We start from the raw sequence: 1,153,433 nt of genomic DNA on the forward strand, positions 1-1,153,433 counted from the left end.
CTTTAAATTTTAAAATTTAAAAATTTAACTAGTAATAATTTAAATTTTAAAATTTAAAAATTTAAATTTTAAAATTTAAAAATTTAAATTTTAAAATTTAAAAATTTAAATACTAAATTTTAAAAATTTAATTATTAAAATTTTAATTTTTAAATTTAAAAATTTAAATTTTAAAATTTAAAAATTTTAATACTAAATTTTAAAAATATAATTATTAAAACTTTAAATTTTAAAATTTAAATATTTAAATACTAAATTTTAAAAATTTAATTATTAAAATTTTAAATTTTAAAATTTAAAAATTTAAATTTTAAAATTTAAAAATTTAAATTTTAAAATTTAAAAATTTAAATTTAAAAATTTAAATATTAAATTTTAAAAATTTAATTATGAAAACTTTAAATTTTAAAATTTAAAAACTTAAATACTAAATTTTAAAAATTTAATTATTAAAGCTTTAAATTTTAAAATATAAAAATTTAAATACTAAATTTTAAAAATTTAATTATTAAAATTTTAAATTTTAAAATTTAAAAACTTAAATTTTAAAATCTAAAAATATAAAAATTTAAATACTAAATTTTAAAAATTTAATTATTAAAACTTTAAATTTTAAAATTTAAAAATTTAAATACTAAATTTTAAAAATTTAATTATTAAAATTTTAAATTTTAATTATTAAAATTTTAAATTTTAAAATATAAAAATTTAAATTTTAAAATTTAAAAATTTAAATTTAAAAATTTAAATACTAAATTTTAAAAATTTAATTTTAAAACTTTAAATTTTAAAATTTAAAAATTTAAATACTAAATTTTAAAAACTTAATTATTAAAATTTTAAATTTTAAAATTTAAAAATTTAAATTTTAAAATTTAAAAATTTAAATACTAAATTTTAAAAATTTAATTATTAAAACTTTAAATTTTAAAATTTAAAAATTTAAACACTAAATTTTAAAAATTTAATTATTAAAATTTTAAATTTTAAAATTTAAAAATTTAAATTTTAAAATTTAAAAATTTAAATTTAAAAATTTAAATACTAAATTTTAAAAATTTAATTATTAAAATTTTAAATTTTAAAATTTAAATATTTATATACTAAATTTTAAAAATTTAATTATTAAAATTTTAAATTTTAAAATTTAAAAATTTAAATTTTAAAATTTAAAAATTTAAATTATAAAATTTAAAAATTTAAATTTTAAAATTTAAAAATTTAAATACTAAATTTTAAAAATTTAATTATTAAAGCTTTAAATTTTAAAATTTAAAAATTTAAATACAAAATTTTAAAAATTTAATTAATAAAATTTTAAATTTTAAAATTTAAAAACTTAAATTTTAAAATTTAAAAATTTAAAAATTTAAATACTAAATTTTAAAAATTTAATTATTAAAACTTTAAATTTTAAAATTTAAAAATTTAAATACTAAATTTTAAAAATTTAATTATTAAAATTTTAAATTTTAAAATTTAAAAATTTAAATTTTAAAATTTAAAAATTTAAATACTAAATTTTAAAAATTTAATTATTATAACTTTAAATTTTAAAATTTAAAAATTTAAACACTAAATTTTAAAAATTTAATTATTAAAATTTTAAATTTTAAAATTTAAAAATTTAAATTTTAAAATTTAAATACTAAATTTTAAAAATTTAATTATTAAAACTTTAAACCTTAAAATTTAAAAATTTAAATACTAAATTTTAAAAATTTAATTATTAAAACTTTAAATTTTAAAATTTAAAAATTTAAATACTAAATTTTAAAAATTTAATTATTAAAATTTAAATTTTAAAATTTATAAATTTAAATACCAAATTTTAAAAATTTAATTATTAAAACTTTATATTTTAAAATTTAAAAATTTAAATACTAAATTTTAAAAATTTAATTATTAAAACTTTAAATTTTAAAATTTAAAAATTTAACTAGTAAAAATTTAAATTTTAAAATTTAAAAATTTAAATTTTAAAATTTAAAAATTTAAATTTTAAAATTTAAAAATTTAAATACTAAATTTTAAAAATTTAATTATTAAAATTTTAATTTTTAAATTTAAAAATTTAAATTTTAAAATTTAAAAATTTTAATACTAAATTTTAAAAATATAATTATTAAAACTTTAAATTTTAAAATTTAAATATTTAAATACTAAATTTTAAAAATTTAATTATTAAAATTTTAAATTTTAAAATTTAAAAATTTAAATTTTAAAATTTAAAAATTTAAATTTTAAAATTTAAAAATTTAAATTTAAAAATTTAAATATTATATTTTAAAAATTTAATTATGAAAACTTTAAATTTTAAAATTTAAAAACTTAAATACTAAACTTTAAAAATTTAATTATTAAAGCTTTAAATTTTAAAATATAAAAATTTAAATACTAAATTTTAAAAATTTAATTATTAAAATTTTAAATTTTAAAATTTAAAAACTTAAATTTTAAAATCTAAAAATTTAAAAATTTAAATACTAAATTTTAAAAATTTAATTATTAAAACTTTAAATTTTAAAATTTAAAAATTTAAATACTAAATTTTAAAAATTTAATTATTAAAATTTTAAATTTTAATTATTAAAATTTTAAATTTTAAAATTTAAAAATTTAAATTTTAAAATTTAAAAATTTAAATTTAAAAATTTAAATTTAAAAATTTAAATACTAAATTTTAAAAATTTAATTATTAAAACTTTAAATTTTAAAATTTAAAAATTTAAATACTAAATTTTAAAAACTTAATTATTAAAATTTTAAATTTTAAAATTTAAAAATTTAAATTTTAAAATTTAAAAATTTAAATACTAAATTTTAAAAATTTAATTATTAAAACTTTAAATTTTAAAATTTAAAAATTTAAACACTAAATTTTAAAAATTTAATTATTAAAATTTTAAATTTTAAAATTTAAAAATTTAAATTTTAAAATTTAAAAATTTAATTATTAAAACTTTAAATTTTAAAATTTAAAAATTTATAAACTAAATTTTAAAAATTTAATTATTAAAATTTTAAATTTAAAAATTTAAATACTAAATTTTAAAAATTTATTTATTAAAACTTTAAATTTTAAAATTTAAAAATTTAAATACTAAATTTTAAAAATTTAATTATTAAAACTTTAAATTTTAAAATTTAAAAATTTAAATACTAAATTTTAAAAATTTAATTATTAAAATTTTAATTTTTAAATTTAAAAATTTAAATTTTAAAATTTAAAAATTTAAATACTAAATTTTAAAAATTTAATTATTAAAACTTTAAATTTTAAAATTTAAATATTTAAATACTAAATTTTAAAAATTTAATTAATAAAATTTTAAATTTTAAAATTTAAAAATTTAAATTTAAAAATTTAAATACTAAATTTTAAAATTTTAATTATTAAAACTTTAAATTTTAAAATTTAAAAATTTAAATACTAAATTTTAAAAACTTAATTATTAAAATTTTAAATTTTAAAATTTAAAAATTTAAATTTTAAAATTTAAAAATTTAAATACTAAATTTTAAAAATTTAATTATTAAAACTTTAAATTTTAAAATTTAAAAATTTAAACACTAAATTTTAAAAATTTAATTATTAAAATTTTAAATTTTAAAATTTAAAAATTTAAATTTTAAAATTTATAAATTTAAATTTAAAAATTTAAATAATAAATTTTAAAAATTTAATTATTAAAACTTTAAATTTTAAAATTTAAAAATTTATAAACTAAATTTTAAAAATTTAATTATTAAACTTTAAAATTTTAAAATTTAAAAATTTAAATTTTAAAATTTAAAAATTTAAATTTAAAAATTTAAATACTAAATTTTAAAAATTTATTTATTAAAACTTTAAATTTTAAAATTTAAAAATTTAAATACTAAATTTTAAAAATTTAATTATTAAAACTTTAAATTTTAAAATTTAAAAATTTAAATACTAAATTTTAAAAATTTAATTATTAAAATTTTAATTTTTAAATTTAAAAATTTAAATTTTAAAATTTAAAAATTTAAATACTAAATTTTAAAAATTTAATTATTAAAACTTTAAATTTTAAAATTTAAATATTTAAATACTAAATTTTAAAAATTTAATTATTAAAATTTTAAATTTTAAAATTTAAAAATTTAAAAATTTAAATTTTAAAATTTATAAATTTAAATTTAAAAATTTAAATAATAAATTTTAAAAATTTAATTATTAAAACTTTAAATTTTAAAATTTAAAAATTTATAAACTAAATTTTAAAAATTTAATTATTAAACTTTAAAATTTTAAAATTTAAAAATTTAAATTTTAAAATTTAAAAATTTAAATTTAAAAATTTAAATACTAAATTTTAAAAATTTATTTATTAAAACTTTAAATTTTAAAATTTAAAAATTTAAATACTAAATTTTAAAAATTTAATTATTAAAACTTTAAATTTTAAAATTTAAAAATTTAAATACTAAATTTTGAAAATTTAATTATTAAAATTTTAAATTCTAAAATTTAAAAATTTAAATACTTAATTTTAAAAATATATTTATTAAAACTTTAAATTTTAAAATTTAAAAATTTAAATATTAAATTCTAAAAATTTAATTATTAAAACTTTAAATTTTAAAATTTAAATACTAAATTTTAAAAATTTAATTATTAAAATTTTAATTTTTAAATTTAAAAATTTAAATTTTAAAATTTAAAAATTTAAATACTAAATTTTAAAAATTTAATTATTAAAACTTTAAATTTTAAAATTTAAATATTTAAATACTAAATTTTAAAAATTTAATTATTAAAATTTTAAATTTTAAAATTTAAAAATTTAAATTTTAAAATTTAAAAATTTAAATTTTAAAATTTAAAAATTTAAATATTAAATTTTAAAAATTTAATTATTAAAACTTTAAATTTTAAAATTTAAAAACTTAAATACTAAATTTTAAAAATTTAATTATTAAAGCTTTAAATTTTAAAATTTAAAAATTTAAATACTAAATTTTAAAAATTTAATTATTAAAATTTTAAATTTTTTAAATTTAAAAACTTAAATTTTAAAATCTAAAAATTTAAAAATTTAAATACTAAATTTTAAAAATTTTATTATTAAAACTTTAAATTTTAAAATTTAAAAATTTAAATACTAAATTTTAAAAATTTATTTATTAAAATTTTAAATTTTAAAATTTAAAAATTTAAATTTTAAAATTTAAAAATTTAAATTTAAAAATTTAAATACTAAATTTTAAAAATTTAATTATTAAAACTTTAAATTTTAAAATTTAAAAATTTAAATACTAAATTTTAAAAACTTAATTATTAAAATTTTAAATTTTAAAATTTAAAAATTTAAATTTTAAAATTTAAAAATTTAAATAATAAATTTTAAAAATTTAAATTTTAAAATTTAAAAATTTAAATACTAAATTTTAAAAATTTAATTATTAAAACTTTAAATTTTAAAATTTAAATATTTAAATACTAAATTTTAAAAATTTAATTATTAAAATTTTAAATTTTAAAATTTAAAAATTTAAATTTTAAAATTTAAAAATTTAAATTTTAAAATTTAAAAATTTAAATTTTAAAATTTAAAAATTTAAATATTAAATTTTAAAAATTTAATTATTAAAACTTTAAAATTTAAAAATTTAAATACTAAATTTTAAAAATTTAATTATTAAAGCTTTAAATTTTAAAATTTAAAAATTTAAATACTAAATTTTAAAAATTTAATTATTAAAATTTTAAATTTTAAAATTTAAAAACTTAAATTTTAAAATCTAAAAATTTAAAAATTTAAATACTAAATTTTAAAAATTTAATTATTAAAACTTTAAATTTTAAAATTTAAAAATTTAAATACTAAATTTTAAAAATTTAATTATTAAAATTTTAAATTTTAAAATTTAAAAATTTAAATACTAAATTTTAAAAATTTAATTATTAAAACTTTAAATTTTAAAATTTAAAAATTTAAATACTAAATTTTAAAAAATTTAATTATTAAAGCTTTAAATTTTAAAATTTAAAAATTTAAATTTTAAAATTTAAAAATTTAAATACTAAATTTTAAAAATTTAATTATTAAAACTTTAAATTTTAAAATTTAAAAATTTAAATTTTAAAATTTAAAAATTTAAATTTTAAAATTTAAAAATTTAAATACAAAATTTTAAAAATTTAATTATTAAAATTTTAAATTCTAAAATTTAAAAATTTAAATACTAAATTTTAAAAATTTATTTATTAAAACTTTAAATTTTAAAATTTAAAAATTTAAATACTAAATTTTAAATATTTAATTATTAAAACTTTAAATTTTAAAATTTAAAAATTTAAATACTAAATTTTAAAAATTTAATTATTAAAATTTTAATTTTTAAATTTAAAAATTTAAATTTTAAAATTTAAAAATTTAAATACTAAATTTTAAAAATTTAATTATTAAAACTTTAAATTTTAAAATTTAAATATTTAAATACTAAATTTTAAAAATTTAATTATTAAAATTTTAAATTTTAAAATTTAAAAATTTAAATTTTAAAATTTAAAAATTTAAATACTAAATTTTAAAAATTTAATTATTAAAACTTTAAATTTTAAAATTTAAAAACTTAAATACTAAATTTTAAATATTTAATTATTAAAGCTTTAAATTTTAAAATTTAAAAATTTAAATACTAAATTTTAAAAATTTAATTAATAAAATTTTAAATTTTAAAATTTAAAAACTTAAATTTTAAAATTTAAAAATTTAAAAATTTAAATACTAAATTTTAAAAATTTAATTATTAAAACTTTAAATTTTAAAATTTAAAAATTTAAATACTAAATTTTAAAAATTTAATTATTAAAATTTTAAATTTTAAAATTTAAAAATTTAAATTTTAAAATTTAAAAATTTAAATACTAAATTTTAAAAATTTAATTATTAAAACTTTAAATTTTAAAATTTAAAAACTTAAATACTAAATTTTAAAAATTTAATTATTAAAGATTTAAATTTTAAAATTTAAAAATTTAAATACTAAATTTTAAAAATTTAATTATTAAAATTTTAAATTTTAAAATTTAAAAACTTAAATTTTAAAATTTAAAAATTTAAAAATTTAAATACTAAATTTTAAAAATTTAATTATTAAAACTTTAAATTTTAAAATTTAAAAATTTAAATACTAAATTTTAAAAATTTAATTATTAAAATTTTAAATTTTAAAATTTAAAAATTTAAATTTTAAAATTTAAAAATTTAAATGCTAAATTTTAAAAATTTAATTTTAAAAACTTTAAATTTTAAAATTTAAAAATTTAAACACTAAATTTTAAAAATTTAATTATTAAAATTTTAAATTTTAAAATTTAAAAATATAAATTTTAAAATTTAAAAATTTAAATTTAAAAATTTAAATACTAAATTTTAAAAATTTAATTATTAAAACTTTAAATTTTAAAATTTAAAAATATAAAAACTAAATTTTAAAAATTTAATTATTAAAATTTTAAATTTTAAAATTTAAAAATTTAAATTTTAAAATTTAAAAATTTAAATACTAAATTTTAAAAATTTAATTATTAAACCTTTAAATTTTAAAATTTTAAAATTTAAATACTAAATTTTAAAAATTTAATTATTAAAATTTTAAATTTTAAAATTTAAAAACTTAAATTTTAAAATTTAAAAATTTAAAAATTTAAATACTAAATTCTAAAAATTTAATTATTAAAACTTTAAATTTTAAAATTTAAAAATTTAAAAACTAAATTTTAAAAATTTAATTATTAAAATTTTAAATTTTAAAATTTTAAAATTTAAATACTAAATTTTAAAAATTTAATTATTAAAATTTTAAATTTTAAAATTTAAAAATTTAAATACTAAATTTTAAAAATTTAATTATTAAAACTATAAATTTGAAAATTTAAAAATTTAAATACTAAATTTTAAAAATTTAAATATTAAATCTTTGAATTTTAAAATTTAAAAATTTAAATACTAAATTTTAAAAATTTAATTATTAAAATTTTAAATTTTAAAATTTAAAAATTTAAATACTAAATTTTAAAAATTTAGTTATTAAAACTTTAAATTTTAAAATTTAAAAATTTAAATACTAAATTTTAAAAATTTAATTATTAAAGCTTTAAATTTTAAAATTTAAAAATTTAAATTTTAAAATTTAAAAATTTAAATACTAAATTTTAAAAATTTAATTATTAAAACTTTAAATTTTAAAATTTAAAAATTTAAATTTTAAAATTTAATAATTTAAATTTTAAAATTTAAAAATTTAATTACAAAATTTTAAAAATTTAATTATTAAAATTTTAAATTCCAAAATTTAAAAATTTAAATACTAAATTATAAAAATTTATTTATTAAAACTTTAAATTTTAAAATTTAAAAATTTAAATACTAAATTTTAAAAATTTAATTATTAAAACTTTAAGTTTTAAAATTTAAAAATTTAAATACTAAATTTTAAAAATTTAATTATTAAAATTTTAATTTTTAAATTTAAAAATTTAAATTTTAAAATTTAAAAATTTGAATACTAAATTTTATAAATTTAATTATTAAAACTTTAAAGTTTAAAATTTAAAAACTTAAATACTAAATTTTAAAAATTTAATTATTAAAGCTTTAAATTTTAAAATTTAAAAATTTAAATACTAAATTTTAAAAATTTAATTAATAAAATTTTAAATTTTAAAATTTAAAAACTTAAATTTTAAAATTTAAAATTTAAAAATTTAAATACTAAATTTTAAAAATTTAATTAGTAAAACTTTAAATTTAAAAATTTAAAAATTTAAATACTAAATTTTAAAAATTTAATTATTAAAATTTTAAATTTTAAAATTTAAAAATTTAGATTTTAAAATTTAAAAATTTAAATACTAAATTTTAAAAATTTAATTATTAAAACTTAACTTAAATACTAAATTTTAAAAATTTAATTATTAAAGCTTTAAATTTTAAAATTTAAAAATTTAAATACTAAATTTTAAAAATTTAATTATTAAAATTTTAAATTTTAAAATTTAAAAACTTAAATTTTAAAATTTAAAAATTTAAAAATTTAAATACTAAATTTTAAAAATTTAATTATTAAAACTTTAAATTTTAAAATTTAAAAATTTAAATACTAAATTTTAAAAATTTAATTATTAAAATTTTAAATTTAAAAATTTAAATACTAAATTTTAAAAATTTAATTATTAAAACTTTAAATTTTAAAATTTAAAAATTTAAATACTAAATTTTAAAAATTTAATTATTAAAATTTTAAATTTTAAAATTTAAAAATTTAAATTTTAAAATTTAAAAATTTAAATACTAAATTTTAAAAATTTAATTATTAAAATTTTAAATTTTAAAATTTTAAAATTTAAATACTAAATTTTAAAAATTTAATTATTAAAATTTTAAATTTTAAAATTTAAAAATTTAAATACTAAATTTTAAAAATTTAATTATTAAAACTATAAATTTGAAAATTTAAAAATTTAAATACTAAATTTTAAAAATTTAAATATTAAATCTTTGAATTTTAAAATTTAAAAATTTAAATACTAAATTTTAAAAATTTAATTATTAAAATTTTAAATTTTAAAATTTAAAAATTTAAATACTAAATTTTAAAAATTTAGTTATTAAAACTTTAAATTTTAAAATTTAAAAATTTAAATACTAAATTTTAAAAATTTAATTATTAAAGCTTTAAATTTTAAAATTTAAAAATTTAAATTTTAAAATTTAAAAATTTAAATACTAAATTTTAAAAATTTAATTATTAAAACTTTAAATTTTAAAATTTAAAAATTTAAATTTTAAAATTTAATAATTTAAATTTTAAAATTTAAAAATTTAAATACAAAATTTTAAAAATTTAATTATTAAAATTTTAAATTCCAAAATTTAAAAATTTAAATACTAAATTATAAAAATTTATTTATTAAAACTTTAAATTTTAAAATTTAAAAATTTAAATACTAAATTTTAAAAATTTAATTATTAAAACTTTAAGTTTTAAAATTTAAAAATTTAAATACTAAATTTTAAAAATTTAATTATTAAAATTTTAATTTTTAAATTTAAAAATTTAAATTTTAAAATTTAAAAATTTGAATACTAAATTTTATAAATTTAATTATTAAAACTTTAAAGTTTAAAATTTAAAAACTTAAATACTAAATTTTAAAAATTTAATTATTAAAGCTTTAAATTTTAAAATTTAAAAATTTAAATACTAAATTTTAAAAATTTAATTAATAAAATTTTAAATTTTAAAATTTAAAAACTTAAATTTTAAAATTTAAAATTTAAAAATTTAAATACTAAATTTTAAAAATTTAATTAGTAAAACTTTAAATTTAAAAATTTAAAAATTTAAATACTAAATTTTAAAAATTTAATTATTAAAATTTTAAATTTTAAAATTTAAAAATTTAGATTTTAAAATTTAAAAATTTAAATACTAAATTTTAAAAATTTAATTATTAAAACTTAACTTAAATACTAAATTTTAAAAATTTAATTATTAAAGCTTTAAATTTTAAAATTTAAAAATTTAAATACTAAATTTTAAAAATTTAATTATTAAAATTTTAAATTTTAAAATTTAAAAACTTAAATTTTAAAATTTAAAAATTTAAAAATTTAAATACTAAATTTTAAAAATTTAATTATTAAAACTTTAAATTTTAAAATTTAAAAATTTAAATTTAAAAATTTAAATACTAAATTTTAAAAATTTAATTATTAAAACTTTAAATTTTAAAATTTAAAAATTTAAAAACTAAATTTTAAAAATTTAATTATAAAAATTTTAAATTTTAAAATTTAAAAATTTAAATTTTAAAATTTAAAAATTTAAATACTAAATTTTAAAAATTTAATTATTAAAACTTTAAATTTTAAAATTTTAAAATTTAAATACTAAATTTTAAAAATTTAATTATTAAAATTTTAAATTTTAAAATTTAAAAATTTAAATACTAAATTTTAAAAATTTAATTATTAAAACTTTAAATTTGAAACTTTAAAAATTTAAATACTAAATTTTAAAAATTTAAATATTAAATCTTTGAATTTTAAAATTTAAAAATTTAAATACTAAATTTTAAAAATTTAATTATTAAAATTTTAAATTTTAAAATTTAAAAATTTAAATTTTAAAATTTAAAAATTTAAATACTAAATTTTAAAAATTTAATTATTAAAACTTTAAATTTTGAAATTTAAAAATTTAAATACTAAATTTTAAAAATTTAATTATTAAAGCTTTAAATTTTAAAATTTAAAAATTTAAATTTTAAAATTTAAAAATTTAAATACTAAATTTTAAAAATTTAATTATTAAAACTTTAAATTTTAAAATTTAAAAATTTAAATTTTAAAATTTAAAAATTTAAATTTTAAAATTTAAAAATTTAAGTACTTAATTTTAAAAATTTAATTATTAAAACTTTAAATTTTATAATTTAAAAACTTAAATACTAAATTTTAAAAATTTAATTATTAAAGCTTTAAATTTTAAAATTTAAAAATTTAAATACTAAATTTTAAAAATTTAATTATTAAAATTTTAAATTTTAAAATTTAAAAACTTAAATTTTAAATTTTAAAAATTTAAAAATTTAAATACTAAATTTTAAAAATTTAATTATTAAAACTTTAAATTTTAAAATTTAAAAATTTAAATACTAAATTTTAAAAATTTAATTATTAAAATTTTAAATTTAAAAATTTAAATACTAAATTTTAAAAATTTAATTATTAAAACTTTAAATTTTAAAATTTAAAAATTTAAATACTAAATTTTAAAAATTTAATTATTAAAATTTTAAATTTTAAAATTTAAAAATTTAAATTTTAAAATTTAAAAATTTAAATAATAAATTTTAAAAATTTAATTATTAAAACTTTAAATTTTGAAATTTAAAAATTTAAATACTAAATTTTAAAAATTTAATTATTAAAGCTTTAAATTTTAAAATTTAAAAATTTAAATTTTAAAATTTAAAAATTTAAATACAAAATTTTAAAAATTTAATTATTAAAATTTTAAATTCTAAAATTTAAAAATTTAAATACTAAATTTTAAAAATTTATTTATTAAAATTTTAAATTTTAAAATTTAAAAATTTAAATACTAAATTTTAAAAATTTAATTATTAAAACTTTAAATTTTAAAATTTAAAAACTTAAATACTAAATTTTAAAAATTTAATTATTAAAGCTTTAAATTTTAAAATTTAAAAATTTAAATACTAAATTTTAAAAATTTAATTATTAAAATTTTAAATTTTAAAATTTAAAAACTTAAATTTTAAAATTTAAAAATTTAAAAATTTAAATACTAAATTTTAAAAATTTAATTATTAAAACTTTAAATTTTAAAATTTAAAAATTTAAATACTAAATTTTAAAAATTTAATTATTAAAATTTTAAATTTTAAAATTTAAAAATTTAAATTTTAAAATTTAAAAATTTAAATACTAAATTTTAAAAATTTAATTATTAAAACTTTAAATTTTAAAGTTTAAAAATTTAAACACTAAATTTTAAAAATTTAATTATTAAAATTTTAAATTTTAAAATTTTAAAAATTCAAATTTTAAAATTTAAAAATTTAAATTTAAAAATTTAAATACTAAATTTTAAAAATTTAATTATTAAAACTTTAAATTTTAAAATTTAAAAATTTAAAAACTAAATTTTAAAAATTTAATTATTAAAATTTTAAATTTTAAAATTTTAAAATTTAAATACTAAATTTTAAAAATTTAATTATTAAAATTTTAAATTTTAAAATTTAAAAATTTAAAAACTAAATTTTAAAAATTTAATTATTAAAACTTTAAATTTGAAAATTTAAAAATTTAAATACTAAATTTTAAAAATTTAAATATTAAATCTTTGAATTTTAAAATTTAAAAATTTAAATACTAAATTTTAAAAATTTAATTATTAAAATTTTAAATTTTAAAAATTTAAATACTAAATTTTAAAAATTTAGTTATTAAAACTTTAAAGTTTAAAATTTAAAAACTTAAATACTAAATTTTAAAAATTTAATTATTAAAGCTTTAAATTTTAAAATTTAAAAATTTAAATTTTAAAATTTAAAAATTTAAATAATAAATTTTAAAAATTTAATTATTAAAACTTTAAATTTTAAAATTTAAAAATTTAAATTTTAATATTTAAAAATTTAAATTTTAAAATTTAAAAATTTAAATACAAAATTTTAAAAATTTAATTATTAAAATTTTAAATTCTAAAATTTAAAAATTTAAATACTAAATTTTAAAAATTTATTTATTAAAATTTTAAATTTTAAAATTTAAAAATTTAAATACTAAATTTTAAAAATTTAATTATTAAAACTTTAAATTTTAAAATTTAAAAATTTAAATACTAAATTTTAAAAATTTAATTATTAAAATTTTAATTTTTAAATTTAAAAATTTAAATTTTAAAATTTAAAAATTTAAATACTAAATTTTAAAAATTTAATTATTAAAACTTTAAATTTTAAAATTTAAATATTTAAATACTAAATTTTAAAAATTTAATTATTAAAATTTTAAATTTTAAAATTTAAAAATTTAAATTTTAAAATTTAAAAATTTAAATACTAAATTTTAAAAATTTAATTATTAAAATTTTAATTTTTAAATTTAAAAATTTAAATTTTAAAATTTAAAAATTTAAATACTAAATTTTAAAAATTTAATTATTAAAACTTTAAATTTTAAAATTTAAATATTTAAATACTAAATTTTAAAAATTTAATTATTAAAACTTTAAATTTTAAAATTTAAAAACTTAAATACTAAATTTTAAAAATTTAATTATTAAAGCTTTAAATTTTAAAATTTAAAAATTTAAATACTAAATTTTAAAAATTTAATTAATAAAATTTTAAATTTTAAAATTTAAAAACTTAAATTTTAAAATTTAAAAATTTAAGTACTAAATTTTAAAAATTTATTTATTAAAACTTTAAATTTTAAAATTTAAAAATTTAAATACTAAATTTTAAAAATTTAATTATTAAAATTTTAAATTTTAAAATTTAAAAATTTAAATTTTAAAATTTAAAAATTTAAATACTAAATTTTAAAAATTTAATTATTAAAACTTTAAATTTTAAAATTTAAAAACTTAAATACTAAATTTTAAAAATTTAATTATTAAAGCTTTAAATTTTAAAATTTAAAAATTTAAATACTAAATTTTAAAAATTTAATTATTAAAATTTTAAATTTTAAAATTTAAAAACTTAAATTTTAAAATTTAAAAATTTAAATACTAAATTTTAAAAATTTAATTATTAAAACTTTAAATTTTAAAATTTAAAAACTTAAATACTAAATTTTAAAAATTTAATTATTAAAATTTTAAATTTTAAAATTTAAAAACTTAAATTTTAAAATTTAAAAATTTAAAAATTTAAATACTAAATTCTAAAAATTTAATTATTAAAACTTTAAATTTTAAAATTTAAAAATTTAAAAACTAAATTTTTAAAATTTAATTATTAAAATTTTAAATTTCAAAATTTTAAAATTTAAATAATAAATTTTAAAAATTTAATTATTAAAATTTTAAATTTTAAAATTTAAAAATTTAAATACTAAATTTTAAAAATTTAATTATTAAAACTTTAAATTTGAAAATTTAAAAATTTAAATACTAAATTTTAAAAATTTAAATATTAAATCTTTGAATTTTAAAATTTAAAAATTTAAATACTAAATTTTAAAAATTTAATTATTAAAATTTTAAATTTTAAAATTTAAAAATTTAAATACTAAATTTTAAAAATTTAGTTATTAAAACTTTAAAGTTTAAAATTTAAAAATTTAAATACTAAATTTTAAAAATTTAATTATTAAAGCTTTAAATTTTAAAATTTAAAAATTTAAATTTTAAAATTTAAAAATTTAAATACTAAATTTTAAAAATTTAATTATTAAAACTTTAAATTTTAAAATTTAAAAATTTAAATTTTAAAATTTAAAAATTTAAATTTTAAAATTTAAAAATTTAAATACAAAATTTTAAAAATTTAATTATTAAAATTTTAAATTCTAAAATTTAAAAATTTAAATACTAAATTTTAAAAATTTATTTATTAAAACTTTAAATTTTAAAATTTAAAAATTTAAATACTAAATTTTAAAAATTTAATTATTAAAACTTTAAATTTTAAAATTTAAAAATTTAAATACTAAATTTTAAAAATTTAATTATTAAAATTTTAATTTTTAAATTTAAAAATTTAAATTTTAAAATTTAAAAATTTTAATACTAAATTTTAAAAATTTAATTATTAAAACTTTAAATTTTAAAATTTAAATATTTAAATACTAAATTTTAAAAATTTAATTATTAAAATTTTAAATTTTAAAATTTAAAAATTTAAATTTTAAAATTTAAAAATTTAAATACTAAATTTTAAAAATTTAATTATTAAAACTTTAAATTTTAAAATTTAAAAACTTAAATACTAAATTTTAAAAATTTAATTATTAAAGCTTTAAATTTTAAAATTTAAAAATTTAAATACTAAATTTTAAAAATTTAATTAATAAAATTTTAAATTTTAAAATTTAAAAACTTAAATTTTAAAATTTAAAAATTTAAAAATTTAAATACTAAATTTTAAAAATTTATTTATTAAAACTTTAAATTTTAAAATTTAAAAATTTAAATACTAAATTTTAAAAATTTAATTATTAAAATTTTAAATTTTAAAATTTAAAAATTTAAATTTTAAAATTTAAAAATTTAAATACTAAATTTTAAAAATTTAATTATTAAAACTTTAAATTTTAAAATTTAAAAACTTAAATACTAAATTTTAAAAATTTAATTATTAAAGCTTTAAATTGTAAAATTTAAAAATTTAAATACTAAATTTTAAAAATTTAATTATTAAAATTTTAAATTTTAAAATTTAAAAACTTAAATTTTAAAATTTAAAAATTTAAAAATTTAAATACTAAATTTTAAAAATTTAATTATTAAAACTTTAAATTTTAAAATTTAAAAATTTAAATACTAAATTTTAAAAATTTAATTATTAAAATTTTAAATTTAAAAATTTAAATACTAAATTTTAAAAATTTAATTATTAAAACTTTAAATTTTAAAATTTAAAAATTTAAAAACTAAATATTAAAAATTTAATTATTAAAATTTTAAATTTTAAAATTTAAAAATTTAAATTTTAAAATTTAAAAATTTAAATACTAAATTTTAAAAATTTAATTATTAAAACTTTAAATTTTAAAATTTTAAAATTTAAATACTAAATTTTAAAAATTTAATTATTAAAATTTTAAATTTTAAAAATTTAAATACTAAATTTTAAAATTTTAATTATTAAAACTTTAAATTTGAAAATTTAAAAATTTAAACACTAAATTTTAAAAATTTAATTATTAAAATTTTAAATTTTAAAATTTAAAAATTTAAATTTTAAAATTTAAAAATTTAAATTTTAAAATTTAAAAATTTAAATTTAAAAATTTAAATACTAAATTTTAAAAATTTAATTATTAAAACTTTAAATTTTAAAATTTAAAAATTTAAAAACTAAATTTTAAAAATTTAATTATTAAAATTTTAAATATTAAAATTTAAAAATTTAAATTTTAAAATTTAAAAATTTAAAAACTAAATTTTAAAAATTTAATTATTAAAATTTTAAATTTTAAAATTTAAAAATTTAAATTTTAAAATTTAAAAATTTAAATACTAAATTTTAAAAATTTAAATATTAAATCTTTGAATTTTAAAATTTAAAAATTTAAATACTAAATTTTAAAAATTTAATTATTAAAACTTTAAATTTTGAAATTTAAAAATTTAAATACTAAATTTTAAAAATTTAATTATTAAAGCTTTAAATTTTAAAATTTAAAAATTTAAATTTTAAAATTTAAAAATTTAAATACTAAATTTTAAAAATTTAATTATTAAAACTTTAAATTTTAAAATTTAAAAATTTAAATTTTAAAATTTAAAAATTTAAATTTAAAAATTTAAATACAAAATTTTAAATATTTAATTATTAAAATTTTAAATTCTAAAATTTAAAAATTTAAATACTAAATTTTAAAAATTTATTTATTAAAACTTTAAATTTTAAAATTTAAAAATTTAAATACTAAATTTTAAAAATTTAATTATTAAAACTTTAAATTTTAAAATTTAAAAATTTAAATACTAAATTTTAAAAATTTAATTATTAAAATTTTAATTTTTAAATTTAAAAATTAAAATTTTAAAATTTAAAAATTTAAATACTAAATTTTAAAAATTTAATTATTAAAACTTTAAATTTTAAAATTTAAATATTTAAATACTAAATTTTAAAAATTTAATTATTAAAATTTTAAATTTTAAAATTTAAAAATTTAAATTTTAAAATTTAAAAATTTAAATACTAAATTTTAAAAATTTAATTATTAAAGCTTTAAATTTTAAAATTTAAAAATTTAAATACTAAATTTTAAAAATTTAATTAATAAAATTTTAAATTTTAAAATTTAAAAATTTAAAAACTTAAATACTAAATTTTAAAAATTTAATTATTAAAACTTTAAATTTTAAAATTTAAAAATTTAAATACTAAATTTTAAAAATTTAATTATTAAAATTTTAAATTTTAAAATTTAAAAATTTAAATTTTAAAATTTAAAAATTTAAATTTAAAAATTTAAATACTAAATTTTAAAAAATTAATTATTAAAACTTTAAATTTTAAAATTTAAAAATTTAAATACTAAATTTTAAAAATTTAATTATTAAAACTTTAAACCTTAAAATTTAAAAATTTAAATACTAAATTTTAAAAATTTAATTATTAAAACTTTAAATTTTAAAATTTAAAAATTTAAATACTAAATTTTAAAAATTTAATTATTAAAATTTAAATTTTAAAATTTATAAATTTAAATACTAAATTTTAAAAATTTAATTATTAAAACTTTATATTTTAAAATTTAAAAATTTAAATACCAAATTTTAAAAATTTAATTATTAAAACTTTAAATTTTAAAATTTAAAAATTTAAATACTAAATTTTAAAAATTTAATTATTAAAACTTTAAATTTTAAAATTTAAAAATTTAAATTTTAAAATTTAAAAATTTAAATTTAAAAATTTAAATACAAAATTTTAAATATTTAATTATTAAAATTTTAAATTCTAAAATTTAAAAATTTAAATACTAAATTTTAAAAATTTATTTATTAAAACTTTAAATTTTAAAATTTAAAAATTTAAATACTAAATTTTAAAAATTTAATTATTAAAACTTTAAATTTTAAAATTTAAAAATTTAAATACTAAATTTTAAAAATTTAATTATTAAAATTTTAATTTTTAAATTTAAAAATTAAAATTTTAAAATTTAAAAATTTAAATACTAAATTTTAAAAATTTAATTATTAAAACTTTAAATTTTAAAATTTAAATATTTAAATACTAAATTTTAAAAATTTAATTATTAAAATTTTAAATTTTAAATTTTAAAAATTTAAATTTTAAAATTTAAAAATTTAAATTTAAAAATTTAAATACTAAATTTTAAAAAATTAATTATTAAAACTTTAAATTTTAAAATTTAAAAATTTAAATACTAAATTTTAAAAATTTAATTATTAAAATTTTAAATTTTAAAATTTAAAAATTTAAATTTTAAAATTTAAAAATTTAAATTTAAAAATTTAAATACTAAATTTTAAAAAATTAATTATTAAAACTTTAAATTTTAAAATTTAAAAATTTAAATACTAAATTTTAAAAATTTAATTATTAAAACTTTAAACCTTAAAATTTAAAAATTTAAATACTAAATTTTAAAAATTTAATTATTAAAACTTTAAATTTTAAAATTTAAAAATTTAAATACTAAATTTTAAAAATTTAATTATTAAAATTTAAATTTTAAAATTCATAAATTTAAATACTAAATTTTAAAAATTTAATTATTAAAACTTTATATTTTAAAATTTAAAAATTTAAATACCAAATTTTAAAAATTTAATTATTAAAACTTTAAATTTTAAAATTTAAAAATTTAAATACTAAATTTTAAAAATTTAATTATTAAAACTTTAAATTTTAAAATTTAAAAATTTAAATTTTAAAATTTAAAAATTTAAATTTAAAAATTTAAATACAAAATTTTAAATATTTAATTATTAAAATTTTAAATTCTAAAATTTAAAAATTTAAATACTAAATTTTAAAAATTTATTTATTAAAACTTTAAATTTTAAAATTTAAAAATTTAAATACTAAATTTTAAAAATTTAATTATTAAAACTTTAAATTTTAAAATTTAAAAATTTAAATACTAAATTTTAAAAATTTAATTATTAAAATTTTAATTTTTAAATTTAAAAATTAAAATTTTAAAATTTAAAAATTTAAATACTAAATTTTAAAAATTTAATTATTAAAACTTTAAATTTTAAAATTTAAATATTTAAATACTAAATTTTAAAAATTTAATTATTAAAATTTTAAATTTTAAAATTTAAAAATTTAAATTTTAAAATTTAAAAATTTAAATACTAAATTTTAAAAATTTAATTATTAAAGCTTTAAATTTTAAAATTTAAAAATTTAAATACTAAATTTTAAAAATTTAATTAATAAAATTTTAAATTTTAAAATTTAAAAATTTAAAAACTTAAATATTAAATTTTAAAAATTTAATTATTAAAACTTTAAATTTTAAAATTTAAAAATTTAAATACTAAATTTTAAAAATTTAATTATTAAAATTTTAAATTTTAAAATTTAAAAATTTAAATTTTAAAATTTAAAAATTTAAATTTAAAAATTTAAATACTAAATTTTAAAAAATTAATTATTAAAACTTTAAATTTTAAAATTTAAAAATTTAAATACTAAATTTTAAAAATTTAATTATTAAAACTTTAAACCTTAAAATTTAAAAATTTAAATACTAAATTTTAAAAATTTAATTATTAAAACTTTAAATTTTAAAATTTAAAAATTTAAATACTAAATTTTAAAAATTTAATTATTAAAATTTAAATTTTAAAATTTATAAATTTAAATACTAAATTTTAAAAATTTAATTATTAAAACTTTATATTTTAAAATTTAAAAATTTAAATACCAAATTTTAAAAATTTAATTATTAAAACTTTAAATTTTAAAATTTAAAAATTTAAATACTAAATTTTAAAAATTTAATTATTAAAACTTTAAATTTTAAAATTTAAAAATTTAAATTTTAAAATTTAAAAATTTAAATTTAAAAATTTAAATACAAAATTTTAAATATTTAATTATTAAAATTTTAAATTCTAAAATTTAAAAATTTAAATACTAAATTTTAAAAATTTATTTATTAAAACTTTAAATTTTAAAATTTAAAAATTTAAATACTAAATTTTAAAAATTTAATTATTAAAACTTTAAATTTTAAAATTTAAAAATTTAAATACTAAATTTTAAAAATTTAATTATTAAAATTTTAATTTTTAAATTTAAAAATTAAAATTTTAAAATTTAAAAATTTAAATACTAAATTTTAAAAATTTAATTATTAAAACTTTAAATTTTAAAATTTAAATATTTAAATACTAAATTTTAAAAATTTAATTATTAAAATTTTAAATTTTAAAATTTAAAAATTTAAATTTTAAAATTTAAAAATTTAAATACTAAATTTTAAAAATTTAATTATTAAAGCTTTAAATTTTAAAATTTAAAAATTTAAATACTAAATTTTAAAAATTTAATTAATAAAATTTTAAATTTTAAAATTTAAAAATTTAAAAACTTAAATACTAAATTTTAAAAATTTAATTATTAAAACTTTAAATTTTAAAATTTAAAAATTTAAATACTAAATTTTAAAAATTTAATTATTAAAATTTTAAATTTTAAAATTTAAAAATTTAAATTTTAAAATTTAAAAATTTAAATTTAAAAATTTAAATACTAAATTTTAAAAAATTAATTATTAAAACTTTAAATTTTAAAATTTAAAAATTTAAATACTAAATTTTAAAAATTTAATTATTAAAACTTTAAACTTTAAAATTTAAAAAGTTAAATACTAAATTTTAAAAATTTAATTATTAAAACTTTAAATTTTAAAATTTAAAAATTTAAATTCTAAATTTTGAAAATTTAATTATTAAAATTTTAAATTCTAAAATTTAAAAATTTAAATACTAAATTTTAAAAATTTATTTATTAAAACTTTAAATTCTAAAATTTAAAAATTTAAATACTAAATTTTAAAAATTTAATTATTAAAACTTTAAATTTTAAAATTTAAAAATTTAAATACTAAATTTTAAAAATTTAATTATTAAAACTTTAAATTTTAAAATTTAAAAATTTAAATACTAAATTTTAAAAATTTAATTATTAAAATTTTAATTTTTAAATTTAAAAATTTAAATTTTAAAATTTAAAAATTTAAATACTAAATTTTAAAAATTTAATTATTAAAACTTTAAATTTTAAAATTTAAATATTTAAATACTAAATTTTAAAAATTTAATTATTAAAATTTTAAATTTTAAAATTTAAAGATTTAAATTTTAAAATTTAAAAATTTAAATTTTAAAATTTAAAAATTTAAATACAAAATTTTAAAAATTTAATTATTAAAATTTTAAATTTTAAAATTTAAAAATTTAAATTTTAAAATTTAAAAATTTAAATACTAAATTTTAAAAATTTAATTAGTAAAAATTTATATTTTAAAATTTAAAAATTTAAATTTTATAATTTAAAAATTTAAATTTTAAAATTTAAAAATTTAAATACAAATTTTAAAAATTTTATTATTAAACCTTTAAATTTTAAAATTTAAAAGTTTAAATACTAAATTTTAAAAATTTAATTAATAAAAATTTAAGTTTAAAAATTTAAATCTTAAAATCTAAAAATTTAAATTTTAAAATCTAAATACTAAATTTTAAAAATTTAATTATTAAAACTTTAAATTTTAAAATTTAAAAATTTAAATACTAAATTTTAAAAATTTAATTATTAAAATTTTAAATTTTAAAATTTAAAAATTTAAATATTAAAATTTAAAAATTTAAATATTAAATTTTAAAAATTTAATTATTAAAATTTTAAATTTTAAAATTTAAAAATTTAAATTTTAAAATTTAAAAATTTAAATTTTAAAATTTAAAAATTTAAATTTTAAAATTTAAAAATTTAAATACTAAATTTTAAATATTAAATTATTAAAACTTTAAATTTTAAAATATAAAAATTTAAATACTAAATTTTAAAAATTTAATTATTAAAATTTTAAATTTTAAAATTTAAAAATTTAAATATTAAATTTTAAAAATTTAATTATTAAAACTTAAAATTTGAAAATTTAAAACTTTAAATACTAAATTTTAAAAATTTAAATACTAAATTTTAAAAATTTAAATATTAAATCTTTGAATTTTAAAATTTAAAAATTTAAATACTAAATTTTAAAAATTTAATTATTAAAATTTTAAATTTTAAAATTTAAAAATTTAAATTTTAAAATTTAAAAATTTAAATATTAAATTTTAAAAATTTAATTATTAAAATTTTAAATTTTAAAATTTAAAAATTTAAATTTTAAAATTTAAAAATTTAAATATTAAATTTTAAAAATTTAATTATTAAAATTTTAAATTTTAAAATTTAAAAATTTAAATACTAAATTTTAAAAATTTAATTATTAAAGCTTTAAATTTTAAAATTTAAAAATTTAAATTTTAAAATTTAAAAATTTAAATACTAAATTTTAAAAATTTAATTATTAAAACTTTAAATTTTAAAATTTAAAAATTTAAATACTAAATTTTAAAAATTTAATTATTAAAATTTTAATTTTTAAATTTAAAAATTTAAATTTTAAAATTTAAAAATTTAAATACTAAATTTTAAAAATTTAATTATTAAAACTTTAAATTTTAAAATTTAAATATTTAAATACTAAATTTTAAAAATTTAATTATTAAAATTTTAAATTTTAAAATTTAAAGATTTAAATTTTAAAATTTAAAAATTTAAATTTTAAAATTTAAAAATTTAAATACAAAATTTTAAAAATTTAATTATTAAAATTTTAAATTTTAAAATTTAAAAATTTAAATTTTAAAATTTAAAAATTTAAATACTAAATTTTAAAAATTTAATTAGTAAAAATTTATATTTTAAAATTTAAAAATTTAAATTTTATAATTTAAAAATTTAAATTTTAAAATTTAAAAATTTAAATACAAATTTTAAAAATTTTATTATTAAACCTTTAAATTTTAAAATTTAAAAGTTTAAATACTAAATTTTAAAAATTTAATTAATAAAAATTTAAGTTTAAAAATTTAAATCTTAAAATCTAAAAATTTAAATTTTAAAATCTAAATACTAAATTTTAAAAATTTAATTATTAAAACTTTAAATTTTAAAATTTAAAAATTTAAATACTAAATTTTAAAAATTTAATTATTAAAATTTTAAATTTTAAAATTTAAAAATTTAAATATTAAAATTTAAAAATTTAAATATTAAATTTTAAAAATTTAATTATTAAAATTTTAAATTTTAAAATTTAAAAATTTAAATTTTAAAATTTAAAAATTTAAATTTTAAAATTTAAAAATTTAAATTTTAAAATTTAAAAATTTAAATACTAAATTTTAAATATTAAATTATTAAAACTTTAAATTTTAAAATATAAAAATTTAAATACTAAATTTTAAAAATTTAATTATTAAAATTTTAAATTTTAAAATTTAAAAATTTAAATATTAAATTTTAAAAATTTAATTATTAAAACTTAAAATTTGAAAATTTAAAACTTTAAATACTAAATTTTAAAAATTTAAATACTAAATTTTAAAAATTTAAATATTAAATCTTTGAATTTTAAAATTTAAAAATTTAAATACTAAATTTTAAAAATTTAATTATTAAAATTTTAAATTTTAAAATTTAAAAATTTAAATTTTAAAATTTAAAAATTTAAATATTAAATTTTAAAAATTTAATTATTAAAATTTTAAATTTTAAAATTTAAAAATTTAAATACTAAATTTTAAAAATTTAATTATTAAAGCTTTAAATTTTAAAATTTAAAAATTTAAATTTTAAAATTTAAAAATTTAAATACTAAATTTTAAAAATTTAATTATTAAAACTTTAAATTTTAAAATTTAAAAATTTAAATTTTAAAATTTAAAAATTTAAAAATTTAAATTTTAAAATTTAAAAATTTAAATTTTAAAATTTAAAAATTTAAATTTTAAAATTTAAAAATTTAAATACAAAATTTTAAAAATTTAATTATTAAAATTTTAAATTCTAAAATTTAAAAATTTAAATACTAAATTTTAAAAATTTATTTATTAAAACTTTAAATTTTAAAATTTAAAAATTTAAATACTAAATTTTAAAAATTTAATTATTAAAACTTTAAATTTTAAAATTTAAAAATTTAAATACTAAATTTTAAAAATTTAATTATTAAAATTTTAATTTTTAAATTTAAAAATTTAAATTTTAAAATTTAAAAATTTAAATACTAAATTTTGAAAATTTAATTATTAAAACTTTAAATTTTAAAATTTAAATATTTAAATACTAAATTTTAAAAATTTAATTATTAAAATTTTAAATTTTAAAATTTAAAGATTTAAATTTTAAAATTTAAAAATTTAAATTTTAAAATTTAAAAATTTAAATTTTAAAATTTAAAAATTTAAATACAAAATTTTAAAAATTTAATTATTAAAATTTTAAATTTTAAAATTTAAAAATTTAAATTTTAAAATTTAAAAATTTAAATACTAAATTTTAAAAATTTAATTAGTAAAAATTTAAATTTTAAAATTTAAAAATTTAAATTTTATAATTTAAAAATTTAAATTTTAAAATTTAAAAATTTAAATACAAATTTTAAAAATTTTATTATTAAACCTTTAAATTTTAAAATTTAAAAGTTTAAATACTAAATTTTAAAAATTTAATTAATAAAAATTTAAATTTAAAAATTTAAATCTTAAAATCTAAAAATTTAAATTTTAAAATCTAAATACTAAATTTTAAAAATTTAATTAGTAAAAATTTAAATTTTAAAATTTAAAAATTTAAATACAAATTTTAAAAATTTAATGATTAAAACTTTAAATTTATAATTTAAAAATTTAAATTCTAAATTTTGAAAATTTAATTATTAAAATTTTAAATTCTAAAATTTAAAAATTTAAATACTAAATTTTAAAAATTTATTTATTAAAACTTTAAATTCTAAAATTTAAAAATTTAAATACTAAATTTTAAAAATTTAATTATTAAAACTTTAAATTTTAAAATTTAAAAATTTAAATACTAAATTTTAAAAATTTAATTATTAAAACTTTAAATTTTAAAATTTAAAAATTTAAATACCAAATTTTAAAAATTTAATTATTAAAATTTTAATTTTTAAATTTAAAAATTTAAATTTTAAAATTTAAAAATTTAAATACTAAATTTTAAAAATTTAATTATTAAAACTTTAAATTTTAAAATTTAAATATTTAAATACTAAATTTTAAAAATTTAATTATTAAAATTTTAAATTTTAAAATTTAAAGATTTAAATTTTAAAATTTAAAAATTTAAATTTTAAAATTTAAAAATTTAAATACAAAATTTTAAAAATTTAATTATTAAAATTTTAAATTTTAAAATTTAAAAATTTAAATTTTAAAATTTAAAAATTTAAATACTAAATTTTAAAAATTTAATTAGTAAAAATTTATATTTTAAAATTTAAAAATTTAAATTTTATAATTTAAAAATTTAAATTTTAAAATTTAAAAATTTAAATACAAATTTTAAAAATTTTATTATTAAACCTTTAAATTTTAAAATTTAAAAGTTTAAATACTAAATTTTAAAAATTTAATTAATAAAAATTTAAGTTTAAAAATTTAAATCTTAAAATCTAAAAATTTAAATTTTAAAATCTAAATACTAAATTTTAAAAATTTAATTATTAAAATTTTAAATTTTAAAGTTTAAAAATTTAAATTTAGAAATTTAAATTTAAAAATTTAAATTTTAAAATTTAAAAATTTAAATTTTAAAATTTAATAATTTAAATACTAAATTTTAAAAATTTAATTATTAAAACTTTAAATTTTAAAATTTAAATACTAAGTTTTAAAAATTTAATTATTAAAACTTTAAATTTTAAAATTTAAAAACTTAAATACCAAATTTTAAAAATTTAATTATTAAAACTTTAAATTTTAAAATTTAAAAATTTAAATACTAAATTTTAAAAATTTAATTATTAAAATTTTAAATTTTAAAATTTAAAAATTTAAATTTTAAAATTTAAAAATTTAATTTTAAAATTTTAAATACTAAATTTTAAAAATTTAATTATTAAAACTTTAAATTTTAAAATTTAAAAATTTAAATACTAAATTTTAAAAATTTAATTATTAAAATTTTAAATTTTAAAATTTAAAAATTTAAATATTAAAATTTAAAAATTTAAATAATAAATTTTAAAAATTTAATTATTAAAACTTTAAATTTTAAAATTTAAAAATTTAAACACTAAATTTTAAAAATTTAAATTTAAAAATTTAAATACTAAATTTTAAAAATTTAATTATTAAAACTTTAAATTTTAAAATTTAAAAATTTAAAAACTAAATTTTAAAAATTTAATTATTAAAGCTTTAAATTTTAAAATTTAAAAATTTAAATTTTAAAATTTAAAAATTTAAATTTTAAAATTTAATAATTTAAATACTAAATTTTAAAAATTTAATTATTAAAACTTTAAATTTTAAAATTTAAATACTAAGTTTTAAAAATTTAATTATTAAAACTTTAAATTTTAAAATTTAAAAACTTAAATACCAAATTTTAAAAATTTAATTATTAAAACTTTAAATTTTAAAATTTAAAAATTTAAATACTAAATTTTAAAAATTTAATTATTAAAATTTTAAATTTTAAAATTTAAAAATTTAAATTTTAAAATTTAAAAATTTAATTTTAAAATTTTAAATACTAAATTTTAAAAATTTAATTATTAAAACTTTAAATTTTAAAATTTAAAAGTTTAAATACTAAATTTTAAAAATTTAATTATTAAAACTTTAAATTTTAAAATTTAAAAATTTAAATACTAAATTTTAAAAATTTAATTATTAAAATTTTAATTTTTAAATTTAAAAATTTAAATTTTAAAATTTAAAAATTTAAATACTAAATTTTAAAAATTTAATTATTAAAACTTTAAATTTTAAAATTTAAATATTTAAATACTAAATTTTAAAAATTTAATTATTAAAATTTTAAATTTTAAAATTTAAAGATTTAAATTTTAAAATTTAAAAATTTAAATTTTAAAATTTAAAAATTTAAATACAAAATTTTAAAAATTTAATTATTAAAATTTTAAATTTTAAAATTTAAAAATTTAAATTTTAAAATTTAAAAATTTAAATACTAAATTTTAAAAATTTAATTAGTAAAAATTTATATTTTAAAATTTAAAAATTTAAATTTTATAATTTAAAAATTTAAATTTTAAAATTTAAAAATTTAAATACAAATTTTAAAAATTTTATTATTAAACCTTTAAATTTTAAAATTTAAAAGTTTAAATACTAAATTTTAAAAATTTAATTAATAAAAATTTAAGTTTAAAAATTTAAATCTTAAAATCTAAAAATTTAAATTTTAAAATCTAAATACTAAATTTTAAAAATTTAATTATTAAAACTTTAAATTTTAAAATTTAAAAATTTAAATACTAAATTTTAAAAATTTAATTATTAAAATTTTAAATTTTAAAATTTAAAAATTTAAATATTAAAATTTAAAAATTTAAATATTAAATTTTAAAAATTTAATTATTAAAATTTTAAATTTTAAAATTTAAAAATTTAAATTTTAAAATTTAAAAATTTAAATTTTAAAATTTAAAAATTTAAATTTTAAAATTTAAAAATTTAAATACTAAATTTTAAATATTAAATTATTAAAACTTTAAATTTTAAAATATAAAAATTTAAATACTAAATTTTAAAAATTTAATTATTAAAATTTTAAATTTTAAAATTTAAAAATTTAAATATTAAATTTTAAAAATTTAATTATTAAAACTTAAAATTTGAAAATTTAAAACTTTAAATACTAAATTTTAAAAATTTAAATACTAAATTTTAAAAATTTAAATATTAAATCTTTGAATTTTAAAATTTAAAAATTTAAATACTAAATTTTAAAAATTTAATTATTAAAATTTTAAATTTTAAAATTTAAAAATTTAAATTTTAAAATTTAAAAATTTAAATATTAAATTTTAAAAATTTAATTATTAAAATTTTAAATTTTAAAATTTAAAAATTTAAATTTTAAAATTTAAAAATTTAAATATTAAATTTTAAAAATTTAATTATTAAAATTTTAAATTTTAAAATTTAAAAATTTAAATACTAAATTTTAAAAATTTAATTATTAAAGCTTTAAATTTTAAAATTTAAAAATTTAAATTTTAAAATTTAAAAATTTAAATACTAAATTTTAAAAATTTAATTATTAAAACTTTAAATTTTAAAATTTAAAAATTTAAATACTAAATTTTAAAAATTTAATTATTAAAATTTTAATTTTTAAATTTAAAAATTTAAATTTTAAAATTTAAAAATTTAAATACTAAATTTTAAAAATTTAATTATTAAAACTTTAAATTTTAAAATTTAAATATTTAAATACTAAATTTTAAAAATTTAATTATTAAAATTTTAAATTTTAAAATTTAAAGATTTAAATTTTAAAATTTAAAAATTTAAATTTTAAAATTTAAAAATTTAAATACAAAATTTTAAAAATTTAATTATTAAAATTTTAAATTTTAAAATTTAAAAATTTAAATTTTAAAATTTAAAAATTTAAATACTAAATTTTAAAAATTTAATTAGTAAAAATTTATATTTTAAAATTTAAAAATTTAAATTTTATAATTTAAAAATTTAAATTTTAAAATTTAAAAATTTAAATACAAATTTTAAAAATTTTATTATTAAACCTTTAAATTTTAAAATTTAAAAGTTTAAATACTAAATTTTAAAAATTTAATTAATAAAAATTTAAGTTTAAAAATTTAAATCTTAAAATCTAAAAATTTAAATTTTAAAATCTAAATACTAAATTTTAAAAATTTAATTATTAAAACTTTAAATTTTAAAATTTAAAAATTTAAATACTAAATTTTAAAAATTTAATTATTAAAATTTTAAATTTTAAAATTTAAAAATTTAAATATTAAAATTTAAAAATTTAAATATTAAATTTTAAAAATTTAATTATTAAAATTTTAAATTTTAAAATTTAAAAATTTAAATTTTAAAATTTAAAAATTTAAATTTTAAAATTTAAAAATTTAAATTTTAAAATTTAAAAATTTAAATACTAAATTTTAAATATTAAATTATTAAAACTTTAAATTTTAAAATATAAAAATTTAAATACTAAATTTTAAAAATTTAATTATTAAAATTTTAAATTTTAAAATTTAAAAATTTAAATATTAAATTTTAAAAATTTAATTATTAAAACTTAAAATTTGAAAATTTAAAACTTTAAATACTAAATTTTAAAAATTTAAATACTAAATTTTAAAAATTTAAATATTAAATCTTTGAATTTTAAAATTTAAAAATTTAAATACTAAATTTTAAAAATTTAATTATTAAAATTTTAAATTTTAAAATTTAAAAATTTAAATTTTAAAATTTAAAAATTTAAATATTAAATTTTAAAAATTTAATTATTAAAATTTTAAATTTTAAAATTTAAAAATTTAAATACTAAATTTTAAAAATTTAATTATTAAAGCTTTAAATTTTAAAATTTAAAAATTTAAATTTTAAAATTTAAAAATTTAAATACTAAATTTTAAAAATTTAATTATTAAAACTTTAAATTTTAAAATTTAAAAATTTAAATTTTAAAATTTAAAAATTTAAAAATTTAAATTTTAAAATTTAAAAATTTAAATTTTAAAATTTAAAAATTTAAATTTTAAAATTTAAAAATTTAAATACAAAATTTTAAAAATTTAATTATTAAAATTTTAAATTCTAAAATTTAAAAATTTAAATACTAAATTTTAAAAATTTATTTATTAAAACTTTAAATTTTAAAATTTAAAAATTTAAATACTAAATTTTAAAAATTTAATTATTAAAACTTTAAATTTTAAAATTTAAAAATTTAAATACTAAATTTTAAAAATTTAATTATTAAAATTTTAATTTTTAAATTTAAAAATTTAAATTTTAAAATTTAAAAATTTAAATACTAAATTTTGAAAATTTAATTATTAAAACTTTAAATTTTAAAATTTAAATATTTAAATACTAAATTTTAAAAATTTAATTATTAAAATTTTAAATTTTAAAATTTAAAGATTTAAATTTTAAAATTTAAAAATTTAAATTTTAAAATTTAAAAATTTAAATTTTAAAATTTAAAAATTTAAATACAAAATTTTAAAAATTTAATTATTAAAATTTTAAATTTTAAAATTTAAAAATTTAAATTTTAAAATTTAAAAATTTAAATACTAAATTTTAAAAATTTAATTAGTAAAAATTTAAATTTTAAAATTTAAAAATTTAAATTTTATAATTTAAAAATTTAAATTTTAAAATTTAAAAATTTAAATACAAATTTTAAAAATTTTATTATTAAACCTTTAAATTTTAAAATTTAAAAGTTTAAATACTAAATTTTAAAAATTTAATTAATAAAAATTTAAATTTAAAAATTTAAATCTTAAAATCTAAAAATTTAAATTTTAAAATCTAAATACTAAATTTTAAAAATTTAATTAGTAAAAATTTAAATTTTAAAATTTAAAAATTTAAATACAAATTTTAAAAATTTAATGATTAAAACTTTAAATTTATAATTTAAAAATTTAAATTCTAAATTTTGAAAATTTAATTATTAAAATTTTAAATTCTAAAATTTAAAAATTTAAATACTAAATTTTAAAAATTTATTTATTAAAACTTTAAATTCTAAAATTTAAAAATTTAAATACTAAATTTTAAAAATTTAATTATTAAAACTTTAAATTTTAAAATTTAAAAATTTAAATACTAAATTTTAAAAATTTAATTATTAAAACTTTAAATTTTAAAATTTAAAAATTTAAATACCAAATTTTAAAAATTTAATTATTAAAATTTTAATTTTTAAATTTAAAAATTTAAATTTTAAAATTTAAAAATTTAAATACTAAATTTTAAAAATTTAATTATTAAAACTTTAAATTTTAAAATTTAAATATTTAAATACTAAATTTTAAAAATTTAATTATTAAAATTTTAAATTTTAAAATTTAAAGATTTAAATTTTAAAATTTAAAAATTTAAATTTTAAAATTTAAAAATTTAAATACAAAATTTTAAAAATTTAATTATTAAAATTTTAAATTTTAAAATTTAAAAATTTAAATTTTAAAATTTAAAAATTTAAATACTAAATTTTAAAAATTTAATTAGTAAAAATTTATATTTTAAAATTTAAAAATTTAAATTTTATAATTTAAAAATTTAAATTTTAAAATTTAAAAATTTAAATACAAATTTTAAAAATTTTATTATTAAACCTTTAAATTTTAAAATTTAAAAGTTTAAATACTAAATTTTAAAAATTTAATTAATAAAAATTTAAGTTTAAAAATTTAAATCTTAAAATCTAAAAATTTAAATTTTAAAATCTAAATACTAAATTTTAAAAATTTAATTATTAAAATTTTAAATTTTAAAGTTTAAAAATTTAAATTTAGAAATTTAAATTTAAAAATTTAAATTTTAAAATTTAAAAATTTAAATTTTAAAATTTAATAATTTAAATACTAAATTTTAAAAATTTAATTATTAAAACTTTAAATTTTAAAATTTAAATACTAAGTTTTAAAAATTTAATTATTAAAACTTTAAATTTTAAAATTTAAAAACTTAAATACCAAATTTTAAAAATTTAATTATTAAAACTTTAAATTTTAAAATTTAAAAATTTAAATACTAAATTTTAAAAATTTAATTATTAAAATTTTAAATTTTAAAATTTAAAAATTTAAATTTTAAAATTTAAAAATTTAATTTTAAAATTTTAAATACTAAATTTTAAAAATTTAATTATTAAAACTTTAAATTTTAAAATTTAAAAATTTAAATACTAAATTTTAAAAATTTAATTATTAAAATTTTAAATTTTAAAATTTAAAAATTTAAATATTAAAATTTAAAAATTTAAATAATAAATTTTAAAAATTTAATTATTAAAACTTTAAATTTTAAAATTTAAAAATTTAAACACTAAATTTTAAAAATTTAAATTTAAAAATTTAAATACTAAATTTTAAAAATTTAATTATTAAAACTTTAAATTTTAAAATTTAAAAATTTAAAAACTAAATTTTAAAAATTTAATTATTAAAGCTTTAAATTTTAAAATTTAAAAATTTAAATTTTAAAATTTAAAAATTTAAATTTTAAAATTTAATAATTTAAATACTAAATTTTAAAAATTTAATTATTAAAACTTTAAATTTTAAAATTTAAATACTAAGTTTTAAAAATTTAATTATTAAAACTTTAAATTTTAAAATTTAAAAACTTAAATACCAAATTTTAAAAATTTAATTATTAAAACTTTAAATTTTAAAATTTAAAAATTTAAATACTAAATTTTAAAAATTTAATTATTAAAATTTTAAATTTTAAAATTTAAAAATTTAAATTTTAAAATTTAAAAATTTAATTTTAAAATTTTAAATACTAAATTTTAAAAATTTAATTATTAAAACTTTAAATTTTAAAATTTAAAAATTTAAATACTAAATTTTAAAAATTTAATTATTAAAATTTTAAATTTTAAAATTTAAAAATTTAAATATTAAAATTTAAAAATTTAAATAATAAATTTTAAAAATTTAATTATTAAAACTTTAAATTTTAAAATTTAAAAATTTAAACACTAAATTTTAAAAATTTAAATTTAAAAATTTAAATACTAAATTTTAAAAATTTAATTATTAAAACTTTAAATTTTAAAATTTAAAAATTTAAAAACTAAATTTTAAAAATTTAATTATTAAAGCTTTAAATTTTAAAATTTAAAAATTTAAATTTTAAAATTTAAAAATTTAAATTTTAAAATTTAATAATTTAAATACTAAATTTTAAAAATTTAATTATTAAAACTTTAAATTTTAAAATTTAAATACTAAGTTTTAAAAATTTAATTATTAAAACTTTAAATTTTAAAATTTAAAAACTTAAATACCAAATTTTAAAAATTTAATTATTAAAACTTTAAATTTTAAAATTTAAAAATTTAAATACTAAATTTTAAAAATTTAATTATTAAAATTTTAAATTTTAAAATTTAAAAATTTAAATTTTAAAATTTAAAAATTTAATTTTAAAATTTTAAATACTAAATTTTAAAAATTTAATTATTAAAACTTTAAATTTTAAAATTTAAAAATTTAAATACTAAATTTTAAAAATTTAATTATTAAAATTTTAAATTTTAAAATTTAAAAATTTAAATTTTAAAATTTAAAAATTTAAATTTTAAAATTTAAAAATTTAAATACTAAATTTTAAATATTAAATTATTAAAACTTTAAATTTTAAAATTTAAAAATTTAAATACTAAATTTTAAAAATTTAATTATTAAAATTTTAAATTTTAAAATTTAAAAATTTAAATATTAAATTTTAAAAATTTAATTATTAAAACTTAAAATTTGAAAATTTAAAACTTTAAATACTAAATTTTAAAAATTTAAATACTAAATTTTAAAAATTTAAATATTAAATCTTTGAATTTTAAAATTTAAAAATTTAAATACTAAATTTTAAAAATTTAATTATTAAAATTTTAAATTTTAAAATTTAAAAATTTAAATTTTAAAATTTAAAAATTTAAATACTAAATTTTAAAAATTTAATTATTAAAATTTTAAATTTTAAAATTTAAAAATTTAAAAACTAAATTTTAAAAATTTAATTATTAAAGCTTTAAATTTTAAAATTTAAAAATTTAAATTTTAAAATTTAAAAATTTAATTTTAAAATTTTAAATACTAAATTTTAAAAATTTAATTATTAAAACTTTAAATTTTAAAATTTAAAAATTTAAATACTAAATTTTAAAAATTTAATTATTAAAATTTTAAATTTTAAAATTTAAAAATTTAAATATTAAAATTTAAAAATTTAAATACTAAATTTTAAAAATTTAATTATTAAAACTTTAAATTTTAAAATTTAAAAATTTAAATACTAAATTTTAAAAATTTAATTATTAAAATTTTAAATTTTAAAGTTTAAAAATTTAAATTTAGAAATTTAAATTTAAAAATTTAAATTTTAAAATTTAAAAATTTAAATATTAAAATTTAAAAATTTAAATACTAAATTTTAAAAATTTAATTATTAAAACTTTAAATTTTAAAATTTAAAAATTTAAATACTAAATTTTAAAAATTTAATTATTAAAATTTTAAATTTTAAAATTTAAAAATTTAAATTTTAAAATTTAAAAATTTAAATACTAAATTTTAAATATTAAATTATTAAAACTTTAAATTTTAAAATTTAAAAATTTAAATACTAATTTTTAAAAATTTAATTATTAAAATTTTAAATTTTAAAATTTTAAAATCTAAATACTAAATTTTAAAAATTTAATTATTAAAACTTTAAATTTTAAAATTTAAAAACTTAAATACTAAATTTTAAAAATTTAATTATTAAAATTTTAAATTTTAAAGTTTAAAAATTTAAATTTAGAAATTTAAATTTAAAAATTTAAATTTTAAAATTTAAAAATTTAAATTTTAAAATTTAATAATTTAAATACTAAATTTTAAAAATTTAATTATTAAAACTTTAAATTTTAAAATTTAAATACTAAGTTTTAAAAATTTAATTATTAAAACTTTAAATTTTAAAATTTAAAAACTTAAATACCAAATTTTAAAAATTTAATTATTAAAACTTTAAATTTTAAAATTTAAAAATTTAAACACTAAATTTTAAAAATTTAAATTTAAAAATTTAAATACTAAATTTTAAAAATTTAATTATTAAAACTTTAAATTTTAAAATTTAAAAATTTAAAAACTAAATTTTAAAAATTTAATTATTAAAATTTTAAATTTTAAAATTTAAAAATTTAAATTTTAAAATTTAAAAATTTAAATTTTAAAATTTAAAAATTTAAATACTAAATTTTAAATATTAATTTATTAAAACTTTAAATTTTAAAATTTAAAAATTTAAATACTAAATTTTAAAAATTTAATTATTAAAATTTTAAATTTTAAAATTTAAAAATTTAAATATTAAATTTTAAAAATTTAATTATTAAAACTTAAAATTTGAAAATTTAAAACTTTAAATACTAAATTTTAAAAATTTAAATACTAAATTTTAAAAATTTAAATATTAAATCTTTGAATTTTAAAATTTAAAAATTTAAATACTAAATTTTAAAAATTTAATTATTAAAATTTTAAATTTTAAAATTTAAAAATTTAAATTTTAAAATTTAAAAATTTAAATACTAAATTTTAAAAATTTAATTATTAAAATTTTAAATTTTAAAATTTAAAAATTTAAATACTAAATTTTAAAAATTTAATTATTAAAGCTTTAAATTTTAAAATTTAAAAATTTAAATTTTAAAATTTAAAAATTTAAATAATAAATTTTAAAAATTTAATTATTAAAACTTTAAATTTTAAAATTTAAAAATTTAAATTTTAAAATTTAAAAATTTAAATTTTAAAATTTAAAAATTTAAATTTTAAAATTTAAAAATTTAAATACAAAATTTTAAAAATTTAATTATTAAAATTTTAAATTCTAAAATTTAAAAATTTAAATACTAAATTTTAAAAATTTATTTATTAAAACTTTAAATTTTAAAATTTAAAAATTTAAACACTAAATTTTAAAAATTTAATTATTAAAACTTTAAATTTTAAAATTTAAAAATTTAAATACTAAATTTTAAAAATTTAATTATTAAAATTTTAATTTTTAAATTTAAAAATTTAAATTTTAAAATTTAAAAATTTAAATACTAAATTTTGAAAATTTAATTATTAAAACTTTAAATTTTAAAATTTAAATATTTAAATACTAAATTTTAAAAATTTAATTATTAAAATTTTAAATTTTAAAATTTAAAGATTTAAATTTTAAAATTTAAAAATTTAAATTTTAAAATTTAAAAATTTAAATTTTAAAATTTAAAAATTTAAATACAAAATTTTAAAAATTTAATTATTAAAATTTTAAATTTTAAAATTTAAAAATTTAAATTTTAAAATTTAAAAATTTAAATACTAAATTTTAAAAATTTAATTAGTAAAAATTTAAATTTTAAAATTTAAAAATTTAAATTTTATAATTTAAAAATTTAAATTTTAAAATTTAAAAATTTAAATACAAATTTTAAAAATTTTATTATTAAACCTTTAAATTTTAAAATTTAAAAGTTTAAATAATAAATTTTAAAAATTTAATTAATAAAAATTTAAATTTAAAAATTTAAATCTTAAAATCTAAAAATTTAAATTTTAAAATCTAAATACTAAATTTTAAAAATTTAATTATTAAAACTTTAAATTTTAAAATTTAAAAACTTAAATACTAAATTTTAAAAATTTAATTATTAAAATTTTAAATTTTAAAGTTTAAAAATTTAAATTTAGAAATTTAAATTTAAAAATTTAAATTTTAAAATTTAAAAATTTAAATTTTAAAATTTAATAATTTAAATATTAAATTTTAAAAATTTAATTATTAAAACTTTAAATTTTAAAATTTAAATACTAAGTTTTAAAAATTTAATTATTAAAACTTTAAATTTTAAAATTTAAAAACTTAAATACTAAATTTTAAAAATTTAATTATTAAAGCTTTAAATTTTAAAATTTAAAAATTTAAATACTAAATTTTAAAAATTTAATTATTAAAATTTTAAATTTTAAAATTTAAAAACTTAAATTTTAAAATTTAAAAATTTAAAAATTTAAATACTAAATTTTAAAAATTTAATTATTAAAACTTTAAATTTTAAAATTTAAAAATTTAAATACTAAATTTTAAAAACTTAATTATTAAAATTTTAAATTTTAAAATTTAAAAATTTAAATATTAAAATTTAAAAATTTAATTTTAAAATTTTAAATACTAAATTTTAAAAATTTAATTATTAAAACTTTAAATTTTAAAATTTAAAAATTTAAATACTAAATATTAAATATTTAATTATTAAAACTTTAAATTTTAAAATTTAAAAATTTAAATACTAAATTTTAAAAATTTAATTATTAAAATTTTAAATTTTAAAATTTAAAAATTTAAATATTAAATTTTAAAAATTTAATTATTAAAACTTTAAATTTGAAAATTTAAAAATTTAAATACTAAATTTTAAAAATTTAAATACTAAATTTTAAAAATTTAAATATTAAATCTTTGAATTTTAAAATTTAAAAATTTAAATACAAAATTTTAAAAATTTAATTATTAAAATTTTAAATTTTAAATTTTAAAAATTTAAATTTTAAAATTTAAAAATTTAAATACTAAATTTTAAAAATTTAATTAGTAAAAATTTAAATTTTAAAATTTAAAAATTTAAATTTTATAATTTAAAAATTTAAATTTTAAAATTTAAAAATTTAAATACAAATTTTAAAAATTTTATTATTAAACCTTTAAATTTTAAAATTTAAAAGTTTAAATACCAAATTTTAAAAATTTAATTAATAAAAATTTAAATTTAAAAATTTAAATCTTAAAATCTAAAAATTTAAATTTTAAAATCTAAATACTAAATTTTAAAAATTTAATTATTAAAATTTTAAATTTTAAAGTTTAAAAATTTAAATTTAGAAATTTAAATTTAAAAATTTAAATTTGAAAATTTAAAAATTTAAATACTAAATTTTAAAAATTTAAATATTAAATTTTAAAAATTTAAATATTAAATCTTTGAATTTTAAAATTTAAAAATTTAAATACTAAATTTTAAAAATTTAATTATTAAAATTTTAAATTTTAAAATTTAAAAATTTAAATTTTAAAATTTAAAAATTTAAATTTTAAAATTTAAAAATTTAAATACTAAATTTTTAAAATTTAATTATTAAAACTTTAAATTTTAAAATTTAAAAATTAAATACTAAATTTTAAAAAAATAATTATTAAAGCTTTAAATTTTAAAATTTAAAAATTTAAATTTTAAAATTTAAAAATTTAAATACTAAAGTTTAAAAATTTAATTATTAAAACTAAATTTTAAAATTTAAAAATTTAAATTTTAAAATTTAAAACTTTAAATTTTAAAATTTAAAAATTTAAATACTAAATTTTAAAAATTTAATTATTAAAACTTTAAATTTTAAAATTTAAAAATTTAAATACTAAATTTTAAAAATTTAATTATTAAAACTTTAAATTTTAAAATTTAAAAATTTAAATACTAAATTTTAAAAATTTAATTATTAAAGCTTTAAAGTTTAAAATTTAAAAATTTAAATTTTATAATTTAAAAATATAAATTTTAAAATTTAAAAATTTAAATTTTAAAATTTAAAAATTTAAATACTAAATTTTAAAAATTTAATTATTAAAATTTTAAATTCTAAAATTTAAAAATTTAAATACTAAATTTTAAAAATTTATTTATTAAAACTAAATTTTAAAATTTAAAAATTTAAATACTAAATTTTAAAAATTTAATTATTAAAACTTTAAATTTTAAAATTTAAAAATTTAAATACTAAACTTTTAAAATTTAATTATTAAAATTTATATTTTAAAATTTAAAAATTTAAATTTTAAAATTTAAAAATTTAAATACTAAATTTTAAAAATTTAATTATTAAAATTTTAAATTCTAAAATTTAAAAATTTAAATACTAAATTTTAAAAATTTATTTATTAAAACTTTAAATTTTAAAATTTAAAAATTTAAATACTAAATTTTAAAAATTTAATTATTAAAACTTTAAATTTTAAAATTTAAATATTTAAATACTAAATTTTAAAAATTTAATTATTAAAATTTTAAATTTTAAAATTTAAAGATTTAACTTTTAAAATTTAAAAATTTAAATTTTAAAATTTAAAAATTTAAATTTTAAAATTTAAAAATTTAAATACTAAATTTTAAAAATTTAATTATTAAAACTTTAAATTTTAAAATTTAAAAACTTAAATACTAAATTTTATAAATTTAATTATTAAAGCTTTAAATTTTAAAATTTAAAAATTTAAATACTAAATTTTAAAAATTTAATTATTAAAATTTTAAATTTTAAAATTTAAAAACTTAAATTTTAAAATTTAAGAATTTAAAAATTTAAATACTAAATTTTAAAAATTAATTATTAAAACTTTAAATTTTAGAATTTAAAAATTTAAATACTAAATTTTAAAAATTTAATTATTAAAATTTTAAATTTTAAAATTTAAAAATTTAAATTTTAAAATTTAAAAATTTAAATACTAAATTTTAAATATTTAATTATTAAAACTTTAAAGTTTAAAATTTAAAAATTTAAACATTAAATTTTAAAAATTTAATTATTAAAATTTTAAATTTTAAAATTTAAAAATTTAAATTTTAAAATTTAAAAATTTAAATTTAAAAATTTAAATACTAAATTTTAAAAATTTAATTATTAAAACTTTAAATTTGAAAATTTAAAAATTTAAATACTAAATTTTAAAAATTTAAATATTAAATCTTTGAATTTTAAAATTTAAAAATTTAAATACTAAATTTTAAAAATTTAATTATTAAAATTTTAAATTTTAAAATTTAAAAATTTAAATTTTAAAATTTAAAAATTTAAATACTAAATTTTAAAAATTTAATTATTAAAACTTTAAATTTTAAAATTTAAAAATTTAAATACTAAATTTTAAAAATTTAATTATTAAAGCTTTAAATTTTAAAATTTAAAACATAAAATTTAAAAATTTGAATACTAAATTTTAAAAATTTAATTATTAAAACTTTAAATTTTAAAATTTAAAAATTTAAATTTTAAAATTTAAAAATTTAAATTTTAAAATTTAAAAATTTAAATACAAAATTTTAAAAATTTAATTATTAAAACTTTAAATTTTAAAATTTAAAAATTTAAATACTAAATTTTAAAAATTTATACTTATTAAAATTTAAATTTTAAAATTTAAAAATTTAAAAATTTAAATAATAAATTTTAAAAATTTAAACATTAAATCTTTAAATTTTTAAATTTATATACTAAATTTTAAAAATTTAATTATTAAAATTTTAAATTTTAAAATTTAAAAATTTAAATTTTAAAATTTAAAAATTTAAATACTAAATTTAAAAAATTTAATTAGTAAAAATTTAAATTTTAAAATTTAAAAATTTAAATTTTATAATTTAAAAATTTTATTATTAAAACTTTAAATTTTAAAATTTAAAAGTTTAAATAATAAATTTTAAAAATTTAATTAATAAAAATTTAAATTTAAAAATTTAAATTTTAAAATTTAAAAATTTAAATTTTAAAATCTAAATACTAAATTTTAAAAATTTAATTATTAAAACTTTAAACTTTAAAATTTAAAAATTTAATTATTAAAACTTTAAATTTTAAAATTTAAAAACTTAAATACTAAATTTTAAAAATTTAATTATTAAAATTTTAAATTTTAAAGTTTAAAAATTTAAATTTAGAAATTTAAATTTAAAAATTTAAATTTTAAAATTTAAAAATTTAAATTTTAAAATTTAAAAATTTAATTTTAAATATTTAAATACTAAATTTTATAAATTTAATTATTAAAACTTTAAATTTTAAAATTTAAATACTCAATTTTAAAAATTTAATTATTAAAACTTTAAATTTTAAAATTTAAAAACTTAAATACTAAATTTTAAAAATTTAATTATTAAAACTTTAAATTTTAAAATTTAAATACTAAATTTTAAAAATTTAATTATTAAAATTTTAAATTTTAAAATTTAAAAACTTAAATTTTAAAATTTAAAAATTTAAAAATTTAAATACTAAATTTTAAAAATTTAATTATTAAAACTTTAAATTTTAAAATTTAAAAATTTAAATACTAAATTTTAAAAATTTAATTATTAAAATTTTAAATTTTAAAATTTAAAAATTTAAATTTTAAAATTTAAAAATTTAAATACTAAATTTTAAAAATTTAATTATTAAAACTTTAAATTTTAAAATTTAAAAATTTAAACACTAAATTTTAAAAATTTAAATTTAAAAATTTAAATACTAAATTTTAAAAATTTAATTATTAAAACTTTAAATTTTAAAATTTAAAAATTTAAATACTAAATTTTAAAAATTTAATTATTAAAATTTTAAATTTTAAAATTTAAAAATTTAAATTTTAAAAATTAAAAATTTAATTATTAAAACTTTAAATTTGAAAATTTAAAAATTTAAATACTAAATTTTAAAAATTTAAATACTAAATTTTAAAAATTTAAATATTAAATCTTTGAATTTTAAAATTTAAAAATTTAAATACTAAATTTTAAAAATTTAATTATTAAAATTTTAAATTTTAAAATTTAAAAATTTAAATTCTAAAATTTAAAAATTTAAATACTAAATTTTAAATATTTAATTATTAAAACTTTAAAGTTTAAAATTTAAAAATTTAAACATTAAATTTTAAAAATTTAATTATTAAAATTTTAAATTCTAAAATTTAAAAATTTAAATACTAAATTTTAAAAATTTATTTATTAAAACTTTAAATTTTAAAATTTAAAAATTTAAATACTAAATTTTAAAAATTTAATTATTAAAACTTTAAATTTTAAAATTTAAATATTTAAATACTAAATTTTAAAAATTTAATTATTAAAATTTTAAATTTTAAAATTTAAAAATTTAAATTTTAAAATTTAAAAATTTAAATTTTAAAATTTAAAAATTTAAATACTAAATTTTAAAAATTTAATTATTAAAACTTTAAATTTTAAAATTTAAAAACTTAAATACTAAATTTTAAAAATTTAATTATTAAAGCTTTAAATTTTAAAATTTAAAAATTTAAATACTAAATTTTAAAAATTTAATTATTAAAATTTTAAATTTTAAAATTTAAAAACTTAAATTTTAAAATTTAAGAATTTAAAAATTTAAATACTAAATTTTAAAAATTAATTATTAAAACTTTAAATTTTAGAATTTAAAAATTTAAATACTAAATTTTAAAAATTTAATTATTAAAATTTTAAATTTTAAAATTTAAAAATTTAAATTTTAAAATTTAAAAATTTAAATACTAAATTTTAAATATTTAATTATTAAAACTTTAAAGTTTAAAATTTAAAAATTTAAACATTAAATTTTAAAAATTTAATTATTAAAATTTTAAATTTTAAAATTTAAAAATTTAAATTTTAAAATTTAAAAATTTAGATTTAAAAATTTAAATACTAAATTTTAAAAATTTAATTATTAAAACTTTAAATTTGAAAATTTAAAAATTTAAATACTAAATTTTAAAAATTTAAATATTAAATCTTTGAATTTTAAAATTTAAAAATTTAAATACTAAATTTTAAAAATTTAATTATTAAAATTTTAAATTTTAAAATTTAAAAATTTAAATTTTAAAATTCAAAAATTTAAATACTAAATTTTAAAAATTTAATTATTAAAACTTTAAATTTTAAAATTTAAAAATTTAAATACTAAATTTTAAAAATTTAATTATTAAAGCTTTAAATTTTAAAATTTAAAACTTTAAATTTAAAAATTTGAATACAAAATTTTAAAAATTTAATTATTAAAACTTTAAATTTTAAAATTTAAAAATTTAAATTTTAAAATTTAAAAATTTAAATTTTAAAATTTAAAAATTTAAATACAAAATTTTAAAAATTTAATTATTAAAACTTTAAATTTTAAAATTTAAAAATTTAAATACTAAATTTTAAAAATTTAATTATTAAAATTTTAAATTTTAAAATTTAAAAATTTAAATTTTAAAATTTAAAAATTTAAATACTAAATTTTAAAAATTTAATTATTAAAACTTTAAATTCTAAAATTTAAAAATTTAAATACTAAATTTTAAAAATTTATTTATTAAAGCTTTAAATTTTAAAATTTAAAAATTTAAATTTTAAAATTTAAAAATTTAAATACAAAATTTTAAAAATTTAATTATTAAAATTTTAAATTCTGAAATTTAAAAATTTAAATACTAAATTTTAAAAATTTATTTATTAAAACTTTAAATTTTAAAATTTAAAAATTTAAATACTAAACTTTTAAAATTTAATTATTAAAATTTATATTTTAAAATTTAAAAATTTAAATTTTAAAATTTAAAAATTTAAATACTAAATTTTAAATATTTAATTATTAAAACTTTAAATTTTAAAATTTAAATATTTAAATACTAAATTTTAAAAATTTAATTATTAAAATTTTAAATTTTAAAATTTAAAGATTTAAATTTTAAAATTTAAAAATTTAAATTTTAAAATTTAAAAATTTAAATACTAAATTTTAAAAATTTAATTATTAAAACTTTAAATTTTAAAATTTAAAAACTTAAATACTAAATTTTAAAAATTTAATTATTAAAGCTTTAAATTTTAAAATTTAAAAATTTAAATACTAAATTTTAAAAATTTAATTATTAAAGTTTTAAATTTTAAAATTTAAAAATTTAAATACTAAATTTTAAAAATTTAATTATTAAAATTTTAAATTTTAAAATTTAAAAATTTAAATTTTAAAATTTAAAAATTTAAATACTAAATTTTAAAAATTTAATTATTAAAACTTTAAATTTTAAAATTTAAAAATTTAAACACTAAATTTTAAAAATTTAATTATTAAAATTTTAAATTTTAAAATTTAAAAATTTAAATTTTAAAATTTAAAAATTTAAATTTAAAATTATAAATACTAAATTTTAAAAATTTAATTATTAAAACTTTAAATTTTAAAATTTAAAAATTTAAATACTAAATTTTAAAAATTTAATTATTAAAATTTTAAATTTTAAAATTTAAAAATTTAAATTTTAAAATTTAAAAATTTAAATACTAAATTTTAAAAATTTAATTATTAAAACTTTAAATTTTTAAATTTAAAAATTTAAATACTAAATTTTAAAAATTTAATTATTAAAATTTTTAATTTTAAAATTTAAAAATTTAAATTTTAAAATTTAAAAATTTAAATACTAAATTTTAAAAATTTAATTATTAAAACTTTAAATTTTAAAATTTAAAAATTTAAATACTAAATTTTAAAAATTTAATTATTAAAGCTTTAAATTTTAAAATTTAAAACTTTAAATTTAAAAATTTGAATACTAAATTTTAAAAATTTAATTATTAAAACTTTAAATTTTAAAATTTAAAAATTTAATTATTAAAACTTTAAATTTTAAAATTTATAAACTTAAATACTAAATTTTAAAAATTTAATTATTAAAATTTTAAATTTTAAAGTTTAAAAATTTAAATTTAGAAATTTAAATTTAAAAATTTAAATTTTAAAATTTAAAAATTTAAATTTTAAAATTTAATAATTTAAATACTAAATTTTAAAAATTTAATTATTAAAGCTTTAAATTTTAAAATTTAAAAATATAAATTTTAAAATATAAAAATTTAATTTTAAAAATTTAAATACTAAATTTTAAAAATTTAATTATTAAAATTTTAAATTTTAAAATTTAAAAATTTAAATTTTAAAATTTAAAAACTTAAATTTTAAAATTTAAAAATTTAAAAATTTAAATACTAAATTTTAAAAATTTAATTATTAAAACTTTAAATTTTAAAATTTAAAAATTTAAATACTAAATTTTAAAAATTTAATTATTAAAATTTTAAATTTTAAAATTTAAAAATATAAATTTTAAAATATAAAAATTTAATTTTAAAAATTTAAATACTAAATTTTAAAAATTTAATTATTAAAACTTTAAATTTTAAAATTTAAAAATTTAAATACTAAATTTTAAAAATTTAATTATTAAAATTTTAAATTTTAAAATTTAAAAATATAAATTTTAAAATTTAAAAATTTAATTTTAAAAATTTAAATACTAAATTTTAAAAATTTAATTATTAAAACTTTAAATTTTAAAATTTAAAAATTTAAATACTAAATTTTAAAAATTTAATTATTAAAATTTTAAATTTTAAAATTTAAAAATTTAAATTTTAAAATTTAAAAATTTAAATACTAAATTTTAAAAATTTAATTATTAAAACTTTAAATTTTAAAATTTAAAAATTTAAACACTAAATTTTAAAAATTTAAATTTAAAAATTTAAATACTAAATTTTAAAAATTTAATTATTAAAACTTTAAATTTTAAAATTTAAAAATTTAAAAACTAAATTTTAAAAATTTAATTATTAAAATTTTAAATTTTAAAATTTAAAAATTTAAATTATAAAATTTAAAAATTTAATTATTAAAACTTTAAATTTGAAAATTTAAAAATTTAAATACTAAATTTTAAAAATTTAAATACTAAATTTTAAAAATTTAAATATTAAATCTTTGAATTTTAAAATTTAAAAATTTAAATACTAAATTTTAAAAATTTAATTATTAAAATTTTAAATTTTAAAATTTAAAAATTTAAATTTTAAAATTTAAAAATTTAAATACTAAATTTTAAAAATTTAATTATTAAAACTTTAAATTTTAAAATTTAAAAATTTAAATACTAAATTTTAAAAATTCAATTATTAAAGCTTTAAATTTTAAAATTTAAAAATTTAAATTTTAAAATTTAAATATTTAAATACTAAATTTTAAAAATTTAATTATTAAAACTTTAAATTTTAAAATTTAAAAATTTAAATTTTAAAATTTAAAAATTTAAATTTTAAAATTTAAAAATTTAAATTTTAAAATTTAAAAATTTAAATTTTAAAATTTAAAAATTTAAATTTTAAAATTTAAAAATTTAAATACAAAATTTTAAAAATTTAATTATTAAAATTTTAAATTCTAAAATTTAAAAATTTAAATACTAAATTTTAAAAATTTATTTATTAAAACTTTAAATTTTAAAATTTAAAAATTTAAATTTTAAAATTTGAAAATTTAAATACAAAATTTTAAAAATTTAATTATTAAAATTTTAAATTCTAAAATTTAAAAATATAAATACTAAATTTTAAAAATTTATTTATTAAAACTTTAAATTTTAAAATTTAAAAATTTAAATACTAAATTTTAAAAATTTAATTATTAAAACTTTAAATTTTAAAATTTAAAAATTTAAATACTAAACTTTTAAAATTTAATTATTAAAATTTATATTTTAAAATTTAAAAATTTAAATACTAAATTTTAAAAATTTAATTGTTAAAACATTAAATTTTAAAATTTAAAAATTTAAATACTAAATTTTAAAAATTTAATTATTAAAATTTTAAATTTTAAAATTTAAAAATTTAAATACTAAATTTTAAAAATTTAATTACTAAAACTTTAAATTTGAAAATTTAAATATTTAAATACTAAATTTTAAAAATTTAAATATTAAATCTTTGAATTTTAAAATTTAAAAATTTAAATACTAAATTTTAAAAATTTAATTACTAAAATTTTAAATTTTAAAAGTTAAAAATTTAAATTTTAAAATTTAAAAATTTAAATACTAAATTTTAAAAATTTAATTATTAAAACTTTAAATTTTAAAATTTAAAAATTTAAATACTAAATTTTAAAAATTTAATTATTAAAGCTTTAAATTTTAAAATTTAAAAATTTAAATACTAAATTTTAAAAATTTAATTATTAAAACTTTAAATTTTAAAATATGAAAATTTAAATTATAAAATTTAAAAATTTAAATTTTAAAATTTAAAAGTTTAAATTTTAAAATTTAAAAATTTAAATACTAAATTTTAAAAATTTAATTATTAGAACTTTAAATTTTAAAATTTAAAAACTTAAATACTAAATTTTAAAAATTTAATTATTAAAGCTTTAAATTTTAAAATTTAAAAATTTAAATACTAAATTTTAAAAATTTAATTATTAAAACTTTAAATTTTAAAATTTAAAAATTTAAAAACTAAATTTTAAAAATTTAATTATTAAAATTTTAAATTTTAAAATTTAAAAATTTAAATTATATAATTTAAAAATTTAATTATTAAAACTTTAAATTTGAAAATTTAAAAATTTAAATACTAAATTTTAAAAATTTAAATACTAAATTTTAAAAATTTAAATATTAAATCTTTGAATTTTAAAATTTAAAAATTTAAATACTAAATTTTAAAAATTTAATTATTAAAATTTTAAATTTTAAAATTTAAAAATTTAAATTTTAAAATTTAAAAATTTAAATACTAAATTTTAAAAATTTAATTATTAAAACTTTAAATTTTAAAATTTAAAAATTTAAATTTTAAAATTTAAAAATTTAAATTTTAAAATTTAAAAATTTAAATTTTAAAATTTAAAAATTTAAATTTTAAAATTTAAAAATTTAAATTTTAAAATTTAAAAATTTAAATACTAAATTTTAAAAATTTAATTATTAAAATTTTAAATTTTAAAATTTAAAAATTTAAATTTTAAAATTTAAAAACTTAAATTTTAAAATTTAAAAATTTAAAAATTTAAATACTAAATTTTAAAAATTTAATTATTAAAACTTTAAATTTTAAAATTTAAAAATTTAAATACTAAATTTTAAAAATTTAATTATTAAAATTTTAAATTTTAAAATTTAAAAATATAAATTTTAAAATATAAAAATTTAATTTTAAAAATTTAAATACTAAATTTTAAAAATTTAATTATTAAAACTTTAAATTTTAAAATTTAAAAATTTAAATACTAAATTTTAAAAATTTAATTATTAAAATTTTAAATTTTAAAATTTAAAAATATAAATTTTAAAATTTAAAAATTTAATTTTAAAAATTTAAATACTAAATTTTAAAAATTTAATTATTAAAACTTTAAATTTTAAAATTTAAAAATTTAAATACTAAATTTTAAAAATTTAATTATTAAAATTTTAAATTTTAAAATTTAAAAATTTAAATTTTAAAATTTAAAAATTTAAATACTAAATTTTAAAAATTTAATTATTAAAACTTTAAATTTTAAAATTTAAAAATTTAAACACTAAATTTTAAAAATTTAAATTTAAAAATTTAAATACTAAATTTTAAAAATTTAATTATTAAAACTTTAAATTTTAAAATTTAAAAATTTAAAAACTAAATTTTAAAAATTTAATTATTAAAATTTTAAATTTTAAAATTTAAAAATTTAAATTATAAAATTTAAAAATTTAATTATTAAAACTTTAAATTTGAAAATTTAAAAATTTAAATACTAAATTTTAAAAATTTAAATACTAAATTTTAAAAATTTAAATATTAAATCTTTGAATTTTAAAATTTAAAAATTTAAATACTAAATTTTAAAAATTTAATTATTAAAATTTTAAATTTTAAAATTTAAAAATTTAAATTTTAAAATTTAAAAATTTAAATACTAAATTTTAAAAATTTAATTATTAAAACTTTAAATTTTAAAATTTAAAAATTTAAATACTAAATTTTAAAAATTCAATTATTAAAGCTTTAAATTTTAAAATTTAAAAATTTAAATTTTAAAATTTAAATATTTAAATACTAAATTTTAAAAATTTAATTATTAAAACTTTAAATTTTAAAATTTAAAAATTTAAATACTAAATTTTAAAAATTTATTTATTAAAACTTTAAATTTTAAAATTTAAAAATTTAAATTTTAAAATTTAAAAATTTAAATACAAAATTTTAAAAATTTAATTATTAAAATTTTAAATTCTAAAATTTAAAAATATAAATACTAAATTTTAAAAATTTATTTATTAAAACTTTAAATTTTAAAATTTAAAAATTTAAATACTAAATTTTAAAAATTTAATTATTAAAACTTTAAATTTTAAAATTTAAAAATTTAAATACTAAACTTTTAAAATTTAATTATTAAAATTTATATTTTAAAATTTAAAAATTTAAATACTAAATTTTAAAAATTTAATTGTTAAAACATTAAATTTTAAAATTTAAAAATTTAAATACTAAATTTTAAAAATTTAATTATTAAAATTTTAAATTTTAAAATTTAAAAATTTAAATACTAAATTTTAAAAATTTAATTACTAAAACTTTAAATTTGAAAATTTAAATATTTAAATACTAAATTTTAAAAATTTAAATATTAAATCTTTGAATTTTAAAATTTAAAAATTTAAATACTAAATTTTAAAAATTTAATTACTAAAATTTTAAATTTTAAAAGTTAAAAATTTAAATTTTAAAATTTAAAAATTTAAATACTAAATTTTAAAAATTTAATTATTAAAACTTTAAATTTTAAAATTTAAAAATTTAAATACTAAATTTTAAAAATTTAATTATTAAAGCTTTAAATTTTAAAATTTAAAAATTTAAATTTTAAAATTTAAAAATTTAAATACTAAATTTTAAAAATTTAATTATTAAAACTTTAAATTTTAAAATATGAAAATTTAAATTATAATTTAAAAATTTAAATTTTAAAATTTAAAAGTTTAAATTTTAAAATTTAAAAATTTAAATACTAAATTTTAAAAATTTAATTATTAGAACTTTAAATTTTAAAATTTAAAAACTTAAATACTAAATTTTAAAAATTTAATTATTAAAGCTTTAAATTTTAAAATTTAAAAATTTAAATACTAAATTTTAAAAATTTAATTATTAAAACTTTAAATTTTAAAATTTAAAAATTTAAAAACTAAATTTTAAAAATTTAATTATTAAAATTTTAAATTTTAAAATTTAAAAATTTAAATTACATAATTTAAAAATTTAATTATTAAAACTTTAAATTTGAAAATTTAAAAATTTAAATACTAAATTTTAAAAATTTAAATACTAAATTTTAAAAATTTAAATATTAAATCTTTGAATTTTAAAATTTAAAAATTTAAATACTAAATTTTAAAAATTTAATTATTAAAATTTTAAATTTTAAAATTTAAAAATTTAAATTTTAAAATTTAAAAATTTAAATACTAAATTTTAAAAATTTAATTATTAAAACTTTAAATTTTAAAATTTAAAAATTTAAATACTAAATTTTAAAAATTTAATTATTAAAGCTTTAAATTTTAAAATTTAAAAATTTAAATTTTAAAATTTAAATATTTAAATACTAAATTTTAAAAATTTAATTATTAAAACTTTAAATTTTAAAATTTAAAAATTTAAATTTTAAAATTTAAAAATTTAAATTTTAAAATTTAAAAATTTAAATTTTAAAATTTAAAAATTTAAATTTTAAAATTTAAAAATTTAAATTTTAAAATTTAAAAATTTAAATACAAAATTTTAAAAATTTAATTATTAAAATTTTAAATTCTAAAATTTAAAAATATAAATACTAAATTTTAAAAATTTATTTATTAAAACTTTAAATTTTAAAATTTAAAAATTTAAATACTAAATTTTAAAAATTTAATTATTAAAACTTTAAATTTTAAAATTTAAATATTTAAATACTAAATTTTAAAAATTTAATTATTAAAACTTTAAATTTTAAAATTTAAAAATTTAAATTTTAAAATTTAAAAATTTAAATTTTAAAATTTAATAATTTAAATTTTAAAATTTAAAAATTTAAATTTTAAAATTTAAAAATTTAAATACAAAATTTTAAAAATTTAATTATTAAAATTTTAAATTCTAAAATTTAAAAATTTAAATACTAAATTTTAAAAATTTATTTATTAAAACTTTAAATTTTAAAATTTAAAAATTTAAATACTAAATTTTAAAAATTTAATTATTAAAACTTTAAATTTTAAAATTTAAAAATTTAAAAACTAAATTTTAAAAATTTAATTATTAAAATTTTAAATTTTAAAATTTAAAAATTTAAATTTTAAAATTTAAAAATTTAATTATTAAAACTTTAAATTTGAAAATTTAAAAATTTAAATACTAAATTTTAAAAATTTAAATACTAAATTTTAAAAATTTAAATATTAAATCTTTGAATTTTAAAATTTAAAAATTTAAATACAAAATTTTAAAAATTTAATTATTAAAATTTTAAATTCTAAAATTTAAAAATTTAAATACTAAATTTTAAAAATTTATTTATTAAAACTTTAAATTTTAAAATTTAAAAATTTAAATACTAAATTTTAAAAATTTAATTATTAAAACTTTAAATTTTAAAATTTAAATATTTAAATACTAAATTTTAAAAATTTAATTATTAAAACTTTAAATTTTAAAATTTAAAAATTTAAATTTTAAAATTTAAAAATTTAAATTATAAAATTTAATAATTTAAATTTTAAAATTTAAAAATATAAATTTTAAAATTTAAAAATTTAAATACAAAATTTTAAAAATTTAATTATTAAAATTTTAAATTCTAAAATTTAAAAATATAAATACTAAATTTTAAAAATTTATTTATTAAAACTTTAAATTTTAAAATTTAAAAATTTAAATACTAAATTTTAAAAATTTAATTATTAAAACTTTAAATTTTAAAATTTAAAAATTTAAATACTAAACTTTTAAAATTTAATTATTAAAATTTATATTTTAAAATTTAAAAATTTAAATACTAAATTTTAAAAATTTAATTGTTAAAACATTAAATTTTAAAATTTAAAAATTTAAATACTAAATTTTAAAAATTTAATTATTAAAATTTTAAATTTTAAAATTTAAAAATTCAAATACTAAATTTTAAAAATTTAATTACTAAAACTTTAAATTTTAAAAGTTAAAAATTTAAATTTTAAAATTTAAAAATTTAAATACTAAATTCTAAAAATTTAATTATTAAAACTTTAAATTTTAAAATTTAAAAATTTAAATACTAAATTTTAAAAATTTAATTATTAAAGCTTTAAATTTTAAAATTTAAAAATTTAAATTTTAAAATTTAAAAATTTAAATACTAAATTTTAAAAATTTAATTATTAAAACTTTAAATTTTAAAATATGAAAATTTAAATTATAAAATTTAAAAATTTAAATTTTAAAATTTAAAAGTTTAAATTTTAAAATTTAAAAATTTAAATAATAAATTTTAAAAATTTAATTATTAGAACTTTAAATTTTAAAATTTAAAAACTTAAATACTAAATTTTAAAAATTTAATTATTAAAGCTTTAAATTTTAAAATTTAAAAATTTAAATACTAAATTTTAAAAATTTAATTATTAAAACTTTAAATTTTAAAATTTAAAAATTTAAAAACTAAATTTTAAAAATTTAATTATTAAAATTTTAAATTTTAAAATTTAAAAATTTAAATTATATAATTTAAAAATTTAATTATTAAAACTTTAAATTTGAAAATTTAAAAATTTAAATACTAAATTTTAAAAATTTAAATACTAAATTTTAAAAATTTAAATATTAAATCTTTGAATTTTAAAATTTAAAAATTTAAATACTAAATTTTAAAAATTTAATTATTAAAATTTTAAATTTTAAAATTTAAAAATTTAAATTTTAAAATTTAAAAATTTAAATACTAAATTTTAAAAATTTAATTATTAAAACTTTAAATTTTAAAATATAAAAATTTAAATACTAAATTTTAAAAATTTAATTATTAAAGTTTTCAATTTTAAAATTTAAAAATTTAAATTTTAAAATTTAAATATTTAAATACTAAATTTTAAAAATTTAATTATTAAAACTTTAAATTTTAAAATTTAAAAATTTAAATTTTAAAATTTAAAAATTTAAATTTTAAAATTTAAAAATTTAAATTTTAAAATTTAAAAATTTAAATTTTAAAATTTAAAAATTTAAATACAAAATTTTAAAAATTTAATTATTAAAATTTTAAATTCTAAAATTTAAAAATTTAAATACTAAATTTTAAAAATTTATTTATTAAAACTTTAAATTTTAAAATTTAAAAATTTAAATACTAAATTTTAAAAATTTAATTATTAAAACTTTAAATTTTAAAATTTAAATATTTAAATACTAAATTTTAAAAATTTAATTATTAAAACTTTAAATTTTAAAATTTAAAAATTTAAATTTTAAAATTTAAAAATTTAAATTTTAAAATTTAATAATTTAAATTTTAAAATTTAAAAATTTAAATTTTAAAATTTAAAAATTTAAATACAAAATTTTAAAAATTTAATTATTAAAATTTTAAATTCTAAAATTTAAAAATTTAAATACTAAATTTTAAAAATTTATTTATTAAAACTTTAAATTTTAAAATTTAAAAATTTAAATACTAAATTTTAAAAATTTAATTATTAAAACTTTAAATTTTAAAATTTAAAAATTTAAAAACTAAATTTTAAAAATTTAATTATTAAAATTTTAAATTTTAAAATTTAAAAATTTAAATTTTAAAATTTAAAAATTTAATTATTAAAACTTTAAATTTGAAAATTTAAAAATTTAAATACTAAATTTTAAAAATTTAAATACTAAATTTTAAAAATTTAAATATTAAATCTTTGAATTTTAAAATTTAAAAATTTAAATACAAAATTTTAAAAATTTAATTATTAAAATTTTAAATTCTAAAATTTAAAAATTTAAATACTAAATTTTAAAAATTTATTTCTTAAAACTTTAAATTTTAAAATTTAAAAATTTAAATACTAAATTTTAAAAATTTAATTATTAAAACTTTAAATTTTAAAATTTAAATATTTAAATACTAAATTTTAAAAATTTAATTATTAAAACTTTAAATTTTAAAATTTAAAAATTTAAATTTTAAAATTTAAAAATTTAAATTTTAAAATTTAATAATTTAAATTTTAAAATTTAAAAATTTAAATTTTAAAATTTAAAAATTTAAATACAAAATTTTAAAAATTTAATTATTAAAATTTTAAACTCTAAAATTTAAAAATTTAAATACTAAATTTTAAAAATTTATTTATTAAAACTTTAAATTTTAAAATTTAAAAATTTAAATACTAAATTTTAAAAATTTAATTATTAAAACTTTAAATTTTAAAATTTAAAAATTTAAATACTAAACTTTTAAAATTTAATTATTAAAATTTATATTTTAAAATTTAAAAATTTAAATACTAAATTTTAAAAATTTAATTGTTAAAACATTAAATTTTAAAATTTAAAAATTTAAATACTAAATTTTAAAAATTTAATTATTAAAATTTTAAATTTTAAAATTTAAAAATTTAAATACTAAATTTTAAAAATTTAATTACTAAAACTTTAAATTTGAAAATTTAAAAATTTAAATACTAAATTTTAAAAATTTAAATATTAAATCTTTGAATTTTAAAATTTAAAATTTTAAATACTAAATTTTAAAAATTTAATTACTAAAATTTTAAATTTTAAAAGTTAAAAATTTAAATTTTAAAATTTAAAAATTTAAATACTAAATTTTAAAAATTTAATTATTAAAACTTTAAATTTTAAAATATGAAAATTTAAATTATAAAATTTAAAAATTTAAATTTTAAAATTTAAAAGTTTAAATTTTAAAATTTAAAAATTTAAATACTAAATTTTAAAAATTTAATTATTAGAACTTTAAATTTTAAAATTTAAAAACTTAAATACTAAATTTTAAAAATTTAATTATTAAAGCTTTAAATTTTAAAATTTAAAAATTTAAATACTAAATTTTAAAAATTTAATTATTAAAACTTTAAATTTTAAAATTTAAAAATTTAAAAACTAAATTTTAAAAATTTAATTATTAAAATTTTAAATTTTAAAATTTAAAAATTTAAATTATAAAATTTAAAAATTTAATTATTAAAACTTTAAATTTGAAAATTTAAAAATTTAAATACTAAATTTTAAAAATTTAAATACTAAATTTTAAAAATTTAAATATTAAATCTTTGAATTTTAAAATTTAAAAATTTAAATACTAAATTTTAAAAATTTAATTATTAAAATTTTAAATTTTAAAATTTAAAAATTTAAATTTTAAAATTTAAAAATTTAAATACTAAATTTTAAAAATTTAATTATTAAAACTTTAAATTTTAAAATTTAAAAATTTAAATACTAAATTTTAAAAATTTAATTATTAAAGCTTTAAATTTTAAAATTTAAAAATTTAAATTTTAAAATTTAAATATTTAAATACTAAATTTTAAAAATTTAATTATTAAAACTTTAAATTTTAAAATTTAAAAATTTAAATTTTAAAATTTAAAAATTTAAATTTTAAAATTTAAAAATTTAAATTTTAAAATTTAAAAATTTAAATTTTAAAATTTAAAAATTTAAATACAAAATTTTAAAAATTTAATTATTAAAATTTTAAATTCTAAAATTTAAAAATTTAAATACTAAATTTTAAAAATTTATTTATTAAAACTTTAAATTTTAAAATTTAAAAATTTAAATACTAAATTTTAAAAATTTAATTATTAAAACTTTAAATTTTAAAATTTAAATATTTAAATACTAAATTTTAAAAATTTAATTATTAAAACTTTAAATTTTAAAATTTAAAAATTTAAATTTTAAAATTTAAAAATTTAAATTTTAAAATTTAATAATTTAAATTTTAAAATTTAAAAATTTAAATTTTAAAATTTAAAAATTTAAATACAAAATTTTAAAAATTTAATTATTAAAATTTTAAATTCTAAAATTTAAAAATTTAAATACTAAATTTTAAAAATTTATTTATTAAAACTTTAAATTTTAAAATTTAAAAATTTAAATACTAAATTTTAAAAATTTAATTATTAAAACTTTAAATTTTAAAATTTAAATATTTAAATACTAAATTTTAAAAATTTAATTATTAAAACTTTAAATTTGAAAATTTAAAAATTTAAATACTAAATTTTAAAAATTTAAATACTAAATTTTAAAAATTTAAATATTAAATCTTTGAATTTTAAAATTTAAAAATTTAAATACTAAATTTTAAAAATTTAATTATTAAAATTTTAAATTTTAAAATTTAAAAATTAAAATTCTAAAATTTAAAAATTTAAATACTAAATTTTAAAAATTTAATTATTAAAATTTTAAATTCTGAAATTTAAAAATTTAAATACTAAATTTTAAAAATTTATTTATTAAAGCTTTAAATTTTAAAATTTAAAAATTTAAATTTTAAAATTTAAAAATTTAAATTCTAAAATTTAAATATTTAAATACTAAATTTTAAAAATTTAATTATTAAAACTTTAAATTTTAAAATTTAAAAATTTAAATACTAAATTTTAAAAATTTATTTATTAAAGCTTTAAATTTTAAAATTTAAAAATTTAAATTTTAAAATTTAAAAATTTAAATACAAAATTTTAAAAATTTAATTATTAAAATTTTAAATTCTGAAATTTAAAAATTTAAATACTAAATTTTAAAAATTTATTTATTAAAACTTTAAATTTTAAAATTTAAAAATTTAAATACTAAATTTTAAAAATTTAATTATTAAAACTTTAAATTTTAAAATTTAAAAATTTAAATACTAAACTTTTAAAATTTAATTATTAAAATTTATATTTTAAAATTTAAAAATTTAAATTTTAAAATTTAAAAATTTAAACACTAAATTTTAAATATTTAATTATTAAAACTTTAAATTTTAAAATTTAAATATTTAAATACTAAATTTTAAAAATTTAATTATTAAAATTTTAAATTTTAAAATTTAAAGATTTAAATTTTAAAATTTAAAAATTTAAATTTTAAAATTTAAAAATTTAAATTTTAAAATTTAAAAATTTAAATACTAAATTTTAAAAATTTAATTATTAAAACTTTAAATTTTAAAATTTAAAAACTTAAATACTAAATTTTAAAAATTTAATTATTAAAGCTTTAAATTTTAAAATTTAAAAATTTAAATACTAATTTTTAAAAATTTAATTATTAAAATTTTAAATTTTAAAATTTAAAAACTTAAATTTTAAAATTTAAAAATTTAAAAATTTAAATACTAAATTTTAAAAATTTAATTATTAAAACTTTAAATTTTAAAATTTAAAAATTTAAATACTAAATTTTAAAAATTTAATTATTAAAATTTTAAATTTTAAAATTTAAAAATTTAAATTTTAAAATTTAAAAATTTAAATACTAAATTTTAAAAATTTAATTATTAAAACTTTAAATTTTTAAATTTAAAAATTTAAATATTAAATTTTAAAAATTTAATTATTAAAATTTTAAATTTTAAAATTTAAAAATTTAAAACTAAATTTTAAAAATTTAATTATTAAAACTTTAAATTTGAAAATTTAAAAATTTAAATACTAAATTTTAAAAATTTAAATATTAAATCTTTGAATTTTAAAATTTAAAAATTTAAATACTAAATTTTAAAAATTTAATTATTAAAATTTTAAATTTTAAAATTTAAAAATTTAAATACTAAATTTTAAAAATTTAATTATTAAAACTTTAAATTTTAAAATTTAAAAATTTAAATACTAAATTTTAAAAATTTAATTATTAAAGCTTTAAATTTTAAAATTTAAAACTTTAAATTTAAAAATTTGAATACTATATTTTAAAAATTTAATTATTAAAACTTTAAATTTTAAAATTTAAAAATTTAATTATTAAAACTTTAAATTTTAAAATTTAAAAACTTAAATACTAAATTTTAAAAATTTAGTTATTAAAATTTTAAATTTTAAAGTTTAAAAATTTAAATTTAGAAATTTAAATTTAAAAATTGAAATTTTAAAATTTAAAAATTTAAATTTTAAAATTTAATAATTTAAATACTAAATTTTAAAAATTTAATTATTAAAGCTTTAAATTTTAAAATTTAAAAATATAAATTTTAAAATATAAAAATTTAATTTTAAAAATTTAAATACTAAATTTTAAAAATTTAATTATTAAAATTTTAAATTTTAAAATTTAAAAATTTAAATTTTAAAATTTAAAAACTTAAATTTTAAAATTTAAAAATTTAAAAATTTAAATACTAAATTTTAAAAATTTAATTATTAAAACTTTAAATTTTAAAATTTAAAAATTTAAATACTAAATTTTAAAAATTTAATTATTAAAATTTTAAATTTTAAAATTTAAAAATATAAATTTTAAAATATATAAATTTAATTTTAAAAATTTAAATACTAAATTTTAAAAATTTAATTATTAAAACTTTAAATTTTAAAATTTAAAAATTTAAATACTAAATTTTAAAAATTTAATTATTAAAATTTTAAATTTTAAAATTTAAAAATATAAATTTTAAAATTTAAAAATTTAATTTTAAAAATTTAAATACTAAATTTTAAAAATTTAATTATTAAAACTTTAAATTTTAAAATTTAAAAATTTAAATACTAAATTTTAAAAATTTAATTATTAAAATTTTAAATTTTAAAATTTAAAAATTTAAATTTTAAAATTTAAAAATTTAAATACTAAATTTTAAAAATTTAATTATTAAAACTTTAAATTTTAAAATTTAAAAATTTAAACACTAAATTTTAAAAATTTAAATTTAAAAGTTTAAATACTAAATTTTAAAAATTTAATTATTAAAACTTTAAATTTTAAAATTTAAAAATTTAAAAACTAAATTTTAAAAATTTAATTATTAAAATTTTAAATTTTAAAATTTAAAAATTTAAATTATAAAATTTAAAAATTTAATTATTAAAACTTTAAATTTGAAAATTTAAAAATTTAAATACTAAATTTTAAAAATTTAAATACTAAATTTTAAAAATTTAAATATTAAATCTTTGAATTTTAAAATTTAAAAATTTAAATACTAAATTTTAAAAATTTAATTATTAAAATTTTAAATTTTAAAATTTAAAAATTTAAATTTTAAAATTTAAAAATTTAAATACTAAATTTTAAAAATTTAATTATTAAAACTTTAAATTTTAAAATTTAAAAATTTAAATACTAAATTTTAAAAATTTAATTATTAAAACTTTAAATTTTAAAATTTAAAAATTTAAATACTAAATTTTAAAAATTTAATTATTAAAATTTTAAATTTTAAAATTTAAAAATTTAAATTTTAAAATTTAAAAATTTAAATACTAAATTTTAAAAATTTAATTATTAAAACTTTAAATTTTTAAATTTAAAAATTTAAATATTAAATTTTAAAAATTTAATTATTAAAATTTTAAATTTTAAAATTTAAAAATTTAAAACTAAATTTTAAAAATTTAATTATTAAAACTATAAATTTGAAAATTTAAAAATTTAAATACTAAATTTTAAAAATTTAAATATTAAATCTTTGAATTTTAAAATTTAAAAATTTAAATACTAAATTTTAAAAATTTAATTATTAAAATTTTAAATTTTAAAATTTAAAAATTTAAATACTAAATTTTAAAAATTTAATTATTAAAACTTTAAATTTTAAAATTTAAAAATTTAAATACTAAATTTTAAAAATTTAATTATTAAAGCTTTAAATTTTAAAATTTAAAACTTTAAATTTAAAAATTTGAATACTATATTTTAAAAATTTAATTATTAAAACTTTAAATTTTAAAATTTAAAAATTTAATTATTAAAACTTTAAATTTTAAAATTTAAAAACTTAAATACTAAATTTTAAAAATTTAGTTATTAAAATTTTAAATTTTAAAGTTTAAAAATTTAAATTTAGAAATTTAAATTTAAAAATTGAAATTTTAAAATTTAAAAATTTAAATTTTAAAATTTAATAATTTAAATACTAAATTTTAAAAATTTAATTATTAAAGCTTTAAATTTTAAAATTTAAAAATATAAATTTTAAAATATAAAAATTTAATTTTAAAAATTTAAATACTAAATTTTAAAAATTTAATTATTAAAATTTTAAATTTTAAAATTTAAAAATTTAAATTTTAAAATTTAAAAACTTAAATTTTAAAATTTAAAAATTTAAAAATTTAAATACTAAATTTTAAAAATTTAATTATTAAAACTTTAAATTTTAAAATTTAAAAATTTAAATACTAAATTTTAAAAATTTAATTATTAAAATTTTAAATTCTAAAATTTAAAAATATAAATTTTAAAATATAAAAATTTAATTTTAAAAATTTAAATACTAAATTTTAAAAATTTAATTATTAAAACTTTAAATTTTAAAATTTAAAAATTTAAATACTAAATTTTAAAAATTTAATTATTAAAATTTTAAATTTTAAAATTTAAAAATATAAATTTTAAAATTTAAAAATTTAATTTTAAAAATTTAAATACTAAATTTTAAAAATTTAATTATTAAAACTTTAAATTTTAAAATTTAAAAATTTAAATACTAAATTTTAAAAATTTAATTATTAAAATTTTAAATTTTAAAATTTAAAAATTTAAATTTTAAAATTTAAAAATTTAAACACTAAATTTTAAAAATTTAAATTTAAAAATTTAAATACTAAATTTTAAAAATTTAATTATTAAAACTTTAAATTTTAAAATTTAAAAATTTAAAAACTAAATTTTAAAAATTTAATTATTAAAATTTTAAATTTTAAAATTTAAAAATTTAAATTATAAAATTTAAAAATTTAATTATTAAAACTTTAAATTTGAAAATTTAAAAATTTAAATACTAAATTTTAAAAATTTAAATACTAAATTTTAAAAATTTAAATATTAAATCTTTGAATTTTAAAATTTAAAAATTTAAATACTAAATTTTAAAAATTTAATTATTAAAATTTTAAATTTTAAAATTTAAAAATTTAAATTTTAAAATTTAAAAATTTAAATACTAAATTTTAAAAATTTAATTATTAAAACTTTAAATTTTAAAATTTAAAAATTTAAATACTAAATTTTAAAAATTTAATTATTAAAACTTTAAATTTTAAAATTTAAAAATTTAAATACTAAATTTTAAAAATTTAATTATTAAAATTTTAAATTTTAAAATTTAAAAATTTAAATTTTAAAATTTAAAAATTTAAATACTAAATTTTAAAAATTTAATTATTAAAACTTTAAATTTTTAAATTTAAAAATTTAAATATTAAATTTTAAAAATTTAATTATTAAAATTTTAAATTTTAAAATTTAAAAATTTAAAACTAAATTTTAAAAATTTAATTATTAAAACTTTAAATTTGAAAATTTAAAAATTTAAATACTAAATTTTAAAAATTTAAATATTAAATCTTTGAATTTTAAAATTTAAAAATTTAAATACTAAATTTTAAAAATTTAATTATTAAAATTTTAAATTTTAAAATTTAAAAATTTAAATACTAAATTTTAAAAATTTAATTATTAAAACTTTAAATTTTAAAATTTAAAAATTTAAATACTAAATTTTAAAAATTTAATTATTAAAGCTTTAAATTTTAAAATTTAAAACTTTAAATTTAAAAATTTGAATACTATATTTTAAAAATTTAATTATTAAAACTTTAAATTTTAAAATTTAAAAATTTAATTATTAAAACTTTAAATTTTAAAATTTAAAAACTTAAATACTAAATTTTAAAAATTTAGTTATTAAAATTTTAAATTTTAAAGTTTAAAAATTTAAATTTAGAAATTTAAATTTAAAAATTGAAATTTTAAAATTTAAAAATTTAAATTTTAAAATTTAATAATTTAAATACTAAATTTTAAAAATTTAATTATTAAAGCTTTAAATTTTAAAATTTAAAAATATAAATTTTAAAATATAAAAATTTAATTTTAAAAATTTAAATACTAAATTTTAAAAATTTAATTATTAAAATTTTAAATTTTAAAATTTAAAAATTTAAATTTTAAAATTTAAAAACTTAAATTTTAAAATTTAAAAATTTAAAAATTTAAATACTAAATTTTAAAAATTTAATTATTAAAACTTTAAATTTTAAAATTTAAAAATTTAAATACTAAATTTTAAAAATTTAATTATTAAAATTTTAAATTTTAAAATTTAAAAATATAAATTTTAAAATATAAAAATTTAATTTTAAAAATTTAAATACTAAATTTTAAAAATTTAATTATTAAAACTTTAAATTTTAAAATTTAAAAATTTAAATACTAAATTTTAAAAATTTAATTATTAAAATTTTAAATTTTAAAATTTAAAAATATAAATTTTAAAATTTAAAAATTTAATTTTAAAAATTTAAATACTAAATTTTAAAAATTTAATTATTAAAACTTTAAATTTTAAAATTTAAAAATTTAAATACTAAATTTTAAAAATTTAATTATTAAAATTTTAAATTTTAAAATTTAAAAATTTAAATTTTAAAATTTAAAAATTTAAATACTAAATTTTAAAAATTTAATTATTAAAACTTTAAATTTTAAAATTTAAAAATTTAAACACTAAATTTTAAAAATTTAAATTTAAAAATTTAAGTACTAAATTTTAAAAATTTAATTATTAAAACTTTAAATTTTAAAATTTAAAAATTTAAAAACTAAATTTTAAAAATTTAATTATTAAAATTTTAAATTTTAAAATTTAAAAATTTAAATTATAAAATTTAAAAATTTAATTATTAAAACTTTAAATTTGAAAATTTAAAAATTTAAATACTAAATTTTAAAAATTTAAATACTAAATTTTAAAAATTTAAATATTAAATCTTTGAATTTTAAAATTTAAAAATTTAAATACTAAATTTTAAAAATTTAATTATTAAAATTTTAAATTTTAAAATTTAAAAATTTAAATTTTAAAATTTAAAAATTTAAATACTAAATTTTAAAAATTTAATTATTAAAACTTTAAATTTTAAAATTTAAAAATTTAAATACTAAATTTTAAAAATTTAATTATTAAAGCTTTAAATTTTAAAATTTAAAAATTTAAATTTTAAAATTTAAATATTTAAATACTAAATTTTAAAAATTTAATTATTAAAACTTTATATTTTAAAATTTAAAAATTTAAATACAAAATTTTAAAAATTTAATTATTAAAATTTTAAATTCTAAAATTTAAAAATTTAAATACTAAATTTTAAAAATTTATTTATTAAAACTTTAAATTTTAAAATTTAAAAATTTAAATACTAAATTTTAAAAATTTAATTATTAAAACTTTAAATTTTAAAATTTAAAAATTTAAATACTAAACTTTTAAAATTTAATTATTAAAATTTATATTTTAAAATTTAAAAATTTAAATACTAAATTTTAAAAATTTAATTGTTAAAACATTAAATTTTAAAATTTAAAAATTTAAATACTAAATTTTAAAAATTTAATTATTAAAATTTTAAATTTTAAAATTTAAAAATTTAAATACTAAATTTTAAAAATTTAATTACTAAAACTTTAAATTTGAAAATTTAAAAATTTAAATACTAAATTTTAAAAATTTAAATATTAAATCTTTGAATTTTAAAATTTAAAAATTTAAATACTAAATTTTAAAAATTTAATTACTAAAATTTTAAATTTTAAAAGTTAAAAATTTAAATTTTAAAATTTAAAAATTTAAATACTAAATTTTAAAAATTTAATTATTAAAACTTTAAATTTTAAAATTTAAAAATTTAAATACTAAATTTTAAAAATTTAATTTTAAAGCTTTAAATTTTAAAATTTAAAAATTTAAATTTTAAAATTTAAAAATTTAAATACTAAATTTTAAAAATTTAATTATTAAAACTTAAATTTTAAAATTTAAAAATTTAAATTATAAAATTTAAAAATTTAAATTTTAAAATTTAAAAGTTTAAATTTTAAAATTTAAAAATTTAAATACTAAATTTTAAAAATTTAATTATTAAAACTTTAAATTTTAAAATTTAAAAACTTAAATACTAAATTTTAAAAATTTAATTATTAAAGCTTTAAATTTTAAAATTTAAAAATTTAAATACTAAATTTTAAAAATTTAATTATTAAAACTTTAAATTTTAAAATTTAAAAATTTAAAAACTAAATTTTAAAAATTTAATTATTAAAATTTTAAATTTTAAAATTTAAAAATTTAAATTATAAAATTTAAAAATTTAATTATTAAAACTTTAAATTTGAAAATTTAAAAATTTAAATACTAAATTTTAAAAATTTAAATATTAAATCTTTGAATTTTAAAATTTAAAAATTTAAATACTAAATTTTAAAAATTTAATTATTAAAATTTTAAATTTTAAAATTTAAAAATTTAAATTTTAAAATTTAAAAATTTAAATACTAAATTTTAAAAATTTAATTATTAAAACTTTAAATTTTAAAATTTAAAAATTTAAATACTAAATTTTAAAAATTTAATTATTAAAGCTTTAAATTTTAAAATTTAAAAATTTAAATTTTAAAATTTAAATATTTAAATACTAAATTTTAAAAATTTAATTATTAAAACTTTAAATTTTAAAATTTAAAAATTTAAATTTTAAAATTTAAAAATTTAAATTTTAAAATTTAAAAATTTAAATACAAAATTTTAAAAATTTAATTATTAAAATTTTAAATTCTAAAATTTAAAAATTTAAATACTAAATTTTAAAAATTTATTTATTAAAACTTTAAATTTTAAAATTTAAAAATTTAAATACTAAATTTTAAAAATTTAATTATTAAAACTTTAAATTTTAAAATTTAAATATTTAAATACTAAATTTTAAAAATTTAATTATTAAAACTTTAAATTTTAAAATTTAAAAATTTAAATTTTAAAATTTAAAAATTTAAATTTTAAAATTTAATAATTTAAATTTTAAAATTTAAAAATTTAAATTTTAAAATTTAAAAATTTAAATACAAAATTTTAAAAATTTAATTATTAAAATTTTAAATTCTAAAATTTAAAAATTTAAATACTAAATTTTAAAAATTTATTTATTAAAACTTTAAATTTTAAAATTTAAAAATTTAAATACTAAATTTTAAAAATTTAATTATTAAAACTTTAAATTTTAAAATTTAAAAATTTAAATACTAAACTTTTAAAATTTAATTATTAAAATTTATATTTTAAAATTTAAAAATTTAAATACTAAATTTTAAAAATTTAATTGTTAAAACATTAAATTTTAAAATTTAAAAATTTAAATACTAAATTTTAAAAATTTAATTATTAAAATTTTAAATTTTAAAATTTAAAAATTTAAATACTAAATTTTAAAAATTTAATTACTAAAACTTTAAATTTGAAAATTTAAAAATTTAAATACTAAATTTTAAAAATTTAAATATTAAATCTTTGAATTTTAAAATTTAAAAATTTAAATACTAAATTTTAAAAATTTAATTATTAAAACTTTAAATTTTAAAATTTAAAAATTTAAATTATAAAATTTAAAAATTTAAATTTTAAAATTTAAAAGTTTAAATTTTAAAATTTAAAAATTTAAATACTAAATTTTAAAAATTTAATTATTAAAACTATAAATTTTAAAATTTAAAAACTTAAATACTAAATTTTAAAAATTTAATTATTAAAGCTTTAAATTTTAAAATTTAAAAATTTAAATACTAAATTTTAAAAATTTAATTATTAAAACTTTAAATTTTAAAATTTAAAAATTTAAATACTAAATTTTAAAAATTTAATTATTAAAATTTTAAATTTTAAAATTTAAAAATTTAAATTTTAAAATTTAAAAATTTAAATTTAAAAATTTAAATACTAAATTTTAAAAATTTAATTATTAAAACTTTAAATTTTAAAATTTTAAAATTTAAATACTAAATTTTAAAAATTTAATTATTAAAATTTTAAATTTTAAAATTTAAAAATTTAAATTTTAAAATTTAAAAATTTAAATACTAAATTTTAAAAATTTAATTATTAAAACTTTAAATTTTAAAATTTAAAAACTTAAATACTAAATTTTAAAAATTTAATTATTAAAGCTTTATATTTTAAAATTTAAAAATTTAAATACTAAATTTTAAAAATTTAATTATTAAAATTTTAAATTTTAAAATTTAAAAATTTAAATTTTAAAATTTAAAAATTTAAATACTAAATTTTAAAAATTTAATTATTAAAACTTTAAATTTTAAAATTTAAAAATTTAATTATTAGAGCTTTAAATTTTAAAATTTAAAAATTTAAATTTTAAAATTTAAAAATTTAAATACTAAATTTTAAAAATTTAATTATTAAAACTTTAAATTTTAAAATTTAAAAATTTAAATTTTAAAATTTAAAAATTTAAATTTTAAAATTTAAAAATTTAAATTTTAAAATTTAAAAATTTAAATTTTAAAATTTAAAAATTTAAATACAAAATTTTAAAAATTTAATTATTAAAATTTTAAATTCTAAAATTTAAAAATTTAAATACTAAATTTTAAAAATTTATTTATTAAAACTTTAAATTTTAAAATTTAAAAATTTAAATACTAAATTTTAAAAATTTAATTATTAAAATTTTAAATTTTAAAATTTAAAAATTTAAATTTTAAAATTTAAAAATTTAAATTTAAAAATTTAAATACTAAATTTTAAAAATTTAATTATTAAAACTTTAAATTTTAAAATTTTAAAATTTAAATACTAAATTTTAAAAATTTAATTATTAAAATTTTAAATTTTAAAATTTAAAAATTTAAATTTTAAAATTTAAAAATTTAAATACTAAATTTTAAAAATTTAATTATTAAAACTTTAAATTTTAAAATTTAAAAACTTAAATACTAAATTTTAAAAATTTAATTATTAAAGCTTTATATTTTAAAATTTAAAAATTTAAATACTAAATTTTAAAAATTTAATTATTAAAATTTTAAATTTTAAAATTTAAAAATTTAAATTTTAAAATTTAAAAATTTAAATACTAAATTTTAAAAATTTAATTATTAAAACTTTAAATTTTAAAATTTAAAAATTTAATTATTAAAGCTTTAAATTTTAAAATTTAAAAATTTAAATTTTAAAATTTAAAAATTTAAATACTAAATTTTAAAAATTTAATTATTAAAACTTTAAATTTTAAAATTTAAAAATTTAAATTTTAAAATTTAAAAATTTAAATTTTAAAATTTAAAAATTTAAATTTTAAAATTTAAAAATTTAAATTTTAAAATTTAAAAATTTAAATACAAAATTTTAAAACTTTAATTATTAAAATTTTAAATTCTAAAATTTAAAAATTTAAATACTAAATTTTAAAAATTTATTTATTAAAACTTTAAATTTTAAAATTTAAAAATTTAAATACTAAATTTTAAAAATTTAATTATTAAAACTTTAAATTTTAAAATTTAAAAATTTAAATACTAAATTTTAAAAATTTAATTATTAAAACTTTAAATTTTAAAATTTAAAAATTTAAAAACTAAATTTTAAAAATTTAATTATTAAAATTTTAAATTTTAAAATTTAAAAATTTAAATACTAAATTTTAATTATTAAAACTTTAAATTTTAAAATTTAAAAATTTAAATTATAAAATTTAAAAATTTAAATTTTAAAATTTAAAAGTTTAAATTTTAAAATTTAAAAATTTAAATACTAAATTTTAAAAATTTAATTATTAAAACTTTAAATTTTAAAATTTAAAAACTTAAATACTAAATTTTAAAAATTTAATTATTAAAGCTTTAAATTTTAAAATTTAAAAATTTAAATTCTAAATTTTAAAAATTTAATTATTAAAACTTTAAATTTGAAAATTTAAAAATTTAAATACTAAATTTTAAAAATTTAAATACTAAATTTTAAAAATTTAAATATTAAATCTTTGAATTTTAAAATTTAAAAATTTAAATACTAAATTTTAAAAATTTAATTATTAAAATTTTAAATTTTAAAATTTAAAAATTTAAATTTTAAAATTTAAAAATTTAAATACTAAATTTTAAAAATTTAATTATTAAAACTTTAAATTTTAAAATTTAAAAATTTAAATACTAAATTTTAAAAATTTAATTATTAAAGCTTTAAATTTTAAAATTTAAAAATTTAAATTTTAAAATTTAAATATTTAAATACTAAATTTTAAAAATTTAATTATTAAAAATTTAAATTTTAAAATTTAAAAATTTAAATTTTAAAATTTAAAAATTTAAATTTTAAAATTTAATAATTTAAATTTTAAAATTTAAAAATTTAAATTTTAAAATTTAAAAATTTAAATACAAAATTTTAAAAATTTAATTATTAAAATTTTAAATTCTAAAATTTAAAAATTTAAATACTAAATTTTAAAAATTTATTTATTAAAACTTTAAATTTTAAAATTTAAAAATTTAAATACTAAATTTTAAAAATTTAATTATTAAAACTTTAAATTTTAAAATTTAAAAATTTAAATACTAAACTTTTAAAATTTAATTATTAAAATTTATATTTTAAAATTTAAAAATTTAAATACTAAATTTTAAAAATTTAATTGTTAAAACATTAAATTTTAAAATTTAAAAATTTAAATACTAAATTTTAAAAATTTAATTATTAAAATTTTAAATTTTAAAATTTAAAAATTTAAATACTAAATTTTAAAAATTTAATTACTAAAACTTTAAATTTGAAAATTTAAAAATTTAAATACTAAATTTTAAAAATTTAAATATTAAATCTTTGAATTTTAAAATTTAAAAATTTAAATACTAAATTTTAAAAATTTAATTACTAAAATTTTAAATTTTAAAAGTTAAAAATTTAAATTTTAAAATTTAAAAATTTAAATACTAAATTTTAAAAATTTAATTATTAAAACTTTAAATTTTAAAATTTAAAAATTTAAATACTAAATTTTAAAAATTTAATTATTAAAGCTTTAAATTTTAAAATTTAAAAATTTAAATTTTAAAATTTAAAAATTTAAATACTAAATTTTAAAAATTTAATTATTAAAACTTTAAATTTTAAAATTTAAAAATTTAAATTATAAAATTTAAAAATTTAAATTTTAAAATTTAAAAGTTTAAATTTTAAAATTTAAAAATTTAAATACTAAATTTTAAAAATTTAATTATTAAAACTATAAATTTTAAAATTTAAAAACTTAAATACTAAATTTTAAAAATTTAATTATTAAAGCTTTAAATTTTAAAATTTAAAAATTTAAATACTAAATTTTAAAAATTTAATTATTAAAACTTTAAATTTTAAAATTTAAAAATTTAAATACTAAATTTTAAAAATTTAATTATTAAAATTTTAAATTTTAAAATTTAAAAATTTAAATTTTAAAATTTAAAAATTTAAATTTAAAAATTTAAATACTAAATTTTAAAAATTTAATTATTAAAACTTTAAATTTTAAAATTTTAAAATTTAAATACTAAATTTTAAAAATTTAATTATTAAAATTTTAAATTTTAAAATTTAAAAATTTAAATTTTAAAATTTAAAAATTTAAATACTAAATTTTAAAAATTTAATTATTAAAACTTTAAATTTTAAAATTTAAAAATTTAAATACTAAATTTTAAAAATTTAATTATTAAAACTTTAAATTTTAAAATTTAAAAATTTAAATACTAAATTTTAAAAATTTAATTATTAAAATTTTAAATTTTAAAATTTAAAAATTTAAATTTTAAAATTTAAAAATTTAAATACTAAATTTTAAAAATTTAATTATTAAAACTTTAAATTTTAAAATTTAAAAATTTAAACACTAAATTTTAAAAATTTAATTATTAAAATTTTAAATTTTAAAATTTAAAAATTTAAATTTTAAAATTTAAAAATTTAAATTTAAAAATTTAAATACTAAATTTTAAAAATTTAATTATTAAAACTTTAAATTTTAAAATTTAAAAATTTAAAAACTAAATTTTAAAAATTTAATTATTAAAATTTAAAATTTTAAAATTTAAAAATTTAAAGTTTAAAATTTAAAAATTTAAATACTAAATTTTAAATATTTAATTACTAAAACTTTAAATTTTAAAATTTAAAAATTTAAATACTAAATTTTAAAAATTTAATTATTAAAACTTTAAATTTTAAAATTTAAAAATTTAAATACTAAATTTTAAAAATTTAATTATTAAAGCTTTAAATTTTAAAATTTAAAAATTTAAATTTTAAAATTTAAAAATTTAATTATTAAAACTTTAAATTTTAAAATTTAAAAATTTAAATACAAAATTTTAAAAATTTAATTATTAAAATTTTAAATTCTAAAATTTAAAAATTTAAATACTAAATTTTAAAAATTTATTTATTAAAACTTTAAATTTTAAAATTTAAATATTTAAATACTAAATTTTAAAAATTTAAATATTAAATCTTTGAATTTTAAAATTTAAAAATTTAAATACTAAACTTTTAAAATTTAATTATTAAAATTTATATTTTAAAATTTAAAAATTTAAATACTAAATTTTAAAAATTTAATTGTTAAAACATTAAATTTTAAAATTTAAAAATTTAAATACTAAATTTTAAAAATTTAATTATTAAAATTTTAAATTTTAAAATTTAAAAATTTAAATACTAAATTTTAAAAATTTAATTATTAAAACTTTAAATTTGAAAATTTAAAAATTTAAATACTAAATTTTAAAAATTTAAATATTAAATCTTTGAATTTTAAAATTTAAAAATTTAAATACTAAATTTTAAAAATTTAATTATTAAAATTTTAAATTTTAAAATTTAAAAATTTAAATTTTAAAATTTAAAAATTTAAATAGTTAAATTTTTAAAATTTAATTATTAAAACTTTAAATTTTAAAATTTAAAAATTTAAATACTAAATTTTAAAAATTTAATTATTAAAGCTTTAAATTTTAAAATTTAAAAATTTAAATTTTAAAATTTAAAAATTTAAATACTAAATTTTAAAAATTTAATTATTAAAACTTTAAATTTTAAAATTTAAAAATTTAAATTTTAAAATTTAAAAATTTAAATTTTAAAATTTAAAAATTTAAATTTTAAAATTTAAAAATTTAAATTTTAAAATTTAAAAATTTAAATTTTAAAATTTAAAAATTTAAATACAAAATTTTAAAAATTTAATTATTAAAATTTTAAATTCTAAAATTTAAAAATTTAAATACTAAATTTTAAAAATTTATTTATTAAAACTTTAAATTTTAAAATTTAAAAATTTAAATACTAAATTTTAAAAATTTAATTATTAAAACTTTAAATTTTAAAATTTAAATATTTAAATACTAAATTTTAAAAATTTAATTATTAAAACTTTAAATTTTAAAATTTAAAAATTTAAATTTTAAAATTTAAAAATTTAAATTTTAAAATTTAATAATTTAAATTTTAAAATTTAAAAATTTAAATTTTAAAATTTAAAAATTTAAATACAAAATTTTAAAAATTTAATTATTATTATTTTAAATTCTAAAATTTAAAAATTTAAATACTAAATTTTAAAAATTTATTTATTAAAACTTTAAATTTTAAAATTTAAAAATTTAAATACTAAATTTTAAAAATTTAATTATTAAAACTTTAAATTTTAAAATTTAAAAATTTAAATACTAAACTTTTAAAATTTAATTATTAAAATTTATATTTTAAAATTTAAAAATTTAAATACTAAATTTTAAAAATTTAATTGTTAAAACATTAAATTTTAAAATTTAAAAATTTAAATACTAAATTTTAAAAATTTAATTATTAAAATTTTAAATTTTAAAATTTAAAAATTTAAATACTAAATTTTAAAAATTTAATTACTAAAACTTTAAATTTGAAAATTTAAAAATTTAAATACTAAATTTTAAAAATTTAAATATTAAATCTTTGAACTTTAAAATTTAAAAATTTAAATACTAAATTTTAAAAATTTAATTACTAAAATTTTAAATTTTAAAAGTTAAAAATTTAAATTTTAAAATTTAAAAATTTAAATACTAAATTTTAAAAATTTAATTATTAAAACTTTAAATTTTAAAATTTAAAAATTTAAATACTAAATTTTAAAAATTTAATTATTAAAGCTTTAAATTTTAAAATTTAAAAATTTAAATTTTAAAATTTAAAAATTTAAATACTAAATTTTAAAAATTTAATTATTAAAACTTAAATTTTAAAATTTAAAAATTTAAATTATAAAATTTAAAAATTTAAATTTTAAAATTTAAAAGTTTAAATTTTAAAATTTAAAAATTTAAATACTAAATTTTAAAAATTTAATTATTAAAACTTTAAATTTTAAAATTTAAAAACTTAAATACTAAATTTTAAAAATTTAATTATTAAAGCTTTAAATTTTAAAATTTAAAAATTTAAATACTAAATTTTAAAAATTTAATTATTAAAACTTTAAATTTTAAAATTTAAAAATTTAAAAACTAAATTTTAAAAATTTAATTATTAAAATTTTAAATTTTAAAATTTAAAAATTTAAATTATAAAATTTAAAAATTTAATTATTAAAACTTTAAATTTGAAAATTTAAAAATTTAAATACTAAATTTTAAAAATTTAAATATTAAATCTTTGAATTTTAAAATTTAAAAATTTAAATACTAAATTTTAAAAATTTAATTATTAAAATTTTAAATTTTAAAATTTAAAAATTTAAATTTTAAAATTTAAAAATTTAAATACTAAATTTTAAAAATTTAATTATTAAAACTTTAAATTTTAAAATTTAAAAATTTAAATACTAAATTTTAAAAATTTAATTATTAAAGCTTTAAATTTTAAAATTTAAAAATTTAAATTTTAAAATTTAAATATTTAAATACTAAATTTTAAAAATTTAATTATTAAAACTTTAAATTTTAAAATTTAAAAATTTAAATTTTAAAATTTAAAAATTTAAATTTTAAAATTTAAAAATTTAAATTTTAAAATTTAAAAATTTAAATTTTAAAATTTAAAAATTTAAATACAAAATTTTAAAAATTTAATTATTAAAATTTTAAATTCTAAAATTTAAAAATTTAAATACTAAATTTTAAAAATTTATTTATTAAAACTTTAAATTTTAAAATTTAAAAATTTAAATACTAAATTTTAAAAATTTAATTATTAAAACTTTAAATTTTAAAATTTAAATATTTAAATACTAAATTTTAAAAATTTAATTATTAAAACTTTAAATTTTAAAATTTAAAAATTTAAATTTTAAAATTTAAAAATTTAAATTTTAAAATTTAATAATTTAAATTTTAAAATTTAAAAATTTAAATTTTAAAATTTAAAAATTTAAATACAAAATTTTAAAAATTTAATTATTAAAATTTTAAATTCTAAAATTTTAAAATTTAAATACTAAATTTTAAAAATTTATTTATTAAAACTTTAAATTTTAAAATTTAAAAATTTAAATACTAAATTTTAAAAATTTAATTATTAAAACTTTAAATTTTAAAATTTAAAAATTTAAATACTAAACTTTTAAAATTTAATTATTAAAATTTATATTTTAAAATTTAAAAATTTAAATACTAAATTTTAAAAATTTAATTGTTAAAACATTAAATTTTAAAATTTAAAAATTTAAATACTAAATTTTAAAAATTTAATTATTAAAATTTTAAATTTTAAAATTTAAAAATTTAAATACTAAATTTTAAAAATTTAATTACTAAAACTTTAAATTTGAAAATTTAAAAATTTAAATACTAAATTTTAAAAATTTAAATATTAAATCTTTGAATTTTAAAATTTAAAAATTTAAATACTAAATTTTAAAAATTTAATTATTAAAACTTTAAATTTTAAAATTTAAAAATTTAAATTATAAAATTTAAAAATTTAAATTTTAAAATTTAAAAGTTTAAATTTTAAAATTTAAAAATTTAAATACTAAATTTTAAAAATTTAATTATTAAAACTATAAATTTTAAAATTTAAAAACTTAAATACTAAATTTTAAAAATTTAATTATTAAAGCTTTAAATTTTAAAATTTAAAAATTTAAATACTAAATTTTAAAAATTTAATTATTAAAACTTTAAATTTTAAAATTTAAAAATTTAAATACTAAATTTTAAAAATTTAATTATTAAAATTTTATATTTTAAAATTTAAAAATTTAAATTTTAAAATTTAAAAATTTAAATTTAAAAATTTAAATAATAAATTTTAAAAATTTAATTATTAAAACTTTAAATTTTAAAATTTTAAAATTTAAATACTAAATTTTAAAAATTTAATTATTAAAATTTTAAATTTTAAAATTTAAAAATTTAAATTTTAAAATTTAAAAATTTAAATACTAAATTTTAAAAATTTAATTATTAAAACTTTAAATTTTAAAATTTAAAAACTTAAATACTAAATTTTAAAAATTTAATTATTAAAGCTTTATATTTTAAAATTTAAAAATTTAAATACTAAATTTTAAAAATTTAATTATTAAAATTTTAAATTTTAAAATTTAAAAATTTAAATTTTAAAATTTAAAAATTTAAATACTAAATTTTAAAAATTTAATTATTAAAACTTTAAATTTTAAAATTTAAAAATTTAATTATTAGAGCTTTAAATTTTAAAATTTAAAAATTTAAATTTTAAAATTTAAAAATTTAAATACTAAATTTTAAAAATTTAATTATTAAAACTTTAAATTTTAAAATTTAAAAATTTAAATTTTAAAATTTAAAAATTTAAATTTTAAAATTTAAAAATTTAAATACAAAATTTTAAAAATTTAATTATTAAAATTTTAAATTCTAAAATTTAAAAATTTAAATACTAAATTTTAAAAATTTATTTATTAAAACTTTAAATTTTAAAATTTAAAAATTTAAATACTAAATTTTAAAAATTTAATTATTAAAATTTTAAATTTTAAAATTTAAAAATTTAAATTTTAAAATTTAAAAATTTAAATTTAAAAATTTAAATACTAAATTTTAAAAATTTAATTATTAAAACTTTAAATTTTAAAATTTAAATACTAAATTTTAAAAATTTAATTATTAAAATTTTAAATTTTAAAATTTAAAAATTTAAATTTTAAAATTTAAAAATTTAAATACTAAATTTTAAAAATTTAATTATTAAAACTTTAAATTTTAAAATTTAAAAACTTAAATACTAAATTTTAAAAATTTAATTATTAAAGCTTTATATTTTAAAATTTAAAAATTTAAATACTAAATTTTAAAAATTTAATTATTAAAATTTTAAATTTTAAAATTTAAAAATTTAAATTTTAAAATTTAAAAATTTAAATACTAAATTTTAAAAATTTAATTATTAAAACTTTAAATTTTAAAATTTAAAAATTTAATTATTAAAGCTTTAAATTTTAAAATTTAAAAATTTAAATTTTAAAATTTAAAAATTTAAATACTAAATTTTAAAAATTTAATTATTAAAACTTTAAATTTTAAAATTTAAAAATTTAAATTTTAAAATTTAAAAATTTAAATTTTAAAATTTAAAAATTTAAATTTTAAAATTTAAAAATTTAAATTTTAAAATTTAAAAATTTAAATACAAAATTTTAAAAATTTAATTATTAAAATTTTAAATTCTAAAATTTAAAAATTTAAATACTAAATTTTAAAAATTTATTTATTAAAACTTTAAATTTTAAAATTTAAAAATTTAAATACTAAATTTTAAAAATTTAATTATTAAAACTTTAAATTTTAAAATTTAAAAATTTAAATACTAAATTTTAAAAATTTAATTATTAAAACTTTAAATTTTAAAATTTAAAAATTTAAAAACTAAATTTTAAAAATTTAATTATTAAAATTTTAAATTTTAAAATTTAAAAATTTAAATACTAAATTTTAATTATTAAAACTTTAAATTTTAAAATTTAAAAATTTAAATTATAAAATTTAAAAATTTAAATTTTAAAATTTAAAAGTTTAAATTTTAAAATTTAAAAATTTAAATAATAAATTTTAAAAATTTAATTATTAAAACTTTAAATTTTAAAATTTAAAAACTTAAATACTAAATTTTAAAAATTTAATTATTAAAGCTTTAAATTTTAAAATTTAAAAATTTAAATTCTAAATTTTAAAAATTTAATTATTAAAACTTTAAATTTTAAAATTTAAAAATTTAAAAACTAAATTTTAAAAATTTAATTATTAAAATTTTAAATTTTAAAATTTAAAAATTTAAATTATAAAATTTAAAAATTTAATTATTAAAACTTTAAATTTGAAAATTTAAAAATTTAAATACTAAATTTTAAAAATTTAAATACTAAATTTTAAAAATTTAAATATTAAATCTTTGAATTTTAAAATTTAAAAATTTAAATACTAAATTTTAAAAATTTAATTATTAAAATTTTAAATTTTAAAATTTAAAAATTTAAATTTTAAAATTTAAAAATTTAAATACTAAATTTTAAAAATTTAATTATTAAAACTTTAAATTTTAAAATTTAAAAATTTAAATACTAAATTTTAAAAATTTAATTATTAAAGCTTTAAATTTTAAAATTTAAAAATTTAAATTTTAAAATTTAAATATTTAAATACTAAATTTTAAAAATTTAATTATTAAAACTTTAAATTTTAAAATTTAAAAATTTAAATTTTAAAATTTAAAAATTTAAATTTTAAAATTTAATAATTTAAATTTTAAAATTTAAAAATTTAAATTTTAAAATTTAAAAATTTAAATACAAAATTTTAAAAATTTAATTATTAAAATTTTAAATTCTAAAATTTAAAAATTTAAATACTAAATTTTAAAAATTTATTTATTAAAACTTTAAATTTTAAAATTTAAAAATTTAAATACTAAATTTTAAAAATTTAATTATTAAAACTTTAAATTTTAAAATTTAAAAATTTAAATACTAAACTTTTAAAATTTAATTATTAAAATTTATATTTTAAAATTTAAAAATTTAAATACTAAATTTTAAAAATTTAATTGTTAAAACATTAAATTTTAAAATTTAAAAATTTAAATACTAAATTTTAAAAATTTAATTATTAAAATTTTAAATTTTAAAATTTAAAAATTTAAATACTAAATTTTAAAAATTTAATTACTAAATCTTTAAATTTGAAAATTTAAAAATTTAAATACTAAATTTTAAAAATTTAAATATTAAATCTTTGAATTTTAAAATTTAAAAATTTAAATACTAAATTTTAAAAATTTAATTACTAAAATTTTAAATTTTAAAAGTTAAAAATTTAAATTTTAAAATTTAAAAATTTAAATACTAAATTTTAAAAATTTAATTATTAAAACTTTAAATTTTAAAATTTAAAAATTTAAATACTAAATTTTAAAAATTTAATTATTAAAGCTTTAAATTTTAAAATTTAAAAATTTAAATTTTAAAATTTAAAAATTTAAATACTAAATTTTAAAAATTTAATTATTAAAACTTTAAATTTTAAAATTTAAAAATTTAAATTATAAAATTTAAAAATTTAAATTTTAAAATTTAAAAGTTTAAATTTTAAAATTTAAAAATTTAAATACTAAATTTTAAAAATTTAATTATTAAAACTATAAATTTTAAAATTTAAAAACTTAAATACTAAATTTTAAAAATTTAATTATTAAAGCTTTAAATTTTAAAATTTAAAAATTTAAATACTAAATTTTAAAAATTTAATTATTAAAACTTTAAATTTTAAAATTTAAAAATTTAAATACTAAATTTTAAAAATTTAATTATTAAAATTTTAAATTTTAAAATTTAAAAATTTAAATTTTAAAATTTAAAAATTTAAATTTAAAAATTTAAATACTAAATTTTAAAAATTTAATTATTAAAACTTTAAATTTTAAAATTTTAAAATTTAAATACTAAATTTTAAAAATTTAATTATTAAAATTTTAAATTTTAAAATTTAAAAATTTAAATTTTAAAATTTAAAAATTTAAATACTAAATTTTAAAAATTTAATTATTAAAACTTTAAATTTTATAATTTAAAAACTTAAATACTAAATTTTAAAAATTTAATTATTAAAGCTTTATATTTTAAAATTTAAAAATTTAAATACTAAATTTTAAAAATTTAATTATTAAAATTTTAAATTTTAAAATTTAAAAATTTAAATTTTAAAATTTAAAAATTTAAATACTAAATTTTAAAAATTTAATTATTAAAACTTTAAATTTTAAAATTTAAAAATTTAAACACTAAATTTTAAAAATTTAATTATTAAAATTTTAAATTTTAAAATTTAAAAATTTAAATTTTAAAATTTAAAAATTTAAATTTAAAAATTTAAATACTAAATTTTAAAAATTTAATTATTAAAACTTTAAATTTTAAAATTTAAAAATTTAAAAACTAAATTTTAAAAATTTAATTATTAAAATTTAAAATTTTAAAATTTAAAAATTTAAAGTTTAAAATTTAAAAATTTAAATACTAAATTTTAAATATTTAATTACTAAAACTTTAAATTTTAAAATTTAAAAATTTAAATACTAAATTTTAAAAATTTAATTATTAAAATTTTAAATTTTAAAATTTAAAAATTTAAATACTAAATTTTAAAAATTTAATTATTAAAGCTTTAAATTTTAAAATTTAAAAATTTAAATTTTAAAATTTAAAAATTTAATTATTAAAACTTTAAATTTTAAAATTTAAAAATTTAAATACAAAATTTTAAAAATTTAATTATTAAAATTTTAAATTCTAAAATTTAAAAATTTAAATACTAAATTTTAAAAATTTATTTATTAAAACTTTAAATTTTAAAATTTAAATATTTAAATACTAAATTTTAAAAATTTAAATATTAAATCTTTGAATTTTAAAATTTAAAAGTTTAAATACTAAACTTTTAAAATTTAATTATTAAAATTTATATTTTAAAATTTAAAAATTTAAATACTAAATTTTAAAAATTTAATTGTTAAAACATTAAATTTTAAAATTTAAAAATTTAAATACTAAATTTTAAAAATTTAATTATTAAAATTTTAAATTTTAAAATTTAAAAATTTAAATACTAAATTTTAAAAATTTAATTATTAAAACTTTAAATTTGAAAATTTAAAAATTTAAATACTAAATTTTAAAAATTTAAATATTAAATCTTTGAATTTTAAAATTTAAAAATTTAAATACTAAATTTTAAAAATTTAATTATTAAAATTTTAAATTTTAAAATTTAAAAATTTAAATTTTAAAATTTAAAAATTTAAATAATTAAATTTTTAAAATTTAATTATTAAAACTTTAAATTTTAAAATTTAAAAATTTAAATACTAAATTTTAAAAATTTAATTATTAAAGCTTTAAATTTTAAAAATTTAAATTTTAAAATTTAAAAATTTAAATACTAAATTTTAAAAATTTAATTATTAAAACTTTAAATTTTAAAATTTAAAAATTTAAATTTTAAAATTTAAAAATTTAAATTTTAAAATTTAAAAATTTAAATTTTAAAATTTAAAAATTTAAATTTTAAAATTTAAAAATTTAAATACTAAATTTTAAAAATTTAATTATTAAAACTTTAAATTTTAAAATTTAAATATTTAAATACTAAATTTTAAAAATTTAATTATTAAAACTTTAAATTTTAAAATTTAAAAATTTAAATTTTAAAATTTAAAAATTTAAATTTTAAAATTTAATAATTTAAATTTTAAAATTTAAAAATTTAAATTTTAAAATTTAAAAATTTAAATACAAAATTTTAAAAATTTAATTATTATAATTTTAAATTCTAAAATTTAAAAATTTAAATACTAAATTTTAAAAATTTATTTATTAAAACTTTAAATTTTAAAATTTAAAAATTTAAATACTAAATTTTAAAAATTTAATTATTAAAACTTTAAATTTTAAAATTTAAAAATTTAAATACTAAACTTTTAAAATTTAATTATTAAAATTTATATTTTAAAATTTAAAAATTTAAATACTAAATTTTAAATATTTAATTACTAAAACTTTAAATTTTAAAATTTAAAAATTTAAATACTAAATTTTAAAAATTTAATTATTAAAATTTTAAATTTTAAAATTTAAAAATTTAAATACTAAATTTTAAAAATTTAATTATTAAAGCTTTAAATTTTAAAATTTAAAAATTTAAATTTTAAAATTTAAAAATTTAATTATTAAAACTTTAAATTTTAAAATTTAAAAATTTAAATACAAAATTTTAAAAATTTAATTATTAAAATTTTAAATTCTAAAATTTAAAAATTTAAATACTAAATTTTAAAAATTTATTTATTAAAACTTTAAATTTTAAAATTTAAATATTTAAATACTAAATTTTAAAAATTTAAATATTAAATCTTAGAATTTTAAAATTTAAAAATTTAAATACTAAACTTTTAAAATTTAATTATTAAAATTTATATTTTAAAATTTAAAAATTTGAATACTAAATTTTAAAAATTTAATTGTTAAAACATTAAATTTTAAAATTTAAAAATTTAAATACTAAATTTTAAAAATTTAATTATTAAAATTTTAAATTTTAAAATTTAAAAATTTAAATACTAAATTTTAAAAATTTAATTATTAAAACTTTAAATTTGAAAATTTAAAAATTTAAATTTAAAAATTTAAATAATTAAATTTTTAAAATTTAATTATTAAAACTTTAAATTTTAAAATTTAAAAATTTAAATACTAAATTTTAAAAATTTAATTATTAAAGCTTTAAATTTTAAAAATTTAAATTTTAAAATTTAAAAATTTAAATACTAAATTTTAAAAATTTAATTATTAAAACTTTAAATTTTAAAATTTAAAAATTTAAATTTTAAAATTTAAAAATTTAAATTTTAAAATTTAAAAATTTAAATTTTAAAATTTAAAAATTTAAATTTTAAAATTTAAAAATTTAAATTTTAAAATTTAAAAATTTAAATACTAAATTTTAAAAATTTAATTATTAAAACTTTAAATTTTAAAATTTAAATATTTAAATACTAAATTTTAAAAATTTAATTATTAAAACTTTAAATTTTAAAATTTAAAAATTTAAATTTTAAAATTTAAAAATTTAAATTTTAAAATTTAATAATTTAAATTTTAAAATTTAAAAATTTAAATTTTAAAATTTAAAAATTTAAATACAAAATTTTAAAAATTTAATTATTATAATTTTAAATTCTAAAATTTAAAAATTTAAATACTAAATTTTAAAAATTTATTTATTAAAACTTTAAATTTTAAAATATAAAAATTTAAATACTAAATTTTAAAAATTTAATTATTAAAACTTTAAATTTTAAAATTTAAAAATTTAAATACTAAACTTTTAAAATTTAATTATTAAAATTTATATTTTAAAATTTAAAAATTTAAATACTAAATTTTAAAAATTTAATTGTTAAAACATTAAATTTTAAAATTTAAAAATTTAAATACTAAATTTTAAAAATTTAATTATTAAAATTTTAAATTTTAAAATTTAAAAATTTAAATACTAAATTTTAAAAATTTAATTACTAAAACTTTAAATTTGAAAATTTAAAAATTTAAATACTAAATTTTAAAAATTTAAATATTAAATCTTTGAATTTTAAAATTTAAAAATTTAAATACTAAATTTTAAAAATTTAATTATTAAAACTTTAAATTTTAAAATTTAAAAATTTAAATTATAAAATTTAAAAATTTAAATTTTAAAATTTAAAAGTTTAAATTTTAAAATTTAAAAATTTAAATACTAAATTTTAAAAATTTAATTATTAAAACTATAAATTTTAAAATTTAAAAACTTAAATACTAAATTTTAAAAATTTAATTATTAAAGCTTTAAATTTTAAAATTTAAAAATTTAAATACTAAATTTTAAAAATTTAATTATTAAAACTTTAAATTTTAAAATTTAAAAATTTAAATACTAAATTTTAAAAATTTAATTATTAAAATTTTAAATTTTAAAATTTAAAAATTTAAATTTTAAAATTTAAAAATTTAAATTTAAAAATTTAAATAATAAATTTTAAAAATTTAATTATTAAAACTTTAAATTTTAAAATTTTAAAATTTAAATACTAAATTTTAAAAATTTAATTATTAAAATTTTAAATTTTAAAATTTAAAAATTTAAATTTTAAAATTTAAAAATTTAAATACTAAATTTTAAAAATTTAATTATTAAAACTTTAAATTTTAAAATTTAAAAACTTAAATACTAAATTTTAAAAATTTAATTATTAAAGCTTTATATTTTAAAATTTAAAAATTTAAATACTAAATTTTAAAAATTTAATTATTAAAATTTTAAATTTTAAAATTTAAAAATTTAAATTTTAAAATTTAAAAATTTAAATACTAAATTTTAAAAATTTAATTATTAAAACTTTAAATTTTAAAATTTAAAAATTTAAATTTTAAAATTTAAAAATTTAAATTTTAAAATTTAAAAATTTAAATTTTAAAATTTAAAAATTTAAATACAAAATTTTAAAAATTTAATTATTAAAATTTTAAATTCTAAAATTTAAAAATTTAAATACTAAATTTTAAAAATTTATTTATTAAAACTTTAAATTTTAAAATTTAAAAATTTAAATACTAAATTTTAAAAATTTAATTATTAAAATTTTAAATTTTAAAATTTAAAAATTTAAATTTTAAAATTTAAAAATTTAAATTTAAAAATTTAAATACTAAATTTTAAAAATTTAATTATTAAAACTTTAAATTTTAAAATTTTAAAATTTAAATACTAAATTTTAAAAATTTAATTATTAAAATTTTAAATTTTAAAATTTAAAAATTTAAATTTTAAAATTTAAAAATTTAAATACTAAATTTTAAAAATTTAATTATTAAAACTTTAAATTTTAAAATTTAAAAACTTAAATACTAAATTTTAAAAATTTAATTATTAAAGCTTTATATTTTAAAATTTAAAAATTTAAATACTAAATTTTAAAAATTTAATTATTAAAATTTTAAATTTTAAAATTTAAAAATTTAAATTTTAAAATTTAAAAATTTAAATACTAAATTTTAAAAATTTAATTATTAAAACTTTAAATTTTAAAATTTAAAAATTTAATTATTAAAGCTTTAAATTTTAAAATTTAAAAATTTAAATTTTAAAATTTAAAAATATAAATACTAAATTTTAAAAATTTAATTATTAAAACTTTAAATTTTAAAATTTAAAAATTTAAATTTTAAAATTTAAAAATTTAAATTTTAAAATTTAAAAATTTAAATTTTAAAATTTAAAAATTTAAATTTTAAAATTTAAAAATTTAAATACAAAATTTTAAAAATTTAATTATTAAAATTTTAAATTCTAAAATTTAAAAATTTAAATACTAAATTTTAAAAATTTATTTATTAAAACTTTAAATTTTAAAATTTAAAAATTTAAATACTAAATTTTAAAAATTTAATTATTAAAACTTTAAATTTTAAAATTTAAAAATTTAAATACTAAATTTTAAAAATTTAATTATTAAAACTTTAAATTTTAAAATTTAAAAATTTAAAAACTAAATTTTAAAAATTTAATTATTAAAATTTTAAATTTTAAAATTTAAAAATTTAAATACTAAATTTTAATTATTAAAACTTTAAATTTTAAAATTTAAAAATTTAAATTATAAAATTTAAAAATTTAAATTTTAAAATTTAAAAGTTTAAATTTTAAAATTTAAAAATTTAAATAATAAATTTTAAAAATTTAATTATTAAAACTTTAAATTTTAAAATTTAAAAACTTAAATACTAAATTTTAAAAATTTAATTATTAAAGCTTTAAATTTTAAAATTTAAAAATTTAAATTCTAAATTTTAAAAATTTAATTATTAAAACTTTAAATTTTAAAATTTAAAAATTTAAAAACTAAATTTTAAAAATTTAATTATTAAAATTTTAAATTTTAAAATTTAAAAATTTAAATTATAAAATTTAAAAATTTAATTATTAAAACTTTAAATTTGAAAATTTAAAAATTTAAATACTAAATTTTAAAAATTTAAATACTAAATTTTAAAAATTTAAATATTAAATCTTTGAATTTTAAAATTTAAAAATTTAAATACTAAATTTTAAAAATTTAATTATTAAAATTTTAAATTTTAAAATTTAAAAATTTAAATTTTAAAATTTAAAAATTTAAATACTAAATTTTAAAAATTTAATTATTAAAACTTTAAATTTTAAAATTTAAAAATTTAAATACTAAATTTTAAAAATTTAATTATTAAAGCTTTAAATTTTAAAATTTAAAAATTTAAATTTTAAAATTTAAATATTTAAATACTAAATTTTAAAAATTTAATTATTAAAACTTTAAATTTTAAAATTTAAAAATTTAAATTTTAAAATTTAAAAATTTAAATTTTAAAATTTAATAATTTAAATTTTAAAATTTAAAAATTTAAATTTTAAAATTTAAAAATTTAAATACAAAATTTTAAAAATTTAATTATTAAAATTTTAAATTCTAAAATTTAAAAATTTAAATACTAAATTTTAAAAATTTATTTATTAAAACTTTAAATTTTAAAATTTAAAAATTTAAATACTAAATTTTAAAAATTTAATTATTAAAACTTTAAATTTTAAAATTTAAAAATTTAAATACTAAACTTTTAAAACTTAATTATTAAAATTTATATTTTAAAATTTAAAAATTTAAATACTAAATTTTAAAAATTTAATTGTTAAAACATTAAATTTTAAAATTTAAAAATTTAAATACTAAATTTTAAAAATTTAATTATTAAAATTTTAAATTTTAAAATTTAAAAATTTAAATACTAAATTTTAAAAATTTAATTACTAAAACTTTAAATTTGAAAATTTAAAAATTTAAAAACTAAATTTTAAAAATTTAAATATTAAATCTTTGAATTTTAAAATTTAAAAATTTAAATACTAAATTTTAAAAATTTAATTACTAAAATTTTAAATTTTAAAAGTTAAAAATTTAAATTTTAAAATTTAAAAATTTAAATACTAAATTTTAAAAATTTAATTATTAAAACTTTAAATTTTAAAATTTAAAAATTTAAATACTAAATTTTAAAAATTTAATTATTAAAGCTTTAAATTTTAAAATTTAAAAATTTAAATTTTAAAATTTAAAAATTTAAATACTAAATTTTAAAAATTTAATTATTAAAACTTTAAATTTTAAAATTTAAAAATTTAAATTATAAAATTTAAAAATTTAAATTTTAAAATTTAAAAGTTTAAATTTTAAAATTTAAAAATTTAAATACTAAATTTTAAAAATTTAATTATTAAAACTATAAATTTTAAAATTTAAAAACTTAAATACTAAATTTTAAAAATTTAATTATTAAAGCTTTAAATTTTAAAATTTAAAAATTTAAATACTAAATTTTAAAAATTTAATTATTAAAACTTTAAATTTTAAAATTTAAAAATTTAAATACTAAATTTTAAAAATTTAATTATTAAAATTTTAAATTTTAAAATTTAAAAATTTAAATTTTAAAATTTAAAAATTTAAATTTAAAAATTTAAATACTAAATTTTAAAAATTTAATTATTAAAACTTTAAATTTTAAAATTTTAAAATTTAAATACTAAATTTTAAAAATTTAATTATTAAAATTTTAAATTTTAAAATTTAAAAATTTAAATTTTAAAATTTAAAAATTTAAATACTAAATTTTAAAAATTTAATTATTAAAACTTTAAATTTTAAAATTTAAAAACTTAAATACTAAATTTTAAAAATTTAATTATTAAAGCTTTATATTTTAAAATTTAAAAATTTAAATACTAAATTTTAAAAATTTAATTATTAAAATTTTAAATTTTAAAATTTAAAAATTTAAATTTTAAAATTTAAAAATTTAAATACTAAATTTTAAAAATTTAATTATTAAAACTTTAAATTTTAAAATTTAAAAATTTAAACACTAAATTTTAAAAATTTAATTATTAAAATTTTAAATTTTAAAATTTAAAAATTTAAATTTTAAAATTTAAAAATTTAAATTTAAAAATTTAAATACTAAATTTTAAAAATTTAATTATTAAAACTTTAAATTTTAAAATTTAAAAATTTAAAAACTAAATTTTAAAAATTTAATTATTAAAATTTAAAATTTTAAAATTTAAAAATTTAAAGTTTAAAATTTAAAAATTTAAATACTAAATTTTAAATATTTAATTACTAAAACTTTAAATTTTAAAATTTAAAAATTTAAATACTAAATTTTAAAAATTTAATTATTAAAACTTTAAATTTTAAAATTTAAAAATTTAAATACTAAATTTTAAAAATTTAATTATTAAAGCTTTAAATTTTAAAATTTAAAAATTTAAATTTTAAAATTTAAAAATTTAATTATTAAAACTTTAAATTTTAAAATTTAAAAATTTAAATACAAAATTTTAAAAATTTAATTATTAAAATTTTAAATTCTAAAATTTAAAAATTTAAATACTAAATTTTAAAAATTTATTTATTAAAACTTTAAATTTTAAAATTTAAATATTTAAATACTAAATTTTAAAAATTTAAATATTAAATCTTTGAATTTTAAAATTTAAAAATTTAAATACGAAACTTTTAAAATTTAATTATTAAAATTTATATTTTAAAATTTAAAAATTTAAATACTAAATTTTAAAAATTTAATTGTTAAAACATTAAATTTTAAAATTTAAAAATTTAAATACTAAATTTTAAAAATTTAATTATTAAAATTTTAAATTTTAAAATTTAAAAATTTAAATACTAAATTTTAAAAATTTAATTATTAAAACTTTAAATTTGAAAATTTAAAAATTTAAATACTAAATTTTAAAAATTTAAATATTAAATCTTTGAATTTTAAAATTTAAAAATTTAAATACTAAATTTTAAAAATTTAATTATTAAAATTTTAAATTTTAAAATTTAAAAATTTAAATTTTAAAATTTAAAAATTTAAATAATTAAATTTTTAAAATTTAATTATTAAAACTTTAAATTTTAAAATTTAAAAATTTAAATACTAAATTTTAAAAATTTAATTATTAAAGCTTTAAATTTTAAAAATTTAAATTTTAAAATTTAAAAATTTAAATACTAAATTTTAAAAATTTAATTATTAAAACTTTAAATTTTAAAATTTAAAAATTTAAATTTTAAAATTTAAAAATTTAAATTTTAAAATTTAAAAATTTAAATTTTAAAATTTAAAAATTTAAATTTTAAAATTTAAAAATTTAAATTTTAAAATTTAAAAATTTAAATACAAAATTTTAAAAATTTAATTATTAAAATTTTAAATTCTAAAATTTAAAAATTTAAATACTAAATTTTAAAAATTTATTTATTAAAACTTTAAATTTTAAAATTTAAAAATTTAAATACTAAATTTTAAAAATTTAATTATTAAAACTTTAAATTTTAAAATTTAAATATTTAAATACTAAATTTTAAAAATTTAATTATTAAATCTTTAAATTTTAAAATTTAAAAATTTAAATTTTAAAATTTAAAAATTTAAATTTTAAAATTTAATAATTTAAATTTTAAAATTTAAAAATTTAAATTTTAAAATTTAAAAATTTAAATACAAAATTTTAAAAATTTAATTATTATAATTTTAAATTCTAAAATTTAAAAATTTAAATACTAAATTTTAAAAATTTATTTATTAAAACTTTAAATTTTAAAATTTAAAAATTTAAATACTAAATTTTAAAAATTTAATTATTAAAACTTTAAATTTTAAAATTTAAAAATTTAAATACTAAACTTTTAAAATTTAATTATTAAAATTTATATTTTAAAATTTAAAAATTTAAATACTAAATTTTAAAAATTTAATTGTTAAAACATTAAATTTTAAAATTTAAAAATTTAAATACTAAATTTTAAAAATTTAATTATTAAAATTTTAAATTTTAAAATTTAAAAATTTAAATACTAAATTTTAAAAATTTAATTACTAAAACTTTAAATTTGAAAATTTAAAAATTTAAATACTAAATTTTAAAAATTTAAATATTAAATCTTTGAACTTTAAAATTTAAAAATTTAAATACTAAATTTTAAAAATTTAATTACTAAAATTTTAAATTTTAAAAGTTAAAAATTTAAATTTTAAAATTTAAAAATTTAAATACTAAATTTTAAAAATTTAATTATTAAAACTTTAAATTTTAAAATTTAAAAATTTAAATACTAAATTTTAAAAATTTAATTATTAAAGCTTTAAATTTTAAAATTTAAAAATTTAAATTTTAAAATTTAAAAATTTAAATACTAAATTTTAAAAATTTAATTATTAAAACTTTAAATTTTAAAATTTAAAAATTTAAATTATAAAATTTAAAAATTTAAATTTTAAAATTTAAAAGTTTAAATTTTAAAATTTAAAAATTTAAATACTAAATTTTAAAAATTTAATTATTAAAACTTTAAATTTTAAAATTTAAAAACTTAAATACTAAATTTTAAAAATTTAATTATTAAAGCTTTAAATTTTAAAATTTAAAAATTTAAATACTAAATTTTAAAAATTTAATTATTAAAACTTTAAATTTTAAAATTTAAAAATTTAAATACTAAATTTTAAAAATTTAATTATTAAAATTTTAAATTTTAAAATTTAAAAATTTAAATTTTAAAATTTAAAAATTTAAATTTAAAAATTTAAATACTAAATTTTAAAAATTTAATTATTAAAACTTTAAATTTTAAAATTTTAAAATTTAAATACTAAATTTTAAAAATTTAATTATTAAAATTTTAAATTTTAAAATTTAAAAATTTAAATTTTAAAATTTAAAAATTTAAATACTAAATTTTAAAAATTTAATTATTAAAACTTTAAATTTTAAAATTTAAAAACTTAAATACTAAATTTTAAAAATTTAATTATTAAAGCTTTATATTTTAAAATTTAAAAATTTAAATACTAAATTTTAAAAATTTAATTATTAAAATTTTAAATTTTAAAATTTAAAAATTTAAATTTTAAAATTTAAAAATTTAAATACTAAATTTTAAAAATTTAATTATTAAAACTTTAAATTTTAAAATTTAAAAATTTAAACACTAAATTTTAAAAATTTAATTATTAAAATTTTAAATTTTAAAATTTAAAAATTTAAATTTTAAAATTTAAAAATTTAAATTTAAAAATTTAAATACTAAATTTTAAAAATTTAATTATTAAAACTTTAAATTTTAAAATTTAAAAATTTAAAATCTAAATTTTAAAAATTTAATTATTAAAATTTAAAATTTTAAAATTTAAAAATTTAAAGTTTAAAATTTAAAAATTTAAATACTAAATTTTAAATATTTAATTACTAAAACTTTAAATTTTAAAATTTAAAAATTTAAATACTAAATTTTAAAAATTTAATTATTAAAACTTTAAATTTTAAAATTTAAAAATTTAAATACTAAATTTTAAAAATTTAATTATTAAAGCTTTAAATTTTAAAATTTAAAAATTTAAATTTTAAAATTTAAAAATTTAAATATTAAATTTTAAAAATTTAATTATTAAAACTTTAAATTTTAAAATTTAAAAATTTAAATTTTAAAATTTAAAAATTTAAATTTTAAAATTTAAAAATTTAAATACAAAATTTTAAAAATTTAATTATTAAAATTTTAAATTCTAAAATTTAAAAATTTAAATACTAAATTTTAAAAATTTATTTATTAAAACTTTAAATTTTAAAATTTAAAAATTTAAATACTAAATTTTAAAAATTTAAATATTAAATCTTTGAATTTTAAAATTTAAAAATTTAAATACTAAACTTTTAAAATTTAATTATTAAAATTTATATTTTAAAATTTAAAAATTTAAATACTAAATTTTAAAAATTTAATTGTTAAAACATTAAATTTTAAAATTTAAAAATTTAAATACTAAATTTTAAAAATTTAATTATTAAAATTTTAAATTTTAAAATTTAAAAATTTAAATACTAAATTTTAAAAATTTAATTATTAAAACTTTAAATTTGAAAATTTAAAAATTTAAATACTAAATTTTAAAAATTTAAATATTAAATCTTTGAATTTTAAAATTTAAAAATTTAAATACTAAATTTTAAAAATTTAATTATTAAAACTTTAAATTTTAAAATTTAAATATTTAAATAGTAAATTTTAAAAATTTAATTATTAAAACTTTAAATTTTAAAATTTAAAAATTTAAATTTTAAAATTTAAAAATTTAAATTTTAAAATTTAATAATTTAAATTTTAAAATTTAAAAATTTAAATTTTAAAATTTAAAAATTTAAATACAAAATTTTAAAAATTTAATTATTAAAATTTTAAATTCTAAAATTTAATAATTTAAATACTAAATTTTAAAAATTTATTTATTAAAACTTTAAATTTTAAAATTTAAAAATTTAAATACTAAATTTTAAAAATTTAATTATTAAAACTTTAAATTTTAAAATTTAAAAATTTAAATACTAAACTTTTAAAATTTAATTATTAAAATTTATATTTTAAAATTTAAAAATTTAACTACTAAATTTTAAAAATTTAATTGTTAAAACATTAAATTTTAAAATTTAAAAATTTAAATACTAAATTTTAAAAATTTAATTATTAAAATTTTAAATTTTAAAATTTAAAAATTTAAATACTAAATTTTAAAAATTTAATTACTAAAACCTTAAATTTGAAAATTTAAAAATTTAAATACTAAATTTTAAAAATTTAATTACTAAAATTTTAAATTTTAAAAGTTAAAAATTTAAATTTTAAAATTTAAAAATTTAAATACTAAATTTTAAAAATTTAATTATTAAAACTTTAAATTTTAAAATTTAAAAATTTAAATACTAAATTTTAAAAATTTAATTATTAAAGCTTTAAATTTTAAAATTTAAAAATTTAAATTTTAAAATTTAAAAATTTAAATACTAAATTTTAAAAATTTAATTATTAAAACTTTAAATTTTAAAATTTAAATATTTAAATAGTAAATTTTAAAAATTTAATTATTAAAACTTTAAATTTTAAAATTTAAAAATTTAAATTATAAAATTTAAAAATTTAAATTTTAAAATTTAAAATTTAAAAGTTTAAATTTTAAAATTTAAAAATTTAAATACTAAATTTTAAAAATTTAATTATTAAAACTTTAAATTTTAAAATTTAAAAACTTAAATACTAAATTTTAAAAATTTAATTATTAAAGCTTTAAATTTTAAAATTTAAAAATTTAAATACTAAATTTTAAAAATTTAATTATTAAAACTTTAAATTTTAAAATTTAAAAATTTAAATACTAAATATTAAAAATTTAATTATTAAAATTTTAAATTTTAAAATTTAAAAATTTAAATTTTAAAATTTAAAAATTTAAATTTAAAAATTTAAATACTAAATTTTAAAAATTTAATTATTAAAACTTTAAATTTTAAAATTTTAAAATTTAAATACTAAATTTTAAAAATTTAATTATTAAAATTTTAAATTTTAAAATTTAAAAATTTAAATACTAAATTTTAAAAATTTAATTATTAAAACTTTAAATTTTAAAATTTAAAAACTTAAATACTAAATTTTAAAAATTTAATTATTAAAGCTTTATATTTTAAAATTTAAAAATTTAAATACTAAATTTTAAAAATTTAATTATTAAAATTTTAAATTTTAAAATTTAAAAATTTAAATTTTAAAATTTAAAAATTTAAATACTAAATTTTAAAAATTTAATTATTAAAACTTTAAATTTTAAAATTTAAAAATTTAAACACTAAATTTTAAAAATTTAATTATTAAAATTTTAAATTTTAAAATTTAAAAATTTAAATTTTAAAATTTAAAAATTTAAATTTAAAAATTTAAATACTAAATTTTAAAAATTTAATTATTATAACTTCAAATTTTAAAATTTAAAAATTTAAAAACTAAATTTTAAAAATTTAATTATTAAAATTTAAAATTTTAAAATTTAAAAATTTAAAGTTTAAAATTTAAAAATTTAAATACTAAATTTTAAATATTTAATTACTAAAACTTTAAATTTTAAAATTTAAAAATTTAAATACTAAATTTTAATAATTTAATTATTAAAACTTTAAAGTTTAAAATTTAAAAATTTAAATACTAAATTTTAAATATTTAATTACTAAAACTTTAAATTTTAAAATTTAAAAATTTAAATACTAAATTTTAATAATTTAATTATTAAAACTTTAAATTTTAAAATTTTAAAATTTAAATACTAAATTTTAAAAATTTAATTATTAAAATTTTAAATTTTAAAATTTAAAAATTTAAATTTTAAAATTTAAAAATTTAAATACTAAATTTTAAAAATTTAATTATTAAAACTTTAAATTTTAAAATTTAAAAACTTAAATACTAAATTTTAAAAATTTAATTATTAAAGCTTTATATTTTAAAATTTAAAAATTTAAATACTAAATTTTAAAAATTTAATTATTAAAATTTTAAATTTTAAAATTTAAAAATTTAAATTTTAAAATTTAAAAATTTAAATACTAAATTTTAAAAATTTAATTATTAAAACTTTAAATTTTAAAATTTAAAAATTTAAACACTAAATTTTAAAAATTTAATTATTAAAATTTTAAATTTTAAAATTTAAAAATTTAAATTTTAAAATTTAAAAATTTAAATTTAAAAATTTAAATACTAAATTTTAAAAATTTAATTATTAAAACTTTAAATTTTAAAATTTAAAAATTTAAAATCTAAATTTTAAAAATTTAATTATTAAAATTTAAAATTTTAAAATTTAAAAATTTAAAGTTTAAAATTTAAAAATTTAAATACTAAATTTTAAATATTTAATTACTAAAACTTTAAATTTTAAAATTTAAAAATTTAAATACTAAATTTTAAAAATTTAATTATTAAAACTTTAAATTTTAAAATTTAAAAATTTAAATACTAAATTTTAAAAATTTAATTATTAAAGCTTTAAATTTTAAAATTTAAAAATTTAAATTTTAAAATTTAAAAATTTAAATATTAAATTTTAAAAATTTAATTATTAAAACTTTAAATTTTAAAATTTAAAAATTTAAATTTTAAAATTTAAAAATTTAAATTTTAAAATTTAAAAATTTAAATACAAAATTTTAAAAATTTAATTATTAAAATTTTAAATTCTAAAATTTAAAAATTTAAATACTAAATTTTAAAAATTTATTTATTAAAACTTTAAATTTTAAAATTTAAAAATTTAAATACTAAATTTTAAAAATTTAAATATTAAATCTTTGAATTTTAAAATTTAAAAATTTAAATACTAAACTTTTAAAATTTAATTATTAAAATTTATATTTTAAAATTTAAAAATTTAAATACTAAATTTTAAAAATTTAATTGTTAAAACATTAAATTTTAAAATTTAAAAATTTAAATACTAAATTTTAAAAATTTAATTATTAAAATTTTAAATTTTAAAACTTAAAAATTTAAATACTAAATTTTAAAAATTTAATTATTAAAACTTTAAATTTGAAAATTTAAAAATTTAAATACTAAATTTTAAAAATTTAAATATTAAATCTTTGAATTTTAAAATTTAAAAATTTAAATACTAAATTTTAAAAATTTAATTATTAAAACTTTAAATTTTAAAATTTAAATATTTAAATAGTAAATTTTAAAAATTTAATTATTAAAACTTTAAATTTTAAAATTTAAAAATTTAAATTTTAAAATTTAAAAATTTAAATTTTAAAATTTAATAATTTAAATTTTAAAATTTAAAAATTTAAATTTTAAAATTTAAAAATTTAAATACAAAATTTTAAAAATTTAATTATTAAAATTTTAAATTCTAAAATTTAATAATTTAAATACTAAATTTTAAAAATTTATTTATTAAAACTTTAAATTTTAAAATTTAAAAATTTAAATACTAAATTTTAAAAATTTAATTATTAAAACTTTAAATTTTAAAATTTAAAAATTTAAATACTAAACTTTTAAAATTTAATTATTAAAATTTATATTTTAAAATTTAAAAATTTAAATACTAAATTTTAAAAATTTAATTGTTAAAACATTAAATTTTAAAATTTAAAAATTTAAATACTAAATTTTAAAAATTTAATTATTAAAATTTTAAATTTTAAAATTTAAAAATTTAAATACTAAATTTTAAAAATTTAATTACTAAAACCTTAAATTTGAAAATTTAAAAATTTAAATACTAAATTTTAAAAATTTAATTACTAAAATTTTAAATTTTAAAAGTTAAAAATTTAAATTTTAAAATTTAAAAATTTAAATACTAAATTTTAAAAATTTAATTATTAAAACTTTAAATTTTAAAATTTAAAAATTTAAATACTAAATTTTAAAAATTTAATTATTAAAGCTTTAAATTTTAAAATTTAAAAATTAAAATTTTAAAATTTAAAAATTTAAATACTAAATTTTAAAAATTTAATTATTAAAACTTTAAATTTTAAAATTTAAATATTTAAATAGTAAATTTTAAAAATTTAATTATTAAAACTTTAAATTTTAAAATTTAAAAATTTAAATTATAAAATTTAAAAATTTAAATTTTAAAATTTAAAATTTAAAAGTTTAAATTTTAAAATTTAAAAATTTAAATACTAAATTTTAAAAATTTAATTATTAAAACTTTAAATTTTAAAATTTAAAAACTTAAATACTAAATTTTAAAAATTTAATTATTAAAGCTTTAAATTTTAAAATTTAAAAATTTAAATACTAAATTTTAAAAATTTAATTATTAAAACTTTAAATTTTAAAATTTAAAAATTTAAATACTAAATATTAAAAATTTAATTATTAAAATTTTAAATTTTAAAATTTAAAAATTTAAATTTTAAAATTTAAAAATTTAAATTTAAAAATTTAAATACTAAATTTTAAAAATTTAATTATTAAAACTTTAAATTTTAAAATTTTAAAATTTAAATACTAAATTTTAAAAATTTAATTATTAAAATTTTAAATTTTAAAATTTAAAAATTTAAATACTAAATTTTAAAAATTTAATTATTAAAACTTTAAATTTTAAAATTTAAAAACTTAAATACTAAATTTTAAAAATTTAAATATTAAAGCTTTATATTTTAAAATTTAAAAATTTAAATACTAAATTTTAAAAATTTAATTATTAAAATTTTAAATTTTAAAATTTAAAAATTTAAATTTTAAAATTTAAAAATTTAAATACTAAATTTTAAAAATTTAATTATTAAAACTTTAAATTTTAAAATTTAAAAATTTAAACACTAAATTTTAAAAATTTAATTATTAAAATTTTAAATTTTAAAATTTAAAAATTTAAATTTTAAAATTTAAAAATTTAAATTTAAAAATTTAAATACTAAATTTTAAAAATTTAATTATTATAACTTCAAATTTTAAAATTTAAAAATTTAAAAACTAAATTTTAAAAATTTAATTATTAAAATTTAAAATTTTAAAATTTAAAAATTTAAAGTTTAAAATTTAAAAATTTAAATACTAAATTTTAAATATTTAATTACTAAAACTTTAAATTTTAAAATTTAAAAATTTAAATACTAAATTTTAATAATTTAATTATTAAAACTTTAAATTTTAAAATTTAAAAATTTAAATACTAAATTTTAAAAATTTAATTATTAAAGCTTTAAATTTTAAAATTTAAAAATTTAAATTTTAAAATTTAAAAATTTAAATATTAAATTTTAAAAATTTAATTATTAAAACTTTAAATTTTAAAATTTAAAAATTTAAATACAAAATTTTAAAAATTTAATTATTAAAATTTTAAATTCTAAAATTTAAAAATTTAAATACTAAATTTTAAAAATTTATTTATTAAAACTTTAAATTTTAAAATTTAAAAATTTAAATACTAAATTTTAAAAATTTAAATATTAAATCTTTGAATTTTAAAATTTAAAAATTTAAATACTAAACTTTTAAAATTTAATTATTAAATTTTATATTTTAAAATTTAAAAATTTAAATACTAAATTTTAAAAATTTAATTGTTAAAACATTAAATTTTAAAATTTAAAAATTTAAATACTAAATTTTAAAAATTTAATTATTAAAATTTTAAATTTTAAAATTTAAAAATTTAAATACTAAATTTTAAAAATTTAATTATTAAAACTTTAAATTTTAAAATTTAAAAATTTAAATACTAAACTTTTAAAATTTAATTATTAAAATTTATATTTTAAAATTTAAAAATTTAAATACTAAATTTTAAAAATTTAATTGTTAAAACATTAAATTTTAAAATTTAAAAATTTAAATACTAAATTTTAAAAATTTAATTATTAAAATTTTAAATTTTAAAATTTAAAAATTTAAATACTAAATTTTAAAAATTTAATTACTAAAACCTTAAATTTGAAAATTTAAAAATTTAAATACTAAATTTTAAAAATTTAATTACTAAAATTTTAAATTTTAAAAGTTAAAAATTTAAATTTTAAAATTTAAAAATTTAAATACTAAATTTTAAAAATTTAATTATTAAAACTTTAAATTTTAAAATTTAAAAATTTAAATACTAAATTTTAAAAATTTAATTATTAAAGCTTTAAATTTTAAAATTTAAAAATTAAAATTTTAAAATTTAAAAATTTAAATACTAAATTTTAAAAATTTAATTATTAAAACTTTAAATTTTAAAATTTAAATATTTAAATAGTAAATTTTAAAAATTTAATTATTAAAACTTTAAATTTTAAAATTTAAAAATTTAAATTATAAAATTTAAAAATTTAAATTTTAAAATTTAAAATTTAAAAGTTTAAATTTTAAAATTTAAAAATTTAAATACTAAATTTTAAAAATTTAATTATTAAAACTTTAAATTTTAAAATTTAAAAACTTAAATACTAAATTTTAAAAATTTAATTATTAAAGCTTTAAATTTTAAAATTTAAAAATTTAAATACTAAATTTTAAAAATTTAATTATTAAAACTTTAAATTTTAAAATTTAAAAATTTAAATACTAAATATTAAAAATTTAATTATTAAAATTTTAAATTTTAAAATTTAAAAATTTAAATTTTAAAATTTAAAAATTTAAATTTAAAAATTTAAATACTAAATTTTAAAAATTTAATTATTAAAACTTTAAATTTTAAAATTTTAAAATTTAAATACTAAATTTTAAAAATTTAATTATTAAAATTTTAAATTTTAAAATTTAAAAATTTAAATACTAAATTTTAAAAATTTAATTATTAAAACTTTAAATTTTAAAATTTAAAAACTTAAATACTAAATTTTAAAAATTTAAATATTAAAGCTTTATATTTTAAAATTTAAAAATTTAAATACTAAATTTTAAAAATTTAATTATTAAAATTTTAAATTTTAAAATTTAAAAATTTAAATTTTAAAATTTAAAAATTTAAATACTAAATTTTAAAAATTTAATTATTAAAACTTTAAATTTTAAAATTTAAAAATTTAAACACTAAATTTTAAAAATTTAATTATTAAAATTTTAAATTTTAAAATTTAAAAATTTAAATTTTAAAATTTAAAAATTTAAATTTAAAAATTTAAATACTAAATTTTAAAAATTTAATTATTATAACTTCAAATTTTAAAATTTAAAAATTTAAAAACTAAATTTTAAAAATTTAATTATTAAAATTTAAAATTTTAAAATTTAAAAATTTAAAGTTTAAAATTTAAAAATTTAAATACTAAATTTTAAATATTTAATTACTAAAACTTTAAATTTTAAAATTTAAAAATTTAAATACTAAATTTTAATAATTTAATTATTAAAACTTTAAATTTTAAAATTTAAAAATTTAAATACTAAATTTTAAAAATTTAATTATTAAAGCTTTAAATTTTAAAATTTAAAAATTTAAATTTTAAAATTTAAAAATTTAAATATTAAATTTTAAAAATTTAATTATTAAAACTTTAAATTTTAAAATTTAAAAATTTAAATACAAAATTTTAAAAATTTAATTATTAAAATTTTAAATTCTAAAATTTAAAAATTTAAATACTAAATTTTAAAAATTTATTTATTAAAACTTTAAATTTTAAAATTTAAAAATTTAAATACTAAATTTTAAAAATTTAAATATTAAATCTTTGAATTTTAAAATTTAAAAATTTAAATACTAAACTTTTAAAATTTAATTATTAAATTTTATATTTTAAAATTTAAAAATTTAAATACTAAATTTTAAAAATTTAATTGTTAAAACATTAAATTTTAAAATTTAAAAATTTAAATACTAAATTTTAAAAATTTAATTATTAAAATTTTAAATTTTAAAATTTAAAAATTTAAATACTAAATTTTAAAAATTTAATTATTAAAACTTTAAATTTGAAAATTTAAAAATTTAAATACTAAATTTTAAAAATTTAAATATTAAATCTTTGAATTTTAAAATTTAAAAATTTAAATACTAAATTTTAAAAATTTAATTATTAAAATTTTAAATTTTAAAATTTAAAAATTTAAATTTAAAAATTTAAATACTAAATTTTAAAAATTTAATTATTAAAACTTTAAATTTTAAAATTTAAATATTTAAATAGTAAATTTTAAAAATTTAGTTATTAAAACTTTAAATTTTAAAATTTAAAAATTTAAATTTTAAAATTTAAAAATTTAAATTTTAAAATTTAATAATTTAAATTTTAAAATTTAAAAATTTAAATTTTAAAATTTAAAAATTTAAATACAAAATTTTAAAAATTTAATTATTAAAATTTTAAATTCTAAAATTTAAAAATTTAAATACTAAATTTTAAAAATTTATTTATTAAAACTTTAAATTTTAAAATTTAAAAATTTAAATACTAAATTTTAAAAATTTAATTATTAAAACTTTAAATTTTAAAATTTAAAAATTTAAATACTAAACTTTTAAAATTTAATTATTAAAATTTATATTTTAAAATTTAAAAATTTAAATACTAAATTTTAAAAATTTAATTGTTAAAACATTAAATTTTAAAATTTAAAAATTTAAATACTAAATTTTAAAAATTTAATTATTAAAATTTTAAATTTTAAAATTTAAAAATTTAAATACTAAATTTTAAAAATTTAATTACTAAAACCTTAAATTTGAAAATTTAAAAATTTAAATACTAAATTTTAAAAATTTAATTACTAAAATTTTAAATTTTAAAAGTTAAAAATTTAAATTTTAAAATTTAAAAATTTAAATACTAAATTTTAAAAATTTAATTATTAAAACTTTAAATTTTAAAATTTAAAAATTTAAATTATAAAATTTAAAAATTTAAATTTTAAAATTTAAAATTTAAAAGTTTAAATTTTAAAATTTAAAAATTTAAATACTAAATTTTAAAAATTTAATTATTAAAACTTTAAATTTTAAAATTTAAAAACTTAAATACTAAATTTTAAAAATTTAATTATTAAAGCTTTAAATTTTAAAATTTAAAAATTTAAATACTAAATTTTAAAAATTTAATTATTAAAACTTTAAATTTTAAAATTTAAAAATTTAAATACTAAATATTAAAAATTTAATTATTAAAATTTTAAATTTTAAAATTTAAAAATTTAAATTTTAAAATTTAAAAATTTAAATTTAAAAATTTAAATACTAAATTTTAAAAATTTAATTATTAAAACTTTAAATTTTAAAATTTAAAAATTTAAACACTAAATTTTAAAAATTTAATTATTAAAATTTTAAATTTTAAAATTTAAAAATTTAAATTTTAAAATTTAAAAATTTAAATACAAAATTTTAAAAATTTAATTATTAAAATTTTAAATTCTAAAATTTAAAAATTTAAATACTAAATTTTAAAAATTTATTTATTAAAACTTTAAATTTTAAAATTTAAAAATTTAAATACTAAATTTTAAAAATTTAATTATTAAAACTTTAAATTTTAAAATTTAAATATTTAAATACTAAATTTAAAAAATTTAATTATTAAAACTTTAAATTTTAAAATTTAAAAATTTAAATTTTAAAATTTAAAAATTTAAATTTTAAAATTTAATAATTTAAATTTTAAAATTTAAAAATTTAAATTTTAAAATTTAAAAATTTAAATACAAAATTTTAAAAATTTAATTATTATAATTTTAAATTCTAAAATTTAAAAATTTAAATACTAAATTTTAAAAATTTATTTATTAAAACTTTAAATTTTAAAATTTAAAAATTTAAATACTAAATTTTAAAAATTTAATTATTAAAACTTTAAATTTTAAAATTTAAAAATTTAAATACTAAACTTTTAAAATTTAATTATTAAAATTTATATTTTAAAATTTAAAAATTTAAATACTAAATTTTAAAAATTTAATTGTTAAAACATTAAATTTTAAAATTTAAAAATTTAAATACTAAATTTTAAAAATTTAATTATTAAAATTTTAAATTTTAAAATTTAAAAATTTAAATACTAAATTTTAAAAATTTAATTACTAAAACTTTAAATTTGAAAATTTAAAAATTTAAATACTAAATTTTAAAAATTTAAATATTAAATCTTTGAATTTTAAAATTTAAAAATTTAAATACTAAATTTTAAAAATTTAATTACTAAAATTTTAAATTTTAAAAGTTAAAAATTTAAATTTTAAAATTTAAAACTTTAAATTTTAAAATTTATAAATTTAAATTATAAAATTTAAAAATTTAAATTTTAAAATTTAAAAGTTTAAATTTTAAAATTTAAAAATTTAAATACTAAATTTTAAAAATTTAATTATTAAAACTTTAAATTTTAAAATTTAAAAACTTAAATACTAAATTTTAAAAATTTAATTATTAAAGCTTTAAATTTTAAAATTTAAAAATTTAAATACTAAATTTTAAAAATTTAATTATTAAAACTTTAAATTTTAAAATTTAAAAATTTAAATACTAAATTTTAAAAATTTAATTATTAAAATTTTAAATTTTAAAATTTAAAAATTTAAATTTTAAAATTTAAAAATTTAAATTTAAAAATTTAAATACTAAATTTTAAAAATTTAATTATTAAAACTTTAAATTTTAAAATTTAAATACTAAATTTTAAAAATTTAATTATCAAAATTTTAAATTTTAAAATTTAAAAATTTAAATTTTAAAATTTAAAAATTTAAATACTAAATTTTAAAAATTTAATTATTAAAACTTTAAATTTTAAAATTTAAAAACTTAAATACTAAATTTTAAAAATTTAATTATTAAAGCTTTATATTTTAAAATTTAAAAATTTAAATACTAAATTTTAAAAATTTAATTATTAAAATTTTAAATTTTAAAATTTAAAAATTTAAATTTTAAAATTTAAAAATTTAAATACTAAATTTTAAAAATTTAATTATTAAAACTTTAAATTTTAAAATTTAAAAATTTAAACACTAAATTTTAAAAATTTAATTATTAAAATTTTAAATTTTAAAATTTAAAAATTTAAATTTTAAAATTTAAAAATTTAATTATTAAAATTTTAAATTTTAAAATTTAAAAATTTAAATTTTAAAATTTAAAAATTTAAATTTAAAAATTTAAATACTAAATTTTAAAAATTTAATTATTAAAACTTTAAATTTTAAAATTTAAATACTAAATTTTAAAAATTTAATTATTAAAATTTTAAATTTTAAAATTTAAAAATTTAAATTTTAAAATTTAAAAATTTAAATACTAAATTTTAAAAATTTAATTATTAAAACTTTAAATTTTAAAATTTAAAAACTTAAATACTAAATTTTAAAAATTTAATTATTAAAGCTTTATATTTTAAAATTTAAAAATTTAAATACTAAATTTTAAAAATTTAATTATTAAAATTTTAAATTTTAAAATTTAAAAATTTAAATTTTAAAATTTAAAAATTTAAATACTAAATTTTAAAAATTTAATTATTAAAACTTTAAATTTTAAAATTTAAAAATTTAAACACTAAATTTTAAAAATTTAATTATTAAAATTTTAAATTTTAAAATTTAAAAATTTAAATTTTAAAATTTAAAAATTTAAATTTAAAAATTTAAATACTAAATTTTAAAAATTTAATTATTAAAACTTTAAATTTTAAAATTTAAAAATTTAAAATCTAAATTTTAAAAATTTAATTATTAAAATTTAAAATTTTAAAATTTAAAAATTTAAAGTTTAAAATTTAAAAATTTAAATACTAAATTTTAAATATTTAATTACTAAAACTTTAAATTTTAAAATTTAAAAATTTAAATACTAAATTTTAAAAATTTAATTATTAAAACTTTAAATTTTAAAATTTAAAAATTTAAATACTAAATTTTAAAAATTTAATTATTAAAGCTTTAAATTTTAAAATTTAAAAATTTAAATACTAAATTTTAAAAATTTAATTATTAAAACTTTAAATTTTAAAATTTAAAAACTTAAATACTAAATTTTAAAAATTTAATTATTAAAGCTTTAAATTTTAAAATTTAAAAATTTAAATACTAAATTTTAAAAATTTAATTATTAAAACTTTAAATTTTAAAATTTAAAAATTTAAATACTAAATTTTAAAAATTTAATTATTAAAATTTTAAATTTTAAAATTTAAAAATTTAAATTTTAAAATTTAAAAATTTAAATTTAAAAATTTAAATACTAAATTTTAAAAATTTAATTATTAAAACTTTAAATTTTAAAATTTAAATACTAAATTTTAAAAATTTAATTATTAAAATTTTAAATTTTAAAATTTAAAAATTTAAATTTTAAAATTTAAAAATTTAAATACTAAATTTTAAAAATTTAATTATTAAAACTTTAAATTTTAAAATTTAAAAACTTAAATACTAAATTTTAAAAATTTAATTATTAAAGCTTTATATTTTAAAATTTAAAAATTTAAATACTAAATTTTAAAAATTTAATTATTAAAATTTTAAATTTTAAAATTTAAAAATTTAAATTTTAAAATTTAAAAATTTAAATACTAAATTTTAAAAATTTAATTATTAAAACTTTAAATTTTAAAATTTAAAAATTTAAACACTAAATTTTAAAAATTTAATTATTAAAATTTTAAATTTTAAAATTTAAAAATTTAAATTTTAAAATTTAAAAATTTAATTATTAAAATTTTAAATTTTAAAATTTAAAAATTTAAATTTTAAAATTTAAAAATTTAAATTTAAAAATTTAAATACTAAATTTTAAAAATTTAATTATTAAAACTTTAAATTTTAAAATTTAAATACTAAATTTTAAAAATTTAATTATTAAAATTTTAAATTTTAAAATTTAAAAATTTAAATTTTAAAATTTAAAAATTTAAATACTAAATTTTAAAAATTTAATTATTAAAACTTTAAATTTTAAAATTTAAAAACTTAAATACTAAATTTTAAAAATTTAATTATTAAAGCTTTATATTTTAAAATTTAAAAATTTAAATACTAAATTTTAAAAATTTAATTATTAAAATTTTAAATTTTAAAATTTAAAAATTTAAATTTTAAAATTTAAAAATTTAAATACTAAATTTTAAAAATTTAATTATTAAAACTTTAAATTTTAAAATTTAAAAATTTAAACACTAAATTTTAAAAATTTAATTATTAAAATTTTAAATTTTAAAATTTAAAAATTTAAATTTTAAAATTTAAAAATTTAAATTTAAAAATTTAAATACTAAATTTTAAAAATTTAATTATTAAAACTTTAAATTTTAAAATTTAAAAATTTAAAATCTAAATTTTAAAAATTTAATTATTAAAATTTAAAATTTTAAAATTTAAAAATTTAAAGTTTAAAATTTAAAAATTTAAATACTAAATTTTAAATATTTAATTACTAAAACTTTAAATTTTAAAATTTAAAAATTTAAATACTAAATTTTAAAAATTTAATTATTAAAACTTTAAATTTTAAAATTTAAAAATTTAAATACTAAATTTTAAAAATTTAATTATTAAAGCTTTAAATTTTAAAATTTAAAAATTTAAATTTTAAAATTTAAAAATTTAAATATTAAATTTTAAAAATTTAATTATTAAAACTTTAAATTTTAAAATTTAAAAATTTAAATTTTAAAATTTAAAAATTTAAATTTTAAAATTTAAAAATTTAAATTTTAAAATTTAAAAATTTAAATACAAAATTTTAAAAATTTAATTATTAAAATTTTAAATTCTAAAATTTAAAAATTTAAATACTAAATTTTAAAAATTTATTTATTAAAACTTTAAATTTTAAAATTTAAAAATTTAAATACTAAATTTTAAAAATTTAAATATTAAATCTTTGAATTTTAAAATTTAAAAATTTAAATACTAAACTTTTAAAATTTAATTATTAAAATTTATATTTTAAAATTTAAAAATTTAAATACTAAATTTTAAAAATTTAATTGTTAAAACATTAAATTTTAAAATTTAAAAATTTAAATACTAAATTTTAAAAATTTAATTATTAAAATTTTAAATTTTAAAATTTAAAAATTTAAATACTAAATTTTAAAAATTTAATTATTAAAACTTTAAATTTGGAAATTTAAAAATTTAAATACTAAATTTTAAAAATTTAAATATTAAATCTTTGAATTTTAAAATTTAAAAATTTAAATACTAAATTTTAAAAATTTAATTATTAAAACTTTAAATTTTAAAATTTAAATATTTAAATAGTAAATTTTAAAAATTTAATTATTAAAACTTTAAATTTTAAAATTTAAAAATTTAAATTTTAAAATTTAAAAATTTAAATTTTAAAATTTAATAATTTAAATTTTAAAATTTAAAAATTTAAATTTTAAAATTTAAAAATTTAAATACAAAATTTTAAAAATTTAATTATTAAAATTTTAAATTCTAAAATTTAAAAATTTAAATACTAAATTTTAAAAATTTATTTATTAAAACTTTAAATTTTAAAATTTAAAAATTTAAATACTAAATTTTAAAAATTTAATTATTAAAACTTTAAATTTTAAAATTTAAAAATTTAAATACTAAACTTTTAAAATTTAATTATTAAAATTTATATTTTAAAATTTAAAAATTTAAATACTAAATTTTAAAAATTTAATTGTTAAAACATTAAATTTTAAAATTTAAAAATTTAAATACAAAATTTTAAAAATTTAATTATTAAAATTTTAAATTTTAAAATTTAAAAATTTAAATACTAAATTTTAAAAATTTAATTACTAAAACCTTGAATTTGAAAATTTAAAAATTTAAATACTAAATTTTAAAAATTTAATTACTAAAATTTTAAATTTTAAAAGTTAAAAATTTAAATTTTAAAATTTAAAAATTTAAATACTAAATTTTAAAAATTTAATTATTAAAACTTTAAATTTTAAAATTTAAAAATTTAAATACTAAATTTTAAAAATTTAATTATTAAAGCTTTAAATTTTAAAATTTAAAAATTTAAATTATAAAATTTAAAAATTTAAATTTTAAAATTTAAAATTTAAAAGTTTAAATTTTAAAATTTAAAAATTTAAATACTAAATTTTAAAAATTTAATTATTAAAACTTTAAATTTTAAAATTTAAAAACTTAAATACTAAATTTTAAAAATTTAATTATTAAAGCTTTAAATTTTAAAATTTAAAAATTTAAATACTAAATTTTAAAAATTTAATTATTAAAACTTTAAATTTTAAAATTTAAAAATTTAAATACTAAATATTAAAAATTTAGTTATTAAAATTTTAAATTTTAAAATTTAAAAATTTAAATTTTAAAATTTAAAAATTTAAATTTAAAAATTTAAATACTAAATTTTAAAAATTTAATTATTAAAACTTTAAATTTTAAAATTTTAAAATTTAAATACTAAATTTTAAAAATTTAATTATTAAAATTTTAAATTTTAAAATTTAAAAATTTAAATTTTAAAATTTAAAAATTTAAATACTAAATTTTAAAAATTTAATTATTAAAACTTTAAATTTTAAAATTTAAAAACTTAAATACTAAATTTTAAAAATTTAATTATTAATGCTTTATATTTTAAAATTTAAAAATTTAAATACTAAATTTTAAAAATTTAATTATTAAAATTTTAAATTTTAAAATTTAAAAATTTAAATTTTAAAATTTAAAAATTTAAATACTAAATTTTAAAAATTTAATTATTAAAACTTTAAATTTTAAAATTTAAAAATTTAAACACTAAATTTTAAAAATTTAATTATTAAAATTTTAAATTTTAAAATTTAAAAATTTAAATTTTAAAATTTAAAAATTTAAATTTAAAAATTTAAATACTAAATTTTAAAAATTTAATTATTATAACTTCAAATTTTAAAATTTAAAAATTTAAAAACTAAATTTTAAAAATTTAATTATTAAAATTTAAAATTTTATTAAAATTTAAAATTTTAAAGTTTAAAATTTAAAAATTTAAATACTAAATTTTAAATATTTAATTACTAAAACTTTAAATTTTAAAATTTAAAAATTTAAATACTAAATTTTAATAATTTAATTATTAAAACTTTAAATTTTAAAATTTAAAAATTTAAATACTAAATTTTAAAAATTTAATTATTAAAGCTTTAAATTTTAAAATTTAAAAATTTAAATTTTAAAATTTAAAAATTTAAATATTAAATTTTAAAAATTTAATTATTAAAACTTTAAATTTTAAAATTTAAAAATTTAAATTTTAAAATTTAATAATTTAAATTTTAAAATTTAAAAATTTAAATTTTAAAATTTAAAAATTTAAATACAAAATTTTAAAAATTTAATTATTAAAATTTTAAATTCTAAAATTTAAAAATTTAAATACTAAATTTTAAAAATTTATTTATTAAAACTTTAAATTTTAAAATTTAAAAATTTAAATACTAAATTTTAAATATTTAATTATTAAAACTTTAAATTTTAAAATTTAAAAATTTAAATACTAAACTTTTAAAATTTAATTATTAAAATTTATATTTTAAAATTTAAAAATTTAAATACTAAATTTTAAAAATTTAATTGTTAAAACATTAAATTTTAAAATTTAAAAATTTAAATACTAAATTTTAAAAATTTAATTATTAAAATTTTAAATTTTAAAATTTAAAAATTTAAATACTAAATTTTAAAAATTTAATTACTAAAACCTTAAATTTGAAAATTTAAAAATTTAAATACTAAATTTTAAAAATTTAATTACTAAAATTTTAAATTTTAAAAGTTAAAAATTTAAATTTTAAAATTTAAAAATTTAAATACTAAATTTTAAAAATTTAATTATTAAAACTTTAAATTTTAAAATTTAAAAATTTAAATACTAAATTTTAAAAATTTAATTATTAAAGCTTTAAATTTTAAAATTTAAAAATTTAAATTATAAAATTTAAAAATTTAAATTTTAAAATTTAAAATTTAAAAGTTTAAATTTTAAAATTTAAAAATTTAAATACTAAATTTTAAAAATTTAATTATTAAAACTTTAAATTTTAAAATTTAAAAACTTAAATACTAAATTTTAAAAATTTAATTATTAAAGCTTTAAATTTTAAAATTTAAAAATTTAAATACTAAATTTTAAAAATTTAATTATTAAAACTTTAAATTTTATAATTTGAAAATTTAAATTTTAAAATTTAAAAATTTAAATACTAAATTTTAAAAATTTAATTATTAAACTTTAAATTTTAAAATTTAAAAATTTAAATTATAAAATTTAAAAATTTAAATTTTAAAATTTAAAATTTAAAAGTTTAAATTTTAAAATTTAAAAATTTAAATACTAAATTTTAAAAATTTAATTATTAAAACTTTAAATTTTAAAATTTAAAAACTTAAATACTAAATTTTAAAAATTTAATTATTAAAGCTTTAAATTTTAAAATTTAAAAATTTAAATACTAAATTTTAAAAATTTAATTATTAAAACTTTAAATTTTAAAATTTAAAAATTTAAATACTAAATATTAAAAATTTAATTATTAAAATTTTAAATTTTAAAATTTAAAAATTTAAATTTTAAAATTTAAAAATTTAAATTTAAAAATTTAAATACTAAATTTTAAAAATTTAATTATTAAAACTTTAAATTTTAAAATTTTAAAATTTAAATACTAAATTTTAAAAATTTAATTATTAAAATTTTAAATTTTAAAATTTAAAAATTTAAATTTTAAAATTTAAAAATTTAAATACTAAATTTTAAAAATTTAATTATTAAAACTTTAAATTTTAAAATTTAAAAACTTAAATACTAAATTTTAAAAATTTAATTATTAAAGCTTTATATTTTAAAATTTAAAAATTTAAATACTAAATTTTAAAAATTTAATTATTAAAATTTTAAATTTTAAAATTTAAAAATTTAAATTTTAAAATTTAAAAATTTAAATACTAAATTTTAAAAATTTAATTATTAAAACTTTAAATTTTAAAATTTAAAAATTTAAACACTAAATTTTAAAAATTTAATTATTAAAATTTTAAATTTTAAAATTTAAAAATTTAAATTTTAAAATTTAAAAATTTAAATTTAAAAATTTAAATCCTAAATTTTAAAAATTTAATTATTATAACTTCAAATTTTAAAATTTAAAAATTTAAAAACTAAATTTTAAAAATTTAATTATTAAAATTTAAAATTTTATTAAAATTTAAAAATTTAAAGTTTAAAATTTAAAAATTTAAATACTAAATTTTAAATATTTAATTACTAAAACTTTAAATTTTAAAATTTAAAAATTTAAATACTAAATTTTAATAATTTAATTATTAAAACTTTAAATTTTAAAATTTAAAAATTTAAATACTAAATTTTAAAAATTTAATTATTAAAGCTTTAAATTTTAAAATTTAAAAATTTAAATTTTAAAATTTAAAAATTTAAATATTAAATTTTAAAAATTTAATTATTAAAACTTTAAATTTTAAAATTTAAAAATTTAAATACAAAATTTTAAAATTTTAATTATTAAAATTTTAAATTCTAAAATTTAAAAATTTAAATACTAAATTTTAAAAATTTATTTATTAAAACTTTAAATTTTAAAATTTAAAAATTTAAATACTAAATTTTAAAAATTTAAATATTAAATCTTTGAATTTTAAAATTTAAAAATTTAAATACTAAACTTTTAAAATTTAATTATTAAAATTTATATTTTAAAATTTAAAAATTTAAATACTAAATTTTAAAAATTTAATTGTTAAAACATTAAATTTTAAAATTTAAAAATTTAAATACTAAATTTTAAAAATTTAATTATTAATATTTTAAATTTTAAAATTTAAAAATTTAAATACTAAATTTTAAAAATTTAATTATTAAAACTTTAAATTTGAAAATTTAAAAATTTAAATACTAAATTTTAAAAATTTAAATATTAAATCTTTGAATTTTAAAATTTAAAAATTTAAATACTAAATTTTAAAAATTTAATTATTAAAATTTTAAATTTTAAAATTTAAAAATTTAAATTTAAAAATTTAAATACTAAATTTTAAAAATTTAATTATTAAAACTTTAAATTTTAAAATTTAAATATTTAAATAGTAAATTTTAAAAATTTAATTATTAAAACTTTAAATTTTAAAATTTAAAAATTTAAATTTTAAAATTTAAAAATTTAAATTTTAAAATTTAATAATTTAAATTTTAAAATTTAAAAATTTAAATTTTAAAATTTAAAAATTTAAATACAAAATTTTAAAAATTTAATTATTAAAATTTTAAATTCTAAAGTTTAAAAATTTAAATACTAAATTTTAAAAATTTATTTATTAAAACTTTAAATTTTAAAATTTAAAAATTTAAATACTAAATTTTAAAAATTTAATTATTAAAACTTTAAATTTTAAAATTTAAAAATTTAAATACTAAACTTTTAAAATTTAATTATTAAAATTTATATTTTAAAATTTAAAAATTTAAATACTAAATTTTAAAAATTTAATTGTTAAAACATTAAATTTTAAAATTTATAAATTTAAATACTAAATTTTAAAAATTTAATTATTAAAATTTTAAATTTTAAAATTTAAAAATTTAAATACTAAATTTTAAAAATTTAATTACTAAAACCTTAAATTTGAAAATTTAAAAATTTAAATACTAAATTTTAAAAATTTAATTACTAAAATTTTAAATTTTAAAAGTTAAAAATTTAAATTTTAAAATTTAAAAATTTAAATACTAAATTTTAAAAATTTAATTATTAAAACTTTAAATTTTAAAATTTAAAAATTTAAATACTAAATTTTAAAAATTTAATTATTAAAGCTTTAAATTTTAAAATTTAAAAATTTAAATTTTAAAATTTAAAAATTTAAATACTAAATTTTAAAAATTTAATTATTAAAGCTTTAAATTTTAAAATTTAAAAATTTAAATACTAAATTTTAAAAATTTAATTATTAAAACTTTAAATTTTAAAATCTAAAAATTTAAATACTAAATATTAAAAATTTAATTATTAAAATTTTAAATTTTAAAATTTAAAAATTTAAATTTTAAAATTTACAAATTTAAATTTAAAAATTTAAATACTAAATTTTAAAAATTTAATTATTAAAACTTTAAATTTTAAAATTTTAAAATTTAAATACTAAATTTTAAAAATTTAATTATTAAAATTTTAAATTTTAAAATTTAAAAATTTATATTTTAAAATTTAAAAATTTAAATACTAAATTTTAAAAATTTAATTATTAAAACTTTAAATTTTAAAATTTAAAAACTTAAATACTAAATTTTAAAAATTTAATTATTAAAGCTTTATATTTTAAAATTTAAAAATTTAAATACTAAATTTTAAAAATTTAATTATTAAAGCTTTAAATTTTAAAATTTAAAAATTTAAATACTAAATTTTAAAAATTTAATTATTAAAACTTTAAATTTTAAAATTAAAAAATTTAAATACTAAATATTAAAAATTTAATTATTAAAATTTTAAATTTTAAAATTTAAAAATTTAAATTTTAAAATTTAAAAATTTAAATTTAAAAATTTAAATACTAAATTTTAAAAATTTAATTATTAAAACTTTAAATTTTAAAATTTTAAAATTTAAATACTAAATTTTAAAAATTTAATTATTAAAATTTTAAATTTTAAAATTTAAAAATTTATATTTTAAAATTTAAAAATTTAAATACTAAATTTTAAAAATTTAATTATTAAAACTTTAAATTTTAAAATTTAAAAACTTAAATACTAAATTTTAAAAATTTAATTATTAAAGCTTTATATTTTAAAATTTAAAAATTTAAATACTAAATTTTAAAAATTTAATTATTAAAATTTTAAATTTTAAAATTTAAAAATTTAAATTTTAAAATTTAAAAATTTAAATACTAAATTTTAAAAATTTAATTATTAAAACTTTAAATTTTAAAATTTAAAAATTTAAACACTAAATTTTAAAAATTTAATTATTAAAATTTTAAATTTTAAAATTTAAAAATTTAAATTTTAAAATTTAAAAATTTAAATTTAAAAATTTAAAAACTAAATTTTTAAAATTTAATTATTAAAATTTAAAATTTTAAAATTTAAAAATTTAAAGTTTAAAATTTAAAAGTTTAAATACTAAATTTTAAATATTTAATTACTAAAACTTTAAATTTTAAAATTTAAAAATTTAAATACTAAATTTTAAAAATTTAATTATTAAAACTTTAAATTTTAAAATTTAAAAATTTAAATACTAAATTTTAAAAATTTAATTATTAAAGCTTTAAATTTTAAAATTTAAAAATTTAAATTTTAAAATTTAAAAATTTAAATATTAAATTTTAAAAATTTAATTATTAAAACTTTAAATTTTTTATTTAAAAATTTAAATTTTAAAATTTAAAAATTTAAATTTTAAAATTTAAAAATTTAAATACAAAATTTTAAAAATTTAATTATTAAAATTTTAAATTCTAAAATTTAAAAATTTAAATACTATATTTTAAAAATTTATTTATTAAAACTTTAAATTTTAAAATTTAAAAATTTAAATACTAAATTTTAAAAATTTAAATATTAAATCTTTGAATTTTAAAATTTAAAAATTTAAATACTAAACTTTTAAAATTTAATTATTAAAATTTATATTTTAAAATTTAAAAATTTAAATACTAAATTTTAAAAATTTAATTGTTAAAACATTAAATTTTAAAATTTAAAAATTTAAATACTAAATTTTAAAAATTTAATTATTAAAATTTTAAATTTTAAAATTTAAAAATTTAAATACTAAATTTTAAAAATTTAATTATTAAAACTTTAAATTTGAAAATTTAAAAATTTAAATACTAAATTTTAAAAATTTAAATATTAAATCTTTGAATTTTAAAATTTAAAAATTTAAATACTAAATTTTAAAAATTTAATTATTAAAATTTTAAATTTTAAAATTTAAAAATTTAAATTTAAAAATTTAAATACTAAATTTTAAAAATTTAATTATTAAAACTTTAAATTTTAAAATTTAAAAATTTAAAAACTAAATTTTAAAAATTTAATTATTAAAATTTAAAATTTTAAAATTTAAAAATTTAAAGTTTAAAATTTAAAAATTTAAATACTAAATTTTAAATATTTAATTACTAAAACTTTAAATTTTAAAATTTAAAAATTTAAATACTAAATTTTAAAAATTTAATTATTAAAACTTTAAATTTTAAAATTTAAAAATTTAAATACTAAATTTTAAAAATTTAATTATTAAAGCTTTAAATTTTAAAATTTAAAAATTTAAATTTTAAAATTTAAAAATTTAAATATTAAATTTTAAAAATTTAATTATTAAAACTTTAAATTTTAAAATTTAAAAATTTAAATTTTAAAATTTAAAAATTTAAATTTTAAAATTTAAAAATTTAAATACAAAATTTTAAAAATTTAATTATTAAAATTTTAAATTCTAAAATTTAAAAATTTAAATACTAAATTTTAAAAATTTATTTATTAAAACTTTAAATTTTAAAATTTAAAAATTTAAATACTAAATTTTAAAAATTTAAATATTAAATCTTTGAATTTTAAAATTTAAAAATTTAAATACTAAACTTTTAAAATTTAATTATTAAAATTTATATTTTAAAATTTAAAAATTTAAATACTAAATTTTAAAAATTTAATTGTTAAAACATTAAATTTTAAAATTTAAAAATTTAAATACTAAATTTTAAAAATTTAATTATTAAAATTTTAAATTTTAAAATTTAAAAATTTAAATACTAAATTTTAAAAATTTAATTATTAAAACTTTAATTTTGAAAATTTAAAAATTTAAATACTAAATTTTAAAAATTTAAATATTAAATCTTTGAATTTTAAAATTTAAAAATTTAAATACTAAATTTTAAAAATTTAATTATTAAAATTTTAAATTTTAAAATTTAAAAATTTAAATTTTAAAATTTAAAAATTTAAATACTAAATTTTAAAAATTTAATTATTAAAACTTTAAATTTTAAAATTTAAAAATTTAAATACTAAATTTTAAAAATTTAATTATTAAAGCTTTAAATTTTAAAATTTAAAAATTTAAATTTTAAAATTTAAAAATTAAAATACTAAATTTTAAAAATTTAATTATTAAAACTTTAAATTTTAAAATTTAAAAATTTAAATTTTAAAATTTAAAAATTTAAATTTTAAAATTTAAAAATTTAAATTTTAAAATTTAAAAATTTAAATACAAAATTTTAAAAATTTAATTATTAAAATTTTAAATTCTAAAATTTAAAAATTTAAATACTAAATTTTAAAAATTTATTTATTAAAACTTTAAATTTTAAAATTTAAAAATTTAAATACTAAATTTTAAAAATTTAATTATTAAAACTTTAAATTTTAAAATTTAAAAATTTAAATACTAAATTTTAAAAATTTAATTATTAAAATTTTAATTTTTAAATTTAAAAATTTAAATTTTAAAATTTAAAAATTTAAATACTAAATTTTAAAAATTTAATTATTAAAACTTTAAATTTTAAAATTTAAATATTTAAATACTAAATTTTAAAAATTTAATTATTAAAATTTTAAATTTTAAAATTTAAAAATTTAAATTTTAAAATTTAAATACTATATTTTAAAAATTTAATTATTAAAACTTTAAATTTTAAAATTTAAAAACTTAAATACTAAATTTTAAAAATTTAATTATTAAAGCTTTAAATTTTAAAATTTAAAAATTTAAATACTAAATTTTAAAAATTTAATTATTAAAACTTTAAATTTTAAAATTTAAAAACTAAATTTTAAAAATTTAATTATTAAAATTTTAAATTTTAAAATTTAAAAATTTAAATTTTAAAATTTATAAATTTAAATACTAAATTTTAAATATTTAATTATTAAAACTTTAAATTTTAAAATTTAAAAATTTAAATACTAAATTTTAAAAATTTAATTATTAAAATTTTAAATTTTAAAATTTAAAAATTTAAATACTAAATTTTAAAAATTTAATTATTAAAACTTTAAATTTGAAAATTTAAAAATTTAAATACTAAATTTTAAAAATTTAAATATTAAATCTTTGAATTTTAAAATTTAAAAATTTAAATACTAAATTTTAAAAATTTAATTATTAAAATTTTAAATTTTAAAAGTTAAAAATTTAAATTTTAAAATTTAAAAATTTAAATACAAAATTTTAAAAATTTAATTATTAAAACTTTAAATTTTAAAATTTAAAAATTAAAATACTAAATTTTAAAAATTTAATTATTAAAGCTTTAAATTTTAATATTTAAAAATTTAAATTTTAAAATTTAAAAATTTAAATATTAAATTTTAAAAATTTAATTATTAAAACTTTAAATTATAAAATTTAAAAATTTAAATTTTAAAATTTAAAAATTTAAATTTTAAAATTTAAAAATTTAAATACAAAATTTTAAAAATTTAATTATTAAAATTTTAAATTCTAAAATTTAAAAATTTAAATACTAAATTTTAAAAATTTATTTATTAAAACTTTAAATTTTAAAATTTAAAAATTTAAATACTAAATTTTAAAAATTTAAATATTAAATCTTTGAATTTTAAAATTTAAAAATTTAAATACCAAACTTTTAAAATTTAATTATTAAAATTTATATTTTAAAATTTAAAAATTTAAATACTAAATTTTAAAAATTTAATTGTTAAAACATTAAATTTTAAAATTTAAAAATTTAAATACTAAATTTTAAAAATTTAATTATTAAAATTTTAAATTTTAAAATTTAAAAATTTAAATACTAAATTTTAAAAATTTAATTATTAAAACTTTAAATTTGAAAATTTAAAAATTTAAATACTAAATTTTAAAAATTTAAATATTAAATCTTTGAATTTTAAAATTTAAAAATTTAAATACTAAATTTTAAAAATTTAATTATTAAAATTTTAAATTTTAAAATTTAAAAATTTAAATTTTAAAATTTAAAAATTTAAATACTAAATTTTAAAAATTTAATTATTAAAACTTTAAATTTTAAAATTTAAAAATTTAAATACTAAATTTTAAAAATTTAATTATTAAAGCTTTAAATTTTAAAATTTAAAAATTTAAATTTTAAAATTTAAAAATTTAAATACTAAATTTTAAAAATTTAATTATTAAAACTTTAAATTTTAAAATTTAAAAATTTAAATTTTAAAATTTAAAAATTTAAATTTTAAAATTTAAAAATTTAAATTTTAAAATTTAAAAATTTAAATACAAAATTTTAAAAATTTAATTATTAAAATTTTAAATTCTAAAATTTAAAAATTTAAATACTAAATTTTAAAAATTTATTTATTAAAACTTTAAATTTTAAAATTTAAAAATTTAAATACTAAATTTTAAAAATTTAATTATTAAAACTTTAAATTTTAAAATTTAAAAATTTAAATACTAAATTTTAAAAATTTAATTATTAAAATTTTAATTTTTAAATTTAAAAATTTAAATTTTAAAATTTAAAAATTTAAATACTAAATTTTAAAAATTTAATTATTAAAACTTTAAATTTTAAAATTTAAATATTTAAATACTAAATTTTAAAAATTTAATTATTAAAATTTTAAATTTTAAAATTTAAAAATTTAAATTTTAAAATTTAAATACTAAATTTTAAAAATTTAATTATTAAAACTTTAAATTTTAAAATTTAAAAACTTAAATACTAAATTTTAAAAATTTAATTATTAAAGCTTTAAATTTTAAAATTTAAAAATTTAAATACTAAATTTTAAAAATTTAATTATTAAAACTTTAAATTTTAAAATTTAAAAATTTAAATACTAAATTTTAAAAATTTAATTATTAAAATTTTAAATTTTAAAGTTTAAAAATTTAAATTTTAAAATTTAAAAATTTAAATTTAAAAATTTAAATACTAAATTTTAAAAATTTAATTATTAAAACTTTAAATTTTAAAATTTAAAAACTAAATTTTAAAAATTTAATTATTAAAATTTTAAATTTTAAAATTTAAAAATTTAAATTTTAAAATTTAAAAATTTAAATACTAAATTTTAAATATTTAATTATTAAAACTTTAAATTTTAAAATTTAAAAATTTAAATACTAAATTTTAAAAATTTAATTATTAAAATTTTAAATTTTAAAATTTAAAAATTTAAATACTAAATTTTAAAAATTTAATTATTAAAACTTTAAATTTGAAAATTTAAAAATTTAAATACTAAATTTTAAATATTTAAATATTAAATCTTTGAATTTTAAAATTTAAAAATTTAAATACTAAATTTTAAAAATATAATTATTAAAATTTTAAATTTTAAAAGTTAAAAATTTAAATTTTAAAATTTAAAAATTTAAATACTAAATTTTAAAAATTTAATTATTAAAACTTTAAATTTTAAAATTTAAAAATTAAAATACTAAATTTTAAAAATTTAATTATTAAAGCTTTAAAATTTAATATTTAAAATTTAAAAATTTAAATTTTAAAATTTAAAAATTTAAATTTTAAAATTTAAAAATTTAAATACAAAATTTTAAAAATTTAATTATTAAAATTTTAAATTCTAAAATTTAAAAATTTAAATACTAAATTTTAAAAATTTATTTATTAAAACTTTAAATTTTAAAATTTAAAAATTTAAATACTATATTTTAAAAATTTAATTATTAAAACTTTAAATTTTAAAATTTAAAAATTTAAATACTAAACTTTTAAAATTTAATTATTAAAATTTATATTTTAAAATTTAAAAATTTAAATACTAAATTTTAAAAATTTAATTGTTAAAACATTAAATTTTAAAATTTAAAAATTTAAATACTAAATTTTAAAAATTTAATTATTAAAATTTTAAATTTTAAAATTTAAAAATTTAAATACTAAATATTAAAAATTTAATTATTAAAACTTTAAATTTGAAAATTTAAAAATTTAAATACTAAATTTTAAAAATTTAAATATTAAATCTTTGAATTTTAAAATTTAAAAATTTAAATACTAAATTTTAAAAATTTAATTATTAAAATTTTAAATTTTAAAATTTAAAAATTTAAATTTTAAAATTTAAAAATTTAAATACTAAATTTTAAAAATTTAATTATTAAAACTTTAAATTTTAAAATTTAAAAATATAAATACTAAATTTTAAAAATTTAATTATTAAAGCTTTAAATTTTAAAATTTAAAAATTTAAATTTTAAAATTTAAAAATTTAAATACTAAATTTTAAAAATTTAATTATTAAAACTTTAAATTTTAAAATTTAAAAATTTAAATTTTGAAATTTAAAAATTTAAATTTTAAAATTTAAAAATTTAAATACAAAATTTTAAAAATTTAATTATTAAAATTTTAAATTCTAAAATTTAAAAATTTAAATACTAAATTTTAAAAATTTATTTATTAAAATTTTAAATTTTAAAATTTAAAAACTTAAATACTAAATTTTAAAAATTTAATTATTAAAGCTTTAAATTTTAAAATTTAAAAATTTAAATACTAAATTTTAAAAATTTAATTATTAAAACTTTAAATTTTAAAATTTAAAAATTTAAATACTAAATTTTAAAAATTTAATTATTAAAATTTTAAATTTTAAAATTTAAAAATTTAAATTTTAAAATTTAAAAATTTAAATTTAAAAATTTAAATACTAAATTTTAAAAATTTAATTATTAAAACTTTAAATTTTATAATTTTAAAATTTAAATACTAAATTTTAAAAATTTAATTATTAAAATTTTAAATTTTAAAATTTAAAAACTTAAATTTTAAAATTTAAAAATTTAAATACTAAATTTTAAAAATTTAATTATTAAAACTTTAAATTTTAAAATTTAAAAATTTAAATACTAAATTTTAAAAATTTAATTATTAAAATTTTAAATTTTAAAATTTAAAAATTTAAATTTTAAAATTTAAAAATTTAAATACTAAATTTAAAAATTTAATTATTAAAACTTTAAATTTTAAAATTTAAAAATTTAAACACTAAATTTTAAAAATTTAATTATTAAAATTTTAAATTTTAAAATTTAAAAATTTAAATTTTAAAATTTAAAAATTTAAATTTTAAAATTTAAAAATTTAAATTTAAAAATTTAAATACTATATTTTAAAAATTTAATTATTAAAACTTTAAATTTTAAAATTTAAAAATTTAAAAACTAAATTTTAAAAATATAATTATTAAAATTTTAAATTTTAAAATTTAAAAATTTAAATTTTAAAATTTAAAAATTTAAATACTAAATTTTAAATATTTAATTACTAAAACTTTAAATTTTAAAATTTAAAAATTTAAATACTAAATTTTAAAAATTTAATTATTAAAATTTTAAATTTTAAAATTTAAAAATTTAAATGCTAAATTTTAAAAATTTAATTATTAAAACTTTAAATTTGAAAATTTAAAAATTTAAATACTAAATTTTTAAAATTTAAATATTAAATCTTTGAATTTTAAAATTTAAAAATTTAAATACTAAATTTTAAAAATTTAATTATTAAAATTTTAAATTTTAAAAGTTAAAAATTTAAATTTTAAAATTTAAAATTTTAATTATTAAAACTTTAAATTTTAAAATTTAAAAATTTAAATACTAAATTTTAAAAATTTAATTATTAAAGTTTTAAATTTTAAAATTTAAAAATTTAAATTTTAAAATTTAAAAATTTAAATATTAAATTTTAAAAATTTAATTATTAAAACTTTAAATTTTAAAATTTAAAAATTTAAATTTTAAAATTTAAAAATTTAAATTTTAAAATTTAAAAATTTAAATACTAAATTTTAAAAATTTAAATATTAAATCTTTGAATTTTAAAATTTAAAAATTTAAATACTAAATTTTAAAAATTTAATTATTAAAATTTTAAATTTTAAAAGTTAAAAATTTAAATTTTAAAATTTAAAAATTTAATTATTAAAACTTTAAATTTTAAAATTTAAAAATTTAAATACTAAATTTTAAAAATTTAATTATTAAAGCTTTAAATTTTAAAATTTAAAAATTTAAATTTTAAAATTTAAAAATTTAAATATTAAATTTTAAAAATTTAATTATTAAAACTTTAAATTTTAAAATTTAAAAATTTAAATTTTAAAATTTAAAAATTTAAATTTTAAAATTTAAAAATTTAAATACAAAATTTTAAAAATTTAATTATTAAAATTTTAAATTCTAAAATTTAAAAATTTAAATACTAAATTTTAAAAATTTATTTATTAAAACTTTAAATTTTAAAATTTAAAAATTTAAATACTAAATTTTAAAAATTTAAATATTAAACCTTTGAATTTTAAAATTTAAAAATTTAATTACTAAACTTTTAAAATTTAATTATTAAAATTTATATTTTAAAATTTAAAAATTTAAATACTAAATTTTAAAAATTTAATTATTAAAACTTTAAATTTTAAAATTTAAAAATATAAATACTAAATTTTAAAAATTTAATTATTAAAATTTTAAATTTTAAAATTTAAAAATTTAAATGCTAAATTTTAAAAATTTAATTATTAAAACTTTAAATTTGAAAATTTAAAAATTTAAATACTAAATTTTTAAAATTTAAATATTAAATCTTTGAATTTTAAAATTTAAAAATTTAAATACTAAATTTTAAAAATTTAATTATTAAAATTTTAAATTTTAAAAGTTAAAAATTTAAATTTTAAAATTTAAAAATTTAATTATTAAAACTTTAAATTTTAAAATTTAAAAATTTAAATACTAAATTTTTAAAATTTAATTATTAAAGCTTTAAATTTTAAAATTTAAAAATTTAAATTTTAAAATTTAAAAATTTAAATATTAAATTTTAAAAATTTAATTATTAAAACTTTAAATTTTAAAATTTAAAAATTTAAATACTAAATTTTAAAAATTTAATTATTAAAACTTTAAATTTTAAAATTTAAAAATATAAATACTAAATTTTAAAAATTTAATTATTAAAATTTTAAATTTTAAAATTTAAAAATTTAAATGCTAAATTTTAAAAATTTAATTATTAAAACTTTAAATTTGAAAATTTAAAAATTTAAATACTAAATTTTTAAAATTTAAATATTAAATCTTTGAATTTTAAAATTTAAAAATTTAAATACTAAATTTTAAAAATTTAATTATTAAAATTTTAAATTTTAAAAGTTAAAAATTTAAATTTTAAAATTTAAAAATTTAATTATTAAAACTTTAAATTTTAAAATTTAAAAATTTAAATACAAAATTTTAAAAATTTAATTATTAAAATTTTAAATTCTAAAATTTAAAAATTTAAATACTAAATTTTAAAAATTTATTTATTAAAACTTTAAATTTTAAAATTTAAAAATTTAAATACTAAATTTTAAAAATTTAAATATTAAATCTTTGAATTTTAAAATTTAAAAATTTAAATACTAAACTTTTAAAATTTAATTATTAAAATTTATATTTTAAAATTTAAAAATTTAAATACTAAATTTTAAAAATTTAATTGTTAAAACATTAAATTTTAAAATTTAAAAATTTAAATACTAAATTTTAAAAATTTAATTATTAAAACTTTAAATTTTAAAATTTTAAAATTTAAATACTAAATTTTAAAAATTTAATTATTAAAATTTTAAATTTTAAAATTTAAAAATTTAAATTTTAAAATTTAAAAATTTAAATACTAAATTTTAAAAATTTAATTATTAAAACTTTAAATTTTAAAAGTTAAAAATTTAAAAACTAAATTTTAAAAATTTAATTATTAAAATTTTAAATTTTAAAATTTAAAAATTTAAATTTTAAAATTTAAAAATTTAAATACTAAATTTTAAATATTTAATTACTAAAACTTTAAATTTTAAAATTTAAAAATTTAAATACTAAATTTTAAAAATTTAATTATTAAAATTTTAAATTTTAAAATTTAAAAATTTAAATGCTAAATTTTAAAAATTTAATTATTAAAACTTTAAATTTGAAAATTTAAAAATTTAAATACTAAATTTTAAAAATTTAAATATTAAATCTTTGAATTTTAAAATTTAAAAATTTAAATACTAAATTTTAAAAATTTAATTATTAAAATTTTAAATTTTAAAAGTTAAAAATTTAAATTTTAAAATTTAAAAATTTAATTATTAAAACTTTAAATTTTAAAATTTAAAAATTTAAATACTAAATTTTAAAAATTTAATTATTAAAGCTTTAAATTTTAAAATTTAAAAATTTAAATTTTAAAATTTAAAAATTTAAATATTAAATTTTAAAAATTTAATTATTAAAACTTTAAATTTTAAAATTTAAAAATTTAAATTTTAAAATTTAAAAATTTAAATTTTAAAATTTAAAAATTTAAATACAAAATTTTAAAAATTTAATTATTAAAATTTTAAATTCTAAAATTTAAAAATTTAAATACTAAATTTTAAAAATTTATTTATTAAAACTTTAAATTTTAAAATTTAAAAATTTAAATACTAAATTTTAAAAATTTAAATATTAAATCTTTGAATTTTAAAATTTAAAAATTTAAATACTAAACTTTTAAAATTTAATTATTAAAATTTATATTTTAAAATTTAAAAATTTAAATACTAAATTTTAAAAATTTAATTGTTAAAACATTAAATTTTAAAATTTAAAAATTTAAATACTAAATTTTAAAAATTTAATTATTAAAATTTTAAATTTTAAAATTTAAAAATTTAAATACTAAATTTTAAAAATTTAATTATTAAAACTTTTAATTTGAAAATTTAAAAATTTAAATACTAAATTTTAAAAATTTAAATGTTACATCTTTGAATTTTAAAATTTAAAAATTTAAATACTAAATTTTAAAAATTTAATTATTAAAATTTTAAATTTTAAAATTTAAAAATTTAAATTTTAAAATTTAGAAATTTAAATACTAAATTTTAAAAATTTAATTATTAAAACTTTAAATTTTAAAATTTAAAAATTTAAATACTAAATTTTAAAAATTTAATTATTAAAGCTTTAAATTTTAAAATTTAAAAATTTAAATTTTAAAATTCAAAAATTTAAATTTTAAAATTTAAAAATTTAAATACTAAATTTTAAAAATTTAATTAATAAAACTTTAAATTTTAAAATTTAAATATTTAAATACTAAATTTTAAAAATTTAATTATTAAAATTTTAAATTTTAAAATTTAAAAATTTAAATTTTAAAATTTAAATACTAAATTTTAAAAATTTAATTATTAAAACTTTAAATTTTAAAATTTAAAAACTTAAATACTAAATTTTAAAAATTTAATTATTAAAGCTTTAAATTTTAAAATTTAAAAATTTAAATACTAAATTTTAAAAATTTAATTATTAAAACTTTAAATTTTAAAATTTAAAAATTTAAATACTAAATTTTAAAAATTTAATTATTAAAATTTTAAATTTTAAAATTTAAAAATTTAAATTTTAAAATTTAAAAATTTAAATTTAAAAATTTAAATACTAAATTTTAAAAATTTAATTATTAAAACTTTAAATTTTATAATTTTAAAATTTAAATACTAAATTTTAAAAATTTAATTATTAAAATTTTAAATTTTAAAATTTAAAAACTTAAATTTTAAAATTTAAAAATTTAAAAATTTAAATACTAAATTTTAAAAATTTAATTATTAAAACTTTAAATTTTAAAATTTAAAAATTTAAATACTAAATTTTAAAAATTTAATTATTAAAATTTTAAATTTTAAAATTTAAAAATTTAAATTTTAAAATTTAAAAATTTAAATACTAAATTTAAAAATTTAATTATTAAAACTTTAAATTTTAAAATTTAAAAATTTAAACACTAAATTTTAAAAATTTAATTATTAAAATTTTAAATTTTAAAATTTAAAAATTTAAATTTTAAAATTTAAAAATTTAAATTTTAAAATTTAAAAATTTAAATTTTAAAATTTAAAAATTTAAATTTAAAAATTTAAATACTATATTTTAAAAATTTAATTATTAAAACTTTAAATTTTAAAAGTTAAAAATTTAAAAACTAAATTTTAAAAATTTAATTATTAAAATTTTAAATTTTAAAATTTAAAAATTTAAATTTTAAAATTTAAAAATTTAAATACTAAATTTTAAATATTTAATTACTAAAACTTTAAATTTTAAAATTTAAAAATTTAAATACTAAATTTTAAAAATTTAATTATTAAAATTTTAAATTTTAAAATTTAAAAATTTAAATGCTAAATTTTAAAAATTTAATTATTAAAACTTTAAATTTGAAAATTTAAAAATTTAAATACTAAATTTTAAAAATTTTAATATTAAATCTTTGAATTTTAAAATTTAAAAATTTAAATACTAAATTTTAAAAATTTAATTATTAAAATTTTAAATTTTAAAAGTTAAAAATTTAAATTTTAAAATTTAAAAATTTAATTATTAAAACTTTAAATTTTAAAATTTAAAAATTTAAATACTAAATTTTAAAAATTTAATTATTAAAGCTTTAAATTTTAAAATTTAAAAATTTAAATTTTAAAATTTAAAAATTTAAATATTAAATTTTAAAAATTTAATTATTAAAACTTTAAATTTTAAAATTTAAAAATTTAAATTTTAAAATTTAAAAATTTAAATTTTAAAATTTAAAAATTTAAATACAAAATTTTAAAAATTTAATTATTAAAATTTTAAATTCTAAAATTTAAAAATTTAAATACTAAATTTTAAAAATTTATTTATTAAAACTTTAAATTTTAAAATTTAAAAATTTAAATACTAAATTTTAAAAATTTAAATATTAAATCTTTGAATTTTAAAATTTAAAAATTTAAATACTAAACTTTTAAAATTTAATTATTAAAATTTATATTTTAAAATTTAAAAATTTAAATACTAAATTTTAAAAATTTAAATGTTACATCTTTGAATTTTAAAATTTAAAAATTTAAATACTAAATTTTAAAAATTTAATTATTAAAATTTTAAATTTTAAAATTTAAAAATTTAAATTTTAAAATTTAGAAATTTAAATACTAAATTTTAAAAATTTAATTATTAAAACTTTAAATTTTAAAATTTAAAAATTTAAATACTAAATTTTAAAAATTTAATTATTAAAGCTTTAAATTTTAAAATTTAAAAATTTAAATTTTAAAATTCAAAAATTTAAATTTTAAAATTTAAAAATTTAAATTTTAAAATTTAAAAATTTAAAAATTTAAATAATAAATTTTAAAAATTTAATTATTAAAATTTTAAATTTTAAAATTTAAAAATTTAAATTTTAAAATTTAAAAATTTAAATACTAAATTTTAAATATTTAATTACTAAAACTTTAAATTTTAAAATTTAAAAATTTAAATACTAAATTTTAAAAATCTAATTATTAAAATTTTAAATTTTAAAATTTAAAAATTTAAATGCTAAATTTTAAAAATTTAATTATTAAAACTTTAAATTTGAAAATTTAAAAATTTAAATACTAAATTTTAAAAATTTAAATATTAAATCTTTGAATTTTAAAATTTAAAAATTTAAATACTAAATTTTAAAAATTTAATTATTAAAATTTTAAATTTTAAAAGTTAAAAATTTAAATTTTAAAATTTAAAAATTTAATTATTAAAATTTTAAATTTTAAAATTTAAAAATTTAAATACTAAATTTTAAAAATTTAATTATTAAAGCTTTAAATTTTAAAATTTAAAAATTTAAATTTTAAAATTTAAAAATTTAAATATTAAATTTTAAAAATTTAATTATTAAAACTTTAAATTTTATAATTTAAAAATTTAAATTTTAAAATTTAAAAATTTAAATTTTAAAATTTAAAAATTTAAATACAAAATTTTAAAAATTTAATTATTAAAATTTTAAATTCTAAAATTTAAAAATTTAAATACTAAATTTTAAAAATTTATTTATTAAAACTTTAAATTTTAAAATTTAAAAATTTAAATGCTAAATTTTAAAAATTTAAATATTAAATCTTTGAATTTTAAAATTTAAAAATTTAAATACTAAACTTTTAAAATTTAATTATTAAAATTTATATTTTAAAATTTAAAAATTTAAATACTAAATTTTAAAAATTTAATTGTTAAAACATTAAATTTTAAAATTTAAAAATTTAAATACTAAATTTTAAAAATTTAATAATTAAAATTTTAAATTTTAAAATTTAAAAATTTAAATACTAAATTTTAAAAATTTAATTATTAAAACTTTTAATTTGAAAATTTAAAAATTTAAATACTAAATTTTAAAAATTTAAATGTTACATCTTTGAATTTTAAAATTTAAAAATTTAAATACTAAATTTTAAAAATTTAATTATTAAAATTTTAAATTTTAAAATTTAAAAATTTAAATTTTAAAATTCAAAAATTTAAATTTTAAAATTTAAAAATTTAAATTTTAAAATTTAAAAATTTAAAAACTAAATTTTAAAAATTTAATTATTAAAATTTTAAATTTTAAAATTTAAAAATTTAAATTTTAAAATTTAAAAATTTAAATACTAAATTTTAAATATTTAATTACTAAAACTTTAAATTTTAAAATTTAAAAATTTAAATACTAAATTTTAAAAATCTAATTATTAAAATTTTAAATTTTAAAATTTAAAAATTTAAATGCTAAATTTTAAAAATTTAATTATTAAAACTTTAAATTTGAAAATTTAAAAATTTAAATACTAAATTTTAAAAATTTAAATATTAAATCTTTGAATTTTAAAATTTAAAAATTTAAATACTAAATTTTAAAAATTTAATTATTAAAATTTTAAATTTTAAAAGTTAAAAATTTAAATTTTAAAATTTAAAAATTTAATTATTAAAATTTTAAATTTTAAAATTTAAAAATTTAAATACTAAATTTTAAAAATTTAATTATTAAAGCTTTAAATTTTAAAATTTAAAAATTTAAATTTTAAAATTTAAAAATTTAAATATTAAATTTTAAAAATTTAATTATTAAAACTTTAAATTTTATAATTTAAAAATTTAAATTTTAAAATTTAAAAATTTAAATTTTAAAATTTAAAAATTTAAATACAAAATTTTAAAAATTTAATTATTAAAATTTTAAATTCTAAAATTTAAAAATTTAAATACTAAATTTTAAAAATTTATTTATTAAAACTTTAAATTTTAAAATTTAAAAATTTAAATGCTAAATTTTAAAAATTTAAATATTAAATCTTTGAATTTTAAAATTTAAAAATTTAAATACTAAACTTTTAAAATTTAATTATTAAAATTTATATTTTAAAATTTAAAAATTTAAATACTAAATTTTAAAAATTTAATTGTTAAAACATTAAATTTTAAAATTTAAAAATTTAAATACTAAATTTTAAAAATTTAATAATTAAAATTTTAAATTTTAAAATTTAAAAATTTAAATACTAAATTTTAAAAATTTAATTATTAAAACTTTTAATTTGAAAATTTAAAAATTTAAATACTAAATTTTAAAAATTTAAATGTTACATCTTTGAATTTTAAAATTTAAAAATTTAAATACTAAATTTTAAAAATTTAATTATTAAAATTTTAAATTTTAAAATTTAAAAATTTAAATTTTAAAATTTAGAAATTTAAATACTAAATTTTAAAAATTTAATTATTAAAACTTTAAATTTTAAAATTTAAAAATTTAAATACTAAATTTTAAAAATTTAATTATTAAAGCTTTAAATTTTAAAATTTAAAAATTTAAATTTTAAAATTTAAAAATTTAAATTTTAAAATTTAAAAATTTAAATTTTAAAATTTAAAAATTTAAATTTTAAAATTTAAAAATTTAAATACAAAATTTTAAAAATTTAATTATTAAAATTTTAAATTCTAAAATTTAAAAATTTAAATACTAAATTTTAAAAATTTATTTATTAAAACTTTAAATTTTAAAATTTAAAAATTTAAATTTTAAAATTTATAAATTTAAATACTAAATTTTAAAAATTTAATTATTAAAACTTTAAATTTTAAAATTTAAAAATTTAAATTTTAAAATTTAAAAATTTAAATTTTAAAATTTAAAAATTTAAATACTAAATTTTAAAAATTTAATTGTTAAAACATTAAATTTTAAAATTTAAAAATTTAAATACTAAATTTTAAAAATTTAATTATTAAAATTTTAAATTTTAAAATTTAAAAATTTAAATATTAATTATTAAAAATTTAATTATTAAAACTTTAAATTTGAAAATTTAAAAATTTAAATACTAAATTTTAAAAATTTAAATATTAAATCTTTGAATTTTAAAATTTAAAAATTTAAATACTAAATTTTAAAAATTTAATTATTAAAATTTTAAATTTTAAAATTTAAAAATTTAAATTTTAAAATTTAAAAATTTAAATACTAAATTTTAAAAATTTAATTATTAAAACTTTAAATTTTAAAATTTAAAAATTTAAATACTAAATTTTAAAAATTTAATTATTAATGCTTTAAATTTTAAAATTTAAAAATTTAAATTTTAAAATTTAAAAATTTAAATACTAAATTTTAAAAATTTAATTATTAAAACTTTAAATTTTAAAATTTAAAAATTTAAATTTTGAAATTTAAAAATTTAAATTTTAAAATTTAAAAATTTAAATACAAAATTTTAAAAATTTAATTATTAAAATTTTAAATTCTAAAATTTAAAAATTTAAATACTAAATTTTAAAAATTTATTTATTAAAATTTTTAAATTTTAAAATTTAAAAATTTAAATACTAAATTTTAAAAATTTAATTATTAAAACTTTAAATTTTAAAATTTAAAAATTTAAATACTAAATTTTAAAAATTTAATTATTAAAATTTTAATTTTTAAATTAAAAATTTAAATTTTAAAATTTAAAAATTTAAATACTAAATTTTAAAAATTTAATTATTAAAACTTTAAATTTTAAAATTTAAATATTTAAATACTAAATTTTAAAAATTTAATTATTAAAATTTTAAATTTTAAAATTTAAAAATTTAAATTTTAAAATTTAAATACTAAATTTTAAAAATTTAATTATTAAAACTTTAAATTTTAAAATTTAAAAACTTAAATACTAAATTTTAAAAATTTAATTATTAAAGCTTTAAATTTTAAAATTTAAAAATTTAAATACTAAATTTTAAAAATTTAATTATTAAAACTTTAAATTTTAAAATTTAAAAATTTAAATACTAAATTTTAAAAATTTAATTATTAAAATTTTAAATTTTAAAATTTAAAAATTTAAATTTTAAAATTTAAAAATTTAAATTTAAAAATTTAAATACTAAATTTTAAAAATTTAATTATTAAAACTTTAAATTTTATAATTTTAAAATTTAAATACTAAATTTTAAAAATTTAATTATTAAAATTTTAAATTTTAAAATTTAAAAACTTAAATTTTAAAATTTAAAAATTTAAAAATTTAAATACTAAATTTTAAAAATTTAATTATTAAAACTTTAAATTTTAAAATTTAAAAATTTAATACTAAATTTTAAAAATTTAATTATTAAAATTTTAAATTTTAAAATTTAAAAATTTAAATTTTAAAATTTAAAAATTTAAATACTAAATTTAAAAATTTAATTATTAAAACTTTAAATTTTAAAATTTAAAAATTTAATCACTAAATTTTAAAAATTTAATTATTAAAATTTTAAATTTTAAATTTAAAAATTTAAATTTTAAAATTTAAAAATTTAAATTTTAAAATTTAAAAATTTAAATTTAAAAATTTAAATACTATATTTTAAAAATTTAATTATTAAAACTTTAAATTTTAAAATTTAAAAATTTAAATTTTAAAATTTAAAAATTTAAATACTAAATTTAAAAATTTAATTATTAAAACTTTAAATTTTAAAATTTAAAAATTTAATCACTAAATTTTAAAAATTTAATTATTAAAATTTTAAATTTTAAATTTAAAAATTTAAATTTTAAAATTTAAAAATTTATATTTTAAAATTTAAAAATTTAAATACTAAATTTTAAAAATTTAATTGTTAAAACATTAAATTTTAAAATTTAAAAATTTAAATACTAAATTTTAAAAATTTACTTATTAAAATTTTAAATTTTAAAATTTAAAAATTTAAATACTAAATATTAAAAATTTAATTATTAAAACTTTAAATTTGAAAATTTAAAAATTTAAATACTAAATTTTAAAAATTTAAATATTAAATCTTTGAATTTTAAAATTTAAAAATTTAAATACTAAATTTTAAAAATTTAATTATTAAAATTTTAAATTTTAAAATTTAAAAATTTAAATTTTAAAATTTAAAAATTTAAATACTAAATTTTAAAAATTTAATTAATAAAACTTTAAATTTTAAAATTTAAAAATTTAAATACTAAATTTTAAAAATTTAATTATTAAAACTTTTAATTTGAAAATTTAAAAATTTAAATACTAAATTTTAAAAATTTAAATGTTACATCTTTGAATTTTAAAATTTAAAAATTTAAATACTAAATTTTAAAAATTTAATTATTAAAATTTTAAATTTTAAAATTTAAAAATTTAAATTTTAAAATTCAAAAATTTAAATTTTAAAATTTAAAAATTTAAATTTTAAAATTTAAAAATTTAAAAACTAAATTTTAAAAATTTAATTATTAAAATTTTAAATTTTAAAATTTAAAAATTTAAATTTTAAAATTTAAAAATTTAAATACTAAATTTTAAATATTTAATTACTAAAACTTTAAATTTTAAAATTTAAAAATTTAAATACTAAATTTTAAAAATCTAATTATTAAAATTTTAAATTTTAAAATTTAAAAATTTAAATGCTAAATTTTAAAAATTTAATTATTAAAACTTTAAATTTGAAAATTTAAAAATTTAAATACTAAATTTTAAAAATTTAAATATTAAATCTTTGAATTTTAAAATTTAAAAATTTAAATACTAAATTTAAAAAATTTAATTATTAAAATTTTAAATTTTAAAAGTTAAAAATTTAAATTTTAAAATTTAAAAATTTAATTATTAAAATTTTAAATTTTAAAATTTAAAAATTTAAATACTAAATTTTAAAAATTTAATTATTAAAGCTTTAAATTTTAAAATTTAAAAATTTAAATTTTAAAATTTAAAAATTTAAATATTAAATTTTAAAAATTTAATTATTAAAACTTTAAATTTTATAATTTAAAAATTTAAATTTTAAAATTTAAAAATTTAAATTTTAAAATTTAAAAATTTAAATACAAAATTTTAAAAATTTAATTATTAAAATTTTAAATTCTAAAATTTAAAAATTTAAATACTAAATTTTAAAAATTTATTTATTAAAACTTTAAATTTTAAAATTTAAAAATTTAAATGCTAAATTTTAAAAATTTAAATATTAAATCTTTGAATTTTAAAATTTAAAAATTTAAATACTAAACTTTTAAAATTTAATTATTAAAATTTATATTTTAAAATTTAAAAATTTAAATACTAAATTTTAAAAATTTAATTGTTAAAACATTAAATTTTAAAATTTAAAAATTTAAATACTAAATTTTAAAAATTTAATAATTAAAGTTTTAAATTTTAAAATTTAAAAATTTAAATACTAAATTTTAAAAATTTAATTATTAAAACTTTTAATTTGAAAATTTAAAAATTTAAATACTAAATTTTAAAAATTTAAATGTTACATCTTTGAATTTTAAAATTTAAAAATTTAAATACTAAATTTTAAAAATTTAATTATTAAAATTTTAAATTTTAAAATTTAAAAATTTAAATTTTAAAATTTAGAAATTTAAATACTAAATTTTAAAAATTTAATTATTAAAACTTTAAATTTTAAAATTTAAAAATTTAAATACTAAATTTTAAAAATTTAATTATTAAAGCTTTAAATTTTAAAATTTAAAAATTTAAATTTTAAAATTTAAAAATTTAAATTTTAAAATTTAAAAATTTAAATTTTAAAATTTAAAAATTTAAATTTTAAAATTTAAAAATTTAAATTTTAAAATTTAAAAATTTAAATACAAAATTTTAAAAATTTAATTATTAAAATTTTAAATTCTAAAATTTAAAAATTTAAATACTAAATTTTAAAAATTTATTTATTAAAACTTTAAATTTTAAAATTTAAAAATTTAAATTTTAAAATTTAAAAATTTAAATACTAAATTTTAAAAATTTAATTATTAAAACTTTAAATTTTAAAATTTAAAAATTTAAATTTTAAAATTTAAAAATTTAAATTTAAAAATTTAAATACTAAATTTTAAAAATTTAATTGTTAAAACATTAAATTTTAAAATTTAAAAATTTAAATACTAAATTTTAAAAATTTAATTATTAAAATTTTAAATTTTAAAATTTAAAAATTTAAATATTAAATATTAAAAATTTAATTATTAAAACTTTAAATTTGAAAATTTAAAAATTTAAATACTAAATTTTAAAAATTTAAATATTAAATCTTTGAATTTTAAAATTTAAAAATTTAAATACTAAATTTTAAAAATTTAATTATTAAAATTTTAAATTTTAAAATTTAAAAATTTAAATTTTAAAATTTAAAAATTTAAATACTAAATTTTAAAAATTTAATTATTAAAACTTTAAATTTTAAAATTTAAAAATTTAAATACTAAATTTTAAAAATTTAATTATTAATGCTTTAAATTTTAAAATTTAAAAATTTAAATTTTAAAATTTAAAAATTTAAATACTAAATTTTAAAAATTTAATTATTAAAACTTTAAATTTTAAAATTTAAAAATTTAAATTTTGAAATTTAAAAATTTAAATTTTAAAATTTAAAAATTTAAATACAAAATTTTAAAAATTTAATTATTAAAATTTTAAATTCTAAAATTTAAAAATTTAAATACTAAATTTTAAAAATTTATTTATTAAAACTTTAAATTTTAAAATTTAAAAATTTAAATTTTAAAATTTAAAAATTTAAATACTAAATTTTAAAAATTTAATTATTAAAACTTTAAATTTTAAAATTTAAAAATTTAAATTTTAAAATTTAAAAATTTAAATTTTAAAATTTAAAAATTTAAATACTAAATTTTAAAAATTTAATTGTTAAAACATTAAATTTTAAAATTTAAAAATTTAAATACTAAATTTTAAAAATTTAATTATTAAAATTTTAAATTTTAAAATTTAAAAATTTAAATATTAAATATTAAAAATTTAATTATTAAAACTTTAAATTTGAAAATTTAAAAATTTAAATACTAAATTTTAAAAATTTAAATATTAAATCTTTGAATTTTAAAATTTAAAAATTTAAATACTAAATTTTAAAAATTTAATTATTAAAATTTTAAATTTTAAAATTTAAAAATTTAAATTTTAAAATTTAAAAATTTAAATACTAAATTTTAAAAATTTAATTATTAAAACTTTAAATTTTAAAATTTAAAAATTTAAATACTAAATTTTAAAAATTTAATTATTAATGCTTTAAATTTTAAAATTTAAAAATTTAAATTTTAAAATTTAAAAATTTAAATACTAAATTTTAAAAATTTAATTATTAAAACTTTAAATTTTAAAATTTAAAAATTTAAATACTAAATTTTAAAAATTTAATTATTAAAGCTTTAAATTTTAAAATTTAAAAATTTAAATTTTAAAATTTAAAAATTTAAATTTTAAAATTTAAAAATTTAAATTTTAAAATTTAAAAATTTAAATTTTAAAATTTAAAAATTTAAATTTTAAAATTTAAAAATTTAAATACAAAATTTTAAAAATTTAATTATTAAAATTTTAAATTCTAAAATTTAAAAATTTAAATACTAAATTTTAAAAATTTATTTATTAAAACTTTAAATTTTAAAATTTAAAAATTTAAATTTTAAAATTTAAAAATTTAAATACTAAATTTTAAAAATTTAATTATTAAAACTTTAAATTTTAAAATTTAAAAATTTAAATTTTAAAATTTAAAAATTTAAATTTAAAAATTTAAATACTAAATTTTAAAAATTTAATTGTTAAAACATTAAATTTTAAAATTTAAAAATTTAAATACTAAATTTTAAAAATTTAATTATTAAAATTTTAAATTTTAAAATTTAAAAATTTAAATATTAAATATTAAAAATTTAATTATTAAAACTTTAAATTTGAAAATTTAAAAATTTAAATACTAAATTTTAAAAATTTAAATATTAAATCTTTGAATTTTAAAATTTAAAAATTTAAATACTAAATTTTAAAAATTTAATTATTAAAATTTTAAATTTTAAAATTTAAAAATTTAAATTTTAAAATTTAAAAATTTAAATACTAAATTTTAAAAATTTAATTATTAAAACTTTAAATTTTAAAATTTAAAAATTTAAATACTAAATTTTAAAAATTTAATTATTAATGCTTTAAATTTTAAAATTTAAAAATTTAAATTTTAAAATTTAAAAATTTAAATACTAAATTTTAAAAATTTAATTATTAAAACTTTAAATTTTAAAATTTAAAAATTTAAATTTTGAAATTTAAAAATTTAAATTTTAAAATTTAAAAATTTAAATACAAAATTTTAAAAATTTAATTATTAAAATTTTAAATTCTAAAATTTAAAAATTTAAATACTAAATTTTAAAAATTTATTTATTAAAACTTTAAATTTTAAAATTTAAAAATTTAAATTTTAAAATTTAAAAATTTAAATACTAAATTTTAAAAATTTAATTATTAAAACTTTAAATTTTAAAATTTAAAAATTTAAATTTTAAAATTTAAAAATTTAAATTTTAAAATTTAAAAATTTAAATACTAAATTTTAAAAATTTAATTGTTAAAACATTAAATTTTAAAATTTAAAAATTTAAATACTAAATTTTAAAAATTTAATTATTAAAATTTTAAATTTTAAAATTTAAAAATTTAAATATTAAATATTAAAAATTTAATTATTAAAACTTTAAATTTGAAAATTTAAAAATTTAAATACTAAATTTTAAAAATTTAAATATTAAATCTTTGAATTTTAAAATTTAAAAATTTAAATACTAAATTTTAAAAATTTAATTATTAAAATTTTAAATTTTAAAATTTAAAAATTTAAATTTTAAAATTTAAAAATTTAAATACTAAATTTTAAAAATTTAATTATTAAAACTTTAAATTTTAAAATTTAAAAATTTAAATACTAAATTTTAAAAATTTAATTATTAATGCTTTAAATTTTAAAATTTAAAAATTTAAATTTTAAAATTTAAAAATTTAAATACTAAATTTTAAAAATTTAATTATTAAAACTTTAAATTTTAAAATTTAAAAATTTAAATTTTGAAATTTAAAAATTTAAATTTTAAAATTTAAAAATTTAAATACAAAATTTTAAAAATTTAATTATTAAAATTTTAAATTCTAAAATTTAAAAATTTAAATACTAAATTTTAAAAATTTATTTATTAAAATTTTTAAATTTTAAAATTTAAAAATTTAAATACTAAATTTTAAAAATTTAATTATTAAAACTTTAAATTTTAAAATTTAAAAATTTAAATACTAAATTTTAAAAATTTAATTATTAAAATTTTAATTTTTAAATTAAAAATTTAAATTTTAAAATTTAAAAATTTAAATACTAAATTTTAAAAATTTAATTATTAAAACTTTAAATTTTAAAATTTAAATATTTAAATACTAAATTTTAAAAATTTAATTATTAAAATTTTAAATTTTAAAATTTAAAAATTTAAATTTTAAAATTTAAATACTAAATTTTAAAAATTTAATTATTAAAACTTTAAATTTTAAAATTTAAAAACTTAAATACTAAATTTTAAAAATTTAATTATTAAAGCTTTAAATTTTAAAATTTAAAAATTTAAATACTAAATTTTAAAAATTTAATTATTAAAACTTTAAATTTTAAAATTTAAAAATTTAAATACTAAATTTTAAAAATTTAATTATTAAAATTTTAAATTTTAAAATTTAAAAATTTAAATTTTAAAATTTAAAAATTTAAATTTAAAAATTTAAATACAAAATTTTAAAAATTTAATTATTAAAACTTTAAATTTTATAATTTTAAAATTTAAATACTAAATTTTAAAAATTTAATTATTAAAATTTTAAATTTTAAAATTTAAAAACTTAAATTTTAAAATTTAAAAATTTAAAAATTTAAATACTAAATTTTAAAAATTTAATTATTAAAACTTTAAATTTTAAAATTTAAAAATTTAATACTAAATTTTAAAAATTTAATTATTAAAATTTTAAATTTTAAAATTTAAAAATTTAAATTTTAAAATTTAAAAATTTAAATACAAAATTTTAAAAATTTAATTATTAAAATTTTAAATTCTAAAATGTAAAAATTTAAATACTAAATTTTAAAAATTTATTTATTAAAACTTTAAATTTTAAAATTTAAAAATTTAAATACTAAATTTTAAAAATTTAATTATTAAAACTTTAAATTTTAAAATTTAAAAATTTAAATACTAAACTTTTAAAATTTAATTATTAAAATTTATATTTTAAAATTTAAAAATTTAAATACTAAATTTTAAAAATTTAATTGTTAAAACATTAAATTTTAAAATTTAAAAATTTAAATACTAAATTTTAAAAATTTACTTATTAAAATTTTAAATTTTAAAATTTAAAAATTTAAATACTAAATATTAAAAATTTAATTATTAAAACTTTAAATTTAAAAATTTAAAAATTTAAATACTAAATTTTAAAAATTTCAATATTAAATCTTTGAATTTTAAAATTTAAAAATTTAAATACTAAATTTTAAAAATTTAATTATTAAAATTTTAAATTTTAAAATTTAAAAATTTAAATTTTAAAATTTAAAAATTTAAATACTAAATTTTAAAAATTTAATTAATAAAACTTTAAATTTTAAAATTTAAAAATTTAAATACTAAATTTTAAAAATTTAATTATTAAAACTTTTAATTTGAAAATTTAAAAATTTAAATACTAAATTTTAAAAATTTAAATGTTACATCTTTGAATTTTAAAATTTAAAAATTTAAATACTAAATTTTAAAAATTTAATTATTAAAATTTTAAATTTTAAAATTTAAAAATTTAAATTTTAAAATTCAAAAATTTAAATTTTAAAATTTAAAAATTTAAATTTTAAAATTTAAAAATTTAAAAACTAAATTTTAAAAATTTAATTATTAAAATTTTAAATTTTAAAATTTAAAAATTTAAATTTTAAAATTTAAAAATTTAAATACTAAATTTTAAATATTTAATTACTAAAACTTTAAATTTTAAAATTTAAAAATTTAAATACTAAATTTTAAAAATCTAATTATTAAAATTTTAAATTTTAAAATTTAAAAATTTAAATGCTAAATTTTAAAAATTTAATTATTAAAACTTTAAATTTGAAAATTTAAAAATTTAAATACTAAATTTTAAAAATTTAAATATTAAATCTTTGAATTTTAAAATTTAAAAATTTAAATACTAAATTTTAAAAATTTAATTATTAAAATTTTAAATTTTAAAAGTTAAAAATTTAAATTTTAAAATTTAAAAATTTAATTATTAAAATTTTAAATTTTAAAATTTAAAAATTTAAATACTAAATTTTAAAAATTTAATTATTAAAGCTTTAAATTTTAAAATTTAAAAATTTAAATTTTAAAATTTAAAAATTTAAATATTAAATTTTAAAAATTTAATTATTAAAACTTTAAATTTTATAATTTAAAAATTTAAATTTTAAAATTTAAAAATTTAAATTTTAAAATTTAAAAATTTAAATACAAAATTTTAAAAATTTAATTATTAAAATTTTAAATTCTAAAATTTAAAAATTTAAATACTAAATTTTAAAAATTTATTTATTAAAACTTTAAATTTTAAAATTTAAAAATTTAAATGCTAAATTTTAAAAATTAAAATATTAAATCTTTGAATTTTAAAATTTAAAAATTTAAATACTAAACTTTTAAAATTTAATTATTAAAATTTATATTTTAAAATTTAAAAATTTAAATACTAAATTTTAAAAATTTAATTGTTAAAACATTAAATTTTAAAATTTAAAAATTTAAATACTAAATTTTAAAAATTTAATAATTAAAATTTTAAATTTTAAAATTTAAAAATTTAAATACTAAATTTTAAAAATTTAATTATTAAAACTTTTAATTTGAAAATTTAAAAATTTAAATACTAAATTTTAAAAATTTAAATGTTACATCTTTGAATTTTAAAATTTAAAAATTTAAATACTAAATTTTAAAAATTTAATTATTAAAATTTTAAATTTTAAAATTTAAAAATTTAAATTTTAAAATTTAGAAATTTAAATACTAAATTTTAAAAATTTAATTATTAAAACTTTAAATTTTAAAATTTAAAAATTTAAATACTAAATTTTAAAAATTTAATTATTAAAGCTTTAAATTTTAAAATTTAAAAATTTAAATTTTAAAATTTAAAAATTTAAATTTTAAAATTTAAAAATTTAAATTTTAAAATTTAAAAATTTAAATTTTAAAATTTAAAAATTTAAATACAAAATTTTAAAAATTTAATTATTAAAATTTTAAATTCTAAAATTTAAAAATTTAAATACTAAATTTTAAAAATTTATTTATTAAAACTTTAAAATTTAAAATTTAAAAATTTAAATTTTAAAATTTAAAAATTTAAATACTAAATTTTAAAAATTTAATTATTAAAACTTTAAATTTTAAAATTTAAAAATTTAAATTTTAAAATTTAAAAATTTAAATTTTAAAATTTAAAAATTTAAATACTAAATTTTAAAAATTTAATTGTTAAAACATTAAATTTTAAAATTTAAAAATTTAAATACTAAATTTTAAAAATTTAATTATTAAAATTTTAAATTTTAAAATTTAAAAATTTAAATATTAAATATTAAAAATTTAATTATTAAAACTTTAAATTTGAAAATTTAAAAATTTAAATACTAAATTTTAAAAATTTAAATATTAAATCTTTGAATTTTAAAATTTAAAAATTTAAATACTAAATTTTAAAAATTTAATTATTAAAATTTTAAATTTTAAAATTTAAAAATTTAAATTTTAAAATTTAAATACTAAATTTTAAAAATTTAATTATTAAAACTTTAAATTTTAAAATTTAAAAACTTAAATACTAAATTTTAAAAATTTAATTATTAAAGCTTTAAATTTTAAAATTTAAATACTAAATTTTAAAAATTTAATTATTAAAACTTTAAATTTTAAAATTTAAAAATTTAAATACTAAATTTTAAAAATTTAATTATTAAAATTTTAAATTTTAAAATTTAAAAATTTAAATTTTAAAATTTAAAAATTTAAATTTAAAAATTTAAATACTAAATTTTAAAAATTTAATTATTAAAACTTTAAATTTTATAATTTTAAAATTTAAATACTAAATTTTAAAAATTTAATTATTAAAATTTTAAATTTTAAAATTTAAAAACTTAAATTTTAAAATTTAAAAATTTAAAAATTTAAATACTAAATTTTAAAAATTTAATTATTAAAACTTTAAATTTTAAAATTTAAAAATTTAATACTAAATTTTAAAAATTTAATTATTAAAATTTTAAATTTTAAAATTTAAAAATTTAAATTTTAAAATTTAAAAATTTAAATACTAAATTTAAAAATTTAATTATTAAAACTTTAAATTTTAAAATTTAAAAATTTAATCACTAAATTTTAAAAATTTAATTATTAAAATTTTAAATTTTAAATTTAAAAATTTAAATTTTAAAATTTAAAAATTTAAATTTAAAAATTTAAATACTATATTTTAAAAATTTAATTATTAAAACTTTAAATTTTAAAATTTAAAAATTTAAATACTAAATTTTAAAAATTTAATTATTAAAGCTTTAAATTTTAAAATTTAAAAATTTAAATTTTAAAATTTAAAAATTTAAATTTTAAAATTTAAAAATTTAAATTTTAAAATTTAAAAATTTAAATACAAAATTTTAAAAATTTAATTATTAAAATTTTAAATTCTAAAATTTAAAAATTTAAATACTAAATTTTAAAAATTTATTTATTAAAACTTTAAATTTTAAAATTTAAAAATTTAAATACTAAATTTTAAAAATTTAATTATTAAAACTTTAAATTTTAAAATTTAAAAATTTAAATACTAAACTTTTAAAATTTAATTATTAAAATTTATATTTTAAAATTTAAAAATTTAAATATTAAATTTTAAAAATTTAATTGTTAAAACATTAAATTTTAAAATTTAAAAATTTAAATACTAAATTTTAAAAATTTACTTATTAAAATTTTAAATTTTAAAATTTAAAAATTTAAATACTAAATATTAAAAATTTAATTATTAAAACTTTAAATTTGAAAATTTAAAAATTTAAATACTAAATTTTAAAAATTTAAATATTAAATCTTTGAATTTTAAAATTTAAAAATTTAAATACTAAATTTTAAAAATTTAATTATTAAAATTTTAAATTTTAAAATTTAAAAATTTAAATTTTAAAATTTAAAAATTTAAATACTAAATTTTAAAAATTTAATTAATAAAACTTTAAATTTTAAAATTTAAAAATTTAAATACTAAATTTTAAAAATTTAATTATTAATGCTTTAAATTTTAAAATTTAAAAATTTAAATTTTAAAATTTAAAAATTTAAATATTAAATTTTAAAAATTTAATTATTAAAACTTTAAATTTTAAAATTTAAAAATTTAAATTTTGAAATTTAAAAATTTAAATTTTAAAATTTAAAAATTTAAATACAAGATTTTAAAAATTTAATTATTAAAATTTTAAATTCTAAAATTTAAAAATTTAAATACTAAATTTTAAAAATTAATTTATTAAAATTTTTAAATTTTAAAATTTAAAAATTTAAATACTAAATTTTAAAAATTTAATTATTAAAACTTTAAATTTTAAAATTTAAAAATTTAGATACTAAATTTTAAAAATTTAATTATTAAAATTTTAATTTTTAAATTTAAAAATTTAAATTTTAAAATTTAAAAATTTAAATACTAAATTTTAAAAATTTAATTATTAAAACTTTAAATTTTAAAATTTAAATATTTAAATACTAAATTTTAAAAATTTAATTATTAAAATTTTAAATTTTAAAATTTAAAAATTTAAATTTTAAAATTTAAATACTAAATTTTAAAAATTTAATTATTAAAACTTTAAATTTTAAAATTTAAAAACTTAAATACTAAATTTTAAAAATTTAATTATTAAAGCTTTAAATTTTAAAATTTAAAAATTTAAATACTAAATTTTAAAAATTTAATTATTAAAACTTTAAATTTTAAAATTTAAAAATTTAAATACTAAATTTTAAAAATTTAATTATTAAAATTTTAAATTTTAAAATTTAAAAATTTAAATTTAAAAATTTAAATACTAAATTTTAAAAATTTAATTATTAAAACTTTAAATTTTATAATTTTAAAATTTAAATACTAAATTTTAAAAATTTAATTATTAAAATTTTAAATTTTAAAATTTAAAAACTTAAATTTTAAAATTTAAAAATTTAAAAATTTAAATACTAAATTTTAAAAATTTAATTATTAAAACTTTAAATTTTAAAATTTAAAAATTTAATACTAAATTTTAAAAATTTAATTATTAAAATTTTAAATTTTAAAATTTAAAAATTTAAATTTTAAAATTTAAAAATTTAAATACTAAATTTAAAAATTTAATTATTAAAACTTTAAATTTTAAAATTTAAAAATTTAAACACTAAATTTTAAAAATTTAATTATTAAAATTTTAAATTTTAAATTTAAAAATTTAAATTTTAAAATTTAAAAATTTAAATTTTAAAATTTAAAAATTTAAATTTAAAAATTTAAATACTATATTTTAAAAATTTAATTATTAAAACTTTAAATTTTAAAATTTAAAAATTTAAATACTAAATTTTAAAAATTTAATTATTAAAGCTTTAAATTTTAAAATTTAAAAATTTAAATTTTAAAATTTAAAAATTTAAATTTAAAAATTTAAATTTTAAAATTTAAAAATTTAAATTTTAAAATTTAAAAATTTAAATACAAAATTTTAAAAATTTAATTATTAAAATTTTAAATTCTAAAATTTAAAAATTTAAATACTAAATTTTAAAAATTTATTTATTAAAACTTTAAATTTTAAAATTTAAAAATTTAAATACTAAATTTTAAAAATTTAATTATTAAAACTTTAAATTTTAAAATTTAAAAATTTAAATACTAAACTTTTAAAATTTAATTATTAAAATTTATATTTTAAAATTTAAAAATTTAAATACTAAATTTTAAAAATTTAATTGTTAAAACATTAAATTTTAAAATTTAAAAATTTAAATACTAAATTTTAAAAATTTACTTATTAAAATTTTAAATTTTAAAATTTAAAAATTTAAATATTAAATATTAAAAATTTAATTATTAAAACTTTAAATTTGAAAATTTAAAAATTTAAATACTAAATTTTAAAAATTTAAATATTAAATCTTTGAATTTTAAAATTTAAAAATTTAAATACTAAATTTTAAAAATTTAATTATTAAAATTTTAAATTTTAAAATTTAAAAATTTAAATTTTAAAATTTAAAAATTTAAATACTAAATTTTAAAAATTTAATTATTAAAACTTTAAATTTTAAAATTTAAAAATTTAAATACTAAATTTTAAAAATTTAATTATTAATGCTTTAAATTTTAAAATTTAAAAATTTAAATTTTAAAATTTAAAAATTTAAATACTAAATTTTAAAAATTTAATTATTAAAACTTTAAATTTTAAAATTTAAATATTTAAATTATGAAATTTAAAAATTTAAATTTTAAAATTTAAAAATTTAAATGCAAAATTTTAAAAATTTAATTATTAAAATTTTAAATTCTAAAATTTAAAAATTTAAATACTAAATTTTAAAAATTTATTTATTAAAATTTTTAAATTTTAAAATTTAAAAATTTAAATACTAAATTTTAAAAATTTAATTATTAAAACTTTAAATTTTAAAATTTAAAAATTTAAATACTAAATTTTAAAAATTTAATTATTAAAATTTTAATTTTTAAATTTAAAAATTTAAATTTTAAAATTTAAAAATTTAAATACTAAATTTTAAAAATTTAATTATTAAAACTTTAAATTTTAAAATTTAAATATTTAAATACAAAATTTTAAAAATTTAATTATTAAAATTTTAAATTTTAAAATTTAAAAATTTAAATTTTAAAATTTAAATACTAAATTTTAAAAATTTAATTATTAAAACTTTAAATTTTAAAATTTAAAAACTTAAATACTAAATTTTAAAAATTTAATTATTAAAGCTTTAAATTTTAAAATTTAAAAATTTAAATACTAAATTTTAAAAATTTAATTATTAAAACTTTAAATTTTAAAATTTAAAAATTTAAATACTAAATTTTAAAAATTTAATTATTAAAATTTTAAATTTTAAAATTTAAAAATTTAAATTTTAAAATTTAAAAATTTAAATTTAAAAATTTAAATACTAAATTTTAAAAATTTAATTATTAAAACTTTAAATTTTATAATTTTAAAATTTAAATACTAAATTTTAAAAATTTAATTATTAAAATTTTAAATTTTAAAATTTAAAAACTTAAATTTTAAAATTTAAAAATTTAAAAATTTAAATACTAAATTTTAAAAATTTAATTATTAAAACTTTAAATTTTAAAATTTAAAAATTTAATACTAAATTTTAAAAATTTAATTATTAAAATTTTAAATTTTAAAATTTAAAAATTTAAATTTTAAAATTTAAAAATTTAAATACTAAATTTAAAAATTTAATTATTAAAACTTTAAATTTTAAAATTTAAAAATTTAAACACTAAATTTTAAAAATTTAATTATTAAAATTTTAAATTTTAAATTTAAAAATTTAAATTTTAAAATTTAAAAATTTAAATTTTAAAATTTAAAAATTTAAATTTAAAAATTTAAATACTATATTTTAAAAATTTAATTATTAAAACTTTAAATTTTAAAATTTAAAAATTTAAAAACTAAATTTTAAAAATTTAATTATTAAAATTTTAAATTTTAAAAATTTAAATTTTAAAATTTAAAAATTTAAATACTAAATTTTAAATATTTAATTACTAAAACTTTAAATTTTAAAATTTAAAAATTTAAATAGTAAATTTTAAAAATTTAATTATTAAAATTTTAAATTTTAAAATTTAAAAATTTAAATACTAAATTTTAAAAATTTAATTATTAAAACTTTAAATTTGAAAATTTAAAAATTTAAATACTAAATTTTGAAAATTTAAATATTAAATCTTTGAATTTTAAAATTTAAAAATTTAAATACTAAATTTTAAAAATTTAATTATTAAAATTTTAAATTTTAAAAGTTAAAAATTTAAATTTTAAAATTTAAAAATTTAATTATTAAAACTTTAAATTTTAAAATTTAAAAATTTAAATACTAAATTTTAAAAATTTAATTATTAAAGCTTTAAATTTTAAAATTTAAAAATTTAAATTTTAAAATTTAAAAATTTAAATATTAAATTTTAAAAATTTAATTATTAAAACTTTAAATTTTAAAATTTAAAAATTTAAATTTTAAAATTTAAAAATTTAAATTTTAAAATTTAAAAATTTAAATATTAAATTTTAAAAATTTAATTATTAAAACTTTAAATTTTAAAATTTAAAAATTTAAATTTTAAAATTTAAAAATTTAAATTTTAAAATTTAAAAATTTAAATACTAAATTTTAAAAATTTAATTATTAAAACTTTAAATTTTAAAATTTAAATATTTAAATACTAAATTTTAAAAATTTAATTATTAAAATTTTAAATTTTAAAATTTAAAAATTTAAATTTTAAAATTTAAATACTAAATTTTAAAAATTTAATTATTAAAACTTTAAATTTTAAAATTTAAAAACTTAAATACTAAATTTTAAAAATTTAATTATTAAAGCTTTAAATTTTAAAATTTAAAAATTTAAATACTAAATTTTAAAAATTTAATTATTAAAACTTTAAATTTTAAAATTTAAAAATTTAAATACTAAATTTTAAAAATTTAATTATTAAAATTTTAAATTTTAAAATTTAAAAATTTAAATTTTAAAATTTAAAAATTTAAATTTAAAAATTTAAATACTAAATTTTAAAAATTTAATTATTAAAACTTTAAATTTTATAATTTTAAAATTTAAATACTAAATTTTAAAAATTTAATTATTAAAATTTTAAATTTTAAAATTTAAAAACTTAAATTTTAAAATTTAAAAATTTAAAAATTTAAATATTAAATTTTAAAAATTTAATTATTAAAACTTTAAATTTTAAAATTTAAAAATTTAATACTAAATTTTAAAAATTTAATTATTAAAATTTTAAATTTTAAAATTTAAAAATTTAAATTTTAAAATTTAAAAATTTAAATACTAAATTTAAAAATTTAATTATTAAAATTTAAATTTTAAAATTTAAAAATTTAAACACTAAATTTTAAAAATTTAATTATTAAAATTTTAAATTTTAAATTTAAAAATTTAAATTTTAAAATTTAAAAATTTAAATTTTAAAATTTAAAAATTTAAATTTAAAAATTTAAATACTATATTTTAAAAATTTAATTATTAAAACTTTAAATTTTAAAATTTAAAAATTTAAAAACTAAATTTTAAAAATTTAATTATTAAAATTTTAAATTTTAAAAATTTAAATTTTAAAATTTAAAAATTTAAATACTAAATTTTAAATATTTAATTACTAAAACTTTAAATTTTAAAATTTAAAAATTTAAATAGTAAATTTTAAAAATTTAATTATTAAAATTTTAAATTTTAAAATTTAAAAATTTAAATACTAAATTTTAAAAATTTAATTATTAAAACTTTAAATTTGAAAATTTAAAAATTTAAATACTAAATTTTGAAAATTTAAATATTAAATCTTTGAATTTTAAAATTTAAAAATTTAAATACTAAATTTTAAAAATTTAATTATTAAAATTTTAAATTTTAAAAGTTAAAAATTTAAATTTTAAAATTTAAAAATTTAATTATTAAAACTTTAAATTTTAAAATTTAAAAATTTAAATACTAAATTTTAAAAATTTAATTATTAAAGCTTTAAATTTTAAAATTTAAAAATTTAAATTTTAAAATTTAAAAATTTAAATATTAAATTTTAAAAATTTAATTATTAAAACTTTAAATTTTAAAATTTAAAAATTTAAATTTTAAAATTTAAAAATTTAAATTTTAAAATTTAAAAATTTAAATATTAAATTTTAAAAATTTAATTATTAAAACTTTAAATTTTAAAATTTAAAAATTTAAATTTTAAAATTTAAAAATTTAAATTTTAAAATTTAAAAATTTAAATACTAAATTTTAAAAATTTAATTATTAAAACTTTAAATTTTAAAATTTAAATATTTAAATACTAAATTTTAAAAATTTAATTATTAAAATTTTAAATTTTAAAATTTAAAAATTTAAATTTTAAAATTTAAATACTAAATTTTAAAAATTTAATTATTAAAACTTTAAATTTTAAAATTTAAAAACTTAAATACTAAATTTTAAAAATTTAATTATTAAAGCTTTAAATTTTAAAATTTAAAAATTTAAATACTAAATTTTAAAAATTTAATTATTAAAACTTTAAATTTTAAAATTTAAAAATTTAAATACTAAATTTTAAAAATTTAATTATTAAAATTTTAAATTTTAAAATTTAAAAATTTAAATTTTAAAATTTAAAAATTTAAATTTAAAAATTTAAATACTAAATTTTAAAAATTTAATTATTAAAACTTTAAATTTTATAATTTTAAAATTTAAACACTAAATTTTAAAAATTTAATTATTAAAATTTTAAATTTTAAAATTTAAAAACTTAAATTTTAAAATTTAAAAATTTAAAAATTTAAATATTAAATTTTAAAAATTTAATTATTAAAACTTTAAATTTTAAAATTTAAAAATTTAATACTAAATTTTAAAAATTTAATTATTAAAATTTTAAATTTTAAAATTTAAAAATTTAAATTTTAAAATTTAAAAATTTAAATACTAAATTTAAAAATTTAATTATTAAAACTTTAAATTTTAAAATTTAAAAATTTAAACACTAAATTTTAAAAATTTAATTATTAAAATTTTAAATTTTAAATTTAAAAATTTAAATTTTAAAATTTAAAAATTTAAATTTTAAAATTTAAAAATTTAAATTTAAAAATTTAAATACTATATTTTAAAAATTTAATTATTAAAACTTTAAATTTTAAAATTTAAAAATTTAAAAACTAAATTTTAAAAATTTAATTATTAAAATTTTAAATTTTAAAAATTTAAATTTTAAAATTTAAAAATTTAAATACTAAATTTTAAATATTTAATTACTAAAACTTTAAATTTTAAAATTTAAAAATTTAAATAGTAAATTTTAAAAATTTAATTATTAAAATTTTAAATTTTAAAATTTAAAAATTTAAATACTAAATTTTAAAAATTTAATTATTAAAACTTTAAATTTGAAAATTTAAAAATTTAAATACTAAATTTTAAAAATTTAAATATTAAATCTTTGAATTTTAAAATTTAAAAATTTAAATACTAAATTTTAAAAATTTAATTATTAAAATTTTAAATTTTAAAAGTTAAAAATTTAAATTTTAAAATTTAAAAATTTAATTATTAAAACTTTAAATTTTAAAATTTAAAAATTTAAATAATAAATTTTAAAAATTTAATTATTAAAGCTTTAAATTTTAAAATTTAAAAATTTAAATTTTAAAATTTAAAAATTTAAATATTAAATTTTAAAAATTTAATTATTAAAACTTTAAATTTTAAAATTTAAAAATTTAAATTTTAAAATTTAAAAATTTAAATTTTAAAATTTAAAAATTTAAATACAAAATTTTAAAAATTTAATTATTAAAATTTTAAATTCTAAAATTTAAAAATTTAAATACTAAATTTTAAAAATTTATTTATTAAAACTTTAAATTTTAAAATTTAAAAATTTAAATTTTAAAATTTAAAAATTTAAATACTAAATTTTAAAAATTTAAATATTAAATCTTTGAATTTTAAAATTTAAAAATTTAAATACTAAACTTTTAAAATTTAATTATTAAAATTTATATTTTAAAATTTAAAAATTTAAATACTAAATTTTAAAAATTTAATTGTTAAAACATTAAATTTTAAAATTTAAAAATTTAAATACTAAATTTTAAAAATTTAATTATTAAAATTTTAAATTTTAAAATTTAAAAATTTAAATACAAAATTTTAAAAATTTAATTATTAAATCTTTGAATTTTAAAATTTAAAAATTTAAATACTAAATTTTAAAAATTTAAATATTAAATCTTTGAATTTTAAAATTTAAAAATTTAAATACTAAATTTTAAAAATTTAATTATTAAAATTTTAAATTTTAAAATTTAAAAATTTAAATTTTAAAATTTAAAAATTTAAATACTAAATTTTAAAAATTTAATTATTAAAACTTTAAATTTTAAAATTTAAAAATTTAAATACTAAATTTTAAAAATTTAATTATTAAAGCTTTAAATTTTAAAATTTAAAAATTTAAATTTTAAAATTTAAAAATTTAAATACTAAATTTTAAAAATTTAATTATTAAAACTTTAAATTTTAAAATTTAAAAATTTAAATTTTAAAATTTAAAAATTTAAATACAAAATTTTAAAAATTTAATTATTAAAATTTTAAATTCTAAAATTTAAAAATTTAAATACTAAATTTTAAAAATTTATTTATTAAAACTTTAAATTTTAAAATTTAAAAATTTAAATACTAAATTTTAAAAATTTAATTATTAAAACTTTAAATTTTAAAATTTAAAAATTTAAATACTAAATTTTAAAAATTTAATTATTAAAATTTTAATTTTTAAATTTAAAAATTTAAATTTTATAATTTAAAAATTTAAATACTAAATTTTAAAAATTTAATTATTAAAACTTTAAATTTTAAAATTTAAATATTTAAATACTAAATTTTAAAAATTTAATTATTAAAATTTTAAATTTTAAAATTTAAAAATTTAAATTTTAAAATTTAAATACTAAATTTTAAAAATTTAATTATTAAAACTTTAAATTTTAAAATTTAAAAACTTAAATACTAAATTTTAAAAATTTAATTATTAAAGCTTTAAATTTTAAAATTTAAAAATTTAAATACTAAATTTTAAAAATTTAATTATTAAAACTTTAAATTTTAAAATTTAAAAATTTAAATATTAAATTTTAAAAATTTAATTATTAAAATTTTAAATTTTAAAATTTAAAAATTTAAATTTTAAAATTTAAAAATTTAAATTTAAAAATTTAAATACTAAATTTTAAAAATTTAATTATTAAAACTTTAAATTTTAAAATTTTAAAATTTAAATACTAAATTTTAAAAATTTAATTATTAAAATTTTAAATTTTAAAATTTAAAAATTTAAATTTTAAAATTTAAAAATTTAAATACTAAATTTTAAAAATTTAATTATTAAAACTTTTAAAATTTAAAAACTTAAATACTAAATTTTAAAAATTTAATTATTAAAGCTTTATATTTTAAAATTTAAAAATTTAAATACTAAATTTTAAAAATTTAATTATTAAAATTTTAATTTTTAAATTTAAAAATTTAAATTTTATAATTTAAAAATTTAAATACTAAATTTTAAAAATTTAATTATTAAAACTTTAAATTTTAAAATTTAAATATTTAAATACTAAATTTTAAAAATTTAATTATTAAAATTTTAAATTTTAAAATTTAAAAATTTAAATTTTAAAATTTAAATACTAAATTTTAAAAATTTAATTATTAAAACTTTAAATTTTAAAATTTAAAAACTTAAATACTAAATTTTAAAAATTTAATTATTAAAGCTTTAAATTTTAAAATTTAAAAATTTAAATACTAAATTTTAAAAATTTAATTATTAAAACTTTAAATTTTAAAATTTAAAAATTTAAATATTAAATTTTAAAAATTTAATTATTAAAATTTTAAATTTTAAAATTTAAAAATTTAAATTTTAAAATTTAAAAATTTAAATTTAAAAATTTAAATACTAAATTTTAAAAATTTAATTATTAAAACTTTAAATTTTAAAATTTTAAAATTTAAATACTAAATTTTAAAAATTTAATTATTAAAATTTTAAATTTTAAAATTTAAAAATTTAAATTTTAAAATTTAAAAATTTAAATACTAAATTTTAAAAATTTAATTATTAAAACTTTTAAAATTTAAAAACTTAAATACTAAATTTTAAAAATTTAATTATTAAAGCTTTATATTTTAAAATTTAAAAATTTAAATACTAAATTTTAAAAATTTAATTATTAAAATTTTAAATTTTAAAATTTAAAAATTTAGATTTTAAAATTTAAAAATTTAAATACTAAATTTTAAAAATTTAATTATTAAAACTTTTAAAATTTAAAAACTTAAATACTAAATTTTAAAAATTTAATTATTAAAGCTTTATATTTTAAAATTTAAAAATTTAAATACTAAATTTTAAAAATTTAATTATTAAAACTTTAAATTTTAAAATTTAAAAATTTAAAAACTAAATTTTAAAAATTTAATTATTAAAATTTTAAATTTTAAAATTTAAAAATTTAAATTTTAAAATTTAAAAATTTAAATACTAAATTTTAAATATTTAATTATTAAAACTTTAAATTTTAAAATTTAAAAATTTAAATACTAAATTTTAAAAATTTAATTATTAAAATTTTAAATTTTAAAATTTAAAAATTTAAATACTAAATTTTAAAAATTTAATTATTAAAACTTTAAATTTTAAAATTTAAAAATTAAAATACTAAATTTTAAAAATTTAATAATTAAAGCTTTAAATTTTAAAATTTAAAAATTTAAATTTTAAAATTTAAAAATTTAAATATTTATTTATTAAAACTTTAAATTTTAAAATTTAAAAATTTAAATTTTAAAATTTAAAAATTTAAATTTTAAAATTTAAAAATTTAAATACAAAATATTAAAAATTTAATTATTAAAATTTTAAATTCTAAAATTTAAAAATTTAAATACTAAATTTTAAAAATTTATTTATTAAAACTTTAAATTTTAAAATTTAAAAATTTAAATACTAAATTTTAAAAATTTAATTATTAAAACTTTAAATTTTAAAATTTAAAAATTTAAATACTAAACTTTTAAAATTTAATTATTAAAATTTATATATTAAAATTTAAAAATTTAAATACTAAATTTTAAAAATTTAATTGTTAAAACATTAAATTTGAAAATTTAAAAATTTAAATACTAAATTTTAAAAATTTAAATATTAAATCTTTGAATTTTAAAATTTAAAAATTTAAATAAAAAATTTTAAAAATTTAATTATTAAAATTTTAAATTTTAAAATTTAAAAATTTAAATTTTAAAATTTAAAAATTTAAATACTAAATTTTAAAAATTTAATTATTAAAACTTTAAATTTTAAAATTTAAAAATTTAAATACTAAATTTTAAAAATTTAATTATTAAAGCTTTAAATTTTAAAATTTAAAAATTTAAATTTTAAAATTTAAAAATTTAAATACTAAATTTTAAAAATTTAATTATTAAAACTTTAAATTTTAAAATTTAAAAATTTAAATTTTAAAATTTAAAAATTTAAATTTTAAAATTTAAAAATTTAAATACAAAATTTTAAAAATTTAATTATTAAAATTTTAAATTCTAAAATTTAAAAATTTAAGTACTAAATTTTAAAAATTTATTTATTAAAACTTTAAATTTTAAAATTTAAAAATTTAAATACTAAATTTTAAAAATTTAATTATTAAAACTTTAAATTTTAAAATTTAAAAATTTAAATACTAAATTTTAAAAATTTAATTATTAAAATTTTAATTTTTAAATTTAAAAATTTAAATTTTAAAATTTAAAAATTTAAATACTAAATTTTAAAAATTTAATTATTAAAACTTTAAATTTTAAAATTTAAATATTTAAATACTAAATTTTAAAAATTTAATTATTAAAATTTTAAATTTTAAAATTTAAAAATTTAAATTTTAAAATTTAAATACTAAATTTTAAAAATTTAATTATTAAAACTTTAAATTTTAAAATTTAAAAACTTAAATACTAAATTTTAAAAATTTAATTATTAAAGCTTTAAATTTTAAAATTTAAAAATTTAAATACTAAATTTTAAAAATTTAATTATTAAAACTTTAAATTTTAAAATTTAAAAATTTAAATACTAAATTTTAAAAATTTAATTATTAAAATTTTAAATTTTAAAATTTAAAATTTTAAATTTTAAAATTTAAAAATTTAAATTTTAAAATTTAAAAATTTAAATTTTAAAATTTAAAAATTTAAATTTAAAAATTTAAATACTAAATTTTAAAAATTTAATTATTAAAACTTTAAATTTTATAATTTTAAAATTTAAATACTAAATTTTAAAAATTTAATTATTAAAATTTTAAATTTTAAAATTTAAAAACTTAAATTTTAAAATTTAAAAATTTAAAAATTTAAATACTAAATTTTAAAAATTTAATTATTAAAACTTTAAATTTTAAAATTTAAAAATTTAAATACTAAATTTTAAAAATTTAATTATTAAAGTTTTAAATTTTAAAATTTAAAAATTTAAATTTTAAAATTTAAAAATTTAAATACTAAATTTTAAAAATTTAATTATTAAAACTTTAAATTTTAAAATTTAAAAATTTAAACACTAAATTTTAAAAATTTAATTATTAAAATTTTAAATTTTAAAATTTAAAAATTTAAATTTTAAAATTTAAAAATTTAAATTTAAAAATTTAAATACTAAATTTTAAAAATTTAATTATTAAAACTTTAAATTTTAAAATTTAAAAATTTAAATACTAAATTTTAAAAATTTAATTATTAAAGTTTTAAATTTTAAAATTTAAAAATTTAAATTTTAAAATTTAAAAATTTAAATACTAAATTTTAAAAATTTAATTATTAAAACTTTAAATTTTAAAATTTAAAAATTTAAACACTAAATTTTAAAAATTTAATTATTAAAATTTTAAATTTTAAAATTTAAAAATTTAAATTTTAAAATTTAAAAATTAAATTTAAAAATTTAAATACTAAATTTTAAAAATTTAATTATTAAAATTTTAAATTTTAAAATTTAAAAATTAAAATACTAAATTTTAAAAATTTAATTATTAAAGCTCTAAATTTTAAAATTTAAAAATTTAAATACTAAATTTTAAAAATTTAATTATTAAAACTTTAAATTTTAAAATTTAAAAACTTAAATACTAAATTTTAAAAATTTAATTATTAAAGATTTATATTTTAAAATTTAAAAATTTAAATACTAAATTTTAAAAATTTAATTATTAAAATTTTAAATTTTAAAATTTTAAAATTTAAATTTTAAAATTTAAATACTAAATTTTAAAAATTTAATTATTAAAACTTTAAATTTTAAAATTTAAAAATTTAAACACTAAATTTTAAAAATTTAATTATTAAAATTTTAAATTTTAAAATTTAAAAATTTAAATTTTAAAATTTAAAAATTTAAATACTAAATTTTAAATATTTAATTATTAAAACTTTAAATTTTAAAATTTAAAAATTTAAATACTAAATTTTAAAAATTTAATTATTAAAATTTTAAATTTTAAAATTTAAAAATTTAAATACTAAATTTTAAAAATTTAATTATTAAAACTTTAAATTTGAAAATTTAAAAATTTAAATACTAAATTTTAAAAATTTAAACATTAAATCTTTGAATTTTAAAATTTAAAATTTTAAATACTAAATTTTAAAAATTTAATTATTAAAATTTTAAATTTTAAAAGTTAAAAATTTAAATTTTAAAATTTAAAAATTTAAATACTAAATTTTAAAAATTTAATTATTAAAACTTTAAATTTTAAAATTTAAAAATTAAAATACTAAATTTTAAAAATTTAATTATTAAAGCTTTAAATTTTAAAATTTAAAAATTTAAATTTTAAAATTTAAAAATTTAAATATTAAATTTTAAAAATTTAATTATTAAAACTTTAAATTTTAAAATTTAAAAATTTAAATTTTAAAATTTAAAAATTTAAATACAAAATTTTAAAAATTTAATTATTAAAATTTTAAATTCTAAAATTTAAAAATTTAAATACTAAATTTTAAAAATTTATTTATTAAAACTTTAAATTTTAAAATTTAAAAATTTAAATACTAAATTTTAAAAATTTAATTATTAAAACTTTAAATTTTAAAATTTAAAAATTTAAATACTAAACTTTAAAAATTTAATTGTTAAAACATTAAATTTTAAAATTTAAAAATTTAAATACTAAATTTTAAAAATTTAATTATTAAAATTTTAAATTTTAAAATTTAAAAATTTAAATTTTAAAATTTAAAAATTTAAAAATTTAAATACTAAATTTTAAAAATTTAATTATTAAAACTTTAAATTTTAAAATTTAAAAATTTAAATACTAAATTTTAAAAATTTAATTATTAAAGTTTTCAAATTTTAAAATTTAAAAATTTAAATTTTAAAATTTAAAAATTTAAATTTTAAAATTTAAAAATTTAAATACTAAATTTTAAAAATTTAATTATTAAAACTTTAAATTTTAAAATTTAAAAATTTAAACACTAAATTTTAAAAATTTAATTATTAAAATTTTAAATTTTAAAATTTAAAAATTTAAATTTTAAAATTTAAAAATTTAAATTTAAAAATTTAAATACTAAATTTTAAAAATTTAATTATTAAAACTTTAAATTTTAAAATTTAAAAATTTAAATACTAAATTTTAAAAATTTAATTATTAAAGTTTTAAATTTTAAAATTTAAAAATTTAAATTTTAAAATTTAAAAATTTAAATACTAAATTTTAAAAATTTAATTATTAAAACTTTAAATTTTAAAATTTAAAAATTTAAACACTAAATTTTAAAAATTTAATTATTAAAATTTTAAATTTTAAAATTTAAAAATTTAAATTTTAAAATTTAAAAATTTAAATTTTAAAATTTAAAAATTAAATTTAAAAATTTAAATACTAAATTTTAAAAATTTAATTATTAAAATTTTAAATTTTAAAATTTAAAAATTAAAATACTAAATTTTAAAAATTTAATTATTAAAGGTCTAAATTTTAAAATTTAAAAATTTAAATACTAAATTTTAAAAATTTAATTATTAAAACTTTAAATTTTAAAATTTAAAAACTTAAATACTAAATTTTAAAAATTTAATTATTAAAGCTTTATATTTTAAAATTTAAAAATTTAAATACTAAATTTTAAAAATTTAATTATTAAAATTTTAAATTTTAAAATTTAAAAATTTAAATTTTAAAATTTAAAAATTTAAATACTAAATTTTAAAAATTTAATTATTAAAACTTTAAATTTTAAAATTTAAAAATTTAAACACTAAATTTTAAAAATTTAATTATTAAAATTTTAAATTTTAAAATTTAAAAATTTAAATTTTAAAATTTAAAAATTTAAATACTAAATTTTAAATATTTAATTATTAAAACTTTAAATTTTAAAATTTAAAAATTTAAATACTAAATTTTAAAAATTTAATTATTAAAATTTTAAATTTTAAAATTTAAAAATTTAAATACTAAATTTTAAAAATTTAATTATTAAAACTTTAAATTTGAAAATTTAAAAATTTAAATACTAAATTTTAAAAATTTAAACATTAAATCTTTGAATTTTAAAATTTAAAAATTTAAATACTAAATTTTAAAAATTTAATTATTAAAATTTTAAATTTTAAAAGTTAAAAATTTAAATTTTAAAATTTAAAAATTTAAATACTAAATTTTAAAAATTTAATTATTAAAACTTTAAATTTTAAAATTTAAAAATTAAAATACTAAATTTTAAAAATTTAATTATTAAAGCTTTAAATTTTAAAATTTAAAAATTTAAATTTTAAAATTTAAAAATTTAAATATTAAATTTTAAAAATTTAATTATTAAAACTTTAAATTTTAAAATTTAAAAATTTAAATTTTAAAATTTAAAAATTTAAATACAAAATTTTAAAAATTTAATTATTAAAATTTTAAATTCTAAAATTTAAAAATTTAAATACTAAATTTTAAAAATTTAATTGTTAAAACATTAAATTTTAAAATTTAAAAATTTAAATATTAAATTTTAAAAATTTAATTATTAAAACTTTAAATTTTAAAATTTAAAAATTTAAATACTAAATTTTAAAAATTTAATTATTAAAACTTTAAATTTTAAAATTTAAAAATTTAAATACTAAACTTTTAAAATTTAATTATTAAAATTTATATTTTAAAATTTAAAAATTTAAATACTAAATTTTAAAAATTTAATTGTTAAAACATTAAATTTTAAAATTTAAAAATTTAAATACTAAATTTTAAAAATTTAATTATTAATATTTTAAATTTTAAAATTTAAAAATTTAAATACTAAATATTAAAAATTTAATTATTAAAACTTTAAATTTGAAAATTTAAAAATTTAAATACTAAATTTTAAAAATTTAAATATTAAATCTTTGAATCTTAAAATTTAAAAATTTAAATACTAAATTTTAAAAATTTAATTATTAAAATTTTAAATTTTAAAAATTTAAAAATTTAAATTTTAAAATTTAAAAATTTAAATACTAAATTTTAAAAATTTAATTATTAAAACTTTAAATTTTAAAATTTAAAAATTTAAATACTAAATTTTAAAAATTTAATTGTTAAAGCTTTAAATTTTAAAATTTAAAAATTTAAATTTTAAAATTTAAAAATTTAAATACCAAATTTTAAAAATTTAATTATTAAAATTTTAAATTTTAAAATTTAAAAATTTAAACTTTAAAATTTAAAAATTTAAATTTTAAAATTTAAAAATTTAAATACAAAATTTTAAAAATTTAATTATTAAAATTTTAAATTCTAAAATTTAAAAATTTAAATACTAAATTTTAAAAATTTATTTATTAAAACTTTAAATTTTAAAATTTAAAAATTTAAATACTAAATTTTAAAAATTTAATTATTAAAACTTTAAATTTTAAAATTTAAAAATTTAAATACTAAATTTTAAAAATTTAATTATTAAAATTTTAATTTTTAAATTTAAAAATTTAAATTTTAAAATTTAAAAATTTAAATACTAAATTTTAAAAATTTAATTATTAAAACTTTAAATTTTAAAATTTAAATATTTAAATACTAAATTTTAAAAATTTAATTATTAAAATTTTAAATTTTAAAATTTAAAAATTTAATTATTAAAACTTTAAATTTGAAAATTTAAAAATTTAAATACTAAATTTTAAAAATTTAATTATTAAAATTTTAAATTTTAAAATTTAAAAATTTAAATACTAAATTTTAAAAATTTAATTGTTAAAACATTAAATTTTAAAATTTAAAAATTTAAATATTAAATTTTAAAAATTTAATTATTAAAACTTTAAATTTTATAATTTTAAAATTTAAATACTAAATTTTAAAAATTTAATTATTAAAATTTTAAATTTTAAAATTTAAAAACTTAAATTTTAAAATTTAAAAATTTAAATACTAAATTTTAAAAATTTAATTATTAAAACTTTAAATTTTAAAATTTAAAAATTTAATACTAAATTTTAAAAATTTAATTATTAAAATTTTAAATTTTAAAATTTAAAAATTTAAATTTTAAAATTTAAAAATTTAAATACCAAATTTTAAAAATTTAATTATTAAAATTTTAAATTTTAAAATTTAAAAATTTAAATTTTAAAATTTAAAAATTTAAATTTAAAAATTTAAATACTAAATATTAAAAATTTAATTATTAAAACTTTAAATTTTATAATTTTAAAATTTAAATACTAAATTTTAAAAATTTAATTATTAAAATTTTAAATTTTAAAATTTAAAAACTTAAATTTTAAAATTTAAAAATTTAAAAATTTAAATACTAAATTTTAAAAATTTAATTATTAAAACTTTAAATTTTAAAATTTAAAAATTTAATACTAAATTTTAAAAATTTAATTATTAAAATTTTAAATTTTAAAATTTAAAAATTTAAATTTTAAAATTTAAAAATTTAAATACTAAATTTAAAATTTTAATTATTAAAACTTTAAATTTTAAAATTTAAAAATTTAAACACTAAATTTTAAAAATTTAATTATTAAAATTTTAAATTTTAAATTTAAAAATTTAAATTTTAAAATTTAAAAATTTAAATTTTAAAATTTAAAAATTTAAATTTAAAGATTTAAATACTATATTTTAAAAATTTAATTATTAAAACTTTAAATTTTAAAATTTAAAAATTTAAATACTAAATTTTAAAAATTTAATTATTAAAATTTTAAATTTTAAAATTTAAAAATTTAAATACTAAATTTTAAAAATTTAATTATTAAAATTTTAAATTTTAAAAATTTAAATTTTAAAATTTAAAAATTTAAATACTAAATTTTAAATATTTAATTACTAAAACTTTAAATTTTAAAATTTAAAAATTTAAATACTAAATTTTAAAAATTTAATTATTAAAACTTTAAATTTGAAAATTTAAAAATTTAAATACTAAATTTTAAAAATTTAAATATTAAATCTTTGAATTTTAAAATTTAAAAATTTAAATACTAAATTTTAAAAATTTAATTATTAAAATTTTAAATTTTAAAAGTTAAAAATTTAAATTTTAAAATTTAAAAATTTAATTATTAAAACTTTAAATTTTAAAATTTAAAAATTTAAATAATAAATTTTAAAAATTTAATTATTAAAGCTTTAAATTTTAAAATTTAAAAATTTAAATACAAAATTTTAAAAATTTAATTATTAAAATTTTAAATTCTAAAATTTAAAAATTTAAATACTAAATTTTAAAAATTTAAATATTAAATCTTTGAATTTTAAAATTTAAAAATTTAAATACTAAACTTTTAAAATTTAATTATTAAAATTTATATTTTAAAATTTAAATATTTAAATACTAAATTTTAAAAATTTAATTATTAAAGCTTTAAATTTTAAAATTTAAAAATTTAAATTTTAAAATTTAAAAATTTAAATAGTAAATTTTAAAAATTTAATTATTAAAACTTTAAATTTTAAAATTTAAAAATTTAAATACTAAATTTTAAAAATTTAATTATTAAAGCTTTAAATTTTAAAATTTAAAAATTTAAATTTTAAAATTTAAAAATTTAAATAATAAATTTTAAAAATTTAATTATTAAAACTTTAAATTTTAAAATTTAAAAATTTAAATTTTAAAATTTAAAAATTTAAATACAAAATTTTAAAAATTTAATTATTAAAATTTTAAATTCTAAAATTTAAAAATTTAAATACTAAATTTTAAAAATTTATTTATTAAAACTTTAAATTTTAAAATTTAAAAATTTAAATACTAAATTTTAAAAATTTAATTATTAAAACTTTAAATTTTAAAATTTAAAAATTTAAATACTAAATTTTAAAAATTTAATTATTAAAATTTTAATTTTTAAATTTAAAAATTTAAATTTTATAATTTAAAAATTTAAATACTAAATTTTAAAAATTTAATTATTAAAACTTTAAATTTTAAAATTTAAATATTTAAATACTAAATTTTAAAAATTTAATTATTAAAATTTTAAATTTTAAAATTTAAAAATTTAAATTTTATAATTTAAATACTAAATTTTAAAAATTTAATTATTAAAACTTTAAATTATAAAATTTAAAAACTTAAATACTAAATTTTAAAAATTTAATTATTAAAGCTTTAAATTTTAAAATTTAAAAATTTAAATACTAAATTTTAAAAATTTAATTATTAAAACTTTAAATTTTAAAATTTAAAAATTTAAATACTAAATTTTAAAAATTTAATTATTAAAATTTAAATACTAAATTTTAAAAATTTAATTATTAAAACTTTAAATTTTAAAATTTTAAAATTTAAATACTAAATTTTAAAAATTTAATTATTAAAATTTTAAATTTTAAAATTTAAAAATTTAAATTTTAAAATTTAAAAATTTAAATACTAAATTTTAAAAATTTAATTATTAAAACTTTTAAAATTTAAAAACTTAAATACTAAATTTTAAAAATTTAATTATTAAAGCTTTATATTTTAAAATTTAAAAATTTAAATACTAAATTTTAAAAATTTAATTATTAAAATTTTAAATTTTAAAATTTAAAAATTTAAAAATTTAAATACTAAATTTTAAAAATTTAATTATTAAAACTTTATATTTTAAAATTTAAAAATTTAAATACTAAATTTTAAAAATTTAATTATTAAAACTTTAAATTTTAAAATTTAAAAATTTAAATACTAAATGTTAAAATTTAATTATTAAAATTTAAATTTTAAAATTTAAAAATTTAAATACTAAATTTTAAAAATTTAATTATTAAAACTTTAAATTTTAAAATTTAAAAATTTAAATACTAAACTTTTAAAATTTAATTATTAAAATTTATATTTTAAAATTTAAAAATTTAAATACTAAATTTTAAAAATTTAATTATTAAAACTTTAAATTTGAAAATTTAAAAATTTAAATACTAAATTTTAAAAATTTAATTATTAAAATTTTAAATTTTAAAATTTAAAAATTTAAATACTAAATTTTAAAAATTTAATTATTAAAACTTTATATTTTAAAATTTAAAAATTTAAATACTAAATTTTAAAAATTTAATTATTAAAACTTTAAATTTTAAAATTTAAAAATTTAAAAACTAAATTTTAAAAATTTAATTATTAAAATTTTAAATTTTAAAATTTAAAAATTTAAATTTTAAAATTTAAAAATTTAAATACTAAATTTTAAATATTTAATTATTAAAACTTTAAATTTTAAAATTTAAAAATTTAAATACTAAATTTTAAAAATTTAATTATTAAAATTTTAAATTTTAAAATTTAAAAATTTAAATACTAAATTTTAAAAATTTAATTATTAAAACTTTAAATTTGAAATTTTAAAAATTTAAATACTAAATTTTAAAAATTTAAACATTAAATCTTTGAATTTTAAAATTTAAAAATTTAAATACTAAATTTTAAAAATTTAATTATTAAAATTTTAAATTTTAAAAGTTAAAAATTTAAATTTTAAAATTTAAAAATTTAAATACTAAATTTTAAAAATTTAATTATTAAAACTTTAAATTTTAAAATTTAAAAATTAAAATACTAAATTTTAAAAATTTAATTATTAAAGCTTTAAATTTTAAAATTTAAAAATTTAAATTTTAAAATTTAAAAATTTAAATATTAAATTTTAAATATTTATTTATTAAAACTTTAAATTTTAAAATTTAAAAATTTAAATTTTAAAATTTAAAAATTTAAATTTTAAAATTTAAAAATTTAAATACAAAATTTTAAAAATTTAATTATTAAAATTTTAAATTCTAAAATTTAAAAATTTAAATACTAAATTTTAAAAATTTATTTATTAAAGCTTTAAATTTTAAAATTTAAAAATTTAAATACTAAATTTTAAAAATTTAATTATTAAAACTTTAAATTTTAAAATTTAAAAATTTAAATACTAAACTTTTAAAATTTAATTATTAAAATTTATATTTTAAAATTTAAAAATTTAAATACTAAATTTTAAAAATTTAATTGTTAAAACATTAAATTTTAAAATTTAAAAATTTAAATACTAAATTTTAAAAATTTAATTATTAAAATTTTAAATTTTAAAATTTAAAAATTTAAATACTAAATATTAAAAATTTAATTATTAAAACTTTAAATTTGAAAATTTAAAAATTTAAATACTAAATTTTAAAAATTTAAATATTAAATCTTTGAATTTTAAAATTTAAAAATTTAAATACTAAATTTTAAAAATTTAATTATTAAAATTTTAAATTTTAAAATTTAAAAATTTAAATTTTAAAATTTAAAAATTTAAATACTAAATTTTAAAAATTTAATTATTAAAACTTTAAATTTTAAAATTTAAAAATTTAAATACTAAATTTTAAAAATTTAATTATTAAAGCTTTAAATTTTAAAATTTAAAAATTTAAATTTTAAAATTTAAAAATTTAAATACTAAATTTTAAAAATTTAATTATTAAAACTTTAAATTTTAAAATTTAAAAATTTAAATTTTAAAATTTAAAAATTTAAATTTTAAAATTTAAAAATTTAAATACAAAATTTTAAAAATTTAATTATTAAAATTTTAAATTCTAAAATTTAAAAATTTAAATACTAAATTTTAAAAATTTATTTATTAAAACTTTAAATTTTAAAATTTAAAAATTTAAATACTAAATTTTAAAAATTTAATTATTAAAACTTTAAATTTTAAAATTTAAAAATTTAAATACTAAATTTTAAAAATTTAATTATTAAAATTTTAATTTTTAAATTTAAAAATTTAAATTTTAAAATTTAAAAACTTAAATACTAAATTTTAAAAATTTAATTATTAAAACTTTAAATTTTAAAATTTAAATATTTAAATACTAAATTTTAAAAATTTAATTATTAAAATTTTAAATTTTAAAATTTAAAAATTAAAATACTAAATTTTAAAAATTTAATTATTAAAGCTCTAAATTTTAAAATTTAAAAATTTAAATACTAAATTTTAAAAATTTAATTATTAAAACTTTAAATTTTAAAATTTAAAAACTTAAATACTAAATTTTAAAACTTTAATTATTAAAGCTTTATATTTTAAAATTTAGAAATTTAAATACTACATTTTAAAAATTTAATTATTAAAATTTTAAATTTTAAAATTTAAAAATTTAAATTTTAAAATTTAAAAATTTAAATACTAAATTTTAAAAATTTAATTATTAAAACTTTAAATTTTAAAATTTAAAAATTTAAACACTAAATTTTAAAAATTTAATTATTAAAATTTTAAATTTTAAAATTTAAAAATTTAAATTTTAAAATTTAAAAATTTAAATTTAAAAATTTAAATACTAAATTTTAAAAATTTAATTATTAAAACTTAAAATTTTAAAATTTAAAAATTTAAAAACTAAATTTTAAAAATTTAATTATTAAAATTTTAAATTTTAAAATTTAAAAATTTAAATTTTAAAATTTAAAAATTTAAATGCTAAATTTTAAATATTTAATTATTAAAACTTTAAATTTTAAAATTTAAAAATTTAAATACTAAATTTTAAAAATTTAATTATTAAAATTTTAAATTTTAAAATTTAAAAATTTAAATACTAAATTTTAAAAATTTAATTATTAAAACTTTAAATTTGAAAATTTAAAAATTTAAATGCTAAATTTTAAAAATTTAAACATTAAATCTTTGAATTTTAAAATTTAAAAATTTAAATACTAAATTTTAAAAATTTAATTATTAAAATTTTAAATTTTAAAAGTTAAAAATTTAAATTTTAAAATTTAAAAATTTAAATACTAAATTTTAAAAATTTAATTATTAAAACTTTAAATTTTAAAATTTAAAAATTAAAATACTAAATTTTAAAAATTTAATTATTAAAGCTTTAAATTTTAAAATTTAAAAATTTAAATTTTAAAATTTAAAAATTTAAATATTAAATTTTAAAAATTTAATTATTAAAACTTTAAATTTTAAAATTTAAAAATTTAAATTTTAAAATTTAAAAATTTAAATACAAAATTTTAAAAATTTAATTATTAAAGTTTTAAATTCTAAAATTTAAAAATTTAAATACTAAATTTTAAAAATTTATTTATTAAAACTTTAAATTTTAAAATTTAAAAATTTAAATACTAAATTTTAAAAATTTAATTATTAAAACTTTAAATTTTAAAATTTAAAAATTTAAATACTAAACTTTTAAAATTTAATTATTAAAATTTATATTTTAAAATTTAAAAATTTAAATACTAAATTTTAAAAATTTAATTGTTAAAACATTAAATTTTAAAATTTAAAAATTTAAATACTAAATTTTAAAAATTTAATTATTAAAATTTTAAATTTTAAAATTTAAAAATTTAAATACTAAATATTAAAAATTTAATTATTAAATCTTTAAATTTGAAAATTTAAAAATTTAAATACTAAATTTTAAAAATTTAAATATTAAATCTTTGAATTTTAAAATTTAAAAATTTAAATACTAAATTTTAAAAATTTAATTATTAAAATTTTAAATTTTAAAAATTTAAAAATTTAAATTTTAAAATTTAAAAATTTAAATACTAAATTTTAAAAATTTAATTATTAAAACTTTAAATTTTAAAATTTAAAAATTTAAATACTAAATTTTAAAAATTTAATTGTTAAAGCTTTAAATTTTAAAATTTAAAAATTTAAATTTTAAAATTTAAAAATTTAAATACCAAATTTTAAAAATTTAAATTATTAAAATTTTAAATTTTAAAATTTAAAAATTTAAACTTTAAAATTTAAAAATTTAAATTTTAAAATTTAAAAATTTAAATACAAAATTTTAAAAATTTAATTATTAAAATTTTAAATTCTAAAATTTAAAAATTTAAATACTAAATTTTAAAAATTTATTTATTAAAACTTTAAATTTTAAAATTTAAAAATTTAAATACTAAATTTTAAAAATTTAATTATTAAAACTTTAAATTTTAAAATTTAAAAATTTAAATACTAAATTTTAAAAATTTAATTATTAAAATTTTAATTTTTAAATTTAAAAATTTAAATTTTAAAATTTAAAAATTTAAATACTAAATATTAAAAATTTAATTATTAAAATTTTAATTTTTAAATTTAAAAATTTAAATTTTAAAATTTAAAAATTTAAATACTAAATTTTAAAAATTTAATTATTAAAACTTTAAATTTTAAAATTTAAATATTTAAATACTAAATTTTAAAAATTTAATTATTAAAATTTTAAATTTTAAAATTTAAAAAATTTAAATACTAAATTTTAAAATTTTAATTATTAAAATTTTAAATTTTAAAAGTTAAAAATTTAAATTTTAAAATTTAAAAATTTAAATACTAAATTTTAAAATTTTAATTATTAAAATTTTAAATTTTAAAAGTTAAAAATTTAAATTTTAAAATTTAAAAATTTAAATACTAAATTTTAAAAATTTAATTATTAAAACTTTAAATTTTAAAATTTAAAAATTTAAATACCAAATTTTAAAAATTTAATTATTAAAGCTTTAAATTTTAAAATTTAAAAATTTAAATACTAAATTTTAAAAATTTAATTATTAAAATTTTAAATTCTAAAATTTAAAAATTTAAATACTAAATTTTAAAAATTTATTTATTAAAACTTTAAATTTTAAAATTTAAAAATTTAAATACTAAATTTTAAAAATTTAATTATTAAAACTTTAAATTTTAAAATTTAAAAATTTATATACTAAACTTTTAAAATTTAATTATTAAAATTTATACTTTAAAATTTAAAAATTTAAATACTAAATTTTAAAAATTTAATTGTTAAAACATTAAATTTTAAAATTTAAAAATTTAAATACTAAATTTTAAAAATTTAATTATTAAAATTTTAAATTTTAAAATTTAAAAATTTAAATACTAAATATTAAAAATTTAATTATTAAAACTTTAAATTTGAAAATTTAAAAATTTAAATACTAAATTTTAAAAATTTAAATATTAAATCTTTGAATTTTAAAATTTAAAAATTTAAATACTAAATTTTAAAAATTTAATTAGTAAAATTTTAAATTATAAAATTTAAAAATTTAAATTTTAAAATTTAAAAATTTAAATACTAAATTTTAAAAATTTAATTATTAAAACTTTAAATTTTAAAATTTAAAAATTTAAATACCAAATTTTAAAAATTTAATTATTAAAGCTTTAAATTTTAAAATTTAAAAATTTAAATTTTAAAATTTAAAAATTTAAATACCAAATTTTAAAAATTTAATTATTAAAATTTTAAATTTTAAAATTTAAAAATTTAAACTTTAAAATTTAAAAATTTAAATTTTAAAATTTAAAAATTTAAATACAAAATTTTAAAAATTTAATTATTAAAATTTTAAATTCTAAAATTTAAAAATTTAAATACTAAATTTTAAAAATTTATTTATTAAAACCTTAAATTTTAAAATTTAAAAATTTAAATACTAAATTTTAAAAATTTAATTATTAAAACTTTAAATTTTAAAATTTAAATATTTAAATACTAAATTTTAAAAATTTAATTATTAAAATTTTAAATTTTAAAATTTAAAAATTTAAATTTTAAAATTTAAATACTAAATTTTAAAAATTTAATTATTAAAACTTTAAATTTTAAAATTTAAAAACTTAAATACTAAATTTTAAAAATTTAATTATTAAAGCTTTAAATTTTAAAATTTAAAAATTTAAATACTAAATTTTAAAAATTTAATTATTAAAACTTTAAATTTTAAAATTTAAAAAATTTAAATACTAAATTTTAAAAATTTAATTATTAAAACTTTAAATTTGAAAATTTAAAAATTTAAATACTAAATTTTAAAAATTTAAACATTAAATCTTTGAATTTTAAAATTTAAAAATTTAAATACTAAATTTTAAAAATTTAATTATTAAAATTTTAAATTTTAAAAGTTAAAAATTTAAATTTTAAAATTTAAAAATTTAAATACTAAATTTTAAAAATTTAATTATTAAAACTTTAAATTTTAAAATTTAAAAATTTAAATACCAAATTTTAAAAATTTAATTATTAAAGCTTTAAATTTTAAAATTTAAAAATTTAAATACTAAATTTTAAAAATTTAATTATTAAAATTTTAAATTCTAAAATTTAAAAATTTAAATACTAAATTTTAAAAATTTATTTATTAAAACTTTAAATTTTAAAATTTAAAAATTTAAATACTAAATTTTAAAAATTTAATTATTAAAACTTTAAATTTTAAAATTTAAAAATTTAAATACTAAACTTTTAAAATTTAATTATTAAAATTTATATTTTAAAATTTAAAAATTTAAATACTAAATTTTAAAAATTTAATTGTTAAAACATTAAATTTTAAAATTTAAAAATTTAAATACTAAACTTTTAAAATTTAATTATTAAAATTTATATTTTAAAATTTAAAAATTTAAATACTAAATTTTAAAAATTTAATTGTTAAAACATTAAATTTTAAAATTTAAAAATTTAAATACTAAATTTTAAAAATTTAATTATTAAAACTTTAAATTTGAAAATTTAAAAATTTAAATACTAAATTTTAAAAATTTAAATATTAAATCTTTGAATTTTAAAATTTAAAAATTTAAATACTAAATTTTAAAAATTTAATTATTAAAATTTTAAATTTTAAAATTTAAAAATTTAAATTTTAAAATTTAAAAATTTAAATACTAAATTTTAAAAATTTAATTATTAAAACTTTAAATTTTAAAATTTAAAAATTTAAATACCAAATTTTAAAAATTTAATTATTAAAGCTTTAAATTTTAAAATTTAAAAATTTAAATTTTAAAATTTAAAAATTTAAATACCAAATTTTAAAAATTTAATTATTAAAATTTTAAATTTTAAAATTTAAAAATTTAAACTTTAAAATTTAAAAATTTAAATTTTAAAATTTAAAAATTTAAATACAAAATTTTAAAAATTTAATTATTAAAATTTTAAATTCTAAAATTTAAAAATTTAAATACTAAATTTTAAAAATTTATTTATTAAAACTTTAAATTTTAAAATTTAAAAATTTAAATACTAAATTTTAAAAATTTAATTATTAAAACTTTAAATTTTAAAATTTAAAAATTTAAATACTAAATTTTAAAAATTTAATTATTAAAATTTTAATTTTTAAATTTAAAAATTTAAATTTTAAAATTTAAAAATTTAAATACTAAATTTTAAAAATTTAATTATTAAAACTTTAAATTTTAAAATTTAAATATTTAAATACTAAATTTTAAAAATTTAATTATTAAAATTTTAAATTTTAAAATTTAAAAATTTAAATTTTAAAATTTAAATACTAAATTTTAAAAATTTAATTATTAAAACTTTAAATTTTAAAATTTAAAAACTTAAATACTAAATTTTAAAAATTTAATTATTAAAGCTTTAAATTTTAAAATTTAAAAATTTAAATACTAAATTTTAAAAATTTAATTATTAAAACTTTAAATTTTAAAATTTAAAAATTTAAATACTAAATTTTAAAAATTTAATTATTAAAATTTTAAATTTTAAAATTTAAAAATTTAAATTTTAAAATTTAAAAATTTAAATTTTAAAATTTAAAAATTTAAATTTAAAAATTTAAGTACTAAATTTTAAAAATTTAATTATTAAAACTTTAAATTTTATAATTTTAAAATTTAAATACTAAATTTTAAAAATTTAATTATTAAAATTTTAAATTTTAAAATTTAAAAACTTAAATTTTAAAATTTAAAAATTTAAAAATTTAAATACTAAATTTTAAAAATTTAATTATTAAAACTTTAAATTTTAAAATTTAAAAATTTAAATACTAATTTTTAAAAATTTAATTATTAAAGTTTTAAATTTTAAAATTTAAAAATTTAAATTTTAAAATTTAAAAATTTAAATACTAAATTTTAAAAATTTTATTATTAAAACTTTAAATTTTAAAATTTAAAAATTTAAACACTAAATTTTAAAAATTTAATTATTAAAATTTTAAATTTTAAAATTTAAAAATTTAAATTTTAAAATTTAAAAATTTAAATTTAAAAATTTAAATACTAAATTTTAAAAATTTAATTATTAAAACTTTAAATTTGAAAATTTAAAAATTTAAATACTAAATTTTAAAAATTTAAATATTAAATCTTTGAATTTTAAAATTTAAAAATTTAAATACTAAATTTTAAAAATTTAATTATTAAAATTTTAAATTTTAAAAGTTAAAAATTTAAATTTTAAAATTTAAAAATTTAAATACTAAATTTTAAAAATTTAATTATTAAAACTTTAAATTTTAAAATTTAAAAATTTAAATACTAAATTTTAAAAATTTAATTATTAAAATTTTAAATTTTAAAATTTAAAAATTTAAATTTTAAAATTTAAAAATTTAAATTTAAAAATTTAAATACTAAATTTTAAAAATTTAATTATTAAAACTTTAAATTTTATAATTTTAAAATTTAAATACTAAATTTTAAAAATTTAATTATTAAAATTTTAAATTTTAAAATTTAAAAACTTAAATTTTAAAATTTAAAAATTTAAAAATTTAAATACTAAATTTTAAAAATTTAATTATTAAAACTTTAAATTTTAAAATTTAAAAATTTAAATACTAAATTTTAAAAATTTAATTATTAAAGTTTTAAATTTTAAAATTTAAAAATTTAAATTTTAAAATTTAAAAATTTAAATACTAAATTTTAAAAATTTAATTATTAAAACTTTAAATTTTAAAATTTAAAAATTTAAACACTAAATTTTAAAAATTTAATTATTAAAATTTTAAATTTTAAAATTTAAAAATTTAAATTTTAAAATTTAAAAATTTAAATTTAAAAATTTAAATACTAAATTTTAAAAATTTAATTATTAAAACTTTAAATTTTAAAATTTAAAAATTTAAAAACTAAATTTTAAAAATTTAATTATTAAAATTTTAAATTTTAAAATTTAAAAATTTAAACTTTAAAATTTAAAAATTTAAATTTTAAAATTTAAAAATTTAAATACAAAATTTTAAAAATTTAATTATTAAAATTTTAAATTCTAAAATTTAAAAATTTAAATACTAAATTTTAAAAATTTATTTATTAAAACTTTAAATTTTAAAATTTAAAAATTTAAATACTAAATTTTAAAAATTTAATTATTAAAACTTTAAATTTTAAAATTTAAAAATTTAAATACTAAATTTTAAAAATTTAATTATTAAAATTTTAATTTTTAAAATTTAAAAATTTAAATATTAAATTTTAAAAATTTAAATATTAAATCTTTGAATTTTAAAATTTAAAAATTTAAATACTAAATTTTAAAAATTTAATTATTAAAATTTTAAATTTTAAAATTTAAAAATTTAAATTTTAAAATTTAAAAATTTAAATACTAAATTTTAAAAATTTAATTATTAAAACTTTAAATTTTAAAATTTAAAAATTTAAATACCAAATTTTAAAAATTTAATTATTAAAGCTTTAAATTTTAAAATTTAAAAATTTAAATTTTAAAATTTAAAAATTTAAATACCAAATTTTAAAAATTTAATTATTAAAATTTTAATTTTTTAATTTAAAAATTTAAATTTTAAAATTTAAAAATTAGAATACTAAATTTTAAAAATTTAATTATTAAAACTTTAAATTTTAAAATTTAAAAATTTAAATACTAAATTTTAAAAATTTAATTATTAAAACTTTAAATTTTAAAATTTAAAAATTTAAATACTAAACTTTTAAAATTTATTTATTAAAATTTATATTTTAAAATTTAAAAATTTAAATACTAAATTTTAAAAATTTAATTGTTAAAACATTAAATTTTAAAATTTAAAAATTTAAATACTAAATTTTAAAAATTTAATTATTAAAATTTTAAATTTTAAAATTTAAAAATTTAAATACTAAATATTAAAAATTTAATTATTAAAACTTTAAATTTGAAAATTTAAAAATTTAAATACTAAATTTTAAAAATTTAAATATTAAATCTTTGAATTTTAAAATTTAAAAATTTAAATACTAAATTTTAAAAATTTAATTATTAAAATTTTAAATTTTAAAATTTAAAAATTTAAATTTTAAAATTTAAAAATTTAAATACTAAATTTTAAAAATTTAATTATTAAAACTTTAAATTTTAAAATTTAAAAATTTAAATACCAAATTTTAAAAATTTAATTATTAAAGCTTTAAATTTTAAAATTTAAAAATTTAAAAATTTAAATACCAAATTTTAAAAATTTAATTATTAAAATTTTAAATTTTAAAATTTAAAAATTTAAATACAAAATTTTAAAAATTTAATTATTAAAATTTTAAATTCTAAAATTTAAAAATTTAAATACTAAATTTTAAAAATTTATTTATTAAAACTTTAAATTTTAAAATTTAAAAATTTAAATACTAAATTTTAAAAATTTAATTATTAAAACTTTAAATTTTAAAATTTAAAAATTTAAATACTAAATTTTAAAAATTTAATTATTAAAATTTTAATTTTTAAATTTAATAATTTAAATTTTAAAATTTAAAAATTTAAATACTAAATTTTAAAAATTTAATTATTAAAACTTTAAATTTTAAAATTTAAATATTTAAATACTAAATTTTAAAAATTTAATTATTAAAATTTTAAATTTTAAAATTTAAAAATTTAAATTTTAAAATTTATATACTAAATTTTAAAAATTTAATTATTAAAACTTTAAATTTTAAAATTTAAAAACTTAAATACTAAATTTTAAAAATTTAATTATTAAAGCTTTAAATTTTAAAATTTAAAAATTTAAATACTAAATTTTAAAAATTTAATTATTAAAACTTTAAATTTTAAAATATAAAAATTTAAATACTAAATTTTAAAAATTTAATTATTAAAATTTTAAATTTTAAAATTTAAAAATTTAAATTTTAAAATTTAGAAATTTAAATTTTAAAATTTAAAAATTTAAATTTAAAAATTTAAATACTAAATTTTAAAAATTTAATTATTAAAACTTTAAATTTTATAATTTTAAAATTTAAATACTAAATTTTAAAAATTTAATTATTAAAATTTTAAATTTTAAAATTTAAAAACTTAAATTTTAAAATTTAAAAATTTAAAAATTTAAATACTAAATTTTAAAAATTTAATTATTAAAACTTTAAATTTTAAAATTTAAAAATTTAAATACTAATTTTTAAAAATTTAATTATTAAAGTTGTAAATTTTAAAATTTAAAAATTTAAATTTTAAAATTTAAAAATTTAAATACTAAATTTTAAAAATTTAATTATTAAAACTTTAAATTTTAAAATTTAAAAATTTAAACACTAAATTTTAAAAATTTAATTATTAAAATTTTAAATTTTAAAATTTAAAAATTTAAATTTTAAAATTTAAAAATTTAAATTTAAAAATTTAAATACTAAATTTTAAAAATTTAATTATTAAAACTTTAAATTTGAAAATTTAAAAATTTAAATACTAAATTTTAAAAATTTAAATATTAAATCTTTGAATTTTAAAATTTAAAAATTTAAATACTAAATTTTAAAAATTTAATTATTAAAATTTTAAATTTTAAAAGTTAAAAATTTAAATTTTAAAATTTAAAAATTTAAATACTAAATTTTAAAAATTTAATTATTAAAACTTTAAATTTTAAAATTTAAAAATTTAAATACTAAATTTTAAAAATTTAATTATTAAAATTTTAAATTTTAAAATTTAAAAATTTAAATTTTAAAATTTAAAAATTTAAATTTAAAAATTTAAATACTAAATTTTAAAAATTTAATTATTAAAACTTTAAATTTTATAATTTTAAAATTTAAATACTAAATTTTAAAAATTTAATTATTAAAACTTTAAATTTTAAAATTTAAAAATTTAAATACTAAACTTTTAAAATTTATTTATTAAAATTTATATTTTAAAATTTAAAAATTTAAATACTAAATTTTAAAAATTTAATTGTTAAAACATTAAATTTTAAAATTTAAAAATTTAAATACTAAATTTTAAAAATTTAATTATTAAAATTTTAAATTTTAAAATTTAAAAATTTAAATACTAAATATTAAAAATTTAATTATTAAAACTTTAAATTTGAAAATTTAAAAATTTAAATTTTAAAATTTAAAAATTTAAATACTAAATTTTAAAAATTTAATTATTAAAACTTTAAATTTTAAAATTTAAAAATTTAAATACCAAATTTTAAAAATTTAATTATTAAAGCTTTAAATTTTAAAATTTAAAAATTTAAAAATTTAAATACCAAATTTTAAAAATTTAATTATTAAAATTTTAAATTTTAAAATTTAAAAATTTAAATACAAAATTTTAAAAATTTAATTATTAAAATTTTAAATTCTAAAATTTAAAAATTTAAATACTAAATTTTAAAAATTTATTTATTAAAACTTTAAATTTTAAAATTTAAAAATTTAAATACTAAATTTTAAAAATTTAATTATTAAAACTTTAAATTTTAAAATTTAAAAATTTAAATACTAAATTTTAAAAATTTAATTATTAAAATTTTAATTTTTAAATTTAATAATTTAAATTTTAAAATTTAAAAATTTAAATACTAAATTTTAAAAATTTAATTATTAAAACTTTAAATTTTAAAATTTAAATATTTAAATACTAAATTTTAAAAATTTAATTATTAAAATTTTAAATTTTAAAATTTAAAAATTTAAATTTTAAAATTTATATACTAAATTTTAAAAATTTAATTATTAAAACTTTAAATTTTAAAATTTAAAAACTTAAATACTAAATTTTAAAAATTTAATTATTAAAGCTTTAAATTTTAAAATTTAAAAATTTAAATACTAAATTTTAAAAATTTAATTATTAAAACTTTAAATTTTAAAATATAAAAATTTAAATACTAAATTTTAAAAATTTAATTATTAAAATTTTAAATTTTAAAATTTAAAAATTTAAATTTTAAAATTTAGAAATTTAAATTTTAAAATTTAAAAATTTAAATTTAAAAATTTAAATACTAAATTTTAAAAATTTAATTATTAAAACTTTAAATTTTATAATTTTAAAATTTAAATACTAAATTTTAAAAATTTAATTATTAAAATTTTAAATTTTAAAATTTAAAAACTTAAATTTTAAAATTTAAAAATTTAAAAATTTAAATACTAAATTTTAAAAATTTAATTATTAAAACTTTAAATTTTAAAATTTAAAAATTTAAATACTAATTTTTAAAAATTTAATTATTAAAGTTGTAAATTTTAAAATTTAAAAATTTAAATTTTAAAATTTAAAAATTTAAATACTAAATTTTAAAAATTTAATTATTAAAACTTTAAATTTTAAAATTTAAAAATTTAAACACTAAATTTTAAAAATTTAATTATTAAAATTTTAAATTTTAAAATTTAAAAATTTAAATTTTAAAATTTAAAAATTTAAATTTAAAAATTTAAATACTAAATTTTAAAAATTTAATTATTAAAACTTTAAATTTGAAAATTTAAAAATTTAAATACTAAATTTTAAAAATTTAAATATTAAATCTTTGAATTTTAAAATTTAAAAATTTAAATACTAAATTTTAAAAATTTAATTATTAAAATTTTAAATTTTAAAAGTTAAAAATTTAAATTTTAAAATTTAAAAATTTAAATACTAAATTTTAAAAATTTAATTATTAAAACTTTAAATTTTAAAATTTAAAAATTTAAATACTAAATTTTAAAAATTTAATTATTAAAATTTTAAATTTTAAAATTTAAAAATTTAAATTTTAAAATTTAAAAATTTAAATTTAAAAATTTAAATACTAAATTTTAAAAATTTAATTATTAAAACTTTAAATTTTATAATTTTAAAATTTAAATACTAAATTTTAAAAATTTAATTATTAAAATTTTAAATTTTAAAATTTAAAAACTTAAATTTTAAAATTTAAAAATTTAAAAATTTAAATACTAAATTTTAAAAATTTAATTATTAGAACTTTAAATTTTAAAATTTAAAAATTTAAATACTAAATTTTAAAAATTTAATTATTAAAGTTTTAAATTTTAAAATTTAAAAATTTAAATTTTAAAATTTAAAAATTTAAATACTAAATTTTAAAAATTTAATTATTAAAACTTTAAATTTTAAAATTTAAAAATTTAAACACTAAATTTTAAATATTTAATTATTAAAATTTTAAATTTTAAAATTTAAAAATTTAAATTTTAAAATTTAAAAATTTAAATTTAAAAATTTAAATACTAAATTTTAAAAATTTAATTATTAAAACTTTAAATTTTAAAATTTAAAAATTTAAAAACTAAATTTTAAAAATTTAATTATTAAAATTTTAAATTTTAAAATTTAAAAATTTAAACTTTAAAATTTAAAAATTTAAATTTTAAAATTTAAAAATTTAAATACAAAATTTTAAAAATTTAATTATTAAAATTTTAAATTCTAAAATTTAAAAATTTAAATACTAAATTTTAAAAATTTATTTATTAAAACTTTAAATTTTAAAATTTAAAAATTTAAATACTAAATTTTAAAAATTTAATTATTAAAACTTTAAATTTTAAAATTTAAAAATTTAAATACTAAATTTTAAAAATTTAATTATTAAAATTTTAATTTTTAAATTTAAAAATTTAAATTTTAAAATTTAAAAATTAGAATACTAAATTTTAAAAATTTAATTATTAAAACTTTAAATTTTAAAATTTAAATATTTAAATACTAAATTTTAAAAATTTAATTATTAAAATTTTAATTTTAAAATTTAAAAATTTAAATACTAAATTTTAAAAATTTAATTATTAAAACTTTAAATTTGAAAATTTAAAAATTTAAATACTAAATTTTAAAAATTTAAACATTAAATCTTTGAATTTTAAAATTTAAAAATTTAAATACTACATTTTAAAAATTTAATTATTAAAATTTTAAATTTTAAAAGTTAAAAATTTAAATTTTAAAATTTAAAAATTTAAATACTAAATTTTAAAAATTTAATTATTAAAACTTTAAATTTTAAAATTTAAAAATTAAAATACTAAATTTTAAAAATTTAATTATTAAAGCTTTAAATTTTAAAATTTAAAAATTTAAATATTAAATTTTAAAAATTTAATTATTAAAACTTTAAATTTTAAAATTTAAAAATTTAAATTTTAAAATTTAAAAATTTAAATACAAAATTTTAAAAATTTAATTATTAAAATTTTAAATTCTAAAATTTAAAAATTTAAATACTAAATTTTAAAAATTTATTTATTAAAACTTTAAATTTTAAAATTTAAAAATTTAAATACTAAATTTTAAAAATTTAATTATTAAAACTTTAAATTTTAAAATTTAAAAATTTAAATACTAAACTTTTAAAATTTAATTATTAAAATTTATATTTTAAAATTTAAAAATTTAAATACTAAATTTTAAAAATTTAATTGTTAAAACATTAAATTTTAAATTTAAAAATTTAAATACTAAATTTTAAAAATTTAATTATTAAAATTTTAAATTTTAAAATTTAAAAATTTAAATACTAAATATTAAAAATTTAATTATTAAAACTTTAAATTTGAAAATTTAAAAATTTAAATACTAAATTTTAAAAATTTAAATATTAAATCTTTGAATTTTAAAATTTAAAAATTTAAATACTAAATTTTAAAAATTTAATTATTAAAATTTTAAATTTTAAAATTTAAAAATTTAAATTTTAAAATTTAAAAATTTAAATACTAAATTTTAAAAATTTAATTATTAAAACTTTAAATTTTAAAATTTAAAAATTTAAATACTAAATTTTAAAAATTTAATTATTAAAGCTTTAAATTTTAAAATTTAAAAATTTAAATTTTAAAATTTAAAAATTTAAATACCAAATTTTAAAAATTTAATTATTAAAATTTTAAATTTTAAAATTTAAAAATTTAAACTTTAAAATTTAAAAATTTAAATTTTAAAATTTAAAAATTTAAATACTAAATTTTAAAAATTTAATTATTAAAACTTTAAATTTTAAAATTTAAATATTTAAATACTAAATTTTAAAAATTTAATTATTAAAATTTTAAATTTTAAAATTTAAAAATTTAAATTTTAAAATTTAAATACTAAATTTTAAAAATTTAATTATTAAAACTTTAAATTTTAAAATTTAAAAACTTAAATACTAAATTTTAAAAATTTAATTATTAAAGCTTTAAATTTTAAAATTTAAAAATTTAAATACTAAATTTTAAAAATTTAATTATTAAAACTTTAAATTTTAAAATTTAAAAATTTAAATACTAAATTTTAAAAATTTAATTATTAAAATTTTAAATTTTAAAATTTAAAAATTTAAATTTTAAAATTTAAAAATTTAAATTTTAAAATTTAAGAATTTAAATTTAAAAATTTAAAAATTTAAATTTAAAAATTTAAATACTAAATTTTAAAAATTTAATTATTAAAACTTTAAATTTTATAATTTTAAAATTTAAATACTAAATTTTAAAAATTTAATTATTAAAATTTTAAATTTTAAAATTTAAAAACTTAAATTTTAAAATTTAAAAATTTAAAAATTTAAATACTAAATTTTAAAAATTTAATTATTAAAACTTTAAATTTTAAAATTTAAAAATTTAAATACTAAATTTTAAAAATTTAATTATTAAAGTTTTAAATTTTAAAATTTAAAAATTTAAATTTTAAAATTTAAAAATTTAAATACTAAATTTTAAAAATTTAATTATTAAAACTTTAAATTTTAAAATTTAAAAATTTTAATACTAAATTTTAAAAATTTAAATATTAAAACTTTAAATTATAAAATTTAAAAACTTAAATACTAAATTTTAAAAATTTAAATACTAAATTTTAAAAATTTAATTATTAAAACTTTAAATTTTAAAATTTAAAAATTTAAATACTAAATTTTAAAAATTTAATTATTAAAATTTTAAATTTTAAAATTTAAAAATTTAAATTTTAAAATTTAAAAATTTAAATTTAAAAATTTAAATACTAAATTTTAAAAATTTAATTATTAAAACTTTAAATTTTAAAATTTAAAAATTTAAAAACTAAATTTTAAAAATTTAATTATTAAAATTTTAAATTTTAAAATTTAAAAATTTAAATTTTAAAATTTAAAAATTTAAATACTAAATTTTAAATATTTAATTATTAAAACTTTAAATTTTAAAATTTAAAAATTTAAATACTAAATTTTAAAAATTTAATTATTAAAATTTTAAATTTTAAAATTTAAAAATTTAAATACTAAATTTTAAAAATTTAATTATTAAAACTTTAAATTTGAAAATTTAAAAATTTAAATACTAAATTTTAAAAATTTAAATATTAAATCTTTGAATTTTAAAATTTAAAAATTTAAATACTAAATTTTAAAAATTTAATTATTAAAATTTTAAATTTTAAAAGTTAAAAATTTAAATTTTAAAATTTAAAAATTTAAATACTAAATTTTAAAAATTTAATTATTAAAACTTTAAATTTTAAAATTTAAAAATTTAAATTTTAAAATTTAAAAATTTAAATTTTAAAATTTAAAAATTTAAATACAAAATTTTAAAAATTTAATTATTAAAATTTTAAATTCTAAAATTTAAAAATTTAAATACTAAATTTTAAAAATTTATTTATTAAAACTTTAAATTTTAAAATTTAAAAATTTAAATACTAAATTTTAAAAATTTAATTATTAAAACTTTAAATTTTAAAATTTAAAAATTTAAATACTAAACTTTTAAAATTTAATTATTAAAATTTATGTTTTAAAATTTAAAAATTTAAATACTAAATTTTAAAAATTTAATTATTAAAATTTTAATTTTTAAATTTAAAAATTTAAATTTTAAAATTTAAAAATTTAAATACTAAATCTTAAAAATTTAATTATTAAAACTTTAAATTTTAAAATTTAAATATTTAAATACTAAATTTTAAAAATTTAATTATTAAAATTTTAAATTTTAAAAGTTAAAAATTTAAATTTTAAAATTTAAAAATTTAAATACTAAATTTTAAAAATTTAATTATTAAAACTTTAAATTTTAAAATTTAAAAATTTAAATTTTAAAATTTAAAAATTTAAATTTTAAAATTTAAAAATTTAAATACAAAATTTTAAAAATTTAATTATTAAAATTTTAAATTCTAAAATTTAAAAATTTAAATACTAAATTTTAAAAATTTATTTATTAAAACTTTAAATTTTAAAATTTAAAAATTTAAATACTAAATTTTAAAAATTTAATTATTAAAACTTTAAATTTTAAAATTTAAAAATTTAAATACTAAACTTTTAAAATTTAATTATTAAAATTTATGTTTTAAAATTTTAAAATTTAAATACTAAATTTTAAAAATTTAATTATTAAACCTTTAAATTTTAAAATTTAAAAACTTAAATACTAAATTTTAAAAATTTAATTATTAAAGCTTTAAATTTTAAAATTTAAAAATTTAAATACTAAATTTTAAAAATTTAATTATTAAAACTTTAAATTTTAAAATTTAAAAATTTAAATACTAAATTTTAAAAATTTAATTATTAAAATTTTAAATTTTAAAATTTAAAAATTTAAATTTTAAAATTTAAAAATTTAAATTTTAAAATTTAAAAATTTAAAAATTTAAATACTAAATTTTAAAAATTTAATTATTAAAACTTTAAATTTTAAAATTTAAAAATTTAAATTTTAAAATTTAAAAATTTAAATTTTAAAATTTAAAAATTTAAATACAAAATTTTAAAAATTTAATTATTAAAATTTTAAATTCTAAAATTTAAAAATTTAAATACTAAATTTTAAAAATTTAATTATTAAAACTTTAAATTTTATAATTTTAAAATTTAAATACTAAATTTTAAAAATTTAATTATTAAAATTTTAAATTTTAAAATTTAAAAACTTAAATTTTAAAATTTAAAAATTTAAAAATTTAAATACTAAATTTTAAAAATTTAATTATTAAAACTTTAAATTTTAAAATTTAAAAATTTAAATACTAAATTTTAAAAATTTAATTATTAATGTTTTAAATTTTAAAATTTAAAAATTTAAATTTTAAAATTTAAAAATTTAAATACTAAATTTTAAAAATTTAATTATTAAAACTTTAAATTTTATAATTTTAAATTTTAAATATTAAATTTTAAAAATTTAATTATTAAAATTTTAAATTTTAAAATTTAAAAACTTAAATTTTAAAATTTAAAAATTTAAAAATTTAAATACTAAATTTTAAAAATTTAATTATTAAAACTTTAAATTTTAAAATTTAAAAATTTAAATACTAAATTTTAAAAATTTAATTATTAAAGTTTTAAATTTTAAAAATTTAATTATTAAAACTTTAAATTTTAAAATTTAAAAATTTTAATACTAAATTTTAAAAATTTAAATATTAAAACTTTAAATTATAAAATTTAAAAACTTAAATACTAAATTTTAAAAATTTAAATACTAAATTTTAAAAATTTAATTATTAAAATTTTAAATTTTAAAATTTAAAAATTTAAATTTTAAAATTTAAAAATTTAAATTTAAAAATTTAAATACTAAATTTTAAAAATTTAATTATTAAAACTTTAAATTTTAAAATTTAAAAATTTAAAAACTAAATTTTAAAAATTTAATTATTAAAATTTTAAATTTTAAAATTTAAAAATTTAAAAATTTAAATACTAAATTTTAAAAATTTAATTATTAAAAATTTAAATTTTAAAATTTAAAAATTTAAATACTAAATTTTAAATATTTAATTATTAAAACTTTAAATTTTAAAATTTAAAAATTTAAATACTAAATTTTAAAAATTTAATTATTAAAATTTTAAATTTGAAAATTTAAAAATTTAAATACTAAATTTTAAAAATTTAAATATTAAATCTTTGAATTTTAAAATTTAAAAATTTAAATACTAAATTTTAAAAATTTAATTATTAAAATTTTAAATTTTAAAAGTTAAAAATTTAAATTTTAAAATTTAAAAATTTAAATACTAAATTTTAAAAATTTAATTATTAAAACTTTAAATTTTAAAATTTAAAAATTTAAATTTTAAAATTTAAAAATTTAAATTTTAAAATTTAAAAATTTAAATACAAAATTTTAAAAATTTAATTATTAAAATTTTAAATTCTAAAATTTAAAAATTTAAATACTAAATTTTAAAAATTTATTTATTAAAACTTTAAATTTTAAAATTTAAAAATTTAAATACTAAATTTTAAAAATTTAATTATTAAAACTTTAAATTTTAAAATTTAAAAATTTAAATACTAAACTTTTAAAATTTAATTATTAAAATTTATGTTTTAAAATTTAAAAATTTAAATACTAAATTTTAAAAATTTAATTGTTAAAACATTAAATTTTAAAATTTAAAAATTTAGATACTAAATTTTAAAAATTTAATTATTAAAATTTTAAATTTTAAAATTTAAAAATTTAAATACTAAATATTAAAAATTTAATTATTAAAACTTTAAATTTGAAAATTTAAAAATTTAAATACTAAATTTTAAAAATTTAAATATTAAATCTTTGAATTTTAAAATTTAAAAATTTAAATACTAAATTTTAAAAATTTAATTATTAAAATTCTAAATTTTAAAATTTAAAAATTTAAATTTAAAAATTTAAAAATTTAAATTTTATAATTTAAAAATTTAAATACTAAATTTTAAAAATTTAATTATTAAAACTTTAAATTTTAAAATTTAAAAATTTAAACACTAAATTTTAAAAATTTAATTATTAAAATTTTAAATTTTAAAATTTAAAAATTTAAATTTTAAAATTTAAAAATTTAAATTTAAAAATTTAAATACTAAATTTTAAAGATTTAATTATTAAAACTTTAAATTTTAAAATTTAAAAATTTAAAAACTAAATTTTAAAAATTTAATTATTAAAATTTTAAATTTTAAAATTTAAAAATTTAAATTTTAAAATTTAAAAATTTAGATTTTAAAATTTAAAAATTTAAATACTAAATTTTAAATATTTAATTATTAAAACTTTAAATTTTAAAATTTAAAAATTTAAACACTAAATTTTAAAAATTTAATTATTAAAATTTTAAATTTTAAAATTTAAAAATTTAAATTTTAAAATTTAAAAATTTAAATTTAAAAATTTAAATACTAAATTTTAAAAATTTAATTATTAAAACTTTAAATTTTAAAATTTAAAAATTTAAAAACTAAATTTTAAAAATTTAATTATTAAAATTTTAAATTTTAAAATTTAAAAATTTAAATTTTAAAATTTAAAAATTTAAATACTAAATTTTTAATATTTAATTATTAAAACTTTAAATTTTAAAATTTAAAAATTTAAATACTAAATTTTAAAAATTTAATTATTAAAATTTTAAATTTTAAAATTTAAAAATTTAAATACTAAATTTTAAAAATTTAATTATTAAAACTTTAAATTTTAAAATTTAAAAATTTAAATTTTAAAATTTAAAAATTTAAATTTTAAAATTTAAAAATTTAAATTTAAAAATTTAAATACTATATTTTAAAAATTTAATTATTAAAACTTTAAATTTTATAATTTTAAAATTTAAATACTAAATTTTAAAAATTTAATTATTAAAATTTTAAATTTTAAAATTTAAAAACTTAAATTTTAAAATTTAAAAATTTAAAAATTTAAATACTAAATTTTAAAAATTTAATTATTAAAACTTTAAATTTTAAAATTTAAAAATTTAAATGCTAAATTTTAAAAATTTAATTATTAAAACTTTAAATTTGAAAATTTAAAAATTTAAATACTAAATTTTAAAAATTTAAATATTAAATCTTTGAATTTTAAAATTTAAAAATTTAAATACTAAATTTTAAAAATTTAATTATTAAAATTTTAAATTTTAAAAGTTAAAAATTTAAATTTTAAAATTTAAAAATTTAATTATTAAAACTTTAAATTTTAAAATTTAAAAATTTAAATACTAAATTTTAAAAATTTAATTATTAAAGCTTTAAATTTTAAAATTTAAAAATTTAAATTTTAAAATTTAAAAATTTAAATTTTAAAATTTAAAAATTTAAATACAAAATTTTAAAAATTTAATTATTAAAATTTTAAATTCTAAAATTTAAAAATTTAAATACTAAATTTTAAAAATTTATTTATTAAAACTTTAAATTTTAAAATTTAAAAATTTAAATACTAAGTTTTAAAAATTTAAATATTAAATCTTTGAATTTTAAAATTTAAAAATTTAAATACTAAACTTTTAAAATTTAATTATTAAAATTTATATTTTAAAATTTAAAAATTTAAATACTAAATTTTAAAAATTTAATTGTTAAAACATTAAATTTTAAAATTTAAAAATTTAAATACTAAATTTTAAAAATTTAATTATTAAAATTTTAAATTTTAAAATTTAAAAATTTAAATACTAAATTTTAAAATTTTAATTATTAAAACTTTTAATTTGAAAATTTAAAAATTTAAATACTAAATTTTAAAAATTTAAATGTTACATCTTTGAATTTTAAAATTTAAAAATTTAAATACTAAATTTTAAAAATTTAATTATTAAAATTTTAAATTTTAAAATTTAAAAATTTAAATTTTAAAATTTAGAAATTTAAATACTAAATTTTAAAAATTTAATTATTAAAACTTTAAATTTTAAAATTTAAAAATTTAAATACTAAATTTTAAAAATTTAATTATTAAAGCTTTAAATTTTAAAATTTAAAAATTTAAATTTTAAAATTTAAAAATTTAAATTTTAAAATTTAAAAATTTAAATTTTAAAATTTAAAAATTTAAATACTATATTTTAAAAATTTAATTATTAAAACTTTAAATTTTAAAATTTAAAAATTTAAAAACTAAATTTTAAAAATTTAATTATTAAAATTTTAAATTTTAAAATTTAAAAATTTAAATTTTAAAATTTAAAAATTTAAATACTAAATTTTAAATATTTAATTACTAAAACTTTAAATTTTAAAATTTAAAAATTTAAATACTAAATTTTAAAAATTTAATTATTAAAATTTTAAATTTTAAAATTTAAAAATTTAAATGCTAAATTTTAAAAATTTAATTATTAAAACTTTAAATTTGAAAATTTAAAAATTTAAATACTAAATTTTAAAAATTTAAATATTAAATCTTTGAATTTTAAAATTTAAAAATTTAAATACTAAATTTTAAAAATTTAATTATTAAAATTTTAAATTTTAAAAGTTAAAAATTTAAATTTTAAAATTTAAAAATTTAATTATTAAAACTTTAAATTTTAAAATTTAAAAATTTAAATACTAAATTTTAAAAATTTAATTATTAAAGCATTAAATTTTAAAATTTAAAAATTTAAATTTTAAAATTTAAAAATTTAAATATTAAATTTTAAAAATTTAATTATTAAAACTTTAAATTTTAAAATTTAAAAATTTAAATTTTAAAATTTAAAAATTTAAATTTTAAAATTTAAAAATTTAAATACAAAATTTTAAAAATTTAATTATTAAAATTTTAAATTCTAAAATTTAAAAATTTAAATACTAAATTTTAAAAATTTATTTATTAAAACTTTAAATTTTAAAATTTAAAAATTTAAATACTAAATTTTAAAAATTTAAATATTAAATCTTTGAATTTTAAAATTTAAAAATTTAAATACTAAACTTTTAAAATTTAATTATTAAAATTTATATTTTAAAATTTAAAAATTTAAATACTAAATTTTAAAAATTTAATTGTTAAAACATTAAATTTTAAAATTTAAAAATTTAAATACTAAATTTTAAAAATTTAATTATTAAAATTTTAAATTTTAAAATTTAAAAATTTAAATACTAAATTTTAAAAATTTAATTATTAAAACTTTTAATTTGAAAATTTAAAAATTTAAATACTAAATTTTAAAAATTTAAATGTTACATCTTTGAATTTTAAAATTTAAAAATTTAAATACTAAATTTTAAAAATTTAATTATTAAAATTTTAAATTTTAAAATTTAAATTTTAAAATTTAGAAATTTAAATACTAAATTTTAAAAATTTAATTATTAAAACTTTAAATTTTAAAATTTAAAAATTTAAATACTAAATTTTAAAAATATAATTATTAAAGCTTTAAATTTTAAATACAAAATTTTAAAAATTTAATTATTAAAATTTTAAATTCTAAAATTTAAAAATTTAAATACTAAATTTTAAAAATTTATTTATTAAAACTTTAAATTTTAAAATTTAAAAATTTAAATACTAAATTTTAAAAATTTAATTATTAAAACTTTAAATTTTAAAATTTAAAAATTTAAATACTAAACTTTTAAAATTTAATTATTAAAATTTATATTTTAAAATTTAAAAATTTAAATACTAAATTTTAAAAATTTAATTGTTAAAACATTAAATTTTAAAATTTAAAAATTTAAATACTAAATTTTAAAAATTTAATTATTAAAATTTTAAATTTTAAAATTTAAAAATTTAAATACTAAATATTAAAAATTTAATTATTAAAACTTTAAATTTGAAAATTTAAAAATTTAAATACTAAATTTTAAAAATTTAAATATTAAATCTTTGAATTTTAAAATTTGAAAATTTAAATACTAAATTTTAAAAATTTAATTATTAAAATTTTAAATTTTAAAATTTAAAAATTTAAATTTTAAAATTTAAAAATTTAAATACTAAATTTTAAAAATTTAATTATTAAAACTTTAAATTTTAAAATTTAAAAATTTAAATTTTGATATTTAAAAATTTAAATTTTAAAATTTAAAAATTTTAATACAAAATTTTAAAAATTTAATTATTAAAATTTTAAATTCTAAAATTTAAAAATTTAAATACTAAATTTTAAAAATTTATTTATTAAAATTTGTAAATTTTAAAATTTAAAAATTTAAATACTAAATTTTAAAAATTTAATTATTAAAACTTTAAATTTTAAAATTTAAAAATTTAAATACTAAATTTTAAAAATTTAATTATTAAAATTTTAATTTTTAAATTTAAAAATTTAAATTTTAAAATTTAAAAGTTTAAATACTAAATTTTAAAAATTTAATTATTAAAACTTTAAATTTTAAAATTTAAATATTTAAATACTAAATTTTAAAAATTTAATTATTAAAATTTTAAATTTTAAAATTTAAAAATTTAAATTTTAAAATTTAAATACTAAATTTTTGAAAATTTAATTATTAAAACTTTAAATTTTAAAATTTAAAAACTTAAATACTAAATTTTAAAAATTTAATTATTAAAGCTTTAAATTTTAAAATTTAAAAATTTATATACCAAATTTTAAAAATTTAATTATTAAAACTTTAAATTTTAAAATTTAAAAATTTAAATACTAAATTTTAAAAATTTAATTATTAAAATTTTAAATTTTAAAATTTAAAAATTTAAATTTTAAAATTTAAAAATTTAAATTTAAAAATTTAAATACTAAATTTTAAAAATTTAATTATTAAAACTTTAAATTTTATAATTTTAAAATTTAAATACTAAATTTTAAAAATTTAATTATTAAAATTTTAAATTTTAAAATTTAAAAACTTAAATTTTAAAATTTAAAAATTTAAAAATTTAAATACTAAATTTTAAAAATTTAATTATTAAAACTTTAAATTTTAAAATTTAAAAATTTAATACTAAATTTTAAAAATTTAATTATTAAAATTTTAAATTTTAAAATTTAAAAATTTAAATTTTAAAATTTAAAAATTTAAATACTAAATTTAAAAATTTAATTATTAAAACTTTAAATTTTAAAATTTAAAAATTTAAACACTAAATTTTAAAAATTTAATTATTAAAATTTTAAATTTTAAATTTAAAAATTTAAATTTTAAAATTTAAAAATTTAAATTTTAAAATTTAAAAATTTAAATTTTAAAATTTAAAAATTTAAATTTAAAAATTTAAATACTATATTTTAAAAATTTAATTATTAAAACTTTAAATTTTAAAATTTAAAAATTTAAATACTAAATTTTAAAAATTTAATTATTAAAGCTTTAAATTTTAAAATTTAAAAATTTAAATTTTAAAATTTAAAAATTTAAATTTTAAAATTTAAAAATTTAAATTTTAAAATTTAAAAATTTAAATACAAAATTTTAAAAATTTAATTATTAAAATTTTAAATTCTAAAATTTAAAAATTTAAATACTAAATTTTAAAAATTTATTTATTAAAACTTTAAATTTTAAAATTTAAAAATTTAAATACTAAATTTTAAAAATTTAATTATTAAAACTTTAAATTTTAAAATTTAAAAATTTAAATACTAAACTTTTAAAATTTAATTATTAAAATTTATATTTTAAAATTTAAAAATTTAAATACTAAATTTTAAAAATTTAATTGTTAAAACAATAAATTTTAAAATTTAAAAATTTAAATACTAAATTTTAAAAATTTACTTATTAAAATTTTAAATTTTAAAATTTAAAAATTTAAATACTAAATATTAAAAATTTAATTATTAAAACTTTAAATTTGAAAATTTAAAAATTTAAATACTAAATTTTAAAAATTTAAATATTAAATCTTTGAATTTTAAAATTTAAAAATTTAAATACTAAATTTTAAAAATTTAATTATTAAAATTTTAAATTTTAAAATTTAAAAATTTAAATTTTAAAATTTAAAAATTTAAATACTAAATTTTAAAAATTTAATTATTAAAACTTTAAATTTTAAAATTTAAAAATTTAAATACTAAATTTTAAAAATTTAATTATTAATGCTTTAAATTTTAAAATTTAAAAATTTAAATTTTAAAATTTAAAAATTTAAATTTTAAAATTTAAAAATATGAATACTAAATTTTAAAAATTTAATTATTAAAACTTTAAATTTAAAAATTTAAATACTAAATTTTAAAAATTTATTTATTAAAATTTTTAAATTTTAAAATTTAAAAATTTAAATACTAAATTTTAAAAATTTAATTATTAAAACTTTAAATTTTAAAATTTAAAAATTTAAATACTAAATTTTAAAAATTTAATTATTAAAATTTTAATTTTTAAATTTAAAAATTTAAATTTTAAAATTTAAAAATTTAAATACTAAATTTTAAAAATTTAATTATTAAAACTTTAAATTTTAAAATTTAAATATTTAAATACTAAATTTTAAAAATTTAATTATTAAAATTTTAAATTTTAAAATTTAAAAATTTAAATTTTAAAATTTAAATACTAAATTTTAAAAATTTAATTATTAAAACTTTAAATTTTAAAATTTAAAAACTTAAATACTAAATTTTAAAAATTTAATTTTAAAGCTTTAAATTTTAAAATTTAAAAATTTAAATACTAAATTTTAAAAATTTAATTATTAAAACTTTAAATTTTAAAATTTAAAAATTTAAATACTAAATTTTAAAAATTTAATTATTAAAATTTTAAATTTTAAAATTTAAAAATTTAAATTTTAAAATTTAAAAATTTAAATTTAAAAATTTAAATACTAAATTTTAAAAATTTAATTATTAAAACTTTAAATTTTATAATTTTAAAATTTAAATACTAAATTTTAAAAATTTAATTATTAAAATTTTAAATTTTAAAATTTAAAAACTTAAATTTTAAAATTTAAAAATTTAAAAATTTAAATACTAAATTTTAAAAATTTAATTATTAAAACTTTAAATTTTAAAATTTAAAAATTTAATACTAAATTTTAAAAATTTAATTATTAAAATTTTAAATTTTAAATTTAAAAATTTAAATTTTAAAATTTAAAAATTTAAATTTTAAAATTTAAAAATTTAAATTTAAAAATTTAAGTACTATATTTTAAAAATTTAATTATTAAAACTTTAAATTTTAAAATTTAAAAATTTAAAAACTAAATTTTAAAAATTTAATTATTAAAATTTTAAATTTTAAAAATTTAAATTTTAAAATTTAAAAATTTAAATACTAAATTTTAAATATTTAATTACTAAAACTTTAAATTTTAAAATTTAAAAATTTAAATACTAAATTTTAAAAATTTAATTATTAAAATTTTAAATTTTAAAATTTAAAAATTTAAATACTAAATTTTAAAAATTTATTTATTAAAACTTTAAATTTGAAAATTTAAAAATTTAAATACTAAATTTTAAAAATTTAAATATTAAATCTTTGAATTTTAAAATTTAAAAATTTAAATACTAAATTTTAAAAATTTAATTATTAAAATTTTAAATTTTAAAAGTTAAAAATTTAAATTTTAAAATTTAAAAATTTAATTATTAAAACTTTAAATTTTAAAATTTAAAAATTTAAATACTAAATTTTAAAAATTTAATTATTAAAGCTTTAAATTTTAAAATTTAAAAATTTAAATTTTAAAATTTAAAAATTTAAATATTAAATTTTAAAAATTTAATTATTAAAATTTTAAATTTTAAATTTAAAAATTTAAATTTTAAAATTTAAAAATTTAAATTTTAAAATTTAAAAATTTAAATACTAAATTTAAAAATTTAATTATTAAAACTTTAAATTTTAAAATTTAAAAATTTAAACACTAAATTTTAAAAATTTAATTATTAAAATTTTAAATTTTAAATTTAAAAATTTAAATTTTAAAATTTAAAAATTTAAATTTTAAAATTTAAAAATTTAAATACTAAATTTAAAAATTTAATTATTAAAACTTTAAATTTTAAAATTTAAAAATTTAAATACAAAATTTTAAAAATTTAATTATTAAAATTTTAAATTCTAAAATTTAAAAATTTAAATACTAAATTTTAAAAATTTATTTATTAAAACTTTAAATTTTAAAATTTAAAAATTTAAATACTAAATTTTAAAAATTTAATTATTAAAACTTTAAATTTTAAAATTTAAAAATTTAAATACTAAACTTTTAAAATTTAATTATTAAAATTTATATTTTAAAATTTAAAAATTTAAATACTAAATTTTAAAAATTTAATTGTTAAAACATTAAATTTTAAAATTTAAAAATTTAAATACTAAATTTTAAAAATTTACTTATTAAAATTTTAAATTTTAAAATTTAAAAATTTAAATACTAAATATTAAAAATTTAATTATTAAAACTTTAAATTTGAAAATTTAAAAATTTAAATACTAAATTTTAAAAATTTAAACATTAAATCTTTGAATTTTAAAATTTAAAAATTTAAATACTAAATTTTAAAAATTTAATTATTAAAATTTTAAATTTTAAAATTTAAAAATTTAAATTTTAAAATTTAAAAATTTAAATACTAAATTTTAAAAATTTAATTATTAAAACTTTAAATTTTAAAATTTAAAAATTTAAATACTAAATTTTAAAAATTTAATTATTAATGCTTTAAATTTTAAAATTTAAAAATTTAAATTTTAAAATTTAAAAATATAAATACTAAATTTTAAAAATTTAATTATTAAAACTTTAAATTTAAAAATTTAAATACTAAATTTTAAAAATTTATTTATTAAAATTTTTAAATTTTAAAATTTAAAAATTTAAATACTAAATTTTAAAAATTTAATTATTAAAACTTTAAATTTTAAAATTTAAAAATTTAAATACTAAATTTTAAAAATTTAATTATTAAAATTTTAATTTTTAAATTTAAAAATTTAAATTTTAAAATTTAAAAATTTAAATACTAAATTTTAAAAATTTAATTATTAAAACTTTAAATTTTAAAATTTAAGTATTTAAATACTAAATTTTAAAAATTTAATTATTAAAATTTTAAATTTTAAAATTTAAAAATTTAAATTTTAAAATTTAAATACTAAATTTTAAAAATTTAATTATTAAAACTTTAAATTTTAAAATTTAAAAACTTAAATACTAAATTTTAAAAATTTAATTATTAAAGCTTTAAATTTTAAAATTTAAAAATTTAAATACTAAATTTTAAAAATTTGATTATTAAAACTTTAAATTTTAAAATTTAAAAATTTAAATACTAAATTTTAAAAATTTAATTATTAAAATTTTAAATTTTAAAAATTTAAATTTAAAAATTTAAATACTAAATTTTAAAAATTTAATTATTAAAACTTTAAATTTTATAATTTTAAAATTTAAATACTAAATTTTAAAAATTTAATTATTAAAATTTTAAATTTTAAAATTTAAAAATTTAAATTTTAAAATTTAAAAATTTAAAAATTTAAATACTAAATTTTAAAAATTTAATTATTAAAACTTTAAATTTTAAAATTTAAAAATTTAATACTAAATTTTAAAAATTTAATTATTAAAATTTTAAATTTTAAATTTAAAAATTTAAATTTTAAAATTTAAAAATTTAAATTTTAAAATTTAAAAATTTAAATTTAAAAATTTAAATACTATATTTTAAAAATTTAATTATTAAAACTTTAAATTTTAAAATTTAAAAATTTAAAAACTAAATTTTAAAAATTTAATTATTAAAATTTTAATTTTTAAATTTAAAAATTTAAATTTTAAAATTTAAAAATTTAAATACTAAATTTTAAAAATTTAATTATTAAAACTTTAAATTTTAAAATTTAAATATTTAAATACTAAATTTTAAAAATTTAATTATTAAAATTTTAAATTTTAAAATTTAAAAATTTAAATTTTAAAATTTAAATACTAAATTTTAAAAATTTAATTATTAAAACTTTAAATTTTAAAATTTAAAAACTTAAATACTAAATTTTAAAAATTTAATTATTAAAGCTTTAAATTTTAAAATTTCAAAAATTTAAATACTAAATTTTAAAAATTTAATTGTTAAAACATTAAATTTTAAAATTTAAAAATTTAAATACTAAATTTTAAAAATTTACTTATTAAAATTTTAAATTTTAAAATTTAAAAATTTAAATACTAAATATTAAAAATTTAATTATTAAAACTTTAAATTTGAAAATTTAAAAATTTAAATACTAAATTTTAAAAATTTAAATATTAAATCTTTGAATTTTAAAATTTAAAAATTTAAATACTAAATTTTAAAAATTTAATTATTAATGCTTTAAATTTTAAAATTTAAAAATTTAAATTTTAAAATTTAAAAATTTAAATTTAAAAATTTAAATACTATATTTTAAAAATTTAATTATTAAAACTTTAAATTTTAAAATTTAAAAATTTAAATACTAAATTTTAAAAATTTAATTATTAAAGCTTTAAATTTTAAAATTTAAAAATTTAAATTTTAAAATTTAAAAATTTAAATTTTAAAATTTAAAAATTTAAATTTTAAAATTTAAAAATTTAAATACAAAATTTTAAAAATTTAATTATTAAAATTTTAAATTCTAAAATTTAAAAATTTAAATACTAAATTTTAAAAATTTATTTATTAAAACTTTAAATTTTAAAATTTAAAAAGTTAAATACTAAATTTTAAAAATTTAATTATTAAAACTTTAAATTTTAAAATTTAAAAATTTAAATACTAAACTTTTAAAATTTAATTATTAAAATTTATATTTTAAAATTTAAAAATTTAAATACTAAATTTTAAAAATTTAATTGTTAAAACATTAAATTTTAAAATTTAAAAATTTAAATACTAAATTTTAAAAATTTACTTATTAAAATTTTAAATTTTAAAATTTAAAAATTTAAATACTAAATATTAAAAATTTAATTATTAAAACTTTAAATTTGAAAATTTAAAAATTTAAATACTAAATTTTAAAAATTTAAATATTAAATCTTTGAATTTTAAAATTTAAAAATTTAAATACTAAATTTTAAAAATTTAATTATTAAAATTTTAAATTTTAAAATTTAAAAATTTAAATTTTAAAATTTAAAAATTTAAATACTAAATTTTAAAAATTTAATTATTAAAATTTTAAATTTTAAAATTTAAAAATTTAAATTTTAAAATTTAAAAATTTAAAAATTTAAATACTAAATTTTAAAAATTTAATTATTAAAACTTTAAATTTTAAAATTTGAAAATTTAATACTAAATTTTAAAAATTTAATTATTAAAATTTTAAATTTTAAATTTAAAAATTTAAATTTTAAAATTTAAAAATTTAAATTTTAAAATTTAAAAATTTAAATTTAAAAATTTAAATACTATATTTTAAAAATTTAATTATTAAAACTTTAAATTTTAAAATTTAAAAATTTAAAAACTAAATTTTAAAAATTTAATTATTAAAATTTTAATTTTTAAATTTAAAAATTTAAATTTTAAAATTTAAAAATTTAAATACTAAATTTTAAAAATTTAATTATTAAAACTTTAAATTTTAAAATTTAAATATTTAAATACTAAATTTTAAAAATTTAATTATTAAAATTTTAAATTTTAAAATTTAAAAATTTAAATTTTAAAATTTAAATACTAAATTTTAAAAATTTAATTATTAAAACTTTAAATTTTAAAATTTAAAAACTTAAATACTAAATTTTAAAAATTTAATTATTAAAGCTTTAAATTTTAAAATTTCAAAAATTTAAATACTAAATTTTAAAAATTTAATTGTTAAAACATTAAATTTTAAAATTTAAAAATTTAAATACTAAATTTTAAAAATTTACTTATTAAAATTTTAAATTTTAAAATTTAAAAATTTAAATACTAAATATTAAAAATTTAATTATTAAAACTTTAAATTTGAAAATTTAAAAATTTAAATACTAAATTTTAAAAATTTAAATATTAAATCTTTGAATTTTAAAATTTAAAAATTTAAATACTAAATTTTAAAAATTTAATTATTAATGCTTTAAATTTTAAAATTTAAAAATTTAAATTTTAAAATTTAAAAATTTAAATTTAAAAATTTAAATACTATATTTTAAAAATTTAATTATTAAAACTTTAAATTTTAAAATTTAAAAATTTAAATACTAAATTTTAAAAATTTAATTATTAAAGCTTTAAATTTTAAAATTTAAAAATTTAAATTTTAAAATTTAAAAATTTAAATTTTAAAATTTAAAAATTTAAATTTTAAAATTTAAAAATTTAAATACAAAATTTTAAAAATTTAATTATTAAAATTTTAAATTCTAAAATTTAAAAATTTAAATACTAAATTTTAAAAATTTATTTATTAAAACTTTAAATTTTAAAATTTAAAAAGTTAAATACTAAATTTTAAAAATTTAATTATTAAAACTTTAAATTTTAAAATTTAAAAATTTAAATACTAAACTTTTAAAATTTAATTATTAAAATTTATATTTTAAAATTTAAAAATTTAAATACTAAATTTTAAAAATTTAATTGTTAAAACATTAAATTTTAAAATTTAAAAATTTAAATACTAAATTTTAAAAATTTACTTATTAAAATTTTAAATTTTAAAATTTAAAAATTTAAATACTAAATATTAAAAATTTAATTATTAAAACTTTAAATTTGAAAATTTAAAAATTTAAATACTAAATTTTAAAAATTTAAATATTAAATCTTTGAATTTTAAAATTTAAAAATTTAAATACTAAATTTTAAAAATTTAATTATTAAAATTTTAAATTTTAAAATTTAAAAATTTAAATTTTAAAATTTAAAAATTTAAATACTAAATTTTAAAAATTTAATTATTAAAATTTTAAATTTTAAAATTTAAAAATTTAAATTTTAAAATTTAAAAATTTAAATACTAAATTTTAAAAATTTAATTATTAAAACTTTAAATTTTAAAATTTAAAAATTTAAATACTAAATTTTAAAAATTTAATTATTAATGCTTTAAATTTTAAAATTTAAAAATTTAAATTTTTAAATTTAAAAATATAAATACTAAATTTTAAAAATTTAATTATTAAAACTTTAAATTTAAAAATTTAAATACTAAATTTTAAAAATTTATTTATTAAAATTTTTAAATTTTAAAATTTAAAAATTTAAATACTAAATTTTAAAAATTTAATTATTAAAACTTTAAATTTTAAAATTTAAAAATTTAAATACTAAATTTTAAAAATTTAATTATTAAAATTTTAATTTTTAAATTTAAAAATTTAAATTTTAAAATTTAAAAATTTAAATACTAAATTTTAAAAATTTAATTATTAAAACTTTAAATTTTAAAATTTAAATATTTAAATACTAAATTTTAAAAATTTAATTATTAAAATTTTAAATTTTAAAATTTAAAAATTTAAATTTTAAAATTTAAATACTAAATTTTAAAAATTTAATTATTAAAACTTTAAATTTTAAAATTTAAAAACTTAAATACTAAATTTTAAAAATTTAATTATTAAAGCTTTAAATTTTAAAATTTAAAAATTTAAATACTAAATTTTAAAAATTTAATTATTAAAACTTTAAATTTTAAAATTTAAAAATTTAAATACTAAATTTTAAAAATTTAATTATTAAAATTTTAAATTTTAAAATTTAAAAATTTAAATTTTAAAATTTAAAAATTTAAATTTAAAAATTTAAATACTAAATTTTAAAAATTTAATTATTAAAACTTTAAATTTTATAATTTTAAAATTTAAATACTAAATTTTAAAAATTTAATTATTAAAATTTTAAATTTTAAAATTTAAAAACTTAAATTTTAAAATTTAAAAATTTAAAAATTTAAATACTAAATTTTAAAAATTTAATTATTAAAACTTTAAATTTTAAAATTTAAAAATTTAATACTAAATTTTAAAAATTTAATTATTAAAATTTTAAATTTTAAATTTAAAAATTTAAATTTTAAAATTTAAAAATTTAAATTTTAAAATTTGAAAATTTAAATTTAAAAATTTAAGTACTATATTTTAAAAATTTAATTATTAAAACTTTAAATTTTAAAATTTAAAAATTTAAAAACTAAATTTTAAAAATTTAATTATTAAAATTTTAAATTTTAAAAATTTAAATTTTAAAATTTAAAAATTTAAATACTAAATTTTAAATATTTAATTACTAAAACTTTAAATTTTAAAATTTAAAAATTTAAATACTAAATTTTAAAAATTTAATTATTAAAATTTTAAATTTTAAAATTTAAAAATTTAAATCCTAAATTTTAAAAATTTAATTATTAAAACTTTAAATTTGAAAATTTAAAAATTTAAATACTAAATTTTAAAAATTTAAATATTAAATCTTTGAATTTTAAAATTTAAAAATTTAAATACTAAATTTTAAAAATTTAATTATTAAAATTTTAAATTTTAAATGTTAAAAATTTAAATTTTAAATTTAAAAATTTAATTATTAAAACTTTAAATTTTAAAATTTAAAAATTTAAATACTAAATTTTAAAAATTTAATTATTAAAGCTTTAAATTTTAAAATTTAAAAATTTAAATTTTAAAATTTAAAAATTTAAATATTAAATTTTAAAAATTTAATTATTAAAATTTTAAATTTTAAATTTAAAAATTTAAATTTTAAAATTTAAAAATTTAAATTTTAAAATTTAAAAATTTAAATACTAAATTTAAAAATTTAATTATTAAAACTTTAAATTTTAAAATTTAAAAATTTAAACACTAAATTTTAAAAATTTAATTATTAAAACTTTAAATTTTATAATTTTAAAATTTAAATACTAAATTTTAAAAATTTAATTATTAAAATTTTAAATTTTAAAATTTAAAAACTTAAATTTTAAAATTTAAAAATTTAAAAATTTAAATACTAAATTTTAAAAATTTAATTATTAAAACTTTAAATTTTAAAATTTAAAAATTTAATACTAAATTTTAAAAATTTAATTATTAAAATTTTAAATTTTAAATTTAAAAATTTAAATTTTAAAATTTAAAAATTTAAATTTTAAAATTTAAAAATTTAAATTTAAAAATTTAAATACTATATTTTAAAAATTTAATTATTAAAACTTTAAATTTTAAAATTTAAAAATTTAAAAACTAAATTTTAAAAATTTAATTTTTAAAATTTTAAATTTTAAAAATTTAAATTTTAAAATTTAAAAATTTAAATACTAAATTTTAAATATTTAATTACTAAAACTTTAAATTTTAAAATTTAAAAATTTAAATACTAAATTTTAAAAATTTAATTATTAAAATTTTAAATTTTAAAATTTAAAAATTTAAATACTAAATTTTAAAAATTTAATTATTAAAACTTTAAATTTGAAAATTTAAAAATTTAAATACTAAATTTTAAAAATTTAAATATTAAATCTTTGAATTTTAAAATTTAAAAATTTAAATACTAAATTTTAAAAATTTAATTATTAAAATTTTAAATTTTAAAATTTAAAAATTTAAATACTAAATTTTAAAAATTTAATTATTAAAGCTTTAAATTTTAAAATTTAAAAATTTAAATTTTAAAATTTAAAAATTTAAATATTAAATTTTAAAAATTTAATTATTAAAACTTTAAATTTTAAAATTTAAAAATTTAAATACAAAATTTTAAAAATTTAATTATTAAAATTTTAAATTCTAAAATTTAAAAATTTAAATACTAAATTTTAAAAATTTATTTATTAAAACTTTAAATTTTAAAATTTAAAAATTTAAATTTTAAAATTTAAAAATTTAAATACTAAATTTTAAAAATTTAAATATTAAATCTTTGAATTTTAAAATTTAAAAATTTAAATACTAAACTTTTAAAATTTAATTATTAAAATTTATATTTTAAAATTTAAAAATTTAAATACTAAATTTTAAAAATTTAATTGTTAAAACATTAAATTTTAAAATTTAAAAATTTAAATACTAAATTTTAAAAATTTAATTATTAAAATTTTAAATTTTAAAATTTAAAAATTTAAATACAAAATTTTAAAAATTTAATTATTAAAACTTTTAATTTGAAAATTTAAAAATTTAAATACTAAATTTTAAAAATTTAAATATTAAATCTTTGAATTTTAAAATTTAAAAATTTAAATACTAAATTTTAAAAATTTAATTATTAAAATTCTAAATTTTAAAATTTAAAAATTTAAATTTTAAAATTTAAAAATTTAAATACTAAATTTTAAAAATTTAATTATTAAAACTTTAAATTTTAAAATTTAAAAATTTAAATACTAAATTTTAAAAATTTAATTATTAAAGCTTTAAATTTTAAAATTTAAAAATTTAAATTTTAAAATTTAAAAATTTAAATACTAAATTTTAAAAATTTAATTATTAAAACTTTAAATTTTAAAATTTAAAAATTTAAATTTTAAAATTTAAAAATTTAAATACAAAATTTTAAAAATTTAATTATTAAAATTTTAAATTCTAAAATTTAAAAATTTAAATACTAAATTTTAAAAATTTATTTATTAAAACTTTAAACTTTAAATTTTAAAATTTAAAAATTTAAATACTAAATTTTAAAAATTTAATTATTAAAATTTTAAATTTTAAAATTTAAAAATTTAAATACTAAATTTTAAAAATTTAATTATTAAAATTTTAATTTTTAAATTTAAAAATTTAAATTTTGTAATTTAAAAATTTAAATACTAAATTTTAAAAATTTAATTATTAAAACTTTAAATTTTAAAATTTAAAAATTTAAATACTAAATTTTAAAAATTTAATTATTAAAACTTTAAATTTTAAAATTTAAAAATTTAAATACCAAATTTTAAAAATTTAATTATTAAAGCTTTAAATTTTAAAATTTAAAAATTTAAATTTTAAAATTTAAAAATTTAAATACTAAATTTTAAAAATTTAATTATTAATGCTTTAAATTTTAAAATTTAAAAATTTAAATTTTTAAATTTAAAAATATAAATACTAAATTTTAAAAATTTAATTATTAAAACTTTAAATTTAAAAATTTAAATACTAAATTTTAAAAATTTATTTATTAAAATTTTTAAATTTTAAAATTTAAAAATTTAAATACTAAATTTTAAAAATTTAATTATTAAAACTTTAAATTTTAAAATTTAAAAATTTAAATACTAAATTTTAAAAATTTAATTATTAAAATTTTAATTTTTAAATTTAAAAATTTAAATTTTAAAATTTAAAAATTTAAATACTAAATTTTAAAAATTTAATTATTAAAACTTTAAATTTTAAAATTTAAATATTTAAATACTAAATTTTAAAAATTTAATTATTAAAATTTTAAATTTTAAAATTTAAAAATTTAAATTTTAAAATTTAAATACTAAATTTTAAAAATTTAATTATTAAAACTTTAAATTTTAAAATTTAAAAACTTAAATACTAAATTTTAAAAATTTAATTATTAAAGCTTTAAATTTTAAAATTTAAAAATTTAAATACTAAATTTTAAAAATTTAATTATTAAAACTTTAAATTTTAAAATTTAAAAATTTAAATACTAAATTTTAAAAATTTAATTATTAAAATTTTAAATTTTAAAATTTAAAAATTTAAATTTTAAAATTTAAAAATTTAAATTTAAAAATTTAAATACTAAATTTTAAAAATTTAATTATTAAAACTTTAAATTTTATAATTTTAAAATTTAAATACTAAATTTTAAAAATTTAATTATTAAAATTTTAAATTTTAAAATTTAAAAACTTAAATTTTAAAATTTAAAAATTTAAAAATTTAAATACTAAATTTTAAAAATTTAATTATTAAAACTTTAAATTTTAAAATTTAAAAATTTAATACTAAATTTTAAAAATTTAATTATTAAAATTTTAAATTTTAAATTTAAAAATTTAAATTTTAAAATTTAAAAATTTAAATTTTAAAATTTGAAAATTTAAATTTAAAAATTTAAGTACTATATTTTAAAAATTTAATTATTAAAACTTTAAATTTTAAAATTTAAAAATTTAAAAACTAAATTTTAAAAATTTAATTATTAAAATTTTAAATTTTAAAAATTTAAATTTTAAAATTTAAAAATTTAAATACTAAATTTTAAATATTTAATTACTAAAACTTTAAATTTTAAAATTTAAAAATTTAAATACTAAATTTTAAAAATTTAATTATTAAAATTTTAAATTTTAAAATTTAAAAATTTAAATCCTAAATTTTAAAAATTTAATTATTAAAACTTTAAATTTGAAAATTTAAAAATTTAAATACTAAATTTTAAAAATTTAAATATTAAATCTTTGAATTTTAAAATTTAAAAATTTAAATACTAAATTTTAAAAATTTAATTATTAAAATTTTAAATTTTAAATGTTAAAAATTTAAATTTTAAATTTAAAAATTTAATTATTAAAACTTTAAATTTTAAAATTTAAAAATTTAAATACTAAATTTTAAAAATTTAATTATTAAAGCTTTAAATTTTAAAATTTAAAAATTTAAATTTTAAAATTTAAAAATTTAAATATTAAATTTTAAAAATTTAATTATTAAAATTTTAAATTTTAAATTTAAAAATTTAAATTTTAAAATTTAAAAATTTAAATTTTAAAATTTAAAAATTTAAATACTAAATTTAAAAATTTAATTATTAAAACTTTAAATTTTAAAATTTAAAAATTTAAACACTAAATTTTAAAAATTTAATTATTAAAACTTTAAATTTTATAATTTTAAAATTTAAATACTAAATTTTAAAAATTTAATTATTAAAATTTTAAATTTTAAAATTTAAAAACTTAAATTTTAAAATTTAAAAATTTAAAAATTTAAATACTAAATTTTAAAAATTTAATTATTAAAACTTTAAATTTTAAAATTTAAAAATTTAATACTAAATTTTAAAAATTTAATTATTAAAATTTTAAATTTTAAATTTAAAAATTTAAATTTTAAAATTTAAAAATTTAAATTTTAAAATTTAAAAATTTAAATTTAAAAATTTAAATACTATATTTTAAAAATTTAATTATTAAAACTTTAAATTTTAAAATTTAAAAATTTAAAAACTAAATTTTAAAAATTTAATTTTTAAAATTTTAAATTTTAAAAATTTAAATTTTAAAATTTAAAAATTTAAATACTAAATTTTAAATATTTAATTACTAAAACTTTAAATTTTAAAATTTAAAAATTTAAATACTAAATTTTAAAAATTTAATTATTAAAATTTTAAATTTTAAAATTTAAAAATTTAAATACTAAATTTTAAAAATTTAATTATTAAAACTTTAAATTTGAAAATTTAAAAATTTAAATACTAAATTTTAAAAATTTAAATATTAAATCTTTGAATTTTAAAATTTAAAAATTTAAATACTAAATTTTAAAAATTTAATTATTAAAATTTTAAATTTTAAAATTTAAAAATTTAAATACTAAATTTTAAAAATTTAATTATTAAAGCTTTAAATTTTAAAATTTAAAAATTTAAATTTTAAAATTTAAAAATTTAAATATTAAATTTTAAAAATTTAATTATTAAAACTTTAAATTTTAAAATTTAAAAATTTAAATACAAAATTTTAAAAATTTAATTATTAAAATTTTAAATTCTAAAATTTAAAAATTTAAATACTAAATTTTAAAAATTTATTTATTAAAACTTTAAATTTTAAAATTTAAAAATTTAATACTAAATTTTAAAAATTTAATTATTAAAATTTTAAATTTTAAATTTAAAAATTTAAATTTTAAAATTTAAAAATTTAAATTTTAAAATTTGAAAATTTAAATTTAAAAATTTAAGTACTATATTTTAAAAATTTAATTATTAAAACTTTAAATTTTAAAATTTAAAAATTTAAAAACTAAATTTTAAAAATTTAATTATTAAAATTTTAAATTTTAAAAATTTAAATTTTAAAATTTAAAAATTTAAATACTAAATTTTAAATATTTAATTACTAAAACTTTAAATTTTAAAATTTAAAAATTTAAATACTAAATTTTAAAAATTTAATTATTAAAATTTTAAATTTTAAAATTTAAAAATTTAAATCCTAAATTTTAAAAATTTAATTATTAAAACTTTAAATTTGAAAATTTAAAAATTTAAATACTAAATTTTAAAAATTTAAATATTAAATCTTTGAATTTTAAAATTTAAAAATTTAAATACTAAATTTTAAAAATTTAATTATTAAAATTTTAAATTTTAAATGTTAAAAATTTAAATTTTAAATTTAAAAATTTAATTATTAAAACTTTAAATTTTAAAATTTAAAAATTTAAATACTAAATTTTAAAAATTTAATTATTAAAGCTTTAAATTTTAAAATTTAAAAATTTAAATTTTAAAATTTAAAAATTTAAATATTAAATTTTAAAAATTTAATTATTAAAATTTTAAATTTTAAATTTAAAAATTTAAATTTTAAAATTTAAAAATTTAAATTTTAAAATTTAAAAATTTAAATACTAAATTTAAAAATTTAATTATTAAAACTTTAAATTTTAAAATTTAAAAATTTAAACACTAAATTTTAAAAATTTAATTATTAAAACTTTAAATTTTATAATTTTAAAATTTAAATACTAAATTTTAAAAATTTAATTATTAAAATTTTAAATTTTAAAATTTAAAAACTTAAATTTTAAAATTTAAAAATTTAAAAATTTAAATACTAAATTTTAAAAATTTAATTATTAAAACTTTAAATTTTAAAATTTAAAAATTTAATACTAAATTTTAAAAATTTAATTATTAAAATTTTAAATTTTAAATTTAAAAATTTAAATTTTAAAATTTAAAAATTTAAATTTTAAAATTTAAAAATTTAAATTTAAAAATTTAAATACTATATTTTAAAAATTTAATTATTAAAACTTTAAATTTTAAAATTTAAAAATTTAAAAACTAAATTTTAAAAATTTAATTTTTAAAATTTTAAATTTTAAAAATTTAAATTTTAAAATTTAAAAATTTAAATACTAAATTTTAAATATTTAATTACTAAAACTTTAAATTTTAAAATTTAAAAATTTAAATACTAAATTTTAAAAATTTAATTATTAAAATTTTAAATTTTAAAATTTAAAAATTTAAATACTAAATTTTAAAAATTTAATTATTAAAACTTTAAATTTGAAAATTTAAAAATTTAAATACTAAATTTTAAAAATTTAAATATTAAATCTTTGAATTTTAAAATTTAAAAATTTAAATACTAAATTTTAAAAATTTAATTATTAAAATTTTAAATTTTAAAATTTAAAAATTTAAATACTAAATTTTAAAAATTTAATTATTAAAGCTTTAAATTTTAAAATTTAAAAATTTAAATTTTAAAATTTAAAAATTTAAATATTAAATTTTAAAAATTTAATTATTAAAACTTTAAATTTTAAAATTTAAAAATTTAAATACAAAATTTTAAATATTTAATTATTAAAATTTTAAATTCTAAAATTTAAAAATTTAAATACTAAATTTTAAAAATTTATTTATTAAAACTTTAAATTTTAAAATTTAAAAATTTAAATTTTAAAATTTAAAAATTTAAATACTAAATTTTAAAAATTTAAATATTAAATCTTTGAATTTTAAAATTTAAAAATTTAAATACTAAACTTTTAAAATTTAATTATTAAAATTTATATTTTAAAATTTAAAAATTTAAATACTAAATTTTAAAAATTTAATTGTTAAAACATTAAATTTTAAAATTTAAAAATTTAAATACTAAATTTTAAAAATTTAATTATTAAAATTTTAAATTTTAAAATTTAAAAATTTAAATACAAAATTTTAAAAATTTAATTATTAAAACTTTTAATTTGAAAATTTAAAAATTTAAATACTAAATTTTAAAAATTTAAATATTAAATCTTTGAATTTTAAAATTTAAAAATTTAAATACTAAATTTTAAAAATTTAATTATTAAAATTCTAAATTTTAAAATTTAAAAATTTAAATTTTAAAATTTAAAAATTTAAATACTAAATTTTAAAAATTTAATTATTAAAACTTTAAATTTTAAAATTTAAAAATTTAAATACTAAATTTTAAAAATTTAATTATTAAAGCTTTAAATTTTAAAATTTAAAAATTTAAATTTTAAAATTTAAAAATTTAAATACTAAATTTTAAAAATTTAATTATTAAAACTTTAAATTTTAAAATTTAAAAATTTAAATTTTAAAATTTAAAAATTTAAATACAAAATTTTAAAAATTTAATTATTAAAATTTTAAATTCTAAAATTTAAAAATTTAAATACTAAATTTTAAAAATTTATTTATTAAAACTTTAAACTTTAAATTTTAAAATTTAAAAATTTAAATACTAAATTTTTAAAATTTAATTATTAAAATTTTAAATTTTAAAATTTAAAAATTTAAATACTAAATTTTAAAAATTTAATTATTAAAATTTTAATTTTTAAATTTAAAAATTTAAATTTTGTAATTTAAAAATTTAAATACTAAATTTTAAAAATTTAATTATTAAAACTTTAAATTTTAAAATTTAAAAATTTAAATACTAAATTTTAAAAATTTAATTATTAAAACTTTAAATTTTAAAATTTAAAAATTTAAATACCAAATTTTAAAAATTTAATTATTAAAGCTTTAAATTTTAAAATTTAAAAATTTAAATTTTAAAATTTAAAAATTTAAATACCAAATTTTAAAAATTTAATTATTAAAATTTTAAATTTTAAAATTTAAAAATTTAAACTTTAAAATTTAAAAATTTAAATTTTAAAATTTAAAAATTTAAATACAAAATTTTAAAAATTTAATTATTAAAATTTTAAATTCTAAAATTTAAAAATTTAAATACTAAATTTTAAAAATTTATTTATTAAAACTTTAAATTTTAAAATTTAAAAATTTAAATACTAAATTTTAAAAATTTAATTATTAAAACTTTAAATTTTAAAATTTAAAAATTTAAATACTAAATTTTAAAAATTTAATTATTAAAATTTTAATTTTTAAATTTAAAAATTTAAATTTTAAAATTTAAAAATTTAAATACTAAATTTTAAAAATTTAATTATTAAAACTTTAAATTTTAAAATTTAAATATTTAAATACTAAATTTTAAAAATTTAATTATTAAAATTTTAAATTTTAAAATTTAAAAATTTAAATTTTAAAATTTAAATACTAAATTTTAAAAATTTAATTATTAAAACTTTAAATTTTAAAATTTAAAAACTTAAATACTAAATTTTAAAAATTTAATTATTAAAGCTTTAAATTTTAAAATTTAAAAATTTAAATACTAAATTTTAAAAATTTAATTATTAAAACTTTAAATTTTAAAATTTAAAAATTTAAATACTAAATTTTAAAAATTTAATTATTAAAATTTTAAATTTTAAAATTTAAAAATATAAATTTTAAAATTTAAAAATTTAAATTTAAAAATTTAAATACTAAATTTTAAAAATTTAATTATTAAAACTTTAAATTTTAAAATTTTAAAATTTAAATACTAAATTTTAAAAATTTAATTATTAAAATTTTAAATTTTAAAATTTAAAAATTTAAATTTTAAAATTTAAAAATTTAAATACTAAATTTTAAAAATTTAATTATTAAAACTTTTAAAATTTAAAAACTTAAATACTAAATTTTAAAAATTTAATTATTAAAGCTTTATATTTTAAAATTTAAAAATTTAAATACTAAATTTTAAAAATTTAATTATTAAAACTTTAAATTTTAAAATTTAAAAATTTAAATTTTAAAATTTAAAAATTTAAATACAAAATTTTAAAAATTTAATTATTAAAATTTTAAATTCTAAAATTTAAAAATTTAAATACTAAATTTTAAAAATTTATTTATTAAAACTTTAAATTTTAAAATTTAAAAATTTAAATACTAAATTTTAAAAATTTAATTATTAAAACTTTAAATTTTATAATTTTAAAATTTAAATACTAAATTTTAAAAATTTAATTATTAAAATTTTAAATTTTAAAATTTAAAAACTTAAATTTTAAAATTTAAAAATTTAAAAATTTAAATACTAAATTTTAAAAATTTAATTATTAAAACTTTAAATTTTAAAATTTAAAAATTTAAATACTTAATTTTAAAAATTTAATTATTAAAACTTTAAATTTTAAAATTTAAAAATTTAAACACTAAATTTTAAAAATTTAATTATTAAAATTTTAAATTTTAAAATATAAAAATTTAAATTTTAAAATTTAAAAATTTAAATTTAAAAATTTAAACACTAAATTTTAAAAATTTAATTATTAAAACTTTAAATTTTAAAATTTAAAAATTTAAATACTAAATTTTAAAAATTTAATTATTAAAGTTTTAAATTTTAAAATTTAAAAATTTAAATTTTAAAATTTAAAAATTTAAATACTAAATTTTAAAAATTTAATTATTAAAACTTTAAATTTTAAAATTTAAAAATTTAAACACTAAATTTTAAAAATTTTATTATTAAAATTTTAAATTTTAAAATATAAAAATTTAAATTTTAAAATTTAAAAATTAAATTTAAAAATTTAAATACTAAATTTTAAAAACTTATTTATTAAAATTTTAAATTTTAAAATTTAAAAATTAAAATACTAAATTTTAAAAATTTAATTATTAAAGCTCTAAATTTTAAAATTTAAAAATTTAAATACTAAATTTTAAAAATTTAATTATTAAAACTTTAAATTTTAAAATTTAAAAACTTAAATACTAAATTTTAAAAATTTAATTATTAAAGCTTTATATTTTAAAATTTAAAAATTTAAATACTAAATTTTAAAAATTTAATTATTAAAATTTTAAATTTTAAAATTTAAAAATTTAAATTTTAAAATTTAAAAATTTAAATACTAAATTTTAAAAATTTAATTATTAAAACTTTAAATTTTAAAATTTAAAAATTTAAACACTAAATTTTAAAAATTTAATTATTAAAATTTTAAATTTTAAAATTTAAAAATTTAAATTTTAAAATTTAAAAATTTAAATACTAAATTTTAAATATTTAATTATTAAAACTTTAAATTTTAAAATTTAAAAATTTAAATACTAAATTTTAAAAATTTAATTATTAAAATTTTAAATTTTAAAATTTAAAAATTTAAATACTAAATTTTAAAAATTTAATTATTAAAACTTTAAATTTGAAAATTTAAAAATTTAAATAATAAATTTTAAAAATTTAAACACTAAATCTTTGAATTTTAAAATTTAAAAATTTAAATACTAAATTTTAAAAATTTAATTATTAAAATTTTAAATTTTAAAAGTTAAAAATTTAAATTTTAAAATTTAAATACTAAATTTTAAAAATTTAATTATTAAAACTTTAAATTTTAAAATTTAAAAATTAAAATACTAAATTTTAAAAATTTAATTATTAAAGCTTTAAATTTTAAAATTTAAAAATTTAAATTTTTAAATTTAAAAATTTAAATATTAAATTTTAAAAATTTAATTATTAAAACTTTAAATTTTAAAATTTAAAAATTTAAATTTTAAAATTTAAAAATTTAAATACAAAATTTTAAAAATTTAATTATTAAAATTTTAAATTCTAAAATTTAAAAATTTAAATACTAAATTTTAAAAATTTATTTATTAAAACTTTAAATTTTAAAATTTAAAAATTTAAATACTAAATTTTAAAAATTTAATTATTAAAACTTTAAATTTTAAAATTTAAAAATTTAAATACTAAACTTTTAAAATTTAATTATTAAAATTTATATTTTAAAATTTAAAAATTTAAATACTAAATTTTAAAAATTTAATTGTTAAAACATTAAATTTTAAAATTTAAAAATTTAAATACAAAATTTTAAAAATTTAATTATTAAAATTTTAAATTCTAAAATTTAAAAATTTAAATACTAAATTTTAAAAATTTATTTATTAAAACTTTAAATTTTAAAATTTAAAAATTTAAATACTAAATTTTAAAAATTTAATTATTAAAACTTTAAATTTTAAAATTTAAAAATTTAAATACTAAATTTTAAAAATTTAATTATTAAAATTTTAATTTTTAAAATTTAAAAACTTAAATTTTAAAATTTAAAAATATAAAAATTTAAATACTAAATTTTAAAAATTTAATTATTAAAACTTTAAATTTTAAAATTTAAAAATTTAATACTAAATTTTAAAAATTTAATTATTAAAATTTTAAATTTTAAAATTTAAAAATTTAAATTTTAAAATTTAAAAATTTAAATACTAAATTTAAAAATTTAATCATTAAAACTTTAAATTTTAAAATTTAAAAATTTAAACACTAAATTTTAAAAATTTAATTATTAAAATTTTAAATTTTAAATTTAAAAATTTAAATTTTAAAATTTAAAAATTTAAATTTTAAAATTTAAAAATTTAAATTTAAAAATTTAAATACTAAATATTAAAAATTTAATTATTAAAACTTTAAATTTTATAATTTTAAAATTTAAATACTAAATTTTAAAAATTTAATTATTAAAATTTTAAATTTTAAAATTTAAAAACTTAAATTTTAAAATTTAAAAATTTAAAAATTTAAATACTAAATTTTAAAAATTTAATTATTAAAACTTTAAATTTTAAAATTTAAAAATTTAATACTAAATTTTAAAAATTTAATTATTAAAATTTTAAATTTTAAAAATTTAAATTTTAAAATTTAAAAATTTAAATACTAAATTTTAAATATTTAATTACTAAAACTTTAAATTTTAAAATTTAAAAATTTAAATACTAAATTTTAAAAATTTAATTATTAAAATTTTAAATTTTAAAATTTAAAAATTTAAATACTAAATTTTAAAAATTTAATTATTAAAACTTTAAATTTGAAAATTTAAAAATTTAAATACTAAATTTTAAAAATTTAAATATTAAATCTTTGAATTTTAAAATTTAAAAATTTAAATACTAAATTTTAAAAATTTAATTATTAAAATTTTAAATTTTAAAAGTTAAAAATTTAAATTTTAAAATTTAAAAATTTAATTATTAAAACTTTAAATTTTAAAATTTAAAAATTTAAATAATAAATTTTATAAATTTAATTATTAAAGCTTTAAATTTTAAAATTTAAAAATTTAAATTTTAAAATTTAAAAATTTAAATATTAAATTTTAAAAATTTAATTATTAAAACTTTAAATTTTAAAATTTAAAAATTTAAATTTTAAAATTTAAAAATTTAAATTTTAAAATTTAAAAATTTAAATACAAAATTTTAAAAATTTAATTATTAAAATTTTAAATTCTAAAATTTAAAAATTTAAATACTAAATTTTAAAAATTTATTTATTAAAACTTTAAATTTTAAAATTTAAAAATTTAAATTTTAAAATTTAAAAATTTAAATACTAAATTTTAAAAATTTAAATATTAAATCTTTGAATTTTAAAATTTAAAAATTTAAATACTAAACTTTTAAAATTTTATTATTAAAATTTATATTTTAAAATTTAAATATTTAAATACTAAATTTTAAAAATTTAATTGTTAAAACATTAAATTTTAAAATTTAAAAATTTAAATACTAAATTTTAAAAATTTAATTATTAAAATTTTAAATTTTAAAATTTAAAAATTTAAATACAAAATTTTAAAAATTTAATTATTAAAACTTTAAATTTTATAATTTTAAAATTTAAATACTAAATTTTAAAAATTTAATTATTAAAATTTTAAATTTTAAAATTTAAAAACTTAAATTTTAAAATTTAAAAATTTAAAAATTTAAATACTAAATTTTAAAAATTTAATTATTAAAACTTTAAATTTTAAAATTTAAAAATTTAATACTAAATTTTAAAAATTTAATTATTAAAATTTTAAATTTTAAAATTTAAAAATTTAAATTTTAAAATTTAAAAATTTAAATACTAAATTTAAAAATTTAATTATTAAAACTTTAAATTTTAAAATTTAAAAATTTAAACACTAAATTTTAAAAATTTAATTATTAAAATTTTAAATTTTAAATTTAAAAATTTAAATTTTAAAATTTAAAAATTTAAATTTTAAAATTTAAAAATTTAAATTTAAAAATTTAAATACTAAATATTAAAAATTTAATTATTAAAACTTTAAATTTTATAATTTTAAAATTTAAATACTAAATTTTAAAAATTTAATTATTAAAATTTTAAATTTTAAAATTTAAAAACTTAAATTTTAAAATTTAAAAATTTAAAAATTTAAATACTAAATTTTAAAAATTTAATTATTAAAACTTTAAATTTTAAAATTTAAAAATTTAATACTAAATTTTAAAAATTTAATTATTAAAATTTTAAATTTTAAAAATTTAAATTTTAAAATTTAAAAATTTAAATACTAAATTTTAAATATTTAATTACTAAAACTTTAAATTTTAAAATTTAAAAATTTAAATACTAAATTTTAAAAATTTAATTATTAAAATTTTAAATTTTAAAATTTAAAAATTTAAATACTAAATTTTAAAAATTTAATTATTAAAACTTTAAATTTGAAAATTTAAAAATTTAAATACTAAATTTTAAAAATTTAAATATTAAATCTTTGAATTTTAAAATTTAAAAATTTAAATACTAAATTTTAAAAATTTAATTATTAAAATTTTAAATTTTAAAAGTTAAAAATTTAAATTTTAAAATTTAAAAATTTAATTATTAAAACTTTAAATTTTAAAATTTAAAAATTTAAATAATAAATTTTAAAAATTTAATTATTAAAGCTTTAAATTTTAAAATTTAAAAATTTAAATTTTAAAATTTAAAAATTTAAATATTAAATTTTAAAAATTTAATTATTAAAACTTTAAATTTTAAAATTTAAAAATTTAAATTTTAAAATTTAAAAATTTAAATTTTAAAATTTAAAAATTTAAATACAAAATTTTAAAAATTTAATTATTAAAATTTTAAATTCTAAAATTTAAAAATTTAAATACTAAATTTTAAAAATTTATTTATTAAAACTTTAAATTTTAAAATTGAAAAATTTAAATACTAAATTTTAAAAATTTATTTATTAAAACTTTAAATTTTAAAATTTAAAAATTTAAATACTAAATTTTAAAAATTTAATTATTAAAATTTTAATTTTTAAATTTAAAAATTTAAATTTTATAATTTAAAAATTTAAATACTAAATTTTAAAAATTTAATTATTAAAACTTTAAATTTTAAAATTTAAATATTTAAATACTAAATTTTAAAAATTTAATTATTAAAATCTTAAATTTTAAAATTTAAAAATTTAAATTTTAAAATTTAAATACTAAATTTTAAAAATTTAATTATTAAAACTTTAAATTTTAAAATTTAAAAACTTAAATACTAAATTTTAAAAATTTAATTATTAAAGCTTTAAATTTTAAAATTTAAAAATTTAAATACTAAATTTTAAAAATTTAATTATTAAAATTTTAAATTTTAAAATTTAAAAATTTAAATTTTAAAATTTAAATACTAAATTTTAAAAATTTAATTATTAAAACTTTAAATTTTAAAATTTAAAAATTTAAATACTAAATTTTAAAAATTTAATTATTAAAATTTTAATTTTTAAATTTAAAAATTTAAATTTTATAATTTAAAAATTTAAATACTAAATTTTAAAAATTTAATTATTAAAACTTTAAATTTTAAAATTTAAATATTTAAATACTAAATTTTAAAAATTTAATTATTAAAATTTTAAATTTTAAAATTTAAAAATTTAAATTTTAAAATTTAAATACTAAATTTTAAAAATTTAATTATTAAAACTTTAAATTTTAAAATTTAAAAACTTAAATACTAAATTTTAAAAATTTAATAATTAAAGCTTTAAATTTTAAAATTTAAAAATTTAAATACTAAATTTTAAAAATTTAATTATTAAAATTTTAAATTTTAAAATTTAAAAATTTAAATTTTAAAATTTAAAAATTTAAATTTAAAAATTTAAATACTAAATTTTAAAAATTTAATTATTAAAACTTTTAAAATTTAAAAACTTAAATACTAAATTTTAAAAATTTAATTATTAAAGCTTTATATTTTAAAATTTAAAAATTTAAATACTAAATTTTAAAAATTTAATTATTAAAATTTTAAATTTTAAAATTTAAAAATTTAAATTTTAAAATTTAAAAATTTAAATACTAAATTTTAAAAATTTAATTATTAAAACTTTATATTTTAAAATTTAAAAATTTAAATACTAAATTTTAAAAATTTAATTATTAAAACTTTAAATTTTAAAATTTAAAAATTTAAATACTAAATGTTAAAATTTAATTATTAAAATTTAAATATTAAAATTTAAAAATTTAAATACTAAATTTTAAAAATTTAATTATTAAAACTTTAAATTTTAAAATTTAAAAATTTAAATACTAAACTTTTAAAATTTAATTATTAAAATTTATATTTTAAAATTTAAAAATTTAAATACTAAATTTTAAAAATTTAATTATTAAAACTTTAAATTTGAAAATTTAAAAATTTAAATACTAAACTTTTAAAATTTAATTATTAAAATTTATATTTTAAAATTTAAAAATTTAAATACTAAATTTTAAAAATTTAATTATTAAAACTTTAAATTTGAAAATTTAAAAATTTAAATACTAAATTTTAAAAATTTAATTATTAAAATTTTAAATTTTAAAATTTAAAAATTTAAATACTAAATTTTAAAAATTTAATTATTAAAACTTTATATTTTAAAATTTAAAAATTTAAATACTAAATTTTAAAAATTTAATTATTAAAACTTTAAATTTTAAAATTTAAAAATTTAAAAACTAAATTTTAAAAATTTAATTATTAAAATTTTAAATTTTAAAATTTAAAAATTTAAATACTAAATTTTAAAAATTTAATTGTTAAAACATTAAATTTTAAAATTTAAAAATTTAAATACTAAATATTAAAAATTTAATTATTAAAACTTTAAATTTTATAATTTTAAAATTTAAATACTAAATTTTAAAAATTTAATTATTAAAATTTTAAATTTTAAAATTTAAAAACTTAAATTTTAAAATTTAAAAATATAAAAATTTAAATACTAAATTTTAAAAATTTAATTATTAAAACTTTAAATTTTAAAATTTAAAAATTTAATACTAAATTTTAAAAATTTAATTATTAAAATTTTAAATTTTAAAATTTAAAAATTTAAATTTTAAAATTTAAAAATTTAAATACTAAATTTAAAAATTTAATTATTAAAACTTTAAATTTTAAAATTTAAAAATTTAAACACTAAATTTTAAAAATTTAATTATTAAAATTTTAAATTTTAAATTTAAAAATTTAAATTTTAAAATTTAAAAATTTAAATTTTAAAATTTAAAAATTTAAATTTAAAAATTTAAATACTAAATATTAAAAATTTAATTATTAAAACTTTAAATTTTATAATTTTAAAATTTAAATACTAAATTTTAAAAATTTAATTATTAAAATTTTAAATTTTAAAATTTAAAAACTTAAATTTTAAAATTTAAAAATTTAAAAATTTAAATACTAAATTTTAAAAATTTAATTATTAAAACTTTAAATTTTAAAATTTAAAAATTTAATACTAAATTTTAAAAATTTAATTATTAAAATTTTAAATTTTAAAAATTTAAATTTTAAAATTTAAAAATTTAAATACTAAATTTTAAATATTTAATTACTAAAACTTTAAATTTTAAAATTTAAAAATTTAAATACTAAATTTTAAAAATTTAATTATTAAAATTTTAAATTTTAAAATTTAAAAATTTAAATACTAAATTTTAAAAATTTAATTATTAAAACTTTAAATTTGAAAATTTAAAAATTTAAATACTAAATTTTAAAAATTTAAATATTAAATCTTTGAATTTTAAAATTTAAAAATTTAAAAACTAAATTTTAAAAATTTAATTATTAAAATTTTAAATTTTAAAAGTTAAAAATTTAAATTTTAAAATTTAAAAATTTAATTATTAAAACTTTAAATTTTAAAATTTAAAAATTTAAATAATAAATTTTAAAAATTTAATTATTAAAGCTTTAAATTTTAAAATTTAAAAATTTAAATTTTAAAATTTAAAAATTTAAATATTAAATTTTAAAAATTTAATTATTAAAACTTTAAATTTTAAAATTTAAAAATTTAAATTTTAAAATTTAAAAATTTAAATTTTAAAATTTAAAAATTTAAATACAAAATTTTAAAAATTTAATTATTAAAATTTTAAATTCTAAAATTTAAAAATTTAAATACTAAATTTTAAAAATTTATTTATTAAAACTTTAAATTTTAAAATTTAAAAATTTAAATACTAAATTTTAAAAATTTAATTATTAAAACTTTAAATTTTAAAATTTAAAAATTTAAATTTTAAAATTTAAAAATTTAAATACAAAATTTTAAAAATTTAATTATTAAAATTTTAAATTCTAAAATTTAAAAATTTAAATACTAAATTTTAAAAATTTATTTATTAAAACTTTAAATTTTAAAATTGAAAAATTTAAATACTAAATTTTAAAAATTTAATTATTAAAACTTTAAATTTTAAAATTTAAAAATTTAAATACTAAATTTTAAAAATTTAATTATTAAAATTTTAATTTTTAAATTTAAAAATTTAAATTTTATAATTTAAAAATTTAAATACTAAATTTTAAAAATTTAATTATTAAAACTTTAAATTTTAAAATTTAAATATTTAAATACTAAATTTTAAAAATTTAATTATTAAAATTTTAAATTTTAAAATTTAAAAATTTAAATTTTAAAATTTAAATACTAAATTTTAAAAATTTAATTATTAAAACTTTAAATTTTAAAATTTAAAAACTTAAATACTAAATTTTAAAAATTTAATTATTAAAGCTTTAAATTTTAAAATTTAAAAATTTAAATACTAAATTTTAAAAATTTAATTATTAAAATTTTAAATTTTAAAATTTAAAAATTTAAATTTTAAAATTTAAATTTTAAAATTTAAAAATTTAAATTTTAAAATTTAAAAATTTAAATTTAAAAATTTAAATACTAAATTTTAAAAATTTAATTATTAAAACTTTAAATTTTAAAATTTTAAAATTTAAATACTAAATTTTAAAAATTTAATTATTAAAATTTTAAATTTTAAAATTTAAAAATTTAAATTTTAAAATTTAAATACTAAATTTTAAAAATTTAATTATTAAAACTTTAAATTTTAAAATTTAAAAATTTAAATACTAAATTTTAAAAATTTAATTATTAAAATTTTAATTTTTAAATTTAAAAATTTAAATTTTATAATTTAAAAATTTAAATACTAAATTTTAAAAATTTAATTATTAAAACTTTAAATTTTAAAATTTAAATATTTAAATACTAAATTTTAAAAATTTAATTATTAAAATTTTAAATTTTAAAATTTAAAAATTTAAATTTTAAAATTTAAATACTAAATTTTAAAAATTTAATTATTAAAACTTTAAATTTTAAAATTTAAAAACTTAAATACTAAATTTTAAAAATTTAATAATTAAAGCTTTAAATTTTAAAATTTAAAAATTTAAATACTAAATTTTAAAAATTTTATTATTAAAATTTTAAATTTTAAAATTTAAAAATTTAAATTTTAAAATTTAAAAATTTAAATTTAAAAATTTAAATACTAAATTTTAAAAATTTAATTATTAAAACTTTTAAAATTTAAAAACTTAAATACTAAATTTTAAAAATTTAATTATTAAAGCTTTATATTTTAAAATTTAAAAATTTAAATACTAAATTTTAAAAATTTAATTATTAAAATTTTAAATTTTAAAATTTAAAAATTTAAATTTTAAAATTTAAAAATTTAAATACTAAATTTTAAAAATTTAATTATTAAAACTTTAAATTTTAAAATTTAAAAATTTAAATACTAAATGTTAAAATTTAATTATTAAAATTTAAATATTAAAATTTAAAAATTTAAATACTAAATTTTAAAAATTTAATTATTAAAACTTTAAATTTTAAAATTTAAAAATTTAAATACTAAACTTTTAAAATTTAATTATTAAAATTTATATTTTAAAATTTAAAAATTTAAATACTAAATTTTAAAAATTTAATTATTAAAACTTTAAATTTGAAAATTTAAAAATTTAAATACTAAATTTTAAAAATTTAATTATTAAAATTTTAAATTTTAAAATTTAAAAATTTAAATACTAAATTTTAAAAATTTAATTATTAAAACTTTATATTTTAAAATTTAAAAATTTAAATACTAAATTTTAAAAATTTAATTATTAAAACTTTAAATTTTAAAATTTAAAAATTTAAAAACTAAATTTTAAAAATTTAATTATTAAAATTTTAAATTTTAAAATTTAAAAATTTAAATACTAAATTTTAAAAATTTAATTGTTAAAACATTAAATTTTAAAATTTAAAAATTTAAATACTAAATATTAAAAATTTAATTATTAAAATTTTAAATTTTATAATTTTAAAATTTAAATACTAAATTTTAAAAATTTAATTATTAAAATTTTAAATTTTAAAATTTAAAAACTTAAATTTTAAAATTTAAAAATTTAAAAATTTAAATACTAAATTTTAAAAATTTAATTATTAAAACTTTAAATTTTAAAATTTAAAAATTTAATACTAAATTTTAAAAATTTAATTATTAAAATTTTAAATTTTAAAAATTTAAATTTTAAAATTTAAAAATTTAAATACTAAATTTTAAATGTTTAATTACTAAAACTTTAAATTTTAAAATTTAAAAATTTAAATACTAAATTTTAAAAATTTAATTATTAAAATTTTAAATTTTAAAATTTAAAAATTTAAATACTAAATTTTAAAAATTTAATTATTAAAACTTTAAATATGAAAATTTAAAAATTTAAATACTAAATTTTAAAAATTTAAATATTAAATCTTTGAATTTTAAAATTTAAAAATTTAAATACTAAATTTTAAAAATTTAATTATTAAAATTTTAAATTTTAAAAGTTAAAAATTTAAATTTTAAAATTTAAAAATTTAATTATTAAAACTTTAAATTTTAAAATTTAAAAATTTAAATAATAAATTTTAAAAATTTAATTATTAAAGCTTTAAATTTTAAAATTTAAAAATTTAAATTTTAAAATTTAAAAATTTAAATATTAAATTTTAAAAATTTAATTATTAAAACTTTAAATTTTAAAATTTAAAAATTTAAATTTTAAAATTTAAAAATTTAAATTTTAAAATTTAAAAATTTAAATACAAAATTTTAAAAATTTAATTATTAAAATTTTAAATTCTAAAATTTAAAAATTTAAATACTAAATTTTAAAAATTTATTTATTAAAACTTTAAATTTTAAAATTTAAAAATTTAAATACTAAATTTTAAAAATTTAATTATTAAAACTTTAAATTTTAAAATTTAAAAATTTAAATTTTAAAATTTAAAAATTTAAATACAAAATTTTAAAAATTTAATTATTAAAATTTTAAATTCTAAAATTTAAAAATTTAAATACTAAATTTTAAAAATTTATTTATTAAAACTTTAAATTTTAAAATTGAAAAATTTAAATACTAAATTTTAAAAATTTAATTATTAAAACTTTAAATTTTAAAATTTAAAAATTTAAATACTAAATTTTAAAAATTTAATTATTAAAATTTTAATTTTTAAATTTAAAAATTTAAATTTTATAATTTAAAAATTTAAATACTAAATTTTAAAAATTTAATTATTAAAACTTTAAATTTTAAAATTTAAATATTTAAATACTAAATTTTAAAAATTTAAATATTAAAATTTTAAATTTTAAAATTTAAAAATTTAAATTTTAAAATTTAAATACTAAATTTTAAAAATTTAATTATTAAAACTTTAAATTTTAAAATTTAAAAACTTAAATACTAAATTTTAAAAATTTAATTATTAAAGCTTTAAATTTTAAAATTTAAAAATTTAAATACTAAATTTTAAAAATTTAATTATTAAAATTTTAAATTTTAAAATTTAAAAATTTAAATTTTAAAATTTAAATTTTAAAATTTAAAAATTTAAATTTTAAAATTTAAAAATTTAAATTTAAAAATTTAAATACTAAATTTTAAAAATTTAATTATTAAAACTTTAAATTTTAAAATTTTAAAATTTAAATACTAAATTTTAAAAATTTAATTATTAAAATTTTAAATTTTAAAATTTAAAAATTTAAATTTTAAAATTTAAATACTAAATTTTAAAAATTTAATTATTAAAACTTTAAATTTTAAAATTTAAAAATTTAAATACTAAATTTTAAAAATTTAATTATTAAAATTTTAATTTTTAAATTTAAAAATTTAAATTTTATAATTTAAAAATTTAAATACTAAATTTTAAAAATTTAATTATTAAAACTTTAAATTTTAAAATTTAAATATTTAAATACTAAATTTTAAAAATTTAATTATTAAAATTTTAAATTTTAAAATTTAAAAATTTAAATTTTAAAATTTAAATACTAAATTTTAAAAATTTAATTATTAAAACTTTAAATTTTAAAATTTAAAAACTTAAATACTAAATTTTAAAAATTTAATAATTAAAGCTTTAAATTTTAAAATTTAAAAATTTAAATACTAAATTTTAAAAATTTAATTATTAAAATTTTAAATTTTAAAATTTAAAAATTTAAATTTTAAAATTTAAAAATTTAAATTTAAAAATTTAAATACTAAATTTTAAAAATTTAATTATTAAAACTTTTAAAATTTAAAAACTTAAATACTAAATTTTAAAAATTTAATTATTAAAGCTTTATATTTTAAAATTTAAAAATTTAAATACTAAATTTTAAAAATTTAATTATTAAAATTTTAAATTTTAAAATTTAAAAATTTAAATTTTAAAATTTAAAAATTTAAATACTAAATTTTAAAAATTTAATTATTAAAACTTTATATTTTAAAATTTAAAAATTTAAATACTAAATTTTAAAAATTTAATTATTAAAACTTTAAATTTTAAAATTTAAAAATTTAAATACTAAATGTTAAAATTTAATTATTAAAAATTTAAATATTAAAATTTAAAAATTTAAATACTAAATTTTAAAAATTTAATTATTAAAACTTTAAATTTTAAAATTTAAAAATTTAAATACTAAACTTTTAAAATTTAATTATTAAAATTTATATTTTAAAATTTAAAAATTTAAATACTAAATTTTAAAAATTTAATTATTAAAACTTTAAATTTGAAAATTTAAAAATTTAAATACTAAATTTTAAAAATTTAATTATTAAAATTTTAAATTTTAAAATTTAAAAATTTAAATACTAAATTTTAAAAATTTAATTATTAAAACTTTATATTTTAAAATTTAAAAATTTAAATACTAAATTTTAAAAATTTAATTATTAAAACTTTAAATTTTAAAATTTAAAAATTTAAAAACTAAATTTTAAAAATTTAATTATTAAAATTTTAAATTTTAAAATTTAAAAATTTAAATACTAAATTTTAAAAATTTAATTGTTAAAACATTAAATTTTAAAATTTAAAAATTTAAATACTAAATATTAAAAATTTAAAAATTTAAATACTAAATTTTAAAAATTTAATTATTAAAACTTTAAATTTTAAAATTTAAAAATTTAATACTAAATTTTAAAAATTTAATTATTAAAATTTTAAATTTTAAAATTTAAAAATTTAAATTTTAAAATTTAAAAATTTAAATACTAAATTTAAAAATTTAATTATTAAAACTTTAAATTTTAAAATTTAAAAATTTAAACACTAAATTTTAAAAATTTAATTATTAAAATTTTAAATTTTAAATTTAAAAATTTAAATTTTAAAATTTAAAAATTTAAATTTTAAAATTTAAAAATTTAAATTTAAAAATTTAAATACTAAATATTAAAAATTTAATTATTAAAACTTTAAATTTTATAATTTTAAAATTTAAATACTAAATTTTAAAAATTTAATTATTAAAATTTTAAATTTTAAAATTTAAAAACTTAAATTTTAAAATTTAAAAATTTAAAAATTTAAATATTAAATTTTAAAAATTTAATTATTAAAACTTTAAATTTTAAAATTTAAAAATTTAATACTAAATTTTAAAAATTTAATTATTAAAATTTTAAATTTTAAAAATTTAAATTTTAAAATTTAAAAATTTAAATACTAAATTTTAAATATTTAATTACTAAAACTTTAAATTTTAAAATTTAAAAATTTAAATACTAAATTTTAAAAATTTAATTATTAAAATTTTAAATTTTAAAATTTAAAAATTTAAATACTAAATTTTAAAAATTTAATTATTAAAACTTTAAATTTGAAAATTTAAAAATTTAAATACTAAATTTTAAAAATTTAAATATTAAATCTTTGAATTTTAAAATTTAAAAATTTAAATACTAAATTTTAAAAATTTAATTATTAAAATTTTAAATTTTAAAAGTTAAAAATTTAAATTTTAAAATTTAAAAATTTAATTATTAAAACTTTAAATTTTAAAATTTAAAAATTTAAATAATATATTTTAAAAATTTAATTATTAAAGCTTTAAATTTTAAAATTTAAAAATTTAAATTTTAAAATTTAAAAATTTAAATATTAAATTTTAAAAATTTAATTATTAAAACTTTAAATTTTAAAATTTAAAAATTTAAATTTTAAAATTTAAAAATTTAAATTTTAAAATTTAAAAATTTAAATACAAAATTTTAAAAATTTAATTATTAAAATTTTAAATTCTAAAATTTAAAAATTTAAATACTAAATTTTAAAAATTTATTTATTAAAACTTTAAATTTTAAAATTTAAAAATTTAAATTTTAAAATTTAAAAATTTAAATACAAAATTTTAAAAATTTAATTATTAAAATTTTAAATTCTAAAATTTAAAAATTTAAATACTAAATTTTAAAAATTTATTTATTAAAACTTTAAATTTTAAAATTGAAAAATTTAAATACTAAATTTTAAAAATTTAATTATTAAAACTTTAAATTTTAAAATTTAAAAATTTAAATACTAAATTTTAAAAATTTAATTATTAAAATTTTAATTTTTAAATTTAAAAATTTAAATTTTATAATTTAAAAATTTAAATACTAAATTTTAAAAATTTAATTATTAAAACTTTAAATTTTAAAATTTAAATATTTAAATACTAAATTTTAAAAATTTAAATATTAAAATTTTAAATTTTAAAATTTAAAAATTTAAATTTTAAAATTTAAATACTAAATTTTAAAAATTTAATTATTAAAACTTTAAATTTTAAAATTTAAAAACTTAAATACTAAATTTTAAAAATTTAATTATTAAAGTTTTAAATTTTAAAATTTAAAAATTTAAATACTAAATTTTAAAAATTTAATTATTAAAATTTTAAATTTTAAAATTTAAAAATTTAAATTTTAAAATTTAAATTTTAAAATTTAAAAATTTAAATTTTAAAATTTAAAAATTTAAATTTAAAAATTTAAATACTAAATTTTAAAAATTTAATTATTAAAACTTTAAATTTTAAAATTTTAAAATTTAAATACTAAATTTTAAAAATTTAATTATTAAAATTTTAAATTTTAAAATTTAAAAATTTAAATTTTAAAATTTAAATACTAAATTTTAAAAATTTAATTATTAAAACTTTAAATTTTAAAATTTAAAAATTTAAATACTAAATTTTAAAAATTTAATTATTAAAATTTTAATTTTTAAATTTAAAAATTTAAATTTTATAATTTAAAAATTTAAATACTAAATTTTAAAAATTTAATTATTAAAACTTTAAATTTTAAAATTTAAATATTTAAATACTAAATTTTAAAAATTTAATTATTAAAATTTTAAATTTTAAAATTTAAAAATTTAAATTTTAAAATTTAAATACTAAATTTTAAAAATTTAATTATTAAAACTTTAAATTTTAAAATTTAAAAACTTAAATACTAAATTTTAAAAATTTAATAATTAAAGCTTTAAATTTTAAAATTTAAAAATTTAAATACTAAATTTTAAAAATTTAATTATTAAAATTTTAAATTTTAAAATTTAAAAATTTAAATTTTAAAATTTAAAAATTTAAATTTAAAAATTTAAATACTAAATTTTAAAAATTTAATTATTAAAACTTTTAAAATTTAAAAACTTAAATACTAAATTTTAAAAATTTAATTATTAAAGCTTTATATTTTAAAATTTAAAAATTTAAATACTAAATTTTAAAAATTTAATTATTAAAATTTTAAATTTTAAAATTTAAAAATTTAAATTTTAAAATTTAAAAATTTAAATACTAAATTTTAAAAATTTAATTATTAAAACTTTATATTTTAAAATTTAAAAATTTAAATACTAAATTTTAAAAATTTAATTATTAAAACTTTAAATTTTAAAATTTAAAAATTTAAATACTAAATGTTAAAATTTAATTATTAAAAATTTAAATATTAAAATTTAAAAATTTAAATACTAAATTTTAAAAATTTAATTATTAAAACTTTAAATTTTAAAATTTAAAAATTTAAATACTAAACTTTTAAAATTTAATTATTAAAATTTATATTTTAAAATTTAAAAATTTAAATACTAAATTTTAAAAATTTAATTATTAAAACTTTAAATTTGAAAATTTAAAAATTTAAATACTAAATTTTAAAAATTTAATTATTAAAATTTTAAATTTTAAAATTTAAAAATTTAAATACTAAATTTTAAAAATTTAATTATTAAAACTTTATATTTTAAAATTTAAAAATTTAAATACTAAATTTTAAAAATTTAATTATTAAAACTTTAAATTATAAAATTTAAAAATTTAAAAACTAAATTTTAAAAATTTAATTATTAAAATTTTAAATTTTAAAATTTAAAAATTTAAATACTAAATTTTAAAAATTTAATTGTTAAAACATTAAATTTTAAAATTTAAAAATTTAAATACTAAATATTAAAAATTTAAAAATTTAAATACTAAATTTTAAAAATTTAATTATTAAAATTTTAAATTTTAAAATTTAAAAATTTAAATTTTAAAATTTAAAAATTTAAATACTAAATTTAAAAATTTAATTATTAAAACTTTAAATTTTAAAATTTAAAAATTTAAACAATAAATTTTAAAAATTTAATTATTAAAATTTTAAATTTTAAATTTAAAAATTTAAATTTTAAAATTTAAAAATTTAAATTTTAAAATTTAAAAATTTAAATTTAAAAATTTAAATACTAAATATTAAAAATTTAATTATTAAAACTTTAAATTTTATAATTTTAAAATTTAAATACTAAATTTTAAAAATTTAATTATTAAAATTTTAAATTTTAAAATTTAAAAACTTAAATTTTAAAATTTAAAAATTTAAAAATTTAAATATTAAATTTTAAAAATTTAATTATTAAAACTTTAAATTTTAAAATTTAAAAATTTAATACTAAATTTTAAAAATTTAATTATTAAAATTTTAAATTTTAAAAATTTAAATTTTAAAATTTAAAAATTTAAATACTAAATTTTAAATATTTAATTACTAAAACTTTAAATTTTAAAATTTAAAAATTTAAATACTAAATTTTAAAAATTTAATTATTAAAATTTTAAATTTTAAAATTTAAAAATTTAAATACTAAATTTTAAAAATTTAATTATTAAAACTTTAAATTTGAAAATTTAAAAATTTAAATACTAAATTTTAAAAATTTAAATATTAAATCTTTGAATTTTAAAATTTAAAAATTTAAATACTAAATTTTAAAAATTTAATTATTAAAATTTTAAATTTTAAAAGTTAAAAATTTAAATTTTAAAATTTAAAAATTTAATTATTAAAACTTTAAATTTTAAAATTTAAAAATTTAAATAATATATTTTAAAAATTTAATTATTAAAGCTTTAAATTTTAAAATTTAAAAATTTAAATTTTAAAATTTAAAAATTTAAATATTAAATTTTAAAAATTTAATTATTAAAACTTTAAATTTTAAAATTTAAAAATTTAAATTTTAAAATTTAAAAATTTAAATTTTAAAATTTAAAAATTTAAATACAAAATTTTAAAAATTTAATTATTAAAATTTTAAATTCTAAAATTTAAAAATTTAAATACTAAATTTTAAAAATTTATTTATTAAAACTTTAAATTTTAAAATTTAAAAATTTAAATTTTAAAATTTAAAAATTTAAATACTAAATTTTAAAAATTTAATTATTAAAACTTTTAATTTCAAAATTTAAAAATTTAAATACTAAATTTTAAAAATTTATTTATTAAAACTTTAAATTTTAAAATTGAAAAATTTAAATACTAAATTTTAAAAATTTAATTATTAAAACTTTAAATTTTAAAATTTAAAAATTTAAATACTAAATTTTAAAAATTTAATTATTAAAATTTTAAATTTTAAAATTTAAAAATTTAAATACAAAATTTTAAAAATTTAATTATTAAAACTTTTAATTTCAAAATTTAAAAATTTAAATACTAAATTTTAAAAATTTAAATATTAAATCTTTGAATTTTAAAATTTAAAAATTTAAATACTAAATTTTAAAAATTTAATTATTAATATTTTAAATTTTAAAATTTAAAAATTTAAATTTTAAAATTTAAAAATTTAAATACTAAATTTTAAAAATTTAATTATTAAAACTTTAAATTTTAAAATTTAAAAATTTAAATACTAAATTTTAAAAATTTAATTATTAAAGCTTTAAATTTTAAAATTTAAAAATTTAAATTTTAAAATTTAAAAATTTAAATACTAAATTTTAAAAATTTAATTATTAAAACTTTAAATTTTAAAATTTAAAAATTTAAATTTTAAAATTTAAAAATTTAAATACAAAATTTTAAAATTTTAATTATTAAAATTTTAAATTCTAAAATTTAAAAATTTAAATACTAAATTTTAAAAATTTATTTATTAAAACTTTAAATTTTAAAATTGAAAAATTTAAATACTAAATTTTAAAAATTTAATTATTAAAACTTTAAATTTTAAAATTTAAAAATTTAAATACTAAATTTTAAAAATTTAATTATTAAAATTTTAATTTTTAAATTTAAAAATTTAAATTTTATAATTTAAAAATTTAAATACTAAATTTTAAAAATTTAATTATTAAAACTTTAAATTTTAAAATTTAAATATTTAAATACTAAATTTTAAAAATTTAATTATTAAAATTTTAAATTTTAAAATTTAAAAATTTAAATTTTAAAATTTAAATACTAAATTTTAAAAATTTAATTATTAAAACTTTAAATTTTAAAATTTAAAAACTTAAATACTAAATTTTAAAAATTTAATTATTAAAGCTTTAAATTTTAAAATTTAAAAATTTAAATACTAAATTTTAAAAATTTAATTATTAAAATTTTAAATTTTAAAATTTAAAAATTTAAATTTTAAAATTTAAATTTTAAAATTTAAAAATTTAAATTTTAAAATTTAAAAATTTAAATTTAAAAATTTAAATTTAAAAATTTAAATACTAAATTTTAAAAATTTAATTATTAAAACTTTAAATTTTAAAATTTTAAAATTTAAATACTAAATTTTAAAAATTTAATTATTAAAATTTTAAATTTTAAAATTTAAAAATTTAAATTTTAAAATTTAAATACTAAATTTTAAAAATTTAATTATTAAAACTTTAAATTTTAAAATTTAAAAATTTAAATACTAAATTTTAAAAATTTAATTATTAAAATTTTAATTTTTAAATTTAAAAATTTAAATTTTATAATTTAAAAATTTAAATACTAAATTTTAAAAATTTAATTATTAAAACTTTAAATTTTAAAATTTAAATATTTAAATACTAAATTTTAAAAATTTAATTATTAAAATTTTAAATTTTAAAATTTAAATACTAAATTTTAAAAATTTAATTATTAAAACTTTAAATTTTAAAATTTAAAAACTTAAATACTAAATTTTAAAAATTTAATAATTAAAGCTTTAAATTTTAAAATTTAAAAATTTAAATACTAAATTTTAAAAATTTAATTATTAAAATTTTAAATTTTAAAATTTAAAAATTTAAATTTTAAAATTTAAAAATTTAAATTTAAAAATTTAAATACTAAATTTTAAAAATTTAATTATTAAAACTTTTAAAATTTAAAAACTTAAATACTAAATTTTAAAAATTTAATTATTAAAGCTTTATATTTTAAAATTTAAAAATTTAAATACTAAATTTTAAAAATTTAATTATTAAAATTTTAAATTTTAAAATTTAAAAATTTAAATTTTAAAATTTAAAAATTTAAATACTAAATTTTAAAATTTTAATTATTAAAACTTTATATTTTAAAATTTAAAAATTTAAATACTAAATTTTAAAAATTTAATTATTAAAACTTTAAATTTTAAAATTTAAAAATTTAAATACTAAATGTTAAAATTTAATTATTAAAATTTAAATATTAAAATTTAAAAATTTAAATACTAAATTTTAAAAATTTAATTATTAAAACTTTAAATTTTAAAATTTAAAAATTTAAATACTAAACTTTTAAAATTTAATTATTAAAATTTATATTTTAAAATTTAAAAATTTAAATACTAAATTTTAAAAATTTAATTATTAAAACTTTAAATTTGAAAATTTAAAAATTTAAATACTAAATTTTAAAAATTTAATTATTAAAATTTTAAATTTTAAAATTTAAAAATTTAAATACTAAATTTTAAAAATTTAATTATTAAAACTTTATATTTTAAAATTTAAAAATTTAAATACTAAATTTTAAAAATTTAATTATTAAAACTTTAAATTTTAAAATTTAAAAATTTAAAAACTAAATTTTAAAAATTTAATTATTAAAATTTTAAATTTTAAAATTTAAAAATTTAAATTTTAAAATTTAAAAATTTAAATACTAAATTTTAAATATTTAATTATTAAAACTTTAAATTTTAAAATTTAAAAATTTAAATACTAAATTTTAAAAATTTAATTATTAAAATTTTAAATTTTAAAATTTAAAAATTTAAATACTAAATTTTAAAAATTTAATTATTAAAACTTTAAATTTGAAATTTTAAAAATTTAAATACTAAATTTTAAAAATTTAAACATTAAATCTTTGAATTTTAAAATTTAAAAATTTAAATACTAAATTTTAAAAATTTAATTATTAAAATTTTAAATTTTAAAAGTTAAAAATTTAAATTTTAAAATTTAAAAATTTAAATACTAAATTTTAAAAATTTAATTATTAAAACTTTAAATTATAAAATTTAAAAATTAAAATACTAAATTTTAAAAATTTAATTATTAAAGCTTTAAATTTTAAAATTTAAAAATTTAAATTTTAAAATTTAAAAATTTAAATTTTAAAATTTAAAAATTTAAATATTAAATTTTAAATATTTATTTATTAAAACTTTAAATTTTAAAATTTAAAAATTTAAATTTTAAAATTTAAAAATTTAAATTTTAAAATTTAAATATTTAAATACAAAATTTTAAAAATTTAATTATTAAAATTTTAAATTCTAAAATTTAAAAATTTAAATACTAAATTTTAATAATTTATTTATTAAAACTTTAAATTTTAAAATTTAAAAATTTAAATACTAAATTTTAAAAATTTAATTATTAAAATTTTAAATTTTAAAATTTAAAAATTTAAATTTTAAAATTTAAAAATTTAAATACTAAATTTTAAAAATTTAATTATTAAAACTTTAAATTTTAAAATTTAAAAATTTAAATACTAAATTTTAAAAATTTAATTATTAAAACTTTAAATTTTAAAATTTAAAAATTTAAATACTAAATTTTAAAAATTTAATTATTAAAGCTTTAAATTTTAAAATTTAAAAATTTAAATTTTAAAATTTAAAAATTTAAATACTAAATTTTAAAAATTTAATTATTAAAACTTTAAATTTTAAAATTTAAAAATTTAAATTTTAAAATTTAAAAATTTAAATTTTAAAATTTAAATATTTAAATACAAAATTTTAAAAATTTAATTATTAAAATTTTAAATTCTAAAATTTAAAAATTTAAATACTAAATTTTAAAAATTTATTTATTAAAACTTTAAATTTTAAAATTTAAAAATTTAAATACTAAATTTTAAAAATTTAATTATTAAAACTTTAAATTTTAAAATTTAAAAATTTAAATACTAAATTTTAAAAATTTAATTATTAAAATTTTAATTTTTAAATTTAAAAATTTAAATTTTAAAATTTAAAAATTTAAATACTAAATTTTAAAAATTTAATTATTAAAACTTTAAATTTTAAAATTTAAATATTTAAATACTAAATTTTAAAAATTTAATTATTAAAATTTTAAATTTTAAAATTTAAAAATTTAAATTTTAAAATTTAAAAATTTAAATTTAAAAATTTAAATACTAAATTTTAAAAATTTAATTATTAAAATTTTAAATTTTAAAATTTAAAAATTAAAATATTAAATTTTAAAAATTTAATTATTAAAGCTCTAAATTTTAAAATTTAAAAATTTAAATACTAAATTTTAAAAATTTAATTATTAAAACTTTAAATTTTAAAATTTAAAAACTTAAATTTTAAAATTTAAAAATTTAAATACTAAATTTTAAAAATTTAATTATTAAAACTTTAAATTTTAAAATTTAAAAATTTAAACACTAAATTTTAGAAATTTAATTATTAAAATTTTAAATTTTAAAATTTAAAAATTTAAATTTTAAAATTTAAAAATTTAAATTTAAAAATTTAAATACTAAATTTTAAAAATTTAATTATTAAAATTTTAAATTTTAAAAGTTAAAAATTTAAATTTTAAAATTTAAAAATTTAAATACTAAATTTTAAAAATTTAATTATTAAAACTTTAAATTTTAAAATTTAAAAATTAAAATACTAAATTTTAAAAATTTAATTATTAAAGCTTTAAATTTTAAAATTTAAAAATTTAAATTTTAAAATTTAAAAATATAAATATTAAATTTTAAAAATTTAATTATTAAAACTTTAAATTTGAAAATTTAAAAATTTAAATACTAAATTTTAAAAATTTAAATATTAAATCTTTGAATTTTAAAATTTAAAAATTTAAATACTAAATTTTAAAAATTTAATTGTTAAAACATTAAATTTTAAAATTTAAAAATTTAAATACTAAATTTTAAAAATTTAATTATTAAAATTTTAAATTTTAAAATTTAAAAATTTAAATACTAAATATTAAAAATTTAATTATTAAAACTTTAAATTTGAAAATTTAAAAATTTAAATACTAAATTTTAAAAATTTAATTATTAAAATTTTAAATTTTAAAATTTAAAAATTTAAATACTAAATATTAAAAATTTAATTATTAAAACTTTTAATTTGAAAATTTAAAAATTTAAATACTAAATTTTAAAAATTTAAATATTAAATCTTTGAATTTTAAAATTTAAAAATTTAAATACTAAATTTTAAAAATTTAATTATTAAAATTTTAAATTTTAAAAAGTTAAAAATTTAAATTTTAAAATTTAAAAATTTAAATACTAAATTTTAAAAATTTAATTATTATAACTTTAAATTTTAAAATTTAAAAATTTAAATACTAAATTTTAAAAATTTAATTGTTAAAGCTTTAAATTTTAAAATTTAAAAATTTAAATTTTAAAATTTAAAAATTTAAATACCAAATTTTAAAAATTTAATTATTAAAATTTTAAATTTTAAAATTTAAAAATTTAAACTTTAAAATTTAAAAATTTAAATTTTAAAATTTAAAAATTTAAATACAAAATTTTAAAAATTTAATTATTAAAATTTTAAATTCTAAAATTTAAAAATTTAAATACTAAATTTTAAAAATTTATTTATTAAAACTTTAAATTTTAAAATTTAAAAATTTAAATACTAAATTTTAAAAATTTAATTATTAAAACTTTAAATTTTAAAATTTAAAAATTTAAATACTAAATTTTAAAAATTTAATTATTAAAATTTTAAATTCTAAAATTTAAAAATTTATTTATTAAAACTTTAAATTTTAAAATTTAAAAATTTAAATATTAAATTTTAAAAATTTAATTATTAAAACTTTAAATTTTAAAATTTAAAAATTTAAATTTTACAATTTAAAAATTTAAATACAAAATTTTAAAAATTTAATTATTAAAATTTTAAATTCTAAAATTTAAAAATTTAAATACTAAATTTTAAAAATTTATTTATTAAAACTTTAAATTTTAAAATTTAAAAATTTAAATACTAAATTTTAAAAATTTAATTATTAAAACTTTAAATTTTAAAATTTAAAAATTTAAATACTAAACTTTTAAAATTTAATTATTAAAATTTATATTTTAAAATTAAAAAATTTAAATACTAAATTTTAAAAATTTAATTGTTAAAACATTAAATTTTAAAATTTAAAAATTTAAATACTAAATTTTAAAAATTTAATTATTAAAATTTTAAATTTTAAAATTTTAAAATTTAAATACTAAATATTAAAAATTTAATTATTAAAACTTTAAATTTGAAAATTTAAAAATTTAAATACTAAATTTTAAAAATTTAAATATTAAATCTTTGAATTTTAAAATTTAAAAATTTAAATACTAAATTTTAAAAATTTAATTATTAAAATTTTAAATTTTAAAATTTAAAAATTTAAATTTTAAAATTTAAAAATTTAAATACTAAATTTTAAAAATTTAATTATTAAAACTTTAAATTTTAAAATTTAAAAATTTAAATACCAAATTTTAAAAATTTAATTATTAAAGCTTTAAATTTTAAAATTTAAAAATTTAAATTTTAAAATTTAAAAATTTAAATACCAAATTTTAAAAATTTAATTATTAAAATTTTAAATTTTAAAATTTAAAAATTTAAATTTTAAAATTTAAAAATTTAAACTTTAAAATTTAAAAATTTAAATTTTAAAATTTAAAAATTTAAATACAAAATTTTAAAAATTTAATTATTAAAATTTTAAATTCTAAAATTTAAAAATTTAAATACTAAATTTTAAAAATTTATTTATTAAAACTTTAAATTTTAAAATTTAAAAATTTAAATACTAAATTTTAAAAATTTAATTATTAAAACTTTAAATTTTAAAATTTAAAAATTTAAATACTAAATTTTAAAAATTTAATTATTAAAATTTTAATTTTTAAATTTAAAAATTTAAATTTTAAAATTTAAAAATTTAAAAACTAAATTTTAAAAATTTAATTATTAAAACTTTAAATTTTAAAATTTAAATATTTAAATACTAAATTTTAAAAATTTAATTATTAAAATTTTAAATTTTAAAATTTAAAAATTTAAATTTTAAAATTTAAATACTAAATTTTAAAAATTTAATTATTAAAACTTTAAATTTTAAAATTTAAAAACTTAAATACTAAATTTTAAAAATTTAATTATTAAAGCTTTAAATTTTAAAATTTAAAAATTTAAATAATAAATTTAAAAAATTTAATTATTAAAACTTTAAATTTTAAAATTTAAAAATTTAAATACTAAATTTTAAAAATTTAATTATTAAAATTTTAAATTTTAAAATTTAAAAATTTAAATTTTAAAATTTAAAAATTTAAATTTTAAAATTTAAAAATTTAAATTTAAAAATTTAAATACTAAATTTTAAAAATTTAATTATTAAAACTTTAAATTTTACAATTTTAAAATTTAAATACTAAATTTTAAAAATTTAATTATTAAAATTTTAAATTTTAAAATTTAAAAATTTAAAAATTTAAATACTAAATTTTAAAAATTTAATTATTAAAACTTTAAATTATAAAATTTAAAAATTTAAATACTAAATTTTAAAAATTTAATTATTAAAGTTTTAAATTTTAAAATTTAAAAATTTAAATTTTAAAATTTAAAAATTTAAATACTAAATTTTAAAAATTTAATTATTAAAACTTTAAATTTTAAAATTTAAAAATTTAAACACTAAATTTTAAAAATTTAATTATTAAAATTTTAAATTTTAAAATTTAAAAATTTAAATTTTAAAATTTAAAAATTTAAATTTAAAAATTTAAATACTAAATTTTAAAAATTTAATTATTAAAACTTTAAATTTGAAAATTTAAAAATTTAAATACTAAATTTTAAAAATTTAAATATTAAATCTTTGAATTTTAAAATTTAAAAATTTAAATACTAAATTTTAAAAATTTATTTATTAAAACTTTAAATTTTAAAATTTAAAAATTTAAATACTAAATTTTAAAAATTTAATTATTAAAACTTTAAATTTTAAAATTTAAAAATTTAAATTTTACAATTTAAAAATTTAAATACAAAATTTTAAAAATTTAATTATTAAAATTTTAAATTCTAAAATTTAAAAATTTAAATACTAAATTTTAAAAATTTATTTATTAAAACTTTAAATTTTAAAATTTAAAAATTTAAATCCTAAATTTTAAAAATTTAATTATTAAAACTTTAAATTTTAAAATTTAAAAATTTAAATACTAAACTTTTAAAATTTAATTATTAAAATTTATATTTTAAAATTTAAAAATTTAAATACTAAATTTTAAAAATTTAATTGTTAAAACATTAAATTTTAAAATTTAAAAATTTAAATACTAAATTTTAAAAATTTAATTATTAAAATTTTAAATTTTAAAATTTAAAAATTTAAATACTAAATATTAAAAATTTAATTATTAAAACTTTAAATTTGAAAATTTAAAAATTTAAATACTAAATTTTAAAAATTTAAATATTAAATCTTTGAATTTTAAAATTTAAAAATTTAAATACTAAATTTTAAAAATTTAATTATTAAAATTTTAAATTTTAAAATTTAAAAATTTAAATTTTAAAATTTAAAAATTTAAATACTAAATTTTAAAAATTTAATTATTAAAACTTTAAATTTTAAAATTTAAAAATTTAAATACCAAATTTTAAAAATTTAATTATTAAAGCTTTAAATTTTAAAATTTAAAAATTTAAATTTAAAAATTTAAAAATTTAAATACCAAATTTTAAAAATTTAATTATTAAAATTTTAAATTTTAAAATTTAAAAATTTAAATTTTAAAATTTAAAAATTTAAACTTTAAAATTTAAAAATTTAAATTTTAAAATTTAAAAATTTAAATACAAAATTTTAAAAATTTAATTATTAAAATTTTAAATTCTAAAATTTAAAAATTTAAATACTAAATTTTAAAAATTTATTTATTAAAACTTTAAATTTTAAAATTTAAAAATTTAAATACTAAATATTAAAAATTTAATTATTAAAACTTTAAATTTTAAAATTTAAAAATTTAAATACTAAATTTTAAAAATTTAATTATTAAAATTTTAATTTTTAAATTTAAAAATTTAAATTTTAAAATTTAAAAATTTAAAAACTAAATTTTAAAAATTTAATTATTAAAACTTTAAATTTTAAAATTTAAATATTTAAATACTAAATTTTAAAAATTTAATTATTAAAATTTTAAATTTTAAAATTTAAAAATTTAAATTTTAAAATTTAAATACTAAATTTTAAAAATTTAATTATTAAAACTTTAAATTTTAAAATTTAAAAACTTAAATACTAAATTTTAAAAATTTAATTATTAAAGCTTTAAATTTTAAAATTTAAAAATTTAAATACTAAATTTTAAAAATTTAATTATTAAAACTTTAAATTTTAAAATTTAAAAATTTAAATACTAAATTTTAAAAATTTAATTATTAAAATTTTAAATTTTAAAATTTAAAAATTTAAATTTTAAAATTTAAAAATTTAAATTTTAAAATTTAAAAATTTAAATTTAAAAATTTAAATACTAAATTTTAAAAATTTAATTATTAAAACTTTAAATTTTACAATTTTAAAATTTAAATACTAAATTTTAAAAATTTAATTATTAAAATTTTAAATTTTAAAATTTAAAAACTTAAATTTTAAAATTTAAAAATTTAAAAATTTAAATACTAAATTTTAAAAATTTAATTATTAAAACTTTAAATTTTAAAATTTAAAAATTTAAATACTAAATTTTAAAAATTTAATTATTAAAGTTTTAAATTTTAAAATTTAAAAATTTAAATTTTAAAATTTAAAAATTTAAATACTAAATTTTAAAAATTTAATTATTAAAACTTTAAATTTTAAAATTTAAAAATTTAAACACTAAATTTTAAAAATTTAATTATTAAAATTTTAAATTTTAAAATTTAAAAATTTAAATTTTAAAATTTAAAAATTTAAATTTAAAAATTTAAATACTAAATTTTAAAAATTTAATTATTAAAACTTTAAATTTGAAAATTTAAAAATTTAAATACTAAATTTTAAAAATTTAAATATAAAATCTTTGAATTTTAAAATTTAAAAATTTAAATACTAAATTTTAAAAATTTAATTATTAAAATTTTAAATTTTAAAAGTTAAAAATTTAAATTCTAAAATTTAAAAATTTAAATACTAAATTTTAAAAATTTAATTATTAAAACTTTAAATTTTAAAATTTAAAAATTTAAATACTAAATTTTAAAAATTTAATTATTAAAATTTTAAATTTTAAAATTTAAAAATTTAAATTTTAAAATTTAAAAATTTAAATTTAAAAATTTAAATACTAAATTTTAAAAATTTAATTATTAAAACTTTAAATTTTATAATTTTAAAATTTAAATACTAAATTTTAAAAATTTAATTATTAAAATTTTAAATTTTAAAATTTAAAAACTTAAATTTTAAAATTTAAAAATTTAAAAATTTAAATACTAAATTTTAAAAATTTAATTATTAAAACTTTAAATTTTAAAATTTAAAAATTTAAATACTAAATTTTAAAAATTTAATTATTAAAGTTTTAAATTTTAAAATTTAAAAATTTAAATTTTAAAATTTAAAAATTTAAATACTAAATTTTAAAAATTTAATTATTAAAACTTTAAATTTTAAAATTTAAAAATTTAAACACTAAATTTTAAAAATTTAATTATTAAAATTTTAAATTTTAAAATTTAAAAATTTAAATTTTAAAATTTAAAAATTTAAATTTAAAAATTTAAATACTAAATTTTAAAAATTTAATTATTAAAACTTTAAATTTTAAAATTTAAAAATTTAAAAACTAAATTTTAAAAATTTAGTTATTAAAATTTTAAATTTTAAAATTTAAAAATTTAAACTTTAAAATTTAAAAATTTAAATTTTAAAATTTAAAAATTTAATTACAAAATTTTAAAAATTTAATTATTAAAATTTTAAATTCTAAAATTTAAAAATTTAAATACTATATTTTAAAAATTTATTTATTAAAACTTTAAATTTTAAAATTTAAAAATTTAAATACTAAATTTTAAAAATTTAATTATTAAAACTTTAAATTTTAAAATTTAAAAATTTAAATACTAAATTTTAAAAATTTAATTATTAAAATTTTAATTTTTAAATTTAAAAATTTAAATTTTAAAATTTAAAAATTAGAATACTAAATTTTAAAAATTTAATTATTAAAACTTTAAATTTTAAAATTTAAATATTTAAATACTAAATTTTAAAAATTTAATTATTAAAATTTTAAATTTTAAAATTTAAAAATTTAAATACTAAATTTTAAAAATTTAATTATTAAAACTTTAAATTTGAAAATTTAAAAATTTAAATACTAAATTTTAAAAATTTAAACATTAAATCTTTGAATTTTAAAATTTAAAAATTTAAATACTAAATTTTAAAAATTTAATTATTAAAATTTTAAATTTTAAAAGTTAAAAATTTAAATTTTAAAATTTATAAATTTAAATACTAAATTTTAAAAATTTAATTATTAAAACTTTAAATTTTAAAATTTAAAAATTAAAATACTAAATTTTAAAAATTTAATTATTAAAGCTTTAAATTTTAAAATTTAAAAATTTAAATTTTAAAATTTAAAAATTTAAATATTAAATTTTAAAAATTTAATTATTAAAACTTTAAATTTTAAAATTTAAAAATTTAAATTTTAAAATTTAAAAATTTAAATACAAAATTTTAAAAATTTAATTATTATAATTTTAAATTCTAAAATTTAAAAATTTAAATACTAAATTTTAAAAATTTAAATATTAAATCTTTGAATTTTAAAATTTAAAAATTTAAATACTAAATTTTAAAAATTTAATTATTAAAATTTTAAATTTTAAAATTTAAAAATTTAAATTTTAAAATTTAAAAATTTAAATACTAAATTTTAAAAATTTAATTATTAAAACTTTAAATTTTAAAATTTAAAAATTTAAATACCAAATTTTAAAAATTTAATTATTAAAGCTTTAAATTTTAAAATTTAAAAATTTAAATTTAAAAATTTAAAAATTTAAATACCAAATTTTAAAAATTTAATTATTAAAATTTTAAATTTTAAAATTTAAAAATTTAAATTTTAAAATTTAAAAATTTAAACTTTAAAATTTAAAAATTTAAATTTTAAAATTTAAAAATTTAAATACAAAATTTTAAAAATTTAATTATTAAAATTTTAAATTCTAAAATTTAAAAATTTAAATACTAAATTTTAAAAATTTATTTATTAAAACTTTAAATTTTAAAATTTAAAAATTTAAATACTAAATATTAAAAATTTAATTATTAAAACTTTAAATTTTAAAATTTAAAAATTTAAATACTAAATTTTAAAAATTTAATTATTAAAATTTTAATTTTTAAATTTAAAAATTTAAATTTTAAAATTTAAAAATTTAAAAACTAAATTTTAAAAATTTAATTATTAAAACTTTAAATTTTAAAATTTAAATATTTAAATACTAAATTTTAAAAATTTAATTATTAAAATTTTAAATTTTAAAATTTAAAAATTTAAATTTTAAAATTTAAATACTAAATTTTAAAAATTTAATTATTAAAACTTTAAATTTTAAAATTTAAAAACTTAAATACTAAATTTTAAAAATTTAATTATTAAAGCTTTAAATTTTAAAATTTAAAAATTTAAATACTAAATTTTAAAAATTTAATTATTAAAACTTTAAATTTTAAAATTTAAAAATTTAAATACTAAATTTTAAAAATTTAATTATTAAAATTTTAAATTTTAAAATTTAAAAATTTAAATTTTAAAATTTAAAAATTTAAATTTTAAAATTTAAAAATTTAAATTTAAAAATTTAAATACTAAATTTTAAAAATTTAATTATTAAAACTTTAAATTTTACAATTTTAAAATTTAAATACTAAATTTTAAAAATTTAATTATTAAAATTTTAAATTTTAAAATTTAAAAACTTAAATTTTAAAATTTAAAAATTTAAAAATTTAAATACTAAATTTTAAAAATTTAATTATTAAAACTTTAAATTTTAAAATTTAAAAATTTAAATACTAAATTTTAAAAATTTAATTATTAAAGTTTTAAATTTTAAAATTTAAAAATTTAAATTTTAAAATTTAAAAATTTAAATACTAAATTTTAAAAATTTAATTATTAAAACTTTAAATTTTAAAATTTAAAAATTTAAACACTAAATTTTAAAAATTTAATTATTAAAATTTTAAATTTTAAAATTTAAAAATTTAAATTTTAAAATTTAAAAATTTAAATTTAAAAATTTAAATACTAAATTTTAAAAATTTAATTATTAAAACTTTAAATTTGAAAATTTAAAAATTTAAATACTAAATTTTAAAAATTTAAATATTAAATCTTTGAATTTTAAAATTTAAAAATTTAAATACTAAATTTTAAAAATTTAATTATTAAAATTTTAAATTTTAAAAGTTAAAAATTTAAATTCTAAAATTTAAAAATTTAAATACTAAATTTTAAAAATTTAATTATTAAAACTTTAAATTTTAAAATTTAAAAATTTAAATACTAAATTTTAAAAATTTAATTATTAAAATTTTAAATTTTAAAATTTAAAAATTTAAATTTTAAAATTTAAAAATTTAAATTTAAAAATTTAAATACTAAATTTTAAAAATTTAATTATTAAAACTTTAAATTTTATAATTTTAAAATTTAAATACTAAATTTTAAAAATTTAATTATTAAAATTTTAAATTTTAAAATTTAAAAACTTAAATTTTAAAATTTAAAAATTTAAAAATTTAAATACTAAATTTTAAAAATTTAATTATTAAAACTTTAAATTTTAAAATTTAAAAATTTAAATACTAAATTTTAAAAATTTAATTATTAAAGTTTTAAATTTTAAAATTTAAAAATTTAAATTTTAAAATTTAAAAATTTAAATACTAAATTTTAAAAATTTAATTATTAAAACTTTAAATTTTAAAATTTAAAAATTTAAACACTAAATTTTAAAAATTTAATTATTAAAATTTTAAATTTTAAAATTTAAAAATTTAAATTTTAAAATTTAAAAATTTAAATTTAAAAATTTAAATACTAAATTTTAAAAATTTAATTATTAAAACTTTAAATTTTAAAATTTAAAAATTTAAAAACTAAATTTTAAAAATTTAGTTATTAAAATTTTAAATTTTAAAATTTAAAAATTTAAACTTTAAAATTTAAAAATTTAAATTTTAAAATTTAAAAATTTAATTACAAAATTTTAAAAATTTAATTATTAAAATTTTAAATTCTAAAATTTAAAAATTTAAATACTATATTTTAAAAATTTATTTATTAAAACTTTAAATTTTAAAATTTAAAAATTTAAATACTAAATTTTAAAAATTTAATTATTAAAACTTTAAATTTTAAAATTTAAAAATTTAAATACTAAATTTTAAAAATTTAATTATTAAAATTTTAATTTTTAAATTTAAAAATTTAAATTTTAAAATTTAAAAATTAGAATACTAAATTTTAAAAATTTAATTATTAAAACTTTAAATTTTAAAATTTAAATATTTAAATACTAAATTTTAAAAATTTAATTATTAAAATTTTAAATTTTAAAATTTAAAAATTTAAATACTAAATTTTAAAAATTTAATTATTAAAACTTTAAATTTGAAAATTTAAAAATTTAAATACTAAATTTTAAAAATTTAAACATTAAATCTTTGAATTTTAAAATTTAAAAATTTAAATACTAAATTTTAAAAATTTAATTATTAAAATTTTAAATTTTAAAAGTTAAAAATTTAAATTTTAAAATTTATAAATTTAAATACTAAATTTTAAAAATTTAATTATTAAAACTTTAAATTTTAAAATTTAAAAATTAAAATACTAAATTTTAAAAATTTAATTATTAAAGCTTTAAATTTTAAAATTTAAAAATTTAAATTTTAAAATTTAAAAATTTAAATATTAAATTTTAAAAATTTAATTATTAAAACTTTAAATTTTAAAATTTAAAAATTTAAATTTTAAAATTTAAAAATTTAAATACAAAATTTTAAAAATTTAATTATTATAATTTTAAATTCTAAAATTTAAAAATTTAAATACTAAATTTTAAAAATTTATTTATTAAAACTTTAAATTTTAAAATTTAAAAATTTAAATACTAAATTTTAAAAATTTAATTATTAAAACTTTAAATTTTAAAATTTAAAAATTTAAATACTAAACTTTTAAAATTTAATTATTAAAATTTATATTTTAAAATTTAAAAATTTAAATACTAAATTTTAAAAATTTAATTGTTAAAACATTAAATTTTAAAATTTAAAAATTTAAATACTAAATTTTAAAAATTTAATTATTAAAATTTTAAATTTTAAAATTTAAAAATTTAAATACTAAATATTAAAAATTTAATTATTAAAACTTTAAATTTGAAAATTTAAAAATTTAAATACTAAATTTTAAAAATTTAAATATTAAATCTTTGAATTTTAAAATTTAAAAATTTAAATACTAAATTTTAAAAATTTAATTATTAAAATTTTAAATTTTAAAATTTAAAAATTTAAATTTTAAAATTTAAAAATTTAAATACTAAATTTTAAAAATTTAATTATTAAAACTTTAAATTTTAAAATTTAAAAATTTATATACTAAATTTTAAAAATTTAATTATTAAAGCTTTAAATTTTAAAATTTAAAAATTTAAATTTTAAAATTTAAAAATTTAAATACCAAATTTTAAAAATTTAATTATTAAAATTTTAAATTTTAAAATTTAAAAATTTAAACTTTAAAATTTAAAAATTTAAATTTTAAAATTTAAAAATTTAAATACAAAATTTTAATAATTTAAATATTAAAATTTTAAATTCTAAAATTTAAAAATTTAAATACTAAATTTTAAAAATTTATTTATTAAAACTTTAAATTTTAAAATTTAAAAATTTAAATACTAAATTTTAAAAATTTAATTATTAAAACTTTAAATTTTAAAATTTAAAAATTTAAATACTAAATTTTAAAAATTTAATTATTAAAATTTTAATTTTTAAATTTAAAAATTTAAATTTTAAAATTTAAAAATTTAAATACTAAATTTTAAAAATTTAATTATTAAAACTTTAAATTTTAAAATTTAAATATTTAAATACTAAATTTTAAAAATTTAATTATTAAAATTTTAAATTTTAAAATTTAAAAATTTAAATTTTAAAATTTAAATACTAAATTTTAAAAATTTAATTATTAAAACTTTAAATTTTAAAATTTAAAAACATAAATACTAAATTTTAAAAATTTAATTATTAAAGCTTTAAATTTTAAAATTTAAAAATTTAAATACTAAATTTTAAAAATTTAATTATTAAAACTTTAAATTTTAAAATTTAAAAATTTAAATACTAAATTTTAAAAATTTAATTATTAAAATTTTAAATTTTAAAATTTAAAAATTTAAATTTTAAAATTTAAAAATTTAAATTTTAAAATTTAAAAATTTAAATTTAAAAATTTAAATACTAAATTTTAAAAATTTAATTATTAAAACTTTAAATTTTATAATTTTAAAATTTAAATACTAAATTTTAAAAATTTAATTATTAAAATTTTAAATTTTAAAATTTAAAAACTTAAATTTTAAAATTTAAAAATTTAAAAATTTAAATACTAAATTTTAAAAATTTAATTATTAAAACTTTAAATTTTAAAATTTAAAAATTTAAATACTAAATTTTAAAAATTTAATTATTAAAGTTTTAAATTTTAAAATTTAAAAATTTAAATTTTAAAATTTAAAAATTTAAATACTAAATTTTAAAAATTTAATTATTAAAACTTTAAATTTTATAATTTTAAAATTTAAATACTAAATTTTAAAAATTTAATTATTAAAATTTTAAATTTTAAAATTTAAAAACTTAAATTTTAAAATTTAAAAATTTAAAAATTTAAATACTAAATTTTAAAAATTTAATTATTAAAACTTTAAATTTTAAAATTTAAAAATTTAAATACTAAATTTTAAAAATTTAATTATTAAAGTTTTAAATTTTAAAATTTAAAAATTTAAATTTTAAAATTTAAAAATTTAAATACTAAATTTTAAAAATTTAATTATTAAAACTTTAAATTTTAAAATTTAAAAATTTTAATACTAAATTTTAAAAATTTAAATATTAAAACTTTAAATTATAAAATTTAAAAACTTAAATACTAAATTTTAAAAATTTAAATACTAAATTTTAAAAATTTAATTATTAAAACTTTAAATTTTAAAATTTAAAAATTTAAATACTAAATTTTAAAAATTTAATTATTAAAATTTTAAATTTTAAAATTTAAAAATTTAAATTTTAAAATTTAAAAATTTAAATTTAAAAATTTAAATACTAAATTTTAAAAATTTAATTATTAAAACTTTAAATTTTAAAATTTAAAAATTTAAAAACTAAATTTTAAAAATTTAATTATTAAAATTTTAAATTTTAAAATTTAAAAATTTAAATTTTAAAATTTAAAAATTTAAATACTAAATTTTAAATATTTAATTATTAAAACTTTAAATTTTAAAATTTAAAAATTTAAATACTAAATTTTAAAAATTTAATTATTAAAATTTTAAATTTTAAAATTTAAAAATTTAAATACTAAATTTTAAAAATTTAATTATTAAAACTTTAAATTTGAAAATTTAAAAATTTAAATACTAAATTTTAAAAATTTAAATATTAAATCTTTGAATTTTAAAATTTAAAAATTTAAATACTAAATTTTAAAAATTTAATTATTAAAATTTTAAATTTTAAAAGTTAAAAATTTAAATTTTAAAATTTAAAAATTTAAATACTAAATTTTAAAAATTTAATTATTAAAACTTTAAATTTTAAAATTTAAAAATTTAAATTTTAAAATTTAAAAATTTAAATTTTAAAATTTAAAAATTTAAATACAAAATTTTAAAAATTTAATTATTAAAATTTTAAATTCCAAAATTTAAAAATTTAAATACTAAATTTTAAAAATTTATTTATTAAAACTTTAAATTTTAAAATTTAAAAATTTAAATACTAAATTTTAAAAATTTAATTATTAAAACTTTAAATTTTAAAATTTAAAAATTTAAATACTAAACTTTTAAAATTTAATTATTAAAATTTATGTTTTAAAATTTAAAAATTTAAATACTAAATTTTAAAAATTTAATTATTAAAATTTTAATTTTTAAATTTAAAAATTTAAATTTTAAAATTTAAAAATTTAAATACTAAATTTTAAAAATTTAATTATTAAAACTTTAAATTTTAAAATTTAAATATTTAAATACTAAATTTTAAAAATTTAATTATTAAAATTTTAAATTTTAAAATTTAAAAATTTAAATTTTAAAATTTAAATACTAAATTTTAAAAATTTAATTATTAAAACTTTAAATTTTAAAATTTAAAAACTTAAATACTAAATTTTAAAAATTTAATTATTAAAGCTTTAAATTTTAAAATTTAAAAATTTAAATACTAAATTTTAAAAATTTAATTATTAAAACTTTAAATTTTAAAATTTAAAAATTTAAAAACTAAATTTTAAAAATTTAATTATTAAAATTTTAAATTTTAAAATTTAAAAATTTAAATTTTAAAATTTAAAAATTTAAATACTAAATTTTAAATATTTAATTATTAAAACTTTAAATTTTAAAATTTAAAAATTTAAATACTAAATTTTAAAAATTTAATTATTAAAATTTTAAATTTTAAAATTTAAAAATTTAAATACTAAATTTTAAAAATTTAATTATTAAAACTTTAAATTTGAAAATTTAAAAATTTAAATACTAAATTTTAAAAATTTAAATATTAAATCTTTGAATTTTAAAATTTAAAAATTTAAATACTAAATTTTAAAAATTTAATTATTAAAATTTTAAATTTTAAAAGTTAAAAATTTAAATTTTAAAATTTAAAAATTTAAATACTAAATTTTAAAAATTTAATTATTAAAACTTTAAATTTTAAAATTTAAAAATTTAAATTTTAAAATTTAAAAATTTAAATTTTAAAATTTAAAAATTTAAATACAAAATTTTAAAAATTTAATTATTAAAATTTTAAATTCCAAAATTTAAAAATTTAAATACTAAATTTTAAAAATTTATTTATTAAAACTTTAAATTTTAAAATTTAAAAATTTAAATACTAAATTTTAAAAATTTAATTATTAAAATTTTAATTTTTAAATTTAAAAATTTAAATTTTAAAATTTAAAAATTTAAATACTAAATTTTAAAAATTTAATTATTAAAACTTTAAATTTTAAAATTTAAATATTTAAATACTAAATTTTAAAAATTTAATTATTAAAATTTTAAATTTTAAAATTTAAAAATTTAAATTTTAAAATTTAAATACTAAATTTTAAAAATTTAATTATTAAAACTTTAAATTTTAAAATTTAAAAACTTAAATACTAAATTTTAAAAATTTAATTATTAAAGCTTTAAATTTTAAAATTTAAAAATTTAAATACTAAATTTTAAAAATTTAATTATTAAAACTTTAAATTTTATAATTTTAAAATTTAAATACTAAATTTTAAAAATTTAATTATTAAAATTTTAAATTTTAAAATTTAAAAATTTAAATTTTAAAATTTAAAAATTTAAATTTTAAAATTTAAAAATTTAAATACTAAATTTTAAAAATTTAATTATTAAAACTTTAAATTTTATAATTTTAAAATTTAAATACTAAATTTTAAAAATTTAATTATTAAAATTTTAAATTTTAAAATTTAAAAACTTAAATTTTAAAATTTAAAAATTTAAAAATTTAAATACTAAATTTTAAAAATTTAATTATTAAAACTTTAAATTTTAAAATTTAAAAATTTAAATACAAAATTTTAAAAATTTAATTATTAAAGTTTTAAATTTTAAAATTTAAAAATTTAAATTTTAAAATTTAAAAATTTAAATTTTAAAATTTAAAAATTTAAATACTAAATTTTAAAAATTTAATTATTAAAACTTTAAATTTTATAATTTTAAAATTTGAATACTAAATTTTAAAAATTTAATTATTAAAATTTTAAATTTTAAAATTTAAAAACTTAAATTTTAAAATTTAAAAATTTAAAAATTTAAATACTAAATTTTAAAAATTTAATTATTAAAACTTTAAATTTTAAAATTTAAAAATTTAAATACTAAATTTTAAAAATTTAATTATTAACGTTTTAAATTTTAAAATTTAAAAATTTAAATTTTAAAATTTAAAAATTTAAATACTAAATTTTAAAAATTTAATTATTAAAACTTTAAATTTTAAAATTTAAAAATTTTAATACTAAATTTTAAAAATTTAAATATTAAAACTTTAAATTATAAAATTTAAAAACTTAAATACTAAATTTTAAAAATTTAAATACTAAATTTTAAAAATTTAATTATTAAAACTTTAAATTTTAAAATTTAAAAATTTAAATACTAAATTTTAAAAATTTAATTATTAAAATTTTAAATTTTAAAATTTAAAAATTTAAATTTTAAAATTTAAAAATTTTAATTTAAAAATTTAAATACTAAATTTTAAAAATTTAATTATTAAAACTTTAAATTTTAAAATTTAAAAATTTAAAAACTAAATTTTAAAAATTTAATTATTAAAATTTTAAATTTTAAAATTTAAAAATTTAAATTTTAAAATTTAAAAATTTAAATACTAAATTTTAAATATTTAATTATTAAAACTTTAAATTTTAAAATTTAAAAATTTAAATACTAAATTTTAAAAATTTAATTATTAAAATTTTAAATTTTAAAATTTAAAAATTTAAATACTAAATTTTAAAAATTTAATTATTAAAACTTTAAATTTGAAAATTTAAAAATTTAAATACTAAATTTTAAAAATTTAAATATTAAATCTTTGAATTTTAAAATTTAAAAATTTAAATACTAAATTTTAAAAATTTAAATATTAAAATTTTAAATTTTAAAAGTTAAAAATTTAAATTTTAAAATTTAAAAATTTAAATACTAAATTTTAAAAATTTAATTATTAAAACTTTAAATTTTAAAATTTAAAAATTTAAATTTTAAAATTTAAAAATTTAAATTTTAAAATTTAAAAATTTAAATACAAAATTTTAAAAATTTAATTATTAAAATTTTAAATTCTAAAATTTAAAAATTTAAATACTAAATTTTAAAAATTTATTTATTAAAACTTTAAATTTTAAAATTTAAAAATTTAAATACTAAATTTTAAAAATTTAATTATTAAAACTTTAAATTTTAAAATTTAAATATTTAAATACTAAATTTTAAAAATTTAATTATTAAAATTTTAAATTTTAAAATTTAAAAATTTAAATTTTAAAATTTAAATACTAAATTTTAAAAATTTAATTATTAAAACTTTAAATTTTAAAATTTAAAAACTTAAATACTAAATTTTAAAAATTTAATTATTAAAGCTTTAAATTTTAAAATTTAAAAATTTAAATACTAAATTTTAAAAATTTAATTATTAAAACTTTAAATTTTAAAATTTAAAAATTTAAATACTAAATTTTAAAAATTTAATTATTAAAATTTTAAATTTTAAAATTTAAAAATTTAAATTTTAAAATTTAAAAATTTAAATTTTAAAATTTAAAAATTTAAATTTAAAAATTTAAATACTAAATTTTAAAAATTTAATTATTAAAACTTTAAATTTTATAATTTTAAAATTTAAATACTAAATTTTAAAAATTTAATTATTAAAATTTTAAATTTTAAAATTTAAAAATTTAAATTTTAAAATTTAAATACTAAATTTTAAAAATTTAATTATTAAAACTTTAAATTTTAAAATTTAAAAATTTAAATACTAAATTTTAAAAATTTAATTATTAAAACTTTAAATTTTAAAATTTAAAAATTTAAATACTAAATTTTTAAAATTTAATTATTAAAATTTATGTTTTAAAATTTAAAAATTTAAATACTAAATTTTAAAAATTTAATTATTAAAATTTTAATTTTTAAATTTAAAAATTTAAATTTTAAAATTTAAAAATTTAAATACTAAATTTTAAGAATTTAATTATTAAAACTTTAAATTTTAAAATTTAAATATTTAAATACTAAATTATAAAAATTTAATTATTAAAATTTTAAATTTTAAAATTTAAAAATTTAAATTTTAAAATTTAAATACTAAATTTTAAAAATTTAATTATTAAAACTTTAAATTTTAAAATTTAAAAACTTAAATACTAAATTTTAAAAATTTAATTATTAAAGCTTTAAATTTTAAAATTTAAAAATTTAAATACTAAATTTTAAAAATTTAATTATTAAAACTTTAAATTTTAAAATTTAAAAATTTAAATACTAAATTTTAAAAATTTAATTATTAAAACTTTAAATTTTAAAATTTAAATATTTAAATACTAAATTTTAAAAATTTAATTATTAAAATTTTAAATTTTAAAATTTAAAAATTTAAATTTTAAAATTTAAAAATTTATATTTTAAAATTTAAAAATTTAAATTTAAAAATTTAAATACTAAATTTTAAAAATTTAATTATTAAAACTTTAAATTTTATAATTTTAAAATTTAAATACTAAATTTTAAAAATTTAATTATTAAAATTTTAAATTTTAAAATTTAAAAATTTAAATTTTAAAATTTAAAAATTTAAATTTTAAAATTTAAAAATTTAAATACTAAATTTTAAAAATTTAATTATTAAAACTTTAAATTTTATAATTTTAAAATTTAAATACTAAATTTTAAAAATTTAATTATTAAAATTTTAAATTTTAAAATTTAAAAACTTAAATTTTAAAATTTAAAAATTTAAAAATTTAAATACTAAATTTTAAAAATTTAATTATTAAAACTTTAAATTTTAAAATTTAAAAATTTAAATACTAAATTTTAAAAATTTAATTATTAAAGTTTTAAATTTTAAAAATTTAAATTTTAAAATTTAAAAATTTAAATACTAAATTTTAAAAATTTAATTATTAAAACTTTAAATTTTATAATTTTAAAATTTAAATACTAAATTTTAAAAATTTAATTATTAAAATTTTAAATTTTAAAATTTAAAAACTTAAATTTTAAAATTTAAAAATTTAAAAATTTAAATACTAAATTTTAAAAATTTAATTATTAAAACTTTAAATTTTAAAATTTAAAAATTTAAATACTAAATTTTAAAAATTTAAATACTAAATTTTAAAAATTTAATTATTAAAACTTTAAATTTTAAAATTTAAAAATTTTAATACTAAATTTTAAAAATTTAAATATTAAAACTTTAAATTATAAAATTTAAAAATTTAAATACTAAATTTTAAAAATTTAAATACTAAATTTTAAAAATTTAATTATTAAAACTTTAAATTTTAAAATTTAAAAATTTAAATACTAAATTTTAAAAATTTAATTATCAAAATTTTAAATTTTAAAATTTAAAAATTTAAATTTTAAAATTTAAAAATTTAAATTTAAAAATTTAAATACTAAATTTTAAAAATTTAATTATTAAAACTTTAAATTTTAAAATTTAAAAATTTAAAAACTAAATTTTAAAAATTTAATTATTAAAATTTTAAATTTTAAAATTTAAAAATTTAAATTTTAAAATTTAAAAATTTAAATACTAAATTTTAAATATTTAATTATTAAAACTTTAAATTTTAAAATTTAAAAATTTAAATACTAAATTTTAAAAATTTAATTATTAAAATTTTAAATTTTAAAATTTAAAAATTTAAATACTAAATTTTAAAAATTTAATTATTAAAACTTTAAATTTGAAAATTTAAAAATTTAAATACTAAATTTTAAAAATTTAAATATTAAATCTTTGAATTTTAAAATTTAAAAATTTAAATACTAAATTTTAAAAATATAAATATTAAAATTTTAAATTTTAAAAGTTAAAAATTTAAATTTTAAAATTTAAAAATTTAAATACTAAATTTTAAAAATTTAATTATTAAAACTTTAAATTTTAAAATTTAAAAATTTAAATTTTAAAATTTAAAAATTTAAATTTTAAAATTTAAAAATTTAAATACAAAATTTTAAAAATTTAATTATTAAAATTTTAAATTCTAAAATTTAAAAATTTAAATACTAAATTTTAAAAATTTAATTATTAAAACTTTAAATTTTAAAATTTAAATATTTAAATACTAAATTTTAAAAATTTAATTATTAAAATTTTAAATTTTAAAATTTAAAAATTTAAATTTTAAAATTTAAATACTAAATTTTAAAAATTTAATTATTAAAACTTTAAATTTTAAAATTTAAAAACTTAAATACTAAATTTTAAAAATTTAATTATTAAAGCTTTAAATTTTAAGATTTAAAAATTTAAATACTAAATTCTAAAAATTTAATTATTAAAACTTTAAATTTTAAATTTTAAAAATTTAAATACTAAATTTTAAAAATTTAATTATTAAAAATTTAAATACTAAATTTTAAAAATTTAATTATTAAAATTTTAAATTTTAAAATTTAAAAATTTAAATTTTAAAATTTAAAAATTTAAATTTTAAAATTTAAAAATTTAAATACTAAATTTTAAAAATTTAATTATTAAAACTTTAAATTTTATAATTTTAAAATTTAAATACTAAATTTTAAAAATTTAATTATTAAAATTTTAAATTTTAAAATTTAAAAACTTAAATTTTAAAATTTAAAAATTTAAAAATTTAAATACTAAATTTTAAAAATTTAATTATTAAAACTTTAAATTTTAAAATTTAAAAATTTAAATACTAAATTTTAAAAATTTAATTATTAAAGTTTTAAATTTTAAAATTTAAAAATTTAAATTTTAAAATTTAAAAATTTAAATACTAAATTTTAAAAATTTAATTATTAAAACTTTAAATTTTATAATTTTAAAATTTAAATACTAAATTTTAAAAATTTAATTATTAAAATTTTAAATTTTAAAATTTAAAAACTTAAATTTTAAAATTTAAAAATTTAAAAATTTAAATACTAAATTTTAAAAATTTAATTATTAAAACTTTAAATTTTAAAATTTAAAAATTTTAATACTAAATTTTAAAAATTTAAATATTAAAACTTTAAATTATAAAATTTAAAAACTTAAATACTAAATTTTAAAAATTTAAATACTAAATTTTAAAAATTTAATTATTAAAACTTTAAATTTTAAAATTTAAAAATTTAAATACTAAATTTTAAAAATTTAATTATTAAAATTTTAAATTTTAAAATTTAAAAATTTAAATTTTAAAATTTAAAAATTTAAATTTAAAAATTTAAATACTAAATTTTAAAAATTTAATTATTAAAACTTTAAATTTTAAAATTTAAAAATTTAAAAACTAAATTTTAAAAATTTAATTATTAAAATTTTAAATTTTAAAATTTAAAAATTTAAATTTTAAAATTTAAAAATTTAAATACTAAATTTTAAATATTTAATTATTAAAACTTTAAATTTTAAAATTTAAAAATTTAAATACTAAATTTTAAATATTTAATTATTAAAACTTTAAATTTTAAAATTTAAAAATTTAAATACTAAATTTTAAAAATTTAATTATTAAAATTTTAAATTTTAAAATTTAAAAGTTTAAATACTAAATTTTAAAAATTTAATTATTAAAACTTTAAATTTGAAAATTTAAAAATTTAAATACTAAATTTTAAAAATTTAAATATTAAATCTTTGAATTTTAAAATTTAAAAATTTAAATACTAAATTTTAAAAATTTAATTATTAAAATTTTAAATTTTAAAAGTTAAAAATTTAAATTTTAAAATTTAAAAATTTAAATACTAAATTTTAAAAATTTAATTATTAAAACTTTAAATTTTAAAATTTAAAAATTTAAATTTTAAAATTTAAAAATTTAAATTTTAAAATTTAAAAATTTAAATACAAAATTTTAAAAATTTAATTATTAAAATTTTAAATTCTAAAATTTAAAAATTTAAATACTAAATTTTAAAAATTTATTTATTAAAACTTTAAATTTTAAAATTTAAAAATTTAAATACTAAATTTTATAAATTTAATTATTAAAACTTTAAATTTTAAAATTTAAAAATTTAAATACTAAACTTTTAAAATTTAATTATTAAAATTTATGTTTTAAAATTTAAAAATTTAAATACTAAATTTTAAAAATTTAATTGTTAAAACATTAAATTTTAAAATTTAAAAATTTAGATACTAAATTTTAAAAATTTAATTATTAAAATTTTAAATTTTAAAATTTAAAAATTTAAATACTAAATATTAAAAATTTAATTATTAAAACTTTAAATTTGAAAATTTAAAAATTTAAATACTAAATTTTAAAAATTTAAATATTAAATATTTGAATTTTAAAATTTAAAAATTTAAATACTAAATTTTAAAAATTTAATTATTAAAATTCTAAATTTTAAAATTTAAAAATTTAAATTTTAAAATTTAAAAATTTAAATTTTATAATTTAAAAATTTAAATACTAAATTTTAAAAATTTAATTATTAAAACTTTAAATTTTAAAATTTAAAAATTTAAACACTAAATTTTAAAAATTTAATTATTAAAATTTTAAATTTTAAAATTTAAAAATTTAAATTTTAAAATTTAAAAATTTAAATTTAAAAATTTAAATACTAAATTTTAAAAATTTAATTATTAAAACTTTAAATTTTAAAATTTAAAAATTTAAAAACTAAATTTTAAAAATTTAATTATTAAAATTTTAAATTTTAAAATTTAAAAATTTAAATTTTAAAATTTAAATTTTAAAATTTAAAAATTTAAATACTAAATTTTAAATATTTAATTATTAAAACTTAAAATTTTAAAATTTAAAAATTTAAACACTAAATTTTAAAAATTTAATTATTAAAATTTTAAATTTTAAATTTTAAAAATTTAAATTTTAAAATTTAAAAATTTAAGTTTAAAAATTTAAATACTAAATTTTAAAAATTTAATTATTAAAACTTTAAATTTTAAAATTTAAAAATTTAAAAACTAAATTTTAAAAATTTAATTATTAAAATTTTAAATTTTAAAATTTAAAAATTTAAATTTTAAAATTTAAAAATTTAAATACTAAATTTTAAATATTTAATTATTAAAACTTTAAATTTTAAAATTTAAAAATTTAAATACTAAATATTAAAAATTTAATTACTAAAACTTTAAATTTGAAAATTTAAAAATTTAAATACTAAATTTTAAAAATTTAAATATTAAATCTTTGAATTTTAAAATTTAAAAATTTAAATACTAAATTTTAAAAATTTAATTATTAAAATTCTAAATTTTAAAAATTTAAATTTTAAAATTTAAAAATTTAAATACTAAATTTTAAAAATTTAATTATTAAAACTTTAAATTTTAAAATTTAAAAATTTAAATACTAAATTTTAAAAATTTAATTATTAAATCTTTAAATTATAAAATTTAAAAATTTAAATTTTAAAATTTAAAAATTTAAATACTAAATTTTAAAAATTTAATTATTAAAACTTTAAATTTAAAAATTTAAAAATTTAAATTTTAAAATTTAAAAATTTAAATTTTAAAATTTAAAAATTTAAATACTAAGATTTAAAAATTTAATTATTAAAACTTTAAATTTTAAAATTTAAAAACTAAATTTTAAAAATTTAATTATTAAAATTTTAAATTTTAAAATTTAAAAATTTAAATTTTAAAATTTAAAAATTTAAATACTAAATTTTAAAAATTTAAATATTAAATCTTTGAATTTTAAAATTTAAAAATTTAAATACTAAATTTTAAAAATTTAATTATTAAAATTCTAAATTTTAAAATTTAAAAATTTAAATTTTAAAATTTAAAAATTTAAATACTAAATTTTAAAAATTTAATTATTAAAACTTTAAATTTTAAAATTTAAAAATTTAAATACTAAATTTTAAAAATTTAATTATTAAATCTTTAAATTTTAAAATTTAAAAATTTAAATTTTAAAATTTAAAAATTTAAATACTAAATTTTAAAAATTTAATTATTAAAACTTTAAATTTTAAAATTTAAAAACTTAAATTTTAAAATTTAAAAATTTAAATACAAAATTTTAAAAATTTAATTATTAAAATTTTAAATTCTAAAATTTAAAAATTTAAATACTAAATTTTAAAAATTTAATTATTAAAACTTTAAATTTTAAAATTTAAAAATTTAAATTTTAAAATTTAAAAATTTAAATTTTAAAATTTAAAAATTTAAATACTAAGTTTTAAAAATTTAATTATTAAAACTTTAAATTATAAAATTTAAAAATTTAAATTTTAAAATTTAAAAATTTAAATTTTAAAATTTAAAAATTTAAATACAAAATTTTAAAAATTTAATTATTAAAATTTTAAATTCTAAAATTTAAAAATTTAAATACTAAATTTTAAAAATTTATTTATTAAAACTTTAAATTTGAAAATTTAAAAATTTAAATACTAAATTTTAAAAATTTAAATATTAAATCTTTGAATTTTAAAATTTAAATATTTAAATACTAAATTTTAAAAATTTAATTATTAAAATTCTAAATTTTAAAATTTAAAAATTTAAATTTTAAAATTTAAAAATTTAAATACTAAATTTTAAAAATTTAATTATTAAAACTTTAAATTTTAAAATTTAAAAATTTAAATACTAAACTTTTAAAATTTAATTATTAAAATTTATATTTTAAAATTTAAAAATTTAAATACTAAATTTTAAAAATTTAATTGTTAAAACATTAAATTTTAAAATTTAAAAATTTAAATACTAAATTTTAAAAATTTAATTATTAAAATTTTAAATTTTAAAATTTAAAAATTTAAATACTAAATATTAAAAATTTAATTACTAAAACTTTAAATTTGAAAATTTAAAAATTTAAATACTAAATTTTAAAAATTTAAATATTAAATCTTTGAATTTTAAAATTTAAATATTTAAATACTAAATTTTAAAAATTTAATTATTAAAATTCTAAATTTTAAAATTTAAAAATTTAAATTTTAAAATTTAAAAATTTAAATACTAAATTTTAAAAATTTAATTATTAGAACTTTAAATTTTAAAATTTAAAAATTTAAATACTAAATTTTAAAAATTTAATTATTAAATCTTTAAATTTTAAAATTTAAAAATTTAAATTTTAAAATTTAAAAATTTAAATACTAAATTTTAAAAATTTAATTAATAAAATTTAAATTTTAAAATTTAAAAATTTAAATTTTATAATTTAAAAATTTAAATACTAAATTTTAAAAATTTAATTATTAAAACTTTAAATTTTAAAATTTAAAAATTTAAATACTAAATTTTAAAAATTTAATTATTAAAACTTTAAATTTTAAAATTTAAAAATTTAAACACTAAATTTTAAAAATTTAATTATTAAAATTTTAAATTTTAAAATTTAAAAATTTAAATTTTAAAATTTAAAAATTTAAATTTAAAAATTTAAATACTAAATTTTAAAAATTTAATTATTAAAACTTTAAATTTTAAAATTTAAAAATTTAAAAACTAAATTTTAAAAATTTAATTATTAAAATTTTAAATTTTAAAATTTAAAAATTTAAATTTTAAAATTTAAAAATTTAAATTTTAAAATTTAAAAATTTAAATACTAAATTTTAAATATTTAATTATTAAAACTTTAAATTTTAAAATTTAAAAATTTAAACACTAAATTTTAAAAATTTAATTATTAAAATTTTAAATTTTAAAATTTAAAAATTTAAATTTTAAAATTTAAAAATTTAAATACTAAATTTTAAATATTTAATTATTAAAACTTTAAATTTTAAAATTTAAAAATTTAAACACTAAATTTTAAAAATTTAATTATTAAAATTTTAAATTTTAAAATTTAAAAATTTAAATTTTAAAATTTAAAAATTTAAATTTAAAAATTTAAATACTAAATTTTAAAAATTTAATTATTAAAACGTTAAATTTTAAAATTTAAAAATTTAAAAACTAAATTTTAAAAATTTAATTATTAAAATTTTAAATTTTAAAATTTAAAAATTTAAATTTTAAAATTTAAAAATTTAAATACTAAATTTTAAATATTTAATTATTAAAACTTTAAATTTTAAAATTTAAAAATTTAAATACTAAATTTTAAAAATTTAATTATTAAAATTTTAAATTTTAAAATTTAAAAATTTAAATACTAAATTTTAAAAATTTAATTATTAAAACTTTAAATTTGAAAATTTAAAAATTTAAATACTAAATTTTAAAAATTTAAATATTAAATCTTTGAATTTTAAAATTTAAAAATTTAAATACTAAATATTAAAAATTTAATTACTAAAATTTTAAATTTGAAAATTTAAAAATTTAAATTTTAAAATTTAAAAATTTAAATTTTAAAATTTAAAAATTTAAATACAAAATTTTAAAAATTTTATTATTAAAATTTTAAATTCTAAAATTTAAAAATTTAAATACTAAATTTTAAAAATATAATTGTTAAAACATTAAATTTTAAAATTTAAAAATTTAAATTCTAAATTTTAAAAATTTAATTATTAAAATTTTAAATTTTAAAATTTAAAAATTTAAATACTAAATATTAAAAATTTAATTATTAAAACTTTAAATTTTAAAATTTAAAAATTTAAATACTAAACTTTTAAAATTTAATTATTAAAATTTATATTTTAAAATTTAAAAATTTAAATACTAAATTTTAAAAATTTAAATATTAAATCTTTGAATTTTAAAATTTAAAAATTTAAATACTAAATTTTAAAAATTTAATTATTAAAATTCTAAATTTTAAAATTTAAAAATTTAAATTTTAAAATTTAAAAATTTAAATACTAAATTTTAAAAATTTAATTATTAAAACTTTAAATTTTAAAATTTAAAAATTTAAATACTAAATTTTAAAAATTTAATTATTAAAGCTTTAAATTTTAAAATTTAAAAATTTAAACACTAAATTTTAAAAATTTAATTATTAAAACTTTAAATTTTAAAATTTAAAAACTTAAATTTTAAAATTTAAAAATTTAAATACAAAATTTTAAAAATTTAATTAAAATTTTAAATTCTAAAATTTAAAAATTTAAATACTAAATTTTAAAAATTTAATTATTAAAACTTTAAATTTTAAAATTTAAAAATTTAAATTTTAAAATTTAAAAATTTAAATTTTAAAATTTAAAAATTTAAATACTAAATTTTAAAAATTTAATTATTAAAACTTTAAATTTTAAAATTTAAAAATTTAAATTTTAAAATTTAAAAATTTAAATTTTTAAATTTAAAAATTTAAATACAAAATTTTAAAAATTTAATTATTAAAATTTTAAATTCTAAAATTTAAAAATTTAAATACTAAATTTTAAAAATTTATTTATTAAAACTTTAAATTTTAAAATTTAAAAATTTAAATACTAAATTTTAAAAATTTAATTATTAAAACTTTAAATTTTAAAATTTAAAAATTTAAATACTAAACTTTTAAAATTTAATTATTAAAATTTATATTTTAAAATTTAAAAATTTAAATACTAAATTTTAAAAATTTAATTGTTAAAACATTAAATTTTAAAATTTAAAAATTTAAATACTAAATTTTAAAAATTTAATTATTAAAGCTTTAAATTTTAAAATTTAAAAATTTAAATTTTAAAATTTAAAAATTTAAATACTAAATTTTAAAAATTTAATTATTAAAACTTTAAATTTTAAAATTTAAAAACTTAAATACTAAATTTTAAAAATTTAATTATTAAAACTTTAAATTTTAAAATTTAAAAATATAAATACTAAATTTTAAAAATTTAATTATTAAAACTTTAAATTTTAAAATTTAAAAATTTAAATACTAAATTTTAAAAATTTAATTATTAAAATTATAAATTTTTAAATTTAAAAATTTAAATTTTAAAATTTAAAAATTTAAATTTAAAAATTTAAATACCAAATTTTAAAAATTTAATTATTAAAACTTTAAATTTTATAATTTTAAAATTTAAAAATTTAAAAATTTAAATACTAAATTTTAAAATTTTAATTATTAAAACTTTAAATTTTAAAATTTAAAAATTTAAATACTAAATTTTAAAAATTTAATTATTAAAATTTTAAATTTTAAAATTTAAAAATTTAAATTTTAAAATTTAAAAATTTAAATACTAAATTTTAAAAATTTAATTATTAAAACTTTAAATTTTAAAATTTAAAAATTTAAAAACTAAATTTTAAAAATATAATTATTAAAATTTTAAATTTTAAAATTTAAAAATTTAAATTTTAAAATTTAAAAATTTAAATTTTAAAATTTAAAAATTTAAATACAAAATTTTAAAAATTTAATTATTAAAATTTTAAATTCTAAAATTTAAAAATTTAAATACTAAATTTTAAAAATTTATTTATTAAAACTTTAAATTTGAAAATTTAAAAATTTAAATACTAAATTTTAAAAATTTAAATATTAAATCTTTGAATTTTAAAATTTAAATATTTAAATACTAAATTTTAAAAATTTAATTATTAAAATTCTAAATTTTAAAATTTAAAAATTTAAATTTTAAAATTTAAAAATTTAAATACTAAATTTTAAAAATTTAATTATTAAAACTTTAAATTTTAAAATTTAAAAATTTAAATACTAAACTTTTAAAATTTAATTATTAAAATTTATATTTTAAAATTTAAAAATTTAAATACTAAATTTTAAAAATTTAATTGTTAAAACATTAAATTTTAAAATTTAAAAATTTAAATACTAAATTTTAAAAATTTAATTATTAAAATTTTAAATTTTAAAATTTAAAAATTTAAATACTAAATATTAAAAATTTAATTACTAAAACTTTAAATTTGAAAATTTAAAAATTTAAATACTAAATTTTAAAAATTTAAATATTAAATCTTTGAATTTTAAAATTTAAATATTTAAATACTAAATTTTAAAAATTTAATTATTAAAATTCTAAATTTTAAAATTTAAAAATTTAAATTTTAAAATTTAAAAATTTAAATACTAAATTTTAAAAATTTAATTATTAGAACTTTAAATTTTAAAATTTAAAAATTTAAATACTAAATTTTAAAAATTTAATTATTAAATCTTTAAATTTTAAAATTTAAAAATTTAAATTTTAAAATTTAAAAATTTAAATACTAAATTTTAAAAATTTAATTAATAAAATTTAAATTTTAAAATTTAAAAATTTAAATTTTATAATTTAAAAATTTAAATACTAAATTTTAAAAATTTAATTATTAAAACTTTAAATTTTAAAATTTAAAAATTTAAATACTAAATTTTAAAAATTTAATTATTAAAACTTTAAATTTTAAAATTTAAAAATTTAAACACTAAATTTTAAAAATTTAATTATTAAAATTTTAAATTTTAAAATTTAAAAATTTAAATTTTAAAATTTAAAAATTTAAATTTAAAAATTTAAATACTAAATTTTAAAAATTTAATTATTAAAACTTTAAATTTTAAAATTTAAAAATTTAAAAACTAAATTTTAAAAATTTAATTATTAAAATTTTAAATTTTAAAATTTAAAAATTTAAATTTTAAAATTTAAAAATTTAAATTTTAAAATTTAAAAATTTAAATACTAAATTTTAAATATTTAATTATTAAAACTTTAAATTTTAAAATTTAAAAATTTAAACACTAAATTTTAAAAATTTAATTATTAAAATTTTAAATTTTAAAATTTAAAAATTTAAATTTTAAAATTTAAAAATTTAAATACTAAATTTTAAATATTTAATTATTAAAACTTTAAATTTTAAAATTTAAAAATTTAAACACTAAATTTTAAAAATTTAATTATTAAAATTTTAAATTTTAAAATTTAAAAATTTAAATTTTAAAATTTAAAAATTTAAATTTAAAAATTTAAATACTAAATTTTAAAAATTTAATTATTAAAACGTTAAATTTTAAAATTTAAAAATTTAAAAACTAAATTTTAAAAATTTAATTATTAAAATTTTAAATTTTAAAATTTAAAAATTTAAATTTTAAAATTTAAAAATTTAAATACTAAATTTTAAATATTTAATTATTAAAACTTTAAATTTTAAAATTTAAAAATTTAAATACTAAATTTTAAAAATTTAATTATTAAAATTTTAAATTTTAAAATTTAAAAATTTAAATACTAAATTTTAAAAATTTAATTATTAAAACTTTAAATTTGAAAATTTAAAAATTTAAATACTAAATTTTAAAAATTTAAATATTAAATCTTTGAATTTTAAAATTTAAAAATTTAAATACTAAATATTAAAAATTTAATTACTAAAATTTTAAATTTGAAAATTTAAAAATTTAAATTTTAAAATTTAAAAATTTAAATTTTAAAATTTAAAAATTTAAATACAAAATTTTAAAAATTTTATTATTAAAATTTTAAATTCTAAAATTTAAAAATTTAAATACTAAATTTTAAAAATATAATTGTTAAAACATTAAATTTTAAAATTTAAAAATTTAAATTCTAAATTTTAAAAATTTAATTATTAAAATTTTAAATTTTAAAATTTAAAAATTTAAATACTAAATATTAAAAATTTAATTATTAAAACTTTAAATTTTAAAATTTAAAAATTTAAATACTAAACTTTTAAAATTTAATTATTAAAATTTATATTTTAAAATTTAAAAATTTAAATACTAAATTTTAAAAATTTAAATATTAAATCTTTGAATTTTAAAATTTAAAAATTTAAATACTAAATTTTAAAAATTTAATTATTAAAATTCTAAATTTTAAAATTTAAAAATTTAAATTTTAAAATTTAAAAATTTAAATACTAAATTTTAAAAATTTAATTATTAAAACTTTAAATTTTAAAATTTAAAAATTTAAATACTAAATTTTAAAAATTTAATTATTAAAGCTTTAAATTTTAAAATTTAAAAATTTAAACACTAAATTTTAAAAATTTAATTATTAAAACTTTAAATTTTAAAATTTAAAAACTTAAATTTTAAAATTTAAAAATTTAAATACAAAATTTTAAAAATTTAATTAAAATTTTAAATTCTAAAATTTAAAAATTTAAATACTAAATTTTAAAAATTTAATTATTAAAACTTTAAATTTTAAAATTTAAAAATTTAAATTTTAAAATTTAAAAATTTAAATTTTAAAATTTAAAAATTTAAATACTAAATTTTAAAAATTTAATTATTAAAACTTTAAATTTTAAAATTTAAAAATTTAAATTTTAAAATTTAAAAATTTAAATTTTTAAATTTAAAAATTTAAATACAAAATTTTAAAAATTTAATTATTAAAATTTTAAATTCTAAAATTTAAAAATTTAAATACTAAATTTTAAAAATTTATTTATTAAAACTTTAAATTTTAAAATTTAAAAATTTAAATACTAAATTTTAAAAATTTAATTATTAAAACTTTAAATTTTAAAATTTAAAAATTTAAATACTAAACTTTTAAAATTTAATTATTAAAATTTATATTTTAAAATTTAAAAATTTAAATACTAAATTTTAAAAATTTAATTGTTAAAACATTAAATTTTAAAATTTAAAAATTTAAATACTAAATTTTAAAAATTTAATTATTAAAGCTTTAAATTTTAAAATTTAAAAATTTAAATTTTAAAATTTAAAAATTTAAATACTAAATTTTAAAAATTTAATTATTAAAACTTTAAATTTTAAAATTTAAAAACTTAAATACTAAATTTTAAAAATTTAATTATTAAAACTTTAAATTTTAAAATTTAAAAATATAAATACTAAATTTTAAAAATTTAATTATTAAAACTTTAAATTTTAAAATTTAAAAATTTAAATACTAAATTTTAAAAATTTAATTATTAAAATTATAAATTTTTAAATTTAAAAATTTAAATTTTAAAATTTAAAAATTTAAATTTAAAAATTTAAATACCAAATTTTAAAAATTTAATTATTAAAACTTTAAATTTTATAATTTTAAAATTTAAAAATTTAAAAATTTAAATACTAAATTTTAAAATTTTAATTATTAAAACTTTAAATTTTAAAATTTAAAAATTTAAATACTAAATTTTAAAAATTTAATTATTAAAATTTTAAATTTTAAAATTTAAAAATTTAAATTTTAAAATTTAAAAATTTAAATACTAAATTTTAAAAATTTAATTATTAAAACTTTAAATTTTAAAATTTAAAAATTTAAAAACTAAATTTTAAAAATATAATTATTAAAATTTTAAATTTTAAAATTTAAAAATTTAAATTTTAAAATTTAAAAATTTAAATACTAAATTTTAAATATTTAATTATTAAAACTTTAAATTTTAAAATTTAAAAATTTAAATACTAAATTTTAAAAATTTAATTATTAAAATTTTAAATTTTAAAATTTAAAAATTTAAATACTAAATTTTAAAAATTTAATTATTAAAACTTTAAATTTGAAAATTTAAAAATTTAAAAACAAAATTTTAAAAATTTAAATATTAAATCTTTGAATTTTAAAATTTAAAAATTTAAATACTAAATTATAAAAATTTAATTATTAAAATTTTAAATTTTAAAAGTTAAAAATCTAAATTTTAAAATTTAAAAATTTAAATACCAAATTTTAAAAATTTAATTATTAAAACTTTAAATTTTAAAATTTAAAAATTTAAATACTAAATTTTAAAAATTTAATTATTAAAATTTAAAAATTTAAATATTAAATTTTAAAAATTTAATTATTAAAACTTTAAATTTTAAAATTTAAAAATTTAAATACTAAATTTTAAAAATTTAATTATTAAAATTTTAAATTTTAAAATTTAAAAATTTAAATTTTAAAATTTAAAAATTTAAATTTTAAAATTTAAATACTAAATTTTAAAAATTTAATTATTAAAACTTTAAATTTTAAAATTTAAAAATTTAAATACTAAATTTTAAAAATTTAATTATTAAAATTTTAAATTTTAAAATTTAAAAATTTAAATTTTAAAATTTAAAAATTTAAATACTAAATTATAAAAATTTAATTATTAAAATTTTAAATTTTAAAAGTTAAAAATTTAAATTTTAAAATTTAAAAATTTAAATACCAAATTTTAAAAATTTAATTATTAAAACTTTAAATTTTAAAATTTAAAAATTTAAATACTAAATTTTAAAAATTTAATTATTAAAACTTTAAATTTTAAAATTTAAAAATTTAAACACTAAATTTTAAAAATTTAATTATTAAAACTTTATATTTTAAAATTTAAAAATTTAAATACTAAATTTTAAAAATTTAATTATTAAAATTTAAATTTTAAAATTTATAAATTTAAATACTACATTTTAAAAATTTAATTATTAAAACTTTAAATTATAAAATTTAAAAATTTAAATACTAAATTTTAAAAATTTAATTAGTAAAAATTTAAATTTTAAAATATAAAAATTTAAATTTTATAATTTAAAAATTTAAATTTTAAAATTTAAAAATTTAAATACAAATTTTAAAAATTTAATTATTAAAACTTTAAATTTTAAAATTTAAAAATTTAAATACTAAATTTTGAAAATTTAATTATTAAAATTTTAAATTCTAAAATTTAAAAATTTAAATACTAAATTTTAAAAATTTATTTATTAAAACTTTAAATTTTAAAATTTAAAAATTTAAATACTAAATTTTAAAAATTTAATTATTAAAATTTTAATTTTTAAATTTAAAAATTTAAATTTAAAAATTTAAAAATTTAAATACTAAATTTTAAAAATTTAATTATTAAAATTCTAAATTTTAAAATTTAAAAATTTAAATTTTAAAATTTAAAAATTTAAATACTAAATTTTAAAAATTTAATTATTAAAACTTTAAATTTTAAAATTTAAAAATTTAAATACTAAATTTTAAAAATTTAATTATTAAAGCTTTAAATTTTAAAATTTAAAAATTTAAATTTTAAAATTTAAAAATTTAAATACTAAATTTTAAAAATTTAATTATTAAAACTTTAAATTTTAAAATTTAAAAACTTAAATTTTAAAATTTAAAAATTTAAATACAAAATTTTAAAAATTTAATTATTAAAATTTTAAATTCTAAAATTTAAAAATTTAAATACTAAATTTTAAAAATTTAATTATTAAAACTTTAAATTTTAAAATTTAAAAATTTAAATTTTAAAATTTAAAAATTTAAATTTTAAAATTTAAAAATTTAAATACTAAATTTTAAAAATTTAATTATTAAAACTTTAAATTTTAAAATTTAAAAATTTAAATTTTAAAATTTAAAAATTTAAATACAAAATTTTAAAAATTTAATTATTTAAATTTTAAATTCTAAAATTTAAAAATTTAAATACTACATTTTAAAAATTTATTTATTAAAACTTTAAATTTTAAAATTTAAAAATTTAAATACTAAATTTTAAAAATTTAATTATTAAATCTTTAAATTTTAAAATTTAAAAATTTAAATTTTAAAATTTAAAAATTTAAATACTAAATTTTAAAAATTTAATTATTAAAACTTTAAATTTTAAAATTTAAAAACTTAAATTTTAAAATTTAAAAATTTAAATACAAAATTTTAAAAATTTAAATACTAAATTTTAAAAATTTAATTATTAAATCTTTAAATTTTAAAATTTAAAAATTTAAATTTTAAAATTTAAAAATTTAAATACAAAATTTTAAAAATTTAATTATTAAAATTTTAAAATCTAAAATTTAAAAATTTAAATACTAAATTTTAAAAATTTAATTATTAAAACTTTAAATTTTAAAATTTAAAAATTTAAATTTTAAAATTTAAAAATTTAAATTTTAAAATTTAAAAATTTAAATACTAAGTTTTAAAAATTTAATTATTTAAATTTAAAAATTTAAATTTTAAAATTTAAAAATTTAAATACAAAATTTTAAAAATTTAATTATTAAAATTTTAAATTCTAAAATTTAAAAATTTAAATACTAAATTTTAAAAATTTATTTATTAAAACTTTAAATTTTAAAATTTAAAAATTTAAATACTAAATTTTAAAAATTTAATTATTAAAACTTTAAATTTTAAAATTTAAAAATTTAAATACTAAACTTTTAAAATTTAAATATTAAAATTTATATTTTAAAATTTAAAAATTTAAATACTAAATTTTAAAAATTTAATTGTTAAAACATTAAATTTTAAAATTTAAAAATTTAAATACTAAATTTTACAAATTTAATTATTAAAATTTTAAATTTTAAAATTTAAAAATTTAAATACTAAATATTAAAAATTTAATTACTAAAACTTTAAATTTGAAAATTTAAAAATTTAAATACTAAATTTTAAAAATTTAAATATTAAATCTTTGAATTTTAAAATTTAAATATTTAAATACTAAATTTTAAAAATTTAATTATTAAAATTCTAAATTTTAAAATTTAAAAATTTAAATTTTAAAATTTAAAAATTTAAATACTAAATTTTAAAAATTTAATTATTAGAACTTTAAATTTTAAAATTTAAAAATTTAAATACTAAATTTTAAAAATTTAATTATTAAATCTTTAAATTTTAAAATTTAAAAATTTAAATTTTAAAATTTAATAATTTAAATACTAAATTTTAAAAATTTAATTATTAAAACTTTAAATTTTAAAATTTAAAAATTTAAATTTTGAAATTTAAAAATTTAAATTTTATAATTTAAAAATTTAAATACTAAATTTTAAAAATTTAATTATTAAAACTTTAAATTTTAAAATTTAAAAATTTAAATACTAAATTTTAAAAATTTAATTATTAAATTTTTAAATTTTAAAATTTAGAAATTTAAATACTAAATTTTAAAAATTTAATTATTAAAACTTTAAATTTTAAAATTTAAAAATTTAAACACTAAATTTTAAAAATTTAATTATTAAAAATTTTAAATTTTAAAATTTAAAAATTTAAATATTAAAATTTAAAAATTTAAATTTAAAAATTTAAATACTAAATTTTAAAAATTTAATTATTAAAACTTTAAATTTTAAAATTTAAAAATTTAAAAACTAAATTTTAAAAATTTAATTATTAAAATTTTAAATTTTAAAGTTTAAAAATTTAAATTTTAAAATTTAAAAATTTAAATTTTAAAATTTAAAAATTTAAATACTAAATTTTAAATATTTAATTATTAAAACTTTAAATTTTAAAATTTAAAAATTTAAACACTAAATTTTAAAAATTTAATTATTAAAATTTTAAATTTTAAAATTTAAAAATTTAAATTTTAAAATTTAAAAATTTAAATACTAAATTTTAAATATTTAATTATTAAAACTTTAAATTTTAAAATTTAAAAATTTAAACACTAAATTTTAAAAATTTAATTATTAAAATTTTAAATTTTAAATTTTAAAATTTAAAAATTTAAATTTTAAAATTTAAAAATTTAAATTTAAAAATTTAAATACTAAATTTTAAAAATTTAATTATTAAAACTTTAAATTTTAAAATTTAAAAATTTAAAAACTAAATTTTAAAAATTTAATTATTAAAATTTTAAATTTTAAAATTTAAAAATTTAAATTTTAAAATTTAAAAATTTAAATACTAAATTTTAAATATTTAATTATTAAAACTTTAAATTTTAAAATTTAAAAATTTAAATACTAAATTTTAAAAATTTAATTATTAAAATTTTAAATTTTAAAATTTAAAAATTTAAATACTAAATTTTAAAAATTTAATTATTAAAACTTTAAATTTGAAAATTTAAAAATTTAAATACTAAATTTTAAAAATTTAAATATTAAATCTTTGAATTTTAAAATTTAAAAATTTAAATACTAAATATTAAAAATTTAATTACTAAAACTTTAAATTTGAAAATTTAAAAATTTAAATTTTAAAATTTAAAAATTTAAATTTTAAAATTTAAAAATTTAAATACAAAATTTTAAAAATTTAATTATTAAAATTTTAAATTCTAAAATTTAAAAATTTAAATACTAAATTTTAAAAATTTATTTATTAAAACTTTAAATTTTAAAATTTAAAAATTTAAATACTAAATTTTAAAAATTTAATTATTAAAACTTTAAATTTTAAAATTTAAAAATTTAAATACTAAACTTTTAAAATTTAATTATTAAAATTTATATTTTAAAATTTAAAAATTTAAATACTAAATTTTAAAAATTTTATTGTTAAAACATTAAATTTTAAAATTTAAAAATTTAAATACTAAATTTTAAAAATTTAATTATTAAAATTTTAAATTTTAAAATTTAAAAATTTAAATACTAAATATTAAAAATTTAATTACTAAAACTTTAAATTTGAAAATTTAAAAATTTAAATACTAAATTTTAAAAATTTAAATATTAAATCTTTGAATTTTAAAATTTAAAAATTTAAATACTAAATTTTAAAAATTTAATTATTAAAATTCTAAATTTTAAAATTTAAAAATTTAAATTTTAAAATTTAAAAATTTAAACACTAAATTTTAAAAATTTAAATATTAAATCTTTGAATTTTAAAATTTAAAAATTTAAATATTAAATTTTAAAAATTTAATTATTAAAATTCTAAATTTTAAAATTTAAAAATTTAAATTTTAAAATTTAAAAATTTAAATACTAAATTTTAAAAATTTAATTATTAAAACTTTAAATTTTAAAATTTAAAAATTTAAATACTAAATTTTAAAAATTTAATTATTAAAATTTTAATTTTTAAATTTAAAAATTTAAATTTAAAAATTTAAAAATTTAAATACTAAATTTTAAAAATTTAATTATTAAAACTTTAAATTTTAAAATTTAAATATTTAAATACTAAATTTTAAAAATTTAATTATTAAAATTTTAAATTTTAAAATTAAAAATTTAAATACTAAATTTTAAAAATTTAATTATTAAAACTTTAAATTTTAAAATTTAAAAACTTAAATACTAAATTTTAAAAATTTAATTATTAAAGCTTTAAATTTTAAAATTTAAAAATATAAATACTAAATTTTAAAAATTTAATTATTAAAACTTTAAATTTTAAAATTTAAAAATTTAAATACTAAATTTTAAAAATTTAATTATTAAAATTATAAATTTTTAAATTTAAAAATTTAAATTTTAAAATTTAAAAATTTAAATTTAAAAATTTAAATACCAAATTTTAAAAATTTAATTATTAAAACTTTAAATTTTATAATTTTAAAATTTAAATACTAAATTTTAAAAATTTAATTATTAAAATTTTAAATTTTAAAATTTAAAAACTTAAATTTTAAAATTTAAAAATTTAAAAATTTAAATACTAAATTTTAAAAATTTAATTATTAAAATTTTAAATTTTAAAATTTAAAAATTTAAACACTAAATTTTAAAAATTTAATTATTAAAATTTTAAATTTTAAAATTTAAAAATTTAAATTTTAAAATTTAAAAATTTAAATTTAAAAATTTAAATACTAAATTTTAAAAATTTAATTATTAAAACTTTAAATTTTAAAATTTAAAAATTTAAATACTAAATTTTAAAAATTTAATTATTAAAATTTTAAATTTTAAAAGTTAAAAATCTAAATTTTAAAATTTAAAAATTTAAATACTAAATTTTAAAAATTTAATTATTAAAATTTTAAATTTTAAAATTTAAAAATTTAAATACTAAATTTTAAAAATTTAATTATTAAAACTTTAAATTTGAAAATTTAAAAATTTAAATACAAAATTTAAAAATTTAATTATTAAAATTTAAAAATTTAAATATTAAATTTTAAAAATTTAATTATTAAAACTTTAAATTTTAAAATTTAAAAATTTAAATACTAAATTATAAAAATTTAATTATTAAAATTTTAAATTTTAAAAGTTAAAAATCTAAATTTTAAAATTTAAAAATTTAAATACTAAATTTTAAAAATTTAATTATTAAAACTTTAAATTTTAAAATTTAAAAATTTAAATACTAAATTTTAAAAATTTAATTATTAAAATTTAAAAATTTAAATATTAAATTTTAAAAATTTAATTATTAAAACTTTAAATTTTAAAATTTAAATACTAAATTTTAAAAATTTAATTATTAAAATTTTAAATTTTAAAATTTAAAAATTTAAATTTTAAAATTTAAATACTAAATTTTAAAAATTTAATTATTAAAACTTTAAATTTTAAAATTTAAAAATTTAAATACTAAATTTTAAAAATTTAATTATTAAAATTTTAAATTTTAAAATTTAAAAATTTAAATTTTAAAATTTAAAAATTTAAATACTAAATTTTAAAAATTTAATTATTAAAACTTTAAATTTTAAAATTTAAAAATTTAAACACTAAATTTTAAAAATTTAATTATTAAAACTTTATATTTTAAAATTTAAAAATTTAAATACTAAATTTTAAAAATTTAATTATTAAAATTTAAATTTTAAAATTTATAAATTTAAATACTAAATTTTAAAAATTTAATTATTAAAACTTTAAATTATAAAATTTAAAAATTTAAATACTAAATTTTAAAAATTTAATTAGTAAAAATTTAAATTTTAAAATTTAAAAATTTAAATTTTATAATTTAAAAATTTAAATTTTAAAATTTAAAAATTTAAATACAAATTTTAAAAATTTAATTATTAAAACTTTAAATTTTAAAATTTAAAAATTTAAATACTAAATTTTGAAAATTTAATAATTAAAATTTTAAATTCTAAAATTTAAAAATTTAAATACTAAATTTTAAAAATTTATTTATTAAAACTTTAAATTTTAAAATTTAAAAATTTAAATACTAAATTTTAAAAATTTAATTATTAAAACTTTAAATTTTAAAATTTAAAAATTTAAATACTAAATTTTAAAAATTTAATTATTAAAATTTTAATTTTTAAATTTAAAAATTTAAATTTTAAAATTTAAAAATTTAAATACTAAATTTTAAAAATTTAATTATTAAAACTTTAAATTTTAAAATTTAAAAATTTAAATACTAAATTTTAAAAATTTAATTATTAAAATTTTAATTTTTAATTTAAAAATTTAAATTTTAAAATTTAAAAATTTAAATACTAAATTTTAAAAATTTAATTATTAAAACTTTAAATTTTAAAATTTAAAAATTTAAACACTAAATTTTAAAAATTTAATTATTAAAATTTTAAATTTTAAAATTTAAAAATTTAAAAACTAAATTTTAAAAATTTAAATATTAAATCTTTGAATTTTAAAATTTAAAAATTTAAATACTAAATTTTAAAAATTTAATTATTAAAATTTTAAATTTTAAAAGTTAAAAATTTAAATTTTAAAATTTAAAAATTTAAATACTAAATTTTAAAAATTTAATTATTAAAATTTTAAATTTTAAAATTTCAAAATTTAAATACTAAATTTTAAAAATTTAATTATTAAAATTTTAAATTTTAAAAGTTAAAATTTTAAATTTTAAAATTTAAAAATTTAAATTTTAAAATTTAAAAATTTAAATTTTAAAATTTAAAAATTTAAATTTTAAAATTTAAAAATTTAAATACAAAATTTTAAAAATTTAATTATTAAAATTTTAAATTCTAAAATTTAAAAATTTAAATACTAAATTTTAAAAATTTATTTATTAAAACTTTAAATTTTAAAATTTAGAAATTTAAATACTAAATTTTAAAAATTTAATTATTAAAACTTTAAATTTTAAAATTTCAAAATTTAAATACTAAACTTTTAAAATTTAATTATTAAAATTTATATTTTAAAATTTAAAAATTTAAATACTAAATTTTAAAAATTTAATTGTTAAAACATTAAATTTTAAAATTTAAAAATTTAAATACTAAATTTTAAAAATTTAATTATTAAAATTTTAAATTTTAAAATTTAAAAATTTAAATACTAAATATTAAAAATTTAATTATTAAAACTTTAAATTTGAAAATTTAAAAATTTAAATACTAAATTTTAAAAATTTAAATATTAAATCTTTGAATTTTAAAATTTAAAAATTTAAATACTAAATTTTAAAAATTTAATTATTAAAATTCTAAATTTTAAAATTTAAAAATTTAAATTTTAAAATTTAAAAATTTAAATACTAAATTTTAAAAATTTAACTATTAAAACTTTAAATTTTAAAATTTAAAAATTTAAATACTAAATTTTAAAAATTTAATTATTAAAGCTTTAAATTTTAAAATTTAAAAATTTAAATTTTAAAATTTAAAAATTTAAATACTAAATTTTAAAAATTTAATTATTAAAACTTTAAATTTTAAAATTTAAAAATTTAAATTTTAAAATTTAAAAATTTAAATTTTATAATTTAAAAATTTAAATACAAAATTTTAAAAATTTAATTATTAAAATTTTAAATTCTAAAATTTAAAAATTTAAATACTAAATTTTAAAAATTTATTTATTAAAACTTTAAATTTTAAAATTTAAAAATTTAAATACTAAATTTTAAAAATTTAATTATTAAAACTTTAAATTTTAAAATTTAAAAATTTAAATACTAAATTTTAAAAATTTAATTATTAAAATTTTAATTTTTAAATTTAAAAATTTAAATTTTAAAATTTAAAAATTTAAATACTAAATTTTAAAAATTTAATTATTAAAACTTTAAATTTTAAAATTTAAAAATTTAAATACTAAATTTTAAAAATTTAATTATTAAAATTTTAATTTTTAAATTTAAAAATTTAAATTTAAAAATTTAAAAATTTAAATACTAAATTTTAAAAATTTAATTATTAAAACTTTAAATTTTAAAATTTAAATATTTAAATACTAAATTTTAAAAATTTAATTATTAAAATTTTAAATTTTAAAATTAAAAATTTAAATACTAAATTTTAAAAATTTAATTATTAAAACTTTAAATTTTAAAATTTAAAAACTTAAATACTAAATTTTAAAAATTTAATTATTAAAGCTTTAAATTTTAAAATTTAAAAATATAAATACTAAATTTTAAAAATTTAATTATTAAAACTTTAAATTTTAAAATTTAAAAATTTAAATACTAAATTTTAAAAATTTAATTATTAAAATTATAAATTTTTAAATTTAAAAATTTAAATTTTAAAATTTAAAAATTTAAATTTAAAAATTTAAATACCAAATTTTAAAAATTTAATTATTAAAACTTTAAATTTTATAATTTTAAAATTTAAATACTAAATTTTAAAAATTTAATTATTAAAATTTTAAATTTAAAAACTTAAATTTTAAAATTTAAAAATTTAAAAATTTAAAAATTTAAATACTAAATTTTAAAAATTTAATTATTAAAATTTTAAATTTTAAAATTTTAAAAATTTAAACACTAAATTTTAAAAATTTAATTATTAAAATTTTAAATTTTAAAATTTAAAAATTTAAATTTTAAAATTTAAAAATTTAAATTTAAAAATTTAAATACTAAATTTTAAAAATTTAATTATTAAAACTTTAAATTTTAAAATTTAAAAATTTAAATACTAAATTTTAAAAATTTAATTATTAAAATTTTAAATTTTAAAAGTTAAAAATCTAAATTTTAAAATTTAAAAATTTAAATACTAAATTTTAAAAATTTAATTATTAAAATTTTAAATTTTAAAATTTAAAAATTTAAATACTAAATTTTAAAAATTTAATTATTAAAACTTTAAATTTGAAAATTTAAAAATTTAAATGCAAAATTTTAAAAATTTAAATATTAAATCTTTGAATTTTAAAATTTAAAAATTTAAATACTAAATTATAAAAATTTAATTATTAAAATTTTAAATTTTAAAAGTTAAAAATCTAAATTTTAAAATTTAAAAATTTAAATACTAAATTTTAAAAATTTAATTATTAAAACTTTAAATTTTAAAATTTAAAAATTTAAATACTAAATTTTAAAAATTTAATTATTAAAATTTAAAAATTTAAATATTAAATTTTAAAAATTTAATTATTAAAACTTTAAATTTTAAAATTTAAAAATTTAAATACTAAATTTTAAAAATTTAATTATTAAAATTTTAAATTTTAAAATTTAAAAATTTAAATTTTAAAATTTAAAAATTTAAATTTTAAAATTTAAATACTAAATTTTAAAAATTTAATTATTAAAACTTTAAATTTTAAAATTTAAAAATTTAAATACTAAATTTTAAAAATTTAATTATTAAAATTTTAAATTTTAAAATTTAAAAATTTAAATTTTAAAATTTAAAAATTTAAATACTAAATTTTAAAAATTTAATTATTAAAACTTTAAATTTTAAAATTTAAAAATTTAAACACTAAATTTTAAAAATTTAATTATTAAAACTTTATATTTTAAAATTTAAAAATTTAAATACTAAATTTTAAAAATTTAATTATTAAAATTTAAATTTTAAAATTTATAAATTTAAATACTAAATTTTAAAAATTTAATTATTAAAACTTTAAATTATAAAATTTAAAAATTTAAATACTAAATTTTAAAAATTTAATTAGTAAAAATTTAAATTTTAAAATTTAAAAATTTAAATTTTATAATTTAAAAATTTAAATTTTAAAATTTAAAAATTTAAATACAAATTTTAAAAATTTAATTATTAAAACTTTAAATTTTAAAATTTAAAAATTTAAATACTAAATTTTGAAAATTTAATAATTAAAATTTTAAATTCTAAAATTTAAAAATTTAAATACTAAATTTTAAAAATTTATTTATTAAAACTTTAAATTTTAAAATTTAAAAATTTAAATTCTAAATTTTAAAAATTTAATTATTAAAACTTTAAATTTTAAAATTTAAAAATTTAAATACTAAATTTTAAAAATTTAATTATTAAAATTTTAATTTTTAAATTTAAAAATTTAAATTTTAAAATTTAAAAATTTAAATACTAAATTTTAAAAATTTAATTATTAAAACTTTAAATTTTAAAATTTAAAAATTTAAATACTAAATTTTAAAAATTTAATTATTAAAATTTTAATTTTTAAATTTAAAAATTTAAATTTTAAAATTTAAAAATTTAAATACTAAATTTTAAAAATTTAATTATTAAAACTTTAAATTTTAAAATTTAAAAATTTAAACACTAAATTTTAAAAATTTAATTATTAAAATTTTAAATTTTAAAATTTAAAAATTTAAAAACTAAATTTTAAAAATTTAAATATTAAATCTTTGAATTTTAAAATTTAAAAATTTAAATACTAAATTTTAAAAATTTAATTATTAAAATTTTAAATTTTAAAAGTTAAAAATTTAAATTTTAAAATTTAAAAATTTAAATACTAAATTTTAAAAATTTAATTATTAAAATTTTAAATTTTAAAATTTCAAAATTTAAATACTAAATTTTAAAAATTTAATTATTAAAATTTTAAATTTTAAAAGTCAAAATTTTAAATTTTAAAATTTAAAAATTTAAATTTTAAAATTTAAAAATTTAAATTTTAAAATTTAAAAATTTAAATTTTAAAATTTAAAAATTTAAATACAAAATTTTAAAAATTTAATTATTAAAATTTTAAATTCTAAAATTTAAAAATTTAAATACTAAATTTTAAAAATTTATTTATTAAAACTTTAAATTTTAAAATTTAGAAATTTAAATACTAAATTTTAAAAATTTAATTATTAAAACTTTAAATTTTAAAATTTCAAAATTTAAATACTAAACTTTTAAAATTTAATTATTAAAATTTATATTTTAAAATTTAAAAATTTAAATACTAAATTTTAAAAATTTAATTATTAAAACTTTAAATTTTAAAATTTAAAAATTTAAATACTAAATTTTAAAAATTTAATTATTAAAATTTAAAAATTTAAATATTAAATTTTAAAAATTTAATTATTAAAACTTTAAATTTTAAAATTTAAATACTAAATTTTAAAAATTTAATTATTAAAATTTTAAATTTTAAAATTTAAAAATTTAAATTTTAAAATTTAAATACTAAATTTTAAAAATTTAATTATTAAAACTTTAAATTTTAAAATTTAAAAATTTAAATACTAAATTTTAAAAATTTAATTATTAAAATTTTAAATTTTAAAATTTAAAAATTTAAATTTTAAAATTTAAAAATTTAAATACTAAATTTTAAAAATTTAATTATTAAAACTTTAAATTTTAAAATTTAAAAATTTAAACACTAAATTTTAAAAATTTAATTATTAAAACTTTATATTTTAAAATTTAAAAATTTAAATACTAAATTTTAAAAATTTAATTATTAAAATTTAAATTTTAAAATTTATAAATTTAAATACTAAATTTTAAAAATTTAATTATTAAAACTTTAAATTATAAAATTTAAAAATTTAAATACTAAATTTTAAAAATTTAATTAGTAAAAATTTAAATTTTAAAATTTAAAAATTTAAATTTTATAATTTAAAAATTTAAATTTTAAAATTTAAAAATTTAAATACAAATTTTAAAAATTTAATTATTAAAACTTTAAATTTTAAAATTTAAAAATTTAAATACTAAATTTTGAAAATTTAATAATTAAAATTTTAAATTCTAAAATTTAAAAATTTAAATACTAAATTTTAAAAATTTATTTATTAAAACTTTAAATTTTAAAATTTAAAAATTTAAATACTAAATTTTAAAAATTTAATTATTAAAACTTTAAATTTTAAAATTTAAAAATTTAAATACTAAATTTTAAAAATTTAATTATTAAAATTTTAATTTTTAAATTTAAAAATTTAAATTTTAAAATTTAAAAATTTAAATACTAAATTTTAAAAATTTAATTATTAAAACTTTAAATTTTAAAATTTAAAAATTTAAATACTAAATTTTAAAAATTTAATTATTAAAATTTTAATTTTTAATTTAAAAATTTAAATTTTAAAATTTAAAAATTTAAATACTAAATTTTAAAAATTTAATTATTAAAACTTTAAATTTTAAAATTTAAAAATTTAAACACTAAATTTTAAAAATTTAATTATTAAAATTTTAAATTTTAAAATTTAAAAATTTAAAAACTAAATTTTAAAAATTTAAATATTAAATCTTTGAATTTTAAAATTTAAAAATTTAAATACTAAATTTTAAAAATTTAATTATTAAAATTTTAAATTTTAAAAGTTAAAAATTTAAATTTTAAAATTTAAAAATTTAAATACTAAATTTTAAAAATTTAATTATTAAAATTTTAAATTTTAAAATTTCAAAATTTAAATACTAAATTTTAAAAATTTAATTATTAAAATTTTAAATTTTAAAAGTTAAAATTTTAAATTTTAAAATTTAAAAATTTAAATTTTAAAATTTAAAAATTTAAATTTTAAAATTTGAAAATTTAAATTTTAAAATTTAAAAATTTAAATACAAAATTTTAAAAATTTAATTATTAAAATTTTAAATTCTAAATTTTAAAAATTTAAATACTAAATTTTAAAAATTTATTTATTAAAACTTTAAATTTTAAAATTTAGAAATTTAAATACTAAATTTTAAAAATTTAATTATTAAAACTTTAAATTTTAAAATTTCAAAATTTAAATACTAAACTTTTAAAATTTAATTATTAAAATTTATATTTTAAAATTTAAAAATTTAAATACTAAATTTTAAAAATTTAATTGTTAAAACATTAAATTTTAAAATTTAAAAATTTAAATACTAAATTTTAAAAATTTAATTATTAAAATTTTAAATTTTAAAATTTAAAAATTTAAATACTAAATATTAAAAATTTAATTATTAAAACTTTAAATTTGAAAATTTAAAAATTTAAATACTAAATTTTAAAAATTTAAATATTAAATCTTTGAATTTTAAAATTTAAAAATTTAAATACTAAATTTTAAAAATTTAATTATTAAAATTCTAAATTTTAAAATTTAAAAATTTAAATTTTAAAATTTAAAAATTTAAATACTAAATTTTAAAAATTTAACTATTAAAACTTTAAATTTTAAAATTTAAAAATTTAAATACTAAATTTTAAAAATTTAATTATTAAAGCTTTAAATTTTAAAATTTAAAAATTTAAATTTTAAAATTTAAAAATTTAAATACTAAATTTTAAAAATTTAATTATTAAAACTTTAAATTTTAAAATTTAAAAATTTAAATTTTAAAATTTAAAAATTTAAATTTTATAATTTAAAAATTTAAATACAAAATTTTAAAAATTTAATTATTAAAATTTTAAATTCTAAAATTTAAAAATTTAAATACTAAATTTTAAAAATTTATTTATTAAAACTTTAAATTTTAAAATTTAAAAATTTAAATACTAAATTTTAAAAATTTAATTATTAAAACTTTAAATTTTAAAATTTAAAAATTTAAATACTAAATTTTAAAAATTTAATTATTAAAATTTTAATTTTTAAATTTAAAAATTTAAATTTTAAAATTTAAAAATTTAAATACTAAATTTTAAAAATTTAATTATTAAAACTTTAAATTTTAAAATTTAAAAATTTAAATACTAAATTTTAAAAATTTAATTATTAAAATTTTAATTTTTAAATTTAAAAATTTAAATTTAAAAATTTAAAAATTTAAATACTAAATTTTAAAAATTTAATTATTAAAACTTTAAATTTTAAAATTTAAATATTTAAATACTAAATTTTAAAAATTTAATTATTAAAATTTTAAATTTTAAAATTAAAAATTTAAATACTAAATTTTAAAAATTTAATTATTAAAACTTTAAATTTTAAAATTTAAAAACTTAAATACTAAATTTTAAAAATTTAATTATTAAAGCTTTAAATTTTAAAATTTAAAAATATAAATACTAAATTTTAAAAATTTAATTATTAAAACTTTAAATTTTAAAATTTAAAAATTTAAATACTAAATTTTAAAAATTTAATTATTAAAATTATAAATTTTTAAATTTAAAAATTTAAATTTTAAAATTTAAAAATTTAAATTTAAAAATTTAAATACCAAATTTTAAAAATTTAATTATTAAAACTTTAAATTTTATAATTTTAAAATTTAAATACTAAATTTTTAAAATTTAATTATTAAAATTTTAAATTTAAAAACTTAAATTTTAAAATTTAAAAATTTAAAAATTTAAAAATTTAAATACTAAATTTTAAAAATTTAATTATTAAAATTTTAAATTTTAAAATTTTAAAAATTTAAACACTAAATTTTAAAAATTTAATTATTAAAATTTTAAATTTTAAAATTTAAAAATTTAAATTTTAAAATTTAAAAATTTAAATTTAAAAATTTAAATACTAAATTTTAAAAATTTAATTATTAAAACTTTAAATTTTAAAATTTAAAAATTTAAATACTAAATTTTAAAAATTTAATTATTAAAATTTTAAATTTTAAAAGTTAAAAATCTAAATTTTAAAATTTAAAAATTTAAATACTAAATTTTAAAAATTTAATTATTAAAATTTTAAATTTTAAAATTTAAAAATTTAAATACTAAATTTTAAAAATTTAATTATTAAAACTTTAAATTGAAAATTTAAAAATTTAAATGCAAAATTTTAAAAATTTAAATATTAAATCTTTGAATTTTAAAATTTAAAAATTTAAATACTAAATTATAAAAATTTAATTATTAAAATTTTAAATTTTAAAAGTTAAAAATCTAAATTTTAAAATTTAAAAATTTAAATACTAAATTTTAAAAATTTAATTATTAAAACTTTAAATTTTAAAATTTAAAAATTTAAATACTAAATTTTAAAAATTTAATTATTAAAATTTAAAAATTTAAATATTAAATTTTAAAAATTTAATTATTAAAACTTTAAATTTTAAAATTTAAAAATTTAAATACTAAATTTTAAAAATTTAATTATTAAAATTTTAAATTTTAAAATTTAAAAATTTAAATTTTAAAATTTAAAAATTTAAATTTTAAAATTTAAATACTAAATTTTAAAAATTTAATTATTAAAACTTTAAATTTTAAAATTTAAAAATTTAAATACTAAATTTTAAAAATTTAATTATTAAAATTTTAAATTTTAAAATTTAAAAATTTAAATTTTAAAATTTAAAAATTTAAATACTAAATTTTAAAAATTTAATTATTAAAACTTTAAATTTTAAAATTTAAAAATTTAAACACTAAATTTTAAAAATTTAATTATTAAAACTTTATATTTTAAAATTTAAAAATTTAAATACTAAATTTTAAAAATTTAATTATTAAAATTTAAATTTTAAAATTTATAAATTTAAATACTAAATTTTAAAAATTTAATTATTAAAACTTTAAATTATAAAATTTAAAAATTTAAATACTAAATTTTAAAAATTTAATTAGTAAAAATTTAAATTTTAAAATTTAAAAATTTAAATTTTATAATTTAAAAATTTAAATTTTAAAATTTAAAAATTTAAATACAAATTTTAAAAATTTAATTATTAAAACTTTAAATTTTAAAATTTAAAAATTTAAATACTAAATTTTGAAAATTTAATAATTAAAATTTTAAATTCTAAAATTTAAAAATTTAAATACTAAATTTTAAAAATTTATTTATTAAAACTTTAAATTTTAAAATTTAAAAATTTAAATTCTAAATTTTAAAAATTTAATTATTAAAACTTTAAATTTTAAAATTTAAAAATTTAAATACTAAATTTTAAAAATTTAATTATTAAAATTTTAATTTTTAAATTTAAAAATTTAAATTTTAAAATTTAAAAATTTAAATACTAAATTTTAAAAATTTAATTATTAAAACTTTAAATTTTAAAATTTAAAAATTTAAATACTAAATTTTAAAAATTTAATTATTAAAATTTTAATTTTTAAATTTAAAAATTTAAATTTTAAAATTTAAAAATTTAAATACTAAATTTTAAAAATTTAATTATTAAAACTTTAAATTTTAAAATTTAAAAATTTAAACACTAAATTTTAAAAATTTAATTATTAAAATTTTAAATTTTAAAATTTAAAAATTTAAAAACTAAATTTTAAAAATTTAAATATTAAATCTTTGAATTTTAAAATTTAAAAATTTAAATACTAAATTTTAAAAATTTAATTATTAAAATTTTAAATTTTAAAAGTTAAAAATTTAAATTTTAAAATTTAAAAATTTAAATACTAAATTTTAAAAATTTAATTATTAAAATTTTAAATTTTAAAATTTCAAAATTTAAATACTAAATTTTAAAAATTTAATTATTAAAATTTTAAATTTTAAAAGTTAAAATTTTAAATTTTAAAATTTAAAAATTTAAATTTTAAAATTTAAAAATTTAAATTTTAAAATTTAAAAATTTAAATTTTAAAATTTAAAAATTTAAATACAAAATTTTAAAAATTTAATTATTAAAATTTTAAATTCTAAAATTTAAAAATTTAAATACTAAATTTTAAAAATTTATTTATTAAAACTTTAAATTTTAAAATTTAGAAATTTAAATACTAAATTTTAAAAATTTAATTATTAAAACTTTAAATTTTAAAATTTCAAAATTTAAATACTAAACTTTTAAAATTTAATTATTAAAATTTATATTTTAAAATTTAAAAATTTAAATACTAAATTTTAAAAATTTAATTATTAAAACTTTAAATTTTAAAATTTAAAAATTTAAATACTAAATTTTAAAAATTTAATTATTAAAATTTAAAAATTTAAATATTAAATTTTAAAAATTTAATTATTAAAACTTTAAATTTTAAAATTTAAAAATTTAAATACTAAATTTTAAAAATTTAATTATTAAAATTTTAAATTTTAAAATTTAAAAATTTAAATTTTAAAATTTAAAAATTTAAATTTTAAAATTTAAATACTAAATTTTAAAAATTTAATTATTAAAACTTTAAATTTTAAAATTTAAAAATTTAAATACTAAATTTTAAAAATTTAATTATTAAAATTTTAAATTTTAAAATTTAAAAATTTAAATTTTAAAATTTAAAAATTTAAATACTAAATTTTAAAAATTTAATTATTAAAACTTTAAATTTTAAAATTTAAAAATTTAAACACTAAATTTTAAAAATTTAATTATTAAAACTTTATATTTTAAAATTTAAAAATTTAAATACTAAATTTTAAAAATTTAATTATTAAAATTTAAATTTTAAAATTTATAAATTTAAATACTAAATTTTAAAAATTTAATTATTAAAACTTTAAATTATAAAATTTAAAAATTTAAATACTAAATTTTAAAAATTTAATTAGTAAAAATTTAAATTTTAAAATTTAAAAATTTAAATTTTATAATTTAAAAATTTAAATTTTAAAATTTAAAAATTTAAATACAAATTTTAAAAATTTAATTATTAAAACTTTAAATTTTAAAATTTAAAAATTTAAATACTAAATTTTAAAAATTTAATTATTAAAACTTTAAATTATAAAATTTAAAAATTTAAATATTAAATTTTAAAAATTTAATTATTAAAACTTTAAATTTTAAAATTTAAAAATTTAAATACTAAATTTTAAAAATTTAATTATTAAAATTTTAAATTTTAAAATTTAAAAATTTAAATTTTAAAATTTAAAAATTTAAATTTTAAAATTTAAATACTAAATTTTAAAAATTTAATTATTAAAACTTTAAATTTTAAAATTTAAAAATTTAAATACTAAATTTTAAAAATTTAATTATTAAAATTTTAAATTTTAAAATTTAAAAATTTAAATTTTAAAATTTAAAAATTTAAATACTAAATTTTAAAAATTTAATTATTAAAACTTTAAATTTTAAAATTTAAAAATTTAAACACTAAATTTTAAAAATTTAATTATTAAAACTTTATATTTTAAAATTTAAAAATTTAAATACTAAATTTTAAAAATTTAATTATTAAAATTTAAATTTTAAAATTTATAAATTTAAATACTAAATTTTAAAAATTTAATTATTAAAACTTTAAATTATAAAATTTAAAAATTTAAATACTAAATTTTAAAAATTTAATTAGTAAAAATTTAAATTTTAAAATTTAAAAATTTAAATTTTATAATTTAAAAATTTAAATTTTAAAATTTAAAAATTTAAATACAAATTTTAAAAATTTAATTATTAAAACTTTAAATTTTAAAATTTAAAAATTTAAATACTAAATTTTGAAAATTTAATAATTAAAATTTTAAATTCTAAAATTTAAAAATTTAAATACTAAATTTTAAAAATTTATTTATTAAAACTTTAAATTTTAAAATTTAAAAATTTAAATTCTAAATTTTAAAAATTTAATTATTAAAACTTTAAATTTTAAAATTTAAAAATTTAAATACTAAATTTTAAAAATTTAATTATTAAAATTTTAATTTTTAAATTTAAAAATTTAAATTTTAAAATTTAAAAATTTAAATACTAAATTTTAAAAATTTAATTATTAAAACTTTAAATTTTAAAATTTAAAAATTTAAATACTAAATTTTAAAAATTTAATTATTAAAATTTTAATTTTTAAATTTAAAAATTTAAATTTTAAAATTTAAAAATTTAAATACTAAATTTTAAAAATTTAATTATTAAAACTTTAAATTTTAAAATTTAAAAATTTAAACACTAAATTTTAAAAATTTAATTATTAAAATTTTAAATTTTAAAATTTAAAAATTTAAAAACTAAATTTTAAAAATTTAAATATTAAATCTTTGAATTTTAAAATTTAAAAATTTAAATACTAAATTTTAAAAATTTAATTATTAAAATTTTAAATTTTAAAAGTTAAAAATTTAAATTTTAAAATTTAAAAATTTAAATACTAAATTTTAAAAATTTAATTATTAAAATTTTAAATTTTAAAATTTCAAAATTTAAATACTAAATTTTAAAAATTTAATTATTAAAATTTTAAATTTTAAAAGTTAAAATTTTAAATTTTAAAATTTAAAAATTTAAATTTTAAAATTTAAAAATTTAAATTTTAAAATTTAAAAATTTAAATTTTAAAATTTAAAAATTTAAATTTTAAAATTTAAAAATTTAAATACAAAATTTTAAAAATTTAATTATTAAAATTTTAAATTCTAAAATTTAAAAATTTAAATACTAAATTTTAAAAATTTATTTATTAAAACTTTAAATTTTAAAATTTAGAAATTTAAATACTAAATTTTAAAAATTTAATTATTAAAACTTTAAATTTTAAAATTTCAAAATTTAAATACTAAACTTTTAAAATTTAATTATTAAAATTTATATTTTAAAATTTAAAAATTTAAATACTAAATTTTAAAAATTTAATTGTTAAAACATTAAATTTTAAAATTTAAAAATTTAAATACTAAATTTTAAAAATTTAATTATTAAAATTTTAAATTTTAAAATTTAAAAATTTAAATACTAAATATTAAAAATTTAATTATTAAAACTTTAAATTTGAAAATTTAAAAATTTAAATACTAAATTTTAAAAATTTAAATATTAAATCTTTGAATTTTAAAATTTAAAAATTTAAATACTAAATTTTAAAAATTTAATTATTAAAATTCTAAATTTTAAAATTTAAAAATTTAAATTTTAAAATTTAAAAATTTAAATACTAAATTTTAAAAATTTAACTATTAAAACTTTAAATTTTAAAATTTAAAAATTTAAATACTAAATTTTAAAAATTTAATTATTAAAGCTTTAAATTTTAAAATTTAAAAATTTAAATTTTAAAATTTAAAAATTTAAATACTAAATTTTAAAAATTTAATTATTAAAACTTTAAATTTTAAAATTTAAAAATTTAAATTTTAAAATTTAAAAATTTAAATACTAAATTTTAAAAATTTAATTATTAAAACTTTAAATTTTAAAATTTAAATATTTAAATACTAAATTTTAAAAATTTAATTATTAAAATTTTAAATTTTAAAATTTAAAAATTTAAATTTTAAAATTTAAATACTAAATTTTAAAAATTTAATTATTAAAACTTTAAATTTTAAAATTTAAAAACTTAAATACTAAATTTTAAAAATTTAATAATTATTAAAGCTTTAAATTTTAATATTTAAAAATTTAAATACTAAATTTTAAAAATTTAATTATTAAAACTTTAAATTTTAAAATTTAAAAATTTAATTACTAAATTTTAAAAATTTAATTATTAAAATTTTAAATTTTTAAATTTAAAAATTTAAATTTTAAAATTTAAAAATTTAAATTTAAAAATTTAAATACTAAATTTTAAAAATTTAATTATTAAAACTTTAAATTTTATAATTTTAAAATTTAAATACTAAATTTTAAAAATTTAATTATTAAAACTTTAAATTTTAAAATTTAAAAATTTAAATACTAAATTTTAAAAATTTAATTATTAAAATTTTAAATTTTAAAATTTAAAAATTTAAATTTTAAAATTTAAAAATTTAAATACTAAATTTTAAAAATTTAATTATTAAAACTTTAAATTTTAAAATTTAAAAATTTAAACACTAAATTTTAAAAATTTAATTATTAAAATTTTAAATTTTAAAATTTAAAAATTTAAATTTTAAAATTTAAAAATTTAAATTTAAAAATTTAAATACAAAATTTTAAAAATTTAATTATTAAAACTTTAAATTTTAAAATTTAAAAATTTAAAAACTAAATTTTAAAAATTTAATTATTAAAATTTTAAATTTTAAAATTTAAAAATTTAAATTTTAAAATTTAAAAATTTAAATACTAAATTTTAAATATTTAATTATTAAAACTTTAAATTTTAAAATTTAAAAATTTAAATACTAAATTTTAAAAATTTAATTATTAAAATTTTAAATTTTAAAATTTAAAAATTTAAATACTAAATTTTAAAAATTTAATTATTAAAATTTTAAATTTTAAAATTTAAAAATTTAAATTTTAAAATTTAAAAATTTAAATTTTAAAATTTAAATACTAAATTTTAAAAATTTAATTATTAAAACTTTAAATTTTAAAATTTAAAAATTTAAATACTAAATTTTAAAAATTTAATTATTAAAATTTAAAAATTTAAATATTAAATTTTAAAAATTTAATTATTAAAACTTTAAATTTTAAAATTTAAAAATTTAAATACTAAATTTTAAAAATTTAATTATTAAAATTTTAAATTTTAAAATTTAAAAATTTAAATTTTAAAATTTAAAAATTTAAATACTAAATTTTAAAAATTTAATTATTAAAACTTTAAATTTTAAAATTTAAAAATTTAAACACTAAATTTTAAAAATTTAATTATTAAAACTTTATATTTTAAAGTTTAAAAATATAAATACTAAATTTTAAAAATTTAATTATTAAAATTTAAATTTTAAAATTTATAAATTTAAATACTAAATTTTAAAAATTTAATTATTAAAACTTTAAATTATAAAATTTAAAAATTTAAATACTAAATTTTAAAAATTTAATTAGTAAAAATTTAAATTTTAAAATTTAAAAATTTAAATTTTATAATTTAAAAATTTAAATTTTAAAATTTAAAAATTTAAATACAAATTTTAAAAATTTAATTATTAGAACTTTAAATTTTAAAATTTAAAAATTTAAATACTAAATTTTGAAAATTTAATTATTAAAATTTTAAATTCTAAAATTTAAAAATTTAAATACTAAATTTTAAAAATTTATTTATTAAAACTTTAAATTTTAAAATTTAAAAATTTAAATACTAAATTTTAAAAATTTAATTATTAAAACTTTAAATTTTAAAATTTAAAAATTTAAATACTAAATTTTAAAAATTTAATTATTAAAATTTTAATTTTTAAATTTAAAAATTTAAATTTTAAAATTTAAAAATTTAAATACTAAATTTTAAAAATTTAATTATTAAAACTTTAAATTTTAAAATTTAAAAATTTAAATACTAAATTTTAAAAATTTAATTATTAAAATTTTAATTTTTAAATTTAAAAATTTAAATTTTAAAATTTAAAAATTTAAATACTAAATTTTAAAAATTTAATTATTAAAACTTTAAATTTTAAAATTTAAAAATTTAAACACTAAATTTTAAAAATTTAATTATTAAAATTTTAAATTTTAAAATTTAAAAATTTAAAAACTAAATTTTAAAAATTTAAATATTAAATCTTTGAATTTTAAAATTTAAAAATTTAAATACTAAATTTTAAAAATTTAATTATTAAAATTTTAAATTTTAAAAGTTAAAAATTTAAATTTTAAAATTTAAAAATTTAAATACTAAATTTTAAAAATTTAATTGTTAAAACATTATATTTTAAAATTTAAAAATTTAAATTTTAAAATTTAAAAATTTAAATTTTAAAATTTAAAAATTTAAATACAAAATTTTAAAAATTTAATTATTAAAATTTTAAATTCTAAAATTTAAAAATTTAAATACTAAATTTTAAAAATTTATTTATTAAAACTTTAAATTTTAAAATTTATAAATTTAAATAATAAATTTTAAAAATTTAATTATTAAAACTTTAAATTTTAAAATTTAAAAATTTAAATACTAAACTTTTAAAATTTAATTATTAAAATTTATATTTTAAAATTTAAAAATTTAAATACTAAATTTTAAAAATTTATTTGTTAAAACATTAAATTTTAAAATTTAAAAATTTAAATACTAAATTTTTAAAATTTAATTATTAAAACTTTAAATTTGAAAATTTAAAAATTTAAATACTAAATTTTAAAAATTTAAATATTAAATCTTTGAATTTTAAAATTTAAAAATTTAAATACTAAATTTTAAAAATTTAATTATTAAAATTCTAAATTTTAAAATTTAAAAATTTAAATTTTAAAATTTAAAAATTTAAATACTAAATTTTAAAAATTTAACTATTAAAACTTTAAATTTTAAAATTTAAAAATTTATATACTAAATTTTAAAAATTTAATTATTAAAGCTTTAAATTTTAAAATTTAAAAATTTAAATTTTAAAATTTAAAAATTTAAATACTTAATTTTAAAAATTTAATTATTAAAACTTTAAATTTTAAAATTTAAAAATTTAAATTTTAAAATTTAAAAATTTAAATTTTATAATTTAAAAATTTAAATACAAAATTTTAAAAATTTAATTATTAAAATTTTAAATTCTAAAATTTAAAAATTTAAATACTAAATTTTAAAAATTTATTTATTAAAACTTTAAATTTTAAAATTTAAAAATTTAAATACTATATTTTAAAAATTTAATTATTAAAACTTTAAATTTTAAAATTTAAAAATTTAAATACTAAATTTTAAAAATTTAATTATTAAAATTTTAATTTTTAAATTTAAAAATTTAAATTTTAAAATTTAAAAATTTAAATACTAAATTTTAAAAATTTAATTATTAAAACTTTAAATTTTAAAATTTAAATATTTAAATACTAAATTTTAAAAATTTAATTATTAAAATTTTAAATTTTAAAATTTAAAAATTTAAATTTTAAAATTTAAATACTAAATTTTAAAAATTTAATTATTAAAACTTTAAATTTTAAAATTTAAAAACTTAAATACTATATTTTAAAAATTTAATTATTAAAGCTTTAAATTTTAATATTTAAAAATTTAAATACTAAATTTTAAAAATTTAATTATTAAAATTTTAATTTTTAAATTTAAAAATTTAAATTTTAAAATTTAAAAATTTAAATACTAAATTTTAAAAATTTAATTATTAAAATTTTAATTTTTAAATTTAAAAATTTAAATTTTAAAATTTAAAAATTTAAATACTAAATTTTAAAAATTTAATTATTAAAACTTTAAATTTTAAAATTTAAATATTTAAATACTAAATTTTAAAAATTTAATTATTAAAATTTTAAATTTTAAAATTTAAAAATTTAAATTTTAAAATTTAAATACTAAATTTTAAAAATTTAATTATTAAAACTTTAAATTTTAAAATTTAAAAACTTAAATACTAAATTTTAAAAATTTAATTATTAAAACTTTAAATTTTAAAATTTAAAAATTTAAATACTAAATTTTAAAAATTTAATTATTAAAATTTTAAATTTTTAAATTTAAAAATTTAAATTTTAAAATTTAAAAATTTAAATTTAAAAATTTAAATACTAAATTTTAAAAATTTAATTATTAAAACTTTAAATTTTATAATTTTAAAATTTAAATACTAAATTTTAAAAATTTAATTATTAAAACTTTAAATTTTAAAATTTAAAAATTTAAATACTAAATTTTAAAAATTTAATTATTAAAATTTTAAATTTTAAAATTTAAAAATTTAAATTTTAAAATTTAAAAATTTAAATACTAAATTTTAAAAATTTAATTATTAAAACTTTAAATTTTAAAATTTAAAAATTTAAACACTAAATTTTAAAAATTTAATTATTAAAATTTTAAATTTTAAAATTTAAAAATTTAAATTTTAAAATTTAAAAATTTAAATTTAAAAATTTAAATAAAAAATTTTAAAAATTTAATTATTAAAACTTTAAATTTTAAAATTTAAAAATTTAAAAACTAAATTTTAAAAATTTAATTATTAAAATTTTAAATTTTAAAATTTAAAAATTTAAATTTTAAAATTTAAAAATTTAAATACTAAATTTTAAATATTTAATTATTAAAACTTTAAATTTTAAAATTTAAAAATTTAAATACTAAATTTTAAAAATTTAATTATTAAAATTTTAAATTTTAAAATTTAAAAATTTAAATACTAAATTTTAAAAATTTAATTATTAAAACTTTAAATTTGAAAATTTAAAAATTTAAATACAAAATTTTAAAAATTTAAATATTAAATCTTTGAATTTTAAAATTTAAAAATTTAAATACTAAATTATAAAAATTTAATTATTAAAATTTTAAATTTTAAAAGTTAAAAATTTAAATTTTAAAATTTAAAAATTTAAATACTAAATTTTAAAAATTTAATTATTAAAACTTTAAATTTTAAAATTTAAAAATTTAAATACTAAATTTTAAAAATTTAATTATTAAAGCTTTAAATTTTAAAATTTAAAAATTTAAATTTTAAAATTTAAAAATTTAAATTTTAAAATTTAAAAATTTAAATTTTAAAATTTAAAAATTTAAATTTTAAAATTTAAAAATTTAAATTTTAAAATTTAAAAATTTAAATACAAAATTTTAAAAATTTAATTATTAAAATTTTAAATTCTAAAATTTAAAAATTTAAATACTAAATTTTAAAAATTTATTTATTAAAATTTTAAAATTTAAAATTTAATAACTTAAATACTAAATTTTAAAAATTTAATTATTAAAATTTTAAATTTTAAAATTTAAAAATTTAAATTTTAAAATTTATAAATTTAAATTTAAAAATTTAAATACTAAATTTTAAAAATTTAATTATTAAAACTTTAAATTTTAAAATTTAAAAATTTAAATACTAAATTTTAAAAATTTAATTATTAAAATTTTAAATTTTAAAATTTAAAAATTTAAATACTAAATTTTAAAAATTTAATTATTAAAACTTTAAATTTTAAAATTTAAAAATTTAAATTTTAAAATTTATAAATTTAAATTTAAAAATTTAAATACTAAATTTTAAAAATTTAATTAATAAAATTTTATATTTTAAAATTTAAATACTTAAATTTTAAAATTTAAAATTTTAAAAATTTAAATACTAAATTTTAAAAATTTAATTATTAAAACTTTAAATTTTAAAATTTAAAAATTTAAAAACTAAATTTTAAAAATTTAATTATTAAAATTTTAAATTTTAAAATTTAAAAATTTAAATTTTAAAATTTATAAATTTAAATTTAAAAATTTAAATACTAAATTTTAAAAATTTAATTATTAAAACTTTAAATTTTAAAATTTAAAAATTTAAATACTAAATTTTAAAAATTTAATTATTAAAATTTTAAATTTTAAAATTTAAAAATTTAAATACTAAATTTTAAAAATTTAATTATTAAAACTTTAAATTTTAAAATTTAAAAATTTAAACACTAAATTTTAAAAATTTAATTATTAAAATTTTATATTTTAAAATTTAAAAATTTAAATACTAAATTTTAAAAATTTAATTATTAAAATTTAAATTTTAAAATTTATAAATTTAAATACTAAATTTTAAAAATTTAATTATTAAAATTTTAAATTATAAAATTTAAAAATTTAAATACTAAATTTTAAAAATTTAATTAGTAAAAATTTAAATTTTAAAATTTAAAAATTTAAATTTTATAATTTAAAAATTTAAATTTTAAAATTTAAAAATTTAAATACAAATTTTAAAAATTTAATTATTAAAACTTTAAATTTTAAAATTTAAAAATTTAAATACTAAATTTTGAAAATTTAATTATTAAAATTTTAAATTCTAAAATTTAAAAATTTAAATACTAAATTTTAAAAATTTAAATATTAAATCTTTGAATTTTAAAATTTAAAAATTTAAATACTAAATTTTAAAAATTTAATTATTAAAATTTTAAATTTTAAAAGTTAAAAATTTAAATTTTAAAATTTAAAAATTTAAATACTAAATTTTAAAAATTTAATTATTAAAACTTTAAATTTTAAAATTTAAAAATTTAAATTTTAAAATTTAAAAATTTAAATTTTAAAATTTAAAAATTTAAATACAAAATTTTAAAAATTTAATTATTAAAATTTTAAATTCTAAAATTTAAAAATTTAAATACTAAATTTTAAAAATTTATTTATTAAAACTTTAAATTATAAAATTTAAAAATTTAAACACTAAATTTTAAAAATTTAATTATTAAAATTTTAAATTTTAAAATTTAAAAATTTAAATTTTAAAATTTAAAAATTTAAATTTAAAAATTTAAATACTAAATTTTAAAAATTTAATTATTAAAACTTTAAATTTTAAAATTTAAAAATTTAAAAACTAAATTTTAAAAATTTAATTATTAAAATTTTAAATTTTAAAATTTAAAAATTTAAATTTTATAATTTAAAAACTTAAATACTAAATTTTAAATATTTAATTAATAAAACTTTAAATTTTAAAATTTAAAAATTTAAATACAAAATTTTAAAAATTTAATTATTAAAATTTTAAATTTTAAAATTTAAAAATTTAAATACTAAATTTTAAAAATTTAATTATTAAAACTTTAAATTTTAAAATTTAAAAATTTAAATTTCAAAATTTAAAAATTTAAATTTTAAAATTTAAAAATTTAAATACAAAATTTTAAAAATTTAATTATTAAAATTTTAAATTCTAAAATTTAAAAATTTAAATACTAAATTTTAAAAATTTATTTATTAAAACTTTAAATTTTAAAATTTAAAAATTTAAATACCAAATTTTAAAAATTTAATTGTTAAAACATTAAATTTTAAAATTTAAAAATTTAAATACTAAATTTTAAAAATTTAATTATTAAAATTTTAAATTTTAAAATTTAAAAATTTAAATACTAAATATTAAAAATTTAATTATTAAAACTTTAAATTTGAAAATTTAAAAATTTAAATACTATACTTTAAAAATTTAAATATTAAATCTTTGAATTTTAAAATTTAAAAATTTAAATACTAAATTTTAAAAATTTAATTATTAAAATTCTAAATTTTAAAATTTAAAAATTTAAATTTTAAAATTTAAAAATTTAAATACTAAATTTTAAAAATTTAATTATTAAAACTTTAACTTAAAACTTTAAATTTGAAAATTTAAAAATTTAAATACTATACTTTAAAAATTTAAATATTAAATCTTTGAATTTTAAAATTTAAAAATTTAAATACTAAATTTTAAAAATTTAATTATTAAAATTCTAAATTTTAAAATTTAAAAATTTAAATACTAAATTTTAAAAATTTAATTATTAAAGCTTTAAATTTTAAAATTTAAAAATTTAAATTTTAAAATTTAAAAATTTAAATACTAAATTTTAAAAATTTAATTATTAAAACTTTAAATTTTAAAATTTAAAAATTTAAATTTTAAAATTTAAAAATTTAAATTTTATAATTTAAAATTTTAAATACAAAATTTTAAAAATTTAATTAGTAAAATTTTAAATTCTAAAATTTAAAAATTTAAATACTAAATTTTAAAAATTTATTTATTAAAACTTTAAATTTTAAAATTTAAAAATTTAAATACTAAATTTTAAAAATTTAATTATTAAAACTTTAAATTTTAAAATTTAAAAATTTAAATACTAAATTTTAAAAATTTAATTATTAAAATTTTAATATTTAAATTTAAAAATTTAAATTTTAAAATTTAAAAATTTAAATACTAAATTTTAAAAATTTAATTATTAAAACTTTAAATTTTATAATTTTAAAATTTAAATACTAAATTTTAAAAATTTAATTATTAAAATTTTAAATTTTAAAATTTAAAAACTTAAATTTTAAAATTTAAAAATTTAAAAATTTAAATACTAAATTTTAAAAATTTAATTATTAAAACTTTAAATTTTAAAATTTAAAAATTTAAACACTAAATTTTAAAAATTTAAATTTAAAAATTTAAATACTAAATTTTAAAAATTTAATTATTAAAGCTTTAAATTTTAAAATTTAAAAATTTAAATTTTAAAATTTAAAAATTTAAATACTAAATTTTAAAAATTTAATTATTAAAACTTTAAATTTTATAATTTTAAAATTTAAATACTAAATTTTAAAAATTTAATTATTAAAATTTTAAATTTTAAAATTTAAAAATTTAAATTTTAAAATTTAAAAATTTAAATACTAAATTTTAAATATTTAATTATTAAAACTTTAAATTTTAAAATTTAAAAATTTAAATACTAAATTTTAAAAATTTAATTATTAAAATTTTAAATTTTAAAATTTAAAAATTTAAATACTAAATTTTAAAAATTTAATTATTAAAACTTTGAATTTGAAAATTTAAAAATTTAAATACAAAATTTTAAAAATTTAAATATTAAATCTTTGAATTTTAAAATTTAAAAATTTAAATACTAAATTATAAAAATTTAATTATTAAAATTTTAAATTTTAAAAGTTAAAAATTTAAATTTTAAAATTTAAAAATTTAAATACTAAATTTTAAAAATTTAATTATTAAAACTTTAAATTTGAAAATTTAAAAATTTAAATACTAAATTTTAAAAATTTAATTATTAAAGCTTTAAATTTTAAAATTTAAAAATTTAAATTTTAAAATTTAAAAATTTAAATATTAAATTTTAAAAATTTAATTATTAAAACTTTAAATTTTAAAATTTAAAAATTTAAATTTTAAAATTTAAAAATTTAAATTTTAAAATTTAAAAATTTAAATTTAAAAATTTAAATACTAAATTTTAAAAATTTAATTATTAAAACTTTAAATTTTAAAATTTATAAATTTAAATACTAAATTTTAAAAATTTAATTATTAAAATTTTAAATTTTAAAATTTAAAAATTTAAATTTTAAAATTTAAAAATTTAAATTTTAAAATTTAAAAATTTAAATACTAAATTTTAAAAATTTAATTATTAAAACTTTAAATTTTAAAATTTAAAAATTTAAACACCAAATTTTAAAAATTTAATTATTAAAACTTTATATTTTAAAATTTAAAAATTTAAATACTAAATTTTAAAAATTTAATTATTAAAATTTAAATTTTAAAATTTATAAATTTAAATACTAAATTTTGAAAAATTAATTATTAAAACTTTAAATTATAAAATTTAAAAATTTAAATACTAAATTTTAAAAATTTAATTAGTAAAAATTTAAATTTTAAAATTTAAAAATTTAAATTTTATAATTTAAAAATTTAAATTTTAAAATTTAAAAATTTAAATACAAATTTTAAAAATTTAATTATTAAAACTTTAAATTTTAAAATTTAAAAATTTAAATACTAAATTTTGAAAATTTAATTATTAAAATTTTAAATTCTAAAATTTAAAAATTTAAATACTAAATTTTAAAAATTTATTTATTAAAACTTTAAATTTTAAAATTTAAGAATTTAAATACTAAATTTTAAAAATTTAATTATTAAAACTTTAAATTTTAAAATTTAAAAATTTAAATACTGAATTTTAAAAATTTAATTATTAAAATTTTAATTTTTAAATTTAAAAATTTAAATTTTAAAATTTAAAAATTTAAATACTAAATTTTAAAAATTTAATTATTAAAACTTTAAATTTTAAAATTTAAATATTTAAATACTAAATTTTAAAAATTTATTTATTAAAACTTTAAATTTTAAAATTTAAAAATTTAAATACTAAATTTTAAAAATTTAATTATTAAAACTTTAAATTTTAAAATTTAAAAATTTAAATACTAAATTTTAAAAATTTAATTATTAAAATTTTAATTTTTAAATTTAAAAATTTAAATTTTAAAATTTAAAAATTTAAATACTAAATTTTAAAAATTTAATTATTAAAACTTTAAATTTTAAAATTTAAATATTTAAATACTAAATTTTAAAAATTTAATTATTAAAATTCTAAATTTTAAAATTTAAAAATTTAAATTTTAAAATTTAAAAATTTAAATACTAAATTTTAAAAATTTAATTATTAAAACTTTAAATTTTAAAATTTAAATATTTAAATACTAAATTTTAAAAATTTAATTATTAAAGCTTTAAATTTTAAAATTTAAAAATTTAAATTTTAAAATTTAAAAATTTAAATACTAAATTTTAAAAATTTAATTATTAAAACTTTAAATTTTAAAATTTAAAAATTTAAATTTTAAAATTTAAAAATTTAAAGTTTATAATTTAAAAATTTAAATACAAAATTTTAAAAATTTAATTATTAAAATTTTAAATTCTAAAATTTAAAAATTTAAATACTAAATTTTAAAAATTTATTTATTAAAACTTTAAATTTTAAAATTTAAAAATTTAAATACTAAATTTTAAAAATTTAATTATTAAAACTTTAAATTTTAAAATTTAAAAATTTAAATACTAAATTTTAAAAATTTAATTATTAAAATTTTAATTTATAAATTTAAAAATTTAAATTTTAAAATTTAAAAATTTAAATGCTAAATTTTAAAAATTTAATTATTAAAACTTTAAATTTTAAAATTTAAATATTTAAATACTAAATTTTAAAAATTTAATTATTAAAATTTTAAATTTTAAAATTTAAAAATTTAAATTTTAAAATTTAAAAACTAAATTTTAAAAATTTAATTATTAAAGCTTTAAATTTTAAAATTTAAAAATTTAAATACTAAATTTTAAAAATTTAATTATTAAAACTTTAAATTTTAAAATTTAAAAATTTAAAAACTAAATTTTAAAAATTTAATTATTAAAATTTTAAATTTTTAAATTTAAAAATTTAAATTTTAAAATTTAAAAATTTAAATTTAAAAATTTAAATACTAAATTTTAAAAATTTAATTATTAAAACTTTAAATTTTATAATTTTAAAATTTAAATACTAAATTTTAAAAATTTAATTATTAAAATTTTAAATTTTAAAATTTAAAAACTTAAATTTTAAAATTTAAAACTTTAAAAATTTAAATACTAAATTTTAAAAATTTCATTATTAAAACTTTAAATTTTAAAATTTAAAAATTTAAATACTAAATTTTAAAAATTTAATTATTAAAATTTTAAATTTTAAAATTTAAAAATTTAAATTTTAAAATTTAAAAATTTAAATACTAAATTTTAAAAATTTAATTATTAAAACTTTAAATTTTAAAATTTAAAAATTTAAACACTAAATTTTAAAGGTTTAATTATTAAAATTTTAAATTTTAAAATTTAAAAATTTAAATTTTAAAATTTAAAAATTTAAATTTAAAAATTTAAATACTAAATTTTAAAAATTTAATTATTAAAACTTTAAATTTTAAAATTTAAAAATTTAAAAACTAAATTTTAAAAATTTAATTATTAAAATTTTAAATTTTAAAATTTAAAAATTTAAATTTTAAAATTTAAAAATTTAAATACTAAATTTTAAATATTTAATTATTAAAATTTTAAATTTTAAAATTTAAAAATTTAAATGCTAAATTTTAAAAATTTAATTATTAAAACTTTAAATTTGAAAATTTAAAAATTTAAATACAAAATTTTAAAAATTTAAATATTAAATCTTTGAATTTTAAAATTTAAAAATTTAAATACTAAATTATAAAAATTTAATTATTAAAATTTTAAATTTTAAAAGTTAAAAATTTAAATTTTAAAATTTAAAAATTTAAATACTAAATTTTAAAAATTTAATTATTAAAACTTTAAATTTTAAAATTTAAAAATTTAAATACTAAATTTTAAAAATTTAATTATTAAAGCTTTAAATTTTAAAATTTAAAAATTTAAATTTTAAAATTTAAAAATTTAAATATTAAATTTTAAAAATTTAATTATTAAAACTTTAAATTTTAAAATTTAAAAATTTAAATTTTAAAATTTAAAAATTTAAATTTTAAAATTTAAAAATTTAAATACAAAATTTTAAAAATTTAATTATTAAAATTTTAAATTCTAAAATTTAAAAATTTAAATACTAAATTTTAAAAGTTTATTTATTAAAACTTTAAATTTTAAAATTTAATAACTTAAATACTAAATTTTAAAAATTTAATTAATAAAATTTTAAATTTTAAAATTTAAATACTTAAATTTTAAAATTTAAAAATTTAAAAATTTAAATACTAAATTTTAAAAATTTAATTATTAAAACTTTAAATTTTAAAATTTAAAAATTTAAATACTAAATTTTAAAAATTTAATTATTAAAATTTTAAATTTTAAAATTTAAAAATTTAAATTTTAAAATTTAAAAATTTAAATTTAAAAATTTAAATACTAAATTTAAAAAATTTAATTATTAAAACTTTAAATTTTAAAATTTAAAAATTTAAATACTAACTTTTAAAAATTTAATTATTAAAATTTTAAATTTTAAAATTTAAAAATTTAAATTTTAAAATTTAAAAATTTAAATTTTAAAATTTAAAAATTTAAATACTAAATTTTAAAAATTTAATTATTAAAACTTTAAATTTTAAAATTTAAAAATTTAAAAACTAAATTTTAAAAATTTAATTATTAAAATTTTAAATTTTTAAATTTAAAAATTTAAATTTTAAAATTTAAAAATTTAAATTTAAAAATTTAAATACTAAATTTTAAAAATTTAATTATTAAAACTTTAAATTTTATAATTTTAAAATTTAAATACTAAATTTTAAAAATTTAATTATTAAAATTTTAAATTTTAAAATTTAAAAACTTAAATTTTAAAATTTAAAACTTTAAAAATTTAAATACTAAATTTTAAAAATTTCATTATTAAAACTTTAAATTTTAAAATTTAAAAATTTAAATACTAACTTTTAAAAATTTAATTATTAAAATTTTAAATTTTAAAATTTAAAAATTTAAATTTTAAAATTTAAAAATTTAAATTTTAAAATTTAAAAATTTAAATACTAAATTTTAAAAATTTAATTATTAAAACTTTAAATTTTAAAATTTAAAAATTTAAAAACTAAATTTTAAAAATTTAATTATTAAAATTTTAAATTTTTAAATTTAAAAATTTAAATTTTAAAATTTAAAAATTTAAATTTAAAAATTTAAATACTAAATTTTAAAAATTTAATTATTAAAACTTTAAATTTTAAAATTTAAAAATTTAAATACTAAATTTTAAAAATTTAATTATTAAAATTTTAAATTTTAAAATTTAAAAATTTAAATTTTAAAATTTAAAAATTTAAATTTAAAAATTTAAATACTAAATTTAAAAAATTTAATTATTAAAACTTTAAATTTTAAAATTTAAAAATTTAAATACTAACTTTTAAAAATTTAATTATTAAAATTTTAAATTTTAAAATTTAAAAATTTAAATTTTAAAATTTAAAAATTTAAATTTTAAAATTTAAAAATTTAAATACTAAATTTTAAAAATTTAATTATTAAAACTTTAAATTTTAAAATTTAAAAATTTAAAAACTAAATTTTAAAAATTTAATTATTAAAATTTTAAATTTTTAAATTTAAAAATTTAAATTTTAAAATTTAAAAATTTAAATTTAAAAATTTAAATACTAAATTTTAAAAATTTAATTATTAAAACTTTAAATTTTATAATTTTAAAATTTAAATACTAAATTTTAAAAATTTAATTATTAAAATTTTAAATTTTAAAATTTAAAAACTTAAATTTTAAAATTTAAAACTTTAAAAATTTAAATACTAAATTTTAAAAATTTCATTATTAAAACTTTAAATTTTAAAATTTAAAAATTTAAATACTAAATTTTAAAAATTTAATTATTAAAATTTTAAATTTTAAAATTTAAAAATTTAAATTTTAAAATTTAAAAATTTAAATACTAAATTTTAAAAATTTAATTATTAAAACTTTAAATTTTAAAATTTAAAAATTTAAACACTAAATTTTAAAGGTTTAATTATTAAAATTTTAAATTTTAAAATTTAAAAATTTAAATTTTAAAATTTAAAAATTTAAATTTAAAAATTTAAATACTAAATTTTAAAAATTTAATTATTAAAACTTTAAATTTTAAAATTTAAAAATTTAAAAACTAAATTTTAAAAATTTAATTATTAAAATTTTAAATTTTAAAATTTAAAAATTTAAATTTTAAAATTTAAAAATTTAAATACTAAATTTTAAATATTTAATTATTAAAATTTTAAATTTTAAAATTTAAAAATTTAAATGCTAAATTTTAAAAATTTAATTATTAAAACTTTAAATTTGAAAATTTAAAAATTTAAATACAAAATTTTAAAAATTTAAATATTAAATCTTTGAATTTTAAAATTTAAAAATTTAAATACTAAATTATAAAAATTTAATTATTAAAATTTTAAATTTTAAAAGTTAAAAATTTAAATTTTAAAATTTAAAAATTTAAATACTAAATTTTAAAAATTTAATTATTAAAACTTTAAATTTTAAAATTTAAAAATTTAAATACTAAATTTTAAAAATTTAATTATTAAAGCTTTAAATTTTAAAATTTAAAAATTTAAATTTTAAAATTTAAAAATTTAAATATTAAATTTTAAAAATTTAATTATTAAAACTTTAAATTTTAAAATTTAAAAATTTAAATTTTAAAATTTAAAAATTTAAATTTTAAAATTTAAAAATTTAAATACAAAATTTTAAAAATTTAATTATTAAAATTTTAAATTCTAAAATTTAAAAATTTAAATACTAAATTTTAAAAGTTTATTTATTAAAACTTTAAATTTTAAAATTTAATAACTTAAATACTAAATTTTAAAAATTTAATTAATAAAATTTTAAATTTTAAAATTTAAATACTTAAATTTTAAAATTTAAAAATTTAAAAATTTAAATACTAAATTTTAAAAATTTAATTATTAAAACTTTAAATTTTAAAATTTAAAAATTTAAATACTAAATTTTAAAAATTTAATTATTAAAATTTTAAATTTTAAAATTTAAAAATTTAAATTTTAAAATTTAAAAATTTAAATTTAAAAATTTAAATACTAAATTTAAAAAATTTAATTATTAAAACTTTAAATTTTAAAATTTAAAAATTTAAATACTAACTTTTAAAAATTTAATTATTAAAATTTTAAATTTTAAAATTTAAAAATTTAAATTTTAAAATTTAAAAATTTAAATTTTAAAATTTAAAAATTTAAATACTAAATTTTAAAAATTTAATTATTAAAACTTTAAATTTTAAAATTTAAAAATTTAAAAACTAAATTTTAAAAATTTAATTATTAAAATTTTAAATTTTTAAATTTAAAAATTTAAATTTTAAAATTTAAAAATTTAAATTTAAAAATTTAAATACTAAATTTTAAAAATTTAATTATTAAAACTTTAAATTTTATAATTTTAAAATTTAAATACTAAATTTTAAAAATTTAATTATTAAAATTTTAAATTTTAAAATTTAAAAACTTAAATTTTAAAATTTAAAACTTTAAAAATTTAAATACTAAATTTTAAAAATTTCATTATTAAAACTTTAAATTTTAAAATTTAAAAATTTAAATACTAACTTTTAAAAATTTAATTATTAAAATTTTAAATTTTAAAATTTAAAAATTTAAATTTTAAAATTTAAAAATTTAAATTTTAAAATTTAAAAATTTAAATACTAAATTTTAAAAATTTAATTATTAAAACTTTAAATTTTAAAATTTAAAAATTTAAAAACTAAATTTTAAAAATTTAATTATTAAAATTTTAAATTTTTAAATTTAAAAATTTAAATTTTAAAATTTAAAAATTTAAATTTAAAAATTTAAATACTAAATTTTAAAAATTTAATTATTAAAACTTTAAATTTTAAAATTTAAAAATTTAAATACTAAATTTTAAAAATTTAATTATTAAAATTTTAAATTTTAAAATTTAAAAATTTAAATTTTAAAATTTAAAAATTTAAATTTAAAAATTTAAATACTAAATTTAAAAAATTTAATTATTAAAACTTTAAATTTTAAAATTTAAAAATTTAAATACTAACTTTTAAAAATTTAATTATTAAAATTTTAAATTTTAAAATTTAAAAATTTAAATTTTAAAATTTAAAAATTTAAATTTTAAAATTTAAAAATTTAAATACTAAATTTTAAAAATTTAATTATTAAAACTTTAAATTTTAAAATTTAAAAATTTAAAAACTAAATTTTAAAAATTTAATTATTAAAATTTTAAATTTTTAAATTTAAAAATTTAAATTTTAAAATTTAAAAATTTAAATTTAAAAATTTAAATACTAAATTTTAAAAATTTAATTATTAAAACTTTAAATTTTATAATTTTAAAATTTAAATACTAAATTTTAAAAATTTAATTATTAAAATTTTAAATTTTAAAATTTAAAAACTTAAATTTTAAAATTTAAAACTTTAAAAATTTAAATACTAAATTTTAAAAATTTCATTATTAAAACTTTAAATTTTAAAATTTAAAAATTTAAATACTAAATTTTAAAAATTTAATTATTAAAATTTTAAATTTTAAAATTTAAAAATTTAAATTTTAAAATTTAAAAATTTAAATACTAAATTTTAAAAATTTAATTATTAAAACTTTAAATTTTAAAATTTAAAAATTTAAACACTAAATTTTAAAGGTTTAATTATTAAAATTTTAAATTTTAAAATTTAAAAATTTAAATTTTAAAATTTAAAAATTTAAATTTAAAAATTTAAATACTAAATTTTAAAAATTTAATTATTAAAACTTTAAATTTTAAAATTTAAAAATTTAAAAACTAAATTTTAAAAATTTAATTATTAAAATTTTAAATTTTAAAATTTAAAAATTTAAATTTTAAAATTTAAAAATTTAAATACTAAATTTTAAATATTTAATTATTAAAATTTTAAATTTTAAAATTTAAAAATTTAAATGCTAAATTTTAAAAATTTAATTATTAAAACTTTAAATTTGAAAATTTAAAAATTTAAATACAAAATTTTAAAAATTTAAATATTAAATCTTTGAATTTTAAAATTTAAAAATTTAAATACTAAATTATAAAAATTTAATTATTAAAATTTTAAATTTTAAAAGTTAAAAATTTAAATTTTAAAATTTAAAAATTTAAATACTAAATTTTAAAAATTTAATTATTAAAACTTTAAATTTTAAAATTTAAAAATTTAAATACTAAATTTTAAAAATTTAATTATTAAAGCTTTAAATTTTAAAATTTAAAAATTTAAATTTTAAAATTTAAAAATTTAAATATTAAATTTTAAAAATTTAATTATTAAAACTTTAAATTTTAAAATTTAAAAATTTAAATTTTAAAATTTAAAAATTTAAATTTTAAAATTTAAAAATTTAAATACAAAATTTTAAAAATTTAATTATTAAAATTTTAAATTCTAAAATTTAAAAATTTAAATACTAAATTTTAAAAGTTTATTTATTAAAACTTTAAATTTTAAAATTTAATAACTTAAATACTAAATTTTAAAAATTTAATTAATAAAATTTTAAATTTTAAAATTTAAATACTTAAATTTTAAAATTTAAAAATTTAAAAATTTAAATACTAAATTTTAAAAATTTAATTATTAAAACTTTAAATTTTAAAATTTAAAAATTTAAATACTAAATTTTAAAAATTTAATTATTAAAATTTTAAATTTTAAAATTTAAAAATTTAAATTTTAAAATTTAAAAATTTAAATTTAAAAATTTAAATACTAAATTTAAAAAATTTAATTATTAAAACTTTAAATTTTAAAATTTAAAAATTTAAATACTAACTTTTAAAAATTTAATTATTAAAATTTTAAATTTTAAAATTTAAAAATTTAAATTTTAAAATTTAAAAATTTAAATTTTAAAATTTAAAAATTTAAATACTAAATTTTAAAAATTTAATTATTAAAACTTTAAATTTTAAAATTTAAAAATTTAAACACTAAATTTTAAAAATTTAATTATTAAAACTTTATATTTTAAAATTTAAAAATTTAAATACTAAATTTTAAAAATTTAATTATTAAAATTTAAATTTTAAAATTTATAAATTTAAATACTAAATTTTAAAAATTTAATTATTAAAACTTTAAATTATAAAATTTAAAAATTTAAATACTAAATTTTAAAAATTTAATTAGTAAAAATTTAAATTTTAAAATTTAAAAATTTAAATTTTATAATTTAAAAATTTAAATTATAAAATTTAAAAATTTAAATACAAATTTTAAAAATTTAATTATTAAAACTTTAAATTTTAAAATTTATAAATTTAAATACTAAATTTTAAAAATTTAATTATTAAAACTTTAAATTTTAAAATTTAAATATTTAAATACTAAATTTTAAAAATTTAATTATTAAAATTTTAAATTTTAAAATTTAAATACTTAAATTTTAAAATTTAAAAATTTAAAAATTTAAATACTAAATTTTAAAAATTTAATTATTAAAACTTTAAATTTTAAAATTTAAAAATTTAAATACTAAATTTTAAAAATTTAATTATTAAAATTTTAAATTTTGAAATTTAAAAATTTAAATTTTAAAATTTAAAAATTTAAATTTAAAAATTTAAATACTAAATTTAAAAAATTTAATTATTAAAACTTTAAATTTTAAAATTTAAAAATTTAAATACTAAATTTTAAAAATTTAATTATTAAAATTTTAAATTTTAAAATTTAAAAATTTAAATTTTAAAATTTAAAAATTTAAATTTTAAAATTTAAAAATTTAAATACTAAATTTTAAAAATTTAATTATTAAAACTTTAAATTTTAAAATTTAAAAATTTAAACACTAAATTTTAAAAATTTAATTATTAAAACTTTATATTTTAAAATTTAAAAATTTAAATACTAAATTTTAAAAATTTAATTAGTAAAAATTTAAATTTTAAAATTTAAAAATTTAAATTTTATAATTTAAAAATTTAAATTATAAAATTTAAAAATTTAAATACAAATTTTAAACATTTAATTATTAAACCTTTAAATTTTAAAATTTAAATATTTAAATACTAAATTTTGAAAATTTAATTATTAAAATTTTAAATTCTAAAATTTAAAAATTTAAATACTAAATTTTAAAAATTTATTTATTAAAACTTTAAATTTTAAAATTTAAAAATTTAAATACTAAATTTTAAAAATTTAATTATTAAAACTTTAAATTTTAAAATTTAAAAATTTAAATACTAAATTTTAAAAATTTAATTATTAAAATTTTAATTTTTAAATTAAAAATTTAAATTTTAAAATTTAAAATTTTAAATACTAAATTTTAAAAATTTAATTATTAAAACTTTAAATTTTAAAATTTAAATATTTAAATACTAAATTTTAAAAATTTAATTATTAAAATTTTAAATTTTAAAATTTAAAAATTTAAATTTTAAAATTTAAAAATTTAAATTTTAAAATTTAAAAATTTAAATTTTAAAATTTAAAAATTTAAATTTAAAAATTTAAATACTAAATTTTAAAAATTTAATTATTAAAACTTTAAATTTTATAATTTTAAAATTTAAATACTAAATTTTAAAAATTTAATTATTAAAATTTTAAATTTTAAAATTTAAAAATTTAAATTTTAAAATTTAAAAATTTAAATAATAAATTTTAAAAATTTAATTATTAAAACTTTAAATTTTAAAATTTAAAAATTTAAACACTAAATTTTAAAAATTTAAATTTAAAAATTTAAATACTAAATTTTAAAAATTTAATTATTAAAACTTTAAATTTTAAAATTTAAAAATTTAAAAACTAAATTTTAAAAATTTAATTATTAAAATTTTAAATTTTAAAATTTAAAAATTTAAATACTAAATTTTAAAAATTTAATTATTAAAACTTTAAATTTTAAAATTTAAAAATTTAAATACTAAATTTTAAAAATTTAATTATTAAAGCTTTAAATTTTAAAATTTAAAAATTTAAATTTTAAAATTTAAAAATTTAAATTTTAAAATTTAAAAATTTAAATTTTAAAATTTAAAAATTTAAATACAAAATTTTAAAAATTTAATTATTAAAATTTTAAATTCTAAAATTTAAAAATTTAAATACTAAATTTTAAAAATATATTTATTAAAACTTTAAATTTTAAAATTTAATAACTTAAATACTAAATTTTAAAAATTTAATTATTAAAGCTTTAAATTTTAAAATTTAAAAATTTAAATACTAAATTTTAAAAATTTAATTAATAAAATTTTAAATTTTAAAATTTAAATACTTAAATTTTAAAATTTAAAAATTTAAAAATTTAAATACTAAATTTTAAATATTTAATTATTAAAACTTTAAATTTTAAAATTTAAAAATTTAAATACTAAATTTTAAAAATTTAATTATTAAAATTTTAAATTTTAAAATTTAAAAATTTAAATTTTAAAATTTAAAAATTTAAATTTAAAAATTTAAATACTAAATTTTAAAAATTTAATTATTAAAACTTTAAATTTTAAAATTTAAAAATTTAAATACTAAATTTTAAAAATTTAATTATTAAAATTTTAAATTTTAAAATTTAAAAATTTAAATTTTAAAATTTAAAAATTTAAATTTTAAAATTTAAAAATTTAAATACTAAATTTTAAAAATTTAATTATTAAAACTTTAAATTTTAAAATTTAAAAATTTAAACACTAAATTTTAAAAATTTAATTATTAAAACTTTATATTTTAAAATTTAAAAATTTAAATACTAAATTTTAAAAATTTAATTATTAAAATTTAAATTTTAAAATTTATAAATTTAAATACTAAATTTTAAAAATTTAATTATTAAAACTTTAAATTATAAAATTTAAAAATTTAAATACTAAATTTTAAAAATTTAATTATTAAAACTTTAAATTTTAAAATTTAAATATTTAAATACTAAATTTTAAAAATTTAATTATTAAAATTCTAAATTTTAAAATTTAAAAATTTAAATTTTAAAATTTAAAAATTTAAATACTAAATTTTAAAAATTTAATTATTAAAACTTTAAATTTTAAAATTTAAATATTTAAATACTAAATTTTAAAAATTTAATTATTAAAGCTTTAAATTTTAAAATTTAAAAATTTAAATTTTAAAATTTAAAAATTTAAATACTAAATTTTAAAAATTTAATTATTAAAACTTTAAATTTTAAAATTTAAAAATTTAAATTTTAAAATTTAAAAATTTAAAGTTTATAATTTAAAAATTTAAATACAAAATTTTAAAAATTTAATTATTAAAATTTTAAATTCTAAAATTTAAAAATTTAAATACTAAATTTTAAAAATTTATTTATTAAAACTTTAAATTTTAAAATTTAAAAATTTAAATACTAAATTTTAAAAATTTAATTATTAAAACTTTAAATTTTAAAATTTAAAAATTTAAATACTAAATTTTAAAAATTTAATTATTAAAATTTTAATTTTTAAATTTAAAAATTTAAATTTTAAAATTTAAAAATTTAAATACTAAATTTTAAAAATTTAATTATTAAAACTTTAAATTTTAAAATTTAAATATTTAAATACTAAATTTTAAAAATTTAATTATTAAAATTTTAAATTTTAAAATTTAAAAATTTAAATTTTAAAATTTAAAAACTAAATTTTAAAAATTTAATTATTAAAGCTTTAAATTTTAAAATTTAAAAATTTAAATACTAAATTTTAAAAATTTAATTATTAAAACTTTAAATTTTAAAATTTAAAAATTTAAAAACTAAATTTTAAAAATTTAATTATTAAAATTTTAAATTTTTAAATTTAAAAATTTAAATTTTAAAATTTAAAAATTTAAATTTAAAAATTTAAATACTAAATTTTAAAAATTTAATTATTAAAACTTTAAATTTTATAATTTTAAAATTTAAATACTAAATTTTAAAAATTTAATTATTAAAATTTTAAATTTTAAAATTTAAAAACTTAAATTTTAAAATTTAAAACTTTAAAAATTTAAATACTAAATTTTAAAAATTTCATTATTAAAACTTTAAATTTTAAAATTTAAAAATTTAAATACTAAATTTTAAAAATTTAATTATTAAAATTTTAAATTTTAAAATTTAAAAATTTAAATTTTAAAATTTAAAAATTTAAATACTAAATTTTAAAAATTTAATTATTAAAACTTTAAATTTTAAAATTTAAAAATTTAAACACTAAATTTTAAAGGTTTAATTATTAAAATTTTAAATTTTAAAATTTAAAAATTTAAATTTTAAAATTTAAAAATTTAAATTTAAAAATTTAAATACTAAATTTTAAAAATTTAATTATTAAAACTTTAAATTTTAAAATTTAAAAATTTAAAAACTAAATTTTAAAAATTTAATTATTAAAATTTTAAATTTTAAAATTTAAAAATTTAAATTTTAAAATTTAAAAATTTAAATACTAAATTTTAAATATTTAATTATTAAAATTTTAAGTTTTAAAATTTAAAAATTTAAATGCTAAATTTTAAAAATTTAATTATTAAAACTTTAAATTTGAAAATTTAAAAATTTAAATACAAAATTTTAAAAATTTAAATATTAAATCTTTGAATTTTAAAATTTAAAAATTTAAATACTAAATTATAAAAATTTAATTATTAAAATTTTAAATTTTAAAAGTTAAAAATTTAAATTTTAAAATTTAAAAATTTAAATACTAAATTTTAAAAATTTAATTATTAAAACTTTAAATTTTAAAATTTAAAAATTTAAATACTAAATTTTAAAAATTTAATTATTAAAGCTTTAAATTTTAAAATTTAAAAATTTAAATTTTAAAATTTAAAAATTTAAATATTAAATTTTAAAAATTTAATTATTAAAACTTTAAATTTTAAAATTTAAAAATTTAAATTTTAAAATTTAAAAATTTAAATTTTAAAATTTAAAAATTTAAATACAAAATTTTAAAAATTTAATTATTAAAATTTTAAATTCTAAAATTTAAAAATTTAAATACTAAATTTTAAAAATTTATTTATTAAAACTTTAAATTTTAAAATTTAATAACTTAAATACTAAATTTTAAAAATTTAATTAATAAAATTTTAAATTTTAAAATTTAAATACTTAAATTTTAAAATTTAAAAATTTAAAAATTTAAATACTAAATTTTAAAAATTTAATTATTAAAACTTTAAATTTTAAAATTTAAAAATTTAAATACTAAATTTTAAAAATTTAATTATTAAAATTTTAAATTTTAAAATTTAAAAATTTAAATTTTAAAATTTAAAAATTTAAATTTAAAAATTTAAATACTAAATTTAAAAAATTTAATTATTATAACTTTAAATTTTAAAATTTAAAAATTTAAATACTAAATTTTAAAAATTTAATTATTAAAATTTTAAATTTTAAAATTTAAAAATTTAAATTTTAAAATTTAAAAATTTAAATTTTAAAATTTAAAAATTTAAATACTAAATTTTAAAAATTTAATTATTAAAACTTTAAATTTTAAAATTTAAAAATTTAAACACTAAATTTTAAAAATTTAATTATTAAAACTTTATATTTTAAAATTTAAAAATTTAAATACTAAATTTTAAAAATTTAATTATTAAAATTTAAATTTTAAAATTTATAAATTTAAATACTAAATTTTAAAAATTTAATTATTAAAACTTTAAATTATAAAATTTAAAAATTTAAATACTAAATTTTAAAAATTTAATTAGTAAAAATTTAAATTTTAAAATTTAAAAATTTAAATTTTATAATTTAAAAATTTAAATTATAAAATTTAAAAATTTAAATACAAATTTTAAAAATTTAATTATTAAAACTTTAAATTTTAAAATTTATAAATTTAAATACTAAATTTTAAAAATTTAATTATTAAAACTTTAAATTTTAAAATTTAAATATTTAAATAATAAATTTTAAAAATTTAATTATTAAAATTTTAAATTTTAAAATTTAAATACTTAAATTTTAAAATTTAAAAATTTAAAAATTTAAATACTAAATTTTAAAAATTTAATTATTAAAACTTTAAATTTGAAAATTTAAAAATTTAAATACTAAATTTTAAAAATTTAATTATTAAAATTTTAAATTTTAAAATTTAAAAATTTAAATTTTAAAATTTAAAAATTTAAATTTAAAAATTTAAATACTAAATTTAAAAAATTTAATTATTAAAACTTTAAATTTTAAAATTTAAAAATTTAAATACTAAATTTTAAAAATTTAATTATTAAAATTTTAAATTTTAAAATTTAAAAATTTAAATTTTAAAATTTAAAAATTTAAATTTTAAAATTTAAAAATTTAAATACTAAATTTTAAAATTTTAATTATTAAAACTTTAAATTTTAAAATTTAAAAATTTAAATTTTAAAATTTAAAAATTTAAAGTTTATAATTTAAAAATTTAAATACAAAATTTTAAAAATTTAATTATTAAAATTTTAAATTCTAAAATTTAAAAATTTAAATACTAAATTTTAAAAATTTATTTATTAAAACTTTAAATTTTAAAATTTAAAAATTTAAATACTAAATTTTAAAAATTTAATTATTAAAATTTTAAATTTTAAAATTTAAAAATTTAAATTTTAAAATTTAAAAATTTAAATACTAAATTTTAAAAATTTAATTATTAAAACTTTAAATTTTAAAATTTAAAAATTTAAACACTAAATTTTAAAGGTTTAATTATTAAAATTTTAAATTTTAAAATTTAAAAATTTAAATTTTAAAATTTAAAAATTTAAATTTAAAAATTTAAATACTAAATTTTAAAAATTTAATTATTAAAACTTTAAATTTTAAAATTTAAAAATTTAAAAACTAAATTTTAAAAATTTAATTATTAAAATTTTAAATTTTAAAATTTAAAAATTTAAATTTTAAAATTTAAAAATTTAAATACTAAATTTTAAATATTTAATTATTAAAATTTTAAATTTTAAAATTTAAAAATTTAAATGCTAAATTTTAAAAATTTAATTATTAAAACTTTAAATTTGAAAATTTAAAAATTTAAATACAAAATTTTAAAAATTTAAATATTAAATCTTTGAATTTTAAAATTTAAAAATTTAAATACTAAATTATAAAAATTTAATTATTAAAATTTTAAATTTTAAAAGTTAAAAATTTAAATTTTAAAATTTAAAAATTTAAATACTAAATTTTAAAAATTTAATTATTAAAACTTTAAATTTTAAAATTTAAAAATTTAAATACTAAATTTTAAAAATTTAATTATTAAAGCTTTAAATTTTAAAATTTAAAAATTTAAATTTTAAAATTTAAAAATTTAAATATTAAATTTTAAAAATTTAATTATTAAAACTTTAAATTTTAAAATTTAAAAATTTAAATTTTAAAATTTAAAAATTTAAATTTTAAAATTTAAAAATTTAAATACAAAATTTTAAAAATTTAATTATTAAAATTTTAAATTCTAAAATTTAAAAATTTAAATACTAAATTTTAAAAATTTATTTATTAAAACTTTAAATTTTAAAATTTAATAACTTAAATACTAAATTTTAAAAATTTAATTAATAAAATTTTAAATTTTAAAATTTAAATACTTAAATTTTAAAATTTAAAAATTTAAAAATTTAAATACTAAATTTTAAAAATTTAATTATTAAAACTTTAAATTTTAAAATTTAAAAATTTAAATACTAAATTTTAAAAATTTAATTATTAAAATTTTAAATTTTAAAATTTAAAAATTTAAATTTTAAAATTTAAAAATTTAAATTTAAAAATTTAAATACTAAATTTAAAAAATTTAATTATTAAAACTTTAAATTTTAAAATTTAAAAATTTAAATACTAAATTTTAAAAATTTAATTATTAAAATTTTAAATTTTAAAATTTAAAAATTTAAATTTTAAAATTTAAAAATTTAAATTTTAAAATTTAAAAATTTAAATACTAAATTTTAAAAATTTAATTATTAAAACTTTAAATTTTAAAATTTAAAAATTTAAACACTAAATTTTAAAAATTTAATTATTAAAACTTTATATTTTAAAATTTAAAAATTTAAATACTAAATTTTAAAAATTTAATTATTAAAATTTAAATTTTAAAATTTATAAATTTAAATACTAAATTTTAAAAATTTAATTATTAAAACTTTAAATTATAAAATTTAAAAATTTAAATACTAAATTTTAAAAATTTAATTAGTAAAAATTTAAATTTTAAAATTTAAAAATTTAAATTTTATAATTTAAAAATTTAAATTATAAAATTTAAAAATTTAAATACAAATTTTAAAAATTTAATTATTAAAACTTTAAATTTTAAAATTTATAAATTTAAATACTAAATTTTAAAAATTTAATTATTAAAACTTTAAATTTTAAAATTTAAATATTTAAATACTAAATTTTAAAAATTTAATTATTAAAATTTTAAATTTTAAAATTTAAATACTTAAATTTTAAAATTTAAAAATTTAAAAATTTAAATACTAAATTTTAAAAATTTAATTATTAAAACTTTAAATTTTAAAATTTAAAAATTTAAATACTAAATTTTTAAAATTTAATTATTAAAATTTTAAATTTTAAAATTTAAAAATTTAAATTTTAAAATTTAAAAATTTAAATTTAAAAATTTAAATACTAAATTTAAAAAATTTAATTATTAAAACTTTAAATTTTAAAATTTAAAAATTTAAATACTAAATTTTAAAAATTTAATTATTAAAATTTTAAATTTTAAAATTTAAAAATTTAAATTTTAAAATTTAAAAATTTAAATTTTAAAATTTAAAAATTTAAATACTAAATTTTAAAAATTTAATTATTAAAACTTTAAATTTTAAAATTTAAAAATTTAAATTTTAAAATTTAAAAATTTAAAGTTTATAATTTAAAAATTTAAATACAAAATTTTAAAAATTTAATTATTAAAATTTTAAATTCTAAAATTTAAAAATTTAAATACTAAATTTTAAAAATTTATTTATTAAAACTTTAAATTTTAAAATTTAAAAATTTAAATACTAAATTTTAAAAATTTAATTATTAAAACTTTAAATTTTAAAATTTAAAAATTTAAATACTAAATTTTAAAAATTTAATTATTAAAATTTTAATTTTTAAATTTAAAAATTTAAATTTTAAAATTTAAAAATTTAAATACTAAATTTTAAAAATTTAATTATTAAAACTTTAAATTTTAAAATTTAAATATTTAAATACTAAATTTTAAAAATTTAATTATTAAAATTTTAAATTTTAAAATTTAAAAATTTAAATTTTAAAATTTAAAAACTAAATTTTAAAAATTTAATTATTAAAGCTTTAAATTTTAAAATTTAAAAATTTAAATACTAAATTTTAAAAATTTAATTATTAAAACTTTAAATTTTAAAATTTAAAAATTTAAAAACTAAATTTTAAAAATTTAATTATTAAAATTTTAAATTTTTAAATTTAAAAATTTAAATTTTAAAATTTAAAAATTTAAATTTAAAAATTTAAATACTAAATTTTAAAAATTTAATTATTAAAACTTTAAATTTTATAATTTTAAAATTTAAATACTAAATTTTAAAAATTTAATTATTAAAATTTTAAATTTTAAAATTTAAAAACTTAAATTTTAAAATTTAAAACTTTAAAAATTTAAATACTAAATTTTAAAAATTTCATTATTAAAACTTTAAATTTTAAAATTTAAAAATTTAAATACTAAATTTTAAAAATTTAATTATTAAAATTTTAAATTTTAAAATTTAAAAATTTAAATTTTAAAATTTAAAAATTTAAATACTAAATTTTAAAAATTTAATTATTAAAACTTTAAATTTTAAAATTTAAAAATTTAAACACTAAATTTTAAAGGTTTAATTATTAAAATTTTAAATTTTAAAATTTAAAAATTTAAATTTTAAAATTTAAAAATTTAAATTTAAAAATTTAAATACTAAATTTTAAAAATTTAATTATTAAAACTTTAAATTTTAAAATTTAAAAATTTAAAAACTAAATTTTAAAAATTTAATTATTAAAATTTTAAATTTTAAAATTTAAAAATTTAAATTTTAAAATTTAAAAATTTAAATACTAAATTTTAAATATTTAATTATTAAAATTTTAAATTTTAAAATTTAAAAATTTAAATGCTAAATTTTAAAAATTTTATTATTAAAACTTTAAATTTGAAAATTTAAAAATTTAAATACAAAATTTTAAAAATTTAAATATTAAATCTTTGAATTTTAAAATTTAAAAATTTAAATACTAAATTATAAAAATTTAATTATTAAAATTTTAAATTTTAAAAGTTAAAAATTTAAATTTTAAAATTTAAAAATTTAAATACTAAATTTTAAAAATTTAATTATTAAAACTTTAAATTTTAAAATTTAAAAATTTAAATACTAAATTTTAAAAATTTAATTATTAAAGCTTTAAATTTTAAAATTTAAAAATTTAAATTTTAAAATTTAAAAATTTAAATATTAAATTTTAAAAATTTAATTATTAAAACTTTAAATTTTAAAATTTAAAAATTTAAATTTTAAAATTTAAAAATTTAAATTTTAAAATTTAAAAATTTAAATACAAAATTTTAAAAATTTAATTATTAAAATTTTAAATTCTAAAATTTAAAAATTTAAATACTAAATTTTAAAAATTTATTTTTTAAAACTTTAAATTTTAAAATTTAATAACTTAAATACTAAATTTTAAAAATTTAATTAATAAAATTTTAAATTTTAAAATTTAAATACTTAAATTTTAAAATTTAAAAATTTAAAAATTTAAATACTAAATTTTAAAAATTTAATTATTAAAACTTTAAATTTTAAAATTTAAAAATTTAAATACTAAATTTTAAAAATTTAATTATTAAAATTTTAAATTTTAAAATTTAAAAATTTAAATTTTAAAATTTAAAAATTTAAATTTAAAAATTTAAATACTAAATTTAAAAAATTTAATTATTAAAACTTTAAATTTTAAAATTTAAAAATTTAAATACTAAATTTTAAAAATTTAATTATTAAAATTTTAAATTTTAAAATTTAAAAATTTAAATTTTAAAATTTAAAAATTTAAATTTTAAAATTTAAAAATTTAAATACTAAATTTTAAAAATTTAATTATTAAAACTTTAAATTTTAAAATTTAAAAATTTAAACACTAAATTTTAAAAATTTAATTATTAAAACTTTATATTTTAAAATTTAAAAATTTAAATACTAAATTTTAAAAATTTAATTATTAAAATATAAATTTTAAAATTTATAAATTTAAATACTAAATTTTAAAAATTTAATTATTAAAACTTTAAATTATAAAATTTAAAAATTTAAATACTAAATTTTAAAAATTTAATTAGTAAAAATTTAAATTTTAAAATTTAAAAATTTAAATTTTATAATTTAAAAATTTAAATTATAAAATTTAAAAATTTAAATACAAATTTTAAAAATTTAATTATTAAAACTTTAAATTTTAAAATTTATAAATTTAAATACTAAATTTTAAAAATTTAATTATTAAAACTTTAAATTTTAAAATTTAAATATTTAAATACTAAATTTTAAAAATTTAATTATTAAAATTTTAAATTTTAAAATTTAAATACTTAAATTTTAAAATTTAAAAATTTAAAAATTTAAATACTAAATTTTAAAAATTTAATTATTAAAACTTTAAATTTTAAAATTTAAAAATTTAAATACTAAATTTTAAAAATTTAATTATTAAAATATTAAATTTTAAAATTTAAAAATTTAAATTTTAAAATTTAAAAATTTAAATTTAAAAATTTAAATACTAAATTTAAAAAATTTAATTATTAAAACTTTAAATTTTAAAATTTAAAAATTTAAATACTAAATTTTAAAAATTTAATTATTAAAATTTTAAATTTTAAAATTTAAAAATTTAAATTTTAAAATTTAAAAATTTAAATTTTAAAATTTAAAAATTTAAATACTAAATTTTAAAAATTTAATTATTAAAACTTTAAATTTTAAAATTTAAAAATTTAAACACTAAATTTTAAAAATTTAATTATTAAAATTTTATATTTTAAAATTTAAAAATTTAAATACTAAATTTTAAAAATTTAATTAGTAAAAATTTAAATTTTAAAATTTAAAAATTTAAATTTTATAATTTAAAAATTTAAATTATAAAATTTAAAAATTTAAATACAAATTTTAAACATTTAATTATTAAAACTTTAAATTTTAAAATTTAAATATTTAAATACTAAATTTTGAAAATTTAATTATTAAAATTTTAAATTCTAAAATTTAAAAATTTAAATACTAAATTTTAAAAATTTATTTATTAAAACTTTAAATTTTAAAATTTAAAAATTTAAATACTAAATTTTAAAAATTTAATTATTAAAACTTTAAATTTTAAAATTTAAAAATTTAAATACTAAATTTTAAAAATTTAATTATTAAAATTTTAATTTTTAAATTTAAAAATTTAAATTTTAAAATTTAAAATTTTAAATACTAAATTTTAAAAATTTAATTATTAAAACTTTAAATTTTAAAATTTAAATATTTAAATACTAAATTTTAAAAATTTAATTATTAAAATTTTAAATTTTAAAATTTAAAAATTTAAATTTTAAAATTTAAAAATTTAAATTTTAAAATTTAAAAATTTAAATTTTAAAATTTAAAAATTTAAATTTAAAAATTTAAATACTAAATTTTAAAAATTTAATTATTAAAACTTTAAATTTTATAATTTTAAAATTTAAATACTAAATTTTAAAAATTTAATTATTAAAATTTTAAATTTTAAAATTTAAAAATTTAAATTTTAAAATTTAAAAATTTAAATAATAAATTTTAAATATTTAATTATTAAAACTTTAAATTTTAAAATTTAAAAATTTAAACACTAAATTTTAAAAATTTAAATTTAAAAATTTAAATACTAAATTTTAAAAATTTAATTATTAAAACTTTAAATTTTAAAATTTAAAAATTTAAAAACTAAATTTTAAAAATTTAATTATTAAAATTTTAAATTTTAAAATTTAAAAATTTAAATTTTAAAATTTAAAAATTTAAATACTAAATTTTAAAAATTTAATTATTAAAATTTTAAATTTTAAAACTTAAAAATTTAAATACTAAATTTTAAAAATTTAATTATTAAAACTTTAAATTTGAAAATTTAAAAATTTAAATACAAAATTTTAAAAATTTAAATATTAAATCTTTGAATTTTAAAATTTAAAAATTTAAATACTAAATTATAAAAATTTAATTATTAAAATTTTAAATTTTAAAAGTTAAAAATTTAAATTTTAAAATTTAAAAATTTAAATACTAAATTTTAAAAATTTAATTATTAAAACTTTAAATTTTAAAATTTAAAAATTTAAATACTAAATTTTAAAAATTTAATTATTAAAGCTTTAAATTTTAAAATTTAAAAATTTAAATTTTAAAATTTAAAAATTTAAATTTTAAAATTTAAAAATTTAAATTTTAAAATTTAAAAATTTAAATACAAAATTTTAAAAATTTAATTATTAAAATTTTAAATTCTAAAATTTAAAAATTTAAATACTAAATTTTAAAAATATATTTATTAAAACTTTAAATTTTAAAATTTAATAACTTAAATACTAAATTTTAAAAATTTAATTATTAAAGCTTTAAATTTTAAAATTTAAAAATTTAAATACTAAATTTTAAAAATTTAATTAATAAAATTTTAAATTTTAAAATTTAAATACTTAAATTTTAAAATTTAAAAATTTAAAAATTTAAATACTAAATTTTAAAAATTTAATTATTAAAACTTTAAATTTTAAAATTTAAAAATTTAAATACTAAATTTTAAAAATTTAATTATTAAAATTTTAAATTTTAAAATTTAAAAATTTAAATTTTAAAATTTAAAAATTTAAATTTAAAAATTTAAATACTAAATTTTAAAAATTTAATTATTAAAACTTTAAATTTTAAAATTTAAAAATTTAAATACTAAATTTTAAAAATTTAATTATTAAAATTTTAAATTTTAAAATTTAAAAATTTAAATTTTAAAATTTAAAAATTTAAATTTTAAAATTTAAAAATTTAAATACTAAATTTTAAAAATTTAATTATTAAAACTTTAAATTTTAAAATTTAAAAATTTAAACACTAAATTTTAAAAATTTAATTATTAAAACTTTATATTTTAAAATTTAAAAATTTAAATACTAAATTTTAAAAATTTAATTATTAAAATTTAAATTTTAAAATTTATAAATTTAAATACTAAATTTTAAAAATTTAATTATTAAAACTTTAAATTATAAAATTTAAAAATTTAAATACTAAATTTTAAAAATTTAATTAGTAAAAATTTAAATTTTAAAATTTAAAAATTTAAATTTTATAATTTAAAAATTTAAATTTTAAAATTTAAAAATTTAAATACAAATTTTAAAAATTTAATTATTAAAACTTTAAATTTTAAAATTTAAAAATTTAAATACTAAATTTTGAAAATTTAATTATTAAAATTTTAAATTCTAAAATTTAAAAATTTAAATACTAAATTTTAAAAATTTATTTATTAAAACTTTAAATTTTAAAATTTAAAAATTTAAATACTAAATTTTAAAAATTTAATTATTAAAACTTTAAATTTTAAAATTTAAAAATTTAAATACTAAATTTTAAAAATTTAATTATTAAAATTTTAATTTTTAAATTTAAAAATTTAAATTTTAAAATTTAAAAATTTAAATACTAAATTTTAAAAATTTATTTATTAAAACTTTAAATTTTAAAATTTAAAAATTTAAATACTAAATTTTAAAAATTTAATTATTAAAACTTTAAATTTTAAAATTTAAAAATTTAAATACTAAATTTTAAAAATTTAATTATTAAAATTTTAATTTTTAAATTTAAAAATTTAAATTTTAAAATTTAAAAATTTAAATACTAAATTTTAAAAATTTAATTATTAAAACTTTAAATTTTAAAATTTAAATATTTAAATACTAAATTTTAAAATTTAAAAATTTAAATACTAAATTTTAAAAATTTAATTATTAAAACTTTAAATTTTAAAATTTAAAAATTTAAATACTAAATTTTAAAAATTTAATTATTAAAGCTTTAAATTTTAAAATTTAAAAATTTATATTTTAAAATTTAAAAATTTAAATAATAAATTTTAAAAATTTAATTATTAAAACTTTAAATTTTAAAATTTAAAAATTTAAATTTTAAAATTTAAAAATTTAAATTTTTTAATTTAAAAATTTAAATACAAAATTTTAAAAATTTAATTATTAAAATTTTAAATTCTAAAATTTAAAAATTTAAATACTAAATTTTAAAAATTTATTTATTAAAACTTTAAATTTTAAAATTTAAAAATTTAAATACTAAATTTTAAAAATTTAATTATTAAAATTTTAATTTTTAAATTTAAAAATTTAAATTTTAAAATTTAAAAATTTAAATACTAAATTTTAAAAATTTAATTATTAAAACTTTAAATTTTAAAATTTAAATATTTAAATACTAAATTTTAAAAATTTAATTATTAAAATTTTAAATTTTAAAATTTAAAAATTTAAATTTTAAAATTTAAATACTAAATTTTAAAAATTTAATTATTAAAACTTTAAATTTTAAAATTTAAAAACTTAAATACCAAATTTTAAAAATTTAATTATTAAAGCTTTAAATTTTAAAATTTAAAAATTTAAATACTAAATTTTAAAAATTTAATTATTAAAACTTTAAATTTTAAAATTTAAAAATTTAAATACTAAATTTTAAAAATTTAATTATTAAAATTTTAAATTTTTAAATTTAAAAATTTAAATTTTAAAATTTAAAAATTTAAATTTAAAAATTTAAATACTAAATTTTAAAAATTTAATTATTAAAGCTTTAAATTTTAAAATTTAAAAATTTAAATTTTAAAATTTAAAAATTTAAATTTTAAAATTTAAAAATTTAAATTTTAAAATTTAAAAATTTAAATACAAAATTTTAAAAATTTAATTATTAAAATTTTAAATTCTAAAATTTAAAAATTTAAATACTAAATTTTAAAAATATATTTATTAAAACTTTAAATTTTAAAATTTAATAACTTAAATACTAAATTTTAAAAATTTAATTATTAAAGCTTTAAATTTTAAAATTTAAAAATTTAAATACTAAATTTTAAAAATTTAATTAATAAAATTTTAAATTTTAAAATTTAAATACTTAAATTTTAAAATTTAAAAATTTAAAAATTTAAATACTAAATTTTAAAAATTTAATTATTAAAACTTTAAATTTTAAAATTTAAAAATTTAAATACTAAATTTTAAAAATTTAATTATTAAAATTTTAAATTTTAAAATTTAAAAATTTAAATTTTAAAATTTAAAAATTTAAATTTAAAAATTTAAATACTAAATTTTAAAAATTTAATTATTAAAACTTTAAATTTTAAAATTTAAAAATTTAAATACTAAATTTTAAAAATTTAATTATTAAAATTTTAAATTTTAAAATTTAAAAATTTAAATTTTAAAATTTAAAAATTTAAATTTTAAAATTTAAAAATTTAAATACTAAATTTTAAAAATTTAATTATTAAAACTTTAAATTTTAAAATTTAAAAATTTAAACACTAAATTTTAAAAATTTAATTATTAAAACTTTATATTTTAAAATTTAAAAATTTAAATACTAAATTTTAAAAATTTAATTATTAAAATTTAAATTTTAAAATTTATAAATTTAAATACTAAATTTTAAAAATTTAATTATTAAAACTTTAAATTATAAAATTTAAAAATTTAAATACTAAATTTTAAAAATTTAATTAGTAAAAATTTAAATTTTAAAATTTAAAAATTTAAATTTTATAATTTAAAAATTTAAATTTTAAAATGTAAAAATTTAAATACAAATTTTAAAAATTTAATTATTAAAACTTTAAATTTTAAAATTTAAAAATTTAAATACTAAATTTTGAAAATTTAATTATTAAAATTTTAAATTCTAAAATTTAAAAATTTAAATACTAAATTTTAAAAATTTATTTATTAAAACTTTAAATTTTAAAATTTAAAAATTTAAATACTAAATTTTAAAAATTTAATTATTAAAACTTTAAATTTTAAAATTTAAAAATTTAAATACTAAATTTTAAAAATTTAATTATTAAAATTTTAATTTTTAAATTTAAAAATTTAAATTTTAAAATTTAAAAATTTAAATACTAAATTTTAAAAATTTATTTATTAAAACTTTAAATTTTAAAATTTAAAAATTTAAGTACTAAATTTTAAAAATTTAATTATTAAAACTTTAAATTTTAAAATTTAAAAATTTAAATACTAAATTTTAAAAATTTAATTATTAAAATTTTAATTTTTAAATTTAAAAATTTAAATTTTAAAATTTAAAAATTTAAATACTAAATTTTAAAAATTTAATTATTAAAACTTTAAATTTTAAAATTTAAATATTTAAATACTAAATTTTAAAATTTAAAAATTTAAATACTAAATTTTAAAAATTTAATTATTAAAACTTTAAATTTTAAAATTTAAAAATTTAAATACTAAATTTTAAAAATTTAATTATTAAAGCTTTAAATTTTAAAATTTAAAAATTTATATTTTAAAATTTAAAAATTTAAATAATAAATTTTAAAAATTTAATTATTAAAACTTTAAATTTTAAAATTTAAAAATTTAAATTTTAAAATTTAAAAATTTAAATTTTATAATTTAAAAATTTAAATACAAAATTTTAAAAATTTAATTATTAAAATTTTAAATTCTAAAATTTAAAAATTTAAATACTAAATTTTAAAAATTTATTTATTAAAACTTTAAATTTTAAAATTTAAAAATTTAAATACTAAATTTTAAAAATTTAATTATTAAAATTTTAATTTTTAAATTTAAAAATTTAAATTTTAAAATTTAAAAATTTAAATACTAAATTTTAAAAATTTAATTATTAAAACTTTAAATTTTAAAATTTAAATATTTAAATACTAAATTTTAAAAATTTAATTATTAAAATTTTAAATTTTAAAATTTAAAAATTTAAATTTTAAAATTTAAATACTAAATTTTAAAAATTTAATTATTAAAACTTTAAATTTTAAAATTTAAAAACTTAAATACCAAATTTTAAAAATTTAATTATTAAAGCTTTAAATTTTAAAATTTAAAAATTTAAATACTAAATTTTAAAAATTTAATTATTAAAACTTTAAATTTTAAAATTTAAAAATTTAAATACTAAATTTTAAAAATTTAATTATTAAAATTTTAAATTTTTAAATTTAAAAATTTAAATTTTAAAATTTAAAAATTTAAATTTAAAAATTTAAATACTAAATTTTAAAAATTTAATTATTAAAACTTTAAATTTTATAATTTTAAAATTTAAATACTAAATTTTAAAAATTTAATTATTAAAATTTTAAATTTTAAAATTTAAAAACTTAAATTTTAAAATTTAAAACTTTAAAAATTTAAATACTAAATTTTAAAAATTTAATTATTAAAACTTTAAATTTTAAAATTTAAAAATTTAAATACTCTATTTTAAAAATTTAATTAATAAAATTTTAAATTTTAAAATTTAAAAATTTAAATTTTAAAATTTAAAAATTTAAATACTAAATTTTAAAAATTTAATTATTAAAACTTTAAATTTTAAAATTTAAAAATTTAAACACTAAATTTTAAAAATTTAATTATTAAAATTTTAAATTTTAAAATTTAAAAATTTAAATTTAAAAATTTAAATTTAAAAATTTAAATACTAAATTTTAAAAATTTAATTATTAAAACTTTAAATTATAAAATTTAAAAATTTAAATACTAAATTTTAAAAATTTAATTAGTAAAAATTTAAATTTTAAAATTTAAAAATTTAAATTTTATAATTTAAAAATTTAAATTTTAAAATTTAAAAATTTAAATACAAATTTTAAAAATTTAATTATTAAAACTTTAAATTTTAAAATTTAAAAATTTAAATACTAAATTTTGAAAATTTAATTATTAAAATTTTAAATTCTAAAATTTAAAAATTTAAATACTAAATTTTAAAAATTTATTTATTAAAACTTTAAATTTTAAAATTTAAAAATTTAAATACTAAATTTTAAAAATTTAATTATTAAAATTTTAAATTTTAAAATTTAAAAATTTAAATACTAAATTTTAAAAATTTAATTATTAAAATTTTAATTTTTAATTTTAAAAATTTAAATTTTAAAATTTAAAAATTTAAATACTAAATTTTAAAAATTTAATTATTAAAACTTTAAATTTTAAAATTTAAATATTTAAATACTAAATTTTAAAAATTTATTTATTAAAACTTTAAATTTTAAAATTTAAAAATTTAAATTTTAAAATTTAAAAATTTAAATACTAAATTTTAAAAATTTAATTATTAAAACTTTAAATTTTAAAATTTAAAAATTTAAATACTAAATTTTAAAAATTTAATTATTAAAGCTTTAAATTTTAAAATTTAAAAATTTAAATTTTAAAATTTAAAAATTTAAATTATAAAATTTAAAAATTTAAATACTAAATTTTAAAAATTTAATTAGTAAAAATTTAAATTTTAAAATTTAAAAATTTAAATTTTATAATTTAAAAATTTAAATTTTAAAATTTAAAAATTTAAATACAAATTTTAAAAATTTAATTATTAAAACTTTAAATTTTAAAATTTAAAAATTTAAATACTAAATTTTAAAAATTTAATTATTAAAATTCTAAATTTTAAAATTTAAAAATTTAAATTTTAAAATTTAAAAATTTAAATACTAAATTTTAAAAATTTAATTATTAAAACTTTAAATTTTAAAATTTAAAAATTTAAATACTAAATTTTAAAAATTTAATTATTAAAGCTTTAAATTTTAAAATTTAAAAATTTAAATTTTAAAATTTAAAAATTTAAATACTAAATTTTAAAAATTTAATTATTAAAACTTTAAATTTTAAAATTTAAAAATTTAAATTTTAAAATTTAAAAATTTAAATTTTATAATTCAAAAATTTAAATACAAAATTTTAAAAATTTAATTATTAAAATTTTAAATTCTAAAATTTAAAAATTTAAATACTAAATTTTAAAAATTTATTTATTAAAACTTTAAATTTTAAAATTTAAAAATTTAAATACTAAATTTTAAAAATTTAATTATTAAAACTTTAAATTTTAAAATTTAAAAATTTAAATTCTAAATTTTAAAAATTTAATTATTAAAATTTTATTTTTAAATTTAAAAATTTAAATTTTAAAATTTAAAAATTTAAATACTAAATTTTAAAAATTTAATTATTAAAACTTTAAATTTTAAAATTTAAATATTTAAATACTAAATTTTAAAAATTTAATTATTAAAATTTTAAATTTTAAAATTTAAAAATTTAAATTTTAAAATTTAAATACTAAATTTTAAAAATTTAATTATTAAAACTTTAAATTTTAAAATTTAAAAACTTAAATACTAAATTTTAAAAATTTAATTATTAAAGCTTTAAATTTTAAAATTTAAAAATTTAAATACTAAATTTTAAAAATTTAATTATTAAAACTTTAAATTTTAAAATTTAAAAATTTAAATACTAAATTTTAAAAATTTAATTATTAAAACTTTAAATTTTATAATTTTAAAATTTAAATACTAAATTTTAAAAATTTAATTATTAAAATTTTAAATTTTAAAATTTAAAAACTTAAATTTTAAAATTTAAAACTTTAAAAATTTAAATACTAAATTTTAAAAATTTAATTATTAAAACTTTAAATTTTAAAATTTAAAAATTTAAATACTAAATTTTAAAAATTTAATTATTAAAATTTTAAATTTTAAAATTTAAAAATTTAAATTTTAAAATTTAAAAATTTAAATACTAAATTTTAAAAATTTAATTATTAAAACTTTAAATTTTAAAATTTAAAAATTTAAACACTAAATTTTAAAAATTTAAATATTAAATCTTTGAATTTTAAAATTTAAAAATTTAAATACTAAATTATAAAAATTTAATTATTAAAATTTTAAATTTTAAAAGTTAAAAATTTAATTTTTAAAATTTAAAAATTTAAATACTAAATTTTTAAAATTTAATTATTAAAACTTTAAATTTTAAAATTTAAAAATTTAAATACTAAATTTTAAAAATTTAATTATTAAAGCTTTAAATTTTAAAATTTAAAAATTTAAATTTTAAAATTTAAAAATTTAAATATTAAATTTTAAAAATTTAATTATTAAAACTTTAAATTTTAAAATTTAAAAATTTAAATTTTAAAATTTAAAAATTTAAATTTTAAAATTTAAAAATTTAAATACAAAATTTTAAAAATTTAATTATTAAAATTTTAAATTCTAAAATTTAAAAATTTAAATACTAAATTTTAAAAATTTATTTATTAAAACTTTAAATTTTAAAATTTAAAAATTTAAATACTAAATTTTAAAAATTTAATTATTAAAACTTTAAATTTTAAAATTTAAAAATTTAAATACTAAATTTTGAAAATTTAATTATTAAAATTTTAAATTCTAAAATTTAAAAATTTAAATACTAAATTTTAAAAATTTAATTATTAAAACTTTAAATTTTAAAATTTAAAAATTTAAATACTAAATTTTAAAAATTTAATTATTAAAGCTTTAAATTTTAAAATTTAAAAATTTAAATTTTAAAATTTAAAAATTTAAATAATAAATTTTAAAAATTTAATTATTAAAATTTTAAATTCTAAAATTTAAAAATTTAAATACTAAATTTTAAAAATTTATTTATTAAAACTTTAAATTTTAAAATTTAAAAATTTAAATACTAAATTTTAAAAATTTAATTATTAAAACTTTAAATTTTATAATTTTAAAATTTAAATACTAAATTTTAAAAATTTAATTATTAAAATTTTAAATTTTAAAATTTAAAAACTTAAATTTTAAAATTTAAAACTTTAAAAATTTAAATACTAAATTTTAAAAATTTAATTATTAAAACTTTAAATTTTAAAATTTAAAAATTTAAATACTATATTTTAAAAATTTAATTATTAAAATTTTAAATTTTAAAATTTAAAAATTTAAATTTTAAAATTTAAAAATTTAAATTTAAAAATTTAAATACTAAATTTTAAAAATTTAATTATTAAAACTTTATATTTTAAAATTTAAAAATCTAAATACTAAATTTTAAAAATTTAATTATTAAAATTTAAATTTTAAAATTTATAAATTTAAATACTAAATTTTAAAAATTTAATTATTAAAACTTTAAATTATAAAATTTAAAAATTTAAATACTAAATTTTAAAAATTTAATTAGTAAAAATTTAAATTTTAAAATTTAAAAATTTAAATTTTATAATTTAAAAATTTAAATTTTAAAATTTAAAAATTTAAATACAAATTTTAAAAATTTATTTATTAAAACTTTAAATTTTAAAATTTAAAAATTTAAATACTAAATTTTAAAAATTTAATTATTAAAATTCTAAATTTTAAAATTTAAAAATTTAAATTTTAAAATTTAAAAATTTAAATACTAAATTTTAAAAATTTAATTATTAAAACTTTAAATTATAAAATTTAAAAATTTAAATACTAAATTTTAAAAATTTAATTAGTAAAAATTTAAATTTTAAAATTTAAAAATTTAAATTTTATAATTTAAAAATTTAAATTTTAAAATTTAAAAATTTAAATACAAATTTTAAAAATTTATTTATTAAAACTTTAAATTTTAAAATTTAAAAATTTAAATACTAAATTTTAAAAATTTAATTATTAAAACTTTAAATTTTAAAATTTAAAAATTTAAATTCTAAATTTTAAAAATTTAATTATTAAAATTTTATTTTTAAATTTAAAAATTTAAATTTTAAAATTTAAAAATTTAAATAATAAATTTTAAAAACTTAATTATTAAAACTTTAAATTTTAAAATTTAAATATTTAAATACTAAATTTCAAAAATTTAATTATTAAAATTTTAAAATTTAAAATTTAAAAATTTAAATTTTAAAATTTAAATACTAAATTTTAAAAATTTAATTATTAAAACTTTAAAATTTAAAATTTAAAAACTTAAATACTAAATTTTAAAAATTTAATTATTAAAGCTTTAAATTTTAAAATTTAAAAATTTAAATACTAAATTTTAAAAATTTAATTATTAAAACTTTAAATTTAAAAATTTAAAAATTTAAATACTAAATTTTAAAAATTTAATTATTAAAATTTTAAATTTATAAATTTAAAAATTTAAATTTAAAAATTTAAATACTAAATTTTAAAAATTTAATTATTAAAACTTTAAATTTTATAATTTTAAAATTAAAATACTAAATTTTAAAAATTTAATTATTAAAATTTTAAATTTTAAAATTTTAAAATTTAAAAATTTAAATTTTAAAATTTAAAAATTTAAATACTAAATTTTAAAAATTTAATTTTTAAAACTTTAAATTTTAAAATTTAAAAATTTAAACACTAAATTTTATAAATTTAATTATTAAAATTTTAAATTTTAAAATTTAAAAATTTAAATTTTAAAATTTAAAAATTTAAATTTAAAAATTTAAATACTAAATTTTAAAAATTTAATTATTAAAACTTTATATTTTAAAATTTAAAAATTTAAAAACTAAATTTTAAAAATTTAATTATTAAAATTTTAAATTTTAAAATTTAAAAATTTAAATTTTAAAATTTAAAAATTTAAATACTAAATTTTAAAAATTTAATTATTAAAACTTTAAATTTGAAAATTTAAAAATTTAAATACAAAATTTTAAAAATTTAAATATTAAATCTTTGAATTTTAAAATTTAAAAATTTAAATACTAAATTATAAAAATTTAATTATTAAAATTTTAAATTTTAAAAGTTAAAAATTTAAATTTTAAAATTTAAAAATTTATATACTAAATTTTAAAAATTTAATTATTAAAACTTTAAATTTTAAAATTTAAAAATTTAAATAATAAATTTTAAAAATTTAATTATTAAAGCTTTAAATTTTAAAATTTAAAAATTTAAATTTTAAAATTTAAAAATTTAAATATTAAATTTTAAAAATTTAATTATTAAAACTTTAAATTTTAAAATTTAAAAATTTAAATTTTAAAATTTAAAAATTTAAATTTTAAAATTTAAAAATTTAAATACAAAATTTTAAAAATTTAATTATTAAAATTTTAAATTCTAAAATTTAAAAATTTAAATACTAAATTTTAAAAATTTATTTATTAAAACTTTAAATTTTAAAATTTAATAACTTAAATACTAAATTTTAAAAATTTAATTATTAAAGCTTTAAATTTTAAAATTTAAAAATTTAAATACTAAATTTTAAAAATTTAATTAATAAAATTTTAAATTTTAAAATTTAAATACTTAAATTTTAAAATTTAAAAATTTAAATACTAAATTTTAAAAATTTAATTATTAAAATTTTAAATTTTAAAATTTAAAAATTTAAATTTTAAAATTTAAAAATTTAAATTTAAAAATTTAAATACTAAATTTTAAAAATTTAATTATTAAAACTTTGAATTTTAAAATTTAAAAATTTAAATACTAAATTTTAAAAATTTAATTATTAATATTTTAAATTTTAAAATTTAAAAATTTAAATTTTAAAATTTAAAAATTTAAATTTTAAAATTTAAAAATTTAAATACTAAATTTTAAAAATTTAATTATTAAAACTTTAAATTTTAAAATTTAAAAATTTAAACACTAAATTTTAAAAATTTAATTATTAAAACTTTATATTTTAAAATTTAAAAATTTAAATACTAAATTTTAAAAATTTAATTATTAAAATTTAAATTTTAAAATTTATAAATTTAATAACTAAATTTTAAAAATTTAATTATTAAAACTTTAAATTATAAAATTTAAAAATTTAAATACTAAATTTTAAAAATTTAATTAGTAAAAATTTAAATTTTAAAATTTAAAAATTTAAATTTTATAATTTAAAAATTTAAATTTTAAAATTTAAAAATTTAAATACAAATTTTAAAAATTTAATTATTAAAACTTTAAATTTTAAAATTTAAAAATTTAAATACTAAATTTTGAAAATTTAATTATTAAAATTTTAAATTCTAAAATTTAAAAATTTAAATACTAAATTTTAAAAATTTATTTATTAAAACTTTAAATTTTAAAATTTAAAAATTTAAATACTAAATTTTAAAAATTTAATTATTAAAACTTTAAATTTTAAAATTTAAAAATTTAAATACTAAATTTTAAAAATTTAATTATTAAAATTTTAATTTTTAAATTTAAAAATTTAAATTTTAAAATTTAAAAATTTAAATACTAAATTTTAAAAATTTAATTATTAAAACTTTAAATTTTAAAATTTAAATATTTAAATACTAAATTTTAAAAATTTATTTATTAAAACTTTAAATTTTAAAATTTAAAAATTTAAATACTAAATTTTAAAAATTTAATTATTAAAACTTTAAATTTTAAAATTTAAAACTTTAAATACTAAATTTTATAAATTTAATTATTAAAATTTTAATTTTTAAATTTAAAAATTTAAATTTTAAAATTTAAAAATTTAAATACTAAATTTTAAAAATTTAATTATTAAAACTTTAAATTTTAAAATTTAAATATTTAAATACTAAATTTTAAAAATTTAATTATTAAAATTCTAAATTTTAAAATTTAAAAATTTAAATTTTAAAATTTAAAAATTTAAATACTAAATTTTAAAAATTTAATTATTAAAACTTTAAATTTTAAAATTTAAAAATTTAAATACTAAATTTTAAAAATTTAATTATTAAAGCTTTAAATTTTAAAATTTAAAAATTTAAATTTTAAAATTTAAAAATTTAAATAATAAATTTTAAAAATTTAATTATTAAAACTTTAAATTTTAAAATTTAAAAATTTAAATTTTAAAATTTAAAAATTTAAATTTTATAATTTAAAAATTTAAATACAAAATTTTAAAAATTTAATAATTAAAATTTTAAATTCTAAAATTTAAAAATTTAAATACTAAATTTTAAAAATTTATTTATTAAAACTTTAAATTTTAAAATTTAAAAATTTAAATACTAAATTTTAAAAATTTAATTATTAAAATTTTAATTTTTAAATTTAAAAATTTAAATTTTAAAATTTAAAAATTTAAATACTAAATTTTAAAAATTTAATTATTAAAACTTTAAATTTTAAAATTTAAATATTTAAATACTAAATTTTAAAAATTTAATTATTAAAATTTTAAATTTTAAAATTTAAAAATTTAAATTTTAAAATTTAAATACTAAATTTTAAAAATTTAATTATTAAAACTTTAAATTTTAAAATTTAAAAACTTAAATACCAAATTTTAAAAATTTAATTATTAAAGCTTTAAATTTTAAAATTTAAAAATTTAAATACTGAATTTTAAAAATTTAATTATTAAAACTTTAAATTTTAAAATTTAAAAATTTAAATACTAAATTTTAAAAATTTAATTATTAAAATTTTAAATTTTTAAATTTAAAAATTTAAAATTTAAAATTTAAAAATTTAAATTTAAAAATTTAAATACTAAATTTTAAAAATTTAATTATTAAAACTTTAAATTTTATAATTTTAAAATTTAAATACTAAATTTTAAAAATTTAATTATTAAAATTTTAAATTTTAAAATTTAAAATCTTAAATTTTAAAATTTAAAACTTTAAAAATTTAAATACTAAATTTTAAAAATTTAATTATTAAAACTTTAAATTTTAAAATTTAAAAATTTAAATACTATATTTTAAAAATTTAATTATTAAAATTTTAAATTTTAAAATTTAAAAATTTAAATTTTAAAATTTAAAAATTTAAATTTAAAAATTTAAATACTAAATTTTAAAAATTTTATTATTAAAACTTTATATTTTAAAATTTAAAAATTTAAATACTAAATTTTAAAAATTTAATTATTAAAATTTAAATTTTAAAATTTATAAATTTAAATACTAAATTTTAAAAATTTAATTATTAAAACTTTAAATTATAAAATTTAAAAATTTAAATACTAAATTTTAAAAATTTAATTAGTAAAAATTTAAATTTTAAAATTTAAAAATTTAAATTTTATAATTTAAAAATTTAAATTTTAAAATTTAAAAATTTAAATACAAATTTTAAAAATTTAATTATTAAAACTTTAAATTTTAAAATTTAAAAATTTAAATACTAAATTTTGAAAATTTAATTATTAAAATTTTAAATTCTAAAATTTAAAAATTTAAATACTAAATTTTAAAAATTTATTTATTAAAACTTTAAATTTTAAAATTTAAAAATTTAAATACTAAATTTTAAAAATTTAATTATTAAAACTTTAAATTTTAAAATTTAAAAATTTAAATACTAAATTTTAAAAATTTAATTATTAAAGCTTTAAATTTTAAAATTTAAAAATTTAAATTATAAAATTTAAAAATTTAAATACTAAATTTTAAAAATTTAATTAGTAAAAATTTAAATTTTAAAATTTAAAAATTTAAATTTTATAATTTAAAAATTTAAATTTTAAAATTTAAAAATTTAAATACAAATTTTAAAAATTTATTTATTAAAACTTTAAATTTTAAAATTTAAAAATTTAAATACTAAATTTTAAAAATTTAATTATTAAAATTCTAAATTTTAAAATTTAAAAATTTAAATTTTAAAATTTAAAAATTTAAATACTAAATTTTAAAAATTTAATTATTAAAACTTTAAATTTTAAAATTTAAAAATTTAAATACTAAATTTTAAAAATTTAATTATTAAAGCTTTAAATTTTAAAATTTAAAAATTTAAATTTTAAAATTTAAAAATTTAAATACTAAATTTTAAAAATTTAATTATTAAAACTTTAAATTTTAAAATTTAAAAATTTAATTTTTAAAATTTAAAAATTTAAATTTTATAATTCAAAAATTTAAATACAAAATTTTAAAAATTTAATTATTAAAATTTTAAATTCTAAAATTTAAAAATTTAAATACTAAATTTTAAAAATTTATTTATTAAAACTTTAAATTTTAAAATTTAAAAATTTAAATACTAAATTTTAAAAATTTAATTATTAAAACTTTAAATTTTAAAATTTAAAAATTTAAATTCTAAATTTTAAAAATTTAATTATTAAAATTTTATTTTTAAATTTAAAAATTTAAATTTTAAAATTTAAAAATTTAAATACTAAATTTTAAAAATTTAATTATTAAAACTTTAAATTTTAAAATTTAAATATTTAAATACTAAATTTCAAAAATTTAATTATTAAAATTTTAAATTTTAAAATTTAAAAATTTAAATTTTAAAATTTAAATACTAAATTTTAAAAATTTAATTATTAAAACTTTAAATTTTAAAATTTAAAAACTTAAATACTAAATTTTAAAAATTTAATTATTAAAGCTTTAAATTTTAAAATTTAAAAATTTAAATACCAAATTTTAAAAATTTAATTATTAAAACTTTAAATTTTAAAATTTAAAAATTTAAATACTAAATTTTAAAAATTTAATTATTAAAATTTTAAATTTATAAATTTAAAAATTTAAATTTTAAAATTTAAAAATTTAAATTTAAAAATTTAAATACTAAATTTTAAAAATTTAATTATTAAAACTTTAAATTTTATAATTTTAAAATTTAAATACTAAATTTTAAAAATTTAATTATTAAAATTTTAAATTTTAAAATTTAAAAATTTAAATTTTAAAATTTAAAAATTTAAATATAAAAATTTAAATACTAAATTTTAAAAATTTAATTATTAAAACTTTATATTTTAAAATTTAAAAACTAAATTTTAAAAATTTAATTATTAAAATTTTAAATTTTAAAATTTAAAAATTTAAATTTTAAAATTTAAAAATTTAAATACCAAATTTTAAATATTTAATTATTAAAACTTTAAATTTTAAAATTTAAAAATTTAAATACTAAATTTTAAAAATTTAATTATTAAAATTTTAAATTTTAAAATTTAAAAATTTAAATACTAAATTTTAAAAATTTAATTATTAAAACTTTAAATTTGAAAATTTAAAAATTTAAATACAAAATTTTAAAAATTTAAATATTAAATCTTTGAATTTTAAAATTTAAATTTTAAATACTAAATTATAAAAATTTAATTATTAAAATTTTAAATTTTAAAAGTTAAAAATTTAAATTTTAAAATTTAAAAATTTAAATACTAAATTTTAAAAATTTAATTATTAAAACTTTAAATTTTAAAATTTAAAAATTTAAATAATAAATTTTAAAAATTTAATTATTAAAGCTTTAAATTTTAAAATTTAAAAATTTAAATTTTAAAATTTAAAAATTTAAATATTAAATTTTAAAAATTTAATTATTAAAACTTTAAATTTTAAAATTTAAAAATTTAAATTTTAAAATTTAAAAATTTAAATACAAAATTTTAAAAATTTAATTATTAAAATTTTAAATTCTAAAATTTAAAAATTTAAATACTAAATTTTAAAAATTTATTTATTAAAACTTTAAATTTTAAAATTTAATAACTTAAATACTAAATTTTAAAAATTTAATTATTAAAGCTTTAAATTTTAAAATTTAAAAATTTAAATACTAAATTTTAAAAATTTAATTAATAAAATTTTAAATTTTAAAATTTAAAAACTTAAATTTTAAAATTTAAAAATTTAAAAATTTTAATACTAAATTTTAAAAATTTAATTATTAAAACTTTAAATTTTAAAATTTAAAAATTTAAATACTAAATTTTAAAAATTTAATTATTAAAATTTTAAATTTTAAAATTTAAAAATTTAAATTTTAAAATTTAAAAATTTAAATTTAAAAATTTAAATTTAAAAATTTAAATACTAAATTTTAAAAATTTAATTATTAAAACTTTAAATTTTAAAATTTAAAAATTTAAATACTAAATTTTAAAAATTTAATTATTAATATTTTAAATTTTAAAATTTAAAAATTTAAATTTTAAAATTTAAAAATTTAAATTTTAAAATTTAAAAATTTAAATTTTAAAATTTAAAAATTTAAATACTAAATTTTAAAAATTTAATTATTAAAACTTTAAATTTTAAAATTTAAAAATTTAAACACTAAATTTTAAAAATTTAATTATTAAAACTTTATATTTTAAAATTTAAAAATTTAAATACTAAATTTTAAAAATTTAATTATTAAAATTTAAATTTTAAAATTTATAAATTTAAATACTAAATTTTAAAAATTTAATTATTAAAACTTTAATTTATAAAATTTAAAAATTTAAATACTAAATTTTAAAAATTTAATTAGTAAAAATTTATATTTTAAAATTTAAAAATTTAAATTTTATAATTTAAAAAATTTAAATTTTAAAATTTAAAAATTTAAATACAAATTTTAAAAATTTAATTATTAAAACTTTAAATTTTAAAATTTAAAAATTTAAATACTAAATTTTGAAAATTTAATTATTAAAATTTTAAATTCTAAAATTTAAAAATTTAAATACTAAATTTTAAAAATTTATTTATTAAAACTTTAAATTTTAAAATTTAAAAATTTAAATACTAAATTTTAAAAATTTAATTATTAAAACTTTAAATTTTAAAATTTAAAAATTTAAATACTAAATTTTAAAAATTTAATTATTAAAATTTTAATTTTTAAATTTAAAAATTTAAATTTTAAAATTTAAAAATTTAAATACTAAATTTTAAAAATTTAATTATTAAAACTTTAAATTTTAAAATTTAAATATTTAAATACTAAATTTTAAAAATTTAATTATTAAAATTTTAAATTTTAAAATTTAAAAATTTAAATTTTAAAATTTAAAAATTTAAATACTAAATTTTAAAAATTTAATTATTAAAACTTTAAATTTTAAAATTTAAAAACTTAAATACTAAATTTTAAAAATTTAATTATTAAAACTTTAAATTTTAAAATTTAAAAATTTAAATACTAAATTTTAAAAATTTAATTATTAAAATTTTAATTTTTAAATTTAAAAATTTAAATTTTAAAATTTAAAAATTTAAATTTTAAAATTTAAAAATTTAAATTTTAAAATTTAAAAATTTAAATACTAAATTTTAAAAATTTAATTATTAAAACTTTAAATTTTAAAATTTAAAAATTTAAACACTAAATTTTAAAAATTTAATTATTAAAACTTTATATTTTAAAATTTAAAAATTTAAATACTAAATTTTAAAAATTTAATTATTAAAATTTAAATTTTAAAATTTTTAAATTTAAATACTAAATTTTAAAAATTTAATTATTAAAACTTTAAATTTTAAAATTTAAAAATTTAAATACTAAATTTTAAAAATTTAATTATTAAAATTTTAATTTTTAAATTTAAAAATTTAAATTTTAAAATTTAAAAATTTAAATACTATATTTTAAAAATTTAATTATTAAAACTTTAAATTTTAAAATTTAAAAATTTAAATACTAAATTTTAAAAATTTAATTATTAAAATTTTAATTTTTAAATTTAAAAATTTAAATTTTAAAATTTAAAAATTTAAATACTAAATTTTAAAAATTTAATTATTAAAGCTTTAAATTTTAAAATTTAAAAATTTAAATATTAAATTTTAAAAATTTTATTATTAAAATTTTAAATTTTAAAATTTAAAAACTTAAATTTTAAAATTTAAAAATTTAAAAATTTAAATACTAAATTTTAAAAATTTAATTATTAAAACTTTAAATTTTAAAATTTAAAAATTTAAATACTAAATTTTAAAAATTTAATTAATAAAATTTTAAATTTTAAAATTTAAAAACTTAAATTTTAAAATTTAAAAATTTAAAAATTTAAATACTAAATTTTAAAAATTTAATTATTAAAACTATAAATTTTAAAATTTAAAAATTTAAATACTAAATTTTAAAAATTTAATTATTAAAATTTTAATTATTAAATTTAAAAATTTAAATTTTAAAATTTAAAAATTTAAATTTTAAAATTTAAAAATTTAAATACTAAATTTTAAAAATTTAATTATTAAAACTTTAAATTTTAAAATTTAAATATTTAAATACTAAATTTTAAAAATTTAATTATTAAAATTTTAAATTTTAAAATTTAAAAATTTAAATTTTAAAATTTAAAAATTTAAATACTAAATTTTAAAAATTTAATTATTAAAACTTTAAATTTTAAAATTTAAAAACTTAAATACTAAATTTTAAAAATTTAATTATTAAAGCTTTAAATTTTAAAATTTAAAAATTTAAATACTAAATTTTAAAAATTTTATTATTAAAATTTTAAATTTTAAAATTTAAAAACTTAAATTTTAAAATTTAAAAATTTAAAAATTTAAATACTAAATTTTAAAAATTTAATTATTAAAACTTTAAATTTTAAAATTTAAAAATTTAAATACTAAATTTTAAAAATTTAATTATTAAAATTTTAAATTTTAAAATTTAAAAATTTAAATTTTAAAATTTAAAAATTTAAATTTAAAAATTTAAATACTAAATTTTAAAAATTTAATTATTAAAACTTTAAATTTTAAAATTTAAAAATTTAAATACTAAATTTTAAAAATTTAATTATTAAAATTTTAAATTTTAAAATTTAAAAATTTAAATTTTAAAATTTAAAAATTTAAATACTAAATTTTAAAAATTTAATTATTAAAACTTTAAATTTTAAAATTTAAAAATTTAAACACTAAATTTTAAAAATTTAATTATTAAAATTTTAAATTTAAAAATTTAAAAATTTAAATTTTAAAATTTAAAAATTTAAATTTAAAAATTTAAATACTAAATTTTAAAAATTTAATTATTAAAACTTTAAATTTTAAAATTTAAAAAGTTAAAAACTAAATTTTAAAAATTTAATTATTAAAATTTTAAATTTTAAAATTTAAAAATTTAAATTTTAAAATTTAAAAATTTAAATACTAAATTTTAAAAATTTAATTATTAAAACTTTAAATTTTAAAATTTAAAAATTTAAATACTAAATTTTAAAAATTTAATTATTAAAACTTCGAATTTTAAAATTTAAAAATTTAAATACTAAATTTTAAAAATTTAATTATTAAAACTTTAAATTTTAAAGTTTAAAATTTTAAATACTAAATTTTAAAACTTTAATTATTAAAATTTAAATTTTAAAATTTAAAAATTTAAATACTAAATTTTAAAACTTTAAATATTAAATCTTTAAATTTTAAAATTTAAATATTTAAATACTAAATTTTAAAAATTTAATTATTAAAATTTTAAATTTTAAAATTTAAAAATTTAAATACTAAATTTTAAAAATTTCATTATTAAAACTTTAAATTTTAAAATTTAAAAATTTAAATACTAAATTTTAAAAATTTAATTATTAAAACTTTAAATTTTAAAATTTAAAAATTTAAATTTTAAAATTTAAAAATTTAAATTTAAAAATTTAAATTTAAAAATTTAAATACTAAATTTTAAAAATTTCATTATTAAAACTTTAAATTTTAAAATTTAAAAATTTAAATTTTAAAATTTAAAAATTTAAATACTAAATTTTAAAAATTTAATTATTAAAACTTTAAATTTTAAAATTTAAAAACTTAAATACTAAATTTTAAAAATTTAATTATTAAAGCTTTAAATTTTAAAATTTAAAAATTTAAATATTAAATTTTAAAAATTTTATTATTAAAATTTTAAATTTTAAAATTTAAAAACTTAAATTTTAAAATTTAAAAATTTAAATTTTAAAATTTAAAAATTTAAATACTAAATTTTAAAAATTTAATTATTAAAACTTTAAATTTTAAAATTTAAATATTTAAATACTAAATTTTAAAAATTTAATTATTAAAATTTTAAATTTTAAAATTTAAAAATTTAAATTTTAAAATTTAAAAATTTAAATACTAAATTTTAAAAATTTAATTATTAAAACTTTAAATTTTAAAATTTAAAAACTTAAATACTAAATTTTAAAAATTTAATTATTAAAGCTTTAAATTTTAAAATTTAAAAATTTAAATATTAAATTTTAAAAATTTTATTATTAAAATTTTAAATTTTAAAATTTAAAAACTTAAATTTTAAAATTTAAAAATTTAAATACTAAATTTTAAAAATTTAATTATTAAAACTTTAAATTTTAAAATTTAAAAATTTAAATACTAAATTTTAAAAATTTAATTAATAAAATTTTAAATTTTAAAATTTAAAAACTTAAATTTTAAAATTTAAAAATTTAAAAATTTAAATACTAAATTTTAAAAATTTAATTATTAAAACTATAAATTTTAAAATTTAAAAATTTAAATACTAAATTTTAAAAATTTAATTATTAAAATTTTAATTTTTAAATTTAAAAATTTAAATTTTAAAATTTAAAAATTTAAATTTTAAAATTTAAAAATTTAAATACTAAATTTTAAAAATTTAATTATTAAAACTTTAAATTTTAAAATTTAAATATTTAAATACTAAATTTTAAAAATTTAATTATTAAAATTTTAAATTTTAAAATTTAAAAATTTAAATTTTAAAATTTAAAAATTTAAATTTTAAAATTTAAAAATTTAAATTTTAAAATTTAAAAATTTAAATTTTAAAATTTAAAAATTTAAATACTAAATTTTAAAAATTTAATTATTAAAACTTTAAAAATTTAATTATTAAAACTTTAAATTTTAAAATTTAAAAACTTAAATACTAAATTTTAAAAATTTAATTATTAAAGCTTTAAATTTTAAAATTTAAAAATTTAAATACTAAATTTTAAAAATTTTATTATTAAAATTTTAAATTTTAAAATTTAAAAACTTAAATTTTAAAATTTAAAAATTTAAAAATTTAAATACTAAATTTTAAAAATTTAATTATTAAAACTTTAAATTTTAAAATTTAAAAATTTAAATACCAAATTTTAAAAATTTAATTATTAAAATTTTAAATTTTAAAATTTAAAAATTTAAATTTTAAAATTTAAAAATTTAAATTTAAAAATTTAAATACTAAATTTTAAAAATTTAATTATTAAAACTTTAAATTTTAAAATTTAAAAATTTAAATACTAAATTTTAAAAATTTAATTATTAAAATTTTAAATTTTAAAATTTAAAAATTTAAATTTTAAAATTTAAAAATTTAAATACTAAATTTTAAAAATTTAATTATTAAAACTTTAAATTTTAAAATTTAAAAATTTAAATTTTTAAATTTTAAGATTTAAAATTTTAATAATTAAATCTTTAAAATTTAGTATTTAAATTTTTAAATTTTAAAATTTAAAGTTTTAATAATGAAATTTTTAAAATTTAGTATTTAAATTTTTAAATTTAAATTTTTAAATTTTAAAATTAATTTAAAGTTTTAGTAATTAAATTTTTAAAATTTAGTATTTAAATTTTAAAATTCAAATTTTTAAATTTTAAAATTTAAAACTTTAATAATTAAATTTTTAAAATTTAGTATTTAAGTTTTTAAATTTTAAAATATAAAGTTTTAAAATTTAAATTTTTAAAATTTAATATTTAAATATTTAAATTTTAAAATTTAATATTTAAAGTTTTAAAATTTAGTATTTAAATTTTTAAATTTTAAAATTTAAAGTTATAATAATTAAATTTTTAAAATTTAGTATTTAAATTTTTAAATTTTAAAATATAAAGTTTTAATAATTAAATTTTTAAAATTTAGTATTTAAATTTTTAAATTTTAAAACTTAAAATTGTAATAATTAAATTTTTAAAATTTAGTATTTAAATTTTTAAATTTTCAAATTTAAAGTATTAATAATTAAATTTTTAAAATTTAGTATTTAAATTTTTAAATTTTAAAATTTAAAATTTTAATAATTAAATTTTTAAAATTTAGTATTTAAATTTTTAAATTTTAAAATTTAAAGTTTTAAAATTTAAAAATTTAAATACTAAATTTTAAAAATTTAATTATTAAAACTTTAAATTTTAAAGTTTAAAATTTTAAATACTAAATTTTAAAACTTTAATTATTAAAATTTAAATTTTAAAATTTAAAAATTTAAGTACTAAATTTTAAAACTTTAAATATTAAACCTTTAAATTTTAAAATTTAAAAATTTAAATACAAAATTTTAAAAATTTAATTATTCAAACTTTAAATTTTAAAATTTAAAAATTTAAATACTAAATTTTAAAAATTTAATTATTAAAATTTTAAATTTTAAAATTTAAAAATTTAAATTTTAAAATTTAAAAATTTAAATACTAAATTTTAAAAATTTAATTATTAAAACTTTAAATTTTAAAATTTAAAAATTTAAATACTAAATATTAAAAATTTAATTATTAAAACTTTAAATTTTAAAATTTAAAAATTTAAATACAAATTTTAAAAATTTAATTATTAAAACTTTAAATTTTAAAATTTAAAAATTTAAATACTAAATTTTAAAAATTTAATTATTAAAACTTTAAATTTTAAAATATAAAATTTACATACTAAATTTTAAAAATTTAATTATTAAAACCTTAAATTTTAAAATTTAAAAATTAAAATAAAAATTTTAAAAATTTAATTATTAAAACTTTGAATTTTAAAATTTAAAAATTTAAATACTAAATTTTAAAAATTTAATTATTAAAACTTTAAATTTTAAAGTTTAAAATTTTAAATACTAAATTTTAAAACTTTAATTATTAAAATTTAAATTTTAAAATTTAAAAATTTAAATACTAAATTTTAAAACTTTAAATATTAAATCTTTAAATTTTAAAATTTAAATATTTAAATACTAAATTTTAAAAATTTAATTATTAAAATTTTAAATTTTAAAATTTAAAAATTTAAATACTAAATTTTAAAAATTTAATTATTAAAACCTTAAATTTTAAAATTTAAAAATTAAAATAAAAATTTTAAAAATTTAATTATTAAAACTTTAAATTTTAAAATTTAAAAATTTAAATACTAAATTTTAAAAATTTAATTATTAAAATTTTAAATTTTAAAATTTAAAAACAAACACTAAATTTTAAAAATTTAATTACTAAAATTTTAAATTTTAAAATTTAAAAATTTAAATTTAAAAATTTAAATTTTAAAATTTAAAAATTTAAATACTAAATTTTAAAAATTTAAATATTAAAACTTTAAATTTTAAAATTTAAAAATTTAAATACTAAATTCTAAAAATTTAATTATTAAAACTTTAAATTTAAAAATTTAAAAATTAAAATACTAAATTTTAAAAATTTAATTATTATAATTTTAAATTTTAAAATTTAAAAATTTAAATACTAAATTTTTAAAATTTAATTACTAAAACTTTAAATTTGAAAAATTTAATTATTAAAATTTTAAATTTTAAAATTTAAATTTTAAATTTTAAAATTTAAATTCTAAATTTTAAAAATTTAATTATTATAACTTTAAATTTTAAAATTTAAAAATTTAAATACTAAATTTTAAAGATTCAATTATTAAAATTTTAAATTTTAAAATTTAAAAATTTAAATACTAAATTTTAAAAATTTAATTATTAAAACTTTAAATTTTAAAATTTAAAAATTTAAATACTAAATTTTAAAAATTTAATTATTAAAACCTTAAATTTTAAAATTTAAAAATTAAAATAAAAATTTTAAAAATTTAATTATTAAAACTTTAAATTTTAAAATTTAAAAATTTAAATTCTAAATTTTAAAAATTTAATTATTAAAATTTTATTTTTAAATTTAAAAATTTAAATTTTAAAATTTAAAAATTTAAATACTAAATTTTAAAAATTTAATTATTAAAACTTTAAATTTTAAAATTTAAATATTTAAATACTAAATTTTAAAAATTTAATTATTAAAATTTTAAATTTTAAAATTTAAAAATTTAAATTTTAAAATTTAAATACTAAATTTTAAAAATTTAATTATTAAAACTTTAAATTTTAAAATTTAAAAACTTAAATACTAAATTTTAATAATTTAATTATTAAAGCTTTAAATTTTAAAATTTAAAAATTTAAATACTAAATTTTAAAAATTTAATTATTAAAACTTTAAATTTTAAAATTTAAAAATTTAAATACTAAATTTTAAAAATTTAATTATTAAAATTTTAAATTTTTAAATTTAAAAATTTAAATTTTAAAATTTAAAAATTTAAATTTAAAAATTTAAATACTAAATTTTAAAAATTTAATTATTAAAACTTTAAATTTTATAATTTTAAAATTTAAATACTAAATTTTAAAAATTTAATTATTAAAATTTTAAATTTTAAAATTTAAAAACTTAAATTTTAAAATTTAAAACTTTAAAAATTTAAATACTAAATTTTAAAAATTTAATTATTAAAACTTTAAATTTTAAAATTTAAAAATTTAAATACTAAATTTTAAAAATTTAATTATTAAAATTTTAAATTTTAAAATTTAAAAATTTAAAAATTTAAATACTAAATTTTAAAAATTTAATTATTAAAACTTTAAATTTTAAAATTTAAAAATTTAAACACTAAATTTTAAAAATTTAATTATTAAAATTTTAAATTTTAAAATTTAAAAATTTAAATTTTAAAATTTAAAAATTTAAATTTAAAAATTTAAATACTAAATTTTAAAAATTTAATTATTAAAACTTTATATTTTAAAATTTAAAAATTTAAAAACTAAATTTTAAAAATTTAATTATTAAAATTTTAAATTTTAAAATTTAAAAATTTAAATTTTAAAATTTAAAAATTTAAATACCAAATTTTAAATATTTAATTATTAAAACTTTAAATTTTAAAATTTAAAAATTTAAATACTAAATTTTAAAAATTTAATTATTAAAATTTTAAATTTTAAAATTTAAAAATTTAAATACTAAATTTTAAAAATTTAATTATTAAAACTTTAAATTTGAAAATTTAAAAATTTAAATACAAAATTTTAAAAATTTAAATATTAAATCTTTGAATTTTAAAATTTAAAAATTTAAATACTAAATTATAAAAATTTAATTATTAAAATTTTAAATTTTAAAAGTTAAAAATTTAAATTTTAAAATTTAAAAATTTAAATACTAAATTTTAAAAATTTAATTATTAAAACTTTAAATTTTAAAATTTAAAAATTTAAATAATAAATTTTAAAAATTTAATTATTAAAGCTTTAAATTTTAAAATTTAAAAATTTAAATTTTAAAATTTAAAAATTTAAATATTAAATTTTAAAAATTTAATTATTAAAACTTTAAATTTTAAAATTTAAAAATTTAAATTTTAAAATTTAAAAATTTAAATTTTAAAATTTAAAAATTTAAATACAAAATTTTAAAAATTTAATTATTAAAATTTTAAATTCTAAAATTTAAAAATTTAAATACTAAATTTTAAAAATTTATTTATTAAAACTTTAAATTTTAAAATTTAATAACTTAAATACTAAATTTTAAAAATTTAATTATTAAAGCTTTAAATTTTAAAATTTAAAAATTTAAATACTAAATTTTAAAAATTTAATTAATAAAATTTTAAATTTTAATACTAAATTTTAAAAATTGAATTATTAAAACTTTAAACTTTAAAATTTAAAAATTTAAATACTAAATTTTAAAAATTTAATTATTAAAATTTTAAATTTTAAAATCTAAAAATTTAAATTTTAAAATTTGAAAATTTAAATTTAAAAATTTAAATACTAAATTTTAAAAATTTAATTATTAAAACTTTAAATTTTAAAATTTAAAAATTTAAATACTAAATTTTAAAAATTTAATTATTAATATTTTAAATTTTAAAATTTAAAAATTTAAATTTTAAAATTTAAAAATTTAAATTTGAAAATTTAAAAATTTAAATACTAAATTTTAAAAATTTAATTATTAAAACTTTAAATTTTAAAATTTAAAAATTTAAACACTAAATTTTAAAAATTTAATTATTAAAACTTTATATTTTAAAATTTAAAAATTTAAATACTAAATTTTAAAAATTTAATTATTAAAATTTAAATTTTAAAATTTATAAATTTAAATACTAAATTTTAAAAATTTAATTATTAAAACTTTAAATTATAAAATTTAAAAATTTAAATACTAAATTTTAAAAATTTAATTAGTAAAAAGTTAAATTTTAAAATTTAAAAATTTAAATTTTATAATTTAAAAAATTTAAATTTTAAAATTTAAATATTTAAATACAAATTTTAAAAATTTAATTATTAAAACTTTAAATTTTAAAATTTAAAAATTTAAATACTAAATTTTGAAAATTTAATTATTAAAATTTTAAATTCTAAAAGTTAAAAATTTAAATACTAAATTTTAAAAATTTATTTATTAAATCTTTAAATTTTAAAATTTAAAAATTTAAATACTAAATTTTAAAAATTTAATTATTAAAACTTTAAATTTTAAAATTTAAAAATTTAAATACTAAATTTTAAAAATTTAATTATTAAAATTTTAATTTTTAAATTTAAAAATTTAAATTTTAAAATTTAAAAATTTAAATACTAAATTTTAAAAATTTAATTATTAAAACTTTAAATTTTAAAATTTAAATATTTAAATACTAAATTTTAAAAATTTAATTATTAAAATTTTAAATTTTAAAATTTAAAAATTTAAATTTTAAAATTTAAAAATTTAAATACTAAATTTTAAAAATTTAATTATTAAAACTTTAAATTTTAAAATTTAAAAACTTAAATACTAAATTTAAAAATTTAATTATTAAAGCTTTAAATTTTAAAATTTAAAAATTTAAATATTAAATTTTAAAAATTTTATTATTAAAATTTTAAATTTTAAAATTTAAAAACTTAAATTTTAAAATTTAAAAATTTAAAAATTTAAATACTAAATTTTAAAAATTTAATTATTAAAACTTTAAATTTTAAAATTTAAAAATTTATATACTAAATTTTAAAAATTTAATTAATAAAATTTTAAATTTTAAAATTTAAAAACTTAAATTTTAAAATTTAAAAATTTAAAAATTTAAATACTAAATTTTAAAAATTTAATTATTAAAACTATAAATTTTAAAATTTAAAAATTTAAATACTAAATTTTAAAAATTTAATTGTTAAAATTTTAATTTTTAAATTTAAAAATTTAAATTTTAAAATTTAAAAATTTAAATTTTAAAATTTAAATACTAAATTTTAAAAATTTAATTATTAAAACTTTAAATTTTAAAATTTAAATATTTAAATACTAAATTTTAAAAATTTAATTATTAAAATTTTAAATTTTAAAATTTAAAAATTTAAATTTTAAAATTTAAAAATTTAAATTTTAAAATTTAAAAATTTGAATTTTAAAATTTAAAAATTTAAATTTTAAAATTTAAAAATTTAAATACTAAATTTTAAAAATTTAACTATTAAAACTTTAAATTTTAAAATTTAAAAACTTAAATACTAAATTTTAAAAATTTAATTATTAAAGCTTTAAATTTTAAAATTTAAAAATTTAAATACTAAATTTTAAAAATTTTATTATTAAAATTTTAAATTTTAAAATTTAAAAACTTAAATTTTAAAATTTAAAAATTTAAAAATTTAAATACTAAATTTTAAAAATTTAATTATTAAAACTTTAAATTTTAAATTTTAAAAATTTAAATACTAAATTTTAAAAATTTAATTATTAAAATTTTAAATTTTAAAATTTAAAAATTTAAATTTTAAAATTTAAAAATTTAAATACTAAATTTTAAAAATTTAATTATTAAAACTTTAAATTTTAAAATTTATAAATTTAAACACTAAATTTTAAAAATTTAATTATTAAAATTTTAAATTTAAAAATTTAAAAATTTAAATTTTAAAATTTAAAAATTTAAATTTAAAAATTTAAATACTAAATTTTAAAAATTTAATTATTAAAACTTTAAATTTTAAAATTTAAAAAGTTAAAAACTAAATTTTAAAAATTTAATTATTAAAATTTTAAATTTTAAAATTTAAAACTTTAAATTTTAAAATTTAAAAATTTAAATACTAAATTTTAAAAATTTAATTATTAAAATTTTAAATTTTAAAATTTAAAAATTTAAATACTAAATTTTAAAAATTTAATTATTAAAACTTTAAATTTGAAAATTTAAAAATTTAAATACTAAATTTTAAAAATTTAAATATTAAATCTTTGAATTTTAAAATTTAAAAATTTAAATACTAAATTTTAAAAATTTAATTATTAAAACTTTAAATTTTAAAACTTAAACACTAAATTTTAAAAATTTAATTATTAAAATTTTAAATTTTAAAATTTAAAAATTTAAATTTTAAAATTTAAAAATTTAAATTTAAAAATTTAAATACTAAATTTTAAAAATTTCATTATTAAAACTTTAAATTTTAAAATATAAAAATTTAAATACTAAATTTTAAAGATTTAATTATTAAAATTTTAAATCTTAAAATTTAAAAATTTAAATTTTAAAATTTTAAAATTTAAAATTTTAATAATTAAATTTTTTAAAATTTAGTATTTAAATTTTTAAATTGTAAAATTTAAAGTTTTAGTAATTAAATTTTTAAAATTTAGTATTTAAATTTTAAAATTCAAATTTTTAAATTTTAAAATTTAAAACTTTAATAATTAAATTTTTAAAATTTAGTATTTAAGTTTTTAAATTTTAAAATATAAAGTTTTAAAATTTAAATTTTTAAAATTTAATATTTAAATATTTAAATTTTAAAATTTAATATTTAAAGTTTTAAAATTTAGTATTTAAATTTTTAAATTTTAAAATTTAAAGTTATAATAATTAAATTTTTAAAATTTAGTATTTAAATTTTTAAATTTTAAAATATAAAGTTTTAATAATTAATTTTTTAAAATTTAGTATTTAAATTTTTAAATTTTAAAACTTAAAATTGTAATAATTAAATTTTTAAAATTTAGTATTTAAATTTTTAAATTTTCAAATTTAAAGTATTAATAATTAAATTTTTAAAATTTAGTATTTAAATTTTTAAATTTTAAAATTTAAAATTTTAATAATTAAATTTTTAAAATTTAGTATTTAAATTTTTAAATTTTAAAATTTAAAGTTTTAAAATTTAAAAATTTAAATACTAAATTTTAAAAATTTAATTATTAAAACTTTAAATTTTAAAGTTTAAAATTTTAAATACTAAATTTTAAAACTTTAATTATTAAAATTTAAATTTTAAAATTTAAAAATTTAAGTACTAAATTTTAAAACTTTAAATATTAAACCTTTAAATTTTAAAATTTAAATATTTAAATACTAAATTTTAAAAATTTAATTATTAAAATTTTAAATTTTAAAATTTAAAAATTTAAATAATAAATTTTAAAAATTTAATTATTAAAACTTTAAATTTTAAAATTTAAAAATTAAAATACAAATTTTAAAAATTTAATTAATAAAACTTTAAATTTAAAATTTAAAAATTTAAATACTAAATTTTAAAAATTTAATTATTAAAACTTTAAATTTTAAAGTTTAAAATTTTAAATACTAAATTTTAAAACTTTAATTATTAAAATTTAAATTTTAAAATTTAAAAATTTATATACTAAATTTTAAAAATTTAATTATTAAAACTTTAAATTTTAAAATTTAAAAATTTAAATACTAAATTTTAAAAATTTAATTATTAAAACTATAAATTTTAAAATTTAAAAATTAAAATACAAATTTTAAAAATTTAATTATTAAAACTTTAAATTTAAAATTTAAAAATTTAAATACTAAATTTTAAAAATTTAATTATTAAAACTTTAAATTTTAAAGTTTAAAATTTTAAATACTAAATTTTAAAACTTTAATTATTAAAATTTAAATTTTAAAATTTAAAAATTTAAATACTAAATTTTAAAACTTTAAATATTAAATCTTTAAATTTTAAAATTTAAATATTTAAATACTAAATTTTAAAAATTTAATTATTAAAATTTTAAATTTTAAAATTTAAAAATTTAAATACTAAATTTTAAAAATTTAATTATTAAAATTTTAAATTTAAAAATTTAAATTTTAAAATTTAAATACTAAATTTTAAAAATTTAATTATTATAACTTTAAATTTTAAAATTTAAAAATTTAAATACTCAATTTTAAAAATTTAATTATTAAAATTTTAAATTTTAAAATTTAAAAATTTAAATTTTAAATTTAAATACTAAATTTTAAAAATTTAATTATTAGAACTTTAAACTTTAAAATTTAAAAATTTAAATACAAAATTTTAAAAATTTAATTATTAAAACTTTAAATTTTAAAATTTAAAAATTTAAATACTAAATTTTAAAATTTTAATTATTAAAATTTTAAATTTTAAAATTTAAAAATTTAAATTTTAAAATTTAAAAATTTAAATACTAAATTTTAAAAATTTAATTATTAAAACTTTAAATTTTAAAATTTAAAAATTTAAAAACAAATTTTAAAAATTTAATTATTAAAACTTTAAATTTTAAAATTTAAAAATTTAAATACTAAATTTTAAAAATTTAATTATTTAAATTTTAAATTTTAAAATTTAAAAATTTAAATTTTAAAATTTAAATACTAAATTTTAAAAATTTAATTATTAGAACTTTAAACTTTAAAATATAATAATTTAAATACAAAATTTTAAAAATTTAATTATTCAAACTTTAAATTTTAAAATTTAAAAATTTAAATACTAAATTTTAAAAATTTAATTATTAAAATTTTAAATTTTAAAATTTAAAAATTTAAATTTTAAAATTTAAAAATTTAAATACTAAATTTTAAAAATTTAATTATTAAAACTTTAAATTTTAAAATTTAAAAATTTAAATACTAAATATTAAAAATTTAATTATTAAAACTTTAAATTTAAAATTTAAAAATTTAAATACTAAATTTTAAAAATTTAATTATTAAAACTTTAAATTTTAAAGTTTAAAATTTTAAATACTAAATTTTAAAACTTTAATTATTAAAATTTAAATTTTAAAATTTAAAAATTTAAATACTAAATTTTAAAACTTTAAATACTAAATCTTTAAATTATAAAATTTAAATATTTAAATACTAAATTTTAAAAATTTAATTATTAAAATTTTAAATTTTAAAATTTAAAAATTTAAATACTAAATTTTAAAAATTTAATTATTAAAATTTTAAATTTAAAAATTTAAATTTTAAAATTTAAATACTAAATTTTAAAAATTTAATTATTATAACTTTAAATTTTAAAATTTAAAAATTTAAATACTCAATTTTAAAAATTTAATTATTAAAATTTTAAATTTTAAAATTTAAAAATTTAAATTTTAAATTTAAATACTAAATTTTAAAAATTTAATTATTAGAACTTTAAACTTTAAAATTTAAAAATTTAAATACAAAATTTTAAAAATTTAATTATTAAAACTTTAAATTTTAAAATTTAAAAATTTAAATACTAAATTTTAAAAATTTAATTATTAAAATTTTAAATTTTAAAATTTAAAAATTTAAATTTTAAAATTTAAAAATTTAAATACTAAATTTTAAAAATTTAATTATTAAAACTTTAAATTTTAAAATTTAAAAATTTAAAAACAAATTTTAAAAATTTAATTATTAAAACTTTAAATTTTAAAATTTAAAAATTTAAATACTAAATTTTAAAAATTTAATTATTTAAATTTTAAATTTTAAAATTTAAAAATTTAAATTTTAAAATTTAAATACTAAATTTTAAAAATTTAATTATTAGAACTTTAAACTTTAAAATTTAAAAATTTAAATACAAAATTTTAAAAATTTAATTATTCAAACTTTAAATTATAAAATTTAAAAATTTAAATACTAAATTTTAAAAATTTAATTATTAAAATTTTAAATTTTAAAATTTAAAAATTTAAATTTTAAAATTTAAAAATTTAAATACTAAATTTTAAAAATTTAATTATTAAAACTTTAAATTTTAAAATTTAAAAATTTAAATACTAAATATTAAAAATTTAATTATTAAAACTTTAAATTTTAAAATTTAAAAATTTAAATACAAATTTTAAAAATTTAATTATTAAAACTTTAAATTTTAAAATTTAAAAATTTAAATACTAAATTTTAAAAATTTAATTATTAAAACTTTAAATTTTAAAATTTAAAAATTTACATACTAAATTTTAAAAATTTAATTATTAAAACCTTAAATTTTAAAATTTAAAAATTAAAATAAAAATTTTAAAAATTTAATTATTAAAACTTTGAATTTTAAAATTTAAAAATTTAAATACTAAATTTTAAAAATTTAATTATTAAAACTTTAAATTTTAAAGTTTAAAATTTTAAATACTAAATTTTAAAACTTTAATTATTAAAATTTAAATTTTAAAATTTAAAAATTTAAATACTAAATTTTAAAACTTTAAATATTAAATCTTTAAATTTTAAAATTTAAATATTTAAATACTAAATTTTAAAAATTTAATTATTAAAATTTTAAATTTTAAAATTTAAAAATTTAAATACAAAATTTTAAAAATTTCATTATTAAAACTTTAAATTTTAAAATTTAAAAATTTAAATACTAAATTTTAAAAATTTAATTATTAAAATTTTAAATTTTAAAATTTAAATTTTAAATTTTAAAATTTAAATTCTAAATATTAAAAATTTAATTATTGTAACTTTAAATTTTAAAATTTAAAAATTTAAATACTAAATTTTAAAGATTTAATTATTAAAATTTTAAATTTTAAAATTTAAAAATTTAAATACTAAATTTTAAAAATTTAATTATTAAAACCTTAAATTTTAAAATTTAAAAATTAAAATAAAAATTTTAAAAATTTAATTATTAAAACTTTAAATTTTAAAATTTAAAAATTTAAATACTAAATTTTAAAAATTTAATTATTAAAACTTTAAATTTTAAAATTTAAAAACAAACACTAAATTTTAAAAATTTAATTACTAAAATTTTAAAATTTAAAATTTAAAAATTTAAATTTAAAAATTTAAATTTTAAAATTTAAAAATTTTAATACTAAATTTTAAAAATTTAAATATTAAAACTTTAAATTTTAAAATTTAAAAATTTAAATACTAAATTCTAAAAATTTAATTATTAAAACTTTAAATTTAAAAATTTAAAAATTAAAATACTAAATTTTAAAAATTTAATTATTAAAATTTTAAATTTTAAAATTTAAAAATTTAAATACTAAATTTTTAAAATTTAATTACTAAAACTTTAAATTTGAAAAATTTAATTATTAAAATTTTAAATTTTAAAATTTAAAAATTTAAATACTAAATTTTAAAAATTTAATTATTAAAACTTTATATTTTAAAATTTAAAAATTTAAATACTAAATTTTAAAAATTTAATTATTAAAACTTTAAATTTTAAAATTTAAAAATTTAAATACTAAACTTTTCAAATTTAATTATTAAAATTTATATTTTAAAATTTAAAAATTTAAAAATTTAAATACTAAATTTTAAAAATTTAATTATTAAAACTTTAAATTTGAAAATTTAAAAATTTAAATACTAAATTTTAAAAATTTAACTATTAAAATTTTAAATTTTAAAATTTAAAAATTTAAATACTAAATTTTAAAAATTTAATTATTAAAACTTTATATTTTAAAATTTAAAAATTTAAATACTAAATTTTAAAAATTTAATTATTAAAACTTTAAATTTTAAAATTTAAAATTTTAAATACAAAATCTTAAAAATTTAATTATTAAAATTTTAAATTTTAAAATTTAAAAATTTAAATTTTAAAATTTAAATACTAAATTTTAAAAATTTAATTATTAAAACTTTAAACTTTAATATTTAAAAACTTAAATACTAAATTTTAAAAATTTAATTATTAAAGTTTTAAATTGTAAAATTTTAAAATTTAAAAATTTAAATACTAAATTTTAAAAATTTAATTATTAAAACTTTAAATTTTAAAATTTAAATACTAAATTTTCAAAAATTTAATTATTAAAACTTCAAACTTTAAAATTTAAAAATTTAAATACTAAATTTTAAAAATTTAATTATTAAAACTTTAAATTTTAAAATTCAAAAACTTAAATACTAAATTTTAAAAATTTTATTATTAAAATTTTAAATTTTAAAAATATAAATACTAAATTTTAAAAATTTAATTATTAAAACTTTAAATTTTAAAATTTAAAATTTTAAATACTAAATTTTAAAACTTTAATTATTAAAATTTAAATTTTAAAATTTAAAAATTTAAATACTAAATTTTAAAACTTTAAATATTAAATCTTTAAATTTTAAAATTTAAATATTTAAATACTAATTTTAAAAATTTAATTATTAAAATTTTAAATTTTAAAATTTAAAAATTTAAATACTAAATTTTAAAAATTTAATTATTATAACTTTAAATTTTAAAATTTAAAAATTTAAATACTAAATTTTAATAATCATATTTTTAAAATTTAGTATTTAAATTTTTAAATTTTAAAATTTAAAATTTTAATAATTAAATTTTTAAAATTTAGTATTTAAATATTTTAATTTTAAAATTTAAAGATTTAATATTTAAAGTTTTAAAATTTAGTATTTAAATTTTTAAATTTTAAAATTTAAATTTTAATAATTAAAGTTTTAAAATTTAGTATTTAAAATTTTAATCTTTAAAATTTAAAGTTTTAATAATTAAATTTTTAAAATTTATTATTTAAGTTTTTAAATTTTAAAATTTAAAGTTTTAATAATTAAATTTTTAAAATTTGGTATTTAAATTTTTAAATTTTAAAATTTAAAGTTTTAATAATTAAATATTTAAAATTTAGTATTTATATTTTTAAAATTTAAAGTTTTAATAATAAAATTTTTAAAATTTAGTATTTAAGTTTTTAAATTTTAAAATTTAAAGTTTTAATAATTAAATTTTTAAAATTTAGTATTTAAATTTTTAAATTTTAAAATTTAAATTTTTAAATTTTAAAATTTAAAATTTTAATAATTAAATTTTTAAATTTTAAAATTTAAAATTTTAATAACTAAATTTTTAAAATTTAGTATTTAAACTTTTAAATTTTAAAATTTAAAATTTTAATAATTAAATTTTTAAAATTTAGTATTTAAATTTTTAAATTTTAAAATTTAATAATTAAATTTATTATTTAAATTTTTAAATTTTAAAATTTAAAGTTATAACAATTAAATTTTTAAAATTTAGTATTTAAATTTTTAAATTGTAAAATTTAAAGTTTTAATAATTAAATTTTTAAAATTTAGTATTTAAATTTTAAAATTTAAAACTTTAATAATTAAATTTTTAAAATTTAATATTTAAGTTTTTAAATTTTAAAATTTAAAGTTTTAATATTTAAATTTTTAAAATTTAGTATTTAAATTTTTAAATATTAAAGTTTAAAGTTTTAATAATTAAATTTTTAAAATTTAGTATTTAAATTTTAAAATTTAAATTTTTAAATTTTTAAATTTAAAATTTTAATAATTAAATTTTTAAAATTTAGTATTTAAATTTTTAAATTTTAAAATTTAAAGTTTTAATAATTAAATTTTTAAAATTTAGTATTTAAATTGTTAAATTTTAAAATATAAAGATTTAATATCTAAAGTTTTAAAATTTAGTATTTAAATTTTTAAATTTTAAAATTTAAAGTTTTAATAATTAAATTTTTAAAATTTAGTATTTAAATTTTTAAATTTTAAAATATAAAGTTTTAATAATTAAATTTTTAAAATTTAGTATTTAAATTTTTAAATTTTAAAACTTGAAATTTTAATAATTAAATTTTTAAAATTTAGTATTTAAATTTTTAAATTTTCAAATTTAAAGTATTAATAATTAAATTTTTAAAATTTAGTATTTAAATATTTAAATTTTAAAATTTAAAGATTTAATATTTAAAGTTTTAAAATTTAGTATTTAAATTTTTAAATTTTAAAATTTAAATTTTAATAATTAAAGTTTTAAAATTTAGTATTTAAAATTTTAAACTTTAAAATTTAAAGTTTTAATAATTAAATTTTTAAAATTTAGTATTTAAGTTTTTAAATTTTAAATTTAAAGTTTTAATAATTAAATTTTTAAAATTTGTATTTTAATTTTTAAACTTTAAAATTTAAAGTTTTAATAATTAAATTTTTAAAATTTAGTATTTAAATTTTAAAATTTAAAGTTTTAATATTTAAATTTTTAAAATTTAGTATTTAAATTTTTAAATTTTAAAATTTAAATTTTTAAATTTAAATTTTTAAATTTAAATTTTTAAATTTTAAAATTTAAAGTTTTAATAATTAAATTTTTAAAATTTAGTATTTATATTTTTAAAATTTAAAGTTTTAATAATAAAATTTTTAAAATTTAGTATTTAAGTTTTTAAATTTTAAAATTTAAAGATTTAATATTTAAAGTTTTAATATTTAGTACTTAAATTTTTAAATTTTAAAATTTAAATTTTAATAATTAAAGTATTTAAATTTTAAGATTCAAAAATTTAAATACTAAATTTTAAAAATTTAATTATTAAAATTTTAAAAATTTAATTATTAAAACTTTAAATTTTAAAATTTAAAAATTTAAATACTAAATTTTAAAAATTTAATTATTAAAATTTTAAATTTTAAAATTTAAAAATTTAAATTTTAAAATTTAAAAATTTAAATACTAAATTTTAAAAATTTAATTATTAAAACTTTAAATTTTAAAATTTAAACATTTAAATACTAAATTTTAAAAATTTAATTATTAAAACTTTAAATTTTAAAATTTAAAAATTTAAATACAAATTTTAAAAATTTAATTATTAAAACTTTAAATTTTAAAATTTAAAAATTTAAATACTAAATTTTAAAAATTTATTTATTAAAACTTTAAATTTTAAAATTTAAAAATTTAAATACAAAATTTTAAAAATTTAATTATTAAAACCTTAAATTTTAAAATTTAAAAATTAAAATAAAAATTTTACAAATTTAATTATTAAAACTTTATATTTTAAAGTTTAAAATTTTAAATACTAAATTTTAAAACTTTAATTATTAAAATTTAAATTTTAAAATTTAAAAATTTAAATACTAAATTTTAAAACTTTAAATATTAAATCTTTAAATTTTAAAATTTAAATATTTAAATACGAAATTTTAAAAATTTAATTATTAAAATTTTAAATTTTAAAATTTAAAAATTTAAATACTAAATATTAAAAATTTCATTATTCAAACTTTAAATTTTAAAATTTAAAAATTTAAATACTAAATTTTAAAAATTTAATTATTAAAACTTTAAATTTTAAAATTTAAAAATTTAAATACTAAATTTTAAAAATTTAATTATTAAAATTTTAAATTTTAAAATTTAAAAATTTAAATACTAAATTTTAAAAATTTAGTTATAAAAATTTTAAAATTTAAAAATTTAATTATTAAAATTTTAAATTTTAAAATTTAAAAATTTAAATACTAAATTTTAAAAATTTAATTATTAAAACTTTAAATTTTAAAATTTAAATACTAAATTTTAAAAATTTAATTATTAAAACTTCAAACTTTAAAATTTAAAAATTTAAATACTAAATTTTAAAAATTATATTATTAAAACTTTAAATTTTAAAAATATAAATACTAAATTTTAAAAATTTAATTATTAAAAATTTAAATTTTAAAGTTTAAAATTTTAAATACTAAATTTTAAAACTTTAATTATTAAAATTTAAATTTTAAAATTTAAAAATTTAAATACTAAATTTTAAAACTTTAAATATTAAATCTTTAAATTTTAAAATTTAGATATTTAAATGCTAAATTTTAAAAATTTAATTATTAAAATTTTAAATTTTAAAATTTAAAAATTTAAATACTAAATTTTAAAAATTTCATTATTATAACTTTAAATTTTAAAATTTAAAAATTTAAATATTAAATTTTAAAAATTTAATTATTAAAATTTTAAATTTTAAAATTTAAAAATTTAAATTTTAAAATTTAAATACTAAATTTTAAAAATTTAATTATTAAAATTTTAATATTTAAATTTTTAAATTTTAAGATTTAAAATTTTAATAATTAAATTTTTAAAATTTAGTATTTAAATTTTTAAATTTTAAAATTTAAAGTTTTAATAATGAAATTTTTAAAATTTAGTATTTAAATTTTTAAATTTTAAAATTTAAAATTTTAATAATTAAATTTTTAAAATTTAGTATTTAAATATTTAAATTTTAAAATTTAAAGATTTAATATTTAAAGTTTTAAAATTTAGTATTTAAATTTTTAAATTTTAAAATTTAAATTTTAATAATTAAAGTTTTAAAATTTAGTATTTAAAATTTTAAACTTTAAAATTTAAAGTTTTAATAATTATATTTTTAAAATTTAGTATTTAAGTTTTTAAATTTTAAATTTAAAGTTTTAATAATTAAATTTTTAAAATTTAGTATTTAAATTTTTAAATTTTAAAATTTAAAGTTTTAATAATGAAATTTTTAAAATTTAGTATTTAAATTTTTAAATTTTAAAATTTAAAATTTTAATAATTAAATTTTTAAAATTTAGTATTTAAATATTTAAATTTTAAAATTTAAAGATTTAATATTTAAAGTTTTAAAATTTAGTATTTAAATTTTTAAATTTTAAAATTTAAATTTTAATAATTAAAGTTTTAAAATTTAGTATTTAAAATTTTAAACTTTAAAATTTAAAGTTTTAATAATTATATTTTTAAAATTTAGTATTTAAGTTTTTAAATTTTAAATTTAAAGTTTTAATAATTAAATTTTTAAAATTTGTATTTTAATTTTTAAATTTTAAAATTTAAAGTTTTAATAATTAAATTTTTAAAATTTAAAATTTTAATAATTAAATTTTTAAAATTTTGTATTTAAATTTTTAAATTTTAAAATTTAATAATTAAATTTATTATTTAAATTTTTAAATTGTAAAATTTAAAGTTTTAATAATTAAATTTTTAAAATTTAGTATTTATATTTAAAATTTTAAAATTTAAAGATTTAATATTTAAAGTTTTAAAATTTAGTATTTAAAATTTTAAATTTTAAAACTTAAAATTTTAATAATTAAATTTTTAAAATTTAGTATTTAAATTTTTAAATTTTCAAATTTAAAGTATTAATAATTAAATTTTTAAAATTTAGTATTTAAATATTTAAATTTTAAAATTTAAAGATTTAATATTTAAAGTTTTAAAATTTAGTATTTAAATTTTTAAATTTTAAAATTTAAATTTTAATAATTAAAGTTTTAAAATTTAGTATTTAAAATTTTAAACTTTAAAATTTAAAGTTTTAATAATTAAATTTTTAAAATTTAGTATTTAAGTTTTTAAATTTTAAATTTAAAGTTTTAATAATTAAATTTTTAAAATTTGTATTTTAATTTTTAAGTTTTAAAATTTAAAGTTTTAATAATAAAATTTTTAAAATTTAGTATTTAAGTTTTTAAATTTTAAAATTTAAAGTTTTAATAATTAAATTTTTAAAATTTAGTATTTAAATTTTAAATTTTAAAATTTAAAGTTTTAATAATTAAATTTTTATAATTTAGTATTTATATTTTTAAAATTTAAAGTTTTAATAATAAAATTTTTAAAATTTAGTATTTAAGTTTTTAAATTTTAAAATTTAAATTTTTAAATTTTAAAATTTAAAATTTTAATAATTAAATTTTTAAATTTTAAAATTTAAAATTTTAATAACTAAATTTTTAAAATTTAGTATTTAAATTTTTAAGTTTTAAAATTTAAAATTTTAATAATTAAATTTTTAAAATTTAGTATTTAAATTTTTAAATTTTAAAATTTAATGATTAAATTTAGTATTTAAATTTTTAAATTTTATAATTTAAAGTTATAACAATTAAATTTTTAAAATTTAGTATTTAAATTTTTAAATTGTAAAATTTAAAGTTTTAATAATTAAATTTTTAAAATTTAGTATTTAAATTTTAAAATTTAAATTTTTAAATTTTAAAATTTAAAACTTTAATAATTAAATTTTTAAAATTTAGTATTTAAGTTTTTAAATTTTAAAATTTAAAGTTTTAATATTTAAATTTTTAAAATTTAGTATTTAAATTTTTAAATATTAAAGTTTAAAGTTTTAATAATTAAATTTTTAAAATTTAGTATTTAAATTTTAAAATTTAAATTTTTAAAATTTAAAATTTTAATAATTAAATTTTTAAAATTTAGTATTTAAATTTTTAAATTTTAAAATTTAAAGTTTTATTAATTAAATTTTTAAAATTTAGTATTTAAATTTTTAAATTTTAAAATTTAAAGATTTAATATTTAAAGTTTTAAAATTTAGTATTTAAATTTTTAAATTTTAAAATTTAAAGTTTTAATAATCAAATTTTTAAAATTTAGTATTTAAATTTTTAAATTTTAAAATATAAAGTTTTAATAATTAAATTTTTAAAATTTAGTATTTAAATTTTTAAATTTTAAAACTTAAAATTTTAATAATTAAATTTTTAAAATTTAGTATTTAAATTTTTAAATTTTCAAATTTAAAGTATTAATAATTAAATTTTTAAAATTTAGTATTTAAATTTTTAAATTTTAAAATTTAAAATTTTAATAATTAAATTTTAAAGTTTAAAATTTTAAATAATAAATTTTAAAACTTTAATTATTAAAATTTTAAATTTTAAAATTTAAAAATTTAAATTTTAAAATTTAAATACTAAATTTTAAAAATTTAATTATTAGAACTTTAAACTTTAAAATTTAAAAATTTAAATACAAAATTTTAAAAATTTAATTATTAAAACTTTAAATTTTAAAATTTAAAAATTTAAATACTAAATTTTAAAACTTTAAATATTAAATCTTTAAATTTTAAAATTTAAATATTTAATTACTAAATTTTAAAAATTTAATTACTAAAATTTTAAATTTTAAAATTTAAAAATTTAAATACTAAATTTTAAAAATTTCCTTATTAAAACTTTAAATTTTAAAATTTAAAAATTTAAATACTAAATTTTAAAAATTTAATTATTAAAATTTTAAATTTTAAAATTTAAAAATTTAAATTTTAAAATTTAAATACTAAATTTTAAAAATTTAATTATTATAACTTTAAATTTTAAAATTTAAAAATTTAAATACTAAACTTTAAAAATTTAATTATTAAAATTTTAAATTTTTAAATTTAAAAATTTAAATTTTAAAATTTATATACTAAATTTTAAAAATTTAATTATTAGAACTTTAAACTTTAAAATTTAAAAATTTAAATACAAAATTTTAAAAATTTAATTATTAAAACTTTAAATTTTAAAATTTAAAAATTTAAATACTAAATTTTAAAAATTTAATTATTAAAATTTTAAATTTTAAAATTTAAAAATTTAAATTTTAAAATTTAAAAATTTAAATACTAAATTTTAAAAATTTAATTATTAAAACTTTATATTTTAAAATTTAAAAATTTAAATAATAAATTTTAAAAATTTAATTATTAAAACTTTAAATTTTAAAATTTAAAAATTTAAATACAAATTTTAAAAATTTAATTATTAAAACTTTAAATTTTAAAATTTAAAAATTTAAATACTAAATTTTAAAAATTTATTTATTAAAACTTTAAATTTTAAAATTTAAAAATTTAAATACAAAATTTTAAAAATTTAATTATTAAAACCTTAAATTTTAAAATTTAAAAATTAAAATAAAAATTTTAAAAATTTAATTATTAAAACTTTAAATTTTAAAGTTTAAAATTTTAAATATTAAATTTTAAAACTTTAATTATTAAAATTTAAATTTTAAAATTTAAAAATTTAAATACTAAATTTTAAAACTTTAAATATTAAATCTTTAAATTTAAATATTTAAATACTAAATTTTAAAAATTTAATTATTAAAATTTTAAATTTTAAAATTTAAAAATTTAAATACTAAATTTTAAAAATTTCATTTTTAAAACTTTAAATTTTAAAATTTAAAAATTTAAATACTAAATTTTAAAAATTTAATTATTAAAACTTTAAATTTTAAAATTTAAAAATTTAAATACTAAATTTTAAAAATTTAATTATTAAAATTTTAAATTTTAAAATTTAAAAATTTAAATACTAAATTTTAAAAATTTAGTTATTAAAATTTTAAATTTTAAAATTTAAAAATTTAATTATTAAAATTTTATATTTTAAAATTTAAAAATATAAATTCTAAAATTTAAAAATTTAAATACTAAATTTTAAAAATTTAATTATTAAAACTTTAAATTTTAAAATTTAAATACTAAATTATAAAAATTTAATTATTAAAATTTCAAACTTTAAAATTTAAAAATTTAAATACTAAATTTTAAAAATTTAATTATTAAAACTTTAAATTTTAAAATTCAAAAACTTAAATACTAAATTTTAAAAATTTTATTATTAAAACTTTAAATTTTAAAAATATAAATACTAAATTTTAAAAATTTAATTATTAAAACTTTAAGTTTTAAAATTTAAAATTTTAAATACTAAATTTTAAAACTTTAATTATTAAAATTTAAATATTCAAATTTAAAAATTTAAATACTAAATTTTAAAACTTTAAATATTAAATCTTTAAATTTTAAAATTTAAATATTTAAATACTAAATTTTAAAAATTTAATTATTAAAATTTTAAATTTTAAAATTTAAAAATTTAAATACTAAATTTTAAAAATTTCATTATTAAAACTTTAAATTTTAAAATTTAAAAATTTAAATACTAAATTTTAAAAATTTAATTATTAAAATTTTAAATTTTAAAATTTAAAAATTTAAATTTTAAAATTTAAATACTAAATTTTAAAAATTTAATTATTATAACTTTAAATTTTAAAATTTAAAAATTTAAATACTAAATTTTAATGATTAAATTTTTAAAATTTATTATTTAAATTTTTAAATTTTAAAATTTAAATTTTTAAATTTTAAAATTTAAAATTTTAATAATTAAATTTTTAAATTTTAAAATTTAAAATTTTAATAACTAAATTTTTAAAATTTAGTATTTAAATTTTTAAATTTTAAAATTTAAAATTTTAATAATTAAATTTTTAAAATTTAGTATTTAAATTTTTAAATTTTAAAATTTAATAATTAAATTTATTATTTAAATTTTTATATTTTAAAATTTAAAGTTATAACAATTAAATTTTTAAAATTTAGTATTTAAATTTTTAAATTGTAAAATTTAAAGTTTTAATAATTAAATTTTTAAAATTTAGTATTTAAATTTTTAAATTTTAAAATTTAAAGTTTTAAAATTTAGTATTTAAATTTTTAAATTATAAAACTTAAAATTTTAATAATTAAATTTTTAAAATTTAGTATTTAAATTTTTAAATTTTCAAATTTAAAGTATTAATAATTAAATTTTTAAAATTTAGTATTTAAATATTTAAATTTTAAAATTTAAAGATTTAATATTTAAAGTTTTAAAATTTAGTATTTAAATTTTTAAATTTTAAAATTTAAATTTTAATAATTAAAGTTTTAAAATTTAGTATTTTAAATTTTAAACTTTAAAATTTAAAGTTTTAATAATTAAATTTTTAAAATTTAGTATTTAAATTTTTAAATTTTAAATTTAAAGTTTTAATAATTAAATTTTTAAAATTTGTATTTTAATTTTTAAATTTTAAAATTTAAAGTTTTAATAATTAAATTTTTAAAATTTATTATTTAAGTTTTTAAATGTTAAAATTTAAAGTTTTATTAATTAAATTTTTAAAATTTGGTATTTAAATTTTTAAATTTTAAAATTTAAAGTTTTAATAATTAAATTTTTAAAATTTTGTATTTAAATTTTTAAATTTTAAAATTTAAAATTTTAATAATTAAATTTTTAAATTTTAAAATTTAAAATTTTAATAACTAAATTTTTAAAATTTAGTATTTAAATTTTTAAATTTTAAAATTTAATAATTAAATTTAGTATTTAAATTTTAAATTCTAAAATTTAAAGTTATAACAATTAAATTTTTAAAATTTAGTATTTAAATTTTTAAATTGTAAAATTTAAAGTTTTAATAATTAAATTTTTAAAATTTAGTATTTAAATTTTAAAATTTAAATTTTTAAATTTTAAAATTTAAAACTTTAATAATTAAATTTTTAAAATTTAGTATTTAAGTTTTTAAATTTTAAAATTTAAAGTTTTAATATTTAAATTTTTAAAATTTAGTATTTAAATTTTTAAATATTAAAGTTTAAAGTTTTAATAATTAAATTTTTAAAATTTAGTATTTAAATTTTAAAATTTAAATTTTTAAATTTTAAAATTTAATATTTTAATAATTAAATTTTTAAAATTTAGTATTTAAATTTTTAAATTTTAAAATTTAAAGCTTTAATAATTAAATTTTTAAAATTTAGTATTTAAATTTTTAAATTTTAAAATTTAAAGATTTAATATTTAAAGTTTTAAAATTTAGTATTTAAATTTTTAAATTTTAAAATTTAAAATTTTAATAATTAAATTTTTAAAATTTAGTATTTAAATTTTTAAATTTTAAAATTTAATGATTAAATTTAGTATTTAAATTTTTAAATTTTAAAATTTAAAGTTTTAATAATTAAATTTTTAAAATTTAGTATTTAAATTTTTAAATTTTAAAATTTAAAGTTTTAATAATTAAATTTTTAAAATTTAGTATTTAAATTTTTAAATTTTAAAATTTAAAGATTTAATATTTAAAGTTTTAAAATTTAGTATTTAAATTTTTAAATTTTAAAATATAAAGTTTTAATAATTAAATTTTTTAAATTTAGTATTTAAATTTTTAAATTTTAAAACTTAAAATTTTAATAATTAAATTTTTAAAATTTAGTATTTAAATTTTTAAATTTTCAAATTTAAAGTATTAATAATTAAATTTTTAAAATTTAGTATTTAAATTTTGAAATTTTAAAATTTAAAATTTTAATAATTAAATTTTAAAGTTTAAAATTTTAAATAATAAATTTTAAAACTTTAATTATTAAAATTTTAAATTTTAAAATTTAAAAATTTAAATTTTAAAATTTAAATACTAAATTTTAAAAATTTAATTATTAGAATTTTAAACTTTAAAATTTAAAAATTTAAATACAAAATTTTAAAAATTTAATTATTAAAACTTTAAATTTTAAAATTTAAAAATTTAAATAGTAAATTTTAAAACTTTAAATATTAAATCTTTAAATTTTAAAATTTAAATATTTAATTACTAAATTTTAAAAATTTAATTACTAAAATTTTAAATTTTAAAATTTAAAAATATAAATACTAAATTTTAAAAATTTCATTATTAAAACTTTAAATTTTAAAATTTAAAAATTTAAATACTAAATTTTAAAAATTTAATTATTAAAATTTTAAATTTTAAAATTTAAAAATTTAAATTTTAAAATTTAAATACTAAATTTTAAAAATTTAATTATTATAACTTTAAATTTTAAAATTTAAAAATTTAAATACTAAATTTTAAAAATTTAATTATTAAAATTTTAAATTTTAAAATTTAAAAATTTAAATTTTAAAATTTATATACTAAATTTTAAAAATTTAATTATTAGAACTTTAAACTTTAAAATTTAAAAATTTAAATACAAAATTTTAAAAATTTAATTATTAAAACTTTAAATTTTAAAATTTAAAAATTTAAATACTAAATTTTAAAAATTTAATTATTAAAATTTTAAATTTTAAAATTTAAAAATTTAAATTTTAAAATTTAAAAATTTAAATACTAAATTTTAAAAATTTAATTATTAAAACTTTATATTTTAAAATTTAAAAATTTAAATAATAAATTTTAAAAATTTAATTATTAAAACTTTAAATTTTAAAATTTAAAAATTTAAATACAAATTTTAAAAATTTAATTATTAAAACTTTAAATTTTAAAATTTAAAAATTTAAATACTAAATTTTAAAAATTTATTTATTAAAACTTTAAATTTTAAAATTTAAAAATTTAAATACAAAATTTTAAAAATTTAATTATTAAAACCTTAAATTTTAAAATTTAAAAATTAAAATAAAAATTTTAAAAATTTAATTATTAAAACTTTAAATTTTAAAGTTTAAAATTTTAAATACTAAATTTTAAAACTTTAATTATTAAAATTTAAATTTTAAAATTTAAAAATTTAAATACTAAATTTTAAAACTTTAAATATTAAATCTTTAAATTTAAATATTTAAATACTAAATTTTAAAAATTTAATTATTAAAATTTTAAATTTTAAAATTTAAAAATTTAAATACTAAATTTTAAAAATTTCATTATTAAAACTTTAAATTTTAAAATTTAAAAATTTAAATACCAAATTTTAAAAATTTAATTATTAAAACTTTAAATTTTAGAATTTAAAAATTTAAATACTAAATTTTAAAAATTTAATTATTAAAATTTTAAATTTTAAAATTTAAAAATTTAAATACTAAATTTTAAAAATTTAGTTATTAAAATTTTAAATTTTAAAATTTAAAAATTTAATTATTAAAATTTTATATTTTAAAATTTAAAAATTTAAATTCTAAAATTTAAAAATTTAAATACTAAATTTTAAAAATTTAATTATTAAAACTTTAAATTTTAAAATTTAAATACTAAATTATAAAAATTTAATAATTAAAACTTCAAACTTTAAAATTTAAAAATTTAAATACTAAATTTTAAAAATTTAATTATTAAAACTTTAAATTTTAAAATTCAAAAACTTAAATACTAAATTTTAAAAATTTTATTATTAAAACTTTAAATTTTAAAAATATAAATACTAAATTTTAAAAATTTAATTATTAAAACTTTAAATTTTAAAATTTAAAATTTTAAATACTAAATTTTAAAACTTTAATTATTAAAATTTAAATTTTCAAATTTAAAAATTTAAATACTAAATTTTAAAACTTTAAATATTAAATCTTTAAATTTTAAAATTTAAATATTTAAATACTAAATTTTAAAAATTTAATTATTAAAATTTTAAATTTTAAAATTTAAAAATTTAAATACTAAATTTTAAAAATTTCATTATTAAAACTTTAAATTTTAAAATTTAAATATTTAAATACTAAATTTTAAAAATTTAATTATTAAAATTTTAAATTTTAAAATTTAAAAATTTAAATTTTAAAATTTAAATACTAAATTTTAAAAATTTAATTATTATAACTTTAAATTTTAAAATTTAAAAATTTAAATACTAAATTTTAATAATTAAATTTTTAAAATTTATTATTTAAATTTTTAAATTTTAAAATTTAAATTTTTAAATTTTAAAATTTAAAATTTTAATAATTAAATTTTTAAATTTTAAAATTTAAAATTTTAATAACTAAATTTTTAAAATTTAGTATTTAAATTTTTAAATTTTAAAATTTAAAATTTTAATAATTAAATTTTTAAAATTTAGTATTTAAATTTTTAAATTTTAAAATTTAATAATTAAATTTATTATTTAAATTTTTATATTTTAAAATTTAAAGTTATAACATTTAAATTTTTAAAATTTAGTATTTAAATTTTTAAATTGTAAAATTTAAAGTTTTAATAATTAAATTTTTAAAATTTAGTATTTAAATTTTTAAATTTTAAAATTTAAAGATTTAATATTTAAAGTTTTAAAATTTAGTATTTAAATTTTTAAATTTTAAAACTTAAAATTTTAATAATTAAATTTTTAAAATTTAGTATTTAAATTTTTAAATTTTCAAATTTAAAGTATTAATAATTAAATTTTTAAAATTTAGTATTTAAATATTTAAATTTTAAAATTTAAAGATTTAATATTTAAAGTTTTAAAATTTGTATTTTAATTTTTAAATTTTAATAATTAAATTTTTAAAATTTATTATTTAAGTTTTTAAATGTTAAAATTTAAAGTTTTATTAATTAAATTTTTAAAATTTGGTATTTAAATTTTTAAATTTTAAAATTTAAAGTTTTAATAATTAAATTTTTAAAATTTAGTATTTATATTTTTAAAATTTAAAGTTTTAATAATAAAATTTTTAAAATTTAGTATTTAAGTTTTTAAATTTTAAAATTTAAAGTTTTAATAATTAAATTTTTAAAATTTTGTATTTAAATTTTTAAATTTTAAAATTTAAAATTTTAATAATTAAATTTTTAAATTTTAAAATTTAAAATTTTAATAACTAAATTTTTAAAATTTAGTATTTAAATTTTTAAATTTTAAAATTTAATAATTAAATTTAGTATTTAAATTTTAAATTCTAAAATTTAAAGTTATAACAATTAAATTTTTAAAATTTAGTATTTAAATTTTTAAATTGTAAAATTTAAAGTTTTAATAATTAAATTTTTAAAATTTAGTATTTAAATTTTAAAATTTAAATTTTTAAATTTTAAAATTTAAAACTTTAATAATTAAATTTTTAAAATTTAGTATTTAAGTTTTTAAATTTTAAAATTTAAAGTTTTAATATTTAAATTTTTAAAATTTAGTATTTAAATTTTTAAATATTAAAGTTTAAAGTTTTAATAATTAAATTTTTAAAATTTAGTATTTAAATTTTAAAATTTAAATTTTTAAATTTTAAAATTTAATATTTTAATAATTAAATTTTTAAAATTTAGTATTTAAATTTTTAAATTTTAAAATTTAAAGTTTTAATAATTAAATTTTTAAAATTTAGTATTTAAATTTTTAAATTTTAAAATTTAAAGATTTAATATTTAAAGTTTTAAAATTTAGTATTTAAATTTTTAAATTTTAAAATTTAATGTTTTAATAATTAAATTTTTAAAATTTAGTATTTAAATTTTTAAATTTTAAAATATAAAGTTTTAATAATTAAATTTTTAAAATTTATTATTTAAATTTTTAAATTTTAAAATTTAAAATTTTAATAGTTAAATTTTTAAAATTTAGTATTTAAATTTTTAAATTTAAAATTTAAAGTTTTAAAATTTAAAAATTTAAATACTAAATTTTAAAAATTTAATTATTAAAATTTTAAATTTTAAAATTTAAAAATTTAAATACAAATTTTAAAAATTTAATTATTAAAACTTTAAATTTTAAAATTTAAAAATTTAAATACTAAATTTTAAAAATTTAATTATTAAAACTTTAAATTTTAAAATTTAAAAATTTAAATACAAAATTTTAAAAATTTAATTATTAAAACCTTTAATTTTAAAATTTAAAAATTAAAATAAAAATTTTAAAAATTTAATTATTAAAATTTTAAATTTTAAAATTTAAAAATTTAAATTTTAAAATTTAAATACTAAATTTTAAAAATTTAATTATTATAACTTTAAATTTTAAAATTTAAAAATTTAAATACTAAATTTTAAAAATTTAATTATTAAAATTTTAAATTTTAAAATTTAAAAATTTAAATTTTAAAATTTAAATACTAAATTTTAAAAATTTAATTATTAGAACTTTAAACTTTAAAATTTAAAAATTTAAATACAAAATTTTAAAAATTTAATTATTAAAACTTTAAATTTTAAAATTTAAAAATTTAAATACTAAATTTTAAAAATTTAATTATTAAAATTTTAAATTTTAAAATTTAAAAATTTAAATTTTAAAATTTATAAATTTAAATACTAAATTTTAAAAATTTAAATATTAAAACTTTAAATTTTAAAATTTAAAATTTTAAATACTAAATTCTAAAAATTTAATTATTAAAACTTTAAATTTTAAAATTTAAAAATTTAAATACTAAATTTTAAAAATTTAATTACTAAAACTTTAAATTTGAAAAATTTAATTATTAAAATTTTAAATTTTAAAATTTAAAAATTTAAATACTAAATTTTAAAAATTTAATTATTAAAACTTTATATTTAAAAAATTTAAAAATTTAAATACTAAATTTTAAAAATTTAATTATTAAAACTTTAAATTTTAAAATTTAAAAATTTAATTATTAAAATTTAAATTTTAAAATTTAAAAATTTAAATACTAAATTTTAAAAATTTAATTATTAAAACTTTAAATTTTAAAATTTAAAAATTTAAATACTAAATTTTAAAAATTTAATTATTAAAATTTTAAATTTTAAAATTTAAAAATTTAAATTTTAAAATTTAAATACTAAATTTTAAAAATTTAATTATTAGAACTTTAAACTTTAAAATTTAAAAATTTAAATACAAAATTTTAAAAATTTAATTATTAAAACTTTAAATTTTAAAATTTAAAAATTTAAATACTAAATTTTAAAAATTTAATTATTAAAATTTTAAATTTTATAATTTAAAAATTTAAATTTTAAAATTTAAAAATTTAAATTTTAAAATTTATAAATTTAAATACTAAATTTTAAAAATTTAAATATTAAAACTTTAAATTTTAAAATTTAAAATTTTAAATACTAAATTCTAAAAATTTAATTATTAAAACTTTAAATTTTAAAATTTAAAAATTTAAATACTAAATTTTAAAAATTTAATTACTAAAACTTTAAATTTGAAAAATTTAATTATTAAAATTATAAATTTTAAAATTTAAAAATTTAAATACTAAATTTTAAAAATTTAATTATTAAAACTTTATATTTAAAAAATTTAAAAATTTAAATACTAAATTTTAAAAATTTAATTATTAAAACTTTAAATTTTAAAATTTAAAAATTTAATTATTAAAATTTAAATTTTAAAATTTAAAAATTTAAATACTAAATTTTAAAAATTTAATTATTAAAACTTTAAATTTTAAAATTTAAAAATTTAAATACTAAATTTTAAAAATTTAATTATTAAAATTTTAAATTTTAAAATTTAAAAATTTAAATTTTAAAATTTAAATACTAAATTTTAAAAATTTAATTATTAGAACTTTAAACTTTAAAATTTAAAAATTTAAATACAAAATTTTAAAAATTTAATTATTAAAACTTTAAATTTTAAAATTTAAAAATTTAAATACTAAATTTTAAAAATTTAATTATTAAAATTTTAAATTTTATAATTTAAAAATTTAAATTTTAAAATTTAAAAATTTAAATACTAAATTTTAAAAATTTAATTATTAAAACTTTAAATTTTAAAATTTAAAAATTTAAATACTAAATTTTAAAAATTTAATTATTAAAACTTTAAATTTTAAAATTTAAACATTTAAATACAAATTTTAAAAATTTAATTATTAAAACTTTAAATTTTAAAATTTAAAAATTTAAATACTATATTTTAAAAATTTTATTATTAAAACTTTAAATTTTAAGATCCAAAAATTTAAATACTAAATTTTAAAAATTTAATTATTAAAATTTTAAATTTTAAAATTTAAAAATTTAAATTTTAAAATTTAAATACTAAATTTTAAAAATTTAATTATTATAACTTTAAATTTTAAAATTTAAAAATTTAAATACTAAATTTTAAAAATTTAATTATTAAAATTTTAAATTTTAAAATTTAAAAATTTAAATTTTAAAATTTAAATACTAAATTTTAAAAATTTAATTATTATAACTTTAAATTTTAAAATTTAAAAATTTAAATACTAAATTTTAAAGATTTAATTATTAAAATTTTAAATTTTAAAATTTAAAAATTTAAATACTAAATTTTAAAAATTTAATTATTAAAACTTTAAATTTTAAAATTTAAAAACTTAAATACTAAATTTTAAAAATTTAATTATTAAAACCTTAAATTTTAATATTTAAAAATTAAAATAAAAATTTTAAAAATTTAATTATTAAAACTTTAAATTTTAAAATTTTAAAATTTAAATACTAAATTTTAAAAATTTAATTATTAAAACTTTAAATTTTAAAATTTAAATACTAAATTTTAAAAATTTAATTATTAAAACTTTAAATTTTAAAATTTAAAAATTTAAATACTAAATTTTAAAAATTTAATTATTAAAACTTTAAATTTTAAAATTTAAAAATAAACACTAAATTTTAAAAATTTAATTACTAAAATTTTAAATTTTAAAATTTAAAAATTTAAATTTAAAAATTTAAATTTTAAAATTTAAAAATTTAAATTTTAAAATTTATAAATTTAAATACTAAATTTTAAAAATTTAAATATTAAAACTTTAAATTTTAAAATTTAAAATTTTAAATACTAAATTCTAAAAATTTAATTATTAAAACTTTAAATTTTAAAATTTAAAAATTTAAATACTAAATTTTAAAAATTTAATTACTAAAACTTTAAATTTGAAAAATTTAATTATTAAAATTTTAAATTTTAAAATTTAAAAATTTAAATACTAAATTTTAAAAATTTAATTATTAAAACTTTAAATTTTAAAATTTAAAAATTTAATTATTAAAATTTAAATTTTAAAATTTAAAAATTTAAATACTAAATTTTAAAAATTTAATTATTAAAACTTTAAATTTTAAAATTTAAAAATTTAAATACTAAACTTTTAAAATTTAATTATTAAAATTTAAATTTTAAAATTTAAAAATTTAAATACTAAATTTTAAAAATTTAATTATTAAAACTTTAAATTTTAAAATTTAAAAATTTAAATACTAAATTTTAAAAATTTAATTATTAAAATTTTAAATTTTAAAATTTAAAAATTTAAATTTTAAAATTTAAATACTAAATTTTAAAAATTTAATTACTAGAACTTTAAACTTTAAAATTTAAAAATTTAAATACAAAATTTTAAAAATTTAATTATTAAAACTTTAAATTTTAAAATTTAAAAATTTAAATACTAAATTTTAAAAATTTAATTATTAAAATTTTAAATTTTAAAATTTAAAAATTTAAATTTTAAAATTTAAAAATTTAAATACTAAATTTTAAAAATTTAATTATTAAAACTTTAAATTTTAAAATTTAAAAATTTAAATACTAAATTTTAAAAATTTAATTATTAAAACTTTAAATTTTAAAATTTAAACATTTAAATACAAATTTTAAAAATTTAATTATTAAAACTTTAAATTTTAAAATTTAAAAATTTAAATACTATATTTTAAAAATTTTATTATTAAAACTTTAAATTTTAAGATCCAAAAATTTAAATACTAAATTTTAAAAATTTAATTATTAAAATTTTAAATTTTAAAATTTAAAAATTTAAATTTTAAAATTTAAATACTAAATTTTAAAAATTTAATTATTATAACTTTAAATTTTAAAATTTAAAAATTTAAATACTAAATTTTAAAAATTTAATTATTAAAATTTTAAATTTTAAAATTTAAAAATTTAAATTTTAAAATTTAAATACTAAATTTTAAAAATTTAATTATTAGAACTTTAAACTTTAAAATTTAAAAATTTAAATACAAAATTTTAAAAATTTAATTATTAAAACTTTAAATTTTAAAATTTAAAAATTTAAATACTAAATTTTAAAAATTTAATTATTAAAATTTTAAATTTTAAAATTTAAAAATTTAAATTTTAAAATTTAAATACTAAATTTTAAAAATTTAATTATTATAACTTTAAATTGTAAAATTTAAAAATTTAAATACTAAATTTTAAAAATTTAATTATTAAAACTTTAAATTTTAAAATTTAAAAATTTAAATACAAATTTTAAAAATTTAATTATTAAAACTTTAAATTTTAAAATTTAAAAATTTAAATACTAAATTTTAAAAATTTAATTATTAAAACTTTAAATTTTAAAATTTAAAAATTTAAATACAAAATTTTAAAAATTTAATTATTAAAACCTTAAATTTTAAAATTTAAAAATTAAAATAAAAATTTTAAAAATTTAATTATTATAACTTTAAATTGTAAAATTTAAAAATTTAAATACTAAATTTTAAAAATTTAATTATTAAAACTTTAAATTTTAAAATTTAAAAATTTAAATACAAATTTTAAAAATTTAATTATTAAAACTTTAAATTTTAAAATTTAAAAATTTAAATACTAAATTTTAAAAATTTAATTATTAAAACTTTAAATTTTAAAATTTAAAAATTTAAATACAAAATTTTAAAAATTTAATTATTAAAACCTTAAATTTTAAAATTTAAAAATTAAAATAAAAATTTTAAAAATTTAATTATTAAAACTTTAAATTTTAAAATTTAAAAATTTAAATACTAAATTTTAAAAATTTAATTATTAAAATTTTAAATTTTAAAATTTAAAAATTTAAATTTTAAAATTTAAAAATTTAAATACTAAATTTTAAAAATTTAATTATTAAAACTTTAAATTTTAAAATTTAAAAATTTAAATACTAAATTTTAAAAATTTAATTATTAAAACTTTAAATTTTAAAATTTAAACATTTAAATACAAATTTTAAAAATTTAATTATTAAAACTTTAAATTTTAAAATTTAAAAATTTAAATACTATATTTTAAAAATTTTATTATTAAAACTTTAAATTTTAAGATCCAAAAATTTAAATACTAAATTTTAAAAATTTAGTTATTAAAATTTTAAATTTTAAAATTTAAAAATTTAAATTTTAAAATTTAAATACTAAATTTTAAAAATTTAATTATTATAACTTTAAATTTTAAAATTTAAAAATTTAAATACTAAATTTTAAAAATTTAATTATTAAAATTTTAAATTTTAAAATTTAAAAATTTAAATTTTAAAATTTAAATACTAAATTTTAAAAATTTAATTATTAGAACTTTAAACTTTAAAATTTAAAAATTTAAATACAAAATTTTAAAAATTTAATTATTAAAACTTTAAATTTTAAAATTTAAAAATTTAAATACTAAATTTTAAAAATTTAATTATTAAAATTTTAAATTTTAAAATTTAAAAATTTAAATTTTAAAATTTAAATACTAAATTTTAAAAATTTAATTATTATAACTTTAAATTGTAAAATTTAAAAATTTAAATACTAAATTTTAAAAATTTAATTATTAAAACTTTAAATTTTAAAATTTAAAAATTTAAATACAAATTTTAAAAATTTAATTATTAAAACTTTAAATTTTAAAATTAAAAAATTTAAATACTAAATTTTAAAAATTTAATTATTAAAACTTTAAATTTTAAAATTTAAAAATTTAAATACAAAATTTTAAAAATTTAATTATTAAAACCTTAAATTTTAAAATTTAAAAATTAAAATAAAAATTTTAAAAATTTAATTATTAAAACTTTAAATTTTAAAGTTTAAAATTTTAAATACTAAATTTTAAAACTTTAATTATTAAAATTTAAATTTTAAAATTTAAAAATTTAAATACTAAATTTTAAAACTTTAAATATTAAATCTTTAAATTTTAAAATTTAAATATTTAAATACTAAATTTTAAAAATTTAATTATTAAAATTTTAAATTTTAAAATTTAAAAATTTAAATACTAAATTTTAAAAATTTCGTTATTAAAATTTTAAATTTTAAAATTTAAAAATTTAAATACTAAATTTTAAAAATTTAATTATTAAAATTTTAAATTTTAAAATTTAAAAATTTAAATTTTAAAATTTAAATAATAAATTTTAAAAATTTAATTATTATAACTTTAAATTTTAAAATTTAAAAATTTAAATACTAAATTTTAAAGATTTAATTATTAAAATTTTAAATTTTAAAATTTAAAAATTTAAATACTAAATTTTAAAAATTTAATTATTAAACTTTAAATTTGAAAATTTAAAAATAAATACTAAATTTTAAAAATTTAATTATTAAAATTGTATATTTTAAAATTTAAAAATTTAAATACTAAATTTTAAAAATTTAATTATTGAAATTTTAAATTTTAAAATTTAAAAATTTAAATACTAAATTTTAAAAATTTAATTATTAAAACTTTATATTTTAAAATTTAAATATTTAAATACTAAATTTTAAAAATTTAATTATTAAAACTTTAAATTTTAAAATTTAAAAATTTAAATACTAAACTTTTAAAATTTAATTATTAAAACTTTATATTTTAAAATTTAAAAATTTAAATACTAAATTTTAAAAATTTAATTATTAAAACTTTAAATTTTAAAATTTAAAAATTTAATTATTAAAATTTAAATTTTAAAATTTAAAAATTTAAATACTAAATTTTAAAAATTTAATTATTAAAACTTTAAATTTTAAAATTTAAAAATTTAAATACTAAACTTTTAAAATTTAATTATTAAAATTTAAATTGTAAAATTTAAAAATTTAAATACTAAATTTTAAAAATTTAATTATTAAACTTTAAATTTGAAAATTTAAAAATAAATACTAAATTTTAAAAATTTAATTATTAAAATTGTAAATTTTAAAATTTAAAAATTTAAATACTAAATTTTAAAAATTTAATTATTGAAATTTTAAATTTTAAAATTTAAAAATTTAAATACTAAATTTTAAAAATTTAATTTTTAAAACTTTAAATTTTAAAATTTAAAAATTTATATACTAAATTATAAAAATTTAATTATTAAAACTTTAAATTTTAAAATTTAAAAATTTAAATACTAAATTTTAAAAATTTAATTATTAAAATTTTAAATTTTAAAATTTAAAAATTTAAATTTTAAAATTTAAATACTAAATTTTAAAAATTTAATTATTAGAACTTTAAACTTTAAAATTTAAAAATTTAAATACAAAATTTTAAAAATTTAATTATTAAAACTTTAAATTTTAAAATTTAAAAATTTAAATATTAAATTTTAAAAATTTAATTATTAAAATTTTAAATTTTAAAATTTAAAAATTTAAATTTTAAAATTTAAAAATTTAAATACTAAATTTTAAAAATTTAATTATTAAAACTTTAAATTTTAAAATTTAAAAATTTAAATACTAAATTTTAAAAATTTAATTATTAAAACTTTAAATTTTAAAATTTAAACATTTAAATACAAATTTTAAAAATTTAATTATTAAAACTTTAAATTTTAAAATTTAAAAATTTAAATACTAAATTTTAAAAATTTAATTATTAAAACTTTAAATTTTAATATTTAAAAATTTAAAGACTAAATTTTAAAAATTTAATTATTAAAACCTTAAATTTTAAAATTTAAAAATTAAAATAAAAATTTTAAAAATTTAATTATTAAAACTTTGAATTTTAAAATTTAAAAATTTAAATACTAAATTTTAAAAATTTAATTATTAAAACTTTAAATTTTAAAGTTTAAAATTTTAAATACTAAATTTTAAAACTTAATTATTAAAATTTAAATTTTAAAATTTAAAAATTTAAATACTAAATTTTAAAACTTTAAATATTAAATCTTTAAATTTTAAAATTTAAATATTTAAATACTAAATTTTAAAAATTTAATTATTAAAATTTTAAATTTTAAAATTTAAAAATTTAAATTTTAAAATTTAAATACTAAATTTTAAAAATTTAATTATTATAACTTTAAATTGTAAAATTTAAAAATTTAAATACTAAATTTTAAAAATTTAATTATTAAAACTTTAAATTTTAAAATTTAAAAATTTAAATACAAATTTTAAAAATTTAATTATTAAAACTTTAAATTTTAAAATTTAAAAATTTAAATACTAAATTTTAAAAATTTAATTATTAAAATTTTAAATTTTAAAATTTAAAAATTTAAATACAAAATTTTAAAAATTTAATTATTAAAACCTTAAATTTTAAAATTTAAAAATTAAAATAAAAATTTTAAAAATTTAATTATTAAAACTTTAAATTTTAAAGTTTAAAATTTTAAATACTAAATTTTAAAACTTTAATTATTAAAATTTAAATTTTAAAATTTAAAAATTTAAATACTAAATTTTAAAACTTTAAATATTAAATCTTTAAATTTTAAAATTTAAATATTTAAATACTAAATTTTAAAAATTTAATTATTAAAATTTTAAATTTTAAAATTTAAAAATTTAAATACTAAATTTTAAAAATTTCATTATTAAAATTTTAAATTTTAAAATTTAAAAATTTAAAAACTAAATTTTAAAAATTTAATTATTAAAATTTTAAATTTTAAAATTTAAAAATTTAAATTTTAAAATTTAAATAATAAATTTTAAAAATTTAATTATTATAACTTTAAATTTTAAAATTTAAAAATTTAAATACTAAATTTTAAAGATTTAATTATTAAAATTTTAAATTTTAAAATTTAAAAATTTAAATACTAAATTTTAAAAATTTAATTATTAAACTTTAAATTTGAAAATTTAAAAATAAATACTAAATTTTAAAAATTTTATTATTAAAATTGTATATTTTAAAATTTAAAAATTTAAATACTAAATTTTAAAAATTTAATTATTGAAATTTTAAATTTTAAAATTTAAAAATTTAAATACTAAATTTTAAAAATTTAATTATTAAAACTTTATATTTTAAAATTTAAATATTTAAATACTAAATTTTAAAAATTTAATTATTAAAACTTTAAATTTTAAAATTTAAAAATTTAAATACTAAACTTTTAAAATTTAATTATTAAAACTTTATATTTTAAAATTTAAAAATTTAAATACTAAATTTTAAAAATTTAATTATTAAAACTTTAAATTTTAAAATTTAAAAATTTAATTATAAAAATTTAAATTTTAAAATTTAAAAATTTAAATACTAAATTTTAAAAATTTAATTATTAAAACTTTAAATTTTAAAATTTAAAAATTTAAATACTAAACTTTTAAAATTTAATTATTAAAATTTAAATTTTAAAATTTAAAAATTTAAATACTAAATTTTAAAAATTTAATTATTAAACTTTAAATTTGAAAATTTAAAAATAAATACTAAATTTTAAAAATTTAATTATTAAAATTGTAAATTTTAAAATTTAAAAATTTTAATACTAAATTTTAAAAATTTAATTATTGAAATTTTAAATTTTAAAATTTAAAAATTTAAATACTAAACTTTAAAAATTTAATTGTTAAAACTTTAAATTTTAAAATTTAAAAATTTATATACTAAATTATAATAATTTAATTATTAAAACTTTAAATTTTAAAATTTAAAAATTTAAATACTAAATTTTAAAAATTTAATTATTAAAATTTTAAATTTTAAAATTTAAAAATTTAAATTTTAAAATTTAAATACTAAATTTTAAAAATTTATTTATTAGAACTTTAAACTTTAAAATTTAAAAATTTAAATACAAAATTTTAAAAATTTAATTATTAAAACTTTAAATTTTAAAATTTAAAAATTTAAATATTAAATTTTAAAAATTTAATTATTAAAATTTTAAATTTTAAAATTTAAAAATTTAAATTTTAAAATTTAAAAATTTAAATACTAAATTTTAAAAATTTAATTATTAAAACTTTAAATTTTAAAATTTAAAAATTTAAATACTAAATTTTAAAAATTTAATTATTAAAACTTTAAATTTTAAAATTTAAACATTTAAATACAAATTTTAAAAATTTAATTATTAAAACTTTAAATTTTAAAATTTAAAAATTTAAATACTAAATTTTAAAAATTTAATTATTAAAACTTTAAATTTTAATATTTAAAAATTTAAAGACTAAATTTTAAAAATTTAATTATTAAAACCTTAAATTTTAAAATTTAAAAATTAAAATAAAAATTTTAAAAATTTAATTATTAAAACTTTGAATTTTAAAATTTAAAAATTTAAATACTAAATTTTAAAAATTTAATTATTAAAACTTTAAATTTTAAAGTTTAAAATTTTAAATACTAAATTTTAAAACTTTAATTATTAAAATTTAAATTTTAAAATTTAAAAATTTAAATACTAAATTTTAAAACTTTAAATATTAAATCTTTAAATTTTAAAATTTAAATATTTAAATACTAAATTTTAAAAATTTAATTATTAAAATTTTAAATTTTAAAATTTAAAAATTTAAATACTAAATTTTAAAAATTTCATTATTAAAACTTTAAATTTTAAAATTTAAAAATTTAAATACTAAATTTTAAAAATTTAATTATTAAAATTTTAAATTTTAAAATTTAAAAATTTAAATTTTAAAATTTAAATACTAAATTTTAAAAATTTAATTATTATAACTTTAAATTTTAAAATTTAAAAATTTAAATACTAAATTTTAAAGATTTAATTATTAAAATTTTAAATATTAAAATTTAAAAATTTAAATACTAAATTTTAAAAATTTAATTATTAAAACTTTAAATTTTAAAATTTAAAAATTTAAATACTAAATTTTAAAAATTTAATTATTAAAACCTTAAATTTTAAAATTTAAAAATTAAAATAAAAATTTTAAAAATTTAATTATTAAAACTTTAAATTTTAAAATTTTAAAATTTAAATACTAAATTTTAAAAATTTAATTATTAAAATTTTAAATTTTAAAATCTAAAAACAAACACTAAATTTTAAAAATTTAATTACTAAAATTTTAAATTTTAAAATTTAAAAATTTAAATTTAAAAATTTAAATTTTAAAATTTAAAACTTTAAATTTTAAAATTTAAAAATTTAAATACTAAATTTTAAAAATTTAATTATTAAAACTTTAAATTTTAAAATTTAAACATTTAAATACAAATTTTAAAAATTTAATTATTAAAACTTTAAATTTTAAAATTTAAAAATTTAAATACTAAATTTTAAAAATTTAATTATTAAAACTTTAAATTTTAATATTTAAAAATTTAAAGACTAAATTTTAAAAATTTAATTATTAAAACCTTAAATTTTAAAATTTAAAAATTAAAATAAAAATTTTAAAAATTTAATTATTAAAACTTTGAATTTTAAAATTTAAAAATTTAAATACTAAATTTTAAAAATTTAATTATTAAAACTTTAAATTTTAAAGTTTAAAATTTTAAATACTAAATTTTAAAACTTTAATTATTAAAATTTAAATTTTAAAATTTAAAAATTTAAATACTAAATTTTAAAACTTTAAATATTAAATCTTTAAATTTTAAAATTTAAATATTTAAATACTAAATTTTAAAAATTTAATTATTAAAATTTTAAATTTTAAAATTTAAAAATTTAAATACTAAATTTTAAAAATTTCATTATTAAAACTTTAAATTTTAAAATTTAAAAATTTAAATACTAAATTTTAAAAATTTAATTATTAAAATTTTAAATTTTAAAATTTAAAAATTTAAATTTTAAAATTTAAATACTAAATTTTAAAAATTTAATTATTATAACTTTAAATTTTAAAATTTAAAAATTTAAATACTAAATTTTAAAGATTTAATTATTAAAATTTTAAATATTAAAATTTAAAAATTTAAATACTAAATTTTAAAAATTTAATTATTAAAACTTTAAATTTTAAAATTTAAAAATTTAAATACTAAATTTTAAAAATTTAATTATTAAAACCTTAAATTTTAAAATTTAAAAATTAAAATAAAAATTTTAAAAATTTAATTATTAAAACTTTAAATTTTAAAATTTTAAAATTTAAATACTAAATTTTAAAAATTTAATTATTAAAATTTTAAATTTTAAAATCTAAAAACAAACACTAAATTTTAAAAATTTAATTACTAAAATTTTAAATTTTAAAATTTAAAAATTTAAATTTAAAAATTTAAATTTTAAAATTTAAAAATTTAAATTTTAAAATTTAAAAATTTAAATACTAAATTTTAAAAATTTAAATATTAAAACTTTAAATTTTAAAATTTAAAAATTTAAATACTAAATTCTAAAAATTTAATTATTAAAACTTTAAATTTTAAAATTTAAAAATTTAAATACTAAATTTTAAAAATTTAATTATTAAAATTTTAAATTTTAAAATTTAAAAATTTAAATACTAAATTTTTAAAATTTAATTACTAAAACTTTAAATTTGAAAAATTTAATTATTAAAATTTTAAATTTTAAAATTTAAAAATTTAAATACTAAATTTTAAAAATTTAATTATTAAAACTTTATATTTTAAAATTTAAAAATTTAAATACTAAATTTTAAAAATTTAATTATTAAAATTTTAAATTTTAAAATTTAAAAATTTAAATACTAAATTTTAAAACTTTAAATATTAAATCTTTAAATTTTAAAATTTAAATATTTAAATACTAAATTTTAAAAATTTAATTATTAAAATTTTAAATTTTAAAATTTAAAAATTTAAATACTAAATTTTAAAAATTTAATTATTAAACTTTAAATTTGAAAATTTAAAAATTTAAATACTAAATTTTAAAAATTTAATTATTAAAATTGTAAACTTTAACTTTTAAAATTTAAAAATTTAAATACTAAATTTTAAAAATTTAATTATTAAAACTTTAAATTTTAAAATTTAAAAATTTAAATACTAAACTTTTAAAATTTAATTATTAAAATTTATATTTTAAAATTTAAAAATTTAAATACTAAATTTTAAAAATTTAATTGTTAAAACATTAAATTTTAAAATTTAAAAATTTAAATACTAAATTTTAAAAATTTATTTATTAAAATTTTAAATTTTAAAATTTAAAAATTTAAATATTATATTTTAAAAATTTAATTATTAAAACTTTATATTTTAAAATTTAAAAATTTAAATACTAAATTTTAAAAATTTAATTATTAAAACTTTAAATTTTAAAATTTAAAAATTTAAATACTAAATTTTAAAAATTTAATTATTAAAATTTTAAATTTTAAAATTTAAAAATTTAAATTTTAAAATTTAAATACTAAATTTTAAAAATTTAATTATTAAAACTTTAAATTTTAAAATTTAAAAATTTAAATACTAAATTTTAAAAATTTAATTATTAAAATTTTAAATTTTAAAATTTAAAAATTTAAATACTAAATTTTAAAAATTTAATTATTAAAATTTTAAATTTTAAAATTTAAAAATTTAAATACTAAATTTTAAAAATTTAGTTATTAAAACTTTAAATTTTAAATTTTAAAAATTTAATTATTAAAATTTAAATACTATATTTTAAAAATTTAATTATTAAAACTTTAAATTTTAAAATTTAAATACTAAATTTTAAAAATTTTATTATTAAAACTTCAAACTTTAAAATTTAAAAATTTAAATACTAAATTTTAAAAATTTAATTATTAAAACTTTAAATTTTAAAATTTAAAAACTTAAATACTAAATTTTAAAAATTTTATTATTAAAACTTTAAATTTTAAAATTTAAAAATTTAAATACTAAATTTTAAAAATTTAATTATTAAAATTTTAAATTTTAAAATTTTAAAATTTAAATACTAAATTTTAAAAATTTAATTATTATAACTTTAAATTTTAAAATTTAAAAATTTAAATACTAAATTTTAAAAATTTAATTATTAAAATTTTAAATTTTAAAATTTTAAAATTTGAATTTTTAAATTTTAAGATTTAAAATTTTAATAATTAAATTTTTAAAATTTAGTATTTAAATTTTTAAATTTTAAAATTTAAAGTTTTAATAATGAAATTTTTAAAACTTAGTATTTAAATTTTTAAAATTTAAATTTTTAAATTTTAAAATTTAAAATTTTAATAATTAAATTTTTAAAATTTAGTATTTAAATTTTTAAATTTTAAAATTTAAAGTTTTAATAATGAAATTTTTAAAATTTAGTATTTAAATTTTTAAATTTTAAAATTTAAAATTTTAATAAATAAATTTTTAAAATTTAGTATTTAAATATTTAAATTTTAAAATTTAAAGATTTAATATTTATAGTTTTAAAATTTAGTATTTAAATTTTTAAATTTTAAAATTTAAATTTTAATAATTAAAGTTTTAAAATTTAGTATTTAAAATTTTAAATTTTAAAATTTAAAGTTTTAATAATTAAATTTTTAAAATTTTGTATTTATATTTTTAAAATTTAAAGTTTTAATAATAAAATTTTTAAAATTTAGTATTTAAGTTTTTAAATTTTAAAATTTAAAGTTTTAATAATTAAATATTTAAAATTTAGTATTTAAATTTTTAAATTTTAAAGTTTGAAGTTTTAATAATTAAATTTTTAAAATTTAGTATTTAAATTTTAAAATTTAAAGTTTTAATAATTAAATTTTTAAAATTTAGTATTTAAATTTTTAAATTTTAAAATTTAAAATTTTAATAATTAAATTTTTAAATTTTAAAATTTAAAATTTTAATAACTAAATTTTTAAAATTTAGTATTTAAATTTTTAAATTTTAAAATTTAAAATTTTAATAATTAAATTTTTAAAATTTAGTATTTAAATTTTTAAATTTTAAAATTTAAAGTTTTAATAATTAAATTTTTAAAATTTAGTATTTAAATTTTAAAATTTAAATTTTTAAATTTTAAAATTTAAAATTTTAATAATTAAATTTTTAAAATTTAGTATTTAAATTTTTAAATTTTAAAATTTAAAGTTTTAATAATTAAATTTTTAAAATTTAGTATTTAAATTTTTAAATTTTAAAATTTAAAGTTTTAATAATTAAATTTTTAAAATTTAGTATTTAAATTTTTAAATTTTAAAATTTAAAATTTTAATAGTTAAATTTTTAAAATTTAGTATTTAAATTTTTAAATTTTCAAATTTAAAGTTTTAATAATTAAATTTTTTAAATTTAGTATTTAAATTTTTAAATTTTAAAATATAAATTTTAATAATTAAATTTTAAAAGTTTAGTATTTAAATTTTTAAATTTTAAAATTTAAAGTTTTAATAATTAAATTTTTAAAATTTAGTATTTAAATTTTTAAATTTTAAAATTTATAGTTTTAACAATTAAATTTTTAAAATTTAGTATTTAAATTTTTAAATTTTAAAATTTAAAATTTTAATAATTAAATTTTTAAAATTTAGTATTTAAATTTTTAAATTTTAAAATTTACAATTATAATAATTAAATTTTTAAAATTTAGTATTTAAATTTTTAAATTTTCAAATTTAAAGTTTAATAATTAAATTTTTAAAATTTAGTATTTAAATTTTTAAATTTTAAAATTTAAATTTTAATAATTAAATATTAAAAGTTTAGTATTTAAATTTTTAAATTTTAAAATTTAAAGTTTTAATAATTAAATTTTTAAAATTTAGTATTTAAATTTTTAAATTTTAAAATTTAAAAATTTAAAAATTTAAATACTAAATTTTAAAAATTTAATTATTAAAACTTTAAATTTTAAAATTTAAATACTAAATTTTAAAAATTTAATTATTAAAACTTTAAATTTTAAAATTTAAAAACTTAAATACTAAATTTTAAAAATTTTATTATTAAAACTTTAAATTTTAAAAATATAAATACTAAATTTTAAAAATTTAATTATTAAAACTTTAAATTTTAAAATTTAAAATTTTAAATACTAAATTTTAAAACTTTAATTATTAAAATTTAAATTTTAAAATTTAAAAATTTAAATACTAAATTTTAAAACTTTAAATATTAAATCTATAAATTTTAAAATTTAAATATTTAAATACTAAATTTTAAAAATTTAATTATTAAAATTTTAAATTTTAAAATTTAAAAATTTAAATACTAAATTTTAAAAATTTCATTATTAAAACTTTAAATTTAAAAATTTAAAAATTTAAATACTAAATTTTAAAAATTTAATTATTAATATTTTAAATTTTAAAATTTAAAAATTTAAATTTTAAAATTTAAATACTAAATTTTAAAAATTTAATTATTATAACTTTAAATTTTAAAATTTAAAAATTTAAATACTAAATTTTAAAAATTTAGTTATTAAAATTTTAAAATTTTAATTTTTAAATTTTAAGATTTAAAATTTTAATAATTAAATTTTTAAAATTTAGTATTTAAATTTTTAAATTTTAAAATTTAAAGTTTTAATAATGAAATTTTTAAAATTTAGTATTTAAATTTTTAAATTTAAAATTTTAATAATTAAATTTTTAAAATTTGGTATTTAAATATTTAAATTTTAAAATTTAAAGATTTAATATTTAAAGTTTTAAAATTTAGTATTTAAATTTTTAAATTTTAAAATTTAAATTTTTAAATTTTAAAATTTAAAATTCTAATAATTAAATTTTTAAAATTTAGTATTTAAATTTTTAAATTTTAAAATTTAAAGTTTTAATAATTAAATTTTTAAAATTTAGTATTTAAATTTTTAAATTTTAAAATTTAAAGATTTAATATTTAAAGTTTTAAAATTTAGTATTCAAATTTTTAAATTTTAAAATTTATAGTCTTAATAATTAAATTTTTAAAATTTAGTATTCAAATTTTTAAATTTTAAAATATAAAGTTTTAATAATTGAATTTTTAAAACTTAGTATTTAAATTTTTAAATTTTAAAACTTAAAATTTTAATAATTAAATTTTTAAAATTTAGTATTTAAATTTTTTAAATTTTCAAATTTAATGTATTAATAATTAAATTTTTAAAATTTAGTATTTAAATTTTTATATTTTAAAATTTAAAATTTTAATAATTAAATTTTAAATACTAAATTTTAAAACTTTAATTATTAAAATTTAAATTTTAAAATTTAAAAATTTAAGTACTAAATTTTAAAACTTTAAATATTAAAATTTTAAATTTTAAAATTTAAAAATTTAAATTTTAAAATTTAAATACTAAATTTTAAAAATTTAATTATTAAAACTTTAAACTTTAAAATTTAAAAATTTAAATACTAAATTTTAAAAATTTAATTATTAAAACTTTAAATTTTAAAATTTAAAAACAAACACTAAATTTTAAAAATTTAATTAATAAAATTTTAAATTTTAAAATTTAAAAATTTAAATTTAAAACTTTAAACTTTAAAATTTAAAAATTTAAATTTTAAAATTTAAAAATTTAAATTTTAAAATTTAAAAATTTAAATACTAAATTTTAAAAATTTAAATATTAAAACTTTAAATTTTACAATTTAAAAATTTAAATACTAAATTCTAAAAATTTAATTATTAAAACTTTAAAATTTAAAAATTTAAATACTAAATTTTAAAAATTTAATTATTAAAATTTTAAATTTTAAAATTTTAAAATTTAAATACTAAATTTTAAAAATTTAATTATTAAAATTTAAATTTTAAAATTTAAAAATTTAAATACTAAATATTAAAACTTTAAATATTAAATCTTTAAATTTTAAAATTTAAAAATTTAATTACTAAATTTTAAAAATTTAATTATTAAAATTTTAAATTTTAATATTTAAAAATTTAAATTATAAAATTTAAATACTAAATTTTAAAAATTTAATTATTAAAACTTTAAACTTTAATATTTAAAAATTTAAATACTAAATTTTGAAAATTTAAATATTAAAACTTTAAATTTTAAAATTTAAAAACTTAAATACTAAATTTTAAAAATTTAATTATTAAAGTTTTAAATTTTAAAATATAAAAATTTAAATTTTAAAATTTAAATACTAAATTTTAAAAATTTAATTATTAAAACTTTAAATTTTAAAATTTAAAAATTTAAATACCAAATTTTAAAAATTTAATTGTTATAACTTTAAATTTTAAAATTTAAAAATTTAAATACTAAATTTTAAAAATTTAATTATTAAAATTTTAAATTTTAAAATCTAAAAATTTAAATACTAAATTTTAAAAATTTAATTATTAAAACTTTAAATTTTAAAATTTAAATACTAAATTTTAAAAATTTAATTATTAAAACTTCAAACTTTAAAATTTAAAAATTTAAATACTAAATTTTAAAAATTTAATTATTAAAACTTTAAATTTTAAAATTTAAAAACTTAAATACTAAATTTTAAAAATTTTATTATTAAAACTTTAAATTTTAAAAATTTAAATACTAAATTTTAAAAATTTAATTATTAAAACTTTAAATTTTAAAATTTAAAAATTTAAATACTAAATTTTAAAAATTTAATTATTAAAACTTTAAATTTTAAAATTTAAAAATTTAAATTTTAAAATTTAAATACTAAATTTTAAAAATTTAATTATTAAAACTATAAATTTTAAAATTTAAAAATTTAAATACTAAATTTTAAAAATTTAATTGTTATAACTTTAAATTTTAAAATTTAAAAATTTAAATACTAAATTTTAAAAATTTAATTATTAAAATTTTAAATTTTAAAATTTAAAAATTTAAATACTAAATTTTAAAAATTTAGTTATTAAAATTTTAAATTTTAAAATTTAAAAATTTAATTATTAAAATTTTAAATTTTAAAATTTAAAAATTTAAAATTTAAAAATTTAAATATTAAATTTTAAAAATTTAATTATTAAAACTTTAAATTTTAAAATTTAAAAATTAAAATACAAATTTTAAAAATTTAATTATTAAAACTTTAAATTTTAAAATTTAAATACTAAATTTTAAAAATTTAATTATTAAAACTTTAAATTTTAAAATTTAAAAACTTAAATACTAAATTTTAAAAATTTTATTATTAAAACTTTAAATTTTAAAAATTTAAATACTAAATTTTAAAAATTTAATTATTAAAACTTTAAATTTTAAAATTTAAAAATTTAAATACTAAATTTAAAAAATTTAATTATTAAAACTTTAAATTTTAAAATTTAAAAATTTAAATACCAGATTTTAAAAATTTAATTATTAAAACTTTAAATTTTAAAATTTAAAAATTAAAATACAAATTTTAAAAATTTAATTATTAAAACTTTAAATTTTAAAATTTAAATACTAAATTTTAAAAATTTAATTATTAAAACTTCAAACTTTAAAATTTAAAAATTTAAATACTAAATTTTAAAAATTTAATTATTAAAACTTTAAATTTTAAAATTTAAAAACTTAAATACTAAATTTTAAAAATTTTATTATTAAAACTTTAAATTTTAGAAATATAAATACTAAATTTTAAAAATTTAATTATTAAAACTTTAAATTTTAAAATTTAAAATTTTAAATACTAAATTTTAAAACTTTAATTATTAAAATTTAAATTTTAAAATTTAAAAATTTAAACACTAAATTTTAAAACTTTAAATATTAAATCTTTTAATTTTAAAATTTAAATATTTAAATACTAAATTTTAAAAATTTAATTATTAAAATTTTAAATTTTAAAATTTAAAAATTTAAATACTAAATTATAAAAATTTCATTATTAAAACTTTAAATTTTAAAATTTAAAAATTTAAATACTAAATTTTAAAAATTTAATTATTAAAATTTTAAATTTTAAAATTTAAAAATTTAAATTTTAAAATTTAAATACTAAATTTTAAAAATTTAATTATTATAACTTTAAATTTTAAAATTTAAAAATTTAAATATTAAATTTTAAAAATTTAATTATTAAAATTTTGAATTTTAAAATTTTAAAATTTAAATTTTTAAATTTTAAGATTTAAAATTTTAATAATTAAATTTTTAAAATTTAGTATTTAAATTTTTAAATTTTAAAATTTAAAGTTTTAAAATTTAAAAATTTAAATACTAAATTTTAAAAATTTAATTATTAAAACTTTAAATTTTTAAGTTTAAAATTTTAAATACTAAATTTTAAAACTTTAATTATTAAAATTTAAATTTTAAAATTTAAAAATTTAAGTACTAAATTTTAAAACTTTAAATATTAAAATTTTAAAAATTTAATTATTAAAACTTTAAACTTTAAAATTTAAAAATTTAAATACTAAATTTTAAAAATTTAATTATTAAAACTTTAAATTTTAAAATTTAAAAACAAACACTAAATTTTAAAAATTTAATTAATAAAATTTTAAATTTTAAAATTTAAAAATTTAAATTTAAAACTTTAAACTTTAAAATTTAAAAATTTAAATTTTAAAATTTAAAAATTTAAATTTTAAAATTTAAAAATTTAAATATTAAATTTTAAAAATTTAAATATTAAAACTTTAAATTTTACAATTTAAAAATTTAAATACTAAATTCTAAAAATTTAATTATTAAAACTTTAAATTTTAAAATTTAAAAATTTAAATACTAAATTTTAAAAATTTAATTATTAAAATTTTAAATTTTAAAATTTTAAAATTTAAATACTAAATTTTAAAAATTTAATTATTAAAATTTAAATTTTAAAATTTAAAAATTTAAATACTAAATATTAAAACTTTAAATATTAAATCTTTAAATTTTAAAATTTAAAAATTTAATTACTAAATTTTAAAAATTTAATTATTAAAATTTTAAATTTTAATATTTAAAAATTTAAATTTTAAAATTTAAATACTAAATTTTAAAAATTTAATTATTAAAACTTTAAACTTTAATATTTAAAAATTTAAATACTAAATTTTGAAAATTTAAATATTAAAACTTTAAATTTTAAAATTTAAAAACTTAAATACTAAATTTTAAAAATTTAATTATTAAAGTTTTAAATTTTAAAATATAAAAATTTAAATTTTAAAATTTAAATACTAAATTTTAAAAATTTAATTATTAAAACTTTAAATTTTAAAATTTAAAAATTTAAATACCAAATTTTAAAAATTTAATTGTTATAACTTTAAATTTTAAAATTTAAAAATTTAAATACTAAATTTTAAAAATTTAATTATTAAAATTTTAAATTTTAAAATCTAAAAATTTAAATACTAAATTTTAAAAATTTAATTATTAAAACTTTAAATTTTAAAATTTAAATACTAAATTTTAAAAATTTAATTATTAAAACTTCAAACTTTAAAATTTAAAAATTTAAATACTAAATTTTAAAAATTTAATTATTAAAACTTTAAATTTTAAAATTTAAAAACTTAAATACTAAATTTTAAAAATTTTATTATTAAAACTTTAAATTTTAAAAATTTAAATACTAAATTTTAAAAATTTAATTATTAAAACTTTAAATTTTAAAATTTAAAAATTTAAATACTAAATTTTAAAAATTTAAATACTAAATTTTAAAAATTTAATTATTAAAACTATAAATTTTAAAATTTAAAAATTTAAATACTAAATTTTAAAAATTTAATTGTTATAACTTTAAATTTTAAAATTTAAAAATTTAAATACTAAATTTTAAAAATTTAATTATTAAAATTTTAAATTTTAAAATTTAAAAATTTAAATACTAAATTTTAAAAATTTAGTTATTAAAATTTTAAATTTTAAAATTTAAAAATTTAATTATTAAAATTTTAAATTTTAAAATTTAAAAATTTAAAATTTAAAAATTTAAATATTAAATTTTAAAAATTTAATTATTAAAACTTTAAATTTTAAAATTTAAAAATTAAAATACAAATGTTAAAAATTTAATTATTAAAACTTTAAATTTTAAAATTTAAATACTAAATTTTAAAAATTTAATTATTAAAACTTTAAATTTTAAAATTTAAAAACTTAAATACTAAATTTTAAAAATTTTATTATTAAAACTTTAAATTTTAAAAATTTAAATACTAAATTTTAAAAATTTAATTATTAAAACTTTAAATTTTAAAATTTAAAAATTTAAATACTAAATTTAAAAAATTTAATTATTAAAACTTTAAATTTTAAAATTTAAAAATTTAAATACTAAATTTTAAAAATTTAATTATTAAAACATTAAATTTTAAAATTTAAAAATTTAAATTCTAAATTTTAAAAATTTAATTATTAAAACTTTAAATTTTAAAATTTAAAAATTTAAATACCAGATTTTAAAAATTTAATTATTAAAACTTTAAATTTTAAAATTTAAAAATTAAAATAAAAATTTTAAAAATTTAATTATTAAAACTTTAAATTTTAAAATTTAAATACTAAATTTTAAAAATTTAATTATTAAAACTTCAAACTTTAAAATTTAAAAATTTAAATACTAAATTTTAAAAATTTAATTATTAAAACTTTAAATTTTAAAATTTAAAAACTTAAATACTAAATTTTAAAAATTTTATTATTAAAACTTTAAATTTTAGAAATATAAATACTAAATTTTAAAAATTTAATTATTAAAACTTTAAATTTTAAAATTTAAAATTTTAAATACTAAATTTTAAAACTTTAATTATTAAAATTTAAATTTTAAAATTTAAAAATTTAAACACTAAATTTTAAAACTTTAAATATTAAATCTTTAAATTTTAAAATTTAAATATTTAAATACTAAATTTTAAAAATTTAATTATTAAAATTTTAAATTTTAAAATTTAAAAATTTAAATACTAAATTTTAAAAATTTCATTATTAAAACTTTAAATTTTAAAATTTAAAAATTTAAATACTAAATTTTAAAAATTTAATTATTAAAATTTTAAATTTTAAAATTTAAAAATTTAAATTTTAAAATTTAAATACTAAATTTTAAAAATTTAATTATTATAACTTTAAATTTTAAAATTTAAAAATTTAAATATTAAATTTTAAAAATTTAATTATTAAAATTTTGAATTTTAAAATTTTAAAATTTAAATTTTTAAATTTTAAGATTTAAAATTTTAAAAATTAAATTTTTAAAATTTAGTATTTAAATTTTTAAATTTTAAAATTTAAAGTTTTAAAATTTAAAAATTTAAATACTAAATTTTAAAAATTTAATTATTAAAACTTTAAATTTTTAAGTTTAAAATTTTAAATACTAAATTTTAAAACTTTAATTATTAAAATTTAAATTTTAAAATTTAAAAATTTAAGTAGTAAATTTTAAAACTTTAAATATTAAAATTTTAAATTTTAAAATTTAAAAATTTAAATTTTAAAATTTAAATACTAAATTTTAAAAATTTAATTATTAAAACTTTAAACTTTAAAATTTAAAAATTTAAATACTAAATTTTAAAAATTTAATTATTAAAACTTTAAATTTTAAAATTTAAAAACAAACACTAAATTTTAAAAATTTAATTAATAAAATTTTAAATTTTAAAATTTAAAAATTTAAATTTTAAAATTTAAAAATTTAAATTTTAAAATTTAAAAATTTAAATTTTAAAATTTAAAAATTTAAATACTAAATTTTAAAAATTTAAATATTAAAACTTTAAATTTTACAATTTAAAAATTTAAATACTAAATTCTAAAAATTTAATTATTAAAACTTTAAATTTTAAAATTTAAAAATTTAAATACTAAATTTTAAAAATTTAATTATTAAAATTTTAAATTTTAAAATTTAAAAATTTAAATACTAAATTTTAAAAATTTAATTATTAAAATTTAAATTTAAAATTTAAATATTTAAATACTAAATATTAAAACTTTAAATATTAAATCTTTAAATTTAAAAATTTAAATACTAAATTTTAAAAATTTAATTATTAAAATTTTAAATTTTAAAATTTAAAAATTTAAATTTTAAAATTTAAATACTAAATTTTAAAAATTTAATTATTAAAACTTTAAACTTTAATATTTAAAAATTTAAATACTAAATTTTGAAAATTTAAATATTAAAACTTTAAATTTTAAAATTTAAAAACTTAAATACTAAATTTTAAAAATTTAATTATTAAAGTTTTAAATTTTAAAATTTAAAAATTTAAATTTTAAAATTTAAATACTAAATTTTAAATATTTAATTATTAAAATTTTAAATTTTAAAATTTAAAAATTTAAAAACTAAATTTTAAAAATTTAATTGTTATAACTTTAAATTTTAAAATTTAAAAATTTAAATACTAAATTTTAAAAATTTAATTATTAAAATTTTAAATTTTAAAATGTAAAAATTTAAATATTAAATTTTAAAAATTTAATTATTAAAATTTTAAATTTTAAAATTTAAATACTAAATATTAAAAATTTAATTATTAAAACTTCAAACTTTAAAATTTAAAAATTTAAATACTAAATTTCAAAAATTTAATTATTAAAACTTTAATTTTAAAATTTAAAAACTTAAATACTAAATTTTAAAAATTTCATTATTAAAACTTTAAATTTTAAAAATTTAAATACTAAATTTTAAAAATTTAATTATTAAAACTTTAAATTTTAAAATTTAAAAATTTAAATACTAAATTTTAAAAATTTAATTATTAAAACTTTAAATTTTAAAATTTAAAAATTTAAATTTTAAAATTTAAATACTAAATTTTAAAAATTTAATTATTAAAACTTTAAATTTTAAAATTTAAAAATTTAAATACTAAATTTTAAAAATTTAATTGTTATAACTTTAAATTTTAAAATTTAAAAATTTAAATACTAAATTTTAAAAATTTAATTATTAAAATTTTAAATTTTAAAATTTAAAAATTTAAATACTAAATTTTAAAAATTTAGTTATTAAAATTTTAAATTTTAAAATTTAAAAATTTAATTATTAAAATTTTAAATTTTAAAATTTAAAAATTTAAAATTTAAAAATTTAAATATTAAATTTTAAAAATTTAATTATTAAAACTTTAAATTTTAAAATTTAAATTCTAAATTTTAAAAATTTAATTATTAAAACTTCAAACTTTAAAATTTAAAAATTTAAATACTAAATTTTAAAAATTTAATTATTAAAACTTTAAATTTTAAAATTTAAAAACTTAAATACTAAATTTTAAAAATTTTATTATTAAAACTTTAAATTTTAAAAATTTAAATACTAAATTTTAAAAATTTAATTATTAAAACTTTAAATTTTAAAATTTAAAAATTTAAATACAAATTTTAAAAATTTAATTATTAAAACTTTAAATTTTAAAATTTAAAAATTTAAATACTAAATTTAAAAAATTTAATTATTAAAACTTTAAATTTTAAAATTTAAAAATTTAAATACTAAATTTTAAAAATTTATTTATTAAAACTTTAAATTTTAAAATTTAAAAATTAAAATACAAATTTTAAAAATTTAATTATAAAAACTTTAAAATTAAAATTTAAAAATTTAAATACTAAATTTTAAAAATTTAATTATTAAAACTTTAAATTTTAATGTTTAAAATTTTAAGTACTAAATTTTAAAACTTTAATTATTAAAATTTAAATTTTAAAATTTAAATATTTAAATACTAAATTTTAAAAATTTAATTATTAAAACATTAAATTTTAAAATTTAAAAATTTAAATACTAAATTTTAAAAATTTAATTATTAAAACTTTAAATTTTAAAATTTAAAAATTTAAATACTAAATTTTAAAAATTTAATTATTAAAACTTTAAATTTTAAAATTTAAAAATTAAAATACAAATTTTAAAAATTTAATTATTAAAACTTTAAATTTTAAAATTTAAATACTAAATTTTAAAAATTTAATTATTAAAACTTCAAACTTTAAAATTTAAAAATTTAAATACTAAATTTTAAAATTTTAATTATTAAAACTTTAAATTTTAAAATTTAAAAACTTAAATACTAAATTTTAAAAATTTTATTATTAAAACTTTAAATTTTAGAAATATAAATACTAAATTTTAAAAATTTAATTATTAAAACTTTAAATTTTAAAATTTAAAATTTTAAATACTAAATATTAAAACTTTAATTATTAAAATTTAAATTTTAAAATTTAAAAATTTAAATACTAAATTTTAAAACTTTAAATATTAAATCTTTAAATTTTAAAATTTAAATATTTAAATACTAAATTTTGAAAATTTAATTATTAAAATTTTAAATTTTAAAATTTAAAAATTTAAATACTAAATTTTAAAAATTTCATTATTAAAACTTTAAATTTTAAAATTTAAAAATTTAAATACTAAATTTTAAAAATTTAATTATTAAAATTTTAAATTTTAAAATTTAAAAATTTAAATTTTAAAATTTAAATACTAAATTTTAAAAATTTAATTATTATAACTTTAAATTTTAAAATTTAAAAATTTAAATATTAAATTTTAAAAATTTAATTATTAAAATTTTAAATTTTAAAATTTTAAAATTTATATTTTTAAATTTTAAAATTTAAAATTTTAATAATTAAATTTTTAAAATTTAGTATTTAAATTTTTAAATTTTAAAATTTAAAGTTTTAAAATTTTAAAATTTAAATACTAAATTTTAAAAATTTAATTATTAAAACTTTAAATTTTAAAGTTTAAAATTTTAAATACTAAATTTTAAAACTTTAATTATTAAAATTTAAATTTTAAAATTTAAAAATTTAAGTACTAAATTTTAAAACTTTAAATATTAAAATTTTAAATTTTAAAATTTAAAAATTTAAATTTTAAAATTTAAATACTAAATTTTAAAAATTTAATTATTAAAACTTTAAACTTTAAAATTTAAAAATTTAAATACTAAATTTTAAAAATTTAATTATTAAAACTTTAAATTTTAAAATTTAAAAACAAACACTAAATTTTAAAAATTTAATTAATAAAATTTTAAATTTTAAAATTTAAAAATTTAAATTTAAAAATTTAAATTTTAAAATTTAAAAATTTAAATTATAAAACTTAAAAATTTAAATACTAAATTTTAAAAATTTAAATATTAAAACTTTAAATTTTACAATTTAAAAATTTAAATACTAAATTCTAAAAATTTAATTATTAAAACTTTAAATTTTAAAATTTAAAAATTTAAATACTAGATTTTAAAAATTTAATTATTAAAATTTTAAATTTTAAAATTTAAAAATTTAAATACTAAATTTTAAAAATTTAATTATTAAAATTTAAATTTTAAAATCTAAAAATTTAAATACTAAATTTTAAAAATTTAATTATTAAAACTTTAAATTTTAAAATTTAAATACTAAATTTTAAAAATTTAATTATTAAAACTTCAAACTTTAAAATTTAAAAATTTAAATACTAAATTTCAAAAATTTAATTATTAAAACTTTAAATTTTAAAATTTAAAAATTTAAATACTAAATTTTAAAAATTTAATTGTTATAACTTTAAATTTTAAAATTTAAAAATTTAAATACTTAATTTTAAAAATTTAATTATTAAAACTTTAAATTTTAAAAATTTAAATACTAAATTTTAAAAATTTAATTATTAAAACTTCAAACTTTAAAATTTAAAAATATAAATACTAAATTTTAAAAATTTAGTTATTAAAATTTTAAATTTTAAAATTTAAAAATTTAATTATTAAAATTTTAAATTTTAAAATTTAAAAATTTAAAATTTAAAAATTTAAATATTAAATTTTAAAAATTTAATTATTAAAATTTAAATTTTAAAATTTAAATACTAAATTTTAAAAATTTAATTATTAAAACTTCAAACTTTAAAATTTAAAAATATAAATACTAAATTTTAAAAATTTAATTATTAAAACTTTAAATTTTAAAATTTAAAAATTTAAATACTAAATTTTAAAAATTTTATTATTAAAACTTTAAATTTTAAAAATTTAAATACTAAATTTTAAAAATTTAATTATTAAAACTTTAAATTTTAATATTTAAAAATTTAAAGACTAAATTTTAAAAATTTAATTATTAAAACTTTTAATTTTAAAATTTAAAAATTTAAATACTAAATTTTAAAAATTTAATTATTAAAACATTAAATTTTAAAGTTTAAAATTTTAAATACTAAATTTTAAAACTTTAATTATTAAAATTTAAATTTTAAAATTTAAAAATTTAAATACTAAATTTTAAAACTTTAAATATTAAATCTTTAAATTTTAAAATTTAAATATTTAAATACTAAATTTTAAACATTTAATTATTAAAACTTTAAATTTTAAAATTTAAAAATTAAAATACAAATTTTAAAAATTTAATTATTAAAACTTTAAAATTAAAATTTAAAAATTTAAATACTAAATTTTAAAAATTTAATTATTAAAACTTTAAATTTTAAAGTTTAAAATTTTAAATACTAAATTTTAAAACTTTAATTATTAAAATTTAAATTTTAAAATTTAAAAATTTAAATACTAAATTTTAAAAATTTAATTATTAAAACTTTAAATTTTAAAATTTAAAAATTTAAATACTAAATTTTAAAAATTTAATTATTAAAACTTTAAATTTTAAAATTTAAAAATTTAAATACTAAATTTTAAAAATTTAATTATTAAAACTTTAAATTTTAAAATTTAAAAATTAAAATACAAATTTTAAAAATTTAATTATTAAAACTTTAAATTTTAAAATTTAAATACTAAATTTTAAAAATTTAATTATTAAAACTTCAAACTTTAAAATTTAAAAATTTAAATACTAAATTTTAAAAATTTAATTATTAAAACTTTAAATTTTAAAATTTAAAAACTTAAATACTAAATTTTAAAAATTTTATTATTAAAACTTTAAATTTTAAAAATATAAATACTAAATTTTAAAAATTTAATTATTAAAACTTTAAATTTTAAAATTTAAAATTTTAAATACTAAATTTTAAAACTTTAATTATTAAAATTTAAATTTTAAAATTTAAAAATTTAAATACTAAATTTTAAAAATTTAATTGTTATAACTTTAAATTTTAAAATTTAAAAATTTAAATACTTAATTTTAAAATTTTAATTATTAAAATTTTAAATTTTAAAATTTAAAAATTTAAAAATTAAAAATTTAAATATTAAATTTTAAAAATTTAATTATTAAAACTTTAAATTTAAAAATTTAAATACTAAATTTTAAAAATTTTATTATTAAAACTTTAAATTTTAAAAATTTAAATACTAAATTTTAAAAATTTAATTATTAAAACTTTAAATTTTAATATTTAAAAATTTAAAGACTAAATTTTAAAAATTTAATTATTAAAACTTTAAACTTTAAAATTTAAAAATTTAAATACTAAATTTTAAAAATTTAATTATTAAAACTTTAAATTTTAAAATTTAAAAACAAACACTAAATTTTAAAAATTTAATTAATAAAATTTTAAATTTTAAAATTTAAAAATTTAAATTTTAAAATTTAAAAATTTAAATTTTAAAATTTAAAAATTTAAATTTTAAAATTTAAAAATTTAAATACTAAATTTTAAAAATTTAAATATTAAAACTTTAAATTTTACAATTTAAAAATTTAAATACTAAATTCTAAAAATTTAATTGTTAAAACTTTAAATTTTAAAATTTAAAAATTTAAATACTAAATTTTAAAAATTTAATTATTAAAATTTTAAATTTTAAAATTTAAAAATTTAAATTTTAAAATTTAAATACTAAATTTTAAAAATTTAATTATTAAAACTTTAAATTTTAAAATTTAAATACTAAATTTTAAAAATTTAATTATTAAAACTTCAAACTTTAAAATTTAAAAATTTAAATACTAAATTTCAAAAATTTAATTATTAAAACTTTAAATTTTAAAATTTAAAAATTTAAATACTAAATTTTAAAAATTTAATTGTTATAACTTTAAATTTTAAAATTTAAAAATTTAAATACTTAATTTTAAAAATTTAATTATTAAAACTTTAAATTTTAAAAATTTAAATACTAAATTTTAAAAATTTAATTATTAAAACTTCAAACTTTAAAATTTAAAAATATAAATACTAAATTTTAAAAATTTAGTTATTAAAATTTTAAATTTTAAAATTTAAAAATTTAATTATTAAAATTTTAAATTTTAAAATTTAAAAATTTAAAATTTAAAAATTTAAATATTAAATTTTAAAAATTTAATTATTAAAATTTAAATTTTAAAATTTAAATACTAAATTTTAAAAATTTAATTATTAAAACTTCAAACTTTAAAATTTAAAAATATAAATACTAAATTTTAAAAATTTAATTATTAAAACTTTAAATTTTAAAATTTAAAAATTTAAATACTAAATTTTAAAAATTTTATTATTAAAACTTTAAATTTTAAAAATTTAAATACTAAATTTTAAAAATTTAATTATTAAAACTTTAAATTTTAATATTTAAAAATTTAAAGACTAAATTTTAAAAATTTAATTATTAAAACCTTAAATTTTAAAATTTAAAAATTAAAATAAAAATTTTAAAAATTTAATTATTAAAACTTTTAATTTTAAAATTTAAAAATTTAAATACTAAATTTTAAAAATTTAATTATTAAAACATTAAATTTTAAAGTTTAAAATTTTAAATACTAAATTTTAAAACTTTAATTATTAAAATTTAAATTTTAAAATTTAAAAATTTAAATACTAAATTTTAAAACTTTAAATATTAAATCTTTAAATTTTAAAATTTAAATATTTAAATACTAAATTTTAAAAATTTAATTATTAAAACTTTAAATTTTAAAATTTAAAAATTAAAATACAAATTTTAAAAATTTAATTATTAAAACTTTAAAATTAAAATTTAAAAATTTAAATACTAAATTTTAAAAATTTAATTATTAAAACTTTAAATTTTAAAGTTTAAAATTTTAAATACTAAATTTTAAAACTTTAATTATTAAAATTTAAATTTTAAAATTTAAAAATTTAAATACTAAATTTTAAAAATTTAATTATTAAAACTTTAAATTTTAAAATTTAAAAATTTAAATACTAAATTTTAAAAATTTAATTATTAAAACTTTAAATTTTAAAATTTAAAAATTTAAATACTAAATTTTAAAAATTTAATTATTAAAACTTTAAATTTTAAAATTTAAAAATTAAAATACAAATTTTAAAAATTTAATTATTAAAACTTTAAATTTTAAAATTTAAATACTAAATTTTAAAAATTTAATTATTAAAACTTCAAACTTTAAAATTTAAAAATTTAAATACTAAATTTTAAAAATTTAATTATTAAAACTTTAAATTTTAAAATTTAAAAACTTAAATACTAAATTTTAAAAATTTTATTATTAAAACTTTAAATTTTAAAAATATAAATACTAAATTTTAAAAATTTAATTATTAAAACTTTAAATTTTAAAATTTAAAATTTTAAATACTAAATTTTAAAACTTTAATTATTAAAATTTAAATTTTAAAATTTAAAAATTTAAATACTAAATTTTAAAAATTTAATTGTTATAACTTTAAATTTTAAAATTTAAAAATTTAAATACTTAATTTTAAAATTTTAATTATTAAAATTTTAAATTTTAAAATTTAAAAATTTAAAAATTAAAAATTTAAATATTAAATTTTAAAAATTTAATTATTAAAACTTTAAATTTTAAAATTTAAATACTAAATTTTAAAAATTTAATTATTAAAACTTCAAACTTTAAAATTTAAAAATTTAAATACTAAATTTTAAAAATTTAATTATTAAAACTTTAAATTTTAAAATTTAAAAATTTAAATACTAAATTTTAAAAATTTTATTATTAAAACTTTAAATTTTAAAAATTTAAATACTAAATTTTAAAAATTTAATTATTAAAACTTTAAATTTTAATATTTAAAAATTTAAAGACTAAATTTTAAAAATTTAATTATTAAAACTTTAAACTTTAAAATTTAAAAGTTTAAATACTAAATTTTAAAAATTTAATTATTAAAACTTTAAATTTTAAAATTTAAAAACAAACACTAAATTTTAAAAATTTAATTAATAAAATTTTAAATTTTAAAATTTAAAAATTTAAATTTTAAAATTTAAAAATTTAAATACTAAATTTTAAAAATTTAAATATTAAAACTTTAAATTTTACAATTTAAAAATTTAAATACTAAATTCTAAAAATTTAATTATTAAAACTTTAAATTTTAAAATTTAAAAATTTAAATACTAAATTTTAAAAATTTAATTATTAAAATTTTAAATTTTAAAATTTAAAAATTTAAATTTTAAAATTTAAATACTAAATTTTAAAAATTTAATTATTAAAACTTTATATTTTAAAATTTAAAAATTTAAATTTTAAAATTTAAATACTAAATTTTAAAAATTTAATTATTAAAACTTTAAATTTTAAAATTTAAAAATTTAAATACTAAATTTTAAAAATTTAATTGTTATAACTTTAAATTTTAAAATTTAAAAATTTAAATACTAAATTTTAAAAATTTAATTATTAAAATTTTAAATTTTAAAATTTAAAAATTTAAATACTAAATTTTAAAAATTTAGTTATTAAAACTTTAAAATTTAAAATTTAAAAATTTAAATATTAAATTTTAAAAATTTAATTATTAAAACTTTAAATTTTAAAATTTAAATACTAAATTTTCAAAATTTAATTATTAAAACTTCAAACTTTAAAATTTAAAAATTTAAATACTAAATTTTAAAAATTTAATTATTAAAACTTTAAATTTTAAAATTTAAAAACTTAAATACTAAATTTTAAAAATTTTATTATTAAAACTTTAAATTTTAAAAATTTAAATACTAAATTTTAAAAATTTAATTATTAAAACTTTAAATTTTAAAATTTAAAAATTTAAATACAAATTTTAAAAATTTAATTATTAAAACTTTAAATTTTAAAATTTAAAAATTTAAATACTAAATTTAAAAAATTTAATTATTAAAACTTTAAATTTTAAAATTTAAAAATTTAAATACTAAATTTTAAAAATTTAATTATTAAAACTTTAAATTTTAAAATTTAAAAATTAAAATACAAATTTTAAAAATTTAATTATTAAAACTTTAAAATTAAAATTTAAAAATTTAAATACTAAATTTTAAAAATTTAATTATTAAAACTTTAAATTTTAAAGTTTAAAATTTTAAATACTAAATTTTAAAACTTTAATTATTAAAATTTAAATTTTAAAATTTAAAAATTTAAATACTAAATTTTAAAAATTTAATTATTAAAACTTTAAATTTTAAAATTTAAAAATTTAAATACTAAATTTTAAAAATTTAATTGTTATAACTTTAAATTTTAAAATTTAAAAATTTAAATACTAAATTTTAAAAATTTAATTATTAAAATTTTAAATTTTAAAATTTAAAAATTTAAATACTAAATTTTAAAAATTTAGTTATTAAAACTTTAAAATTTAAAATTTAAAAATTTAAATATTAAATTTTAAAAATTTAATTATTAAAACTTTAAATTTTAAAATTTAAATACTAAATTTTCAAAATTTAATTATTAAAACTTCAAACTTTAAAATTTAAAAATTTAAATACTAAATTTTAAAAATTTAATTATTAAAACTTTAAATTTTAAAATTTAAAAACTTAAATAACAAATTTTAAAAATTTTATTATTAAAACTTTAAATTTTAAAAATTTAAATACTAAATTTTAAAAATTTAATTATTAAAACTTTAAATTTTAAAATTTAAAAATTTAAATACAAATTTTAAAAATTTAATTATTAAAACTTTAAATTTTAAAATTTAAAAATTTAAATACTAAATTTAAAAAATTTAATTATTAAAACTTTAAATTTTAAAATTTAAAAATTTAAATACTAAATTTTAAAAATTTAATTATTAAAACTTTAAATTTTAAAATTTAAAAATTAAAATACAAATTTTAAAAATTTAATTATTAAAACTTTAAAATTAAAATTTAAAAATTTAAATACTAAATTTTAAAAATTTAATTATTAAAACTTTAAATTTTAAAGTTTGAAATTTTAAATACTAAATTTTAAAACTTTAATTATTAAAATTTAAATTTTAAAATTTAAAAATTTAAATACTAAATTTTAAAAATTTAATTATTAAAACTTTAAATTTTAAAATTTAAAAATTAAAATACAAATTTTAAAAATTTAATTATTAAAACTTTAAATTTTAAAATTTAAATACTAAATTTTAAAAATTTAATTATTAAAACTTCAAACTTTAAAATTTAAAAATTTAAATACTAAATTTTAAAAATTTAATTATTAAAACTTTAAATTTTAAAATTTAAAAACTTAAATACTAAATTTTAAAAATTTTATTATTAAAACTTTAAATTTTAAAAATATAAATACTAAATTTTAAAAATTTAATTATTAAAACTTTAAATTTTAAAATTTAAAATTTTAAATACTAAATTTTAAAACTTTAATTATTAAAATTTAAATTTTAAAATTTAAAAATTTAAATACTAAATTTTAAAAATTTAATTGTTATAACTTTAAATTTTAAAATTTAAAAATTTAAATACTTAATTTTAAAATTTTAATTATTAAAATTTTAAATTTTAAAATTTAAAAATTTAAAAATTAAAAATTTAAATATTAAATTTTAAAAATTTAATTATTAAAACTTTAAATTTTAAAATTTAAATACTAAATTTTAAAAATTTAATTATTAAAACTTCAAACTTTAAAATTTAAAAATTTAAATACTAAATTTTAAAAATTTAATTATTAAAACTTTAAATTTTAAAATTTAAAAATTTAAATACTAAATTTTAAAAATTTTATTATTAAAACTTTAAATTTTAAAAATTTAAATACTAAATTTTAAAAATTTAATTATTAAAACTTTAAATTTTAATATTTAAAAATTTAAAGACTAAATTTTAAAAATTTAATTATTAAAACTTTAAACTTTAAAATTTAAAAATTTAAATACTAAATTTTAAAAATTTAATTATTAAAACTTTAAATTTTAAAATTTAAAAACAAACACTAAATTTTAAAAATTTAATTAATAAAATTTTAAATTTTAAAATTTAAAAATTTAAATACTAAATTTTAAAAATTTAAATATTAAAACTTTAAATTTTACAATTTAAAAATTTAAATACTAAATTCTAAAAATTTAATTATTAAAACTTTAAATTTTAAAATTTAAAAATTTAAATACTAAATTTTAAAAATTTAATTATTAAAATTTTAAATTTTAAAATTTAAAAATTTAAATTTTAAAATTTAAATACTAAATTTTAAAAATTTAATTATTAAAACTTTAAATTTTAAAATTTAAAAATTTAAATTTTAAAATTTAAATACTAAATTTTAAAAATTTAATTATTAAAACTTTAAATTTTAAAATTTAAAAATTTAAATACTAAATTTTAAAAATTTAATTGTTATAACTTTAAATTTTAAAATTTAAAAATTTAAATACTAAATTTTAAAAATTTAATTATTAAAATTTTAAATTTTAAAATTTAAAAATTTAAATACTAAATTTTAAAAATTTAGTTATTAAAACTTTAAAATTTAAAATTTAAAAATTTAAATATTAAATTTTAAAAATTTAATTATTAAAACTTTAAATTTTAAAATTTAAATACTAAATTTTCAAAATTTAATTATTAAAACTTCAAACTTTAAAATTTAAAAATTTAAATACTAAATTTTAAAAATTTAATTATTAAAACTTTAAATTTTAAAATTTAAAAACTTAAATACTAAATTTTAAAAATTTTATTATTAAAACTTTAAATTTTAAAAATTTAAATACTAAATTTTAAAAATTTAATTATTAAAACTTTAAATTTTAAAATTTAAAAATTTAAATACAAATTTTAAAAATTTAATTATTAAAACTTTAAATTTTAAAATTTAAAAATTTAAATACTAAATTTAAAAAATTTAATTATTAAAACTTTAAATTTTAAAATTTAAAAATTTAAATACTAAATTTTAAAAATTTAATTATTAAAACTTTAAATTTTAAAATTTAAAAATTAAAATACAAATTTTAAAAATTTAATTATTAAAACTTTAAAATTAAAATTTAAAAATTTAAATACTAAATTTTAAAAATTTAATTATTAAAACTTTAAATTTTAAAGTTTAAAATTTTAAATACTAAATTTTAAAACTTTAATTATTAAAATTTAAATTTTAAAATTTAAAAATTTAAATACTAAATTTTAAAAATTTAATTATTAAAACTTTAAATTTTAAAATTTAAAAATTTAAATACTAAATTTTAAAAATTTAATTGTTATAACTTTAAATTTTAAAATTTAAAAATTTAAATACTAAATTTTAAAAATTTAATTATTAAAATTTTAAATTTTAAAATTTAAAAATTTAAATACTAAATTTTACAAATTTAGTTATTAAAACTTTAAAATTTAAAATTTAAAAATTTAAATTTTAAATTTTAAAGATTTAATTATTAAAACTTTAAATTTTAAAATTTAAATACTAAATTTTCAAAATTTAATTATTAAAACATCAAACTTTAAAATTTAAAAATTTAAATACTAAATTTTAAAAATTTAATTATTAAAACTTTAAATTTTAAAATTTAAAAACTTAAATAACAAATTTTAAAAATTTTATTATTAAAACTTTAAATTTTAAAAATTTAAATACTAAATTTTAAAAATTTAATTATTAAAACTTTAAATTTTAAAATTTAAAAATTTAAATACAAATTTTAAAAATTTAATTATTAAAACTTTAAATTTTAAAATTTAAAAATTTAAATACTAAATTTAAAAAATTTAATTATTAAAACTTTAAATTTTAAAATTTAAAAATTTAAATACTAAATTTTAAAAATTTAATTATTAAAACTTTAAATTTTAAAATTTAAAAATTAAAATACAAATTTTAAAAATTTAATTATTAAAACTTTAAAATTAAAATTTAAAAATTTAAATACTAAATTTTAAAAATTTAATTATTAAAACTTTAAATTTTAAAGTTTGAAATTTTAAATACTAAATTTTAAAACTTTAATTATTAAAATTTAAATTTTAAAATTTAAAAATTTAAATACTAAATTTTAAAAATTTAATTATTAAAACTTTAAATTTTAAAATTTAAAAATTTAAATACTAAATTTTAAAAATTTAATTATTAAAACTTTAAATTTTAAAATTTAAAAATTTAAATACTAAATTTTAAAAATTTAATTATTAAAACTTTAAATTTTAAAATTTAAAAATTAAAATACAAACTTTAAAAATTTAATTATTAAAACTTTAAATTTTAAAATTTAAATACTAAATTTTAAAAATTTAATTATTAAAACTTCAAACTTTAAAATTTAAAAATTTAAATACTAAATTTTAAAAATTTAATTATTAAAACTTTAAATTTTAAAATTTAAAAACTTAAATACTAAATTTTAAAAATTTTATTATTAAAACTTTAAATTTTAAAAATATAAATACTAAATTTTGAAAATTTAATTATTAAAACTTTAAATTTTAAAATTTAAAATTTTAAATACTAAATTTTAAAACTTTAATTATTAAAATTTAAATTTTAAAATTTAAAAATTTAAATACTAAATTTTAAAAATTTAATTGTTATAACTTTAAATTTTAAAATTTAAAAATTTAAATACTTAATTTTAAAAATTTAATTATTAAAATTTTAAATTTTAAAATTTAAAAATTTAAAATTTAAAAATTTAAATATTAAATTTTAAAAATTTAATTATTAAAACTTTAAATTTTAAAATTTAAATACTAAATTTTAAAAATTTAATTATTAAAACTTCAAACTTAAAAATTTAAAAATATAAATACTAAATTTTAAAAATTTAATTATTAAAACTTTAAATTTCAAAATTTAAAAATTTAAATACTAAATTTTAAAAATTTTACTATTAAAACTTTAAATTTTAAAAATTTAAATACTAAATTTTAAAAATTTAATTATTAAAACTTTAAATTTTAAAATTTAAAAACAAACACTAAATTTTAAAAATTTAATTAATAAAATTTTAAATTTTAAAATTTAAAAATTTAAATTTTAAATTTTAAAGATTTAATTATTAAAACTTTAAATTTTAAAATTTAAATACTAAATTTTCAAAATTTAATTATTAAAACATCAAACTTTAAAATTTAAAAATTTAAATACTAAATTTTAAAAATTTAATTATTAAAACTTTAAATTTTAAAATTTAAAAACTTAAATAACAAATTTTAAAAATTTTATTATTAAAACTTTAAATTTTAAAAATTTAAATACTAAATTTTAAAAATTTAATTATTAAAACTTTAAATTTTAAAATTTAAAAATTTAAATACAAATTTTAAAAATTTAATTATTAAAACTTTAAATTTTAAAATTTAAAAATTTAAATACTAAATTTAAAAAATTTAATTATTAAAACTTTAAATTTTAAAATTTAAAAATTTAAATACTAAATTTTAAAAATTTAATTATTAAAACTTTAAATTTTAAAATTTAAAAATTAAAATACAAATTTTAAAAATTTAATTATTAAAACTTTAAAATTAAAATTTAAAAATTTAAATACTAAATTTTAAAAATTTAATTATTAAAACTTTAAATTTTAAAGTTTGAAATTTTAAATACTAAATTTTAAAACTTTAATTATTAAAATTTAAATTTTAAAATTTAAAAATTTAAATACTAAATTTTAAAAATTTAATTATTAAAACTTTAAATTTTAAAATTTAAAAATTTAAATACTAAATTTTAAAAATTTAATTATTAAAACTTTAAATTTTAAAATTTAAAAATTTAAATACTAAATTTTAAAAATTTAATTATTAAAACTTTAAATTTTAAAATTTAAAAATTAAAATACAAACTTTAAAAATTTAATTATTAAAACTTTAAATTTTAAAATTTAAATACTAAATTTTAAAAATTTAATTATTAAAACTTCAAACTTTAAAATTTAAAAATTTAAATACTAAATTTTAAAAATTTAATTATTAAAACTTTAAATTTTAAAATTTAAAAACTTAAATACTAAATTTTAAAAATTTTATTATTAAAACTTTAAATTTTAAAAATATAAATACTAAATTTTGAAAATTTAATTATTAAAACTTTAAATTTTAAAATTTAAAATTTTAAATACTAAATTTTAAAACTTTAATTATTAAAATTTAAATTTTAAAATTTAAAAATTTAAATACTAAATTTTAAAAATTTAATTGTTATAACTTTAAATTTTAAAATTTAAAAATTTAAATACTTAATTTTAAAAATTTAATTATTAAAATTTTAAATTTTAAAATTTAAAAATTTAAAATTTAAAAATTTAAATATTAAATTTTAAAAATTTAATTATTAAAACTTTAAATTTTAAAATTTAAATACTAAATTTTAAAAATTTAATTATTAAAACTTCAAACTTAAAAATTTAAAAATATAAATACTAAATTTTAAAAATTTAATTATTAAAACTTTAAATTTCAAAATTTAAAAATTTAAATACTAAATTTTAAAAATTTTACTATTAAAACTTTAAATTTTAAAAATTTAAATACTAAATTTTAAAAATTTAATTATTAAAACTTTAAATTTTAATATTTAAAAATTTAAAGACTAAATTTTAAAAATTTAATTATTAAAACTTTAAACTTTAAAATTTAAAAATTTAAATACTAAATTTTAAAAATTTAATTATTAAAACTTTAAATTTTAAAATTTAAAAACAAATACTAAATTTTAAAAATTTAATTATTAAAACTTCAAACTTAAAAATTTAAAAATATAAATACTAAATTTTAAAAATTTAATTATTAAAACTTTAAATTTCAAAATTTAAAAATTTAAATACTAAATTTTAAAAATTTTACTATTAAAACTTTAAATTTTAAAAATTTAAATACTAAATTTTAAAAATTTAATTATTAAAACTTTAAATTTTAAAATTTAAAAACAAACACTAAATTTTAAAAATTTAATTAATAAAATTTAAAATTTTAAAATTTAAAAATTTAAATTTTAAATTTTAAAGATTTAATTATTAAAACTTTAAATTTTAAAATTTAAATACTAAATTTTCAAAATTTAATTATTAAAACATCAAACTTTAAAATTTAAAAATTTAAATACTAAATTTTAAAAATTTAATTATTAAAACTTTAAATTTTAAAATTTAAAAACTTAAATAACAAATTTTAAAAATTTTATTATTAAAACTTTAAATTTTAAAAATTTAAATACTAAATTTTAAAAATTTAATTATTAAAACTTTAAATTTTAAAATTTAAAAATTTAAATACAAATTTTAAAAATTTAATTATTAAAACTTTAAATTTTAAAATTTAAAAATTTAAATACTAAATTTAAAAAATTTAATTATTAAAACTTTAAATTTTAAAATTTAAAAATTTAAATACTAAATTTTAAAAATTTAATTATTAAAACTTTAAATTTTAAAATTTAAAAATTAAAATACAAATTTTAAAAATTTAATTATTAAAACTTTAAAATTAAAATTTAAAAATTTAAATACTAAATTTTAAAAATTTAATTATTAAAACTTTAAATTTTAAAGTTTGAAATTTTAAATACTAAATTTTAAAACTTTAATTATTAAAATTTAAATTTTAAAATTTAAAAATTTAAATACTAAATTTTAAAAATTTAATTATTAAAACTTTAAATTTTAAAATTTAAAAATTTAAATACTAAATTTTAAAAATTTAATTATTAAAACTTTAAATTTTAAAATTTAAAAATTTAAATACTAAATTTTAAAAATTTAATTATTAAAACTTTAAATTTTAAAATTTAAAAATTAAAATACAAACTTTAAAAATTTAATTATTAAAACTTTAAATTTTAAAATTTAAATACTAAATTTTAAAAATTTAATTATTAAAACTTCAAACTTTAAAATTTAAAAATTTAAATACTAAATTTTAAAAATTTAATTATTAAAACTTTAAATTTTAAAATTTAAAAACTTAAATACTAAATTTTAAAAATTTTATTATTAAAACTTTAAATTTTAAAAATATAAATACTAAATTTTGAAAATTTAATTATTAAAACTTTAAATTTTAAAATTTAAAATTTTAAATACTAAATTTTAAAACTTTAATTATTAAAATTTAAATTTTAAAATTTAAAAATTTAAATACTAAATTTTAAAAATTTAATTGTTATAACTTTAAATTTTAAAATTTAAAAATTTAAATACTTAATTTTAAAAATTTAATTATTAAAATTTTAAATTTTAAAATTTAAAAATTTAAAATTTAAAAATTTAAATATTAAATTTTAAAAATTTAATTATTAAAACTTTAAATTTTAAAATTTAAATACTAAATTTTAAAAATTTAATTATTAAAACTTCAAACTTAAAAATTTAAAAATATAAATACTAAATTTTAAAAATTTAATTATTAAAACTTTAAATTTCAAAATTTAAAAATTTAAATACTAAATTTTAAAAATTTTACTATTAAAACTTTAAATTTTAAAAATTTAAATACTAAATTTTAAAAATTTAATTATTAAAACTTTAAATTTTAATATTTAAAAATTTAAAGACTAAATTTTAAAAATTTAATTATTAAAACTTTAAACTTTAAAATTTAAAAATTTAAATACTAAATTTTAAAAATTTAATTATTAAAACTTTAAATTTTAAAATTTAAAAACAAACACTAAATTTTAAAAATTTAATTAATAAAATTTTAAATTTTAAAATTTAAAAATTTAAATTTTAAAATTTAAAAATTTAAATTTTAAAATTTAAAAATTTAAATTTTAAAATTTAAAAATTTAAATACTAAATTTTAAAAATTTAATTATTAAAACTTTAAATTTTAATATTTAAAAATTTAAAGACTAAATTTTAAAAATTTAATTATTAAAACTTTAAACTTTAAAATTTAAAAATTTAAATACTAAATTCTAAAAATTTAATTATTAAAACTTTAAATTTTAAAATTTAAAAATTTAAATACTAAATTTTAAAAATTTAATTATTAAAATTTTAAATTTTAAAATTTAAAAATTTAAATACTAAATTTTAAAAATTTAATTATTAAAATTTAAATTTAAAATTTAAATATTTAAATACTAAATATTAAAACTTTAAATATTAAATCTTTAAATTTTAAAATTTAAAAATTTAAATACTAAATTTTAAAAATTTAATTATTAAAATTTTAAATTTTAAAATTTAAATACTAAATTTTAAAAATTTAATTATTAGAACTTTAAACTTTAATATTTAAAAATTAAAATACTAAATTTTGAAAATTTAAATATTAAAACTTTAAATTTTAAAATTTAAAAACTTAAATACTAAATTTTAAAAATTTAATTATTAAAGTTTTAAATTTTAAAATTTAAAAATTTAAATTTTAAAATTTAAATACTAAATTTTAAAAATTTAATTATTAAAACTTTAAATTTTAAAATTTAAAAATTTAAAAACTAAATTTTAAAAATTTAATTGTTATAACTTTAAATTTTAAAATTTAAAAATTTAAATACTAAATTTTAAAAATTTAATTATTAAAATTTTAAATTTTAAAATGTAAAAATTTAAATACTAAATTTTAAAAATTTAATTATTAAAACTTTAAATTTTAAAATTTAAATACTAAATATTAAAAATTTAATTATTAAAACTTCAAACTTTAAAATTTAAAAATTTAAATACTAAATTTCAAAAATTTAATTATTAAAACTTTAATTTTAGAATTTAAAAACTTAAATACTAAATTTTAAAAATTTCATTATTAAAACTTTAAATTTTAAAAATTTAAATACTAAATTTTAAAAATTTAATTATTAAAACTTTAAATTTTAAAATTTAAAAATTTAAATACTAAATTTTAAAAATTTAATTATTAAAACTTTAAATTTTAAAATTTAAAAATTTAAATTTTAAAATTTAAATACTAAATTTTAAAAATTTAATTATTAAAACTTTAAATTTTAAAATTTAAAAATTTAAATACTAAATTTTAAAAATTTAATTGTTATAACTTTAAATTTTAAAATTTAAGAATTTAAATACTAAATTTTAAAAATTTAATTATTAAAATTTTAAATTTTAAAATTTAAAAATTTAAATACTAAATTTTAAAAATTTAGTTATTAAAATTTTAAATTTTAAAATTTAAAAATTTAATTATTAAAATTTTAAATTTTAAAATTTAAAAATTTAAAATTTAAAAATTTAAATATTAAATTTTAAAAATTTAATTATTAAAACTTTAAATTTTAAAATTTAAATACTAAATTTTAAAAATTTAATTATTAAAACTTCAAACTTTAAAATTTAAAAATTTAAATACTAAATTTTAAAAATTTAATTATTAAAACATTAAATTTTAAAATTTAAAAATTTAAATACTAAATTTTAAAAATTTAATTATTAAAACTTTAAATTTTAAAATTTAAAAATTTAAATACTAAATTTTAAAAATTTAATTATTAAAACTTTAAATTTTAAATTTTAAAAATTAAAATACACATTTTAAAAATTTAATTATTAAAACTTTAAATTTTAAAATTTAAATACTAAATTTTAAAAATTTAATTATTAAAATTTCAAACTTTAAAATTTAAAAATTTAAATACTAAATTTTAAAAATTTAATTATTAAAACTTTAAATTTTAAAATTTAAAAACTTAAATACTAAATTTTAAAAATTTTATTATTAAAACTTTAAATTTTAGAAATATAAATACTAAATTTTAAAAATTTAATTATTAAAACTTTAAATTTTAAAATTTAAAATTTTAAATACTAAATTTTAAAACTTTAATTATTAAAATTTAAATTTTAAAATTTAAAAATTTAAATACTAAATTTTAAAACTTTAAATATTAAATCTTTAAATTTTAAAATTTAAATATTTAAATACTAAATTTTGAAAATTTAATTATTAAAATTTTAAATTTTAAAATTTAAAAATTTAAATATTAAGTTTTAAAAATTTCATTATTAAAACTTTAAATTTTAAAATTTAAAAATTTAAATACTAAATTTTAAAAATTTAATTATTAAAATTTTAAATTTTAAAATTTAAAAATTTAAATTTTAAAATTTAAATACTAAATTTTAAAAATTTAGTTATTATAACTTTAAATTTTAAAATTTAAAAATTTAAATATTAAATTTTAAAAATTTAATTATTAAAATTTTAAATTTTAAAATTTTAAAATTTAAATTTTTAAATTTTAAGATTTAAAATTTTAATAATTAAATTTTTAAAATTTAGTATTTAAATTTTTAAATTTTAAAATTTAAAGTTTTAAAATTTAAAAATTTAAATAATAAATTTTAAAAATTTAATTATTAAAACTTTAAATTTTAAAGTTTAAAATTTTAAATACTAAATTTTAAAACTTTAATTATTAAAATTTAAATTTTAAAATTTAAAAATTTAAGTACTAAATTTTAAAACTTTAAATATTAAAATTTTAAATTTTAAAATTTAAAAATTTAAATTTTAAAATTTAAATACTAAATTTTAAAAATTTAATTATTAAAACTTTAAACTTTAAAATTTAAAAATTTAAATACTAAATTTTAAAAATTTAATTATTAAAACTTTAAATTTTAAAATTTAAAAACAAACATTAAATTTTAAAAATTTAATTAATAAAATTTTAAATTTTAAAATTTAAAAATTTAAATTTAAAAATTTAAATTTTAAAATTTAAAAATTTAAATTTTAAAATTTAAAAATTTAAATTTTAAAATTTAAAAATTTAAATACTAAATTTTAAAAATTTAAATATTAAAACTTTAAATTTTACAATTTAAAAATTTAAATACTAAATTCTAAAAATTTAATTATTAAAACTTTAAATTTTAAAATTTAAAAATTTAAATACTAAATTTTAAAAATTTAATTATTAAAATTTTAAATTTTAAAATTTAAAAATTTAAATACTAAATTTTAAAAATTTAATTATTAAAATTTAAATTTTAAAATCTAAATATTTAAATACTAAATTTTAAAAATTTAATTATTAAAACTTTAAATTTTAAAATTTAAATACTAAATTTTAAAAATTTAATTATTAAAACTTCAAACTTTAAAATTTAAAAATATAAATACTAAATTTTAAAAATTTAGTTATTAAAATTTTAAATTTTAAAATTTAAAAATTTAATTATTAAAATTTTAAATTTTAAAATTTAAAAATTTAAAATTTAAAAATTTAAATATTAAATTTTAAAAATTTAATTATTAAAATTTAAATTTTAAAATTTAAATACTAAATTTTAAAAATTTAATTATTAAAACTTCAAACTTTAAAATTTAAAAATATAAATACTAAATTTTAAAAATTTAATTATTAAAACTTTAAATTTTAAAATTTAAAAATTTAAATACTAAATTTTAAAAATTTTATTATTAAAACTTTAAATTTTAAAAATTTAAATACTAAATTTTAAAAATTTAATTATTAAAACTTTAAATTTTAATATTTAAAAATTTAAAGACTAAATTTTAAAAATTTAATTATTAAAACCTTAAATTTTAAAATTTAAAAATTAAAATAAAAATTTTAAAAATTTAATTATTAAAACTTTTAATTTTAAAATTTAAAAATTTAAATACTAAATTTTAAAAATTTAATTATTAAAACTTTAAATTTTAAAGTTTAAAATTTTAAATACTAAATTTTAAAACTTTAATTATTAAAATTTAAATTTTAAAATTTAAAAATTTAAATACTAAATTTTAAAACTTTAAATATTAAATCTTTAAATTTTAAAATTTAAATATTTAAGTACTAAATTTTAAAAATTTAATTATTAAAACTTTAAATTTTAAAATTTAAAAATTAAAATACAAATTTTAAAAATTTAATTATTAAAACTTTAAAATTAAAATTTAAAAATTTAAAAACTAAATTTTAAAAATTTAATTATTAAAACTTTAAATTTTAAAGTTTAAAATTTTAAATACTAAATTTTAAAACTTTAATTATTAAAATTTAAATTTTAAAATTTAAAAATTTAAATAATAAATTTTAAAAATTTAATTATTAAAACTTTAAATTTTAAAATTTAAAAATTTAAATACTAAATTTTAAAAATTTAATTATTAAAACTTTAAATTTTAAAATTTAAAAATTAAAATACAAATTTTAAAAATTTAATTATTAAAACTTTAAATTTTAAAATTTAAATACTAAATTTTAAAAATTTAATTATTAAAACTTCAAACTTTAAAATTTAAAAATTTAAATACTAAATTTTAAAAATTTAATTATTAAAACTTTAAATTTTAAAATTTAAAAACTTAAATACTAAATTTTAAAAATTTTATTATTAAAACTTTAAATTTTAAAATTTAAATACTAAATTTTAAAAATTTAATTATTAAAACTTCAAACTTTAAAATTTAAAAATTTAAATACTAAATTTTAAAAATTTAATTATTAAAATTTTAAATTTTAAAATTTAAAAATTTAAATTTTAAAATTTAAATACTAAATTTTAAAAATTTAATTATTAAAACTTTAAATTTTAAAATTTAAAAATTTAAATTTTAAAATTTAAATACTAAATTTTAAAAATTTAATTATTAAAACTTTAAATTTTAAAATTTAAAAATTTAAATACTAAATTTTAAAAATTTAATTATTAAAATTTTAAATTTTAAAATTTAAAAATTTAAATACTAAATTTTAAAAATTTAGTTATTAAAACTTTAAAATTTAAAATTTAAAAATTTAAATATTAAATTTTAAAAATTTAATTATTAAAACTTTAAATTTTAAAATTTAAATACTAAATTTTCAAAATTTAATTATTAAAACTTCAAACTTTAAAATTTAAAAATTTAAATACTAAATTTTAAAAATTTAATTATTAAAACTTTAAATTTTAAAATTTAAAAACTTAAATAACAAATTTTAAAAATTTTATTATTAAAACTTTAAATTTTAAAAATTTAAATACTAAATTTTAAAAATTTAATTATTAAAACTTTAAATTTTAAAATTTAAAAATTTAAATACAAATTTTAAAAATTTAATTATTAAAACTTTAAATTTTAAAATTTAAAAATTTAAATACTAAATTTAAAAAATTTAATTATTAAAACTTTAAATTTTAAAATTTAAAAATTTAAATACTAAACTTTAAAAATTTAATTATTAAAACTTTAAATTTTAAAATTTAAAAATTAAAATACAAATTTTAAAAATTTAATTATTAAAACTTTAAAATTAAAATTTAAAAATTTAAATACTAAATTTTAAAAATTTAATTATTAAAACTTTAAATTTTAAAGTTTGAAATTTTAAATACTAAATTTTAAAACTTTAATTATTAAAATTTAAATTTTAAAATTTAAAAATTTAAATACTAAATTTTAAAAATTTAATTATTAAAACTTTAAATTTTAAAATTTAAAAATTAAAATACAAATTTTAAAAATTTAATTATTAAAACTTTAAATTTTAAAATTTAAATACTAAATTTTAAAAATTTAATTATTAAAACTTCAAACTTTAAAATTTAAAAATTTAAATACTAAATTTTAAAAATTTAATTATTAAAACTTTAAATTTTAAAATTTAAAAACTTAAATACTAAATTTTAAAAATTTTATTATTAAAACTTTAAATTTTAAAAATATACATACTAAATTTTAAAAATTTAATTATTAAAACTTTAAATTTTAAAATTTAAAATTTTAAATACTAAATTTTAAAACTTTAATTATTAAAATTTAAATTTTAAAATTTAAAAATTTAAATACTAAATTTTAAAAATTTAATTGTTATAACTTTAAATTTTAAAATTTAAAAATTTAAATACTTAATTTTAAAATTTTAATTATTAAAATTTTAAATTTTAAAATTTAAAAATTTAAAAATTAAAAATTTAAATATTAAATTTTAAAAATTTAATTATTAAAACTTTAAATTTTAAAATTTAAATACTAAATTTTAAAAATTTAATTATTAAAACTTCAAACTTTAAAATTTAAAAATTTAAATACTAAATTTTAAAAATTTAATTATTAAAACTTTAAATTTTAAAATTTAAAAATTTAAATACTAAATTTTAAAAATTTTATTATTAAAACTTTAAATTTTAAAAATTTAAATACTAAATTTTAAAAATTTAATTATTAAAACTTTAAATTTTAATATTTAAAAATTTAAAGACTAAATTTTAAAAATTTAATTATTAAAACTTTAAACTTTAAAATTTAAAAATTTAAATACTAAATTTTAAAAATTTAATTATTAAAACTTTAAATTTTAAAATTTAAAAACAAACACTAAATTTTAAAAATTTAATTAATAAAATTTTAAATTTTAAAATTTAAAAATTTAAATTTTAAAATTTAAAAATTTAAATTTTAAAATTTAAAAATTTAAATACTAAATTTTAAAAATTTAAATATTAAAACTTTAAATTTTACAATTTAAAAATTTAAATACTAAATTCTAAAAATTTAATTATTAAAACTTTAAATTTTAAAATTTAAAAATTTAAATACTAAATTTTAAAAATTTAATTATTAAAATTTTAAATTTTAAAATTTAAAAATTTAAATTTTAAAATTTAAATACTAAATTTTAAAAATTTAATTATTAAAACTTTAAATTTTAAAATTTAAAAATTTAAATTTTAAAATTTAAATACTAAATTTTAAAAATTTAATTATTAAAACTTTAAATTTTAAAATTTAAAAATTTAAATACTAAATTTTAAAAATTTAATTGTTATAACTTTAAATTTTAAAATTTAAAAATTTAAATACTAAATTTTAAAAATTTAATTATTAAAATTTTAAATTTTAAAATTTAAAAATTTAAATACTAAATTTTAAAAATTTAGTTATTAAAACTTTAAAATTTAAAACTTAAAAATTTAAATATTAAATTTTAAAAATTTAATTATTAAAACTTTAAATTTTAAAATTTAAATACTAAATTTTCAAAATTTAATTATTAAAACTTCAAACTTTAAAATTTAAAAATTTTAGATACTAAATTTTAAAAATTTAATTATTAAAACTTTAAATTTTAAAATTTAAAAACTTAAATACTAAATTTTAAAAATTATATTATTATTACTTTAAATTTTAAAAATTTAAATACTAAATTTTAAAAATTTAATTATTAAAACTTTAAATTTTAAAATTTAAAAATTTAAATACAAATTTTAAAAATTTAATTATTAAAACTTTAAATTTTAAAATTTAAAAATTTAAATACTAAATTTAAAAAATTTAATTATTAAAACTTTAAATTTTAAAATTTAAAAATTTAAATACTAAATTTTAAAAATTTAATTATTAAAACTTTAAATTTTAAAATTTAAAAATTAAAATACAAATTTTAAAAATTTAATTATTAAAACTTTAAAATTAAAATTTAAAAATTTAAATACTAAATTTTAAAAATTTAATTATTAAAACTTTAAATTTTAAAGTTTAAAATTTTAAATACTAAATTTTAAAACTTTAATTATTAAAATTTAAATTTTAAAATTTAAAAATTTAAATACTAAATTTTAAAAATTTAATTATTAAAACTTTAAATTTTAAAATTTAAAAATTTAAATACTAAATTTTAAAAATTTAATTGTTATAACTTTAAATTTTAAAATTTAAAAATTTAAATACTAAATTTTAAAAATTTAATTATTAAAATTTTAAATTTTAAAATTTAAAAATTTAAATACTAAATTTTACAAATTTAGTTATTAAAACTTTAAAATTTAAAATTTAAAAATTTAAATATTAAATTTTAAAAATTTAATTATTAAAACTTTAAATTTTAAAATTTAAATACTAAATTTTCAAAATTTAATTATTAAAACATCAAACTTTAAAATTTAAAAATTTAAATACTAAATTTTAAAAATTTAATTATTAAAACTTTAAATTTTAAAATTTAAAAACTTAAATAAAAAATTTTAAAAATTTTATTATTAAAACTTTAAATTTTAAAAATTTAAATACTAAATTTTAAAAATTTAATTATTAAAACTTTAAATTTTAAAATTTAAAAATTTAAATACAAATTTTAAAAATTTAATTATTAAAACTTTAAATTTTAAAATTTAAAAATTTAAATACTAAATTTAAAAAATTTAATTATTAAAACTTTAAATTTTAAAATTTAAAAATTTAAATACTAAATTTTAAAAATTTAATTATTAAAACTTTAAATTTTAAAATTTAAAAATTAAAATACAAATTTTAAAAATTTAATTATTAAAACTTTAAAATTAAAATTTAAAAATTTAAATACTAAATTTTAAAAATTTAATTATTAAAACTTTAAATTTTAAAGTTTGAAATTTTAAATACTAAATTTTAAAACTTTAATTATTAAAATTTAAATTTTAAAATTTAAATACTAAATTTTAAAAATTTAATTATTAAAACTTTAAATTTTAAAATTTAAAAATTTAAATACTAAATTTTAAAAATTTAATTATTAAAACTTTAAATTTTAAAATTTAAAAATTTAAATACTAAATTTTAAAAATTTAATTATTAAAACTTTAAATTTTAAAATTTAAAAATTAAAATACAAACTTTAAAAATTTAATTATTAAAACTTTAAATTTTAAAATTTAAATACTAAATTTTAAAAATTTAATTATTAAAACTTCAAACTTTAAAATTTAAAAATTTAAATACTAAATTTTAAAAATTTAATTATTAAAACTTTAAATTTTAAAATTTAAAAACTTAAATACTAAATTTTAAAAATTTTATTATTAAAACTTTAAATTTTAAAAATATAAATACTAAATTTTGAAAATTTAATTATTAAAACTTTAAATTTTAAAATTTAAAATTTTAAATACTAAATTTTAAAACTTTAATTATTAAAATTTAAATTTTAAAATTTAAAAATTTAAATACTAAATTTTAAAAATTTAATTGTTATAACTTTAAATTTTAAAATTTAAAAATTTAAATACTTAATTTTAAAAATTTAATTATTAAAATTTTAAATTTTAAAATTTAAAAATTTAAAATTTAAAAATTTAAATATTAAATTTTAAAAATTTAATTATTAAAACTTTAAATTTTAAAATTTAAATACTAAATTTTAAAAATTTAATTATTAAAACTTCAAACTTAAAAATTTAAAAATATAAATACTAAATTTTAAAAATTTAATTATTAAAACTTTAAATTTCAAAATTTAAAAATTTAAATACTAAATTTTAAAAATTTTATTATTAAAACTTTAAATTTTAAAAATTTAAATACTAAATTTTAAAAATTTAATTATTAAAACTTTAAATTTTAATATTTAAAAATTTAAAGACTAAATTTTAAAAATTTAATTATTAAAACTTTAAACTTTAAAATTTAAAAATTTAAATACTAAATTTTAAAAATTTAATTATTAAAACTTTAAATTTTAAAATTTAAAAACAAACACTAAATTTTAAAAATTTAATTAATAAAATTTTAAATTTTAAAATTTAAAAATTTAAATACTAAATTTTAAAAATTTAATTATTAAAACTTTAAATTTTAATATTTAAAAATTTAAAGACTAAATTTTAAAAATTTAATTATTAAAACTTTAAACTTTAAAATTTAAAAATTTAAATACTAAATTCTAAAAATTTAATTATTAAAACTTTAAATTTTAAAATTTAAAAATTTAAATACTAAATTTTAAAAATTTAATTATTAAAATTTTAAATTTTAAAATTTAAAAATTTAAATACTAAATTTTAAAAATTTAATTATTAAAATTTAAATTTAAAATTTAAATATTTAAATACTAAATATTAAAACTTTAAATATTAAATCTTTAAATTTTAAAATTTAAAAATTTAAATACTAAATTTTAAAAATTTAATTATTAAAATTTTAAATTTTAAAATTTAAAAATTTAAATTTTAAAATTTAAATACTAAATTTTGAAAATTTAAATATTAAAACTTTAAATTTTAAAATTTAAAAACTTAAATACTAAATTTTAAAAATTTAATTATTAAAGTTTTAAATTTTAAAATTTAAAAATTTAAATTTTAAAATTTAAATACTAAATTTTAAAAATTTAATTATTAAAACTTTAAATTTTAAAATTTAAAAATTTAAAAACTAAATTTTAAAAATTTAATTGTTATAACTTTAAATTTTAAAATTTAAAAATTTAAATACTAAATTTTAAAAATTTAATTATTAAAATTTTAAATTTTAAAATGTAAAAATTTAAATACTAAATTTTAAAAATTTAATTATTAAAACTTTAAATTTTAAAATTTAAATACTAAATATTAAAAATTTAATTATTAAAACTTCAAACTTTAAAATTTAAAAATTTAAATACTAAATTTCAAAAATTTAATTATTAAAACTTTAATTTTAGAATTTAAAAACTTAAATACTAAATTTTAAAAATTTCATTATTAAAACTTTAAATTTTAAAAATTTAAATACTAAATTTTAAAAATTTAATTATTAAAACTTTAAATTTTAAAATTTAAAAATTTAAATACTAAATTTTAAAAATTTAATTATTAAAACTTTAAATTTTAAAATTTAAAAATTTAAATTTTAAAATTTAAATACTAAATTTTAAAAATTTAATTATTAAAACTTTAAATTTTAAAATTTAAAAATTTAAATACTAAATTTTAAAAATTTAATTGTTATAACTTTAAATTTTAAAATTTAAAAATTTAAATACTAAATTTTAAAAATTTAATTATTAAAATTTTAAATTTTAAAATTTAAAAATTTAAATACTAAATTTTAAAAATTTAGTTATTAAAATTTTAAATTTTAAAATTTAAAAATTTAATTATTAAAATTTTAAATTTTAAAATTTAAAAATTTAAAATTTAAAAATTTAAATATTAAATTTTAAAAATTTAATTATTAAAACTTTAAATTTTAAAATTTAAATACTAAATTTTAAAAATTTAATTATTAAAACTTCAAACTTTAAAATTTAAAAATTTAAATACTAAATTTTAAAAATTTAATTATTAAAACATTAAATTTTAAAATTTAAAAATTTAAATACTAAATTTTAAAAATTTAATTATTAAAACTTTAAATTTTAAAATTTAAAAATTTAAATACTAAATTTTAAAAATTTAATTATTAAAACTTTAAATTTTAAATTTTAAAAATTAAAATACACATTTTAAAAATTTAATTATTAAAACTTTAAATTTTAAAATTTAAATACTAAATTTTAAAAATTTAATTATTAAAACTTCAAACTTTAAAATTTAAAAATTTAAATACTAAATTTTAAAAATTTAATTATTAAAACTTTAAATTTTAAAATTTAAAAACTTAAATACTAAATTTTAAAAATTTTATTATTAAAACTTTAAATTTTAGAAATATAAATACTAAATTTTAAAAATTTAATTATTAAAACTGTAAATTTTAAAATTTAAATACTAAATTTTAAAAATTTAATTATTAAAACTTCAAACTTTAAAATTTAAAAATTTAAATACTAAATTTTAAAAATTTAATTATTAAAACTTTAAATTTTAAAATTTAAAAACTTAAATACTAAATTTTAAAAATTTTATTATTAAAACTTTAAATTTTAAAAATATAAATACTAAATTTTGAAAATTTAATTATTAAAACTTTAAATTTTAAAATTTAAAATTTTAAATACTAAATTTTAAAACTTTAATTATTAAAATTTAAATTTTAAAATTTAAAAATTTAAATACTAAATTTTAAAAATTTAATTGTTATAACTTTAAATTTTAAAATTTAAAAATTTAAATACTTAATTTTAAAAATTTAATTATTAAAATTTTAAATTTTAAAATTTAAAAATTTAAAATTTAAAAATTTAAATATTAAATTTTAAAAATTTAATTATTAAAACTTTAAATTTTAAAATTTAAATACTAAATTTTAAAAATTTAATTATTAAAACTTCAAACTTAAAAATTTAAAAATATAATTACAAAATTTTAAAAATTTAATTATTAAAACTTTAAATTTCAAAATTTAAAAATTTAAATACTAAATTTTAAAAATTTTTTTATTAAAACTTTAAATTTTAAAAATTTAAATACTAAATTTTAAAAATTTAATTATTAAAACTTTAAATTTTAATATTTAAAAATTTAAAGACTAAATTTTAAAAATTTAATTATTAAAACTTTAAACTTTAAAATTTAAAAATTTAAATACTAAATTTTAAAAATTTAATTATTAAAACTTTAAATTTTAAAATTTAAAAACAAACACTAAATTTTAAAAATTTAATTAATAAAATTTTAAATTTTAAAATTTAAAAATTTAAATTTTAAAATTTAAAAATTTAAATTTTAAAATTTAAAAATTTAAATTTTAAAATTTAAAAATTTAAATACTAAATTTTAAAAATTTAATTATTAAAACTTTAAATTTTAATATTTAAAAATTTAAAGACTAAATTTTAAAAATTTAATTATTAAAACTTTAAACTTTAAAATTTAAAAATTTAAATACTAAATTCTAAAAATTTAATTATTAAAACTTTAAATTTTAAAATTTAAAAATTTAAATACTAAATTTTAAAAATTTAATTATTAAAATTTTAAATTTTAAAATTTAAAAATTTAAATTTTAAAATTTAAATACTAAATTTTAAAAATTTAATTATTAAAACTTTAAACTTTAATATTTAAAAATTAAAATACTAAATTTTGAAAATTTAAATATTAAAACTTTAAATTTTAAAATTTAAAAACTTAAATACTAAATTTTAAAAATTTAATTATTAAAGTTTTAAATTTTAAAATTTAAAAATTTAAATTTTAAAATTTAAATACTAAATTTTAAAAATTTAATTATTAAAACTTTAAATTTTAAAATTTAAAAATTTAAAAACTAAATTTTAAAAATTTAATTGTTATAACTTTAAATTTTAAAATTTAAAAATTTAAATACTAAATTTTAAAAATTTAATTATTAAAATTTTTAATTTTAAAATGTAAAAATTTAAATACTAAATTTTAAAAATTTAATTATTAAAACTTTAAATTTTAAAATTTAAATACTAAATATTAAAAATTTAATTATTAAAACTTCAAACTTTAAAATTTAAAAATTTAAATACTAAATTTCAAAAATTTAATTATTAAAACTTTAATTTTAGAATTTAAAAACTTAAATACTAAATTTTAAAAATTTCATTATTAAAACTTTAAATTTTAAAAATTTAAATACTAAATTTTAAAAATTTAATTATTAAAACTTTAAATTTTAAAATTTAAAAATTTAAATACTAAATTTTAAAAATTTAATTATTAAAACTTTAAATTTTAAAATTTAAAAATTTAAATTTTAAAATTTAAATACTAAATTTTAAAAATTTAATTATTAAAACTTTAAATTTTAAAATTTAAAAATTTAAATACTAAATTTTAAAAATTTAATTGTTATAACTTTAAATTTTAAAATTTAAAAATTTAAATACTAAATTTTAAAAATTTAATTATTAAAATTTTAAATTTTAAAATTTAAAAATTTATATACTAAATTTTAAAAATTTAGTTATTAAAATTTTAAATTTTAAAATTTAAAAATTTAATTATTAAAATTTTAAATTTTAAAATTTAAAAATTTAAAATTTAAAAATTTAAATATTAAATTTTAAAAATTTAATTATTAAAACTTTAAATTTTAAAATTTAAATACTAAATTTTAAAAATTTAATTATTAAAACTTCAAACTTTAAAATTTAAAAATTTAAATACTAAATTTTAAAAATTTAATTATTAAAACATTAAATTTTAAAATTTAAAAATTTAAATACTAAATTTTAAAAATTTAATTATTAAAACTTTAAATTTTAAAATTTAAAAATTTAAATACTAAATTTTAAAAATTTAATTATTAAAACTTTAAATTTTAAATTTTAAAAATTAAAATACACATTTTAAAAATTTAATTATTAAAACTTTAAATTTTAAAATTTAAAAATTTAAATACTTAATTTTAAAAATTTAATTATTAAAATTTTAAATTTTAAAATTTAAAAATTTAAAATTTAAAAATTTAAATATTAAATTTTAAAAATTTAATTATTAAAACTTTAAATTTTAAAATTTAAATACTAAATTTTAAAAATTTAATTATTAAAACTTCAAACTTAAAAATTTAAAAATATAATTACAAAATTTTAAAAATTTAATTATTAAAACTTTAAATTTCAAAATTTAAAAATTTAAATACTAAATTTTAAAAATTTTTTTATTAAAACTTTAAATTTTAAAAATTTAAATACTAAATTTTAAAAATTTAATTATTAAAACTTTAAATTTTAATATTTAAAAATTTAAAGACTAAATTTTAAAAATTTAATTATTAAAACTTTAAACTTTAAAATTTAAAAATTTAAATACTAAATTTTAAAAATTTAATTATTAAAACTTTAAATTTTAAAATTTAAAAACAAACACTAAATTTTAAAAATTTAATTAATAAAATTTTAAATTTTAAAATTTAAAAATTTAAATTTTAAAATTTAAAAATTTAAATTTTAAAATTTAAAAATTTAAATTTTAAAATTTAAAAATTTAAATACTAAATTTTAAAAATTTAATTATTAAAACTTTAAATTTTAATATTTAAAAATTTAAAGACTAAATTTTAAAAATTTAATTATTAAAACTTTAAACTTTAAAATTTAAAAATTTAAATACTAAATTCTAAAAATTTAATTATTAAAACTTTAAATTTTAAAATTTAAAAATTTAAATACTAAATTTTAAAAATTTAATTATTAAAATTTTAAATTTTAAAATTTAAAAATTTAAATTTTAAAATTTAAATACTAAATTTTAAAAATTTAATTATTAAAACTTTAAACTTTAATATTTAAAAATTAAAATACTAAATTTTGAAAATTTAAATATTAAAACTTTAAATTTTAAAATTTAAAAACTTAAATACTAAATTTTAAAAATTTAATTATTAAAGTTTTAAATTTTAAAATTTAAAAATTTAAATTTTAAAATTTAAATACTAAATTTTAAAAATTTAATTATTAAAACTTTAAATTTTAAAATTTAAAAATTTAAAAACTAAATTTTAAAAATTTAATTGTTATAACTTTAAATTTTAAAATTTAAAAATTTAAATACTAAATTTTAAAAATTTAATTATTAAAATTTTAAATTTTAAAATGTAAAAATTTAAATACTAAATTTTAAAAATTTAATTATTAAAACTTTAAATTTTAAAATTTAAATACTAAATATTAAAAATTTAATTATTAAAACTTCAAACTTTAAAATTTAAAAATTTAAATACTAAATTTCAAAAATTTAATTATTAAAACTTTAATTTTAGAATTTAAAAACTTAAATACTAAATTTTAAAAATTTCATTATTAAAACTTTAAATTTTAAAAATTTAAATACTAAATTTTAAAAATTTAATTATTAAAACTTTAAATTTTAAAATTTAAAAATTTAAATACTAAATTTTAAAAATTTAATTATTAAAACTTTAAATTTTAAAATTTAAAAATTTAAATTTTAAAATTTAAATACTAAATTTTAAAAATTTAATTATTAAAACTTTAAATTTTAAAATTTAAAAATTTAAATACTAAATTTTAAAAATTTAATTGTTATAACTTTAAATTTTAAAATTTAAAAATTTAAATACTAAATTTTAAAAATTTAATTATTAAAATTTTAAATTTTAAAATTTAAAAATTTATATACTAAATTTTAAAAATTTAGTTATTAAAATTTTAAATTTTAAAATTTAAAAATTTAATTATTAAAATTTTAAATTTTAAAATTTAAAAATTTAAAATTTAAAAATTTAAATATTAAATTTTAAAAATTTAATTATTAAAACTTTAAATTTTAAAATTTAAATACTAAATTTTAAAAATTTAATTATTAAAACTTCAAACTTTAAAATTTAAAAATTTAAATACTAAATTTTAAAAATTTAATTATTAAAACATTAAATTTTAAAATTTAAAAATTTAAATACTAAATTTTAAAAATTTAATTATTAAAACTTTAAATTTTAAAATTTAAAAATTTAAATACTAAATTTTAAAAATTTAATTATTAAAACTTTAAATTTTAAATTTTAAAAATTAAAATACACATTTTAAAAATTTAATTATTAAAACTTTAAATTTTAAAATTTAAATACTAAATTTTAAAAATTTAATTATTAAAACTTCAAACTTTAAAATTTAAAAATTTAAATACTAAATTTTAAAAATTTAATTATTAAAACTTTAAATTTTAAAATTTAAAAACTTAAATACTAAATTTTAAAAATTTTATTATTAAAACTTTAAATTTTAGAAATATAAATACTAAATTTTAAAAATTTAATTATTAAAACTTTAAATTTTAAAATTTAAATACTAAATTTTAAAAATTTAATTATTAAAACTTCAAACTTTAAAATTTAAAAATTTAAATACTAAATTTTAAAAATTTAATTATTAAAACTTTAAATTTTAAAATTTAAAAACTTAAATACTAAATTTTAAAAATTTTATTATTAAAACTTTAAATTTTAAAAATATAAATACTAAATTTTGAAAATTTAATTATTAAAACTTTAAATTTTAAAATTTAAAATTTTAAATACTAAATTTTAAAACTTTAATTATTAAAATTTAAATTTTAAAATTTAAAAATTTAAATACTAAATTTTAAAAATTTAATTGTTATAACTTTAAATTTTAAAATTTAAAAATTTAAATACTTAATTTTAAAAATTTAATTATTAAAATTTTAAATTTTAAAATTTAAAAATTTAAAATTTAAAAATTTAAATATTAAATTTTAAAAATTTAATTATTAAAACTTTAAATTTTAAAATTTAAATACTAAATTTTAAAAATTTAATTATTAAAACTTCAAACTTAAAAATTTAAAAATATAAATACAAAATTTTAAAAATTTAATTATTAAAACTTTAAATTTCAAAATTTAAAAATTTAAATACTAAATTTTAAAAATTTTTTTATTAAAACTTTAAATTTTAAAAATTTAAATACTAAATTTTAAAAATTTAATTATTAAAACTTTAAATTTTAATATTTAAAAATTTAAAGACTAAATTTTAAAAATTTAATTATTAAAACTTTAAACTTTAAAATTTAAAAATTTAAATACTAAATTTTAAAAATTTAATTATTAAAACTTTAAATTTTAAAATTTAAAAACAAACACTAAATTTTAAAAATTTAATTAATAAAATTTTAAATTTTAAAATTTAAAAATTTAAATTTTAAAATTTAAAAATTTAAATTTTAAAATTTAAAAATTTAAATTTTAAAATTTAAAAATTTAAATACTAAATTTTAAAAATTTAATTATTAAAACTTTAAATTTTAATATTTAAAAATTTAAAGACTAAATTTTAAAAATTTAATTATTAAAACTTTAAACTTTAAAATTTAAAAATTTAAATACTAAATTCTAAAAATTTAATTATTAAAACTTTAAATTTTAAAATTTAAAAATTTAAATACTAAATTTTAAAAATTTAATTATTAAAATTTTAAATTTTAAAATTTAAAAATTTAAATACTAAATTTTAAAAATTTAATTATTAAAATTTAAATTTAAAATTTAAATATTTAAATACTAAATATTAAAACTTTAAATATTAAATCTTTAAATTTTAAAATTTAAAAATTTAAATACTAAATTTTAAAAATTTAATTATTAAAATTTTAAATTTTAAAATTTAAAAATTTAAATTTTAAAATTTAAATACTAAATTTTAAAAATTTAATTATTAAAACTTTAAACTTTAATATTTAAAAATTAAAATACTAAATTTTGAAAATTTAAATATTAAAACTTTAAATTTTAAAATTTAAAAACTTAAATACTAAATTTTAAAAATTTAATTATTAAAGTTTTAAATTTTAAAATTTAAAAATTTAAATTTTAAAATTTAAATACTAAATTTTAAAAATTTAATTATTAAAACTTTAAATTTTAAAATTTAAAAATTTAAAAACTAAATTTTAAAAATTTAATTGTTATAACTTTAAATTTTAAAATTTAAAAATTTAAATACTAAATTTTAAAAATTTAATTATTAAAATTTTAAATTTTAAAATGTAAAAATTTAAATACTAAATTTTAAAAATTTAATTATTAAAACTTTAAATTTTAAAATTTAAATACTAAATATTAAAAATTTAATTATTAAAACTTCAAACTTTAAAATTTAAAAATTTAAATACTAAATTTCAAAAATTTAATTATTAAAACTTTAATTTTAGAATTTAAAAACTTAAATACTAAATTTTAAAAATTTCATTATTAAAACTTTAAATTTTAAAAATTTAAATACTAAATTTTAAAAATTTAATTATTAAAACTTTAAATTTTAAAATTTAAAAATTTAAATACTAAATTTTAAAAATTTAATTATTAAAACTTTAAATTTTAAAATTTAAAAATTTAAATTTTAAAATTTAAATACTAAATTTTAAAAATTTAATTATTAAAACTTTAAATTTTAAAATTTAAAAATTTAAATACTAAATTTTAAAAATTTAATTGTTATAACTTTAAATTTTAAAATTTAAAAATTTAAATACTAAATTTTAAAAATTTAATTATTAAAATTTTAAATTTTAAAATTTAAAAATTTAAATACTAAATTTTAAAAATTTAGTTATTAAAATTTTAAATTTTAAAATTTAAAAATTTAATTATTAAAATTTTAAATTTTAAAATTTAAAAATTTAAAATTTAAAAATTTAAATATTAAATTTTAAAAATTTAATTATTAAAACTTTAAATTTTAAAATTTAAATACTAAATTTTAAAAATTTAATTATTAAAACTTCAAACTTTAAAATTTAAAAATTTAAATACTAAATTTTAAAAATTTAATTATTAAAACATTAAATTTTAAAATTTAAAAATTTAAATACTAAATTTTAAAAATTTAATTATTAAAACTTTAAATTTTAAAATTTAAAAATTTAAATACTAAATTTTAAAAATTTAATTATTAAAACTTTAAATTTTAAATTTTAAAAATTAAAATACACATTTTAAAAATTTAATTATTAAAACTTTAAATTTTAAAATTTAAATACTAAATTTTAAAAATTTAATTATTAAAACTTCAAACTTTAAAATTTAAAAATTTAAATACTAAATTTTAAAAATTTAATTATTAAAACTTTAAATTTTAAAATTTAAAAACTTAAATACTAAATTTTAAAAATTTTATTATTAAAACTTTAAATTTTAGAAATATAAATACTAAATTTTAAAAATTTAATTATTAAAACTTTAAATTTTAAAATTTAAAATTTTAAATACTAAATTTTAAAACTTTAATTATTAAAATTTAAATTTTAAAATTTAAAAATTTAAATACTAAATTTTAAAACTTTAAATATTAAATCTTTAAATTTTAAAATTTAAATATTTAAATACTAAATTTTGAAAATTTAATTATTAAAATTTTAAATTTTAAAATTTAAAAATTTAAATATTAAATTTTAAAAATTTCATTATTAAAACTTTAAATTTTAAAATTTAAAAATTTAAATACTAAATTTTAAAAATTTAATTATTAAAATTTTAAATTTTAAAATTTAAAAATTTAAATTTTAAAATTTAAATACTAAATTTTAAAAATTTAATTATTAAAACTTTAAACTTTAATATTTAAAAATTAAAATACTAAATTTTGAAAATTTAAATATTAAAACTTTAAATTTTAAAATTTAAAAACTTAAATACTAAATTTTAAAAATTTAATTATTAAAGTTTTAAATTTTAAAATTTAAAAATTTAAATTTTAAAATTTAAATACTAAATTTTAAAAATTTAATTATTAAAACTTTAAATTTTAAAATTTAAAAATTTAAAAACTAAATTTTAAAAATTTAATTGTTATAACTTTAAATTTTAAAATTTAAAAATTTAAATACTAAATTTTAAAAATTTAATTATTAAAATTTTAAATTTTAAAATGTAAAAATTTAAATACTAAATTTTAAAAATTTAATTATTAAAACTTTAAATTTTAAAATTTAAATACTAAATATTAAAAATTTAATTATTAAAACTTCAAACTTTAAAATTTAAAAATTTAAATACTAAATTTCAAAAATTTAATTATTAAAACTTTAATTTTAGAATTTAAAAACTTAAATACTAAATTTTAAAAATTTCATTATTAAAACTTTAAATTTTAAAAATTTAAATACTAAATTTTAAAAATTTAATTATTAAAACTTTAAATTTTAAAATTTAAAAATTTAAATACTAAATTTTAAAAATTTAATTATTAAAACTTTAAATTTTAAAATTTAAAAATTTAAATTTTAAAATTTAAATACTAAATTTTAAAAATTTAATTATTAAAACTTTAAATTTTAAAATTTAAAAATTTAAATTTTAAAATTTAAATATTAAATTTTAAAAATTTAATTATTAAAACTTTAAATTTTAAAATTTAAATACTAAATTTTAAAAATTTAATTATTAAAACTTCAAACTTTAAAATTTAAAAATTTAAATACTAAATTTTAAAAATTTAATTATTAAAACATTAAATTTTAAAATTTAAAAATTTAAATACTAAATTTTAAAAATTTAATTATTAAAACTTTAAATTTTAAAATTTAAAAATTTAAATACTAAATTTTAAAAATTTAATTATTAAAACTTTAAATTTTAAATTTTAAAAATTAAAATACACATTTTAAAAATTTAATTATTAAAACTTTAAATTTTAAAATTTAAATACTAAATTTTAAAAATTTAATTATTAAAACTTCAAACTTTAAAATTTAAAAATTTAAATACTAAATTTTAAAAATTTAATTATTAAAACTTTAAATTTTAAAATTTAAAAACTTAAATACTAAATTTTAAAAATTTTATTATTAAAACTTTAAATTTTAGAAATATAAATACTAAATTTTAAAAATTTAATTATTAAAACTTTAAATTTTAAAATTTAAAATTTTAAATACTAAATTTTAAAACTTTAATTATTAAAATTTAAATTTTAAAATTTAAAAATTTAAATACTAAATTTTAAAACTTTAAATATTAAATCTTTAAATTTTAAAATTTAAATATTTAAATACTAAATTTTGAAAATTTAATTATTAAAATTTTAAATTTTAAAATTTAAAAATTTAAATATTAAATTTTAAAAATTTCATTATTAAAACTTTAAATTTTAAAATTTAAAAATTTAAATACTAAATTTTAAAAATTTAATTATTAAAATTTTAAATTTTAAAATTTAAAAATTTAAATTTTAAAATTTAAATACTAAATTTTAAAAATTTAGTTATTATAACTTTAAATTTTAAAATTTAAAAATTTAAATATTAAATTTTAAAAATTTAATTATTAAAATTTTAAATTTTAAAATTTTAAAATTTAAATTTTTAAATTTTAAGATTTAAAATTTTAATAATTAAATTTTTAAAATTTAGTATTTAAATTTTTAAATTTTAAAATTTAAAGTTTTAAAATTTAAAAATTTAAATAATAAATTTTAAAAATTTAATTATTAAAACTTTAAATTTTAAAGTTTAAAATTTTAAATACTAAATTTTAAAACTTTAATTATTAAAATTTAAATTTTAAAATTTAAAAATTTAAGTACTAAATTTTAAAACTTTAAATATTAAAATTTTAAATTTTAAAATTTAAAAATTTAAATTTTAAAATTTAAATACTAAATTTTAAAAATTTAATTATTAAAACTTTAAACTTTAAAATTTAAAAATTTAAATACTAAATTTTAAAAATTTAATTATTAAAACTTTAAATTTTAAAATTTAAAAACAAACATTAAATTTTAAAAATTTAATTAATAAAATTTTAAATTTTAAAATTTAAAAATTTAAATTTAAAAATTTAAATTTTAAAATTTAAAAATTTAAATACTAAATTTTAAAAATTTAATTATTAAAATTTAAATTTTAAAATCTAAATATTTAAATACTAAATTTTAAAAATTTAATTATTAAAACTTTAAATTTTAAAATTTAAATACTAAATTTTAAAAATTTAATTATTAAAACTTCAAACTTTAAAATTTAAAAATATAAATACTAAATTTTAAAAATTTAGTTATTAAAATTTTAAATTTTAAAATTTAAAAATTTAATTATTAAAATTTTAAATTTTAAAATTTAAAAATTTAAAATTTAAAAATTTAAATATTAAATTTTAAAAATTTAATTATTAAAATTTAAATTTTAAAATTTAAATACTAAATTTTAAAAATTTAATTATTAAAACTTCAAACTTTAAAATTTAAAAATATAAATACTAAATTTTAAAAATTTAATTATTAAAACTTTAAATTTTAAAATTTAAAAATTTAAATACTAAATTTTAAAAATTTTATTATTAAAACTTTAAATTTTAAAAATTTAAATACTAAATTTTAAAAATTTAATTATTAAAACTTTAAATTTTAATATTTAAAAATTTAAAGACTAAATTTTAAAAATTTAATTATTAAAACTTTAAATTTTAAAATTTAAAATTTTAAATACTAAATTTTAAAACTTTAATTATTAAAATTTAAATTTTAAAATTTAAAAATTTAAATACTAAATTTTAAAAATTTAATTATTAAAACTTCAAACTTTAAAATTTAAAAATATAAATACTAAATTTTAAAAATTTAGTTATTAAAATTTTAAATTTTAAAATTTAAAAATTTAATTATTAAAATTTTAAATTTTAAAATTTAAAAATTTAAAATTTAAAAATTTAAATATTAAATTTTAAAAATTTAATTATTAAAATTTAAATTTTAAAATTTAAATACTAAATTTTAAAAATTTAATTATTAAAACTTCAAACTTTAAAATTTAAAAATATAAATACTAAATTTTAAAAATTTAATTATTAAAACTTTAAATTTTAAAATTTAAATATTTAAATACTAAATTTTAAAAATTTAATTATTAAAACTTTAAATTTTAAAATTTAAAAATTAAAATACAAATTTTAAAAATTTAATTATTAAAACTTTAAAATTAAAATTTAAAAATTTAAATACTAAATTTTAAAAATTTAATTATTAAAACTTTAAATTTTAAAGTTTAAAATTTTAAATACTAAATTTTAAAACTTTAATTATTAAAATTTAAATTTTAAAATTTAAAAATTTAAATAATAAATTTTAAAAATTTAATTATTAAAACTTTAAATTTTAAAATTTAAAAATTTAAATACTAAATTTTAAAAATTTAATTATTAAAACTTTAAATTTTAAAATTTAAAAATTAAAATACAAATTTTAAAAATTTAATTATTAAAACTTTAAATTTTAAAATTTAAATACTAAATTTTAAAAATTTAATTATTAAAACTTCAAACTTTAAAATTTAAAAATTTAAATACTAAATTTTAAAAATTTAATTATTAAAACTTTAAATTTTAAAATTTAAAAACTTAAATACTAAATTTTAAAAATTTTATTATTAAAACTTTAAATTTTAAAAATATAAATACTAAATTTTAAAAATTTAATTATTAAAACTTTAAATTTTAAAATTTAAAATTTTAAATACTAAATTTTAAAACTTTAATTATTAAAATTTAAATTTTAAAATTTAAAAATTTAAATACTAAATTTTAAAAATTTAATTGTTATAACTTTAAATTTTAAAATTTAAAAATTTAAATACTTAATTTTAAAAATTTAATTATTAAAATTTTAAATTTTAAAATTTAAAAATTTAAAATTTAAAAATTTAAATATTAAATTTTAAAAATTTAATTATTAAAACTTTAAATTTTAAAATTTAAATACTAAATTTTAAAAATTTAATTATTAAAACTTCAAACTTTAAAATTTAAAAATATAAATACTAAATTTTAAAAATTTAATTATTAAAACTTTAAATTTTAAAATTTAAAAATTTAAATACTAAATTTTAAAAATTTAATTATTAAAACTTTAAATTTTAATATTTAAAAATTTAAAGACTAAATTTTAAAAATTTAATTATTAAAACCTTAAATTTTAAAATTTAAAAATTAAAATAAAAATTTTAAAAATTTAATTATTAAAACTTTTAATTTTAAAATTTAAAAATTTAAATACTAAATTTTAAAAATTTAATTATTAAAACTTTAAATTTTAAAAATATAAATACTAAATTTTAAAAATTTAATTATTAAAACTTTAAATTTTAAAATTTAAATACTAAATTTTAAAAATTTAATTATTAAAACTTTAAATTTTAAAATTTAAAAATTAAAATACAAATTTTAAAAATTTAATTATTAAAACTTTAAATTTTAAAATTTAAATACTAAATTTTAAAAATTTAATTATTAAAACTTCAAACTTTAAAATTTAAAAATTTAAATACTAAATTTTAAAAATTTAATTATTAAAACTTTAAATTTTAAAATTTAAAAACTTAAATACTAAATTTTAAAAATTTTATTATTAAAACTTTAAATTTTAAAAATATAAATACTAAATTTTAAAAATTTAATTATTAAAACTTTAAATTTTAAAATTTAAAATTTTAAATACTAAATTTTAAAACTTTAATTATTAAAATTTAAATTTTAAAATTTAAAAATTTAAATACTAAATTTTAAAAATTTAATTGTTATAACTTTAAATTTTAAAATTTAAAAATTTAAATACTTAATTTTAAAAATTTAATTATTAAAATTTTAAATTTTAAAATTTAAAAATTTAAAATTTAAAAATTTAAATATTAAATTTTAAAAATTTAATTATTAAAACTTTAAATTTTAAAATTTAAACACTAAATTTTAAAAATTTAATTATTAAAACTTTAAATATTAAAATTTAAAAACTTAAATACTAAATTTTAAAAATTTATTATTAAAACTTTAAATTTTAAAAATTTAAATACAAAATTTTAAAAATTTAATTATTAAAACTTTAAATTTTAAAATATAAAAACTTAAATACTAAATTTTAAAAATTTAATTATTAAAGTTTTAAATTTTAAAATTTAAATACTAAATTTTAAAAATTTAATTATTAAAACTTTAAATTTTAAAATTTAAAAATTTAAATACTAAATTTTAAAAATTTAATTATTAAAACTTTAAATTTTAAAATATAAAAACTTAAATACTAAATTTTAAAAATTTAATTATTAAAATTTTAAATTTTATAATTTAAAATTTTAAATTTTAATATTTAAAAATTTAAATATTAAAACTTTAAATTTTAAAATATAAAAACTTAAATACTAAATTTTAAAAATTTAATTATTAAAGTTTTAAATTTTAAAATTTAAAAATTTAAATTTTAAAATTTAAATACTAAATTTTAAAAATTTAATTATTAAAACTTTAAATTTTAAAATTTAAAAATTTAAATACTAAATTTTGAAAATTTAATTGTTATAACTTTAAATTTTAAAATTTAAAAATTTAAATACTAAATTTTAAAACTTTAATTATTAAAATTTTAAATTTTAAAATTTAAAAATTTAAATACTAAATTTTAAAAATTTAGTTATTAAAATTTTAAATTTTAAAATTTAAAAATTTAATTATTAAAATTTTAAATTTTAAAATTTAAAAATTTAAATTATAAAATTTAAAAATTTAAATACTAAATTTTAATAATTTAATTATTAAAACTTTAAATTTTAAAATTTAAATACTATATTTTAAAAATTTAATTATTAAAACTTCAAACTTTAAAATTTAAAAATTTAAATACTAAATTTTAAAAATTTAATTATTAAAACTTTAAATATTAAAATTTAAAAACTTAAATACTAAATTTTAAAAATTTTATTATTAAAACTTTAAATTTTAAAAATTTAAATACTAAGTTTTAAAAATTTAATTATTAAAACTTCAAACTTTAAAATTTAAAAATTTAAATACTAAATTTTAAAAATTTAATTATTAAAACTTTAATTTTTAAAATTTAAAAATTTAAATACTAAATTTTAAAACTTTAATTATTAAAATTTTAAATTTTAAAATTTAAAAATTTAAATTTTAAAATTTAAATACTAAATTTTAAAAATTTAATTATTAAAACTTTAAATTTTAAAATTTAAAAATTTAAATACTAAATTTTAAAAATTTAATAGTTATAACTTTAAATTTTAAAATTTAAAAATTTAAATACTAAATTTTAAAAATTTAATTATTAAAATTTTAAATTTTAAAATTTAAAAATTTAAATACTAAATTTTAAAAATTTAGTTATTAAAATTTTAAATTTTAAAATTTAAAAAATTTAATTATTAAAGTTTTAAATTTTAAAATTTAAAAATTTAAATTTTAAAATTTAAAAATTTAAATATTAAATTTTAAAACTTTAATTATTAAAACTTTAAATTTTTTAAATTTAAAAACTTAAGTACTAAATTTTAAAAATTTTATTATTAAAACTTTAAATTTTAAAATTTAAATACTAAATTTTAAAAATTTAATTATTAAAACTTTAAATTTTAAAATTTAAAAATTAAAATACAAATTTTAAAAATTTAATTATTAAAACTTTAAATTTAAAGTTTAAAAATTTAAATACTAAATTTTAAAAATTTAATTATTAAAACTTTAAATTTTAAAATTTAAAAACAAACATTAAATTTTAAAAATTTAATTAATAAAATTTTAAATTTTAAAATTTAAAAATTTAAATTTAAAAATTTAAATTTTAAAATTTAAAAATTTAAATTTTAAAATTTAAAAATTTAAATTTTAAAATTTAAAAATTTAAATACTAAATTTTAAAAATTTAAATATTAAAACTTTAAATTTTACAATTTAAAAATTTAAATACTAAATTCTAAAAATTTAATTATTAAAACTTTAAATTTTAAAATTTAAAAATTTAAATACTAAATTTTTAAAATTTAATTATTAAAATTTTAAATTTTAAAATTTAAAAATTTTAATACTAAATTTTAAAAATTTAATTATTAAAATTTAAATTTTAAAATCTAAATATTTAAATACTAAATTTTAAAAATTTAATTATTAAAACTTTAAATTTTAAAATTTAAATACTAAATTTTAAAAATTTAATTATTAAAACTTCAAACTTTAAAATTTAAAAATTTAAATACTAAATTTCAAAAATTTAATTATTAAAACTTTAAATTTTAAAATTTAAAAATTTAAATACTAAATTTTAAAAATTTAATTGTTATAACTTTAAATTTTAAAATTTAAAAATTTAAATACTTAATTTTAAAAATTTAATTATTAAAACTTTAAATTTTAAAAATTTAAATACTAAATTTTAAAAATTTAATTATTAAAACTTCAAACTTTAAAATTTAAAAATATAAATACTAAATTTTAAAAATTTAGTTATTAAAATTTTAAATTTTAAAATTTAAAAATTTAATTATTAAAATTTTAAATTTTAAAATTTAAAAATTTAAAATTTAAAAATTTAAATATTAAATTTTAAAAATTTAATTATTAAAATTTAAATTTTAAAATTTAAATACTAAATTTTAAAAATTTAATTATTAAAACTTCAAACTTTAAAATTTAAAAATATAAATACTAAATTTTAAAAATTTAATTATTAAAACTTTAAATTTTAAAATTTAAAAATTTAAATACTAAATTTTAAAAATTTTATTATTAAAACTTTAAATTTTAAAAATTTAAATACTAAATTTTAAAAATTTAATTATTAAAACTTTAAATTTTAATATTTAAAAATTTAAAGACTAAATTTTAAAAATTTAATTATTAAAACCTTAAATTTTAAAATTTAAAAATTAAAATAAAAATTTTAAAAATTTAATTATTAAAACTTTTAATTTTAAAATTTAAAAATTTAAATACTAAATTTTAAAAATTTAATTATTAAAACTTTAAATTTTAAAGTTTAAAATTTTAAATACTAAATTTTAAAACTTTAATTATTAAAATTTAAATTTTAAAATTTAAAAATTTAAATACTAAATTTTAAAACTTTAAATATTAAATCTTTAAATTTTAAAATTTAAATATTTAAATACTAAATTTTAAAAATTTAATTATTAAAACTTTAAATTTTAAAATTTAAAAATTAAAATACAAATTTTAAAAATTTAATTATTAAAACTTTAAAATTAAATTTTAAAAATTTAAATACTAAATTTTAAAAATTTAATTATTAAAACTTTAAATTTTAAAGTTTAAAATTTTAAATACTAAATTTTAAAACTTTAATTATTAAAATTTAAATTTTAAAATTTAAAAATTTAAATAATAAATTTTAAAAATTTAATTATTAAAACTTTAAATTTTAAAATTTAAAAATTTAAATACTAAATTTTAAAAATTTAATTATTAAAACTTTAAATTTTAAAATTTAAAAATTAAAATACAAATTTTAAAAATTTAATTATTAAAACTTTAAATTTTAAAATTTAAATACTAAATTTTAAAAATTTAATTATTAAAACTTCAAACTTTAAAATTTAAAAATTTAAATACTAAATTTTAAAAATTTAATTATTAAAACTTTAAATTTTAAAATTTAAAAACTTAAATACTAAATTTTAAAAATTTTATTATTAAAACTTTAAATTTTAAAAATATAAATACTAAATTTTAAAAATTTAATTATTAAAACTTTAAATTTTAAAATTTAAAATTTTAAATACTAAATTTTAAAACTTTAATTATTAAAATTTAAATTTTAAAATTTAAAAATTTAAATACTAAATTTTAAAAATTTAATTGTTATAACTTTAAATTTTAAAATTTAAAAATTTAAATACTTAATTTTAAAAATTTAATTATTAAAATTTTAAATTTTAAAATTTAAAAATTTAAAATTTAAAAATTTAAATATTAAATTTTAAAAATTTAATTATTAAAACTTTAAATTTTAAAATTTAAATACTAAATTTTAAAAATTTAATTATTAAAACTTTAAATATTAAAATTTAAAAACTTAAATACTAAATTTTAAAAATTTATTATTAAAACTTTAAATTTTAAAAATTTAAATACAAAATTTTAAAAATTTAATTATTAAAACTTTAAATTTTAAAATATAAAAACTTAAATACTAAATTTTAAAAATTTAATTATTAAAGTTTTAAATTTTAAAATTTAAATACTAAATTTTAAAAATTTAATTATTAAAACTTTAAATTTTAAAATTTAAAAATTTAAATACTAAATTTTAAAAATTTAATTATTAAAACTTTAAATTTTAAAATATAAAAACTTAAATACTAAATTTTAAAAATTTAATTATTAAAATTTTAAATTTTAAAATTTAAAAATTTAAATTTTAATATTTAAAAATTTAAATATTAAAACTTTAAATTTTAAAATATAAAAACTTAAATACTAAATTTTAAAAATTTAATTATTAAAGTTTTAAATTTTAAAATTTAAAAATTTAAATTTTAAAATTTAAATTTTAAAATTTAAATACTAAATTTTAAAAATTTAATTATTAAAACTTTAAATTTTAAAATTTAAAAATTTAAATACTAAATTTTGAAAATTTAATTGTTATAACTTTAAATTTTAAAATTTAAAAATTTAAATACTAAATTTTAAAAATTTAATTATTAAAATTTTAAATTTTAAAATTTAAAAATTTAAATACTAAATTTTAAAAATTTAGTTATTAAAATTTTGAATTTTAAAATTTAAAAATTTAATTATTAAAATTTTAAATTTTAAAATTTAAAAATTTAAATTATAAAATTTAAAAATTTAAATACTAAATTTTAATAATTTAATTATTAAAACTTTAAATTTTAAAATTTAAATACTATATTTTAAAAATTTAATTATTAAAACTTCAAACTTTAAAATTTAAAAATTTAAATACTAAATTTTAAAAATTTAATTATTAAAACTTTAAATATTAAAATTTAAAAACTTAAATACTAAATTTTAAAAATTTTATTATTAAAACTTTAAATTTTAAAAATTTAAATACTAAGTTTTAAAAATTTAATTATTAAAACTTCAAACTTTAAAATTTAAAAATTTAAATACTAAATTTTAAAAATTTAATTATTAAAACTTTAATTTTTAAAATTTAAAAATTTAAATACTAAATTTTAAAACTTTAATTATTAAAATTTTAAATTTTAAAATTTAAAAATTTAAATTTTAAAATTTAAATACTAAATTTTAAAAATTTAATTATTAAAACTTTAAATTTTAAAATTTAAAAATTTAAATACTAAATTTTAAAAATTTAATAGTTATAACTTTAAATTTTAAAATTTAAAAATTTAAATACTAAATTTTAAAAATTTAATTATTAAAATTTTAAATTTTAAAATTTAAAAATTTAAATACTAAATTTTAAAAATTTAGTTATTAAAATTTTAAATTTTAAAATTTAAAAAATTTAATTATTAAAGTTTTAAATTTTAAAATTTAAAAATTTAAATTTTAAAATTTAAAAATTTAAATATTAAATTTTAAAACTTTAATTATTAAAACTTTAAATTTTTTAAATTTAAAAACTTAAGTACTAAATTTTAAAAATTTTATTATTAAAACTTTAAATTTTAAAAATTTAAATACTGAATTTTAAAAATTTAATTATTAAAACTTTAAATTTTAAAATTTAAAAATTAAAATACAAATTTTAAAAATTTAATTATTAAAACTTTAAATTTAAAGTTTAAAAATTTAAATACTAAATTTTAAAAATTTAATTATTAAAACTTTAAATTTTAAAATTTAAAAACAAACATTAAATTTTAAAAATTTAATTAATAAAATTTTAAATTTTAAAATTTAAAAATTTAAATTTAAAAATTTAAATTTTAAAATTTAAAAATTTAAATTTTAAAATTTAAAAATTTAAATTTTAAAATTTAAAAATTTAAATACTAAATTTTAAAAATTTAAATATTAAAACTTTAAATTTTACAATTTAAAAATTTAAATACTAAATTCTAAAAATTTAATTATTAAAACTTTAAATTTTAAAATTTAAAAATTTAAATACTAAATTTTAAAAATTTAATTATTAAAATTTTAAATTTTAAAATTTAAAAATTTAAATACTAAATTTTAAAAATTTAATTATTAAAATTTAAATTTTAAAATCTAAATATTTAAATACTAAATTTTAAAAATTTAATTATTAAAACTTTAAATTTTAAAATTTAAATACTAAATTTTAAAAATTTAATTATTAAAACTTCAAACTTTAAAATTTAAAAATTTAAATACTAAATTTCAAAAATTTAATTATTAAAACTTTAAATTTTAAAATTTAAAAATTTAAATACTAAATTTTAAAAATTTAATTGTTATAACTTTAAATTTTAAAATTTAAAAATTTAAATACTTAATTTTAAAAATTTAATTATTAAAACTTTAAATTTTAAAAATTTAAATACTAAATTTTAAAAATTTAATTATTAAAACTTCAAACTTTAAAATTTAAAAATATAAATACTAAATTTTAAAAATTTAGTTATTAAAATTTTAAATTTTAAAATTTAAAAATTTAATTATTAAAATTTTAAATTTTAAAATTTAAAAATTTAAAATTTAAAAATTTAAATATTAAATTTTAAAAATTTAATTATTAAAATTTAAATTTTAAAATTTAAATACTAAATTTTAAAAATTTAATTATTAAAACTTCAAACTTTAAAATTTAAAAATATAAATACTAAATTTTAAAAATTTAATTATTAAAACTTTAAATTTTAAAATTTAAAAATTTAAATACTAAATTTTAAAAATTTAATTGTTATAACTTTAAATTTTAAAATTTAAAAATTTAAATACTTAATTTTAAAAATTTAATTATTAAAATTTTAAATTTTAAAATTTAAAAATTTAAAATTTAAAAATTTAAATATTAAATTTTAAAAATTTAATTATTAAAACTTTAAATTTTAAAATTTAAACACTAAATTTTAAAAATTTAATTATTAAAACTTTAAATATTAAAATTTAAAAACTTAAATACTAAATTTTAAAAATTTATTATTAAAACTTTAAATTTTAAAAATTTAAATACAAAATTTTAAAAATTTAATTATTAAAACTTTAAATTTTAAAATATAAAAACTTAAATACTAAATTTTAAAAATTTAATTATTAAAGTTTTAAATTTTAAAATTTAAATACTAAATTTTAAAAATTTAATTATTAAAACTTTAAATTTTAAAATTTAAAAATTTAAATACTAAATTTTAAAAATTTAATTATTAAAACTTTAAATTTTAAAATATAAAAACTTAAATACTAAATTTTAAAAATTTAATTATTAAAATTTTAAATTTTATAATTTAAAATTTTAAATTTTAATATTTAAAAATTTAAATATTAAAACTTTAAATTTTAAAATATAAAAACTTAAATACTAAATTTTAAAAATTTAATTATTAAAGTTTTAAATTTTAAAATTTAAAAATTTAAATTTTAAAATTTAAATACTAAATTTTAAAAATTTAATTATTAAAACTTTAAATTTTAAAATTTAAAAATTTAAATACTAAATTTTGAAAATTTAATTGTTATAACTTTAAATTTTAAAATTTAAAAATTTAAATACTAAATTTTAAAACTTTAATTATTAAAATTTTAAATTTTAAAATTTAAAAATTTAAATACTAAATTTTAAAAATTTAGTTATTAAAATTTTAAATTTTAAAATTTAAAAATTTAATTATTAAAATTTTAAATTTTAAAATTTAAAAATTTAAATTATAAAATTTAAAAATTTAAATACTAAATTTTAATAATTTAATTATTAAAACTTTAAATTTTAAAATTTAAATACTATATTTTAAAAATTTAATTATTAAAACTTCAAACTTTAAAATTTAAAAATTTAAATACTAAATTTTAAAAATTTAATTATTAAAACTTTAAATATTAAAATTTAAAAACTTAAATACTAAATTTTAAAAATTTTATTATTAAAACTTTAAATTTTAAAAATTTAAATACTAAGTTTTAAAAATTTAATTATTAAAACTTCAAACTTTAAAATTTAAAAATTTAAATACTAAATTTTAAAAATTTAATTATTAAAACTTTAATTTTTAAAATTTAAAAATTTAAATACTAAATTTTAAAACTTTAATTATTAAAATTTTAAATTTTAAAATTTAAAAATTTAAATTTTAAAATTTAAATACTAAATTTTAAAAATTTAATTATTAAAACTTTAAATTTTAAAATTTAAAAATTTAAATACTAAATTTTAAAAATTTAATAGTTATAACTTTAAATTTTAAAATTTAAAAATTTAAATACTAAATTTTAAAAATTTAATTATTAAAATTTTAAATTTTAAAATTTAAAAATTTAAATACTAAATTTTAAAAATTTAGTTATTAAAATTTTAAATTTTAAAATTTAAAAAATTTAATTATTAAAGTTTTAAATTTTAAAATTTAAAAATTTAAATTTTAAAATTTAAAAATTTAAATATTAAATTTTAAAACTTTAATTATTAAAACTTTAAATTTTTTAAATTTAAAAACTTAAGTACTAAATTTTAAAAATTTTATTATTAAAACTTTAAATTTTAAAATTTAAATACTAAATTTTAAAAATTTAATTATTAAAACTTTAAATTTTAAAATTTAAAAATTAAAATACAAATTTTAAAAATTTAATTATTAAAACTTTAAATTTAAAGTTTAAAAATTTAAATACTAAATTTTAAAAATTTAATTATTAAAACTTTAAATTTTAAAATTTAAAAACAAACATTAAATTTTAAAAATTTAATTAATAAAATTTTAAATTTTAAAATTTAAAAATTTAAATTTAAAAATTTAAATTTTAAAATTTAAAAATTTAAATTTTAAAATTTAAAAATTTAAATTTTAAAATTTAAAAATTTAAATACTAAATTTTAAAAATTTAAATATTAAAACTTTAAATTTTACAATTTAAAAATTTAAATACTAAATTCTAAAAATTTAATTATTAAAACTTTAAATTTTAAAATTTAAAAATTTAAATACTAAATTTTTAAAATTTAATTATTAAAATTTTAAATTTTAAAATTTAAAAATTTTAATACTAAATTTTAAAAATTTAATTATTAAAATTTAAATTTTAAAATCTAAATATTTAAATACTAAATTTTAAAAATTTAATTATTAAAACTTTAAATTTTAAAATTTAAATACTAAATTTTAAAAATTTAATTATTAAAACTTCAAACTTTAAAATTTAAAAATTTAAATACTAAATTTCAAAAATTTAATTATTAAAACTTTAAATTTTAAAATTTAAAAATTTAAATACTAAATTTTAAAAATTTAATTGTTATAACTTTAAATTTTAAAATTTAAAAATTTAAATACTTAATTTTAAAAATTTAATTATTAAAACTTTAAATTTTAAAAATTTAAATACTAAATTTTAAAAATTTAATTATTAAAACTTCAAACTTTAAAATTTAAAAATATAAATACTAAATTTTAAAAATTTAGTTATTAAAATTTTAAATTTTAAAATTTAAAAATTTAATTATTAAAATTTTAAATTTTAAAATTTAAAAATTTAAAATTTAAAAATTTAAATATTAAATTTTAAAAATTTAATTATTAAAATTTAAATTTTAAAATTTAAATACTAAATTTTAAAAATTTAATTATTAAAACTTCAAACTTTAAAATTTAAAAATATAAATACTAAATTTTAAAAATTTAATTATTAAAACTTTAAATTTTAAAATTTAAAAATTTAAATACTAAATTTTAAAAATTTTATTATTAAAACTTTAAATTTTAAAAATTTAAATACTAAATTTTAAAAATTTAATTATTAAAACTTTAAATTTTAATATTTAAAAATTTAAAGACTAAATTTTAAAAATTTAATTATTAAAACCTTAAATTTTAAAATTTAAAAATTAAAATAAAAATTTTAAAAATTTAATTATTAAAACTTTTAATTTTAAAATTTAAAAATTTAAATACTAAATTTTAAAAATTTAATTATTAAAACTTTAAATTTTAAAGTTTAAAATTTTAAATACTAAATTTTAAAACTTTAATTATTAAAATTTAAATTTTAAAATTTAAAAATTTAAATACTAAATTTTAAAACTTTAAATATTAAATCTTTAAATTTTAAAATTTAAATATTTAAATACTAAATTTTAAAAATTTAATTATTAAAACTTTAAATTTTAAAATTTAAAAATTAAAATACAAATTTTAAAAATTTAATTATTAAAACTTTAAAATTAAATTTTAAAAATTTAAATACTAAATTTTAAAAATTTAATTATTAAAACTTTAAATTTTAAAGTTTAAAATTTTAAATACTAAATTTTAAAACTTTAATTATTAAAATTTAAATTTTAAAATTTAAAAATTTAAATAATAAATTTTAAAAATTTAATTATTAAAACTTTAAATTTTAAAATTTAAAAATTTAAATACTAAATTTTAAAAATTTAATTATTAAAACTTTAAATTTTAAAATTTAAAAATTAAAATACAAATTTTAAAAATTTAATTATTAAAACTTTAAATTTTAAAATTTAAATACTAAATTTTAAAAATTTAATTATTAAAACTTCAAACTTTAAAATTTAAAAATTTAAATACTAAATTTTAAAAATTTAATTATTAAAACTTTAAATTTTAAAATTTAAAAACTTAAATACTAAATTTTAAAAATTTTATTATTAAAACTTTAAATTTTAAAAATATAAATACTAAATTTTAAAAATTTAATTATTAAAACTTTAAATTTTAAAATTTAAAATTTTAAATACTAAATTTTAAAACTTTAATTATTAAAATTTAAATTTTAAAATTTAAAAATTTAAATACTAAATTTTAAAAATTTAATTGTTATAACTTTAAATTTTAAAATTTAAAAATTTAAATACTTAATTTTAAAAATTTAATTATTAAAATTTTAAATTTTAAAATTTAAAAATTTAAAATTTAAAAATTTAAATATTAAATTTTAAAAATTTAATTATTAAAACTTTAAATTTTAAAATTTAAATACTAAATTTTAAAAATTTAATTATTAAAACTTTAAATATTAAAATTTAAAAACTTAAATACTAAATTTTAAAAATTTATTATTAAAACTTTAAATTTTAAAAATTTAAATACAAAATTTTAAAAATTTAATTATTAAAACTTTAAATTTTAAAATATAAAAACTTAAATACTAAATTTTAAAAATTTAATTATTAAAGTTTTAAATTTTAAAATTTAAATACTAAATTTTAAAAATTTAATTATTAAAACTTTAAATTTTAAAATTTAAAAATTTAAATACTAAATTTTAAAAATTTAATTATTAAAACTTTAAATTTTAAAATATAAAAACTTAAATACTAAATTTTAAAAATTTAATTATTAAAATTTTAAATTTTAAAATTTAAAAATTTAAATTTTAATATTTAAAAATTTAAATATTAAAACTTTAAATTTTAAAATATAAAAACTTAAATACTAAATTTTAAAAATTTAATTATTAAAGTTTTAAATTTTAAAATTTAAAAATTTAAATTTTAAAATTTAAATTTTAAAATTTAAATACTAAATTTTAAAAATTTAATTATTAAAACTTTAAATTTTAAAATTTAAAAATTTAAATACTAAATTTTGAAAATTTAATTGTTATAACTTTAAATTTTAAAATTTAAAAATTTAAATACTAAATTTTAAAAATTTAATTATTAAAATTTTAAATTTTAAAATTTAAAAATTTAAATACTAAATTTTAAAAATTTAGTTATTAAAATTTTGAATTTTAAAATTTAAAAATTTAATTATTAAAATTTTAAATTTTAAAATTTAAAAATTTAAATTATAAAATTTAAAAATTTAAATACTAAATTTTAATAATTTAATTATTAAAACTTTAAATTTTAAAATTTAAATACTATATTTTAAAAATTTAATTATTAAAACTTCAAACTTTAAAATTTAAAAATTTAAATACTAAATTTTAAAAATTTAATTATTAAAACTTTAAATATTAAAATTTAAAAACTTAAATACTAAATTTTAAAAATTTTATTATTAAAACTTTAAATTTTAAAAATTTAAATACTAAGTTTTAAAAATTTAATTATTAAAACTTCAAACTTTAAAATTTAAAAATTTAAATACTAAATTTTAAAAATTTAATTATTAAAACTTTAATTTTTAAAATTTAAAAATTTAAATACTAAATTTTAAAACTTTAATTATTAAAATTTTAAATTTTAAAATTTAAAAATTTAAATTTTAAAATTTAAATACTAAATTTTAAAAATTTAATTATTAAAACTTTAAATTTTAAAATTTAAAAATTTAAATACTAAATTTTAAAAATTTAATAGTTATAACTTTAAATTTTAAAATTTAAAAATTTAAATACTAAATTTTAAAAATTTAATTATTAAAATTTTAAATTTTAAAATTTAAAAATTTAAATACTAAATTTTAAAAATTTAGTTATTAAAATTTTAAATTTTAAAATTTAAAAAATTTAATTATTAAAGTTTTAAATTTTAAAATTTAAAAATTTAAATTTTAAAATTTAAAAATTTAAATATTAAATTTTAAAACTTTAATTATTAAAACTTTAAATTTTTTAAATTTAAAAACTTAAGTACTAAATTTTAAAAATTTTATTATTAAAACTTTAAATTTTAAAAATTTAAATACTGAATTTTAAAAATTTAATTATTAAAACTTTAAATTTTAAAATTTAAAAATTAAAATACAAATTTTAAAAATTTAATTATTAAAACTTTAAATTTAAAGTTTAAAAATTTAAATACTAAATTTTAAAAATTTAATTATTAAAACTTTAAATTTTAAAATTTAAAAACAAACATTAAATTTTAAAAATTTAATTAATAAAATTTTAAATTTTAAAATTTAAAAATTTAAATTTAAAAATTTAAATTTTAAAATTTAAAAATTTAAATTTTAAAATTTAAAAATTTAAATTTTAAAATTTAAAAATTTAAATACTAAATTTTAAAAATTTAAATATTAAAACTTTAAATTTTACAATTTAAAAATTTAAATACTAAATTCTAAAAATTTAATTATTAAAACTTTAAATTTTAAAATTTAAAAATTTAAATACTAAATTTTAAAAATTTAATTATTAAAATTTTAAATTTTAAAATTTAAAAATTTAAATACTAAATTTTAAAAATTTAATTATTAAAATTTAAATTTTAAAATCTAAATATTTAAATACTAAATTTTAAAAATTTAATTATTAAAACTTTAAATTTTAAAATTTAAATACTAAATTTTAAAAATTTAATTATTAAAACTTCAAACTTTAAAATTTAAAAATTTAAATACTAAATTTCAAAAATTTAATTATTAAAACTTTAAATTTTAAAATTTAAAAATTTAAATACTAAATTTTAAAAATTTAATTGTTATAACTTTAAATTTTAAAATTTAAAAATTTAAATACTTAATTTTAAAAATTTAATTATTAAAACTTTAAATTTTAAAAATTTAAATACTAAATTTTAAAAATTTAATTATTAAAACTTCAAACTTTAAAATTTAAAAATATAAATACTAAATTTTAAAAATTTAGTTATTAAAATTTTAAATTTTAAAATTTAAAAATTTAATTATTAAAATTTTAAATTTTAAAATTTAAAAATTTAAAATTTAAAAATTTAAATATTAAATTTTAAAAATTTAATTATTAAAATTTAAATTTTAAAATTTAAATACTAAATTTTAAAAATTTAATTATTAAAACTTCAAACTTTAAAATTTAAAAATATAAATACTAAATTTTAAAAATTTAATTATTAAAACTTTAAATTTTAAAATTTAAAAATTTAAATACTAAATTTTAAAAATTTTATTATTAAAACTTTAAATTTTAAAAATTTAAATACTAAATTTTAAAAATTTAATTATTAAAACTTTAAATTTTAATATTTAAAAATTTAAAGACTAAATTTTAAAAATTTAATTATTAAAACCTTAAATTTTAAAATTTAAAAATTAAAATAAAAATTTTAAAAATTTAATTATTAAAACTTTTAATTTTAAAATTTAAAAATTTAAATACTAAATTTTAAAAATTTAATTATTAAAACTTTAAATTTTAAAGTTTAAAATTTTAAATACTAAATTTTAAAACTTTAATTATTAAAATTTAAATTTTAAAATTTAAAAATTTAAATACTAAATTTTAAAACTTTAAATATTAAATCTTTAAATTTTAAAATTTAAATATTTAAATACTAAATTTTAAAAATTTAATTATTAAAACTTTAAATTTTAAAATTTAAAAATTAAAATACAAATTTTAAAAATTTAATTATTAAAACTTTAAAATTAAAATTTAAAAATTTAAATACTAAATTTTAAAAATTTAATTATTAAAACTTTAAATTTTAAAGTTTAAAATTTTAAATACTAAATTTTAAAACTTTAATTATTAAAATTTAAATTTTAAAATTTAAAAATTTAAATAATAAATTTTAAAAATTTAATTATTAAAACTTTAAATTTTAAAATTTAAAAATTTAAATACTAAATTTTAAAAATTTAATTATTAAAACTTTAAATTTTAAAATTTAAAAATTAAAATACAAATTTTAAAAATTTAATTATTAAAACTTTAAATTTTAAAATTTAAATACTAAATTTTAAAAATTTAATTATTAAAACTTCAAACTTTAAAATTTAAAAATTTAAATACTAAATTTTAAAAATTTAATTATTAAAACTTTAAATTTTAAAATTTAAAAACTTAAATACTAAATTTTAAAAATTTTATTATTAAAACTTTAAATTTTAAAAATATAAATACTAAATTTTAAAAATTTAATTATTAAAACTTTAAATTTTAAAATTTAAAATTTTAAATACTAAATTTTAAAACTTTAATTATTAAAATTTAAATTTTAAAATTTAAAAATTTAAATACTAAATTTTAAAAATTTAATTGTTATAACTTTAAATTTTAAAATTTAAAAATTTAAATACTTAATTTTAAAAATTTAATTATTAAAATTTTAAATTTTAAAATTTAAAAATTTAAAATTTAAAAATTTAAATATTAAATTTTAAAAATTTAATTATTAAAACTTTAAATTTTAAAATTTAAATACTAAATTTTAAAAATTTAATTATTAAAACTTCAAACTTTAAAATTTAAAAATATAAATACTAAATTTTAAAAATTTAATTATTAAAACTTTAAATTTTAAAATTTAAAAATTTAAATACTAAATTTTAAAAATTTAATTATTAAAACTTTAAATTTTAATATTTAAAAATTTAAAGACTAAATTTTAAAAATTTAATTATTAAAACCTTAAATTTTAAAATTTAAAAATTAAAATAAAAATTTTAAAAATTTAATTATTAAAACTTTTAATTTTAAAATTTAAAAATTTAAATACTAAATTTTAAAAATTTAATTATTAAAACTTTAAATTTTAAAAATATAAATACTAAATTTTAAAAATTTAATTATTAAAACTTTAAATTTTAAAATTTAAATACTAAATTTTAAAAATTTAATTATTAAAACTTTAAATTTTAAAATTTAAAAATTAAAATACAAATTTTAAAAATTTAATTATAAACTTTAAATTTTAAAATTTAAATACTAAATTTTAAAAATTTAATTATTAAAACTTCAAACTTTAAAATTTAAAAATTTAAATACTAAATTTTAAAAATTTAATTATTAAAACTTTAAATTTTAAAATTTAAAAACTTAAATACTAAATTTTAAAAATTTTATTATTAAAATTTTAAATTTTAAAAATATAAATACTAAATTTTAAAAATTTAATTATTAAAACTTTAAATTTTAAAATTTAAAATTTTAAATACTAAATTTTAAAACTTTAATTATTAAAATTTAAATTTTAAAATTTAAAAATTTAAATACTAAATTTTAAAAATTTAATTGTTATAACTTTAAATTTTAAAATTTAAAAATTTAAATACTTAATTTTAAAAATTTAATTATTAAAATTTTAAATTTTAAAATTTAAAAATTTAAAATTTAAAAATTTAAATATTAAATTTTAAAAATTTAATTATTAAAACTTTAAATTTTAAAATTTAAATACTAAATTTTAAAAATTTAATTATTAAAACTTTAAATATTAAAATTTAAAAACTTAAATACTAAATTTTAAAAATTTATTATTAAAACTTTAAATTTTAAAAATTTAAATACAAAATTTTAAAAATTTAATTATTAAAACTTTAAATTTTAAAATATAAAAACTTAAATACTAAATTTTAAAAATTTAATTATTAAAGTTTTAAATTTTAAAATTTAAATACTAAATTTTAAAAATTTAATTATTAAAACTTTAAATTTTAAAATTTAAAAATTTAAATACTAAATTTTAAAAATTTAATTATTAAAACTTTAAATTTTAAAATATAAAAACTTAAATACTAAATTTTAAAAATTTAATTATTAAAACTTTAAATATTAAAATTTAAAAACTTAAATACTAAATTTTAAAAATTTTATTATTAAAACTTTAAATTTTAAAAATTTAAATACTAAGTTTTAAAAATTTAATTATTAAAACTTCAAACTTTAAAATTTAAAAATTTAAATACTAAATTTTAAAAATTTAATTATTAAAACTTTAATTTTTAAAATTTAAAAATTTAAATACTAAATTTTAAAACTTTAATTATTAAAATTTTAAATTTTAAAATTTAAAAATTTAAATTTTAAAATTTAAATACTAAATTTTAAAAATTTAATTATTAAAACTTTAAATTTTAAAATTTAAAAATTTAAATACTAAATTTTAAAAATTTAATAGTTATAACTTTAAATTTTAAAATTTAAAAATTTAAATACTAAATTTTAAAAATTTAATTATTAAAATTTTAAATTTTAAAATTTAAAAATTTAAATACTAAATTTTAAAAATTTAGTTATTAAAATTTTAAATTTTAAAATTTAAAAAATTTAATTATTAAAGTTTTAAATTTTAAAATTTAAAAATTTAAATTTTAAAATTTAAAAATTTAAATATTAAATTTTAAAACTTTAATTATTAAAACTTTAAATTTTTTAAATTTAAAAACTTAAGTACTAAATTTTAAAAATTTTATTATTAAAACTTTAAATTTTAAAAATTTAAATACTGAATTTTAAAAATTTAATTATTAAAACTTTAAATTTTAAAATTTAAAAATTAAAATACAAATTTTAAAAATTTAATTATTAAAACTTTAAATTTAAAGTTTAAAAATTTAAATACTAAATTTTAAAAATTTAATTATTAAAACTTTAAATTTTAAAATTTAAAAACAAACATTAAATTTTAAAAATTTAATTAATAAAATTTTAAATTTTAAAATTTAAAAATTTAAATTTAAAAATTTAAATTTTAAAATTTAAAAATTTAAATTTTAAAATTTAAAAATTTAAATTTTAAAATTTAAAAATTTAAATACTAAATTTTAAAAATTTAAATATTAAAACTTTAAATTTTACAATTTAAAAATTTAAATACTAAATTCTAAAAATTTAATTATTAAAACTTTAAATTTTAAAATTTAAAAATTTAAATACTAAATTTTAAAAATTTAATTATTAAAATTTTAAATTTTAAAATTTAAAAATTTAAATACTAAATTTTAAAAATTTAATTATTAAAATTTAAATTTTAAAATCTAAATATTTAAATACTAAATTTTAAAAATTTAATTATTAAAACTTTAAATTTTAAAATTTAAATACTAAATTTTAAAAATTTAATTATTAAAACTTCAAACTTTAAAATTTAAAAATTTAAATACTAAATTTCAAAAATTTAATTATTAAAACTTTAAATTTTAAAATTTAAAAATTTAAATACTAAATTTTAAAAATTTAATTGTTATAACTTTAAATTTTAAAATTTAAAAATTTAAATACTTAATTTTAAAAATTTAATTATTAAAACTTTAAATTTTAAAAATTTAAATACTAAATTTTAAAAATTTAATTATTAAAACTTCAAACTTTAAAATTTAAAAATATAAATACTAAATTTTAAAAATTTAGTTATTAAAATTTTAAATTTTAAAATTTAAAAATTTAATTATTAAAATTTTAAATTTTAAAATTTAAAAATTTAAAATTTAAAAATTTAAATATTAAATTTTAAAAATTTAATTATTAAAATTTAAATTTTAAAATTTAAATACTAAATTTTAAAAATTTAATTATTAAAACTTCAAACTTTAAAATTTAAAAATATAAATACTAAATTTTAAAAATTTAATTATTAAAACTTTAAATTTTAAAATTTAAAAATTTAAATACTAAATTTTAAAAATTTTATTATTAAAACTTTAAATTTTAAAAATTTAAATACTAAATTTTAAAAATTTAATTATTAAAACTTTAAATTTTAATATTTAAAAATTTAAAGACTAAATTTTAAAAATTTAATTATTAAAACCTTAAATTTTAAAATTTAAAAATTAAAATAAAAATTTTAAAAATTTAATTATTAAAACTTTTAATTTTAAAATTTAAAAATTTAAATACTAAATTTTAAAAATTTAATTATTAAAACTTTAAATTTTAAAGTTTAAAATTTTAAATACTAAATTTTAAAACTTTAATTATTAAAATTTAAATTTTAAAATTTAAAAATTTAAATACTAAATTTTAAAACTTTAAATATTAAATCTTTAAATTTTAAAATTTAAATATTTAAATACTAAATTTTAAAAATTTAATTATTAAAACTTTAAATTTTAAAATTTAAAAATTAAAATACAAATTTTAAAAATTTAATTATTAAAACTTTAAAATTAAAATTTAAAAATTTAAATACTAAATTTTAAAAATTTAATTATTAAAACTTTAAATTTTAAAGTTTAAAATTTTAAATACTAAATTTTAAAACTTTAATTAATAAAATTTAAATTTTAAAATTTAAAAATTTAAATAATAAATTTTAAAAATTTAATTATTAAAACTTTAAATTTTAAAATTTAAAAATTTAAATACTAAATTTTAAAAATTTAATTATTAAAACTTTAAATTTTAAAATTTAAAAATTAAAATACAAATTTTAAAAATTTAATTATTAAAACTATAAATTTTAAAATTTAAATACTAAATTTTAAAAATTTAATTATTAAAACTTCAAACTTTAAAATTTAAAAATTTAAATACTAAATTTTAAAAATTTAATTATTAAAACTTTAAATTTTAAAATTTAAAAACTTAAATACTAAATTTTAAAAATTTTATTATTAAAACTTTAAATTTTAAAAATATAAATACTAAATTTTAAAAATTTAATTATTAAAACTTTAAATTTTAAAATTTAAAATTTTAAATACTAAATTTTAAAACTTTAATTATTAAAATTTAAATTTTAAAATTTAAAAATTTAAATACTAAATTTTAAAAATTTAATTGTTATAACTTTAAATTTTAAAATTTAAAAATTTAAATACTTAATTTTAAAAATTTAATTATTAAAATTTTAAATTTTAAAATTTAAAAATTTAAAATTTAAAAATTTAAATATTAAATTTTAAAAATTTAATTATTAAAACTTTAAATTTTAAAATTTAAATACTAAATTTTAAAAATTTAATTATTAAAACTTCAAACTTTAAAATTTAAAAATATAAATACTAAATTTTAAAAATTTAATTATTAAAACTTTAAATTTTAAAATTTAAAAATTTAAATACTAAATTTTAAAAATTTAATTATTAAAACTTTAAATTTTAATATTTAATAATTTAAAGACTAAATTTTAAAAATTTAATTATTAAAACCTTAAATTTTAAAATTTAAAAATTAAAATAAAAATTTTAAAAATTTAATTATTAAAACTTTTAATTTTAAAATTTAAAAATTTAAATACTAAATTTTAAAAATTTAATTATTAAAACTTTAAATTTTAAAAATATAAATACTAAATTTTAAAAATTTAATTATTAAAACTTTAAATTTTAAAATTTAAATACTAAATTTTAAAAATTTAATTATTAAAACTTTAAATTTTAAAATTTAAAAATTAAAATACAAATTTTAAAAATTTAATTATTAAAACTTTAAATTTTAAAATTTAAATACTAAATTTTAAAAATTTAATTATTAAAACTTCAAACTTTAAAATTTAAAAATTTAAATACTAAATTTTAAAAATTTAATTATTAAAACTTTAAATTTTAAAATTTAAAAACTTAAATACTAAATTTTAAAAATTTTATTATTAAAACTTTAAATTTTAAAAATATAAATACTAAATTTTAAAAATTTAATTAATAAAACTTTAAATTTTAAAATTTAAAATTTTAAATACTAAATTTTAAAACTTTAATTATTAAAATTTAAATTTTAAAATTTAAAAATTTAAATACTAAATTTTAAAAATTTAATTGTTATAACTTTAAATTTTAAAATTTAAAAATTTAAATACTTAATTTTAAAAATTTAATTATTAAAATTTTAAATTTTAAAATTTAAAAATTTAAAATTTAAAAATTTAAATATTAAATTTTAAAAATTTAATTATTAAAACTTTAAATTTTAAAATTTAAATACTAAATTTTAAAAATTTAATTATTAAAACTTTAAATATTAAAATTTAAAAACTTAAATACTAAATTTTAAAAATTTATTATTAAAACTTTAAATTTTAAAAATTTAAATACAAAATTTTAAAAATTTAATTATTAAAACTTTAAATTTTAAAATATAAAAACTTAAATACTAAATTTTAAAAATTTAATTATTAAAGTTTTAAATTTTAAAATTTAAATACTAAATTTTAAAAATTTAATTATTAAAACTTTAAATTTTAAAATTTAAAAATTTAAATACTAAATTTTAAAAATTTAATTATTAAAACTTTAAATTTTAAAATATAAAAACTTAAATACTAAATTTTAAAAATTTAATTATTAAAATTTTAAATTTTAAAATTTAAAAATTTAAATTTTAATATTTAAAAATTTAAATATTAAAACTTTAAATTTTAAAATATAGAAACTTAAATACTAAATTTTAAAAATTTAATTATTAAAGTTTTAAATTTTAAAATTTAAAAATTTAAATTTTAAAATTTAAATACTAAATTTTAAAAATTTAATTATTAAAACTTTAAATTTTAAAATTTAAAAATTTAAATACTCAATTTTGAAAATTTAATTGTTATAACTTTAAATTTTAAAATTTAAAAATTTAAATACTAAATTTTAAAAATTTAATTATTAAAATTTTAAATTTTAAAATTTAAAAATTTAAATTATAAAATTTAAAAATTTAAATACTAAATTTTAATAATTTAATTATTAAAACTTTAAATTTTAAAATTTAAATACTATATTTTAAAAATTTAATTATTAAAACTTCAAACTTTAAAATTTAAAAATTTGAATACTAAATTTTAAAAATTTAATTATTAAAACTTTAAATATTAAAATTTAAAAACTTAAATACTAAATTTTAAAAATTTTATTATTAAAACTTTAAATTTTAAAAATTTAAATACTAAGTTTTAAAAATTTAATTATTAAAACTTCAAACTTTAAAATTTAAAAATTTAAATACTAAATTTTAAAAATTTAATTATTAAAACTTTAATTTTTAAAATTTAAAAATTTAAATACTAAATTTTAAAACTTTAATTATTAAAACTTTAAATTTTAAAATTTAAAAATTTAAATTTTAAAATTTAAATACTAAATTTTAAAAATTTAATTATTAAAACTTTAAATTTTAAAATTTAAAAATTTAAATACTAAATTTTAAAAATTTAATAGTTATTACTTTAAATTTTAAAATTTAAAAATTTAAATACTAAATTTTAAAAATTTAATTATTAAAATTTTAAATTTTAAAATTTAAAAATTTAAATACTAAATTTTAAAAATTTAGTTATTAAAATTTTAAATTTTAAAATTTAAAAAATTTAATTATTAAAGTTTTAAATTTTAAAATTTAAAAATTTAAATTTTAAAATTTAAAAATTTAAATTTTAAAATTTAAAAATTTAAATATTAAATTTTAAAACTTTAATTATTAAAACTTTAAATTTTTTAAATTTAAAAACTTAAGTACTAAATTTTAAAAATTTTATTATTAAAACTTTAAATTTTAAAAATTTAAATACTAAATTTTAAAAATTTAATTATTAAAACTTTAAATTTTAAAATTTAAAAATTAAAATACAAATTTTAAAAATTTAATTATTAAAACTTTAAATTTAAAGTTTAAAAATTTAAATACTAAATTTTAAAAATTTAATTATTAAAACTTTAAATTTTAAAGTTTAAAATTTTAAATACTAAATTTTAAAACTTTAATTATTAAAATTTAAATTTTAAAATTAAAAAATTTAAATACTAAATTTTAAAAATTTAATTATAAAAATTTTAAATTTAAAAATTTAAATTTTAAAATTTAAATACTAAATTTTAAAAATTTAATTATTAAAATTTTAAATTTTAAAATTTAAAAACAAACACTAAATTTTAAAAATTTAATTAATAAAATTTTAAATTTTAAAATTTAAAAATTTAAATTTAAAAATTTAAATTTTAAAATTTAAAAATTTAAATTTTAAAATTTAAAAATTTAAATTTTAAAATTTAAAAATTTAAATACTAAATTTTAAAAATTTAAATATTAAAACTTTAAATTTTACAATTTAAAAATTTAAATACTAAATTCTAAAAATTTAATTATTAAAACTTTAAATTTTAAAATATAAAAATTTAAATACTAAATTTTAAAAATTTAATTATTAAAATTTTAAATTTTAAAATTTAAAAATTTAAATACTAAATTTTAAAAATTTAATTATTAAAATTTAAATTTTAAAATCTAAATATTTAAATACTAAATTTTAAAAATTTAATTATTAAAACTTTAAATTTTAAAATTTAAATACTAAATTTTAAAAATTTAATTATTAAAACTTCAAACTTTAAAATTTAAAAATTTAAATACTAAATTTCAAAAATTTAATTATTAAAACTTTAAATTTTAAAATTTAAAAATTTAAATACTAAATTTTAAAAATTTAATTGTTATAACTTTAAATTTTAAAATTTAAAAATTTAAATACTTAATTTTAAAAATTTAATTATTAAAACTTTAAATTTAAAAAATTTAAATACTAAATTTTAAAAATTTAATTATTAAAATTTCAAACTTTAAAATTTAAAAATATAAATACTAAATTTTAAAAATTTAGTTATTAAAATTTTAAATTTTAAAATTTAAAAATTTAATTATTAAAATTTTAAATTTTAAAATTTAAAAATTTAAAATTTAAAAATTTAAATATTAAATTTTAAAAATTTAATTATTAAAATTTAAATTTTAAAATTTAAATACTAAATTTTAAAAATTTAATTATTAAAACTTCAAACTTTAAAATTTAAAAATATAAATACTAAATTTTAAAAATTTAATTATTAAAACTTTAAATTTTAAAATTTAAAAATTTAAATACTAAATTTTAAAAATTTTATTATTAAAACTTTAAATTTTAAAAATTTAAATACTAAATTTTAAAAATTTAATTATTAAAACTTTAAATTTTAATATTTAAAAATTTAAAGACTAAATTTTAAAAATTTAATTATTAAAACATTAAATTTTAAAATTTAAAAATTAAAATAAAAATTTTAAAAATTTAATTATTAAAACTTTTAATTTTAAAATTTAAAAATTTAAATACTAAATTTTAAAAATTTAATTATTAAAACTTTAAATTTTAAAGTTTAAAATTTTAAATACTAAATTTTAAAACTTTAATTATTAAAATTTAAATTTTAAAATTTAAAAATTTAAATACTAAATTTTAAAACTTTAAATATTAAATCTTTAAATTTTAAAATTTAAATATTTAAATACTAAATTTTAAAAATTTAATTATTAAAACTTTAAATTTTAAAATTTAAAAATTAAAATACAAATTTTAAAAATTTAATTATTAAAACTTTAAAATTAAAATTTAAAAATTTAAATACTAAATTTTAAAAATTTAATTATTAAAACTTTAAATTTTAAAGTTTAAAATTTTAAATACTAAATTTTAAAATTTTAATTATTAAAATTTAAATTTTAAAATTTAAAAATTTAAATAATAAATTTTAAAAATTTAATTATTAAAACTTTAAATTTTAAAATTTAAAAATTTAAATACTAAATTTTAAAAATTTAATTATTAAAACTTTAAATTTTAAAATTTAAAAATTAAAATACAAATTTTAAAAATTTAATTATTAAAACTTTAAATTTTAAAATTTAAATACTAAATTTTAAAAATTTAATTATTAAAACTTCAAACTTTAAAATTTAAAAATTTAAATACTAAATTTTAAAAATTTGATTATTAAAACTTTAAATTTTAAAATTTAAAAACTTAAATACTAAATTTTAAAAATTTTATTATTAAAACTTTAAATTTTAAAAATATAAATACTAAATTTTAAAAATTTAATTATTAAAACTTTAAATTTTAAAATTTAAAATTTTAAATACTAAATTTTAAAACTTTAATTATTAAAATTTAAATTTTAAAATTTAAAAATTTAAATACGAAATTTTAAAAATTTAATTGTTATAACTTTAAATTTTAAAATTTAAAAATTTAAATCCTTAATTTTAAAAATTTAATTATTAAAATTTTAAATTTTAAAATTTAAAAATTTAAAATTTAAAAATTTAAATATTAAATTTTAAAAATTTAATTATTAAAACTTTAAATTTTAAAATTTAAATACTAAATTTTAAAAATTTAATTATTAAAACTTCAAACTTTAAAATTTAAAAATATAAATACTAAATTTTAAAAATTTAATTATTAAAACTTTAAATTTTAAAATTTAAAAATTTAAATACTAAATTTTAAAAATTTAATTATTAAAACTTTAAATTTTAATATTTAAAAATTTAAAGACCAAATTTTAAAAATTTAATTATTAAAACCTTAAATTTTAAAATTTAAAAATTAAAATAAAAATTTTAAAAATTTAATTATTAAAACTTTTAATTTTAAAATTTAAAAATTTAAATACTAAATTTTAAAAATTTAATTATTAAAACTTTAAATTTTAAAAATATAAATACTAAATTTTAAAAATTTAATTATTAAAACTTTAAATTTTAAAATTTAAATACTAAATTTTAAAAATTTAATTATTAAAACTTTAAATTTTAAAATTTAAAAATTAAAATACAAATTTTAAAAATTTAATTATTAAAACTTTAAATTTTAAAATTTAAATACTAAATTTTAAAAATTTAATTATTAAAACTTCAAACTTTAAAATTTAAAAATTTAAATACTAAATTTTAAAAATTTAATTATTAAAACTTTAAATTTTAAAATTTAAAAACTTAAATACTAAATTTTAAAAATTTTATTATTAAAACTTTAAATTTTAAAAATATAAATACTAAATTTTAAAAATTTAATTATTAAAACTTTAAATTTTAAAATTTAAAATTTTAAATACTAAATTTTAAAACTTTAATTATTAAAATTTAAATTTTAAAATTTAAAAATTTAAATACTAAATTTTAAAAATTTAATTGTTATAACTTTAAATTTTAAAATTTAAAAATTTAAATACTTAATTTTAAAAATTTAATTATTAAAATTTTAAATTTTAAAATTTAAAAATTTAAAATTTAAAAATTTAAATATTAAATTTTAAAAATTTAATTATTAAAACTTTAAATTTTAAAATTTAAATACTAAATTTTAAAAATTTAATTATTAAAACTTTAAATATTAAAATTTAAAAACTTAAATACTAAATTTTAAAAATTTATTATTAAAACTTTAAATTTTAAAAATTTAAATACTAAATTTTAAAAATTTAATTATTAAAACTTTAAATTTTAAAATATAAAAACTTAAATACTAAATTTTAAAAATTTAATTATTAAAGTTTTAAATTTTAAAATTTAAATACTAAATTTTAAAAATTTAATTATTAAAACTTTAAATTTTAAAATTTAAAAATTTAAATACTAAATTTTAAAAATTTAATTATTAAAACTTTAAATTTTAAAATATAAAAACTTAAATACTAAATTTTAAAAATTTAATTATTAAAATTTTAAATTTTAAAATTTAAAAATTTAAATTTTAATATTTAAAAATTTAAATACTAAATTTTAAAAATTTAAATATTAAAACTTTAAATTTTAAAATATAAAAACTTAAATACTAAATTTTAAAAATTTAATTATTAAAGTTTTAAATTTTAAAATTTAAAAATTTAAATTTTAAAATTTAAATACTAAATTTTAAAAATTTAATTATTAAAACTTCAAACTTTAAAATTTAAAAATATAAATACTAAATTTTAAAAATTTAATAATTAAAACTTTAAATTTTAAAATTTAAAAATTTAAATACTAAATTTTAAAAATTTTATTATTAAAACTTTAAATTTTAAAAATTTAAATACTAAATTTTAAAAATTGAATTATTAAAACTTTAAATTTTAATATTTAAAAATTTAAAGACTAAATTTTAAAAATTTAATTATTAAAACCTTAAATTTTAAAATTTAAAAATTAAAATAAAAATTTTAAAAATTTAATTATTAAAACTTTTAATTTTAAAATTTAAAAATTTAAATACTAAATTTTAAAAATTTAATTATTAAAACTTTAAATTTTAAAGTTTAAAATTTTAAATACTAAATTTTAAAACTTTAATTATTAAAATTTAAATTTTAAAATTTAAAAATTTAAATAATAAATTTTAAAAATTTAATTATTAAAACTTTAAATTTTAAAATTTAAAAATTTAAATACTAAATTTTAAAAATTTAATTATTAAAACTTTAAATTTTAAAATTTAAAAATTAAAATACAAATTTTAAAAATTTAATTATTAAAACTTTAAATTTTAAAATTTAAATACTAAATTTTAAAAATTTAATTATTAAAACTTCAAACTTTAAAATTTAAAAATTTAAATACTAAATTTTAAAAATTTAATTATTAAAACTTTAAATTTTAAAATTTAAAAACTTAAATACTAAATTTTAAAAATTTTATTATTAAAACTTTAAATTTTTAAAATATATTAATACTAAATTTTAAAAATTTAATTATTAAAACTTTAAATTTTAAAATTTAAAATTTTAAATACTAAATTTTAAAACTTTAATTATTAAAATTTAAATTTTAAAATTTAAAAATTTAAATACTAAATTTTAAAAATTTAATTGTTATAACTTTAAATTTTAAAATTTAAAAATTTAAATACTTAATTTTAAAAATTTAATTACTAAAATTTTAAATTTTAAAATTTAAAAATTTAAAATTTAAAAATTTAAATATTAAATTTTAAAAATTTAATTATTAAAACTTTAAATTTTAAAATTTAAATACTAAATTTTAAAAATTTAATTATTAAAACTTTAAATATTAAAATTTAAAAACTTAAATACTAAATTTTAAAAATTTATTATTAAAACTTTAAATTTTAAAAATTTAAATACTAAATTTTAAAAATTTAATTATTAAAACTTTAAATTTTAAAATATAAAAACTTAAATACTAAATTTTAAAAATTTAATTATTAAAGTTTTAAATTTTAAAATTTAAATACTAAATTTTAAAAATTTAATTATTAAAACTTTAAATTTTAAAATTTAAAAATTTAAATACTAAATTTTAAAAATTTAATTATTAAAACTTTAAATTTTAAAATATAAAAACTTAAATACTAAATTTTAAAAATTTAATTATTAAAATTTTAAATTTTAAAATTTAAAAATTTAAATTTTAATATTTAAAAATTTAAATACTAAATTTTAAAAATTTAAATATTAAAACTTTAAATTTTAAAATATAAAAACTTAAATACTAAATTTTAAAAATTTAATTATTAAAGTTTTAAATTTTAAAATTTAAAAATTTAAATTTTAAAATTTAAATACTAAATTTTAAAAATTTAATTATTAAAACTTTAAATTTTAAAATTTAAAAATTTAAATACTAAATTTTAAAAATTTAATTGTTATAACTTTAAATTTTAAAATTTAAAAATTTAAATACTAAATTTTAAAAATTTAATTATTAAAATTTTAAATTTTAAAATTTAAAAATTTAAATACTAAATTTTAAAAATTTAGTTATTAAAATTTTAAATTTTAAAATTTAAAAATTTAATTATTAAAATTTTAAATTTTAAAATTTAAAAATTTAAATTATAAAATTTAAAAATTTAAATACTAAATTTTAATAATTTAATTATTAAAACTTTAAATTTTAAAATTTAAATACTATATTTTAAAAATTTAATTATTAAAACTTCAAACTTTAAAATTTAAAAATTTAAATACTAAATTTTAAAAATTTAATTATTAAAACTTTAAATATTAAAATTTAAAAACTTAAATACTAAATTTTAAAAATTTTATTATTAAAACTTTAAATTTTAAAAATTTAAATACTAAATTTTAAAAATTTAATTATTAAAACTTCAAACTTTAAAATTTAAAAATTTAAATACTAAATTTTAAAAATTTAATTATTAAAACTTTAATTTTTAAAATTTAAAAATTTAAATACTAAATTTTAAAACTTTAATTATTAAAACTTTAAATTTTAAAATTTAAAAATTTAAATTTTAAAATTTAAATACTAAATTTTAAAAATTTAATTATTAAAACTTTAAATTTTAAAATTTAAAAATTTAAATACTAAATTTTAAAAATTTAATAGTTATAACTTTAAATTTTAAAATTTAAAAATTTAAATACTAAATTTTAAAAATTTAATTATTAAAATTTTAAATTTTAAAATTTAAAAATTTAAATACTAAATTTTAAAAATTTAGTTATTAAAATTTTAAATTTTAAAATTTAAAAAATTTAATTATTAAAGTTTTAAATTTTAAAATTTAAAAATTTAAATTTTAAAATTTAAAAATTTAAATATTAAATTTTAAAACTTTAATTATTAAAACTTTAAATTTTTTAAATTTAAAAACTTAAGTACTAAATTTTAAAAATTTTATTATTAAAACTTTAAATTTTAAAAATTTAAATACTAAATTTTAAAAATTTAATTATTAAAACTTTAAATTTTAAAATTTAAAAATTAAAATACAAATTTTAAAAATTTAATTATTAAAACTTTAAATTTAAAGTTTAAAAATTTAAATACTAAATTTTAAAAATTTAATTATTAAAACTTTAAATTTTAAAGTTTAAAATTTTAAATACTAAATTTTAAAACTTTAATTATTAAAATTTAAATTTTAAAATTAAAAAATTTAAATACTAAATTTTAAAAATTTAATTATAAAAATTTTAAATTTAAAAATTTAAATTTTAAAATTTAAATACTAAATTTTAAAAATTTAATTGTTATAACTTTAAATTTTAAAATTTAAAAATTTAAATACTAAATTTTAAAAATATAATTATTATAATTTTAAATTTTAAAATTTAAAAATTTAAATTTTAAAATTTAAAAATTTAAATTTTAAAATTTAAATACTAAATTTTAAAAATTTATTTATTGGAACTTTAAACTTTAAAATTTAAAAATTTAAATACAAAAATTTTAAAAATTTAATTATTAAAACTTTAAATTTTAAAATTTAAAAACTTAAATACTAAATTTTAAAAATTTAAATACTAAATTTTAAAAATTTAATTATTAAAACTTTAAATTTTAAAATTTAAAAATTAAAATAAAAATTTTAAAAATTTAATTATTAAAATTTTAAATTTTAAAATTTAAAAATTTAAATTTTAAAGTTTAAATACTAAATTTTAAAAATTTAATTATTAAAACTTTAAACTTTAATATTTAAAAATTTAAATACTAAATTTTAAAAATTTAATTATTAAAACTTTAAATTTAAAAATTTAAATACTAAATTTTAAAAATTTAATTATTAAAACCTTGAATTTTAAAATTTAAAAATTAAAATAAAAATTTTAAAAATTTAATTATTAAAACTTAAAATTTTAAAATTTAAAAATTTAAATACTAAATTTTAAAAATTTAATTATTAAAACTTTAAATTTTAAAATTTAAAAATTTAAATACTAAATTTTAAAAATTTAATTATTAAAACTTTAAATTTTAAAATTTAAAAATTTAAATACTAAATTTTAAAAATTTAATTATTAAAACCTTAAATTTTAAAATTTGAAAATTAAAATACAAATTTTAAAAATTTAATTATTAAAACTTTAAATTTTAAAATTTAAAAATTTAAATACTAAATTTTAAAAATTTAATTGTTAAAACTTTAAATTTTAAAGTTTAAAATTTTAAATACTAAATTTTAAAACTTTAATTATTAAAATTTAAATTTTAAAATTTAAAAATTTAAATACTAAATTTTAAAACTTTAAATATTAAATCTTTAAATTTTAAAATTTAAAAATTTAAATACTAAATTTTAAAAATTTAATTATTAAAATTTTAAATTTTAAAATTTAAAAATTTAAATTTTAAAGTTTAAATACTAAATTTTAAAAATTTAATTATTAAAACTTTAAACTTTAATATTTAAAAATTTAAATACTAAATTTTAAAAATTTAAATATTAAAACTTTAAATTTTAAAATTTAGAAACTTAAATACTAAATTTTAAAAATTTAAATACTAAATTTTAAAAATTTAATTATTAAAACTTTAAATTTTAAAATTTAAAAATTAAAATAAAAATTTTAAAAATTTAATTATTAAAACCTTAAATTTTAAAATTTGAAAATTAAAATACAAATTTTAAAAATTTAATTATTAAAACTTTAAATTTTAAAATTTAAAAATTTAAATACTAAATTTTAAAAATTTAATTGTTAAAACTTTAAATTTTAAAGTTTAAAATTTTAAATACTAAATTTTAAAACTTTAATTATTAAAATTTAAATTTTAAAATTTAAAAATTTAAATACTAAATTTTAAAACTTTAAATATTAAATCTTTAAATTTTAAAATTTAAATATTTAAATACTAAATTTTAAAAATTTAATTATTAAAATTTTAAATTTTAAAATTTAAAAATTTAAATACTAAATTTTAAAAATTTAAATACTAAATTTTAAAAATTTAATTATTAAAACTTTAAATTTTAAAATTTAAAAATTTAAATACTAAATTTTAAAAATTTAATTATTAAAATTTTAAATTTTAAAATTTAAAAATTTAAATACTAAATTTTAAAAATTTAGTTATTAAAATTTTAAATTTTAAAATTTAAAAAATTTAATTATTAAAGTTTTAAATTTTAAAATTTAAAAATTTAAATTTTAAAATTTAAAAATTTAATTATTAAAATTTTAAATTTTAAAATTTAAAAATTTAAATACTAAATTTTAAAAATTTAAATACTAAATTTTAAAAATTTAATTATTAAAACTTTAAATTTTAAAATTTAAAAATTTAAATACTAAATTTTAAAAATTTAATTGTTATAACTTTAAATTTTAAAATTTAAAAATTTAAATACTAAATTTTAAAAATTTAATTATTAAAATTTTAAATTTTAAAATTTAAAAATTTAAATACTAAATTTTAAAAATTTAGTTATTAAAATTTTAAATTTTAAAATTTAAAAATTTATTTATTAAAATTTTAAATTTTAAAATTTAAAAATTTAAATTTTAAAATTTAAAAATTTAAATTTTAAAATTTAAAAATTTAAATAATAAATTTTAAAAATTTAATTATTAAAACTTTAAATTTTAAAATTTAAAAATTTAAATACAAATTTTAAAAATTTAATTATTAAAACTTTAAATTTTAAAATTTAAAAATTTAAATACTAAATTTTAAATATTTAATTATTAAAATTTTAAATTTTAGAATTTAAAAAATTTAAATTCTAAATTTTAAAAATTTAATTATTAAAACTTTAAATTTTAAAATTTAAAAATTTAAATACTAAATTTTAAAAATTTAATTGTTAAAACTTTAAATTTTAAAGTTTAAAATTTTAAATACTAAATTTTAAAACTTTAATTATTAAAATTTAAATTTTAAAATTTAAAAATTTAAATACTAAATTTTAAAACTTTAAATATTAAATCTTTAAATTTTAAAATTTAAATATTTAAATACTAAATTTTAAAAATTTAATTATTAAAATTTTAAATTTTAAAATTTAAAAATTTAAATACTAAATTTTAAAAATTTAAATACTAAATTTTAAAAATTTAATTATTAAAACTTTAAATTTTAAAATTTAAAAATTTAAATACTAAATTTTAAAAATTTAATTGTTATAACTTTAAATTTTAAAATTTAAAAATTTAAATACTAAATTTTAAAAATTTAATTATTAAAATTTTAAAATTTAAAAATTTAAATACTAAATTTTAAAAATTTAGTTATTAAAATTTTAAATTTTAAAATTTAAAAATTTATTTATTAAAATTTTAAATTTTAAAATTTAAAAATTTAAATTTTAAAATTTAAAAATTTAAATTTTAAAATTTAAAAATTTAAAAATTTAAATAATAAATTTTAAAAATTTAATTATTAAAACTTTAAATTTTAAAATTTAAAAATTTAAATACAAAATTTAAAAATTTAATTATTAAAACTTTAAATTTTAAAATTTAAAAATTTAAATACTAAATTTTAAATATTTAATTATTAAAACTTTAAATTTTAAAATTTAAAAATTTAAATATTAAATTTTAAAAATTTAATTATTAAAACTTTAAATTTTAAAATTTAAAAATTAAAATACAAATTTTAAAAATTTAATTATTAAAACTTTAAATTTAAAATTTAACAATTTAAATACTAAATTTTTAAAAATTTAATTATTAAAACTTTAAATTTTAAAGTTTAAAATTTTAAATACTAAATTTTAAAACTTTAATTATTAAAACCTTAAATTTTAAAATTTAAAAATTAAAATAAAAATTTTAAAAATTTAATTATTAAAACTTAAAATTTTAAAATTTAAAAATTTAAATACTAAATTTTAAAAATTTAATTATTAAAACTTTTAATTTTAAAATTTAAAAATTTAAATACTAAATTTTAAAAATTTAATTATTAAAACTTTAAATTTTAAAATTTAAAAATTTAAATACTAAATTTTAAAAATTTAATTATTAAAACCTTAAATTTTAAAATTTGAAAATTAAAATGCAAATTTTAAAAATTTAATTATTAAAACATTAAATTTTAAAATTTAAAAATTTAAATACTAAATTTTAAAAATTTAATTGTTAAAACTTTAAATTTTAAAGTTTAAAATTTTAAATACTAAATTTTAAAACTTTAATTATTAAAATTTAAATTTTAAAATTTAAAAATTTAAATACTAAATTTTAAAACTTTAAATATTAAATCTTTAAATTTTAAAATTTAAATATTTAAATACTAAATTTTAAAAATTTAATTATTAAAATTTTAAATTTAAAATTTAAAAATTTAAATACTAAATTTTAAAAATTTCATTATTAAAACTTTAAATTTTAAAATTTAAAAATTTAAATACTAAATTTTAAAAATTTAATTATTAAAATTTTAAATTTTAAAATTTAAAAATTTAAATACTAAATTTTAAAAATTTAAATATTAAAACTTTAAATTTTAAAATTTAAAAATTTAAATACTAAATTTTAAAAATTTAATTATTAAAATTTTAAATTTTAAAATTTAAAAATTTAAATACTAAATTTTAAAAATTTAATTATTAAAATTTAAATTTTAAAATTTAAAAATTTAAATACTAAATATTAAATCTTTAAATTTTAAAATTTAAAAATTTAAATACTAAATTTTAAAAATTTAATTATTAAAATTTTAAATTTTAAAATTTAAAAATTTAAATTTTAAAATTTAAATACTAAATTTTAAAAATTTAATTATTAAAACTTTAAACTTTAATATTTAAAAATTTAAATACTAAATTTTAAAAATTTAAATATTAAAACTTTAAATTTTAAAATTTAAAAACTTAAATACTAAATTTTAAAAATTTAAATACTAAATTTTAAAAATTTAATTATTAAAACTTTAAATTTTAAAATTTAAAAATTTAAATATTAAATTTTAAAAATTTAATTGTTATAACTTTAAATTTTAAAATTTAAAAATTTAAATACTAAATTTTAAAAATTTAGTTATTAAAATTTTAAATTTTAAAATTTAAAAATTTATTTATTAAAATTTTAAATTTTAAAATTTAAAAATTTAAATTTTAAAATTTAAAAATTTAAAAATTTAAATAATAAATTTTAATAATTTAATTATTAAAACTTTAAATTTTAAAATTTAAAAATTTAAATACAAATTTTAAAAATTTAATTATTAAAACTTTAAATTTTAAAATTTAAATATTTAAATACTAAATTTTAAATATTTAATTATTAAAATTTTAAATTTTAAAATTTAAAAATTTAAATATTAAATTTTAAAAATTTAATTATTAAAACTTTAAATTTTAAAATTTAAAAATTAAAATACAAATTTTAAAAATTTAATTATTAAAACTTTAAATTTAAAATTTAAAAATTTAAATACTAAATTTTTAAAAATTTAATTATTAAAACTTTAAATTTTAAAGTTTAAAATTTTAAATACTAAATTTTAAAACTTTAATTATTAAAATTTAAATTTTAAAATTTAAAAATTTAAATACTAAATTTTAAAAATTTAATTATTAAAACTTTAAATTTTAAAATTTAAAAATTTAAATACAAATTTTAAAAATTTAATTATTAAAACTTTAAATTTTAAAATTTAAAAATTTAAGTACTAAATTTTAAATATTTAATTATTAAAACTTTAAATTTTAAAATTTAAAAATTTAAATATTAAATTTTAAAAATTTAATTATTAAAACTTTAAATTTTAAAATTTAAAAATTAAAATACAAATTTTAAAAAATTAATTATTAAAACTTTAAATTTAAAATTTAAAAATTTAAATACTAAATTTTTAAAAATTTAATTATTAAAACTTTAAATTTTAAAGTTTAAAATTTTAAATACTAAATTTTAAAACTTTAATTATTAAAACCTTAAATTTTAAAATTTAAAAATTAAAATAAAAATTTTAAAAATTTAATTATTAAAACTTAAAATTTTAAAATTTAAAAATTTAAATACTAAATTTTAAAAATTTAATTGTTAAAACTTTAAATTTTAAAGTTTAAAATTTTAAATACTAAATTTTAAAACTTTAATTATTAAAATTTAAATTTTAAAATTTAAAAATTTAAATACTAAATTTTAAAACTTTAAATATTAAATCTTTAAATTTTAAAATTTAAATATTTAAATACTAAATTTTAAAAATTTAATTATTAAAATTTTAAATTTTAAAATTTAAAAATTTAAATACTAAATTTTAAAAATTTCATTATTAAAACTTTAAATTTTAAAATTTAAAAATTTAAATACTAAATTTTAAAAATTTAATTATTAAAATTTTAAATTTTAAAATTTAAAAATTTAAATTTTAAAATTTAAAAATTTAAATACTAAATTTTAAAAATTTAAATATTAAAACTTTAAATTTTGAAATTTAAAAATTTAAATACTAAATTTTAAAAATTTAATTATTAAAATTTTAAATTTTAAAATTTAAAAATTTAAATACTAAATTTTAAAAATTTAATTATTAAAATTTAAATTTTAAAATTTAAAAATTTAAATACTAAATATTAAATCTTTAAATTTTAAAATTTAAAAATTTAAATACTAAATTTTAAAAATTTAATTATTAAAACTTTAAACTTTAATATTTAAAAATTTAAATACTAAATTTTAAAAATTTAAATATTAAAACTTTAAATTTTAAAATTTAAAAACTTAAATACTAAATTTTAAAAATTTAAATACTAAATTTTAAAAATATAATTATTAAAACTTTAAATTTTAAAATTTAAAAATTTAAATATTAAATTTTAAAAATTTAATTGTTATAACTTTAAATTTTAAAATTTAAAAATTAAAATACAAATTTTAAAAATTTAATTATTAAAACTTTAAATTTTAAAATTTAAAAATTTAAAAATTTAAATAATAAATTTTAATAACTTAATTATTAAAACTTTAAATTTTAAAATTTAAAAATTTAAATACAAATTTTAAAAATTTAATTATTAAAACTTTAAATTTTAAAATTTAAATATTTAAATACTAAATTTTAAATATTTAATTATTAAAACTTTAAATTTTAAAATTTAAAAATTTAAATATTAAATTTTAAAAATTTAATTATTAAAACTTTAAATTTTAAAATTTAAAAATTAAAATACAAATTTTAAAAATTTAATTATTAAAACTTTAAATTTAAAATTTAAAAATTTAAATATTAAATTTTAAAAATTTAATTATTAAAACTTTAAATTTTAAAATTTAAAAATTAAAATACAAATTTTAAAAATTTAATTATTAAAACTTTAAATTTTAAATTTAAAAATTTAAATACTAAATTTTTAAAAATTTAATTATTAAAACTTTAAATTTTAAAGTTTAAAATTTTAAATACTAAATTTTAAAACTTTAATTATTAAAATTTAAATTTTAAAATTTAAAAATTTAAATACTAAATTTTAAAAATTTAATTATTAAAACTTTAAATTTTAAAATTTAAAAATTTAAATACTAAATTTTAAAAATTTAATTATTAAAACTTTAAATTTTAAAATTTAAAAATTTAAATACTAAATTTTAAAAATTTAATTATTAATACTTTAAATTTTAAAATTTAAAAATTAAAATACAAATTTTAAAAATTTAATTATTAAAACTTTAAATTTAAAATTTAAAAATTTAAATACTAAATTTTAAAAATTTCATTATTAAAACTTTAAATTTTAAAATTTAAAAATTTAAATACTAAATTTTAAAAATTTAATTATTAAAATTTTAAATTTTAAAATTTAAAAATTTAAATTTTAAAATTTAAAAATTTAAATACTAAATTTTAAAAATTTAAATATTAAAACTTTAAATTTTAAAATTTAAAAATTTAAATACTAAATTTTAAAAATTTAATTATTAAAATTTTAAATTTTAAAATTTAAAATTTTAAAAATTTAATTATTAAAATTTAAATTTTAAAATTTAAAAATTTAAATACTAAATATTAAATCTTTAAATATTAAATCTTTAAATTTTAAAAATTTAAAAATTTAAATACTAAATTTTAAAAATTTAATTATTAAAATTTTAAATTTTAAAATTTAAAAATTTAAATTTTAAAATTTAAATACTAAATTTTAAAAATTTAATTATTAAAACTTTAAATTTTAAAATTTTAAAATTTAAATACTACATTTTAAAAATTTAATTATTAGAACTTTAAACTTTAATATTTAAAAATTTAAATACTAAATTTTAAAAATTTAATTATTAAAATTTTAAATTTTAAAATTTAAAAATTTAAATACAAATTTTAAAAATTTAATTATTAAAACTTTAAATTTTAAAATTTAAAAATTTAAATACTAAATTTTAAATATTTAATTATTAAAACTTTAAATATTAAAATTTAAAAATTTAAATATTAAATTTTAAAAATTTAATTATTAAAACTTTAAATTTTAAAATTTAAAAATTAAAATTCAAATTTTAAAAATTTAATTATTAAAACTTTAAATTTAAAATTTAAAAATTTAACTACTAAATTTTTAAAAATTTAATTATTAAAACTTTAAATTTTAAAGTTTAAAATTTTAAATACTAAATTTTAAAACTTTAATTATTAAAATTTAAATTTTAAAATTTAAAAATTTAAATACTAAATTTTAAAAATTTAAATATTAAAACTTTAAATTTTAAAATTTAAAATCTTAAATACTAAATTTTAAAAATTTAAATACTAAATTTTAAAAATTTAATTATTAAAACTTTAAATTTTAAAATTTAAAAATTAAAATAAAAATTTTAAAAATTTAATTATTAAAACCATAAATTTTAAAATTTGAAAATTAAAATACAAATTTTAAAAATTTAATTATTAAAACTTTAAATTTTAAAATTTAAAAATTTAAATACTAAATTTTAAAAATTTAATTGTTAAAACTTTAAATTTTAAAGTTTAAAATTTTAAATACTAAATTTTAAAACTTTAATTATTAAAACTTAAATTTTAAAATTTAAAAATTTAAATACTAAATTTTAAAACTTTAAATATTAAATCTTTAAATTTTAAAATTTAAATATTTAAATACTAAATTTTAAAAATTTAATTATTAAAATTTTAAATTTAAAATTTAAAAATTTAAATACTAAATTTTAAAAATTTCATTATTAAAACTTTAAATTTTAAAATTTAAAAATTTAAATACTAAATTTTAAAAATTTAATTATTAAAATTTTAAAATTTAAAATTTAAAAATTTAAATTTTAAAATTTAAAAATTTAAATACTAAATTTTAAAAATTTAAATATTAAAACTTTAAATTTTAAAATTTAAAAATTTAAATACTAAATTATAAAAATTTAATTATTAAAATTTTAAATTTTAAAATTTAAAAATTTAAATACTAAATTTTAAAAATTTAATTATTAAAATTTAAATTTTAAAATTTAAAAATTTAAATACTAAATATTAAATCTTTAAATTTTAAAATTTAAAAATTTAAATACTAAATTTTAAAAATTTAATTATTAAAATTTTAAATTTTAAAATTTAAAAATTTAAATTTTAAAATTTAAATACTAAATTTTAAAAATTTAATTATTAAAACTTTAAACTTTAATATTTAAAAATTTAAATACTAAATTTTAAAAATTTAAATATTAAAACTTTAAATTTTAAAATTTAAAAACTTAAATACTAAATTTTAAAAATTTAAATACTAAATTTTAAAAATTTAATTATTAAAACTTTAAATTTTAAAATTTAAAATTTTAAATATTAAATTTTAAAAATTTAATTGTTATAACTTTAAATTTTAAAATTTAAAAATTTAAATACTAAATTTTAAAAATTTAATTATTAAAATTTTAAATTTTAAAATTTAAAAATTTAAATACTACATTTTAAAAATTTAGTTATTAAAATTTTAAATTTTAAAATTTAAAAATTTATTTATTAAAATTTTAAATTTTAAAATTTAAAAATTTAAATTTTAAAATTTAAAAATTTAAAAATTTAAATAATAAATTTTAATAATTTAATTATTAAAACTTTAAATTTTAAAATTTAAAAATTTAAATACAAATTTTAAAAATTTAATTATTAAAACTTTAAATTTTAAAATTTAAATATTTAAATACTAAATTTTAAATATATAATTATTAAAACTTTAAATTTTAAAATTTAAAAATTTAAATATTAAATTTTAAAAATTTAATTATTAAAACTTTAAATTTTAAAATTTAAAAATTAAAATACAAATTTTAAAAATTTAATTATTAAAACTTTAAATTTAAAATTTAAAAATTTAAATACTAAATTTTTAAAAATTTAATTATTAAAACTTTAAATTTTAAAGTTTAAAATTTTAAATACTAAATTTTAAAACTTTAATTATTAAAATTTAAATTTTAAAATTTAAAAATTTAAATACTAAATTTTAAAAATTTAATTATTAAAACTTTAAATTTTAAAATTTAAAAATTTAAATACAAATTTTAAAAATTTAATTATTAAAACTTTAAATTTTAAAATTTAAAAATTAAAATACAAATTTTAAAAATTTAATTATTAAAACTTTAAATTTAAAATTTAAAAATTTAAATACTAAATTTTTAAAAATTTAATTATTAAAACTTTAAATTTTAAAGTTTAAAATTTTAAAGTTTAAAATTTTAAATACTAAATTTTAAAACTTTAATTATTAAAACCTTAAATTTTAAAATTTAAAAATTAAAATAAAAATTTTAAAAATTTAATTATTAAAACTTAAAATTTTAAAATTTAAAAATTTAAATACTAAATTTTAAAAATTTAATTGTTAAAACTTTAAATTTTAAAGTTTAAAATTTTAAATACTAAATTTTAAAACTTTAATTATTAAAATTTAAATTTTAAAATTTAAAAATTTAAATACTAAATTTTAAAACTTTAAATATTAAATCTTTAAATTTTAAAATTTAAATATTTAAATACTAAATTTTAAAAATTTAATTATTAAAATTTTAAATTTTAAAATTTAAAAATTTAAATACTAAATTTTAAAAATTTCATTATTAAAACTTTAAATTTTAAAATTTAAAAATTTAAATACTAAATTTTAAAAATTTAATTATTAAAATTTTAAATTTTAAAATTTAAAAATTTAAATTTTAAAATTTAAAAATTTAAATACTAAATTTTAAAAATTTAAATATTAAAACTTTAAATTTTGAAATTTAAAAATTTAAATACTAAATTTTAAAAATTTAATTATTAAAATTTTAAATTTTAAAATTTAAAAATTTAAATACTAAATTTTAAAAATTTAATTATTAAAATTTAAATTTTAAAATTTAAAAATTTAAATACTAAATATTAAATCTTTAAATTTTAAAATTTAAAAATTTAAATACTAAATTTTAAAAATTTAATTATTAAAATTTTAAATTTTAAAATTTAAAAATTTAAATTTTAAAATTTAAATACTAAATTTTAAAAATTTAATTATTAAAACTTTAAACTTTAATATTTAAAAATTTAAATACTAAATTTTAAAAATTTAAATATTAAAACTTTAAATTTTAAAATTTAAAAACTTAAATACTAAATTTTAAAAATTTAAATACTAAATTTTAAAAATTTAATTATTAAAACTTTAAATTTTAAAATTTAAAAATTTAAATATTAAATTTTAAAAATTTAATTGTTATAACTTTAAATTTTAAAATTTAAAAATTAAAATACAAATTTTAAAAATTTAATTATTAAAACTTTAAATTTTAAAATTTAAAAATTTAAAAATTTAAATAATAAATTTTAATAATTTAATTATTAAAACTTTAAATTTTAAAATTTAAAAATTTAAATACAAATTTTAAAAATTTAATTATTAAAACTTTAAATTTTAAAATTTAAATATTTAAATACTAAATTTTAAATATTTAATTATTAAAACTATAAATTTTAAAATTTAAAAATTTAAATATTAAATTTTAAAAATTTAATTATTAAAACTTTAAATTTTAAAATTTAAAAATTAAAATACAAATTTTAAAAATTTAATTATTAAAACTTTAAATTTAAAATTTAAAAATTTAAATACTAAATTTTTAAAAATTTAATTATTAAAACTTTAAATTTTAAAGTTTAAAATTTTAAATACTAAATTTTAAAACTTTAATTATTAAAATTTAAATTTTAAAATTTAAAAATTTAAATACTAAATTTTAAAAATTTAATTATTAAAACTTTAAATTTTAAAATTTAAAAATTTAAATACTAAATTTTAAAAATTTAATTATTAAAACTTTAAATTTTAAAATTTAAAAATTTAAATACTAAATTTTAAAAATTTAATTATTAATACTTTAAATTTTAAAATTTAAAAATTAAAATACAAATTTTAAAAATTTAATTATTAAAACTTTAAATTTAAAATTTAAAAATTTAAATACTAAATTTTAAAAATTTAATTATTAAAACTTTAAATTTTAAAGTTTAAAATTTTAAATACTAAATTTTAAAACTTTAATTATTAAAATTTAAATTTTAAAATTTAAAAATTTAAATACTAAATTTTAAAAATTTCATTATTAAAACTTTAAATTTTAAAATTTAAAAATTTAAATACTAAATTTTAAAAATTTAATTATTAAAATTTTAAATTTTAAAATTTAAAAATTTAAATTTTAAAATTTAAAAATTTAAATACTAAATTTTAAAAATTTAAATATTAAAACTTTAAATTTTAAAATTTAAAAATTTAAATACTAAATTTTAAAAATTTAATTATTAAAATTTTAAATTTTAAAATTTAAAAATTTAAATACTAAATTTTAAAAATTTAATTATTAAAATTTAAATTTTAAAATTTAAAAATTTAAATACTAAATATTAAATCTTTAAATATTAAATCTTTAAATTTTAAAAATTTAAAAATTTAAATACTAAATTTTAAAAATTTAATTATTAAAATTTTAAATTTTAAAATTTAAAAATTTAAATTTTAAAATTTAAAAACAAAATTTTAAAAATTTAATTATTAAAACTTTAAATTTTAAAATTTTAAAATTTAAATACTACATTTTAAAAATTTAATTATTAAAACTTTAAACTTTAATATTTAAAAATTTAAATACTAAATTTTAAAAATTTAATTATTAAAACTTTAAATTTTAAAATTTAAAAATTTAAATACAAATTTTAAAAATTTAATTATTAAAACTTTAAATTTTAAAATTTAAAAATTTAAATACTAAATTTTAAATATTTAATTATTAAAACTTTAAATTTTAAAATTTAAAAATTTAAATATTAAATTTTAAAAATTTAATTATTAAAACTTTAAATTTTAAAATTTAAAAATTAAAATTCAAATTTTAAAAATTTAATTATTAAAACTTTAAATTTAAAATTTAAAAATTTAAATACTAAATTTTTAAAAATTTAATTATTAAAACTTTAAATTTTAAAGTTTAAAATTTTAAATACTAAATTTTAAAACTTTAATTATTAAAATATAAATTTTAAAATTTAAAAATTTAAATACTAAATTTTAAAAATTTAATTATTAAAACTTTAAATTTTAAAATTTAAAAATTTAAATAGTAAATTTTAAAAATTTAATTATTAAAACTTTAAATTTTAAAATTTAAAAATTTAAATACTAAATTTTAAAAATTTAATTATTAAAACTTTAAATTTTAAAATTTAAAAATTAAAATACAAATTTTAAAAATTTAATTATTAAAACTTTAAATTTAAAATTTAAAAATTTAAATACTAAATTTTAAAAATTTAATTATTAAAACTTTAAATTTTAAAGTTTAAAATTTTAAATACTAAATTTTAAAACTTTAATTATTAAAATTTAAATTTTAAAATTTAAAAATTTAAATACTAAATTTTAAAACTTTAAATATTAAATCATTAAATTTTAAAATTTAAATATTTAAATACTAAATTTTAAAAATTTAATTATTAAAATTTTAAATTTTAAAATTTAAAAATTTAAATACTAAATTTTAAAAATTTAATTATTAAAACTTTAAATTTTAAAATTTAAAAATTTAAATAGTAAATTTTAAAAATTTAATTATTAAAACTTTAAATTTTAAAATTTAAAAATTAAAATAAAAATTTTAAAAATTTAATTATTAAAACTTTGAATTTTAAAATTTAAAAATTTAAATACTAAATTTTAAAAATTTAATTATTAAAACTTTAAATTTTAAAGTTTAAAATTTTAAATACTAAATTTTAAAACTTTAATTATTAAAATTTAAATTTTAAAATTTAAAAATTTAAATACTAAATTTTAAAACTTTAAATATTAAATCTTTAAATTTTAAAATTTAAATATTTAAATACTAAATTTTAAAAATTTAATTATTAAAATTTTAAATTTTAAAATTTAAAAATTTAAATACTAAATTTTAAAAATTTCATTATTAAAACTTTAAATTTTAAAATTTAAAAATTTAAATACTAAATTTTAAAAATTTAATTATTAAAATTTTAAATTTTAAAATTTAAAAATTTAAATTTTAAAATTTAAATACTAAATTTTAAAAATTTAATTATTAAAACTTTAAATTTTAAAATTTAAAAATATAAATACTAAATTTTAAAAATTTAATTATTAAAACTTTAAATTTTAAAATTTAAAAATTTAAATACTAAATTATAAAAATTTAATTATTAAAACTTTAAATTTTAAAATTTAAAAATTTAAATACAAATTTTAAACTTTTAATTATTATAACTTTAAATTTTAAAATTTAAAAATTAAAATACAAATTTTAAAAATTTAATTATTAAAACTTTAAATTTTAAAGTTTAAAATTTTAAATACTAAATTTTAAAAATTTAATTATTAAAACTTTAAATTTTAAAATTTAAAATTTTAAATACTAAATTTTAAAACTTTAATTATTAAAATTTAAATTTTAAAATTTAAAAATTTAAATACTAAATTTTAATACTTTAAATATTAAATCTTTAAATATTATAATTTAAATATTTAAATACTAAATTTTAAAAATTTAATTATTAAAATTTTAAATTTTAAAACTTAAAAATTTAAATACTAAATTTTAAAAATTTCATTATTAAAACTTTAAATTTTAAAATTTAAAAATTTAAATACTAAATTTTAAAAATTTAATTATTAAAATTTTAAATTTTAAAATTTAAAAATTTAAATTTTAAAATTTAAATACTAAATTTTAAAAATTTAATTATTATAACTTTAAATTTTAAAATTTAAAAATTTAAATACTAAATTTTAAAAATTTAATTATTAAAATTTAAAATTTAAAATTTAAAAATTTAAATTTTAAAATTTAAATACTAAATTTTAAAAATTTAATTATTAGAACTTTAAACTTTAAAATTTAAAAATTTAAATACAAAATTTTAAAAATTTAATTATTAAAACTTTAAATTTTAAAATTTAAAAATTTAAATACTAAATTTTAAAAATTTAATTATTAAAATTTTAAATTTTAAAATTTAAAAATTTAAATTTTAAAATTTAAAAATTTAAATACTAAATTTTAAAAATTTAATTATTAAAACTTTAAATTTTAAAATTTAAAAATTTAAATACTAAATTTTAAAAATTTAATTTTAAAACTTTAAATTTAAAAATTTAAAAATTTAAATACTAAATTTTAAAAATTTAATTATTAAAACCTTAAATTTTAAAATGTAAAAATTAAAATACAAATTTTAAAAATTTAATTATTAAAACTTTAAATTTTAAAATTTAAAAATTTAAATACTAAATTTTAAAAATTTAATTATTAAAACTTTAAATTTTAAAGTTTAAAATTTTAAATACTAAATTTTAAAACTTTAATTATTAAAATTTAAATTTTAAAATTTAAAACTTTAAATACTAAATTTTAAAACTTTAAATATTAAATCTTTAAATTTTAAAATTTAAATATTTAAATACTAAATTTTAAAAATTTAATTTTTAAAATTTTAAATTTTAAAATTTAAAAATTTAAATACTAAATTTTAAAAATTTCATTATTAAATCTTTAAATTTTAAAATTTAAAAATTTAAATACTAAATTTTAAAAATTTAATTATTAAAACTTTAAATTTTAAAGTTTAAAATTTTAAATACTAAATTTTAAAACTTTAATTATTAAAATTTAAATTTTAAAATTTAAAAATTTAAATACTAAATTTTAAAAATTTAATTATTAAAATTTTAAATTTTAAAATTTAAAAATTTAAATTTTAAAATTTAAATACTAAATTTTAAAAATTTAATTATTAAAACTTTAAATTTTAAAATTTAAAAATTTAAATACTAAATTATAAAAATTTAATTATTAAAACTTTAAATTTTAAAATTTAAAAATTTAAATACAAATTTTAAACTTTTAATTATTATAACTTTAAATTTTAAAATTTAAAAATTAAAATACAAATTTTAAAAATTTAATTATTAAAACTTTAAATTAAAAAATTTAAAAATTTAAATACTATATTTTAAAAATTTAATTATTAAAACTTTAAATTTTAAAATTTAAAATTTTAAATACTAAATTTTAAAACTTTAATTATTAAAATTTAAATTTTAAAATTTAAAAATTTAAATACTAAATTTTAATACTTTAAATATTAAATCTTTAAATATTATAATTTAAATATTTAAATACTAAATTTTAAAAATTTAATTATTAAAATTTTAAATTTTAAAACTTAAAAATTTAAATACTAAATTTTAAAAATTTCATTATTAAAACTTTAAATTTTAAAATTTAAAAATTTAAATACTAAATTTTAAAAATTTAATTATTAAAATTTTAAATTTTAAAATTTAAAAATTTAAATTTTAAAATTTAAATACTAAATTTTAAAAATTTAATTATTATAACTTTAAATTTTAAAATTTAAAAATTTAAATACTAAATTTTAAAAATTTAATTATTAAAATTTAAAATTTAAAATTTAAAAATTTAAATTTTAAAATTTAAATACTAAATTTTAAAAATTTAATTATTAGAACTTTAAACTTTAAAATTTAAAAATTTAAATACAAAATTTTAAAAATTTAATTATTAAAACTTTAAATATTAAAATTTAAAAATTTAAATACTAAATTTTAAAAATTTAATTATTAAAATTTTAAATTATAAAATTTAAAAATTTAAATTTTAAAATTTAAAAATTTAAATACTAAATTTTAAAAATTTAATTATTAAAACTTTAAATTTTAAAATTTAAAAATTTAAATACTAAATTTTAAAAATTTAATTTTAAAACTTTAAATTTAAAAATTTAAAAATTTAAATACTAAATTTTAAAAATTTAATTATTAAAACCTTAAATTTTAAAATGTAAAAATTAAAATACAAATTTTAAAAATTTAATTATTAAAACTTTAAATTTTAAAATTTAAAAATTTAAATACTAAATTTTAAAAATTTAATTATTAAAACTTTAAATTTTAAAGTTTAAAATTTTAAATACTAAATTTTAAAACTTTAATTATTAAAATTTAAATTTTAAAATTTAAAACTTTAAATACTAAATTTTAAAACTTTAAATATTAAATCTTTAAATTTTAAAATTTAAATATTTAAATACTAAATTTTAAAAATTTAATTTTTAAAATTTTAAATTTTAAAATTTAAAAATTTAAATACTAAATTTTAAAAATTTCATTATTAAATCTTTAAATTTTAAAATTTAAAAATTTAAATACTAAATTTTAAAAATTTAATTATTAAAACTTTAAATTTTAAAGTTTAAAATTTTAAATACTAAATTTTAAAACTTTAATTATTAAAATTTAAATTTTAAAATTTAAAACTTTAAATACTAAATTTTAAAACTTTAAATATTAAATCTTTAAATTTTAAAATTTAAATATTTAAATACTAAATTTTAAAAATTTAATTTTTAAAATTTTAAATTTTAAAATTTAAAAATTTAAATACTAAATTTTAAAAATTTCATTATTAAATCTTTAAATTTTAAAATTTAAAAATTTAAATACTAAATTTTAAAAATTTAATTATTAAAATTTTAAATTTTAAAATTTAAAAATTTAAATTTTAAAATTTAAATACTAAATTTTAAAAATTTAATTATTATAACTTATTAAAATTTAAATTTTAAAATTTAAAAATTTAAATACTAAATTTTAAAACTTTAAATATTAAATCTTTAAATTTTAAAATTTAAATATTTAAATACTAAATTTTAAAAATTTAATTATTAAAATTTTAAATTTTAAAATTTAAAAATTTAAATACTAAATTTTAAAAATTTCATTATTAAAACTTTAAATTTTAAAATTTAAAAATTTAAATACTAAATTTTAAAAATTTAAATATTAAAATTTTAAATTTTAAAATTTAAAAATTTAAATTTTAAAATTTAAATACTAAATTTTAAAAATTTAATTATTAAAACTTTAAATTTTAAAATTTAAAAATTTAAATACTAAATTTTAAAAATTTAATTATTAAAACTTTAAATTTTAAAATTTAAAAATTTAAATACTAAATTATAAAAATTTAATTATTAAAACTTTAAATTTTAAATTTTAAAAATTTAAAAACAAATTTTAAACTTTTAATTATTATAACTTTAAATTTTAAAATTTAAAAATTAAAATACAAATTTTAAAAATTTAATTATTAAAACTTTAAATTTAAAATTTAAAAATTTAAATACTAAATTTTAAAAATTTAATTATTAAAACTTTAAATTTTAAAATTTAAAATTTTAAATACTAAATTTTAAAACTTTAATTATTAAAATTTAAATTTTAAAATTTAAAAATTTAAATACTAAATTTTAATACTTTAAATATTAAATCTTTAAATATTATAATTTTAATATTTAAATACTAAATTTTAAAAATTTAATTATTAAAATTTTAAATTTTAAAATTTAAAAATTTAAATACTAAATTTTAAAAATTTCATTATTAAAACTTTAAATTTTAAAATTTAAAAATTTAAATACTAAATTTTAAAAATTTAATTATTAAAATTTTAAATTTTAAAATTTAAAAATTTAAATTTTAAAATTTAAATACTAAATTTTAAAAATTTAATTATTATAACTTTAAATTTTAAAATTTAAAAATTTAAATACTAAATTTTAAAAAGTTAATTATTAAAATTTAAATTTTAAAATTTAAAAATTTAAATTTTAAAATTTAAATACTAAATTTTAAAAATTTAATTATTAGAACTTTAAACTTTAAAATTTAAAAATTTAAATACAAAATTTTAAAAATTTAATTATTAAAACTTTAAATTTTAAAATTTAAAAATTTAAATACTAAATTTTAAAAATTTAATTATTAAAATTTTAAATTTTAAAATTTAAAAATTTAAATTTTAAAATTTAAAAATTTAAATACTAAATTTTAAAAATTTAATTATTAAAACTTTAAATTTTAAAATTTAAAAATTTAAATACTAAATTTTAAAAATTTAATTTTAAAACTTTAAATTTTAAAATTTAAAAATTTAAATACTAAATTTTAAAAATTTAATTATTAAAACCTTAAATTTTAAAATGTAAAAATTAAAATACAAATTTTAAAAATTTAATTATTAAAACTTTAAATTTTAAAATTTAAAAATTTAAATACTAAATTTTAAAAATTTAATTATTAAAACTTTAAATTTTAAAGTTTAAAATTTTAAATACAAAATTTTAAAACTTTAATTATTAAAATTTAAATTTTAAAATTTAAAACTTTAAATACTAAATTTTAAAACTTTAAATATTAAATCTTTAAATTTTAAAATTTAAATATTTAAATACTAAATTTTAAAAATTTAATTTTTAAAATTTTAAATTTTAAAATTTAAAAATTTAAATACTAAATTTTAAAAATTTCATTATTAAATCTTTAAATTTTAAAATTTAAAAATTTAAATACTAAATTTTAAAAATATAATTATTAAAATTTTAAATTTTAAAATTTAAAAATTTAAATTTTAAAATTTAAATACTAAATTTTAAAAATTTAATTATTATAACTTTAAATTTTAAAATTTAAAAATTTAAATACTAAATTTTAAAGATTTAATTATTAAAATTTTAAATTTTAAAATTTAAAAATTTAAATTATAAAATTTAAATACTAAATTTAAAAAATTTAATTATTAGAACTTTAAACTTTAAAATTTAAAAATTTAAATACAAAATTTTAAAAATTTAATTATTAAAATTTTAAATTTTAAAATTTAAAAATTTAAATTATAAAATTTAAATACTAAATTTAAAAAATTTAATTATTAGAACTTTAAACTTTAAAATTTAAAAATTTAAATACAAAATTTTAAAAATTTAATTATTAAAACTTTAAATTTTAAAATTTATAAATTTAAATACTAAATTTTAAAAATTTAATTATTAAAATTTTAAATTTTAAAATTTAAAAATTTAAATTTTAAAATTTAAAAATTTAAATACTAAATTTTAAAAATTTAATTATTAAAACTTTAAACTTTAAAATTTAAAAATTTAAATACTAAATTTTAAAAATTTAATTATTAAAACTTTAAATTTTAAAATTTAAAAATTTAAATACTAAATTTTAAAAATTTAATTTTAAAACTTTAAATTTAAAAATTTAAAAATTTAAATACTAAATTTTAAAAATTTAATTATTAAAACCTTAAATTTTAAAATGTAAAAATTAAAATACAAATTTTAAAAATTTAATTATTAAAACTTTAAATTTTAAAATTTAAAAATTTAAATACTAAATTTTAAAAATTTAATTATTAAAACTTTAAATTTTAAAGTTTAAAATTTTAAATACTAAATTTTAAAACTTTAATTATTAAAATTTAAATTTTAAAATTTAAAACTTTAAATACTAAATTTTAAAACTTTAAATATTAAATCTTTAAATTTTAAAATTTAAATATTTAAATACTAAATTTTAAAAATTTAATTTTTAAAATTTTAAATTTTAAAATTTAAAAATTTAAATACTAAATTTTAAAAATTTCATTATTAAATCTTTAAATTTTAAAATTTAAAAATTTAAATACTAAATTTTAAAAATTTAATTATTAAAACTTTAAATTTTAAAGTTTAAAATTTTAAATACTAAATTTTAAAACTTTAATTATTAAAATTTAAATTTTAAAATTTAAAAATTTAAATACTAAATTTTAAAAATTTAATTATTAAAATTTTAAATTTTAAAATTTAAAAATTTAAATTTTAAAATTTAAATACTAAATTTTAAAAATTTAATTATTAAAACTTTAAATTTTAAAATTTAAAAATTTAAATACTAAATTATAAAAATTTAATTATTAAAACTTTAAATTTTAAAATTTAAAAATTTAAATACAAATTTTAAACTTTTAATTATTATAACTTTAAATTTTAAAATTTAAAAATTAAAATACAAATTTTAAAAATTTAATTATTAAAACTTTAAATTAAAAAATTTAAAAATTTAAATACTATATTTTAAAAATTTAATTATTAAAACTTTAAATTTTAAAATTTAAAATTTTAAATACTAAATTTTAAAACTTTAATTATTAAAATTTAAATTTTAAAATTTAAAAATTTAAATACTAAATTTTAATACTTTAAATATTAAATCTTTAAATATTATAATTTAAATATTTAAATACTAAATTTTAAAAATTTAATTATTAAAATTTTAAATTTTAAAACTTAAAAATTTAAATACTAAATTTTAAAAATTTCATTATTAAAACTTTAAATTTTAAAATTTAAAAATTTAAATACTAAATTTTAAAAATTTAATTATTAAAATTTTAAATTTTAAAATTTAAAAATTTAAATTTTAAAATTTAAATACTAAATTTTAAAAATTTAATTATTATAACTTTAAATTTTAAAATTTAAAAATTTAAATACTAAATTTTAAAAATTTAATTATTAAAATTTAAAATTTAAAATTTAAAAATTTAAATTTTAAAATTTAAATACTAAATTTTAAAAATTTAATTATTAGAACTTTAAACTTTAAAATTTAAAAATTTAAATACAAAATTTTAAAAATTTAATTATTAAAACTTTAAATTTTAAAATTTAAAAATTTAAATACTAAATTTTAAAAATTTAATTATTAAAATTTTAAATTATAAAATTTAAAAATTTAAATTTTAAAATTTAAAAATTTAAATACTAAATTTTAAAAATTTAATTATTAAAACTTTAAATTTTAAAATTTAAAAATTTAAATACTAAATTTTAAAAATTTAATTTTAAAACTTTAAATTTAAAAATTTAAAAATTTAAATACTAAATTTTAAAAATTTAATTATTAAAACCTTAAATTTTAAAATGTAAAAATTAAAATACAAATTTTAAAAATTTAATTATTAAAACTTTAAATTTTAAAATTTAAAAATTTAAATACTAAATTTTAAAAATTTAATTATTAAAACTTTAAATTTTAAAGTTTAAAATTTTAAATACTAAATTTTAAAACTTTAATTATTAAAATTTAAATTTTAAAATTTAAAACTTTAAATACTAAATTTTAAAACTTTAAATATTAAATCTTTAAATTTTAAAATTTAAATATTTAAATACTAAATTTTAAAAATTTAATTTTTAAAATTTTAAATTTTAAAATTTAAAAATTTAAATACTAAATTTTAAAAATTTCATTATTAAATCTTTAAATTTTAAAATTTAAAAATTTAAATACTAAATTTTAAAAATTTAATTATTAAAACTTTAAATTTTAAAGTTTAAAATTTTAAATACTAAATTTTAAAACTTTAATTATTAAAATTTAAATTTTAAAATTTAAAACTTTAAATACTAAATTTTAAAACTTTAAATATTAAATCTTTAAATTTTAAAATTTAAATATTTAAATACTAAATTTTAAAAATTTAATTTTTAAAATTTTAAATTTTAAAATTTAAAAATTTAAATACTAAATTTTAAAAATTTCATTATTAAATCTTTAAATTTTAAAATTTAAAAATTTAAATACTAAATTTTAAAAATTTAATTATTAAAATTTTAAATTTTAAAATTTAAAAATTTAAATTTTAAAATTTAAATACTAAATTTTAAAAATTTAATTATTATAACTTATTAAAATTTAAATTTTAAAATTTAAAAATTTAAATACTAAATTTTAAAACTTTAAATATTAAATCTTTAAATTTTAAAATTTAAATATTTAAATACTAAATTTTAAAAATTTAATTATTAAAATTTTAAATTTTAAAATTTAAAAATTTAAATACTAAATTTTAAAAATTTCATTATTAAAACTTTAAATTTTAAAATTTAAAAATTTAAATACTAAATTTTAAAAATTTAAATATTAAAATTTTAAATTTTAAAATTTAAAAATTTAAATTTTAAAATTTAAATACTAAATTTTAAAAATTTAATTATTAAAACTTTAAATTTTAAAATTTAAAAATTTAAATACTAAATTTTAAAAATTTAATTATTAAAACTTTAAATTTTAAAATTTAAAAATTTAAATACTAAATTATAAAAATTTAATTATTAAAACTTTAAATTTTAAATTTTAAAAATTTAAATACAAATTTTAAACTTTTAATTATTATAACTTTAAATTTTAAAATTTAAAAATTAAAATACAAATTTTAAAAATTTAATTATTAAAACTTTAAATTTAAAATTTAAAAATTTAAATACTAAATTTTAAAAATTTAATTATTAAAACTTTAAATTTTAAAATTTAAAATTTTAAATACTAAATTTTAAAACTTTAATTATTAAAATTTAAATTTTAAAATTTAAAAATTTAAATACTAAATTTTAATACTTTAAATATTAAATCTTTAAATATTATAATTTTAATATTTAAATACTAAATTTTAAAAATTTAATTATTAAAATTTTAAATTTTAAAATTTAAAAATTTAAATACTAAATTTTAAAAATTTCATTATTAAAACTTTAAATTTTAAAATTTAAAAATTTAAATACTAAATTTTAAAAATTTAATTATTAAAATTTTAAATTTTAAAATTAAAAAATTTAAATTTTAAAATTTAAATACTAAATTTTAAAAATTTAATTATTATAACTTTAAATTTTAAAATTTAAAAATTTAAATACTAAATTTTAAAAAGTTAATTATTAAAATTTAAATTTTAAAATTTAAAAATTTAAATTTTAAAATTTAAATACTAAATTTTAAAAATTTAATTATTAGAACTTTAAACTTTAAAATTTAAAAATTTAAATACAAAATTTTAAAAATTTAATTATTAAAACTTTAAATTTTAAAATTTAAAAATTTAAATACTAAATTTTAAAAATTTAATTATTAAAATTTTAAATTTTAAAATTTAAAAATTTAAATTTTAAAATTTAAAAATTTAAATACTAAATTTTAAAAATTTAATTATTAAAACTTTAAATTTTAAAATTTAAAAATTTAAATACTAAATTTTAAAAATTTAATTTTAAAACTTTAAATTTTAAAATTTAAAAATTTAAATACTAAATTTTAAAAATTTAATTATTAAAACCTTAAATTTTAAAATGTAAAAATTAAAATACAAATTTTAAAAATTTAATTATTAAAACTTTAAATTTTAAAATTTAAAAATTTAAATACTAAATTTTAAAAATTTAATTATTAAAACTTTAAATTTTAAAGTTTAAAATTTTAAATACAAAATTTTAAAACTTTAATTATTAAAATTTAAATTTTAAAATTTAAAACTTTAAATACTAAATTTTAAAACTTTAAATATTAAATCTTTAAATTTTAAAATTTAAATATTTAAATACTAAATTTTAAAAATTTAATTTTTAAAATTTTAAATTTTAAAATTTAAAAATTTAAATACTAAATTTTAAAAATTTCATTATTAAATCTTTAAATTTTAAAATTTAAAAATTTAAATACTAAATTTTAAAAATATAATTATTAAAATTTTAAATTTTAAAATTTAAAAATTTAAATTTTAAAATTTAAATACTAAATTTTAAAAATTTAATTATTATAACTTTAAATTTTAAAATTTAAAAATTTAAATACTAAATTTTAAAGATTTAATTATTAAAATTTTAAATTTTAAAATTTAAAAATTTAAATTATAAAATTTAAATACTAAATTTAAAAAATTTAATTATTAGAACTTTAAACTTTAAAATTTAAAAATTTAAATACAAAATTTTAAAAATTTAATTATTAAAATTTTAAATTTTAAAATTTAAAAATTTAAATTATAAAATTTAAATACTAAATTTAAAAAATTTAATTATTAGAACTTTAAACTTTAAAATTTAAAAATTTAAATACAAAATTTTAAAAATTTAATTATTAAAACTTTAAATTTTAAAATTTATAAATTTAAATACTAAATTTTAAAAATTTAATTATTAAAATTTTAAATTTTAAAATTTAAAAATTTAAATTTTAAAATTTAAAAATTTAAATACTAAATTTTAAAAATTTAATTATTAAAACTTTAAACTTTAAAATTTAAAAATTTAAATACTAAATTTTAAAAATTTAATTATTAAAACTTTAAATTTTAAAATTTAAAAACTTAAATACTAAATTTTAAAAATTTTATTATTATAACTTTAAATTTTAAAAATTTAAATACTAAATTTTAAAAATTTAATTATTAAAATTTTAAATTTTAAAATTTAAAAATTTAAATTTTAAAATTTAAAAATTTAAATGCTAAATTTTAAAAATTTAATTATTAAAACTTTAAATTTTAAAATTTAAAAATTTAAATACTAAATTTCAAAAAATTTAATTAGTAAAAATTTAAATTTTAAATTTTAAATACTAAATTTTAAAAATTTAATTATTAAAACTTCAAACTTTAAAATTTAAAAATTTAAATACTAAATTTTAAAAATTTAATTATTAAAACTTTAAATTTTAAAATTTAAAAACTTAAATACTAAATTTTAAAAATTTTATTATTATAACTTTAAATTTTAAAAATTTAAATACTAAATTTTAAAAATTTAATTATTAAAACTTTAAATTTTAAAATTTAAAAATTTAAATACTAAATTTTAAAAATTTAATTATAAAAACTTTAAATTTTAAAATTTAAAAATTTAAATACTAGATTTTAAAAATTTAATTATTAAAACTTTAAATTTTAAAATTTAAAAATTTAAATACAAATTTTAAAAATTTAACTATTAAAACTTTAAATTTTAAAATTTAAAAATTTAAATACTAAATTTTAAAAATTTAATTATTAAAACTTTAAACTTTAAAATTTAAAAATTTAAATACTAAATTTTAAAAATTTAATTATTGAAATTTTAAATTTTAAAATTTAAAAATTTAAATTTTAAAATTTAAAAATTTAAATACTAAATTTTGAAAATTTAATTATTAAAATTTTAAATTCTAAAATTTAAAAATTTAAATACTAAATTTTAAAAATTTATTTATTAAAACTTTAAATTTGGAAATTTAAATACTAAATTTTAAAAATTTAATTATTAAAATTTTAAGTTTTAAAATTTAAAACTTTAATACCAAATTTTAAAAATTTAATTATTAAAACTTTAAATTTTAAAATTTAAAAATATAAATACTAAATTTTAAAAATTTAATTATTAAAACTTTAAATTTTAAAGTTTAAAAATTTAAATAATAAATTTTAAAAATTTAATTATTAAAATTTAAATTTTAAAATTTAAAAATTTAAATACTAAATTTTAAAAATTTAATTATTAAAATTTTAAATTTGAAAATTTAAAAATTTAAATACTAAATTTTAAAAATTGAAATATTAAATCCTTAAATTTTAAAATTTAAAAATTTAAATACTAAATTTTAAAAATTTAATTATTAAAACTTTAAATTTTAAAATTTAAAAATTTAAATTTTAAAATTTAAAAATTTAAATACTAAATTTTAAAAATTTAATTATTAAAATTTTAAATTTAAAAATTTAAATACTAAATTTTAAAAATTTAATTATTAAAATTTTAAATTTTAAAATTTAAAAATTTAAATTTAGAAATTTAAATTTAAAAATTTAAATTTTAAAATTTAAAAATTTAAATACTAAATTTTAAAAATTTAATTATTAAATCTTTAAATTTTAAAATTTAAAAACTTAAATACTAAAGTTTAAAAATTTAATTATTAAAATTTTAAATTTTAAAATTTAAAAATTTAAATTTTAAAATTTAAAAATTTAAATGCTAAATTTTAAAAATTTAATTATTAAAACTTTAAATTTTAAAATTTAAAAATTTAAATACTAAATTTCAAAAAATTTAATTAGTAAAAATTTAAATTTTAAATTTTAAATACTAAATTTTAAAAATTTAATTATTAAAACTTCAAACTTTAAAATTTAAAAATTTAAATACTAAATTTTAAAAATTTAATTATTAAAACTTTAAATTTTAAAATTTAAAAACTTAAATACTAAATTTTAAAAATTTTATTATTATAACTTTAAATTTTAAAAATTTAAATACTAAATTTTAAAAATTTAATTATTAAAACTTTAAATTTTAAAATTTAAAAATTTAAATACTAAATTTTAAAAATTTAATTATAAAAACTTTAAATTTTAAAATTTAAAAATTTAAATACTAGATTTTAAAAATTTAATTATTAAAACTTTAAATTTTAAAATTTAAAAATTTAAATACAAATTTTAAAAATTTAACTATTAAAACTTTAAATTTTAAAATTTAAAAATTTAAATACTAAATTTTAAAAATTTAATTATTAAAACTTTAAATTTTAAAATTTAAAAATTTAAATATTAAATTTTAAAAATTTAATTATTAAAACTTTAAATTTTAAAATTTTAAAATTAAAATACAAATTTTAAAAATTTAATTATTAAAACTTTAAATTTAAAATTTAAAAATTTAAATACTAAATTTTAAAAATTTAATTATTAAAACTTTAAATTTTAAAGTTTAAAATTTTAAATACTAAATTTTAAAATTTTAATTATTAAAATTTATATTTTAAAATTTAAAAATTTAAATACTAAATTTTAAAACTTTAAATATTAAATCTTTAAATTTTAAAATTTAAATATTTAAATACTAAATTTTAAAAATTTAATTATTAAAATTTTAAATTTTAAAATTTAAAAATTTAAATACTAAATTTTAAAAATTTCATTATTAAAACTTTAAATTTTAAAATTTAAAAATTTAAATACTAAATTTTAAAAATTTAATTATTAAAATTTTAAATTTTAAAATTTAAAAATTTAAATTTTAAAATTTAAATACTAAATTTTAAAAATTTAATTATTATAACTTTAAATTTTAAAATTTAAAAATTTAAATACTAAATTTTAAAGATTTAATTATTAAAATTTTAAATTTTAAAATTTAAAAATTTAAATTTCAAAATTTAAATACTAAAGTTTAAACATTTAATTATTAGAACTTTAAACTTTAAAATTTAAAAATTTAAATACAAAATTTTAAAAATTTAATTATTAAAACTTTAAATTTTAAAATTTATAAATTTAAATACTAAATTTTAAAAATTTAATTATTAAAACTTTAAACTTTAAAATTTAAAAATTTAAATACTAAATTTTAAAAATTTAATTATTAAAACTTTAAATTTTAAAATTAAAATAAATTGTAAAAATTTAATTATTAAAATTTTAAATTTTAAAATTTAAAAATTTAAATTTTAAAATTTAAATACTAAATTTTAAAAATTTAATTATTAAAACTTTAACTTTAAAATTTAAAAATTTAAATACTAAATTTTAAAAATTTAATTATTAAAACTATTAACTTTAAAATTTAAAAATTTAAATACTAAATTTAAAAAATTTAATTATTAAAACTTTAAATTTTAAAATTTAAAAATTTAAATACTAAATTTTGAAAATTTAATTATTAAAATTTTAAGTTTTAAAATTTAAAAACTTAAATTTAGTATTTAAATTTTTAAATTTAAAATTTTAATAATTATATTTTAAAATTTAGTATTTAAATTTTAAAATTTAAATTTTTAAATTTTAAAATTTAAAATTTTAATAATTAAATTTTTACAATTTATTATTTAAATTTTAAAATTTAAAGTTTTAATAATTAAATTTTTAAAATTTAGTATTTAAAATTTTAAATTTTAAAATTTAAATTTTTAAATTTTAAAATTTAAAATTTTAATAATTAAATTTTTAAAATTTAGTACTTAAATTTTAAAATTTAAATTTTTAAGTTTTAAAATTTTAAAATTTAAAAATTTAAATTTTAAAATTTAAAAATTTAAATACTAAATTTTAAAAAATTTAATTATTAAAACTTTAAATTTTAAAATTTAAAAATTTAAATACTAAATTTTGAAAATTTAATTATTAAAATTTTAAATTCTAAAATTTAAAAATTTAAATACTGAATTTTAAAAATTTATTTATTAAAACTTTAAATTTGAAAATTTAAAAATTTAAATACTAAATTTTAAAAATTTAATTATTAAAATTTTAAGTTTTAAAATTTAAAAACTTAAATTTAGTATTTAAATTTTTAAATTTAAAATTTTAATAATTAAATTTTAAAATTTAGTATTTAAATTTTTAAATTTTAAAATATAAAGTTTTAATAATTAAATTTTTAAAATTTAGTATTTAAATTTTTAAATTTTAAAATTTAAATTTTTAAATTTTAAAATTTTAAAATTTAAAAATTTAAATTTTAAAATTTAAATACTAAATTTTAAAAATTTAATTATTAGAACTTTAAACTTTAAAATTTAAAAATTTAAATACAAAATTTTAAAAATTTAATTATTAAAACTTTAAATTTTAAAATTTATAAATTTAAATACTAAATTTTAAAAATTTAATTATTAAAATTTTAAATTTTAAAATTTAAAAATTTAAATTTTAAAATTTAAAAATTTAAATACTAAATTTTAAAAATTTAATTATTAAAACTTTAAATTTTAAAATTTAAATAATAAATTGTAAAAATTTAAATTCTAAATTTTAAAAATTTAATTATTAAAACTTTAAACTTTAAAATTTAAAAATTTTAATACTAAATTTTAAAAATTTAATTATTAAAACTTTAAATTTTAAAATTTAAAAATTTAAATACTAAATTTTAAATATTAAATTATTAAAATTTTAAATTTGAAAATTTAAAAATTTAAATACTAAATTTTAAAAATTGAAATATTAAATCCTTAAATTTTAAAATTTAAAAATTTAAATACTAAATTTTAAAAATTTAATTATTAAAACTTTAAATTTTAAAATTTAAAAATTTAAATACTAAATTTTAAATATTAAATTATTAAAATTTTAAATTTGAAAATTTAAAAATTTAAATACTAAATTTTAAAAATTGAAATATTAAATCCTTAAATTTTAAAATTTAAAAATTTAAATACTAAATTTTAAAAATTTAATTATTAAAATTTTAAATTTTAAAATTTAAAAATTTAAATTTTAAAATTTATAAATTTAAATACTAAATTTTAAAAATTTAATTATTAAAACTTTAAATTTTAAAATTTAAAAATTTAAATACTAAATTTTAAAAATTTAATTATTAAAGCTTTAAATTTTAAAATTTAAAAATTTAAATTTTAAAATTTAAAAATTTAAATACTAAATTTTAAAAATTTAATTATAAAAACTTTAAATTTTAAAATTTAAAAATTTAAATACTAAATTTTAAAAATTTAATTATTAAAATTTTAAATTTAAAAATTTAAATACTAAATTTTAAAAATTTAATTATTAAAATTTTAAATTTTTAAAATTTAAAAATTTAAATTTAGAAATTTAAATTTAAAAATTTAAATTTTAAAATTTAAAAACTAAATTTTAAAAATTTAATTATTAAAACTTTAAACTTTAAAATTTAAAAATTTAAATACTAAATTTTAAAAATTTAATTATTAAAACTTTAAATTTTAAAATTTAAAAATTTAAATACTAAATTTTAAAAATTTAATTATTATAATTTATATTTTAAAATTTAAAAATTTAAATACTAAATTTTAAAAATTTAATTATTAAAACTTTAAATTTTAAAATTTAAATAATAAATTGTAAAAATTTAAATTCTAAATTTTAAAAATTTAATTATTAAAACTTTAAACTTTAAAATTTAAAAATTTTAATACTAAATTTTAAAAATTTAATTATTAAAACTTTAAATTTTAAAATTTAAAAATTTAAATACTAAATTTTAAATATTAAATTATTAAAATTTTAAATTTGAAAATTTAAAAATTTAAATACTAAATTTTAAAAATTGAAATATTAAATCCTTAAATTTTAAAATTTAAAAATTTAAATACTAAATTTTAAAAATTTAATTATTAAAACTTTAAATTTTAAAATTTAAAAATTTAAATACTAAATTTTAAATATTAAATTATTAAAATTTTAAATTTGAAAATTTAAAAATTTAAATACTAAATTTTAAAAATTGAAATATTAAATCCTTAAATTTTAAAATTTAAAAATTTAAATACTAAATTTTAAAAATTTAATTATTAAAATTTTAAATTTTAAAATTTAAAAATTTAAATTTTAAAATTTATAAATTTAAATACTAAATTTTAAAAATTTAATTATTAAAACTTTAAATTTTAAAATTTAAAAATTTAAATACTAAATTTTAAAAATTTAATTATTAAAGCTTTAAATTTTAAAATTTAAAAATTTAAATTTTAAAATTTAAAAATTTAAATACTAAATTTTAAAAATTTAATTATAAAAACTTTAAATTTTAAAATTTAAAAATTTAAATACTAAATTTTAAAAATTTAATTATTAAAATTTTAAATTTAAAAATTTAAATACTAAATTTTAAAAATTTAATTATTAAAATTTTAAATTTTTAAAATTTAAAAATTTAAATTTAGAAATTTAAATTTAAAAATTTAAATTTTAAAATTTAAAAACTAAATTTTAAAAATTTAATTATTAAAACTTTAAACTTTAAAATTTAAAAATTTAAATACTAAATTTTAAAAATTTAATTATTAAAACTTTAAATTTTAAAATTTAAAAATTTAAATACTAAATTTTAAAAATTTAATTATTATAATTTATATTTTAAAATTTAAAAATTTAAATACTAAATTTTAAAAATTTAATTATTAAAACTTTAAATTTTAAAATTTAAATAATAAATTGTAAAAATTTAAATTCTAAATTTTAAAAATTTAATTATTAAAACTTTAAACTTTAAAATTTAAAAATTTTAATACTAAATTTTAAAAATTTAATTATTAAAACTTTAAATTTTAAAATTTAAAAATTTAAATACTAAATTTTAAATATTAAATTATTAAAATTTTAAATTTGAAAATTTAAAAATTTAAATACTAAATTTTAAAAATTGAAATATTAAATCCTTAAATTTTAAAATTTAAAAATTTAAATACTAAATTTTAAAAATTTAATTATTAAAACTTTAAATTTTAAAATTTAAAAATTTAAATACTAAATTTTAAATATTAAATTATTAAAATTTTAAATTTGAAAATTTAAAAATTTAAATACTAAATTTTAAAAATTGTTAAATATTAAATCCTTAAATTTTAAAATTTAAAAATTTAAATACTAAATTTTAAAAATTTAATTATAAAAACTTTAAATTTTAAAATTTAAAAATTTAAATACTAGATTTTAAAAATTTAATTATTAAAACTTTAAATTTTAAAATTTAAAAATTTAAATACAAATTTTAAAAATTTAACTATTAAAACTTTAAATTTTAAAATTTAAAAATTTAAATACTAAATTTTAAAAATTTAATTATTAAAACTTTAAATTTTAAAATTTAAAAATTTAAATATTAAATTTTAAAAATTTAATTATTAAAACTTTAAATTTTAAAATTTAAAAATTAAAATACAAATTTTAAAAATTTAATTATTAAAACTTTAAATTTAAAATTTAAAAATTTAAATACTAAATTTTAAAAATTTAATTATTAAAACTTTAAATTTTAAAGTTTAAAATTTTAAATACTAAATTTTAAAATTTTAATTATTAAAATTTATATTTTAAAATTTAAAAATTTAAATACTAAATTTTAAAACTTTAAATATTAAAATTTTAAGTTTTAAAATTTAAAAACTTAAATTTAGTATTTAAATTTTTAAATTTAAAATTTTAATAATTATATTTTAAAATTTAGTATTTAAATTTTAAAATTTAAATTTTTAAATTTTAAAATTTAAAATTTTAATAATTAAATTTTTACAATTTATTATTTAAATTTTAAAATTTAAAGTTTTAATAATTAAATTTTTAAAATTTAGTATTTAAATTTTTAAATTTTAAAATTTAAATTTTTAAATTTTAAAATTTAAAATTTTAATAATTAAATTTTTAAAATTTAGTACTTAAATTTTAAAATTTAAAAGTTTTAAAATTTTAAAATTTAAAAATTTAAATTTTAAAATTTAAAAATTTAAATACTAAATTTTAAAAAATTTAATTATTAAAACTTTAAATTTTAAAATTTAAAAATTTAAATACTAAATTTTGAAAATTTAATTATTAAAATTTTAAATTCTAAAATTTAAAAATTTAAATACTGAATTTTAAAAATTTATTTATTAAAACTTTAAATTTGAAAATTTAAAAATATAAATACTAAATTTTAAAAATTTAATTATTAAAATTTTAAGTTTTAAAATTTAAAAACTTAAATTTAGTATTTAAATTTTTAAATTTAAAATTTTAATAATTAAATTTTAAAATTTAGTATTTAAATTTTTAAATTTTAAAATATAAAGTTTTAATAATTAAATTTTTAAAATTTAGTATTTAAATTTTTAAATTTTAAAATTTAAATTTTTAAATTTTAAAATTTAAATTTTTAAATTTTAAAATTTTAAAATTTAAAAATTTAAATTTTAAAATTTAAATACTAAATTTTAAAAATTTAATTATTAGAACTTTAAACTTTAAAATTTAAAAATTTAAATACAAAATTTTAAAAATTTAATTATTAAAACTTTAAATTTTAAAATTTATAAATTTAAATACTAAATTTTAAAAATTTAATTATTAAAATTTTAAATTTTAAAATTTAAAAATTTAAATTTTAAAATTTAAAAATTTAAATACTAAATTTTAAAAATTTAATTATTAAAACTTTAAATTTTAAAATTTAAATAATAAATTGTAAAAATTTAAATTCTAAATTTTAAAAATTTAATTATTAAAACTTTAAACTTTAAAATTTAAAAATTTTAATACTAAATTTTAAAAATTTAATTATTAAAACTTTAAATTTTAAAATTTAAAAATTTAAATACTAAATTTTAAATATTAAATTATTAAACTTTTAAATTTGAAAATTTAAAAATTTAAATACTAAATTTTAAAAATTGAAAAATTAAATCCTTAAATTTTAAAATTTAAAAATTTAAATACTAAATTTTAAAAATTTAATTATTAAAACTTTAAATTTTAAAATTTAAAAATTTAAATACTAAATTTTAAATATTAAATTATTAAAATTTTAAATTTGAAAATTTAAAAATTTAAATACTAAATTTTAAAAATTGAAATATTAAATCCTTAAATTTTAAAATTTAAAAATTTAAATACTAAATTTTAAAAATTTAATTATTAAAATTTTAAATTTTAAAATTTAAAAATTTAAATTTTAAAATTTATAAATTTAAATACTAAATTTTAAAAATTTAATTATTAAAACTTTAAATTTTAAAATTTAAAAATTTAAATACTAAATTTTAAAAATTTAATTATTAAAGCTTTAAATTTTAAAATTTAAAAATTTAAATTTTAAAATTTAAAAATTTAAATACTAAATTTTAAAAATTTAATTATAAAAACTTTAAATTTTAAAATTTAAAAATTTAAATACTAAATTTTAAAAATTTAATTATTAAAATTTTAAATTTTAAAATTTAAAAATTTAAATTTTAAAATTTATAAATTTAAATACTAAATTTTAAAAATTTAATTATTAAAACTTTAAATTTTAAAATTTAAAAATTTAAATACTAAATTTTAAAAATTTAATTATTAAAGCTTTAAATTTTAAAATTTAAAAATTTAAATTTTAAAATTTAAAAATTTAAATACTAAATTTTAAAAATTTAATTATAAAAACTTTAAATTTTAAAATTTAAAAATTTAAATACTAAATTTTAAAAATTTAATTATTAAAATTTTAAATTTAAAAATTTAAATACTAAATTTTAAAAATTTAATTATTAAAATTTTAAATTTTTAAAATTTAAAAATTTAAATTTAGAAATTTAAATTTAAAAATTTAAATTTTAAAATTTAAAAACTAAATTTTAAAAATTTAATTATTAAAACTTTAAACTTTAAAATTTAAAAATTTAAATACTAAATTTTAAAAATTTAATTATTAAAACTTTAAATTTTAAAATTTAAAAATTTAAATACTAAATTTTAAAAATTTAATTATTATAATTTATATTTTAAAATTTAAAAATTTAAATACTAAATTTTAAAAATTTAATTATTAAAACTTTAAATTTTAAAATTTAAATAATAAATTGTAAAAATTTAAATTCTAAATTTTAAAAATTTAATTATTAAAACTTTAAACTTTAAAATTTAAAAATTTTAATACTAAATTTTAAAAATTTAATTATTAAAACTTTAAATTTTAAAATTTAAAAATTTAAATACTAAATTTTAAATATTAAATTATTAAAATTTTAAATTTGAAAATTTAAAAATTTAAATACTAAATTTTAAAAATTGAAATATTAAATCCTTAAATTTTAAAATTTAAAAATTTAAATACTAAATTTTAAAAATTTAATTATTAAAACTTTAAATTTTAAAATTTAAAAATTTAAATACTAAATTTTAAATATTAAATTATTAAAATTTTAAATTTGAAAATTTAAAAATTTAAATACTAAATTTTAAAAATTGTTAAATATTAAATCCTTAAATTTTAAAATTTAAAAATTTAAATACTAAATTTTAAAAATTTAATTATAAAAACTTTAAATTTTAAAATTTAAAAATTTAAATACTAGATTTTAAAAATTTAATTATTAAAACTTTAAATTTTAAAATTTAAAAATTTAAATACAAATTTTAAAAATTTAACTATTAAAACTTTAAATTTTAAAATTTAAAAATTTAAATACTAAATTTTAAAAATTTAATTATTAAAACTTTAAATTTTAAAATTTAAAAATTTAAATATTAAATTTTAAAAATTTAATTATTAAAACTTTAAATTTTAAAATTTAAAAATTAAAATACAAATTTTAAAAATTTAATTATTAAAACTTTAAATTTAAAATTTAAAAATTTAAATACTAAATTTTAAAAATTTAATTATTAAAACTTTAAATTTTAAAGTTTAAAATTTTAAATACTAAATTTTAAAATTTTAATTATTAAAATTTATATTTTAAAATTTAAAAATTTAAATACTAAATTTTAAAACTTTAAATATTAAAATTTTAAGTTTTAAAATTTAAAAACTTAAATTTAGTATTTAAATTTTTAAATTTAAAATTTTAATAATTATATTTTAAAATTTAGTATTTAAATTTTAAAATTTAAATTTTTAAATTTTAAAATTTAAAATTTTAATAATTAAATTTTTACAATTTATTATTTAAATTTTAAAATTTAAAGTTTTAATAATTAAATTTTTAAAATTTAGTATTTAAATTTTTAAATTTTAAAATTTAAATTTTTAAATTTTAAAATTTAAAATTTTAATAATTAAATTTTTAAAATTTAGTACTTAAATTTTAAAATTTAAAAGTTTTAAAATTTTAAAATTTAAAAATTTAAATTTTAAAATTTAAAAATTTAAATACTAAATTTTAAAAAATTTAATTATTAAAACTTTAAATTTTAAAATTTAAAAATTTAAATACTAAATTTTGAAAATTTAATTATTAAAATTTTAAATTCTAAAATTTAAAAATTTAAATACTGAATTTTAAAAATTTATTTATTAAAACTTTAAATTTGAAAATTTAAAAATATAAATACTAAATTTTAAAAATTTAATTATTAAAATTTTAAGTTTTAAAATTTAAAAACTTAAATTTAGTATTTAAATTTTTAAATTTAAAATTTTAATAATTAAATTTTAAAATTTAGTATTTAAATTTTTAAATTTTAAAATATAAAGTTTTAATAATTAAATTTTTAAAATTTAGTATTTAAATTTTTAAATTTTAAAATTTAAATTTTTAAATTTTAAAATTTAAATTTTTAAATTTTAAAATTTTAAAATTTAAAAATTTAAATTTTAAAATTTAAATACTAAATTTTAAAAATTTAATTATTAGAACTTTAAACTTTAAAATTTAAAAATTTAAATACAAAATTTTAAAAATTTAATTATTAAAACTTTAAATTTTAAAATTTATAAATTTAAATACTAAATTTTAAAAATTTAATTATTAAAATTTTAAATTTTAAAATTTAAAAATTTAAATTTTAAAATTTAAAAATTTAAATACTAAATTTTAAAAATTTAATTATTAAAACTTTAAATTTTAAAATTTAAATAATAAATTGTAAAAATTTAAATTCTAAATTTTAAAAATTTAATTATTAAAACTTTAAACTTTAAAATTTAAAAATTTTAATACTAAATTTTAAAAATTTAATTATTAAAACTTTAAATTTTAAAATTTAAAAATTTAAATACTAAATTTTAAATATTAAATTATTAAACTTTTAAATTTGAAAATTTAAAAATTTAAATACTAAATTTTAAAAATTGAAAAATTAAATCCTTAAATTTTAAAATTTAAAAATTTAAATACTAAATTTTAAAAATTTAATTATTAAAACTTTAAATTTTAAAATTTAAAAATTTAAATACTAAATTTTAAATATTAAATTATTAAAATTTTAAATTTGAAAATTTAAAAATTTAAATACTAAATTTTAAAAATTGAAATATTAAATCCTTAAATTTTAAAATTTAAAAATTTAAATACTAAATTTTAAAAATTTAATTATTAAAATTTTAAATTTTAAAATTTAAAAATTTAAATTTTAAAATTTATAAATTTAAATACTAAATTTTAAAAATTTAATTATTAAAACTTTAAATTTTAAAATTTAAAAATTTAAATACTAAATTTTAAAAATTTAATTATTAAAGCTTTAAATTTTAAAATTTAAAAATTTAAATTTTAAAATTTAAAAATTTAAATACTAAATTTTAAAAATTTAATTATAAAAACTTTAAATTTTAAAATTTAAAAATTTAAATACTAAATTTTAAAAATTTAATTATTAAAATTTTAAATTTAAAAATTTAAATACTAAATTTTAAAAATTTAATTATTAAAATTTTAAATTTTTAAAATTTAAAAATTTAAATTTAGAAATTTAAATTTAAAAATTTAAATTTTAAAATTTAAAAACTAAATTTTAAAAATTTAATTATTAAAACTTTAAACTTTAAAATTTAAAAATTTAAATACTAAATTTTAAAAATTTAATTATTAAAACTTTAAATTTTAAAATTTAAAAATTTAAATACTAAATTTTAAAAATTTAATTATTATAATTTATATTTTAAAATTTAAAAATTTAAATACTAAATTTTAAAAATTTAATTATTAAAACTTTAAATTTTAAAATTTAAATAATAAATTGTAAAAATTTAAATTCTAAATTTTAAAAATTTAATTATTAAAACTTTAAACTTTAAAATTTAAAAATTTTAATACTAAATTTTAAAAATTTAATTATTAAAACTTTAAATTTTAAAATTTAAAAATTTAAATACTAAATTTTAAATATTAAATTATTAAAATTTTAAATTTGAAAATTTAAAAATTTAAATACTAAATTTTAAAAATTGAAATATTAAATCCTTAAATTTTAAAATTTAAAAATTTAAATACTAAATTTTAAAAATTTAATTATTAAAACTTTAAATTTTAAAATTTAAAAATTTAAATACTAAATTTTAAATATTAAATTATTAAAATTTTAAATTTGAAAATTTAAAAATTTAAATACTAAATTTTAAAAATTGAAATATTAAATCCTTAAATTTTAAAATTTAAAAATTTAAATACTAAATTTTAAAAATTTAATTATTAAAATTTTAAATTTTAAAATTTAAAAATTTAAATTTTAAAATTTATAAATTTAAATACTAAATTTTAAAAATTTAATTATTAAAACTTTAAATTTTAAAATTTAAAAATTTAAATACTAAATTTTAAAAATTTAATTATTAAAGCTTTAAATTTTAAAATTTAAAAATTTAAATTTTAAAATTTAAAAATTTAAATACTAAATTTTAAAAATTTAATTATAAAAACTTTAAATTTTAAAATTTAAAAATTTAAATACTAAATTTTAAAAATTTAATTATTAAAATTTTAAATTTAAAAATTTAAATACTAAATTTTAAAAATTTAATTATTAAAATTTTAAATTTTTAAAATTTAAAAATTTAAATTTAGAAATTTAAATTTAAAAATTTAAATTTTAAAATTTAAAAACTAAATTTTAAAAATTTAATTATTAAAACTTTAAACTTTAAAATTTAAAAATTTAAATACTAAATTTTAAAAATTTAATTATTAAAACTTTAAATTTTAAAATTTAAAAATTTAAATACTAAATTTTAAAAATTTAATTATTATAATTTATATTTTAAAATTTAAAAATTTAAATACTAAATTTTAAAAATTTAATTATTAAAACTTTAAATTTTAAAATTTAAATAATAAATTGTAAAAATTTAAATTCTAAATTTTAAAAATTTAATTATTAAAACTTTAAACTTTAAAATTTAAAAATTTTAATACTAAATTTTAAAAATTTAATTATTAAAACTTTAAATTTTAAAATTTAAAAATTTAAATACTAAATTTTAAATATTAAATTATTAAAATTTTAAATTTGAAAATTTAAAAATTTAAATACTAAATTTTAAAAATTGAAATATTAAATCCTTAAATTTTAAAATTTAAAAATTTAAATACTAAATTTTAAAAATTTAATTATTAAAACTTTAAATTTTAAAATTTAAAAATTTAAATACTAAATTTTAAATATTAAATTATTAAAATTTTAAATTTGAAAATTTAAAAATTTAAATACTAAATTTTAAAAATTGTTAAATATTAAATCCTTAAATTTTAAAATTTAAAAATTTAAATACTAAATTTTAAAAATTTAATTATAAAAACTTTAAATTTTAAAATTTAAAAATTTAAATACTAGATTTTAAAAATTTAATTATTAAAACTTTAAATTTTAAAATTTAAAAATTTAAATACAAATTTTAAAAATTTAACTATTAAAACTTTAAATTTTAAAATTTAAAAATTTAAATACTAAATTTTAAAAATTTAATTATTAAAACTTTAAATTTTAAAATTTAAAAATTTAAATATTAAATTTTAAAAATTTAATTATTAAAACTTTAAATTTTAAAATTTAAAAATTAAAATACAAATTTTAAAAATTTAATTATTAAAACTTTAAATTTAAAATTTAAAAATTTAAATACTAAATTTTAAAAATTTAATTATTAAAACTTTAAATTTTAAAGTTTAAAATTTTAAATACTAAATTTTAAAATTTTAATTATTAAAATTTATATTTTAAAATTTAAAAATTTAAATACTAAATTTTAAAACTTTAAATATTAAAATTTTAAGTTTTAAAATTTAAAAACTTAAATTTAGTATTTAAATTTTTAAATTTAAAATTTTAATAATTATATTTTAAAATTTAGTATTTAAATTTTAAAATTTAAATTTTTAAATTTTAAAATTTAAAATTTTAATAATTAAATTTTTACAATTTATTATTTAAATTTTAAAATTTAAAGTTTTAATAATTAAATTTTTAAAATTTAGTATTTAAATTTTTAAATTTTAAAATTTAAATTTTTAAATTTTAAAATTTAAAATTTTAATAATTAAATTTTTAAAATTTAGTACTTAAATTTTAAAATTTAAAAGTTTTAAAATTTTAAAATTTAAAAATTTAAATTTTAAAATTTAAAAATTTAAATACTAAATTTTAAAAATTTAATTATTAAAATTTTAAGTTTTAAAATTTAAAAACTTAAATTTAGTATTTAAATTTTTAAATTTAAAATTTTAATAATTAAATTTTAAAATTTAGTATTTAAATTTTTAAATTTTAAAATATAAAGTTTTAATAATTAAATTTTTAAAATTTAGTATTTAAATTTTTAAATTTTAAAATTTAAATTTTTAAATTTTAAAATTTAAATTTTTAAATTTTAAAATTTTAAAATTTAAAAATTTAAATTTTAAAATTTAAATACTAAATTTTAAAAATTTAATTATTAGAACTTTAAACTTTAAAATTTAAAAATTTAAATACAAAATTTTAAAAATTTAATTATTAAAACTTTAAATTTTAAAATTTATAAATTTAAATACTAAATTTTAAAAATTTAATTATTAAAATTTTAAATTTTAAAATTTAAAAATTTAAATTTTAAAATTTAAAAATTTAAATACTAAATTTTAAAAATTTAATTATTAAAACTTTAAATTTTAAAATTTAAATAATAAATTGTAAAAATTTAAATTCTAAATTTTAAAAATTTAATTATTAAAACTTTAAACTTTAAAATTTAAAAATTTTAATACTAAATTTTAAAAATTTAATTATTAAAACTTTAAATTTTAAAATTTAAAAATTTAAATACTAAATTTTGAAAATTTAATTATTAAAATTTTAAATTCTAAAATTTAAAAATTTAAATACTGAATTTTAAAAATTTATTTATTAAAACTTTAAATTTGAAAATTTAAAAATTTAAATACTAAATTTTAAAAATTTAATTATTAAAATTTTAAGTTTTAAAATTTAAAAACTTAAATTTAGTATTTAAATTTTTAAATTTAAAATTTTAATAATTAAATTTTAAAATTTAGTATTTAAATTTTTAAATTTTAAAATATAAAGTTTTAATAATTAAATTTTTAAAATTTAGTATTTAAATTTTTAAATTTTAAAATTTAAATTTTTAAATTTTAAAATTTAAATTTTTAAATTTTAAAATTTTAAAATTTAAAAATTTAAATTTTAAAATTTAAATACTAAATTTTAAAAATTTAATTATTAGAACTTTAAACTTTAAAATTTAAAAATTTAAATACAAAATTTTAAAAATTTAATTATTAAAACTTTAAATTTTAAAATTTATAAATTTAAATACTAAATTTTAAAAATTTAATTATTAAAATTTTAAATTTTAAAATTTAAAAATTTAAATTTTAAAATTTAAAAATTTAAATACTAAATTTTAAAAATTTAATTATTAAAACTTTAAATTTTAAAATTTAAATAATAAATTGTAAAAATTTAAATTCTAAATTTTAAAAATTTAATTATTAAAACTTTAAACTTTAAAATTTAAAAATTTTAATACTAAATTTTAAAAATTTAATTATTAAAACTTTAAATTTTAAAATTTAAAAATTTAAATACTAAATTTTAAATATTAAATTATTAAACTTTTAAATTTGAAAATTTAAAAATTTAAATACTAAATTTTAAAAATTGAAAAATTAAATCCTTAAATTTTAAAATTTAAAAATTTAAATACTAAATTTTAAAAATTTAATTATTAAAACTTTAAATTTTAAAATTTAAAAATTTAAATACTAAATTTTAAATATTAAATTATTAAAATTTTAAATTTGAAAATTTAAAAATTTAAATACTAAATTTTAAAAATTGAAATATTAAATCCTTAAATTTTAAAATTTAAAAATTTAAATACTAAATTTTAAAAATTTAATTATTAAAATTTTAAATTTTAAAATTTAAAAATTTAAATTTTAAAATTTATAAATTTAAATACTAAATTTTAAAAATTTAATTATTAAAACTTTAAATTTTAAAATTTAAAAATTTAAATACTAAATTTTAAAAATTTAATTATTAAAGCTTTAAATTTTAAAATTTAAAAATTTAAATTTTAAAATTTAAAAATTTAAATACTAAATTTTAAAAATTTAATTATAAAAACTTTAAATTTTAAAATTTAAAAATTTAAATACTAAATTTTAAAAATTTAATTATTAAAATTTTAAATTTAAAAATTTAAATACTAAATTTTAAAAATTTAATTATTAAAATTTTAAATTTTTAAAATTTAAAAATTTAAATTTAGAAATTTAAATTTAGAAATTTAAATTTAAAAATTTAAATTTTAAAATTTAAAAACTAAATTTTAAAAATTTAATTATTAAAACTTTAAACTTTAAAATTTAAAAATTTAAATACTAAATTTTAAAAATTTAATTATTAAAACTTTAAATTTTAAAATTTAAAAATTTAAATACTAAATTTTAAAAATTTAATTATTATAATTTATATTTTAAAATTTAAAAATTTAAATACTAAATTTTAAAAATTTAATTATTAAAACTTTAAATTTTAAAATTTAAATAATAAATTGTAAAAATTTAAATTCTAAATTTTAAAAATTTAATTATTAAAACTTTAAACTTTAAAATTTAAAAATTTTAATACTAAATTTTAAAAATTTAATTATTAAAACTTTAAATTTTAAAATTTAAAAATTTAAATACTAAATTTTAAATATTAAATTATTAAAATTTTAAATTTGAAAATTTAAAAATTTAAATACTAAATTTTAAAAATTGAAATATTAAATCCTTAAATTTTAAAATTTAAAAATTTAAATACTAAATTTTAAAAATTTAATTATTAAAACTTTAAATTTTAAAATTTAAAAATTTAAATACTAAATTTTAAATATTAAATTATTAAAATTTTAAATTTGAAAATTTAAAAATTTAAATACTAAATTTTAAAAATTGAAATATTAAATCCTTAAATTTTAAAATTTAAAAATTTAAATACTAAATTTTAAAAATTTAATTATTAAAATTTTAAATTTTAAAATTTAAAAATTTAAATTTTAAAATTTATAAATTTAAATACTAAATTTTAAAAATTTAATTATTAAAACTTTAAATTTTAAAATTTAAAAATTTAAATACTAAATTTTAAAAATTTAATTATTAAAGCTTTAAATTTTAAAATTTAAAAATTTAAATTTTAAAATTTAAAAATTTAAATACTAAATTTTAAAAATTTAATTATAAAAACTTTAAATTTTAAAATTTAAAAATTTAAATACTAAATTTTAAAAATTTAATTATTAAAATTTTAAATTTAAAAATTTAAATATTAAATTTTAAAAATTTAATTATTAAAATTTTAAATTTTTAAAATTTAAAAATTTAAATTTAGAAATTTAAATTTAAAAATTTAAATTTTAAAATTTAAAAACTAAATTTTAAAAATTTAATTATTAAAACTTTAAACTTTAAAATTTAAAAATTTAAATACTAAATTTTAAAAATTTAATTATTAAAACTTTAAATTTTAAAATTTAAAAATTTAAATACTAAATTTTAAAAATTTAATTATTATAATTTATATTTTAAAATTTAAAAATTTAAATACTAAATTTTAAAAATTTAATTATTAAAACTTTAAATTTTAAAATTTAAATAATAAATTGTAAAAATTTAAATTCTAAATTTTAAAAATTTAATTATTAAAACTTTAAACTTTAAAATTTAAAAATTTTAATACTAAATTTTAAAAATTTAATTATTAAAACTTTAAATTTTAAAATTTAAAAATTTAAATACTAAATTTTAAATATTAAATTATTAAAATTTTAAATTTGAAAATTTAAAAATTTAAATACTAAATTTTAAAAATTGAAATATTAAATCCTTAAATTTTAAAATTTAAAAATTTAAATACTAAATTTTAAAAATTTAATTATTAAAACTTTAAATTTTAAAATTTAAAAATTTAAATACTAAATTTTAAATATTAAATTATTAAAATTTTAAATTTGAAAATTTAAAAATTTAAATACTAAATTTTAAAAATTGTTAAATATTAAATCCTTAAATTTTAAAATTTAAAAATTTAAATACTAAATTTTAAAAATTTAATTATAAAAACTTTAAATTTTAAAATTTAAAAATTTAAATACTAGATTTTAAAAATTTAATTATTAAAACTTTAAATTTTAAAATTTAAAAATTTAAATACAAATTTTAAAAATTTAACTATTAAAACTTTAAATTTTAAAATTTAAAAATTTAAATACTAAATTTTAAAAATTTAATTATTAAAACTTTAAATTTTAAAATTTAAAAATTTAAATATTAAATTTTAAAAATTTAATTATTAAAACTTTAAATTTTAAAATTTAAAAATTAAAATACAAATTTTAAAAATTTAATTATTAAAACTTTAAATTTAAAATTTAAAAATTTAAATACTAAATTTTAAAAATTTAATTATTAAAACTTTAAATTTTAAAGTTTAAAATTTTAAATACTAAATTTTAAAATTTTAATTATTAAAATTTATATTTTAAAATTTAAAAATTTAAATACTAAATTTTAAAACTTTAAATATTAAAATTTTAAGTTTTAAAATTTAAAAACTTAAATTTAGTATTTAAATTTTTAAATTTAAAATTTTAATAATTATATTTTAAAATTTAGTATTTAAATTTTAAAATTTAAATTTTTAAATTTTAAAATTTAAAATTTTAATAATTAAATTTTTACAATTTATTATTTAAATTTTAAAATTTAAAGTTTTAATAATTAAATTTTTAAAATTTAGTATTTAAATTTTTAAATTTTAAAATTTAAATTTTTAAATTTTAAAATTTAAAATTTTAATAATTAAATTTTTAAAATTTAGTACTTAAATTTTAAAATTTAAAAGTTTTAAAATTTTAAAATTTAAAAATTTAAATTTTAAAATTTAAAAATTTAAATACTAAATTTTAAAAAATTTAATTATTAAAACTTTAAATTTTAAAATTTAAAAATTTAAATACTAAATTTTGAAAATTTAATTATTAAAATTTTAAATTCTAAAATTTAAAAATTTAAATACTGAATTTTAAAAATTTATTTATTAAAACTTTAAATTTGAAAATTTAAAAATTTAAATACTAAATTTTAAAAATTTAATTATTAAAATTTTAAGTTTTAAAATTTAAAAACTTAAATTTAGTATTTAAATTTTTAAATTTAAAATTTTAATAATTAAATTTTAAAATTTAGTATTTAAATTTTTAAATTTTAAAATATAAAGTTTTAATAATTAAATTTTTAAAATTTAGTATTTAAATTTTTAAATTTTAAAATTTAAATTTTTAAATTTTAAAATTTAAATTTTTAAATTTTAAAATTTAAATTTTTAAATTTTAAAATTTTAAAATTTAAAAATTTAAATTTTAAAATTTAAATACTAAATTTTAAAAATTTAATTATTAGAACTTTAAACTTTAAAATTTAAAAATTTAAATACAAAATTTTAAAAATTTAATTATTAAAACTTTAAATTTTAAAATTTATAAATTTAAATACTAAATTTTAAAAATTTAATTATTAAAATTTTAAATTTTAAAATTTAAAAATTTAAATTTTAAAATTTAAAAATTTAAATACTAAATTTTAAAAATTTAATTATTAAAACTTTAAATTTTAAAATTTAAATAATAAATTGTAAAAATTTAAATTCTAAATTTTAAAAATTTAATTATTAAAACTTTAAACTTTAAAATTTAAAAATTTTAATACTAAATTTTAAAAATTTAATTATTAAAACTTTAAATTTTAAAATTTAAAAATTTAAATACTAAATTTTAAATATTAAATTATTAAACTTTTAAATTTGAAAATTTAAAAATTTAAATACTAAATTTTAAAAATTGAAAAATTAAATCCTTAAATTTTAAAATTTAAAAATTTAAATACTAAATTTTAAAAATTTAATTATTAAAACTTTAAATTTTAAAATTTAAAAATTTAAATACTAAATTTTAAATATTAAATTATTAAAATTTTAAATTTGAAAATTTAAAAATTTAAATACTAAATTTTAAAAATTGAAATATTAAATCCTTAAATTTTAAAATTTAAAAATTTAAATACTAAATTTTAAAAATTTAATTATTAAAATTTTAAATTTTAAAATTTAAAAATTTAAATTTTAAAATTTATAAATTTAAATACTAAATTTTAAAAATTTAATTATTAAAACTTTAAATTTTAAAATTTAAAAATTTAAATACTAAATTTTAAAAATTTAATTATTAAAGCTTTAAATTTTAAAATTTAAAAATTTAAATTTTAAAATTTAAAAATTTAAATACTAAATTTTAAAAATTTAATTATAAAAACTTTAAATTTTAAAATTTAAAAATTTAAATACTAAATTTTAAAAATTTAATTATTAAAATTTTAAATTTAAAAATTTAAATACTAAATTTTAAAAATTTAATTATTAAAATTTTAAATTTTTAAAATTTAAAAATTTAAATTTAGAAATTTAAATTTAAAAATTTAAATTTTAAAATTTAAAAACTAAATTTTAAAAATTTAATTATTAAAACTTTAAACTTTAAAATTTAAAAATTTAAATACTAAATTTTAAAAATTTAATTATTAAAACTTTAAATTTTAAAATTTAAAAATTTAAATACTAAATTTTAAAAATTTAATTATTATAATTTATATTTTAAAATTTAAAAATTTAAATACTAAATTTTAAAAATTTAATTATTAAAACTTTAAATTTTAAAATTTAAATAATAAATTGTAAAAATTTAAATTCTAAATTTTAAAAATTTAATTATTAAAACTTTAAACTTTAAAATTTAAAAATTTTAATACTAAATTTTAAAAATTTAATTATTAAAACTTTAAATTTTAAAATTTAAAAATTTAAATACTAAATTTTAAATATTAAATTATTAAAATTTTAAATTTGAAAATTTAAAAATTTAAATACTAAATTTTAAAAATTGAAATATTAAATCCTTAAATTTTAAAATTTAAAAATTTAAATACTAAATTTTAAAAATTTAATTATTAAAACTTTAAATTTTAAAATTTAAAAATTTAAATACTAAATTTTAAATATTAAATTATTAAAATTTTAAATTTGAAAATTTAAAAATTTAAATACTAAATTTTAAAAATTGAAATATTAAATCCTTAAATTTTAAAATTTAAAAATTTAAATACTAAATTTTAAAAATTTAATTATTAAAATTTTAAATTTTAAAATTTAAAAATTTAAATTTTAAAATTTATAAATTTAAATACTAAATTTTAAAAATTTAATTATTAAAACTTTAAATTTTAAAATTTAAAAATTTAAATACTAAATTTTAAAAATTTAATTATTAAAGCTTTAAATTTTAAAATTTAAAAATTTAAATTTTAAAATTTAAAAATTTAAATACTAAATTTTAAAAATTTAATTATAAAAACTTTAAATTTTAAAATTTAAAATTTAAATACTAAATTTTAAAAATTTAATTATTAAAATTTTAAATTTAAAAATTTAAATACTAAATTTTAAAAATTTATTTATTAAAATTTTAAATTTTTAAAATTTAAAAATTTAAATTTAGAAATTTAAATTTAAAAATTTAAATTTTAAAATTTAAAAACTAAATTTTAAAAATTTAATTATTAAAACTTTAAACTTTAAAATTTAAAAATTTAAATACTAAATTTTAAAAATTTAATTATTAAAACTTTAAATTTTAAAATTTAAAAATTTAAATACTAAATTTTAAAAATTTAATTATTATAATTTATATTTTAAAATTTAAAAATTTAAATACTAAATTTTAAAAATTTAATTATTAAAACTTTAAATTTTAAAATTTAAATAATAAATTGTAAAAATTTAAATTCTAAATTTTAAAAATTTAATTATTAAAACTTTAAACTTTAAAATTTAAAAATTTTAATACTAAATTTTAAAAATTTAATTATTAAAACTTTAAATTTTAAAATTTAAAAATTTAAATACTAAATTTTAAATATTAAATTATTAAACTTTTAAATTTGAAAATTTAAAAATTTAAATACTAAATTTTAAAAATTGAAAAATTAAATCCTTAAATTTTAAAATTTAAAAATTTAAATACTAAATTTTAAAAATTTAATTATTAAAACTTTAAATTTTAAAATTTAAAAATTTAAATACTAAATTTTAAATATTAAATTATTAAAATTTTAAATTTGAAAATTTAAAAATTTAAATACTAAATTTTAAAAATTGAAATATTAAATCCTTAAATTTTAAAATTTAAAAATTTAAATACTAAATTTTAAAAATTTAATTATTAAAATTTTAAATTTTAAAATTTAAAAATTTAAATTTTAAAATTTATAAATTTAAATACTAAATTTTAAAAATTTAATTATTAAAACTTTAAATTTTAAAATTTAAAAATTTAAATACTAAATTTTAAAAATTTAATTATTAAAGCTTTAAATTTTAAAATTTAAAAATTTAAATTTTAAAATTTAAAAATTTAAATACTAAATTTTAAAAATTTAATTATAAAAACTTTAAATTTTAAAATTTAAAAATTTAAATACTAAATTTTAAAAATTTAATTATTAAAATTTTAAATTTAAAAATTTAAATACTAAATTTTAAAAATTTAATTATTAAAATTTTAAATTTTTAAAATTTAAAAATTTAAATTTAGAAATTTAAATTTAAAAATTTAAATTTTAAAATTTAAAAACTAAATTTTAAAAATTTAATTATTAAAACTTTAAACTTTAAAATTTAAAAATTTAAATACTAAATTTTAAAAATTTAATTATTAAAACTTTAAATTTTAAAATTTAAAAATTTAAATACTAAATTTTAAAAATTTAATTATTATAATTTATATTTTAAAATTTAAAAATTTAAATACTAAATTTTAAAAATTTAATTATTAAAACTTTAAATTTTAAAATTTAAATAATAAATTGTAAAAATTTAAATTCTAAATTTTAAAAATTTAATTATTAAAACTTTAAACTTTAAAATTTAAAAATTTTAATACTAAATTTTAAAAATTTAATTATTAAAACTTTAAATTTTAAAATTTAAAAATTTAAATACTAAATTTTAAATATTAAATTATTAAACTTTTAAATTTGAAAATTTAAAAATTTAAATACTAAATTTTAAAAATTGAAAAATTAAATCCTTAAATTTTAAAATTTAAAAATTTAAATACTAAATTTTAAAAATTTAATTATTAAAACTTTAAATTTTAAAATTTAAAAATTTAAATACTAAATTTTAAATATTAAATTATTAAAATTTTAAATTTGAAAATTTAAAAATTTAAATACTAAATTTTAAAAATTGAAATATTAAATCCTTAAATTTTAAAATTTAAAAATTTAAATACTAAATTTTAAAAATTTAATTATTAAAATTTTAAATTTTAAAATTTAAAAATTTAAATTTTAAAATTTATAAATTTAAATACTAAATTTTAAAAATTTAATTATTAAAACTTTAAATTTTAAAATTTAAAAATTTAAATACTAAATTTTAAAAATTTAATTATTAAAGCTTTAAATTTTAAAATTTAAAAATTTAAATTTTAAAATTTAAAAATTTAAATACTAAATTTTAAAAATTTAATTATAAAAACTTTAAATTTTAAAATTTAAAAATTTAAATACTAAATTTTAAAAATTTAATTATTAAAATTTTAAATTTAAAAATTTAAATACTAAATTTTAAAAATTTAATTATTAAAATTTTAAATTTTTAAAATTTAAAAATTTAAATTTAGAAATTTAAATTTAAAAATTTAAATTTTAAAATTTAAAAACTAAATTTTAAAAATTTAATTATTAAAACTTTAAACTTTAAAATTTAAAAATTTAAATACTAAATTTTAAAAATTTAATTATTAAAACTTTAAATTTTAAAATTTAAAAATTTAAATACTAAATTTTAAAAATTTAATTATTATAATTTATATTTTAAAATTTAAAAATTTAAATACTAAATTTTAAAAATTTAATTATTAAAACTTTAAATTTTAAAATTTAAATAATAAATTGTAAAAATTTAAATTCTAAATTTTAAAAATTTAATTATTAAAACTTTAAACTTTAAAATTTAAAAATTTTAATACTAAATTTTAAAAATTTAATTATTAAAACTTTAAATTTTAAAATTTAAAAATTTAAATACTAAATTTTAAATATTAAATTATTAAAATTTTAAATTTGAAAATTTAAAAATTTAAATACTAAATTTTAAAAATTGAAATATTAAATCCTTAAATTTTAAAATTTAAAAATTTAAATACTAAATTTTAAAAATTTAATTATTAAAACTTTAAATTTTAAAATTTAAAAATTTAAATACTAAATTTTAAATATTAAATTATTAAAATTTTAAATTTGAAAATTTAAAAATTTAAATACTAAATTTTAAAAATTGAAATATTAAATCCTTAAATTTTAAAATTTAAAAATTTAAATACTAAATTTTAAAAATTTAATTATTAAAATTTTAAATTTTAAAATTTAAAAATTTAAATTTTAAAATTTATAAATTTAAATACTAAATTTTAAAAATTTAATTATTAAAACTTTAAATTTTAAAATTTAAAAATTTAAATACTAAATTTTAAAAATTTAATTATTAAAGCTTTAAATTTTAAAATTTAAAAATTTAAATTTTAAAATTTAAAAATTTAAATACTAAATTTTAAAAATTTAATTATAAAAACTTTAAATTTTAAAATTTAAAATTTAAATACTAAATTTTAAAAATTTAATTATTAAAATTTTAAATTTAAAAATTTAAATACTAAATTTTAAAAATTTAATTATTAAAATTTTAAATTTTTAAAATTTAAAAATTTAAATTTAGAAATTTAAATTTAAAAATTTAAATTTTAAAATTTAAAAACTAAATTTTAAAAATTTAATTATTAAAACTTTAAACTTTAAAATTTAAAAATTTAAATACTAAATTTTAAAAATTTAATTATTAAAACTTTAAATTTTAAAATTTAAAAATTTAAATACTAAATTTTAAAAATTTAATTATTATAATTTATATTTTAAAATTTAAAAATTTAAATACTAAATTTTAAAAATTTAATTATTAAAACTTTAAATTTTAAAATTTAAATAATAAATTGTAAAAATTTAAATTCTAAATTTTAAAAATTTAATTATTAAAACTTTAAACTTTAAAATTTAAAAATTTTAATACTAAATTTTAAAAATTTAATTATTAAAACTTTAAATTTTAAAATTTAAAAATTTAAATACTAAATTTTAAATATTAAATTATTAAACTTTTAAATTTGAAAATTTAAAAATTTAAATACTAAATTTTAAAAATTGAAAAATTAAATCCTTAAATTTTAAAATTTAAAAATTTAAATACTAAATTTTAAAAATTTAATTATTAAAACTTTAAATTTTAAAATTTAAAAATTTAAATACTAAATTTTAAATATTAAATTATTAAAATTTTAAATTTGAAAATTTAAAAATTTAAATACTAAATTTTAAAAATTGAAATATTAAATCCTTAAATTTTAAAATTTAAAAATTTAAATACTAAATTTTAAAAATTTAATTATTAAAATTTTAAATTTTAAAATTTAAAAATTTAAATTTTAAAATTTATAAATTTAAATACTAAATTTTAAAAATTTAATTATTAAAACTTTAAATTTTAAAATTTAAAAATTTAAATACTAAATTTTAAAAATTTAATTATTAAAGCTTTAAATTTTAAAATTTAAAAATTTAAATTTTAAAATTTAAAAATTTAAATACTAAATTTTAAAAATTTAATTATAAAAACTTTAAATTTTAAAATTTAAAAATTTAAATACTAAATTTTAAAAATTTAATTATTAAAATTTTAAATTTAAAAATTTAAATACTAAATTTTAAAAATTTAATTATTAAAATTTTAAATTTTTAAAATTTAAAAATTTAAATTTAGAAATTTAAATTTAAAAATTTAAATTTTAAAATTTAAAAACTAAATTTTAAAAATTTAATTATTAAAACTTTAAACTTTAAAATTTAAAAATTTAAATACTAAATTTTAAAAATTTAATTATTAAAACTTTAAATTTTAAAATTTAAAAATTTAAATACTAAATTTTAAAAATTTAATTATTATAATTTATATTTTAAAATTTAAAAATTTAAATACTAAATTTTAAAAATTTAATTATTAAAACTTTAAATTTTAAAATTTAAATAATAAATTGTAAAAATTTAAATTCTAAATTTTAAAAATTTAATTATTAAAACTTTAAACTTTAAAATTTAAAAATTTTAATACTAAATTTTAAAAATTTAATTATTAAAACTTTAAATTTTAAAATTTAAAAATTTAAATACTAAATTTTAAATATTAAATTATTAAAATTTTAAATTTGAAAATTTAAAAATTTAAATACTAAATTTTAAAAATTGAAATATTAAATCCTTAAATTTTAAAATTTAAAAATTTAAATACTAAATTTTAAAAATTTAATTATTAAAACTTTAAATTTTAAAATTTAAAAATTTAAATACTAAATTTTAAATATTAAATTATTAAAATTTTAAATTTGAAAATTTAAAAATTTAAATACTAAATTTTAAAAATTGAAATATTAAATCCTTAAATTTTAAAATTTAAAAATTTAAATACTAAATTTTAAAAATTTAATTATTAAAATTTTAAATTTTAAAATTTAAAAATTTAAATTTTAAAATTTATAAATTTAAATACTAAATTTTAAAAATTTAATTATTAAAACTTTAAATTTTAAAATTTAAAAATTTAAATACTAAATTTTAAAAATTTAATTATTAAAGCTTTAAATTTTAAAATTTAAAAATTTAAATTTTAAAATTTAAAAATTTAAATACTAAATTTTAAAAATTTAATTATAAAAACTTTAAATTTTAAAATTTAAAATTTAAATACTAAATTTTAAAAATTTAATTATTAAAATTTTAAATTTAAAAATTTAAATACTAAATTTTAAAAATTTAATTATTAAAATTTTAAATTTTTAAAATTTAAAAATTTAAATTTAGAAATTTAAATTTAAAAATTTAAATTTTAAAATTTAAAAACTAAATTTTAAAAATTTAATTATTAAAACTTTAAACTTTAAAATTTAAAAATTTAAATACTAAATTTTAAAAATTTAATTATTAAAACTTTAAATTTTAAAATTTAAAAATTTAAATACTAAATTTTAAAAATTTAATTATTATAATTTATATTTTAAAATTTAAAAATTTAAATACTAAATTTTAAAAATTTAATTATTAAAACTTTAAATTTTAAAATTTAAATAATAAATTGTAAAAATTTAAATTCTAAATTTTAAAAATTTAATTATTAAAACTTTAAACTTTAAAATTTAAAAATTTTAATAATAAATTTTAAAAATTTAATTATTAAAACTTTAAATTTTAAAATTTAAAAATTTAAATACTAAATTTTAAATATTAAATTATTAAAATTTTAAATTTGAAAATTTAAAAATTTAAATACTAAATTTTAAAAATTGAAATATTAAATCCTTAAATTTTAAAATTTAAAAATTTAAATACTAAATTTTAAAAATTTAATTATTAAAACTTTAAATTTTAAAATTTAAAAATTTAAATACTAAATTTTAAATATTAAATTATTAAAATTTTAAATTTGAAAATTTAAAAATTTAAATACTAAATTTTAAAAATTGAAATTTTAAATCCTTAAATTTTAAAATTTAAAAATTTAAATACTAAATTTTAAAAATTTAATTATAAAAACTTTAAATTTTAAAATTTAAAAATTTAAATACTAGATTTTAAAAATTTAATTATTAAAACTTTAAATTTTAAAATTTAAAAATTTAAATACAAATTTTAAAAATTTAACTATTAAAACTTTAAATTTTAAAATTTAAAAATTTAAATACTAAATTTTAAAAATTTAATTATTAAAACTTTAAATTTTAAAATTTAAAAATTTAAATATTAAATTTTAAAAATTTAATTATTAAAACTTTAAATTTTAAAATTTAAATATTTAAATACTAAATTTTAAAAATTTAATTATTAAAATTTTAAATTTTAAAATTTAAAAATTTAAATACTAAATTTTAAAAATTTCATTATTAAAACTTTAAATTTTAAAATTTAAAAATTTAAATACTAAATTTTAAAAATTTAATTATTAAAATTTTAAATTTTAAAATTTAAAAATTTAAATTTTAAAATTTAAATACTAAATTTTAAAAATTTAATTATTATAACTTTAAATTTTAAAATTTAAAAATTTAAATACTAAATTTTAAAGATTTAATTATTAAAATTTTAAATTTTAAAATTTAAAAATTTTAATTTCAAAATTTAAATACTAAAGTTTAAACATTTAATTATTAGAACTTTAAACTTTAAAATTTAAAAATTTAAATACAAAATTTTAAAAATTTAATTATTAAAACTTTAAATTTTAAAATTTATAAATTTAAATACTAAATTTTAAAAATTTAATTATTAAAACTTTAAACTTTAAAATTTAAAAATTTAAATACTAAATTTTAAAAATTTAATTATTAAAACTTTAAATTTTAAAATTAAAATAAATTGTAAAAATTTAATTATTAAAATTTTAAATTTTAAAATTTAAAAATTTAAATTTTAAAATTTAAATACTAAATTTTAAAAATTTAATTATTAAAACTTTAACTTTAAAATTTAAAAATTTAAATACTAAATTTTAAAAATTTAATTATTAAAACTATTAACTTTAAAATTTAAAAATTTAAATACTAAATTTAAAAAATTTAATTATTAAAACTTTAAATTTTAAAATTTAAAAATTTAAATACTAAATTTTGAAAATTTAATTATTAAAATTTTAAGTTTTAAAATTTAAAAACTTAAATTTAGTATTTAAATTTTTAAATTTAAAATTTTAATAATTAAATTTTAAAATTTAGTATTTAAATTTTAAAATTTAAATTTTTAAATTTTAAAATTTAAAATTTTAATAATTAAATTTTTACAATTTATTATTTAAATTTTAAAATTTAAAGTTTTAATAATTAAATTTTTAAAATTTAGTATTTAAATTTTTAAATTTTAAAATTTAAATTTTTAAATTTTAAAATTTAAAATTTTAATAATTAAATTTTTAAAATTTAGTATTTAAATTTTAAAATTTAAATTTTTAAGTTTTAAAATTTTAAAATTTAAAAATTTAAATTTTAAAATTTAAAAATTTAAATACTAAATTTTAAAATATTTAATTATTAAAACTTTAAATTTTAAAATTTATAAATTTAAATACTAAATTTTGAAAATTTAATTATTAAAATTTTAAATTCTAAAATTTAAAAATTTAAATACTGAATTTTAAAAATTTATTTATTAAAACTTTAAATTTGAAAATTTAAAAATTTAAATACTAAATTTTAAAAATTTAATTATTAAAATTTTAAGTTTTAAAATTTAAAAACTTAAATTTAGTATTTAAATTTTTAAATTTAAAATTTTAATAATTAAATTTTAAAATTTAGTATTTAAATTTTTAAATTTTAAAATATAAAGTTTTAATAATTAAATTTTTAAAATTTAGTATTTAAATTTTTAAATTTTAAAATTTAAATTTTTAAATTTTAAAATTTTAAAACTTAAAAATTTAAATTTTAAAATTTAAATACTAAATTTTAAAAATTTAATTATTAGAACTTTAAACTTTAAAATTTAAAAATTTAAATACAAAATTTTAAAAATTTAATTATTAAAACTTTAAATTTTAAAATTTATAAATTTAAATACTAAATTTTAAAAATTTAATTATTAAAATTTTAAATTTTAAAATTTAAAAATTTAAATTTTAAAATTTATAAATTTAAATACTAAATTTTAAAAATTTAATTATTAAAACTTTAAATTTTAAAATTTAAAAATTTAAATACTAAATTTTAAAAATTTAATTATTAAAGCTTTAAATTTTAAAATTTAAAAATTTAAATTTTAAAATTTAAAAATTTAAATACTAAATTTTAAAAATTTAATTATAAAAACTTTAAATTTTAAAATTTAAAAATTTAAATACTAAATTTTAAAAATTTAATTATTAAAATTTTAAATTTAAAAATTTAAATACTAAATTTTAAAAATTTAATTATTAAAATTTTAAATTTTTAAAATTTAAAAATTTAAATTTAGAAATTTAAATTTAAAAATTTAAATTTTAAAATTTAAAAACTAAATTTTAAAAATTTAATTATTAAAACTTTAAACTTTAAAATTTAAAAATTTAAATACTAAATTTTAAAAATTTAATTATTAAAACTTTAAATTTTAAAATTTAAAAATTTAAATACTAAATTTTAAAAATTTAATTATTATAATTTATATTTTAAAATTTAAAAATTTAAATACTAAATTTTAAAAATTTAATTATTAAAACTTTAAATTTTAAAATTTAAATAATAAATTGTAAAAATTTAAATTCTAAATTTTAAAAATTTAATTATTAAAACTTTAAACTTTAAAATTTAAAAATTTTAATACTAAATTTTAAAAATTTAATTATTAAAACTTTAAATTTTAAAATTTAAAAATTTAAATACTAAATTTTAAATATTAAATTATTAAAATTTTAAATTTGAAAATTTAAAAATTTAAATACTAAATTTTAAAAATTGAAATATTAAATCCTTAAATTTTAAAATTTAAAAATTTAAATACTAAATTTTAAAAATTTAATTATTAAAACTTTAAATTTTAAAATTTAAAAATTTAAATACTAAATTTTAAATATTAAATTATTAAAATTTTAAATTTGAAAATTTAAAAATTTAAATACTAAATTTTAAAAATTGAAATATTAAATCCTTAAATTTTAAAATTTAAAAATTTAAATACTAAATTTTAAAAATTTAATTATTAAAATTTTAAATTTTAAAATTTAAAAATTTAAATTTTAAAATTTATAAATTTAAATACTAAATTTTAAAAATTTAATTATTAAAACTTTAAATTTTAAAATTTAAAAATTTAAATACTAAATTTTAAAAATTTAATTATTAAAGCTTTAAATTTTAAAATTTAAAAATTTAAATTTTAAAATTTAAAAATTTAAATACTAAATTTTAAAAATTTAATTATAAAAACTTTAAATTTTAAAATTTAAAATTTAAATACTAAATTTTAAAAATTTAATTATTAAAATTTTAAATTTAAAAATTTAAATACTAAATTTTAAAAATTTAATTATTAAAATTTTAAATTTTTAAAATTTAAAAATTTAAATTTAGAAATTTAAATTTAAAAATTTAAATTTTAAAATTTAAAAACTAAATTTTAAAAATTTAATTATTAAAACTTTAAACTTTAAAATTTAAAAATTTAAATACTAAATTTTAAAAATTTAATTATTAAAACTTTAAATTTTAAAATTTAAAAATTTAAATACTAAATTTTAAAAATTTAATTATTATAATTTATATTTTAAAATTTAAAAATTTAAATACTAAATTTTAAAAATTTAATTATTAAAACTTTAAATTTTAAAATTTAAATAATAAATTGTAAAAATTTAAATTCTAAATTTTAAAAATTTAATTATTAAAACTTTAAACTTTAAAATTTAAAAATTTTAATACTAAATTTTAAAAATTTAATTATTAAAACTTTAAATTTTAAAATTTAAAAATTTAAATACTAAATTTTAAATATTAAATTATTAAACTTTTAAATTTGAAAATTTAAAAATTTAAATACTAAATTTTAAAAATTGAAAAATTAAATCCTTAAATTTTAAAATTTAAAAATTTAAATACTAAATTTTAAAAATTTAATTATTAAAACTTTAAATTTTAAAATTTAAAAATTTAAATACTAAATTTTAAATATTAAATTATTAAAATTTTAAATTTGAAAATTTAAAAATTTAAATACTAAATTTTAAAAATTGAAATATTAAATCCTTAAATTTTAAAATTTAAAAATTTAAATACTAAATTTTAAAAATTTAATTATTAAAATTTTAAATTTTAAAATTTAAAAATTTAAATTTTAAAATTTATAAATTTAAATACTAAATTTTAAAAATTTAATTATTAAAACTTTAAATTTTAAAATTTAAAAATTTAAATACTAAATTTTAAAAATTTAATTATTAAAGCTTTAAATTTTAAAATTTAAAAATTTAAATTTTAAAATTTAAAAATTTAAATACTAAATTTTAAAAATTTAATTATAAAAACTTTAAATTTTAAAATTTAAAAATTTAAATACTAAATTTTAAAAATTTAATTATTAAAATTTTAAATTTAAAAATTTAAATACTAAATTTTAAAAATTTAATTATTAAAATTTTAAATTTTTAAAATTTAAAAATTTAAATTTAGAAATTTAAATTTAAAAATTTAAATTTTAAAATTTAAAAACTAAATTTTAAAAATTTAATTATTAAAACTTTAAACTTTAAAATTTAAAAATTTAAATACTAAATTTTAAAAATTTAATTATTAAAACTTTAAATTTTAAAATTTAAAAATTTAAATACTAAATTTTAAAAATTTAATTATTATAATTTATATTTTAAAATTTAAAAATTTAAATACTAAATTTTAAAAATTTAATTATTAAAACTTTAAATTTTAAAATTTAAATAATAAATTGTAAAAATTTAAATTCTAAATTTTAAAAATTTAATTATTAAAACTTTAAACTTTAAAATTTAAAAATTTTAATACTAAATTTTAAAAATTTAATTATTAAAACTTTAAATTTTAAAATTTAAAAATTTAAATACTAAATTTTAAATATTAAATTATTAAAATTTTAAATTTGAAAATTTAAAAATTTAAATACTAAATTTTAAAAATTGAAATATTAAATCCTTAAATTTTAAAATTTAAAAATTTAAATACTAAATTTTAAAAATTTAATTATTAAAACTTTAAATTTTAAAATTTAAAAATTTAAATACTAAATTTTAAATATTAAATTATTAAAATTTTAAATTTGAAAATTTAAAAATTTAAATACTAAATTTTAAAAATTGAAATATTAAATCCTTAAATTTTAAAATTTAAAAATTTAAATACTAAATTTTAAAAATTTAATTATTAAAATTTTAAATTTTAAAATTTAAAAATTTAAATTTTAAAATTTATAAATTTAAATACTAAATTTTAAAAATTTAATTATTAAAACTTTAAATTTTAAAATTTAAAAATTTAAATACTAAATTTTAAAAATTTAATTATTAAAGCTTTAAATTTTAAAATTTAAAAATTTAAATTTTAAAATTTAAAAATTTAAATACTAAATTTTAAAAATTTAATTATAAAAACTTTAAATTTTAAAATTTAAAATTTAAATACTAAATTTTAAAAATTTAATTATTAAAATTTTAAATTTAAAAATTTAAATACTAAATTTTAAAAATTTAATTATTAAAATTTTAAATTTTTAAAATTTAAAAATTTAAATTTAGAAATTTAAATTTAAAAATTTAAATTTTAAAATTTAAAAACTAAATTTTAAAAATTTAATTATTAAAACTTTAAACTTTAAAATTTAAAAATTTAAATACTAAATTTTAAAAATTTAATTATTAAAACTTTAAATTTTAAAATTTAAAAATTTAAATACTAAATTTTAAAAATTTAATTATTATAATTTATATTTTAAAATTTAAAAATTTAAATACTAAATTTTAAAAATTTAATTATTAAAACTTTAAATTTTAAAATTTAAATAATAAATTGTAAAAATTTAAATTCTAAATTTTAAAAATTTAATTATTAAAACTTTAAACTTTAAAATTTAAAAATTTTAATAATAAATTTTAAAAATTTAATTATTAAAACTTTAAATTTTAAAATTTAAAAATTTAAATACTAAATTTTAAATATTAAATTATTAAAATTTTAAATTTGAAAATTTAAAAATTTAAATACTAAATTTTAAAAATTGAAATATTAAATCCTTAAATTTTAAAATTTAAAAATTTAAATACTAAATTTTAAAAATTTAATTATTAAAACTTTAAATTTTAAAATTTAAAAATTTAAATACTAAATTTTAAATATTAAATTATTAAAATTTTAAATTTGAAAATTTAAAAATTTAAATACTAAATTTTAAAAATTGAAATTTTAAATCCTTAAATTTTAAAATTTAAAAATTTAAATACTAAATTTTAAAAATTTAATTATAAAAACTTTAAATTTTAAAATTTAAAAATTTAAATACTAGATTTTAAAAATTTAATTATTAAAACTTTAAATTTTAAAATTTAAAAATTTAAATACAAATTTTAAAAATTTAACTATTAAAACTTTAAATTTTAAAATTTAAAAATTTAAATACTAAATTTTAAAAATTTAATTATTAAAACTTTAAATTTTAAAATTTAAAAATTTAAATATTAAATTTTAAAAATTTAATTATTAAAACTTTAAATTTTAAAATTTAAATATTTAAATACTAAATTTTAAAAATTTAATTATTAAAATTTTAAATTTTAAAATTTAAAAATTTAAATACTAAATTTTAAAAATTTCATTATTAAAACTTTAAATTTTAAAATTTAAAAATTTAAATACTAAATTTTAAAAATTTAATTATTAAAATTTTAAATTTTAAAATTTAAAAATTTAAATTTTAAAATTTAAATACTAAATTTTAAAAATTTAATTATTATAACTTTAAATTTTAAAATTTAAAAATTTAAATACTAAATTTTAAAGATTTAATTATTAAAATTTTAAATTTTAAAATTTAAAAATTTTAATTTCAAAATTTAAATACTAAAGTTTAAACATTTAATTATTAGAACTTTAAACTTTAAAATTTAAAAATTTAAATACAAAATTTTAAAAATTTAATTATTAAAACTTTAAATTTTAAAATTTATAAATTTAAATACTAAATTTTAAAAATTTAATTATTAAAACTTTAAACTTTAAAATTTAAAAATTTAAATACTAAATTTTAAAAATTTAATTATTAAAACTTTAAATTTTAAAATTAAAATAAATTGTAAAAATTTAATTATTAAAATTTTAAATTTTAAAATTTAAAAATTTAAATTTTAAAATTTAAATACTAAATTTTAAAAATTTAATTATTAAAACTTTAACTTTAAAATTTAAAAATTTAAATACTAAATTTTAAAAATTTAATTATTAAAACTATTAACTTTAAAATTTAAAAATTTAAATACTAAATTTAAAAAATTTAATTATTAAAACTTTAAATTTTAAAATTTAAAAATTTAAATACTAAATTTTGAAAATTTAATTATTAAAATTTTAAGTTTTAAAATTTAAAAACTTAAATTTAGTATTTAAATTTTTAAATTTAAAATTTTAATAATTAAATTTTAAAATTTAGTATTTAAATTTTAAAATTTAAATTTTTAAATTTTAAAATTTAAAATTTTAATAATTAAATTTTTACAATTTATTATTTAAATTTTAAAATTTAAAGTTTTAATAATTAAATTTTTAAAATTTAGTATTTAAATTTTTAAATTTTAAAATTTAAATTTTTAAATTTTAAAATTTAAAATTTTAATAATTAAATTTTTAAAATTTAGTATTTAAATTTTAAAATTTAAATTTTTAAGTTTTAAAATTTTAAAATTTAAAAATTTAAATTTTAAAATTTAAAAATTTAAATACTAAATTTTAAAATATTTAATTATTAAAACTTTAAATTTTAAAATTTATAAATTTAAATACTAAATTTTGAAAATTTAATTATTAAAATTTTAAATTCTAAAATTTAAAAATTTAAATACTGAATTTTAAAAATTTATTTATTAAAACTTTAAATTTGAAAATTTAAAAATTTAAATACTAAATTTTAAAAATTTAATTATTAAAATTTTAAGTTTTAAAATTTAAAAACTTAAATTTAGTATTTAAATTTTTAAATTTAAAATTTTAATAATTAAATTTTAAAATTTAGTATTTAAATTTTTAAATTTTAAAATATAAAGTTTTAATAATTAAATTTTTAAAATTTAGTATTTAAATTTTTAAATTTTAAAATTTAAATTTTTAAATTTTAAAATTTTAAAACTTAAAAATTTAAATTTTAAAATTTAAATACTAAATTTTAAAAATTTAATTATTAGAACTTTAAACTTTAAAATTTAAAAATTTAAATACAAAATTTTAAAAATTTAATTATTAAAACTTTAAATTTTAAAATTTATAAATTTAAATACTAAATTTTAAAAATTTAATTATTAAAATTTTAAATTTTAAAATTTAAAAATTTAAATTTTAAAATTTAAAAATTTAAATACTAAATTTTAAAAATTTAATTATTAAAACTTTAAATTTTAAAATTTAAATAATAAATTGTAAAAATTTAAATTCTAAATTTTAAAAATTTAATTATTAAAACTTTAAACTTTAAAATTTAAAAATTTTAATACTAAATTTTAAAAATTTAATTATTAAAACTTTAAATTTTAAAATTTAAAAATTTAAATACTAAATTTTAAATATTAAATTATTAAAATTTTAAATTTGAAAATTTAAAAATTTAAATACTAAATTTTAAAAATTGAAATATTAAATCCTTAAATTTTAAAATTTAAAAATTTAAATACTAAATTTTAAAAATATAATTATTAAAACTTTAAATTTTAAAATTTAAAAATTTAAATACTAAATTTTAAATATTAAATTATTAAAATTTTAAATTTGAAAATTTAAAAATTTAAATACTAAATTTTAAAAATTGAAATATTAAATCCTTAAATTTTAAAATTTAAAAATTTAAATACTAAATTTTAAAAATTTAATTATTAAAATTTTAAATTTTAAAATTTAAAAATTTAAATTTTAAAATTTATAAATTTAAATACTAAATTTTAAAAATTTAATTATTAAAACTTTAAATTTTAAAATTTAAAAATTTAAATACTAAATTTTAAAAATTTAATTATTAAAGCTTTAAATTTTAGAATTTAAAAATTTAAATTTTAAAATTTAAAAATTTAAATACTAAATTTTAAAAATTTAATTATAAAAACTTTAAATTTTAAAATTTAAAAATTTAAATACTAAATTTTAAAAATTTAATTATTAAAATTTTAAATTTAAAAATTTAAATACTAAATTTTAAAAATTTAATTATTAAAATTTTAAATTTTTAAAATTTAAAAATTTAAATTTAGAAATTTAAATTTAAAAATTTAAATTTTAAAATTTAAAAACTAAATTTTAAAAATTTAATTATTAAAACTTTAAACTTTAAAATTTAAAAATTTAAATACTAAATTTTAAAAATTTAATTATTAAAACTTTAAATTTTAAAATTTAAAAATTTAAATACTAAATTTTAAAAATTTAATTATTATAATTTATATTTTAAAATTTAAAAATTTAAATACTAAATTTTAAAAATTTAATTATTAAAACTTTAAATTTTAAAATTTAAATAATAAATTGTAAAAATTTAAATTCTAAATTTTAAAAATTTAATTATTAAAACTTTAAACTTTAAAATTTAAAAATTTTAATACTAAATTTTAAAAATTTAATTATTAAAACTTTAAATTTTAAAATTTAAAAATTTAAATACTAAATTTTAAATATTAAATTATTAAAATTTTAAATTTGAAAATTTAAAAATTTAAATACTAAATTTTAAAAATTGAAATATTAAATCCTTAAATTTTAAAATTTAAAAATTTAAATACTAAATTTTAAAAATTTAATTATTAAAACTTTAAATTTTAAAATTTAAAAATTTAAATACTAAATTTTAAATATTAAATTATTAAAATTTTAAATTTGAAAATTTAAAAATTTAAATACTAAATTTTAAAAATTGAAATATTAAATCCTTAAATTTTAAAATTTAAAAATTTAAATACTAAATTTTAAAAATTTAATTATTAAAATTTTAAATTTTAAAATTTAAAAATTTAAATTTTAAAATTTATAAATTTAAATACTAAATTTTAAAAATTTAATTATTAAAACTTTAAATTTTAAAATTTAAAAATTTAAATACTAAATTTTAAAAATTTAATTATTAAGCTTTAAATTTTAAAATTTAAAAATTTAAATTTTAAAATTTAAAAATTTAAATACTAAATTTTAAAAATTTAATTATAAAAACTTTAAATTTTAAAATTTAAAAATTTAAATACTAAATTTTAAAAATTTAATTATTAAAATTTTAAATTTAAAAATTTAAATACTAAATTTTAAAAATTTAATTATTAAAATTTTAAATTTTTAAAATTTAAAAATTTAAATTTAGAAATTTAAATTTAAAAATTTAAATTTTAAAATTTAAAAACTAAATTTTAAAAATTTAATTATTAAAACTTTAAACTTTAAAATTTAAAAATTTAAATACTAAATTTTAAAAATTTAATTATTAAAACTTTAAATTTTAAAATTTAAAAATTTAAATACTAAATTTTAAAAATTTAATTATTATAATTTATATTTTAAAATTTAAAAATTTAAATACTAAATTTTAAAAATTTAATTATTAAAACTTTAAATTTTAAAATTTAAATAATAAATTGTAAAAATTTAATTATTAAAATTTTAAATTTTAAAATTTAAAAATTTAAATTTTAAAATTTAAATACTAAATTTTAAAAATTTAATTATTAAAACTATAAACTTTAAAATTTAAAAATTTAAATACTAAATTTTAAAAATTTAATTATTAAAACTTTAAACTTTAAAATTTAAAAATTTTAATACTAAATTTAAAAAATTTAATTATTAAAACTTTAAATTTTAAAATTTAAAAACTTGAATACTAAATTTTAAAAATTTAATTATTGAAATTTTAAATTTTAAAATTAAAAAATTTAAATTTTAAAATTTAAAAATTTAAATACTAAATTTTAAAAATTTAATTATTAAAACTTTAAATTAGAAAATTTAAAAATTTAAATACTAAATTTAAAAAATTTAATTATTAAAATTTTAAGTTTTAAAATTTAAAAACTTAAATTTAGTATTTAAATTTTTAAATTTAAAATTTTAATAATTAAATTTTAAAATTTAGTATTTAAATTTTAAAATTTAAATTTTTAAATTTTAAAATTTAAAATTTTAATAATTAAATTTTTACAATTTATTATTTAAATTTTAAAATTTAAAGTTTTAATAATTAAATTTTTAAAATTTAGTATTTAAATTTATAAATTTTAAAATTTAAAGTTTTAATAATTAAATTTTTAAAATTTTGTATTTAAATTTTTAAATTTTAAAGTTTAAAGTTCTAATAATTAAATTTTTAAAATTTAGTATTTAAATTTTAAAATTTAAATTTTTAAATTTTAAAATTTTAAAATTTAAAAATTTAAATTTTAAAATTTAAAAATTTAAATACTAAATTTTAAAAATTTAATTATTAAAACTTTATATTTTAAAATTTAAAAATTTAAATACTAAATTTTAAAATTTAATTATTAAAATTTTAAATTTAAAAATTTAAATACTAAATTTAAGTTTTTAAATTTTAAAACTTAAAATTTTAATAATTAAATTTTTAAAATTTAGTATTTAAATTTTTAAATTTTCAAATTTAAAGTTTTAATAAATAAATTTTTAAAATTCAGTATTTAAATTTTTAAATTTTAGAATTTAAAATTTTAATAATTAAATTTTCAAAATTTAGTATTTAAATTTTTAAATTTTAAAATTTAAAGTTTTAATAATTAAATTTTTTAAAATTTAGTATTTAAATTTTTAAATTTTAAAATTTAAATTTTTAAATTTTAAAATTTTAAAACTTAAAAATTTAAATTTTAAAATTTAAGTACTAAATTTTAAAAATTTAATTATTAAAATTTTAAATTTTAAAATTTAAAAATTTAAATTTTAAAATTTAAAAATTTAAATACTAAATTTTAAAAATTTAATTATTAAAACTTTAAATTTTAAAATTTAAATAATAAATTGTAAAAATTTAATTATTAAAATTTTAAATTTTAAAATTTAAAAATTTAAATTTTAAAATTTAAATACTAAATTTTAAAATATAATTATTAAAATTTTAAATTTAAAAATTTAAATACTAAATTTAAGTTTTTAAATTTTAAAACTTAAAATTTTAATAATTAAATTTTCAAAATTTAGTATTTAAATTTTTAAATTTTAAAATTTAAAGTTTTAATAATTAAATTTTTTAAATTTAGTATTTAAATTTTTAAATTTTAAAGTTAATAGTTTTAATAATTAAATTTTTAAAATTTAGTATTTAAATTTTTAAATTTTAAAGTTAAAGTTTTAATAATTAAATTTTTAAAATTTAGTATTTAAATTTTTAAATTTTAAAGTTAAAGTTTTAATAATTAAATTTTTAAAATTTAGTATTTAAATTTTAAAATTTAAATTTTTAAATTTTAAAATATAAATTTTAATAATTAAAATTTTAAAATTTAGTATTTAAAATTTTAAACTTTAAAATTTAAAGTTTTAATAATTAAATTTTTAAAATTTAGTATTTAAATTTTTAAATTTTAAATTTAAAGTTTTAATAATTAAATTTTTAAAATTTGTATTTTAATTTTTAAATTTTAAAATTTAAAGTTTTAATAATTAAATTTTTAAAATTTAATATTTAAATTTTTAAATTTTAAAGTTTAAAGTTTTAATAATTAAATTTTTAAAATTTAGTATTTAAATTTTTAAATTTTAAAATTTAAAGTTTTAATAGTTAAATTTTTAAAATTTGTATTTAAATTTTTAAATTTTAAAATTTAAAGTTTTAATAATTAAATTTTTAAAATCTAGTATTTAAATTTTTAAATTTTAAAATTTAAAGTTTTTATAATTAAATTTTTAAAATTTAGTATTTAAATTTTTAAATTTTAAAATTTAAGGATTTAATATTTCAATTTTTAAAATTTAGTATTTAAATTTTTAAATTTTCAAATTTAAAATTTTAATAATTTAATATTTAAAATTTAGTATTTAAATTTTTAAATTTTAAAATTTAAAGTTTTAATAATTAAATTTTTAAAATTTAGTATTTAAATTTTTAAATTTTAAAATTTAAGGATTTAATATTTCAATTTTTAAAATTTAGTATTTAAATTTTTAAATTTTCAAATTTAAAATTTTAATAATTTAATATTTAAAATTTAGTATTTAAATTTTTAAATTTTAAAATTTAAAGTTTTAATAATTAAATTTTTAAAATTTAGTATTAAAATTTTTAAATTTTAAAGTTTAAAGTTTTAATAATTAAATTTTTAAAATTTAGAATTTAAATTTTTACAATTTATTATTTAAATTTTAAAATTTAAAGTTTTAATAATTAAATTTTTAAAATTTAGTATTTAAATTTTTAAATTTTAAAATATAAATTATAATAATTAAATTTTTAAAATTTAGTATTTAAATTTTTAAATTTTAAAATTTAAAGTTTTAATAATTAAATTTTTAAAATTTAGTATTTAAATTTTTAAATTTTAAAGTTTAAAGTTTTAATAATTAAATTTTTAAAATTTAGTTTTTAAATTTTAAAATTTAAATTTTTAAATTTAAATTTCTAAATTTAAATTTTTAAATTTTAAAAATTTAAAATTTTAATAATTAAATTTTTAAAATTTAGTATTTAAATTTTTAAATTTAAAATTTTAATAATTATATTTTTAAAATTTAGTATTTAAATTTTTAAATTTTAAAATTTAAAGTTTTTATAATTAAATTTTTAAAATTTAGTATTTAAATTTTTAAATTTTAAAATTTAAATTTTTAAATTTTAAAATTTAAAGCTTTAATAATTAAATTTTTAAAATTTAGTATTTAAATTTTTAAATTTTAAAATTTAAAGTTTTAATAATTAAATTTTTAAAATTTAGTATTTAAATTTATAAATTTTAAAATTTAAATTTTTAAATTTTAAAATTTAAAGTTTTAATAATTAAATTTTTAAAATTTAGTATTTAAATTTTTAAATTTTAAAATTTAAGGATTTAATATTTCAATTTTTAAAATTTAGTATTTAAATTTTTAAATTTTCAAATTTAAAATTTTAATAATTTAATATTTAAAATTTAGTATTTAAATTTTTAAATTTTAAAATTTAAAGTTTTAATAATTAAATTTTTAAAATTTAGTATTTAAATTTTTAAATTTTAAAATTTAAGGATTTAATATTTCAATTTTTAAAATTTAGTATTTAAATTTTTAAATTTTCAAATTTAAAATTTTAATAATTTAATATTTAAAATTTAGTATTTAAATTTTTAAATTTTAAAATTTAAAGTTTTAATAATTAAATTTTTAAAATTTAGTATTAAAATTTTTAAATTTTAAAGTTTAAAGTTTTAATAATTAAATTTTTAAAATTTAGAATTTAAATTTTTACAATTTATTATTTAAATTTTAAAATTTAAAGTTTTAATAATTAAATTTTTAAAATTTAGTATTTAAATTTTTAAATTTTAAAATATAAATTATAATAATTAAATTTTTAAAATTTAGTATTTAAATTTTTAAATTTTAAAATTTAAAGTTTTAATAATTAAATTTTTAAAATTTAGTATATAAATTTTTAAATTTTAAAGTTTAAAGTTTTAATAATTAAATTTTTAAAATTTAGTTTTTAAATTTTAAAATTTAAATTTTTAAATTTAAATTTCTAAATTTAAATTTTTAAATTTTAAAAATTTAAAATTTTAATAATTAAATTTTTAAAATTTAGTATTTAAATTTTTAAATTTAAAATTTTAATAATTAAATTTTTAAAATTTAGTATTTAAATTTTTAAATTTTAAAATTTAAAGTTTTTATAATTAAATTTTTAAAATTTAGTATTTAAATTTTTAAATTTTAAAATTTAAATTTTTAAATTTTAAAATTTAAAGCTTTAATAATTAAATTTTTAAAATTTAGTATTTAAATTTTTAAATTTTAAAATTTAAAGTTTTAATAATTAAATTTTTAAAATTTAGTATTTAAATTTATAAATTTTAAAATTTAAATTTTTAAATTTTAAAATTTAAAATTTTAATAATTAAATTTTTAAAATTTAGTATTTAAATTTTTAAATTTTAAAATTTAAGGATTTAATATTTCAATTTTTAAAATTTAGTATTTAAATTTTTAAATTTTCAAATTTAAAATTTTAATAATTTAATATTTAAAATTTAGTATTTAAATTTTTAAATTTTAAAATTTAAAGTTTTAATAATTAAATTTTTAAAATTTAGTATTTAAATTTTTAAATTTTAAAATTTAAGGATTTAATATTTCAATTTTTAAAATTTAGTATTTAAATTTTTAAATTTTCAAATTTAAAATTTTAATAATTTAATATTTAAAATTTAGTATTTAAATTTTTAAATTTTAAAATTTAAAGTTTTAATAATTAAATTTTTAAAATTTAGTATTAAAATTTTTAAATTTTAAAGTTTAAAGTTTTAATAATTAAATTTTTAAAATTTAGAATTTAAATTTTTACAATTTATTATTTAAATTTTAAAATTTAAAGTTTTAATAATTAAATTTTTAAAATTTAGTATTTAAATTTTTAAATTTTAAAATTTAAATTTTTAAATTTTAAAATTTAAAATTTTAATAATTAAATTTTTAAAATTTAGTATTTAAATTTATAAATTTTAAAATTTAAAGTTTTAATAATTAAATTTTTAAAATTTTGTATTTAAATTTTTAAATTTTAAAGTTTAAAGTTCTAATAATTAAATTTTTAAAATTTAGTATTTAAATTTTAAAATTTAAATACTAAATTTTAAAAATTTAATTATTAAAACTTTATATTTTAAAATTTAAAAATTTAAATACTAAATTTTAAAATTTAATTATTAAAATTTTAAATTTAAAAATTTAAATACTAAATTTAAGTTTTTAAATTTTAAAACTTAAAATTTTAATAATTAAATTTTTAAAATTTAGTATTTAAATTTTTAAATTTTCAAATTTAAAGTTTTAATAAATAAATTTTTAAAATTCAGTATTTAAATTTTTAAATTTTAGAATTTAAAATTTTAATAATTAAATTTTCAAAATTTAGTATTTAAATTTTTAAATTTTAAAATTTAAAGTTTTAATAATTAAATTTTTTAAAATTTAGTATTTAAATTTTTAAATTTTAAAATTTAAATTTTTAAATTTTAAAATTTTAAAACTTAAAAATTTAAATTTTAAAATTTAAGTACTAAATTTTAAAAATTTAATTATTAAAATTTTAAATTTTAAAATTTAAAAATTTAAATTTTAAAATTTAAAAATTTAAATACTAAATTTTAAAAATTTAATTATTAAAACTTTAAATTTTAAAATTTAAATAATAAATTGTAAAAATTTAATTATTAAAATTTTAAATTTTAAAATTTAAAAATTTAAATTTTAAAATTTAAATACTAAATTTTAAAATATAATTATTAAAATTTTAAATTTAAAAATTTAAATACTAAATTTAAGTTTTTAAATTTTAAAACTTAAAATTTTAATAATTAAATTTTCAAAATTTAGTATTTAAATTTTTAAATTTTAAAATTTAAAGTTTTAATAATTAAATTTTTTAAAATTTAGTATTTAAATTTTTAAATTTTAAAATTTAAATTTTTAAATTTTAAAATTTTAAAACTTAAAAATTTAAATTTTAAAATTTAAATACTAAATTTTAAAAATTTAATTATTAAAATTTTAAATTTTAAAATTTAAAATTTTAATAATTAAATTTTTACAATTTATTATTTAAATTTTAAAATTTAAAGTTTTAATAATTAAATTTTTAAAATTTAGTATTTAAATTTTTAAATTTTAAAATTTAAATTTTTAAATTTTAAAATTTAAAATTTTAATAATTAAATTTTTAAAATTTAGTATTTAAATTTTAAAATTTAAATTTTTAAGTTTTAAAATTTTAAAATTTAAAAATTTAAATTTTAAAATTTAAAAATTTAAATACTAAATTTTAAAAAATTTAATTATTAAAACTTTAAATTTTAAAATTTAAAAATTTAAATACTAAATTTTGAAAATTTAATTATTAAAATTTTAAATTCTAAAATTTAAAAATTTAAATACTGAATTTTAAAAATTTATTTATTAAAACTTTAAATTTGAAAATTTAAAAATTTAAATACTAAATTTTAAAAATTTAATTATTAAAATTTTAAGTTTTAAAATTTAAAAACTTAAATTTAGTATTTAAATTTTTAAATTTAAAATTTTAATAATTAAATTTTAAAATTTAGTATTTAAATTTTTAAATTTTAAAATATAAAGTTTTAATAATTAAATTTTTAAAATTTAGTATTTAAATTTTTAAATTTTAAAATTTAAATTTTTAAATTTTAAAATTTTAAAACTTAAAAATTTAAATTTTAAAATTTAAATACTAAATTTTAAAAATTTAATTATTAGAACTTTAAACTTTAAAATTTAAAAATTTAAATACAAAATTTTAAAAATTTAATTATTAAAACTTTAAATTTTAAAATTTATAAATTTAAATACTAAATTTTAAAAATTTAATTATTAAAATTTTAAATTTTAAAATTTAAAAATTTAAATTTTAAAATTTAAAAATTTAAATACTAAATTTTAAAAATTTAATTATTAAAACTTTAAATTTTAAAATTTAAATAATAAATTGTAAAAATTTAAATTCTAAATTTTAAAAATTTAATTATTAAAACTTTAAACTTTAAAATTTAAAAATTTTAATACTAAATTTTAAAAATTTAATTATTAAAACTTTAAATTTTAAAATTTAAAAATTTAAATACTAAATTTTAAATATTAAATTATTAAAATTTTAAATTTGAAAATTTAAAAATTTAAATACTAAATTTTAAAAATTGAAATATTAAATCCTTAAATTTTAAAATTTAAAAATTTAAATACTAAATTTTAAAAATTTAATTATTAAAACTTTAAATTTTAAAATTTAAAAATTTAAATACTAAATTTTAAATATTAAATTATTAAAATTTTAAATTTGAAAATTTAAAAATTTAAATACTAAATTTTAAAAATTGAAATATTAAATCCTTAAATTTTAAAATTTAAAAATTTAAATACTAAATTTTAAAAATTTAATTATTAAAATTTTAAATTTTAAAATTTAAAAATTTAAATTTTAAAATTTATAAATTTAAATACTAAATTTTAAAAATTTAATTATTAAAACTTTAAATTTTAAAATTTAAAAATTTAAATACTAAATTTTAAAAATTTAATTATTAAAGCTTTAAATTTTAGAATTTAAAAATTTAAATTTTAAAATTTAAATACTAAATACTAAATTTTAAAAATTTAATTATAAAAACTTTAAATTTTAAAATTTAAAAATTTAAATACTAAATTTTAAAAATTTAATTATTAAAATTTTAAATTTAAAAATTTAAATACTAAATTTTAAAAATTTAATTATTAAAATTTTAAATTTTTAAAATTTAAAAATTTAAATTTAGAAATTTAAATTTAAAAATTTAAATTTTAAAATTTAAAAACTAAATTTTAAAAATTTAATTATTAAAACTTTAAACTTTAAAATTTAAAAATTTAAATACTAAATTTTAAAAATTTAATTATTAAAACTTTAAATTTTAAAATTTAAAAATTTAAATACTAAATTTTAAAAATTTAATTATTATAATTTATATTTTAAAATTTAAAAATTTAAATACTAAATTTTAAAAATTTAATTATTAAAACTTTAAATTTTAAAATTTAAATAATAAATTGTAAAAATTTAAATTCTAAATTTTAAAATATAAAGTTTTAATAATTAAATTTTTAAAATTTAGTATTTAAATTTTTAAATTTTAAAATTTAAATTTTTAAATTTTAAAATTTTAAAACTTAAAAATTTAAATTTTAAAATTTAAATACTAAATTTTAAAAATTTAATTATTAGAACTTTAAACTTTAAAATTTAAAAATTTAAATACAAAATTTTAAAAATTTAATTATTAAAACTTTAAATTTTAAAATTTATAAATTTAAATACTAAATTTTAAAAATTTAATTATTAAAATTTTAAATTTTAAAATTTAAAAATTTAAATTTTAAAATTTAAAAATTTAAATACTAAATTTTAAAAATTTAATTATTAAAACTTTAAATTTTAAAATTTAAATAATAAATTGTAAAAATTTAAATTCTAAATTTTAAAAATTTAATTATTAAAACTTTAAACTTTAAAATTTAAAAATTTTAATACTAAATTTTAAAAATTTAATTATTAAAACTTTAAATTTTAAAATTTAAAAATTTAAATACTAAATTTTAAATATTAAATTATTAAAATTTTAAATTTGAAAATTTAAAAATTTAAATACTAAATTTTAAAAATTGAAATATTAAATCCTTAAATTTTAAAATTTAAAAATTTAAATACTAAATTTTAAAAATTTAATTATTAAAACTTTAAATTTTAAAATTTAAAAATTTAAATACTAAATTTTAAATATTAAATTATTAAAATTTTAAATTTGAAAATTTAAAAATTTAAATACTAAATTTTAAAAATTGAAATATTAAATCCTTAAATTTTAAAATTTAAAAATTTAAATACTAAATTTTAAAAATTTAATTATTAAAATTTTAAATTTTAAAATTTAAAAATTTAAATTTTAAAATTTATAAATTTAAATACTAAATTTTAAAAATTTAATTATTAAAACTTTAAATTTTAAAATTTAAAAATTTAAATACTAAATTTTAAAAATTTAATTATTAAAGCTTTAAATTTTAGAATTTAAAAATTTAAATTTTAAAATTTAAAAATTTAAATACTAAATTTTAAAAATTTAATTATAAAAACTTTAAATTTTAAAATTTAAAAATTTAAATACTAAATTTTAAAAATTTAATTATTAAAATTTTAAATTTAAAAATTTAAATACTAAATTTTAAAAATTTAATTATTAAAATTTTAAATTTTTAAAATTTAAAAATTTAAATTTAGAAATTTAAATTTAAAAATTTAAATTTTAAAATTTAAAAACTAAATTTTAAAAATTTAATTATTAAAACTTTAAACTTTAAAATTTAAAAATTTAAATACTAAATTTTAAAAATTTAATTATTAAAACTTTAAATTTTAAAATTTAAAAATTTAAATACTAAATTTTAAAAATTTAATTATTATAATTTATATTTTAAAATTTAAAAATTTAAATACTAAATTTTAAAAATTTAATTATTAAAACTTTAAATTTTAAAATTTAAATAATAAATTGTAAAAATTTAAATTCTAAATTTTAAAAATTTAATTATTAAAACTTTAAACTTTAAAATTTAAAAATTTTAATACTAAATTTTAAAAATTTAATTATTAAAACTTTAAATTTTAAAATTTAAAAATTTAAATACTAAATTTTAAATATTAAATTATTAAAATTTTAAATTTGAAAATTTAAAAATTTAAATACTAAATTTTAAAAATTGAAATATTAAATCCTTAAATTTTAAAATTTAAAAATTTAAATACTAAATTTTAAAAATTTAATTATTAAAACTTTAAATTTTAAAATTTAAAAATTTAAATACTAAATTTTAAATATTAAATTATTAAAATTTTAAATTTGAAAATTTAAAAATTTAAATACTAAATTTTAAAAATTGAAATATTAAATCCTTAAATTTTAAAATTTAAAAATTTAAATACTAAATTTTAAAAATTTAATTATTAAAATTTTAAATTTTAAAATTTAAAAATTTAAATTTTAAAATTTATAAATTTAAATACTAAATTTTAAAAATTTAATTATTAAAACTTTAAATTTTAAAATTTAAAAATTTAAATACTAAATTTTAAAAATTTAATTATTAAGCTTTAAATTTTAAAATTTAAAAATTTAAATTTTAAAATTTAAAAATTTAAATACTAAATTTTAAAAATTTAATTATAAAAACTTTAAATTTTAAAATTTAAAAATTTAAATACTAAATTTTAAAAATTTATTTATTAAAATTTTAAATTTAAAAATTTAAATACTAAATTTTAAAAATTTAATTATTAAAATTTTAAATTTTTAAAATTTAAAAATTTAAATTTAGAAATTTAAATTTAAAAATTTAAATTTTAAAATTTAAAAACTAAATTTTAAAAATTTAATTATTAAAATTTTAAACTTTAAAATTTAAAAATTTAAATACTAAATTTTAAAAATTTAATTATTAAAACTTTAAATTTTAAAATTTAAAAATTTAAATACTAAATTTTAAAAATTTAATTATTATAATTTATATTTTAAAATTTAAAAATTTAAATACTAAATTTTAAAAATTTAATTATTAAAACTTTAAATTTTAAAATTTAAATAATAAATTGTAAAAATTTAATTATTAAAATTTTAAATTTTAAAATTTAAAAATTTAAATTTTAAAATTTAAATACTAAATTTTAAAAATTTAATTATTAAAACTATAAACTTTAAAATTTAAAAATTTAAATACTAAATTTTAAAAATTTAATTATTAAAACTTTAAACTTTAAAATTTAAAAATTTTAATACTAAATTTAAAAAATTTAATTATTAAAACTTTAAATTTTAAAATTTAAAAACTTAAATACTAAATTTTAAAAATTTAATTATTGAAATTTTAAATTTTAAAATTAAAAAATTTAAATTTTAAAATTTAAAAATTTAAATACTAAATTTTAAAAATTTAATTATTAAAACTTTAAATTAGAAAATTTAAAAATTTAAATACTAAATTTAAAAAATTTAATTATTAAAATTTTAAGTTTTAAAATTTAAAAACTAAATTTTAAAAATTTAATTATTAAAATTTTAAATTTTTAAAATTTAAAAATTTAAATTTAGAAATTTAAATTTAAAAATTTAAATTTTAAAATTTAAAAATTTAAATACTAAATTTTAAAAATTTAAATATTAAAACTTTAAATTTTAAAATTTAAAAATTTAAATACTAAATTCTAAAAATTTAATTATTAAAACTTTAAATTTTAAAATTTAAAAATTTAAATTCTAAATTTTAAAAATTTAATTATTAAAGCTTTAAATTTTAAATTTAAAAATTTAAATTTTAAAATTTAAAAATTTAAATACTAAATTTTAAAAATTTAATTATTAAAATTTTAAATTTAAAAATTTAAATAATAAATTTTAAAAATTTAATTATTAAAATTTTAAATTTTTAAAATTTAAAAATTTAAATTTAGAAATTTAAATTTAAAAATTTAAATTTTAAAATTTAAATACTAAATTTTAAAAATTTAATTATTAAAACTTTAAACTTTAAAATTTAAAAATTTAAATACTAAATTTTAAAAATTTAATTATTAAAACTTTAAATTTTAAAATTTAAAAATTTAAATACTAAATTTTAAAAATTTAATTATTAAAATTTATATTTTAAAATTTAAAAATTTAAATACTAAATTTTAAAAATTTAATTATTAAAACTTTAAATTTTAAAATTTAAAAATTTAAATTTTAAAATTTAAAAATTTAAATACTAAATTTTAAAAATTTAAATATTAAAACTTTAAATTTTAAAATTTAAAAATTTAAATACTAAATTCTAAAAATTTAATTATTAAAACTTTAAATTTTAAAATTTAAAAATTTAAGTACTAAATTTTAAAAATTTAATTATTAAAGCTTTAAATTTTAAATTTAAAAATTTAAATTTTAAAATTTAAAAATTTAAATACTAAATTTTAAAAATTTAATTATTAAAATTTTAAATTTAAAAATTTAAATAATAAATTTTAAAAATTTAATTATTAAAATTTTAAATTTTTAAAATTTAAAATTTTAAATTTAGAAATTTAAATTTAAAAATTTAAATTTTAAAATTTAAAAATTTAAATTTTAAAATTTAAAAATTTTACTACTAAATTTTAAAAATTTAATTATTAAAACTTTAGATTTTAAAATTTAAAAACTTAAATACTAAAGTTTAAAAATTTAATTATTAAAATTTTAAATTTTAAAATTTAAAAATTTAAATTTTAAAATTTAAAAATTAAAATGCTAAATTTTAAAAATTTAATTATTAAAACTTTAAATTTTAAAATTTAAAAATTTAAATACTAAATTTCAAAAAATTTAATTAGTAAAAATTTAAATTTTAAAATTTAAAAATTTAAATTTTAAAATTTAAATACTAAATTTTAAAAATTTTATTATTAAAACTTTAAACTTTAAAATTTAAAAATTTAAATACTAAATTTTAAAAATTTAATTATTAAAACTTTAAATTTTAAAATTTAAAAATTTAAATACTAAATTTTAAAAATTTAATTATTAAAATTTAAATTTTAAAATTTAAAAATTTAAATACTAAATTTTAAAAATTTAATTATTAAAACTCTAAATTTTAAAATTTAAAAATTTAAATTTAAAAATTTAAATTTTAAAATTTAAAAATTTAAATTTTAAAATTTAAAAATTTAAATTTTAAAATTTAAAAATTTAAATACTAAATATTAAAACTTTAAATATTAAATCTTTAAATTTTAAAATTTAAAAATTTAAATACTAAATTTTAAAAATTTAATTATTAAAACTTTATACTTTAATATTTAAAAATTTAAATACTAAATTTTAAAAATTTAAATATTAAAACTTTAAATTTTAAAATTTAAAAACTTAAATACTAAATTTTAAAAATTTAATTATTAAAGTTTTAAATTTTAAAATTTAAAAATTTAAATTTTAAAATTTAAATACTAAATTTTAAAAATTTAATTATTAAAACTTTAAATTTTAAAATTTAAAAATTTAAATACTAAATTTTAAAAATTTAATTGTTATAACTTTAAATTATAAAATTTAAAAATTTAAATACTAAATTTTAAAAATTTAATTATTAAACTTTAAATTTTAAAATTTAAATACTAAATTTTAAAAATTTAATTATTAAAACTTCAAACTTTAAAATTTAAAAATTTAAATACTAAATTTTAAAAATTTAATTATTAAAACTTTAAATTTTAAATTTTAAAAATTTAAATACTAAATTTTAAAAATTTAATTATTAAAACTTTAAATTTTAAAATTTAAAAATTTAAATACTAAATTTTAAAAATTTAATTATTAAAACTTTAAATTTTAAAATTTAAAAATTTAAATACTAAATTTTAAAAATTTAATTATTATAACTATAAATTTTAAAATTTAAAAATTTAAATACAAATTTTAAAAATTTAATTATTAAAACTTTAAATTTTAAAAATTTAAATACTAAATTTTGAAAATTTAATTATTAAAATTTTAAATTCTAAAATTTAAAAATTTAAATACTAAATTTTAAAAATTTATTTATTAAAACTTTAAATTTGAAAATTTAAAAATTTAAATACTAAATTTTAAAAATTTAATTATTAAAATTTTAAGTTTTAAAATTTAAAAACTTAAATACTAAGTTTTAAAAATTTAATTATTAAAACTTTAAATTTTAAAATTTAAAAATATAAATACTAAATTTTAAAAATTTAATTATTAAAACTTTAAATTTTAAAGTTTAAAATTTTAAATACTAAATTTTAAAATTTTAATTATTAAAATTTATATTTTAAAATTTAAAAATTTAAATACTAAATTTTAAAACTTTAAATATTAAATCTTTAAATTTTAAAATTTAAATATTTAAATACTAAATTTTAAAAATTTAATTATTAAAATTTTAAATTTTAAAATTTAAAAATTTAAATACTAAATTTTAAAAATTTCATTATTAAAACTTTAAATTTTAAAATTTAAAAATTTAAATACTAAATTTTAAAAATTTAATTATTAAAATTTTAAATTTTAAAATTTAAAAATTTAAATTTTAAAATTTAAATACTAAATTTTAAAAATTTAATTATTATAACTTTAAATTTTAAAATTTAAAAATTTAAATACTAAATTTTAAAGATTTAATTATTAAAATTTTAAATTTTAAAATTTAAAAATTTAAATTTCAAAATTTAAATACTAAAGTTTAAACATTTAATTATTAGAACTTTAAACTTTAAAATTTAAAAATTTAAATACAAAATTTTAAAAATTTAATTATTAAAACTTTAAATTTTAAAATTTATAAATTTAAATACTAAATTTTAAAAATTTAATTATTAAAACTTTAAACTTTAAAATTTAAAAATTTAAATACTAAATTTTAAAAATTTAATTATTAAAACTTTAAATTTTAAAATTAAAATAAATTGTAAAAATTTAATTATTAAAATTTTAAATTTTAAAATTTAAAAATTTAAATTTTAAAATTTAAATACTAAATTTTAAAAATTTAATTATTAAAACTTTAACTTTAAAATTTAAAAATTTAAATACTAAATTTTAAAAATTTAATTATTAAAACTATTAACTTTAAAATTTAAAAATTTAAATACTAAATTTAAAAAATTTAATTATTAAAACTTTAAATTTTAAAATTTAAAAATTTAAATACTAAATTTTGAAAATTTAATTATTAAAATTTTAAGTTTTAAAATTTAAAAACTTAAATTTAGTATTTAAATTTTTAAATTTAAAATTTTAATAATTAAATTTTAAAATTTAGTATTTAAATTTTAAAATTTAAATTTTTAAATTTTAAAATTTAAAATTTTAATAATTAAATTTTTACAATTTATTATTTAAATTTTAAAATTTAAAGTTTTAATAATTAAATTTTTAAAATTTAGTATTTAAATTTTTAAATTTTAAAATTTAAATTTTTAAATTTTAAAATTTAAAATTTTAATAATTAAATTTTTAAAATTTAGTATTTAAATTTTAAAATTTAAATTTTTAAGTTTTAAAATTTTAAAATTTAAAAATTTAAATTTTAAAATTTAAAAATTTAAATACTAAATTTTAAAAAATTTAATTATTAAAACTTTAAATTTTAAAATTTAAAAATTTAAATACTAAATTTTGAAAATTTAATTATTAAAATTTTAAATTCTAAAATTTAAAAATTTAAATACTGAATTTTAAAAATTTATTTATTAAAACTTTAAATTTGAAAATTTAAAAATTTAAATACTAAATTTTAAAAATTTAATTATTAAAATTTTAAGTTTTAAAATTTAAAAACTTAAATTTAGTATTTAAATTTTTAAATTTAAAATTTTAATAATTAAATTTTAAAATTTAGTATTTAAATTTTTAAATTTTAAAATATAAAGTTTTAATAATTAAATTTTTAAAATTTAGTATTTAAATTTTTAAATTTTAAAATTTAAATTTTTAAATTTTAAAATTTTAAAACTTAAAAATTTAAATTTTAAAATTTAAATACTAAATTTTAAAAATTTAATTATTAGAACTTTAAACTTTAAAATTTAAAAATTTAAATACAAAATTTTAAAAATATAATTATTAAAACTTTAAATTTTAAAATTTATAAATTTAAATACTAAATTTTAAAAATTTAATTATTAAAATTTTAAATTTTAAAATTTAAAAATTTAAATTTTAAAATTTAAAAATTTAAATACTAAATTTTAAAAATTTAATTATTAAAACTTTAAATTTTAAAATTTAAATAATAAATTGTAAAAATTTAAATTCTAAATTTTAAAAATTTAATTATTAAAACTTTAAACTTTAAAATTTAAAAATTTTAATACTAAATTTTAAAAATTTAATTATTAAAACTTTAAATTTTAAAATTTAAAAATTTAAATACTAAATTTTAAATATTAAATTATTAAAATTTTAAATTTGAAAATTTAAAAATTTAAATACTAAATTTTAAAAATTTAATTATTAAAACTTTAAATTTTAAAATTTAAAAATTTAAATACTAAATTTTAAATATTAAATTATTAAAATTTTAAATTTGAAAATTTAAAAATTTAAATACTAAATTTTAAAAATTGAAATATTAAATCCTTAAATTTTAAAATTTAAAAATTTAAATACTAAATTTTAAAAATTTAATTATTAAAATTTTAAATTTTAAAATTTAAAAATTTAAATTTTAAAATTTATAAATTTAAATACTAAATTTTAAAAATTTAATTATTAAAACTTTAAATTTTAAAATTTAAAAATTTAAATACTAAATTTTAAAAATTTAATTATTAAAGCTTTAAATTTTAAAATTTAAAAATTTAAATTTTAAAATTTAAAAATTTAAATACTAAATTTTAAAAATTTAATTATAAAAACTTTAAATTTTAAAATTTAAAAATCTAAATACTAAATTTTAAAAATTTAATTATTAAAATTTTAAATTTAAAAATTTAAATACTAAATTTTAAAAATTTAATTATTAAAATTTTAAATTTTTAAAATTTAAAAATTTAAATTTAGAAATTTAAATTTAAAAATTTAAATTTTAAAATTTAAAAACTAAATTTTAAAAATTTAATTATTAAAACTTTAAACTTTAAAATTTAAAAATTTAAATACTAAATTTTAAAAATTTAATTATTAAAACTTTAAATTTTAAAATTTAAAAATTTAAATACTAAATTTTAAAAATTTAATTATTATAATTTATATTTTAAAATTTAAAAATTTAAATACTAAATTTTAAAAATTTAATTATTAAAACTTTAAATTTTAAAATTTAAATAATAAATTGTAAAAATTTAATTATTAAAATTTTAAATTTTAAAATTTAAAAATTTAAATTTTAAAATTTAAATACTAAATTTTAAAAATTTAATTATTAAAACTATAAACTTTAAAATTTAAAAATTTAAATACTAAATTTTAAAAATTTAATTATTAAAACTTTAAACTTTAAAATTTAAAAATTTTAATACTAAATTTAAAAAATTTAATTATTAAAACTTTAAATTTTAAAATTTAAAAACTTAAATACTAAATTTTAAAAATTTAATTATTGAAATTTTAAATTTTAAAATTTAAAAATTTAAATTTTAAAATTTAAAAATTTAAATACTAAATTTTAAAAATTTAATTATTAAAATTTTAAGTTTTAAAATTTAAAAACTAAATTTTAAAAATTTAATTATTAAAATTTTAAATTTTTAAAATTTAAAAATTTAAATTTAGAAATTTAAATTTAAAAATTTAAATTTTAAAATTTAAAAATTTAAATACTAAATTTTAAAAATTTAAATATTAAAACTTTAAATTTTAAAATTTAAAAATTTAAATACTAAATTCTAAAAATTTAATTATTAAAACTTTAAATTTTAAAATTTAAAAATTTAAATACTAAATTTTAAAAATTTAATTATTAAAGCTTTAAATTTTAAATTTAAAAATTTAAATTTTAAAATTTAAAAATTTAAATACTAAATTTTAAAAATTTAATTATTAAAATTTTAAATTTAAAAATTTAAATAATAAATTTTAAAAATTTAATCATTAAAATTTTAAATTTTTAAAATTTAAAAATTTAAATTTAGAAATTTAAATTTAAAAATTTAAATTTTAAAATTTAAATACTAAATTTTAAAAATTTAATTATTAAAACTTTAAACTTTAAAATTTAAAAATTTAAATACTAAATTTTAAAAATTTAATTATTAAAACTTTAAATTTTAAAATTTAAAAATTTAAATACTAAATTTTAAAAATTTAATTATTAAAATTTATATTTTAAAATTTAAAAATTTAAATACTAAATTTTAAAAATTTAATTATTAAAACTTTAAATTTTAAAATTTAAAAATTTAAATTTTAAAATTTAAAAATTTAAATACTAAATTTTAAAAATTTAAATATTAAAACTTTAAATTTTAAAATTTAAAAATTTAAATACTAAATTCTAAAAATTTAATTATTAAAACTTTAAATTTTAAAATTTAAAAATTTAAATACTAAATTTTAAAAATTTAATTATTAAAGCTTTAAATTTTAAATTTAAAAATTTAAATTTTAAAATTTAAAAATTTAAATACTAAATTTTAAAAATTTAATTATTAAAATTTTAAATTTAAAAATTTAAATAATAAATTTTAAAAATTTAATTATTAAAATTTTAAATTTTTAAAATTTAAAATTTTAAATTTAGAAATTTAAATTTAAAAATTTAAATTTTAAAATTTAAAAATTTAAATTTTAAGATTTAAAAATTTTACTACTAAATTTTAAGAATTTAATTATTAAAACTTTAGATTTTAAAATTTAAAAACTTAAATACTAAAGTTTAAAAATTTAATTATTAAAATTTTAAATTTTAAAATTTAAAAATTTAAATTTTAAAATTTAAAAATTAAAATGCTAAATTTTAAAAATTTAATTATTAAAACTTTAAATTTTAAAATTTAAAAATTTAAATACTAAATTTCAAAAAATTTAATTAGTAAAAATTTAAATTTTAAAATTTAAAAATTTAAATTTTAAAATTTAAATACTAAATTTTAAAAATTTTATTATTAAAACTTTAAACTTTAAAATTTAAAAATTTAAATACTAAATTTTAAAAGTTTAATTATTAAAACTTTAAATTTTAAAATTTAAAAATTTAAATACTAAATTTTAAAAATTTAATTATTAAAATTTAAATTTTAAAATTTAAAAATTTAAATACTAAATTTTAAAAATTTAATTATTAAAACTTTAAATTTTAAAATTTAAAAATTTAAATTTAAAAATTTAAATTTTAAAATTTAAAAATTTAAATACTAAATATTAAAACTTTAAATATTAAATCTTTAAATTTTAAAATTTAAAAATTTAAATACTAAATTTTAAAAATTTAATTATTAAAACTTTATACTTTAATATTTAAAAATTTAAATACTAAATTTTAAAAATTTAAATATTAAAACTTTAAATTTTAAAATTTAAAAACTTAAATACTAAATTTTAAAAATTTAATTATTAAAGTTTTAAATTTTAAAATTTAAAAATTTAAATTTTAAAATTTAAATACTAAATTTTAAAAATTTAATTATTAAAACTTTAAATTTTAAAATTTAAAAATTTAAATACTAAATTTTAAAAATTTAATTGTTATAACTTTAAATTATAAAATTTAAAAATTTAAATACTAAATTTTAAAAATTTAATTATTAAACTTTAAATTTTAAAATTTAAATACTAAATTTTAAAAATTTAATTATTAAAACTTCAAACTTTAAAATTTAAAAATTTAAATACTAAATTTTAAAAATTTAATTATTAAAACTTTAAATTTTAAATTTTAAAAATTTAAATACTAAATTTTAAAAATTTAATTATTAAAACTTTAAATTTTAAAATTTAAAAATTTAAATACTAAATTTTAAAAATTTAATTATTAAAACTTTAAATTTTAAAATTTAAAAATTTAAATACCAAATTTTAAAAATTTAATTATTATAACTATAAATTTTAAAATTTAAAAATTTAAATACAAATTTTAAAAATTTAATTATTAAAACTTTAAATTTTAAAAATTTAAATACTAAATTTTGAAAATTTAATTATTAAAATTTTAAATTCTAAAATTTAAAAATTTAAATACTAAATTTTAAAAATTTATTTATTAAAACTTTAAATTTGAAAATTTAAAAATTTAAATACTAAATTTTAAAAATTTAATTATTAAAATTTTAAGTTTTAAAATTTAAAAACTTAAATACTAAGTTTTAAAAATTTAATTATTAAAACTTTAAATTTTAAAATTTAAAAATATAAATACTAAATTTTAAAAATTTAATTATTAAAACTTTAAATTTTAAAGTTTAAAAATTTAAATAATAAATTTTAAAAATTTAATTATTGAAATTTTAAATTTTAAAATTTAAAAATTTAAATTTTAAAATTTAAATACTAAATTTTAAAAATTTAATTATTAAAACTTTAAACTTTAAAATTTAAAAATTTAAATACTAAATTTAAAAAATTTAATTATTAAAACTTTAAATTTTAAAATTTAAAAACTTAAATACTAAATTTTAAAAATTTAATTATTGAAATTTTAAATTTTAAAATTTAAAAATTTAAATTTTAAAATTTAAAAATTTAAATACTAAATTTTAAAAATTTAATTATTAAAACTTTAAATTTTAAAATTTAAAAATTTAAATACTAAATTTTGAAAATTTAATTATTAAAATTTTAAATTCTAAAATTTAAAAATTTAAATACTAAATTTTAAAAATTTATTTATAAAAACATTAAATTTGAAAATTTAAAAATTTAAATACTAAATTTTAAAAATTTAATTATTAAAATTTTAAGTTTTAAAATTTAAAAACTTAAATTTAGTATTTAAATTTTTAAATTTAAAATTTTAATAATTAAATTTTAAAATTTAGTATTTAAATTTTTAAATTTTAAAATTTAAAATTTTAATAATTAAATTTTTAAAATTTAGTATTTAAATTTTTAAATTTTAAAATTTTAAAATTTTAAAACTTAAAAATTTAAATTTTAAAATTTAAATACTAAATTTTAAAAATTTAATTATTAGAACATTAAACTTTAAAATTTAAAAATTTAAATACAAAATTTTAAAAATTTAATTATTAAAACTTTAAATTTTAAAATTTATAAATTTAAATACTAAATTTTAAAAATTTAATTATTAAAATTTTAAATTTTAAAATTTAAAAATTTAAATTTTAAAATTTAAATACTAAATTTTAAAAATTTAATTATTAAAACTTTAAATTTTAAAATTTAAATAATAAATTGTAAAAATTTAATTATTAAAATTTTAAATTTTAAAATTTAAAAATTTAAATTTTAAAATTTAAATACTAAATTTTAAAAATTTAATTTTTAAAACTTTAAACTTTAAAATTTAAAAATTTAAATACTAAATTTTAAAAATTTAATTATTAAAACTTTAAACTTTAAAATTTAAAAATTTAAATACTAAATTTAAAAAATTTAATTATTAAAACTTTAAATTTTAAAATTTAAAAACTTAAATACTAAATTTTAAAAATTTAATTATTGAAATTTTAAATTTTAAAATTTAAAAATTTAAATTTTAAAATTTAAAAATTTAAATACTAAATTTTAAAAATTTAATTATTAAAACTTTAAATTTTAAAATTTAAAAATTTAAATACTAAATTTTGAAAATTTAATTATTAAAATTTTAAATTCTAAAATTTAAAAATTTAAATACTAAATTTTAAAAATTTATTTATAAAAACATTAAATTTGAAAATTTAAAAATTTAAATACTAAATTTTAAAAATTTAATTATTAAAATTTTAAGTTTTAAAATTTAAAAACTTAAATTTAGTATTTAAATTTTTAAATTTTAAAATTTAAAATTTTAATAATTAAATTTTTAAAATTTAGTATTTAAATTTTTAAATTTTAAAATTTTAAAATTTTAAAACTTAAAAATTTAAATTTTAAAATTTAAATACTAAATTTTAAAAATTTAATTATTAGAACATTAAACTTTAAAATTTAAAAATTTAAATACAAAATTTTAAAAATTTAATTATTAAAACTTTAAATTTTAAAATTTATAAATTTAAATACTAAATTTTAAAAATTTAATTATTAAAATTTTAAATTTTAAAATTTAAAAATTTAAATTTTAAAATTTAAATACTAAATTTTAAAAATTTAATTATTAAAACTTTAAATTTTAAAATTTAAATAATAAATTGTAAAAATTTAATTATTAAAATTTTAAATTTTAAAATTTAAAAATTTAAATTTTAAAATTTAAATACTAAATTTTAAAAATTTAATTTTTAAAACTTTAAACTTTAAAATTTAAAAATTTAAATACGAAATTTTAAAAATTTAATTATTAAAACTTTAAACTTTAAAATTTAAAAATTTAAATACTAAATTTAAAAAATTTAATTATTAAAACTTTAAATTTTAAAATTTAAAAACTTAAATACTAAATTTTAAAAATTTAATTATTGAAATTTTAAATTTTAAAATTTAAAAATTTAAATTTTAAAATTTAAAAATTTAAATACTAAATTTTAAAAATTTAATTATTAAAACTTTAAATTTGAAAATTTAAAAATTTAAATACTAAATTTTAAAAATTTAATTATTAAAATTTTAAGTTTTAAAATTTAAAAACTTAAATACTAAATTTTAAAAATTTAATTATTAAAACTTTAAATTTTAAAATTTAAAAATATAAATACTAAATTTTAAAAATTTAATTATTAAAACTTTAAATTATAAAGTTTAAAAATTTAAATAATAAATTTTAAAAATTTAATTATTAAAATTTAAATTTTAAAATTTAAAAATTTAAATACTAAATTTTAAATATTTAATTATTAAAATTTTAAATTTGAAAATTTAAAAATTTAAATACTAAATTTTAAAAATTGAAATATTAAATCCTTAAATTTTAAAATTTAAAAATTTAAATACTAAATTTTAAAAATTTAATTATTAAAATTTTAAATTTTAAAATTTAAAAATTTAAATTTTAAAATTTATAAATTTAAATACTAAATTTTAAAATTTTAATTATTAAAACTTTAAATTTTAAAATTTAAAAATTTAAATACTAAATTTTAAAAATTTAATTATTAAAACTTTAAATTTTAAAATTTAAAAATTTAAATACTAAATTTCAAAAAATTTTATTTTTAAAAATTTAAATTTTAAAATTTAAAAATTTAAATTTTAAAATTTAAATACTAAATTTTAAAAATTTAATTATTAAAACTTTAAACTTTAAAATTTAAAAATTTAAATACTAAATTTTAAAAATTTAATTATTAAAAGTTTAAATTTTAAAATTTAAAAATTTAAATACTAAATTTTAAAAATTTAATTATTAAAATTTATATTTTAAAATTTAAAAATTTAAATACTAAATTTTAAAAATTTAATTATTAAAACTTTAAATTTTAAAATTTAAAAATTTAAATTTTAAAATTTAAAAATTTAAATTTTAAAATTTAAAAATTTAAATTTTAAAATTTAAAAATTTAAATTTTAAAATTTAAAAATTTAAATACTAAATTTTAAAAATTTAAATATTAAAACTTTAAATTTTAAAAATTTAAATACTAAATTTTAAAAATTTAATTATTAAAATTTTAAATTTTAAAATTTAAAAATTTAAATTTTAAAATATAAAAATTTAAATACTAAATTTTAAAAATTTAATTCTTAAAATTTAAATTTTAAAATTTAAAAATTTAAATACTAAATTTTAAAAATTTAATTATTAAAACTTTAAATTTTAAAATTTAAAAATTTAAATACTAAATTTCAAAAAATTTAATTAGTAAAAATTTAAATTTTAAAATTTAAAAATTTAAATTTTAAAATTTAAATACTAAATTTTAAAAATTTAATTATTAAAACTTTAAACTTTAAAATTTAAAAATTTAAATACTAAATTTTAAAAATTTAATTATTAAAACTTTAAATTTTAAAATTTAAAAATTTAAATACTAAATTTTAAAAATTTAATTATTAAAATTTATATTTTAAAATTTAAAAATTTAAATACTAAATTTTAAAAATTTAATTATTAAAACTTTAAACTTTAAAATTTAAAAATTTAAATACTAAATTTAAAAAATTTAATTATTAAAACTTTAAATTTTAAAATTTAAAAACTTAAATACTAAATTTTAAAAATTTAATTATTAAAATTTTAAATTTTAAAATTTAAAAATTTAAATTTTAAAATTTAAAAATTTAAATACTAAATTTTAAAAATTTAATTATTAAAACTTTAAATTTGAAAATTTAAAAATTTAAATACTAAATTTTAAAAATTTAATTATTAAAATTTTAAGTTTTAAAATTTAAAAACTTAAATACTAAATTTTAAAAATTTAATTATTAAAACTTTAAATTTTAAAATTTAAAAATATAAATACTAAATTTTAAAAATTTAATTATTAAAACTTTAAATTATAAAGTTTAAAAATTTAAATAATAAATTTTAAAAATTTAATTATTAAAATTTAAATTTTAAAATTTAAAAATTTAAATACTAAATTTTAAATATTTAATTATTAAAATTTTAAATTTGAAAATTTAAAAATTTAAATACTAAATTTTAAAAATTGAAATATTAAATCCTTAAATTTTAAAATTTAAAAATTTAAATACTAAATTTTAAAAATTTAATAATTAAAATTTTAAATTTTAAAATTTAAAAATTTAAATTTTAAAATTTATAAATTTAAATACTAAATTTTAAAATTTTAATTATTAAAACTTTAAATTTTAAAATTTAAAAATTTAAATACTAAATTTTAAAAATTTAATTATTAAAACTTTAAATTTTAAAATTTAAAAATTTAAATACTAAATTTCAAAAAATTTTATTTTTAAAAATTTAAATTTTAAAATTTAAAAATTTAAATTTTAAAATTTAAATACTAAATTTTAAAAATTTAATTATTAAAACTTTAAACTTTAAAATTTAAAAATTTAAATACTAAATTTTAAAAATTTAATTATTAAAAGTTTAAATTTTAAAATTTAAAAATTTAAATACTAAATTTTAAAAATTTAATTATTAAAATTTATATTTTAAAATTTAAAAATTTAAATACTAAATTTTAAAAATTTAATTATTAAAACTTTAAATTTTAAAATTTAAAAATTTAAATTTTAAAATTTAAAAATTTAAATTTTAAAATTTAAAAATTTAAATTTTAAAATTTAAAAATTTAAATTTTAAAATTTAAAAATTTAAATACTAAATTTTAAAAATTTAAATATTAAAACTTTAAATTTTAAAAATTTAAATACTAAATTTTAAAAATTTAATTATTAAAATTTTAAATTTTAAAATTTAAAAATTTAAATTTTAAAATATAAAAATTTAAATACTAAATTTTAAAAATTTAATTATTAAAATTTAAATTTTAAAATTTAAAAATTTAAATACTAAATTTTAAAAATTTAATTATTAAAACTTTAAATTTTAAAATTTAAAAATTTAAATACTAAATTTCAAAAAATTTAATTAGTAAAAATTTAAATTTTAAAATTTAAAAATTTAAATTTTAAAATTTAAATACTAAATTTTAAAAATTTAATTATTAAAATTTATATTTTAAAATTTAAAAATTTAAATACTAAATTTTAAAAATTTAATTATTAAAACTTTAAATTTTAAAATTTAAAAATTTAAATACTAAATTTTAAAAATTTAATTATTAAAACTTTAAATTTTAAAATTTAAAAATTTAAATTTTAAAATTTAAAAATTTAAATTTTAAAATTTAAAAATTTAAATTTTAAAATTTAAAAATTTAAATTTTAAAATTTAAAAATTTAAATACTAAATTTTAAAAATTTAAAAATTAAAACTTTAAATTTTAAAATTTTAAAATTTAAATACTAAATTCTAAAAATTTAATTATTAAAACTTTAAATTTTAAAATTTAAAAATTTAAATACTAAATTTTAAAAATTTAATTATTAAAATTTTAAATTTTAAAATTTAAAAATTTAAATTTTAAAATTTAAAAATTTAATTATTAAAACTTTAAATTTTAAAGTTTAAAAATTTAAATAATAAATTTTAAAAATTTAATTATTGAAATTTTAAATTTTAAAATTTAAAAATTTAAATTTTAAAATTTAAATACTAAATTTTAAAAATTTAATTATTAAATCTTTAAACTTTAAAATTTAAAAATTTAAATACTAAATTTAAAAAATTTAATTATTAAACCTTTAAATTTTAAAATTTAAAAACTTAAATACTAAATTTTAAAAATTTAATTATTGAAATTTTAAATTTTAAAATTTAAAAATTTAAATTTTAAAATTTAAAAATTTAAATACTAAATTTTAAAAATTTAATTATTAAAACTTTAAATTTTAAAATTTAAAAATTTAAATACTAAATTTTGAAAATTTAATTATTAAAATTTTAAATTCTAAAATTTAAAAATTTAAATACTAAATTTTAAAAATTTATTTATGAAAACATTAAATTTGAAAATTTAAAAATTTAAATACTAAATTTTAAAAATTTAATTATTAAAATTTTAAGTTTTAAAATTTATAAACTTAAATTTAGTATTTAAATTTTTAAATTTAAAATTTTAATAATTAAATTTTAAAATTTAGTATTTAAATTTTTAAATTTTAAAATTTAAAATTTTAATAATTAAATTTTTAAAATTTAGTATTTAAATTTTTAAATTTTAAAATTTTAAAATTTTAAAACTTAAAAATTTAAATTTTAAAATTTAAATACTAAATTTTAAAAATTTAATTATTAGAACTTTAAACTTTAAAATTTAAAAATTTAAATACAAAATTTTAAAAATTTAATTATTAAAACTTTAAATTTTAAAATTTATAAATTTAAATACTAAATTTTAAAAATTTAATTATTAAAATTTTAAATTTTAAAATTTAAAAATTTAAATTTTAAAATTTAAAAATTTAAATACTAAATTTTAAAAATTTAATTATTAAAACTTTAAATTTGAAAATTTAAAAATTTAAATACTAAATTTTAAAAATTTAATTATTAAAATTTTAAGTTTTAAAATTTAAAAACTTAAATACTAAATTTTAAAAATTTAATTATTAAAACTTTAAATTTTAAAATTTAAAAATATAAATACTAAATTTTAAAAATTTAATTATTAAAACTTTAAATTATAAAGTTTAAAAATTTAAATAATAAATTTTAAAAATTTAATTATTAAAATTTAAATTTTAAAATTTAAAAATTTAAATACTAAATTTTGAATATTTAATTATTAAAATTTTAAATTTGAAAATTTAAAAATTTAAATACTAAATTTTAAAAATTGAAATATTAAATCCTTAAATTTTAAAATTTAAAAATTTAAATACTAAATTTTAAAAATTTAATTATTAAAATTTTAAATTTTAAAATTTAAAAATTTAAATTTTAAAATTTATAAATTTAAATACTAAATTTTAAAAATTTAATTATTAAAACTTTAAATTTTAAAATTTAAAAATTTAAATACTAAATTTTAAAAATTTAATTATTAAAACTTTAAATTTTAAAATTTAAAAATTTAAATACTAAATTTCAAAAAATTTTATTTGTAAAAATTTAAATTTTAAAATTTAAAAATTTAAATTTTAAAATTTAAATACTAAATTTTAAAAATTTAATTATTAAAACTTTAAACTTTAAAATTTAAAAATTTAAATACTAAATTTTAAAAATTTAATTATTAAAAGTTTAAATTTTAAAATTTAAAAATTTAAATACTAAATTTTAAAAATTTAATTATTTAAATTTATATTTTAAAATTTAAAAATTTAAATACTAAATTTTAAAAATTTAATTATTAAAACTTTAAATTTTAAAATTTAAAAATTTAAATACTAAATTTTAAAAATTTAATTGTTATAACTTTAAATTATAAAATTTAAAAATTTAAATACTAAATTTTAAAAATTTAATTATTAAACTTTAAATTTTAAAATTTAAATACTAAATTTTAAAAATTTAATTATTAAAACTTCAAACTTTAAAATTTAAAAATTTAAATACTAAATTTTAAAAATTTAATTATTAAAACTTTAAATTTTAAATTTTAAAAATTTAAATACTAAATTTTAAAAATTTAATTATTAAAACTTTAAATTTTAAAATTTAAAAATTTAAATACTAAATTTTAAAAATTTAATTATTAAAACTTTAAATTTTAAAATTTAAAAATTTAAATACTAAATTTTAAAAATTTAATTATTATAACTTTAAATTTTAAAATTTAAAAATTTAAATACAAATTTTAAAAATTTAATTATTAAAACTTTAAATTTTAAAATTTAAAAATTTAAATACTAAATTTTGAAAATTTAATTATTAAAATTTTAAATTCTAAAATTTAAAAATTTAAATACTAAATTTTAAAAATTTATTTATTAAAACTTTAAATTTGAAAATTTAAAAATTTAAATACTAAATTTTAAAAATTTAATTATTAAAATTTTAAGTTTTAAAATTTAAAAACTTAAATACTAAGTTTTAAAAATTTAATTATTAAAACTTTAAATTTTAAAATTTAAAAATATAAATACTAAATTTTAAAAATTTAATTATTAAAACTTTAAATTTTAAAGTTTAAAAATTTAAATAATAAATTTTAAAAATTTAATTATTGAAATTTTAAATTTTAAAATTTAAAAATTTAAATTTTAAAATTTAAATACTAAATTTTAAAAATTTAATTATTAAAACTTTAAACTTTAAAATTTAAAAATTTAAATACTAAATTTAAAAAATTTAATTATTAAAACTTTAAATTTTAAAATTTAAAAACTTAAATACTAAATTTTAAAAATTTAATTATTGAAATTTTAAATTTTAAAATTTAAAAATTTAAATTTTATAATTTAAAAATTTAAATACTAAATTTTAAAAATTTAATTATAAAAACTTTAAATTTTTTAAATTTAAAAATTTAAATACTAAATTTTGAAAATTTAATTATTAAAATTTTAAATTCTAAAATTTAAAAATTTAAATACTAAATTTTAAAAATTTATTTATTAAAACTTTAAATTTGAAAATTTAAAAATTTAAATACTAAATTTTAAAAATTTAATTATTAAAATTTTAAGTTTTAAAATTTAAAAACTTAAATTTAGTATTTAAATTTTTAAATTTAAAATTTTAAAAATTAAATTTTAAAATTTAGTATTTAAATTTTTAAATTTTAAAATTTAAAGTTTTAATAATTAAATTTTTAAAATTTAGTATTTAAATTTTTAAATTTTAAAATTTTAAAATTTTAAAACTTAAAAATTTAAATTTTAAAATTTAAATACTAAATTTTAAAAATTTAATTATTAGAACTTTAAACTTTAAAATTTAAAAATTTAAATACAAAATTTTAAAAATTTAATTATTAAAACTTTAAATTTTAAAATTTATAAATTTAAATACTAAATTTTAATAATTTAATTATTAAAATTTTAAATTTTAAAATTTAAAAATTTAAATTTTAAAATTTAAAAATTTAAATACTAAATTTTAAAAATTTAATTATTAAAACTTTAAATTTTAAAATTTAAATAATAAATTGTAAAAATTTTATTATTAAAATTTTAAATTTTAAAATTTAAAAATTTAAATTTTAAAATTTAAATACTAAATTTTAAAAATTTAATTATTAAAACTTTAAACTTTAAAATTTAAAAATTTAAATACTAAATTTTAAAAATTTAATTATTAAAACTTTAAACTTTAAAATTTAAAAATTTAAATACTAAATTTAAAAAATTTAATTATTTAAACTTTAAATTTTAAAATTTAAAAACTTAAATACTAAATTTTAAAAATTTAATTATTGAAATTTTAAATTTTAAAATTTAAAAATTTAAATTTTAAATTTTAAAAATTTAAATACTAAATTTTAAAAATTTAATTATTAAAACTTTAAATTTGAAAATTTAAAAATTTAAATACTAAATTTTAAAAATTTAATTATCAAAATTTTAAGTTTTAAAATTTAAAAACTTAAATACTAAATTTTAAAAATTTAATTATTAAAACTTTAAATTTTAAAATTTAAAAATATAAATACTAAATTTTAAAAATTTAATTATTAAAACTTTAAATTATAAAGTTTAAAAATTTAAATAATAAATTTTAAAAATTTAATTATTAAAATTTAAATTTTAAAATTTAAAAATTTAAATACTAAATTTTAAATATTTAATTATTAAAATTTTAAATTTGAAAATTTAAAAATTTAAATACTAAATTTTAAAAATTGAAATATTAAATCCTTAAATTTTAAAATTTAAAAATTTAAATACTAAATTTTAAAAATTTAATTATTAAAATTTTAAATTTTAAAATTTTAAATTTTAAAATTTAAAAATTTAAATTTTAAAATTTATAAATTTAAATACTAAATTTTAAAAATTTAATTATTAAAACTTTAAATATTAAAATTTAAAAATTTAAATACTAAATTTTAAAAATTTAATTATTAAAACTTTAAATTTTAAAATTTAAAAATTTAAATACTAAATTTCAAAAAATTTTATTTGTAAAAATTTAAATTTTAAAATTTAAAAATTTAAATTTTAAAATTTAAATACTAAATTTTAAAAATTTAATTATTAAAACTTTAAACTTTAAAATTTAAAAATTTAAATACTAAATTTTAAAAATTTAATTATTGAAAGTTTAAATTTTAAAATTTAAAAATTTAAATACTAAATTTTAAAAATTTAATTATTAAAATTTATATTTTAAAATTTAAAAATTTAAATACTAAATTTTAAAAATTTAATTATTAAAACTTTAAATTTTAAAATTTAAAAATTTAAATACTAAATTTTAAAAATTTAATTATTAAAACTATAAATTTTAAAATTTAAAAATTTAAATTTAAAAATTTAAATTTTAAAATTTAAAAATTTAAATTTTAAAATTTAAAAATTTAAATACTAAATTTTAAAAATTTAAATTTTAAAACTTTAAATTTTAAAATTTAACAATTTAAATACTAAATTCTAAAAATTTAATTATTAAAACTTTAAATTTTAAAATTTAAAAATTTAAATACTAAATTTTAAAAATTTAATTATTAAAGCTTTAAATTTTAAATTTAAAAATTTAAATTTTAAAATTTAAAAATTTTACTACTAAATTTTAAAAATTTAATTATTAAAACTTTAAATTTTAAAATTTAAAAATTTAAATACTAAATTTCAAAAAATTTAATTAGTAAAAATTTAAATTTTAAAATTTAAAAATTTAAATTTTAAAATTTAAATACTAAATTTTAAAAATTTTATTATTAAAACTTTAAACTTTAAAATTTAAAAATTTAAATACTAAATTTTAAAAATTTAATTATTAAAACTTTAAATTTTAAAATTTAAAAATTTAAATACTAAATTTTAAAAATTTAATTATTAAAATTTAAATTTTAAAATTTAAAAATTTAAATACTAAATTTTAAAAATTTAATTATTAAAACTTTAAATTTTAAAATTTAAAAATTTAAATTTAAAAATTTAAATTTTAAAATTTAAAAATTTAAATTTTAAAATTTAAAAATTTAAATTTTAAAATTTAAAAATTTAAATTTTAAAATTTAAAAATTTAAATACTAAATATTAAAACTTTAAATATTAAATCTTTAAATTTTAAAATTTAAAAATTTTAATACTAAATTTTAAAAATTTAATTATTAAAATTTTAAATTTTAAAATTTAAAAATTTAAATTTTAAAATTTAAATACTAAATTTTAAAAATTTAATTATTAAAACTTTATACTTTAATATTTAAAAATTTAAATACTAAATTTTAAAAATTTAAATATTAAAACTTTAAATTTTAAAATTTAAAAACTTAAATACTAAATTTTAAAAATTTAATTATTAAAGTTTTAAATTTTAAAATTTAAAAATTTAAATTTTTGAATTTAAATACTAAATTTTAAAAATTTAATTATTAAATTTTAAAATTTAAAAATTTAAATACTAAATTTTAAAAATTTAATTGTTATAACTTTAAATTATAAAATTTAAAAATTTAAATACTAAATTTTAAAAATTTAATTATTAAACTTTAAATTTTAAAATTTAAATACTAAATTTTAAAAATTTAATTATTAAAACTTTAAATTTTAAAATTTAAAAATTTAAATTTAAAAATTTAAATTTTAAAATTTTAAAATTTAAATTTTAAAATTTAAAAATTTAAATTTTAAAATTTAAAAATTTAAATACTAAATTTTAAAAATTTAATTATTAAAACTTTAAATTTTAAAATTTAAAAACTTAAATACTAAATTTTAAAAATTTTATTACTAAAACTTTAAATTTTAAAAATATAAATACTAAATTTTAAAAATTTAATTATTAAAACTTTAAATTTTAAAATTTAAAAATTTAAATACTAAATTTTAAAAATTTAATTATTAAAACTTTAAATTTTAAAATTTAAAAATTTAAATACTAAATTTTAAAAATTTAATTATTATAACTTTAAATTTTAAAATTTAAAAATTTAAATACAAATTTTAAAAATTTAATTATTAAAACTTTAAATTTTAAAATTTAAAAATTTAAATACTAAATTTTGAAAATTTAATTATTAAAATTTTAAATTCTAAAATTTAAAAATTTAAATACTAAATTTTAAAAATTTATTTATTAAAACTTTAAATTTGAAAATTTAAAAATTTAAATACTAAATTTTAAAAATTTAATTATTAAAATTTTAAGTTTTAAAATTTAAAAACTTAAATACTAAGTTTTAAAAATTTAATTATTAAAACTTTAAATTTTAAAATTTAAAAATATAAATACTAAATTTTAAAAATTTAATTATTAAAACTTTAAATTTTAAAGTTTAAAAATTTAAATAATAAATTTTAAAATTTTAATTATTGAAATTTTAAATTTTAAAATTTAAAAATTTAAATTTTAAAATTTAAATACTAAATTTTAAAAATTTAATTATTAAAACTTTAAACTTTAAAATTTAAAAATTTAAATACTAAATTTAAAAAATTTAATTATTAAAACTTTAAATTTTAAAATTTAAAAACTTAAATACTAAATTTTAAAAATTTAATTATTGAAATTTTAAATTTTAAAATTTAAAAATTTAAATTTTAAAATTTAAAAATTTAAATTTTAAAATTTAAAAATTTAAATACTAAATTTTAAAAATTTAATTATTAAAACTTTAAATTTTAAAATTTAAAAATATAAATACTAAATTTTAAAAATTTAATTATTAAAACTTTAAATTTTAAAGTTTAAAAATTTAAATAATAAATTTTAAAAATTTAATTATTAAAACTATAAATTTTAAAATTTAAAAATTTAAATTTAAAAATTTAAATTTTAAAATTTAAATATTTAAATTTTAAAATTTAAAAATTTAAATACTAAATTTTAAAAATTTAAATTTTAAAACTTTAAATTTTAAAATTTAACAATTTAAATACTAAATTCTAAAAATTTAATTATTAAAACTTTAAATTTTAAAATTTAAAAATTTAAATACTAAATTTTAAAAATTTAATTATTAAAGCTTTAAATTTTAAATTTAAAAATTTAAATTTTAAAATTTAAAAATTTTACTACTAAATTTTAAAAATTTAATTATTAAAACTTTAAATTTTAAAATTTAAAAATTTAAATACTAAATTTCAAAAAATTTAATTAGTAAAAATTTAAATTTTAAAATTTAAAAATTTAAATTTTAAAATTTAAATACTAAATTTTAAAAATTTTATTATTAAAACTTTAAACTTTAAAATTTAAAAATTTAAATACTAAATTTTAAAAATTTAATTATTAAAACTTTAAATTTTAAAATTTAAAAATTTAAATACTAAATTTTAAAAATTTAATTATTAAAATTTAAATTTTAAAATTTAAAAATTTAAATACTAAATTTTAAAAATTTAATTATTAAAACTTTAAATTTTAAAATTTAAAATTTTAAATTTAAAAATTTAAATTTTAAAATTTAAAAATTTAAATTTTAAAATTTAAAAATTTAAATTTTAAAATTTAAAAATTTAAATTTTAAAATTTAAAAATTTAAATACTAAATATTAAAACTTTAAATATTAAATCTTTAAATTTTAAAATTTAAAAATTTTAATACTAAATTTTAAAAATTTAATTATTAAAATTTTAAATTTTAAAATTTAAAAATTTAAATTTTAAAATTTAAATACTAAATTTTAAAAATTTAATTATTAAAACTTTATACTTTAATATTTAAAAATTTAAATACTAAATTTTAAAAATTTAAATATTAAAACTTTAAATTTTAAAATTTAAAAACTTAAATACTAAATTTTAAAAATTTAATTATTAAAGTTTTAAATTTTAAAATTTAAAAATTTAAATTTTTGAATTTAAATACTAAATTTTAAAAATTTAATTATTAAATTTTAAAATTTAAAAATTTAAATACTAAATTTTAAAAATTTAATTGTTATAACTTTAAATTATAAAATTTAAAAATTTAAATACTAAATTTTAAAAATTTAATTATTAAACTTTAAATTTTAAAATTTAAATACTAAATTTTAAAAATTTAATTATTAAAACTTTAAATTTTAAAATTTAAAAATTTAAATTTAAAAATTTAAATTTTAAAATTTAAAAATTTAAATTTTAAAATTTAAAAATTTAAATTTTAAAATTTAAAAATTTAAATACTAAATTTTAAAAATTTAATTATTAAAACTTTAAATTTTAAAATTTAAAAACTTAAATACTAAATTTTAAAAATTTTATTACTAAAACTTTAAATTTTAAAAATATAAATACTAAATTTTAAAAATTTAATTATTAAAACTTTAAATTTTAAAATTTAAAAATTTAAATACTAAATTTTAAAAATTTAATTATTATAACTTTAAATTTTAAAATTTAAAAATTTAAATACAAATTTTAAAAATTTAATTATTAAAACTTTAAATTTTAAAATTTAAAAATTTAAATACTAAATTTTGAAAATTTAATTATTAAAATTTTAAATTCTAAAATTTAAAAATTTAAATACTAAATTTTAAAAATTTATTTATTAAAACTTTAAATTTGAAAATTTAAAAATTTAAATACTAAATTTTAAAAATTTAATTATTAAAATTTTAAGTTTTAAAATTTAAAAACTTAAATACTAAGTTTTAAAAATTTAATTATTAAAACTTTAAATTTTAAAATTTAAAAATATAAATACTAAATTTTAAAAATTTAATTATTAAAACTTTAAATTTTAAAGTTTAAAAATTTAAATAATAAATTTTAAAATTTTAATTATTGAAATTTTAAATTTTAAAATTTAAAAATTTAAATTTTAAAATTTAAATACTAAATTTTAAAAATTTAATTATTAAAACTTTAAACTTTAAAATTTAAAAATTTAAATACTAAATTTAAAAAATTTAATTATTAAAACTTTAAATTTTAAAATTTAAAAACTTAAATACTTAATTTTAAAAATTTAATTATTGAAATTTTAAATTTTAAAATTTAAAAATTTAAATTTTAAAATTTAAAAATTTAAATTTTAAAATTTAAAAATTTAAATACTAAATTTTAAAAATTTAATTATTAAAACTTTAAATTTTAAAATTTAAAAATATAAATACTAAATTTTAAAAATTTAATTATTAAAACTTTAAATTTTAAAGTTTAAAAATTTAAATAATAAATTTTAAAAATTTAATTATTATAATTTAAATTTTAAAATTTAAAAATTTAAATACTAAATTTTAAAAATTTAATTTTTAAAATTTTAAATTTAAAAATTTAAATACTAAATTTTAAAAATTGAAATATTAATCCTTAAATTTTAAAATTTAAAAATTTAAATACTAAATTTTAAAAATTTAATTATTAAAATTTTAAATTTTAAAATTTAAAAATTTAAATTTGAAAATTTAAAAATTTAAATACTAAATTTTAAAAATTTAATTATTAAAACTTTAAATTTTAAAATTTAAAAATTTAAATACTAAATTTTAAAAATTTAATTATTAAAATTTATATTTTAAAATTTAAAAATTTAAATACTAAATTTTAAAAATTTAATTATTAAAACTTTAAATTTTAAAATTTAAAAATTTAAATTTTAAAATTTAAAAATTTAAATTTTAAAATTTAAAAATTTAAATACTAAATTTTAAAAATTTAAATATTAAAACTTTAAATTTTAAAATTTTAAAATTTAAATACTACATTTTAAAAATTTAATTATTAAAACTTTAAACTTTAATATTTAAAAATTTAAATACTAAATTTTAAAAATTTAATTATTAAAACTTTAAATTTTAAAATTTAAAAATTTAAATACTAAATTTTAAAAATTTAATTATTAAAACTTTAAATTTTAAAATTTAAAAATATAAATACTAAATTTTAAAAATTTAATTATTAAAACTTTAAATTATAAAGTTTAAAAATTTAAATAATAAATTTTAAAAATTTAATTATTAAAATTTAAATTTTAAAATTTAAAAATTTAAATACTAAATTTTAAATATTTAATTATTAAAATTTTAAATTTGAAAATTTAAAAATTTAAATACTAAATTTAAAAAATTGAAATATTAAATCCTTAAATTTTAAAATTTAAAAATTTAAATACTAAATTTTAAAAATTTAATTATTAAAATTTTAAATTTTAAAATTTAAAAATTTAAATTTTAAAATTTATAAATTTAAATACTAAATTTTAAAAATTTAATTATTAAAACTTTAAATTTTAAAATTTAAAAATTTAAATACTAAATTTTAAAAATTTAATTATTAAAACTTTAAATTTTAAAATTTAAAAATTTAAATACTAAATTTCAAAAAATTTAATTAGTAAAAATTTAAATTTTAAAATTTAAAAATTTAAATTTTAAAATTTAAATACTAAATTTTAAAAATTTAATTATTAAAACTTTAAACTTTAAAATTTAAAAATTTAAATACTAAATTTTAAAAATTTAATTATTAAAACTTTAAATTTTAAAATTTAAAAATTTAAATACTAAATTCTAAAAATTTAATTATTAAAACTTTAAATTTTAAAATTTAAAAATTTAAATACTAAATTTTAAAAATTTAATTATTAAAGCTTTAAATTTTAAATTTAAAAATTTAAATTTTAAAATTTAAAAATTTAAATACTAAATTTTAAAAATTTAATTATTAAAATTTTAAATTTAAAAATTTAAATAATAAATTTTAAAAATTTAATTATTAAAATTTTAAATTTTTAAAATTTAAAAATTTAAATTTAGAAATTTAAATTTAAAAATTTAAATTTTAAAATTTAAAAATTTAAATTTTAAAATTTAAAAATTTTACTACTAAATTTTAAAAATTTAATTATTAAAACTTTAAATTTTAAAATTTAAAAATTTAAATACTAAATTTCAAAAAATTTAATTAGTAAAAATTTAAATTTTAAAATTTAAAAATTTAAATTTTAAAATATGAATACTAAATTTTAAAAATTTTATTATTAAAACTTTATACTTTAAAATTTAAAAATTTAAATACTAAATTTTAAAAATTTAATTATTAAAACTGTAAATTTTAAAATTTAAAAATTTAAATACTAAATTTTAAAAATTTAATTATTAAAATTTAAATTTTAAAATTTAAAAATTTAAATACTAAATTTTAAAAATTTAATTATTAAAACTTTAAATTTTAAAATTTAAAAATTTAAACTTAAAAATTTAAATTTTAAAATTTAAAAATTTAAATTTTAAAATTTAAAAATTTAAATTTTAAAATTTAAAAATTTAAATACTAAATATTAAAACTTTAAATATTAAATCTTTAAATTTTAAAATTTAAAAATTTAAATACTAAATTTTAAAAATTTAATTATTAAAATTTTAAATTTTAAAATTTAAAAATTTAAATTTTAAAATTTAAATACCAAATTTTAAAAATTTAATTATTAAAACTTTATACTTTAATATTTAAAAATTTAAATACTAAATTTTAAAAATTTAAATATTAAAACTTTAAATTTTAAAATTTAAAAATTTAAACTTAAAAATTTAAAAATTTAAATACTAAATATTAAAACTTTAAATATTAAAACTTTATACTTTAAAATTTAAAAATTTAAATACTAAATTTTAAAAATTTAAATATTAAAACTTTAAATTTTAAAATTTAAAAATTTAAACTTAAAAATTTAAAAATTTAAATACTAAATATTAAAACTTTAAATATTAAAACTTTATACTTTAAAATTTAAAAATTTAAATACTAAATTTTAAAAATTTAATTATTAAAACTTTAAATTTTAAAATTTAAAAATTTAAATACTAAATTTTAAAAATTTAATTGTTATAACTTTAAATTATAAAATTTAAAAATTTAAATACTAAATTTTAAAAATTTAATTATTAAACTTTAAATTTTAAAATTTAAATACTAAATTTTAAAAATTTAATTATTAAAACTTTAAATTTTAAAATTTAAAAATTTAAATTTAAAAATTTAAATTTTAGAATTTAAAAATTTAAATACTAAATTTTAAAAATTTAATTATTAAAACTTTAAATTTTAAAATTTAAAAACTTAAATACTAAATTTTAAAAATTTTATTACTAAAACTTTAAATTTTAAAAATTTAAATACTAAATTTTAAAAATTTAATTATTAAAACTTTAAATTTTAAAATTTAAAAATTTAAATACTAAATTTTAAAAATTTAATTATTAAAACTTTAAATTTTAAAATTTAAAAATTTAAATACTAAATTTTAAAAATTTAATTATTATAACTTTAAATTTTAAAATTTAAAAATTTAAATACAAATTTTAAAAATTTAATTATTAAAACTTTAAATTTTAAAATTTAAAAATTTAAATACTAAATTTTGAAAATTTAATTATTAAAATTTTAAATTCTAAAATTTAAAAATTTAAATACTAAATTTTAAAAGTTTATTTATTAAAACTTTAAATTTGAAAATTTAAAAATTTAAATACTAAATTTTAAAAATTTAATTATTAAAATTTTAAGTTTTAAAATTTAAAAACTTAAATACTAAGTTTTAAAAATTTAATTATTAAAACTTTAAATTTTAAAATTTAAAAATATAAATACTAAATTTTAAAAATTTAATTATTAAAACTTTAAATTTTAAAGTTTAAAAATTTAAATAATAAATTTTAAAATTTTAATTATTGAAATTTTAAATTTTAAAATTTAAAAATTTAAATTTTAAAATTTAAATTCCAAATTTTAAAAATTTAATTATTAAAACTTTAAACTTTAAAATTTAAAAATTTAAATACTAAATTTAAAAAATTTAATTATTAAAACTTTAAATTTTAAAATTTAAAAACTTAAATACTAAATTTTAAAAATTTAATTATTGAAATTTTAAATTTTAAAATTTAAAAATTTAAATTTTAAAATTTAAAAATTTAAATTTTAAAATTTAAAAATTTAAATACTAAATTTTAAAAATTTAATTATTAAAACTTTAAATTTTAAAATTTAAAAATTTAAATACTAAATTTTGAAAATTTAATTATTAAAATTTTAAATTCTAAAATTTAAAAATTTAAATACTAAATTTTAAAAATTTATTTATTAAAACATTAAATTTGAAAATTTAAAAATTTAAATACTAAATTTTAAAAATTTAATTATTAAAATTTTAAGTTTTAAAATTTAAAAACTTAAATACTAAATTTTAAAAATTTAATTATTAAAACTTTAAATTTTAAAATTTAAAAATATAAATACTAAATTTTAAAAATTTAATTATTAAAACTTTAAATTTTAAAGTTTAGAAAATTTAAATAATAAATTTTAAAAATTTAATTATTAAAATTTAAATTTTAAAATTTAAATACTAAATTTTAAAAATTTAATTTTTAAAATTTTAAATTTACAAATTTAAATACTAAATTTTAAAAATTGAAATATTAAATCCTTAAATTTTAAAATTTAAAAATTTAAATACTAAATTTTAAAAATTTAATTATTAAAATTTTAAATTTTAAAATTTAAAAATTTAAATTTGAAAATTTAAAAATTTAAATACTAAATTTTAAAAATTTAATTATTAAAACTTTAAATCTTAAAATTTAAAAATTTAAATACAAAATTTTGAAAATTTAATTATTAAAATTTTAAATTCTAAAATTTAAAAATTTAAATACTAAATTTTAAAAATTTAATTATTAAAACTTTAAATTTTAAAATTTAAAAATTTAAATACTAAATTTTAAAAATTTAATTATTAAAACTTTAAATTTTAAAATTTAAAAATTTAAATTTAAAAATTTAAATTTTAAAATTTAAAAATTTAAATTTTAAAATTTAAAAATTTAAATTTTAAAATTTAAAAATTTAAATTTTAAAATTTAAAAATTTAAATACTAAATATTAAATCTTTAAATATTAAATCTTTAAATTTTAAAATTTAAAAATTTAAATACTAAATTTTAAAAATTTAATTATTAAAATTTTAAATTTTAAAATTTAAAAATTTAAATTTTAAAATTTAAATACCAAATTTTAAAAATTTAATTATTAAAACTATATACTTTAATATTTAAAAATTTAAATACTAAATTTTAAAAATTTAAATATTAAAACTTTAAATTTTAAAATTTAAAAACTTAAATACTAAATTTTAAAAATTTAATTATTAAAGTTTTAAATTTTAAAATTTAAAAATTTAAATTTTAAAATTTGAATACTAAATTTTAAAAATTTAATTATTAAAACTTTAAATTTTAAAATTTAAAAATTTAAATACTAAATTTTAAAAATTTAATTGTTATAATTTTAAATTATAAAATTTAAAAATTTAAATACTAAATTTTAAAAATTTAATTATTAAACTTTAAATTTTAAAATTTAAATACTAAATTTTAAAAATTTAATTATTAAAACTTTAAATTTTAAAATTTAAAAATTTAAATTTAAAAATTTAAATTTTAGAATTTAAAAATTTAAATACTAAATTTTAAAAATTTAATTATTAAAACTTTAAATTTTAAAATTTAAAAACTTAAATACTAAATTTTAAAAATTTTATTACTAAAACTTTAAATTTTAAAAATTTAAATACTAAATTTTAAAAATTTAATTATTAAAACTTTAAATTTTAAAATTTAAAAATTTAAATACTAAATTTTAAAAATTTAATTATTAAAACTTTAAATTTTAAAATTTAAAAATTTAAATACTAAATTTTAAAAATTTAATTATTATAACTTTAAATTTTAAAATTTAAAAATTTAAATACAAATTTTAAAAATTTAATTATTAAAACTTTAAATTTTAAAATTTAAAAATTTAAATACTAAATTTTGAAAATTTAATTATTAAAATTTTAAATTTTAAAATTTAAAAATATAAATACTAAATTTTAAAAATTTAATTTTAAAACTTTAAATTTTAAAGTTTAAAAATTTAAATAATAAATTTTAAAATTTTAATTATTGAAATTTTAAATTTTAAAATTTAAAAATTTAAATTTTAAAATTTAAATTCCAAATTTTAAAAATTTAATTATTAAAACTTTAAACTTTAAAATTTAAAAATTTAAATACTAAATTTAAAAAATTTAATTATTAAAACTTTAAATTTTAAAATTTAAAAACTTAAATACTAAATTTTAAAAATTTAATTATTGAAATTTTAAATTTTAAAATTTAAAAATTTAAATTTTAAAATTTAAAAATTTAAATTTTAAAATTTAAAAATTTAAATACTAAATTTTAAAAATTTAATTATTAAAACTTTAAATTTTAAAATTTAAAAATTTAAATACTAAATTTTGAAAATTTAATTATTAAAATTTTAAATTCTAAAATTTAAAAATTTAAATACTAAATTTTAAAAATTTATTTATTAAAACATTAAATTTGAAAATTTAAAAATTTAAATACTAAATTTTAAAAATTTAATTATTAAAATTTTAAGTTTTAAAATTTAAAAACTTAAATACTAAATTTTAAAAATTTAATTATTAAAACTTTAAATTTTAAAATTTAAAAATATAAATACTAAATTTTAAAAATTTAATTATTAAAACTTTAAATTTTAAAGTTTAGAAAATTTAAATAATAAATTTTAAAAATTTAATTATTAAAATTTAAATTTTAAAATTTAAATACTAAATTTTAAAAATTTAATTTTTAAAATTTTAAATTTACAAATTTAAATACTAAATTTTAAAAATTGAAATATTAAATCCTTAAATTTTAAAATTTAAAAATTTAAATACTAAATTTTAAAAATTTAATTATTAAAATTTTAAATTTTAAAATTTAAAAATTTAAATTTGAAAATTTAAAAATTTAAATACTAAATTTTAAAAATTTAATTATTAAAACTTTAAATCTTAAAATTTAAAAATTTAAATACAAAATTTTGAAAATTTAATTATTAAAATTTTAAATTCTAAAATTTAAAAATTTAAATACTAAATTTTAAAAATTTAATTATTAAAACTTTAAATTTTAAAATTTAAAAATTTAAATACTAAATTTTAAAAATTTAATTATTAAAACTTTAAATTTTAAAATTTAAAAATTTAAATTTAAAAATTTAAATTTTAAAATTTAAAAATTTAAATTTTAAAATTTAAAAATTTAAATTTTAAAATTTAAAAATTTAAATTTTAAAATTTAAAAATTTAAATACTAAATATTAAATCTTTAAATATTAAATCTTTAAATTTTAAAATTTAAAAATTTAAATACTAAATTTTAAAAATTTAATTATTAAAATTTTAAATTTTAAAATTTAAAAATTTAAATTTTAAAATTTAAATACCAAATTTTAAAAATTTAATTATTAAAACTATATACTTTAATATTTAAAAATTTAAATACTAAATTTTAAAAATTTAAATATTAAAACTTTAAATTTTAAAATTTAAAAACTTAAATACTAAATTTTAAAAATTTAATTATTAAAGTTTTAAATTTTAAAATTTAAAAATTTAAATTTTAAAATTTGAATACTAAATTTTAAAAATTTAATTATTAAAACTTTAAATTTTAAAATTTAAAAATTTAAATACTAAATTTTAAAAATTTAATTGTTATAATTTTAAATTATAAAATTTAAAAATTTAAATACTAAATTTTAAAAATTTAATTATTAAACTTTAAATTTTAAAATTTAAATACTAAATTTTAAAAATTTAATTATTAAAACTTTAAATTTTAAAATTTAAAAATTTAAATTTAAAAATTTAAATTTTAGAATTTAAAAATTTAAATACTAAATTTTAAAAATTTAATTATTAAAACTTTAAATTTTAAAATTTAAAAACTTAAATACTAAATTTTAAAAATTTTATTACTAAAACTTTAAATTTTAAAAATTTAAATACTAAATTTTAAAAATTTAATTATTAAAACTTTAAATTTTAAAATTTAAAAATTTAAATACTAAATTTTAAAAATTTAATTATTAAAACTTTAAATTTTAAAATTTAAAAATTTAAATACTAAATTTTAAAAATTTAATTATTATAACTTTAAATTTTAAAATTTAAAAATTTAAATACAAATTTTAAAAATTTAATTATTAAAACTTTAAATTTTAAAATTTAAAAATTTAAATACTAAATTTTGAAAATTTAATTATTAAAATTTTAAATTTTAAAATTTAAAAATATAAATACTAAATTTTAAAAATTTAATTTTAAAACTTTAAATTTTAAAGTTTAAAAATTTAAATAATAAATTTTAAAATTTTAATTATTGAAATTTTAAATTTTAAAATTTAAAAATTTAAATTTTAAAATTTAAATTCCAAATTTTAAAAATTTAATTATTAAAACTTTAAACTTTAAAATTTAAAAATTTAAATACTAAATTTAAAAAATTTAATTATTAAAACTTTAAATTTTAAAATTTAAAAACTTAAATACTAAATTTTAAAAATTTAATTATTGAAATTTTAAATTTTAAAATTTAAAACTTTAAATTTGAAAATTTAAAAATTTAAATACTAAATTTTAAAAATTTAATTATTAAAATTTTAAGTTTTAAAATTTAAAAACTTAAATACTAAATTTTAAAAATTTAATTATTAAAACTTTAAATTTTAAAATTTAAAAATATAAATACTAAATTTTAAAAATTAAATTATTAAAACTTTAAATTTTAAAGTTTAGAAAATTTAAATAATAAATTTTAAAAATTTAATTATTAAAATTTAAATTTTAAAATTTAAATACTAAATTTTAAAAATTTAATTTTTAAAATTTTAAATTTAAAAATTTAAATACTAAATTTTAAAAATTGAAATATTAAATCCTTAAATTTTAAAATTTAAAAATTTAAATACTAAATTTTAAAAATTTAATTATTAAAATTTTAAATTTTAAAATTTAAAAATTTAAATTTGAAAATTTAAAAATTTAAATACTAAATTTTAAAAATTTAATTATTAAAACTTTAAATTTTAAAATTTAAAAATTTAAATACAAAATTTTGAAAATTTAATTATTAAAATTTTAAATTCTAAAATTTAAAAATTTAAATACTAAATTTTAAAAATTTATTTATTAAAACTTTAAATTTGAAAATTTAAAAATTTAAATACTAAATTTTAAAAATTTAATTATTAAAATTTTAAGTTTTAAAATTTAAAAACTTAAATACTAAATTTTAAAAATTTAATTATTAAAACTTTAAATTTTAAAATTTAAAAATATAAATAATAAATTTTAAAAATTTAATTATTAAAACTTTAAATTTTAAAGTTTAAAAATTTAAATAATAAATTTAAAAATTTAATTATTGAAATTTTAAATTTTAAAATTTAAAAATTTAAATTTGAAAATTTAAAAATTTAAATACTAAATTTTAAAAATTTAATTATTAAAACTTTAAATTTTAAAATTTAAAAATTTAAATACAAAATTTTGAAAATTTAATTATTAAAATTTTAAATTCTAAAATTTAAAAATTTAAATACTAAATTTTAAAAATTTATTTATTAAAACTTTAAATTTGAAAATTTAAAAATTTAAATACTAAATTTTGAAAATTTAATTATTAAAATTTTTAATTCTAAAATTTAAAAATTTAAATACTAAATTTTAAAAATTTATTTATTAAAACTTTAAATTTGAAAATTTAAAAATTTAAATACTAAATTTTAAAAATTTAATTATTAAAATTTTAAGTTTTAAAATTTAAAAACTTAAATACTAAGTTTTAAAAATTTAATTATTAAAACTTTAAATTTTAAAGTTTAAAAATTTAAATAATAAATTTTAGAATTTTAATTATTGAAATTTTAAATTTTAAAATTTAAAAATTTAAATTTTAAAATTTAAATTCCAAATTTTAAAAATTTAATTATAAAAACTTTAAACTTTAAAATTTAAAAATTTAAATACTGAATTTAAAAAATTTAATTATTAAAACTTTAAATTTTAAAATTTAAAAACTTAAATACTAAATTTTAAAAATTTAATTATTGAAATTTTAAATTATAAAATTTAAAAATTTAAATTTTAAAATTTAAAAATTTAAATTTTAAAATTTAAAAATTTAAATACTAAATTTTAAAAATTTAATTATTAAAACTTTAAATTTTAAAATTTAAAAATTTAAATACTAAATTTTGAAAATTTAATTATTAAAATTTTAAATTCTAAAATTTAAAAATTTAAATACTAAATTTTAAAAATTTATTTATTAAAACTTTAAATTTGAAAATTTAAAAATTTAAATACTAAATTTTAAAAATTTAATTATTAAAATTTTAAGTTTTAAAATTTAAAAACTTAAATACTAAATTTTAAAAATTTAATTATTAAAACTTTAAATTTTAAAATTTAAAAATATAAATACTAAATTTTAAAAATTTAATTATTAAAACTTTAAATTTTAAAGTTTAGAAAATTTAAATAATAAATTTTAAAAATTTAATTATTAAAATTTAAATTTTAAAATTTAAATACTAAATTTTAAAAATTTAATTTTTAAAATTTTAAATTTAAAAATTTAAATACTAAATTTTAAAAATTGAAATATTAAATCCTTAAATTTTAAAATTTAAAAATTTAAATACTAAATTTTAAAAATTTAATTATTAAAATTTTAAATTTTAAAATTTAAAAATTTAAATTTGAAAATTTAAAAATTTAAATACTAAATTTTAAAAATTTAATTATTAAAACTTTAAATTTTAAAATTTAAAAATTTAAATACAAAATTTTGAAAATTTAATTATTAAAATTTTAAATTCTAAAATTTAAAAATTTAAATACTAAATTTTAAAAATTTAATTATTAAAACTTTAAATTTTAAAATTTAAAAATTTAAATACTAAATTTTAAATATTTAATTATTAAAATTTAAATTTTAAAATTTAAAAATTTAAATACTAAATTTTAAAAATTTAATTATTAAAACTTTAAATTTTAAAATTTAAAAATTTAAATTTAAAAATTTAAATTTTAAAATTTAAAAATTTAAATTTTAAAATTTAAAAATTTAAATTTTAAAATTTAAAAATTTAAATTTTAAAATTTAAAAATTTAAATACTAAATATTAAAACTTTAAATATTAAATCTTTAAATTTTAAAATTTAGAAATTTAAATACTAAATTTTAAAAATTTAATTATTAAAATTTTAAATTTTAAAATTTAAAAATTTAAATTTTAAAATTTAAATACCAAATTTTAAAAATTTAATTATTAAAACTTTATACTTTAATATTTAAAAATTTAAATACTAAATTTTAAAAATTTAAATATTAAAACTTTAAATTTTAAAATTTAAAAACTTAAATACTAAATTTTAAAAATTTAATTATTAAAGTTTTAAATTTTAAAATTTAAAAATTTAAATTTTAAAATTTAAATACTAAATTTTAAAAATTTAATTATTAAAACTTTAAATTTTAAAATTTAAAAATTTAAATACTAAATTTTAAAAATTTAATTGTTATAACTTTAAATTATAAAATTTAAAAATTTAAATACTAAATTTCAAAAATTTAATTCTTAAACTTTAAATTTTAAAATTTAAATACTAAATTTTAAAAATTTAATTATTAAAACTTTAAATTTTAAAATTTAAAAATTTAAATTTAAAAATTTAAATTTTAGAATTTAAAAATTTAAATACTAAATTTTAAAAATTTAATTATTAAAACTTTAAATTTTAAAATTTAAAAACTTAAATACTAAATTTTAAAAATTTTATTACTAAAACTTTAAATTTTAAAAATTTAAATACTAAATTTTAAAAATTTAATTATTAAAACTTTAAATTTTAAAATTTAAAAATTTAAATACTAAATTTTAAAAATTTAATTATTAAAACTTTAAATTTTAAAATTTAAAAATTTAAATACTAAATTTTAAAAATTTAATTATTATAACTTTAAATTTTAAAATTTAAAAATTTAAATACAAATTTTAAAAATTTAATTATTAAAAATTTAAATTTTAAAATTTAAAAATTTAAATACTAAATTTTGAAAATTTAATTATTAAAATTTTAAATTCTAAAATTTAAAAATTTAAATACTAAATTTTAAAAATTTATTTATTAAAACTTTAAATTTGAAAATTTAAAAATTTAAATACTAAATTTTAAAAATTTAATTATTAAAATTTTAAGTTTTAAAATTTAAAAACTTAAATACTAAGTTTTAAAAATTTAATTATTAAAACTTTAAATTTTAAAATTTAAAAATATAAATACTAAATTTTAAAAATTTAATTATTAAAACTTTAAATTTTAAAGTTTAAAAATTTAAATAATAAATTTTAAAATTTTAATTATTGAAATTTTAAATTTTAAAATTTAAAAATTTAAATTTTAAAATTTAAATTCCAAATTTTAAAAATTTAATTATTAAAACTTTAAACTTTAAAATTTAAAAATTTAAATACTAAATTTAAAAAATTTAATTATTAAAACTTTAAATTTAAAATTTAAAAACTTATATACTAAATTTTAAAAATTTAATTATTGAAATTTTAAATTTTAAAATTTAAAAATTTAAATTTTAAAATTTAAAAATTTAAATTTTAAAATTTAAAAATTTAAATACTAAATTTTAAAAATTTAATTATTAAAACTTTAAATTTTAAAATTTAAAAATTTAAATACTAAATTTTGAAAATTTAATTATTAAAATTTTAAATTCTAAAATTTAAAAATTTAAATACTAAATTTTAAAAATTTATTTATTAAAACTTTAAATTTGAAAATTTAAAAATTTAAATACTAAATTTTAAAAATTTAATTATTAAAATTTTAAGTTTTAAAATTTAAAAACTTAAATACTAAATTTTAAAAATTTAATTATTAAAACTTTAAATTTTAAAATTTAAAAATATAAATACTAAATTTTAAAAATTTAATTATTAAAACTTTAAATTTTAAAGTTTAGAAAATTTAAATAATAAATTTTAAAAATTTAATTATTAAAATTTAAATTTTAAAATTTAAATACTAAATTTTAAAAATTTAATTTTTAAAATTTTAAATTTAAAAATTTAAATACTAAATTTTAAAAATTGAAATATTAAATCCTTAAATTTTAAAATTTAAAAATTTAAATACTAAATTTTAAAAATTTAATTATTAAAATTTTAAATTTTAAAATTTAAAAATTTAAATTTGAAAATTTAAAAATTTAAATACTAAATTTTAAAAATTTAATTATTAAAACTTTAAATTTTAAAATTTAAAAATTTAAATACAAAATTTTGAAAATTTAATTATTAAAATTTTAAATTCTAAAATTTAAAAATTTAAATACTAAATTTTAAAAATTTATTTATTAAAACTTTAAATTTGAAAATTTAAAAATTTAAATACTAAATTTTAAAAATTTAATTATTAAAATTTTAAGTTTTAAAATTTAAAAACTTAAATACTAAATTTTAAAAATTTAATTATTAAAACTTTAAATTTTAAAATTTAAAAATATAAATAATAAATTTTAAAAATTTAATTATTAAAACTTTAAATTTTAAAGTTTAAAAATTTAAATAATAAATTTAAAAATTTAATTATTGAAATTTTAAATTTTAAAATTTAAAAATTTAAATTTGAAAATTTAAAAATTTAAATACTAAATTTTAAAAATTTAATTATTAAAACTTTAAATTTTAAAATTTAAAAATTTAAATACAAAATTTTGAAAATTTAATTATTAAAATTTTAAATTCTAAAATTTAAAAATTTAAATACTAAATTTTAAAAATTTATTTATTAAAACTTTAAATTTGAAAATTTAAAAATTTAAATACTAAATTTTGAAAATTTAATTATTAAAATTTTTAATTCTAAAATTTAAAAATTTAAATACTAAATTTTAAAAATTTATTTATTAAAACTTTAAATTTGAAAATTTAAAAATTTAAATACTAAATTTTAAAAATTTAATTATTAAAATTTTAAGTTTTAAAATTTAAAAACTTAAATACTAAGTTTTAAAAATTTAATTATTAAAACTTTAAATTTTAAAGTTTAAAAATTTAAATAATAAATTTTAAAATTTTAATTATTGAAATTTTAAATTTTAAAATTTAAAAATTTAAATTTTAAAATTTAAATTCCAAATTTTAAAAATTTAATTATAAAAACTTTAAACTTTAAAATTTAAAAATTTAAATACTGAATTTAAAAAATTTAATTATTAAAACTTTAAATTTTAAAATTTAAAAACTTAAATACTAAATTTTAAAAATTTAATTATTGAAATTTTAAATTATAAAATTTAAAAATTTAAATTTTAAAATTTAAAAATTTAAATTTTAAAATTTAAAAATTTAAATTTTAAAATTTAAAAATTTAAATACTAAATTTTAAAAATTTAATTATTAAAACTTTAAATTTTAAAATTTAAAAATTTAAATACTAAATTTTGAAAATTTAATTATTAAAATTTTAAATTCTAAAATTTAAAAATTTAAATACTAAATTTTAAAAATTTATTTATTAAAACTTTAAATTTGAAAATTTAAAAATTTAAATACTAAATTTTAAAAATTTAATTATTAAAATTTTAAGTTTTAAAATTTAAAAACTTAAATACTAAATTTTAAAAATTTAATTATTAAAACTTTAAATTTTAAAATTTAAAAATATAAATACTAAATTTTAAAAATTTAATTATTAAAACTTTAAATTTTAAAGTTTAGAAAATTTAAATAATAAATTTTAAAAATTTAATTATTAAAATTTAAATTTTAAAATTTAAATACTAAATTTTAAAAATTTAATTTTTAAAATTTTAAATTTAAAAATTTAAATACTAAATTTTAAAAATTGAAATATTAAATCCTTAAATTTTAAAATTTAAAAATTTAAATACTAAATTTTAAAAATTTAATTATTAAAATTTTAAATTTTAAAATTTAAAAATTTAAATTTGAAAATTTAAAAATTTAAATACTAAATTTTAAAAATTTAATTATTAAAACTTTAAATTTTAAAATTTAAAAATTTAAATACAAAATTTTGAAAATTTAATTATTAAAATTTTAAATTCTAAAATTTAAAAATTTAAATACTAAATTTTAAAAATTTAATTATTAAAACTTTAAATTTTAAAATTTAAAAATTTAAATACTAAATTTTAAATATTTAATTATTAAAATTTAAATTTTAAAATTTAAAAATTTAAATACTAAATTTTAAAAATTTAATTATTAAAACTTTAAATTTTAAAATTTAAAAATTTAAATTTAAAAATTTAAATTTTAAAATTTAAAAATTTAAATTTTAAAATTTAAAAATTTAAATTTTAAAATTTAAAAATTTAAATTTTAAAATTTAAAAATTTAAATACTAAATATTAAAACTTTAAATATTAAATCTTTAAATTTTAAAATTTAGAAATTTAAATACTAAATTTTAAAAATTTAATTATTAAAATTTTAAATTTTAAAATTTAAAAATTTAAATTTTAAAATTTAAATACCAAATTTTAAAAATTTAATTATTAAAACTTTATACTTTAATATTTAAAAATTTAAATACTAAATTTTAAAAATTTAAATATTAAAACTTTAAATTTTAAAATTTAAAAACTTAAATACTAAATTTTAAAAATTTAATTATTAAAGTTTTAAATTTTAAAATTTAAAAATTTAAATTTTAAAATTTAAATACTAAATTTTAAAAATTTAATTATTAAAACTTTAAATTTTAAAATTTAAAAATTTAAATACTAAATTTTAAAAATTTAATTGTTATAACTTTAAATTATAAAATTTAAAAATTTAAATACTAAATTTCAAAAATTTAATTCTTAAACTTTAAATTTTAAAATTTAAATACTAAATTTTAAAAATTTAATTATTAAAACTTTAAATTTTAAAATTTAAAAATTTAAATTTAAAAATTTAAATTTTAGAATTTAAAAATTTAAATACTAAATTTTAAAAATTTAATTATTAAAACTTTAAATTTTAAAATTTAAAAACTTAAATACTAAATTTTAAAAATTTTATTACTAAAACTTTAAATTTTAAAAATTTAAATACTAAATTTTAAAAATTTAATTATTAAAACTTTAAATTTTAAAATTTAAAAATTTAAATACTAAATTTTAAAAATTTAATTATTAAAACTTTAAATTTTAAAATTTAAAAATTTAAATACTAAATTTTAAAAATTTAATTATTATAACTTTAAATTTTAAAATTTAAAAATTTAAATACAAATTTTAAAAATTTAATTATTAAAAATTTAAATTTTAAAATTTAAAAATTTAAATACTAAATTTTGAAAATTTAATTATTAAAATTTTAAATTCTAAAATTTAAAAATTTAAATACTAAATTTTAAAAATTTATTTATTAAAACTTTAAATTTGAAAATTTAAAAATTTAAATACTAAATTTTAAAAATTTAATTATTAAAATTTTAAGTTTTAAAATTTAAAAACTTAAATACTAAGTTTTAAAAATTTAATTATTAAAACTTTAAATTTTAAAATTTAAAAATATAAATACTAAATTTTAAAAATTTAATTATTAAAACTTTAAATTTTAAAGTTTAAAAATTTAAATAATAAATTTTAAAATTTTAATTATTGAAATTTTAAATTTTAAAATTTAAAAATTTAAATTTTAAAATTTAAATTCCAAATTTTAAAAATTTAATTATTAAAACTTTAAACTTTAAAATTTAAAAATTTAAATACTAAATTTAAAAAATTTAATTATTAAAACTTTAAATTTAAAATTTAAAAACTTATATACTAAATTTTAAAAATTTAATTATTGAAATTTTAAATTTTAAAATTTAAAAATTTAAATTTTAAAATTTAAAAATTTAAATTTTAAAATTTAAAAATTTAAATACTAAATTTTAAAAATTTAATTATTAAAACTTTAAATTTTAAAATTTAAAAATTTAAATACTAAATTTTGAAAATTTAATTATTAAAATTTTAAATTCTAAAATTTAAAAATTTAAATACTAAATTTTAAAAATTTATTTATTAAAACTTTAAATTTGAAAATTTAAAAATTTAAATACTAAATTTTAAAAATTTAATTATTAAAATTTTAAGTTTTAAAATTTAAAAACTTAAATACTAAATTTTAAAAATTTAATTATTAAAACTTTAAATTTTAAAATTTAAAAATATAAATACTAAATTTTAAAAATTTAATTATTAAAACTTTAAATTTTAAAGTTTAGAAAATTTAAATAATAAATTTTAAAAATTTAATTATTAAAATTTAAATTTTAAAATTTAAATACTAAATTTTAAAAATTTAATTTTTAAAATTTTAAATTTAAAAATTTAAATACTAAATTTTAAAAATTGAAATATTAAATCCTTAAATTTTAAAATTTAAAAATTTAAATACTAAATTTTAAAAATTTAATTATTAAAATTTTAAATTTTAAAATTTAAAAATTTAAATTTGAAAATTTAAAAATTTAAATACTAAATTTTAAAAATTTAATTATTAAAATTTTAAATTTTAAAATTTAAAAATTTAAATACAAAATTTTGAAAATTTAATTATTAAAATTTTAAATTCTAAAATTTAAAAATTTAAATACTAAATTTTAAAAATTTATTTATTAAAACTTTAAATTTGAAAATTTAAAAATTTAAATACTAAATTTTAAAAATTTAATTATTAAAATTTTAAGTTTTAAAATTTAAAAACTTAAATACTAAATTTTAAAAATTTAATTATTAAAACTTTAAATTTTAAAATTTAAAAATATAAATACTAAATTTTAAAAATTTAATTATTAAAACTTTAAATTTTAAAGTTTAAAAATTTAAATAATAAATTTAAAAATTTAATTATTGAAATTTTAAATTTTAAAATTTAAAAATTTAAATTTGAAAATTTAAAAATTTAAATACTAAATTTTAAAAATTTAATTATTAAAACTTTAAATTTTAAAATTTAAAAATTTAAATACAAAATTTTGAAAATATAATTATTAAAATTTTAAATTCTAAAATTTAAAAATTTAAATACTAAATTTTAAAAATTTATTTATTAAAACTTTAAATTTGAAAATTTAAAAATTTAAATACTAAATTTTGAAAATTTAATTATTAAAATTTTAAATTCTAAAATTTAAAAATTTAAATACTAAATTTTAAAAATTTATTTATTAAAACTTTAAATTTGAAAATTTAAAAATTTAAATACTAAATTTTAAAAATTTAATTAAAATTTTAAGTTTTAAAATTTAAAAACTTAAATACTAAGTTTTAAAAATTTAATTATTAAAACTTTAAATTTTAAAGTTTAAAAATTTAAATAATAAATTTTAAAATTTTAATTATTGAAATTTTAAATTTTAAAATTTAAAAATTTAAATTTTAAAATTTAAATTCCAAATTTTAAAAATTTAATTATTAAAACTTTAAACTTTAAAATTTAAAAATTTAAATACTAAATTTAAAAAATTTAATTATTAAAACTTTAAATTTTAAAATTTAAAAACTTAAATACTAAATTTTAAAAATTTAATTATTGAAATTTTAAATTTTAAAATTTAAAAATTTAAAAATTTAAATTTTAAAATTTAAAAATTTAAATACTAAATTTTAAAAATTTAATTATTAAAACTTTAAATTTTAAAATTTAAAAATTTAAATACTAAATTTTGAAAATTTAATTATTAAAATTTTAAATTCTAAAATTTAAAAATTTAAATACTAAATTTTAAAAATTTATTTATTAAAACTTTAAATTTGAAAATTTAAAAATTTAAATACTAAATTTTAAAAATTTAATTATTAAAATTTTAAGTTTTAAAATTTAAAAACTTAAATACTAAATTTTAAAAATTTAATTATTAAAACTTTAAATTTTAAAATTTAAAAATATAAATACTAAATTTTAAAAATTTAATTATTAAAACTTTAAATTTTAAAGTTTAGAAAATTTAAATAATAAATTTTAAAATTTTAATTATTAAAATTTAAATTTTAAAATTTAAATACTAAATTTTAAAAATTTAATTTTTAAAATTTTAAATTTAAAAATTTAAATACTAAATTTTAAAAATTGAAATATTAAATCCTTAAATTTTAAAATTTAAAAATTTAAATACTAAATTTTAAAAATTTAATTATTAAAATTTTAAATTTTAAAATTTAAAAATTTAAATTTTAAAATTTAAAAATTTAAATACTAAATTTTAAAAATTTAATTATTAAAACTTTAAATTTTAAAATTTAAAAATTTAAATTTAAAAATTTAAATTTTAAAATTTAAAAATTTAAATTTTAAAATTTAAAAATTTAAATTTTAAAATTTAAAAATTTAAATTTTAAAATTTAAAAATTTAAATACTAAATATTAAAACTTTAAATATTAAATCTTTAAATTTTAAAATTTAAAAATTTTAATACTAAATTTTAAAAATTTAATTATTAAAATTTTAAATTTTAAAATTTAAAAATTTAAATTTTAAAATTTAAATACTAAATTTTAAAAATTTAATTATTAAAACTTTATACTTTAATATTTAAAAATTTAAATACTAAATTTTAAAAATTTAAATATTAAAACTTTAAATTTTAAAATTTAAAAACTTAAATACTAAATTTTAAAAATTTAATTATTAAAGTTTTAAATTTTAAAATTTAAAAATTTAAATTTTTGAATTTAAATACTAAATTTTAAAAATTTAATTATTAAATTTTAAAATTTAAAAATTTAAATACTAAATTTTAAAAATTTAATTGTTATAACTTTAAATTATAAAATTTAAAAATTTAAATACTAAATTTTAAAAATTTAATTATTAAAATTTAAATTTTAAAATTTAAAAATTTAAATACTAAATTTTAAAAATTTAATTATTAAAACTTTAAATTTTAAAATTTAAAAATTTAAATTTAAAAATTTAAATTTTAAAATTTAAAAATTTAAATTTTAAAATTTAAAAATTTAAATTTTAAAATTTAAAAATTTAAATTTTAAAATTTAAAAATTTAAATACTAAATATTAAAACTTTAAATATTAAATCTTTAAATTTTAAAATTTAGAAATTTAAATACTAAATTTTAAAAATTTAATTATTAAAATTTTAAATTTTAAAATTTAAAAATTTAAATTTTAAAATTTAAATACCAAATTTTAAAAATTTAATTATTAAAACTTTATACTTTAATATTTAAAAATTTAAATACTAAATTTTAAAAATTTAAATATTAAAACTTTAAATTTTAAAATTTAAAAACTTAAATACTAAATTTTAAAAATTTAATTATTAAAGTTTTAAATTTTAAAATTTAAAAATTTAAATTTTAAAATTTAAATACTAAATTTTAAAAATTTAATTATTAAAACATTAAATTTTAAAATTTAAAAATTTAAATACTAAATTTTAAAAATTTAATTGTTATAACTTTAAATTATAAAATTTAAAAATTTAAATACTAAATTTTAAAAATTTAATTATTAAACTTTAAATTTTAAAATTTAAATACTAAATTTTAAAAATTTAATTATTAAAACTTTAAATTTTAAAATTTAAAAATTTAAATTTAAAAATTTAAATTTTAGAATTTAAAAATTTAAATACTAAATTTTAAAAATTTAATTATTAAAACTTTAAATTTTAAAATTTAAAAACTTAAATACTAAATTTTAAAAATTTTATTACTAAAACTTTAAAATTTAAAAATTTAAATACTAAATTTTAAAAATTTAATTATTAAAACTTTAAATTTTAAAATTTAAAAATTTAAATACTAAATTTTAAAAATTTAATTATTAAAACTTTAAATTTTAAAATTTAAAAATTTAAATACTAAATTTTAAAAATTTAATTATTATAACTTTAAATTTTAAAATTTAAAAATTTAAATACAAATTTTAAAAATTTAATTATTAAAACTTTAAATTTTAAAATTTAAAAATTTAAATACTAAATTTTGAAAATTTAATTATTAAAATTTTAAATTCTAAAATTTAAAAATTTAAATACTAAATTTTAAAAATTTATTTATTAAAACTTTAAATTTGAAAATTTAAAAATTTAAATACTAAATTTTAAAAATTTAATTATTAAAATTTTAAGTTTTAAAATTTAAAAACTTAAATACTAAGTTTTAAAAATTTAATTATTAAAACTTTAAATTTTAAAATTTAAAAATATAAATACTAAATTTTAAAAATTTAATTATTAAAACTTTAAATTTTAAAGTTTAAAAATTTAAATAATAAATTTTAAAATTTTAATTATTGAAATTTTAAATTTTAAAATTTAAAAATTTAAATTTTAAAATTTAAATACTAAATTTTAAAAATTTAATTATTAAAACATTAAATTTTAAAATTTAAAAATTTAAATACTAAATTTTAAAAATTTAATTGTTATAACTTTAAATTATAAAATTTAAAAATTTAAATACTAAATTTTAAAAATTTAATTATTAAACTTTAAATTTTAAAATTTAAATACTAAATTTTAAAAATTTAATTATTAAAACTTTAAATTTTAAAATTTAAAAATTTAAATTTAAAAATTTAAATTTTAGAATTTAAAAATTTAAATACTAAATTTTAAAAATTTAATTATTAAAACTTTAAATTTTAAAATTTAAAAACTTAAATACTAAATTTTAAAAATTTTATTACTAAAACTTTAAATTTTAAAAATTTAAATACTAAATTTTAAAAATTTAATTATTAAAACTTTAAATTTTAAAATTTAAAAATTTAAATACTAAATTTTAAAAATTTAATTATTAAAACTTTAAATTTTAAAATTTAAAAATTTAAATACTAAATTTTAAAAATTTAATTATTATAACTTTAAATTTTAAAATTTAAAAATTTAAATACAAATTTTAAAAATTTAATTATTAAAACTTTAAATTTTAAAATTTAAAAATTTAAATACTAAATTTTGAAAATTTAATTATTAAAATTTTAAATTCTAAAATTTAAAAATTTAAATACTAAATTTTAAAAATTTATTTATTAAAACTTTAAATTTGAAAATTTAAAAATTTAAATACTAAATTTTAAAAATTTAATTATTAAAATTTTAAGTTTTAAAATTTAAAAACTTAAATACTAAGTTTTAAAAATTTAATTATTAAAACTTTAAATTTTAAAATTTAAAAATATAAATACTAAATTTTAAAAATTTAATTATTAAAACTTTAAATTTTAAAGTTTAAAAATTTAAATAATAAATTTTAAAATTTTAATTATTGAAATTTTAAATTTTAAAATTTAAAAATTTAAATTTTAAAATTTAAATTCCAAATTTTAAAAATTTAATTATTAAAACTTTAAACTTTAAAATTTAAAAATTTAAATACTAAATTTAAAAAATTTAATTATTAAAACTTTAAATTTTAAAATTTAAAAACTTAAATACTAAATTTTAAAAATTTAATTATTGAAATTTTAAATTTTAAAATTTAAAAATTTAAATTTTAAAATTTAAAAATTTAAATTTTAAAATTTAAAAATTTAAATACTAAATTTTAAAAATTTAATTATTAAAACTTTAAATTTTAAAATTTAAAAATTTAAATACTAAATTTTGAAAATTTAATTATTAAAATTTTAAATTCTAAAATTTAAAAATTTAAATACTAAATTTTAAAAATTTATTTATTAAAACTTTAAATTTGAAAATTTAAAAATTTAAATACTAAATTTTAAAAATTTAATTATTAAAATTTTAAGTTTTAAAATTTAAAAACATAAATACTAAATTTTAAAAATTTAATTATTAAAACTTTAAATTTTAAAATTTAAAAATATAAATACTAAATTTTAAAAATTTAATTATTAAAACTTTAAATTTTAAAGTTTAGAAAATTTAAATAATAAATTTTAAAAATTTAATTATTAAAATTTAAATTTTAAAATTTAAATACTAAATTTTAAAAATTTAATTATTAAAACTTTAAACTTTAAAATTTAAAAATTTAAATACTAAATTTAAAAAATTTAATTATTAAAACTTTAAATTTTAAAATTTAAAAACTTAAATACTAAATTTTAAAAATTTAATTATTGAAATTTTAAATTTTAAAATTTAAAAATTTAAATTTTAAAATTTAAAAATTTAAATTTTAAAATTTAAAAATTTAAATACTAAATTTTAAAAATTTAATTATTAAAACTTTAAATTTTAAAATTTAAAAATTTAAATACTAAATTTTGAAAATTTAATTATTAAAATTTTAAATTCTAAAATTTAAAAATTTAAATACTAAATTTTAAAAATTTATTTATTAAAACTTTAAATTTGAAAATTTAAAAATTTAAATACTAAATTTTAAAAATTTAATTATTAAAATTTTAAGTTTTAAAATTTAAAAACATAAATACTAAATTTTAAAAATTTAATTATTAAAACTTTAAATTTTAAAATTTAAAAATATAAATACTAAATTTTAAAAATTTAATTATTAAAACTTTAAATTTTAAAGTTTAGAAAATTTAAATAATAAATTTTAAAAATTTAATTATTAAAATTTAAATTTTAAAATTTAAATACTAAATTTTAAAAATTTAATTTTTAAAATTTTAAATTTAAAAATTTAAATACTAAATTTTAAAAATTGAAATATTAAATCCTTAAATTTTAAAATTTAAAAATTTAAATACTAAATTTTTAAAAATTTAATTATTAAAATTTTAAATTTTAAAATTTAAAAATTTAAATTTTAAAATTTAAAAATTTAAATACTAAATTTTAAAAATTTAATTATTAAAACTTTAAATTTTAAAATTTAAAAATTTAAATTTAAAAATTTAAATTTTAAAATTTAAAAATTTAAATTTTAAAATTTAAAAATTTAAATTTTAAAATTTAAAAATTTAAATTTTAAAATTTAAAAATTTAAATACTAAATATTAAAACTTTAAATATTAAATCTTTAAATTTTAAAATTTAAAAATTTTAATACTAAATTTTAAAAATTTAATTATTAAAATTTTAAATTTTAAAATTTAAAAATTTAAATTTTAAAATTTAAATACTAAATTTTAAAAATTTAATTATTAAAACTTTATACTTTAATATTTAAAAATTTAAATACTAAATTTTAAAAATTTAAATATTAAAACTTTAAATTTTAAAATTTAAAAACTTAAATACTAAATTTTAAAAATTTAATTATTGAAATTTTAAATTTTAAAATTTAAAAATTTAAATTTTAAAATTTAAAAATTTAAATTTTAAAATTTAAAAATTTAAATACTAAATTTTAAAAATTTAATTATTAAAACTTTAAATTTTAAAATTTAAAAATTTAAATACTAAATTTTGAAAATTTAATTATTAAAATTTTAAATTCTAAAATTTAAAAATTTAAATACTAAATTTTAAAAATTTATTTATTAAAACTTTAAATTTGAAAATTTAAAAATTTAAATACTAAATTTTAAAAATTTAATTATTAAAATTTTAAGTTTTAAAATTTAAAAACATAAATACTAAATTTTAAAAATTTAATTATTAAAACTTTAAATTTTAAAATTTAAAAATATAAATACTAAATTTTAAAAATTTAATTATTAAAACTTTAAATTTTAAAGTTTAGAAAATTTAAATAATAAATTTTAAAAATTTAATTATTAAAATTTAAATTTTAAAATTTAAATACTAAATTTTAAAAATTTAATTTTTAAAATTTTAAATTTAAAAATTTAAATACTAAATTTTAAAAATTGAAATATTAAATCCTTAAATTTTAAAATTTAAAAATTTAAATACTAAATTTTTAAAAATTTAATTATTAAAATTTTAAATTTTAAAATTTAAAAATTTAAATTTTAAAATTTAAAAATTTAAATACTAAATTTTAAAAATTTAATTATTAAAACTTTAAATTTTAAAATTTAAAAATTTAAATTTAAAAATTTAAATTTTAAAATTTAAAAATTTAAATTTTAAAATTTAAAAATTTAAATTTTAAAATTTAAAAATTTAAATTTTAAAATTTAAAAATTTAAATACTAAATATTAAAACTTTAAATATTAAATCTTTAAATTTTAAAATTTAAAAATTTTAATACTAAATTTTAAAAATTTAATTATTAAAATTTTAAATTTTAAAATTTAAAAATTTAAATTTTAAAATTTAAATACTAAATTTTAAAAATTTAATTATTAAAACTTTATACTTTAATATTTAAAAATTTAAATACTAAATTTTAAAAATTTAAATATTAAAACTTTAAATTTTAAAATTTAAAAACTTAAATACTAAATTTTAAAAATTTAATTATTAAAGTTTTAAATTTTAAAATTTAAAAATTTAAATTTTTGAATTTAAATACTAAATTTTAAAAATTTAATTATTAAATTTTAAAATTTAAAAATTTAAATACTAAATTTTAAAAATTTAATTGTTATAACTTTAAATTATAAAATTTAAAAATTTAAATACTAAATTTTAAAAATTTAATTATTAAAATTTAAATTTTAAAATTTAAAAATTTAAATACTAAATTTTAAAAATTTAATTATTAAAACTTTAAATTTTAAAATTTAAAAATTTAAATTTAAAAATTTAAATTTTAAAATTTAAAAATTTAAATTTTAAAATTTAAAAATTTAAATTTTAAAATTTAAAAATTTAAATTTAAAAATTTAAATACTAAATATTAAAACTTTAAATATTAAATCATTAAATTTTAAAATTTAGAAATTTAAATACTAAATTTTAAAAATTTAATTATTAAAATTTTAAATTTTAAAATTTAAAAATTTAAATTTTAAAATTTAAATACCAAATTTTAAAAATTTAATTATTAAAACTTTATACTTTAATATTTAAAAATTTAAATACTAAATTTTAAAAATTTAAATATTAAAACTTTAAATTTTAAAATTTAAAAACTTAAATACTAAATTTTAAAAATTTAATTATTAAAGTTTTAAATTTTAAAATTTAAAAATTTAAATTTTAAAATTTAAATACTAAATTTTAAAAATTTAATTATTAAAACTTTAAATTTTAAAATTTAAAAATTTAAATACTAAATTTTAAAAATTTAATTGTTATAACTTTAAATTATAAAATTTAAAAATTTAAATACTAAATTTTAAAAATTTAATTATTAAACTTTAAATTTTAAAATTTAAATACTAAATTTTAAAAATTTAATTATTAAAACTTTAAATTTTAAAATTTAAAAATTTAAATTTAAAAATTTAAATTTTAGAATTTAAAAATTTAAATACTAAATTTTAAAAATTTAATTATTAAAACTTTAAATTTTAAAATTTAAAAACTTAAATACTAAATTTTAAAAATTTTGTTACTAAAACTTTAAATTTTAAAAATTTAAATACTAAATTTTAAAAATTTAATTATTAAAACTTTAAATTTTAAAATTTAAAAATTTAAATACTAAATTTTAAAAATTTAATTATTAAAACTTTAAATTTTAAAATTTAAAAATTTAAATACTAAATTTTAAAAATTTAATTATTATAACTTTAAATTTTAAAATTTAAAAATTTAAATACAAATTTTAAAAATTTAATTATTAAAACTTTAAATTTTAAAATTTAAAAATTTAAATACTAAATTTTGAAAATTTAATTATTAAAATTTTAAATTCTAAAATTTAAAAATTTAAATACTAAATTTTAAAAATTTATTTATTAAAACTTTAAATTTGAAAATTTAAAAATTTAAATACTAAATTTTAAAAATTTAATTATTAAAATTTTAAGTTTTAAAATTTAAAAACTTAAATACTAAGTTTTAAAAATTTAATTATTAAAACTTTAAATTTTAAAATTTAAAAATATAAATACTAAATTTTAAAAATTTAATTATTAAAACTTTAAATTTTAAAGTTTGAAAATTTAAATAATAAATTTTAAAATTTTAATTATTGAAATTTTAAATTTTAAAATTTAAAAATTTAAATTTTAAAATTTAAATTCCAAATTTTAAAAATTTAATTATTAAAACTTTAAACTTTAAAATTTAAAAATTTAAATACTAAATTTAAAAAATTTAATTATTAAAACTTTAAATTTTAAAATTTAAAAACTTATATACTAAATTTTAAAAATTTAATTATTGAAATTTTAAATTTTAAAATTTAAAAATTTAAATTTTAAAATTTAAAAATTTAAATTTTAAAATTTAAAAATTTAAATACTAAATTTTAAAAATTTAATTATTAAAACTTTAAATTTTAAAATTTAAAAATTTAAATACTAAATTTTGAAAATTTAATTATTAAAATTTTAAATTCTAAAATTTAAAAATTTAAATACTAAATTTTAAAAATTTATTTATTAAAACATTAAATTTGAAAATTTAAAAATTTAAATACTAAATTTTAAAAATTTAATTATTAAAATTTTAAGTTTTAAAATTTAAAAACTTAAATACTAAATTTTAAAAATTTAATTATTAAAACTTTAAATTTTAAAATTTAAAAATATAAATACTAAATTTTAAAAATTTAATTATTAAAACTTTAAATTTTAAAGTTTAGAAAATTTAAATAATAAATTTTAAAAATTTAATTATTAAAATTTAAATTTTAAAATTTAAATACTAAATTTTAAAAATTTAATTATTAAAACTTTAAATTTTAAAATTTAAAAATTTAAATACTAAATTTTAAAAATTTAATTATTATAACTTTAAATTTTAAAATTTAAAAATTTAAATACAAATTTTAAAAATTTAATTATTAAAACTTTAAATTTTAAAATTTAAAAATTTAAATACTAAATTTTGAAAATTTAATTATTAAAATTTTAAATTCTAAAATTTAAAAATTTAAATACTAAATTTTAAAAATTTATTTATTAAAACTTTAAATTTGAAAATTTAAAAATTTAAATACTAAATTTTAAAAATTTAATTATTAAAATTTTAAGTTTTAAAATTTAAAAACTTAAATACTAAGTTTTAAAAATTTAATTATTAAAACTTTAAATTTTAAAATTTAAAAATATAAATACTAAATTTTAAAAATTTAATTATTAAAACTTTAAATTTTAAAGTTTGAAAATTTAAATAATAAATTTTAAAATTTTAATTATTGAAATTTTAAATTTTAAAATTTAAAAATTTAAATTTTAAAATTTAAATTCCAAATTTTAAAAATTTAATTATTAAAACTTTAAACTTTAAAATTTAAAAATTTAAATACTAAATTTAAAAAATTTAATTATTAAAACTTTAAATTTTAAAATTTAAAAACTTATATACTAAATTTTAAAAATTTAATTATTGAAATTTTAAATTTTAAAATTTAAAAATTTAAATTTTAAAATTTAAAAATTTAAATTTTAAAATTTAAAAATTTAAATACTAAATTTTAAAAATTTAATTATTAAAACTTTAAATTTTAAAATTTAAAAATTTAAATACTAAATTTTGAAAATTTAATTATTAAAATTTTAAATTCTAAAATTTAAAAATTTAAATACTAAATTTTAAAAATTTATTTATTAAAACATTAAATTTGAAAATTTAAAAATTTAAATACTAAATTTTAAAAATTTAATTATTAAAATTTTAAGTTTTAAAATTTAAAAACTTAAATACTAAATTTTAAAAATTTAATTATTAAAACTTTAAATTTTAAAATTTAAAAATATAAATACTAAATTTTAAAAATTTAATTATTAAAACTTTAAATTTTAAAGTTTAGAAAATTTAAATAATAAATTTTAAAAATTTAATTATTAAAATTTAAATTTTAAAATTTAAATACTAAATTTTAAAAATTTAATTTTTAAAATTTTAAATTTAAAAATTTAAATACTAAATTTTAAAAATTGAAATATTAAATCCTTAAATTTTAAAATTTAAAAATTTAAATACTAAATTTTAAAAATTTAATTATTAAAATTTTAAATTTTAAAATTTAAAAATTTAAATTTGAAAATTTAAAAATTTAAATACTAAATTTTAAAAATTTAATTATTAAAATTTTAAATTTTAAAATTTAAAAATTTAAATACAAAATTTTGAAAATTTAATTATTAAAATTTTAAATTCTAAAATTTAAAAATTTAAATACTAAATTTTAAAAATTTATTTATTAAAACTTTAAATTTGAAAATTTAAAAATTTAAATACTAAATTTTAAAAATTTAATTATTAAAATTTTAAGTTTTAAAATTTAAAAACTTAAATACTAAATTTTAAAAATTTAATTATTAAAACTTTAAATTTTAAAATTTAAAAATATAAATACTAAATTTTAAAAATTTAATTATTAAAACTTTAAATTTTAAAGTTTAAAAATTTAAATAATAAATTTAAAAATTTAATTATTGAAATTTTAAATTTTAAAATTTAAAAATTTAAATTTGAAAATTTAAAAATTTAAATACTAAATTTTAAAAATTTAATTATTAAAACTTTAAATTTTAAAATTTAAAAATTTAAACACAAAATTTTGAAAATATAATTATTAAAATTTTAAATTCTAAAATTTAAAAATTTAAATACTAAATTTTAAAAATTTATTTATTAAAACTTTAAATTTGAAAATTTAAAAATTTAAATACTAAATTTTGAAAATTTAATTATTAAAATTTTAAATTCTAAAATTTAAAAATTTAAATACTAAATTTTAAAAATTTATTTATTAAAACTTTAAATTTGAAAATTTAAAAATTTAAATACTAAATTTTAAAAATTTAATTATTAAAATTTTAAGTTTTAAAATTTAAAAACTTAAATACTAAGTTTTAAAAATTTAATTATTAAAACTTTAAATTTTAAAGTTTAAAAATTTAAATAATAAATTTTAAAATTTTAATTATTGAAATTTTAAATTTTAAAATTTAAAAATTTAAATTTTAAAATTTAAATTCCAAATTTTAAAAATTTAATTATTAAAACTTTAAACTTTAAAATTTAAAAATTTAAATACTAAATTTAAAAAATTTAATTATTAAAACTTTAAATTTTAAAATTTAAAAACTTAAATACTAAATTTTAAAAATTTAATTATTGAAATTTTAAATTTTAAAATTTAAAAATTTAAATTTTAAAATTTAAAAATTTAAATTTTAAAATTTAAAAATTTAAATACTAAATTTTAAAAATTTAATTATTAAAACTTTAAATTTTAAAATTTAAAAATTTAAATACTAAATTTTGAAAATTTAATTATTAAAATTTTAAATTCTAAAATTTAAAAATTTAAATACTAAATTTTAAAAATTTATTTATTAAAACTTTAAATTTGAAAATTTAAAAATTTAAATACTAAATTTTAAAAATTTAATTATTAAAATTTTAAGTTTTAAAATTTAAAAACTTAAATACTAAATTTTAAAAATTTAATTATTAAAACTTTAAATTTTAAAATTTAAAAATATAAATACTAAATTTTAAAAATTTAATTATTAAAACTTTAAATTTTAAAGTTTAGAAAATTTAAATAATAAATTTTAAAAATTTAATTATTAAAATTTAAATTTTAAAATTTAAATACTAAATTTTAAAAATTTAATTTTTAAAATTTTAAATTTAAAAATTTAAATACTAAATTTTAAAAATTGAAATATTAAATCCTTAAATTTTAAATTTTAAAAATTTAAATACTAAATTTTAAAAATTTAATTATTAAAACTTTAAATTTTAAAATTTAAAAATTTAAATACTAAATTTTAAAAATTTAATTATTAAAACTTTAAATTTTAAAATTTAAAAATTTAAATACTAAATTTTAAAAATTTAATTATTATAACTTTAAATTTTAAAATTTAAAAATTTAAATACAAATTTTAAAAATTTAATTATTAAAACTTTAAATTTGAAAATTTAAAAATTTAAATACTAAATTTTAAAAATTTAATTATTAAAATTTTAAGTTTTAAAATTTAAAAACTTAAATACTAAGTTTTAAAAATTTAATTATTAAAACTTTAAATTTTAAAATTTAAAAATATAAATACTAAATTTTAAAAATTTAATTATTAAAACTTTAAATTTTAAAGTTTGAAAATTTAAATAATAAATTTTAAAATTTTAATTATTGAAATTTTAAATTTTAAAATTTAAAAATTTAAATTTTAAAATTTAAATTCCAAATTTTAAAAATTTAATTATTAAAACTTTAAACTTTAAAATTTAAAAATTTAAATACTAAATTTAAAAAATTTAATTATTAAAACTTTAAATTTTAAAATTTAAAAACTTATATACTAAATTTTAAAAATTTAATTATTGAAATTTTAAATTTTAAAATTTAAAAATTTAAATTTTAAAATTTAAAAATTTAAATTTTAAAATTTAAAAATTTAAATACTAAATTTTAAAAATTTAATTATTAAAACTTTAAATTTTAAAATTTAAAAATTTAAATACTAAATTTTGAAAATTTAATTATTAAAATTTTAAATTCTAAAATTTAAAAATTTAAATACTAAATTTTAAAAATTTATTTATTAAAACATTAAATTTGAAAATTTAAAAATTTAAATACTAAATTTTAAAAATTTAATTATTAAAATTTTAAGTTTTAAAATTTAAAAACTTAAATACTAAATTTTAAAAATTTAATTATTAAAACTTTAAATTTTAAAATTTAAAAATATAAATACTAAATTTTAAAAATTTAATTATTAAAACTTTAAATTTTAAAGTTTAGAAAATTTAAATAATAAATTTTAAAAATTTAATTATTAAAATTTAAATTTTAAAATTTAAATACTAAATTTTAAAAATTTAATTTTTAAAATTTTAAATTTAAAAATTTAAATACTAAATTTTAAAAATTGAAATATTAAATCCTTAAATTTTAAAATTTAAAAATTTAAATACTAAATTTTAAAAATTTAATTATTAAAATTTTAAATTTTAAAATTTAAAAATTTAAATTTGAAAATTTAAAAATTTAAATACTAAATTTTAAAAATTTAATTATTAAAATTTTAAATTTTAAAATTTAAAAATTTAAATACAAAATTTTGAAAATTTAATTATTAAAATTTTAAATTCTAAAATTTAAAAATTTAAATACTAAATTTTAAAAATTTATTTATTAAAACTTTAAATTTGAAAATTTAAAAATTTAAATACTAAATTTTAAAAATTTAATTATTAAAATTTTAAGTTTTAAAATTTAAAAACTTAAATACTAAATTTTAAAAATTTAATTATTAAATCTTTAAATTTTAAAATTTAAAAATATAAATACTAAATTTTAAAAATTTAATTATTAAAACTTTAAATTTTAAAGTTTAAAAATTTAAATAATAAATTTAAAAATTTAATTATTGAAATTTTAAATTTTAAAATTTAAAAATTTAAATTTGAAAATTTAAAAATTTAAATACTAAATTTTAAAAATTTAATTATTAAAACTTTAAATTTTAAAATTTAAAAATTTAAACACAAAATTTTGAAAATATAATTATTAAAATTTTAAATTCTAAAATTTAAAAATTTAAATACTAAATTTTAAAAATTTAATTATTAAAACTTTAAATTTTAAAATTTAAAAATTTAAATACTAAATTTTGAAAATTTAATTATTAAAATTTTAAATTCTAAAATTTAAAAATTTAAATACTAAATTTTAAAAATTTATTTATTAAAACTTTAAATTTGAAAATTTAAAAATTTAAATACTAAATTTTAAAAATTTAATTATTAAAATTTTAAGTTTTAAAATTTAAAAACTTAAATACTAAATTTTAAAAATTTAATTATTAAAACTTTAAATTTTAAAATTTAAAAATATAAATACTAAATTTTAAAAATTTAATTATTAAAACTTTAAATTTTAAAGTTTAGAAAATTTAAATAATAAATTTTAAAAATTTAATTATTAAAATTTAAATTTTAAAATTTAAATACTAAATTTTAAAAATTTAATTTTTAAAATTTTAAATTTAAAAATTTAAATACTAAATTTTAAAAATTGAAATATTAAATCCTTAAATTTTAAATTTTAAAAATTTAAATACTAAATTTTAAAAATTTAATTATTAAAACTTTAAATTTTAAAATTTAAAAATTTAAATACTAAATTTTAAAAATTTAATTATTAAAACTTTAAATTTTAAAATTTAAAAATTTAAATACTAAATTTTAAAAATTTAATTATTATAACTTTAAATTTTAAAATTTAAAAATTTAAATACAAATTTTAAAAATTTAATTATTAAAACTTTAAATTTTAAAATTTAAAAATTTAAATACTAAATTTTGAAAATTTAATTATTAAAATTTTAAATTCTAAAATTTAAAAATTTAAATACTAAATTTTAAAAATTTATTTATTAAAACTTTAAATTTGAAAATTTAAAAATTTAAATACTAAATTTTAAAAATTTAATTATTAAAATTTTAAGTTTTAAAATTTAAAAACTTAAATACTAAGTTTTAAAAATTTAATTATTAAAACTTTAAATTTTAAAATTTAAAAATATAAATACTAAATTTTAAAAATTTAATTATTAAAACTTTAAATTTTAAAGTTTGAAAATTTAAATAATAAATTTTAAAATTTTAATTATTGAAATTTTAAATTTTAAAATTTAAAAATTTAAATTTTAAAATTTAAATTCCAAATTTTAAAAATTTAATTATTAAAACTTTAAACTTTAAAATTTAAAAATTTAAATACTAAATTTAAAAAATTTAATTATTAAAACTTTAAATTTTAAAATTTAAAAACTTATATACTAAATTTTAAAAATTTAATTATTGAAATTTTAAATTTTAAAATTTAAAAATTTAAATTTTAAAATTTAAAAATTTAAATTTTAAAATTTAAAAATTTAAATACTAAATTTTAAAAATTTAATTATTAAAACTTTAAATTTTAAAATTTAAAAATTTAAATACTAAATTTTGAAAATTTAATTATTAAAATTTTAAATTCTAAAATTTAAAAATTTAAATACTAAATTTTAAAAATTTATTTATTAAAACATTAAATTTGAAAATTTAAAAATTTAAATACTAAATTTTAAAAATTTAATTATTAAAATTTTAAGTTTTAAAATTTAAAAACTTAAATACTAAATTTTAAAAATTTAATTATTAAAACTTTAAATTTTAAAATTTAAAAATATAAATACTAAATTTTAAAAATTTAATTATTAAAACTTTAAATTTTAAAGTTTAGAAAATTTAAATAATAAATTTTAAAAATTTAATTATTAAAATTTAAATTTTAAAATTTAAATACTAAATTTTAAAAATTTAATTTTTAAAATTTTAAATTTAAAAATTTAAATACTAAATTTTAAAAATTGAAATATTAAATCCTTAAATTTTAAAATTTAAAAATTTAAATACTAAATTTTAAAAATTTAATTATTAAAATTTTAAATTTTAAAATTTAAAAATTTAAATTTGAAAATTTAAAAATTTAAATACTAAATTTTAAAAATTTAATTATTAAAATTTTAAATTTTAAAATTTAAAAATTTAAATACAAAATTTTGAAAATTTAATTATTAAAACTTTAAATTCTAAAATTTAAAAATTTAAATACTAAATTTTAAAAATTTATTTATTAAAACTTTAAATTTGAAAATTTAAAAATTTAAATACTAAATTTTAAAAATTTAATTATTAAAATTTTAAGTTTTAAAATTTAAAAACTTAAATACTAAATTTTAAAAATTTAATTATTAAAACTTTAAATTTTAAAATTTAAAAATATAAATACTAAATTTTAAAAATTTAATTATTAAAACTTTAAATTTTAAAGTTTAAAAATTTAAATAATAAATTTAAAAATTTAATTATTGAAATTTTAAATTTTAAAATTTAAAAATTTAAATTTGAAAATTTAAAAATTTAAATACTAAATTTTAAAAATTTAATTATTAAAACTTTAAATTTTAAAATTTAAAAATTTAAACACAAAATTTTGAAAATATAATTATTAAAATTTTAAATTCTAAAATTTAAAAATTTAAATACTAAATTTTAAAAATTTATTTATTAAAACTTTAAATTTGAAAATTTAAAAATTTAAATACTAAATTTTGAAAATTTAATTATTAAAATTTTAAATTCTAAAATTTAAAAATTTAAATACTAAATTTTAAAAATTTATTTATTAAAACTTTAAATTTGAAAATTTAAAAATTTAAATACTAAATTTTAAAAATTTAATTATTAAAATTTTAAGTTTTAAAATTTAAAAACTTAAATACTAAGTTTTAAAAATTTAATTATTAAAACTTTAAATTTTAAAGTTTAAAAATTTAAATAATAAATTTTAAAATTTTAATTATTGAAATTTTAAATTTTAAAATTTAAAAATTTAAATTTTAAAATTTAAATTCCAAATTTTAAAAATTTAATTATTAAAACTTTAAACTTTAAAATTTAAAAATTTAAATACTAAATTTAAAAAATTTAATTATTAAAACTTTAAATTTTAAAATTTAAAAACTTAAATACTAAATTTTAAAAATTTAATTATTGAAATTTTAAATTTTAAAATTTAAAAATTTAAATTTTAAAATTTAAAAATTTAAATTTTAAAATTTAAAAATTTAAATACTAAATTTTAAAAATTTAATTATTAAAACTTTAAATTTTAAAATTTAAAAATTTAAATACTAAATTTTGAAAATTTAATTATTAAAATTTTAAATTCTAAAATTTAAAAATTTAAATACTAAATTTTAAAAATTTATTTATTAAAACTTTAAATTTGAAAATTTAAAAATTTAAATACTAAATTTTAAAAATTTAATTATTAAAATTTTAAGTTTTAAAATTTAAAAACTTAAATACTAAATTTTAAAAATTTAATTATTAAAACTTTAAATTTTAAAATTTAAAAATATAAATACTAAATTTTAAAAATTTAATTATTAAAACTTTAAATTTTAAAGTTTAGAAAATTTAAATAATAAATTTTAAAAATTTAATTATTAAAATTTAAATTTTAAAATTTAAATACTAAATTTTAAAAATTTAATTTTTAAAATTTTAAATTTAAAAATTTAAATACTAAATTTTAAAAATTGAAATATTAAATCCTTAAATTTTAAAATTTAAAAATTTAAATACTAAATTTTAAAAATTTAATTATTAAAATTTTAAATTTTAAAATTTAAAAATTTAAATTTTAAAATTTAAAAATTTAAATACTAAATTTTAAAAATTTAATTATTAAAACTTTAAATTTTAAAATTTAAAAATTTAAATTTTAAAATTTAAAAATTTAAATTTTAAAATTTAAAAATTTAAATTTTAAAATTTAAAAATTTAAATTTTAAAATTTAAAAATTTAAATTTTAAAATTTAAAAATTTAAATACTAAATATTAAAACTTTAAATATTAAATCTTTAAATTTTAAAATTTAAAAATTTTAATACTAAATTTTAAAAATTTAATTATTAAAATTTTAAATTTTAAAATTTAAAAATTTAAATTTTAAAATTTAAATACTAAATTTTAAAAATTTAATTATTAAAACTTTATACTTTAATATTTAAAAATTTAAATACTAAATTTTAAAAATTTAATTATTGAAATTTTAAATTTTAAAATTTAAAAATTTAAATTTAAAAATTTAAATTTTAAAATTTAAAAATTTAAAAACTAAATTTTAAAAATTTAATTATTAAAACTTTAAATTTTAAAATTTAAAAATTTAAATACTAAATTCTAAAAATTTAATTATTAAAACTTTATACTTTAATATTTAAAAATTTAAATACTAAATTTTAAAAATTTAATTATTAAAATTTTAAATTCTAAAATTTAAAAATTTAAATACTAAATTTTAAAAATTTATTTATTAAAACTTTAAATTTGAAAATTTAAAAATTTAAATACTAAATTTTAAAAATTTAATTATTAAAATTTTAAGTTTTAAAATTTAAAAACTTAAATACTAAATTTTAAAAATTTAATTATTAAAACTTTAAATTTTAAAATTTAAAAATATAAATACTAAATTTTAAAAATTTAATTATTAAAACTTTAAATTTTAAAGTTTAGAAAATTTAAATAATAAATTTTAAAAATTTAATTATTAAAATTTAAATTTTAAAATTTAAATACTAAATTTTAAAAATTTAATTTTTAAAATTTTAAATTTAAAAATTTAAATACTAAATTTTAAAAATTGAAATATTAAATCCTTAAATTTTAAAATTTAAAATTTTAAATTCTAAAATTTAAAAATTTAAATACTAAATTTTAAAAATTTATTTATTAAAACTTTAAATTTGAAAATTTAAAAATATAAATACTAAATTTTAAAAATTTAATTATTAAAACTTTAAATTTTAAAGTTTAAAAATTTAAATAATAAATTTAAAAATTTAATTATTGAAATTTTAAATTTTAAAATTTAAAAATTTAAATTTGAAAATTTAAAAATTTAAATACTAAATTTTAAAAATTTAATTATTAAAACTTTAAATTTTAAAATTTAAAAATTTAAATACAAAATTTTGAAAATATAATTATTAAAATTTTAAATTCTAAAATTTAAAAATTTAAATACTAAATTTTAAAAATTTATTTATTAAAACTTTAAATTTGAAAATTTAAAAATTTAAATACTAAATTTTGAAAATTTAATTATTAAAATTTTAAATTCTAAAATTTAAAAATTTAAATACTAAATTTTAAAAATTTATTTATTAAAACTTTAAATTTGAAAATTTAAAAATTTAAATACTAAATTTTAAAAATTTAATTATTAAAATTTTAAGTTTTAAAATTTAAAAACTTAAATACTAAGTTTTAAAAATTTAATTATTAAAACTTTAAATTTTAAAGTTTAAAAATTTAAATAATAAATTTTAAAATTTTAATTATTGAAATTTTAAATTTTAAAATTTAAAAATTTAAATTATAAAATTTAAATTCCAAATTTTAAAAATTTAATTATTAAAACTTTAAACTTTAAAATTTAAAAATTTAAATACTAAATTTAAAAAATTTAATTATTAAAACTTTAAATTTTAAAATTTAAAAACTTAAATACTAAATTTTAAAAATTTAATTATTGAAATTTTAAATTTTAAAATTTAAAAATTTAAATTTTAAAATTTAAAAATTTAAATTTTAAAATTTAAAAATTTAAATACTAAATTTTAAAAATTTAATTATTAAAACTTTAAATTTTAAAATTTAAAAATTTAAATACTAAATTTTGAAAATTTAATTATTAAAATTTTAAATTCTAAAATTTAAAAATTTAAATACTAAATTTTAAAAATTTATTTATTAAAACTTTAAATTTGAAAATTTAAAAATTTAAATACTAAATTTTAAAAATTTAATTATTAAAATTTTAAGTTTTAAAATTTAAAAACTTAAATACTAAATTTTAAAAATTTAATTATTAAAACTTTAAATTTTAAAATTTAAAAATATAAATACTAAATTTTAAAAATTTAATTATTAAAACTTTAAATTTTAAAGTTTAGAAAATTTAAATAATAAATTTTAAAAATTTAATTATTAAAATTTAAATTTTAAAATTTAAATACTAAATTTTAAAAATTTAATTTTTAAAATTTTAAATTTAAAAATTTAAATACTAAATTTTAAAAATTGAAATATTAAATCCTTAAATTTTAAAATTTAAAAATTTAAATACTAAATTTTAAAAATTTAATTATTAAAATTTTAAATTTTAAAATTTAAAAATTTAAATTTTAAAATTTAAAAATTTAAATACTAAATTTTAAAAATTTAATTATTAAAACTTTAAATTTTAAAATTTAAAAATTTAAATTTAAAAATTTAAATTTTAAAATTTAAAAATTTAAATTTTAAAATTTAAAAATTTAAATTTTAAAATTTAAAAATTTAAATTTTAAAATTTAAAAATTTAAATACTAAATATTAAAACTTTAAATATTAAATCTTTAAATTTTAAAATTTAAAAATTTTAATACTAAATTTTAAAAATTTAATTATTAAAACTTTATACTTTAATATTTAAAAATTTAAATACTAAATTTTAAAAATTTAAATATTAAAACTTTAAATTTTAAAATTTAAAAACTTAAATACTAAATTTTAAAAATTTAATTATTAAAGTTTTAAATTTTAAAATTTAAAAATTTAAATTTTAAAATTTAAAAATTTAAATTTTAAAATTTAAAAATTTAAATTTTAAAATTTAAAAATTTAAATTTTAAAATTTAAAAATTTAAATACTAAATATTAAAACTTTAAATATTAAATCTTTAAATTTTAAAATTTAAAAATTTTAATACTAAATTTTAAAAATTTAATTATTAAAATTTTATACTTTAATATTTAAAAATTTAAATACTAAATTTTAAAAATTTAAATATTAAAACTTTAAATTTTAAAATTTAAAAACTTAAATACTAAATTTTAAAAATTTAATTATTAAAGTTTTAAATTTTAAAATTTAAAAATTTAAATTTTTGAATTTAAATACTAAATTTTAAAAATTTAATTATTAAATTTTAAAATTTAAAAATTTAAATACTAAATTTTAAAAATTTAATTGTTATAACTTTAAATTATAAAATTTAAAAATTTAAATACTAAATTTTAAAAATTTAATTATTAAACTTTAAATTTTAAAATTTAAATACTAAATTTTAAAAATTTAATTATTAAAACTTTAAATTTTAAAATTTAAAAATTTAAATTTAAAAATTTAAATTTTAAAATTTAAAAATTTAAATTTTAAAATTTAAAAATTTAAATTTTAAAATTTAAAAATTTAAATATTAAATTTTAAAAATTTAATTATTAAAACTTTAAATTTTAAAATTTAAAAACTTAAATACTAAATTTTAAAAATTTTATTACTAAAACTTTAAATTTTAAAAATTTAAATACTAAATTTTAAAAATTTAATTATTAAAACTTTAAATTTTAAAATTTAAAAATTTAAATACTAAATTTTAAAAATTTAATTATTAAAACTTTAAATTTTAAAATTTAAAAATTTAAATACTAAATTTTGAAAATTTAATTATTAAAATTTTAAATTCTAAAATTTAAAAATTTAAATACTAAATTTTAAAAATTTATTTATTAAAACTTTAAATTTGAAAATTTAAAAATTTAAATACTAAATTTTAAAAATTTAATTATTAAAATTTTAAGTTTTAAAATTTAAAAACTTAAATACTAAGTTTTAAAAATTTAATTATTAAAACTTTAAATTTTAAAATTTAAAAATATAAATACTAAATTTTAAAAATTTAATTATTAAAACTTTAAATTTTAAAGTTTAAAAATTTAAATAATAAATTTTAAAATTTTAATTATTGAAATTTTAAATTTTAAAATTTAAAAATTTAAATTTTAAAATTTAAATACTAAATTTTAAAAATTTAATTATTAAAACTTTAAACTTTAAAATTTAAAAATTTAAATACTAAATTTAAAAAATTTAATTATTAAAACTTTAAATTTTAAAATTTAAAAACTTAAATACTAAATTTTAAAAATTTAATTATTGAAATTTTAAATTTTAAAATTTAATAATTTAAATTTTAAAATTTAAAAATTTAAATTTGAAAATTTAAAAATTTAAATACTAAATTTTAAAAATTTAATTATTAAAACTTTAAATTTTAAAATTTAAAAATTTAAATACTAAATTTTAAAAATTTAATTATTAAAATTTATATTTTAAAATTTAAAAATTTAAATACTAAATTTTAAAAATTTAATTATTAAAACTTTAAATTTTAAAATTTAAAAATTTAAATTTTAAAATTTAAAAATTTAAATTTTAAAATTTAAAAATTTAAATTTTAAAATTTAAAAATTTAAATACTAAATTTTAAAAATTTAAATATTAAAACTTTAAATTTTAAAATTTTAAAATTTAAATACTACATTTTAAAAATTTAATTATTAAAACTTTAAACTTTAATATTTAAAAATTTAAATACTAAATTTTAAAAATTTAATTATTAAAACTTTAAATTTTAAAATTTAAAAATTTAAATACTAAATTTTAAAAATTTATTTATTAAAACTTTAAATTTTAAAATTTAAAAATATAAATACTAAATTTTAAAAATTTAATTATTAAAACTTTAAATTATAAAGTTTAAAAATTTAAATAATAAATTTTAAAAATTTAATTATTAAACTTTAAATTTTAAAATTTAAAAACTTAAATACTAAATTCTAAAAATTTAATTATTAAAGTTTTAAATTTTAAAATTTAAAAATTTAAATTTTAAAATTTAAATACTAAATTTTAAAAATTTAATTGTTATAACTTTAAATTATAAAATTTAAAAATTTAAATACTAAATTTTAAAAATTTAATTATTAAACTTTAAATTTTAAAATTTAAATACTAAATTTTAAAAATTTAATTATTAAAACTTTAAATTTTAAAATTTAAAAATTTAAATTTAAAAATTTAAATTTTAGAATTTAAAAATTTAAATACTAAATTTTAAAAATTTAATTATTAAAACTTTAAATTTTAAAATTTAAAAACTTAAATACTAAATTTTAAAAATTTTATTACTAAAACTTTAAATTTTAAAAATTTAAATACTAAATTTTAAAAATTTAATTATTAAAACTTTAAATTTTAAAATTTAAAAATTTAAATACTAAATTTTAAAAATTTAATTATTAAAACTTTAAATTTTAAAATTTAAAAATTTAAATACTAAATTTTAAAAATTTAATTATTATAACTTTAAATTTTAAAATTTAAAAATTTAAATACAAATTTTAAAAATTTAATTATTAAAACTTTAAATTTTAAAATTTAAAAATTTAAATACTAAATTTTGAAAATTTAATTATTAAAATTTTAAATTCTAAAATTTAAAAATTTAAATACTAAATTTTAAAAATTTTTTTATTAAAACTTTAAATTTGAAAATTTAAAAATTTAAATACTAAATTTTAAAAATTTAATTATTAAAATTTTAAGTTTTAAAATTTAAAAACTTAAATACTAAGTTTTAAAAATTTAATTATTAAAACTTTAAATTTTAAAATTTAAAAATATAAATACTAAATTTTAAAAATTTAATTATTAAAACTTTAAATTTTAAAGTTTAAAAATTTAAATAATAAATTTTAAAATTTTAATTATTGAAATTTTAAATTTTAATATTTAAAAATTTAAATTTTAAAATTTAAATTCCAAATTTTAAAAATTTAATTATTAAAACTTTAAACTTTAAAATTTAAAAATTTAAATACTAAATTTAAAAAATTTAATTATTAAAACTTTAAATTTTAAAATTTAAAAACTTAAATACTAAATTTTAAAAATTTAATTATTGAAATTTTAAATTTTAAAATTTAAAAATTTAAATTTTAAAATTTAAAAATTTAAATTTTAAAATTTAAAAATTTAAATACTAAATTTTAAAAATTTAATTATTAAAACTTTAAATTTTAAAATTTAAAAATTTAAATACTAAATTTTGAAAATTTAATTATTAAAATTTTAAATTCTAAAATTTAAAAATTTAAATACTAAATTTTAAAAATTTATTTATTAAAACTTTAAATTTGAAAATTTAAAAATTTAAATACTAAATTTTCAAAATTTAATTATTAAAATTTTAAGTTTTAAAATTTAAAAACTTAAATACTAAATTTTAAAAATTTAATTATTAAAACTTTAAATTTTAAAATTTAAAAATATAAATACTAAATTTTAAAAATTTAATTATTAAAACTTTAAATTTTAAAGTTTAGAAAATTTAAATAATAAATTTTAAAAATTTAATTATTAAAATTTAAATTTTAAAATTTAAATACTAAATTTTAAAAATTTAATTTTTAAAATTTTAAATTTAAAAATTTAAATACTAAATTTTAAAAATTGAAATATTAAATCCTTAAATTTTAAAATTTAAAAATTTAAATACTAAATTTTAAAAATTTAATTATTAAAATTTTAAATTTTAAAATTTAAAAATTTAAATTTGAAAATTTAAAAATTTAAATACTAAATTTTAAAAATTGAAATATTAAATCCTTAAATTTTAAAATTTAAAAATTTAAATACAAAATTTTGAAAATTTAATTATTAAAATTTTAAATTCTAAAATTTAAAAATTTAAATACTAAATTTTAAAAATTTATTTATTAAAACTTTAAATTTGAAAATTTAAAAATTTAAATACTAAATTTTAAAAATTTAATTATTAAAATTTTAAGTTCTAAAATTTAAAAACTTAAATACTAAATTTTAAAAATTTAATTATTAAAACTTTAAATTTTAAAATTTAAAAATATAAATACCAAATTTTAAAAATTTAATTATTAAAACTTTAAATTTTAAAGTTTAAAAATTTAAATAATAAATTTAAAAATTTAATTATTGAAATTTTAAATTTTAAAATTTAAAAATTTAAATTTGAAAATTTGAAAATTTAAAAATTTAAATACTAAATTTTAAAAATTTAATTATTAAAACTTTAAATTTTAAAATTTAAAAATTTAAATACAAAATTTTGAAAATTTAATTATTAAAATTTTAAATTCTAAAATTAAAAAATTTAAATTTTAAAATTTAAATTCCAAATTTTAAAAATTTAATTATTAAAACTTTAAACTTTAAAATTTAAAAATTTAAATACTAAATTTAAAAAATTTAATTATTAAAACTTTAAATTTTAAAATTTAAAAACTTAAATACTAAATTTTAAAAATTTAATTATTGAAATTTTAAATTTTAAAATTTAAAAATTTAAATTTTAAAATTTAAAAATTTAAATTTTAAAATTTAAAAATTTAAATACTAAATTTTAAAAATTTAATTATTAAAACTTTAAATTTTAAAATTTAAAAATTTAAATACTAAATTTTGAAAATTTAATTATTAAAATTTTAAATTCTAAAATTTAAAAATTTAAATACTAAATTTTAAAAATTTAATTGTTATAACTTTAAATTATAAAATTTAAAAATTTAAATACTAAATTTTAAAAATTTAATTATTAAACTTTAAATTTTAAAATTTAAATACTAAATTTTAAAAATTTAATTATTAAAACTTTAAATTTTAAAATTTAAAAATTTAAATTTAAAAATTTAAATTTTAGAATTTAAAAATTTAAATACTAAATTTTAAAAATTTAATTATTAAAACTTTAAATTTTAAAATTTAAAAACTTAAATACTAAATTTTAAAAATTTTATTACTAAAACTTTAAATTTTAAAAATTTAAATACTAAATTTTAAAAATTTAATTATTAAAACTTTAAATTTTAAAATTTAAAAATTTAAATACTAAATTTTAAAAATTTAATTATTAAAACTTTAAATTTTAAAATTTAAAAATTTAAATACTAAATTTTAAAAATTTAATTATTATAACTTTAAATTTTAAAATTTAAAAATTTAAATACAAATTTTAAAAATTTAATTATTAAAACTTTAAATTTTAAAATTTAAAAATTTAAATACTAAATTTTGAAAATTTAATTATTAAAATTTTAAATTCTAAAATTTAAAAATTTAAATACTAAATTTTAAAAATTTTTTTATTAAAACTTTAAATTTGAAAATTTAAAAATTTAAATACTAAATTTTAAAAATTTAATTATTAAAATTTTAAGTTTTAAAATTTAAAAACTTAAATACTAAGTTTTAAAAATTTAATTATTAAAACTTTAAATTTTAAAATTTAAAAATATAAATACTAAATTTTAAAAATTTAATTATTAAAACTTTAAATTTTAAAGTTTAAAAATTTAAATAATAAATTTTAAAATTTTAATTATTGAAATTTTAAATTTTAATATTTAAAAATTTAAATTTTAAAATTTAAATTCCAAATTTTAAAAATTTAATTATTAAAACTTTAAATTTTAAAATTTAAAAACTTAAATACTAAATTTTAAAAATTTAATTATTGAAATTTTAAATTTTAAAATTTAAAAATTTAAATTTTAAAATTTAAAAATTTAAATTTTAAAATTTAAAAATTTAAATACTAAATTTTAAAAATTTAATTATTAAAACTTTAAATTTTAAAATTTAAAAATTTAAATACTAAATTTTGAAAATTTAATTATTAAAATTTTAAATTCTAAAATTTAAAAATTTAAATACTAAATTTTAAAAATTTATTTATTAAAACTTTAAATTTGAAAATTTAAAAATTTAAATACTAAATTTTCAAAATTTAATTATTAAAATTTTAAGTTTTAAAATTTAAAAACTTAAATACTAAATTTTAAAAATTTAATTATTAAAACTTTAAATTTTAAAATTTAAAAATATAAATACTAAATTTTAAAAATTTAATTATTAAAACTTTAAATTTTAAAGTTTAGAAAATTTAAATAATAAATTTTAAAAATTTAATTATTAAAATTTAAATTTTAAAATTTAAATACTAAATTTTAAAAATTTAATTTTTAAAATTTTAAATTTAAAAATTTAAATACTAAATTTTAAAAATTGAAATATTAAATCCTTAAATTTTAAAATTTAAAAATTTAAATACTAAATTTTAAAAATTTAATTATTAAAATTTTAAATTTTAAAATTTAAAAATTTAAATTTGAAAATTTAAAAATTTAAATACTAAATTTTAAAAATTGAAATATTAAATCCTTAAATTTTAAAATTTAAAAATTTAAATACAAAATTTTGAAAATTTAATTATTAAAATTTTAAATTCTAAAATTTAAAAATTTAAATACTAAATTTTAAAAATTTATTTATTAAAACTTTAAATTTGAAAATTTAAAAATTTAAATACTAAATTTTAAAAATTTAATTATTAAAATTTTAAGTTCTAAAATTTAAAAACTTAAATACTAAATTTTAAAAATTTAATTATTAAAACTTTAAATTTTAAAATTTAAAAATATAAATACCAAATTTTAAAAATTTAATTATTAAAACTTTAAATTTTAAAGTTTAAAAATTTAAATAATAAATTTAAAAATTTAATTATTGAAATTTTAAATTTTAAAATTTAAAAATTTAAATTTGAAAATTTGAAAATTTAAAAATTTAAATACTAAATTTTAAAAATTTAATTATTAAAACTTTAAATTTTAAAATTTAAAAATTTAAATACAAAATTTTGAAAATTTAATTATTAAAATTTTAAATTCTAAAATTAAAAAATTTAAATTTTAAAATTTAAATTCCAAATTTTAAAAATTTAATTATTAAAACTTTAAACTTTAAAATTTAAAAATTTAAATACTAAATTTAAAAAATTTAATTATTAAAACTTTAAATTTTAAAATTTAAAAACTTAAATACTAAATTTTAAAAATTTAATTATTGAAATTTTAAATTTTAAAATTTAAAAATTTAAATTTTAAAATTTAAAAATTTAAATTTTAAAATTTAAAAATTTAAATACTAAATTTTAAAAATTTAATTATTAAAACTTTAAATTTTAAAATTTAAAAATTTAAATACTAAATTTTGAAAATTTAATTATTAAAATTTTAAATTCTAAAATTTAAAAATTTAAATACTAAATTTTAAAAATTTAATTGTTATAACTTTAAATTATAAAATTTAAAAATTTAAATACTAAATTTTAAAAATTTAATTATTAAACTTTAAATTTTAAAATTTAAATACTAAATTTTAAAAATTTAATTATTAAAACTTTAAATTTTAAAATTTAAAAATTTAAATTTAAAAATTTAAATTTTAGAATTTAAAAATTTAAATACTAAATTTTAAAAATTTAATTATTAAAACTTTAAATTTTAAAATTTAAAAACTTAAATACTAAATTTTAAAAATTTTATTACTAAAACTTTAAATTTTAAAAATTTAAATACTAAATTTTAAAAATTTAATTATTAAAACTTTAAATTTTAAAATTTAAAAATTTAAATACTAAATTTTAAAAATTTAATTATTAAAACTTTAAATTTTAAAATTTAAAAATTTAAATACTAAATTTTAAAAATTTAATTATTATAACTTTAAATTTTAAAATTTAAAAATTTAAATACAAATTTTAAAAATTTAATTATTAAAACTTTAAATTTTAAAATTTAAAAATTTAAATACTAAATTTTGAAAATTTAATTATTAAAATTTTAAATTCTAAAATTTAAAAATTTAAATACTAAATTTTAAAAATTTTTTTATTAAAACTTTAAATTTGAAAATTTAAAAATTTAAATACTAAATTTTAAAAATTTAATTATTAAAATTTTAAGTTTTAAAATTTAAAAACTTAAATACTAAGTTTTAAAAATTTAATTATTAAAACTTTAAATTTTAAAATTTAAAAATATAAATACTAAATTTTAAAAATTTAATTATTAAAACTTTAAATTTTAAAGTTTAAAAATTTAAATAATAAATTTTAAAATTTTAATTATTGAAATTTTAAATTTTAATATTTAAAAATTTAAATTTTAAAATTTAAATTCCAAATTTTAAAAATTTAATTATTAAAACTTTAAATTTTAAAATTTAAAAACTTAAATACTAAATTTTAAAAATTTAATTATTGAAATTTTAAATTTTAAAATTTAAAAATTTAAATTTTAAAATTTAAAAATTTAAATTTTAAAATTTAAAAATTTAAATACTAAATTTTAAAAATTTAATTATTAAAACTTTAAATTTTAAAATTTAAAAATTTAAATACTAAATTTTGAAAATTTAATTATTAAAATTTTAAATTCTAAAATTTAAAAATTTAAATACTAAATTTTAAAAATTTATTTATTAAAACTTTAAATTTGAAAATTTAAAAATTTAAATACTAAATTTTCAAAATTTAATTATTAAAATTTTAAGTTTTAAAATTTAAAAACTTAAATACTAAATTTTAAAAATTTAATTATTAAAACTTTAAATTTTAAAATTTAAAAATATAAATACTAAATTTTAAAAATTTAATTATTAAAACTTTAAATTTTAAAGTTTAGAAAATTTAAATAATAAATTTTAAAAATTTAATTATTAAAATTTAAATTTTAAAATTTAAATACTAAATTTTAAAAATTTAATTTTTAAAATTTTAAATTTAAAAATTTAAATACTAAATTTTAAAAATTGAAATATTAAATCCTTAAATTTTAAAATTTAAAAATTTAAATACTAAATTTTAAAAATTTAATTATTAAAATTTTAAATTTTAAAATTTAAAAATTTAAATTTGAAAATTTAAAAATTTAAATACTAAATTTTAAAAATTTAATTATTAAAACTTTAAATTTTAAAATTTAAAAATTTAAATACAAAATTTTGAAAATTTAATTATTAAAATTTTAAATTCTAAAATTTAAAAATTTAAATACTAAATTTTAAAAATTTATTTATTAAAACTTTAAATTTGAAAATTTAAAAATTTAAATACTAAATTTTAAAAATTTAATTATTAAAATTTTAAGTTCTAAAATTTAAAAACTTAAATACTAAATTTTAAAAATTTAATTATTAAAACTTTAAATTTTAAAATTTAAAAATATAAATACCAAATTTTAAAAATTTAATTATTAAAACTTTAAATTTTAAAGTTTAAAAATTTAAATAATAAATTTAAAAATTTAATTATTGAAATTTTAAATTTTAAAATTTAAAAATTTAAATTTGAAAATTTGAAAATTTAAAAATTTAAATACTAAATTTTAAAAATTTAATTATTAAAACTTTAAATTTTAAAATTTAAAAATTTAAATACAAAATTTTGAAAATTTAATTATTAAAATTTTAAATTCTAAAATTAAAAAATTTAAATTTTAAAATTTAAATTCCAAATTTTAAAAATTTAATTATTAAAACTTTAAACTTTAAAATTTAAAAATTTAAATACTAAATTTAAAAAATTTAATTATTAAAACTTTAAATTTTAAAATTTAAAAACTTAAATACTAAATTTTAAAAATTTAATTATTGAAATTTTAAATTTTAAAATTTAAAAATTTAAATTTTAAAATTTAAAAATTTAAATTTTAAAATTTAAAAATTTAAATACTAAATTTTAAAAATTTAATTATTAAAACTTTAAATTTTAAAATTTAAAAATTTAAATACTAAATTTTGAAAATTTAATTATTAAAATTTTAAATTCTAAAATTTAAAAATTTAAATACTAAATTTTAAAAATTTATTTATTAAAACTTTAAATTTGAAAATTTAAAAATTTAAATACTAAATTTTAAAAATTTAATTATTAAAATTTTAAGTTTTAAAATTTAAAAACTTAAATACTAAATTTTAAAAATTTAATTATTAAAACTTTAAATTTTAAAATTTTAAAATATAAATACTAAATTTTAAAAATTTAATTATTAAAACTTTAAATTTTAAAGTTTAGAAAATTTAAATAATAAATTTTAAAAATTTAATTATTAAAATTTAAATTTTAAAATTTAAATACTAAATTTTAAAAATTTAATTTTTAAAATTTTAAATTTAAAAATTTAAATACTAAATTTTAAAAATTGAAATATTAAATCCTTAAATTTTAAAATTTAAAAATTTTAATACTAAATTTTAAAAATTTAATTATTAAAATTTTAAATTTTAAAATTTAAAAATTTAAATTTGAAAATTTAAAAATTTAAATACTAAATTTTAAAAATTTAATTATTAAAATTTTAAATTTTAAAATTTAAAAATTTAAATACAAAATTTTGAAAATTTAATTATTAAAATTTTAAATTCTAAAATTTAAAAATTTAAATACTAAATTTTAAAAATTTATTTATTAAAACTTTAAATTTGAAAATTTAAAAATTTAAATACTAAATTTTAAAAATTTAATTATTAAAATTTTAAGTTTTAAAATTTAAAAACTTAAATACTAAATTTTAAAAATTTAATTATTAAAACTTTAAATTTTAAAATTTAAAAATATAAATACTAAATTTTAAAAATTTAATTATTAAAACTTTAAATTTTAAAGTTTAAAAATTTAAATAATAAATTTAAAAATTTAATTATTGAAATTTTAAATTATAAAATTTAAAAATTTAAATTTGAAAATTTAAAAATTTAAATACTAAATTTTAAAAATTTAATTATTAAAACTTTAAATTTTAAAATTTAAAAATTTAAATACAAAATTTTGAAAATTTAATTATTAAAATTTTAAATTCTAAAATTTAAAAATTTCAATACTGAATTTTAAAAATTTATTTATTAAAACTTTAAATTTGAAAATTTAAAAATTTAAATACTAAATTTTGAAAATTTAATTATTAAAATTTTAAATTCTAAAATTTAAAAATTTAAATACTAAATTTTAAAAATTTATTTATTAAAACTTTAAATTTGAAAATTTAAAAATTTAAATACTAAATTTTAAAAATTTAATTATTAAAATTTTAAGTTTTAAAATTTAAAAACTTAAATACTAAGTTTTAAAAATTTAATTATTAAAACTTTAAATTTTAAAGTTTAAAAATTTAAATAATAAATTTTAAAATTTTAATTATTGAAATTTTAAATTTTAAAATTTAAAAATTTAAATTTTAAAATTTAAATTCCAAATTTTAAAAATTTAATTATTAAAACTTTAAACTTTAAAATTTAAAAATTTAAATACTAAATTTAAAAAATTTAATTATTAAAACTTTAAATTTTAAAATTTAAAAACTTAAATACTAAATTTTAAAAATTTAATTATTGAAATTTTAAATTTTAAAATTTAAAAATTTAAATTTTAAAATTTTAAAATTTAAAAATTTAAATACTAAATTTTAAAAATTTAATTATTAAAACTTTAAATTTTAAAATTTAAAAATTTAAATACTAAATTTTGAAAATTTAATTATTAAAATTTTAAATTCTAAAATTTAAAAATTTAAATACTAAATTTTAAAAATTTATTTATTAAAACTTTAAATTTGAAAATTTAAAAATTTAAATACTAAATTTTAAAAACTTAATTATTAAAATTTTAAGTTTTAAAATTTAAAAACTTAAATACTAAATTTTAAAAATTTAATTATTAAAACTTTAAATTTTAAAGTTTAGAAAATTTAAATAATAAATTTTAAAAATTTAATTATTAAAATTTAAATTTTAAAATTTAAATACTAAATTTTAAAAATTTAATTTTTAAAATTTTAAATTTAAAAATTTAAATACTAAATTTTAAAAATTGAAATATTAAATCCTTAAATTTTAAAATTTAAAAATTTAAATACTAAATTTTAAAAATTTAATTATTAAAATTTTAAATTTTAAAATTTAAAAATTTAAATTTGAAAATTTAAAAATTTAAATTTGAAAATTTAAAAATTTAAATACTAAATTTTAAAAATTTAATTATTAAAACTTTAAATTTTAAAATTTAAAAATTTAAATACAAAATTTTGAAAATTTAATTATTAAAATTTTAAATTCTAAAATTTAAAAATTTAAATACTAAATTTTATAAATTTATTTATTAAAACTTTAAATTTGAAAATTTAAAAATTTAAATACTAAATTTTAAAAATTTAATTATTAAAATTTTAAGTTTTAAAATTTAAAAACTTAAATACTAAATTTTAAAAATTTAATTATTAAAACTTTAAATTTTAAAATTTAAAAATATAAATACTAAATTTTAAAAATTTAATTATTAAAACTTTAAATTTTAAAATTTAAAAACTTAGATACTAAATTTTAAAAATTTAATTATTGAAATTTTAAATTTTAAAATTTAAAAATTTAAATACTAAATTTTAAAAATTTAATTATTGAAATTTTAAATTTTAAAATTTAAAAATTTAAATACTAAATTTTAAAAATTTAATTATTAAAACTTTAAACTTTAAAATTTAAAAATTTAAATACTAAATTTTATAAATTTATTTATTAAAACTTTAAATTTGAAAATTTAAAAATTTAAATACTAAATTTTAAAAATTTAATTATTAAAATTTTAAGTTTTAAAATTTAAAAACTTAAATACTAAATTTTAAAAATTTAATTATTAAAACTTTAAATTTTAAAATTTAAAAATATAAATACTAAATTTTAAAAATTTAATTATTAAAACTTTAAATTTTAAAGTTTAAAAATTTAAATAATAAATTTAAAAATTTAATTATTGAAATTTTAAATTTTAAAATTTAAAAATTTAAATTTTAAAATTTAAATACTAAATTTTAAAAATTTAATTATTAAAACTTTAAACTTTAAAATTTAAAAATTTAAATACTAAATTTAAAAAATTTAATTATTAAAACTTTAAATTTTAAAATTTAAAAACTTAGATACTAAATTTTAAAAATTTAATTATTGAAATTTTAAATTTTAAAATTTAAAAATTTAAATTTTAAAATTTAAAAATTTAAATACTAAATTTTAAAAATTTAATTATTAAAACTTTAAATTTTAAAATTTCAAAATTTAAATACTAAATTTTGAAAATTTAATTATTAAAATTTTAAATTATAAAATTTAAAAATTTAAATACTAAATTTTAAAAATTTATTTATTAAAACTTTAAATTTGAAAATTTAAAAATTTAAATACTAAATTTTAAAAATTTAATTATTAAAATTTTAAGTTTTAAAATTTAAAAACTTAAATACTAAATTTTAAAAATTTAATTATTAAAAATTCAAATTTTAAAATTTAAAAATATAAATACTAAATTTTAAAAATTTAATTATTAAAACTTTAAATTTTAAAGTTTAAAAATTTAAATAATATATTTTAAAAATTTAATTATTAAAATTTAAATTTTAAAATTTAAAAATTTAAATACTAAATTTTAAAAATTTAATTATTAAAATTTTAAATTTTAAAATTTAAAAATTTAAATTTTAAAATTTAAAAATTTAAATACTAAATTTTAAAAATTTAATTATTAAAACTTTAAATTTTAAAATTTAAAAATTTAAATACTAAATTTTAAAAATTTAATTATTAAAATTTTAAATTTTAAAATTTAAAAATTTAAATTTTAAAATTTAAAAATTTAAATACTAAATTTTAAAAATTTAATTATTAAAACTTTAAATTTTAAAATTTAAAAATTTAAATACTAAATTTTAAAATTTTAATTATTAAAGCTTTAAATTTTAAAATTTAAAAATTTACATTTTAAAATTTAAAAATTTAAATACTAAATTTTAAAAATTTATTTATTAAAACTTTAAATTTTAAAATTTAAAAATTTAAATAATAAATTTTAAAATTTTAATTATTAAAATTTTAAATTTAAAAATTTAAATACTAAATTTTAAAAATTTAATTATTAAAATTTTAAATTTTTAAAATTTAAAAATTTAAATTTAGAAATTTAAATTTAAAAATTTAAATTTAAAAATTTAAAAATTTAAATACTAAATTTTAAAAATTGAAATATTAAATCCTTAAATTTTAAAATTTAAAAATTTAAATACTAAATTTTAAAAATTTAATTATTAAAATTTTAAGTTTTAAAATTTAAAAACTTAAATACTAAATTTTAAAAATTTAATTATTAAAACTTTAAATTTTAAAATTTAAAAATATAAATACTAAATTTTAAAAATTTAATTATTAAAACTTTAAATTTTAAAGTTTAAAAATTTAAATAATAAATTTAAAAATTTAATTATTGAAATTTTAAATTTTAAAATTTAAAAATTTAAATTTTAAAATTTAAATACTAAATTTTAAAAATTTAATTATTAAAACTTTAAACTTTAAAATTTAAAAATTTAAATACTAAATTTAAAAAATTTAATTATTAAAACTTTAAATTTTAAAATTTAAAAACTTAGATACTAAATTTTAAAAATTTAATTATTGAAATTTTAAATTTTAAAATTTAAAAATTTAAATTTTAAAATTTAAAAATTTAAATACTAAATTTTAAAAATTTAATTATTAAAACTTTAAATTTTAAAATTTCAAAATTTAAATACTAAATTTTGAAAATTTAATTATTAAAATTTTAAATTATAAAATTTAAAAATTTAAATACTAAATTTTAAAAATTTATTTATTAAAACTTTAAATTTGAAAATTTAAAAATTTAAATACTAAATTTTAAAAATTTAATTATTAAAATTTTAAGTTTTAAAATTTAAAAACTTAAATACTAAATTTTAAAAATTTAATTATTAAAAATTCAAATTTTAAAATTTAAAAATATAAATACTAAATTTTAAAAATTTAATTATTAAAACTTTAAATTTTAAAGTTTAAAAATTTAAATAATATATTTTAAAAATTTAATTATTAAAATTTAAATTTTAAAATTTAAAAATTTAAATACTAAATTTTAAAAATTTAATTATTAAAATTTTAAATTTGAAAATTTAAAAATTTAAATACTAAATTTTAAAAATTGAAATATTAAATCCTTAAATTTTAAAATTTAAAAATTTAAATACTAAATTTTAAAAATTTAATTATTAAAATTTTAAATTTTAAAATTTAAAAATTTAAATTTTAAAATATAAAAATTTAAATACTAAATTTTAAAAATTTAATTATTAAAACTTTAAATTTTAAAATTTAAAAATTTAAATACTAAATTTTAAAAATTTAATTATTAAAATTTTAAATTTTAAAATTTAAAAATTTAAATTTTAAAATTTAAAAATTTAAATACTAAATTTTAAAAATTTAATTATTAAAACTTTAAATTTTAAAATTTAAAAATTTAAATACTAAATTTTAAAATTTTAATTATTAAAGCTTTAAATTTTAAAATTTAAAAATTTACATTTTAAAATTTAAAAATTTAAATACTAAATTTTAAAAATTTATTTATTAAAACTTTAAATTTTAAAATTTAAAAATTTAAATAATAAATTTTAAAATTTTAATTATTAAAATTTTAAATTTAAAAATTTAAATACTAAATTTTAAAAATTTAATTATTAAAATTTTAAATTTTTAAAATTTAAAAATTTAAATTTAGAAATTTAAATTTAAAAATTTAAATTTAAAAATTTAAAAATTTAAATACTAAATTTTAAAAATTGAAATATTAAATCCTTAAATTTTAAAATTTAAAAATTTAAATACTAAATTTTAAAAATTTAATTATTAAAATTTTAAATTTTAAAATTTAAAAATTTAAATTTTAAAATATAAAAATTTAAATACTAAATTTTAAAAATTTAATTATTATAATTTAAATTTTAAAATTTAAAAATTTAAATACTAAATTTTAAAAATTTAATTATTAAAACTTTAAATTTTAAAATTTAAAAATTTAAGTACTAAATTTCAAAAAATTTAAATACTAAATTTCAAAAAATTTAAATACTAAATTTTAAAAATTTAATTATTAAAAATTCAAATTTTAAAATTTAAAAATATAAATACTAAATTTTAAAAATTTAATTATTAAAACTTTAAATTTTAAAGTTTAAAAATTTAAATAATATATTTTAAAAATTTAATTATTAAAATTTAAATTTTAAAATTTAAAAATTTAAATACTAAATTTTAAAAATTTAATTATTAAAATTTTAAATTTGAAAATTTAAAAATTTAAATACTAAATTTTAAAAATTGAAATATTAAATCCTTAAATTTTAAAATTTAAAAATTTAAATACTAAATTTTAAAAATTTAATTATTAAAATTTTAAATTTTAAAATTTAAAAATTTAAATTTTAAAATTTAAAAATTTAAATACTAAATTTTAAAAATTTAATTATTAAAACTTTAAATTTTAAAATTTAAAAATTTAAATACTAAATTTTAAAAATTTAATTATTAAAATTTTAAATTTTAAAATTTAAAAATTTAAATTTTAAAATTTAAAAATTTAAATACTAAATTTTAAAAATTTATTTATTAAAACTTTAAATTTGAAAATTTAAAAATTTAAATACTAAATTTTAAAAATTTAATTATTAAAATTTTAAGTTCTAAAATTTAAAAACTTAAATACTAAATTTTAAAAATTTAATTATTAAAACTTTAAATTTTAAAATTTAAAAATATAAATACCAAATTTTAAAAATTTAATTATTAAAACTTTAAATTTTAAAGTTTAAAAATTTAAATAATAAATTTAAAAATTTAATTATTGAAATTTTAAATTTTAAAATTTAAAAATTTAAATTTGAAAATTTGAAAATTTAAAAATTTAAATACTAAATTTTAAAAATTTAATTATTAAAACTTTAAATTTTAAAATTTAAAAATTTAAATACAAAATTTTGAAAATTTAATTATTAAAATTTTAAATTCTAAAATTAAAAAATTTAAATTTTAAAATTTAAATTCCAAATTTTAAAAATTTAATTATTAAAACTTTAAACTTTAAAATTTAAATATTTAAATACTAAATTTAAAAAATTTAATTATTAAAACTTTAAATTTTAAAATTTAAAAACTTAAATACTAAATTTTAAAAATTTAATTATTGAAATTTTAAATTTTAAAATTTAAAAATTTAAATTTTAAAATTTAAAAATTTAAATTTTAAAATTTAAAAATTTAAATACTAAATTTTAAAAATTTAATTATTAAAACTTTAAATTTTAAAATTTAAAAATTTAAATACTAAATTTTGAAAATTTAATTATTAAAATTTTAAATTCTAAAATTTAAAAATTTAAATACTAAATTTTAAAAATTTATTTATTAAAACTTTAAATTTGAAAATTTAAAAATTTAAATACTAAATTTTAAAAATTTAATTATTAAAATTTTAAGTTTTAAAATTTAAAAACTTAAATACTAAATTTTAAAAATTTAATTATTAAAACTTTAAATTTTAAAATTTTAAAATATAAATACTAAATTTTAAAAATTTAATTATTAAAACTTTAAATTTTAAAGTTTAGAAAATTTAAATAATAAATTTTAAAAATTTAATTATTAAAATTTAAATTTTAAAATTTAAATACTAAATTTTAAAAATTTAATTTTTAAAATTTTAAATTTAAAAATTTAAATACTAAATTTTAAAAATTGAAATATTAAATCCTTAAATTTTAAAATTTAAAAATTTAAATACTAAATTTTAAAAATTTAATTATTAAAATTTTAAATTTTAAAATTTAAAAATTTAAATTTGAAAATTTAAAAATTTAAATACTAAATTTTAAAAATTTAATTATTAAAATTTTAAATTTTAAAATTTAAAAATTTAAATACAAAATTTTGAAAATTTAATTATTAAAATTTTAAATTCTAAAATTTAAAAATTTAAATACTAAATTTTAAAAATTTATTTATTAAAACTTTAAATTTGAAAATTTAAAAATTTAAATACTAAATTTTAAAAATTTAATTATTAAAATTTTAAGTTTTAAAATTTAAAAACTTAAATACTAAATTTTAAAAATTTAATTATTAAAACTTTAAATTTTAAAATTTAAAAATATAAATACTAAATTTTAAAAATTTAATTATTAAAACTTTAAATTTTAAAGTTTAAAAATTTAAATAATAAATTTAAAAATTTAATTATTGAAATTTTAAATTATAAAATTTAAAAATTTAAATTTGAAAATTTAAAAATTTAAATACTAAATTTTAAAAATTTAATTATTAAAACTTTAAATTTTAAAATTTAAAAATTTAAATACAAAATTTTGAAAATTTAATTATTAAAATTTTAAATTCTAAAATTTAAAAATTTCAATACTGAATTTTAAAAATTTATTTATTAAAACTTTAAATTTGAAAATTTAAAAATTTAAATACTAAATTTTGAAAATTTAATTATTAAAATTTTAAATTCTAAAATTTAAAAATTTAAATACTAAATTTTAAAAATTTATTTATTAAAACTTTAAATTTGAAAATTTAAAAATTTAAATACTAAATTTTAAAAATTTAATTATTAAAATTTTAAGTTTTAAAATTTAAAAACTTAAATACTAAGTTTTAAAAATTTAATTATTAAAACTTTAAATTTTAAAGTTTAAAAATTTAAATAATAAATTTTAAAATTTTAATTATTGAAATTTTAAATTTTAAAATTTAAAAATTTAAATTTTAAAATTTAAATTCCAAATTTTAAAAATTTAATTATTAAAACTTTAAACTTTAAAATTTAAAAATTTAAATACTAAATTTAAAAAATTTAATTATTAAAACTTTAAATTTTAAAATTTAAAAACTTAAATACTAAATTTTAAAAATTTAATTATTGAAATTTTAAATTTTAAAATTTAAAAATTTAAATTTTAAAATTTAAAAATTTAAATTTTAAAATTTAAAAATTTAAATTTTAAAATTTAAAAATTTAAATACTAAATTTTAAAAATTTAATTATTAAAACTTTAAATTTTAAAATTTAAAAATTTAAATACTAAATTTTGAAAATTTAATTATTAAAATTTTAAATTCTAAAATTTAAAAATTTAAATACTAAATTTTAAAAATTTATTTATTAAAACTTTAAATTTGAAAATTTAAAAATTTAAATACTAAATTTTAAAAACTTAATTATTAAAATTTTAAGTTTTAAAATTTAAAAACTTAAATACTAAATTTTAAAAATTTAATTATTAAAACTTTAAATTTTAAAATTTAAAAATATAAATACTAAATTTTAAAAATTTAATTATTAAAACTTTAAATTTTAAAGTTTAGAAAATTTAAATAATAAATTTTAAAAATTTAATTATTAAAATTTAAATTTTAAAATTTAAATACTAAATTTTAAAAATTTAATTTTTAAAATTTTAAATTTAAAAATTTAAATACTAAATTTTAAAAATTGAAATATTAAATCCTTAAATTTTAAAATTTAAAAATTTAAATACTAAATTTTAAAAATTTAATTATTAAAATTTTAAATTTTAAAATTTAAAAATTTAAATTTGAAAATTTAAAAATTTAAATTTGAAAATTTAAAAATTTAAATACTAAATTTTAAAAATTTAATTATTAAAACTTTAAATTTTAAAATTTAAAAATTTAAATACAAAATTTTGAAAATTTAATTATTAAAATTTTAAATTCTAAAATTTAAAAATTTAAATACTAAATTTTATAAATTTATTTATTAAAACTTTAAATTTGAAAATTTAAAAATTTAAATACTAAATTTTAAAAATTTAATTATTAAAATTTTAAGTTTTAAAATTTAAAAACTTAAATACTAAATTTTAAAAATTTAATTATTAAAACTTTAAATTTTAAAATTTAAAAATATAAATACTAAATTTTAAAAATTTAATTATTAAAACTTTAAATTTTAAAATTTAAAAACTTAGATACTAAATTTTAAAAATTTAATTATTGAAATTTTAAATTTTAAAATTTAAAAATTTAAATACTAAATTTTAAAAATTTAATTATTGAAATTTTAAATTTTAAAATTTAAAAATTTAAATACTAAATTTTAAAAATTTAATTATTAAAACTTTAAACTTTAAAATTTAAAAATTTAAATACTAAATTTTATAAATTTATTTATTAAAACTTTAAATTTGAAAATTTAAAAATTTAAATACTAAATTTTAAAAATTTAATTATTAAAATTTTAAGTTTTAAAATTTAAAAACTTAAATACTAAATTTTAAAAATTTAATTATTAAACCTTTAAATTTTAAAATTTAAAAATATAAATACTAAATTTTAAAAATTTAATTATTAAAACTTTAAATTTTAAAGTTTAAAAATTTAAATAATAAATTTAAAAATTTAATTATTGAAATTTTAAATTTTAAAATTTAAAAATTTAAATTTTAAAATTTAAATACTAAATTTTAAAAATTTAATTATTAAAACTTTAAACTTTAAAATTTAAAAATTTAAATACTAAATTTAAAAAATTTAATTATTAAAACTTTAAATTTTAAAATTTAAAAACTTAGATACTAAATTTTAAAAATTTAATTATTGAAATTTTAAATTTTAAAATTTAAAAATTTAAATTTTAAAATTTAAAAATTTAAATACTAAATTTTAAAAATTTAATTATTAAAACTTTAAATTTTAAAATTTCAAAATTTAAATACTAAATTTTGAAAATTTAATTATTAAAATTTTAAATTATAAAATTTAAAAATTTAAATACTAAATTTTAAAAATTTATTTATTAAAACTTTAAATTTGAAAATTTAAAAATTTAAATACTAAATTTTAAAAATTTAATTATTAAAATTTTAAGTTTTAAAATTTAAAAACTTAAATACTAAATTTTAAAAATTTAATTATTAAAAATTCAAATTTTAAAATTTAAAAATATAAATACTAAATTTTAAAAATTTAATTATTAAAACTTTAAATTTTAAAGTTTAAAAATTTAAATAATATATTTTAAAAATTTAATTATTAAAATTTAAATTTTAAAATTTAAAAATTTAAATACTAAATTTTAAAAATTTAATTATTAAAATTTTAAATTTTAAAATTTAAAAATTTAAATTTTAAAATTTAAAAATTTAAATACTAAATTTTAAAAATTTAATTATTAAAACTTTAAATTTTAAAATTTAAAAATTTAAATACTAAATTTTAAAAATTTAATTATTAAAATTTTAAATTTTAAAATTTAAAAATTTAAATTTTAAAATTTAAAAATTTAAATACTAAATTTTAAAAATTTAATTATTAAAACTTTAAATTTTAAAATTTAAAAATTTAAATACTAAATTTTAAAATTTTAATTATTAAAGCTTTAAATTTTAAAATTTAAAAATTTACATTTTAAAATTTAAAAATTTAAATACTAAATTTTAAAAATTTATTTATTAAAACTTTAAATTTTAAAATTTAAAAATTTAAATAATAAATTTTAAAATTTTAATTATTAAAATTTTAAATTTAAAAATTTAAATACTAAATTTTAAAAATTTAATTATTAAAATTTTAAATTTTTAAAATTTAAAAATTTAAATTTAGAAATTTAAATTTAAAAATTTAAATTTAAAAATTTAAAAATTTAAATACTAAATTTTAAAAATTGAAATATTAAATCCTTAAATTTTAAAATTTAAAAATTTAAATACTAAATTTTAAAAATTTAATTATTAAAATTTTAAGTTTTAAAATTTAAAAACTTAAATACTAAATTTTAAAAATTTAATTATTAAAACTTTAAATTTTAAAATTTAAAAATATAAATACTAAATTTTAAAAATTTAATTATTAAAACTTTAAATTTTAAAGTTTAAAAATTTAAATAATAAATTTAAAAATTTAATTATTGAAATTTTAAATTTTAAAATTTAAAAATTTAAATTTTAAAATTTAAATACTAAATTTTAAAAATTTAATTATTAAAACTTTAAACTTTAAAATTTAAAAATTTAAATACTAAATTTAAAAAATTTAATTATTAAAACTTTAAATTTTAAAATTTAAAAACTTAGATACTAAATTTTAAAAATTTAATTATTGAAATTTTAAATTTTAAAATTTAAAAATTTAAATTTTAAAATTTAAAAATTTAAATACTAAATTTTAAAAATTTAATTATTAAAACTTTAAATTTTAAAATTTCAAAATTTAAATACTAAATTTTGAAAATTTAATTATTAAAATTTTAAATTATAAAATTTAAAAATTTAAATACTAAATTTTAAAAATTTATTTATTAAAACTTTAAATTTGAAAATTTAAAAATTTAAATACTAAATTTTAAAAATTTAATTATTAAAATTTTAAGTTTTAAAATTTAAAAACTTAAATACTAAATTTTAAAAATTTAATTATTAAAAATTCAAATTTTAAAATTTAAAAATATAAATACTAAATTTTAAAAATTTAATTATTAAAACTTTAAATTTTAAAGTTTAAAAATTTAAATAATATATTTTAAAAATTTAATTATTAAAATTTAAATTTTAAAATTTAAAAATTTAAATACTAAATTTTAAAAATTTAATTATTAAAATTTTAAATTTGAAAATTTAAAAATTTAAATACTAAATTTTAAAAATTGAAATATTAAATCCTTAAATTTTAAAATTTAAAAATTTAAATACTAAATTTTAAAAATTTAATTATTAAAATTTTAAATTTTAAAATTTAAAAATTTAAATTTAAAAATTTAAAAATTTAAATACTAAATTTTAAAAATTTAATTATTAAAACTTTAAATTTTAAAATTTAAAAATTTAAATACTAAATTTTAAAAATTTAATTATTAAAATTTTAAATTTTAAAATTTAAAAATTTAAATTTTAAAATTTAAAAATTTAAATACTAAATTTTAAAAATTTAATTATTAAAACTTTAAATTTTAAAATTTAAAAATTTAAATACTAAATTTTAAAATTTTAATTATTAAAGCTTTAAATTTTAAAATTTAAAAATTTACATTTTAAAATTTAAAAATTTAAATACTAAATTTTAAAAATTTATTTATTAAAACTTTAAATTTTAAAATTTAAAAATTTAAATAATAAATTTTAAAATTTTAATTATTAAAATTTTAAATTTAAAAATTTAAATACTAAATTTTAAAAATTTAATTATTAAAATTTTAAATTTTTAAAATTTAAAAATTTAAATTTAGAAATTTAAATTTAAAAATTTAAATTTAAAAATTTAAAAATTTAAATACTAAATTTTAAAAATTGAAATATTAAATCCTTAAATTTTAAAATTTAAAAATTTAAATACTAAATTTTAAAAATTTAATTATTAAAATTTTAAATTTTAAAATTTAAAAATTTAAATTTTAAAATATAAAAATTTAAATACTAAATTTTAAAAATTTAATTATTATAATTTAAATTTTAAAATTTAAAAATTTAAATACTAAATTTTAAAAATTTAATTATTAAAACTTTAAATTTTAAAATTTAAAAATTTAAGTACTAAATTTCAAAAAATTTAAATACTAAATTTCAAAAAATTTAAATACTAAATTTTAAAAATTTAATTATTAAATATTCAAATTTTAAAATTTAAAAATATAAATACTAAATTTTAAAAATTTAATTATTAAAACTTTAAATTTTAAAGTTTAAAAATTTAAATAATATATTTTAAAAATTTAATTATTAAAATTTAAATTTTAAAATTTAAAAATTTAAATACTAAATTTTAAAAATTTAATTATTAAAATTTTAAATTTGAAAATTTAAAAATTTAAATACTAAATTTTAAAAATTGAAATATTAAATCCTTAAATTTTAAAATTTAAAAATTTAAATACTAAATTTTAAAAATTTAATTATTAAAATTTTAAATTTTAAAATTTAAAAATTTAAATTTTAAAATTTAAAAATTTAAATACTAAATTTTAAAAATTTAATTATTAAAACTTTAAATTTTAAAATTTAAAAATTTAAATACTAAATTTTAAAAATTTAATTATTAAAATTTTAAATTTTAAAATTTAAAAATTTAAATTTTAAAATTTAAAAATTTAAATACTAAATTTTAAAAATTTAATTATTAAAACTTTAAATTTTAAAATTTAAAAATTTAAATACTAAATTTTAAAATTTTAATTATTAAAGCTTTAAATTTTAAAATTTAAAAATTTACATTTTAAAATTTAAAAATTTAAATACTAAATTTTAAAAATTTATTTATTAAAACTTTAAATTTTAAAATTTAAAAATTTAAATAATAAATTTTAAAATTTTAATTATTAAAATTTTAAATTTAAAAATTTAAATACTAAATTTTAAAAATTTAATTATTAAAATTTTAAATTTTTAAAATTTAAAAATTTAAATTTAGAAATTTAAATTTAAAAATTTAAATTTAAAAATTTAAAAATTTAAATACTAAATTTTAAAAATTGAAATATTAAATCCTTAAATTTTAAAATTTAAAAATTTAAATACTAAATTTTAAAAATTTAATTATTAAAATTTTAAAATTTAAAAATTTAAATTTTAAAATATAAAAATTTAAATACTAAATTTTAAAAATTTAATTATTATAATTTAAATTTTAAAATTTAAAAATTTAAATACTAAATTTTAAAAATTTAATTATTAAAACTTTAAATTTTAAAATTTAAAAATTTAAGTACTAAATTTCAAAAAATTTAAATACTAAATTTCAAAAAATTTAAATACTAAATTTTAAAAATTTAATTATTAAAACTTTAAACTTTAAAATTTAAAAATTTAAATACTAAATTTTAAAAATTTAATTATTAAAACTTTAAATTTTAAAATTTAAAAATTTAAATACTAAATTTTAAAAATTTAATTATTAAAACTTTAAATTTTAAAGTTTAGAAAATTTAAATAATAAATTTTAAAAATTTAATTATTAAAATTTAAATTTTAAAATTTAAATACTAAATTTTAAAAATTTAATTTTTAAAATTTTAAATTTAAAAATTTAAATACTAAATTTTAAAAATTGAAATATTAAATCCTTAAATTTTAAAATTTAAAAATTTAAATACTAAATTTTAAAAATTTAATTATTAAAATTTTAAATTTTAAAATTTAAAAATTTAAATTTGAAAATTTAAAAATTTAAATACTAAATTTTAAAAATTTAATTATTAAAACTTTAAATTTTAAAATTTAAAAATTTAAATACAAAATTTTGAAAATTTAATTATTAAAATTTTAAATTCTAAAATTTAAAAATTTAAATACTAAATTTTAAAAATTTAATTATTAAAACTTTAAATTTTAAAATTTAAAAATTTAAATACTAAATTTTAAAAATTTAATTATTAAAATTTAAATTTTAAAATTTAAAAATTTAAATACTAAATTTTAAAAATTTAATTATTAAAACTTTAAATTTTAAAATTTAAAAATTTAAATTTTAAAATTTAAAAATTTAAATTTTAAAATTTAAAAATTTAAATACTAAATATTAAAACTTTAAATATTAAATCTTTAAATTTTAAAATTTAAAAATTTAAATACTAAATTTTAAAAATTTAATTATTAAAATTTTAAATTTTAAAATTTAAAAATTTAAATTTTAAAATTTAAATACCAAATTTTAAAAATTTAATTATTAAAACTTTATACTTTAATATTTAAAAATTTAAATACTAAATTTTAAAAATTTAAATATTAAAACTTTAAATTTTAAAATTTAAAAACTTAAATACTAAATTTTAAAAATTTAATTATTAAAGTTTTAAATTTTAAAATTTAAAAATTTAAATTTTAAAATTTAAATACTAAATTTTAAAAATTTAATTATTAAAACTTTAAATTTTAAAATTTAAAAATTTAAATACTAAATTTTAAAAATTTAATTGTTATAACTTTAAATTATAAAATTTAAAAATTTAAATACTAAATTATAAAAATTTAATTATTAAACTTTAAATTTTAAAATTTAAATACTAAATTTTAAAAATTTAATTATTAAAACTTTAAATTTTAAAATTTAAAAATTTAAATTTAAAAATTTAAATTTTAGAATTTAAAAATTTAAATACTAAATTTTAAAAATTTAATTATTAAAACTTTAAATTTTAAAATTTAAAAACTTAAATACTAAATTTTAAAAATTTTATTACTAAAACATTAAATTTTAAAAATTTAAATACTAAATTTTAAAAATTTAATTATTAAAACTTTAAATTTTAAAATTTAAAAATATAAATACTAAATTTTAAAAATTTAATTATTAAAACTTTAAATTTTAAAATTTAAAAATTTAAATACTAAATTTTAAAAATTTAATTATTATAACTTTAAATTTTAAAATTTAAAAATTTAAATACAAATTTTAAAAATTTAATTATTAAAACTTTAAATTTTAAAATTTAAAAATTTAAATATTAAATTTTGAAAATTTAATTATTAAAATTTTAAATTCTAAAATTTAAAAATTTAAATACTAAATTTTAAAAATTTATTTATTAAAACTTTAAATTTGAAAATTTAAAAATTTAAATACTAAATTTTAAAAATTTAATTATTAAAATTTTAAGTTTTAAAATTTAAAAACTTAAATACTAAGTTTTAAAAATTTAATTATTAAAACTTTAAATTTTAAAATTTAAAAATATAAATACTAAATTTTAAAAATTTAATTATTAAAACTTTAAATTTTAAAGTTTAAAAATTTAAATAATAAATTTTAAAATTTTAATTATTGAAATTTTAAATTTTAAAATTTAAAAATTTAAATTTTAAAATTTAAATTCCAAATTTTAAAAATTTAATTATTAAAACTTTAAACTTTAAAATTTAAAAATTTAAATACTAAATTTAAAAAATTTAATTATTAAAACTTTAAATTTTAAAATTTAAAAACTTAAATAATAAATTTTAAAAATTTAATTATTGAAATTTTAAATTCTAAAATTTAAAAATTTAAATACTAAATTTTAAAAATTTATTTATTAAAACTTTAAATTTTAAAATTTAAAAATTTAAATACTAAATTTTAAAAATTTAATTATTGAAATTTTAAATTTTAAAATTTAAAAATTTAAATTTTAAAATTTAAAAATTTAAATACTAAATTTTAAAAATTTAATTATTAAAACTTTAAATTTTAAAATTTAAAAATTTAAATACTAAATTTTTAAAATTTAATTATTAAAACTTTAAATTTTAAAATTTAAAAATTTAAATACTAAATTTTAAAAATTTAATTATTAAAATTTTAAATTTGAAAATTTAAAAATTTAAATACTAAATTTTAAAAATTGAAATATTAAATCCTTAAATTTTAAAATTTAAAAATTTAAATACTAAATTTTAAAAATTTAATTATTAAAATTTTAAATTTTAAAATTTAAAAATTTAAATTTTAAAATTTAAAAATTTAAATACTAAATTTTAAAAATTTAATTATTAAAACTTTAAATTTTAAAATTTAAAAATTTAAATACTAAATTTTAAAAATTTAATTATTAAAATTTTAAATTTTAAAATTTAAAAATTTAAATTTTAAAATTTAAAAATTTAAATACTAAATTTTAAAAATTTAATTATTAAAACTTTAAATTTTAAAATTTAAAAATTTAAATACTAAATTTTAAAATTTTAATTATTAAAGCTTTAAATTTTAAAATTTAAAAATTTACATTTTAAAATTTAAAAATTTAAATACTAAATTTTAAAAATTTATTTATTAAAACTTTAAATTTTAAAATTTAAAAATTTAAATAATAAATTTTAAAATTTTAATTATTAAAATTTTAAATTTAAAAATTTAAATACTAAATTTTAAAAATTTAATTATTAAAATTTTAAATTTTTAAAATTTAAAAATTTAAATTTAGAAATTTAAATTTAAAAATTTAAATTTAAAAATTTAAAAATTTAAAAACTAAATTTTAAAAATTGAAATATTAAATCCTTAAATTTTAAAATTTAAAAATTTAAATACTAAATTTTAAAAATTTAATTATTAAAATTTTAAATTTTAAAATTTAAAAATTTAAATTTTAAAATATAAAAATTTAAATACTAAATTTTAAAAATTTAATTATTAAAATTTAAATTTTAAAATTTAAAAATTTAAATACTAAATTTTAAAAATTTAATTATTAAAACTTTAAATTTTAAAATTTAAAAATTTAAGTACTAAATTTCAAAAAATTTAAATACTAAATTTCAAAAAATTTAAATACTAAATTTTAAAAATTTAATTATTAAAACTTTAAACTTTAAAATTTAAAAATTTAAATACTAAATTTTAAAAATTTAATTATTAAAACTTTAAATTTTAAAATTTAAAAATTTAAATACTAAATTTTAAAAATTTAATTATTAAAACTTTAAATTTTAAAGTTTAGAAAATTTAAATAATAAATTTTAAAAATTTAATTATTAAAATTTAAATTTTAAAATTTAAATACTAAATTTTAAAAATTTAATTTTTAAAATTTTAAATTTAAAAATTTAAATACTAAATTTTAAAAATTGAAATATTAAATCCTTAAATTTTAAAATTTTAAAAATTTAAATACTAAATTTTAAAAATTTAATTATTAAAATTTTAAATTTTAAAATTTAAAAATTTAAATTTGAAAATTTAAAAATTTAAATACTAAATTTTAAAAATTTAATTATTAAAACTTTAAATTTTAAAATTTAAAAATTTAAATACAAAATTTTGAAAATTTAATTATTAAAATTTTAAATTCTAAAATTTAAAAATTTAAATACTAAATTTTAAAAATTTAATTATTAAAACTTTAAATTTTAAAATTTAAAAATTTAAATACTAAATTTTAAAAATTTAATTATTAAAATTTAAATTTTAAAATTTAAAAATTTAAATACTAAATTTTAAAAATTTAATTATTAAAACTTTAAATTTTAAAATTTAAAAATTTAAATTTTAAAATTTAAAAATTTAAATTTTAAAATTTAAAAATTTAAATACTAAATATTAAAACTTTAAATATTAAATCTTTAAATTTTAAAATTTAAAAATTTAAATACTAAATTTTAAAAATTTAATTATTAAAATTTTAAATTTTAAAATTTAAAAATTTAAATTTTAAAATTTAAATACCAAATTTTAAAAATTTAATTATTAAAACTTTATACTTTAATATTTAAAAATTTAAATACTAAATTTTAAAAATTTAAATATTAAAACTTTAAATTTTAAAATTTAAAAACTTAAATACTAAATTTTAAAAATTTAATTATTAAAGTTTTAAATTTTAAAATTTAAAAATTTAAATTTTAAAATTTAAATACTAAATTTTAAAAATTTAATTATTAAAACTTTAAATTTTAAAATTTAAAAATTTAAATACTAAATTTTAAAAATTTAATTGTTATAACTTTAAATTATAAAATTTAAAAATTTAAATACTAAATTATAAAAATTTAATTATTAAACTTTAAATTTTAAAATTAAAATACTAAATTTTAAAAATTTAATTATTAAAACTTTAAATTTTAAAATTTAAAAATTTAAATTTAAAAATTTAAATTTTAGAATTTAAAAATTTAAATACTAAATTTTAAAAATTTAATTATTAAAACTTTAAATTTTAAAATTTAAAAATTTAAATATTAAATTTTGAAAATTTAATTATTAAAATTTTAAATTCTAAAATTTAAAAATTTAAATACTAAATTTTAAAAATTTATTTATTAAAACTTTAAATTTGAAAATTTAAAAATTTAAATACTAAATTTTAAAAATTTAATTATTAAAATTTTAAGTTTTAAAATTTAAAAACTTAAATACTAAGTTTTAAAAATTTAATTATTAAAACTTTAAATTTTAAAATTTAAAAATATAAATACTAAATTTTAAAAATTTAATTATTAAAACTTTAAATTTTAAAGTTTAAAAATTTAAATAATAAATTTTAAAATTTTAATTATTGAAATTTTAAATTTTAAAATTTAAAAATTTAAATTTTAAAATTTAAATTCCAAATTTTAAAAATTTAATTATTAAAACTTTAAACTTTAAAATTTAAAAATTTAAATACTAAATTTAAAAAATTTAATTATTAAAACTTTAAATTTTAAAATTTAAAAACTTAAATAATAAATTTTAAAAATTTAATTATTGAAATTTTAAATTCTAAAATTTAAAAATTTAAATACTAAATTTTAAAAATTTATTTATTAAAACTTTAAATTTTAAAATTTAAAAATTTAAATACTAAATTTTAAAAATTTAATTATTGAAATTTTAAATTTTAAAATTTAAAAATTTAAATTTTAAAATTTAAAAATTTAAATACTAAATTTTAAAAATTTAATTATTAAAACTTTAAATTTTAAAATTTAAAAATTTAAATACTAAATTTTTAAAATTTAATTATTAAAACTTTAAATTTTAAAATTTAAAAATTTAAATACTAAATTTTAAAAATTTAATTATTAAAATTTTAAATTTGAAAATTTAAAAATTTAAATACTAAATTTTAAAAATTGAAATATTAAATCCTTAAATTTTAAAATTTAAAAATTTAAATACTAAATTTTAAAAATTTAATTATTAAAATTTTAAATTTTAAAATTTAAAAATTTAAATTTTAAAATTTAAAAATTTAAATACTAAATTTTAAAAATTTAATTATTAAAACTTTAAATTTTAAAATTTAAAAATTTAAATACTAAATTTTAAAAATTTAATTATTAAAATTTTAAATTTTAAAATTTAAAAATTTAAATTTTAAAATTTAAAAATTTAAATACTAAATTTTAAAAATTTAATTATTAAAACTTTAAATTTTAAAATTTAAAAATTTAAATACTAAATTTTAAAATTTTAATTATTAAAGCTTTAAATTTTAAAATTTAAAAATTTACATTTTAAAATTTAAAAATTTAAATACTAAATTTTAAAAATTTATTTATTAAAACTTTAAATTTTAAAATTTAAAAATTTAAATAATAAATTTTAAAATTTTAATTATTAAAATTTTAAATTTAAAAATTTAAATACTAAATTTTAAAAATTTAATTATTAAAATTTTAAATTTTTAAAATTTAAAAATTTAAATTTAGAAATTTAAATTTAAAAATTTAAATTTAAAAATTTAAAAATTTAAAAACTAAATTTTAAAAATTGAAATATTAAATCCTTAAATTTTAAAATTTAAAAATTTAAATACTAAATTTTAAAAATTTAATTATTAAAATTTTAAATTTTAAAATTTAAAAATTTAAATTTTAAAATATAAAAATTTAAATACTAAATTTTAAAAATTTAATTATTAAAATTTAAATTTTAAAATTTAAAAATTTAAATACTAAATTTTAAAAATTTAATTATTAAAACTTTAAATTTTAAAATTTAAAAATTTAAGTACTAAATTTCAAAAAATTTAAATACTAAATTTCAAAAAATTTAAATACTAAATTTTAAAAATTTAATTATTAAAACTTTAAACTTTAAAATTTAAAAATTTAAATACTAAATTTTAAAAATTTAATTATTAAAACTTTAAATTTTAAAATTTAAAAATTTAAATACTAAATTTTAAAAATTTAATTATTAAAACTTTAAATTTTAAAGTTTAGAAAATTTAAATAATAAATTTTAAAAATTTAATTATTAAAATTTAAATTTTAAAATTTAAATACTAAATTTTAAAAATTTAATTTTTAAAATTTTAAATTTAAAAATTTAAATACTAAATTTTAAAAATTGAAATATTAAATCCTTAAATTTTAAAATTTTAAAAATTTAAATACTAAATTTTAAAAATTTAATTATTAAAATTTTAAATTTTAAAATTTAAAAATTTAAATTTGAAAATTTAAAAATTTAAATACTAAATTTTAAAAATTTAATTATTAAAACTTTAAATTTTAAAATTTAAAAATTTAAATACAAAATTTTGAAAATTTAATTATTAAAATTTTAAATTCTAAAATTTAAAAATTTAAATACTAAATTTTAAAAATTTAATTATTAAAACTTTAAATTTTAAAATTTAAAAATTTAAATACTAAATTTTAAAAATTTAATTATTAAAATTTAAATTTTAAAATTTAAAAATTTAAATACAAAATTTTGAAAATTTAATTATTAAAATTTTAAATTCTAAAATTTAAAAATTTAAATACTAAATTTTAAAAATTTAATTATTAAAACTTTAAATTTTAAAATTTAAAAATTTAAATACTAAATTTTAAAAATTTAATTATTAAAATTTTAAATTTTAAAATTTAAAAATTTAAATTTTAAAATTTAAATACCAAATTTTAAAAATTTAATTATTAAAACTTTATACTTTAATATTTAAAAATTTAAATACTAAATTTTAAAAATTTAAATATTAAAACTTTAAATTTTAAAATTTAAAAACTTAAATACTAAATTTTAAAAATTTAATTATTAAAGTTTTAAATTTTAAAATTTAAAAATTTAAATTTTAAAATTTAAATACTAAATTTTAAAAATTTAATTATTAAAACTTTAAATTTTAAAATTTAAAAATTTAAATACTAAATTTTAAAAATTTAATTGTTATAACTTTAAATTATAAAATTTAAAAATTTAAATACTAAATTATAAAAATTTAATTATTAAACTTTAAATTTTAAAATTAAAATACTAAATTTTAAAAATTTAATTATTAAAACTTTAAATTTTAAAATTTAAAAATTTAAATTTAAAAATTTAAATTTTAGAATTTAAAAATTTAAATACTAAATTTTAAAAATTTAATTATTAAAACTTTAAATTTTAAAATTTAAAAACTTAAATACTAAATTTTAAAAATTTTATTACTAAAACTTTAAATTTTAAAAATTTAAATACTAAATTTTAAAAATTTAATTATTAAAACTTTAAATTTTAAAATTTAAAAATTTAAATATTAAATTTTGAAAATTTAATTATTAAAATTTTAAATTCTAAAATTTAAAAATTTAAATACTAAATTTTAAAAATTTATTTATTAAAACTTTAAATTTGAAAATTTAAAAATTTAAATACTAAATTTTAAAAATTTAATTATTAAAATTTTAAGTTTTAAAATTTAAAAACTTAAATACTAAGTTTTAAAAATTTAATTATTAAAACTTTAAATTTTAAAATTTAAAAATATAAATACTAAATTTTAAAAATTTAATTATTAAAACTTTAAATTTTAAAGTTTAAAAATTTAAATAATAAATTTTAAAATTTTAATTATTGAAATTTTAAATTTTAAAATTTAAAAATTTAAATTTTAAAATTTAAATTCCAAATTTTAAAAATTTAATTATTAAAACTTTAAACTTTAAAATTTAAAAATTTAAATACTAAATTTAAAAAATTTAATTATTAAAACTTTAAATTTTAAAATTTAAAAACTTAAATACTAAATTTTAAAAATTTAATTATTGAAATTTTAAATTCTAAAATTTAAAAATTTAAATACTAAATTTTAAAAATTTATTTATTAAAACTTTAAATTTTAAAATTTAAAAATTTAAATACTAAATTTTAAAAATTTAATTATTGAAATTTTAAATTTTAAAATTTAAAAATTTAAATTTTAAAATTTAAAAATTTAAATTTTAAAATTTAAAAATTTAAATACTAAATTTTAAAAATTTATTTATTAAAACTTTAAATTTGAAAATTTAAAAATTTAAATACTAAATTTTAAAAATTTAATTATTAAAATTTTAAGTTTTAAAATTTAAAAACTTAAATACTAAATTTTAAAAATTTAATTATTAAAACTTTAAATTTTAAAATTTAAAAATATAAATACTAAATTTTAAAAATTTAATTATTAAAACTTTAAACTTTAAAGTTTAAAAATTTAAATAATAAATTTAAAAATTTAATTATTGAAATTTTAAATTTTAAAATTTAAAAATTTAAATTTGAAAATTTAAAAATTTAAATACTAAATTTTAAAAATTTAATTATTAAAACTTCAAATTTTAAAATTTAAAAATTTAAATACAAAATTTTGAAAATTTAATTATTAAAATTTTAAATTCTAAAATTTAAAAATTTAAATACTAAATTTTAAAAATTTATTTATTAAAACTTTAAATTTGAAAATTTAAAAATTTAAATACTAAATTTTAAAAATTTAATTATTAAAATTTTAAGTTTTAAAATTTAAAAACTTAAATACTAAGTTTTAAAAATTTAATTATTAAAACTTTAAATTTTAAAATTTAAAAACTTAAATACTAAATTTTAAAAATTTTATTACTAAAACTTTAAATTTTAAAAATTTAAATACTAAATTTTAAAAATTTAATTATTAAAACTTTAAATTTTAAAATTTAAAAATTTAAATATTAAATTTTGAAAATTTAATTATTAAAATTTTAAATTCTAAAATTTAAAAATTTAAATACTAAATTTTAAAAATTTATTTATTAAAACTTTAAATTTGAAAATTTAAAAATTTAAATACTAAATTTTAAAAATTTAATTATTAAAATTTTAAGTTTTAAAATTTAAAAACTTAAATACTAAGTTTTAAAAATTTAATTATTAAAACTTTAAATTTTAAAATTTAAAAATATAAATACTAAATTTTAAAAATTTAATTATTAAAACTTTAAATTTTAAAGTTTAAAAATTTTAATAATAAATTTTAAAATTTTAATTATTGAAATTTTAAATTTTAAAATTTAAAAATTTAAATTTTAAAATTTAAATTCCAAATTTTAAAAATTTAATTATTAAAACTTTAAACTTTAAAATTTAAAAATTTAAATACTAAATTTAAAAAATTTAATTATTAAAACTTTAAATTTTAAAATTTAAAAACTTAAATACTAAATTTTAAAAATTTAATTATTGAAATTTTAAATTCTAAAATTTAAAAATTTAAATACTAAATTTTAAAAATTTATTTATTAAAACTTTAAATTTTAAAATTTAAAAATTTAAATACTAAATTTTAAAAATTTAATTATTGAAATTTTAAATTTTAAAATTTAAAAATTTAAATTTTAAAATTTAAAAATTTAAATTTTAAAATTTAAAAATTTAAATACTAAATTTTAAAAATTTATTTATTAAAACTTTAAATTTGAATATTTAAAAATTTAAATACTAAATTTTAAAAATTTAATTATTAAAATTTTAAGTTTTAAAATTTAAAAACTTAAATACTAAATTTTAAAAATTTAATTATTAAAACTTTAAATTTTAAAATTTAAAAATATAAATACTAAATTTTAAAAATTTAATTATTAAAACTTTAAATTTTAAAGTTTAAAAATTTAAATAATAAATTTAAAAATTTAATTATTGAAATTTTAAATTTTAAAATTTAAAAATTTAAATTTGAAAATTTAAAAATTTAAATACTAAATTTTAAAAATTTAATTATTAAAACTTCAAATTTTAAAATTTAAAAATTTAAATACAAAATTTTGAAAATTTAATTATTAAAATTTTAAATTCTAAAATTTAAAAATTTAAATACTAAATTTTAAAAATTTATTTATTAAAACTTTAAATTTGAAAATTTAAAAATTTAAATACTAAATTTTAAAAATTTAATTATTAAAATTTTAAGTTTTAAAATTTAAAAACTTAAATACTAAGTTTTAAAAATTTAATTATTAAAACTTTAAATTTTAAAGTTTAAAAATTTAAATAATAAATTTTAAAATTTTAATTATTGAAATTTTAAATTTTAAAATTTAAAAATTTAAATTTTAAAATTTAAATTCCAAATTTTAAAAATTTAATTATTAAAACTTTGAACTTTAAAATTTAAAAATTTAAATACTAAATTTAAAAAATTTAATTATTAAAACTTTAAATTTTAAAATTTAAAAACTTAAATACTAAATTTTAAAAATTTAATTATTGAAATTTTAAATTTTAAAATTTAAAAATTTAAATTTTAAAATTTAAAAATTTAAATTTTAAAATTTAAAAATTTAAATACTAAATTTTAAAAATTTAATTATTAAAACTTTAAATTTTAAAATTTAAAAATTTAAATACAAAATTTTGAAAGTTTAATTATTAAAATTTTAAATTCTAAAATTTAAAAATTTAAATACTAAATTTTAAAAATTTATTTATTAAAACTTTAAATTTGAAAATTTAAAAACTTAAATACTAAATTTTAAAAATTTAATTATTGAAATTTTAAATTTTAAAATTTAAAAATTTAAATTTTAAAATTTAAAAATTTAAATTTTAAAATTTAAAAATTTAAATACTAAATTTTGAAAATTTAATTATTAAAATTTTAAATTCTAAAATTTAAAAATTTAAATACTAAATTTTAAAAATTTATTTATTAAAACTTTAAATTTGAAAATTTAAAAACTTAAATACTAAATTTTAAAAATTTAATTATTGAAATTTTAAATTTTAAAATTTAAAAATTTAAATTTTAAAATTTAAAAATTTAAATTTTAAAATTTAAAAATTTAAATACTAAATTTTGAAAATTTAATTATTAAAATTTTAAATTCTAAAATTTAAAAATTTAAATACTAAATTTTAAAAATTTAATTATTAAAACTTTAAATTTTAAAATTTAAAAATTTAAATACAAAATTTTGAAAATTTAATTATTAAAATTTTAAATTCTAAAATTTAAAAATTTAAATACTAAATTTTAAAAATTTATTTATTAAAACTTTAAATTTGAAAATTTAAAAACTTAAATACTAAATTTTAAAAATTTAATTATTGAAATTTTAAATTTTAAAATTTAAAAATTTAAATTTTAAAATTTAAAAATTTAAATTTTAAAATTTAAAAATTTAAATACTAAATTTTGAAAATTTAATTATTAAAATTTTAAATTCTAAAATTTAAAAATTTAAATACTAAATTTTAAAAATTTATTTATTAAAACTTTAAATTTGAAAATTTAAAAATTTAAATACTAAATTTTAAAAATTTAATTATTAAAATTTTAAGTTTTAAAATTTAAAAACTTAAATACTAAATTTTAAAAATTTAATTATTAAAACTTTAAATTTTAAAGTTTAGAAAATTTAAATAATAAATTTTAAAAATTTAATTATTAAAATTTAAATTTTAAAATTTAAATACTATATTTTAAAAATTTAATTTTTAAAATTTTAAATTTAAAAATTTAAATACTAAATTTTAAAAATTGAAATATTAAATCCTTAAATTTTAAAATTTAAAAATTTAAATACTAAATTTTAAAAATTTAATTATTAAAATTTTAAATTTTAAAATTTAAAAATTTAAATTTGAAAATTTAAAAATTTAAATACTAAATTTTAAAAATTTAATTATTAAAACTTTAAATTTTAAAATTTAAAAATTTAAATACAAAATTTTGAAAATTTAATTATTAAAATTTTAAATTCTAAAATTTAAAAATTTAAATACTAAATTTTAAAAATTTATTTATTAAAACTTTAAATTTGAAAATTTAAAAATTTAAATACTAAATTTTAAAAATTTAATTATTAAAATTTTAAGTTTTAAAATTTAAAAACTTAAATACTAAATTTTACAAATTTAATTATTAAAACTTTAAATTTTAAAATTTAAAAATATAAATACTAAATTTTAAAAATTTAATTATTAAAACTTTAAATTTTAAAGTTTAAAAATTTAAATAATAAATTTAAAAATTTAATTATTGAAATTTTAAATTTTAAAATTTAAAAATTTAAATTTTAAAATTTAAATACTAAATTTTAAAAATTTAATTATTAAAACTTTAAACTTTAAAATTTAAAAATTTAAATACTAAATTTAAAAAATTTAATTATTAAAACTTTAAATTTTAAAATTTAAAAACTTAAATACTAAATTTTAAAAATTTAATTATTGAAATTTTAAATTTTAAAATTTAAAAATTTAAATTTTAAAATTTAAAAATTTAAATACTAAATTTTAAAAATTTAATTATTAAAACTTTAAATTTTAAAATTTCAAAATTTAAATACTAAATTTTGAAAATTTAATTATTAAAATTTTAAATTCTAAAATTTAAAAATTTAAATACTAAATTTTAAAAATTTATTTATTAAAACTTTAAATTTGAAAATTTAAAAATTTAAATACTAAATTTTAAAAATTTAATTATTAAAATTTTAAGTTTTAAAATTTAAAAACTTAAATACTAAATTTTAAAAATTTAATTATTAAAAATTCAAATTTTAAAATTTAAAAATATAAATACTAAATTTTAAAAATTTAATTATTAAAACTTTAAATTTTAAAGTTTAAAAATTTAAATAATATATTTTAAAAATTTAATTATTAAAATTTAAATTTTAAAATTTAAAAATTTAAATACTAAATTTTAAAAATTTAATTATTAAAATTTCAAATTTGAAAATTTAAAAATTTAAATACTAAATTTTAAAAATTGAAATATTAAATCCTTAAATTTTAAAATTTAAAAATTTAAATACTAAATTTTAAAAATTTAATTATTAAAATTTTAAATTTTAAAATTTAAAAATTTAAATTTTAAAATTTAAAAATTTAAATACTAAATTTTAAAAATTTAATTATTAAAACTTTAAATTTTAAAATTTAAAAATTTAAATACTAAATTTTAAAATTTTAATTATTAAAGCTTTAAATTTTAAAATTTAAAAATTTAAATTTTAAAATTTAAAAATTTAAATACTAAATTTTAAAAATTTATTTATTAGAACTTTAAATTTTAAAATTTAAAAATTTAAATACTAAATTTTAAAAATTTAATTATTAAAACTTTAAATTTTAAAATTTCAAAATTTAAATACTAAATTTTGAAAATTTAATTATTAAAATTTTAAATTCTAAAATTTAAAAATTTAAATACTAAATTTTAAAAATTTATTTATTAAAACTTTAAATTTGAAAATTTAAAAATTTAAATACTAAATTTTAAAAATTTAATTATTAAAATTTTAAGTTTTAAAATTTAAAAACTTAAATACTAAATTTTAAAAATTTAATTATTAAAAATTCAAATTTTAAAATTTAAAAATATAAATACTAAATTTTAAAAATTTAATTATTAAAACTTTAAATTTTAAAGTTTAAAAATTTAAATAATATATTTTAAAAATTTAATTATTAAAATTTAAATTTTAAAATTTAAAAATTTAAATACTAAATTTTAAAAATTTAATTATTAAAATTTTAAATTTGAAAATTTAAAAATTTAAATACTAAATTTTAAAAACTGAAATATTAAATCCTTAAATTTTAAAATTTAAAAATTTAAATACTAAATTTTAAAAATTTAATTATTAAAATTTTAAATTTTAAAATTTAAAAATTTAAATTTTAAAATTTAAAAATTTAAATACTAAATTTTAAAAATTTAATTATTAAAACTTTAAATTTTAAAATTTAAAAATTTAAATACTAAATTTTAAAATTTTAATTATTAAAGCTTTAAATTTTAAAATTTAAAAATTTAAATTTTAAAATTTAAAAATTTAAATACTAAATTTTAAAAATTTATTTATTAGAACTTTAAATTTTAAAATTTAAAAATTTAAATAATAAATTTTAAAATTTTAATTATTAAAATTTTAAATTTAAAAATTTAAATACTAAATTTTAAAAATTTAATTATTAAAATTTTAAATTTTTAAAATTTAAAAATTTAAATTTAGAAATTTAAATTTAAAAATTTAATTTTAAAAATTTAAAAATTTAAATACTAAATTTTAAAAATTGAAATATTAAATCCTTAAATTTTAAAATTTAAAAATTTAAATACTAAATTTTAAAAATTTAATTATTAAAATTTTAAATTTTAAAATTTAAAAATTTAAATTTTAAGATATAAAAATTTAAATACTATATTTTAAAAATTTAATTATTAAAATTTAAATTTTAAAATTTAAAAATTTAAATACTAAATTTTAAAAATTTAATTATTAAAACTTTAAATTTTAAAATTTAAAAATTTAAATACTAAATTTCAAAAAATTTAAATACTAAATTTTAAAAATTTAATTATTAAAACTTTAAACTTTAAAATTTAAAAATTTAAATACTAAATTTTAAAAATTTAATTATTAAAACTTTAAATTTTAAAATTTAAAAATTTAAATACTAAATTTTAAAAATTTAATTATTAAAATTTATATTTTAAAATTTAAAAATTTAAATACTAAATTTTAAAAATTTAATTATTAAAACTTTAAATTTTAAAATTTAAAAATTTAAATACTAAATTTTGAAAATTTAATTATTAAAACTTTAAATTTTAAAATTTAAAAATTTAAATTTTAAAATTTAAAAATTTAAATTTTAAAATTTAAAAATTTAAATTTTAAAATTTAAAAATTTAAATACTAAATTTTAAAAATTTAAATATTAAAACTTTAAATTTTAAAATTTTAAAATTTAAATACTAAATTCTAAAAATTTAATTATTAAAACTTTAAATTTTAAAATTTAAAAATTTAAATACTAAATTTTAAAAATTTAATTATTAAAATTTTAAATTTTAAAATTTAAAAATTTAAATTTTAAAATTTAAAAATTTAAATACTAAATTTTAAAAATTTAATTATTAAAACTTTAAACTTTAATATTTAAAAATTTAAATACTAAATTTTAAAAATTTAATTATTAAAACTTTAAATTTTAAAATTTAAAAATTTAAATACTAAATTTTAAAAATTTAATTATTAAAGCTTTAAATTTTAAATTTAAAAATTTAAATTTTAAAATTTAAAAATTTAAATACTAAATTTTAAAAATTTACTTATTAAAACTTTAAATTTTAAAATTTAAAAATTTAAATACTAAATTTTAAAAATTTAATTATTAAAATTTTAAATTTTTAATATTTAATAATTTAAATTTATAAATTTAAATTTAAAAATTTAAATTTTAAAATTTAAAAATTTAAATTTTAAAATTTAAAAATTTAAATACTAAATTTTAAAAATTTAATTATTAAAACTTTAGATTTTAAAATTTAAAAACTTAAATACTAAAGTTTAAAAATTTAATTATTAAAATTTTAAATTTTAAAATTTAAAAATTTAAATTTTAAAATTTAAAAATTTAAATGCTAAATTTTAAAAATTTAATTATTAAAACTTTAAATTTTAAAATTTAAAAATTTAAATACTAAATTTCAAAAAATTTAATTAGTAAAAATTTAAATTTTAAAATTTAAAAATTTAAATTTTAAAATTTAAATACTAAATTTTAAAAATTTAATTATTAAAACTTTAAACTTTAAAATTTAAAAATTTAATTACTAAATTTTAAAAATTTAATTATTAAAACTTTAAATTTTAAAATTTAAAAATTTAAATACTAAATTTTAAAAATTTAATTATTAAAATTTAAATTTTAAAATTTAAAAATTTAAATACTAAATTTTAAAAATTTAATTATTAAAACTTTAAATTTTAAAATTTAAAAATTTAAATACTAAATTTTAAAAATTTAATTATTAAAACTTTAAATTTTAAAATTTAAAAATTTAAATTTAAAAATTTAAATACTGTCGCACCCGTGACTTATTGGGGGTTGGGGAGTAGCTCAGATAAACACCAGTACAGAATAAATACAATTTTATTCATAGTTTATATATAAAAAAACACATTACGAATTATCTAACTTACAGTAATAAGTAAGGGACCATCTTCAGGGCTGCTCTTGGGGTTCACTGGTATCCACCGGGCGACTCGTGACCTCTGTTCTAGTTCACACACTTCTGTCCCCTGTCATCTTTGACGCGCTTTTATTTATAATCTGTTATTACAAAACATTACAATAGTTTATTGACACTAGTAAAGCGTGACCCAGATATACCGCTGAGTCTTGGCAAGTCAGCGGAATGTGTTGGTGCTGACAATGCCAATCAAGACATTATGCGAAAGCAATAATCGCACTAGGGGCAATGTTCGTATGTTGATGATTGAGGATTATTTATGTGTCCTATCGTCCCTATGTGACATGTCCCCCCGGCATCCTAAAGTTGGCCCCCAACTTTAAATTTCTATTCTACGTTCACAAGGTCCATATCACGTGATCACAAGATTATAAGTCCTTCCACACTAATTCTTCCTGTGGGTTACCACCTGGCTTCCCGGATTGCGCGGGCAAACAATTGTTCTTCTACACTTTCACACCAAGTCACTCTATCCTGGCCTGTCTCGGTCTGTCCACCTTGATTTGTCCTTTCGACTGGCTGTGGTACTGTGGTGAGTGTATTAGATTAGCTTGGTTCCGCTTCCGTGTTGTAGCCATACGATGGTGAACCCTAGGATTAGTGTGGATTGCTTACTAGAACAAAATGTTTTTCACGCAGTATGTTGTTTATGATTGACTTTACATTGCTGTTTATTATACACTATTATTAAAGCAAAACCTATTTAATTAATTATACTAAAACTCTTTACGATCTTTACATTAATTTATATTTATCCGACACGTTCTTAGGTATTAGAACGTACAGAGTATTTAACTCGCGATATTCCATTATTGTTTTCTACTTACTCTTTTCCGTTATCCTCTTCCCCTTCTTTCGGTTTCGCCGTCCATGGGTCGTGGTAGTTTAAAATCCTACTTACATGTATCACCTCTTTTTTGGCATTACTAGCCTCACCTTTCCTAACTTCGTAATCTACTTCTGACACTTTCTTAGTAATATAATAAGGTCCAAACCATCTCAGCAGTAGTTTTTCACTTCGACCGACTTTTCTAACCGGTGTGAAAACTTTAACTTTATCTCCTATTGAGAACTCCACATGTCGGTGGTCCTTGTCGTACCTCCCTTTGTCAAAGTTCTGTCTCTTCCTAATATTTTCCACCGCTTCACTCCTCACCGCAAGAGCCTTTTCCCTAATTTGTTCCGCATCAGTTGAGTTGCAGGGTTCCATCAGGTTCGCTTCGGTCGGTAGGATTGCTTCTCTGCCATAAACTAACATAAATGGTGAATACCTTGTTGTATCCTGTATCGCTGTGTTATACGCAAATGTCACGTGGGGTAAGTATTCGTCCCAGTCTGTTTGCTGTGTGTTTGTATACATCGACAACATATTCGCTAGGGTTTTATTCAATCTTTCCGTCAGTCCATTACAGTTTGGGTGGTAAGCAGTCGTGTACTGATTGTACGTTCCTAATCTGCTGACTACCTCCGTCACCAGCTCTGACCTAAAATTGGTCCCTCTGTCGCTTAAAAGATATCTTGGCGCTCCGTGTCTGGTTATAATTTTTTCCATTATAAATTTGGCTACGTTCCTTGCTTTACCATCCGGTAGTGCCTGTGTCTCCGCCCATCTTGTGGCGTAATCCGTTGCTACGATTATTACGGTGTTTCCTTTTTTGCTCTTTCGAAATGGTCCCAATATGTCGATTCCTACTCTTACGAATGGTGTTTCCACAGGTATGGGCTGTAATAGTCCTGCGGGTTTCTTTCCTTCTAGGCCCTTCCTCGCTTGACAGTCTGGACATCCCTTGACGAACTTTTCTACATCTTTGCTTAGGGTTTCCCAGTAGTATCTACTTCTTATTTTATATAGCGTTTTTGCTACTCCTAGATGTCCTGACAGTGGTTCCGAATGGTGGGAATGCAATATTTCTCCCACTAGGTGTTCCGGGATAACCAGCACATTTTCCTGGCCTGTTGACATGGGGTTGATTTTGTATAGTACGTTATCCACTAACCGAAAGTTTTTTGCTCTTTTTGCTGTTCCTATAGGGCTGTTTGACGGGTCCTCTATTGCTGATATAATCTCTTTCAGTCCAACATCCTTCTGTTGTTCTTGTGCCAGGTCCGTAGGCATTAGTAAAAACGTTGGGATGTCGTCGATGTTTTCCTCCGCTTCTTCTGGTGTTAGGACCGGGTTTCTAGATAGGCAATCCGCATCTTGATGTTTAGCGCCACTTTTGTGTACGATGGTGTAATCGAACTCGGAAAGTTTTAGTGACCATCTCGCTAATCTTCCTGTGGGATCCTTCAATGACCTTATCCAACATAGCGCGTGGTGATCACTAACTATCTTTACTGGTCTTCCGTATATCAGATGTCGCAGGTATCCTAGTGCCCATATCGCTGCTAGCCCTTCCAGTTCCGTGATTGTGTAATTCTTTTCCGCCTTGGACAAACTTCTGCTGATGTATGCTATTGGATGTTGGTTCTGATCTTCTCCTTTTTGTAGTAGAACAGCACCTATTCCTAGCTTGCTAGCATCCACATGTAGTTCCGTACCTACGTTTGGGTTGAAATGTTGTAGGACTGGTGCAGACAAGAGTTTCTTTTTTAAGGTTTGAAAAGCGTCCTCATGCTCCTCCAACCAGTTGAATTTGCCATCCTTTTTCGTTAACTCGTGCAGCGGTCTTGCGGTCGTGGCGAAGTTATGGATGAATTTTCGATAAAAGTTGCAAAGTCCAAGGAAGCTCTGGATCCTCTTGACATTATTCGGCCTAGGGAACTCTCGTATTGCTTGCAGCTTTGCGGGGTCTGGCAGTATTCCTTCTCTGCTCACTATGTATCCTAATAGTTCCACCTCTTCTTTAGCATAAGAACATTTACTGGGCTTAAGGGTGAGTCCTGCTTTTCTTAGACGCTGAAAAACTTTTTCCAATTTCTGTAGGTGTTCCTCCAATGTTCTACTAAACACTACGATGTCGTCCAGGTATATTAATACGTCCTTCCACTTCATGCCCTCGAATACTTTGTCGGCTAGTTGTTGGAATGTTGCCGGTGCGTTGCACAGTCCAAAGCTTAGGACATTGAACTCGTACGAACCATGTCCTTGCGCTACGAATGCTGTATACTGCTTTGACTCTTCTTCCAGCTTCACCTGCCAGTAACCACTAAACATGTCCAAGGTAGTAAAATACTGCGCGTCTCCGAGGTATGTGAGTATATCATCGATGACTGGGATTGGGTATGATGATTTTTTGGTGACGTTGTTCAATTTCCTGTAATCCACGCAAAATCTTGTAGAACCGTCTTTCTTCTTTACTAATACTACTGGGCTGGCCCACGGCGAATGGCACGGACGGATTATATTGTGATCCAACATCTCCTTGATTTGTTCGTCTATGATCTGTCTCTCCTTTGGGGATACTCTATATGGGCGACTTTTTATGGGCTCCGAGTTTTCTACTTCTATTCGATGCTTCGTTAAATTTGTCATTCCCATGTGTTTTGTGGCTTTATAAAACACATCATTGTATGCAGCCAGTAAGTCCTCCAATTTATGTTTGAATTCTTCTTCCTGCAAATGATCCAAGTTGTGATCTTCTGACGTCACCCTGTCGTCCGTGTCCCTGCTGAGCAGTACTATGCCATCCTCGGGTTCTACTTTTCCTCTTGTATGTAAAAAGCCCACTGTCATTCCTTTCAGGATTTTTTCTCGCTGATGTCCTATGCACTCCACGCGCATCCAGTAGTCGCCTCGACGGTGGTGGATCTTATATTTTCTTCGAAGTCGTCTCTTTGTGAAGAATTTATCATTTTCCTGGAAGTTGTACTTTTTCATATTTACCCTTCTTCTGCCCTCCAGGTTTAGTTTAATGCGTTTCGTCTTGCCAGCCTCCAAGTACATATCCTCCTTAACCGTTACTCTAATACTATAACGGTCTGTATATTGTTTACTTGATTCTTCCTTTGTTTTTGTATCCAGTTTTTCCTTTCTCGTAATATCTTCTTCGACGGTCTCTTTTTTCTGTGTTCCTATACTCATAGTTAAGCCTAGTGTTCCTATGTTTATAGTACCTTGCTTCAGATTGATGGCGACATTGTTTTCAACCAGGAACTCCATTCCTAAAAGAAGCGGGTATGGCAGCTGTTTAATTACGTTGGCTACACAGGTCATATCTCTTCCTCCAATTTGTATCTTGATTTCTGCTTTTCCTAAAACTGGGATTCTCTTACCGCCTGCTACCAACAATGCTCCTTTTCCGCTGCTGTCGAAACTTTTGACTACCTCTGCCGATACCACGTTCCTTTCTGCTCCTGTATCCACGATTGCTGATATTTTTTCATTGTTTATTATGCAAGGTATTGTTAAGATGTTGTATTGTTTTCTGTCGCCACACCCTCTATTTGCGAGGACGACGGAGGGTTCTAGTTTTGTCGTCCGCTTCCATTTGGGTGTTGATTTCTTTGGTGCGTGTTATAGTTTTCTGGGCACGAGACGGCATAGTGCCCTATCCTGTTGCATCTGAAACAGCGTGGTCTTCCATCGATGTTCCGTGTTCTTGGCGTTGGTACATAGTGTCTGTCTTGTAGTCTTGTCTGTTCTTGATTATAACTTCTGCTTGCGTGGTACCCTTGCCGCGGTGGTCCATATGAGCCCCTTTGGTTATAACGAGGTGGTGCGTAATGTGGTTCACTGTGATGTTGGCAATGGTTACATCCAAACTGTTGCGGTTCAGTGTTTCCAGTCGGACGGGCTTCTCTTGTTGGTTCACGTTGTACCACATCGTCTAACTTGTTGACTATTACTTTAAGTCTTTCCCAACTCATATCGTCATCCATGATCAGCCTATAACTGTTGTAGAATTCCCTGGCCATTCCTGTTTCAAAGAATTTCCTGAATTCTTCTACTCTGAATTGTTGGTCGTATTCGGCGAATAGTTCTTGTAGTTCAAAGTAGTAGGATTTAATAGACTGAGTTGGTCCCTGTTTTTTCTCATATAGTTGTCTTTCCTGGGAACGTTTCGACTCGTGGTTGCCATATTCTTTCAAGAAGTCCATCTTTACATCTTCCCATGTTTTATTCTGGTTGTCCTCGTCTATCTTGTACCGTTGGTACCAGTGGTCAGCCGCTCCTTCCAGAAATATTCCAAAATAAGTCATTTTTAGACTGTTCGTCCACCCATTTGCCGTTGCCGTTCTTTCATAGCTTCTTATGTATACTGTTGTGTTCCCTGTACATGGGTTAAATGTTGGTGGGCAGAGGAATTTTGGTAGCGCCGGGATTTTGTCCGCTTTCAGGTTTTCGGCGATTGTTTCGTCCATATTGCTTCTTCTATTTTCTTCTCCTGCTTTTGATAACTCCTTCTGGACTACTTCCTCCGCTGATTCGTCACAAGTTTCGAGAATTCGCTCCCGCGTTGTTGGAGTATTTACGGTTTCCCTACTAGGTGATCGGGACAGCCTTGAACTTCTTTCAAAGGGGTTTTGGGGTACGCCAATTTCCGTGCTGCGATATTTCGGTGAGAACTCTTCTTTGTCTGTTTCCGTTTGCACTGTTATTTTCAAAGCTGCTGAGGTGGCTCGGGTTACTACTTTATTTGCCATAAAAAAAAATGTTAAGTACAGACCAGGAAAGGGAGGTTAGTTTGTGCGAGTTGGCATTGTTTGTGAAGCGCTGCTGCTCCTGTTGGAACCTAAATTACCATTTTCCCTGTAAGAAAAACAACACAACCACAATTTTCGAGTGTGCGGGCCGGGAACTAATTATGAGGAATTAGCCCTAACCGAAACCTTAGGCGCCTCCACCACATGTCGCACCCGTGACTTATTGGGGGTTGGGGAGTAGCTCAGATAAACACCAGTACAGAATAAATACAATTTTATTCATAGTTTATATATAAAAAAATACATTACGAATTATCTAACTTACAGTAATAAGTAAGGGACCATCTTCAGGGCTGCTCTTGGGGTTCACTGGTATCCACCGGGCGACTCGTGACCTCTGTTCTAGTTCACACACTTCTGTCCCCTGTCATCTTTGACGCGCTTTTATTTATAGTCTGTTATTACAAAACATTACAATAGTTTATTGACACTAGTAAAGCGTGACCCAGATATACCGCTGAGTCTTGGCAAGTCAGCGGAATGTGTTGGTGCTGACAATGCCAATCAAGATATTATGCGAAAGCAATAATCGCACTAGGGGCAATGTTCGTATGTTGATGATTGAGGATTATTTATGTGTCCTATCGTCCCTATGTGACAATACTAAATTTTAAAAATTTAAATATTAAAACTTTAAATTTTAAAATTTAAAAATTTAAATACTAAATTCTAAAAATTTAATTATTAAAACTTTAAATTTTAAAATTTATAAATTTAAATACTAAATTTTAAAAATTTAATTATTAAAATTTTAAATTTTAAAATTTAAAAATTTAAATTTTAAAATTTAAATACTAAATTTTAAAAATTTAATTATTAAAACTTTAAACTTTAATATTTAAAAATTTAAATACTAAATTTTAAAAATTTAAATATTAAAACTTTAAATTTTAAAATTTAAAAACTTAAATACTAAATCTTAAAAATTTAATTATTAAAGTTTTAAATTTTAAAATTTAAAAATTTAAATTTTAAAATTTAAATACTAAATTTTAAAAATTTAATTATTAAAACTTTAAATTTTAAAATTTAAAAATTTAAATACTAAATTTTAAAAATTTAATTATTAAAGTTTTAAATTTTAAAATTTAAATTTTAAAATTTAAATACTTAATTTTAAAAATTTAATTATTAAAACATTAAATTTTAAAATTTAAAAATTTAAATACTAAATTTTAAAAATTTAATTGTTATAACTTTAAATTTTAAAATTTAAAAATTTAAATACTAAATTTAATTATTAAATTTTAAAATTTAAAAATTTAAATACTAAATTTTAAAAATTTAATTATTAAAATTTTAAATTTTAAAATTTAAAAATTTAAATACTAAATTTTAAAAATTTCATTATTAAAACTTTAAATTTTAAAATTTAAAAATTTAAATACTAAATTTTAAAAATTTAATTATTAAAATTTTAAATTATAAAATTTAAAAATTTAAATTTTAAAATTTAAATACTAAATTTTAAAAATTTAATTATTAAAACTTTAAATTTTAAAAATTAAATAATAAATTGTAAAAATTTAATTATTAAAATTTTAAATTTTAATATTTTTAAAAATTTAAATTTTAAAATTTAAATACTAAATTTTAAAAATTTAATTATTAAAACTTCAAACTTTAAAATTTAAAAATTTAAATACTAAATTATAAAAATTTAATTATTAAAACTTTAAATTTTAAAATTTAAAAACAAACACTAAATTTTAAAAATTTAATTACTAAAATTTTAAATTTTAAAATTTTAAATTTTTAAATTTAAAAATTTAAATACTAAATTCTAAAAATTTAATTATTAAAACTTCAAACTTTAAAATTAAAAATTTAAATACTAAATTATAAAAATTTAATTATTAAAAATTTAAATTTTAAAATTTAAAAATTTAAATACTAAATTTTAAAAATTTAAATATTAAAACTTTAAATTTTAAAATTTAAAAATTTAAATACTAAATTCTAAAAATTTAATTATTAAAACTTTAAATTTTAAAATTTAAAAATTTAAATACTAAATTTTAAAAATTTAATTATTAAAATTTTAAATTTTAAAATTTAAAAATTTAAATACTAAATTTTAAAAATTTAATTATTAAAACTTTAAATTTGAAAATTTAAAAATTTAAATACTAAATTTTAAAAATTTAATTATGAAAATTTTAAATTTTAAAATTTAAAAATTTAATTATTAAAATTTAAATTTTAAAATTTAAAAATTTAAATACTAAATTTTAAAAATTTAATTATTAAAACTTTAAATTTTAAAATTTAAAAATTTAAATACTAAATTTTAAAAATTTATTTGTTATAAATTTAAATTTTAAAATTTAAAAATTTAAATACTAAATTTAATTATTAAATTTTAAAATTTAAAAATTTAAATACTAAATTTTAAAAATTTAATTATTAAAATTTTAAATTTTAAAATTTAATAATTTAAATACTAAATTTTAAAAATTTAGTTATTAAAATTTTAAATTTTAAAATTTAAAAATTTAATTATTAAAATTTTAAATTTTAAAATTTAAAAATTTAAATTTTAAAATTTAAAAATTTAAATACTAAATTTTAAAAATTTAATTATTAAAATTTTAAATTTTAAAATTTAAAAATTTAAATACTAAACTTTTAAGATTTAATTATTAAAATTTATATTTTACAATTTAAAAATTTAAATACTAAATTTTAAAAATTTAATTGTTAAAACATTAAACTTTAAAATTTAAAAATTTAAATACTAAATTTTAAAAATTTAATTATTAAAATTTTAAATTTTAAAATTTAAAAATTTAAATTTTAAAATTTAAATACTAAATTTTAAAAATTTAATTATGAAAATTTTAAATTTTAAAATTTAAAAATTTAATTATTAAAATTTAAATTTTAAAATTTAAATACTAAATTTTAAAAATTTAATTAATAAAACTTTAAATTTTAAAATTTAAAAATTTAAATACTAAACTTTTAAAATTTAATTATTAAAATTTAAATTTTAAAATTTAAATATTTAAATACTAAATTTTAAAAATTTAATTATTAAAACTTTAAATTTGAAAATTTAAAAATTTAAATACTAAATTTTAAAAATTTAATTATTAAAATTGTAAATTTTAAAATTTAAAAATTTAAATTTCAAAATTTAAATACTAAATTTTAAAAATTTAATTATTAAAACTTTAAACTTTAATATTTAAAAATTTAAATACTAAATTTTAAAAATTTAAATATTAAAACTTTAAATTTTAAAATTTAAAAACTTAAATAATAAATTTTAAAAATTTAATTATTAAAGTTTTAAATTTTAAAATTTAAAAATTTAAATTTTAAAATTTAAATACTAAATTTTAAAAATTTAATTATTAAAACTTTAAATTTTAAAATTTAAAAATTTAAATACTAAATTTCAAAATTTAATTGTTATAAATTTAAATTTTAAAATTTAAAAATTTAAATACTAAATTTAATTATTAAATTTTAAAATTTAAAAATTTAAATACTAAATTTTAAAAATTTAATTATTAAAATTTTGAATTTTAAAATTTAATAATTTAAATACTAAATTTTAAAAATTTAGTTATTAAAATTTTAAATTTTAAAATTTAAAAATTTAATTATTAAAATTTTAAATTTTAAAATTTAAAAATTTAAATTTTAAAATTTAAAAATTTAAATACTAAATTTTAAAAATTTAATTATTAAAACTTTAAATTTTAAAATTTAAAAATTTAAATACTAAACTTTTAAAATTTAATTATTAAAATTTATATTTTACAATTTAAAAATTTAAATACTAAATTTTATAAATTTAATTGTTAAAACATTAAATTTTAAAATTATTAAAATATTAAATTTTAAAATTTAAATACTAAATTTTAAAAATTTAATTAGTAAAAATTTAAATTTTAAAATTTAAAAATTTAAATACTAAATTTTAAAAATTTAAATATTAAAACTTTAAATTTTAAAATTTAAAAATTTAAATACTAAATTTAAAAACTTTAAATATTAAATCTTTAAATTTTAAAATTTAAAAATTTTAATACTAAATTTTAAAAATTTAATTATTAAAATTTAAATTTTAAAATTTAAAAAATTAAATACTAAATTTTAAAAAATTAATTATTAAAACTTTAAATTTTAAAATTTAAAAATTTAAATAATAAATTTTAAAAATTTATTTATTTAAACTTTAAATTTTAAAATTTAAAAATTTAAATACTAAATTTTAAAACTTGAAATATTAAATCTTTAAATTTTAAAATTTAAAAATTTAAATACTAAACTTTTAAAATTTAATTATTAAAATTTATATTTTAAAATTTAAAAATTTAAATTTTAAAATTTAAATACTAAATTTTAAAAATTTAATTATTAAAACTTTAAACTTTAATATTTAAAAATTTAAATATTAAATTTTAAAAATTTAAATATTAAAACTTTAAATTTTAAAATTTAAAAACTTAAATACTAAAATTTAAAAATTTAATTAATAAAGTTTTAAATTTTAAAATTTAAAAATTTAAATTTTAAAATTTAAATACTAAATTTTAAAAATTTAATTATTAAAACTTTAAATTTTAAAATTTAAAAATTTAAATACTAAACTTTTAAAATTTAATTATTAAAATTTATATTTTAAAATTTAAAAATTTGAATACAAAATTTTAAAAATTTAATTGTTAAAACTTTAAATTTTAAAATTTAAAAATTTAAATACTAAATTTTAAAAATTTAATTATTAAAATTTTAAATTTTAAAATTTAAAAATTTAAATACTAAATTTTAAAAATTTAATTATTAAAACTTTAAATTTGAAAATTTAAAAATTTAAATACTAAATTTTAAAAATTTAATTATTAAAATTTTAAATTTTAAAATTTAAAAATTTAAATACTAAATTTTAAAAATTTAATTATTAAAATTTTATATTTTAAAATTTAAAAATTTAAATACTAAATTTTAAAAATTTAATTATTAAAACTTTAAATTTTAAAATTTAAAAATTTAAATACTAAATTTTAAAACTTTAAATATTAAATCTTTAAATTTTAAAATTTAAAAATTTAAATACTAAATTTTAAAAATTTAATTATTAAAATTTTAAATTTTAAAATTTAAAAATTTAAATTTTAAAATTTAAATACTAAATTTTAAAAATTTAATTATTAATACTTTAAATTTTAATATTTAAAAATTTAAATATTAAATTTTAAAAATTTAAATATTAAAACTTTAAATTTTAAAATTTAAAAACTTAAATACTAAATTTTAAAAATTTAATTATTAAAGTTTTAAATTTTAAAATTTAAAAATTTAAATTTTAAAATTTAAATACTTAATTTTAAAAATATAATTATTAAAACATTAAATTTTAAAATTTAAAAAATTAAATACTAAATTTTAAAAAATTAATTGTTATAACTTTAAATTTTAAAATTTAAAAATTTAAATACTAAATTTAATTATTAAATTTTAAAATTTAAAAATTTAAATACTAAATTTTAAAAATTTAATTATTAAAATTTTAAATTTTAAAATTTAAAAATTTAAATACTAAATTTTAAAAATTTCATTATTAAAACTTTAAATTTTAAAATTTAAAAATTTAAATACTAAATTTTAAAAATTTAATTATTAAAATTTTAAATTTTAAAATTTAAAAATTTAAATTTTAAAATTTAAATACTAAATTTTAAAAATTTAATTATTATAACTTCAAATTTTAAAATTTAAAAATTTAAATACTAAATTTTAAAAATTTAATTATTAAAATTTTAAATTATAAAATTTAAAAATTTAAATTTTAAAATTTAAATACTAAATTTTAAAAATTTAATTATTAAAACTTTAAATTTTAAAAATTAAATAATAAATTGTAAAAATTTAATTATTAAAATTTTAAATTTTAATATTTTTAAAAATTTAAATTTTAAAATTTAAATACTAAATTTTAAAAATTTAATTATTAAAACTTCAAACTTTAAAATTTAAAAATTTAAATACTAAATTATAAAAATTTAATTATTAAAATTTTAAATTTTAAAATTTAAAAACAAACACTAAATTTTAAAAATTTAATTACTAAAATTTTAAATTTTAAAATTTAAAAATTTAAATTTAAAAATTTAAATTTTATAATTTAAAAATTTAAATACTAAATTTTAAAAATTTAAATATTAAAATTTTAAATTTTAAAATTTAAAAATTTAAATACTAAATTCTAAAAATTTAATTATTAAAACTTTAAATTTTAAAATTTAAAAATTTAAATACTAAATTTTAAAAATTTAATTATTAAAATTTTAAATTTTAAAATTTAAAAATTTAAATACTAAATTTTAAAAATTTAATTATTAAAACTTTAAATTTGAAAACTTAAAAATTTAAATACTAAATTTTAAAAATTTAATTATGAAAATTTTAAATTTTAAAATTTAAAAATTTAATTATTAAAATTTAAATTTTAAAATTTAAAAATTTAAATACTAAATATTAAAAATTTAATTATTAAAACTTTAAATTTTAAAATTTAAAAATTTAAATACTAAATTTTAAAAATTTAATTGTTATAAATTTAAATTTTAAAATTTAAAAATTTAAATACTAAATTTAATTATTAAATTTTAAAATTTAAAAATTTATATACTAAATTTTAAAAATTTAATTATTAAAATTTTAAATTTTAAATTTAATAATTTAAATATTAAATTTTAAAAATTTAGTTATTAAAATTTTAAATTTAAAAATTTAAAAATTTAATTATTAAAATTTTAAATTTTAAAATTTTAAAAATTTAAATTTTAAAATTTAAAAATTTAAATACTAAATTTTAAAAATTTAATTATTAAAACTTTAAATTTTAAAATTTAAAAATTTAAATACTAAACTTTTAAGATTTAATTATTAAAATTTATATTTTACAATTTAAAAATTTAAATACTAAATTTTAAAAATTTAATTGTTAAAACATTAAATTTTAAAATTTAAAAATTTAAATACTAAATTTTAAAAATTTAATTATTAAAATTTTAAATTTTAAAATTTAAAAATTTAAATTTTAAAATTTAAATACTAAATTTTAAAAATTTAATTATGAAAATTTTAAATTTTAAAATTTAAAAATTTAATTATTAAAATTTAAATTTTAAAATTTAAAAATTTAAATACTAAATTTTAAAAATTTAATTAATAAAACTTTAAATTTTAAAATTTAAAAATTTATATACTAAACTTTTAAAATTTAATTATTAAAATTTAAATTTTAAAATTTAAAAATTTAAATACTAAATTTTAAAAATTTAATTATTAAAACTTTAAATTTGAAAATTTAAAAATTTAAATACTAAATTTTAAAAATTTAATTATTAAAATTGTAAATTTTAAAATTTAAAAATTTAAATTTCAAAATTTAAATACTAAATTATAAAAATTTAATTATTAAAACTTTAAACTTTAATATTTAAAAATTTAAATACTAAATTTTAAAAATTTAAATATTAAAACTTTAAATTTTAAAATTTAAAAACTTAAATAATAAATTTTAAAAATTTAATTATTAAAGTTTTAAATTTTAAAATTTAAAAATTTAAATTTTAAAATTTAAAAATTTAAATACTAAATTTTAAAAATTTAATTATTAAAATTTTAAATTTTAAAATTTAAATATTTAAATTTTAAAATTTAAATACTAAATTTTAAAAATTTAATTATGAAAATTTTAAATTTTAAAATTTAAAAATTTAATTATTAAAATTTAAATTTTAAAATTTAAAAATTTAAATACTAAATTTTAAAAATTTAATTAATAAAACTTTAAATTTTAAAATTTAAAAATTTATATACTAAACTTTTAAAATTTAATTATTAAAATTTAAATTTTAAAATTTAAAAATTTAAATACTAAATTTTAAAAATTTAATTATTAAAACTTTAAATTTGAAAATTTAAAAATTTAAATACTAAATTTTAAAAATTTAATTATTAAAATTGTAAATTTTAAAATTTAAAAATTTAAATTTCAAAATTTAAATACTAAATTATAAAAATTTAATTATTAAAACTTTAAACTTTAATATTTAAAAATTTAAATACTAAATTTTAAAAATTTAAATATTAAAACTTTAAATTTTAAAATTTAAAAACTTAAATAATAAATTTTAAAAATTTAATTATTAAAGTTTTAAATTTTAAAATTTAAAAATTTAAATTTTAAAATTTAAATACTAAATTTTAAAAATTTAATTATTAAAACTTTAAATTTTAAAATTTAAAAATTTAAATACTAAATTTTAAAAATTTAGTTATTAAAATTTTAAATTTTAAAATTTAAAAATTTAATTATTAAAATTTTAAATTTTAAAATTTAAAAATTTAAATTTTAAAATTTAAAAATTTAAATACTAAATTTTAAAAATTTAATTATTAAAACTTTAAATTTTAAAATTTAAAAATTTAAATACCAAACTTTTAAAATTTAATTATTAAAATTTATATTTTACAATTTAAAAATTTAAATACTAAATTTTAAAAATTTAATTGTTAAAACATTAAATTTTAATATTTAAAAATTTAAATACTAAATTTTAAAAATTTAATTATTAAAATTTTAAATTTTAAATTTTAAAATTTAAAAATTTAAATTTTAAAATTTAAATACTAAATTTTAAAAATTTAATTATGAAAATTTTAAATTTTAAAATTTAAAAATTTAATTATTAAAATTTAAATTTTAAAATTTAAAAATTTAAATACTAAATTTTAAAAATTTAATTAATAAAACTTTAAATTTTAAAATTTAAAAATTTATATACTAAACTTTTAAAATTTAATTATTAAAATTTAAATTTTAAAATTTAAAAATTTAAATACTAAATTTTAAAAATTTAATTATTAAAACTTTAAATTTGAAAATTTAAAAATTTAAATACTAAATTTTAAAAATTTAATTATTAAAATTGTAAATTTTAAAATTTAAAAATTTAAATTTCAAAATTTAAATACTAAATTATAAAAATTTAATTATTAAAACTTTAAACTTTAATATTTAAAAATTTAAATACTAAATTTTAAAAATTTAAATATTAAAACTTTAAATTTTAAAATTTAAAAACTTAAATAATAAATTTTAAAAATTTAATTATTAAAGTTTTAAATTTTAAAATTTAAAAATTTAAATTTTAAAATTTAAATACTAAATTTTAAAAATTTAATTATTAAAACTTTAAATTTTAAAATTTAAAAATTTAAATACTAAATTTTAAAAATTTAATTGTTATAAATTTAAATTTTAAAATTTAAAAATTTTAATACTAAATTTAATTATTAAATTTTAAAATTTAAAAATTTAAATACTAAATTTTAAAAATTTAGTTATTAAAATTTTAAATTTTAAAATTTAAAAATTTAATTATTAAAATTTTAAATTTTAAAATTTAAAAATTTAAATTTTAAAATTTAAAAATTTAAATACTAAATTTTAAAAATTTAATTATTAAAACTTTAAATTTTAAAATTTAAAAATTTAAATACTAAACTTTTAAAATTTAATTATTAAAATTTATATTTTACAATTTAAAAATTTAAATACTAAATTTTAAAAATTTAATTGTTAAAACATTAAATTTTAAAATTTAAAAATTTAAATACTAAATTTTAAAAATTTAATTATTAAAGTTTTAAATTTTAAAATTTAAAAATTTAAATTTTAAAATTTAAATACTAAATTTTAAAAATTTAATTATTAAAACTTTAAATTTTAAAATTTAAAAATTTAAATACTAAATTTTAAAAATTTAGTTATTAAAATTTTAAATTTTAAAATTTAAAAATTTAATTATTAAAATTTTAAATTTTAAAATTTAAAAATTTAAATTTTAAAATTTAAAAATTTAAATACTAAATTTTAAAAATTTAATTATTAAAACTTTAAATTTTAAAATTTAAAAATTTAAATACCAAACTTTTAAAATTTAATTATTAAAATTTATATTTTACAATTTAAAAATTTAAATACTAAATTTTAAAAATTTAATTGTTAAAACATTAAATTTTAAAATTTAAAAATTTAAATACTAAATTTTAAAAATTTAATTATTAAAATTTTAAATTTTAAATTTTAAAATTTAAAAATTTAAATTTTAAAATTTAAATACTAAATTTTAAAAATTTAATTATGAAAATTTTAAATTTTAAAATTTAAAAATTTAATTATTAAAATTTAAATTTTAAAATTTAAAAATTTAAATACTAAATTTTAAAAATTTAATTAATAAAACTTTAAATTTTAAAATTTAAAAATTTATATACTAAACTTTTAAAATTTAATTATTAAAATTTAAATTTTAAAATTTAAAAATTTAAATACTAAATTTTAAAAATTTAATTATTAAAACTTTAAATTTGAAAATTTAAAAATTTAAATACTAAATTTTAAAAATTTAATTATTAAAATTGTAAATTTTAAAATTTAAAAATTTAAATTTCAAAATTTAAATACTAAATTATAAAAATTTAATTATTAAAACTTTAAACTTTAATATTTAAAAATTTAAATACTAAATTTTAAAAATTTAAATATTAAAACTTTAAATTTTAAAATTTAAAAACTTAAATAATAAATTTTAAAAATTTAATTATTAAAGTTTTAAATTTTAAAATTTAAAAATTTAAATTTTAAAATTTAAATACTAAATTTTAAAAATTTAATTATTAAAACTTTAAATTTTAAAATTTAAAAATTTAAATACTAAATTTTAAAAATTTAATTGTTATAAATTTAAATTTTAAAATTTAAAAATTTTAATACTAAATTTAATTATTAAATTTTAAAATTTAAAAATTTAAATACTAAATTTTAAAAATTTAGTTATTAAAATTTTAAATTTTAAAATTTAAAAATTTAATTATTAAAATTTTAAATTTTAAAATTTAAAAATTTAAATTTTAAAATTTAAAAATTTAAATACTAAATTTTAAAAATTTAATTATTAAAACTTTAAATTTTAAAATTTAAAAATTTAAATACTAAACTTTTAAAATTTAATTATTAAAATTTATATTTTACAATTTAAAAATTTAAATACTAAATTTTAAAAATTTAATTGTTAAAACATTAAATTTTAAAATTTAAAAATTTAAATACTAAATTTTAAAAATTTAATTATTAAAATTTTAAATTTTAAAATTTAAATACTAAATTTTAAAAATTTAATTAGTAAAAATTTAAATTTTAAAATTTAAAAATTTAAATTTTATAATTTAAAAATTTAAATTTTAAAATTTAAAAATTTAAATACAAATTTTAAAAATTTTATTATTAAAACTTTAAATTTTAAAATTTAAAAGTTTAAATACTAAATTTTAAAAATTTAATTAATAAAAATTTAAATTTAAAAATTTAAATTTTAAAATTTAAAAATTTAAATTTTAAAATTTAAATACTAAATTTTAAAAATTTAATTATTAAAACTTTAAATTTTAAAATTTAAAAATTTAAATACAAAATTTTAAAAATTTAATTATTAAAACTTTAGATTTTAAAATTTAAAAATTTAAATACTAAATTTTAAAAATTAAATTACTAAAATTTAAATTTTAAAATTTAAAAATTTAAAAATTTAAATACTAAATTTTAAAAATTTAAACATTAAATCTTTAAATTTTAAAATTTAAATACTAAATTTTAAAAATTTAATTATTAAAATTTTAAATTTTAAAATTTAAAAATTTAAATTTTAAAATTTAAAAATTTAAATACTAAATTTTAAAAATTTAATTAGTAAAAATTTAAATTTTAAAATTTAAAAATTTAAATTTTATAATTTAAAAATTTAAATTTTAAAATATAAAAATTTAAATACAAATTTTAAAAATTTTATTATTAAAACTTTAAATTTTAAAATTTAAAAGTTTAAATACTAAATTTTAAAAATTTAATTAATAAAAATTTAAATTTAAAAATTTAAATTTTAAAATTTAAAAATTTAAATTTTAAAATTTAAAAATTTAAATTTTAAAATTTAAATACTAAATTTTAAAAATTTAATTATTAAAATTTTAAATTTTAAAATTTAAAAATTTAAATTTTAAAATTTAAAAATTTAAATTTTATAATTTAAAAATTTAAATTTTAAAATATAAAAATTTAAATACAAATTTTAAAAATTTTATTATTAAAACTTTAAATTTTAAAATTTAAAAGTTTAAATACTAAATTTTAAAAATTTAATTAATAAAAATTTAAATTTAAAAATTTAAATTTTAAAATTTAAATACTAAATTTTAAAAATTTAATTAGTAAAAATTTAAATTTTAAAATTTAAAAATTTAAATACAAATTTTAAAAATTTTATTATTAAAACTTTAAATTTTAAAATTTAAAAGTTTAAATACAAAATTTTAAAAATTTAATTATTAAAACTTTAAATTTTAAAATTTAAAAATTTAAATACTAAATTTTAAAAATTTAATTGTTAAAACATTAAATTTTAAAATTTAAAAATTTAAATACTAAATTTTAAAAATTTAATTATTAAAATTTTAAATTTTAAAATTTAAAAATTTAAATTTTAAAATTTAAATACTAAATTTTAAAAATTTAATTATGAAAATTTTAAATTTTAAAATTTAAAAATTTAATTATTAAAATTTAAATTTTAAAATTTAAAAATTTAAATACTAAATTTTAAAAATTTAATTAATAAAACTTTAAATTTTAAAATTTAAAAATTTATATACTAAACTTTTAAAATTTAATTATTAAAATTTAAATTTTAAAATTTAAAAATTTAAATACTAAATTTTAAAAATTTAATTATTAAAACTTTAAATTTGAAAATTTAAAAATTTAAATACTAAATTTTAAAAATTTAATTATTAAAATTGTAAATTTTAAAATTTAAAAATTTAAATTTCAAAATTTAAATACTAAATTATAAAAATTTAATTATTAAAACTTTAAACTTTAATATTTAAAAATTTAAATACTAAATTTTAAAAATTTAAATATTAAAACTTTAAATTTTAAAATTTAAAAACTTAAATAATAAATTTTAAAAATTTAATTATTAAAGTTTTAAATTTTAAAATTTAAAAATTTAAATTTTAAAATTTAAATACTAAATTTTAAAAATTTAATTATTAAAACTTTAAATTTTAAAATTTAAAAATTTAAATACTAAATTTTAAAAATTTAATTGTTATAAATTTAAATTTTAAAATTTAAAAATTTAAATACTAAATTTAATTATTAAATTTTAAAATTTAAAAATTTAAATACTAAATTTTAAAAATTTAGTTATTAAAATTTTAAATTTTAAAATTTAAAAATTTAATTATTAAAATTTTAAATTTTAAAATTTAAAAATTTAAATTTTAAAATTTAAATACTAAATTTTAAAAATTTAATTATTAAAATTTTAAATTTTAAAATTTAAAAATTTAAATTTTAAAATTTAAAAATTTAAATTTTATAATTTAAAAATTTAAATTTTAAAATATAAAAATTTAAATACAAATTTTAAAAATTTTATTATTAAAACTTTAAATTTTAAAATTTAAAAGTTTAAATACTAAATTTTAAAAATTTAATTAATAAAAATTTAAATTTAAAAATTTAAATTTTAAAATTTAAATACTAAATTTTAAAAATTTAATTAGTAAAAATTTAAATTTTAAAATTTAAAAATTTAAATACAAATTTTAAAAATTTTATTATTAAAACTTTAAATTTTAAAATTTAAAAGTTTAAATACAAAATTTTAAAAATTTAATTATTAAAACTTTAAATTTTAAAATTTAAAAATTTAAATACTAAATTTTAAAAATTTAATTGTTAAAACATTAAATTTTAAAATTTAAAAATTTAAATACTAAATTTTAAAAATTTAATTATTAAAATTTTAAATTTTAAAATTTAAAAATTTAAATTTTAAAATTTAAATACTAAATTTTAAAAATTTAATTATGAAAATTTTAAATTTTAAAATTTAAAAATATAATTATTAAAATTTAAATTTTAAAATTTAAAAATTTAAATACTAAATTTTAAAAATTTAATTAATAAAACTTTAAATTTTAAAATTTAAAAATTTATATACTAAACTTTTAAAATTTAATTATTAAAATTTAAATTTTAAAATTTAAAAATTTAAATACTAAATTTTAAAAATTTAATTATTAAAACTTTAAATTTGAAAATTTAAAAATTTAAATACTAAATTTTAAAAATTTAATTATTAAAATTGTAAATTTTAAAATTTAAAAATTTAAATTTCAAAATTTAAATACTAAATTATAAAAATTTAATTATTAAAACTTTAAACTTTAATATTTAAAAATTTAAATACTAAATTTTAAAAATTTAAATATTAAAACTTTAAATTTTAAAATTTAAAAACTTAAATAATAAATTTTAAAAATTTAATTATTAAAGTTTTAAATTTTAAAATTTAAAAATTTAAATTTTAAAATTTAAATACTAAATTTTAAAAATTTAATTATTAAAACTTTAAATTTTAAAATTTAAAAATTTAAATACTAAATTTTAAAAATTTAATTGTTATAAATTTAAATTTTAAAATTTAAAAATTTAAATACTAAATTTAATTATTAAATTTTAAAATTTAAAAATTTAAATACTAAATTTTAAAAATTTAGTTATTAAAATTTTAAATTTTAAAATTTAAAAATTTAATTATTAAAATTTTAAATTTTAAAATTTAAAAATTTAAATTTTAAAATTTAAAAATTTAAATTTTAAAATTTAAAAATTTAAATACTAAATTTTAAAAATTTAATTATTAAAACTTTAAATTTTAAAATTTAAAAATTTAAATACTAAACTTTTAAAATTTAATTATTAAAATTTATATTTTACAATTTAAAAATTTAAATACTAAATTTTAAAAATTTAATTGTTAAAACATTAAATTTTAAAATTTAAAAATTTAAATACTAAATTTTAAAAATTTAATTATTAAAATTTTAAATTTTAAAATTTAAAATTTTAAATTTTAAAATTTAAAAATTTAAATTTTAAAATTTAAATACTAAATTTTAAAAATTTAATTATGAAAATTTTAAATTTTATAATTTAAAAATTTAATTATTAAAATTTAAATTTTAAAATTTAAAAATTTAAATACTAAATTTTAAAAATTTAATTATTAAAACTTTAAATTTGAAAATTTAAAAATTTAAATACTAAATTTTAAAAATTTAATTATTAAAGTTTTAAATTTTAAAATTTAAAAATTTAAATTTTAAAATTTAAATACTAAATTTTAAAAATTTAATTATTAAAACTTTAAATTTTAAAATTTAAAAATTTAAATACTAAATTTTAAAAATTTAATTATTAAAATTGTAAATTTTAAAATTTAAAAATTTAAATTTCAAAATTTAAATACTAAATTATAAAAATTTAATTATTAAAACTTTAAACTTTAATATTTAAAAATTTAAATACTAAATTTTAAAAATTTAAATATTAAAACTTTAAATTTTAAAATTTAAAAACTTAAATAATAAATTTTAAAAATTTAATTATTAAAGTTTTAAATTTTAAAATTTAAAAATTTAAATTTTAAAATTTAAATACTAAATTTTAAAAATTTAATTATTAAAACTTTAAATTTTAAAATTTAAAAATTTAAATACTAAATTTTAAAAATTTAATTGTTATAAATTTAAATTTTAAAATTTAAAAATTTAAATACTAAATTTAATTATTAAATTTTAAAATTTAAAAATTTAAATACTAAATTTTAAAAATTTAGTTATTAAAATTTTAAATTTTAAAATTTAAAAATTTAATTATTAAAATTTTAAATTTTAAAATTTAAAAATTTAAATTTTAAAATTTAAAAATTTAAATTTTAAAATTTAAAAATTTAAATACTAAATTTTAAAAATTTAATTATTAAAACTTTAAATTTTAAAATTTAAAAATTTAAATACTAAACTTTTAAAATTTAATTATTAAAATTTATATTTTACAATTTAAAAATTTAAATACTAAATTTTAAAAATTTAATTGTTAAAACATTAAATTTTAAAATTTAAAAATTTAAATACTAAATTTTAAAAATTTAATTATTAAAATTTTAAATTTTAAAATTTAAAATTTTAAATTTTAAAATTTAAAAATTTAAATTTTAAAATTTAAATACTAAATTTTAAAAATTTAATTATGAAAATTTTAAATTTTATAATTTAAAAATTTAATTATTAAAATTTAAATTTTAAAATTTAAAAATTTAAATACTAAATTTTAAAAATTTAATTATTAAAACTTTAAATTTGAAAATTTAAAAATTTAAATACTAAATTTTAAAAATTTAATTATTAAAGTTTTAAATTTTAAAATTTAAAAATTTAAATTTTAAAATTTAAATACTAAATTTTAAAAATTTAATTATTAAAACTTTAAATTTTAAAATTTAAAAATTTAAATACTAAATTTTAAAAATTTAATTATTAAAATTGTAAATTTTAAAATTTAAAAATTTAAATTTCCAAATTTAAATACTAAATTATAAAAATTTAATTATTAAAACTTTAAACTTTAATATTTAAAAATTTAAATACTAAATTTTAAAAATTTAAATATTAAAACTTTAAATTTTAAAATTTAAAAACTTAAATAATAAATTTTAAAAATTTAATTATTAAAGTTTTAAATTTTAAAATTTAAAAATTTAAATTTTAAAATTTAAATACTAAATTTTAAAAATTTAATTATTAAAACTTTAAATTTTAAAATTTAAAAATTTAAATACTAAATTTTAAAAATTTAATTGTTATAAATTTAAATTTTAAAATTTAAAAATTTAAATACTAAATTTAATTATTAAATTTTAAAATTTAAAAATTTAAATACTAAATTTTAAAAATTTAGTTATTAAAATTTTAAATTTTAAAATTTAAAAATTTAATTATTAAAATTTTAAATTTTAAAATTTAAAAATTTAAATTTTAAAATTTAAAAATTTAAATTTTAAAATTTAAAAATTTAAATACTAAATTTTAAAAATTTAATTATTAAAACTTTAAATTTTAAAATTTAAAAATTTAAATACTAAACTTTTAAAATTTAATTATTAAAATTTATATTTTACAATTTAAAAATTTAAATACTAAATTTTAAAAATTTAATTGTTAAAACATTAAATTTTAAAATTTAAAAATTTAAATACTAAATTTTAAAAATTTAATTATTAAAATTTTAAATTTTAAAATTTAAAATTTTAAATTTTAAAATTTAAAAATTTAAATTTTAAAATTTAAATACTAAATTTTAAAAATTTAATTATGAAAATTTTAAATTTTATAATTTAAAAATTTAATTATTAAAATTTAAATTTTAAAATTTAAAAATTTAAATACTAAATTTTAAAAATTTAATTATTAAAACTTTAAATTTGAAAATATAAAAATTTAAATACTAAATTTTAAAAATTTAATTATTAAAGTTTTAAATTTTAAAATTTAAAAATTTAAATTTTAAAATTTAAATACTAAATTTTAAAAATTTAATTATTAAAACTTTAAATTTTAAAATTTAAAAATTTAAATACTAAATTTTAAAAATTTAATTATTAAAATTGTAAATTTTAAAATTTAAAAATTTAAATTTCAAAATTTAAATACTAAATTATAAAAATTTAATTATTAAAACTTTAAACTTTAATATTTAAAAATTTAAATACTAAATTTTAAAAATTTAAATATTAAAACTTTAAATTTTAAAATTTAAAAATTTAAATACTAAATTTTAAAAATTTAATTGTTATAAATTTAAATTTTAAAATTTAAAAATTTTAATACTAAATTTAATTATTAAATTTTAAAATTTAAAAATTTAAATACTAAATTTTAAAAATTTAGTTATTAAAATTTTAAATTTTAAAATTTAAAAATTTAATTATTAAAATTTTAAATTTTAAAATTTAAAAATTTAAATTTTAAAATTTAAAAATTTAAATACTAAATTTTAAAAATTTAATTATTAAAACTTTAAATTTTAAAATTTAAAAATTTAAATACTAAATTTTAAAAATTTAATTATTAAAACTTTAAATTTGAAAATATAAAAATTTAAATACTAAATTTTAAAAATTTAATTATTAAAGTTTTAAATTTTAAAATTTAAAAATTTAAATTTTAAAATTTAAATACTAAATTTTAAAAATTTAATTATTAAAACTTTAAATTTTAAAATTTAAAAATTTAAATACTAAATTTTAAAAATTTAATTATTAAAATTGTAAATTTTAAAATTTAAAAATTTAAATTTCAAAATTTAAATACTAAATTATAAAAATTTAATTATTAAAACTTTAAACTTTAATATTTAAAAATTTAAATACTAAATTTTAAAAATTTAAATATTAAAACTTTAAATTTTAAAATTTAAAAATTTAAATACTAAATTTTAAAAATTTAATTGTTATAAATTTAAATTTTAAAATTTAAAAATTTTAATACTAAATTTAATTATTAAATTTTAAAATTTAAAAATTTAAATACTAAATTTTAAAAATTTAGTTATTAAAATTTTAAATTTTAAAATTTAAAAATTTAATTATTAAAATTTTAAATTTTAAAATTTAAAAATTTAAATTTTAAAATTTAAAAATTTAAATACTAAATTTTAAAAATTTAATTATTAAAACTTTAAATTTTAAAATTTAAAAATTTAAATACTAAACTTTTAAAATTTAATTATTAAAATTTATATTTTACAATTTAAAAATTTAAATACTAAATTTTAAAAATTTAATTGTTAAAACATTAAATTTTAAAATTTAAAAATTTAAATACTAAATTTTAAAAATTTAATTATTAAAATTTTAAATTTTAAAATTTAAATACTAAATTTTAAAAATTTAATTAGTAAAAATTTAAATTTTAAAATTTAAAAATTTAAATTTTATAATTTAAAAATTTAAATTTTAAAATTTAAAAATTTAAATACAAATTTTAAAAATTTTATTATTAAAACTTTAAATTTTAAAATTTAAAAGTTTAAATACTAAATTTTAAAAATTTAATTAATAAAAATTTAAATTTAAAAATTTAAATTTTAAAATTTAAAAATTTAAATTTTAAAATTTAAATACTAAATTTTAAAAATTTAATTATTAAAACTTTAAATTTTAAAATTTAAAAATTTAAATACAAAATTTTAAAAATTTAATTATTAAAACTTTAGATTTTAAAATTTAAAAATTTAAATACTAAATTTTAAAAATTAAATTACTAAAATTTAAATTTTAAAATTTAAAAATTTAAAAATTTAAATACTAAATTTTAAAAATTTAAACATTAAATCTTTAAATTTTAAAATTTAAATACTAAATTTTAAAAATTTAATTATTAAAATTTTAAATTTTAAAATTTAAAAATTTAAATTTTAAAATTTAAAAATTTAAATACTAAATTTTAAAAATTTAATTAGTAAAAATTTAAATTTTAAAATTTAAAAATTTAAATTTTATAATTTAAAAATTTAAATTTTAAAATATAAAAATTTAAATACAAATTTTAAAAATTTTATTATTAAAACTTTAAATTTTAAAATTTAAAAGTTTAAATACTAAATTTTAAAAATTTAATTAATAAAAATTTAAATTTAAAAATTTAAATTTTAAAATTTAAAAATTTAAATTTTAAAATTTAAAAATTTAAATTTTAAAATTTAAATACTAAATTTTAAAAATTTAATTATTAAAATTTTAAATTTTAAAATTTAAAAATTTAAATTTTAAAATTTAAAAATTTAAATTTTATAATTTAAAAATTTAAATTTTAAAATATAAAAATTTAAATACAAATTTTAAAAATTTTATTATTAAAACTTTAAATTTTAAAATTTAAAAGTTTAAATACTAAATTTTAAAAATTTAATTAATAAAAATTTAAATTTAAAAATTTAAATTTTAAAATTTAAATACTAAATTTTAAAAATTTAATTAGTAAAAATTTAAATTTTAAAATTTAAAAATTTAAATACAAATTTTAAAAATTTTATTATTAAAACTTTAAATTTTAAAATTTAAAAGTTTAAATACAAAATTTTAAAAATTTAATTATTAAAACTTTAAATTTTAAAATTTAAAAATTTAAATACTAAATTTTAAAAATTTAATTGTTAAAACATTAAATTTTAAAATTTAAAAATTTAAATACTAAATTTTAAAAATTTAATTATTAAAATTTTAAATTTTAAAATTTAAAAATTTAAATTTTAAAATTTAAATACTAAATTTTAAAAATTTAATTATGAAAATTTTAAATTTTAAAATTTAAAAATTTAATTATTAAAATTTAAATTTTAAAATTTAAAAATTTAAATACTAAATTTTAAAAATTTAATTAATGAAACTTTAAATTTTAAAATTTAAAAATTTATATACTAAACTTTTAAAATTTAATTATTAAAATTTAAATTTTAAAATTTAAAAATTTAAATACTAAATTTTAAAAATTTAATTATTAAAACTTTAAATTTGAAAATTTAAAAATTTAAATACTAAATTTTAAAAATTTAATTATTAAAATTGTAAATTTTAAAATTTAAAAATTTAAATTTCAAAATTTAAATACTAAATTATAAAAATTTAATTATTAAAACTTTAAACTTTAATATTTAAAAATTTAAATACTAAATTTTAAAAATTTAAATATTAAAACTTTAAATTTTAAAATTTAAAAACTTAAATAATAAATTTTAAAAATTTAATTATTAAAGTTTTAAATTTTAAAATTTAAAAATTTAAATTTTAAAATTTAAATACTAAATTTTAAAAATTTAATTATTAAAACTTTAAATTTTAAAATTTAAAAATTTAAATACTAAATTTTAAAAATTTAATTGTTATAAATTTAAATTTTAAAATTTAAAAATTTAAATACTAAATTTAATTATTAAATTTTAAAATTTAAAAATTTAAATACTAAACTTTAAAAATTTAGTTATTAAAATTTTAAATTTTAAAATTTAAAAATTTAATTATTAAAATTTTAAATTTTAAAATTTAAAAATTTAAATTTTAAAATTTAAAAATTTAAATTTTAAAATTTAAAAATTTAAATACTAAATTTTAAAAATTTAATTATTAAAACTTTAAATTTTAAAATTTAAAAATTTAAATACTAAACTTTTAAAATTTAATTATTAAAATTTATATTTTACAATTTAAAAATTTAAATACTAAATTTTAAAAATTTAATTGTTAAAACATTAAATTTTAAAATTTAAAAATTTAAATACTAAATTTTAAAAATTTAATTATTAAAATTTTAAATTTTAAAATTTAAAATTTTAAATTTTAAAATTTAAAAATTTAAATTTTAAAATTTAAATACTAAATTTTAAAAATTTAATTATGAAAATTTTAAATTTTATAATTTAAAAATTTAATTATTAAAATTTAAATTTTAAAATTTAAAAATTTAAATACTAAATTTTAAAAATTTAATTATTAAAACTTTAAATTTGAAAATTTAAAAATTTAAATACTAAATTTTAAAAATTTAATTATTAAAGTTTTAAATTTTAAAATTTAAAAATTTAAATTTTAAAATTTAAATACTAAATTTTAAAAATTTAATTATTAAAACTTTAAATTTTAAAATTTAAAAATTTAAATACTAAATTTTAAAAATTTAATTATTAAAATTGTAAATTTTAAAATTTAAAAATTTAAATTTCAAAATTTAAATACTAAATTATAAAAATTTAATTATTAAAACTTTAAACTTTAATATTTAAAAATTTAAATACTAAATTTTAAAAATTTAAATATTAAAACTTTAAATTTTAGAATTTAAAAACTTAAATAATAAATTTTAAAAATTTAATTATTAAAGTTTTAAATTTTAAAATTTAAAAATTTAAATTTTAAAATTTAAATACTAAATTTTAAAAATTTAATTATTAAAACTTTAAATTTTAAAATTTAAAAATTTAAATACTAAATTTTAAAAATTTAATTGTTATAAATTTAAATTTTAAAATTTAAAAATTTAAATACTAAATTTAATTATTAAATTTTAAAATTTAAAAATTTAAATACTAAATTTTAAAAATTTAGTTATTAAAATTTTAAATTTTAAAATTTAAAAATTTAATTATTAAAATTTTAAATTTTAAAATTTAAAAATTTAAATTTTAAAATTTAAAAATTTAAATTTTAAAATTTAAAAATTTAAATACTAAATTTTAAAAATTTAATTATTAAAACTTTAAATTTTAAAATTTAAAAATTTAAATACTAAACTTTTAAAATTTAATTATTAAAATTTATATTTTACAATTTAAAAATTTAAATACTAAATTTTAAAAATTTAATTGTTAAAACATTAAATTTTAAAATTTAAAAATTTAAATACTAAATTTTAAAAATTTAATTATTAAAATTTTAAATTTTAAAATTTAAAATTTTAAATTTTAAAATTTAAAAATTTAAATTTTAAAATTTAAATACTAAATTTTAAAAATTTAATTATGAAAATTTTAAATTTTATAATTTAAAAATTTAATTATTAAAATTTAAATTTTAAAATTTAAAAATTTAAATACTAAATTTTAAAAATTTAATTATTAAAACTTTAAATTTGAAAATTTAAAAATTTAAATACTAAATTTTAAAAATTTAATTATTAAAGTTTTAAATTTTAAAATTTAAAAATTTAAATTTTAAAATTTAAATACTAAATTTTAAAAATTTAATTATTAAAACTTTAAATTTTAAAATTTAAAAATTTAAATACTAAATTTTAAAAATTTAATTATTAAAATTGTAAATTTTAAAATTTAAAAATTTAAATTTCAAAATTTAAATACTAAATTATAAAAATTTAATTATTAAAACTTTAAACTTTAATATTTAAAAATTTAAATACTAAATTTTAAAAATTTAAATATTAAAACTTTAAATTTTAAAATTTAAAAACTTAAATAATAAATTTTAAAAATTTAATTATTAAAGTTTTAAATTTTAAAATTTAAAAATTTAAATTTTAAAATTTAAATACTAAATTTTAAAAATTTAATTATTAAAACTTTAAATTTTAAAATTTAAAAATTTAAATACTAAATTTTAAAAATTTAATTGTTATTAATTTAAATTTTAAAATTTAAAAATTTTAATAATAAATTTAATTATTAAATTTTAAAATTTAAAAATTTAAATACTAAATTTTAAAAATTTAGTTATTAAAATTTTAAATTTTAAAATTTAAAAATTTAATTATTAAAATTTTAAATTTTAAAATTTAAAAATTTAAATTTTAAAATTTAAAAATTTAAATACTAAATTTTAAAAATTTAATTATTAAAACTTTAAATTTTAAAATTTAAAAATTTAAATACTAAACTTTTAAAATTTAATTATTAAAATTTATATTTTACAATTTAAAAATTTAAATACTAAATTTTAAAAATTTAATTGTTAAAACATTAAATTTTAAAATTTAAAAATTTAAATACTAAATTTTAAATATTTAATTATTAAAATTTTAAATTTTAAAATTTAAATACTAAATTTTAAAAATTTAATTAGTAAAAATTTAAATTTTAAAATTTAAAAATTTAAATTTTATAATTTAAAAATTTAAATTTTAAAATTTAAAAATTTAAATACAAATTTTAAAAATTTTATTATTAAAACTTTAAATTTTAAAATTTAAAAGTTTAAATACTAAATTTTAAAAATTTAATTAATAAAAATTTAAATACTAAATTTTAAAAATTTAATTATTAAAACTTTAAATTTTAAAATTTAAAAATTTAAATACTAAATTTTAAAAATTTAATTGTTATAAATTTAAATTTTAAAATTTAAAAATTTAAATACTAAATTTTAAAAATTTAATTATTAAAATTGTAAATTTTAAAATTTAAAAATTTAAATTTCAAAATTTAAATACTAAATTATAAAAATTTAATTATTAAAACTTTAAACTTTAATATTTAAAAATTTAAATACTAAATTTTAAAAATTTAATTATTAAAACTTTAAATTTGAAAATTTAAAAATTTAAATACTAAATTTTAAAAATTTAATTATTAAAATTGTAAATTTTGAAATTTAAAAATTTAAATTTCAAAATTTAAATACTAAATTATAAAAATTTAATTATTAAAACTTTAAACTTTAATATTTAAAAATTTAAATACTAAATTTTAAAAATTTAAATATTAAAACTTTAAATTTTAAAATTTAAAAACTTAAATAATAAATTTTAAAAATTTAATTATTAAAGTTTTAAATTTTAAAATTTAAAAATTTAAATTTTAAAATTTAAATACTAAATTTTAAAAATTTAATTATTAAAACTTTAAATTTTAAAATTTAAAAATTTAAATACTAAATTTTAAAAATTTAATTGTTATAAATTTAAATTTTAAAATTTAAAAATTTTAATACTAAATTTAATTATTAAATTTTAAAATTTAAAAATTTAAATACTAAATTTTAAAAATTTAGTTATTAAAATTTTAAATTTTAAAATTTAAAAATTTAATTATTAAAATTTTAAATTTTAAAATTTAAAAATTTAAATTTTAAAATTTAAAAATTTAAATACTAAATTTTAAAAATTTAATTATTAAAACTTTAAATTTTAAAATTTAAAAATTTAAATACTAAACTTTTAAAATTTAATTATTAAAATTTATATTTTACAATTTAAAAATTTAAATACTAAATTTTAAAAATTTAATTGTTAAAACATTAAATTTTAAAATTTAAAAATTTAAATACTATATTTTAAATATTTAATTATTAAAATTTTAAATTTTAAAATTTAAATACTAAATTTTAAAAATTTAATTAGTAAAAATTTAAATTTTAAAATTTAAAAATTTAAATTTTATAATTTAAAAATTTAAATTTTAAAATTTAAAAATTTAAATACAAATTTTAAAAATTTTATTATTAAAACTTTAAATTTTAAAATTTAAAAGTTTAAATACTAAATTTTAAAAATTTAATTAATAAAAATTTAAATTTAAAAATTTAAATTTTAAAATTTAAAAATTTAAATTTTAAAATTTAAATACTAAATTTTAAAAATTTAATTATTAAAACTTTAAATTTTAAAATTTAAAAATTTAAATACTAAATTTTAAAAATTTAATTGTTATAAATTTAAATTTTAAAATTTAAAAATTTAAATACTAAATTTTAAAAATTTAATTATTAAAATTGTAAATTTTAAAATTTAAAAATTTAAATTTCAAAATTTAAATACTAAATTATAAAAATTTAATTATTAAAACTTTAAACTTTAATATTTAAAAATTTAAATACTAAATTTTAAAAATTTAATTATTAAAACTTTAAATTTGAAAATTTAAAAATTTAAATACTAAATTTTAAAAATTTAATTATTAAAATTGTAAATTTTAAAATTTAAAAATTTAAATTTCAAAATTTAAATACTAAATTATAAAAATTTAATTATTAAAACTTTAAACTTTAATATTTAAAAATTTAAATACTAAATTTTAAAAATTTAAATATTAAAACTTTAAATTTTAAAATTTAAAAACTTAAATAATAAATTTTAAAAATTTAATTATTAAAGTTTTAAATTTTAAAATTTAAAAATTTAAATTTTAAAATTTAAATACTAAATTTTAAAAATTTAATTATTAAAACTTTAAATTTTAAAATTTAAAAATTTAAATACTAAATTTTAAAAATTTAATTGTTATAAATTTAAATTTTAAAATTTAAAAATTTTAATACTAAATTTAATTATTAAATTTTAAAATTTAAAAATTTAAATACTAAATTTTAAAAATTTAGTTATTAAAATTTTAAATTTTAAAATTTAAAAATTTAATTATTAAAATTTTAAATTTTAAAATTTAAAAATATAAATTTTAAAATTTAAAAATTTAAATACTAAATTTTAAAAATTTAATTATTAAAACTTTAAATTTTAAAATTTAAAAATTTAAATACTAAACTTTTAAAATTTAATTATTAAAATTTATATTTTACAATTTAAAAATTTAAATACTAAATTTTAAAAATTTAATTGTTAAAACATTAAATTTTAAAATTTAAAAATTTAAATACTAAATTTTAAATATTTAATTATTAAAATTTTAAATTTTAAAATTTAAATACTAAATTTTAAAAATTTAATTAGTAAAAATTTAAATTTTAAAATTTAAAAATTTAAATTTTATAATTTAAAAATTTAAATTTTAAAATTTAAAAATTTAAATACAAATTTTAAAAATTTTATTATTAAAACTTTAAATTTTAAAATTTAAAAGTTTAAATACTAAATTTTAAAAATTTAATTAATAAAAATTTAAATTTAAAAATTTAAATTTTAAAATTTAAAAATTTAAATTTTAAAATTTAAATACTAAATTTTAAAAATTTAATTATTAAAACTTTAAATTTTAAAATTTAAAAATTTAAATACAAAATTTTAAAAATTTAATTATTAAAACTTTAGATTTTAAAATTTAAAAATTTAATAACTAAATTTTAAAAATTAAATTACTAAAATTTAAATTTTAAAATTTAAAAATTTAAAAATTTAAATACTAAATTTTAAAAATTTAAACATTAAATCTTTAAATTTTAAAATTTAAATACTAAATTTTAAAAATTTAATTATTAAAATTTTAAATTTTAAAATTTAAAAATTTAAATTTTAAAATTTAAAAATTTAAATACTAAATTTTAAAAATTTAATTAGTAAAAATTTAAATTTTAAAATTTAAAAATTTAAATTTTATAATTTAAAAATTTAAATTTTAAAATATAAAAATTTAAATACAAATTTTAAAAATTTTATTATTAAAACTTTAAATTTTAAAATTTAAAAGTTTAAATACTAAATTTTAAAAATTTAATTAATAAAAATTTAAATTTAAAAATTTAAATTTTAAAATTTAAAAATTTAAATTTTAAAATTTAAAAATTTAAATTTTAAAATTTAAATACTAAATTTTAAAAATTTAATTATTAAAATTTTAAATTTTAAAATTTAAAAATTTAAATTTTAAAATTTAAAAATTTAATACTAAATTTTAAAAATTTAATTAGTAAAAATTTAAATTTTAAAATTTAAAAATTTAAATTTTATAATTTAAAAATTTAAATTTTAAAATATAAAAATTTAAATACAAATTTTAAAAATTTTATTATTAAAACTTTAAATTTTAAAATTTAAAAGTTTAAATACTAAATTTTAAAAATTTGATTAATAAAAATTTAAATTTAAAAATTTAAATTTTAAAATTTAAATACTAAATTTTAAAAATTTAATTAGTAAAAATTTAAATTTTAAAATTTAAAAATTTAAATACAAATTTTAAAAATTTTATTATTAAAACTTTAAATTTTAAAATTTAAAAGTTTAAATACAAAATTTTAAAAATTTAATTATTAAAACTTTAAATTTTAAAATTTAAAAATTTAAATACTAAATTTTAAAAATTTAATTACTAAAATTTAAATTTTAAAATTTAAAAATTTTAAAATTTAAATACTAAATTTTAAAAATTTAAACATTAAATCTTTAAATTTTAAAATTTAAATACTAAATTTTAAAAATTTAATTAGTAAAAATTTAAATTTTAAAATTTAAAAATTTAAATTTTAAAATTTAAATACTAAATTTTAAAAATTTAATTATTAAAACTTTAAACTTTAATATTTAAAAATTTAAATATTAAATTTTAAAAATTTAAATATTAAAACTTTAAATTTTAAAATTTAAAAACTTAAATACTAAATTTTAAAAATTTAATTATTAAAGTTTTTAATTTTAAAATTTAAAAATTTAAATTTTAAAATTTAAATACTTAATTTTAAAAATTTAATTATTAAAACATTAAATTTTAAAATTTAAAAATTTAAATACTAAATTTTAAAAATTTAATTGTTATAACTTTAAATTTTAAAATTTAAAAATTTTAAAATTTAAATACTAAATTTTAAAAATTTAAACATTAAGTCTTTAAATTTTAAAATTTAAATACTAAATTTTAAAAATTTAATTATTAAAATTTTAAATTTTAAAATTTAAAAATTTAAATACTAAATTTTAAAAATTTCATTATTAAAACTTTAAATTTTAAAATTTAAAAATTTAAATACTAAATTTTAAAAATTTAATTATTAAAATTTTAAATTTTAAAATTTAAAAATTTAAATACTAAATTTTAAAAATTTAATTATTAAAACTTTAAATTTCAAAATTTAAATATTTAAATACTAAATTTTAGAAATTTAATTACTAAAATTTAAATTTTAAAATTTTAAAATTTAAAAATTAAAAAATTTAAATAATAAATTTTAAAAATTTAAACATTAAATCTTTAAATTTTAAAATTTAAATACTAAATTTTAAAAATTTAATTATTAAAATTTTAAATTTTAAAATTTAAAAATTTAAATTTTAAAATTTAAAAATTTAAATACTAAATTTTAAAAATTTAATTAGTAAAAATATAAATTTTAAAATTTAAAAATTTAAATTTTATAATTTAAAAATTTAAATTTTAAAATTTAAAAATTTAAATACAAATTTTAAAAATTTTATTATTAAAACTTTAAATTTTAAAATTTAAAAGTTTAAATACTAAATTTTAAAAATTTAAATTTAAAAATTTAAATTTTAAAATTTAAAAATTTAAATTTTAAAATTTAAATACTAAATTTTAAAAATTTAATTATTAAAACTTTAAACTTTAAAATTTAAAAACTTAAATACTAAATTTTAAAAATTTAATTATTTAAATTTAAAAATTTAAATTTAGAATTTAAATTTAAAAATTTAAATTTTAAAATATAAAAATTTAAATTTTAAAATTTAAAAATTTAAATACTAAATTTTAAAAATTTAATTATTAAAACTTTAAATTTTAAAATTTAAAAATTTAAATTTTAAAATTTAAAAACTTAAATTTTAAAATTTAAAAATTTAAATACAAAATTTTAAAAATTTAATTATTAAAACTTTAAATTTTAAAATTTAAAAATTTAAATACTAAATTTTAAAAATTTAATTACTAAAATTTAAATTTTAAAATTTAAAAATTTAAAAATTTAAATACTAAATTTTAAAAATTTAAACATTAAATCTTTAAATTTTAAAATTTAAATACTAAATTTTAAAAATTTAATTATTAAAATTTTAAATTTTAAAATTTAAAAATTTAAATTTTAAAATTTAAAAATTTAAATACTAAATTTTAAAAATTTAATTAGTAAAAATTTAAATTTTAAAATTTAAAAATTTAAATTTTATAATTTAAAAATTTAAATTTTAAAATTTAAAAATTTAAATACAAATTTTAAAAATTTTATTATTAAAACTTTAAATTTTAAAATTTAAAAGTTTAAATACTAAATTTTAAAAATTTAATTATTAAAATTTTAATTTTTAAATTTAAAAATTTAAATTTTAAAATTTAAAAATTTAAATACTAAATTTTAAAAATTTAATTATTAAAACTTTAAATTTTAAAATTTAAAAATTTAAATACTAAATTTTAAAAATTTAATTATTAAAATTTAAAACTTAAATTTAAAAATTTAGATACTAAATTTTAAAAATTTAATTATTAAAACTTTAAATTTTAAAATTTAAAAATTTAAATACTAAATTTTAAAAATTTAATTATTAAAACTTTAAATTTTAAAATTTAAAAATTTAAATACTAAATTTTAAAAATTTAATTAGTAAAAATTTAAATTTTAAAATTTAAAAATTTAAATACAAATTTTAAAAATTTAATTATTAAAACTTTAAATTTTAAAATTTAAAAATTTAAATACTAAATTTTGAAAATTTAATTATTAAAATTTTTAATTCTAAAATTTAAAAATTTAAATACTAACTTTTAAAAATTTATTTATTATAACTTTAAATTTTAAAATTTAAAAATTTAAATACTAAATTTTAAAAATTTAATTATTAAAACTTTAAATTTTAAAATTTAAAAATTTAAATACTAAATTTTAAAAATTTAATTATTAAAATTTTAATTTTTAAATTTAAAAATTTAAATTTTAAAATTTAAAAATTTAAATACTAAATTTTAAAAATTTAATTATTTAAAACTTTAAATTTTAAAATTTAAACATTTAAATACTAAATTTTAAAAATTTAATTATTAAAATTTTAAATTTTAAAATTTAAAAATTTAAATTTTAAAATTTAAAAATTTAAATTTTAAAATTTAAAAATTTAAATTTTAAAATTTAAAAATTTAAATACTAAATTTTAAAAATTTAATTATTAAAGCTTTAAATTTTAAAATTTAAAAATTTAAATACTAAATTTTAAAAATTTAATTATTAAAACTTTAAATTTTAAAATTTAAAAATTTAAATACTAAATTTTAAAAATTTAATTATTAAAATTTTAAATTTTAAAATTTAAAAATTTAAATTTTAAAATTTAAAAATTTAAATTTAAAAATTTAAATTTAAAAATTTAAATACTAAATTTTAAAAATTTAATTATTAAAACTTTAAATTTTAAAATTTAAAAATTTAAATACTAAATTTTAAAAATTTAATTACTAAAATTTAAATTTTAAAATTTAAAAATTTAAATTTAAAAATTTAAATACTAAATTTTAAAAATTTAATTATTAAAACTTTAAATTTTAAAATTTAAAAATTTAAATACTAAATTTTAAAACTTTCATTATTAAAACTTTAAATTTTAAAATTTAAAAATTTAAATACTAAATTTTAAAAATTTAATTAGTAAAAATTTAAATTTTAAAATTTAAAAATTTAAATACAAAATTTAAAAATTTAATTATTAAAACTTTAAATTTTAAAATTTAAAAATTTAAATACTAAATTTTGAAAATTTAATTATTAAAATTTTTAATTCTAAAATTTAAAAATTTAAATACTAAATTTTAAAAATTTAATTATTAAAATTTTAATTTTTAAATTTAAAAATTTAAATTTTAAAATTTAAAAATTTAAATACTAAATTTTAAAAATTTAATTATTTATAACTTTAAATTTTAAAATTTAAACATTTATATACTAAATTTTAAAAATTTAATTATTAAAATTTTAAATTTTAAAATTTAAAAATTTAAATTTTAAAATTTAAAAATTTAAATTTTAAAATTTAAAAATTTAAATTTTAAAATTTAAAAATTTAAATACTAAATTTTAAAAATTTAATTATTAAAACTTTAAATTTTAAAATTTAAAAATTTAAATACTAAATTTTAAAAATTTAATTATTAAAATTTTAATTTTTAAATTTAAAAATTTAAATTTTAAAATTTAAAAATTTAAATACTAAATTTTAAAAATTTAATTATTTAAAACTTTAAATTTTAAAATTTAAACATTTAAATACTAAATTTTAAAAATTTAATTATTAAAATTTTAAATTTTAAAATTTAAAAATTTAAATTTTAAAATTTAAAAATTTAAATTTTAAAATTTAAAAATTTAAATTTTAAAATTTAAAAATTTAAATACTAAATTTTAAAAATTTAATTATTAAAGCTTTAAATTTTAAAATTTAAAAATTTAAATACTAAATTTTAAAAATTTAATTATTAAAACTTTAAATTTTAAAATTTAAAAATTTAAATACTAAATTTTAAAAATTTAATTATTAAAATTTTAAATTTTAAAATTTAAAAATTTAAATTTTAAAATTTAAAAATTTAAATTTAAAAATTTAAATTTAAAAATTTAAATACTAAATTTTAAAAATTTAATTATTAAAACTTTAAATTTTAAAATTTAAAAATTTAAATACTAAATTTTAAAAATTTAATTACTAAAATTTAAATTTTAAAATTTAAAAATTTAAATTTAAAAATTTAAATACTAAATTTTAAAAATTTAATTATTAAAACTTTAAATTTTAAAATTTAAAAATTTAAATACTAAATATTAAAAATTTAATTATTAAAATTTTAAATTTTAAAATTTAAAAATTTAAATACTAAATTTTAAAACTTTCATTATTAAAACTTTAAATTTTAAAATTTAAAAATTTAAATACTAAATTTTAAAAATTTAATTATTAAAATTTTAAATTTTAAAATTTAAAAATTTAAATACTAAACTTTAAAAATTTAATTATTAAAACTTTAAATTTGAAAATTTAAATATTTAAATACTAAATTTTAGAAATTTAATTACTAAAATTTAAATTTTAAAATTTTAAAATTTAAAAATTAAAAAATTTAAATACTAAATTTTAAAAATTTAAACATTAAATCTTTAAATTTTAAAATTTAAATACTAAATTTTAAAAATTTAATTATTAAAATTTTAAATTTTAAAATTTAAAAATTTAAATTTTAAAATTTAAAAATTTAAATACTAAATTTTAAAAATTTAATTAGTAAAAATATAAATTTTAAAATTTAAAAATTTAAATTTTATAATTTAAAAATTTAAATTTTAAAATTTAAAAATTTAAATACTAAATTTTAAAAATTTAATTGTTATAACTTTAAATTTTAAAATTTAAAAATTTTAAAATTTAAATACTAAATTTTAAAAATTTAAACATTAAATCTTTAAATTTTAAAATTTAAATACTAAATTTTAAAAAGTTAATTATTAAAATTTTAAATTTTAAAATTTAAAAATTTAAATACTAAATTTTAAAAATTTCATTATTAAAACTTTAAATTTTAAAATTTAAAAATTTAAATACTAAATTTTAAAAATTTAATTATTAAAATTTTAAATTTTAAAATTTAAAAATTTAAATACTAAATTTTAAAAATTTAATTATTAAAACTTTAAATTTGAAAATTTAAATATTTAAATACTAAATTTTAGAAATTTAATTACTAAAATTTAAATTTTAAAATTTTAAAATTTAAAAATTAAAAAATTTAAATACTAAATTTTAAAAATTTAAACATTAAATCTTTAAATTTTAAAATTTAAATACTAAATTTTAAAAATTTAATTATTAAAATTTTAAATTTTAAAATTTAAAAATTTAAATTTTAAAATTTAAAAATTTAAATACTAAATTTTAAAAATTTAATTAGTAAAAATATAAATTTTAAAATTTAAAAATTTAAATTTTATAATTTAAAAATTTAAATTTTAAAATTTAAAAATTTAAATACAAATTTTAAAAATTTAAATTTAAAAATTTAAATTTTAAAATTTAAAAATTTAAATTTTAAAATTTAAAAATTTAAATTTTAAAATTTAAAAATTTAAATTTTAAAATTTAAATACTAAATTTTAAAAATTTAATTATTAAAACTTTAAACTTTAAAATTTAAAAACTTAAATACTAAATTTTAAAAATTTAATTATTTAAATTTAAAAATTTAAATTTAGAAATTTAAATTTAAAAATTTAAATTTTAAAATATAAAAATTTAAATTTTAAAATTTAAAAATTTAAATACTAAATTTTAAAAATTTAATTATTAAAACTTTAAATTTTAAAATTTAAAAATTTAAATACTAAATTTTAAAAATTTAATTATTAAAGCTTTAAATTTTAAAATTTAAAAATTTAAATTTTAAAATTTAAAAATTTAAATACTAAATTTTAAAAATTTAATTATTAAAACTTTAAATTTTAAAATTTAAAAATTTAAATTTTAAAATTTAAAAACTTAAATTTTAAAATTTAAAAATTTAAATACAAAATTTTAAAAATTTAATTATTAAAACTTTAAATTTTAAAATTTAAAAATTTAAATACTAAATTTTAAAAATTTAATTACTAAAATTTAAATTTTAAAATTTAAAAATTTAAAAATTTAAATACTAAATTTTAAAAATTTAAACATTAAATCTTTAAATTTTAAAATTTAAATACTAAATTTTAAAAATTTAATTATTAAAATTTTAAATTTTAAAATTTAAAAATTTAAATTTTAAAATTTAAAAATTTAAATACTAAATTTTAAAAATTTAATTAGTAAAAATTTAAATTTTAAAATTTAAAAATTTAAATTTTATAATTTAAAAATTTAAATTTTAAAATTTAAAAATTTAAATACTAAATTTTAAAAATTTAATTATTAAAACTTTAAATTTTAAAATTTAAAAATTTAAATACTAAATTTTAAAAATTTAATTATTAAAATTTAAATTTTAAATTTAAAAATTTAGATACTAAATTTTAAAAATTTAATTATTAAAAATTTAAATACTAAATTTTAAAAATTTAATTATTAAAATTTTAAATTTTAAAATTTAAAAATTTAAATTTTAAAATTTAAAAATTTAAATACTAAATTTTAAAAATTTAATTAGTAAAAATATAAATTTTAAAATTTAAAAATTTAAATTTTATAATTTAAAAATTTAAATTTTAAAATTTAAAAATTTAAATACAAATTTTAAAAATTTTATTATTAAAACTTTAAATTTTAAAATTTAAAAGTTTAAATACTAAATTTTAAAAATTTAAATTTAAAAATTTAAATTTTAAAATTTAAAAATTTAAATACAAATTTTAAAAATTTAATTATTAAAACTTTAAATTTTAAAATTTAAAAATTTAAATACTAAATTTTGAAAATTTAATTATTAAAATTTTTAATTCTAAAATTTAAAAATTTAAATACTAACTTTTAAAAATTTATTTATTATAACTTTAAATTTTAAAATTTAAAAATTTAAATACTAAATTTTAAAAATTTAATTATTAAAACTTTAAATTTTAAAATTTAAAAATTTAAATACTAAATTTTAAAAATTTAATTATTAAAATTTTAATTTTTAAATTTAAAAATTTAAATTTTAAAATTTAAAAATTTAAATACTAAATTTTAAAAATTTAATTATTAAAACTTTAAATTTTAAAATTTAAACATTTAAATACTAAATTTTAAAAATTTAATTATTAAAATTTTAAATTTTAAAATTTAAAAATTTAAATTTTAAAATTTAAAAATTTAAATACTAAATTTTAAAAATTTAATTATTAAAGCTTTAAATTTTAAAATTTAAAAATTTAAATACTAAATTTTAAAAATTTAATTATTAAAACTTTAAATTTTTAAATTTAAAAATTTAAATACTAAATTTTAAAAATTTAATTACTAAAATTTAAATTTTAAAATTTAAAAATTTAAAAATTTAAATTTAAAAATTTAAATACTAAATTTTAAAAATTTAATTATTAAAACTTTAAATTTTAAAATTTAAAAATTTAAATACTAAATTTTAAAAATTTAATTATTAAAATTAAAATTAAAAAATTTAAATACTAAATTTTAAAAATTTAATTATTAAAATTTTAAATTTTAAAATTTAAAAATTTAAATACTAAATTTTAAAACTTTCATTATTAAAACTTTAAATTTTAAAATTTAAAAATTTAAATACTAAATTTTAAAAATTTAATTATTAAAATTTTAAATTTTAAAATTTAAAAATTTAAATACTAAATTTTAAAAATTTAATTATTAAAACTTTAAATTTGAAAATTTAAATATTTAAATACTAAATTTTAGAAATTTAATTACTAAAATTTAAATTTTAAAATTTTAAAATTTAAAAATTAAAAAATTTAAATACTAAATTTTAAAAATTTAAACATTAAATCTTTAAATTTTAAAATTTAAATACAAATTTTAAAAATTTTATTATTAAAACTTTAAATTTTAAAATTTAAAAGTTTAAATACTAAATTTTAAAAATTTAATTAATAAAAATTTAAATTTAAAAATTTAATTATTAAAACTTTAAATTTTAAAATTTAAAAATTTAAATACTAAATTTCAAAAAATTTAATTAGTAAAAATTTAAATTTTAAAATTTAAAAATTTAAATTTTAAATTTTAAATGCTAAATTTTAAAAATTTAATTATTAAAAGTTTAAACCTTAAAATTTAAAAATTTAAATACTAAATTTTAAAAATTTAATTATTAAAACTTTAAATTTTAAAATTTAAAAATTTAAATACTACATTTTAAAAATTTAATTATTAAAATTTAAATTTTAAATTTAAAAATTTAGATACTAAATTTTAAAAATTTAATTATTAAAACTTTAAATTTTAAAATTTAAAAATTTAAATACTAAATTTTAAAAATTTAATTATTAAAACTTTAAATTTTAAAATTTAAAAATTTAAATACTAAATTTTAAAAATTTAATTAGTAAAAATTTAAATTTTAAAATTTAAAAATTTAAATTTTAAAATTTAAAAATTTAAATTTTAAAATTTAAAAATTTAAATACAAATTTTAAAAATTTAATTATTAAAACTTTAAATTTTAAAATTTAAAAATTTAAATAGTAAATTTTGAAAATTTAATTATTAAAATTTTTAATTCTAAAATTTAAAAATTTAAATACTAACTTTTAAAAATTTATTTATTATAACTTTAAATTTTAAAATTTAAAAATTTAAATACTAAATTTTAAAAATTTAATTATTAAAATTTTAATTTTTAAATTTAAAAATTTAAATTTTAAAATTTAAAAATTTAAATACTAAATTTTAAAAATTTAATTATTAAAACTTTAAATTTTAAAATTTAAAAATTTAAATACTAAATTTTAAAAATTTAATTATTAAAATTAAAATTTTAAAATTTAAATACTAAATTTTAAAAATTTAATTATTAAGACTTTAAATTTTTAAATTTAAAAATTTAAAAACTAAATTTTAAAAATTTAATTATTAAAATTTTAAATTTTAAAATTTAAAAATTTAAATTTTAAAATTTAAAAATTTAAATACTAAATTTTAAAAATTTAATTATTAAAACTTTAAATTTTAAAATTTAAAAATTTAAATACTAAATTTTAAAAATTTAATTATTAAAATTTTAAATTTTAAAATTTAAAAATTTAAATTTTAAAATTTAAAAATGTAAATACTAAATTTTAAAAATTTAATTAGTAAAAATATAAATTTTAAAATTTAAAAATTTAAATTTTATAATTTAAAAATTTAAATTTTAAAATTTAAAAATTTAAATCCAAATTTTAAAAATTTTATTATTAAAACTTTAAATTTTAAAATTTAAAAGTTTAAATACTAAATTTTAAAAATTTAATTAATAAAAATTTAAATTTAAAAATTTAAATTTTAAAATTTAAAAATTTAAATTTTAAAATTTAAGTACTAAATTTTAAAAATTTAATTATTAAAACTTTAAACTTTAAAATTTAAAAACTTAAATACTAAATTTTAAAAATTTAATTATTTAAATTTAAAAGTTTAAATTTAGAAATTTAAATTTAAAAATTTAAATTTTAAAATTTAAAAATTTAAATTTTAAAATTTAAAAATTTAAATACTAAATTTTAAAAATTTAATTATTAAAACTTTAAATTTTAAAATTTAAAAATTTAAATACTAAATTTTAAAAATTTAATTACTAAAATTTAAATTTTAAAATTTAAAAATTTAAATTTAAAAATTTAAATAACAAATTTTAAAAATTTAATTATTAAAACTTTAAATTTTAAAATTTAAAAATTTAAATACTAAATTTTAAAAATTTAATTATTAAAATTAAAATTAAAAAATTTAAATACTAAATTTTAAAAATTTAATTATTAAAATTTTAAATTTTAAATTTTAAAAATTTAAATACTAAATTTTAAAACTTTCATTATTAAAACTTTAAATTTGAAAATTTAAATATTTAAATACTAAATTTTAGAAATTTAATTACTAAAATTTAAATTTTAAAATTTTAAAATTTAAAAATTAAAAAATTTAAATACTAAATTTTAAAAATTTAAACATTAAATCTTTAAATTTTAAAATTTAAATACTAAATTTTAAAAATTTAATTATTAAAATTTTAAATTTTAAAATTTAAAAATTTAAATACTAAATTTTAAAAATTTAATTATTAAAGCTTTAAATTTTAAAATTTAAAAATTTAAATACTAAATTTTAAAAATTTAATTATTAAAACTTTAAATTTGAAAATTTAAATATTTAAATACTAAATTTTAGAAATTTAATTACTAAAATTTAAATTTTAAAATTTTAAAATTTAAAAATTAAAAAATTTAAATACTAAATTTTAAAAATTTAAACATTAAATCTTTAAATTTTAAAATTTAAATACTAAATTTTAAAAATTTAATTATTAAAATTTTAAATTTTAAAATTTAAAAATTTAAATTTTAAAATTTAAAAATTTAAATACTAAATTTTAAAAATTTAATTAGTAAAAATATAAATTTTAAAATTTAAAAATTTAAATTTTATAATTTAAAAATTTAAATTTTAAAATTTAAAAATTTAAATACAAATTTTAAAAATTTTATTATTAAAACTTTAAATTTTAAAATTTAAAAGTTTAAATACTAAATTTTAAAAATTTAAATTTAAAAATTTAAATTTTAAAATTTATAAATTTAAATACAAATTTTAAAAATTTAATTATTAAAACTTTAAATTTTAAAATTTAAAAATTTAAATACTAAATTTTGAAAATTTAATTATTAAAATTTTTAATTCTAAAATTTAAAAATTTAAATACTAACTTTTAAAAATTTATTTATTATAACTTTACATTTTAAAATTTAAAAATTTAAATACTAAATTTTAAAAATTTAATTATTAAAACTTTAAATTTTAAAATTTAAAAATTTAAATACTAAATTTTAAAAATTTAATTATTAAAATTTTAATTTTTAAATTTAAAAATTTAAATTTTAAAATTTAAAAATTTAAATACTAAATTTTAAAAATTTAATTATTAAAACTTTAAATTTTAAAATTTAAACATTTAAATACTAAATTTTAAAAATTTAATTATTAAAATTTTAAATTTTAAAATTTAAAAATTTAAATTTTAAAATTTAAAAATTTAAATTTTAAAATTTAAAAATTTAAATTTTAAAATTTAAAAATTTAAATACTAAATTTTAAAAATTTAATTATTAAAGCTTTAAATTTTAAAATTTAAAAATTTAAATACTAAATTTTAAAAATTTAATTATTAAAACTTTAAATTTTAAAATTTAAAAATTTAAATACTAAATTTTAAAAATTTAATTATTAAAATTTTAAATTTTAAAATTTAAAAATTTAAATTTTAAAATTTAAAAATTTAAATTTATAAATTTAAATTTAAAAATTTAAATACTAAATTTTAAAAATTTAATTATTAAAACTTTAAATTTTAAAATTTAAAAATTTAAATACTAAATTTTAAAAATTTAATTACTAAAATTTAAATTTTAAAATTTAAAAATTTAAAAAATTAAATTTAAAAATTTAAATACTAAATTTTAAAAATTTAATTATTAAAACTTTAAATTTTAAAATTAAAAAATTTAAATACTAAATTTTAAAAATTTAATTATTAAAATTAAAATTAAAAAATTTAAATACTAAATTTTAAAAATTTAATTATTAAAATTTTAAATTTTAAAATTTAAAAATTTAAATACTAAATTTTAAAACTTTCATTATTAAAACTTTAAATTTTAAAATTTAAAAATTTAAATACTAAATTTTAAAAATTTAATTATTAAAATTTTAAATTTTAAAATTTAAAAATTTAAATACTAAATTTTAAAAATTTAATTATTAAAACTTTAAATTTGAAAATTTAAATATTTAAATACTAAATTTTAGAAATTTAATTACTAAAATTTAAATTTTAAAATTTTAAAATTTAAAAATTAAAAAATTTAAATACTAAATTTTAAAAATTTAAACATTAAATCTTTAAATTTTAAAATTTATATACTAAATTTTAAAAATTTAATTATTAAAATTTTAAATTTTAAAATTTAAAAATTTAAATTTTAAAATTTAAAAATTTAAATACTAAATTTTAAAAATTTAATTAGTAAAAATATAAATTTTAAAATTTAAAAATTTAAATTTTAAAATTTAAAAATTTAAATTTTATAATTTAAAAATTTAAATTTTAAAATTTAAAAATTTAAATACAAATTTTAAAAATTTTATTATTAAAACTTTAAATTTTAAAATTTAAAAGTTTAAATACTAAATTTTAAAAATTTAAATTTAAAAATTTAAATTTTAAAATTTAAATACTAAATTTTAAAAATTTAATTATTAAAACTTTAAACTTTAAAATTTAAAAACTTAAATACTAAATTTTAAAAATTTAATTATTTAAATTTAAAAATTTAAATTTAGAAATTTAAATTTAAAAATTTAAATTTTAAAATATAAAAATTTAAATTTTAAAATTTAAAAATTTAAATACTAAATTTTTAAATTTTAATTATTAAAACTTTAAATTTTAAAATTTAAAAATTTAAATACTAAATTTTAAAAATTTAATTATTAAAGCTTTAAATTTTAAAATTTAAAAATTTAAATTTTAAAATTTAAAAATTTAAATACTAAATTTTAAAAATTTAATTATTAAAACTTTAAATTTTAAAATTTTAAAATTTAAAAATTAAAAAATTTAAATACTAAATTTTAAAAATTTAAACATTAAATCTTTAAATTTTAAAATTTAAATACTAAATTTTAAAAATTTAATTATTAAAATTTTAAATTTTAAAATTTAAAAATTTAAATTTTAAAATTTAAAAATTTAAATACTAAATTTTAAAAATTTAATTATTAAAACTTTAAATTTTAAAATTTAAAAATTTAAATACTAAATTTCAAAAAATTTAATTAGTAAAAATTTAAATTTTAAAATTTAAAAATTTAAATTTTAAATTTTAAATACTAAATTTTAAAAATTTAATTATTAAAAGTTTAAACCTTAAAATTTAAAAATTTAAATACTAAATTTTAAAAATTTAATTATTAAAACTTTAAATTTTAAAATTTAAAAATTTAAATACTAAATTTTAAAAATTTAATTATTAAAATTTAAATTTTAAATTTAAAAATTTAGATACTAAATTTTAAAAATTTAATTATTAAAACTTTAAATTTTAAAATTTAAAAATTTAAATACTAAATTTTAAAAATTTAATTATTAAAACTTTAAATTTTAAAATTTAAAAATTTAAATACTAAATTTTAAAAATTTAATTAGTAAAAATTTAAATTTTAAAATTTAAAAATTTAAATTTTAAAATTTAAAAATTTAAATTTTAAAATTTAAAAATTTAAATACAAATTTTAAAAATTTAATTATTAAAACTTTAAATTTTAAAATTTAAAAATTTAAATACTAAATTTTGAAAATTTAATTATTAAAATTTTTAATTCTAAAATTTAAAAATTTAAATACTAACTTTTAAAAATTTATTTATTATAACTTTAAATTTTAAAATTTAAAAATTTAAATACTAAATTTTAAAAATTTAATTATTAAAATTTTAATTTTTAAATTTAAAAATTTAAATTTTAAAATTTAAAAATTTAAATACTAAATTTTAAAAATTTAATTATTAAAACTTTAAATTTTAAAATTTAAACATTTAAATACTAAATTTTAAAAATTTAATTATTAAAATTTTAAATTTTAAAATTTAAAAATTTATATTTTAAAATTTAAAAATTTAAATTTTAAAATTTAAAAATTTAAATTTTAAAATTTAAAAATTTAAAGACTAAATTTTAAAAATTTAATTATTAAAGCTTTAAATTTTAAAATTTAAAAATTTAAATACTAAATTTTAAAAATTTAATTATTAAAACTTTAAATTTTAAAATTTAAAAATTTAAATACTAAATTTTAAAAATTTAATTATTAAAATTTTAAATTTTAAAATTTAAAAATTTAAATTTTAAAATTTAAAAATTTAAATTTAAAAATTTAAATACTAAATTTTAAAAATTTAATTATTAAAACTTTAAATTTTAAAATTTAAAAATTTAAATACTAAATTTTAAAAATTTAATTACTAAAATTTAAATTTTAAAATTTAAAAATTTAAAAATATAAATTTAAAAATTTAAATATTAAATTTTAAAAATTTAATTATTAAAACTTTAAATTTTAAAATTTAAAAATTTAAATACTAAATTTTAAAAATTTAATTATTAAAATTAAAATTTTAAAATTTAAATACTAAATTTTAAAAATTTAATTATTAAAACTTTAAATTTTAAAATTTAAAAATTTAAATTTAAAAATTTAAATACTAAATTTTAAAAATTTAATTATTAAAACTTTAAATTTTAAAATTTAAAAATTTAAATACTAAATTTTAAAAATTTAATTATTAAAATTAAAATTTTAAAATTTAAATACTAAATTTTAAAAATTTAATTATTAAAACTTTAAATTTTAAAATTTAAAAATTTAAATTTAAAAATTTAAATACTAAATTTTAAAAATTTAATTATTAAAACTTTAAATTTTAAAATTTAAAAATTTAAATACTAAATTTTAAAAATTTAATTATTAAAATTTTAAATTTTAAAATTTAAAAATTTAAATTTTAAAATTTAAAAATTTAAATACTAAATTTTAAAAATTTAATTAGTAAAAATATAAATTTTAAAATTTAAAAATTTAAATTTTATAATTTAAAAATTTAAATTTTAAAATTTAAAAATTTAAATCCAAATTTTAAAAATTTTATTATTAAAACTTTAAATTTTAAAATTTAAAAGTTTAAATACTAAATTTTAAAAATTTAATTAATAAAAATTTAAATTTAAAAATTTAAATTTTAAAATTTAAAAATTTAAATTTTAAAATTTAAGTACTAAATTTTAAAAATTTAATTATTAAAACTTTAAACTTTAAAATTTAAAAACTTAAATACTAAATTTTAAAAATTTAATTATTTAAATTTAAAAATTTAAATTTAGAAATTTAAATTTAAAAATTTAAATTTTAAAATTTAAAAATTTAAATTTTAAAATTTAAAAATTTAAATTTTAAAATTTAAAAATTTAAATACTAAATTTTAAAAATTTAATTATTAAAACTTTAAATTTTAAAATTTAAAAATTTAAATACTAAATTTTAAAAATTTAATTATTAAAGCTTTAAATTTTAAAATTTAAAAATTTAAATTTTAAAATTTAAAAATTTAAATACTAAATTTTAAAAATTTAATTATTAAAACTTTAAATTTTAAAATTTAAAAATTTAAATTTTAAAATTTAAAAACTTAAATTTTAAAATTTAAAAATTTAAATACAAAATTTTAAAAATTTAATTATTAAAACTTTAAATTTTAAAATTTAAAAATTTAAATACTAAATTTTAAAAATTTAATTACTAAAATTTAAATTTTAAAATTTAAAAATTTAAATTTTAAAATTTAAAAATTTAAATACTAAATTTTAAAAATTTAATTATTAAAACTTTAAATTTTAAAATTTAAAAATTTAAATACTAAATTTTAAAAATTTAATTATTAAAGCTTTAAATTTTAAAATTTAAAAATTTAAATTTTAAAATTTAAAAATTTAAATACTAAATTTTAAAAATTTAATTATTAAAACTTTAAATTTTAAAATTTAAAAATTTAAATTTTAAAATTTAATAACTTAAATTTTAAAATTTAAAAATTTAAATACAAAATTTTAAAAATTTAATTATTAAAACTTTAAATTTTAAAATTTAAAAATTTAAATACTAAATTTTAAAAATTTAATTACTAAAATTTAAATTTTAAAATTTAAAAGTTTAAATTTTAAAATTTAAAAATTTAAATACTAAATTTTAAAAATTTAATTATTAAAACTTTAAATTTTAAAATTTAAAAATTTAAATACTAAATTTTAAAAATTTAATTATTAAAACTTTAAATTTTAAAATTTAAAAATTTAAATTTTAAATTTTAAAAACTTAAATTTTAAAATTTAAAAATTTAAATACAAAATTTTAAAAATTTAATTATTAAAACTTTAAATTTTAAAATTTAAAAATTTAAATACTAAATTTTAAAAATTTAAACATTAAATCTTTAAATTTTAAAATTTAAATACTAAATTTTAAAAATTTAATTATTAAAATTTTAAATTTTAAAATTTAAAAATTTAAATTTTAAAATTTAAAAATATAAATACTAAATTTTAAAAATTTAATTAGTAAAAATTTAAATTCAAATTTTAAAAATTTTATTATTAAAACTTTAAATTTTAAAATTTAAAAGTTTAAATACTAAATTTTAAAAATTTAATTAATAAAAATTTAAATTTAAAAATTTAAATTTTAAAATTTAAAAATTTAAATTTTAAAATATAAATACCAAATTTTAAAAATTTAATTATTAAAACTTTAAACTTTAAAATTTAAAAATTTAAATACTAAATTTTAAAAATTTAATTACTAAAATTTAAATTTTAAAATTTAAAAATTTAAAAATTTAAATTTAAAAATTTAAATACTAAATTTTAAAAATTTAATTATTAAAACTTTAAATTTTAAAATTTAAAAATTTAAATATGAAATTTTAAAAATTTAATTATTAAAATTAAAATTTAAAAATTTAAATACTAAATTTTAAAAATTTAATTAATAAAACTTTAAATTTTAAAATTTAAAAATTTAAATACTAAATTTTAAAAATTTAATTATTAAAATTAAAATTTTAAAATTTAAATACCAAATTTTAAAAATTTAATTATTAAAACTTTAAATTTTAAAATTTAAAAATTTAAAAACTAAATTTTAAAAATTTTAAATACTAAATTTTAAAAATTTAATTACTAAAACTTTTAATTTGAAAATTTAAAAATTTAAATACTAAATTTTAGAAATTTAAATATTAAATCTTTAAATTTTAAAATTTAAAAATTTAAATACTAAATTTTAAAAATTTAATTATTAAAGCTTTAAATTTTAAAATTTAAAAATTTAAATTTTAAAATTTAAAAATTTAAATACATAATTTTAAAAATTTAATTATTAAAACTTTAAATTTTAAAATTTAAAAATTTATATACTAAATTTTAAAAATTTAATTACTAAAATTTAAATTTTAAAATTTTAAAATTTAAAAATTTAAATACTAAATTTTAAAAATTTAAACATTAAATCTTTAAATTTTAAAATTTAAATACTAAATTTTAAAAATTTAATTATTAAAATTTTAAATTTTAAAATTTAAAAATTTAAATTTTAAAATTTAAAAATTTAAATTTTAAAATTTAAAAATTTAAATACTAAATTTTAAAAATTTAATTAGTAAAAATTTAAATATTAAAATTTAAAAATTTAAATTTTATAATTTAAAAATTTAAATTTTAAAATTTAAAAATTTAAATTTTATAATTTAAAAATTTAAATTTTAAAATTTAAAAATTTAAATACAAATTTTAAAAATTTTATTATTAAAACTTTAAATTTTAAAATTTAAAAGTTTAAATACTAAATTTTAAAAATTTAATTAATAAAAATTTAAATTTAAAAATTTAAATTTTAAAATTTAAAAATTTAAATTTTAAAATTTAAATACTAAATTTTAAATATTTAATTATTAAAACTTTAAACTTTAAAATTTAAAAATTTAAATACTAAATTTTAAAAATTTAATTATTAAAACTTTAAATTTTAAAATTTAAAAATTTAAATGCTAAATTTTAAAAATTTAATTATTAAAATTTTAAATTTTAAAATTTAAAAATTTAAATACTAAATTTTAAAAATTTAATTATTAAAACTTTAAATTTGAAAATTTAAAAATTTAAATACAAAATTTTAGAAATTTAAATATTAAATCTTTAAATTTTAAAATTTAAAAATTTAAATACTAAATTTTAAAAATTTAATTATTAAAACTTTAAATTTTAAAATTTAAAAATTTAAATGCTAAATTTTAAAAATTTAATTATTAAAATTTTAAATTTTAAAATTTAAAAATTTAAATACTAAATTTTAAAAATTTAATTATTAAAACTTTAAATTTGAAAATTTAAATATTTAAATACTAAATTTTAGAAATTTAATTACTAAAATTTAAATTTTAAAATTTTAAAATTTAAAAATTAAAAAATTTAAATACTAAATTTTAAAAATTTAAACATTAAATCTTTAAATTTTAAAATTTAAATACTAAATTTTAAAAATTTAATTATTAAAATTTTAAATTTTAAAATTTAAAAATTTAAATTTTAAAATTTAAAAATTTAAATACTAAATTTTAAAAATTTAATTAGTAAAAATATAAATTTTAAAATTTAAAAATTTAAATTTTATAATTTAAAAATTTAAATTTTAAGATTTAAAAATTTAAATACAAATTTTAAAAATTTTATTATTAAAACTTTAAATTTTAAAATTTAAAAGTTTAAATACTAAATTTTAAAAATTTAAATTTAAAAATTTAAATTTTAAAATTTAAAAATTTAAATTTTAAAATTTAAATACTAAATTTAAAAAATTTAATTATTAAAACTTTAAACTTTAAAATTTAAAAACTTAAATACTAAATTTTAAAAATTTAATTATTTAAATTTAAAAATTTAAATTTAGAAATTTAAATTTAAAAATTTAAATTTTAAAATATAAAAATTTAAATTTTAAAATTTAAAAATTTAAATACTAAATTTTAAAAATTTAATTATTAAAACTTTAAATTTTAAAATTTAAAAATTTAAATACTAAATTTTAAAAATTTAATTATTAAGCTTTAAATTTTATAATTTAAAAATTTAAATTTTAAGATTTAAAAATTTAAATACAAATTTTAAAAATTTTATTATTAAAACTTTAAATTTTAAAATTTAAAAGTTTAAATACTAAATTTTAAAAATTTAAATTTAAAAATTTAAATTTTAAAATTTAAAAATTTAAATTTTAAAATTTAAATACTAAATTTTAAAAATTTAATTATTAAAACTTTAAACTTTAAAATTTAAAAACTTAAATACTAAATTTTAAAAATTTAATTATTTAAATTTAAAAATTTAAATTTAGAAATTTAAATTTAAAAATTTAAATTTTAAAATATAAAAATTTAAATTTTAAAATTTAAAAATTTAAATACTAAATTTTAAAAATTTAATTATTAAAACTTTAAATTTTAAAATTTAAAAATTTAAATACTAAATTTTAAAAATTTAATTATTAAGCTTTAAATTTTAAAATTTAAAAATTTAAATTTTAAAATTTAAAAATTTAAATACTAAATTTTAAAAATTTAATTATTAAAACTTTAAACTTTAAAATTTAAAAATTTAAATTTTAAAATTTAAAAACTTAAATTTTAAAATTTAAAAATTTAAATACAAAATTTTAAAAATTTAATTATTAAAACTTTAAATTTTAAAATTTAAAAATTTAAATACTAAATTTTAAAAATTTAATTATTAAGCTTTAAATTTTAAAATTTAAAAATTTAAATTTTAAAATTTAAAAATTTAAATACTAAATTTTAAAAATTTAATTACTAAAATTTAAATTTTAAAATTTAAAAATTTAAAAATTTAAATACTAAATTTTAAAAATTTAAACATTAAATCTTTAAATTTTAAAATTTAAATACTAAATTTTAAAAATTTAATTATTAAAATTTTAAATTTTAAAATTTAAAAATTTAAATTTTAAAATTTAAAAATTTAAATACTAAATTTTAAAAATTTAATTAGTAAAAATTTAAATTTTAAAATTTAAAAATTTAAATTTTATAATTTAAAAATTTAAATTTTAAAATTTAAAAATTTAAATACAAATTTTAAAAATTTTATTATTAAAATTTTAAATTTTAAAATTTAAAAGTTTAAATACTAAATTTTAAAAATTTAATTAATAAATATTTAAATTTAAAAATTTAAATTTTAAAATTTAAAAATATAAATTTTAAAATTTAAATACTAAATTTTAAAAATTTAATTATTAAAACTTTAAATTTTAAAATTTAAAAATTTAAATACTAAATTTCAAAAAATTTAATTAGTAAAAATTTAAATTTTAAAATTTAAAAATTTAAATTTTAAATTTTAAATACTAAATTTTAAAAATTTAATTATTAAAAGTTTAAACCTTAAAATTTAAAAATTTAAATACTAAATTTTAAAAATTTAATTATTAAAACTTTAAATTTTAAAATTTAAAAATTTAAATACTAAATTTTAAAAATTTAATTATTAAAATTTAAATTTTAAATTTAAAAATTTAGATACTAAATTTTAAAAATTTAATTATTAAAACTTTAAATTTTAAAATTTAAAAATTTAAATACCAAATTTTAAAAATTTAATTATTAAAACTTTAAATTTTAAAATTTAAAAATTTAAATACTAAATTTTAAAAATTTAATTATTAAAATTAAAATTTTAAAATTTAAATACTAAATTTTAAAAATTTAATTATTAAAACTTTAAATTTTAAAATTTAAAAATTTAAATTTAAAAATTTAAATACTAAATTTTAAAAATTTAATTATTAAAACTTTAAATTTTAAAATTTAAAAATTTAAATACTAAATTTTAAAAATTTAATTATTAAAATTAAAATTTTAAAATTTAAATACTAAATTTTAAAAATTTAATTATTAAAACTTTAAATTTTTAAATTTAAAAATTTAAAAACTAAATTTTAAAAATTTAATTATTAAAATTTTAAATTTTAAAATTTAAAAATTTAAATTTTAAAATTTAAAAATTTAAATACTAAATTTTAAAAATTTAATTATTAAAACTTTAAATTTTAAAATTTAAAAATTTAAATACTAAATTTTAAAAATTTAATTATTAAAATTTTAAATTTTAAAATTTAAAAATTTAAATTTTAAAATTTAAAAATGTAAATACTAAATTTTAAAAATTTAATTAGTAAAAATATAAATTTTAAAATTTAAAAATTTAAATTTTATAATTTAAAAATTTAAATTTTAAAATTTAAAAATTTAAATACTAAATTTTAAAAATTTAATTATTAAAACTTTAAATTTTAAAATTTAAAAATTTAAATACTAAATTTTAAAAATTTAATTATTAAAACTTTAAATTTTAAAATTTAAAAATTTAAATTTTAAATTTTAAAAACTTAAATTTTAAAATTTAAAAATTTAAATACAAAATTTTAAAAATTTAATTATTAAAACTTTAAATTTTAAAATTTAAAAATTTAAATACTAAATTTTAAAAATTTAAACATTAAATCTTTAAATTTTAAAATTTAAATACTAAATTTTAAAAATTTAATTATTAAAATTTTAAATTTTAAAATTTAAAAATTTAAATTTTAAAATTTAAAAATATAAATACTAAATTTTAAAAATTTAATTAGTAAAAATTTAAATTCAAATTTTAAAAATTTTATTATTAAAACTTTAAATTTTAAAATTTAAAAGTTTAAATACTAAATTTTAAAAATTTAATTAATAAAAATTTAAATTTAAAAATTTAAATTTTAAAATTTAAAAATTTAAATTTTAAAATATAAATACCAAATTTTAAAAATTTAATTATTAAAACTTTAAACTTTAAAATTTAAAAATTTAAATACTAAATTTTAAAAATTTAATTACTAAAATTTAAATTTTAAAATTTAAAAATTTAAAAATTTAAATTTAAAAATTTAAATACTAAATTTTAAAAATTTAATTATTAAAACTTTAAATTTTAAAATTTAAAAATTTAAATATGAAATTTTAAAAATTTAATTATTAAAATTAAAATTTAAAAATTTAAATACTAAATTTTAAAAATTTAATTAATAAAACTTTAAATTTTAAAATTTAAAAATTTAAATACTAAATTTTAAAAATTTAATTATTAAAATTAAAATTTTAAAATTTAAATACCAAATTTTAAAAATTTAATTATTAAAACTTTAAATTTTAAAATTTAAAAATTTAAAAACTAAATTTTAAAAATTTAATTACTAAAACTTTTAATTTGAAAATTTAAAAATTTAAATACTAAATTTTAGAAATTTAAATATTAAATCTTTAAATTTTAAAATTTAAAAATTTAAATACTAAATTTTAAAAATTTAATTATTAAAGCTTTAAATTTTAAAATTTAAAAATTTAAATTTTAAAATTTAAAAATTTAAATACATAATTTTAAAAATTTAATTATTAAAACTTTAAATTTTAAAATTTAAAAATTTATATACTAAATTTTAAAAATTTAATTACTAAAATTTAAATTTTAAAATTTTAAAATTTAAAAATTTAAATACTAAATTTTAAAAATTTAAACATTAAATCTTTAAATTTTAAAATTTAAATACTAAATTTTAAAAATTTAATTATTAAAATTTTAAATTTTAAAATTTAAAAATTTAAATTTTAAAATTTAAAAATTTAAATTTTAAAATTTAAAAATTTAAATACTAAATTTTAAAAATTTAATTAGTAAAAATTTAAATATTAAAATTTAAAAGTTTAAATTTTATAATTTAAAAATTTAAATTTTAAAATTTAAAAATTTAAATTTTATAATTTAAAAATTTAAATTTTAAAATTTAAAAATTTAAATACAAATTTTAAAAATTTTATTATTAAAACTTTAAATTTTAAAATTTAAAAGTTTAAATACTAAATTTTAAAAATTTAATTAATAAAAATTTAAATTTAAAAATTTAAATTTTAAAATTTAAAAATTTAAATTTTAAAATTTAAATACTAAATTTTAAATATTTAATTATTAAAACTTTAAACTTTAAAATTTAAAAATTTAAATACTAAATTTTAAAAATTTAATTATTAAAACTTTAAATTTTAAAATTTAAAAATTTAAATGCTAAATTTTAAAAATTTAATTATTAAAATTTTAAATTTTAAAATTTAAAAATTTAAATACTAAATTTTAAAAATTTAATTATTAAAACTTTAAATTTGAAAATTTAAAAATTTAAATACAAAATTTTAGAAATTTAAATATTAAATCTTTAAATTTTAAAATTTAAAAATTTAAATACTAAATTTTAAAAATTTAATTATTAAAACTTTAAATTTTAAAATTTAAAAATTTAAATGCTAAATTTTAAAAATTTAATTATTAAAATTTTAAATTTTAAAATTTAAAAATTTAAATACTAAATTTTAAAAATTTAATTATTAAAACTTTAAATTTGAAAATTTAAATATTTAAATACTAAATTTTAGAAATTTAATTACTAAAATTTAAATTTTAAAATTTTAAAATTTAAAAATTAAAAAATTTAAATACTAAATTTTAAAAATTTAAACATTAAATCTTTAAATTTTAAAATTTAAATACTAAATTTTAAAAATTTAATTATTAAAATTTTAAATTTTAAAATTTAAAAATTTAAATTTTAAAATTTAAAAATTTAAATACTAAATTTTAAAAATTTAATTAGTAAAAATATAAATTTTAAAATTTAAAAATTTAAATTTTATAATTTAAAAATTTAAATTTTAAGATTTAAAAATTTAAATACAAATTTTAAAAATTTTATTATTAAAACTTTAAATTTTAAAATTTAAAAGTTTAAATACTAAATTTTAAAAATTTAAATTTAAAAATTTAAATTTTAAAATTTAAAAATTTAAATTTTAAAATTTAAATACTAAATTTAAAAAATTTAATTATTAAAACTTTAAACTTTAAAATTTAAAAACTTAAATACTAAATTTTAAAAATTTAATTATTTAAATTTAAAAATTTAAATTTAGAAATTTAAATTTAAAAATTTAAATTTTAAAATATAAAAATTTAAATTTTAAAATTTAAAAATTTAAATACTAAATTTTAAAAATTTAATTATTAAAACTTTAAATTTTAAAATTTAAAAATTTAAATACTAAATTTTAAAAATTTAATTATTAAGCTTTAAATTTTATAATTTAAAAATTTAAATTTTAAGATTTAAAAATTTAAATACAAATTTTAAAAATTTTATTATTAAAACTTTAAATTTTAAAATTTAAAAGTTTAAATACTAAATTTTAAAAATTTAAATTTAAAAATTTAAATTTTAAAATTTAAAAATTTAAATTTTAAAATTTAAATACTAAATTTTAAAAATTTAATTATTAAAACTTTAAACTTTAAAATTTAAAAACTTAAATACTAAATTTTAAAAATTTAATTATTTAAATTTAAAAATTTAAATTTAGAAATTTAAATTTAAAAATTTAAATTTTAAAATATAAAAATTTAAATTTTAAAATTTAAAAATTTAAATACTAAATTTTAAAAATTTAATTATTAAAACTTTAAATTTTAAAATTTAAAAATTTAAATACTAAATTTTAAAAATTTAATTATTAAGCTTTAAATTTTAAAATTTAAAAATTTAAATTTTAAAATTTAAAAATTTAAATACTAAATTTTAAAAATTTAATTATTAAAACTTTAAACTTTAAAATTTAAAAATTTAAATTTTAAAATTTAAAAACTTAAATTTTAAAATTTAAAAATTTAAATACAAAATTTTAAAAATTTAATTATTAAAACTTTAAATTTTAAAATTTAAAAATTTAAATACTAAATTTTAAAAATTTAATTATTAAGCTTTAAATTTTAAAATTTAAAAATTTAAATTTTAAAATTTAAAAATTTAAATACTAAATTTTAAAAATTTAATTACTAAAATTTAAATTTTAAAATTTAAAAATTTAAAAATTTAAATACTAAATTTTAAAAATTTAAACATTAAATCTTTAAATTTTAAAATTTAAATACTAAATTTTAAAAATTTAATTATTAAAATTTTAAATTTTAAAATTTAAAAATTTAAATTTTAAAATTTAAAAATTTAAATACTAAATTTTAAAAATTTAATTAGTAAAAATTTAAATTTTAAAATTTAAAAATTTAAATTTTATAATTTAAAAATTTAAATTTTAAAATTTAAAAATTTAAATACAAATTTTAAAAATTTTATTATTAAAATTTTAAATTTTAAAATTTAAAAGTTTAAATACTAAATTTTAAAAATTTAATTAATAAATATTTAAATTTAAAAATTTAAATTTTAAAATTTAAAAATATAAATTTTAAAATTTAAATACTAAATTTTAAAAATTTAATTATTAAAACTTTAAATTTTAAAATTTAAAAATTTAAATACTAAATTTCAAAAAATTTAATTAGTAAAAATTTAAATTTTAAAATTTAAAAATTTAAATTTTAAATTTTAAATACTAAATTTTAAAAATTTAATTATTAAAAGTTTAAACCTTAAAATTTAAAAATTTAAATACTAAATTTTAAAAATTTAATTATTAAAACTTTAAATTTTAAAATTTAAAAATTTAAATACTAAATTTTAAAAATTTAATTATTAAAATTTAAATTTTAAATTTAAAAATTTAGATACTAAATTTTAAAAATTTAATTATTAAAACTTTAAATTTTAAAATTTAAAAATTTAAATACCAAATTTTAAAAATTTAATTATTAAAACTTTAAATTTTAAAATTTAAAAATTTAAATACTAAATTTTAAAAATTTAATTATTAAAATTAAAATTTTAAAATTTAAATACTAAATTTCAAAAATTTAATTATTAAAACTTTAAATTTTAAAATTTAAAAATTTAAATTTAAAAATTTAAATACTAAATTTTAAAAATTTAATTATTAAAACTTTAAATTTTAAAATTTAAAAATTTAAATACTAAATTTTAAAAATTTAATTATTAAAATTAAAATTTTAAAATTTAAATACTAAATTTTAAAAATTTAATTATTAAAACTTTAAATTTTTAAATTTAAAAATTTAAAAACTAAATTTTAAAAATTTAATTATTAAAATTTTAAATTTTAAAATTTAAAAATTTAAATTTTAAAATTTAAAAATTTAAATACTAAATTTTAAAAATTTAATTATTAAAACTTTAAATTTTAAAATTTAAAAATTTAAATACTAAATTTTAAAAATTTAATTATTAAAATTTTAAATTTTAAAATTTAAAAATTTAAATTTTAAAATTTAAAAATGTAAATACTAAATTTTAAAAATTTAATTAGTAAAAATATAAATTTTAAAATTTAAAAATTTAAATTTTATAATTTAAAAATTTAAATTTTAAAATTTAAAAATTTAAATACAAATTTTAAAAATTTTATTATTAAAACTTTAAATTTTAAAATTTAAAAGTTTAAATACTAAATTTTAAAAATTTAATTAATAAAAATTTAAATTTAAAAATTTAAATTTTAAAATTTAAAAATTTAAATTTTAAAATTTAAAAATTTAAATTTTAAAATTTAAATACTAAATTTTAAAAATTTAATTATTAAAACTTTAAACTTTAAAATTTAAAAACTTAAATACTAAATTTTAAAAATTTAATTATTTAAATTTAAAAATTTAAATTTAGAAATTTAAATTTAAAAATTTAAATTTTAAAATTTAAAAATTTAAATTTTAAAATTTAAAAATTTAAATTTTAAAATTTAAAAATTTAAATACTAAATTTTAAAAATATAATTATTAAAACATTAAATTTTAAAATTTAAAAATTTAAATACTAAATTTTAAAAATTTAATTATTAAAGCTTTAAATTTTAAAATTTAAAAATTTAAATTTTAAAATTTAAAAATTTAAATACTAAATTTTAAAAATTTAATTATTAAAACTTTAAATTTTAAAATTTAAAAATTTAAATTTTAAAATTTAAAAACTTAAATTTTAAAATTTAAAAATTTAAATACAAAATTTTAAAAATTTAATTATTAAAACTTTAAATTTTAAAATTTAAAAATTTAAATACTAAATTTTAAAAATTTAATTACTAAAATTTAAATTTTAAAATTTAAAAATTTAAATTTTAAAATTTAAAAATTTAAATACTAAATTTTAAAAATTTAATTATTAAAACTTTAAATTTTAAAATTTAAAAATTTAAATACTAAATTTTAAAAATTTAATTATTAAAGCTTTAAAATTTAAAATTTAAAAATTTAAATTTTAAAATTTAAAAATTTAAATACTGAATTTTAAAAATTTAATTATTAAAACTTTAAATTTTAAAATTTAAAAATTTAAATTTTAAAATTTAAAAACTTAAATTTTAAAATTTAAAAATTTAAATACAAAATTTTAAAAATTTAATTATTAAAACTTTAAATTTTAAAATTTAAAAATTTAAATACTAAATTTTAAAAATTTAATTACTAAAATTTAAATTTTAAAATTTAAAAGTTTAAATTTTAAAATTTAAAAATTTAAATACTAAATTTTAAAAATTTAATTATTAAAACTTTAAATTTTAAAATTTAAAAATTAAAATACTAAATTTTAAAAATTTAATTATTAAAGCTTTAAATTTTAAAATTTAAAAATTTAAATTTTAAAATTTAAAAATTTAAATACTAAATTTTAAAAATTTAATTATTAAAACTTTAAATTTTAAAATTTAAAAATTTAAATTTTAAAATTTAAAAACTTAAATTTTAAAATTTAAAAATTTAAATACAAAATTTTAAAAATTTAATTATTAAAACTTTAAATTTTAAAATTTAAAAATTTAAATACTAAATTTTAAAAATTTAATTACTAAAATTTAAATTTTAAAATTTAAAAGTTTAAATTTTAAAATTTAAAAATTTAAATACAAAATTTTAAAAATTTAATTATTAAAACTTTAAATTTTAAAATTTAAAAATTTAAATACTAAATTTTAAAAATTTAAACATTAAATCTTTAAATTTTAAAATTTAAATACTAAATTTTAAAAATTTAATTATTAAAATTTTAAATTTTAAAATTTAAAAATTTAAATTTTAAAATTTAAAAATTTAAATACTAAATTTTAAAAATTTAATTAGTAGAAATTTAAAAATTTTATTATTAAAACTTTAAATTTTAAAATTTAAAAGTTTAAATACTAAATTTTAAAAATTTAATTAATAAAAATTTAAATTTAAAAATTTAAATTTTAAAATTTAAAAATTTAAATTTTAAAATTTAAATACCAAATTTTAAAAATTTAATTATTAAAATTTTAAACTTTAAAATTTAAAAATTTAAATACTAAATTTTAAAAATTTAATTATTTAAATTTAAAAATTTAAATTTAGAAATTTAAATTTAAAAATTTAAATTTTAAAATTTAAAAATTTAAATTTTAAAATTTAAAAATTTAAATTCTAAATTTTAAAAATTTAATTATTAAAACTTTAAATTTTAAAATTTAAATACTAAATTTTAAAAATTTAATTATTAAAACTTTAAATTTTAAAATTTAAAAATTTTAATACTAAATTTTAAAAATTTAATTATTAAAATTTAAATTTTAAAATTTAAAAATTTAAATACTAAATTTTAAAAATTTAATTATTAAAACTTTAAATTTTATAATTTAAAAATTTAAATAATAAATTTTAAAAATTTAATTATTTAAACTTTAAATTTTAAAATTTAAAAATTTAAATACAAATTTTAAAAATTTAATTATTAAAATTTTAAATTTTAAAATTTAAAAATTTAAAATTAAAAATTTAAATACTAAATTTTAAAAATTTAATTATTAAAACTTTAAATTTTAAAATTTAAAAATTTAAATACTAAATTTTAAAAATTTAATTACTAAAATTTAAATTTTAAAATTTAAAAATTTAAAAATTTAAATTTAAAAATTTAAATACTAAATTTTAAAAATTTAATTATTAAAACTTTAAATTTTAAAATTTAAAAATTTAAATATGAAATTTTAAAAATTTAATTATTAAAATTAAAATTTAAAAATTTAAATACTAAATTTTAAAAATTTAATTATTAAAACTTTAAATTTTAAAATTTAAAAATTTAAATACTAAATTTTAAAAATTTAATTATTAAAATTAAAATTTTAAAATTTAAATACTAAATTTTAAAAATTTAATTATTAAAATTTTAAATTTTAAAATTTAAAAATTTAAATTTTAAAATTTAAAAATTTAAATACTAAATTTTAAAAATTTAATTAGTAGAAATTTAAAAATTTTATTATTAAAACTTTAAATTTTAAAATTTAAAAGTTTAAATACTAAATTTTAAAAATTTAATTAATAAAAATTTAAATTTAAAAATTTAAATTTTAAAATTTAAAAATTTAAATTTTAAAATTTAAATACCAAATTTTAAAAATTTAATTATTAAAATTTTAAACTTTAAAATTTAAAAATTTAAATACTAAATTTTAAAAATTTAATTATTTAAATTTAAAAATTTAAATTTAGAAATTTAAATTTAAAAATTTAAATTTTAAAATTTAAAAATTTAAATTTTAAAATTTAAAAATTTAAATTCTAAATTTTAAAAATTTAATTATTAAAACTTTAAATTTTAAAATTTAAATACTAAATTTTAAAAATTTAATTATTAAAACTTTAAATTTTAAAATTTAAAAATTTTAATACTAAATTTTAAAAATTTAATTATTAAAATTTAAATTTTAAAATTTAAAAATTTAAATACTAAATTTTAAAAATTTAATTATTAAAACTTTAAATTTTATAATTTAAAAATTTAAATAATAAATTTTAAAAATTTAATTATTTAAACTTTAAATTTTAAAATTTAAAAATTTAAATACAAATTTTAAAAATTTAATTATTAAAATTTTAAATTTTAAAATTTAAAAATTTAAAATTAAAAATTTAAATACTAAATTTTAAAAATTTAATTATTAAAACTTTAAATTTTAAAATTTAAAAATTTAAATACTAAATTTTAAAAATTTAATTACTAAAATTTAAATTTTAAAATTTAAAAATTTAAAAATTTAAATTTAAAAATTTAAATACTAAATTTTAAAAATTTAATTATTAAAACTTTAAATTTTAAAATTTAAAAATTTAAATATGAAATTTTAAAAATTTAATTATTAAAATTAAAATTTAAAAATTTAAATACTAAATTTTAAAAATTTAATTATTAAAACTTTAAATTTTAAAATTTAAAAATTTAAATACTAAATTTTAAAAATTTAATTATTAAAATTAAAATTTTAAAATTTAAATACTAAATTTTAAAAATTTAATTATTAAAACTTTAAATTTTAAAATTTAAAAATTTAAAAACTAAATTTTAAATACTAAATTTTAAAAATTTAATTATTAAAACTTTAAATTTTTAAATTTAAAAATTTAAATACTAAATTTTAAAAATTTAATTATTAAAATTTTAAATTTTAAAATTTAAAAATTTAAATACTAAATTTTAAAAATTTAATTATTAAAACTTTTAATTTGAAAATTTAAAAATTTAAATACTAAATTTTAGAAATTTAAATATTAAATCTTTAAATTTTAAAATTTAAAAATTTAAATACTAAATTTTAAAAATTTAAACATTAAATCTTTAAATTTTAAAATTTAAATACTAAATTTTAAAAATTTAATTAGTAAAAATTTAAATTTTAAAATTTAAAAATTTAAATTTTATAATTTAAAAATTTAAATTTTAAAATTTAAAAATTTAAATTTTATAATTTAAAAATTTAAATTTTAAAATTTAAAAATTTAAATACAAATTTTAAAAATTTTATTATTAAAACTTTAAATTTTAAAATTTAAAAGTTTAAATACTAAATTTTAAAAATTTAATTAATAAAAATTTAAATTTAAAAATTTAAATTTTAAAATTTAAAAATTTAAATTTTAAAATTTAAATACTAAATTTTAAAAATTTAATTATTAAAACTTTAAACTTTAAAATTTAAAAATTTAAATACTAAATTTTAAAAATTTAATTATTAAAACTTTAAATTTTAAAATTTAAAAATTTAAATGCTAAATTTTAAAAATTTAATTATTAAAATTTTAAATTTTAAAATTTAAAAATTTAAATACTAAATTTTAAAAATTTAATTATTAAAACTTTAAATTTGAAAATTTAAAATTTTAAATACTAAATTTTAGAAATTTAAATATTAAATCTTTAAATTTTAAAATTTAAAAATTTAAATACTAAATTTTAAAAATTTAATTATTAAAATTTTAAATTTTAAAATTTAAAAATTTAAATTTTAAAATTTAAAAATTTAAGTACTAAATTTTAAAAATTTAATTATTAAAACTTTAAATTTTAAAATTTAAAAATTTAAATACTAAATTTTAAAAATTTAATTATTAAAGCTTTAAATTTTAAAATTTAAAAATTTAAATTTTAAAATTTAAAAATTTAAATACTAAATTTTAAAAATTTAATTATTAAAACTTTAAATTTTAAAATTTAAAAATTTAAATTTTAAAATTTAAAAACTTAAATTTTAAAATTTAAAAATTTAAATTTAGAAATTTAAGTTTAAAAATTTAAATTTTAAAATTTAAAAATTTAAATTTTAAAATTTAAAATTTAAATACTAAATTTTAAAAATTTAATTATTAAAACTTTAAATTTTAAAATTTAAAAATTTTAATTTTAAAATTTAAAAATTTAAATACTAAATTTTAAAAATTTAATTAGTAAAAATTTAAATTTTAAAATTTAAAAATTTAAATTTTATAATTTAAAAATTTAAATTTTAAAATTTAAAAATTTAAATACAAATTTTAAAAATTTTATTATTAAAACCTTAAATTTTAAAATTTAAAAGTTTAAATACTAAATTTTAAAAATTTAATTAATAAAAATTTAAATTTAAAAATTTAAATTTTAAAATTTAAAAATTTAAATTTTAAAATTTAAATACTAAATTTTAAAAATTTAATTATTAAAACTTTAAACTTTAAAATTTAAAAATTTAAATACTAAATTTTAAAAATTTAATTATTTAAATTTAAAAATTTAAATTTAGTAATTTAAATTTAAAAATTTAAATTTTAAAATTTAAAAATTTAAATTTTAAAATTTAAAAATTTAAATACTAAATTTTAAAAATTTAATTATTAAAACTTTAAATTTTAAAATTTAAATACTAAATTTTAAAAATTTAATTATTAAAACTTTAAATTTTAAAATTTAAAAATTTTAATACTAAATTTTAAAAATTTAATTAATAAAATTTAAATTTTAAAATTTAAAAATTTAAATACTAAATTTTAAAAATTTAATTATTAAAACTTTAAATTTTACAATTTAAAAATTTAAATAATAAATTTTAAAAATTTAATTATTTAAACTTTAAATTTTAAAATTTAAAAATTTAAATACAAATTTTAAAAATTTAATTATTAAAATTAAAATTTTAAAATTTAAATACTAAATTTTAAAAATTTAATTATTAAAACTTTAAATTTTAAAATTTAAAAATTTAAAAACTAAATTTTAAAAATTTAATTATTAAAATTTTAAATTTTAAAATTTAAAAATTTAAATACTAAATATAAAAAATTTAATTATTAAAACTTTAAATTTTAAAATTTAAAAATTTAAATACTAAATTTTAAAAATTTAATTATTAAAACTTTAAATTTTAAAATTTAAAAATTTAAAAACTAAATTTTAAAAATTTAATTAATAAAATTTAAATTTTAAAATTTAAAAATTTAAATACTAAATATAAAAAATTTAATTATTAAAACTTTAAATTTTAAAATTTAAAAATTTAAATACTAAATTTTAAAAATTTAATTATTAAAATTAAAATTTTAAAATTTAAATACTAAATTTTAAAAATTTAATTATTAAAACTTTAAATTTTAAAATTTAAAAATTTAAAAACTAAATTTTAAAAATTTAATTATTAAAATTTTAAATTTTAAAATTTAAAAATTTAAATTTTAAAATTTAAAAATTTAAATACTAAATTTTAAAAATTTAATTATTAAAACTTTAAATTTTAAAATTTAAAAACTTAAATACTAAATTTTAAAAATTTAATTATTAAAATTTTAAATTTTAAAATTTAAAAATTTAAATACTAAATTTTAAAAATTTAATTATTAAAACTTTAAATTTGAAAATTTAAAAATTTAAATACTAAATTTTAGAAATTTAAATATTAAATCTTTAAATTTTAAAATTTAAAAATTTAAATACTAAATTTTAAAAATTTAATTATTAAAATTTTAAATTTTAAAATTTAAAAATTTAAATACTAAATTTTAAAAATTTAATTATTAAAACTTTAAATTTTAAAATTTAAAAATTTAAATACTAAATTTTAAAAATTTAATTATTAAAGCTTTAAATTTTAAAATTTAAAAATTTAAATACTAAATTTTAATAATTTAATTATTAAAACTTTAAATTTTAAAATTTAAAAATTTAAATTTTAAAATTTAAAAATTTAAATTTTAAAATTTAAAAATTTAAATACAAAATTTTAAAAATTTAATTATTAAAACTTTAAATTTTAAAATTTAAAAATTTAAATACTAAATTTTAAAAATTTAATTATTAAAATTAAAATTTAAAAATTTAAATACTAAATTTTAAAAATTTAATTATTAAAACTTTAAATTTTAAAATTTAAAAATTTAAATACTAAATTTTAAAAATTTAATTATTAAAATTAAAATTTTAAAATTTAAATACAAAATTTTAAAAATTTAATTATTAAAACTTTAAATTTTAAAATTTAAAAACTTAAATACTAAATTTTAAAAATTTAATTATTAAAATTATAAATTTTAAAATTTAAAAATTTAAATACTAAATTTTAAAAATTTAATTATTAAAACTTTAAATTTGAAAATTTAAAAATTTAAATACTAAATTTTAGAAATTTAAATATTAAATCTTTAAATTTTAAAATTTAAAAATTTAAATACTAAATTTTAAAAATTTAATTATTAAAATTTTAAATTTTAAAATTTAAAAATTTAAATACTAAATTTTAAAAATTTAATTATTAAAACTTTAAATTTTAAAATTTAAAAATTTAAATACTAAATTTTAAAAATTTAATTATTAAAGCTTTAAATTTTAAAATTTAAAAATTTAAATTTTAAAATTTAAAAATTTAAATACTAAATTTTAAAAATTTAATTATTAAAACTTTAAATTTTAAAATTTAAAAATTTAAATTTTAAAATTTAAAAATTTAAAAATTTAAATACAAAATTTTAAAAATTTAATTATTAAAACTTTAAATTTTAAAATTTAAAAATTTAAATACTAAATTTTAAAAATTTAATTATTAAATCTTTAAACTTTAAAATTTAAAAATTTAAATACTAAATTTTAAAAATTTAATTATTTAAATTTAAAAATTTAAATTTAGAAATTTAAATTTAAAAATTTAAATTTTAAAATTTAAAAATTTAAATTTTAAAATTTAAAAATTTAAATTTTAAAATTTAAAAATTTAAATTTTAAAATTTAAAAATTTAAATTTTAAAATTTAAAAATTTAAATTTTAAAATTTAAAAATTTAAATACTAAATTTTAAAAATTTAATTATTAAAACTTTAAATTTTAAAATTTAAATACTAAATTTTAAAAATTTAATTATTAAAACTTTAAATTTTATAATTTAAAAATTTAAATAATAAATTTTAAAAATTTAATTATTTAAACTTTAAATTTTAAAATTTAAAAATTTAAATACAAATTTTAAAAATTTAATTATTAAAATTTTAAATTTTAAAATTTAAAAATTTAAATTTAAAAATTTAAATACTAAATTTTAAAAATTTAATTATTAAAACTTTAAATTTTAAAATTTAAAAATTTAAATACTAAATTTTAAAAATTTAATTACTAAAATTTAAATTTTAAAATTTAAAAATTTAAAAATTTAAATTTAAAAATTTAAATACTAAATTTTAAAAATTTAATTATTAAAACTTTAAATTTTAAAATTTAAAAATTTAAATACTAAATTTTAAAAATTTAATTATTAAAATTAAAATTTAAAAATTTAAATACTAAATTTTAAAAATTTAATTATTAAAACTTTAAATTTTAAAATTTAAAAATTTAAAAATTTAAAAATTTAAATTTTAAAATTTAAAAATTTAAATACTAAATTTTAAAAATTTAATTATTAAAACTTTAAATTTTAAAATTTAAAAATTTAAATACTAAATTTTAAAAATTTAATTATTAAAGCTTTAAATTTTAAAATTTAAAAATTTAAATTTTAAAATTTAAATTTTAAAATTTAAAAATTTAAATACAAATTTTTAAAATTTAAAAATTTAAATACTAAATTTTAAAAATTTAATTACTAAAATTTAAATTTTAAAATTTAAAAATTTAAAAATTTAAATACTAAATTTTAAAAATTTAAACATTAAATCTTTAAATTTTAAAATTTAAATACTAAATTTTAAAAATTTAATTATTAAAATTTTAAATTTTAAAATTTAAAAATTTAAATTTTAAAATTTATAAATTTAAATACTAAATTTTAAAAATTTAATTAGTAAAAATTTAAATTTTAAAATTTAAAAATTTAAATTTTATAATTTAAAAATTTAAATTTTAAAATTTAAAAATTTAAATACAAATTTTAAAAATTTTATTATTAAAACTTAAAATTTTAAAATTTAAAAGTTTAAATACTAAATTTTAAAAATTTAATTAATAAAAATTTAAATTTAAAAATTTAAATTTTAAAATTTAAATACTAAATTTTAAAGATTTAATTATTAAAACTTTAAATTTTAAAATTTAAAAATTTAAATGCTAAATTTTAAAAATTTAATTATTAAAATTTTAAATTTTAAAATTTAAAAATTTAAATACTAAATTTTAAAAATTTAATTATTAAAACTTTAAATTTGAAAATTTAAAAATTTAAATACTAAATTTTAGAAATTTAAATATTAAATTTTAAATTTTAAAATTTAAAAATTTAAATACTAAATTTTAAAAATTTAATTATTAAAATTTTAAATTTTAAAATTTAAAAATTTAAATTTTAAAATTTAAAAATTTAAATACTAAATTTTAAAAATTTAATTAGTAAAACTTTAAATTTTAAAATTTAAAAATTTAAATACTGAATTTTAAAAATTTAATTATTAAAGCTTTAAATTTTAAAATTTAAAAATTTAAATTTTAAAATTTAAAAATTTAAATACTAAATTTTAAAAATTTAATTAGTAAAAATTTAAATTTTAAAATTTAAAAATTTAAATTTTATAATTTAAAAATTTAAATTATAAAATTTAAAAATTTAAATACAAATTTTAAAAATTTTATTATTAAAACTTTAAATTTTAAAATTTAAAAGTTTAAATACTAAATTTTAAAAATTTAATTAATAAAAATTTAAATTTAAAAATTTAAATTTTAAAATTTAAAAATTTAAATTTTAAAATTTAAATACTAAATTTTAAAAATTTAATTATTAAAACTTTAAATTTTAAAATTTATATACTAAATTTTAAAAATTTAATTATTAAAACTTTAAATTTTAAAATTTAAAAATTTAAATGCTAAATTTTAAAAATTTAATTATTAAAATTTTAAATTTTAAAATTTAAAAATTTAAATACTAACTTTTAAAAATTTAATTATTAAAACTTTAAATTTTAAAATTTAAAAATTTAAATACTAAATTTTAAAAATTTAATTATTAAAACTTTAAATTTTATAATTTAAAAATTTAAATAATAAATTTTAAAAATTTAATTATTTAAACTTTAAATTTTAAAATTTAAAAATTTAAATACAAATTTTAAAAATTTAATTATTAAAATTTTAAATTTTAAAATTTAAAAATTTAAATTTAAAAATTTAAATACTAAATTTTAAAAATTTAATTATTAAAACTTTAAATTTTAAAATTTAAAACTTTAAATACTAAATTTTAAAAATTTAATTACTAAAATTTAAATTTTAAAATTTAAAAATTTAAAAATTTAAATTTAAAAATTTAAATACTAAATTTTAAAAATTTAATTATTAAAACTTTAAATTTTAAAATTTAAAAATTTTAATACAAAATTTTAAAAATTTAATTATTAAAACTTTAAATTTTAAAATTTAAAAATTTAAATACTAAATTTTAAAAATTTAAACATTAAATCTTTAAATTTTAAAATTTAAATACTAAATTTTAAAAATTTAATTATTAAAATTTTAAATTTTAAAATTTAAAAATTTAAATTTTAAAATTTAAAAATTCAAATACTAAATTTTAAAAATTTAATTAGTAAAAATTTAAATTTTAAAATTTAAAAATTTAAATTTTATAATTTAAAAATTTAAATTTTAAAATTTAAAAATTTAAATACAAATTTTAAAAATTTTATTATTAAAACCTTAAATTTTAAAATTTAAAAGTTTAAATACTAAATTTTAAAAATTTAATTATTAAAACTTTAAATTTTAAAATTTAAAAATTTAAATGCTAAATTTTAAAAATTTAATTATTAAAATTTTAAATTTTAAAATTTAAAAATTTAAATACTAAATTTTAAAAATTTAATTATTAAAACTTTAAATTTGAAAATTTAAAAATTTAAATACTAAATTTTAGAAATTTAAATATTAAATTTTAAATTTTAAAATTTAAAAATTTAAATACTAAATTTTAAAAATTTAATTATTAAAATTTTAAATTTTAAAATTTAAAAATTTAAATTTTAAAATTTAAAAATTTAAATACTAAATTTTAAAAATTTAATTATTAAAACTTTAAATTTTAAAATTTAAAAATTTAAATACTAAATTTTAAAAATTTAATTATTAAAGCTTTAAATTTTAAAATTTAAAAATTTAAATTTTAAAATTTAAAAATTTAAATACTAAATTTTAAAAATTTAATTAGTAAAAATTTAAATTTTAAAATTTAAAAATTTAAATTTTATAATTTAAAAATTTAAATTTTAAAATTTAAAAATTTAAATACAAATTTTAAAAATTTTATTATTAAAACTTTAAATTTTAAAATTTAAAAGTTTAAATACTAAATTTTAAAAATTTAATTAATAAAAATTTAAATTTAAAAATTTAAATTTTAAAATTTAAAAATTTAAATTTTAAAATTTAAATACTAAATTTTAAAAATTTAATTATTAAAACTTTAAATTTTAAAATTTATATACTAAATTTTAAAAATTTAATTATTAAAACTTTAAATTTTAAAATTTAAAAATTTTAATACTAAATTTTAAAAATTTAATTATTAAAACTTTAAATTTTAAAATTTAAAAATTTAAATGCTAAATTTTAAAAATTTAATTATTAAAATTTTAAATTTTAAAATTTAAAAATTTAAATACTAACTTTTAAAAATTTAATTATTTAAACTTTAAATTTTAAAATTTAAAAATTTAAATACAAATTTTAAAAATTTAATTATTAAAATTTTAAATTTTAAAATTTAAAAATTTAAATTTAAAAATTTAAATACTAAATTTTAAAAATTTAATTATTAAAACTTTAAATTTTAAAATTTAAAACTTTAAATACTAAATTTTAAAAATTTAATTACTAAAATTTAAATTTTAAAATTTAAAAATTTAAAAATTTAAATTTGAAAATTTAAATACTAAATTTTAAAAATTTAATTATTAAAACTTTAAATTTTAAAATTTAAAAATTTTAATACAAAATTTTAAAAATTTAATTATTATAACTTTAAATTTTAAAATTTAAAAATTTAAATACTAAATTTTAAAAATTTAAACATTAAATCTTTAAATTTTAAAATTTAAATACTAAATTTTAAAAATTTAATTATTAAAATTTTAAATTTTAAAATTTAAAAATTTAAATTTTAAAATTTAAAAATTTAAATACTAAATTTTAAAAATTTAATTAGTAAAAATTTAAATTTTAAAATTTAAAAATTTAAATTTTATAATTTAAAAATTTAAATTTTAAAATTTAAAAATTTAAATACAAATTTTAAAAATTTTAATATTAAAACCTTAAATTTTAAAATTTAAAAGTTTAAATACTATATTTTAAAAATTTAATTAATAAAAATTTAAATTTAAAAATTTAAATTTTAAAATTTAAAAATTTAAATTTTAAAATTTAAATACTAAATTTTAAAAATTTAATTATTAAAACTTTAAACTTTAAAATTTAAAAATTTAAATACTAAATTTTAAAAATTTAATTATTTAAATTTAAAAATTTAAATTTAGAAATTTAAATTTAAAAATTTAAATTTTAAAATTTAAAAATTTAAATTTTAAAATTTAAAAATTTAAATACTAAATTTTAAAAATTTAATTATTAAAACTTTTAATTTTAAAATTTAAATTCTAAATTTTAAAAATTTAATTATTAAAACTTTAAATTTTAAAATTTAAAAATTTTAATACTAAATTTTAAAAATTTAATTATTAAAATTTAAATTTTAAAATTTAAAAATTTAAATACTAAATTTTAAAAATTTAATTATTAAAACTTTAAATTTTACAATTTAAAAATTTAAATAATAAATTTTAAAAATTTAATTATTTAAACTTTAAATTTTAAAATTTAAAAATTTAAATACAAATTTTAAAAATTTAATTATTAAAATTTTAAATTTTAAAATTTAAAAATTTAAATTTAAAAATTTAAATACTTAATTTTAAAAATTTAATTATTAAAACTTTAAATTTTAAAATTTAAAAATTTAAATACTAAATTTTAAAAATTTAATTACTAAAATTTAAATTTTAAAATTTAAAAATTTAAATTTAAAAATTTAAATACTAAATTTTAAAAATTTAATTATTAAAACTTTAAATTTTAAAATTTAAAAATTTAAATACTAAATTTTAAAAATTTAATTATTAAAATTAAAATTTAAAAATTTAAATACTAAATTTTAAAAATTTAATTATTAAAACTTTAAATTTTAAAATTTAAAAATTTAAATACTAAATTTTAAAAATTTAATTATTAAAATTAAAATTTTAAAATTTAAATACTAAATTTTAAAAATTTAATTATTAAAACTTTAAATTTTAAAATTTAAAAATTTAAAAACTAAATTTTAAAAATTTAATTATTAAAATTTTAAATTTTAAAATTTAAAAATTTAAATTTTAAAATTTAAAAATTTAAATACTAAATTTTAAAAATTTAATTATTAAAACTTTAAATTTTAAAATTTAAAAACTTAAATACTAAATTTTAAAAATTTAATTATTAAAGTTTTAAATTTTAAAATTTAAAAATTTAAATACTAAATTTTAAAAATTTAATTATTAAAACTTTAAATTTGAAAATTTAAAAATTTAAATACTAAATTTTAGAAATTTAAATATTAAATCTTTAAATTTTAAAATTTAAAAATTTAAATACTAAATTTTAAAAATTTAATTATTAAAACTTTAAATTTTAAAATTTAAAAATTTAAATACTAAATTTTAAAAATTTAATTATTAAAACTTTAAATTTTAAAATTTAAAAATTTAAATTTTAAAATTTAAAAATTTAAATTTTAAAATTTAAATACCAAATTTTAAAAATTTAATTATTAAAACTTTAAACATTAAAATTTAAAAATTTAAATACTAAATTTTAAAAATTTAATTATTTAAATTTAAAAATTTAAATTTAAAAATTTAAATTTTAAAATTTAAAAATTTAAATTTTAAAATTTAAAAATTTAAATACTAAATTTTAAATATTTAATTATTAAAACTTTAAATTTTAAAATTTAAAAATTTTAATACTAAATTTTAAAAATTTAATTATTAAAATTTTAAATTTTAAAATTTAAAAATTTAAATTTTAAAATTTAAAAATTTAAATTTTAAAATTTAAAAATTTAAATACTAAATTTTAAAAATTTAATTATTAAAACTTTAAATTTTATAATTTAAAAATTTAAATACTAAATTTTAAAAATTTAATTATTAAAGCTTTAAATTTTAAAATTTAAAAATTTAAATTTAAAAATTTAAATACTAAATTTTAAAAATTTAATTATTAAAACTTTAAATTTGAAAATTTAAAAATTTAAATACTAAATTTTAGAAATTTAAATATTAAATCTTTAAATTTTAAAATTTAAAAATATAAATACTAAATTTTAAAAATTTAATTATTAAAATTTTAAATTTTAAAATTTAAAAATTTAAATTTTAAAATTTAAAAATTTAAATACTAAATTTTAAAAATTTAATTATTAAAACTTTAAATTTTATAATTTAAAAATTTAAATACTAAATTTTAAAAATTTAATTATTAAAGCTTTAAATTTTAAAATTTAAAAATTTAAATTTTAAAATTTAAAAATTTAAATTTTAAAATTTAAAAATTTAAATACTAAATTTTAAAAATTTAATTAGTAAAAATTTAAATTTTAAAATTTAAAAATTTAAATTTTATAATTTAAAAATTTAAATTTTAAAATTTAAAAATTTAAATACAAATTTTAAAAATTTTATTAATATAACTTTAAATTTTAAAATTTAAAAGTTTAAATACTAAATTTTAAAAATTTAATTAATAAAAATTTAAATTTAAAAATTTAAATTTTAAAATTTAAAAATTTAAATTTTAAAATTTAAATACTAAATTTTAAAAATTTAATTATTAAAACTTTAAATTTTAAAATTTAAAAATTTTAATACAAAATTTTAAAAATTTAATTATTAAAACTTTAAATTTTAAAATTTAAAAATTTAAATACTAAATTTTAAAAATTTAAACATTAAATCTTTAAATTTTAAAATTTAAATACTAAATTTTAAAAATTTAATTATTAAAATTTTAAATTTTAAAATTTAAAAATTTAAATTTTAAAATTTAAAAATTTAAATACTAAATTTTAAAAATTTAATTAGTAAAAATTTAAATTTTAAAATTTAAAAATTTAAATTTTATAATTTAAAAATTTAAATTTTAAAATTTAAAAATTTAAATACAAATTTTAAAAATTTTATTATTAAAACCTTAAATTTTAAAATTTAAAAGTTTAAATACTAAATTTTAAAAATTTAATTAATAAAAATTTAAATTTAAAAATTTAAATTTTAAATTTTAAAAATTTAAATTTTAAAATTTAAATACTAAATTTTAAAAATTTAATTATTAAAACTTTAAACTTTAAAATTTAAAAATTTAAATACTAAATTTTAAAAATTTAATTATTTAAATTTAAAAATTTAAATTTAGAAATTTAAATTTAAAAATTTAAATTTTAAAATTTAAAAATTTAAATTTTAAAATTTAAAAATTTAAATACTAAATTTTAAAAATTTAATTATTAAAACTTTAAATTTTAAACTTTAAATTCTAAATTTTAAAAATTTAATTATTAAAATTTAAATTTTAAAATTTAAAAATTTAAATACTAAATTTTAAAAATTTAATTATTAAAACTTTAAATTTTACAATTTAAAAATTTAAATAATAAATTTTAAAAATTTAATTATTTAAACTTTAAATTTTAAAATTTAAAAATTTAAATACAAATTTTAAAAATTTAATTATTAAAATTTTAAATTTTAAAATTTAAAAATTTAAATTTAAAAATTTAAATACTTAATTTTAAAAATTTAATTATTAAAACTTTAAATTTTAAAATTTAAAAATTTAAATACCAAATTTTAAAAATTTAATTACTAAAATTTAAATTTTAAAATTTAAAAATTTAAAAATTTAAATTTAAAAATTTAAATACTAAATTTTAAAAATTTAATTATTTAAATTTAAAATTTTAAATTTAGAAATTTAAATTTTAAAATTTAAAAATTTAAATTTTAAAATTTAAAAATTTAAATACTAAATTTTAAAAATTTAATTATTAAAACTTTAAATTTTAAAATTTAAAAATTTTAATACTAAATTTTAAAAATTTAATTATTAAAACTTTAAATTTTAAAATTTAAAAATTTAAATACTAAATTTTAAAAATTTAATTATTAAAATTAAAATTTTAAAATTTAAATACTAAATTTTAAAAATTTAATTATTAAAACTTTAAATTTTAAAATTTAAAAATTTAAATTTTAAAATTTAAAAATTTAAATACTAAATTTTAAAAATTTAATTATTAAAACTTTAAATTTTAAAATTTAAAAATTTAAATACTAAATTTTAAAAATTTAATTATTAAAGCTTTAAATTTTAAAATTTAAAAATTTAAATTTTAAAAATATAAAAATTTAAATACTAAATTTTAAAAATTTAATTATTAAAACTTTAAATTTTAAAATTTAAAAATTTAAATTTTAAAATTTAAAAATTTAAATTTTAAAATTTAAATACCAAATTTTAAAAATTTAATTATTAAAACTTTAAACTTTAAAATTTAAAAATTTAAATACTAAATTTTAAAAATTTAAATATTTAAATTTAAAAATTTAAATTTAGAAATTTAAATTTAAAAATTTAAATTTTAAAATTTAAAAATTTAAATTTTAGAATTTAAAAATTTAAATACTAAATTTTAAAAATTTAATTATTAAAACATTAAATTTTAAAATTTAAAAATTTTAATACTAAATTTTAAAAATTTAATTATTAAAATTTAAATTTTAAAATTTAAAAATTTAAATACTAAATTTTAAAAATTTAATTATTAAAACTTTAAATTTTATAATTTAAAAATTTAAATAATAAATTTTAAAAATTTAATTATTTAAACTTTAAATTTTAAAATTTAAAAATTTAAATACAAATTTTAAAAATTTAATTATTAAAATTTTAAATTTTAAAATTTAAAAATTTAAATTTAAAAATTTAAATACTAAATTTTAAAAATTTAATTATTAAAACTTTAAATTTGAAAATTTAAAAATTTAAATACTAAATTTTAGAAATTTAAATATTAAATCTTTAAATTTTAAAATTTAAAAATTTAAATACTAAATTTTAAAAATTTAATTATTAAAACTTTAAATTTTAAAATTTAAAAATTTAAATACTAAATTTTAAAAATTTAATTATTAAAGCTTTAAATTTTAAAATTTAAAAATTTAAATTTTAAAATTTAAAAATTTAAATACTAAATTTTAAAAATTTAATTATTAAAACTTTAAATTTTAAAATTTAAAAATTTAAATTTTAAAATTTAAAAATTTAAATTTTAAAATTTAAATACCAAATTTTAAAAATTTAATTATTAAAACTTTAAACTTTAAAATTTAAAAATTTAAATACTAAATTTTAAAAATTTAATTATTTAAATTTAAAAATTTAAATTTAGAAATTTAAATTTAAAAATTTAAATTTTAAAATTTAAAAATTTAAATTTTAAAATTTAAAAATTTAAATACTAAATTTTAAAAATTTAATTATTAAAACTTTAAATTTTAAAATTTAAAAATTTTAATACTAAATTTTAAAAATTTAATTATTAAAATTTAAATTTTAAAATTTAAAAATTTAAATACTAAATTTTAAAAATTTAATTATTAAAACTTTAAATTTTATAATTTAAAAATTTAAATAATAAATTTTAAAAATTTAATTATTTAAACTTTAAATTTTAAAATTTAAAAATTTAAATACAAATTTTAAAAATTTAATTATTAAAATTTTAAATTTTAAAATTTAAAAATTTAAATTTAAAAATTTAAATACTAAATTTTAAAAATTTAATTAATAAAACTTTAAATTTTAAAATTTAAAAATTTAAATACTAAATTTTAAAAATTTAATTACTAAAATTTAAATTTTAAAATTTAAAAATTTAAATATTTAAATTTAAAAATTTAAATACTAAATTTTAAAAATTTAATTATTAAAACTTTAAATTTTAAAATTTAAAAATTTAAATATTAAATTTTAAAAATTTAATTATTAAAATTAAAATTTAAAAATTTAAATACTAAATTTTAAAAATTTAATTATTAAAACTTTAAATTTTAAAATTTAAAAATTTAAATACTAAATTTTAAAAATTTAATTATTAAAATTAAAATTTTAAAATTTAAATACTAAATTTTAAAAATTTAATTATTAAAACTTTAAATTTTAAAATTTAAAAATTTAAAAACTAAATTTTAAAAATTTAATTATTAAAATTTAATTATTAAAACTTTAAATTTTAAAATTTAAAAATTTAAATACTAAATTTTAAAAATTTAATTATTTAAATTTAAAAATTTAAATTTAGAAATTTAAATTTAAAAATTTAAATACTAAATTTTAAAAATTTAATTATTAAAACTTTAAATTTTAAAATTTAAATACTAAATTTTAAAAATTTAATTATTAAAACTTTAAATTTTAAAATTTAAATACTAAATTTTAAAAATTTAATTATTAAAACTTTAAATTTTAAAATTTAAAAATTTTAATACTAAATTTTAAAAATTTAATTATTAAAATTTAAATTTTAAAATTTAAAAATTTAAATACTAAATTTTAAAAATTTAATTATTAAAACTTTAAATTTTACAATTTAAAAATTTAAATAATAAATTTTAAAAATTTAATTATTTAAACTTTAAATTTTAAAATTTAAAAATTTAAATACAAATTTTAAAAATTTAATTATTAAAACTTTAAATTTTAAAATTTAAAAATTTAAATACTAAATTTTAAAAATTTAATTACTAAAATTTAAATTTTAAAATTTAAAAATTTAAAAATTTAAATTTAAAAATTTAAATACTAAATTTTAAAAATTTAATTATTAAAACTTTAAATTTTAAAATTTAAAAATTTAAATACTAAATATTAAAAATTTAATTATTAAAATTAAAATTTAAAAATTTAAATACTAAATTTTAAAAATTTAATTATTAAAACTTTAAATTTTAAAATTTAAAAATTTAAAAATTAAATTTTAAAAATTTAATTATTAAAATTTTAAATTTTAAAATTTAAAAATTTAAATTTTAAATTTTAAAAATTTAATTATTAAAACTTAAATTTTAAAATTTAAAAACTTAAATACTAAATTTTAAAAATTTAATTATTAAAATTTTAAATTTTAAAATTTAAAAATTTAAATACTAAATTTTAAAAATTTAATTATTAAAACTTTAAATTTGAAAATTTAAAAATTTAAATACTAAATTTTAGAAATTTAAATATTAAATCTTTAAATTTTAAAATTTAAAAATTTAAATACTAAATTTTAAAACTTTAAATTTTAAAATTTAAAAATTTAAATACTAAATTTTAAAAATTTAATTATTAAAGCTTTAAATTTTAAAATTTAAAAATTTAAATTTTAAAATTTAAAAATTTAAATACTAAATTTTAAAAATTTAATTATTAAAACTTTAAATTTTAAAATTTAAAAATTTAAATTTTAAAATTTAAAAATTTAAATTTTAAAATTTAAAAATTTAAATACAAAATTTTAAAAATTTAATTATTAAAACTTTAAATTTTAAAATTTAAAAATTTAAATACTAAATTTTAAAAATTTAATTACTAAAATTTAAATTTTAAAATTTAAAAATTTAAATACAAATTTTAAAAATTTAATTATTAAAACTTTAAATTTTAAAATTTAAAAATTTAAATACTAAATTTTAAAAATTTAATTACTAAAATTTAAATTTTAAAATTTAAAAATTTAAAAATTTAAATTTAAAAATTTAAATACTAAATTTTAAAAATTTAATTATTAAAACTTTAAATTTTAAAATTTAAAAATTTAAATACTAAATATTAAAAATTTAATTATTAAAATTAAAATTTAAAAATTTAAATACTAAATTTTAAAAATTTAATTATTAAAACTTTAAATTTTACAATTTAAAAATTTAAATAATAAATTTTAAAAATTTAATTATTTAAACTTTAAATTTTAAAATTTAAAAATTTAAATACAAATTTTAAAAATTTAATTATTAAAATTTTAAATTTTAAAATTTAAAAATTTAAATTTAAAAATTTAAATACTTAATTTTAAAAATTTAATTATTAAAACTTTAAATTTTAAAATTTAAAAATTTAAATACCAAATTTTAAAAATTTAATTACTAAAATTTAAATTTTAAAATTTAAAAATTTAAAAATTTAAATTTAAAAATTTAAATACTAAATTTTAAAAATTTAATTATTTAAATTTAAAATTTTAAATTTAGAAATTTAAATTTTAAAATTTAAAAATTTAAATTTTAAAATTTAAAAATTTAAATACTAAATTTTAAAAATTTAATTATTAAAACTTTAAATTTTAAAATTTAAAAATTTTAATACTAAATTTTAAAAATTTAATTATTAAAACTTTAAATTTTAAAATTTAAAAATTTAAATACTAAATTTTAAAAATTTAATTATTAAAATTAAAATTTTAAAATTTAAATACTAAATTTTAAAAATTTAATTATTAAAACTTTAAATTTTAAAATTTAAAAATTTAAATTTTAAAATTTAAAAATTTAAATACTAAATTTTAAAAATTTAATTATTAAAACTTTAAATTTTAAAATTTAAAAATTTAAATACTAAATTTTAAAAATTTAATTATTAAAGCTTTAAATTTTAAAATTTAAAAATTTAAATTTTAAAAATATAAAAATTTAAATACTAAATTTTAAAAATTTAATTATTAAAACTTTAAATTTTAAAATTTAAAAATTTAAATTTTAAAATTTAAAAATTTAAATTTTAAAATTTAAATACCAAATTTTAAAAATTTAATTATTAAAACTTTAAACTTTAAAATTTAAAAATTTAAATACTAAATTTTAAAAATTTAAATATTTAAATTTAAAAATTTAAATTTAGAAATTTAAATTTAAAAATTTAAATTTTAAAATTTAAAAATTTAAATTTTAGAATTTAAAAATTTAAATACTAAATTTTAAAAATTTAATTATTAAAACATTAAATTTTAAAATTTAAAAATTTTAATACTAAATTTTAAAAATTTAATTATTAAAATTTAAATTTTAAAATTTAAAAATTTAAATACTAAATTTTAAAAATTTAATTATTAAAACTTTAAATTTTATAATTTAAAAATTTAAATAATAAATTTTAAAAATTTAATTATTTAAACTTTAAATTTTAAAATTTAAAAATTTAAATACAAATTTTAAAAATTTAATTATTAAAATTTTAAATTTTAAAATTTAAAAATTTAAATTTAAAAATTTAAATACTAAATTTTAAAAATTTAATTATTAAAACTTTAAATTTGAAAATTTAAAAATTTAAATACTAAATTTTAGAAATTTAAATATTAAATCTTTAAATTTTAAAATTTAAAAATTTAAATACTAAATTTTAAAAATTTAATTATTAAAACTTTAAATTTTAAAATTTAAAAATTTAAATACTAAATTTTAAAAATTTAATTATTAAAGCTTTAAATTTTAAAATTTAAAAATTTAAATTTTAAAATTTAAAAATTTAAATACTAAATTTTAAAAATTTAATTATTAAAACTTTAAATTTTAAAATTTAAAAATTTAAATTTTAAAATTTAAAAATTTAAATTTTAAAATTTAAATACCAAATTTTAAAAATTTAATTATTAAAACTTTAAACTTTAAAATTTAAAAATTTAAATACTAAATTTTAAAAATTTAATTATTTAAATTTAAAAATTTAAATTTAGAAATTTAAATTTAAAAATTTAAATTTTAAAATTTAAAAATTTAAATTTTAAAATTTAAAAATTTAAATACTAAATTTTAAAAATTTAATTATTAAAACTTTAAATTTTAAAATTTAAAAATTTTAATACTAAATTTTAAAAATTTAATTATTAAAATTTAAATTTTAAAATTTAAAAATTTAAATACTAAATTTTAAAAATTTAATTATTAAAACTTTAAATTTTATAATTTAAAAATTTAAATAATAAATTTTAAAAATTTAATTATTTAAACTTTAAATTTTAAAATTTAAAAATTTAAATACAAATTTTAAAAATTTAATTATTAAAATTTTAAATTTTAAAATTTAAAAATTTAAATTTAAAAATTTAAATACTAAATTTTAAAAATTTAATTAATAAAACTTTAAATTTTAAAATTTAAAAATTTAAATACTAAATTTTAAAAATTTAATTACTAAAATTTAAATTTTAAAATTTAAAAATTTAAATATTTAAATTTAAAAATTTAAATACTAAATTTTAAAAATTTAATTATTAAAACTTTAAATTTTAAAATTTAAAAATTTAAATATTAAATTTTAAAAATTTAATTATTAAAATTAAAATTTAAAAATTTAAATACTAAATTTTAAAAATTTAATTATTAAAACTTTAAATTTTAAAATTTAAAAATTTAAATACTAAATTTTAAAAATTTAATTATTAAAATTAAAATTTTAAAATTTAAATACTAAATTTTAAAAATTTAATTATTAAAACTTTAAATTTTAAAATTTAAAAATTTAAAAACTAAATTTTAAAAATTTAATTATTAAAATTTAATTATTAAAACTTTAAATTTTAAAATTTAAAAATTTAAATACTAAATTTTAAAAATTTAATTATTTAAATTTAAAAATTTAAATTTAGAAATTTAAATTTAAAAATTTAAATACTAAATTTTAAAAATTTAATTATTAAAACTTTAAATTTTAAAATTTAAATACTAAATTTTAAAAATTTAATTATTAAAACTTTAAATTTTAAAATTTAAATACTAAATTTTAAAAATTTAATTATTAAAACTTTAAATTTTAAAATTTAAAAATTTTAATACTAAATTTTAAAAATTTAATTATTAAAATTTAAATTTTAAAATTTAAAAATTTAAATACTAAATTTTAAAAATTTAATTATTAAAACTTTAAATTTTACAATTTAAAAATTTAAATAATAAATTTTAAAAATTTAATTATTTAAACTTTAAATTTTAAAATTTAAAAATTTAAATACAAATTTTAAAAATTTAATTATTAAAACTTTAAATTTTAAAATTTAAAAATTTAAATACTAAATTTTAAAAATTTAATTACTAAAATTTAAATTTTAAAATTTAAAAATTTAAAAATTTAAATTTAAAAATTTAAATACTAAATTTTAAAAATTTAATTATTAAAACTTTAAATTTTAAAATTTAAAAATTTAAATACTAAATATTAAAAATTTAATTATTAAAATTAAAATTTAAAAATTTAAATACTAAATTTTAAAAATTTAATTATTAAAACTTTAAATTTTAAAATTTAAAAATTTAAAAATTAAATTTTAAAAATTTAATTATTAAAATTTTAAATTTTAAAATTTAAAAATTTAAATTTTAAATTTTAAAAATTTAATTATTAAAACTTAAATTTTAAAATTTAAAAACTTAAATACTAAATTTTAAAAATTTAATTATTAAAATTTTAAATTTTAAAATTTAAAAATTTAAATACTAAATTTTAAAAATTTAATTATTAAAACTTTAAATTTGAAAATTTAAAAATTTAAATACTAAATTTTAGAAATTTAAATATTAAATCTTTAAATTTTAAAATTTAAAAATTTAAATACTAAATTTTAAAACTTTAAATTTTAAAATTTAAAAATTTAAATACTAAATTTTAAAAATTTAATTATTAAAGCTTTAAATTTTAAAATTTAAAAATTTAAATTTTAAAATTTAAAAATTTAAATACTAAATTTTAAAAATTTAATTATTAAAACTTTAAATTTTAAAATTTAAAAATTTAAATTTTAAAATTTAAAAATTTAAATTTTAAAATTTAAAAATTTAAATACAAAATTTTAAAAATTTAATTATTAAAACTTTAAATTTTAAAATTTAAAAATTTAAATACTAAATTTTAAAAATTTAATTACTAAAATTTAAATTTTAAAATTTAAAAATTTAAATTTTAAAATTTAAATACTAAATTTTAAAAATTTAATTATTAAAACTTTAAACTTTAAAATTTAAAAATTTAAATACTAAATTTTAAAAATTTAATTATTTAAATTTAAAAATTTAAATTTAGAAATTTAAATTTAAAAATTTAAATTTTAAAATTTAAAAATTTAAATACTAAATTTTAAAAATTTAATTATTAAAACTTTAAATTTTAAAATTTAAATACTAAATTTTAAAAATTTAATTATTAAAACTTTAAATTTTATAATTTAAAAATTTAAATACAAATTTTAAAAATTTAAATACAAATTTTAAAAATTTAATTATTAAAATTTTAAATTTTAAAATTTAAAAATTTAAATTTAAAAATTTAAATACTTAATTTTAAAAATTTAATTATTAAAACTTTAAATTTTAAAATTTAAAAATTTAAATAATAAATTTTAAAAATTTAATTATTTAAACTTTAAATTTTAAAATTTAAAAATTTAAATACAAATTTTAAAAATTTAATTATTAAAATTTTAAAATTTAAAAATTTAAATTTAAAAATTTAAATACTAAATTTTAAAAATTTAATTATTAAAACTTTAAATTTTAAAATTTAAAAATTTAAATACTAAATTTTAAAAATTTAATTACTAAAATTTAAATTTTAAAATTTAAAAATTTAAAAATTTAAATTTAAAAATTTAAATACTAAATTTTAAAAATTTATTTATTAAAACTTTAAATTTTAAAATTTAAAAATTTAAATACTAAATTTTAAAAATTTAATTATTAAAACTTTAAATTTTAAAATTTAAAAATTTAAATACTAAATTTTAAAAATTTAATTATTAAAATTAAAATTATAAAATTTAAATACTAAATTTTAAAAATTTAATTATTAAAACTTTAAATTTTAAAATTTAAAAATTTAAAAACTAAATTTTAAAAATTTAATTATTAAAATTTTAAATTTTAAAATTTAAAAATTTAAATTTTAAAGTTTAAAAATTTAAATACTAAATTTTAAAAATTTAATTATTAAAACTTTAAATTTTAAAATTTAAAAATTTAAATACTAAATTTTAAAAATTTAATTATTAAAATTTTAAATTTTAAAATTTAAAAATTTAAATACTAAATTTTAAAAATTTAGTTATTAAAACTTTAAATTTGAAAATTTAAAAATTTAAATACTAAATTTTAGAAATTTAAATATTAAATCTTTAAATTTTAAAATTTAAAAATATAAATACTAAATTTAAATAATTTAATAATTAAAATTTTAAATTTTAAAATTTAAAAATTTAAATACTAAATTTTAAAAATTTAATTATTAAAACTTTAAATTTTAAAATTTAAAAATTTAAATACTAAATTTTAAAAATTTAATTATTAAAGCTTTAAATTTTAAAATTTAAAAATTTAAATTTTAAAATTTAAAAATTTAAATACTAAATTTTAAAAATTTAATTACTAAAATTTAAATTTTAAAATTTAAAAATTTAAAAATTTAAATTTAAAAATTTAAATACTAAATTTTAAAAATTTAATTATTAAAACTTTAAATTTTAAATTTTAAAAATTTAAATACTAAATTTTAAAAATTTAATTATTAAAATTAAAATTTAAAAATTTAAATACTAAATTTTAAAAATTTAATTATTAAAACTTTAAATTTTAAAATTTAAAAATTTAAATACTAAATTTTAAAAATTTAATTATTAAAATTAAAATTTTAAAATTTAAATACTAAATTTTAAAAATTTAATTATTAAAACTTTAAATTTTAAAATTTAAAAATTTAAAAACTAAATTTTAAAAATTTAATTATTAAAATTTTAAATTTTAAAATTTAAAAATTTAAATTTTAAAATTTAAAAATTTAAATACTAAATTTTAAAAATTTAATTATTAAAACTTTAAATTTTAAAATTTAAAAATTTAAATACTAAATTTTAAAAATTTAATTATTAAAATTTTAAATTTTAAAATTTAAAAATTTAAATACTAAATTTTAAAAATTTAATTATTAAAACTTTAAATTTGAAAATTTAAAAATTTAAATACTAAATTTTAGAAATTTAAATATTAAATCTTTAAATTTTAAAATTTAAAAATTTAAATACTAAATTTTAAAAATTTAATAATTAAAATTTTAAATTTTAAAATTTAAAAATTTAAATACTAAATTTTAAAAATTTAATTATTAAAACTTTAAATTTTAAAATTTAAAAATTTAAATACTAAATTTTAAAAATTTAATTATTAAAATTAAAATTTAAAAATTTAAATACTAAATTTTAAAAATTTAATTATTAAAACTTTAAATTTTACAATTTAAAAATTTAAATAATAAATTTTAAAAATTTAATTATTTAAACTTTAAATTTTAAAATTTAAAAATTTAAATACAAATTTTAAAAATTTAATTATTAAAATTTTAAATTTTAAAATTTAAAAATTTAAATTTAAAAATTTAAATACTTAATTTTAAAAATTTAATTATTAAAACTTTAAATTTTAAAATTTAAAAATTTAAATACTAAATTTTAAAAATTTAATTACTAAAATTTAAATTTTAAAATTTAAAAATTTAAAAATTTAAATTTAAAAATTTAAATACTAAATTTTAAAAATTTAATTATTAAAACTTTAAATTTTAAAATTTAAAAATTTAAATACTAAATATTAAAAATTTAATTATTAAAATTAAAATTTAAAAATTTAAATACTAAATTTTAAAAATTTAATTATTAAAACTTTAAATTTTAAAATTTAAAAATTTAAAAATTAAATTTTAAAAATTTAATTATTAAAATTTTAAATTTTAAAATTTAAAAATTTAAATTTTAAATTTTAAAAATTTAATTATTAAAACTTAAATTTTAAAATTTAAAAACTTAAATACTAAATTTTAAAAATTTAATTATTAAAATTTTAAATTTTAAAATTTAAAAATTTAAATACTAAATTTTAAAAATTTAATTATTAAACCTTTAAATTTGAAAATTTAAAAATTTAAATACTAAATTTTAGAAATTTAAATATTAAATCTTTAAATTTTAAAATTTAAAAATTTAAATACTAAATTTTAAAACTTTAAATTTTAAAATTTAAAAATTTAAATACTAAATTTTAAAAATTTAATTATTAAAGCTTTAAATTTTAAAATTTAAAAATTTAAATTTTAAAATTTAAAAATTTAAATACTAAATTTTAAAAATTTAATTATTAAAACTTTAAATTTTAAAATTTAAAAATTTAAATTTTAAAATTTAAAAATTTAAATTTTAAAATTTAAAAATTTAAATACAAAATTTTAAAAATTTAATTATTAAAACTTTAAATTTTAAAATTTAAAAATTTAAATACTAAATTTTAAAAATTTAATTACTAAAATTTAAATTTTAAAATTTAAAAATTTAAATTTTAAAATTTAAATACTAAATTTTAAAAATTTAATTATTAAAACTTTAAACTTTAAAATTTAAAAATTTAAATACTAAATTTTAAAAATTTAATTATTTAAATTTAAAAATTTAAATTTAGAAATTTAAATTTAAAAATTTAAATTTTAAAATTTAAAAATTTAAATTTTAAAATTTAAAAATTTAAATACTAAATTTTAAAAATTTAATTATTAAAACTTTAAATTTTAAAATTTAAATACTAAATTTTAAAAATTTAATTATTAAAACTTTAAATTTTATAATTTAAAAATTTAAATATAAATTTTAAAAATTTAAATACAAATTTTAAAAATTTAATTATTAAAATTTTAAATTTTAAAATTTAAAAATTTAAATTTAAAAATTTAAATACTTAATTTTAAAAATTTAATTATTAAAACTTTAAATTTTAAAATTTAAAAATTTAAATAATAAATTTTAAAAATTTAATTATTTAAACTTTAAATTTTAAAATTTAAAAATTTAAATACAAATTTTAAAAATTTAATTATTAAAATTTTAAAATTTAAAAATTTAAATTTAAAAATTTAAATACTAAATTTTAAAAATTTAATTATTAAAACTTTAAATTTTAAAATTTAAAAATTTAAATACTAAATTTTAAAAATTTAATTACTAAAATTTAAATTTTAAAATTTAAAAATTTAAAAATTTAAATTTAAAAATTTAAATACTAAATTTTAAAAATTTAATTATTAAAACTTTAAATTTTAAAATTTAAAAATTTAAATACTAAATTTTAAAAATTTAATTATTAAAACTTTAAATTTTAAAATTTAAAAATTTAAATACTAAATTTTAAAAATTTAATTATTAAAATTAAAATTTTAAAATTTAAATACTAAATTTTAAAAATTTAATTATTAAAACTTTAAATTTTAAAATTTAAAAATTTAAAAACTAAATTTTAAAAATTTAATTATTAAAATTTTAAATTTTAAAATTTAAAAATTTAAATTTTAAAATTTAAAAATTTAAATACTAAATTTTAAAAATTTAATTATTAAAACTTTAAATTTTAAAATTTAAAAATTTAAATACTAAATTTTAAAAATTTAATTATTAAAATTTTAAATTTTAAAATTTAAAAATTTAAATACTAAATTTTAAAAATTTAGTTATTAAAACTTTAAATTTGAAAATTTAAAAATTTAAATAATAAATTTTAGAAATTTAAATATTAAATCTTTAAATTTTAAAATTTAAAAATATAAATACTAAATTTAAAAAATTTAATAATTAAAATTTTAAATTTTAAAATTTAAAAATTTAAATACTAAATTTTAAAAATTTAATTATTAAAACTTTAAATTTTAAAATTTAAAAATTTAAATACTAAATTTTAAAAATTTAATTATTAAAGCTTTAAATTTTAAAATTTAAAAATTTAAATTTTAAAATTTAAAAATTTAAATACTAAATTTTAAAAATTTAATTACTAAAATTTAAATTTTAAAATTTAAAAATTTAAAAATTTAAATTTAAAAATTTAAATACTAAATTTTAAAAATTTAATTATTAAAACTTTAAATTTTAAAATTTAAAAATTTAAATACTAAATTTTAAAAATTTAATTATTAAAATTAAAATTTAAAAATTTAAATACTAAATTTTAAAAATTTAATTATTAAAACTTTAAATTTTAAAATTTAAAAATTTAAATACTAAATTTTAAAAATTTAATTATTAAAATTAAAATTTTAAAATTTAAATACTAAATTTTAAAAATTTAATTATTAAATCTTTAAATTTTAAAATTTAAAAATTTAAAAACTAAATTTTAAAAATTTAATTATTAAAATTTTAAATTTTAAAATTTAAAAATTTAAATTTTAAAATTTAAAAATTTAAATACTAAATTTTAAAAATTTAATTATTAAAACTTTAAATTTTAAAATTTAAAAATTTAAATACTAAATTTTAAAAATTTAATTATTAAAATTTTAAATTTTAAAATTTAAAAATTTAAATACTAAATTTTAAAAATTTAATTATTAAAACTTTAAATTTGAAAATTTAAAAATTTAAATACTAAATTTTAGAAATTTAAATATTAAATCTTTAAATTTTAAAATTTAAAAATTTAAATACTAAATTTTAAAAATTTAATAATTAAAATTTTAAATTTTAAAATTTAAAAATTTAAATACTAAATTTTAAAAATTTAATTATTAAAACTTTAAATTTTAAAATTTAAAAATTTAAATACTAAATTTTAAAAATTTAATTATTAAAATTAAAATTTAAAAATTTAAATACTAAATTTTAAAAATTTAATTATTAAAACTTTAAATTTTAAAATTTAAAAATTTATATACTAAATTTTAAAAATTTAATTATTAAAATTAAAATTTTAAAATTTAAATACTAAATTTTAAAAATTTAATTATTAAAACTTTAAATTTTAAAATTTAAAAATTTAAAAACTAAATTTTAAAAATTTAATTATTAAAATTAAAATTTTAAAATTTAAATACTAAATTTTAAAAATTTAATTATTAAAACTTTAAATTTTAAAATTTAAAAATTTAAAAACTAAATTTTAAAAATTTAATTATTAAAATTTTAAATTTTAAAATTTAAAAATTTAAATTTTAAAATTTAAAAATTTAAATACTAAATTTTAAAAATTTAATTATTAAAACTTTAAATTTTAAAATTTAAAAATTTAAATACTAAATTTTAAAAATTTAATTATTAAAATTTTAAATTTTAAAATTTAAAAATTTAAATACTAAATTTTAAAAATTTAGTTATTAAAACTTTAAATTTGAAAATTTAAAAATTTAAATACTAAATTTTAGAAATTTAAATATTAAATCTTTAAATTTTAAAATTTAAAAATTTAAATACTAAATTTTAAAAATTTAATTATTAAAATTAAAATTTAAAAATTTAAATACTAAATTTTAAAAATTTAATTATTAAAACTTTAAATTTTAAAATTTAAAAATTTAAATACTAAATTTTAAAAATTTAATTATTAAAATTAAAATTTTAAAATTTAAATACTAAATTTTAAAAATTTAATTATTAAAACTTTAAATTTTAAAATTTAAAAATTTAAAAACTAAATTTTAAAAATTTAATTATTAAAATTTTAAATTTTAAAATTTAAAAATTTAAATTTTAAAATTTAAAAATTTAAATACTAAATTTTAAAAATTTAATTATTAAAACTTTAAATTTTAAAATTTAAAAATTTAAATACTAAATTTTAAAAATTTAATTATTAAAATTTTAAATTTTAAAATTTAAAAATTTAAATACTAAATTTTAAAAATTTAGTTATTAAAACTTTAAATTTGAAAATTTAAAAATTTAAATACTAAATTTTAGAAATTTAAATATTAAATCTTTAAATTTTAAAATTTAAAAATTTAAATACTAAATTTTAAAAATTTAATAATTAAAATTTTAAATTTTAAAATTTAAAAATTTAAATACTAAATTTTAAAAATTTAATTATTAAAACTTTAAATTTTAAAATTTAAAAATTTAAATACTAAATTTTAAAAATTTAATTATTAAAGCTTTAAATTTTAAAATTTAAAAATTTAAATTTTAAAATTTAAAAATTTAAATACTAAATTTTAAAAATTTAATTACTAAAATTTAAATTTTAAAATTTAAAAATTTAAAAATTTAAATTTAAAAATTTAAATACTAAATTTTAAAAATTTAATTATTAAAACTTTAAATTTTAAAATTTAAAAATTTAAATACTAAATTTTAAAAATTTAATTATTAAAATTAAAATTTAAAAATTTAAATACTAAATTTTAAAAATTTAATTATTAAAACTTTAAATTTTAAAATTTAAAAATTTAAATACTAAATTTTAAAAATTTAATTATTAAAATTAAAATTTTAAAATTTAAATACTAAATTTTAAAAATTTAATTATTAAAACTTTAAATTTTAAAATTTAAAAATTTAAAAACTAAATTTTAAAAATTTAATTATTAAAATTTTAAATTTTAAAATTTAAAAATTTAAATTTTAAAATTTAAAAATTTAAATACTAAATTTTAAAAATTTAATTATTAAAACTTTAAATTTTAAAATTTAAAAATTTAAATACTAAATTTTAAAAATTTAATTATTAAAATTTTAAATTTTAAAATTTAAAAATTTAAATACTAAATTTTAAAAATTTAATTATTAAAACTTTAAATTTGAAAATTTAAAAATTTAAATACTAAATTTTAGAAATTTAAATATTAAATCTTTAAATTTTAAAATTTAAAAATTTAAATACTAAATTTTAAAAATTTAATAATTAAAATTTTAAATTTTAAAATTTAAAAATTTAAATACTAAATTTTAAAAATTTAATTATTAAAACTTTAAATTATAAAATTTAAAAATTTAAATACTAAATTTTATAAATTTAATTATTAAAATTAAAATTTAAAAATTTAAATACTAAATTTTAAAAATTTAGTTATTAAAACTTTAAATTTTAAAATTTAAAAATTTATATACTAAATTTTAAAAATTTAATTATTAAAATTAAAATTTTAAAATTTAAATGCTAAATTTTAAAAATTTAATTATTAAAACTTTAAATTTTAAAATTTAAAAATTTAAAAACTAAATTTTAAAAATTTAATTATTAAAATTTTAAATTTTAAAATTTAAAAATTTAAATTTTATAATTTAAAAATTTAAATACTAAATTTTAAAAATTTAATTATTAAAACTTTAAATTTTAAAATTTAAAAATTTAAATACTAAATTTTAAAAATTTAATTATTAAAATTTTAAATTTTAAAATTTAAAAATTTAAATACTAAATTTTAAAAATTTAATTATTAAAACTTTAAATTTGAAAATTTAAAAATTTAAATACTAAATTTTAGAAATTTAAATATTAAATCTTTAAATTTTAAAATTTAAAAATTTAAATACTAAATTTTAAATTTTAAAATTTAAAAATTTAAATACTAAATTTTAAAAATTTAATTATTAAAACTTTAAATTTTAAAATTTAAAAATTTAAATACTAAATTTTAAAAATTTAATTACTAAAATTTAAATTTTAAAATTTAAAAATTTAAAAATTTAAATTTAAAAATTTAAATACTAAATTTTAAAAATTTAAACATTAAATCTTTAAATTTTAAAATTTAAATACTAAATTTTAAATTTTAAAATTTAAAAATTTAAATACTTAATTTTAAAAATTTAATTATTAAAACTTTAAATTTTAAAATTTAAAAATTTAAATACTAAATTTTAAAAATTTAATTACTAAAATTTAAATTTTAAAATTTAAAAATTTAAAAATTTAAATTTAAAAATTTAAATACTAAATTTTAAAAATTTAATTATTAAAACTTTAAATTTTAAAATTTAAAAATTTAAATACTAAATATTAAAAATTTAATTATTAAAATTAAAATTTAAAAATTTAAATACTAAATTTTAAAAATTTAATTATTAAAACTTTAAATTTTAAAATTTAAAAATTTAAATACTAAATTTTAAAAATTTAATTATTAAAATTAAAATTTTAAAATTTAAATACTAAATTTTAAAAATTTAATTATTAAAACTTTAAATTTTAAAATTTAAAAATTTAAAAATTAAATTTTAAAAATTTAATTATTAAAATTTTAAATTTTAAAATTTAAAAATTTAAATTTTAAAATTTAAAAATTTAAATACTAAATTTTAAAAATTTAATTATTAAAACTTAAATTTTAAAATTTAAAAACTTAAATACTAAATTTTAAAAATTTAATTTTTAAAATTTTAAATTTTAAAATTTAAAAATTTAAATACTAAATTTTAAAAATTTAATTATTAAAACTTTAAATTTGAAAATTTAAAAATTTAAATACTAAATTTTAGAAATTTAAATATTAAATCTTTAAATTTTAAAATTTAAAAATTTAAATACTAAATTTTAAAACTTTAAATTTTAAAATTTAAAAATTTAAATACTAAATTTTAAAAATTTAATTATTAAAGCTTTAAATTTCAAAATTTAAAAATTTAAATTTTAAAATTTAAAAATTTAAATACTAAATTTTAAAAATTTAATTATTAAAACTTTAAATTTTAAAATTTAAAAATTTAAATTTTAAAATTTAAAAATTTAAATTTTAAAATTTAAAAATTTAAATACAAAATTTTAAAAATTTAATTATTAAAACTTAAAATTTTAAAATTTAAAAATTTAAATACTAAATTTTAAAAATTTAATTACTAAAATTTAAATTTTAAAATTTAAAAATTTAAATTTTAAAATTTAAATACTAAATTTTAAAAATTTAATTATTAAAACTTTAAACTTTAAAATTTAAAAATTTAAATACTAAATTTTAAAAATTTAATTATTTAAATTTAAAAATTTAAATTTAGAAATTTAAATTTAAAAATTTAAATTTTAAAATTTAAAAATTTAAATTTTAAAATTTAAAAATTTAAATACTTAATTTTAAAAATTTAATTATTAAAACTTTAAATTTGAAAATTTAAAAATTTAAATACTAAATTTTAGAAATTTAAATATTAAATCTTTAAATTTTAAAATTTAAAAATTTAAATACTAAATTTTAAAAATTTAATAATTAAAATTTTAAATTTTAAAATTTAAAAACTTAAATACTAAATTTTAAAAATTTAATTATTAAAACTTTAAATTATAAAATTTAAAAATTTAAATACTAAATTTTAAAAATTTAATTATTAAAATTAAAATTTAAAAATTTAAATACTAAATTTTAAAAATTTAATTATTAAAACTTTAAATTTTAAAATTTAAAAATTTATATACTAAATTTTAAAAATTTAATTATTAAAATTAAAATTTTAAAATTTAAATGCTAAATTTTAAAAATTTAATTATTAAAACTTTAAATTTTAAAATTTAAAAATTTAAAAACTAAATTTTAAAAATTTAATTATTAAAATTTTAAATTTTAAAATTTAAAAATTTAAATTTTATAATTTAAAAATTTAAATACTAAATTTTAAAAATTTAATTATTAAAACTTTAAATTTTAAAATTTAAAAATTTAAATACTAAATTTTAAAAATTTAATTACTAAAATTTAAATTTTAAAATTTAAAAATTTAAAAATTTAAATTTAAAAATTTAAATACTAAATTTTAAAAATTTAATTATTAAAACTTTAAATTTTAAAATTTAAAAATTTAAATTTTAAAATTTAAAAATTTAAATTTTAAAATTTAAAAATTTAAATACTTAATTTTAAAAATTTAATTATTAAAACTTTAAATTTGAAAATTTAAAAATTTAAATACTAAATTTTAGAAATTTAAATATTAAATCTTTAAATTTTAAAATTTAAAAATTTAAATACTAAATTTTAAATTTTAAAATTTAAAAATTTAAATACTAAATTTTAAAAATTTAAACATTAAATCTTTAAATTTTAAAATTTAAATACTAAATTTTAAATTTTAAAATTTAAAAATTTAAATACTTAATTTTAAAAATTTAATTATTAAAACTTTAAATTTTAAAATTTAAAAATTTAAATACTAAATTTTAAAAATTTAATTACTAAAATTTAAATTTTAAAATTTAAAAATTTAAAAATTTAAATTTAAAAATTTAAATACTAAATTTTAAAAATTTAATTATTAAAACTTTAAATTTTAAAATTTAAAAATTTAAATACTAAATATTAAAAATTTAATTATTAAAATTAAAATTTAAAAATTTAAATACTAAATTTTAAAAATTTAATTATTAAAACTTTAAATTTTAAAATTTAAAAATTTAAATACTAAATTTTAAAAATTTAATTATTAAAATTAAAATTTTAAAATTTAAATACTAAATTTTAAAAATTTAATTATTAAAACTTTAAATTTTAAAATTTAAAAATTTAAAAATTAAATTTTAAAAATTTAATTATTAAAATTTTAAATTTTAAAATTTAAAAATTTAAATTTTAAAATTTAAAAATTTAAATACTAAATTTTAAAAATTTAATTATTAAAACTTAAATTTTAAAATTTAAAAACTTAAATACTAAATTTTAAAAATTTAATTATTAAAATTTTAAATTTTAAAATTTAAAAATTTAAATACTAAATTTTAAAAATTTAATTATTAAAACTTTAAATTTGAAAATTTAAAAATTTAAATACTAAATTTTAGAAATTTAAATATTAAATCTTTAAATTTTAAAATTTAAAAATTTAAATACTAAATTTTAAAACTTTAAATTTTAAAATTTAAAAATTTAAATACTAAATTTTAAAAATTTAATTATTAAAGCTTTAAATTTCAAAATTTAAAAATTTAAATTTTAAAATTTAAAAATTTAAATACTAAATTTTAAACATTTAATTATTAAAACTTTAAATTTTAAAATTTAAAAATTTAAATTTTAAAATTTAAAAATTTAAATTTTAAAATTTAAAAATTTAAATACAAAATTTTAAAAATTTAATTATTAAAACTTAAAATTTTAAAATTTAAAAATTTAAATACTAAATTTTAAAAATTTAATTACTAAAATTTAAATTTTAAAATTTAAAAATTTAAATTTTAAAATTTAAATACTAAATTTTAAAAATTTAATTATTAAAACTTTAAACTTTAAAATTTAAAAATTTAAATACTAAATTTTAAAAATTTAATTATTTAAATTTAAAAATTTAAATTTAGAAATTTAAATTTAAAAATTTAAATTTTAAAATTTAAAAATTTAAATTTTAAAATTTAAAAATTTAAATACTAAATTTTAAAAATTTAATTATTAAAACTTTAAATTTTAAAATTTAAATACTAAATTTTAAAAATTTAATTATTAAAACTTTAAATTTTATAATTTAAAAATTTAAATACAAATTTTAAAAATTTAATTATTAAAATTTTAAATTTTAAAATTTAAAAATTTAAATTTAAAAATTTAAATACTTAATTTTAAAAATATAATTATTAAAACTTTAAATTTTAAAATTTAAAAATTTAAATAATAAATTTTAAAAATTTAATTATTTAAACTTTAAATTTTAAAATTTAAAAATTTAAATACAAATTTTAAAAATTTAATTATTAAAATTTTAAATTTTAAAATTTAAAAATTTAAATTTAAAAATTTAAATACTAAATTTTAAAAATTTAATTATTAAAACTTTAAATTTTAAAATTTAAAAATTTAAATACTAAATTTTAAAAATTTAATTACTAAAATTTAAATTTTAAAATTTAAAAATTTAAATTTAAAAATTTAAATACTAAATTTTAAAAATTTAATTATTAAAACTTTAAATTTTAAAATTTAAAAATTTAAATACTAAATTTTAAAAATTTAATTATTAAAACTTTAAATTTTAAAATTTAAAAATTTAAATACTAAATTTTAAAAATTTAATTATTAAAATTAAAATTTTAAAATTTAAATACTAAATTTTAAAAATTTAATTATTAAAACTTTAAATTTTAAAATTTAAAAATTTAAAAACTAAATTTTAAAAATTTAATTATTAAAATTTTAAATTTTAAAATTTAAAAATTTAAATTTTAAAATTTAAAAATTTAAATACTAAATTTTAAAAATTTAATTATTAAAACTTTAAATTTTAAAATTTAAAAATTTAAATACTAAATTTTAAAAATTTAATTATTAAAATTTTAAATTTTAAAATTTAAAAATTTAAATACTAAATTTTAAAAATTTAATTATTAAAACTTTAAATTTGAAAATTTAAAAATTTAAATACTAAATTTTAGAAATTTAAATATTAAATCTTTAAATTTTAAAATTTAAAAATTTAAATACTAAATTTTAAAAATTTAATAATTAAAATTTTAAATTTTAAAATTTAAAAATTTAAATACTAAATTTTAAAAATTTAATTATTAAAACTTTAAATTTTAAAATTTAAAAATTTAAATACTGAATTTTAAAAATTTAATTACTAAAATTTAAATTTTAAAATTTAAAAATTTAAAAATTTAAATTTAAAAATTTAAATACTAAATTTTAAAAATTTAATTATTAAAACTTTAAATTTTAAAATTTAAAAATTTAAATACTAAATTTTAAAAATTTAATTATTAAAATTAAAATTTAAAAATTTAAATACTAAATTTTAAAAATTTAATTATTAAAACTTTAAATTTTAAAATTTAAAAATTTAAATACTAAATTTTAAAAATTTAATTATTAAAATTAAAATTTTAAAATTTAAATACTAAATTTTAAAAATTTAATTATTAAAACTTTAAATTTTAAAATTTAAAAATTTAAAAACTAAATTTTAAAAATTTAATTATTAAAATTTTAAATTTTAAAATTTAAAAATTTAAATTTTAAAATTTAAAAATTTAAATACTAAATTTTAAAAATTTAATTATTAAAACTTTAAATTTTAAAATTTAAAAATTTAAATACTAAATTTTAAAAATTTAATTATTAAAATTTTAAATTTTAAAATTTAAAAATTTAAATACTAAATTTTAAAAATTTAATTATTAAAACTTTAAATTTGAAAATTTAAAAATTTAAATACTAAATTTTAGAAATTTAAATATTAAATCTTTAAATTTTAAAATTTAAAAATTTAAATACTAAATTTTAAAAATTTAATAATTAAAATTTTAAATTTTAAAATTTAAAAATTTAAATACTAAATTTTAAAAATTTAATTATTAAAACTTTAAATTTTAAAATTTAAAAATTTAAATACTAAATTTTAAAAATTTAATTATTAAAATTAAAATTTAAAAATTTAAATACTAAATTTTAAAAATTTAATTATTAAAACTTTAAATTTTAAAATTTAAAAATTTATATACTAAATTTTAAAAATTTAATTATTAAAATTAAAATTTTAAAATTTAAATACTAAATTTTAAAAATTTAATTATTAAAACTTTAAATTTTAAAATTTAAAAATTTAAAAACTAAATTTTAAAAATTTAATTATTAAAATTTTAAATTTTAAAATTTAAAAATTTAAATTTTAAAATTTAAAAATTTAAATACTAAATTTTAAAAATTTAATTATTAAAACTTTAAATTTTAAAATTTAAAAATTTAAATACTAAATTTTAAAAATTTAATTATTAAAATTTTAAATTTTAAAATTTAAAAATTTAAATACTAAATTTTAAAAATTTAATTATTAAAACTTTAAATTTGAAAATTTAAAAATTTAAATACTAAATTTTAGAAATATAAATATTAAATCTTTAAATTTTAAAATTTAAAAATTTAAATACTAAATTTTAAATTTTAAAATTTAAAAATTTAAATACTAAATTTTAAAAATTTAATTATTAAAACTTTAAATTTTAAAATTTAAAAATTTAAATACTAAATTTTAAAAATTTAATTATTAAAACTTTAAATTTTAAAATTTAAAAATTTAAATTTTAAAATTTAAAAATTTAAATTTTAAAATTTAAAAATTTAAATACAAATTTTTAAAATTTAAATATTTAAATACTAAATTTTAAAAATTTAATTACTAAAATTTAAATTTTAAAATTTAAAAATTTAAAAATTTAAATACTAAATTTTAAAAATTTAAACATTAAATCTTTAAAATTTAAAATTTAAATACTAAATTTTAAAAATTTAATTATTAAAATTTTAAATTTTAAAATTTAAAAATTTAAATTTTAAAACTTAAAAATTTAAATACTAAATTTTAAAAATTTATTTAGTAAAAATTTAAATTTTGAAATTTAAAAATTTAAATTTTATAATTTAAAAATTTAAATTTTAAAATTTAAAAATTTAAATACAAATTTTAAAAATTTTATTATTAAAACTTTAAATTTTAAAATTTAAAAGTTTAAATACTAAATTTTAAAAATTTAATTAATAAAAATTTAAATTTAAAAATTTAAATTTTAAAATTTAAATACTAAATTTTAAAAATTTAATTATTAAAACTTTAAATTTTAAAATTTAAAAATTTAAATGCTAAATTTTAAAAATTTAATTATTAAAATTTTAAATTTTAAAATTTAAAAATTTAAATACTAAATTTTAAAAATTTAATTATTAAAACTTTAAATTTGAAAATTTAAAAATTTAAATACTAAATTTTAGAAATTTAAATATTAAATCTTTAAATTTTAAAATTTAAAAATTTAAATACTAAATTTTAAAAATTTAATTATTAAAATTTTAAATTTTAAAATTTAAAAATTTTAATTTTAAAATTTAAAAATTTAAATACTAAATTTTAAAAATTTATTTATTAAAACTTTAAATTTTAAAATTTAAAAATTTAAATACTAAATTTTAAAAATTTAATTATTAAAGCTTTAAATTTTAAAATTTAAAAATTTAAATTTTAAAATTTATAAATTTAAATACTAAATTTTAGAAATTTAAATATTAAATCTTTAAATTTTAAAATTTAAAAATTTAAATACTAAATTTTAAAAATTTAATTATTAAAATTTTAAATTTTAAAATTTAAAAATTTTAATTTTAAAATTTAAAAATTTAAATACTAAATTTTAAAAATTTTTTTATTAAAACTTTAAATTTTAAAATTTAAAAGTTTAAATACTAAATTTTAAACATTTAATTAATAAAAATTTAAATTTAAAAATTTAAATTTTAAAATTTAAAAATTTAAGTTTTAAAATTTAAATACTAAATTTTAAAAATTTACTTATTAAAACTTTAAATTTTAAAATTTATATACTAAATTTTAAAAATTTAATTATTAAAACTTTAAATTTTAAAATTTAAAAATTTTAATACTAAATTTTAAAAATTTAATTATTAAAACTTTAAATTTTAAAATTTAAAAATTTAAATGCTAAATTTTAAAAATTTAATTATTAAAATTTTAAATTTTAAAATTTAAAAATTTAAATACTAAATTTTAAAAATTTAATTATTAAAACTATAAATTTTAAAATTTAAAAATTTAAATACTAAATTTTAAAAATTTAATTATTAAAACTTTAAATTTTATAATTTAAAAATTTAAATAATAAATTTTAAAAATTTAATTATTTAAACTTTAAATTTTAAAATTTAAAAATTTAAATACAAATTTTAAAAATTTAATTATTAAAATTTTAAATTTTAAAATTTAAAAATTTAAATTTAAAAATTTAAATACTAAATTTTAAAAATTTAATTATTAAAACTTTAAATTTTATAATTTAAAAATTTAAATAATAAATTTTAAAAATTTAATTATTTAAACTTTAAATTTTAAAATTTAAAAATTTAAATACAAATTTTAAAAATTTAATTATTAAAATTTTAAATTTTAAAATTTAAAAATTTAAATTTAAAAATTTAAATACCAAATTTTAAAAATTTAATTATTAAAACTTTAAATTTTAAAATTTAAAAATTTAAATACTAAATTTTAAAAATTTAATTATTAAAGCTTTAAATTTTAAAATTTAAAAATTTAAATTTTAAAATTTAAAAATTTAAATACTAAATTTTAAAAATTTAATTACTAAAATTTAAATTTTAAAATTTAAAAATTTAAAAATTTAAATTTAAAAATTTAAATACTAAATTTTAAAAATTTAATTATTAAAATTAAAATTTTAAAATTTAAATACTAAATTTTAAAAATTTAATTATTAAAACTTTAAATTTTAAAATTTAAAAATTTAAATACTAAATTTTAAAAATTTAATAATTAAAATTTTAAATTTTAAAATTTAAAAATTTAAATACTAAATTTTAAAAATTTAATTATTAAAACTTTAAATTTTAAAATTTAAAAATTTAAAAATTAAATTTTAAAAATTTAATTATTAAAATTTTAAATTTTAAAATTTAAAAATTTAAATTTTAAAATTTAAAAATTTAAATTTTAAAATTTTAAAATTTAAATACTAAATTTTAAAAATTTAATTATTAAAACTTTAAATTTTAAAATTTAAAAATTTAAATACTAAATTTTAAAAATTTAATAATTAAAATTTTAAATTTTAAAATTTAAAAATTTAAATACTAAATTTTAAAAATTTAATTATTAAAACTTTAAATTTTAAAATTTAAAAATTTAAAAACTAAATTTTAAAAATTTAATTATTAAAATTTTAAATTTTAAAATTTAAAAATTTAAATTTTAAAATTTAAAAATTTAAATTTTAAAATTTAAAAATTTAAATACTAAATTTTAAAAATTTAATTATTAAAACTTTAAATTTTAAAATTTAAAAATTTAAATACTAAATTTTATAAATTTAATTATTAAAATTTTAAATTTTAAAATTTAAAAATTTAAATACTAAATTTTAAAAATTTAATTATTAAAACTTTAAATTTGAAAATTTAAAAATTTAAATACTAAATTTTAGAAATTTAAATATTAAATCTTTAAATTTTAAAATTTAAAAATTTAAATACTAAATTTTAAAAATTTAATAATTAAAATTTTAAATTTTAAAATTTAAAAATTTAAATACTAAATTTTAAAAATTTAATTATTAAAACTTTAAATTTTAAAATTTAAAAATTTAAATACTAAATTTTAAAAATTTAATTATTAAAATTAAAATTTAAAAATTTAAATACTAAATTTTAAAAATTTAATTATTAAAACTTTAAATTTTAAAATTTAAAAATTTAAATACTAAATTTTAAAAATTTAATTATTAAAATTAAAATTTTAAAATTTAAATACTAAATTTTAAAAATTTAATTATTAAAACTTTAAATTTTAAAATTTAAAAATTTAAAAACTAAATTTTAAAAATTTAAATACTAAATTTTAAAAATTTAATTATTAAAACTTTAAATTTTAAAATTTAAAAATTTAAATACTAAATTTTAAAAATTTAATTATTAAAATTTTAAATTTTAAAATTTAAAAATTTAAATACTAAATTTTAAAAATTTAATTATGAAAACTTTAAATTTGAAAATTTAAAAATTTAAATACTAAATTTTAGAAATTTAAATATTAAATCTTTAAATTTTAAAATTTAAAAATTTAAATACTAAATTTTAAAAATTTAATAATTAAAATTTTAAATTTTAAAATTTAAAAATTTAAATACTAAATTTTAAAAATTTAATTATTAAAACTTTAAATTTTAAAATTTAAAAATTTAAATACTAAATTTTAAAAATTTAATTATTAAAATTAAAGTTTAAAAATTTAAATACTAAATTTTAAAAATTTAATTATTAAAACTTTAAATTTTAAAATTTAAAAATTTAAATACTAAATTTTAAAAATTTAATTATTAAAATTAAAATTTAAAAATTTAAATACTAAATTTTAAAAATTTAATTATTAAAACTTTAAATTTTAAAATTTAAAAATTTAAATACTAAATTTTAAAAATTTAATTATTAAAATTAAAATTTTAAAATTTAAATACTAAATTTTAAAAATTTAATTATTAAAACTTTAAATTTTAAAATTTAAAAATTTAAAAACTAAATTTTAAAAATTTAATTATTAAAATTTTAAATTTTAAAATTTAAAAATTTAAATTTTAAAATTTAAAAATTTAAATACTAAATTTTAAAAATTTAATTATTAAAACTTTAAATTTTAAAATTTAAAAATTTAAATACTAAATTTTAAAAATTTAATTATTAAAATTTTAAATTTTAAAATTTAAAAATTTAAATACTAAATTTTAAAAATTTAATTATTAAAACTTTAAATTTGAAAATTTAAAAATTTAAATACTAAATTTTAGAAATTTAAATATTAAATCTTTAAATTTTAAAATTTAAAAATTTAAATACTAAATTTTAAAAATTTAATAATTAAAATTTTAAATTTTAAAATTTAAAAATTTAAATACTAAATTTTAAAAATTTAATTATTAAAACTTTAAATTTTAAAATTTAAAAATTTAAATACTAAATTTTAAAAATTTAATTATTAAAGCTTTAAATTTTAAAATTTAAAAATTTAAATTTTAAAATTTAAAAATTTAAATACTAAATTTTAAAAATTTAATTACTAAAATTTAAATTTTAAAATTTAAAAATTTAAAAATTTAAATTTAAAAATTTGAATACTAAATTTTAAAAATTTAATTATTAAAACTTTAAATTTTAAAATTTAAAAATTTAAATACTAAATTTTAAAAATTTAATTATTAAAATTAAAATTTAAAAATTTAAATACTAAATTTTAAAAATTTAATTATTAAAACTTTAAATTTTAAAATTTAAAAATTTAAATACTAAATTTTAAAAATTTAATTATTAAAATTAAAATTTTAAAATTTAAATACTAAATTTTAAAAATTTAATTATTAAAACTTTAAATTTTAAAATTTAAAAATTTAAAAACTAAATTTTAAAAATTTAATTATTAAAATTTTAAATTTTAAAATTTAAAAATTTAAATTTTAAAATTTAAAAATTTAAATACTAAATTTTAAAAATTTAATTATTAAAACTTTAAATTTTAAAATTTAAAAATTTAAATACTAAATTTTAAAAATTTAATTATTAAAATTTTAAATTTTAAAATTTAAAAATTTAAATACTAAATTTTAAAAATTTAATTATTAAAACTTTAAATTTGAAAATTTAAAAATTTAAATACTAAATTTTAGAAATTTAAATATTAAATCTTTAAATTTTAAAATTTAAAAATTTAAATACTAAATTTTAAAAATTTAATAATTAAAATTTTAAATTTTAAAATTTAAAAATTTAAATACTAAATTTTAAAAATTTAATTATTAAAACTTTAAATTTTAAAATTTAAAAATTTAAATACTAAATTTTAAAAATTTAATTATTAAAGCTTTAAATTTTAAAATTTAAAAATTTAAATTTTAAAATTTAAAAATTTAAATACTAAATTTTAAAAATTTAATTACTAAAATTTAAATTTTAAAATTTAAAAATTTAAAAATTTAAATTTAAAAATTTAAATACTAAATTTTAAAAATTTAATTATTAAAACTTTAAATTTTAAAATTTAAAAATTTAAATACTAAATTTTAAAAATTTAATAATTAAAATTTTAAATTTTAAAATTTAAAAATTTAAATACTAAATTTTAAAAATTTAATTATTAAAACTTTAAATTTTAAAATTTAAAAATTTAAATACTAAATTTTAAAAATTTAATTATTAAAGCTTTAAATTTTAAAATTTAAAAATTTAAATTTTAAAATTTAAAAATTTAAATACTAAATTTTAAAAATTTAATTACTAAAATTTAAATTTTAAAATTTAAAAATTTAAAAATTTAAATTTAAAAATTTAAATACTAAATTTTAAAAATTTAATTATTTAAACTTTAAATTTTAAAATTTAAAAATTTAAATACAAATTTTAAAAATTTAATTATTAAAATTTTAAATTTTAAAATTTAAAAATTTAAATTTAAAAATTTAAATACTAAATTTTAAAAATTTAATTATTAAAACTTTAAATTTTATAATTTAAAAATTTAAATAATAAATTTTAAAAATTTAATTATTTAAACTTTAAATTTTAAAATTTAAAAATTTAAATACAAATTTTAAAAATTTAATTATTAAAATTTTAAATTTTAAAATTTAAAAATTTAAATTTAAAAATTTAAATACCAAATTTTAAAAATTTAATTATTAAAACTTTAAATTTTAAAATTTAAAAATTTAAATACTAAATTTTAAAAATTTAATTATTAAAGCTTTAAATTTTAAAATTTAAAAATTTAAATTTTAAAATTTAAAAATTTAAATACTAAATTTTAAAAATTTAATTACTAAAATTTAAATTTTAAAATTTAAAAATTTAAAAATTTAAATTTAAAAATTTAAATACTAAATTTTAAAAATTTAATTATTAAAATTAAAATTTTAAAATTTAAATACTAAATTTTAAAAATTTAATTATTAAAACTTTAAATTTTAAAATTTAAAAATTTAAATACTAAATTTTAAAAATTTAATAATTAAAATTTTAAATTTTAAAATTTAAAAATTTAAATACTAAATTTTAAAAATTTAATTATTAAAACTTTAAATTTTAAAATTTAAAAATTTAAAAACTAAATTTTAAAAATTTAATTATTAAAATTTTAAATTTTAAAATTTAAAAATTTAAATTTTAAAATTTAAAAATTTAAATTTTAAAATTTAAAAATTTAAATACTAAATTTTAAAAATTTAATTATTAAAACTTTAAATTTTAAAATTTAAAAATTTAAATACTAAATTTTATAAATTTAATTATTAAAATTTTAAATTTTAAAATTTAAAAATTTAAATACTAAATTTTAAAAATTTAATTATTAAAACTTTAAATTTGAAAATTTAAAAATTTAAATACTAAATTTTAGAAATTTAAATATTAAATCTTTAAATTTTAAAATTTAAAAATTTAAATACTAAATTTTAAAAATTTAATAATTAAAATTTTAAATTTTAAAATTTAAAAATTTAAATACTAAATTTTAAAAATTTAATTATTAAAACTTTAAATTTTAAAATTTAAAAATTTAAATACTAAATTTTAAAAATTTAATTATTAAAATTAAAATTTAAAAATTTAAATACTAAATTTTAAAAATTTAATTATTAAAACTTTAAATTTTAAAATTTAAAAATTTAAATACTAAATTTTAAAAATTTAATTATTAAAATTAAAATTTTAAAATTTAAATACTAAATTTTAAAAATTTAATTATTAAAACTTTAAATTTTAAAATTTAAAAATTTAAAAACTAAATTTTAAAAATTTAAATACTAAATTTTAAAAATTTAATTATTAAAACTTTAAATTTTAAAATTTAAAAATTTAAATACTAAATTTTAAAAATTTAATTATTAAAATTTTAAATTTTAAAATTTAAAAATTTAAATACTAAATTTTAAAAATTTAATTATGAAAACTTTAAATTTGAAAATTTAAAAATTTAAATACTAAATTTTAGAAATTTAAATATTAAATCTTTAAATTTTAAAATTTAAAAATTTAAATACTAAATTTTAAAAATTTAATAATTAAAATTTTAAATTTTAAAATTTAAAAATTTAAATACTAAATTTTAAAAATTTAATTATTAAAACTTTAAATTTTAAAATTTAAAAATTTAAATACTAAATTTTAAAAATTTAATTATTAAAATTAAAGTTTAAAAATTTAAATACTAAATTTTAAAAATTTAATTATTAAAACTTTAAATTTTAAAATTTAAAAATTTAAATACTAAATTTTAAAAATTTAATTATTAAAATTAAAATTTAAAAATTTAAATACTAAATTTTAAAAATTTAATTATTAAAACTTTAAATTTTAAAATTTAAAAATTTAAATACTAAATTTTAAAAATTTAATTATTAAAATTAAAATTTTAAAATTTAAATACTAAATTTTAAAAATTTAATTATTAAAACTTTAAATTTTAAAATTTAAAAATTTAAAAACTAAATTTTAAAAATTTAATTATTAAAATTTTAAATTTTAAAATTTAAAAATTTAAATTTTAAAATTTAAAAATTTAAATACTAAATTTTAAAAATTTAATTATTAAAACTTTAAATTTTAAAATTTAAAAATTTAAATACTAAATTTTAAAAATTTAATTATTAAAATTTTAAATTTTAAAATTTAAAAATTTAAATACTAAATTTTAAAAATTTAATTATTAAAACTTTAAATTTGAAAATTTAAAAATTTAAATACTAAATTTTAGAAATTTAAATATTAAATCTTTAAATTTTAAAATTTAAAAATTTAAATACTAAATTTTAAAAATTTAATAATTAAAATTTTAAATTTTAAAATTTAAAAATTTAAATACTAAATTTTAAAAATTTAATTATTAAAACTTTAAATTTTAAAATTTAAAAATTTAAATACTAAATTTTAAAAATTTAATTATTAAAGCTTTAAATTTTAAAATTTAAAAATTTAAATTTTAAAATTTAAAAATTTAAATACTAAATTTTAAAAATTTAATTACTAAAATTTAAATTTTAAAATTTAAAAATTTAAAAATTTAAATTTAAAAATTTAAATACTAAATTTTAAAAATTTAATTATTAAAACTTTAAATTTTAAAATTTAAAAATTTAAATACTAAATTTTAAAAATTTAATTATTAAAATTAAAATTTAAAAATTTAAATACTAAATTTTAAAAATTTAATTATTAAAACTTTAAATTTTAAAATTTAAAAATTTAAATACTAAATTTTAAAAATTTAATTATTAAAATTAAAATTTTAAAATTTAAATACTAAATTTTAAAAATTTAATTATTAAAACTTTAAATTTTAAAATTTAAAAATTTAAAAACTAAATTTTAAAAATTTAATTATTAAAATTTTAAATTTTAAAATTTAAAAATTTAAATTTTAAAATTTAAAAATTTAAATACTAAATTTTAAAAATTTAATTATTAAAACTTTAAATTTTAAAATTTAAAAATTTAAATACTAAATTTTAAAAATTTAATTATTAAAATTTTAAATTTTAAAATTTAAAAATTTAAATACTAAATTTTAAAAATTTAATTATTAAAACTTTAAATTTGAAAATTTAAAAATTTAAATACTAAATTTTAGAAATTTAAATATTAAATCTTTAAATTTTAAAATTTAAAAATTTAAATACTAAATTTTAAAAATTTAATAATTAAAATTTTAAATTTTAAAATTTAAAAATTTAAATACTAAATTTTAAAAATTTAATTATTAAAACTTTAAATTTTAAAATTTAAAAATTTAAATACTAAATTTTAAAAATTTAATTATTAAAGCTTTAAATTTTAAAATTTAAAAATTTAAATTTTAAAATTTAAAAATTTAAATAATAAATTTTAAAAATTTAATTACTAAAATTTAAATTTTAAAATTTAAAAATTTAAAAATTTAAATTTAAAAATTTAAATACTAAATTTTAAAAATTTAATTATTAAAACTTTAAATTTTAAAATTTAAAAATTTAAATACTAAATTTTAAAAATTTAATTATTAAAATTAAAATTTAAAAATTTAAATACTAAATTTTAAAAATTTAATTATTAAAACTTTAAATTTTAAAATTTAAAAATTTAAATACTAAATTTTAAAAATTTAATTATTAAAATTAAAATTTTAAAATTTAAATACTAAATTTTAAAAATTTAATTATTAAAACTTTAAATTTTAAAATTTAAAAATTTAAAAACTAAATTTTAAAAATTTAATTATTAAAATTTTAAATTTTAAAATTTAAAAATTTAAATTTTAAAATTTAAAAATTTAAATACTAAATTTTAAAAATTTAATTATTAAAACTTTAAATTTTAAAATTTAAAAATTTAAATACTAAATTTTAAAAATTTAATTATTAAAATTTTAAATTTTAAAATTTAAAAATTTAAATACTAAATTTTAAAAATTTAATTATTAAAACTTTAAATTTGAAAATTTAAAAATTTAAATACTAAATTTTAGAAATTTAAATATTAAATCTTTAAATTTTAAAATTTAAAAATTTAAATACTAAATTTTAAAAATTTAATTATTAAAATTAAAATTTAAAAATTTAAATACTAAATTTTAAAAATTTAATTATTAAAACTTTAAATTTTAAAATTTAAAAATTTAAATACTAAATTTTAAAAATTTAATTATTAAAATTAAAATTTTAAAATTTAAATACTAAATTTTAAAAATTTAATTATTAAAACTTTAAATTTTAAAATTTAAAAATTTAAAAACTAAATTTTAAAAATTTAATTATTAAAATTTTAAATTTTAAAATTTAAAAATTTAAATTTTAAAATTTAAAAATTTAAATAATAAATTTTAAAAATTTAATTATTAAAACTTTAAATTTTAAAATTTAAAAATTTAAATACTAAATTTTAAAAATTTAATTATTAAAATTTTAAATTTTAAAATTTAAAAATTTAAATACTAAATTTTAAAAATTTAATTATTAAAACTTTAAATTTGAAAATTTAAAAATTTAAATACTAAATTTTAGAAATTTAAATATTAAATCTTTAAATTTTAAAATTTAAAAATTTAAATAATAAATTTTAAATTTTAAAATTTAAAAATTTAAATACTAAATTTTAAAAATTTAATTATTAAAACTTTAAATTTTAAAATTTAAAAATTTAAATACTAAATTTTAAAAATTTAATTATTAAAATTAAAATTTTAAAATTTAAATACTAAATTTTAAAAATTTAATTATTAAAATTTTAAATTTTAAAATTTAAAAATTTAAATACTAAATTTTAAAAATTTAATTATTAAAACTTTAAATTTGAAAATTTAAAAATTTAAATACTAAATTTTAGAAATTTAAATATTAAATCTTTAAATTTTAAAATTTAAAAATTTAAATACTAAATTTTAAAAATTTAATAATTAAAATTTTAAATTTTAAAATTTAAAAATTTAAATACTAAATTTTAAAAATTTAATTATTAAAACTTTAAATTTTAAAATTTAAAAATTTAAATACTAAATTTTAAAAATTTAATTATTAAAATTAAAATTTAAAAATTTAAATACTAAATTTTAAAAATTTAATTATTAAAACTTTAAATTTTAAAATTTAAAAATTTAAATACTAAATTTTAAAAATTTAATTATTAAAATTAAAATTTTAAAATTTAAATACTAAATTTTAAAAATTTAATTTTTAAAACTTTAAATTTTAAAATTTAAAAATTTAAAAACTAAATTTTAAAAATTTAATTATTAAAATTTTAAATTTTAAAATTTAAAAATTTAAATTTTAAAATTTAAAAATTTAAATACTAAATTTTAAAAATTTAATTATTAAAACTTTAAATTTTAAAATTTAAAAATTTAAATACTAAATTTTAATAATTTAATTATTAAAATTTTAAATTTTAAAATTTAAAAATTTAAATACTAAATTTTAAAAATTTTATTATTAAAACTTTAAATTTGAAAATTTAAAAATTTAAATACCAAATTTTAGAAATTTAAATATTAAATCTTTAAATTTTAAAATTTAAAAATTTAAATACTAAATTTTAAATTTTAAAATTTAAAAATTTAAATACTAAATTTTAAAAATTTAATTATTAAAACTTTAAATTTTAAAATTTAAAAATTTAAATACTAAATTTTAAAAATTTAATTATTAAAGCTTTAAATTTTAAAATTTAAAAATTTAAATTTTAAAATTTAAAAATTTAAATACTAAATTTTAAAAATTTAATTATTAAAACTTTAAATTTTAAAATTTAAAAATTTAAATTTTAAAATTTAAAAATTTAAATTTTAAAATTTAAAAATTTAAATACAAATTTTTAAAATTTAAAAATTTAAATACTAAATTTTAAAAATTTAATTACTAAAATTTAAATTTTAAGATTTAAAAATTTAAAAATTTAAATACTAAATTTTAAAAATTTAAACATTAAATCTTTAAATTTTAAAATTTAAATACTAAATTTTAAAAATTTAATTATTAAAATTTTAAATTTTAAAATTTAAAAATTTAAATTTTAAAATTTAAAAATTTAAATACTAAATTTTAAAAATTTAATTAGTAAAAATTTAAAATTTGAAATTTAAAAATTTAAATTTTATAATTTAAAAATTTAAATTTTAAAATTTAAAAATTTAAATACAAATTTTAAAAATTTTATTATTAAAACTTTAAATTTTAAAATTTAAAAGTTTAAATACTAAATTTTAAAAATTTAATTAATAAAAATTTAAATTTAAAAATTTAAATTTTAAAATTTAAATACTAAATTTTAAAAATTTAATTATTAAAACTTTAAATTTTAAAATTTAAAAATTTAAATGCTAAATTTTAAAAATTTAATTATTAAAATTTTAAATTTTAAAATTTAAAAATTTAAATACTAAATTTTAAAAATTTAATTATTAAAACTTTAAATTTTAAAATTTAAAAATTTAAATACTAAATTTTAAAAATTTAATTATTAAAACTTTAAATTTGAAAATTTAAAAATTTAAATACTAAATTTTAGAAATTTAAATATTAAATCTTTAAATTTTAAAATTTAAAAATTTAAATAATAAATTTTAAATTTTAAAATTTAAAAATTTAAATACTAAATTTTAAAAATTTAATTATTAAAACTTTAAATTTTAAAATTTAAAAATTTAAATACTAAATTTTAAAAATTTAATTATTAAAATTAAAATTTTAAAATTTAAATACTAAATTTTAAAAATTTAATTATTAAAACTTTAAATTTTAAAATTTAAAAATTTAAAAACTAAATTTTAAAAATTTAATTATTAAAATTTTAAATTTTAAAATTTAAAAATTTAAATTTTAAAATTTAAAAATTTAAATACTAAATTTTAAAAATTTAATTATTAAAACTTTAAATTTTAAAATTTAAAAATTTAAATACTAAATTTTAAAAATTTAATTATTAAAATTTTAAATTTTAAAATTTAAAAATTTAAATACTAAATTTTAAAAATTTAATTATTAAAACTTTAAATTTGAAAATTTAAAAATTTAAATACTAAATTTTAGAAATTTAAATATTATATCTTTAAAATTTAAAATTTAAAAATTTAAATACTAAATTTTAAAAATTTAATAATTAAAATTTTAAATTTTAAAATTTAAAAATTTAAATACTAAATTTTAAAAATTTAATTATTAAAACTTTAAATTTTAAAATTTAAAAATTTAAATACTAAATTTTAAAAATTTAATTATTAAAACTTTAAATTTTAAAATTTAAAAATTTAAATACTAAATTTTAAAAATTTAATTATTAAAATTAAAATTTTAAAATTTAAATACTAAATTTTAAAAATTTAATTATTAAAACTTTAAATTTTAAAATTTAAAAATTTAAAAACTAAATTTTAAAAATTTAATTATTAAAATTTTAAATTTTAAAATTTAAAAATTTAAATTTTAAAATTTAAAAATTTAAATACTAAATTTTAAAAATTTAATTATTAAAACTTTAAATTTTAAAATTTAAAAATTTAAATACTAAATTTTAAAAATTTAATTATTAAAATTTTAAATTTTAAAATTTAAAAATTTAAATACTAAATTTTAAAAATTTTATTATTAAAACTTTAAATTTGAAAATTTAAAAATTTAAATACCAAATTTTAGAAATTTAAATATTAAATCTTTAAATTTTAAAATTTAAAAATTTAAATACTAAATTTTAAATTTTAAAATTTAAAAATTTAAATACTAAATTTTAAAAATTTAATTATTAAAACTTTAAATTTTAAAATTTAAAAATTTAAATACTAAATTTTAAAAATTTAATTATTAAAGCTTTAAATTTTAAAATTTAAAAATTTAAATTTTAAAATTTAAAAATTTAAATACTAAATTTTAAAAATTTAATTATTAAAACTTTAAATTTTAAAATTTAAAAATTTAAATTTTAAAATTTAAAAATTTAAATTTTAAAATTTAAAAATTTAAATACAAATTTTTAAAATTTAAAAATTTAAATACTAAATTTTAAAAATTTAATTACTAAAATTTAAATTTTAAGATTTAAAAATTTAAAAATTTAAATACTAAATTTTAAAAATTTAAACATTAAATCTTTAAATTTTAAAATTTAAATACTAAATTTTAAAAATTTAATTATTAAAATTTTAAATTTTAAAATTTAAAAATTTAAATTTTAAAATTTAAAAATTTAAATACTAAATTTTAAAAATTTAATTAGTAAAAATTTAAATTTTGAAATTTAAAAATTTAAATTTTATAATTTAAAAATTTAAATTTTAAAATTTAAAAATTTAAATACAAATTTTAAAAATTTTATTATTAAAACTTTAAATTTTAAAATTTAAAAGTTTAAATACTAAATTTTAAAAATTTAATTAATAAAAATTTAAATTTAAAAATTTAAATTTTAAAATTTATATACTAAATTTTAAAAATTTAATTATTAAAACTTTAAATTTTAAAATTTAAAAATTTAAATGCTAAATTTTAAAAATTTAATTATTAAAATTTTAAATTTTAAAATTTAAAAATTTAAATACTAAATTTTAAAAATTTAATTATTAAAACTTTAAATTTTAAAATTTAAAAATTTAAATACTAAATTTTAAAAATTTAATTATTAAAATTTTAAATTTTAAAATTTAAAAATTTAAATACTAAATTTTAAAAATTTAATTATTAAAACTTTAAATTTGAAAATTTAAAAATTTAAATACTAAATTTTAGAAATTTAAATATTAAATCTTTAAATTTTAAAATTTAAAAATTTAAATAATAAATTTTAAATTTTAAAATTTAAAAATTTAAATACTAAATTTTAAAAATTTAATTATTAAAACTTTAAATTTTAAAATTTAAAAATTTAAATACTAAATTTTAAAAATTTAATTATTAAAATTAAAATTTTAAAATTTAAATACTAAATTTTAAAAATTTAATTATTAAAACTTTAAATTTTAAAATTTAAAAATTTAAAAACTAAATTTTAAAAATTTAATTATTAAAATTTTAAATTTTAAAATTTAAAAATTTAAATTTTAAAATTTAAAAATTTAAAAACTAAATTTTAAAAATTTAATTATTAAAACTTTAAATTTTAAAATTTAAAAATTTAAATACTAAATTTTAAAAATTTAATTATTAAAATTTTAAATTTTAAAATTTAAAAATTTAAATACTAAATTTTAAAAATTTAATTATTAAAACTTTAAATTTGAAAATTTAAAAATTTAAATACTAAATTTTAGAAATTTAAATATTAAATCTTTAAATTTTAAAATTTAAAAATTTAAATACTAAATTTTAAAAATTTAATAATTAAAATTTTAAATTTTAAAATTTAAAAATTTAAATACTAAATTTTAAAAATTTAATTATTAAAACTTTAAATTTTAAAATTTAAAAATTTAAATACTAAATTTTAAAAATTTAATTATTAAAATTAAAATTTAAAAATTTAAATACTAAATTTTAAAAATTTAATTATTAAAACTTTAAATTTTAAAATTTAAAAATTTAAATACTAAATTTTAAAAATTTAATTATTAAAATTAAAATTTTAAAATTTAAATACTAAATTTTAAAAATTTAATTATTAAAACTTTAAATTTTAAAATTTAAAAATTTAAAAACTAAATTTTAAAAATTTAATTATTAAAATTTTAAATTTTAAAATTTAAAAATTTAAATTTTAAAATTTAAAAATTTAAAAACTAAATTTTAAAAATTTAATTATTAAAACTTTAAATTTTAAAATTTAAAAATTTAAATACTAAATTTTAAAAATTTAATTATTAAAATTTTAAATTTTAAAATTTAAAAATTTAAATACTAAATTTTAAAAATTTAATTATTAAAACTTTAAATTTGAAAATTTAAAAATTTAAATACTAAATTTTAGAAATTTAAATATTAAATCTTTAAATTTTAAAATTTAAAAATTTAAATACTAAATTTTAAAAATTTAATAATTAAAATTTTAAATTTTAAAATTTAAAAATTTAAATACTAAATTTTAAAAATTTAATTATTAAAACTTTAAATTTTAAAATTTAAAAATTTAAATACTAAATTTTAAAAATTTAATTATTAAAATTAAAATTTAAAAATTTAAATACTAAATTTTAAAAATTTAATTATTAAAACTTTAAATTTTAAAATTTAAAAATTTAAATACTAAATTTTAAAAATTTAATTATTAAAATTAAAATTTTAAAATTTAAATACTAAATTTTAAAAATTTAATTATTAAAACTTTAAATTTTAAAATTTAAAAATTTAAAAACTAAATTTTAAAAATTTAATTATTAAAATTTTAAATTTTAAAATTTAAAAATTTAAATTTTAAAATTTAAAAATTTAAATACTAAATTTTAAAAATTTAATTATTAAAACTTTAAATTTTAAAATTTAAAAATTTAAATACTAAATTTTAAAAATTTAATTATTAAAATTTTAAATTTTAAAATTTAAAAATTTAAATACTAAATTTTAAAAATTTTATTATTAAAACTTTAAATTTGAAAATTTAAAAATTTAAATACCAAATTTTAGAAATTTAAATATTAAATCTTTAAATTTTAAAATTTAAAAATTTAAATACTAAATTTTAAATTTTAAAATTTAAAAATTTAAATACTAAATTTTAAAAATTTAATTATTAAAACTTTAAATTTTAAAATTTAAAAATTTAAATACTAAATTTTAAAAATTTAATTATTAAAGCTTTAAATTTTAAAATTTAAAAATTTAAATTTTAAAATTTAAAAATTTAAATACTAAATTTTAAAAATTTAATTATTAAAACTTTAAATTTTAAAATTTAAAAATTTAAATTTTAAAATTTAAAAATTTAAATTTTAAAATTTAAAAATTTAAATACAAATTTTTAAAATTTAAAAATTTAAATACTAAATTTTAAAAATTTAATTACTAAAATTTAAATTTTAAGATTTAAAAATTTAAAAATTTAAATACTAAATTTTAAAAATTTAAACATTAAATCTTTAAATTTTAAAATTTAAATACTAAATTTTAAAAATTTAATTATTAAAATTTTAAATTTTAAAATTTAAAAATTTAAATTTTAAAATTTAAAAATTTAAATACTAAATTTTAAAAATTTAATTAGTAAAAATTTAAATTTTGAAATTTAAAAATTTAAATTTTATAATTTAAAAATTTAAATTTTAAAATTTAAAAATTTAAATACAAATTTTAAAAATTTTATTATTAAAACTTTAAATTTTAAAATTTAAAAGTTTAAATACTAAATTTTAAAAATTTAATTAATAAAAATTTAAATTTAAAAATTTAAATTTTAAAATTTATATACTAAATTTTAAAAATTTAATTATTAAAACTTTAAATTTTAAAATTTAAAAATTTAAATGCTAAATTTTAAAAATTTAATTATTAAAATTTTAAATTTTAAAATTTAAAAATTTAAATACTAAATTTTAAAAATTTAATTATTAAAACTTTAAATTTTAAAATTTAAAAATTTAAATACTAAATTTTAAAAATTTAATTATTAAAATTTTAAATTTTAAAATTTAAAAATTTAAATACTAAATTTTAAAAATTTAATTATTAAAACTTTAAATTTGAAAATTTAAAAATTTAAATACTAAATTTTAGAAATTTAAATATTAAATCTTTAAATTTTAAAATTTAAAAATTTAAATAATAAATTTTAAATTTTAAAATTTAAAAATTTAAATACTAAATTTTAAAAATTTAATTATTAAAACTTTAAATTTTAAAATTTAAAAATTTAAATACTAAATTTTAAAAATTTAATTATTAAAATTAAAATTTTAAAATTTAAATACTAAATTTTAAAAATTTAATTATTAAAACTTTAAATTTTAAAATTTAAAAATTTAAAAACTAAATTTTAAAAATTTAATTATTAAAATTTTAAATTTTAAAATTTAAAAATTTAAATTTTAAAATTTAAAAATTTAAATACTAAATTTTAAAAATTTAATTATTAAAACTTTAAATTTTAAAATTTAAAAATTTAAATACTAAATTTTAAAAATTTAATTATTAAAATTTTAAATTTTAAAATTTAAAAATTTAAATACTAAATTTTAAAAATTTAATTATTAAAACTTTAAATTTGAAAATTTAAAAATTTAAATACTAAATTTTAGAAATTTAAATATTAAATCTTTAAATTTTAAAATTTAAAAATTTAAATACTAAATTTTAAAAATTTAATAATTAAAATTTTAAATTTTAAAATTTAAAAATTTAAATACTAAATTTTAAAAATTTAATTATTAAAACTTTAAATTTTAAAATTTAAAAATTTAAATACTAAATTTTAAAAATTTAATTATTAAAATTAAAATTTAAAAATTTAAATACTAAATTTTAAAAATTTAATTATTAAAACTTTAAATTTTAAAATTTAAAAATTTAAATACTAAATTTTAAAAATTTAATTATTAAAATTAAAATTTTAAAATTTAAATACTAAATTTTAAAAATTTAATTATTAAAACTTTAAATTTTAAAATTTAAAAATTTAAAAACTAAATTTTAAAAATTTAATTATTAAAATTTTAAATTTTAAAATTTAAAAATTTAAATTTTAAAATTTAAAAATTTAAATACTAAGTTTTAAAAATTTAATTATTAAAACTTTAAATTTTAAAATTTAAAAATTTAAATACTAAATTTTAAAAATTTAATTATTAAAATTTTAAATTTTAAAATTTAAAAATTTAAATACTAAATTTTAAAAATTTTATTATTAAAACTTTAAATTTGAAAATTTAAAAATTTAAATACCAAATTTTAGAAATTTAAATATTAAATCTTTAAATTTTAAAATTTAAAAATTTAAATACTAAATTTTAAATTTTAAAATTTAAAAATTTAAATACTAAATTTTAAAAATTTAATTATTAAAACTTTAAATTTTAAAATTTAAAAATTTAAATACTAAATTTTAAAAATTTAATTATTAAAGCTTTAAATTTTAAAATTTAAAAATTTAAATTTTAAAATTTAAAAATTTAAATACTAAATTTTAAAAATTTAATTATTAAAACTTTAAATTTTAAAATTTAAAAATTTAAATTTTAAAATTTAAAAATTTAAATTTTAAAATTTAAAAATTTAAATACAAATTTTTAAAATTTAAAAATTTAAATACTAAATTTTAAAAATTTAATTACTAAAATTTAAATTTTAAGATTTAAAAATTTAAAAATTTAAATACTAAATTTTAAAAATTTAAACATTAAATCTTTAAATTTTAAAATTTAAATACTAAATTTTAAAAATTTAATTATTAAAATTTTAAATTTTAAAATTTAAAAATTTAAATTTTAAAATTTAAAAATTTAAATACTAAATTTTAAAAATTTAATTAGTAAAAATTTAAATTTTGAAATTTAAAAAATTAAATTTTATAATTTAAAAATTTAAATTTTAAAATTTAAAAATTTAAATACAAATTTTAAAAATTTTATTATTAAAACTTTAAATTTTAAAATTTAAAAGTTTAAATACTAAATTTTAAAAATTTAATTAATAAAAATTTAAATTTAAAAATTTAAATTTTAAAATTTAAATACTAAATTTTAAAAATTTAATTATTAAAACTTTAAATTTTAAAATTTAAAAATTTAAATGCTAAATTTTAAAAATTTAATTATTAAAATTTTAAATTTTAAAATTTAAAAATTTAAATACTAAATTTTAAAAATTTAATTATTAAAACTTTAAATTTGAAAATTTAAAAATTTAAATACTAAATTTTAAAAATTTAATTATTAAAATTTTAAATTTTAAAATTTAAAAATTTAAATACTAAATTTTAAAAATTTAATTATTAAAACTTTAAATTTGAAAATTTAAAAATTTAAATACTAAATTTTATAAATTTAAATATTAAATCTTTAAATTTTAAAATTTAAAAATTTAAATACTAAATTTTAAATTTTAAAATTTAAAAATTTAAATACTAAATTTTAAAAATTTAATTATTAAAACTTTAAATTTTAAAATTCAAAATTTAAATACTAAATTTTAAAAATTTAATTATTAAAACTTTAAATTTTAAAATTTAAAAATTTAAATTTTAAAATTTAAAAATTTAAATACAAATTTTTAAAATTTAAATATTTAAATACTAAATTTTAAAAATTTAATTACTAAAATTTAAATTTTAAAATTTAAAAATTTAAAAATATAAATACTAAATTTTAAAAATTTAAACATTAAATCTTTAAATTTTAAAATTTAAATACTAAATTTTAAAAATTTAATTATTAAAACTTTAAATTTTAAAATTTAAAAATTTAAATACTAAATTTTAAAAATTTAATTATTTAAATTTAAAAATTTAAATTTAGAAATTTAAATTTAGAAATTTAAATTTTAAAATTTAAAAATTTAAATTTTAAAATTTAAAAATTTAAATACTAAATTTTAAAAATTTAATTATTAAAACTTTAAATTTTAAAATTTAAAAATTTAAATACTAAATTTTAAAAATTTAATTATTAAAATTTTAAATTTTAAAATTTAAAAATTTAAATACTAAATTTTAAAAATTTAATTATTAAAACTTTAAATTTTAAAATTTAAAAATTTAAATACTAAATTTTAAAAATTTAATTATTAAAATTAAAATTTAAAAATTTAAATACTAAATTTTAAAAATTTAATTATTAAAACTTTAAATTTTAAAATTTAAAAATTTAAATACTAAATTTTAAAAATTTAATTATTAAAATTAAAATTTTAAAATTTAAATACTAAATTTTAAAAATTTAATTATTAAAACTTTAAATTTTAAAATTTAAAAATTTAAAAACTAAATTTTAAAAATTTAATTATTAAAATTTTAAATTTTAAAATTTAAAAATTTAAATTTTAAAATTTAAAAATTTAAATACTAAATTTTAAAAATTTAATTATTAAAACTTTAAATTTTAAAATTTAAAAATTTAAATACTAAATTTTAAAAATTTAATTATTAAAATTTTAAATTTTAAAATTTAAAAATTTAAATACTAAATTTTAAAAATTTTATTATTAAAACTTTAAATTTGAAAATTTAAAAATTTAAATACCAAATTTTAGAAATTTAAATATTAAATCTTTAAATTTTAAAATTTAAAAATTTAAATACTAATTTTTAATTTTTAAAATTTAAAAATTTAAATACTAAATTTTAAAAATTTAATTATTAAAACTTTAAATTTTAAAATTTAAAAATTTAAATACTAAATTTTAAAAATTTAATTATTAAAGCTTTAAATTTTAAAATTTAAAAATTTAAATTTTAAAATTTAAAAATTTAAATACTAAATTTTAAAAATTTAATTATTAAAACTTTAAATTTTAAAATTTAAAAATTTAAATTTTAAAATTTAAAAATTTAAATTTTAAAATTTAAAAATTTAAATACAAATTTTTAAAATTTAAAAATTTAAATACTAAATTTTAAAAATTTAATTACTAAAATTTAAATTTTAAGATTTAAAAATTTAAAAATTTAAATACTAAATTTTAAAAATTTAAACATTAAATCTTTAAATTTTAAAATTTAAATACTAAATTTTAAAAATTTAATTATTAAAATTTTAAATTTTAAAATTTAAAAATTTAAATTTTAAAATTTAAAAATTTAAATACTAAATTTTAAAAATTTAATTAGTAAAAATTTAAATTTTGAAATTTAAAAAATTAAATTTTATAATTTAAAAATTTAAATTTTAAAATTTAAAAATTTAAATACAAATTTTAAAAATTTTATTATTAAAACTTTAAATTTTAAAATTTAAAAGTTTAAATACTAAATTTTAAAAATTTAATTAATAAAAATTTAAATTTAAAAATTTAAATTTTAAAATTTAAATACTAAATTTTAAAAATTTAATTATTAAAACTTTAAATTTTAAAATTTAAAAATTTAAATGCTAAATTTTAAAAATTTAATTATTAAAATTTTAAATTTTAAAATTTAAAAATTTAAATACTAAATTTTAAAAATTTAATTATTAAAACTTTAAATTTGAAAATTTAAAAATTTAAATACTAAATTTTAAAAATTTAATTATTAAAATTTTAAATTTTAAAATTTAAAAATTTAAATACTAAATTTTAAAAATTTAATTATTAAAACTTTAAATTTGAAAATTTAAAAATTTAAATACTAAATTTTATAAATTTAAATATTAAATCTTTAAATTTTAAAATTTAAAAATTTAAATACTAAATTTTAAATTTTAAAATTTAAAAATTTAAATACTAAATTTTAAAAATTTAATTATTAAAACTTTAAATTTTAAAATTCAAAATTTAAATACTAAATTTTAAAAATTTAATTATTAAAACTTTAAATTTTAAAATTTAAAAATTTAAATTTTAAAATTTAAAAATTTAAATACAAATTTTTAAAATTTAAATATTTAAATACTAAATTTTAAAAATTTAATTACTAAAATTTAAATTTTAAAATTTAAAAATTTAAAAATTTAAATACTAAATTTTAAAAATTTAAACATTAAATCTTTAAATTTTAAAATTTAAATACTAAATTTTAAAAATTTAATTATTAAAACTTTAAATTTTAAAATTTAAAAATTTAAATACTAAATTTTAAAAATTTAATTATTTAAATTTAAAAATTTAAATTTAGAAATTTAAATTTAGAAATTTAAATTTTAAAATTTAAAAATTTAAATTTTAAAATTTAAAAATTTAAATACTAAATTTTAAAAATTTAATTATTAAAACTTTAAATTTTAAAATTTAAATACTAAATTTTAAAAATTTAATTATTAAAACTTTAAATTTTAAAATTTAAAAATTTTAATACTAAATTTTAAAAATTTAATTATTAAAATTTAAATTTTAAAATTTAAAAATTTAAATACTAAATTTTAAAAATTTAATTATTAAAACTTTAAATTTTACAATTTAAAAATTTAAATAATAAATTTTAAAAATTTAATTATTTAAACTTTAAATTTTAAAATTTAAAAATTTAAATACAAATTTTAAAAATTTAATTATTAAAATTTTAAATTTTAAAATTTAAAAATTTAAATTTAAAAATTTAAATACTTAATTTTAAAAATTTAATTATTAAAACTTTAAATTTTAAAATTTAAAAATTTAAATACTAAATTTTAAAAATTTAATTACTAAAATTTAAATTTTAAAATTTAAAAATTTAAAAATTTAAATTTAAAAATTTAAATACTAAATTTTAAAAATTTAATTATTAAAACTTATAATTTTAAAATTTAAAAATTTAAATACTAAATATTAAAAATTTAATTATTAAAATTAAAATTTAAAAATTTAAATACTAAATTTTAAAAATTTAATTATTAAAACTTTAAATTTTAAAATTTAAAAATTTAAATACTAAATTTTAAAAATTTAATTATTAAAATTAAAATTTTAAAATTTAAATACTAAATTTTAAAAATTTAATTATTAAAACTTAAATTTTAAAATTTAAAAACTTAAATACTAAATTTTAAAAATTTAATTATTAAAATTTTAAATTTGAAAATTTAAAAATTTAAATACTAAATTTTAGAAATTTAAATATTAAGTCTTTAAATTTTAAAATTTAAAAATTTAAATACTAAATTTTAAAACTTTAAATTTTAAAATTTAAAAATTTAAATACTAAATTTTAAAAATTTAATTATTAAAATTAAAATTTTAAAATTTAAATACTAAATTTTAAAAATTTAATTATTAAAACTTAAATTTTAAAATTTAAAAACTTAAATACTAAATTTTAAAAATTTAATTATTAAAACTTTAAATTTTAAAATTTAAAAATTTAAAAATTAAATTTTAAAAATTTAATTATTAAAATTTTAAATTTTAAAATTTAAAAATTTAAATTTTAAAATTTAAAAATTTAAATACTAAATTTTAAAAATTTAATTATTAAAACTTAAATTTTAAAATTTAAAAACTTAAATACTAAATTTTAAAAATTTAATTATTAAAATTTTAAATTTTAAAATTTAAAAATTTAAATACTAAATTTTAAAAATTTAATTATTAAAACTTTAAATTTGAAAATTTAAAAATTTAAATACTAAATTTTAGAAATTTAAATATTAAGTCTTTAAATTTTAAAATTTAAAAATTTAAATACTAAATTTTAAAACTTTAAATTTTAAAATTTAAAAATTTAAATACTAAATTTTAAAAATTTAATTATTAAAGCTTTAAATTTTAAAATTTAAAAATTTAAATTTTAAAATTTAAAAATTTAAATACTAAATTTTAAAAATTTAATTATTAAAACTTTAAATTTTACAATTTAAAAATTTAAATAATAAATTTTAAAAATTTAATTATTTAAACTTTAAATTTTAAAATTTAAAAATTTAAATACAAATTTTAAAAATTTAATTATTAAAATTTTAAATTTTAAAATTTAAAAATTTAAATTTAAAAATTTAAATACTTAATTTTAAAAATTTAATTATTAAAACTTTAAATTTTAAAATTTAAAAATTTAAATACTAAATTTTAAAAATTTAATTACTAAAATTTAAATTTTAAAATTTAAAAATTTAAAAATTTAAATTTAAAAATTTAAATACTAAATTTTAAAAATTTAATTATTAAAACTTATAATTTTAAAATTTAAAAATTTAAATACTAAATATTAAAAATTTAATTATTAAAATTAAAATTTAAAAATTTAAATACTAAATTTTAAAAATTTAATTATTAAAACTTTAAATTTTAAAATTTAAAAATTTAAATACTAAATTTTAAAAATTTAATTATTAAAATTAAAATTTTAAAATTTAAATACTAAATTTTAAAAATTTAATTATTAAAACTTAAATTTTAAAATTTAAAAACTTAAATACTAAATTTTAAAAATTTAATTATTAAAATTTTAAATTTGAAAATTTAAAAATTTAAATACTAAATTTTAGAAATTTAAATATTAAGTCTTTAAATTTTAAAATTTAAAAATTTAAATACTAAATTTTAAAACTTTAAATTTTAAAATTTAAAAATTTAAATACTAAATTTTAAAAATTTAATTATTAAAATTAAAATTTTAAAATTTAAATACTAAATTTTAAAAATTTAATTATTAAAACTTAAATTTTAAAATTTAAAAACTTAAATACTAAATTTTAAAAATTTAATTATTAAAACTTTAAATTTTAAAATTTAAAAATTTAAAAATTAAATTTTAAAAATTTAATTATTAAAATTTTAAATTTTAAAATTTAAAAATTTAAATTTTAAAATTTAAAAATTTAAATACTAAATTTTAAAAATTTAATTATTAAAACTTAAATTTTAAAATTTAAAAACTTAAATACTAAATTTTAAAAATTTAATTATTAAAATTTTAAATTTTAAAATTTAAAAATTTAAATACTAAATTTTAAAAATTTAATTATTAAAACTTTAAATTTGAAAATTTAAAAATTTAAATACTAAATTTTAGAAATTTAAATATTAAGTCTTTAAATTTTAAAATTTAAAAATTTAAATACTAAATTTTAAAACTTTAAATTTTAAAATTTAAAAATTTAAATACTAAATTTTAAAAATTTAATTATTAAAGCTTTAAATTTTAAAATTTAAAAATTTAAATTTTAAAATTTAAAAATTTAAATACTAAATTTTAAAAATTTAATTATTAAAACTTTAAATTTTAAAATTTAAAAATTTAAATTTTAAAATTTAAAAATTTAAATTTTAAAATTTAAAAATTTAAATACAAAATTTTAAAAATTTAATTATTAAAACTTTAAATTTTAAAATTTAAAAATTTAAATACTAAATTTTAAAAATTTAATTACTAAAATTTAAATTTTAAAATTTAAAAATTTAAATTTTAAAATTTAAATACTAAATTTTAAAAATTTAATTATTAAAACCTTAAACTTTAAAATTTAAAAATTTAAATACTAAATTTTAAAAATTTAATTATTTAAATTTAAAAATTTAAATTTAGAAATTTAAATTTAAAAATTTAAATTTTAAAATTTAAAAATTTAAATTTTAAAATTTAAAAATTTAAATACTAAATTTTAAAAATTTAATTATTAAAACTTTAAATTTTAAAATTTAAATACTAAATTTTAAAAATTTAATTATTAAAACTTTAAATTTTATAATTTAAAAATTTAAATACAAATTTTAAAAATTTAATTATTAAAATTTTAAATTTTAAAATTTAAAAATTTAAATTTAAAAATTTAAATACTTAATTTTAAAAATTTAATTATTAAAACTTTAAATTTTAAAATTTAAAAATTTAAATAATAAATTTTAAAAATTTAATTATTTAAACTTTAAATTTTAAAATATAAAAATTTAAATACAAATTTTAAAAATTTAATTATTAAAATTTTAAATTTTAAAATTTAAAAATTTAAATTTAAAAATTTAAATACTAAATTTTAAAAATTTAATTATTAAAACTTTAAATTTTAAAATTTAAAAATTTAAATACTAAATTTTAAAAATTTAATTACTAAAATTTAAATTTTAAAATTTAAAAATTTAAAAATATAAATTTAAAAATTTAAATACTAAATTTTAAAAATTTAATTATTAAAACTTTAAATTTTAAAATTTAAAAATTTAAATACTAAATTTTAAAAATTTAATTATTAAAATTAAAATTTAAAAATTTAAATACTAAATTTTAAAAATTTAATTATTAAAACTTTAAATTTTAAAATTTAAAAATTTAAATACTAAATTTTAAAAATTTAACTATTAAAATTAAAATTTTAAAATTTAAATACTAAATTTTAAAAATTTAATTATTAAAACTTTAAATTTTAAAATTTAAAAATTTAAAAACTAAATTTTAAAAATTTAATTATTAAAATTTTAAATTTTAAAATTTAAAAATTTAAATTTTAAAATTTAAAAATTTAAATACTAAATTTTAAAAATTTAATTATTAAAACTTTAAATTTTAAAATTTAAAAATTTAAATACTAAATTTTAAAAATTTAATTATTAAAATTTTAAATTTTAAAATTTAAAAATTTAAATACTAAATTTTAAAAATTTAATTATTAAAACTTTAAATTTGAAAATTTAAAAATTTAAATACTAAATTTTAGAAATTTAAATATTAAATCTTTAAATTTTAAAATTTAAAAATTTAAATACTAAATTTTAAAAATTTAATAATTAAAATTTTAAATTTTAAAATTTAAAAATTTAAATACTAAATTTTAAAAATTTAATTATTAAAACTTTAAATTTTAAAATTTAAAAATTTAAATACTAAATTTTAAAAATTTAATTATTAAAGCTTTAAATTTTAAAATTTAAAAATTTAAATTTTAAAATTTAAAAATTTAAATACTAAATTTTAAAAATTTAATTACTAAAATTTAAATTTTAAAATTTAAAAATTTAAAAATTTAAATTTAAAAATTTAAATACTAAATTTTAAAAATTTAATTATTAAAACTTTAAATTTTAAAATTTAAAAATTTAAATACTAAATTTTAAAAATTTAATTATTAAAATTAAAATTTAAAAATTTAAATACTAAATTTTAAAAATTTAATTATTAAAACTTTAAATTTTAAAATTTAAAAATTTAAATACTAAATTTTAAAAATTTAATTATTAAAATTAAAATTTTAAAATTTAAATACTAAATTTTAAAAATTTAATTATTAAAACTTTAAATTTTAAAATTTAAAAATTTAAAAACTAAATTTTAAAAATTTAATTAATAAAATTTAAAAATTTAAATACTAAATTTTAAAAATTTAATTATTAAAACTTTAAATTTTAAAATTTAAAAATTTAAATACTAAATTTTAAAAATTTAATTATTAAAATTTTAAATTTTAAAATTTAAAAATTTAAATACTAAATTTTAAAAATTTAATTATTAAAACTTTAAATTTGAAAATTTAAAAATTTAAATACTAAATTTTAGAAATTTAAATATTAAATCTTTAAATTTTAAAATTTAAAAATTTAAATACTAAATTTTAAAAATTTAATAATTAAAATTTTAAATTTTAAAATTTAAAAATTTAAATACTAAATTTTAAAAATTTAATTATTAAAACTTTAAATTTTAAAATTTAAAAATTTAAATACTAAATTTTAAAAATTTAATTATTAAAATTAAAATTTAAAAATTTAAATACTAAATTTTAAAAATTTAATTATTAAAACTTTAAATTTTAAAATTTAAAAATTTATATACTAAATTTTAAAAATTTAATTATTAAAATTAAAATTTTAAAATTTAAATACTAAATTTTAAAAATTTAATTATTAAAACTTTAAATTTTAAAATTTAAAAATTTAAAAACTAAATTTTAAAAATTTAATTATTAAAATTTTAAATTTTAAAATTTAAAAATTTAAATTTTAAAATTTAAAAATTTAAATACTAAATTTTAAAAATTTAATTATTAAAACTTTAAATTTTAAAATTTAAAAATTTAAATACTAAATTTTAAAAATTTAATTATTAAAATTTTATATTTTAAAATTTAAAAATTTAAATACTAAATTTTAAAAATTTAATTATTAAAACTTTAAATTTGAAAATTTAAAAATTTAAATAATAAATTTTAGAAATTTAAATATTAAATCTTTAAATTTTAAAATTTAAAAATTTAAATACTAAATTATAAATTTTAAAATTTAAAAATTTAAATACTAAATTTTAAAAATTTAATTATTAAAACTTTAAATTTTAAAATTTAAAAATTTAAATACTAAATTTTAAAAATTTAATTATTAAAACTTTAAATTTTAAAATTTAAAAATTTAAATTTTAAAATTTAAAAATTTAAATTTTAAAATTTAAAAATTTAAATACAAATTTTTAAAATTTAAATATTTAAATACTAAATTTTAAAAATTTAATTACTAAAATTTAAATTTTAAAATTTAAAAATTTAAAAATTTAAATACTAAATTTTAAAAATTTAAACATTAAATCTTTAAATTTTAAAATTTAAATACTAAATTTTAAAAATATAATTATTAAAATTTTAAATTTTAAAATTTAAAAATTTAAATTTTAAAATTTAAAAATTTAAATACTAAATTTTAAAAATTTAATTAGTAAAAATTTAAATTTTGAAATTTAAAAATTTAAATTTTATAATTTAAAAATTTAAATTTTAAAATTTAAAAATTTAAATACAAATTTTAAAAATTTTATTATTAAAACTTTAAATTTTAAAATTTCAAAGTTTAAATACTAAATTTTAAAAATTTAATTAATAAAAATTTAAATTTAAAAATTTAAATTTTAAAATTTAAATACTAAATTTTAAAAATTTAATTATTAAAACTTTAAATTTTAAAATTTAAAAATTTAAATGCAAAATTTTAAAAATTTAATTATTAAAATTTTAAATTTTAAAATTTAAAAATTTAAATACTAAATTTTAAAAATTTAATTATTAAAACTTTAAATTTGAAAATTTAAAAATTTAAATACTAAATTTTAGAAATTTAAATATTAAATCTTTAAATTTTAAAATTTAAAAATTTAAATACTAAATTTTAAAAATTTAATTATTAAAATTTTAAATTTTAAAATTTAAAAATTTAAATTTTAAAATTTAAATACTAAATTTTAAAAATTTAATTACTAAAATTCAAATTTTAAAATTTAAAAATTTAAAAATTTAAATTTAAAAATTTAAATACTAAATTTTAAAAATTTAATTATTAAAACTTTAAATTTTAAAATTTAAAAATTTAAATACTAAATTTTAAAAATTTAATTATTAAAATTAAAATTTAAAAATTTAAATACTAAATTTTAAAAATTTAATTATTAAAACTTTAAATTTTAAAATTTAAAAATTTAAATACTAAATTTTAAAAATTTAATTATTAAAATTAAAATTTTAAAATTTAAATACTAAATTTTAAAAATTTAATTATTAAAACTTTAAATTTTAAAATTTAAAAATTTAAAAACTAAATTTTAAAAATTTAATTATTAAAATTTTAAATTTTAAACTTTAAAAATTTAAATTTTAAAATTTAAAAATTTAAATTTTAAAATTTAAAAATTTAAATACTAAATTTTAAAAATTTAATTATTAAAACTTTAAATTTTAAAATTTAAAAATTTAAATACTAAATTTTATAAATTTAATTATTAAAATTTTAAATTTTAAAATTTAAAAATTTAAATACCAAATTTTAAAAATTTAATTATTAAAACTTTAAATTTGAAAATTTAAAAATTTAAATACTAAATTTTAGAAATTTAAATATTAAATCTTTAAATTTTAAAATTTAAAAATTTAAATACTAAATTTTAAAAATTTAATAATTAAAATTTTAAATTTTAAAATTTAAAAATTTAAATACTAAATTTTAAAAATTTAATTATTAAAACTTTAAATTTTAAAATTTAAAAATTTAAATACTAAATTTTAAAAATTTAATTATTAAAACTTTAAATTTTAAAATTTAAAAATTTAAATACTAAATTTTAAAAATTTAATTATTAAAATTAAAATTTTAAAATTTAAATAATAAATTTTAAAAATTTAATTATTAAAACTTTAAATTTTAAAATTTAAAAATTTAAAAACTAAATTTTAAAAATTTAATTATTAAAATTTTAAATTTTAAAATTTAAAAATTTAAATTTTAAAATTTAAAAATTTAAATACTAAATTTTAAAAATTTAATTATTAAAACTTTAAATTTTAAAATTTAAAAATTTAAATACTAAATTTTAAAAATTTAATTATTAAAATTTTAAATTTTAAAATTTAAAAATTTAAATACTAAATTTTAAAAATTTAATTATTAAAACTTTAAATTTGAAAATTTAAAAATTTAAATACTAAATTTTAGAAATTTAAATATTAAATCTTTAAATTTTAAAATTTAAAAATTTAAATACTAAATTTTAAATTTTAAAATTTAAAAATTTAAATATTAAATTTTAAAAATTTAATTATTAAAACTTTAAATTTTAAAATTTAAAAATTTAAATACTAAATTTTAAAAATTTAATTATTAAAATTAAAATTTAAAAATTTAAATACTAAATTTTAAAAATTTAATTATTAAAACTTTAAATTTTAAAATTTAAAAATTTAAATACTAAATTTTAAAAATTTAATTATTAAAATTAAAATTTTAAAATTTAAATACTAAATTTTAAAAATTTAATTATTAAAACTTTAAATTTTAAAATTTAAAAATTTAAAAACTAAATTTTAAAAATTTAATTATTAAAATTTTAAATTTTAAAATTTAAAAATTTAAATTTTAAAATTTAAAAATTTAAATACTAAATTTTAAAAATTTAATTATTAAAACTTTAAATTTTAAAATTTAAAAATTTAAATACTAAATTTTAAAAATTTAATTATTAAAATTTTAAATTTTAAAATTTAAAAATTTAAATACTAAATTTTAAAAATTTAATTATTAAAACTTTAAATTTGAAAATTTAAAAATTTAAATACTAAATTTTAGAAATTTAAATATTAAATCTTTAAATTTTAAAATTTAAAAATTTAAATACTAAATTTTAAAAATTTAATAATTAAAATTTTAAATTTTAAAATTTAAAAATTTAAATACTAAATTTTAAAAATTTAATTATTAAAACTTTAAATTTTAAAATTTAAAAATTTAAATACTAAATTTTAAAAATTTAATTATTAAAATTAAAATTTTAAAATTTAAATACTAAATTTTAAAAATTTAATTATTAAAACTTTAAATTTGAAAATTTAAAAATTTAAAAACTAAATTTTAAAAATTTAATTATTAAAATTTTAAATTTTAAAATTTAAAAATTTAAATACTAAATTTTAAAAATTTAATTATTAAAACTTTAAATTTGAAAATTTAAAAATTTAAATACTAAATTTTAGAAATTTAAATATTAAATCTTTAAATTTTAAAATTTAAAAATTTAAATACTAAATTTTAAAAATTTAATAATTAAAATTTTAAATTTTAAAATTTAAAAATTTAAATACTAAATTTTAAAAATTTAATTATTAAAACTTTAAATTTTAAAATTTAAAAATTTAAATACTAAATTTTAAAAATTTAATTATTAAAATTAAAATTTAAAAATTTAAATACTAAATTTTAAAAATTTAATTATTAAAACTTTAAATTTTAATATTTAAAAATTTAAATACTAAATTTTAAAAATTTAATTATTAAAATTAAAATTTTAAAATTTAAATACTAAATTTTAAAAATTTAATTATTAAAACTTTAAATTTTAAAATTTAAAAATTTAAAAACTAAATTTTAAAAATTTAATTATTAAAATTTTAAATTTTAAAATTTAAAAATTTAAATTTTAAAATTTAAAAATTTAAATACTAAATTTTAAAAATATAATTATTAAAATTAAAGTTTAAAAATTTAAATACTAAATTTTAAAAATTTAATTATTAAAACTTTAAATTTTAAAATTTAAAAATTTAAATACTAAATTTTAAAAATTTAATTATTAAAATTAAAATTCAAAAATTTAAATACTAAATTTTAAAAATTTAATTATTAAAACTTTAAATTTTAAAATTTAAAAATTTAAATACTAAATTTTAAAAATTTAATTATTAAAATTAAAATTTTAAAATTTAAATACTAAATTTTAAAAATTTAATTATTAAAACTTTAAATTTTAAAATTTAAAAATTTAAAAACTAAATTTTAAAAATTTAATTATTAAAATTTTAAATTTTAAAATTTAAAAATTTAAATTTTAAAATTTAAAAATTTAAATACTAAATTTTAAAAATTTAATTATTAAAACTTTAAATTTTAAAATTTAAAAATTTAAATACTAAATTTTAAAAATTTAATTATTAAAATTTTAAATTTTAAAATTTAAAAATTTAAATACTAAATTTTAAAAATTTAATTATTAAAACTTTAAATTTGAAAATTTAAAAATTTAAATACTAAATTTTAGAAATTTAAATATTAAATCTTTAAATTTTAAAATTTAAAAATTTAAATACTAAATTTTAAAAATTTAATAATTAAAATTTTAAATTTTAAAATTTAAAAATTTAAATACAAAATTTTAAAAATTTAATTATTAAAACTTTAAATTTTAAAATTTAAAAATTTAAATACTAAATTTTAAAAATTTAATTATTAAAGCTTTAAATTTTAAAATTTAAAAATTTAAATTTTAAAATTTAAAAATTTAAATACTAAATTTTAAAAATTTAATTACTAAAATTTAAATTTTAAAATTTAAAAATTTAAAAATTTAAATTTAAAAATTTAAATACTAAATTTTAAAAATTTAATTATTAAAACTTTAAATTTTAAAATTTAAAAATTTAAATACTAAATTTTAAAAATTTAATTATTAAAATTAAAATTTAAAAATTTAAATACTAAATTTTAAAAATTTAATTATTAAAACTTTAAATTTTAAAATTTAAAAATTTAAATACTAAATTTTAAAAATTTAATTATTAAAATTAAAATTTTAAAATTTAAATACTAAATTTTAAAAATTTAATTATTAAAACTTTAAATTTTAAAATTTAAAAATTTAAAAACTAAATTTTAAAAATTTAATTATTAAAATTTTAAATTTTAAAATTTAAAAATTTAAATTTTAAAATTTAAAAATTTAAATACTAAATTTTAAAAATTTAATTATTAAAACTTTAAATTTTAAAATTTAAAAATTTAAATACTAAATTTTAAAAATTTAATTATTAAAATTTTAAATTTTAAAATTTAAAAATTTAAATACTAAATTTTAAAAATTTAATTATTAAAACTTTAAATTTGAAAATTTAAAAATTTAAATACTAAATTTTAGAAATTTAAATATTAAATCTTTAAATTTTAAAATTTAAAAATTTAAATACTAAATTTTAAATTTTAAAATTTAAAAATTTAAATATTAAATTTTAAAAATTTAATTATTAAAACTTTAAATTTTAAAATTTAAAAATTTAAATACTAAATTTTAAAAATTTAATTATTAAAATTAAAATTTAAAAATTTAAATACTAAATTTTAAAAATTTAATTATTAAAACTTTAAATTTTAAAATTTAAAAATTTAAATACTAAATTTTAAAAATTTAATTATTAAAACTTTAAATTTGAAAATTTAAAAATTTAAATACTAAATTTTAGAAATTTAAATATTAAATCTTTAAATTTTAAAATTTAAAAATTTAAATACTAAATTTTAAAAATTTAATAATTAAAATTTTAAATTTTAAAATTTAAAAATTTAAATACTAAATTTTAAAAATTTAATTATTAAAACTTTAAATTTTAAAATTTAAAAATTTAAATACCAAATTTTAAAAATTTAATTATTAAAATTAAAATTTTAAAATTTAAATACTAAATTTTAAAAATTTAATTATTAAAACTTTAAATTTGAAAATTTAAAAATTTAAAAACTAAATTTTAAAAATTTAATTATTAAAATTTTAAATTTTAAAATTTAAAAATTTAAATACTAAATTTTAAAAATTTAATTATTAAAACTTTAAATTTGAAAATTTAAAAATTTAAATACTAAATTTTAGAAATTTAAATATTAAATCTTTAAATTTTAAAATTTAAAAATTTAAATACTAAATTTTAAAAATTTAATAATTAAAATTTTAAATTTTAAAATTTAAAAATTTAAATACTAAATTTTAAAAATTTAATTATTAAAACTTTAAATTTTAAAATTTAAAAATTTAAATACTAAATTTTAAAAATTTAATTATTAAAATTAAAATTTAAAAATTTAAATACTAAATTTTAAAAATTTAATTATTAAAACTTTAAATTTTAATATTTAAAAATTTAAATACTAAATTTTAAAAATTTAATTATTAAAATTAAAATTTTAAAATTTAAATACTAAATTTTAAAAATTTAATTATTAAAACTTTAAATTTTAAAATTTAAAAATTTAAAAACTAAATTTTAAAAATTTAATTATTAAAATTTTAAATTTTAAAATTTAAAAATTTAAATTTTAAAATTTAAAAATTTAAATACTAAATTTTAAAAATATAATTATTAAAATTAAAGTTTAAAAATTTAAATACTAAATTTTAAAAATTTAATTATTAAAACTTTAAATTTTAAAATTTAAAAATTTAAATACTAAATTTTAAAAATTTAATTATTAAAATTAAAATTCAAAAATTTAAATACTAAATTTTAAAAATTTAATTATTAAAACTTTAAATTTTAAAATTTAAAAATTTAAATACTAAATTTTAAAAATTTAATTATTAAAATTAAAATTTTAAAATTTAAATACTAAATTTTAAAAATTTAATTATTAAAACTTTAAATTTTAAAATTTAAAAATTTAAAAACTAAATTTTAAAAATTTAATTATTAAAATTTTAAATTTTAAAATTTAAAAATTTAAATTTTAAAATTTAAAAATTTAAATACTAAATTTTAAACATTTAATTATTAAAACTTTAAATTTTAAAATTTAAAAATTTAAATACTAAATTTTAAAAATTTAATTATTAAAATTTTAAATTTTAAAATTTAAAAATTTAAATACTAAATTTTAAAAATTTAATTATTAAAACTTTAAATTTGAAAATTTAAAAATTTAAATACTAAATTTTAGAAATTTAAATATTAAATCTTTAAATTTTAAAATTTAAAAATTTAAATACTAAATTTTAAAAATTTAATAATTAAAATTTTAAATTTTAAAATTTAAAAATTTAAATACTAAATTTTAAAAATTTAATTATTAAAACTTTAAATTTTAAAATTTAAAAATTTAAATACTAAATTTTAAAAATTTAATTATTAAAGCTTTAAATTTTAAAATTTAAAAATTTAAATTTTAAAATTTAAAAATTTAAATACTAAATTTTAAAAATTTAATTACTAAAATTTAAATTTTAAAATTTAAAAATTTAAAAATTTAAATTTAAAAATTTAAATACTAAATTTTAAAAATTTAATTATTAAAACTTTAAATTTTAAAATTTAAAAATTTAAATACTAAATTTTAAAAATTTAATTATTAAAATTAAAATTTAAAAATTTAAATACTAAATTTTAAAAATTTAATTATTAAAACTTTAAATTTTAAAATTTAAAAATTTAAATACTAAATTTTAAAAATTTAATTATTAAAATTAAAATTTTAAAATTTAAATACTAAATTTTAAAAATTTAATTATTAAAACTTTAAATTTTAAAATTTAAAAATTTAAAAACTAAATTTTAAAAATTTAATTATTAAAATTTTAAATTTTAAAATTTAAAAATTTAAATTTTAAAATTTAAAAATTTAAATACTAAATTTTAAAAATTTAATTATTAAAACTTTAAATTTTAAAATTTAAAAATTTAAATACTAAATTTTAAAAATTTAATTATTAAAATTTTAAATTTTAAAATTTAAAAATTTAAATACTAAATTTTAAAAATTTAATTATTAAAACTTTAAATTTGAAAATTTAAAAATTTAAATACTAAATTTTAGAAATTTAAATATTAAATCTTTAAATTTTAAAATTTAAAAATTTAAATACTAAATTTTAAATTTTAAAATTTAAAAATTTAAATATTAAATTTTAAAAATTTAATTATTAAAACTTTAAATTTTAAAATTTAAAAATTTAAATACTAAATTTTAAAAATTTAATTATTAAAATTAAAATTTAAAAATTTAAATACTAAATTTTAAAAATTTAATTATTAAAACTTTAAATTTTAAAATTTAAAAATTTAAATACTAAATTTTAAAAATTTAATTATTAAAATTAAAATTTTAAAATTTAAATACTAAATTTTAAAAATTTAATTATTAAAACTTTAAATTTTAAAATTTAAAAATTTAAAAACTAAATTTTAAAAATTTAATTATTAAAATTTTAAATTTTAAAATTTAAAAATTTAAATTTTAAAATTTAAAAATTTAAATACTAAATTTTAAAAATTTAATTATTAAAACTTTAAATTTTAAAATTTAAAAATTTAAATACTAAATTTTAAAAATTTAATTATTAAAATTTTAAATTTTAAAATTTAAAAATTTAAATACTAAATTTTAAAAATTTAATTATTAAAACTTTAAATTTGAAAATTTAAAAATTTAAATACTAAATTTTAGAAATTTAAATATTAAATCTTTAAATTTTAAAATTTAAAAATTTAAATACTAAATTTTAAAAATTTAATAATTAAAATTTTAAATTTTAAAATTTAAAAATTTAAATACTAAATTTTAAAAATTTAATTATTAAAACTTTAAATTTTAAAATTTAAAAATTTAAATACTAAATTTTAAAAATTTAATTATTAAAATTAAAATTTTAAAATTTAAATACTAAATTTTAAAAATTTAATTATTAAAACTTTAAATTTGAAAATTTAAAAATTTAAAAACTAAATTTTAAAAATTTAATTATTAAAATTTTAAATTTTAAAATTTAAAAATTTAAATACTAAATTTTAAAAATTTAATTATTAAAACTTTAAATTTGAAAATTTAAAAATTTAAATACTAAATTTTAGAAATTTAAATATTAAATCTTTAAATTTTAAAATTTAAAAATTTAAATACTAAATTTTAAAAATTTAATAATTAAAATTTTAAATTTTAAAATTTAAAAATTTAAATACTAAATTTTAAAAATTTAATTATTAAAACTTTAAATTTTAAAATTTAAAAATTTAAATACTAAATTTTAAAAATTTAATTATTAAAATTAAAATTTAAAAATTTAAATACTAAATTTTAAAAATTTAATTATTAAAACTTTAAATTTTAATATTTAAAAATTTAAATACTAAATTTTAAAAATTTAATTATTAAAATTAAAATTTTAAAATTTAAATACTAAATTTTAAAAATTTAATTATTAAAACTTTAAATTTTAAAATTTAAAAATTTAAAAACTAAATTTTAAAAATTTAATTATTAAAATTTTAAATTTTAAAATTTAAAAATTTAAATTTTAAAATTTAAAAATTTAAATACTAAATTTTAAAAATATAATTATTAAAATTAAAGTTTAAAAATTTAAATACTAAATTTTAAAAATTTAATTATTAAAACTTTAAATTTTAAAATTTAAAAATTTAAATACTAAATTTTAAAAATTTAATTATTAAAATTAAAATTCAAAAATTTAAATACTAAATTTTAAAAATTTAATTATTAAAACTTTAAATTTTAAAATTTAAAAATTTAAATACTAAATTTTAAAAATTTAATTATTAAAATTAAAATTTTAAAATTTAAATACTAAATTTTAAAAATTTAATTATTAAAACTTTAAATTTTAAAATTTAAAAATTTAAAAACTAAATTTTAAAAATTTAATTATTAAAATTTTAAATTTTAAAATTTAAAAATTTAAATTTTAAAATTTAAAAATTTAAATACTAAATTTTAAAAATTTAATTATTAAAACTTTAAATTTTAAAATTTAAAAATTTAAATACTAAATTTTAAAAATTTAATTATTAAAATTTTAAATTTTAAAATTTAAAAATTTAAATACTAAATTTTAAAAATTTAATTATTAAAACTTTAAATTTGAAAATTTAAAAATTTAAATACTAAATTTTAGAAATTTAAATATTAAATCTTTAAATTTTAAAATTTAAAAATTTAAATACTAAATTTTAAAAATTTAATAATTAAAATTTTAAATTTTAAAATTTAAAAATTTAAATACTAAATTTTAAAAATTTAATTATTAAAACTTTAAATTTTAAAATTTAAAAATTTAAATACTAAATTTTAAAAATTTAATTATTAAAGCTTTAAATTTTAAAATTTAAAAATTTAAATTTTAAAATTTAAAAATTTAAATACTAAATTTTAAAAATTTAATTACTAAAATTTAAATTTTAAAATTTAAAAATTTAAAAATTTAAATTTAAAAATTTAAATACTAAATTTTAAAAATTTAATTATTAAAACTTTAAATTTTAAAATTTAAAAATTTAAATACTAAATTTTAAAAATTTAATTATTAAAATTAAAATTTAAAAATTTAAATACTAAATTTTAAAAATTTAATTATTAAAACTTTAAATTTTAAAATTTAAAAATTTAAATACTAAATTTTAAAAATTTAATTATTAAAATTAAAATTTTAAAATTTAAATACTAAATTTTAAAAATTTAATTATTAAAACTTTAAATTTTAAAATTTAAAAATTTAAAAACTAAATTTTAAAAATTTAATTATTAAAATTTTAAATTTTAAAATTTAAAAATTTAAATTTTAAAATTTAAAAATTTAAATACTAAATTTTAAAAATTTAATTATTAAAACTTTAAATTTTAAAATTTAAAAATTTAAATACTAAATTTTAAAAATTTAATTATTAAAATTTTAAATTTTAAAATTTAAAAATTTAAATACTAAATTTTAAAAATTTAATTATTAAAACTTTAAATTTGAAAATTTAAAAATTTAAATACTAAATTTTAGAAATTTAAATATTAAATCTTTAAATTTTAAAATTTAAAAATTTAAATACTAAATTTTAAAAATTTAATAATTAAAATTTTAAATTTTAAAATTTAAAAATTTAAATACTAAATTTTAAAAATTTAATTATTAAAACTTTAAATTTTAAAATTTAAAAATTTAAATACTAAATTTTAAAAATTTAATTATTAAAATTAAAATTTAAAAATTTAAATACTAAATTTTAAAAATTTAATTATTAAAACTTTAAATTTTAAAATTTAAAAATTTAAATACTAAATTTTAAAAATTTAATTATTAAAATTAAAATTTTAAAATTTAAATACTAAATTTTAAAAATTTAATTATTAAAACTTTAAATTTTAAAATTTAAAAATTTAAAAACTAAATTTTAAAAATTTAATTATTAAAATTTTAAATTTTAAACTTTAAAAATTTAAATTTTAAAATTTAAAAATTTAAATAATAAATTTTAAAAATTTAATTATTAAAACTTTAAATTTTAAAATTTAAAAATTTAAATACTAAATTTTAAAAATTTAATTATTAAAATTTTAAATTTTAAAATTTAAAAATTTAAATACTAAATTTTAAAAATTTAATTATTAAAACTTTAAATTTGAAAATTTAAAAATTTAAATACTAAATTTTAGAAATTTAAATATTAAATCTTTAAATTTTAAAATTTAAAAATTTAAATAATAAATTTTAAAAATTTAATAATTAAAATTTTAAATTTTAAAATTTAAAAATTTAAATACTAAATTTTAAAAATTTAATTATTAAAACTTTAAATTTTAAAATTTAAAAATCTAAATACTAAATTTTAAAAATTTAATTATTAAAGCTTTAAATTTTAAAATTTAAAAATTTAAATTTTAAAATTTAAAAATTTAAATACTAAATTTTAAAAATTTAATTACTAAAATTTAAATTTTAAAATTTAAAAATTTAAAAATTTAAATTTAAAAATTTAAATACTAAATTTTAAAAATTTAATTATTAAAACTTTAAATTTTAAAATTTAAAAATTTAAATACTAAATTTTAAAAATTTAATTATTAAAATTAAAATTTAAAAATTTAAATACTAAATTTTAAAAATTTAATTATTTAAACTTTAAATTTTAAAATTTAAAAATTTAAATACTAAATTTTAAAAATTTAATTATTAAAATTAAAATTTTAAAATTTAAATACTAAATTTTAAAAATTTAATTATTAAAACTTTAAATTTTAAAATTTAAAAATTTAAAAACTAAATTTTAAAAATTTAATTATTAAAATTTTAAATTTTAAAATTTAAAAATTTAAATTTTAAAATTTAAAAATTTAAATACTAAATTTTAAAAATTTAATTATTAAAACTTTAAATTTTAAAATTTAAAAATTTAAATACTAAATTTTAAAAATTTAATTATTAAAATTTTAAATTTTAAAATTTAAAAATTTAAATACTAAATTTTAAAAATTTAATTATTAAAACTTTAAATTTGAAAATTTAAAAATTTAAATACCAAATTTAAATATTAAATCTTTAAATTTTAAAATTTAAAAATTTAAATACTAAATTTTAAATTTTAAAATTTAAAAATTTAAATACTAAATTTTAAAAATTTAATTATTAAAACTTTAAATTTTAAAATTTAAAAATTTAAATACTAAATTTTAAAAATTTAATTATTAAAGCTTTAAATTTTAAAATTTAAAAATTTAAATTTTAAAATTTAAAAATTTAAATACTAAATTTTAAAAATTTAATTATTAAAACTTTAAATTTTAAAATTTAAAAATTTAAATTTTAAAATTTAAAAATTTAAATACAAATTTTTAAAATTTAAAAATTTAAATACTAAATTTTAAAAATTTAATTACTAAAATTTAAATTTTAAGATTTAAAAATTTAAAAATTTAAATACTAAATTTTAAAAATTTAAACATTAAATCTTTAAATTTTAAAATTTAAATACTAAATTTTAAAAATTTAATTATTAAAATTTTAAATTTTAAAATTTAAAAATTTAAATTTTAAAATTTAAAAATTTAAATACTAAATTTTAAAAATTTAATTAGTAAAAATTTAAATTTTGAAATTTAAAAATTTAAATTTTATAATTTAAAAATTTAAATTTTAAAATTTAAAAATTTAAATACAAATTTTAAAAATTTTATTATTAAAACTTTAAATTTTAAAATTTAAAAGTTTAAATACTAAATTTTAAAAATTTAATTAATAAAAATTTAAATTTAAAAATTTAAATTTTAAAATTTAAATACTAAATTTTAAAAATTTAATTATTAAAACTTTAAATTTTAAAATTTAAAAATTTAAATGCTAAATTTTAAAAATTTAATTATTAAAATTTTAAATTTTAAAATTTAAAAATTTAAATACTAAATTTTAAAAATTTAATTATTAAAACTTTAAATTTGAAAATTTAAAAATTTAAATACTAAATTTTAGAAATTTAAATATTAAATCTTTAAATTTTAAAATTTAAAAATTTAAATACTAAATTTTAAAAATTTAATTATTAAAATTTTAAATTTTAAAATTTAAAAATTTAAATTTTAAAATTTAAAAATTTAAATACTAAATTTTAAAAATTTATTTATTAAAACTTTAAATTTTAAAATTTAAAAATTTAAATACTAAATTTTAAAAATTTAATTATTAAAGCTTTAAATTTTAAAATTTAAAAATTTAAATTTTAAAATTTAAAAATTTAAATACTAAATTTTAAAAATTTAATTATTAAAAATTTAAATTTTAAAATTTAAAAATTTAAATTTTAAAATTTAAAAATTTAAATACAAATTTTAAAAATTTTTTTATTAAAACTTTAAATTTTAAAATTTAAAAGTTTAAATACTAAATTTTAAAAATTTAATTAATAAAAATTTAAATTTAAAAATTTAAATTTTAAAATTTTAAAATTTAAAAATTTAAATTTTAAAATTTAAATACTAAATTTTAAAAATTTAATTATTAAAACTTTAAATTTTAAAATTTATATACTAAATTTTAAAAATTTAATTATTAAAACTTTAAATTTTAAAATTTAAAAATTTTAATACTAAATTTTAAAAATTTAATTATTAAAACTTTAAATTTTAAAATTTAAAAATTTAAATGCTAAATTTTAAAAATTTAATTATTAAAATTTTAAATTTTAAAATTTAAAAATTTAAATACTAAATTTTAAAAATTTAATTATTAAAACTTTAAATTTTAAAATTTAAAAATTTAAATACTAAATTTTAAAAATTTAATTATTAAAACTTTAAATTTTATAATTTAAAAATTTAAATTTAAAAATTTAAATTTAAAAATTTAAATACTAAATTTTAAAAATTTAATTATTAAAACTTTAAATTTTAAAATTTAAAAATTTAAATACTAAATTTTAAAAATTTAATTACTAAAATTTAAATTTTAAAATTTAAAAATTTAAAAATTTAAATTTTAAAATTTAAATACTAAATTTTAAAAATTTAATTATTAAAACTTTAAATTTTAAAATTTAAAAATTTAAATACTAAATTTTAAAAATTTAATTATTAAAATTAAAATTTAAAAATTTAAATACTAAATTTTAAAAATTTAATTATTAAAACTTTAAATTTTAAAATTTAAAAATTTATATACTAAATTTTAAAAAGTTAATTATTAAAATTAAAATTTTAAAATTTAAATACTAAATTTTAAAAATTTAATTATTAAAACTTTAAATTTTAAAATTTAAAAATTTAAAAACTAAATTTTAAAAATTTAATTATTAAAATTTTAAATTTTAAAATTTAAAAATTTAAATTTTAAAATTTAAAAATTTAAATACTAAATTTTAAAAATTTAATTATTAAAACTTTAAATTTTAAAATTTAAAAATTTAAATACTAAATTTTAAAAATTTAATTATTAAAATTTTAAATTTTAAAATTTAAAAATTTAAATACTAAATTTTAAAAATTTAATTATTAAAACTTTAAATTTGAAAATTTAAAAATTTAAATACTAAATTTTAGAAATTTAAATATTAAATCTTAAAATTTTAAAATTTAAAAATTTAAATATTAAATTTTAAAAATTTAATAATTAAAATTTTAAATTTTAAAATTTAAAAATTTAAATACTAAATTTTAAAAATTTAATTATTAAAACTTTAAATTTTAAAATTTAAAAATTTAAATACTAAATTTTAAAAATTTAATTATTAAAATTAAAATTTAAAAATTTAAATACTAAATTTTAAAAATTTAATTATTAAAACTTTAAATTTTAAAATTTAAAAATTTAAATACTAAATTTTAAAAATTTAATTATTAAAATTAAAATTTTAAAATTTAAATACTAAATTTTAAAAATTTAATTATTAAAACTTTAAATTTTAAAATTTAAAAATTTAAATACTAAATTTTAAAAATTTAATTATTAAAATTTTAAATTTTAAAATTTAAAAATTTAAATACTAAATTTTAAAAATTTAATTATTAAAACTTTAAATTTGAAAATTTAAAAATTTAAATACTAAATTTTAGAAATTTAAATATTAAATCTTTAAATTTTAAAATTTAAAAATTTAAATACTAAATTTTAAAAATTTAATAATTAAAATTTTAAATTTTAAAATTTAAAAATTTAAATACTAAATTTTAAAAATTTAATTATTAAAACTTTAAATTTTAAAATTTAAAAATTTAAATACTAAATTTTAAAAATTTAATTATTAAAATTAAAATTTAAAAATTTAAATACTAAATTTTAAAAATTTAATTATTAAAACTTTAAATTTTAAAATTTAAAAATTTAAATACTAAATTTTAAAAATTTAATTATTAAAATTAAAATTTTAAAATTTAAATACTAAATTTTAAAAATTTAATTATTAAAACTTTAAATTTTAAAATTTAAAAATTTAAAAACTAAATTTTAAAAATTTAATTATTAAAATTTTAAATTTTAAAATTTAAAAATTTAAATTTTAAAATTTAGAAATTTAAATACTAAATTTTAAAAATTTAATTATTAAAACTTTAAATTTTAAAATTTAAAAATTTAAATACTAAATTTTAAAAATTTAATTATTAAAATTTTAAATTTTAAAATTTAAAAATTTAAATACTAAATTTTAAAAATTTAATTATTAAAACTTTAAATTTGAAAATTTAAAAATTTAAATACCAAATTTTAGAAATTTAAATATTAAATCTTTAAATTTTAAAATTTAAAAATTTAAATACTAAATTTTAAATTTTAAAATTTAAAAATTTAAATACTAAATTTTAAAAATTTAATTATTAAAACTTTAAATTTTAAAATTTAAAAATTTAAATACTAAATTTTAAAAATTTAATTATTAAAGCTTTAAATTTTAAAATTTAAAAATTTAAATTTTAAAATTTAAAAATTTAAATACTAAATTTTAAAAATTTAATTATTAAAACTTTAAATTTTAAAATTTAAAAATTTAAATTTTAAAATTTAAAAATTTAAATACAAATTTTTAAAATTTAAAAATTTAAATACTAAATTTTAAAAATTTAATTACTAAAATTTAAATTTTAAGATTTAAAAATTTAAAAATTTAAATACTAAATTTTAAAAATTTAAACATTAAATCTTTAAATTTTAAAATTTAAATACTAAATTTTAAAAATTTAATTATTAAAATTTTAAATTTTAAAATTTAAAAATTTAAATTTTAAAATTTAAAAATTTAAATACTAAATTTTAAAAATTTAATTAGTAAAAATTTAAATTTTGAAATTTAAAAATTTAAATTTTATAATTTAAAAATTTAAATTTTAAAATTTAAAAATTTAAATACAAATTTTAAAAATTTTATTATTAAAACTTTAAATTTTAAAATTTAAAAGTTTAAATACTAAATTTTAAAAATTTAATTAATAAAAATTTAAATTTAAAAATTTAAATTTTAAAATTTAAATACTAAATTTTAAAAATTTAATTATTAAAACTTTAAATTTTAAAATTTAAAAATTTAAATGCTAAATTTTAAAAATTTAATTATTAAAATTTTAAATTTTAAAATTTAAAAATTTAAATACTAAATTTTAAAAATTTAATTATTAAAACTTTAAATTTGAAAATTTAAAAATTTAAATACTAAATTTTAGAAATTTAAATATTAAATCTTTAAATTTTAAAATTTAAAAATTTAAATACTAAATTTTAAAAATTTGATTATTAAAATTTTAAATTTTAAAATTTAAAAATTTAAATTTTAAAATTTAAAAATTTAAATACTAAATTTTAAAAATTTATTTATTAAAACTTTAAATTTTAAAATTTAAAAATTTAAATACTAAATTTTAAAAATTTAATTATTAAAGCTTTAAATTTTAAAATTTAAAAATTTAAATTTTAAAATTTAAAAATTTAAATACTAAATTTTAAAAATTTAATTATTAAAAATTTAAATTTTAAAATTTAAAAATTTAAATTTTATAATTTAAAAATTTAAATTTTAAAATTTAAAAATTTAAATACAAATTTTAAAAATTTTTTTATTAAAACTTTAAATTTTAAAATTTAAAAGTTTAAATACTAAATTTTAAAAATTTAATTAATAAAAATTTAAATTTAAAAATTTAAATTTTAAAATTTTAAAATTTAAAAATTTAAATTTTAAAATTTAAATACTAAATTTTAAAAATTTAATTATTAAAACTTTAAATTTTAAAATTTTTATACTAAATTTTAAAAATTTAATTATTAAAACCTTAAATTTTAAAATTTAAAAATTTTAATACTAAATTTTAAAAATTTAATTATTAAAACTTTAAATTTTAAAATTTAAAAATTTAAATGCTAAATTTTAAAAATTTAATTATTAAAATTTTAAATTTTAAAATTTAAAAATTTAAATACTAAATTTTAAAAATTTAATTATTAAAACTTTAAATTTTAAAATTTAAAAATTTAAATACTAAATTTTAAAAATTTAATTATTAAAACTTTAAATTTTATAATTTAAAAATTTAAATAATAAATTTTAAAAATTTAATTATTTAAACTTTAAATTTTAAAATTTAAAAATTTAAATAAAAATTTTAAAAATTTAATTATTAAAATTTTAAATTTTAAAATTTAAAAATTTAAATTTAAAAATTTAAATTTAAAAATTTAAATACTAAATTTTAAAAATTTAATTATTAAAACTTTAAATTTTAAAATTTAAAAATTTAAATACTAAATTTTAAAAATTTAATTACTAAAATTTAAATTTTAAAATTTAAAAATTTAAAAATTTAAATTTTAAAATTTAAATACTAAATTTTAAAAATTTAATTATTAAAACTTTAAATTTTAAAATTTAAAAATTTAAATACTAAATTTTAAAAATTTAATTATTAAAATTAAAATTTAAAAATTTAAATACTAAATTTTAAAAATTTAATTATTAAAACTTTAAATTTTAAAATTTAAAAATTTATATACTAAATTTTAAAAAGTTAATTATTAAAATTAAAATTTTAAAATTTAAATACTAAATTTTAAAAATTTAATTATTAAAACTTTAAATTTTAAAATTTAAAAATTTAAAAACTAAATTTTAAAAATTTAATTATTAAAATTTTAAATTTTAAAATTTAAAAATTTAAATTTTAAAATTTAAAAATTTAAATACTAAATTTTAAAAATTTAATTATTAAAACTTTAAATTTTAAAATTTAAAAATTTAAAAACTAAATTTTAAAAATTTAATTATTAAAATTTTAAATTTTAAAATTTAAAAATTTAAATACTAAATTTTAAAAATTTAATTATTAAAACTTTAAATTTTAAAATTTAAAAATTTAAATACTAAATTTTAAAAATTTAATTATTAAAATTTTAAATTTTAAAATTTAAAAATTTAAATACTAAATTTTAAAAATTTAATTATTAAAATTTTAAATTTTAAAATTTAAAAATTTAAATACTAAATTTTAAAAATTTAAATATTAAAACTTTAAATTTGAAAATTTAAAAATTTAAATACTAAATTTTAGAAATTTAAATATTAAATCTTTAAATTTTAAAATTTAAAAATTTAAATACTAAATTTTAAATTTTAAAATTTAAAAATTTAAATACTAAATTTTAAAAATTTAATTATTAAAACTTTAAATTTTAAAATTTAAAAATTTAAATACTAAATTTTAAAAATTTAATTATTAAAACTTTAAATTTTAAAATTTAAAAATTTAAATTTTAAAATTTAAAAATTTAAATTTTAAAATTAAAAAATTTAAATACAAATTTTTAAAATTTAAATATTTAAATACTAAATTTTAAAAATTTAATTACTAAAATTTAAATTTTAAAATTTAAAAATTTAAAAATTTAAATACTAAATTTTAAAAATTTAAACATTAAATCTTTAAATTTTAAAATTTAAATACTAAATTTTAAAAATTTAATTATTAAAACTTTAAATTTTAAAATTTAAAAATTTAAATACTAAATTTTAAAAATTTAATTATTTAAATTTAAAAATTTAAATTTAGAAATTTAAATTTAAAAATTTAAATTTTAAAATTTAAAAATTTAAATTTTAAAATTTAAAAATTTAAATACTAAATTTTAAAAATTTAATTATTAAAACTTTAAATTTTAAAATTTAAATACTAAATTTTAAAAATTTAATTATTAAAACTTTAAATTTTAAAATTTAAAAATTTTAATACTAAATTTTAAAAATTTAATTATTAAAATTTAAATTTTAAAATTTAAAAATTTAAATACTAAATTTTAAAAATTTAATTATTAAAACTTTAAATTTTTTCAATTTAAAAATTTAAATAATAAATTTTAAAAATTTAATTATTTAAACTTTAAATTTTAAAATTTAAAAATTTAAATACAAATTTTAAAAATTTAATTATTAAAATTTTAAATTTTAAAATTTAAAAATTTAAATTTAAAAATTTAAATACTTAATTTTAAAAATTTAATTATTAAAACTTTAAATTTTAAAATTTAAAAATTTAAATACTAAATTTTAAAAATTTAATTACTAAAATTTAAATTTTAAAATTTAAAAATTTAAAAATTTAAATTTAAAAATTTAAATACTAAATTTTAAAAAGTTAATTATTAAAACTTTAAATTTTAAAATTTAAAAATTTAAATACTAAATATTAAAAATTTAATTATTAAAATTAAAATTTAAAAATTTAAATACTAAATTTTAAAAATTTAATTATTAAAACTTTAAATTTTAAAATTTAAAAATTTAAATACTAAATTTTAAAAATTTAATTATTAAAATTAAAATTTTAAAATTTAAATACTAAATTTTAAAAATTTAATTATTAAAACTTTAAATTTTAAAATTTAAAAATTTAAAAATTAAATTTTAAAAATTTAATTATTAAAATTTTAAATTTTAAAATTTAAAAATTTAAATTTTAAAATTTAAAAATTTAAATACTAAATTTTAAAAATTTAATTATTAAAACTTAAATTTTAAAATTTAAAAACTTAAATACTAAATTTTAAAAATTTAATTATTAAAATTTTAAATTTTAAAATTTAAAATTTTAAATACTAAATTTTAAAAATTTAATTATTAAAACTTTAAATTTGAAAATTTAAAAATTTAAATACTAAATTTTAGAAATTTAAATATTAAGTCTTTAAATTTTAAAATTTAAAAATTTAAATACTAAATTTTAAAAATTTAATTATTAAAACTTAAATTTTAAAATTTAAAAACTTAAATACTAAATTTTAAAAATTTATTTATTAAAACTTTAAATTTTAAAATTTAAAAATTTAAATACTAAATTTTAAAAATTTAATTATTAAAGCTTTAAATTTTAAAATTTAAAAATTTAAATTTTAAAATTTAAAAATTTAAATACTAAATTTTAAAAATTTAATTATTAAAACTTTAAATTTTAAAATTTAAAAATTTAAATTTTAAAATTTAAAAATTTAAATTTTAAAATTTAAAAATTTAAATACAAAATTTTAAAAATTTAATTATTAAAACTTTAAATTTTAAAATTTAAAAATTTAAATACTAAATTTTAAAAATTTAATTACTAAAATTTAAATTTTAAAATTTAAAAATTTTAATTTTAAAATTTAAATACTAAATTTTAAAAATTTAATTAATAAAACATTAAACTTTAAAATTTAAAAATTTAAATACTAAATTTTAAAAATTTAATTATTTAAATTTAAAAATTTAAATTTAGAAATTTAAATTTAAAAATTTAAATTTTAAAATTTAAAAATTTAAATTTTAAAATTTAAAAATTTAAATACTAAAATTTAAAAATTTAATTATTAAAACTTTAAATTTTAAAATTTAAATACTAAATTTTAAAAATTTAATTATTAAAACTTTAAATTTTATAATTTAAAAATTTAAATACAAATTTTAAAAATTTAATTATTAAAATTTTAAATTTTAAAATTTAAAAATTTAAATTTAAAAATTTAAATACTTAATTTTAAAAATTTAATTATTAAAACTTTAAATTTTAAAATTTAAAAATTTAAATAATAAATTTTAAAAATTTAATTATTTAAACTTTAAATTTTAAAATTTAAAAATTTAAATACAAATTTTAAAAATTTAATTATTAAAATTTTAAATTTTAAAATTTAAAAATTTAAATTTAAAAATTTAAATACTAAATTTTAAAAATTTAATTATTAAAACTTTAAATTTTAAAATTTAAAAATTTAAATACTAAATTTTAAAAATTTAATTACTAAAATTTAAATTTTAAAATTTAAAAATTTAAAAATATAAATTTAAAAATTTAAATACTAAATTTTAAAAATTTAATTATTAAAACTTTAAATTTTAAAATTTAAAAATTTAAATACTAAATTTTAAAAATTTAATTATTAAAATTAAAATTTAAAAATTTAAATACTAAATTTTAAAAATTTAATTATTAAAACTTTAAATTTTAAAATTTAAAAATTTAAATACTAAATTTTAAAAATTTAATTATTAAAATTAAAATTTTAAAATTTAAATACTAAATTTTAAAAATTTAATTATTAAAACTTTAAATTTTAAAATTTAAAAATTTAAAAACTAAATTTTAAAAATTTAATTATTAAAATTTTAAATTTTAAAATTTAAAAATTTAAATTTTAAAATTTAAAAATTTAAATACTAAATTTTAAAAATTTAATTATTAAAACTTTAAATTTTAAAATTTAAAAATTTAAATACTAAATTTTAAAAATTTAATTATTAAAATTTTAAATTTTAAAATTTAAAAATTTAAATACTAAATTTTAAAAATTTAATTATTAAAACTTTAAATTTGAAAATTTAAAAATTTAAATACTAAATTTTAGAAATTTAAATATTAAATCTTTAAATTTTAAAATTTAAAAATTTAAATACTAAATTTTAAAAATTTAATAATTAAAATTTTAAATTTTAAAATTTAAAAATTTAAATACTAAATTTTAAAAATTTAATTATTAAAGCTTTAAATTTTAAAATTTAAAAATTTAAATTTTAAAATTTAAAAATTTAAATACTAAATTTTAAAAATTTAATTACTAAAATTTAAATTTTAAAATTTAAAAATTTAAAAATTTAAATTTAAAAATTTAAATACTAAATTTTAAAAATTTAATTATTAAAACTTTAAATTTTAAAATTTAAAAATTTAAATACTAAATTTTAAAAATTTAATTATTAAAACTTTAAATTTGAAAATTTAAAAATTTAAATACTAAATTTTAGAAATTTAAATATTAAATCTTTAAATTTTAAAATTTAAAAATTTAAATACTAAATTTTAAAAATTTAATAATTAAAATTTTAAATTTTAAAATTTAAAAATTTAAATACTAAATTTTAAAAATTTAATTATTAAAACTTTAAATTTTAAAATTTAAAAATTTAAATACTAAATTTTAAAAATTTAATTATTAAAATTAAAATTTAAAAATTTAAATACTAAATTTTAAAAATTTAATTATTAAAACTTTAAATTTTAAAATTTAAAAATTTATATACTAAATTTTAAAAATTTAATTATTAAAATTAAAATTTTAAAATTTAAATACTAAATTTTAAAAATTTAATTATTAAAACTTTAAATTTTAAAATTTAAAAATTTAAAAACTAAATTTTAAAAATTTAATTATTAATATTTTAAATTTTAAAATTTAAAAATTTAAATTTTAAAATTTAAAAATTTAAATACTAAATTTTAAAAATTTAATTATTAAAACTTTAAATTTTAAAATTTAAAAATTTAAATACTAAATTTTAAAAATTTAATTATTAAAATTTTAAATTTTAAAATTTAAAAATTTAAATACTAAATTTTAAAAATTTAATTATTAAAACTTTAAATTTGAAAATTTAAAAATTTAAATAATAAATTTTAGAAATTTAAATATTAAATCTTTAAATTTTAAAATTTAAAAATTTAAATACTAAATTTTAAATTTTAAAATTTAAAAATTTAAATACTAAATTTTAAAAATTTAATTATTAAAACTTTAAATTTTAAAATTTAAAAATTTAAATACTAAATTTTAAAAATTTAATTATTAAAACTTTAAATTTTAAAATTTAAAAATTTAAATTTTAAAATTTAAAAATTTAAATTTTAAAATTTAAAAATTTAAATACAAATTTTTAAAATTTAAATATTTAAATACTAAATTTTAAAAATTTAATTACTAAAATTTAAATTTTAAAATTTAAAAATTTAAAAATTTAAATACTAAATTTTAAAAATTTAAACATTAAATCTTTAAATATTAAAATTTAAATACTAAATTTTAAAAATTTAATTATTAAAATTTTAAATTTTAAAATTTAAAAATTTAAAAATTTAAATTTTAAAATTTAAAAATTTAAATACTAAATTTTAAAAATTTAATTATTAAAACTTTAAATTTTAAAATTTAAAAATTTAAATACTAAATTTTAAAAATTTAATTATTAAAATTTTAAATTTTAAAATTTAAAAATTTAAATACTAAATTTTAAAAATTTAATTATTAAAACTTTAAATTTGAAAATTTAAAAATTTAAATACTAAATTTTAGAAATTTAAATATTAAATCTTTAAATTTTAAAATTTAAAAATTTAAATACTAAATTTTAAAAATTTAATAATTAAAATTTTAAATTTTAAAATTTAAAAATTTAAATACTAAATTTTAAAAATTTAATTATTAAAACTTTAAATTTTAAAATTTAAAAATTTAAATACTAAATTTTAAAAATTTAATTATTAAAGCTTTAAATTTTAAAATTTAAAAATTTAAATTTTAAAATTTAAAAATTTAGATACTAAATTTTAAAAATTTAATTACTAAAATTTAAATTTTAAAATTTAAAAATTTAAAAATTTAAATTTAAAAATTTAAATACTAAATTTTAAAAATTTAATTATTAAAACTTTAAATTTTAAAATTTAAAAATTTAAATACTAAATTTTAAAAATTTAATTATTAAAACTTTAAATTTGAAAATTTAAAAATTTAAATACTAAATTTTAGAAATTTAAATATTAAATCTTTAAATTTTAAAATTTAAAAATTTAAATACTAAATTTTAAAAATTTAATAATTAAAATTTTAAATTTTAAAATTTAAAAATTTAAATACTAAATTTTAAAAATTTAATTATTAAAACTTTAAATTTTAAAATTTAAAAATTTAAATACTAAATTTTAAAAATTTAATTATTAAAATTAAAATTTAAAAATTTAAATACTAAATTTTAAAAATTTAATTATTAAAACTTTAAATTTTAAAATTTAAAAATTTATATACTAAATTTTAAAAATTTAATTATTAAAATTAAAATTTTAAAATTTAAATACTAAATTTTAAAAATTTAATTATTAAAACTTTAAATTTTAAAATTTAAAAATTTAAAAACTAAATTTTAAAAATTTAATTATTAAAATTTTAAATTTTAAAATTTAAAAATTTAAATTTTAAAATTTAAAAATTTAAATACTAAATTTTAAAAATTTAATTATTAAAACTTTAAATTTTAAAATTTAAAAATTTAAATACTAAATTTTAAAAATTTAATTATTAAAATTTTAAATTTTAAAATTTAAAAATTTAAATACTAAATTTTAAAAATTTAATTATTAAAACTTTAAATTTGAAAATTTAAAAATTTAAATAATAAATTTTAGAAATTTAAATATTAAATCTTTAAATTTTAAAATTTAAAAATTTAAATACTAAATTTTAAATTTTAAAATTTAAAAATTTAAATACTAAATTTTAAAAATTTAATTATTAAAACTTTAAATTTTAAAATTTAAAAATTTAAATACTAAATTTTAAAAATTTAATTATTAAAACTTTAAATTTTAAAATTTAAAAATTTAAATTTTAAAATTTAAAAATTTAAATTTTAAAATTTAAAAATTTAAATACAAATTTTTAAAATTTAAATATTTAAATACTAAATTTTAAAAATTTAATTACTAAAATTTAAATTTTAAAATTTAAAAATTTAAAAATTTAAATACTAAATTTTAAAAATTTAAACATTAAATCTTTAAATATTAAAATTTAAATACTAAATTTTAAAAATTTAATTATTAAAATTTTAAATTTTAAAATTTAAAAATTTAAAAATTTAAATTTTAAAATTTAAAAATTTAAATACTAAATTTTAAAAATTTAATTAGTAAAAATTTAAATTTTGAAATTTAAAAATTTAAATTTTATAATTTAAAAATTTAAATTTTAAAATTTAAAAATTTAAATACAAATTTTAAAAATTTTATTATTAAAACTTTAAATTTTAAAATTTAAAAGTTTAAATACTAAATTTTAAAAATTTAATTAATAAAAATTTAAATTTAAAAATTTAAATTTTAAAATTTAAATACTAAATTTTAAAAATTTAATTATTAAAACTTTAAATTTTAAAATTTAAAAATTTAAATGCTAAATTTTAAAAATTTAATTATTAAAATTTTAAATTTTAAAATTTAAAAATTTAAATTTTAAAATTTAAAAATTTAAATACTAAATTTTAAAAATTTAATTATTAAAACTTTAAATTTTAAAATTTAAAAATTTAAATACTAAATTTTAAAAATTTAATTATTAAAATTTTAAATTTTAAAATTTAAAAATTTAAATACTAAATTTTAAAAATTTAATTATTAAAACTTTAAATTTGAAAATTTAAAAATTTAAATACTAAATTTTAGAAATTTAAATATTAAATCTTTAAATTTTAAAATTTAAAAATTTAAATACTAAATTTTAAAAATTTAATAATTAAAATTTTAAATTTTAAAATTTAAAAATTTAAATACTAAATTTTAAAAATTTAATTATTAAAACTTTAAATTTTAAAATTTAAAAATTTAAATACTAAATTTTAAAAATTTAATTATTAAAGCTTTAAATTTTAAAATTTAAAAATTTAAATTTTAAAATTTAAAAATTTAAATACTAAATTTTAAAAATTTAATTACTAAAATTTAAATTTTAAAATTTAAAAATTTAAAAATTTAAATTTAAAAATTTAAATACTAAATTTTAAAAATTTAATTATTAAAACTTTAAATTTTAAAATTTAAAAATTTAAATACTAAATTTTAAAAATTTAATTATTAAAACTTTAAATTTGAAAATTTAAAAATTTAAATACTAAATTTTAGAAATTTAAATATTAAATCTTTAAATTTTAAAATTTAAAAATTTAAATACTAAATTTTAAAAATTTAATAATTAAAATTTTAAATTTTAAAATTTAAAAATTTAAATACTAAATTTTAAAAATTTAATTATTAAAACTTTAAATTTTAAAATTTAAAAATTTAAATACTAAATTTTAAAAATTTAATTATTAAAATTAAAATTTAAAAATTTAAATACTAAATTTTAAAAATTTAATTATTAAAACTTTAAATTTTAAAACTTAAAAATTTATATACTAAATTTTAAAAATTTAATTATTAAAATTAAAATTTTAAAATTTAAATACTAAATTTTAAAAATTTAATTATTAAAACTTTAAATTTTAAAATTTAAAAATTTAAAAACTAAATTTTAAAAATTTAATTATTAAAATTTTAAATTTTAAAATTTAAAAATTTAAATTTTAAAATTTAAAAATTTAAATACTAAATTTTAAAAATTTAATTATTAAAACTTTAAATTTTAAAATTTAAAAATTTAAATACTAAATTTTAAAAATTTAATTATTAAAATTTTAAATTTTAAAATTTAAAAATTTAAATACTAAATTTTAAAAATTTAATTATTAAAACTTTAAATTTGAAAATTTAAAAATTTAAATAATAAATTTTAGAAATTTAAATATTAAATCTTTAAATTTTAAAATTTAAAAATTTAAATACTAAATTTTAAATTTTAAAATTTAAAAATTTAAATACTAAATTTTAAAAATTTAATTATTAAAACTTTAAATTTTAAAATTTAAAAATTTAAATACTAAATTTTAAAAATTTAATTATTAAAACTTTAAATTTTAAAATTTAAAAATTTAAATTTTAAAATTTAAAAATTTAAATTTTAAAATTTAAAAATTTAAATACAAATTTTTAAAATTTAAATATTTAAATACTAAATTTTAAAAATTTAATTACTAAAATTTAAATTTTAAAATTTAAAAATTTAAAAATTTAAATACTAAATTTTAAAAATTTAAACATTAAATCTTTAAATATTAAAATTTAAATACTAAATTTTAAAAATTTAATTATTAAAATTTTAAATTTTAAAATTTAAAAATTTAAAAATTTAAATTTTAAAATTTAAAAATTTAAATACTAAATTTTAAAAATTTAATTAGTAAAAATTTAAATTTTGAAATTTAAAAATTTAAATTTTATAATTTAAAAATTTAAATTTTAAAATTTAAAAATTTAAATACAAATTTTAAAAATTTTATTATTAAAACTTTAAATTTTAAAATTTAAAAGTTTAAATACTAAATTTTAAAAATTTAATTAATAAAAATTTAAATTTAAAAATTTAAATTTTAAAATTTAAATACTAAATTTTAAAAATTTAATTATTAAAACTTTAAATTTTAAAATTTAAAAATTTAAATTCTAAATTTTAAAAATTTAATTATTAAAATTTTAAATTTTAAAATTTAAAAATTTAAATACTAAATTTTAAAAATTTAATTATTAAAACTTTAAATTTGAAAATTTAAAAATTTAAATACTAAATTTTAGAAATTTAAATATTAAATCTTTAAATTTTAAAATTTAAAAATTTAAATACTAAATTTTAAAAATTTAATTATTAAAATTTTAAATTTTAAAATTTAAAAATTTAAATTTTAAAATTTAAAAATTTAAATACTAAATTTTAAAAATTTATTTATTAAAACTTTAAATTTTAAAATTTAAAAATTTAAATACTAAATTTTAAAAATTTAATTATTAAAGTTTTAAATTTTAAAATTTAAAAATTTAAATTTTAAAATTTAAAAATTTAAATACTAAATTTTAAAAATTTAATTAGTAAAAATTTAAATTTTAAAATTTAAAAATTTAAATTTTATAATTTAAAAATTTAAATTTTAAAATTTAAAAATTTAAATACAAATTTTAAAAATTTTTTTATTAAAACTTTAAATTTTAAAATTTAAAAGTTTAAATACTAAATTTTAAAAATTTAATTAATAAAAATTTAAATTTTAAAATTTAAAAATTTAAGTTTTAAAATTTAAATACTAAATTTTAAAAATTTAATTATTAAAACTTTAAATTTTAAAATTTAAAAATTTAAATACTAAATTTTATAAATTTAATTATTAAAATTTTAAATTTTAAAATTTAAAAATTTAAATACTAAATTTTAAAAATTTAATTATTAAAACTTTAAATTTGAAAATTTAAAAATTTAAATACTAAATTTTAGAAATTTAAATATTAAATCTTTAAATTTTAAAATTTAAAAATTTAAATACTAAATTTTAAAAATTTAATAATTAAAATTTTAAATTTTAAAATTTAAAAATTTAAATACTAAATTTTAAAAATTTAATTATTAAAACTTTAAATTTTAAAATTTAAAAATTTAAATACTAAATTTTAAAAATTTAATTATTAAAATTAAAATTTAAAAATTTAAATACTAAATTTTAAAAATTTAATTATTAAAACTTTAAATTTTAAAATTTAAAAATTTAAATACTAAATTTTAAAAATTTAATTATTAAAATTAAAATTTTAAAATTTAAATACTAAATTTTAAAAATTTAAATATTAAAACTTTAAATTTTAAAATTTAAAAATTTAAAAACTAAATTTTAAAAATTTAATTATTAAAATTTTAAATTTTAAAATTTAAAAATTTAAATACTAAATTTTAAAAATTTAATTATTAAAACTTTAAATTTTAAAATTTAAAAATTTAAATACTAAATTTTAAAAATTTAATTATTAAAATTTTAAATTTTAAAATTTAAAAATTTAAATACTAAATTTTAAAAATTTAATTATTAAAACTTTAAATTTGAAAATTTAAAAATTTAAATACTAAATTTTAGAAATTTAAATATTAAATCTTTAAATTTTAAAATTTAAAAATTTAAATACTAAATTTTAAATTTTAAAATTTAAAAATTTAAATACTAAATTTTAAAAATTTAATTATTAAAACTTTAAATTTTAAAATTTAAAAATTTAAATACTAAATTTTAAAAATTTAATTATTAAAATTAAAATTTAAAAATTTAAATACTAAATTTTAAAAATTTAATTATTAAAACTTTAAATTTTAAAATTTAAAAATTTAAATACTAAATTTTAAAAATTTAATTATTAAAATTAAAATTTTAAAATTTAAATAATAAATTTTAAAAATTTAATTATTAAAACTTTAAATTTTAAAATTTAAAAATTTAAAAACTAAATTTTAAAAATTTAATTATTAAAATTTTAAATTTTAAAATTTAAAAATTTAAATTTTAAAATTTAAAAATTTAAATACTAAATTTTAAAAATTTAATTATTAAAACTTTAAATTTTAAATACTAAATTTTAAAAATTTAATTATTAAAACTTTAAATTTGAAAATTTAAAAATTTAAATACTAAATTTTAGAAATTTAAATATTAAATCTTTAAATTTTAAAATTTAAAAATTTAAATACTAAATTTTAAAAATTTAATAATTAAAATTTTAAATTTTAAAATTTAAAAATTTAAATACTAAATTTTAAAAATTTAATTATTAAAACTTTAAATTTTAAAATTTAAAAATTTAAATACTAAATTTTAAAAATTTAATTATTAAAATTAAAGTTTAAAAATTTAAATACTAAATTTTAAAAATTTAATTATTAAAACTTTAAATTTTAAAGTTTAAAAATTTAAATACTAAATTTTAAAAATTTAATTATTAAAATTAAAATTTAAAAATTTAAATACTAAATTTTAAAAATTTAATTATTAAAACTTTAAATTTTAAAATTTAAAAATTTAAATACTAAATTTTAAAAATTTAATTATTAAAATTAAAATTTTAAAATTTAAATACTAAATTTTAAAAATTTAATTATTAAAACTTTAAATTTTAAAATTTAAAAATTTAAAAACTAAATTTTAAAAATTTAATTATTAAAATTTTAAATTTTAAAATTTAAAAATTTAAATTTTAAAATTTAAAAATTTAAATACTAAATTTTAAAAATTTAATTTTAAAACTTTAAATTTTAAAATTTAAAAATTTAAATACTAAATTTTAAATATTTAATTATTAAAATTTTAAATTTTAAAATTTAAAAATTTAAATACTAAATTTTAAAAATTTAATTATTAAAACTTTAAATTTGAAAATTTAAAAATTTAAATACTAAATTTTAGAAATTTAAATATTAAATTTTTAAATTTTAACATTTAAAAATTTAAATACTAAATTTTAAAAATTTAATAATTATAATTATAAATTTTAAAATTTATAAATTTAAATACTAAATTTTAAAAATTTAATTATTAAATCTTTAAATTTTAAAATTTAAAAATTTAAATACTAAATTTTAAAAATTTAATTATTAAAGCTTTAAATTTTAAAATTTAAAAATTTAAATTTTAAAATTTAAAAATTTAAATACTAAATTTTAAAAATTTAATTATTAAAATTAAAATTTAAAAATTTAAATACTAAATTTTAAAAATTTAATTATTAAAACTTTAAATTTTAAAATTTAAAAATTTAAATACTAAATTTTAAAAATTTAATTATTAAAATTAAAATTTTAAAATTTAAATACTAAATTTTAAAAATTTAATTATTAAAACTTTAAATTTTAAAATTTAAAAATTTAAAAACTAAATTTTAAAAATTTAATTATTAAAATTTTAAATTTTAAAATTTAAAAATTTAAATTTTAAAATTTAAAAATTTAAATACTAAATTTTAAAAATTTAATTATTAAAACTTTAAATTTTAATATTTAAAAATTTAAATACTAAATTTTAAAAATTTAATTATTAAAATTTTAAATTTTAAAATTTAAAAATTTAAATACTAAATTTTAAAAATTTAATTATTAAAACTTTAAATTTGAAAATTTAAAAATTTAAATACTAAATTTTAGAAATTTAAATATTAAATCTTTAAATTTTAAAATTTAAAAATTTAAAAACTAAATTTTAAAAATTTAATTATTAAAATTTTAAATTTTAAAATTTAAAAATTTAAATTTTAAAATTTAAAAATTTAAATAATAAATTTTAAAAATTTAATTATTAAAACTTTAAATTTTAAAATTTAAAAATTTAAATACTAAATTTTAAAAATTTAATTATTAAAATTTTAAATTTTAAAATTTAAAAATTTAAATACTAAATTTTAAAAATTTAATTATTAAAACTTTAAATTTGAAAATTTAAAAATTTAAATACTAAATTTTAGAAATTTAAATATTAAATCTTTAAATTTTAAAATTCAAAAATTTAAATAATAAATTTTAAATTTTAAAATTTAAAAATTTAAATACTAAATTTTAAAAATTTAATTATTAAAACTTTAAATTTTAAAATTTAAAAATTTAAATATTAAATTTTAAAAATTTAATTATTAAAATTAAAATTTTAAAATTTAAATACTAAATTTTAAAAATTTAATTATTAAAACTTTAAATTTTAAAATTTAAAAATTTAAAAACTAAATTTTAAAAATTTAATTATTAAAATTTTAAATTTTAAAATTTAAAATTTTAAATTTTAAAATTTAAAAATTTAAATACTAAATTTTAAAAATTTAATTATTAAAACTTTAAATTTTAAAATTTAAAAATTTAAATACTAAATTTTAAAAATTTAATTATTAAAATTTTAAATTTTAAAATTTAAAAATTTAAATACTAAATTTTAAAAATTTAATTATTAAAACTTTAAATTTGAAAATTTAAAAATTTAAATACTAAATTTTAGAAATTTAAATATTAAATCTTTAAATTTTAAAATTTAAAAATTTAAATACTAAATTTTAAAAATTTAATAATTAAAATTTTAAATTTTAAAATTTAAAAATTTAAATACTAAATTTTAAAAATTTAATTATTAAAACTTTAAATTTTAAAATTTAAAAATTTAAATACTAAATTTTAAAAATTTAATTATTAAAATTAAAGTTTAAAAATTTAAATACTAAATTTTAAAAATTTAATTATTAAAACTTTAAATTTTAAAGTTTAAAAATTTAAATACTAAATTTTAAAAATTTAATTATTAAAATTAAAATTTAAAAATTTAAATACTAAATTTTAAAAATTTAATTATTAAAACTTTAAATTTTAAAATTTAAAAATTTAAATACTAAATTTTAAAAATTTAATTATTAAAATTAAAATTTTAAAATTTAAATACTAAATTTTAAAAATTTAATTATTAAAACTTTAAATTTTAAAATTTAAAAATTTAAAAACTAAATTTTAAAAATTTAATTATTAAAATTTTAAATTTTAAAATTTAAAAATTTAAATTTTAAAATTTAAAAATTTAAATACTAAATTTTAAAAATTTAATTATTAAAACTTTAAATTTTAAAATTTAAAAATTTAAATACTAAATTTTAAAAATTTAATAATTAAAATTTTAAATTTTAAAATTTAAAAATTTAAATACTAAATTTTAAAAATTTAATTATTAAAACTTTAAATTTTAAAATTTAAAAATTTAAATACTAAATTTTAAAAATTTAATTATTAAAATTAAAATTTAAAAATTTAAATACTAAATTTTAAAAATTTAATTATTAAAACTTTAAATTTTAAAATTTAAAAATTTATATACTAAATTTTAAAAATTTAATTATTAAAATTAAAATTTTAAAATTTAAATACTAAATTTTAAAAATTTAATTATTAAAACTTTAAATTTTAAAATTTAAAAATTTAAAAACTAAATTTTAAAAATTTAATTATTAAAATTTTAAATTTTAAAATTTAAAAATTTAAATTTTAAAATTTAAAAATTTAAATACTAAATTTTAAAAATTTAATTATTAAAACTTTAAATTTTAAAATTTAAAAATTTAAATACTAAATTTTAAAAATTTAATTATTAAAATTTTAAATTTTAAAATTTAAAAATTTAAATACTAAATTTTAAAAATTTAATTATTAAAACTTTAAATTTGAAAATTTAAAAATTTAAATAATAAATTTTAGAAATTTAAATATTAAATCTTTAAATTTTAAAATTTAAAAATTTAAATACTAAATTTTAAATTTTAAAATTTAAAAATTTAAATACTAAATTTTAAAAATTTAATTATTAAAACTTTAAATTTTAAAATTTAAAAATTTAAATACTAAATTTTAAAAATTTAATTATTAAAACTTTAAATTTTAAAATTTAAAAATTTAAATTTTAAAATTTAAAAATTTAAATTTTAAAATTTAAAAATTTAAATACAAATTTTTAAAATTTAAATATTTAAATACTAAATTTTAAAAATTTAATTACTAAAATTTAAATTTTAAAATTTAAAAATTTAAAAATTTAAATACTAAATTTTAAAAATTTAAACATTAAATCTTTAAATATTAAAATTTAAATACTAAATTTTAAAAATTTAATTATTAAAATTTTAAATTTTAAAATTTAAAAATTTAAAAATTTAAATTTTAAAATTTAAAAATTTAAATACTAAATTTTAAAAATTTAATTAGTAAAAATTTAAATTTTGAAATTTAAAAATTTAAATTTTATAATTTAAAAATTTAAATTTTAAAATTTAAAAATTTAAATACAAATTTTAAAAATTTTATTATTAAAACTTTAAATTTTAAAATTTAAAAGTTTAAATACTAAATTTTAAAAATTTAATTAATAAAAATTTAAATTTAAAAATTTAAATTTTAAAATTTAAATACTAAATTTTAAAAATTTAATTATTAAAACTTTAAATTTTAAAATTTAAAAATTTAAATGCTAAATTTTAAAAATTTAATTATTAAAATTTTAAATTTTAAAATTTAAAAATTTAAATTTTAAAATTTAAAAATTTAGATACTAAATTTTAAAAATTTAATTATTAAAACTTTAAATTTTAAAATTTAAAAATTTAAATACTAAATTTTAAAAATTTAATTATTAAAATTTTAAATTTTAAAATTTAAAAATTTAAATACTAAATTTTAAAAATTTAATTATTAAAACTTTAAATTTGAAAATTTAAAAATTTAAATACTAAATTTTAGAAATTTAAATATTAAATCTTTAAATTTTAAAATTTAAAAATTTAAATACTAAATTTTAAAAATTTAATAATTAAAATTTTAAATTTTAAAATTTAAAAATTTAAATACTAAATTTTAAAAATTTAATTATTAAAACTTTAAATTTTAAAATTTAAAAATTTAAATACTAAATTTTAAAAATTTAATTATTAAAGCTTTAAATTTTAAAATTTAAAAATTTAAATTTTAAAATTTAAAAATTTAAATACTAAATTTTAAAAATTTAATTACTAAAATTTAAATTTTAAAATTTAAAAATTTAAAAATTTAAATTTAAAAATTTAAATACTAAATTTTAAAAATTTAATTATTAAAACTTTAAATTTTAAAATTTAAAAATTTAAATACTAAATTTTAAAAATTTAATTATTAAAACTTTAAATTTGAAAATTTAAAAATTTAAATACTAAATTTTAGAAATTTAAATATTAAATCTTTAAATTTTAAAATTTAAAAATTTAAATACTAAATTTTAAATTTTAAAATTTAAAAATTTAAATACTAAATTTTAAAAATTTAATTATTAAAACTTTAAATTTTAAAATTTAAAAATTTAAATACTAAATTTTAAAAATTTAATTATTAAAATTAAAATTTAAAAATTTAAATACTAAATTTTAAAAATTTAATTATTAAAACTTTAAATTTTAAAATTTAAAAATTTAAATACTAAATTTTAAAAATTTAATTATTAAAATTAAAATTTTAAAATTTAAATAATAAATTTTAAAAATTTAATTATTAAAACTTTAAATTTTAAAATTTAAAAATTTAAAAACTAAATTTTAAAAATTTAATTATTAAAATTTTAAATTTTAAAATTTAAAAATTTAAATTTTAAAATTTAAAAATTTAAATACTAAATTTTAAAAATTTAATTATTAAAACTTTAAATTTTAAATACTAAATTTTAAAAATTTAATTATTAAAACTTTAAATTTGAAAATTTAAAAATTTAAATACTAAATTTTAGAAATTTAAATATTAAATCTTTAAATTTTAAAATTTAAAAATTTAAATACTAAATTTTAAAAATTTAATAATTAAAATTTTAAATTTTAAAATTTAAAAATTTAAATACTAAATTTTAAAAATTTAATTATTAAAACTTTAAATTTTAAAATTTAAAAATTTAAATACTAAATTTTAAAAATTTAATTATTAAAATTAAAGTTTAAAAATTTAAATACTAAATTTTAAAAATTTAATTATTAAAACTTTAAATTTTAAAGTTTAAAAATTTAAATACTAAATTTTAAAAATTTAATTATTAAAATTAAAATTTAAAAATTTAAATACTAAATTTTAAAAATTTAATTATTAAAACTTTAAATTTTAAAATTTAAAAATTTAAATACTAAATTTTAAAAATTTAATTATTAAAATTAAAATTTTAAAATTTAAATACTAAATTTTAAAAATTTAATTATTAAAACTTTAAATTTTAAAATTTAAAAATTTAAAAACTAAATTTTAAAAATTTAATTATTAAAATTTTAAATTTTAAAATTTAAAAATTTAAATTTTAAAATTTAAAAATTTAAATACTAAATTTTAAAAATTTAATTTTAAAACTTTAAATTTTAAAATTTAAAAATTTAAATACTAAATTTTAAATATTTAATTATTAAAATTTTAAATTTTAAAATTTAAAAATTTAAATACTAAATTTTAAAAATTTAATTATTAAAACTTTAAATTTGAAAATTTAAAAATTTAAATACTAAATTTTAGAAATTTAAATATTAAATTTTTAAATTTTAACATTTAAAAATTTAAATACTAAATTTTAAAAATTTAATAATTATAATTATAAATTTTAAAATTTATAAATTTAAATACTAAATTTTAAAAATTTAATTATTAAATCTTTAAATTTTAAAATTTAAAAATTTAAATACTAAATTTTAAAAATTTAATTATTAAAGCTTTAAATTTTAAAATTTAAAAATTTAAATTTTAAAATTTAAAAATTTAAATACTAAATTTTAAAAATTTAATTATTAAAATTAAAATTTAAAAATTTAAATACTAAATTTTAAAAATTTAATTATTAAAACTTTAAATTTTAAAATTTAAAAATTTAAATACTAAATTTTAAAAATTTAATTATTAAAATTAAAATTTTAAAATTTAAATACTAAATTTTAAAAATTTAATTATTAAAACTTTAAATTTTAAAATTTAAAAATTTAAAAACTAAATTTTAAAAATTTAATTATTAAAATTTTAAATTTTAAAATTTAAAAATTTAAATTTTAAAATTTAAAAATTTAAATACTAAATTTTAAAAATTTAATTATTAAAACTTTAAATTTTAATATTTAAAAATTTAAATACTAAATTTTAAAAATTTAATTATTAAAATTTTAAATTTTAAAATTTAAAAATTTAAATACTAAATTTTAAAAATTTAATTATTAAAACTTTAAATTTGAAAATTTAAAAATTTAAATACTAAATTTTAGAAATTTAAATATTAAATCTTTAAATTTTAAAATTTAAAAATTTAAAAACTAAATTTTAAAAATTTAATTATTAAAATTTTAAATTTTAAAATTTAAAAATTTAAATTTTAAAATTTAAAAATTTAAATAATAAATTTTAAAAATTTAATTATTAAAACTTTAAATTTTAAAATTTAAAAATTTAAATACTAAATTTTAAAAATTTAATTATTAAAATTTTAAATTTTAAAATTTAAAAATTTAAATACTAAATTTTAAAAATTTAATTATTAAAACTTTAAATTTGAAAATTTAAAAATTTAAATACTAAATTTTAGAAATTTAAATATTAAATCTTTAAATTTTAAAATTCAAAAATTTAAATAATAAATTTTAAATTTTAAAATTTAAAAATTTAAATACTAAATTTTAAAAATTTAATTATTAAAACTTTAAATTTTAAAATTTAAAAATTTAAATATTAAATTTTAAAAATTTAATTATTAAAATTAAAATTTTAAAATTTAAATACTAAATTTTAAAAATTTAATTATTAAAACTTTAAATTTTAAAATTTAAAAATTTAAAAACTAAATTTTAAAAATTTAATTATTAAAATTTTAAATTTTAAAATTTAAAATTTTAAATTTTAAAATTTAAAAATTTAAATACTAAATTTTAAAAATTTAATTATTAAAACTTTAAATTTTAAAATTTAAAAATTTAAATACTAAATTTTAAAAATTTAATTATTAAAATTTTAAATTTTAAAATTTAAAAATTTAAATACTAAATTTTAAAAATTTAATTATTAAAACTTTAAATTTGAAAATTTAAAAATTTAAATACTAAATTTTAGAAATTTAAATATTAAATCTTTAAATTTTAAAATTTAAAAATTTAAATACTAAATTTTAAAAATTTAATAATTAAAATTTTAAATTTTAAAATTTAAAAATTTAAATACTAAATTTTAAAAATTTAATTATTAAAACTTTAAATTTTAAAATTTAAAAATTTAAATACTAAATTTTAAAAATTTAATTATTAAAATTAAAGTTTAAAAATTTAAATACTAAATTTTAAAAATTTAATTATTAAAACTTTAAATTTTAAAGTTTAAAAATTTAAATACTAAATTTTAAAAATTTAATTATTAAAATTAAAATTTAAAAATTTAAATACTAAATTTTAAAAATTTAATTATTAAAACTTTAAATTTTAAAATTTAAAAATTTAAATACTAAATTTTAAAAATTTAATTATTAAAATTAAAATTTTAAAATTTAAATACTAAATTTTAAAAATTTAATTATTAAAACTTTAAATTTTAAAATTTAAAAATTTAAAAACTAAATTTTAAAAATTTAATTATTAAAATTTTAAATTTTAAAATTTAAAAATTTAAATTTTAAAATTTAAAAATTTAAATACTAAATTTTAAAAATTTAATTATTAAAACTTTAAATTTTAAAATTTAAAAATTTAAATACTAAATTTTAAAAATTTAATAATTAAAATTTTAAATTTTAAAATTTAAAAATTTAAATACTAAATTTTAAAAATTTAATTATTAAAACTTTAAATTTTAAAATTTAAAAATTTAAATACTAAATTTTAAAAATTTAATTATTAAAATTAAAATTTAAAAATTTAAATACTAAATTTTAAAAATTTAATTATTAAAACTTTAAATTTTAAAATTTAAAAATTTATATACTAAATTTTAAAAATTTAATTATTAAAATTAAAATTTTAAAATTTAAATACTAAATTTTAAAAATTTAATTATTAAAACTTTAAATTTTAAAATTTAAAAATTTAAAAACTAAATTTTAAAAATTTAATTATTAAAATTTTAAATTTTAAAATTTAAAAATTTAAATTTTAAAATTTAAAAATTTAAATACTAAATTTTAAAAATTTAATTATTAAAACTTTAAATTTTAAAATTTAAAAATTTAAATACTAAATTTTAAAAATTTAATTATTAAAATTTTAAATTTTAAAATTTAAAAATTTAAATACTAAATTTTAAAAATTTAATTATTAAAACTTTAAATTTGAAAATTTAAAAATTTAAATAATAAATTTTAGAAATTTAAATATTAAATCTTTAAATTTTAAAATTTAAAAATTTAAATACTAAATTTTAAATTTTAAAATTTAAAAATTTAAATACTAAATTTTAAAAATTTAATTATTAAAACTTTAAATTTTAAAATTTAAAAATTTAAATACTAAATTTTAAAAATTTAATTATTAAAACTTTAAATTTTAAAATTTAAAAATTTAAATTTTAAAATTTAAAAATTTAAATTTTAAAATTTAAAAATTTAAATACAAATTTTTAAAATTTAAATATTTAAATACTAAATTTTAAAAATTTAATTACTAAAATTTAAATTTTAAAATTTAAAAATTTAAAAATTTAAATACTAAATTTTAAAAATTTAAACATTAAATCTTTAAATATTAAAATTTAAATACTAAATTTTAAAAATTTAATTATTAAAATTTTAAATTTTAAAATTTAAAAATTTAAAAATTTAAATTTTAAAATTTAAAAATTTAAATACTAAATTTTAAAAATTTAATTAGTAAAAATTTAAATTTTGAAATTTAAAAATTTAAATTTTATAATTTAAAAATTTAAATTTTAAAATTTAAAAATTTAAATACAAATTTTAAAAATTTTATTATTAAAACTTTAAATTTTAAAATTTAAAAGTTTAAATACTAAATTTTAAAAATTTAATTAATAAAAATTTAAATTTAAAAATTTAAATTTTAAAATTTAAATACTAAATTTTAAAAATTTAATTATTAAAACTTTAAATTTTAAAATTTAAAAATTTAAATGCTAAATTTTAAAAATTTAATTATTAAAATTTTAAATTTTAAAATTTAAAAATTTAAATTTTAAAATTTAAAAATTTAGATACTAAATTTTAAAAATTTAATTATTAAAACTTTAAATTTTAAAATTTAAAAATTTAAATACTAAATTTTAAAAATTTAATTATTAAAATTTTAAATTTTAAAATTTAAAAATTTAAATACTAAATTTTAAAAATTTAATTATTAAAACTTTAAATTTGAAAATTTAAAAATTTAAATACTAAATTTTAGAAATTTAAATATTAAATCTTTAAATTTTAAAATTTAAAAATTTAAATACTAAATTTTAAAAATTTAATAATTAAAATTTTAAATTTTAAAATTTAAAAATTTAAATACTAAATTTTAAAAATTTAATTATTAAAACTTTAAATTTTAAAATTTAAAAATTTAAATACTAAATTTTAAAAATTTAATTATTAAAGCTTTAAATTTTAAAATTTAAAAATTTAAATTTTAAAATTTAAAAATTTAAATACTAAATTTTAAAAATTTAATTACTAAAATTTAAATTTTAAAATTTAAAAATTTAAAAATTTAAATTTAAAAATTTAAATACTAAATTTTAAAAATTTAATTATTAAAACTTTAAATTTTAAAATTTAAAAATTTAAATACTAAATTTTAAAAATTTAATTATTAAAACTTTAAATTTGAAAATTTAAAAATTTAAATACTAAATTTTAGAAATTTAAATATTAAATCTTTAAATTTTAAAATTTAAAAATTTAAATACTAAATTTTAAAAATTTAATAATTAAAATTTTAAATTTTAAAATTTAAAAATTTAAATACTAAATTTTAAAAATTTAATTATTAAAACTTTAAATTTTAAAATTTAAAAATTTAAATACTAAATTTTAAAAATTTAATTATTAAAATTAAAATTTAAAAATTTAAATACTAAATTTTAAAAATTTAATTATTAAAACTTTAAATTTTAAAATTTAAAAATTTATATACTAAATTTTAAGAATTTAATTATTAAAATTAAAATTTTAAAATTTAAATACTAAATTTTAAAAATTTAATTATTAAAACTTTAAATTTTAAAATTTAAAAATTTAAAAACTAAATTTTAAAAATTTAATTATTAAAATTTTAAATTTTAAAATTTAAAAATTTAAATTTTAAAATTTAAAAATTTAAATACTAAATTTTAAAAATTTAATTATTAAAACTTTAAATTTTAAAATTTAAAAATTTAAATACTAAATTTTAAAAATTTAATTATTAAAATTTTAAATTTTAAAATTTAAAAATTTAAATACTAAATTTTAAAAATTTAATTATTAAAACTTTAAATTTGAAAATTTAAAAATTTAAATAATAAATTTTAGAAATTTAAATATTAAATCTTTAAATTTTAAAATTTAAAAATTTAAATACTAAATTTTAAATTTTAAAATTTAAAAATTTAAATACTAAATTTTAAAAATTTAATTATTAAAACTTTAAATTTTAAAATTTAAAAATTTAAATACTAAATTTTAAAAATTTATTTATTAAAACTTTAAATTTTAAAATTTAAAAATTTAAATTTTAAAATTTAAAAATTTAAATTTTAAAATTTAAAAATTTAAATACAAATTTTTAAAATTTAAATATTTAAATACTAAATTTTAAAAATTTAATTACTAAAATTTAAATTTTAAAATTTAAAAATTTAAAAATTTAAATACTAAATTTTAAAAATTTAAACATTAAATCTTTAAATATTAAAATTTAAATACTAAATTTTAAAAATTTAATTATTAAAATTTTAAATTTTAAAATTTAAAAATTTAAAAATTTAAATTTTAAAATTTAAAAATTTAAATACTAAATTTTAAAAATTTAATTAGTAAAAATTTAAATTTTGAAATTTAAAAATTTAAATTTTATAATTTAAAAATTTAAATTTTAAAATTTAAAAATTTAAATACAAATTTTAAAAATTTTATTATTAAAACTTTAAATTTTAAAATTTAAAAGTTTAAATACTAAATTTTAAAAATTTATTTAATAAAAATTTAAATTTAAAAATTTAAATTTTAAAATTTAAATACTAAATTTTAAAAATTTAATTATTAAAACTTTAAATTTTAAAATTTAAAAATTTAAATGCTAAATTTTAAAAATTTAATTATTAAAATTTTAAATTTTAAAATTTAAAAATTTAAATACTAAATTTTAAAAATTTAATTATTAAAACTTTAAATTTGAAAATTTAAAAATTTAAATACTAAATTTTAGAAATTTAAATATTAAATCTTTAAATTTTAAAATTTAAAAATTTAAATACTAAATTTTAAAAATTTAATTATTAAAATTTTAAATTTTAAAATTTAAAAATTTAAATTTTAAAATTTAAAAATTTAAATACTAAATTTTAAAAATTTATTTATTAAAACTTTAAATTTTAAAATTTAAAAATTTAAATACTAAATTTTAAAAATTTAATTATTAAAGTTTTAAATTTTAAAATTTAAAAATTTAAATTTTAAAATTTAAAAATTTAAATACTAAATTTTAAAAATTTAATTAGTAAAAATTTAAATTTTAAAATTTAAAAATTTAAATTTTATAATTTAAAAATTTAAATTTTAAAATTTAAAAATTTAAATACAAATTTTAAAAATTTTTTTATTAAAACTTTAAATTTTAAAATTTAAAAGTTTAAATACTAAATTTTAAAAATTTAATTAATAAAAATTTAAATTTTAAAATTTAAAAATTTAAGTTTTAAAATTTAAATACTAAATTTTAAAAATTTAATTATTAAAACTTTAAATTTTAAAATTTAAAAATTTAAATACTAAATTTTATAAATTTAATTATTAAAATTTTAAATTTTAAAATTTAAAAATTTAAATACTAAATTTTAAAAATTTAATTATTAAAACTTTAAATTTGAAAATTTAAAAATTTAAATACTAAATTTTAGAAATTTAAATATTAAATCTTTAAATTTTAAAATTTAAAAATTTAAATACTAAATTTTAAAAATTTAATAATTAAAATTTTAAATTTTAAAATTTAAAAATTTAAATACTAAATTTTAAAAATTTAATTATTAAAACTTTAAATTTTAAAATTTAAAAATTTAAATACTAAATTTTAAAAATTTAATTATTAAAATTAAAATTTAAAAATTTAAATACTAAATTTTAAAAATTTAATTATTAAAACTTTAAATTTTAAAATTTAAAAATTTAAATACTAAATTTTAAAAATTTAATTATTAAAATTAAAATTTTAAAATTTAAATACTAAATTTTAAAAATTTAAATATTAAAACTTTAAATTTTAAAATTTAAAAATTTAAAAACTAAATTTTAAAAATTTAATTATTAAAATTTTAAATTTTAAAATTTAAAAATTTAAATACTAAATTTTAAAAATTTAATTATTAAAACTTTAAATTTTAAAATTTAAAAATTTAAATACTAAATTTTAAAAATTTAATTATTAAAATTTTAAATTTTAAAATTTAAAAATTTAAATACTAAATTTTAAAAATTTAATTATTAAAACTTTAAATTTGAAAATTTAAAAATTTAAATACTAAATTTTAGAAATTTAAATATTAAATCTTTAAATTTTAAAATTTAAAAATTTAAATACTAAATTTTAAATTTTAAAATTTAAAAATTTAAATACTAAATTTTAAAAATTTAATTATTAAAACTTTAAATTTTAAAATTTAAAAATTTAAATACTAAATTTTAAAAATTTAATTATTAAAATTAAAATTTAAAAATTTAAATACTAAATTTTAAAAATTTAATTATTAAAACTTTAAATTTTAAAATTTAAAAATTTAAATACTAAATTTTAAAAATTTAATTATTAAAATTAAAATTTTAAAATTTAAATAATAAATTTTAAAAATTTAATTATTAAAACTTTAAATTTTAAAATTTAAAAATTTAAAAACTAAATTTTAAAAATTTAATTATTAAAATTTTAAATTTTAAAATTTAAAAATTTAAATTTTAAAATTTAAAAATTTAAATACTAAATTTTAAAAATTTAATTATTAAAACTTTAAATTTTAAATACTAAATTTTAAAAATTTAATTATTAAAACTTTATATTTGAAAATTTAAAAATTTAAATACTAAATTTTAGAAATTTAAATATTAAATCTTTAAATTTTAAAATTTAAAAATTTAAATACTAAATTTTAAAAATTTAATAATTAAAATTTTAAATTTTAAAATTTAAAAATTTAAATACTAAATTTTAAAAATTTAATTATTAAAACTTTAAATTTTAAAATTTAAAAATTTAAATACTAAATTTTAAAAATTTAATTATTAAAATTAAAGTTTAAAAATTTAAATACTAAATTTTAAAAATTTAATTATTAAAACTTTAAATTTTAAAGTTTAAAAATTTAAATACTAAATTTTAAAAATTTAATTATTAAAATTAAAATTTAAAAATTTAAATACTAAATTTTAAAAATTTAATTATTAAAACTTTAAATTTTAAAATTTAAAAATTTAAATACTAAATTTTAAAAATTTAATTATTAAAATTAAAATTTTAAAATTTAAATACTAAATTTTAAAAATTTAATTATTAAAACTTTAAATTTTAAAATTTAAAAATTTAAAAACTAAATTTTAAAAATTTAATTATTAAAATTTTAAATTTTAAAATTTAAAAATTTAAATTTTAAAATTTAAAAATTTAGATACTAAATTTTAAAAATTTAATTTTAAAACTTTAAATTTTAAAATTTAAAAATTTAAATACTAAATTTTAAATATTTAATTATTAAAATTTTAAATTTTAAAATTTAAAAATTTAAATACTAAATTTTAAAAATTTAATTATTAAAACTTTAAATTTGAAAATTTAAAAATTTAAATACTAAATTTTAGAAATTTAAATATTAAATTTTTAAATTTTAACATTTAAAAATTTAAATACTAAATTTTAAAAATTTAATAATTATAATTTTAAATTTTAAAATTTATAAATTTAAATACTAAATTTTAAAAATTTAATTATTAAATCTTTAAATTTTAAAATTTAAAAATTTAAATACTAAATTTTAAAAATTTAATTATTAAAGCTTTAAATTTTAAAATTTAAAAATTTAAATTTTAAAATTTAAAAATTTAAATACTAAATTTTAAAAATTTAATTACTAAAATTTAAATTTTAAAATTTAAAAATTTTAAAATTTAAATTTAAAAATTTAAATACTAAATTTTAAAAATTTAATTATTAAAACTTTAAATTTTAAAATTTAAAAATTTAAATACTAAATTTTAAAAATTTAATTATTAAAATTAAAATTTAAAAATTTAAATACTAAATTTTAAAAATTTAATTATTAAAACTTTAAATTTTAAAATTTAAAAATTTAAATACTAAATTTTAAAAATTTAATTATTAAAATTAAAATTTTAAAATTTAAATACTAAATTTTAAAAATTTAATTATTAAAACTTTAAATTTTAAAATTTAAAAATTTAAAAACTAAATTTTAAAAATTTAATTATTAAAATTTTAAATTTTAAAATTTAAAAATTTAAATTTTAAAATTTAAAAATTTAAATACTAAATTTTAAAAATTTAATTATTAAAACTTTAAATTTTAATATTTAAAAATTTAAATACTAAATTTTCAAAATTTAATTATTAAAATTTTAAATTTTAAAATTTAAAAATTTAAATACTAAATTTTAAAAATTTAATTATTAAAACTTTAAATTTGAAAATTTAAAAATTTAAATACTAAATTTTAGAAATTTAAATATTAAATCTTTAAATTTTAAAATTTAAAAATTTAAAAACTAAATTTTAAAAATTTAATTATTAAAATTTTAAATTTTAAAATTTAAAAATTTAAATTTTAAAATTTAAAAATTTAAATAATAAATTTTAAAAATTTAATTATTAAAACTTTAAATTTTAAAATTTAAAAATTTAAATACTAAATTTTAAAAATTTAATTATTAAAATTTTAAATTTTAAAATTTAAAAATTTAAATACTAAATTTTAAAAATTTAATTATTAAAACTTTAAATTTGAAAATTTAAAAATTTAAATACTAAATTTTAGAAATTTAAATATTAAATCTTTAAATTTTAAAATTCAAAAATTTAAATAATAAATTTTAAATTTTAAAATTTAAAAATTTAAATACTAAATTTTAAAAATTTAATTATTAAAACTTTAAATTTTAAAATTTAAAAATTTAAATACTAAATTTTAAAAATTTAATTATTAAAATTAAAATTTTAAAATTTAAATACTAAATTTTAAAAATTTAATTATTAAAACTTTAAATTTTAAAATTTAAAAATTTAAAAACTAAATTTTAAAAATTTAATTATTAAAATTTTAAATTTTAAAATTTAAAATTTTAAATTTTAAAATTTAAAAATTTAAATACTAAATTTTAAAAATTTAATTATTAAAACTTTAAATTTTAAAATTTAAAAATTTAAATACTAAATTTTAAAAATTTAATTATTAAAATTTTAAATTTTAAAATTTAAAAATTTAAATACTAAATTTTAAAAATTTAATTATTAAAACTTTAAATTTGAAAATTTAAAAATTTAAATACTAAATTTTAGAAATTTAAATATTAAATCTTTAAATTTTAAAATTTAAAAATTTAAATACTAAATTTTAAAAATTTAATAATTAAAATTTTAAATTTTAAAATTTAAAAATTTAAATACTAAATTTTAAAAATTTAATTATTAAAACTTTAAATTTTAAAATTTAAAAATTTAAATACTAAATTTTAAAAATTTAATTATTAAAATTAAAGTTTAAAAATTTAAATACTAAATTTTAAAAATTTAATTATTAAAACTTTAAATTTTAAAGTTTAAAAATTTAAATACTAAATTTTAAAAATTTAATTATTAAAATTAAAATTTAAAAATTTAAATACTAAATTTTAAAAATTTAATTATTAAAACTTTAAATTTTAAAATTTAAAAATTTAAATACTAAATTTTAAAAATTTAATTATTAAAATTAAAATTTTAAAATTTAAATACTAAATTTTAAAAATTTAATTATTAAAACTTTAAATTTTAAAATTTAAAAATTTAAAAACTAAATTTTAAAAATTTAATTATTAAAATTTTAAATTTTAAAATTTAAAAATTTAAATTTTAAAATTTAAAAATTTAAATACTAAATTTTAAAAATTTAATTATTAAAACTTTAAATTTTAAAATTTAAAAATTTAAATACTAAATTTTAAATATTTAATTATTAAAATTTTAAATTTTAAAATTTAAAAATTTAAATACTAAATTTTAAAAATTTAATTATTAAAACTTTAAATTTGAAAATTTAAAAATTTAAATACTAAATTTTAGAAATTTAAATATTAAATCTTTAAATTTTAACATTTAAAAATTTAAATACTAAATTTTAAAAATTTAATAATTATAATTTTAAATTTTAAAATTTATAAATTTAAATACTAAATTTTAAAAATTTAATTATTAAATCTTTAAATTTTAAAATTTAAAAATTTAAATACTAAATTTTAAAAATTTAATTATTAAAGCTTTAAATTTTAAAATTTAAAAATTTAAATTTTAAAATTTAAAAATTTAAATACTAAATTTTAAAAATTTAATTACTAAAATTTAAATTTTAAAATTTAAAAATTTTAAAATTTAAATTTAAAAATTTAAATACTAAATTTTAAAAATTTAATTATTAAAACTTTAAATTTTAAAATTTAAAAATTTAAATACTAAATTTTAAAAATTTAATTATTAAAATTAAAATTTAAAAATTTAAATACTAAATTTTAAAAATTTAATTATTAAAACTTTAAATTTTAAAATTTAAAAATTTAAATACTAAATTTTAAAAATTTAATTATTAAAATTAAAATTTTAAAATTTAAATACTAAATTTTAAAAATTTAATTATTAAAACTTTAAATTTTAAAATTTAAAAATTTAAAAACTAAATTTTAAAAATTTATTTATTAAAATTTTAAATTTTAAAATTTAAAAATTTAAATTTTAAAATTTAAAAATTTAAATACTAAATTTTAAAAATTTAATTATTAAAACTTTAAATTTTAAAATTTAAAAATTTAAATACTAAATTTTAAAAATTTAATTATTAAAATTTTAAATTTTAAAATTTAAAAATTTAAATACTAAATTTTAAAAATTTAATTATTAAAACTTTAAATTTGAAAATTTAAAAATTTAAATACTAAATTTTAGAAATTTAAATATTAAATCTTTAAATTTTAAAATTTAAAAATTTAAAAACTAAATTTTAAAAATTTAATTATTAAAATTTTAAATTTTAAAATTTAAAAATTTAAATTTTAAAATTTAAAAATTTAAATAATAAATTTTAAAAATTTAATTATTAAAACTTTAAATTTTAAAATTTAAAAATTTAAATACTAAATTTTAAAAATTTAATTATTAAAATTTTAAATTTTAAAATTTAAAAATTTAAATACTAAATTTTAAAAATTTAATTATTAAAACTTTAAATTTGAAAATTTAAAAATTTAAATACTAAATTTTAGAAATTTAAATATTAAATCTTTAAATTTTAAAATTCAAAAATTTAAATAATAAATTTTAAATTTTAAAATTTAAAAATTTAAATACTAAATTTTAAAAATTTAATTATTAAAACTTTAAATTTTAAAATTTAAAAATTTAAATACTAAATTTTAAAAATTTAATTATTAAAACTTTAAATTTGAAAATTTAAAAATTTAAATACTAAATTTTAGAAATTTAAATATTAAATCTTTAAATTTTAAAATTCAAAAATTTAAATAATAAATTTTAAATTTTAAAATTTAAAAATTTAAATACTAAATTTTAAAAATTTAATTATTAAAACTTTAAATTTTAAAATTTAAAAATTTAAATACTAAATTTTAAAAATTTAATTATTAAAATTAAAATTTTAAAATTTAAATACTAAATTTTAAAAATTTAATTATTAAAACTTTAAATTTTAAAATTTAAAAATTTAAAAACTAAATTTTAAAAATTTAATTATTAAAATTTTAAATTTTAAAATTTAAAATTTTAAATTTTAAAATTTAAAAATTTAAATACTAAATTTTAAAAATTTAATTATTAAAACTTTAAATTTTAAAATTTAAAAATTTAAATACTAAATTTTAAAAATTTAATTATTAAAATTTTAAATTTTAAAATTTAAAAATTTAAATACTAAATTTTAAAAATTTAATTATTAAAACTTTAAATTTGAAAATTTAAAAATTTAAATACTAAATTTTAGAAATTTAAATATTAAATCTTTAAATTTTAAAATTTAAAAATTTAAATACTAAATTTTAAAAATTTAATAATTAAAATTTTAAATTTTAAAATTTAAAAATTTAAATACTAAATTTTAAAAATTTAATTATTAAAACTTTAAATTTTAAAATTTAAAAATTTAAATACTAAATTTTAAAAATTTAATTATTAAAATTAAAATTTAAAAATATAAATACTAAATTTTAAAAATTTAATTATTAAAACTTTAAATTTTAAAATTTAAAAATTTATATACTAAATTTTAAAAATTTAATTATTAAAATTAAAATTTTAAAATTTAAATACTAAATTTTAAAAATTTAATTATTAAAACTTTAAATTTTAAAATTTAAAAATTTAAAAACTAAATTTTAAAAATTTAATTATTAAAATTTTAAATTTTAAAATTTAAAAATTTAAATTTTAAAATTTAAAAATTTAAATACTAAATTTTAAAAATTTAATTATTAAAACTTTAAATTTTAAAATTTAAAAATTTAAATACTAAATTTTAAAAATTTAATTATTAAAATTTTAAATTTTAAAATTTAAAAATTTAAATACTAAATTTTAAAAATTTAATTATTAAAACTTTAAATTTGAAAATTTAAAAATTTAAATAATAAATTTTAGAAATTTAAATATTAAATCTTTAAATTTTAAAATTTAAAAATTTAAATACTAAATTTTAAATTTTAAAATTTAAATACTAAATTTTAAATTTTAAAATTTAAAAATTTAAATACTAAATTTTAAAAATTTAATTATTAAAACTTTAAATTTTAAAATTTAAAAATTTAAATACTAAATTTTAAAAATTTAATTATTAAAACTTTAAATTTTAAAATTTAAAAATTTAAATTTTAAAATTTAAAAATTTAAATTTTAAAATTTAAAAATTTAAATACAAATTTTTAAAATTTAAATATTTAAATACTAAATTTTAAAAATTTAATTACTAAAATTTAAATTTTAAAATTTAAAAATTTAAAAATTTAAATACTAAATTTTAAAAATTTAAACATTAAATCTTTAAATATTAAAATTTAAATACTAAATTTTAAAAATTTAATTATTAAAATTTTAAATTTTAAAATTTAAAAATTTAAAAATTTAAATTTTAAAATTTAAAAATTTAAATACTAAATTTTAAAAATTTAATTAGTAAAAATTTAAATTTTGAAATTTAAAAATTTAAATTTTATAATTTAAAAATTTAAATTTTAAAATTTAAAAATTTAAATACAAATTTTAAAAATTTTATTATTAAAACTTTAAATTTTAAAATTTAAAAGTTTAAATACTAAATTTTAAAAATTTAATTAATAAAAATTTAAATTTAAAAATTTAAATTTTAAAATTTAAATACTAAATTTTAAAAATTTAATTATTAAAACTTTAAATTTTAAAATTTAAAAATTTAAATGCTAAATTTTAAAAATTTAATTATTAAAATTTTAAATTTTAAAATTTAAAAATTTAAATACTAAATTTTAAAAATTTAATTATTAAAACTTTAAATTTGAAAATTTAAAAATTTAAATACTAAATTTTAGAAATTTAAATATTAAATCTTTAAATTTTAAAATTTAAAAATTTAAATACTAAATTTTAAAAATTTAATTATTAAAATTTTAAATTTTAAAATTTAAAAATTTAAATTTTAAAATTTAAAAATTTAAATACTAAATTTTAAAAATTTATTTATTAAAACTTTAAATTTTAAAATTTAAAAATTTAAATACTAAATTTTAAAAATTTAATTATTAAAGCTTTAAATTTTAAAATTTAAAAATTTAAATACTAAATTTTAAAAATTTAATTAGTAAAAATTTAAATTTTAAAATTTAAAAATTTAAATACAAATTTTAAAAATTTTTTTATTAAAACTTTAAATTTTAAAATTTAAAAGTTTAAATACTAAATTTTAAAAATTTAATTAATAAAAATTTAAATTTTAAAATTTAAAAATTTAAGTTTTAAAATTTAAATACTAAATTTTAAAAATTTAATTATTAAAACTTTAAATTTGAAAATTTAAAAATTTAAATACTAAATTTTAGAAATTTAAATATTAAATCTTTAAATTTTAAAATTTAAAAATTTAAATACTAAATTTTAAAAATTTAATAATTAAAATTTTAAATTTTAAAATTTAAAAATTTAAATACTAAATTTTAAAAATTTAATTATTAAAACTTTAAATTTTAAAATTTAAAAATTTAAATACTAAATTTTAAAAATTTAATTATTAAAATTAAAATTTAAAAATTTAAATACTAAATTTTAAAAATTTAATTATTAAAATTAAAATTTTAAAATTTAAATACTAAATTTTAAAAATTTAAATATTAAAACTTTAAATTTTAAAATTTAAAAATTTAAAAACTAAATTTTAAAAATCTAATTATTAAAATTTTAAATTTTAAAATTTAAAAATTTAAATACTAAATTTTAAAAATTTAATTATTAAAACTTTAAATTTTAAAATTTAAAAATTTAAATACTAAATTTTAAAAATTTAATTATTAAAATTTTAAATTTTAAAATTTAAAAATTTAAATACTAAATTTTAAAAATTTAATTATTAAAACTTTAAATTTGAAAATTTAAAAATTTAAATACTAAATTTTAGAAATTTAAATATTAAATCTTTAAATTTTAAAATTTAAAAATTTAAATACTAAATTTTAAATTTTAAAATTTAAAAATTTAAATACTAAATTTTAAAAATTTAATTATTAAAACTTTAAATTTTAAAATTTAAAAATTTAAATACTAAATTTTAAAAATTTAATTATTAAAATTAAAATTTAAAAATTTAAATACTAAATTTTAAAAATTTAATTATTAAAACTTTAAATTTTAAAATTTAAAAATTTAAATACTAAATTTTAAAAATTTAATTATTAAAATTAAAATTTTAAAATTTAAATAATAAATTTTAAAAATTTAATTATTAAAACTTTAAATTTTAAAATTTAAAAATTTAAAAACTAAATTTTAAAAATTTAATTATTAAAATTTTAAATTTTAAAATTTAAAAATTTAAATACTAAATTTTAAAAATTTAATTATTAAAACATTAAATTTTAAATACTAAATTTTAAAAATTTAATTATTAAAACTTTAAATTTGAAAATTTAAAAATTTAAATACTAAATTTTAGAAATTTAAATATTAAATCTTTAAATTTTAAAATTTAAAAATTTAAATACTAAATTTTAAAAATTTAATAATTAAAATTTTAAATTTTAAAATTTAAAAATTTAAATACTAAATTTTAAAAATTTAATTATTAAAACTTTAAATTTTAAAATTTAAAAATTTAAATACTAAATTTTAAAAATTTAATTATTAAAATTAAAATTTTAAAATTTAAATACTAAATTTTAAAAATTTAATTATTAAAACTTTAAATTTTAAAATTTAAAAATTTAAAAACTAAATTTTAAAAATTTAATTATTAAAATTTTAAATTTTAAAATTTAAAAATTTAAATTTTAAAATTTAAAAATTTAAATACTAAATTTTAAAAATTTAATTATTAAAACTTTAAATTTTAAAATTTAAAAATTTAAATACTAAATTTTAAATATTTAATTATTAAAATTTTAAATTTTAAAATTTAAAAATTTAAATACTAAATTTTAAAAATTTAATTATTAAAACTTTAAATTTGAAAATTTAAAAATTTAAATACTAAATTTTAGAAATTTAAATATTAAATCTTTAAATTTTAACATTTAAAAATTTAAATACTAAATTTTAAAAATTTAATAATTAAAATTTTAAATTTTAAAATTTATAAATTTAAATACTAAATTTTAAAAATTTAATTATTAAATCTTTAACTTTTAAAATTTAAAAATTTAAATACTAAATTTTAAAAATTTAATTATTAAAGCTTTAAATTTTAAAATTTAAAAATTTAAATTTTAAAATTTAAAAATTTAAATACTAAATTTTAAAAATTTAATTACTAAAATTTAAATTTTAAAATTTAAAAATTTTAAAATTTAAATTTAAAAATTTAAATACTAAATTTTAAAAATTTAATTATTAAAACTTTAAATTTTAAAATTTAAAAATTTAAATACTAAATTTTAAAAATTTAATTATTAAAATTAAAATTTAAAAATTTAAATACTAAATTTTAAAAATTTAATTATTAAAACTTTAAATTTTAAAATTTAAAAATTTAAATACTAAATTTTAAAAATTTAATTATTAAAATTAAAATTTTAAAATTTAAATACTAAATTTTAAAAATTTAATTATTAAAACTTTAAATTTTAAAATTTAAAAATTTAAAAACTAAATTTTAAAAATTTAATTATTAAAATTTTAAATTTTAAAATTTAAAAATTTAAATTTTAAAATTTAAAAATTTAAATACTAAATTTTAAAAATTTAATTATTAAAACTTTAAATTTTAAAATTTAAAAATTTAAATACTAAATTTTAAAAATTTAATTATTAAAATTTTAAATTTTAAAATTTAAAAATTTAAATACTAAATTTTAAAAATTTAATTATTAAAACTTTAAATTTGAAAATTTAAAAATTTAAATACTAAATTTTAGAAATTTAAATATTAAATCTTTAAATTTTAAAATTTAAAAATTTAAATACTAAATTTTAAAAATTTAATAATTAAAATTTTAAATTTTAAAATTTAAAAATTTAAATACTAAATTTTAAAAATTTAATTATTAAAACTTTAAATTTTAAAATTTAAAAATTTAAATACTAAATTTTAAAAATTTAATTATTAAAATTAAAATTTAAAAATTTAAATACTAAATTTTAAAAATTTAATTATTAAAACTTTAAATTTTAAAATTTAAATATTTAAATACTAAATTTTAAAAATTTAATTATTAAAATTAAAATTTTAAAATTTAAATACTAAATTTTAAAAATTTAATTATTAAAACTTTAAATTTTAAAATTTAAAAATTTAAAAACTAAATTTTAAAAATTTAATTATTAAAATTTTAAATTTTAAAATTTAAAAATTTAAATTTTAAAATTTAAAAATTTAAATAATAAATTTTAAAAATTTAATTATTAAAACTTTAAATTTTAAAATTTAAAAATTTAAATACTAAATTTTAAAAATTTAATTATTAAAATTTTAAATTTTAAAATTTAAAAATTTAAATACTAAATTTTAAAAATTTAATTATTAAAACTTTAAATTTGAAAATTTAAAAATTTAAATACTAAATTTTAGAAATTTAAATATTAAATCTTTAAATTTTAAAATTCAAAAATTTAAATAATAAATTTTAAATTTTAAAATTTAAAAATTTAAATACTAAATTTTAAAAATTTAATTATTAAAACTTTAAATTTTAAAATTTAAAAATTTAAATACTAAATTTTAAAAATTTAATTATTAAAATTAAAATTTTAAAATTTAAATACTAAATTTTAAAAATTTAATTATTAAAACTTTAAATTTTAAAATTTAAAAATTTAAAAACTAAATTTTAAAAATTTAATTATTAAAATTTTAAATTTTAAAATTTAAAAATTTAAATTTTAAAATTTAAAAATTTAAATACTAAATTTTAAAAATTTAATTATTAAAACTTTAAATTTTAAAATTTAAAAATTTAAATACTAAATTTTAAAAATTTAATTATTAAAATTTTAAATTTTAAAATTTAAAAATTTAAATACTAAATTTTAAAAATTTAATTATTAAAACTTTAAATTTGAAAATTTAAAAATTTAAATACTAAATTTTAGAAATTTAAATATTAAATCTTTAAATTTTAAAATTTAAAAATTTAAATACTAAATTTTAAAAATTTAATAATTAAAATTTTAAATTTTAAAATTTAAAAATTTAAATACTAAATTTTAAAAATTTAATTATTAAAACTTTAAATTTTAAAATTTAAAAATTTAAATACTAAATTTTAAAAATTTAATTATTAAAATTAAAATTTAAAAATTTAAATACTAAATTTTAAAAATTTAATTATTAAAACTTTAAATTTTAAAATTTAAAAATTTAAATACTAAATTTTAAAAATTTAATTATTAAAATTAAAATTTTAAAATTTAAATACTAAATTTTAAAAATTTAATTATTAAAACTTTAAATTTTAAAATTTAAAAATTTAAAAACTGAATTTTAAAAATTTAATTATTAAAATTTTAAATTTTAAAATTTAAAAATTTAAATTTTAAAATTTAAATATTTAAATACTAAATTTTAAAAATTTAATTATTAAAACTTTAAATTTTAAAATTTAAAAATTTAAATACTAAATTTTAAATTTTAAAATTTAAAAATTTAAATACTAAATTTTAAAAATTTAATTATTAAAACTTTAAATTTTAAAATTTAAAAATTTAAAACTAAATTTTAAAAATTTAATTATTAAAGCTTTAAATTTTAAAATTTAAAAATTTAAATTTTAAAATTTAAAAATTTAAATACTAAATTTTAAAAATTTAATTATTAAAACTTTAAATTTTAAAATTTAAAAATTTAAATTTTAAAATTTAAAAATTTAAATTTTAAAATTTAAAAATTTAAATACAAATTTTTAAAATTTAAAAATTTAAATACTAAATTTTAAAAATTTAATTACTAAAATTTAAATTTTAAGATTTAAAAATTTAAAAATTTAAATACTAAATTTTAAAAATTTAAACATTAAATCTTTAAATTTTAAAATTTAAATACTAAATTTTAAAAATTTAATTATTAAAATTTTAAATTTTAAAATTTAAAAATTTAAATTTTATAATTTAAAAATTTAAATTTTAAAATTTAAAAATTTAAATACAAATTTTAAAAATTTTATTATTAAAACTTTAAATTTTAGAATTTAAAAGTTTAAATACTAAATTTTAAAAATTTAATTAATAAAAATTTAAATTTAAAAATTTAAATTTTAAAATTTAAATACTAAATTTTAAAAATTTAATTATTAAAACATTAAATTTTAAAATTTAAAAATTTAAATACTAAATTTTAAAAATTTAATTATTAAAACTTTAAATTTGAAAATTTAAAAATTTAAATACTAAATTTTAGAAATTTATATATTAAATCTTTAAATTTTAACATTTAAAAATTTAAATACTAAATTTTAAAAATTTAATAATTAAAATTTTAAATTTTAAAATTTATAAATTTAAATACTAAATTTTAAAAATTTAATTATTAAATCTTTAAATTTTAAAATTTAAAAATTTAAATACTAAATTTTAAAAATTTAATTATTAAAGCTTTAAATTTTAAAATTTAAAAATTTAAATTTTAAAATTTAAAAATTTAAATACTAAATTTTAAAAATTTAATTACTAAAATTTAAATTTTAAAATTTAAAAATTTTAAAAGTTAAATTTAAAAATTTAAATACTAAATTTTAAAAATTTAATTATTAAAACTTTAAATTTTAAAATTTAAAAATTTAAATACTAAATTTTAAAAATTTAATTATTAAAATTAAAATTTAAAAATTTAAATACTAAATTTTAAAAATTTAATTATTAAAACTTTAAATTTTAAAATTTAAAAATTTAAATACTAAATTTTAAAAATTTAATTATTAAAATTAAAATTTTAAAATTTAAATACTAAATTTTAAAAATTTAATTATTAAAACTTTAAATTTTAAAATTTAAAAATTTAAAAACTAAATTTTAAAAATTTAATTATTAAAATTTTAAATTTTAAAATTTAAAAATTTAAATTTTAAAATTTAAAAATTTAAATACTAAATTTTAAAAATTTAATTATTAAAACTTTAAATTTTAAAATTTAAAAATTTAAATACTAAATTTTAAAAATTTAATTATTAAAATTTTAAATTTTAAAATTTAAAAATTTAAATACTAAATTTTAAAAATTTAATTATTAAAACTTTAAATTTGAAAATTTAAAAATTTAAATACTAAATTTTAGAAATTTAAATATTAAATCTTTAAATTTTAAAATTTAAAAATTTAAATACTAAATTTTAAAAATTTAATAATTAAAATTTTAAATTTTAAAATTTAAAAATTTAAATACTAAATTTTAAAAATTTAATTATTAAAATTAAAATTTAAAAATTTTAATACTAAATTTTAAAAATTTAATTATTAAAACTTTAAATTTTAAAATTTAAAAATTTAAATACTAAATTTTAAAAATTTAATTATTAAAATTAAAATTTTAAAATTTAAATACTAAATTTTAAAAATTTAATTATTAAAACTTTAAATTTTAAAATTTAAAAATTTAAAAACTAAATTTTAAAAATTTAATTATTAAAATTTTAAATTTTAAAATTTAAAAATTTAAATTTTAAAATTTAAAAATTTAAATAATAAATTTTAAAAATTTAATTATTAAAACTTTAAATTTTAAAATTTAAAAATTTAAATACTAAATTTTAAAAATTTAATTATTAAAATTTTAAATTTTAAAATTTAAAAATTTAAATACTAAATTTTAAAAATTTAATTATTAAAACTTTTAATTTGAAAATTTAAAAATTTAAATACTAAATTTTAGAAATTTAAATATTAAATCTTTAAATTTTAAAATTCAAAAATTTAAATAATAAATTTTAAATTTTAAAATTTAAAAATTTAAATACTAAATTTTAAAAATTTAATTATTAAAACTTTAAATTTTAAAATTTAAAAATTTAAATACTAAATTTTAAAAATTTAATTATTAAAATTAAAATTTTAAAATTTAAATACTAAATTTTAAAAATTTAATTATTAAAACTTCAAATTTTAAAATTTAAAAATTTAAAAACTAAATTTTAAAAATTTAATTATTAAAATTTTAAATTTTAAAATTTAAAAATTTAAATTTTAAAATTTAAAAATTTAAATACTAAATTTTAAAAATTTAATTATTAAAACTTTAAATTTTAAAATTTAAAAATTTAAATACTAAATTTTAAAAATTTAATTATTAAAATTTTAAATTTTAAAATTTAAAAATTTAAATACTAAATTTTAAAAATTTAATTATTAAAACTTTAAATTTGAAAATTTAAAAATTTAAATACTAAATTTTAGAAATTTAAATATTAAATCTTTAAATTTTAAAATTTAAAAATTTAAATACTAAATTTTAAAAATTTAATAATTAAAATTTTAAATTTTAAAATTTAAAAATTTAAATACTAAATTTTAAAAATTTAATTATTAAAACTTTAAATTTTAAAATTTAAAAATTTAAATACTAAATTTTAAAAATTTAATTATTAAAATTAAAATTTAAAAATTTAAATACTAAATTTTAAAAATTTAATTATTAAAACTTTAAATTTTAAAATTTAAAAATTTAAATACTAAATTTTAAAAATTTAATTATTAAAATTAAAATTTTAAAATTTAAATACTAAATTTTAAAAATTTAATTATTAAAACTTTAAATTTTAAAATTTAAAAATTTAAAAACTGAATTTTAAAAATTTAATTATTAAAATTTTAAATTTTAAAATTTAAAAATTTAAATTTTAAAATTTAAAAATTTAAATACTAAATTTTAAAAATTTAATTATTAAAACTTTAAATTTTAAAATTTAAAAATTTAAATACTAAATTTTAAATTTTAAAATTTAAAAATTTAAATACTAAATTTTAAAAATTTAATTATTAAAACTTTAAATTTTAAAATTTAAAAATTTAAATACTAAATTTTAAAAATTTAATTATTAAAGCTTTAAATTTTAAAATTTAAAAATTTAAATTTTAAAATTTAAAAATTTAAATACTAAATTTTAAAAATTTAATTATTAAAACTTTAAATTTTAAAATTTAAAAATTTAAATTTTAAAATTTAAAAATTTAAATTTTAAAATTTAAAAATTTAAATTTTAAAATTTAAAAATTTAAATACAAATTTTTAAAATTTAAAAATTTAAATACTAAATTTTAAAAATTTAATTACTAAAATTTAAATTTTAAGATTTAAAAATTTAAAAATTTAAATACTAAATTTTAAAAATTTAAACATTAAATCTTTAAATTTTAAAATTTAAATACTAAATTTTAAAAATTTAATTATTAAAATTTTAAATTTTATTATTAAAACTTTAAATTTTAAAATTTAAAAGTTTAAATACTAAATTTTAAAAATTTAATTAATAAAAATTTAAATTTAAAAATTTAAATTTAAAAATTTAAATTTTAAAATTTAAATACTAAATTTTAAAAATTTAATTATTAAAACATTAAATTTTAAAATTTAAAAATTTAAATGCTAAATTTTAAAAATTTAATTATTAAAATTTTAAATTTTAAAATTTAAAAATTTAAATACTAAATTTTAAAAATTTAATTATTAAAACTTTAAATTTGAAAATTTAAAAATTTAAATACTAAATTTTAGAAATTTAAATATTAAATCTTTAAATTTTAAAATTTAAAAATTTAAATACTAAATTTAAAAAATTTAATTATTAAAATTTTAAATTTTAAAACTTAAAATTTTAAATTTTAAAATTTAAAAATTTAAATACTAAATTTTAAAAATTTATTTATTAAAACTTTAAATTTTAAAATTTAAAAATTTAAATACTAAATTTTAAAAATTTAATTATTAAAGCTTTAAATTTTAAAATTTAAAAATTTAAATTTTAAAATTTAAAAATTTAAATACTAAATTTTAAAAATTTAATTATTAAAAATTTAAATTTTAAAATTTAAAAATTTTAATTTTATAATTTAAAAATTTAAATTTTAAAATTTAAAAATTTAAATACAAATTTTAAAAATTTTTTTATTAAAACTTTAAATTTTAAAATTTAAAAGTTTAAATACTAAATTTTAAAAATTTAATTAATAAAAATTTAAATTTAAAAATTTAAATTTTAAAATTTAAAAATTTAAATTTTAAAATTTAAAAATTTAAATTTTAAAATTTAAATACTAAATTTTAAAAATTTAATTATTAAAACTTTAAATTTTAAAATTTATATACTAAATTTTAAAAATTTAATTATTAAAACTTTAAATTTTAAAATTTAAAAATTTTAATACTAAATTTTAAAAATTTATTTATTAAAACTTTAAATTTTAAAATTTAAAAATTTAAATGCTAAATTTTAAAAATTTAATTATTAAAATTTTAAATTTTAAAATTTAAAAATTTAAATACTAAATTTTAAAAATTTAATTATTAAAACTTTAAATTTTAAAATTTAAAAATTTAAATACTAAATTTTAAAAATTTAATTATTAAAACTTTAAATTTTATAATTTAAAAATTTAAATAATAAATTTTAAAAATTTAATTATTTAAACTTTAAATTTCAAAATTTAAAAATTTAAATACAAATTTTAAAAATTTAATTATTAAAATTTTAAATTTTAAAATTTAAAAATTTAAATTTAAAAATTTAAATACTAAATTTTAAAAATTTAATTATTAAAACTTTAAATTTTAAAATTTAAAAATTTAAATACTAAATTTTAAAAATTTAATTACTAAAATTTTAATTTTAAAATTTAAAAATTTAAAAATTTAAATACTAAATTTTAAAAATTTAAACATTAAATCTTTAAATTTTAAAATTTAAATACTAAATTTTAAAAATTTAATTATTAAAATTTTAAATTTTAAAATTTAAAAATATAAATTTTAAAATTTAAAAATTTAAATACTAAATTTTAAAAATTTAATTAGTAAAAATTTAAATTTTAAAATTTAAAAATTTAAATTTTATAATTTAAAAATTTAAATTTTAAAATTTAAAAATTTAAATACAAATTTTAAAAATTTTATTATTAAAACTTTAAATTTTAAAATTTAAAAGTTTAAATACTAAATTTTAAAAATTTAATTAATAAAAATTTAAATTTAAAAATTTAAATTTTAAAATTTAAAAATTTAAATTTTAAAATTTAAATACTAAATTTTAAAAATTTAATTATTAAAACTTTAAACTTTAAAATTTAAAAATTTAAATACTAAATTTTAAAAATTTAATTATTAAAACTTTAAATTTTAAAATTTAAAAATTTAAATGCTAAATTTTAAAAATTTAATTATTAAAATTTTAAATTTTAAAATTTAAAAATTTAAATACTAAATTTTAAAAATTTAATTATTAAAACTTTAAATTTGAAAATTTAAAAATTTAAATACTAAATTTTAGAAATTTAAATATTAAATCTTTAAATTTTAAAATTTAAAAATTTAAATACTAAATTTTAAAAATTTAATTATTAAAATTTTAAAATTTAAAAATTTAAATTTTAAAATTTAAAAATTTAAATACTAAATTTTAAAAATTTAATTATTAAAACTTTAAATTTTCAAATTTAAAAATTTAAATACTAAATTTTAAAAATTTAATTATTAAAACTTTAAATTTTAAAATTTAAAAATTTAAATTTTAAAATTTAAAAATTTAAATTTTAAAATTTAAAAATTTAAATACAAAATTTTAAAAATTTAATTATTAAAACTTTAAATTTTAAAATTTAAAAATTTAAATACTAAATTTTAAAAATTTAATTACTAAAATTTAAATTTTAAAATTTAAAAATTTAAAAATTTAAATACTAAATTTTAAAAATTTAAACATTAAATCTTTAAATTTTAAAATTTAAATACTAAATTTTAAAAATTTAGTTATTAAAATTTTAAATTTTAAAATTTAAAAATTTAAATTTTAAAATTTAAAAATTTAAATACTAAATTTTAAAAATTTAATTAGTAAAAATTTAAATTTTAAAATTTAAAAATTTAAATTTTATAATTTAAAAATTTAAATTTTAAAATTTAAAAATTTAAATACAAATTTTAAAAATTTTATTATTAAAACTTTAAATTTTAAAATTTAAAAGTTTAAATACTAAATTTTAAAAATTTAATTAATAAAAATTTATATTTAAAATTTAAATTTTAAAATTTAAAAATTTAAATTTTAAAATTTAAAAATTTAAATACAAATTTTAAAAATTTTATTATTAAAACTTTAAATTTTAAAATTTAAAAGTTTAAATACTAAATTTTAAAAATTTAATTATTAAAATTAAAATTTAAAAATTTAAATACTAAATTTTAAAAATTTAATTAATAAAACTTTAAATTTTAAAATTTAAAAATTTAAATGCTAAATTTTAAAAATTTAATTATTAAAATTTTAAATTTTAAAATTTAAAAATTTAAATACTAAATTTTAAAAATTTAATTATTAAAACTTTAAATTTTAAAATTTAAAAATTTAAATACTAAATTTTAAAAATTTAATTATTAAAACTTTAAATTTTATAATTTAAAAATTTAAATAATAAATTTTAAAAATTTAATTATTTAAACTTTAAATTTTAAAATTTAAAAATTTAAATACAAATTTTAAAAATTTAATTATTAAAATTTTAAATTTTAAAATTTAAAAATTTAAATTTAAATATTTAAATACTAAATTTTAAAAATTTAATTATTAAAACTTTAAATTTTAAAATTTAAAAATTTAAATACTAAATTTTAAAAATTTAATTATTAAAATTAAAATTTAAAAATTTAAATACTAAATTTTAAAAATTTAATTATTAAAACTTTAAATTTTAAAATTTAAAAATTTAAATACTAAATTTTAAAAATTTAATTATTAAAATTAAAATTTTAAAATTTAAATACTAAATTTTAAAAATTTAATTATTAAAACTTTAAATTTTAAAATTTAAAAATTTAAAAACTAAATTTTAAAAATTTAATTATTAAAATTTTAAATTTTAAAATTTAAAAATTTAAATTTTAAAATTTAAAAATTTAAATACTAAATTTTAAAATTTTAATTATTAAAACTTTAAATTTTAAAATTTAAAAATTTAAATACTAAATTTTAAAAATTTAATTATTAAAATTTTAAATTTTAAAATTTAAAAATTTAAATACTAAATTTTAAAAATTTAATTATTAAAACTTTAAATTTGAAAGTTTAAAAATTTAAATACTAAATTTTAGAAATTTAAATTTTAAAATTTAAAAATTTAAATACTAAATTTTAAAAATTTAATTATTAAAACTTTAAATTTTAAAATTTTAAAATTTAAATTCTAAATTTTAAAAATTTAATTATTAAAGCTTTAAATTTTAAAATTTAAAAATTTAAATTTTAAAATTTAAAAATTTAAATACTAAATTTTAAAAATTTAATTATTAAAACTTTAAATTTTAAAATTTAAAAATTTAAATTTTAAAATTTAAAAATTTAAATTTTAAAATTTAAAAATTTAAATACAAAATTTTAAAAATTTTATTATTAAAACTTTAAATTTTAAAATTTAAAAATTTAAATACTAAATTTTAAAAATTTAATTACTAAAATTTTAATTTTAAAATTTAAAAATTTAAAAATTTAAATACTAAATTTTAAAAATTTAAACATTAAATCTTTAAATTTTAAAATTTAAATACTAAATTTTAAAAATTTAATTATTAAAATTTTAAATTTTAAAATTTAAAAATATAAATTTTAAAATTTAAAAATTTAAATACTAAATTTTAAAAATTTAATTAGTAAAAATTTAAATTTTAAAATTTAAAAATTTAAATTTTATAATTTAAAAATTTAAATTTTAAAATTTAAAAATTTAAATACAAATTTTAAAAATTTTATTATTAAAACTTTAAATTTTAAAATTTAAAAGTTTAAATACTAAATTTTAAAAATTTAATTAATAAAAATTTAAATTTAAAAATTTAAATTTTAAAATTTAAAAATTTAAATTTTAAAATTTAAATACTAAATTTTAAAAATTTAATTATTAAAACTTTAAACTTTAAAATTTAAAAATTTAAATACTAAATTTTAAAAATTTAATTATTAAAACTTTAAATTTGAAAATTTAAAAATTTAAATACTAAATTTTAGAAATTTAAATATTAAATCTTTAAATTTTAAAATTTAAAAATTTAAATACTAAATTTTAAAAATTTAATTATTAAAATTTTAAAATTTAAAAATTTAAATTTTAAAATTTAAAAATTTAAATACTAAATTTTAAAAATTTAATTATTAAAACTTTAAATTTTAAAATTTAAAAATTTAAATACTAAATTTTAAAAATTTAATTATTAAAACTTTAAATTTTAAAATTTAAAAATTTAAATTTTAAAATTTAAAAATTTAAATTTTAAAATTTAAAAATTTAAATACAAAATTTTAAAAATTTAATTATTAAAACTTTAAATTTTAAAATTTAAAAATTTAAATACTAAATTTTAAAAATTTAATTACTAAAATTTAAATCTTAAAATTTAAAAATTTAAAAATTTAAATACTAAATTTTAAAAATTTAAACATTAAATCTTTAAATTTTAAAATTTAAATACTAAATTTTAAAAATTTAGTTATTAAAATTTTAAATTTTAAAATTTAAAAATTTAAATTTTAAAATTTAAAAATTTAAATACTAAATTTTAAAAATTTAATTAGTAAAAATTTAAATTTTAAAATTTAAAAATTTAAATTTTATAATTTAAAAATTTAAATTTTAAAATTTAAAAATTTAAATACAAATTTTAAAAATTTTATTATTAAAACTTTAAATTTTAAAATTTAAAAGTTTAAATATTAAATTTTAAAAATTTAATTAATAAAAATTTAAATTTAAAAATTTAAATTTTAAAATTTAAAAATTTAAATTTTATAATTTAAAAATTTAAATTTTAAAATTTAAAAATTTAAATACTAAATTTTAAAATTTTAATTATTAAAACTTTAAATTTTAAAATTTAAAAATTTAAATACTAAATTTTAAAAATTTAATTATTAAAATTTTAAATTTAAAAATTTAAAAATTTAAATACTAAATTTTAAAAATTTAATTATTAAAACTTTAAATTTGAAAGTTTAAAAATTTAAATACTAAATTTTAGAAATTTAAATTTTAAAATTTAAAAATTTAAATACTAAATTTTAAAAATTTAATTATTAAAACTTTAAATTTTAAAATTTTAAAATTTAAGTACTAAATTTTAAAAATTTAATTATTAAAGCTTTAAATTTTAAAATTTAAAAATTTAAATTTTAAAATTTAAAAATTTAAATACTAAATTTTAAAAATTTAATTATTAAAACTTTAAATTTTAAAATTTAAAAATTTAAATTTTAAAATTTAAAAATTTAAATTTTAAAATTTAAAAATTTAAATACAAAATTTTAAAAATTTTATTATTAAAACTTTAAATTTTAAAATTTAAAAATTTAAATACTAAATTTTAAAAATTTAATTATTAAAATTAAAATTTAAAAATTTAAATACTAAATTTTAAAAATTTAATTATTAAAACTTTAAATTTTAAAATTTAAAAATTTAAATACTAAATTTTAAAAATTTAATTATTAAAATTAAAATTTTAAAATTTAAATACTAAATTTTAAAAATTTAATTATTAAAACTTTAAATTTTAAAATTTAAAAATTTAAAAACTAAATTTTAAAAATTTAATTATTAAAACTTTAAATTTTAAAATTTAAAAATTTAAATACTAAATTTTAAAAATTTAATTATAAAAATTTTAAATTTTAAAATTTAAAAATTTAAATACTAAATTTTAAAAATTTAATTATTAAAACTTTAAATTTGAAAATTTAAAAATTTAAATACTAAATTTTAGAAATTTAAATATTAAATCTTTAAATTTTAAAATTCAAAAATTTAAATAATAAATTTTAAATTTTAAAATTTAAAAATTTAAATACTAAATTTTAAAAATTTAATTATTAAAACTTTAAATTTTAAATTTTAAAAATTTAAATACTAAATTTTAAAAATTTAATTATTAAAATTAAAATTTTAAAATTTAAATACTAAATTTTAAAAATTTAATTATTAAAACTTTAAATTTTAAAATTTAAAAATTTAAAAACTAAATTTTAAAAATTTAATTATTAAAATTTTAAATTTTAAAATTTAAAAATTTAAATTTTAAAATTTAAAAATTTAAATACTAAATTTTAAAAATTTAATTATTAAAACTTTAAATTTTAAAATTTAAAAATTTAAATACTAAATTTTAAAAATTTAATTATTAAAATTTTAAATTTTAAAATTTAAAAATTTAAATACTAAATTTTAAAAATTTAATTATTAAAACTTTAAATTTGAAAATTTAAAAATTTAAATACTAAATTTTAGAAATTTAAATATTAAATCTTTAAATTTTAAAATTTAAAAATTTAAATACTAAATTTTAAAAATTTAATAATTAAAATTTTAAATTTTAAAATTTAAAAATTTAAATACTAAATTTTAAAAATTTAATTATTAAAACTTTAAATTTTAAAATTTAAAAATTTAAATACTAAATTTTAAAAATTTAATTATTAAAATTAAAATTTAAAAATTTAAATACTAAATTTTAAAAATTTAATTATTAAAACTTTAAATTTTAAAATTTAAAAATTTAAATACTAAATTTTAAAAATTTAATTATTAAAATTAAAATTTTAAAATTTAAATACTAAATTTTAAAAATTTAATTATTAAAACTTTAAATTTTAAAATTTAAAAATTTAAAAACTGAATTTTAAAAATTTAATTATTAAAATTTTAAATTTTAAAATTTAAAACTTTAAATTTTAAAATTTAAAAATTTAAATACTAAATTTTAAATTTTAAAATTTAAAAATTTAAATACTAAATTTTAAAAATTTAATTATTAAAACTTTAAATTTTAAAATTTAAAAATTTAAATACTAAATTTTAAAAATTTAATTATTAAAGCTTTAAATTTTAAAATTTAAAAATTTAAATTTTAAAATTTAAAAATTTAAATACTAAATTTTAAAAATTTAATTATTAAAACTTTAAATTTTAAAATTTAAAAATTTAAATTTTAAAATTTAAAAATTTAAATTTTAAAATTTAAAAATTTAAATACAAATTTTTAAAATTTAAAAATTTAAATACTAAATTTTAAAAATTTAATTACTAAAATTTAAATTTTAAGATTTAAAAATTTAAAAATTTAAATACTAAATTTTAAAAATTTAAACATTAAATCTTTAAATTTTAAAATTTAAATACTAAATTTTAAAAATTTAATTATTAAAATTTTAAATTTTAAAATTTATAAATTTAAATACTAAATTTTAAAAATTTAATTATTAAATCTTTAAATTTTAAAATTTAAAAATTTAAATACTAAATTTTAAAAATTTAATTATTAAAGCTTTAAATTTTAAAATTTAAAAATTTAAATTTTAAAATTTAAAAATTTAAATACTAAATTTTAAAAATTTAATTACTAAAATTTAAATTTTAAAATTTAAAAATTTTAAAATTTAAATTTAAAAATTTAAATACTAAATTTTAAAAATTTAATTATTAAAACTTTAAATTTTAAAATTTAAAAATTTAAATACTAAATTTTAAAAATTTAATTATTAAAATTAAAATTTAAAAATTTAAATACTAAATTTTAAAAATTTAATTATTAAAACTTTAAATTTTAAAATTTAAAAATTTAAATACTAAATTTTAAAAATTTAATTATTGAAATTAAAATTTTAAAATTTAAATACTAAATTTTAAAAATTTAATTATTAAAACTTTAAATTTTAAAATTTAAACATTTAAAAACTAAATTTTAAAAATTTAATTATTAAAATTTTAAATTTTAAAATTTAAAAATTTAAATTTTAAAATTTAAAAATTTAAATACTAATTTTTAAAAATTTAATTATTAAAACTTTAAATTTTAAAATTTAAAAATTTAAATACTAAATTTTAAAAATTTAATTATTAAAATTTTAAATTTTAAAATTTAAAAATTTAAATACTAAATTTTAAAAATTTAATTATTAAAACTTTAAATTTGAAAATTTAAAAATTTAAATACTAAATTTTAGAAATTTAAATATTAAATCTTTAAATTTTAAAATTTAAAAATTTAAATACTAAATTTTAAAAATTTAATTATTAAAATTAAAATTTAAAAATTTAAATACTAAATTTTAAAAATTTAATTATTAAAACTTTAAATTTTAAAATTTAAAAATTTAAATACTAAATTTTAAAAATTTAATTATTAAAATTAAAATTTTAAAATTTAAATACTAAATTTTAAAAATTTAATTATTAAAACTTTAAATTTTAAAATTTAAAAATTTAAATAATAAATTTTAAAAATTTAATTATTAAAACTTTAAATTTTAAAATTTAAAAATTTAAATACTAAATTTTAAAAATTTAATTATTAAAATTTTAAATTTTAAAATTTAAAAATTTAAATACTAAATTTTAAAAATTTAATTATTAAAACTTTAAATTTGAAAATTTAAAAATTTAAATACTAAATTTTAGAAATTTAAATATTAAATCTTTAAATTTTAAAATTCAAAAATTTAAATAATAAATTTTAAATTTTAAAATTTAAAAATTTAAATACTAAATTATAAAAATTTAATTATTAAAACTTTAAATTTTAAAATTTAAAAATTTAAATACTAAATTTTAAAAATTTAATTATTAAAATTAAAATTTTAAAATTTAAATACTAAATTTTAAAAATTTAATTATTAAAACTTCAAATTTTAAAATTTAAAAATTTAAAAACTAAATTTTAAAAATTTAATTATTAAAATTTTAAATTTTAAAATTTAAAAATTTAAATTTTAAAATTTAAAAATTTAAATACTAAATTTTAAAAATTTAATTATTAAAACTTTAAATTTTAAAATTTAAAAATTTAAATACTAAATTTTAAAAATTTAATTATTAAAATTTTAAATTTTAAAATTTAAAAATTTAAATACTAAATTTTAAAAATTTAATTATTAAAACTTTAAATTTGAAAATTTAAAAATTTAAATACTAAATTTTAGAAATTTAAATATTAAATCTTTAAATTTTAAAATTTAAAATTTTAAATACTAAATTTTAAAAATTTAATAATTAAAATTTTAAATTTTAAAATTTAAAAATTTAAATACTAAATTTTAAAAATTTAATTATTAAAACTTTAAATTTTAAAATTTAAAAATTTAAATACTAAATTTTAAAAATTTAATTATTAAAATTAAAATTTAAAAATTTAAATACTAAATTTTAAAAATTTAATTATTAAAACTTTAAATTTTAAAATTTAAAAATTTAAATACTAAATTTTAAAAATTTAATTATTAAAATTAAAATATTAAAATTTAAATACTAAATTTTAAAAATTTAATTATTAAAACTTTAAATTTTAAAATTTAAAAATTTAAAAACTGAATTTTAAAAATTTAATTATTAAAATTTTAAATTTTAAAATTTAAAAATTTAAATTTTAAAATTTAAAAATTTAAATACTAAATTTTAAAAATTTAATTATTAAAACTTTAAATTTTAAAATTTAAAAATTTAAATACTAAATTTTAAATTTTAAAATTTAAAAATTTAAATACTAAATTTTAAAAATTTAATTATTAAAACTTTAAATTTTAAAATTTAAAAATTTAAATACTAAATTTTAAAAATTTAATTATTAAAGCTTTAAATTTTAAAATTTAAAAATTTAAATTTTAAAATTTAAAAATTTAAATTTTAAAATTTAAAAATTTAAATACTAAATTTTAAAAATTTAATTATTAAAACTTTAAATTTTAAAATTTAAAAATTTAAATTTTAAAATTTAAAAATTTAAATTTTAAAATTTAAAAATTTAAATACAAATTTTAAAAATTTTATTATTAAAACTTTAAATTTTAAAATTTAAAAGTTTAAATACTAAATTTTAAAAATTTAATTAATAAAAATTTAAATTTAAAAATTTAAATTTTAAAATTTAAATACTAAATTTTAAAAATTTAATTATTAAAACATTAAATTTTAAAATTTAAAAATTTAAATGCTAAATTTTAAAAATTTAATTATTAAAATTTTAAATTTTAAAATTTAAAAATTTAAATACTAAATTTTAAAAATTTAATTATTAAAACTTTAAATTTGAAAATTTAAAAATTTAAATACTAAATTTTAGAAATTTAAATATTAAATCTTTAAATTTTAAAATTTAAAAATTTAAATACTAAATTTAAAAAATTTAATTATTAAAATTTTAAATTTTAAAACTTAAAATTTTAAATTTTAAAATTTAAAAATTTAAATACTAAATTTTAAAAATTTATTTATTAAAACTTTAAATTTTAAAATTTAAAAATTTAAATACTAAATTTTAAAAATTTAATTATTAAAGCTTTAAATTTTAAAATTTAAAAATTTAAATTTTAAAATTTAAAAATTTAAATACTAAATTTTAAAAATTTAATTATTAAAAATTTAAATTTTAAAATTTAAAAATTTTAATTTTATAATTTAAAAATTTAAATTTTAAAATTTAAAAATTTAAATACAAATTTTAAAAATTTTTTTATTAAAACTTTAAATTTTAAAATTTAAAAGTTTAAATACTAAATTTTAAAAATTTAATTAATAAAAATTTAAATTTAAAAATTTAAATTTTAAAATTTAAAAATTTAAATTTTAAAATTTAAAAATTTAAATTTTAAAAGTTAAATACTAAATTTTAAAAATTTAATTATTAAAACTTTAAATTTTAAAATTTATATACTAAATTTTAAAAATTTAATTATTAAAACTTTAAATTTTAAAATTTAAAAATTTTAATACTAAATTTTAAAAATTTATTTATTAAAACTTTAAATTTTAAAATTTAAAAATTTAAATGCTAAATTTTAAAAATTTAATTATTAAAATTTTAAATTTTAAAATTTAAAAATTTAAATACTAAATTTTAGAAATTTAAATATTAAATCTTTAAATTTTAAAATTCAAAAATTTAAATAATAAATTTTAAATTTTAAAATTTAAAAATTTAAATACTAAATTATAAAAATTTAATTATTAAAACTTTAAATTTTAAAATTTAAAAATTTAAATACTAAATTTTAAAAATTTAATTATTAAAATTAAAATTTTAAAATTTAAATACTAAATTTTAAAAATTTAATTATTAAAACTTCAAATTTTAAAATTTAAAAATTTAAAAACTAAATTTTAAAAATTTAATTATTAAAATTTTAAATTTTAAAATTTAAAAATTTAAATTTTAAAATTTAAAAATTTAAATACTAAATTTTAAAAATTTAATTATTAAAACTTTAAATTTTAAAATTTAAAAATTTAAATACTAAATTTTAAAAATTTAATTATTAAAATTTTAAATTTTAAAATTTAAAAATTTAAATACTAAATTTTAAAAATTTAATTATTAAAACTTTAAATTTGAAAATTTAAAAATTTAAATACTAAATTTTAGAAATTTAAATATTAAATCTTTAAATTTTAAAATTTAAAATTTTAAATACTAAATTTTAAAAATTTAATAATTAAAATTTTAAATTTTAAAATTTAAAAATTTAAATACTAAATTTTAAAAATTTAATTATTAAAACTTTAAATTTTAAAATTTAAAAATTTAAATACTAAATTTTAAAAATTTAATTATTAAAATTAAAATTTAAAAATTTAAATACTAAATTTTAAAAATTTAATTATTAAAACTTTAAATTTTAAAATTTAAAAATTTAAATACTAAATTTTAAAAATTTAATTATTAAAATTAAAATATTAAAATTTAAATACTAAATTTTAAAAATTTAATTATTAAAACTTTAAATTTTAAAATTTAAAAATTTAAAAACTGAATTTTAAAAATTTAATTATTAAAATTTTAAATTTTAAAATTTAAAAATTTAAATTTTAAAATTTAAAAATTTAAATACTAAATTTTAAAAATTTAATTATTAAAACTTTAAATTTTAAAATTTAAAAATTTAAATACTAAATTTTAAATTTTAAAATTTAAAAATTTAAATACTAAATTTTAAAAATTTAATTATTAAAACTTTAAATTTTAAAATTTAAAAATTTAAATACTAAATTTTAAAAATTTAATTATTAAAGCTTTAAATTTTAAAATTTAAAAATTTAAATTTTAAAATTTAAAAATTTAAATTTTAAAATTTAAAAATTTAAATACTAAATTTTAAAAATTTAATTATTAAAACTTTAAATTTTAAAATTTAAAAATTTAAATTTTAAAATTTAAAAATTTAAATTTTAAAATTTAAAAATTTAAATACAAATTTTAAAAATTTTATTATTAAAACTTTAAATTTTAAAATTTAAAAGTTTAAATACTAAATTTTAAAAATTTAATTAATAAAAATTTAAATTTAAAAATTTAAATTTTAAAATTTAAATACTAAATTTTAAAAATTTAATTATTAAAACATTAAATTTTAAAATTTAAAAATTTAAATGCTAAATTTTAAAAATTTAATTATTAAAATTTTAAATTTTAAAATTTAAAAATTTAAATACTAAATTTTAAAAATTTAATTATTAAAACTTTAAATTTGAAAATTTAAAAATTTAAATACTAAATTTTAGAAATTTAAATATTAAATCTTTAAATTTTAAAATTTAAAAATTTAAATACTAAATTTAAAAAATTTAATTATTAAAATTTTAAATTTTAAAACTTAAAATTTTAAATTTTAAAATTTAAAAATTTAAATACTAAATTTTAAAAATTTATTTATTAAAACTTTAAATTTTAAAATTTAAAAATTTAAATACTAAATTTTAAAAATTTAATTATTAAAGCTTTAAATTTTAAAATTTAAAAATTTAAATTTTAAAATTTAAAAATTTAAATACTAAATTTTAAAAATTTAATTATTAAAAATTTAAATTTTAAAATTTAAAAATTTTAATTTTATAATTTAAAAATTTAAATTTTAAAATTTAAAAATTTAAATACAAATTTTAAAAATTTTTTTATTAAAACTTTAAATTTTAAAATTTAAAAGTTTAAATACTAAATTTTAAAAATTTAATTAATAAAAATTTAAATTTAAAAATTTAAATTTTAAAATTTAAAAATTTAAATTTTAAAATTTAAAAATTTAAATTTTAAAAGTTAAATACTAAATTTTAAAAATTTAATTATTAAAACTTTAAATTTTAAAATTTATATACTAAATTTTAAAAATTTAATTATTAAAACTTTAAATTTTAAAATTTAAAAATTTTAATACTAAATTTTAAAAATTTATTTATTAAAACTTTAAATTTTAAAATTTAAAAATTTAAATGCTAAATTTTAAAAATTTAATTATTAAAATTTTAAATTTTAAAATTTAAAAATTTAAATACTAAATTTTAAAAATTTAATTATTAAAACTTTAAATTTTAAAATTTAAAAATTTAAATACTAAATTTTAAAAATTTAATTATTAAAACTTTAAATTTTATAATTTAAAAATTTAAATAATAAATTTTAAAAATTTAATTATTTAAACTTTAAATTTTAAAATTTAAAAATTTAAATACAAATTTTAAAAATTTAATTATAAAAATTTTAAATTTTAAAATTTAAAAATTTAAATTTAAAAATTTAAATACTAAATTTTAAAAATTTAATTATTAAAACTTTAAATTTTAAAATTTAAAAATTTAAATACTAAATTTTAAAAATTTAATTACTAAAATTTTAATTTTAAAATTTAAAAATTTAAAAATTTAAATACTAAATTTTAAAAATTTAAACATTAAATCTTTAAATTTTAAAATTTAAATACTAAATTTTAAAAATTTAATTATTAAAATTTTAAATTTTAAAATTTAAAAATATAAATTTTAAAATTTAAAAATTTAAATACTAAATTTTAAAAATTTAATTAGTAAAAATTTAAATTTTAAAATTTAAAAATTTAAATTTTATAATTTAAAAATTTAAATTTTAAAATTTAAAAATTTAAATACAAATTTTAAAAATTTTATTATTAAAACTTTAAATTTTAAAATTTAAAAGTTTAAATACTAAATTTTAAAAATTTAATTAATAAAAATTTAAATTTAAAAATTTAAATTTTAAAATTTAAATACTAAATTTTAAAAATTTAATTATTAAAACTTTAAACTTTAAAATTTAAAAATTTAAATACTAAATTTTAAAAATTTAATTATTAAAACTTTAAATTTTAAAATTTAAAAATTTAAATGCTAAATTTTAAAAATTTAATTATTAAAATTTTAAATTTTAAAATTTAAAAATTTAAATACTAAATTTTAAAAATTTAATTATTAAAACTTTAAATTTGAAAATTTAAAAATTTAAATACTAAATTTTAGAAATTTAAATATTAAATCTTTAAATTTTAAAATTTAAAAATTTAAATACTAAATTTTAAAAATTTAATTATTAAAATTTTAAAATTTAAAAATTTAAATTTTAAAATTTAAAAATTTAAATACTAAATTTTAAAAATTTAATTATTAAAACTTTAAATTTTAAAATTTAAAAATTTAAATACTAAATTTTAAAAATTTAATTATTAAAACTTTAAATTTTAAAATTTAAAAATTTAAATTTTAAAATTTAAAAATTTAAATTTTAAAATTTAAAAATTTAAATACAAAATTTTAAAAATTTAATTATTAAAACTTTAAATTTTAAAATTTAAAAATTTAAATACTAAATTTTAAAAATTTAATTACTAAATTTTAAAAATTTAATTACTAAAATTTAAATTTTAAAATTTAAAAATTTAAAAATTTAAATACTAAATTTTAAAAATTTAAACATTAAATCTTTAAATTTTAAAATTTAAATACTAAATTTTAAAAATTTAGTTATTAAAATTTTAAATTTTAAAATTTAAAAATTTAAATTTTAAAATTTAAAAATTTAAATACTAAATTTTAAAAATTTAATTAGTAAAAATTTAAATTTTAAAATTTTAAAATTTAAATTTTATAATTTAAAAATTTAAATTTTAAAATTTAAAAATTTAAATACAAATTTTAAAAATTTTATTATTAAAACTTTAAATTTTAAGATTTAAAAGTTTAAATACTAAATTTTAAAAATTTAATTAATAAAAATTTAAATTTAAAAATTTAAATTTTAAAATTTAAAAATTTAAATTTTAAAATTTAAAAATTTAAATACAAATTTTAAAAATTTTATTATTAAAACTTTAAATTTTAAAATTTAAAAGTTTAAATACTAAATTTTAAAAATTTAATTATTAAAATTAAAATTTAAAAATTTAAATACTAAATTTTAAAAATTTAATTAATAAAACTTTAAATTTTAAAATTTAAAAATTTAAATGCTAAATTTTAAAAATTTAATTATTAAAATTTTAAATTTTAAAATTTAAAAATTTAAATACTAAATTTTAAAAATTTAATTATTAAAACTTTAAATTTTAAAATTTAAAAATTTAAATACTAAATTTTAAAAATTTAATTATTAAAACTTTAAATTTTATAATTTAAAAATTTAAATAATAAATTTTAAAAATTTAATTATTTAAACTTTAAATTTTAAAATTTAAAAATTTAAATACAAATTTTAAAAATTTAATTATTAAAATTTTAAATTTTAAAATTTAAAAATTTAAATTTAAATATTTAAATACTAAATTTTAAAAATTTAATTATTAAAACTTTAAATTTTAAAATTTAAAAATTTAAATACTAAATTTTAAAAATTTAATTATTAAAATTAAAATTTAAAAATTTAAATACTAAATTTTAAAAATTTAATTATTAAAACTTTAAATTTTAAAATTTAAAAATTTAAATACTAAATTTTAAAAATTTAATTATTAAAATTAAAATTTTAAAATTTAAATACTAAATTTTAAAAATTTAATTATTAAAACTTTAAATTTTAAAATTTAAAAATTTAAAAACTAAATTTTAAAAATTTAATTATTAAAATTTTAAATTTTAAAATTTAAAAATTTAAATTTTAAAATTTAAAAATTTAAATACTAAATTTTAAAATTTTAATTATTAAAACTTTAAATTTTAAAATTTAAAAATTTAAATACTAAATTTTAAAAATTTAATTATTAAAATTTTAAATTTTAAAATTTAAAAATTTAAATACTAAATTTTAAAAATTTTATTATTAAAACTTTAAATTTGAAAGTTTAAAAATTTAAATACTAAATTTTAGAAATTTAAATTTTAAAATTTAAAAATTTAAATACTAAATTTTAAAAATTTAATTATTAAAACTTTAAATTTTAAAATTTTAAAATTTAAATACTAAATTTTAAAAATTTAATTATTAAAGCTTTAAATTTTAAAATTTAAAAATTTAAATTTTAAAATTTAAAAATTTAAATACTAAATTTTAAAAATTTAATTATTAAAACTTTAAATTTTAAAATTTAAAAATTTAAATTTTAAAATTTAAAAATTTAAATTTTAAAATTTAAAAATTTAAATACAAAATTTTAAAAATTTTATTATTAAAACTTTAAATTTTAAAATTTAAAAATTTAAATACTAAATTTTAAAAATTTAATTACTAAAATTTTAATTTTAAAATTTAAAAATTTAAAAATTTAAATACTAAATTTTAAAAATTTAAACATTAAATCTTTAAATTTTAAAATTTAAATACTAAATTTTAAAAATTTAATTATTAAAATTTTAAATTTTAAAATTTAAAAATATAAATTTTAAAATTTAAAAATTTAAATACTAAATTTTAAAAATTTAATTAGTAAAAATTTAAATTTTAAAATTTAAAAATTTAAATTTTATAATTTAAAAATTTAAATTTTAAAATTTAAAATTTTAAATACAAATTTTAAAAATTTTATTATTAAAACTTTAAATTTTAAAATTTAAAAGTTTAAATACTAAATTTTAAAAATTTAATTAATAAAAATTTAAATTTAAAAATTTAAATTTTAAAATTTAAAAATTTAAATTTTAAAATTTAAATACTAAATTTTAAAAATTTAATTATTAAAACTTTAAACTTTAAAATTTAAAAATTTAAATACTAAATTTTAAAAATTTAATTATTAAAACTTTAAATTTGAAAATTTAAAAATTTAAATACTAAATTTTAAAAATTTAATTATTAAAATTTTAAAATTTAAAAATTTAAATACAAATTTTAAAAATTTTATTATTAAAACTTTAAATTTTAAAATTTAAAAGTTTAAATACTAAATTTTAAAAATTTAATTAATAAAAATTTAAATTTAAAAATTTAAATTTTAAAATTTAAAAATTTAAATTTTAAAATTTAAATACTAAATTTTAAAAATTTAATTATTAAAACTTTAAACTTTAAAATTTAAAAATTTAAATACTAAATTTTAAAAATTTAATTATTAAAACTTTAAATTTGAAAATTTAAAAATTTAAATACTAAATTTTAAAAATTTAATTATTAAAATTTTAAAATTTAAAAATTTAAATTTTAAAATTTAAAAATTTAAATACTAAATTTTAAAAATTTAATTATTAAAACTTTAAATTTGAAAATTTAAAAATTTAAATACTAAATTTTAGAAATTTAAATATTAAATCTTTAAATTTTAAAATTTAAAAATTTAAATACTAAATTTTAAAAATTTAATTATTAAAATTTTAAAATTTAAAAATTTAAATTTTAAAATTTAAAAATTTAAATACTAAATTTTAAAAATTTAATTATTAAAACTTTAAATTTTAAAATTTAAAAATTTAAATACTAAATTTTAAAAATTTAATTATTAAAACTTTAAATTTTAAAATTTAAAAATTTAAATTTTAAAATTTAAAAATTTAAATTTTAAAATTTAAAAATTTAAATACAAAATTTTAAAAATTTAATTATTAAAACTTTAAATTTTAAAATTTAAAAATTTAAATACTAAATTTTAAAAATTTAATTACTAAAATTTAAATTTTAAAATTTAAAAATTTAAAAATTTAAATACTAAATTTTAAAAATTTAAACATTAAATCTTTAAATTTTAAAATTTAAATACTAAATTTTAAAAATTTAGTTATTAAAATTTTAAATTTTAAAATTTAAAAATTTAAATTTTAAAATTTAAAAATTTAAATACTAAATTTTAAAAATTTAATTAGTAAAAATTTAAATTTTAAAATTTAAAAATTTAAATTTTATAATTTAAAAATTTCAATTTTAAAATTTAAAAATTTAAATACAAATTTTAAAAATTTTATTATTAAAACTTTAAATTTTAAAATTTAAAAGTTTAAATACTAAATTTTAAAAATTTAATTAATAAAAATTTAAATTTAAAAATTTAAATTTTAAAATTTAAAAATTTAAATTTTATAATTTAAAAATTTAAATTTTAAAATTTAAAAATTTAAATACTAAATTTTAAAATTTTAATTATTAAAACTTTAAATTTTAAAATTTAAAAATTTAAATACTAAATTTTAAAAATTTAATTATTAAAATTTTAAATTTAAAAATTTAAAAATTTAAATACTAAATTTTAAAAATTTAATTATTAAAACTTTAAATTTGAAAGTTTAAAAATTTAAATACTAAATTTTAGAAATTTAAATTTTAAAATTTAAAAATTTAAATACTAAATTTTAAAAATTTAATTATTAAAACTTTAAATTTTAAAATTTTAAAATTTAAATACTAAATTTTAAAAATTTAATTATTAAAGCTTTAAATTTTAAAATTTAAAAATTTAAATTTTAAAATTTAAAAATTTAAATACTAAATTTTAAAAATTTAATTATTAAAACTTTAAATTTTAAAATTTAAAAATTTAAATTTTAAAATTTAAAAATTTAAATTTTAAAATTTAAAAATTTAAATACAAAATTTTAAAAATTTTATTATTAAAACTTTAAATTTTAAAATTTAAAAATTTAAATACTAAATTTTAAAAATTTAATTACTAAAATTTTAATTTTAAAATTTAAAAATTTAAAAATTTATATACTAAATTTTAAAAATTTAAACATTAAATCTTTAAATTTTAAAATTTAAATACTAAATTTTAAAAATTTAATTATTAAAATTTTAAATTTTAAAATTTAAAAATATAAATTTTAAAATTTAAAAATTTAAATACTAAATTTTAAAAATTTAATTATTAAAGCTTTAAATTTTAAAATTTAAAAATTTAAATTTTAAAATTTAAAAATTTAAATACTAAATTTTAAAAATTTAATTATTAAAAATTTAAATTTTAAAATTTAAAAATTTTAATTTTATAATTTAAAAATTTAAATTTTAAAATTTAAAAATTTAAATACAAATCTTAAAAATTTTTTTATTAAAACTTTAAATTTTTAAATTTAAAAGTTTAAATACTAAATTTTAAAAATTTAATTAATAAAAATTTAAATTTAAAAATTTAAATTTTAAAATTTAAAAATTTAAATTTTAAAATTTAAATACTAAATTTTAAAAATTTAATTATAAAAAACTTTAAATTTTAAAATTTATATACTAAATTTTAAAAATTTAATTATTAAAACTTTAAATTTTAAAATTTAAAAATTTTAATACTAAATTTTAAAAATTTAATTATTAAAACTTTAAATTTTAAAATTTAAAAATTTAAATGCTAAATTTTAAAAATTTAATTATTAAAATTTTAAATTTTAAAATTTAAAAATTTAAATACTAAATTTTAAAAATTTAATTATTAAAACTTTAAATTTTAAAATTTAAAAATTTAAATACTAAATTTTAAAAATTTAATTATTAAAATTAAAATTTTAAAATTTAAATACTAAATTTTAAAAATTTAATTATTAAAACTTTAAATTTTAAAATTTAAAAATTTAAAAACTGAATTTTAAAAATTTAATTATTAAAATTTTAAATTTTAAAATTTAAAAATTTAAATTTTAAAATTTAAAAATTTAAATACTAAATTTTAAAAATTTAATTATTAAAACTTTAAATTTTAAAATTTAAAAATTTAAATACTAAATTTTAAATTTTAAAATTTAAAAATTTAAATACTAAATTTTAAAAATTTAATTATTAAAACTTTAAATTTTAAAATTTAAAAATTTAAATACTAAATTTTAAAAATTTAATTATTAAAGCTTTAAATTTTAAAATTTAAAAATTTAAATTTTAAAATTTAAAAATTTAAATACTAAATTTTAAAAATTTAATTATTAAAACTTTAAATTTTAAAATTTAAAAAATTTAAATTTTAAAATTTAAAAATTTAAATTTTAAAATTTAAAAATTTAAATACAAATTTTTAAAATTTAAAAATTTAAATACTAAATTTTAAAAATTTAATTACTAAAATTTAAATTTTAAGATTTAAAAATTTAAAAATTTAAATACTAAATTTTAAAAATTTAAACATTAAATCTTTAAATTTTAAAATTTAAATACTAAATTTTAAAAATTTAATTATTAAAATTTTAAATTTTAAAATTTAAAAATTTAAATTTTATAATTTAAAAATTTAAATTTTAAAATTTAAAAATTTAAATACAAATTTTAAAAATTTTATTATTAAAACTTTAAATTTTAAAATTTAAAAGTTTAAATACTAAATTTTAAAATTTTAATTAATAAAAATTTAAATTTAAAAATTTAAATTTTAAAATTTAAATACTAAATTTTAAAAATTTAATTATTAAAACATTAAATTTTAAAATTTAAAAATTTAAATGCTAAATTTTAAAAATTTAATTATTAAAATTTTAAATTTTAAAATTTAAAAATTTAAATACTAAATTTTAAAAATTTAATTATTAAAACTTTAAATTTGAAAATTTAAAAATTTAAATACTAAATTTTAGAAATTTAAATATTAAATCTTTAAATTTTAAAATTTAAAAATTTAAATACTAAATTTAAAAAATTTAATTATTAAAATTTTAAATTTTAAAACTTAAAAATTTAAATTTTAAAATTTAAAAATTTAAATACTAAATTTTAAAAATTTATTTATTAAAACTTTAAATTTTAAAATTTAAAAATTTAAATACTAAATTTTAAAAATTTAATTATTAAAGCTTTAAATTTTAAAATTTAAAAATTTAAATTTTAAAATTTAAAAATTTAAATACTAAATTTTAAAAATTTAATTATTAAAAATTTAAATTTTAAAATTTAAAAATTTTAATTTTATAATTTAAAAATTTAAATTTTAAAATTTAAAAATTTAAATACAAATTTTAAAAATTTTTTTATTAAAACTTTAAATTTTAAAATTTAAAAGTTTAAATACTAAATTTTAAAAATTTAATTAATAAAAATTTAAATTTAAAAATTTAAATTTTAAAATTTAAAAATTTAAATTTTAAAATTTAAATACTAAATTTTAAAAATTTAATTATTAAAACTTTAAATTTTAAAATTTATATACTAAATTTTAAAAATTTAATTATTAAAACTTTAAATTTTAAAATTTAAAAATTTTAATACTAAATTTTAAAAATTTAATTATTAAAACTTTAAATTTTAAAATTTAAAAATTTAAATGCTAAATTTTAAAAATTTAATTATTAAAATTTTAAATTTTAAAATTTAAAAATTTAAATACTAAATTTTAAAAATTTAATTATTAAAACTTTAAATTTTAAAATTTAAAAATTTAAATACTAAATTTTAAAAATTTAATTATTAAAACTTTAAATTTTATAATTTAAAAATTTAAATAATAAATTTTAAAAATTTAATTATTTAAACTTTAAATTTTAAAATTTAAAAATTTAAATACAAATTTTAAAAATTTAATTATTAAAATTTTAAATTTTAAAATTTAAAAATTTAAATTTAAAAATTTAAATACTAAATTTTAAAAATTTAATTATTAAAACTTTAAATTTTAAAATTTAAAAATTTAAATACTAAATTTTAAAAATTTAATTACTAAAATTTAAATTTTAAAATTTAAAAATTTAAAAATTTAAATTTAAAAATTTAAATACTAAATTTTAAAAATTTAATTATTAAAACTTTAAATTTTTAAATTTAAAAATTTAAATACTAAATTTTAAAAATTTAATTATTAAAATTAAAATTTAAAAATTTAAATACTATATTTTAAAAATTTAATTATTAAAACTTTAAATTTTAAAATTTAAAAATTTAAATACTAAATTTTAAAAATTTAATTATTAAAATTAAAATTTTAAAATTTAAATACTAAATTTTAAAAATTTAATTATTAAAACTTTAAATTTTAAAATTTAAAAATTTAAAAACTAAATTTTAAAAATTTAATTATTAAAATTTTAAATTTTAAAATTTAAAAATTTAAATTTTAAAATTTAAAAATTTAAATACTAAATTTTAAAATTTTAATTATTAAAACTTTAAATTTTAAAATTTAAAAATTTAAATACTAAATTTTAAAAATTTAATTATTAAAATTTTAAATTTTAAAATTTAAAAATTTAAATAGTAAATTTTAAAAATTTAATTATTAAAACTTTAAATTTGAAAGTTTAAAAATTTAAATACTAAATTTTAGAAATTTAAATTTTAAAATTTAAAAATTTAATTACTAAATTTTAAAAATTTAATTATTAAAACTTTAAATTTTAAAATTTAAATACTAAATTTTAAAAATTTAATTATTAAAGCTTTAAATTTTAAAATTTAAAAATTTAAATTTTAAAATTTAAAAATTTAAATACTAAATTTTAAAAATTTAATTATTAAAACTTTAAATTTTAAAATTTAAAAATTTAAATTTTAAAATTTAAAAATTTAAATTTTAAAATTTAAAAATTTAGATACAAAATTTTAAAAATTTTATTATTAAAACTTTAAATTTTAAAATTTAAAAATTTAAATACTAAATTTTAAAAATTTAAACATTAAATCTTTAAATTTTAAAATTTAAAAGTTTAAATACTAAATTTTAAAAATTTAATTAATAAAAATTTAAATTTAAAAATTTAAATTTTAAAATTTAGAAATTTAAATTTTAAAATTTAAATACTAAATTTTAAAAATTTAATTATTAAAACTTTAAACTTTAAAATTTAAAAATTTAAATACTAAATTTTAAAAATTTAATTATTAAAACTTTAAATTTTAAAATTTAAAAATTTAAATGCTAAATTTTAAAAATTTAATTATTAAAATTTTAAATTTTAAAATTTAAAAATTTAAATACTAAATTTTAAAAATTTAATTATTAAAACTTTAAATTTGAAAATTTAAAAATTTAAATACTAAATTTTAGAAATTTAAATATTAAATCTTTAAATTTTAAAATTTAAAAATTTAAATACTAAATTTTAAAAATTTAATTATTAAAATTTTAAAATTTAAAAATTTAAATTTTAAAATTTAAAAATTTAAATACTAAATTTTAAAAATCTAATTATTAAAACTTTAAATTTTAAAATTTAAAAATTTAAATACTAAATTTTAAAAATTTAATTATTAAAACTTTAAATTTTAAAATTTAAAAATTTAAATTTTAAAATTTAAAAATTTAAATTTTAAAATTTAAAAATTTAAATACAAAATTTTAAAAATTTAATTATTAAAACTTTAAATTTTAAAATTTAAAAATTTAAATACTAAATTTTAAAAATTTAATTACTAAAATTTAAATTTTAAAATTTAAAAATTTAAAAATTTAAATACTAAATTTTAAAAATTTAAACATTAAATCTTTAAATTTTAAAATTTAAATACTAAATTTTAAAAATTTAGTTATTAAAATTTTAAATTTTAAAATTTAAAAATTTAAATTTTAAAATTTAAAAATTTAAATACTAAATTTTAAAAATTTAATTAGTAAAAATTTAAATTTTAAAATTTAAAAATTTAAATTTTATAATTTAAAAATTTAAATTTTAAAATTTAAAAATTTAAATACAAATTTTAAAAATTTTATTATTAAAACTTTAAATTTTAAAATTTAAAAGTTTAAATACTAAATTTTAAAAATTTAATTAATAAAAATTTAAATTTAAAAATTTAAATTTTAAAATTTAAAAATTTAAATTTTAAAATTTAAAAATTTAAATACAAATTTTAAAAATTTTATTATTAAAACTTTAAATTTTAAAATTTAAAAGTTTAAATACTAAATTTTAAAAATTTAATTATTAAAATTAAAATATAAAAATTTAAATACTAAATTTTAAAAATTTAATTAATAAAACTTTAAATTTTAAAATTTAAAAATTTAAATGCTAAATTTTAAAAATTTAATTATTAAAATTTTAAATTTTAAAATTTAAAAATTTAAATACTAAATTTTAAAAATTTAATTATTAAAACTTTAAATTTTATAATTTAAAAATTTAAATACTAAATTTTAAAAATTTAATTATTAAAACTTTAAATTTTATAATTTAAAAATTTAAATAATAAATTTTAAAAATTTAATTATTTAAACTTTAAATTTTAAAATTTAAAAATTTAAATACAAATTTTAAAAATTTAATTATTAAAATTTTAAATTTTAAAATTTAAAAATTTAAATTTAAATATTTAAATACTAAATTTTAAAAATTTAATTATTAAAACTTTAAATTTTAAAATTTAAAAATTTAAATACTAAATTTTAAAAATTTAATTATTTAAATTAAAATTTAAAAATTTAAATACTAAATTTTAAAAATTTAATTATTAAAACTTTAAATTTTAAAATTTAAAAATTTAAATACTAAATTTTAAAAATTTAATTATTAAAATTAAAATTTTAAAATTTAAATACTAAATTTTAAAAATTTAATTATTAAAACTTTAAATTTTAAAATTTAAAAATTTAAAAACTAAATTTTAAAAATTTAATTATTAAAATTTTAAATTTTAAAATTTAAAAATTTAAATTTTAAAATTTAAAAATTTAAATACTAAATTTTAAAATTTTAATTATTAAAACTTTAAATTTTAAAATTTAAAAATTTAAATACTAAATTTTAAAAATTTAATTATTAAAATTTTAAATTTTAAAATTTAAAAATTTAAATACTAAATTTTAAAAATTTAATTATTAAAACTTTAAATTTGAAAGTTTAAAAATTTAAATACTAAATTTTAGAAATTTAAGTTTTAAAATTTAAAAATTTAAATACTAAATTTTAAAAATTTAATTATTAAAACTTTAAATTTTAAAATTTTAAAATTTAAATACTAAATTTTAAAAATTTAATTATTAAAGCTTTAAATTTTAAAATTTAAAAATTTAAATTTTAAAATTTAAAAATTTAAATACTAAATTTTAAACATTTAATTATTAAAACTTTAAATTTTAAAATTTAAAAATTTAAATTTTAAAATTTAAAAATTTAAATTTTAAAATTTAAAAATTTAAATACAAAATTTTAAAAATTTTATTATTAAAACTTTAAATTTTAAAATTTAAAAATTTAAATACTAAATTTTAAAAATTTAATTACTAAAATTTTAATTTTAAAATTTAAAAATTTAAAAATTTAAATACTAAATTTTAAAAATTTAAACATTAAATCTTTAAATTTTAAAATTTAAATACTAAATTTTAAAAATTTAATTATTAAAATTTTAAATTTTAAAATTTAAAAATATAAATTTTAAAATTTAAAAATTTAAATACTAAATTTTAAAAATTTAATTAGTAAAAATTTAAATTTTAAAATTTAAAAATTTAAATACAAATTTTAAAAATTTTATTATTAAAACTTTAAATTTTAAAATTTAAAAGTTTAAATACTAAATTTTAAAAATTTAATTAATAAAAATTTAAATTTAAAAATTTAAATTTTAAAATTTAAAAATTTAAATTTTAAAATTTAAATACTAAATTTTAAAAATTTAATTATTAAAACTTTAAACTTTAAAATTTAAAAATTTAAATACTAAATTTTAAAAATTTAATTATTAAAACTTTAAATTTTAAAATTTAAAAATTTAAATGCTAAATTTTAAAAATTTAATTATTAAAATTTTAAATTTTAAAATTTAAAAATTTAAATACTAAATTTTAAAAATTTAATTATTAAAACTTTAAATTTGAAAATTTAAAAATTTAAATACTAAATTTTAGAAATTTAAATATTAAATCTTTAAATTTTAAAATTTAAAAATTTAAATACTAAATTTTAAAAATTTAATTATTAAAATTTTAAAATTTAAAAATTTAAATTTTAAAATTTAAAAATTTAAATACTAAATTTTAAAAATTTAATTATTAAAACTTTAAATTTTAAAATTTATATATTAAATTTTAAAAATTTAATTATTAAAACTTTAAATTTTAAAATTTAAAAATTTTAATACTAAATTTTAAAAATTTAATTATTAAAACTTTAAATTTTAAAATTTAAAAATTTAAAAACTGAATTTTAAAAATTTAATTATTAAAATTTTAAATTTTAAAATTTAAAAATTTAAATTTTAAAATTTAAAAATTTAAATACTAAATTTTAAAAATTTAATTATTAAAACTTTAAATTTTAAAATTTAAAAATTTAAATACTAAATTTTAAATTTTAAAATTTAAAAATTTAAATACTAAATTTAAAAAATTTAATTATTAAAATTTTAAATTTTAAAACTTAAAAATTTAAATTTTAAAATTTAAAAATTTAAATACTAAATTTTAAAAATTTATTTATTAAAACTTTAAATTTTAAAATTTAAAAATTTAAATACTAAATTTTAAAAATTTAATTATTAAAGCTTTAAATTTTAAAATTTAAAAATTTAAATTTTAAAATTTAAAAATTTAAATACTAAATTTTAAAAATTTAATTATTAAAAATTTAAATTTTAAAATTTAAAAATTTTAATTTTATAATTTAAAAATTTAAATTTTAAAATTTAAAAATTTAAATACAAATTTTAAAAATTTTTTTATTAAAACTTTAAATTTTAAAATTTAAAAGTTTAAATACTAAATTTTAAAAATTTAATTAATAAAAATTTAAATTTAAAAATTTAAATTTTAAAATTTAAAAATTTAAATTTTAAAATTTAAATACTAAATTTTAAAAATTTAATTATTAAAACTTTAAATTTTAAAATTTATATACTAAATTTTAAAAATTTAATTATTAAAACTTTAAATTTTAAAATTTAAAAATTTTAATACTAAATTTTAAAAATTTAATTATTAAAACTTTAAATTTTAAAATTTAAAAATTTAAATGCTAAATTTTAAAAATTTAATTATTAAAATTTTAAATTTTAAAATTTAAAAATTTAAATACTAAATTTTAAAAATTTAATTATTAAAACTTTAAATTTTAAAATTTAAAAATTTAAATACTAAATTTTAAAAATTTAATTATTAAAACTTTAAATTTTATAATTTAAAAATTTAAATAATAAATTTTAAAAATTTAATTATTTAAACTTTAAATTTTAAAATTTAAAAATTTAAATACAAATTTTAAAAATTTAATTATTAAAATTTTAAATTTTAAAATTTAAAAATTTAAATTTAAAAATTTAAATACTAAATTTTAAAAATTTAATTATTAAAACTTTAAATTTTAAAATTTAAAAATTTAAATACTAAATTTTAAAAATTTAATTACTAAAATTTAAATTTTAAAATTTAAAAATTTAAAAATTTAAATTTAAAAATTTAAATACTAAATTTTAAAAATTTAATTATTAAAACTTTAAATTTTAAAATTTAAAAATTTAAATACTAAATTTTAAAAATTTAATTATTAAAATTAAAATTTAAAAATTTAAATACTAAATTTTAAAAATTTAATTATTAAAACTTTAAATTTTAAAATTTAAAAATTTAAATACTAAATTTTAAAAATTTAATTATTAAAATTAAAATTTTAAAATTTAAATACTAAATTTTAAAAATTTAATTATTAAAACTTTAAATTTTAAAATTTAAAAATTTAAAAACTATATTTTAAAAATTTAATTATTAAAATTTTAAATTTTAAAATTTAAAAATTTAAATTTTAAAATTTAAAAATTTAAATACTAAATTTTAAAATTTTAATTATTAAAACTTTAAATTTTAAAATTTAAAAATTTAAATACTAAATTTTAAAAATTTAATTATTAAAATTTTAAATTTTAAAATTTAAAAATTTAAATAGTAAATTTTAAAAATTTAATTATTAAAACTTTAAATTTGAAAGTTTAAAAATTTAAATACTAAATTTTAGAAATTTAAATTTTAAAATTTAAAAATTTAATTACTAAATTTTAAAAATTTAATTATTAAAACTTTAAATTTTAAAATTTTAAAATTTAAATACTAAATTTTAAAAATTTAATTATTAAAGCTTTAAATTTTAAAATTTAAAAATTTAAATTTTAAAATTTAAAAATTTAAATACTAAATTTTAAAAATTTAATTATTAAAACTTTAAATTTTAAAATTTAAAAATTTAAATTTTAAAATTTAAAAATTTAAATTTTAAAATTTAAAAATTTAAATACAAAATTTTAAAAACTTTATTATTAAAACTTTAAATTTTAAAATTTAAAAATTTAAATACTAAATTTTAAAAATTTAATTACTAAAATTTTAATTTTAAAATTTAAAAATTTAAAAATTTAAATACTAAATTTTAAAAATTTAAACCTTAAATCTTTAAATTTTAAAATTTAAATACTAAATTTTAAAAATTTAATTATTAAAATTTTAAATTCTAAAATTTAAAAATATAAATTTTAAAATTTAAAAATTTAAATACTAAATTTTAAAAATTTAATTAGTAAAAATTTAAATTTTAAAATTTAAAAATTTAAATTTTATAATTTAAAAATTTAAATTTTAAAATTTAAAAATTTAAATACAAATTTTAAAAATTTTATTATTAAAACTTTAAATTTTAAAATTTAAAAGTTTAAATACTAAATTTTAAAAATTTAATTAATAAAAATTTAAATTTAAAAATTTAAATTTTAAAATTTAAAAATTTAAATTTTAAAATTTAAATACTAAATTTTAAAAATTTAATTATTAAAACTTTAAACTTTAAAATTTAAAAATTTAAATACTAAATTTTAAAAATTTAATTATTAAAACTTTAAATTTTAAAATTTAAAAATTTAAATGCTAAATTTTAAAAATTTAATTATTAAAATTTTAAATTTTAAAATTTAAAAATTTAAATACTAAATTTTAAAAATTTTATTATTAAAACTTTAAATTTTAAAATTTAAAAATTTAAATTTTAAAATTTAAAAATTTAAATTTTAAAATTTAAAAATTTAAATACAAAATTTTAAAAATTTTATTATTAAAACTTTAAATTTTAAAATTTAAAAATTTAAATACTAAATTTTAAAAATTTAATTACTAAAATTTTAATTTTAAAATTTAAAAATTTAAAAATTTAAATACTAAATTTTAAAAATTTAAACATTAAATCTTTAAATTTTAAAATTTAAATACTAAATTTTAAAAATTTAATTATTAAAATTTTAAATTTTAAAATTTAAAAATATAAATTTTAAAATTTAAAAATTTAAATACTAAATTTTAAAAATTTAATTAGTAAAAATTTAAATTTTAAAATTTAAAAATTTAAATTTTATAATTTAAAAATTTAAATTTTAAAATTTAAAAATTTAAATACAAATTTTAAAAATTTTATTATTAAAACTTTAAATTTTAAAATTTAAAAGTTTAAATACTAAATTTTAAAAATTTAATTAATAAAAATTTAAATTTAAAAATTTAAATTTTAAAATTTAAAAATTTAAATTTTAAAATTTAAATACTAAATTTTAAAAATTTAATTATTAAAACTTTAAACTTTAAAATTTAAAAATTTAAATACTAAATTTTAAAAATTTAATTATTAAAACTTTAAATTTTAAAATTTAAAAATTTAAATGCTAAATTTTAAAAATTTAATTATTAAAATTTTAAATTTTAAAATTTAAAAATTTAAATACTAAATTTTAAAAATTTAATTATTAAAACTTTAAATTTGAAAATTTAAAAATTTAAATACTAAATTTTAGAAATTTAAATATTAAATCTTTAAATTTTAAAATTTAAAAATTTAAATACTAAATTTTAAAAATTTAATTATCAAAATTTTAAAATTTAAAAATTTAAATTTTAAAATTTAAAAATTTAAATACTAAATTTTAAAAATCTAATTATTAAAACTTTAAATTTTAAAATTTAAAAATTTAAATACTAAATTTTAAAAATTTAATTATTAAAACTTTAAATTTTAAAATTTAAAAATTTAAATTTTAAAATTTAAAAATTTAAATTTTAAAATTTTAAAATTTAAATACAAAATTTTAAAAATTTAATTATTAAAACTTTAAATTTTAAAATTTAAAAATTTAAATACTAAATTTTAAAAATTTAATTACTAAAATTTAAATTTTAAAATTTAAAAATTTAAAAATTTAAATACTAAATTTTAAAAATTTAAACATTAAATCTTTAAATTTTAAAATTTAAATACTAAATTTTAAAAATTTAGTTATTAAAATTTTAAATTTTAAAATTTAAAAATTTAAATTTTAAAATTTAAAAATTTAAATTTTATAATTTAAAAATTTAAATTTAAAAATTTAAATACAAATTTTAAAAATTTTATTATTAAAACTTTAAATTTTAAAATTTAAAAGTTTAAATACTAAATTTTAAAAATTTAATTAATAAAAATTTAAATTTAAAAATTTAAATTTTAAAATTTAAAAATTTAAATTTTAAAATTTAAAAATTTAAATACAAATTTTAAAAATTTTATTATTAAAACTTTAAATTTTAAAATTTAAAAGTTTAAATACTAAATTTTAAAAATTTAATTATTAAAATTAAAATTTAAAAATTTAAATACTAAATTTTAAAAATTTAATTAATAAAACTTTAAATTTTATAATTTAAAAATTTAAATGCTAAATTTTAAAAATTTAATTATTAAAATTTTAAATTTTAAAATTTAAATACTAAATTTTAAAAATTTAATTATTAAAACTTTAAATTTTAAAATTTAAAAATTTAAAAACTAAATTTTAAAAATTTAATTATTAAAATTTTAAATTTTAAAATTTAAAAATTTAAATTTTAAAATTTAAAAATTTAAATACTAAATTTTAAAATTTTAATTATTAAAACTTTAAATTTTAAAATTTAAAAATTTAAATACTAAATTTTAAAAATTTAATTATTAAAATTTTAAATTTTAAAATTTAAAAATTTAAATACTAAATTTTAAAAATTTAATTATTAAAACTTTAAATTTGAAAGTTTAAAAATTTAAATACTAAATTTTAGAAATTTAAATTTTAAAATTTAAAAATTTAAATACTAAATTTTAAAAATTTAATTATTAAAACTTTAAATTTTAAAATTTTAAAATTTAAATACTAAATTTTAAAAATTTAATTATTAAAGCTTTAAATTTTAAAATTTAAAAATTTAAATTTTAAAATTTAAAAATTTAAATACTAAATTTTAAACATTTAATTATTAAAACTTTAAATTTTAAAATTTAAAAATTTAAAAACTAAATTTTAAAAATTTAATTATTAAAATTTTAAATTTTAAAATTTAAAAATTTAAATTTTAAAATTTAAAAATTTAAATACTAAATTTTAAAATTTTAATTATTAAAACTTTAAATTTTAAAATTTAAAAATTTAAATACTAAATTTTAAAAATTTAATTATTAAAATTTTAAATTTTAAAATTTAAAAATTTAAATACTAAATTTTAAAAATTTAATTATTAAAACTTTAAATTTGAAAGTTTAAAAATTTAAATACTAAATTTTAGAAATTTAAATTTTAAAATTTAAAAATTTAAATACTAAATTTTAAAAATTTAATTATTAAAACTTTAAATTTTAAAATTTTAAAATTTAAATACTAAATTTTAAAAATTTAATTATTAAAGCTTTAAATTTTAAAATTTAAAAATTTAAATTTTAAAATTTAAAAATTTAAATACTAAATTTTAAACATTTAATTATTAAAACTTTAAATTTTAAAATTTAAAAATTTAAATTTTAAAATTTAAAAATTTAAATTTTAAAATTTAAAAATTTAAATACAAAATTTTAAAAATTTTATTATTAAAACTTTAAATTTTAAAATTTAAAAATTTAAATACTAAATTTTAAAAATTTAATTACTAAAATTTTAATTTTAAAATTTAAAAATTTAAAAATTTAAATACTAAATTTTAAAAATTTAAACATTAAATCTTTAAATTTTAAAATTTAAATACTAAATTTTAAAAATTTAATTATTAAAATTTTAAATTTTAAAATTTAAAAATATAAATTTTAAAATTTAAAAATTTAAATACAAATTTTAAAAATTTTATTATTAAAACTTTAAATTTTAAAATTTAAAAGTTTAAATACTAAATTTTAAAAATTTAATTAATAAAAATTTAAATTTAAAAATTTAAATTTTAAAATTTAAAAATTTAAATTTTAAAATTTAAATACTAAATTTTAAAAATTTAATTAGTAAAAATTTAAATTTTAAAATTTAAAAATTTAAATACAAATTTTAAAAATTTTATTATTAAAACTTTAAATTTTAAAATTTAAAAATTTAAATACAAATTTTAAAAATTTTATTATTAAAACTTTAAATTTTAAAATTTAAAAGTTTAAATACTAAATTTTAAAAATTTAATTAATAAAAATTTAAATTTAAAAATTTAAATTTTAAAATTTAAAAATTTAAATTTTAAAATTTAAAAATTTAAATACAAATTTTAAAAATTTTATTATTAAAACTTTAAATTTTAAAATTTAAAAGTTTAAATACTAAATTTTAAAAATTTAATTATTAAAATTAAAATTTAAAAATTTAAATACTAAATTTTAAAAATTTAATTAATAAAACTTTAAATTTTATAATTTAAAAATTTAAATGCTAAATTTTAAAAATTTAATTATTAAAATTTTAAATTTTAAAATTTAAATACTAAATTTTAAAAATTTAATTATTAAAACTTTAAATTTTAAAATTTAAAAATTTAAAAACTAAATTTTAAAAATTTAATTATTAAAATTTTAAATTTTAAAATTTAAAAATTTAAATTTTAAAATTTAAAAATTTAAATACTAAATTTAAAAATTTTAATTATTAAAACTTTAAATTTTAAAATTTAAAAATTTAAATACTAAATTTTAAAAATTTAATTATTAAAATTTTAAATTTTAAAATTTAAAAATTTAAATACTAAATTTTAAAAATTTAATTATTAAAACTTTAAATTTGAAAGTTTAAAAATTTAAATACTAAATTTTAGAAATTTAAATTTTAAAATTTAAAAATTTAAATACTAAATTTTAAAAATTTAATTATTAAAACTTTAAATTTTAAAATTTTAAAATTTAAATACTAAATTTTAAAAATTTAATTATTAAAGCTTTAAATTTTAAAATTTAAAAATTTAAATTTTAAAATTTAAAAATTTAAATACTAAATTTTAAACATTTAATTATTAAAACTTTAAATTTTAAAATTTAAAAATTTAAAAACTAAATTTTAAAAATTTAATTATTAAAATTTTAAATTTTAAAATTTAAAAATTTAAATTTTAAAATTTAAAAATTTAAATACTAAATTTTAAAATTTTAATTATTAAAACTTTAAATTTTAAAATTTAAAAATTTAAATACTAAATTTTAAAAATTTAATTATTAAAATTTTAAATTTTAAAATTTAAAAATTTAAATACTAAATTTTAAAAATTTAATTATTAAAACTTTAAATTTGAAAGTTTAAAAATTTAAATACTAAATTTTAGAAATTTAAATTTTAAAATTTAAAAATTTAAATACTAAATTTTAAAAATTTAATTATTAAAACTTTAAATTTTAAAATTTTAAAATTTAAATACTAAATTTTAAAAATTTAATTATTAAAGCTTTAAATTTTAAAATTTAAAAATTTAAATTTTAAAATTTAAAAATTTAAATACTAAATTTTAAACATTTAATTATTAAAACTTTAAATTTTAAAATTTAAAAATTTAAATTTTAAAATTTAAAAATTTAAATTTTAAAATTTAAAAATTTAAATACAAAATTTTAAAAATTTTATTATTAAAACTTTAAATTTTAAAATTTAAAAATTTAAATACTAAATTTTAAAAATTTAATTACTAAAATTTTAATTTTAAAATTTAAAAATTTAAAAATTTAAATACTAAATTTTAAAAATTTAAACATTAAATCTTTAAATTTTAAAATTTAAATACTAAATTTTAAAAATTTAATTATTAAAATTTTAAATTTTAAAATTTAAAAATATAAATTTTAAAATTTAAAAATTTAAATACTAAATTTTAAAAATTTAATTAGTAAAAATTTAAATTTTAAAATTTAAAAATTTAAATACAAATTTTAAAAATTTTATTATTAAAACTTTAAATTTTAAAATTTAAAAGTTTAAATACTAAATTTTAAAAATTTAATTAATAAAAATTTAAATTTAAAAATTTAAATTTTAAAATTTAAAAATTTAAATTTTAAAATTTAAATACTAAATTTTAAAAATTTAATTATTAAAACTTTAAACTTTAAAATTTAAAAATTTAAATACTAAATTTTAAAAATTTAATTATTAAAACTTTAAATTTTAAAATTTAAAAATTTAAATGCTAAATTTTAAAAATTTAATTATTAAAATTTTAAATTTTAAAATTTAAAAATTTAAATACTAAATTTTAAAAATTTAATTATTAAAACTTTAAATTTGAAAATTTAAAAATTTAAATACTAAATTTTAGAAATTTAAATATTAAATCTTTAAATTTTAAAATTTAAAAATTTAAATACTAAATTTTAAAAATTTAATTATTAAAATTTTAAAATTTAAAAATTTAAATTTTAAAATTTAAAAATTTAAATACTAAATTTTAAAAATTTAATTATTAAAACTTTAAATTTTAAAATTTATATATTAAATTTTAAAAATTTAATTATTAAAACTTTAAATTTTAAAATTTAAAAATTTTAATACTAAATTTTAAAAATTTAATTATTAAAACTTTAAATTTTAAAATTTAAAAATTTAAATGCTAAATTTTAAAAATTTAATTATTAAAATTTTAAATTTTAAAATTTAAAAATTTAAATACTAAATTTTAAAAATTTAATTATTAAAACTTTAAATTTTAAAATTTAAAAATTTAAATACTAAATTTTAAAAATTTAATTATTAAAATTAAAATTTTAAAATTTAAATACTAAATTTTAAAAATTTAATTATTAAAACTTTAAATTTTAAAATTTAAAAATTTAAAAACTGAATTTTAAAAATTTAATTATTAAAATTTTAAATTTTAAAATTTAAAAATTTAAATTTTAAAATTTAAAAATTTAAATACTAAATTTTAAAAATTTAATTATTAAAACTTTAAATTTTAAAATTTAAAAATTTAAATACTAAATTTTAAAAATTTAATTATTTAAGCTTTAAATTTTAAAATTTAAAAATTTAAATTTTAAAATTTAAAAATTTAAATACTAAATTTTAAAAATTTAATTATTAAAAATTTAAATTTTAAAATTTAAAAATATTAATTTTATAATTTAAAAATTTAAATTTTAAAATTTAAAAATTTAAATACAAATTTTAAAAATTTTTTTATTAAAACTTTAAATTTTAAAATTTAAAAGTTTAAATACTAAATTTTAAAAATTTAATTAATAAAAATTTAAATTTAAAAATTTAAATTTTAAAATTTAAAAGTTTAAATTTTAAAATTTAAATACTAAATTTTAAAAATTTAATTATTAAAACTTTAAATTTTAAAATTTATATACTAAATTTTAAAAATTTAATTATTAAAACTTTAAATTTTAAAATATAAAAATTTTAATACTAAATTTTAAAAATTTAATTATTAAAACTTTAAATTTTAAAATTTAAAAATTTAAATGCTAAATTTTAAAAATTTAATTATTAAAATTTTAAATTTTAAAATTTAAAAATTTAAATACTAAATTTTAAAAATTTAATTATTAAAACTTTAAATTTTAAAATTTAAAAATTTAAATACTAAATTTTAAAAATTTAATTATTAAAACTTTAAATTTTATAATTTAAAAATTTAAATAATAAATTTTAAAAATTTAATTATTTAAACTTTAAATTTTAAAATTTAAAAATTTAAATACAAATTTTAAAAATTTAATTATTAAAATTTTAAATTTTAAAATTTAAAAATTTAAATTTAAAAATTTAAATACTAAATTTTAAAAATTTAATTATTAAAACTTTAAATTTTAAAATTTAAAAATTTAAATACTAAATTTTAAAAATTTAATTACTAAAATTTAAATTTTAAAATTTAAAAATTTAAAAATTTAAATTTAAAAATTTAAATACTAAATTTTAAAAATTTAATTATTAAAACTTTAAATTTTAAAATTTAAAAATTTAAATACTAAATTTTAAAAATTTAATTATTAAAATTAAAATTTAAAAATTTAAATACTAAATTTTAAAAATTTAATTATTAAAACTTTAAATTTTAAAATTTAAAAATTTAAATACTAAATTTTAAAAATTTAATTATTAAAATTAAAATTTTAAAATTTAAATACTAAATTTTAAAAATTTAATTATTAAAACTTTAAATTTTAAAATTTAAAAATTTAAAAACTAAATTTTAAAAATTTAATTATTAAAATTTTAAATTTTAAAATTTAAAAATTTAAATTTTAAAATTTAAAAATTTAAATACTAAATTTTAAAATTTTAATTATTAAAACTTTAAATTTTAAAATTTAAAAATTTAAATACTAAATTTTAAAAATTTAATTATTAAAATTTTAAATTTTAAAATTTAAAAATTTAAATAGTAAATTTTAAAAATTTAATTATTAAAACTTTAAATTTGAAAGTTTAAAAATTTAAATACTAAATTTTAGAAATTTAAATTTTAAAATTTAAAAATTTAATTACTAAATTTTAAAAATTTAATTATTAAAACTTTAAATTTTAATATTTTAAAATTTAAATACTAAATTTTAAAAATTTAATTATTAAAGCTTTAAATTTTAAAATTTAAAAATTTAAATTTTAAAATTTAAAAATTTAAATACTAAATTTTAAAAATTTAATTATTAAAACTTTAAATTTTAAAATTTAAAAATTTAAATTTTAAAATTTAAAAATTTAAATTTTAAAATTTAAAAATTTAAATACAAAATTTTAAAAACTTTATTATTAAAACTTTAAATTTTAAAATTTAAAAATTTAAATACTAAATTTTAAAAATTTAATTACTAAAATTTTAATTTTAAAATTTAAAAATTTAAAAATTTAAATACTAAATTTTAAAAATTTAAACCTTAAATCTTTAAATTTTAAAATTTAAATACTAAATTTTAAAAATTTAATTATTAAAATTTTAAATTTTAAAATTTAAAAATATAAATTTTAAAATTTAAAAATTTAAATACTAAATTTTAAAAATTTAATTAGTAAAAATTTAAATTTTAAAATTTAAAAATTTAAATTTTATAATTTAAAAATTTAAATTTTAAAATTTAAAAATTTAAATTTTATAATTTAAAAATTTAAATTTTAAAATTTAAAAATTTAAATACTAAATTTTAAAAATTTAATTACTAAAATTTTAATTTTAAAATTTAAAAATTTAAAAATTTAAATACTAAATTTTAAAAATTTAATTAATAAAAATTTAAATTTAAAAATTTAAATTTTAAAATTTAAAAATTTAAATTTTAAAATTTAAATACTAAATTTTAAAAATTTAATTATTAAAACTTTAAACTTTAAAATTTAAAAATTTAAATACTAAATTTTAAAAATTTAATTATTAAAACTTTAAATTTTAAAATTTAAAAATTTAAATGCTAAATTTTAAAAATTTAATTATTAAAATTTTAAATTTTAAAATTTAAAAATTTAAATACTAAATTTTAAAAATTTAATTATTAAAACTTTAAATTTGAAAATTTAAAAATTTAAATACTAAATTTTAGAAATTTAAATATTAAATCTTTAAATTTTAAAATTTAAAAATTTAAATACTAAATTTTAAAAATTTAATTATTAAAATTTTAAAATTTAAAAATTTAAATTTTAAAATTTAAAAATTTAAAAACTAAATTTTAAAAATTTAATTATTAAAATTTTAAATTTTAAAATTTAAAAATTTAAATTTTAAAATTTAAAAATTTAAATTTTAAAATTTAAAAATTTAAATACTAAATTTTAAAAATTTAATTATTAAAATTTTAAATTTTAAAATTTAAAAATTTAAATAGTAAATTTTAAAAATTTAATTATTAAAACTTTAAATTTTAAAATTTTAAAATTTAAATACTAAATTTTAAAAATTTAATTATTAAAGCTTTAAATTTTAAAATTTAAAAATTTAAATTTTAAAATTTAAAAATTTAAATACTAAATTTTAAAAATTTAATTATTAAAACTTTAAATTTTAAAATTTAAAAATTTAAATTTTAAAATTTAAAAATTTAAATTTTAAAATTTAAAAATTTAAATTTTAAAATTTAAAAATTTAAATTTTAAAATTTAAAAATTTAAATACAAAATTTTAAAAATTTTATTATTAAAACTTTAAATTTTAAAATTTAAAAATTTAAATACTAAATTTTAAAAATTTAATTACTAAAATTTTAATTTTAAAATTTAAAAATTTAAAAATTTAAATACTAAATTTTAAAAATTTAAACATTAAATCTTTAAATTTTAAAATTTAAATACTAAATTTTAAAAATTTAATTATTAAAATTTTAAATTTTAAAATTTAAAAATATAAATTTTAAAATTTAAAAATTTAAATACTAAATTTTAAAAATTTAATTAGTAAAAATTTAAATTTTAAAATTTAAAAATTTAAATTTTATAATTTAAAAATTTAAATTTTAAAATTTAAAAATTTAAATACAAATTTTAAAAATTTTATTATTAAAACTTTAAATTTTAAAATTTAAAAGTTTAAATACTAAATTTTAAAAATTTAATTAATAAAAATTTAAATTTAAAAATTTAAATTTTAAAATTTAAAAATTTAAATTTTAAAATTTAAATACTAAATTTTAAATATTTAATTATTAAAACTTTAAACTTTAAAATTTAAAAATTTAAATGCTAAATTTTAAAAATTTAATTATTAAAACTTTAAATTTTAAAATTTAAAAATTTAAATACTAAATTTTAAAAATTTAATTATTAAAACTTTAAATTTGAAAATTTAAAAATTTAAATACTAAATTTTAGAAATTTAAATATTAAATCTTTAAATTTTAAAATTTAAAAATTTAAATACTAAATTTTAAAAATTTAATTATTAAAATTTTAAAATTTAAAAATTTAAATTTTAAAATTTAAAAATTTAAAAACTAAATTTTAAAAATTTAATTATTAAAACTTTAAATTTTAAAATTTAAAAATTTAAATACTAAATTTTAAAAATTTAATTATTAAAACTTTAAATTTTAAAATTTAAAAATTTAAATTTTAAAATTTAAAAATTTAAATTTTAAAATTTAAAAATTTAAATACAAAATTTTAAAAATTTAATTATTAAAACTTTAAATTTTAAAATTTAAAAATTTAAATACTAAATTTTAAAAATTTAATTACTAAAATTTAAATTTTAAAATTTAAAAATTTAAAAATTTAAATACTAAATTTTAAAAATTTAAACATTAAATATTTAAATTTTAAAATTTAAATACTAAATTTTAAAAATTTAGTTATTAAAATTTTAAATTTTAAAATTTAAAAATTTAAATTTTAAAATTTAAAAATTTAAATACTAAATTTTAAAAATTTAATTAGTAAAAATTTAAATTTAAAAATTTAAAAATTTAAATTTTATAATTTAAAAATTTAAATTTTAAAATTTAAAAATTTAAATACAAATTTTAAAAATTTTATTATTAAAACTTTAAATTTTAAAATTTAAAAGTTTAAATACTAAATTTTAAAAATTTAATTAAAAAAAATTTAAATTTAAAAATTTAAATTTTAAAATTTAAAAATTTAAATTTTAAAATTTAAAAATTTTAATACAAATTTTAAAAATTTTATTATTAAAACTTTAAATTTTAAAATTTAAAAGTTTAAATACTAAATTTTAAAAATTTAATAATTAAAATTAAAATTTAAAAATTTAAATACTAAATTTTAAAAATTTAATTAATAAGACTTTAAATTTTAAAATTTAAAAATTTAATTATTAAAATTTTAAATTTTAAAATTTAAAAATTTAAATACTAAATTTTAAAAATTTAATTATTAAAACTTTAAATTTTAAAATTTAAAAATTTAAATACTAAATTTTAAAAATTTAATTATTAAAACTTTAAATTTTATAATTTAAAAATTTAAATAATAAATTTTAAAAATTTAATTATTTAAACTTTAAATTTTAAAATTTAAAAATTTAAATACAAATTTTAAAAATTTAATTATTAAAATTTTAAATTTTAAAATTTAAAAATTTAAATTTAAATATTTAAATACTAAATTTTAAAAATTTAATTATTAAAACTTTAAATTTTAAAATTTAAAAATTTAAATACTAAATTTTAAAAATTTAATTATTAAAATTAAAATTTAAAAATTTAAATACTAAATTTTAAAAATTTAATTATTAAAACTTTAAATTTTAAAATTTAAAAATTTAAATACTAAATTTTAAAAATTTAATTATTAAAATTAAAATTTTAAAATTTAAATACTAAATTTTAAAAATTTAATTATTAAAACTTTAAATTTTAAAATTTAAAAATTTAAAAACTAAATTTTAAAAATTTAATTATTAAAATTTTAAATTTTAAAATTTAAAATTTTAAATTTTAAAATTTAAAAATTTAAATTTTAAAATTTAAAAATTTAAATACTAAATTTTAATATTTTAATTATTAAAACTTTAAATTTTAAAATTTAAAAATTTAAATACTAAATTTTAAAAATTTAATTATTAAAATTTTAAATTTTAAAATTTAAAAATTTAAATACTAAATTTTAAAAATTTAATTATTAAAACTTTAAATTTGAAAGTTTAAAAATTTAAATACTAAATTTTAGAAATTTAAATTTTAAAATTTAAAAATTTAAATACTAAATTTTAAAAATTTAATTATTAAAACTTTAAATTTTAAAATTTTAAAATTTAAATACTAAATTTTAAAAATTTAATTATTAAAGCTTTAAATTTTAAAATTTAAAAATTTAAATTTTAAAATTTAAAAATTTAAATACTAAATTTTAAAAATTTAATTACTAAAACTTTAAATTTTAAAATTTAAAAATTTAAATTTTAAAATTTAAAAATTTAAATTTTAAAATTTAAAAATTTAAATACAAAATTTTAAAAATTTTATTATTAAAACTTTAAATTTTAAAATTTAAAAATTTAAATACTAAATTTTAAAAATTTAATTACTAAAATTTTAATTTTAAAATTTAAAAATTTAAAAATTTAAATACTAAATTTTAAAAATTTAATTATTAAAACTTTAAACTTTAAAATTTAAAAATTTAAATACTAAATTTTAAAAATTTAATTAATAAAAATTTAAATTTAAAAATTTAAATTTTAAAATTTAAAAATTTAAATTTTATAATTTAAAAATTTAAATTTTAAAATTTAAAAATTTAAAAACTAAATTTTAAAAATTTAATTATTAAAATTTTAAATTTAAAAATTTAAAAATTTAAATACTAAATTTTAAAAATTTAATTATTAAAACTTTAAATTTGAAAGTTTAAAAATTTAAATACTAAATTTTAGAAATTTAAATTTTAAAATTTAAAAATTTAAATACTAAATTTTAAAAATTTAATTATTAAAACTTTAAATTTTAAAATTTAAAAATTTAAATACTAAATTTTAAAAATTTAATTATTAAAGCTTTAAATTTTAAAATTTAAAAATTTAAATTTTAAAATTTAAAAATTTAAATACTAAATTCTAAAAATTTAATTATTAAAACTTTAAATTTTAAAATTTAAAAATTTAAATTTTAAAATTTAAAAATTTAAATTTTAAAATTTAAAAATTTAAATACAAAATTTTAAAAATTTTATTATTAAAACTTTAAATTTTAAAATTTAAAAATTTAAATACTAAATTTTAAAAATTTAATTACTAAATTTTTAATTTTAAAATTTAAAAATTTAAAAATTTATATACTAAATTTTAAAAATTTAAACATTAAATCTTTAAATTTTAAAATTTAAATACTAAATTTTAAAAATTTAATTATTAAAATTTTAAATTTTAAAATTTAAAAATATAAATTTTAAAATTTAAAAATTTAAATACTAAATTTTAAAAATTTAATTATTAAAATTTTAAATTTTAAAATTTAAAAATATAAATTTTAAAATTTAAAAATTTAAATACTAAATTTTAAAAATTTAATTAGTAAAAATTTAAATTTTAAAATTTAAAAATTTAAATTTTATAATTTAAAAATTTAAATTTTAAAATTTAAAAATTTAAATACAAATTTTAAAAATTTTATTATTAAAACTTTAAATTTTAAAATTTAAAAGTTTAAATACTAAATTTTAAAAATTTAATTAATAAAAATTTAAATTTAAAAATTTAAATTTTATAATTTAAAAATTTAAATTTTAAAATTTAAATACTAAATTTTAAAAATTTAATTATTAAAACTTTAAACTTTAAAATTTAAAAATTTAAATACTAAATTTTAAAAATTTAATTATTAAAACTTTAAATTTTAAAATTTAAAAATTTAAATACTAAATTTTAAAAATTTAATTATTAAAACTTTAAACTTTAAAATTTAAAAATTTAAATACTAAATTTTAAAAATTTAATTATTAAAATTTTAAATTTTAAAATTTAAAAATTTAAATTTAAATATTTAAATATTAAATTTTAAAAATTTAATTATTAAAACTTTAAATTTTAAAATTTAAAAATTTAAATACTAAATTTTAAAAATTTAATTATTAAAATTAAAATTTAAAAATTTAAATACTAAATTTTAAAAATTTAATTATTAAAACTTTAAATTTTAAAATTTAAAAATTTAAATACTAAATTTTAAAAATTTAATTATTAAAATTAAAATTTTAAAATTAAAATACTAAATTTTAAAAATTTAATTATTAAAACTTTAAATTTTAAAATTTAAAAATTTAAAAACTAAATTTTAAAAATTTAATTATTAAAATTTTAAATTTTAAAATTTAAAAATTTAAATTTTAAAATTTAAAAATTTAAATACTAAATTTTAAAATTTTAATTATTAAAACTTTAAATTTTAAAATTTAAAAATTTAAATACTAAATTTTAAAAATTTAATTATTAAAATTTTAAATTTTAAAATTTAAAAATTTAAATACTAAATTTTAAAAATTTAATTATTAAAACTTTAAATTTGAAAGTTTAAAAATTTAAATACTAAATTTTAGAAATTTAAATTTTAAAATTTAAAAATTTAAATACTAAATTTTAAAAATTTAATTATTAAAACTTTAAATTTTAAAATTTTAAAATTTAAATACTAAATTTTAAAAATTTAATTATTAAAGCTTTAAATTTTAAAATTTAAAAATTTAAATTTTAAAATTTAAAAATTTAAATACTAAATTTTAAAAATTTAATTATTAAAACTTTAAATTTTAAAATTTAAACATTTAAATTTTAAAATTTAAAAATTTAAATTTTAAAATTTAAAAATTTAAATACAAAATTTTAAAAATTTTATTATTAAAACTTTAAATTTTAAAATTTAAAAATTTAAATACTAAATTTTAAAAATTTAATTACTAAAATTTTAATTTTAAAATTTAAAAATTTAAAAATTTAAATACTAAATTTTAAAAATTTAATTATTAAAACTTTAAACTTTAAAATTTAAAAATTTAAATACTAAATTTTAAAAATTTAATTAGTAAAAATTTAAATTTTAAAATTTAAAAATTTAAATTTTATAATTTAAAAATTTAAATTTTAAAATTTAAAAATTTAAATACAAATTTTAAAAATTTTATTATTAAAACTTTAAATTTTAAAATTTAAAAGTTTAAATACTAAATTTTAAAAATTTAATTAATAAAAATTTAAATTTAAAAATTTAAATTTTAAAATTTAAAAATTTAAATTTTAAAATTTAAATACTAAATTTTAAAAATTTAATTATTAAAACTTTAAACTTTAAAATTTAAAAATTTAAATACTAAATTTTAAAAATTTAATTATTAAAACTTTAAATTTTAAAATTTAAAAATTTAAATGCTAAATTTTAAAAATTTAATTATTAAAATTTTAAATTTTAAAATTTAAAAATTTAAATACTAAATTTTAAAAATTTAATTATTAAAATTTTAAAATTTAAAAATTTAAATTTTAAAATTTAAAAATTTAAATACTAAATTTTAAAAATTTAATTATTAAAACTTTAAACTTTAAAATTTAAAAATTTAAATACTAAATTTTAAAAATTTAATTATTAAAACTTTAAATTTTAAAATTTAAAAATTTAAATTTTAAAATTTAAAAATTTAAATTTTAAAATTTAAAAATTTAAATACAAAATTTTAAAAATTTAATTATTAAAACTTTAAATTTTAAAATTTAAAAATTTAAATACTAAATTTTAAAAATTTAATTACTAAAATTTAAATTTTAAAATTTAAATACTAAATTTTAAAAATTTAGTTATTAAAATTTTAAATTTTAAAATTTAAAAATTTAAATTTTAAAATTTAAAAATTTAAATACTAAATTTGAAAAATTTAATTAGTAAAAATTTAAATTTTAAAATTTAAAAATTTAAATTTTATAATTTAAAAATTTAAATTTTAAAATTTAAAAATTTAAATACAAATTTTAAAAATTTTATTATTAAAACTTTAAATTTTAAAATTTAAAAGTTTAAATACTAAATTTTAAAAATTTAATTAATAAAAATTTAAATTTAAAAATTTTAATTTTAAAATTTAAAAATTTAAATTTTATAATTTAAAAATTTAAATTTTAAAATTTAAAAATTTAAAAACTAAATTTTAAAAATTTAATTATTAAAATTTTAAATTTAAAAATTTAAAAATTTAAATACTAAATTTTAAAAATTTAATTATTAAAACTTTAAATTTGAAAGTTTAAAAATTTAAATACTAAATTTTAGAAATTTAAATTTTAAAATTTAAAAATTTAAATACTAAATTTTAAAAATTTAATTATTAAAACTTTAAATTTTAAAATTTTAAAATTTAAATACTAAATTTTAAAAATTTAATTATTAAAGCTTTAAATTTTAAAATTTAAAAATTTAAATTTTAAAATTTAAAAATTTAAATACTAAATTTTAAAAATTTAATTATTAAAACTTTAAATTTTAAAATTTAAAAATTTAAATTTTAAAATTTAAAAATTTAAATTTTAAAATTTAAAAATTTAAATACAAAATTTTAAAAATTTTATTATTAAAACTTTAAATTTTAAAATTTAAAAATTTAAATACTAAATTTTAAAAATTTAATTACTAAATTTTTAATTTTAAAATTTAAAAATTTAAAAATTTATATACTAAATTTTAAAAATTTAAACATTAAATCTTTAAATTTTAAAATTTAAATACTAAATTTTAAAAATTTAATTATTAAAATTTTAAATTTTAAAATTTAAAAATATAAATTTTAAAATTTAAAAATTTAAATACTAAATTTTAAAAATTTAATTATTAAAATTTTAAATTTTAAAATTTAAAAATATAAATTTTAAAATTTAAAAATTTAAATACTAAATTTTAAAAATTTAATTAGTAAAAATTTAAATTTTAAAATTTAAAAATTTAAATTTTATAATTTAAAAATTTAAATTTTAAAATTTAAAAATTTAAATACAAATTTTAAAAATTTTATTATTAAAACTTTAAATTTTAAAATTTAAAAGTTTAAATACTAAATTTTAAAAATTTAATTAATAAAAATTTAAATTTAAAAATTTAAATTTTAAAATTTAAAAATTTAAATTTTAAAATTTAAATACTAAATTTTAAAAATTTAATTATTAAAACTTTAAATTTTAAAATTTAAAAATTTAAATGCTAAATTTTAAAAATTTAATTATTAAAATTTTAAATTTTAAAATTTAAAAATTTAAATACTAAATTTTAAAAATTTAATTATTAAAACTTTAAATTTGAAAATTTAAAAATTTAAATACTAAATTTTAGAAATTTAAATATTAAATCTTTAAATTTTAAAATTTAAAAATTTAAATACTAAATTTTAAAAATTTAATTATTAAAATTTTAAAATTTAAAAATTTAAATTTTAAAATTTAAAAATTTAAATACTAAATTTTAAAAATCTAATTATTAAAACTTTAAATTTTAAAATTTAAAAATTTAAATACTAAATTTTAAAAATTTAATTATTAAAACTTTAAATTTTAAAATTTAAAAATTTAAATTTTAAAATTTAAAAATTTAAATTTTAAAATTTAAAAATTTAAATACAAAATTTTAAAAATTTAATTATTAAAACTTTAAATTTTAAAATTTAAAAATTTAAATACTAAATTTTAAAAATTTAATTACTAAAATTTAAATTTTAAAATTTAAAAATTTAAAAATTTAAATACTAAATTTTAAAAATTTAAACATTAAATCTTTAAATTTTAAAATTTAAATACTAAATTTTAAAAATTTAGTTATTAAAATTTTAAATTTTAAAATTTAAAAATTTAAATTTTAAAATTTAAAAATTTAAATACTAAATTTTAAAAATTTAATTAGTAAAAATTTAAATTTTAAAATTTAAAAATTTAAATTTTATAATTTAAAAATTTAAATTTTAAAATTTAAAAATTTAAATACAAATTTTAAAAATTTTATTATTAAAACTTTAAATTTTAAAATTTAAAAGTTTAAATACTAAATTTTAAAAATTTAATTAATAAAAATTTAAATTTAAAAATTTAAATTTTAAAATTTAAAAATTTAAATTTTAAAATTTAAAAATTTAAATACAAATTTTAAAAATTTTATTATTAAAACTTTAAATTTTAAAATTTAAAAGTTTAAATACTAAATTTTAAAAATTTAATTATTAAAATTAAAATTTAAAAATTTAAATACTAAATTTTAAAAATTTAATTAATAAAACTTTAAATTTTAAAATTTAAAAATTTAAATGCTAAATTTTAAAAATTTAATTATTAAAATTTTAAATTTTAAAATTTAAAAATTTTAATACTAAATTTTAAAAATTTAATTATTAAAACTTTAAATTTTAAAATTTAAAAATTTAAATACTAAATTTTAAAAATTTAATTATTAAAACTTTAAATTTTATAATTTAAAAATTTAAATAATAAATTTTAAAAATTTAATTATTTAAACTTTAAATTTTAAAATTTAAAAATTTAAATACAAATTTTAAAAATTTAATTATTAAAATTTTAAATTTTAAAATTTAAAAATTTAAATTTAAATATTTAAATACTAAATTTTAAAAATTTAATTATTAAAACTTTAAATTTTAAAATTTAAAAATTTAAATACTAAATTTTAAAAATTTAATTATTTAAATTAAAATTTAAAAATTTAAATACTAAATTTTAAAAATTTAATTATTAAAACTTTAAATTTTAAAATTTAAAAATTTAAATACTAAATTTTAAAAATTTAATTATTAAAATTAAAATTTTAAAATTTAAATACTAAATTTTAAAAATTTAATTATTAAAACTTTAAATTTTAAAATTTAAAAATTTAAAAACTAAATTTTAAAAATTTAATTATTAAAATTTTAAATTTTAAAATTTAAAAATTTAAATTTTAAAGTTTAAAAATTTAAATACTAAATTTTAAAATTTTAATTATTAAAACTTTAAATTTTAAAATTTAAAAATTTAAATACTAAATTTTAAAAATTTAATTATTAAAATTTTAAATTTTAAAATTTAAAAATTTAAATACTAAATTTTAAAAATTTAATTATTAAAACTTTAAATTTGAAAGTTTAAAAATTTAAATACTAAATTTTAGAAATTTAAATATTAAAATTTAAAAATTTAAATACTAAATTTTAAAAATTTAATTATTAAAACTTTAAATTTTAAAATTTTAAAATTTAAATACTAAATTTTAAAAATTTAATTATTAAAGCTTTAAATTTTAAAATTTAAAAATTTAAATTTTAAAATTTAAAAATTTAAATACTAAATTTTAAACATTTAATTATTAAAACTTTAAATTTTAAAATTTAAAAATTTAAATTTTAAAATTTAAAAATTTAAATTTTAAAATTTAAAAATTTAAATACAAAATTTTAAAAATTTTATTATTAAAACTTTAAATTTTAAAATTTAAAAATTTAAATACTAAATTTTAAAAATTTAATTACTAAAATTTTAATTTTAAAATTTAAAAATTTAAAAATTTAAATACTAAATTTTAAAAATTTAAACATTAAATCTTTAAATTTTAAAATTTAAATACTAAATTTTAAAAATTTAATTATTAAAATTTTAAATTTTAAAATTTAAAAATATAAATTTTAAAATTTAAAAATTTAAATACTAAATTTTAAAAATTTAATTAGTAAAAATTTAAATTTTAAAATTTAAAAATTTAAATACAAATTTTAAAAATTTTATTATTAAAACTTTAAATTTTAAAATTTAAAAGTTTAAATACTAAATTTTAAAAATTTAATTAATAAAAATTTAAATTTAAAAATTTAAATTTTAAAATTTAAAAATTTAAATTTTAAAATTAAAATACTAAATTTTAAAAATTTAATTATTAAAACTTTAAACTTTAAAATTTAAAAATTTAAATACTAAATTTTAAAAATTTAATTATTAAAACTTTAAATTTTAAAATTTAAAAATTTAAATGCTAAATTTTAAAAATTTAATTATTAAAATTTTAAATTTTAAAATTTAAAAATTTAAATACTAAATTTTAAAAATTTAATTATTAAAACTTTAAATTTGAAAATTTAAAAATTTAAATACTAAATTTTAGAAATTTAAATATTAAATCTTTAAATTTTAAAATTTAAAAATTTAAATACTAAATTTTAAAAATTTAATTATTAAAATTTTAAAATTTAAAAATTTAAATTTTAAAATTTAAAAATTTAAATACTAAATTTTAAAAATTTAATTATTAAAACTTTAAATTTTAAAATTTATATATTAAATTTTAAAAATTTAATTATTAAAACTTTAAATTTTAAAATTTAAAAATTTTAATACTAAATTTTAAAAATTTAATTATTAAAACTTTAAATTTTAAAATTTAAAAATTTAAAAACTGAATTTTAAAAATTTAATTATTAAAATTTTAAATTTTAAAATTTAAAAATTTAAATTTTAAAATTTAAAAATTTAAATACTAAATTTTAAAAATTTAATTATTAAAACTTTAAATTTTAAAATTTAAAAATTTAAATACTAAATTTTAAATTTTAAAATTTAAAAATTTAAATACTAAATTTAAAAAATTTAATTTTTAAAATTTTAAATTTTAAAACTTAAAAATTTAAATTTTAAAATTTAAAAATTTAAATACTAAATTTTAAAAATTTATTTATTAAAACTTTAAATTTTAAAATTTAAAAATTTAAATACTAAATTTTAAAAATTTAATTATTAAAGCTTTAAATTTTAAAATTTAAAAATTTAAATTTTAAAATTTAAAAATTTAAATACTAAATTTTAAAAATTTAATTATTAAAAATTTAAATTTTAAAATTTAAAAATTTTAATTTTATAATTTAAAAATTTAAATTTTAAAATTTAAAAATTTAAATACAAATTTTAAAAATTTTTTTATTAAAACTTTAAATTTTAAAATTTAAAAGTTTAAATACTAAATTTTAAAAATTTAATTAATAAAAATTTAAATTTAAAAATTTAAATTTTAAAATTTAAAAATTTAAATTTTAAAATTTAAATACTAAATTTTAAAAATTTAATTATTAAAACTTTAAATTTTAAAATTTATATACTAAATTTTAAAAATTTAATTATTAAAACTTTAAATTTTAAAATTTAAAAATTTTAATACTAAATTTTAAAAATTTAATTATTAAAACATTAAATTTTAAAATTTAAAAATTTAAATGCTAAATTTTAAAAATTTAATTATTAAAATTTTAAATTTTAAAATTTAAAAATTTAAATACTAAATTTTAAAAATTTAATTATTAAAACTTTAAATTTTAAAATTTAAAAATTTAAATACTAAATTTTAAAAATTTAATTATTAAAACTTTAAATTTTATAATTTAAAAATTTAAATAATAAATTTTAAAAATTTAATTATTTAAACTTTAAATTTTAAAATTTAAAAATTTAAATACAAATTTTAAAAATTTAATTATTAAAATTTTAAATTTTAAAATTTAAAAATTTAAATTTAAAAATTTAAATACTAAATTTTAAAAATTTAATTATTAAAACTTTAAATTTTAAAATTTAAAAATTTAAATACTAAATTTTAAAAATTTAATTACTAAAATTTAAATTTTAAAATTTAAAAATTTAAAAATTTAAATTTAAAAATTTAAATACTAAATTTTAAAAATTTAATTATTAAAACTTTAAATTTTAAAATTTAAAAATTTAAATACTAAATTTTAAAAATTTAATTATTAAAATTAAAATTTAAAAATTTAAATACTAAATTTTAAAAATTTAATTAAAACTTTAAATTTTAAAATTTAAAAATTTAAATACTAAATTTTAAAAATTTAATTATTAAAATTAAAATTTTAAAATTTAAATACTAAATTTTAAAAATTTAATTATTAAAACTTTAAATTTTAAAATTTAAAAATTTAAAAACTATATTTTAAAAATTTAATTATTAAAATTTTAAATTTTAAAATTTAAAAATTTAAATTTTAAAATTTAAAAATTTAAATACTAAATTTTAAAATTTTAATTATTAAAACTTTAAATTTTAAAATTTAAAAATTTAAATACTAAATTTTAAAAATTTAATTATTAAAATTTTAAATTTTAAAATTTAAAAATTTAAATAGTAAATTTTAAAAATTTAATTATTAAAACTTTAAATTTGAAAGTTTAAAAATTTAAATACTAAATTTTAGAAATTTAAATTTTAAAATTTAAAAATTTAATTACTAAATTTTAAAAATTTAATTATTAAAACTTTAAATTTTAAAATTTTAAAATTTAAATACTAAATTTTAAAAATTTAATTATTAAAGCTTTAAATTTTAAAATTTAAAAATTTAAATTTTAAAATTTAAAAATTTAAATTTTAAAATTTAAAAATTTAAATACAAAATTTTAAAAACTTTATTATTAAAACTTTAAATTTTAAAATTTAAAAATTTAAATACTAAATTTTAAAAATTTAATTACTAAAATTTTAATTTTAAAATTTAAAAATTTAAAAATTTAAATAATAAATTTTAAAAATTTAAACCTTAAATCTTTAAATTTTAAAATTTAAATACTAAATTTTAAAAATTTAATTATTAAAATTTTAAATTCTAAAATTTAAAAATATAAATTTTAAAATTTAAAAATATAAATACTAAATTTTAAAAATTTAATTAGTAAAAATTTAAATTTTAAAATTTAAAAATTTAAATTTTATAATTTAAAAATTTAAATTTTAAAATTTAAAAATTTAAATACAAATTTTAAAAATTTTATTATTAAAACTTTAAATTTTAAAATTTAAAAGTTTAAATACTAAATTTTAAAAATTTAATTAATAAAAATTTAAATTTAAAAATTTAAATTTTAAAATTTAAAAATTTAAATTTTAAAATTTAAATACTAAATTTTAAAAATTTAATTATTAAAACTTTAAACTTTAAAATTTAAAAATTTAAATACTAAATTTTAAAAATTTAATTATTAAAACTTTAAATTTTAAAATTTAAAAATTTAAATGCTAAATTTTAAAAATTTAATTATTAAAATTTTAAATTTTAAAATTTAAAAATTTAAATACTAAATTTTAAAAATTTTATTATTAAAACTTTAAATTTTAAAATTTAAAAATTTAAATTTTAAAATTTAAAAATTTAAATTTTAAAATTTAAAAATTTAAATACAAAATTTTAAAAATTTTATTATTAAAACTTTAAATTTTAAAATTTAAAAATTTAAATACTAAATTTTAAAAATTTAATTACTATAATTTTAATTTTAAAATTTAAAAATTTAAAAATTTAAATACTAAATTTTAAAAATTTAAACATTAAACCTTTAAATTTTAAAATTTAAATACTAAATTTTAAAAATTTAATTATTAAAATTTTAAATTTTAAAATTTAAAAATATAAATTTTAAAATTTAAAAATTTAAATACTAAATTTTAAAAATTTAATTAGTAAAAATTTAAATTTTAAAATTTAAAAATTTAAATTTTATAATTTAAAAATTTAAATTTTAAAATTTAAAAATTTAAATACAAATTTTAAAAATTTTATTATTAAAACTTTAAATTTTAAAATTTAAAAGTTTAAATACTAAATTTTAAAAATTTAATTAATAAAAATTTAAATTTAAAAATTTAAATTTTAAAATTTAAAAATTTAAATGCTAAATTTTAAAAATTTAATTATTAAAATTTTAAATTTTAAAATTTAAAAATTTAAATACTAAATTTTAAAAATTTAATTATTAAAACTTTAAATTTGAAAATTTAAAAATTTAAATACTAAATTTTAGAAATTTAAATATTAAATCTTTAAATTTTAAAATTTAAAAATTTAAATACTAAATTTTAAAAATTTAATTATCAAAATTTTAAAATTTAAAAATTTAAATTTTAAAATTTAAAAATTTAAATACTAAATTTTAAAAATCTAATTATTAAAACTTTAAATTTTAAAATTTAAAAATTTAAATACTAAATTTTAAAAATTTAATTATTAAAACTTTAAATTTTAAAATTTAAAAATTTAAATTTTAAAATTTAAAAATTTAAATTTTAAAATTTAAAAATTTAAATACAAAATTTTAAAAATTTAATTATTAAAACTTTAAATTTTAAAATTTAAAAATTTAAATACTAAATTTTAAAAATTTAATTACTAAAATTTAAATTTTAAAATTTAAAAATTTAAAAATTTAAATACTAAATTTTAAAAATTTAAACATTAAATCTTTAAATTTTAAAATTTAAATACTAAATTTTAAAAATTTAGTTATTAAAATTTTAAATTTTAAAATTTAAAAATTTAAATTTTAAAATTTAAAAATTTAAATACTAAATTTTAAAAATTTAATTAGTAAAAATTTAAATTTTAAAATTTAAAAATTTAAATTTTATAATTTAAAAATTTAAATTTTAAAATTTAAAAATTTAAATACAAATTTTAAAAATTTTATTATTAAAACTTTAAATTTTAAAATTTAAAAGTTTAAATACTAAATTTTAAAAATTTAATTAATAAAAATTTAAATTTAAAAATTTAAATTTTAAAATTTAAAAATTTAAATTTTAAAATTTAAAAATTTAAATACAAATTTTAAAAATTTTATTATTAAAACTTTAAATTTTAAAATTTAAAAGTTTAAATACTAAATTTTAAAAATTTAATTATTAAAATTAAAATTTAAAAATTTAAATACTAAATTTTAAAAATTTAATTAATAAAACTTTAAATTTTAAAATTTAAAAATTTAAATGCTAAATTTTAAAAATTTAATTATTAAAATTTTAAATTTTAAAATTTAAAAATTTAAATACTAAATTTTAAAAATTTAATTATTAAAACTTTAAATTTTAAAATTTAAAAATTTAAATACTAAATTTTAAAAATTTAATTATTAAAACTTTAAATTTTATAATTTAAAAATTTAAATAATAAATTTTAAAAATTTAATTATTTAAACTTTAAATTTTAAAATTTAAAAATTTAAATACAAATTTTAAAAATTTAATTATTAAAATTTTAAATTTTAAAATTTAAAAATTTAAATTTAAATATTTAAATACTAAATTTTAAAAATTTAATTATTAAAACTTTAAATTTTAAAATTTAAAAATTTAAATACTAAATTTTAAAAATTTAATTATTTAAATTAAAATTTAAAAATTTAAATACTAAATTTTAAAAATTTAATTATTAAAACTTTAAATTTTAAAATTTAAAAATTTAAATACTAAATTTTAAAAATTTAATTATTAAAATTAAAATTTTAAAATTTAAATACTAAATTTTAAAAATTTAATTATTAAAACTTTAAATTTTAAAATTTAAAAATTTAAAAACTAAATTTTAAAAATTTAATTATTAAAATTTTAAATTTTAAAATTTAAAAATTTAAATTTTAAAATTTAAAAATTTAAATACTAAATTTTAAAATTTTAATTATTAAAACTTTAAATTTTAAAATTTAAAAATTTAAATACTAAATTTTAAAAATTTAATTATTAAAATTTTAAATTTTAAAATTTAAAAATTTAAATACTAAATTTTAAAAATTTAATTATTAAAACTTTAAATTTGAAAGTTTAAAAATTTAAATACTAAATTTTAGAAATTTAAATTTTAAAATTTAAAAATTTAAATACTAAATTTTAAAAATTTAATTATTAAAACTTTAAATTTTAAAATTTTAAAATTTAAATACTAAATTTTAAAAATTTAATTATTAAAGCTTTAAATTTTAAAATTTAAAAATTTAAATTTTAAAATTTAAAAATTTAAATACTAAATTTTAAACATTTAATTATTAAAACTTTAAATTTTAAAATTTAAAAATTTAAATTTTAAAATTTAAAAATTTAAATTTTAAAATTTAAAAATTTAAATACAAAATTTTAAAAATTTTATTATTAAAACTTTAAATTTTAAAATTTAAAAATTTAAATACTAAATTTTAAAAATTTAATTACTAAAATTTTAATTTTAAAATTTAAAAATTTAAAAATTTAAATACTAAATTTTAAAAATTTAAACATTAAATCTTTAAATTTTAAAATTTAAATACTAAATTTTAAAAATTTAATTATTAAAATTTTAAATTTTAAAATTTAAAAATATAAATTTTAAAATTTAAAAATTTAAATACTAAATTTTAAAAATTTAATTAGTAAAAATTTAAATTTTAAAATTTAAAAATTTAAATACAAATTTTAAAAATTTTATTATTAAAACTTTAAATTTTAAAATTTAAAAGTTTAAATACTAAATTTTAAAAATTTAATTAATAAAAATTTAAATTTAAAAATTTAAATTTTAAAATTTAAAAATTTAAATTTTAAAATTTAAATACTAAATTTTAAAAATTTAATTATTAAAACTTTAAACTTTAAAATTTAAAAATTTAAATACGAAATTTTAAAAATTTAATTATTAAAACTTTAAATTTTAAAATTTAAAAATTTAAATGCTAAATTTTAAAAATTTAATTATTAAAATTTTAAATTTTAAAATTTAAAAATTTAAATACTAAATTTTAAAAATTTAATTATTAAAACTTTAAATTTGAAAATTTAAAAATTTAAATACTAAATTTTAGAAATTTAAATATTACATCTTTAAATTTTAAAATTTAAAAATTTAAATACTAAATTTTAAAAATTTAATTATTAAAATTTTAAAATTTAAAAATTTAAATTTTAAAATTTAAAAATTTAAATACTAAATTTTAAAAATTTAATTATTAAAACTTTAAATTTTAAAATTTATATATTAAATTTTAAAAATTTAATTATTAAAACTTTAAATTTTAAAATTTAAAAATTTTAATACTAAATTTTAAAAATTTAATTATTAAAACTTTAAATTTTAAAATTTAAAAATTTAAATGCTAAATTTTAAAAATTTAATTATTAAAATTTTAAATTTTAAAATTTAAAAATTTAAATACTAAATTTTAAAAATTTAATTATTAAAACTTTAAATTTTAAAATTTAAAAATTTAAATACTAAATTTTAAAAATTTAATTATTAAAATTAAAATTTTAAAATTTAAATACTAAATTTTAAAAATTTAATTATTAAAACTTTAAATTTTAAAATTTAAAAATTTAAAAACTGAATTTTAAAAATTTAATTATTAAAATTTTAAATTTTAAAATTTAAAAATTTAAATTTTAAAATTTAAAAATTTAAATACTAAATTTTAAAAATTTAATTATTAAAACTTTAAATTTTAAAATTTAAAAATTTAAATACTAAATTTTAAAAATTTAATTATTAAAGCTTTAAATTTTAAAATTTAAAAATTTAAATTTTAAAATTTAAAAATTTAAATACTAAATTTTAAAAATTTAATTATTAAAAATTTAAATTTTAAAATTTAAAAATTTTAATTTTATAATTTAAAAATTTAAATTTTAAAATTTAAAAATTTAAATACAAATTTTAAAATTTTTTTTATTAAAACTTTAAATTTTAAAATTTAAAAGTTTAAATACTAAATTTTAAAAATTTAATTAATAAAAATTTAAATTTAAAAATTTAAATTTTAAAATTTAAAAATTTAAATTTTAAAATTTAAATACTAAATTTTAAAAATTTAATTATTAAAACTTTAAATTTTAAAATTTATATACTAAATTTTAAAAATTTAATTATTAAAATTTTAAATTTTAAAATTTAAAAATTTTAATACTAAATTTTAAAAATTTAATTATTAAAACTTTAAATTTTAAAATTTAAAAATTTAAATGCTAAATTTTAAAAATTTAATTATTAAAATTTTAAATTTTAAAATTTAAAAATTTAAATACTAAATTTTAAAAATTTAATTATTAAAACTTTAAATTTTAAAATTTAAAAATTTAAATACTAAATTTTAAAAATTTAATTATTAAAACTTTAAATTTTATAATTTAAAAATTTAAATAATAAATTTTAAAAATTTAATTATTTAAACTTTAAATTTTAAAATTTAAAAATTTAAATACTAAATTTTAAAAATTTAATTACTAAAATTTAAATTTTAAAATTTAAAAATTTAAAAATTTAAATTTAAAAATTTAAATACTAAATTTTAAAAATTTAATTATTAAAACTTTAAATTTTAAAATTTAAAAATTTAAATACTAAATTTTAAAAATTTAATTATTAAAATTAAAATTTTAAAATTTAAATACTAAATTTTAAAAATTTAATTATTAAAACTTTAAATTTTAAAATTTAAAAATTTAAAAACTAAATTTTAAAAATTTAATTATTAAAATTTTAAATTTTAAAATTTAAAAATTTAAATTTTAAAATTTAAAAATTTAAATACTAAATTTTAAAATTTTAATTATTAAAACTTTAAATTTTAAAATTTAAAAATTTAAATACTAAATTTTAAAAATTTAATTATTAAAATTTTAAATTTTAAAATTTAAAAATTTAAATAGTAAATTTTAAAAATTTAATTATTAAAACTTTAAATTTGAAAGTTTAAAAATTTAAATACTAAATTTTAGAAATTTAAATTTTAAAATTTAAAAATTTAATTACTAAATTTTAAAAATTTAATTATTAAAACTTTAAATTTTAAAATTTTAAAATTTAAATACTAAATTTTAAAAATTTAATTATTAAAGCTTTAAATTTTAAAATTTAAAAATTTAAATTTTAAAATTTAAAAATTTAAATACTAAATTTTAAAAATTTAATTATTAAAACTTTAAATTTTAAAATTTAAAAATTTAAATTTTAAAATTTAAAAATTTAAATTTTAAAATTTAAAAATTTAAATACAAAATTTTAAAAACTTTATTATTAAAACTTTAAATTTTAAAATTTAAAAATTTAAATACTAAATTTTAAAAATTTAATTACTAAAATTTTAATTTTAAAATTTAAAAATTTAAAAATTTAAATACTAAATTTTAAAAATTTAAACCTTAAATCTTTAAATTTTAAAATTTAAATACTAAATTTTAAAAATTTAATTATTAAAATTTTAAATTTTAAAATTTAAAAATTTAAATACTAAATTTTAAAAATTTAATTATTAAAACTTTAAATTTGAAAATTTAAAAATTTAAATACTAAATTTTAGAAATTTAAATATTAAATCTTTAAATTTTAAAATTTAAAAATTTAAATACTAAATTTTAAAAATTTAATTATTAAAATTTTAAAATTTAAAAATTTAAATTTTAAAATTTAAAAATTTAAAAACTAAATTTTAAAAATTTAATTATTAAAATTTTAAATTTTAAAATTTAAAAATTTAAATTTTAAAATTTAAAAATTTAAATTTTAAAATTTAAAAATTTAAATACTAAATTTTAAAAATTTAATTATTAAAATTTTAAATTTTAAAATTTAAAAATTTAAATAGTAAATTTTAAAAATTTAATTATTAAAACTTTAAATTTGAAAGTTTAAAAATTTAAATACTAAATTTTAGAAATTTAAATTTTAAAATTTAAAAATTTAATTACTAAATTTTAAAAATTTAATTATTAAAACTTTAAATTTTAAAATTTTAAAATTTAAATACTAAATTTTAAAAATTTAATTATTAAAGCTTTAAATTTTAAAATTTAAAAATTTAAATTTTAAAATTTAAAAATTTAAATACTAAATTTTAAAAATTTAATTATTAAAACTTTAAATTTTAAAATTTAAAAATTTAAATTTTAAAATTTAAAAATTTAAATTTTAAAATTTAAAAATTTAAATACAAAATTTTAAAAATTTTATTATTAAAACTTTAAATTTTAAAATTTAAAAATTTAAATACTAAATTTTAAAAATTTAATTACTAAAATTTTAATTTTAAAATTTAAAAATTTAAAAATTTAAATACTAAATTTTAAAAATTTAAACATTAAATCTTTAAATTTTAAAATTTAAATACTAAATTTTAAAAATTTAATTATTAAAATTTTAAATTTTAAAATTTAAAAATATAAATTTTAAAATTTAAAAATTTAAATACTAAATTTTAAAAATTTAATTAGTAAAAATTTAAATTTTAAAATTTAAAAATTTAAATTTTATAATTTAAAAATTTAAATTTTAAAATTTAAAAATTTAAATACAAATTTTAAAAATTTTATTATTAAAACTTTAAATTTTAAAATTTAAAAGTTTAAATACTAAATTTTAAAAATTTAATTAATAAAAATTTAAATTTAAAAATTTAAATTTTAAAATTTAAAAATTTAAATTTTAAAATTTAAATACTAAATTTTAAATATTTAATTATTAAAACTTTAAACTTTAAAATTTAAAAATTTAAATACTAAATTTTAAAAATTTAATTATTAAAACTTTAAATTTTAAAATTTAAAAATTTAAATACTAAATTTTAAAAATTTAATTATTAAAACTTTAAATTTGAAAATTTAAAAATTTAAATACTAAATTTTAGAAATTTAAATATTAAATCTTTAAATTTTAAAATTTAAAAATTTAAATACTAAATTTTAAAAATTTAATTATTAAAATTTTAAAATTTAAAAATTTAAATTTTAAAATTTAAAAATTTAAAAACTAAATTTTAAAAATTTAATTATTAAAACTTTAAATTTTAAAATTTAAAAATTTAAATACTAAATTTTAAAAATTTAATTATTAAAACTTTAAATTTTAAAATTTAAAAATTTAAATTTTAAAATTTAAAAATTTAAATTTTAAAATTTAAAAATTTAAATACAAAATTTTAAAAATTTAATTATTAAAACTTTAAATTTTAAAATTTAAAAATTTAAATACTAAATTTTAAAAATTTAATTACTAAAATTTAAATTTTAAAATTTAAAAATTTAAAAATTTAAATACTAAATTTTAAAAATTTAAACATTAAATATTTAAATTTTAAAATTTAAATACTAAATTTTAAAAATTTAGTTATTAAAATTTTAAATTTTAAAATTTAAAAATTTAAATTTTAAAATTTAAAAATTTAAATACTAAATTTTAAAAATTTAATTAGTAAAAATTTAAATTTTAAAATTTAAAAATTTAAATTTTATAATTTAAAAATTTAAATTTTAAAATTTAAAAATTTAAATACAAATTTTAAAAATTTTATTATTAAAACTTTAAATTTTAAAATTTAAAAGTTTAAATACTAAATTTTAAAAATTTAATTAATAAAAATTTAAATTTAAAAATTTAAATTTTAAAATTTAAAAATTTAAATTTTAAAATTTAAAAATTTTAATACAAATTTTAAAAATTTTATTATTAAAACTTTAAATTTTAAAATTTAAAAGTTTAAATACTAAATTTTAAAAATTTAATTATTAAAATTAAAATTTAAAAATTTAAATACTAAATTTTAAAAATTTAATTAATAAGACTTTAAATTTTAAAATTTAAAAATTTAATTATTAAAATTTTAAATTTTAAAATTTAAAAATTTAAATACTAAATTTTAAAAATTTAATTATTAAAACTTTAAATTTTAAAATTTAAAAATTTAAATACTAAATTTTAAAAATTTAATTATTAAAACTTTAAATTTTATAATTTAAAAATTTAAATAATAAATTTTAAAAATTTAATTATTTAAACTTTAAATTTTAAAATTTAAAAATTTAAATACAAATTTTAAAAATTTAATTATTAAAATTTTAAATTTTAAAATTTAAAAATTTAAATTTAAATATTTAAATACTAAATTTTAAAAATTTAATTATTAAAACTTTAAATTTTAAAATTTAAAAATTTAAAAACTAAATTTTAAAAATTTAATTATTAAAATTAAAATTTAAAAATTTAAATACTAAATTTTAAAAATTTAATTATTAAAACTTTAAATTTTAAAATTTAAAAATTTAAATACTAAATTTTAAAAATTTAATTATTAAAATTAAAATTTAAAAATTTAAATACTAAATTTTAAAAATTTAATTATTAAAATTTTAAATTTTAAAATTTAAAAATTTAAATACTAAATTTTAAAAATTTAATTATTAAAACTTTAAATTTGAAAGTTTAAAAATTTAAATACTAAATTTTAGAAATTTAAATTTTAAAATTTAAAAATTTAAATACTAAATTTTAAAAATTTAATTATTAAAACTTTAAATTTTAAAATTTTAAAATTTAAATACTAAATTTTAAAAATTTAATTATTAAAGCTTTAAATTTTAAAATTTAAAAATTTAAATACAAAATTTTAAAAATTTTATTATTAAAACTTTAAATTTTAAAATTTAAAAATTTAAATACTAAATTTTAAAAATTTAATTACTAAAATTTTAATTTTAAAATTTAAAAATTTAAAAATTTAAATACTAAATTTTAAAAATTTAAACATTAAATCTTTAAATTTTAAAATTTAAATACTAAATTTTAAAAATTTAATTATTAAAATTTTAAATTTTAAAATTTAAAAATATAAATTTTAAAATTTAAAAATTTAAATACTAAATTTTAAAAATTTAATTAGTAAAAATTTAAATTTTAAAATTTAAAAATTTATATTTTATAATTTAAAAATTTAAATTTTAAAATTTAAAAATTTAAATACAAATTTTAAAAATTTTATTATTAAAACTTTAAATTTTAAAATTTAAAAGTTTAAATACTAAATTTTAAAAATTTAATTAATAAAAATTTAAATTTAAAAATTTAAATTTTAAAATTTAAAAATTTAAATTTTAAAATTTAAATACTAAATTTTAAATATTTAATTATTAAAACTTTAAACTTTAAAATTTAAAAATTTAAATACTAAATTTTAAAAATTTAATTATTAAAACTTTAAATTTTAAAATTTAAAAATTTAAATACTAAATTTTAAAAATTTAATTATTAAAACTTTAAATTTGAAAATTTAAAAATTTAAATACTAAATTTTAGAAATTTAAATATTAAATCTTTAAATTTTAAAATTTAAAAATTTAAATACTAAATTTTAAAAATTTAATTATTAAAATTTTAAAATTTAAAAATTTAAATTTTAAAATTTAAAAATTTAAAAACTAAATTTTAAAAATTTAATTATTAAAACTTTAAATTTTAAAATTTAAAAATTTAAATACTAAATTTTAAAAATTTAATTATTAAAACTTTAAATTTTAAAATTTAAAAATTTAAATTTTAAAATTTAAAAATTTAAATTTTAAAATTTAAAAATTTAAATACAAAATTTTAAAAATTTAATTATTAAAACTTTAAATTTTAAAATTTAAAAATTTAAATACTAAATTTTAAAAATTTAATTACTAAAATTTAAATTTTAAAATTTAAAAATTTAAAAATTTAAATACTAAATTTTAAAAATTTAAACATTAAATATTTAAATTTTAAAATTTAAATACTAAATTTTAAAAATTTAGTTATTAAAATTTTAAATTTTAAAATTTAAAAATTTAAATTTTAAAATTTAAAAATTTAAATACTAAATTTTAAAAATTTAATTAGTAAAAATTTAAATTTTAAAATTTAAAAATTTAAATTTTATAATTTAAAAATTTAAATTTTAAAATTTAAAAATTTAAATACAAATTTTAAAAATTTTATTATTAAAACTTTAAATTTTAAAATTTAAAAGTTTAAATACTAAATTTTAAAAATTTAATTAATAAAAATTTAAATTTAAAAATTTAAATTTTAAAATTTAAAAATTTAAATTTTAAAATTTAAAAATTTTAATACAAATTTTAAAAATTTTATTATTAAAACTTTAAATTTTAAAATTTAAAAGTTTAAATACTAAATTTTAAAAATTTAATTATTAAAATTAAAATTTAAAAATTTAAATACTAAATTTTAAAAATTTAATTAATAAGACTTTAAATTTTAAAATTTAAAAATTTAATTATTAAAATTTTAAATTTTAAAATTTAAAAATTTAAATACTAAATTTTAAAAATTTAATTATTAAAACTTTAAATTTTAAAATTTAAAAATTTAAATACTAAATTTTAAAAATTTAATTATTAAAACTTTAAATTTTATAATTTAAAAATTTAAATAATAAATTTTAAAAATTTAATTATTTAAACTTTAAATTTTAAAATTTAAAAATTTAAATACAAATTTTAAAAATTTAATTATTAAAATTTTAAATTTTAAAATTTAAAAATTTAAATTTAAATATTTAAATACTAAATTTTAAAAATTTAATTATTAAAACTTTAAATTTTAAAATTTAAAAATTTAAATACTAAATTTTAAAAATTTAATTATTAAAATTAAAATTTAAAAATTTAAATACTAAATTTTAAAAATTTAATTATTAAAACTTTAAATTTTAAAATTTAAAAATTTAAATACTAAATTTTAAAAATTTAATTATTAAAATTAAAATTTAAAAATTTAAATACTAAATTTTAAAAATTTAATTATTAAAATTTTAAATTTTAAAATTTAAAAATTTAAATACTAAATTTTAAAAATTTAATTATTAAAACTTTAAATTTGAAAGTTTAAAAATTTAAATACTAAATTTTAGAAATTTAAATTTTAAAATTTAAAAATTTAAATACTAAATTTTAAAAATTTAATTATTAAAACTTTAAATTTTAAAATTTTAAAATTTAAATACTAAATTTTAAAAATTTAATTATTAAAGCTTTAAATTTTAAAATTTAAAAATTTAAATTTTAAAATTTAAAAATTTAAATACTAAATTTTAAAAATTTAATTATTAAAACTTTAAATTTTAAAATTTAAAAATTTAAATTTTAAAATTTAAAAATTTAAATTTTAAAATTTAAAAATTTAAATACAAAATTTTAAAAATTTTATTATTAAAACTTTAAATTTTAAAATTTAAAAATTTAAATACTAAATTTTAAAAATTTAATTACTAAAATTTTAATATTAAAATTTAAAAATTTAAAAATTTAAATACTAAATTTTAAAAATTTAATTATTAAAACTTTAAACTTTAAAATTTAAAAATTTAAATACTAAATTTTAAAAATTTAATTAGTAAAAATTTAAATTTTAAAATTTAAAAATTTAAATTTTATAATTTAAAAATTTAAATTTTAAAATTTAAAAATTTAAATACAAATTTTAAAAATTTTATTATTAAAACTTTAAATTTTAAAATTTAAAAGTTTAAATACTAAATTTTAAAAATTTAATTAATAAAAATTTAAATTTAAAAATTTAAATTTTAAAATTTAAAAATTTAAATTTTAAAATTTAAATACTAAATTTTAAAAATTTAATTATTAAAACTTTAAACTTTAAAATTTAAAAATTTAAATACTAAATTTTAAAAATTTAATTATTAAAACTTTAAATTTTAAAATTTAAAAATTTAAATGCTAAATTTTAAAAATTTAATTATTAAAATTTTAAATTTTAAAATTTAAAAATTTAAATACTAAATTTTAAAAATTTAATTATTAAATTTTTAAAATTTAAAAATTTAAATTTTAAAATTTAAAAATTTAAATACTAAATTTTAAAAATTTAATTATTAAAACTTTAAACTTTAAAATTTAAAAATTTAAATACTAAATTTTAAAAATTTAATTATTAAAACTTTAAATTTTAAAATTTAAAAATTTAAATTTTAAAATTTAAAAATTTAAATTTTAAAATTTAAAAATTTAAATACAAAATTTTAAAAATTTAATTATTAAAACTTTAAATTTTAAAATTTAAAAATTTAAATACTAAATTTTAAAAATTTAATTACTAAAATTTAAATTTTAAAATTTAAAAATTTAAAAATTTAAATACTAAATTTTAAAAATTTAAACATTAAATCTTTAAATTTTAAAATTTAAATACTAAATTTTAAAAATTTAGTTATTAAAATTTTAAATTTTAAAATTTAAAAATTTAAATTTTAAAATTTAAAAATTTAAATACTAAATTTTAAAAATTTAATTAGTAAAAATTTAAATTTTAAAATTTAAAAATTTAAATTTTATAATTTAAAAATTTAAATTTTAAAATTTAAAAATTTAAATACAAATTTTAAAAATTTTATTATTAAAACTTTAAATTTTAAAATTTAAAAGTTTAAATACTAAATTTTAAAAATTTAATTAATAAAAATTTAAATTTAAAAATTTAAATTTTAAAATTTAAAAATTTAAATTTTATAATTTAAAAATTTAAATTTTAAAATTTAAAAATTTAAATACTAAATTTTAAAAATTTAATTATTAAAATTTTAAATTTAAAAATTTAAAAATTTAAATACTAAATTTTAAAAATTTAATTATTAAAACTTTAAATTTGAAAGTTTAAAAATTTAAATACTAAATTTTAGAAATTTAAATTTTAAAATTTAAAAATTTAAATACTAAATTTTAAAAATTTAATTATTAAAACTTTAAATTTTAAAATTTTAAAATTTAAATACTAAATTTTAAAAATTTAATTATTAAAGCTTTAAATTTTAAAATTTAAAAATTTAAATTTTAAAATTTAAAAATTTAAATACTAAATTTTAAAAATTTAATTATTAAAACTTTAAATTTTAAAATTTAAAAATTTAAATTTTAAAATTTAAAAATTTAAATTTTAAAATTTAAAAATTTAAATACAAAATTTTAAAAATTTTATTATTAAAACTTTAAATTTTAAAATTTAAAAATTTAAATACTAAATTTTAAAAATTTAATTACTAAATTTTTAATTTTAAAATTTAAAAATTTAAAAATTTATATACTAAATTTTAAAAATTTAAACATTAAATCTTTAAATTTTAAAATTTAAATACTAAATTTTAAAAATTTAATTATTAAAATTTTAAATTTTAAAATTTAAAAATATAAATTTTAAAATTTAAAAATTTAAATACTAAATTTTAAAAATTTAATTATTAAAGCTTTAAATTTTAAAATATAAAAATTTAAATTTTAAAATTTAAAAATTTAAATACTAAATTTTAAAAATTTAATTATTAAAAATTTAAATTTTAAAATTTAAAAATTTTAATTTTATAATTTAAAAATTTAAATTTTAAAATTTAAAAATTTAAATACAAATTTTAAAAATTTTTTTATTAAAACTTTAAATTTTAAAATTTAAAAGTTTAAATACTAAATTTTAAAAATTTAATTAATAAAAATTTAAATTTAAAAATTTAAATTTTAAAATTTAAAAATTTAAATTTTAAAATTTAAATACTAAATCTTAAAAATTTAATTATTAAAACTTTAAATTTTAAAATTTATATACTAAATTTTAAAAATTTAATTATTAAAACTTTAAATTTTAAAATTTAAAAATTTTAATACTAAATTTTAAAAATTTAATTATTAAAACTTTAAATTTTAAAATTTAAAAATTTAAATGCTAAATTTTAAAAATTTAATTATTAAAATTTTAAATTTTAAAATTTAAAAATTTAAATACTAAATTTTAAAAATTTAATTATTAAAACTTTAAATTTTAAAATTTAAAAATTTAAATACTAAATTTTAAAAATTTAATTATTAAAATTAAAATTTTAAAATTTAAATACTAAATTTTAAAAATTTAATTATTAAAACTTTAAATTTTAAAATTTAAAAATTTAAAAACTGAATTTTAAAAATTTAATTATTAAAATTTTAAATTTTAAAATTTAAAAATTTAAATTTTAAAATTTAAAAATTTAAATACTAAATTTTAAAAATTTAATTATTAAAACTTTAAATTTTAAAATTTAAAAATTTAAATACTAAATTTTAAATTTTAAAATTTAAAAATTTAAATACAAATTTTTAAAATTTAAAAATTTAAATACTAAATTTTAAAAATTTAATTACTAAAATTTAAATTTTAGGATTTAAAAATTTAAAAATTTAAATACTAAATTTTAAAAATTTAAACATTAAATCTTTAAATTTTAAAATTTAAATACTAAATTTTAAAAATTTAATTATTAAAATTTTAAATTTTAAAATTTAAAAATTTAAATTTTATAATTTAAAAACTTAAATTTTAAAATTTAAAAATTTAAATACAAATTTTAAAAATTTTATTATTAAAACTTTAAATTTTAAAATTTAAAAGTTTAAATACTAAAATTTAAAAATTTAATTAATAAAAATTTAAATTTAAAAATTTAAATTTTAAAATTTAAATACTAAATTTTAAAAATTTAATTATTAAAACATTAAATTTTAAAATTTAAAAATTTAAATGCTAAATTTTAAAAATTTAATTATTAAAATTTTAAATTTTAAAATTTAAAAATTTAAATACTAAATTTTAAAAATTTAATTATTAAAACTTTAAATTTGAAAATTTAAAAATTTAAATACTAAATTTTAGAAATTTAAATATTAAATCTTTAAATTTTAAAATTTAAAAATTTAAATACTAAATTTAAAAAATTTAATTATTAAAATTTTAAATTTTAAAACTTAAAAATTTAAATTTTAAAATTTAAAAATTTAAATACTAAATTTTAAAAATTTATTTATTAAAACTTTAAATTTTAAAATTTAAAAATTTAAATACTAAATTTTAAAAATTTAATTATTAAAGCTTTAAATTTTAAAATTTAAAAATTTAAATTTTAAAATTTAAAAATTTAAATACTAAATGTTAAAAATTTAATTATTAAAAATTTAAATTTTAAAATTTAAAAATTTTAATTTTATAATTTAAAAATTTAAATTTTAAAATTTAAAAATTTAAATACAAATTTTAAAAATTTTTTTATTAAAACTTTAAATTTTAAAATTTAAAAGTTTAAATACTAAATTTTAAAAATTTAATTAATAAAAATTTAAATTTAAAAATTTAAATTTTAAAATTTAAAAATTTAAATTTTAAAATTTAAATACTAAATTTTAAAAATTTAATTATTAAAACTTTAAATTTTGAAATTTATATACTAAATTTTAAAAATTTAATTATTAAAACTTTAAATTTTAAAATTTAAAAATTTTAATACTAAATTTTAAAAATTTAATTATTAAAACTTTAAATTTTAAAATTTAAAAATTTAAATGCTAAATTTTAAAAATTTAATTATTTAAACTTTAAATTTTAAAATTTAAAAATTTAAATACAAATTTTAAAAATTTAATTATTAAAATTTTAAATTTTAAAATTTAAAAATTTAAATTTAAAAATTTAAATACTAAATTTTAAAAATTTAATTATTAAAACTTTAAATTTTAAAATTTAAAAATTTAAATACTAAATTTTAAAAATTTAATTACTAAAATTTAAATTTTAAAATTTAAAAATTTAAAAATTTAAATTTAAAAATTTAAATACTAAATTTTAAAAATTTAATTATTAAAACTTTAAATTTTAAAATTTAAAAATTTAAATACTAAATTTTAAAAATTTAATTATTAAAATTAAAATTTAAAAATTTAAATACTAAATTTTAAAAATTTAATTATTAAAACTTTAAATTTTAAAATTTAAAAATTTAAATACTAAATTTTAAAATTTTAATTATTAAAACTTTAAATTTTAAAATTTAAAAATTTAAATACTAAATTTTAAAAATTTAATTATTAAAATTTTAAATTTTAAAATTTAAAAATTTAAATAGTAAATTTTAAAAATTTAATTATTAAAACTTTAAATTTGAAAGTTTAAAAATTTAAATACTAAATTTTATAAATTTAAATTTTAAAATTTAAAAATTTAATTACTAAATTTTAAAAATTTAATTATTAAAACTTTAAATTTTAAAATTTTAAAATTTAAATACTAAATTTTAAAAATTTAATTATTAAAGCTTTAAATTTTAAAATTTAAAAATTTAAATTTTAAAATTTAAAAATTTAAATACTAAATTTTAAAAATTTAATTATTAAAACTTTAAATTTTAAAATTTAAAAATTTAAATTTTAAAATTTAAAAATTTAAATTTTAAAATTTAAAAATTTAAATACAAAATTTTAAAAATTTTATTATTAAAACTTTAAATTTTAAAATTTAAAAATTTAAATACTAAATTTTAAAAATTTAATTACTAAAATTTTAATTTTAAAATTTAAAAATTTAAAAATTTAAATACTAAATTTTAAAAATTTAAACATTAAATCTTTAAATTTTAAAATTTAAATACTAAATTTTAAAAATTTAATTATTAAAATTTTAAATTTTAAAATTTAAAAATATAAATTTTAAAATTTAAAAATTTAAATACTAAATTTTAAAAATTTAATTAGTAAAAATTTAAATTTTAAAATTTAAAAATTTAAATTTTATAATTTAAAAATTTAAATTTTAAAATTTAAAAATTTAAATACAAATTTTAAAAATTTTATTATTAAAACTTTAAATTTTAAAATTTAAAAGTTTAAATACTAAATTTTAAAAATTTAATTAATAAAAATTTAAATTTAAAAATTTAAATTTTAAAATTTAAAAATTTAAATACTAAATTTTAAAAATTTAATTATTAAAACTTTAAATTTGAAAATTTAAAAATTTAAATACTAAATTTTAGAAATTTAAATATTAAATCTTTAAATTTTAAAATTTAAAAATTTAAATACTAAATTTTAAAAATTTAATTATTAAAATTTTAAAATTTAAAAATTTAAATTTTAAAATTTAAAAATTTAAATACTAAATTTTAAAAATTTAATTATTAAAACTTTAAATTTTAAAATTTAAAAATTTAAATACTAAATTTTAAAAATTTAATTATTAAAACTTTAAATTTTAAAATTTAAAAATTTAAATTTTAAAATTTAAAAATTTAAATTTTAAAATTTAAAAATTTAAATACAAAATTTTAAAAATTTAATTATTAAAACTTTAAATTTTCAAATTTAAAAATTTAAATACTAAATTTTAAAAATTTAATTACTAAAATTTTAAAATTTAAAAATTTAAATTTTAAAATTTAAAAATTTAAATACTAAATTTTAAAAATTTAATTATTAAAACTTTAAATTTTAAAATTTAAAAATTTAAATGCTAAATTTTAAAAATTTAATTATTAAAATTTTAAATTTTAAAATTTAAAAATTTAAATACTAAATTTTAAAAATTTAATTATTAAAACTTTAAATTTGAAAATTTAAAAATTTAAATACTAAATTTTAGAAATTTAAATATTAAATCTTTAAATTTTAAAATTTAAAAATTTAAATACTAAATTTTAAAAATTTAATTATTAAAATTTTAAAATTTAAAAATTTAAATTTTAAAATTTAAAAATTTAAATACTAAATTTTAAAAATTTAATTATTAAAACTTTAAATTTTAAAATTTAAAAATTTAAATACTAAATTTTAAAAATTTAATTATTAAAACTTTAAATTTTAAAATTTAAAAATTTAAATTTTAAAATTTAAAAATTTAAATTTTAAAATTTAAAAATTTAAATACAAAATTTTAAAAATTTAATTATTAAAACTTTAAATTTTCAAATTTAAAAATTTAAATACTAAATTTTAAAAATTTAATTACTAAAATTTTAAAATTTAAAAATTTAAATTTTAAAATTTAAAAATTTAAATACTAAATTTTAAAAATTTAATTATTAAAATTTTAAAATTTAAAAATTTAAATTTTAAAATTTAAAAATTTAAATACAAAATTTTAAAAATTTAATTATTAAAACTTTAAATTTTAAAATTTAAAAATTTAAATTTTAAAATTTAAAAATTTAAATGCTAAATTTTAAAAATTTAATTATTAAAATTTTAAATTTTAAAATTTAAAAATTTAAATACTAAATTTTAAAAATTTAATTATTAAAACTTTAAATTTTAAAATTTAAAAATTTAAATGCTAAATTTTAAAAATTTAATTATTAAAACTTTAAATTTGAAAATTTAAAAATTTAAATACTAAATTTTAGAAATTTAAATATTAAATCTTTAAATTTTAAAATTTAAAAATTTAAATACTAAAATTTAAAAATTTAATTATTAAAATTTTAAAATTTAAAAATTTAAATTTTAAAATTTAAAAATTTAAATACTAAATTTTAAAAATTTAATTATTAAAACTTTAAATTTTAAAATTTAAAAATTTAAATACTAAATTTTAAAAATTTAATTATTAAAACTTTAAATTTTAAAATTTAAAAATTTAAATTTTAAAATTTAAAAATTTAAATTTTAAAATTTAAAAATTTAAATACAAAATTTTAAAAATTTAATTATTAAAACTTTAAATTTTAAAATTTAAAAATTTAAATTTTAAAATTTAAAAATATAAATACTAAATTTTAAAAATTTAATTAGTAAAAATTTAAATTTTAAAATTTAAAAATTTAAATTTTATAATTTAAAAATTTAAATTTTAAAATTTAAAAATTTATATACAAATTTTAAAAATTTTATTATTAAAACTTTAAATTTTAAAATTTAAAAGTTTAAATACTAAATTTTAAAAATTTAATTAATAAAAATTTAAATTTAAAAATTTAAATTTTAAAATTTAAAAATTTAAATTTTAAAATTTAAAAATTTAAATACAAAATTTTAAAAATTTTATTATTAAAACTTTAAATTTTAAAATTTAAAAGTTTAAATACTAAATTTTAAAAATTTAATTATTAAAATTAAAATTTAAAAATTTAAATACTAAATTTTAAAAATTTAATTAATAAAACTTTAAATTTTAAAATTTAAAAATTTAAATGCTAAATTTTAAAAATTTAATTATTAAAATTTTAAATTTTAAAATTTAAAAATTTAAATACTAAATTTTAAAAATTTAATTATTAAAACTTTAAATTTTAAAATTTTAAAATTTAAATACTAAATTTTAAAAATTTAATTATTAAAACTTTAAATTTTATAATTTAAAAATTTAAATAATAAATTTTAAAAATTTAATTATTTAAACTTTAAATTTTAAAATTTAAAAATTTAAATACAAATTTTAAAAATTTAATTATTAAAATTTTAAATTTTAAAATTTAAAAATTTAAATTTAAATATTTAAATACTAAATTTTAAAAATTTAATTATTAAAACTTTAAATTTTAAAATTTAAAAATTTAAATACTAAATTTTAAAAATTTAATTATTAAAATTAAAATTTAAAAATTTAAATACTAAATTTTAAAAATTTAATTATTAAAACTTTAAATTTTAAAATTTAAAAATTTAAATACTAAATTTTAAAAATTTAATTATTAAAATTAAAATTTTAAAATTTAAATACTAAATTTTAAAAATTTAATTATTAAAACTTTAAATTTTAAAATTTAAAAATTTAAAAACTAAATTTTAATAATTTAATTATTAAAATTTTAAATTTTAAAATTTAAAAATTTAAATTTTAAAATTTAAAAATTTAAATACTAAATTTTAAAATTTTAATTATTAAAACTTTAAATTTTAAAATTTAAAAATTTAAATACTAAATTTTAAAAATTTAATTATTAAAATTTTAAATTTTAAAATTTAAAAATTTAAATACTAAATTTTAAAAATTTAATTATTAAAACTTTAAATTTGAAAGTTTAAAAATTTAAATACTAAATTTTAGAAATTTAAATTTTAAAATTTAAAAATTTAAATACTAAATTTTAAAAATTTAATTATTAAAACTTTAAATTTTTAAATTTTAAAATTTAAATACTAAATTTTAAAAATTTAATTATTAAAGCTTTAAATTTTAAAATTTAAAAATTTAAATTTTAAAATTTAAAAATTTAAATTCTAAATTTTAAAAATTTAATTATTAAAACTTTAAATTTTAAAATTTAAAAATTTAAATTTTAAAATTTAAAAATTTAAATTTTAAAATTTAAAAATTTAAATACAAAATTTTAAAAATTTTATTATTAAAACTTTAAATTTTAAAATTTAAAAATTTAAATACTAAATTTTAAAAATTTAATTACTAAAATTTTAATTTTAAAATTTAAAAATTTAAAAATTTAAATACTAAATTTTAAAAATATAAACATTAAATCTTTAAATTTTAAAATTTAAATACTAAATTTTAAAAATTTAATTATTAAAATTTTAAATTTTAAAATTTAAAAATATAAATTTTAAAATTTAAAAATTTAAATACTAAATTTTAAAAATTTAATTAGTAAAAATTTAAATTTTAAAATTTAAAAATTTAAATTTTATAATTTAAAAATTTAAATTTTAAAATTTAAAAATTTAAATACAAATTTTAAAAATTTTATTATTAAAACTTTAAATTTTAAAATTTAAAAGTTTAAATACTAAATTTTAAAAATTTAATTAATAAAAATTTAAATTTAAAAATTTAAATTTTAAAATTTAAAAATTTAAATTTTAAAATTTAAATACTAAATTTTAAAAATTTAATTATTTAAACTTTAAACTTTAAAATTTAAAAATTTAAATACTAAATTTTAAAAATTTAATTATTAAAATTTTAAATTTTAAAATTTAAAAATTTAAATACTAAATTTTAGAAATTTAAATATTAAATCTTTAAATTTTAAAATTTAAAAATTTAAATACTAAATTTTAGAAATTTAAATATTAAATCTTTAAATTTTAAAATTTAAAAATTTAAATACTAAATTTTAAAAATTTAATTATTAAAATTTTAAAATTTAAAAATTTAAATTTTAAAATTTAAAAATTTAAATACCAAATTTTAAAAATTTAATTATTAAAACTTTAAATTTGAAAATTTAAAAATTTAAATACTAAATTTTAGAAATTTAAATATTAAATCTTTAAATTTTAAAATTTAAAAATTTAAATACTAAATTTTAAAAATTTAATTATTAAAATTTTAAAATTTAAAAATTTAAATTTTAAAATTTAAAAATTTAAATACCAAATTTTAAAAATTTAATTATTAAAACTTTAAATTTTAAAATTTAAAAATTTAAATACTAAATTTTAAAAATTTAATTATTAAAACTTTAAACTTTAATATTTAAAAATTTAAATACTAAATTTTAAAAATTTAAATATTAAAACTTTAAATTTTAAAATTTAAAAACTTAAATAATAAATTTTAAAAATTTAATTATTAAAGTTTTAAATTTTAAAATTTAAAAATTTAAATTTTAAAATTTAAATACTAAATTTTAAAAATTTAATTATTAAAACTTTAAATTTTAAAATTTAAAAATTTAAATACTAAATTTTAAAAATTTAATTGTTATAAATTTAAATTTTAAAATTTAAAAATTTAAATACTAAATTTAATTATTAAAATTTAAAATTTAAAAATTTAAATACTAAACTTTAAAAATTTAATTATTAAAATTTTAAATTTTAAAATTTAATAATTTAAATACTAAATTTTAAAAATTTAGTTATTAAAATTTTAAATTTTAAAGTTTAAAAATTTAATTATTAAAATTTTAAATTTTAAAATTTAAAAATTTAAATACTAAATTTTAAAAATTTAATTATTAAAACTTTAAATTTGAAAATTTAAAAATTTAAATACTAAATTTTAGAAATTTAAATATTAAATCTTTAAATTTTAAAATTTAAAAATTTAAATACTAAATTTTAAAAATTTAATTATTAAAATTTTAAAATTTAAAAATTTAAATTTTAAAATTTAAAAATTTAAATACTAAATTTTAAAAATTTAATTATAAAAACTTTAAATTTTAAAATTTAAAAATTTAAATACTAAATTTTAAAAATTTAATTAATAAAACTTTAAATTTTAAAATTTAAAAATTTAAATTTTAAAATTTAAAAATTTAAATTTTAAAATTTAAAAATTTAAATACAAAATTTTAAAAATTTAATTATTAAAACTTTAAATTTTAAAATTTAAAAATTTAAATACTAAATTTTAAAAATTTAATTACTAAAATTTAAATTTTAAAATTTAAAAATTTAAAAATTTAAATACTAAATTTTAAAAATTTAAACATTAAATCTTTAAATTTTAAAATTTAAATACTAAATTTTAAAAATTTAGTTATTAAAATTTTAAATTTTAAAATTTAAAAATTTAAATTTTAAAATTTAAAAATTTAAATACTAAATTTTAAAAATTTAATTAGTAAAAATTTAAATTTTAAAATTTAAAAATTTAAATTTTATAATTTAAAAATTTAAATTTTAAAATTTAAAAATTTAAATACAAATTTTAAAAATTTTATTATTAAAACTTTAAATTTTAAAATTTAAAAGTTTAAATACTAAATTTTAAAAATTTAATTAATAAAAATTTAAATTTAAAAATTTAAATTTTAAAATTTAAAAATTTAAATTTTATAATTTAAAAATTTAAATTTTAAAATTTAAAAATTTAAATACTAAATTTTAAAATTTTAATTATTAAAACTTTAAATTTTAAAATTTAAAAATTTAAATACTAAATTTTAAAAATTTAATTATTAAAATTTTAAATTTAAAAATTTAAAAATTTAAATACTAAATTTTAAAAATTTAATTATTAAAACTTTAAATTTGAAAGTTTAAAAATTTAAATACTAAATTTTAGAAATTTAAATTTTAAAATTTAAAAATTTAAATACTAAATTTTAAAAATTTAATTATTAAAACTTTAAATTTTAAAATTTTAAAATTTAAATACTAAATTTTAAAAATTTAATTATTAAAGCTTTAAATTTTAAAATTTAAAAATTTAAATTTTAAAATTTAAAAATTTAAATACTAAATTTTAAAAATTTAATTATTAAAACTTTAAATTTTAAAATTTAAAAATTTAAATTTTAAAATTTAAAAATTTAAATTTTAAAATTTAAAAATTTAAATACAAAATTTTAAAAATTTTATTATTAAAACTTTAAATTTTAAAATTTAAAAATTTAAATACTAAATTTTAAAAATTTAATTACTAAAATTTTAATTTTAAAATTTAAAAATTTAAAAATTTATATACTAAATTTTAAAAATTTAAACATTAAATCTTTAAATTTTAAAATTTAAATACTAAATTTTAAAAATTTAATTATTAAAATTTTAAATTTTAAAATTTAAAAATATAAATTTTAAAATTTAATAATTTAAATACTAAATTTTAAAAATTTAATTAGTAAAAATTTAAATTTTAAAATTTAAAAATTTAAATTTTATAATTTAAAAATTTAAATTTTAAAATTTAAAAATTTAAATACAAATTTTAAAAATTTTATTATTAAAACTTTAAATTTTAAAATTTAAAAGTTTAAATACTAAATTTTAAAAATTTAATTAATAAAAATTTAAATTTAAAAATTTAAATTTTAAAATTTAAAAATTTAAATTTTAAAATTTAAATACTAAATTTTAAAAATTTAATTATTAAAACTTTAAACTTTAAAATTTAAAAATTTAAATACTAAATTTTAAAAATTTAATTATTAAAACTTTAAATTTTAAAATTTAAAAATTTAAATGCTAAATTTTAAAAATTTAATTATTAAAATTTTAAATTTTAAAATTTAAAAATTTAAATACTAAATTTTAAAAATTTAATTATTAAAACTTTAAATTTGAAAATTTAAAAATTTAAATACTAAATTTTAGAAATGTAAATATTAAATCTTTAAATTTTAAAATTTAAAAATTTAAATACTAAATTTTAAAAATTTAATTATTAAAATTTTAAAATTTAAAAATTTAAATTTTAAAATTTAAAAATTTAAATACTAAATTTTAAAAATTTAATTATTAAAACTTTAAATTTTAAAATTTAAAAATTTAAATCCTAAATTTTAAAAATTTAATTATTAAAACTTTAAATTTTAAAATTTAAAAATTTAAATTTTAAAATTTAAAAATTTAAATTTTAAAATTTAAAAATTTAAATACAAAATTTTAAAAATTTAATTATTAAAACTTTAAATTTTAAAATTTAAAAATTTAAATACTAAATTTTATAAATTTAATTACTAAAATTTAAATTTTAAAATTTAAAAATTTAAAAATTTAAATACTAAATTTTAAAAATTTAATCATTAAATCTTTAAATTTTAAAATTTAAATACTAAATTTTAAAAATTTAGTTATTAAAATTTTAAATTTTAAAATTTAAAAATTTAAATTTTAAAATTTAAAAATTTAAATACTAAATTTTAAAAATTTAATTAGTAAAAATTTAAATTTTAAAATTTAAAAGTTTAAATTTTATAATTTAAAAATTTAAATTTTAAAATTTAAAAATTTAAATGCAAATTTTAAAAATTTTATTATTAAAACTTTAAATTTTAAAATTTAAAAGTTTAAATACTAAATTTTAAAAATTTAATTAATAAAAATTTAAATTTAAAAATTTAAATTTTAAAATTTAAAAATTTAAATTTTAAAATTTAAAAATTTAAATACAAATTTTAAAAATTTTATTATTAAAACTTTAAATTTTAAAATTTAAAAGTTTAAATACTAAATTTTAAAAATTTAATTATTAAAATTAAAATTTAAAAATTTAAATACTAAATTTTAAAAATTTAATTAATAAAACTTTAAATTTTAAAATTTAAAAATTTAAATACTAAATTTTAAAAATTTAATTATTAAAATTATAATTTTAAAATTTAAATACTAAATTTTAAAAATTTAATTATAAAAACTTTAAATTTTAAAATTTAGAAATTTAAAAACTAAATTTTAAAAATTTAATTATTAAAATTTTAAATTTTAAAATTTAAAAATTTAAATTTTAAAATTTAAAATTTTAAATACTAAATTTTAAAAATTTAATTATTAAAACTTTAAATTTTAAAATTTAAAAATTTAAATACTAAATTTTAAAAATTTAATTATTAAAATTTTAAATTTTAAAATTTAAATATTTAAATACTAAATTTTAAAAATTTAATTATTTAAACTTTTAATTTGAAAATTTAAAAATTTAAATACTAAATTTTAGAAATTTAAATATTAAATCTTTAAATTTTAAAATTTAAAAATTTAAATACTAAATTTTAAAAATTTAATTATTAAAATTTTAAATTTTAAAATTTAAAAATTTAAATTTTAAAATTTAAAAATTTAAATACTAAATTTTAAAAATTTAATTATTAAAACTTTAAATTTTAAAATTTAAAAATTTAAATACTAAATTTTAAAAATTTAATTATTAAAGCTTTAAATTTTAAAATTTAAAAATTTAAATTTTAAAATTTAAAAATTTAAATACAAAATTTTAAAAATTTAATTATTAAAACTTTAAATTTTAAAATTTGAAAATTTAAATACTAAATTTTAAAAATTTAATTACTAAAATTTAAATTTTAAAATTTAAAAATTTAAAAATTTAAATTTAAAAATTTAAATACTAAATTTTAAAAATTTAATTATTAAAACTTTAAATTTTAAAATTTAAAAATTTAAATACTAAATTTTAAATATTTAATTATTAAAGCTTTAAATTTTAAAATTTAAAAATTTAAATTTTAAAATTTAAAAATTTAAATACTAAATTTTAAAAATTTAATTATTAAAACTTTAAATTTTAAAATTTAAAAATTTAAATTTTAAAATTTAAAAATTTAAATTTTAAAATTTAAAAATTTAAATACAAATTTTTAAAATTTAAAAATTTAAATACTAAATTTTAAAAATTTAATTACTAAAATTTAAATTTTAAAATTTAAAAATTTAAAAATTTAAATACTAAATTTTAAAAATTTAAACATTAAATCTTTAAATTTTAAAATTTAAATACTAAATTTTAAAAATTTAATTATTAAAATTTTAAATTTTAAAATTTAAAAGTTTAAATTTTAAAATTTAAAAATTTAAATACTAAATTTTAAAAATTTAATTAGTAAAAATTTAAATTTTAAAATTTAAAAATTTAAATTTTATAATTTAAAAATTTAAATTTTAAAATTTAAAAATTTAAATACAAATTTTAAAAATTTTATTATTAAAACTTTAAATTTTAAAATTTAAAAGTTTAAATACTAAATTTTAAAAATTTAATTAATAAAAATTTAAATTTAAAAATTTAAATTTTAAAATTTAAAAATTTAAATTTTAAAATTTAAAAATTTAAATACAAATTTTAAAAATTTTATTATTAAAACTTTAAATTTTAAAATTTAAAAGTTTAAATACTAAATTTTAAAAATTTAATTATTAAAATTAAAATTTAAAAATTTAAATACTAAATTTTAAAAATTTAATTATTAAAACTTTAAATTTTAAAATTTAAAAATTTAAATACTAAATTTTAAAAATTTAATTATTAAAATTAAAATTTTAAAATTTAAATACTAAATTTTAAAAATTTAATTATTAAAACTTTAAATTTTAAAATTTAAAAATTTAAAAACTAAATTTTAAAAATTTAATTATTAAAATTTTAAATTTTAAAATTTAAAAATTTAAATTTTAAAATTTAAAATTTTAAATACTAAATTTTAAAAATTTAATTATTAAAACTTTAAATTTTAAAATTTAAAAATTTAAATACTAAATTTTAAAAATTTAATTATTAAAATTTTAAATTTTAAAATTTAAAAATTTAAATACTAAATTTTAAAAATTCAATTATTAAAACTTTTAATTTGAAAATTTAAAAATTTAAATACTAAATTTTAGAAATTTAAATATTAAATCTTTAAATTTTAAAATTTAAAAATTTAAATACTAAATTTTAAAAATTTAATTATTAAAATTTTAAATTTTAAAATTTAAAAATTTAAATTTTAAAATTTAAAAATTTAAATACTAAATTTTAAAAATTTAATTATTAAAACTTTAAATTTTAAAATTTAAAAATTTAAATTTTAAAATTTAAAAATTTAAATACTAAATTTTAAATATTTAATTATTAAATCTTTAAATTTTAAAATTTAAAAATTTAAATTTTAAAATTTAAAAATTTAATTACAAAATTTTAAAAATTTAATTATTAAAACTTTAAATTTTAAAATTTAAAAATTTAAATACTAAATTTTAAAAATTTAATTACTAAAATTTCAATTTTAAAATTTAAAAATTTAAAAATTTAAATATAAAAATTTAAATTTTAAAATTTAAAAATTTAAATACAAATTTTTAAAATTTAAAAATTTAAATACTAAATTTTAAAAATTTAATTACTAAAATTTAAATTTTAAAATTTAAAAATTTAAAAATTTAAATACTAAATTTTAAAAATTTAAACACTAAATCTTTAAATTTTAAAATTTAAATACTAAATTTTAAAAATTTAATTATTAAAATTTTAAATTTTAAAATTTAAAAATTTAAATTTTAAAATTTAAAAATTTAAATACTAAATTTTAAAAATTTAATTAGTAAAAATTTAAATTTTAAAATTTAAAAATTTAAATTTTATAATTTAAAAATTTAAATTTTAAAATTTAAAAATTTAAATACAAATTTTAAAAATTTTATTATTAAAACTTTAAATTTTAAAATTTAAAAGTTTAAATACTAAATTTTAAAAATTTAATTAATAAAAATTTAAATTTAAAAATTTAAATTTTAAAATTTTAATACTAAATTTTAAAAATTTAATTATTAAAACTTTAAATTTGAAAATTTAAAAATTTAAATACTAAATTTTAGAAATTTAAATATTAAATCTTTAAATTTTAAAATTTAAATACTAAATTTTAAAAATTTAATTATTAAAATTTTAAATTTTAAAATTTAAAAGTTTAAATTTTAAAATTTAAAAATTTAAATACTAAATTTTAAAAATTTAATTAGTAAAAATTTAAATTTTAAAATTTAAAAATTTAAATTTCATAATTTAAAAATTTAAATTTTAAAATTTAAAAATTTAAATACAAATTTTAAAAATTTTATTATTAAAACTTTAAATTTTAAAATTTAAAAGTTTAAATACTAAATTTTAAAAATTTAATTAATAAAAATTTAAATTTAAAAATTTAAAGATTTAATGTTTAAATTTTTAAAATTTAGTATTTAAATTTTTAAATTTTTAAATTTTAAAATTTAAATTTTAGTAATTAAATTTTTAAAATTTAGTATTTAAATTTTTAAATTTTAAAAATTTGTATTTAAATTTTTAAATTTTAAAATTTAAATTTTTAAATTTAAATTTTTAAATTTTTAAATTTTAAAATTTAAAATTTTAATAATTAAATTTTTAAAATTTAGTATTTAAATTTTTAAATTTTAAAATTTAAAGTTTTAATAATTAAATTTTTAAAATTTAGTATTTAAAATTTTAAATTTTAAAATTTAAATTTTTAAATTTTAAAATTTAAATTTTTAAATTTAAATTTTTATTAATTAAATTTTTAAAATTTAGTATTTAAACTTTTAAATTTTAAAATTTAAAGTTTTAATAATAAAATATTTAAAATTTGTATTTAAATTTTTAAATTTTAAAATTTAAATTTTTAAATTATAAAATTTAAATTTTTAAATTTTAAAATTTAAATTTTTACTCATTAAATTTTTAAAATTTAGTATTTAAATTTTTAAATTTTAAAATTTAAATTTTTAAATTTTAAAATTTAAAATTTTAATAATTAAATTTTTAAAATTTAGTATTTAAATTTTAAAATTTAAAGATTTAATGTTTAAATTTTTAAAATTTAGTATTTAAATTTTTAAATTTTTAAATTTTAAAATTTAAATTTTAGTAATTAAATTTTTAAAATTTAGTATTTAAATTTTTAAATTTTAAAAATTTGTATTTAAATTTTTAAATTTTAAAATTTAAATTTTTAAATTTAAATTTTTAAATTTTTAAATTTTAAAATTGAAATTTTAATAATTAAATTTTTAAAATTTAGTATTTAAATTTTTAAATTTTAAAATTTAAAGTTTTAATAATTAAATTTTTAAAATATAGTATTTAAAATTTTAAATTTTAAAATTTAAATTTTTAAATTTTAAAATTTAAATTTTTAAATTTAAATTTTTATTAATTAAATTTTTAAAATTTAGTATTTAAACATTAAATCTTTAAATTTTAAAATTTAAATACTAAATTTTAAAAATTTAATTATTAAAATTTTAAATTTTAAAATTTAAAAATTTAAATTTTAAAATTTAAAAATTTAAATACTAAATTTTAAAATTTAAAAATTTAAATACAAATTTTAAAAATTTTATTATTAAAACTTTAAATTTTAAAATTTAAAAGTTTAAATACTAAATTTTAAAAATTTAAATTTAAAAATTTAAATTTTAAAATTTAAATACTAAATTTTAAAAATTTAATTATTAAAACTTTAAATTTTAAAATTTAAAAATTTAAATGCTAAATTTTAAAAATTTAATTATTAAAATTTTAAATTTTAAAATTTAAAAATTTAAATACTAAATTTTAAAAATTTAATTATTAAAACTTTAAATTTGAAAATTTAAAAATTTAAATACTAAATTTTAGAAATTTAAATATTAAATCTTTAAATTTTAAAATTTAAAAATTTAAATACTAAATTTTAAAAATTTAATTATTAAAATTTTAAATTTTAAAATTTAAAAATTTAAATTTTAAGATTTTAAAATTTAAATACTAAATTTTTAAAAATTTAATTATTAAAACTTTAAATTTTAAAATTTAAAAATTTAAATACTAAATTTTAAAAATTTAATTATTAAAGCTTTAAATTTTAAAATTTAAAAATTTAAATTTTAAAATTTAAAAATTTAAATTTTAAAATTTAAAAATTTAAATACTAAATTTTAAAAATTTAATTAGTAAAAATTTAAATTTTAAAATTTAAAAATTTAAATTTTATAATTTAAAATTTTAAATTTTAAAATTTAAAAATTTAAATACAAATTTTAAAAATTTTATTATTAAAACTTTAAATTTTAAAATTTAAAAGTTTAAATACTAAATTTTAAAAATTTAATTAATAAAAATTTAAATTTAAAAATTTAAATTTTAAAATTTAAAAATTTAAATTTTAAAATTTAAATACTAAATTTTAAAAATTTAATTATTAAAACTTTAAATTTTAAAATTTATATACTAAATTTTAAAAATTTAATTATTAAAACTTTAAATTTTAAAATTTAAAAATTTTAATACTAAATTTTAAAAATTTAATTATTAAAACTTTAAATTTTAAAATTTAAAAATTTAAATGCTAAATTTTAAAAATTTAATTATTAAAATTTTAAATTTTAAAATTTAAAAATTTAAATTTAAAAATTTAAACACTAAATTTTAAAAATTTAATTATTAAAACTTTAAATTTTATAATTTAAAAATTTAAATAATAAATTTTAAAAATTTAATTATTAAAACTTTAAATTTGAAAATTTAAAAATTTAAATACTAAATTTTAGAAATTTAAATATTAAATCTTTAAATTTTAAAATTTAAAAATTTAAATACTAAATTTTAAAAATTTAATTATTAAAATTTTAAATTTTAAAATTTAAAAATTTAAATTTTAAGATTTTAAAATTTAAATACTAAATTTTTAAAAATTTAATTATTAAAACTTTAAATTTTAAAATTTAAAAATTTAAATACTAAATTTTAAAAATTTAATTATTAAAGCTTTAAATTTTAAAATTTAAAAATTTAAATTTTAAAATTTAAAAATTTAAATTTTAAAATTTAAAAATTTAAATACTAAATTTTAAAAATTTAATTAGTAAAAATTTAAATTTTAAAATTTAAAAATTTAAATTTTATAATTTAAAATTTTAAATTTTAAAATTTAAAAATTTAAATACAAATTTTAAAAATTTTATTATTAAAACTTTAAATTTTAAAATTTAAAAGTTTAAATACTAAATTTTAAAAATTTAATTAATAAAAATTTAAATTTAAAAATTTAAATTTTAAAATTTAAAAATTTAAATTTTAAAATTTAAATACTAAATTTTAAAAATTTAATTATTAAAACTTTAAATTTTAAAATTTATATACTAAATTTTAAAAATTTAATTATTAAAACTTTAAATTTTAAAATTTAAAAATTTTAATACTAAATTTTAAAAATTTAATTATTAAAACTTTAAATTTTAAAATTTAAAAATTTAAATGCTAAATTTTAAAAATTTAATTATTAAAATTTTAAATTTTAAAATTTAAAAATTTAAATTTAAAAATTTAAACACTAAATTTTAAAAATTTAATTATTAAAACTTTAAATTTTATAATTTAAAAATTTAAATAATAAATTTTAAAAATTTAATTATTTAAACTTTAAATTTTAAAATTTAAAAATTTAAATACAAATTTTATAAATTTAATTATTAAAATTTTAAATTTTAAAATTTAAAAATTTAAATTTAAAAATTTAAATACTAAATTTTAAAAATTTAAAAATTTAAATTTAAAAATTTAAATACTAAATTTTAAAAATTTAATTAATAAAACTTTAAATTTTAAAATTTAAAAATTTAAATTTTAAAATTTAAAAATTTAAATACAAAATTTTAAAAATTTAATTATTAAAACTTTAAATTTTAAAATTTAAAAATTTAAATACTAAATTTTAAAAATTTAATTACTAAAATTTAAATTTTAAAATTTAAAAATTTAAAAATTTAAATTTAAAAATTTAAATTTTAAAATTTAAAAATTTAAATACTAAATTTTAAATATTTAATTATTAAAACTTTAAATTTTAAAATTTAAAAATTTAAATTTTAAAATTTAAAAATTTAAATACAAAATTTTAAAAATTTAATTATTAAAACTTTAAATTTTAAAATTTAAAAATTTAAATACTAAATTTTAAAAATTTAATTACTAAAATTTAAATTTTAAAATTTAAAAATTTAAAAATTTAAATTTAAAAATTTAAATTTTAAAATTTAAAAATTTAAATACTAAATTTTAAAAATTTAATTATTAAAACTTTAAATTTTAAAATTTAAAAATATAAATTTTAAAATTTAAAAATTTAAATTTTAAAATTTAAAAATTTAAATACAAATTTTTAAAATTTAAAAATTTAAATACTAAATTTTAAAAATTTAATTACTAAAATTTAAATTTTAAAATTTAAAAATTTAAAAATTTAAATACTAAATTTTAAAAATTTAAACATTAAATCTTTAAATTTTAAAATTTAAATACTAAATTTTAAAAATTTAATTATTAAAATTTTAAATTTTAAAATTTAAAAATTTAAATTTTAAAATTTAAAATTTAGTATTTAAATTTTTAAATTTTTAAATTTTAAAATTTAAATTTTAGTAATTAAATTTTTAAAATTTAGTATTTAAATTTTTAAATTTTAAAAATTTGTATTTAAATTTTTAAATTTTAAAATTTAAATTTTTAAATTTTAAAATTTATATTTTTAAATTTTAAAATTTAAAGTTTTAATAATTAAATTTTTAAAATTTAGTATTTAAATTTTTAAATTTTAAAATTTAAATTTTTAAATTTAAATTTTTAAATTTTTAAATTTTAAAATTTAAATTTTAGTAATTAAATTTTTAAAATTTAGTATTTAAATTTTTAAATTTTAAAATTTAAAGTTTTAATAATTAAATTTTTAAAATTTTGTATTTAAATTTTTAAATTTTAAAATTTAAATTTTTAAATTTTAAAATTTAAAGTTTTAATAATTAAATATTTAAAATTTAGTATTTAAATTTTTAAATTTTAAAATTTAAAGATTTAATATTTAAATTTCTAAAATTTAGTATTTAAATTTTTAAATTTTCAAATTAAAAGTTTTAATAATTAAATTTTTAAAATTTAGTATTTAAATTTTTAAATTTTAAAATTTAAAATTTTAATAATTAAATTTTTAAAATTTAGTATTTAAATTTTTAAATTTTAAAATTTAAAGTTTTAATAATTAAATTTTTAAAATTTAGTATTTAAAATTTTAAATTTTAAAATTTAAATTTTTAAATTTTAAAATTTAAAGTTTTAATAATAAAATATTTAAAATTTGTATTTAAATTTTTAAATTTTAAAATTTAAATTTTTAAATTATAAAATTTAAATTTTTAAATTTTAAAATTTAAATTTTTACTCATTAAATTTTTAAAATTTATTATTTAAATTTTTAAATTTTAAAATTTAAATTTTTAAATTTTAAAATTTAAAATTTTAATAATTAAATTTTTAAAATTTAGTATTTAAATTTTAAAATTTAAAGATTTAATGTTTAAATTTTTAAAATTTAGTATTTAAATTTTTAAATTTTTAAATTTTAAAATTTAAATTTTAGTAATTAAATTTTTAAAATTTAGTATTTAAATTTTTAAATTTTAAAAATTTGTATTTAAATTTTTAAATTTTAAAATTTAAATTTTTAAATTTAAATTTTTAAATTTAAATTTTTAAATTTTTAAATTTTAAAATTGAAATTTTAATAATTAAATTTTTAAAATTTAGTATTTAAATTTTTAAATTTTAAAATTTAAAGTTTTAATAATTAAATTTTTAAAATATAGTATTTAAAATTTTAAATTTTAAAATTTAAATTTTTAAATTTTAAAATTTAAATTTTTAAATTTAAATTTTTATTAATTAAATTTTTAAAATTTAGTATTTAAACATTAAATCTTTAAATTTTAAAATTTAAATACTAAATTTTAAAAATTTAATTATTAAAATTTTAAATTTTAAAATTTAAAAATTTAAATTTTAAAATTTAAAAATTTAAATACTAAATTTTAAAATTTAAAAATTTAAATACAAATTTTAAAAATTTTATTATTAAAACTTTAAATTTTAAAATTTAAAAGTTTAAATACTAAATTTTAAAAATTTAAATTTAAAAATTTAAATTTTAAAATTTAAATACTAAATTTTAAAAATTTAATTATTAAAACTTTAAATTTTAAAATTTAAAAATTTAAATGCTAAATTTTAAAAATTTAATTATTAAAATTTTAAATTTTAAAATTTAAAAATTTAAATACTAAATTTTAAAAATTTAATTATTAAAACTTTAAATTTGAAAATTTAAAAATTTAAATACTAAATTTTAGAAATTTAAATATTAAATCTTTAAATTTTAAAATTTAAAAATTTAAATACTAAATTTTAAAAATTTAATTATTAAAATTTTAAATTTTAAAATTTAAAAATTTAAATTTTAAGATTTTAAAATTTAAATACTAAATTTTTAAAAATTTAATTATTAAAACTTTAAATTTTAAAATTTAAAAATTTAAATACTAAATTTTAAAAATTTAATTATTAAAGCTTTAAATTTTAAAATTTAAAAATTTAAATTTTAAAATTTAAAAATTTAAATGTTAAAATTTAAAAATTTAAATACTAAATTTTAAAAATTTAATTAGTAAAAATTTAAATTTTAAAATTTAAAAATTTAAATTTTATAATTTAAAATTTTAAATTTTAAAATTTAAAAATTTAAATACAAATTTTAAAAATTTTATTATTAAAACTTTAAATTTTAAAATTTAAAAGTTTAAATTCTAAATTTTAAAAATTTAATTAATAAAAATTTAAATTTAAAAATTTAAATTTTAAAATTTAAAAATTTAAATTTTAAAATTTAAATACTAAATTTTAAAAATTTAATTATTAAAACTTTAAATTTTAAAATTTATATACTAAATTTTAAAAATTTAATTATTAAAACTTTAAATTTTAAAATTTAAAAATTTTAATACTAAATTTTAAAAATTTAATTATTAAAACTTTAAATTTTAAAATTTAAAAATTTAAATGCTAAATTTTAAAAATTTAATTATTAAAATTTTAAATTTTAAAATTTAAAAATTTAAATTTAAAAATTTAAACACTAAATTTTAAAAATTTAATTATTAAAACTTTAAATTTTATAATTTAAAAATTTAAATAATAAATTTTAAAAATTTAATTATTTAAACTTTAAATTTTAAAATTTAAAAATTTAAATACAAATTTTATAAATTTAATTATTAAAATTTTAAATTTTAAAATTTAAAAATTTAAATTTAAAAATTTAAATACTAAATTTTAAAAATTTAAAAATTTAAATTTAAAAATTTAAATACTAAATTTTAAAAATTTAATTAATAAAACTTTAAATTTTAAAATTTAAAAATTTAAATACTAAATTTTAAAAATTTAATTATTAAAATTAAAATTTAAAAATTTAAATACTAAATTTTAAAAATTTAATTATTAAAACTTTAAATTTTAAAATTTAAAAATTTAAATACTAAATTTTAAAAATTTAATTATTAAAATTAAAATTTTAAAATTTAAATACTAAATTTTAAAAATTTAATTATTAAAACTTTAAATTTTAAAATTTAAAAATTTAAAAACTAAATTTTAAAAATTTAATTATTAAAATTTTAAATTTTAAAATTTAAAAATTTAAATTTTAAAATTTAAAAATTTAAATACTAAATTTTAAAAATTTAATTATTAAAACTTTAAATTTTAAAATTTAAAAATTTAAATACAAATTTTAAAAATTTTATTATTAAAACTTTAAATTTTAAAATTTAAAAGTTTAAATACTAAATTTTAAAAATTTAATTAATAAAAATTTAAATTTAAAAATTTAAATTTTAAAATTTAAAAATTTAAATTTTAAAATTTAAAATTTTAAATACAAATTTTAAAAATTTTATTATTAAAACTTTAAATTTTAAAATTTAAAAGTTTAAATACTAAATTTTAAAAATTTAATTATTAAAATTAAAATTTAAAAATTTAAATACTAAATTTTAAAAATTTAATTATTAAAACTTTAAATTTTAAAATTTATATACTAAATTTTAAAAATTTTATTATTAAAACTTTAAATTTTAAAATTTAAAAATTTTAATACTAAATTTTAAAAATTTAATTATTAAAACTTTAAATTTTAAAATTTAAAAATTTAAATGCTAAATTTTAAAAATTTAATTATTAAAATTTTAAATTTTAAAATTTAAAAATTTAAATTTAAAAATTTAAATACTAAATTTTAAAAATTTAATTATTAAAACTTTAAATTTTATAATTTAAAAATTTAAATAATAAATTTTAAAAATTTAATTATTTAAACTTTAAATTTTAAAATTTAAAAATTTAAATACAAATTTTATAAATTTAATTATTAAAATTTTAAATTTTAAAATTTAAAAATTTAAATTTAAAAATTTAAATACTAAATTTTAAAAATTTAAAAATTTAAATTTAAAAATTTAAATTCTAAATTTTAAAAATTTAATTATTAAAACTTTAAATTTTAAAATTTAAAAATTTAAATACTAAATTTTAAAAATTTAATTATTAAAATTAAAATTTAAAAATTTAAATACTAAATTTTAAAAATTTAATTATTAAAACTTTAAATTTTAAAATTTAAAAATTTAAATACTAAATTTTAAAAATTTAATTATTAAAATTAAAATTTTAAAATTTAAATACTAAATTTTAAAAATTTAATTATTAAAACTTTAAATTTTAAAATTTAAAAATTTAAAAACTAAATTTTAAAAATTTAATTATTAAAATTTTAAATTTTAAAATTTAAAAATTTAAATTTTAAAATTTAAAAATTTAAATACTAAATTTTAAAAATTTAATTATTAAAACTTTAAATTTTAAAATTTAAAAATTTAAATACAAATTTTAAAAATTTTATTATTAAAACTTTAAATTTTAAAATTTAAAAGTTTAAATACTAAATTTTAAAAATTTAATTAATAAAAATTTAAATTTAAAAATTTAAATTTTAAAATTTAAAAATTTAAATTTTAAAATTTAAAATTTTAAATACAAATTTTAAAAATTTTATTATTAAAACTTTAAATTTTAAAATTTAAAAGTTTAAATACTAAATTTTAAAAATTTAATTATTAAAATTAAAATTTAAAAATTTAAATACTAAGTTTTAAAAATTTAATTATTAAAACTTTAAATTTTAAAATTTAAAAATTTAAATACTAAATTTTAAAAATTTAATTATTAAAATTAAAATTTTAAAATTTAAAAACTAAATTTTAAAAATTTAATTATTAAAACTTTAAATTTTAAAATTTAAAAATTTAAAAACTAAATTTTAAAAATTTAATTATTTAAACTTTAAATTTTAAAATTTAAAAATTTAAATACAAATTTTATAAATTTAATTATTAAAACTTTAAATTTTAAAATTTAAAAATTTTAATACTAAATTTTAAAAATTCAATTATTAAAACTTTAAATTTTAAAATTTAAAAATTTAAATGCTAAATTTTAAAAATTTAATTATTAAAATTTTAAATTTTAAAATTTAAAAATTTAAATTTAAAAATTTAAATACTAAATTTTAAAAATTTAATTATTAAAACTTTAAATTTTATAATTTAAAAATTTAAATAATAAATTTTAAAAATTTAATTATTTAAACTTTAAATTTTAAAATTTAAAAATTTAAATACAAATTTTATAAATTTAATTATTAAAATTTTAAATTTTAAAATTTAAAAATTTAAATTTAAAAATTTAAATACTAAATTTTAAAAATTTAAAAATTTAAATTTAAAAATTTAAATTCTAAATTTTAAAAATTTAATTATTAAAACTTTAAATTTTAAAATTTAAAAATTTAAATACTAAATTTTAAAAATTTAATTATTAAAATTAAAATTTAAAAATTTAAATACTAAATTTTAAAAATTTAATTATTAAAACTTTAAATTTTAAAATTTAAAAATTTAAATACTAAATTTTAAAAATTTAATTATTAAAATTAAAATTTTAAAATTTAAATACTAAATTTTAAAAATTTAATTATTAAAACTTTAAATTTTAAAATTTAAAAATTTAAAAACTAAATTTTAAAAATTTAATTATTAAAATTTTAAATTTTAAAATTTAAAAATTTAAATTTTAAAATTTAAAAATTTAAATACTAAATTTTAAAAATTTAATTATTAAATCTTTAAATTTTAAAATTTAAAAATTTAAATACAAATTTTAAAAATTTTATTATTAAAACTTTAAATTTTAAAATTTAAAAGTTTAAATACTAAATTTTAAAAATTTAATTAATAAAAATTTAAATTTAAAAATTTAAATTATAAAATTTAAAAATTTAAATTTTAAAATTTAAAATTTTAAATACAAATTTTAAAAATTTTATTATTAAAACTTTAAATTTTAAAATTTAAAAGTTTAAATACTAAATTTTAAAAATTTAATTATTAAAATTAAAATTTAAAAATTTAAATACTAAATTTTAAAAATTTAATTATTAAAACTTTAAATTTTAAAATTTAAAAATTTAAATACTAAATTTTAAAAATTTAATTATTAAAATTAAAATTTTAAAATTTAAATACTAAATTTTAAAAATTTAATTATTAAAACTTTAAATTTTAAAATTTAAAAATTTAAAAACTAAATTTTAAAAATTTAATTATTAAAATTTTAAATTTTAAAATTTAAAAATTTAAATTTTAAAATTTAAAATTTTAAATACTAAATTTTAAAAATTTAATTATTAAAACTTTAAATTTTAAAATTTAAAAATTTAAATACTAAATTTTAAAAATTTAATTATTAAAATTTTAAATTTTAAAATTTAAAAATTTAAATACTAAATTTTAAAAATTTAATTATTAAAACTTTTAATTTGAAAATTTAAAAATTTAAATACTAAATTTTAGAAATTTAAATATTAAATCTTTAAATTTTAAAATTTAAAAATTTAAATACTAAATTTTAAAAATTTAATTATTAAAATTTTAAATTTTAAAATTTAAAAATTTAAATTTTAAAATTTAAAAATTTAAATACTAAATTTTAAAAATTTAATTATTAAAACTTTAAATTTTAAAATTTAAAAATTTAAATACTAAATTTTAAAAATTTAATTATTAAAGCTTTAAATTTTAAAATTTAAAAATTTAAATTTTAAAATTTAAAAATTTAAATACTAAATTTTAAAAATTTAATTATTAAAGCTTTAAATTTTAAAATTTAAAAATTTAAATTTTAAAATTTAAAAATTTAAATACTAAATTTTAAAAATTTAATTAGTAAAAATTTAAATTTTAAAATTTAAAAATTTAAATTTTATAATTTAAAAATTTAAATTTTAAAATTTAAAAATTTAAATACAAATTTTAAAAATTTTATTATTAAAACTTTAAATTTTAAAATTTAAAAGTTTAAATACTAAATTTTAAAAGTTTAATTAATAAAAATTTAAATTTAAAAATTTAAATTTTAAAATTTAAAAATTTAAATTTTAAAATTTAAATACTAAATTTTAAAAATTTAATTATTAAAACTTTAAATTTTAAAATTTATATACTAAATTTTAAAAATTTAATTATTAAAACTTTAAATTTTAAAATTTAAAAATTTTAATACTAAATTTTAAAAATTTAATTATTAAAACTTTAAATTTTAAAATTTAAAAATTTAAATGCTAAATTTTAAAAATTTAATTATTAAAATTTTAAATTTTAAAATTTAAAAATTTAAATACTAAATTTTAAAAATTTAATTATTAAAACTTTAAATTTTAAAATTTAAAAATTTAAATACTAAATTTTAAAAATTTAATTATTAAAACTTTAAATTTTATAATTTAAAAATTTAAATAATAAATTTTAAAAATTTAATTATTTAAACTTTAAATTTTAAAATTTAAAAATATAAATACAAATTTTAAAAATTTAATTATTTAAATTTTAAATTTTAAAATTTAAAAATTTAAATTTAAAAATTTAAATACTAAATTTTAAAAATTTAATTATTAAAACTTTAAATTTTAAAATTTAAAAATTTAAATACTAAATTTTAAAAATTTAATTACTAAAATTTAAATTTTAAAATTTAAAAATTTAAAAATTTAAATTTAAAAATTTAAATACTAAATTTTAAAAATTTAATTATTAAAACTTTAAATTTTAAAATTTAAAAATTTAAATACTAAATTTTAAAAATTTAATTATTAAAATTAAAATTTAAAAATTTAAATACTAAATTTTAAAAATTTAATTATTAAAACTTTAAATTTTAAAATTTAAAAATTTAAATACTAAATTTTAAAAATTTAATTATTAAAATTAAAATTTTAAAATTTAAATACTAAATTTTAAAAATTTAATTACTAAAATTTAAATTTTAAAATTTAAAAATTTAAAAATTTAAATTTAAAAATTTAAATACTAAATTTTAAAAATTTAATTATTAAAACTTTAAATTTTAAAATTTAAAAATTTAAATACTAAATTTTAAAAATTTAATTATTAAAATTAAAATTTAAAAATTTAAAAACTAAATTTTAAAAATTTAATTATTAAAATTTTAAATTTTAAAATTTAAAAATTTAAATTTTAAAATTTAAAAATTTAAATACTAAATTTTAAAAATTTAATTATTAAAACTTTAAATTTTAAAATTTAAAAATTTAAATACTAAATTTTAAAAAATTTAATTATTAAAATTTTAAATTTTAAAATTTAAAAATTTAAATACTAAATTTTAAAAATTTAATTATTAAAACTTTAAATTTGAAAGTTTAAAAATTTAAATACTAAATTTTAGAAATTTAAATATTAAATCTTTAAATTTTAAAATTTAAAAATTTAAATACTAAATTTTAAAAATTTAATTATTAAAATTTTAAATTTTAAAATTTAAAAATTTAAATTTTAAAATTTAAAAATTTAAATACTAAATTTTAAAAATTTAATTATTAAAACTTTAAATTTTAAAATTTAAAAATTTAAATACTAAATTTTAAAAATTTAATTGTTAAAGCTTTAAATTTTAAAATTTAAAAATTTAAATTTTAAAATTTAAAAATTTAAATACTAAATTTTAAAAATTTAATTATTAAAACTTTAAATTTTAAAATTTAAAAATTTAAATTTTAAAATTTAAAAATTTAAATTTTAAAATTTAAAAATTTAAATACAAAATTTTAAAAATTTAATTATTAAAACTTTAAATTTTAAAATTTAAAAATTTAAATACTAAATTTTAAAAATTTAATTACTAAAATTTAAATTTTAAAATTTAAAAATTTAAAAATTTAAATACTAAATTTTAAAAATTTAAACATTAAATCTTTAAATTTTAAAATTTAAATACTAAATTTTAAAAATTTAATTATTAAAATTTTAAATTTTAAAATTTAAAAATATAAATTTTAAAATTTAAAAATTTAAATACTAAATTTTAAAAATTTAATTAGTAAAAATTTAAATTTTAAAATTTAAAAATTTAAATTTTATAATTTAAAAATTTAAATTTTAAAATTTAAAAATTTAAATACAAATTTTAAAAATTTTATTATTAAAACTTTAAATTTTAAAATTTAAAAGTTTAAATACTAAATTTTAAAAATTTAATTAATAAAAATTTAAATTTAAAAATTTAAATTTTAAAATTTAAAAATTTAAATTTTAAAATTTAAATACTAAATTTTAAAAATTTAATTATTAAAACTTTAAACTTTAATATTTAAAATTTAAATACTAAATTTTAAAAATTTATTTATTAAAACTTTAAATTTTAAAATTTAAAAATTTAAATGCTAAATTTTAAAAATTTAATTATTAAAATTTTAAATTTTAAAATTTAAAAATTTAAATACTAAATTTTAAAAATTTAATTATTAAAACTTTAAATTTGAAAATTTAAAAATTTAAATACTAAATTTTAGAAATTTAAATATTAAATCTTTAAATTTTAAAATTTAAAAATTTAAATACTAAATTTTAAAAATTTAATTATTAAAATTTTAAATTTTAAAATTTAAAAATTTAAATTTTAAAATTTAAAAATTTAAATACTAAATTTTAAAAATTTAATTATTAAAACTTTAAATTTTAAAATTTAAAAATTTAAATACTAAATTTTAAAAATTTAATTATTAAAACTTTAAATTTTAAAATTTAAAAATTTAAATTTTAAAATTTAAAAATTTAAATTTTAAAATTTAAAAATTTAAATACAAAATTTTAAAAATTTAATTATTAAAACTTTAAATTTTAAAATTTAAAAATTTAAATACTAAATTTTAAAAATTTAATTACTAAAATTTAAATTTTAAAATTTAAAAATTTAAAAATTTAAATACTAAATTTTAAAAATTTAAACATTAAATCTTTAAATTTTAAAATTTAAATACTAAATTTTAAAAATTTAATTATTAAAATTTTAAATTTTAAAATTTAAAAATTTAAATTTTAAAATTTAAAAATTTAAATACTAAATTTTAAAAATTTAATTAGTAAAAATTTAAATTTTAAAATTTAAAAATTTAAATTTTATAATTTAAAAACTTAAATTTTAAAATTTAAAAATTTAAATACAAATTTTAAAAATTTTATTATTAAAACTTTAAATTTTGAAATTTAAAAGTTTAAATACTAAATTTTAAAAATTTAATTAATAAAAATTTAAATTTAAAAATTTAAATTTTAAAATTTAAAAATTTAAATTTTAAAATTTAAAAATTTAAATTTTAAAATTTAAAAATTTAAATTTTAAAATTTAAAAATTTAAATTTTAAAATTTAAATACTAAATTTTAAAAATTTAATTAGTAAAAATTTAAATTATAAAATTTAAAAATTTAAATTTTATAATTTAAAAATTTAAATTTTAAAATTTAAAAATTTAAATACAAATATTAAAAATTTTATTATTAAAACTTTAAATTTTAAAATTTAAAAGTTTAAATACAAAATTTTAGAAATTTAAATATTAAATCTTTAAATTTTAAAATTTAAAAATTTAAATACTAAATTTTAAAAATTTAATTATTAAAATTTTAAATTTTAAAATTTAAAAATTTAAATTTAAAAATTTAAAAATTTAAATACTAAATTTTAAAAATTTAATTATTAAAACTTTAAATTTTAAAATTTAAAAATTTAAATACTAAATTTTAAAAATTTAATTATTAAAATTAAAATTTTAAAATGTAAATACTAAATTTTAAAAATTTAATTATTAAAACTTTAAATTTTAAAATTTAAAAATTTAAAAACTAAATTTTAAAAATTTAATTATTAAAATTTTAAATTTTAAAATTTAAAAATTTAAATTTTAAAATTTAAAAATTTAAATACTAAATTTTAAAAATTTAATTATTAAAACTTTAAATTTTAAAATTTAAAAATTTAAATTTTAAAATTTATAAATTTAAATTTTAAAATTTAAAAATTTAAATACAAAATTTTAAAAATTTAATTATTAAAACTTTAAATTTTAAAATTTAAAAATTTAAATACTAAATTTTAAAAATTTAATTACTAAAATTTAAATTTTAAAATTTAAAAATTTAAAAATTTAAATACTAAATTTTAAAAATTTAAACATTAAATCTTTAAATTTTAAAATTTAAATACTAAATTTTAAAAATTTAATTATTATAATTTTAAATTTTAAAATTTAAAAATTTAAATTTTAAAATTTAAAAATTTTAATACTAAATTTTAAAAATTTAATTAGTAAAAATTTAAATTTTAAAATTTAAAAATTTAAATTTTATAATTTAAAAATTTAAATTTTAAAATTTAAAAATTTAAATACAAATTTTAAAAATTTTATTATTAAAACTTTAAATTTTAAAATTTAAAAGTTTAAATACTAAATTTTAAAAATTTAATTAATAAAAATTTAAATTTAAAAATTTAAATTTTAAAATTTAAAAATTTAAATTTTAAAATTTAAAAATTTAAATTTTAAAATTTAAATACTAAATTTTAAAAATTTAATTAGTAAAAATTTAAATTATAAAATTTAAAAATTTAAATTTTATAATTTAAAAATTTAAATTTTAAAATTTAAAAATTTAAATACAAATATTAAAAATTTTATTATTAAAACTTTAAATTTTAAAATTTAAAAATTTAAATTTAAAAATTTAAAAATTTAAATACTAAATTTTAAAAATTTAATTATTAAAACTTTAAATTTTAAAATTTAAAAATTTAAATACTAAATTTAAAAAATTTAATTATTAAAATTAAAATTTTAAAATGTATATACTAAATTTCAAAAATTTAATTATTAAAACTTTAAATTTTAAAATTTAAAAATTTAAAAACTAAATTTTAAAAATTTAATTATTAAAATTTTAAATTTTAAAATTTAAAAATTTAAATTTTAAAATTTAAAAATTTAAATACTAAATTTTAAAAATTTAATTATTAAAACTTTAAATTTTAAAATTTAAAAATTTAAATACTAAATTTTAAAAATTTAATTATTAAAACTTTAAATTTGAATGTTTAAAAATTTAAATACTAAATTTTAGAAATTTAAATATTAAATCTTTAAATTTTAAAATTTTAAAATTTAAATACTAAATTTTAAAAATTTAATTATTAAAATTTTAAATTTTAAAATTTAAAAATTTAAATTTTAAAATTTAAAAATTTAAATACTAAATTTTAAAAATTTAATTATTAAAACTTTAAATTTTAAAATTTAAAAATTTAAATACAAAATTTTAAAAATTTAATTATTAAAACTTTAAATTTTAAAATTTAAAAATTTAAATACTAAATTTTAAAAATTTAATTACTAAAATTTAAATTTTAAAATTTAAAAATTTAAAAATTTAAATACTAAATTTTAAAAATTTAATTAGTAAAAATTTAAATTTTAAAATTTAAAAATTTAAATTTTATAATTTAAAAATTTAAATTTTAAAATTTAAAAATTTAAATACAAATTTTAAAAATTTTATTATTAAAACTTTAAATTTTAAAATTTAAAAGTTTAAATACTAAATTTTAAAAATTTAATTAATAAAAATTTAAATTTAAAAATTTAAAAATTTAAATTTTAAAATTTAAAAATTTAAATTTTAAAATTTAAATACTAAATTTTAAAAATTTAATTATTAAAACTTTAAACTTTAAAATTTAAAAAATTTAATACTAAATTTTAAAAATTTAATTATTAAAACTTTAAATTTTAAAATTTAAAAATTTAAATGCTAAATTTTAAAAATTTAGTTATTAAAATTTTAAATTTTAAAATTTAAAAATTTTAATACTAAATTTTAAAAATTTAATTATTAAAACTTTAAATTTGAAAATTTAAAAATTTAAATACTAAATTTTAGAAATTTAAATATTAAATCTTTAAATTTTAAAATTTAAAAATTTAAATACTAAATTTTAAAAATTTAATTATTAAAATTTTAAATTTTAAAATTTAAAAATTTAAATTTTAAAATTTAAAAATTTAAATACTAAATTTAAAAATTTAATTATTAAAACTTTAAATTTTAAAATTTAAAAATTTAAATACTAAATTTTAAAAATTTAATTATTAAAACTTTAAATTTTAAAATTTAAAAATTTAAATTTTAAAATTTAAAAATTTAAATTTTAAAATTTAAAATTTTAAATACAAAATTTTAAAAATTTAATTATTAAAACTTTAAATTTTAAAATTTAAAAATTTAAATACTAAATTTTAAAAATTTAATTATTAAAATTTAAATTTTAAAATTTAAAAATTTAAAAATTTAAATACTAAATTTTAAAAATTTAAACATTAAATCTTTAAATTTTAAAATTTAAATACTAAATTTAAAAATTTAATTATTAAAATTTTAAATTTTAAAATTTAAAAATTTAAATTTTAAAATTTAAAAATTTAAATACTAAATTTTAAAAATTTAATTCGTAAAAATTTAAATTTTAAAATTTAAAAATTTAAATTTTATAATTTAAAAATTTAAATTTTAAAATTTATAAATTTAAATACAAATTTTAAAAATTTTATTATTAAAACTTTAAATTTTAAAATTTAAAAGTTTAAATACTAAATTTTAAAAATTTAATTAATAAAAATTTAAATTTAAATACTAAATTTTAAAAATTTAATTAGTAAAAATTTAAATTATAAAATTTAAAAATTTAAATTTTATAATTTAAAAATTTAAATTTTAAAATTTAAAAATTTAAATACAAATATTAAAAATTTTATTATTAAAACTTTAAATTTTAAAATTTAAAAGTTTAAATACAAAATTTTAAAAATTTAATTATTAAAACTTTAAATTTTAAAATTTAAAAATTTAAATACTAAATTTTAAAAATTTAATTACTAAAATTTAAATTTTAAAATTTAAAAATTTAAAAATTTAAATACTAAATTTTAAAAATTTAAACATTAAATCTTTAAATTTTAAAATTTAAATACTAAATTTTAAAAATTTAATTAGTAAAAATTTAAATTTTAAAATTTAAAAATTTAAATTTTAAAATTTAAAAATTTAAATTTAAAAAATTTAAATACTAAATTTTAAAAATTTAATTATAAAAACTTTAAACTTTAAAATTTAAAAATTTAAATACTAAATTTTAAAAATTTAATTATTAAAACTTTAAATTTTAATATTTAAAAACTTAAATACTAAATTTTAAAAATTTAATTATTTAAATTTAAAAATTTAAATTTAGAAATTTAAATTTAAAAATTTAAATTTTAAAATTTAAAAATTTAAATTTTAAAATTTAAAAATTTAAATACTAAATTTTAAAAATTTAATTATTAAAACTTTAAATTTTAAAATTTAAATACTAAATTTTAAAAATTTAATTATTAAAACTTTAAATTTTAAAATTTAAAAATTTTAATACTAAATTTTAAAAATTTAATTATTAAAATTTAAATTTTAAAATTTAAAAATTTAAATACTAAATTTTAAAAATTTAATTAATAAAACTTTAAATTTTAAAATTTAAAAATTTAAATATTAAATTTTAAAAATTTAATTATTTAAACTTTAAATTTTAAAATTTAAAAATTTAAATACAAATTATAAAAATTTAATTATTAAAATTTTAAATTTTAAAATTTAAAAATTTAAATTTAAAAATTTAAATACTAAATTTTAAAAATTTAATTATTAAAATTTTAAATTTTAAAATTTAAAAATTTAAATAATAAATTTTAAAAATTTAATTATTAAAACTTTAAATTTTAAAATTTAAAAATTTAAATACTAAATTTTAAAAATTTAATTATTAAAACTTTAAATTTTAAAATTTAAAAATATAAATAATAAATTTTAAAAATTTAATTATTTAAACTTTAAATTTTAAAATTTAAAAATTTAAATACAAATTTTAAAAATTTAATTATTAAAATTTTAAATTTTAAAATTTAAAAATTTAAATTTAAAAATTTAAATACTAAATTTTAAAAATTTAATTATTAAAATTTTAAATTTTAAAATTTAAAAATTTAAATAATAAATTTTAAAAATTTAATTATTAAAACTTTAAATTTTAAAATTTAAAAATTTAAATACAAATTTTAAAAATTTAATTATTAAAATTTTAAATTTTAAAATTTAAAAATTTAAATTTTAAAATTTAAAAATTTAAATACTAAATTTTAAAAATTTAATTATTAAAACTTTAAATTTTAAAATTTAAAAATTTAAATACTAAATTTTAAAAATTTAATTATTAAAATTTTAAATTTTAAAATTTAAAAATTTAAATACTATATTTTAAAAATTTAATTATTAAAACTTTAAATTTGAAAATTTAAAAATTTAAATACTAAATTTTAGAAATTTAGATATTAAATCTTTAAATTTTAAAATTTAAAAATTTAAATACTAAATTTTAAAAATTTAATTATTAAAATTTTAAATTTTAAAATTTAAAAATTTAAATACTAAATTTTAAAAATTTAATTATTAAAACTTTAAATTTTAAAATTTAAAAATTTAAATACTAAATTTTAAAAATTTAATTATTAAAGCTTTAAAATTTAAAATTTAAAAATTTAAATTTTAAAATTTAAAAATTTAAATACTAAATTTTAAAAATTTAATTATTAAAACTTTAAATTTTAAAATTTAAAAATTTAAATTTTAAAATTTAAAAATTTAAATTTTAAAATTTAAAAATTTAAATACAAAATTTTAAAAATTTAATTTTTAAAACTTTAAATTTTAAAATTTAAAAATTTAAATACTAAATTTTAAAAATTTAATTACTAAAATTTAAATTTTAAAATTTAAAAATTTAAAAATTTAAATACTAAATTTTAAAAATTTAAACATTAAATCTTGAAATTTTAAAATTTAAATACTAAATTTTAAAAATTTAATTATTAAAATTTTAAATTTTAAAATTTAAAAATTTAAATTTTAAAATTTAAAAATTTAAATATTAAGTTTTAAAAATTTAATTATTAAAACTTTAAATTTTAAAATTTAAAAATTTAAATACTAAATTTTAAAAATTTAATTATTAAAGCTTTAAATTTTAAAATTTAAAAATTTAAATTTTAAACTTTAAAAATTTAAATACTAAATTTTAAAAATTTAATTATTAAAACTTTAAATTTTAAAATTTAAAAATTTAAATACAAAATTTTAAAAATTTAATTATTAAAACTTTAAATTTTAAAATTTAAAAATTTAAATACTAAATTTTAAAAATTTAATTACTAAAATTTAAATTTTAAAATTTAAAAATTTAAAAATTTAAATACTAAATTTTAAAAATTTAAACATTAAATCTTTAAATTTTAAAATTTAAATACTAAATTTTAAAAATTTAATTATTAAAATTTTAAATTTTAAAATTTAAAAATTTAAATTTTAAAATTTAAAAATTTAAATACTAAATTTTAAAAATTTAATTAGTAAAAATTTAAATTTTAAAATTTAAAAATTTAAATTTTATAATTTAAAAATTTAAATTTTAAAATTTAAAAATTTAAATACAAATTTTAAAAATTTTATTATTAAAACTTTAAATTTTAAAATTTAAAAGTTTAAATACTAAATTTTAAAAATTTAATTAATAAAAATTTAAATTTAAAAATTTAAATTTTAAAATTTAAAATTTTAAATTTTAAAATTTAAAAATTTAAATTTTAAAATTTAAAAATTTAAATTTTAAAATTTAAATACTAAATTTTAAAAATTTAATTAGTAAAAATTTAAATTATAAAATTTTAAAATTTAAATTTTATAATTTATAAATTTAAATTTTAAAATTTAAAAATTTAAATACAAATTTTAAAAATTTTATTATTAAAACTTTAAATTTTAAAATTTAAAAGTTTAAATACAAAATTTTAAAAATTTAATTATTAAAACTTTAAATTTTAAAATTTAAAAATTTAAATACTAAATTTTAAAAATTTAATTACTAAAATTTAAATTTTAAAATTTTAAAATTTAAAAATTTAAAAATTTAAATACTAAATTTTAAAAATTTAAACATTAAATCTTTAAATTTTAAAATTTAAATACTAAATTTTAAAAATTTAATTAGTAAAAATTTAAATTTTAAAATTTAAAAATTTAAATTTTATAATTTAAAAATTTAAATTTTAAAATTTAAAAATTTAAATACAAATTTTAAAAATTTTATTATTAAAACTTTAAATTTTAAAATTTAAAAGTTTATATACTAAATTTTAAAAATTTAATTAATAAAAATTTAAATTTAAAAATTTAAATTTTAAAATTTAAAAATTTAAATTTTAAAATTTAAAAATTTAAATACTAAATTTTAAAAATTTAATTATTAAAACTTTAAACTTTAAAATTTAAAAATTTAAATACTAAATTTTAAAAATTTAATTATTAAATCTTTAAATTTTAAAATTTAAAAACTTAAATACTAAATTTTAAAAATTTAATTATTTAAATTTAAAAATTTAAATTTAGAAATTTAAATTTAAAAATTTAAATTTTAAAATTTAAAAATTTAAATTTTAAAATTTAAAAATTTAAATACTAAATTTTAAAAATTTAATTATTAAAACTTTAAATTTTAAAATTTAAATACTAAATTTTAAAAATTTAATTATTAAAACTTTAAATTTTAAAATTTAAAAATTTTAATACTAAATTTTAAAAATTTAATTATTAAAATTTAAATTTTAAAATTTAAAAATTTAAATACTAAATTTTAAAAATTTAATTATTACAACTTTAAATTTTAAAATTTAAAAATTTAAATAATAAATTTTAAAAATTTAATTATTTAAACTTTAAATTTTAAAATTTAAAAATTTAAATACAAATTTTAAAAATTTAATTATTAAAATTTTAAATTTTAAAATTTAAAAATTTAAATTTAAAAATTCAAATACTAAATTTTAAAAATTTAATTATTAAAATTTTAAATTTTAAAATTTAAAAATTTAAATAATAAATTTTAAAAATTTAATTATTAAAACTTTAAATTTTAAAATTTAAAAATTTAATTACTAAACTTTAAAAATTTAATTATTAAAACTTTAAATTTTAAAATTTAAAAATTTAAATAATAAATTTTAAAAATTTAATTATTTAAACTTTAAATTTTAAAATTTAAAAATTTAAATACAAATTTTAAAAATTTAATTATTAAAATTTTAAATTTTAAAATTTAAAAATTTAAATTTAAAAATTTAAATACTAAATTTTAAAAATTTAATTATTAAAATTTTAAATTTTAAAATTTAAAAATTTAAATAATAAATTTTAAAAATTTAATTATTAAAAATTTAAATTTTAAACTTTAAAAATTTAAATACTAAATTTTAAAAATTTAATTATTAAAACTTTAAATTTTAAAATTTAAAAATTTAAATTTTAAAATTTAAAAATTTAAATTTTAAAATTTAAAAATTTAAATACAAAATTTTAAAAATTTAATTATTAAAACTTTAAATTTTAAAATTTAAAAATTTAAATACTAAATTTTAAAAATTTAATTACTAAAATTTAAATTTTAAAATTTAAAAATTTAAAAATTTAAATACTAAATTTTAAAAATTTAAACATTAAATCTTTAAATTTTAAAATTTAAATACTAAATTTTAAAAATTTAATTATTAAAATTTTAAATTTTAAAATTTAAAAATTTAAATTTTAAAATTTAAAAATTTAAATACTAAATTTTAAAAATTTAATTAGTAAAAATTTAAATTTTAAAATTTAAAAATTTAAAATTTATAATTTAAAAATTTAAATTTTAAAATTTAAAAATTTAAATACAAATTTTAAAAATTTTATTATTAAAACTTTAAATTTTAAAATTTAAAAGTTTAAATACTAAATTTTAAAAATTTAATTAATAAAAATTTAAATTTAAAAATTTAAATTTTAAAATTTAAAATTTTAAATTTTAAAATTTAAAAATTTAAATTTTAAAATTTAAAAATTTAAATTTTAAAATTTAAATACTAAATTTTAAAAATTTAATTAGTAAAAATTTAAATTATAAAATTTTAAAATTTAAATTTTATAATTTATAAATTTAAATTTTAAAATTTAAAAATTTAAATACAAATTTTAAAAATTTTATTATTAAAACTTTAAATTTTAAAATTTAAAAGTTTAAATACAAAATTTTAAAAATTTAATTATTAAAACTTTAAATTTTAAAATTTAAAAATTTAAATACTAAATTTTAAAAATTTAATTACTAAAATTTAAATTTTAAAATTTAAAAATTTAAAAATTTAAATACTAAATTTTAAAAATTTAAACATTAAATCTTTAAATTTTAAAATTTAAATACTAAATTTTAAAAATTTAATTAGTAAAAATTTAAATTTTAAAATTTAAAAATTTAAATTTTATAATTTAAAAATTTAAATTTTAAAATTTAAAAATTTAAATACAAATTTTAAAAATTTTATTATTAAAACTTTAAATTTTAAAATTTAAAAGTTTATATACTAAATTTTAAAAATTTAATTAATAAAAATTTAAATTTAAAAATTTAAATTTTAAAATTTAAAAATTTAAATTTTAAAATTTAAAAATTTAAATACTAAATTTTAAAAATTTAATTATTAAAACTTTAAACTTTAAAATTTAAAAATTTAAATACTAAATTTTAAAAATTTAATTATTAAAACTTTAAATTTTAAAATTTAAAAACTTAAATACTAAATTTTAAAAATTTAATTATTTAAATTTAAAAATTTAAATTTAGAAATTTAAATTTAAAAATTTAAATTTTAAAATTTAAAAATTTAAATTTTAAAATTTAAAAATTTAAATACTAAATTTTAAAAATTTAATTATTAAAACTTTAAATTTTAAAATTTAAATACTAAATTTTAAAAATTTAATTATTAAAACTTTAAATTTTAAAATTTAAAAATTTTAATACTAAATTTTAAAAATTTAATTATTAAAATTTAAATTTTAAAATTTAAAAATTTAAATACTAAATTTTAAAAATTTAATTATTACAACTTTAAATTTTAAAATTTAAAAATTTAAATAATAAATTTTAAAAATTTAATTATTTAAACTTTAAATTTTAAAATTTAAAAATTTAAATACAAATTTTAAAAATTTAATTATTAAAATTTTAAATTTTAAAATTTAAAAATTTAAATTTAAAAATTTAAATACTAAATTTTAAAAATTTAATTATTAAAATTTTAAATTTTAAAATTTAAAAATTTAAATAATAAATTTTAAAAATTTAATTATTAAAACTTTAAATTTTAAAATTTAAAAATTTAAATACTAAATTTTAAAAATTTAATTATTAAAACTTTAAATTTTAAAATTTAAAAATTTAAATAATAAATTTTAAAAATTTAATTATTTAAACTTTAAATTTTAAAATTTAAAAATTTAAATACAAATTTTAAAAATTTAATTATTAAAATTTTAAATTTTAAAATTTAAAAATTTAAATTTAAAAATTTAAATACTAAATTTTAAAAATTTAATTATTAAAATTTTAAATTTTAAAATTTAAAAATTTAAATAATAAATTTTAAAAATTTAATTATTAAAAATTTAAATTTTAAACTTTAAAAATTTAAATACTAAATTTTAAAAATTTAATTATTAAAACTTTAAATTTTAAAATTTAAAAATTTAAATTTTAAAAATTTAATTATTAAAATTTTAAATTTTAAAATTTAAAAATTTAAATTTTAAAATTTAAAAATTTAAATACTAAATTTTAAAAATTTAATTAGTAAAAATTTAAATTTTAAAATTTAAAAATTTAAATTTTATAATTTAAAAATTTAAATTTTAAAATTTAAAAATTTAAATACAAATTTTAAAAATTTTATTATTAAAACTTTAAATTTTAAAATTTAAAAGTTTAAATACTAAATTTTAAAAATTTAATTAATAAAAATTTAAATTTAAAAATTTAAATTTTAAAATTTAATATTTTAAATTTTAAAATTTAAAAATTTAAATTTTAAAATTTAAAAATTTAAATTTTAAAATTTAAATACTAAATTTTAAAAATTTAATTAGTAAAAATTTAAATTATAAAATTTTAAAATTTAAATTTTATAATTTATAAATTTAAATTTTAAAATTTAAAAATTTAAATACAAATTTTAAAAATTTTATTATTAAAACTTTAAATTTTAAAATTTAAAAGTTTAAATACAAAATTTTAAAAATTTAATTATTAAAACTTTAAATTTTAAAATTTAAAAATTTAAATACTAAATTTTAAAAATTTAATTACTAAAATTTAAATTTTAAAATTTAAAAATTTAAAAATTTAAATACTAAATTTTAAAAATTTAAACATTAAATCTTTAAATTTTAAAATTTAAATACTAAATTTTAAAAATTTAATTAGTAAAAATTTAAATTTTAAAATTTAAAAATTTAAATTTTATAATTTAAAAATTTAAATTTTAAAATTTAAAAATTTAAATACAAATTTTAAAAATTTTATTATTAAAACTTTAAATTTTAAAATTTAAAAGTTTATATACTAAATTTTAAAAATTTAATTAATAAAAATTTAAATTTAAAAATTTAAATTTTAAAATTTAAAAATTTAAATTTTAAAATTTAAAAATTTAAATACTAAATTTTAAAAATTTAATTATTAAAACTTTAAACTTTAAAATTTAAAAATTTAAATACTAAATTTTAAAAATTTAATTATTATAACTTTAAATTTTAAAATTTAAAAACTTAAATACTAAATTTTAAAAATTTAATTTTTAAAATTTAAAAATTTAAATTTTAAAATTTAAAAATTTAAATACTAAATTTTAAAAATTTAATTATTAAAACTTTAAATTTTAAAATTTAAATACTAAATTTTAAAAATTTAATTATTAAAACTTTAAATTTTAAAATTTAAAAATTTTAATACTAAATTTTAAAAATTTAATTATTAAAATTTAAATTTTAAAATTTAAAAATTTAAATACTAAATTTTAAAAATTTAATTATTACAACTTTAAATTTTAAAATTTAAAAATTTAAATAATAAATTTTAAAAATTTAATTATTTAAACTTTAAATTTTAAAATTTAAAAATTTAAATACAAATTTTAAAAATTTAATTATTAAAATTTTAAATTTTAAAATTTAAAAATTTAAATTTAAAAATTTAAATACAAAATTTTAAAAATTTAATTATTAAAATTTTAAATTTTAAAATTTAAAAATTTAAATAATAAATTTTAAAAATATAATTATTAAAACTTTAAATTTTAAAATTTAAAAATTTAAATACTAAATTTTAAAAATTTAATTATTAAAACTTTAAATTTTAAAATTTAAAAATTTAAATAATAAATTTTAAAAATTTAATTATTTAAACTTTAAATTTTAAAATTTAAAAATTTAAATACAAATTTTAAAAATTTAATTATTAAAATTTTAAATTTTAAAATTTAAAAATTTATATTTAAAAATTTAAATACTAAATTTTAAAAATTTAATTATTAAAATTTTAAATTTTAAAATTTAAAAATTTAAATAATAAATTTTAAAAATTTAATTATTAAAACTTTAAATTTTAAAATTTAAAAATTTAAATACAAATTTTAAAAATTTAATTATTAAAATTTTAAATTTTAAAATTTAAAAATTTAAATTTTAAAATTTAAAAATTTAAATACTAAATTTTAAAAATTTAATTATTAAAACTTTAAATTTTAAAATTTAAATATTTAAATACTAAATTTTAAAAATTTAATTATTAAAATTTTAAATTTTAAAATTTAAAAATTTAAATTTGAAAATTTAAATACTAAATTTTAAAAATTTAATTATTAAAACTTTAAATTTGAAAATTTAAAAATTTAAATACTAAATTTTAGAAATTTAAATATTAAATCTTTAAATTTTAAAATTTAAAAATTTAAATACTAAATTTTAAAAATTTAATTATTAAAATTTTAAATTTTAAAATTTAAAAATTTAAATTTTAAAATTTAAAAATTTAAATACTAAATTTTAAAAATTTAATTATTAAAACTTTAAATTTTAAAATTTAAAAATTTAAATACTAAATTTTAAAAATTTAATTATTAAAGCTTTAAATTTTAAAATTTAAAAATTTAAATTTTAAAATTTAAAAATTTAAATACTAAATTTTAAAAATTTAATTATTAAAACTTTAAATTTTAAAATTTAAAAATTTAAATTTTAAAATTTAAAAATTTAAATTTTAAAATTTAAAAATTTAAATACAAAATTTTAAAAATTTAATTATTAAAACTTTAAATTTTAAAATTTAAAAATTTAAATACTAAATTTTAAAAATTTAATTACTAAAATTTAAATTTTAAAATTTAAAAATTTAAAAATTTAAATACTAAATTTTAAAAATTTAAACATTAAATCTTTAAATTTTAAAATTTAAATACTAAATTTTAAAAATTTAATTATTAAAATTTTAAATTTTAAAATTTAAAAATTTAAATTTTAAAATTTAAAAATTTAAATACTATATTTTAAAAATTTAATTAGTAAAAATTTAAATTTTAAAATTTAAAAATTTAAATTTTATAATTTAAAAATTTAAATTTTAAAATTTAAAAATTTAAATACAAATTTTAAAAATTTTATTATTAAAACTTTAAATTTTAAAATTTAAAAATTTAAATGCTAAATTTTAAAAATTTAATTATTAAAATTTTAAATTTTAAAATTTAAAAATTTAAATACTAAATTTTAAAAATTTAATTATTAAAACTTTAAATTTGAAAATTTAAAAATTTAAATACTAAATTTTAGAAATTTAAATATTAAATCTTTAAATTTTAAAATTTAAAAATTTAAATACTAAATTTTAAAAATTTAATTATTAAAATTTTAAATTTTAAAATTTAAATATTTAAATTTTAAAATTTAAAAATTTAAATTTTAAAATTTAAAAATTTAAATTTTAAAATTTAAAAATTTAAATACTAAATTTTAAAAATTTAATTATTAAAACTTTAAATTTTAAAATTTAAAAATTTAAATTTTAAAATTTAAAAATTTAAATACTAAATTTTAAAAATTTAATTATTAAAACTTTAAATTTTAAAATTTAAAAATTTAAATTTTAAAATTTAAAAATTTAAATTTTAAAATTTAAAAATTTAAATTTTATAATTTAAAAATTTAAATTTTAAAATTTAAAAATTTAAATGCTAAATTTTAAAAATTTAATTATTAAAATTTTAAATTTTAAAATTTAAAAATTTAAATACTAAATTTTAAAAATTTAATTATTAAAACTTTAAATTTTAAAATTTAAAAATTTAAATACTAAATTTTAAAAATTTAATTATTAAAACTTTAAATTTTATAATTTAAAAATTTAAATAATAAATTTTAAAAATTTAATTATTTAAACTTTAAATTTTAAAATTTAAAAATATAAATACAAATTTTAAAAATTTAATTATTAAAATTTTAAATTTTAAAATTTAAAAATTTAAATTTAAAAATTTAAATACTAAATTTTAAAAATTTAATTATTAAAACTTTAAATTTTAAAATTTAAAAATTTAAATACTAAATTTTAAAAATTTAATTACTAAAATTTAAATTTTAAAATTTAAAAATTTAAAAATTTAAATTTAAAAATTTAAATACTAAATTTTAAAAATTTAATTATTAAAACTTTAAATTTGAAAATTTAAAAATTTAAATACTAAATTTTAGAAATTTAAATATTAAATCTTTAAATTTTAAAATTTAAAAATTTAAATACTAAATTTTAAAAATTTAATTATTAAAATTTTAAATTTTAAAATTTAAATATTTAAATTTTAAAATTTAAAAATTTAAATTTGAAAATTTAAATACTAAATTTTAAAAATTTAATTATTAAAACTTTAAATTTTAAAATTTAAAAATTTAAATACTAAATTTTAAAAATTTAATTATTAAAATTTTAAATTTTAAAATTTAAAAATTTAAATACTATATTTTAAAAATTTAATTATTAAAACTTTAAATTTGAAAATTTAAAAATTTAAATACTAAATTTTAGAAATTTAAATATTAAATCTTTAAATTTTAAAATTTAAAAATTTAAATACTAAATTTTAAAAATTTAATTATTAAAATTTTAAATTTTAAAATTTAAAAATTTAAATTTTAAAATTTAAAAATTTAAATTTTAAAATTTAAAAATTTAAATACTAAATTTTAAAAATTTAATTATTAAAACTTTAAATTTTAAAATTTAAAAATTTAAATACTAAATTTTAAAAATTTAATTATTAAAGCTTTAAATTTTAAAATTTAAAAATTTAAATTTTAAAATTTAAAAATTTAAATTTTAAAATTTAAAAATTTAAATACAAAATTTTAAAAATTTAATTAATAAAACTTTAAATTTTAAAATTTAAAAATTTAAATACTAAATTTTAAAAATTTAATTACTAAAATTTAAATTTTAAAATTTAAAAATTTAAAAATTTAAATACTAAATTTTAAAAATTTAAACATTAAATCTTGAAATTTTAAAATTTAAATACTAAATTTTAAAAATTTAATTATTAAAATTTTAAATTTTAAAATTTAAAAATTTAAATTTTAAAATTTAAAAATTTAAATATTAAGTTTTAAAAATTTAATTATTAAAACTTTAAATTTTAAAATTTAAAAATTTAAATACTAAATTTTAAAAATTTAATTATTAAAGCTTTAAATTTTAAAATTTAAAAATTTAAATTTTAAACTTTAAAAATTTAAATACTAAATTTTAAAAATTTAATTATTAAAACTTTAAATTTTAAAATTTAAAAATTTAAATTTTAAAATTTAAAAATTTAAATTTTAAAATTTAAAAATTTAAATTTTAAAATTTAAAAATTTAAATACAAAATTTTAAAAATTTAATTATTAAAACTTTAAATTTTAAAATTTAAAAATTTAAATACTAAATTTTAAAAATTTAATTACTAAAATTTAAATTTTAAAATTTAAAAATTTAAATACTAAATTTTAAAAATTTAAACATTAAATCTTTAAATTTTAAAATTTAAATACTAAATTTTAAAAATTTAATTATTAAAATTTTAAATTTTAAAATTTAAAAATTTAAATTTTAAAATTTAAAAATTTAAATACTAAATTTTAAAAATTTAATTAGTAAAAATTTAAATTTTAAAATTTAAAAATTTAAATTTTATAATTTAAAAATTTAAATTTTAAAATTTAAAAATTTAAATACAAATTTTAAAAATTTTATTATTAAAACTTTAAATTTTAAAATTTAAAAGTTTAAATACTAAATTTTAAAAATTTAATTAATAAAAATTTAAATTTTAAAATTTAAATACTAAATTTTAAAAATTTAATTAGTAAAAATTTAAATTATAAAATTTTAAAATTTAAATTTTATAATTTATAAATTTAAATTTTAAAATTTAAAAATTTAAATACAAATTTTAAAAATTTTATTATTAAAACTTTAAATTTTAAAATTTAAAAGTTTAAATACAAAATTTTAAAAATTTAATTATTAAAACTTTAAATTTTAAAATTTAAAAATTTAAATACTAAATTTTAAAAATTTAATTACTAAAATTTAAATTTTAAAATTTAAAAATTTAAAAATTTAAATACTAAATTTTAAAAATTTAAACATTAAATCTTTAAATTTTAAAATTTAAATACTAAATTTTAAAAATTTAATTAGTAAAAATTTAAATTTTAAAATTTAAAAATTTAAATTTTATAATTTAAAAATTTAAATTTTAAAATTTAAAAATTTAAATACTAAATTTTAAAAATTTAATTATTAAAACTTTAAACTTTAAAATTTAAAAATTTAAATACTAAATTTTAAAAATTTAATTATTAAAACTTTAAATTTTAAAATTTAAAAACTTAAATACTAAATTTTAAAAATTTAATTATTTAAATTTAAAAATTTAAATTTAGAAATTTAAATTTAAAAATTTAAATTTTAAAATTTAAAAATTTAAATTTTAAAATTTAAAAATTTAAATACTAAATTTTAAAAATTTAATTATTAAAACTTTAAATTTTAAAATTTAAATACTAAATTTTAAAAATTTAATTATTAAAACTTTAAATTTTAAAATTTAAAAATTTTAATACTAAATTTTAAAAATTTAATTATTAAAATTTAAATTTTAAAATTTAAAAATTTAAATACTAAATTTTAAAAATTTAATTATTACAACTTTAAATTTTAAAATTTAAAAATTTAAATAATAAATTTTAAAAATTTAATTATTTAAACTTTAAATTTTAAAATTTAAAAATTTAAATACAAATTTTAAAAATTTAATTATTAAAATTTTAAATTTTAAAATTTAAAAATTTAAATTTAAAAATTTAAATACTAAATTTTAAAAATTTAATTATTAAAATTTTATATTTTAAAATTTAAAAATTTAAATAATAAATTTTAAAAATTTAATTATTAAAACTTTAAATTTTAAAATTTAAAAATTTAAATACTAAATTTTAAAAATTTAATTATTAAAGCTTTAAATTTTAAAATTTAAAAATTTAAATTTTAAAATTTAAAAATTTAAATACTAAATTTTAAAAATTTAATTATTAAAACTTTAAATTTTAAAATTTAAAAATTTAAATTTTAAAATTTAAAAATTTAAATTTTAAAATTTAAAAATTTAAATACAAAATTTTAAAAATTTAATTATTAAAACTTTAAATTTTAAAATTTAAAAATTTAAATACTAAATTTTAAAAATTTAATTACTAAAATTTAAATTTTAAAATTTAAAAATTTAAAAATTTAAATACTAAATTTTAAATATTTAAACATTAAATCTTTAAATTTTAAAATTTAAATACTAAATTTTAAAAATTTAATTATTAAAATTTTAAATTTTAAAATTTAAAAATTTAAATTTTAAAATTTAAAAATTTAAATACTATATTTTAAAAATTTAATTAGTAAAAATTTAAATTTTAAAATTTAAAAATTTAAATTTTATAATTTAAAAATTTAAATTTTAAAATTTAAAAATTTAAATACAAATTTTAAAAATTTTATTATTAAAACTTTAAATTTTAAAATTTAAAAATTTAAATGCTAAATTTTAAAAATTTAATTATTAAAATTTTAAATTTTAAAATTTAAAAATTTAAATACTAAATTTTAAAAATTTAATTATTAAAACTTTAAATTTGAAAATTTAAAAATTTAAATACTAAATTTTAGAAATTTAAATATTAAATCATTAAATTTTAAAATTTAAAAATTTAAATACTAAATTTTAAAAATTTAATTATTAAAATTTTAAATTTTAAAATTTAAATATTTAAATTTTAAAATTTAAAAATTTAAATTTTAAAATTTAAAAATTTAAATTTTAAAATTTAAAAATTTAAATACTAAATTTTAAAAATTTAATTATTAAAACTTTAAATTTTAAAATTTAAAAATTTAAATTTTAAAATTTAAAAATTTAAATACTAAATTTTAAAAATTTAATTATTAAAACTTTAAATTTTAAAATTTAAAAATTTAAATTTTAAAATTTAAAAATTTAAATTTTAAAATTTAAAAATTTAAATTTTATAATTTAAAAATTTAAATTTTAAAATTTAAAAATTTAAATGCTAAATTTTAAAAATTTAATTATTAAAATTTTAAATTTTAAAATTTAAAAATTTAAATACTAAATTTTAAAAATTTAATTATTAAAACTTTAAATTTTAAAATTTAAAAATTTAAATACTAAATTTTAAAAATTTAATTATTAAAACTTTAAATTTTATAATTTAAAAATTTAAATAATAAATTTTAAAAATTTAATTATTTAAACTTTAAATTTTAAAATTTAAAAATATAAATACAAATTTTAAAAATTTAATTATTAAAATTTTAAATTTTAAAATTTAAAAATTTAAATTTAAAAATTTAAATACTAAATTTTAAAAATTTAATTATTAAAACTTTAAATTTTAAAATTTAAAAATTTAAATACTAAATTTTAAAAATTTAATTACTAAAATTTAAATTTTAAAATTTAAAAATTTAAATTTAAAAATTTAAATACTAAATTTTAAAAATTTAATTATTAAAACTTTAAATTTGAAAATTTAAAAATTTAAATACTAAATTTTAGAAATTTAAATATTAAATCTTTAAATTTTAAAATTTAAAAATTTAAATACTAAATTTTAAAAAATTTAATTATTAAAATTTTAAATTTTAAAATTTAAATATTTAAATTTTAAAATTTAAATATTTAAATTTTAAAATTTAAAAATTTAAATTTAAAAATTTAAATACTAAATTTTAAAAATTTAATTATTAAAACTTTAAATTTTAAAATTTAAAAATTTAAATACTAAATTTTAAAAATTTAATTATTAAAATTTTAAATTTTAAAATTTAAAAATTTAAATACTATATTTTAAAAATTTAATTATTAAAACTTTAAATTTGAAAATTTAAAAATTTAAATACTAAATTTTAGAAATTTAAATATTAAATCTTTAAATTTTAAAATTTAAAAATTTAAATACTAAATTTTAAAAATTTAATTATTAAAATTTTAAATTTTAAAATTTAAAAATTTAAATTTTAAAATTTAAAAATTTAAATACTAAATTTTAAAAATTTAATTATTAAAACTTTAAATTTTAAAATTTAAAAATTTAAATACTAAATTTTAAAAATTTAATTATTAAAGCTTTAAATTTTAAAATTTAAAAATTTAAATTTTAAAATTTAAAAATTTAAATTTTAAAATTTAAAAATTTAAATACAAAATTTTAAAAATTTAATTAATAAAACTTTAAATTTTAAAATTTAAAAATTTAAATACTAAATTTTAAAAATTTAATTACTAAAATTTAAATTTTAAAATTTAAAAATTTAAAAATTTAAATACTAACTTTAAATTTTAAAATTTAAAAATTTAAATACTAAATTTTAAAAATTTAATTATTAAAGCTTTAAATTTTAAAATTTAAAAATTTAAATTTTAAACTTTAAAAATTTAAATACTAAATTTTAAAAATTTAATTATTAAAACTTTAAATTTTAAAATTTAAAAATTTTAATACTAAATTTTAAAAATTTAATTATTAAAATTTAAATTTTAAAATTTAAAAATTTAAATACTAAATTTTAAAAATTTAATTATTACAACTTTAAATTTTAAAATTTAAAAATTTAAATAATAAATTTTAAAAATTTAATTATTTAAACTTTAAATTTTAAAATTTAAAAATTTAAATACAAATTTTAAAAATTTAATTATTAAAATTTTAAATTTTAAAATTTAAAAATTTAAATTTAAAAATTTAAATACTAAATTTTAAAAATTTAATTATTAAAATTTTAAATTTTAAAATTTAAAAATTTAAATAATAAATTTTAAAAATTTAATTATTAAAACTTTAAATTTTAAAATTTAAAAATTTAAATAATAAATTTTAAAAATTTAATTATTTAAACTTTAAATTTTAAAATTTAAAAATTTAAATACAAATTTTAAAAATTTAATTATTAAAATTTTAAATTTTAAAATTTAAAAATTTAAATTTAAAAATTTAAATACTAAATTTTAAAAATTTAATTATTAAAATTTTAAATTTTAAAATTTAAAAATTTAAATAATAAATTTTAAAAATTTAATTATTAAAACTTTAAATTTTAAAATTTAAAAATTTAAATACAAATTTTAAAAATTTAATTATTAAAATTTTAAATTTTAAAATTTAAAAATTAAAATTTTAAAATTTAAAAATTTAAATACTAAATTTTAAAAATTTAATTATTAAAACTTTAAATTTTAAAATTTAAATATTTAAATACTAAATTTTAAAAATTTAATTATTAAAATTTTAAATTTTAAAATTTAAAAATTTAAATTTGAAAATTTAAATATTAAATTTTAAAAATTTATTTATTAAAACTTTAAATTTGAAAATTTAAAAATTTTTAAATTTTAAAATTTAAAGTTGTAATAATTAAATTTTTAAAATTTAGTATTTAAATTTTTAAATTTTAAAATTTAAATTTTAATAATTAAATTTTTAAAATTTAGTATTAAAATTTTTAAATTTTAAAATTTAAAGTTTTAATAATTAAATTTTTAAAATTTAGTATTTAAATTTTAAAATTTAAAGTTTTAATAATTAAATTTTTAAAATTTAGTATTTAAATTTTTAAATTTTAAAATTTAAATTTTTAAATTTTAAAATTTAAATTTTTAAATTTAAATTTCTAAATTTAAATTTTTAAATTTAAATAATTAAATTTTTAAAATTTAGTATTTAAGTTTTTAAATTTTAAAATTTAAAGTTTTAATAATTAAATTTTTAAAATTTAGTATTTAAATTTTTAAATTTTAAAGTTTAAAGTTTTAATAATTAAATTTTTAAAATTTAGTATTTAAATTTTTAAATTTTAAAATTTAAATTTTTAAATTATAAAATTTAAATTTTTAAATTTTAAAATTTAAATTTTTACTAATTAAATTTTTAAAATTTAGTATTTAAATTTTAAAATTTAAAGATTTAATGTTTAAATTTTTAAAATTTAGTATTTAAATTTTTAAATTTTTAAATTTTAAAATTTAAATTTTAGTAATTAAATTTTTAAAATTTAGTATTTAAATTTTTAAATTTTAAAATTTAAAGTTTTAATAATTAAATTTTTAAAATTTTGTATTTAAACTTTTAAATTTTAAAATTTAAAGTTTTAATAATAAAATTTTTAAAATTTGTATTTAAATTTTTAAATTTTAAAATTTAAATTTATAAATTATAAAATTTAAATTTTAAAATTTTATAATTTAAATTTTTACTAATTAAATTTTTAAAATTTAGTATTTAAATTTTAAAATTTAAATTTTTATTAATTAAATTTTTAAAATTTAGTATTTAAACTTTTAAATTTTAAAATTTAAAGTTTTAATAATAAAATTTTTAAAATTTGTATTTAAATTTTTAAATTTTAAAATTTAAATTTTTAAATTATAAAATTTAAATTTTTAAATTTAAAAATTTAAATACTAACTTTAAATTTTAAAATTTAAAAATTTAAATACTAAATTTTAAAAATTTAATTATTAAAGCTTTAAATTTTAAAATTTAAAAATTTAAATTTTAAACTTTAAAAATTTAAATACTAAATTTTAAAAATTTAATTATTAAAACTTTAAATTTTAAAATTTAAAAATTTTAATACTAAATTTTAAAAATTTAATTATTAAAATTTAAATTTTAAAATTTAAAAATTTAAATACTAAATTTTAAAAATTTAATTATTACAACTTTAAATTTTAAAATTTAAAAATTTAAATAATAAATTTTAAAAATTTAATTATTTAAACTTTAAATTTTAAAATTTAAAAATTTAAATACAAATTTTAAAAATTTAATTATTAAAATTTTAAATTTTAAAATTTAAAAATTTAAATTTAAAAATTTAAATACTAAATTTTAAAAATTTAATTATTAAAATTTTAAATTTTAAAATTTAAAAATTTAAATAATAAATTTTAAAAATTTAATTATTAAAACTTTAAATTTTAAAATTTAAAAATTTAAATAATAAATTTTAAAAATTTAATTATTTAAACTTTAAATTTTAAAATTTAAAAATTTAAATACAAATTTTAAAAATTTAATTATTAAAATTTTAAATTTTAAAATTTAAAAATTTAAATTTAAAAATTTAAATACTAAATTTTAAAAATTTAATTATTAAAATTTTAAATTTTAAAATTTAAAAATTTAAATAATAAATTTTAAAAATTTAATTATTAAAACTTTAAATTTTAAAATTTAAAAATTTAAATACAAATTTTAAAAATTTAATTATTAAAATTTTAAATTTTAAAATTTAAAAATTAAAATTTTAAAATTTAAAAATTTAAATACTAAATTTTAAAAATTTAATTATTAAAACTTTAAATTTTAAAATTTAAATATTTAAATACTAAATTTTAAAAATTTAATTATTAAAATTTTAAATTTTAAAATTTAAAAATTTAAATTTGAAAATTTAAATATTAAATTTTAAAAATTTATTTATTAAAACTTTAAATTTGAAAATTTAAAAATTTAAATACTAAATTTTAGAAATTTAAATATTAAATCTTTAAATTTTAAAATTTAAAAATTTAAATACTAAATTTTAAAAATTTAATTATTAAAATTTTAAATTTTAAAATTTAAAAATTTAAATTTTAAAATTTAAAAATTTAAATACTAAATTTTAAAAATTTAATTATTAAAACTTTAAATTTTAAAATTTAAAAATTTAAATACTAAATTTTAAAAATTTAATTATTAAAGCTTTAAATTTTAAAATTTAAAAATTTAAATTTTAAAATTTAAAAATTTAAATACTAAATTTTAAAAATTTAATTATTAAAACTTTAAATTTTAAAATTTAAAAATTTAAATTTTAAAATTTAAAAATTTAAATTTTAAAATTTAAAAATTTAAATACAAAATTTTAAAAATTTAATTATTAAAACTTTAAATTTTAAAATTTAAAAATTTAAATATTAAATTTTAAAAATTTAATTACTAAAATTTAAATTTTAAAATTTAAAAATTTAAAAATTTAAATACTAAATTTTAAAAATTTAAACATTAAATCTTTAAATTTTAAAATTTAAATACTAAATTTTAAAAATTTAATCATTAAAATTTTAAATTTTAAAATTTAAAAATTTAAATTTTAAAATTTAAAAATTTAAATACTATATTTTAAAAATTTAATTAGTAAAAATTTAAATTTTAAAATTTAAAAATTTAAATTTTATAATTTAAAAATTTAAATTTTAAAATTTAAAAATTTAAATACAAATTTTAAAAATTTTATTATTAAAACTTTAAATTTTAAAATTTAAAAATTTAAATGCTAAATTTTAAAAATTTAATTATTAAAATTTTAAATTTTAAAATTTAAAAATTTAAATACTAAATTTTAAAAATTTAATTATTAAAACTTTAAATTTGAAAATTTAAAAATTTAAATACTAAATTTTAGAAATTTAAATATTAAATCTTTAAATTTTAAAATTTAAAAATTTAAATACTAAATTTTAAAAATTTAATTATTAAAATTTTAAATTTTAAAATTTAAATATTTAAATTTTAAAATTTAAAAATTTAAATTTTAAAATTTAAAAATTTAAATACTAAATTTTAAAAATTTAATTATTAAAACTTTAAATTTTAAAATTTAAAAATTTAAGTACTAAATTTTAAAAATTTAATTATTAAAGCTTTAAATTTTAAAATTTAAAAATTTAAATTTTAAAATTTAAAAATTTAAATACTAAATTTTAAAAATTTAATTATTAAAACTTTAAATTTTAAAATTTAAAAATTTAAATTTTAAAATTTAAAAATTTAAATTTTAAAATTTAAAAATTTAAATACAAAATTTTAAAAATTTAATTATTAAAACTTTAAATTTTAAAATTTAAAAATTTAAATACTAAATTTTAAAAATTTAATTACTAAAATTTAAATTTTAAAATTTAAAAATTTAAAAATTTAAATACTAAATTTTAAAAATTTAAACATTAAATCTTTAAATTTTAAAATTTAAATACTAAATTTTAAAAATTTAATTATTAAAATTTTAAATTTTAAAATTTAAAAATTTAAATTTTAAAATTTAAAAATTTAAATACTAAATTTTAAAAATTTAATTAGTAAAAATTTAAATTTTAAAATTTAAAAATTTAAATTTTATAATTTAAAAATTTAAATTTTAAAATTTAAAAATTTAAATACAAATTTTAAAAATTTTATTATTAAAACTTTAAATTTTAAAATTTAAAAGTTTAAATACTAAATTTTAAAAATTTAATTAATAAAAATTTAAATACTAAATTTTAAAAATTTAATTAGTAAATATTTAAATTATAAAATTTAAAAATTTAAATTTTATAATTTAAAAATTTAAATTTTAAAATTTAAAAATTTAAATACAAATTTTAAAAATTTTATTATTAAATCTTTAAATTTTAAAATTTAAAAGTTTAAATACAAAATTTTAAAAATTTAATTATTAAAATTTAAATTTTAAAATTTAAAAATTTAAAAATTTAAATACTAAATTTTAAAAATTTAAACATTAAATCTTTAAATTTTAAAATTTAAATACTAAATTTTAAAAATTTATTTAGTAAAAATTTAAATTTTAAAATTTAAATACTAAATTTTAAAAATTTAATTATTAAAACTTTAAATTTTAAAATTTAAAAATTTAAATAATAAATTTTAAAAATTTAATTATTTAAACTTTAAATTATAAAATTTAAAAATTTAAATACAAATTTTAAAAATTTAATTATTAAAATTTTAAATTTTAAAATTTAAAAATTTAAATTTAAAAATTTAAATACTAAATTTTAAAAATTTAATTATTAAAATTTTAAATTTTAAAATTTAAAAATTTAAATAATAAATTTTAAAAATTTAATTATTAAAACTTTAAATTTTAAAATTTTAAAATTTTAATACTATATTTTAAAAATTTAATTATTAAAATTTAAATTTTAAAATTTAAAAATTTAAATACTAAATTTTAAAACTTGAAATATTAAATCTTTAAATTTTAAAATTTAAAAATTTAAATACTAAATTTTAAAAATTTAAATATTAAAACTTTAAATTTTAAAATTTAAAAACTTAAATACTAAATTTTAAAAATTTAATTAATAAAGTTTTAAATTTTAAAATTTAAAAATTTAAATTTTAAAATTTAAATACTAAATTTTAAAAATTTAATTATTAAAACTTTAAATTTTAAAATTTAAAAATTTAAATACTAAACTTTTAAAATTTAATTATTAAAATTTATATTTTAAAATTTAAAAATTTAAATACAAAATTTTAAAAATTTAATTGTTAAAACTTTAAATTTTAAAATTTAAAAATTTAAATACTAAATTTTAAAAATTTAATTATTAAAATTTTAAATTTTAAAATATAAAAATTTAAATATTAAATTTTAAAAATTTAATTATTAAAATTTTATATTTTAAACTTTAAAAATTTAAATACTAAATTTTAAAAATTTAATTATTAAAACTTTAAATTTTAAAATTTAAAAATTTAAATACTAAATTTTAAAACTTTAAATATTAAATCTTTAAATTTTAAAATTTAAAAATTTAAATACTAAATTTTAAAAATTTAATTATTAAAATTTTAAATTTTAAAATTTAAAAATTTAAATTTTAAAATTTAAATACTAAATTTTAAAATTTTAATTATTAAAACATTAAATTTTAAAATTTAAAAATTTAAATACTAAATTTTAAAAATTTAATTGTTATAAATTTAAATTTTAAAATTTAAAAATTTAAATACTAAATTTAATTATTAAATTTTAAAATTTAAAAATTTAAATACTAAATTTTAAAAATTTAATTATTAAAATTTTAAATTTTAAAATTTAAAAATTTAAATACAAAATTTTAAAAATTTCATTATTAAAACTTTAAATTTTAAAATTTAAAAATTTAAATACTAAATTTTAAAAATTTAATTATTAAAATTTTAAATTTTAAAATTTAAAAATTTAAATTTTAAAATTTAAATACTAAATTTTAAAATTTTAATTATTATAACTTCAAATTTTAAAATTTAAAAATTTAAATACTAAATTTTAAAAATTTAATTATTAAAATTTTAAATTATAAAATTTAAAAATTTAAATTTTAAAATTTAAATACTAAATTTTAAAAATTTAATTATTAAAACTTTAAATTTTAAAAATTAAATAATAAATTGTAAAAATTTAATTATTAAAATTTTAAATTTTAATATTTTTAAAAATTTAAATTTTAAAATTTAAATACTAAATTTTAAAAATTTAATTATTAAAACTTTAAACTTTAAAATTTAAAAATTTAAATACTAAATTATAAAAATTTAATTATTAAAACTTTAAATTTTAAAATTTAAAAACAAACACTAAATTTTAAAAATTTAATTACTAAAATTTTAAATTTTAAAATTTAAAAATTTAAATTGTAAAATTTAAAAATTTAAATACTAAATTTTAAAAATTTAAATATTAAAACTTTAAATTTTAAAATTTAAAAATTTAAATACTAAATTCTAAAAATTTAATTATTAAAACTTTAAATTTTAAAATTTAAAAATTTAAATTTTAAAATTTAAAAATTTAAATACTAAATTTTAAAAATTTAATTATTAAAACTTTAAATTTTAAAATTTAAAAATTTAAATACTAAATTTTAAAAATTTAATTATTAAAGCTTTAAATTTTAAAATTTAAAAATTTAAATTTTAAAATTTAAATATTTAAATACTAAATTTTAAAAATTTAATTATTAAAACTTTAAATTTTAAAATTTAAAAATTTAAATTTTAAAATTTAAAAATTTAAATTTTAAAATTTAAAAATTTAAATACAAAATTTTAAAAATTTAATTATTAAAACTTTAAATTTTAAAATTTAAAAATTTAAATATTAAATTTTAAAAATTTAATTACTAAAACTTAAATTTTAAAATTTAAAAATTTAAAAATTTAAATACTAAATTTTAAAAATTTAAACATTAAATCTTTAAATTTTAAAATTTAAATACTAAATTTTAAAAATTTAATTATTAAAATTTTAAATTTTAAAATTTAAAAATTTAAATTTTAAAATTTAAAAATTTAAATACTATATTTTAAAAATTTAATTAGTAAAAATTTAAATTTTAAAATTTAAAAATTTAAATTTTATAATTTAAAAATTTAAATTTTAAAATTTAAAAATTTAAATACAAATTTTAAAAATTTTATTATTAAAACTTTAAATTTTAAAATTTAAAAATTTAAATGCTAAATTTTAAAAATTTAATTATTAAAATTTTAAATTTTAAAATTTAAAAATTTAAATACTAAATTTTAAAAATTTAATTATTAAAACTTTAAATTTGAAAATTTAAAAATTTAAATACTAAATTTTAGAAATTTAAATATTAAATCTTTAAATTTTAAAATTTAAAAATTTAAATACTAAATTTTAAAAATTTAATTATTAAAATTTTAAATTTTAAAATTTAAATATTTAAATTTTAAAATTTAAAAATTTAAATTTTAAAATTTAAAAATTTAAATACTAAATTTTAAAAATTTAATTATTAAAACTTTAAATTTTAAAATTTAAAAATTTAAGTACTAAATTTTAAAAATTTAATTATTAAAGCTTTAAATTTTAAAATTTAAAAATTTAAATTTTAAAATTTAAAAATTTAAATACTAAATTTTAAAAATTTAATTATTAAAACTTTAAATTTTAAAATTTAAAAATTTAAATTTTAAAATTTAAAAATTTAAATTTTAAAATTTAAAAATTTAAATACAAAATTTTAAAAATTTAATTATTAAAACTTTAAATTTTAAAATTTAAAAATTTAAATACTAAATTTTAAAAATTTAATTACTAAAATTTAAATTTTAAAATTTAAAAATTTAAAAATTTAAATACTAAATTTTAAAAATTTAAACATTAAATCTTTAAATTTTAAAATTTAAATACTAAATTTTAAAAATTTAATTATTAAAATTTTAAATTTTAAAATTTAAAAATTTAAATTTTAAAATTTAAAAATTTAAATACTAAATTTTAAAAATTTAATTAGTAAAAATTTAAATTTTAAAATTTAAAAATTTAAATTTTATAATTTAAAAATTTAAATTTTAAAATTTAAAAATTTAAATACAAATTTTAAAAATTTTATTATTAAAACTTTAAATTTTAAAATTTAAAAGTTTAAATACTAAATTTTAAAAATTTAATTAATAAAAATTTAAATTTAAAAATTTAAATTTTAAAATTTAAAAATTTAAATTTTAAAATTTAAAAATTTAAATTTTAAAATTTAAATACTAAATTTTAAAAATTTAATTAGTAAATATTTAAATTATAAAATTTAAAAATTTAAATTTTATAATTTAAAAATTTAAATTTTAAAATTTAAAAATTTAAATACAAATTTTAAAAATTTTATTATTAAACCTTTAAATTTTAAAATTTAAAAGTTTAAATACAAAATTTTAAAAATTTAATTATTAAAACTTTAAATTTTAAAATTTAAAAATTTAAATACTAAATTTTAAAAATTTAATTACTAAAATTTAAATTTTAAAATTTAAAAATTTAAAAATTTAAATACTAAATTTTAAAAATTTAAACATTAAATCTTTAAATTTTAAAATTTAAATACTAAATTTTAAAAATTTAATTAGTAAAAATTTAAATTTTAAAATTTAAATACTAAATTTTAAAAATTTAATTATTAAAACTTTAAATTTTAAAATTTAAAAATTTAAATAATAAATTTTAAAAATTTAATTATTTAAACTTTAAATTATAAAATTTAAAAATTTAAATACAAATTTTAAAAATTTAATTATTAAAATTTTAAATTTTAAAATTTAAAAATTTAAATTTAAAAATTTAAATACTAAATTTTAAAAATTTAATTATTAAAATTTTAAATTTTAAAATTTAAAAATTTAAATAATAAATTTTAAAAATTTAATTATTAAAACTTTAAATTTTAAAATTTTAAAATTTTAATACTATATTTTAAAAATTTAATTATTAAAATTTAAATTTTAAAATTTAAAAATTTAAATACTAAATTTTAAAAATTTAATTATTAAAATTTTAAATTTTAAAATATAAAAATTTAAATACTAAATTTTAAAAATTTAATTATTAAAACTTTAAATTTGAAAATTTAAAAATTTAAATACTAAATTTTAAAAATTTAATTATTAAAATTTTAAATTTTTAAATTTAAAAATTTAAATACTAAATTTTAAAAATTTAATTATTAAAATTTTATATTTTAAAATTTAAAAATTTAAATACTAAATTTTAAAAATTTAATTATTAAAACTTTAAATTTTAAAATTTAAAAATTTAAATACTAAATTTTAAAACTTTAAATATTAAATCTTTAAATTTTAAAATTTAAAAATTTAAATACTAAATTTTAAAAATTTAATTATTAAAATTTTAAATTTTAAAATTTAAAAATTTAAATTTTAAAATTTAAATACTAAATTTTAAAATTTTAATTATTAAAACATTAAATTTTAAAATTTAAAAATTTAAATACTAAATTTTAAAAATTTAATTGTTATAAATTTAAATTTTAAAATTTAAAAATTTAAATACTAAATTTAATTATTAAATTTTAAAATTTAAAAATTTAAATACTAAATTTTAAAAATTTAATTATTAAAATTTTAAATTTTAAAATTTAAAAAATTTAAATACAAAATTTTAAAAATTTCATTATTAAAACTTTAAATTTTAAAATTTAAAAATTTAAATACTAAATTTTAAAAATTTAATTATTAACATTTTAAATTTTAAAATTTAAAAATTTAAATTTTAAAATTTAAATACTAAATTTTAAAATTTTAATTATTATAACTTCAAATTTTAAAATTTAAAAATTTAAATACTAAATTTTAAAAATTTAATTATTAAAATTTTAAATTATAAAATTTAAAAATTTAAATTTTAAAATTTAAATACTAAATTTTAAAATTTTAATTATTAAAACTTTAAATTTTAAAAATTAAATAATAAATTGTAAAAATTTAATTATTAAAATTTTAAATTTTAATATTTTTAAAAATTTAAATTTTAAAATTTAAATACTAAATTTTAAAAATTTAATTATTAAAACTTTAAACTTTAAAATTTAAAAATTTAAATACTAAATTATAAAAATTTAATTATTAAAACTTTAAATTTTAAAATTTAAAAACAAACACTAAATTTTAAAAATTTAATTACTAAAATTTTAAATTTTAAAATGTAAAAATTTAAATTGTAAAATTTAAAAATTTAAATACTAAATTTTAAAAATTTAAATATTAAAACTTTAAATTTTAAAATTTAAAAATTTAAATACTAAATTCTAAAAATTTAATTATTAAAACTTTAAATTTTAAAATTTAAAAATTTAAATACTAAATTTTAAAAATTTAATTATTAAAATTTTAAATTTTAAAATTTAAAAATTTAAATACTAAATTTTAAAATTTTAATTATTAAAACTTTAAATTTTAAAATTTAAAAATTTAAATACTAAATTTTAAAAATTTAATTATGAAAATTTTAAATTTTAAAATTTAAAAATTTAAATACAAAATTTTAAAAATTTAATTATTAAAATTTAAATTTTAATATTTAAAAATTTAAATACTTAATTTTATAAATTTAATTAATAAAACTTTAAATTTTAAAATATAAAAATTTAAATACTAAACTTTTAAAATTTAATTATTAAAATTTAAATTTTAAAATTTAAAAATTTAAATACTAAATTTTAAAAATTTAATTATTAAAACTTTAAATTTGAAAATTTAAAAATTTAAATACTAAATTTTAAAAATTTAATTATTAAAATTGTAAATTTTAAAATTTAAAAATTTAAATTTCAAAATTTAAATACTAAATTTTAAAAATTTAATTATTAAAACTTTAAACTTTAATATTTAAAAATTTAAAAACTAAATTTTAAAAATTTAAATATTAAAACTTTAAATTTTACAATTTAAAAACTTTAATACTAAATTTTAAAAATTTAAATACTAAATTTTAAAAATTTAATTATTAAAACTTTAAATTTTAAAATTTAAAAATTTAAATACTAAATTTTAAAAATTTAATTGTTATAAATTTAAATTTTAAAATTTAAAAATTTAAATACTAAATTTAATTATTAAATTTTAGAATTTAAAAATTTAAATACTAAATTTTAAAAATTTAGTTATTAAAACTTTAAATTTTAAAATTTAAAAATTTAAATACTAAACTTTTAAAATTTAATTATTAAAATTTATATTTTACAATTTAAAAATTTAAATACTAAATTCTAAAAATTTAATTGTTAAAACATTAAATTTTAAAATTTAAAAATTTAAATACTAAATTTTAAAAATTTAAATATTAAAACTTTAAATTTTAAAATTTAAAAACTTTAATACTAAATTTTAAAAATTTAATTATTAAAGATTTAAATTTTAAAATTTAAAAATTTAAATTTTAAAATTTAAATACTAAATTTTAAAAATTTAATTATTAAAACTTTAAATTTTAAAATTTAAAAATTTAAATACTAAATTTTAAAAATTTAATTGTTATAAATTTAAATTTTAAAATTTAAAAATTTAAATACTAAATTTAATTATTAAATTTTAAAATTTAAAAATTTAAATACTAAATTTTAAAAATTTAATTATTAAAATTTTAAATTTTAAAATTTAATAATTTAAATACTAAATTTTAAAAATTTAATTATTAAAATTTTAAATTTTAAAATTTAAAAATTTAAATACTAAATTTTAAAAATTTAATTATTAAAACTTTAAATTTTAAAATTTAAAAATTTAAATACTAAACTTTTAAAATTTAATTATTAAAATTTATATTTTAAAACTTAAAAATTTAAATACTAAATTTTAAAAATTTAATTTTTAAAACTTTAAATTTTAAAATTTAAAAATTTAAATACTAAATTTTAAAAATTTAATTATTAAAACTTTAAATTTTAAAATTTAAAAATTTAAATACTAAATTTTAAAAATTTAATTGTTATAAATTTAAATTTTAAAATTTAAAAATTTAAATACTAAATTTAATTATTAAATTTTAAAATTTAAAAATTTAAATACTAAATTTTAAAAATTTAATTATTAAAATTTTAAATTTTAAAATTTAATAATTTAAATACTAAATTTTAAAAATTTAGTTATTAAAATTTTAAATTTTAAAATTTAAAAATTTAATTATTAAAATTTTAAATTTTAAAATTTAAAAATTTAAATTTTAAAATTTAAAAATTTAAATACTAAATTTTAAAAATTTAGTTATTAAAACTTTAAATTATAAAATTTAAAAATTTAAATACTAAACTTTTAAAATTTAATTATTAAAATTTATATTTTACAATTTAAAAATTTAAATACTAAATTCTAAAAATTTAATTGTTAAAACATTAAATTTTAAAATTTAAAAATTTAAATACTAAATTTTAAAAATTTAATTGTTATAAATTTAAATTTTAAAATTTAAAAATTTAAATACTAAATTTAATTATTAAATTTTAAAATTTAAAAATTTAAATACTAAATTTTAAAAATTTAATTATTAAAATTTTAAATTTTAAAATTTAATAATTTAAATACTAAATTTTAAAAATTTAGTTATTAAAATTTTAAATTTTAAAATTTAAAAATTTAATTATTAAAATTTTAAATTTTAAAATTTAAAAATTTAAATTTTAAAATTTAAAAATTTAAATACTAAATTTTAAAAATTTAGTTATTAAAACTTTAAATTATAAAATTTAAAAATTTAAATACTAAACTTTTAAAATTTAATTATTAAAATTTATATTTTACAATTTAAAAATTTAAATACTAAATTCTAAAAATTTAATTGTTAAAACATTAAATTTTAAAATTTAAAAATTTAAATACTAAATTTTAAAAATTTAAATATTAAAACTTTAAATTTTAAAATTTAAAAACTTTAATACTAAATTTTAAAAATTTAATTATTAAAGATTTAAATTTTAAAAATTAAATAATAAATTGTAAAAATTTAATTATTAAAATTTTAAATTTTAATATTTTTAAAAATTTAAATTTTAAAATTTAAATACTAAATTTTAAAAATTTAATTATTAAAACTTTAAACTTTAAAATTTAAAAATTTAAATACTAAATTATAAAAATTTAATTATTAAAACTTTAAATTTTAAAATTTAAAAACAAACACTAAATTTTAAAAATTTAATTACTAAAATTTTAAATTTTAAAATTTAAAAATTTAAATTGTAAAATTTAAAAATTTAAATACTAAATTTTAAAAATTTAAATATTAAAACTTTAAATTTTAAAATTTAAAAATTTAAATACTAAATTCTAAAAATTTAATTATTAAAACTTTAAATTTTAAAATTTAAAAATTTAAATACTAAATTTTAAAAATTTAATTATTAAAATTTAAAATTTTAAAATTTAAAAATTTAAATACTAAATTTTAAAATTTTAATTATTAAAACTTTAAATTTTAAAATTTAAAAATTTAAATACTAAATTTTAAAAATTTAATTATGAAAATTTTAAATTTTAAAATTTAAAAATTTAAATACAAAATTTTAAAAATTTAATTATTAAAATTTAAATTTTAATATTTAAAAATTTAAATACTTAATTTTATAAATTTAATTAATAAAACTTTAAATTTTAAAATATAAAAATTTAAATACTAAACTTTTAAAATTTAATTATTAAAATTTAAATTTTAAAATTTAAAAATTTAAATACTAAATTTTAAAAATTTAATTATTAAAACTTTAAATTTGAAAATTTAAAAATTTAAATACTAAATTTTAAAAATTTAATTATTAAAATTGTAAATTTTAAAATTTAAAAATTTAAATTTCAAAATTTAAATACTAAATTTTAAAAATTTAATTATTAAAACTTTAAACTTTAATATTTAAAAATTTAAAAACTAAATTTTAAAAATTTAAATATTAAAACTTTAAATTTTACAATTTAAAAACTTTAATACTAAATTTTAAAAATTTAAATACTAAATTTTAAAAATTTAATTATTAAAACTTTAAATTTTAAAATTTAAAAATTTAAATACTAAATTTTAAAAATTTAATTGTTATAAATTTAAATTTTAAAATTTAAAAATTTAAATACTAAATTTAATTATTAAATTTTAGAATTTAAAAATTTAAATACTAAATTTTAAAAATTTAGTTATTAAAACTTTAAATTTTAAAATTTAAAAATTTAAATACTAAACTTTTAAAATTTAATTATTAAAATTTATATTTTACAATTTAAAAATTTAAATACTAAATTCTAAAAATTTAATTGTTAAAACATTAAATTTTAAAATTTAAAAATTTAAATACTAAATTTTAAAAATTTAAATATTAAAACTTTAAATTTTAAAATTTAAAAACTTTAATACTAAATTTTAAAAATTTAATTATTAAAGATTTAAATTTTAAAATTTAAAAATTTAAATTTTAAAATTTAAATACTAAATTTTAAAAATTTAATTATTAAAACTTTAAATTTTAAAATTTAAAAATTTAAATACTAAATTTTAAAAATTTAATTGTTATAAATTTAAATTTTAAAATTTAAAAATTTAAATACTAAATTTAATTATTAAATTTTAAAATTTAAAAATTTAAATACTAAATTTTAAAAATTTAATTATTAAAATTTTAAATTTTAAAATTTAATAATTTAAATACTAAATTTTAAAAATTTAATTATTAAAATTTTAAATTTTAAAATTTAAAAATTTAAATACTAAATTTTAAAAATTTAATTATTAAAACTTTAAATTTTAAAATTTAAAAATTTAAATACTAAACTTTTAAAATTTAATTATTAAAATTTATATTTTAAAACTTAAAAATTTAAATACTAAATTTTAAAAATTTAATTTTTAAAACTTTAAATTTTAAAATTTAAAAATTTAAATACTAAATTTTAAAAATTTAATTATTAAAACTTTAAATTTTAAAATTTAAAAATTTAAATACTAAATTTTAAAAATTTAATTGTTATAAATTTAAATTTTAAAATTTAAAAATTTAAATACTAAATTTAATTATTAAATTTTAAAATTTAAAAATTTAAATACTAAATTTTAAAAATTTAATTATTAAAATTTTAAATTTTAAAATTTAATAATTTAAATACTAAATTTTAAAAATTTAGTTATTAAAATTTTAAATTTTAAAATTTAAAAATTTAATTATTAAAATTTTAAATTTTAAAATTTAAAAATTTAAATTTTAAAATTTAAAAATTTAAATACTAAATTTTAAAAATTTAGTTATTAAAACTTTAAATTATAAAATTTAAAAATTTAAATACTAAACTTTTAAAATTTAATTATTAAAATTTATATTTTACAATTTAAAAATTTAAATACTAAATTCTAAAAATTTAATTGTTAAAACATTAAATTTTAAAATTTAAAAATTTAAATACTAAATTTTAAAAATTTAAATATTAAAACTTTAAATTTTAAAATTTAAAAACTTTAATACTAAATTTTAAAAATTTAATTATTAAAGATTTAAATTTTAAAATTTAAAAATTTAAATTTTAAAATTTAAATACTAAATTTTAAAAATTTAATTATTAAAACTTTAAATTTTAAAATTTAAAAATTTAAATACTAAATTTTAAAAATTTAATTGTTATAAATTTAAATTTTAAAATTTAAAAATTTAAATACTAAATTTAATTATTAAATTTTAAAATTTAAAAATTTAAATACTAAATTTTAAAAATTTAATTATTAAAACTTTAAATTTTAAAATTTAATAATTTAAATACTAAATTTTAAAAATTTAATTATTAAAATTTTAAATTTTAAAATTTAAAAATTTAAATACTAAATTTTAAAAATTTAATTATTAAAACTTTAAATTTGAAAATTTAAAAATTTAAATACTAAATTTTAAAAATTTAATTATTAAAATTTTAAATTTTAAAATTTAAAAATTTAAATTTTAAAATTTAAATACTAAATTTTAAAAATTTAATTATTAAAATTTTAAATTTTAAAATTTAAAAATTTAAATACTAAATTTTAAAAATTTAATTATTAAAACTTTAAATTTGAAAATTTAAAAATTTAAATACTAAATTTTAAAAATTTAATTATTAAAATTGTAAATTTTAAAATTTAAAAATTTAAATTTCAAAATTTAAATACTAAATTTTAAAAATTTAATTATTAAAACTTTAAACTTTAATATTTAAAAATTTAAAAACTAAATTTTAAAAATTTAAATATTAAAACTTTAAATTTTACAATTTAAAAACTTTAATACTAAATTTTAAAAATTTAAATACTAAATTTTAAAAATTTAATTATTAAAACTTTAAATTTTAAAATTTAAAAATTTAAATACTAAATTTTAAAAATTTAATTGTTATAAATTTAAATTTTAAAATTTAAAAATTTAAATACTAAATTTAATTATTAAATTTTAGAATTTAAAAATTTAAATACTAAATTTTAAAAATTTAGTTATTAAAACTTTAAATTTTAAAATTTAAAAATTTAAATACTAAACTTTTAAAATTTAATTATTAAAATTTATATTTTACAATTTAAAAATTTAAATACTAAATTCTAAAAATTTAATTGTTAAAACATTAAATTTTAAAATTTAAAAATTTAAATACTAAATTTTAAAAATTTAAATATTAAAACTTTAAATTTTAAAATTTAAAAACTTTAATACTAAATTTTAAAAATTTAATTATTAAAGATTTAAATTTTAAAATTTAAAAATTTAAATTTTAAAATTTAAATACTAAATTTTAAAAATTTAATTATTAAAACTTTAAATTTTAAAATTTAAAAATTTAAATACTAAATTTTAAAAATTTAATTGTTATAAATTTAAATTTTAAAATTTAAAAATTTAAATACTAAATTTAATTATTAAATTTTAAAATTTAAAAATTTAAATACTAAATTTTAAAAATTTAATTATTAAAATTTTAAATTTTAAAATTTAATAATTTAAATACTAAATTTTAAAAATTTAATTATTAAAATTTTAAATTTTAAAATTTAAAAATTTAAATACTAAATTTTAAAAATTTAATTATTAAAACTTTAAATTTTAAAATTTAAAAATTTAAATACTAAACTTTTAAAATTTAATTATTAAAATTTATATTTTAAAACTTAAAAATTTAAATACTAAATTTTAAAAATTTAATTTTTAAAACTTTAAATTTTAAAATTTAAAAATTTAAATACTAAATTTTAAAAATTTAATTATTAAAACTTTAAATTTTAAAATTTAAAAATTTAAATACTAAATTTTAAAAATTTAATTGTTATAAATTTAAATTTTAAAATTTAAAAATTTAAATACTAAATTTAATTATTAAATTTTAAAATTTAAAAATTTAAATACTAAATTTTAAAAATTTAATTATTAAAATTTTAAATTTTAAAATTTAATAATTTAAATACTAAATTTTAAAAATTTAGTTATTAAAATTTTAAATTTTAAAATTTAAAAATTTAATTATTAAAATTTTAAATTTTAAAATTTAAAAATTTAAATTTTAAAATTTAAAAATTTAAATACTAAATTTTAAAAATTTAGTTATTAAAACTTTAAATTATAAAATTTAAAAATTTAAATACTAAACTTTTAAAATTTAATTATTAAAATTTATATTTTACAATTTAAAAATTTAAATACTAAATTCTAAAAATTTAATTGTTAAAACATTAAATTTTAAAATTTAAAAATTTAAATACTAAATTTTAAAAATTTAATTGTTATAAATTTAAATTTTAAAATTTAAAAATTTAAATACTAAATTTAATTATTAAATTTTAAAATTTAAAAATTTAAATACTAAATTTTAAAAATTTAATTATTAAAATTTTAAATTTTAAAATTTAATAATTTAAATACTAAATTTTAAAAATTTAGTTATTAAAATTTTAAATTTTAAAATTTAAAAATTTAATTATTAAAATTTTAAATTTTAAAATTTAAAAATTTAAATTTTAAAATTTAAAAATTTAAATACTAAATTTTAAAAATTTAGTTATTAAAACTTTAAATTATAAAATTTAAAAATTTAAATACTAAACTTTTAAAATTTAATTATTAAAATTTATATTTTACAATTTAAAAATTTAAATACTAAATTCTAAAAATTTAATTGTTAAAACATTAAATTTTAAAATTTAAAAATTTAAATACTAAATTTTAAAAATTTAAATATTAAAACTTTAAATTTTAAAATTTAAAAACTTTAATACTAAATTTTAAAAATTTAATTATTAAAGATTTAAATTTTAAAAATTAAATAATAAATTGTAAAAATTTAATTATTAAAATTTTAAATTTTAATATTTTTAAAAATTTAAATTTTAAAATTTAAATACTAAATTTTAAAAATTTAATTATTAAAACTTTAAACTTTAAAATTTAAAAATTTAAATACTAAATTATAAAAATTTAATTATTAAAACTTTAAATTTTAAAATTTAAAAACAAACACTAAATTTTAAAAATTTAATTACTAAAATTTTAAATTTTAAAATTTAAAAATTTAAATTGTAAAATTTAAAAATTTAAATACTAAATTTTAAAAATTTAAATATTAAAACTTTAAATTTTAAAATTTAAAAATTTAAATACTAAATTCTAAAAATTTAATTATTAAAACTTTAAATTTTAAAATTTAAAAATTTAAATACTAAATTTTAAAAATTTAATTATTAAAATTTAAAATTTTAAAATTTAAAAATTTAAATACTAAATTTTAAAATTTTAATTATTAAAACTTTAAATTTTAAAATTTAAAAATTTAAATACTAAATTTTAAAAATTTAATTATGAAAATTTTAAATTTTAAAATTTAAAAATTTAAATACAAAATTTTAAAAATTTAATTATTAAAATTTAAATTTTAATATTTAAAAATTTAAATACTTAATTTTATAAATTTAATTAATAAAACTTTAAATTTTAAAATATAAAAATTTAAATACTAAACTTTTAAAATTTAATTATTAAAATTTAAATTTTAAAATTTAAAAATTTAAATACTAAATTTTAAAAATTTAATTATTAAAACTTTAAATTTGAAAATTTAAAAATTTAAATACTAAATTTTAAAAATTTAATTATTAAAATTGTAAATTTTAAAATTTAAAAATTTAAATTTCAAAATTTAAATACTAAATTTTAAAAATTTAATTATTAAAACTTTAAACTTTAATATTTAAAAATTTAAAAACTAAATTTTAAAAATTTAAATATTAAAACTTTAAATTTTACAATTTAAAAACTTTAATACTAAATTTTAAAAATTTAAATACTAAATTTTAAAAATTTAATTATTAAAACTTTAAATTTTAAAATTTAAAAATTTAAATACTAAATTTTAAAAATTTAATTGTTATAAATTTAAATTTTAAAATTTAAAAATTTAAATACTAAATTTAATTATTAAATTTTAGAATTTAAAAATTTAAATACTAAATTTTAAAAATTTAGTTATTAAAACTTTAAATTTTAAAATTTAAAAATTTAAATACTAAACTTATATTTTACAATTTAAAAATTTAAATACTAAATTCTAAAAATTTAATTGTTAAAACATTAAATTTTAAAATTTAAAAATTTAAATACTAAATTTTAAAAATTTAAATATTAAAACTTTAAATTTTAAAATTTAAAAACTTTAATACTAAATTTTAAAAATTTAATTATTAAAGATTTAAATTTTAAAATTTAAAAATTTAAATTTTAAAATTTAAATACTAAATTTTAAAAATTTAATTATTAAAACTTTAAATTTTAAAATTTAAAAATTTAAATACTAAATTTTAAAAATTTAATTGTTATAAATTTAAATTTTAAAATTTAAAAATTTAAATACTAAATTTAATTATTAAATTTTAAAATTTAAAAATTTAAATACTAAATTTTAAAAATTTAATTATTAAAATTTTAAATTTTAAAATTTAATAATTTAAATACTAAATTTTAAAAATTTAATTATTAAAATTTTAAATTTTAAAATTTAAAAATTTAAATACTAAATTTTAAAAATTTAATTATTAAAACTTTAAATTTTAAAATTTAAAAATTTAAATACTAAACTTTTAAAATTTAATTATTAAAATTTATATTTTAAAACTTAAAAATTTAAATACTAAATTTTAAAAATTTAATTTTTAAAACTTTAAATTTTAAAATTTAAAAATTTAAATACTAAATTTTAAAAATTTAATTATTAAAACTTTAAATTTTAAAATTTAAAAATTTAAATACTAAATTTTAAAAATTTAATTGTTATAAATTTAAATTTTAAAATTTAAAAATTTAAATACTAAATTTAATTATTAAATTTTAAAATTTAAAAATTTAAATACTAAATTTTAAAAATTTAATTATTAAAATTTTAAATTTTAAAATTTAATAATTTAAATACTAAATTTTAAAAATTTAGTTATTAAAATTTTAAATTTTAAAATTTAAAAATTTAATTATTAAAATTTTAAATTTTAAAATTTAAAAATTTAAATTTTAAAATTTAAAAATTTAAATACTAAATTTTAAAAATTTAGTTATTAAAACTTTAAATTATAAAATTTAAAAATTTAAATACTAAACTTTTAAAATTTAATTATTAAAATTTATATTTTACAATTTAAAAATTTAAATACTAAATTCTAAAAATTTAATTGTTAAAACATTAAATTTTAAAATTTAAAAATTTAAATACTAAATTTTAAAAATTTAAATATTAAAACTTTAAATTTTAAAATTTAAAAACTTTAATACTAAATTTTAAAAATTTAATTATTAAAGATTTAAATTTTAAAATTTAAAAATTTAAATTTTAAAATTTAAATACTAAATTTTAAAAATTTAATTATTAAAACTTTAAATTTTAAAATTTAAAAATTTAAATACTAAATTTTAAAAATTTAATTGTTATAAATTTAAATTTTAAAATTTAAAAATTTAAATACTAAATTTAATTATTAAATTTTAAAATTTAAAAATTTAAATACTAAATTTAATTATTAAATTTTAAAATTTAAAAATTTAAATACTAAATTTTAAAAATTTAATTATTAAAACTTTAAATTTTAAAATTTAATAATTTAAATACTAAATTTTAAAAATTTAATTATTAAAATTTTAAATTTTAAAATTTAAAAATTTAAATACTAAATTTTAAAAATTTAATTATTAAAACTTTAAATTTGAAAATTTAAAAATTTAAATACTAAATTTTAAAAATTTAATTATTAAAATTTTAAATTTTAAAATTTAAAAATTTAAATTTTAAAATTTAAATACTAAATTTTAAAAATTTAATTATTAAAATTTTAAATTTTAAAATTTAAAAATTTAAATACTAAATTTTAAAAATTTAATTATTAAAACTTTAAATTTTAAAATTTAAAAATTTAAATACTAAACTTTTAAAATTTAATTATTAAAATTTATATTTTAAAACTTAAAAATTTAAATACTAAATTTTAAAAATTTAATTGTTAAAACTTTAAATTTTAAAATTTAAAAATTTAAATACTAAATTTTAAAAATTTAATTATTAAAATTTTAAATTTTAAAATTTAAAAATTTAAATACTAAATTTTAAAAATTTAATTATTAAACCTTTAAATTTGAAAATTTAAAAATTTAAATACTAAATTTTAAAAATTTAATTATTAAAATTTTAAATTTTAAAATTTAAAAATTTAAATACTAAATTTTAAAAATTTAATTATTAAAACTTTGTATTTTAAAATTTAAAAATTTAAATACTAAATTTTAAAAATTTAATTATTAAAACTTTAAATTTTAAAATTTAAAAATTTAAATACTAAATTTTAAAAATTTAATTATTAAAATTTTAAATTTTAAAATTTAAAAATTTAAATTTTAAAATTTAAATACTAAATTTTAAAAATTTAATTATTAAAACTTTAAACTTTAATATTTAAAAATTTAAATACTAAATTTTAAAAATTTAAATATTAAAATTTTAAATTTTAAAATTTAAAAATTTAAATTTTAATATTTAAATACTAAATTTTAAAAATTTAATTATTAAAATTTTAAATTTTAAAATTTAAAAATTTAAATACTAAATTTTAAAAATTTAATTATTAAAACTTTAAATTTTAAAATTTAAAAATTTAAATACTGAATTTTAAAAATTTAATTATTAAAACTTTATATTTTAAAATTTAAAAATTTAAATACTAAATTTTAAAAATTTAATTATTAAAACTTTAAATTTTAAAATTTAAAAATTTAAATACTAAATTTTAAAACTTTAAATATTAAATCTTTAAATTTTAAAATTTAAAAATTTAATTATTAAAATTTTAAATTTTAAAATTTAAAAATTTAAATACTAAATTTTAAAAATTTCATTATTAAAACTTAAAATTTTAAAATTTAAAAATTTAAATACTAAACTTTTAAAATTTAATTATTAAAATTTATATTTTAAAATTTAAAAATTTAAATACTAAATTTTAAAAATTTAATTGTTAAAGCTTTAAATTTTAAAATTTAAAAATTTAAATACTAAATTTTAAAAATTTAATTATTAAAACTTTAAATTTTAAAATTTAAAAATTTAAATACTAAACTTTTAAAATTTAATTATTAAATTTTATATTTTAAAATTTAAAAATTTAAATACTAAGTTTTAAAAATTTAATTGTTAAAACTTTAAATTTTAAAATTTAAAAATTTAAATACTAAATTTTAAAAATTTAATTATTAAAATTTCAAATTTTAAAATTTAAAAGTTTAAATTTTAAAATTTAAATACTAAATTTTAAAAATTTAATTATTAAAACTTTAAATTTTAAAATTTAAAAATTTAAATACTAAATTTTAAAACTTTAAATATTAAATCTTTAAATTTTAAAATTTAAAAATTTAAATACTAAATTTTAAAAATTTAATTATTAAAACTTAAAATTTTAAAATTTAAAATTTTAAATACTAAATTTTAAAAATTTAATTATTAAAATTTCAAATTTTAAAATTTAAAAATTTAAATTTTAAAATTTAAATACTAAATTTTACAAATTTAATTATTAAAACTTTAAACTTTGATATTTAAAAATTTAAATACTAAATTTTAAAATTTTAAATATTAAAACTTTAAATTTTAAAATTTAAAAACTTAAATACTAAATTTTAAAAATTTAATTATTAAAGTTTTAAATTTTAAAATTTAAATATTTAAATTTTAAAATTTAAATACTAAATTTTAAAAATTTAATTATTAAAACTTTAAATTTTAAAATTTAAAAATTTAAATACAAAATTTTAAATTTTTAATTGTTATAACTTTAAATTTTAAAATTTAAAAATTTAAATACCAAATTTAATTATTAAATTTTAAAATTTAAAAATTTAAATACTAAATTTTAAAAATTTAATTATTAAAACTTTAAATTTTAAAATTTAAAAATTTAAATACTAAACTTTTAAAATTTAATTATTAAAATTTATATTTTAAAACTTAAAAATTTAATTACTAAATTTTAAAAATTTAATTGTTAAAACTTTAAATTTTAAAATTTAAAAATTTAAATACTAAATTTTAAAAATTTAATTATTAAAATTTTAAATTTTAAATTTTAAAAATTTAAATACTAAATTTTAAAAATTTAATTTTTAAACCTTTAAATTTGAAAATTTAAAAATTTGAATACTAAATTTTAAAAATTTAATTATTAAAATTTTAAATTTTAAAATTTAAAAATTTAAATACTAAATTTTTAAAATTTAATTATTAAAACTTTGTATTTTAAAATTTAAAAATTTAAATACTAAATTTTGAAAATTTAATTATTAAAACTTTAAATTTTAAAATTTAAAAATTTAAATACTAAATTTTAAAAATTTAATTATTAAAATTTTAAATTTTAAAATTTAAAAATTTAAATTTTAAAATTTAAATACTAAATTTTAAAAATTTAATTATTAAAACTTTAAACTTTAATATTTAAAAATTTAAATACTAAATTTTAAAAATTTAAATATTAAAATTTTAAATTTTAAAATTTAAAAATTTAAATACTAAATTTTAAAAATTTAATTATTAAAATTTTAAATTTTAAAATTTAAAAATTTAAATACTAAATTTTAAAAATTTAATTATTAAAACTTTAAATTTTAAAATTTAAAAATTTAAATACTAAACTTTTAAAATTTAATTATTAAAATTTAAATTTTAAAATTTAAAAATTTAAATACTAAATTTTAAAAATTTAATTGTTAAAACTTTAAATTTTAAAATTTAAAAATTTAAATACTAAATTTTAAAAATTTAATTATTAAAATTTTAAATTTTAAAACTTAAAATTTTAAAAATTTAATTTTTAAAACTTTAAATTTTAAAATTTAAAAATTTAAATACTAAATTTTAAAAATTTAATTATTAAAACTTTAAATTTTAAAATTTAAAAATTTAAATACTAAATTTTAAAAATTTAATTGTTATAAATTTAAATTTTAAAATTTAAAAATTTAAATACTAAATTTAATTATTAAATTTTAAAATTTAAAAATTTAAATACTAAATTTTAAAAATTTAATTATTAAAATTTTAAATTTTAAAATTTAATAATTTAAATACTAAATTTTAAAAATTTAGTTATTAAAATTTTAAATTTTAAAATTTAAAAATTTAATTATTAAAATTTTAAATTTTAAAATTTAAAAATTTAAATTTTAAAATTTAAAAATTTAAATACTAAATTTTAAAAATTTAGTTATTAAAACTTTAAATTATAAAATTTAAAAATTTAAATACTAAACTTTTAAAATTTAATTATTAAAATTTATATTTTACAATTTAAAAATTTAAATACTAAATTCTAAAAATTTAATTGTTAAAACATTAAATTTTAAAATTTAAAAATTTAAATACTAAATTTTAAAAATTTAAATATTAAAACTTTAAATTTTAAAATTTAAAAACTTTAATACTAAATTTTAAAAATTTAATTATTAAAGATTTAAATTTTAAAATTTAAAAATTTAAATTTTAAAATTTAAATACTAAATTTTAAAAATTTAATTATTAAAACTTTAAATTTTAAAATTTAAAAATTTAAATACTAAATTTTAAAAATTTAATTGTTATAAATTTAAATTTTAAAATTTAAAAATTTAAATACTAAATTTAATTATTAAATTTTAAAATTTAAAAATTTAAATACTAAATTTTAAAAATTTAATTATTAAAATTTTAAATTTTAAAATTTAATAATTTAAATACTAAATTTTAAAAATTTAATTATTAAAATTTTAAATTTTAAAATTTAAAAATTTAAATACTAAATTTTAAAAATTTAATTATTAAAACTTTAAATTTGAAAATTTAAAAATTTAAATACTAAATTTTAAAAATTTAATTATTAAAATTTTAAATTTTAAAATTTAAAAATTTAAATTTTAAAATTTAAATACTAAATTTTAAAAATTTAATTATTAAAATTTTAAATTTTAAAATTTAAAAATTTAAATACTAAATTTTAAAAATTTAATTATTAAAACTTTAAATTTTAAAATTTAAAAATTTAAATACTAAACTTTTAAAATTTAATTATTAAAATTTATATTTTAAAACTTAAAAATTTAAATACTAAATTTTAAAAATTTAATTGTTAAAACTTTAAATTTTAAAATTTAAAAATTTAAATACTAAATTTTAAAAATTTAATTATTAAAATTTTAAATTTTAAAATTTAAAAATTTAAATACTAAATTTTAAAAATTTAATTATTAAACCTTTAAATTTGAAAATTTAAAAATTTAAATACTAAATTTTAAAAATTTAATTATTAAAATTTTAAATTTTAAAATTTAAAAATTTAAATACTAAATTTTAAAAATTTAATTATTAAAACTTTGTATTTTAAAATTTAAAAATTTAAATACTAAATTTTAAAAATTTAATTATTAAAACTTTAAATTTTAAAATTTAAAAATTTAAATACTAAATTTTAAAAATTTAATTATTAAAACTTTGTATTTTAAAATTTAAAAATTTAAATACTAAATTTTGAAAATTTAATTATTAAAACTTTAAATTTTAAAATTTAAAAATTTAAATACTAAATTTTAAAAATTTAATTATTAAAATTTTAAATTTTAAAATTTAAAAATTTAAATTTTAAAATTTAAATACTAAATTTTAAAAATTTAATTATTAAAACTTTAAACTTTAATATTTAAAAATTTAAATACTAAATTTTAAAAATTTAAATATTAAAATTTTAAATTTTAAAATTTAAAAATTTAAATTTTAAAATTTAAATACTAAATTTTAAAAATTTAATTATTAAAATTTTAAATTTTAAAATTTAAAAATTTAAATACTAAACTTTTAAAATTTAATTATTAAAATTTAAATTTTAAAATTTAAAAATTTAAATACTAAATTTTAAAAATTTAATTGTTAAAACTTTAAATTTTAAAATTTAAAAATTTAAATACTAAATTTTAAAAATTTAATTATTAAAATTTTAAATTTTAAAACTTAAAATTTTAAATACTAAATTTTAAAAATTTAATTTTTAAAACTTTAAATTTTAAAATTTAAAAATTTAAATACTAAATTTTAAAAATTTAATTATTAAAACTTTAAATTTTAAAATTTAAAAATTTAAATACTAAATTTTAAAAATTTAATTGTTATAAATTTAAATTTTAAAATTTAAAAATTTAAATACTAAATTTAATTATTAAATTTTAAAATTTAAAAATTTAAATACTAAATTTTAAAAATTTAATTATTAAAATTTTAAATTTTAAAATTTAATAATTTAAATACTAAATTTTAAAAATTTAGTTATTAAAATTTTAAATTTTAAAATTTAAAAATTTAATTATTAAAATTTTAAATTTTAAAATTTAAAAATTTAAATTTTAAAATTTAAAAATTTAAATACTAAATTTTAAAAATTTAGTTATTAAAACTTTAAATTATAAAATTTAAAAATTTAAATACTAAACTTTTAAAATTTAATTATTAAAATTTATATTTTACAATTTAAAAATTTAAATACTAAATTCTAAAAATTTAATTGTTAAAACATTAAATTTTAAAATTTAAAAATTTAAATACTAAATTTTAAAAATTTAAATATTAAAACTTTAAATTTTAAAATTTAAAAACTTTAATACTAAATTTTAAAAATTTAATTATTAAAGATTTAAATTTTAAAATTTAAAAATTTAAATTTTAAAATTTAAATACTAAATTTTAAAAATTTAATTATTAAAACTTTAAATTTTAAAATTTAAAAATTTAAATACTAAATTTTAAAAATTTAATTGTTATAAATTTAAATTTTAAAATTTAAAAATTTAAATACTAAATTTAATTATTAAATTTTAAAATTTAAAAATTTAAATACTAAATTTTAAAAATTTAATTATTAAAATTTTAAATTTTAAAATTTAATAATTTAAATACTAAATTTTAAAAATTTAATTATTAAAATTTTAAATTTTAAAATTTAAAAATTTAAATAATAAATTTTAAAAATTTAATTATTAAAACTTTAAATTTGAAAATTTAAAAATTTAAATACTAAATTTTAAAAATTTAATTATTAAAATTTTAAATTTTAAAATTTAAAAATTTAAATTTTAAAATTTAAATACTAAATTTTAAAAATTTAATTATTAAAATTTTAAATTTTAAAATTTAAAAATTTAAATACTAAATTTTAAAAATTTAATTATTAAAACTTTAAATTTTAAAATTTAAAAATTTAAATACTAAACTTTTAAAATTTAATTATTAAAATTTATATTTTAAAACTTAAAAATTTAAATACTAAATTTTAAAAATTTAATTGTTAAAACTTTAAATTTTAAAATTTAAAAATTTAAATACTAAATTTTAAAAATTTAATTATTAAAATTTTAAATTTTAAAATTTAAAAATTTAAATACTAAATTTTAAAAATTTAATTATTAAACCTTTAAATTTGAAAATTTAAAAATTTAAATACTAAATTTTAAAAATTTAATTATTAAAATTTTAAATTTTAAAATTTAAAAATTTAAATACTAAATTTTAAAAATTTAATTATTAAAACTTTGTATTTTAAAATTTAAAAATTTAAATACTAAATTTTAAAAATTTAATTATTAAAACTTTAAATTTTAAAATTTAAAAATTTAAATACTAAATTTTAAAAATTTAATTATTAAAATTTTAAATTTTAAAATTTAAAAATTTAAATTTTAAAATTTAAATACTAAATTTTAAAAATTTAATTATTAAAACTTTAAACTTTAATATTTAAAAATTTAAATACTAAATTTTAAAAATTTAATTATTAAAATTTTAAATTTTAAAATTTAAAAATTTAAATACTGAATTTTAAAAATTTAATTATTAAAACTTTATATTTTAAAATTTAAAAATTTAAATAATAAATTTTAAAAATTTAATTATTAAAACTTTAAATTTTAAAATTTAAAAATTTAAATACTAAATTTTAAAACTTTAAATATTAAATCTTTAAATTTTAAAATTTAAAAATTTAATTATTAAAATTTTAAATTTTAAAATTTAAAAATTTAAATACTAAATTTTAAAAATTTCATTATTAAAACTTTAAATTTTAAAATTTAAAAATTTAAATACTAAACTTTTAAAATTTAATTATTAAAATTTATATTTAAAAATTTAAAAATTTAAATACTAAATTTTAAAAATTTAATTGTTAAAGCTTTAAATTTTAAAATTTAAAAATTTAAATACTAAATTTTAAAAATTTAATTATTAAAACTTTAAATTTTAAAATTTAAAAATTTAAATACTAAACTTTTAAAATTTAATTATTAAATTTTATATTTTAAAATTTAAAAATTTAAATACTAAGTTTTAAAAATTTAATTGTTAAAACTTTAAATTTTAAAATTTAAAAATTTAAATACTAAATTTTAAAAATTTAATTATTAAAATTTCAAATTTTAAAATTTAAAAATTTAAATTTTAAAATTTAAATACTAAATTTTAAAAATTTAATTATTAAAACTTTAAATTTTAAAATTTAAAAATTTAAATACCAAATTTAATTATTAAATTTTAAAATTTAAAAATTTAAATACTAAATTTTAAAAATTTAATTATTAAAACTTTAAATTTTAAAATTTAAAAATTTAAATACTAAACTTTTAAAATTTAATTATTAAAATTTATATTTTAAAACTTAAAAATTTAATTACTAAATTTTAAAAATTTAATTGTTAAAACTTTAAATTTTAAAATTTAAAAATTTAAATACTAAATTTTAAAAATTTAATTATTAAAATTTTAAATTTTAAATTTTAAAAATTTAAATACTAAATTTTAAAAATTTAATTATTAAACCTTTAAATTTGAAAATTTAAAAATTTAAATACAAAATTTTAAAAATTTAATTATTAAAATTTTAAATTTTAAAATTTAAAAATTTAAATACTAAATTTTTAAAATTTAATTATTAAAACTTTGTATTTTAAAATTTAAAAATTTAAATACTAAATTTTAAAAATTTAATTATTAAAACTTTAAATTTTAAAATTTAAAAATTTAAATACTAAATTTTAAAAATTTAATTATTAAAATTTTAAATTTTAAAATTTAAAAATTTAAATTTTAAAATTTAAATACTAAATTTTAAAAATTTAATTATTAAAACTTTAAACTTTAATATTTAAAAATTTAAATACTAAATTTTAAAAATTTAAATATTAAAATTTTAAATTTTAAAATTTAAAAATTTAAATTTTAAAATTTAAATACTAAATTTTATAAATTTAATTATTAAAATTTTAAATTTTAAAATTTAAAAATTTAAATACTAAATTTTAAAAATTTAATTATTAAAACTTTAAATTTTAAAATTTAAAAATTTAAATACTAAACTTTTAAAATTTAATTATTAAAATTTAAATTTTAAAATTTAAAAATTTAAATACTAAATTTTAAAAATTTAATTGTTAAAACTTTAAATTTTAAAATTTAAAAATTTAAATACTAAATTTTAAAAATTTAATTATTAAAATTTTAAATTTTAAAATTTAAAAATTTAAATACTAAATTTTTAAAATTTAATTATTAAAACTTTGTATTTTAAAATTTAAAAATTTAAATACTAAATTTTAAAAATTTAATTATTAAAACTTTAAATTTTAAAATTTAAAAATTTAAATACTAAATTTTAAAAATTTAATTATTAAAATTTTAAATTTTAAAATTTAAAAATTTAAATTTTAAAATTTAAATACTAAATTTTAAAAATTTAATTATTAAAACTTTAAACTTTAATATTTAAAAATTTAAATACTAAATTTTAAAAATTTAAATATTAAAATTTTAAATTTTAAAATTTAAAAATTTAAATTTTAAAATTTAAATACTAAATTTTAAAAATTTAATTATTAAAACTTTAAATTTTAAAATTTAAAAATTTAAATACTAAACTTTTAAAATTTAATTATTAAAATTTAAATTTTAAAATTTAAAAATTTAAATACTAAATTTTAAAAATTTAATTGTTAAAGCTTTAAATTTTAAAATTTAAAAATTTAAATACTAAATTTTAAAAATTTAATTATTAAAACTTTAAATTTTAAAATTTAAAAATTTAAATACTAAACTTTTAAAATTTAATTATTAAATTTTATATTTTAAAATTTAAAAATTTAAATACTAAATTTTAAAAATTTAATTGTTAAAACTTTAAATTTTAAAATTTAAAAATTTAAATACTAAATTTTAAAAATTTAATTGTTAAAACTTTAAATTTTAAAATTTAAAAATTTAAATACTAAATTTTAAAACTTTAAATATTAAATCTTTAAATTTAAAAATTTAAATACTAAATTTTAAAAATTTAATTATTAAAACTTTAAATTTTAAAATTTAAAAATTTAAATACTAAATTTTAAAAATTTAATTATTAAAATTTTAAATTTTAAAATTTTAAAATTTAAATTTTAAAATTTAAATACTAAATTTTAAAAATTTAATTATTAAAACTTTAAACTTTAATATTTAAAAATTTAAATACTAAATTTTAAAAATTTAAATATTAAAACTTTAAATTTTAAAATTTAAAAACTTAAATACTAAATTTTAAAAATTTAATTATTAAAGTTTTTAATTTTAAAATTTAAATATTTAAATTTTAAAATTTAAATACTAAATTTTAAAAATTTAATTAATAAAACTTTAAATTTTAAAATTTAAAAATTTAAATACAAAATTTTAAATATTTAATTGTTATAACTTTAAATTTTAAAATTTAAAAATTTAAATCCCTAATTTAATTATTAAATTTTAAAATTTAAAAATTTAAATACTAAATTTTAAAAATTTAATTATTAAAATTTTAAATTTTAAAATTTAAAAATTTAAATTTTAAAATTTAAATACTAAATTTTAAAAATTTAATTATTAAAACTTTAAACTTTAATATTTAAAAATTTAAATACTAAATTTTAAAAATTTAATTATTAAAACTATGTATTTTAAAATTTAAAAATTTAAATACTAAATTTTAAAAATTTAATTATTAAAACTTTAAATTTTAAAATTTAAAAATTTAAATACTAAATTTTAAAAATTTAATTATTAAAATTTTAAATTTTAAAATTTAAAAATTTAAATTTTAAAATTTAAATACTAAATTTTAAAAATTTAATTATTAAAACTTTAAACTTTAATATTTAAAAATTTAAATACTAAATTTTAAAAATTTAAATATTAAAATTTTAAATTTTAAAATTTAAAAATTTAAATTTTAAAATTTAAATACTAAATTTTAAAAATTTAATTATTAAAATTTTAAATTTTAAAATTTAAAAATTTAAATACTAAATTTTAAAAATTTAATTATTAAAACCTTAAATTTTAAAATTTAAAAATTTAAATACTAAACTTTTAAAATTTAATTATTAAAATTTATATTTTAAAACTTAAAAAATTTAAATACTAAATTTTAAAAATTTAATTGTTAAAACTTTAAATATTAAAATTTAAAACTTTAAATACTAAATTTTAAAAATTTAATTATTAAAATTTTAAATTTTAAAATTTAAAAATTTAAATACTAAATTTTAAAAATTTAATTATTAAACCTTTAAATTTGAAAATTTAAAAATTTAAATACTAAATTTTAAAAATTTATTTATTAAAATTTTAAATTTTAAAATTTAAAAATTTAAATACTAAATTTTAAAAATTTAATTATTAAAACTTTATATTTTAAAATTTAAAAATTTAAATACTAAATTTTAAAAATTTAATTATAAAAACTTTAAATTTTAAAATTTAAAAATTTAAATACTAAATTTTAAAACTTTAAGTATTAAATCTTTAAATTTTAAAATTTAAAAATTTAATACTAAATTTTAAAAATTTCATTATTAAAACTTTAAATTTTAAAATTTAAAAATTTAAATACTAAACTTTTAAAATTTAATTATTAAAATTTATATTTTACAATTTAAAAATTAAAATACTAAATTTTAAAAATTTAATTGTTAAAACATTAAATTTAAAAATTTAAATACTAAATTTTAAAAATTTAATTATTAAAATTTTAAATTTTAAAATTTAAAAATTTAAATACTAAATTTTATAAATTTAATTTTTAAAACTTTAAATTTTAAAATTTAAAAATTTAAATACTAAACTTTTAAAATTTAATTATTAAAATTTAAATTTTAAAATTTAAAAATTTAAATACTAAATTTTAAAAATTTAATTATTAAACTTTAAATTTGAAAATTTAAAAATTTAAATACTAAATTTTAAAACTTTAAATATTAAATCTTTAAATTTTAAAATTTAAAAATTTAAATACTAAATTTTAAAAATTTAATTATTAAAACTTTAAATTTTAAAATTTAAAAATTTAAATACTAAACTTTTAAAATTTAACTATTAAAATTTATATTTTAAAACTTAAAAATTTAAATACTAAATTTTAAAAATTTAATTGTTAAAACTTTAAATTTTAAAATTTAAAAATTTAAATACTAAATTTTAAAAATTTAATTATTAAAATTTTAAATTTTAAAATTTAAAAATTTAAATACTAAATTTTAAAAATTTAATTATTAAACCTTTAAATTTGAAAATTTAAAAATTTAAATACTAAATTTTAAAAATTTAATTATTAAAATTTTAAATTTTAAAATTTAAAAATTTAAATACTAAATTTTAAAAATTTAATTATTAAAACTTTGTATTTTAAAATTTAAAAATTTAAATACTAAATTTTAAAAATTTAATTATTAAAACTTTAAATTTTAAAATTTAAAAATTTAAATACTAAATTTTAAAAATTTAATTATTAAAATTTTAAATTTTAAAATTTAAAAATTTAAATTTTAAAATTTAAATACTAAATTTTAAAAATTTAATTATTAAAACTTTAAACTCTAATATTTAAAAATTTAAATACTAAATTTTAAAAATTTAAATATTAAAATTTTAAATTTTAAAATTTAAAAATTTAAATTTTAATATTTAAATACTAAATTTTAAATATTTAATTATTAAAATTTTAAATTTTAAAATTTAAAAATTTAAATACTAAATTTTAAAAATTTAATTATTAAAACTTTAAATTTTAAAATTTAAAAATTTAAATACTGAATTTTAAAAATTTAATTATTAAAACTTTATATTTTAAAATTTAAAAATTTAAATACTAAATTTTAAAAATTTAATTATTAAAATTTTAAATTTTAAAATTTAAAAATTTAAATACTAAATTTTAAAAATTTAATTATTAAACTTTAAATTTTAAAATTTAAAAATTTAAATACTAAACTTTTAAAATTTAATTATTAAAATTTATATTTTAAAACTTAAAAATTTAAATACTAAATTTTAAAAATTTAATTGTTAAAACTTTAAATTTTAAAATTTAAAAATTTAAATACTAAATTTTAAAAATTTAATTATTAAAATTTTAAATTTTAAAATTTAAAAATTTAAATACTAAACTTTTAAAATTTAACTATTAAAATTTATATTTTAAAACTTAAAAATTTAAATACTAAATTTTAAAAATTTAATTGTTAAAACTTTAAATTTTAAAATTTAAAAATTTAAATACTAAATTTTAAAAATTTAATTATTAAAATTTTAAATTTTAAAATTTAAAAATTTAAATACTAAATTTTAAAAATTTAATTATTAAACCTTTAAATTTGAAAATTTAAAAATTTAAATACTAAATTTTAAAAATTTAATTATTAAAATTTTAAATTTTAAAATTTAAAAATTTAAATACTAAATTTTAAAAATTTAATTATTAAAACTTTGTATTTTAAAATTTAAAAATTTAAATACTAAATTTTAAAAATTTAATTATTAAAACTTTAAATTTTAAAATTTAAAAATTTAAATACTAAATTTTAAAAATTTAATTATTAAAATTTTAAATTTTAAAATTTAAAAATTTAAATTTTAAAATTTAAATACTAAATTTTAAAAATTTAATTATTAAAACTTTAAACTCTAATATTTAAAAATTTAAATACTAAATTTTAAAAATTTAAATATTAAAATTTTAAATTTTAAAATTTAAAAATTTAAATTTTAATATTTAAATACTAAATTTTAAATATTTAATTATTAAAATTTTAAATTTTAAAATTTAAAAATTTAAATACTAAATTTTAAAAATTTAATTATTAAAACTTTAAATTTTAAAATTTAAAAATTTAAATACTGAATTTTAAAAATTTAATTATTAAAACTTTATATTTTAAAATTTAAAAATTTAAATACTAAATTTTAAAAATTTAATTATTAAAATTTTAAATTTTAAAATTTAAAAATTTAAATACTAAATTTTAAAAATTTAATTATTAAACTTTAAATTTTAAAATTTAAAAATTTAAATACTAAACTTTTAAAATTTAATTATTAAAATTTATATTTTAAAACTTAAAAATTTAAATACTAAATTTTAAAAATTTAATTGTTAAAACTTTAAATTTTAAAATTTAAAAATTTAAATACTAAATTTTAAAAATTTAATTATTAAAATTTTAAATTTTAAAATTTAAAAATTTAAATACTAAATTTTAAAAATTTAATTATTAAACCTTTAAATTTGAAAATTTAAAAATTTAAATACTAAATTTTAAAAATTTAATTATTAAAATTTTAAATTTTAAAATTTAAAAATTTAAATACTAAATTTTAAAAATTTAATTATTAAAACTTTGTATTTTAAAATTTAAAAATTTAAATACTAAATTTTAAAAATTTAATTATTAAAACTTTAAATTTTAAAATTTAAAAATTTAAATACTAAATTTTAAAAATTTAATTATTAAAATTTTAAATTTTAAAATTTAAAAATTTAAATTTTAAAATTTAAATACTAAATTTTAAAAATTTAATTATTAAAACTTTAAACTTTAATATTTAAAAATTTAAATACTAAATTTTAAAAATTTAAATATTAAAATTTTAAATTTTAAAATTTAAAAATTTAAATTTTAATATTTAAATACTAAATTTTAAATTTAATTATTAAAATTTTAAATTTTAAAATTTAAAAATTTAAATACTAAATTTTAAAAATTTAATTATTAAAACTTTAAATTTTAAAATTTAAAAATTTAAATACTAAATTTTAAAAATTTAATTATTAAAACTTTAAATTTTAAAATTTAAAAATTTAAATACTAAACTTTTAAAATTTAATTATTAAAATTTAAATTTTAAAATTTAAAAATTTGAATACTAAATTTTAAAAATTTAATTATTAAACTTTAAATTTTAAAATTTAAAAATTTAAATACTAAACTTTTAAAATTTAATTATTAAAATTTATATTTTAAAACTTAAAAATTTAAATACTAAATTTTAAAATTTTAATTGTTAAAACTTTAAATTTTAAAATTTAAAAATTTAAATACTAAATTTTAAAAATTTAATTATTAAAATTTTAAATTTTAAAATTTAAAAATTTAAATACTAAATTTTAAAAATTTAATTATTAAACCTTTAAATTTGAAAATTTAAAAATTTAAATACTAAATTTTAAAAATTTAATTATTAAAATTTTAAATTTTAAAATTTAAAAATTTAAATACTAAATTTTAAAAATTTAATTATTAAAACTTTGTATTTTAAAATTTAAAAATTTAAATACTAAATTTTAAAAATTTAATTATTAAAACTTTAAATTTTAAAATTTAAAAATTTAAATACTAAATTTTAAAAATTTAATTATTAAAATTTTAAATTTTAAAATTTAAAAATTTAAATTTTAAAATTTAAATACTAAATTTTAAAAATTTAATTATTAAAACTTTAAACTTTAATATTTAAAAATTTAAATACTAAATTTTAAAAATTTAAATATTAAAATTTTAAATTTTAAAATTTAAAAATTTAAATTTTAATATTTAAATACTAAATTTTAAAAATTTAATTATTAAAATTTTAAATTTTAAAATTTAAAAATTTAAATACTAAATTTTAAAAATTTACTTATTAAAACTTTAAATTTTAAAATTTAAAAATTTAAATACTGAATTTTAAAAATTTAATTATTAAAACTTTATATTTTAAAATTTAAAAATTTAAATACTAAATTTTAAAAATTTAATTATTAAAACTTTAAATTTTAAAATTTAAAAATTTAAATACTAAATTTTAAAACTTTAAATATTAAATCTTTAAATTTTAAAATTTAAAAATTTAATTATTAAAATTTTAAATTTTAAAATTTAAAAATTTAAATACTAAATTTTAAAAATTTCATTATTAAAACTTTAAATTTTAAAATTTAAAAATTTAAATACTAAACTTTTAAAATTTAATTATTAAAATTTAAATTTTAAAATTTAAAAATTTAAATACTAAATTTTAAAAAGTTAATTGTTAAAGCTTTAAATTTTAAAATTTAAAAATTTAAATACTAAATTTTAAAAATTTAATTGTTAAAACTTTAAATTTTAAAATTTAAAAATTTAAATACTAAATTTTAAAAATTTAATTATTAAAATTTTAAATTTTAAAATTTAAAAATTTAAATACTAAATTTTAAAAATTTAATTATTAAACCTTTAAATTTGAAAATTTAAAAATTTAAATACTAAATTTTAAAAATTTAATTATTAAAATTTTAAATTTTAAAATTTAAAAATTTAAATACTAAATTTTAAAAATTTAATTATTAAAACTTTGTATTTTAAAATTTAAAAATTTAAATACTAAATTTTAAAAATTTAATTATTAAAACTTTAAATTTTAAAATTTAAAAATTTAAATACTAAATTTTAAAAATTTAATTATTAAAATTTTAAATTTTAAAATTTAAAAATTTAAATTTTAAAATTTAAATACTAAATTTTAAAAATTTAATTATTAAAACTTTAAACTTTAATATTTAAAAATTTAAATACTAAATTTTAAAAATTTAAATATTAAAATTTTAAATTTTAAAATTTAAAAATTTAAATTTTAATATTTAAATACTAAATTTTAAAAATTTAATTATTAAAATTTTAAATTTTAAAATTTAAAAATTTAAATACTAAATTTTAAAAATTTACTTATTAAAACTTTAAATTTTAAAATTTAAAAATTTAAATACTGAATTTTAAAAATTTAATTATTAAAACTTTATATTTTAAAATTTAAAAATTTAAATACTAAATTTTAAAAATTTAATTATTAAAACTTTAAATTTTAAAATTTAAAAATTTAAATACTAAATTTTAAAACTTTAAATATTAAATCTTTAAATTTTAAAATTTAAAAATTTAATTATTAAAATTTTAAATTTTAAAATTTAAAAATTTAAATACTAAATTTTAAAAATTTCATTATTAAAACTTTAAATTTTAAAATTTAAAAATTTAAATACTAAACTTTTAAAATTTAATTATTAAAATTTAAATTTTAAAATTTAAAAATTTAAATACTAAATTTTAAAAAGTTAATTGTTAAAGCTTTAAATTTTAAAATTTAAAAATTTAAATACTAAATTTTAAAAATTTAATTATTAAAACTTTAAATTTTAAAATTTAAAAATTTAAATACTAAACTTATAAAATTTAATTATTAAATTTTATATTTTAAAATTTAAAAATTTAAATACTAAGTTTTAAAAATTTAATTGTTAAAACTTTAAATTTTAAAATTTAAAAATTTAAATACTAAATTTTAAAAATTTAATTATTAAAACTTTAAATTTTAAAATTTAAAAATTTAAATACTAAATTTTAAAACTTTAAATATTAAATCTTTAAATTTTAAAATTTAAAAATTTAAATACTAAATTTTAAAAATTTAATTATTAAAACTTTAAATTTTAAAATTTAAAAATTTAAATACTAAATTTTAAAAATTTAATTATTAAAATTTCAAATTTTAAAATTTAAAAATTTAAATTTTAAAATTTAAATACTAAATTTTAAAAATTTAATTATTAAAACTTTAAACTTTAATATTTAAAAATTTAAATACTAAATTTTAAATATTTAAATATTAAAACTTTAAATTTTAAAATTTAAAAACTTAAATACTAAATTTTAAAAATTTAATTATTAAAGTTTTAAATTTTTAAATTTAAATATTTAAATTTTAAAATTTAAATACTAAATTTTAAAAATTTAATTATTAAAACTTTAAATTTTAAAATTTAAAAATTTAAATACAAAATTTTAAATATTTAATTGTTATAACTTTAAATTTTAAAATTTAAAAATTTAAATACCAAATTTAATTATTAAATTTTAAAATTTAAAAATTTAAATACTAAATTTTAAAAATTTAATTATTAAAACTTTATATTTTAAAATTTAAAAATTTAATTACTAAACTTTTAAAATTTAATTATTAAAATTTATATTTTAAAACTTAAAAATTTAAATACTAAATTTTAAAAATTTAATTGTTAAAACTTTAAATTTTAAAATTTAAAATTTTAAATACTAAATTTTAAAAATTTAATTATTAAAATTTTAAATTTTAAATTTTAAAAATTTAAATACTAAATTTTAAAAATTTAATTATTAAACCTTTAAATTTGAAAATTTAAAAATTTAAATACTAAATTTTAAAAATTTAATTATTAAAATTTTAAATTTTAAAATTTAAAAATTTAAATACTAAATTTTTAAAATTTAATTATTAAAACTTTGTATTTTAAAATTTAAAAATTTAAATACTAAATTTTAAAAATTTAATTATTAAAACTTTAAATTTTAAAATTTAAAAATTTAAATACTAAATTTTAAAAATTTAATTATTAAAATTTTAAATTTTAAAATTTAAAAATTTAAATTTTAAAATTTAAATACTAAATTTTAAAAATTTAATTATTAAAACTTTAAACTTTAATATTTAAAAATTTAAATACTAAATTTTAAAAATTTAAATATTAAAATTTTAAATTTTAAAATTTAAAAATTTAAATTTTAAAATTTAAATACTAAATTTTAAAAATTTAATTATTAAAATTTTAAATTTTAAAATTTAAAAATTTAAATACTAAATTTTAAAAATTTAATTATTAAAACTTTGTATTTTAAAATTTAAAAATTTAAATACTAAATTTTAAAAATTTAATTATTAAAACTTTAAATTTTAAAATATAAAAATTTAAATACTAAATTTTAAAAATTTAATTATTAAAATTTTAAATTTTAAAATTTAAAAATTTAAATTTTAATATTTAAATACTAAATTTTAAAAATTTAATTATTAAAACTTTAAACTTTAATATTTAAAAATTTAAATACTAAATTTTAAAAATTTAAATATTAAAATTTTAAATTTTAAAATTTAAAAATTTAAATTTTAATATTTAAATACTAAATTTTAAAAATTTAATTATTAAAATTTTAAATTTTAAAATTTAAAAATTTAAATACTAAATTTTAAAAATTTAATTATTAAAACTTTAAATTTTAAAATTTAAAAATTTAAATACTAAATTTTAAAAATTTAATTATTAAAACTTTATATTTTAAAATTTAAAAATTTAAATACTAAATTTTAAAAATTTAATTATTAAAATTTTAATTTTAAAATTTAAAAATTTAAATACTGAATTTTAAAAATTTAATTATTAAAACTTTATATTTTAAAATTTAAAATTTTAAATACTAAATTTTAAAAATTTCATTATTAAAACTTTAAATTTTAAAATTTAAAAATTTAAATACTAAACTTTTAAAATTTAATTATTAAAATTTAAATTTTAAAATTTAAAAATTTAAATACTAAATTTTAAAAATTTAATTGTTAAAGCTTTAAATTTTAAAATTTAAAAATTTAAATACTAAATTTTAAAAATTTAATTATTAAAACTTTAAATTTTAAAATTTAAAAATTTAAATACTAAACTTTTAAAATTTAATTATTAAATTTTATATTTTAAAATTTAAAAATTTAAATACTAAGTTTTAAAAATTTAATTGTTAAAACTTTAAATTTTAAAATTTAAAAATTTAAATACTAAATTTTAAAAATTTAATTATTAAAACTTTAAATTTTAAAATTTAAAAATTTAAATACTAAATTTTAAAACTTTAAATATTAAATCTTTAAATTTTAAAATTTAAAAATTTAAATACTAAATTTTAAAAATTTAATTATTAAAACTTTAAATTTTAAAATTTAAAAATTTAAATACTAAATTTTAAAAATTTAATTATTAAAATTTCAAATTTTAAAATTTAAAAATTTAAATTTTAAAATTTAAATACTAAATTTTAAAAATTTAATTATTAAAACTTTAAACTTTAATATTTAAAAATTTAAATACTAAATTTTAAAAATTTAAATATTAAAACTTTAAATTTTAAAATTTAAAAACTTAAATACTAAATTTTAAAAATTTAATTATTAAAGTTTTAAATTTTAAAATTTAAATATTTAAATTTTAAAATTTAAATACTAAATTTTAAAAATTTAATTATTAAAACTTTAAATTTTAAAATTTAAAAATTTAAATACAAAATTTTAAATATTTAATTATTAAAACTTTAAATTTTAAAATTTAAAAATTTAAATACTAAATTTTAAAAATTTAATTATTAAAACTTTAAATTTTAAAATTTAAAAATTTAAATACTAAACTTTTAAAATTTAATTATTAAAATTTATATTTTAAAACTTAAAAATTTAAATACTAAATTTTAAAAATTTAATTGTTAAAACTTTAAATTTTAAAATTTAAAAATTTAAATACTAAATTTTAAAAATTTAATTATTAAAACTTTAAATTTTAAAATTTAAAAATTTAAATACTAAATTTTAAAACTTTAAATATTAAATCTTTAAATTTTAAAATTTAAAAATTTAAATACTAAATTTTAAAAATTTAATTATTAAAACTTTAAATTTTAAAATTTAAAAATTTAAATACTAAATTTTAAAAATTTAATTATTAAAATTTCAAATTTTAAAATTTAAAAATTTAAATTTTAAAATTTAAATACTAAATTTTAAAAATTTAATTATTAAAACTTTAAACTTTAATATTTAAAAATTTAAATACTAAATTTTAAAAATTTAAATATTAAAACTTTAAATTTTAAAATTTAAAAACTTAAATACTAAATTTTAAAAATTTAATTATTAAAGTTTTAAATTTTAAAATTTAAATATTTAAATTTTAAAATTTAAATACTAAATTTTAAAAATTTAATTATTAAAACTTTAAATTTTAAAATTTAAAAATTTAAATACAAAATTTTAAATATTTAATTGTTATAACTTTAAATTTTAAAATTTAAAAATTTAAATACCAAATTTAATTATTAAATTTTAAAATTTAAAAATTTAAATACTAAATTTTAAAAATTTAATTATTAAAACTTTAAATTTTAAAATTTAAAAATTTAAATACTAAACTTTTAAAATTTAATTATTAAAATTTATATTTTAAAACTTAAAAATTTAAATACTAAATTTTAAAAATTTAATTGTTAAAACTTTAAATTTTAAAATTTAAAAATTTAAATACTAAATTTTAAAAATTTAATTATTAAAATTTTAAATTTTAAATTTTAAAAATTTAAATACTAAATTTTAAAAATTTAATTATTAAACCTTTAAATTTGAAAATTTAAAAATTTAAATACTAAATTTTAAAAATTTAATTATTGAAATTTTAAAATTTAAAATTTAAATACTAAATTTTTAAAATTTAATTATTAAAACTTTGTATTTTAAAATTTAAAAATTTAAATACTAAATTTTAAAAATTTAATTATTAAAACTTTAAATTTTAAAATTTAAAAATTTAAATACTAAATTTTAAAAATTTAATTATTAAAATTTTAAATTTTAAAATTTAAAAATTTAAATTTTAAAATTTAAATACTAAATTTTAAAAATTTAACTATTAAAACTTTAAACTTTAATATTTAAAAATTTAAATACTAAATTTTAAAAATTTAATTATTAAAATTTTAAATTTTAAAATTTAAAAATTTAAATACTAAATTTTATAAATTTAATTATTAAAATTTAAATTTTAAAATTTAAAAATTTAAATACCAAATTTAATTATTAAATTTTAAAATTTAAAAATTTAAATACTAAATTTTTAAAATTTAATTATTAAAACTTTGTATTTTAAAATTTAAAAATTTAAATACTAAATTTTAAAAATTTAATTATTAAAACTTTAAATTTTAAAATTTAAAAATTTAAATACTAAATTTTAAAAATTTAATTATTAAAATTTTAAATTTTAAAATTTAAAAATTTAAATTTTAAAATTTAAATACTAAATTTTAAAAATATAAACTTTAATATTTAAAAATTTAAATACTAAATTTTAAAAATTTAAATATTAAAATTTTAAATTTTAAAATTTAAAAATTTAAATTTTAAAATTTAAATACTAAATTTTAAAAATTTAATTATTAAAATTTTAAATTTTAAAATTTAAAAATTTAAATACTAAATTTTAAAAATTTAATTATTAAGACTTTAAATTTTAAAATTTTAAAATTTAAATACTAAATTTTAAAAATTTAATTATTAAAACTTTATATTTTAAAATTTAAAAATTTAAATACTAAATTTTAAAAATTTAATTATTAAAACTTTATATTTTAAAATTTAAAAATTTAAATACTAAATTTTAAAACTTTAAGTATTAAATCTTTAAATTTTAAAATTTAAAAATTTAATTATTAAAATTTTAAATTTTAAAATTTAAAAATTTAAATACTAAATTTTAAAAATTTCATTATTAAAACTTTAAATTTTAAAATTTAAAAATTTAAATACTAAATTTTAAAAATTTAATTATTAAAATTTTAAATTTTAAAATTTAAAAATTTAAATTTTAAAATTTAAATACTAAATTTTAAAAATTTAAACTTTAATATTTAAAAATTTAAATACTAAATTTTAAAAATTTAAATATTAAAATTTTAAATTTTAAAATTTAAAAATTTAAATTTTAAAATTTAAATACTAAATTTTAAAAATTTAATTATTAAAATTTTAAATTTTAAAATTTAAAAATTTAAATAATAAATTTTAAAAATTTAATTATTAAGACTTTAAATTTTAAAATTTTAAAATTTAAATACTAAATTTTAAAAATTTAATTATTAAAACTTTATATTTTAAAATTTAAAAATTTAAATACTAAATTTTAAAAATTTAATTATTAAAACTTTATATTTTAAAATTTAAAAATTTAAATACTAAATTATAAAACTTTAAATATTAAATCTTTAAATTTTAAAATTTAAAAATTTAATTATTAAAATTTTAAATTTTAAAATTTAAAAATTTAAATACTAAATTTTAAAAATTTCATTATTAAAACTTTAAATTTTAAAATTTAAAAATTTAAATACTAAACTTTTATAATTTAATTATTAAAATTTAAATTTTAAAATTTAAAAATTTAAATACTAAATTTTAAAAATTTAATTGTTAAAGCTTTAAATTTTAAAATTTAAAAATTTAAATACTAAATTTTAAAAATTTAATTATTAAAACTTTATATTTTAAAATTTAAAAATTTAATTACTAAACTTTTAAAATTTAATTATTAAAATTTATATTTTAAAACTTAAAAATTTAAATACTAAATTTTAAAAATTTAATTGTTAAAACTTTAAATTTTAAAATTTAAAAATTTAAATACTAAATTTTAAAAATTTAATTATTAAAATTTTAAATTTTAAATTTTAAAAATTTAAATACTAAATTTTAAAAATTTAATTATTAAACCTTTAAATTTGAAAATTTAAAAATTTAAATACTAAATTTTAAAAATTTAATTATTAAAATTTTAAATTTTAAAATTTAAAAATTTAAATACTAAATTTTTAAAATTTAATTATTAAAACTTTGTATTTTAAAATTTAAAAATTTAAATACTAAATTTTAAAAATTTAATTATTAAAACTTTAAGTTTTAAAATTTAAAAATTTAAATACTAAATTTTAAAAATTTAATTATTAAAATTTTAAATTTTAAAATTTAAAAATTTAAATTTTAAAATTTAAATACTAAATTTTAAAAATTTAATTATTAAAACTTTAAACTTTAATATTTAAAAATTTAAATACTAAATTTTAAAAATTTAAATATTAAAATTTTAAATTTTAAAATTTAAAAATTTAAATTTTAAAATTTAAATACTAAATTTTAAAAATTTAATTATTAAAATTTTAAATTTTAAAATTTAAAAATTTAAATACTAAATTTTAAAAATTTAATTATTAAAACTTTGTATTTTAAAATTTAAAAATTTAAATACTAAATTTTAAAAATTTAATTATTAAAACTTTAAATTTTAAAATATAAAAATTTAAATACTAAATTTTAAAAATTTAATTATTAAAATTTTAAATTTTAAAATTTAAAAATTTAAATTTTAATATTTAAATACTAAATTTTAAAAATTTAATTATTAAAACTTTAAACTTTAATATTTAAAAATTTAAATACTAAATTTTAAAAATTTAAATATTAAAATTTTAAATTTTAAAATTTAAAAATTTAAATTTTAATATTTAAATACTAAATTTTAAAAATTTAATTATTAAAATTTTAAATTTTAAAATTTAAAAATTTAAATACTAAATTTTAAAAATTTAATTATTAAAACTTTAAATTTTAAAATTTAAAAATTTAAATACTAAATTTTAAAAATTTAATTATTAAAACTTTATATTTTAAAATTTAAAAATTTAAATACTAAATTTTAAAAATTTAATTATTAAAACTTTAAATTTTAAAATTTAAAAATTTAAATACTAAATTTTAAAACTTTAAATATTAAATCTTTAAATTTTAAAATTTAAAAATTTAATTATTAAAATTTTAAATTTTAAAATTTAAAATTTTAAATACTAAATTTTAAAAATTTCATTATTAAAACTTTAAATTTTAAAATTTAAAAATTTAAATACTAAACTTTTAAAATTTAATTATTAAAATTTAAATTTTAAAATTTAAAAATTTAAATACTAAATTTTAAAAATTTAATTGTTAAAGCTTTAAATTTTAAAATTTAAAAATTTAAATACTAAATTTTAAAAATTTAATTATTAAAACTTTAAATTTTAAAATTTAAAAATTTAAATACTAAACTTTTAAAATTTAATTATTAAATTTTATATTTTAAAATTTAAAAATTTAAATACTAAGTTTTAAAAATTTAATTGTTAAAACTTTAAATTTTAAAATTTAAAAATTTAAATACTAAATTTTAAAAATTTAATTATTAAAACTTTAAATTTTAAAATTTAAAAATTTAAATACTAAATTTTAAAACTTTAAATATTAAATCTTTAAATTTTAAAATTTAAAAATTTAAATACTAAATTTTAAAAATTTAATTATTAAAACTTTAAATTTTAAAATTTAAAAATTTAATTATTAAAATTTCAAATTTTAAAATTTAAAAATTTAAATTTTAAAATTTAAATACTAAATTTTAAAAATTTAATTATTAAAACTTTAAACTTTAATATTTAAAAATTTAAATACTAAATTTTAAAAATTTAAATATTAAAACTTTAAATTTTAAAATTTAAAAACTTAAATACTAAATTTTAAAAATTTAATTATTAAAGTTTTAAATTTTAAAATTTAAATATTTAAATTTTAAAATTTAAATACTAAATTTTAAAAATTTAATTATTAAAACTTTAAATTTTAAAATTTAAAAATTTAAATACAAAATTTTAAATATTTAATTGTTATAACTTTAAATTTTAAAATTTAAAAATTTAAATACCAAATTTAATTATTAAATTTTAAAATTTAAAAATTTAAATACTAAATTTTAAAAATTTAATTATTAAAACTTTAAATTTTAAAATTTAAAAATTTAAATACTAAACTTTTAAAATTTAATTATTAAAATTTATATTTTAAAACTTAAAAATTTAAATACTAAATTTTAAAAATTTAATTGTTAAAACTTTAAATTTTAAAATTTAAAAATTTAAATACTAAATTTTAAAAATTTAATTATTAAAATTTTAAATTTTAAATTTTAAAAATTTAAATACTAAATTTTAAAAATTTAATTATTAAACCTTTAAATTTGAAAATTTAAAAATTTAAATACTAAATTTTAAAAATATAATTATTGAAATTTTAAAATTTAAAAATTTAAATACTAAATTTTTAAAATTTAATTATTAAAACTTTGTATTTTAAAATTTAAAAATTTAAATACTAAATTTTAAAAATTTAATTATTAAAACTTTAAATTTTAAAATTTAAAAATTTAAATACTAAATTTTAAAAATTTAATTATTAAAATTTTAAATTTTAAAATTTAAAAATTTAAATTTTAAAATTTAAATACTAAATTTTAAAAATTTAACTATTAAAACTTTAAACTTTAATATTTAAAAATTTAAATACTAAATTTTAAAAATTTAATTATTAAAATTTTAAATTTTAAAATTTAAAAATTTAAATACTAAATTTTATAAATTTAATTATTAAAATTTAAATTTTAAAATTTAAAAATTTAAATACCAAATTTAATTATTAAATTTTAAAATTTAAAAATTTAAATACTAAATTTTTAAAATTTAATTATTAAAACTTTGTATTTTAAAATTTAAAAATTTAAATACTAAATTTTAAAAATTTAATTATTAAAACTTTAAATTTTAAAATTTAAAAATTTAAATACTAAATTTTAAAAATTTAATTATTAAAATTTTAAATTTTAAAATTTAAAAATTTAAATTTTAAAATTTAAATACTAAATTTTAAAAATTTAAACTTTAATATTTAAAAATTTAAATACTAAATTTTAAAAATTTAAATATTAAAATTTTAAATTTTAAAATTTAAAAATTTAAATTTTAAAATTTAAATACTAAATTTTAAAAATTTAATTATTAAAATTTTAAATTTTAAAATTTAAAAATTTAAATACTAAATTTTAAAAATTTAATTATTAAGACTTTAAATTTTAAAATTTTAAAATTTAAATACTAAATTTTAAAAATTTAATTATTAAAACTTTATATTTTTAAATTTAAAAATTTAAATACTAAATTTTAAAAATTTAATTATTAAAACTTTAAATTTTAAAATTTAAAAATTTAAATACTAAATTTTAAAACTTTAAATATTAAATCTTTAAATTTTAAAATTTAAAAATTTAATTATTAAAATTTTAAATTTTAAAATTTAAAAATTTAAATACTAAATTTTAAAAATTTCATTATTAAAACTTTAAATTTTAAAATTTAAAAATTTAAATACTAAACTTTTATAATTTAATTATTAAAATTTAAATTTTAAAATTTAAAAATTTAAATACTAAATTTTAAAAATTTAATTGTTAAAGCTTTAAATTTTAAAATTTAAAAATTTAAATACTAAATTTTAAAAATTTAATTATTAAAACTTTAAATTTTAAAATTTAAAAATTTAAATACTAAACTTTTAAAATTTAATTATTAAATTTTATATTTTAAAATTTAAAAATTTAAATACTAAATTTTAAAAATTTAATTGTTAAAACTTTAAATTTTAAAATTTAAAAATTTAAATACTAAATTTTAAAAATTTAATTATTAAACCTTTAAATTTGAAAATTTAAAAATTTAAATACTAAATTTTAAAAATTTAATTATTAAAACTTTAAATTTTAAAATTTAAAAATTTAAATACTAAATTTTAAAAATTTAATTATTAAAATTTCAAATTTTAAAATTTAAAAATTTAAATTTTAAAATTTAAATACTAAACTTTAAAAATTTAATTATTAAAACTTTAAACTTTAATATTTAAAAATTTAAATACTAAATTTTAAAAATTTAAATATTAAAACTTTAAATTTTAAAATTTAAAAACTTAAATACTAAATTTTAAAAATTTAATTATTAAAGTTTTAAATTTTAAAATTTAAATATTTAAATTTTAAAATTTAAATACTAAATTTTAAAAATTTAATTAATAAAACTTTAAATTTTAAAATTTAAAAATTTAAATACAAAATTTTAAATATTTAATTGTTATAACTTTAAATTTTAAAATTTAAAAATTTAAATTTTAAAATTTAAATACTAAATTTTAAAAATTTAATTATTAAAATTTTAAATTTTAAAATTTAAAAATTTAAATTTTAAAATTTAAATACTAAATTTTAAAAATTTAATTATTAAAACTTTAAACTTTAATATTTAAAAATTTAAATACTAAATTTTAAAAATTTAAATATTAAAATTTTAAATTTTATAATTTAAAAATTTAAATTTTAAAATTTAAATACTAAATTTTAAAAATTTAATTACTAAAATTTTAAATTTTAAAATTTAAAAATTTAAATACTAAATTTTAAAAATTTAATTATTAAAACTTTAAATTTTAAAATTTAAAAATTTAAATACTAAACTTTTAAAATATAATTATTAAAATTTATATTTTAAAACTTAAAAATTTAAATACTAAATTTTAAAAATTTAATTGTTAAAACTTTAAATTTTAAAATTTAAAAACTTAAATACTAAATTTTAAAAATTTAATTATTAAAATTTTAAATTTTAAAATTTAAAAATTTAAATATTAAATTTTAAAAAATTTAATTATTAAACCTCTAAATTTGGAAATTTAAAAATTTAAATACTAAATTTTAAAAATTTAATTATTAAAATTTTAAATATTAAAATTTAAAAATTTAAATACTAAATTTTAAAAATTTAATTATTAAAACTATGTATTTTAAAATTTAAAAATTTAAATACTAAATTTTAAAAATTTAATTATTAAAACTTTAAATTTTAAAATTTAAAAATTTAAATACTAAATTTTAAAAATTTAATTATTAAAATTTTAAATTTTAAAATTTAAAAATTTAAATTTTAAAATTTAAATACTAAATTTTAAAAATTTAATTATTAAAACTTTAAACTTTAATATTTAAAAATTTAAATACTAAATTTTAAAAATTTAACTATTAAAATTTTAAATTTTAAAATTTAAAAATTTAAATTTTAAAATTTAAATACTAAATTTTAAAAATTTAATTATTAAAATTTTAAATTTTAAAATTTAAAAATTTAAATACTATATTTTAAAAATTTAATTAACAAAACTTTAAATTTTAAAATTTAAAAATTTAAATACTTAAACTTTTAAAATTTAATTATTAAAATTTATATTTTAAAACTTAAAAATTTAATTGTTAAAACTTTAAATATTAAAATTTAAAACTTTAAATACTAAATTTTAAAAATTTAATTATTAAAATTTTAAATTTTAAAATTTAAAAATTTAAATACTAAATTTTAAAAATTTAATTATTAAACCTTTAAATTTGAAAATTTAAAAATTTAAATTCTAAATTTTAAAAATTTATTTATTAAAATTTTAAATTTTAAAATTTAAAAATTTAAATACTAAATTTTAAAAATTTAATTATTAAAACTTTATATTTTAAAATTTAAAAATTTAAATACTAAATTTTAAAAATTTAATTATAAAAACTTTAAATTTTAAAATTTAAAAATTTAAATACTAAATTTTAAAACTTTAAGTATTAAATCTTTAAATTTTAAAATTTAAAAATTTAATTATTAAAATTTTAAATTTTAAAATTTAAAAATTTAATACTAAATTTTAAAAATTTCATTATTAAAACTTTAAATTTTAAAATTTAAAAATTTAAATACTAAACTTTTAAAATTTAATTATTAAAATTTATATTTTACAATTTAAAAATTAAAATACTAAATTTTAAAAATTTAATTGTTAAAACATTAAATTTAAAAATTTAAAAATTTAAATACTAAATTTTAAAAATTTAATTATTAAAATTTTAAATTTTAAAATTTAAAAATTTAAATACTAAATTTTATAAATTTAATTATTAAAACTTTAAATTTTAAAATTTAAAAATTTAAATACTAAACTTTTAAAATTTAATTATTAAAATTTAAATTTTAAAATTTAAAAATTTAAATACTAAATTTTAAAAATTTAATTATAAACTTTAAATTTGAAAATTTAAAAATTTAAATACTAAATTTTAAAACTTTAAATATTAAATCTTTAAATTTTAAAATTTAAAAATTTAAATACTAAATTTTAAAAATTTAATTATTAAAACTTTAAATTTTAAAATTTAAAAATTTAAATACTAAATTTTAAAAATTTAATTATTAAAATTTCAAATTTTAAAATTTAAAAATTTAAATTTTAAAATTAAAATACTAAATTTTAAAAATTTAATTATTAAAACTTTAAACTTTAATATTTAAAAATTTAAATACTAAATTTTAAAAATTTAAATATTAAAACTTTAAATTTTAAAATTTAAAAACTTAAATACTAAATTTTAAAAATTTAATTATTAAAGTTTTAAATTTTAAAATTTAAATATTTAAATTTTAAAATTTAAATACTAAATTTTAAAAATTTAATTATTAAAACTTTAAATTTTAAAATTTAAAAATTTAAATACAAAATTTTAAATATTTAATTGTTATAATTTTAAATTTTAAAATTTAAAAATTTAAATACCAAATTTAATTATTAAAATTTAAAATTTAAAAATTTAAATACTAAATTTTAAAAATTTAATTATTAAAACTTTAAATTATAAAATTTAAAAATTTAAATACTAAACTTTTAAAATTTAATTTTTAAAATTTATATTTTAAAACTTAAAAATTTAAATACTAAATTTTAAAAATTTAATTGTTAAAACTTTAAATTTTAAAATTTAAAAATTTAAATACTAAATTTTAAAAATTTAATTATTAAAATTTTAAATTTTAAATTTTAAAAATTTAATTATTAAACCTTTAAATTTGAAAATTTAAAAATTTAAATACTAAATTTTAAAAATTTAATTATTAAAATTTCAAATTTTAAAATTTAAAAATTTAAATACTAAATTTTTAAAATTTAATTATTAAAACTTTGTATTTTAAAATTTAAAAATTTAAATACTAAATTTTAAATATTTAATTATTAAAACTTTAAATTTTAAAATTTAAAAATTTAAATACTAAATTTTAAAAATTTAATTATTAAAATTTTAAATTTTAAAATTTAAAAATTTAAATTTTAAAATTTAAATAATAAATTTTAAAAATTTAATTATTAAAACTTTAAACTTTAATATTTAAAAATTTAAATACTAAATTTTAAAAATTTAAATACTTAATTTTAAAAATTTAATTATTAAAATTTTAAATTTTAAAATTTAAAAATTTAAATACTAAATTTTAAAAATTTAATTATTAAAACTTTAAACTTTAATATTTAAAAATTTAAATACCAAATTTTAAAAATTTAAATACTTAATTTTAAAAATTTAATTATTAAAATTTTAAATTTTAAAATTTAAAAATTTAAATACTAAATTTTAAAAATTTAATTATTAAAACTTTAAATTTTAAAATTTAAAAATTTAAATACTAAATTTTAAAAATTTAATTATTAAAACTGTATATTTTAAAATTTAAAAATTTAAATACTAAATTTTAAAAATTTAATTATTAAAACTTTAAATTTTAAAATTTAAAAATTTAAATACTAAATTTTAAAAATTTAATTATTAAAATTTTAAATTTTAAAATTTAAAAATTTAAATTTTAAAATTTAAATACTAAATTTTAAAAATTTAAACTTTAATATTTAAAAATTTAAATACTAAATTTTAAAAATTTAAATATTAAAATTTTAAATTTTAAAATTTAAAAATTTAAATTTTAAAATTTAAATACTAAATTTTAAAAATTTAATTATTAATATTTTAAATTTTAAAATTTAAAAATTTAAATACTAAATTTTAAAAATTTAATTATTAAGACTTTAAATTTTAAAATTTAAAAATTTAAATACTAAATTTTAAAAATTTAATTATTAAAACTTTATATTTTAAAATTTAAAAATTTAAATACTAAATTTAAAAATTTAATTATTAAAACTTTAAATTTTAAAATTAAAAAATTTAAATACTAAATTTTAAAACTTTAAATATTAAATCTTTAAATTTTAAAATTTAAAAATTTAATTATTAAAATTTTAAATTTTAAAATTTAAAAATTTAAATACTAAATTTTAAAATTTTCATTATTAAAACTTTAAATTTTAAAATTTAAAAATTTAAATACTAAACTTTTATAATTTAATTATTAAAATTTAAATTTTAAAATTTAAAAATTTAAATACTAAATTTTAAAAATTTAATTGTTAAAGCTTTAAATTTTAAAATTTAAAAATTTAAATACTAAATTTTAAAAATTTAATTATTAAAACTTTAAATTTTAAAATTTAAAAATTTAAATACTAAACTTTTAAAATTTAATTATTAAATTTTATATTTTAAAATTTAAAAATTTAAATACTAAATTTTAAAAATTTAATTGTTAAAACTTTAAATTTTAAAATTTAAAAATTTAAATACTAAATTTTAAAAATTTAATTATTAAACCTTTAAATTTGAAAATTTAAAAATTTAAATACTAAATTTTAAAAATTTAATTATTAAAACTTTAAATTTTAAAATTTAAAAATTTAAATACTAAATTTTAAAAATTTAATTATTAAAATTTCAAATTTTAAAATTTAAAAATTTAAATTTTAAAATTTAAATACTAAACTTTAAAAATTTAATTATTAAAACTTTAAACTTTAATATTTAAAAATTTAAATACTAAATTTTAAAAATTTAAATATTAAAACTTTAAATTTTAAAATTTAAAAACTTAAATACTAAATTTTAAAAATTTAATTATTAAAGTTTTAAATTTTAAAATTTAAATATTTAAATTTTAAAATTTAAATACTAAATTTTAAAAATTTAATTAATAAAACTTTAAATTTTAAAATTTAAAAATTTAAATACAAAATTTTAAATATTTAATTGTTATAACTTTAAATTTTAAAATTTAAAAATTTAAATTTTAAAATTTAAATACTAAATTTTAAAAATTTAATTATTAAAATTTTAAATTTTAAAATTTAAAAATTTAAATTTTAAAATTTAAATACTAAATTTTAAAAATTTAATTATTAAAACTTTAAACTTTATTATTTAAAAATTTAAATACTAAATTTTAAAAATTTAAATATTAAAATTTTAAATTTTATAATTTAAAAATTTAAATTTTAAAATTTAAATACTAAATTTTAAAAATTTAATTATTAAAATTTTAAATTTTAAAATTTAAAAATTTAAATACTAAATTTTAAAAATTTAATTATTAAAACTTTAAATTTTAAAATTTAAAAATTTAAATACTAAACTTTTAAAATATAATTATTAAAATTTATATTTTAAAACTTAAAAATTTAAATACTAAATTTTAAAAATTTAATTGTTAAAACTTTAAATTTTAAAATTTAAAAACTTAAATACTAAATTTTAAAAATTTAATTATTAAAATTTTAAATTTTAAAATTTAAAAATTTAAATACTAAATTTTAAAAATTTAATTATTAAAACTATGTATTTTAAAATTTAAAAATTTAAATACTAAATTTTAAAAATTTAATTATTAAAACTTTAAATTTTAAAATTTAAAAATTTAAATACTAAATTTTAAAAATTTAATTATTAAAATTTTAAATTTTAAAATTTAAAAATTTAAATTTTAAAATTTAAATACTAAATTTTAAAAATTTAATTATTAAAACTTTAAACTTTAATATTTAAAAATTTAAATACTAAATTTTAAAAATTTAAATATTAAAATTTTAAATTTTAAAATTTAAAAATTTAAATTTTAAAATTTAAATACCAAATTTTAAAAATTTAATTATTAAAATTTTAAATTTTAAAATTTAAAAATTTAAATACTATATTTTAAAAATTTAATTAACAAAACTTTAAATTTTAAAATTTAAAAATTTAAATACTAAACTTTTAAAATTTAATTATTAAAATTTATATTTTAAAACTTAAAAATTTAAATACTAAATTTTAAAAATTTAATTGTTAAAACTTTAAATATTAAAATTTAAAACTTTAAATACTAAATTTTAAAAATTTAATTATTAAAATTTTAAATTTTAAAATTTAAAAATTTAAATACTAAATTTTAAAAATTTAATTATTAAACCTTTAAAATTGAAAATTTAAAAATTTAAATACTAAATTTTAAAAATTTATTTATTAAAATTTTAAATTTTAAAATTTAAAAATTTAAATACTAAATTTTAAAAATTTAATTATTAAAACTTTATATTTTAAAATTTAAAAATTTAAATACTAAATTTTAAAAATTTAATTATAAAAACTTTAAATTTTAAAATTTAAAAATTTAAATACTAAATTTTAAAACTTTAAGTATTAAATCTTTAAATTTTAAAATTTAAAAATTTAATTATTAAAATTTTAAATTTTAAAATTTAAAAATTTAATACTAAATTTTAAAAATTTCATTATTAAAACTTTAAATTTTAAAATTTAAAAATTTAAATACTAAACTTTTAAAATTTAATTATTAAAATTTATATTTTACAATTTAAAAATTAAAATACTAAATTTTAAAAATTTAATTGTTAAAACATTAAATTTAAAAATTTAAAAATTTAAATACTAAATTTTAAAAATTTAATTATTAAAATTTTAAATTTTAAAATTTAAAAATTTAAATACTAAATTTTATAAATTTAGTTATTAAAACTTTAAATTTTAAAATTTAAAAATTTAAATACTAAACTTTTAAAATTTAATTATTAAAATTTAAATTTTAAAATTTAAAAATTTAAATACTGAATTTTAAAAATTTAATTATAAACTTTAAATTTGAAAATTTAAAAATTTAAATACTAAATTTTAAAACTTTAAATATTAAATCTTTAAATTTTAAAATTTAAAAATTTAAATACTAAATTTTAAAAATTTAATTATTAAAACTTTAAATTTTAAAATTTAAAAATTTAAATACTAAATTTTAAAAATTTAATTATTAAAATTTCAAATTTTAAAATTTAAAAATTTAAATTTTAAAATTAAAATACTAAATTTTAAAAATTTAATTATTAAAACTTTAAACTTTAATATTTAAAAATTTCAATACTAAATTTTAAAAATTTAAATATTAAAACTTTAAATTTTAAAATTTAAAAACTTAAATACTAAATTTTAAAAATTTAATTATTAAAGTTTTAAATTTTAAAATTTAAATATTTAAATTTTAAAATTTAAATACTAAATTTTAAAAATTTAATTATTAAAACTTTAAATTTTAAAATTTAAAAATTTAAATACAAAATTTTAAATATTTAATTGTTATAATTTTAAATTTTAAAATTTAAAAATTTAAACACCAAATTTAATTATTAAATTTTAAAATTTAAAAATTTAAATACTAAATTTTAAAAATTTAATTATTAAAACTTTAAATTTTAAAATTTAAAAATTTAAATACTAAACTTTTAAAATTTAATTTTTAAAATTTATATTTTAAAACTTAAAAATTTAAATACTAAATTTTAAAAATTTAATTGTTAAAACTTTAAATTTTAAAATTTAAAAATTTAAATACTAAATTTTAAAAATTTAATTATTAAAATTTTAAATTTTAAATTTTAAAAATTTAATTATTAAACCTTTAAATTTGAAAATTTAAAAATTTAAATACTAAATTTTAAAAATTTAATTATTAAAATTTTAAATTTTAAAATTTAAAAATTTAAATACTAAATTTTTAAAATTTAATTATTAAAACTTTGTATTTTAAAATTTAAAAATTTAAATACTAAATTTTAAAAATTTAATTATTAAAACTTTAAATTTTAAAATTTAAAAATTTAAATACTAAATTTTAAAAATTTAATTATTAAAATTTTAAATTTTAAAATTTAAAAATTTAAATTTTAAAATTTAAATACTAAATTTTAAAAATTTAATTATTAAAACTTTAAACTTTAATATTTAAAAATTTAAATACTAAATTTTAAAAATTTAAATACTTAATTTTAAAAATTTAATTATTAAAATTTTAAATTTTAAAATTTAAAAATTTAAATACTAAATTTTAAAAATTTAATTATTAAAACTTTAAATTTTAAAATTTAAAAATTTAAATACTAAATTTTAAAAATTTAATTATTAAAACTTTATATTTTAAACTTTAAAAATTTAAATACTAAATTTTAAAAATTTAATTATTAAAACTTTAAATTTTAAAATTTAAAAATTTAAATACTAAATTTTAAAACTTTAAATATTAAATCTTTAAATTTTAAAATTTAAAAATTTAATTATTAAAATTTTAAATTTTAAAATTTAAAAATTTAAATACTAAATTTTAAAAATTTCATTATTAAAACTTTAAATTTTAAAATTTAAAAATTTAAATACTAAACTTTTAAAATTTAATTATTAAAATTTAAATTTTAAAATTTAAAAATTTAAATACTAAATTTTAAAAATTTAATTGTTAAAGCTTTAAATTTTAAAATTTAAAAATTTAAATACTAAATTTTAAAAATTTAATTATTAAAACTTTAAATTTTAAAATTTAAAAATTTAAATACTAAACTTTTAAAATTTAATTATTAAATTTTATATTTTAAAATTTAAAAATTTAAATACTAAATTTTAAAAATTTAATTGTTAAAACTTTAAATTTTAAAATTTAAAAATTTAAATACTAAATTTTAAAAATTTAATTATTAAAACTTTAAATTTTAAAATTTAAAAATTTAAATACTAAATTTTAAAACTTTAAATATTAAATCTTTAAATTTTAAAATTTAAAAATTTAAATACTAAATTTTAAAAATTTAATTATTAAAACTTTAAATTTAAAAATTTAAATACTAAATTTTAAAAATTTGATTATTAAAATTTCAAATTTTAAAATTTAAAAATTTAAATTTTAAAATTTAAATACTAAATTTTGAAAATTTAATTATTAAAACTTTAAACTTTAATATTTAAAAATTTAAATACTAAATTTTAAAAATTTAAATATTAAAACTTTAAATTTTAAAATTTAAAAACTTAAATAATAAATTTTAAAAATTTAATTATTAAAGTTTTAAATTTTAAAATTTAAATATTTAAATTTTAAAATTTAAATACTAAATTTTAAAAATTTAATTAATAAAACTTTAAATTTTAAAATTTAAAAATTTAAATACAAAATTTTAAATATTTAATTGTTATAATTTTAAATTTTAAAATTTAAAAATTTAAATACCAAATTTAATTATTAAATTTTAAAATTTAAAAATTTAAATACTAAATTTTAAAAATTTAATTATTAAAACTTTAAATTTTAAAATTTAAAAATTTAAATACTAAACTTTTAAAATTTAATTTTTAAAATTTATATTTTAAAACTTAAAAATGTAAATACTAAATTTTAAAAATTTAATTGTTAAAACTTTAAATTTTAAAATTTAAAAATTTAAATACTAAATTTTAAAAATTTAATTATTAAAATTTTAAATTTTAAATTTTAAAAATTTAATTATTAAACCTTTAAATTTGAAAATTTAAAAATTTAAATACTAAATTTTAAAAATTTAATTATTAAAATTTTAAATTTTAAAATTTAAAAATTTAAATACTAAATTTTTAAAATTTAATTATTAAAACTTTGTATTTTAAAATTTAAAAATTTAAATACTAAATTTTAAAAATTTAATTATTAAAACTTTAAATTTTAAAATTTAAAAATTTAAATACTAAATTTTAAAAATTTAATTATTAAAATTTTAAATTTTAAAATTTAAAAATTTAAATTTTAAAATTTAAATACTAAATTTTAAAAATTTAATTATTAAAACTTTAAACTTTAATATTTAAAAATTTAAATACTAAATTTTAAAAATTTAAATACTTAATTTTAAAAATTTAATTATTAAAATTTTAAATTTTAAAATTTAAAAATTTAAATACTAAATTTTAAAAATTTAATTATTAAAACTTTAAATTTTAAAATTTAAAAATTTAAATACTAAATTTTAAAAATTTAATTATTAAAACTTTATATTTTAAAATTTAAAAATTTAAATACTAAATTTTAAAAATTTAATTATTAAAACTTTAAATTTTAAAATTTAAAAATTTAAATACTAAATTTTAAAACTTTAAATATTAAATCTTTAAATTTTAAAATTTAAAAATTTAATTATTAAAATTTTAAATTTTAAAATTTAAAAATTTAAATACTAAATTTTAAAAATTTCATTATTAAAACTTTAAATTTTAAAATTTAAAAATTTAAATACTAAACTTTTAAAATTTAATTATTAAAATTTAAATTTTAAAATTTAAAAATTTAAATACTAAATTTTAAAAATTTAATTGTTATAGCTTTAAATTTTAAAATTTAAAAATTTAAATACTAAATTTTAAAAATTTAATTATTAAAACTTTAAATTTTAAAATTTAAAAATTTAAATACTAAACTTTTAAAATTTAATTATTAAATTTTATATTTTAAAATTTAAAAATTTAAATACTAAATTTTAAAAATTTAATTGTTAAAACTTTAAATTTTAAAATTTAAAAATTTAAATACTAAATTTTAAAAATTTAATTATTAAAACTTTAAATTTTAAAATTTAAAAATTTAAATACTAAATTTTAAAACTTTAAATATTAAATCTTTAAATTTTAAAATTTAAAAATTTAAATACTAAATTTTAAAAATTTAATTATTAAAACTTTAAATTTAAAAATTTAAATACTAAATTTTAAAAATTTGATTATTAAAATTTCAAATTTTAAAATTTAAAAATTTAAATTTTAAAATTTAAATACTAAATTTTGAAAATTTAATTATTAAAACTTTAAACTTTAATATTTAAAAATTTAAATACTAAATTTTAAAAATTTAAATATTAAAACTTTAAATTTTAAAATTTAAAAACTTAAATAATAAATTTTAAAAATTTAATTATTAAAGTTTTAAATTTTAAAATTTAAATATTTAAATTTTAAAATTTAAATACTAAATTTTAAAAATTTAATTAATAAAACTTTAAATTTTAAAATTTAAAAATTTAAATACAAAATTTTAAATATTTAATTGTTATAACTTTAAATTTTAAAATTTAAAAATTTAAATACCAAATTTAATTATTAAATTTTAAAATTTAAAAATTTAAATGCTAAATTTTAAAAATTTAATTATTAAAATTTTAAATTTTAAAATTTAAAAATTTAAATTTTAAAATTTAAATACTAAATTTTAAAAATTTAATTATTAAAACTTTAAACTTTAATATTTAAAAATTTAAATACTAAATTTTAAAAATTTAAATATTAAAATTTTAAATTTTAAAATTTAAAAATTTAAATTTTAAAATTTAAATACTAAATTTTAAAAATTTAATTATTAAAATTTTATATTTTAAAATTTAAAAATTTAAATACTAAATTTTAAAAATTTAATTATTAAAACTTTAAATTTTAAAATTTAAAAATTTAAATACTAAACTTTTAAAATATAATTATTAAAATTTATATTTTAAAACTTAAAAATTTAAATACTAAATTTTAAAAATTTAATTGTTAAAACTTTAAATTTTAAAATTTAAAAATTTAAATACTAAATTTTAAAAATTTAATTATTAAAATTTTAAATTTTAAAATTTAAAAATTAAAATACTAAATTTTAAAAATTTAATTATTAAACCTTTAAATTTGAAAATTTAAAAATTTAAATACTAAATTTTAAAAATTTAATTATTAAAATTTTAAATTTTAAAATTTAAAAATTTAAATACTAAATTTTAAAAATTTAATTATTAAAACTATGTATTTTAAAATTTAAAAATTTAAACACTAAATTTAAAAAATTTAATTATTAAAACTTTAAATTTTAAAATTTAAAAATTTAAATACTAAATTTTAAAAATTTAATTATTAAAATTTTAAATTTTAAAATTTAAAAATTTAAATTTTAAAATTTAAATACTAAATTTTAAAAATTTATTTATTAAAACTTTAAACTTTAATATTTAAAAATTTAAATACTAAATTTTAAAAATTTAAATATTAAAATTTTAAATTTTAAAATTTAAAAATTTAAATTTTAAAATTTAAATACTAAATTTTAAAAATTTAATTATTAAAATTTTAAATTTTAAAATTTAAAAATTTAAATACTAAATTTTAAAAATTTAATTATTAAAACTTTAAATTTTAAAATTTAAAAATTTAAATACTAAACTTTTAAAATTTAATTATTAAAATTTATATTTTAAAACTTAAAAATTTAAATACTAAATTTTAAAAATTTAATTGTTAAAACTTTAAATATTAATATTTAAAACTTTAAATACTAAATTTTAAAAATTTAATTATTAAAATTTTAAATTTTAAAATTTAAAAATTTAAATACTAAATTTTAAAAATTTAATTTTTAAACCTTTAAATTTGAAAATTTAAAAATTTAAATACTAAATTTTAAAAATTTAATTATTAAAATTTTAAATTTTAAAATTTAAAAATTTAAATACTACATTTTAAAAATTTAATTATTAAAACTTTATATTTTAAAATTTAAAAATTTATATACTAAATTTTAAAAATTTAATTATAAAAACTTTAAATTTTAAAATTTAAAAATTTAAATACTAAATTTTAAAACTTTAAGTATTAAATCTTTAAATTTTAAAATTTAAAAATTTAATTATTAAAATTTTAAATTTTAAAATTTAAAAATTTAATACTAAATTTTAAAAATTTCATTATTAAAACTTTAAATTTTAAAATTTAAAAATTTAAATACTAAACTTTTAAAATTTAAGTATTAAAATTTATATTTTACAATTTAAAAATTAAAATACTAAATTTTAAAAATTTAATTGTTAAAACATTAAATTTAAAAATTTAAAAATTTAAATACTAAATTTTATAAATTTAATTATTAAAATTTAAATTTTAAAATTTAAAAATTTAAATACTAAATTTTAAAAATTTAATTATTAAACTTTAAATTTGAAAATTTAAAAATTTAAATACTAAATTTTAAAACTTTAAATATTAAATCTTTAAATTTTAAAATTTAAAAATTTAAATACTAAATTTTAAAAATTTAATTATTAAAACTTTAAATTTTAAAATTTAAAAATTTAAATACTAAATTTTAAAAATTTAATTATTAAAATTTCAAATTTTAAAATTTAAAAATTTAAATTTTAAAATTTAAATACTAAATTTTAAAAATTTAATTATTAAAACTTTAAACTTTAACATTTAAAAATTTAAATACTAAATTTTAAAAATTTAAATATTAAAACTTTAAATTTTAAAATTTAAAAATTTAAATACTAAATTTTTAAAATTTAATTATTAAAACTTTGTATTTTAAAATTTAAAAATTTAAATACTAAATTTTAAAAATTTAATTATTAAAACTTTAAATTTTAAAATTTAAAAATTTAAATACTAAATTTTAAAAATTTAATTATTAAAATTTTAAATTTTAAAATTTAAAAATTTAAATTTTAAAATTTAAATACTAAATTTTAAAAATTTAATTATTAAAACTTTAAATTTAAAAATTTAAATACTAAATTTTAAAAATTTGATTATTAAAATTTCAAATTTTAAAATTTAAAAATTTAAATTTTAAAATTTAAATACTAAATTTTGAAAATTTATTTATTAAAACTTTAAACTTTAATATTTCAAAATTTAAATACTAAATTTTAAAAATTTAAATATTAAAACTTTAAATTTTAAAATTTAAAAACTTAAATACTAAATTTTAAAAATTTAATTATTAAAGTTTTAAATTTTAAAATTTAAATATTTAAATTTTAAAATTTAAATACTAAATTTTAAATATTTAATTAATAAAACTTTAAATTTTAAAATTTAAAAATTTAAATACAAAATTTTAAATATTTAATTGTTATAACTTTAAATTTTAAAATTTAAAAATTTAAATACCAAATTTAATTATTAAATTTTAAAATTTAAAAATTTAAATACTAAATTTTAAAAATTTAATTATTAAAATTTTAAATTTTAAAATTTAAAAATTTAAATACTAAATTTTAAAAATTTAATTATTAAAACTATGTATTTTAAAATTTAAAAATTTAAATACTAAATTTAAAAAATTTAATTATTAAAACTTTAAATTTTAAAATTTAAAAATTTAAATACTAAATTTTAAAAATTTAAATGTTAAAATTTTAAATTTTAAAATTTAAAAATTTAAATTTTAAAATTTAAATACTAAATTTTAAAAATTTAATTATTAAAATTTTAAATTTTAAAATTTAAAAATTTAAATACTAAATTTTATAAATTTAATTATTAAAATTTAAATTTTAAAATTTAAAAATTTAAATACTAAATTTTAAAAATTTAATTATTAAACTTTAAATTTGAAAATTTAAAAATTTAAATACTAAATTTTAAAACTTTAAATATTAAATCTTTAAATTTTAAAATTTAAAAATTTAAATACTAAATTTTAAAAATTTAATTATTAAAACTTTAAATTTTAAAATTTAAAAATTTAAATACTAAATTTTAAAAATTTAATTATTAAAATTTCAAATTTTAAAATTTAAAAATTTAAATTTTAAAATTTAAATACTAAATTTTAAAAATTTAATTATTAAAACTTTAAACTTTAATATTTAAAAATTTAAATACTAAATTTTAAAAATTTAAATATTAAAACTTTAAATTTTAAAATTTAAAAATTTAAATACTAAATTTTTAAAATTTAATTATTAAAACTTTGTATTTTAAAATTTAAAAATTTAAATACTAAATTTTAAAAATTTAATTATTAAAACTTTAAATTTTAAAATTTAAAAATTTAAATACTAAATTTTAAAAATTTAATTATTAAAATTTTAAATTTTAAAATTTAAAAATTTAAATTTTAAAATTTAAATACTAAATTTTAAAAATTTAATTATTAAAACTTTAAATTTAAAAATTTAAATACTAAATTTTAAAAATTTGATTATTAAAATTTCAAATTTTAAAATTTAAAAATTTAAATTTTAAAATTTAAATACTAAATTTTGAAAATTTAATTATTAAAACTTTAAACTTTAATATTTCAAAATTTAAATACTAAATTTTAAAAATTTAAATATTAAAACTTTAAATTTTAAAATTTAAAAACTTAAATACTAAATTTTAAAAATTTAATTATTAAAGTTTTAAATTTTAAAATTTAAATATTTAAATTTTAAAATTTAAATACTAAATTTTAAATATTTAATTAATAAAACTTTAAATTTTAAAATTTAAAAATTTAAATACAAAATTTTAAATATTTAATTGTTATAACTTTAAATTTTAAAATTTAAAAATTTAAATACCAAATTTAATTATTAAATTTTAAAATTTAAAAATTTAAATATTAAATTTTAAAAATTTAATTATTAAAATTTTAAATTTTAAAATTTAAAAATTTAAATACTAAATTTTAAAAATTTAATTATTAAAACTATGTATTTTAAAATTTAAAAATTTAAATACTAAATTTAAAAAATTTAATTATTAAAACTTTAAATTTTAAAATTTAAAAATTTAAATACTAAATTTTAAAAATTTAATTGTTAAAATTTTAAATTTTAAAATTTAAAAATTTAAATTTTAAAATTTAAATACTAAATTTTAAAAATTTATTTATTAAAACTTTAAACTTTAATATTTAAAAATTTAAATACTAAATTTTAAAAATTTAAATATTAAAATTTTAAATTTTAAAATTTAAAAATTTAAATTTTAAAATTTAAATACTAAATTTTAAAAATTTAATTATTAAAATTTTAAATTTTAAAATTTAAAAATTTAAATACTAAATTTTAAAAATTTAATTATTAAAACTTTAAATTTTAAAATTTAAAAATTTAAATACTAAACTTTTAAAATTTAATTATTAAAATTTATATTTTAAAACTTAAAAATTTAAATACTAAATTTTAAAAATTTAATTGTTAAAACTTTAAATATTAAAATTTAAAACTTTAAATACTAAATTTTAAAAATTTAATTATTAAAATTTTAAATTTTAAAATTTAAAAATTTAAATACTAAATTTTAAAAATTTAATTATTAAACCTTTAAATTTGAAAATTTAAAAATTTAAATACTAAATTTTAAAAATTTAATTATTAAAATTTTAAATTTTAAAATTTAAAAATTTAAATACTAAATTTTAAAAATTTAATTATTAAAACTTTATATTTTAAAATTTAAAAATTTAAATACTAAATTTTCAAAATTTAATTATAAAAACTTTAAATTTTAAAATTTAAAAATTTAAATACTAAACTTTTAAAATTTAATTATTAAAATTTATATTTTAAAACTTAAAAATTTAAATACTAAATTTTAAAAATTTAATTGTTAAAACTTTAAATATTAAAATTTAAAACTTTAAATACTCAATTTTAAAAATTTAATTATTAAAATTTTAAATTTTAAAATTTAAAAATTTAAATACTAAATTTTATAAATTTAATTATTAAAACTTTAAATTTTAAAATTTAAAAATTTAAATACAAAATTTTAAATATTTAATTGTTATAACTTTAAATTTTAAAATTTAAAAATTTAAATACCAAATTTAATTATTAAATTTTAAAATTTAAAAATTTAAATACTAAATTTTAAAAATTTAATTATTAAAATTTTAAATTTTAAAATTTAAAAATTTAAATACTAAATTTTAAAAATTTAATTATTAAAACTATGTATTTTAAAATTTAAAAATTTAAATACTAAATTTAAAAAATTTAATTATTAAAACTTTAAATTTTAAAATTTAAAAATTTAAATAATAAATTTTAAAAATTTAATTGTTAAAATTTTAAATTTTAAAATTTAAAAATTTAAATTTTAAAATTTAAATACTAAATTTTAAAAATTTATTTATTAAAACTTTAAACTTTAATATTTAAAAATTTAAATACTAAATTTTAAAAATTTAAATATTAAAATTTTAAATTTTAAAATTTAAAAATTTAAATTTTAAAATTTAAATACTAAATTTTAAAAATTTAATTATTAAAATTTTAAATTTTAAAATTTAAAAATTTAAATACTAAATTTTAAAAATTTAATTATTAAAACTTTAAATTTTAAAATTTAAAAATTTAAATACTAAACTTTTAAAATTTAATTATTAAAATTTATATTTTAAAACTTAAAAATTTAAATACTAAATTTTATAAATTTAATTATTAAAATTTAAATTTTAAAATTTAAAAATTTAAATACTAAATTTTAAAAATTTAATTATTAAACTTTAAATTTGAAAATTTAAAAATTTAAATACTAAATTTTAAAACTTTAAATATTAAATCTTTAAATTTTAAAATTTAAAAATTTAAATACTAAATTTTAAAAATTTAATTATTAAAACTTTAAATTTTAAAATTTAAAAATTTAAATACTAAATTTTAAAAATTTAATTATTAAAATTTCAAATTTTAAAATTTAAAAATTTAAATTTTAAAATTTAAATACTAAATTTTAAAAATTTAATTATTAAAACTTTAAACTTTAATATTTAAAAATTTAAATACTAAATTTTAAAAATTTAAATATTAAAACTTTAAATTTTAAAATTTAAAAATTTAAATACTAAATTTTTAAAATTTAATTATTAAAACTTTGTATTTTAAAATTTAAAAATTTAAATACTAAATTTTAAAAATTTAATTATTAAAACTTTAAATTTTAAAATTTAAAAATTTAAATACTAAATTTTAAAAATTTAATTATTAAAATTTTAAATTTTAAAATTTAAAAATTTAAATTTTAAAATTTAAATACTAAATTTTAAAAATTTAATTATTAAAACTTTAAATTTAAAAATTTAAATACTAAATTTTAAAAATTTGATTATTAAAATTTCAAATTTTAAAATTTAAAAATTTAAATTTTAAAATTTAAATACTAAATTTTGAAAATTTAATTATTAAAACTTTAAACTTTAATATTTCAAAATTTAAATACTAAATTTTAAAAATTTAAATATTAAAACTTTAAATTTTAAAATTTAAAAACTTAAATACTAAATTTTAAAAATTTAATTATTAAAGTTTTAAATTTTAAAATTTAAATATTTAAATTTTAAAATTTAAATACTAAATTTTAAATATTTAATTAATAAAACTTTAAATTTTAAAATTTAAAAATTTAAATACAAAATTTTAAATAGTTAATTGTTATAACTTTAAATTTTAAAATTTAAAAATTTAAATACCAAATTTAATTATTAAATTTTAAAATTTAAAAATTTAAATACTAAATTTTAAAAATTTAATTATTAAAATTTTAAATTTTAAAATTTAAAAATTTAAATACTAAATTTTAAAAATTTAATTATTAAAACTATGTATTTTAAAATTTAAAAATTTAAATACTAAATTTAAAAAATTTAATTATTAAAACTTTAAATTTTAAAATTTAAAAATTTAAATACTAAATTTTAAAAATTTAATTGTTAAAATTTTAAATTTTAAAATTTAAAAATTTAAATTTTAAAATTTAAATACTAAATTTTAAAAATTTATTTATTAAAACTTTAAACTTTAATATTTCAAAATTTAAATACTAAATTTTAAAAATTTAAATATTAAAATTTTAAATTTTAAAATTTAAAAATTTAAATTTTAAAATTTAAATACTAAATTTTAAAAATTTAATTATTAAAATTTTAAATTTTAAAATTTAAAAATTTAAATACTAAATTTTAAAAATTTAATTATTAAAACTTTAAATTTTAAAATTTAAAAATTTAAATACTAAACTTTTAAAATTTAATTATTAAAATTTATATTTTAAAACTTAAAAATTTAAATACTAAATTTTAAAAATTTAATTGTTAAAACTTTAAATATTAAAATTTAAAACTTTAAATACTAAATTTTAAAAATTTAATTATTAAAATTTTAAATTTTAAAATTTAAAAATTTAAATACTAAATTTTAAAAATTTAATTATTAAACCTTTAAATTTGAAAATTTAAAAATTTAAATACTAAATTTTAAAAATTTAATTATTAAAATTTTAAATTTTAAAATTTAAAAATTTAAATACTAAATTTTAAAAATTTAATTATTAAAACTTTATATTTTAAAATTTAAAAATTTAAATACTAAATTTTCAAAATTTAATTATAAAAACTTTAAATTTTAAAATTTAAAAATTTAAATACTAAACTTTTAAAATTTAATTATTAAAATTTATATTTTAAAACTTAAAAATTTAAATACTAAATTTTAAAAATTTAATTGTTAAAACTTTAAATATTAAAATTTAAAACTTTAAATACTCAATTTTAAAAATTTAATTATTAAAATTTTAAATTTTAAAATTTAAAAATTTAAATACTAAATTTTATAAATTTAATTATTAAAACTTTAAATTTTAAAATTTAAAAATTTAAATACAAAATTTTAAATATTTAATTGTTATAACTTTAAATTTTAAAATTTAAAAATTTAAATACCAAATTTAATTATTAAATTTTAAAATTTAAAAATTTAAATACTAAATTTTAAAAATTTAATTATTAAAATTTTAAATTTTAAAATTTAAAAATTTAAATACTAAATTTTAAAAATTTAATTATTAAAACTATGTATTTTAAAATTTAAAAATTTAAATACTAAATTTAAAAAATTTAATTATTAAAACTTTAAATTTTAAAATTTAAAAATATAAATACTAAATTTTAAAAATTTAATTGTTAAAATTTTAAATTTTAAAATTTAAAAATTTAAATTTTAAAATTTAAATACTAAATTTTAAAAATTTATTTATTAAAACTTTAAACTTTAATATTTAAAAATTTAAATACTAAATTTTAAAAATTTAAATATTAAAATTTTAAATTTTAAAATTTAAAAATTTAAATTTTAAAATTTAAATACTAAATTTTAAAAATTTAATTATTAAAATTTTAAATTTTAAAATTTAAAAATTTAAATACTAAATTTTAAAAATTTAATTATTAAAACTTTAAATTTTAAAATTTAAAAATTTAAATTTTAAAATTTAAATACTAAATTTTAAAAATTTAATTATTAAAATTTTAAATTTTAAAATTTAAAAATTTAAATACTAAATTTTATAAATTTAATTATTAAAACTTTAAATTTTAAAATTTAAAAATTTAAATACAAAATTTTAAATATTTAATTGTTATAACTTTAAATTTTAAAATTTAAAAATTTAAATACCAAATTTAATTATTAAATTTTAAAATTTAAAAATTTAAATACTAAATTTTAAAAATTTAATTATTAAAATTTTAAATTTTAAAATTTAAAAATTTAAATACTAAATTTTAAAAATTTAATTATTAAAACTATGTATTTTAAAATTTAAAAATTTAAATACTAAATTTAAAAAATTTAATTATTAAAACTCTAAATTTTAAAATTTAAAAATTTAAATACTAAATTTTAAAAATTTAATTGTTAAAATTTTAAATTTTAAAATTTAAAAATTTAAATTTTAAAATTTAAATACTAAATTTTAAAAATTTATTTATTAAAACTTTAAACTTTAATATTTAAAAATTTAAATACTAAATTTTAAAAATTTAAATATTAAAATTTTAAATTTTAAAATTTAAAAATTTAAATTTTAAAATTTAAATACTAAATTTTAAAAATTTAATTATTAAAATTTTAAATTTTAAAATTTAAAAATTTAAATACTAAATTTTAAAAATTTAATTATTAAAACTTTAAATTTTAAAATTTAAAAATTTAAATACTAAACTTTTAAAATTTAATTATTAAAATTTATATTTTAAAACTTAAAAATTTAAATACTAAATTTTATAAATTTAATTATTAAAATTTAAATTTTAAAATTTAAAAATTTAAATACTAAATTTTAAAAATTTAATTATTAAACTTTAAATTTGAAAATTTAAAAATTTAAATACTAAATTTTAAAACTTTAAATATTAAATCTTTAAATTTTAAAATTTTAAAATTTAAATACTAAATTTTAAAAATTTAATTATTAAAACTTTAAATTTTAAAATTTAAAAATTTAAATACTAAATTTTAAAAATTTAATTATTAAAATTTCAAATTTTAAAATTTAAAAATTTAAATTTTAAAATTTAAATACTAAATTTTAAAAATTTAATTATTAAAACTTTAAACTTTAATATTTAAAAATTTAAATACTAAATTTTAAAAATTTAAATATTAAAACTTTAAATTTTAAAATTTAAAAATTTAAATACTAAATTTTTAAAATTTAATTATTAAAACTTTGTATTTTAAAATTTAAAAATTTAAATACTAAATTTTAAAAATTTAATTATTAAAACTTTAAATTTTAAAATTTAAAAATTTAAATACTAAATTTTAAAAATTTAATTATTAAAATTTTAAATTTTAAAATTTAAAAATTTAAATTTTAAAATTTAAATACTAAATTTTAAAAATTTAATTATTAAAACTTTAAATTTAAAAATTTAAATACTAAATTTTAAAAATTTGATTATTAAAATTTCAAATTTTAAAATTTAAAAATTTAAATTTTAAAATTTAAATACTAAATTTTGAAAATTTAATTATTAAAACTTTAAACTTTAATATTTCAAAATTTAAATACTAAATTTTAAAAATTTAAATATTAAAACTTTAAATTTTAAAATTTAAAAACTTAAATACTAAATTTTAAAAATTTAATTATTAAAGTTTTAAATTTTAAAATTTAAATATTTAAATTTTAAAATTTAAATACTAAATTTTAAATATTTATTTAATAAAACTTTAAATTTTAAAATTTAAAAATTTAAATACAAAATTTTAAATAGTTAATTGTTATAACTTTAAATTTTAAAATTTAAAAATTTAAATACCAAATTTAATTATTAAATTTTAAAATTTAAAAATTTAAATACTAAATTTTAAAAATTTAATTATTAAAATTTTAAATTTTAAAATTTAAAAATTTAAATACTAAATTTTAAAAATTTAATTATTAAAACTATGTATTTTAAAATTTAAAAATTTAAATACTAAATTTAAAAAATTTAATTATTAAAACTTTAAATTTTAAAATTTAAAAATTTAAATACTAAATTTTAAAAATTTAATTGTTAAAATTTTAAATTTTAAAATTTAAAAATTTAAATTTTAAAATTTAAATACTAAATTTTAAAAATTTATTTATTAAAACTTTAAACTTTAATATTTCAAAATTTAAATACTAAATTTTAAAAATTTAAATATTAAAATTTTAAATTTTAAAATTTAAAAATTTAAATTTTAAAATTTAAATACTAAATTTTAAAAATTTAATTATTAAAATTTTAAATTTTAAAATTTAAAAATTTAAATACTAAATTTTAAAAATTTAATTATTAAAACTTTAAATTTTAAAATTTAAAAATTTAAATACTAAACTTTTAAAATTTAATTATTAAAATTTATATTTTAAAACTTAAAAATTTAAATACTAAATTTTAAAAATTTAATTGTTAAAACTTTAAATATTAAAATTTAAAACTTTAAATACTAAATTTTAAAAATTTAATTATTAAAATTTTAAATTTTAAAATTTAAAAATTTAAATACTAAATTTTAAAAATTTAATTATTAAACCTTTAAATTTGAAAATTTAAAAATTTAAATACTAAATTTTAAAAATTTAATTATTAAAATTTTAAATTTTAAAATTTAAAAATTTAAATACTAAATTTTAAAAATTTAATTATTAAAACTTTATATTTTAAAATTTAAAAATTTAAATACTAAATTTTCAAAATTTAATTATAAAAACTTTAAATTTTAAAATTTAAAAATTTAAATACTAAACTTTTAAAATTTAATTATTAAAATTTATATTTTAAAACTTAAAAATTTAAATACTAAATTTTAAAAATTTAATTGTTAAAACTTTAAATATTAAAATTTAAAACTTTAAATACTCAATTTTAAAAATTTAATTATTAAAATTTTAAATTTTAAAATTTAAAAATTTAAATACTAAATTTTATAAATTTAATTATTAAAACTTTAAATTTTAAAATTTAAAAATTTAAATACAAAATTTTAAATATTTAATTGTTATAACTTTAAATTTTAAAATTTAAAAATTTAAATACCAAATTTAATTATTAAATTTTAAAATTTAAAAATTTAAATACTAAATTTTAAAAATTTAATTATTAAAATTTTAAATTTTAAAATTTAAAAATTTAAATACTAAATTTTAAAAATTTAATTATTAAAACTATGTATTTTAAAATTTAAAAATTTAAATACTAAATTTAAAAAATTTAATTATTAAAACTTTAAATTTTAAAATTTAAAAATTTAAATACTAAATTTTAAAAATTTAATTTTTAAAATTTTAAATTTTAAAATTTAAAAATTTAAATTTTAAAATTTAAATACTAAATTTTAAAAATTTATTTATTAAAACTTTAAACTTTAATATTTAAAAATTTAAATACTAAATTTTAAAAATTTAAATATTAAAATTTTAAATTTTAAAATTTAAAAATTTAAATTTTAAAATTTAAATACTAAATTTTAAAAATTTAATTATTAAAATTTTAAATTTTAAAATTTAAAAATTTAAATACTAAATTTTAAAAATTTAATTATTAAAACTTTAAATTTTAAAATTTAAAAATTTAAATACTAAACTTTTAAAATTTAATTATTAAAATTTATATTTTAAAACTTAAAAATTTAAATATTAAATTTTAAAAATTTAATTGTTAAAACTTTAAATATTAAAATTTAAAACTTTAAATACTAAATTTTAAAAATTTAATTATTAAAATTTTAAATTTTAAAATTTAAAAATTTAAATACTAAATTTTAAAAATTTAATTATTAAACCTTTAAATTTGAAAATTTAAAAATTTAAATACTAAATTTTAAAAATTTAATTATTAAAATTTTAAATTTTAAAATTTAAAAATTTAAATACTAAATTTTAAAAATTTAATTATTAAAACTTTATATTTTAAAATTTAAAAATTTAAATTTTAAAATTTAAATACTAAATTTTAAAAATTTAATTATTAAAACTTTAAACTTTAATATTTAAAAATTTAAATACTAAATTTTAAAAATTTAAATATTAAAATTTTAAATTTTAAAATTTAAAAATTTAAATTTTAATATTTAAATACTAAATTTTAAAAATTTAATTATTAAAATTTTAAATTTTAAAATTTAAAAATTTAAATACTAAATTTTAAAAATTTAATTATTAAAACTTTAAATTTTAAAATTTAAAAATTTAAATACTGAATTTTAAAAATTTAATTATTAAAACTTTATATTTTAAAATTTAAAAATTTAAATACTAAATTTTAAAAATTTAATTATTAAAACTTTAAATTTTAAAATTTAAAAATTTAAATACTAAATTTTAAAACTTTAAATATAAAATCTTTAAATTTTAAAATTTAAAAATTTAATTATTAAAATTTTAAATTTTAAAATTTAAAAATTTAAATACTAAATTTTAAAAATTTCATTATTAAAACTTTAAATTTTAAAATTTAAAAATTTAAATACTAAACTTTTAAAATTTAATTATTAAAATTTAAATTTTAAAATTTAAAAATTTAAATACTAATTATTAAAATTTTAAATTTTAAAATTTAAAAATTTAAATACTAAATTTTAAAAATTTAATTATTAAACCTTTAAATTTGAAAATTTAAAAATTTAAATACTAAATTTTAAAAATTTAATTATTAAAATTTTAAATTTTAAAATTTAAAAATTTAAATACTAAATTTTAAAAATTTAATTATTAAAACTATGTATTTTAAAATTTAAAAATTTAAATACTAAATTTAAAAAATTTAATTATTAAAACTTTAAATTTTAAAATTTAAAAATTTAAATACTAAATTTTAAAAATTTAATTATTAAAATTTTAAATTTTAAAATTTAAAAATTTAAATTTTAAAATTTAAATACTAAATTTTAAAAATTTATTTATTAAAACTTTAAACTTTAATATTTAAAAATTTAAATACTAAATTTTAAAAATTTAAATATTAAAATTTTAAATTTTAAAATTTAAAAATTTAAATTTTAAAATTTAAATACTAAATTTTAAAAATTTAATTATTAAAATTTTAAATTTTAAAATTTAAAAATTTAAATACTAAATTTTAAAAATTTAATTATTAAAACTTTAAATTTTAAAATTTAAAAATTTAAATACTAAACTTTTAAAATTTAATTATTAAAATTTATATTTTAAAACTTAAAAATTTAAATACTAAATTTTAAAAATTTAATTGTTAAAACTTTAGATATTAAAATTTAAAACTTTAAATACTAAATTTTAAAAATTTAATTATTAAAATTCTAAATTTTAAAATTTAAAAATTTAAATACTAAATTTTAAAAATTTAATTATTAAACCTTTAAATTTGAAAATTTAAAAATTTAAATACTAAATTTTAAAAATTTAATTATTAAAATTTTAAATTTTAAAATTTAAAAATTTAAATACTAAATTTTAAAAATTTAATTATTAAAACTTTGTATTTTAAAATTTAAAAATTTAAATACTAAATTTTAAAAATTTAATTATTAAAACTTTAAATTTTAAAATTTAAAAATTTAAATACTAAATTTTAAAAATTTAATTATTAAAATTTTAAATTTTAAAATTTAAAAATTTAAATTTTAAAATTTAAATACTAAATTTTAAAAATTTAATTATTAAAACTTTATATTTTAAAATTTAAAAATTTAAATACTAAATTTTAAAACTTTAATTATAAAAACTTTAAATTTTAAAATTTAAAAATTTAAATACTAAATTTTAAAACTTTAAGTATTAAATGTTTAAATTTTAAAATTTAAAAATTTAATTATTAAAATTTTAAATTTTAAAATTTAAAAATTTAATACTAAATTTTAAAAATTTCATTATTAAAACTTTAAATTTTATAATTTAAATATTTAAATACTAAACTTTTAAAATTTAAGTATTAAAATTTATATTTTACAATTTAAAAATTAAAATACTAAATTTTAAAAATTTAATTATTAAAATTTTAAATTTTAAAATTTAAAAATTTAAATACTAAATTTTATAAATTTAATTATTAAAACTTTAAATTTTAAAATTTAAAAATTTAAATACTAAACTTTTAAAATTTAATTATTAAAATTTAAATTTTAAAATTTAAAAATTTAAATACTAAATTTTAAAAATTTAATTATTAAACTTTAAATTTGAAAATTTAAAAATTTAAATACTAAATTTTAAAACTATAAATATTAAATCTTTAAATTTTAAAATTTAAAAATTTAAATACTAAATTTTAAAAATTTAATTATTAAAACTTTAAATTTTAAAATTTAAAAATTTAAATACTAAACTTTTAAAATTTAATTATTAAAATTTATATTTTAAAACTTAAAAATTTAAATACTAAATTTTAAAAATTTAATTGTTAAAACTTTAAATTTTAAAATTTAAAAATTTAAATACTAAATTTTAAAAATTTAATTATTAAAATTTTAAATTTTAAAATTTAAAAATTTAAATACTAAATTTTAAAAATTTAATTATTAAACCTTTAAATTTGAAAATTTAAAAATTTAAATACTAAATTTTAAAAATTTAATTATTAAAATTTTAAATTTTAAAATTTAAAAATTTAAATACTAAATTTTAAAAATTTAATTATTAAAACTTTGTATTTTAAAATTTAAAAATTTAAATACTAAATTTTAAAAATTTAATTATTAAAACTTTAAATTTTAAAATTTAAAAATTTAAATACTAAATTTTAAAAATTTAATTATTAAAATTTTAAATTTTAAAATTTAAAAATTTAAATTTTAAAATTTAAAAATTTAAATTTTAAAATTTAAATACTAAATTTTAAAAATTTAATTATTAAAACTTTAAACTTTAATATTTAAAAATTTAAATACTAAATTTTAAAAATTTAAATATTAAAATTTTAAATTTTAAAATTTAAAAATTTAAATTTTAATATTTAAATACTAAATTTTAAAAATTTAATTATTAAAATTTTAAATTTTAAAATTTAAAAATTTAAATACTAAATTTTAAAAATTTAATTATTAAAACTTTAAATTTTAAAATTTAAAAATTTAAATACTGAATTTTAAAAATTTAATTATTAAAACTTTATATTTTAAAATTTAAAAATTTAAATACTAAATTTTAAAAATTTAATTATTAAAACTTTAAATTTTAAAATTTAAAAATTTAAATACTAAATTTTAAAACTTTAAATATTAAATCTTTAAATTTTAAAATTTAAAAATTTAATTATTAAAATTTTAAATTTTAAAATTTAAAAATTTAAATACTAAATTTTAAAAATTTCATTATTAAAACTTTAAATTTTAAAATTTAAAAATTTAAATACTAAACTTTTAAAATTTAATTATTAAAATTTAAATTTTAAAATTTAAAAATTTAAATACTAAATTTTAAAAATTTAATTGTTAAAGCTTTAAATTTTAAAATTTAAAAATTTAAATACTAAATTTTAAAAATTTAATTATTAAAATTTTAAATTTTAAAATTTAAAAATTTAAATACTAAATTTTAAAAATTTAATTATTAAAACTTTGTATTTTAAAATTTAAAAATTTAAATACTAAATTTAAAAATTTAATTATTAAAACTTTAAATTTTAAAATTTAAAAATTTAAATACTAAATTTTAAAAATTTAATTATTAAAATTTTAAATTTTAAAATTTAAAAATTTAAATTTTAAAATTTAAATACTAAATTTTAAAAATTTAATTATTAAAACTTTAAACTTTAATATTTAAAAATTTAAATAATAAATTTTAAAAATTTAAATATTAAAATTTTAAATTTTAAAATTTAAAAATTTAAATTTTAATATTTAAATACTAAATTTTAAAAATTTAATTATTAAAATTTTAAATTTTAAAATTTAAAAATTTAAATACTAAATTTTAAAAATTTAATTATTAAAACTTTAAATTTTAAAATTTAAAAATTTAAATACTGAATTTTAAAAATTTAATTATTAAAACTTTATATTTTAAAATTTAAAAATTTAAATACTAAATTTTAAAAATTTAATTATTAAAACTTTAAATTTTAAAATTTAAAAATTTAAATACTAAATTTTAAAACTTTAAATATTAAATCTTTAAATTTTAAAATTTAAAAATTTAATTATTAAAATTTTAAATTTTAAAATTTAAAAATTTAAATACTAAATTTTAAAAATTTCATTATTAAAACTTTAAATTTTAAAATTTAAAAATTTAAATACTAAACTTTTAAAATTTAATTATTAAAATTTAAATTTTAAAATTTAAAAATTTAAATACTAAATTTTAAAAATTTAATTGTTAAAGCTTTAAATTTTAAAATTTAAAAATTTAAATACTAAATTTTAAAAATTTAATTATTAAAACTTTAAATTTTAAAATTTAAAAATTTATATACTAAACTTTTAAAATTTAATTATTAAATTTTATATTTTAAAATTTAAAAATTTAAATACTAAGTTTTAAAAATTTAATTGTTAAAACTTTAAATTTTAAAATTTAAAAATTTAAATACTAAATTTTAAAAATTTAATTATTAAAACTTTAAATTTAAAAATTTAAAAATTTAAATACTAAATTTTAAAACTTTAAATATTAAATCTTTAAATTTTTAAATTTAAAAATTTAAATACTAAATTTTAAAAATTTAATTATTAAAATTTCAAATTTTAAAATTTAAAAATTTAAATTTTAAAATTTAAATACTAAATTTTAAAAATTTAATTATTAAAACTTTAAACTTTAATATTTAAAAATTTAAATACTAAATTTTAAAAATTTAAATATTAAAACTTTAAATTTTAAAATTTAAAAACTTAAATACTAAATTTTAAAAATTTAATTATTAAAGTTTTAAATTTTAAAATTTAAATATTTAAATTTTAAAATTTAAATACTAAATTTTAAAAATTTAATTAATAAAACTTTAAATTTTAAAATTTAAAAATTTAAATACAAAATTTCAAATATTTAATTGTTATAACTTTAAATTTTAAAATTTAAAAATTTAAATACCAAATTTAATTATTAAATTTTAAAATTTAAATATTTAAATGCTAAATTTTAAAAATTTAATTATTAAAATTTTAAATTTTAAAATTTAAAAATTTAAATTTTAAAATTTAAATACTAAATTTTAAAAATTTAATTATTAAAACTTTAAATTTTAAAATTTAAAAATTTAAATACTAAACTTTTAAAATTTAATTATTAAAATTTATATTTTAAAACTTAAAAATTTAAATACTAAATTTTAAAAATTTAATTATTAAAACTTTATATTTTAAAATTTAAAAATTTAAATACTAAATTTTAAAAATTTAATTATAAAAACTTTAAATTTTAAAATTTAAAAATTTAAATACTAAATTTTAAAACTTTAAGTATTAAATCTTTAAATTTTAAAATTTAAAAATTTAATTATTAAAATTTTAAATTTTAAAATTTAAAAATTTAATACTAAATTTTAAAAATTTCATTATTAAAACTTTAAATTTTAAAATTTAAAAATTTAAATACTAAACTTTTAAAATTTAATTATTAAAATTTATATTTTACAATTTAAAAATTAAAATACTAAATTTTAAAAATTTAATTGTTAAAACATTAAATTTAAAAATTTAAAAATTTAAATACTAAATTTTAAAAATTTAATTATTAAAATTTTAAATTTTAAAATTTAAAAATTTAAATACTAAATTTTATAAATTTAATTATTAAAATTTAAATTTTAAAATTTAAAAATTTAAATACTAAATTTTAAAAATTTAATTATTAAACTTTAAATTTGAAAATTTAAAAATTTAAATACTAAATTTTAAAAATTTAATTGTTAAAACTTTAAATTTTAAAATTTAAAAATTTAAATACTAAATTTTAAAAATTTAATTATTAAAACTTTAAATTTTAAAATTTAAAAATTTAAATACTAAACTTTTAAAATTTAATTATTAAATTTTATATTTTAAAATTTAAAAATTTAAATACTCAATTTTAAAAATTTAATTGTTAAAACTTTAAATTTTAAAATTTAAAAATTTAAATACTAACTTTTAAAAATTTAATTATTAAAACTTTAAATTTTAAAATTTAAAAATTTAAATACTAAATTTTAAAACTTTTAATATTAAATCTTTAAATTTTTAAATTTAAAAATTTAAATACTAAATTTTAAAAATTTAAATATTAAAATTTTAAATTTTAAAATTTAAAAATTTAAATTTTAAAATTTAAATACTAAATTTTAAAAATTTAATTATTAAAATTTTAAATTTTAAAATTTAAAAATTTAAATATTAAATTTTAAAAATTTAATTATTAAAACTTTGTATTTTAAAATTTAAAAATTTAAATACTAAATTTTAAAAATTTAATTATTAAAACTTTAAATTTTAAAATTTAAAAATTTAAATACTAAATTTTAAAAATTTAATTATTAAAATTTTAAATTTTAAAATTTAAAAATTTAAATTTTAAAATTTAAAAATTTAAATTTTAAAATTTAAATACTAAATTTTAAAAATTTAATTATTAAAACTTTAAACTTTAATATTTAAAAATTTAAATACTAAATTTTAAAAATTTAAATATTAAAATTTTAAATTTTAAAATTTAAAAATTTAAATTTTAATATTTAAATACTAAATTTTAAAAATTTAATTATTAAAATTTTAAATTTTAAAATTTAAAAATTTAAATACTAAATTTTAAAAATTTAATTATTAAAACTTTAAATTTTAAAATTTAAAAATTTAAATACTGAATTTTAAAAATTTAATTATTAAAACTTTATATTTTAAAATTTAAAAATTTAAATACTAAATTTTAAAAATTTAATTATTAAAACTTTAAATTTTAAAATTTAAAAATTTAAATACTAAATTTTAAAACTTTAAATATTAAATCTTTAAATTTTAAAATTTAAAAATTTAATTATTAAAATTTTAAATTTTAAAATTTAAAAATTTAAATACTAAATTTTAAAAATTTCATTATTAAAACTTTAAATTTTAAAATTTAAAAATTTAAATACTAAACTTTTAAAATTTAATTATTAAAATTTAAATTTTAAAATTTAAAAATTTAAATACTAAATTTTAAAAATTTAATTGTTAAAGCTTTAAATTTTAAAATTTAAAAATTTAAATACTAAATTTTAAAAATTTAATTATTAAAATTTTAAATTTTAAAATTTAAAAATTTAAATACTAAATTTTAAAAATTTAATTATTAAAACTTTGTATTTTAAAATTTAAAAATTTAAATACTAAATTTTAAAAATTTAATTATTAAAACTTTAAATTTTAAAATTTAAAAATTTAAATACTAAATTTTAAAAATTTAATTATTAAAATTTTAAATTTTAAAATTTAAAAATTTAAATTTTAAAATTTAAATACTAAATTTTAAAAATTTAATTATTAAAACTTTAAACTTTAATATTTAAAAATTTAAATAATAAATTTTAAAAATTTAAATATTAAAATTTTAAATTTTAAAATTTAAAAATTTAAATTTTAATATTTAAATACTAAATTTTAAAAATTTAATTATTAAAATTTTAAATTTTAAAATTTAAAAATTTAAATACTAAATTTTAAAAATTTAATTATTAAAACTTTAAATTTTAAAATTTAAAAATTTAAATACTGAATTTTAAAAATTTAATTATTAAAACTTTATATTTTAAAATTTAAAAATTTAAATACTAAATTTTAAAAATTTAATTATTAAAACTTTAAATTTTAAAATTTAAAAATTTAAATACTAAATTTTAAAACTTTAAATATTAAATCTTTAAATTTTAAAATTTAAAAATTTAATTATTAAAATTTTAAATTTTAAAATTTAAAAATTTAAATACTAAATTTTAAAAATTTCATTATTAAAACTTTAAATTTTAAAATTTAAAAATTTAAATACTAAACTTTTAAAATTTAATTATTAAAATTTAAATTTTAAAATTTAAAAATTTAAATACTAAATTTTAAAAATTTAATTGTTAAAGCTTTAAATTTTAAAATTTAAAAATTTAAATACTAAATTTTAAAAATTTAATTATTAAAACTTTAAATTTTAAAATTTAAAAATTTATATACTAAACTTTTAAAATTTAATTATTAAATTTTATATTTTAAAATTTAAAAATTTAAATACTAAGTTTTAAAAATTTAATTGTTAAAACTTTAAATTTTAAAATTTAAAAATTTAAATACTAAATTTTAAAAATTTAATTATTAAAACTTTAAATTTAAAAATTTAAAAATTTAAATACTAAATTTTAAAACTTTAAATATTAAATCTTTAAATTTTTAAATTTAAAAATTTAAATACTAAATTTTAAAAATTTAAATATTAAAACTTTAAATTTTAAAATTTAAAAACTTAAATACTAAATTTTAAAAATTTAATTATTAAAGTTTTAAATTTTAAAATTTAAATATTTAAATTTTAAAATTTAAATACTAAATTTTAAAAATTTAATTAATAAAACTTTAAATTTTAAAATTTAAAAATTTAAATACAAAATTTCAAATATTTAATTGTTATAACTTTAAATTTTAAAATTTAAAAATTTAAATACCAAATTTAATTATTAAATTTTAAAATTTAAATATTTAAATGCTAAATTTTAAAAATTTAATTATTAAAATTTTAAATTTTAAAATTTAAAAATTTAAATTTTAAAATTTAAATACTAAATTTTAAAAATTTAATTATTAAAACTTTAAATTTTAAAATTTAAAAAATTTAAATACTAAATTTTAAAAATTTAATTATTAAAACTTTAAATTTTAAAATTTAAAAATTTAAATACTAAACTTTTAAAATTTAATTATTAAAATTTATATTTTAAAACTTAAAAATTTAAATACTAAATTTTAAAAATTTAATTATTAAAACTTTATATTTTAAAATTTAAAAATTTAAATACTAAATTTTAAAAATTTAATTATAAAAACTTTAAATTTTAAAATTTAAAAATTTAAATACTAAATTTTAAAACTTTAAGTATTAAATCTTTAAATTTTAAAATTTAAAAATTTAATTATTAAAATTTTAAATTTTAAAATTTAAAAATTTAATACTAAATTTTAAAAATTTCATTATTAAAACTTTAAATTTTAAAATTTAAAAATTTAAATACTAAACTTTTAAAATTTAATTATTAAAATTTATATTTTACAATTTAAAAATTAAAATACTAAATTTTAAAAATTTAATTGTTAAAACATTAAATTTAAAAATTTAAAAATTTAAATACTAAATTTTAAAAATTTAATTATTAAAATTTTAAATTTTAAAATTTAAAAATTTAAATACTAAATTTTATAAATTTAATTATTAAAATTTAAATTTTAAAATTTAAAAATTTAAATACTAAATTTTAAAAATTTAATTATTAAACTTTAAATTTGAAAATTTAAAAATTTAAATACTAAATTTTAAAAATTTAATTGTTAAAACTTTAAATTTTAAAATTTAAAAATTTAAATACTAAATTTTAAAAATTTAATTATTAAAACTTTAAATTTTAAAATTTAAAAATTTAAATACTAAACTTTTAAAATTTAATTATTAAATTTTATATTTTAAAATTTAAAAATTTAAATACTCAATTTTAAAAATTTAATTGTTAAAACTTTAAATTTTAAAATTTAAAAATTTAAATACTAACTTTTAAAAATTTAATTATTAAAACTTTAAATTTTAAAATTTAAAAATTTAAATACTAAATTTTAAAACTTTTAATATTAAATCTTTAAATTTTTAAATTTAAAAATTTAAATACTAAATTTTAAAAATTTAAATATTAAAATTTTAAATTTTAAAATTTAAAAATTTAAATTTTAAAATTTAAATACTAAATTTTAAAAATTTAATTATTAAAATTTTAAATTTTAAAATTTAAAAATTTAAATACTAAATTTTAAAAATTTAATTATTAAAACTTTAAATTTTAAAATTTAAAAATTTAAATACTAAACTTTTAAAATTTAATTATTAAAATTTATATTTTAAAACTTAAAAATTTAAATACTAAATTTTAAAAATTTAATTGTTAAAACTTTAAATATTAAAATTTAAAACTTTAAATACTAAATTTTAAAAATTTAATTATTAAAATTTTAAATTTTAAAATTTAAAAATTTAAATACTAAATTTTAAAAATTTAATTATTAAACCTTTAAATTTGAAAATTTAAAAATTTAAATACTAAATTTTAAAAATTTAGTTATTAAAATTTTAAATTTTAAAATTTAAAAATTTAAATACTAAATTTTAAAAATTTAATTATTAAAACTTTATATTTTAAAATTTAAAAATTTAAATACTAAATTTTCAAAATTTAATTATAAAAACTTTAAATTTTAAAATTTAAAAATTTAAATACTAAACTTTTAAAATTTAATTATTAAAATTTATATTTTAAAACTTAAAAATTTAAATACTAAATTTTAAAAATTTAATTGTTAAAACTTTAAATATTAAAATTTAAAACTTTAAATACTCAATTTTAAAAATTTAATTATTAAAATTTTAAATTTTAAAATTTAAAAATTTAAATACTAAATTTTATAAATTTAATTATTAAAACTTTAAATTTTAAAATTTAAAAATTTAAATACAAAATTTTAAATATTTAATTGTTATAACTTTAAATTTTAAAATTTAAAAATTTAAATACCAAATTTAATTATTAAATTTTAAAATTTAAAAATTTAAATACTAAATTTTAAAAATTTAATTATTAAAATTTTAAATTTTAAAATTTAAAAATTTAAATACTAAATTTTAAAAATTTAATTATTAAAACTATGTATTTTAAAATTTAAAAATTTAAATACTAAATTTAAAAAATTTAATTATTAAAACTTTAAATTTTAAAATTTAAAAATTTAAATACTAAATTTTAAAAATTTAATTGTTAAAATTTTAAATTTTAAAATTTAAAAATTTAAATTTTAAAATTTAAATACTAAATTTTAAAAATTTATTTATTAAAACTTTAAACTTTAATATTTAAAAATTTAAATACTAAATTTTAAAAATTTAAATATTAAAATTTTAAATTTTAAAATTTAAAAATTTAAATTTTAAAATTTAAATACTAAATTTTAAAAATTTAATTATTAAAATTTTAAATTTTAAAATTTAAAAATTTAAATACTAAATTTTAAAAATTTAATTATTAAAACTTTAAATTTTAAAATTTAAAAATTTAAATACTAAACTTTTAAAATTTAATTATTAAAATTTATATTTTAAAACTTAAAAATTTAAATATTAAATTTTAAAAATTTAATTGTTAAAACTTTAAATATTAAAATTTAAAACTTTAAATACTAAATTTTAAAAATTTAATTATTAAAATTTTAAATTTTAAAATTTAAAAATTTAAATACTAAATTTTAAAAATTTAATTATTAAACCTTTAAATTTGAAAATTTAAAAATTTAAATACTAAATTTTAAAAATTTAATTATTAAAATTTTAAATTTTAAAATTTAAAAATTTAAATACTAAATTTTAAAAATTTAATTATTAAAACTTTATATTTTAAAATTTAAAAATTTAAATTTTAAAATTTAAATACTAAATTTTAAAAATTTAATTATTAAAACTTTAAACTTTAATATTTAAAAATTTAAATACTAAATTTTAAAAATTTAAATATTAAAATTTTAAATTTTAAAATTTAAAAATTTAAATTTTAATATTTAAATACTAAATTTTAAAAATTTAATTATTAAAATTTTAAATTTTAAAATTTAAAAATTTAAATACTAAATTTTAAAATTTTAATTATTAAAACTTTAAATTTTAAAATTTAAAAATTTAAATACTGAATTTTAAAAATTTAATTATTAAAACTTTATATTTTAAAATTTAAAAATTTAAATACTAAATTTTAAAAATTTAATTATTAAAACTTTAAATTTTAAAATTTAAAAATTTAAATACTAAATTTTAAAACTTTAAATATAAAATCTTTAAATTTTAAAATTTAAAAATTTAATTATTAAAATTTTAAATTTTAAAATTTAAAAATTTAAATACTAAATTTTAAAAATTTCATTATTAAAACTTTAAATTTTAAAATTTAAAAATTTAAATACTAAACTTTTAAAATTTAATTATTAAAATTTAAATTTTAAAATTTAAAAATTTAAATACTAATTATTAAAATTTTAAATTTTAAAATTTAAAAATTTAAATACTAAATTTTAAAAATTTAATTATTAAACCTTTAAATTTGAAAATTTAAAAATTTAAATACTAAATTTTAAAAATTTAATTATTAAAATTTTAAATTTTAAAATTTAAAAATTTAAATACTAAATTTTAAAAATTTAATTATTAAAACTATGTATTTTAAAATTTAAAAATTTAAATACTAAATTTAAAAAATTTAATTATTAAAACTTTAAATTTTAAAATTTAAAAATTTAAATACTAAATTTTAAAAATTTAATTATTAAAATTTTAAATTTTAAAATTTAAAAATTTAAATTTTAAAATTTAAATACTAAATTTTAAAAATTTATTTATTAAAACTTTAAACTTTAATATTTAAAAATTTAAATACTAAATTTTAAAAATTTAAATATTAAAATTTTAAATTTTAAAATTTAAAAATTTAAATTTTAAAATTTAAATACTAAATTTTAAAAATTTAATTATTAAAATTTTAAATTTTAAAATTTAAAAATTTAAATACTAAATTTTAAAAATTTAATTATTAAAACTTTAAATTTTAAAATTTAAAAATTTAAATACTAAACTTTTAAAATTTAATTATTAAAATTTATATTTTAAAACTTAAAAATTTAAATACTAAATTTTAAAAATTTAATTGTTAAAACTTTAGATATTAAAATTTAAAACTTTAAATACTAAATTTTAAAAATTTAATTATTAAAATTTTAAATTTTAAAATTTAAAAATTTAAATACTAAATTTTAAAAATTTAATTATTAAACCTTTAAATTTGAAAATTTAAAAATTTAAATACTAAATTTTAAAAATTTAATTATTAAAATTTTAAATTTTAAAATTTAAAAATTTAAATACTAAATTTTAAAAATTTAATTATTAAAACTTTGTATTTTAAAATTTAAAAATTTAAATACTAAATTTTAAAAATTTAATTATTAAAACTTTAAATTTTAAAATTTAAAAATTTAAATACTAAATTTTAAAAATTTAATTATTAAAATTTTAAATTTTAAAATTTAAAAATTTAAATTTTAAAATTTAAATACTAAATTTTAAAAATTTAATTATTAAAACTTTATATTTTAAAATTTAAAAATTTAAATACTAAATTTTAAAACTTTAATTATAAAAACTTTAAATTTTAAAATTTAAAAATTTAAATACTAAATTTTAAAACTTTAAGTATTAAATGTTTAAATTTTAAAATTTAAAAATTTAATTATTAAAATTTTAAATTTTAAAATTTAAAAATTTAATACTAAATTTTAAAAATTTCATTATTAAAACTTTAAATTTTATAATTTAAATATTTAAATACTAACCTTTTAAAATTTAAGTATTAAAATTTATATTTTACAATTTAAAAATTAAAATACTAAATTTTAAAAATTTAATTATTAAAATTTTAAATTTTAAAATTTAAAAATTTAAATACTAAATTTTATAAATTTAATTATTAAAACTTTAAATTTTAAAATTTAAAAATTTAAATACTAAACTTTTAAAATTTAATTATTAAAATTTAAATTTTAAAATTTAAAAATTTAAATACTAAATTTTAAAAATTTAATTATTAAACTTTAAATTTGAAAATTTAAAAATTTAAATACTAAATTTTAAAACTTTAAATATTAAATCTTTAAATTTTAAAATTTAAAAATTTAAATACTAAATTTTAAAAATTTAATTATTAAAACTTTAAATTTTAAAATTTAAAAATTTAAATACTAAACTTTTAAAATTTAATTATTAAAATTTATATTTTAAAACTTAAAAATTTAAATACTAAATTTTAAAAATTTAATTGTTAAAACTTTAAATTTTAAAATTTAAAAATTTAAATACTAAATTTTAAAAATTTAATTATTAAAATTTTAAATTTTAAAATTTAAAAATTTAAATACTAAATTTTAAAAATTTAATTATTAAACCTTTAAATTTGAAAATTTAAAAATTTAAATACTAAATTTTAAAAATTTAATTATTAAAATTTTAAATTTTAAAATTTAAAAATTTAAATACTAAATTTTAAAAATTTAATTATTAAAACTTTGTATTTTAAAATTTAAAAATTTAAATACTAAATTTTAAAAATTTAATTATTAAAACTTTAAATTTTAAAATTTAAAAATTTAAATACTAAATTTTAAAAATTTAATTATTAAAATTTTAAATTTTAAAATTTAAAAATTTAAATTTTAAAATTTAAATACTAAATTTTAAAAATTTAATTATTAAAACTTTAAACTTTAATATATAAAAATTTAAATACTAAATTTTAAAAATTTAAATATTAAAATTTTAAATTTTAAAATTTAAAAATTTAAATTTTAATATTTAAATACTAAATTTTAAAAATTTAATTATTAAAATTTTAAATTTTAAAATTTAAAAATTTAAATACTAAATTTTAAAAATTTAATTATTAAAACTTTAAATTTTAAAATTTAAAAATTTAAATACTGAATTTTAAAAATTTAATTATTAAAACTTTATATTTTAAAATTTAAAAATTTAAATACTAAATTTTAAAAATTTAATTATTAAAACTTTAAATTTTAAAATTTAAAAATTTAAATACTAAATTTTAAAACTTTAAATATTAAATCTTTAAATTTTAAAATTTAAAAATTTAATTATTAAAATTTTAAATTTTAAAATTTAAAAATTTAAATACTAAATTTTAAAAATTTCATTATTAAAACTTTAAATTTTAAAATTTAAAAATTTAAATACTAAACTTTTAAAATTTAATTATTAAAATTTAAATTTTAAAATTTAAAAATTTAAATACTAAATTTTAAAAATTTAATTGTTAAAGCTTTAAATTTTAAAATTTAAAAATTTAAATACTAAATTTTAAAAATTTAATTATTAAAATTTTAAATTTTAAAATTTAAAAATTTAAATACTAAATTTTAAAAATTTAATTATTAAAACTTTGTATTTTAAAATTTAAAAATTTAAATACTAAATTTTAAAAATTTAATTATTAAAACTTTAAATTTTAAAATTTAAAAATTTAAATACTAAATTTTAAAAATTTAATTATTAAAATTTTAAATTTTAAAATTTAAAAATTTAAATTTTAAAATTTAAATACTAAATTTTAAAAATTTAATTATTAAAACTTTAAACTTTAATATTTAAAAATTTAAATAATAAATTTTAAAAATTTAAATATTAAAATTTTAAATTTTAAAATTTAAAAATTTAAATTTTAATATTTAAATACTAAATTTTAAAAATTTAATTATTAAAATTTTAAATTTTAAAATTTAAAAATTTAAATACTAAATTTTAAAAATTTAATTATTTAAACTTTAAATTTTAAAATTTAAAAATTTAAATACTGAATTTTAAAAATTTAATTATTAAAACTTTATATTTTAAAATTTAAAAATTTAAATACTAAATTTTAAAAATTTAATTATTAAAACTTTAAATTTTAAAATTTAAAAATTTAAATACTAAATTTTAAATTTTAAATATTAAATCTTTAAATTTTAAAATTTAAAAATTTAATTATTAAAATTTTAAATTTTAAAATTTAAAAATTTAAATACTAAATTTTAAAAATTTCATTATTAAAACTTTAAATTTTAAAATTTAAAAATTTAAATACTAAACTTTTAAAATTTAATTATTAAATTTTATATTTTAAAATTTAAAAATTTAAATACTAAGTTTTAAAAATTTAATTGTTAAAACTTTAAATTTTAAAATTTAAAAATTTAAATACTAAATTTTAAAAATTTAATTATTAAAACTTTAAATTTTAAAATTTAAAAATTTAAATACTAAATTTTAAAACTTTAAATATTAAATCTTTAAATTTTTAAATTTAAAAATTTAAATACTAAATTTTAAAAATTTAATTATTAAAATTTCAAATTTTAAAATTTAAAAATTTAAATTTTAAAATTTAAATACTAAATTTTAAAAATTTAATTATTAAAACTTTAAACTTTAATATTTAAAAATTTAAATACTAAATTTTAAAAATTTAAATATTAAAACTTTAAATTTTAAAATTTAAAAACTTAAATACTAAATTTTAAAAATTTAATTATTAAAGTTTTAAATTTTAAAATTTAAATATTTAAATTTTAAAATTTAAATACTAAATTTTAAAAATTTAATTAATAAAACTTTAAATTTTAAAATTTAAAAATTTAAATACAAAATTTCAAATATTTAATTGTTATAACTTTAAATTTTAAAATTTAAAAATTTAAATACCAAATTTAATTATTAAATTTTAAAATTTAAAAATTTAAATGCTAAATTTTAAAAATTTAATTATTAAAATTTCAAATTTTAAAATTTAAAAATTTAAATTTTAAAATTTAAATACTAAATTTTAAAAATTTAATTATTAAAACTTTAAACTTTAATATTTAAAAATTTAAATACTAAATTTTAAAAATTTAATTATTAAAACTTTAAACTTTAATATTTAAAAATTTAAATACTAAATTTTAAAAATTTAAATATTAAAATTTTAAATTTTAAAATTTAAAAATTTAAATTTTAAAATTTAAATACTAAATTTTAAAAATTTAATTATTAAAATTTTAAATTTTAAAATTTAAAAATTTAAATACTAAATTTTAAAAATTTAATTATTAAAACTTTAAATTTTAAAATTTAAAAATTTAAATACTAAACTTTTAAAATTTAATTATTAAAATTTATATTTTAAAACTTAAAAATTTAAATACTAAATTTTAAAAATTTAATTATTAAAACTTTATATTTTAAAATTTAAAAATTTAAATACTAAATTTTAAAAATTTAATTATAAAAACTTTAAATTTTAAAATTTAAAAATTTAAATACTAAATTTTAAAACTTTAAGTATTAAATCTTTAAATTTTAAAATTTAAAAATTTAATTATTAAAATTTTAAATTTTAAAATTTAAAAATTTAATACTAAATTTTAAAAATTTCATTATTAAAACTTTAAATTTTAAAATTTAAAAATTTAAATACTAAACTTTTAAAATTTAATTATTAAAATTTATATTTTACAATTTAAAAATTAAAATACTAAATTTTAAAAATTTAATTGTTAAAACATTAAATTTAAAAATTTAAAAATTTAAATACTAAATTTTAAAAATTTAATTATTAAAATTTTAAATTTTAAAATTTAAAAATTTAAATACTAAATTTTATAAATTTAATTATTAAAATTTAAATTTTAAAATTTAAAAATTTAAATACTAAATTTTAAAAATTTAATTATTAAACTTTAAATTTGAAAATTTAAAAATTTAAATACTAAATTTTAAAAATTTAATTGTTAAAACTTTAAATTTTAAAATTTAAAAATTTAAATACTAAATTTTAAAAATTTAATTATTAAAACTTTAAATTTTAAAATTTAAAAATTTAAATACTAAACTTTTAAAATTTAATTATTAAATTTTATATTTTAAAATTTAAAAATTTAAATACTCAATTTTAAAAATTTAATTGTTAAAACTTTAAATTTTAAAATTTAAAAATTTAAATACTAACTTTTAAAAATTTAATTATTAAAACTTTAAATTTTAAAATTTAAAAATTTAAATACTAAATTTTAAAACTTTTAATATTAAATCTTTAAATTTTATAATTTAAAAATTTAAATACTAAATTTTAAAAATTTAATTTTTAAAACTTTAAATTTTAAAATTTAAAAATTTAAATACTAAATTTTAAAAATTTAATTATTAAAATTTCAAATTTTAAAATTTAAAAATTTAAATTTTAAAATTTTAATACTAAATTTTAAAAATTTAATTATTAAAACTTTAAACTTAAATATTTAAAAATTTAAATACTAAATTTTAAAAATTTAAATTTTAAAACTTTAAATTTTAAAATTTAAAAACTTTAAATTTTAAAATTTAAAAACTTAAATACTAAATTTTAAAAATTTAATTATTAAAGTTTTAAATTTTAAAATTTAAATATTTAAATTTTAAAATTTAAATACTAAATTTTAAAAATTTAATTATTAAAACTTTAAATTTTAAAATTTAAAAATTTAAATAATAAATTTTAAAAATTTAATTATTAAAATTTTAAATTTTAAAATTTTAAAATTTAAAAATTTAAATTTTAAAATTTAAATACTAAATTTTAAAAATTTAATTATTAAAACTTTAAATTTTAAAATTTAAAAATTTAAATACTAAATTTTAAAAATTTAATTGTTATAACTTTAAATTTTAAAATTTAAAAATTTAAATACTAAATTTAATTATTAAATTTTAAAATTTAAAAATTTAAATACTAAATTTTAAAAATTTAATTATTAAAATTTTAAATTTTAAAATTTAAAAATTTAAATACTAAATTTTAAAAATTTAATTATTAAAATTTTAAAATTAAAAATTTAATTATTAAAATTTTAAATTTTAAAATTTAAAAATTTAAATTTTAAAATTTAAATATTTAAATACTAAATTTTAAAAATTTAATTATTAAAACTTTAAATTTTAAAATTTAAATACTAAATTTTAAAAATTTAATTATTAAAACTTCAAACTTTAAAATTTAAAAATTTAAATACTAAATTTTAAAAATTTAATTATTAAAACTTTAAATTTTAAAATTTAAATACTAAATTTTAAAAATTTTATTATTAAAACTTTAAATTTTAAAAATATAAATACTAAATTTTAAAAATTTAATTATTAAAATTTTAAATTTTAAAATTTAAAAATTTAAATACTAAATTTTAAAAATTTCATTATTAAAACTTTAAATTTTAAAATTTAAAAATTTAAATACTAAACTTTTAAAATTTAATTATTAAAATTTATATTTTACAATTTAAAAATTAAAATACTAAATTTTAAAAATTTAATTGTTAAAACATTAAATTTAAAAATTTAAAAATTTAAATACTAAATTTTAAAAATTTAATTATTAAAACTTTAAATTTTAAAATTTAAATACTAAATTTTAAAAATTTTATTATTAAAACTTTAAATTTTAAAAATATAAATACTAAATTTTAAAAATTTAATTATTAAAATTTTAAATTTTAAAATTTAAAAATTTAAATACTAAATTTTAAAAATTTCATTATTAAAACTTTAAATTTTAAAATTTAAAAATTTAAATACTAAACTTTTAAAATTTAATTATTAAAATTTATATTTTACAATTTAAAAATTAAAATACTAAATTTTAAAAATTTAAATATTAAAACTTTAAATTTTAAAATTTAAAAACTTAAATACTAAATTTTAAAAATTTAATTATTAAAGTTTTAAATTTTAAAATTTAAATATTTAAATTTTAAAATTTAAATACTAAATTTTAAAAATTTAATTAATAAAACTTTAAATTTTAAAATTTAAAAATTTAAATACAAAATTTTAAATATTTAATTGTTATAACTTTAAATTTTAAAATTTAAAAATTTAAATACCAAATTTAATTATAAAATTTTAAAATTTAAAAATTTAAATACTAAATTTTAAAAATTTAATTATTAAAACTTTAAACTTTAATATTTAAAAATTTAAATACTAAATTTTAAAAATTTAATTATTAAAACTTTAAACTTTAATATTTAAAAATTTAAATACTAAATTTTAAAAATTTAAATATTAAAATTTTAAATTTTAAAATTTAAAAATTTAAATTTTTAAATTTAAATACTAAATTTTAAAAATTTAATTATTAAAATTTTATATTTTAAAATTTAAAAATTTAAATACTAAATTTTAAAAATTTAATTATTAAAACTTTAAAGTTTAAAATTTAAAAATTTAAATACTAAACTTTTAAAATATAATTATTAAAATTTATATTTTAAAACTTAAAAATTTAAATACTAAATTTTAAAAATTTAATTGTTAAAACTTTAAATTTTAAAATTTAAAAATTTAAATACTAAATTTTAAAAATTTAATTATTAAAATTTTAAATTTTAAAATTTAAAAATTTAAATACTAAATTTTAAAAATTTAATTATTAAACCTTTAAATTTGAAAATTTAAAAATTTAAATACTAAATTTTAAAAATTTAATTATTAAAATTTTTAATTTTAAAATTTAAAAATTTAAATACTAAATTTTAAAAATTTAATTATTAAAACTATGTATTTTAAAATTTAAAAATTTAAATAATAAATTTAAAAAATTTAATTATTAAAACTTTAAATTTTAAAATTTAAAAATTTAAATACTAAATTTTAAAAATTTAATTATTAAAATTTTAAATTTTAAAATTTAAAAATTTAAATTTTAAAATTTAAATACTAAATTTTAAAAATTTATTTATTAAAACTTTAAACTTTAATATTTAAAAATTTAAATACTAAATTTTAAAAATTTAAATATTAAAATTTTAAATTTTAAAATTTAAAAATTTAAATTTTAAAATTTAAATACTAAATTTTAAAAATTTAATTATTAAAATTTTAAATTTTAAAATTTAAAAATTTAAATACTAAATTTTAAAAATTTAATTATTAAAACTTTAAATTGTAAAATTTAAAAATTTAAATACTAAACTTTTAAAATTTAATTATTAAAATTTATATTTTAAAACTTAAAAATTTAAATACTAAATTTTAAAAATTTAATTGTTAAAACTTTAAATATTAAAATTTAAAACTTTAAATACTAAATTTTAAAAATTTAATTATTAAAATTTTAAATTTTAAAATTTAAAAATTTAAATACTAAATTTTAAAAATTTAATTATTAAACCTTTAAATTTGAAAATTTAAAAATTTAAATACTAAATTTTAAAAATTTAATTATTAAAATTTTAAATTTTAAAATTTAAAAATTTAAATACTAAATTTTAAAAATTTAATTATTAAAACTTTATATTTTAAAATTTAAAAATTTAAATACTAAATTTTAAAAATTTAATTATAAAAACTTTAAATTTTAAAATTTAAAAATTTAAATACTAAATTTTAAAACTTTAAGTATTAAATCTTTAAATTTTAAAATTTAAAAATTTAATTATTAAAATTTTAAATTTTAAAATTTAAAAATTTAATACTAAATTTTAAAAATTTCATTATTAAAACTTTAAATTTTAAAATTTAAATATTTAAATACTAAACTTTTAAAATTTAAGTATTAAAATTTATATTTTACAATTTAAAAATTAAAATACTAAATTTTAAAAATTTAATTATTAAAATTTTAAATTTTAAAATTTAAAAATTTAAATACTAAATTTTATAAATTTAATTATTAAAACTTTAAATTTTAAAATTTAAAAATTTAAATACTAAACTTTTAAAATTTAATTATTAAAATTTAAATTTTAAAATTTAAAAATTTAAATACTAAATTTTAAAAATTTAATTATTAAACTTTAAATTTGAAAATTTAAAAATTTAAATACTAAATTTTAAAACTTTAAATATTAAATCTTTAAATTTTAAAATTTAAAAATTTAAATACTAAATTTTAAAAATTTAATTATTAAAACTTTAAATTTTAAAATTTAAAAATTTAAATACTAAACTTTTAAAATTTAATTATTAAAATTTATATTTTAAAACTTAAAAATTTAAATACTAAATTTTAAAAATTTAATTGTTAAAACTTTAAATTTTAAAATTTAAAAATTTAAATACTAAATTTTAAAAATTTAATTATTAAAATTTTAAATTTTAAAATTTAAAAATTTAAATACTAAATTTTAAAAATTTAATTATTAAACCTTTAAATTTGAAAATTTAAAAATTTAAATACTAAATTTTAAAAATTTAATTATTAAAATTTTAAATTTTAAAATTTAAAAATTTAAATACTAAATTTTAAAAATTTAATTATTAAAACTTTGTATTTTAAAATTTAAAAATTTAAATACTAAATTTTAAAAATTTAATTATTAAAACTTTAAATTTTAAAATTTAAAAATTTAAATACTAAATTTTAAACATTTAATTATTAAAATTTTAAATTTTAAAATTTAAAAATTTAAATTTTAAAATTTAAATACTAAATTTTAAAAATTTAATTATTAAAACTTTAAACTTTAATATTTAAAAATTTAAATACTAAATTTTAAAAATTTAAATATTAAAATTTTAAATTTTAAAATTTAAAAATTTAAATTTTAATATTTAAATACTAAATTTTAAAAATTTAATTATTAAAATTTTAAATTTTAAAATTTAAAAATTTAAATACTAAATTTTAAAAATTTAATTATTAAAACTTTATATTTTAAAATTTAAAAATTTAAATACTAAATTTTAAAAATTTAATTATTAAAACTTTAAATTTTAAAATTTAAAAATTTAAATACTAAATTTTAAAACTTTAAGTATTAAATCTTTAAATTTTAAAATTTAAAAATTTAATTATTAAAATTTTAAATTTTAAAATTTAAAAATTTAATACTAAATTTTAAAAGTTTCATTATTAAAACTTTAAATTTTAAAATTTAAATTTTTAAATACTAAACTTTTAAAATTTAAGTATTAAAATTTATATTTTACAATTTAAAAATTAAAATACTAAATTTTAAAAATTTAATTATTAAAATTTTAAATTTTAAAATTTAAATACTAAATTTTATAAATTTAATTATTAAAACTTTAAATTTTAAAATTTAAAAATTTAAATACTAAACTTTTAAAATTTAATTATTAAAATTTAAATTTTAAAATTTAAAAATTTAAATAATAAATTTTAAAAATTTAATTATTAAACTTTAAATTTGAAAATTTAAAAATTTAAATACTAAATTTTAAAACTTTAAATATTAAATCTTTAAATTTTAAAATTTAAAAATTTAAATACTAAATTTTAAAAATTTAATTATTAAAACTTTAAATTTTAAAATTTAAAAATTTAAATACTAAACTTTTAAAATTCAATTATTAAAATTTATATTTTTAAACTTAAAAATTTAAATACTAAATTTTAAAAATTTAATTGTTAAAACTTTAAATTTTAAAATTTAAAAATTTAAATACTAAATTTTAAAAATTTAATTATTAAAATTTTAAATTTTAAAATTTAAAAATTTAAATACTAAATTTTAAAAATTTAATTATTAAACCTTTAAATTTGAAAATTTAAAAATTTAAATACTAAATTTTAAAAATTTAATTATTAAAATTTTAAATTTTAAAATTTAAAAATTTAAATACTAAATTTTAAAAATTTAATTATTAAAACTTTGTATTTTAAAATTTAAAAATTTAAATACTAAATTTTAAAAATTTAATTATTAAAACTTTAAATTTTAAAATTTAAAAATTTATATACTAAATTTTAAACATTTAATTATTAAAATTTTAAATTTTAAAATTTAAAAATTTAAATTTTAAATTTTAAATACTAAATTTTAAAAATTTAATTATTAAAACTTTAAACTTTAATATTTAAAAATTTAAATACTAAATTTTAAAAATTTAAATATTAAAATTTTAAATTTTAAAATTTAAAAATTTAAATTTTAATATTTAAATACTAAATTTTAAAAATTTAATTATTAAAATTTTAAATTTTAAAATTTAAAAATTTAAATACTAAATTTTAAAAATTTAATTATTAAAACTTTAAATTTTAAAATTTAAAAATTTAAATACTGAATTTTAAAAATTTAATTATTAAAACTTTATATTTTAAAATTTAAAAATTTAAATACTAAATTTTAAAAATTTAATTATTAAAACTTTAAATTTTAAAATTTAAAAATTTAAATACTAAATTTTAAAACTTTAAATATTAAATCTTTAAATTTTCAAATTTAAAAATTTAATTATTAAAATTTTAAATTTTAAAATTTAAAAATTTAAATACTAAATTTTAAAAATTTCATTATTAAAACTTTAAATTTTAAAATTTAAAAATTTAAATACTAAACTTTTAAAATTTAATTATTAAAATTTAAATTTTAAAATTTAAAAATTTAAATACTAAATTTTAAAAATTTAATTGTTAAAGCTTTAAATTTTAAAATTTAAAAATTTAAATACTAAATTTTAAAAATTTAATTATTAAAACTTTAAATTTTAAAATTTAAAAATTTAAATACTAAACTTTTAAAATTTAATTATTAAATTTTATATTTTAAAATTTAAAAATTTAAATACTAAGTTTTAAAAATTTAATTGTTAAAACTTTAAATTTTAAAATTTAAAAATTTAAATACTAAATTTTAAAAATTTAATTATTAAAACTTTAAATTTTAAAATTTAAAAATTTAAATACTAAATTTTAAAACTTTAAATATTAAATCTTTAAATTTTAAAATTTAAAAATTTAAATACTAAATTTTAAAAATTTAATTATTAAAACTTTAAATTTTAAAATTTAAAAATTTAAATACTAAATTTTAAAATTTAATTATTAAAATTTCAAATTTTAAAATTTAAAAATTTAAATTTTAAAATTTAAATACTAAATTTTAAAAATTTAAATATTAAAAATTTAAATTTTAAAATTTAAAAACTTAAATACTAAATTTTAAAAATTTAATTATTAAAGTTTTAAATTTTAAAATTTAAATATTTAAATTTTAAAATTTAAATACTAAATTTTAAAAATTTAATTAATAAAACTTTAAATTTTAAAATTTAAAAATTTAAATACAAAATTTCAAATATTTAATTGTTATAAATTTAAATTTTAAAATTTAAAAATTTAAATACCAAATTTAATTATTAAATTTTAAAATTTAAAAATTTAAATGCTAAATTTTAAAAATTTAATTATTAAAATTTTAAATTTTAAAATTTAAAAATTTAAATTTTAAAATTTAAATACTAAATTTTAAAAATTTAATTATTAAAACTTTAAACTTTAATATTTAAAAATTTAAATACTAAATTTTAAAAATTTAAATATTAAAATTTTAAATTTTAAAATTTAAAAATTTAAATTTTAAAATTTAAATACTAAATTTTAAAAATTTAATTATTAAAATTTTAAATTTTAAAATTTAAAAATTTAAATACTAAATTTTAAATATTTAATTATTAAAACTTTAAATTTTAAAATTTAAAAATTTAAATACTAAACTTTTAAAATATAATTATTAAAATTTATATTTTAAAACTTAAAAATTTAAATACTAAATTTTAAAAATTTAATTGTTAAAACTTTAAATTTTAAAATTTAAAAATTTAAATACTAAATTTTAAAAATTTAATTATTAAAATTTTAAATTTTAAAATTTAAAAATTTAAATACTAAATTTTAAAAATTTAATTATTAAACCTTTAAATTTGAAAATTTAAAAATTTAAATACTAAATTTTAAAAATTTAATTATTAAAATTTTAAATTTTAAAATTTAAAAATTTAAATACTAAATTTTAAAAATTTAATTATTAAAACTATGTATTTTAAAATTTAAAAATTTAAATACTAAATTTAAAAAATTTAATTATTAAAACTTTAAATTTTAAAATTTAAAAATTTAAATACTAAATTTTAAAAATTTAATTATTAAAATTTTAAATTTTAAAATTTAAAAATTTAAATTTTAAAATTTAAATACTAAATTTTAAAAATTTAATTATTAAAACTTTAAACTTTAATATTTAAAAATTTAAATACTAAATTTTAAAAATTTAAATATTAAAATTTTAAATTTTAAAATTTAAAAATTTAAATTTTAAAATTTAAATACTAAATTTTAAAAATTTAATTATTAAAATTTTAAATTTTAAAATTTAAAAATTTAAATACTAAATTTTAAAAATTTAATTATTAAAACTTTAAATTTTAAAATTTAAAAATTTAAATACTAAACTTTTAAAATTTAATTATTAAAATTTATATTTTAAAACTTAAAAATTTAAATACTAAATTTTAAAAATTTAATTATTAAAACTTTATATTTTAAAATTTAAAAATTTAAATACTAAATTTTAAAAATTTAATTATAAAAACTTTAAATTTTAAAATTTAAAAATTTAAATACTAAATTTTAAAACTTTAAGTATTATATCTTTAAATTTTAAAATTTAAAAATTTAATTATTAAAATTTTAAATTTTAAAATTTAAAAATTTAATACTAAATTTTAAAAATTTCATTATTAAAACTTTAAATTTTAAAATTTAAAAATTTAAATACTAAACTTTTAAAATTTAATTATTAAAATTTATATTTTACAATTTAAAAATTAAAATACTAAATTTTAAAAATTTAATTGTTAAAACATTAAATTTAAAAATTTAAAAATTTAAATACTAAATTTTAAAAATTTAATTATTAAAATTTTAAATTTTAAAATTTAAAAATTTAAATAATAAATTTTATAAATTTAATTATTAAAATTTAAATTTTAAAATTTAAAAATTTAAATACTAAATTTTAAAAATTTAATTATTAAACTTTAAATTTGAAAATTTAAAAATTTAAATACTAAATTTTAAAAATTTAATTGTTAAAACTTTAAATTTTAAAATTTAAAAATTTAAATACTAAATTTTAAAAATTTAATTATTAAAACTTTAAATTTTAAAATTTAAAAATTTAAATACTAAACTTTTAAAATTTAATTATTAAATTTTATATTTTAAAATTTAAAAATTTAAATACTCAATTTTAAAAATTTAATTGTTAAAACTTTAGATTTTAAAATTTAAAAATTTAAATACTAACTTTTAAAAATTTAATTATTAAAACTTTAAATTTTAAAATTTAAAAATTTAAATACTAAATTTTAAAACTTTTAATATTAAATCTTTAAATTTTAAAATTTAAAAATTTAAATACTAAATTTTAAAAATTTAATTTTTAAAACTTTAAATTTTAAAATTTAAAAATTTAAATACTAAATTTTAAAAATTTAATTATTAAAATTTCAAATTTTAAAATTTAAAAATTTAAATTTTAAAATTTAAATACTAAATTTTAAAAATTTAATTATTAAAACTTTAAACTTTAATATTTAAAAATTTAAATACTAAATTTTAAAAATTTAAATTTTAAAACTTTAAATTTTAAAATTTAAAAACTTTAAATTTTAAAATTTAAAAACTTAAATACTAAATTTTAAAAATTTAATTATTAAAGTTTTAAATTTTAAAATTTAAATATTTAAATTTTAAAATTTAAATACTAAATTTTAAAAATTTAATTATTAAAACTTTAAATTTTAAAATTTAAAAATTTAAATACTAAATTTTAAATATTTAATTGTTATAACTTTAAATTTTAAAATTTAAAAATTTAAATACCAAATTTAATTATTAAATTTTAAAATTTAAAAATTTAAATACTAAATTTTAAAAATTTAATTATTAAAATTTTAAATTTTAAAATTTAAAAATTTAAATACTAAATTTTAAAAATTTAGTTATTAAAATTTTAAATTTTAAAATTTAAAAATTTATTTATTAAAATTTTAAATTTTAAAATTTAAAAATTTAAATACTAAATTTTAAAAATTTAATTATTAAAACTTTAAATTTTAAAATTTAAATACTAAATTTTAAAAATTTAATTGTTAAAACTTCAAACTTTAAAATTTAAAAATTTAAATACTAAATTTTAAAAATTTAATTATTAAAACTTTAAATTTTAAAATTTAAAAATTTAAATAATAAATTTTAAAAATTTAATTATTAAAATTTTAAATTTTAAAATTTAAAAATTTAAATTTTAAAATTTAAATACTAAATTTTAAAAATTTAATTATTAAAACTTTAAATTTTAAAATTTAAAAATTTAAATACTAAATTTTAAAAATTTAATTGTTATAACTTTAAATTTTAAAATTTAAAAATTTAAATACTAAATTTAATTATTAAATTTTAAAATTTAAAAATTTAAATACTAAATTTTAAAAATTTAATTATTAAAATTTTAAATTTTAAAATTTAAAAATTTAAATACTAAATTTTAAAAATTTCATTATTAAAACTTTAAATTTTAAAATTTAAAAATTTAAATACTAAACTTTTAAAATTTAATTATTAAAATTTATATTTTACAATTTAAAAATTAAAATACTAAATTTTAAAAATTTAATTGTTAAAACATTAAATTTAAAAATTTAAAAATTTAAATACTAAATTTTAAAAATTTAATTATTAAAACTTTAAATTTTAAAATTTAAATACTAAATTTTAAAAATTTTATTATTAAAACTTTAAATTTTAAAAATATAAATACTAAATTTTAAAAATTTAATTATTAAAATTTTAAATTTTAAAATTTAAAAATTTAAATACTAAATTTTAAAAATTTCATTATTAAAACTTTAAATTTTAAAATTTAAAAATTTAAATACTAAACTTTTAAAATTTAATTATTAAAATTTATATTTTACAATTTAAAAATTAAAATACTAAATTTTAAAAATTTAATTGTTAAAACATTAAATTTAAAAATTTAAAAATTTAAATACTAAATTTTAAAAATTTAATTATTAAACTTTAAATTTGAAAATTTAAAAATTTAAATACTAAATTTTAAAAATTTAATTGTTAAAACTTTAAATTTTAAAATTTAAAAATTTAAATACTAAATTTTAAAAATTTAATTATTAAAACTTTAAATTTTAAAATTTAAAAATTTAAATACTAAACTTTTAAAATTTAATTATTAAATTTTATATTTTAAAATTTAAAAATTTAAATACTAAATTTTAAAAATTTAATTGTTAAAACTTTAAATTTTAAAATTTAAAAATTTAAATACTAAATTTTAAAAGTTTAATTATTAAAACTTTAAATTTTAAAATTTAAAAATTTAAATACTAAATTTTAAAACTTTAAATATTAAATCTTTAAATTTTAAAATTTAAAAATTTAAATACTAAATTTTAAAAATTTAATTATTAAAACTTTAAATTTTAAAATTTAAAAATTTAAATACTAAATTTTAAAAATTTAATTATTAAAATTTCAAATTTTAAAATTTAAAAATTTAAATTTTAAAATTTAAATACTAAATTTTAAAAATTTAATTATTAAAACTTTAAACTTTAATATTTAAAAATTTAAATACTAAATTTTAAAAATTTAATTGTTAAAACTTTAAATTTTAAAATTTAAAAACTTATATACTAAATTTTAAAAAGTTAATTATTAAAGTTTTAAATTTTAAAATTTAAATATTTAAATTTAAATACTAAATTTTAAAAATTTAATTATTAAAACTTTAAATTTTAAAATTTAAAAATTTAAATACTAAATTTTAAATATTTAATTGTTATAACTTTAAATTTTAAAATTTAAAAATTTAAATACCAAATTTAATTATTAAATTTTAAAATTTAAAAATTTAAATACTAAATTTTAAAAATTTAATAATTAAAATTTTAAATTTTAAAATTTAAAAATTTAAATACTAAATTTTAAAAATTTAGTTACTAAAATTTTAAATTTTAAAATTTAAAAATTTAATTATTAAAATTTTAAATTTTAAAATTTAAAAATTTAAATACTAAATTTTAAAAATTTAATTATTAAAACTTTAAATTTTAAAATTTAAATACTAAATTTTAAAAATTTAATTGTTAAAACTTCAAACTTTAAAATTTAAAAATTTAAATACTAAATTTTAAAAATTTAATTATTAAAATTTAAAAATTTAAATTTTAAAATTTAAATACTAAATTTTAAAAATTTAATTATTAAAACTTTAAATTTTAAAATTTAAAAATTTAAATACTAAATTTTAAAAATTTAATTGTTATAACTTTAAATTTTAAAATTTAAAAATTTAAATACTAAATTTAATTATTAAATTTTAAAATTTAAAAATTTAAATACTAAATTTTAAAAATTTAATTATTAAAACTTTAAATTTTAAAATTTAAATACTAAATTTTAAAAATTTAATTATTAAAACTTCAAACTTTAAAATTTAAAAATTTAAATACTAAATTTTAAAAATTTAATTATTAAAACTTTAAATTTTAAAATTTAAAAATTTAAATACTAAATTTTAAAATTTAAATATTAAAACTTTAAATTTTAAAATTTAAAAACTTAAATACTAAATTTTAAAAATTTAATTATTAGAGTTTTAAATTTTAAAATTTAAATATTTAAATTTTAAAATTTAAATACTAAATTTTAAAAATTTAATTATTAAAACTTTAAATTTTAAAATTTAAAAATTTAAATACTAAATTTTAAAAATTTAATTATTAAAATTTCAAATTTTAAAATTTAAAAATTTAAATTTTAAAATTTAAATACTAAATTTTAAAAATTTAATTATTAAAACTTTAAACTTTAATATTTAAAAATTTAAATACTAAATTTTAAAAATTTAAATATTAAAACTTTAATTTTAAAATTTAAAAACTTAAATACTAAATTTTAAAAATTTAATTATTAAAGTTTTAAATTTTAAAATTTAAATATTTAAATTTTAAAATTTAAATACTAAATTTTAAAAATTTAATTATTAAAACTTTAAATTTTAAAATTTAAAAATTTAAATACTAAATTTTAAATATTTAATTGTTATAACTTTAAATTTTAAAATTTAAAAATTTAAATACCAAATTTAATTATTAAATTTTAAAATTTAAAAATTTAAATACTAAATTTTAAAAATTTAATTATTAAAATTTTAAATTTTAAAATTTAAAAATTTAAATACTAAATTTTAAAAATTTAGTTATTAAAATTTTAAATTTTAAAATTTAAAAATTTAATTATTAAAATTTTAAATTTTAAAATTTAAAAATTTAAATACTAAATTTTAAAAATTTAATTATTAAAACTTTAAATTTTAAAATTTAAATACTAAATTTTAAAAATTTAATTGTTAAAACTTCAAACTTTAAAATTTAAAAATTTAAATACTAAATTTTAAAAATTTAATTATTAAAATTTTAAATTTTAAAATTTAAAATTTTAAATACTAAATTTTAAAAATTTAATTATTAAAACTTTAAATTTTAAAATTTAAAAATTTAAATACTAAACTTTTAAAATTTAATTATTAAAATTTATATTTTAAAACTTAAAAATTTAAATACTAAATTTTAAAAATTTAATTGTTAAAACTTTAAATATTAAAATTTAAAACTTTAAATACTAAATTTTAAAAATTTAATTATTAAAATTTTAAATTTTAAAATTTAAAAATATAAATACTAAATTTTAAAAATTTAATTATTAAAACTTTATATTTTAAAATTTAAAAATTTAAATACTAAATTTTAAAAATTTAATTATAAAAACTTTAAATTTTAAAATTTAAAAATTTAAATACTAAATTTTAAAACTTTAAGTATTAAATCTTTAAATTTTAAATTTTAAAAATTTAATTATTAAAATTTTAAATTTTAAAATTTAAAAATTTAATACTAAATTTTAAAAATTTCATTATTAAAACTTTAAATTTTAAAATTTAAAAATTTAAATACTAAACTTTTAAAATTTAATTATTAAAATTTATATTTTACAATTTAAAAATTAAAATACTAAATTTTAAAAATTTAATTGTTAAAACATTAAATTTAAAAATTTAAAAATTTAAATATTAAATTTTAAAAATTTAATTATTAAAATTTTAAATTTTAAAATTTAAAAATTTAAATACTAAATTTTAAAAATTTAATTATTAAACTTTAAATTTGAAAATTTAAAAATTTAAATACTAAATTTTAAAAATTTAATTGTTAAAACTTTAAATTTTAAAATTTAAAAATTTAAATACTAAATTTTAAAAATTTAATTATTAAAACTTTAAATTTTAAAATTTAAAAATTTAAATACTAAACTTTTAAAATTTAATTATTAAATTTTAAAAATTTAATTATTAAAACTTTAAACTTTAATATTTAAAAATTTAAATACTAAATTTTAAAAATTTAATTATTAAAATTTTAAATTTTAAAATTTAAAAATTTAAATACTAAATTTTAAAAATTTAGTTATTAAAATTTTAAATTTTAAAATTTAAAAATTTAATTATTAAAATTTTAAATTTTAAAATTTAAAAATTTAAATACTAAATTTTAAAAATATAATTATTAAAACTTTAAATTTTAAAATTTAAATACTAAATTTTAAAAATTTAATTGTTAAAACTTCAAACTTTAAAATTTAAAAATTTAAATACTAAATTTTAAAAATTTAATTATTAAAACTTTAAATTTTAAAATTTAAAAATTTAAATAATAAATTTTAAAAATTTAATTATTAAAATTTTAAATTTTAAAATTTAAAAATTTAAATTTTAAAATTTAAATACTAAATTTTAAAAATTTAATTATTAAAACTTTAAATTTTAAAATTTAAAAATTTAAATACTAAATTTTAAAAATTTAATTGTTATAACTTTAAATTTTAAAATTTAAAAATTTAAATACTAAATTTAATTATTAAATTTTAAAATTTAAAAATTTAAATACTAAATTTTAAAAATTTAATTATTAAAATTTTAAATTTTAAAATTTAAAAATATAAATACTAAATTTTAAAAATTTAATTATTAAAATTTTAAAATTAAAAATTTAATTATTAAAATTTTAAATTTTAAAATTTAAAAATTTAAATTTTAAAATTAAAAAAATTTAAATACTAAATTTTAAAAATTTATTTATTAAAACTTTAAATTTTAAAATTTAAATACTAAATTTTAAAAATTTAATTATTAAAACTTCAAACATTAAAATTTAAAAATTTAAATACTAAATTTTAAAAATTTAATTATTAAAACTTTAAATTTTAAAATTTAAATCCTAAATTTTAAAAATTTAATTATTAAAATTTTAAATTTTAAAATTTAAAAATTTAAATACTAAATTTTAAAAATTTAATTATTAAAATTTTAAATTTTAAAATTTAAAAATTTAAATACTAAATTTTATAAATTTAATTATTAAAACTTTAAATTTTAAAATTTAAAAATTTAAATACTAAACTTTTAAAATTTAATTATTTAAATTTAAATTTTAAAATTTAAAAATTTAAATACTAAATTTTAAAAATTTAATTATTAAACTTTAAATTTGAAAATTTAAAAATTTAAATACTAAATTTTAAAAATTTAATTGTTAAATCTTTAAATTTTAAAATTTAAAAATTTAAATACTAAATTTTAAAAATTTAATTATTAAAACTTTAAATTTTAAAATTTAAAAATTTAAATACTAAACTTTTAAAATTTAATTATTAAATTTTATATTTTAAAATTTAAAAATTTAAATACTAAATTTTAAAAATTTAATTGTTAAAACTTTAAATTTTAAAATTTAAAAATTTAAATACTAAATTTTAAAAATTTAATTATTAAAACTTTAAATATTAAAATTTAAAAATTTAAATACTAAATTTTAAAACTTTAAATATTAAATCTTTAAATTTTAAAATTTAAAAATTTAAATATTAAATTTTAAAAATTTAATTATTAAAACTTTAAATTTTAAAATTTAAAAATTTAAATACTAAATTTCAAAAATTTAATTATTAAAATTTCAAATTTTAAAATTTAAAAATTTAAATTTTAAAATTTAAATACTAAATTTTAAAAATTTAATTATTAAAACTTTAAACTTTAATATTTAAAAATTTAAATACTAAATTTTAAAAATTTAAATATTAAAACTTTAAATTTTAAAATTTAAAAACTTATATACTAAATTTTAAAAAGTTAATTATTAAAGTTTTAAATTTTAAAATTTAAATATTTAAATTTAAATACTAAATTTTAAAAATTTAATTATTAAAACTTTAAATTTTAAAATTTAAAAATTTAAATACTAAATTTTAAATATATAATTGTTATAACTTTAAATTTTAAAATTTAAAAATTTAAATCCCAAATTTAATTATTAAATTTTAAAATTTAAAAATTTAAATACTAAATTTTAAAAATTTAATAATTAAAATTTTAAATTTTAAAATTTAAAAATTTAAATACTAAATTTTAAAAATTTAGTTACTAAAATTTTAAATTTTAAAATTTAAAAATTTAATTATTAAAATTTTAAATTTTAAAATTTAAAAATTTAAATACTAAATTTTAAAAATTTAATTATTGAAACTTTAAATTTTAAAATTTAAATACTAAATTTTAAAAATTTAATTGTTAAAACTTCAAACTTTAAAATTTAAAAATTTAAATACTAAATTTTAAAAATTTAATTATTAAAATTTAAAAATTTAAATTTTAAAATTTAAATACTAAATTTTAAAAATTTAATTATTAAAACTTTAAATTTTAAAATTTAAAAATTTAAATACTAAATTTTAAAAATTTAATTGTTATAACTTTAAATTTTAAAATTTAATTATTAAAACTTTAAATTTTAAAATTTAAATACTAAATTTTAAAAATTTAATTATTAAAACTTCAAACTTTAAAATTTAAAAATTTAAATACTAAATTTTAAAAATTTAATTATTAAAACTTTAAATTTTAAAATTTAAAAATTTAAATACTAAATTTTAAAATTTAAAAATTTAAATTTTAAAATTTAAATACTAAATTTTAAAAATTTAATTATTAAAACTTTAAACTTTAATATTTAAAAATTTAAATATTAAAACTTTAAATTTTAAAATTTAAAAACTTAAATACTAAATTTTAAAAATTTAATTATTAGAGTTTTAAATTTTAAAATTTAAATATTTAAATTTTAAAATTTAAATACTAAATTTTAAAAATTTAATTATTAAAACTTTAAATTTTAAAATTTAAAAATTTAAATACTAAATTTTAAAAATTTAATTATTAAAATTTCAAATTTTAAAATTTAAAAATTTAAATTTTAAAATTTAAATACTAAATTTTAAAAATTTAATTATTAAAACTTTAAACTTTAATATTTAAAAATTTAAATACTAAATTTTAAAAATTTAAATATTAAAACTTTAATTTTAAAATTTAAAAACTTAAATACTAAATTTTAAAAATTTAATTATTAAAGTTTTAAATTTTAAAATTTAAATATTTAAATTTTAAAATTTAAATACTAAATTTTAAAAATTTAATTATTAAAACTTTAAATTTTAAAATTTAAAAATTTAAATACTAAATTTTAAATATTTAATTGTTATAACTTTAAATTTTAAAATTTAAAAATTTAAATACCAAATTTAATTATTAAATTTTAAAATTTAAAAATTTAAATACCAAATTTAATTATTAAATTTTAAAATTTAAAAATTTAAATACTAAATTTTAAAAATTTAATTATTAAAATTTTAAATTTTAAAATTTAAAAATTTAAATACTAAATTTTAAAAATTTAGTTATTAAAATTTTAAATTTTAAAATTTAAAAATTTAATTATTAAAATTTTAAATTTTAAAATTTAAAAATTTAAATACTAAATTTTAAAAATTTAATTATTAAAACTTTAAATTTTAAAATTTAAATACTAAATTTTAAAAATTTAATTGTTAAAACTTCAAACTTTAAAATTTAAAAATTTAAATACTAAATTTTAAAAATTTAATTATTAAAATTTTAAATTTTAAAATTTAAAATTTTAAATACTAAATTTTAAAAATTTAATTATTAAAACTTTAAATTTTAAAATTTAAAAATTTAAATACTAAACTTTTAAAATTTAATTATTAAAATTTATATTTTAAAACTTAAAAATTTAAATACTAAATTTTAAAAATTTAATTGTTAAAACTTTAAATATTAAAAATTTAAAACTTTAAATACTAAATTTTAAAAATTTAATTATTAAAATTTTAAATTTTAAAATTTAAAAATATAAATACTAAATTTTAAAAATTTAATTATTAAAACTTTATATTTTAAAATTTAAAAATTTAAATACTAAATTTTAAAAATTTAATTATAAAAACTTTAAATTTTAAAATTTAAAAATTTAAATACTAAATTTTAAAACTTTAAGTATTAAATCTTTAAATTTTAAATTTTAAAAATTTAATTATTAAAATTTTAAATTTTAAAATTTAAAAATTTAATACTAAATTTTAAATATTTCATTATTAAAACTTTAAATTTTAAAATTTAAAAATTTAAATACTAAACTTTTAAAATTTAATTATTAAAATTTATATTTTACAATTTAAAAATTAAAATACTAAATTTTAAAAATTTAATTGTTAAAACATTAAATTTAAAAATTTAAAAATTTAAATATTAAATTTTAAAAATTTAATTATTAAAATTTTAAATTTTAAAATTTAAAAATTTAAATACTAAATTTTAAAAATTTAATTATTAAACTTTAAATTTGAAAATTTAAAAATTTAAATACTAAATTTTAAAAATTTAATTGTTAAAACTTTAAATTTTAAAATTTAAAAATTTAAATACTAAATTTTAAAAATTTAATTATTAAAACTTTAAATTTTAAAATTTAAAAATTTAAATACTAAACTTTTAAAATTTAATTATTAAATTTTAAAAATTTAATTATTAAAACTTTAAACTTTAATATTTAAAAATTTAAATACTAAATTTTAAAAATTTAATTATTAAAATTTTAAATTTTAAAATTTAAAAATTTAAATACTAAATTTTAAAAATTTAGTTATTAAAATTTTAAATTTTAAAATTTAAAAATTTAATTATTAAAATTTTAAATTTTAAAATTTAAAAATTTAAATACTAAATTTTAAAAATATAATTATTAAAACTTTAAATTTTAAAATTTAAATACTAAATTTTAAAAATTTAATTGTTAAAACTTCAAACTTTAAAATTTAAAAATTTAAATACTAAATTTTAAAAATTTAATTATTAAAACTTTAAATTTTAAAATTTAAAAATTTAAATAATAAATTTTAAAAATTTAATTATTAAAATTTTAAATTTTAAAATTTAAAAATTTAAATTTTAAAATTTAAATACTAAATTTTAAAAATTTAATTATTAAAACTTTAAATTTTAAAATTTAAAAATTTAAATACTAAATTTTAAAAATTTAATTGTTATAACTTTAAATTTTAAAATTTAAAAATTTAAATACTAAATTTAATTATTAAATTTTAAAATTTAAAAATTTAAATACTAAATTTTAAAAATTTAATTATTAAAATTTTAAATTTTAAAATTTAAAAATATAAATACTAAATTTTAAAAATTTAATTATTAAAATTTTAAAATTAAAAATTTAATTATTAAAATTTTAAATTTTAAAATTTAAAAATTTAAATTTTAAAATTAAAAAAATTTAAATACTAAATTTTAAAAATTTATTTATTAAAACTTTAAATTTTAAAATTTAAATACTAAATTTTAAAAATTTAATTATTAAAACTTCAAACTTTAAAATTTAAAAATTTAAATACTAAATTTTAAAAATTTAATTATTAAAACTTTAAATTTTAAAATTTAAATACTAAATTTTAAAAATTTAATTATTAAAATTTTAAATTTTAAAATTTAAAAATTTAAATACTAAATTTTAAAAATTTAATTATTAAAATTTTAAATTTTAAAATTTAAAAATTTAAATACTAAATTTTATAAATTTAATTATTAAAACTTTAAATTTTAAAATTTAAAAATTTAAATACTAAACTTTTAAAATTTAATTATTTAAATTTAAATTTTAAAATTTAAAAATTTAAATACTAAATTTTAAAAATTTAATTATTAAACTTTAAATTTGAAAATTTAAAAATTTAAATACTAAATTTTAAAAATTTAATTGTTAAAACTTTAAATTTTAAAATTTAAAAATTTAAATACTAAATTTTAAAAATTTAATTATTAAAACTTTAAATTTTAAAATTTAAAAATTTAAATACTAAACTTTTAAAATTTAATTATTAAATTTTATATTTTAAAATTTAAAAATTTAAATACTAAATTTTAAAAATTTAATTGTTAAAACTTTAAATTTTAAAATTTAAAAATTTAAATACTAAATTTTAAAAATTTAATTATTAAAACTTTAAATATTAAAATTTAAAAATTTAAATACTAAATTTTAAAACTTTAAATATTAAATCTTTAAATTTTAAAATTTAAAAATTTAAATATTAAATTTTAAAAATTTAATTATTAAAACTTTAAATTTTAAAATTTAAAAATTTAAATACTAAATTTCAAAAATTTAATTATTAAAATTTCAAATTTTAAAATTTAAAAATTTAAATTTTAAAATTTAAATACTAAATTTTAAAAATTTAATTATTAAAACTTTAAACTTTAATATTTAAAAATTTAAATACTAAATTTTAAAAATTTAAATATTAAAACTTTAAATTTTAAAATTTAAAAACTTATATACTAAATTTTAAAAATTTAATTATTAAAGTTTTAAATTTTAAAATTTAAATATTTAAATTTAAATACTAAATTTTAAAAATTTAATTATTAAAACTTTAAATTTTAAAATTTAAAAATTTAAATACTAAATTTTAAATATTTAATTGTTATAACTTTAAATTTTAAAATTTAAAAATTTAAATACCAAATTTAATTATTAAATTTTAAAATTTAAAAATTTAAATACTAAATTTTAAAAATTTAATTATTAAAATTTTAAATTTTAAAATTTAAAAATTTAAATACTAAATTTTAAAAATTTAGTTATTAAAATTTTAAATTTTAAAATTTAAAAATTTAATTATTAAAATTTTAAATTTTAAAATTTAAAAATTTAAATACTAAATTTTAAAAATTTAATTATTAAAACTTTAAATTTTAAAATTTAAATACTAAATTTTAAAAATTTAATTGTTAAAACTTCAAACTTTAAAATTTAAAAATTTAAATACTAAATTTTAAAAATTTAATTATTAAAATTTTAAATTTTAAAATTTAAAAATTTAAAAACTAAATTTTAAAAATTTAGTTATTAAAATTTTAAATTTTAAAATTTAAAAATTTAATTATTAAAATTTTAAATTTTAAAATTTAAAAGTTTAAATACTAAATTTTAAAAATTTAATTATTAAAACTTTAAATTTTAATATTTAAAAATTTAAATACTAAATTTTAAAAATTTAATTATTAAAACTTTAAATTTTAAAATTTAAAAACTTAAATACTAAATTTTAAAAATTTTATTATTAAAACTTTAAATTTTAAAATTTAAAAATTTAAATAATAAATTTTAAAAATTTAATTATTAAAACTTTATATTTTAAAATTTAAAAATTTAAATACTAAATTTTAAAAATTTAATTATTAAAACTTTAAATTTTAAAATTTAAAAATTTAAATACTAAATTTTAAAATTTAAAAATTTAAATTTTAAAATTTAAATACTAAATTTTAAAAATTTAATTATTAAAACTTTAAACTTTAATATTTGAAAATTTAAATACTAAATTTTAAAATTTAAATATTAAAACTTTAAATTTTAAAATTTAAAAACTTAAATACTAAATTTTAAAAATTTAATTATTAAAGTTTTAAATTTTAAAATTTAAATATTTAAATTTTAAAATTTAAATACTAAATTTTAAAAATTTAATTATTAAAACTTTAAATTTTAAAATTTAAAAATTTAAATACTAAATTTTAAAATTTTAATTATTAAAATTTCAAATTTTAAAATTTAAAAATTTAAATTTTAAAATTTAAATACTAAATTTTAAAAATTTAATTATTAAAACTTTAAACTTTAATATTTAAAAATTTAAATACTAAATTTTAAAAATTTAAATATTAAAACTTTAATTTTAAAATTTAAAAACTTAAATACTAAATTTTAAAAATTTAATTATTAAAGTTTTAAATTTTAAAATTTAAATATTTAAATTTTAAAATTTAAATACTAAATTTTAAAAATTTAATTATTAAAACTTTAAATTTTAAAATTTAAAAATTTAAATACTAAATTTTAAATATTTAATTGTTATAACTTTAAATTTTAAAATTTAAAAATTTAAATACCAAATTTAATTATTAAATTTTAAAATTTAAAAATTTAAATACTAAATTTTAAAAATTTAATTATTAAAATTTTAAATTTTAAAATTTAAAAATTTAAATACTAAATTTTAAAAATTTAGTTATTAAAATTTTAAATTTTAAAATTTAAAAATTTAATTATTAAAATTTTAAATTTTAAAATTTAAAAATTTAAATACTAAATTTTAAAAATTTAATTATTAAAACTTTAAATTTTAAAATTTAAATACTAAATTTTAAAAATTTAATTGTTAAAACTTCAAACTTTAAAATTTAAAAATTTAAATACTAAATTTAAAAAATTTAATTATTAAAACTTTAAATTTTAAAATTTAAAAATTTAAATATTAAATTTTAAAAATTTAATTATTAAAATTTTAAATTTTAAAATTTAAAAATTTAAATTTTAAAATTTAAATACTAAATTTTAAAAATTTAATTATTAAAACTTTAAACTTTAATATTTAAAAATTTAAATACTAAATTTTAAAAATTTAAATATTAAAACTTTAAATTTTAAAATTTAAAAACTTAAATACTAAATTTTAAATATTTAATTATTAAAGTTTTAAATTTTAAAATTTAAATATTTAAATTTTAAAATTTAAATACTAAATTTTAAAAATTTAATTATTAAAACTTTAAATTTTAAAATTTAAAAATTTAAATACTAAATTTTAAATATTTAATTGTTATAACTTTAAATTTTAAAATTTAAAAATTTAAATACCAAATTTAATTATTAAATTTTAAAATTTAAAAATTTAAATACTAAATTTTAAAAATTTAATTATTAAAATTTTAAATTTTAAAATTTAAAAATTTAAATACTAAATTTTAAAAATTTAGTTATTAAAATTTTAAATTTTAAAATTTAAAAATTTAATTATTAAAATTTTAAATTTTAAAATTTAAAAATTTAAATACTAAATTTTAAAAATTTAATTATTAAAACTTTAAATTTTAAAATTTAAATACTAAATTTTAAAAATTTAATTGTTAAAACTTCAAACTTTAAAATTTAAAAATTTAAATACTAAATTTTAAAAATTTAATTATTAAAATTTTAAATTTTAAAATTTAAAAATTTAAATACTAAATTTTAAAAATTTAGTTATTAAAATTTTAAATTTTAAAAATTTAATTATTAAAATTTTAAATTTTAAAATTTAAAAGTTTAAATACTAAATTTTAAAAATTTAATTATTAAAACTTTAAATTTTAATATTTAAAAATTTAAATACTAAATTTTAAAAATTTAATTATTAAAACTTTAAATTTTAAAATTTAAAAACTTAAATACTAAATTTTAAAAATTTTATTATTAAAACTTTAAATTTTAAAATTTAAAAATTTAAATAATAAATTTTAAAAATTTAATTATTAAAACTTTATATTTTAAAATTTAAAAATTTAAATACTAAATTTTAAAAATTTAATTATTAAAACTTTAAATTTTAAAATTTAAAAATTTAAATAATAAATTTTAAAATTTAAAAATTTAAATTTTAAAATTTAAATACTAAATTTTAAAAATTTAATTATTAAAACTTTAAACTTTAATATTTGAAAATTTAAATACTAAATTTTAAAATTTAAATATTAAAACTTTAAATTTTAAAATTTAAAAACTTAAATACTAAATTTTAAAAATTTAATTATTAAAGTTTTAAATTTTAAAATTTAAATATTTAAATTTTAAAATTTAAATACTAAATTTTAAAAATTTAATTATTAAAACTTTAAATTTTAAAATTTAAAAATTTAAATACTAAATTTTAAAAATTTAATTATTAAAATTTCAAATTTTAAAATTTAAAAATTTAAATTTTAAAATTTAAATACTAAATTTTAAAAATTTAATTATTAAAACTTTAAACTTTAATATTTAAAAATTTAAATACTAAATTTTAAAAATTTAAATATTAAAACTTTAATTTTAAAATTTAAAAACTTAAATACTAAATTTTAAAAATTTAATTATTAAAGTTTTAAATTTTAAAATTTAAATATTTAAATTTTAAAATTTAAATACTAAATTTTAAAAATTTAATTATTAAAACTTTAAATTTTAAAATTTAAAAATTTAAATACTAAATTTTAAATATTTAATTGTTATAACTTTAAATTTTAAAATTTAAAAATTTAAATACCAAATTTAATTATTAAATTTTAAAATTTAAAAATTTAAATACTAAATTTTAAAAATTTAATTATTAAAATTTTAAATTTTAAAATTTAAAAATTTAAATACTAAATTTTAAAAATTTAGTTATTAAAATTTTAAATTTTAAAATTTAAAAATTTAATTATTAAAATTTTAAATTTTAAAATTTAAAAATTTAAATACTAAATTTTAAAAATTTAATTATTAAAACTTTAAATTTTAAAATTTAAATACTAAATTTTAGAAATTTAATTGTTAAAACTTCAAACTTTAAAATTTAAAAATTTAAATACTAAATTTAAAAAATTTAATTATTAAAACTTTAAATTTTAAAATTTAAAAATTTAAATACTAAATTTTAAAAATTTAATTATTAAAATTTTAAATTTTAAAATTTAAAAATTTAAATTTTAAAATTTAAATACTAAATTTTAAAAATTTAATTATTAAAACTTTAAACTTTAATATTTAAAAATTTAAATACTAAATTTTAAAAATTTAAATATTAAAACTTTAAATTTTAAAATTTAAAAACTTAAATACTAAATTTTAAATATTTAATTATTAAAGTTTTAAATTTTAAAATTTAAAAATTTAATTATTAAAATTTTAAATTTTAAAATTTAAAAATTTAAATTTTAAAATTTAAAAATTTAAATTTTAAAATTTAAATACTAAATTTTAAAAATTTAATTATTAAAATTTTAAACTTTAATATTTAAAAATTTAAATACTAAATTTTAAAAATTTAAATATTAAAACTTTAAATTTTAAAATTTAAAAACTTAAATACTAAATTTTAAATATTTAATTATTAAAGTTTTAAATTTTAAAATTTAAAAATTTAAATTTTAAAATTTAAATACTAAATTTTAAAAATTTAATTATTAAAACTTTAAATTTTAAAATTTAAAAATTTAAATACTAAATTTTAAAAATTTAATTGTTATAACTTTAAATTTTAAAATTTAAAAATTTAAATACTAAATTTAATTATTAAATTTTAAAATTTAAAAATTTAAATACTAAATTTTAAAAATTTAATTATTAAAATTTTAAATTTTAAAATTTAAAAATTTAAATACTAAATTTTAAAAATTTAGTTATTAAAATTTTAAATTTTAAAATTAAAAATTTAATTATTAAAATTTTAAATTTTAAAATTTAAAAATTTATATTTTAAAATTTAAATACTAAATTTTAAAAATTTAATTATTAAAACTTTAAACTTTAATATTTAAAAATTTAAATACTAAATTTTAAAAATTTAAATATTAAAACTTTAAATTTTAAAATTTAAAAACTTAAATACTAAATTTTAAATATTTAATTATTAAAGTTTTAAATTTTAAAATTTAAATATTTAAATTTTAAAATTTAAATACTAAATTTTAAAAATTTAATTATTAAAACTTTAAATTTTAAAATTTAAAAATTTAAATACTAAATTTTAAATATTTAATTGTTATAACTTTAAATTTTAAAATTTAAAAATTTAAATACCAAATTTAATTATTAAATTTTAAAATTTAAAAATTTAAATACTAAATTTTAAAAATTTAATTATTAAAATTTTAAATTTTAAAATTTAAAAATTTAAATACAAAATTTTAAAAATTTAGTTATTAAAATTTTAAATTTTAAAATTTAAAAATTTAATTATTAAAATTTTAAATTTTAAAATTTAAAAATTTAAATACTAAATTTTAAAAATTTAATTATTAAAACTTTAAATTTTAAAATTTAAATACTAAATTTTAAAAATTTAATTGTTAAAACTTCAAACTTTAAAATTTAAAAATTTAAATACTAAATTTTAAAAATTTAATTATTAAATCTTTAAATTTTAAAATTTAAAAATTTAAATACTAAATTTTAAAAATTTAATTATTAAAATTTTAAATTTTAAAATTTAAAAATTTAAATTTTAAAATTTAAATACTAAATTTTAAAAATTTAATTATTAAAATTTTAAACTTTAATATTTAAAAATTTAAATACTAAATTTTAAAAATTTAAATATTAAAACTTTAAATTTTAAAATTTAAAAACTTAAATACTAAATTTTAAATATTTAATTATTAAAGTTTTAAATTTTAAAATTTAAAAATTTAAATTTTAAAATTTAAATACTAAATTTTAAAAATTTAATTATTAAAACTTTAAATTTTAAAATTTAAAAATTTAAATACTAAATTTTAAAAATTTAATTGTTATAACTTTAAATTTTAAAATTTAAAAATTTAAATACTAAATTTAATTATTAAATTTTAAAATTTAAAAATTTAAATACTAAATTTTAAAAATTTAATTATTAAAATTTTAAATTTTAAAATTTAAAAATTTAAATACTAAATTTTAAAAATTTAGTTATTAAAATTTTAAATTTTAAAATTAAAAATTTAATTATTAAAATTTTAAATTTTAAAATTTAAAAATTTAAATTTTAAAATTTAAAAATTTAAATACTAAATTTTAAAAATTTAATAATTAAAACTTTAAATTTTAAAATTTAAATACTAAATTTTAAAAATTTAATTATTAAAACTTCAAACTTTAAAATTTAAAAATTTAAATACTAAATTTTAAAAATTTAATTATTAAAACTTTAAATTTTAAAATTTAAAAACTTAAATACTAAATTTTAAAAATTTTATTATTAATACTTTAAATTTTAAAAATATAAATACTAAATTTTAAAAATTTAATTATTAAAATTTTAAATTTTAAAATTTAAAAGTTTAAATACTAAATTTTAAAAATTTAATTATTAAAACTTTAAATTTTAAAATTTAAAAATTTAAATAATAAATTTTAAAAATTTAATTATTAAAACTTTATATTTTAAAATTTAAAAATTTAAATATTAAATTTTAAAAATTTAATTATTAAAACTTTAAATTTTAAAATTTAAAAATTTAAATACTAAATTTTAAAAATTTAATTATTAAAACTTTAAACTTTAATATTTATAAATTTAAATACTAAATTTTAAAAATTTAAATATTAAAACTTTAAATTTTAAAATTTAAAAACTTAAATACTAAATTTTAAAAATTTAATTATTAAAGTTTTAAATTTTAAAATTTAAATATTTAAATTTTAAAATTTAAATACTAAATTTTAAAAATTTAATTATTAAAACTTTAAATTTTAAAATTTAAAAATTTAAATACTAAATTTTAAAAATTTAATTGTTATAACTTTAAATTTTAAAATTTAAAAATTTAAATACTAAATTTAATTATTAAATTTTAAAATTTAAAACTTTAAATACTAAATTTTAAAAATTTAATTATTAAAATTTTAAATTTTAAAATTTAAAAATTTAAATACTAAATTTTAAAAATTTAATTATTAAACTTTTAAATTTGAAAATTTAAAAATTTAAATACTAAATTTTAAAAATTTAATTATTAAAATTTTAAATTTTAAAATTTAAAAATTTAAATACTAAATTTTAAAAATTTAATTATTAAAACTTTATATTTTAAAATTTAAAAATTTAAATACTAAATTTTATAAATTTAATTATTAAAACTTTAAATTTTAAAATTTAAAAATTTAAATACTAAATTTTAAAACTTTAAGTGTTAAATCTTTAAATTTTAAAATTTAAAAATTTGATTATTAAAATTTTAAATTTTAAAATTTAAAAATTTAAATACTAAATTTTAAAAATTTCATTATTAAAACTTTAAATTTTAAAATTTATAAATTTAAATACTAAACTTTTAAAATTTAATTATTAAAATTTATATTTTACAATTTAAAAATTAAAATACTAAATTTTAAAAATTTAATTGTTAAAACATTAAATTTAAAAATTTAAAAATTTAAATACTAAATTTTAAAAATTTAATTATTAAAATTTTAAATTTTAAAATTTAGAAATTTAAATACTAAATTTTATAAATTTAATTATTAAAACATTAAATTTTAAAATTTAAAAATTTAAATACTAAACTTTTAAAATTTAATTATTAAAATTTAAATTTTAAAATTTAAAAATATAAATACTAAATTTTAAAAATTTAATTATTAAACTTTAAATTTGAAAATTTAAAAATTTAAATACTAAATTTTAAAAATTTAATTGTTAAAACTTTAAATTTTAAAATTTAAAAATTTAAATACTAAATTTTAAAAATTTAATTATTAAAACTTTAAATTTTAAAATTTAAAATTTTAAATACTAAACTTTTAAAATTTAATTATTAAATTTTATATTTTAAAATTTAAAAATTTAAATACTAAATTTTAAAAATTTAATTGTTAAAACTTTAAATTTTAAAATTTAAAAATTTAAATACTAAATTTTAAAAATTTAATTATTAAAACTTTAAATTTTAAAATTTAAAAATTTAAATACTAAATTTTAAAACTTTAAATATTAAATCTTTAAATTTTAAAATTTAAAAATTTAAATACTAAATTTTAAAAATTTAATTATTAAAACTTTAAATTTTAAAATTTAAAAATTTAAATACTAAATTTTAAAAATTTAATTATTAAAATTTCAAATTTTAAAATTTAAAAATTTAAATTTTAAAATTTAAATACTAAATTTTAAAAATTTAATTATTAAAACTTTAAACTTTAATATTTAAAAATTTAAATACTAAATTTTAAAAATTTAAATATTAAAACTTTAAATTTTAAAATTTAAAAACTTAAATACTAAATTTTAAAAATTTAATTATTAAAGTTTTAAATTTTAAAATTTAAATATTTAAATTTTAAAATTTAAATACTAAATTTTAAAAATTTAATTGTTATAACTTTAAATTTTAAAATTTAAAAATTTAAATACTAAATTTAATTATTAAATTTTAAAATTTAAAAATTTAAATACTAAATTTTAAAAATTTAATTATTAAAAGTTTAAATTTTAAAATTTAAAAATTTAAATACTAAATTTTAAAAATTTAGTTATTAAAATTTTAAATTTTAAAATTAAAAATTTAATTATTAAAATTTTAAATTTTAAAATTTAAAAATTTAAATTTTAAAATTTAAAAATTTAAATACTAAATTTTAAAAATTTAATTATTAAAACTTTAAATTTTAAAATTTAAATACTAAATTTTAAAAATTTAATTATTAAAACTTCAAACTTTAAAATTTAAAAATTTAAATACTAAATTTTAAAAATTTAATTATTAAAACTTTAAATTTTAAAATTTAAAAACTTAAATACTAAATTTTAAAAATTTTATTATTAAAACTTTAAATTTTAAAAATATAAATACTAAATTTTAAAAATTTAATTATTAAAATTTTAAATTTTAAAATTTAAAAGTTTAAATACTAAATTTTAAAAATTTAATTATTAAAACTTTAAATTTTAAAATTTAAAAATTTAAATACTAAATTTTAAAAATTTAATTATTAAAACTTTAAATTTTAAAATTTAAAAACTTAAATACTAAATTTTAAAAATTTTATTATTAAAACTTTAAATTTTAAAATTTAAAAATTTAAATAATAAATTTTAAAAATTTAATTATTAAAACTTTATATTTTAAAATTTAAAAATTTAAATACTAAATTTTAAAAATTTAATTATTAAAACTTTAAATTTTAAAATTTAAAAATTTAAATACTAAATTTTAAAATTTAAAAATTTAAATTTTAAAATTTAAATACTAAATTTTAAAAATTTAATTATTAAAACTTTAAACTTTAATATTTAAAAATTTAAATACTAAATTTTAAAATTTAAATATTAAAACTTTAAATTTTAAAATTTAAAAACTTAAATACTAAATTTTAAAAATTTAATTATTAAAGTTTTAAATTTTAAAATTTAAATATTTAAATTTTAAAATTTAAATATTTAAATTTTAAAATTTAAATACTAAATTTTAAAAATTTAATTATTAAAACTTTAAATTTTAAAATTTAAAAATTTAAATACTAAATTTTAAAAATTTAATTATTAAAATTTCAAATTTTAAAATTTAAAAATTTAAATTTTAAAATTTAAATACTAAATTTTAAAAATTTAATTATTAAAACTTTAAACTTTAATATTTAAAAATTTAAATACTAAATTTTAAAAATTTAAATATTAAAACTTTAATTTTAAAATTTAAAAACTTAAATACTAAATTTTAAAAATTTAATTATTAAAGTTTTAAATTTTAAAATTTAAATATTTAAATTTTAAAATTTAAATACTAAATTTTAAAAATTTAATTATTAAAACTTTAAATTTTAAAATTTAAAAATTTAAATACTAAATTTTAAATATTTAATTGTTATAACTTTAAATTTTAAAATTTAAAAATTTAAATACCAAATTTAATTATTAAATTTTAAAATTTAAAAATTTAAATACTAAATTTTAAAAATTTAATAATTAAAATTTTAAATTTTAAAATTTAAAAATTTAAATACTAAATTTTAAAAATTTAGTTATTAAAATTTTAAATTTTAAAATTTAAAAATTTAATTATTAAAATTTTAAATTTTAAAATTTAAAAATTTAAATACTAAATTTTAAAAATTTAATTATTAAAACTTTAAATTTTAAAATTTAAATACTAAATTTTAAAAATTTAATTGTTAAAACTTCAAACTTTAAAATTTAAAAATTTAAATACTAAATTTAAAAAATTTAATTATTAAAACTTTAAATTTTAAAATTTAAAAATTTAAATACTAAATTTTAAAAATTTAATTATTAAAATTTTAAATTTTAAAATTTAAAAATTTAAATTTTAAAATTTAAATACTACATTTTAAAAATTTAATTATTAAAACTTTAAACTTTAATATTTAAAAATTTAAATACTAAATTTTAAAAATTTAAATATTAAAACTTTAAATTTTAAAATTTAAAAACTTAAATACTAAATTTTAAATATTTAATTATTAAAGTTTTAAATTTTAAAATTTAAATATTTAAATTTTAAAATTTAAATACTAAATTTTAAAAATTTAATTATTAAAACTTTAAATTTTAAAATTTAAAAATTTAAATACTAAATTTTAAATATTTAATTGTCATAACTTTAAATTTTAAAATTTAAAAATTTAAATACCAAATATAATTATTAAATTTTAAAATTTAAAAATTTAAATACTAAATTTTAAAAATTTAATTATTAAAATTTTAAATTTTAAAATTTAAAAATTTAAATACAAAATTTTAAATATTTAGTTATTAAAATTTTAAATTTTAAAATTTAAAAATTTAATTATTAAAATTTTAAATTCTAAAATTTAAAAATTTAAATACTAAATTTTAAAAATTTAATTATTAAAACTTTAAATTTTAAAATTTAAATACTAAATTTTAAAAATTTAATTGTTAAAACTTCAAACTTTAAAATTTAAAAATTTAAATACTAAATTTTAAAAATTTAATTATTAAATCTTTAAATTTTAAAATTTAAAAATTTAAATACTAAATTTTAAAAATTTAATTATTAAAATTTTAAATTTTAAAATTTAAAAATTTAAATTTTAAAATTTAAATACTAAATTTTAAAAATTTAATTATTAAAACTTTAAACTTTAATATTTAAAAATTTAAATACTAAATTTTAAAAATTTAAATATTAAAACTTTAAATTTTAAAATTTAAAAACTTAAATACTAAATTTTAAATATTTAATTATTAAATTTTTAAATTTTAAAATTTAAAAATTTAAATTTTAAAATTTAAATACTAAATTTTAAAATTTTAATTATTAAAACTTTAAATTTTAAAATTTAAAAATTTAAATACTAAATTTTAAAAATTTAATTGTTATAACTTTAAATTATAAAATTTAAAAATTTAAATACTAAATTTAATTATTAAATTTTAAAATTTAAAAATTTAAATACTAAATTTTAAAAATTTAATTATTAAAATTTTAAATTTTAAAATTTAAAAATTTAAATACTAAATTTTAAAAATTTAGTTATTAAAATTTTAAAATTTAAATACTAAATTTTAAAAATTTAATTGTTAAAACTTCAAACTATAAAATTTAAAAATTTAAATACTAAATTTTAAAAATTTAATTATTAAATCTTTAAATTTTAAAATTTAAAAATTTAAATACTAAATTTTAAAAATTTAATTATTAAAATTTTAAATTTTAAAATTTAAAAATTTAAATTTTAAAATTTAAATACTAAATTTTAAAAATTTAATTATTAAAACTTTAAACTTTAATATTTAAAAATTTAAATACTAAATTTTAAAAATTTAAATATTAAAACTTTAAATTTTAAAATTTAAAAACTTAAATACTAAATTTTAAATATTTAATTATTAAAGTTTTAAATTTTAAAATTTAAAAATTTAAATTTTAAAATTTAAATACTAAATTTTAAAAATTTAATTATTAAAACTTTAAATTTTAAAATTTAAAAATTTAAATAATAAATTTTAAAAATTTAATTATTAAAACTTTATATTTTAAAATTTAAAAATTTAAATACTAAATTTTAAAAATTTAATTATTAAAACTTTAAATTTTAAAATTTAAAAATTTAAATACTAAATTTTAAAATTTAAAAATTTAAATTTTAAAATTTAAATACTAAATTTTAAAAATTTAATTATTAAAACTTTAAACTTTAATATTTAAAAATTTAAATACTAAATTTTAAAATTTAAATATTAAAACTTTAAATTTTAAAATTTAAAAACTTAAATACTAAATTTTAAAAATTTAATTATTAAAGTTTTAAATTTTAAAATTTAAATATTTAAATTTTAAAATTTAAATACTAAATTTTAAAAATTTAATTATTAAAACTTTAAATTTTAAAATTTAAAAATTTAAATACTAAATTTTAAAAATTTAATTATTAAAATTTCAAATTTTAAAATTTAAAAATTTAAATTTTAAAATTTAAATACTAAATTTTAAAAATTTAATTATTAAAACTTTAAACTTTAATATTTAAAAATTTAAATACTAAATTTTAAAAATTTAAATATTAAAACTTTAATTTTAAAATTTAAAAACTTAAATACTAAATTTTAAAAATTTAATTATTAAAGTTTTAAATTTTAAAATTTAAATAATTAAATTTTAAAATTTAAATACTAAATTTTAAAAATTTAATTATTAAAACTTTAAATTTTAAAATTTAAAAATTTAAATACTAAATTTTAAATATTTAATTGTTATAACTTTAAATTTTAAAATTTAAAAATTTAAATACCAAATTTAATTATTAAATTTTAAAATTTAAAAATTTAAATACTAAATTTTAAAAATTTAATTATTAAAATTTTAAATTTTAAAATTTAAAAATTTAAATACTAAATTTTAAAAATTTAGTTATTAAAATTTTAAATTTTAAAATTTAAAAATTTAATTATTAAAATTTTAAATTTTAAAATTTAAAAATTTAAATACTAAATTTTAAAAATTTAATTATTAAAACTTTAAATTTTAAAATTTAAATACTAAATTTTAAAAATTTAATTGTTAAAACTTCAAACTTTAAAATTTAAAAATTTAAATACTAAATTTAAAAAATTTAATTATTAAAACTTTAAATTTTAAAATTTAAAAATTTAAATACTAAATTTTAAAAATTTAATTATTAAAATTTTAAATTTTAAAATTTAAAAATTTAAATTTTAAAATTTAAATACTAAATTTTAAAAATTTAATTATTAAAACTTTAAACTTTAATATTTAAAAATTTAAATACTAAATTTTAAAAATTTAAATATTAAAACTTTAAATTTTAAAATTTAAAAACTTAAATACTAAATTTTAAATATTTAATTATTAAAGTTTTAAATTTTAAAATTTAAATATTTAAATTTTAAAATTTAAATACTAAATTTTAAAAATTTAATTATTAAAACTTTAAATTTTAAAATTTAAAAATTTAAATACTAAATTTTCAATATTTAATTGTTATAACTTTAAATTTTAAAATTTAAAAATTTAAATACCAAATATAATTATTAAATTTTAAAATTTAAAAATTTAAATACTAAATTTTAAAAATTTAATTATTAAAATTTTAAATTTTAAAATTTAAAAATTTAAATACAAAATTTTAAATATTTAGTTATTAAAATTTTAAATTTTAAAATTTAAAAATTTAATTATTAAAATTTTAAATTTTAAAATTTAAAAATTTAAATACTAAATTTTAAAAATTTAATTATTAAAACTTTAAATTTTAAAATTTAAATACTAAATTTTAAAAATTTAATTGTTAAAACTTCAAACTTTAAAATTTAAAAATTTAAATACTAAATTTTAAAAATTTAATTATTAAATCTTTAAATTTTAAAATTTAAAAATTTAAATACTAAATTTTAAAAATTTAATTATTAAAATTTTAAATTTTAAAATTTAAAAATTTAAATTTTAAAATTTAAATACTAAATTTTAAAAATTTAATTATTAAAACTTTAAACTTTAATATTTAAAAATTTAAATACTAAATTTTAAAAATTTAAATATTAAAACTTTAAATTTTAAAATTTAAAAACTTAAATACTAAATTTTAAATATTTAATTATTAAAGTTTTAAATTTTAAAATTTAAAAATTTAAATTTTAAAATTTAAATACTAAATTTTAAAAATTTAATTATTAAAACTTTAAATTTTAAAATTTAAAAATTTAAATACTAAATTTTAAAAATTTAATTGTTATAACTTTAAATTATAAAATTTAAAAATTTAAATACTAAATTTAATTATTAAATTTTAAAATTTAAAAATTTAAATACTAAATTTTAAAAATTTAATTATTAAAATTTTAAATTTTAAAATTTAAAAATTTAAATACTAAATTTTAAAAATTTAGTTATTAAAATTTTAAAATTTAAATACTAAATTTTAAAAATTTAATTGTTAAAACTTCAAACTTTAAAATTTAAAAATTTAAATACTAAATTTTAAAAATTTAATTATTAAATCTTTAAATTTTAAAATTTAAAAATTTAAATACTAAATTTTAAAAATTTAATTATTAAAATTTTAAATTTTAAAATTTAAAAATTTAAATTTTAAAATTTAAATACTAAATTTTAAAAATTTAATTATTAAAACTTTAAACTTTAATATTTAAAAATTTAAATACTAAATTTTAAAAATTTAAATATTAAAACTTTAAATTTTAAAATTTAAAAACTTAAATACTAAATTTTAAATATTTAATTATTAAAGTTTTAAATTTTAAAATTTAAAAATTTAAATTTTAAAATTTAAATACTAAATTTTAAAAATTTAATTATTAAAACTTTAAATTTTAAAATTTAAAAATTTAAATAATAAATTTTAAAAATTTAATTATTAAAACTTTATATTTTAAAATTTAAAAATTTAAATACTAAATTTTAAAAATTTAATTATTAAAACTTTAAATTTTAAAATTTAAAAATTTAAATACTAAATTTTAAAAATTTAATTATTAAAACTTTAAACTTTAATATTTAAAAATTTAAATACTAAATTTTAAAATTTAAATATTAAAACTTTAAATTTTAAAATTTAAAAACTTAAATACTAAATTTTAAAAATTTAATTATTAAAGTTTTAAATTTTAAAATTTAAATATTTAAATTTTAAAATTTAAATACTAAATTTTAAAGATTTAATTATTAAAACTTTAAATTTTAAAATTTAAAAATTTAAATACTAAATTTTAAAAATTTAATTATTAAAATTTCAAATTTTAAAATTTAAAAATTTAAATTTTAAAATTTAAATACTAAATTTTAAAAATTTAATTATTAAAACTTTAAACTTTAATATTTAAAAATTTAAATACTAAATTTTAAAAATTTAAATATTAAAACTTTAATTTTAAAATTTAAAAACTTAAATACTAAATTTTAAAAATTTAATTATTAAAGTTTTAAATTTTAAAATTTAAATAATTAAATTTTAAAATTTAAATACTAAATTTTAAAAATTTAATTATTAAAACTTTAAATTTTAAAATTTAAAAATTTAAATACTAAATTTTAAATATTTAATTGTTATAACTTTAAATTTTAAAATTTAAAAATTTAAATACCAAATTTAATTATTAAATTTTAAAATTTAAAAATTTAAATACTAAATTTTAAAAATTTAATTATTAAAATTTTAAATTTTAAAATTTAAAAATTTAAATACTAAATTTTAAAAATTTAGTTATTAAAATTTTAAATTTTAAAATTTAAAAATTTAATTATTAAAATTTTAAATTTTAAAATTTAAAAATTTAAATACTAAATTTTAAAAATTTAATTATTAAAACTTTAAATTTTAAAATTTAAATACTAAATTTTAAAAATTTAATTGTTAAAACTTCAAACTTTAAAATTTAAAAATTTAAATACTAAATTTAAAAAATTTAATTATTAAAACTTAAAATTTTAAAATTTAGAAATTTAAATACTAAATTTTAAAAATTTAATTATTAAAATTTTAAATTTTAAAATTTAAAAATTTAAATTTTAAAATTTAAATACTAAATTTTAAAAATTTAATTATTAAAACTTTAAACTTTAATATTTAAAAATTTAAATACTAAATTTTAAAAATTTAAATATTAAAACTTTAAATTTTAAAATTTAAAAACTTAAATACTAAATTTTAAATATTTAATTATTAAAGTTTTAAATTTTAAAATTTAAATATTTAAATTTTAAAATTTAAATACTAAATTTTAAAAATTTAATTATTAAAACTTTAAATTTTAAAATTTAAAAATTTAAATACTAAATTTTAAATATTTAATTGTTATAACTTTAAATTTTAAAATTTAAAAATTTAAATACCAAATTTAATTATTAAATTTTAAAATTTAAAAATTTAAATACTAAATTTTAAAAATTTAATTATTAAAATTTTAAATTTTAAAATTTAAAAATTTAAATACAAAATTTTAAATATTTAGTTATTAAAATTTTAAATTTTAAAATTTAAAAATTTAATTATTAAAATTTTAAATTTTAAAATTTAAAAATTTAAATACTAAATTTTAAAAATTTAATTATTAAAACTTTAAATTTTAAAATTTAAATACTAAATTTTAAAAATTTAATTGTTAAAACTTCAAACTTTAAAATTTAAAAATTTAAATACTAAATTTTAAAAATTTAATTATTAATTCTTTAAATTTTAAAATTTAAAAATTTAAATACTAAATTTTAAAAATTTAATTATTAAAATTTTAAATTTTAAAATTTAAAAATTTAAATTTTAAAATTTAAATACTAAATTTTAAAAATTTAATTATTAAAACTTTAAACTTTAATATTTAAAAATTTAAATACTAAATTTTAAAAATTTAAATATTAAAACTTTAAATTTTAAAATTTAAAAACTTAAATACTAAATTTTAAATATTTAAATACTAAATTTTAAAAATTTAATTATTAAAACTTTAAATTTTAAAATTTAAAAATTTAAATCCTAAATTTTAAAAATTTAATTGTTATAACTTTAAATTATAAAATTTAAAAATTTAAATACTAAATTTAATTATTAAATTTTAAAATTTAAAAATTTAAATACTAAATTTTAAAAATTTAATTATTAAAATTTTAAATTTTAAAATTTAAAAATTTAAATACTAAATTTTAAAAATTTAGTTATTAAAATTTTAAAATTTAATTACTAAATTTTAAAAATTTAATTGTTAAAACTTCAAACTTTAAAATTTAAAAATTTAAATACTAAATTTTAAAAATTTAATTATTAAATCTTTAAATTTTAAAATTTAAAAATTTAAATACTAAATTTTAAAAATTTAATTATTAAAATTTTAAATTTTAAAATTTAAAAATTTAAATTTTAAAATTTAAATACTAAATTTTAAAAATTTAATTATTAAAACTTTAAACTTTAATATTTAAAAATTTAAATACTAAATTTTAAAAATTTAAATATTAAAACTTTAAATTTTAAAATTTAAAAACTTAAATACTAAATTTTAAATATTTAATTATTAAAGTTTTAAATTTTAAAATTTAAAAATTTAAATTTTAAAATTTAAATACTAAATTTTAAAAATTTAATTATTAAAACTTTAAATTTTAAAATTTAAAAATTTAAATACTAAATTTTAAAAATTTAATTGTTATAACTTTAAATTATAAAATTTAAAAATTTAAATACTAAATTTAATTATTAAATTTTAAAATTTAAAAATTTAAATACTAAATTTTAAAAATTTAATTATTAAAATTTTAAATTTTAAAATTTAAAAATTTAAATACTAAATTTTAAAAATTTAGTTATTAAAATTTTAAATTTTAAAATTAAAAATTTAATTATTAAAATTTTAAATTTTAAAATTTAAAAATTTAAATTTTAAAATTTAAAAATTTAAATACTAAATTTTAAAAATTTAATAATTAAAACTTTAAATTTTAAAATTTAAATACTAAATTTTAAAAATTTAATTATTAAAACTTCAAACTTTAAAATTTAAAAATTTAAATACTAAATTTTAAAAATTTAATTATTAAAACTTTAAATTTTAAAATTTAAAAACTTAAATACTAAATTTTAAAAATTTTATTATTAATACTTTAAATTTTAAAAATATAAATACTAAATTTTAAAAATTTAATTATTAAAATTTTAAATTTTAAAATTTAAAAGTTTAAATACTAAATTTTAAAAATTTAATTATTAAAACTTTAAATTTTAAAATTTAAAATTTTAAATAATAAATTTTAAAAATTTAATTATTAAAACTTTATATTTTAAAATTTAAAAATTTAAATATTAAATTTTAAAAATTTAATTATTAAAACTTTAAATTTTAAAATTTAAAAATTTAAATACTAAATTTTAAAAATTTAATTATTAAAACTTTAAACTTTAATATTTATAAATTTAAATACTAAATTTTAAAAATTTAAATATTAAAACTTTAAATTTTAAAATTTAAAAACTTAAATACTAAATTTTAAAAATTTAATTATTAAAGTTTTAAATTTTAAAATATAAATATTTAAATTTTAAAATTTAAATACTAAATTTTAAAATTTTAATTATTAAAACTTTAAATTTTAAAATTTAAAAATTTAAATACTAAATTTTAAAAATTTAATTGTTATAACTTTAAATTTTAAAATTTAAAAATTTAAATACTAAATTTAATTATTAAATTTTAAAATTTAAAACTTTAAATACTAAATTTTAAAAATTTAATTATTAAAATTTTAAATTTTAAAATTTAAAAATTTAAATACTAAATTTTAAAAATTTATTTATTAAACCTTTAAATTTGAAAATTTAAAAATTTAAATACTAAATTTTAAAAATTTAATTATTAAAATTTTAAATTTTAAAATTTAAAAATTTAAATACTAAATTTTAAAAATTTAATTATTAAAACTTTATATTTTAAAATTTAAAAATTTAAATACTAAATTTTAAAAATTTAATTATTAAAACTTTAAATTTTAAAATTTAAAAATTTAAATACTAAATTTTAAAACTTTAAGTGTTAAATCTTTAAATTTTAAAATTTAAAAATTTGATTATTAAAATTTTAAATTTTAAAATTAAAAAATTTAAATACTGAATTTTAAAAATTTCATTATTAAAACTTTAAATTTTAAAATTTAAAAATTTAAATACTAAACTTTTAAAATTTAATTATTAAAATTTATATTTTACAATTTAAAAATTAAAATACTAAATTTTAAAAATTTAATTGTTAAAACATTAAATTTAAAAATTTAAAAATTTAAATACTAAATTTTAAAAATTTAATTATTAAAATTTTAAATTTTAAAATTTAGAAATTTAAATACTAAATTTTATAAATTTAATTATTAAAACTTTAAATTTTAAAATTTAAAAATTTAAATACTAAACTTTAAAAATTTAATTATTAAAATTTAAATTTTAAAATTTAAAAATTTAAATACTAAATTTTAAAAATTTAATTATTAAACTTTAAATTTGAAAATTTAGAAATTTAAATACTAAATTTTAAAAATTTAATTGTTAAAACTTTAAATTTTAAAATTTAAAAATTTAAATACTAAATTTTAAAAATTTAATTATTAAAACTTTAAATTTTAAAATTTAAAAATTTAAATACTAAACTTTTAAAATTTAATTATTAAATTTTATATTTTAAAATTTAAAAATTTAAATACTAAATTTTAAAAATTTAATTGTTAAAACTTTAAATTTTAAAATTTAAAAATTTAAATACTAAATTTTAAAAATTTAATTATTAAAACTTTAAATTTTAAAATTTAAAAATTTAAATACTAAATTTTAAAACTTTAAATATTAAATCTTTAAATTTTAAAATTTAAAAATTTAAATACTAAATTTTAAAAATTTAATTATTAAAACTTTAAATTTTAAAATTTAAAAATTTAAATACTAAATTTTAAAAATTTAATTATTAAAATTTCAAATTTTAAAATTTAAAAATTTAAATTTTAAAATTTAAATACTAAATTTTAAAAATTTAATTATTAAAACTTTAAACTTTAATATTTAAAAATTTAAATACTAAATTTTAAAAATTTAAATATTAAAACTTTAAATTTTAAAATTTAAAAACTTAAATACTAAATTTTAAAAATTTAATTATTAAAGTTTTAAATTTTAAAATTTAAATATTTAAATTTTAAATTTTAAATACTAAATTTTAAAAATTTAATTATTAAAACTTTAAATTTTAAAATTTAAAATTTTAAATACTAAATTTTAAATATTTAATTGTTATAACTTTCAATTTTAAAATTTAAAAATTTAAATACCAAATTTAATTATTAAATTTTAAAATTTAAAAATTTAAATACTAAATTTTAAAAATTTAATTATTAAAATTTTAAATTTTAAAATTTAAAAGTTTAATTATTAAAATTTTAAATTTTAAAATTTAAAAATTTAAATACTAAATTTTAAAAATTTAATTATTAAAACTTTAAATTTTAAAATTTAAATACAAAATTTTAAAAATTTAATTGTTAAAACTTCAAACTTTAAAATTTAAAATTTTAAATACTAAATTTTAAAAATTTAATTATTAAAACTTTAAATTTTAAAATTTAAAAATTTAAATAATAAATTTTAAAAATTTAATTATTAAAATTTTAAATTTTAAAATTTAAAAATTTAAATTTTAAAATTTAAATACTAAATTTTAAAAATTTAATTATTAAAACTTTAAACTTTAATATTTAAAAATTTAAATACTAAATTTTAAAAATTTAAATATTAAAACTTTAAATTTTAAAATTTAAAAACTTAAATACTAAATTTTAAATATTTAATTATTAAAGTTTTAAATTTTAAAATTTAAAAATTTAAATTTTAAAATTTAAATACTAAATTTTAAAAATTTAATTATTAAAACTTTAAATTTTAAAATTTAAAAATTTAAATACTAAATTTTAAAAATTTAATTGTTATAACTTTAAATTTTAAAATTTAAAAATTTAAATACTAAATTTAATTATTAAATTTTAAAATTTAAAAGTTTAAATACTAAATTTTAAAAATTTAATTATTAAAATTTTAAATTTTAAAATTTAAAAATTTAAATACTAAATTTTAAAAATTTAGTTATCAAAATTTTAAATTTTAAAATTAAAAATTTTATTATTAAAATTTTAAATTTTAAAATTTAAAAATTTAAATTTTAAAATTTAAAAATTTAAATACTAAATTTTAAAAATTTAATTATTAAAACTTTAAATTTTAAAATTTAAATACTAAATTTTAAAAATTTAATTATTAAAACTTCAAACTTTAAAATTTAAAAATTTAAATACTAAATTTTAAAAATTTAATTATTAAAACTTTAAATTTTAAAATTTAAAAACTTAAATACTATATTTTAAAAATTTTATTATTAAAACATTAAATTTTAAAAATATAAATACTAAATTTTAAAAATTTAATTATTAAAATTTTAAATTTTAAAATTTAAAAGTTTAAATACTAAATTTTAAAAATTTAATTATTAACACTTTAAATTTTAAAATTTAAAAATTTAAATAATAAATTTTAAAAATTTAATTATTAAAACTTTATATTTTAAAATTTAAAAATTTAAATACTAAATTTTAAAAATTTAATTATTAAAACTTTAAATTTTAAAATTTAAAAATTTAAATACTAAATTTTAAAAATTTAATTATTAAAACTTTAAACTTTAATATTTAAAAATTTAAATACTAAATTTTAAAATTTAAATATTAAAACTTTAAATTTTAAAATTTAAAAACTTAAATACTAAATTTTAAAAATTTAATTATTAAAGTTTTAAATTTTAAAATTTAAATACTAAATTTTAAAAATTTAATTATTAAAACTTTAAATTTTAAAATTTAAAAATTTAAATACTAAATTTTAAAAATTTAATTATTAAAATTTCAAATTTTAAAATTTAAAAATTTAAATTTTAAAATTTAAATACTAAATTTTAAAAATTTAATTATTAAAACTTTAAACTTTAATATTTAAAAATTTAAATACTAAATTTTAAAAATTTAAATATTAAAACTTTAAATTTTAAAATTTAAAAACTTAAATACTAAATTTTAAAAATTTAATTATTAAAGTTTTAAATTTTAAAATTTAAATATTTAAATTTTAAAATTTAAATACTAAATTTTAAAAATTTAATTATTAAAACTTTAAATTTTAAAATTTAAAAATTTAAATACTAAATTTTAAATATTTAATTGTTATAACTTTAAATTTTAAAATTTAAAAATTTAAATACCAAATTTAATTATTAAATTTTAAAATTTAAAAATTTAAATACTAAATTTTAAAAATTTAATTATTAAAATTTTAAATTTTAAAATTTAAAAATTTAAATACTAAATTTTAAAAATTTAGTTATTAAAATTTTAAATTTTAAAATTTAAAAATTTAATTATTAAAATTTTAAATTTTAAAATTTAAAATTTTAAATACTAAATTTTAAAAATTTAATTATTAAAACTTTAAATTTTAAAATTTAAATACAAAAATTATAAAAATTTAATTGTTAAAATTTCAAACTTTAAAATTTAAAAATTTAAATACTAAATTTTAAAAATTTAATTATTAAAACTTTAAATTTTAAAATTTAAAAATTTAAATACTAAATTTTAAAAATTTAATTATTAAAATTTTAAATTTTAAAATTAAAAGATTTAAATTTTAAAATTTAAAAATTTAAATTTTAAAATTTAAATTTTAAAATTTAAATTTTAAAATTTAAATACTAAATTTTAAAAATTTAATTATTAAAACTTTAAACATTAATATTTAAAAATTTAAATACTAAATTTTAAAAATTTAAATATTAAAACTTTAAATTTTAAAATTTAAAAACTTAAATACTAAATTTTAAATATTTAATTATTAAAGTTTTAAATTTTAAAATTTAAATATTTAAATTTTAAAATTTAAATACTAAATTTTAAAAATTTAATTATTAAAACTTTAAATTTTAAAATTTAAAAATTTAAATACTAAATTTTAAATATTTAATTGTTATAACTTTAAATTTTAAAATTTAAAAATTTAAATACCAAATTTAATTATTAAATTTTAAAATTTAAAAATTTAAATTCTAAATTTTAAAAATTTAATTATTAAAATTTTAAATTTTAAAATTTAAAAATTTAAATACTAAATTTTAAAAATTTAGTTATTAAAATTTTAAATTTTAAAATTTAAAAATTTAATTATTAAAATTTTAAATTTTAAAATTTAAAAATTTAAATACTAAATTTTAAAAATTTAATTATTAAAACTTTAAATTTTAAAATTTAAATACTAAATTTTAAAAATTTAATTGTTAAAACTTCAAACTTTAAAATTTAAAAATTTAAATACTAAATTTTAAAAATTTAATTATTAAAACTTTAAATTTTAAAATTTAAAAATTTAAATACTAAATTTTAAAAATTTAATTATCAAAATTTTAAATTTTAAAATTTAAAAATTTAAATTTTAAAATTTAAATACTAAATTTTAAAAATTTAATTATTAAAACATTAAACTTTAATATTTAAAAATTTAAATACTAAATTTTAAAAATTTAAATATTAAAACTTTAAATTTTAAAATTTAAAAACTTAAATACTAAATTTTAAATATTTAATTATTAAAGTTTTAAATTTTAAAATTTAAAAATTTAAATTTTAAAATTTAAATACTAAATTTTAAAAATTTAATTATTAAAACTTTAAATTTTAAAATTTAAAAATTTAAATACTAAATTTTAAAAATTTAATTGTTATAACTTTAAATTTTAAAATTTAAAAATTTAAATACTAAATTTAATTATTAAATTTTAAAATTTAAAAATTTAAATACTAAATTTTAAAAATTTAATTATTAAAATTTTAAATTTTAAAATTTAAAAATTTAAATACTAAATTTTAAAAATTTAGTTATTAAAATTTTAAATTTTAAAATTAAAAATTTAATTATTAAAATTTTAAATTTTAAAATTTAAAAATTTAAATTTTAAAATTTAAAAATTTAAATACTAAATTTTAAAAATTTAATAATTAAAACTTTAAATTTTAAAATTTAAATACAAAATTTTAAAAATTTAATTATTAAAACTTCAAACTTTAAAATTTAAAAATTTAAATACTAAATTTTAAAAATTTAATTATTAAAACTTTAAATTTTAAAATTTAAATACTTAAATACTAAATTTTAAAAATTTTATTATTAAAACTTTAAATTTTAAAAATATAAATACTAAATTTTAAAAATTTAATTATTAAAATTTTAAATTTTAAAATTTAAAAGTTTAAGTACTAAATTTTAAAAATTTAATTATTAAAACTTTAAATTTTAAAATTTAAACATTTAAATAATAAATTTTAAAAATTTAATTATTAAAACTTTATATTTTAAAATTTAAAAATTTAAATACTAAATTTTAAAAATTTAATTATTAAAACTTTAAATTTTAAAATTTAATAATTTAAATACTAAATTTTAAAAATTTAATTATTAAAACTTTAAACTTTAATATTTATAAATTTAAATACTAAATTTTAAAAATTTAAATATTAAAACTTTAAATTTTAAAATTTAAAAACTTAAATACTAAATTTTAAATATTTAATTATTAAAGTTTTAAATTTTAAAATTTAAAAATTTAAATTTTAAAATTTAAAAACTAAATTTTAAAAATTTAATTATTAAAACTTTAAATTTTAAAATTTAAAAATTTAAATACTAAATTTTAAAAATTTAATTGTTATAACTTTAAATTTTAAAATTTAAAAATTTAAATACTAAATTTAATTATTAAATTTTAAAATTTAAAAGTTTAAATACTAAATTTTAAAAATTTAATTATTAAAATTTTAAATTTTAAAATTTAAAAATTTAAATACTAAATTTTAAAAATTTAGTTATTAAAATTTTAAATTTTAAAATTAAAAATTTAATTATTAAAATTTTAAATTTTAAAATTTAAAAATTTAAATTTTAAAATTTAAAAATTTAAATACTAAATTTTAAAAATTTAATTATTAAAACTTTAAATTTTAAAATTTAAATACTAAATTTTAAAAATTTAATTATTAAAACTTCAAACTTTAAAATTTAAAAATTTAAATACTAAATTTTAAAAATTTAATTATTAAAACTTTAAATTTTAAAATTTAAAAACTTAAATACTATATTTTAAAAATTTTATTATTAAAACTTTAAATTTTAAAAATATAAATACTAAATTTTAAAAATTTAATTATTAAAATTTTAAATTTTAAAATTTAAAAGTTTAAATACTAAATTTTAAAAATTTAATTATTAAAACTTTAAATTTTAAAATTTAAAAATTTAAATAATAAATTTTAAAAATTTAATTATTAAAACTTTATATTTTAAAATTTAAAAATTTAAATACTAAATTTTAAAAATTTAATTATTAAAACTTTAAATTTTAAAATTTAAAAATTTAAATACTAAATTTTAAAATTTAAAAATTTAAATTTTAAAATTTAAATACTAAATTTTAAAAATTTAATTATTAAAACTTTAAACTTTAATATTTAAAAATTTAAATACTAAATTTTAAAATTTAAATATTAAAACTTTAAATTTTAAAATTTAAAAACTTAAATACTAAATTTTAAAAATTTAATTATTAAAGTTTTAAATTTTAAAATTTAAATATTTAAATTTTAAAATTTAAATAATAAATTTTAAAAATTTAATTATTAAAACTTTAAATTTTAAAATTTAAAAATTTAAATACTAAATTTTAAAAATTTAATTATTAAAATTTCAAATTTTAAAATTTAAAAATTTAAATTTTAAAATTTAAATACTAAATTTTAAAAATTTATTTATTAAAACTTTAAACTTTAATATTTAAAAATTTAAATACTAAATTTTAAAAATTTAAATATTAAAACTTTAAATTTTAAAATTTAAAAACTTAAATACTAAATTTTAAAAATTTAATTATTAAAGTTTTAAATTTTAAAATTTAAATATTTAAATTTTAAAATTTAAATACTAAATTTTAAAAATTTAATTATTAAAACTTTAAATTTTAAAATTTAAAAATTTAAATACTAAATTTTAAATATTTAATTGTTATAACTTTAAATTTTAAAATTTAAAAATTTAAATAACAAATTTAATTATTAAATTTTAAAATTTAAAAATTTAAATACTAAATTTTAAAAATTTAATTATTAAAATTTTAAATTTTAAAATTTAAAAATTTAAATACTAAATTTTAAAAATTTAGTTATTAAAATTTTAAATTTTAAAATTTAAAAATTTAATTATTAAAATTTTAAATTTTAAAATTTAAAATTTTAAATACTAAATTTTAAAAATTTAATTATTAAAACTTTAAATTTTAAAATTTAAATACTAAATTATAAAAATTTAATTGTTAAAACTTCAAACTTTAAAATTTAAAAATTTAAATACTAAATTTTAAAAATTTAATTATTAAAACTTTAAATTTTAAAATTTAAAAATTTAAATACTAAATTTTAAAAATTTAATTGTTATAACTTTAAATTTTAAAATTTAAAAATTTAAATACTAAATTTAATTATTAAATTTTAAAATTTAAAAATTTAAATACTAAATTTTAAAAATTTAATTATTAAAATTTTAAATTTTAAAATTTAAAAATTTAAATACTAAATTTTAAAAATTTAGTTATTAAAATTTTAAATTTTAAAATTAAAAATTTAATTATTAAAATTTTAAATTTTAAAATTTAAAAATTTAAATACTAAATTTTAAAAATTTAATAATTAAAACTTTAAATTTTAAAATTTAAATACAAAATTTTAAAAATTTAATTATTAAAACTTCAAACTTTAAAATTTAAAAATTTAAATACTAAATTTTAAAAATTTAATTATTAAAACTTTAAATTTTAAAATTTAAATACTTAAATACTAAATTTTAAAAATTTTATTATTAAAACTTTAAATTTTAAAAATATAAATACTAAATTTTAAAAATTTAATTATTAAAATTTTAAATTTTAAAATTTAAAAGTTTAAGTACTAAATTTTAAAAATTTAATTATTAAAACTTTAAATTTTAAAATTTAAACATTTAAATAATAAATTTTAAAAATTTAATTATTAAAACTTTATATTTTAAAATTTAAAAATTTAAATACTAAATTTTAAAAATTTAATTATTAAAACTTTAAATTTTAAAATTTAATAATTTAAATACTAAATTTTAAAAATTTAATTATTAAAACTTTAAACTTTAATATTTATAAATTTAAATACTAAATTTTAAAAATTTAAATATTAAAACTTTAAATTTTAAAATTTAAAAACTTAAATACTAAATTTTAAATATTTAATTATTAAAGTTTTAAATTTTAAAATTTAAAAATTTAAATTTTAAAATTTAAATACTAAATTTTAAAAATTTAATTATTAAAACTTTAAATTTTAAAATTTAAAAATTTAAATACTAAATTTTAAAAATTTAATTGTTATAACTTTAAATTTTAAAATTTAAAAATTTAAATACTAAATTTAATTATTAAATTTTAAAATTTAAAAGTTTAAATACTAAATTTTAAAAGTTTAATTATTAAAATTTTAAATTTTAAAATTTAAAAATTTAAATACTAAATTTTAAAAATTTAGTTATTAAAATTTTAAATTTTAAAATTAAAAATTTAATTATTAAAATTTTAAATTTTAAAATTTAAAAATTTAAATTTTAAAATTTAAAAATTTAAATACTAAATTTTAAAAATTTAATTATTAAAACTTTAAATTTTAAAATTTAAATACTAAATTTTAAAAATTTAATTATTAAAACTTCAAACTTTAAAATTTAAAAATTTAAATACTAAATTTTAAAAATTTAATTATTAAAACTTTAAATTTTAAAATTTAAAAACTTAAATACTATATTTTAAAAATTTTATTATTAAAACTTTAAATTTTAAAAATATAAATACTAAATTTTAAAAATTTAATTATTAAAATTTTAAATTTTAAAATTTAAAAGTTTAAATACTAAATTTTAAAAATTTAATTATTAAAACTTTAAATTTTAAAATTTAAAAATTTAAATAATAAATTTTAAAAATTTAATTATTAAAACTTTATATTTTAAAATTTAAAAATTTAAATACTAAATTTTAAAAATTTAATTATTAAAACTTTAAATTTTAAAATTTAAAAATTTAAATACTAAATTTTAAAATTTAAAAATTTAAATTTTAAAATTTAAATACTAAATTTTAAAAATTTAATTATTAAAACTTTAAACTTTAATATTTAAAAATTTAAATACTAAATTTTAAAATTTAAATATTAAAACTTTAAATTTTAAAATTTAAAAACTTAAATACTAAATTTTAAAAATTTAATTATTAAAGTTTTAAATTTTAAAATTTAAATATTTAAATTTTAAAATTTAAATACTAAATTTTAAAAATTTAATTATTAAAACTTTAAATTTTAAAATTTAAAAATTTAAATACTAAATTTTAAAAATTTAATTATTAAAATTTCAAATTTTAAAATTTAAAAATTTAAATTTTAAAATTTAAATACTAAATTTTAAAAATTTATTTATTAAAACTTTAAACTTTAATATTTAAAAATTTAAATACTAAATTTTAAAAATTTAAATATTAAAACTTTAAATTTTAAAATTTAAAAACTTAAATACTAAATTTTAAAAATTTAATTATTAAAGTTTTAAATTTTAAAATTTAAATATTTAAATTTTAAAATTTAAATACTAAATTTTAAAAATTTAATTATTAAAACTTTAAATTTTAAAATTTAAAAATTTAAATACTAAATTTTAAATATTTAATTGTTATAACTTTAAATTTTAAAATTTAAAAATTTAAATACCAAATTTAATTATTAAATTTTAAAATTTAAAAATTTAAATACTAAATTTTAAAAATTTAATTATTAAAATTTTAAATTTTAAAATTTAAAAATTTAAATACTAAATTTTAAAAATTTAGTTATTAAAATTTTAAATTTTAAAATTTAAAAATTTAATTATTAAAATTTTAAATTTTAAAATTTAAAATTTTAAATACTAAATTTTAAAAATTTAATTATTAAAACTTTAAATTTTAAAATTTAAATACTAAATTATAAAAATTTAATTGTTAAAACTTCAAACTTTAAAATTTAAAAATTTAAATACTAAGTTTTAAAAATTTAATTATTAAAACTTTAAATTTTAAAATTTAAAAATTTAAATACTAAATTTTAAAAATTTAATTATTAAAATTTTAAATTTTAAAATTTAAAAATTTAAATTTTAAAATTTAAAAATTTAAATTTTAAAATTTAAATTTTAAAATTTAAATACTAAATTTTAAAAATTTAATTATTAAAACTTTAAACTTTAATATTTAAAAATTTAAATACTAAATTTTAAAAATTTAAATATTAAAACTTTAAATTTTAAAATTTAAAAACTTAAATACTAAATTTTAAATATTTAATTATTAAAGTTTTAAATTTTAAAATTTAAATATTTAAATTTTAAAATTTAAATACTAAATTTTAAAAATTTAATTATTAAAACTTTAAATTTTAAAATTTAAAAATTTAAATACTAAATTTTAAATATTTAATTGTTATAACTTTAAATTTTAAAATTTAAAAATTTAAATACCAAATTTAATTATTAAATTTTAAAATTTAAAAATTTAAATACTAAATTTTAAAAATTTAATTATTAAAATTTTAAATTTTAAAATTTAAAAATTTAAATACTAAATTTTAAAAATTTAGTTATTAAAATTTTAAATTTTAAAATTTAAAAATTTAATTATTAAAATTTTAAATTTTAAAATTTAAAAATTTAAATACTAAATTTTAAAAATTTAATTATTAAAACTTTAAATTTTAAAATTTAAATACTAAATTTTAAAAATTTAATTGTTAAAACTTCAAACTTTAAAATTTAAAAATTTAAATACTAAATTTTAAAAATTTAATTATTAAAACTTTAAATTTTAAAATTTAAAAATTTAAATACTAAATTTTAAAAATTTAATTATTAAAATTTTAAATTTTAAAATTTAAATACTAAATTTTAAAAATTTAATTATTAAAACTTTAAACTTCAATATTTAAAAATTTAAATACTAAATTTTAAAAATTTAAATATTAAAACTTTAAATTTTAAAATTTAAAAACTTAAATACTAAATTTTAAATATTTAATTATTAAAGTTTTAAATTTTAAAATTTAAAAATTTAAATTTTAAAATTTAAATACTAAATTTTAAAAATTTAATTATTAAAACTTTAAATTTTAAAATTTAAAAATTTAAATACTAAATTTTAAAAATTTAATTGTTATAACTTTAAATTTTAAAATTTAAAAATTTAAATACTAAATTTAATTATTAAATTTTAAAATTTAAAAATTTAAATACTAAATTTTAAAAATTTAATTATTAAAATTTTAAATTTTAAAATTTAAAAATTTAAATACTAAATTTTAAAAATTTAGTTATTAAAATTTTAAATTTTAAAATTAAAAATTTAATTATTAAAATTTTAAATTTTAAAATTTAAAAATTTAAATTTTAAAATTTAAAAATTTAAATACTAAATTTTAAAAATTTAATAATTAAAATTTTAAATTTTAAAATTTAAATACAAAATTTTAAAAATTTAATTATTAAAACTTCAAACTTTAAAATTTAAAAATTTAAATACTAAATTTTAAAAATTTAATTATTAAAACTTTAAATTTTAAAATTTAAAAACTTAAATACTAAATTTTAAAAATTTTATTATTAAAACTTTAAATTTTAAAAATATAAATACTAAATTTTAAAAATTTAATTATTAAAATTTTAAAATTTAAAAATTTAAATAATAAATTTTAAAAATTTAATTATTAAAACTTTATATTTTAAAATTTAAAAATTTAAATACTAAATTTTAAAAATTTAATTATTAAAACTTTAAATTTTAAAATTTAAAAATTTAAATACTAAATTTTAAAATTTAAAAATTTAAATTTTAAAATTTAAATACTAAATTTTAAAAATTTAATTATTAAAACTTTAAACTTTAATATTTATAAATTTAAATACTAAATTTTAAAAATTTAAATATTAAAACTTTAAATTTTAAAATTTAAAAACTTAAATACTAAATTTTAAAAATTTAATTGTTATAACTTTAAATTTTAAAATTTAAAAATTTAAATACTAAATTTAATTATTAAATTTTAAAATTTAAAAATTTAAATACTAAATTTTAAAAATTTAATTATTAAAGTTTTAAATTTTAAAATTTAAAAATTTAAATTTTAAAATATAAATACTTAATTTTAAAAATTTAATTATTAAAACATTAAATTTTAAAATTTAAAAATTTAAATACTAAATTTTAAAAATTTAATTGTTATAACTTTAAATTTTAAAATTTAAAAATTTAAATACTAAATTTAATTATTAAATTTTAAAATTTAAAAATTTAAATACTAAATTTTAAAAATTTAATTATTAAAATATTGAATTTTAAAATTTAATAATTAAATACTAAATTTTAAAAATTTAATTATTAAAATTTTAAATTTTAAAATTTAAAAATTTAAATTTTAAAATTTAAATAATAAATTTTAAAAATTTAATTATTATAACTTCAAATTTTAAAATTTAAAAATTTAAATACTAAATTTTAAAAATATAATTATTAAAATTTTAAATTATAAAATTTAAAAATTTAAATTTTAAAATTTAAATACTAAATTTTAAAAATTTAATTATTAAAGCTTTAAATTTTAAAAATTAAATAATAAATTGTAAAAATTTAATTATTAAAATTTTAAATTTTAATATTTTTAAAAATTTAAATTTTAAAATTTAAATACTAAATTTTAAAAATTTAATTATTAAAACTTTAAACTTTAAAATTTAAAAATTTAAATACTAAATTATAAAAATTTAATTATTAAAACTTTAAATTTTAAAATTTAAAAACAAACACTAAATTTTAAAAATTTAATTACTAAAATTTTAAATTTTAAAATTTAAATTTTAAAATTTAAATTTTAAAATTTAAAAATTTAAATACTAAATTTTAAAAATTTAAATATTAAAACTTTAAATTTTAAAATTTAAAAATTTAAATACTAAATTCTAAAAATTTAATTATTAAAACTTTAAATTTTAAAATTTAAAAATTTAAATACTATATTTTAAAAATTTAATTATTAAAATTTTAAATTTTAAAATTTAAAAATTTAAATACTAAATTTTAAAAATTTAATTATTAAAACTTTAAATTTGAAAATTTAAAAATTTAAATACTAAATTTTAAAAATTTAATTATGAAAATTTTAAATTTTAAAATTTAAAAATTTAATTATTAAAATTTAAATTTTAAAATTTAAAAATTTAAATACTAAATTTTTAAAATTTAATTAATAAAACTTTAAATTTTAAAATTTAAAAATTTAAATACTAAACTTTTAAAATTTAATTATTAAAATTTAAATTTTAAAATTTAAAAATTTAAATACTAAATTTTAAAAATTTAATTATTAAAACTTTAAATTTGAAAATTTAAAAATTTAAATACCAAATTTTAAAAATTTAATTATTAAAATTGTAAATTTTAAAATATAAAAATTTAAATTTCAAAATTTAAATACTAAATTTTAAAAATTTAATTATTAAAACTTTAAACTTTAATATTTAAAAATTTAAATACTAAATTTTAAAAATTTAAATATTAAAACTTTAAATTTTAAAATTTAAAAACTTAAATACTAAATTTTAAAAATTTAAATATTAAAACTTTAAATTTTAAAATTTAAAAACTTAAATACTAAATTTTAAAAATTTAATTATTAAAACTTTAAATTTTAAAATTTAAAAATTTAAATACTAAATTTTAAAAATTTAATTGTTAAAACTTTAAATTTTAAAATTTAAAAATTTAAATAATAAATTTTAAAAATTTAATTATTAAACCTTTAAATTTTAAAATTTAAAAATTTAAATACTAAATTTTAAAAATTTAATTATTAAAACTTTATATTTTAAAATTTAAAAATTTAAATCCTAAATTTTAAAAATTTCTTTATTAAAACTTTAAATTTTAAAATTTAAAAATTTAAATACTAAATTTTAAAAATTTAATTATTAAAATTTTAAATTTTAAAATTTAAAAATTTAAATTTTAAAATTTAAATACTAAATTTTAAAAATTTAATTATTAAAACTTTAAACTTTAATATTTATAAATTTAAATACTAAATTTTAAAAATTTAAAAACAAACACTAAATTTTAAAAATTTAATTACTAAAATTTTAAATTTTAAAATTTAAATTTTAAAATTTAAATATTTAAATACTAAATTTTAAAAATTTAAATATTAAAACTTTAAATTTTAAAATTTAAAAACTTAAATACTTAAATTTAAAAATTTAAATTTCAAAATTTAAATACTAAATTTTAAAAATTTAATTATTAAAACTTTAAACTTTAATATTTAAAAATTTAAATACTAAATTTTAAAAATTTAAATATTAAAACTTTAAATTTTAAAATTTAAAAACTTAAATACTAAATTTTAAAAATTTAAATATTAAAACTTTAAATTTTAAAATTTAAAAACTTAAATACTAAATTTTAAAAATTTAATTATTAAAACTTTAAATTTTAAAATTTAAAAATTTAAATACTAAATTTTAAAAATTTAATTGTTAAAACTTTAAATTTTAAAATTTAAAAATTTAAATAATAAATTTTAAAAATTTAATTATTAAAATTTTAAATTTTAAAATTTAAAAATTTAAATACTAAATTTTAAAAATTTAATTATTAAACCTTTAAATTTGAAAATTTAAAAATTTAAATACTAAATTTTAAAAATTTAATTATTAAAATTTTAAATTTTAAAATTTAAAAATTTAAATACTAAATTTTAAAAATTAAATTATTAAAACTTTATATTTTAAAATTTAAAAATTTAAATCCTAAATTTTAAAAATTTCATTATTAAAACTTTAAATTTTAAAATTTAAAAATTTAAATACTAAATTTTAAAAATTTAATTATTAAAATTTTAAATTTTAAAATTTAAAAATTTAAATTTTAAAATTTAAATACTAAATTTTAAATATTTAATTATTAAAACTTTAAACTTTAATATTTAAAAATTTAAATACTAAATTTTAAAAATTTAAAAATTAAAATTTTAAATTTTAAAATTTAAAAATTTAAATTTTAAAATTTAAATACTAAATTTTAAAAATTTAATTATTAAAATTTTAAATTTTAAAATTTAAAAATTTAAATACTAAATTTTAAAAATTTAATTATTAAAACTTTAAATTTTAAAATTTAAAAATTTAAATACTAAACTTTTAAAATTTAATTATTAAAATTTATATTTTAAAACTTAAAAATTTAAATACTAAATTTTAAAAATTTAATTGTTAAAACTTTAAATTTTAAAATTTAAAAATTTAAATACTAAATTTTAAAAATTTAATTATTAAAATTTTAAATTTTAAAATTTAAAAATTTAAATACTAAATTTTAAAAATTTAATTATTAAACCTTTAAATTTGAAAATTTAAAAATTTAAATACTAAATTTTAAAAATTTAATTATTAAAATTTTAAATAGTAAAATTTAAAAATTTAAATACTAAATTTTAAAAATTTAATTATTAAAACTTTATATTTTAAAATTTAAAAATTTAAATACTAAATTTTAAAAATTTAATTATTAAAACTTTAAATTTTAAAATTTAAAAATTTAAATACTAAATTTTAAAACTTTAAATATTAAATCTTTAAATTTTAAAATTTAAAAATTTAATTATTAAAATTTTAAATTTTAAAATTTAAAAATTTAAATACTAAATTTTAAAAATTTCATTATCAAAACTTTAAATTTTAAAATTTAAAAATTTAAATACTAAACTTTTAAAATTTAATTATTAAAATTTATATTTTACAATTTAAAAATTAAAATACTAAATTTTAAAAATTTAATTGTTAAAACATTAAATTTTAAAATTTAAAAATTTAAATACTAAATTTTAAAAATTTAATTATTAAAATTTTAAATTTTAAAATTTAAAAATTTAAATACTAAATTTTATAAATTTAATTATTAAAACTTTAAATTTTAAAATTTAAAAATTTAAATACTAAACTTTTATAATTTAATTATTAATATTTAAATTTTAAAATTTAAAAATTTAAATACTAAATTTTAAAAATTTAATTATTAAACTTTAAATTTGAAAATTTAAAAATTTAAATACTAAATTTTAAATATTTAATTGTTAAAACTTTAAATTTTAAAATTTAAAAATTTAAATACTAAATTTTAAAAATTTAATTATTAAAACTTTAAATTTTAAAATTTAAATATTTAAATAATAAACTTTTAAAATTTAATTATTAAATTTTATATTTTAAAATTTAAAAATTTAAATACTAAATTTTAAAAATTTAATTGTTAAAACTTTAAATTTTAAAATTTAAAAATTTAAATACTAAATTTTAAAAATTTTATTATTAAAACTTTAAATTTTAAAATTTAAAAATTTAAATACTATATTTTAAAACTTTAAATATTAAATCTTTAAATTTTAAAATTTAAAAATTTAGATACTAAATTTTAAAAATTTAATTATTAAAGTTTTAAATTTTAAAATTTAAATATTTAAACTTTAAAATTTAAATACTAAATTTTAAAAATTTAATTATTAAAACTTTAAATTTTAAAATTTAAAAATTTAAATACTAAATTTTAAAAATTTAATTATTAAAACTTTAAACTTTAATATTTAAAAATTTAAATACTAAATTTTAAAATTTAAATATTAAAACTTTAAATTTTAAAATTTAAAAACTTAAATACTAAATTTTAAAAATTTAATTATTAAAGTTTTAAATTTTAAAATTTAAATATTTAAATTTTAAAATTTAAATACTAAATTTTAAAAATTTAATTATTAAAACTTTAAATTTTAAAATTTAAAAATTTAAATACTAAATTTTAAAAATTTAATTATTAAAATTTCAAATTTTAAAATTTAAAAATTTAAATTTTAAAATTTAAATACTAAATTTTAAAAATTTATTTATTAAAACTTTAAACTTTAATATTTAAAAATTTAAATACTAAATTTTAAAAATTTAAATATTAAAACTTTAAATTTTAAAATTTAAAAACTTAAATACTAAATTTTAAAAATTTAATTATTAAAGTTTTAAATTTTAAAATTTAAATATTTAAATTTTAAAATTTAAATACTAAATTTTAAAAATTTAATTATTAAAACTTTAAATTTTAAAATTTAAAAATTTAAATACCAAATTTAATTATTAAATTTTAAAATTTAAAAATTTAAATACTAAATTTTAAAAATTTAATTATTAAAATTTTAAATTTTAAAATTTAAAAATTTAAATACTAAATTTTAAAAATTTAGTTATTAAAATTTTAAATTTTAAAATTTAAAAATTTAATTATTAAAATTTTAAATTTTAAAATTTAAAATTTTAAATACTAAATTTTAAAAATTTAATTATTAAAACTTTAAATTTTAAAATTTAAATACTAAATTATAAAAATTTAATTGTTAAAACTTCAAACTTTAAAATTTAAAAATTTAAATACTAAATTTTAAAAATTTAATTATTAAAACTTTAAATTTTAAAATTTAAAAATTTAAATACTAAATTTTAAAAATTTAAATACTAAATTTTAAAAATTTAATTATTAAAATTTTAAATTTTAAAATTTAAAAATTTAAATTTTAAAATTTAAAAATTTAAATTTTAAAATTTAAATTTTAAAATTTAAATACTAAATTTTAAAAATTTAATTATTAAAACTTTAAACTTTAATATTTAAAAATTTAAATACTAAATTTTAAAAATTTAAATATTAAAACTTTAAATTTTAAAATTTAAAAACTTAAATACTAAATTTTAAATATTTAATTATTAAAGTTCTAAATTTTAAAATTTAAATATTTAAATTTTAAAATTTAAATACTAAATTTTAAAAATTTAATTATTAAAACTTTAAATTTTAAAATTTAAAAATTTAAATACTAAATTTTAAATATTTAATTGTTATAACTTTAAATTTTAAAATTTAAAAATTTAAATACCAAATTTAATTATTAAATTTTAAAATTTAAAAATTTAAATACTAAATTTTAAAAATTTAATTATTAAAATTTTAAATTTTAAAATTTAAAAATTTAAATACTAAATTTTAAAAATTTAGTTATTAAAATTTTAAATTTTAAAATTTAAAAATTAAATTATTAAAATTTTAAATTTTAAAATTTAAAAATTTAAATACTAAATTTTAAAAATTTAATTATTAAAACTTTAAATTTTAAAATTTAAAAATTTAAATACTAAATTTTAAAAATTTAATTATTAAAATTTTAAATTTTAAAATTTAAAAATTTAAATTTTAAAATTTAAATACTAAATTTTAAAAATTTAATTATTAAAACTTTAAACTTTAATATTTAAAAATTTAAATACTAAATTTTAAAAATTTAAATATTAAAACTTTAAATTTTATAATTTAAAAACTTAAATACTAAATTTTAAATATTTAATTATTAAAGTTTTAAATTTTAAAATTTAAATATTTAAATTTTAAAATTTAAATACTAAATTTTAAAAATATAATTATTAAAACTTTAAATTTTAAAATTTAAAAATTTAAATACTAAATTTTAAATATTTAATTGTTATAACTTTAAATTTTAAAATTTAAAAATTTAATTACCAAATTTAATTATTAAATTTTAAAATTTAAAAATTTAAATACTAAATTTTAAAAATTTAATTATTAAAATTTTAAATTTTAAAATTTAAAAATTTAAATACTAAATTTTAAAAATTTAGTTATTAAAATTTTAAATTTTAAAATTTAAAAATTAAATTATTAAAATTTTAAATTTTAAAATTTAAAAATTTAAATACTAAATTTTAAAAATTTAATTATTAAAACTTTAAATTTTAAAATTTAAAAATTTAAATACTAAATTTTAAAAATTTAATTATTAAAATTTTAAATTTTAAAATTTAAAAATTTAAATTTTAAAATTTAAATACTAAATTTTAAAAATTTAATTATTAAAACTTTAAACTTTAATATTTAAAAATTTAAATACTAAATTTTAAAAATTTAAATATTAAAACTTTAAATTTTAAAATTTAAAAACTTAAATACTAAATTTTAAATATTTAATTATTAAAGTTTTAAATTTTAAAATTTAAAAATTTAAATTTTAAAATTTAAATACTAAATTTTAAAAATTTAATTATTAAAACTTTAAACTTTAATATTTATAAATTTAAATACTAAATTTTAAAAATTTAAATATTAAAACTTTAAATTTTAAAATTTAAAAACTTAAATACTAAATTTTAAAAATTTAATTGTTATAACTTTAAATTTTAAAATTTAAAAATTTAAATACTAAATTTAATTATTAAATTTTAAAATTTAAAAATTTAAATACTAAATTTTAAAAATTTAATTATTAAAGTTTTAAATTTTAAAATTTAAAAATTTAAATTTTAAAATATAAATACTTAATTTTAAAAATTTAATTATTAAAACATTAAATTTTAAAATTTAAAAATTTAAATACTAAATTTTAAAAATTTAATTGTTATAACTTTAAATTTTAAAATTTAAAAATTTAAATACTAAATTTAATTATTAAATTTTAAAATTTAAAAATTTAAATACTAAATTTTAAAAATTTAATTATTAAAATATTGAATTTTAAAATTTAATAATTAAATACTAAATTTTAAAAATTTAATTATTAAAATTTTAAATTTTAAAATTTAAAAATTTAAATTTTAAAATTTAAATAATAAATTTTAAAAATTTAATTATTATAACTTCAAATTTTAAAATTTAAAAATTTAAATACTAAATTTTAAAAATATAATTATTAAAATTTTAAATTATAAAATTTAAAAATTTAAATTTTAAAATTTAAATACTAAATTTTAAAAATTTAATTATTAAAACTTTAAATTTTAAAAATTAAATAATAAATTGTAAAAATTTAATTATTAAAATTTTAAATTTTAATATTTTTAAAAATTTAAATTTTAAAATTTAAATACTAAATTTTAAAAATTTAATTATTAAAACTTTAAACTTTAAAATTTAAAAATTTAAATACTAAATTATAAAAATTTAATTATTAAAACTTTAAATTTTAAAATTTAAAAGCAAACACTAAATTTTAAAAATTTAATTACTAAAATTTTAAATTTTAAAATTTAAATTTTAAAATTTAAAAATTTAAATACTAAATTTTAAAAATTTAAATATTAAAACTTTAAATTTTAAAATTTAAAAATTTAAATACTAAATTCTAAAAATTTAATTATTAAAACTTTAAATTTTAAAATTTAAAAATTTAAATACTATATTTTAAAAATTTAATTATTAAAATTTTAAATTTTAAAATTTAAAAATTTAAATACTAAATTTTAAAAATTTAATTATTAAAACTTTAAATTTGAAAATTTAAAAATTTAAATACTAAATTTTAAAAATTTAATTATGAAAATTTTAAATTTTAAAATTTAAAAATTTAATTATTAAAATTTAAATTTTAAAATTTAAAAATTTGAATACTAAATTTTAAAAATTTAATTATTAAAACTTTAAATTTGAAAATTTAAAAATTTAAATACCAAATTTTAAAAATTTAATTATTAAAATTGTAAATTTTAAAATTTAAAAATTTAAAATTCAAAATTTAAATACTAAATTTTAAAAATTTAATTATTAAAACTTTAAACTTTAATATTTAAAAATTTAAATACTAAATTTTAAAAATTTAAATATTAAAACTTTAAATTATAAAATTTAAAAATTTAAATACTAAACTTTTAAAATTTAATTATTAAAATTTAAATTTTAAAATTTAAAAATTTAAATACTAAATTTTAAAAATTTAATTATTAAAACTTTAAATTTGAAAATTTAAAAATTTAAATACCAAATTTTAAAAATTTAATTATTAAAATTGTAAATTTTAAAATTTAAAAATTTAAAATTCAAAATTTAAATACTAAATTTTAAAAATTTAATTATTAAAACTTTAAACTTTAATATTTAAAAATTTAAATACTAAATTTTAAAAATTTAAATATTAAAACTTTAAATTTTAAAATTTAAAAACTTAAATACTAAATTTTAAAAATTTAAATATTAAAACTTTAAATTTTAAAATTTAAAAACTTAAATACTAAATTTTAAAAATTTAATTATTAAAACTTTAAATTTTAAAATTTAAAAATTTAAATACTAAATTTTAAAAATTTAATTGTTAAAACTTTAAATTTTAAAATTTAAAAATTTAAATAATAAATTTTAAAAATTTAATTATTAAAATTTTAAATTTTAAAATTTAAAAATTTAAATACTAAATTTTAAAAATTTAATTATTAAAATTTTAAATTTTAAAATTTAAAAATTTAAATACTAAATTTTATAAATTTAATTATTAAAACTTTAAATTTTAAAATTTAAAAATATAAATACTAAATTTTAAAAATTTAATTATTAAACTTTAAATTTGAAAATTTAAAAATTTAAATACTAAATTTTAAAAATTTAATTATTAAAATTTTAAATTTTAAAATTTAAAAATTTAAATTTTAAAATTTAAATACTAAATTTTAAATATTTATTTATTAAAACTTTAAACTTTAATTTTTAAAAATTTAAATACTAAATTTTAAAAATTTAATTATTAAAACTTTATATTTTAAAATTTAAAAATTTAAATACTAAATTTTAAAAATTTAATTATTAAAACTTTAAATTTTAAAATTTAAAAATTTAAATACTAAATTTTAAAACTTTAAATATTAAATCTTTAAATTTTAAAATTTAAAAATTTAATTATTAAAATTTTAAATTTTAAAATTTAAAAATTTAAATACTAAATTTTAAAAATTTCATTATTAAAACTTTAAATTTTAAAATTTAAAAATTTAAATACTAAACTTTTAAAATTTAATTATTAAAATTTATATTTTACAATTTAAAAATTAAAATACTAAATTTTAAAAATTTAATTGTTAAAACATTAAATTTTAAAATTTAAAAATTTAAATACTAAATTTTAAAAATTTAATTATTAAAATTTTAAATTTTAAAATTTAAAAATTTAAATACTAAATTTTATAAATTTAATTATTAAACTTTAAATTTGAAAATTTAAAAATTTAAATACTAAATTTTAAATATTTAATTGTTAAAACTTTAAATTTTAAAATTTAAAAATTTAAATACTAAATTTTAAAAATTTAATTATTAAAACTTTAAATTTTAAAATTTAAAAATTTAAATAATAAACTTTTAAAATTTAATTATTAAATTTTATATTTTAAAATTTAAAAATTTAAATACTAAATTTTAAAAATTTAATTGTTAAAACTTTAAATTTTAAAATTTAAAAATTTAAATACTAAATTTTAAAAATTTAATTATTAAAACTTTAAATTTTAAAATTTAAAAATTTAAATACTAAATTTTAAAACTTTAAATTTTAAATCTTTAAATTTTAAAATTTAAAAATTTAGATACTAAATTTTAAAAATTTAATTATTAAAACATTAAATTTTAAAATTTAAAAATTTAAATACTAAATTTTAAAAATTTAATTGTTATAACTTTAAATTTTAAAATTTAAAAATTTAAATACTAAATTTAATTATTAAATTTTAAAATTTAAAAATTTAAATACTAAATTTTAAAAATTTAATTATTATAATTTTAAATTTTAAAATTTAAAAATTTAAATACTAAATTTTAAAAATTTCATTATTAAAACTTTAAATTTTATAATTTAAAAATTTAAATAATAAATTTTAAAAATTTAATTATTAAAATTTTAAATTATAAAATTTAAAAATTTAAATTTTAAAATTTAAATACTAAATTTTAAAAATTTAATTATTAAAACTTTAAATTTTAAAAATTAAATAATAAATTGTAAAAATTTAATTATTAAAATTTTAAATTTTAATATTTTTAAAAATTTAAATTTTAAAATTTAAATACTAAATTTTAAAAATTTAATTATTAAAACTTTAAACTTTAAAATTTAAAAATTTAAATACTAAATTATAAAAATTTAATTATTAAAACTTTAAATTTTAAAATTTAAAAACAAGCACTAAATTTTAAAAATTTAATTACTAAAATTTTAAATTTTAAAATTTAAAAATTTAAATACTAAATTTTAAAAATTTAAATATTAAAACTTTAAATTTTAAAATTTAAAAATTTAAATACTAAATTCTAAAAATTTATTTATTAAAACTTTAAATTTTAAAATTTAAAAATTTAATTATTAAAATTTAAATTTTAAAATTTAAAAATTTAAATACTAAATTTTAAAAATTTAATTAATAAAACTTTAAATTTTAAAATTTAAAAATTTAAATAATAAATTTTAAAAATTTAATTAATAAAACTTTAAATTTTAAAATTTAAAAATTTAAATACTAAACTTTTAAAATTTAATTATTAAAATTTAAATTTTAAAATTTAAAAATTTAAATACTAAATTTTAAAAATTTAATTATTAAAACTTTAAATTTGAAAATTTCAAAATTTAAATACTAAATTTTAAAAATTTAATTATTAAAATTGTAAATTTTAAAATTTAAAAATTTAAATTTCAAAATTTAAATACTAAATTTTAAAAATTTAATTATTAAAACTTTAAACTTTAAAATTTAAAAATTTAAATACTAAATTTTAAAAATTTAAATATTAAAACTTTAAATTTTAAAATTTAAAAACTTAAATACTAAATTTTAAAAATTTAATTATTAAAACTTTAAATTTTAAAATTTAAAAATTTAAATACTAAACTTTTAAAATTTAATTATTAAAATTTAAATTTTAAAATTTAAAAATTTAAATACTAAATTTTAAAAATTTAAATATTAAACCTTTAAATTTTAAAATTTAAAAATTTAAATACTAAATTCTAAAAATTTAATTATTAAAACTTTAAATTTTAAAATTTAAAAATTTAAATACTATATTTTAAAAATTTAATTATTAAAATTTTAAATTTTAAAATTTAAAAATTTAATTATTAAAATTTAAATTTTAAAATTTAAAAATTTAAATACTAAATTTTAAAAATTTAATTAATAAAACTTTAAATTTTAAAATTTAAAAATTTAAATACTACACTTTTAAAATTTAATTATTAAAATTTAAATTTTAAAATTTAAAAATTTAAATTTCAAAATTTAAATACTAAATTTTAAAAATTTAATTATTAAAACTTTAAACTTTAATATTTAAAAATTTAAATACTAAATTTTAAAAATTTAAATATTAAAACTTTAAATTTTAAAATTTAAAAACTTAAATACTAAATTTTAAAAATTTAATTATTAAAACTTTAAATTTTAAAATTTAAAAATTTAAATACTAAACTTTTAAAATTTAATTATTAAAATTTATATTTTAAAACTTAAAAATTTAAATACTAAATTTTAAAAATTTAATTGTTAAAACTTTAAATTTTAAAATTTAAAAATTTAAATACTAAATTTTAAAAATTTAATTATTAAAATTTTAAATTTTAAAATTTAAAAATTTAAATACTAAATTTTAAAAATTTAATTATTAAACCTTTAAATTTGAAAATTTAAAAATTTAAATACTAAATTTTAAAAATTTAATTATTAAAATTTTAAATTTTAAAATTTAAAAATTTAAATACTAAATTTTTAAAATTTAATTATTAAAACTTTATATTTTAAAATTTAAAAATTTAAATCCTAAATTTTAAAAATTTAATTATTAAAACTTTAAATTTTAAAATTTAAAAATTTAAATACTAAATTTTAAAAATTTAATTATTAAAATTGTAAATTTTAAAATTTAAAAATTTTAAAATTTAAATACTAAATTTTAAAAATTTAATTATTAAAACTTTAAACTTTAATATTTAAAAATTTAAATACTAAATTTTAAAAATTTAAATATTAAAATTTTAAATTTTAAAATTTAAAAATTTAAATTTTAAAATTTAAATACTAAATTTTAAAAATTTAATTATTAAAATTTTAAATTTTAAAATTTAAAAATTTAAATACTAAATTTTAAAAATTTAATTATTAAAACTTTAAATTTAAAAATTTAAATACTAAACTTTTAAAATTTAATTATTAAAATTTATATTTTAAAACTTAAAAATTTATATACTAAATTTTAAAAATTTAATTGTTAAAACTTTAAATTTTAAAATTTAAAAATTTAAATACTAAATTTTAAAAATTTAATTATTAAAATTTTAAATTTTAAAATTTAAAAATTTAAATACTAAATTTTAAAAATTTAATTATTAAACCTTTAAATTTGAAAATTTAAAAATTTAAATACTAAATTTTAAAAATTTAATTATTAAAATTTTAAATTTTAAAATTTAAAAATTTAAATACTAAATTTTAAAAATTTAATTATTAAAACTTTATATTTTAAAATTTAAAAATTTAAATACTAAATTTTAAAAATTTAATTATTAAAACTTTAAATTTTAAAATTTAAAAATTTAAATACTAAATTTTAAAACTTTAAATATTAAATCTTTAAATTTTAAAATTTAAAAATTTAATTATTAAAATTTTAAATTTTAAAATTTAAAAATTTAAATACTAAATTTTAAAAATTTCATTATTAAAACTTTAAATTTTAAAATTTAAAAATTTAAATACTAAACTTTTAAAATTTAATTATTAAAATTTATATTTTACAATTTAAAAATTAAAATACTAAATTTTAAAAATTTAATTGTTAAAATATTAAATTTTAAAATTTAAAAATTTAAATACTAAATTTTAAAAATTTAATTATTAAAATTTTAAATTTTAAAATTTAAAAATTTAAATACTAAATTTTATAAATTTAATTATTAAAACTTTAAATTTTAAAATTTAAAAATTTAAATACTAAACTTTTAAAATTTAATTATTAAAATTTAAATTTTAAAATTTAAAAATTTAAATACTAAATTTTAAAAATTTAATTATTAAACTTTAAATTTGAAAATTTAAAAATTTTAATACTAAATTTTAAAAATTTAATTGTTAAAACTTTAAATTTTAAAATTTAAAAATTTAAATACTAAATTTTAAAAATTTCGTTATTAAAATTTTAAATTTTAAAATTATAAATTTAATTATTAAAATTTTAAATTTTAAAATTTAAAAATTTAAATTTTAAAATTTAAAAATTTAAATACTAAATTTTAAAAATTTAATTATTAAAACTTTAAATTTTAAAATTTAAATACTAAATTTTAAAAATTTAATTATTAAAACTTTAAATTTTAAAATTTAAAAACTTAAATACTAAATTTTAAAAATTTTATTATTAAAACTTTAAATTTTAAAAATATAAATACTAAATTTTAAAAATTTAAATATTAAAACTTTAAATTTTAAAATTTAAAAATTTAAATACTAAATTCTAAAAATTTAATTATTAAAACTTTAAATTTTAAAATTTAAAAATTTAAATACTAAATTTTTAAAATTTAGTTATTAAAATTTTAAATTTTAAAATTTAAAAATTTTAATTTTAAAATTTAAAAATTTAAATACTTAATTTTAAAAATTTAATTATTGAAACTTTAACTTTTAAAATTTAAAAATTTAAATACTAAATTTTAAAAATTTAATTATGAAAATTTTAAATTTTAAAATTTAAAAATTTAATTATTAAAATTTAAATTTTAAAATTTAAAAATTTAAATACTAAATTTTAAAAATTTAATTAATAAAACTTTAAATTTTAAAATTTAAAAATTTAAATTTTTAAATTTAAATACTAAATTTTAAAAATTTAATTATTAAAATTTTAAATTTTAAAATTTAAAAATTTAAATACTAAATTTTAAAAATTTAATTATTAAAACTTTAAATTTTAAAATTTAAAAATTTAAATACTAAACTTTTAAAATTTAATTATTAAAATTTATATTTTAAAACTTAAAAATTTAAATACTAAATTTTAAAAATTTAATTGTTAAAACTTTAAATTTTAAAATTTAAAAATTTAAATACTAAATTTTAAAAATTTAATTATTAAAATTTTAAATTTTAAAATTTAAAAATTTAAATACTAAATTTTAAAAATTTAATTATTAAAACTTTATATTTTAAAATTTAAAAATTTAAATACTAAATTTTAAAAATTTAATTATTAAAACTTTAAATTTTAAAATTTAAAAATTTAAATACTAAATTTTAAAATTTTAAATATAAAATCTTTAAATTTTAAAATTTAAAAATTTAATTATTAAAATTTTAAATTTTAGAATTTAAAAATTTAAATACTAAATTTTAAAAATTTCATTATTAAAACTTTAAATTTTAAAATTTAAAAATTTAAATACTAAACTTTTAAAGTTTAATTATTAAAATTTATATTTTACAATTTAAAAATTAAAATACTAAATTTTAAAAATTTAATTGTTAAAATATTAAATTTTAAAATTTAAAAATTTAAATACTAAATTTTAAAAATTTAATTATTAAAATTTTAAATTTTAAAATTTAAAAATTTAAATACTAAATTTTATAAATTTAATTATTAAAACTTTAAATTTTAAAATTTAAAAATTTAAATACTAAACTTTTAAAATTTAATTATTAAAATTTAAATTTTAAAATTTAAAAATTTAAATACTAAATTTTAAAAATTTAATTATTAAACTTTAAATTTGAAAATTTAAAAATTTTAATACTAAATTTTAAAAATTTAATTGTTAAAACTTTAAATTTTAAAATTTAAAAATTTAAATACTAAATTTTAAAAATTTAATTATTAAAACTTTAAATTTTAAAATTTAAAAATTTAAATAATAAACTTTTAAAATTTAATTATTAAATTTTATATTTTAAAATTTAAAAATTTAAATACTAAATTTTAAAAATTTAATTGTTAAAACTTTAAATTTTAAAATTTAAAAATTTAAATACTAAATTTTAAAAATTTAATTATTAAAACATTAAATTTTAAAATTTAAAAATTTAAATACTAAATTTTAAAAATTTAATTGTTATAACTTTAAATTTTAAAATTTAAAAATTTAAATACTAAATTTAATTATTAAATTTTAAAATTTAAAAATTTAAATACTAAATTTTAAAAATTTAGTTATTAAAATTTTAAATTTTAAAATTAAAAATTTAATTATTAAAATTTTAAATTTTAAAATTTAAAAATTTAAATTTTAAAATTTAAAAATTTAAATACTAAATTTTAAAAATTTAATTATTAAAACTTTAAATTTTAAAATTTAAATACTAAATTTTAAAAATTTAATTATTAAAACTTTAAATTTTAAAATTTAAAAACTTAAATACTAAATTTTAAAAATTTTATTATTAAAACTTTAAATTTTAAAAATATAAATACTAAATTTTAAAAATTTAAATATTAAAACTTTAAATTTTAAAATTTAAAAATTTAAATACTAAATTCTAAAAATTTAATTATTAAAACTTTAAATTTTAAAATTTAAAAATTTAAATACTAAATTTTTAAAATTTAATTATTAAAATTTTAAATTTTAAAATTTAAAAATTTAAATACTAAATTTTAAAAATTTAATTATTAAAACTTTAAATTTTAAAATTTAAAAATTTAAATACTAAATTTTAAAAATTTAATTGTTATAACTTTAAATTTTAAAATTTAAATACTAAATTTAATTATTAAATTTTAAAATTTAAAAATTTAAATACTAAATTTTAAAAATTTAATTATTAAAATTTTAAATTTTAAAATTTAATAATTTAAATACTAAATTTTAAAAATTTAGTTATTAAAATTTTAAATTTTAAAATTTAAAAATTTAATTATTAAAATTTTAAATTTTAAAATTTAAAAATTTAAATTTTAAAATTTAAAAATTTAAATACTAAATTTTAAAAATTTAATTATTAAAACTTTAACTTTTAAAATTTAAAAATTTAAATACTAAATTTTAAAAATTTAATTATGAAAATTTTAAATTTTAAAATTTAAAAATTTAATTATTAAAATTTAAATTTTAAAATTTAAAAATTTAAATACTAAATTTTAAAAATTTAATTATTAAAACTTTAAATTTTAAAATTTAAAAATTTAAATACTAAACTTTTAAAATTTAATTATTAAAATTTAAATTTTAAAATTTAAAAATTTAAATACTAAATTTTAAAAATTTAATTATTAAAACTTTAAATTTGAAAATTTAAAAATTTAAATACTAAATTTTAAAAATTTAATTATTAAAATTTTAAATTTTAAAATTTTATAATTTAAATACTAAATTTTAAAAATATAGTTATTAAAATTTTAAATTTTAAAAATTTAATTATTAAAATTTTAAATTTTAAAATTTAAAAATTTAAATTTTAAAATTTAAAAATTTAAATACTAAATTTTAAAAATTTAATTATTAAAACTTTAAATTTTAAAATTTAAAAATTTAAATACTAAACGTTTGAAATTTAATTATTAAAATTTATATTTTACAATTTAAAAATTTAAATACTAAATTTTAAAAATTTAATTGTTAAAACATTAAATTTTAAAATTTAAAAATTTAAATACTAAATTTTAAAAATATAATTATTAAAATTTTAAATTTTAAAATTTAAAAATTTAAATACTAAATTTTAAATATTTAATTATTAAAACTTTAAATTTAAAAATTTAAATACTAAATTTTAAAAATTTAATTATTAAAATTTTAAATTTTAAAATTTAAAAATTTAAATACTAAATTTTAAAAATTTAATTATTAAAACTTTAAATTTTAAAATTTAAAAATTTAAATACAAAATTTTAAAACTTTAAATATTAAATCTTTAAATTTTAAAATTTAAAAATTTAATTATTAAAATTTTAAATTTTAAAATTTAAAAATTTAAATCCTAAATTTTAAAAGTTTCATTATTAAAACTTTAAATTTTAAAATTTAAAAATTTAAATACTAAACTTTTAAAATTTAATTATTAAAATTCATATTTTACAATTTAAAAATTAAAATACTAAATTTTAAAAATTTAATTGTTAAAACTTTAAATTTTAAAATTTAAAAATTTAAATACTAAATTTTATAAATTTAATTATTAAAACTTTAAATTTTAAAATTTAAAAATTTAAATACTAAACTTTTAAAATTTAATTATTAAAATTTAAATTTTAAAATTTAAAAATTTAAATACTAAATTTTAAAAATTTAATTGTTAAACTTTAAATTTGAAAATTTAAAAATTTAAATACTAAATTTTAAAAATTTAAATATTAAACCTTTAAATTTTAAAATTTAAAAATTTAAATACTAAATTCTAAAAATTTAATTATTAAAACTTTAAATTTTAAAATTTAAAAATTTAAATACTATATTTTAAAAATTTAATTATTAAAATTTTAAATTTTAAAATTTAAAAATTTAATTATTAAAATTTAAATTTTAAAATTTAAAAATTTAAATACTAAATTTTAAAAATATAATTAATAAAACTTTAAATTTTAAAATTTAAAAATTTAAATACTACACTTTTAAAATTTAATTATTAAAATTTAAATTTTAAAATTTAAAAATTTAAATACTAAATTTTAAAAATTTAATTATTAAAACTTTAAATTTGAAAATTTAAAAATTTAAATACTAAATTTTAAAAATTTAATTATTAAAATTGTAAATTTTAAAATTTAAAAATTTAAATTTCAAAATTTAAATACTAAATTTTAAAAATTTAATTATTAAAACTTTAAACTTTAATATTTAAAAATTTAAATACTAAATTTTAAAAATTTAAATATTAAAACTTTAAATTTTAAAATTTAAAAACTTAAATACTAAATTTTAAAAATTTAATTATTAAAACTTTAAATTTTAAAATTTAAAAATTTAAATACTAAACTTTTAAAATTTAATTATTAAAATTTATATTTTAAAACTTAAAAATTTAAATACTAAATTTTAAAAATTTAATTGTTAAAACTTTAAATTTTAAAATTTAAAAATTTAAATACTAAATTTTAAAAATTTAATTATTAAAATTTTAAATTTTAAAATTTAAAAATTTAAATACTAAATTTTAAAAATTTAATTATTAAACCTTTAAATTTGAAAATTTAAAAATTTAAATACTAAATTTTAAAAATTTAATTATTAAAATTTTAAATTTTAAAATTTAAAAATTTAAATACTAAATTTTTAAAATTTAATTATTAAAACTTTATATTTTAAAATTTAAAAATTTAAATCCTAAATTTTAAAAATTTAATTATTAAAACTTTAAATTTTAAAATTTAAAAATTTAAATACTAAATTTTAAAAATTTAATTATTAAAATTGTAAATTTTAAAATTTAAAAATTTTAAAATTTAAATACTAAATTTTAAAAATTTAATTATTAAAACTTTAAACTTTAATATTTAAAAATTTAAATACTAAATTTTAAAAATTTAAATATTAAAATTTTAAATTTTAAAATTTAAAAATTTAAATTTTAAAATTTAAATACTAAATTTTAAAAATTTAATTATTAAAATTTTAAATTTTAAAATTTAAAAATTTAAATACTAAATTTTAAAAATTTAATTATTAAAACTTTAAATTTTAAAATTTAAAAATTTAAATACTAAACTTTTAAAATTTAATTATTAAAATTTATATTTTAAAACTTAAAAATTTATATACTAAATTTTAAAAATTTAATTGTTAAAACTTTAAATTTTAAAATTTAAAAATTTAAATACTAAATTTTAAAAATTTAATTATTAAAATTTTAAATTTTAAAATTTAAAAATTTAAATACTAAATTTTAAAAATTTAATTATTAAACCTTTAAATTTGAAAATTTAAAAATTTAAATACTAAATTTTAAAAATTTAATTATTAAAATTTTAAATTTTAAAATTTAAAAATTTAAATACTAAATTTTAAAAATTTAATTATTAAAACTTTATATTTTAAAATTTAAAAATTTAAATACTAAATTTTAAAAATTTAATTATTAAAACTTTAAATTTTAAAATTTAAAAATTTAAATACTAAATTTTAAAACTTTAAATATTAAATCTTTAAATTTTAAAATTTAAAAATTTAATTATTAAAATTTTAAATTTTAAAATTTAAAAATTTAAATACTAAATTTTAAAAATTTCATTATTAAAACTTTAAATTTTAAAATTTAAAAATTTAAATACTAAACTTTTAAAATTTAATTATTAAAATTTATATTTTACAATTTAAAAATTAAAATACTAAATTTTAAAAATTTAATTGTTAAAATATTAAATTTTAAAATTTAAAAATTTAAATACTAAATTTTAAAAATTTAATTATTAAAATTTTAAATTTTAAAATTTAAAAATTTAAATACTAAATTTTATAAATTTAATTATTAAAACTTTAAATTTTAAAATTTAAAAATTTAAATACTAAACTTTTAAAATTTAATTATTAAAATTTAAATTTTAAAATTTAAAAATTTAAATACTAAATTTTAAAAATTTAATTATTAAACTTTAAATTTGAAAATTTAAAAATTTTAATACTAAATTTTAAAAATTTAATTGTTAAAACTTTAAATTTTAAAATTTAAAAATTTAAATACTAAATTTTAAAAATTTAATTATTAAAACTTTAAATTTTAAAATTTAAAAATTTAAATAATAAACTTTTAAAATTTAATTATTAAATTTTATATTTTAAAATTTAAAAATTTTAATACTAAATTTTAAAAATTTAATTATTAAAACATTAAATTTTAAAATTTAAAAATTTAAATACTGAATTTTAAAAATTTAATTGTTATAACTTTAAATTTTAAAATTTAAAAATTTAAATACTAAATTTAATTATTAAATTTTAAAATTTAAAAATTTAAATACTAAATTTTAAAAATTTCGTTATTAAAATTTTAAATTTTAAAATTATAAATTTAATTATTAAAATTTTAAATTTTAAAATTTAAAAATTTAAATTTTAAAATTTAAAAATTTAAATACTAAATTTTAAAAATTTAATTATTAAAACTTTAAATTTTAAAATTTAAATACTAAATTTTAAAAATTTAATTATTAAAACTTTAAATTTTAAAATTTAAAAACTTAAATACTAAATTTTAAAAATTTTATTATTAAAACTTTAAATTTTAAAAATATAAATACTAAATTTTAAAAATTTAAATATTAAAACTTTAAATTTTAAAATTTAAAAATTTAAATACTAAATTCTAAAAATTTAATTATTAAAACTTTAAATTTTAAAATTTAAAAATTTAAATACTAAATTTTTAAAATTTAGTTATTAAAATTTTAAATTTTAAAATTTAAAAATTTAAATTTTAAAATTTAAAAATTTAAATACTTAATTTTAAAAATTTAATTATTGAAACTTTAACTTTTAAAATTTAAAAATTTAAATACTAAATTTTAAAAATTTAATTATGAAAATTTTAAATTTTAAAATTTAAAAATTTAATTATTAAAATTTAAATTTTAAAATTTAAAAATTTAAATACTAAATTTTAAAAATTTAATTAATAAAACTTTAAATTTTAAAATTTAAAAATTTAAATTTTTAAATTTAAATACTAAATTTTAAAAATTTAATTATTAAAATTTTAAATTTTAAAATTTAAAAATTTAAATACTAAATTTTAAAAATTTAATTATTAAAACTTTAAATTTTAAAATTTAAAAATTTAAATACTAAATTCTAAAAATTTAATTATTAAAACTTTAAATTTTAAAATTTAAAAATTTAAATACTAAATTTTTAAAATTTAATTATTAAAATTTTAAATTTTAAAATTTAAAAATTTAAATACTAAATTTTAAAAATTTAATTATTAAAACTTTAAATTTTAAAATTTAAAAATTTAAATACTAAATTTTAAAAATTTAATTGTTATAACTTTAAATTTTAAAATTTAAATACTAAATTTAATTATTAAATTTTAAAATTTAAAAATTTAAATACTAAATTTTAAAAATTTAATTATTAAAATTTTAAATTTTAAAATTTAATAATTTAAATACTAAATTTTAAAAATTTAGTTATTAAAATTTTAAATTTTAAAATTTAAAAATTTAATTATTAAAATTTTAAATTTTAAAATTTAAAAATTTAAATTTTAAAATTTAAAAATTTAAATACTAAATTTTAAAAATTTAATTATTAAAACTTTAACTTTTAAAATTTAAAAATTTAAATACTAAATTTTAAAAATTTAATTATGAAAATTTTAAATTTTAAAATTTAAAAATTTAATTATTAAAATTTAAATTTTAAAATTTAAAAATTTAAATACTAAATTTTAAAAATTTAATTATTAAAACTTTAAATTTTAAAATTTAAAAATTTAAATACTAAACTTTTAAAATTTAATTATTAAAATTTAAATTTTAAAATTTAAAAATTTAAATACTAAATTTTAAAAATTTAATTATTAAAACTTTAAATTTGAAAATTTAAAAATTTAAATACTAAATTTTAAAAATTTAATTATTAAAATTTTAAATTTTAAAATTTTATAATTTAAATACTAAATTTTAAAAATATAGTTATTAAAATTTTAAATTTTAAAAATTTAATTATTAAAATTTTAAATTTTAAAATTTAAAAATTTAAATTTTAAAATTTAAAAATTTAAATACTAAATTTTAAAAATTTAATTATTAAAACTTTAAATTTTAAAATTTAAAAATTTAAATACTAAACGTTTGAAATTTAATTATTAAAATTTATATTTTACAATTTAAAAATTTAAATACTAAATTTTAAAAATTTAATTGTTAAAACATTAAATTTTAAAATTTAAAAATTTAAATACTAAATTTTAAAAATATAATTATTAAAATTTTAAATTTTAAAATTTAAAAATTTAAATACTAAATTTTAAATATTTAATTATTAAAACTTTAAATTTAAAAATTTAAATACTAAATTTTAAAAATTTAATTATTAAAATTTTAAATTTTAAAATTTAAAAATTTAAATACTAAATTTTAAAAATTTAATTATTAAAACTTTAAATTTTAAAATTTAAAAATTTAAATACAAAATTTTAAAACTTTAAATATTAAATCTTTAAATTTTAAAATTTAAAAATTTAATTATTAAAATTTTAAATTTTAAAATTTAAAAATTTAAATCCTAAATTTTAAAAGTTTCATTATTAAAACTTTAAATTTTAAAATTTAAAAATTTAAATACTAAACTTTTAAAATTTAATTATTAAAATTCATATTTTACAATTTAAAAATTAAAATACTAAATTTTAAAAATTTAATTGTTAAAACTTTAAATTTTAAAATTTAAAAATTTAAATACTAAATTTTATAAATTTAATTATTAAAACTTTAAATTTTAAAATTTAAAAATTTAAATACTAAACTTTTAAAATTTAATTATTAAAATTTAAATTTTAAAATTTAAAAATTTAAATACTAAATTTTAAAAATTTAATTGTTAAACTTTAAATTTGAAAATTTAAAAATTTAAATACTAAATTTTAAAAATTTAAATATTAAACCTTTAAATTTTAAAATTTAAAAATTTAAATACTAAATTCTAAAAATTTAATTATTAAAACTTTAAATTTTAAAATTTAAAAATTTAAATACTATATTTTAAAAATTTAATTATTAAAATTTTAAATTTTAAAATTTAAAAATTTAATTATTAAAATTTAAATTTTAAAATTTAAAAATTTAAATACTAAATTTTAAAAATATAATTAATAAAACTTTAAATTTTAAAATTTAAAAATTTAAATACTACACTTTTAAAATTTAATTATTAAAATTTAAATTTTAAAATTTAAAAATTTAAATACTAAATTTTAAAAATTTAATTATTAAAACTTTAAATTTGAAAATTTAAAAATTTAAATACTAAATTTTAAAAATTTAATTATTAAAATTGTAAATTTTAAAATTTAAAAATTTAAATTTCAAAATTTAAATACTTAATTTTAAAAATTTAATTATTAAAACTTTAAACTTTAATATTTAAAAATTTAAATACTAAATTTTAAAAATTTAAATATTAAAACTTTAAATTTTAAAATTTAAAAACTTAAATACTAAATTTTAAAAATTTAATTATTAAAACTTTAAATTTTAAAATTTAAAAATTTAAATACTAAACTTTTAAAATTTAATTATTAAAATTTATATTTTAAAACTTAAAAATTTAAATACTAAATTTTAAAAATTTAATTGTTAAAACTTTAAATTTTAAAATTTAAAAATTTAAATACTAAATTTTAAAAATTTAATTATTAAAATTTTAAATTTTAAAATTTAAAAATTTAAATACTAAATTTTAAAAATTTAATTATTAAACCTTTAAATTTGAAAATTTAAAAATTTAAATACTAAATTTTAAAAATTTAATTATTAAAATTTTAAATTTTAAAATTTAAAAATTTAAATACTAAATTTTTAAAATTTAATTATTAAAACTTTATATTTTAAAATTTAAAAATTTAAATCCTAAATTTTAAAAATTTAATTATTAAAACTTTAAATTTTAAAATTTAAAAATTTAAATACTAAATTTTAAAAATTTAATTATTAAAATTGTAAATTTTAAAATTTAAAAATTTTAAAATTTAAATACTAAATTTTAAAAATTTAATTATTAAAACTTTAAACTTTAATATTTAAAAATTTAAATACTAAATTTTAAAAATTTAAATATTAAAATTTTAAATTTTAAAATTTAAAAATTTAAATTTTAAAATTTAAATACTAAATTTTAAAAATTTAATTATTAAAATTTTAAATTTTAAAATTTAAAAATTTAAATACTAAATTTTAAAAATTTAATTATTAAAACTTTAAATTTTAAAATTTAAAAATTTAAATACTAAACTTTTAAAATTTAATTATTAAAATTTATATTTTAAAACTTAAAAATTTATATACTAAATTTTAAAAATTTAATTGTTAAAACTTTAAATTTTAAAATTTAAAAATTTAAATACTAAATTTTAAAAATTTAATTATTAAAATTTTAAATTTTAAAATTTAAAAATTTAAATACTAAATTTTAAAAATTTAATTATTAAACCTTTAAATTTGAAAATTTAAAAATTTAAATACTAAATTTTAAAAATTTAATTATTAAAATTTTAAATTTTAAAATTTAAAAATTTAAATACTAAATTTTAAAAATTTAATTATTAAAACTTTATATTTTAAAATTTAAAAATTTAAATACTAAATTTTAAAAATTTAATTATTAAAACTTTAAATTTTAAAATTTAAAAATTTAAATACTAAATTTTAAAACTTTAAATATTAAATCTTTAAATTTTAAAATTTAAAAATTTAATTATTAAAATTTTAAATTTTAAAATTTAAAAATTTAAATACTAAATTTTAAAAATTTCATTATTAAAACTTTAAATTTTAAAATTTAAAAATTTAAATACTAAACTTTTAAAATTTAATTATTAAAATTTATATTTTACAATTTAAAAATTAAAATACTAAATTTTAAAAATTTAATTGTTAAAATATTAAATTTTAAAATTTAAAAATTTAAATACTAAATTTTAAAAATTTAATTATTAAAATTTTAAATTTTAAAATTTAAAAATTTAAATACTAAATTTTATAAATTTAATTATTAAAACTTTAAATTTTAAAATTTAAAAATTTAAATACTAAACTTTTAAAATTTAATTATTAAAATTTAAATTTTAAAATTTAAAAATTTAAATACTAAATTTTAAAAATTTAATTATTAAACTTTAAATTTGAAAATTTAAAAATTTTAATACTAAATTTTAAAAATTTAATTGTTAAAACTTTAAATTTTAAAATTTAAAAATTTAAATACTAAATTTTAAAAATTTAATTATTAAAACTTTAAATTTTAAAATTTAAAAATTTAAATAATAAACTTTTAAAATTTAATTATTAAATTTTATATTTTAAAATTTAAAAATTTTAATACTAAATTTTAAAAATTTAATTATTAAAACATTAAATTTTAAAATTTAAAAATTTAAGTACTAAATTTTAAAAATTTAATTGTTATAACTTTAAATTTTAAAATTTAAAAATTTAAATACTAAATTTAATTATTAAATTTTAAAATTTAAAAATTTAAATACTAAATTTTAAAAATTTCGTTATTAAAATTTTAAATTTTAAAATTATAAATTTAATTATTAAAATTTTAAATTTTAAAATTTAAAAATTTAAATTTTAAAATTTAAAAATTTAAATACTAAATTTTAAAAATTTAATTATTAAAACTTTAAATTTTAAAATTTAAATACTAAATTTTAAAAATTTAATTATTAAAACTTTAAATTTTAAAATTTAAAAACTTAAATACTAAATTTTAAAAATTTTATTATTAAAACTTTAAATTTTAAAAATATAAATACTAAATTTTAAAAATTTAAATATTAAAACTTTAAATTTTAAAATTTAAAAATTTAAATACTAAATTCTAAAAATTTAATTATTAAAACTTTAAATTTTAAAATTTAAAAATTTAAATACTAAATTTTTAAAATTTAGTTATTAAAATTTTAAATTTTAAAATTTAAAAATTTAAATTTTAAAATTTAAAAATTTAAATACTTAATTTTAAAAATTTAATTATTGAAACTTTAACTTTTAAAATTTAAAAATTTAAATACTAAATTTTAAAAATTTAATTATGAAAATTTTAAATTTTAAAATTTAAAAATTTAATTATTAAAATTTAAATTTTAAAATTTAAAAATTTAAATACTAAATTTTAAAAATTTAATTAATAAAACTTTAAATTTTAAAATTTAAAAATTTAAATTTTTAAATTTAAATACTAAATTTTAAAAATTTAATTATTAAAATTTTAAATTTTAAAATTTAAAAATTTAAATACTAAATTTTAAAAATTTAATTATTAAAACTTTAAATTTTAAAATTTAAAAATTTAAATACTAAATTCTAAAAATTTAATTATTAAAACTTTAAATTTTAAAATTTAAAAATTTAAATACTAAATTTTTAAAATTTAATTATTAAAATTTTAAATTTTAAAATTTAAAAATTTAAATACTAAATTTTAAAAATTTAATTATTAAAACTTTAAATTTTAAAATTTAAAAATTTAAATACTAAATTTTAAAAATTTAATTGTTATAACTTTAAATTTTAAAATTTAAATACTAAATTTAATTATTAAATTTTAAAATTTAAAAATTTAAATACTAAATTTTAAAAATTTAATTATTAAAATTTTAAATTTTAAAATTTAATAATTTAAATACTAAATTTTAAAAATTTAGTTATTAAAATTTTAAATTTTAAAATTTAAAAATTTAAATACTAAATTTTAAAAATTTAATTATTAAAACTTTAAATTTTAAAATTTAAAAATTTAAATACTAAATTTTAAAAATTTAATTGTTATAACTTTAAATTTTAAAATTTAAATACTAAATTTAATTATTAAATTTTAAAATTTAAAAATTTAAATACTAAATTTTAAAAATTTAATTATTAAAATTTTAAATTTTAAAATTTAATAATTTAAATACTAAATTTTAAAAATTTAGTTATTAAAATTTTAAATTTTAAAATTTAAAAATTTAATTATTAAAATTTTAAATTTTAAAATTTAAAAATTTAAATTTTAAAATTTAAAAATTTAAATACTAAATTTTAAAAATTTAATTATTAAAACTTTAACTTTTAAAATTTAAAAATTTAAATACTAAATTTTAAAAATTTAATTATGAAAATTTTAAATTTTAAAATTTAAAAATTTAATTATTAAAATTTAAATTTTAAAATTTAAAAATTTAAATACTAAATTTTAAAAATTTAATTATTAAAACTTTAAATTTTAAAATTTAAAAATTTAAATACTAAACTTTTAAAATTTAATTATTAAAATTTAAATTTTAAAATTTAAAAATTTAAATACTAAATTTTAAAAATTTAATTATTAAAACTTTAAATTTGAAAATTTAAAAATTTAAATACTAAATTTTAAAAATTTAATTATTAAAATTTTAAATTTTAAAATTTTATAATTTAAATACTAAATTTTAAAAATATAGTTATTAAAATTTTAAATTTTAAAAATTTAATTATTAAAATTTTAAATTTTAAAATTTAAAAATTTAAATTTTAAAATTTAAAAATTTAAATACTAAATTTTAAAAATTTAATTATTAAAACTTTAAATTTTAAAATTTAAAAATTTAAATACTAAACGTTTGAAATTTAATTATTAAAATTTATATTTTACAATTTAAAAATTTAAATACTAAATTTTAAAAATTTAATTGTTAAAACATTAAATTTTAAAATTTAAAAATTTAAATACTAAATTTTAAAAATATAATTATTAAAATTTTAAATTTTAAAATTTAAAAATTTAAATACTAAATTTTAAATATTTAATTATTAAAACTTTAAATTTAAAAATTTAAATACTAAATTTTAAAAATTTAATTATTAAAATTTTAAATTTTAAAATTTAAAAATTTAAATACTAAATTTTAAAAATTTAATTATTAAAACTTTAAATTTTAAAATTTAAAAATTTAAATACAAAATTTTAAAACTTTAAATATTAAATCTTTAAATTTTAAAATTTAAAAATTTAATTATTAAAATTTTAAATTTTAAAATTTAAAAATTTAAATCCTAAATTTTAAAAGTTTCATTATTAAAACTTTAAATTTTAAAATTTAAAAATTTAAATACTAAACTTTTAAAATTTAATTATTAAAATTCATATTTTACAATTTAAAAATTAAAATACTAAATTTTAAAAATTTAATTGTTAAAACTTTAAATTTTAAAATTTAAAAATTTAAATACTAAATTTTATAAATTTAATTATTAAAACTTTAAATTTTAAAATTTAAAAATTTAAATACTAAACTTTTAAAATTTAATTATTAAAATTTAAATTTTAAAATTTAAAAATTTAAATACTAAATTTTAAAAATTTAATTGTTAAACTTTAAATTTGAAAATTTAAAAATTTAAATACTAAATTTTAAAAATTTAAATATTAAACCTTTAAATTTTAAAATTTAAAAATTTAAATACTAAATTCTAAAAATTTAATTATTAAAACTTTAAATTTTAAAATTTAAAAATTTAAATACTATATTTTAAAAATTTAATTATTAAAATTTTAAATTTTAAAATTTAAAAATTTAATTATTAAAATTTAAATTTTAAAATTTAAAAATTTAAATACTAAATTTTAAAAATATAATTAATAAAACTTTAAATTTTAAAATTTAAAAATTTAAATACTACACTTTTAAAATTTAATTATTAAAATTTAAATTTTAAAATTTAAAAATTTAAATACTAAATTTTAAAAATTTAATTATTAAAACTTTAAATTTGAAAATTTAAAAATTTAAATACTAAATTTTAAAAATTTAATTATTAAAATTGTAAATTTTAAAATTTAAAAATTTAAATTTCAAAATTTAAATACTAAATTTTAAAAATTTAATTATTAAAACTTTAAACTTTAATATTTAAAAATTTAAATACTAAATTTTAAAAATTTAAATATTAAAACTTTAAATTTTAAAATTTAAAAACTTAAATACTAAATTTTAAAAATTTAATTATTAAAACTTTAAATTTTAAAATTTAAAAATTTAAATACTAAACTTTTAAAATTTAATTATTAAAATTTATATTTTAAAACTTAAAAATTTAAATACTAAATTTTAAAAATTTAATTGTTAAAACTTTAAATTTTAAAATTTAAAAATTTAAATACTAAATTTTAAAAATTTAATTATTAAAATTTTAAATTTTAAAATTTAAAAATTTAAATACTAAATTTTAAAAATTTAATTATTAAACCTTTAAATTTGAAAATTTAAAAATTTAAATACTAAATTTTAAAAATTTAATTATTAAAATTTTAAATTTTAAAATTTAAAAATTTAAATACTAAATTTTTAAAATTTAATTATTAAAACTTTATATTTTAAAATTTAAAAATTTAAATCCTAAATTTTAAAAATTTAATTATTAAAACTTTAAATTTTAAAATTTAAAAATTTAAATACTAAATTTTAAAAATTTAATTATTAAAATTGTAAATTTTAAAATTTAAAAATTTTAAAATTTAAATACTAAATTTTAAAAATTTAATTATTAAAACTTTAAACTTTAATATTTAAAAATTTAAATACTAAATTTTAAAAATTTAAATATTAAAATTTTAAATTTTAAAATTTAAAAATTTAAATTTTAAAATTTAAATACTAAATTTTAAAAATTTAATTATTAAAATTTTAAATTTTAAAATTTAAAAATTTAAATACTAAATTTTAAAAATTTAATTATTAAAACTTTAAATTTTAAAATTTAAAAATTTAAATACTAAACTTTTAAAATTTAATTATTAAAATTTATATTTTAAAACTTAAAAATTTATATACTAAATTTTAAAAATTTAATTGTTAAAACTTTAAATTTTAAAATTTAAAAATTTAAATACTAAATTTTAAAAATTTAATTATTAAAATTTTAAATTTTAAAATTTAAAAATTTAAATACTAAATTTTAAAAATTTAATTATTAAACCTTTAAATTTGAAAATTTAAAAATTTAAATACTAAATTTTAAAAATTTAATTATTAAAATTTTAAATTTTAAAATTTAAAAATTTAAATACTAAATTTTAAAAATTTAATTATTAAAACTTTATATTTTAAAATTTAAAAATTTAAATACTAAATTTTAAAAATTTAATTATTAAAACTTTAAATTTTAAAATTTAAAAATTTAAATACTAAATTTTAAAACTTTAAATATTAAATCTTTAAATTTTAAAATTTAAAAATTTAATTATTAAAATTTTAAATTTTAAAATTTAAAAATTTAAATACTAAATTTTAAAAATTTCATTATTAAAACTTTAAATTTTAAAATTTAAAAATTTAAATACTAAACTTTTAAAATTTAATTATTAAAATTTATATTTTACAATTTAAAAATTAAAATACTAAATTTTAAAAATTTAATTGTTAAAATATTAAATTTTAAAATTTAAAAATTTAAATACTAAATTTTAAAAATTTAATTATTAAAATTTTAAATTTTAAAATTTAAAAATTTAAATACTAAATTTTATAAATTTAATTATTAAAACTTTAAATTTTAAAATTTAAAAATTTAAATACTAAACTTTTAAAATTTAATTATTAAAATTTAAATTTTAAAATTTAAAAATTTAAATACTAAATTTTAAAAATTTAATTATTAAACTTTAAATTTGAAAATTTAAAAATTTTAATACTAAATTTTAAAAATTTAATTGTTAAAACTTTAAATTTTAAAATTTAAAAATTTAAATACTAAATTTTAAAAATTTAATTATTAAAACTTTAAATTTTAAAATTTAAAAATTTAAATAATAAACTTTTAAAATTTAATTATTAAATTTTATATTTTAAAATTTAAAAATTTTAATACTAAATTTTAAAAATTTAATTATTAAAACATTAAATTTTAAAATTTAAAAATTTAAATACTAAATTTTAAAAATTTAATTGTTATAACTTTAAATTTTAAAATTTAAAAATTTAAATACTAAATTTAATTATTAAATTTTAAAATTTAAAAATTTAAATACTAAATTTTAAAAATTTCGTTATTAAAATTTTAAATTTTAAAATTATAAATTTAATTATTAAAATTTTAAATTTTAAAATTTAAAAATTTAAATTTTAAAATTTAAAAATTTAAATACTAAATTTTAAAAATTTAATTATTAAAACTTTAAATTTTAAAATTTAAATACTAAATTTTAAAAATTTAATTATTAAAACTTTAAATTTTAAAATTTAAAAACTTAAATACTAAATTTTAAAAATTTTATTATTAAAACTTTAAATTTTAAAAATATAAATACTAAATTTTAAAAATTTAAATATTAAAACTTTAAATTTTAAAATTTAAAAATTTAAATACTAAATTCTAAAAATTTAATTATTAAAACTTTAAATTTTAAAATTTAAAAATTTAAATACTAAATTTTTAAAATTTAGTTATTAAAATTTTAAATTTTAAAATTTAAAAATTTAAATTTTAAAATTTAAAAATTTAAATACTTAATTTTAAAAATTTAATTATTGAAACTTTAACTTTTAAAATTTAAAAATTTAAATACTAAATTTTAAAAATTTAATTATGAAAATTTTAAATTTTAAAATTTAAAAATTTAATTATTAAAATTTAAATTTTAAAATTTAAAAATTTAAATACTAAATTTTAAAAATTTAATTAATAAAACTTTAAATTTTAAAATTTAAAAATTTAAATTTTTAAATTTAAATACTAAATTTTAAAAATTTAATTATTAAAATTTTAAATTTTAAAATTTAAAAATTTAAATACTAAATTTTAAAAATTTAATTATTAAAACTTTAAATTTTAAAATTTAAAAATTTAAATACTAAATTCTAAAAATTTAATTATTAAAACTTTAAATTTTAAAATTTAAAAATTTAAATACTAAATTTTTAAAATTTAATTATTAAAATTTTAAATTTTAAAATTTAAAAATTTAAATACTAAATTTTAAAAATTTAATTATTAAAACTTTAAATTTTAAAATTTAAAAATTTAAATACTAAATTTTAAAAATTTAATTGTTATAACTTTAAATTTTAAAATTTAAATACTAAATTTAATTATTAAATTTTAAAATTTAAAAATTTAAATACTAAATTTTAAAAATTTAATTATTAAAATTTTAAATTTTAAAATTTAATAATTTAAATACTAAATTTTAAAAATTTAGTTATTAAAATTTTAAATTTTAAAATTTAAAAATTTAATTATTAAAATTTTAAATTTTAAAATTTAAAAATTTAAATTTTAAAATTTAAAAATTTAAATACTAAATTTTAAAAATTTAATTATTAAAACTTTAACTTTTAAAATTTAAAAATTTAAATACTAAATTTTAAAAATTTAATTATGAAAATTTTAAATTTTAAAATTTAAAAATTTAATTATTAAAATTTAAATTTTAAAATTTAAAAATTTAAATACTAAATTTTAAAAATTTAATTATTAAAACTTTAAATTTTAAAATTTAAAAATTTAAATACTAAACTTTTAAAATTTAATTATTAAAATTTAAATTTTAAAATTTAAAAATTTAAATACTAAATTTTAAAAATTTAATTATTAAAACTTTAAATTTGAAAATTTAAAAATTTAAATACTAAATTTTAAAAATTTAATTATTAAAACTTTAAACATTAATATTTAAAAATTTAAATACTAAATTTTAAAAATTTAAATATTAAAGCTTTAAATTTTAAAATTTAAAAACTTAAATACTAAATTTTAAAAATTTAATTATTAAAGTTTTAAATTTTAAAATTTAAATATTTAAATTTTAAAATTTAAATACTAAATTTTAAAAATTTAATTATTAAAACTTTAAATTTTAAAATTTAAAAATTTAAATACTAAATTTTAAAAATTTAATTGTTATAACTTTAAATTTTAAAATTTAAAAATTTAAATACTAAATTTAATTATTAAATTTTAAAATTTAAAAATTTAAATACTAAATTTTAAAAATTTAATTATTAAAGTTTTAAATTTTAAAAATTTAATTATTAAAATTTTAAATTTTAAAATTTTATAATTTAAATACTAAATTTTAAAAATTTAATTATTAAAGTTTTAAATTTTAAAAATTTAATTATGAAAATTTTAAATTTTAAAATTTAAAAATTTAATTATTAAAATTTAAATTTTAAAATTTAAAAATTTAAATACTAAATTTTAAAAATTTAATTATTAAAACTTTAAATTTTAAAATTTAAAAATTTAAATACTAAATTTTAAAAATTTAATTATTAAAACTTTAAATTTTAAAATTTAAAAATTTAAATACTAAATTTTAAAAATTTAATTGTTATAACTTTAAATTTTAAAATTTAAATACTAAATTTAATTATTAAATTTTAAAATTTAAAAATTTAAATACTAAATTTTAAAAATTTAATTATTAAAGTTTTAAATTTTAAAAATTTAATTATTAAAATTTTAAATTTTAAAATTTAAAAATTTAAATTTTAAAATTTAAAAATTTAAATACTAAATTTTAAAAATTTAATTATTAAAACTTTAAATTTTAAAATTTAAAAATTTAAATACTAAACGTTTGAAATTTAATTATTAAAATTTATATTTTACAATTTAAAAATTTAAATACTAAATTTTAAAAATTTAATTGTTAAAACATTAAATTTTAAAATTTAAAAATTTAAATACTAAATTTTAAAAATATAATTATTAAAATTTTAAATTTTAAAATTTAAAAATTTAAATACTAAATTTTAAAAATTTAATTATTAAAACTTTAAATTTAAAAATTTAAATACTAAATTTTAAAAATTTAATTGTTAAAACATTAAATTTTAAAATTTAAAAATTTAAATACTAAATTTTAAAAATTTAATTATTAAAATTTTAAATTTTAAAATTTAAAAATTTAAATACTAAATTTTAAAAATTTAATTATTAAAACTTTAAATTTTAAAATTTAAAAATTTAAATACTAAATTCTAAAAATTTAATTATTAAAACTTTAAATTTTAAAATTTAAAAATTTAAATACTAAATTTTTAAAATTTAATTATTAAAATTTTAAATTTTAAAATTTAAAAATTTAAATACTAAATTTTAAAAATTTAATTATTAAAACTTTAAATTTTAAAATTTAAAAATTTAAATACTAAATTTTAAAAATTTAATTGCTATAACTTTAAATTTTAAAATTTAAATACTAAATTTAATTATTAAATTTTAAAATTTAAAAATTTAAATACTAAATTTTAAAAATTTAATTATTAAAATTTTAAATTTTAAAATTTAATAATTTAAATACTAAATTTTAAAAATTTAGTTATTAAAATTTTAAATTTTAAAATTTAAAAATTTAATTATTAAAATTTTAAATTTTAAAATTTAAAAATTTAAATTTTAAAATTTAAAAATTTAAATACTAAATTTTAAAAATTTAATTATTAAAACTTTAACTTTTAAAATTTAAAAATTTAAATACTAAATTTTAAAAATTTAATTATGAAAATTTTAAATTTTAAAATTTAAAAATTTAATTATTAAAATTTAAATTTTAAAATTTAAAAATTTAAATACTAAATTTTAAAAATTTAATTATTAAAACTTTAAATTTTAAAATTTAAAAATTTAAATACTAAACTTTTAAAATTTAATTATTAAAATTTAAATTTTAAAATTTAAAAATTTAAATACTAAATTTTAAAAATTTAATTATTAAAACTTTAAATTTGAAAATTTAAAAATTTAAATACTAAATTTTAAAAATTTAATTATTAAAACTTTAAACATTAATATTTAAAAATTTAAATACTAAATTTTAAAAATTTAAATATTAAAGCTTTAAATTTTAAAATTTAAAAACTTAAATACTAAATTTTAAAAATTTAATTATTAAAGTTTTAAATTTTAAAATTTAAATATTTAAATTTTAAAATTTAAATACTAAATTTTAAAAATTTAATTATTAAAACTTTAAATTTTAAAATTTAAAAATTTAAATACTAAATTTTAAAAATTTAATTGTTATAACTTTAAATTTTAAAATTTAAAAATTTAAATACTAAATTTAATTATTAAATTTTAAAATTTAAAAATTTAAATACTAAATTTTAAAAATTTAATTATTAAAGTTTTAAATTTTAAAAATTTAATTATTAAAATTTTAAATTTTAAAATTTTATAATTTAAATACTAAATTTTAAAAATTTAATTATTAAAGTTTTAAATTTTAAAAATTTAATTATGAAAATTTTAAATTTTAAAATTTAAAAATTTAATTATTAAAATTTAAATTTTAAAATTTAAAAATTTAAATACTAAATTTTAAAAATTTAATTATTAAAACTTTAAATTTTAAAATTTAAAAATTTAAATACTAAATTTTAAAAATTTAATTATTAAAACTTTAAATTTTAAAATTTAAAAATTTAAATACTAAATTTTAAAAATTTAATTGTTATAACTTTAAATTTTAAAATTTAAATACTAAATTTAATTATTAAATTTTAAAATTTAAAAATTTAAATACTAAATTTTAAAAATTTAATTATTAAAGTTTTAAATTTTAAAAATTTAATTATTAAAATTTTAAATTTTAAAATTTAAAAATTTAAATTTTAAAATTTAAAAATTTAAATACTAAATTTTAAAAATTTAATTATTAAAACTTTAAATTTTAAAATTTAAAAATTTAAATACTAAACGTTTGAAATTTAATTATTAAAATTTATATTTTACAATTTAAAAATTTAAATACTAAATTTTAAAAATTTAATTGTTAAAACATTAAATTTTAAAATTTAAAAATTTAAATACTAAATTTTAAAAATATAATTATTAAAATTTTAAATTTTAAAATTTAAAAATTTAAATACTAAATTTTAAAAATTTAATTATTAAAACTTTAAATTTAAAAATTTAAATACTAAATTTTAAAAATTTAATTATTAAAATTTTAAATTTTAAAATTTAAAAATTTAAATACTAAATTTTAAAAATTTAATTATTAAAACTTTAAATTTTAAAATTTAAAAATTTAAATACAAAATTTTAAAACTTTAAATATTAAATCTTTAAATTTTAAAATTTAAAAATTTAATTATTAAAATTTTAAATTTTAAAATTTAAAAATTTAAATCCTAAATTTTAAAAGTTTCATTATTAAAACTTTAAATTTTAAAATTTAAAAATTTAAATACTAAACTTTTAAAATTTAATTATTAAAATTCATATTTTACAATTTAAAAATTAAAATACTAAATTTTAAAAATTTAATTGTTAAAACTTTAAATTTTAAAATTTAAAAATTTAAATACTAAATTTTAAAAATTTAATTATTAAAATTTTAAATTTTAAAATTTAAAAATTTAAATACTAAATTTTATAAATTTAATTATTAAAACTTTAAATTTTAAAATTTAAAAATTTAAATACTAAACTTTTAAAATTTAATTCTTAAAATTTAAATTTTAAAATTTAAAAATTTAAATACTAAATTTTAAAAATTTAATTGTTAAACATTAAATTTGAAAATTTAAAAATTTAAATACTAAATTTTAAAAATTTAATTGTTAAAACTTTAAATTTTAAAATTTAAAAATTTAAATACTAAATTTTAAAAATTTAATTATTAAAACTTTAAATTTTAAAATTTAAAAATTTAAATAATAAACTTTTAAAATTTAATTATTAAATTTTATATTTTAAAATTTAAAAATTTAAATACTAAATTTTAAAAATTTAATTGTTAAAACTTTAAATTTTAAAATTTAAAAATTTAAATACTAAATTTTAAAAATTTAATTATTAAAACTTTAAATTTTAAAATTTAAAAATTTAAATACTAAATTTTAAAACTTTAAATATTAAATCTTTAAATTTTAAAATTTAAAAATTTAAATACTAAATTTTAAAAATTTAATTATTAAAACTTTAAATTTTAAAATTTAAAAATTTAACTACTAAATTTTAAAATTTTAATTATTAAAATTTCAAATTTTAAAATTTAAAAATTTAAATTTTAAAATTTAAATACTAAATTTTAAAAATTTAATTATTAAAACTTTAAACTTTAATATTTAAAAATTTAAATACTAAATTTTAAAAATTTAAATATTAAAACTTTAAATTTTAAAATTTAAAAACTTAAATACTAAATTTTAAAAATTTAATTATTAAAGTTTTAAATTTTAAAATTTAAATATTTAAATTTTAAAATTTAAATACTAAATTTTAAAAATTTAATTATTAAAACTTTAAATTTTAAAATTTAAAAATTTAAATACTAAATTTTAAAAATTTAATTATTAAAACTTTAAATTTGAAAATTTAAAAATTTAAATACTAAATTTTAAAAATTTAATTATTAAAACTTTAAACATTAATATTTAAAAATTTAAATACTAAATTTTAAAAATTTAAATATTTAAGCTTTAAATTTTAAAATTTAAAAACTTAAATACTAAATTTTAAAAATTTAATTATTAAAGTTTTAAATTTTAAAATTTAAATATTTAAATTTTAAAATTTAAATACTAAATTTTAAAAATTTAATTATTAAAACTTTAAATTTTAAAATTTAAAAATTTAAATACTAAATTTTAAAAATTTAATTGTTATAACTTTAAATTTTAAAATTTAAAAATTTAAATACTAAATTTAATTATTAAATTTTAAAATTTAAAAATTTAAATACTAAATTTTAAAACTTTAATTATTAAAATTTTAAATTTTAAAATTTTATAATTTAAATACTAAATTTTAAAAATTTAGTTATTAAAATTTTAAATTTTAAAATTTAAAAATTTAATTATTAAAATTTTAAATTTTAAAATTTAAAAATTTAAATTTTAAAATTTAAAAATTTAAATACTAAATTTTAAAAATTTAATTATTAAAACTTTAAATTTTAAAATTTAAAAATTTAAATACTAAACGTTTGAAATTTAATTATTAAAATTTATATTTTACAATTAAAAATTTAAATACTAAATTTTAAAAATATAATTGTTAAAATATTAAATTTTAAAATTTAAAAATTTAAATACTAAATTTTAAAAATATAATTATTAAAATTTTAAATTTTAAAATTTAAAAATTTAAATACTAAATTTTAAAAATTTAATTATTAAAACTTTAAATTTAAAAATTTAAATACTAAATTTTAAAAATTTAATTATTAAAATTTTAAATTTTAAAATTTAAAAATTTAAATACTAAATTTTAAAAATTTAATTATTAAAACTTTAAATTTTAAAATTTAAAAATTTAAATACTAAATTTTAAAACTTTAAATATTAAATCTTTAAATTTTAAAATTTAAAAATTTAATTATTAAAATTTTAAATTTTAAAATTTAAAAATTTAAATACTAAATTTTAAAAATTTCATTATTAAAACTTTAAATTTTAAAATTCTAAAATTTAAATACTAAACTTTTAAAATTTAATTATTAAAATTTATATTTTACAATTTAAAAATTTAAAATACTAAATTTTAAAAATTTAATTGTTAAAACTTTAAATTTTAAAATTTAAAAATTTAAATACTAAATTTTAAAAATTTAATTATTAAAACTTTAAATTTTAAAATTTAAAAATTTAAATACTAAACTTTTAAAATTTAATTATTAAAATTTAAATTTTAAAATTTAAAAATTTAAATACTAAATTTTAAAAATTTAATTTTTAAACTTTAAATTTGAAAATTTAAAAATTTAAATACTAAATTTTAAAAATTTAATTGTTAAAACTTTAAATTTTAAAATTTAAAAATTTAAATACTAAATTTTAAAAATTTAATTATTAAAATTTTAAATTTTAAAATTTAAAAATTTAATTAATAAACTTTTAAAATTTAATTATTAAATTTTATATTTTAAAATTTAAAAATTTAAATACTAAATTTTAAAAATTTAATTGTTAAAACTTTAAATTTTAAAATTTAAAAATTTAAATACTAAATTTTAAAAATTTAATTATTAAAACTTTAAATTTTAAAATTTAAAAATTTAAATACTAAATTTTAAAAATTTAATTGTTATAACTTTAAATTTTAAAATTTAAAAATTTAAATACTAAATTTAATTATTAAATTTTAAAATTTAAAAATTTAAATACTAAATTTTAAAAATTTAATTATTAAAGTTTTAAATTTTAAAAATTTAATTATTAAAATTTTAAATTTTAAAATTTTATAATTTAAATACTAAATTTTAAAAATTTAATTATTAAAGTTTTAAATTTTAAAAATTTAATTATGAAAATTTTAAATTTTAAAATTTAAAAATTTAATTATTAAAATTTAAATTTTAAAATTTAAAAATTTAAATACTAAATTTTAAAAATTTAATTATTAAAACTTTAAATTTTAAAATTTAAAAATTTAAATACTAAATTTTAAAAATTTAATTATTAAAACTTTAAATTTTAAAATTTAAAAATTTAAATACTAAATTTTAAAAATTTAATTGTTATAACTTTAAATTTTAAAATTTAAATACTAAATTTAATTATTAAATTTTAAAATTTAAAAATTTAAATACTAAATTTTAAAAATTTAATTATTAAAGTTTTAAATTTTAAAAATTTAATTATTAAAATTTTAAATTTTAAAATTTAAAAATTTAAATTTTAAAATTTAAAAATTTAAATACTAAATTTTAAAAATTTAATTATTAAAACTTTAAATTTTAAAATTTAAAAATTTAAATACTAAACGTTTGAAATTTAATTATTAAAATTTATATTTTACAATTTAAAAATTTAAATACTAAATTTTAAAAATTTAATTGTTAAAACATTAAATTTTAAAATTTAAAAATTTAAATACTAAATTTTAAAAATATAATTATTAAAATTTTAAATTTTAAAATTTAAAAATTTAAATACTAAATTTTAAAAATTTAATTATTAAAACTTTAAATTTAAAAATTTAAATACTAAATTTTAAAAATTTAATTGTTAAAACATTAAATTTTAAAATTTAAAAATTTAAATACTAAATTTTAAAAATTTAATTATTAAAATTTTAAATTTTAAAATTTAAAAATTTAAATACTAAATTTTAAAAATTTAATTATTAAAACTTTAAATTTTAAAATTTAAAAATTTAAATACTAAATTCTAAAAATTTAATTATTAAAACTTTAAATTTTAAAATTTAAAAATTTAAATACTAAATTTTTAAAATTTAATTATTAAAATTTTAAATTTTAAAATTTAAAAATTTAAATACTAAATTTTAAAAATTTAATTATTAAAACTTTAAATTTTAAAATTTAAAAATTTAAATACTAAATTTTAAAAATTTAATTGTTATAACTTTAAATTTTAAAATTTAAATACTAAATTTAATTATTAAATTTTAAAATTTAAAAATTTAAATACTAAATTTTAAAAATTTAATTATTAAAATTTTAAATTTTAAAATTTAATAATTTAAATACTAAATTTTAAAAATTTAGTTATTAAAATTTTAAATTTTAAAATTTAAAAATTTAATTATTAAAATTTTAAATTTTAAAATTTAAAAATTTAAATTTTAAAATTTAAAAATTTAAATACTAAATTTTAAAAATTTAATTATTAAAACTTTAACTTTTAAAATTTAAAAATTTAAATACTAAATTTTAAAAATTTAATTATGAAAATTTTAAATTTTAAAATTTAAAAATTTAATTATTAAAATTTAAATTTTAAAATTTAAAAATTTAAATACTAAATTTTAAAAATTTAATTATTAAAACTTTAAATTTTAAAATTTAAAAATTTAAATACTAAACTTTTAAAATTTAATTATTAAAATTTAAATTTTAAAATTTAAAAATTTAAATACTAAATTTTAAAAATTTAATTATTAAAACTTTAAATTTGAAAATTTAAAAATTTAAATACTAAATTTTAAAAATTTAATTATTAAAACTTTAAACATTAATATTTAAAAATTTAAATACTAAATTTTAAAAATTTAAATATTAAAGCTTTAAATTTTAAAATTTAAAAACTTAAATACTAAATTTTAAAAATTTAATTATTAAAGTTTTAAATTTTAAAATTTAAATATTTAAATTTTAAAATTTAAATACTAAATTTTAAAAATTTAATTATTAAAACTTTAAATTTTAAAATTTAAAAATTTAAATACTAAATTTTAAAAATTTAATTGTTATAACTTTAAATTTTAAAATTTAAAAATTTAAATACTAAATTTAATTATTAAATTTTAAAATTTAAAAATTTAAATACTAAATTTTAAAAATTTAATTATTAAAGTTTTAAATTTTAAAAATTTAATTATTAAAATTTTAAATTTTAAAATTTTATAATTTAAATACTAAATTTTAAAAATTTAATTATTAAAGTTTTAAATTTTAAAAATTTAATTATGAAAATTTTAAATTTTAAAATTTAAAAATTTAATTATTAAAATTTAAATTTTAAAATTTAAAAATTTAAATACTAAATTTTAAAAATTTAATTATTAAAACTTTAAATTTTAAAATTTAAAAATTTAAATACTAAATTTTAAAAATTTAATTATTAAAACTTTAAATTTTAAAATTTAAAAATTTAAATACTAAATTTTAAAAATTTAATTGTTATAACTTTAAATTTTAAAATTTAAATACTAAATTTAATTATTAAATTTTAAAATTTAAAAATTTAAATACTAAATTTTAAAAATTTAATTATTAAAGTTTTAAATTTTAAAAATTTAATTATTAAAATTTTAAATTTTAAAATTTAAAAATTTAAATTTTAAAATTTAAAAATTTAAATACTAAATTTTAAAAATTTAATTATTAAAACTTTAAATTTTAAAATTTAAAAATTTAAATACTAAACGTTTGAAATTTAATTATTAAAATTTATATTTTACAATTTAAAAATTTAAATACTAAATTTTAAAAATTTAATTGTTAAAACATTAAATTTTAAAATTTAAAAATTTAAATACTAAATTTTAAAAATATAATTATTAAAATTTTAAATTTTAAAATTTAAAAATTTAAATACTAAATTTTAAAAATTTAATTATTAAAACTTTAAATTTAAAAATTTAAATACTAAATTTTAAAAATTTAATTATTAAAATTTTAAATTTTAAAATTTAAAAATTTAAATACTAAATTTTAAAAATTTAATTATTAAAACTTTAAATTTTAAAATTTAAAAATTTAAATACAAAATTTTAAAACTTTAAATATTAAATCTTTAAATTTTAAAATTTAAAAATTTAATTATTAAAATTTTAAATTTTAAAATTTAAAAATTTAAATCCTAAATTTTAAAAGTTTCATTATTAAAACTTTAAATTTTAAAATTTAAAAATTTAAATACTAAACTTTTAAAATTTAATTATTAAAATTCATATTTTACAATTTAAAAATTAAAATACTAAATTTTAAAAATTTAATTGTTAAAACTTTAAATTTTAAAATTTAAAAATTTAAATACTAAATTTTAAAAATTTAATTATTAAAATTTTAAATTTTAAAATTTAAAAATTTAAATACTAAATTTTATAAATTTAATTATTAAAACTTTAAATTTTAAAATTTAAAAATTTAAATACTAAACTTTTAAAATTTAATTATTAAAATTTAAATTTTAAAATTTAAAAATTTAAATACTAAATTTTAAAAATTTAATTGTTAAACATTAAATTTGAAAATTTAAAAATTTAAATACTAAATTTTAAAAATTTAATTGTTAAAACTTTAAATTTTAAAATTTAAAAATTTAAATACTAAATTTTAAAAATTTAATTATTAAAACTTTAAATTTTAAAATTTAAAAATTTAAATAATAAACTTTTAAAATTTAATTATTAAATTTTATATTTTAAAATTTAAAAATTTAAATACTAAATTTTAAAAATTTAATTGTTAAAACTTTAAATTTTAAAATTTAAAAATTTAAATACTAAATTTTAAAAATTTAATTATTAAAACTTTAAATTTTAAAATTTAAAAATTTAAATACTAAATTTTAAAACTTTAAATATTAAATCTTTAAATTTTAAAATTTAAAAATTTAAATACTAAATTTTAAAAATTTAATTATTAAAACTTTAAATTTTAAAATTTAAAAATTTAAATACTAAATTTTAAAATTTTAATTATTAAAATTTCAAATTTTAAAATTTAAAAATTTAAATTTTAAAATTTAAATACTAAATTTTAAAAATTTAATTATTAAAACTTTAAACTTTAATATTTAAAAATTTAAATACTAAATTTTAAAAATTTAAATATTAAAACTTTAAATTTTAAAATTTAAAAACTTAAATACTAAATTTTAAAAATTTAATTATTAAAGTTTTAAATTTTAAAATTTAAATATTTAAATTTTAAAATTTAAATACTAAATTTTAAAAATTTAATTATTAAAACTTTAAATTTTAAAATTTAAAAATTTAAATACTAAATTTTAAAAATTTAATTATTAAAACTTTAAATTTGAAAATTTAAAAATTTAAATACTAAATTTTAAAAATTTAATTATTAAAACTTTAAACATTAATATTTAAAAATTTAAATACTAAATTTTAAAAATTTAAATATTAAAGCTTTAAATTTTAAAATTTAAAAACTTAAATACTAAATTTTAAAAATTTAATTATTAAAGTTTTAAATTTTAAAATTTAAATATTTAAATTTTAAAATTTAAATACTAAATTTTAAAAATTTAATTATTAAAACTTTAAATTTTAAAATTTAAAAATTTAAATACTAAATTTTAAAAATTTAATTGTTATAACTTTAAATTTTAAAATTTAAAAATTTAAATACTAAATTTAATTATTAAATTTTAAAATTTAAAAATTTAAATACTAAATTTTAAAACTTTAATTATTAAAATTTTAAATTTTAAAATTTTATAATTTAAATACTAAATTTTAAAAATTTAGTTATTAAAATTTTAAATTTTAAAATTTAAAAATTTAATTATTAAAATTTTAAATTTTAAAATTTAAAAATTTAAATTTTAAAATTTAAAAATTTAAATACTAAATTTTAAAAATTTAATTATTAAAACTTTAAATTTTAAAATTTAAAAATTTAAATACTAAACGTTTGAAATTTAATTATTAAAATTTATATTTTACAATTAAAAATTTAAATACTAAATTTTAAAAATATAATTGTTAAAATATTAAATTTTAAAATTTAAAAATTTAAATACTAAATTTTAAAAATATAATTATTAAAATTTTAAATTTTAAAATTTAAAAATTTAAATACTAAATTTTAAAAATTTAATTATTAAAACTTTAAATTTAAAAATTTAAATACTAAATTTTAAAAATTTAATTATTAAAATTTTAAATTTTAAAATTTAAAAATTTAAATACTAAATTTTAAAAATTTAATTATTAAAACTTTAAATTTTAAAATTTAAAAATTTAAATACTAAATTTTAAAACTTTAAATATTAAATCTTTAAATTTTAAAATTTAAAAATTTAATTATTAAAATTTTAAATTTTAAAATTTAAAAATTTAAATACTAAATTTTAAAAATTTCATTATTAAAACTTTAAATTTTAAAATTCTAAAATTTAAATACTAAACTTTTAAAATTTAATTATTAAAATTTATATTTTACAATTTAAAAATTTAAAATACTAAATTTTAAAAATTTAATTGTTAAAACTTTAAATTTTAAAATTTAAAAATTTAAATACTAAATTTTAAAAATTTAATTATTAAAACTTTAAATTTTAAAATTTAAAAATTTAAATACTAAACTTTTAAAATTTAATTATTAAAATTTAAATTTTAAAATTTAAAAATTTAAATACTAAATTTTAAAAATTTAATTTTTAAACTTTAAATTTGAAAATTTAAAAATTTAAATACTAAATTTTAAAAATTTAATTGTTAAAACTTTAAATTTTAAAATTTAAAAATTTAAATACTAAATTTTAAAAATTTAATTATTAAAATTTTAAATTTTAAAATTTAAAAATTTAATTAATAAACTTTTAAAATTTAATTATTAAATTTTATATTTTAAAATTTAAAAATTTAAATACTAAATTTTAAAAATTTAATTGTTAAAACTTTAAATTTTAAAATTTAAAAATTTAAATACTAAATTTTAAAACTTTAATTATTAAAACTTTAAATTTTAAAATTTAAAAATTTAAATACTAAATTTTAAAACTTTAAATATTAAATCTTTAAATTTTAAAATTTAAAGATTTAAATACTAAATTTTAAAAATTTAATTATTAAAACTTTAAATTTTAAAATTTAAAAATTTAAATACTAAATTTTAAAAATTTAATTATTAAAATTTCAAATTTTAAAATTTAAAAATTTAAATTTTAAAATTTAAATACTAAATTTTAAAAATTTAATTATTAAAACTTTAAACTTTAATATTTAAAAATTTAAATACTAAATTTTAAAAATTTAAATATTAAAACTTTAAATTTTAAAATTTAAAAACTTAAATACTAAATTTTAAAAATTTAATTATTAAAGTTTTAAATTTTAAAATTTAAATATTTAAATTTTAAAATTTAAATACTAAATTTTAAAAATTTAATTATTAAAACTTTAAACATTAATATTTAAAAATTTAAATACTAAATTTTAAAAATTTAAATATTAAAGCTTTAAATTTTAAAATTTAAAAACTTAAATACTAAATTTTAAAAATTTAATTATTAAAGTTTTAAATTTTAAAATTTAAAATTTAAATACTAAATTTTAAAAATTTAATTATTAAAACTTTAAATTTTAAAATTTAAAAATTTAAATACTAAATTTTAAAAATTTAATTGTTATAACTTTAAATTTTAAAATTTAAAAATTTAAATACTAAATTTAATTAATAAATTTTAAAATTTAAAAATTTAAATACTAAATTTTAAAAATTTAATTATTAAAATTTTAAATTTTAAAATTTTATAATTTAAATACTAAATTTTAAAAATTTAGTTATTAAAATTTTAAATTTTAAAATTTAAAAATTTAATTATTAAAATTTTAAATTTTAAAATTTAAAAATTTAAATTTTAAAATTTAAAAATTTAAATACTAAATTTTAAAAATTTAATTATTAAAACTTTAAATTTTAAAATTTAAAAATTTAAATACTAAACGTTTGAAATTTAATTATTAAAATTTATATTTTACAATTTAAAAATTTAAATACTAAATTTTAAAAATTTAATTGTTAAAATATTAAATTTTAAAATTTAAAAATTTAAATACTAAATTTTAAAAATATAATTATTAAAATTTTAAATTTTAAAATTTAAAAATTTAAAAACTAAATTTTAAAAATTTAATTATTAAAACTTTAAATTTAAAAATTTAAATACTAAATTTTAAAAATTTAATTATTAAAATTTTAAATTTTAAAATTTAAAAACTTAAATACTAAATTTTAAAAATTTAATTATTAAAGTTTTAAATTTTAAAATTTAAAATTTAAATACTAAATTTTAAAAATTTAATTATTAAAACTTTAAATTTTAAAATTTAAAAATTTAAATACTAAATTTTAAAAATTTAATTGTTATAACTTTAAATTTTAAAATTTAAAAATTTAAATACTAAATTTAATTATTAAATTTTAAAATTTAAAAATTTAAATACTAAATTTTAAAAATTTAATTATTAAAATTTTAAATTTTAAAATTTTATAATTTAAATACTAAATTTTAAAAATTTAGTTATTAAAATTTTAAATTTTAAAATTTAAAAATTTAATTATTAAAATTTTAAATTTTAAAATTTAAAAATTTAAATTTTAAAATTTAAAAATTTAAATACTAAATTTTAAAAATTTAATTATTAAAACTTTAAATTTTAAAATTTAAAAATTTAAATACTAAACGTTTGAAATTTAATTATTAAAATTTATATTTTACAATTTAAAAATTTAAATACTAAATTTTAAAAATTTAATTGTTAAAATATTAAATTTTAAAATTTAAAAATTTAAATACTAAATTTTAAAAATATAATTATTAAAATTTTAAATTTTAAAATTTAAAAATTTAAAAACTAAATTTTAAAAATTTAATTATTAAAACTTTAAATTTAAAAATTTAAATACTAAATTTTAAAAATTTAATTATTAAAATTTTAAATTTTAAAATTTAAAAATTTAAATACAAAATTTTAAAAATTTAATTATTAAAACTTTAAATTTTAAAATTTAAAAATTTAAATACTAAATTTTAAAACTTTAAATATTAAATCTTTAAATTTTAAAATTTAAAAATTTAATTATTAAAATTTTAAATTTTAAAATTTAAAAATTTAAATACTAAATTTTAAAAATTTCATTATTAAAACTTTAAATTTTAAAATTTAAAAATTTAAATACTAAACTTTTAAAATTTAATTATTAAAATTTATATTTTACAATTTAAAAATTTAAAATACTAAATTTTAAAAATTTAATTGTTAAAACTTTAAATTTTAAAATTTAAAAATTTAAATACTAAATTTTAAAAATTTAATTATTAAAACTTTAAATTTTAAAATTTAAAAATTTAAATACTAAACTTTTAAAATTTAATTATTAAATTTTATATTTTAAAATTTAAAAATTTAAATACTAAATTTTAAAAATTTAATTGTTAAAACTTTAAATTTTAAAATTTAAAAATTTAAATACTAAATTTTAAAAATTTAATTATTAAAACTTTAAATTTTAAAATTTATAAATTTAAATACTAAATTTTAAAACTTTAAATATTAAATCTTTAAATTTTAAAATTTAAAGATTTAAATACTAAATTTTAAAAATTTAATTATTAAAACTTTAAATTTTAAAATTTAAAAATTTAAATACTAAATTTTAAAAATTTAATTATTAAAATTTCAAATTTTAAAATTTAAAAATTTAAATTTTAAAATTTAAATACTAAATTTTAAAAATTTAATTATTAAAACTTTAAATTTTAAAATTTAAAAATTTAAATACTAAATTTTAAAAATTTAATTATTAAAATTTCAAATTTTAAAATTTAAAAATTTAAATTTTAAAATTTAAATACTAAATTTTAAAAATTTAATTATTAAAACTTTAAACTTTAATATTTAAAAATTTAAATACTAAATTTTAAAAATTTAAATATTAAAACTTTAAATTTTAAAATTTAAAAACTTAAATATTAAATTTTAAATATTTAATTATTAAAGTTTTAAATTTTAAAATTTAAATATTTAAATTTTAAAATTTAAATACTAAATTTTAAAAATTTAATTATTAAAACTTTAAATTTTAAAATTTAAAAATTTAAATACTAAATTTTAAATATTTAATTGTTATAACTTTAAATTTTAAAATTTAAAAATTTAAATACCATATTTAATTATTAAATTTTAAAATTTAAAAATTTAAATACTAAATTTTAAAAATTTAATTATTAAAATTTTAAATTTTAAAATTTAAAAATTTAAATTTTAAAATTTAAATACTAAATTTTAAAAATTTAATTATTAAAACTTTAAACTTTAATATTTAAAAATTTAAATACTAAATTTTAAAAATTTAAATATTAAAACTTTAAATTTTAAAATTTAAAAACTTAAATACTAAATTTTAAATATTTAATTATAAAAGTTTTAAATTTTAAAATTTAAAAATTTAAATTTTAAAATTTAAATACTAAATTTTAAAAATTTAATTATTAAAACATTAAATTTTAAAATTTAAAAATTTAAATACTAAATTTTAAAAATTTAATTGTTATAACTTTAAATTTTAAAATTTAAAAATTTAAATACTAAATTTAATTATTAAATTTTAAAATTTAAAAATTTAAATACTAAATTTTAAAAATTTAATTATTAAAATTTTAAATTTTAAAATTTTAAAATTTAAATACTAAATTTTAAAAATTTAGTTATTAAAATTTTAAATTTTAAAATTAAAAATTTAATTATTAAAATTTTAAATTTTAAAATTTAAAAATTTAAATTTTAAAATTTAAAAATTTAAATACTAAATTTTAAAAATTTAATTATTAAAACTTTAAATTTTAAAATTTAAAAACTTAAATACTAAATTTTAAAAATTTTATTATTAAAACTTTAAATTTTAAAAATATAAATACTAAATTTTAAAAATTTAAATATTAAAACTTTAAATTTTAAAATTTAAAAATTTAAATACTAAATTCTAAAAATTTAATTATTAAAACTTTAAATTTTATAATTTAAAAATTTAAATACTAAATTTTAAAAATTTAATTGTTATAACATAAATTTTAAAATTTAAATACTAAATTTAATTATTAAATTTTAAAATTTAAAAATTTAAATACTAAATTTTAAAAATTTAATTATTAAAATTTTAAATTTTAAAATTTAATAATTTAAATACTAAATTTTAAAAATTTAGTTATTAAAATTTTAAATTTTAAAATTTAAAAATTTAATTATTAAAATTTTAAATTTTAAAATTTAAAAATTTAAATTTTAAAATTTAAAAATTTAAATACTAAATTTTAAAAATTTAATTATTAAAACTTTAAATTTTAAAATTTAAAAATTTAAATACTAAATTTTAAAACTTTAAATATTAAATCTTTAAATTTTAAAATTTAAAAATTTAATTATTAAAATTTTAAATTTTAAAATTTAAAAATTTAAATACTAAATTTTAAAAATTTCATTATTAAAACTTTAAATTTTAAAATTTAAAAATTTAAATACTAAACTTTTAAAATTTAATTATTAAAATTTATATTTTACAATTTAAAAATTTAAAATACTAAATTTTAAAAATTTAATTGTTAAAACTTTAAATTTTAAAATTTAAAAATTTAAATACTAAATTTTAAAAATTTAATTATTAAAATTTTAAATTTTAAAATTTAAAAATTTAAATACTAAATTTTATAAATTTAATTATTAAAACTTTAAATTTTAAAATTTAAAAATTTAAATACTAAACTTTTAAAATTTAATTATTAAAATTTAAATTTTAAAATTTAAAAATTTAAATACTAAATTTTAAAAATTTAATTATTAAACTTTAAATTTGAAAATTTAAAAATTTAAATACTAAATTTTAAAAATTTAATTGTTAAAACTTTAAATTTTAAAATTTAAAAATTTAAATACTAAATTTTAAAAATTTAATTATTAAAACTTTAAATTTTAAAATTTAAAAATTTAAATAATAAACTTTTAAAATTTAATTATTAAATTTTATATTTTAAAATTTAAAAATTTAAATACTAAATTTTAAAAATTTAATTGTTAAAACTTTAAATTTTAAAATTTAAAAATTTAAATACTAAATTTTAAAAATTTAATTATTAAAACTTTAAATTTTAAAATTTAAAAATTTAAATACTAAATTTTAAAACTTTAAATATTAAATCTTTAAATTTTAAAATTTAAAAATTTAAATACTAAATTTTAAAAATTTAATTATTAAAACTTTAAATTTTAAAATTTAAAAATTTAAATACTAAATTTTAAAAATTTAATTATTAAAATTTCAAATTTTAAAATTTAAAAATTTAAATTTTAAAATTTAAATACTAAATTTTAAAAATTTAATTATTAAAACTTTAAACTTTAATATTTAAAAATTTAAATACTAAATTTTAAAAATTTAAATATTAAAACTTTAAATTTTAAAATTTAAAAACTTAAATACTAAATTTTAAATATTTAATTATTAAAGTTTTAAATTTTAAAATTTAAATATTTAAATTTTAAAATTTAAATACTAAATTTTAAAAATTTAATTATTAAAACTTTAAATTTTAAAATTTAAAAATTTAAATACTAAATTTTAAATATTTAATTGTTATAACTTTAAATTTTAAAATTTAAAAATTTAAATACCATATTTAATTATTAAATTTTAAAATTTAAAAATTTAAATACTAAATTTTAAAAATTTAATTATTAAAATTTTAAATTTTAAAATTTAAAAATTTAAATTTTAAAATTTAAATACTAAATTTTAAAAATTTAATTATTAAAACTTTAAACTTTAATATTTAAAAATTTAAATACTAAATTTTAAAAATTTAAATATTAAAACTTTAAATTTTAAAATTTAAAAACTTAAATACTAAATTTTAAATATTTAATTATTAAAGTTTTAAATTTTAAAATTTAAATACTAAATTTTAAAAATTTAATTATTAAAACATTAAATTTTAAAATTTAAAAATTTAAATACTAAATTTTAAAAATTTAATTGTTATAACTTTAAATTTTAAAATTTAAAAATTTAAATACTAAATTTAATTATTAAATTTTAAAATCTAAAAATTTAAATACTAAATTTTAAAAATTTAATTATTAAAATTTTAAATTTTAAAATTTTAAAATTTAAATACTAAATTTTAAAAATTTAGTTATTAAAATTTTAAATTTTAAAATTAAAAATTTAATTATTAAAATTTTAAATTTTAAAATTTAAAAATTTAAATTTTAAAATTTAAAAATTTAAATACTAAATTTTAAAAATTTAATTATTAAAACTTTAAATTTTAAAATTTAAATACTAAATTTTAAAAATTTAATTATTAAAACGTTAAATTTTAAAATTTAAAAACTTAAATACTAAATTTTAAAAATTTTATTATTAAAACTTTAAATTTTAAAAATATAAATACAAAATTTTAAAACTTTAAATATTAAAACTTTAAATTTTAAAATTTAAAAATTTAAATACTAAATTCTAAAAATTTATTTATTAAAACTTTAAATTTTAAAATTTAAAAATTTAAATACTAAATTTTAAAAATTTAATTGTTATAACTTTAAATTTTAAAATTTAAAAATTTAAATACTAAATTTAATTATTAAATTTTAAAATTTAAAAATTTAAATACTAAATTTTAAAAATTTAATTATTAAAATTTTAAATTTTAAAATTTAATAATTTAAATACTAAATTTTAAAAATTTAGTTATTAAAATTTTAAATTTTAAAATTTAAAAATTTAATTATTAAAATTTTAAATTTTAAAATTTAAAAATTTAAATTTTAAAATTTAAAAATTTAAATACTAAATTTTAAAAATTTAATTATTAAAATTTTAAAATTTAAAAATTTAATTATTAAAATTTTAAATTTTAAAATTTAAAAATTTAAATACTAAATTTTAAAAATTTAATTATTAAAATTTATATTTTACAATTTAAAAATTTAAATACTAAATTTTAAAAATTTAATTGTTAAAACATTAAATTTTAAAATTTAAAAATTTAAATACTAAATTTTAAAAATTTAATTATTAAAATTTTAAATTTTAAAATTTAAAAATTTAAATACTAAATTTTAAAAATTTAATTATTAAAACTTTAAATTTTAAAATTTAAATACTAAATTTTAAAAATTTAATTATTAAAACTTTAAATTTTAAAATTTAAAAACTTAAATACTAAATTTTAAAAATTTTATTATTAAAACTTTAAATTTTAAAAATATAAATACAAAATTTTAAAACTTTAAATATTAAAACTTTAAATTTTAAAATTTAAAAATTTAAATACTAAATTCTAAAAATTTAATTATTAAAACTTTAAATTTTAAAATTTAAAAATTTAAATACTAAATTTTAAAAATTTAATTGTTATAACTTTAAATTTTAAAATTTAAAAATTTAAATACTAAATTTAATTATTAAATTTTAAAATTTAAAAATTTAAATACTAAATTTTAAAAATTTAATTATTAAAATTTTAAATTTTAAAATTTAATAATTTAAATACTAAATTTTAAAAATTTAGTTATTAAAATTTTAAATTTTAAAATTTAAAAATTTAATTATTAAAATTTTAAATTTTAAAATTTAAAAATTTAAATTTTAAAATTTAAAAATTTAAATACTAAATTTTAAAAATTTAATTATTAAAACTTTAAATTTTAAAATTTAAAAATTTAAATACTAAACGTTTAAAATTTAATTATTAAAATTTATATTTTACAATTTAAAAATTTAAATACTAAATTTTAAAAATTTAATTGTTAAAACATTAAATTTTAAAATTTAAAAATTTAAATACTAAATTTTAAAAATTTAATTATTAAAATTTTAAATTTTAAAATTTAAAAATTTAAATACTAAATTTTAAAAATGTAATTATTAAAACTTTAAATTTTAAAATTTAAAAATTTAAATACTAAACTTTTAAAATTTAATTATTAAAATTTATATTTTACAATTTAAAAATTAAAATACTAAATTTTAAAAATATAATTGTTAAAACATTAAATTTTAAAATTTAAAAATTTAAATACTAAATTCTAAAAATTTAATTGTTAAAACATTAAATTTTAAAATTTAAAAATTTAAATACTAAATTTTAAAAATTTAATTATTAAAATTTTAAATTTTAAAATTTAAAAATTTAAATACTAAATTTTATAAATTAAATTATTAAAACTTTAAATTTTAAAATTTAAAAATTTAAATACTAAATTTTAAAAATTTAATTATTAAAACTTTAAATTTAAAAATTTAAATACTAAATTTTTGAAAATTTAATTATTAAAATTTTAAATTTTAAAATTTAAAAATTTAAATACTAAATTTTAAAAATTTAATTATTAAAATTTTAAATTTTAAAATTTAAAAATTTAATTATTAAAATTTAAATTTTAAAATTTAAAAATTTAAATACTAAATTTTAAAAATTTAATTAATAAAACTTTAAATTTTAAAATTTAAAAATTTAAATACTAAATTTTAAAACTTTAAATATTAAATCTTTAAATTTTAAAATTTAAAAATTTAAATACTAAATTTTAAAAATTTCATTATTAAAACTTTAAATTTTAAAATTTAAAAATTTAAATACTAAACTTTTAAAATTTAATTATTAAAATTTATATTTTACAATTTAAAAATTAAAATACTAAATTTTAAAAATTTAATTGTTAAAACATTAAATTTTAAAATTTAAAAATTTAAATACTAAATTTTAAAAATTTAATTATTAAAATTTTAAATTTTAAAATTTAAAAATTTAAATACTAAATTTTATAAATTTAATTATTAAAACTTTAAATTTTAAAATTTAAAAATTTAAATACTAAATTTTAAAAATTTAATTATTAAAACTTTAAATTTTAAAATTTAAAAATTTAAATACTAAATTTTAAAACTTTAAATATTAAATCTTTAAATTTTAAAATTTAAAAATTTAAATACTAAATTTTAAAAATTTAATTATTAAAACTTTAAATTTTAAAATTTAAAAATTTAAATACTAAATTTTAAAAATTTAATTATTAAAATTTCAAATTTTAAAATTTAAAAATTTAAATTTTAAAATTTAAATACTAAATTTTAAAAATTTAATTATTAAAACTTTAAACTTTAATATTTAAAAATTTAAATACTAAATTTTAAAAATTTAAATATTAAAACTTTAAATTTTAAAATTTAAAAACTTAAATACTAAATTTTAAAAATTTAATTATTAAAGTTTTAAATTTTAAAATTTAAATATTTAAATACCATATTTAATTATTAAATTTTAAAATTTAAAAATTTAAATACTAAATTTTAAAAATTTAGTTATTAAAATTTTAAATTTTAAAATTAAAAATTTAATTATTAAAATTTTAAATTTTAAAATTTAAAAATTTAAATTTTAAAATTTAAAAATTTAAATACTAAATTTTAAAAATTTAATTATTAAAACTTTAAATTTTAAAATTTAAAAATTTAAATACTAAATTTTAAAAATTTAATTGTTATAACTTTAAATTTTAAAATTTAAATACTAAATTTAATTATTAAATTTTAAAATTTAAAAATTTAAATACTAAACTTTTAAAATTTAATTATTAAAATTTAAATTTTAAAATTTAAAAATTTAAATACTAAATTTTAAAAATTTAATTATTAAAACTTTAAATTTGAAAATTTAAAAATTTAAATACTAAATTTTAAAAATTTAATTATTAAAATTTTAAACATTAATATTTAAAAATTTAAATACTAAATTTTAAAAATTTAAATATTAAAGCTTTAAATTTTAAAATTTAAAAACTTAAATACTAAATTTTAAAAATTTAATTATTAAAATTTTAAATTTTAAAATTTAATAATTTAAATACTAAATTTTAAAAATTTAGTTATTAAAATTTTAAATTTTAAAATTTAATAATTTAAATACTAAATTTTAAAAATTTAGTTATTAAAATTTTAAATTTTAAAATTTAAAAATTTAATTATTAAAATTTTAAATTTTAAAATTTAAAAATTTAAATTTTAAAATTTAAATACTAAATTTTAAAAATTTAATTATTAAAACTTTAAATTTTAAAATTTAAAAATTTAAATACTAAATTTTAAAAATTTAATTATTAAAATTTTAAATTTTAAAATTTAATAATTTAAATACTAAATTTTAAAAATTTAGTTATTAAAATTTTAAATTTTAAAATTTAAAAATTTAATTATTAAAATTTTAAATTTTAAAATTTAAAAATTTAAATTTTAAAATTTAAAAATTTAAATACTAAATTTTAAAAATTTAATTATTAAAACTTTAAATTTTAAAATTTAAAAATTTAAATACTAAACGTTTAAAATTTAATTATTAAAATTTATATTTTACAATTTAAAAATTTAAATACTAAATTTTAAAAATTTAATTGTTAAAACATTAAATTTTAAAATTTAAAAATTTAAATACTAAATTTTAAAAATTTAATTATTAAAATTTTAAATTTTAAAATTTAAAAATTTAAATACTAAATTTTAAAAATTTAATTATTAAAATTTTAAATTTTAAAATTTAAAAATTTAAATACTAAATTTTAAAAATTTAATTATTAAAACTTTAAATTTTAAAATTTAAAAATTTAAATACTAAATTTTAAAACTTTAAATATTAAATCTTTAAATTTTAAAATTTAAAAATTTAATTATTAAAATTTTAAATTTTAAAATTTAAAAATTTAAATACTAAATTTTAAAAATTTAATTATTAAAATTTTAAATTTTAAAATTTAATAATTTAAATACTAAATTTTAAAAATTTAGTTATTAAAATTTTAAATTTTAAAATTTAAAAATTTAATTATTAAAATTTTAAATTTTAAAATTTAAAAATTTAAATTTTAAAATTTAAAAATTTAAATTTTAAAATTTAAAAATTTAAATACTAAATTTTAAAAATTTAATTATTAAAACTTTAAATTTTAAAATTTAAAAATTTAAATACTGAATTTTAAAAATTTAATTATGAAAATTTTAAATTTTAAAATTTAAAAATTTAATTATTAAAATATAAATTTTAAAATTTAAAAATTTAAATACTAAATTTTAAAAATTTAATTATTAAAACTTTAAATTTGAAAATTTAAAAATTTAAATACTAAATTTTAAAAATTTAATTATTAAAACTTTAAACTTTAATATTTAAAAATTTAAATACTAAATTTTAAAAATTTAAATATTAAAACTTTAAATTTTAAAATTTAAAAACTTAAATACTAAATTTTAAAAATTTAATTATTAAAACTTTAAATTTTAAAATTTAAAAATTTAAATACTAAATTTTAAAAATTTAATTATTAAAATTTTAAATTTTAAAATTTAAAAATTTAATTATTAAAATTTTAAATTTTAAAATTTAAAAATTTAAATTTTAAAATTTAAATACTAAATTTTAAAAATTTAATTATTAAAACTTTAAATTTTAAAATTTAAAAATTTAAATACTAAATTTTAAAAATTTAATTATTAAAATTTTAAATTTTAAAATTTAATAATTTAAATACTAAATTTTAAAAATTTAGTTATTAAAATTTTAAATTTTAAAATTTAAAAATTTAATTATTAAAATTTTAAATTTTAAAATTTAAAAATTTAAATTTTAAAATTTAAAAATTTAAATACTAAATTTTAAAAATTTAATTATTAAAACTTTAAATTTTAAAATTTAAAAATTTAAATACTAAACGTTTAAAATTTAATTATTAAAATTTATATTTTACAATTTAAAAATTTAAATACTAAATTTTAAAAATTTAATTGTTAAAACATTAAATTTTAAAATTTAAAAATTTAAATACTAAATTTTAAAAATTTAATTATTAAAATTTTAAATTTTAAAATTTAAAAATTTAAATACTAAATTTTAAAAATTTAATTATTAAAATTTTAAATTTTAAAATTTAAAAATTTAAATACTAAATTTTAAAAATTTAATTATTAAAACTTTAAATTTTAAAATTTAAAAATTTAAATACTAAATTTTAAAACTTTAAATATTAAATCTTTAAATTTTAAAATTTAAAAATTTAATTATTAAAATTTTAAATTTTAAAATTTAAAAATTTAAATACTAAATTTTAAAAATTTAATTATTAAAATTTTAAATTTTAAAATTTAATAATTTAAATACTAAATTTTAAAAATTTAGTTATTAAAATTTTAAATTTTAAAATTTAAAAATTTAATTATTAAAATTTTAAATTTTAAAATTTAAAAATTTAAATTTTAAAATTTAAAAATTTAAATTTTAAAATTTAAAAATTTAAATACTAAATTTTAAAAATTTAATTATTAAAACTTTAAATTTTAAAATTTAAAAATTTAAATACTGAATTTTAAAAATTTAATTATGAAAATTTTAAATTTTAAAATTTAAAAATTTAATTATTAAAATATAAATTTTAAAATTTAAAAATTTAAATACTAAATTTTAAAAATTTAATTATTAAAACTTTAAATTTGAAAATTTAAAAATTTAAATACTAAATTTTAAAAATTTAATTATTAAAACTTTAAACTTTAATATTTAAAAATTTAAATACTAAATTTTAAAAATTTAAATATTAAAACTTTAAATTTTAAAATTTAAAAACTTAAATACTAAATTTTAAAAATTTAATTATTAAAACTTTAAATTTTAAAATTTAAAAATTTAAATACTAAATTTTAAAAATTTAATTATTAAAATTTTAAATTTTAAAATTTAAAAATTTAAATACTAAATTTTAAAAATTTAATTATTAAAACTTTAAATTTAAAAATTTAAATACTAAATTTTAAAAGTTTAATTATTAAAATTTTAAATTTTAAAATTTAAAAATTTAAATACTAAATTTTAAAAATATAATTATTAAAAATTAAATTTTAAAATTTAAAAATTTAAATACTAAATTTTAAAAATTTAATTATTAAAACTTTAAATTTTAAAATTTAAAAATTTAAATACTAAATTTTAAAACTTTAAATATTAAATCTTTAAATTTTAAAATTTAAAAATTTAATTATTAAAATTTTAAATTTTAAAATTTAAAAATTTAAATACTAAATTTTAAAAATTTAATTATTAAAATTTTAAATTTTAAAATTTAATAATTTAAATACTAAATTTTAAAAATTTAGTTATTAAAATTTTAAATTTTAAAATTTAAAAATTTAATTATTAAAATTTTAAATTTTAAAATTTAAAAATTTAAATTTTAAAATTTAAAAATTTAAATACTAAATTTTAAAAATTTAATTATTAAAACTTTAAATTTTAAAATTTAAAAATTTAAATACTAAATTTTAAAAATTTAATTATGAAAATTTTAAATTTTAAAATTTAAAAATTTAATTATTAAAATTTAAATTTTAAAATTTAAAAATTTAAATACTAAATTTTAAAAATTTAATTAATAAAACTTTAAATTTTAAAATTTAAAAATTTAAATACTAAACTCTTAAAATTTAATTATTAAAATATAAATTTTAAAATTTAAAAATTTAAATACTAAATTTTAAAAATTTAATTATTAAAACTTTAAATTTGAAAATTTAAAAATTTAAATACTAAATTTTACTAAATACTAAATATTTAAAAATTTAAATACTAAATTTTAAAAATTTAAATATTAAAACTTTAAATTTTAAAATTTAAAAACTTAAATACTAAATTTTAAAAATTTAATTATTAAAACTTTAAATTTTAAAATTTAAAAATTTAAATACTAAATTTTAAAAATTTAATTATTAAAATTTTAAATTTTAAAATTTAAAAATTTAAATACTAAATTTTAAAAATTTAATTATTAAAATTTTAAATTTTAAAATTTAAAAATTTAAATACTAAATTTTAAAAATTTAATTATTAAAACTTTAAATTTTAAAATTTAAAAATTTAAATACTAAACTTTTAAAATTTAATTAATAAAATTTATATTTTAAAACTTAAAAATTTAAATACCAAATTTTAAAAATTTAATTGTTAAAACTTTAAATTTTAAAATTTAAAAATTTAAATACTAAATTTTAAAAATTTAATTATTAAAATTTTAAATTTTAAAATTTAAAAATTTAAATACTAAATTTTAAAAATTTAATTATTAAACCTTTAAATTTGAAAATTTAAAAATTTAAATACTAAATTTTAAAAATTTAATTAATAAAATTTTAAATTTTAAAATTTAAAAATTTAAATACTAAATTTTAAAAATTTAATTATTAAAACTTTATATTTTAAAATTTAAAAATTTAAATACTAAATTTTAAAAATTTAATTATTAAAACTTTAAATTTTAAAATTTAAAAATTTAAATACTAAATTTTAAAACTTTAAATATTAAATCTTTAAATTTTAAAATTTAAAAATTTAATTATTAAAATTTTAAATTTTAAAATTTAAAAATTTAAATACTAAATTTTAAAAATTTAATTATTAAAATTTTAAATTTTAAAATTTAATAATTTAAATACTAAATTTTAAAAATTTAGTTATTAAAATTTTAAATTTTAAAATTTAAAAATTTAATTATTAAAATTTTAAATTTTAAAATTTAAAAATTTAAATTTTAAAATTTAAAAATTTAAATACTAAATTTTAAAAATTTAATTATTAAAACTTTAAATTTTAAAATTTAAAAATTTAAATACTAAATTTTAAAAATTTAATTATGAAAATTTTAAATTTTAAAATTTAAAAATTTAAATACTAAATTTTAAAAATTTAATTATTAAAACTTTAAACTTTAATATTTAAAAATTTAAATACTAAATTTTAAAAATTTAAATATTAAAACTTTAAATTTTAAAATTTAAAAACTTAAATACTAAATTTTAAAAATTTAATTATTAAAGTTTTAAATTTTAAAATTTAAAAATTTAAATACTAAATTTTAAAAATTTAATTATTAAAACTTTAAATTTTAAAATTTAAAAATTTAAATACTAAATTTTAAAAATTTAATTATTAAAATTTTAAATTTTAAAATTTAAAAATTTAAATACTAAATTTTATAAATTTAATTATTAAAACTTTAAATTTTAAAATTTAAAAATTTAAATACTAAATTTTAAAAATTTAATTATTAAAACTTTAAATTTTAAAATTTAAAAATTTAAATACTAACTTTTAAAACTTTAAATATTAAATCTTTAAATTTTAAAATTTAAAAATTTAAATACTAAATTTTAAAAATTTAATTATTAAAACTTTAAATTTTAAAATTTAAAAATTTAGATACTAAATTTTAAAAATTTAATTATTAAAATTTCAAATTTTAAAATTTAAAAATTTAAATTTTAAAATTTAAATACTAAATTTTAAAAATTTAATTATTAAAACTTTAAACTTTAATATTTAAAAATTTAAATACTAAATTTTAAAAATTTAAATATTAAAACTTTAAATTTTAAAATTTAAAAACTTAAATACTAAATTTTAAAAATTTAATTATTAAAGTTTTAAATTTTAAAATTTAAATATTTAAATACCATATTTAATTATTAAATTTTAAAATTTAAAAATTTAAATACTAAATTTTAAAAATTTAGTTATTAAAATTTTAAATTTTAAAATTAAAAATTTAATCATTAAAATTTTAAATTTTAAAATTTAAAAATTTAAATTTTAAAATTTAAAAATTTAAATACTAAATTTTAAAAATTTAATTATTAAAACTTTAAATTTTAAAATTTAAAAATTTAAATACTAAATTTTAAAAATTTAATTGTTATAACATTAAATTTTAAAATTTAAATACTAAATTTAATTATTAAATTTTAAAATTTAAAAATTTAAATACTAAATTTTAAAAATTTAATTATTAAAATTTTAAATTTTAAAATTTAATAATTTAAATACTAAATTTTAAAAATTTAGTTACTAAAATTTTAAATTTTAAAATTTAAAAATTTAATTATTAAAATTTTAAATTTTAAAATTTAAAAATTTAAATTTTAAAATTTAAAAATTTAAATACTAAATTTTAAAAATTTAATTATTAAAACTTTAAATTTTAAAATTTATAAATTTAAATACTAAATTTTAAAAATTTAATTATGAAAATTTTAAATTTTAAAATTTAAAAATTTAATTATTAAAATTTAAATTTTAAAATTTAAAAATTTAAATACTAAATTTTAAAAATTTAATTATTAAAACTTTAAACTTTAATATTTAAAAATTTAAATACTAAATTTTAAAAATTTAAATATTAAAACTTTAAATTTTAAAATTTAAAAACTTAAATACTAAATTTTAAAAATTTAATTATTAAAACTTTAAATTTTAAAATTTAAAAATTTAAATACTAAATTTTAAAAATTTAATTATTAAAATTTTAAATTTTAAAATTTAAAAATTTAAATACTAAATTTTAAAAATTTAATTATTAAAATTTTAAATTTTAAAATTTAAAAATTTAAATACTAAATTTTAAAAATTTAATTATTAAAACTTTAAATTTTAAAATTTAAAAATTTAAATACTAAACTTTTAAAATTTAATTAATAAAATTTATATTTTAAAACTTAAAAATTTAAATACCAAATTTTAAAAATTTAATTGTTAAAACTTTAAATTTTAAAATTTAAAAATTTAAATACTAAATTTTAAAAATTTAATTATTAAAATTTTAAATTTTAAAATTTAAAAATTTAAATACTAAATTTTAAAAATTTAATTATTAAACCTTTAAATTTGAAAATTTAAAAATTTAAATACTAAATTTTAAAAATTTAATTAATAAAATTTTAAATTTTAAAATTTAAAAATTTAAATACTAAATTTTAAAAATTTAATTATTAAAACTTTATATTTTAAAATTTAAAAATTTAAATACTAAATTTTAAAAATTTAATTATTAAAACTTTAAATTTTAAAATTTAAAAATTTAAATACTAAATTTTAAAACTTTAAATTTTAAATCTTTAAATTTTAAAATTTAAAAATTTAATTATTAAAATTTTAAATTTTAAAATTTAAAAATTTAAATACTAAATTTTAAAAATTTAATTATTAAAATTTTAAATTTTAAAATTTAATAATTTAAATACTAAATTTTAAAAATTTAGTTATTAAAATTTTAAATTTTAAAATTTAAAAATTTAATTATTAAAATTTTAAATTTTAAAATTTAAAAATTTAAATTTTAAAATTTAAAAATTTAAATACTAAATTTTAAAAATTTAATTATTAAAACTTTAAATTTTAAAATTTAAAAATTTAAATACTAAATTTTAAAAATTTAATTATGAAAATTTTAAATTTTAAATTTTAAAAATTTAATTATTAAAACTTTAAACTTTAATATTTAAAAATTTAAATACTAAATTTTAAAAATTTAAATATTAAAACTTTAAATTTTAAAATTTAAAAACTTAAATACTAAATTTTAAAAATTTAATTATTAAAATTTTAAATTTTAAAATTTAATAATTTAAATACTAAATTTTAAAAATTTAGTTATTAAAATTTTAAATTTTAAAATTTAAAAATTTAAATACTAAATTTTAAAAATTTAATTATTAAACCTTTAAATTTGAAAATTTAAAAATTTAAATACTAAATTTTAAAAATTTAATTAATAAAATTTTAAATTTTAAAATTTAAAAATTTAAATACTAAATTTTAAAAATTTAATTATTAAATCTTTAAATTTTAAAATTTAAAAATTTAAATACTAAATTTTAAAAATTTAATTATTAAAACTTTAAATTTTAAAATTTAAAAATTTAAATACTAAATTTTAAAACTTTAAATATTAAATCTTTAAATTTTAAAATTTAAAAATTTAATTATTAAAATTTTAAATTTTAAAATTTAAAAATTTAAATACTAAATTTTAAAAATTTAATTATTAAAATTTTAAATTTTAAAATTTAATAATTTAAATACTAAATTTTAAAAATTTAGTTATTAAAATTTTAAATTTTAAAATTTAAAAATTTAATTATTAAAATTTTAAATTTTAAAATTTAAAAATTTAAATTTTAAAATTTAAAAATTTAAATACTAAATTTTAAAAATTTAATTATTAAAACTTTAAATTTTAAAATTTAAAAATTTAAATACCAAATTTTAAAAATTTAATTATGAAAATTTTAAATTTTAAAATTTAAAAATTTAAATACTAAATTTTAAAAATTTAATTATTAAAACTTTAAACTTTAATATTTAAAAATTTAAATACTAAATTTTAAAAATTTAAATATTAAAACTTTAAATTTTAAAATTTAAAAACTTAAATACTAAATTTTAAAAATTTAATTATTAAAGTTTTAAATTTTAAAATTTAAAAATTTAAATACTAAATTTTAAAAATTTAATTATTAAAACTTTAAATTTTAAAATTTAAAGATTTAAATACTAAATTTTAAAAATTTAATTATTAAAATTTTAAATTTTAAAATTTAAAAATTTAAATACTAAATTTTATAAATTTAATTATTAAAACTTTAAATTTTAAAATTTAAAAATTTAAATACTAAATTTTAAAAATTTAATTATTAAAACTTTAAATTTTAAAATTTAAAAATTTAAATACTAACTTTTAAAACTTTAAATATTAAATCTTTAAATTTTAAAATTTAAAAATTTAAATACTAAATTTTAAAAATTTAATTATTAAAACTTTAAATTTTAAAATTTAAAAATTTAAATACTAAATTTTAAAAATTTAATTATTAAAATTTCAAATTTTAAAATTTAAAAATTTAAATTTTAAAATTTAAATACTAAATTTTAAAAATTTAATTATTAAAACTTTAAACTTTAATATTTAAAAATTTAAATACTAAATTTTAAAAATTTAAATATTAAAACTTTAAATTTTAAAATTTAAAAACTTAAATACTAAATTTTAAAAATTTAATTATTAAAGTTTTAAATTTTAAAATTTAAATATTTAAATACCATATTTAATTATTAAATTTTAAAATTTAAAAATTTAAATACTAAATTTTAAAAATTTAGTTATTAAAATTTTAAATTTTAAAATTAAAAATTTAATCATTAAAATTTTAAATTTTAAAATTTAAAAATTTAAATTTTAAAATTTAAAAATTTAAATACTAAATTTTAAAAATTTAATTATTAAAACTTTAAATTTTAAAATTTAAAAATTTAAATACTAAATTTTAAAAATTTAATTGTTATAACATTAAATTTTAAAATTTAAATACTAAATTTAATTATTAAATTTTAAAATTTAAAAATTTAAATACTAAATTTTAAAAATTTAATTATTAAAATTTTAAATTTTAAAATTTAATAATTTAAATACTAAATTTTAAAAATTTAGTTATTAAAATTTTAAATTTTAAAATTTAAAAATTTAATTATTAAAATTTTAAATTTTAAAATTTAAAAATTTAAATTTTAAAATTTAAAAATTTAAATACTAAATTTTAAAAATTTAATTATTAAAACTTTAAATTTTAAAATTTATAAATTTAAATACTAAATTTTAAAAATTTAATTATGAAAATTTTAAATTTTAAAATTTAAAAATTTAATTATTAAAATTTAAATTTTAAAATTTAAAAATTTAAATACTAAATTTTAAAAATTTAATTAATAAAACTTTAAATTTTAAAATTTAAAAATTTAAATACTAAACTTTTAAAATTTAATTATTAAAATTTAAATTTTAAAATTTAAAAATTTAAATACTAAATTTTAAAAATTTAATTATTAAAACTTTAAATTTGAAAATTTAAAAATTTAAATACTAAATTTTAAAAATTTAATTATTAAAACTTTAAACATTAATATTTAAAAATTTAAATACTAAATTTTAAAAATTTAAATATTAAAGCTTTAAATTTTAAAATTTAAAAACTTAAATACTAAATTTTAAAAATTTAATTATTAAAGTTTTAAATTTTAAAATTTAAAAATTTAAATTTTAAAATTTAAATACTAAATTTTAAAAATTTAATTATTAAAACTTTAAATTTTAAAATTTAAAAATTTAAATACTAAATTTTAAAAATTTAATTGTTATAACTTTAAATTTTAAAATTTAAAAATTTAAATACTAAATTTAATTATTAAATTTTAAAATTTAAAAATTTAAATACTAAATTTTAAAAATTTAATTATTAAAATTTTAAATTTTAAAATTTAATAATTTAAATACTAAATTTTAAAAATTTAGTTATTAAAATTTTAAATTTTAAAATTTAAAAATTTAATTATTAAAATTTTAAATTTTAAAATTTAAAAATTTAAATTTTAAAATTTAAAAATTTAAATACTAAATTTTAAAAATTTAATTATTAAAACTTTAAATTTTAAAATTTAAAAATTTAAATACTAAACGTTTAAAATTTAATTATTAAAATTTATATTTTACAATTTAAAAATTTAAATACTAAATTTTAAAATTTTAATTGTTAAAACATTAAATTTTAAAATTTAAAAATTTAAATACTAAATTTTAAAAATTTAATTATTAAAATTTTAAATTTTAAAATTTAAAACTTTAAATACTAAATTTTAAAAATTTAATTATTAAAACTTTAAATTTAAAAATTTAAATACTAAATTTTAAAAGTTTAATTATTAAAATTTTAAATTTTAAAATTTAAAAATTTAAATACTAAATTTTAAAAATTTAATTATTAAAATTTTAAATTTTAAAATTTAAAAATTTAAATACTAAATTTTAAAAATTTAATTATTAAAACTTTAAATTTTAAAATTTAAAAATTTAAATACTAAATTTTAAAACTTTAAATATTAAATCTTTAAATTTTAAAATTTAAAAATTTAATTATTAAAATTTTAAATTTTAAAATTTAAAAATTTAAATACTAAATTTTAAAAATTTAATTATTAAAATTTTAAATTTTAAAATTTAATAATTTAAATACTAAATTTTAAAAATTTAGTTATTAAAATTTTAAATTTTAAAATTTAAAAATTTAATTATTAAAATTTTAAATTTTAAAATTTAAAAATTTAAATTTTAAAATTTAAAAATTTTAAAAATTTAATTATTAAAACTTTAAATTTTAAAATTTAAAAATTTAAATACTAAATTTTAAAAATGTAATTATGAAAATTTTAAATTTTAAAATTTAAAAATTTAAATACTAAGTTTTAAAAATTTAATTATGAAAATTTTAAATTTTAAAATTTAAAAATTTAATTATTAAAAATTAAATTTTAAAATTTAAAAATTTAAATACTAAATTTTAAAAATTTAATTATTAAAATATAAATTTTAAAATTTAAAAATTTAAATACTAAATTTTAAAAATTTAATTATTAAAACTTTAAATTTGAAAATTTAAAAATTTAAATACTAAATTTTAAAAATTTAATTATTAAAACTTTAAACTTTAATATTTAAAAATACTAAATTTTAAAAATTTAAATATTAAAACTTTAAATTTTAAAATTTAAAAACTTAAATACTAAATTTTAAAAATTTAATTATTAAAACTTTAAATTTTAAAATTTAAAAATTTAAATACTAAATTTTAAAAATTTAATTATTAAAATTTTAAATTTTAAAATTTAAAAATTTAAATACTAAATTTTAAAAATTTAATTATTAAAATTTTAAATTTTAAAATTTAAAAATTTAAATACTAAATTTTAAAAATTTAATTATTAAAACTTTAAATTTTAAAATTTAAAAATTTAAATACTAAACTTTTAAAATTTAATTAATAAAATTTATATTTTAAAACTTAAAAATTTAAATACCAAATTTTAAAAATTTAATTGTTAAAACTTTAAATTTTAAAATTTAAAAATTTAAATACTAAATTTTAAAAATTTAATTATTAAAATTTTAAATTTTAAAATTTAAAAATTTAAATACTAAATTTTAAAAATTTAATTATTAAACCTTTAAATTTGAAAATTTAAAAATTTAAATACTAAATTTTAAAAATTTAATTAATAAAATTTTAAATTTTAAAATTTAAAAATTTAAATACTAAATTTTAAAAATTTAATTATTAAAACTTTATATTTTAAAATTTAAAAATTTAAATACTAAATTTTAAAAATTTAATTATTAAAACTTTAAATTTTAAAATTTAAAAATTTAAATACTAAATTTTAAAACTTTAAATATTAAATCTTTAAATTTTAAAATTTAAAAATTTAATTATTAAAATTTTAAATTTTAAAATTTAAAAATTTAAATACTAAATTTTAAAAATTTAATTATTAAAATTTTAAATTTTAAAATTTAATAATTTAAATACTAAATTTTAAAAATTTAGTTATTAAAATTTTAAATTTTAAAATTTAAAAATTTAATTATTAAAATTTTAAATTTTAAAATTTAAAAATTTAAATTTTAAAATTTAAAAATTTAAATACTAAATTTTAAAAATTTAATTATTAAAACTTTAAATTTTAAAATTTAAAAATTTAAATACTAAATTTTAAAAATTTAATTATGAAAATTTTAAATTTTAATATTTAAAAATTTAAATACTAAATTTTAAAAATTTAATTATTAAAACTTTAAACTTTAATTTTTAAAAATTTAAATACTAAATTTTAAAAATTTAAATATTAAAACTTTAAATTTTAAAATTTAAAAATTTAAATACTAAATTTTAAAAATTTAATTATTAAAACTTTAAATTTTAAAATTTAAAAATTTAAATACTAAACTTTTAAAATTTAATTAATAAAATTTATATTTTAAAACTTAAAAATTTAAATACCAAATTTTAAAAATTTAATTGTTAAAACTTTAAATTTTAAAATTTAAAAATTTAAATACTAAATTTTAAAAATTTAATTATTAAACCTTTAAATTTGAAAATTTAAAAATTTAAATACTAAATTTTAAAAATTTAATTATTAAAATTTTAAATTTTAAAATTTAAAAATTTAAATACTAAATTTTAAAAATTTAATTATTAAACCTTTAAATTTGAAAATTTAAAAATTTAAATACTAAATTTTAAAAATTTAATTAATAAAATTTTAAATTTTAAAATTTAAAAATTTAAATACTAAATTTTAAAAATTTAATTATTAAAACTTTATATTTTAAAATTTAAAAATTTAAATACTAAATTTTAAAAATTTAATTATTAAAACTTTAAATTTTAAAATTTAAAAATTTAAATACTAAATTTTAAAACTTTAAATATTAAATCTTTAAATTTTAAAATTTAAAAATTTAATTATTAAAATTTTAAATTTTAAAATTTAAAAATTTAAATACTAAATTTTAAAAATTTAATTATTAAAATTTTAAATTTTAAAATTTAATAATTTAAATACTAAATTTTAAAAATTTAGTTATTAAAATTTTAAATTTTAAAATTTAAAAATTTAATTATTAAAATTTTAAATTTTAAAATTTAAAAATTTAAATTTTAAAATTTAAAAATTTAAATACTAAATT

Source organism: Aethina tumida, chromosome 2 (assembly GCF_024364675.1).
Source record: "Aethina tumida isolate Nest 87 chromosome 2, icAetTumi1.1, whole genome shotgun sequence".
In the NCBI taxonomy this organism is placed as follows: Eukaryota; Metazoa; Arthropoda; class Insecta; order Coleoptera; family Nitidulidae; genus Aethina; species Aethina tumida.